This window comes from Cardiocondyla obscurior, linkage group LG03, assembly GCF_019399895.1.
Source record: "Cardiocondyla obscurior isolate alpha-2009 linkage group LG03, Cobs3.1, whole genome shotgun sequence".
Lineage (NCBI taxonomy): Eukaryota > Metazoa > Arthropoda > Insecta > Hymenoptera > Formicidae > Cardiocondyla > Cardiocondyla obscurior.
The window spans coordinates 3,182,589-4,262,439 of record NC_091866.1 but is presented as its reverse complement, the minus strand read 5'-3'; the positions used below and the strand labels follow the sequence as shown (position 1 = coordinate 4,262,439).

General features: G+C 40.6%; 21 protein-coding genes and 3 long non-coding RNA genes across 49 annotated transcripts; 12 read left to right on the top strand and 12 right to left on the bottom strand.

Annotated features, from left to right (window-relative positions):
• Window positions 1–613: 613 nt before the first annotated feature.
• Teh1 (tipE homolog 1) lies at window positions 614–37,892 on the bottom strand. Of its 3 annotated transcripts, none has more exons than XM_070654580.1 (7): window positions 37,744–37,892; window positions 37,485–37,694; window positions 37,331–37,410; window positions 36,919–37,127; window positions 33,803–36,685; window positions 32,926–33,259; window positions 614–7,915 (listed from the first exon to the last, which is right to left on the bottom strand). In XM_070654580.1, exons 5-7 carry the CDS (start codon window positions 34,338–34,340, stop codon window positions 7,834–7,836), a joined length of 954 nt encoding a protein of 317 aa, XP_070510681.1. In that variant the 5' UTR covers window positions 34,341–36,685; window positions 36,919–37,127; window positions 37,331–37,410; window positions 37,485–37,694; window positions 37,744–37,892; the 3' UTR covers window positions 614–7,833. The 3 variants fall into 3 exon arrangements, with proteins under 3 accessions (XP_070510681.1, XP_070510682.1, XP_070510683.1); XM_070654582.1 differs by lacking the exon at window positions 614–7,915 and adding an exon at window positions 32,248–32,447 and having other exon boundaries at window positions 37,744–37,891; XM_070654581.1 differs by having other exon boundaries at window positions 37,485–37,892.
• An 873-nt stretch (window positions 37,893–38,765) lies between these two features.
• Window positions 38,766–50,620, top strand: LOC139101342 (protein no-on-transient A). 2 transcript variants are annotated; one of them, XM_070654393.1, is made up of 13 exons: window positions 38,766–39,082; window positions 39,984–40,229; window positions 40,347–40,565; window positions 40,771–41,072; window positions 41,325–41,620; window positions 41,759–41,949; window positions 42,058–42,139; window positions 42,366–42,385; window positions 45,348–47,865; window positions 49,556–49,599; window positions 49,779–49,851; window positions 50,074–50,170; window positions 50,525–50,620. In XM_070654393.1, the coding sequence occupies exons 1-9, from the start codon at window positions 38,861–38,863 to the stop codon at window positions 45,558–45,560; spliced, it is 1,791 nt and encodes a 596-aa protein (XP_070510494.1). In that variant the 5' UTR covers window positions 38,766–38,860; the 3' UTR covers window positions 45,561–47,865; window positions 49,556–49,599; window positions 49,779–49,851; window positions 50,074–50,170; window positions 50,525–50,620. The 2 variants fall into 2 exon arrangements, with proteins under 2 accessions (XP_070510494.1, XP_070510495.1); XM_070654394.1 differs by lacking the exon at window positions 45,348–47,865 and having other exon boundaries at window positions 38,769–39,082.
• A 478-nt stretch (window positions 50,621–51,098) lies between these two features.
• Window positions 51,099–53,894, top strand: Dbp73d (putative ATP-dependent RNA helicase Dbp73D). Its single transcript, XM_070654392.1, has 6 exons — window positions 51,099–51,373; window positions 51,472–52,187; window positions 52,296–52,508; window positions 52,590–52,800; window positions 52,942–53,373; window positions 53,476–53,894. Exons 1-6 carry the CDS (start codon window positions 51,351–51,353, stop codon window positions 53,861–53,863), a joined length of 1,983 nt encoding a protein of 660 aa, XP_070510493.1. The 5' UTR covers window positions 51,099–51,350; the 3' UTR covers window positions 53,864–53,894.
• Window positions 53,895–55,234: 1,340 nt separating this feature from the next.
• Window positions 55,235–234,531, bottom strand: Dip-lambda (Dpr-interacting protein lambda). Of its 4 annotated transcripts, none has more exons than XM_070654399.1 (16): window positions 234,342–234,531; window positions 216,997–217,100; window positions 216,800–216,859; window positions 198,797–198,845; window positions 194,530–194,695; window positions 194,115–194,363; window positions 193,765–193,814; window positions 112,156–112,285; window positions 84,745–84,847; window positions 72,249–72,364; window positions 71,534–71,719; window positions 67,981–68,167; window positions 63,363–63,494; window positions 61,278–61,397; window positions 59,800–59,970; window positions 55,235–59,292 (listed from the first exon to the last, which is right to left on the bottom strand). In XM_070654399.1, exons 9-16 carry the CDS (start codon window positions 84,797–84,799, stop codon window positions 58,952–58,954), a joined length of 1,308 nt encoding a protein of 435 aa, XP_070510500.1. In that variant the 5' UTR covers window positions 84,800–84,847; window positions 112,156–112,285; window positions 193,765–193,814; window positions 194,115–194,363; window positions 194,530–194,695; window positions 198,797–198,845; window positions 216,800–216,859; window positions 216,997–217,100; window positions 234,342–234,531; the 3' UTR covers window positions 55,235–58,951. The 4 variants fall into 4 exon arrangements, with proteins under 4 accessions (XP_070510500.1, XP_070510499.1, XP_070510501.1 ...); XM_070654398.1 differs by lacking the exon at window positions 234,342–234,531 and adding an exon at window positions 217,255–222,146; XM_070654400.1 differs by lacking the exons at window positions 193,765–193,814; window positions 194,115–194,363; window positions 194,530–194,695; ... (2 more) ...; window positions 216,997–217,100; window positions 234,342–234,531 and adding an exon at window positions 188,992–189,922.
• Window positions 226,990–238,661, top strand: LOC139101343 (luciferin 4-monooxygenase). 2 transcript variants are annotated; one of them, XM_070654396.1, is made up of 7 exons: window positions 226,990–227,288; window positions 234,991–235,115; window positions 235,439–235,646; window positions 235,837–236,167; window positions 236,277–236,571; window positions 237,215–237,770; window positions 238,363–238,661. In XM_070654396.1, the coding sequence occupies exons 2-7, from the start codon at window positions 235,011–235,013 to the stop codon at window positions 238,479–238,481; spliced, it is 1,614 nt and encodes a 537-aa protein (XP_070510497.1). In that variant the 5' UTR covers window positions 226,990–227,288; window positions 234,991–235,010; the 3' UTR covers window positions 238,482–238,661. The 2 variants fall into 2 exon arrangements, with proteins under 2 accessions (XP_070510497.1, XP_070510496.1); XM_070654395.1 differs by having other exon boundaries at window positions 226,991–227,288; window positions 234,969–235,115.
• Window positions 238,662–248,141: 9,480 nt separating this feature from the next.
• On the bottom strand, window positions 248,142–251,163 carry Nopo (no poles). 2 transcript variants are annotated; one of them, XM_070654219.1, is made up of 8 exons: window positions 250,814–251,163; window positions 250,343–250,717; window positions 250,141–250,242; window positions 249,928–250,050; window positions 249,602–249,857; window positions 249,369–249,515; window positions 249,117–249,296; window positions 248,146–248,805 (listed from the first exon to the last, which is right to left on the bottom strand). In XM_070654219.1, the coding sequence occupies exons 1-7, from the start codon at window positions 250,924–250,926 to the stop codon at window positions 249,141–249,143; spliced, it is 1,272 nt and encodes a 423-aa protein (XP_070510320.1). In that variant the 5' UTR covers window positions 250,927–251,163; the 3' UTR covers window positions 248,146–248,805; window positions 249,117–249,140. The 2 variants fall into 2 exon arrangements, with proteins under 2 accessions (XP_070510319.1, XP_070510320.1); XM_070654218.1 differs by having other exon boundaries at window positions 248,142–249,296; window positions 250,814–251,162.
• A 351-nt stretch (window positions 251,164–251,514) lies between these two features.
• On the top strand, window positions 251,515–253,433 carry LOC139101220 (ecdysteroid-regulated 16 kDa protein-like). Its single transcript, XM_070654225.1, has 4 exons — window positions 251,515–251,649; window positions 252,608–252,721; window positions 252,844–253,025; window positions 253,194–253,433. Exons 1-4 carry the CDS (start codon window positions 251,565–251,567, stop codon window positions 253,275–253,277), a joined length of 465 nt encoding a protein of 154 aa, XP_070510326.1. The 5' UTR covers window positions 251,515–251,564; the 3' UTR covers window positions 253,278–253,433.
• Window positions 253,434–253,689: 256 nt separating this feature from the next.
• LOC139101219 (NPC intracellular cholesterol transporter 2 homolog a-like) lies at window positions 253,690–255,919 on the top strand. Its single transcript, XM_070654224.1, has 4 exons — window positions 253,690–253,844; window positions 255,133–255,246; window positions 255,404–255,585; window positions 255,776–255,919. Exons 1-4 carry the CDS (start codon window positions 253,757–253,759, stop codon window positions 255,857–255,859), a joined length of 468 nt encoding a protein of 155 aa, XP_070510325.1. The 5' UTR covers window positions 253,690–253,756; the 3' UTR covers window positions 255,860–255,919.
• Window positions 255,920–256,145: 226 nt separating this feature from the next.
• On the bottom strand, window positions 256,146–258,120 carry LOC139101218 (serine/threonine/tyrosine-interacting protein). Of its 3 annotated transcripts, none has more exons than XM_070654220.1 (6): window positions 257,965–258,120; window positions 257,483–257,710; window positions 257,168–257,281; window positions 256,937–257,088; window positions 256,570–256,758; window positions 256,146–256,478 (listed from the first exon to the last, which is right to left on the bottom strand). In XM_070654220.1, exons 2-6 carry the CDS (start codon window positions 257,486–257,488, stop codon window positions 256,265–256,267), a joined length of 675 nt encoding a protein of 224 aa, XP_070510321.1. In that variant the 5' UTR covers window positions 257,489–257,710; window positions 257,965–258,120; the 3' UTR covers window positions 256,146–256,264. The 3 variants fall into 3 exon arrangements, with proteins under 3 accessions (XP_070510321.1, XP_070510323.1, XP_070510324.1); XM_070654222.1 differs by having other exon boundaries at window positions 257,831–257,971; XM_070654223.1 differs by lacking the exon at window positions 257,965–258,120 and adding an exon at window positions 257,788–257,850.
• A 719-nt stretch (window positions 258,121–258,839) lies between these two features.
• On the bottom strand, window positions 258,840–594,630 carry LOC139101216 (latrophilin Cirl). Of its 7 annotated transcripts, XM_070654213.1 has the most exons (20): window positions 590,803–594,630; window positions 538,794–538,890; window positions 521,591–521,637; window positions 512,398–512,529; window positions 314,817–314,864; window positions 303,389–303,575; window positions 286,669–286,775; window positions 284,264–284,447; window positions 283,678–283,853; window positions 282,551–283,192; window positions 280,512–280,923; window positions 279,691–279,916; window positions 279,432–279,597; window positions 279,090–279,304; window positions 278,826–278,929; window positions 277,476–277,520; window positions 275,745–275,913; window positions 274,450–274,671; window positions 268,456–268,653; window positions 258,840–266,417 (listed from the first exon to the last, which is right to left on the bottom strand). In XM_070654213.1, the coding sequence occupies exons 4-20, from the start codon at window positions 512,501–512,503 to the stop codon at window positions 265,575–265,577; spliced, it is 4,050 nt and encodes a 1,349-aa protein (XP_070510314.1). In that variant the 5' UTR covers window positions 512,504–512,529; window positions 521,591–521,637; window positions 538,794–538,890; window positions 590,803–594,630; the 3' UTR covers window positions 258,840–265,574. The 7 variants fall into 7 exon arrangements, with proteins under 7 accessions (XP_070510314.1, XP_070510315.1, XP_070510313.1 ...); XM_070654214.1 differs by lacking the exon at window positions 538,794–538,890; XM_070654212.1 differs by lacking the exons at window positions 286,669–286,775; window positions 521,591–521,637; window positions 538,794–538,890; window positions 590,803–594,630 and adding exons at window positions 287,467–287,573; window positions 515,240–516,020.
• On the top strand, window positions 545,194–744,131 carry LOC139101221 (uncharacterized). The gene is made up of 19 exons (XR_011545521.1): window positions 545,194–545,642; window positions 545,742–545,784; window positions 583,663–584,806; window positions 615,859–616,079; window positions 616,249–616,359; window positions 616,472–616,582; window positions 616,695–616,805; window positions 616,918–617,028; window positions 617,127–617,221; window positions 617,522–617,714; window positions 617,810–617,947; window positions 618,211–618,241; window positions 705,420–705,640; window positions 705,834–705,943; window positions 706,042–706,081; window positions 706,438–706,629; window positions 706,725–706,831; window positions 707,124–707,164; window positions 740,925–744,131. It is a non-coding gene; the product is annotated as an uncharacterized lncRNA (long non-coding RNA).
• A 188,617-nt stretch (window positions 744,132–932,748) lies between these two features.
• LOC139101235 (uncharacterized) lies at window positions 932,749–934,139 on the bottom strand. Its single transcript, XR_011545526.1, has 5 exons — window positions 933,919–934,139; window positions 933,716–933,827; window positions 933,394–933,598; window positions 933,199–933,302; window positions 932,749–933,083 (listed from the first exon to the last, which is right to left on the bottom strand). It is a non-coding gene; the product is annotated as an uncharacterized lncRNA (long non-coding RNA).
• Window positions 934,140–968,908: 34,769 nt separating this feature from the next.
• Window positions 968,909–971,036, top strand: LOC139101167 (mitochondrial import inner membrane translocase subunit TIM50-C). 2 transcript variants are annotated; one of them, XM_070654097.1, is made up of 8 exons: window positions 968,909–969,131; window positions 969,445–969,782; window positions 969,885–970,004; window positions 970,089–970,196; window positions 970,293–970,424; window positions 970,498–970,621; window positions 970,750–970,853; window positions 970,922–971,036. In XM_070654097.1, the coding sequence occupies exons 1-8, from the start codon at window positions 968,990–968,992 to the stop codon at window positions 971,009–971,011; spliced, it is 1,158 nt and encodes a 385-aa protein (XP_070510198.1). In that variant the 5' UTR covers window positions 968,909–968,989; the 3' UTR covers window positions 971,012–971,036. The 2 variants fall into 2 exon arrangements, with proteins under 2 accessions (XP_070510198.1, XP_070510196.1); XM_070654095.1 differs by having other exon boundaries at window positions 968,910–969,131; window positions 969,439–969,782.
• An 80-nt stretch (window positions 971,037–971,116) lies between these two features.
• On the bottom strand, window positions 971,117–974,695 carry Taf1c-like (TATA box-binding protein-associated factor RNA polymerase I subunit C-like). The gene is made up of 12 exons (XM_070654036.1): window positions 974,420–974,695; window positions 974,060–974,339; window positions 973,827–973,928; window positions 973,618–973,748; window positions 973,447–973,537; window positions 973,240–973,359; window positions 972,961–973,159; window positions 972,747–972,888; window positions 972,365–972,585; window positions 972,025–972,293; window positions 971,752–971,925; window positions 971,117–971,668 (listed from the first exon to the last, which is right to left on the bottom strand). The coding sequence occupies exons 2-12, from the start codon at window positions 974,292–974,294 to the stop codon at window positions 971,259–971,261; spliced, it is 2,094 nt and encodes a 697-aa protein (XP_070510137.1). The 5' UTR covers window positions 974,295–974,339; window positions 974,420–974,695; the 3' UTR covers window positions 971,117–971,258.
• A 91-nt stretch (window positions 974,696–974,786) lies between these two features.
• On the top strand, window positions 974,787–978,136 carry Wkd (TBC1 domain family member whacked). Of its 5 annotated transcripts, XR_011545519.1 has the most exons (6): window positions 974,787–974,920; window positions 975,732–975,897; window positions 976,048–976,615; window positions 976,804–977,073; window positions 977,156–977,431; window positions 977,999–978,136. XR_011545519.1 is itself a non-coding variant. In XM_070654098.1 (5 exons), the coding sequence occupies exons 2-5, from the start codon at window positions 975,749–975,751 to the stop codon at window positions 977,258–977,260; spliced, it is 1,092 nt and encodes a 363-aa protein (XP_070510199.1). In that variant the 5' UTR covers window positions 974,787–974,920; window positions 975,732–975,748; the 3' UTR covers window positions 977,261–977,770. The 5 variants fall into 5 exon arrangements, 4 of the variants coding, with proteins under 4 accessions (XP_070510199.1, XP_070510201.1, XP_070510202.1 ...); XM_070654098.1 differs by lacking the exon at window positions 977,999–978,136 and having other exon boundaries at window positions 977,156–977,770; XM_070654100.1 differs by lacking the exon at window positions 977,999–978,136 and having other exon boundaries at window positions 974,798–974,868; window positions 977,156–977,770.
• LOC139101175 (uncharacterized) lies at window positions 978,016–982,687 on the bottom strand. Its single transcript, XM_070654116.1, has 6 exons — window positions 982,541–982,687; window positions 981,854–982,117; window positions 980,917–981,685; window positions 979,441–980,792; window positions 978,805–979,089; window positions 978,016–978,258 (listed from the first exon to the last, which is right to left on the bottom strand). Exons 4-6 carry the CDS (start codon window positions 979,783–979,785, stop codon window positions 978,016–978,018), a joined length of 873 nt encoding a protein of 290 aa, XP_070510217.1. The 5' UTR covers window positions 979,786–980,792; window positions 980,917–981,685; window positions 981,854–982,117; window positions 982,541–982,687.
• Window positions 982,688–982,783: 96 nt separating this feature from the next.
• LOC139101170 (BRISC and BRCA1-A complex member 1) lies at window positions 982,784–984,903 on the bottom strand. Of its 2 annotated transcripts, none has more exons than XM_070654109.1 (2): window positions 983,898–984,903; window positions 982,784–983,106 (listed from the first exon to the last, which is right to left on the bottom strand). In XM_070654109.1, exons 1-2 carry the CDS (start codon window positions 984,634–984,636, stop codon window positions 983,069–983,071), a joined length of 777 nt encoding a protein of 258 aa, XP_070510210.1. In that variant the 5' UTR covers window positions 984,637–984,903; the 3' UTR covers window positions 982,784–983,068. The 2 variants fall into 2 exon arrangements, with proteins under 2 accessions (XP_070510210.1, XP_070510209.1); XM_070654108.1 differs by lacking the exon at window positions 982,784–983,106 and having other exon boundaries at window positions 983,377–984,531; window positions 984,601–984,902.
• Window positions 984,904–984,949: 46 nt separating this feature from the next.
• Window positions 984,950–988,051, top strand: Pit (probable ATP-dependent RNA helicase pitchoune). The gene is made up of 10 exons (XM_070654049.1): window positions 984,950–985,172; window positions 985,335–985,409; window positions 985,578–985,628; window positions 985,711–985,971; window positions 986,055–986,369; window positions 986,447–986,748; window positions 986,839–986,991; window positions 987,054–987,224; window positions 987,407–987,584; window positions 987,673–988,051. The coding sequence occupies exons 1-10, from the start codon at window positions 985,082–985,084 to the stop codon at window positions 987,837–987,839; spliced, it is 1,764 nt and encodes a 587-aa protein (XP_070510150.1). The 5' UTR covers window positions 984,950–985,081; the 3' UTR covers window positions 987,840–988,051.
• A 172-nt stretch (window positions 988,052–988,223) lies between these two features.
• On the top strand, window positions 988,224–992,473 carry LOC139113946 (DNA repair and recombination protein RAD54B). 2 transcript variants are annotated; one of them, XM_070675418.1, is made up of 14 exons: window positions 988,224–988,374; window positions 988,462–988,592; window positions 988,674–988,773; window positions 988,869–988,961; window positions 989,045–989,223; window positions 989,302–989,398; window positions 989,461–989,553; window positions 989,620–989,746; window positions 989,855–990,402; window positions 990,485–991,241; window positions 991,310–991,469; window positions 991,542–991,668; window positions 991,736–991,966; window positions 992,050–992,473. In XM_070675418.1, the coding sequence occupies exons 1-14, from the start codon at window positions 988,288–988,290 to the stop codon at window positions 992,110–992,112; spliced, it is 2,793 nt and encodes a 930-aa protein (XP_070531519.1). In that variant the 5' UTR covers window positions 988,224–988,287; the 3' UTR covers window positions 992,113–992,473. The 2 variants fall into 2 exon arrangements, with proteins under 2 accessions (XP_070531519.1, XP_070531521.1); XM_070675420.1 differs by having other exon boundaries at window positions 988,230–988,592.
• On the bottom strand, window positions 992,073–993,992 carry LOC139101178 (enoyl-CoA delta isomerase 2). The gene is made up of 6 exons (XM_070654122.1): window positions 993,530–993,992; window positions 993,298–993,449; window positions 993,105–993,225; window positions 992,934–993,023; window positions 992,677–992,817; window positions 992,073–992,600 (listed from the first exon to the last, which is right to left on the bottom strand). The coding sequence occupies exons 1-6, from the start codon at window positions 993,626–993,628 to the stop codon at window positions 992,445–992,447; spliced, it is 759 nt and encodes a 252-aa protein (XP_070510223.1). The 5' UTR covers window positions 993,629–993,992; the 3' UTR covers window positions 992,073–992,444.
• Window positions 993,993–994,142: 150 nt separating this feature from the next.
• On the bottom strand, window positions 994,143–997,174 carry Apt1 (Acyl-protein thioesterase 1). 2 transcript variants are annotated; one of them, XM_070654126.1, is made up of 7 exons: window positions 996,940–997,174; window positions 996,445–996,476; window positions 996,295–996,360; window positions 996,169–996,216; window positions 995,828–996,074; window positions 995,580–995,744; window positions 994,143–995,479 (listed from the first exon to the last, which is right to left on the bottom strand). In XM_070654126.1, the coding sequence occupies exons 1-7, from the start codon at window positions 996,985–996,987 to the stop codon at window positions 995,432–995,434; spliced, it is 654 nt and encodes a 217-aa protein (XP_070510227.1). In that variant the 5' UTR covers window positions 996,988–997,174; the 3' UTR covers window positions 994,143–995,431. The 2 variants fall into 2 exon arrangements, with proteins under 2 accessions (XP_070510227.1, XP_070510228.1); XM_070654127.1 differs by lacking the exon at window positions 996,940–997,174 and adding an exon at window positions 996,864–996,884.
• On the top strand, window positions 995,684–999,429 carry LOC139101192 (uncharacterized). Its single transcript, XR_011545520.1, has 8 exons — window positions 995,684–995,770; window positions 995,851–996,096; window positions 996,172–996,487; window positions 996,570–996,796; window positions 997,791–997,970; window positions 998,486–998,685; window positions 998,878–999,030; window positions 999,114–999,429. It is a non-coding gene; the product is annotated as an uncharacterized lncRNA (long non-coding RNA).
• Window positions 999,430–1,001,602: 2,173 nt separating this feature from the next.
• On the top strand, window positions 1,001,603–1,047,817 carry Pkc53e (Protein C kinase 53E). 2 transcript variants are annotated; one of them, XM_070654040.1, is made up of 14 exons: window positions 1,001,603–1,002,178; window positions 1,025,413–1,025,444; window positions 1,025,539–1,025,621; window positions 1,035,534–1,035,642; window positions 1,040,309–1,040,437; window positions 1,041,487–1,041,640; window positions 1,042,056–1,042,284; window positions 1,042,464–1,042,595; window positions 1,042,673–1,042,846; window positions 1,043,328–1,043,419; window positions 1,043,847–1,044,048; window positions 1,044,553–1,044,741; window positions 1,044,908–1,045,048; window positions 1,045,117–1,047,817. In XM_070654040.1, the coding sequence occupies exons 1-14, from the start codon at window positions 1,001,985–1,001,987 to the stop codon at window positions 1,045,267–1,045,269; spliced, it is 2,013 nt and encodes a 670-aa protein (XP_070510141.1). In that variant the 5' UTR covers window positions 1,001,603–1,001,984; the 3' UTR covers window positions 1,045,270–1,047,817. The 2 variants fall into 2 exon arrangements, with proteins under 2 accessions (XP_070510141.1, XP_070510140.1); XM_070654039.1 differs by lacking the exon at window positions 1,035,534–1,035,642 and adding an exon at window positions 1,030,152–1,030,263 and having other exon boundaries at window positions 1,001,604–1,002,178.
• Window positions 1,047,818–1,048,206: 389 nt separating this feature from the next.
• Window positions 1,048,207–1,078,238, bottom strand: Cv-2 (crossveinless 2). The gene is made up of 11 exons (XM_070654043.1): window positions 1,078,109–1,078,238; window positions 1,062,361–1,062,507; window positions 1,057,373–1,057,458; window positions 1,055,129–1,055,228; window positions 1,054,438–1,054,614; window positions 1,053,840–1,054,022; window positions 1,053,020–1,053,279; window positions 1,052,657–1,052,813; window positions 1,052,391–1,052,578; window positions 1,051,901–1,052,301; window positions 1,048,207–1,051,805 (listed from the first exon to the last, which is right to left on the bottom strand). The coding sequence occupies exons 2-11, from the start codon at window positions 1,062,464–1,062,466 to the stop codon at window positions 1,051,550–1,051,552; spliced, it is 1,914 nt and encodes a 637-aa protein (XP_070510144.1). The 5' UTR covers window positions 1,062,467–1,062,507; window positions 1,078,109–1,078,238; the 3' UTR covers window positions 1,048,207–1,051,549.
• Between the last annotated feature and the right edge of the window lie 1,613 nt (window positions 1,078,239–1,079,851).

Here is a 1,079,851-nt window from a genome sequence, read left to right as displayed (position 1 = left end):
TCGATCATCCCGTGCATACGTTATTAGCGCGACTTTACCAAGAGTACGACGCGAGTTTTTTTCGTCGTTCGCCGCGTGGTAACCGTCAAGCGGAACCGATCGGATTGCTACCGTGCACATACATGAACACACACCTTACAAACGGTCTCGGTAGAAATGTCGATTTTCAAATACAATTTCCCGACATATATATATATATATATTTATTTATATATATATATATGTATATAGCCTACGCATATGTATAATAATAAAGTGTCTCACAATCGATTAAACTCAACAGTACTATGATTAGTAAAAACGAACCCTCTGCGATTTAGACCAGCTAAATGCCAACATCGGGCGGGCTATTTTAACGTCTTTAATTAAGTCACGAGTGATACCATGGCCGCGTCGTCTTTGTCCGCGAGCTCCCAATGAACTCGTGTCCTTTGATTACCCTAAAGCTCGTCTAGTTTACACTGCGCACACTTATTCGTACGTACGCGGCACACGCGCGACGCCCGCGCGTGTGCACGCGCGTGTCAACATGAGTTTGCGTATTCGTGTAGTGTCAATCGTTTGTGTCGATTCAAAACGCTACTAATTACAAGTATATAATTTATTAGCTCTGTAAATTTTTCTTTTTTTTTTTTTTTCTTTTTCTTTTCTTTTTCTTTTTATTTCTACCACCACGTGACGTCCCGTCTCGGGCTGCCGGAGGGTCCGTCGTAGATCCGCCGAAAACGGGAAAGCGATCCGTTGATCGTCGACGATTGCCACGATCACGCGATGTAACGGCATCGACTTTTAATCTCACGCGGTGTCAAGACGCGAACATCGCGTGTCGTGTACGAGGGGAAGTAGTGGTTTCTTTATATGATACACCACCAGCGGCCTTGACGACCGTCCAGGTCGCCCGGCAAGTTAACGTATAAAATCCTTAACGAAGTTTCGGCTCGTTTATTTCTTTAGACATATCTAGGACAACGATTATTAATTCCTACGAGAGATGCGTTCCCTCTTACTCGCTCCCTTTCCTTTTTTTTCCCCCCCTGTTCGTCTTTTTCTATTGTTAGTTATTTTTCTTTTGGTTCATTAAGCTCGTGACCTTATTAATTGCAATCTTTTTCGTGGCTTGGTCTCTTTCTTGTTCTTTTTTTCTCTCTCTCTTTCTTTCTCTCTTTTTTTCTCTCTCGCGGCATCAATATATAGGTTGCTTCCGAAAAGTGCCGATCGACAGCACGCGGTAAACGGTAAACGGTTCTCTTGCACTTTGCTTAAAGTCAGCTTGATCAAATGCAAGGCATCGGGCTCGTCTCCGATCTGCGCAAAACTTGCAGACAACCGGCTTGCACTTTTCTGAAACAACCAGATATACAACAGCATACGAAAAAAAAAAAAAAAAAGAAATGTCGTCGATGATTTAAGACTTTGCTTAACGTGTACGTTTACTTTTTATTTGACGAATCGCGACTCGATTTGATTAAGGGTCTTTGATTAGCCGTGCCGGTGTACCTTTTTGATTAAAGTTTTTCAAGTCTGGCAGTGCCCATATAATTAATTAAAACGCACCGTATCGGGGGGAGGAGGGGGGGCACGCGCCGAGATCGCGCCGGGGCTCGATTCCTCTTCCCCCCAAATGTTCGTTCTATCGACTTCCAATCGGACATTGCTAATTAAGTGGGCGCGTACCCCCGTCGTCACTTTATCAAGTAACTATGGAATCTATCTATATTTTAAACTAGTATTCTCCTACGGTAATTCGCGTGTCGAGAGAAAACCAAGTAACGACAGCCGTAATCTCGGCCCTTATATTTTACAGCCGGTTAATCCGTATCCGTTTATCCGTAGCGGCCGTTGAATCGCCGCAGAATTATTTTATCATCTAAATTTATACTTTTAAAAGAAGAGAGAGAAGAAAAAAAAAAATTGTTGCCTTAAACGAACGTAATCACGGGAATGCCGTAATTGTCGAGGCTATTTTGTAATTAGAAAATTAAATGAACGGATATTAATATATATTTCCATATATAATGTTGATGTTGGTTTGATACAGCGAAGGTAATATAACTTTATTGGAACGAAATGTAGGTCGGCATCCATTTAGCTGCATCCTGCTCGCACTAATCACGCCGTGATTAATGTAATATATCCGTAACAAAAATACATGTAATTCCACGTTGGAGATTTAATCGAAATCCGCGCGAATGCCAGCTGAGGATTATCACGTGCGTACGGTCGTTTTACTTTCTTTCTTTCTTTCTTTCCTTTTTTTATTTTACTTTTTATTTTTATTTTATTTTATTTGTATTGTTCGCGCGGTATCGGGGCTTGTTTATGCTACTTTATGGTTGTATTGCGTTAAAAAAAAAAATAAAAAAAAGGGAAAAATATACACGCGTACAATGGCAGTGGCGGGCGGGATACATTTGCATTAACGTATTGCCGCGTCGACGGGTGCAACAGATGGCACCGATTAAAAAACGAGTTATCGATTAGCGCTCCTCTTTCTTCCGTCTGTTCGCCGTGACGATTACTTTCGTGTCCGCGTAAACTACCCTCCGCAACGTCGGCCTTAAGGGCCCGTCTCCTCGCGTGCCATTATGCCACCCTCGCGATAACCAAACGTCGTGTGACATACCGCCGCGTGAAAGCGAAACGGCTTCGCGGCGAGTAACGAATGTACGTTACGACGTGTCCGTGTAACGGTTCCGCCGCTGTCGTTAATTGATTTTTCTCTCTCTGTTTCTCTCACGCGACAACAAACATCCGATTGCCCCAGATTCTCGCGCAAGATACGTGATTCGTGAAAACGAGCCATCTGGAGCGCGCTCGCTTGACGGTGTCTGTGATCAGATACCTTCGGTTTCAAAGGGTCGCGGCTGCGAAATAATCATTAACGAACGCGCGACATGCCAAAGCGAAGTGATAGAAATTAAACCACTGTCGCATCGTAATTAATATATAATTAAGTGCCATTAATAAATGCTCGCCGGGATGCAATAAATCATCAAGATAAAAAGTAAAAATAATTTATTTACCTCTGCTTGTAATTACTTTCACGTGCACCTACGTCACGTTTCTCCTCAGGTTTGTAAAAAGAGAAAAATAATATATTGCAATTAAAACGTGCTTGAATTTTGTATTTTAATAAAATTCTTTTTCTAATGAATTTTAATTCTTTTTTTTTTCTTTTTTTTTTACGCTTTGCTTATCTGGTTAATAGCCTGACCGATCGGCAGCAAAAAGCAGTAGAAAACGAGACGACCTTTGCGATTCTTAAAGCGATAGTACGTTCGTGGCTTCTTTCTATAATCCTCCAAATCCGCATACAATAAAGAGTAGAAGATTCATATCAATCGCGCGTGGAATATTCTGTAGCGATTAGATTGAAGCTCCGATGTACACTTTCCAATTATAATTCTTGCACGGTCTCGACGATAAAAAATTTCTCTTTGTGCGATTTCTTAAAAATTATTTATTAATTTTATTATTTAATTTTTTTTTTCTTTTTAATCCAACTATTGCGAGTTTAATAAATAAACCCTTTCGATGTAATAAAGGTTTAAATTTCGAGCGAGAATTTCGTTACTTTACGCCGATCGCTGCGGTATTTGTACTATCTCTAGTGTGCGACAACGTAATGCAGCGTTCGATCTTCCGGTTCCGCATAATTTCACCGTGCACGCTGCATGCCTGTCGACAACTTGTGTCATAAATTTTGCATTCCACCGATAATTAAGCACAGACACTGCATGACTCAGCTAGATATCTGAAATTGAGCAACCCTGACAACTGATCCCATAGCGTGACACGCGTGAAAAAAAAAAGGGAGAAAAGAAAAGAAAAGAAAAATTAAAACTACACTCATTTAAATTTTTCCTCACGAGTCACTAAACTATATAAGAAGAACACTGATTAATATTATTAATAATACTGAAAAAAAAAAATTAGTTATATTAAAACGTGCCGACGCAGTTTGTTACGAAATGACACAGTTCTCACGGACATTCACTCGATTTGACATTCGACATTCGGAATTAAAAAGTAAGGTGATATGCTGAAAAGCAGTTCAATCGGAACACGAAGCTTGCACAGATTATTTCTTTTTTCCCATTTTCTTTTTTTTTTTTTTCTTTCTTTTATTACTTAAGAGATCATATCACACGCGCGGCCATGTATATCTGTGTAAATTCCATGCGAGCTCGCAAGTTCAAATCGCATTGCATGCCGTGGTGAATTTCAGCCTTAGCTCCAAAAACTGCTTGCTTCGTAAGCAGAAAGAAGCACGCGAGCGCCCGCGAAACTTTCGCGTATAAATATCAATAGGGATAGAAAAAGAATTGAAAGCCACAAGGCGGCACGAGTAGCTTGATTACCTGTATCCGAAATATATTCGAGACACTTTCGATTATCGTAACGTTATTAATTTCATCCCCGTTTAAATTGTTCTTAATTTATACTTGTGCTTTTAACGTAGTAGCAACTCCCAGAATTAAAAAAAAAAAAAAAGAAAGAAAAGAATTAGAAAAAAAATTTCGTACATAAAACGTGAATTGTATGTACTATTAGATTGCAAATTGATATCAATTGTCTATAAATGCTTATAAATTATTAAATCAAGTTGAATTAACATTGTTAGCGTTAAATAGAAGATTTTGAGACCGAGTTATGCCGCTGGAAGTGAAATTGCGATACGAATCGATTTTCCAGGAGTTATGAAAATGTAAAGCAATATTAATCACGCGTAGATGTAGAAATAATTAAACCTGGTAATTACGTCTGCTCTGTACAGGCACTTAATAAATTTATCAGACAGTCGCCGGGACTTTGCTCGTTAAAGTTACGCGTGCCGGCGAATTGTAGTCGAAAAAAAAAAAAAAAAAAAAAAGGAAAATCAAAAACAAATCCGATGAACTAATAAAAATGCAGACCGCGGATCTTAGTTTACCGCTTCAAGTTGGACGGTGGCATGGATATTTCATCGTGAGATAAATGCATTTTCCGCGAGGGTAACAATGTAATACTTAACTCGACGCGAGATGCATCTGCTACCCCTCGTACATTAATCACCGTCGACCCAGCGCGGTGTTCTGCCTCCATTAAGCGACTCCGCGTACAAATGAACTGCCTCCGAGTATATGGTAGACGCTGGCTACCCGAGAAATTGATATCGTTTATCGAGAGCCAATTCGACCGTAGGAAGCGGAAGGTATAAAGCTCGATATTTCGTGCGGAAGTTTTGCACGGGCGCTTACTCGTTTTTTCTTTTTATCTTTTTTTTTATTTTTCCTTTTTTAGGAGGAACCGTAAATTACCGAGAACCGCAATTTGCATCGAGATCTGACAATGGCCGAAGCAAATTTGTCGCAGTTAATATCACGTAATATCTACGCGCACGTGTCCTTGGTGAATTGTCGTTTTCGCCGCACTTGTTTCATTAACGTTGCCTCGCGCATGAATTTATATGTAAATTAAGAGCACGGAAAAGTTTCCGATCTCTCGTGAAAAATGCGGCTGCCGTGCAATTCTTTGCGTGAGTATCAGTGAAAATGCTTCTTTCGCCCGGTTCAAGATCGAAATCTATGCGCGATAGAGAAATATCGAATCGCCGTGCAGCTATATAACGCGTTATCAATCCTTCCTGCGGGTTCACGACGTTCGATCGTTTAAACGGTACACATGTAGCAAAACACGGGCTGAAAAATATTTGCAAATTTTAACTTGGCTCACAGAAAGTTTAATATCGCGCAATAAAAACAAAGTAAAAATAATTTTTTTTTTATAGTCTCGATTGATTCTATTATATTACATTTTCACTTCTGTATCTTTTTAACATGACTTGGAGAAAACGGATATAAATAAAATGTCTTTTTCGCCTCTGCGATTTTCTCTGAATTCGATTTCTTGCTTTTTTTTCTCTTCTCTCTTTCTTTCTCTTCTTTTTCATTTCGGCGTTTTCTGAAGAATAACGACTCTCTATTGGCAGTAAAATAAATTGGCTATTGCGAGGCCTACAATCACGCCTGTCGATTTCGATAGATTTTAGATAAATCCATTTATTTCCTAGCGACGAACAAAGATTTTTCGCGATATCTCATGCGTGAAGAAAGAAATCTGCGTTACACGATAAAATTGTTAAAGTTAAAAGGTAATATCTTTTAATATTTTTTTTATCAGTTAGTTAAAAAATAAATAAACCGAAAGGGAGAAAGAAAGAGAGGTATGAAACTATACAATTATTTATATCGTACATAATTGAGCGGTCAATTAATGTGCAAAGTACAAGAAAATAAATTAAAACGAAAGGCAGAATAAATATATAAAGAACCACATCGGTAAGTAGAAATAAAGAGAAAGTAATATTATTTACATAATTATTTCATAATTAATTCGCAATCTTATTAAATCGTGACGAATTTTAGTATGCGCGATATTTTTCTGGGACGGCCGCCGCGGATATTGAAATTCGGAAGGGCTCGCACGTGATCCTCGGCTAATTTTGCGAACGTAGACTTTTCCGGCCACGTGCTGAACCAATTGGGACGCATTCACCCTGCTATACGTGGCAGAAAACTTTCAATAAACGCGCGAGCACGGTCGGTTGGTACAATCAGTACGTTGCGTTTACGTTCGTTTCCAAAATTCCTCTACGTAACCGGAAAGGTAATTTCGTTTGCGGCAACGCGTGAGAATTATTATTTACCGAAAACATTTGAAGAACATTATACGCTCCGCCGTTCCATAAATTTCGTTGGCTGTTTGCACTTAATCCCGAAGTAGACTGGCAAATATTGATTGCTGAATGCGAATTCTGTATATAGCCCCGGTAGAATTCAAAGCGCGCGCTCAAACGCACACGTCAAACGAAACTAATTAATGCACACGTAGGCCAATAACGACGGCATAAAGGTTCGAATTATAGGGCTCTTCTTCGCGGCTGTGTTGGGACACAGCGTTCCTTCGTTTTAAATTAATTGGGCAGTTATCTCGTTTCGCAGCGTCGTTCGAGTTCCAATTATTAAAGCGGTATGTCTTACTCTTGTTATATTTATTATATAAAAAGAAAAGAAATGTTTGAGAAAGACTTGTACTTTTTCTTTTTTCTTTCTTTCTTTTTTTTTTTTTTTTTTTGCTGCGCTTGAGAAGGCATCTTTCCACGATGTCACGCGAAAAACCATTTCCAGAACATTATATTTTAACAGTTATAAAATATTATTCGGCACGTAATATATATATATATATAACATCGTAGATTTCAGTGCCAAATTATTCCCGTTCCGTGCACGATAACCAATTTGTACGTACCTTTCCTTTGATCGCGCGATATATACCCAGGCCGCGCACGACGTTTTTTCGTCATGCGTGCTTTTTACAATCGCGTTGATCGCGCCGCTCAATTACCACCGAAACCCGTGCAGTCGCCCTGGTAATCACTAGGCTGCGAACCACCCTTGTACCAATTAACCACGCGGTGACCACGCGGTGATATCGCAGCGACCGGTGCAGGGCTCCTCTACTCTTTATAGTCGCCGGACGGGTCCTCGATAGGATCGAAGGATCGTTTCTATGCTCGTGCAACCCGTCGTGTGTGCCTTCGTGTGCGCACAGGCGTGTTCACGTATGCGTGTAAACGCGAATGCTCGGTTTGTACGCGTGTGGCGGTGCCGCGGAGGGGGAGGGGGAGGGACGGTCGGTACGAAGTGCTGCTGGAAAACATGCGGAATTTAACGAGGAAGAATCGCAGCGGGAGGAGGGCTTGGAAGGACGGTCGAGGGCGAAAGGAGTGAACGAGGCCTAGAAGTCGGACTGGGACGTGGCCAGGGCACTCTCGGCCGTCTCCTCGCGTCGTCATAAGGGCCTCGTCACCTCGCCGCACTCGCAATACGTAGGGTGCCCTCGACGGTCCACGCGGTTGCTGATCGAGTGGTCACTGCAACAGAAAGAGTAAATGCAATTAGAAACGTCGCGAATACGCTTAACGAAAGGTCGAGCTCATTAAACGTCGCCGCGATCGAAAACCTTTTAACGTTGTCTCCGACAAACGTGATAATGAAAGTCCAAAGAATCTTCGTTCAGATTATAATGTAATTAATATTATTGTAACGCCTTGAATTCGTTTGCGATACTGATTGAAATTAATATCAGTAATTAGCTGTATAAGAAGAAGAAGAAAAAAAAAAGAAAAAAATAACATGAAAGAATAGAAGCCGATAGTCGATCGTCAATTCAAGTTACGAGCACAGACGTGATGTACATTATGTAGGAACGTATAGAATTCGTTTGCTTTATTCTTTTACTAAAATATAAGGGACACCGGAGAAGATTTTCCACTGAATTATGAAAAAAAAAAAAACCATGTAGACGTACCTTCCAACAAGTAGCAGCAAGTTTAATAAGCTCTATTAAAACAGTTTAATGTCCGCGGATTGCAAGTTGATGAAATTGCGAGATCCATTTGAGTTATATTGAATTTACGGTATACGGCTAGGTGCACGTAATTTATTTGGATGGGTAACCCTTTAGGACGGAAAAGTTCTATTGCGTTAGATACGACTTCCTTATTAAGGCACTTCGTTAAATCAGTTGAGATGAGATTCTTAGAAATGCAATTTGTTGCAATGTGTAACGTCGGTGTTCCCTATTTTCTGCTTACCGTAATAAATTTATGTTGCGAAATACCTCTTATCTCTAGAACCAAGAAGGGCAGTAAAAAAAAAAAAAGGAAAAAAAAAGAAACAGTTGATGTTACTTTCTTTTGTATTTTAACAATATTTTATTTCACCGTTTATATTCAACTATTTCTCTTCGCGAATGAAAAATGCGTTAATTTAAAACGCAAAGACGTTGGCGTTGATGAAACCCTTTAATTTAAAGCTCTGCTCTCAACAGTTATTTTTTTTTATTTTCTTTTTTTGTTTTATCTTCCCGTTCGCTTTAATAATATAAATTCAAAAATCAACGAAGAAACGTGTATGGCAACGAAACGATTGAAAGCAATAAAATACACGACGTGGAATCCTCGATTGCATAACGACGAAGCTCGCCGTTATAACGAGTGAATAATCGAGTCGTTTCAACCTCGTCGTTTATACATGTATATAACGCATAGCGTTGAAATAATTTCGCAACGTGAAAGGTTCTTTCATTTATTAAAGGAAAAAAATGCATTTCAGTGACTTCAGAAATATACTCATTGTCGAGAAAGTCAAAGTGGAAATAAAATGTAAAAAAATTGCGAGACTACGAGAGCGTTTCCAAGCTCCGCGAAAATTCGTAAACCACCTGCCGTTTATCCTTAATATGTACGTGGGCTACGATTACGTGATTAAATGCCGCTCGTACAAATGTGTATAAATTAAATGTGACGTCAATGGAGCGATATATGCCGACGATATTCGCAGAACGGCTTGCAGCGTTTTGCAACAATTATGCTCTTCGGCGTTTCGTTTCATTCCACGTCGCTTTCCACTGTGTGTCTTCTCTAATTTTCTCTTTTATTAATTTTTTTTTCTTTTTATTTTTTTAATTTCGATGACGATTAAAGAGAGCCTCTTTACTTTAGTAAATACAGAATTATTTGACGTGCAAATATACATAACGAAGCATCGCGATATTATTTGAGCGACTTTTCCAAATAAAAATTACTTTTCGGCGTTTTACTCGCGAAATATTCCCGCCCGAGTGTTCTCTTCTTTCTTAACTTGAATATGCCATTACGGAACGTAATAACTTTTACGATGACCATATATGTCCGCTGGCACATACCTAGTAAAATGATTTAAATGCTACAAGGGTCGAGAAATGAAAGCGCCGCTCGATGTATCGCGATGCCTTATTCTTTTACGACTTCATTGAATTTTCGCCACAATGCGGCTCGCAACCTACATAAGAATTATTACATTTTGATTTACTTTGAGGTCTTTCTATTTTTCGGTATATCTTATTGCCGCCGGTGGTCTACGAAAATCACGTCGAGCTGAATTCCGCGGGGCTGCCTTCTTTGATTACGCGTCGCGAAGAATAGAGAATAGCCAAATCGAGGTAACAAAAGATTCCATTGTTGAATTGAGGACCGCCAACATTTGTCCGTGCACTAACAATCCACCTGAAGCTTAAGAATATTGCATATTCATGGGGGACTTTCCTCACACAATAGAAGGACATTGTCATCATAAAAAGTACATATGGACGTCGTAAAATTAAGTTGACGGCTCATAATACATGTTTCTCAATTTGTTTCCGATTTTCAAACTTAAATACTTGTTCAAATAAGAACAAAACTAAATATTTAGAAAACTGCGAAAAAAATAATATCTGGTCAAATTATCGTTAAAGTTTCTGGTTTAAAATTAAAGAAAAATAAAATAAAATAAATAAAAAAAAGAGAAAGGAAAAACGTCTTAATCATTATTGGAAGAAATCAACTTTATATCCGTGGCGGTGTGAAAGATAACAATAATAAAAATCAATGGAGTACAAGGAAAGCGTGAAATAATTCTTGCGAAAGATTAAAACTATCTACGGCAATATAGACCTGACGTAAAAGGTTTATAAGAGAAATAACGAAGATTAGCACGTCGAGTTGGCGGAAGAGCTGACCGGGATGACAAGGATGGGAAGAGGCGGGATAGCAAATCGCCGTGGGTGATGAGAGAAAAGAAAAAAGGAAAAAGAAAAAAAAAAGGGAATTCTGAATGCGATATCACCATGACCTACATCGTCCCGCTGAAAAAGAGCGGTGAATGCTGAGTGTACTATTGTCAGGCGCAGTAGTAGGAGACCGATGGTATCGGACAACGTCGCTCACGCAGTAGTTACTACTCAATAATGGCCCGACGAGGCTTAAGTCAGATCGCGTGCTGATCGCAATCCGCCAAGTAGTGAACAGGAATTTTTTTAATTATTTGTTATTCCGTCACTTTTTTATGATCAAACTGTTTACGTAACCTGTCGATTCGTGTTACGACATTATTTGCTCGGCGTGGCTCTTTATAATCTCGCTTCAACGCGCGATGTATTATAGTTAAAACATTTTGAGCGTCGAGTGGACACGTGAGAAAGAAAGAAAAGGATCGATAAGTAAAATGGAAAATTGGGCATAAATTTGAAACGATTTAGTTTTAGTTTTTTGCGTCGATATAATAAATGGAAAAATATGGCGCTGCGGGTATTTATGAATTAAACATTTGCAACGAGGAAAATAAGAGAGCCGGATGGAAGTGATATTTAAGTCCGATAGTCTAAATCGTTCTATGACGTGATGTCATACTAGAAGGAAATCGATAGGGAGTGAAGTACTTGTTACGTTTACGAGCGTGCAACAACGGGACTTCGATAAGATCGTCATAAAGTTCATCGCGGGCTTTAGCGCCTTATTAATTCAAAGTTTCATTGTAACCAATAAAGCTACAAGTCCCTGCGCGGCCGAAAGTGATTTCTATCGTCACGTTCAGCCGCGATACGTTTAAAGTTTTAAACAGTACAAATTGAGCGAGACAATTCGATAAATGGTTATGAATTAATTTTCACTTCTATTTTTCTCATGCCCCGTTCAATTCGCGCGACATTTTACGTAGCGCATAATTGTTCGGATGAAAATAACATCGAAAGGTAGAGAGAAAGAGTCACTCCAATGAAATCAATCAATAAAAATTATTTGAATATGTTTTATTATTTTATATAAAATATTTAAATTTATTTAAATTCAATTTTTTTTTCTCTCTCTTAAAACTTTAAATTATTTAATTATATAGAATATATATTTTTTATGCATGAAACGCGTATCTAATTAAATCTCTGTTTCTCTTTCTCTTTCTTTTTTTTCCCGTATTTTCCAATGCGTTTTTAAAAGTACTTTAAATTGATATTTATTTATTAAAGAGTTTTATATTAATGACGTACAACTATAAAACAATTTATGCTTTTTTTTTCTTTTTTCACTTTTATTAAATTAATTACGATATTTTATATAAGATAAACTTTTAAATGTTATAAAAGTCGCGGATATGTCGAAGATAAATGTTACCCACTTCGGCTGAAATTGTCTTCGAGAGGTAATACCACTTGGCCCACAAGAGCTGCATTTTAGATGCAGTTAAGTCAATCGCCCGTCTCTTTCTCTCTTTCTCTCTCTCGCTGTCTCTCTCATGCAGGTGAACTCGTTCATCGGCATATGCGGCACCGTATCCGAGCGTGGCCAACGAGTGTGACCTTTTCAGAATGTCAACGAATGTTCCAAGCCGTTGCGTGACAAGTAGAAGAGGCGACGGGTACGCGCCCTTATCCGCACGCGGACAACTCCCGCGAGACGCAAAAGTTATGATTACGAGCGCCCGCGATGCTCTCAAGGGACATAAATTTTAGGGTCGCCTCGGCTGGCATGCTCGATTGAAGTACGAAATTCGAATCGCCGAGCGCACGGCGTTTAATAAGGCTGGCTTCGCCGTCAGCGATCAGCAGGGGATTTCGCGGGTACCTGAAGTTAACAAGGTCGAGGACGGACGTTTCCTCGAAATACGACGTCGCTCTACGTGCACGTACGCCCGCTTTTAGGTAGACTAATTCTTACTCAACGTTACGGGGTAAAATGAGAGTCGAGATAATTGTGCCGTTGCACAAGTAGTATTACGCGGTAGAAAGCCAGACATGTTATAAAGAGCGCATTGTTCAATCATTTACCTTGATCTTTACAACTGCAAAAGTTTATCGCGATGTAAGGTCACTGAATTTTAATGAGCCTTTTAAACTTTTTTTTTCTTTATTTCTTAAAATAACATTCAGATATACTCGCTAGCCGTAACTTACGTCGAGATTAACGTTTCGCTCGGAGATCCGAATAAACCGTTTAAAAAATTTTAGTTGAAAGATAAGATATATATGTATATATATATGATAAATATTAAATGGAAATTTAAATAGGTCTTATACGCCGCTTCGTTGTTATCGTCACTAATCCCCGACCTGCAAGCTCGTGCGAACCGCTACTTTAAGCTATAAATATGGATTCTATTAGATTAAGCGACCGCCTTTTCAGAGGCTTTGCCAAAAATCCGATAGATTAAGATAAGCTGGATATACTATAGTTCTGATCGCCATACTTGCGTAGTAAAGTATATAGTTAATAATTTTGCCCGATAGAATTTAATCGACGTGTGTTAAATTCGCAGTATTCGCGGCACCGTTAAATTGTAATCGATGCAATAAATAGGATGCAGTTACGATTTGGTACGCGCATATGATTCCAATCGCGTATCATTTGTTAGAATTTAATAACGCGCGCGTATTATTTAATAATTCACGTATGCATTGTTATTTATTACAATTTAACCGATGCCGGTTGTATATCAAATGGGAATGTACTGGCGACCTTCGCAAACGTAATCATAGCAACCGAGGCACGCATGTGATAATCAAGAGAGTTCGACGTAAAGCTTTCAGTGCCGACGTAAATTCGTTAGTGTCACGCTAACCGTGGTACGCGCGAACGCTTGCACGTATGGCGTTCAGAAACACACGAAATTCGTGAGAACAGGAACGTTAAGCTGCATTAATCTCAACAGAATTATTTATCGATAACGGAAGATTGGCGCGTGTAAAGGGAACCTTCACGAAACCATAACTTAGTTAATGCTGATATTTATCTAATATTTCTTTTTTTTTTCCTTTCTTTCTTTATGAATGTTTGTAATGATCACGTTTCACGTAATTTTTCTACGTTTCACCACGAATTTTTATTGCGAGTGCTTTTTTTTTATATTTAAGTGAGGAAATTTCTTTTAAATTTTCACAATTTTATTTATTTATCACTTTTCCGCGCAGTTACTTTTTGACAAGCGGTGAAATATATATATATTACCGGGTATATATTTAGATTAAGCTTAATCGCATAAATCGGCGGGAAGGCTCGAGATTTATTACGCATAATCAGAGCTAAAAATAATCCTAACGGCGTCGTGTGCCTTTACTCGAGTCTCGTTTCGATCCATCTTCGCACGTGACACCGGTCCGCTGGCGTCAACTTCTTACTCAGAATTATGAGACAGGGACTTGGGATCGCGTTGCAATGTAGCCGGCTGTTTTATTCCGTTTGCGTGGGACGTGGCTAACGGCTATCTTTAAAATGTGCTCCTTATTTCTTTTCTTTTTTTTCCTTTTATTTTACGCGAACTACTTGTAAATATTCAACACTCCCCAACCATCTACGGAAAGTTTTACCGCTTACCATCGCTATAATGCGATGCCTTTTTGCTACACACAAAATTACGCTAATGCAATATCATAAAAGGCGCTCCTGTGCGGTCTTCCTTTCTATGGAGAAAGTAAAATTATGAGGAAACTCGGCGCTAGATGTACATACCGATATATCTAACGTTTAAAGTCACAAAAAAAAATGCCAATTGGCGCTATTTTTTCATTTTTATGTTATTTTCTTTATTTTATTTTATTTAATTTTATTTTTTTAGTATTTAGTATTTTAAAAATATATTTCAAATATTAAATCCTGATTAGAACGACAAGTGCTGTTATCGCATCCTTCGCGGGGATGAGAACGCAATCTGAACGATACGTGTGCAATGAGACTCGTAAAAATAAAGAGACACGGGGGCGTATTTTTACCTTTCAATCGTCAACTCAACCCTGATACCGTATGTAACGCGACATTCGTTCCAGAATACTGAAGTGACGGCTTTTGACACATTGAGTGTAGAAGAGTGATAACAAATGCACAGAGGACTGAATTCTTTGCGCACATTCGCCGAAATCACGTACAAAGAGTCGTATCTATTCGCCGCCGTTCGAAGGCGCGACTTCAAATTTTCAAAGGAAGTAATCTCGAGTAAACTTGAACAGAATTTTGATGCTTGTCGAGAATAGACGGTGCCTTTCATGGTCTAAAAATAATCGAAGCTCGTAAATGTACACGAACAAATAACTATTGTAACCACTGCAGAATCTGGCATGCAGCTTTCTAAAACGTTAAAAAATTAAAAAATGTTTTCATAAAAAAAAACAGAAAAAAATTCTATTTTACGTGCGCGAAACAAAATCGTATTCTCACTTTGTCTCTCTTCTTTTTTTTTCCTTCTCGAAATTAAATATAAAAAAAAAGTAATACCGTTAATACTGTTAGTTTCCGAATAGATTTGTCGATGCCGTGGCATAAATATAATCGTCTTCGAGTTCGTTTGGAAAAGACTATCGAGCTTAATGTAATGTGCTGGAAAGATTGCGCTCGGTCAATGCCAGCCATGTCGTATACGAGGGAAAATTGTTGGACATAGCCGAGGCATACAGCGGTCGATGATGCTTATATCCTAAAAAAAAAAGAAAAAAAAAAAAAAAAAGTTTGGGGGTGAAAGTTCCTCTCCTCTCTCTCTCTCTCTTTCTCTCTCAATATATTAATACTCTTTGGAGAAAAACTAGGGCAAGTCCCGGCACCGTCGGATATTTCTTTTGACAGATTGTCCGCGGAGATTTCACGAAATTGATAACAGGCCCTTCGAAATATTCTTCCAGCAACCGATTCAATTTAGATTTACGTGTTGTCCGCAGTGCACGTATACGGCGACACGTTATTACGCCCCGCTTTTCTACTTTCAAAAGAGATTATATATTTTCCTGCTGAGCGCGTACGTCGGTCTTCGTGAGTAAACTCCTTTCAAAATTAACTTTTATTCGCGCCACAAATGTTCCACTGTCCGCCGAACTTGCTAATACTCGTTAGAACGGTTACCGCGTTAGCAACGATTCTGTAAAAAGTAGAATGACTTCGAGGAAAGCTATCGATCATTAATTGTTTTTCGCGAGCGCGAGGCCAGTAAATTAGTCGCCCATTGAAAGATTCATGATGTAATCGGCTGCCGTAGGCATCAGATGCCAGATTATCAGTTTAACACGCGATTAAAAATCGCAAGCGACGTCGCGCTAGTCGATCTTTTCTGCATAAAGCGCCGTTCTCAACACCGTCCCGGAATAAATTTTATAAAGCAGTATGAAATTATGCAAATATAAAACCTTGCCCGTGCAGGAACATAAATGTCTATTTTGCCGAGCAATCTTCGAAAACAACGTTAAATAATGCGCCACGAGTGCTAGTTAATATCGAAATAAAATTAAAAATTAATAAAACTAAGAGATAAAAGGTTATTTAAAAAATATTTCATTACTTATTTTAGCTATATTTTAATAGCATTCTTTAGATAGTAACGAAGTGAACAATTAATACTCTTTCCGCTTACGAAAAATTTGCCTGATTATAATTTTACATATTTTTTTATTATTTTATTTCCGCGACGCGAGCGAAAAGAGTGTGATACATTCCACAGTCTCATATTTTCGCAGGACATATTCGCAGAAAAAAAAGAAAAAAAAAAGATCTACATAGCACGACGTTGACATTTTAATGTCGAGTGTAAACTTTAAGATTTGCACGTTAATTAACTTTAGCCCATCGCCACGAGGGTTTCGCGGCACGGCCACTGAGCTAATCACAATTCCAATTATTCGCGGTGGAAAAAAAAAAAAAATTGCGCTCCCGTTTCTTCAGGTACTCGTAACCGAACTCGCCGCGCTTTGTTCCGGACGATTGTTGGCTGTTACGAAATTCAGGTTAACCGCTGATATAGAACAACACCGCTGAAGCATTCGCGCACAGAATCTCGCGGAATCCCTGACCTATATCCCTTAAAACATCGTATCACCATTACGTGTGCCGCCTCTCGCTCGCGTTCCCCTTACACGATTATAACACGTGTAGGAGTCAGGCGTGTACGTGCACGGGGATCGCGCGTGCATGTAACGTCGTTGTACGATGTCCTCTTCGAGATAGGGAGTGACCGTGGAAATCACGGCATGTGCTCTTATTCGTAAAGGAGCCCCGTTTCCTTTACGGATAAGCCACTTCCGCGACGGAAGCCCCCGTTTCTCTCTCGAGAGCGGCGCTGGAACCCGATAAAATTTCGGTCCAGGAAACTACCCTCGTACCATCAGCACGTGAAAAAGATCGCGAAAGAAACGTAAGCGTATTTCACGGGTTATTGTTCCACGGTAGGGCGCGCCATTAGGGGATTCTATTAGGAAACTCGAAAGACGGAAGAAAAGAAAACACGGCGCGTGCCGCTGCATAAATATAATTACAGACTCCCTCACGTGTTCCGGTAACGTTATTTTACTTACAAAATTATTTCACGAACGGTTACCTGGGTTTAGACTCGCGGTTATAATCCAAATTGTAATTGAGGCGCGGCGCTTTTAACACCGTCAAATAACATTAGAATAATAAATGTTGAAAAAATATTTATGTAAGAGAACGCGACGTTCTTTCTCCTTTGTAATTCGGCTACGAAATTACAACTTGTTTAATTTTAAATGAATATTTTCGCGGACACTAAGTTTAATCGATGCGAGCGCATGGATGGAATTTTTTTTACAATTTATATTCATTAACACGTTTGCTCGAGCATTTTTCGACGGCTTTAGATCTCGATAGTTTCTTGAACGTTCTTTCAACAGCCATTGTGTGCAATTAGAAACGAGCTCGTTACGATCTAACGATATTTCCCGGAAAGCCAACTTTTGCCGAGAGCTTTCAAAATTTTCCAAGAGAATTCCTCGTCGCGATTCTACCGAGGATCCGCACGTACCTCATGTGGATCGTGTTCAAGAATGACAGGGAGGGGCGAGGGGGGTCGGGGGAGGAGCATACATCGTACCGTCTATATCGTAATTACGTAATAGAATAGAAGTTTCCCCGAGTAAGTTCTAAGTCGCTCGGTTTCAGACTCAGTTTAGTTTACCGCGAGTGCACAGAAGTGGTTACAAGAACGAGGCTGTGCCGGCAAGCACCGCGGGGGTAGGACAACTTTAGATCCGATTACAGACTTTCGAAGCCCCGATTTCCGTATCGGTCGCGTTGCCGTGCATTTCGCGGGCAACTCCCGCGAAAGTTAATTGCTTATTACGTGTCCTCGAGTACGAACGCGCAGCGGCGAACCCAACGTCCGCGGACGTATGTTGACTTGGGCTCACGGCGCCGCACAAAGCCATTCCAGGCAAACGTCGATGTCACGCTCGACGATTCACAACGCGTCACGCACCTTTGTAGGATATTTATGAAATAATTGCACGTTACATATTCAGTTGTTCCCGCTTGTTGATCCAATCTCTTTTGTGGAACAAAACAATCCCGGGGGATAATCGCGTGCGTTAATAATGGAGACCGGGATGAAATTTACAGGGGGCTTTTCAATTTTTAAATCGTCTTAATAGGTCATACTAATTGCCTCGGAAAAGTTTAACTTGTGTCAATACAATTTTAATTAGCTGAAGCTTTCCTGTGTTAAATAATAAAATATCTGTTGGAGCTCGTTCCGCGAAATAACTAGTTGTAAATTAAATACAAAACTGTAAAAAAAAAAAAGGAAAATAAAATGAAATAAGTGAGAATGTCGTTGAGAGCAAATAAAAAGAGAGATGCAAGTGGATTTCTTAATAATTTTTTATGAAATGCACCAGGTAGCTGCAAAATATAATTAATCACGACGAAAATTTATGTATACCATTTTTATTTTAATCAAATTTTTCTTTATCACGAGATTTAAGCTTACTCTTGCATAAAATAATCTATGAAAATTTCTACTTCGTAAACGAAACCACTCTATGTCGATCCGGCTTAAGGACGAGAAACGTGAAGGCAATTATTACATCTTCGTAAAAGGCTCATGAGAACGATCTCGGAAGCGTAGCAAGAACTTGGCGGTCAAATGAAGCTGATTCCGAGTTGGAGTGTGTCCAGAAACTTTCGGCTAATAACACCCAATAGTGAGAAAGAGGAAAGGGCGGTCCAAGCCGCTAGGTTTATTTCGCTGACAAGATCGATCCCCGTCTCGAAGCGGACCCAATTCTTCGTTAAATTCTCGGCGAACGTCGGCGCTACGCGACGCGAAACAGTTGTTACTTCACGTACGACGGAACAATCGTCAGCATTTCAAGCGGTCGGTTGCCGTGAGAATCTTAACAACGCCGGTCGCAACTGGCGGCGGGGCGCGAGTCGAATATCGCTTATTAGCGATGAAAATTCTTCTCGATTATTTTATAAAATTAATTAAAGCCGGGACGACACCACCGGCGCGCTATGCGCGCGCGTACAGAAGTTTCCCCTCGGCGTACTTTATCGATTTCGTCATAACTTTATTTACCTTATCAAACACTCGTTCAGCTTTCATTGCCATGGCGATACATCACCGCGCGGAAATCGATTCACGTGCTCGCACGCCGCGATATACCACCAACGCTATTTGCGGTAAATTTTTAAGTGTTCCAGCTCGGATTCGATAGAAATAATTAAACGCATCGGAAAGCCCGCGATGGGAGAGGGGAGGGGAGGGAAATTAATTATAATTTAAAGTCGAACGCTTTTAACGAAGCGCGATTATTTGATGAGAATTTAATATTACATACTTGTAAAAGCATCATATAAAAATTAATTATTGCCCCGCGCAATATCGCGCGCGTACAAACGTTTCGTAATTAAATTGTGGAAAAAAAAGAGAAGGAAAAAAAAAAAGAAAAAGAAGAAAGAAAACAGAACATCGGTGGTTTGTAATAACGCGAGCGCATCTTAATTCGACAAACAGAAGTATTCGATCAAAATTCATCGACCAACTGCTAATGGACATCCCGAATATAACGTTTGCGCTAAATTACTTGCAAATGAGGCTGCTTTGATTGATATTATTTGCAATTCGCATATCAATTGTTCGCTCGAGGCTGCGTGTAAGTCCCCACAATGAGCGGACTATGCACAGTCGCACTATATCGCGCGACATTAGCTGCGTTACAGCTTTATCGCGTCACACTAACGTAAGCCCGAGCTTCGTGCATTAATCAAGAACCGGCGAAAAATCGAAGATGCGTACTTGGCCCGATGTCGATGGAAAGAAAGAGTTGGAAAGTATTTCCGGTAAGGCGACCTCCGCATGAATCACTTCTGATCGAAGTTTACGCGGGTATAAATACACATGGCGCAGCCTATATCGAACGAGCTGCTAACTTTTACTTGTGCAAACGTTTTCCGAATCGAGCGATCGCAAACAGTTTCGTAAGCGTAGTCGGGCCGCTTTTTCTTTTTTTTTTTTTTTTTTGCAAAGAGTTGACCCGAACGCAAAAAGAAAAATAGCCGAACTCGATCATTTTACTTTTTGTTCCCGCGAACGAGATTGAAGAGTTAGAGATGAAAATCGTAGGATCGCGCGGAGGATGTCGAATCGATCGATCTGTTAATATTGATCACCGGGCGCGCTATGTCTACGGCATAGCGATATCGAGGACCCGCGATGCGTATCGTAGCGTCGTGACATTAATTTGCAACGGCCCGCGATGGACGTTAATAAACGAGGCTTTAGATCAGGGCGAAATCAGTGTCCCGTCAACGTCGTGTATTCAAACTGGCACGCTGAGAAGATCATATGATTCTGAGTTTCAGCTGGTCGCTTTTAAGCGCCAATTTACCACGTACGTTGGTCCGAACTGCCGGATCGCTACTTGGCTCGCGTATAATTTTACCGTCACGACGAGGAACCGCGCGCGTACATACATAGAGGAATTTAATATAACCGTACGCGTGTAATTCGACAGAGTGGCATATGAGGTTCGACAAGTAGCGTAATTCGTGAAACGACACCGGCGTTATATTGCGTTTCCCAGTTGTAAAACATAATATGGAATAGCAGTAAAATCAATTACAGCCGTGCAGATTGATGAGCTTTATAACTTTCAAAATAAGCACGTGCTGGTTAATTTATTAAAGCTATGATAAAAGGGATTACAGTTGAATAAAAAATCTTTAAGGAGCAAATTAATCTCTCTCTCTTTCTTTCTTTTTTCTCTCGATATCATTTGCGCAATAATCTATTTTATTACGCAACACTTTCAAATAAAATCTCGCGCGGTAAATCGCAATTACGCAATATCGATATAACGTCGTTGTCAGGATTTGTCACAATTATTCTCAATTATCTGCGTTTGCCGAGTGAAACGTTCGAGTAAAAAGCGACGCGATGTTCCGCGCCAGCGAGTGCGGCGTACTGTCGGAAACGCGATCAAAAATTAATAGCGCGAGGCGCAGTGCCAACGACGGTGAAATCATTGATGATCCGATGGAAACTAGTTTTCAGTTTAGCCCGAGGCGATCGCAGGAATTCCCTGAAGTTTTAAACTGTTCCTCGTTCTCTTTAACCATCCATTCCAGATTAGAGAAATTTCAGCATATAAGAGCAAATTAGCATATTAAAGGCTGTAAAGCTCCGTCTCTCTTTTTGCATTTAAATATACCCAGGTTAATTCATAATGGCGTTATTATAGATAAAATGAGGGAAACGGATCAAGGAATAATCTTGAAACACTAAAGTGCGTGACTTTAATGAAATAGAAAAATGTTGGGTATATTTTTTCATGCTTTGTGTGTAACACGTAATCACATCAACGAAACGCGTTTGAAACTGAAGCTTGAATAAGACGGATAAAGTATTTAATTTAAAGTAAATCCCTTTCTAATTAAAATAAAATTATCCCTCTGTTTCGTTATTTTCAAATAATTCTCTTGCTTTTTTCTATTGAAGAAAAAAATACAATATATATATATATTTTTTTTTTTATTCATATAAACGCTCGCATTTTTGTCACAGTGATATATTTCTGTACATATGAAAATATCGGGTTTGAAATGCATCTATGCACATACCGTGGCTTTTTCGGTATTTTTGTTGCTGGGAAAACGATCCAATAGACTCTCCGAAAATTGATGTACTTGGAGTGAGGACTCGGGGATCCTCCATATATTTCTAGTTTCTACACTTCTCTTCATAATTTAATTCCATAAGCCGTTTTGCCAGGCCCGAAGAATACCACACTAGCAGGGAGGACAAAACCGGAATAGCGTATTCTAAAGCGCTTTCAATTTTTTTTTCTTCTTTTTTTTTTCTTTTTTATTAAATAAAAGCCGCACTCTTCTTTAAATCCCACGGCGTCAAATCGACGTAAAGCCGTCCCACCTGGCGCACACAACGCGTACTATTCCAGCCGTAAAAACAAACCAAGAAATTTAATTTTACCGCGGCTTAAGCGGCGATTCGCTTGGGAAACTGTGGTGGATTTCACTGGACCGCAGTACTGGCTTGCGCCGCGAAGTCGAGAGCGGAGAAATAATTGCGGAATTTCAATTTAATTAACCAAATCCAGATATTCGTCATACGACACTGAATTCTCTTCATTAGCACCGGTAACTGAAACCTTACTTTATTTCTTTCTTTTTTTTTTCTTTTCTTTTTTTCTTTTTTACCTTTATTTCACGAATGAGGAATCTTTAAATTAAAGTGGCTGGCACGCCAAACTGTCCACGTTTTTTGTCGCACGCTCAAGGGAGCTTTTCCGAGCACAACAAGTCGCTTGTGTCCAGCAGTCTGGATGCCGCGTGAATTTCCCAGCAGCAACTTGTAGCTGTCAAGCAAGTATATTTCTAACGCTCGACTACGAAAATAAAAAAAAAAAAAAGAAAGAAAAGCAGCTACAATGGTATGACTCATTACAAGAAACTGTTTCCGCTGTGAAAAGTGTGAAAAATGCCATGGAGAAGCGCGTCCACAGAGAACAATTTTAAAAATCTCACAATAGACCAAACGTATAGTCGCTGACTAATGTAAAATTTTATTTTCGAAATTGCTTAATTCTTTCTTTTAGTGCACAACAAGCTATTTATTTTATAGATATGAGGAATTGACTATACGTGCACGTACAGAAAGTAAATTTTTCTTTAGCTCCCTTTTTTTTTTTTTTTTACTTCTACAAACGGCAGTCGGAGAATTTAAGTCAGTAAAATAAAAATAACATTTTTATTAATAATCCATTACGAGATATGTAACAAAAGTAAACGCGATAAGATGAGGGGGAAGGAAAGGGGGGAAAACAGTGAGTGCCGAGTAATGCCGGGGACGAATAGAGCTGAGTGCATTTTCGACGCCCACGCCACAGCCGTCCTTCGAGCCGAAGAATGGCGGCGAAAGAACTGCAGCAAGAAACTTACGATCTCTCTTTTTATTATACTACCGCCAATGTCCTTGCCAAGCTGCATTCCTCTCGACCGACCACCTTGCATCGGTCACGGATTTTTCTCACCCCCGTTTTACAAGCCCTTGCAGTGTTTGGTCGCATTTTTTTCTTTCTTTCTTTCTTTTTTTCTTTTTTAATCCCCGCTGTCCTTCCCCTCCCAGTGAAATACAGCGGATCGATATAATATTCCTAAGTGACCTGTTACGGCATGTATTACACACACGTACGCCTATATTCGCCTAAAGCAATCGCGATTAAACGTGATAAATTCACTTGTTGGAAATATCGACAGACATCCGCGAAAGATAGTAGAAATAAACAAGATAAATAACAGAAAATGAAATTGATAAGTCAAACGTACTAACGATGTAGACAGCAGGGGGTAGATGGGATTGTATTTGCATTTTGAATTGAAATTTATATCTCCAGTAAGGATCTTTACAACGAAAAATGATGGCGGTGTATGTTCTCCCGGTGATCCACATCGGCATTTCCAGACTCATATAATTTGGAAAGCCTGACGGAAATTCCGCTGGTACCGAAGCCGAGCTTAGTGGTCTCACCGAAGCGATTCCGTTGGAATTGCTTCCTTCGATTTCCAGTGAGATCGACCTACCACTTCAACTCGCATGCTTCATTCGAGTACATGCACCAACTTCTTACTTGCGGGAAAATCTAATTTACCACTTACGTGCTCGTAAAATTTAAAGCGTAACCCTTGCGAGAATCCATATTCTTAATCGCTCAATGAATTATTTTTTATCACTAAGGATGGCTTTAAAGTGAAATTGATAGTCCTTGTTTTAAAGTAATTGAGACCATTTTTAAAACATATCGACAATAATCTGCCTTGGTAATTTGCCTTCTGCAAACAATTTCATTTAATTTAAGTAGTCTCCCTTAAATCACTCTGAAATTAAAAAAAAAAGATAAAAGAAAAAGAAAAAATGGAACGTAGGGTTATATTGTTTTCCTCAACATTTAAGCTTAGTTTATACGTAACACGTATAATATCAAAATTCAGCACGCACTTCAGCTACATACACGTCGCATATGCTTTGTAATCACACACGTGAGCGAACTTTTATTTTACCTCGGGAACGCGAAACGGAAATTAGAATATGAATCCCGGTGGGGAATGTATAAAAGAAAATAAATTACTGAATCAAAATAGTTTGCTGGCGGTGGTCGGCGAAACGTGGAAAGTACCGACTTTGTCCAGGCGAAATGCATGAAATCCCATATTCGAAATACTTTTCCCCGGCTCGCGGCTACTCTTTACCGGGGGAAAACTGGCGGCAAGGCGACAAGGGATACGATCGATGAGCGGTGTTTCGCCATCTGTTCCCCGGACCGCTCGGGGAACTCGATTCAACGCTCCACACTTCGTGCATAACTTATCCGAGGGGACGTGCTAAACGTATTAGGATCGTTTTTACGCTTCGGCCAATGGGCCAAGATTTACCGGCTCTACCGGGCGAGCGCGGTATATCCACCTAACGTGCCCGAATAAATACTGAATAGCGTCAATAATTGGTGCCCTATCGCAGAAATGCCGAGCGATCAATTTAGGGTAGTTTTGTCGCGGCGCCGGCGAAGTTGTCGACCGACGTAAATTGCACCTTATCTATCTCGTGGTCTACGCGAACGTCGCGTTAATAGTGTTATTACGAATTACAGAGGTGCGAAGGATCCGAAGTTACGTAGACCCCGACGACACTCGAACGCAAAGTTTCTTCGGAATTACAGATTATCGAGCACATTTTCAAATGTCACGCTTGACGATTACGTACGTACAACCTCTCGGCGGCGTTTATGTAAATATAGGACGAAAGTTATCAATGAGAGCGAAAGGAATTTAATGGAACTGAAGTAACTCGATTTGAAATCAAAGCTCTTTAGCGCGCGGTAACTCTTCATAGAAACGTTGTCAATTGGTGGTGATTAACGTCAACGCCGTCGATGAATAACCGTGGTCGTAACGAAAGACTGTGACATTCGTAGAACACAGAGTCAATATCGATTACACGCGTTACGTTTGGTTTTGTCGCGCAGTTAAATTACCACGCATCGATTTCAGGCGCATCGCCAGAAAACACGCGCCGTTCGTCTACGTTGCTTTTCCGTCCGCGTGCGTCGTCAACGCGTTGCAACGCGCATTTTTAATCGACTTTAATCTCGAGCCGGCTTCGAGTAAACGTCGCAAATATTCTGCGGCAAGCTCTTTACGCGGACGGCCAAACATCTTAAACGGTCGCAGGCGTAAAGCGCGCAAAGAGACCCGGCGCGACCTGTATTCCATTCTTTATATTGTTTCTACCATGGCGACATTTCCCTCATTATGTCGCAGACGGCAGCAAACTTTCAGCGGGACGTCGTGAGACGTAAACAACAACAACGTTGGCACCGTTTCGAACAATCTAACTGAGGGAGGAGAATATCGATATTAAAATTTTGCTAAAAAAAATTTTCAAAGCCACTCAGGCACGAATTTATCCAAATTTTGTGCAAAAGGCGTTATTGAAAAGCGATTACGAGAGATCTTAACTTCGCCCCTTAGCTTCAACTTTTGGATTATAATACGCGCAATAATTCCCGTGGAGCTTTTTCGCAATTACCAAGGGATTTTCGTACAAGCAGCAACTCCGTTTAAATAAATGTCGCCGTTTACTCAAAGTGCGATTTGTTTCTATAACATTAATTACTAAAACTCGAGAGAGAAAGGGCGTGTTATTTTCACGGCGGTGGTAAAAATATGTTCAACTTTGCTCTTCAGTTCAAGTCATTAGTCTTCCTTCGAACTTTCAGTCCCCTACGTTAGAGTCAACTCTTTTAATCATAATTAAATGGACGAAATCCCGTAAGAAACTCCCGATAACATTTCTCGCGATTCTGTTAGCGTCGTGACGCTAAACTTTACTTTTAAAAGGACTGGAGAGTGGTTCACGATGCCGGAACGCACGTCAAAAGCAATTAAACTACGATCGTGCCTAATGGCGAGCCAGATAACCACTTCCACACCTATCGTACCGAGCAGCGGCACCTCCCACTACGTGTACGATATCGTATGAAGATCGTACGTGCCGTACGCGCGTACGAGCGTGTAAAAGATGCGCCCGTATGTGTAACGAGCGACCTCGGCGCGCCGCGAACCGATTCAGTTTGATCGAAACCGTAGCACCGCGGCGTGGAAATAAACGCGTCGGTCAAAAGCCCCGAGATTGAATAAATAATCTATCGCGCGGGGTGGCTACCTTTACGGATCCGTCGTATAAAGATAGCGGATAAAATAAGAGAGCCGTCATCGCGGTGAAATAAATGATTTCTCGGAAAATCTCCCTCCCTCGCTTTTCCCCCCGGTTAAAACTTAATTTGCACGTAACCCGGTTAATAAACAAAACGATTGCACGGACGGCAATTAACGCGGAGGGGAAAATGGTTATGCAGAATATCCTCTTACGCGAATTCTAGTCAAGCAGACGTTAGGAACTTGAGCTCTACTGAATTTTATGCTGAATTCTGATGACTTAACCACATCTCATATGCATATATGCATGACTGTATCAAATTTGTTATCTAATATGATTCAATAATCCTTCTTGGTTGTAATATCACAACTTTCTTTATCTGACTTTGTTCATTTTTTTTTCACTATTTATTTTTATTATTTTTTTAATTTTTTTACCTCCTAAGTAAACCTAACCGTTTCAGTACTTTTTCATCACGTTTGTCCGATTAATAAAACTTATTGGAGCGAAAGAGGATCGATTCTTAGATCGAGACCCATTTTAAAACGCGGCGAATGATGATAAATTTCGTGAACTCGGGCGGCACCGAAAACGTCGATTTCCGCATAATTAATATGCTTTTAGTTTACGTTATCCTACTCCACCGGATTAAACCCGCTGTACGGGTTAAGCTCCGTGGAGTTAATCTTCCTTCGATGTATCGCCGTTACCGCAAACGCCTCCGCGTTGGAGGTAGGGGTAGTTATACGCCCTGTGCAACACGAAGCAATTAAGCACCGTATTGCAACTGCATTTTGCGTGCGTTTCGGTAAAGTCCGGCCCACCGTCTGATCGGAAACGTATTGTAAAATCACGCGTGCCCATACGCGGTTTTACATTTGAGCGGTGACACTCGTTTGCGACAAACACTTTTGCAAAACCGGTCGCGCTAATCGACTGGCCTAAAGAATTATTGCAACTCACAGTGATAATTATTGTAACAGAATACGATAAAACATCGTTTGTGAGAAAAATGGTGGAATGAAATTTTTACAGGCTGTGCCGAACCAAAAGAGTGCGATAATCGTGATATATATCACGGACGGGAAATCAACAAAATACGGTTTGCAAGGAATGATTTATGTCTCTGATGAAAGCACAAGATAAAAGAATTTCTCTCTCTCTTTCTCTCTTTTTCTGTCTCTCTCTCTCTCTGTCTTTCTCTCTTTTTGCGATTTTAGTTATTCTAATTAAATTAAATTGCGTGTCCGCGTAGGCGAGTTGGATAAAAGAATAATTCTTTTTTTTTTTCTACGCATTAGCGTTAAAGTAAAAATTGTTTCGATGGTATCATCAACCACCGGGTCATCCATTGGACATGCCAATGTTCGTGATAATTTCTCGTGTGATCCGAAGTAATGACGCGTCGCACGTGGAATCGCAAACAATTGTACGGGAGTATTTCAAATTAAATAAATATTTAATGGAATTGCAAAGCTAGCGAGAGGCAGCACGTGCTGCTAACGGAATTCAGGACAAATGTAATTCCAGGCAACTGCATTGCGTGTGTGCGGACGACAGTGAACGATCTACCCTATTTATTTATCCCTCTCTCGATCACTGCCAATTTTTTTTTTCTTTTTCACGACAGCCCGCTTCCGTCGCAGGCGATTTGCGAAATGAAGCAGCCGTAACTTCATACGTCCGGAGCGCACGGGGCGGCATTGCTCAAATGTCAAATTAACCACCGCGCGCCGGTAGAAGCCATGCAATTTGCGCATAATTGGAAATTCCAACGTTTATTCTTCCCACAACCTAAGTATGCCGTTACGGGTTAATCGGAATAAATATTAAACTAACTCTTTTAGGCTTATTGCTTTCATATAAATGTCAATTTAATTTATTGGTGTCGCGCAGTAATGAAAACGATTAATTTACTTCTTTGACTAATTGTACTATTTCCGCGTGAAATATGTGTAAAATATTATTACGTTGTGAAAAAGTCGTGATATCTAAATTAATAAAGCAAGATCTAAATTAATAAAAATAATAAAATAAGTTTTTCTTTCGGGGATTTTCTTGGTAAAAATTCGTATTTAGTGGACATATTGCTAGTCAATTACGTTTATCTCCCGCTGTTGTGTCGCGGATAATTTTAGTTGCGATATTAATACGCGCTTTAAATCTGAAACTAAGAATAAGAAGTAACAATCTTAACTACCGATCTCGATGTGTCTTTAACGATCTTCCAAGGAGTGTTAGACGAATGGAAATTGCTTATAAATTAACTCGCCGTGAAAAGTATATTCTTTTGTAAGTTTTTTGGCCGGGTTCCAACTGTGAAAGCAGACCCAAGCCGCGGGCGTCATTCGGTAACTAAAAATTATACAAATGACGGTAACTTTTGCGCGACATTCTTCCTCCGGCTAACTGTCCTCGGAATGTTCAAAGAGGCTACTTCCCATGTGGCAGTTTAAAATCTCATTTATTCTCGCATTAATAGTCGCGGGGACTTCAGCCGTGCCGTAAAACGAGTTACCCCGAGACATTCTCTTATTCACGTGTTGACACGAAGGCTACGGGCTCTTTCGGAGGGGCTGTTTCAATTAAAAGTTCAAGAGGAATTTCTTTTTCGTCCCTTTCATCAGCTTACGTACGATGCCATCTCGCCACGGTCGCGAGTTAACGAGCACCCCCAAGTATTCCACTCTTTTTTATCCTCCCTCTCCCCCTGGCCTTTCCACGAGCCCGTTTCTCTCTAATTCTAAAAAAGAATAAAGATCTTGATTGTCAAATATACTTATTATTTCGCAAGACTTATTTTGCGCGAGATAAATTTAGGGGAGTTAACTCCTTCCTCTCCTTTGCTCTGTCTCCCTTTTACGGAAGTGACTCCTTTTTTTCTTTTCTTTTTCGCGGGAAATGGAAGTGTCGATCCCTTAGCGCGATTACAAGTCCATTTATCTCGAATAATTTATACATCGTATAAAACTCAAGCGACAAGTTTGCTGTAATCATTAGCATTATTATATCACGCGAACGTTATATCCCGGGGTGAATTTTTCGTCTTTCGGTGAGAATTTCTCGTATTTCATGGTACGGCCGGGTTTATCCGTTCGTCTCGCTGAAATTCTGAGGAAGAAGGATACGATAACGGAATTTGCGGTACCGCATCCTATACTTTTTCTTTGATACGAAACATGATCCCCGGTAACAGTGACATGACAGCGGTATCGTGTATCGACGTCTTTCCTCTGTCGCGCGAGACAAATTTCGAGGATATCGTTGAACGAAGATCAAACAGCGTGACATGCAAAATTGTCGATTTAATAGATCAATTCGAATCAGTCTGATCGAGGTCGGAATCGCGGAAATCGTGGAATGTAGGAATATCATACGCATTCACTATTTCTCACAACATATTTTATTTCATACTCTTTTTTTTTTCTTTTTTTTTTGATATTTTTTTTTTCCTTTGTTTTTTTTTTCTATCTCTATATAATCTTTATATAAATTCCATAACGATCTTATCTTGTACTACTTAGAACGAAAACCAGCAACAGTATCACTGAAAAATTGTTGTCAAAATACGAAAATATAAAATACGCAAGTATGAACTATGGAAAAAATGATGCACGGCAGAGTCATTCAGATAGAAAGCGATTACCGAGATAATTTCGAAAAGGCAGAGAGACCGAGCAAACTTAATTGTACTATTACGGATTACGCAAACGATTTGTGCGGCAAACTTCTCGTGGCCTGGCGAGATAAAAAGCGAAAAATTCCTGACAGCGGAAATACCATTTGCGGTAGAAATGCACGCGATACGTTCAGTAGCAAACAACTTTGTGAAGAAAGGTGAAAACGAAGAGACGTAAAAAGAAGGGAAGTAAAGAGAGAGAGAGAGAAAGAAAAAAAAAAGAGATAAGAGAAAGGAAGAGAGGCAGCGTGGGCAGAGGTTGCTGGTTAATCCAAATCTGATGTATGACAGCCGAGGCTGCCATTTGCTAGCTGTCGTCCTTGCCATTCCCGATCCTACGTCTTCTAATACCATCGCCGTGGAAATGACAAACGGTCGAAAGTAGAAAGATAACAAGGTATAGCTCTCGAAAGGAGGAACAAGTCCTCGACGCGCGTCGCGTTCAATCGCGACGCTTAAAGCACCAGAAATGACTTTGGACTTTAATTACGCATCTATTTCTCGCGCTCGCTGTCGCTTATACGTGAATTAGTATTTTTTACTCTCACAGAATCGCGGCGGAAAGCTCGACAGGGTTTCATTTCCAGAGATTCTTTGCTTCGAACTGTGCGCGACGTGGTATTGAAGATGAGGATATATGTATCGTAGAAGCGATACGTATAAATTCTTTGCTTTAGCTGCCCGGCGGGCTGTTATCACACCTAGCTCCATCGCGTGTAATTTCTTGGTTTAACAGTCTGGTCCCTTTTATTTCTTTCGATATAGCGTTGTGCGAGAGAAAATCTCATGCGGCAGCCGAAATTCAGCTGTTGAGCGAAATGACGATCGGTGAACCACGGGTAAGCCATATATTATATATTATATGCGGCGTAATAACTTCGCGTTTAATTATATAAATTTCAATTTTCAAATGGTCTCGGTTGAATTATACGGTTCAAATTTTTTTTTTTTTGGCAGTCTTATTGATTTAGAAAAATTACTATAATATATTAACAGGATTTAATACGAGGCACTTTCATAAAAACCTCTTATCTTAATGAGAAAAGTATGACTTAGGTAATATATATGACTTGTTTCGCTCAACGACTCAATTAGGAAGAAAGATTATGGGGAGAAGGGAAAAAAAAGACATACGGAAGAATAATAGATTATGCAAGTTACGCGAGTTACGCGCTGTTTTATGCCCGTTCGCGCAGCATATCAATGTTCGTGTGAAAAATGAGAGACAGAAAAAAAAAAAGAGAGAAAGAGAGTGAGAGAGAGAGAGAAAGAAAGAGAGCTGTCGATTATTCCGAGTGCACGGAATTACTTACGGCATCCGATCGATAATTAGTGATCTCTTTTTACATGTTCACTGCGTTGCACGGAGAGCGCAGTCACCGCTTTCGGCAGCGCACTTGTTTCGTTAATGAGATGTATGCGCCTTTTGGAGCTAATTAGTGGAGATTACGATAGAGAGATGATGAATCGATATCCGATTTCCGTTTCTGCGATTCGCTCTTTTCTGTAATAATATGATAAATGTGTATTTCTATTCCTAAAGCAGCAACGCTCCGTGTTCCGTCGTGTATCTAAAAGCACACCAGTATATTTGCGGCAAAAGCGTTTCACATGTAAATTATATAGCGAGTCTGAAAAAACGTTGGTCCGGTTATCACTTTTCAGCGAGTATTACTGAATTGCATGCAAGTAATAAACTATCTCGGAAAAAGTCAGCAACGCACAAGTCAATGTAATTATATATAAACAATGATACTGCGAAAGCGAAGAAGCGTTAAAGCGGATTAAAAATTTATTAGATATATATGATTTTTCTTATTAATATATATAAGAAAAAAAAATCATTGATAGTACTTTCTTTTTATTTTGCTCTCACGCTTTCGAAACTACGAAAATCGAATATTAATTTTCGTAAAATGCAAGAATAAGAATTCTTCTGTTTTTTTTTTAATTTACTGTAATCTGACGTCGAAAGATGACTTTTATCAAAACAGTCGATAGTGAAACTGACTATATTTTCATTGTACAATTGTACATTATACAATGATAATAATAATTTAAAAAAATATATAATTAAATTGCTGTAGATTTCTTAATATAAAAATAGAGTAAAGAAATGCTGAGAAGGGATTTAGTTTAACACGGTTATATAAATAAATATTTATACACAACGGAACACGAAGATCGATAAGATTACACCAATCAATTCTTGAAAAATGATCTTTCAGGTACCTTCTAAGGCAGTATTTGCAGCCGAAAGAGTTTAGCATCGTTTCACGACGACAGTAAGTACGATGTAACATCATTGTTAAGTCGTCATTGTCTTACGTATGGTTTAGAAAGTTTATTTGCCTCGTCAAATACACCTTCTAAATCGGACGACTTCTGGCACACTTCTAACTCGTTATCGATTTTTTATAGTCATGCAGCAGCTGTAATATTACAATAATTGCTATATTAACACCTATCCACCAGGCTTCCTGTGTGTTAATTGTCATTATCATCATGAGTCCGTACAATTAACTCGGTCAATTAGCGCGCTGATTTTCGACGCGTTCGTTAGCGCGTCTTAATCTTTTTTTCTTTTTTTCTTTCTCTTTTTTTTTTATATATTTTTTCTTTTACACAATAACAAAGCGCTTTTATTCCGCGTATGTCACAACTCTACTCTACTCTACTCTACTCTAGATACGTTACATTCAGCTAACAAAGGCAAAACTTTAAACTCATTCTGTACAAAATGTGTGTATCATGGATATATGTAATCATTAGACTAATGACAATACGTACGTCCGTCGAAAGAAAATCGTCCAAATATACAGGAACATGTCTGTATGTGTGCGTGTGAGTGAGCGTGTGTGTATGAGGGAGAATGTGTGTCAGATTTTGTACTTTAGCAAAACTAATTACCTGAGGTCGTTGCCCCTGGATCTTCTCATACCGCGCGGCGGGTGTCGCGGTGGCGGCGTGCACCTGCAGTCACAGTGCATCACACACAGCGCGACGCTGGTCGCAAGAGTCACTACGAAAGGCGCCGCGAAGAAGTGCATGATGGTAGCGACTTGTGCCTCGCGATTATAGTTTGCCATCACTATGCTACCGTTCACCCGGCTGTAATGGCAAGGGAACTTGGCACCCTCGTAACCCAACTCGCGCGTGAAGTTCTTACAATCGACTACCGGCGGATATCCGCAGCCCTTGATGTTCACCAGCAGCACCGCTTCGACGTCCCCCGGGGAGGACACTGCTTGACAAACAGACGTTTTACTGCGTGGATTAACATCGCGGGGATTTTAATTTCTTTTTTTTTTCTTTTTTTTTTTTTTTTATGCTCGCCGGCACGCATGCAATCCGCAACGTCGATCCACCAAATAGGAATGCATTCCAATTTCTCTTCGATTTCCCCAAGCGATATATTTTATTTTATCGTCAAGTTCCAATAGAGAAAGAGACGGCGGTATCAATTATAGTTCCGAATTTTCCGGATTCCGTACGTTATCTCGCGAATTTTATATTCAGCTCGGTGACGCTGATCGTATGGTCTACCTCGCCTTTGAAATTACACTTCCGATAACTAAAATTGCGATATATATTTTTATTTCGCGTTTTTAAATCCCGCCTCTTTCTCTACAGCATTGCTTTAAGTATTTTTTTTTTATGAATTTAATTCATGTCACCGTCGATCGTAGTTCTCAACGACAAATTATAAGTCACATGGAAAAATATAAAAAAAAAAAAAAAGAGAAAATAAAAAGCTCTAAGAAAGATTACGGCTTAGTGATCCTACCGGCAGTGATGGTGCCCAGGTCAGCCGTGGCGTTCGCGGTGGTGTTCCTGCCGCCAGTGTCGTTCTTCATGCTGGCGTTACTCCACGGCGTGTACGTGACGTATATGTGAGTGCAACTGTACACATCACTGGTGCATCCCTCGCGGCACGAGCTCCACGTACAGTTGAAGAGACCGGCGAGGTCTTCGCGTCGCGAGGTCGTGCATACGACCGGTTCCGGCGAGAAGTCCGCCGCCAAGGTGCTGATGGCCGGATCGACGTAGAGCGGCACCAGGAAGAGGAGGGCCGCGCCGCCAGAAGTAGCGACGAAGGCCAGTGCCGATGTCGCGTAGAAATTAAACCGCTGACGGCAGGTACGCCGTGGCGGTCGGCGCCGCGACGCGCCAAGACCGAGCTCCAACAGCTTGCGACGACGTAGCTCCCGCTCGTGGAAGTCGTACTCGCCGCCGCTGTCCCGACCCTGATGTCCCCGATCGTGTTCGCTCTGACACTGGCTGCAGCTCGCCTCCAGCAGGAGTTCGGAGCTGCTTCCGTGCATCACCCGGGACCGGCTCTCTCCGGAGATCGAGACGACGCGCTACGCGGCTAAGCTCCTTCTACGACTTCGTCTTCTTCTTCGGGTGGTGCTGGCTGGTGCTCGATGCTCGAGTCTGCGACGATTCATCGAGCGCGCCGATTTACAGCCCGATCATCGCGTCGTTCGTTAGATGCGGTTTACGGGGGGGAGGGTGTGAAGGGGTCCTCGATCCTCCGGGATCAACTGTCGAGCAGACGTGCATCGGTCATCGGTTTCTTCAATGACGACTCGCCTCGGATCAAGTGAACTCGATCGCGATCCCGTTTTCCGCTAGGAAGCATTGAGCGAAGTCGTTTCCTGACTCGTTCACGTCTTGAAATTCGATGTAAGATCGTTAGGCAATCTCGTCGAGTAGACCGATGGGGATTTCATCGAACGGCATGAGTTTCTGGATACAAAATTTTTCGGGATATATTTCGCGCCGCGGATGCAGCTTAATTTCGGGATTCTCGAGCGACGGGCGTTGCGTTGTTATTTTACCGATGAACGTTCGAACGTCGCAGATCTCCACTTGAAATCTCGAGGAGCACCATTAAACAAGATCTTGCAATTGATGCTGCACGCTTCACGCAAAGTTCCATACACGTCTTTTCGTGACTGCCACGGCTTGACATCACGCGAATACGGAATTCGATGAATTCGACTATCGCCAGGTTTGCATCTTCTTGAGTCCGACGCTTGCTCGAGTAGATACTTGTATAAATCTCGGCATCGTGTTTAGATAGGCCACGTACTACGGCTCCGCCGAGCGCTTCTCTCGACTCATCCCCTTGACTTTTCAACCGTGGAAAGTCTCTACCTTATCGCTATACGTAACGACCTTGCACGCTTTAAGGTTCCTTTGGGTTATCAAATTGAGCCGATCGATCACGACCTTTCAGCTGCTGCAGTTTTGCAGGAAATCGTGCATTTCGATAATGCTGCGCGCGTGTAACAGCCGCGCGCACGTATATGAAAAATCTTCGAGAAGACTGATGATCTTTTTCACGCGCTCGAAAAGTCGCGTGTTAGTTCTGAAATTGTTAATCTGTTGATCCCAAGTTAGGCCTATCGTTCGTTTTCTTTATTTAATTATTTTATTTTATTTTATTTTATTTTATTTTAATTTTTTTTTTTAATTTTATTTTGTTGTATCTGTAAGGCGCACGTTGTGATATTTGAACGACGGATATTGAGTTGAAGAAACTCTTGTGTTAAGCTTATACGACAAACAAGTTAACGTGATGTAACTCTTCCTTATGTTGTTCGCCAACTTTAAGATAGACCGTACATTATGCTAGAGGAAGCCACGAATTATCAACGGCAATTTTCTCTCCGTTAACGAAAGCGCTTTTCATCCAGGCCGTTGTATAATTTCTATTACTAGGTATTTGCAATCAGCAGCGATCCGCCACGCGCCGCAGATCGATCCAACGTGATGTCTATCGCCGAAATAATAAGGTGCTTCGCCTCTTCGGCGCAATGATTCGGAATCCCGCTAATGAATCCGCCGATGAGTCCCGACGATGCCTTGGCGCGATCTAGCCGAGGGACCATTCGCGGCGAAACTTAACGTGTCCCGTTTAACACCAGCTCACCTCTGCAACTGGTTGCCATGCAGCGGATGCTTGGCATCGACATCGGTCGCGGCGCGATCCCGAAATTCCTGTGTGTCGCGCGCGCGACTCCCTGTCGCGTACCGATAATCGATCCCGTCGCCGTCGATCCTTCCTGAAGAACACATTCACACACCGGCCGTCGCGATTAAGATCCCGTTGATCCTGTGATCTCGTGGAGGAACCGTGGTAAAGGGGCGACGGACCGGAAAACCGAGACAGATGTTCGCGAAGCCTTCTCCTTCCTCCTTCTCTCACGTACGAGCACCAGCGGCGTTCCTGGCGAGTGCCGTCCGCCTCGCGGATCGCGGGTTCAAGCGTGACTATTCGACCACCTCGGCGAGGAGTCCTCGACAGGACAGGCTGTGGTCCGAAGCGACAGGGCGGGGTTCTAGACGCGCATGAGCGACGGGTATAACCCCTCGCCCTCGTACCCTATCGTGCCACCCCCGCGATGCATTCTCCTTGTTTACGCTGCCTGTCCCGCCTTGCTTCCTCCGCTCTTCTCCGCGGGATGTCCTGAACCTGCCGTGCGACGTTCCAGCGATCGAAACTCATTCACACCTCGATGTCCATTTTTTTTTTTCTCCACTTCTCTATATCTTCGTATCGTTTTAATAAGTCGTACCTTCGTTTTGAAAGCCGTTTGTGAAGATCGGACACTCGATGTATCACATTTTCACGATAAACTCGTATGAAATTGTCAAAACTCTGCAATAAAAATTTTCTAATTAAATATCATGACGATTATCAAATTATAAAGTTGAAGGGAATACAATTGAATTTATAATTATAATGCTTGAGATTAATGAATTGATGATTAATAGTTTTATAAAATTTTTAATTAAATAACGAAGTTAAGATTCCATTTGATGATTAAGTTTGATTATTTTGGAAGGATCTTTTTAGAACCGTAAATGGAATTTTTTTTTTTTAAGTATTACCTGATAAATCTGACGAGGTAAGATGTATATGTCGCACGGAACAGCACTTCAACTGCGTGCTTTCTGCTCTTTCCCTCCTTTGCTCTTTTATCATCTTTTTATCATCTTTTAATCACGTCCCATAATAAAGCCAATTTTTTTTTCTTTAAATAAAAGAGTCTTAGCTTTTTTCGTGTCGACGACGTACGAAGAGATGATGTTTTAAAGCTCTTTAAAAATCGTTTGATTAACGAAAGTTTAGTACGGTTAATGAACGAGTTTGCATAAATTAAGAAACAATCTACGACATAAAAACGTACTACAAAAGCTTGAATAATGGCTTTTTAATGTTTCCAATTAAATGGAAAGATTAATCACACAGTTTGTTTCTTAAAAGATTATGCAAATCGTTAGGATCGATTAAAATACTTACTGGATACATGCATTTATTATACAGTATTACCGTCAGCGATGCGTCGATTTTATTAGCCCTTTCGTCTATTTACGGGCCTCCTAAAAATAAAAAGTATAAAGTATTAGTTCAATGTACAGTATATGTTTGTTGTAAAGTACATTTTATCGCTTACCGTATGACAGTTGTATACCTAGTTTTCGTGATCATAGCGGGAGGACGAGTCTGGGATGCGATCTACTTTTCTCCAGAGAGTCGTCCCGATTATTACACGTGTCACGGGCGTGCAGACTATCATGATATCCTCACGAGAGCGTATCAGGCTTAACGACCGGTTGACAAGCGCGAGTTCGTCGCCGAAACGTCCCAAATCGCCAGCTACGACCTTAATTCGCTACTTAGATTGCGATACGAATGTTTGATATTGTACTTACCGGACGACCGCGCTGGAATTCATTATAAAACCTCCGCGTGCCTTTCTGTCCAGATTACGATCAATTGCGATCGAATTCGAGTATTACGTTTGCGAGCTCGTGACTCGAACGAAGCGCGACGGTTGTATGGAATGTAGATGATGCACCGTGAACATTATAAAGGCGGTATTCAAAGTCAGTTTTAATATTAATTCGTGAACGCCGGCCTAAATCACACCTGTCGTCGACTGAGAGCGGCGACTACGAAAAATATCTTGTCAGCATATTTATTTTAAGCGTGCACGCGAAATTTCATGCGATATCCTACTTTGGTTGATATCTGTATAAGAGTTCTCCAAGTTTTTTTTTTTTTTTTTTTAAGGATGGTTAGTTAGTTTATCATTTTTTAATTTCTCAAGCTCTCAAGTTTGCGACAAATTAAATGTTAATATATTATTATTTTTTACATTACACTATTAATTATCATAGTAATAATTTATTAATTTTTTTTTTATTTAAATAGAAAAGGATAATTTATTTGATAATTCGAAAATTAAAAAAGAACCTTTTTTGGACTTATTACTTTATTTATAAATGTACGTATGTATAAAAAAATTAATATGGTAATTTTATTACACTGTCTTATAATTTTTTTCTTTTTTTTTTCTTCAATATGATCACGTAAAGCCTAGGAAAATACAAGTGTGTTGTTCATATCTGTACTAGTGTATTAATCTACACTTGCTCGTTATTTGTCTCTGTCTTTTTTATACGCCAAAGGAAGAGAACCTCGAAATTAGTGCAGACTAGTTTCGGTCAGTTCAGCTAAAAAGTACAGTCCGAATATATTTTACCGGAGCAGTTGGCGATCCTGCTAGTTCCAGGCGTTTCGCCAATCGCTGCATGCCGCGAGCCACGTTTCGACCAATATCGTCGCAGCTTCATCCACAATGCACTGCGTTACGGCCGCCGGTGGAGGAACTGCCATGTTTAATTGCCACGGTTCTCGTCCGTGGCTTTCTCTTCGTTGTTGGACGCCATAGTGTGCAGTTGGTTCGAGCGAACGTGCCGTGCAGGAGCTTCGACCGCGAGAGAAAGGTGCCCCGGGTTTCGTTCACTCGGGACACGCGGAGCAACGATGGCCGGAACCGAAACCCCGAACGTGAAGTCTGAGGCGCCGAACGCGCCGGTCGAGAACAGCAATGAAAATATCCGCGATCGAAATCCGCCCGGCGGCGGAGGCGGAGGAGGCGGCGGCGGTGGCGGCGGCGGCGGCGGCCGTGGTCCTCGTGGCCGAAAAGGCGGTACTCGATTCTCGGGTGGCCGTGGAGGCGGCGGCGGTCCCAGGAACAACGAAGCGGTAATTTCTTTATCTTACAATCGCGCGGAATGTTTCCGCGTACTTAATCGAACGCATCGCGTCTGGCGCCATTACGCCGTCGGCGTGGTGAAGCGTAATAATTATTTTTGGACGTCGGTTGTTCTCGCGTTCGCTTTTTGATCCACCCGATCGAGGGGATTGGCGCGATCGCGCTATTTCCGTGGCGGAGTCGTGGACGCGTTACGATATTGGTAGAACCTCGTGGCATAGCTAGCACGCGAGAACTACGCGCCAAAATTCTCTCCTTATCTCTACGGTTGGGATTTATAAATAGCTCCCCGGGAGAATCGCTCACTTTCCGCTTAGATAACGCGTAATGTTGAGACTGCGAGTCGTAAAATCGGGATTGGCTTGTACGTTCGTAATCGTCGGGATCGAATTTAGAAATTGCAACTGAAGCACATGAATCATGTCTACTTGTCCTGCCGGCAAAATGGTGTTCGTTGCATAAAATGGCGATGAACGCTATCGAATTCCCGCGTTCCACGTGCGTCGTAAAATTGCTAATGTTCCTTTTTGCTTTTTTTTTAACTGTTTAAATTAGAAAATGGACAGAAAAGATTAATATATTTTTATTATTTTACTGTGGAGTAAGTATAAATATTTTTACACAAAAATTTGGATTATCGCATTAATTAATTTTATATTAATTTGATTATTTTAATTAAATTATTTAACGATACATGTTAACATGTATATTTTATTTAATAACAATTTGGATGGTGAGTGATAAAAAAAAGAAATAATTTGTACGTACAGATAAATTATTTTTAAAATAATTGTAGAAGAAATAAAAGATAAAATTCCAAAAAAGAACGTATTCGGTGAGGTGCACATCTTTTAATTTCAGATTATTTAGAAAGTTATAATTTTTTTACAGATGAAAATGAATGCTTCCATGGATGGAAACATGGATAATCCTATACCTGAAGGTATGAGTGGCAACATGGGTGGTAATATGGGTGGTGGTATGGGAGGAGGAATGGGAGGTGGTATGGGGGGTGGTATGGGAGGAGGCATGGGAGGAGGTATGGGTATCGGTCGCGGAGGTTCAATCCGAGGAAATGCAAGAGGAGTAGGTGGTCGCGGTGGTGGTGATCGAAACATGGCCACTAGATCACAAGATGTAAGTTTACATTTCAGATTTTTTTATCGGATATTTCGCCTTTCGATGGCATTGTTCTCTATTTTTTTTTATTGTATATTATCTACATTTATTATAGAACTTGGATTTAATTTTTAGGATCGATTGATGGAACGTGTCATGGCTATCAGTGGACCGACTCATGAGCTTCCACCACAAGATACGACAGAAAAGAAATTTAGTGGTCGAAATCGTTTGTATGTTGGAAATTTAACAAACGATGTATCCGAAGAAGAGATACAGACTATGTTTAAAAAGTTTGGAGAGATATCAGAATTATTTGTAAATAAAGAGAAGAGTTTTGCTTTCCTCAGAATGGTAATTATATGAACACAATTATTTAATAATACATTGTTAAGCAAATTGTTTCGTAAAAACATAAAATGATTATAATAATTACCGTTTGATATAAAATGATATAAATTTTTGGCTGTACATTTTTGAAATGATTATGTTATTATAATTTTGATATTTAATATTTTGCAATTTTAAATTGCATAATAATCGTACTTTTTTATTTTAGGATTATAAAGCAAATGCTGATATGGCTAAGCGCGAATTAGATGGTTCAATGCGCAAAGGTCGAGCACTCAAAGTTCGCTTCGCTCCTCATTCATCAACAATCAAAGTAAAGAATCTTACACCTTGGATATCTAATGAACTTCTCGAGAGAGCCTTCGGTGTATTTGGCGAAATTGAGCGTGCGATAGTTAAAGTTGATGACAGAGGTAAAAGTACTGGCGAAGGGATTGTTGAGTTTTGCCGGAAACCATCTGCCCAATTAGCTCTGAGAAAATGCACGGAGGGCTGCTATTTTATTACTGCGTAAGTTAACGTAATTTTAAAATCTTTATGATAAATCCCCAACGCCACGCTTGTTTGATGTCTTAATCTACAAGTGCCTAATAAAAAATATTTTAGGGGTATAGAAAAATATAAATTTCATATAGGAAACATGGCTGATTACTTTTAATAATCGCTGTGTGCTGACAAGTGAAATACAAGTTTATTATGGAAGAGATAATTATTTAAAAAGTGATAGCGTATTTAAAATTAAAAAAAAAAATTTTGTTTTAGTTCCCTTCGACCAGTAGTTGTGGAACCATTCGAGCAGCAAGATGACGTGGACGGCTATCCCGATAAGAATTTACCACGCAAAAATCCGGATTATTTCAAAGCACGTGAAATTGGACCCCGCTTTGCGCAATTAGGCAGCTTTGAACACGAGTACGGTACAAGATGGAAGCAATTGCATGAATTATACAAGCAGAAGGAAGAAGCACTTAAACGGGAAATGGCAATGGAAGAAGAAAAACTGGAAGCCCAAATGGAATTTGCTCGATATGAACATGAGACAGAACTTTTAAGAGAACGTAATTATTTTAATATTCTTTATATATTCTTACTTTGCTTGCTGTAAAGATGTAGTTCTTCTATATGATATGACCGATCCCCGTATTTTTTTTTTTCCTTAGTTTTTAATTATTCTAATATATAAAATAATATTACAGAATTACGAATGCGCGAGGCGGATCGTGAACGGCAAAAGAGAGAATGGGAAATGAAGGAACGACAAGCTGAAGAGCAGAGAACTCGTGAAGAGGAATTAAGACGTCGTCAGCAAGAGGAAATGGCGATACGCATAAGGAGACAGGAAGAAGAGTTGCATAGGCGTCAACAGGAAAATAATTTGTTTATGCAGGTCCGTTAAATAATAGAATGTGTTTAACTTATATTCTATTTTTCTTGAAACCGTAAATTTAATTTTAAAATTATTACTTACTTATGGTTGTATTTTCTTGTATTTTAGGAACAGGCAATTCGCAGCGGTGGTGGAAAAAGCTATGATTCTGTTAATACCAATGATCGTGACGGATATGGTCAACCTGATGGTGAGTAATAAGTTTTTACGTTAAAAAGGGAAAAATTTAAGATTACAAAGATATAGCTATAATATAGCTACACTCTATATATCTGCCTTTCAGTGTACAATATGTTTAAGTGCTCGTAGAATTACATAACAATTTATTTTTATTGCTTGTTTTTTTTATAACTTTTTTTATAGTTTTATGTTCTTTATGATATACTTTAACAATATGTTTTTATCAATTTTTACAGGTGGAAGCGGCATGCCAGTGGTAACGTATCCCTTTCATTAATTTTCTTCTATTACTTGTTATATTACAGCATTAGGTTTTTCTCGAAACAATTAACTTTTTTTTTTCTCTCGACATTTTCTTTTTTCTTCTTGGGCAGTACAATTTTTTAAATCTATTCTCATGCGTTTTGTGCAAATCTCATTTTTTATAATGAGCGGAATTGCAACGTGCATGATAAAACGCAATTGTTTATCGTGGTGTACGATACACCATGAAATTAAATTTTAAGAGGATTGATAAACCTTGATATTATCCCCAATGAAGCATGCTCTTCAACATATAAACGGAGTTCTAATGTCTGCAAAATTAATATATAACGTCATTTTTTAAGATATTTTTTAAAGTTAATTTAAAAGAAAAATGTATCTATGTACATATGTATATTTGAAATATTTATAACATGTGGAGGAATCAATAATGTGCATAGCATTTAGACAATGAAAAACGACACTTTAATACTGTCTGAAGTGTCAATATTAACACTGATTTCGGTTATAGTTCCTACATGATCTCTATTAATCCGTCATTGTCGTTTACAAAAATCTGTAAACGATTATATTAGTTTTGCTATTTAACTGCAGCATATTTCTACTGACGAGATATGCTTTTGTTTTACATTTAATTGCGATGCATTGATATTTTAAATATTCACATGATCTTCTATTCTCTTTAAGATGCAACTTCTTTATTGGAAGTGCCGACGCTATTCACTTACATTGAAAGACTCTTTAAACTTTTAATTTTTGTTCAATTTTTATATATAAATATACATGAACTAGCATGGAAATGGAATATCTAAATTTTATTGCACCGTTAATGCAAATTAATAAACTATGACTTATAACAAGTATTCGACTACTCTTTGCTGCAAATATTGCAGTTAAAAATACTGGCCACATAATCATCATCGTTAATCGACTTTAACAAACAAAAAAATTTTTATATAATAAGTTTTTCATCAATTAATTAAATTGTATATGTATATATATATATTTTGATATTACTTTAGTCTATATATTATTATATATATATACGTATACATGCACGTGTACGTGAGACATTATTGACAGATGCTCTGTCTTAATGTGATATTTTCTTATAATCTTTCGAAATTGATTGCATAATCGTGCCATAAGCTATAACTGTTATATGTATATACACATATACATACACATATATGTGCGTATATGTGTTTTACAATATATTACAGTTCAAACTACTTAATGCCTCTAAAACTGATTAGATTTAAAAATATAATTGCCATATTGGTCTCTCCACATGATTGCAGACAGGAGACTCTGATCTATTCTACTATAGCCTTAAGAACAATTTTATTTACTATGGAACACATTGGTACATCATAATGTAATTTGATGGAATTATCTAATAATATTACAGTCATTGCATTTTTTTTTTAATGATAAAAAAAGAACTTTTATGAAAAATATTATTGCAAAAGATTCACGAAGTAGTACTCTTCCATAGTAATTTTACCGACCAAGAAATGCCCAACTAGACTTCTTCTAAATAGGTATATTAATAAGGTATTAATTTAAAAGTATTTCCAAAAAAAAAAAAAAATTTAATCGCTCGTGTACATATTTTTGCAAAACCTTCAACTGGTCTTCTACTAAACTTAAATCTTCTTCTGAACGTCGTACAATTTTGAATACTTGAAAGTGCATTATGGAACATTAATACTTCTGCATATTTTAATATATGCTTGTAGGACTATATTTCATGCGTAGTACTGATTTGCAATACGATACATTTCTTAGAAGCATTACGAGCACAACGGAGATAAAGCATGCTTCGAGGCCTTGATCACGCCTCTTTGCTGCTCGCGTTTGTGCTCGGGGCTTCAAAATGTTGAGCTTGATGCCAGTACTTTACTATTAAGAAATGGAAATTATCTTTCGCGTTATGTCTCTGATGTGCGAAATAATTTCCCGAACTTTAAAATAAGCTAGCCATTTTTATTCACAGGTATTTATTTCATGCATTTATGAGGTCGTTATAGTATTCTCTGATTATTCACGAGGTATAAACTCGTTTATAATTTCTACCGAATATATAACTAAATAATATGATAATTGTGTTACTTATGGGACTGGGAAACTTTTTGAAAAGTTCTGTTTATCTCTACGCAAAATACACAATTGTTTAAACCTGCGTTTGCGCTACGTTACATCTTGGTGCAAACTAAAACGAATTTTTTATTCGTACTTCAATAGTGTAGGATCTCCAATATAATATGTTGGCTGCATTACTATCAGAATAGCAATAGATCTTATAACAATGAATTTTAATCATGCTTCAATTCTAATGTAAAATTTAATTTTAATTCTTTTATAAGACGAAGTATAATATAATCAATATGTATATAAAAGTATAATATTTCACGTAATTATTGTGCTGAAAATTCAACTTGTGAGCTTTTATATTTCGAATTGAAGTCATGATTTAAAAAAAAAAAAATTGTACGTATGCGATAAAATTATAAAGTCTCGCGTAAACACAGCGGCACTGATATTTGTCTACTGACATTTAACAAACGTGTGTTGTCTGTCTACATTGGGCATTTTCTTGGTCTGATTAATGTCTCGGAACATATTCGCCAAAAAAAAAAAAAAAAAAAAAGAACGGTATATTAGTAAGAGCTGTAATTAATGCAGTTTACTGCCAGCGACACGAAGCAATCTAACAATGTATTTTCCCCTTTCTTTTCTATGTGATTTGACGAAAATTGACGATGACCTGTGCTGCTGTCAAACATGGATGGTCGCCCTGAATCGTACGGAATGTACTTACGGTACATCCGCAATTCACATGCACATATGCGTATCGTGCATTCCTCTGATGTGAACTACATTCTCATCAATGATTAACAACAAACTCTCGGCTTCCCTATACGATTCGCATTCCTTGCGCGTTTCTATAGGACCCCAAGTCATTTATGGACCCGTACAATATGGACCGCGGTAATCGAGGGGGTTATAACGATGATCGTGGGCAAATAATGGATTTAATGGAAATGAGGGTTGACATGGGTAACATGGGTGGTGGCCGTGGCGGTGGCGGTGGTAGTGGACGTTGGCAAGGAAATGACCGAAATCGCCCAGATGATTATCCCACTAAACGCCGACGATATTAAACGGTGCGCAGTACAAAATCTTACTCCGTTTATTTCTATGACACTTTGCAAATCGTACTGCATCCTTCATTTCTTTCTCACTTTTATATTACTGTGTTTACCTTGGATAGTCGTGACAAGGGGGAAGGAAGAGTGTCGAGAATATTGAACGCTAGAAATATATGATATGATGTTTGGCATCAATCAATGGCATTACATGCCAGGCTTGAGAAAATTTTGACGATGAAACGATACATGAACGTAAATTGTTTTGATATTTTGACGGATTTTCTGTGTCCTCCAGATGATATTTCCTCTCGAGCATGTATTCCGATGGGAATATCAATGATATTGATGTCATTAAAAGAATTAACATCATCATCTTGCTGTACGTTTTAGAAACTTGTTTCAAACTGGCTATTTCTGTGTTTAGATTTATGCAAAATGATCATCAATCGAAAAGCAATATTCAGCAACCCCAATATTTCATTGGACACATTTTATTCCGTAATTTCATTTCTAATTCGACTTATAACTTAAACATCACAAATTTGAATCTTACTTCAAAATTAATATATGTATTTTAGATTTATCATTAAAAAAAAAGAAAAAATTGTGAATAAAATACGGCATTATATGTTTATAAATATTATATTAAATTAATAATAATTTAGATTTTTATATCACATTTCACAAATAATGAAATACATGCTTTTACTACGAAGTAAGATTCAAAATTACGATTTATATAAAAACATTAGGAAATGTGAATAATATTAAGACATAACATTACCCTTTCTTTTTCTCTCTCTCTTTTTTTTTTTTTTTTTTAATTAAAAACTTTTTTTTCTCCCAATATATGTTTTGAATATTATCAAACAATATTACTTTATTAAAACATTTATTTGAAATCTATATTTTATTATTTAATTATTATTTCGAAAAAAATTATACACTATTTGTTATAGAAAACTACTTTTTAAAAAGTTTTTTATTTTTATAATTTAAATTCCACTTTTCTCGCTTACATTATTTTATACTTTTCACCTGATTGTGAAAATATTAATGAATATTAGCGACAGTGCAAAGATGTCATGATACTTTTAAAGCCAGATTCGCAATATTTGGTTTACTTTGAAAATTAGTATTATGTTGCCGTTATTAGATACGCCGAGTGTGATGATTTGCATCATGATATGTAAATTTAACAGTTTTTAAATATTCATCAATAATTATCTTAGTATGTAAGTTATTATACAGACCTATATACATGAATATGCAGTGCTATCTGCAGATATAATATTCAATACGTTATGCAAAATCATGATCTATAGCAGCGTGATTAAAAAAAATAAAGGTATCTAATAAAATCATATATATAAGATATATATCACATATATCTTAATGTCTGATATTAATCAATATTACTTTATCTTTTTTAAATTGGACACAAAATTAATTTTCTAAAAATTACAGTTTACCGCTATTACCACTACATGAGATATTACATAAAGTATTTAAAATATTAAAAAATGATCTTAACTTTTGCTTTCAGTTCAACGATTTTATATCTTCTACATAGAACAGGTTTGACTGATTCATAGATTCAACTAGTTAGATTTTTTTCGCGAATCTTTAAATGTTGTAAAATTTAATTCTTTTTACAGAATTTGATAATTATTTATTGCTATACTTTATATACAAACTTGACAGAGAAAGATTAGGACTTATATGAACTCGAAAGAAGATCGTGTGCGTTATGAAAAGATTAAAACACGTTTTAATACGTTCTGTAAAAAAAGAAAAAGAAATTGATAAATATTTCGTGCCGATTGAAATAACTCTATCATCAGTTTTTTTGACAGATAAAAAATATATATGATAGATCTTTTAAATAGATTTAATTTTAATGTCAGTTTGACTTTATTATAGCTTAATTATATCTGAAGTTTTTATTCTTTTATGAATGAAAGATTTTTTCTTTCTTCATAATATAAAAGCTGGAAATATTATTAATTTAATTGAAAAAATAGATTAATATTTGTAATTCAAAGACTGCTGTATCAAAGATTTTTTTTATTTTTATTTTTGTAATATAGACATTTTTGTCTCTTTTTCTCGATTTTTTTTAAATCATGGATAACGAGAAAATGAAAAAGAAAGTATTTTTACCATCTTCAAGAATCTTCCACGTTCCTGTGCTTAATAATAACTTATTTAGAACTCAATATAATTAATCAAGAGTCTTTTAATGGAGAGGAGACTACAATCACAAGATAGGCTTACTTACTCGAAACTGCTAGTCAATGAACTACCTGTTAACGAGGTGAGTAGAATTTGTAAAACTATTATGCGTAATCTTACTTTAATCTTCGGGTGGGACGTAAAACATTAAGCAAAAATTACAAAGTGATCATTTATTAACTACGTAATATGTCGCTGCACAAGATTATTCTTATATTCGTTACGATTCTCTTTTTAGAAAATAATATGAAGAAGTAAAAATTAGACTAAAGATTACTTTGTAATGTTTGCTAAAAGACATTACTGTTTGATTGGAATTTATTGTCATGCGCAACTAATATATTTTAATATTTATATGTTTTATGACGTTTATCTTCGACTCTTAAGAATAATAAAAAAAAAAAAAAAAAAAAAAAAAAAAAACATTAAATCTGGTTCTGAACACTCGTATGACAAACAAGCTCTTCAGCCTAGACAGCGCTTCTTTTTGCCTATGACAACCACCATATCTAGACACATTGATGAAAGGGTTGTCTTGGTCTAACTATTAAAAAATCTAGGCTGTGATAATAGATAATTGATTAAGTAAGAAATATAACACATTCTTACTTTGTGCCACTTTGAGTGGCAAGGAATACTCTTGCGATGAATCTTATCTATTAATTCTAATAAATGATTTTATTATATAGCGAAAAACTATGCTCGGAAAACAATTTTGCGAAATGATATTTAGGTATGCTATGAAAAATGACTTTATAGGAAGAAAAATGCCTATTATATTATACAGGGATATCGTATCTCGAACAAAAAAGCTAAATATGAAATACTGTAATTTATTATTGTCTAAAATATGCAGCATTTAAAATATATTACATGATAATAGAATATACATAAAAATCTCAGAAGATCAGATAAGAAAAAAGGAAATTACTTAATGTTAGTAATATACTATAATATGAAAATTTTATCTTTAATTTGAATAATGGACTTGCTTAATTTGTGTTGCACTATTAATCTTTAGAGGACTGGGATATGGAGTTCGCTAATATACATGTGAACATACGTGTTACATACCAATAATATAGATGTAATTGCTAAAAACTTAGTGACTTATACATGAACCACTCTGGTCCTCTACAGGTTGGGGAAACTTCTTATAAAAGTTATAAAGTTTTGTATTTTTGAGTTCTGAGATTTTTATTATTATTACCATGTTATATAACAATATTACAATACACACTTGTTTCGATTAAATAATTCCAATTATTTTAAAACACAAATTAGAATGTTCGTTTTATTTATAATATAATTTATGAATTACTTAATGTTATTAGAAATTTTTTGAATGTATTAATTTCGTATTTCAGTACATTGCACATATTTTAAGATTATCCATGTCTATTATCTTTAATAATTTTATTAGATTTTTTTTTTTTTTATTAGTTCACTTTTTAGATTAAATTTCGCGTATTATATACATACGTTTATATTGATTAAAAAATTTATATAATACATATAATGCAAATACATGTAAATGTCATTTGTACAATATATATTTTTCATCATATGTCACGGTTTTAAATAATATTAAATTAAAATTATACTTGTATTAAATTTTTAGCATAAAATACGCATAATTATCGATTAACTGCTGTACTTACAAAATAATGCATATTTTATAGATTGACGTTTGACTGTCCGATCTCTTAGAACTGGAATTATTTGAACAATATTTTTAAAACATGTATTTATAACTTGTTGTATGTTTTCAGATTGCAGTACCAGGTTGATCAAGAAAGCTGCTGATAAAATATAGGTATAATTTTTAATTTTTAATTCCATTTTTATTAATTTATCATGATGATAAAACTTAAAAATGATTTTAATGATTTTACTCTAAGATCCTAACGTGTACTGAATAGCTAATGAAAATCTAATTAACATGACATGTAGTTATACGTATATTATTTAACTCTGTTATTTTCTTTATTAAAGGAAACTCCCTAATGAAGCAACTGTAAGTTGATGCCTGGAAGACGAGACAAAATATGCAAGATCTGGTTTAAAGGTGAGCTTAGAACATATTTAATTAAGTCGTATTTATACAAAATATTAATGAAGTATATATCAAGACTGCAAATGATGATACTCTTTCGGGGCTGAAGCCTGATGAAAAACAGCCAATTCCAACGTGTACATTTTTTTTATCTGAAGCAAGTCTTGAACTATACCTTATTATTTAATTAATTGTTTACACTTACTAGTTTTTTTAATAAAAGTATTTTGTTAGGAGATTACAAGAAGGACGCACATCTTGAGAAGATTCTCAAGAACTCTTTCCAACAAGTACCTGCTGAAAGACTAATTCAACTTTATTGAATGAAAAGGTAAATTGCTTATCAGCTATTAATTAATTCCCTCTATGAAATTTCTCATTTTCGTAAAAAGCCAAATATTAAAAAAATTCCTATGAGCTACTTTTATCTCAACAATATACACTAGCTTTTTAATAAAAGTAGTTTCTAATATCATTGTATCATCTCACTCACGAAAAAGTTATATTAGTAAATTACAGAAAAGTAGTTCTTTTTCTTTTACATAAAAAATAATCTGATGATCAAATGGCTAGAGTCCTGAATGAAAGATGAGAAAGCATTCGTTCACATTCTGATTTATATAATACCTAAACTTTATATCGTGAATATTCATTTACGAAAATAATCCATTTCTATTTGTTGCAGCATTCCATGCCAGTGTGGGTCAGCAATTTAAACTTAATTATTTAGATATGTTACTGTTATATTTTAATAAATATATTTGTTATTAAAAATACTGTATGAATATTGTTTTTTTTAATTGAATTTTATAACTTATAACGCATCGTTTACACAAATATAAATTGCTAGCATGCAAGTAAGGACAGAAAATTAATGGGCATCGACAGATAATAACGGATTTCATCAAGAGTTCTTCAGCCAGCGACATAAGTCGACACGGTGCAACATAATGAACAATATCCTTGTAGATTATTAAACAAAGAAATTTATTCTCGCGTCGAGTTATTCATCAATGCTCTTATTTGTCATTTTGCGTACTTTGAATTTCTCAACTACCTATATTGCCGAGTGATTAAATTACCGTTTTTGTTAAATTATAATTAAGGATTAAATATTACTCGATTGTTAATGTACTTCTTTTTATGACATTAGACGTTATAAAACGCGGGTTTTAATTTTTATTATGCGGGTGCAGAAAGATCAAAGAAGCTATTTAAAACGGCATATTCATTTTTTTAGTTTTATTGAAATCCGCTACGATGCGCCACCACCTTTACCTTCAAATATAACCTAACTTTACAATCGTAATTAGAGACCCATGCATCCCACGTGTACTGGTTTCGAAGTATTTATTTTCGATTAATAATCTTTAGCGTAATGTAAATTGGTCGTAAAAATTTAAATATTGTTCGGCGTTAGTTATCAATTAATCATGCATAAAATATAAGCGTTGCCAATTCTTTTCCGTTTGTTTTTACGTGCGCATGTGATATATAAAAAATATATAAAGATGAGTTTATTTGTTATAAACAGGTAAGGGAAGTGAATTTTCTCAAACGGTTGTATGGGATACGATAATATTTTGTGCAAATTATTCATTAATTTTACTTGATATAAAATATTATATACAGATATGAAGGCGAAAGCACGAAGGAGGTAGAAAATGAAACGAGTCACTTTGCCGAACTGCTGAAGAGGATAGAGGAGCGTAAGAAGCAAAGAGCTGAGGCAAGTAATAAATCCTCATTAGGTGAAGATGGAAATGATTCAGGAGAACCTAAAAAAAAGAAAAAGAAAAAATTGCTTGAAGCTGAGGAAGCCGATAACTCGTATGTCAAGGATGAAAATACGGGTATGGAAAAGCCTAATGAGCAAAGTATAGGAACAAATGCAGTGTCGAAAAAAAAGAAAAAAAAGAAACGGAAAGATACAGAAAGCGAGCACAATTCTGTCCCAATAGATGCAGATATAAATTTAGAAGGAAAAGATAAGGACGTAATAGATGACAATAATGGGGATAAAGATGGTACAGATAAGAAATCTTTGCAGAGCAATTTCACGGTACTAGGTGCAAGAGCTCGGAAAAAACAGCGAGAAGTGAAAAGAGTGTTACCAGATTGGTTGGCACATCCCCAATTAATATCTGCTGATTTAAACAGTGGACCGCCTCTGGAAGAACTGGAGTCAGTTTTGGATCCTAAATTGGTAGGAGTTTTAAGAGCTAATGGCATAATTAAATTATTTCCAGTTCAATCTAGTATAATAAAATGGTTACACAAGTGCAATACAGATAGAAAATTGGGATGGTGGGTGAGAGACACTTGTGTATCTGCTCCTACAGGCAGTGGTATGTATTTACAAAAATATAACAATAATTAATACGGAGTAATATATATATTTTTTTATGTTATTTTATTTTAAATTAATTTATTATGCAATTGTAATTTCATTATAGGAAAGACTTTAGCTTATGTATTACCAATTGTGCAGGAATTGCAATCACGATCGGTACCTAAAATACGTTGCTTGATCGTCTTGCCAGTGCAAGAGCTGGCTACACAGGTTTATAAAGTAATGGTCACTTATACTTCTCACACGAATCTGAAGGTAGGCTTACTTTCGGGTGCATTTTCGTTTGAGCAAGAGCAAAACACTATAATTAAGAAAAGTATGTATATATTATTGTCGGTAAGATGTAAAAATGAAATATTAATATACACACGAAAATTTAATAAAATTATTTTTAAAGCTGAAAGGGGGAACTACTTATCTACGGTGGACATTGTAATTGCAACGCCTGGTCGATTATTAGATCACATATTAAAGACATCTGGATTTTCTTTGGATTGCCTAAGGTTTCTCGTTATCGACGAAGCCGATCGTTCAACAGAATGGCTACAGTATTTACCTGATCCTCATTATCAAGCTCCTATTTTGACACTTGGAAACATGCGTTCAAGGTTAATTTTTTAATGGAACATTTAACTGAATATATTATTTAATATATTTTTTAATTGTAATAATAATAAGGAAGAATTTTAAACGTTTATAATTTATATGTGCTTTTAAGAGTTATTCTAATTGATTTTTTATTTTAACAGCAAAATTATACCAGCACAAAAACTATTATTTAGCGCAACTTTATCGCAAGATCCTGAAAAGTTGAGCCGGCTGGGTCTTTTCCAGCCAACATTGTTCACGACGGTAGTGACCGATAAAGACACCGATATAAATTTAGATAAACTTGCGGGTGACTTTGTCGGACGTTATACGAGCCCGGAAGAACTGACTGAACTTGCAGTGGAATGTTCCTCCCACGATAAACCAATTGTTCTGTATGAGCTGTTAACGAAGCATGATATACCTAAGACTCTTGTTTTCACAAATTCCGGACAAACCGCACATAGATTGGCGCTTTTGATGCAATTACTCTTATCAGATCGGAATGTCACAGTTGGTGAATTATCTGCCCAACTCGCGTCAAAGCAACGTGAAAGTGTTCTGGACAGATTTACAAACGCTGAGATACATGTGTAAGTTTTGTGTTTCGCCAAAGTAATATAATTATAATTTGTTAAATTTAATTTTTAGTTGTATTTATTTAAGTTTAATTAATCTAAATTTTTTTTTTTTAGATTAATAAGTTCAGATGCATTGGCTAGAGGCTTAGACATTCTGAATGTACAGTTAGTCGTGTCTTACGATTTACCAAAGCACATCAAAGGCTATATACACAGAGCTGGTAGAACTGGTCGGGCGGGAAAACCAGGTACCGCAGTGTCCATACTCACAGCGAATCAGGTTGGGATATTCAAACAGATGTTAAGCGCTGCACATAAAACCGTGCCCAACATTGAACAAATGGAGCTGCATGCTACTGCAAAAGCAGTTAATTATCAAGATCACCTGGAGAAATTAAAAAAGATTCTCGAGAAGGAAAAGAACGAAAGTTTAGAACGGACAAAGGCCATTAAACGTAGACGTACAGCAAATGTGACTAAACAAAATGGAAATGTAGAATAATATTTCACATAAAATAAAAGAAATGAAAGATAAGTACGAACTTTTCTGTGTGATTAAAAAAAATTCTGTACAATAAAAATGTTAACAAATATTTTTTTTCTCAAATTTTGTAAAAAAATACTTATTTATGTTGACGTGTCAAGCTCATCTCTATGCTGTAAAAGGTGCTCTAGAAGAAACAGTACCGTTAATAGGGTAACATCGATAATAACATTTTATTGTCTGAAGTTAATAGTATCGTACATCATGCTCATTCCCTATGATTCGTTCTGTGGGTAGTCGCGATATATCTTGTTTCGAATCGTTACAAGTTATTATTCTCATTGTTCTTTATTCCGTCGAAGGCAATGTATTCACAGTTTTAATTTACAAAAAGTAAACGACGTTGCATTTACGAATAACAATGCCGACACAAGTTATTTACTATTATTGCTGTGCATAGCTTTATTACCTGGAACTAATCGCACTGAATTTCTCGTCAATATGCAACATTAGAGATGTTTTATCGTAACGTTCTTTTATTTTAATTCTTTAAGCATAATCTTGAAAAATTTTTTTATAGCAGTTTTATTTTTTTGTAAAAATAGCCGCAACACATAATTGTGACACCAATTGCAAAGTGTTAAATATTGTGACAGAAGTTAGGAGAATATCTCTTTAAATTAGATTTAGAAAATTAATCTTAATAATTAAAGATTTTTTTTAAAAGAATTATTTTTCTATTTAGACACTAATGCCGTCTGTAAATATATTTGAAAGTTAAATAATATAAAAAATAAATTAATCCGCGGCTCTTATTAAATCGAGGTTTCACATTTAATCGCAAGCAACATTTCTCACGATACATTTATACATGCGCTTGACGTTTACATTTTGCGATATCTTTTACCACATTAATGTACAACGTGTAAATTTTGATTTTCATATAAACTCATTGTGCGTTCCCTCTTCGGCATCGCATTATTTTCACATGACATATTCAATTACGCGACTCTGGCCAAAGTTCAGGCACCCTCAAACTTGTAATTCAAACTTCGGGCATGTTCAAAGCCCGTCCGGATTGTTACTGTAATTTCGGATTGTGCGACCGCAGTCGTCGAGTTAAATTAAATCGCACGAATACTATAAAGTGCGGATACTGACCGTTCAGATACTGTCAATCCCTCGAAAACAACCTCTTTTAAATAATTTTTTTTTACTCGGTGCTTATAAATTTTCTATTTAACGCCTCGTTAATAATTGTAATTTGTATTAATTGCATCTCGTTCGTCGAAAATCAGAGTCGAACAACCGGTAGGTCGCTCTATAGTTTTCCCAAGAATTTCAAGCGACAGTTCGTAATTAATGTTCTTTGTACTGAAAAAATTAATGTTTTAAATGTAAAGAATACCTGACGTATTTTTTTATCTCAAATTTTACATTATTCGTAGCCTTAGGCCTTCGCGACTTCCCCAATTCACCCGTAGATTTGTTAACAATTAACAATCAAACTGCTTTGATGGATATACAGCAAAGATCGACAATTTTTTTTAAATATATTTTTTTTTAATTATTTGCCAGGTATACTCAATTTCACGTATGTATAAGAAAACATTTATTTTTAAAGTACCGAAAAGTAATAAAAATTATGATAAAAACTTTTTTGATTGCCGATTTTTGCAAACCTGTTGACATTTCATAGAAGTTTAACAGCTCGATGAAAGCATCCGCTCGGACTTTCGTTGTCTAAACTTCTAACGCGAACGAGCAAGATTCACACTTACTTATATCTAACGTATGTATATTTATGTAACTGATACACATCTCGTGCGTACAGGCATGGCTTATTTTTTATGTTCATTATATTACATCCGCTTTACATCCGTCTTCTATGTATATATATATATATATATATATATATGCATGTATATATATATATATCATATTATTACAAAATCTAGTCTCGTTCGAGGATACACCAAATCGAACGAACCCTAAACGCTTACCTCGAAAACCCGAACGTTCACACACAGTTTCTGTGTTATTTACACATATGTATTCCTCAATAAATAGTACGAGCGTATGTACATACATTAAACGTGGTCCTATATGATTCATATGTCTCGTTGCCGTGTATATGTATTTGTTAAAATTTTATTAATTTTTTTTATTTTTTTATACTTAACGCCAATGAATTTTCACCGTGTTCTCGCGACAGTATACAATAAAAGGATATTCAACGCGGATTTTATCTAATTATAGGACTTTATATTATGAAAAAATGTACATTATATATAAATTGCAGAGTATATAAAAAATGTGTTTCTCTCGTATTAAGTTTCATGCAGAGGTGAAATAAAAAATTTATTTGCTCCAATGCTTTCTTAAAGTAATATAACGAATCAAAACTTATTAAGATTAAAGTCGTGTTCTTCAATTCGTATCAAAGTCGAAGTCAATCGAATTTTACCGTGCAAAACTAGAAAAAAGATACATGTAAGCACATATAAATATATGTTTTTTTTTCTTTTTTACATACTCTGCACGACTTAATTTTATATGGAGTGCGCCAAGCAAGTCAAGTGATATGCTTAAAAACTCGCCGGATTTTTGCAAAAGTGCCGCCATTATCACTAAGTTTATATACTTAGGTACATAATAATGTATTATTTACAGTACAGGATCGATCTCTTCAACTATACAATAAAGATATTAATATTAACACACGTAAATCGCGAAAAAAAAAAAAAAAAAAAAGGATAAATTTTATACGCCTAATACGATACGTTTTCGTTACATTAATTTATTTAACGACATTCGCACGAATGTTACTCGGTCGAATAATTGACGGTGATAACGTCACGTATACGTAATTAAATCAACATCAGTTTTGCGATGAAATCTCACTCGGTGGGATATACTTCTCGAAAGGATAACAGAAATGCAATATTAAATAACCGGCGTTTTTTTTTTTCTAGCGAGCTTTTAAGTCGAATGGAAAGTCTGATCCGAGACGAGACTTCACTATGCCGTATTTATTGTCGTGCCCTCCGCTCTGCGTACGGACTACAGTATACATCGGCTCATCTAATCGTAAAAGTGCACCGACCGAATTAAGCCACTCCAATTTGCGATAGTCGAGCGCACATTTAGCCTGTCCGACTAGTGTCCCGGTTGCGGCAGATGCTCGTGGAAAGATAAAAAAGTATTGGATATGGAAGACAAAACGGGGCCGTAAAACGGTCGCCAGCAAAACGGGGTGGTGGGTGGGCAAAGGGAGGGAGAGGGAGGGCAAGGAAAGTGCCAGGAACCTGAGCGATCCTCGAATAAATCTCATCTTATTCGACAAAGCTTTGCATCCTCATCGATCCTCTGTATTTTATATCGATACATTTACAAATGCATTGCTGTCAACAGCAACAATAACAGCGGACAGTGATTTATTTTTCGAACAACAGCGAACGTCGGAAACGGAGAATTACCTATGTACAGAGTAACTCAAAAAGAGTGGCTCTCCCATGCGACCCAATCAGATGGCTCGATTAACCCACGTTTATCGCGTTCCGAGCCGTTTCAAATCGCCGAAAAGCTCTCGCATGTTTCCGCTGCCTACATAGCTTAAGTAGACTTTTTGCTACAAATTTGGATATCGCGTAAAGAAAAAAAAAGAAGTTTAAGAAAGTAACGATTACTTAATTGTTAAATTGACATTTGTCGTTTTAATGAAACGTAAAAAAACCTCGATTTATCAATAATAACGTATAAGCCTGTTCAATCTTCAAGCTAATGCAATATATCCGTATTAAATAAAACCAACTAATGTTGAAAAAATACGTATTTTACTTCGTATATTTCCGCGTCAACCCTAAAGCAGCGAGAATACGAATAGATTTTTGTCTGCAAAATTTCAGAAGCACCGTCGCGAGGTCTAAATGACCTGGAAGCGCGCAGACCGAGTTCTTTTACTTCTGTACATATTATTTTGACCAAAATTTGTTCATCCTTCGTTTACGTTTACAATTATCGCGCCACAGGGACTGGACCTACCCAGATAGGATTGTCGCGTACGCACGGCGTGTCCCTTTGCGTTACTTATGAGCGACTAATGAAGATCCACGAGGGGTTCCCCAACTGACCCCTTTGCTTGCTTTTCTAAGTTCGTTCATTAATCTCTATCCTGAATTTGTAACAGCTCCGCACGTAAGTGACGTCCGATGCCGAGGATTTTTAGAGTAATTGCACGACAAATTTAATGTTTACTTTAAAGTCGTAATTAAAACGATAATAGCTGCTAGGGAATTATATAGACGATAGGGGGTAATGAAGATAATGACCAGGCAGTCGATGTCAGATTCTGTCGGAATCAGGCTTTTCTCTCCTTTAAAGAGATTGGTTTTCTACTCCTCAAAGATATTGGATTTCGCGATCGATACTTAGAGCGAAGCGCGTAATCCGAGAAAGCATTTTGACATCGCAAAAAACGTAAAGTACATCAAATAATGATTAAAGTAGAAAAGGGTCTGTAATATTCAGAGATTTCTTTATAACGATTACTCTCTTTAAATATATTCTGACAAGCTTTGAAAGAAAACTTTTGCCATTATTAACGGCGGAGATAATCGTTTTCTACAAGGCAGTTATGTAACATTAAATATTTCAAGATTGATTTTATTCGAAAAGGGGCCGGGAGGAATAAAGTCAAATTAATAAAAAAATAAATAAAATAAATAAAAAAAAATATATATAAAAGACGTAAAGAATGTGAAATATTCACGCTAAATAATTTAATAAATTTAAAACAAAGATATACTTGTTAATAAAAAAAAATTTCAACCAATAAAAAGAAATATAAAGAGGCATTTTTAAAACATCATGATAATTCCAAGCATACGTATCGAAGCATTTCAAGTTTTTTTTTCTGTTCTTTTTTTTTCTTTAACCGAGTACGCTAAAACTTGAAATCAACGTTAATTCGTCAAATATTAATTGATATATACCTGGCGTACGATCGAGATTTTCTGAGCTAATTAATTTTTTTTAGTTTGGCTCGTGAATCTTCATGATGGCCGTTTTTTTTATCACTTACTTCGAAAGCTCGTCGCTGTCATTTTATAGAGTGGTCGGCAAAAGAAGAAGCAAGATCAAGATCGCGGCCACCGAAGGGTGCCTGAGATTCGCGACGTTCACGACAACCCAAGGCGGCGGTGAGGAAGGCACGGTGGGCCTATCCGTTCTCTGGCCCTCGTGAGTGTTACCGGACATAATCTGCGTGGTACCGAAATCGTCATCGCCACTAACGGAATCGCCGTCCTCGAAACCGCTCCCGTACCCTCGTTTACCATTGCTACTGTTGCTCTTCTTCTTGCCTTTCAGTATAGGCTTCTTGCGTTGCCTAGCGTCCGTGTTCTTCGTAAGCGTCGTCGGTGTAGTCTTCGCGGAAAGATGCAGCTCTTAAACAGAAAACGAGACAAGACGTCCCCAAATATAAGCTACAGGAATAACGTTTCACGCGTTGACATTAACAGAATTATCTGAAATAACAGTAAGGCTCTGAAATTAAAAGTTTAAAAAATTAATTAACCTATCGACGAAAAATAAAAGAAAAAAAAAACGCGCGAAGGTTCCGTGCAAGCTAAATATTATTTTTAATCATTGTCGGACAATATCCCTGGCTGCACGGATAACGTTTCACGCGTTGACATTGACAGAATTATCTGAAATAACAGTAATGCTCAGAAATTAAAAGTTTAAAAAATTAATTAACCTATCGACGAAAAATAAAAGAAAAAAAAACGCGCGGAGGTTCCGTGCAAGCTAAATATTATTTTTAATCATTGCCGGACATATCGCTGGCTGCGTCACTCGTTCGAAATCAAGAACAGGCCTTCGCTGAAGTGAGAGAATGATGGGAACCGGCGAAACATGAGTTAGGATAATATTGGAGAATTTCCCTGTACCTTGCAACCGCACCACGCCGTCGTACTTCCCGAGCGCGTTGACGGACGAGCAAACGTATCCGCCGAAGTCCCGTTTTTCCAGGGAATGGACAGTGAGATTCATTTGCCAGGAGTACTCGTTCAACGGCTGCTCCGTCATTACGTATTTGTCACTGGGCAGCAGTTTCTCGCCTAAATAGAAAACGAATGGTAACGTTGCGCTATTTTTAATTGCACCGCTCTTTCGTACGCGGGCGTGCGCCTACACGTAGCGGCCCCGTCAGGAAATATGATTTCCGTCGCAACAGCGAAAGCAATCAAAAATATGACGATGTAAAACAGGTTGATACAATCCAGTAAAATATTACTCGTTGGAAACGCATCTAATAATACACGATTATGAAACTTTAGACTTTAACTGACATGATTTTCTATACCGTAGTGCAGACGGCTGGTTTATTAAACGTTAAAATTACGCTCCGAGCATGCTTCAAGCTTTTCATATATTCGAAAATAAAATGTTTACTTTAACATCAAAGGCAACTAATGCCGGGCAAAGTATGTTCTTAGTACTAATATACCGTGGTGAAATAAATATTTTTACGGTGGGGGAGAAGAAAAAAAAAAAGAGAAAAAAAGGAAGAAATAAAGAATCAAATAAACAAGATGAAAAAACATATTCATATCCACGCGCGAATCAATAACCGCGAGAGAAATATGTAGCTTACAAACAACGCTTTTATGGCTTTCCAATCAGAGCGATACAAATGACTCAATTTTTGCTACAACTGTATCAATTATTCGCGTATGTATTTTTCAATATTTGCGTATCGTTTATTGCGTAGTATAAAGTAACGCTTTGAAATCATCATCCCGCGAGGAACTGTCGTCGTTAATCAGAAATTTTCAAACGCATTGATTTTCACGGACAGATTTTTATAGAGCTCGTTTTTGAACCGACTGCCGCGCGTTTACGAGCGATTCACAAATTTACATATTTGATTAACGCAGACGTCTGGTGCAAAAAAAAAAAAAATAAAATAAAATCTCCCCCTCCCGCGACGGGACAAAAACTATAATACAATCGCGCAAAATGTGTGTACGTGTGTCCGCGTGGGCGCGCAGATTTTCAATCTAACGCAATTCTGACTTGCAATCAATATTATTATGGTACATTGGAGTTTACGCTTTAGAAACTGATTGCATCGTTTCTATAGTTAATCAAGAGTGCAAAATCTATTGGGGTAACCTGACATTATACAAATTATGGCTCGTGTGATTATTAAATTCGATTTTTAGCGAATTTTTGGGTAGACTTAATTAAATTCATGAGAAATAATCTAATTTTTTTTTCTTTTCCATTTTTTTTTCTTTCGCTAACTTGTAAATTCCTAAAAAAATATTTGCACTACGAAATCTTCGAAGATAAAATCTCATGCTCGCAAAATCCGCACAGATAACGTATGAAAAATTGTACGCCATGCGAAAACACTTCTCACCTGTATCTCTGTACCAGGTGTTCATAGCATGCGGCGACGCTTCGACGTAACACTGCAGCACGACGTCGCTATTAACCGGCGCAACCACTAATTGATTTGTCACCTTAATAAGAGGTGAAACTGAAACAGGCATTAAATTATCGCACTCAAAAAATAACAGCGAAGTAGTATTACATACAAATCGATGAAGCGCAATCGAAGTAAGCGCCCCGCCGTCGTCTTTTTAATTCAAACACTTAAACTTTCACATACAAACCGTGCGACGTACGTTAATATTACATCTAAAATAAGAAATCAATAGTTAACAATAAAAGAACGCGTCGCCTGCATTCAATTCCTCTCGCAAGTATTCGTGCTCATCGCGAAATTACTTGTTTCAAAATTATTTTAAGGGAATTACTTGGTTAATTAAAAAACCAGTTACGTAGCAGCGAGAAAGTTTAGCGCGTTACTCAAAGACGAGCGAAATAAGATCAGACGGAGAAGGCAAAATAGATAAAAAAAACACAAAAAAAAGAAACTCTTTTTTTTTCTTTTTTTAGGGAAAAGCGCATTTGGTATCCCAAAGGAGACTGTATTCTGTTAATTCAGGAATTAACCGGGTTGCACCGCACTTGTGCGCGGCCATCCGCCGGCGGTGCAACTTAATATCACATTTCGTAAGCAGCGAATTAATGTGAAACCCTTTGCGCTCAAATATTTACACGACCCGCGACGACGTGGATAAATCGTCAAGCCCGCCGGTTAATTTTGCAATAGCGCGCGGCCGGAAGTTCCGCGCGCGAGAAAAACGCTCCCGCGCGAGCGGACTTCGGGGGAGGGTTGATAAAGTTTTCATTTGCGAATGCCGTTAACCAAATTGCACGGTGATTTTTTAGCCACCCGATACGCGCGGCGTATAACATTGCGAACAATGCGCACATTCCCGGTAATTCTATTGTTTCTCCCTAGAAGAGCGCTATTGGCATACTTTTTAGAACAATATTGTCTTTCGGCGATAAAACTTTGGAGCCAGCATTAAAATAGATAATTTCAATTTCTTTTTCTTATTATTTTTTTTATAATATACAATTTAATAAAAGTATAAAGTTCAACCGTGGTATAACGAAATAAATTTATAAAGTAAAACAAGATTTTAGCAGATCGCGATATAAAGATATAAGAATATATTAAAGAACGAATATACTATTTGTGTTGTTCGGTGTTAGTGATATTGCGTACGATTATTTTAAGGAAAAACTTTTCGGAGTAGAAAATTATATAACATAGATATCGTAAAATGTTTGAAAGTTTGATTGAACTACATTTCTCATTTAAAATCTCAATCGATGTATCTCTAGCCACAGGGGCCTATATAAGCCGGATGATAGTTTTACCGCCGATATTGAAGAAGCATTAATAATCGACACGGTTCTCATCCTAGTAATTAAACTACATTATATAAAGTGCATTTAAAAGAGAGCTTGATATATAACCGAAATAAAAAAGGCTGCGTTTCTGCTGGATTAAAATTTATGACGATCGGGGAGGGAAAAGGAATTTTTTTTCCATAAAAATCTTAGTTTTAAAAAGAGGAGGAAACCGTATTGTAATTTCGTAACCTAAACATTGTCATGAAAATCATTATACACCCCGTTTAATTAAATAATTAATTAACATTCTCATCTTTATCCGTCCGTCTTGTCATACGTGAACTGGCGAAGGATAGATTACAGGCGACTAATTATGCAGTATATACGTATATGTATAACGCACGTGGGGATCGAGGAAATCCTTCAAAAGCTGTAACTTTTGAAATCCAAATCTAAATTTATAACGATTATTCCGCTAATTATTTATTCACAATTCCGATGCCGTATTTTCTTCAAACGGCATTTTGTTTCTCTTTAAAAAAAAATTTAAGCTTTTTTTTTTAGATTTACTTCGTTAAAATGCGTGATTGACGGGGCGTTATAATCATTGCTCGACAAACGCGATAGGACGGAACATCCGGAATGATGTTCGGACGTTCTGCACCGCTGTGCTCAACGCTATAACGACAGGGACGACGGCTAATTAACGTCTACATCGCGACGTAATACCTACAGTGAACATCGACGGAATAACGCTTGCTGACCGTCGGCGGCACATTGTTGCTGGCTATGCAGAGATACGTGCCCATCTCTTGCCGAAGCACTCCCGTCAGCTCCAGCGTCTCGCCGACGAAAGTTTTCAAAGCTGTAACCGGGAAAATCAATATTTTACACTTCAAACACTAGCGCATACCTTAACCGTGCAAAATAATGCCTCGTGAGAGACGAGCCAATTTGTAAAATTTATTTTCTCAGCCTTTATCTATTAATTTCCAAAAATGTGTATACTTTTGTATTTTTTTTAACGAGGATTAATAATAATTCTGCTTGTACGCCGCAATTTATGCAAATGCTATTCCAATAACTTCAGTATGATAAATAAATTCCGATAAAGTTCACTGAGATTTGCGTTAAATGTGTATTTGATGCGCGCGGTCGTCTACATAAAATCGCTGGCACGATTTTTATATGAAAAATATATTTTTAACATTAAAAATGTTTCGGTGAAATTCGCGCGCGAGAATTGTTTGTAATATTACGTTGAAATTTTATGGCATATTACTGTGATCATCAGTACTGTTAAGAGCAGAAAAAAAAACTAGAAAAAAATTTTTGTGACATTGCGGAATTTATGCCTCAGCGTTTCGAGCATTATCTCGTACGAGCCTTTAATAATTAAATTTGACATTTCTGACCACAGTAGAAATTAAGAAAAAAAAGAAAAAAAAAAAACTTTTATCTATCAATCATTAAACAAATTTTTAAAACAGTTTTATAATTTTTTTAATAATACATACGCGTTTATTATAACACGCTTTTTTTTTTAATAATACAATATAATCTCGTTCCAACAGCTGAGTTGTATTTAATTTTTTAAAATATATTTTCGAGTTCCTCGAACTTTATCGCTTTTATTATTCGATCAATATGAAAAAAAAAAAAAAACGGGCGTCGAAAAGTGCCGCTTAAATTCCCACGGGATACAGTCAACTGGGGTTTATTGTTCCCGACGAATTTCGCGTGCTGTTACCGGGGAATGCGTTGTAAAAGTTTACAGTGTATATTCAGTTTCCGCAATCCTGGGAGCGGGACGCTCGTCGTTTAGTCGGCGACGCGAGGGAGCCGCATTGTCTGTCGACGCATCCGCGAGGTGAAAAGATCTCGATTGCCAACTTAGGTTGACTTGTCTCCGCCGCTTTCCGCCATTCGCGATATGCGGAGGATCCTCGCAGAAAGTGGACGATTTTACGACCGTGCGCGCCATCGTTCGTTAACCCTCTTCGCTCTCCTCGGGCGGATTTCTCGCGAGAAGCTCAGTCGGAAGTCCTTTCCGCGTTTAACGAGTGTCACCCCGGATGTCCTCCAGGTGTCTATTTTTACGACGCTTCGGAGATCAAGCTGACACGAGTGGGCGAAGGGAAAACGACGGGCAGTAGGAGGATGAAAACGGCACGAAACGGCGATTACGATAGGAGAATTTCTTCTTTAACGCCCGTTCTTTCTCTCCAGTCGAGCTTGCAGCTTCTCGAGCTCTTGCTTTTTCTTTTTTTTTTTTTTGTTTTTCTTTCTCCCCCCCTAGCGCGAAAACTCCTCGACTGATCTCTTCAGCGAGAATGACACTAAGAGGACAGGTCGTCAGGGATTCGGAGATCCTCCCGGCAAAATCGCTGCTTGTACACGGAATGTACTCCGCGTACGGCGAGCGGGATTATCAGGGTGACGTGGGCGGATTGCTTGTAAGAGCGGTCAATAAGTGCACTTTAACTCGCGAGGAACAAGCGAGCCCTCGTCCTCGACCTCGTCCTCCGCGCGGGAGTCGTTAACCCTTGTAAACTTTAATCCTTCGGGTAAGATTAATCGCGAGGACGAGTTCGCTCGAAGTTTATGGAATCCAGAACGATTCTTCTACAATTCCTCTTAATCCGCGGGAGGCGTTAAACAGATCTTCCCTGTATATCTGTCCCGAGGCGGGAGGGCGGCACGCAACGCGGCGTCTCGACGATGCCGGAATAGAGGGATGAGATTCTCGCGAATATGTGTTTATCGATTTATTCATTTTGCGATTAAGCTTGAAGTAGCCCCGTCGTAATAATTTATGGTTTTAGACGTAACGCTTCTCTCCTTTCTTCTCCCTCCCTCCACCGCCCGCGTGTGCATTGTGAGGGGGGGTGCGCTTATGTATTTGCCGCGGGGTGTAAATTACCGTTCGCGCTGTAATTAATTACTGACGGGCCCGAGTAAGCGCAAGAGACGATCGATTATTCCACGCTGATGCTCCCCGACACTTTATCGCCCACCCCGACACTTTTCCAGCCGCGTCGGCACGGTCGTCTTAATTAGAGAATCGACGTGATCGCGGCACCTTCTTCTCGGGAGCTTTATGCGTATCGCTGACTCTCCTCGAATTTAATCCCGCGAAAAGAGTAGATATTATCAATATAATGTCCGTAAAATACCGATCGCGTCGCTTTAATCTCCCGCGTAGCTCGAACGTTTTACTCTTACGTGAAGAAACGCGTTATCTTCTTTATTTATTATGGATTAAATTAAGCGTTATTCTCATATTTAGATAATTAAGCTAGACTGCGCGGTAAATAATATGGTATTGCCCTCGACGAACCTTTCGTCGGAATTAAATTTTGATTTCCCGTCTCGAATATTTTTTCTTTCTTTTTTTTTTTTTTTTTTGTACGATGAAATTTATATATTTGCAACTTGCACGGCTTCTACGATATCTCCAACGTTCGATAAATTATTCCGCGTTTCAACAATGGCAATAAACCGCAGAAAATGCAATTTAATAATAAGGGTAAGATGATCGGAAAGCGAGAGAAACCATGTCGCGGCGAGCACGCGCGTTACCTATGACCCTGTTTCTGCAATATGTCCGTTTCGCAGTTAGAATTTCGCTGTTCAACGTGCATTCCATACCAAGTCAAATGTCAACACTTCGAACGTGTGAATCCCAAACTAATGTCAAACGCGAAACTTTAAAGTAACTCCCCGAACTCTCTGACCAACTCCATTTCAAAGTAACGAATAAGCGAAATTAACTTCAAAACTACGAAGACATATAATTTTGCAGAAATTTATATTTTATATAAAAAAAAAACTAGGTCAGTTTTATTAACGAATTTCTAATTGTTTCTGCAGCCCATTTTTTTTTTTTTCCTTGATCAAGTTGTTGGGATCGAATGCTTCGAAACACACAGCGGGACTTGCTTAAATTGTTTCGAACAGACGTGAAATAAATTATAATAATAAATCCGTATCGCTATGATTCGCAATGAAAAGTTTTAATTAATGCCGGCGTGTAATCCTGATTTGCGCGAAATGTTATCGAATAATAATTATTAATTATGGTTATCATCGCGGTTAGAAACATTATATCAAATTATATCGCATAAATGCAAATTTCAGACCTAATACTTTGTTTTAATATCTTCGTAAACGCCGGTGCGTACCGCAAGAATAATAATAGCGTACGAACGAATGCTATTATTATTCTTGTTGCTGAAACCAAATAGTATCATTAAAATCGAGAATATGGGAATTATTAATAAATGATTATTAAAAGGAACATAATTGGCTACATGATATTCGGGTTACAAATGAAATACGAGCATCAAGGAATTCATCAGACTGCGCGAACCATTGCTATTTAACAATGGAAGGTAAATTTAACTATAAACTAAATTTAATTATCTTGGTTTAATGCAATATTATTATACGAAGGGTTTTCCCGCGGGTTTCACTGAACTTTTTGCAAGTATTAGTTAGGACAGACTTTTGATCCCGCCGCCACGCACGAGATATAAGCCTTACAAGACGAAGAAGATTAAACGCGTCCCTTTCCTTCCCCCCGTTTTTAGAACGCACGTATGTATAAATAAATGCAGCTCGCATTGTGCTCATTTTGCGTATCTTAGATGGTCGTAATTTGCGCTGTTAGACCCGGTTAGAATCTGTTATTATTTCAACGAAATATGCGCAGTCATCTTGCCAAATGCGTTCGTGAAACATGTGGTTTCAAAGGAATCTAGAATAACTCGATTTTACGAGAATGCCGAGAGCCCCGCGAGTGTAATGCGATTCGAAGCTTATTCTAAAATATCGCAACGGTAAGTGAATATAAGTTCATCAGAGCATGGATTGCACAGCGGTTTGCGCGTTACATTTTGAATTCGGCGTGCCCGAATCTACTAATGTACGTATCCACTAATATATCTATTGAATGCCTCTCGCTTCACGTTAATTATCATTTACGGTAATGACATCGAACGTCGGAGGCCTGATAATACATTTCAAATTTGTAGATCCGATTTAACGCTATATCATTATTACCAAAATATTAATCTAATTAAAAAAAAAAAAAAAAAAAAAACCCCAAACCAATTGTCTTTCCTTTTCATAATGTTTAATTACAAAAATCCTCATTTTGTCTTTTTGTAAAAGACAAATTTAAATTAAATTCTTCATTTATTTTCAATATTTCTGATTAAAAAAATTTCTCAGTATAAAAATTTAAAAGAGCTTTCGTTAATTTGATTTTTAGAATTAATACTGAATTTAATAAAATCGTTAAGCGGTTTGGGCGTGTGGAAACGTCTCGTACGTAATGTTGTACTTACATTGTTTCTGTCCGTCTTCCCTGAGGATGATGTTGCGGCCGTCCTCTCTTTTCCAAGTCACAGTAGGCTTCGGCGAGCCGGTGGCAACGCATCGCAATCTTATATTGCCTCCTTCGTGAGTGACCATACCATCTGCAGACTCGTCATCCATTATATCCGGCGGTATCACTACTTCCATGTATCCCATCTGGAACAAAACATCCAAAATTTTCAACTTTAATTTAAAGCAATGCAATAAAAAAAAAATTAAATTAAATAAAAAAAAAACATCTTATTCTAAAAATAAGAATCCACATAAACGATATAATAAATTAGTATTTAACGAGAATCGAATTAAATTACCAATATCTGGGAGAAATTTATAATTAAATATTTCATAATTGAAATTAAAATTACATTTGTACTTTTATTATTAATACGTTAATATAGCATTAATATTGCATGTATCGCGTTAAAGCTCGATTAAATTTTTATTTAAGATCGCTTTCAAAACTGTATGTCAGGGTACATCGAATATTACAAAAGAACTTCTGTTATCGCGCTCTTTGTGCAACAGCAATCTGAATCATTTTATTATTAAAACTGTTCCTAGTAAAAGAACACGGACGGATTAATTGCATTTTGATGTACTATCCGTGAACGGGAAGATCAAAGAGTTAGAAAGAATTTCTTCCTGCGGAGTAAACAGCTCGTAGAGAGATCATACTAAGGCCGTCCGAGCGAAGACGAGGCTCGAACTACTCACCGGAAAAAGTACATTGTTTTACGGTCTCGAGCACGTACACGATGAGGGTGCCCCCTCGCACGAGTATAACCGTGCAAGGGTACAGAATTTACTGGACGTGGAATAGCGCACGTAGCCTATCCAATTCGATGAAACGGACATGCAAGGAAATTTATGGTTTTAGACGAAATAAAATAAACACCGGCACGAATTTGCTCCTTTTATCACACGAGTTTGCTTTTATTTTATCTGGCAAACGTGCTCCGCTCTCTCATTTATTACTGCAAAAAAAAATTCACCGGAGGGGGACGAGCTCACCGCGTTCACATAATAATATTTTAATATTGCCGTAAAATATCATTTAAATCTCGCAGTTAATACTGCTGTAACAGGAATATAGTCCGAAACGTGCGAACACAAAATGTTGACACAATTTTGAACGTAAATGCGTGATAGATAAAAAAAATATGCATATACTTTCTGATAATTGCCACATTTCGACAATCAGTATTTTACCAGTGTTTAATTAAAAAACAAAAATTTATTGTTTTTCAACGTATTCCCAGTTGTAAAATAAACAATACGATATTTCTGTGTTGCCTCACATTCCTATTACAGTAATTCTTTCGTGTAACACTTAAAAAAAAAAGAAAAAAAGATTAATTAAAAGCTTTTTTAATTATAAAAGCATAAAGAATACTATTTAAAAATAGCTCTTTATCAATTTTTAATAATTAAAAATAGTTTGTGATATTTCTTGATTTTTTTAAGTTTTGAAACGCAAGTTAAATCTTAATTAATATCAAAATTATTAAAAAAAAAAATTAAACCAAGATGTTTACGAGAGCAAGCCTTTCGATCTTGCAAAATTCAAAAAGAAAGTCTAATTTACTTTAATTTATACGATCAACAATAATGTAATAAGCGCAGGACCGGGGGCTACATTCATTATTTAACATTTGACGCGTTCAGCGTTAAAGTCATTACCGTCAGGTCGGAAATACCGTGTCGTCGCCTTGCGAGAGATGTCAATCGGTATAAACCGTGCTAAACTGTCACGTGGCTGAGTAAAAAGGAAAAAAAAAAAAAAAAGAAAAGAGACGTCGTTTTACATGCCCAAGCACGTACCGGCGGTCGCCGGTGTGTTATGGGTTAATGTGGATGTAGGTCGAATTTACTGGTCGTGGTGCGGTGCACATGTCCCGCGGAATTCAATGCGACCGGCAGAGCAGGAAACCTTCCGATGCAATATACGGCCCTACTGCGAGATAAAGGGCCCAGAGTGCTCGTCGTAGTGCAAGCAAGACAAATGATAAGTGTGAATGAAATAACACAAGTGCATGTACGTGTACGTGTGTGAAGAAAAAAGAAAGAAAGAAAGAAAGAAAGAAAAAAAAAGGTTGATACAAAAGATGAAAAATGAAAGGAAGGCAATCCGGAATTAGAACTTTCAGTGACAATCGGATATTCCTATCCAGATGATGTATTTTACGAGATAACGTATTGTTATTTGAATCGACTACGTTGATTATTTTTAGCTAATTTTACATTTAGTAATTTTTAAATTTTTATTTAGTCTTTTATAATTTAGTAAAAATTCTTCCAAATGTCTAACGGATTTATTATTAATATTGAAATATTTATATATTACGGCTTAAGCGTTTTTTCCCTTCATTTTCCTTGCCTTTTTCAACGACGGATTAAAAAGAAAAAAAAAATCTTTTTAAAGTGTCAAAAGAATGGAGTAATTGTCGATCAATTTAGCAAATGCACGTCCCGAGTGGATAAGACAGCAATGCGAGCGATAAATAATTTCACCGTCGATCGACGGCATAACACTCGGTTCGAGATTTAAGGCGCGTTGGGATATTTCGTGCGGCCGATCCGAGGATCTCGGGAAAACAGTTGCCCGAGGTCGTATATGCACACCTGCTGTACTTCTACGCCGGCAATAATTTTCCCTCCGCCTTCTCGAATGTGAACGACTTGCGCTCTGCAGAAAATCTGCATAATTAAATACGACGCGTCGCGTTAATTGAAAAGAGAAGATTTATTAGAAGCGAGAACACGTAAAAACAAAAAAAAAAAAAAAACAAACCATGAGCCTTTAAAAAAAATCTAAGAGTAAGCTGCACTCCAGCGTTGACAGCTTCAGATTTTCTGCTTTAAATAATAAAAGAGTTCTTGCCTTCTCGGGTTTGAATCGCAGCGGTAGGCCGATATTACGGCCGGTGCTGCGCCGCGAAATAATGGTCGGGCGGCTAAAGAAAAAGCGCGCGTTAAAAAGTTATGGGACGAGCCTGTGTATGGAATTTTTTTTTAAATCCCACCGACGGATCCAGCAAAATTGCGCGAAACCTCGATCTTTTTAATCGAATTACATCGCGCGGCGCGACACGCTTTGTGTCAATGAAAATCGATAGAGCCGCGCGCGTCCAACGATCGCCCGTGCGCGCAACGGCTCTAACGCGGAAATGCCCTCGAAAAATAAAGCGCTCGGTAGAAGGTAAATGGAAATTAATTTAACAGAGATACGTTGTTATTGTGGACGTACGTTCCAGCGCGTTTTCGGCGGGCTGGATTAATACCGTTTGAAGCGACGTTTGCGGTTTATTCCAAAAAATGCGGGCACCCGTGTCATTAAAAACGAAGTAGGAATTAATAATGAAAAGACGCGGAGAAATTCGGAGGTTCAGTAAAAAATTAAAAAAAAGGGAATAAGCCAGTGATCCTTAATTGCATTTCAATACGATGTTTTACAACGCGTGCATTTCAAACGTTCAAATTGATTATGAAAGCGTTTAGGGATCGTTGACTTTGCAATCTCACCTGACTACGCATGGGGTCGGTATTGACTTGGCACATGTAGGTACCGGAGTCGTTCTTCTGGACATTCGACACGTGCAGTTTCCACGTGTTGTGCCCGTTATGCGTGACGGATAGTCGGTTATTGTGCGCCACCATGTGCGTGTGTATGGCCAGAATCGCTCGGGAATCCGATTTTATCCAGGCTACCTGAAAACACCGGGAAAGAAATTTATATCTCGAAACGGCAATTACCACTGACCGAGTACTTTTCAAATCGTACAACATACGCGGATAGTATAATAGCGCAAAAGTATAGCCGTTCTGAAAATCACTGTGATCTGAGATTAAAATTCAATACATTGGCTGATTTATTAATAGCGAATAATTAAATTTGATACGTCATTAAAATTCAATTAGGGAAGGAAAAAGAATAACAGAATAATGAAGGATTAAGAAATAATTAAAAAAAAAAAAAAGAGATAAAAACGTAAAATACTTCGTTAAATTAAATATATAAAGAGCGATGGTAAATTTCGGTCATTTTTTGTATCTCGAATTTCAAACTTTTTTTTTCGTGCCAAATAGTATTATTACATGTAACGTTAATCTCAGTGAAATTTCTTTTACGTTTCCAGAAAAAAATGTTCTTTATATTTAATCTGTCACGAGTAGTAGCTCTTCTACATTTTTTTTAACAACGTCGAGACGAGTTATTTGAGAAAAAAAAAAATCATACCTTGTACGACTGCAAATGATTAACGACACAGGTGAAGAAGACGTCACGACCTTGAATCACCGTGTGATTTTCCAAAGGAGCTAAAAACTCGGGCAAAACTTCTGGGGTGATTTGGCCTGAAACATTGTAACATCACACGTATAATTAATATACATAATATTTTTTCTCTTTCAAACAAGATTAATTGTCAAAAAGGCGCGCTAATCAAATATATGCACAAAAAAAAAGAAAAAAAAAAACCAATTTGTGAGTTTTAACCTTTTATCGATAAACACGAAACAAAACAACGCATTTTGCGCGTTACATGTCGCACTCAGCCCTTTCCAATCTCGCCAAATATCACGACGAGATGATCGCGCCCGCGCGCGTCGCGCTTGGAAAAATACGACGCGCCACGAATGTTCGAAAAAAAAAGAAAAAAAAAGAGAGAACGAAAAAACGAACACGTTCGGCATCGTCGACGAGCAGTGTCTCGTGGAATGCACAGCCGCGATTCGAAGTGCATGCATGAGCGAGCAGCACGCCGTCGATTAGATATTCAAGGCGGAGGTCGAGGGTGGGTAGCAACCCCTCTGGAGGCTCTCACCTCCGCGCCCTCCCGCCGGTCTCGAGAGCCACCAATATTCTCGTATCGAATTCTTGTATGCGTTCATGCAAGAAGGGCGATAAATGGAAAAATTCTTGAATCTCGCAGTCGTAATCCAGACACCGGGCCTCGGTTTTCATGGCTTTCGGTTTTACGATTACCATGGATCAGCCATGGATCTGTCCTCGCGCACCGCTCGTTCCCCTCAATCTTGTTCCCTCGCTTTTCCACGCATTTCGTTCCGCTCTCTTTCTCACCCGACCCTTCCCGGCCTTTTTTTTATTAACTACTTAAATTTAATTTTCGCTTCATTGAAAAAAAAAAAAAAATAACCGCCTCAGGTAAACGTTACAGATTTATCAGAAATGACAGTCGATTATTATCAAAGTAATAACACGTATAGCCGCATACGCGTCGAATAAAATGTATTTCAATATAAACTGTTACTTCCATTGCTGCACACCGCGCTTATGTGATATCGTATCGTAAAATATCTCTTATTGCTTCCCTTTGAGACGTCTTAATTAAATTCCTGCTCGTCTTTCTTTTATCACGCACAATATTTAAATATTTCAATTTCGAAATAATAGAAAGTTTCATTAAGAGGAAGTAGACCTTTTGAAAGACGCAAAGTATTTCGTAACACAACTGAATCTATTCAGTATTTTTCTCCGGCCCTCTTGTTTCCTTTCTACCTCTACCTCTCTAATGAAGAAACTCTAATTTTCGGTTTAATTTTTCATAAAAGTAAGCGGTAAAAAAGTTCTTGTATGCGGGGCGCATCCGTGCATTTGCACGCATGAACGTAAGGCAACGGCGGAAGAGAAGCGAAGAGAGGAGCCGGGGAGAGCGAAAAGGGGGACAGAAAACATAACGCTGGTATAGTGTGCCGCGCTTTTATTACACTGGAATTTCATTCCGGGGTCTAATTGTAATCAGCGAAGTGTAATTCTAGCAATTTGTCGCAGGGATATCTAATTAATTAGGTCCTTTCGCGAACGGACAGGACCCGGGCGCGCTGCACAAACGCGCGCGCGTGGTCTGCCATCTTCTCGTTAATTACACCTTGCGCAGGATGGAATTTTTCATCGGAATTATCACGCACCATCCGCCCAGGAAATTAAGATCGCCGCGATGTTCACGGTTGCGCTACGCCCTCCCCCTCCCCGGAACCAACTTCGTTTTTCTTCTCGTTTTAGACATCGTTTTGTTTACGCCAACATGAGGTGGAATTGCGCCGCCAGGCATCTTCGTGCGAAAACACCTAGCCCCGGTTCGATATTGCGCCGGCGGAATTTTTCCACCACGTACATTTATCAGTCTAGTTGGTTTTTATTTTAATTACATAAAACGATTAAAAAAATTAAAAAAAATTCTTTTTTTTAATAACAGAGAGAAAGAAAAGAAAAAAAAAAAAGAAAGGAGAAGAAAACGAAAGATAAACGGAATTTATGAACCCATTTCTGACACCGATTTCGTCTACGGCGAAAACTAATAAGACCGCCGGGGCGTTTTTTTGCCGCGCAATAAACGCTCGCGAGCGTTAATAAAATAGTTATGCAGCATCTGAAAGCGACCTTTCGCGACGGGTATTAAAAGCGATTATAAAAGTCACTGGGCGTCATCCTCCCTCTAATTCAAGAGACGGGAGATCCTCGAGCCCCGTCCGACGGGGTTCCGGCGATAGACTTGGGATGAGCAGTATCCGGTGATACCCTGGGCTTTATCCCCGGGAAACGACGGTAAGCCACCCACACAATGGCGGGCCGCGAAGCCGTCCGCCGATTCAAAGAGTTTGGATTTCGCTGGCCTTTTCTCCGGCACGGTCTGAGGGGAAATCCTATATCGTTGAAATCGCGAATCTAAAATGTGCTCCACGGCCGAACGGTCTCTCGTTCGCGCGAGATAACGGAATGTTCCCGCACCGAAATGATCGTCAGCGTTCGGAAAGCCGCGCGCGATATGAAAATCTCTCCTTATCGCTGCGTTACACACACATATCCTAGAGATCGCGCCTCGTAACCGTCCGAAGTGCACACGTCTATTTAACGTTTCGGCAAAGAGAAAGAAAAAGAAAAAAAAAATTGAACGATGATGTGACACTCTTTGCGTACGATGACCGTTTTGAAAATGTCAAATTGGCTTTGCCGTTTTAATTATAAGCCATTACGCGACCGGAGGCGGCTGGTTTGAGAAACAGAACTTCAGTTGTTTGCTGAGAAAATGACTTATTAAGAAGAATGAGCGGGGTGAGGCACTTTTAGGGATTCCATTTCATGTGATATTCAGCAAACGGGAACGGCTGGGAGCAGCAAGAAACGTGACACGCTCGAATGCGTATGCTAATAGGCAGACGTGCTTCGGGCAAAAGCGACTATTAGCGTGGGTAGCGACAATGAGCCGATGCCATCAAAGAAACATTTGCTCCCGCCGCAGCAAAATTATTTCCATACGCAACTCGGGCGCAACCAGGCACGAATCATGGCAATCGAAAGCCAATCGACGAAAAAAAAATGTTTACCTCGAAATAAATTTTCGATTTCGCAATATTAACCTACCGCTTTAAATCAAAACGTGAATTTCTTTTTTTTTTTCTTTCCTTTTCTCTCGCGAAAATTTTACTCGCCGAAATACTTTCGTTTACAACATTAAACTTCTAAGCTCTGTTTGCGTTCCTCACAATTTATTTCATTTATATACTACGATCGGGCTATTTAAGTTCTTATCTCCCTTGCCTCCCTTTTCCTTTGTTCTACATTTTGTCCCCTTGGGATCAAATTATCACCATTTTTCTACAAGTCACTCTGCAGCTCGCCGTCGCGGTTTTTTCTCTTTTTCTTCGTCATACTCTTGTAATTATTTGTACGATATATCAGAATAAAATTTCGCATGCATCAATTAAATGATTATTATTAATGTTGTGGCCTGTTGTACTAATTTATTTATCATTTTTCTTTTATTCTTTTTTTCTTTTACAAAAATAAATTTATCCGAGATTATAGTAAGAATTAAGTTTTCTACTGTGTACACACTTCAATTATCGACGCCGCAATATTGAAATAACCACTGTTCTTCTTAATTCGGTTCCCCAGTGCCTATCGCTAAAAACTCGTGACTCGCGGTGAATCTGAAACGCCCCGTGTATAATGTAATTGAACAAAAGTTCTGTTTTAATTAAAAAGAGAAGGGGGGAGGGGTGGCCGGATGGCCGGACCGAAAGGACAATCGAGAACAGGCATGAGGTAGCGACTGTTCGGGACCGGCGGAGGGAAGGGGAAGGAAGAGGGCGGAAGACAGCGGAATTACTCCGTATTTCCGCGAGGATTAAACGTTCGGCCTTTTTGTTTCTGCTCAAATGTTCCGGATTTTCAGATCGCGGCAGCTCGGAGAGCTAACTCGAAAAATTCCACGAATTCTTCCACGGCGGTGCGGGACGCGCGCGCTCGCGAGTTCGTCCAATGTACGCGCGTGTTCGCCCACACCGGAAGGGTGTTGCATAAGACAAAGGGTGCGCGAGGGAAACGGGAGGGCTGCATCACGTGTCGCGCGCGTACGACGGCGGAATCTTTACGGCAAACACAGAACGCCGAAGGGATTACGCGAAAGAGTTTCGTTAAAAAGTTCCGGTAACGAAGGATTTACGGCCGTGCGAGACGGAGGTGGCGTAAAAATAAAAAAGAAAGAAAGAAAGAAAAAAAAAAAAACAACCGCCACCGGGACGGCTCGCAGGGGTGGAAGAATCTGAGCGAAACACGGCAAAGTCCGCGTTTAAATGGAACGAGATCGCACGTGACCGTGCGTAAATTCAGGGATACCGTCCTGTAGCGCGAAGTAATTTAAAACGGGATTGTAAACCGATCTCGGGATCTTCTTCCTATTGTGATACATATCAAATTTCGCAACATATACCCCGAGTGCAAGGGTGCGTTCTTCCGAGACGAAATCTCGTTTGAAAACGTGATAATTTAGTACTGGCCAGTTATTAAAATGAACTTATATAAATTAAAAGAAAGAAAAAAAAAATTAATCTTACATTTTACTCAAGCGAATCAAGGTTTGCAGAAGATTGGGAAGAGGTAAAGGCAGTTTTACACATATAGACAAGTGTAGTTAAGTGTGCGCCGCAAGAGGATCTTCTCTCGACGAGGGAAGCACGGCTCTCTCTTCGGGATACTTATCAGATCGGAACACGCGCCTATTGATTTTGGCTTAAACGGAGAATCCGCCAGTAGATAGAAGTTAGAGAGAGCTAGCTGTAGAGGGGAAAAAAAAAGAAAAAAAAAAGTAAGCTTCCGGTAATGCTCCCGCGAGTTGCTCTCATGCCGAGTGTCACTGTGCGTTGCCATGCCACCGTAAAAAAACGACCGTGCGTAATTGCGCAATTAAGAGCGTGATTACTGAATGCTCGACGAAAATACGCCGCAGATTGGTGCCGTGAAAAAAAGATAAAGCCGTTTTTTTCTTTCGCCAAGGATTTTGACGATAAACGAGGAGTGAGGATTGAATGTCTAATAGAAGTTTGAAGCGCCCAGGAAAATCGTGGAAAAAAGGGAAAGGAAATAAAATGGAGTAAGCGGTATAAATAATTTTTGTGAATAAAAATTGCAGGACTCTTTCAGATAAATACCTCACCCTTTCCACTGTCGTTTTTTTTTTAAACAATTTGATGCATCCCTAAACGTTCATTATCGACTCGTCGAATAATCTTGAAAATTTCCTTGAAATATCCCCGCGACGTTTCCTATTACCGCTTCCGGGATAGATTTTCCGTCAGTATTTTTTAACGCACTATCAAAGGGACCACCGAGAGTCCCGGGTAATTTTGTTCGCCAGGATACGCCTACCCTATATCGTTCCTTCCCTTGGCAGTCCGAGGGAGACTCGGGATCTCCGTCGAATGAACGAGAAGAGAAGGAAAAAAAAAGAAAAAAAAAAAAAGAAAAAAGGAGAGAATCGGTTATACGTGTCTCCGGTGTACCGTGGGGATTGTCTCGTTAGCATAATCTGTGGGAACCACGACTAGAGCTCTCCTCTTTCCAATGGCTTTCTTTCCGGTCTATCTTTACACTTCTATTCTTTTCCTCCGTTCGCTTGCTCGTCGAATCGTCGTTATTTTTCCCCAATACGTCCCCGGGAAAATGCCCGCAACGCCGGCGTGTTTGCATTTAAGGACACTAAACACGGTAACCGTGTTTCGATTTCCTTAACCCGGCCGCGCTCTGCCTTTATAGCTTTGTAGGTAGGGAAATTAATTACGCGAGCTTCACTAGGTCTCAGTTACACGAGGATTCTTGAAATCTCGATTATCCGCAGATTTATCGGCGAAAGCAATCGCTTTCCCCGAGAAAATCTTTTGAATTTTAATTAAATGTGAAATTTTACAATAAATTGTTTAGAAAGTTTATTTTATTACGTCGCGCTGTAATACTTAAAATTATTCTATAAAAATTTTACTTCACTGCACATGTAATATTCATTACAATTTTATTCCGCGTCCACGTATTCGCGTCTACTCTGTCAATTAACGGTGGCCGAACTATTCTTTTTTTTTTTTCCCCCATCCCGTAGCTTCAATAAATTCTATTTTATTCTCCCTCCATTAAAGACATCCATTAGCTTCTTCGCATCTCTCCGCCAGTAATTTCATACAAATTTCACATTTTACCGTCTCTTACGCTACCGCGTATGTGCGTACGTCATTATTTTCTCGTCACATTCATTACGCGAATACATTACCGCGGCTACACGCGATTTTTGCGGTCTCGCGAGAAAATCCCGAAGTGCATACGGTCGATTAACTCTGTTATTCTTTTCCGCGAAAGAGAGAGAGAAGGGCTGGAAAAGAATTCGCGACGATGCCCGTTCAAGAAGAATAATCTTTTCGCGTTGCGGCGGAAGAGCGCATTTGCTTAAATGTATTCGGACACTCGTTTATTTGGCCACGCATCCTTTAACGGCTATCTCTGCCGGTTCCCTGTTCTGAATGCCAAATGAAATCCCCGTGTACCGCCTTCGGGCGCCGTCGCGAAGAAGCGAATTTCGCCGTCGCGTTACGCGCTGCCAGCAGCAGCGGGAGGAAAACTTTTCCGCCCCCTCTATTTTACACCGCCGGCCGTGCGATGTACCGTTCAATGCTGCGCGCTTCGTTTAAAGTCGTAAAAACGATATAAAGCCTTCCTCCAAGTGACTAACTTCCTTATTTCGCATTTTATGTACCCGAGCCGTGCGCCCCGGACCATCGACGCCTCCGGCGAGCCTGAACACGTGACGCCCCCGTTCCAAATCAATTCTTGCGGCCTGCTCTTTTCGTTGCATACACAGGCTACCTCGCGATTATCGGTTATTTTTTTCCTTTGTTCTCATAGCAAAAAGACCCGCGAATGTACGCATCCATCAAAAATAAATCACGGCGCGTGAAACCTCACCGCATGCTGATCCCAAATTTTTTTCTTTTTTTTTTTTTACACCTCCGCTAGTTTTTCGCTCCCACTGTTATCTCGCAAAATCGTATCATCGCGATTTTCGCATTCGCGTAACGCTCACGCGCGTTTAATTTAATTATGGCACATCTCGCTCATGGACACGCGAATAATCACGAGAGGGGAAAAAAATATATATATAGACGCGTAGTTTGTGGGGGAGTGAAATATCTGTAACATATTTGGCGCGTTTTGAACAGTTTCACCCATTAAAATCTTCCGGCAAGTGTGCAAACGCAAATAATGCAGCTCCATGACGCGAACGTCAATGCATCCTTCGCGAAGTATTCGAGCCTCGCATACACAGACTACCACGCGGCGTTCCAGAATCTTCTGGTTTCATTTTAATGATAAATCCTTTGCTCAACGTAAAATAAATTTTTTTTTTCGAATAAAAAAGACATCAAAAAAGAAAGATAGAAAGAGAGAGAGAAAAAAAAATAAATTATAATCATCTTGAAAGATTAAAAATAAATAAAAAAAAAAATTATTATTTTTTTTTGCAGACAAATTTCCCGTGCAATCAAATAACAGGAACTTATGACGTCCTCTTAAACTAGAGTAAATTTTCCTCTTCCTCGGAATCCGTTTGACGTTAAATATTGAGCGACCGAGGGAAAGGAAAAGCGCAAGATAACGAGTTAAACAGACTGATCAAGGCTTGCGTATCGGAAATGTCCCTTAAGTTCGACGACGGTATTAATAATGCATAGCGACGGCCTTGTTAAGTTTGACAACGCGATATGTCGCTACCGAACGTTGCCGGTCCCGATACCGAGGAAAATTATTAATTCTCCGATTGAATTTGAATATATCCATTTGCATTAGTCAACGGTGTGGTTCAATGCAATTGTCGTGACATTTTCAATTATTCCGGTGCCGGCCGGCGTCGGATAGTCCGAAGGCGAACTTTGTCCATATCGTGCCGCGCCAGTTACATCCACCTTGCTTGACGGATTACGCGGATTACATGCGCCCCGCGCGAACTTCGGCGATAGCACTTGATACTACCACGACGTAACACGGAAAACGTCTCTCGCTTCTTAGTATATCGCGTGCCCCCGCGGAGAAAGAAGAAGAAAAAAAAAAAGTTCCAGCTCAATCTTTAGCAAAAGCAAATATCCGATGTATTAATATAAAAATTAATTTGATGACGAGCGCTTAATGAAAATGCGAGATTTTTTTTCTTTTTATTTATCATCTCCTCTCTCCTTTTCACATAAATTACTCGCTTTGAATGCTCGAAAATCGCAAGCTGGGGTAAAACGAATGGGTTAAGCTGCCGTAATGAAAACGCTCGATGTTTATACGCGTAACTTATCGCGCTGCTATTTTATGAGAATTACGTGTCTCGCGATATTTAATTACAAACAACGTATGGAGCTCCAATATGTGCGCGAGTGTATCATCGATAAATCCATCAAAATTTATGCAAACGCTATCTATCCAATTTTCTATGGAATTTTTCACAAAAGAAGGGTCGGCTGCAAATCTGTCAAAGAGTCAAGACGTTAAAATATTTTTTCTTTTTCGAGGAAATCAAACCCCGAATGTGCGTGCCTGTACTTATATTTTTGCAGGTTTTGTATACACCTTTTTTAAATTAAATTAATTATTAATTTAAACGTATAGATATTACGATATAACAATTCGAGTGGGTGAAACTAACAGAACGTCATACTTCTTCCAAGGTTGATAGCTCGAATATTTGATTTCAGTTCGGCTTATTGCATTTCCACGTGTACGTACGTTCGCGTGGAAACCAACGCGGTAACCGGCGCGGCGGGTATCGCTGATAATGTCGCGAGCAATGACGGACGCCCGAGACTCGCAAGATCCGCCGCGAAGACGAGGATTCTGAAGGCGACTGTCGACGCGATATTGAAAATGGAAGCTGGCACTCTCTCTCCCGGCGTGTCATCAGCGTCGATGAAGATGGAGCGGATCGAAACGATACCTCTCCCCCCGCGTGACCCGCGAGGGATTCGCCGCAGCCGATATAAAAGATTTTTGCCAACTCAAGGAGCTCGTAAATCTCGTCGGCGGAACGTGTGGCGAAAATCGACCGCCGACGAGAATACGATCGTCTGCAATTTTATGAATGTAGATACCCCGAGATAGGATCGATTCCCATCGACCGTGGATTTTTATCGAAAAGAAAAAAAAAAGAAAAAAAAAATAGACCCGCGTAAAAATATATTAATTTTTATATAATTGATAGGAGAAGATGCTCGACATATTTTTTTTATACGAGTACCTTAAAAATGTAATTAACAGAATATTTAGGTACAACTATAATAATGATGTATTCAAATCCAGACATGAAAGAAATGCGATTTACTTAATTTCTTTGTTTGGCGAATTTATGATGAAATAAACTGCAGTCTTTCGGTTAAAATGCAAATTTCGTTCCCGACACATATCGGAAATCTATGAAAAGTGCCAAAGAATAATGCGACTATAGTACATTAAAATAAGAATAGCCGATGTCACCGCGCGATTTAAAAATGAAACAAAATATTGATTAGTACATTGAATTTTCAACGCGAATGAAATAATATTAAATTCTTTTTTTTTTTTTTTCTTTTTTTATTTAGATTTGAATTTTTATGACTTCAATGTAAAAGCGTGAAAAATACTATAGCGCTTTTTTTTCCCCTTTTTTTTTTGAAAGTAGATTGGATATATCAAAAGCCGTATTGCGAGATTAAAAGGCGAATGAACGCATTGGGACTATAAAGTAATATTTTTAGATATGCATGAAAATAGGGGCGGAAACGTCACGGTTACGCGAATCACGACATTGTTCGAGTGCATTAACGTTCACATTTGTAATTATTACGTTAATCGCGATTACCGCCGCGCGACGCTTTTCCGCATTTTTTGCAATACGTGCTCAGCGCAGTGCCGTTAATTGGCGTATCTGGAAGTAAAAAAAAAAAAAACTAAAAAAAAAATAAAAATAAAAAATACAGATAACGAAACAAATCGAGAAAAATTGCGAACATAATAACGCGGTGCCGCGCGCGAGAGTATTCCGCGTCGATACTTTCACGTAGAGAAACATCGGTCGCGTCATTTTACCGCGTGGTAATAAAAAAAAATAAAAAAAAGAGGGGAAAATATTTTTTTTTTCTCTCACCGCGACTCGAAACTCACAGACAGAGCTAAAACGCGCTTCGCAAAAATCCTATAAAATTCCCTCAATTCGAAGAAATGCCATGATACTATTTCGCACGATCTCGTCGTCAACCCTCGCCGAGAGGACAGGACAAAGTATCGGAAGTAAAATAAAGAAAGCGGCGGAGCAATAATAAGACCGTCGGTTAAAAATAAGAAATACCGCCGAAATTAATTACGGCCTCGTCTAATCCTTTCGAGCAGCCTCTCTCTTTTAATTCTCGGCGGACAAAAGAGTCGGCACTTAAATACCTAACGGAGAGAAAGGTGAAGAGAAAGAGAGAGAGAGAAAAAGAAGGAGAGGGTCTTGCCCGTATACACTATTATATAATCAACTTAGAAAGGCTCAGTCAAAGAAATGCTCCGATTTCTATCTACGAGTCTTATTTCGCTTTAAAAATTTGCACCGGTGTCACGTACAAACAGCGTCAGATGTACCGGAGGAGAGCGAAGAAAATATTATTAAAGTATTTAAAAAATAGCTTGCAAAAAGAATGAAGAGCGAGAGCTAGGAAATTAAAAGTAAATTCTCCGAAAAGTTTAGCTAGCCAAGTAAAGATATAACTAATTAAATTTTAATTATATTTAGTGAAAAATCTTTAGTAAAAGTTCCTTACCACAAAATATAATTAAATAATTAATTCTTTCTCCCCCTCTCCTCCCCCCAAAAAAGTATTATAATAAATACGTCGCGCGGTATACGCTTAAAGGCTAACCGTCGGCTGACGAATCTTCCTTAACGCTTTCCATCGGCGTTTCCGAAAAGCCCGAGGGCCCCCGGTTACTTATTGCGGCTGCGGCTGCATCCCACTGTAGAGAGCCAGGTGGAGACGAGGGGAGGTTTGGACGCGGCGTGCCCGAGTAAATCACGGTGGATTTAAGTGGATCCTACAAACTCCCTCGCACCCCCGAGCCACCTTCCCCCCCTTCGACGATGTATCGTCCTGGGTAGGGTCGTTGCGGCGCCGCTGCCACCGCAGCGCGGATATAACCGAGTAAGAGATTCGGAGGCGAGCGAAAACGGCCGGTGAGGTAACATCCGTTGCGTCTTACGACCGCGGCTTACAACGGAACTTCGCTGACTCGGAGAAAGCCCGCGGACAGAGGCGGCGGATTATTTGAGGGCCTAAGGCCTGGCACATAAAAGGGCCTTAGAACGGATTATGCGGAGTTAATCGTAAACACGTGAGATTTAACTTAATATCGAGGACGGCGCCCGCAAGCTTCGAGTCACGTAAAATAAAAAAGGGAAGTTTGAATTCGACAATGTATTTAGCATAGTGGCTCAAGAAACGAAGAAATCGACAGATTTTTCAATTTAAAATAAAGCATTGTTGAAATGATGAAACGTAAATTAGTTCAAATATTATTCTCGAATTATTATAAAAAAAGAAAAAAAAAGATTAAAATTTTATTTAGACAAGAGGGAGGGTGGGTATCGGTAAAAAGTATTGTGAACTCTTTACTTTCGCTTAAGGAAATGTCTGAAATGTCTGTTATAAATGACAGAAATGTCGATGGTTCAAATAAACATCCTATAAAATATCGTGCACACACACGATTCTTTTATATCCGCCATCTAACCATAACTATCTCCATATTTACATCATATTTCGCAGCAAATATTCGAACGTTATTCCCGCTTCGATGTAACGGTTCAGTACATTTCGCTGTCGTCAGAACAAACAATATCGCGAAGGAAAGTTGTTGTACGACATCGGGAAAATTTCCGTGGCTTCCTCATGAAAGTCGGTATGGTCGAAGGTGACGCGATCGTCCCTTCGATTCATCCTTTTCCCTGAATTTTCAATCTCGTCCCTTTTTTTTTTTTTTTCCTCGTCACGACGACGCGACACGGTTCTCTCGCCGTTACGACGGTCCATTTCGCCTCCTTCGCTTGCCCCGACTCTTTCATCGAATTATGAGAACCGCCGTGGCTCTCCTGTGCTCGGAAATATCGTGACTTTCGGATGACATCGCGAGAAGATCGTGAGATAGTAAACGCCAAAAGAACGATCAAACATTTTTCTAGAGCCGCCGAAGCGGCACCTTTTAATTTATCAAGATAATGTAATAATTTAAAATCTTAATAATTCAGTTATTCAAATTTCCTTTCTTTGTGAGAAGTGAATTTTGTTTGAATTCCGATATTCGATGTTTGACGGACGGACATTTCGAGCAACCACAACTATAAATGGATTACGAGAAACTTCGGCATGCAAACGTGAAAAAGAAAGGGAGACTCACTCACATAAGCAAAGTTGCAGGACTGCGGCGAAGAGGGCTGCGAGTTTCCGCGCTGCCATGAGAGTCGACCAGTTTTCTGATGAGTCTTCGGGACACCAGTCGGCGATCTGAAAATAGACAAACATATATTTTTCAATATTATTCTGAACACTCGATGCAATATACATAAATAAATCTAAGAAATAAAAAATTAAATATATTAAATTAAATAAATTAAAATAATTAATTTTTGGTATCAAGTTAATATATTTTGAAATAAACGAAATTTATTTATTAATTTTAATTTACGTATTAACGTATTAACTGTTATCTGTTTCTAATTTAATTCTTCTTTTATAAAAAAAAAAGAAAATAAAAAAAGGAAAGAGAGAGAAAGAAATGGCACAAGAAAATACGTCAATTTTAATTATCGTACGTTTTAACTTTTTCGACCCTTTGCAAAGGTGAAAGGATTGGCAAGGGAAAGAAAGAGAGCAGCATCGAGAGTGTGCTGTTGCGAAGAGAGAGAGAAAGAGCTAAAGATCGAAAGTAGCTTCGAAGCAAACTAACCGCAACGCCAGGGGTTCGCCGACTGTAATTAATGACCACCTCGTAGTTATCCTATCACCAATTAAGGGAGTTACGCCGAGAGAGGCATCGTTATTTCGATGCCGTTAAAGATCACGAAAGCACCGGATGCTTACGTCCGCACGCGATTTGGCAGTTATAAACGGAACATGAACAATAGGTGTAAAAATCGATTATGCCTCAGCAATAAAGGACTTGAGAAAATTTTCATAATTTAATCTCCAAATTTTTAATAATTAAAACGAAAAAGTCATACAAGAATAATGTTCATTTTTGGAATCTTTTTGAAATAGAGAAAATAACAAGAGGAAAAACAAAAAAATACGAGGGAAAAAAAAAAAAAAGAATTTGGAAAGAATGGAGAAATGTATCTATTTTATAATATTAGCAATTTCTCCATAGCGCACAATGTGAACAATACGGGCGGAATAATAGTAAGCTTTCAGGAAGTTACCGGCTGTATACAAAGTAAAGTATATTTAATCTTTGTTGCACTGAAAGTTGTACCGCATTCGATGCCGTCTTCTAAGGTGGCTGTTGACTAACACCGGCGGGCGCAATCCATATTTTCTTTTATCACATTACTGCCATTTTCAACTTTTCAAACACCATCTCGAAAGTAAATGTCACGAAAAAAGGACTACAATATAACGTTTCAAACTTTTCCAATCCCGTAAGATCTTGTTAGAAAATTTGTATATTCGAAACATACACGCAGAGATTTATGTACCTGTACATACTTGATGTACGCGAAAGCTTATGTGCAATACAAATAAATAAATTTCTGCGAATATTAATCATATAAAAAAAAAAAAATTTTGAATGTTCCGAGTGTACCTTAGACGCTTTGCATCCGGGAACGAACTATTCTCTTCGCAGCCTGCGACAGTATGCTTTTTCCCTCGTCGACGGAGCACCCGCCGATTCATTCCGCGATGTCGATAAAACCGCGGATGAGGAATTTTTATTCCCTTGCATGTCACGCGATGAAAGAAAGTGTCGACGCGCGGCCATCGATCCCGCACGAGCCGCACCTGCTCTCGACGCAGATCAATCTGCGATCCACTATCACCTCCGAGAGTTACAATTTCTACGATGCACTAATAGTGCAGCCGAAGCGCGGCACGTACAAAAGAAAAAAAAGAAAGGGGTGAAGGGGCGAGTCAATTCTCAGCGCGATGAAATATCTATCTTTCGTTCAAATATATAGCTGCATTGATTTACGTTTGTATTTTTTTCTAGCAAAGCTCGCTGCGATAACTCATTAAATTGAAAAAAAATATATTTAAAAAATGCCTGGTTGTAAGTTATATAAAAAAAAAGAAAGAAAAAAAAAAATTGTCGCGACTCTCGAATATAAATTATAAGATAAAAATATTTTTGCTTTTCTAATCGCTTATACACTCGTAATATTCCAAGACTGAAAAGAATCCAACTTGCAGGAGACCAACGAAATTTTATTGAACGTGCCGCGCAAGAGTAAAACTCGTTGTCCGCGTTGAGTTTGCATGAAAATGCAACGCGACGAACAAATAAGCGTCACAAACGCAACGCGTTCTCGCCGTCGTAACGTGCATTCGAACGCTTCGGTTCATCCGCTAAACGAACGTTTCTCTCTCTCTTTTCATCTCTGGATGGTCGGACATCTATTCCGACAACGTCATCCCGCGAACGGTCCGGCGATGCGACGCGATGCCCATAAAGCATCAAAACGACGCTTTGTTGCGGCAGCTTTATGGCGTAACGGGCGATGTGCGGCGGCGGCGGTGGTGACGGATCGATTCGCTATTTGTCAGCAGTCATCTCGGAAGACAATCCAGCTCCGTGGGCGATGCATCGAGGTGCGCCCGAGGAGGAAAAGGGCTGCGCCGAAGAAAAATGAAAGATGGAAAAGGGGGAGGAAAAGGGGGAGCGGAAAGGGATGGTTATATGAGGTACAGTCGGAAAGGCGCGATTGATTTATCGCAAAAAGAGGCCGCGGTAAGTGGACTATTTTTCAATGAATCGGTCGAGAGAGAAGAGAGAAAGAGAGAGGGAGAGAAAGAGAGCGCGCGAGGGAGGGACTTGCGATGGAAAAATGGAATTTTTCCGTGGGAAAATGGAATTTTGAGCGCAACGAGAACCTACGAGAGAAGTACCAGCCGTCATACGTGCCTCAGTCACCCTCCGGTGATTTTGCGGGTGTTTCGATACTCCCCGAGACTGGGACGATGCTGTTTCGGGGGAGGGGATACGTGTATCGGGGAGAGTATAAGGGAGACGTGAGAGGCGTGGGACGCACCGTAAGTTATGACTTTCGTCTTGCTCCCGCCAACGCTGCCGCACCGACGGGCTCTATGAATGTATGCATGAGATACGAACTTTATGCTTTATGCATTGAACGCGCCGGTGATAAGAAGTCGCGCGCGCGTACGGCCGACGCGACTCCACATCCCGCGTCCGCTAGCGTAATAAAGGAGGAAAGAGAGAAAGCGGGCCTACTCAGGTATAGATACCAATACCCGAGTGAAAATTCATTTAGCCATTCTGATTTCGAAATTTTAACAAAAAAAAACTTATAAGCGTCGCAATTTATTTCGATAACATGAAAGAAATTCATCGGTAGCTCTATCGATCTATAATCGTAGATCGTCTCGACGTCGCAGCATTAATTATTCAACTTCTAAATTAAGAGCGATGAAAAGTAAGAATTTAATTCGCAAAATCAGCTACAGTGACGAAACTATGTAACGAAGTCTTGGCACTTAACTTAACTTTACGTGATTTGATTTTAATCGGATTTTAAGTCGGGAGTTTGTTGCCACTGGAGATACTTAACGCAGCAAATGAAGGGAGTCGCGAAAAATTCTAGCCGGGTGGAAGGGATTCGAGTTGGTCCCGAGGTATCCGTATAATTGAAAGAAAAGATATCATAGCCGCCGGGACAGTTTGTATTTCCGCGATCGATCGTGCGCGCAGCCAATGTCTGCGCGGCCAATCCCTTTGAGTGCCGACTGCTGGGCTGATAACCGATTACAAATAAAGGATTGAAGACGGCGTTTTAATAGAGACGCGAAACGTTCGCCCGCAAAGTACACATCGCTCAATATGGAGCCCCGTGTCTTATCGCATATCTTCGTATGTACACCGCGTACTCGAGCGTCATCCCGTTATCCGAAAGTCACGATTAATATCTCCGTGATTGAGTAATCATTTCCTGAACGTCCTAAGACACTTTTATCGTCGAAGTAAACCCCCTCCCAAGAGAAATCGAAACTAAATTTCGAAATATCACAAACAATCAATCGCAATAAAGAACGCATTCAAACAATTTCAAGAGCTATAAAAAGTAGTTAGTTTCATGCCCTCCGTGCCGAAGTAATCGCCGATGGCGTACAAATAATGCACTAATAGAATCTCATTCGCATCTCGGAGTCGGCAAGTTATCGAGAAATGGCAGCTCGGGAGCATTTCTCTAGGTACGGGCATCGGTTTTAATCGTAAGCTATAAAGCCCCGTAAGCCTTCGGCGTGCAATCGCGGCAAGGGTTGAGGGAACGAGAAGGAAGTAGAAGTCTCAACCGTGCGAAACGTTTATGGACGAGAAGCGCGCACGATCGGACGATTACTCTCGGGCGCGAGACGCCCTGCGGCGGTAATAACTGTCTCTGCTCGCGAAATGAAGAGACAGTTAATCTAATCTTTGCAGTAACGACAGCGACGGGCCCTGGGATTTATTCGTTCGTAACGACGTAAACCGTACAAATTGGCGACCGGCGCACGCCGCCCTAATTGCTTTCCACGCCTCTCTCTCCGGATATACGCGTGATAAATCTTTAAACATTAATTCGATTGTTAAGCGCGCGCACGGGCACCTGCGCTCTTAATACTCGTCCGCGGCGAATTCTTAGCCTCCCCCGGTGCTCACATTTGAAATCGAGTTTACCCATGCCCGGGGATTCGTAAACGTATACATGCAATACGACGCGAATATTTACTGAATTTTTAACAGGCTCGACGTCACCGTAGAAAATTCATGTCTTAAAAAAAAAAGAGAAAAGAAAAAAAGAGGTAGTCATTTCGGAATTATTTTATACAGTACAATGCAACCGTTTTCGTGGCGCATATATTTCAATATCATACAGGCTGAAGATATTTTCATTAATATATTACTTTGCATTATTTTAGCTCGCGCGCAGGTAAGAGGGAAGAAATATTACGGAATACATTTTTTTTTTAATATTGACAGAAATTTAATACAAACGCGATGGCTTAATCCATAGTTCCGTCGTGGCGGCACATTTCAACCATTATTATCGAATCAATTTTGTCATAAACGATTTCGTTGCCACCGCCCTCCGGGGGGTATCAGCGGCGCCTCGCGCGAATTAATATGTCCCGTAATTTCGCCGCCATTAGCGGGGGCCCGCGCGCAGCATTCGGGTGATAAAAACAGCGTAATTATTAAAAAGTTGCGTACTCTCGCGTCACAACAACGTTCGTGTTTTCACCTTCCACATGACGTGCCAATTACATTTTTAAAAGCTCCCTCGCGCAGCGTTTCACGTCCGCATACGCGCGCACAGCCGGCGCATTTACTACGCGGCGTTAACGCGGCAGAAAGGTGCCGTGCTCTTCAAGGTAACACCGTTGCATCGGGATGGCGAACCTTGTTACCCGACAAAGTACGCGCACTTTTAGCCGCAATTCCGTGTCATTTGGCCACCGTTAATGAATATGACGGAAGAGAGAGAAAGAAAGAGAGAGAGAGGGAGAGGAGGGAGGGCGGCAAGAGACAAAGACGAGGGCGGTGAGATTTCTCCCGCGCAGAGGAAACGCGATCGAGAAGGACCGTTTTCGCGGCGGCGAAAACAGGAACGTAGCCAACTTCGTAATGCGAACCCGCCGCATAGAAGGCCGGAGCTAAGCCGCGCTTAGCAACTCGTTTGTGGAAAATTTCAAGTACGCGGAGAATCCCTACGGGAGTGCCCGGTGGAATTTCTATCGCGTGGTCCGAAGTGCATTATGCAGCGGAATCGAAACTCTTTCGCGGAGCTCTCCGCTTAATTTCTCTCAGGCTACATGCATACAGCTCGTTGGGCAGAGACTCCGGGGGGGGGGAATGATATCCTACTCAGAACCTATGCAGGACAGGAAGCGGCGGCTAACTCGATAAGGCCGTGCGGAACGAGCGCGAGCGAACGAGTTCATCCAAGTTAATTCATCAAGCAATTTTTTTTTTATTTTTTAATTTCTTTTTTTGTTTTTTTTTTTTTGCTGTTTAAACGTTATTCTTTTTTTTCGTTATTTAGATGTTAATTTAAAATGATGACGTTTGCGTAATATGAAATAATCCAACTTTATATTGGTAAATACTTATGCAAATACTTTTTTTTTTTTTTAAACTTATTGTATACATAATATATAAATTTATAAAATTAAAAGTTTCAAGTGTTTCGAGGCAACTCTAACACATGCATGCGGTATTAAATCGCTTCTTTTCCCTTCGCATTACTGCTATTGTGGTAAAAATCCTGGAAAAGCCGAACACTCGCCGAAAAGCCCGTATAATGATTAACCATTAATCTTGGAATCGAGGCAAGAAATCAAACCCACGCGGACCTTTCAAAATGCAACTCGATATGGCTGATGCAGGCATCCCCGTCGACAGACCGGAGGTCGCGCCTCGACATAAAACGTATATTCAATTCGAAATAACAATGGGGGGTGGCTCTGTCGTGGACATTCCGGCGTCGATTAAACGACTCCAATTTGGAAGGTAAAACCACCGAATTTGATTTCGCGCGCGTTTCTATGCGCCGAAATCCCTCACTGTCAACTCGGTCGCCAGTTTCGTGCGTGTGTACGAAATAATCGTATGAAAATAATGGACGTGCGATGGCACGTGAACGAAATTGGGACGCGGCCAACGTGAAGGCTAACACATTCCTCATTAAAAAAAGAAAAAAAAATTTTTAACGCGACAGATTAAGTCGCGCCTGTATCCAATTATACATATAATTATTATACGCCGCCTATTATCAATGTAGCAATTAGTGTAAGAATAGCAAGAACTGCAAAAAAATAAATAAAAAAAAAAAATTGAATCCCTGTCTTTAATTTTTGCTATTTAAAAATGAATAATATTTATTATTAAATATTATTTAGCACAAAACTCGGCGTAAAAATAGCGATAAAATTAACGACAATTCGTAATCCAATTAAAATAATTAACAATGTGAGTTATAATTTACTTTTTGCACCACTTGCCAGCGTAATTAATTGATGGCGGAATCGCGGGATACGCGATGCAAAAAGTACATAAATACACCGAGGGTTAATGTCGCGTAAAAACGGGCTTTTACGAGAAATTTCAACCCAAAGTTTGATCGTTCGGGGTAAATCAGCCGGGGGGGTTTTTTCTTTTTTTTTTTTTTAATTTCTCCTCGCGTGTTTGATCGGACATCCATCAGACCGCGCCATTATTTTGTATCTTTTACTGTTAATATATTCACCGGCACACTCACCCGGAGTCAATATCTACGATTAACGGCGTATTAATGCAATGTCTCTTAATATCGTAGCGACATTATAATATAGCGCACGTACGTTACATTCACAGATATAATTGCGCTGTTTATGCCCCGCGAATTTAAATTAATGCGACGTTATCCTCGGGGGCCGGGAAATTTCCAGAATTTCTTCGTACCAGACGTAATTCGTTCGCCGTCGTGGTCGGCGAACACGCGAGACGCGAACTAGCGTAGCCCGACGGGCGCAATCTAAGAAAATAAGCGGCGATCTATCGGACGGAAAATTGCATCCAGAATTGAAGAGCGCGAGGACGAAAGGGTCTCCGGAGTAAAGAGAATTTCGAGTCGAGAGACGGAAGTACTTAGCAATCGGTATTCTGCATAAAGCCGAATATGTGTAAGTTAACGCGTACATATACAGGCGACGCTTTCGAAAAGTTACCGACTAATTTATACGCGATCTGTTACATATTTTCGACGGAAAATAAAATTTACAGTTTGAAAAAATAATTTATCGAATACAATTAATTAAAGCCTCGTTTTTCAAGACCTATAGTTCTCGGTTTAGCATTTATTTCCTTTTTCCTTTTTTTATTTTTTCAAAAAATAATTCTTGCAATTGTCCGGTATTGGCGATCGCGGCGCAATATCCCGAACGCTTTCCGCCGCATAATTTTTGTTAAATGCAAAAATAACACGACGCGAACAAAGTCAACGTGTCGCTGTTGGACTTGCGCAGCTCAGGTGACAGTCGCTCTCGCCGCCGGTCGAATAAATCTTTCTATTCAATGCGCGCATTACGGAGAGTCGCTCTATTTACTCTCGTCTCGACACCGTGCCTCTCCTATTTCCGAATACACAACTAAAACCCACGCCCTTCTCCCTTTCTCCTCCCCCGCACGGTCTGCGCGTATGTCTTTTGCATCTCGCGGGCTTTTACGAGAAATGGAACGACCGCCTGCATTCATAGAATGAAAACCTCGTTTCGCCACTTGTAACGAAATATCGCGCGAAATGAAACGTCCGACTGACTATTATTAACCGGCTGATTTTCCCCTGAGAGAGATGAGAGAGAGAGATTGGCAACAGCGGGTACCGCTATATATATATATATATATTTTTTTTTTTTAATATTTCAATACCTGTTACTTTACTTCAACGCGCGCTTTTCATGTAATTTTTACATAACTGTTTAGTTTTTTCCGTTCAATAAAAATTTATTACCAATGTTACGACCTTTTTTTCATTTAATTTTACGTGTCTGTAAAAACTCTTAAATAATTATTACAAATTTTAATAGATTTAACGATTTCAATCGTTTTAATAAGATTTATCTCTCGAAACAATCGCAGCTATTAAGCCGTCGCTTTAATTACACTCTAATTAATGTAAAAAAAAAAAAATAAAAATTGCAAAAGTGGACAAGTTTTTTTTATTAAAAATTTTATCCACCATAACGGAATCGAAGAGCATTGTATCTAACTCACTCAATCAGTCGATTACTGCTTTTCACTTTATCAGAAAATCGCGACGTCGCGCAGTACGCCTCCCTCGTTTCTCCCGAGAGCAATCTGCGCGGGGCTCGAACGACCGTGAGACGCAGCGTGTATCGGTTGCTCTCAGCGGGGTGGGTCGTTTGATAAATTTTATGGAATCGAAGAAAGAACGATATTTTGCCCCCCCGAACCAGCGTGCGCACACCGTGTAGGTGTGTTTTCCACGACCGTCTCTCCTCCTCCTACTGTTCGACGTTTGTACCTGCTCGTGACAGGTGGATCGCAGTTATTCAACCGACCGATACGGCAACTGGTTACTCTACACATACCTACCCCTGTCCCATTTCCATCTCCCACCCGCCTACACGGTGAATCTCGGTTTGCACGACTCCAAAAGTCACACGTCCTCCACTTTCTGCTATCAGAGAGAATTTATCTAATTGCTAATGAACGATGAAAATATGCTTTCTAAAAATTTTGAATTCTGTTTTTAAATAATGAGATATCGAGTTTAACGATATTAAAAAAATTGTCTAAAAAATAAATCTTCTATTTAAGCACGTGTGGAATTTATCTAACAATTTAATAATAATAATAAAAAAAAAGCAATAATGTATTACTCAGATAAAAAAAAAAAATTAATTAAATTTCAAAAATTATCTCAGAATTGTACATGAAACGTTTCAGAGATATAATTAATTAACACACCGACCTAGATCTCGAGAAATTTGTAACATTTTATATAATGCACTTTTCCGTTGTTAATAATTCTTTATTGTCTCAACGTTCCCAATAAAACGAGAATCGAACCTGAAAAGTACGCGGGACAGGGACATGTGCCCACCTACCGTTTCTCGGAGCCACCCCGGAAGTCTAATCAGAAATGTTTCTCCCGCAGGCTCGGCTTCGCGATTCGTTTAGCCGAATCGCACACGGGCCGTCGATTCCGCTTGTTACGGTGCTCTTTTGCGGAGAAATAAGTTGCCCGCGATTCCGCGCGTAGCGCGATTTCTTTCGATCGCAGGCACTCCCGCACGCCGATACCGGATTTCGTATCGCCCACCCACACCAATTTAAACCCTTATTGCGCTCTGTACGTGTGTCGTATATGGCGCAGAATGATCCTCTCCCAGCGTACTGCTACTTCGGAGTGTATTTTCTACGTCCGGAATTTCAACGGCCGAAATGTTTTCCTCGTGGAAAAAAAAAGAAAAAAAAAGCTTTCGCGCAGCGTAAGTTATAACCAGCCGGCCTTTGTATAGAGTACCTCCGGCAACGAATTGGCTCGATTAAAACGCCTTAAAAGTATTTCACCGGAGCTTGATATATTCCGCGCCGCGCTGTTTGTTCGAATTACATTACGTGGCGGTTTGTCGCGTTTCAAAAAAAAAAAGAAAAAAAAATATGTATTCAAAGGAAATTTCATTTAAGATTAACCTCTCTGTTTCAATACCCAATTTACAACGCTATAAAATTATATCTCTCGCCACAAGTGAAATTCTCCTAAGCCATTAAACCTTTCCGACCCAGCGAACTCAATCAAAGTCACATAAATTATGTCTTGAAACTGAAACGGAAACGTACGATCCGTACGAAAACAACTAATATTCTTTTACGGCTAATCCCGCGAGCGTTTCTCATTAATTTACGAGCAATAAAATATATAGAACCTGAAATAGCGCGAGTTAATATTACAGATCCAATTACGTACCGAGATCAAGGCGTAATTCCTCGATATGTTTCAGACAACGGCTGAAAAATCCGCAGCTAGCGTAAACTTTTGTGCATTTCGACGGTCGTTCTAATCCGACTCGCGCGAACGAGGTATACAAGAGGCGCTCTGCGCCACAGCGCTGCAATTCACCGAATCAAATCGTTTCTATCGCGCTCGTTATGACGCAATTGCGCGCTGTTTGTGCATAATTCAGCGTCGTGAAAAATTCGAGGAACGCATCCGATCGATAAATTGGCTCGCGATTGAAATCGGACGCGAACGGTACGGCGGAGCTGCCTTCTCCCCGTATAAAGAGAACGCGTTTCCGTTCCAGCCACTCGGAAACACTTTAGCGACGGGGATAGCGAGTGTTTACCTCCCCCTTTTTCCCTCCCCCCCTTCCCCTTGTTTCTTAACGAGTAGCATCTCGGAGATGCACCCTGCGATTCCTTTGAGCATTCCGAGATGGATGCGCGAACGTGCGCCAGCTCTCGGAGGATCCCGCGGGCGTCCCATTCGGCCTTTCGCGCCACCTCGTCACACGCCCGCCTATTATACGTAACTGAAAGGGTGGATAGGTCCAACCGTATTCGCGGTTTATATAATACAACATCGGGAACGCGACGCACGTATGCAATTCCTCCATAATTCCTTGGTTTGCCTCATCCTCGGCGCGCCACCGGCAGCGCCGTGGAAACGAGGGTAGAAGAGAAGCGCAGCGAGTCGGGGAGGAGTCGATAATACGATTCCTCGTATGTCCTCGACATGAACACGCGCCGCATTTGCCAACCTCTTGCACCCACCTCGACGCGGCCTCTTCCCTCCCCCCCCCTCCTCCTTCTTCTTCTCATCCTCCTCCCGCGCCCTCTCAACCCTCCCTCCGTTCCCCCCGGAAAATCTAATCAACCGTCTTCTCTCTGCCGCCGCCAAAGTTCCTCCTCGCCCTCCGCCGTCAATCCTACTTTCGCGCGGCTCTTCTTCCATTTTGCACAGTGTGCACCTATTTGGCGCATCTTATCGTACACACTTGCGTAACATCGAGAATACATTTATAACGGAATTCTGACGGAAGATATGGAAAGCTCTTTGCAAGGGCGCTCGCTAATGTAATTACAATAAAGCGCGAAATACAGAAAAAGATACGAAATCAATGATCACGGTATGTTAGTCTCGGAGAGGATTATGAGGAAAATTAAATATGAAAATCTTTTTATTTTCTTCCCTATCGGTAAAATTAAAAAAAGGAAAAAAAGAAAGAATTTGTCACCTATTATTTAAGACTTCGTACCGTCGCCGTAACGTTAAGCTCTCGACACGTAACTCGAGGGTTAATTTCCCGCTGCAATTACCGCGTGCTGGAGCTCACAGAATGGATCGAAGTAAATTTATGCGAGCAACGGGAGCAACATTGTCTCTCTCTTTCTCTCTCTCTTTTTTTCTCTTGTGTTTCTCCCTCGTTTTCCTTTCATTTCTCCTCACCCTATTCTTTCCGCCCCATTTTAATTCTCCTTCATCGTACGCCAAACGCGCACCGCGAATAACGGCGATTAAAGTGGCCTTAAAAGACCGACGGTACGTACGTTACGCTGTATGAAATATCCCTCGATCGACGGCGGTCCATTTCAACAGGCGAACGAACAGCAGCACGCGAGAACGATGACGCCGACGAAGGCGTTCTCTGATAGCGGAAACGTGTTCCGGCGCCGCGCCGTGCATACAGAACGCCCTTCTCGCCCTCGCCACTTTTCTCGCACGCGCCGAGCATTTTTGCCCCCCTAAAAAGCTGGTGGTCACCCTACCCGGACACGTCGTTCTGTAAATCAAAACCGACCGTCCGCACATAAACTATCGCTATCGTTCTCGAAGCGGCGTGAATCTGCGGTACTCGCTCAACAGCCTCCTCCCGAACCACTCACATTAACTACCTTCGAACGAGCCCCCCCATTTTACGCAACACATCGCGGGAGAACAGCGAGGAAAAAGTTTATCGAATCCGTTCACTTCCGAAATTGGAAAAGAAAATTTTCTCGTCGTTCAATAAGTTTTTTTTTTTTTTTTTTTTCAATAAAAATCGAACGTCGCGAGCTGCCGATACTTAAATTAGAAGCAAGAGTAAAACTCACCCAGGACTTGTAGCATCTGTATTACTCGATAACTGTCCCACGCTTTAAAGTCGAAATTAAGAAAGAAAAGAAGAAACAAAAAAAAGGAATCTCATTTTAATAAAAAGCGAATATCGAACGACGACGATATTTGCCGAGAAGTGTCAGTCGCCTCGTTCGCGTTGCAAATTTCATCGGCGCGACAAACTCTAGAAAGCTGTAAAAATTATTACGTCGTTAATCCGCCGTTACGAGCAGCTGGAGGAGATTTCACGCACCGCAACGTACGGTCCGACGACCCTTTTAAAGCCACTTTAAATGCCAATATTTGCGCCGTGTGTGTACGTAAACAGAAATTAAAATAGGGAGCGAAGGAAAGCTGGGAGCGAACGAGGGAGGGTTCACCATTTACGTTGGGATACCATTCAACCCTTTTCGAGGGACACCTGCTTTAATCGGGACGTTTATGCGCGGCGATGTGCTCCCTTGAATATCATTTTGTTCATCGAACGTCGCTATATATCTCGGCCGATGTAGACGTTTATTCTAAAAACGATCGATATTAATTTGTAACCAGATTGACCTTTCTTTTTATATTCGAGAAACAAGTATAAGCGATGCTCGCGAGAAAAATCTTGGCGAATATTATTCCCCGCCGTTTCACACACGTCTCATACGTGATTTTTTAAATAGTACTTTATAACGAGGTCAAATTTACACAATAAGTCCTGAGAAAGGGGCAGCCGGAGGGAAAGCTGCATACATTTCCATGCTTGACACGAGCCACGTTTACACCGCAAAAAATATGCGCCGTAAACTTCATTTTTCAAATGAGTGTTTCAAGCGCTGGAGGAACCACCGCGAAATGCAAGCGCATCACACTCTCACATTATCGCGAGCTTTAAAGCCTCGGTTGTAAATTTCGCCAGCGTCGAAAAAAAAAAAAAAAAGGAAAGATAAAAAAAAAGAATAAACAAGGTGCAAAAACGCAACGCGTCGATCCGCCAAAATTTACGACCCCCGAAACGTCGCGTCGTGAAAAAGACGGCGGGCGCGTTAATTTTCCCCGCCGCGAATTTTTCGCAGCTCGATCAACGCCTATATCTCGATATCGTGACTATCGCACATTGTCAACGCCACGAAACGCAGTTTTATGGGAAAAACGGCAGGGGCTTCCATGAATCACGTCTCAGATTCGCGCGTATTTACGATACCTCACCCGGCAATTTAAAAAACTGTTTCAACGGGATTGAGAAATTCTCCAGCAAAAGGAAAGCAAAAAAAAAAAAAAAAAAAAGAAGAAAAATAAAAAAAAAGATTTAATTTAAAATTAAAAGAAAATATTTCTTTTTTTACGTCTTCGTAATTCACCATTGAGGTGGGTATTTCTTGATAGAGAATTTATTTAGCCTACTAATGTTTGAATCCTCAAGAAGAGAGCCTACGGTATCTCGGACTGAATACAAATTTACAGAAACCGCCGGGAAAATTCCGCGCGAGTAAACCACCGACCGCTGCGCCGGCAGACTCCAAATATCCCCTTTCCGTTAACGTTCTTGAACCGTTTTCAACCGTTTCCGCGGCGGGAAACGCGAGCTGATATTCTTACTCCGAGCACGCGGCGCACGCGATTCTCCAACCAGCGCCGTTAATTATTTTCCGCGGGCTTCTGTGTACCGCATAAAATGACGGGCAAACTTCGCGATGTTCGTCTCGACGGAAGGCCACGTGCCGTGACACGAGCGGCAAACTCGATATTCCCGTCTCGGATGAAGCCGCTGCTACTGGCAGCAACAACAGAGACCGCGTGTCACTCTTAGACAGCATCGTCGTCCCGCGGTTCCCTACAATCTTTTCTCCGAGCGACGCGCAACTTTCGCAGAATCATTAATAAGATACCTTAAATGCAACTTATAATTTCAGGATCAGATCTTATTCTCCGCAGAGTTAAAGGAAAGGGGAAAAAAAAAAGGAAAAAAAATTTCCAAAAGTAACTTTCTACCTATATAGTCAATTAAGTATGTACCTCGAGGGATTTAATGGAAAACTTGACAATTTAGAAGTTAATGTACGCAATAACAGCCAACATTTGAAAAGGGGTAATTTTAATCCTCCGAAAATCCGAGAAGCTCCTTTTACGAGCTGGTCATTAATTTCGTATCATGTTTTACACAATTTCGAAAGTTCGTCGTTTTAAAAGAGTTTATCCCTCCCGTTTCTGGGTGTGAGGGGGGAGGGAAGAGAACGTTTCGAGTGTCGCGAATGGATTCAGAGAATCGTAATCCTGGGGGCTTTCGAAGCCGCTGATCCTACCCGATGAGAGAACCATTCTCTTCTGAAAACCTGAAGTAGGAAATGATACATTCGTGCGAGAGCGAGGAAATGAATGAGTACGCAATTTTTAAGCAACTCATTATGGAAATTTGCCAATAAGCTTGAAATCGAACTCACGTTACTTCCATTAATTCTCCGATTACTTCAAGATATTTAAAACACGAAGTGCGATTAAAATACAATATCGTTGATTAGTTTTCTTTTATACGGATCAGTATGTAACAGAAAGCATAATGTAAAAATATCTTAATATATAAAATTATCTTGGAATCAAAATCATTGTTGCTTCGTTTCCGCGATGCTGATATTAATTCTCTCGCTTGATTCATTTCTTACTGCAAGAATATCGCACGAGCCTATGCCGCCCGTTCGAAAATCACCGACGTTTACGTACATCTAGCCTACGAGATTAATTAACCAAGCTTTACGTTACCCAACTAACCGATAAAAATGAATATAATTAACGTCTGTACATAATAAAATATATTTAAAGAAACGAGAAGCATGTCTAGTAAGAATAAAAATTCAATATCTATTTTTTTTCAATCGCATTACGCAATTTTCTTTTTTTTTTTTTCTTTTCTTATCTTTTTCGGCGACGCTTTCTACAGTTGAAATAAATTTCTTATTTCTTTAAATTTTTTTCTCAGCTCCACGAACTCCAAGAGTTCATCCAACATATGCAAAATCCTGAAATCATATTTCGAGTCGCGGTTCGGTTTCGAAAAAATTTCATTATCAACTCCACGCATGGTGTGATTCGCGAGGTGAATACACCGAGCTCAGGAAAATAGAGTGCCTATTGGTAGAAGGGGAGAAATACCGCAGCAGCCCTTCACCCTGCCATACGCACGCCACGGCCTCGTCTCGGCGTATCATGCCGCTCGGCTGCCCCCGCGAATTGATTCTTCTCCTCTCCTCTTCGAGGAGAGGAGATCCGTCCTCTTTCGCGGGTGCCGGGCACACAGAAGCGGCCGGCACGTGACGCAAAAATCCTTCGGACGTGACTCGACATCCTGTATTCCAGTCAGGAATAGATAAGAAATCCCTCCCCTTACCCGCCCGCCCGTCTCCTCCGCCCTTCCCCCCTCCTCCTCCCTCCTCCCGCTTTCGCGAGAGCCGACGCGGTAATAATTATGCAAGGAATATCACGGTACGCGCGCGTCGCGCGCCACTCGCATAGCAAGTGGACCACGTTTTCCCGTTAGAGCTGGAGTGACCCGCAAGTTTTTTTCCCGGGGATGATTTATCGGGACGAAGGTGGTGTTCCCCGTGTCCTGCCCTTCCCATCTGTTCCCACTATTTTCGCATCTGCGAGAGTGGATTCGTTAGCTTCGCGAACTGCTTGATAATCACGTCAAACTGGCTCACGCTCGTGGCCCCTGCAAGTATTTTAAATTTCCCCGTGGCAGGCAAGTTTATCAATTTAACTGTACGAGAGCCCGCTGGTTAATTTAAAAAAAACTCGCCGTGCTGTAAGTAACGCGATATACATAATATTAAAAAAAAAAAAAAGAAACAAAAAAAACTTATAAAATAAAACAAAACCGTTGAAAGTGTTCCAAAAATAATGAGCCCTATTTGCCACGGCGAGACGCTACCTCGACGAAGTGTTGACGACATCGTCGTTGCCAGAAGTTCGAGCTCCGAGGAACGACAACCGATCGCTCGACGTCTTTTCTTTTTTTTTTCCTCTTTCTTTTTTCTTTTTTTTTTCCCTTCCCCCTATCTGCGGCAAAGTCATAAATTCTTGCGTCAAACTTCGACCGATAAAGAATTCCTTACGATGTTATCCGCGGAAAATTTCTTTTAACGTGGCGTTGATGCGGGCGCTCGCTCCTTTCGAGGAATTTTAAAGAGCGAAGATTATCGATGGGCTTTTCTTTACGCGGAGAAACTTTCCTGTAACAAATGCAGGCGGAAAAGAAAGATTCGATTGATTCCAAATCAGATATCCGCGGGAGCAATTAGTCGACGTAATGAAACTGCGATAAAATAAGCTCAATTTGTAAGTTTGTTGAAATTCGTTGTAACGAAAGTTTACTTCCCGCTCCCCCATTTTTTTTCCTTCTCGCGCTTGTAATTTTGATAAGAAGCACAAAGTATTTTTTAAATTTATCTCCTAAAAATATTTAATAGGGGCTGATGGTAATAACTGTAATTTTTATTAAAACCGGAACGTCAAAATGATCTTGTTAACGTAGTTCGTACAGCTCTCTGATATAAAATTTTAAACAAGCGACGTAAAAATAATGGCGTTGTACGCGAGGACGGAAATATTGTTGACATTAAATGGCAGGATGAAAAAGACACTGCTAAACGTCTTTTCAAGCAGATGAGATGGAAGTTCTCACACGTTATTTCGTGGCCCCCGGGTCGGCCTCCTTAAAGTTATCCAAACATCTATTTCACGAGAAGTTTCAGCGACAATCGCGCTGAAGTGGCAGAAATTCTCTTCGCCAACCTCTCGCGACTAACTTTTATAATAATTTCATCGCGCGTGCATATTCGACGTTCCATCGACAACTCCATATTCTAGCAATGAATTTCTAAAACGCAATGTGCGAATGTTCGATGAAAATTATGTAGCGTAAGTCCATAAATGACTCTATATATTTTTTATACAGAATAATGTATTTGTTAAATGACACTTAGAGTAAAAAAAAAATGTAAAAAAGCATAATCGCCATTCGCGTTATAAATTTCAGATTATAAAATTTTTTAACACAACAGAATATAATAATATATTCCATTAACTTCGAATAAAAAAAATATTTTAACGCATTAATAATAAATTTATTAACAAATCCGCTTTCTTCGCAATGATTTTAAAAAGTATTACATTATAGAAATAATTAAATACGGAAAATTATAATTTTTGCGAATAAAGCTTCACAAAATTTAGGTACAGAATCTTGTTTTTCAGATAATCTTTAGTGAATTTTCCTACGACAAAGATTTCATCTAAGACTTAGTTACGCCGTGATATTTAAAATTAAAATTTGGAAAGTTGGGATAAACGATGAGCCCCTATTTTCGCTAAGAAGACTGCATATTCATCAAAGAACTTGCCATTAAAATTTCATGCGGTGTGAAAAATAAATGTGCTCAAACATATTATCTCAACAAATACCTATCTCGAGGAAATCCTACAGCGTTCTAAACCTCAAGCGGTTCGTCAGCCGGTCGTTCGAAAAAAAATTAAACGTACATCACGACGGAAAAAAAATACAAAAGTCACGCGGACTACTTCGATTTCCGCGGAATCAAGCCGCGGAATCGTTTTATAGAACAGCGAAGCGAAGTATCATATCACGGAATTTTTCACCCTTCGCCCGAGGTCAAGTTGTAAACGTTTACGTTTTCTCCGAGAGATAGAGAGCCCCGCGCGCTCTGTTACGTGTATCACGGAGCACTCGTGTGATCCTTTCGTGGATCGAGGTTAACGCGAAGTAAGACGACTCCCGGAGGATAATGTTCGCCGTATCGGATTTACCGAGCTGTCGTCGGTACTTACGTTACGCCCGAACATCATTCGTAGCGAGCCGTAAGGCGATTTAGTTACAGCCTCCCTTACTTCATACTTTCCGGACGGATGCTTCACGATGCTTTTAGGTTCGGCACTTCGGTAAAGACATTACGTCGGCGATAATTACTGAAGTTCGTATTCCTACCGACGATCCCCTCCCTCCCCCCGGCCACCCGTCCCTCCCCCCCTCGAAAACGGGTCGAGTTATTTTCGAATGGCATTATCACTCTTACTAAAGAACTTCGTATTAAATATCTTTTAAGATATTTTGTAAGAGCTTAAACGTCCGATCTCTGCAACTGGTATAAATTAAATTAAATTTAAATTTTTAGAGGAGAAACTTTTTTTTTAGAAGGGAAACTTTTAAAATATTAATAAATAAGAAATTGTTTAAAAACGTCCTGTTATTTATTAAGCGACGAATTCTAAAAAAAATTACCGAAATGTAGTAATTTATTACGGAAAATCTCACTCTCTAGTTATTATCATTAAAAAAAAATAGAATTGCATAAGGAATATATTGATTAAAAAGAGTTGATGAAGTCTTTAAATGCTATGCAGTTGTAATTCACTTTAAATATAGTACGCGATCTTCGATTTCTTGAACAATGGGCAAAGAGTCTCGAAAGCCGATATTCAGTGTCGACTTTGAACAACTTTCTAGAGAGCAAAGTTTTCATTCTTATGCCGATTTCTAACTTTCATTCAATGAGAAGATAATATAGAATCATACGAAACTTTTCCGTTTACATTGCGCGTAGTAGTAACGAAAAACGGATGTGGCAAACAACCCAAGAATTTTTCAAACAAAAAGAGAAAGCAAATCTCGCGTTGTATGCAGTTCTGCGCCAAACAAATAAACAAAATCAAATATTTAACTGTTTATTCGTTTCAAAATTTAATGCTCTCTTTTATACAATTAGAGATAACTGCATGTTATTAAAAATTACTTAAATATTTTTAAAACAAAAAGAAAAAAAAGATTATTTCATGCGAGAAAATATATTAACAAAACATAATTCCCTCTAATAATTAATAATTTTAAATTATGACCTAATTTATCTTTATTATTTGCAAAATAAGTGACGTTATAATTTATAAATATTAAAATTCAAACTTAATTTTTTTATTTAACTTGAAATAATATTTAAAAAAATTTCTTTAGCGCACGAACTATCTACAAAATTATTGTCGGATAAATATCAATTTTAATTTTATCCTAAAATATAGATTGTCCTCTATTATTTCATTCACATTTGGAATTATAAACCAATATGTCTGAATTTTGTTGTCACGTTGTTTTGGATTAAAATACGAGATTATTGTACGTTAAGCTTCGCAGTTTATCTTGCTTTGTCACTTTGTCACCGATTTTGACTCTGGTGTTTCTGTAGAGTAATACCGAAATAGTGTTGTTCTGTCAGCTGTTTATTCCAAAGATTTATAACGTCGAATACAGTACAAATCTCGATTATGTGAAAATCCAGCGGTTTAAGTGCATTGTTTTCGATTTCTTCAACAATAAATATAATTAGCGCATTAATTAGTAAATAAAATCCCAGTCGTAAATTCTAATCGGAAATTTACATAAGTGCATTCACGAATATTCATATTTAATTCACATCAACATATTAATTCAAAATAAAAATCCGCTACGCGCAAAACTACATTTACTTCTTTCAAAATCAAGAAACATTTTTAAACGACAAAATGTTTTATAAAATGACGTTAAAAATACCAACAGAATATTAAAAGATATTTTCAGAACAACCCACCGCCGAAAGGAATAAACAATGTTACTACTGACAGAACAATTTTTAGACGTGATAATGATTTCTATTCAAGACAGCGTGTTACAAACCTGCTGTTACGGTAGCAAAAATAAAACGGTAAAGAAAAAAAAAAAAAAAAAAAAAGAACCTTGGCGATCGATCGCACTGCCGGAGTGCACTGACCGTCCCGCGGTTTTCATATTAAATTTGGATGCTGCCACGAAGCTAAAGCCTCAAATCCCTGCGTGGCCGGTGTAACACGGTATACCCGGTGTCGGCCGGTGATGGGTGGGCGCGAATTAGCACGATTAAGATGCTATCGCATCCGAATGGACAGGGGAAGCCCGGGGAAGGATCCGCCGGGGCGTGAAGGGTGAATACCGCATCAGAGGGATGGGTAGCCCGACCTCAAAGTAACTGGCAAGTGGAACGCTCGCGGTTGTAGTCTCGCGCGGGGTATATATACCTATGGGTGCGCGACAGCGGCGGTGGCGGCGGCGGTAACCGGGGGATGATGGCGTACGGGGACGAGCATGTTGCCCCGGATTACGGGCGACGGTGTGGCCGGGACCCCGGGCCGGCTCTCTTGATGCTGAGTTACGTTCTACTCTATATCCCTCGGAGCTATTACACACGCTACACGTCCCCATAAATACAACGACAACCCCAAATCGTTCCCCGTTACCCTCGGCCCCGTTGAGGCGCGTCCGTCAAAGTATCGCTCTTTGATCCCCCGCTCTACAGATCGATTTTAACCGCGGAATGAACTTGAATACTCTCCTCTCCGGTCCCTAATTTAACGCGACGCGACTGCGATCGCCGTTGACAAGTTCCCGGCCGTTTGCGTTGGATCAATTTCCGAAATCGCTCGTTTCGGACGAAATAATATATCGCGATAACGCTTGTTATTGTTAGAATTATTTTTTAATTAATTATATATTTAATTTATTTTTTTAATTATTGTGTAGAGTGATATTTAAAGAAATAAAAACAAGATTCTGTACAGTAAAAATGCGAATAAATCAAACATTAGAATAACGATCTTTTCTTTTTGTCAAAATAAAATATCAGTATAAATATTTGTAGTTGTACAAATTTAGATATGCTTTCAGTTATTACAGACGTGAATTCAATATAAAGCATCGTTGCAATGTGTAATTATTGGCATAATATTTGCTACGCATACACCCGCACACGAACACTTTGGAAGTCGCGGACGGTCCGGGCAAATATCGAAATTACAGCCGGCGGTATAATCACTATATTACTGTAGTTATCGCAGCGGTACTAATCAGACAAAAATATGAAATTGAGTCGTGATCTAACCACTTTATAATCGATCCACGTGCTACGAAATTCAAGGAATAAAAACTCTAAATCAATATTAACGAACAAATTATTATCAGCAGTTATTTTGCCTTTCTCTGTCTCTCTTTTTCTCTCTCTCTCTCTTACTCTCTTTCTCCGCAAGTTTAATTTTAATATTATAATTATCGGGAAAACAGTTTCAATAATTATCTGTACCTATTTGTTAAACGTAACAGCATAATATTATGTCGCCAGAAAACTTCTCAAAGGCGTCAAAGAAAGTATATTACTTTATGCTAGATCAACAAATTAAATTGCGGATTAAAAAAATATTTAACTCTAACGTTGGAAGAACGAACGTTTTTAGAAGAGTATTTTTGCACGAGAGCAAAGGTGGGTTTTGGTTTCTTTGTTCGTGTGACGCCGGACACCTGGCATCGCACAAAAGTTTTGTCGAATATATTCAGACGTATTCAGATGAAAGGGTTATCGTGGGTCACGTTGGAGAGCATAGGTTCATCGAAGTCAAAAGGTTGCGGTGTCCGAGTACAATGGCGAAGGGAGACGGTGACACGGTATCGATAGCGCCCGTTAGGTTTTGTATTTGTCGTTATCGCGTTTGGAAAGGGTCACACGATAGGTACGACCGGAAAGTGCGACCACGTGCTCGTTAGCTACCGCACATGTCGGCGAACTTCAATTATAGGACGGCGGAGTTTCCCGTAGGACATCGACGCTTACAGTAAACTTACCGAGACTTCGCCGCAACGTGTTTGACTAGTCTAACGTATAGCGTGAAATTGGATTTATATTTTTAATTATCAAGTTCGATTTTTTAAATTGAATTATTACTATTACGTACACTCTGCGGAGACAGCTTAATCTAATTATACATAAGTACTTTTTTTTCCTGTTTTTTTTTTTTTTTTTTCTGTGAATGAATAAAAATTCCCTCTCGGTTTCAAGTGCAATATATTTTATTGATGATTAAATAGTATTAAATTAATGCACGTCATCGGTATAATTTATATATTAAAATTAAAATTAGGCTAGTTGCCGGTTCACTTACCTTGTATCTTCCGGTTAGGGTTGTGTCAGGGTTGGTTATTTTCCATCCTTCCATCCTTCCTTCCTTCCTTCCTTCCTTCCTTCTTTCCGTGGCAGTTTTTGGATCATCTTGGCGTGTTGTAGCGCTTCACATCACTCGACATTGTATTACACTGCTGTCTTTTTTTTTACAATCACTATCACTAGCATTAACACTATTACTCGAGAGACGAACGACCGAGAGAATGACAGTGGATTATCGCGGCGATTTTTTATAATTAAAATTAAGAAGCGCGACGAACGATCATTGGTTGTATAATTTTGCACTCCCGAGGTTCGCAGCGTTGCTTACTAAGTCTTCCACTCGAGTCGTCCTCGATCTCTGCACAAAAAACTGTCCACGATGTAAAGCAAGGTCCAAAAATTGTCTCTTGATTCTTCGGTCGATTTTCGACGGAACGAACGACGCCAAGAGCTTGCAGCAAGAGGCGAACGAGACGGGCCGCGACACGAAAATATTCCCCGCGCACTTAATGTTCCTCCGGTGCCTCAGAAGTCACTTGCTCGAAACGGGATGAGAATCGCGGCCGCGACGAAGAAGACGCGCGAGGTGCAGATCCGCCGTCTTGGTAATGGCAGTCGTCGGAACCCGCTGAACGTCGCTGAAGAAGGTGGCGAGTCAAGCAGGTCGGTAATGATGGATGCCGAACTCGATGACGTCACACGGCGCAATTCACGTCGGACGCTCCGTGCGCTCCGCCGGCGCCATAACCTTGTCGTTCCGAAGCACTTTTTCGAGGCACGAAAAGAGGCTCAAAACGACGAGTAGGATAGCACAGGCGCACAGAATATGATCGCTCGTTCCCGGGTCGACGACGTCGACACTTATTCGTGTGCGAGAGTGTCTTATCCGCGATCGAAAATACGCGAAATCGCGGAGCGATTAACGACGCAACCGTACGCCCGAGACTCCGCGAGTAGACTGAGCGTCACGGCCCTTAGATAGAAAGAGAGGACCGCGTAAAAAAAGTGAGACAGCGATAGGTCCGATCGTCAACTGAACGCTGTCCTTCTCGCACGGAGATTTCGGTAGCGCCGAGCTTGAGGCAGAGTTTTGTTCGTTTTCTTTTTAAAGACTTCACCGGAGCTCGAGGCGTCTTTTTCCAAAACAGAAAATCGTCGTGTTCGACGCTCGAGCATGTTCCTTTGCGATTCCGAGACTCAACCGCGATTTTCGGGCTCCCAGATCGTCGCCGTTACAAAACTAATATTGTTCGAGCTAACCCAAAAAAATAATCTAACAATCCGAATACTTATCTGTTTCGTAAAACAGAATATATTTCTTAAAAAATCACGTACAGTAGCATGGATAGCTGACGTTCTTTCTCACTCGGCACAAAGCGAGCCAAGCGAGAAAACCAATCAACGTCGGAAAAAAAACCAGGAAACAATTAAGAGCCAATTCACGCCAAACGTCAATTAAAAAAAAAAATACAATCGTTCTCCTTTCTTATTCGCGTCTGAAATATTCCAGCTGCGATTTCGCGAGATGCATTACGATAACCCCCATTCTACGTAGCATAAAAAAAAGAAATTTAAATCACGACGATATAAAAAAGTTAAAGACTCGAATTAAAATATGTTTCGCGTAGAAGGCAAGCGTTTTCAATGGTGGAATGTCGGTAGCGCGAAAATAATGCAAAAGTAGACAATTCTCTTCGGGCACCATGGTACGTTTACGCGTTTCCCATTTGCCGGATGAATCGATAAGCACTGTTCGGAGAGGATTTATAGAACCGAGCCGGGGCGCATATCGATGCACTCGTTCGCGTGATCAATCGTACCCCTTTAATGTTATCGAGATGTATAATTGCGACCGACGGCCGCACGTATCGCGACGACTGCACGGCGACTCGGCGAAATTTAATTTCAAATAATAATCTGCGGTCGCGTATGACGGAAAAGTGCGAGAATATTACCGATATTACATTATCGCCGAAATTTCATTCCAGTAATAATACCGCGGTTGCCAATGGAAAAGTGAGAATGTTACTAATATTGCCGTTGGAATTTAATTTTGACAATAATCCCGCGATCACGCAATGTACGGGGGGAGGAAAAATATATATATATACACGCAACTAATATTAAAACGTTGACAGCGAATCGGCGCCGCAAGAAATTTAGCGTAATTAGCCGACATTCGTCGTAATCGCGCGTTTGTCATCGGCGTCGATATCTGTTACGTTTAACGTCATATGTACACGCGACGTTAACCACGTGTCTATACCGATTGTTTTCAAAACGGGACACCCCGTTATTTACTGCGATATTAAATTTCAAATATTTTCCAAAGCACCGTCATTCCTCACGGCTTTATGAATTATTCTCCACTTAAAAAATAATTTGTAAATACGTCCGATGCGACAAGCTGCGTATGAGCACACTCGTTACGCTATTTAATTCCATAACTGCCTTTTTCAAAACTCACGAGAGGCTGCTTTGTTATGTGATAAATCGATAGATATTCAATCACGCTATTACACACCGCCGAGCAGCTCGAATGCGCGCGAAATTGATGAAAATACGCGACGCAAAATCGCATTTCGGTTTAAACCCATCGGCCCTTACGCACGATGTAAATATGCGTGATACCGGTAATTATTTCGTTCTCTCCCGGCGCTTCTCCCTTCGCCGGCCGGAAATCCGCTGCAGTTAATGCGGACAATAAAACCAGTCGGTTCGACTACCGTAATAATATTGCGGGCCCGAAAACGTGTCGGCCGAACTCAATTTGCCGGCAATTCGTCGATCAGCGGGCTGTCGTCCGCGATAATCCACGGGCATCATAATTTTTCTGCGAATTTCAAAAACTGTCGCGCGGGCGCACCGACCGTGCGCGATAATGAACTTTTCCGCGGAACATCTCGCGAACAGCGTGCAGAGGAAGCTGTCGAAATATTTTTCCGCACGCATTTTCCAGCGATAACAAACGCAAACACAATTGAATGAACAGAACTAAAGATACTCGCATTTTCATCAATGTTGTATAAAAACATTTGGCGCTGAGAGAAAATTTTATGTAAAAAGTCTTCTTTTAGCCATTAAATCTACGTAACAAACAAAAAAAAAAGGAAAAAAAAATTCAGGCATTCTCGACATTAGAATGAATATCGATGAGAATAAATAAATCGTATTTTTTATAACGCTTAAAAAAAAAAAAATTAAAGCTAAATCAAAAACCATTAAAATTTCTATTTCACCGAGGCACTCTCTCGTGGTATTATTGGCTTCGAATTCGTCGATACTTGAGCGATTTCATTCGGCTAGGGTAACCATTAATTATGCGCGAATATCCAATGTGAACAGCATATTTCAGTCTTCGAATTAACTACTCGATCGTAATCGTGGGTACGTGCAGTCCATTAAATTTTGTAACAAACGAATAATAAATGTTATCCGTAAAAAAAAGTATAAACGAAACATAGAAAGAAGTACATTCAGCTCTTTTCTTTTTTTTTTTTCTTTTTCTAACAACAGAGAAAAAAATTTAATACAGAAAGTACAAAAACAATAGGAGTTCTATTAATTTTTAATAATAAAGAACTAATTTCCTTTTACAAGGGTTAATTCAACGAAATGCGATACGTTACACTAGCTTCTTGCTTCAGAGATTGTATGAAGGTAGATATTCCCTTATTAAGGGTCCTCTCGTTGCTAACTTTGCCCCAACGCCAGGCGGAACGCGCGTTGGTCTCATTCGCGCGCACGGTGGAAACTTTCTACGCGAATATCGAAGATATTCGCTATTCAGACCTCACTCGAACGGTCAAGTAGTATACCAGCTCGGATTCGCGGCTCGTGTGGAGTGAGAGTGGATTTCCGACGCGGCGCGGGTGTGGGGTTTAAACTGTCTGCGAAGTTGGCTCTCGCGCTCCCTTTTCTAACCCTTCGGCGCTCTTTATCGCCGACTCCGCGAGCAATGCTATTCATCCCTTCTCATCAGCGAGGGGATGCGTTTAGCTGCGTGCGTATCTGTATCATTCTCTCATTGCGAGCGTGTGCGTATACGCAGCCCGGTTCATCACGGAGAAAACTCAACCAAACGCGCGCGCGCGCGCGTGTGCGTATGTGTGCCGAATTGCGGTAGGGATGCTTGTATAGCGTTTATGTGCTCGTGCATGCCCGCCGTTAAAACGGGATAGCCCGCGAAATATCGGGATGGCTCGAGTAAACGCGATTATCGTCGATACGCCCCCAAAAGCATCCCCGCAGCACGATTATGCAATTCATTTATTGCGCCAACATTGCATTCGTGCGTAATGTATTTGTTGCTCCAGCCGCGCCACCGTGGGTGCTAATTTCAATTCGGGGCATTTTAGATATCGGGGAAGACGTTTTAAACTGCGATTGCTCGAAAGTCTCACCTTTTATTCGCGCCGCAACCGCACTCAGGACCCGCCGATGAATCTCAATTTGAAAATAGATCGGTATCACAATAACGCTAGTTCTACGCTGCATTAAAGTACTTTGTAACGCATGAATATACCATTAATACGCCTGTAACGAGCGAGCGAACGAGCGAGCAAACGGCTTCGCGATAACGCACGCGGCTGCAGAGCAAGATCTCCTCCCCAATATGACCAGCGGCGATACATTGATTATGCGAACTCGCAAATTGCGAGCGTGTGTCCCGACCTCGTTTCTCTCTCTCTCTCTCTCACCCTCCCCTCCTGCTTTATTAAACTCTTGAAATTACATTCCGCAGCGCGCGAGCATGATAACGACGTCTCGTTTTTCGAGCCAACGAAGCAGCCCTCTCTCATCGGCGATAGTATGGGGCGCGCGATTTGCTGGTCGATAACTAATTAGACGAGCGCGCGCGCAAGATTTTTAAGCTGTCGCAACTGGCGCGGAAGGTTTCTCATTAGAATGATGGCCATGCACTCTCAACGTTTCAAATGATATTTAAATCCTACTCCCGAGATCTCTCTCCGCAGTGCAGATACTCGAGGCGCTTACGCTCTGAACTTACCTATTATCCCCTAGAAGTGACCCGTTAGCCGCTTACCAGCAAGTTATCCGCTTCCCAAGCTAATTTAGGCATGCGTTCTTAGCTCTTCATTTCGCTTGTCGCTGAAAAACTCTTTCCTGCTCATGCTGGCCTGCAATAAAATAGAAACAAAGCCACATGTAGCACGTGTATGATTATCGGCGTACGTAATATAATAAATATAATAAGCGTATCCAAACGGCGAAGATTAATATCAGCGCTTTAAGATATTCCAATTAATTACGGTAATAATAATAATTAATCGCACGTAAGATGTATTTTATTTCATATAATATTTTTTTTTTTTTGGCACCATATTTCCCTTCCACAGAATTATACGTGTTATACATATATTTTATAATTCAGTACGTTAAACGTTATTTCGCATCTATTAAATATTTATGTACTTTCTATTATAATGAGCTTTAGAATATTTTACATTTTGAATCAAATGGATAGTAATGAAAGGGACTTACGGTTCTGTATGATCTAAACGGCATTATCCCTTTATGTAACTTTAAAATCTCTCTCTCTCTCTCAATCGCTCTCTTTCTCTCGGACACTCTCTCGTCAGTAATGTATGTAGCGGCAAAAACTAAGTATGCCGTTCTTCAATAATTGCGAACGCGAAACCTCAATCCGCCGGTGAAAAATTTAATCCGGAAATTTCGGTTCTACCTGGTATTTAGGTCGAGCTGCACTTTTACCGCACGCCCAATATTTTCGAACGCGCGTGACGCGCGTACGACGGCGCGTGCACACGATTCTCTTGCCACTGAAAGCCTTGCATTTCAAACCGCGGTAAAGCTTTGCGGTCTACCAAGCTAAAATTTTTACTTTCGGTAAGCCAACTGTCAATCATAAAAATTTTAATCGTTTTTAAAAATCAAGCATTGCGTCGCTTATATGTATACATGTATAAATTATTAGTAAACGTTGGCGTTCCACATTTTTAACAAAAATCGAAGCTTAATTTCTGGGCAACGAACCGTAATACATTAAACGTATTACACACGCGAGTGAATATATGAAATATACGTGGGCATTAAAAAATATTAGCCACATCTTTAAATATGATAGGCACCGTTAAATCAATTTTAAACTCTTCGCACTTGTAATTTATAAAATGTATTTTATTCAGCCGCGTTTGCTCGGGGGCTCGGTTATTCGAGGGGAAAGCCTCGCGCGGCACGTTATTCCCCAGTTTAAGCATCACGTCTGGCCGACGAGTGGAAATAAAATAAAATGCCGATTCTCCCCTATCAATCAGCTTGATGTTGCCGCGCGCATAGATCATCGGGGTCATAAATCTTCAAACTCGCGGTGAACATTTCGCCGCGCACCGCGAAACTAGTTCGTACGAAGTATCAGCACGTACGCGGTGCATCCGCATTTCCGAAGGAGAGGCATACGGTGACGGTACTCCGGTGCATATTTAAAGCCGTCTTTGCCGCTTTGGGATGTGAATTAGGCGGCGGTCGCTTCTGCACGTTTCGAGAGCTACGGACCTATAAATTCAAAGCGTCTCGGGATCGCGGAAAATCGTCCTCGGGTTTTATCTCTCCTCTCTTTCCACCCCGATCTCGATCCGACTCTCGCTCGCGGGGGTGAGCCGAGGGCTTTCCGGGGATTAACCTTACCCGCGACTCCGCGCCAGTAATTTCCAATTCGACTGCCCGACCTGATCTCCGTGTTAATTAAACCCCCTCCTCGCTAGTTATGTTGCTATCGATAGCTCTCGCGGGAGAAGTTATACAAAGCTGAAAAGTTTTTAATCGAATATAGTTGATTTCAAGCGGCTTGAGTCGGTCGCACCCAGCGGGGTATGCGCGACGGTGTTTTGTGCATGCGGTAATACCGTTTATCGATGCCGACGTAAATGCGTTCGCAATAAAAACAAAAGTTTCGCGAAATTTGTTTCAGTTAATTTACAGTGCTCAGTCGTATTATGATAGCTTTCTCCCTTTTTTTCTTTTTACTTCCAGTATTTTATTGCCCGTAAAGAAGGAAAAAAAATAAGAGAGCGAGATTATCCGGTCAATTATAAAAGAATTAGTTAATTTAGTTAATTATGTCTAGTACGTAGCCGACGTAAATCCGCCGATGAATAAGTAGGCCGATATATCACTTATTCGAAAGCGGGGAGATTTCCAGACCAGTTATAATTAATTTAGGATTACTTAAATTAGGCGGGGATTGACGGTGTTGTTTCCTATTCTCTTTTCATTCTACAGCCAAGGTGCAGATGAAAAGAGAATACTTAATTCGCCACGTTTACTGTACTGGATGTTAATGCTTAATTGTACCAAAATATGTATATATACCTTCAAAAAGCAAAAAAAAAAAAATTTTAACATTTGCAATAGTGCGGCGTATCAAGGTATTTAAAAATTGATTTTAATTAAAATGTAATAGCAAAGTAACAAATAGAAAAAAAAAGAAAAAGAAAGAAAAAAAAAATACAATTAATTATTCGACAATTTAAAGTAAAAGCTTTTTGCAAGCACGATGTAATTTAATATTTCAAAATAATCGTTCATTTCCTACATGTAAAACAACTTTAATGTTCAAGATATATTAAAATATGCATTACCGTATATTATCATTTATTAATGCCGATGTTCTCATTGTCGTCGAGTTCGCGTTACCCGATATAATCCAAGCGTCACGTTACAAATAAATATCTACCGTTGGAACCAGTGCGCGTTACAGTAACCGAGCAATATACCTACCCGGTCTCAAAATAGCCGTAGCGCGCGAAATTCCGTAAAACCACTCAATTACCTCTAACCAATTTTCCGCGTATTACTTTTGATACGGCTTTACGCCCGGTGATCATATTAAAACGTACAAAAAGTCTCGCGTTTCGTGTACTCTTATGAAATAAGAGATAAAAACAGTCATTTTTGCGTTCCTCCGCTCGCTCCTATTTTATACCTCCTTTCTCTTTTCGCGTCATTGCTTCACTGCCTACTACACCTCTGTATCAATTTTCCCCGTGTTATTTTGCACCCCCCCTTTTTTTTCGTACTCTTTTTCTCGTTTCAAAAACTGTATAGAGAAGATTTTTAATAATTTCTACAGTTTAATTTTGCGCAATTAATTTTCGCACAAGTTCGAGATCGCAGCAGCTTCGCTAACCTTTCGCTTTATTACTTCGTGTGTTTTTTTTGTTTTTTTTTCTTCTTTTACTTGCTAGAGATTCGTAGTCGAACGAAAGGATTTCCATTCTTTCATCGTGTTACATTCCACCCAGCTTTTATCTTCGAATTTCGACCAACTATTTTTTTTTAATTCCTTTTTTTTTTCCTACATCCCTGCCCATCGCGTTACTTATCCTTTACTTCGCATTCGCATTCCTCGTTTAACGCTAAATATAACCGACCGGCTTAGCTTTATTCGCGTAATACGAAAATCGCATTCGGAAATTTCGAGTCAAACAATTGCGCGTAAACGTTAAATGCACAGAATACGTGTATGCTTTATCCCCTTACGCTTTATCTCTCCTTTTGTGATGTTCAACATTTTCCCTTCGTGCTCGGCGTTTTGGTTTCTTCGACGTATATTCCCCCTCCCTTTCCCCTTTGGATTCTTTGATACGTCATCCTCGAATTTTCCCTGCGAATTTTCACTGTCATTTTCTTCCCTGTCGATGCATCTTCAATTTTTCATTTCTCGATCGGGCGCGCTTTTTCGTTTCCTGATATTTGCGCTTCCCTCGACCGTTACCTCTCTTGCCCCTCGCTCTTTCTCTTTCTTTTATTTCCTCTCGTCGATTCGTCTCTTCATTCGATTCTATAGTCCGATAGTCCACACTTTTACAATCACACGGCTACACGCGGGTCTATTCCCCCCGCTTTGTCCGCTTTTCCATCTGCTTAGCAGAGAAATCGGTTACAGAGAAGCGAATAGAAAATTGATATCGTTCGACGACGACCAATTCTTACCTCTCCCCTCTCCCTTTACCTCCCTTTTTGTGCGATATCGAGTTCGCGTACAATAAAAAGAAAAGCGCGGCAAATACCGCTCCCGATAATTTATGAAAACAATATGCACTGAAAATAATTCTCGTCAATTTTGCATCCGCACTTTTTACATTTATTTAAATACCGTGAAGGTGATTTTTATTTTCCTCACCGTGTTCTTCTGATATCTTACGTTTATTCAATACCTCGCGTAATTAAGTCTCATGAACAAGAGCTGCTTAAATATTATTTCAGCTTTAACAGGGAGAAAGCATATCGTACCGGCATTTCGCTGCGTTTATGTTCGCTTCGGCATTTCAATGAGATTCCCTTCTAACCGCCGCTAATGTAATATTCCGAAATGTCTCAGACGAAAGGCCAAACGTTCAAGATGTATTTTACGATACACGAAAGTGCATTCCGCTGCAAATAAAAGCAGTTGATACGACTGCGATGATATTGCTTTTCTTCCCGCAACGTTATTATGTCACATCCAACCAAGCAATTTGCAATACTACATAATGTTAGTCAAAAGATTAGATAGTATTTTAATGCGAAAACAACCATCGGAAAGATACAATCCTACATCAGTGTATAAAATTTTATATACAATTCAATTTTTATTAAAAAAAAAAAGATAAAAAATGCGTATTAAATTTTATATATTAACAAGAGAAAGATAATATTTTAAAATAATATCTCATAAGTAATTTTTATTCATAAATATATTCAACGTAATATTCTTAATAAAGAACGTATCCGCGCTCGTTAAAGATATTCAATGTACTTAAATAGTATATCGTATACATATAATAAGTGATACCGATGGCCGTTTTAATAATGGATAAAATTTATTTCAGAATATCGCCATTAGCGCGCGGATGAAATGGCGCAACAGGCCGTTCACCTTAAATATCGATGTTTAACGGAGAATAACGGTCCTCGGACAATCGCGAGCGAAATGCGCGCGACGGCGCGCCTCGAAATTACGATGTGAGTGCGCTGTCAGAGCGCGGAGTGAACGGAAGCACGGCTTTAAATTGATTTACAGTCGTACAATCAAAAATGCAAATGGGTAATCAAGCGCGTATTCACGTGTCCGCGCCGAATGCCGATGATACCGGCGTTCAAGCCGCGCCATGATTACGCGATATAAAATGATATCAAGCTCCGAGTCGTATTGTTTCGCGCCCAGGCCTCTTGAAGCGGAATACCCTTTGGAATAACAGGGCATATTCCGTAATCGCAAATACCAGACGCGAGACGTGCCCGCGCTTATCTCACTCGCGCTCACGTCGATATCAAAGGATGCAAATGCGCGAGCAAATAAAAAAATTAAAAAAAAGTATACGCGCAAACTTTTCGAGAACTTGTTTTAGAGCGAAGTTTTCGAAATAAAATATCCCTGGTTATGACAAATAAATAATAACGAAAGCGCGCTTTTAATCAAGATCACTCGAGAGTCAATACGTTTTTGATAAATCGCTCAAATATTTTGGCTCACAAATATTCCATTCGATCACCGTCGGATCGAAATTACATTTCACGCACGATATATTTTTTTTTCGCTTTTTTTTCCGCGCGGTATATTAACTACTATGCTCGAAACGTATAACAAACAGAAATTATCTTTGACCTATCAGCGTTAATCGGTGCCGATACTATTTCGCGATTACGAGCCGCGTATGTGGAGCGACATTAAATATTTCTTTTACCTCGCAGTTTGCGTACCGCGTGCGTACCGTAGTATTTACAATATACGATTGCGTGGAATAATTTACGCAAATCGACTGGAAAGCGATAAATTACCGATTAATTACTATTAAAGAGCACCGTTAAATCAATCAATCGCGCCGTAATTCGTGTTTACGTTTTATTCGGATGGAATATATGTTGACCGGTTAGGGGAGAGGGAGGGAAGAGAGGGTGGCCGTTGCGCCGCTGCAGGAGATGATCTCCACCCCAGACATCGCGGTATTGTTCGGCGCGTGTTACGCGACGATGTGTGCGGCGATTAAAAATAATATTTCCACCCGCGCGGTCTTTACGCGCAAACAATGCGGCGCTGCTGTACAGATGGCTCGCGCCCCGCATAATTTCTGGTAATTTTAGATCGCCGCGATAAAGCGGCGCGTTCCAGGAGGAAAAAAAAAAAAAAGGGTCCGCAGAGAGCCAGCCCGTGGACTCTTCAAAGCTATTACTCGCATGCGTGCGTTCCTTGCGCTACGCAACGGGACACCGGTGGGCGTTAATTTTATGGAGCAATAAGTACGCCGAGAATATACGCCGCCCGATCATTAAACGGACTCGAAACGACGCGAGATTTGACCGCGCGTATTTTATTCCGTGCGCCGCATCTAGCGATTCATCGCGTTTCTTTTTCTTTTTTTTTTTTTTTCTTTTATCGCGGCTGCAAAAATCTTCGCATTAATCTAGAAGTTCCCTTATAAGCGTCGTTATAATTTTTTTTTTTTTATTACGATTGATTCAACATCATTATATTTTTTTTCTTTATGCCGGACGCGTGTAACACCGGAAGAATGATTTAACAGCTGAATTATAGATGTGAAATTGCTTCAATCCTGAAAAAGTGGTACACGGAGGAAAGTCGTACGTGCGCGTACGTGTGTGCGTGTGGATATGGACGATAGTAGAAAACGCGGGGTGCATGAGAATTAATTTTGCAATGGCCGCGGGCGCGGCCGCCTCGAGTATCCATTCGGAATGCGTTATACGTTTTTATTATTTCTCAGGACTCATTGTATCCCCGTTATTGATTCTCCCGCACCGCGACGGGTACCTAGCTGCGATCGCAATAAAGGTACTTCGCCGATAACTCGTATCCTCAAGGATACAACTTCATAATAACGCAAATCGAAACGTTCCCCATTATTTGCGGGAAGAATGGCCGCCCGTAATGGCTTCAGAGGTGGTGCTTTCCGCATCCCCATGTATTACCGGTGCTAAAATCGCATAATGGACAGCGCTGCGCGATTAAAGTAGCAACATTAAAATAAAGCGTTGCGTGGCGATAAGAGAACAACAAAAGATACGCGTAGTTAAAAAGAAGAAAAAAAGAAAAAGAAAAAAAAGATTGAGATACTCGAGAGAAAATTATTTCTGACACTTGACGCGGTAAAAATAATTACACCGTAAACGTGTACAAGAAGCGAGGTAAAATAAAATTGGTCGCGAGTGCTTTAACCACCCAGACAATATTGATTATGTATAGTCTGATCATTTGCGAAACTTAATTATGTCACTTTCAATTAACCGCGGGTATATATCCACTTACGAATTTCCCAGAACGTTTTCGATCTCGTAATTAATAATCATTTCTCAAACTATATTATCGTGTCTGCGGAAAGTCGAGGGCAGAAAACCAAGCCGGCTACTATCGAACCGTCTGAAAAAGGCCACGCCGACGGAAACGCGTTGTGAGACAATAGCCGCGGTCGCCGATTGTCAACGCTCGGTTCCTCGGCTTTCTCGTTCCCTGCAGAGGCTCGCGGTTTGAATGCAGTTTATAGAATCAACGCCCCCGAGATCGCAGGAAGCTCGTTAGGCATCGCCTCGGGTTCCTTTCGACTTTCGTATTTTCGAGATCGCGCCCGTTTCGTTTTTCTGACTCCGACTCATGTTACCGATTACGCGCACGTAATGTAAATGTATCGTAAGCCGTACGAAATATTCTAAAGATTCCCTGAAAGCGTCGATTTTTCCGGCATTTGTAATCGCACTAATCACGGATGCTTTACAGAAATAGATAGAAAAATCTTACTGGATTTATAAAAGTCTGCGTCTTCAGAACGTCACTATCTCATGAATGCAGCTGACATACTTTCTACAGTATTGAAATAAAAATTTAATACCATTTTCTGAATAACAAATCTTCTGTGACAATTAAAATTAATTTTATCTTTCACGTAATAATATACGCACATGTGTGTATACAATCCTTTTTATAATTTTGAAACAAAGAAAAGACTGAAATTATACGTCAATTATGTAAATTAAAAAAAACTTTTCTTCTTGAAAATTATGAGGAGCAAAATAAAATTATTTCCATGATCTGTTTAAACTGTATACGGATTATTTTTGCCAATTCCAATTTACGCTAAGATTTTATTATGACGAATCTCGTTGGGTATCTCTAACTTGATTTTATTATAGGAATTTCGTTACGTCGAGTATTGATTTTCGATCAAACTTCGTTAAAGTAAAGCTCCCGTTCTGGTGATTACAAAGAAATGCCGTTATACTAATAGGATTCTGCACACTTAATGGAAACGGAAGGATATTAAACGCTTCAGATTTTGTTTGATATTTTATCGCCGATATTAAATATTGATGCCCTTTCCCACGTAAATCTAGCTAACTCCCATTGTTTCTCTACGATGAAACTTTCCGAGCACAATTTTTAAACTGGAATGTCCAGAGTAGAAAAATTTATACATTTTTACATACAGCTTGAAAAAAAAAAGAAACAAAAAAACTTTAATTGCAGAACAATCGTCTTTCTAACCGCGTGTTACGAGAACAAATGTTTAATAATCACGCGTAAAATTTGACCCTCTTGTATCCCCCCCTACCAGTAAATCGTTCCCGGGTGGAATATCCATAATTATACGGTACCGATTTTCCAACTCGCGCGTCATTTTAATTTTTCCCTCGCATTTCAATGGATCAGTTATCTCGAATAGCAGCTGGGGTCGGCCGATAGCAAAGCACACAACCCCCGTCCAGAAATGTTTCGGGCCGACGTTGTCCCAGCTGGTTCTCTGTATCAGTCGCCTTTTGCTTATCTAACTTGCGGGATGCAACACGCCACGCCGAACTCGCTGACCGTGTTTGCATTCGAACTTTGCGACCGCCCGTCACGCTCTGGCAAATAAGAATACCGTAACTTTGCACAGTCATGGCTGCGTATGCGGCAGGGGATGAGGAGAATCTCGGGGTACGAGAGGGATTCTCGCGCGGATCCGGCGTAGGGCTTGCTGATGAGGCGGCAGGAAGCGCCGATCCTCTCAGATAAATCCTTCGAACCGGTCGCAGCCGGGGAGACGTCTGAGCGAATTTGAAACCGGATCTCGATTCAGCGCGCGACGAAGAAAAGATCCTGATGACGGGAAAGATTGCGACTGTCTCTCGGATGGATTTTTCATTCATGATTTTTCATTCGAACCGCGTCGAGAGAGAGCGCAGCGGAATTTCGGAAGAGCTCACGCATCTAATCTGCATTAATGCGCCCTCGCTACGAAAGGGAACTCCTACAGAGAGCGATTACTGATTTCGCGGGAACGTGGCGAATGGAGTAATTGTTCCAAGTCCGATCGAATATAAATTTGTTACGATACGAAACGTGTATTACAATCCGATTCAATCGTTTAAAAAAAAAAATAAAAAAATTTTAAATTCTGTGAAAATTTTATTAAAAAATATTACTTCGATAAGATTTCGGTATAAAATATTTATAAATTTCGTGCAATAAATTTATAGTTACTGCGATACACATTTCATTATAATTATCATAATTAATTTATATTCAGATTGCTTTAAATCGCATTAAATCGCATTGAAGTGGACCCAGGCGAGCTCTAACGACGCGAAGTAGCCCGAGTTATAAGATTAAGACAACAGTCGCGTCATTCGCCGTTGTTGCTAATAATTCGGGAAATTAAAGTGATTAATTAAAGTGTCGTTATTAAAAGGCGTTACCGATGGATAGATCATTCTTTACGAACTCTTTCCCCGCCGTTCGCCGTGTCTACTTCATTATCACCAGCGAGGATCACTTAATGAGAGACGGCAGTCCATGTTATCATTCTCCCCTCGAGTTTTATCGATCCAATTCTATCTTCTGCTCCCGCCAGAGTCTTGTCCTTTGACAAGTTCAGTTCGACAGATTAAATCTTCGTCCGTATTCGAACTCGCCGAGCAAGACCCTTAAGACTGTCTTATAATCGCCGTCGGGGAGGTGCGCGAGGCGCGAGAGACCATTAATCAAATCCGATAATGAGACAATATCCGAGACATTCTCGAACAGTCAGCGGCGATAAGAAAATCATGCGAGACCATTGCGACGCTGCATCCCGATGTTTTTGAAGAAATATAGCAGAACTTTTCCTCGCCGGCGAGTTCGACTTATCGCGCTTCACAGCTTGCTTTACTTATTAATATTCGTTATTACAACGTCGCTGTTAAGTGACTTGCTTTGTTATTAATAATTACGTATTCTTGTAATTAAATTCGCGACATTTGGCGTTGCTTTATATATTTTTATTATACGCTCCTTATTTTTTTAAAACAATTTCGATGTAATACTTAATTTATTATTTAGCTTTGAGAATTCGCGAAATGTTCACCTGTGAATAACTCAAATTTCCTGGACTAGCGAGGCTGACAAATCGTATTTTTACGGCAAAACCCCTGAGAAAAAAAAAAAATTGCAACGAGAAGAATACCCGAAATCGAGTAGCTAGATGATCGAGAAAGAAATCCTGCTAACGAACATCCTGTCGCGGAAGTATGCGATGATTCTCGGCTGAGAGCCCTCGCGCGAAAAATACGCTCGCGGAATAAGGGGCATGAGCGGTGGGAAGTCCCGCTCTCTTCAAAACGTCTTATAGGACTCGACGGGGTACGATTTGATGAACTCGAGTCCCTCGGCGAACTGGCGTGGTATAATAACGGTGGAGGATCTCGGCCGATATCTCGCAGTTACATTGATTGTTCCTTGAGCGAAATTGCCTGTTATCTCATCGCGCGTGCCGGAAACGCCGATAGTCTAACGAGGATGCTTGCAAAACGCTTCATTGTCGGACACACAATGAGGGCTGCTTTTTCACATCGGAAATTAATGAGAAATATAGATTGACGAGAAGAAAGAGTAAAGATAATTAGACAATCTCAAATTAACAGTGCTTTGGTAATCAATCATCTTGAGAGAGAAATACACCGTAAATAAAGAAAAATTTATATAAAAATACTACGACTTCCTTTTTAATTAAAAGTAAAATAATAGGATAAGAATTTTATCTTACGTAATTATATTTTTAATATTCACGTATGATAGGTTTGAGAGTGTTCCTGAGAGTCTATTGTTTTCTTTTCTTTTTATCTTTCTTCCTAAAGTCGAGCCATTTTCATTTTACGTACGCTGTGTTCGTCAAAAATTAGAAGATGTTGTTTATCAGTAGCCTGATTTTACTGCGGAATTATACCAACGCTTTTATTTCAAGTTCTATGAAGAACAGAATCCGCATCTGTTATATTTAGTTTCCGATAGAAAGCGGAAATAAATGCATCTGTATCAGGGAGAAATGCACGAAAACCGAATGATACCATACAGTATGTTGCTGATGACAGATGTGTTTGCTGCTGGGCAGCATTACATACAAAAAAAAAAAAAAAAGGGGGAAAAAAGGAAAAAAAAATACACTATCGAAATCCGTTCCATCGGACAGTGCCGCGATGCGCTCGGCTCCTTCCTTTCCAGACACGAGAGAGCAAGGGGATGCTGTTGAAACATAATACTACATGAAAATCTGCACAGTCGGGCAGAAATGAAAAATATTTCGATTGTTTGATTTTTCCCAACAGACTTGATATTTTTGCACGGCTAGATAGCTTACGTATCAATATTATATATGTATATTATTAATTAACATAAGCCCTTTAGATTGTGAATTAAAAATATTAAGCAGCGCTAAAATGCTATAAATTATTAACGCGATCAAGGTATTATTCCATAAAATTTGTACGATTGATCCCGATATCTATTTATATTACATCGCCACCGCGCGAGTACAAGGAATATTCGATGTTCGCGTGTTCCATATTAATTAATATCAAATAATACCGCGTATGAAAATATCGCGCGAAATCATTCGCCTTTCGTAATAGAAATATTTGCGCGCGTAATATATATATATATATCTCGAAAATGGAAGCTTTCCGCAGCCTCTTTGTGTCTGAAACGGACAAATTTTGGCTCGTTCAGAATGTAATTACATCATTTCAACCCGTACCGAGTACTTCGGTCGTTTTAGAGGATTTCGCTTCGATCCCGCCGCGCGCCCGTTGCTGAATTTGCTCTCACTCTCGAGGATTGCATACGTCCGTATGTACGCGAGTGCCATAACGATGTCTCACCGCGCGGTGTCTGCATTACGGGGCCTGCACGCGTGTGTTGCAACGTGTCTCGGAACCGCGACACTCCAAAGCCATTACCGTTATGTTCTACATACGCCACTGTTCGCAGCTGCATAGACACTTGGCGAGATCCCGTATTATTTTTTACAAAGACGTACGGGCGTGTTGCGAAACACGTGCAATATATAAAAGATTCGAAAGGAAACTTGCGCCCGGAATGCGAGGACGAAAACGGCTCGGCGGAAGAGAGAAGGCGCGGCGCTCCTAATAAAATAAAACTCGACGACTGAGATGTTTTAATAATTCTCGCCCGCATACTTGAGAAACTTGAGGGAGAAGTGATGCTTGTAAAATACACACGCAACGCTTAGGATATCTCCCATTACGTTCTGCAAATATTAAAATTTAAAACAGTGGAATAGTAAAAATCTCTTCCGGAGATATCTAATCGGTTTTAATCCCACACGAGGGTTTTCCAGACGCGTCTCGAGTGGCGAAATGATAAAGGAAAGATTTTCCACCTTTTACTACCGTTCTACTTTTACTATCGCGCATTTTTTTTCTTTTTCTTTTTTTTTTTTTTTTAAACGACCGATCACAGGTATACGACTCCAATTCGCGGAGAGAAAAAGGTTGAGATTGTCTAAACTTTTCTTCCGAATCTCAAGGAAAATAGTTGGCGCGGTTTAACGAGAAGTACTCTCCTAAACTTTACATAGATCCTAATTAAATCGTCATTATGTAAAGAGCGTAAAACACCGGATCTCGCAGAGCTAGCACGGCGATTTCTATAATCCCCCAAGTTAGAACCAACCTATATTATCGATCGTTATACCCGAGGGACTAGCACGATGATCTACATGAAAGATTAAACGACGACAAGATTACGGTGAATCTCCAGATCGCCGATTACACTGATTATATTTATATACAGACTAAATTGCGGTTCTCTTTATGCGGCCTGGCGACTTGAAACTTTTCTCTCCCGCTCGATCGGAAATTTGAAATAGCTAGATAACATTATAATATCTGACTAACAAGTAATCGTAAGTAATCGATTGACTATTTTATATTACAAAATTTTGGCCAGCTTGTGAAGAATAAACAGCAGATAAAACAATCGTCGACGGTAGATTACGTAATCATATACGCGTATGCGCGCGTTTGTGAACGTGCAGAGAGGATATAACCTCGAGCAGACCCTAGACCCTCTTACCGCAACTCTTCCTCTAATCTGAACTGCAGGCCGAGGAGAGAGAGAGCCGTGAATGGTTCGATGACTTTGATGGTCTCGTTAGAGCGGCGGATTGACTTCCTCCAACTAGCTGTCGAACTTTCGACGAGATACAGACTTTTGGGCCAATTCCCTCAGCTAGCTGCGGTTACCGAGGTCCGCGAAATGGCGTAGTTTACTTCGCCACCACCGTGGATCCCTATCCCTCCCCCTACCCCCGGAAGATGAGCGTCCGAAGCGCGAGCTCGAAAAGCTCGACAATTGACGCGCTCGTTGATCCGATAAGCGGCCCCTCTCGGGTTTTACACGCGAAGCAAATCGGTGATCGATCGAACGCTATCGGATTTCGCGATCGAGGGCGGTTTACGCGACCGACGCGGCCGGCCGAATTTATATTCATGACTCGCACACAGCGAAATTCTGACAAAAATTCTGCACGCCGAAGTGATGTCTGATCAACGTGGCCATATTTCTGCCACTTGATGTAAATTTCATTGAATTATGCGCCACGGTATTTAAATATCACAAACACGCGAAACGTATAGGCAAACAGATACCTGATGTTATAATGAAATTTTCCCAACGGTTTTGACATTCCAAAATAAGACTAAACAAAATTTCTCAAATTTTTAACATAAAATGTAAAGTATTTTGTCTTTTTTTTTTTTCTTCTTTTTTGCTCCCATAAATTAAAATATATGTAGAATTTATAAAAAGAACATAAAGGGAGAAATAAAGATTAAAAATTCAATCTCGCACCTAAGCTGTTATCACGGCTGCTTCTGATTAATCTACACGATAGCATATCCGTAGTGTCGCACGCAGGTTCATCCTATCACGGGACAGGATCAGTCGCGAACAGAATATGGCAAACGGATAGGATGACAAGCCGTAAGCGAGAAGAAGGTGAGTGGCGCGAGAAAGCGGAAGAGCCGGGCGCTGTCGACGACAGGACGACGTCCGTGTATCCTCCGGCAAAGCCTCTTCCGGAGTTTATTATTATTTGTTCGACGGCCGACGCCGTATGTGGGCTACGTCCCCGAGGTGCACGTTCCCTTTGATATCAGATAATCCCCGGGAAAAACAAAAAAAAAAAAAAAAAAAAAGGAAAAAAAAGAAAAGAAAAAAAGTCCGCTCACAAATACACACGCCCGCGGGCACACATTTTCCGAGTTACTGAAAAACGCGCGCGGACCACGAAAAATCCGAGGAGATACGACCGACCTGCGGTCGAAGACGCGAAGAAGAGGTAGACACCGAAGACTTTCGGGAAGCCAATTTCGGCTTCGTTTTTCATCATTTCCACGGTGGGGCGAGTTTCATTTCCTCGACCACCCGCCGCGATCCGGGAATAAAAGTACGCTGTTTCGAGCCGACGCGATGATAACGCCCGCCGCGAGATCGTGTACTTGCCGCTCGCGTTCGCACTTGCAGGCAAATTGCGGAACCTTCACGACGTCGTTTTTGAGATGGGGATTTAATGAGGAAATTTTCAGGAGAGCTCGTGAAATTTTTTTACGAATCTACGTAAGCATTGCAGCGATGCTTTATGGTATCGTAATTCCGACCCTCCCTGGTTTCGCCAGCGAAATTTTGCAAAGTAAATGAAATGTTTGTTTTAATGTATACAGATGCAAATTACTTTGCTTATTAAAATTATGAATTCCTTTAATTGCTCACGTATTTTTTATTCGTCGTGTCACACGTTTGTCGAGATAGTAATTATTTAATTACGTACGATACGTAGGCATGTGTACGAGCGTGTAAAAAAAATATATATATCTGTCTTTCGCGCAAAGGATATACGCAAAGATTAAAAAAAAAAGAAAAAAAAATTAAATATAATTATTTTCTAAATAAAAATGTCATTAATATTGTAAAATATCTTACTACTATCCCGATACATATTACGTTGCGCAATTATTTCCGGACACGTTTGCTCTACAAACCTGTGACGTTAAATTCGAAATTTTTGATCGCGATTGGTAAACTTGAGTCGCTTGGCAAAAGTTGTTAATTGAATATGGTGCACACCCCTTTGTGAATGTTCCGCTTACAGTGGAATTAGATTCAGCAACGTTTGAAATTTTATATTAGTTAAATTAGTCGTCGTCGTAACTGCAAAAGCGTCCAGTTTCTGTGATAATTAATTATCCGCGTCGCACCATTGCCACGTTGCTTACTGCATACCGATCGTTAATGCGCAAATTACGCGTCGGATATTCGTAACGTCACGTCACCTTTGCAACAACAAACGATATTTCCTCCGCTATTAATACTCGCTGACAATTTCGCGTGTATTTACGCGACAACGAACGTAAGTTATTTCTTTTCTCCGTGAAAAGCGTAAAATCTAATAAATACCTTCGAAACAATTTTTTCTAATTTGCGATCAAGTATTGCGGAAATAATAAAACTATTAATTATATCGACTTTGAATCGAGTGCAAGGAAAAAAAAGGAACCGATCCGATCGATGAATCATTCGCGTCTATAGCACATTTATATCAATATCCATTTCAGAAGAATAAACGGAATGCTAATGCGCTCAATAATTGCGCCTCGCTCGAGATGAATGCAGAATGTATTGTGCTAAAGCGACCATATTCCAGCCACTAAAGACCGCTTCGATTTTATGGCACACCCAGTGCGTTATAGCAACGATAATGCAGTAATTAATAATGCGTGACAACACGCTCAATTTATCATTAAAGTCTACAGGGGAAGCTCAGAAATCACTTCCTTTGAAGTAACGAATCCATAATCGATTTAAACATAATTTTAATTAACGTCGCTTTTCCAAGAACATTCTTCCCATTACTACCTTAATTAATTAATAATTCAAGTAACTAAAATTGAATTTTCAAATATTTATCTAATTTATTCAAAAATAATTGACAAATGAACCATTCGCATTTATATGCAACTAAAAAAATTTTTATTTATTTAAAATTACTTTATAATTTTAATTAACTATAAAGTAATCGATGCTGAAATAATAGCCATTGTTTGTATTCTAGCTTGTAACAATAGAAAGAAAATACTCCATAGAAAATCAAATATATAATTGTACGTACAAGCTTTCCGCTGTACTCTAAATGTTTTTGCAGGCGTCGTAAACACCTCGGGAAACGCGCACAAAATATTTAAGCTTTGTAATTAAATTTAACGAGTCCCGACGCATTCATGTTAGTGCAATTTACGTTTTGTTTCCAAAAGCTAAACTTAAAAAAAAAAGAAAAAAGAAAAGAAAGAAAGAAGGAAAAAAAAAGAAAAAGAAAGAAAAACGGACGCGATCGACAAATAGTACGACGAGCGCGCGTCGAAGAATTGCAGCGAATTCTATTCTCTTTTATTCCATCTAATTCCAATTCAACTTCACTCCGTTTTATTTCGCTGCTACTTCCCTTTTTCGGGCATTCATATAAATTATCGCGCTGTGGAATCGCCGTGCTGCTTCGCGACGCAATCTTCGACTACCGTCCCGCGTAGCGGAGCCTAACAAAATTTTCAATGTTCCCGCAAGTAAAAACGAGAAATTTCCTCCCTCGATCGTGCACCGGTGAACAAATCTGATTCGCGGCAGCGCTCGTGTACTTCTGGAAGAAGCGCATCGACATCGCGTACCAGCGTCTTAAAAGCAACCCGTGCACGGCTTACGTAAAAGAAACAAACAAAGCGCAATAAATTCGATTTCCCGCAATAGGTCCGCCGCGAGATCCCGCGGTGGTCCCCAAATATGCAAAGCGAGCATGCGTAGCGTCTGTATTCAAAGATTCCTCCTTTCCATCTGCGCGGAATACTCTTTTCGCCAACGAGCAGCGGCGTAAAGATCGCAACGTATTCGCTTCATATTATTTCAACATTATATATACGACAAAGACTCTTGCAAAATTTCAAAAATGTGAAATATTCTAATAATAAAAATAATCAAAAAATTAAAAAGGACGACCGCGTGTGAAAACGTAACGCGCGATATACGGTTATTTCTTACGTCGCGTTATAATCCGCGCATTATAATTCTTGGTCGATTCCGCGGCGGGTCGGTCGGAAGTGTCCGCTTCCTGAAAAGTGGCGTCTGTAGTTTCACGACCTCAGACCGCGAGGGCGGCGAGCGTGGCCGTGTGCGGAGGGTGGCGGCGCAGCACCCCGGGGAAGAAATACAATCCCTACGTGAGCGTACACGGTGAACGGCGGATCCTGTCCGGAGTGCATATAACGTTACGCTAGGAAAAATGCTCATGGCGCGACATTCATATTCCCGTATATTATCCGACACTTGCCTTCAAGCCCTATAAAAATCTCTTCTCTTTCCGGGAGACGTCGCGAAGGGGGACGCCCCGTCGCCGATGCTGAAGGGGCACGTAACGATCTTAATCGAAGCACGACATAACTCCGACGGAAGTGGAGCAACGGCGCGATTTTACCGGCGTGATTCTTCACAGCGCGTCGCGATAAAAAGATCCGCGAATATTTCACGGGCGCTTCGTTCCTACGCGAGGAACTCAAATCCGTAAGTGACGCCGCAGTCAGTTATATATTCGATCTCGTCGCCAGCAGAAGGGATGAATTCGATTTCTCTTTTTCACGACCACCTTTCTACAGCGATTACTTCAGATTTTCTGTAAATTATCGGAACGTTTAAACTTGCGATATATTCAGCGAAGATTCACTCATTTACGTGCCTTTCGGTCTTATTATAAGATACTTTATTTTAAGAAAAGCGAAATATATATTTTAATTTTAAGCGCACGTTTTTTTCGAAAACGATTTGACTTCCCGTTTATTAGCAGCTGTTCGAATTCGATTAGCAATTGTCGAACAGTTTTGTATCTGCAAATAGTGTCGCTTACTTGGGTCCAGCGGACGTTAAAAAAGTCTTGGCTTTGTGACTTAAAAAGTAGATGTATGAGATGAACTTTTAAGGAAGGATCTCGGTTGAGGCTCTTCGAGGTTTTCGTGGGAGAGAGATCGAAGATTCCAGTCGCAGAAAAGTTAAGACAAACTCGAATCATCGACGGAAACATTGTCGGCTGAAACTTTTCCGAGACGAGCACCACTCTTTAATCCAACGGACGAATAACAAAAACACATAAACCGGCAGGGAACGGTTCATCGGCTTTCCGTGGAAACGCTCGAACGTGCTACCCGTTACTCGTCAGCAACTTTCGCGATTTTGCATTATTGCCGAGAACTTTGCCCTCTCAGCACTCCGCGGGACGACTCCGATGTCTAATTGAACATTTGCGTCGCAGGAAATTCGCTTCAAATCCAGGCGGAATAAAGAAGACGCCGTCTCTCAAAATTCAAATGTAATCCAGATAATAATTACACGCCTAAAAATATCTTCGCCCGAATCGTGCTTCGATGTAAAGCGATGAAGCGTTTAAAAATTCAGACGACGAATCGGGAGGGAAATTATCGGTCGCCGCGGCGCTGAACTTTAATTCGATCGTCGAGTTCGGAAATTTGAGCCGCGGATGTCAGGTCGTTGTCGCGCTTCGAAGTGACAATCGGACAACAGGATTCGCCGAGCGGCAGCGGAATCGCGATAGCGAGGGCCGCCTTTCCATTGCGCCCTGGATGTATTCCAATAATAACCGGTGTATCGCGACGGCGGTAAGTGATGGTATGCGCGCCCGTAGGTGGCCGCGATACGTGGGTTAGTACGCGTTTATTTGGCCGAATAAACTGGCATCTGTAATGCCGCTGTCACGGAGAAGACGGGAACCGATATCCGCAAGTTCGACCCGCCGCTTGACCGGCCGGCGCCGGCGCAAATAGGAATCCTTCTGTCGGTTATTTCGACGGACAGAATGAGGCGGCACATGATTAGTTGGCGGTGTCGGTTACTGGACGATGTAGGACGCGGTTCGCGACTAAGCTTCTGGCGAGCGAAACGCTTCGTAATTAATTCTAACAAGCTCTGAAAAAAGAAAAAAAAAAGAAAAAAAAAATGAGGAAAAGAAGAGAAAGACACATTCGCGAACTCTTTAGCTATTTAGTAAAATTGACAAAAACCTCGCGAGTTTGGTTTTACCGTCTACATAATTTATTGCCCGGCCCTTATTATTACACGATTAATTGCACCGTACGAGGAAAATAGACAAGCCCGCCTCTCTAAATTTTTAAATCTCATTTCGCACAGTCAGGAATTCACAAACAAGTTCCCAGTGTTTAATCAAACCCGAAAATCAACTTTTAATCGGAAATATATTAACGCGCGTATAAAATTACTTTCTAGCAGTTGTACAATTTTCCAATTTTAATCAATTCGCTGGGTAGTTAACTGCTCTCACAGGTCGAGTAACTGCGAGGGCGATTCGATATTTCCATCGCTGGGCGATTCACCCGACGGTAATCTCTAAACGAGAGCTATCGGCTTATTATTAAACAAGAACGATCGACGCGTGGAACGAGGGAGCACCGCGCTCGCGACGGCTATCGCCAACTTCTCTGAAACGAGCGCTTCGAAAATCCGGCGCTTCGCAGAAAAGGGAAAGAGAGGGATCGGTAATTGCGCGTATCGGTGAGTAACGCCGCTCGTAGCGAACTTTTAATACGGTCGTTGAATTCCATGAGCTTCGGGGGTGTGCATTTACGTGCGTATATCCGTCGACGCGCACACGTACACGGAGTATTCACATGTGGTGGGCGAATGTCGGATAAACAGACACCCGCGATATTACCGGTCGGAGGAATCAAATTTCCGTTACTTCGATCCGGAGTTTGGGCTGATCCTATCGCCTACGAAAGGGAGAGAGAGGGAGAGAGAGAGAAATAGGGCTCACGTTATATAGGGTGTCCAACGATTTTATGCCATAACTTGGAAATCTTATTCCCGCGAAATGATCCCTGGGTCAAAAATACCGTCGTACGCGCGACCAAGTAGGTCAACGTATAGACTGTAATCCGTTCGACGATGCGACTTTCGTAAAGTTTTGTTTCGCGTTAATATATATATTTGTACTTCGTATGAGAAAAAAGTCAGGGCTATATTAAAATAATCTCTTCGAGGTTTACGCGTGTAACACGCTGTGTATCGAGAAATTGATTAATTATTATTGATATTTGATGTAATTTGATTCTGAAGGGACCGCCGGATTGCCGGAGAGACAGTTCCTCGCGCCGTACACGTACAATCCGATCCGCGCGAAATGGTATATCGTGTTTCATACACCTTTGATATGTAGATATGTGTTGGCTTTCGATGAGCCTGAAGCATCAGTTCTTTTTTTTTTTTTTTTTTTATTCCACCCCCTCTTCCTCACCCCGGAACATCCCGTGAATTATTTCACGTTACACGCAGACGCGTATATCTTATCTCGGCGAGTCTTTTGTGAGCAAATATCATAAATCTTCCTACCCGCAGTTCTTTAACCCTTTCTCTTTTACGTCCTCTTTGTCAAACATTGTTTAAATTGTAATACGAAAATTTATACGTATGAATACTGATACTTCTTGCATCAACGTAGGGACCGGCCGGAGATCATATTTTTCTATGGTACTCGCATCGACTTTATGTACGGCCCTTCTCGCGTCGCCGTACCTACATGGATGTATATAATGCAAAGGGCTCTGTACATGCTAAGGACCATCCGTTTCGAATCTCCGCCGGGAACGAACGAAAGGAGACGAAAATGTTTGCGCGACATTTTTAATTCAACATCGTGCTATGAATAAAATCTCGAAGCACTTTTCTGCCCGCTACACGTTGGGCCCGGGCTGCAAGAGGCTTCAATCCAATCAAGACGCGGGGTTGAAGGTGACTAAAGATAATATTTGCATTCTATTCGACTGCGCCGGGTTTCGTCAATATTTTCCCGTCGCTAAGAGCCAGATGTTAAAATAAGATATTACTATATAAAATCCCTCGATTATGAGAGGAATAATTGAAGACACGCTCGTAAAATTTGACGCTAATTTATCACTCGTTATACTTATCACGGGATTTATTACGGAATATTATCGAGAGCACCGTAACTGGGACATTCTTAACGATAAACAATCTTAATTTTTTTACAATAATACTTTTAAGGATAATTTTTCCCACGAGACAAATACACGTTGAAGAAGAAAAACCTAAATTAATGAAACAAGTAATTTAATTTCCATTCAATCAAATAAAGAATATTTTACTATCCTCAAATGTAATCAAATATTTTTATCTAATCTAATCAACAAATAATTAAAGTTGAGTTTAACTCAACTTTCTTTTTTTTTTATAAGCGCTTCGTATTAAATAACTATTTTTCTTTACATTTTTAAAAATATTATTTTTAATTTTACGACAAAATAAACGTAAAAATAATTTAGAAAGAAAATAGGGACAATAATGTAATAATGTCACGCCTCTGAACAATGTATACAAGCAATTTCCGCCGCTATCTTGTCAAAAATTGCTTACGCCCGGAAAAATCATTCATCCTTCCGCATACTGGCGGTACAACGTCATTCTCTTCGGACACCTATCTGCTTTGAGAAAGTTTCGTTGCCGGTGCATTGGCTTTAGCTTGTAAAACGATCCTATTTCCATAACAAAGGGGAGCCCCGCGACCGTTATGAATTGCAGATTGTACTGAAAAACGAGTTTAAACTTCTGTGCGTTACTTTCGCTTTTAATGCGATTAACCCGATCGTTACGGCGACTCGTCTGTCTCTCCGGGCAATTAAAAGATAAAGTGGAGGAGTTAACTTCGCGCTGTTTTGCCGATGCTACTGTATTATGTTTGATCCTCTGCGAAATTCTATGTAACGATATCACATTTTAACGTTTCCGCGAAGCGTTGTCTGTTGAAAATACCTCAAGTAACATATTATACGTAATATTATTAAACGGACAAAAAAAAGAAAAAAAAGAGACTTCTAAAGAAGACTCTTAAAGTTTTTTTTTTTTTTCTTTTTTTTCCTGTTTTTCACAACTAAATAATGCTCCGAGTTAAACACGCTTTCTTGTCCAGCGGGTGTTCACCCTTAGCCAAATAAGACTTGATGTTTTACCTCGAAAATGTAACATTTTTTACTGTTTAGGGTCAGCGCGAGATTAACGTCGCAGCGCGATTTCCCGTCGGAGGAATTTGCGCTTCGCGCGGAGGAAACGTAAAGCCCTTTGCGGAATAAAAGGACGCAAAAGCGCGGAAAGCAAAGTGGCGTACCGTTATATACGCGAGGGACTCGGCCAGCGGTTGCCTCATATTTAATCTTCGCATTTCTCCTTTCCACTTCGCGTTCGCGCGCGCATTATTGCAGTGCACTTGAGAACATCTTTCCATATCCGACCCAACTGTCTGAGCTTTTATCGCAGCCAGCATTTTAAAGCCCGTAACAACCGCGGCGCATGCGAGGCTCTTTAATAGAAATGGTCATATGCGTTAATCCGTCGATATTTTACGAGAAGAGTCGCCACCGAGTTTTCATTAAAGACAAGCGTCTCTTTAATGGTAAAGATTTCTACTGCGAGAATTACGATGTTTCATTTATACGCCTACTTAAATTCCAAACTTATTATATTTTAGATATATAATTCTTTTTTTTTTTATTTTAATGCAACAACGAAATAATTGTATTTTACTTATTAATTATAAAAATCGTCTAAAGATAACAAAAAGTTGTAGCAAAATTATTTTTCAAAATTCTTTCTTAAGTAATGTGAAAAGAAAAAAAAGATTAAGCTGAAATTTCTCAAAGCACATGCTATTAAAATTAATCCCGAGTTCTTCTATTTATTACATCTTTGCACTTTTCAAAGATAAAAGTTTAAACGATTGATTATAACAAAAACTCGGTAACATTTTAGAAGCTCCAGGCGGATTCATATAAAACTCACGTAATTGTGTTAAAACACTTTTCAACTCATTTTCTTCGTTCATCCCTGTTCTACGTTTTTTTTCCTCCGTTTTTTTTTAATTTTGTTATCCAACTACATCGATATTCTCATTATTTCATTCATTTTAATCTTTTCGTTTTTCATCCCTATATTGCGTGCCATAATTACATCATAATCACGAAATAAAGCTGCCAACGTGAAACATGAAATTTTAAAACAGATAATCCGCACCAAATTAAATCTCCTTGTTCCCACTATATATCATAATATATCTGATAAATTTTCCAGCTGTCAAATTAATTGTTTTTCAAATTAAAATTCTGTCGCAGTTCAAATAAATTCGTACACGTTTGAAAAAGCTGCCTGTTATCGAGGGAGGATCCGCTACAATTCCTACGTAATTTTATTAAATCTTCTACATTTCTGTTTTCTTTCAGAGAAATCATCGCGGCATTCCTTCACGGGAACGCGGCCTGGATACAGCACAAGGTAGCCGATATATCTCGAGGCAGGGACCAGCCGACCTTTCCGCCTCGAAAAGTCGACAGCGGTATATGGCTCACCGGCGCGGTCGTCGGGGCCAGGAAAACGCGGAGAAGGAAAATGTGTGTACAAGCGTAAAGCGTGACCATCCGCGAAACGCTGCCGCTCATCCCGTGTCCGCGATATATATATCGCGTGCACGCGCGTCCTCGCACGCGTGTCAGACAAGCGGTTCGGCCGTGCTAGCCGAGCCGGAGAAGAGCTCGAAAGCAGGAGGAGAGGAAAGAGAATAACCGTGTTGCTCTACAGTCGAGGAATGACGCGGACAGAGTGCAGCAATTTCGCGCAATACCGCCGGAATACCGGGCGTTTCGGGAATGCGGATCAGCATTTTCCTAGCCGTCCTCTATTTCTCTCTCTCTCTTCCCGTCTCCCAATCTCTGGCCGAGCGCAAGCTCGATATCTCCTCGACAGTCTTCTCCTTTCGTAATGTAACCCCGCCGTAACAACTATCGCGCATTCTTTCGACTTGTCCGTGTCGCGCGAATTTCCACGTCTGCAGTGCGTATTTCCTACGACGGTCGAATTAAAATCTGAGAATAACACGTTGATAACGCAACAAGACTGAGAGTTCCGTCCGTCAATTATCGCGAACTGCAATTTCAATTGCGGCTTAATTCGATTTTCTTTTTCCCACTTCGGCGTGCAATTAATTTTTATACATCTGCGCGATTTCAACTGCCGACTCAAGCCACTGATATTTTACGACCGACAGGGCCGATTAATCGTAGGCTTCGCCCGATAGTACACAACTACGCGATCTGCTCCGCGAAAATCTCTCCGACGCTTCCGGTATTGCGCGTTTCGTTCGCTCGAGCACGACAAACAAACGTAAGATGACAGGTGCGGGTTTCTAAGCCTGCCGATCCCTCCGGATCTGCGCGGAGCAGAAATCGGTTAACAAGGAAGCCGCGGTCGGGGAATGCGACAAATCTCTAGTGTCGTTAGGGAAGTTCGATGAACGTCAGCCTCTTTCACCGAACAAAGCCGAGGCATTGAATCGCTCCCCTCATGCCTCGTACGTCTTTATGAACCGTATTACGTCTTACAACAACGCGAAACGTCGTCTTCGCTACTTGCTCTTGATTATGCACTCACTACCCGCCAAGAGCACGAGAACCAATTAGGAGTCGGCGAAGTGTTTGTCGGCGCAAGAGCACTTTCGATCCCCCTTTAAATTACAACGAGAACCTGCAAAAGCCAGCGAAAGGATCGCGTCTCGAGCGAGCGTACGTATCTTCATCTATTTACTACGATTTGTCTGGCTGAAGACCGACGTGTGCTCGACGCGCGCGGCGTGCTTTACCGACGCGCAATCCAGCAAGTTCCATCCTATCGCCTCCGACGACGACAACTGACTCAGCCTTTTCAAGACGACAATTATTTAACTATTCGCTTGCTAAGTAGTCCCGCTAACGACAATGACAAGCCCGGGAGCTTTGACGTGGAGAAGGTATTAACGCGCGAAAATTCTCGATGACGATCGACAAAGACGATGCCTGTCGAAAATTTCGCGTTGCCAGAGCTTACTAATTGTTAAATGAAAAAAAAACGACGGATAATAATTGAAATTATAAAACGACAAGTTACTTTCTGCGTTATCATGATCTTTACGTTGAAATACGCCCGGGGAAACGTTTAACATTTTTTATTACTACGGAGCTATCGTAAGTAACGCGCCGTTGTCTACAAGCGGATTAAATTTTATTCAAAATTAGCTTAATTATCCAGATTTAATTATGCCTATAAACACGAATAAAAAAATTAGTATTTCGAGACGGCAGACGGTTGTTAAATTAAGCCCCGGTAAATTAAACGCTCGTAAGGTTAATACCCCGTTGTAACTTTTCAAGCTGCACTTTATCTCCGGTACGTAAGGAACACTCCGTAGCGTAAGATTGCCAGTAAATTAACAGTAAATTTCCAACGGACGAGATAATAATAAAAATTCCTTGTTCTCGCACAAACCGCCTCGTCATTAACCTACATCGTCGTGATTTTATGATCCCATGTATAACGCAACGAAGAGCCTACGCGCCTGCTGCAGCGGCTAACGCGATTAGCTTCACTCGTCGAAATTAAATTCTTAAGCGTTAACGTACATCAAGGTGCACTTAAGGCGATGGCCGACGCAATAAAAAAAAAAAGAAAAAAAAAATATTGAGAGCTTTTATCGAGATATAAATATTCCCTGAATGAATATTCGCCATTATTGAGAGAAATTAATATTTGCCCGCTCGTATGCGCGGCGGGAACTTTCAGTCTGGCCTTCGCCAACCCCCGCGGGATAGGAACGACGGTATAGTTTCGCGGCGGGAGGGTGTTGTGCGCCGCCTCGTTCTGTGAAGTTTGGTTTAAAGACACCAGCCTTCCCTTCCCGGCCTACGCTATTCTCCGATTTGCTCGCCGGGGCCACTGCCGAACGAGTTCGCCGAGGAGTTCAAGTCGAGTTTCTGTCGCGCGCTCGCGGAAACTTTCATCGGGATATCGTCAGCAAACACGAAGGGGGAGGGGAGGAGGGCGCCGGCTTTACGAGCTTCGTTCGGCGCGAAACTCCTTCCTCTTACACTTTCCAGCCATCGCGATGATAAATAACTGAATTCTGGCTCATGGCCCCGGTGCGCGCACACGCGCGATTATCCCACACCGACAATTCACCAATTATCAGATATCGGTTTACGCCGTTTATAGCGAACGCCTATCAATTACACAAACGTACGGTTGAAAATAAAAGACATGCATAAGTTTGAATTGTTCGAGACGCCATAGTAATTCAAAGTTTTTGGAATATCTAATTTAAAAAGTCGCATATGAAATTCAATCGGTCTCGATAAATAGATCTCTGTATATAAATTTCATAGACTGAATTAACTTCTCTAATTCGAGATGCAGCGTTATAGAGAGAGTTTATATAAAATTACATTATTTTAATAAGCGTGGATTTATGTTACCTTTGACTGAACCTTTTTCTTATTTTTTTTTCGACACAGATACACATCGCTCATAAAATGTTTCCGAAATAAATTTCAACCTTGCAATTAGCCCAGTTTGATGAATTAGTTTAACAGAGACAACGATGGAGGAAAGAGAGATAGAGAGAGAGAGAGAGAGAGCTAGACGGATTAATAATAATTACGTTTCATAGACACGTAGGTCTTCGCTAACCGCGCTCGATGTATTGTCAGAGATGGAATTTATAATTACAGCGGCACTCTCGACGTGAGATTACGGCACGTCGCGAATCAAGGCTTACGCCCGCGAGCGAAATCGGTGAACCGGTTGGGAGAGGATCGACGTTATCTGTATTAACTATAACCCGCGAAGCCTAAAGCGACGACGCATCTCGTCTCAGAAACGAAGATTCCTTCGGCTGTTGTTGCTGTTGCTCGAGGTGCAGTATCGATCGTCGTTATTGCCGCGCATAAAGGAAGATGTTTCGTTGAGCGGCGGCGTGTTAGTGTCGGATTTACGAGAACGATTGACGCGTAGCTTGGCAGAAAACGCGACGAAGCTTAAACTGAATTATCGCAACGTGAAACGTCAAGTCCGAAACGTTTTCCCGGGTGCCATTAAGTAGGAATTATTTAAAAAAAAGTCTCAATTCATTGCCGTGAAAACCGCTGTAATAAATTATATTTTAAATTTCTTCTTTGTCAGTTCGTTAATTTTAATTGCAATTTCTTTTTTTAAACTCAGATAATCGTCGCTCTTTATTTATGTAATTTTTTTTTTTTTTTTTTTCTAAAGACGATCGGATTGGATTAGAAGGAATAATCTGCCGCAAATGTGTGCAAGCAACATGTAGGTTAAATCGATGCGAGAGAATCCCGGTTGGAAGAAGTTTATCGAGACGCCGGCTCCAATTTATGTGTAAACTCGGCGGAAAAGATAACGCGCAACTTGCCGCAACAATAACGGCGAAAACGAATAAAAGCGGTGCACGCGGATGTACCATGTCGTTCCAGTTGAATATCGCTAAACCCCTGCAATCCTTGTTTTACATGTCAGCGTAATCCCCCAGTTGATAAAATATTTCTTCCGGAGAATTACAGATCGAGGGAAAATCATTTTCGTACTCGAATCGCTGTCCCGAGGATTACGCTCACACCCCCCACCTCCGTTCGATTTAATTTTTAATTTCCAAGAGGTCCGACGTGTGATAAAGTTCAAGAGAAAATACGAGGCGATGCATTCGCGAAATGAATGGTTCCGCGTTCGAAAGAATAAATTTGGAAAGGAACCAAAAGTCACACGCCATCGTCACGCCGTTGTTTCACATTGGCTAGCTACGGACGAACATCCGTTAAGCCTTCGAATCAAGACGAAATAGTCAAGATTCCGGCAGAAGAGAAGGCGATTCGCTCCTCCAAGGTAGTTCCGCGGATACGATCGGTTCTGTCGAATCATTCTCCCTTGCCACCCCATCTAGACCGGGTACCGGCTACCTTTTTGCGAGAAAACAGGAAAACGAACATTGACGTTACGAGGACGGATGGCATAGCCCCGATGCTCGAGAGAAACGAGAGAAAACTGCGACCCGATTCGACGCTCGGAAACACGATATACGGGAAAGGAGCAGGTTTACGAGGTACAGATTCCGTCGCACGGCGCTACGGGATCTGTAGGTATAGCTCTCGATCAGAGATAGAGCGGCTCCTCGTGGCCAGGCGGTTCCGACGAAACGCCGTGTATCTCGAAAGATAGAGCTTTCCTTCATCCATTCCGGCGCGGTAATCTCCGCCGAAGTCGTATCGCGAGGAGAGAGAAGGGGAGGAGGCAGCGAAAAGATATGAGTTAAATAATGTCTACGAGTCTCAGTTGACTCAAAATATGAAGTCGAAGCGTGACTTCGAAATAGAGATTTCGATCTGGTTTTACTCCGCCCGAAATATTTCTCATTCCAACGTTAATCGACGTCGGTATATTACGACATTAATTATTTACCGCTCGCTAAAGTCACGTCGGCTACGCGACGATGAAACTTCGTTTATATACGTGTTAAAAAGTCGACCTCTTCACATCGCGCTTCGAAACGACGACTGACGTCGACGCTCGCACCCGGCGTTTTATGCATTCGGCGCCGATCTGCGAATACGTTCCCCTGCTCGATCCCACAAGGCGTTTATGTACACCGAAGAGCAGATATGGTGTTTTCTGCGACGACAGTGGCTAACATACGTAACCCTAGGCGGCAGAGGCAGAGAATGAGAGAACGAGGAAGGAAATCGGTCTTCGGCAAACCGGCCGGCGCGGTACGTACATGCGGCACTTGTGAAACTCAACGCACACGACTCTAAAGTCACGTTCGCTAGCTGCCGTTCGGCGCGGCAAACGCCATATCTGCTTTTCAGCGTACGGAAGCTCGCGCGGCGCGACAGGTGCGCCCGATAGCTTGAAATTTTACGACACCCACCCGAAAGTGCGAAACGCAAATCGTTCCTTGCTCTTTGCCCGGAATTACGGACGTGATAGCGCATCGCCTCCGATATCTCCTCTGCATCATTTTATTCTTCTTCGCGCATTTCGCTCGCGGAATCCTCCCCGTCCCCTCTCCCCTCCTCTTTTCTATCTTTCAAATCGTGCATTTCTATCAGAGGTTTATGCGCTCCGATCGCAAGTATCGGCAGTTGAGACGTGACACGCGAGCAGTTACGCGGCAAACAACGATGATCGTTTCCATCGCTCCTGATCTCGCGCTATATTCGAGCGACATTTAAACAGCCGTTTGTTGGTCGCTTCCAGAGCAACAAACTTAATCCTCAAAGCGCATTTAACTAAGCGCCTAGCATTCGTTAATGTTTATTCTGTATTTAGATTTTACATTAAAGCCTGCGAAAATTAATATCGTATTACCGTGCGAGCCTTATGCATTACTCAATGCGACACAGTAAATACATATAAAAAAAAGGACTTCGCGCGATAGTGTGGAATGCATTTTAGTAACGAGCTATAAGGTATAATTACATTAAATTATATACGTGTATAAGGATAAATTACCGCGCATTTGATGTAAACAGGTCGATACGAGATTTCGGGAAACGCACGCAAAATATTCTTTTTTTTTCCATAACTCGATGAAAATATTGAACGATAGCAGTTCATCCGTAACCATATTTAGATAACATCCCGGCGGGATAAACTTCAGGCGCGCGCGGTTAAACTCGGCTGGCCAAAACGAATGCAATTTATATAGCATGTGGCGTGCGTCGGCAGTTGATTAAATATCAAATGGTACCTGTGAATTTCCTCCCTCTCCCCTGCCCTCCGCCCCTCCTCCCGGATCTAGTTATAACGATTTTCCTCATTTTCGCTGCCAGTGCCAATCAATAATTGCTAATTATCATCAATATCGTTCGCGCAACGAACCATAGGGCTCGCAATTAGGATTATCTTTCGCATTACATTAACGTTCATTTAGTAATTTGTTGGAAGCTTTACCGTCGCGATTCATCCGATTCGCAGCGCGGAATGCTGAAACTATTATTTCAAGGGACCCCGAGATTTGTCCGCGGCGCAAAGTCCGCCATAATTTCCCATTGGCGTTAAGGCACGCTGCTAGATCGTATACTTTTATGGTTCTGTAAATTCTCGCCTATGTCCGTAACGTACGGGAGTGTCGGCCGGCGAAGAGTTCGATGCAGGTCCTCCGTCGCTATCTGCGAAAGGTATCTTTACGGCCGCGATCGGGTGCTAAAGAGGCGTAACTGAGTCGTAGGATACGTCGGGATCATTTTCACGTGGCGCGGCCCGAAGTGTGCGCGGCTTAGCGCCGGCGAATAATCGCTTCCCCGAATCGTTCGCCGAAATATGAATTGTCCTACGCTACTTTTCTTCGCTGAAAACTTACGGTCAGAAAGTTACCTTTGCTGCGTTATCCGTGACGTTACATGCGACGTTGAATTAAAAATATTACAGTACTAAAATTTATAATTTAAACTAATTATCAAAGTAATGGAAATTAATTTTATTTTATTTTATTTTTTTTTAAGTCCAAAAACGAGGAAAAAATTCTGTTTACTTATTTCAACGCTTCCGTATACGCGTGTTCCGCGTAAGTGTAACAAATTATTACGTTCACAATGAGAACGTACTCCGAAACGCTCGTGGAAGCGCGGCTCGCTAAAAAGCCACTAGTCTTCCTCAGGTTAGTAGACGAGCGCGTGTAACAGAAAAATACTTCATATTTTAAACTCCATTACTTCCTGACCGTAGATCTCGCCATGGCGAAATGATACATACCGCGCTATTTATCCACCGGCAAACAAAACGGCGTGCCACGAGTGGGACAGTTAACGCGAGGAATGAGCCATTTATCGCCTCGCGGCGGCATTCCGGAAGTTGTGCATGCGCGCTTCAAAAAAAAAAAAAAAATAAAAAAAAAGAAGAAAAAAAGAAAAAATGAATTCACCGTAATCAGATGGTCGTAACCTTATGCCCGTAATAACCATATTTGTGCACCGTGCGAGAAGCAATTTATGCAATTACGGTATGACGTAACATGCCCGATTTTACTCTCCACGTGAAGATACATATACCTACATATATTGCTCAGGACGTTCAAATAATCATTACGCGGGCTTGTCTGGTCGCAAGTACCATTTAATTTAATTACTAATTAATCGATGCAATCGCGCAACGACTTCCGAGCTGCAGACACGAATTTTTTTTTTACAAAGAACTTTGCAAGCTAGGAAATAATTTTTCATATTTAATATGCCAGAAAAAGTTTCTTTTTGCAGTAAAAAGCCGACTGCTGATTTTTGGTGTCGCGTTTTTTTTCTTTCTCTTTTTTTTTCTTTTTTATTTACATATATAACTTGCTCGTTTTTGCTCACTTAGAAGCCGTACAATATTTCTCTCCGGATATTTGTTGCCGTTTCATTACACATGTTGCAATCGCTTTGAAAACTAGCCTTCGCTCATTCCGCGACTACGTTGTGCATTTACATTCGCACGTTTGCGCTCGCACGGATATATCGCACCGAAATTCTTGCGTGGGTGGACAACACGTACACGGACATGAACCGGATGGAGTCATTGCGTTAAACCGCCACCGTCGACACACGATTCTCTGCGCCGGCTATCGCGCAGCCGTACAATAACGTTAACCAACTCGACTAATGTCGAGTGCAACGGCCGACCACAATGAAAATTCAGCGAGGCTTTATGTCGCACGCGATAATGCGATTCAAAAATTTGTAAGAGCGACAATTTAATTTGGGATTTAAAATAAAAAGAATAAAAAAAAAGAAAAGATCTACATTTATTTTATATTCCTGCACGGCGACGTGAGAAGTCAGAGCCACTTAAAAAAATTTTCAGAACAAATCAGTTTCAATATTCAAATTATTATTAACCCATCCGGCGTACCGTATAAAGAAAATAATTTTTACTTCGGCTTTGTCGCTAAGACGAACAATAAACAAGATTACTTCAGCATCTTAGAGATACTTCGCGTCGTGCGTAACAAACTTCAAAGGGATTTAATCCACGAGGCTGAATCTTTAAATCGATAGTAATGCCTTCAATCGTACCAACTAGATCGTTCCTTCTTGCAAATCCTCTTAATTGTACAATCCCGAGAGCAACTTCTTGGAGAAATTCGAACGCTCGTCGATTCAGTGCGCCGTGTCTACCGCATCGATTTCTCGCTTTTTTTTTTTTTATTAACCCTTTCTCCCCCTTTTGGAAAACTTTGACGAACTTTTCGTCTCGACGCGACGATGGCGGCAACGGCGGCGGTAGCAACGACGCGCCGAAATAATTATCGGCGTCGGGCGCGCCGATTATTCGCGAACTATGCGAGCAACGGGCCCGATCAATGGCTTCCTGAACGACCATTGTCCGGGAGAATATCCGGTGTATATCCGTCGAGGGTGGCCGCCGTCGCCGCCGCCGTTACTGCTGCAGCATCCCGAACGCCTCCAGGAATCCCCGATAGTCTCGCCCTGCTCTGCCCTCGCGTCTCCCCCCTCCCCCGAAACCTCCGCCCCCCTTGTCGTCCCCGAGGCGAAGATGAAGTTTGCAGTCGCGAGATAAAACACGGGCTGCTCTCGCGTTTTCCGCAGCGTTCCGCGCGAATTCACGGGCTCGCGCGCGTTTTACGCCCCGCCCTGAAGCGAGCGGAAACGAGAGAGCACAACGGCGGGGATCTGCATAAAAAGCGACGCGGCATCTTTTCCTCCTCCTCCTCGATGGGTAAAACTACGTGCGCGACTACCATGCAAGAGTGGAGCGTGAAAAATATGAACGCCTCGCGTGATACAATATTTCGTCTGTCGCGAAACGAATCGTTCCGACTGATATCAGCTTCGGCACGATTTTTCCGGAGGTGAGACTCACCTGCGCGATTGAAACGTGAGAGGCGGGATACGCGTTGCTGTTTTCCGAATCAAACGCACGCGGAAATATTGCAAAAGTTTTCCACATTCCCTTCAGTTGCCGAAAACGTTGTCAAATATTTTCTAAAACTGAATATTACTATTAAATCCTTCTCGCGTCGTTACGCTTCTTAGATTTGAACGTGAAAAGTACGTCCCGCGACAAACTTTTAAACAAATATATTACGTTACTATACAAATTATTTCTTTTTTACTTTTCTTCCCATGAAAATCAACGTACGTTACGTGCGAGCAGTGAGTTGACGTGAGCATTCGCGAATTAACGGTGCACGCGCAGAAGAACGTCCGCGAAAATCGAAACGTGCGGCATCCTGTGCCGTTTCTCTTCGATCGATTTGCGTGTTTCTACACGGCCAATACCGCAAACATTTGCCAGCGGGTTTTCCGCGACGCGTAATTTCGTAATACAAATTCGGCGCACGATACGGCGCCCGCTATATGCGCGGCTATGCGTGCGGAGAGTGCATTCGCCGGATTTCGAATCGCGTTACCCGCGAAGCGCGCGATAACGCGCATTTATAATGCGAGATAAAAGCGCAACGTAACTCCATACTATAATACGCACGATAAACAGGCACGCACGATAAACCGGTGGGCATCGCGACGCGCCTGACCGTTGTTTCGTAACTTACGATTAAAATAAATTAAGTTCGAACTATCTACTTTAATGTGCTCGGATATTCCACCCGGCCAGTTATCCTATTATTCCGCTAAGTCGTTTGCATGTAATGCTCTTACGTAACAGTTATTGTATCTTTACGTGTATCTTTAAATTCAAATATTAATCAACTAAAAGATTTGCACGACTCTGTATGCATGAATTATTAATAAAGGCATTGGGAAGGGGGTTTCTAATTTTTAATGGAACGTGTCACCAATGTATTATTTAATGCTTTATTAACGGAGCAGATTTTACGACACGCGGACTGATAATTTCACGGCACTCGAGAGAAACTGGTAATGCCGCGGCGAGCGATATCCGAGGACCTTTTTGTGGCCGGCGATCAAGGTGAAATTTATGAAACTGTGCCGACCACACTGACCCGCTTCCCCATTTTCGGGACGTCTTGGACTTTATATATTTTCACCACCGTTCCTGCGGTCGGCAGTCTCGAGAATAGGCTAAAGTACAAAGCCGAGGTCCTATCCGAAGCGAAGAAGACTTTGTGGTCGAGTCATAAATACTGAGACAACACGTCCCGAGAGAACGCGCAAAATTACCACGTACAAACGGGCGTCGGAAAAATATTCGTTCGTACTACTTGCTTTTTAAAGAGATGCGCAAGGGTATCGATATTTCCAGCGACGTCCCCCTCGTAAATTCAATTAAAGTCCATTTGCAATATATTAATTGTTAATCCCATCGGATCGTAAAATTTTTCTTATTATTTTAAAAACACAAATATTTCTGCTATTTTTGCGTAATATGATAAATAACGGAAATTCATTATCCAATATTCTCTAAACTCTCCGAATACATATTCTGAACATCAAATATTTCGAATATTTTAGTCATGAGGGCATATTTTGTTCGTAAACTTTGTCTAGCATAGTTATCTCCTCATTTACATCCTCTTCAATTATTCAAAGATTGCTAGTGAAAATATTTTCGCTATTCGGTCGTTAATTTATTCGTAACATTAATAACCGATATATAAAAAGACATATTTTCTGCATCTTAAGAACATCTTAAACTAGAAAATTATAAACTCAAACGATATTAAAATCATTCGATTCTCGATATCTATTCTCGTGACTTGAGAACATAAATATTCGACGTCTCGAAAGTAATGGTCGAACGCGTATAGACTCGATGGCAAATCAAATCTACAAAATACGAAATAACGGGTCGTCGGGCACGACGGCATACGACGACGATGGCCAGGATTTTACGTGCATGTTCGTGGAAATTGTGTCTCTCCGCCGTCTCCGGGGATAGCGTTAAACCGAGGAGGAAAATGGAGAAAGAGGGAAAGAGAGAGAGAGAGAGATAGACCGGAGATCGTACAAGAGTTTGCTGCATGGTGCATACCAGTAGGTATATATACGGACGCCATAAACATCCCTCGCAGGCACCTACCGGACCGGGACGGTGCCGTGTCTGCGAGGAAAACGGCGAAATCACCCGGAAGCCACCGGCGGTCCGTTATGGCCGCGTTATGCCGGAATATCGTGTTATAAACTTCCGCGAGAGGCATCTCAGCCCCGTGTGTGTGTGTCCCGTCGCTCTCCACGCAGTGGAGATAATGATCCCCTCTTTCACTCTCTCTCTATCGCGTCATTCGCACTTCGAGGACCGGCACCAGCTCCGCATGCTCGAGTTACAACTTCGTGAAATCGGCACCGTGGGCAAGCTGCGTCACATGCTGCTGCCCTACGAACGTTCCCCGCCCGCGTATAATATCGTTGAGAACAGATTCGGACATAGATTGGCAGTTTCATTCCTAACCATGGCGGTCGACGCAACAATGCGGCGTATCGTATATTCTCAACTCGTGAAAATGCCTCGACGTAAAAATAATAATGCGTTAAACAATAATTAAAATTAATCAGAACAAGTCCCGATACAAGTTTAAACTTTAAAGAGTCGCTAGATCGTTATTGAGTAATCTCGATTAATTTTTTTTCTTGTATATAACCAACGATGAGAAAATAAAAAAAATGTATTGCAAGAAATAAGGTAACGGCGTGAAATTAAATCAGCACGTTATACTAATAATTTGAATAATTCAAGTTTTAATTCAGAGCTCAATAATATATGTGATTTGCAGCAACAAACTTTGGACCCGCGAAAGATTTGCGACCAGCAAGTAAATCCAGGGAGTTGTTAGTCATGAGGTGAAATTCGAAATCGTCACGTCTCCAAGCGCCGATAAAACGATAAACGGTGGTGCGAGAACGATTTTACGGCAGAATTGGCATTTTATATGACTAGCATGAGAACGGGGTGCGGCATCCACGTCGCGCTTTTACGACGAATAAACTGTAAACGCTGCATCCGCACAGTGGCTCAAGTTATCAATCGAATTGCTGGTTTGAGAACGAGCACGAAAAACCGAAAACCCCGAACAATCTGTTAAAACGAAGAGAGGAATGAAACTGACGTATTCGAGAATCTCGCGCGCTCATATACCGGCTGTTTTCCAGTTTGTTTATTGTCTCAAATTTATTTGCTTTAATCATGAAAATTGTTTTCACAAGTATGTGCCGTTAATGAAACAAATTCACTTATTAAAGCTATTTATCCTAAAAATAGTATGATACAAAGTGGCTATTCGCCATTGAAAAATAAAAGAGTTTATATATTCTGCTAAACTTTATAAATTTTATTTATTTTCCATAAACGTGCATAACGATATATATTTTAAAAGCAAATAAAAATGCAGTTTAAATATTTATAAATAACGTAGAAACTGATTCGATAACGTTAAATGCTGTATTTCTCGAATGTCCTCGAGACGCCGTCGCATCCGCTGACTCCAGACCTCTCATCGATAAATCTATCAGAATTATAGACGATTCCTCAAGGAGATATTTCATTACGGGATATAAATTTGAATAAAAAAAAAAATGTTGCAAACGCGTTTATTCTCATTCATATTTTTCCGACATCGTGAAATATTTGTCGAATAAATGTAACGATGTAAACTTCAAAATTAATAATTTTTCGTATATCAACTTTTTTTTTATTTATAACATAAAAAGTTTTAAAACTCTAAGCTTTAAATCAAGCCCGTGTTTTATTGAGAAACTTTATTTTAAATTGAGACATACATATAATAAAAATTTTTTAATTGAGACATGTGTGTAATGCAAAAATATAGGACGCATGTACAAACGTGCCAAAGGTGTAAAAAGCGACTGAAATTAATTACATTCTTCTCAATTAAATTACTGCATTAAAACTGCGAGAGAGCCCTCGCTATTATTGTCGTAATACTAAAAAAAAAAAAAAATATATATATATATATTTAGTTTTTTGCCGTAAACTTTAATGAAAGTTCTTTTTTTTCCTCCGCTACGTCCCAATAAAAGCGCCATTCAACTTCTTCCGTACAAAAATAAAGCGAGGCGGTAACTAAACCGAAATTTTACGACCAACGAAGTGGCAGGTATCCTCTCAATGCGCTCACCGGCGAAGTCGCGCAAATCCCTATCTACAATGGAAAGGGGAGGGATGAAAATTCTGAATCGTTCGCATTCGCAAGGGTCGGACGCCCCCGAAATCGGCAACAGTCAACGCGACGGGTGCGACTTGGGGCAGATTGCGAGGTGGCGCGGGATGACTCTGAACCAGCCGAGCGGGACTTACCGAATTATTGTTTGGTAAATCCGTAATATATATAGATTCCCTATTAAATGGATTCATACGGCCTCCCCCCGGTTCATCGCCCCGTCCCGTCTCTTTCTCCCGCTTCTCTTCTAACCCGTTTCCCATCGCGCGGCAATAATGCCGGAATGATTGGCCTTCGTCGTCTGGCCTCATAGAGACGACGAGCATTTACTACTAACAATGCGCAGTGTTCTATCGGCAATCTGCAACTAGTCCGGGGAACGACACTCACGCGCTCGCTTTCGAACTCCGATCCCTAATAGTTACATCAGTCGGCAAAGCGTGCGCAGGGGGGGAGGAATCGTTCATCCGCGCATATATCATGCAAAACGACGAGACCCTGAAGACGTATTAGATACCGGCAGTCTATCGAAACCTATCGAACAATCGAGCCTCTCGGAACGGTGCTTAGCTTCTTGTGGAAAAGCTCATTTCGTACGTCAAATGGGTGTTAAGGTAAGCACACGATTGTACGCGCACGCTACGTCACGTGTGTACCGGAAACGTTTACGATCGATAATAATTTTCTTAAATTAAAATTTTATCTGCGTGACAAACGAATAAACATCAAAGATTACTAATGTAATTAGTAACTGCGAATATACGTGTCTTTCTGAAATAAAATTATTTCAGGAAAAGATATGTAACTTGATTAGTGTAATAAAATTACGATTGATATTAATACAAATGTTATTACATTTGTCCCACTATTTAAAGAATCCGAATATCTCACGGAATAGTATATTAGAACATATGAAAGTGTGCCGCGTAAAATATTCTACTCATTTCAACGTAAACTTTAATAAAGTGCATATATAAATAATTAAATAACGCATATGATTGATTTCCATTCAGTCATATGAGTTAACTAAAACAACAACAAAAATTTTCCTATTTCATATACTTAATTATTGAAATTTACACGTATTTTCGACTATTTAAAAATGCGCTTAATTGATTTATTTAAGTGTTCCTCGCTGCTCCGGATAAAGCAGCATATAAAACTTCATTAAGTCCGACCTGAGTCGAGTCGATTATTCTCGCGGGTCTTTTCCGAGCCTCGAGTCCATCGTGTGCGGTATTACCGCGGATTTTATCTTGCTCGGTCTCACTATAAATCTCCGAGTAACCAAGAGTGTTACACTCAAACGCAGTAGTACCGGCAGAAAGAGCAGCCGCGACACACATGGAGGTACGCGAGCGGAGAGGAGGAGGGGATGCATCAAGCGCTCCTCCGGAAATGAATATAACGAACTCAATTAAAATCTGAAGTGGGCACTGGAGAGCGGCGTAAAAACTCTTCGCCGGAGGACTCTTGCCGCGTCACAAATGTCGCCGGACGAATCGAGCCGGAAGGAAGGTCGAAAAATGCCAGGGCGCGTCCGGCGAATTATTTCAGCGCGTAACCTTTTTTTGGGGGGGAATTTTTTTTTTTGTTTAATTCACGCAAAGCAGAGCCATAATTTTTATTTCCAGAACTTGAAAAGAAAAATTTGCATATAGCGGAAGGTTTTAATAAAAATAGAGATTGTTTATAAAATATTCGCCTCGACGCCGATTTTCGCGGCGGAATATTCCGAATGATCGAGCTGACGAACGTATCTTTATCCGCTTTTCGAGTAGACAACAGAAGCGCTCTCTCAGCGCTTCTTAGAAATGAATGCTCCTCTCCTTCCTATTTTTGAAAAGAAAGCTTTATCTTTCTCTTTCGTCCTCCGTCATCGTAGTGCACTTACTTAGCACGAGCGGCCAATCCAGCGAGTAACTGGTCTTTCAGCAGAGTACCACCGAGTGGAAAAGCTCAACGTAGAAGCTGACCCCGTCTCGGCAATCGCCGGGCTTAGTCGACCCGTTTTCTTGTACAGTCTTTTTTGGTCGAACACACATATCTACGAATCCGTTACAGACTAGAAGTGGTTTTACTAATATAACCAATCAAAATCAACTAACAAAATAGTTAATAATAAAGCTTTCCTTTCTAAATATTCTTTATTCATCCTTTCTAAAAATTCCTTATTATTTTTTCTAAAAATTTCCTATTTATTTCAGACGTTTAAAGCAAAATTCAGATTCGAACGAAATTAATTATATTCTTAATTATATTTGAAAGCTGTAAATCTCTAAGAGGTTTTATTTTTCTTTTTTAAGTAACTCTCACATATTATTTCTTATATTATTTTCAAAAATAATGAAAAAAAAGAACTTCCGTTAATCAAAGAAATTTTTAAGAATTATTAAAAATTAACAAATCGTATATTACTTTAAGTCTATCGACATTACTGTAATGGATCTCGTTCCTTGTCGGCAGGAGCTACGAAAAGGGGTTTGCCGTCTCTGGCGAGACCGCGTCTGTAACGATACTTGATTCGCAGACTAGTTATTCGCTAGATTGGCCACTTTTGATAAGTTAGTGCCTGCGAACGATCGAGCTGAAATCGCGGGAATTCTAAAGGAAAGAAAGATGAACGTTTTCCTCCTCGAATGAACGAGCGCGTCGATAAAATCTTCGGCAATCTCTTCGCAGACTTGCGGCAAATTCTCTTTCAACCGTGAAGAAAAACGTGCACTCTGATACGCCACGAGATACTTATCCGCGCATGACAAGCATTTAAGTTATTAAATTAAGTTAGCAAAATTAAAAGAGAAACCGCCCGCTGCGAATCGTCCCGAATAATTTCTCGCTTCGAAACAGAACAGAAAAAATAAAAAAAAAAGGAACAAAATGTTTAAACAAAGTTCGCGCAAATTTCTCAACGACAGACGTGGACTGAAAAGCGCGCGACGTCGCGTCGCACGGTGATCTTTGCTACGCTAACTGCAGACGTCGCTGTCCGTGCGAAACGCACGCACGGCAGTTAATTATCGTACGTGCCGTATTTTAACACTCTGTCGTACAAGAGCGCAGAAATTGCGCTAAACTCATACATACATATTCATTCGTCTAACATCGCCGCGTTGCGCCCCGTAAACCACGGACGAGGCAATTGCGCCACGTCTTCGCGATACACGAAATTCACATCCCACCCGTAGGAAAAAGCATCCCGAGCGCGCGACATTCTATTCTAAAACGTTACCGCTGGCGAAGCTGCGTGCGCGGGAATTCGTTACCGGCGTTCTCGTCCGCAATTTTTTTTCATAAAACAGCCGCCGTTAACGTAACAGATACACTAAACGCGTCTTACTTTCTCAAGGCGGCAATAAAAAGCGCGCGCCGGCACCGTATTTACCCGCGTGCCACTTTTATCACCTCTGAAAATACATTCGAGAACCGTAGAATACCTTACCGCAAACATTGCTCGAATACTTTGAGCTACGTGACCGTTATAAACTGCAAGTCGGAACACCTGTGAAAAACAGGCGCGCTTGGGCGCGGACCATTTTTACGGCGCGCACATTCGCCAGATATTGTGCAAATTTATCGAACCTTGTATTCACGAGTGTTTGAACTTTAATCGCGCTCGTCCACAATTATTTATGAAAACTGTTGCAAATATAGTTCTGCATTTAACGATAAATACTCGCGCGAAATATATTTCCAGTTTATATAAATCGTGATAGAAATAAAATAATTTAAAAAAAAATTCTGTCTTCTTCTATTTATATCTTTTCCCATCTTAATTCTAGTTAAAAAAATTTTTTTTATTTTATTTTTTTTTTATTATCTAATTAAGAAAATTGTTTATTTAATAATACACCTGCGAATAAGTTTGGGGAAACATGTGAGCCCGAAACGACTTAAGTAAGAACGTAAAGTTAAATTAAGTGACACACACTCGGAAAATTGCGTGCAGTTGCGAGAGCGGAGAGAAAAAGTAATTCGGAAGAAGAAGGCGCGCTCCTGAAAAAAATCTCAGAATTTCATCCTCGCGCGTGTGACAGCGGCGCCGGAATACTTGGGACGTTTAATCCCGGTCTGCCATCGTGTTTCATATGGATTAAGTCGCGCTTTACCTCGAGGATGTATAATTCCCATAATCTGACTAAATTTTAGAGAGAAAAATTTTCGTATTAAACATTGCCGGCTGCGCACGCTGATTCTCTTTCTTCCGCGTCTTTGAAACTAACATCGCACGCGAGAAGAATGGATCCAAAAAGTGGAAATATTCGAAAAGCAAGTGAAAGAAATAGCTCGCCACAACAAACTTTCAAACATCAATGACGTGAAATAAAATATCGTCAATGTCGTCAAAATTTCACGTATAATACGATTGAAGGCTCCGTTCTGCAAATTATACTCCGTAACGCTATTGTTCATAAAACTACCGCGCGATGTTTCTGATTCGACAGCATCTTCCATTTTTGATGCTTACCGTCGCGCCGAGAGAACTTCATTTTTCCACGTACCATGTAACGCCTCCCTTTTCTATTTTCGCGACGCATCACGATCTCAGAAAGAGTAATACGATAAACCAGCGAATTTATTTTTTCGACATAAATTCAACAATCCCTTCTAGAACCCAATTTTAACAAAAATCTTAACGTTACAGTTACTAAAAAATAATGTGTGGAATAAAAATTATTCCGAAATAACTGACTTAAAAAACTGTATGATGCAGTTGCAGAGAAAAAGAAAGAGGAAAGAAAAAAATAAAAAAATAAAAAACGACACAGAGGAGAAAAATAACATTGAGCAGATTGTTAAAATGTAACGCCACCGGTGGGAGTCATTCTTTAGATAGCTCATTTACATTTGGCTTACAGAGATAAAAGGAACGACATATCGGTTCTCTTTTCCTCTATTCCTTTCTTTTCCCCCCCATTGTCCTGATACACCTCTTAAGGCAAGGAACCAATCTACTGAGCAACTGGTCCTTCAAGCAAGTATCACTGAAGGGATCTGAGAAAAGCTAACTTCTTCCGGTGATGAGAAAGCTTAGGTGCACCCACCGATCTTTTCCTTTTCCTCTTTCTCTCTTTTCCTCGCTTTTCTCATCCCTCTCTAAAACGTTCATCTCATTTCGAATTGTTGAATCTTAGATCCTAGATACATTTCGAAATCCACGTAATCAAGATGAGATAGTGCTGGCGGGGAAATAAAAGTCGAAAGTGCGAATATTTTTTTTTCAACCGGAAGAGGAACGAAACGCGGTAACCGATTATCAAGCGAAAATGTTCAACCTACGGCTAACGACAAAATCGTTTTCCAATGTAAATTTCATAACACGTATCGATTGAATTGAGTATACATTTAATCTAAATATATAATTGATATTTTTGTTCCCGCGATGAATTTAATCTCGCTATTGTCATTATTACGATGATAGCTTTTAAAAGCTTCAAATTAATCTCCGCTTTCGCGCGATACATATTAATACTGTTTAAAAAATCATATTTATACCGCAATTATTTATTTAGCGCTCATAATTTAATTCGATAGACGAACATTGCGAAAAGAAAAAAAAAACATTTAATATTAATAATAAAAAATCAAAAATAAATGGGAGCTAAAACAAAACCTTTAAAATAAAATAAAAATAGAAAATAGAACATTTTCTTTTATACTGAATTATTTAATAATTTAATGAATCTCTTCCGCTGTGTTGCATCAATCAAGAACTTGGTAGATGCCGAGCAAAATTAAACGCGTTTAGTGGTTGCTCGGCCTCTGTTAATATCAGTTAATATTAGTGGAAGAAGGGAATATATGATAAAACCGCGAAAGACTAAGCAACGTGAAATATTAACGGCGCAGGATATTAACGAGATAATTTACTGTTTCGCGCACAAACATACGATTAATATTAATTAATATAACTGCTCGCGCGCCGTCTTATTCCAAAAATGCGTCAAGCGTAATTTGCTACGTGTTTCCGATTAATATAATTGATCGCTAGTAAAGTATATACAGAAGCTTTAATATGCGTGATATGCACGGGCGTCTCGTACACCCGAGTTTCATTGCAAACCAATGAGAGAAAAGCCAGGATCGGCTTCCGCTTACGTTCGTTGATTATTTCGCATTTCGATGAACCACTGTCGCGCATTTAATTAATCCGATTACAAACGAAGTTATTCTCGGTATTCTCGCTTGCAGCTTGGTTTCCACGTTAATCCACGAACTTTAATAAATTATAATTTCGCTGTACCGCCGTCTTAAGTCTACTCGATTAAAGATACCGATATAAAAATGTGGACGTAATAACTTTGTTTTTTTATCTATTTTTATTAATCAAGGATTAATTGCACGTAAAATGTATTTTACTTTACTTAATTATAATAAAAAAAAACAGAAAGAGCGATTGAAACAAAAAGTATTAAAAGAACGTATATAGTTTTCACCTGACTTGCTCTTTAATTTAATTCACTTATTGTTAATGACGCGTTAAACGAGCGTAGTTCGGTATTAATTTAGTACTCGAATAAAATGGTTATTACATGCCAATCACAGAGCCGGAAAACAATAATGTCGAGTCGGATGTAAATGCTATACGTAGCTCGTATAATATTTTACGTCCGGCAGTTGAAAGTGATGCTTAACTATACGGGGCATAGCCGCGAAACTCGTAGTGATATCCGTGAATGCACTTCACGTAAGCGAACTGTTCAACATCGGTATTGCTCCGACGGTTCTACGACAGAGAAAAGAGCAGACGTGGCGATACTGTCGGAAATATCATCGCCCGTGACGTATCTACAACTATATGATCGAGCGCACCGCCCTCGTTCATCCGCATCAAAATTATTCGCATTTAATGACAGTGCTTGGCAAAATCGTCTTGACAACGATTCCAGCGATTCAAACGAAAGACTCGATAACGCGATGATAATTAAGAAAATTAATGCAAATAGAAACAATTGTATGAAAGCCGCAAGAGAAAATTTACTTTTCCAGAAAGTATAATATTAATTAACTTCGCGAAGTTGCACGATGCTTTCAGTGGAAACATGTGCGGAAATAACGTACAAAACTAATTCAGAAAATTTATAAAAATAACGATATTCTACTTCGTAAAAAAAAAAAAATTCCTTAGAAGCTGCGAGAAACGCTGTTATTAAAATTAAGAGTCACGGGACCGATGCAATCGTACGACGAAATTTATATCCGTCGCAATTCTTATCGGCCGCCCGAATTTTTCTTCTCGGTGTAAATTTCGAACTCGCATTACCTTGACAAAACGTCAATATGTTTCATGCAAATGAATTTCAACGATATTATCATAAAATAACTGTATGATAATGTTATGGCCAGTGAGTTCGCAGTTGCCCTACCGCGGACGAATAAATTCGCCGGCTACGTGATCGTCTTGCCAATGCCGCGATCGATAGCTCGTTGCCGGCTACGTGCGGTTTTCGACTCCGCTCCCGTTGTAACGACGATACTTGGTCGGGGACGAATAACGTACCACTGATTAACGCGCTCACGCCCTGTTGAGCAAAATGCGCGCCGAGAGTAAACGAGAAAAGAGAAAGCGTAACAGGAGAGGCGGGCAAAGATCTTGTTTAAAAGAGAAACACGAAACATTCGCGAAGAAGTTTTTAGAGGTGCATCTCTAGCCGCGTACGTTTTAATTCCTCAATCGTTATTAGACCCTTACGCTATTTCAACGGGTGTTTAATTACCACCCCCTTGCCCTCCCAAAAAAAATCCCGTGAAGTATTTCGATTATTTATGAGTTATATTAATTAAATAAATGGCTATAGACGATTATGCGGCATTTACATCTTTAGTCGTCATTGATTAATTGATCTTTTATTGGCTGATATAATGTAACCGCGTCGTACGGTCTCCACGTTTTTCCACGTTGGTACGTGACCATTTCGCGAAGAACCAAGTTTATAATCTCCTCCTTGAAGTTCCACTCACGAAAGCGGCGACTCATTTTCAACGTCAACGTTACGTTTCGCGTCTGATTTTTCTTGGAAATTCGATATTAACTTATGGTCGAGTAAATCGACCGCGGGGGGAGGATCGACGCCGAAACGTAATTTCGCGCAGAAAGGAGACTCCTAATTCTACAAATAAGTTGACGCGGCGAGAAAAATAGCGGTTATTAAAAAATAGAAAAAATCGTTGACGCGATTCCTCTTATGGAAACAACTATTTGTACACAAATACATTAAACGATAAAATTCTAAAATATTCAGCGGCTTATACATCGCTAACGATTTCTCTCATAAGAGATGCATGTATGTAAATCTATTATGGAAAGCGAATAACACATTTCCATGTTATTAAAATTATCAAAACAAAGCTCACTATTTTCATACATTTACATCAATGTTTCTTAATCCATCAATTTTTTAACAGTAAGTCGTCTCTAATTAAAATTTTTAAGTATTTTAAATCCGTGGCTTAAGATATTCATGTTGTTTTTTTGCCATCCAACAAATAACATTTATTATTCGCGCTGCACTTTCCAGTCTATCTTTAACACCGTATTGCGAAATACATTCATGCGTGTGATTGCACAATTAGAGAGACAAGATATTAGCGTGTAGATAAATATATCTGAGCTTATTATCACCATGGGGGTGAAATTTCGCTATGATTCGTTGATTTGCCATTTTGATCGACGAGATGCACTAGAGCGCTCCTCCGGATTACAGACTGCGCTGTGCAATACGGTAGTTCAAAGCTGCTTAACACGTTACCGCAAATTATTATTAACTGTTTCAGATATTACGTGCGTATGGCAAGAGTTCTGGATTTGACAATTTTCGCATAGCAAATGTGTTACATATCTTCCCCGTGCCGTTTAATTACTTTCTGAATTAACGCTCGTACCATTATATTACATTACAACAATGTAGAGCGAATTTACAGACCTCAGTGAGAATTAAAAAAAAACAATTAAAAAAAGAAGAAAAAAGAAAAATTTACTTTCTTTCCATTTCAGTGATTCAACAGGTAATTACAAAGATCGCCTATCGTTTAATTTCCAGCAAATCGATTACGTACGATTATGTACACCGTCGAAAATAAATAGTGATTTATTCGACCAATCTCGCCGGATGATTCTCTTGCACTCACGGGGGGCACATTCGGGGAATTCAGTAGCTTCAGCAAATTGTTATTACTATCGTTCAAGTTTTCAGGATCGCAATGGCAAAGCCCTGCAGACGTACGCCGACGATTCTCCGCGGCTCACTAATGGCACTCCTGCGGAAACTGCGGCCGACGCGATTCCGCACGATAAAATGCACACGCGGGAAACCCCGTGGCGAGAGCACCTCGTACGCGGAATTTACCGAGCTCGAAAGACTAAGGTATGGAAAGGATCTTTCCGTTTGGATGTAATAACGAAAGTAACAACAATCACAGCTGCGAGAACGGAAAGGAGCATTTCTCGTATTTAAATAATTAAATTCTTTTTCTTTTAATATTTATAAGTATTTTTAACGGTTACGAAATATTTCGTTGCTAAAAGTTAATTAAAAGAATAATTATAAATTTATGATTAAGAAAAAGTTATTACGTAAAAATTATGTGTACGTGCAATAAAATTTATGGCATTTGCCGTAATATATATATAACAATAGTTTGTAATGTCAATTTTAATCAATGCTTCGAGCTCTTAGCGCAATCAGTACATTTAACGCAAAATTAAGGTAGCGATGCAATTGCGAACAATTGCCTTCGCATTTCGAAATGCAGCATGACGTCCTCCCAATTTGATACTCGTTGTATTACACGTAATCATCGTCGCGTACAACGACAGGCTCGTATTCAAAGCCGCTAACAGAGCCGTGATATCATTTGCATGGCACGAAACGGTGGATAGTAGGCAAACGCCAAGGATGCGACCGAAAAGATCAATGTAGCATTATAGCACCGAAAGAGAAGTAAAGATACTCACGTTTGTTACATTCCTATTATATTCCTATATTCGAAGGCGAGAATATAAATTTTAGTAAAAAGAAAAAAAAAGGAAAAAAAAATTTTTTTTAATATTATAAATTCCGTTACTTATAAAAGAATTAATTATAAATACAGAAACTTGTCTTATTCGTCGACGTTTTTCCTAGCAATGACTTTCGAATATCGAGTACCTCCCCGTTTCTCGCGCCTCGAGCAGTGCAATTCTGATGCACCACGGATTTCGAGACGGACAAATGCGCCGTAATTTATGGTCGTTCGACAAACTTACCAAGACCCGTTAGGATGGCACTTCGCGGTCTACTAATAGCACTTTTAGGGAAACCGCAGCGACGATTTTGCGACGATAAAATATACTAGCGCGGTGAAACGATCGACCGTCCCCCGTCGTTCGTTCGATGCTGCAACGGAGATTCGGCGTTTCGCGCTCTCTATTATACGCTAGTCTCTATCCGTGGATTTCAGCAGCTTCCCGAATTCATGCAATCCGCAGTAAGGGGGGCTTACTAAGTTGCATTCGAAATAATCACGCTTATGCGACAGGGGGAAAAATACTTAATTGAAATACAATCGCGATAATGGATAAAAGAAAAAACTGCAACGCGGTATATTTATACGGTTCTTTTAAATAATTCCAGAGTAATTCGTATTTCTTTTTTCTTCTTATTTCTTTTTTTTTTTTTTTGTAACACAAAGCTATTATCACCTATCGACGAATTATACGATTATATCTAAAAGTGATACATCGAGGGCTATAATTATCTCGGGAGGGAAGGGAATAGTTTTAATTGGCACGTGCAAACAAATCAAAACGGACTTCGACGTTTCTTTTTGCAGACCGCTTTAAAGGTATTTTCAAATCGTCGATTATATCGACGGTTTTACGTTCAGCTTCGGCGGAAGGAAATTTGATTAGCGCGCGATTAGAATAGGTAGACGATGTCTATATGTATTACTGGAATTCCGACGAGAACCGATTACACCGTCGGCATTCGATCGGCACAAACGATTGCGCGGATACATTAGATTGTAGCTATTCACTTCCGCCCGCATTTTGATGCCATCCGCTGAGCGAGATCGGCCCCATTAAATCCTATTGGCCGATATATAGAGCCACTGCAAATTTTCATCAGAAAGTTGAACCCTGCCTAGGCTTGATACACAAAATTAGCCGCATTACGGGAATCAATCACATCGTTATTTTGATAGTCACTGAATTAACGAAATTCAAACGGAGCGCCGGTGATACCGTGATGCTTCGCGAACTGCATGAAATAGCACATTCAACTGCATTTAGTTGCTAGCGATGGCCCTCGAATTAATAACGATCAGTGATCCTCAACGCGAATAGAAATTGCCGTAATTATGATAGCGAATTAAATGCGGCGCTGTAATACTTCTCAGACAATACATTCGTTTCCCCGTATTCTCGTTGTGCATTTAATAATTGTTACATAATAATTCTGTATCGCGTAAAATTTATATAATACATATATATATGTATACAATCGGGCTGGAGAAAGAGAGGGAGAATCACGTCAGAGTTTCGTCCATCTTAGAATTCAACATGTTTTACTGTATTATTATATTTATTTATAATTAGTAAATTTCTATTTAATTACTTCGACCCAGTAGCGGAGTATCTCCCGGTCACGAGGCACAGTCGCTATTCACAAGGCACTGTTGCGATCTAACCCTCGATTTTGCAGTGCATTTAAAGCGGAATAAGACAAGACGAGAGGGGACGCGGTATGAGAAAGCAAGGCGAAGAACACACGCACGGGAGAGCACAGAGAATGAAAGGCTGTGGATCCCCCGTTCATTTCATCAAAGGACCGACCGTAGAAACGGTATGGTATCCTAGCGCCAGCCGATTGCGCTGGAGCATTAGATGTTGCGCGTTGCGAAAGGAGATACCGGAAGGCAGGGTCGACGGAAGATAGATAGGTCGGAAGGCAGAGAGACGGAACGTCAATAGAGCGCGAAGGACAGCCCCATTGGTTGATACCGGGGCACCGTATTTCCTTTACCGGAGGGAAGCCCTGCGCTCTCAGAGATAGTACGCGCGCGTGTATACGTGTGGAGGGCCGAGGAGGAAGGGCAGGTCTCGGCCAGGTAATTAGAATTTCCCTAATGTACGCGATACGTCAAAATCCACGAATATACGAGCGACTGGCGTATATATCGCCATAAATCCGTGCGCTGGCAGGCAGTGAACTGGCGTCAATGGTGCTTCGACGGTGACCAAGTGGACGGCGAGAGGAGAAGGGGGGAGAAGGGACGAAGGGATGAATTTGCACGCGCGTGACCACGTGCTTGTACAGGGGTTGGATATCTAACAGGGTACGCGTGTGTATGTAAGAGGAATATGCATATAAATCTATACCCTGCGCGGGACGTCTCTCTTTGACGATTGGAATTTCAATCTTGATTGTCGAGCACAAAAATGCTATTTATGTGAAAATTGCAGTCGTAATTAATGCGACATTCTGAACTGGTGACTTTAATGTTAAAAATCTATTTTATGCCACACATTTCTTTTTTTTTTCTTTCTTGAGCAATTTGAAAAAAAAGAGCGTGGAGAAAAGTGTGGAAAAGATATCGAAAGGAAAACGTTTAATTTATTTGCTTTTAAAATTTATTGAAGAAAAGTAATTTAGATTTCTTTCAATGTTCTTAAATTTATTTTAACTTTGGAACAAAGGATTAAAGCTTAAAGAATTTCCATTTGGATATTGCACGCGTCTATGTGTGTCTACATGTACGCGAGCGTGTCGAGAGTGAAGGTATTCAAGGGCGGTTTCGGAGAGTAAGCAAGGAAGCAGCTGCCTAGGGATGTGCATCACCCAAGGGATTACAAATGATCTCATTTTACGTATCTCATATAAGAATAACAAAACAAAAAAGTTTAGAAAGCTGAGATTAATATCAAAAAGACAAAAAAAAAAATGAAAAGAAAAGAAAAAAAGAAACAATTATCATCATTATCAAAATATTCTAATTGCATCTTTCAACACGTTTTCAAATAATGCACCATGCATCGAAGATAACAGTAGACAGTTTTATCAATATTCATGTTCTCGATTTCCACCTAGTAAAATATTAATCGCAAGTATCGATTCATCGATATACTCGCCTCGTATGAATATAATTCGCACGTCGTGAAATCCCTCCCGAAATAATTAAGAAGTTAATACGAAATTAAATAAGTACGAGCCATTGTGAGAGTACAGGTTTCCTAAACTTCGTGCCTGGCCTGGTACCCTATAGCGCCGAATGTATGCATATTCAGGACTTGTTATGTAGCCCGGCGATATGGCCGCGGGCCGGTCGTGGCGGGCCACGTCGGAGATACCGGGGGATAGCTGGTGACGGACTGCCGGACATCCGACCTGTTACCCCGCTCAAGCTCCCCCTCCGGAGGCTGTCGGCTTTCGCTCTCTCTCTCTCACTCTCTCTCCCTGTCCGTCCCACGGTTCGCAACTTCCTACCCCTCGTACGCATCCGAAATCCACCGTAACGTTACACGACGGCTCCTCTCCTGCTTTCCATCTCCGATTCGGCCATCAGTTTCGGGCGAATCCACGAGATCCATCTGCCGATCATCGCGTTTCTGTACCTTTCCGCCCAACAACCCGGAGACGGTCGAGCGGCGGGGTGGATTCGATAGGTACCGGTACTACTACCGTAAGTACTATGCTACGCGCATAAGATGCGCATGACGCGATAATATTGTCGGGATAATGCGAAATGTGAGATCTAGGCGTTACTCAATGCGCGGGAATAATTAATGTATTGTTTGTGACCACACCGCGCAATGCAAAAGCGCGAGTCTAACGACGTTGTGAGTTCTCAAATAAAAATGTTTAAAATGTAAGCATATCCATTCGTGTATCAAAAATTTAATAGTAAAAAATCGTTTAAGATTAAAATTTTTTTTTTTTTAACATTTTGACGAAATGTTCTATTTATCATATAAAGTTTCTTGAATTTTATTATAAATATGTCTAATGATTTCGTTCTCCTTTCAGTGTTATTAAAGTACGCACATTCCGTGTAACATGAAGATTGAAGCTCATTTTCCTCGTGCAAATGCAAATCAAAATGGAAATACAATATCGAGATATAATAAAATGAAACACCGTTCATGTAATAAAACAATATTTGCAGATAAAATCAGAAAGTCGGAAAACAGCGGTTCTACCACGTTTGTAGTAGTGAAATTCTGACACGATTGGATCAATAGCCTCATTATTTTATCCCTGTGGCTCGATTCTTGTAGGTAATGCTCGACGCGAGACTTGAATAACGAGATAAATCCAATCGATTCGTTCCACCCGCCTCGAGCAATGCAATCAGCATTTTTCTCATACATTTTTTTTTCCATTTCTCAAAAGAAAAATCTTCTAATTAGCGCTTAAATGATGCGTGGAGAGAATTAATTTAAAAAATCTAATATGCGTCTCTTGTTTCCAATTATGTTCTACAAATAAAAGTATTTTTAGAAAAATAACATGTTGATCTACGGAATCGTATAATCCGAAATATAAATGGCTAAAAAACGACAAAATCACTGAATCACGTAAGAGGATTAAAGAAAAAAAAAAAAAAAAAAAAAAAAACAGCTTATATTTGTCTGAACAGTAAAAAAGCTACAGCACTCGCAAAATTTATAATAGAATCAATAAGTGTGAAACAGCACGCAAACGTTAGCAATTAACCTTAACGTCAGTATTAAAGTTTCCCTCGTATGAATATCGTTTAAGGATGAAAGAACTTAAGGTAATGAGGCAGGCGGATTGATTAGAAATTGAATATTAGTGGATTTATGCGCAAAGTTGGTGTCGTCTTACAATTAGTAATGGAGCAGCCATTAAGAGCCACCTAAATCGGATGCGCGACTAGTGAAGGGATTGCTGGGGCTGCACCAAAGTGCTCTTATTAGAATTCGTACCTAATAGAGGAGATTAATTCTTAACGATAAACAGGATTAAACTCATAACTTCAATTAGTCTTTGACAAGCCGCGATTGAAGAAATCGTATCTGCAATCTTGAACGAGTAAAGCAATCATGTTGATTGCACAGAGTTGAAAAAGAAGATAATATGCTTAATATGCCCGGCTTTATTGTGCGGTGATATAAAAAAAAAGTGCGAGCAAAAGTACGCGATCATAAAAAGATAAACGTATTAAATTGAATAAACTTAATAAATTTAACAATTAAAAAACCGACAAAAAAAATTCTACTGGCATTGGTAAAATTAATGCAAGTTTCCGAGCCGGCGAACATCGCGATATTGCGATTTAGTGAAATACAAAAGTAACTTGCCTGATCAATTGTTTATCGCATCAAAAACAGCTAGAACGTAAGCGCATAAATAGTTATGCGACCTAGTTCGTTTGAATTTCGTCCCAGCATGTGTAAATCGGGCTTTATTGCCGTTCGAATTTTCACTGGATAATGGCGAACGCGTTGAATTAATTGCAGATATGCGAGCATTAATCATAAAAGCTGAAGTCAATCAGTGACGGTGGCGTATTATAATTTACGGGGGAGAATGGAGCACGCTGCTCGTTATACCCGGCGGACACATATCGCCGGATGCAGAGAATGAAAATTCCACTCGTAGATAAATGGGACAGCCAATCCCACAAATTGTAGATTAATTTCTAGTAATCTGCCGGGCATCGAGATGTACCGTAAAGTGCGAATAGCGATATACGTAACAATCTAAAATTATCTCAGCCGCAAAACAAAATAGTCGCGCGATGATAGCGAGCTTAAAATAAATTCTAATAAACATTTTTAAGGATTTAAGAAGCTTTACTGCCGACAGCGCTGATAATAATTTATCCTTAAAAAGAAAAGAACTTTTCTTTCTTTCTTTTTTTTTTCTTTTTTTACTTTTAATTTGTTTAATCAAAGATAAACTTCCGTGAAAGCTACAATCGCGCCATTGAAACATATCATTCGTCTTTGATCGTCTCACGTTGGCGCGAGCATACGTGTGAGAAGAAGCTTGCCAAAATAAATTCCACGCGCCACGGGAATTGACTTCGTACGAGGTGAGAAGGGCCGGGCGCGAGGGCAAAGGGTTGAAACTCCCATTCGTAGCGCGTGAAATCCTCCGGAATCTCTAGGAAACGTTGAAGATGTCGAGCACGTAGCTCGCTTCCTGATCATCGCCCCGAGGATAGAGCGAAACGTTCGCTCGGTCGCGCGGGGCGCACCGAGCACGATGGGATGTTCGTGATATACGAGAAATGGCACGGCGGGATCGCGTTATGGTTATCAAGAAAGTATTCCTTCGGGTTTGCAGAGCGCAATAACTCAGCGAGCGCGCGATAAAAGCCACTTGACTCTCCGCTCGACTCGAATTCACCTGCCATTCTTAGAAATTTTCTTTACCCTTTTGCAACAGACACACGTCATTTTCACGAAAGCACGGTGAGATAATTACTTTTTTTTTTAATTAAAATAAAATACATATTTTTGCGTATATAACTCGAGTGGAAAATCGATTCCCACCGTTACCTAATAATTAGCTAGACAATTCGTGGTTGATTTCGTGGCTGTCTACCAAAACTGTCCAGCATTGAGCCAGAAATGTAACGCTCGAATCGTCCAAGTACCACATATTTATTCGCAAACACGTACGCGGCGAAAAATGTATAGATATCTATTTAGATACACGGTCCGCGCTGAACAGTGTCTAAACGACCGATACTAGACAGATTTTGTTTTTTCTTTTTTTAAATGACAACTTCGTATTATTAACGCGTAGTATTAACGTTATTAAATAAACAAAGGCACGAAATAAAAATTCTAATATCGCTGCTGAATCGCTGTATGATATTTCCTTTATTATTATTATTTTCTTCTTTTTTTTTTTTTTAACCGTGACGGACAACAATAGCTGTTAATAAAAAAAACGGTCTTTGAGTTCGGATGCATTCAAGATTCGTGGTCGTACCATAAACGTTGCCGTTAACCGTTTTTGCGAACGTGCATTTTCCGCGCAAAGCGGCGTATTGCATCTACATGCCGCAGCAAAAATTCAATTTATCCAGGCCGCGGCACAAAGGACCCGCTTTCGGAAAAGCTCGTAAGATCACGCCGTGTCGTTCTAATTTTTCAAAACAGATCGGGGTATAGGAGGGTATACGGCGGTGGAAATAGGAAACAGAGAAAGAAGCGTACTGATACGGAAATCGAGATTCGCAAACTATGTAACCGCGGAAGGGAGGGTGCATTGATTGCGCTACCACGTTGCGTTTCGACCGCGGGCCCAAGAGTAACGTTTCAATGAATAAAGTTAACCAATAAAGCATCGGATGCCGTTTCGGGAGAACGGAGCCGCGAGCACAACGCCGATCCGCCTTCCTCCACTTTCTCTCTCTCCCTCTATCTCATTTCGCTCCCTGCTCTCTCCTCAGAGTTTGTTACTTCCGGCTGAAATTAATCCGCCAAACCAACGCTTTAAAGCGCGGTGATCGACCAAGAAGATTGAAGATGGAAGATGTGGTCGATAAATCTTTGGCAAACTTTACAGTTAAGGAAGCGATTCGCAAATCTCCGTGCGACACTCTCGCGAGTATTTCTCCTCTCTCGCTCGAAGAATTAAAAAAAAAACACTTTTACCAAAAAAACGTTTGTATTAAAAATTTTAAAGCATTTAAAGAAAAAAAAAATTGTTTTATTATAATTTTAATACTAACTTTAATATTTTTATGTGTAATTTTACTCTACGTTCTAGCTAAATTTGCATTTATGTTTCTTTAGATCTTCACTTCATTTTACTTCTGATCGAAACTTTATAAGATTTAAAGACGATCGGTGCTGCGTCGCTTTAATTCTAACAGTTTAATAGAAGAGTATTCCCTCTTCTCTCAAAAACTACTGAACAATGGAAGGCAGCGTGAACGAAATGATCGACAGGAGAGGGAACGAAACGAATTGCATCCAAGTGATGGAGTCCGGGACGGACGGGATTGAATCGAAACCCGCCTGCGTGCGTGATACGCGAAACAAACGTAATAATAAACGCGGGTGCGTGCAAAAGGTTGCGTCCGCGATCCAACAAATTAGCCCGCAATTTAATTACATCCGTCGATAGGCATCGCGGTACGGACGAAAATTCGATCGTGTTTCCTTCCCGTTAGGATCGCTGTACGTCGCCCCGTAAATTATTTTATTCACGTGGAAATGTTCACCGAGCGCGACATATAAATACCTAGGACAGACGTTGTTATCCACCAGCCCGGTTTATTTAAAGACCATTTGCGCGTGACGGCGAGTATCAAAGAACAATGCAAAATCGGCACTCGGCTCCTACTCCTAAATATAACAGCGCGGAGTTGAACGGGTACGGGAGCCGCCCGCTCAAAGTGCGCCGCGAGATCCTCGGATCGTTATTCATTCACGGATAACGCTCAGGAAGGGCGCAAATCCGAACGACGAGTTATCCCGGCGACGGAAAAGCGACGCATATAGGATTCGCTTCACGGCTGTGTTCTACGCATCGACGATTTTTCCAGCGGCCGAGAATCGCGGAACAATTTCACGTCTAGCACGGGAGAACAGACCCGTGGGGTTGTTTGCCTCCCTCTCGAACGGAACGCCGGATACGCGATTCGTATACCGTGTCCCGAAAGAATCCTCTCGTCGCTGTGACCGACGTGTTCGCTCCGCCGTGAAATAAAATGATTCATTTGGCGGGGTACCGTTTGCAACGGCCGCCACATCATAGTGGCTCCTCTCCCTCCCCCCCATCGTACGAAGAATGCTCCAAGGATTTTCTTACGTTTCACCCTCGCCTTTTCCTTCCCTTTTCTGCCGTAAAGAACTCTCGCCATGCAATTACGCGCTGGTATTTACGTTACGTCGCAACTTTAGCTCCATAAACCTCGTATCTTTTCCAAAAGTCAATAAAAAATACGTAATAATTAAATTAGAACGTACATTGATCTTTTACGACTAACTCTAAACTTTACTCTTTTGATTAAAAACGAAAAAAAAATGTTATTAATTTCTTTTAATAAGTAACAATACGTGATAGCTCATATCGATGCGTTTCTTTAATGAACGTTATCAATGATTCGAAAACAGTTCAGTTTCAATACATGCGTGTCGATAACAATGATATTATCGTGATCAGCGTAGTTACTGCTTCGAATTACATTAATATTCGCACGTGTTGCTTCATGTGCACAAATGCGTAACGGTACAATAGCGAATATTTATTTAAATTATATTACCAGTTTAAATTACATAATCTTTTTATTACTCATATCGTATTAAAGCAATTTTGTTTTACGCGTTCCGCTCATTTTGTTGACAAAAGACTCAAAACAAACAGAAGTAATTAACAAAAAAAACACCCGACGCCAGAAAATATGTAATATTTTTATTCAATTCATAAAGTAGATTTTTCTTTGTCTAAAGAAATAAATTTATTTCGTAATACCTCGGAAGGCAGTTGTACACATAAAATCTTATTTCGCATTTTGTTTTCTGCACCGGCTCTCTTTTCTTTTTTTTTTTTTCTCGCTGTCTCCCTTTGAGCCTCTCATTTGCACCCTCACGAGCAACACAATTTTCAACTCGCGCCTACGCGACTAAACTGATTTTCGCTGGTGCCTCGAGCGCGCCTTTTATCGAATTAGTATATCGCGAAAGGCGAGGAAACACAATCACCCCGCCTTCCTTAACCTTCTGACTGGGGGGGTTCAAGCGTGCGTCCGCGTCCCTTCCACCCCCGCGTGTTTTCATTTTCGCGTCCATAATGTCGTTGATTTTAGCTACGTGCCATTTAGCATCTTAAATAAAACGTGAAAAATATTCACGGGCACCGTCAATTTATAATTCAAACGTTTCCTTAAAACAAAAACAAATTTAACCGCATTTTTTTAATAAAAAAAAAAAAAAACTTTTCTCTCTTTCTCCCTGCCGCGACTTTTTATCTGGCGAAAGTAAATTCGCGCATACCTTCACCGCGAGACGTTAATCTTTGTGAAAACGGATACGGCCAGGCCCTATTGCGGGATTTTATCTAACATTTATATTTCCCGTCGGGTTCCGCCGACGTTTAAAATAGGTGCGCATTGATCGTTTATAATCATAAAGTGGCCTTTGCAGAGTGAGATTTAAACTTACCCCCCGAGAATAGCCAAAGTTCAAGATTGCCATTTAAATTTGCCCAAAAGCCGGGAATACTTTATGGCGGTCTGCGCTGGACGCCTCCGATTATGCTAACTCGCGTGAGAATAACATATCAAAGCCGCAAATAAAGTCGCCGATTGCATTAAAATTATGTCTTGAAAATAGGAAAATCGTATCATTTTAACGGGAAAAACGGGATTAGATTCGCCATTGAATGATTTCGCGGCAGCTCACGGAGTCTTACGTATCGTTTTCCTATAGCCAGGTCGTTATTGTACACACATAAATTGCAATTTCAAGGGAACAAACATCCTCTCAAACATCCTTCGTTTCGATCATATCGCTTTCGCGCTTTTGTTCGATTCGATACCGGATCTAATATCATACAGTCATCTCGGTCACAAACGTGGTTCGAGTCTCGATAAAATAAAATAACAATCAGTACAAATAATCCTTCTTGAATTTCTAACGAATACATCACGTTTTACAAAAAAAAAAAAAAAAAAAAAAAAAAGATAAAAAATATATATATATACTTAATAGTTATTTTACGCAAACTGTTTTCAATTTTAAATGATTATTTTTAGCTACTATGAAAAAAAATTACTCTTTTACCTAAAAACCAGGATTAAGTTTTAATCGATATTCACGGAGAGAGAGAGAAAAAAAAAAGAAAGAAATAAAATATTGTAATTTGGTTTTAAGAATTTAAAACGCGTTAAAGTTTGTAATTACAAAGTTGTAATAAAATTGCAAATACTTTATATGTTTAATTTAATAAAAATCGCACATAATTTTCTTTACAATTAACGCGGCGATTTGCGATTAATTCGCTGCAATAGTCTCGAATCCCCCTTTATAACTCTACTGAATAATCTCATCCAACATAAACGTTGCAAAAAATAGCCGTTCAACTTGCGTTCCGCGAACGCGTCGGGATACCGAAATAACTTTCATCGATTATAAATGGGAATGCAAATCGCTTAATGATGAGCCGTTCGCAGGCGAGGCCTTTTAAAACCGAGAGGAACCAAGTCCGTGAAATTCGGCGACCCATGAGCCGCAAAATGAAGTGTGGACCGAGAAGAAAGACCGCGCGGTGGACGCCGAAGGGGGGAACAGTTAAAGGAGCTGGAAAACGGGCACCGCTGGATAACGGCGTCGAAGAAAAGTTTTAAATTGTGCTGGGAAAGGTGGGCGATTAGTGGATTATAAACATACTGGAAACTTCTGATGGGATCAGCCTGCTCGAGTAAAGCCGGCGGAGGAGCCACGGCCAGCTGCTGAATGGATCGTATAACCCCAGGGAAACATACTTCCGGAGGACTCCGCCGTACCTTCGACGACGTTAATGAGGGCATTATCGCGCCTAATCATGCTTTTAGAAAGGCTTCATAAAACTATCCTTAAGTAAAAATCGCATATCCACAAAACGCTTATTTATTCGCCGGGCATATGTATTCAGAACTGCCGCCGGCAGTTTCAAGTGTTCTGTATATTTAATTATAAAACTTGTCCGTTTAATGACATTAACGAATTCGCTGCGATTTATTCGCAGCAGCCAATTATAATCTTGTTCGCGATGTGACAAGAGTTACATTCGAAGATAACGAGAATGACATCTCGTCGAATATCATCGGATGGCACCGATAAAACTCACTTTCGATATATGCGCGCCGATAACGGTGATATATCCGCGATCAGCACAATTATTGCTTCAAATTGCATTAATATCGGCACGTGTTGCATCACGTGAACAGCGATAGCATAACGATGAAATAAAATACGCGTTCGTTACCCAGTGTTTCGTAATCAAGCAAGATTTCTGTATCAGCGTGAGGATATATATCCTTTGTTTATCAAATGAGCAGTTATGCACGCGAGCGACCTGCCAAATGAATTATTTAGCTACGCACGAATAAATGTATATAAGCGGACGGGTTCGCAATTTAATATTACGTCGCCATGTGAGCAATTTTAAACGCAAGCGGCTTTAACGATTACTGAAACATTTAATAGCATTGATAAAACTCGATCAAATATACTAAACATCTCAACTTGTTTCGTTAAAAAAATAATGTAATAAAAAAATTTAAAAAAAAAATATAGTAATAACGCGGCATCCGAATAAAAAAAGAAATGTTTTATGCTATAAATATAAAATAGAAAAATATTTAACGCGATATTAAAATATAATAATTTAACGCTGCAAATGTAATTAGATATAAATCGAAAATTTTGTATTAATTATTAGAACAACAAGTTTTTATTACTGAAATATTATTTTAAATATATTTAATTAAAACTATTACTTTTTATTAAATTAAAGTTGGCGCAGAAGTTAATTATTTCGAAGAAACGGTTTATTGTCGAAGCGGATCATGGCGAAAACGTTTCTTTTTTTTTTCTTCCTCTTTTAATAAAAAAAAAATCTACAGACTCACATTATGTCGTATCGCTGACTTGTTCGCTTCCGGCTGGAAGAAACATACTCCTCGAATGGGATCGTTTCTTTGCGCGCAATGTAATGTCTCGCTCGTAAACGAGCAAATGTAGAGAGAAAAATACTCGAGCCGCGTCGGGTTGCGCAAGAGTATTCGATTCGAAAACCTTCAGCTTCAAACGACGAAATCTCCTGCCGAATTATCCGCATCATCAACCGCGGCGAGAAAATTTTCTAGAGAGTTAAACCACGTCAAGCCAATGTACAAAACCACGATTGTAATAGAAAAAAAAAAATTATTTATAAACGCGAGGATTCACAATAGTAATTTTTCTCTCATTTGTTTGTCCCACTTATATAAATTACAGTGCACGTAAAATAATATGCGTAAATTCAAGCAATGTATCTTTAGAATTACATTCAACGAAATAATTTGTTCAAAAGAAAATGCTAAAATTGTTTGAAATCATAATAATTAGTTACGATAACTTCGATCGCAGAATATCATTCCAATGGAAATAAAAAAATTCTGATATTTTCCTCAAATTCAAGACGCTCTTGTACGAGGAAAAAAAAAATTTTCTGCGGATATCAGTTTTCTTTCCAGATATTCTATAACGCTACTCGATTACATTTTATATACCAGAAACGCCCACAGATAGGCAGATGCGAGATAAAAACGCTTGCGCAACCCTCTCGCCACTCGCGTTCTTCACGACTGCGAAAAGAACGGTGCTCGAAACGAATCTATTGTTTCCAGTCGTGAAGCATCGAGGCCGCTCCTGTCCCTCGAGTGTGCTCTAACAGGCAGCCTAACGATTAAGTCGGGAAGTATCTCGAACGCCACTCGAACGCGACGCGAATGACGAATCGGGGTGTTCGCCCCAGCGATTCCTACCGCGTCTTTAATGTAACATCGGGCTCGCAGTCGCTGAATTAGGGCGCCTACTACCGGAGCATCTCGAGCACAGAAGAGTCTTGAAAGAACAAAGTTCGGAGAGTCTTCTTAAAAGTGTTATTTGCCTAGAAGGAAGTTTTGTAATCGAGAAGAATGCGACGCTAAGTGTAAATAAAAAATGAAGTAATGCAAGCCTGCAAAGTTCTGAATACATAATAGTTACACGCGAATAACATTTCTGTATATCACGAGGTAGAGTTTCCGGAGGAAAAAAAAAAAAAAGTGTCTCTTGATTTATCTTTATAATATTGTGCTCGAGTGGAATTTAAAACGAAAGATATATCACACGAGCGACACGGATAATTTTTATATCGGCTTCTGGCTTTCCGAATCATTCTTATCCATCTCAAGGGATAAGCCCGACGTATGATCGGACACAGGTCGCAGTGAATCGGAACAACATGACCCGGCAGGTGGCCCACGGCTGTTTCGCCCCTTTCGGATCTTAATAAATTATCGGCCGGGCTTTCCCCTCCTCTCCCTATCCCCATACGTCTCCCACGATTCCGTTTCATTCGCTCGTGCCTATCGGCACGAGCATTAATCACTCGACATACACATATAACGGACGGAAAGGGACACCAAAACGCGGCACGGTCGGCGGGCTCGTCGCCACCGATAATCAGCCGCGCCGGATCGACAAGCCGGAATTCGAATTTCGAGTATCGGCCCCTGGAATATCATTGCGGTATCGATTCTACGCGAAATCAGGCCGGTAAAAAGAGATTCCAGCTCTCTGGCGACGGGCATATTAAGCCTCATCTCGCGGCGGCGCATGCAAATGGCTCGACCTGACGCGGAGATTGATCGAGTTAATTAACTGCTCCGAACTGAAGAGAAAATTCGAACGAACTTTGCGCCAACGCGTTTTGATTATGAGACTTGCAAGATTATCCTGTGCGAGAGAGCACGGCAATATGATATTATAGGCCTCCAATATCAGCGTTAGATTTCATAAAATTTCAACAATCAGCGCTCGCACAATAAATGTATATCTTCATAAATATATGATCATGTGCACGAATTGCAAAAAAGATTCTTTCTCTCCCTTTCCTCCCAATAATAAGCGTATACAATTAATCGATAAAATATGAAAGAGAATCATGCCAGCGAAGAAAAATATGATAGAATATTATTCCGTAGAAATAATTCCGTAATAACGTCGTTTTCGTTCGTATCGAAACAAGGCGTTTCTTCGAAGAATGGAAGTAGTCTCGCGAGTCTCTGCTTCAACGGACTCGGGTTGCGTCCGGGGAAAAGCGCCGGAGAAAGATATATAAAATCGAGCATCCTGAAAGCATTTTACCCGTTAAAAGCACCGACGAGAAAACTCGTTCCATCTTCCACGGAAAAAGAATGCGCTCTCGTAAGGTGTGTCCAGTCGTGCTCGTCAGACATAATCATCGTGAAAAAAAAAAAAAGGCACCCGGAGATAACGAGATTGAAATTCGCGGAAAACACATATTTCTAATTGCCGTATTATTGCGTAATTATCACTCGCCTCGCGCTGTGCAAAAGGGGTCGTTATACGCTACATTTCGCACGCCAAGTGCTATGAGGAATTTTCTAATTATATGCTCGAAAATTGTTTCCTGCGATATATTTCTTTGACGCGACATTACGCGTTCAAAATAAGTTCAAAGTGCAAACAACTAACGCGAAAGTGTTACGCCGTCGGAAACATTGCACCGCAAAAGTAGCGTTATTATTCCGATTAATTATAACCCACCGATAGCTTTAACGAAATTGTCTACGTTATAAACGCGGCAGGTAATATTTCGTGCTGAACCGAACAAAGGCGCGTGAGCTTCATTTTCATTTTCGCGTCAAGCGAAAGAACGGATACTACCCGTAAAAGAGTTTCGAAACCATTGCTGACCACTTGATTAGCCAACAACGCGGCGCCCGTTTCGATTCCATAAATTCCGCATTTCCATTCGAAGTAATTGCCTGGGCTGTAGACAATTTTACTGCCACCCACTTTAGATATCTATTTAACGCGATCGTACTTGGGCGCTATCGTTGCTTACTGCCGCTTGAAAAATGCAAACGGGGCGTTTGTGATACAATTTTTTCGCGCGAAAATATTCGAAGCAAACGCATATCTCGATGGACACGTATTTTCGAAGAAAGGATTAACGTATGGAATACGTTTTTTTTTCCTCCCCGTGGTTTTGAATAATAATAAAATATCCAGACGTTAGATATTTCACAATATTAATATTAATTAAATTATAATAACAGTTACTTTTTGCAGATTTCCAATATTTTGCTATGTTTCATTTATTTAATAAATTTCTAGCAATTTCACGTATCGTTTGATAGCCTCACGATATACGTTTATTTGAGAGCGTTTAGCGATATTAAATATTTAACGATAAAACAATTCAATAATTTCAAAGCCAAGTTAAATATCACGAACGAGGTATAGTTAATGTCGCGCGAGTGGTGCACCCTCGATAGTGCGCGCATCTCTCAAAACTCACGGAACGAGCAGTTGAATATAATTGTTCATGAAAAGCGAATGGAACATTCAGTGGAATATTTGTTAACGAACCTATCGGGAGAACAACAGAATTAACAACGGCAGCGATGGGGAATGGTACTCGCGCAAGTAAAGGGCTGTTTGTTTCTGCATACACTTTGCAAATAATCCCAAAAATGATAAAACAATCTGCGGCAATTAGGAAACAAAAACAGGGTGCAAAAATAAAAAAAAAAAAATAAAAACATCTGACGTAATAAAGCTTGGAAAATTAAAATCTATGCCTTTCGAATGTAAAATATACAATAAACAAGCGGCTTAGAATCTTTTCAAATAAATTTTTCCTCGCGATAAGCGCTAGAGAAATTCATGAGTTCCCTGTTTAATTATACAGAAAGAAAAGATCTTTACGTGTTTCCATGCCATACATATGCATGCCGGTTTTTCCGAAAGGAATGGAACCGAACGTTTGAATTAAAAAAAAAAAAATAGTTTAAATAATAGAACTAAAGATTAGGGCTTTAGGGCGCACCTGGGAGATCCACCGGCGGCGTGTAATTCAAAGAAAGAGAGAGAAAACCCCACGTGTGCGCACGTACGTGTGACGTCGTGTACGTAAAAAAAAAAGAAGAAAAAAGAAAAAAAAAAACCCTCCAGGGTGAGCTGAAAAAACAGGGGCACGGGTGACGACGGAGGGTAAAAGGGGACGCAGGCGGAAGTGGTTTTTGTGCGCGCGACGATAAATTCGGCGGGCAGCGTTTTGCCCCCGAAAACCTATCGCAATAAATACGCGGTACGTCCGGTGCGCGGTTGAGCCGCCGCGTTATACTCTAATGCAGTGCATATGGAGCAATTTATAACGCTTCAGCGTTGCAGAGGAACGGAGAGAGGGGCAGGAGAGAGACGGAGAAACCCAGGTTTTTCTACGGTGATACGCGCCGCGTGCGTGTCCTCTCAACCCTTTCACCATTGTTCAAGTATTGTTGAATTATTATATCGTAATTTACGTATAGTATTACGCGGCGAATGTGCAATCTTGATCCGCGCGTGATCGTCACAAAGTAACATTCGGATAAGACAATAATAATAAAGGCAACGAAGAAAAAATGAAAAAAAAATCTTGCACGACATTGTTACTGTGTCACACCTTTTAGATGCGTTATTCGTCACAGAGCTACATTTCATAAATCATGCGAAAGCATTTCAACTGTTAGGAAGAAGTTAAATATTTTCATACTCCGGATTAACTCAGTTTTGTAGAGGAATTTATTTTTTGGACGTATAATGGATTAAGCCCGCTAACATGCGCGATGTTTAATTATAATATTTTGTGTCTTTATTTTGCAATGGCAAAATTGCCGTAAGGAGAAAATAAAATATGTTTAATACACGGATTACTGTAATATCGCATATGTATTCTACAAAACGTTATTAACTTCGCAAACATTTTTATCAATGCACAAATCAGTTTATTGTTACAGAAAATAAAATAAAAAAAAGTATATAAAAAAATAAGCACGATATCAAGACGGAAAATAGTCTATTTAATGTTTAAAAAGCGTAGTTGACAATTTCATTCTCTGCAAATGACATTTGATTGCGCAATTGTATACACTTTTCTTGGAAGATTGCGATCTGACTCAAAGGAGCAAAGCAGTAAAAATATTTTCAATATACTGCGACTCTCTTTGAGGAACAAAGGGCTACTTATTCTTAATTCTTAATAGCGACGAGAAATTACAGAAGATCGTTTCTCGCGAGAACGCGTCTCTAAGGCAACAGTTTCCGATGCGAAGATACGAAACGAAGGTAAACCCGTAAAGCATTCCACGAGTTCGGCATCTTCTTAACAGTCTTAATTAGAGAGCGGGCTCTGAAAAAGTGGTGCGCTTCGACGATGGGGATTTGTCGCTCGGCTTGGTAGCGAAAAACCGCGGCTGAATCAACGACGAGCTGCAAAATGCAAAGGCGCGCGGGAAAAAGAAACCCGAGAGAAAGAGAAACGAGAGAAATTCGAAAATGAGAGAGCGAGCTGGAGGAGATAGGCGAAAAATCGAGAAATCGTCCGAAAAGAGCATCTGGCTATTCATCGCATTCTCGACCGCGTACATTCGGCGAGAGATTTATAATGCCGAGAGAGAAAAGGGGGAGAGAAAAAAAAAAAATAAGAGAGAAAGAGAAAAAAAATACCAAGATTCTCACTCGTCGGCGTATTCAGCCGCGTTTACTCTTTCGAGTCTAGACCAAAATTTTCCCGAATCGGTTCTTCCTAAATTCCGACATTACTTTTTTCCTTTGCTTTTTTTTTTCTCCTCCCCACGCCCCATGCAGTCCCGTGCCAGGTAAATTCCGTCTACTTATTCGAAAATTGCGAGATTCCATCTACAAGGCGCGCGGAGAATCTCTGTTTCCCATTACGCGTAATACTCTGTCTCCTTCGAAAACACCGGAATTTTTAAGCAAATAGAATTTTAAAACGACAAATGGTATCCAAGGATTTATTTCGTTTCAATATTCATAAAAGTTCGAAAAATTTTCAAAGACAATTGGGTTATTTTTATATTTAAGCAGCCTTGATTTACAAACGTAACGAAATTTAAACGGTCACGATCGCGAGCCGTGGAAAAATTAACTACGTTGCGACTCTACGAAGAAAGATTTCAATATACGGCGCGCAATACAGCATATTACCGATATAACGGAAATCGTCCTGCGAAAATACAATAATACCGCCATTTATCGCAACGTGAAACGAGTTTCGGTGGTGCAATTGCTTTGTTTTAACAAAAACCGTGATCGACGTTACCGCGCTGTACCTATCGGTACCCCATCTCACGGTAGTTCGAATCGTGAAAGCTCCCTTGCGGCGGAGAGATATTTTGGAGAAGCGATCTTTAACGTGCGCTCTGCCGTCTAATAGAATCGTATCACGGTGAAATGTTCGCGATTGTAACGTATCCGCGAGCTCGGCGCATGGATATAGTATCCCGACGATTTTAATGCATCGTCAATCGCTACGTCGCGGCGCATTGCTAGGATATCCAACTCGGTTATCGCAAATACGAGAGAGGAAGAGAGAACCGGAACTCCTCTCTCTCTCTCGCCGCGCCACTATTCTCTCACGAGAAGGGAGAGTTCTGTTCTTTCCAGTCCATTACAATCCGCAATAATGTCCGGCGAAACGATGCGTTCAGCGCGAAAGCCATTACCATACCGTCGTTGCGAGACGCGCTTAAATTCGCGCTACCGAATTCAGTCAAAAAACTGATTGATTTAATTCTGTCATTCATCAGCGATATCCCCCTTGAATGTCTTCTTTTTGCGAGAACCCTTTTTTTTCCGGACTCGATCTCCCGATACCGCGTTCGTTCAGCGGATGGTTAATTTTTCTCGAAAATAGTAATTGCGCGATGTTGGGAAAAAAAAAACAAAAAAAAAAAAACAAGGAAGGAACGAGAACGCAGCGCAGACGACTATTGTTAGCGCCTTAAAAGGCAGCGAGGGGGAATTCGCGCCCGTTGGTAGAAGCTCTCTCGGTATAATAAATCTACGCCGACTATCCTTCTCAACGAGAACCCAAAGGTTCTCCTCGCGAAAAAGGACTCCAATAAGCTGTTTGACAAGTTGCTCGGTAAGGAGAAGCGGGTAGTGCTAATTATTCTTTGCTCGTAGGCGATGAAACACTTGTTTCACTTGAGAGGAACGATGGAAATTGTTCTACATATTATAAAATCTGTTATGAATAGCGGCTATTCTCATACTTATTATAAAATGCACTTTGAATGAAAGCAATTTTAGATGTATCGCAAAACGATAAAGATCCTCTAATTTGATATATTCTATAACGAAACGTATCGCGAATGAATGGAATTGTTTTAGAAATAATGAATAAAGAGAGAGACGAAATAAAATACAAAGAATGTTGAAGCGTTACAATCAAAATGCCCAAGAAAAATATTACTTTATTTCCTGATCGCTATCACATAAATTACAATGTTGCAGAAATTTAATATTAAGATAGAAATCTTTGAACAACAAGATCTCCATCAACGCAAAACTCAAAGCAAAATATCTTCTATTAGAATTTCATCGTAATCAGATCGCTAATATATTATTGAAAACTAAAATTTAATCTAACAACGCAACGAAATATTTGTAAAATTTTTTTAGCATTTTGTTTCAAGCGCTTACGATAAATTTCAACTATTTTGTTTTCAAATATATTTTCAGATATAATCATTTATGTTCATTTTTAAAAGTTTACTTTTATAAAATGTTATATTTTTAGTGCAATCTAGAAATTTGAATATTCATGCTACTCTCTCTAAAACATTTAAAATATTTATTTGTAACAAAACCGCCGCATTTTTCAAACCATTACGGTATTCAATAAAATCATTACAGTCAACATATAAAACGAAAAATATTTCTTTCAAGATTTCGGACAGGAAAACAAATGGTCGATCCCACCCAAAAAAAAATAACAAACGCTACTTGATTATTACGTTATTCGTTTTCGGGACCGTTTATGAATTTCCGTGACCTTTGCTCGGCACGTAAATTACCGTACTCGTCGACTAGGCTCGCCAGTTTTTCTTTTTTTTCTTTTGTTTTTTTCGCGACCGCACGTCGCCACGCCGTTAAAACGGAAATAATGCCCGCGAGGAACATACGCTGTCGGACGACCACACGAAAGGGAGTGAATTGAGGGTGAGGGTGAGTATCGCTTTACGCCCGCTCGCCACTTCTACGGCCACGAATCCCACCGTGTGCAGTAGGGTGCCTTTTATTGAAATGCTCGGCACACCCACGTGCGGTATTCTTCGAATGTTGGAGACATCGGGAACGCGGTAGAGAGGGGCTGAAAGACGTTCGGGGACAGAACGGAATCGGAGCAAGAAGTGTCGAGGGCGGATGTAAAGCTCAGCGATTCGGTGTCTCGTAACCTCCGAAGATCGCCGAAGAAGAGCAAAACCGACCTCTCGAACCTGCGACAATATGTCGGACGACTGGCGCAATCATCGGAGAAATGAATTTCAACCACGACCACTTGCGACCGATCAAAGAATGTTAAATCAAGTTATTAGATGAAATAAGATTGTTTAAAAAAAAATAGAATTGACTTGCGTTACTTTTAATAAACGTCACTTCACGCTACACTAACAAGAAAGTTGCGAGACTTAATTTTTTTGTAAAACTAAATTTTTGTAAAAATAATAAAACATTGTTTATCGAACTTGTACTAATGGATCTTTTGGATCTCTTAACGTATATACAATCTGCAATAAAATAATTACATTTGCATTAAACAGCGTGCCTCAGTTTTTACTTCAACTTCCCTGCTTTTCAGCGAATGCATAAACGCCGTAGAGCGGAGTAATAGTTGCCAGACTGTCGCAGACCGACGAAAAGTTTAACGATTCATTGTCGCGTAACAATTTGTAGAAAACAGAAGATATGCAAAATACATCGTAAAACTTTGGACCCTTCGTCTTGCAAACGTGCCGAAATTATTCGCGCATTAATAACGCCGACCTTTCCTGCGCCGATAATGTTAGTTTCATTGTTATTAAAAGATCGTTCCTCCTTTTACTTTTGATCCGCGCTAACAATAGTAATAGAATTTCGGTGATTTCGGAATAAGACGCGAGCATAAAATTTATCCATAATTAAGCAAAACGCGAGGGAACAAAATAACAATTTAATCGGATGATCCGTTCGAAAATTTGAAATCTATCAGTGACAACGTAATAAAATTCACGTTTCGCACATGGATAAATATTTTTCGTAACAATATGCGGAGAAAAATCTTATTAATTTACAAACAACAATTCCCGTAACAAATGCGCCGCGAAATTGTTTTCAGCTGCGCAATTTTAACTCAGCCCGGGTCGAATAAAAAGCTCAACAAAATTACATAAAACGCATCGCCAAATAATTGCAAAGCAATCGCGCGGTAATTACTTTTTGACAAATCATTTACATCGAACCGGGCAACGTTATGCCCTCGCCGTCCACGTCGTCATGGAATTATTCTGTAATTTAATAACGATAGCTTAATAACGGATACGAAAATTACGGCCGATTATTTCAATGTGGGCGACAATAATCGCGGCAAGTTACCGCACCTGGAAATATGGCAACTTCGGCACCGAGAGAACGAAAGCTCGGCGATATAATACGTCGATATAATGCGTCTATAGGTAGCTGTATTGGCGAACGTTTATTTCAAAGTTTATCCATTAAGCGTATTGACTAAGGAGCGAAAAGCGTATGGCGACGTCGCCGTCGACTTTAAAAGACCGGAATTTTCTCAAGAATGGAGCGCCGTGCGCTCGGCTTTCAATTTACTATCACTCGAAACGGGGATTACTTGATATCAAATTAACGAATTAAGAGGAATCTCAGCTTCCGTAAAGCCCGCGTAATTAACATCCAAACGTTTACTGTAATTGTCACGCTCCAATCGACGATGTTTCCCTCTTGTCAAGGAATCGTGCGAATTATCATAATTTATCCGTAATATGAGTTATAATTTAATACCGTTTAATTTTGATTTTATTCAGTTTTGCTACGCGATACATATCATTATAAAATAATTATATAAGTAAGTAATATTTCTCGTTTGACGTGTTTAAAAGACATCTCTCTCTCGTACCGTCAGTCGTAATATACGTATGCATAGAAAATAAAGCGACGCGAGGGAAGGACGACTCGTGTAGATTCACTCTATCTGTCGTAATATCTCGTACGTTTTTTCGACTTTCCGTCCGTAGCTGCCCCGTGCATGTGCTCGATGCACTCGATGGCCCGAAATTCCGTTTTTCCTTCTCGTTTTGTCAGCACGCCGCGAACTCGTGCCTTATTTTCACCGCCCTCGCCAGAAATCCGTTCGCCAAGCGAAACTGCAGGTCGAACGAATACGTTACGACACAGGGGAGGACACGGGAGCAAAAAAACAGCAAGCGTGACATCTGCCGTCCATCGGGCAGAGAGCGGGACCTTTTTTGTAATAAAGCGTTCGGAAATCCCAGAAAAAGCGTCATCGCGGATTAAGCGGACGGCCGATATTAAAGCGCAATCTAAAATTCGACGGCCGCGAAAAAGAAAAAAAAAAAAAAAAAAAAGAACCGAAGCCGTCGGAAGCGTCGGTTATTATTTGCACGGCAAATGGCCGTTTAATGGCCAACGTTGCGGATACGTTGCGGAAACGTACGCCCACGTTGATCGTTGCCTTCGAAAAGCCATGAAATTTCGTTGTACGTGTTAGACTCGGTTTTTTGCAATTTGAATGTCCTTCCGCGATTAATCATTTAATTTGAACGAACAAGGAAATCGTATTAGTCACGTTCTCGTAGACTATTATTTCGACGCGAAAAAGAAAAAGAATTATCTCTGTGCAATCGTAAAAGATTTTAAATGTACCGTAATATAATTAAAAAAAAAAAAAAACTTTTCGCAAAATTTGTTTAATATTTTCTTATTCATGCGTTTTTAAGCAGAGGTGTTTAAAAGATTTTTTTTATCGAGACGTGTCTTATCAGTAAAAAAAAAAATTAAATTGACTCAATCAAATCTATCAAACTCTAACTCTATAATATGTATATGTATGTTTGACAAATTACAGACTATAACTACTAGTCGCAAAAATAGTTTTAAAAAAATGGTTATTGGTCGCATTTTACTTTTATACGTCATAAACAGATCAACACGCCAGCGGAGAGCATGCATGCAATCGTACGAAAACGACTTCAAGCCGTCGAATCATATCAGGAAAAGACGAGAGAGTAGCGGAAAGGGTGAAAATCGGAGTTAGGAGTGTGCCGAACCGAGCATTATATCACGCCATTATCAACAGGTTCTTTCCGTTTAAGCATTCATTGGCAATCATCCAAAGACCGCCCACATCGAAAGGACGACGGAGGGACATGTACTTCCAGCTCCGAAAAATCTTTCTTTCTATAATCCTAAGACCTTTTTCTTTCACCGCGAAAGAGCCGCGCATCCGCGTCGCATTTCGTCGGAGTAATTACACAAAAATTCCAATTAAGTAATTTGCATTCGTTCTTACAAGTCGTGCAACTCGATTATTTTAAGTGAAAGATAATGAATTAAGCATCGCGCTATTATGAAAAGTATAAAAAAAGTAAAAATATAATAAGAGATTAAAACATCTTTAAAAATACATATTATTCATAAAGAAAAAGAAAAAAAAAAATTATGATATAAAAATTTTACGTTAATTAATTATAAAAATATATATATATTAATAAAAAAAATTATTTCCTTTACAGCTAAATGCTCGAGTATCATCAAAACTGTTAGTAAACGATCATACCGTGCACGAATTGTAAAAATCGCCACGATCCGTTGCGACCAGAAAAGAAACGATCCACCAAACGCGACGATACGGGTCGCATCTCGATTTCTAAGATGGGCTCAGCTGCTGTATCTCTCGGACGTGTCCCAAAGGATCGCGAGGTATCGGCCAAGTTGGCCGCGAAAAATACGGAAAATACGAAAGGCATTAGCGCACCGGAACGAAGACCGGCTGCTACCGAGTGTGAAACGCGTATATAGGTATATGCGCAAGTGTATGCGCGCACAATGTGCACGTAACAGGACGGGGGAGAAGTTTTTCCATCGCTCTGGCGAAAATTGCGTCGGGATAGTTAATGGTCGTCACGGACGGACGGGACCCATCAGCTACGCTGGAAGAACGCAGTTCCCGAGAACAGCGGCGAAAAATAGTTGGCAGGAAAAAGAAAGGTATCACTTCGTTTACCGTCACCGAGGCTACTTCCTAATTCGGAAATCTACATGGCGGAGCAGCGCTCTCTCGCTTGCGAATAATAGATAACGTTGTAACAATATTCCCCATCTCGCGAATTGACAAAGTGAAATTTTTACTCGGCAGAGTAGCGTGCCATCCCACCCCAAGCTCGGTCCGCGATATTTTCAAACGCCCTATCTAGTAATTAATTCGATTTTAAGTGCCGCGTCAACGTGATTCCTTAATTACAAAACGATGACAATTCTAATATCGTTAGACATCGAAGCTAGCTAAAATTATAGATAATTTGTTATAAAGGATTTATCATCTAATAAGAAAAAGACAGGAGAACAAAACAAAACATGGTCGCATTTATAAATTAACGAACTTGTATTATTAACGTTAACGGAGAACGAACGCACGAAAAAGAAAAAAAGGGAAAAAAAAACCGCAATATAAAAGAAAATTGAGAACCGTGCGCGATCGTGTACGTTGGCATTTGTCTCGAGCTGTCGCGCGATAAAAACGAAATGCGTGGGATTAAATTCAGAATAGATGCAAGCCGCGGAGAGACAAATGAAAAGGACAGTGGGAAAAATATCTTCCGCTTGGCTCGGATCTCGCAGACGCCCGCGCAGCGTAAGAGAAATAATTAAGAAGCCCGTCGCCGACTTTGCGTCCCACTCGGATGCGCTAGCAGTTTACGTCGCGGGTAAAAAAAAAAAAAAGAAAAGAAAAGAAAGAAAAAAAAAGAAAAAAAAAAGAGGAAGATGCACGGAGACGCCGGCTTGATTATCGTCGGACACCCGCGGTGGTAGTGGCGAGTCTCAAGAAGGATGGTTTGAAATTTAAGGAAATCCATCTTGCGGCGAACTCTGCGAAACGGCCGCGGATACTAACCGCGCACGCGAAACAATGAATTTGCACTTTAGAATGTAAATGTTTCTCTCATGCGGATTAAGTACACTGTACGCTAGCATCTCATTAGGATGCTGCAGTAGACAGTAGAATTTCATTAAGCACCGCCAAAAAAGTGCGCACGTTATACGGGGGGATTATCCATAGTACGCGTACGCGAGCTAAAAACAACGGCAGGTCCTAACGTTACCTTCGGTTACGTGCGCGTTATCGCGAGGAAATATTTCAACTCCTAAAATTGGATATTTAAAAATCACACGTTACGGACAAAAACCCGTGCTCGTCTCGCTTAAGCCCCACCCCGCTTCCCGTGTAATTCTATTTACAGCTAACGAAGCTCTTATTTGCAGTTAACGTTTCTCTTCTTTACTCATCTACCGCCTCCGCGTAGCTAGCTCGTAACTTTTGCCACGCGACAAGTAAACACAAATGTTTAACTATCGGATGACAAAGTGCTACGTTATTATTACCAGAAATAATGCACCGGATGCTTACACCTGCGCCTGAAAACCGGGGCGTCTAATTCGCTTGTAATTATGATGTCTCCTGAGAAATTAAACACAGCCCGCGGTAATAATCGGCCCGCGGAGACTCCACTGCGAGCTTTCCGTCGCTCGTTTGTTAAGTATTTTCCCCGGACAGATCGCCAAGGATTACGTCGCCACGTACTATTTATAACGGTTGGACAGCGCCGCGTTAAAATCGAGAGGAAAAAAAAAGAAAGAAAGAAACCGATGGTCCGCAACGGTCAAACGATACGGGAAAGTTACGACCGCGCGGAATTGCCACGCCGCGCGGACCGCGCGCACGAAAAATTGGAAAAGCGGCGGAACGGCGAAAAGATAAAACTGCGGAGGGGGAGGGAGGACATCTCGCGAACTCTCCGGTCCTATTAGAACTGAAAATACTGCGAACACGTGCTGAATAAGAAACACGTGCCCGGTAAAAATCCCTCGGGAAAATGAAGAAATTAAACAAAAGGTAAGAAAGAGCTCGCGAGGACGTAATGTAAATATGCTTTTTCCGTGCAATCAAAGCGGACTGACGAGTCGATGAAAAAAAAAAAGAAAAAAAAGTTGTATTATTACACTGATAAAAATGTTTGCATTTTTGCACTCCGCTTAGTTCGATGACGTAATTATTCTGAACATTTGCGAGCTATTGAATATGTAGATTAGCACGATTTACGTCTCGCTGTACTTTAAATCGCTTATCGGTGTACGAAATTAGAGACGGAAAATGAAATGGAATGAATGTCTTGTATGGTTCTTCTATGGGATTGAAATATGGCTATCGCGTGCCGTCGGTGAGAAAAGTACTCGATTAAAGCTAAAGTCGAGAATAGGCGAATCGCAAGAGTCATCAACAGGTTTTACTAGTCAGCCAAAAGTCATTGGCAGCATTCCAAAGACGAGTTCATCCGCCGGCAGATGTTTAGAAAGAGCCTGGCGCGGGCCAACAAAAAGTTTCTTATACGTATTCCTATATGAACGAAATCGGGAAAGCGATTGAAAGAAGCTCACGAAGTTGCACCCATTTATGATAGTTTAAGTTTATCCGAATTCATGATTTTACTCTTTCTTTCTTTTCTTTCATTTCGTTCCTTTTACTTCTACGACGATAAAACTAACTAAAGAATATGACAGAAAGAAAGTAGATATAAGTAAATACAGAATCGTGATCGATATGTAATGAAAGTTATAGGTTAATTTATATTCTGATTTATATTCGCAAATCGAGAGATCTTTCATGTCACAATCGAATCCATTATCAATATTTGTGCCGGCGAATCAATAGAAAACTGATCGGAGTACAAGAATTAAAATAGCTAAATATTTAACACGGCTGGTAACTAAAATACGCAAGTTTTTGCGATGAGCGATAAAAACGAGACGCGATCGAGCGAGTTATTACTTCTCGCTGTAGGAGGAATTATTTTTGCCACGGTGTTTCACTGGTTAAAGTTAATGAAACTTTCATAACAATTCAAGACGATTCTGTCAAAGAAACTCTCGCGATTTTGGCAAGCGTTACGATCAATATTGGCGATCGGGCAGACGATTTTATCAGTTTATCAGCGAAGATGCCGCATCTTCAACAGGTTCCTATCAAATGTATCCAAATAGTATTTCAAAGAAATTTTTTGTTACTATTAAACATTAAAAGTTAATATTTATTTATAAAAAAAATGAAACATTAATTTATTAATTTTAATAAAACTAATTTTAAAATAAAATGTTTATTCTTTTCTTTTTTTTTTTTTATTAATTTGCAATATTGTAAATTTAATAAAGTTTTAAATTAAAAATTATTGCTAAATATATTAAGTTTTATATTACAAAAGGAAACCATTTCACACTGTGTTAACAAATTTCCTAATTATCTACGGTGTAATAATGCAGTTTCGAAACTGACATATGTATATGTCGCACATACAGGGAAAGGGTTAAGCGTGCATGTAATTCCCAAGGGTATTTCTTGAAACGCACCGAGTCGGAGAAAGATCATCAACAGGTCGCCGTTGAATCGCGTAAAGGCCCGCACAACCTGCCCTTAGCACTGACCTCGACGACGGCGACGTTTCGACAAACAATTTCGTGAAATAATCCCACGATCGCACCTATCGCGATAAAGTGCGCGTATCTCAACACACTAAAGTACTCGACTTAGAAACAGCGAGCGCAGTATCGCTATAATCCCAGCCAGTTAAAAGAGCCTCTGCGAAATTAATTTCCTACCAAGAAAGAATGCGGAATCTGCAGTATATTGCTGAGAATTCCATCTAGTTAATTTCCAACAAAATTTTCCTACTAAGGAATTTAATAAATTAGCACGAACATCTAAATAGAAACTAATGCATTTGATATCTTAATCGTTCAACTGCTACGTTTAAGAAACGGACTCATCAGAATTGATTCAATCTTTAATATTACGCGAAGAAATGAGAAACTATGTAGTATGTTATTTTAAAGTTTTACTTCTGCTCCGATGAATCAAATTACATTTTGTGTAAATCTAATATATCAATGTATTGAATCGAAGATTGAAGAAAAAAAAAATTTAATTCCAATAATTGGAATTTATATTTGTATTATATTCTTAAAAACGATTGATAATATTAATACTTGGGAATATTAAAACGTAGATGTACGAAATAAAGTTTCGATCAAAATAATTTATAGAATAAAAATTCAGTTATATAACAGAAAATTTTTCTATTTCGCGAGTTATGTTTAAAAACCGATATCGACATTATGCACGTAAAAGTAAGATAAATTTACGAAGACCATGTAAAATTATAAAAAAATTTAATTATTAAGTGGAAATTAATTTATGCAACAAAATATATAATTAATCCATTTTAGAATTATAAAATAAATATGGCATTTTCATATGTAATCATTTCCCTAAAACGTTTTCAAACATTTTTAAACATTATTAAATATTAAATTTAACTCTCTCAAAATCTCTGTCTTCGTACCCGAACATTTTAAAAGATATCTTTTAGTATAATTTGGAGAACATAAAGTCGATTATTTTCTTAGTAAATATTTTATTACAAGCCCCGCTTTACGATTCTTTTAACACATGCCGCCACGTAACACTTCAGTGTACATTTAATTAAACAAATAAAAAAAAAATGACTAGAAATGTTTTTCTTCATTTTTATTTCATCGAAACGATTTGATCTCTTTTTTTTATTTCCCTTTTGTTTTTCGTACCATCACGTTAAAAATATTCTTTCAACTACAATACCTATCTATAAAATAAAAACAAAATACGCAATCTGAAGCCATCTAATCTCACCTGTTCGATGCGCTGCACTGTGCGCGGCTTTTGCGCTCTCACTTGAATAAAAATGAAGAGAAAGCTAACGACGAAGATGGAGGACAAACTCTTCCAAACCTTCCAAATTGCGGCTTCAGAAGCATAGCACTGTTCGCGAGCCCTTTTTTCGCGATACACGTACACGGCTCTATACACGAAATACGAGCTGCCGCGCGCGATTTCGCTCGTGGGGGTGTCGCGGTGCGACTGTAGCACAATCGCTACCCTCTCACGCTCTCACGGTCTCCATCCCTCCGGACCGTCCCTCCACTCTCTTCCGCAACCCTCTCTATCTACCTGACCCTGCTTCTCGCTCTCTCTCTCTCTCTCTCTTTCTCTCGCTCTGCCTGCTTATCTCACCCCTTGCTGTCTCTCTCTTCTCACCCTCTCGGCTTCTCTCTCGCTATAATATCCCCACCACCCGATGCGTCTAGCCACTCCTGGAGCGGCAAAGTGCCTTTTCGAAACGCACCCCTCGCGGCGGTACTTTCCCGCTAACAGAATCGACGCCCCCGGCCGCACCGGGAGAGGGTCCACGAAGAATCACCGGCTGCATTGACTGCACTGACTGCACTACTGACTGTACCCTGAACACGGTCCGGCGATCTCTACCCGGTCGAAGGTTCGAAGGGCTCGCGCATGATCGGCCGATCGGCCCGCGCACATCCTGCTCACGTCGAGAAATCGCGGCACGGAACACACAGCGCATTCCGTCCCTCGTCCTTATGCATCGCACGCATGCGGAGTTTTTGACGCGACGGAATGCGGAAGAGCTCTACGGAATATCACGTGTTGCTGGCACGAGAACACGCCGAATGCCGAATACGCGAAATCACGGTCGACGGTCGAGGAGAAAAAGAGACGAGAGCGGATCGCGACCGCGAGCACCCGCCCTGTCAACTGCAACGGCTTTCTCAATTTTTATTAGCCTTTTATTTTCGACACGCCAGGCTTTACATCGTTCTAGCAGTTAAACCCATTCTATCGTAAACTTTTGTAACTTTGAATATCTTTAAAGCTCATTATACTCATTATACGATCTGAAATTTTCTTTACGTTGCCAGCTTTTTTTTTTCTTTTAATTTTCTTTTCCCGAATAAAAAATTGCTCCTTTTCCAATATTCATAAAAAGATATTAATTACGCTTGTAATACTTTAATGATAGAAATAATTCTCGTTTAAAAAAAGAAAAGAAAAAAAAACGTGTGTTACTAGATAATAAAGAAACTATTTTATTGGATACTCCGTCAAAAATATCTGTAAAAATAGAAAATGGAGCTTACAACATTTTTCTAAGAAAGCCTCCATTTGTCTCGGTCTTTACGGCTCGGTTTATACACGGCATGCAAGCCCCGGTGCATTTGATAACATTATTCAGTCGCACCCCGCGGAAGAAACGCGAAGTTTCGTGAAATTATTATTATTTCGAGAGGAATGCCACCACTAACAACTGTACGTGCGGCGTGCACGCACACGAGATATCTTATTACGGCAGGTGTTCGAGGCCATGTTCGTAACTTTCTCCTTCAAATTCCATTAACTTTGCACGAAAATTCCGGAAACGTTTCAGGAAAATTCTTGCAACGAAATAATTGCCGTTCTCGCGATATCGCGGCGGAATCTCGGCCACGTGCCGGAAGCGTACTCCGAAAGAGAAAAGGAGCGGAGAAAAAAAGAGAGAGAAAAAAAGACGAGAAAAAAAGGGAAGGAGAAGAAGAAAAAAAGAGAATGTATCTAGATTATTTTCTACGCCCGCCCTTCGACTATAATGCGTGGCTACGCTGCGTGAGCTCCATACACGTCTCAATAAATACAAAAGTGCTTTCTAAGCTATAGTATACTTATAGTATACTCGATGACAAGAATGGAAAAATTTATAGGACCGCGTGCTATAAATTCGAATAAAAATGGAAAGACGCTTAAGTGATCATACGTGTACTTTATAGCAATAAATATGAACTAAATATAAAAGTAGAGATATCATCCGGCTCAATTAGCCATTTGTTGAAAACGCGAAATATCTTGAGGTAACGTACTTATTATCGCAATGTAGCGCGTACGTACTCTAACCTAATTACCTAATTACTGCATTATTAGTACGCGATCGATATGCTAATGGCCTAATGATTATCGCGTTAAAAATGTCGAAGGTTAAAAAGATCACCGGGACCCTACCTCAATTCCGCGCAATAAAACGAAACGCAAACGCCCATCGCGGCCGCGCCGCACCCGGCGTTTCTCATTCGAGCGATTTTGACCGGCGCGTTCACCGAGCAGATAAATCACGCGGCTCTTCGCGGAGAGAAGCTTCGCAGCCCCGTGATGGATGGACGGCCGCGGATAAATGCAGACCTGTGTCATCGCAGGCGGACGAGGAGGAAGTTCGGCATTCGTCGACGGGAAACACGATGAAACAGAAACGTTGGAGGTAGCGCTAGGAGTTGCGCGCCGTTCTCGAGGAACTTTAAGAGGACCGAGCGAGGAGGAAGGAAGAAAGCTCGTTAAAAGTTTAACTCATCCCCTGCCCTTTCCCCGCGCGCCGATCTGGCCCCGAGAACGTCGAGTACCGCTGTGACAGGGTATCGCGTTACAGGATAAACAAATGTTCTTAAATCTTAAATTTCCCGTTATATTTATTCCTTGTTAGATTTATGAGGAATCTTATGTATTTAAGATAAGCCTCGGGGGCTCTCCTCCCTTATAAGAATAATTATGTTACTTTCTCGATTTTACATTTCCCATTTAATAACCAGATAATTGACTTTTATCCGCGCTCGAAAAGAAGATCGAAAAATAGGAAACGTGTGTGAGGGGGAAAAAAAAAAAAAAGTTAAACTTATTATTCACAACTGCCCGTCAGGAAAATAAGTATCGTGCTTATTCGTCATATTAATTTCTACGTTCTCCGATATCACGTGTAATTAAGAATTCTTTTGTACTGCGCGAACGAAGAAACGTAATTTTAACCGGAACTTATTTTTCTCCCGTCGAGACACAGATAATTTTGTTTCTTTCGTCCGCTCTGTTAAAACTTTAATTTTATCCGCGCGCCAATTGCCGCGAATCGAGTTTCAGTGCGACAAGTTTTCGCGTTATGTGACAAACAAATATTTGTCTTAAATTCTCCGTTACGTTTATCCCCCCTAGTGCATTATCGGGACGTACGTGTATGGGGTGTGCCTAATGCACCGAGTCTATCGCGAATAGAGCAGCTCGTTGCGCAGAATTATATTTACGCCATAACGCGTGTGCGTTTAAAGTTTCGCAGGTAAACAGGATCGATCAGCGAACTTCCGACGATAACTATTGTTGAGAATTTAATTAAATCGATTATTGTAAAAACATCGCGCAATAAGAGAACGCGGGAATGGAAACATTTTGTAAAGCGGTATTTAATTTGTATCGTAATGAATATACGCACGGTGTTTTATTCAAATGGAAAGTTACTTTTTTAAATAGAAACTTAAACGAGAATATATAACTAATTATATCGATTTTCTAAAAACGCGTAATCGTTCATCGATATTATTATATGCATAACGCGGCTTTTTTTAGTCTTTTAGTGCCCGTTGGGACAGACAAATATATATTCCGATTCTCACAAAATTCATATATTTCCCAAAAAGTAAGGTATTGAATTTCCTCTTAGCTCAAAAGTCAATATAAAATATGAATCAAACCTTCAATTACAAATAAATGATACGTAAAGTATTCCTTAATAAATGTGAGGCACTGAAAGATCAAAACAAATATACCTAATTTCTTCTTAAACATTCGGGGGGAGGGAAAGGAGGAGTTTGCTTATATGGGTCATAGAGGTAACTTTCATATAAATTTTACATGTCACATATGCGCACGTCTTTCGTCGAGCTTATGCAATCAATATCAAAGTTTATCAAATAGTCAGCAGACATCGAAGAAGAAGAAACTTTGTCATCCATTTCAGTTTCAGGAGCTTCTCGCGCTATTCCTCTTTTTAATCTTACTGAGATTCGCTTCTAGCTACGCGCAAGCACGCCCCGATATTTTTATATTAATATTTTATTACGGTGTTCAGCTGTCTCGATGGATACCGTATTATTCTGCTTTATCGCTAGAAAAGCGTGGCGAATAGTAAACCGCGTTTATCCCAAAAAGAAACGAAAGATTTATTACGAAAAAGCAAATATGCCGTAGTTAAACAAACATCGCGGAACGTACCCTCAATTATTTTAACAGAAAATTAGCGCTCAATTACAAAAAAAAAAAGTTTTTTAATAACTTTGTTTGCCATCCAAATATCATAATTCCGGAATAAGATCTTAATTTCTGAATTAAAGGAAATTTTAGTTAACGCAAATCAACTTTGCATTTACGAGAATTATAACTGGTAAGGTTAAATTAAAATTAAATTTAAAAATTGAACTGAAATAAATTTTATGCCAAATAAGATTTCGCTCTAAAATAATTAACTAAACTCCACGCGTCGCTACCTACTTCCCCGCGATTTTAATTTAATAAAACAATTTTTAATCGTAAAGTCTTTACTTCATGTTTTAAAGAAATAATAATACACTGTATTAATGTCGTATTAAATTATATATAGTTAATAATATTTAATAATTAGAATTAATCGTTAACCTATTATATTACACGAGTTACGCAAATTTCTTTTTTATATTATATTATTCTTTACGTTATAATATATACCAATGCCATTATTTTTCTGCGTGTAATTTCCCATCACCATTTTAAAAAGCTTTTTTGACTCACCGGTTCGATGCGCAGCGGTGGAGATTTACAGCTACGTAGCTATGATGATACTGTAACATATAAATATAAAATTTAAATTGTAGACGTACAAAATAATGCCAATCATTAAAAAAAAAATTGTATTAAATGTCTTTAAGTGCTCTTTTCAATAAAACATTAAAAAATAAAATTATCTAATGTCCGAACAAAATTAATAAAAAATTCTAATAAAATTAATTTTTCTTGAATGTTACCATTTCCTTCTTCATTAATTATTAAATTTTCTATTTTTATTCTTATTGAAACTGCAAAACTATTAAGATAAATATCGAACAGCTGTGATTTTTAAACAAATGAGAAATAATCCTTACCGAAATGTTGCTCCACCGAAGCAGGATGTCCATCCTGGACCTCCTCCTCCTCTCAGATGGGACGTGACGAGTCATCATTCCGCGCACTGGAAACTCGCGAGAATCGCGGCCGGGTGAAGTTAATCGCGAGAGCTAATAAAAAAAAAATCACACTAAAAATCTTTGCGCGACCTTGATACGGCACTCGCGTTCCTAAATTCCGCATAGCAAAATACGACCGATAACTAAGAGTACGTTTCTTCTGCGGATCTGCAACAGAAAAGAAGAACAACAATTAGATTTCTAACAGATTAAACTTATACAAAATTAAATTTTCTTTTTTCTTTATTAATTATTAAACTTTATTATTTCAATGATAAAGAAATCTTGAGAACAAAAAATATTCATTTTATAGAAGTAAAAAAATGATACGTACCTTTTGGTTGCTCCGCTGTGGCAGGATGCCTATCCGAGGCCTCCTCCTCCTCTCAGGACGTTGGCTGGTTCTTGTCCCACGCACGACATTTGCGGAAACCGCGCGGAAATATACAGCATTCCCGAAAAAACCGACCACGATAATAAGAACATATTCCGCTTCTTCTCTAAATTTAAAAGAAAACGAAAGCTATAATTGGTTCGTAGCAAATTAAATATAAATATATTGCAAAGCTACAATTATTTTATGGCGCGTATAGAGAGCTGATTGCAGCTAGTTACCTAATCTGCTATCACGCGGAACGTTATCACGCAACACCGCGCGTGCGAGTCACGTACGCACCCCATGCGCCCGACTTTTGCTCGTCCGCTCGTCAGCCTCGCAGCAATAACGCGTTATACAAAATAATTTACATCTATTTTACACGTAAGATCGACCCGTGATATATTACGTATTTCTAACTGACCCGTAAAGGAAAGTATCGGAGCAAAAAATTAATTAATCCGCGTACTATAAGAATGAGAAAAATAGACAAAATGCGAAGGATTAAAATTAATGCATGTTATATATCGAGATTCGCTTTAGAAACACTCTCCGTATAAAGGACATTAGTCACCGAAGTCTGTTAACACCAACCGAGAACTTAGTACGTCTGATATAATCACTTTTCGGTACGTACGTACGCACGTGCGCTATTTGCGTGCTGCGCGTTAGACTGCCGAGAGAGGAATGAGGGAATGAGGAGAGAGTGGGGGGGGAGGCTCGGTATCGCGAAAATCACGTACGCCGCTACCCTACGCCGCCAAGGTTAGCGCGTTACAAAACAACACGTAAAATATAATACGATATTAAATACAACATATTTGTACCGTATATTACGCTCGTAGCAAAAGCACATTATTCTCCGCTTCGTTTCAATTTCACGGGACTGGCCTCAACGATTATACGGATAAAAACGATTCGAATCACGATCGGTATTTCGTAAAAAAAAAAAAAAACGTCGACTTCATAAACGCCAGCGATACGATTTTCCTAATCGAAAAAGTACGAAAGAGAAAATTAAAAAAAAAAAAAAGAAAAGTTTCCCCTGCTTTCTACTTCATGGCTCTTTGTTTCGGTGAGATTTTCGGAAGCGAAAGCGCACTTTTGTCTCTCTCACCCCCTTTCTACCGCTTCTTCCTGTTCGTGTAATGTCACACCGACATTCTTTTCTAGGGGACGCGCGTTCGATATTAGGAAATACCTCCTGCCAATTTCCCATGTTATATAAGGTGTCCCCCTACGAAGACCGAAGGCCTCCCTGACACACTCTCTTTCGCGCGCAAATCGATTTTACTTCGAGAATTTTTATACACTCAGGTAAAAAGAAAATGAAGAATGGTGATTCCGCAAAAAAAGTTGCTATTCGTTTTTCTGACCCTTTTTCTTTTTTTTTCCCTTTTTTTTTTCTTTATCTCCTATCATTTCTGGATCGACAAACATGGGTTATGAAGTAAAGAATCGGTCTAATAAAGTCGAGCGCGGTAAGACGAGCGTGGATATAAAAATTCAGATTAGGACTATCGGGCCAATTCTTGTCTCGGCGCGCTCGCGATGTGACTACCTTCATAATGTATCTGACTTATGCAAATGTTGCAAATAGTACTGGCCGAATTATGCGACGACCTGCTGGGAACGCGGGCAATGGATCGCCGAAATAGTTCGCAAATTCGAGTTTGGTTGTGAATAGTCTTGCAGAATAATGTATATTACGGACGCGCCGCAATAGAACGATAACGTAGATTATTATAGCGGTCTTATACAAACGTATGTGCACACACGCAATAAGTCACCGGCGAACTAAATAGTTAAGAAACATTTCGCGTTAATCATTAACGTATCTATAAATTATCTCTAAATGTAAATTGCGTTTAAAATCGAGCGTTCCTATCACGCGTCGTACTTATTTCTTCGGTAATCATTATTATGCATAGCCTCGTTAAAAATCGAAACAGTTTTTCTTCGAAGTTTAATTGGATCCCGCATTTTTTTTTTCCTCGATAAAGTCTCAACTATAAATATCTTAACGACTTGACTCACAGGCCGAAATACTATTCCTATTATTATTAGCTCAGACTCTACCGATCCTTGCTTCAAATATGCCGGCGTGAAATATATTTGATAATCGTAAAGCCAGAAATTTTTTAGCGTGTCTAAAATAAGTCCATCCAGGTCAAAAATAATTATTAATACGAACAATAAATAAACATTATTACATCAAATTATTTACGTGAGGACAGAATATTTTCGCGGTTTATAAAGCTCATTTTAGTTTCAAGACCAAAACCGTCAAACGAATTGTATTAATATCGGCGAAAATTTAGCCACAAGATGAATTCAAGCGTCGACAAAATTATTGGTATCCAAAAATGTCACGAAGCAATCATTTACGCGATCTATCGTTCGTTGTTCCGTTCTATTTCGCGCAAAATGTCTATCTCGAAAAATAAACATCTCAATTACGCAAGTCACAAATCATGAAGCTGGTTATTCACGCCTATCGATTTATAAGGAATTTCGAGAGATAACGGGGCGATGATAATTTATAGTATATTGCAAATACGAAACAAAAAGCCATGTACTTTCGAAACGTCACCGTCGCAAAATATTTTAAATACATGCAAGTCCATTATTTCGTTAACATTTCAAATTAACTTTTTACGCGAACACACGTCAAGATATATTCCCAAAACAACTGTCATTCTTAGGTAATTTTGCGAAATATATTACATTTGAAAACTATGTAACAGTTTGTTAAAATAAAATAAAATAAAATTTATACTTTACATAAAATTGTTTTTCGTGTATTAATTTTAATTCCCTTTTTCCTTTTTCTGTTCTTTTCTTTTTTTTTTAAACCAACAATTTGTGTAAACATTAAATGCACTGCCAACTTTAGTTACAGCTAAAAGGAATTTCGAGTTACGTCCAGAATCAGTATAGTCATAGCCGTGGGATACGTGGCTCGGTATAAAATAAAGGATTACCCCGGGGCGATGGTTCGTCTATCGGCCGGCAATATCAGCGAGAATTGAAATAGTCGTGATATTTCTTTGAGAGGTGAGAACGAAAGGCGAATAAGGGAGGACGACGTCCGTGATGAGGGCAACGCGGGGAAGTAATAAAAAGCGACGAATGGGGTTTACGGTACATGACCGACGACGACGTAGACGATGCCGCAGGAAAAATGGAGGCATGTTAGGTCGTTCTTTCGTCGTCGCTCTACAATCAGATTTCTTAGCGCGCCGTTCCATCAGAAGCGCCGATACTCGAACTCTTTTGTCGCGATGGAGCAAAGGCAGGGGCGCTATTGGGCGACAATGACGGCGCGGAGACAAAGGAAACGGGCGGCTTTCCGTGATGAGAAACGGACATCGTCGAAATCGAGCGAGGGTATACCCACGAGTGCGACCATTTTTGGTGAAAAGGCATAGCACGAAAAAAGTATAAAGTAGCTTTAATGAAATATAGCGAGCGTTTTCGCGAATCGAAAAGAAAATTTTCAAACATTTTATTAATTACACCGCGAGACTAAACTCCGGCAAAATTAGAACGTCATCATTATAACGTAATTAATTATTGCATACCACATTTAATGATGTTCTCCAATTATAAAATATATATATATATATATGTATACATACATTGTAATTTGTATTTTATATAAAATTTATCATTATTAAATTGTAAATATTTGCTACGTTGATTTACTATTTATTTTCAATTTCAAAATTAATTTATAAATTTTTTTTCTTCTATTTACACGCGCTCTTTTTTTTCTTCATTTATTTAAAAATATGCTACGTACATACGTATTATATAAATTAAATTTTATATATATTTAATTTATTAATTCTTTGTCGTTTTAAATTCTGCTTCTTTAATAATTTACCGAGAAAAATCTTTTGTGGAAAACATCGAAATAATATTACGGTACGAAAATGAGTCGAAGCAAAGTGGCCAATTAACACGTAATACTTGTTTGAAAATCTTTACAATCCCCTTGTAAACTATGGTCTGTATCCTAGCAACAAGATGAAAATGTACGAAATCAAGGAGAGATACTTCGGTAACCGGGCAATTTCTCGAAATATGAAACAGAGGAACCGGAGCTTGCCCCGGTATCTATTCTACGCATTTGCAATTACATTGAGCTCTGCATATTCATCGCACGTGAATTTGAATTCAAGAATATACATATATATTTTTGTCTTAGCTTCTCTCTTACCTTATTCTCTTATGTAAGCCTCCGGTAGTCCAAAACGAACCTGGAGAACCTGGAACACAAAAAAAAAACTCATTAAGAATCATGTGAAGACACACTAATCTACGTATTTAACAAAATTGGATTATTTTCTAATACGTTTTTTTTAACAGACAGATTCGTATTATTGCCACAAAATTAATTAATATTTTATCAATTCCAAAAACAGTTTCTTTTTTTTTTTCTCTACAAACATTGGCATGCTCGTCGCATGTCTTATATGTGCTAACGCTGTTTAACGAGCAGTGAGTAAACTTCTTTGTAAAATGCGCGCTTATCGAGGCCTCACAATAGTGCGCGAGCGAGAGTAGTCTGTAAACCAGGCCGCCCAGGGGTATCGAGAGACTGAGGAAGTTTAATATTACCATCAGAACATCGTCTACAAGTCCTGCGGGGCAAGTTGCGGTCTGACGCTCGACATAGGAACTCTTGTCACAGGATTCAACTTCTGCGGGTTGGTCCGACGGCACGGATGCACGCCCGCACTCGAGAGAGGCAAAAAAGAAAAAAAGAAAAAAAAAAAGAGAGAGAGAGAAAAAAACGAGAGACCAAGCAAAATAGCGTATGCATGCGAAAACGCGAACGATATTCGTCCACCTAGGTAACATACCGGGAAAGAGAGATGGCGAAAGAGAAAGAGAAAGAAAGAGAAAGAGCAGGGAGTTCCCCTCTTTTACCGCAACATGTCCTGCCCGCCCAGGAATGACTGTGTTTGCATAGTTGTCCTGTTAACATTCACCCCGAGATTCCGCCCTGCGGGATTACGCGCGAGTGGCACGATATCCGCGGGCTGGGAAAAGGGCGTCGATGCGCCGGACGACTGTTTAGCGTCTCACCTCGTGCAGAATCCGCGCGAAATACCCCGATTTTCTGTTAATTCTTTCGCCACTGAACGAACGATTCGCTTTAATCTCTCCCGCGAGCACTACAAATTTTGTTAAGCCTTTGATACCGCGGAACACGCGAGTCTCGTTTAAAACAAAAAAAAGAAGAAAAAAAAAAGATACAAATAAAGTACGCGAATAATTTGCTTGACTAGATCTTAACGGGCGAGTTTATTTTAATAAATCTTGAACACTGTTATAAAAATTTTTAAGACTTTTAGTTATCAAAAGATGAAAACTTGGAAAAATTTCTTTTTAATACAGCATCCAAAAAATTAGCGTAATATATATATTGAAAGAAATATTATATATTTTGGATATTCTCGGTTAATCTCAAGCGTACTGATACATGGAAAGTACATGGAAAGTTGTTACAAGCAGGAGCCTGATTAAAACGTAAATAGCTATCATCCCAAGAAACATGTTTTTACTGAAAGTTTAATTAAAAAGAGAAAAAAAACTATTTCACTGGCGAAAGGATTAAAAGAAGGTTGTAGCAAGCGAGAATACTTTGCGGCAAGAAGCGAGAGCTTGTTAGATTTTGCGACATTTTTAGATTAAGTACGTCGCCACCTTACCAAGCAATGGCTAAGATGGAGATCGCGCTGGAAAATGGAGTTAAACTTTATTAATGGAATCGAAATCTGGAATATTTTATTGACACATTAATTCAACGAACTCCCAAGACCACCTCAAATTAAAAAAAAGTTTAATTAAACTAAATAATTTCACATTTCTTTTTTTTTTTCTCCTCTGTATAACTCGGTAGTATATAATATTAACTGAAAATCTGATAAATCTCTATCCGTGGAGCGAACCTAAGAAGAAACGAGGAACGAATTATCACGGATATTATTCTCTCGAAATGCATGTCACACACTAAATACTCGAATCACGTTTCTAAGACAGAGGGGGGGACCCGTGCTTGAGAATTAATGCCTATCATTGCGTCGTTTACGCAGGAAAGCGTCATGCATTTTTCATTTCGCAGCGCAGATTTTCCTTACACGAGATTACTCCGGTTCACTCTCTTTACCGAACTTTCCGCGACGCGGCGGTCGCCTGGAGCACGTTAATTCAGTTCTCTCTGCACTTTATACGATAAAAGCTCCATCGTGCGATATTCGCCTTACACGAGGCAAGACGCGCTTTTTCCCTGGCGATCATACGTGTTACACACGCACGCATGCACCTAAGTTGGAAAAAGCTCAAACTATGTACTGAGTGTCTCAGAAATTCCAACATTTCACATAGTTCATACATATTTACTACTAAATTATTCAACTTTAAAAATAGTGTACAAGTAAATTTATTCTTTGTGTTTATACGGGAAAAAGAAATTACATTGGTACGAAAATATCTTTCGCGTTCATAATCAAGATAAGGGATTAATGTAAAATTATTTTTTTAACGTGGAAAAAAGAAAAAATTAAAAAAAAATTGTCATCTTTAATAACGCTATGATATTTTAATAATTACTAGAGTTTATTTATTCATATGCTTGAAAGTAAAATTTTCGAGACGAATATAAAATTTCTACGCAATATTATTATATTTGCTCACGTATGCCGGTACGGTATACTACAAGAGTGCATGAGCACATGCTTACGGAGAAAACGATCCATCATGGTTGGCCGTACTATGATTAATGGGGAATATGAGAACGCAATGTAAATGGGATTCAACACTCGCTGTTCCACGGTGCGAAGAATATTTTGATTTAACATAATTTATAACCAACCGGTATTATATTTTCTTAACGCAGAGAACCATTAAAAAAAAAAAAAAAAAGTTTTGCTCGTAAACGACATATGGATGACGCAATGTAACACGGTTAAGATAATCTCGGCAGAAAAATATTACACTACCATCTCTAGAATGTATAAAACATATAATTATAACGGTAATAAAAAAGAAAAAAGAAAATTTCCATATCTGCAGATTATAAAAATAATCCATCTCAATATCGTAATAAAAATCTGAAATTTAATTATTATTACCCGAATGGAAATTGAGCCTAACTGTTATCTAATGACTAGCTAGCCAATCCGTGATTTATCTCGTGGTTGTCTAACAAAACTGTCCTGCACCGATTCAAGCATGTAACTCTCGAAACGTTTAAGTACTTGACAATTATTCCTGGTTAATAACGAGCTAGAAAAGTTAGATATCTAAACGTATTTAAAATAAATTTGGAAAATTAATATAAATTTATTTTACTTTATATTTATTTTTTTCTTTTTGTGAATAAAGAGAAAGATTTCTCCCAAAAGTTACCTAAGTGTTTCTATCCGTGAACGGCAGTATTGTTCGTCAACCCCGCAAGCCGAAGCGTGGCTCGCACACGCTTTTTGATCCGCGCCCGACGAAACTATCCAACTAAATTCAAAACTGGGGTGCGAACTTTATTGGGCGGAATAGTAGAAACGGCCGGAAGATTACTTCCGCGGGCGCGCAAGGCTGTTGAAACTTCCAAGAGAGGCGGTTAACTAAGTTCCCGAGAAATGGACTTTGGATAGTTTTACGCCCTCCGTCTTACTTGCCTACATCTGGACGTAATGACGATCGCCCCCCTCACGTCTCCTATTCCCGATGATCGCACGGTCATAATCACAACGATCGGTCTCGTTATCGCGTTGATTCGAATCGGAAAAGATAATCGAGAGCAAGCGGAGAGGCACTGACCAGAAAGCGTGTTAACTCGCTAGTAGTTTCATGAAATCCAACTTTCATTGAAAATAATATAGTTTAACAAAAAAAAAAAAAAAACCATTGATTTAGAATATACAAAGCACTTTGACGCGCTATGTTAATATGATGTTAAAATTAATTCTTAAAATTTTATCTCAACTTAACACGATTTTATCCGACTGCCCGAAAAATAAGGAACGCGCTTCTTTGACTCGGTGATCTCCGAAAGGAGGGAAGGTCCGGGCCAGAGATTTCGGAGTATAAAGAAATATCTGACTTTCGCTGCAACCCGTAGGAGAAACGGCTCGAGATTGATCGACAGTATCGCAGTTTCCCTCGTTTGATCTTTCTTCGCAACTTCGCGGAAATCAATCGCCGTATGTCTCGCGCCCCCTTTCGAAACTTCCTTTGCCTATAGCTCGCTATTTCCGACTAAAACGTTGGCTTTGCCAGCGCTCCTCTCTCTTTCGAGCGCGCGAAATCTTCTCCATTTCACGCTTTATCCGAATATGCCTCGAAATTGATCGACGAAGCACTATGCACGCAGCCTGCGCCGTGCTCGGGGAATGTTACCTTCGGGGAAATTTCTGTATTCCTCATTGCGCGCGGAAAGGGCCTCGCGAGGAGAGACCCTCCAAAAGCTTTATTGAAAGCTACGAGCCCGCTCTCTGCCCTGCTTCCCTCCTTCCGATTACGAGTGCGTTCTTCATCTCGCGAATCAATTTTCGAAATTTCAAACCAAACCAACCCTGAGCAATAAATTCCCGCATTGGCTTCAATCGTACGCTTACAAAATGGATACCCTGTTTTTATTTCTTTGATTCAATTGTAATTATAATTGTAATAATTATCAAAAGCATCAATAAATAATTAAATATATCTAAACGCCATCAACAACAATACAGCCGTTGTGCGAATTTCATTATTTCAATTCTGTAAGCTTAAGATTTGTATTTCAAGCGAAGAATGTAGGAGAAAGTTTTCGAACTTACAATACGTTTAAATGATAGAAGAAGTAACTTACGGTAATTTGGAACTGACAATTGACTTTGTCTAAACTTATGAGTCGAACGCAGAAACTTGTAGATCAAATTAAACATCTTGAGAATAGTAATTGAAGGAAGACACTTAAAGGGATTCGTTAATGTTAATTGATAAAACATTTTCTCTTTAAACTAGTGACTAATTAATAACATGCAAAACTATCAAAACCGAAGTTGAAATTATTTGTTCGCAGTGTCGCTGTTTATTTATTCACGGACATTTTTTCTTTCTCTTTTTAATTCGTATATAATTAACCACAAGATAACTTAATAAATTAAAACCAGTATCCATCAAGATTTACTCTACTACAAAAGTGTTCGACAAGAACGGGGAAAAAAATTTAAAGAGATTAAAAAAAAAAGGGGGAAAAATCAGCGTAAAGGAGCCAAGACACAGATAAGAAAGAAAAGTGCGCCAAAGAAAAAAAAAAAAAAAGAAAAAAAAGTGGAACTACGAGAGAGGGATAACAGAAAATCGCACCATCTCTTTATCTGTTTCTACTCAGGAAATTAAAAAGAACCACTGACACCGCAGTGATTCTGATACCAATAAATCGTACATATATGTGTGCGTGTGTGTGTATTTCAAAAAGAAAAGAAGACAGGCATATAGCAAAGAGCAGAGAAAATGAGAGAAAAAGAGAGAGACAGAGAAAGACGGATATGCCAGGGAAATATATCTCCGCAATCCGTGGACACTATTTGTAGTCTCGTTGTCAAAGGACGAAGCGTTGGAAGCGTTTGCGCAAACAGCTGCGAGCTAACTGCTTATATTGGCCTTCCTTTCTGTTGCGTCCTCGCCTCACAACCACTTCATCGTGCGTCTACCTTTGTCCGCCTGTATTCACATCCCATGCTTTTCTCTTTATATGTATATGTTCTCTTTCGTCCCGTGTGATTGAGGAGGCCTCGCTCGCCGAGCCGAGCCCGCGCAAAAAAAAAAAAAAAAAAAAAAAATCGCGCAGAAGATTGCGCCAGATAGTGAAAACGCCGCACATGCGTAACGTTTGTAAATTCCTTCAGGAATTTGATTACATTCGGCGGTTTTAATTTTAGAGCGTTCGATACACAACGTAAGACCGACAGCCATTCGCTTTGTGCCTTCTCTCACAAATGTTGCGCCAACGCTTCCCTCCCTCTTTCCCTCCCCCACAAAAAAAAGTATTACGTTATTGCCGTAATAAATTTTTAACCCGACTGCTAACGTAAAAAGTAGATAGTAAAAAGTCTAATATAAACCTTTTTCGTTTCGAACCAGCGTGTTAAGTTAATCTTGAAACAAATATTTAATTATGTTCTATTTTAATTAATTAAATTAACTTTTTGCTGCAAAATATATACTTTCACGTTAAAAGTAAGAAGGCTTCCTCTCAAAATAGGACTTTTTATCCGTCACGATAATATCCAGACAGCTAACTATAAATTATATATTTTAATTAAAAAAAAAAAAAAAAAAAAAAAATGGAAAGATCCTACTTCTAAGCCGAAGGTAAGGCGCTAACAAACATATGGTAATCATACGAGATGGGAGTCGACGCAAATCCACATTCTCCAAGTGGCAAGATAAACTTGCCGTAGGAAAACTCGCGGAACAGCCAAGGAGAATACTTCCGTTTCCCTCGCTCGCGCGGCGCACACCAACGTGGATTGCATTTCCCCGGAATGCATCGCCTTTCGCACGACAAGCGCCGCTCTATGCACTTGCGAATATAGGTACACGATTTTCTCGAGTTTATTTCCGACCGCCCGCCGAGAGTTTCCGATCAACTTCGTTTTTAAGTAGTTTCCCGGTCATTTTAACAGAACGTGCAGCTCGCGCCAGGACTAGTTTCTATTTATTTACTATTATCATTTTCTTTTAATCGCGATGCACAATGTATAATTGTTACAAATAAAAAAAATAATTATAACACGCACGATTTGTGGAATATTGCGTATGTTTGACGAAAAAATAGCTTGATCGTTTACCAAAAAAGAAAAAAGAAAAGAAAAAAAAAGGGAAAAACAATACCGGGATATTATACGCTTTGATTCGCAATCCTCGGCCCGTGATAATCATCCTACCTACAGATAGAAGCGTATTCTCGTTTAGATTGTTCGGTAGCTGGCGCGATAGAACACGCAAAGCCAGTTCGCTTTCGCCGGACAATTGCGCCCGGCGTGACGCTGTGAACGCGACGCCGGACACTCGATAGCCAACCGACGGATGAATTAGACTCGACGGTGAGCAGAGATTGAATTACCGGCGCGTGTTTGCGCGATATTGTGTGTCACCCTCGCGGTTGCAATCAATATGCCGGCATTGAACTTTCAATTAGTGTCACTTAACTCGACAAACACAGCCGCTCCCGTTCCGGCGACGCGGGACAGAACGCATCTTCTTCGATTTTCTCGCACATCCGCGCGCGACACGCTACTCCGCCTTTCGCGTGTTTAACTTTCGATATCAGCAGAGCAAACGTTGCTAAAAGAGAGAACGACGGGTGGGGAAAATTCTGAGGAATGAGGACTTCTAAGGACTTCCTAAGTTTCTCGAGTCGGGGCTCCGGCGATGAAGCGCGAGCAACGAGCATCGACCGCTCTCGATTTCGTTTCGTATCAAAACGTCCGAGAGACAACGGTTACCAAAACGTAACATGCGATATAATAAATTTAATAATAAAGACTAAAAAATAAGACAAATAAATTTTACGCCTATCGATAGTTGTATTGCGTGTTAAAATTAAAGTAAAGAAAAAGAAACTGTATAAAAATAATAGCGAAAAGAGAGTGCTTGCTGCACCACGTCAATGGCCTAATTAATCAAAGCGGATTACGTGAATTCTAAAATGAAATTGCAACGCTACATAGATAATTATTTAACGCGGTTGTTGGTAAAATGATATATTTAACGTATAACTGTATTTTATCTTAATAGTATTTCAATATTATTTCTTTACTAGAATTGTTTTTACGTAGCCTCAGTTATCTATTGTTTGATACAATGCATTTCACGATAAAGCCACGGCCAATATTCCTGGTACAGTCAGCGAGCAAACTATTTGCTCGGGTACGGTCTGCTATCCGGAACACAGAACCTCTATTCAATTACCGGCGGCGTAACAGACGTCCGATAAGCATCGATTTCGCTAGTAAGGGCGCCTCCACGCGCCAGAGAAAGCTAACGCAACGCTCCTAATCTCTGGCACGACTTGCGACCCTCAGTAAGGGTCTACAAGGCTACCCTCCCGCCTATGAAGATCAGGATCTTAAGCGCTCCTTCGGCGCGGTGGAGTGCCTCGGGGAATCTTCCGTAAGGGTCCAAATAATCCGAACGTGTTCAGAAGTAATCACGAGCCACGCGATCCCATTTAGCAATGTTTCAACGTAATACCTCTTATAATTCACGAAACGAACGATCCGAACTTAATTAAAAGGATATTTTTTTCGCTGTACAACGCGGTGGAGATACAACGCTCGATACGATTAACCGTACAGATTCGCGATATCTTTGACGTATTTATATGTCGCGTAAGCGCGTCTCGCTCAACGACGTTTCGCCCAGAGAATTTCTCAGAAATTAAGTTTAAACTCTTGTTCATCTAATTTTGCTTATCTTGCACTTGTTGATCGTACGAAACCAACGTGTAAATCAACTTAATCGAGGAGGGAGGGAGGAGGCGTGATTTCAAGACCACGCAATCTTCCTCTCTTTATCTCTGTCTCTGATACATTTCCCTTGTGATATTACCAAGTTTTAAGATCAAGTTCGCAAATCTTTGATTTCTGAGATCTTACCGCATCGCAAGTTCTAGGATTCTGAGATATTTGCATTTGGAAATCGGCGGACTGTTAAATCCCCCGTATTCCAGAAACCGCCCGAATAGATTCGCGTCTATTCGTTACACCGCGAGGGTGTAGCTGCTTGCGTACGCGTTATTCCACAGCGAATGAACTTCGAGGGGTTACCGAAGCCGGAGGAGGCTGGTTGGATTATCGAGAGACGTCTTAATCACGCGGCAGATAGTTTACATAGTTAAGAAGTTGCCCCCGGATCTAGGATTTAAACACCATGCCTTAATTAGTAAACCAATCATGCCTCTCCGCGAGCATTCTTACGTCATTAATAAAAACAAGCTAACTACGAACGGCTCTCCGGTACACGGGCATGCATCTTTTATTCTTATTAGACAGACCTTCTAACCAACTTTTTGCACGACAGAATGGAATTTATAATGTTACGTACCAACTTCTTTTTCTACATGTTCGCGTTAACCAGCGTAATAAGATTTATAATAAATAATCAAATGGCCGTTGTGTTGCGTTAAACTCAAAGTTGAGAATGAAAAATTAAGACAGCTAAAAATTATAACTTGCTAGTTTTCTTTCTTTTTTTTTTTTTTTTTAAATTTAAATCCAAACAAAGTTATAGTTTGAAACTTGGAATGAAAAAGATACATTAAAAATCCTCGAAATACTAATCGATATTTCAAGAGAAATTTCTTTTTTCATTATTAACATGTTATAAAATCCCATCTAATTAATCCTGATAATAAATTTAATCGAATAAATTGAGATTTATTATTTACAATAAATTTAATTCAGAAACACCGACTCGAAAACCAATAATTGAATACGTAAGTTCATTTTTAATTAATTTAATTTCACCGTCAAATAAAATTCCGATTTCATAACGTTTTTCCTTTCACTCGCCACCATTAAACTCGTTATCCGTTTAAATAGCAAACATGCCAATTAACGCATCACGTTAACCCTATTGCGGAAGTCCTAATGAGAGAATGCGTGGCGATTAAGCTAGCCTGCGGCCATTAAGCATAACACGCTCTCGTGTCCGATAATCTTCAAGCTGCCCGGTTATATGCGTGAAACCGTCAGGATCCGTGCCGTCAGAAGTGCCAGCCGCAGTGGGCCCTGTCGCCTTGGTAATTAGTGGAATAGCATTCGAGTGCAAGTTACGACTCGCGGAGAGTGTTGTGGACTGACCGTGGGGTTCGGCCTAATCGATATCCGATCACTCGAGCAATACGTCAAGTACATCCCGCGCGCGTTTGTCCCCCTTCCTCCCTCCGCTCTCCCCCCCCGGGGGGTTTGTACATAGAACTCAACGCTTCTCCCGTCCGCCTCTCTCTTCTCGCCCCCCTGCCCGCGTACGTATATTATATGCATTCCGCCTCTTCGTATTTATGCACAACGCTAATGCGCATCTGGCATTTATAAGTGTGTACATTGGGTGATTCGAAAGCATCCGGCGTCACATCGTGGTTTACGAAAGTCCCATCGTTAAGGAAAATTAAGTCGAGCGCTCGTTGCACCGGCCTCCAGAAGCTATCATACCGATTAATAAACTTTCTGTTCCGGCGGTTACCGATATTTGACAAGTTTCGTTGAAAAAAAAAGAATTTTTTTATCAAACGGTTTTTTCTCAAAGGATCGAAAAATTCATTATCTCCGACGACTGATGCCCGACCGATATCGTAATTAAATTCATTGACATCCATTTCGATTTGGTAATAAAAATGTTCGAGTTTTGAAATGGTAGTTTTATCGGCAATTTAGTTTGAAAACAGTAATAGCGATTGCAGCCGCGGCATAAGGACTTTCCACGGCACAAAACAGTCATGGAATGTCCTTCTAAAACTGCAATTTATACAAAATAATTTGTGACTTTACTCTATCTCTGTTTCTAAAAGTTTCAATTTTTTATCTAATTTTTTTATCGCACTTTCGAATGCATAATTAAACGCAATATTATCAGAAATTCATAATTCTTTGATAAACCACAAAATCTCGACGCGAATATCTTCAAAACACCCGGTACACGTGCGTATACATATATTTAATCAAAACGATACATACTATTGCACCGTCATGGAATCGCGCGGATGGGAATTCAATAATTAAGTTCACCATTAATCGTAGGTGGTCAGCTGGCTTCACACGGTCTGCAGCTGCAGCTACTTTGACGAAATAGTCGGTTAAACATATTCGCGACCGAAAAAAGAAAAAAAAAACAAAAACAAAAAAATGGATTTCACGATTTCTTCCGATACTAAATTCTTTCATATCTTTTTTATACTTTAACCATATTTTTCGAATAAAAAAAAAAAAAAAACAAGTTATTGTCTATTCTTAAAATACTCTCTGATTAATGAGCGTCAAATAAAGAAAGCCTCAATTTTGCGATATTTTTTTTATATGTGCCGATTACTCTCCGGTAACTTTTCTCGTTTCTGACCAACGTGAACGTAACAATTTCGATGAACGACAGATGTGTGGCGTATTTCTTGCCGCGCGGCAAAACGAAGTAGAAAAACTCAAACCTAGTCAGACGGTTGCTAAAATCGCGCACGAAAAGAAACGAAACGACCGGGACGAACAATATCATAAAAGGGCTGAGAGAAGATTACGGTTGATACAATGTCCTGATAAAACCGAGGGGGCTGTTATCCTTTGGATAATGCCGGTTAAATCAGAGAAACTAACTTGCTTGGGAAAATCCGATGGAGATTTAAAGTGTAACACTGCCGCATGCTGACGCAATAATTGTGTGATTAATATAATTATTTGCTTAACTTTTATACATGCAAGTTTGTTTTCTCCTAACATTTTTTTAAATAGAAAAATGATTTCTCGTCAATTCTTGGAATGAACACAAAAGTAACTGGAGCAGTGAATGAAAGAGTGGAATAATGACCTTTTGAAACGGTGCCTATGGTGCGATTTCATGCTATTTTTAAACGCTAATTGGATCTTATAAGAATAAATCCGGACGAAAAGACTTTAAGTCAACTTATTGAAGTAAAAATATTTTTGTATCAAAATTTATGACGTCTAGAAATATCGCAGCACTAATTTTATTTCAATATTTATTAAAATTAATTTGAACAAAAAGAAAAAAAAGAACGTGCCACTAAAGCTCAAAAGTTTACCGTATCTTGTAAGAAATATATAATTATAGATTTATATTGCCCCGAAAAGACTCGTTTTATATTTTAAAGGTAATTGTTTATAGATGTATAAAGAAGTGACTTTAAACAGAACGCAACAAAATTCAAATTTGCCGGAATTCGATCTTTTATTTGAATCTAGTGTATTCAAAGTGCATGAACTTTCCACAACAATTTACAACTTGGAAAAATGTATCCCAAGAATTGCGAGATGCGAAGGCCCGTATGGCAATAAAATCTTTTTCGCTTTAGAGTGGCAAGTATATTTTCAAGTTCACCTATTTCCCTCAGGTTCTCACGTACAACCCTCGAGTTACAGTTCTGTTGAATCGACGAAGTGGTTTAAGAAAGTCGCGTTTGAGAGGCTCTTACATCCGAAAAGAGAACTAAAGAGTGTCATCCTTAAAAATATTTGTGTAAGTCATGATTTTATTTTTCGATTTCCTATTGTAATTTATATATTTTACAATACAAAAAAAAAGAAATTATTAAAAACAGTACGGTAAAAAAATAGAAAAGGAGTATATAATTTCCTTCTACAAATGTAAGCTTTAATAATAAATGTAACGTATTTACCACACCAAAATATGAAAGATTTAACGCTAAATACTCCTAAGAGTCCTACAATCTTTATATTATTAATAAAATACTAAAACTGTTTCAATAAATACTGATATAGTCTCAGTAAACGATAAAGTTAGCTGAAATAAAATGAGAAATTTCGAACATAGACCCTTCGTCCTTTACTTTCACTTCTGTTCCACATTCCTTTAGCGAAAGGGGAACTCGATTCGCCACACGATTTCGCTCAAACGCAAGCCTCGCGGAGTTAAAAATTGTCTTTCTAGTGTGCCGATGAAGTGTGAGTTTCTAGCACGAGTCGGCAGCGGTGCGCTAAAGGCTACCCGTAAATTGGATCTATCAGCGCGTTCGGATGGTGCTATATCATGCTGGAAGCAGCGGACAGAGAGAAGGAGCACCACCATCTTTCAACGTCAGCGCAGAGCCTAGTCCACCCACCCGCATCCAGCCCCACGTGCTCGGAACACAACACAACACGACCCTCCTAACCCTCCTCGCATCAAGATCGCCGAGAATAGCCTCCCTCTCCCCCCCAATCCGTGCTTTTTATTATTCTGTCCGGCCAACCGAATCTTGTTCACTAATTAAACACCGCTCAATTTGATGTAATTAATCGTAATTAATGCTCACCTCCAAGTCGATTTTTTTATCTACCGCTTTTTCTGAAATACCCCCCGCGATATTTTTTACATTTAATATAAAATATAACACGTTAGTAATTATATTGGATAATGAGTAAAGAATATTGATTAATTTTAGAAAGATTTTAAAGTGAGGATTATTCAAAAGTCAACTAGAAACACGAGCGAGTAGAATTAAGTCATTTATCGCTCAGTTATTCCGCATTAACGAATATAGAAGTTATTAAATCTGTTAGAGCTTGATTACCAATGAATCTACGCCCAATTTGCTTCGCAATTAATTCTTCCAACGATAATACTTCTCTTTTTTCGACATCGTAATAAAGAAATAATTAAATTCCTTTTTTAAGCGCGGACGGACAAGATGAATGTAACTACTTCATTGTTTATGTTTCGCGTAATTTAATAAAAAAAACCTGATTACGACTACTGTTGAATATTTGGCAATAAAAATAAGACGATAATTGTAAGTGATGAAATTAATAAAATATACATCTACTTATAATTATGCAACTATTACCCTAAAACACGAAAATGTTTTGTGCTCAAAGAATAATTAATCGTGTGAATCAGATCGTAGGATTATTAATGCCGTACCGTATATTTACTTGGGTTGCAGAAGAGCAATCCGTATCGCAATTGTGTACTGATTTACTCAACTGTCTCGGACGATACATCGTCGATCTTCTGAACGTCTATTGCGACGTGCAGTCTTTTTATCATCTCTGTTGAACTATACGTCAAGATGCAAATAACAAGCTCACGATATATACTTCAAGATAATGCCAATGAATATTCTCCACGTGGATATCCGCGTTTCTTGTTGGAGATCAATAATGCGTAATATATTGCCTGCATAATACAATTTTTCTGGATACTTTTTAAAGTAGTAAAATTTATTACGGCAAAAACATTATTTTTACTTATTTATTACTTTTATTTTGTAATTAATAATGCAGAAAAATGGGCACATCGTTAAAATCTTTTTCAACTTTTTATCATAATTATCCTCATTACTTCAGAAAATATATTTAAAAAATTAAATTAAACTGTTAAATGTGACAGATTAATTTTTAAAATTGTACTCAACAAATATTTGTTATCGAAATTAAACCGTGCCATTTTTTAATTGCTTGCCGAGCGATAATGATAACAACGCAAATAAGAAACGTGTTGAAATTACTCGCGGTAGGACCAGAAGCGCCGAAAAAAAAAAAATTTTCGTACGCGTGATTCGATCTGATTACGGCAATTAATTGTTCTTCGGTCAATCGTCGAATGTCAGAGGCCTCGACGCCGATTCCGAAGTAGATCTCTAGAGCCAATCAGCCACTGAGGGTCTCGTCGAGTAGCGCAGCGCGCGCTCGCGCAACGCGAGGACACTAGAGAGAAATTGGAACGCATCCCAAAATATATATACGTAACCTGTCGCTACTCTACTGCGCGAGGAAACAGCTCGACACTCTTGAGACGGATCGTCCGCTTTGAACCCGGATGGTTACCGCAACGTGACTACCTAAGACGGACGATCGTTTATGGACAACTCTATCGGTTAATCTTACAAAAATGAAATAGAGATCCGCGAGCTATATTTCAGTACCAGAATTTATGCTTCAGAATGTAAACTAAGATCCGTGTAATCTGCGTATTAAAGTTCATAAATCACTCGATAAGTCGCGACGCGCGATGAAGTGCACGGTATCGCTTTATCGAGAATCAAAGGATCGCGAGTACCACGGATCCGTACGTAGTGTAGCATAGATACGGATGCGCAATGTCATCATTGATGACCGCAGAGAGGGTAAAGCCACCGCTTCCAGGTGGTTTAACAGTCAAGGACAACTTGGACGCCGAGCGATCCCATTTATCAGCATCGACGGTCCTACCGGAATCCAGGACGCCCGATCTGAGATCGCCACCGCGGGAATGACGCTGCCATCTCGACAGGATCAACGTATTCCACGAGCATCGGTCAGAGACGGGGCAAAGGGAAGAAAGGGATTTGACTGTCACCGTAGAAAAGATCAACTCAAAAGGGAACGAGAAAGAAAGGAAGAGAACCAATTTGAAGAGTACAAAGAAAAGAAAATAATAGTATTAAAAAAAAAATTAAATAAGCTCGAGAGATATTAAATATAAAACAGAAAAGATTATTTAAGCAAATTTTAAAATTGAATAAAGAAGGGAAAAAAAGATAAAATTACAAACAACTTATTTGATTTAAACAAAAACGTAAGAAAAAAAAAAAAAATTAAAAATTAAAAAAAAATAAAGTTTATGCCAACGAGAAATACAAGCAGGCACAAATAATTTCGAGTTAATCTTTTAAGAGACGGTATACAGGTCACATGGAGCAATAAACGTAAAAAAAAAAAAGAAAAAAAAAGAGGGAGAAAAACGACGGCGGTATACGTAACAGTTTCGTCGGTCGAGAGTTAAGCGATCCGCAAGTAGAGCTAGTAAGTCCTGCTCTCTTCATCCTACTAATCCGACATTGGCAAGGCAATTAACTCTGAGCGAGCATAGAGATCTGCCGGATCAGACGTCTATGCCCGTTGGTCTATATTCCACCTCTTCGCGGCACCGCCGTTCCCGCGACGACGGCGACGACGAGAATGCCGACTCCGCCACGCGTAATATCGAGAAAGGTTGCTTAGCGAGAGAACTGTGTATGCAAAGGATCACGATATCCTTCGGATCGCCTCGAGCTAGTAGCATCTGCTGCTACTTTGCCTTCTGCAGCGACCGGAAAGATAATCAAACTTCTTACCGAATGCGTGAATGTGTTAGCGTGCGAGCGCACCCACGACGGAGCTCCTCGTTCCTTCCCCAGTTTCCCAGAATTTCAGTCTTTTGTCTTTCTCTCTTTCTGCCTACCACTGCCTCTCTCTCTCTTTCTCTCTCTCTCTTTCTACGATCTACCCTCGCGTCCATTTCCCTGCTCTTCTTCTAGGTATCGCCCGCCTCTACGAATCTCGACTTAGTTATCTGTAACTAAGCTAATCTCAGCCAAGAAGTCGACCCGACCCAACAACGCAACTCGCTTAAACACGAGTTCGACCGATCCTGCCAAAGCCGTTAGACTCTCTGCACTAATCCAACCTCTCCAAGCTTGTATATGTACGCGGATAGAAGCGCACGAACATCTTACGTTCGCTCTCTCTTTCTGTCTTTCTGATTCTTCAAGGCCGACAGCCATCAACGACAAAGCCTGTAATTCTGGCGGACCGGTTACAAGTCGACCACTACTTTTATTAGCGATCCCGATTGCCGATTTCAGCCCCTGCTCTTAAATGTGCCGCTTAACTTTCGAGACATTCAAGGATATGCGAGCTCGAAAACTTGCAGAAATTGTCGCGATGAAACTTGGGAGGACTATCTCGAAAACGTCTTTTCATTCAAGGCCAAGAAATTGTCTCATGGAATTGTTTGCAAGACAAAAAAAAAGAAAAAAGAAGAAAAAAAAAGAATATTGGCAAGAAATCTTTTTTTTACAATTCAACAATATGGTAAATATAAAAATAAAGTTACTAATTTATTAAGTAATCAATATGTAATAAATTTAAATAATGTATATTTGAAAATATCTCTGTGCTAAAGCAGCACTTCTTCGAAGAGGAAAACTAGTTTAACGTGGTAGCTGCTTGTAACTCGCCATACCTCGACCCATCATTATACCAATAATCTGATATTCCTCAGATAAAGTGAAACAACATATCTACATAATCCGCTATAAACGAAAGTGCGATATTGTGAATCATTAAAGAAGCCGACACTCTGATTGTGAGACAAATGTTCTTTGACGAACTAAACGAAAATAAATCAAGAAGCGTTCCATGCCCAACGAGTATTAAAATTAAAAATAAGAAAAATAAAATAAAAAATTAAAAAAAACTGTACAACCTATTCAAGTCGAAGTACCGATTTAATGCTTCGTCGAAGACTGAAAAGACTTGATTGGCGACACGAATCGCTACCTCACGAAACAAAATACCTACAAAATCCCCCGATTTTTTTATGCGTACCGTAGAAAAACGTCAAATTGCAAGTCGAATGAGCAACGATAATACCGTAATAACGATTACGTGTCGGGATTGCCGAACTGTAACGCGCAAATATGCCATCTAATCGCTGCATTAACGTTAATTATAAGCGTAACGGATGTTACGTGTTCGCCGATTTGGTGAACTTGTCAGCTGCATGTATAACCCACCGCGCTGTTCAGCAATTCGCTATTGATCGATTTTATACATTGCATGTTAAAGCACATATGCATGCGTATTAACTTTGTTTTACAAAAAAAAAAAAAATGTATACGATTCTGTTACGAAAACTAATTGATAGATAACACTCAATATCTTGTCTAAAATGTTTACAATAATTAAAAGCATCAGTGTATTTATTTCAAAGGAAACGTAATTATTAAACTATCGTTAAACTATGAGCAGCGTAAAAGCATACGGCAAGGAAAAATGTAAAGTCATTTGTCGGGATTAAAAAAAAAATGTAATTACGCGAGCTACTTCGAGTTATATTCTTACAACACGTAAATATTATGCGGTATACAATGCGTTTAGATATCTGACAATTTTACCTACATTAAGCGTACCTGCATAATTAAAGCGAATGGTTTTAACTTGGATGCACGTCATCGTCGATATTGAACGAGCAGACTTGCCGCGTGCAAGTGTTCACCGTGGAATATGACGGCGTAATGGACATCGCGGCTCGCATTTCCGCCGCGACATATTGAACGTAATCCGGCGAGACTGTCGGTGTGACTCGTAATGCATACTTAAATACATTTCCTTGGCTACAAGCGCATTGCTAATGTGTCTCAATGATTACCGAAGAGATCGAACGCCTCATTTCTGCGCGCAAATTATCTTTTTCCATTTCCCATTTTATTATCCACGTGACGTTATATCTTTTATACTGCGTAAAGTGGTACATTTCTCCTTGCCGTTATTAATGCTTACAATTCATTTTTCTCAGTAATTATAAACTCTTCGATTTTAAACAATATTCTAAAAGTCATACATTTAATTTTTAAATTTTGTTTTAATAATTTATAGATTAAATTTATATTTAATTATTGCAAACATTATAAATGCTGGAAATGTCGCAATTATCCGGACCAGACATAGATTTCTTTAATTAAATATAGTTTCACACTAACCGTGATACATTTATGATGCAGCGGAATGTGTTGTCGTCACCAGTTGATCTGCACGTTGACCTGTAAAATACAAAATCGAAATTATATAATAGCGTTCAAATTAAATTAATTAATTGAATAATTAGAATAATTAAAATTAGAATAATTAGAAATTAAAGAATTGAAATAAAGCCAAGTAGATAAATTTATTGCATTACCTCTAAATCCCTCCGCTGTAGCCTGGTGCCTGCTCGGCCTCCTCCTCCTCTCAGCCTCTGCGAAGCATGTTCCTCACAACAAGCACTGCACTAACTATGTTCATCTGTAAAACATACAGCCGAGATTACAAGATTGATCAAACTACATCAATGAATTAATTATTTAGAATTAAAGAAAAGGAACGTAATGCGAAAGCTATTACAAAAAAATCGCGCGTATTCGATGCAAAAACTAATTCATTAAATTTGTTACACTACCTCCGCATTACTCAAATGTCGTTTAATGCCTTCTTTTTCACTCAACCTCCGATGCTCTAGATGTACAACGCACATTCGCGAATGCTCTCGGATACGATTGGATGTGTGTTAATCACCACGAAAAATCTCCGCTCCCCCCGCGACCCTTTTATACACTTGTTCGTAGCAAAGACAGCCGGTATCGCCCGCGTCGCGCGCGTCATTTAAACGGCCTAGCGATGCCGCCAGCGACGTCACGGAAATTATTAATCGCGTGACTAATTACGACGCTCCAAGTATCGCGTGCATAACGCGAAGTGCAACCGATGTTATTAAAAAATATTAAAAAAAAAAAAGAAGCTTATTCCTTTTTATTTCACTCGGCATATTCATCTGCTCGTACGTATTCAGCGCAAGATTCTTTTCAAAAATGCAACGATTCAACGGTGCACTTGTCGCGACCCAAATACTTCCATTCATCGGCTATTCGATCATTTTCCGCCGGGATATAACGCCCAGTGAATTTTACCCTCCTCGATATGAATCGCGTTAAACACAATCCGAAAGTACCCTTGAGTTTCGTATGGAACGATCGAGGGATAAGCTATGAATGAAAACAATTTCATTCGATCGTCTTAAAACACGATCCTGCAATTGCGATTTTAAATGGACAATCATATTCCGATACATTCCGCAAACAATTATGTTTCCACATCGCTCAATTAGTAGTATTTATAATAATCAATTAACGAGATAAAACTTAAAAAATTTCACCTCATATTAAAATTTGATTAAAATTGGTATCCTTTGTATCAAAGGGAAATAGTGCGGTATAAATGTTTTTTCGAATTTTATCTCCATTTTATACATTTATGTAAAATAAAACATATGACATTATAATTCGTACCCTATCAAAACATCTATCTCCAACGTAGAGAAATGTAATCTCTTGCAACAAAATAGGCTGCGCAACACAGATACGAGTGTCGCAATGACGTATACCAATCCGAAATCTCAACCAGTGACAGTTGCAATCGCGTATCAGAAAATAACATAAAAATAATCGGTTTTAATTGACGTGTACATAAAATTTGTCGGCTAAGCAAAAATTGGTCGTGATGTAAATGTCCAATGCATTAAATGCATAATTTACAATATCGCTTTACTTTTTAAATCTCTATCGAATCAAAATCATTCCTTTCAAAATATTATTAAAGAAAATAATTAAAAATGTAAGAAATAATTATACAACACGGGAACTATTCTGCGGTTTAAAAAAAAAATGATTGATATTCTACGTTTATTAATTAATTTGTCGCGTCGATTGCTGCAGTCTTCTGGAAACGATTTATTTCAAATACAATGAACGTGTACCATAAGTGTCGCAGCGCGGAAATCCGACGGTAATCGGGCGTCACGATATAATAGAAAGCCGGTAATCGATGTGCCTCGCGAAAGTCTCGTGGCGCTAAGTCTTGGCGAGCGATTTATACGACGTTGACGGGGCGCGCATGAAAGACAGCAGCGGAAAACGGGAGCGGGTGGAAGGTGGAGGAAAGTGGAAACTACTCCGCCAAGTCGCCGTGCTTCGAAGGGGTAGGATATAACCAAGTGACCGAGTGGAGTCGAAGAGAGTGCGCGGCTGCGGCGAATTGGCGGGCGAACGACCCGGCGCGATGCGAGGGGTGAATGGAGCGGCGCGAGGGATAGAGTCTTTAAAATTCGAAGTGAGTTAATTTGATTATCGCCATAACGGCGAGAGAGGGAGGGGGGGTGCGAAGAGGGGTAAGAGGAAGACGAGGGCGCGAGAAATAATCCGACTGTATAACGACGTTGAGCCTAGCTTCGCCGTCAACGTTTCTATTGTACGGCCGCTATATCGCACTTCCTTCTGGAGAAACGAGCAGACGGAAGGGTGGCGGCGAACGGAAAACGGCTATACTGATTGGCCTCCAGCTGGGGCAGCAGTAAACATTCTCTCGCCTTCTCGTCGGAAAGACGGCGGTCGAGAGAGACCAAGAAGAGGGCTGGCATGGCCTCACTCCCCCCTGGTACCCTTATTCACCCACCGCCACGGTCTCCGTTCTTCTCGCACCTTAGTGCCAACCTTGCTCTCTCTTGCCGCTCACCGCTTTCTACCGGCCCACCAACGGTCTCCCACCCTTACGAGCTTAAGCCCGATTTAATGGGGTGGAAACGCGCGGCTCGATCAAGTTGTATTCAATTATCCCTCCCTTTCCGTCCTCCAACCTCACCCGGACCATCTATAGAGTGTCTCGCAAGAAAAGTCTCTCCCTTTCTCTAATGGTGCCCTTTGGCTCCTGCACACCCTACCAGATTTCTTTTATACACGCGGGATGTATAGTTGCCGGCAATCGAGGGGACAACTAAGGACAACCTCCACGTACAAGACAAGAATTTGATCATGCCAAATGATTTCGATCGAAATCACAATGAAATTATACGCAAATATAACTTCGAGCATTTAATCTCGAGAATTTGTATAAATAATTATATATAATAAAATATAAATGACAAGACAGATTTATCTTATTTTTTAAAAATTACTGAACGGTAAAAATTATTACTAGTGTAAAATAAATTTTTGTTAAACTGTAGTATAGATTATGCAGATTGTAACCGAATGATAAAGTTGACAGTCGATGCTATAAAAATTTCAAGCTTGGACACGTGTCTTCTGAATAATAAACTCGCATTATGTCCATTATCGTTCATCCACGTCGATAAAATAAAGCGCAAAGTGGAAGCCACAAGTAAATTCGCGAAGTGCGCACCACTATTTCATCGTTGCACACTTTTTTTTTATCGCTTTTTCTTTTCCTCTGGCATTTGCGGCATTGTTCCATCCCCGTAATCCGTTCTACCGACTCGTTGTCCCGCGACCTCGCTTCCTTCACCTTTACTCGTCCTCGACATTTGATTCTCTCGTTTCCTTCATATTTCACACAAACGAACACGCGAAATTGTGAAACCGCAACGATTAAAAATTCAGTATCCGCAAACTACAGCCTTGTTTGTCATTCGTTAACTTTATTAAGCTACCACTTGCAATTCTCATTACGCGATAGCCCGTATTTTTAATTACGCGCCTAAAGAACAAGTAAAATTAATCTTGAGACCACCTAATACGGCCAAATAAATATCCATAGAGATTTAATATTCGCAATTATATATAAGACAAATTTATTTATTTGTCGCATTATGTTTGCAATTGCAATTTAATTGAGAGATTAAGATAAAATAATCTATTACGATAATTTTGTTTTTCAAAAAAAAAAAAAAAAGAAAAAAGAAATTAATATAAATGAATCAGATCTGAGAGACATCAAAAGACAGTCGAGTAAAATATTTTACATTTTGCTTGTTACTTGGGGGAATAATTATTCGTAATTATTATATCTGTGGACAGCAATTATTCTTCATTATTTTGGACACTGCTATAACTTGCATATTTCTATTTTACAATGTTTTCCCAGTTGTAATTCCACTGCTGCGCATCTTATCAGTGAATGATAAATTATTTATATCATTATTAATGAGCTGCATATGTTTATGGTTCATTGATTATTTAAAAAAAGAAAAGACTAGTAATCAGTCGTATTTTAAAGTAAAATTTAACGTGTCTCAGATAACAAGTTTTTTAAGCAAAATGTATAATAAACGTATAAAAATAAAATTTCTTTTCTTAATGCCAATTAAAAATTTTAATATACATGTCACCGTTTTCTTATTCGCAATATAATTATCTACCATTGACAGTTACGTAACTCTATAAATTTCTTATCTCAACGGAAAATTTGTAATCATCGCCGGTCGTATAACTCCGCGTTATCTTATCGCGCGAAGCATTACATGCATTTCTGTTATTATTATACTTGAAAAATGTTTGCGAAAAAAATTTTTAACATATAACGCCATGTCATTTAGTGGTTTCTCTACATTTTCACCACGCTTTATCATTCCGTGCAGCGTGCAGCGTGACAAGTGACAAAGTGTGCATACCGGATAATAAACGGCAGAAAAATCGCATAATCATTTCGCAGTATTGCACAGATCGTTGGCGAAGTCATTTAGGTACAACGACCACGCGGTGAATGACGAGCACTCACAGTCAGCCGAACCCATAAAGACCCGGCTGCGGCTTTACCGGCGTCGACTCACAAAATTCGACTCTATATCACCCCATCTTTATAATACTGCGCGCCAAACCCTCCCGTGCAATGCCGCTATCATCCACGGCAATTATTCGCAGCCGAAGAGAAACGTATATACCGATTTCGTTCGAACTCCGTTCAAAGACACAATATTCCACCCCTGGAAAATCCTTCTCCGCCCTCTACGGCCAAACCCACCCTCGCAATGACGACTCGCGCGGGCTACGGCCCTACCTCCCGCTTATACTCGCGCGTGTGTGCCGGAGGGTTTATGCGAAAAGCTGCGTGTTTGCGTCCGCCGTGTACACGTGCATGCACGAGGGTCACGGGTGTATCCGGAGCGCGTGTGGCGGCCGGTATAGCTCTGCAGCAACTGCGCCAAACTTCGAATTAGCGTCGGCGACGAACTTCGAGATTTACAGTACAACTGCGCGACCCTCTCTCGCCCCTTGCTCTGCTCCCCGACCCCCGGCGTCCGTGCCGCCGCGGCGCGAAAGAATTACAACGCCCGTTCGAGATATGTGCATACGCCGGCTGCGTATGTACGTATTTACAATGCACCCTGCATGCAAACGTGTGCGCGCGCGTGTGCGCGTTGCATGCACGTGTGAGCGTACAGCAAACAAACACGGTCACAACGCCTCGTAGCGTCGGGTAATACCTATCCCGGCGCGATATTTACGCAAGCGGATCGCACGGTAATACCACGCGCCTATCCGCCGAGCCCTTCGCATACATCAACCTGCATTCCGTTGGGTAAATCACGCCGGAAATCTTACATCGCCTCCTGATCGAACGCACGTTGCCGTAAATGAAATAGGTCTCGGGGTGGCACTAGAATAGACGCGGATGATTAACGCGGCATCGACGCGAACGAAGCTAACGATTGTATGTTCTCCCCAAGTATTAATTAATAACAGCAAAACAAAAATAGCTGTACTAAAACAAGAGTCAAATATAATTTTTTTTTCTTTTTCTTTTAATTACGCCCGACTTTGCTAAGAAAAAATTCATTGCGAATTAAATTATGTGTAAAATAAATCCACAGGATCTTGAGACAAAAATGTTGCCGCACTTTAAACGTGTGTTCAGAATTCAGCTGTTCGGTTCTACGGGATCGCGAGGATTAAACGAATCTACGTTCCTATCTAGAAGTGCAGATATTCAGCGGTATCCTTAATTCGAAGTTGGCATTACACGGAGAGCGGGTCAAGTTTGTGTGCGATCGAGTAAACCGGGCGAATGAACTTTAGGCCAGGCTCTAGCTTTAATTCGCGGTGGCAGTCCCCTCGACCATGAAGAACGTTGTCTCATCGGCAGGCTATCGGGACTTGGGCAAATTCACCGCGACATTCGGGGATAAACGTTGAATCGGCACGGCTCCGCGCGATACCGAGGATGTCACACTTTTCGATTGCCAACTCGAGAAAACTTCGAGGGAAGATCAAAGGTTCACTAGAGCGAAGGAAGATCAAAGGTTTACTATAACGGTACTTTCATTTAAAGACTCTCGGGAGCAAAGTGCAAAGAATTTCTACATAAATTACTAATATGAAATAACAATAAGTTCCCTTTCGCACGTATTAATACGTTTGATTTAATAAGTCTCGTAAATCATAAATAAAATTAATAATACATTTTAATTTTATATACACGAAGAAATTGGTTTCACTTTTTCGCAAGGTGTTATCAAATATTTTTTTAATAATTTTAAGCTGTTATTTTCGTAGCATAAAAATTTCCAAGATTATTTAGCGGTCCGTGAGACCGTTTCGTACGCTACTTTTATATCTAAAAAGCGGATATCGATATAGCCCGTAAATAGAAGCCGCGAACGCGTAATCATGCCGAGTTACCTTTTGTCCGATAGCCATGATTCTGTTTGCAATCAACGAAATGTCGCATCGCGGCACTGACAGACCCGTCCGCGCGAAAAATCCGTCAAAGTGCTACAAATCTACGTCGCGATGCGCCGATTGACAGTTGTCGAATGCAGAAAGATGCGAGGAGAGTAACTGCACAGCTCTGAAACGAGGAAAGCGGCAGTGATATATCGCCTTGCCTTTCGCGATCGCGTCCGTTTCGATAAATTCCGCAAGAGTCGGAAAACTCGGTAGTCCTTCAAATATGAAAAATCGATTAACGTCCAGCTTCATTGACAACAGACTATTTATTCGTGGCTGCGTATCTGAGCAGATTTTTCTTATAATTGAGAGAAGGCAAAAAAAAAAAAACGATTAATTAATATTACAGATTTACTGCACTTTTATTACCTGCGAATTCTCATTGATTGAAAGTCGATATTTTTCCCCAGCTACAATTTTGTTAAGCATATCGTTCTTTTTCAAATTCAATGATTGACGTTCTATCAAATTAAAATTTAATTAAATTAAGTTTAAAACTAAATTAAAAAGAAATTTTTCATTAAATTTTGTTAATCTAAAAATTGATTTACAACATTGTTGTTTGTTTTTATTTTATTTTCAAATACGTGTAAATTAAAAAATTTAACGTGCCCATAAAGATTACTGTATATTATGTAAGAAACTAAAATAAATTAAACCTTCACAAAGCATATTTTATCTTAAATCTGTTGTTAAAATTCTTAAAGAAAAAAGAACACATATTTGTGTTTATACAACATGATAAGATAACTGCAATGTCTGTCTGGACTTGATAATTTAACGGAAACCAGGAGTTTGTAACCTTTGCTCTATTTCACTTAATACTCTGTTGCACAATTTTCATATAAATTTTCATCACTTCACGTACTCGTGTAATCTATACCTTTGCCCGGTTTACAACCTGAACACTTTACAACCATTAGAGCTCTTTCGTTAAAACTGAAAGCTAATTGTAAATTCAATTAAAACTGAAAAGCAGGTTTTCCTTAGACAGAAAAAAAAATGCAGTGCTATAATCTGTAATATATTCAAATACGTGCAAATACGTACGAAAAGAAATAAAAATAATAAATTAAAGCGAGAGCAAAGATCGATCTTAAAACGTCTCTGTATGCAGACTAACAATAAATATCTTACAACGCAATTCCTAGCTAATATGTCACGTGGACCCTCCTAGCTTCGTGACTTTTCGTCTAAATAATTCAACATTCGCCGGAGGACACCCGTCGAGAAGCACCGAATAATCCGAGAAGAGTGTCGTGCGCGTGCACACCTTTTATTCCCGCCCGCTGCTCCGTCTTTTTCATCGTACAAGAATTTAACGCGACCGGGAAAACTAAACTTCCCCCCCCTCCCCTCCCCCCTTGCCATCTTTCTCCTGTGCATAAACCCGGCCGTTTCGAAGGGGATGCCTGAGTAAGTCCGCCGCAGCGTACAGCGACGAAGGGGGTTTAAGACTGCGGAGTTAAGCTCCGGGGCCCAGAACCAGAGAATGTGGTCTTCCCCGGGCCGGGCGTGTAACTACATCATGCCAAGAGTATTCGAAATACTCCGCGATGAAGTATGCCACGGTATCAGAGGTCTGCGGCCTGTAACAAAGCAAGCCCTCCGGGCACCGAGTTTACACACGAACCTAGGCATCCGCCGCCGCCGCCGCCGCTAGCAAGGGAACGAATGCTAATGCAACCTCGAAAACTTTGTCATCGATGCCAACGACCCGTTATGAGACCGATACGCTGCCGCGAAGCTAATCGAGTCGACCTGGCCTACATTAGATCGTGAAGCGTTTTATTTAAAAAAAAACGTACTTCAGCCGGCTATTGTTCCGCGGTGCGAGCGCTACGATGATTAGAAATCATCGACGATGAGCGTACAGGTGAAGGAAATGTGTGTAATACTTTGCGTTGATTAACTGTACGGTTTAATGTATGTATATCGTATTGGAGAACGGTTTTCTGAGTTTGTATTTTTTTTTAAGGAACCAAAAAAATAAAGATTATTTTTACTTTGCGTTTGTTTACGTCTCTTTTTTAATTGAGCAAAAGTTCTTACTATTTTACTCTCTTTCTCTCTCTCTCTCTCTCTTTCTCTCATCCTTCTTTTTCCCTCCGCGCTGTACATTGATTGGCCCATTAAAAGAACAAAGGATTTTAATGTGCCATTATGGGCTTAAAATGTATTCGTTAATTTTTTATGATCTAAAATTTTATTCAGCGGCGAGATGTCCACCCGTTTCAATTAAGCATTTCACTCAGAGCACATTTACATTCCTATCTCACTTTGGTTCTATACGTATATTTCGTATTGCATTACGTTATACAATATTAGTTTAGTATGGAGCAAATGTGTAATTTCTATAAAGTTACCTTTTTATTTTACAACAATTTCTGACATATAAAAAAGAAAAAAAATTTGCTAGAAGCAATATCAAAAAAAATTTCTTTTTTTAATAAATAAAGCTGTAAAATTTATTTAAAAAAATTGCATTAAAACATAATCAAATAAAAACATTATTATTGTCTAACGTGTGCAATTTGAGATTTTTCCACCGGCAACGTGAGGCGAAATAGAAAATGCTTTAACGACAAAAATCCGGCCGAAAAGTACCGAAAGCGCCCGTCATCCCCGTGTAATTCGTATGTACGTATGCGAAGAATTCGCTGAGAAAAATGCAATTCATTGCTGGAACGTGTGCTGCTTTTACCCCCTCATCTTCTATCTCGCAGCCGAGTGTATCTTTCGTCTAAAGGACGGCCAGCATAGTGGAACAATGCTTTTAACTTTACAGTACCGTTCAAGTGCGCTCTTTCGACCCCCCCGGTTATACTACAGGGTCGGTTGTTAACCCGACGCTGAGGGGTTGAGATTTCAGACAATAAAACCAACCGGCGAGATTCTTCGTCTTTAATTCGACGCAACGGCAACACCTGCCACATAAAATCGACGAAGAATTGCTCAGCCCTCGAAAGATTACGATATTATCATGTCAACGCTCATTTTTCTCAATATGCAATCATTTTCCATCTAACAACAATCGAAATAAAAATTTATAGTCTTTTTTTTTCCTCACAGAAATTGCGAATTATTTCTGTATTATATTTATATTATAAATTAAATAAATTATAGATTACTATCGCGACCCAGAATCGCAGATGGAGATAAGAAAATTTAGTTTGCAGCTTATGTTACGCGTTCAACCTCTGCAATAATAACTTCTTACACTTGGGCAGATTTTTTTACTTAATATAAATATGCGCTCATTACTGTCGGCATATATAACATCTTTAATATCTTGAATTTAAAGTAGCAATGCTTTCCGCAATTAGACACCGTGTTCGCGGAACAATGTAATATTCGCAGAGTTTTCTCTAGACCCTGGATATAATGTCTTCTTAGTATTCGCTGTTTTAATATCAGGGCAAATAAAAATCATTTATACCGTACGATACCAATAAAAATATTAAATAAGATAAATCGTATTCGAAGATAAAAATGTATAAAAATTACCTATAAATATGTATGAAACGAGGGGTCGGTAAAGTTTAAACTTTTAATAATTTTTCATTCGAGTGCGGCCGTCTTCCAGCAGTGCGACCGGATACACGATATAAAGTTCTCAACAATTGACCTTGATGAACGGTACGAGATAATCTCACGGCGCGCGACACTCGCTTTCAGCGTGTCTAACTCGTAACAGACGCGTTAGTCTGTTATACAACGCGAACCTCTCGGTACGTCGGCGAGACCGCTGCATTATATTCTTATTTAATATCGGTTTAGTTATCAATTATATTATTATTTCGTGCGTGCACGAGTTAGTGATAAAGAAAACAGTATTGTGCGATAAACCTCAACCAAATATTATCTACGAGATCTAGTGATATTTACTATTAATAAAAGTAGAAATAGTGTGTGGGAAAAAGAAAAGAATTTGAGTATAATTGTTTGTTCGATATCACGGAGAGATCACAACCTGGTAAGAGAAGCCTACGCCAATAATTATTTTATTTTATACAGAATTAATTTCATAATGCATTATTTGAAATCGTGACATTATCAATTCTACAACTCTTAAATAGTTTGATATAAAAAATTAAATAATTAATCACGTTGAAATATTATGACAAATTATGATAAAGTGTTGCTTTTTACATGGTTGAACAAGAATTTATATAACTTATAATTTTTGCAATAAAATTGTATTCATTAGCTTATACACTTTTTCCCAATGATTCAGAATTAAAAGAGAATTGCAAACAATTTTTTTTTAATGGTATAATATTTTAAATAAATTGTTCTTAAATTTATATATTTTTTTTACACTTAACTGTTAGATTTTACTTGTCAACCTTGAGCTGACTAAATAGAAAGAGTGCCAGCTATGTAAAGAGGAAAAAAGGATTCACATCCCGTACAGCTGTCCTACTCTAACTCTTAAACCATATAGCTATATGTTTTTCCATCCTAGAAACCTGAACCAGATGAAGGTGAACAGCTTATACAGTTCGCAGAAAAATTTCAGGCTTGGTTTGAAAAACCAACCTTATTAATCAGCAAGGAGATTTGTATATAAAATTTAAATTTACAAAAGTAAATATAAAAACAAAGATTTTTATGCCATAAAATTTTCTTTTTTTTTTAATCTTATAATATATAAAAACTTAATAAAGTTTCACGTGTAGAAATTAAAAAAATCGGAAAACAAAAAAAATATTCCTCTTAATTACTTTCCTCTATTTAATGCAATATGAATAATTTATATATAACATATATAATGTACGTTTCAATGAAATTCAAAATATTCGTAAATTCATTATGATTTAATTCTGCAATTTGTCATGAAATACTGTTCGCCTATAAATTAATTTATTCTATCGTGTAAAAAAAAAAGCGTGAACGTCACGACAAGTTAGACGCATTGTAAAAACAAAACGTATATCCACATGCGAGTCTACGCTAATGTTTTTCTGATTATCTAACAATGAATACGATTTATCGAAATAAAAGTGCAATGTAATTATCGACTCTGAAAACGTCGCATTGTCAACGTACACCTCGAAGCAAGAGCAGACGAGCACTCGCATAATGCGATTACAAAATTTCATCTGACAAGATTCTCCCATCTCGCCAGAATGCACTTCGCATAAGTACAACGATTTTGTACTCGAAAAACACTTCTCGCTTTCAGTCATAATTTTCGACCATCGTGACACGATTGCGCCCGGCAAAGTAATCGCGTAAAAAACGAATTAAAAGTATTTTTTTAATTAGATTCTACGAATATGATTGATAGGTCTTATATTCAATCTTTTCACTTAACAAAAAAGAAAATTTCTAATAGTTTGCAAAGACAGATGCAAATAAATTGTATAATGTACAAATCTTTTAAATCAGTTAATTTCAGTTTCACTTATCTTTAACAACTGTCCCGTTTGATATGGTTTGATAGATGATAAGTGAGTGTTAATGTGTCAATTATTACAATATTGGCTTAATGATCGCAGTCAATAAGCCATAGAAGCATGTGAGTGACAGATAAGCAAATGATCGTAAACACCATGATTGATTAGAAAATTAAAGTTCTATTCATGCGATCGATATAAAAGACAGTTAAGAGATAAAGAATTTGAAAATTGAAATTGACAAATAATAACTCAATAACTATTATTTTTTAAAATATATTCTTAGTGTACCGAGTGTATCAAATAAATTTTAATTTTTCGAGTAATTGCATTTTTATGATCGTCAATATCTTAATTTATGTACTGTTTACGAGTTACGTATGTTATTCAATAAATTAACATTACATTAACTGATACCGTGACATATCACTTATCACCTAATGAGATACGTAAATTGAAACATTGCTAAATATAACTCTAACTAATACAACACGTACACTAATTCTGAAAATTAAATACTGTCATTTAAAACATTAACGATCGTATTAAAACTAATTAGCCGTTTGTTGTTAATTGTTCTATAGTCTCAATTATTATTATTATTTTTTTTTTTTAATTAAATGCCAAAAATATTTTTCTACGATTATAATTGCAAAGCCTATAACTAAATCATGTAGTGTATCCTATACATTTTGGATATCAAACGCCGTCAATATTTTGCGTCATTAGCGCTTTCTCAATCATCCGAGCATCCAAAGCGATCTCATCGCTCTTCGTCGTTCGTGAAAGATAATTATGCGCAAACATCGGACAGGTAAACGCAATCGTGCCAAAGTAAAGCGGATTGTTAATGCCGGTGACAGAAAATCGCGTGGACCTCTTCAAACATTTGCAAATCTCCGCAAGAAATCGATCGAGTTGGTACGTGACAATGCAAATCGATGATATTACATCGCCGGTGAGACGATATTTTTTCGCGGAATTATTATTAATATCCGACGGAAAAAAAAAATGGGTGGGTAACGAAAATTTAACGATATTATGCAAAATCTAGTACAGAGTAGCTTTTAGCTCATGAATGTAAATGGTGTTGTAAAATCAACGGTCACGTAATATAGTTGAAAAGTATCACAAAAGTTATTATACGAATGTTACTTAAAATTATCATTATTTAATAGCCGGATAACTTAAAAATTGGAATTAATACTACCTTGCGTCATATTATTACCGCGAAGTGAGTCAAAAGTTACAAATTATCTGAGAAAATAATTTATCACGAAGCGACTTATTCTTGCAAATAATCTTTCCTTTCGTACGGGTTTTTTTTTTCTTTTTCTTTTTTTAATTTTATAAAAATAAACGCTAAAGCTTACGTAACACGCTTCTTCAGCACAATTTGAACAGTATGTCTAAAATGAAAAATCACACCGCGTTATGATTCCACGTTAGAAATAATGATCCTAGTTGCGGTTTTCACATGAACTGAATTCCACATCGACAGAATCAGTTGAGCCGGAAAGCGGTAGAAGAGCGCGTAACGTTTCTGCACGCAAACTGGTTCTGCAAAAGAACCAATTCTGCAAAACGTCACGACGATTATTATAAAAGGGGCCCATTATAATATGTCGTAGTGTCAGCGCAAAGTACTGCCGAGTTATCGCCGATTTGCCGCACGCCCGAACGAGCACTTTGCCTGTACTACTCTCTCGCGGTTCCAACGGTATTCGCGTACCAGTGATTTCGACGCGGAATTTCTTGTTTTATCGACGGTCAAACGACTTGCGTAAAACGGTGATATGTGCCTGCTTTTAATTTGTAACGAGCAAACCCAGCTTTACAGCTCTGTGTAATTTTATTCTTTTCTATAAAGTTTTGAGAAAAGCAACGTACGTAGCAAGACATTTAATTCGCATCTTTGCGTTACAGTTAATTACAAAATAAATAGATCTGATAAAAGAAAAACTTCTTTCTCTTTTCATATTTACTTAAAAAATTTTGCACGTTAATTGGCATCATAACTTTCAGCTCGCCACGCTAATTTTCGTGTAAGCTGTGCTCGCGAATGATTGATATCAGTTTTAAATGGTCACGGCTAGAATTTTTCGCTCGCGCATCTTTAAGCTGTTTGCCAGTGAGTTTCGTAGACAGAAGGATCTACGAACGCGACGGTGGCTCGTTTATAAAAAAAGAAAGAAAAAAAAAAAAATAATAAAAAAATAAATACGACAGAGAGGACATGGAAAACGATGTGGGAGTGGGAAGGTAGCTCGCTACCCCGCAGGCGGTCGCGGTGACGTTATTTATTGCTCGGGCCGATGAGTGTCATTTAAAATTTCGATATAAATTAATTTAAGGGGGTAAAGGGGGTTTTCAGGACGGTCGCAGTGGTACGGGGCGTAATGGCTCGGAAAATGAAGTTCTTGTAGCCTCACCGAGAGAGAATCTCGCTCGCCGTCAGCTCCCTCCCCACCGTCACCCTTCTGTCCTCCGCTCTAGCACCCTTGCGCCTCTTCGCCACCTCGAGCGTGTGCCGTCCCCCGGTCCCTCCCAAACCCCTCGCCGCGCCAACCTTCAACTTCATCCCCTTTCATCCTTCCGTCCCCGTACCTCCCTGCTCTTATACCTCTAGTCTTAACCGCTCGCTCGCGGAGACTCAACATTGCCTGGTGAAATATCCCTTTGCCTCCGCTCCGCCAGGCTTCCATCCACGCCCAAGCACTCCGCCTCGCCATTATCTTAAGTAAACAGACTACCTGCGCGCCGGGGAATTCCAGATAAAGTCACATGTTATCAAAATCCACCCCCGGGCCGCCGCCTTCCCTCCCCCGCAACCCCGCCGCTCGCTCGCGGCCGCCCTCAAAGCGTCCTCCGAGCGCGTAGCCTGTCGTTAATTCCGTTAAGTCGCGGCCTTACGTTCAACGCGGCAACCAGCAGCCTGCAAAATCGCTCGATTCCGGAGAACGGCGGAGTGCACCAAGCTCACGGCGGAATTCAAGTATGCCCTGACGAGGAATCCCGAAATGATATCGGCAGTCGCTCAGACGGACCCTCCACCCCGTTCGCATTTGTCGCGATTAATCGCAACACCTTCACCCCGATAAGATTTTTACGGGAATATTCGCGAAACGAAGAAGATCGAGATGACTGTTTTCGTATTATCGGCACCTTTAAGAAGGATTTACGTCGACGAGCATTCGCACACTTTCGATAGAGATTCATCTTTCCGACACTTCGGTTGACTTTACATATAAAACTTTCTAAGCTTATTCAACTATATGATATGCTCTGAATAAAATTCTAAAGTAGTAGTGCTCATGGTTAATGTAATAAAAAATAATATATATATATATACATATAATTTGTCACGATTTTTCCCCTTTTTTTATACGAATAATTTAATTACGAGACGTGTGACGAGAGAGAGACAGAGAGAGAGAGAGAGAGAGAGAGATACGAAACCAGAGATTCTCGCGTGGGATAATCTCGCATTCAATCTCTTCAGCCCCGGGAGATCGTAAGTATCCCGGGGTGTCTAGGCATGTCGCATGAGGCCAAGAATTGTAGGTATGTGGCTCCAGTGTCCTAGTATGGTTGCTACAATCAGAGTGGCACGCGCCCTCGACCGCCCATCTCCTCCTCCGCGTAACGTCCCAAAGCTTCCTTAACCTCCCGCGGGACCTCATCCACGACGTCGACGACTAGACTAACCCCGAAGAGCGATTCCCCAGCACTTCAGCGATTCCCGAGAACGCATCTCCGCTAGTTGCCCCTTGTCCCCCCTCCCTCCGCCTTGCCCCCGCCGCGCGAATACCCGAAGACGAGCGGCTGGATACCGGATGCACACCGTCGCATGCATTCCCGCGGATACGGTGCATATGCCACGGGGAACGCCGAAAGTAGGTTGCACTCGCAATCTAATCATACCAAGATGCGCGTTACTCTTTTTTCCTAATTATTTGTCCCTATCTAATTACTTGTTCTTTAAATACCCGAGCTATCTGATGCTAGCAAAGATCTATACGATTCTCATTTCTGCTTTTTTTAATAATTTATTAAGTGTACAAAATACGTTTTGTGAAAATCAATTAAGAAATTATACAGCTCTTGAAATAAACCGAAAGTTTTTAACAGTTTTCTTATGGAATATCAAATTTCCTTTTCTTGCTATTTTAGAAACAAATCAGATTCCCGGTTGTTCTAGTTAACGTAGTAAAGTAAGAGATCTTCTCAACGACAAAGTTAGAAGTTAGAGTTTAGTAAAATTTGCAAATTAGTATTGTGTAGTATTAAAACAATCTAAAGAGCAAATTCTTGCTAAAGGTTTTTTTTTCTTTTTCTTTTTTTTTTTTTCAAAGTAAACTAAACTCATATTTTGTTTCATTTTTAACATAAAACTGTCTACAAAATAAACTTTATAAAATATACAGCCCTACTTTATATTTGATTTCAATTGTGCAGTTTGCACAATATTACTTGTAAAGTTTTTTTATTTCTATAAATGACGCATGCTGTGAAAGCAGTTGAGATATTGCCAACATCAAACATCTTTATGTGCCATACGCATAATGATCAGATAATGTGAACCAAAGTATAGAAATATAGAAAATAACATTGCACCTCAAGACGTTGTTTCTCTGTTTAGAGAAACTAGACCTGCGATATTTAAGTTTCCCGTACTTTTTCCTCACAATTACAGCCACAGCATGGAACTTGTGGCACGCTCTTATCCCCATTCCCCTCCTACGTATAAACCCCGGGAGGACGCATTCCTATCTATCCCTCCTCTCTGTGTATCTAAGGACATCTAGCAAATGCCAGGGGAACACCATACCATGCATTGTAATAAAAACAGCAAAATTGCCAGTCTTACCGTCTCACTTTTCTAATCGCACGTTCAATATTACTTAAGTTCTCATATCAAGATTTAATTTTTCTTAAAAAATTATATTATATCATAAGCGTTTCAATTTACTTTACTATTTCAATTATTAAACTATAATTTTATTATTACAATTAGTTGATACAAGTAATATTATCAAGCATATTTAATTACTTAAAACTTTGTTAACTTTGATTTTAGCTCAGACTCTGAAAAATCTTTCAGACCAGTTGGAATTTAGTTACATATTTCCGGCTGGTTTCATAGTCAACAGCCACGTAACGCTTCTCTTAGAGATGCATTTCTTAGAAGTGCTTACAAAAAAAAAGCATCAGGAGACTTGTTTGCAAGCGTTTAGCGTCTTGGTTCTGAAAATACTAGCGACAAAAGAAAGCGATGGATGTTGACAAAGAAACCAGCCTGAAATAGGAATATAATTTGTATAAATGTTCGCGAGAACGTAATTAGAACGTAAAACAAGCTGTATATAATTAGATATATAAAAATGAGGTACATTTGTCCACATTTTTTTAGATAATTTTTTAATCGCATTACTTTTCTGTTATATTAGCTTTTCCAATTATGTAAATATACTGTGAATTTCAAGATAGCGTTGGCCTCAAATTTTCACGATGCCAGCGAGTTCAAATCGCACACCCAGACCGTCTCCGAACGCAGTACGAAATATGATCGCAAATTTTCTATGTCACGATAAATATCAATGAACGAGTATCGGTTCATTACTTACCGCATCCGCAATCCCCGTCGCGATTATCATCTCGTCTTTCGTCCTTCCGTTCACTCATCTCCGCGCGGATAATTCTCCGTTCCCCCGGCTGCTTTCGCCTCGCTTTAATATCCGGATTTCTCGAAAGGAACGCGCAGACGTGAAATGGCGACGCGGGAGTAACGGCGTCCCCTCGTAATCGCAATCTGCTGAAATCTTTTCAAATCGGTGCGCGACACGTGAAATATTACGCTACAAATATACTACGGATGATGAGGAATATGATTAATGCAGAGGTGGATACCTACGGGCGTCAATTCGCCGATTTTTTTCGAATGTCCGAGCCGCGTCGTCGAGCGCGTCGTCCACCGCCGTGTCGGCCTCGCCGTGTATGAATTCACAAGTACAGCGCGCGCCACCGTGCGTTCGTTTTCGTGCACTACTCTAACCGTAATTTCGCGCGCTAACGATATTATTCAATTTGCGCTAGTTATTTTTTTTACAAGAAAACTGTTTAATATTAAAATATTAATTTGGAATTATATAGTTATTGATATTTTTAGTTTGAGAACTGATGGGATTTTAAATGAACGTTACTTTGCGAGCGCTTCAATTTAAGAATACATGAATTTTGTTTTTTTTTTTAAGGTAAAAACATCTCTTGTTTTAGACAAATTTCACATTGTTATAATGGGGAAGATATACGAGCGGCGCAAGGAGCAGCCAACGCCGAATATATCTATGGGAGAACTTATATTGGACAAGCTACGTGAAAACGGCGATCGTGTTTATGCAGTATGTATCATAATTAATGTGATAGTGATTACTAATTACTGACCGTTGCCTGCGAAATGTCGATGTAATAACAGAGCATGCCGAAATAATGAAAGTTCCGTGTAATTCCGTCGACGTTAGCCGGAGGCGAGATTCGCGAATTCTATCTCTGAAATTTCCCTGTCACATTATGCATCGCTCATAACGATTGGTTCTCCAACCTGTCCACTTCGCATTTTTATGTTAATTCTACTTTAAGCTCCAAATGCTAGAAACTTGAAAAACTTTTTTTTCTTTTTTAAAATAATAATTGTCGTTGAAATATTCTTTTTTATTTTACGTAGATAGACGGACCTACTGGCAAGCGGATAACATATAGAGAAATACTTGAAAAAAGTGTGAAACTTGCCAACTTTTTACAAAGATACGGAATAAAAATTGGAGATAGAATTGGTATTGCAACTGAAAATCAATTAAATTGGATAATAGCGGTTTGTGCGAGCTACTATCTCGGCGCTATAGTAGCACCATACAATCCCATGTACACAGAATGTAAGTAAAAGAATTACTAGTTAATATTAATGCAGAATATATGTTCTTGAACTCACAAATTTTACTTAATTTATAATGTAAAGCAATTTCTGTTACATGAACTAATATAATAAGTGTAACTCACTTTTGATACAGTTATCTTTCTACTGAATTTAAATATCAATTAATTTCAATTTTTTTTTATTGTTAGACGAATACCAACACATATTAAACGTTGCAAAACCACGTATTGTTTTCGTGTCTCAACGCACCGAAAATCTATTCGTCAAAATGCTACCTAAATTATCCTGGAAAATGGAATTGATGCAGCTAGACGATCAACCTCTGACGGCAAACATTCGTACATTGAAAGATATTTTAAATAACGAACCAAGCGTAGATTATATGAGATACAAAGCTACGAATATCGGTGACTCTAGTCGGCATCCATTAACTATCTTATGTTCGAGCGGGACCACGGGATTGCCGAAAGGAGTCACACTGTCTCATAAAAATTTAATAGCGTTTTTAATAAAAATAAGGTGAGTCGCTAGTTCAGATAAATTTCTATTTTTTCTTCTTTTTTTTTTTATTTGTAAATGCATAGTTAGGAATTTGATTTTATGATTCAAATGTGATTTAAAAACGCAGCACGCATGAATACATGGACACGCAGGATGGAGACCGAATATTGATGCTGCTACCGTTTTATCACGGCTACGCGACGGGCACGATGTTACTCGGCATTTATTCGAACTGTACCATGATCATAATGCCCGCTTTCGAGCCGAAACTCTTTCTAAACCTGGTGCAGGAGTACAAGATCACCCATTTACCACTCGTGCCACCAATCCTGACTTTCCTGGCGAAACATCCGCTGGTGGAGAGGTACGATTTTCGCAGCGTGAGAGAACTCATCTGCGGAGCGGCACCGGTTGCGAAGGACGTAAGTTTTCTTCTGTCATCGTGAAGTTTGTCGTCGCCCCTACCTACCCGAACCCTTCCCGGCCAAGTTATCGCGGCAAGAAAAGCAGCTATCGGCGGGACTAAGTGCCGAAGTGAGTCCTCGATGCCGCGGCTGCGGTGAGAGGATCGAAGGACTGCAAGAGGAAGTCTCGGAGAGTCGTCGCATTTTCACCAGACACAAACCCGGGGAGTAACTTTATCGCGTTCGTTTTTGTTTAACCGGTTCGCCAAGTCGCTAAGGAGAAATAGAAGGAGAAGAAAATAAAAGGCCGCGTCCGCGAGTTCGCAATCGCGTCTTTCGGAAAATGCGAAACTGATCTCTTATCAGAAGACGGGAGCGAGGGAGACTCTTTAAAGTTTCGAAAACCAAACACGCCTCTGAACTTAAATGTCCCCCGAATACTACTCTCCAGGTGGATAATCTTGACTTTATATATAAACACTTTATATACAAGCGACACGAATTAAGAATAAGATTGAACTGAATTTTTGCCTAATAAAATTATTATGTAATTTTACTTAATAATTAGATAATTATTTTTTCTTATTAAACCAGACGATGTACGAATTTTTTTCTTTTTTTATCCGCTCATTATCAATTTATATCTTTTTGTTCTTCGCAGATTATAGCCATGGTAAAGGCTCGTATCGGCGCAAAATGTATACGTAACGGTTACGGCATGACGGAGTTATCGGTGGTTAGCGGTTTAAGCGGACGAGACGACGATGACAATTCGTTCGAGACTCCAGGATCTGGACCACTCTTGCCTGGTTTTCTCGCCAAAATAGTTGATCTCGAGACACAAGAGACGCTTGAGGCCGGTCAGGTGGGCGAGATCTGTTACATGGGAGAACAACTGATGTTGGGTTACTGGAACAACCCTGAGGCGACCAAGCAGACCATTGACCAGGACGGATGGCTTCACACCGGTGACACCGGCTACTTCGACAATGAAGGCAAGCTGCACGTGGTCGATCGCGTCAAGGAGCTGATCAAGTTCAAAGGCTATCAAGTCTCACCATCGGAGATAGAGACCGTCCTGCTATCACATCGAGCGATAAAAGACGCCGCGGTCGCCGCTAAGTCTGACGAACGAAACGGAGAAGTACCCGTGGCTTTCGTAGTGAAACAACCCGATGCTAAAATCACCGCCCGAGACGTGCAAGAATTTGTTAAACGTAAGTTATTATTTTAATTAAATCCTTCGCAATTTTTTACAGAAATTCTTGAAAATATTTAATTAAATTTCGATTGTGAAAATATCTCGAGTAACGCACAGTATTTTGTTTTCAGTATTTTTTCCTTTTTTTTTTTTAACTTGTTTGACTTTTTATTATAACAAAATTTTAGTTTTCTTTTTAATGATTTTAATTTTAAAATAAAAAAACATATACAATAAAATATTAAAAATATATAAATATGTAATTAAACATTACAAATTTATTGAAATATTTATAATGAATATAATTTGATGCAAATTTAAATATGCGAGTACAAAAATAAAAAAAATAAAAAAATACAACGGCAACATTTAATACTGCGTTGCATTGCTAACGGCATTATTAATTATTAACGGCATTGTGACAATAACATTATTTAATACCGTGATGAACAAAATTGTTAGTTATCCCTGCCGTCTTTGTAATTTAAATACATGCCGCAAGACCGCGGAAATATTCCGCCCCGTCTTGACATTGTATTTTAATAGTAAATGCAAGCCGTGCGACGACCTGTACATACATTAACCAAGCAATTCAATTTATCTTGCAGAGAAACTGTCGCCGCAAAAATGGCTATACGGCGGAGTACAATTTGTAGATGCCATACCGAAGAATCCTTCCGGCAAAATTCTACGCCGCGAACTTCGTAAAATGATATCTAAGCTCTAATAATAATCGACGTCGATGAACATGTGTTAGTATAAACCTTAACTCTTTTATATGAGCTTTTTTTTATATAAAAAATACTAAAGACATTCAATCTACAAAATGCGGAACTTGATATAATTTTTTACATTATCCAAAGCAAAGTGATAATCGTTCGAAAAAAAAAAAAAAAAAAGAAAACAAGTGCTATATTGCCTGCGCATAAAGAAATACACGTTAAGAAACGTCGGCATTAACGTACGTAGAACGTTTCATTATAGAGAAGAGTGATTAACTAGCTTTCTTCGCTACAGAGACGCAAATTTATTGCAGCTTGTCACGTTGATTAACTCGTAAATAAACCGTTGAACAACCGTGACCGATTAAATACGGCCGGTGGGCCAGTTCCACCCTCCGAATATAACAGGACGGCACAGCGAGGGGGTGTTTCGAGTTATATTACGCGATATCACTCTTGCGCCGACCTGCGATGCTACGAAAATAAGCGAAGAAACCTGTTGCGTTACACACGTCGACGAGATACGCCAACACGCGCCTGCTCTCGTATTTCAAAAATATCTAACTTCTTTCCATCTTCACCAAGTTCGACAATACGAATCGAGCTTCTTACTAATCCCCACACATTTCAGAATAAATCTACATAATTCGGAGCGTATCTGTGATTATTCCTTCAAATAAACGACAAAATTATAAAAGATCTTTCATTCACCTCGACATTCACCTCGAAAAAAAATTTGAAATTATCAGCAGCATCAATTCCATTTCCATTCATTTCTCTCTATTGATTCTGTTTCACGGCGAGACCGTCGCGTTTGATATAGAACGATACAAAAATCCTGAGGCACAATTTTTCATACGGATTCGGCTGAGCTTTAACATGTCGCGTGTTACGAGTTTTGAGCGATCCTGCGTAGATGAAATTCTGATCCCTGGCAGAACTTTTTCCGCGGAAATAAGATTGGTCTCCAAAAAAGGAAAAAGCCTTCTGTTCTTAATATGTCGTTCGTTCTTAATACATTTTCTGAGCAATAATTGTTAATAATTAGATAATACCTGCGTTAAGCAACGGAATAACTAACTATTGCCGGAAAAGTGTGGCATAAATTGCCGGCGGTTTCGACGAATCAACGGGATTATCGGTGTCCGGTATCGGAGAAATTTAAATTTCACACCGTGGACTCTTTCACATACGATGCATAGATACGGGTAGTCGTGCGCGAGGGATGTGCACGCGTATGTAGCTGTCGACATTTATGTGTACGTGTTCATGCCTCGCGGTTCTGTTGATTTAATTACGACGATTGGCCTGACAAATCTAATTGACGTGCATCAATTATTTGGGCCGCCGTTCGAAGGCCGTTTAATTCCCTATCCTCTTCCCGACAAGAGAACACGGTTTTGCAGTAATTCTATTTTTCAGAGTACCCCTGCCTTTCTCTCTTTGCGAAATTTCGTTCGCCGTGTCGCTGAGTCGGTACCAATCTCTGTTCATTTCGATCGATTTCAGTTTATTTTCAGGTGCACAGTTGCTTATACTTTTTTAAAAAAAATTCTATACGCAGCACCGAACAATCACAATGGTGGTAATAATAAAATATTGAAAAATAATTTAGGAAAACGAATGATCCTCGGCGTAAGACTGACGATAAGCAGGTTTTAATTCTTTATAATTATAGCAGCTATCTTTGCAGCCGGCGCGAAAGATACGCGATGGGGAAAGGTCGTCTCACGTTTCTCGTTTCATACTTTGATGTATTCGTATTTACGTGCCGTTGCACACTGAACGAATAATCCATAATCGTGTGCTTGCCACGGCCAATCATGTGCCTAATTATATGAAACCGGCCTGATACGGTGTACGATACTAATGCAGCAAATTATCTGCGCGCATACCGTTATTTGGATCACTGTGACATACGCGGGCTTGACTACTGAAATCTGCGAATTTCGGCGGGCACGGGCTAGCCAGGGGTTGAGGGCAACGATAAATTATCGTTGATGGAACGCGAGTTTTCAAAAGCGCTGCTCACGGCTTACTCTTAGCCAGATTTCTGTTTCGCTCGCGCCGCGAATTTTCGCCGCATGCATTCGCTCCGATTTAGGAAACATTACGTCCGCAATTATTTTCATTCGGAAGAGAATATATCTCGGAGATTACAGCGCGAACCTGCGTGCAGTACGAAATCCCCCGTTTTAAAGTCGCCTCGAGGAGTGATTACAAATTTTCGATATCTTTTCAAGCTTAATTATTCAGTCGTTACGAACTCGACTACCGTTCTCAGCGCGGCAAAATGGGGAAAAAGAGATTCGTTATGAGAGACGCCAGTCGTAATATAACAAAATATCACGTCGCAATGCGTAACACACGGATGGAACATTCGCCTCGAGCGCGCATGCATATATGAAATACTTGAATGTACTCAGGAAATGAGATCCGAGTCTATCTGCGCGCAATCAGATATGGGAATTCGCGTGCCTCGCGGATATTCAGATATTCACAATGGTCTGGATTCGTGCCGCACACGCTTGACATGTTGTTCGCGACGTTAATCAGTCAGCCAAACGATTATTTCTCTCAGGTGCCTCATCGGTATTTAACTTGCAATTTTTGCACAAACTCCGCAATATCTGCGGAGACATTAAAGATTATTGCCACTACGCTTTCGACGATTAAATTTTTCGAAACAAAAAATACTTTTTATTCTAAAATTCAGTAAGAATAATAAAAAAAAAAAAAGAGAAAGAAAAATAACAGAATATTCTTAGTTTCAAATACTTAAGTAATTTATTAAAATGCTCATTAATTTTGCAAAATTCCTTTCTAATTAAATAATATTTTATAAAAAATGTAATTTGTCGGTTTAAATAAAAGAAAATTTTATGCTGATACCGCTGTCCATTTTCGATGACATTTGTTACAAAGTATCGGCAAAGCGCGATAGGAATCATCTACCCCCGAGGAATGCATTCGTGCATTGGTCGGACCTGTGGTGTACTTAAACCAAAGCACGGCTGAAAGGGCACAAAACGGCAGAGGCGACGCAGTTGGCCGCAATAGCGATAGATAGCGAGATTTGGGCATAGCGAGCGGCACAATACACGCTCGCGCCGAGCCTTCAGAAAATGAGATACGATAGGAGGGTGGGCACGAAGGGGTTGAGGAAGGTGAGGCGCGAGAGGTGGAGGAAGAGGGCGAGCAGGAGGAAACCAGGAGAGGGGCCTATCACTCGGCTAGATCCAATACAATGCGAACTATTGTACCCACGTTCGCCATCCACTCCAATTCCTGGCGTGGAGATATGCAGCCGAGTCGGGGGCTGCACTTCGCACGGGAGTGGCACACGCGTATGACTATACATAGGAAGGTAAGTACGCGAGGGAGTCAAAACTAGGGGCGGCAGAACGCGAAAAAGAGAGGAATTTATTCAGTTCAACGAGTAGTTTTCTGAGACGTGCTACAAAAATTAAAAACGAGGGACGAAAGAAGAAAAATTATGATTACGCGTACGTCCGAATTATGAAGATATTATCGGTTGAAATTAGTAAAGTTTACGTGGCATTAAACAAAAATGTGAGACAACGCGTAATGGCTAATAATTTACTGCGCCTTTTTATATTTTTCATAAAAATGTCTAATTATAAATATATTAGTAAAACTCTGCTTTAGCGATAAAGAAGAATTAAAATGAAAGAAATTAAAATAAGGAGACAAAACGGGTATGAAAATACAGACTGAGGCAGTAAACAAGAGTAAAGGGTTAAAAAGGAGTACAAGGCGTGGATAAAAAGTAAAGCTTCAAGAAGCGGGGGAACAAGAGGCACGGTTTAAAGGTGGAAAGAGAAAGAAAGAGACGCTAAGGTCAAAGATGGTAAAGATGATGAAAATGGAAGAATGCTGGAGCAACGCGGGAATGAAAAACTTTAAGAGTGAAAGAAGAAAACGGCTGAGAACGATGAGTGTATAACGGAATAGAGCACCTAGCAGCAGAAGCAAAAAAAAAGAAGAAATAGAGGAACGAGAGCATAAGAAGGAAAAAGTATTAACTTCCTTTTTTTTTTTTTTTTTTTCTTCTTTTTCGTTCTCTCTACATTCTCTCTCCACTGTGGCCGTAGCGAGAAACGTGCCACCTTTCCCAATCTCTTTCTCTCTCCGTTCTCCATAATTTAAAGTAATTTCACAGCGCGGTACACGAGTAACCGCACGTTAATACCCCCTGTTCCGCCGCCGCTCGAACCACCCTCAGTCGTCCTGCTCTACTGTTACCGCTCGCCCTTGAGCAACGTATGTAGTGCGGTCACGTTCCCGGGGAAATCATGCCGCTGCCGAAAATGAATTGTTATTACGACGACGATGTAGTGTCAAGTGCAACCCGGGGGTCGATCTACGGCTCGCCACCCGACCCGGGGTGTCCATTTCCGCGTGATGCATGGGGCTGCGCCCGGGATTTACGCGGCCCGGCGGTCACGTCGACGTAAAATTACCGCATCGAGAAGAAGACGGAGGTATTAAATAGTCTCTGGAATCATTGGCGTTCGATCGGCGAGGTGAGAACCGGGAAAAATCGAGCTTCCTTCCCCGAACGAGCGATCGGCGCCGTGATGAACACCGACGGCGGTTCATCGTGACTCCGATCTTTGCACTTGGACGCGGGGAAATCAATATTTCATAGTTAACGAGGGTTCATTTGACCGTCGCTGCTTATTATAATGAACGAGCCCGTATATCTAGCCAGGGGTTGCGACGGCGGCGGGGAAGGATTGGCGGTCAACGGAAGGGCCGTCGAGTCGGAGCAGAAACGGCCCAGGGTGAGGGACGTCGGCACGGGGGTGGACGGCGCGCGGAGAGGAGAGAGGAGACAGGCGTTTACGTGCGGCAGACATCCGATGATGCATAGTTGCTGTTGACATGCTGGAACGTCAGGCTCACATGACCTCTCGAGCACAGCCATTATCCACAAAGCGCGATACCCTCACCCCCTCTGTGCCCGATCTCTCTTCCATCTCCCGTCGCCCACCCCCTTCGCCCGTCGAATTGGGACAATAACCGCACCGCGAAGTCGTGTTATAATTATTGGCCGGTTTTCACGAGTTTCCACCCCCTCGTCACAGCGTATTTTGACCCCTCGTTAATTGCGCAATAATGCCACTACCGGCTCGCCTCTTCGCAATTGCTGCACCCGCTTCCGGTGCTCCGGATCGCGAGAGCCTGTCGACACGGGAGCACCCGCGTATTTGTAAAACGCAGTTTTGCAACACGCTGTACTTCCGCAGCCGGTTGTCCCGTTGACGTTTTCGCCGGACTTTATTTACGCGCGTTCCGCGTTCAGATTGATAATGTTGGCTCCGGACGCACACGGCTGATTGGAACAAACCAGATTGTGGAAACTAGTGCTATCCGTATGGGCGGAGATTTGTTGTGTCAATGTATGCGCTAGATCGTTGCTTTATCGTGCGTATTTAGTTGCCGTTTTAATTTATTAAATTGTTGTGCAATGAAAAATATTGATTCTTCGCTCGACACCTCGGGCCGGTAATCAAATTAATTCAGCCGAAATGATAACGTTGCATTCCTCGCGTCAATAATATTTTTTTTTTTTAATCATGGAATTATTTAGAAAAAAAAAAAAAATTCTTTGGTAAAGCAAATTAATTCAGAATTTTATTTGATTTCATACGCAATTCCGTATCCCGACTATTCTCTCGAATTTCCGTAAAAAGAACAAATCTTCGCCTAAAAAGGGAGTGAAAAATACGATCTATCGCGCTTCGATCGAGCCTTGCCGCGCCCGTGTCGTCGCTTGTCGCAAGATCAATGATAGGGAATAGAACGAATATACATCAGGGAGTAACGCGATGTGACGCAACGCCCGATTACGTATGCAGCGACGCGACACGTGCGTAATTCCGCCGACGACGCACCGGCACGACTTTACGCAGCGGCCGAACACGCCGGATTGTGTCACATTGTGATCTCCCAACGCGGATGCAGAGATCAACTCGATTCGGCGTGGACCGCACTTAACGCGACGATGCGCATATCGGACGAGCGGGTCTAATTGTTTTATACTGAGATCCTCGACCCGCCCTTCGGTTATCCGGCCCGCACTTGGAGCAATACCGCAATTAGCGTGTCGCTATGCGCCGGAAATCGTGCCACGAATGCCATTATCACAACGTCCGTAAATATAATCGACGTCAATCGACAATCAGATATCTGCTCTCTAATAAACGCGTGCGGTAACGCTCTTTTTTTTTTTTTTTTACTAAAATCTCATACATGATTATTCGCGCATTTTTTTGTCTTCGTTCTTTAACAGATAGCGACATTTATTCCTCGACTTTGCGGGAGTAACTGAGGACGCGAAGGAAGTTCCTGACATTTCACTTAGACAAGACGAACGTTGCAAGCGTGGCTGTGGACGACTGAAGATCGCAAGTCGGATGTCTACACGACTCGGTTAACCCGCGTGTCTTCGGTACTCACCCGCGATATTAATCAAGCTCCGATAGCGAGCGCAATTTCACGGGTCGCAGAGAAATCGGTTTCTCGTTGAAAGAGAGAGAGAGAGAGATAGAGAGAGAGACGCGTCTTGCAACGGATGCCTCGACGAGGGTGCAAATCGCGCGATTTCCGTTGCGTTTTCCAATCAACGATCGCCCCGCCGCCGACGCTGACGATCTAATTAAAGCTTGCACGCGAAATTCCGCGCGTTCCATGTGTAATCGGTTTAAACGTTTGCGCGCACCGCACGGCACCGCTTAATTTTAAGCGGTCTCTCCATCGTGCCAGGGAAAAAGAGAACCGCAGGCATACCTTGAGCGTATATAAATCTCGAGCCCACGCGCTTATTTACGCGCGTCGCGAATACGCATTTGTCTCAAGATGCGGTAACGAACCTGGATGCGCAGGCGGCTAGTTAAACAACTAATTAAAACATGAAATTGATCGTCGCTAGATTATTATTTCAGTGGCGGACGAGAAGTGATAAATACACCCTATACGCACGAGACACGAAGCAACAAATGGTGAACGTACTCCCGTTTCTACAAGTTGTCTTATATTTATCTCAACAATCGAAATACCTCTCGATAAATAATCCCTAAATAATTTTATCACGGTTAAATATTAATCGAATTGTTATTGAGAAGAGGCGAACAAAGATAAACGCGCATCGAGCCGATTTGTTTAATTTTCCTTTCCTTTTACGAATGAAATAGCGTTTGTCTAACTGGCTGTAACGTTCAATCAATGTGTATCTAGATTGTAACTACAATCGTTAAATTGACAATGTAATACTAAGCGCTACCATCGTTAAATGCAGTTAAGTGCCCCCGCATAAAATTGATAGTCCCGATATCGACTCTTTTTCATAGCCGCATATTGAAACGATAACGCGTGTTATCACTAATGCGATATCTGTCAGTTAGATCGGCCGATTGGTTCTACTTCGGCGTATTAAATCAAAATTGTGTCTATGGATAACACGGATTTCAACGAGAATGCTATTTCGGAAACCTTCGACAGATCGAATTGACATATTTGAGCAAAAGTGAAATTCGTTAACGCATGTATTCGATACACATATACCCGTATATCGATAAAACACTCATCAACAACCAATTTGAAAAGTATTCGAAAGTATATTAAAGATTTTCATTATTGCTTTCCTGTCAAATAACTTCATCGAATCCTTTTTTTTCTTTTCCAGTTTGCTATTTTATTATTTTGCCATTTATTAATCTAACGTGCAGAATTTATTTTTGCATTTGTTAAAAAAATTATTCTATAAATGAATTAAACGTCACGTTGAAAAAAAGAACAATGTTAAAAAGTTTCTATAGCAAAGGGCATTGGATTATCGCGGTATATAACGTTTTCGTTAGCTCTAAACATCGCGTATATTGCGCAGCAATAAATCCTTCTTAAGCGATGGTAAGCTGGCACAATTTTTTCCCTGCGAGCTAGAAATTTCGTTCTTTACTCGAGGCGATGATTAACTGCGATGCAGGAAACATACTGTATTTTTTCGCAAATATATTAAAGCAAACTGACCGTCTTTATTGCTCAACAATGATTATTAATTTAAATTACAATTTCACAATTGAGTTCTATAGCATTACGTTCCTTGATTGTAATTTAATAAATATAGAAGAAAATAAGCGCGTAATATCAAGATTCTAAATTAAAAGGATAATTAGAATGTTCTCATTATTTAATATAACTAGAAGAAACGATGAGCACGTTTCGCGTGGGCTATTTTTTGAAAGGGCGTGCGCGTCATTACTATTCGGGGCATTATTTAATTCATAATAATTTCTATATGTATTCGGTACATTGCAGGTCCAAAAAACCTAATTAAAAAATACGAAAAAAAATAATTCGACTCACCAATCTGCATGAGCGTCAGCGGAGTTGATGATCTCTGCCGGTGGCTGTAACATAAAGAGAAAAATATCAATGTAGACATGCTAGTTAGTTTATAAGTTTAACAAAAAAAAAGTAAGTTTTTTTTTTTACTTAATTTAAAAAATTGATATTTACCTATAAGTTGCTCCGCCGATGTATGATGCCCCCCGGGCCTGCTCCTCCTCTCAGTTCGGACGTCGTGACGAGTCCTCCTTCCGCGCACAAGTCACTCGCGAACGCGCTTTCGTAAAAATGATAATCGTAAAAAAAAAAAACGTCCGAAAAACTAGCGGCACTCCCGACACGACCGACAAACCGGCTGCGGTTTGTTTAATTTACTGATTTCGGCGATAACGGCACTATAATTTCTGTAACAGAAAAAATACACAAAATGTAAATTAGTAATATGCTGTAAATAAAGTCAGTCTAAAAAAAAAAATGTTTTAAGTAATGCCGAAGTGATCCTTACCTTCCAGATGTTGCGTCGATGCCCGATGCCTTTCCGAGGCCTCCTCCTCCTCTCAGGATGTCTAGAATGGAATGCGGCACTTGAGCTTCTCCCCATCTGAAACAGAAACGAGAACGATTATTAATTAAATATATTTGTCGGTGCGTTCTAACTACATACGTGCTCGACCGGCAGCTAGCGCGTTCAAGGTTATGCCCGCGCGATATTTTGCCTCGCAACCGCTGCTCAGCCTCGCCCTCGCCCGCTTTATCCCGGTATGCGTCGCACGACGGAATTAATACGGTTGCGGAATCGGATTGCTCGAATTGCGGAATCGGATTGACCCAAAGAGGGTCCACAGCGATCGTTCGATCTAAGATAACCGCGAGCTACAATAATCACCCCGGCGATGTGCGTATAATTGATTTGTAAACGGGGATCGAACTCACTTTAAAGGGACGGGAACTGTGAAGAGAAGAGTGGAGGATCTGATTCTTGCCGGAATACGTCTCCGTATGTGTAATAATTATCACACTTCCGGTGCGACCGCGTGCTCCTTTAACTACGCGCTGTACGGACTACCTGTGCCGAATGAGTAAGGTGGGGGAAGTCACATACGTGCGAGCGGTAGGCGGCTCGCGCTCACCGCTAGCCGCCTACCGCTCGCATCCCCACCACCTACCACCCTACCTGTCCCCGCGCTTTCCTTGCACGTCTCACCTTTACGCAATTTAACGCTTAGCAATGTTGGAAAATCGACGGAATTTATTATATAATTTATAAAAAAAGAATAAAAGAAGAGAGAGATCCGAGGAGTTTGTTACTAATATTTTGAATCGACCGAAGAATCAAAGACCTCGCTTTACATTATGGCCAGTTTCTTAAATAAACGGCAATAATAAAATCGATGAACAGCTAAGTCAGACGTCACACCGATTTTTTTATTTAAGATTTATTTTTTTATCAGGACAAAATATTATACGTATAATACAGAGTATGCGATTCTCAGTCCAGTCTATTCCATAACGCGACGTATTATATTACATATTCTCTGCAAATTGTCCGCGGGGCCTTCGAGCTACCGGACTTTTAGAATTTTCGGTAAGCTCGCGAACACAATTGTATCTACATCTGCAGGTTTTTGTGTGCACGAAATTCTAACTTTCATCCTGGCAAATATTTGCCGTCCGCCAATCCTACACGCTTATTAAACACTCCCGCGAACAAAGCCTCAGTCGTCAAAAATACAATTACACAAGTCCGTTGTTTGCTAGAAGGGAAAAATTGTCTCGACAAAATCTTTTTAGTACACATTTTGCCAAACGCAAAATCCGTAAGACGTGTTTTAATTTTTATTAAAACCACATTTATTTCCTTGATTAATAATAATACTTATTCTGATACTACAAAGCGTGACGCACAATACATGACGTAGTAATTAAAATTGTCGTGTAATTATTTATTAAATTAATCTGTAAAATAATAAATATGTACAAAATTACAATTAATTACTTTAATAATCGTACAAAGAAAATATTTATTACAAAATTACATTGAATATTTCATTTTTAAATATATAGTTTTAAGCGTCAAGAATATAAGTAACTGTAATCAATTTATAATTAATTATTTAATGTACAAGTTTATTTTATATCGCATTAAAACAGATATATCGCAGTCTCAACATTTTTATCTCAAAATATTTTAAAGAGTCTATCATGAAAATAATTTACGTTTCTTTTAGAACAATCTGTATATTTAATTTATCATATTATGTATTTACCAATATATTAATATCTTTAAATTTTTAATTATCTCTTTTTTCTAATTTTCGTTTCCTTAGTTTCATCAAATCCTCTTTACTTTTCTTTAAAAGTGCGGAGCTAATAGGGTTGGGAAAATTATCACATTTGGCATGTCCCCCAAAACCATCAAAACTCATTTCTCTGTTAGCAACAGTTCTCTAAAATAAATATGAGAAAATTATAAAAATTGCAATAAATACAAATTATATATTAAATGGAAAATGACTCACTTGACTATGTTGATTAAATCTTGATTTTTTTGCAAGTATTGAGGGTACTTTTATATTGCTACTAGATGCTTCTTGCTTCTTCATATCACTTTCTATCGAGAAGAAACCTTGCGATTTTATGTTCTGTGGGGTGATGTTGTTATCATTCTACAAAAAAAATGAATTATTCTCATTATTAATGTATTTAAAATAAAACATACTTAAAGCATAATAATAAGTTATACTTTACATACATTTACAATAATCCAGTTATCACTACTTCCAGATGTATCATTCAATGCAGAAGCACTTTTAGATTTTGGCATACAATCGTTTACAGTATTAGACTTTTTTACAGTATTATGCTTTTCTTGTCTATTTGAATTACTTAAACTTTTCAAGGATAGATCTGAATCGATACAATTAAGTTCATTTTGCTGCATTTTGTGAAGTTTAACTTCTAGACTCATCTTTTCACTTTCACATAATATTAATTGTTCTTCCAATTTTCTAAAAATATATTGGGATATAATAATTACACAAAATTAATTATTTAAGTTAAAAAAAAAACGTTACATACTTTCGCTTGACACGTTCCTCTGCTAAAGCTTTATTATCTCCAGTAACACGAGAATATTGATGGCGCAAATTATTATATCTTTCCCTGATCTCTTTGCACCTGTCAGATGTAACCATCATTTCTCTGAAAAGTTAAATTTATAATATTATTAATAATTACAAAAATATTTTACAATATATATTTAATATTATATAAATTAAAAATAGTAAATACCTTTTTAATACTGCTATATATGTTTTAAGTTTGAAAGTATCACTCGTTTCCATTATTATGCTATCCAATTTACTTACAGATTCATCTACAAGACTTCGAATGCTATAAAATCAAAATATACATAAAGCATAAATGCAATTTAAATATAAAAATTTATATAAAGTTCCCAAACTTATAACAAAAACACTATAAACAGTTATACCACTTTAAGTTTTCCAGCTCCTTTTTTAATTGTATATTCTCTTCCTTATAATTCTTCATATCTGAGCATTCTTGTTTGAAAAACTTTATCTGGTCATTAAGTGCGAATATCACACTGTCCTTGCTAACTATTTTATTTTCAATCTTTCGGACTTCATGCCTTAAACCAGAGGTTTGTTTTCCTAATTTTTCATTCTCCCCCTTAAGATCATCAACATCTTTCTGTTTCAATTTTAGTTGAAAATTTAGGCTGTCAATTCTTGTCTGTAAAGATACGGGGTCTTCTAGAATGCTTTCATTATTTGAAAAATTAAAATATATCCTATGTATCTTGGACTCGGTTGTCCTCTGCCGACATTGAGGACAGGTGTGTGATCTGAAACGATTATATAAATAAAATTAAGCACTTTTATATCTTCTATAAGTAACAGAAAAAAAGGTTACAAAAATAATGCAGCATTCAAGCGTCTACCTTTCAATCCATTGCAATAAGCATGCATGATGAAAAACATGTCCACACGGTGTGTGGAAAACATCATCGGACGGCACAAGTAAATCGCTACATATTACACAAACAATATTCATTTTATGTAGATGTGCTTATAGAAAACTGATGAAACTTTACCGTTGTGATTAAAATTTACAATAAGACTATATCATTAAATTTTGCCAAACATTACGTCGATATGAGTACTTTATCCGCACGATCAGCACGATTATAACTCAAAAATCATCAAAATAACCTTACTGACCCCAAACCAGAAGTGATCAGAAGAGATACTGAAAAAATTAACGCGCGAGAACCTGCCAAAAGTTGTTATTGATCTACGTAGCTCCATCTGTGCTACATGTTTCTCGTTCTTTTCACAATATGGTAACATATCGATGGGTACCAGATAAATAGATTGTTTTACCATTAATCTATTTAACAGCTTATTTATTATTATTTTTTTTATTAGCTACATGGATTAAAAAATTATTTAAATATATATTATATTATTAATCTTAAATAATTTCATTAAAAAATTTAATAACATGTAACGAAGAAACGGAGTCGTATCAATTAAGAAGATTACGTGCAATATAGTGATGGCCTGTCATTAACGTAATGAGGTAAATATAACGTTCGTATTATTAGATAAGTTGCGAGATGCGCTTATAAATTTAGGCGCGAGGATTGCACGCAATGTCGTTAATATCTGCGTGAAAATCGTGGTAGCATCATGACAAGAATCAATATCGCATTTTTAATATCATGTGTTTTATGCGGGATAACGTCTTCCTTCGCATTTGTTTTTGAAGATTGCGGTAAGTGCTTTGTACATTTTGTAAGTAATTATTTTAAATTCTTACCAAGATTACTCATTATTAATTAATTAAAAGAAATAAAATAAGAATTAGATAATAATTTTATTTTTAAGTTAAATTAGGTTAAAGTTAGTGATCTGAATAATTAATTTAATTAAAAAGGAAAATAGCTGACATAGCATGTGTGCGAACAATATCTTAAAACATATGTTAAAATGTACACGCTCGTGAAAAAAAATGCACGTCGAGACAAACAGCGTAATAAACACAGACCTTCTATTCGACAAATGTTCATTTTTACAAATCCAACTAATTTTAATCTTAATTGAATTTTTACTTTTTATCTTTTCTTTAATGGAAAAGCTAACAGCGTTACTGTGTTATCAAGAAAATATTTAATTTGCATAAAAAGTTAATAAGTTGATTTTTATGTGTAAAAAAAAAATAAAAATAATTAAGTCATTTTAAAATAACTAAGTTAACAATAATTACAATTTAATAGTTTAATAAATAGCTAACATTGAAAAATGTTATGAAATCAATTGAAGGTTCTTGTCGGTAACAGCATGCTATTAATTGCGCGGCTTCTGTCGTTAATTATAAGTTGAAAGAGAAGTTTACACAGTGAGAATCTTTAATTAATGCATTACCGGAAACTATTATGTTACATTGCACGTTCAACTATTCAATTACACGTGTCTCTAATTTCTAACTACGTATGGTATCATATTGCAGCTAACACATAATTTTTTATCTCAATGAGATGTAATTAAGAAAATCAGTGACATAAATAGATCGTCTTTATAAAACGTGACTGCTAATTAAATCTATTTAGTTCAATTAAGTCAAATTAACTGAAGATTATATGTTGGATAAACGTTTACAATGCTCACTTCAATTTGCATGTAGGCTGGAAATCGTTTCTTTGCGACACTATGTAATATCAATTTTATTTTAGGTTCGCAGTTAGCTAAAGTCGGCGAGATCTCGATTTCCAGCTGTACTTTGTCCGATGAGAAATGCTTTCTGACCCGTGGCAACGACATAAATGTAATCGCCAAATTTACTCCAAGTTAGTAAGATAATTAATAAGAATATAATACTTTAATTGTATTTTTTTTTTCAACGTTTGAAACAAGTGGCTAATTATTAATTAATAATTTGTAATTTAATTTATAACAATATACTTTGCAGACACAGATATTTCAAGCGTTATGTCGTACGCTTATGGTGTAATACTCGATGTACCTGTGCCCTTTCCTATGGGAGATCCTGATTTGTGTAAAAGTTCGGATCATGGATTCAAATGCCCTTTAAATAAAGATCAAGAATATGAGTATAAAGCTACGTTCAATATAGAGAAAAAAACCCCTGCGGTAATTCTGATTTTAGTCATCGTTAATTCGTTGCTTCTTTTATATATTAAATATAAATTTACATTTAATTTAAATTTTTCAAAATCTTTATTATACTTTATATATTATTTTAAAACTTTAATCAACGTGTTATTAAAATTATTTCCGTTCTTTTCTTTTTCTTTTCAGGTGAGCATCGACGTTAAGTTCGAATTTAAAAACGATAAAGACGAGATAATTTCGTGTACAAAGTTTCCAGCAAAAATTGTATAAAAATGCAGCTGAAATTTTTTAACTGTAATAGAATATACATTACGTTCTCGTATAGAAGTGATACATTATCTACGTTACTTTTTAAGTAATTTAAATAATGACTCTGGCTGTATTTTTGCAACACATGTCGATGTAAATCAAACGATAAATATTAAAATAAATTATAGCAAAGAAAATTTCGACGCCGTTTCACTTTTTTTTTAACATTCTAACATTTTAATGCTCTTGTTAATATAATTATTATTATTCTTTTTATTTATTTTATTATCAGAAATATAACACTAAAATAAAAACGAATTTTAAAGTAGTCAATTGTAACTAATTTTAAGTTTCAGCTCGATCGATATCTCGGCATATCGAAGGAACGAGTCGAGACTCTTTTGTAAAGTAGAGGGATGCAATATATAATGCCACGAGTCACGTTTGTGTAACGTGAATCGTCGGCACATTATTAACCACGCGGTAGTCGTAGTGTCAACATGGTACGAGTGACAATCATCGCATTTGCGCTTTTCTACGCGCTGTGCCATTTCAGTTTCTGTCTTGCTTACAAATACGATGATTGCGGTGAGTGCGTACTTAGAACAAATTAAAAAATTCACCTAAATAAAACAATTGTTTTGTAATAAATCTGCATGGAATTTAAAATAATTTTAATCACTACAATAATTGAGAATGTCGGCATTTTCAATAAATTGTCTCTATATTTGTTTACTTAAACATATTGATGAATGAAAAAGATTGAAACTATTGTATCAAATCCAGTTAACTATAAAGTGAAATTAATGATCGTTAAACTAATCGGTGATAATGAATAATAATTATTGAAAAATATTAAATTTATCGAGGATTATTTTAATGTTATTTAAAAAATCACGAAAATTTACATTCTGTAGAAGGTATTCATTTTAAACAACAAAAAGGCAAAGAAATGCTAATCTGTTTTTTTGTCAAAGTTTGCAATTAGATATGCAACTATCAGAAATGAATCTCAGGAAATGGTAAAGTAAACATGATGCAGAATTATGTAGATAAAATTTCATCGAGTTCAGGTTTCACAATATAGATTACACATGTATACTATAGATATCTGAAGACTTTGCGTTTTAAACACCAAAAGCTGTTAAAGAAAAAAATCCCTTGGGTTTTTTTTCTTTTTTAAAACCCATGCCGTCTGAAATTAATTTAGTTTCATGAAGAGCAGGGAAGTAATTACGACTTACATCACTGCTATTTTTATTTTAAACTAAACATAAAAATTTGTAATGAAAATTTTCTTTCTTAGTTACGTTATAAGCTTCTATTTTGTTCGTTTTTCAATTTAAAAGGCAGATTACGTTATCAGTTCATATGTTTGTACGTACAGTTTCGATATGGGAGACAAGAATGTATATAACGTATATCTTCATAAAGACAAAATAAATGATAACTCATACCTTTTAAGCCATATGATTCAAGAGTTAAGTTATCGAATCAAAGATAATGACACATAATAAAAGAGAACAAGAAGAGCATTAATGATGTTGTTGACATCGTATTATTATTTCTTTCTTACAAGAAACTTTTGTGTAGTTAAAAATTATAATAGAATTTGGCTAAATTGTTAAGAAACAATTACAATTATTGAAATTTTATCGTACTTTCTAATTAAGCCAATTTTTTAAGATAATTTTTTTTATAATCATAAAAAATTATTATATGAAGAATTTATTTAAAACTAAATTTTTATAAAAGAATAGTGTGGTTTTTAAATTAATATTTAACATATTTTTAACGTAATTAGCCTTTAATTCTGATTTTATGTTAAGATATTTAATGTTTAATATAATTTATGCTTATTTCAATGTTATTGTAGGCTCAGAATTAGGCACATTCAGAGATGTGTCTGTTACTAAATGTCAATCATCTGATGAAAAATGTAATTTAGTGCGTAATACTAACGCAACTATATCCTTTAAATTTACACCTAGTAAGTACAAAAATGATTAAAATTACAAATGTACATTTTATCCATAAAGAAATTCGACTTTAAATTAATAATATTGTATAATAATTATATTGTAGAACAATACATCATCAAATTATGATTATTTTATACTTACAATGTCTGGACTTTTTTTTTGCAGAAATTAATATCACGCAAGTCAACGTAGCTGTATACGGCGTAATGCTTGATGTTCCAATTCCTTTCCCATTAAAAAACCCTAATGCGTGCGAAGATCCTAATGATGGCCTTAGTTGTCCTTTACGTGAGAATCAAGAGTATAGTTATACAACCACAATGTTCGTGCAGAAGAAGTATCCTAAAGTAATGAACATTTAAAACTTATATTAGACTTTTTTTTTGATATTCAATTTTTAAAACTTTATTTTAATAACTTAAAAATTTTTTTATTTCTTTTTTTACTTTACAAATATATTAATTTAGGCGTTAATAATATCTTTTAAGCGTAATAAAACAATTAAACTTATTTATACTATAAAAACATTATTTTCAGGTGAGTCTGTACGTTAAGTGGGAGCTTCTAAATGAGCAAAAGAAAAATATTGTGTGCATAGAGTTTCCTGTTAAAATTGAGTAACTTGAAAAATATTTTTTTACGCTTGCAAATTGAGAATAAAGAAAAATATTAGCCATAGTATCTTAACAAATTTAAACGTGTCATTTTCGAGATAAAAGTTTGAAATAAATGTAATGCACTATTTAATTTTAAATACCATGTCAAAGTATTGATAAGAAAATAAAATAAAATAAAATAAAAACAAAATAAAAATAAATTTATAAAGAGAATACATTATTGATACGTACATCTCCACATATTTTACATAATTAGAAAATAAAATCTCTAGAAATGAGTGTATATTTGTATACTATTGTAATAATAATAATTTAAAGTGCAGAAAGCTCGATTAAAAAAAAAGGGACTATTGTTTGATCTAATACGAAGCTTGGTAACTTTAATCTCTTTCCTATTTTTCAAAAATTATCAACTGTCCATCACATTCTCAATCATATCTTGACGATTGTCCATTTCAATTTGATGAATTGTTCGTTTGCTACGTTGAATCTCCGAATTTTGTTGATTATGTTTCAACGTTTTCTCTGCTTGATAAATGGGCTCATATTCTCTTAATTGCGTCATAAAACCTTCATTCGGATTTATGCAGAATCTTCTTTGTTGCACCATTGAATATGCACGCCTAAATTAAATATAAAAATAAGAAGAGCTGTAGAATTTAAATAAAAAAATACATATATATCGATACAATTACAGGTTTTTAAAAAACTTACATTTGTGAAAGTTCATATGTTTCCATTACATATGCCAAGACTAATGCAGCAGATCTTGAAATTCCTGCATTTCCGTGAACCAATACTCGGCCGCCAGACAGCAATGCTTCATCAATAAATGTTTTTACCGTTTTGAAGTGCTGTATAATATTTTCTGTCATTGTATCAGCAATTTCTAACACCAGATATCTGTAAAAAAAAAAATAGTATTAGAATCTTATTGTATTACAAAGAAATTAACAAATATTTTCTCACAAATTGTTTTTACAGTGATTTCATTTAGAAAACATATAAATTGGTATTACAGATAGACAGAAAATAGTCATGACACCTGTGTTGATGAACTATTATGGTTAAAATTACATACTTGAAGCTGTTAGGAAAGTTTGGCCTTATAAGGTTAGCCTCAATAGCATGTCTGACACAAACTATATGTGTTATTCCATGATCAAGTAAAGATTGCAATTTAGAGCGACTAGCAGCACTGTATGGACCAAGAAATACACCAGGTACTACCTCCTGTAACATGTAAAAAAAAAAAGAATTTTATATTAATAATTCTTTCATTAAAATAATAATAACAAATTAATATAATCACCTGCATGTGTCTTCTCATTGTATAGGTCCATTCTATCCTTTCTAGCCAGATATTAGAAATATCTGACCAGTCTTGGTCTGATTCGGATTCATTAGCATTTCCTCCAGTGCTTTCCTGTAGCAACAAATAGATTTAAAATTATTTTTTTACTATTAGAAGAATGTACATTAAACCATCAATATTAGATTATAACAATAACATTAATAAGATAAATGGAACAAACTACAAAACAATATTGTAAAAAAATAATAAATTGAAATAACAGGTTTCTAGTTTTTTAGTCATACTATTTATCTGATCTTGAAATAAACGTACATCCATTCTTGAGAGAAAAGGAGAAGCTGATGAAAGATAGTTCACTTAAAATAAGGCGTATTGAATGAGTTTGACGTCAAAGCCATTGTCAGAATCCTAATTTTTGATACGTCCTCGTTCGATCATAGTTTATACTGTCGGACCGCGTAGACGTCTCCTGTAAATTCTGTAATCCTACGATGAATATCGTCCTTTACTGATGTCCTTTCATGCTGATATATGTACCTGCTATTAAATGAATGGCCGTGTTATTAAAAATCATCGCAGACGTTCGTAAATGATATAGAAATACATGACTTCATAACCTATCACGAGGGTAGTATTATCGTACTATATATAAATACATACGATGCCAGGAGAGACTGTGGAGACCTCCCGTGGGAAGAATTGTATTCGGATGGTTCGGATCACGAGTGGATGGAAGAAAAAAAGAAAAAAAGGAATTGCCGTCACCAAAAGATAACCATAAACCACTGACTTACGATCGCGTGATCAACGATGAATTGTGGCAGGTTTAAACTTTCACAAATGTTACTTTAAAAAAACCACATATCAATTAACTGGCCGATGATTTGGTAATCACTACGCATTATTGAATCTAGAAATAAAGCAGCGTTTAACGTGCCAGCTAGTGAATTATAGTATATAATAAAGTGATAATTGGTGGTAATTAATAAAGAGAGATATATCGTGTTAAATCGATCTATCGAGTGTAAAGTCGACTGCCAAGAAGCGCGATGGCCGCTTATACATGAAGTAAGGCGCCCAGTCTTCGAACTCGGAGAGATTTGTTGCTTTGCGCGATCGCAGTTTCCTCGCGTAGTTTGGGTGCGTGCATTCGTTTACGCAGTAGTCAGCGCAGTTACTGCACTAGTTGAGAGGTTATCTTTGTTCTTCTACATTAAGAAAAAGATAGATAAACTCTAAACAATTGCAGTAACTGCTCTGACTGCTGCGTAAACGAATACATTTTATTTGTTACAAAAGTGAGTGACAAGAAGGAATTCACCAGACGAAACAAGAGGAATGGAGATTTTGGAATAGAAACAATCACAAAAGGGTGAGTTGACTCTGTATTCATTTATTATTCGCTTAATTAATTAGTTTTACGAGAACTCAGTCGCGATGAGTGCGAGGAAATGTATTTTTTTTTTTTTAATAATACTTCTTTATTAAAAAAAAGAGTTGTACGTTTTGGTAATTTTATTCAAGTATAATTTGAGCTTTTAATCATTCTTATGGCAATTATGGTTAAGGACAAAGGAAGGCAAGTGGCATTTTTATTCAGAGATTGGTACACATTTATTTATCCTTTGTTTTTCCTTGTATCAGACAGTTTTAAAGAAGCATACAAAAATCAGAAAACGGAGGCTTTTATTAATTCGGAGATACCTAGGCTTTACATCTTCATCCTCTATTCTTATTCTTCCTCCTCTGCTTCGTTGAACTTTCTTTTTTAACGTGCGCAGGCAGCCGACGTAGTAAGGGAAACTCATGTGTATATGATTAAATGTGCGCATATTTAAACCCTAGAACGCTAGCATATAATTAATATTTAGTATTAGCATTTTGCGACATATAATCTCGAAACAACTAATAATCAATTGCTTGTCATATTTTATTTTCTAACATTAAAGTATTTAAATTCTCTAAAAAAAAGAAAAAAAAAAGAAGTAATCGCGTTGCCACAAAGTGTTAGAAAACTTTTATTTTATTTTATTTATTTTTTATATATCCCAAAATGCAATTAAAAATAAAACAAATATCATTTATTATCAAATTGATAAAATCTTATTTCAGCACCTGAAAATGTACTGACGGTTCTAGTTAGCGTTCTAGCGTTAAGTTCTAGCGTTTACATTACGAAAGTAAAACGTAAAGGGTAAAATCACAGAACTGTTTGAATTATACGCGATCGCGTGGACCCTGAAAGCCGCGATTTTGCGGCTTCGACGGTTTCGAATAAGGAGATAGCCGGAAGCGGATTAAGTCTTTTCCCTCTACTGACACGTCTCGAAGTACCAGCAACGTCAAACAGCTGACATCAGTCTCGCAGTCGCAGAAGAAATATAATATGGCTATTATTATTAACTATACTAAGTACAGTATAGTCGTGTAGAATAATACAATACTATGATACGCGACTCTGAATTATTAACTATACCAGGCAGCACAGTTGACATCGCTGTTACACCGTTTCTGGGACTTAGAGACATCAATAGCAAGCTAAGAGTTAACAATTCCCGGCCACAGTTATCGCGTCTGGTGCAGAGACCGTCGTTTTGATGCCCTATGGCCTATGCGATCGCGATTACGTTGCAAGAAATATGTATGAAACAAGTACAAAGTAACTCACGCGCGTCGATTCATCGCGTTCTTGCACTCATTCGCTGCAAATTACAGTATATACAGTATATAGGACGCAAATATTACTTCGTGAGAGGCATCAAAAATGACTTTGAGTCGGTTTTCTGTAAAGCGGCAACGAATTGAGAGGATGACTTTTTAAACCTTCGCCCAAACGCATTTCGTGTCTTTCGAAACGTAAGCTTATTTCACTAAGTATCTCGCGGAACGGAAGCTAGGAAGTTTACGGAGAAGGGGATTCTAAGTAAAGAATCAGGAGATGGAGCGGATAATAAAGGATCGTTACGAAAGAAGGAATCTCGATCGAAACGATTAATTAATCTTGAGTCTCTTTCTCTCTTCCACGTGACCGGGATAAGAAAGATAAGTGAAAAGAGAACAGTCTCGGAGGGGGAGGGAAAAGGGTGAGGGAACGGGGGTGGGTGGAGATATTTACATTTATAAAACGGCTAAGGATAAAACATGCACTGTACATCGTCTGTCCGTGTTCAATTAACACCGCACACGCGTCCTCTTCTCATCCTTTGATCCTTTCTCGCGCAGCGATACACATGTGGACGAGTGTGCTCGGCTACGTTTTGTCTCTCTTCTCTCTATCTTCACTCTCCCTCTTTCTTTATCTCACGCTTTTTCACTCGAGACACTCGGATCGTAATCCGTAAAATCCAAGATTCGCCCTCCGAACTCAATTTCAAACGTGAAACTATATCTCTTATAAGATTCGCCTCGAATATAATTTTACGTTTAAAGCGAAGTCGCAGGAGACAGCGAGGCTTTAGACAGAATTTTGACATTTGAAACATTAGACCCCTCACAGATACTCTTCATCGGAGAAGAAAATAAGATGGTTTTAAATATTACGTAAGTGTTATATTAAAAAATAAATACAGTAAATCCTAGCGAAATTGCGAAAAGGAGTCAAGTTGAAGTAAAAATTTTCGCGTCCGTGGTGGACTTTGCGAGTTTCGATCTCAACCGTCTCGTTTACATCTCCGTCGTCGGCCTACTTTAGTGGAGTTTTGTTATAAATATCCAACGATTACTTGGGCTCTTTAATATTTTACTTCCTTCGCTTAGTTTATTTACACATTAACTAATACGCGTTGAGACTTAAGTTAAAATCTGCCACATGCGCGCGCCCTCCGCGCCGCGTCACCGATAATACATAATAGCTCGTAATAGCTTCGCTACTTACTAATAAACTTATCCTAGGTATGCTTTCTTTCCGCATCCGATCGGTCATCATCTCTCAGGGTATCCTCTTTCGTTCGCTCGCTCGCATCCTCGCTCTCTCGGTTCTCACGATCTCTCGCGCTCGCGCTCCACTTTACATTACAAGGTATTCCAACATGTACAAAGCCCTATTTACATCTATGTACACACAACCCTCGCACTCGGAGTCCTTCGCGACATTGATAACGCCTCGCGTACGCGTGTCCACGCCGCGGTGTCCGTGTTCGTGCACGCGATCAAAACTTTAGCCGGGGAACATTTTGAACTAGGGCGCCGTCCCACTTCATTCTCGTCGCATGTCTCGTAGTAAATGTAAATGCGCTTGCCGCAAGTTCGGCAGATAAGTTTTGCAGACGTTTGATTTTTATTCGCGCAAACATCGTCGTCGGTTTCAACGTTGAAAATGCGCCGAGACTACCGGTCTCGTCCGACACCCCGTGATCGATTTTCGGGTTCACGACGGCCCTTTCTACCTTTCTAGACTTGCACGAACGTCGAACGGATGGAATGTGGGTGCTTTCAACAATTTCCTGGTAATTATACGTTATACGGCTGAGGCTCGCAATTTTCCCGGTCGTAGAAAATTATACACAAGCTACCTTTTTCGGTTTAATTGCTATCTAGCAAAATCAGTCATGGTGAAATTTCAGCTCTAAGCAGCTCGTTACTTTTGAATCGTAATCGCAGGTTTAAACAGTGAAAATGCGGTATTGAATCGAATTTCATATTAAAGAAAGTTCTAAAGAAATATCGGTAGCCTATATAATTGTACGTATTAAAAGACTTTAGAATATTTATATCATATAAAGTTTTCAGAAGCGACTATTCTGATACACGATTGACAAATTATAGGATTCGCTTTAAATAATTTTTTTTTATTTTCTTTTTTTTCTTTAATTTATATTAAATCTGTAAGAAGTTATTAATATTTCGTCTTTGTGATATGACGAATCTCATTACCAAGTACGTTACATCACCTGTGGAAAAAGGTCTTTAAAATCTTTAACCGTTTAACTTATATTTAACAAATCATATTATAAAGGCTCCGATATGCTGACATTCTTTGTGTTGGTACATGCTTAAAAAAGAAAAAAAAATCATCGATAGACAAATGCTCCGGAACGCCTGAACGAGCAATTATATTTTACAATTGCTCGGGACACATTTACACACTTAACACAGCTGGTACCCCTAATGCGATTATCACTATGACAATTCTCCTATATGCGTGTTTCTCATGAGCGAAAAATTAATCAAACAACCACGAAGTCGCGACATGGCGGACAAAGATACGTTGAACTTATCGCACTTGCCGGTGCAACTCCCTTGTAAATCACCATTTTACTGCGTCAAGCAAACCGAACTAATAATGCTAAATTAAATGACAAACTTTTCTACATCTTTTTAAGTATTAAAACCGAGTTTCATCTAGACAAAGTACAATAAATGGTCGTATTGATAGAAGAATAAACGTTCTTTCGTACAAGAAAATTGTGACTCTTAACATTTGCAAGTATTTAATTATTATTGATATCGTTAGCCCGATCAACGTAATTTCATCCACAATGTACCACCATTGAGAAGACCACCGAAGCTCACTTCCGATGTTCTTCTACGCGAACACTGTCCGAACAAAGATCCTCGTGGTTCCCGTCGTTGAAGACGACGAGGGATGGTTAGAGAAACGACAAACTTTCCCACTCGACACCATTTCCGCTCGCGATACAAAACACTCGGGGATGATAAAAATAAATAGCGCGCGCGCGCGGGATCCCTTGGTTACACGATTATCCTAGCTCACACTTTCTCACGTACACATACACGGTTTTGTTTTAAAAAATAGTAAAAAACAGTGACTAAGTGTTTTCGCGCATTTTTCCACGTCGCTCGGGAAATCCGCTTGTATCACTAATATTTGCCTGCCCATTTACGATTCCTGGGCCCTTCTCACACATTTCTCTCACGCTCTCATTCCCTGCACAATAATAATATATCGTTACTGTATACATACATATACATACATATATATATATTTATTTATTTTTTTTTATTTATAAAAATAACGTTCTGGGACTAAAACGTAACGTTCCAAAGCGGCGCGCGACGAGGAGCTGCCACGTACGACTGATAAAGGCGCTCCAGCCATTGCCTCTTGATTTCTCTTTTGTTCTTCCCGCACGGGAGGAAATCTAATTTCCGGCCATCAGCGCCGAGAACACGCTCGTTATTTGCTCGTCGAAACACAACTCGGCGAAAGCTCGCGCGAAGAACTCACCGTATATCAGGACGAAGTCTCACGCAGAATAGGCTTCAGGCAGAATATAAGCAAGTAACTGTTTTTAAAGAAGCAAATAAAAAAGATGATATCAGAAGGACAGTTGCGTTGTATCAGTTTATATTAATTGTGTTGTATCTCAAAATGTTCTAAATAAAAAAAATAAAAAAATAACATAAAATAATCTGTTTCTGCTTTGATTAAAATTATTTCGAAAATATAATAATTTGTACTATTTCTTGATAAATACTTGGTCGTATCTAAAGCTGCCTGAAGCCAATATATTTCAAACATTTAAAATACTTTATATAAGTACGGGTTATAAATTTTCCGTAATGTCATTACGTTTTCCAGTAAAAATAAAACAATGAATACTATTATATGTGAGACTGCTTCAGTAATAATCTGCTTGTCATAAATTAAAAAAAAAAAAAAAACCATCCTTATTTGTTCATTAATTTCTGTCATCAGATAAATTTCAATGGTTCCTTTTGCGAAAATAATATCGCCAGCAATCTCACCTCGGATTAAGATACTGGTTCTTTCATCGAGCCGTTGTCGGTTCTGCATAAGAATTAAGATACGAGCATGTCGACTCTCGGCTGGTCAACGATACCGGCGCATCGTTAACGATTCGGCTGACGGCGATATGTCTAGATCTATGTTACAACGTCTGCTTCTCTAGATCGAAGGATCCGCGCTAATCATCCATGCCCGGAAAGTTATCCGCACTGCCGAATGCTCGACGGTATGCAGCCCAAGTGGCCGACGAGAGGCGGACGTCGCACTGCGGCAGTATGAGGGCACGTCGTTGATCGGCAGTACTAAACGCAGCTTGATGTAACTAGATGCAAACGATACGTACGTCACGTTGTGATTTACACTCGGTTTACATTCGGCTGCGGGTGAGCCGCGTTTAATGCTACGATCAACACGACACCTAATATCGCCGGACGTGTGACGGCTGAGCCGTCGGTGAATCCACTTACCGCATTGAATACCGGCTTACGATACGCGGTTTGCCGTGTCCCGTAAACCCTCCCCGACCCGTATACAATCATGCGGCGGAGGCCACGGGTCTGGGAAGGGTTGACGCAGATGTGCCGAGTATCGGCGATGCTCGCGTAATATTTCCTCCCCCGAAGTCCGCCGCGCGGGAAGATAGGATTTCGATTCGATCTCAACAACGCTGTTGTTGAATATTATTGCCGTAGGAAGTGACGGATAAAATGATAGCTGAAAGAAGCTAAAAGAAAAATGAAATCGAATCGGCACGTATGCTCTTTTTAAATCAATATCCATGAAATCATAACATATCCTCATATTATACGCGAGTTTTATAAAAGCTGGTATTAGCGCATTAAGAAGTTAACAAATTAATATTTCTAGTACGTCTAATTTTTTTTTTCTTTCTTTCTTTCTATTTTTTTTATTTTGCAAAACTTCCACGAGTTCTTATGAAATAATAAAACTATGGTTCGTCATTTTCATGCAAGATTTAGAAAACATAAAAATCTAAAATAAATCTTTTCAACAGCCTATCTTCTCGCGGCTACTTCGGACTTCGTAAAATCTCCCATCTTCATCAGGACTCGTTACGTTCTGATCTTTATTCGCGCACTCGACTCGCCAATTCTAAACGCCCGGCCACGACGGGCACACGTCATCGTCGTCGACTTAGCCTAAACGAGAGGTCCGCTACAATTGTGTTATACAGAGTCTGCGTCGAGGTGGTACGCACTCACGCACACACATACACGATATATTCTAAGAGAAACGGGGCGCCCGTTGGACGATGTGACAGCCATAGTTGGACGCCCTCCGATCTCGCATCATTCTCTCACTCACTCTCATTCTTGTTCTACCCTCGCCTCGCTCGACCAAATTCCACCTGAACGGAGACAAGGGCGGCGTTCTCTAGAACGCTCGCGATACGTCGATTATGGCTAAAACGCGACGATCCGCATTAAGACACCGTCGCGCTTACGCTTGAGCTAAAAAAAAGCGACACGTTCGTCTTCCGCGTGTCCTCTTCGACGCCAGGGTAAGAGTCGGTGACACGTTGTTACTTCTTTGAGGAACGCGTCATCGATACCGTCACCATCGTCACCCCCATCACCAGCACGTAGTCCCGAATGAAACGGACCGTCTCCCAGGAGAGTCCGTTTCTCCGCGAGGAAACGAGGAAGGTTCTCCAACCCGGGTCGTCGTCGGGACCTAACACTCGCTGTAGGACGGCGGCGGCATACCGCGACCTGTGTACATGTCCGTTTGCGGCTGTAGGTGACAAACGACGGTGTGCCCGTCCAGCACGGCCACCGTCCGCGTGTGGTCCTGCTGCGGCGGCATGCCGTACGCTGCTGGTAGCCGCTGAAGATCCCCGAGCTCGTACCTGGCCTGCTGTCGGCGCAGCTTCTCCCAACAGGCGTTCAGGGTTCGCTCTACTGCTGGCCCGTACTCCGTCGAGTCGTAGTGTGTGAGATTAGCACCGCTCCCGGGATTGCCGCGATCCGTCATTGCCTGGCCGTAGTGTACCAGATTGCGATCGGCGGCGGGCGAATACGGGATCAGCGGCCGATGGTCGCCGTAGCTCCTGGAGGATTGCCTACTCATATCGCTCTGTCGACGACCGTCCTCGTCGGACATGTCCGACACTTGGATCTCGCCGGCGCCGACGATGCCGCCGATACCGCCGTTTCCGGCACCGTTAACGCCGCCACCACCGCCGTTACGCTCGATCTCCTCGTACACCGGATCGTCTTCGTTGGCGAGGCCTCGTGGCAGGTGCACGTGCTGCCCGTGATGACCGTGCAGCTGATGATGCCCGGCGACACCGCCGTTTCCGCGACCGTCCACGATTTCGGTGTACGTGTGGTTGTACGGCATCGCGGCGCGCCTACCGCCGATCGTCCTGGTACCGGTGTTCAGCTCGCTGGTCTCATTCGGTCCACGTCTCCTCCCGGAGTGGCCGAGCGTTAGGGTGTTGTGCGTCCTCGGAGAATCCTCCTGCTCGGAACCGCCGTGCCCGGAGTCGCGGGAGTAGGATTTAAAAGAAATGTTCTGCGAAAAATAAGCGAATGTTAGAACAATAGACCGATGTCGTAAGAGAAAGAGTGTAGGGTATGACGTCGTCAAACTTTCGACTTCATTGAACTTTGCTCAAGCATGTTAAAATGATCTTTTAGGACGATTTAAATGTACAACATTTACGATACCAATGCATATTCTATAATGAATATGAAACATAAGCTCTGTCTTAATGAAACAAAAATAATTATTATAAGTAAATGAAATATGATATATAAAAATTCGTAACTTTGAAAAATATGAAATAAAAAGAAAAAAAAATTACATTCCGTAATTTATCACTATAAGTACACGACGTTATTAATCATTTAATCGTATGGGGTAATTGAACGTGAAAGCATCAAAGTTTTATCAAACTCACGAGAATATTTTTCATTAAATTGAGCCGTTTACTTCAATCGACGAATTAATGTAGAAAAAAAAAAAAAAATAGTGAAAATATCAAATTACAATTATATCACAAATTAGTAAAATTAATACATTATTTCAATTCTTCCATCATTATTTAATTTAATTACATTTCGCTGAAATCCCCAGCGAACGTTTACGAAGTTGCAAATAAAACGGCTCAATTGATGATCGCGCATGCATGAGAGGAGGGACGGAGCGAGAACTTCCACTCGCGTTACATGAGGGCCGTATTTCACGGTTAATCATCCTCCTCTCTTCATTGTACAGCCAAAAAATAACACGCAACGTAAACCAAGGCACACAAGATGAGCTACACACAATTCATGACAGGATAAATGGAGCACTGTGTTCTGATATAAAATGTCATAACCGTGTATTCGCATTTGTTCCCGCGCGCCGGACGCGCGCATTAGAATAAGAAAAAAAAAGGGGGGAAAAAAAGAAAGAAAAAAGAAAAAGAAAGGGGCAAGGGCAGGTACCGGAAGAGCGACATGGCTTATTCCATAACATCTCCGTCTCTGTCTGGTTCTACGGTTCAGCCGGCGCTCATCAATCACTACGTTTTGCTATAGCGAAATAACTTAACGAGCATCGTTAAAAGTATAAAAACTAAATACAACAGCACTTAGTGCATTAAAGGAAAGGAGGTTTAAAAATAAGAATGCTAAAGTCTTATTGCGTATGTAGACGTTAAATAAATTTCATTAACGGAGAGTTATGGTAAACTATGTCGCCGTAAAAGTGTATCCGCATCTCCATGCTCAATATTCGGAACAGGTTTACTCCTAGGATGCGCAAGGGTGACTAGATGCTGTGCATGAGTGAAAATTAATACCGCACACCATGCAGAAATAAAAGAGAGAGAGAGAGAGAGAGAGAAAGAGAAAGACCAAAAGTCACACGGTGTAGCGGAGACGGCTCTAGTTTCAGCGAAACTTAAATTAACTCGGCAAAAATATTACTCACATACATAACGAGCGAGACTTTTTGAAACCAAAATTTAACAAAGTCTTTCATATTTTTATTTCATTTTCGTAAACGTGTTAAAGTGATAATTAACAAGGCTCTTGCAGGAAACAGCTAAACGCTCGATACGAGGATAGTGGTTTTCGAGGTATTCGCAAACGCGCGGACTATATACTCAATTAGTGTACTTCTCACAAATGCAGGAGCCTCGCAAATACAAAGACCGTGGTTGGCTCTTGTAAACGCAAACTGCTTGCCGACGAGAAGATCGTACTTAGGATATCATCAATGCGGAAACTGCGGTTTAGCAAATCCTTGCAAACGTACGAACCATAATATCAATGAGATATCCGCAAATGCTTAGCCGCGATTTTGAAACGCCGCGGCTCGAAACTCTTTCCACAAATTATTTAAAATGTAAATAGACTACTATATATTTCAAGCAGGCGAACCTTTTTTCCTTTTATTTTTTTTTTTTCTTTACGTTGAATTATAATAAAATGAAAGAACACGATTTAAGACGGATTTTTTGCCAAGGTATATAAGTTGCAACTCGCAAAAATTTATTTTAAGGTAGAGCCGCCTTCGAGAGGGTGAGAAACACAGCGAGCGAATTTAGCGGTGAATTAGTTACCTTCCACATGAGGTTTTTGTTAAGGTGGCCCCAAGTGGCGGTGGCAGATTTGGGGATATTGGGAGCTGAGGGTAAGAAGGCGTGACGTGCGTACGGCAGAGTGGCCACGATGTGAGCCTCGGTCGAGGCGGGTTCACCCGGCACCGTTACTGCCGGCTGCCTATCGACTATCGCCCAGCTTCGACCGGATACCAAGTACTGCAAAAGCAACCAATCCGCCATTCCCCCTTAACCCTTCGTTTACTGATGGGCAGGGCGAGCCCTGCCAGTGTCGTTCGTGATTTCAGTGTATACGTGTATGAATGAATGAATTATTCTCCGAATAATTACTCCATGCGTGGTCACCGACCGCAAAAATCGACATTTATTACTAAACAATTAAACTTCTTGCGCCGCTACAACGCAAATGATTCAGTAAACAAAGGGTTTCTCAGCTAACAATCGCACTGATCCCAGAAACAACTTCACTAGAATTGCAGAAAGAGACATTAGACAGATTTACCGTGCTGCGAAAAATCAGATTGAAGAGCTTGCTATTTTTTTATTTTTTTTTTTTTTCTTGGAAAAACTTGTGCAGTTAAAGAAATGATATACCTTGATTTTTAACTCTTTCATCTCTGTGAAATTCTAATACTTATCAATATAAATCAATATAATACGCGTAAGATTCAAATTGAAATCATTAAACCGGGGAATGCTTTAAACTTTAAGGTCGATAAAACAACGGGGCAAAAGAGATCTCATGCCAATTAGGATACATAATTACGTGGATACGGGGAGAAAGGGCGCATAAATTTCGCGCAACACGAGCGGACATAAGGGAGATACGGGGTGCCTGTACACATCGGGCGATATCTCGCGCGGCGTGCACCACCGGAAGCGAAACGGATTTAACTCGCGCGGGACCAAATCTACGACGTAGCGTTCTGAGATACGCGACGTCGGCACGCACGCTGAAGAATTCTCTCCGAGCACATCGCGGCCTACTTCCCTTCCACTCTTCGAACAGGAGATTGTTGCGCGAGGACGACACGTGATTGCACCTGTTTCGGGACTCTATAAAGACGGGTCACGCGAACGTTGCAGCCGGACTTCCGGTCCGAACGAAACCTACGACTTGCAGCTCTGACACAAGTCGGAAAAGAACACTGAACGATACTTGGACGACTCCTTTTCATAATGCAAAGAAGAAGTGCGTATTTAAATTTAAATTAAATCATCAAAGACAAAAAAAAAAAATAAGTCAAAGGAGTTATTCGCAGCAGAGAAATTAAATCTGAAATTAACGACAGTCCAATTTAAGAAAGAAATTGATTCGAGAGAGACATGAAATAAAAAAAAATAAAAAAAAAAAAATAAAAATGCATTAAATTTGGTTGAACTAATGTACGCACTTAATTTTGTAATCCACGAAACTGTGGATGGGAATTTTTGGTGACAAAATATAATTGTCTATCATCTGAGAATCGCCTTTATACTTTACCTCGTTGTGTGGATATGCGGTCAGACGTTAATCAACGAAACGCATCCAACGATAGGAATAAAGAGAAAAAGAGAGAGAGCAAAAGTGGCCGGTGAATGAGCATGTGTGATGCGGTGAAGGTGTGACAAATGTAACGGATTGGTTCGCACGGATTTTCCTCGCCCGTACCTTTTCTTTTTTTCCCCTCCCTTCATTTTCCATTAAGTGACTGATCGTGTGAGTGAGTGCCTGAGCGAACATTTGAACGCCTTTTAATTCTTTGCACTTGAAGCACAAATTCTATTACCATTCTTCCTTGCGATTATTATTACTGTTATTAAATAATTTATATGAAATTATTAAAGTTTATTATTCGCATCGTTACTTTTAATAACATCTAAATAATTTAAAAAAAATTTAATATTTTCCAATAAAGATAAATGTATAATAAATTTCCTTTCCATTAACAAGGTTCAAAATAATATTGCTCGATCAAGTCGAGATTAATGAATTAATAAATATAATTTTGTAACGTTATGTCAACGGATAATGTAACAAACGTAAAGAATTAAACAGACGTTTATCAGCGTGTGAAGTATGTCGGCAATTTCGACGGAAAACGCAAAAAGAAGAAAAACATTTTTTTTTTTTTGCCCATGCCGTTGAACGTTGCAACGTAATAATCGTTATGCACGACCATTCACATTTTCGAGAAAGCGTTTTCCATCGATCGCCGCCTGTTCATGGGAGAAAAAAAAAAAAACCACTTAATTACTGGAAGCGCGTTCAGGCGGAATACGGAAGTGCCATGAAGTGCAAGAGAACAAATCGACGTGAAATGCGACGTGTAAGTGCTTGCATAGAGTGCATCCCTTCGTACTCCGCCCTTCGCGTGTCTAGTTAGAATTAGGTCCGCTGGTACATTACGAATCTTTCTGAACGTATACCTTCCCCATCGTCGACGGAAGTTCGTTTGTTTAAACTCCTTCATCGTGAAAGGGCGATCTGGTTGACAATGCGAATAAAGTAGCATGGATAATTACTAAAATTAAAATAAGTCTTCAGCGCGAAGTTTCAAAGCGACAAATACCGACCTCTTACCATTTCGCTTATTACTTCGATCTTTACTTTTCTTAACTCTTTATGTTTTCAGAAATGATATTTATTATATTACTTGCGTCGCGCAAATTAATACGACGATATCTGGTTTTAAATATTGCTACTGTAATAAACGAGAGTAATCATCATTTTGCTGATCAAATTACAACTCGTCTGATGTACCAAATATGACGAGTAAAAGAGTTAAGAATAGAAGACAATAAAAAGGAGACGCGATTACGTGAACGATTGTAAATCATGATGTTCAAAATTATTTCTGCTATGATTAGAAGAAAGGCAGTAACTGACAGATCAAACTCATATTTTTTTTTTTTTTTTTTACGTTACAGTGTAATAATAATTTTTATAGAAAAATTAAAAGCATGTGATTTATTTAATAAACTATTGCCAAATTAATCCTAATAATTTAATAAATTAAGAAATTGAATTAAAATATATTCTGAATAATAGTGATAAATTTTAAAAGCTCGTGACATTATTTCAAGATAAAAAATTTAATTTTGCTTGTAACTATTCAACTTGACTTACCAGATTACTTCAACTGGTAACCGCAGCTAAAGTCCCAGTGTGAAATACTTGTTTCGGCAAAATTATGTCACTTACTGCCTTTCACTTGATCACAGATTTCATCGACGATCCGGAAAGTCTGAAATAAACGGCGAATCGCACGAAATCGCGCTCTTCGCGGTGAGAAAGGGAGCGGGGCCGGGGCATAAGAGGGTACAAAGTAGCCAGCAACCGCATTACACCAAACCCCGAAGCCAGATAAGAAGCACGGAAATCACCACTGTTAGTAGGAAGTCTTGCAGGCGAGCGTGCTCGCGAAAGTGCGAATTCGAATTTCGTGCTGTGCCTGCCTTCCACGCATTATTTACAAAATGGGGACGTAAAATATATTAGCGAATCAATAATCTGGAAAATTACATCTCTTCAGTCGGAATTATTTAAAAAAAAAGACAATTGTCCACCTTTTCTTTATTTTCTTCCTTCACATTTTAGAAACTGGCTTAAAACATTTTCAGAGTAAAATTCTGTAAATTGCTTTTGTAAAAAAATAAAAAAAAAATTGTATAGAATAACAATTGATTATAGTAAAAAAAAAAGCTGATATCGAAAGTTTCAAGAAGTTAAAGTATATAAAAGTATTTCTCTTCCGTTATTAATTTAACGCGGTACCGAACAATGTAACAATGGTAAATATGACGAATTTTTTTTTATGGACTTCAGGACAGTTTGCGATTTAATTGAGTGATGTATTTCTATTTATTCGAATTTTACTTGAAACTACGGTTATTTATGATAATTAATCGTTCAAGATCGTCGAGAGATTGTCGTCGTCTGTTATTCGATATTTTAAATAAAGAATGCCTGATAATACTCGAAAGCAGTCTCTTAATTGGAAGTGTAACAGGATCGCAATCATATTAACGAGACACTTGAATTAAATTGAGAAGAAAGAAGAAACACCGGGTTTCATTTATTCTTTTAACGAGCGTAAAACGATGTAAGATATACAATGCCCTACTAAAATAATTTTTTATGCTAAAGCTAGTAGATGGAATAATCCATTACGAAACAGCTAATAAATAACAAAGAAATATTTGTGAAATATCGAGTTCTAAAAAATTTTTTGTACTTTCAAATCATTTTTAACATTATTATTTTTCTTTTACTGGCGTTTTCCTACGAACTGTCCTATAACAGCATACACGAGCACGTTCAACAATCTCTCTTTCGAATACATTTTTTTTTGTTTCGCTAGTTTCTCTGTCTCTCTCTCTTTCTCTCTTTTTCTCACTCTATTTTTGCCGGCCAATTCTCTTCGACTCTCTGAACGCGATAAGGTCGAAAGAGCTGAACGGTTCGTTAAATGCCTTTTAGTTCGCCGTTTTGCGAGTCAGTTTTTGAAGTGACTTGCTGATAACACCAAAAAAGCTTTCAGGTTCATGTCGACTACGACCGTTAAAACCGAATGTACACTTAGCATTATTCAGATTTTCGGAAAGCAATGGCCTAACATATTCATGAAAAATCTAAATCACTGCAAATTTATTTATATAATATGCATAAGAATTACTCATTCAAATAATAAAATTATAAACTGTAATTGTAGCAAATTAATTCTATTGCATTAATTAAATTTTAAAGGAATAATTAATGTTTATCGAAAACTTTTACTATTTTATATCGTTCCTAGAAGAAAAATCCATGACAGAATATACTAGGTTTTATCTGTAAAAAGAATAAAATACATAAGCAGGACCGCCTGCTTTATATACATGCTGCAACAAATTTAATATAATGTAGTGAGAAAAGAAAAAAATACTGCAGTTAAAATTTTATTATTCAATTGTTAAACCGAACACATAAGCACTGAGATTGGTGGGGAAACTAAGTAACTACTTTAGCATTAAATACCTAATGAATCAAAGTCTATTTACACGCACTGAAAGGATCAAGAGAGATAGACAGAAACTATAATTCACGCGAAAAGACGACTATCAACCGTGGCAACCTTTTTATTATAAAAGGGCAAGTCTGAAGGAAGGCAGGCTGGAGTTCTGAGCAATAGGCAAAAAGTGAACGATAATAATTAATTATAGACGGATCATACTTGTGTGTTACTCATCATCATACTAAAAGAAATAGAGCGAGTAAAAGAAAATGTAGAAAAAAAAGAAAGAGAAAGAGAGAATTGCAATTTCGATACTTGGAAATTACTTTGATTCTATGAAATCGTATACACGTGGTCACATATGCCAGTCTGACTTCCGATATACGATATCGGAAGTCGACTTGATAGAATTGATCAAGTATTGCACCGTCATTATTGTATTAAAAAAAAAGAAAAAAAATAATAAAGAGGGGGAGAGGAAAACGCACGTTCTCCTTTCGGACTCCTACAATTTCAACCTCTCGATTGCTCATTGGACAAAACGTAGTAACTAATATTCTTATGAAAATTATAATGCCTTGATTTTCACAAATACTGCATTGTTCTGAATCTCAGTTTGCATCTTTATCAAGCAAGGTGGAGGAAAACGTGACAAATCAAAAGCTACAGATGACAGAAACAACACAGTATCCGTGTAAAATAAAGCCTGACGCGAGATCGCAAATAGATCTCGATTTTCATAAAGAATATTAGCGACTGCGACCCCGCGGAGCGACCACTCTATTTCGCTTCGTTATCCGTATATTTCGGTTTGGTGTATAAGCGGCGTTTGGATACCTTGCTGGGCGGGATGCCTATTGTGGTTGCTAGGTGCCATCATGTGCATCTGGTGCGCCCCGACCGGCGATCTCAGCGACAAATTGTTCAGGTTCACGTTTATCGAAAGATTCGTATTGTTACAGGCGGCGGTCAGGTTGTTGTGATTGTTCGGTGACGTGGCGCCGACGTTGGTACCCACATTGGTGGCTGCATGAGGCGACAGCCCGGAACTGTCGGTGGTCGGGGCCGATGGGTTCGACGAGGTGTTGTGCGAGGCAAAGTCCTTGCCACCGTTGGCACCAGCCGTGCCGCCGCTGCCGCCGGTGGAGCCGGCCGAGCCGCCCGTCACCGTCTTCGAGCACCTCAGGCACTTCGGCAGCCAGGAATGACGGCGCACGAACTTCCGGTACTCCTTCCTCACCTGTAAGAGCGAAGCAGAGCCCGCCCGACCCAACGAAACAAATTTAACGGTGCGATAAAGAACTAAAGGCCTGTGCGAGAGAGGGTGCGGATGCATTATGTGCAATTCTGCGAGTCTGTTACACGAAAAATGCAGACCGCAGACTGCAGACGGCCTCGAACGACTAGCCGTGACACGTAAATAAAATTGTTCAAACTATAAATTGATAAAAGAAAAAAAAAAAAAAATGTGCGCTTTTTTTATTTTAATTTTTTTATTTCATATATTTACTTCGCGCCTTTTGTCACCTTTGGGCAAAGTTGCGAAGCCGTCTGCGATTATTCACTGTGAATGTTGTGCAATTTAAGTTTTGCAGGCTCGAAACTCTAGTGCCGATTTAATGAGAAATAAAAATAATATCGGTGCTTTATCGCGATAATAACAAAAAGTTTTTATATTCACGAAAAAGAAAAAAAAAACACAAATGAAAATTCGAGCCCACTACGGGTGACGAAAGTACGCGAAATAAACGTTAGTAACTTGTATTGCGCTTTATTTGACTTTATTGTACAGCGCTTTATTAGACAAACCTCCATGTTCTGATTTTTATGAACAAAATAATACGATGTTAACATGATTAACATTACAGTAATCTTAATTAGTATGAATCGTGATCGACATGTTAAACTTAAGCACTAGAAACTTCATCAAATTTTAAGTTAATATAAAAATGAATATACAAATAAGAATAATTAAAAAAAAAATGGATACACCTCACTGTATCTAAAAAAATCTAAAGTTTATACACAGTTTCTTAGGCAACAATGTAGTGTTTTTTTTTTAATTTTTTTTTACTAATTATTCGTAAAAAATATGCAATAAAAAATAGGTTGAATCTTACAGGAGACGTACCGATGTAAAATCGTTCTTATAAAAAGTAGAGTTGAATCACTCTCAAATAAAAATTATTACACATCTTACGAACAATTTCGATTTTTATTTGTATCTCTCTCTCTCTCTCCGAAAACATCTAGTGATGTTACCGGAATAATCTAAATCAAGGCGGACTTCTGTGCCCCAACGTATTCCCTTACCTTCTCGTTCTGTACGCAATGGAACACAAAGATAAACAGCCCCTGGAGACTATTCAATACGGTGAAGATGTACGCCATCACGACGGATTCTTGGTTTAAGTAGAGAAGGCCGAACGTCCAGGTCAGACCCAGTAGAAACACCAGCACGATAGCGCCTCGCAGCCAGGCCCTGATCAGAAGATACAGAATAATAAATTACATCGGAGAACAGCTAGCCAAGTTTCTGTTGCACAATACGAATCGCGATGGCGGCGCTTAAAGGGGACCAACGCATCGTCGCGTGAGCGCCTCCGATGAAGCATGATTTTCTCGAAAGGGACAAAATCTCGTAAAGCATCACTTCTCGTCGAAAGAAACCCCGGATCGATCGTGCTATTTAAGCTTGCCTCCGCGCTTCAGGCGATAAAAGGATTTGATAAAAAAAAAAAAAAAAAAAAAGTTAAATTGACACGTGGATTCAATATTCTTCGATAAAAATAAAGAGGTATTTTCTGCAGCTCGAAGGGCAAATGAAGAAACTGTCGTTAGTACAAACGGCGATAACTTTATGGATTTCCAATTTTTCCCCCGGACAATTTTGCGCAGTATTTATATTCGTTTTAAATGATTCGTTATAGTTGATAGAAAGCAGTTGTAACAATTCACGTTTTAGAAAAAAAGTTCTAATTAAGGAAATAAGCTTGACTTATTTATTTCAGTTTGAAACAACAGCAGTTTTCCATTTTTCTTTCCTAAATTATTTACTGCTCATAAAAAACATACAAAAAAAAAACATAAAGATAATTACAGCAGATCCCAGGCTTCCTCGGTTCATCAGCAAAACAGAGTTTTAATACTTGACATTACGACGTCAAAGAGAAAAAAATAGTGCACGATCGTCACGTAGCGTCGTGAGACACGCGAAGGTTTTGTCGGCGGTGACGTTTAAACATTGCAATATTATGCTGAATAGGAGCTTTAATTTTTCCAGGCAACGCAAACGCCGCTTTGAGCGTCGCCGAAATCGCGGCGTTTTATCTAAACCGTTATGATTAGAACGTTACGTGGCGTTACACAGGTAGGCGGATATATCTCTACGGTACTTCCACGTCTATCTACTTGTAAATCAGGCGTAATACCCGAAACTAAGGAGAATACTACATGCAGTGAGTTATCGTGTTTACTCATAGGAAATGCAAGTGTAATAACATATAACAAGTCATCCAACTAATATGAGATACGTAATCGCGCAAATAAGATCAGTTTTTTATCGTCGATGCATTCAACCAATTCCAGAACACATACTATATCAAAATTAAAATTTAGGTTTCCAAGTTATTCTTTTGTAAAATTATATCATTATACATATATGGCAAGTGCTAATTGAATAATTTATTAAGTTAAAATCCAATAAACAGATTAGTTTTCAAACGTAATTATTTCTGCAATCAATACATTGATTATACATAAATACTGCACATTGGCGTTATTTTACACTGCATTTCCTACGAGTGCTACGATATAATGTGGCGGTGAGTGTTTTGATGTATGATGTGAGTGAGAGACTAAAATCTACTGCTACGTTCACAAAAAGTATGAAATGATATTCGGATAGCTTAATCGAAATAAAATAGACTAAAAAAAAAAGAAAAAAAAACTAGGACGATATCAAATGAAACGAGCGAGATGGTGATTAATGACGATGTTAATGGTATGACGGGTGAGTAATAATAAAAATGGTAAATATCTTACAAGTGCGCTTGCAATTTGTTGGGAAGAGCATTCTCTTCCTTTCCACTACCAACCAACCACGCCATGCAGAAGAATGTAGAACAGTGTAGACAGAAGTGGGTAGAAGATTTAATACAAAAATGAAACAAGACAGCAGTTAGGTGATTGTTCCGGCACCATGAATTAATTGATTATAGCATATTTTCTGATTTGCAATGCTCGATTCGCATTACTTTTTGCCGAGCGCATTAAAGTGCAGCGTTCTTTTTCTTTTTTTTTTTTTTTGCTCAACAATAGCAAGTGAAATGATTGATAATTAGTTATGCAAACAAAGAAATACAGTGACAGTAATATTTTAACATCAATCACCGTGAAAAATATTATCTGTAATAATCCGAATCGGGATTGCACAATAACTTTTTCACTACCATCACCAAATTATTTACGTATTTTCACAAATTTTTACAAATTGAGAGACTTATGCTTTTTTATAATAATTTCACATAAATTACAGACTATGCCTCCGTTTACAGGATCCGTAAATTAAATTTGATAATACACAGGGTGTTCCCCTGAAACGTTCCCAAGAAACGATATGTAAATTTATATATTTCTACATATTATTTAATTAATATTATTATCTATACAATTAATAATTTACGACTACAAAATCTAAAAAATTTTTATCTATTCAATCTAATAATAAAATAACAAAAATGGAATATTTATAAGCTAAAAAATTTCACATTATTTTTAAAGCGTTTGAAATATATTACTGAAATTTATCAAAAATATTTTTCTGTAAAATTACCGTTTTACTAAATATGGAATTCTCACAATTAAGATATTAAATTACAAAATCTTGAAAAATTAATAATTTATGAATTCATACAGTAATCAAAATAGAAAATAATCGTAGAAAATTAAATTAATAATGTTTTTTAAATACTTGGAAACACTACGGCGCACCCTGCATATGTTTACGACAATCTGTGTTATCAAATGATATACTCGTGTATATCCTAGGTATCACAGCAATACAGTGGTGTGTCGAACGAACGAAATCTGCGGTCATTCCAAACATAGGACTCAAAACCAAAACTAAAAAATTAGCATGGCCGCCAAAAGATGCGTGACAACAAGATCCGCGTTTGGGAGATCTCTTTAAGCAAGTAAAGCCTGCGAACGTGTAAACCGAAAGCACCAAACAAACATTTCGGTTGCTACTCTTTGACGGGAGGAACAAATCTCGAACGTGATGGACAACGGACGCACTCGATTGGCACACGGTATATACAATTTATGGTAAATTACTAAAAAAAAAATTAAATAAAATAAAAAAATCAAACTACTAAGGACCACTGTGCTTACCTTGCGCTAGCCAATCGGGAATGTTCTTTGCTCTTCATGGCTACGGTGGTGTTTGCATGTCGGCACATCATGTAGATCGCCATCGATAAAAATACCAGATTTGCCTGAAAGTGATGGTAAAATTAATTACGTTGTATTTTAAATATTTATTTAAAGATCTTATCTCACAATAAATAAAATATACAATAAAATATTTTATATTGTCAACTTTGCGCAGTAATGATTCTTTAGCTTTTTATTTATGTCGATGTATCGGACAATTACCAAAATAACGAGTATCACAGGTCCAACGAAGCTAAAGATGAAATAATTATCCGCGCGCAGCCAGCAGTACCGATCGGTACCGTAGCTGAGTGGATCGATTATGCACGAAATTGCTACGACCAGCAGCGGTGCGCCGTACGCGACCAGATAGTACCACCGAAGCCGTGACTTTTCTGCTTCGAATACCTCAATTAGCATCACGTATAATTGGAATCCTGTAATATAATACGAAATCAAGTATTAAAAGATATATAAAATCATTATAAAATAATAAAGGATTAATTTATATTATAAATAACAGGCTGATGGTATTAAAATTAAATAAAGGCTGCTTAATTTTACCTTCGAGGAACATCCAAGCGAATGCGCACAAGAAGAAGAAGTGCAGCAGGCCGGCCACGATGCCGCAGACGATTCTTTGATTAGTTTGGCCGATCCCGCCAACGAAGAGTACCTCGGCAATCAGCAGGCACACGCAGAGATTCTTGTGGATCGTCGTTCTGTCCGACTGCAAATCAGGGATCAGGGTGAGTGATAAAAAATTTCATTTCGCCGCGATTGAATGCCGATCGATCGGCGGCCGCACAGTTATATGCATTACCTTCAGTCCGCGAAATAATTGAAACGTGAGAATAGCCAGGACGAGGCAGACGACGGAAATGATGCAGCCTATATACGTGATGATCTGCAGAGCGACCTGATGGGCGATGTCCAGCCTGACGGCGTGCACGTCCATCAGCACGGCGAAGTTCGTCAGGTGATTGCATTCGCACACAGTGTGAGTTTCGTTGGTCTTTTGTATCTGGCATCCCTCGTCCGACCAAGCGCTGTGGGAAATAAGGTAACGCGTGTAGAGGAGATAGTCATTGTTCACGTTATTGTTACTTTCCCGTCGGACATGCAGGACCCATCAAAAGCTACGCGAGGATAGTTCCAATTATAGATTTTCTGACTATACACGTGCAGCCGGAGAATTATATTTAATAAAATACATATGTGTATATACATATATATCTGGAACTCAGTTTTAAAATATATTTGTATATATTATAAAAATAAGTCTGATTTTTATAAAAAAATTTATAAAAAAAGCTGCAATTAAATATTCAAAGTTAAATAAAAAATTAAAAAAATTAAAATAAAAAGAACTTATTTTACAATTAATTTTAAATAAATCCTTTTATTAAATACTGAAGTTGTGCAGAATATTGAACCTTTGTAAGTTCAATAATAAGAATTTAAAGAGGGAAAAGGTCCATGGGATTAAGTAATAATAAATGTAAATACTTTTTATTTCCGCGAGTGTTATAAGTAGGCACATTGGAAATACAGAAAGAGAAAATTGAAAATGAAGAAATAAGAGAAACGCTCGGCACTTTTAGTATCGTACAAAGTGGAAATAGGATCGGAAGGCGAAATTACCTCAAGATGTAATCCCAGAAGACGCAAGTGGGGTTGGTGACGTTCTCAACCACCAGATGTCTGAAATACACCCGAACGGGTTCTGAGAGCTGTATGTGCCGGCCTTTTCCCAAGGATGCCGAGATAACTTTGCTGTTAAGGAGACGGGTGGTGTTCCTCCGCGGCTGAGGCTGCGGATCGTCGTTCATGACAACAGACGGCGACTCCGCTTGTGGCTGCAGTATCTCCTCGAGTCTGTCAAAGGCCATGAAGACCAGCCGGACGATGCCGGCCTCGCTGTTGTCCAGCAAAGCGCCCCTGGTAAGTTCCACGCGATCGTTCGAGACGGTCCACCTTTGCTGGGCGGCTTCGCTCGGGAAAACTTCCAGCTCGTTGCCGATGTTGCGCGCGTCCAGAACACGAACTTCCATCACTGTGGCGAAAACACGCACGCGGCTAATTAAGTGAGTGGGTAGGTATTTGTCCCTCGGTGCATTTAACGCACTCCATCATGAAAATTCTAGCCGCGATGTCACGAAAGACGCGAATTAAATTACGGCCAAATAATAACTTTCAAACTTCACACGGCAAACATTTTTTTTTTTTTTTTTACGTAGATCGAAAGTTTAATTTTATGAGGAAAAGAAAAAGAAAAGTAATAATAGAAATTAAAGCGACACTTATTACTGCACAAATAAAATTATGACTGTACTAATTTTGCATAAAAATATTATCTTTTAATATAAAATAGAAATGGAAGTTATTAAATCATTAATTTTAAAAATACATTCTAGTGCACGCACGTATGCTATAGCACGAACTACTGTAATAGAAGACAAATAATTCATTATTTTTTCATTCACGTAGTTAAAGAAAAGAAAAGAAAAAAAAAAAAATAAAAAAGAACATTTTAATAAAATATTTTGTCAACATAAATTATATTATATTATTCGAAATTCATAATAAAATTTAATTATTTTAAGTTTCCCAAGAAATATAGTTATTGCCAAAAGAAAGCAGTAATCATAACACGTGCACTTTGCTGCAAAATAAAGGACTGAGAAATTAAGAATTGATCGCCATATCAATCAGTGGCGTTGCCAGGAAGAAAATTTACATTTTTTTTCAATTCTTTTTTTCTTTTTTCTTTTTAAGAGGACGTTACACAGCATCCGACCGGCTGTCGCTCATCAACTGCCCCTTCCCTTTCTTTCCTCAGACACTTTTTGCTCTCCGCTGTTATGCAGTTTATCAAGCGTGCATCTGATGATGCACGTACACAGCGGCTCAATCAAGCCGCGACGCACTTCCGGGAAGTAAATCAAGTCGCTCGTAATTCCACCGTCGTTTTGTAATAATAATAGCGCGCGCCCGCGCCATACTCGTCTGGATTATAACGTAATCCGGGCGGGTACCGGAGAATTACGATGGATTCGGATCTGTATTTTATCTATACCGGAGATTACCGGGTGTTGGATGCTCGAGCAATATAAATCATTCGATCGTTTGCAACGTACGCCGAAGGCGAGTGCAACGTGCGTTCGTTCCGCGACTTCAGAAACGTTATTACGAAAATAGGTAATTCCAAAGACACGACGATATTAATTTCATAACCGCGCGAGATCCATTTACGAATTTTAAGCTCAAGAAAAACAATACAATTATAAGTTTTGTCACAACGGAATATAATTCGCGATTAACTTTAATTATAAATTAATATTAGAAGTAGATTTTTAAAAAAAAATTTCTCTTTGTTTTTTAAATTCATATTTAATATGTTAAGAAAATTATAAATAAATATTATTATGAATTTCTTTAAGATTAATTTAGTTTTTAAATCGTGACGTTAAGTTAATAATAATAGCAAATAAGACTTTAAATATAATTTTAAAATTACGTTCTGCAAATTATCTAAGCAATCGAGTATAAGCAGAGATAACAACGTAATGAGGAGAATATTGAGGTTCTTAACATCTCCCGTGGCATGCAAAAGATATAATAAATGTATAGCCCGATAAATTGTTACGTAGCAATTACCAATCATCATTAGCAGTACTCACATATGTTTTTCCCTTCGTGCATAATGGTCTTCTCGTGCATAAGCGTGTCAGCTAATAAGAATGCGTTCTCCTCGAGACCGATCAGCAGCGACGTCGCGACCCTCATCTGTTCCTGATGACTGAGATCTTTCCAGGATGCCATTTGCGCCTTGTCGAGCAGGTTGCTGCCGGTCCTCACTACGCCCTGGAGCAGCTCTGTCACGCTGACCTCTCTCTGATTCGGGTCTTGATAGGTCTTGATATCGAGGGCCATCTTTTCGGCCATATTTTTTATGATCTTCGTAGTGATCATCATATCGCCGCCGTACAACCCGCGGCTGTTGTTCGTGACCTGCGAGAGCTCCCTGCTGATGCCGAGGATCACGTCGCCGTCCGTCACGCGGTTCTCTAAGGTGGTCAGCCAAACGGATCGGCACTCGCTCAAGTCTGGATTGTCGCGGTGCCAAAAGGCGGATTCACCGCGGGCCAGACATCGCCATCTGGCCAAACCATTGGCACCGCCGGGACAGCTCTGCACGGCCACTTCGCCAGCCCTGGTCGTGTTCCAGGACAAGTTTCTGGCTACCACTGGAGGACATACTTGTCTGCCGTAATCGTACCACTGGCCGTTCGAACTGGATTCCGGATACAGCGTACTGGGTACTGTAACAATATGATTATGATTCGGTCAGTATGATCGTCTTAAGTGACCGCTTCAACTAACAACTGCAGTTAACGGCTCAGCGTTAATGCGATACTGGCGTCACAGCGTCCTCGGGGACACAGTTTGATACGCAACAACGCCCGGAAATGGAATTTTGGCTCGCTCCGGGAAATCTTAATGCTCCGACGCGATCAAACCAGAAGTGTGTTATTTACTCGCGTCAATTTAAAGCCTTTTTAAACAAATATATATGTTTATTAAGCGGGTTATCCTCAAAATCAGTTTATAGATATGTAAATCTATAATTGAGCTACATATACAGTGCACAAGCGACTAATTAATTACCAATCGAGAAACTCTCGGCGATTTATAATTTCTGATTCATAAAATTATAAATCAAAATAAGAAGATTTAATCTTGTTGATAATGTTAAAAATGATACACGTCATCACCCAATGTTTCTAATTAAAGGAGGAAAAGTTACCGGTTGTTCTTCGACTGGTTCTCCAAGGCGCAAAGGTGGATGTTGTCGTAGCTTGAGTGGTCTCAAACATAATCGGCGGCATCGCCGGGCCATTTGCCGGAGAACCATTCGCAGGAAGTATTAAGTCCTGATCCTCCTCATCTTCGATGTCGGCGGAGGACCTTGTTGACGTGGAACTGGAAATGGAAGGGCCTCGTTATATTCTCGATGATCCTCGTACACACTAAACTTTACGACGACCATATAGATCACGCTTGATATAAATTAACGACGCGAAGAAAAATATTTGCTCTTGTTGTATAGACAGTGATTGAAGAAAATTGATGGCGCAAAATAATACGCGAGAAAAAAAAAATTGTTTATTTCAATATTTATAAATATTGAAATAAACAATTTTTTTAAGCGTACAAAGAGAAATCATATATGATTTCTCTTTGTACGCTTACACATGATACATGTGACACTAATAAATATAATATTTTGAAATATGCGTAAAAATATTTTATTCAATTTACAGTCCTTTCTCGCCGTTTGACCCGATTTAAATCTCGTATTTCGGACTTTAAAATCTTTATAATATACTGACCTCGCCGGCGTTGTTATAGGCATCGCCGGGGTCGACACTGCCGGTGGTTGCTGGGGTGGTTGTTGCGCCGGTGTCGTAATCCTCGAGGGAGGCCTGACAGTCGGCTTAGCGGTGCTCCAAACACTCGGCTGTGAAGTTATGAACCACGGCGGACTTGGTCGGGACGTCGTCGTGGTGGTGGCCGCTGCGAATGTTTCGTCAAGATCGCTTTAATGAGGATGGGAAGACTGGCGGTGCGAAAGAGCTTTTCGCAGAGGGAAGGAGGGGGGATCCGGCAGTTCCTCTACGAGCTTATCGGACTTGAAGGCTGAGTATAATTAAGAAGGAAAGTGATTTCAAGGGTGCAGGATATTTAAAGCTTTCGAGAGGTCTCTTCGACTCAGGAAGGAATATCGAAGTCATTCCTCTTCTCTCTTTCTATGCTCGTCATTCCATCTCTGTCTCTTTTTCCCCGGATTAATACGATAGGGAATTTATCCACCGCGTCGAATTTATATTAGACTCTTGTTAATCATTCGATAGAGTTTGAATGAACTGTCTATACTTTGCGTATATTCCCGACAGACCGAAGGAAATGAAATATCCGCTGCTCGGAGATACCAAGATATTCTCATCTCTGTTTTTCTTGGTTCGCTACATTGGAAGAAGCTTATCCACTGTATCGGATTTATATTGGATTTTTTATAATCGTGATCATTCGATAGAACGTTTTAATAAATATATTCTTTTAAAAATATAAAATATAGTAAACAATAATATTTAAATAATAATTAAATTTTTTATTAAAAAGAAAAAGAAAAAAATTAAATGCTTCACAAGCTCGTAAGTCGTCAAGAAATATTTTATAAACGTAAAATAAAAAATAAAAAAGAAACCTAAAAAATACAGAGACAGAACGAAATTGGAACTAAGAGAGATTAGCCACACTATTTAATATCGTAACTAGATCTAGCCGTGAAGGGGAAAACGATCTTTAACCCAAAATGGCGACGACAGTTAATTCCAGAACGGGAACGTCCACGTATTTCGCGGTGCTATCTCTATAGAGGTCATCTTTATTGTCTGAAAGGGGTTTGAGATAAGGTAAAATACCGAACGTCGCCGATATTCGTCGCGATAATCGCACAAGCAAAGGTAAGATGCGCACGTGCAAATCGAACAGAGAGAAGAGGATGTTTTACTCTTCCCGTGGCCGCATTGGAAGCTATTAAGAGATCCGACTGTTCGCGAATATATAATAGTGCCGTGAACTGAAACTAGAATTTATCGAAACTCCGCGACGTTGATTGCGGAACACGAAAAAAGAAAAAATATGCAGGAAGGAAATTGGAATTTAGAATTATTAAGGAAACATGTTCGTAGGAAAGAAGACAAATTAATATGTATATTTAATGCTTAACATAATATTTAAATATTAATGTTTAGTATTCCCGAGTGGAAATTGATTGTAACTATTACCTAATAATTAGCCCAGCCAATTCGTGGTTCATCTCGTAGCTGTCTAGCAAAACTGCCCAGCACTGAGCCAGAAACGTAACGTTCAAAGCGTCTAGATACTAAACAATTATTACTTTTTTATAACGAGCTAAAAAAGCCAGATATCTAAACGTTTTTCTCCCGCGTACTAATTTACTACGCGTCCTAACCTAGCTAACGCGCGCTCGGCTGCCACATCACGTCTACCGCTGCCACGTTTGCCGCCACGCGGCCCTCCACCACGTCGACCGTGCAAGAATGATGGCTGCCGACTGACGTAACACGCGCACGTGCTCGCAGCTGATCGCGGGCCCGGAGGTCATCGGCCGCGGCAGCCGAGCGCGCGTTAGTTAGGTCAGAACGCGCAGTAGGATAATCGCGACGAAAAACATTTAAATATCTATTTGATACATAATCCGCGCTGAACAGTAACTAAACGACCGATACTAGACAGATTTTGTACTTTTTTCATTTTTTTTTTAAATTACAACTTTACTTTTTGAAGATAGTAAATAATAAATGCTTTCATATAATTTAAGACTAGTACCGAGCTAGTCACTAGTTTAAAAATATATTTAATCTGCGCGATTCAACCACTAGCTGCAAAATCAGATTATCTAGATGAATTTCCACTCGGGATTAATACGATTTATATGTATATTAATGAATTAATATATAAATTAATATTAAGTTGATCGTACTAACGCCATCATTATAATAAAATTAAAAAAGTTACGGTATAGAAATATAATTAAAAATACGTATATTTTATATATACGAGCAAAATTCTATTTATTTAAAGAATAAATTCTATTAAAAAAAAAAAAAGGATTACAAAACGCAAGTTTTATGGAATTCTTTGCGGAGATCAGTAATTCCAAAATAATTGCAAGATAAAACCGACAGAAAAATGGAAAAGCTTTACTTACCGGAGACACACCGATAGTGCGCTTCGAGATATTTGTGTGTGTTTGGGCAAGGATCACCGAATTGCAGCGTGGACGCAACGATGCTGCAGTTCTGCTGGTCGTTGCACCTGCACGAGGATTCGACTCGCGTTTAACAAAATGACCAATGGTACACCCTTACCACGTGTACCGCCATGGATCCTGCCTTGTTCTTTTGTTTCTCCAATAGATGGGAAAGAAGTACGGTGTTCTCGGAGAAAGACTTTTTCGTCGAAATTCGTCCATTTTACACATATTCTTATATGCAAACCTAGCAGCTTTAGCGAGCTTATTTTTCAGAATTTTAATTTTTAATCTTTGAGACGTTAATGAAACTAATTAGATTAGTTTTTTTATGGTGAATAAATTTATTAGATTAGAAATAGATTTAGTAATTGTCAATAATAAAATTATTAAAAATAAATTAAATAAAATTATAAAATAACACAAAGAATTATAAGTTAATAAATCATTAGAAAAAAAAAAAAAAAATAAATAAATTTGTTAACATTCAACAAAAGTATTTAAAAAAAACTAATAATAAATTAATCGTAAGAAAAGTTTTTAAAGCTGCATAATGGTTCGGGGTATATCGTCTAATGTCGACAATCAACTTATAAGACGAAATCGTAAGACGAAATAAATCCTCTTTGCTCCTCAAATTACAATTCCAAGATCATGAGGCTCTTCCGCAGCACGAAAGGGCGAATCCCTTGAGATTTCTCGCGTAAATCCGCAGCCGCGTGAAAACGACGTCAGAATAGAAAAATGTGAACCAACCTAAGCACTGGTAGTGAGCCTCGATGTACTTTCCGGTCCCAGGACAAGGGTCTTCCTCGAAAACGTCGCTGCGCACGTCCACCGAACAGGAATTACGATGATTGCACCTGCAATCGTCACGTGTGCGAAAATGTCACCCAGCGGAACGACCTTACAACGATTTCCAAATTCTTCGCAGAATCACTAGTTGAGAATCAGGCGAGTACGACGATTCCGCGCATAATGTTATCTTCGCGATTTATGTTTCACGAGTACAACTTCTTTTACTTTTTCAAAAACCTTGTGCGCTTGATATTTTATAATATTTCGTCTGGTGTGACAATAAAAGAAAATTTCAAATTAATAATTTCGCAAGATTTTAATATTTGCTTGAAAATTATCGAAATGTCGGAAGATAATATAATCAACGAATCAAAACAGTTTTTCTCCACTTACAATGTTTGCAAGTAAGATGTCTTTCCACGTTTTAAAATATAATTTAAAAAGTCAAATTACCGTATTAATATATTTTCATTATAGTTGGTTAGCTTGTTCACGAAATGTATTAAATTTTCTCAAATTTCTCGAGCACTTTCAGAAATTTTCACTCGAAGAGTAAAAGCTGTTTGTTAGTCTCACTGCAATTTCGGAAACAAAAGCTCGGCTCTCCCGTTTGCAGAGCTTCGTTGGATCCGTTATATCACGGTTGTTCGCGTGTGTGTTAGCGTGTGACAGTAGGACAATGGGTTAGTAATGACACGTTCGCAACAGTTTCAGACATAAGCACAAGTTAGACGCTCGAGGTAAGACAGACGAGGATTCTAGTCCCAGATCCGGACAAACGGACGTATGTGTGCATGAGAGAGTACGTAGAAGTGTGTCAGCACCGAATTACAGCCCGCCCACAATATCCCACGGTGTATATACAAAGATTAACCGCATGCAGAGAATGTTCCTCCATTTCGAACGAATTATTGTGCCGCTTGCGCTTGCAAGCACCGCGAAGAAAAGCAAATCGTATCGATATGCTCGTACAAATTAGAATCGTTTCTCACGTAAACAATTCATCCTAAAACAATGTTCGCGGAGATATTTATTGGCTCCAACTAAATTAACGATCGTTAACAAAATTAACGAGGGCTGATCACGTTAAAACCGATTCGTCGATTCTGTCTCGTTTAAATGCGCCACGTTGATCGAAAAGATGACGAGAATTTTTTTTTTTTTTTTTTTTCTAGCAGAGCTCTCCGTTAATTTAGCTTCGCGTTTGTTAAATCTCTTTCTCTCTCTTGGCGTATTTGAAGCTGGCCCGCGTTAACAGGGAGAATAATCATGGTGAATTTTACTCGCGCGGCAAAGTAAATTTTTCTCGTGCACGCGAAATCGCGACACTTTAAAGAACAAAAGCGGCGCGGCTCGCCGGCGATCGTTAGGTCGCGGAATTATTCTCTTCCGAGAGAATCTCGGCAATTCGCCGCTGCGTTCTCGTAGCGACTACGAGGGACTTGAAAATATTTAGTATCGCAGTATTGTCGTAATAAACTTTTCGCTCCGCCGAAGTGCCAAGCACGCTTCACATGACTTCTCTCCGTGAAAGATTTTCTCGTTGACGGATTTTCAAAGAGGGACTCTTTCTCGCTTGGAAATTTCCCTGCAAAGTGTAATGGAGCCGGCGAGTATTTCATCTAAGACCGAAGGCTTCAGTTAACGCCGAGAGAGTAAATTTTTTTTTTTTTATTTCTTATTTCGATCTAAATATCGGGGAATTTACAAAAATTTAAGAAGCGCGATACAATGATCGTCCAGCAGACTATTTTATTTTAAGTAATACTTTATCAACGGCGTCTAGATGATTCGCTGACCATCGTCGGGGAGTGTAATCGGTCGCGGATTAATGGGAGTTCTTATCACCGTCGCGAGGTTCATACGGTGTCGATACGTCGGCCGCAAAGTGCGCCGACGTGATGCAAAGTTGCGCGCTCACGGTGTAATTGGATGGTTCCGCGCGAGATTAGTTCGTCGCAACGGGAAGCGTGACGATTCCGGCGTATTAGGCGGCAACAATAGCTGTCGATTTGCAGCATTCGCTGCCGAAGCGTTATTGACGCGTGGAACGGGAACGGAATTTCGTTCGTTTTGCCCGGCGAATTTGTGTCACCGGCACAAAGAAAAAGATCGACCAGCGAGATACAGTATTAACATGGACGATTAAAGCCGCGGTAATAAATGTATCCGCGCGCCGCGGCCCCACGGTTTATTAATTATGCATCGGGCAGTGCTGGCATTGTAATTATTCATACGATTCGCATAACAGTTTCCAATATCGCGACGTAAATGTGGTCGCATCGGCGGCGTTTCATCGACAACCGAAATTACAGCGTAGCCAATTATAACGCACTGGCGCTTTTATTTGTTTAGCGGGAACGTGTCGACGAGAGCTATCGCTCTCCACGATGCTAAGTGATAAACCATCCACTTCTCGTAACCGAATTCCGAATATCCCCGATAATAATACTCGTCGCTCGTTAGACGGCGTTAGACTTTAAAATCGAAACCGTCTATCTTTAAACGCGCGATCGCGAATGAGATACGTCGAACTTTCCGCTGACACTTAGCCGGCAGAAATAATAGTCGGGTAAATCGAGACGCGGAAAGCTGTCGTTATCACTAAAACATTGCCTCGCTTGCTATTAATTTTAGATTTAATTTTCCTTCTCAGTTACGTCATAAATAATCACCCGGCTCTAATTTTAAATGACTAGAAAGATTGCGTAATTTATTTTTGTGGGGAAATAACTTCCTTTCCAAATTAATGCCGCTGATTGAGTGACAGATGTTTTCAGTAATAAATGAAATTATAATACGATATTACAATATTTTACATATGCTAATTATTAACGTGACCGTTTCCGCATTTGTTGGCAGAGTTTATATTTTAAAATAATATATATATATATTTCTTTTTTTACGCGCAATTCAATATATAAATTTTTTTTCATTACTTCACTGAACGTCATGTTAAACGAAAAATTCTCGAAATATTTTTAAACCAAATCGAAACGGTCATCAGCCTCGCGTATTTCGTAGCGGCGCGTTGGATATTCCTATCGATCTCTCTTTTTTTTTCTTACGCTCGCACACACCCCCTCTGTCTGATTCCATCCCCATGGCCGGGTATCGTCCGGCCTGCACGGCGGAATATAACGAGGGTAAACGTAATTTCAGACGGGTAAACTACGAACGAGCACGAAAAATCGCCATTTCGCGGATGTTGCGCCGTTTATTATTAAGGCAGACCCTCTCTCTCTATTTCCCTCTTCTCCCCCTAGTTCGCCGCCCCGTTCGCTTTGTCTTTCTTTTTTTTACGTGCATGCACAAACACGCTCGCCGGTAGCCCTGTTATAATGATCGATTCGACGGTGATTCAGCCCTTTTCCCCGCGGCGTTCGCAGTTAATATCGGCTCGACGGGGTTTCGATGTACGATATTATTATTCCGTCTGCTGATTCATCGCGACATTTCTGTCCAGCGCGCGAATAAAAGTAGGTAACTCTGAGTCGCGTATTAGGCAGGTGTTTCTAGCTTACCCCCTTGTGATCTCCGCTATAATATTTTTTCTAAGGAATTAGACTAAAGCCCCCCAGCGTTGTTTCAACAAAGCTCAAGCTTGTCGCTTTACTTTTTATTCTACTTAAATTGGATTGTTCTTCGCGACCTTTGGTACGCCAAGCCGTTCGGAATTACCTCTATAAGTATTTGCGAATTTTCCAACTGGCAAAGCTTCGCTATTTTCGTCCGGTGCCTCTATCGATCCCGGGGAGTGGAGAATTTCTCGGTCTTCCCGTCGCAAAAACTTCGAAATCTTCTTGGGTGTATCCAAATATCCGCGGCAACGAACGGATTAATCGCGCGCGTAATCCACGAGTAAAAGCGCTCGGTCGCGTAAGCGGAGCTTAAGAGCCGCTCCCCGCGTGTCGTCGGTAATCCCCGCGATTTAACGAGGCGCGTGTTTGCGAACTATGCTGCATTGTATATCTACGTGCATCTTGCGGGCCTCCGCGACTCGCTTCCGTACTTCGTGCGCCCGGCAGTAAGAAACTTGTCGCCCCGTAAGCGAGCCACGAAACATCCCGGCGGGAAAAGCCCACCCCCTCCGTAAACTCGGATCGTGTGCATCGCGCGTGGACTAAACTGCGGCCCGAAACTGCGCCATTAGGACGCCCCTAAAACGACGTTTTCGGTATCGCAGATACGTGACGAACATAACTCGCGCGTTAAAAGTTACGTCACGTCGCCGCCGGGAGAACAAATCGGCAGATCCCGCATGATTTAAAGAGCAGTTGTACTCGTTATTACACGTGTCGTCGGGCACCTACGATTGCATCGCGAACGCAACGCCGAAGAGCAATTTTTACTCGCGAAAGAATTAAAACACTCGTCCCTTACGATATTAATATATACGCCAAAAATAAAAAAAAATCACGTTTAAAAGATATATTCTTTAAAAGAGTGGAAGAAAATGGGTCGAAAATATAATTCGCGGGCAAAAATAAAAAAAAGGAAAAGACGTCTACATAAAGTAAATTATACATTTCGCCGGATAACGTTTTCATTTGTCGAAAAATATGGACGTTTCGCATTCGAACCCGGATTTCTTTCCACCTCGCGCCCCTTTCGCTTTTCAAATTAAATCCCTAATAAAAATCCTAATCGATTGAATCCGGCTGCTAACCGCCAGGTCCACGTGTGCAATGCGAACGAAGGAACGCGATCTCGCACGGGTAACGCGAGCCGGCGCGACGCCTATTATACGGTATCGGGCGAAAAAGGGAAGCCGAAGAGTTTTCCGTTTCACGGCGGACGAGAAGAAGAGCGACCGAGTCGAGTGACTTTTTAATCGTCGTAGGAATGTCTTTGTGCCAGCGAAACCTCTCAGTCACTGGCGCGGATTTCGAAAGGACGGTGTCGCGCTGAAACTCGACGATGGCGCGTGTAACAGGCGGATGTGCAGAGAAAAAAAAGAAGAAAAAAAGAGAGAGAGAGAGAGAAAAAAAAAAGAAACCGGCGAGGATATAGAGCAGAGAGCGAAAACGGGTAGTCGCGGAAGAACAAAAAACGAGGAAAGAAAGCGAAGGCGTTTGCTTGGACGCTTATAAGCGTTGTAGAATCACGACGCGGCGCGGGTCAAGTGATAACGTCGTCGATATCGATGATAACGTCTCACTCGAGATATCGGATACGCAATATCGTTTCAATTGTTCACGAGCCGTTACCGAATTACCGAGACATGCCGGATATAACGATACGATTAAATTATCTAATAATGATTTCTATTCCGAGATATCGACTCTTCCTAATTTGCCTTCGATGATGTTACTAATTTCGGCTCCGCAAGCGAGACCCCAGCCGTGAGAAATCTGATACACTCCAGCCTTAATAAAGTACGAAATAAGAATGCGACGGCCTGAGATAAAATATTTTTTATTAAATTTCCAGCTCGTTTAACGTAACTTAATTTTCCTGTTTGCTTAATGTTTATATTGAAACGTATCTAGCTCTATCATCCGCGTTGTGTGCCGTGCGAAAATTGCACGTAAGTCTACGAGCACGGGGGGGGTGAAAGAGTGGGTTGAAAGAGGGCGAGAGTGGCGACCGAGCGGGGCACAAACACGATCGGCGATGCGCGCCCGCTGAAATTGGAAATTAATCGGTTTTGCGTTGTTCGCGAGGGTGTATTCCTCGTATGCGTACACTGGTATTTCGTTGAACGAACGAGCGAGCGAGCGAGCAAGCGAGCGAGCACGGCTTCGTTCATTTACGCTTCGATAAATCGAAGCGCCCGGGCGCGATTTCGTCGCCGGGCTGTCTAGCGATTTTCGGTGTTTTTAGTGTTCAACGTACGAGTATGCGCGTTTCGTTCGCTCGTGCCGGGATAAATCGAAACGCGATCACCCGCTCGACCCGTTTCTGCCAACCGATTTTTAGTGTTTTCAGTGTTTAATGTTCTCATGCGCGACGATATTCTACCTCGCAGATAGCTCTATTTCGGACACAAAGCTTGACGATCGATGTCACAGTCAAGCGGATGAAGATGATTTTATCGCAATTTTTAAAGCGCGTCGCGTTGCGATGGCAAAAAAGTTTCAGGCGAAGGCGAGCTTTTAATTCATATTTCGATGGGAAAAAAAAAAAGAAAAAAAAAATTTGTTTTAAAAGTTCTGTATGAAAGTGCGATTCATCGGAAATACGTTATACTAATTTACCTATTTTATTTTACATAAAAATAATATCGACAAACTTATACGCTATACGCGGAAATATCTAGAATATAAAATATTTTATAAAAAAAATATCAAGCCGATATTTAAGATGTACGTTTACTCTTTTTAGGTTTTATTTTTAATTTGATTTTTAATTATTAATTTTTGGAAAGCACACGCGCTCGTTTAATAAACCTGCCTTGCGTAAATTTAATATCCTCTTTCGTGATTGTAACAAACAATCCATTACGTTATTTAAGATTAATAGTGATCGCGAGCATAAAAGCGGACGAATGCCAACGGAAAAGCCTCTTTCCCTACTAGGAATTTCCCGCAGGACAATTCCTTCAGTAGACGAGATTCTGCGCGGGTTTAGACAACGGGTAGCCAAAAAGAAGGGCGGAAAGACACAACACAGGAGCATCTCTCCTTGGCATTTCGAGCGGCAAGAGAAAAAGAAAGGATCCATGGCAGCACACGTTCTGTCTTTTATATATATATACACACGTATATACGTATATTTTTTAAATAAGACAAAGCTTGTACGTGTACCTCTAACGGTAGCAGCGCGCAGAGAAATCTCGTCACAAAATTGCAGAGACAAATCCCAAATTTATCTAAGGCAAACTTAAAGAGAACAAGAAAAAGGTTGCAAAGCGCGGAAATGTCTATTCTGCGATGTCGCAAATATTTACTTATTATTTCAACCGCGTCGGTAACAATAATATGAAAATTTCAACGGTAAAAAATTACTGATGAAATAAACGAGAAGGGACCTTTGAGATGCGAGATACACGCGACGAGATTTCTCCTCTGGCGCATAATTGTAATACAGCCACGATCGTGAATTTCAATCAAGATTCACGGCATCTAGAAATTAATTTTTTTTTTATCACACAATAATACGCGTATTGCATCGAATCTGTCAACTGGCCGACAGAAGCGGTGCAATAGCTCACGTGAATTACACGCGCGTGGCTGCACTAAGTTGAAGCGTTCATCGTATAAAAAGTGACATAAGTCCAACTTTGGAAAATTAAAATTATTAACAGTTTATGTCGTCGGAACTTCTTCAAATAACAAGTTTGCGTCGCAATATTTTTTTAAAGGAGATATTAATTTAAAGCGTCGAATTAAACAATGGAATAAAACGTTCACATTTATTTCTGTTAGTTTTTAGTAATTGTTATATTATCACAAGACATTAATTTAGGTACGTGACAAAGAAAGCAAAGTTAAAAATATTTCTTGGCATTAAAATTATTTTACCGCTTCAGTGATTTTCAATTATTTGAAACTGATTCCGATTATTTAACGTTGAAAGCAATGTGCTGGTGAGAAAGTTCCAAAATTTGTGACTGATAACACTCTCTTACGAGATGAACGATTCGTATGTTAAATATTACTATACTGGCATGCATACACTAGTCAGCTATATGGCTAAAACAAGATGGAGCAAGATTATCAAATTTATTCATATCGCACGGTCGAGTACGATCGCAATTTCAAAGATGTTTACTTGCACATTTAGCACAAGTGCCGTGCTTTTCATTTAGATCCGCCCATTATCACCTTCAACTTCGCTCAAACTTTCGGTGTTGTCTCTGAACACCTTGTATAAACATCTACATACCGCGGTGAAACGCGCCCGACGATAAAAAATTAAAAGAAAACATTGTTCTTTATTTCTCCCACCCACCCCGCACCCTTCCCCCCTCTTACCCCAACCCGTCTCGCTCTTATTTCTCTTCTGATTCCTGTGAGCTACCAATCCCGCTCGCAGCGCGACGACGGCTGAAATATTCGTCGGACTTCTTCCGCGTATTCGTGATTGGAATACTTTTAAGTACCTAACCGAGAGAACTCTCTTTCTTCCTCCGCCTCCGTTAGCGACGTCTCTTTCTCTTAATCCGGCAGAGGATTAAACGAGTTTTGTCGAGGGAACTTGGGGGCGTGGGCAGGTACACGGAGCGCGCGCACGTGTGTGTATCCCAAGTGTGCATTCCCGTGTACATGTAATTACGCGTGTACGTATAAATGTGTACGGGCTGAAATAAAATGCCACGCATCTGAAATATCTCTTTTATTTCGAACATTACGAAAGAATCTTCCTGTATTCGCAGTGACAAATGGCGGGCCGGTTAACGGGGCTAATTTTTCCTTTTTTTCTTTTTCTTTTTTCTTTTTTTCTCCTTTTCCTTTTAGCGAAATTCTTTGTGAGCCACGATCTTTTTGAATATTTTAAAATTGAACTAAACTCGTACAACGTAATTAGCAGACAGCCACGCTGACTTTATATTTAAATAATACCATATTAATAATTGAGGTTTTAATCACGATTAAGAAATGCATTGTTGTTTAAGTGCTATTGGCATTTTAATTGGTTCTACAAACGGCCACTGAACGAATTAGTGATTATTCACAAAATTCTAAAAGATCTTCGCGAAAAAAAAATAACGTAAGAATAGCTTTACTGGCTCGCCCGCAGTTTGTTACCGTGAAAGTTTTTCAAAAGGTACTTTTAGAGTCTTTAGAAATACGAGAGATACCGGGGATAGCGATATTTATTGCTACCTTCCACATCGAAGCAGGGCGGTTACGAGAAGAGGCGAGATATATTGTGAAAACTCGTGAAAAGATACATTAAAAAGGGGTGGGATTCTTAAGTTCGAAAAGAGTGAATGAGGTAAGAAGAGGACTTGGTCGTTAACGAAGGGGCGTTCGTAAAATTAAGGTGAAAGAAAAAGACGTACGTGAGTAACAAAACGCGGGAAACTTTACCGTCGATGCGATTGAAATCCGTTTAAGTTAATTTCTCTTCATGATATGCATGTGGAATGTTCGTAGACATGTCTAGTTGTTACGAAAGAAATGTGGAAGAAAATGAAAGAAAAAAAAAAAAATAAAATAAAATAAAATAAAAAAAACGAAGAGAAATAACGAAAGCTTTTTCGATAAGATATAACTATATTTTCATTAAATGAAATTGCGAGGAAGTTAATTCCGTATAACATAATTATAGAGTTTGTGTGATTGCAATTAAGTTAAGTTCGATACAATTGGAAGAATGGCTGAGAAGCAAAATTGGTCGGATAGTAAGAGAAAGTAAAAAATTAATTGGAACTAAAAAAAAAGAAAAAAGAATTGTTTACAGAAAAATTATTTATAATTTATTTCAATAAATATCGCGGCTTAATAAAGTCTCGCGATATGAAACATCGGGAAGTAATAAATCGAAGCTGTACGCCTAATTGATTTCGAGAATAATAACAAAATTTGCAGGATGAAATTTCCAGTTGCGTATTACGTGAAAAGGTAATAAATACAAAATTAACATTTTACATTGCCCAGCGATTTATAGCGAATGCTCGCACATCGCGCAATGTGAAAAGCCGTGAACAAATCGATCTGAAAGATTATCTGACAAAAAGCGATTTCCATTCCAGCGTATCTTCCAATCAACGTAACAATTTGCAACAAAACCATTGCGGGCGATAAAGTTTCCCTGGAAAGCCGCATCGCCATTAGCGGATTAACGTCGCGATTTGAGAAGAGTTATATCTTGCAAAAAAAAAAATAAAATAAAATAAAATAAAATAATAATTACTGTCCTGGCTGTCTTGCAATTAACGTCACGATAATTAGTAAACAAATTATTCCACGCGTATTGTGTGCACCACCAATAAATATTTCAATAAATAAAGTTAAATTACGTTACCAATAACGTTCGCGATTTAAGAAGCTTAATTTAGATGGCTAATTAGTAATTAATTAATTCTTTTAAATTTGTGTTTGTGTATATATTACATAACAAAATAAAAAAAAAATTTGTTTTTACGATTTTGTTTATAACAAAAATTGTCGCGACCGATATTACTTCAACAGACTAAATAATAATTTACACAGCTACTTCTGAAGGTTAATTCGACCCAGTCTTGCCGTTTCCGGCGCCAATTATCGTCCCGAGCGGGGATATTCGCCAACGAAAGTTTTCTAGAATGACGACAGGGGAAAGGCAGACCTCTATTACAAAGAAATTCTCACTGAAAGATGAAGGATAAACATGAACTCCAAACTTTCGTCGGCGCGATCATTTCATTAGCAGTTAGCCGCTCCATTCCGCGCGGCAGACAAAACTTATTTATCAGGCGGGACAAAAGTTTCGTACCGACAAACAAGTAGCCCGCGACGATACTTCGCGTCGGCATAATTATTGTTTCCCCTTCGGCGCGGCTCGTTTAACCTTAGAGGTACCGAAATATAGTCTCAAAAAAGAAAAAATAAAATAAAATAAAATAAATGTTCCGAACAAATCAATTATTGAAACAATTATATTTAAATGAAACGATCGACAAAAATATATAAAACGTTTAAAATAGTTTTTGGAATATGAATTATAATAAAAATATATCAAAATAATATAAGTTGTTGTACATTAACATGTTTAACGCTCAATGATAACCGAATATGTGTAGAATATCTACCAAATAATAATTTATCTTCCGTATCGAATTAATTTATTCATTACCGCAAGTATAAAAAATTTCTCGCGTTCTTTTCTTTTTTTTTCTTTTTTCTTTTTTCTTTTGTGTAAAAAGGCACTCGAGACAAGTACGTAACATTTACTGCAGTCAGTCTTATTCACAGCGTGCCATTTCAGAGTGACGGGTGCTTTGCGGACATCCTGCGCAATTCAAACGTCGGAAGTCGCGCGTTTAAGATTCGGTGTCTATTATAATTTCAGGTGGCGTATGCGCTCGTACGTGGCGTAGAACAAATGCGTTCACTGCGCTAAATGGCGACGAAGCAAATTTCGCGGCGGCGGTTCGGTATCCAATTTCATTAATCGTTGCGCTAAAATCCCCCTCTCCCCCTCACTATCCCCTCTCCTCTCTCTGTTATCCACCAATTTCACTTAAATCGTAATCTCGGACGCGAATCCACCCCTCGTGCCCGCCTACTGCGGCCTTTACGCCGACACTTTGCCCCCTTCCACCCGTTCGCTTTGTCCCGGTTGCAGCCGGCAGACGGTTAATCCGCAATTGGTTTCGCTGGCGGTGCGATTAAACGGAATTCCCAAATGATTTTGGCCCGCCCTGCCGCCATGCTCTCGATTATTCGTAGGCACGATGCGCAGAAATTTCTGCAGCCCGACGTGATGCGGCACGGCACGAAGTACAAAATGCACCTGTACGATTTCCGCCGACCTGATTATGCGTAATGCGTCCGCGAGCGTTTCGTTTACGATTTCGCGGCGAAGTTATCTCGTGTCGTGACAAGTTGGAGGGAAGAAAATAGAGAAAGGGAGAAGCCGATGATGCGGGTAATTAAAAGTTGCAATATGCGTATTCGGTCGCAATATTAATATTGTTAATTAGATCACCGACCGTTTAATAAGAAAAGGAACTTACTTATGAACTTAGAGGAACTGGCGTAAAAGTAATTAATTTAATAATTAGATAAGTTAAGCGATTTATTAATGATGTAGTCGTATTAATTCACTACGTAGCTGTTTGCGTTTAATAGATATTGCTTGCTCCATTTTGTTTAAGCCTTCGACCAAAAACCAATTTCTTTTCTAATTAAATAACTAACATCAAATACAAAACACATATCATACATATTACAATTAATACGCTGTAAGCCGTTCTATGGTCGATATTTTAAATCCGGCGCACGATAGGATTTTATTCATAAATGCTGCATTATTTTTATGACAATTGCCAACTCTGATAATTACCAGGCACGGCTTACAACGTGTTAATACGATTGTCGACCACGAGGTCGCTTATTGTGGGTGTTAAAAGGATTTCAAGGGATACCATATAACCCAAGCTTCTTGTCCCCATCGGGTCTACATGCGAGCGAACATGCTTACGCGGGAAAACCTATTTCAGAACAGCCTGCATCAAGGAAAGCGCCACGCAATTTGTTAATAACCAAGTACAAAGTAAAAACGAAACGAACGAAGCAACGTAAATGAAACCGCGCCACTCGATCGTAAGTTTGATTTGATGCGATTTAATCGGATTGCCGAATCAGCTCTTTCGCAACACCGTAATAATTAAATTCTGATTATTGTATCAGCAAAGTTTTGTACGGACAATTGCAGAATACGATATTGCAATTAAGAGTGAATTAATAACTGAATTTGTTACGTATATCGTATGGAAAATATCATTCTCTTGTTATACATTTGTCATTTCAAAAATATCAACTTACAGAGAGAGATTCTTTTTCGCTTGATATTTCTCGCAATCAGATAACATTACGTAGAAAACATATACATATAACGCACGCATATGTATGGACCCACGTACGTACGTAATTGAATGATTATTTTGAGTTCCGTTATGTAAATTTGAAGTTTTTAAGTGCAATAAAAATCAGAGAATTAATCAACGTTTCATAGAATTACTGGTAATTAATTATTTTTGTATCACGACAATGGATATTACTGTGAATTAATTTTTAAATTTACCAGGATACGTAATTCTGCAATTATCTTTGTCACGTTAAGGTATATGAGTAAAGAGAAAATTGTGAAAAGCCGTGTGAAACAATTTCAAAGATCCGTCAATAATGAACGCTGATTCTCAAATGATTCCGTAAGAGATGCAATGTATGGGCGGAAGCATTGATCGGTCGCGCAACGACGATTTTAATGAAGTATTGTACATCAAAGGCGATGCCAACGATAATAATTTATCTCAGTGTCAATGTACACAGGGAGATAAATCATTCTCTCTCTACGAGAAGATTAAAATTTACTAAAAACCAGATTTTCCCCTTTTTAACGCAAATGAGCATCAAAAATATCAATAGCCTTTACAAATTGAACATGGATGTTATGAATATTACGTTACTCCGTTATCCCATCATTAATGAGAAAAATATGCCAGATTATGTAATCTGTTCTATCAGTACAGTTCTATTTAGAAAAAAATAATAACTTTTTCATGATAAAATACGAGAAAGAAAGTTAAAAAAAAAATGAATACAAATTCCATTCATAAAAAAATTTTCACAGAATTATTATATACTGAAATAATATCCCGTATTAATATATTAACGAACAAATTTTTTCAGAGTATTATAGTAGTTTAGGTTTCTTTCATAAACTACAGTTTAATTAAACAATATCTCTACCATGTAAACCACATTTTAACGTACATAAAAAAATTCGAAATGTCGAATTTTTGTTCTATATCGATATTAATTATATTTTTACGTGAACTAATTCTGTTATCTTACTCATAAATATTTTATAAGCGAAACAATAAATATATTAATTTTGCTTTATCTGCATTACATGAATCGACGGCTATTAAAAATACCTGAATTAATTTATTATATAATTAATATATTAACTAACATAATTCACTGAGAATTGTTATTCAGTGATATCACAATAGATGCGTAAATAGTTGTTTTGCCGATAAGAGATATACAAATTAATTACATTAATATTAATTTGTATAATTAATTAAAGTTATTTTCATCCAATCCTATTTTCTATTTTGCAAATTGCATAAAAATTTTCGATCAATGCTTCGCCTAAACATTATTTTTTAATAAATAATTAATAAAAGTCGGTATTCACATAATTATTTTGAATATATCACGCCAAATTTAGCAGTTGTGTTTTTCATAAAAAAGAAAACCATAAAAAAAAATTAATGCAGTTATGAAATAATTATAAAATTAATTGTTTTGCACCGTGAATACAGACTTGTAATAATAACAGTAAATAAAAAGGCAGGAGTCTGAAGAGCATTTTTTTAACACGAATAAATCTGAGTTTTCAAGATAGGATGATTATTTCAAGGAAGGAATATTACTTTCATCATCGAGAACAGATATATAAAAATATCTGGAAGCAGAGAACTTCTTGCTTTTCATAAATACGTAATTATGCTTTACAGTTACATTAATCGGTATAGTTCCGTGGAACAATCGTGATTCATTGCGATCAAAGAGATTAATAAGTGAAAGAGTTGAGAACGACGAGTGTTGCAACTAGGTAAACATACGTTCTCCGCAATCGGGCTATCATCTCGCCATATAAATATGAGCACAAATATATTACGGAATTAGATATCTCGATCCTAGCAAGAATGTGTATATGTCTGAGAAAATTTTATCTATTTTCGATATCTTTTATCTTTCATAGTTTTTAGTCACGCCTCTCAAAGTGTTACACTTGTAAAGAGGTCGATCACCGCGCTAAATGTCTTTTGTTTTTCCATTCTCTTTATAATTATGATACGGACGTATTTATTTAACTTTTCTTATATCGAATTTACTGTAAAGTGACCGACCTTTAGACCCGACGGATATGCATGTTCTTCACGATCGCGAGAGCGAGGGGCACGAAGCAGGATTCTTGCGAGGATCGTAATAGCAAAGACTATCGCTAATACTGCGACTCTTCCTAGCCGATCCATCGCGAGACGCGATCTTCAATGGTCCAGCAATTGGCCAGTTCGCTCGACCATGTGAAGCGATTTCCGACCTCGATTCCCTCACTCGTTTTTTTTTTTTTTTTATCCCTTATTTCCCTTTCTTAATTTATGCTCCATTTTGTTGATTTGAAAAGGGAAGGCTAAAGTGATATAGGAGGTGGAGAGAAACGACGCTCGTTAGATCCCTTCACTTCAAATAATTCAGTAAAATTGAAGAACAATCGATCGATAATTCAATGGATAAACAGCACATTAAACTTGCCAAGATATATCAAACTTGTTTGTACGTGACTTTGAAAAGATACTTGCACTAAAATAATTATTTATCGATAAATTATAGCTACGATTATTAATTGATTAAACGAGTGATTTTTGTAACAGACGTAAATATATGATTTAATATGTTTGCGGTAAATTAATGTCCGATTGAACGTTCGACGTTTTAATTGAATATTATGTATCGTTCTCCAATTTTCTAAATTTTTGTGACGGGATTCGTTGGCGTCGTGCAAACAGAATTGAACGTTGGATTAAAAATTAATGCGATCTCGAATGTGCATGATAAGGTCGGTGAATGATTTTCAGAGGTATATCACCACTTTAGTATGACGAAGATTGAAAAATACTTGGCAACTTTTCTTTTTTTTTTTTTAGATGTTTCTTTTCGCAACGTATATAGTTTTATTCTTCATTAAAAATAATTGAGATCAATCGATATGGTTCGTTGCTTCAGCAAGAATTCTAATAATTATCTTTCTTAGTAATTTTCATGATTGTAAGAATCTAAAGGTTAGTACCGTTTTCCGCTTCGTTGAACATTCACTTTGTTCTGAATTGTATTTGCCAGTGAGAAAATTAATCTTCCAATAATTACTTGTAATAATTTCTTCACTACGGGATTTTGCATCGACTGCGAATAAATAATTCTTTCTTTTACGTTTCGAGCACAGTGTTCACGATCGAAATGAAATATCCACGGAGAGTAGCAAACGTTGAATATGCAAGCAAAAAAATTTTTTAATATAAATTTTCTTCGAGAAATGAATTGGGTCATTTTTCAATCGTACGCGTATGCACTTATTTTTCGCGAAACTTCAATTCTGCTTGCAGCAATTTTTAGGTAAACGAGGTGAAAGGTGTTGTGCGCAAGGTAACATCGAATGAGATCAGTCACAAAGACAAAATAAGAGATGTACAGACGGTACGTGCAGTACTTACTCGTTGTTCAGCACGCGATACGATTTGGGCGACATGCAGTTGACGCTCCACTCGGTGTTCCCGTGCTCATTGCATATCGTGATGGAGAACCTGCCATAGTTCGCCCGTATCAGGTGGATCAGCTTGCCCTCGCCGCACTCGATCTCCAGCGTCTTGCCCTCGCAAGCGTATGCGGTGTCGTACCTCTCTGCAACAGAAAGCGATACACGCATTTTAGCCATTTTCGGTCGTCGCAATTCCGCGATAATTCCGCACGCAGCTTCCACGCGCGGCGGTGCAACTGCGACTCGCGGTGAAAATCGAATGTAGAGATTATACGCGCGCGGTCGAACTTTTACATACAGCTTTCGTCCGTTGCAGTCGCATTCACATCGGTTTCCGCTCGCGGAAAGCCTCCATACGTGCGAAAATCCTAGAGGATAGAGGTGCGTTTGCTAATGGGATTACGTTGTTGCAATATTTAATCTACTCGCATGGCTGCGTTTTTGCGGTTTATATGTTTCTGCGCCGAGATTTTTATTTTCTCGAACAAATTTTGCATTTGGATTAATATCTCTGATAAAAGGAGTATAAAAATAAAACATTTTATGCCTTTCTGTTTATAATTAAAAAAAAAAACTATCTTGGATTTGTCGATTAAAATAATGTGAAAATATTTATCGTAATATAAAAATTAACCCCATGTATTTTATAATGACAGTTAAATACGTCGCTCGTGGTTAAAAATATTTTTTCCTTCTTTTTCTTTTTTATAATACGACGAGTTCAGTTTGTGAATGCATTCGATGCAAACTAAGATAGGGTGCATAATATAATATTCTAGTGTGATGTAAACGCTTCGACACGGAATCCGCGGGTAAATTCGCTGAATTTGCCGGCGCCGCAGCATTTCCGAGGAAAGTCCTAACCGCGGACTAAACCAAGCATTGTGGCGCGTCGGTACGGAACTAATGAACTCACGACGAGGCTTTCACGGACAGAGTTATTACACCAACTCCCTTCTTCCTCCCCCTCTCCCCCTTGTCTCCTGTTCGCGCAAGCTGTTCCCTTGTCGCTGCCCCTTTCACTGTCTTCTTCGCTCATTCCCCCTCATTCTTCGTTTCTCTCCCTGGACATTACGTTATGGCAATCATTATACCGCCGTCTAAATAAGCCAGTGCTTAGTTTTATAATTTTGCCTCTCTCGCGGCACGTCGCTGCGCGTAAGATGCATCAGCGCGCTAATTTAAATTTTATCTCTTCGGACTGACATTATATTTGACGTATTTCCGAGGCCAGATTATTTTGTAAGTATTTACGAAATAATGCGAAGCGATCGATTACCGATACGATCGAAATTTCGCTTCTACGGAAGAATTATAGGCGACACGAGGACAAATTTAATAACAGCGTAAGTAACGTGCATTCCTTTTTCTGAAGTCATTAGTTGGCACATGTCCGGCCGTCATTATCGATCATTACGTAAAAGATCCGCGGGTGGAGAAAAACAAAAGAAAAAAAAAGTCATCTCGGACAGACGTCTACTTGCAGAAAATCCGAGAACAAAGCGACGGCTGAGTAACGACGTGCGTGTTTCGCGGTAAATTACTGGCGTGCGTGGAAACGATGGTGGCGGAGGTCAAGGATGCGGAGGGATTACGGGAGGGCACACAAGAGGAGCGCCTCGATTTAACGTCCCATTCGCTCGCTGCGTTTGGCCGATACGATGCCGAGTTCGAACGGCGCCGTGTTCCTGCGGTGGCCGCGTACGGCCGTTTCGCGCCGTTGGGTAAGGTCGCCCCTAAATTTCTGTTAATCCCGCGAATACGATAAAGGCCCAAACAAGAATTTCCGTTCCGTTCCTTCAGATCCCGCCCAACCTAGAAGCCATGCCGAAGCCCCGAGTCTTATCTCGACCAGATGTCGTAACCGAGTTCGTGTCTTGTCTCGAATTACCCGAATGAGAAAATAAAAAGGAATTAAACATATAAGCACGTTCAAGAGTTATTGGGAAGCGGAGGTAAAGAGTCTAATCTTACATTTGCGATACATCTGTATTTATAAGTTAATTCGAGGGGGAGAAAAAAAAGTTGAAGATTGAAAGCACGAATTACGTGCTCGATTTAAACTTTCATTTTTTTTTTCCTTATTTTTTTTGCATCCGGATGAGACAGAAATCTTCTCGAAAGTGGGATAAAATATCGTTGAGGCCAGCGTATTCTTGATAAAAATGGCAGAGGACTGAGAAAGAGGAGGCAAGAAAAAGATTTATAACACGAAGGCAATTTCTCAGCTGCCTGTTTTTGCTCCTCACATCGCGATTAACGCTCGACTCGCGGCCGTTATTCTCGCTGCAGTTTGTTCTCCGTTAATTAAGCGCGTTTCGATAACACCGTAAGCGGCAGGTAATCGATATACGGCGGCGTCATCGCATGCTCGATTAACCAGGAATGAGATAGAAGTGAGCAGCAAACGCGACGTGTGTTTCGATCAAAACGCTACCGCCATAAACGCGTCGATTCGCGTAAGCGCGATTCTCCTCGGTCCCCGTTCACCTCGCGCATTTGCGTACTCTATAAAACAATTCGCGGGAGCCGCATTTCGTCCCGAGGTACGAAATTTTACGCGTGGAATTTTTCTTTCGCGGCATTTAATTTACGTCACTTCCTCGGGATGTATATTCGTAGTAGCGAAGTCGTTCAAAGTTAACTAACTTAGAGACATCTCGAGATAGAGGTGAGATCTCTCCTCGGGATTCGCCGGAGAGTTCGTCTTTGGTCCCTTTAACGGCGACCTGCGGGCCCCCGTGTATGCGGTCACCGCTTGAACGCCAGGAAGACGCAGCCTCCCTCGGGAGAGCGGTGAGTTCTGAGGGAACCGCACTATACATCTACACCTAGATGTTCCGACTGTGTTTCGACTACTGACTCGCCCACGACGGATGCGCTTCGTCAAGTTCGAAACACCGGAAAGCGAGAGGATTCTCCCTACCCCTTCCCCTCCTCCCCCCCTGTCTCTTTCCTTGCTCGTTGCGTTCGTGTAAATCTTCAGACTCGCGGCCACCCTGGAACTCTCTCAAGAGCCCCCTTCAGGCTTATCGCATCGCCCTCTGGAGCTCTCGATCGTTGCCGCTCGCGCTGGGCAGAGCTCTCGAAGCCCGTCGTCGAAGTTCTTTGAACGTAATCGAGGAGTTTGCAACTTCCCTCCAAGTAATCGCGTATTAATTGGTCAAGTATTTTTTTTTTTCCCTCCCGAAGTATTATATATAAATATTATATTTATAAATAACGTTCTCTTCAATTAAAATAATTCCACGCATGAAATGTGAGATATTAATTATTACGTCAAAATGAAAGTGTCTGTACGTATTTCGCAAACATTTTTTAGCTCGCGACGATCACGACGAACTATATGTAACGCACGTCGCGTAATTGGTTCGAGCCCGTTGAAGTTAGCGTCCTTTTCTCTCCCCTCTTCCTCCCCCTCTCCCTCGAATTAACAAAGCGTATTTAAGCTCGTAGTTGAATGAGAGAGTTATTGCGTAGCGCCGCATCGTTGTCGAAGTGTCTTTTTCACTACGTTTGCCCGGCGCTGCACCCGGCCGCAGCTGCGGCTGACGCGTTATGCGTCATGCGGTCGCTGTCGCCGCCGAACTTACTACACGCGGATTTGTGCGCGGGCTTGTAAAACGCGCCACCGCTGCGTGAAATCGAGCGGGCTGAAGCCCTCTCTCTCGGTATTTAACCTGAAAAAGTTGTTGCAAACTCGAGCGTCGGACAATGAAATTATTATGCGCCCTTTTAGCCGTACTTTGGCGATGCACTCGTTACCGATGCGAGTGCAACCGACGCATGTGCGTTATGCGGCCGCGGTTAGGACGCGTACGATTCAACTTCGCATGTTGTCTGACCAATGTACAGTTTAAGCACGTCGTTCACGTCACGAGTATCTCGTTGTACATTTTAATAATAACAATAATAATTATTATTAATACGCGATCGCAAAGGAAAGATTACGTATTAATCTCAGAACTTGGTTACAATTTGATGTTATTAGACACACAAATAATTATGAACGTAGATATTAAATTTCAAGATTTAATTAAATTTAATTAAAATCATATTGCAAACATCTAGATACGGATATATTTATATTAATAGAAATATCTGCAAATTAAGAATACGTTGTTATAATAAATTCAAACTGAGGAAAAATATGCTGGGAATATTTTTCTAATTTTTCTTTAATCGGGGATATCTTCGAGCAACATCGTGCCGCGTTATATTTCTGCTTTTACTTTGCATAAAAATGGAGTATTTGGAAGTCAAACTTGCGAAATTAAGAAATTTTGTCCTCGATTCGCTCAAATTACATTAGCATATTTGTTTACGAAAGAAACGTTAATTCTGCAAATGGAGAACTAATTCTATGAAGTACCGCGTCCCTAAGGCTTCTTTCGGCGCGTTTTCAGCCTCGTGATCTCGAGAAATCCTTCCTTGCGCGGTTTCTAGTCATCTATCCTCTTAGGAGCTAAGTATAACGCCGTGAAATTTCCATTGAAATTACTTACTCGACTTCCCGGGGAGAACAACGGCTGGCTTCGGCAGAAATGAATTTTTCTTATATATCACCGCGCGCGCTTCTCCGCTTTAGAACCGCCTTACATTATTAATGTCCCCCTGCCTAATCAAAAATGCATTATATTTTCAATATCATTATTCCTTCGTACTCTACTAGCTCCGTATCGCGAACGTCTTTTTTAAACAGCGCAGTCTGGTTCGCGGAAATAATAATGCTAAAATTTCCTCTCAACTATCGCACGGAGAGTAAGTATATATAACGTGACACTATCGCATTTTGATAATTTAATGACGTCGTTTACACCTCACGTATAAGATGCAACAAGACGACAAAATTTTTTAATACCGAATTGTTTTGTTCGAACACAATTTTTTTTTTTCAGGCTATTAATATATAAATAATATTTTTGCGTTTTATCGTGGATCGACCGGCAATGCATTTTCGACAAATTCCGAGTCGCCGCGACGTGCGGTCATCGTTGCCGTCGCGTCTCGCCACATCGTGGCGGGGCATTCTCCCGACTTTGTGGATGGAAAAAAAGAGGAGAATTGCAGTTTACCATTAATGACTCCAAGTAATAATATATCGGAGGTCCGCTGCGGCCTGTACCTCCCGCTGCCGCGGCGGCCGACTTGAAAGGGCCGACTTAACAGCGGGATGTCGTCAGCCCGATGCGGTCTCGGGCCTCAAAACCTTTACAGCCTTATTGCGCGCCCGGCATGTGTACATACCCGTCGTCGATGACGCCCCGTTTGAAACGCTGCTAAAGTATTGTTGCGGAGGGAATCGGTTATATTCCGTTCTCTCCGCTACCATTCTCTTTGTCTATCTCCTTTCCATTTCCATCATCTTGTCGCGTCCACCCACGAGAGTAACCCCGAAGAACGTTTTCAGCGGATCCGAAAGGTCGACCGCGGCGAATGCTCGTGCCTCGATCAACGCGCGCATCTAAATTGAATGTCGATTCGGCGAGGATTTGATTAACGTCAAGGTTTATCAAATATCATGCGCGTTTCTCTCGCAGTCACAAACTTTCCGAGGTTGATATTTTTTTTTTTCTTTTTTTTTTTCCTCTAACTTCGAATGAGTTATTTCGACGAGAAAGGGAGTGGAAGCTAAATAGTAGAAAGTAAGGAGTTCTCGCAATTAATCACTCACGGAATGAATAGACGAGAAAATCTTATTCGCTTAATGTCAGATATTTTAACAGAATTTATTCAAAACTTAAACGCGGTAATAATTAGCTCAAGTCTGATCAAATTCATTTTAACGTTCATGTATAAAAAAAAAGAAAAAAAAAATAGTTGTTAGTATTTGTTAACTTTAGCTTGGCAAAAAATATTTGAATCGTATACATTTGTACCAATTTATATGCAATATATAATTATATTCTGCTCAAAGACGTTTAGTTGGGAAAATATAATAATGGATAGACAGAAATGTATGTCGTTTGGATTTGTCGAGGCTCTCTTAGGGAAACCGCGCGACGTCGAAAATTCCGCGGGGATGCTCAACCCCGTCGATGTCGGATGACGAGATGTCGTGTCGGCGTCACGTAGCGTCGCGTCCGAGGAAGGCATACCCGTTTCCAACATTCCGCCAGTCGAGTAATATCGATTCCGTCGAAATTGCCGGCGGCCTGGAGGCTTGTAATCGTGGGCGGAGTTAATTGACGCGCGACACGCGAGACGTATCGCCCCCATCGAGTTACGATTCAATTTGACGGGGGATGCAATTGCGCCGGGGCGACGATAACCAAAAATTTCTCTCCGCCCCCCACCTCCCTCCGTCTCCCTTGTCCCTGTTTTCTCTCGGCGCAGACTGCGGGCAAACAGCACCTGACGCCCCGCGTACGCGGGGGCTAATGCTCTCTTCTATCCGCTTCTTATAATTTATTCGACCGTCGTAAATCAGTCAGAGGAACTGGGGAACGGTCCGCGGAAGCAGGAGGGGGCCCCCGACGCGACCGGGACGTGCAACAGGCCAGCGCATGTAAATGCACCGCTGTATGCACCCATGCAGCTTGTAAATACACACGCGAGTGTGCCGTGCCGCGTCGCGCCTGCCCGTCCTCCGTGAATTGATAATGTAATTAGAGCGGCGAAAAAGGATTAGCTTGAATTAGAAATCCTGCCGTCTGGGCCTGGGCTGGAACGGGTGGGTACAGGTAAAACGAGAGAGGGGAAGGAGAAGGGGAATCGGGCGCGTAACCGAGGCGAGTCTCCACGGAGGACTTTGATTTATGCGTCCCGGGAGCGCCTCACGAAGTGCAGCAGCCGTTGCAGCCAAAGATGCATGGCCGAGCGGAAAGCCGAGCGAACTTGCGTCTCCATAATGTTGCTTCCGATCGATGCGAGGGAAGGGAAAGGAGAGGGACCGTATCTCTAGCTAATATTATCCACTATAAATTCGATTGTTGTATTTTGTTAGAAACGTATGGAATAAAGTTCAACATTCCAGCTAATGCAATTTACGAGTCTGTTAATTGTGAAGAATTATTTTAACTTTTTTTTTTAAGTTACGTTTGATAATATAAATAGCTCAACGACGCAAGAAAAGAAAAATGCGATTTTATTTTACCTCGCACCGAATCAGATTGAAAAGAAGTTGATAAGATAATGTCTAATTTTTATCCGATTTAATTCGAGCTGACATTAATTTGCTAGTTGATAGACGCAAAAATATTTCGCTGCTGATGAAGGATCAGTACATTCCGTTATTTATGTGCGTTTGTGCATTAAACGCGCATGCAAAGTGTTCGTTTCATCCCACGGGATCGATCGTCCATTCGAGAGGACGATTCAATGACCATTGCGAATCCCACGCGCTCTCTCGCCCGCCAACAGTCATTTCTCACGCGCGCTATTTTTCATCGTCGCGTTTCGCATGCAAAATAGCGTTTCGTTCTCATACTCGACTATTACGGAATCGTGATCAAAAGAGACCGATTACACTGGGTGACCACATCGGTAAAAATTTTCCCACAAGCGACTGCAGTTACGCATACGATAAAACCTCGTATTACACACACACTTTCAGTGTACATATATTAAAAATTTGACAAAATAAATACAAATCTATCTAAAAAAAAAAAAATAAAGAATTTTTAATTTAAATTTGAGAAAAATAAAAAACGCCCATAAATAATTACCTAAAAGGGAGTTTATGAATTTATGTTTTATATTCTATTTTATTTTTTTAAACTTTATAATGGTTGGAGTTTACACGGAAGAAAAATTGGATGTCATTTTTGTCAAATCAAACAAAAAATACTACGTTTAAACGTGTTCTTTTTTTTTTTAACTAAAACTGGCCGTTAATTCGGTACTTTATTCGAATTTGCCAAAATGTCCGATGAGCGATCGTGGAAAAAAAAAAATTAGATACGCGAGCAAACGAAACGACGTCCTGTGAAATGTCATTTCTATCGCGCGGGTCATCGATCAGACGACGTCCACGGACGCCGATAACCGATATCGAAGGGCGAGCATCAGCGTTCGCGAGCGACATTCATCCGCGCCGGATGCGCTTTGCCCGCGATTCTCTACATTTTTTATTCTTTTTTTTTTTTACCGTCTCCGGGTCGAAATAACGATTTTTTTTTGTAACGATGCCGTAACGCTAGAGCGGCGAACTCGTAATGGTTACATCCTCGGTGGGACACAGAAATGAATACTTCTGCGAGAGCTGGCCCGCTGCAAAAATGTTCCCGGTTTCGTCGTAATAGCGAGCGATGCAATAATGTGATATTAAAAAAGAATATACGTAAAAACTCTTATGCTTATTTTAGTACCCGAAAAGCGGCCGGCCGGTCAAAGAAGATTCGTTCCGGTAGCACGACCGTCGCTTCAGCTTGTCCGCTGATAAATCCCGCCACCGTTCCCGAGACGAAGAAGCGGAAATAAGAGACCATTGTTGGTGCATGCTATCGCGATGACGTCACTCAGGATAGCACCGCGTAATCTGAGCCATTGCTCGGTCGGCCTATTTAGCGGCGATCGCGTTTCCCGTATGACCCATTCATAATATTTTCATTCCACGGCAGCGCGCGGGATTTCTAGCGATCCAATTACATCGACAGTATCACCGGTTCTCGCTGCCCCGATAATATCGCGCACAATATACCGTATATGTTTACACCGCATACGCGCGTGTTTGACAACTTCGATATTTGATAATAAACAAAATAATTAATTAATATTTTGCCGAACGGCGCATTATTTTCGACGAGTCCAAGTTTACTTACGTCGTTGTATAACAAGCAGGAATACGTATATTATACGAGAATGTTAATACATTCCCACTTCGCGCGTAAATTATTATGTTTCATCTGCCTTCTATTGCGTTGTTTCGTACAATGATACATGCGGGAGATGCGTAATCTAATAACAATTAGTAATACGAGCTCACTCGTGTGACAAATCACGAATTAGATTTCTCTAAGCCGCGTTGCTAAATTCGATATTACGGGATGTATTTTAATATTTGCGATAATATCGGTGAAGCAGATTATCGTTAAAAAAAGCGACATACGACAATTAATTATATTTAATTAGTCTTCAAAATTTATATCTCGAAACCTTATCACGTTCATTGTTTATTCGAGGTAAATAATTCATTTTGTAATCAGGTCGTGTGAACAAGGAAATCAATTTCGATGTTTCGTACTTAATAATTAGCTGACATTTCTTTTTTTAATTTTAAATAAAATTAATTGATTTGAATTTATTGTGTAATAAAAATGATTAGTTAGAGGAAGAAAAGATTAGAAGAGAGAAAAAAAAAAGGAAAGTGTATGCGACGAGCGAATACAGCGCTTATTAATGTGTCGTGTGAAGAATTAAAAGGTAATTAAATGCGTCAAAGTATATTTTTACACCGAAATTCTGCTTGCAACAATTTCGCTCGTAGCTAAAATTGGCTCGCCGAAATGTCGGTCACCGCCGTTGCCATCGTGCCGCCGATAATTCCCGTGCTAATTACGTAACGCGCCAGACTACAAAAGCGCGGCCCCGATTACATTATAAATAATGGAATACGCTCATAATGCTGTTACACGACGCCGACGTGAATCGGCTCCGCCGGCGACGTATGGAAATGACGGGATTAATATGCGCTGGCGCATTCATAAAGTTCGCTAATTAACGCAGTCGCGAGAAGGCGAGAGGCCGCGATCTTCGCGGTGAAAACCGTATTTCGTTGGAAATAACGCTGGACGACAACAGCCTACGTCTAGCCTGCATAATAACGTGACTTTTTTACTTTGCGTCGGCAAACAATTTGCAGTTTACGTAACTTTTAACGATTCTCTCGTATATTTCTCTTTTAAACAATAATAAAAAAAAAAAAAATAAATAAAGAAAAAAACAGAATTAGAACTTTATTCCCCAGTACAGCTTGCAGAGTATTTCTAAGTCATTTTAGACTATTCACTTAATAAATATACCGTATATCTCCAGAGAGATACATCCTACAGGTGAAAACCACTATTCTGGAGAATTGGAAACGAAGTTGCAGCGCCAAGTTGCAACATGATATTTCGTACACTAAATCATTAATGGTCCCTGTTGTTGTTGCTGAAGCTCGGTGCGCGCTGTATCCCATCTCTATGCAAAAAGAGGGTCGGTTGCCCGCGTCGGGAAAACAACCGGGGATCATTAATGATTCGAGAACCTACAGCCGGGCCGGGAAGAAAACGATTCTTCATTGCGAGGGCATTGCTGGCAACGCGGTCGCTACACCGGTCGCTACTTCCGCGCAACGGCCGCCCGCTCGCGGTTCAATTATCGTCGCTGGAAATCGCCGTGCTCGCGGCCCGGTAATGGACATCTGTCACGGCGGGAACACGCGTTATCGCGCGCTACCGCCTACGAAAAAGCGCCGCGGCGGAATAATTGATGACGCGCGCGCGCAACGGTAACGGCCCGATCAAATATTCACGACGCCGACATCTCTTGATGTATATAATTTTCGTGCGAACGAGGCCGCGCGATGCGCCGCGACGCGTCATACGAATTGAACGCGCGCCGCCGTCCGGCAAGTCATTCCCTTGCATTCGCCGCCCCCGGTGTGATTTCGTGAATATTTCAACCCGTAAATATTGAAACGCGACACCGCGCCTCTGTGTGCGCGCGTACGCGCGGCGTACGTGTATTCTATCTCCCGCGTCTATACCCGGGATGACGCGCCGGGTTGATTCGATACTTTCCGACGAATCGGGCACGATTCGCAATTCTCTCGCGCGAGCCCTCGAAAAAACTCCGAGCTCGTTACGGCGTTTAATTTTCCGTAATTATCGATGTCCTACCTACTCACCGGATGATAGATTTTCGTTAATTAGAGCTCGGTTTTTAAACCATGAGGGAAGTAAGATTTAGAAGTAAGACAGTGGTTTTAATTTTGGAGAAGTTATTTAAAACAGTATATCGCACACGCTAAAGTATTGATTCACGCGGAAAGTTATTCTTACTATTGCAATCTAGTCCCCGTTTTACAGTAATTACCATGATAAAAGTCGTAAGTAATTTTAATGCCTCGAGGCTTTATAACCGTAAGGACAATGTTGCTCGGACAAGGAGGCTGGTTCGAGCTGGATCGCGTTTCTCACATATTCGTGCCGGGACTCACGGGTGTCCGTTGCGAAAGCACGAAAACGAAACGGGAGAAGGGGCGCAGGTGCTCGGAGAGCTGCCCTGTAATTAGGCTAGGGATGCCGAATCCGTCTGTTCGCATCAGGACGGTAGCCCAGGCACCTTAAAGGCACCATATCAAACACGCTCGAGACATTATTCGTCGTTCGACGATTTTAGAAGAATTTAGCGGGCGCGATATACAAAGGCATTATTATAATCTGTGAAATTGACCTTACCTATTTTGAATCTGTCACGATATGAGAATGGCAGCGACGGCTTCTTACCTGAAACAGAAAGATAAATAGATGTTAATTGCGATTCTTCTCAGTGAAACATAGCGTTATCGCGTAGCAAAAAAAAGTCTGGAGTTAGGACAAAAATATTTTGCGGACATAAAATTGTTAGCAAATTTATTTATCGCTCTTTTTCTTTTTTATCATATATTATATTTGGCATTTATATTTTGGAGAAGACTAATTCTAAATTAAGATATCTTACTCTTCCGTTCTCTCTCTTTTAATCTTCGTCTCTATTAATTTTTAAAAGCCATCAGATATGTGCAAGCATCCCCAGGGTATCGCGGTTATAAAAGAAACCCGGGTGGCTAATGATTTAATTAATTGCGATTTAGAGTCCACTTTATCGCGCGCTTTAATTTCTATGCGGGATACGCATCTCCTTGCGCGGCAAAAGGCGAGGGAACGATTTCATCCCCCGAGAGAGCACCCGAGAACAAACGTGCCGTAATCCGACCAGGGAGACACCGGTTTCGGCACTCTCTCGTGTAATCTTAAAGCGGCAACAAACCGCGCGAGCAGATCCGTAAGTTTGAAGAAGATTAAGATCTCAAGGTGCGCCACGAGGGTGCCGTGTCTGAAAGTGGTGCTTTACATTATTTCAAGAAGTCTTAGAAAGAATGAAATAGCTTGGGCAAAAAACAAAGAAGTTAAAAAAAAATATATCAAAAACTTAAGCGAATAATTTAATTATTTGATTGAATCGAAACAGATTCTCTATTAGCAATTTTTACAAAGAATGCGCGGAAAAAAAATCACTAATTAATTATAAAACTTGTATTTTATCTCATTAAATTTTTTCTCAATAACGGCAATGTTTTATTTTATTTTATATAATATTACATAATAATGTAATTCTGAATACTATACTTCTCGTAATTCCCCTAAAAAAAAACTAATTAAAAAAAATGTTTTTTCACGTCTATTTAAATTTCGAATGGCGAATAAATCTGTGGGATATTGTGATGGGCTGTTCGCGTCAATCGTAAACGAGCAGCTACATTGACTGCCTTTTTCGCGAAGGGGCCGTTACGGCCGTCGTGGGAATGCATCACGAATAAGGGCTACATTGCGGTGCCTCCCTTTAAACATTCAGGACTACACCTTCGATAGCGATTCTACGGACAGGCGTTAACCGTTGGAATTGGAATCGCCTCCTGTATCAAGCTATCCACCACCTCTATCTGTACTGCCCGGAGGAATTAGGAGCCGCGGTCGTATCCATGGAATCGAGCGCGTTTCTCTCGAAGCGAGAATATCTCCCGAGCGAATCGACGTTTATCGTGCACGAGTTCTCGAAGTGGTTTCCAGTCCTCGAACGCGCGCAAATGGGTCAAACTAAAGCTGCGATCTTCGGAAAAAGATATCGCATTTTATATTAGATATTTTCCACCTTTTGTTTTAATCTCTCGTCATATTTAATTCATTCATTTTTCATCAAATTTATATATTTTAATATTGAGAGTAGCTAACCTTAAAAGTACTGGACGGTGGTTTCAAACAGGGAGAGTTGACGCTTCTTCTTTTACATGGACGGCACACGAATATGGAGGCGACTCTACTTCGACGACTGCGACGTACGACGCGAGCTGCGGCTTCTTATGCGTATATGCGAATGCATATATGAGCGCCTGAGTCGTCGATAATGAAACTGACCACCGTGTGTGGCGCTAGCGCACGGTCATTGCATGTCCAGGCGCTGGCTATTCCGTTCCACTCCCTCGCCTGACCTTGATTGTGCAATATCGAAGCAAGAGACGCGATTCCATTTTGATGGGAAATTTAATGACGACGCAACAGCTCGAGTAAAAGTCAATTTCTTGTAGCCGCAATTCGTTTACAGAGAGCACGCGAGACTAACGGCACTTTCACTAAAGTACGTTTATATTCACTTCACTAAATTGTTCGCGTAACCGTGGAATGATCGGTCGAGTCTACGTCAATCAAGTTTCGAGCGAGCGGATCGACGATTAAACTTTAATGCTGCCGGTCGTGGAATTTTCCGAACTACGCGTGACCGCTGCGCAGGAGTCGAGCAGAGAATGGCGGCTCGAGCGACGTACGATATTCTCACCGTGTGTACTGTATCGCACAGGCAGCGTGGAATTTTCCGCACAACGCGTGACCGCTGCGCAAGAGGCGAGGCAAGGACGGCGACACGAGCGATGTACGATATTCTCACCGTGTTTACTGTATCGCACAGATAGCGTGGAACTTCCCGGACAACGCGTGACCGCTGCACCGAAGACGAACAGAGAACGGCGACTGAAGCGACGTATATTACTCTCGCCGTGTCGAGTGTTGCTTCGCGCAGGTGGCACCACTTGCCGGCTTCGGTACGCGAAGAATAAAATAACTTACACTTCGATACTTGAGTTGCTATTAATCTAACAAAGTTCGTATTCTGTTTCAGAAGGAAATCCGGAGAAACTGAACGTCGTATTCTCGTCGACGATATTTAATGAACGTACCGCAACTGGCTCGAGTTTTTTTTTCGAACGTGCTATACAAAATCATGTGAATCCCATTTAATATCCGAGGTTTCTCGCGAACGTGTCTGTAAAGAAAATCCAGCCCGATATTCGACATCTAGAGAGAAGGAAGGTTCAAAGAGTTATTCGTCCGTCGGCGGAATAATCGCGGAGCAAGCATCGGTTTTTATTTCGATATTAAAAGTTTTTCGTAGCCCGCGAGCAACGAGGAAACTGATACCGCACCCGAACGTTAAAAAACAGATACGCAAACTGTAGCTCCTCATATGTATATGCGAGAATCCGGGCTATCCTTAAAAGGACTGACCTGAGAGATGTGATCCGTAGCTAGGCTGGTAACGAATTATGAAGCGGTCACGAAAAGCACCTCTTATGTATCAATCGGAGTAAGCAGCCGCGAGCGAATCAGCGCCAGAGTTCGATGGTGACGATCTGGTGCCGCGAGTGGCGCTAGTGCGCAGCCGCTGCTTGCAGTACGGGCGCTGGCTACTGCCTTTCATTCCCTCGCGGGACCTCGACTGTGCAACAGTGTAGCGAGAGACGCAACTCCTTTTCGATAGAAATTTCATGGTGGCACAAGAATTCGGGCGCAAATCAACTTCTTGTAACCGGGATTCGTTCACAGAGAGCACGCAGAATTAACTTTACTATCTCTAAAGTACTTTTATACGCACATTTATTATATTCACTTTACTAAACTGTGTAACCGTGGAATAATCGATTTGTGTCTTGGTTAATGAAATTTCAGGCGAGTTTGAAGCGAGCGGATCGATGATTAATTTTAATACTGCCGGTCGTGGAATTTTTCACACTATGCGTGACCGCCGCGCAGAAGGTGAGCAGAGGACGGCGGCTGGAGCAGCGTATATTATTCTCGCCGTGTTCGGATTGTATTGCACAGGTAGCATGGAATTTTCCACACCACGCGTGACCGCTGCGGAGAAGGCGAGCAGAGGACGGCGGCTGGAGCGGCGTATATTATTGTCGCCGTGTTCGGATTGTATGGCATAGGTAGCATGGAATTTTCCGCACCTCCCGTGACCGCTGCGCAAAGGGCGGCTCGTGCGGCGTACCTTACCCTCGCCGTGTTCAAGTTGTTGCTTTACGCAGGTAGAGCCACGAGCTGGCTTCGGTACGTGGGAAATAAAATAACTTTTACAGTTCGATACTCGATTAGTCATTAAACTAACGAAGTTCGTGTTCTGTCTCAGATGGAAATCCGGAGAAGCCAAACGTCGTATTATCGTCGCCGATATTTGATGAACAAACCGCAGCCGGTTCGTCGGGTTCTTTCGGAAAAGCTATACAAAGTCGTGCGAATTCCGTACAACATCCGGGTCTCTCGCGAATATATCTGCAAAGGAAATCCAGCCCGATATTCGACATCTGGAGAGAAGGAAGCTTCGAAGAGTACTCTCCGTCCATCGGTGGAATAATCGCGAAGTAAGCATCGGTTTTTATCACAATATTAAAAGATTTTCGTAACGGGCGAGCAACGATTAAGCTGTGGTACCGTAGTCGAACGTTAAAAAGCAGATATAGAATTTGATCCGGCGACGATGACGTCACTAGCGTACGCGACTTCCCCCCCGTCTTGATCCTCTCCCCCGGCCGCCGAGGACGAGAAAAATAATACTGGAGCACCTTAGCGCGTTCGCCTGTTGTCCTTGGAAGCCGGTGCTCCGCGGCACGTGTACATATTACGCATTTCGTGTGAGACTCGACGCACACCACGCGACGGTCACGTACGCTAGCCGCCGTCGTCGGAGCAAACGTTGTATCTGCTTTCTAGCGTACACGACTCTCTCTCTCGCGCGCGCGGTGTTAAAGGGAACGGAGAATAGACGGTACTACGTTGCCGCGCTACCTCTCTCGATGCGCTATCCGCGCGTCGCGAAAAGTAGGCTTCTAATATATTGAGAATACTAGATTTATATTTAATTGTTCGATCCTGTCGTCGCGTCGTTCGTTGCGTTTTTGCGTTAATTTTTTTTTTTGGCAAACGCGAATGCCGCTTAGAAACGCGCGAATAAAGCGTAGTAATTAATATAATAAATTATTGCTCGCGATTAAATTCACCGGGTCGCAATTTCAGCGAGTGACCATTGCGAACGCGAGTACTGCTTAGAAAAGCGCGAATAAAGCGTAGTAATTAATATAATAAATTATTGCTCGCGATTAAATTCACCGGGTCGCGATTATCCGCGAGTGACCAGTTGCCGGAAGGATGTCACGTTCCATCATCCCATTCTGAGAGGAGGAGGAGGCCCAGGATGGGCATCATACTTCGGCGGAGCAACGTTCTGGTGAGTACATTTTTTATTTGATCAAAATTAATAACAAACTTTCCTGAACGCAACAAAGTCATGTAGTAAGTCTCCTAACGAACGCAGAACCATCGCAGCTGCATTTGCAATTAAACAAAAATCATATTCATTGTATAAAATAAAAAAATAAAACCGCAAAAAATAATTATTAAAAATAGGAGAAAATTAAATTAATTGGTAATAAATTTAATACGTTTTTATATGAAAACGTATAGGTTAGTTCTATGACAAGGGAGTCAAGATTGTAAAAACATAACGTAAAGGAACGCGAGATAAGTACCTGTAGGAAATAAATTTGAAAAATAATTTTCCTGTTTCTTTTTTTATTTTTTTTTTTTCTCATCATCGATCGAGGTGCGTTCGAAAGTCTAATAAAAGGCCAAGCATGTTCGATTGATTCCCTGTTCCGAGCAGATCGCGATCTGACGAGACAGATTAGCTGATGATTACAATTTAATCCGGTAGATTGTAGCTTCGCCGAGCCTTCGCTATGCTACATGAATATTTGTGACTCCGCGTGTCTCCGGTGCATCACGCGATCAGGATTATATCCGATGATAACATCACGATGACTTGAATTCGAGTAGAAGAAGCATCACGGTCACACTATCGTAAAAAATATTTCCATGCGCTGCACGACGTATCAATGTAATTAAAATTTAGCGATCAATAAAATTAAATTCCTTATATATTCCCTTTTCGATACGTTAGAAATTCGTTTCTATAATACGATTATTCTGATCTCTTTATAAAAGAGTATTGTATAAAATTTAAAATGCTTTATTAATTTGGAACTAATTTAAATTTCTTTTTCTTTCTTTTTTTTTCTTTTTCTTTTACATTGAAAAAAATTGTTACTCAATGTTTCGTTTGTAGGAATTTCACGATTAAATTCTTTGATTTAAGATATATCTCGAGAGATAAGCAGGGAAGTTTAATTACGCTAATGATATTCTAATTGATTAACACGGTTAATGGCTAAATTGCGATTTTGCGTGACACTAAAGAGTTTCATGCAGGAAAGTACAGAAAGTAAGATCGCGATTTATCACGATAGATTGATCACGTTACATCTCCGCGGTGATAATTTCCGCCGCGTCACGCCGAGGAATCGCGTCTTCGGTAGGAACGGGATTCGTTTTATTTGATCCACTGCACGGTCATCGGCGATAAATATTAAAACGCCGCGCCGAGTATGCAATCGGACCATGTACGGCTCGCGAAAAGTGTGACAGGCAACGATGCCTTTCCATCACAATTGAGCGCCGAACAGTTGACGCTTTCAATGTGATTATTTTTTGTAAAATTTCCTCCATTGTGAAACGAATTAGAACTGTCACGCGTAACGCAAAAAGCGAATACCAAAATAATCGATAGGTGCGCCACTGAATATCATAACGTAATTTTCAAGACAGTACTTTTGAAAACAATTTCTTTCTGTCGGTAACACGTTTCAATCTATATTATTACGGAAAGCGCTGCGATTTGACGCACGGTGTAAAATCAATAAGGTGAGAAAATGTGACAGCGGCGAGATTTACGAATGGCACGATTGCGAGATAGATTTAGTATTCGTTATGAAAAATTTGGCGCAGATTGTTCTTCGATTTTCACACATGCATATACGATAGTTTATTCGGAAAAAGGATTTCGTAATCGTAACTGAGAAATTTTTTCCTGTCGTAGAGTTTTATTCTACTTATTTTTTTTTCTCACATCTTTTCGTTCTGGTTTCCCCACGTTGCTTGAAAAAGATTAAAAAAAAAAGTGCCGCTGCTTCTAATATTCGGTGCTCTCGTAAAAGAAGACGACAGCATACGTTATCTTTTGATGGGATAATCCCCCGGTTCTATTTATTCTTTCTCTCGTCTTTTTGGGGAGATCGTTTAGGAAAGTTGCTCACGGTACCGTGGATGGGGTGATCGATGGGCCTCCTGGCGATGTATGATAATGATACGACGAGAATCGACATAGACATCGCTCTGTTAGAATGATGAAGATTAGAATGTCGTCGATTAGGTTTACGAGGGATAAAAAGATATTTGCGAGGCGCAAATAAATAAGCAGATAAAAAGATAAAGGCGAGGGAAGTGTGAAGCTTCTAAGATTAAAGATTTAAACGGTGGAAATGTATTCATATATGTAAAAAAAAAAAAAAAAAATAGGGAAAAGATAGGGCAAAAAGCAAAGGTAAAAATACTATAGTAAAAGAGAGAGTGAAAGAGATTCCGTTGAGTTTAGAGAAGATATATGAAAAATACGAAGTGTGGAAAAAGAAAAACCACACCAAAAAAAAAAAATAAAAATAAAAAAAACAGGACAAATTTAAATAAGAAGAAAAGGAAACGGAGAGGGGAGCGGAAATCCCAACGCAATCAAAAGTCTGACAATGGCGCGCGCGGAAAAAGTTTTCGCTTTATAGAAGCGCCGCGGAGAAATCCGGTAGGCGGGGGGGGGAGGAAAAAGGGGGAGAGGGAGAGCACGGGGAGACAGAAGCAGAAGAGGAAGAAGGCGTACGAGAAAGGAAGAGTTGGAGGCGAAGATCGAGGTAGGAGTGGAAAAGAAGGCCTGAAACTGCTAGCCGATATTTCATCCGGGGAACAAGCCAGATAACAACGGGCACGCCCTTCCTTTACGTACAACCCTCTTCCTTCCTCGCGACTCTCTCCCGCCCGCCACTTTGCGCTCTCTTCGTCGCGTTCTCTCTTCGGCATTGTGCGAGAGCCCACATTGGCGAAAGAGCTCTGCCCGCAACAGACTCGCGCTCGTTTTAAAATATTATCCGCTACCACCCCCTTACACTTGCCGTTACATCCATTTCGGTGAGAACGCTCACCCCGAAGAGAGAGAGAGAGAGAGCGGGGGCGGCCAACTCCCGGCAAGATACCACCGGCTCGACCCCTCGGGATTACCTAACCCGACGGCAACGTCACACGTTCAATGTCGGACAAATTTTATCCTCGTACAAATTTGTGTTTACGGTCGTCTGCCAAATGGACCAGACTGGCAACTTCGGGAAAGCCGCGTTTCTAAAGTCAGGCGAATTTTTTTAAAATATGTACCCGTTAATAACGGAAAATTTTTATGTTAAAAAATAAAAAAAAAGAATCTGTTCACTCTCTATTTTAACGTGGAAATACGTATAGAATATAGTTTGATGCTTTTATGACGTTCTTAGCAAACGTTACGATTATCTTCCGTACGAATAGCACCCAACAAGGGTAGAAAAAAAAATCCGCGCGAGAGGAATTGTCGCCCTTAACCCTCCTAACAGCTGAAGGGTAGCGGAGAGCTTGCGACACGGCCGTGACGTGTTTAATGCGTTCCACGTGATTTAGGGCGGCGGCAGAAGTTGCAGATGTTGGGGGGTTTATGCCGGCTTTTAATTTGGAGATTCATAATTTATATGGGGCGTAACAGTCGCATTACTTTTAAATCCCGCTTAAAAACGTGAATCTTTCTTTTTTTTCTGATTAAATCTGTCAAAGTCAATGAGGTTTTACCTTCAATTACGTATATTTTATTTTGTAAGCCAACTGAATATGAAAACAGGCAAATATTAAAACTTAATAGGAAATGTGCAAAAAATATTCAAATTAAAACTATCGTATCGTTATTTAATTAATAACTTTAAAGGAAAAGAAAATGAATGTAGAAGTCAATCTTTGAATCGCACGGTAATGACTGGGCAGAACTGATTTGACGATTAAGTTAGCCTCTCAATTTCGTGCAGCGTCACTCCGCGTTTCGATGTGATTTCCACTCTTCTCCGTACACCTTGTCTAGATTCACCCTCGAGCGGATGTAATTTCGAGCGCGGTTTTTATCGGAAGTACTCTAGGAAGGCGAAAGCGGAAGGGTGGTGAAATAAAGGCCTCCGGAACAGAGAGAAACGGTAGTCGAAGGTGCCGTAGGAAATCGACGGATCTTTACTCGAGTTCGCAAATAAAACGGGTTCTACCGAGAACAGGAAGCCATGCGCGCGACTCCGCTCGCGTTCGCGCTTGGAAAACGCGATCAGGTTTTTTTTTTTTTTTTTTTTTTTTTTGCGGAGTAAAAATATTTTACTTCAATCTGGTTAATTCTGGTATTTATGCGACTCCGGAGAGCCGGTCGCTACGGCAGATTACAGGTCGCTGCCGCGATTTTCATGCTTTCACACGCACGCGGAGCGGTAGGCCTGAGCGCATCACGCACATGCGTGCACGCGTGCACCGTGACGGACAGATCGCCAACGAGCAGAGGGCGGAAAGAGAGCCGTATACATATAATGTAGGAACGCGTTGCACTGAAAGTCGAGTAATCTTGCTGCAAAGCCATTACACCTGTCACTCACCGAGTTCTTCGTCAAATCTCCACGTGTACTTTATTATTGATAAATTTTTTTAATACTTCGTAGCATTGTTGAATTAAGGTTTTGTTTTCAAAGGTTACTTTTATAACAAATAAATACATAGGCTTTTAAATCTTCCTTTCCCAGAGTTTCTGAAACGTTGTTTTACTGCAAGTAGTTGAACTGGAGTTTTTTTTTTTTTTTTTTTTTTTAATTAATTGTTGACAATCAAGTAGTTTTAATTGGCAGTTTTTTTTATTTCTTTTTTTTTTAATCAGTAACGATTGAGCACCGCTGGCGCGTGTGCGCGTACGTCCGTGCACTATATAAAAGAGTCAGAGTCCGGCTTTCGAATCTAAGTTATCCGATTAAGCGTGACACCCGTGCAATCTACTTCGGTGCACTATACCGAGCCCTTGGAACTTCCAGGGCGTTTTCTCTTTCCGTACCGCACAGTTTCTTCCGTCTCTTTCTCGGCTACGGTTTAAACTCCCTCGGCCCCCGCAATTCCCCTTAAGCTGCTGAAAATCTCCTCGTATCTTATACCGAGGACAGTCAGATTGCCGGACCCTTTCACGCGTGTTCGCGTAAGTAAGACGAGCATGACAAAGCGACCGACGCGGTGCTCGCAGAGGCGTCGAAATGCTAGACGTCGATTCCGATCGAATTCCGGATTTTGCCACAAATCCGATCGGCGCGATTCTAAAACACCTGGTTTATCTCGAGGTACCTGCCGTTGATTGATCATCCCACCAGGAAATATATATATATAACTCGCGGCAAAACTATACGTTTTGCATTTTAATTTTAGTTATTTCCATTTTTTAGTAAAATTTTCTTTAATTTTTTTATGTAATAATTTATTACAAGTAGAAATTTTTTTTTTTTTTTTTTGAAATTCTGTGCTTTCATAAAAATTTGTTTATCGGGCGTTTTACAATTTCGGCTTGAACGCTTCGAGGTTGAAGAGTAAATTTTGCCCGTTACTTTGCCCACATATCGACGTTGAATAAATGGTTGAAAGAAAATAATGATTTTACTCGAATTTACGGGGCTTACTCGGTTCAACGGCGGGTACACCTCACAAAACGTCGCGTGCTATCGAGAATGCTATCGGTGAAGGTACAGTCCAGGTCCGCGGATGAAAGGGGAGGGCCAAAAATGAACGACGATCGCGATGACGAGATGGAAACGAGCGGGCAGGGGCTGCATATCTCACGAACAACGTAGTGCACTCACCGAGAGAGTCCCTCGATAACGGACGCGCGGCCCGTTATATTACCGGGCCCATAATTATTATTTGTAAGCCTCCTCCGCGTGTGCCTCTTTTTCCTATCTCTCGCGAGGGGCCCTCCCACCCTGTTGTCCTCCTCGATGTCTCGAAATGGGCCTCCTGTTTATCGAGACGAGAGTGGCCCCGGTTTCGACGAGACATCCGTAACTAATGACCCTGATAGCCGACCAGCGCTCCTTCTCTCTTTTCCTCTGTCGTTCTCCGCTTCAAAAGATCTCCTCCGTCGCTCGCCGGAACCCCTCTCGCTCTCGCACGGGCACGATTCCTCGTTCATTGTGTCTTCCAAGGTTAAGAATGCCTGGCGAACCCTGGGAGTCACTTAATTAATTTTCCGTTTCAACCCGGGGAGAGAATCGAAAAGCTCGTTATCTCGACTTATTACTCCTCGTATCCTCGCTGTCGCTCTCTTTCGCCTCTCCTCTCTCACCCTCCCCCTTCCTCCCTCCCCCCCTCGTTTTAGTCCTGCTTACTGCCTGTCTTATCCTTCATCCCCTTTCTTCGTCGTCTTTCAGCCTCGCCGTCGGGTACGGGATCCGGGCATTCTTCGATCCCGTGACGTGAATAAATAATACGCGTGACGCTCCATAAAGGGCCACCGATTCTTTATTCACGGCGGGATGTGGCCTATAATCGGAGAATTTGTCGGAACTGCGCTGCTCCATCGAGTTATTCGAGCGTGATGATAGCGTTAATTGAAGAATACAGATCACGCGAAGCAACGTGCCTGATTTGCCAAAATATATCGCGTTTAAACGATTTTCGTTGCTCCATAAATTCTGAAATAGAATTATCGCGTTTCGCGATTTTTGTGCTTTCGCATACGTTTCGAAGCAAGCGACCTGTAAATAGCGATAAAAAGAACCTAGCTGAAATTTAGAATTTATAGCGAGAAACGAATTGACACCTTGCTTACTTGCCCCTGAAAACTATTGGAACGCGTGATTGATCGATGTTACTTATTTTAATATTAAAAAAAAAAAATATATATTTTTTTTTATCACTATTTTCTATCGAATCGCGGAATGTTCATAAAACAGTTAATTACAAAGGTTGGTTTTATTTTCAAATATTGCGGCAAGGAACTTTGGAAGTTCCTTCGTAATTTCCGGAGACTATCCAAGCGTCTCAAATTTTATTTAGTTTTAAGATCCTATAAGATATCTAAAAGTCTCCTACAACTACTGCGCTTCGTTCGTGTTCGGAGTTGTTTTAATTACTCGTTTGGCACGTACGAATTTTTCGTTTCGGCGGATTTCAAGCGCGAAATCCGATGATCAGAGCCATACAAAGTTGTCATCGGCACAAAGTACCGCCGCTTCGGTGAACACGCATTGACTGGACACGCAGGCCCGTTGACCCGGAGCGAAAAAGTTTCTAGCTATTTTTTTTTTTCTTTTATTGGCGCCCGAGCGCACAGCAAAAATTCGGCACGAGTGGAATTCTCGGCCTAATTCGCCACGCTCGTCGGATTAGAACCGAGAAAGCTTACTCGCAAATTATTCGTGGATAAGTCTTCAGTGCACTCACTGTGCGTTCGTTTAATGATCAAACACTCGTCGAAAAATGCTTAAAATTTTCTATCATACAGCGCAGTTTTAAAGTCGTAAAATACGAAATGTATACATAGTTAATTCAATTTGGGCAATTAAAAATGTATTAACTGTTTTAAATATCGTTTCAAGAGAGTTCATGTTTTAAAAAAGTAATCCGAGTATAACACAAATTATTAATCAAAGGATTTTAATATGTTCTCATTATTAAAATAGGAATTTTATTTTTAATCCGAATTAAATTCAGTAATAAATAATATCCAAGTATTTAATTATCCCTATTTGAAAAAAATAAAAAACTAGGCATACATTTTTGTAGAAATAATGCAGAGTGTGTTAGAAGTAATTTAAAAGTGTTGGCGTAAATAGTTTAGAAAATATTTGATAACTTCAAAAGATATAAATCTTCGATTTTTCGCTCTTTAGATACTCGTGTTTTTAAACGTCGAATTACTTCGAAACACGATTATTCGTAATTACCGGCGCGGAATGAACGCGAAACGAACGTTCCATCATAAGATACTTTCGCGGGCTTTCAAGCGATCATTCCGGAGAAATTCTAAAAGCTTCTTGAAAGCCGAGCGACGAGAAAGAAATTCCACCATCATTCAATGGATGGCACGAACAAATCGGAATGGGAAACATCGAGATCGTGGCAAGATCGACCTCGTTTTGAACTCGCCGTAAAAATTTCATTATGAATAAAAAGCTACGACTATCTGACAGAATAAAAACGCATGAAAAGATAAATTTGATGAGAAAAATGAACAGAACGAACCTTAAAAGTACTTCACATTAGAAGTAATTGTGCTCCATCGTTTGATTCAAATTTGAGATTTTACAGCGATATGCAGAAAAATCAAAACTGTCTTATTGAATTTTCTATTAAACTAAAAATTTAACTATATGTTCTACGTATACATTTTTTTTTAAACATGTTAGGAAGGCTAGAAGTTTATCCGATCCGTAGTTTGATATTTTTACTTATATCTACGCATCTTTACTTTCATGAACTTTATTCTTGCAGTCCAAGACATAAATATTTCAATTTGAGCATATTTGCAACTTTGAAGATTTAAGCTCCTGAATACTAAAATTCTCAAATACATCTCTCAAGACTTGAGTCTTAGAACTTTCTTATCGTGCATGTTTTAAAGATTATGGAAATTCGTTGCATGAATTTTTCAAATTGTACTATACATTTTTTAGATTTTAATTTTTATTCATAAATTAATTCCTTCTTCTTCTTTCTTGTTTTTTTTTATATAATTGTATACCATATCTTTAACAACAAACGCATAATCTTTTTTTATCTATTGATTATCATTCGTAACTTCTAGCTTACTTTTCAAAGTTTGCATACCATTACAAACGTTCCATAATTTTCTATTGAATACCAAAGAATTCAGTGACTATATTAAATTGAGGAACGTTGCTGTGAGTCAAGTGTCCGCGTAACCAAGTGGTCGCGAGCGAATTATGAATAATGCAGTCCTTCGGAAAGTACGCAATTAACGGGTGACTGCAACTGTAACGGCGCAATTATCATGCACACGGAAATAGAATCATTCTCACGATGCCATTGTACGCGCTCGCCGCACTTTAAGCGCGCCATTTCCCTGCGAGAGCGTAATTGTTCCTTTTTCTTTTTCCCTTGCACCGGAGCCCTTCGGCTCGTTAGCCCGCTGAAAGAAGCCAGGAGTACTGGTCGCTTTTGTAAGACGAGCGATGGACCGTAAAGTCCCTCGGATCCCGATCGACGCACGCTTTCGCCGATTCATCCCGCTCGTCCTGTTCCCGTCGAAGAAATTCCTCAAGGAATTTCCTCCTCCGGCCTTCCCACCCCCTTTCTAAAAGCACTATCTTTTTAAGCGCCCTCCGGAATTTTCAGCGAGAATCGCTTTTGCGGCCGTTGTTGCAAAAATATTAAACCGTCGTAATCGCCCACAATGTTGCTAATTAATTGTTGAACTCTATACCATCATTACGAAATCTAATAAAACACACGGTAATAATATTTAAAAATCGATTTTCTTAAAATGTAAAAATAACAAGAAAATAATAATAAAAAAAAAGAAATCTTGAATTTGAGAAAAGTTTGACTTCATAAAAATATTTTGCTCGAAAAATATAAACTTTTTTTTTAATTAAAATTATTTTTTTTAATTATGAACATTATTTTAAACAGCTCTATTTAATTAAGTTTTATGCTTGTATGTTACAGTATCATCGTGGCTGCGTAGCTGAACTCCGCTCGTTGCGCATCAGACCGGTGAGTAAGAAATTTTCTTTAAGCGTTCAAGTTTATTTTTCATCTTTCGAGCTGACGTATTTCTCGATGTCTCCACAAATGCCAGAGCTTTAAAATTTCTTAATCCTTTGAGAATATGGGCTACTAGGACGTTTAGATACCGATAGCGTAAACGCGACGCGGTGTACGTCAAGGAGATATGCCCGCCGGGCTACACATGCGTAGATACGTATACATACGTGATGCACGCGCATGTGTGCGCATCGCATCCGAGATTTGATCCTGATTCATTCCGAATGTCCTGCTAGAGGCATTGTCCGCCGGGAATAACGCGCGAGATTTGATCCTGATTCCGCGATATACGCTCGCGATATTGGGAATCGATGAAAAATATGTGCGCGGTGATTTGCAACGCGAAGAGCTAGCAATAAAAGCCGATAATGATAACGAAAAAAAAAAAAAAGAGACGAAATTTATCGTGTGAAAGATAGAACGGATTTTTCTACGTTTCGTTGTTGCGCAAATTATTAATTAAAAAAAAAGTTTGTTAGAAGAAACCGATCGCGAATTCAAAACGTATATTTGTTCACGCAAATTATTAGATGAATACAAAAATTAATTAAAAAAAACTAAGCATAGAATTATTTATTAAAAGTTCGCAATTAAGTCCTGATTTTATTTGGGTGGGTGTTTTATAAAAAAAAAATCCGAATTTGCGATGTTTCTCGCAATGTCTCCGGGATATGGATTATACGGTTTTCTCACGTAACACAACAAGTGTAAGCGGAATGAATTACTTTCTTCTTTTTTCTGCACGACTGAAAATTAATGAGCTCCGACGTGGCTCACGTGAATTCTGCCAGTGAAGGTTCGTTCGCGGAACGTAGTTTAGCGAGGATCGTAAAGGGCGAAGGACGAGGCGGGAGCGGTTGAAGAAACATCGAATCGCGTGTTATCGAGCTGGCGCGTCTAAATGCTCGAGGTATGCGTCTAATGCCAGACCACGGGGCTCTAATCGCCCTATGCAAATCACAGAACGGCCCCCCGACTGCATTCGTATAATCGTTTAAGTCGCGGTCGATGCCGAAACAGGCGGCACTCATGTATGTACTTTCTGAGCGCGCTCTAATTCTCTTGTTATTTTATTATTTTTTTTTCCCTTCTTTCCCTCCTTTTAAAAGACACGGAGAGTCCCTGCAAATCTTGCAGCGGTAATATTAAACGCAAATACATATACATATTAACCGTTTACTTAAACATAAGGAATCTTTAGAATGCATTAATTTTTTTTGCCTATAAAAAAAATTAAAAAAAAATAGATCTTGTTCGAAAGACGTGTCTTGCACAATCACGATGCTCAAAAAAAAAGTTGCCGGGAAATTTTTTTACTAGCGTTAGTCAAACCATCGGAATTAAAAGAACGCATTCGCTGTATTATTTAAAACGAAAAATAAATGACACATGCAACTGTAGTTGAATATTAGCCACATCGGGACAGTTTCTCAAACAAAAATACTTACGAATCGCCGTTTTTTTTAAGTCGATCGCGATGTAAAAACGCTTGTCGGGACAACTGCTCGTTTGCAATGTCTCGTCTCCGCCGTGTCGAGCGTAGGGATGAAACGAAACGATGAGATGGACCGAGAAGATGAGCGAGAGGCGTGTTCTCGAGTCCGAGAAGACTTCTAGTCGGCCGAGCGAGAGCGGCCTTTGTCGCATAATGGATGGCTTCCTAACGACACTTTAAGATAGTTACCCTCGCGTTGTCATCCGGCGTTTTTCTCCCTCGAAGTAACAACGGTACCCGCTCGATCCGCCGCGGAGAAAGTGAAAAATAATAGATTTTTTGGTAGGACCGGACCACCGCTAAACGACTTAAACATGCGACGCCATTAGAGATTCCGAGGAACGACGGCGACGATAGTAGTAGACCACAGCTGCACGCGGGTAACTCGCCGCTTTTCCAATCTAGACTATGGACCTCTGGGCGCTCGGGAAAAGCGCTCGGCAATCAATCAGCTAGCTCGAACCCCGATATGTCTTGAGATATTAGATTTTTTTTTTTATTTTCTATAGGGATTTACAAATTAGATTTCGCGAGGAAGAAAGATCGTCGTTTAAGGAGGCGAAATCGAATCCAGAGGTTATTTCTTTGAAATAAAATTATTAAAGGAATTTCTATGTTCACATTTTTGTAAATAAAAATTGTGTTTGATCTTATATGAGAAATCTAAACGAGGGCGATCTTTTTTAACAAGATAAGACAAGACCTGACTTTTTAATTATTAATATTCAATATCGCGCATGTGTCGCATTAATCGCACATCTTTAGCTTGAATTTTTCTCGGTTAACATTGCATCAAAATAATATCGCGTAATAAATTACACCTCGACAAATACGATGATATTATTAACCTAAATAACGCGCTGCAATATCGATATGCGTCTTACTAAAATCCACGAAAATGATCGCGGACGCCGCTCGTCGTCGTAATTAGCCGCAATTCGCTGATATCAACAGGGGGAACGTTTGCTAGCGAATGAGAGATCCCGCCAAGAATCTCCATATCCCGATTAAATGTATCTTCGGACCTGTTACCCGCTAGCGCGTTTAATTAGCGGGCCGACAACGAGTTTGCCGTGCGGCTTCGGGGCCGGAGCCGGTGTAGACGGGACTCCCGCGGAAAACGGAAGGAAATCCGATGGTCGACGTTGGTGGTGTGCCGGTGAAGCGGCGCGAAATGTATGGGGCGTAGCCCACCGTAATATCGGTGCGCGAGCCTGCACCGGAGTCGACTCTCTCTCGCCGGCTATTTGTCATCGGCGTGTATATCACGGGCGGCCCTTTCTATCTGCGCGATCTCTCCCTCTTCTCCTCCTCCCCCTGGCCTTATCCACACCACCCCCTCGCCTCTCCCCTCGCGCCGTCGTCCATTTCGCCCGTCTCTGTTTCCCGCCTGCCCGTCCGCGCCCCGCGGTCTCCGCGAAGATTTGCATTACAAATATGCGCCAACCGGAATGCATGTACGTCAATATGACGTCTCTCTCTCCCGTTCTCTTCTCCGCTTTACCCGCTCGGCTTTACCCTCTTCTCCGCGGCCTCTTTGCTTTCTCTCCTCGTTACGATAATAACGCCCGATGTCCCGGAAGGCGCGGGCAAACGTAACGAGACTTTTCGCCTTCGCGCGCAAGCTGGCTTTCCCGTATCGCCTCAACGAAGACCCGCGTCGATTATTTAATTTAATTTGATTTTAATTTTTTCTTTTTTTTTATTTATGTAATTTCGAATACCTTCGGAGGGTTAATAATGATAATAATGAGAATGATGTATTTAAATGTCCTTGTTGCGTTCTATAATTAACATTCTATAATTAATGTTTTATAATTAACGTTCTATAATTAATTCCGCGGCTCGTGTAATAAATATGCGAAAATTATTTTGGAACATTTGAATATTATCATTCACTGAGTAAATTTTGCTTTATTAATGGGAAACAGCTAGCTGCAATAAGTGTAACGAGAACGTTCAGAACTTGGTCAATATTCCGCACACGGTTCCGCGAGGTTCATCAACTGCTTTCTTCGAGCAATATTTTATAGATATGTCTGCATGGACGCTTCATTTCCCGCGATCGCCGAACTAACAGAGTATTTAAAATCCGGATTGGCAAAAAGGCCAAGTGTCGCCTTAAAATTTTGTTTCTCACGTTTTATCTCGCCCCCATTCCTCTAATCGGGTACGGAGCTTTGACCCTCGTAAAGACGGTCTCTCGGGGGGAATTAATATAGTTTATACGCGAATTATAAATAATTTTACGGACGGCCGGCGTTATCGTCCGCTCGGGAGGGAAAGGAGCACACGGTCGGCCGCCTCCTCGGCTCCTCACGGTGCTTTATTTGTTTCTTGACCAATGCGCCGGGGCACACGTTACTGGCACAGAAAATGAAGCGAGCGCGTTCTAAAAATCGACAAAAGACGGCCGCGCGGGGGTGATGTGGCTAAATGCACGCCCGGTGTATTGTCAAAGGGGTGAGCATCGCGCGCTCGTGGCGATCGCTCAAAGCACCTCGTCTGCCAACCCCTTCGAAAGAAGGAACGGAAGCAAGGGGCTGCCCCGCCGTGGGTCGGCTCGAGTTTCGTAGAACGCGCGTCGGCGAAGGATCCTCTTTTATCTTTCACCCCTTTCTCCGGCCGTCCGAGAAAAGGGGGTGGGCTGTCGTCGTCGTCGTCGTCGTCGTCTTTCCCGACCATCTCGAGTCAGCCGAGCAAAGGGCCGCCAACGGGGTGCCGGCGAGCCGACAGAGGGATTTATTATCGTCCACGATAAAAGCTTTAAGATGAACATGCGCGAGGTGAAATAAAGCGCGCCGTGGAGGCGGGGAGTCTTGCAGCTAGATCATGGTAGTCGACCGTAATTTGTGTTAAAGGTATTACACAATACTCGAGGTTTACCACAGGTTTCTTTTATCCAGAGATTTTGCGCGGGCAATTTCGCGAGAACTTTTTCTTAACAAAACTGTAACTATATACCGCGACACTTTAGCAAATTGCGCTTTTAGGAGGGAAGATGACGCGATATTAAAATTTCTAATGGATTAGCTTAATATTCGAGAAAATAAAAGGAAACTTAATAAATGAACAATCCTTGTACACACACGCGTATGCAGCCGTGCCAATGAAATTACGAAACTTGCGTAGGGAACCAAACAAAAATACGTGAAAGTTGACGTAATACTTTAACGAATTCTCCAAAGCTTCCGAAATAAACGAGAGCGTACAGCTCTGAGGAAAATTAATATCAAGTTACTCAAAGTTCAAAGCGTGTCTCATCCGTCTTGGCAGTTCGTCGGCGCGGTCAGGTGGCGAATGCTGTCGGAGGAATAAAAGGAGAGAGAAAGGGTGAGAGAAAGGGGCTAGGGTAAGGGCGAGAGAGGGAGGAAAGGGGAAATGTAGGCAGCACAGAGAGGCCCGTGTTCTCGAAGACGAGACTGCGGTTATGTACATGTGGTCACGCACCGTCGTGCACAAAGATGCCGGTCCGCTAATGTGTCGCGTGCAGTCTGCGTACCGCGTGGCCGTTTCGCCACGCTTGGCTATATCGGGCGCGCTCTCTCTCGTGTACGCGTGCAGCTTGCGCCTTGCGAGTACGCGGCTCGCGACGCATTGTTGCACGCGCATAAGCACCCACTTGTCCAGCCGCGTTTGTCGATCTGATGAGTCCCGACGCGTTTCCGACGAAACACCGACGATACCGCGTACCGAAAAGTTCAGAAAAAAAGTCTCGGGACGTCGAAAAGATAAACGGAGTTCCTCCGCGAATCGTTTGCTCCGCTGTAGTAAAAGTCGCTGAGTTTGATATACGAGCGAAACTGTACGAATAAAAAAAGAAAGAAAGAAGAAAAAAAAAGTAAGTTTTTACTAACGAAGTAAGATTACGAAGATCTGCGTAAAACTCCACTTGTCGCGGATATGGTGAGTCGAGAAAGTCGCAGTTTACATACATATATCGATTCCGTTACTTTGTCGTTCGTCCACGTTCTTCCTGCCTTCGACGGCTCTTTATACCTACTACACATACTTGACGTTCACACTATTCTTTAATCCGTTATGTGACGCTCGACGTTTCGCAGCTGTTGCTATAGCACGCGAGTGGTTTTCATCTTTTTGCCCCGCTTATGAGAAAAGCATCAACTGACGCAAAAACTTGACGTTATAAAGTAAGAAAAGTAAAGGCACCACGTCGCGCAAGAAACACTCATTGATTTATTACTCCTGCACTTCCGTCATTCGTTTAATAAATATAGCTAATATACGCACGCACGTATACGCGGTGTAGACGATCTTCTTTTTCCGCGACGTAACTACGAGCTCTCAAATATAATGAAATTTCTAATAATAAAATTATATGTATAAGAAAATTAATTTTTAATAAACGCACCGACTATATTTACAACGCGGGCTGAAGATAAAGAGATACTTCTAAAGTGTGCTCCGGATTTATTCTGTTCCGGCACTGACAACAACGAGAGACGAATGCCCGGCCATCCGCTTGAAATGTCGCAATGCGTTCAAATTACAACTCGACCACCTTCTCTTTCATTCCGCGCTTTTATTCCCGTCGCGTCGAATACCGCTTGCAACTAGCTTGACCCAATTAACGCTGCAGTCCGTTGCATCCGTCCGTTGTTCGGATACTCGACTGCTCTCCCGTCCCCGACATAATCAGTGATACGATTTGTAATTCGCAAGAAAACAATGAGGAGAACAATTCAGATTCTCCGAAGTAGAAACGTTCAAGTGGATCTCATTGAAATTTACGAGAGCATGAAGCTTTGACAACTCCTCATTATTTTTAGTCAACTATTAAGTTTATAAGCTTTAATTAAAGCGCAGATCAGCTTGGGAATGCAGATCGTTTTTCTGACAGAGATTGCTCCTATACAAAATTACGAACTTGCTATATTTTTAATAGGCGGCGTAAATTCTTTAACAAATTTAAAAAAAAAAAAAAAAAAAAAAAAACTTGCTCTTTTTCTTAACGTTGTAAATACTTATATTTACCTCCGCAATCTTTTCGTTGATCTATTCAATTTTAAATCGCGTGTTTCAACATTTTTGATACCCCGGATTCGGAATAATTTAATTTTGTTCTTTAATATCTCTGAGTGAAAGAGATGCTTGCATAATGTGCATATCACGGGAAAAGACCCGAACGGACAGCCGGCATTCTTGGATACCAAGTGGCGCCTAGTCATCCCGTTGAACGAGTTATTATCTCGAGCCGAATAACAGGCAGTCCCTTCGGGACTCCGGTCATTTAACGCGGCTCTTCGTAGCAAGCCGGCTGCACAGTCGCTATCTTCATATACCGTGTACGTCATCTTCCGAATATATTACTAATCACACCTTCAATCGAGACTTATATAACTGAATGCGTGTAAAAGCGTATAAGCGCGACAGCGGCTTTCGTAAAACCCGCCAAACGCGACAATAACTCGAAGATATATTTACAAAAAAAAAAAAAAAAAAAAAAAAAAAAAAAAAATTCTACCCGGTTGGTCCACTTGGCTTTAATACAGGTCACTATCATTTAATTGCTGCTTATCTAAAGTGGAGAGGAATATAAAAAAGCGATCTTCCGCCGCTGAAAGCAAAACTAAAAATGAACGTCTACGAAAGTTCCCAAATATTTTCCCAAGCGTACCGACGAGCCTCGGGCGCGGAAATATGTGCAGGTGGCAGGTGACCGCCGGTGTTTCAGACAGGTTCGTGTTTCTGATCCTTCCCCGTGCCGCGGCAAATCGAAGCGGCTGGTTTTGACTCGCCACCCCTTTCCGAGGCTCGAGTGACTTCGGAATATTTTTTTTTTCGCAACGATCCTCGCGACTCTTTCCTTCCTATCAATTTAATATAAACATTATACCGAGATCGAATATGTATTTCACTTAAAAAAAATAGCAGGGTATTAAATAATATATCGAAGCGAACGCGTGTACGCTTTTCTTTCTGGAATCGTACTATTTTATGCATTATTCGCGCAATATTCTCATCGCTTTTCCCCACGCAAACTAAGGACTATCTCCGGCGAAGGCGGAGGTCTATATTGCAGTTAATCTATGTTTCGATTGTATCTGTTCATTGGGTTACGAAGTACCCGGGCATGGGCCTCCGGACATTAACTGCCGTTGTTACTGCCTGCAACGATCGCAGATACCAGTGGTTTCACCGTATTCGCCCCCGTGTCTCGTATGTTTGCATAGGAGCAGTCTGTAGAGTAGTCTGATCGATAGAATGGAATGGAGAGGAAGATCGTACATACGGAAGAGAAGACTCGATAACGCTGATATTAAACCACGTGAAACGTCACAACTGTTAAAAAAAATGTCTATTAGTCGGGGACGTATTAAAATAGCCTTCTTTAAACACAGCGCGAAATGTTCAACAAATTGAACGACGGGTTAGAATAATGCGAGATTCGATTTACTTTTACCGACACGTGTAATAGCTCTTATTTTTAAACGCTTATTAAACTACAAATTATCTAAATTTTGTTTAAAGAAAAATGACGATCATAAATTTGATTTAAGTAAAACCAAATATAATTTAGCTATTCAAAGCTGGATTATTGGGTAATTAGAATTGAATTTGGAAAGATGAGAATTTATTTTAGATTGCCCGTGCAGGTAAACTAAATTTGTTTAATATATTATTCAGGGATTTAGTTTGGTTTTAAGAGCGACACGCACAAATCTCACGTGCAGTCGAATTCGCGAGCGCGACTCAAGTCGTAATTCCCAGGACATCTAGGATTCCCCCTTAAACTCGAATGCGTCAAGTTGTAGGGCGAGACGTGGGATTAATTACTGTATAGCCAGACGGAATGCCTTGGGTAGCAACACGAGCGCGAGAACAGTTGCATAGGAAGGATCCTGCGGCAGTAGTTCACCAACTTTGGACTACGCCCCGAAATACACAATGTTGGCCGTTACTTCGCACGAATCTGAATCTGATTAATAATCCGACGTCGGTTATTGTCTCATTGCCATTCGGATTACATCTGAATTTATTCAAACTACGTTACGCCGAGGTTTAAAAGCTGACGTGATTATGACGATATTGTAAATGAAAATATCATGCGTGTCGACGCATTTGAAATACATGATAAAATATATTAAAAGAAAATTAATTAATTAAATGTTAAAACATGATGAACTTAGAGAAGGCACCGATACAAATTAATGCTATATTAATTTAATAGCGAGCTCTGAAATCGTTCGTGAAATATTCAAGAAAATTTTATCTGTTTCTCTCACTTTCGCTCTTTCTCTCTCTCTCTTTCCCTCGTAAGGTGGTCAGGTGGCTGTCTTATCTCTTAGAAAGGTTCTTCGGCTTTAATTGCACTAGTCAATTCCTCGACCACAACTGAGCCCGCCGTTGGTCCTTTGCCTATCTTCCATCATCTTCCACTAATCCCTACGGTCACCTAGACTGTAGACTCACTGTATCGTCGCCGATGTCATACCGGGAGAATTCCGGGGACCCGAACGACTCTCCCGTGAGAATGACGCGGTGAATAGTGAACATCTTTGTCGTAGGATTAAAGGGCGAAGCATCAATTGACTCGAGCACCCTGGATATATTTCATAAGTTAACTCTTTTCGTTCCTGCGGCTCCCCCGGTACCATCTATCTATTACGTTTCACATTAACCCTTATATCTTTCAAGATAAATCAACACGAGTTAAACTCCAATTTAAGTATCGAAAGACAGGGAACTAAAGAGGATATGAATTAAAGCTGTGTAGTTTCTCGAGCTGTAGTCGCGTGATTTTGCTTAAATAACGTTTGCGTAATTATTTGAAGTACCTAAGTTAGACTGAATTCGAAGTTTCATCGATCTTTTTTTTTTATTTCTTTTTTTTTCTTATTACGTTGTAAATTATATTAAATGACAATTTTATCGTTACTCACAAAAAATCTATTACAACGCAAAACAGTGGCCAAGGGTGGGGAGATCAGAGATACTTTTATTCCCCTTTTTTCTTTTATGTTGTTTTTTTATTCTTTTTTTTTTTTTTTTTTTTGTAAATCGCTGTATTAGAAGAGGGCTTTGGACGCCGTGAAATCCAATATCATTGGTAACCAGGTGAAACGCCGATCCTCGTTAGGGGATATCGAACGGATCGCCGCCACGCGGTTCGTTTGTTTTATTTTAATCGGAAAATACGCACTCCCTGCGTATGCTTTTCTGTCGATCGCGCGGCTAGCCGTAACGATTTTTCGATACGGCTTTTTCGTGGGGTTCAAAATATTTGCTAATGAAGGGTATTGTGCCTAGGTGTGTCGAAGCACAACAAGGCGAACTCTCGCGCAACTGCCGGCTTTAATTCCCGGGTGATGTGGCTTTGAAATCAACACGAGCCGGCCCAGAAAGAGCTTTGTACCGCCGTTACAAAAATTTACATACAAAATTGTTAAAACTAACTAACTTTTTGCACACTTTTATTATATCATGTCTGTAGTTACTGATATATTTTTTTATTCCATTATATTACGCTTGTAATTAGTGGCCGCGCCCACGATCGCACGAAATTTATTCGATTCGTTTCTTGAAGTGGATATATTTACGTACGTCTAACGGAACGTCGATAGAAAATTGTAATAAAGAAGTATTTCGTTCAAAATTTACATAAGGATATTATTATAGATATTACAATTAGCTCTCTAAGGTGACACGGCTGTTACGCTGTATGTACGTACCCGGTATATAAGTTGGTTGAAACTCTTTTCGCTATAACGTACTTTTCTTTTATTTTTTTTTTTTTCCTTTTTTTTTTATTTAAGTTTATGTGCGATGCAGCGGTAACACCCGACGCGCGAATTTCACAGTGCGAGGACGGGAACGCGAAGTCGCTTTTGCCGTACGGAAACCGCAACGAGATGGGCGAAAAAAGCCGCGCGCATAATTCAGCAGGTCGCTCCTCTCGTCGGAATCGTCCTCGGCAAGACTCGCAGACGGCTTTTTCTGCAGGCGAGGTGTACATCGGTACGCCAGTGCTTAATCCACGCGCTAATTAAATCACAAAAGAGAGGGAGTCACTTCGCCTTGGCGCGTCCGTGATTCCGGCGGAATAAAAGTAAAACGAGCGAAAGAGATGCATTGAGAAAACAGGAAAGGAGATAGAAGGAAAGAGAGAGAGACGGAGAGTAGAGAATCTCGTCCACTCCTCTTTGCACGGTCGCATAAATTATTTGCGAGGCGGCACGACGATCGGCCGGGACCAAATCTCGATATGAATCGCGGTAATCGCGCTAATGGAACTCGATTCGCCGACGAGAATGCGAGAGAGTGCCCTCGGCCCACGCATTGAAAAATTGAAAAGTCAACACAAATTACGAGATCGTGTCTCTTCAGAATTTAGTATAGGTGTTCTCCGGCGATGTAACTTCGCAATCAACACACGTGGTAACTTAGTTGTCGATACGAGCGCGCGGTCAGCTTTATTCCGGTGAAATTAAATCGACATGCGGCAATCAAGGTGCGTTAGCGATTTCATGTACGTAGGAACGTTTCATCGAATCAGTCTGGTACGTAATAATGCGATTTCGATGCCATTAACTGAAGTGACACTAATGGGGTTTCGAAGGAAGTTTGGCACGTCTTTGAATCTTTTTAGTTAAGTAGATTATACAATTATTATATTATTATTTCAAGAACTATAATTTTGCAGAGGGAGGGGGAGGGAAAAAAAGTATCGTTAACGACCGTACCCATTATTACTATAAGAGTAATAAATAAAAAAAAGAAAAATATCTAAAGTTTTATATAAATAATATAAAATTGAATGAAATATCAAAGGTTGACTAAGCGCGTCGTAATATTAATTCCGATTTTGATTCGCTTCGGTAATCGCTGCTTCAAATTCCTTGTGTCTCATAATCCTACGCAATTCTCCGAACATGCTTCCCTCGCCTCGGTATATGGTCTCGAATTATTCACCGACCGCGCCGGAGCATCGCACTCATTTCGATGACGAACGGTCAACGCGCTTCGAGCATCGATTCGCGGCTGCGCTTAATCGTGCCCGTGAATTTATGAATTATTTCAGGGCGTAATGCGCGACACGGGACACCGCATGAAAAACGCATCGCTCGAGTGTTTCGTCAATATTGGGACGGTATGGTGTTAATTCTAGCGACTATAAAGTGATTTGAGAATACCGCAACGTACGTTCGCGTGTACTTCCGGTAAATTGGAAAACTCTCAGCGTTGCGAATCGCAGTAATCCATTTCCAAGCGCGAGCACGACAACATACGTCTATATTCCTAATTTAATTTGTATCAATTTATTTCTTTCGGAGAAAAAAAAATAAAAGATAAAAAAGAAATATGCGATTTCTCGATTGACGAAACAAATTTCAATTCAGAATTTTATTTCATAAAGTTAGTTTGTTTTTTGTTTTCTTTATTTTTCTTTTAATTAACTATAAATCCCTCGTTATAATTTATCATTTACTTTATGCTATTGTACCTATTTCAATGCTGACTACGGTACGTACCGCGAAATATGATTAAGCATATTTAGTAACGCTGTGGCAACACTTATCCCATGAATGCAATCCGAATATTGCGACATTCATAAAGACTGTATAGGGGGAACACGTGTCGATTATTCTCGCGCTATTATCTAAGCGTCTAATGTACCGCCGAAAATTCCATATTTGGGTCACTAATCAAGATTAAGCGGAGGAGGGAGGGAAGGGGGGGGGAGGGGAAAGCACCCTATTCCATTTGCATACGTACATCTGTAATGGCAGATCGTACACGCCTCCGCATAATGCCGGCGATGCATTATGCATGCTTCGCGCCCTTTTGACGATTTGGAAAATCACGGTGGGTAGGAGCGCGGCCCCGGCGTCGCCCGTCTGTTTCTCCGCGCACGAACGAGTACGCCGATGAAAGCGAGCGTGAGTCTTCTCATCTACGCGAGAGCGAGTCAATTCGAGCGCGAAAGCGCTCCGATCGGCTTCGATTGAGTCGTCGTCGGAGGATCATATTTTTATCGCCACGCCGCGCTTTGTTCCGCCGAGCGCATCGCCAAGAGCGTCATCGACCGTCTCTCCGCCTCGGTGCGCCCGAAGATTCGATTTCTGTTATCGCACCCCGTGCTGGAAATTAATCGGAAACAATAGGAACTGCCGCGCTACGTTAATTACGATAAATGGTGTCCTCGAGGATATCCCGCTATTTAAGAAATTTTCCCTCCCCCCTTCCCTCTATGAGGGGAGGGAGGATACCCTCCCGAAGCTATCGCGCGGCCTTTCTTCAACTATGAAATATAATTTTTTGTTAGAGAAAATTTGATGAGACGCTTAATTATGAAGTTGCCTAACGTTGGAAATTACAACGTCAAAAGAGTAATTGAATAAGGAAACTTTGTTTTCCAGTTAGTTTAAGCTGCACTTTATCTTAAGCAAGATTTAATTAAAATCTTAATTACTAAAGCATTTAATGCTTAAAATTAAAAATAGATCTTTTTTTTAGCGTTCTAAAAAGGTACACTTTAATGTGTGGATTTTAAATTTATCTCGGAATTCATAATTAAAGAACATAAATGATACCTGCTCGCTCGACAACAGGATCAACTTATATTTCATTGATAACGGTGCAATGTAGTATTTTTTAATAATAAAGATAAAAATAATGGAAGAACGTATTAAATTTCTTTTTTTTTTCTCTTTTAATGAGACAACGTAAAGCTGGCAACACGCAAAGCGTATACATATGCGAAAATGTTCACGTAAAAAATATATAAACAAATTCCAATGCTATATCTACTAGAATTACAAATAGATCGTTCTATTAAAAGAATATTTTTCCGTTACGCTCGTACAATGGTTGAATAGGCTCGACATTGCGTGCGCTGCAGTTGCATCGTCGTTGCTGCATCGAGTTAACAGAAGCGGCGCGAACAATGGGGGGGTTATTTTTAAAAACGCCAACGCTGTCGATTGCGAAAAAAAAAAAAATATTCTTTCAAATTAACGCGATGCCGACCAAAAGTTGTTTTTCAATGCGGACTGTCAATTCCGGGCTGGATCGCGAGCGGATAAACGCCAAGTGGTGCTGCAGTAATCAGCGGCGATAATGCAATCGTATTCGAATCGATGAAAAATTGGCAATACGAGCCTTCAAAACACAATACAGCGATCGTATCGTTTCTGCACTGTTTTCAATCTAAAACACCGCGCCGATGTCAACGTTTTGTATTCAATACTCCGGGGGCATAATGCATATTTGAAAGAAAATTACAAAAAAAAATTGCAATAAAAAAAAAAGAGAATTTAATTCCGTTATTTGTAATTCAAAAGCGATTATAAAGTTAGAATTACCGGCAACGTGCAATCTTGGAAAATTATAAAAGCCACAGTTAACATTCTCCTTCTTGCCCGCGAGGAAAACGCACTTTAACGGTTAAACGCATTAATCGGTTCTCTTATATTGACAGATGGAAAACGTCACTTGAGCGTACGAGGCGTTTTATATAACTAAAAACATTCGCCAAGCGCATTACGAGGTTTTGTAAACTTTGTGCAACTCTCTCGCGGGGATAAGCGTCTTGCGTAAGCCGCGTGGAATGCGTGTAGGTGCTGCACGCACGTACGCGCGCACGCAAGAAAGTGTTCGTAGAAGCCGCGACAAGCGGATGTATATGAAGTGAGATCCTACGATCGCGGTGAACATTCGTGACATCGTTGCAACGATACGCCGGTACCCATCCAACGAACGCGTGATTAATCAAGATTAATAAGCGTTAACTATGTAGGAATGCAGAAAGTAATAATATCTATGAGTAGTTATTCTTATGCAAGTAAGGGACGAGAAAAATTAATCATGTTTTGAACAAGTGATTTATCTTCAAGTTTGTCTTTCTTTTCTTTTTTTTTTTTTTTCTTTATTATCGTACTCTTTAACGTCGAGTATTTCCCAAGGGAGAAAGAGAAACTTTCGGAATTGTATAATATGCAGTAATTTTCAATTATAAATAATATCTGCTGTTTTATTACATATTTCGAAATGTATGAAAATATGTAATAAAGTTTCGGGTTACGTGAACGCACCGAGGCACTGGCGAATTAATTTGAATTTTTATTTCGGTTTAATTTAATAATATGTTTAAATAACGTGAATATAAAAGACGTAAGAAACGATACAGATAACGTTTCTACAATCTAGGCCGTCTTGTATTGAATATGGGAATATGTTGTTGCGCACTTTAATGTACGTACGAGCCAGAGGCAACCGGTACGGAAGGCCTTGTTCACCAGGGCTACCTAACTCCGTTCTGCCCACGCACGAGACGACCGAGACTCCGGGAAAAAAGGAGTAACCCGAATAAAAAAAAAAGAAAAAAAAAATCATGCCAAGGTTTCTCCGTACTGGCTGCGAAGTAACATCTTGCAACACTCGTGCTTCGTTTTTCTTTTCCGAGACATAATTATTGAAATAAATGCCTTTTGACTTTTCTTCGCGCTTCTCCGACACGCGAGATACATAAAGGAGCAATCCTGCACCGGTATCGATAATAGACGTTGGCACAGCATGTTCCTCGTAAAATGTTGGGAAATTACGGGAAACCATTTTGCGTAATTCGCGCTCTCCGTGTGGAATATGCATAATTAGCTATGTAGACCGTCGCGTTAAAGACAGCGGAAACAGTCGCAATTGTACCGACGCGAAGCGAAAGCTGAAGGGGTAGCGAAAAAACAGATAGGTACTCGCAACTTCTTATTTAACGCGCGTCGTCTCTCGCGAGAGTGCATTCGTTATTTCGCGCGCGGCGCTATTTGCATTTATTCCTACATGCAAATAGACGCCGGCTGGACAGGATAAACATGCTGAAGAAACAAACGTGAGGAGGCGAGATGGCCGGAATACGTGACGCGTACCTCTAAGCTCTGAAAAATTCCCAGCCAGCGCGCACCGGAAAGTTCTTCCGCGCGGAAATTAATATTAGCAGAAAATAAAGCAAAGACCACACACCACCACTCGGCACGTAACAGCGAGCGTGTCATCGTCTTAATGTTTGCGAAAAGGATTCCCGCGGAGAGAAAGGGGCAGGGGGGCGAGAGGCGGAATGACGCGGTTTGTTTCCTCGCTGTGTGTACTTTGTGGAGCTGCTCGCAGCACGCAAATGCATCGTTTTCTGCAAAAGCGTCGTGAATCTAAACCGCGCCTGCGACGAGCCTTAATGAAAAATCCCAATGTCTTAAATAAAGGAAGACTTTGAGTAATCAAATAACAGTTAAATGTACGCTCCGCTTGTCTCCTTAATTATGTAAAATTTATAAATATAAAATGCACGTAGATAACAATTTTGATTAGAACAGTTTGATTATTTTTATTCGCAGCTTTTTGTTAAAGATACGTCGACGAGTAGGTACGCAAGGCATACGATCATTACCCACGAAAACAAGTTATGAAAAACTTTCTCTATATTAGATAAAAAAAAAAAATAGTTTCCTCCCCTTTGTTTATTCTTTCTCCGGAAATTGTCGCTTCCGCGGCGCCGTCATTGAGAGGAAAGTAGCTTTTCCGACATCCCTTACGCGCGATACGCAATTATGTTTAACAGCTATAACAGTTCCTCGGAACATTCGAAACATTTATATGAACCGACGAGCATTTAAAGCGTAAAAAAAAAAAGAAGAAGAAAGAAAAGGGATGGAATGTTGAGTAAAGGTCGCGAAAGAGGAACACGGAATAGCATAATTACAGTTTTAATGTTTCTTAAAGCGCGTGCTTGTATTCTAAGCACACTAAATTTTCTTTGTTTCTTATTTCATCTTTTTCACAAAAATGCAGGTTTTTTCGAGGTGAAATTGCGTTACCTCGTAAAATAATATCAATTCGAGAGAATACTTCATTAAAAAGCAAAAGACTTTCAATTTTGTTATCTAAGAATTGTAATTTGACTTTTAAAGTATTTTAATTTCAAGAATTTTCATTATTATACACTTAATTATTATATATTTAATATAATAATTAAATTATTAAATTGTTAGAGGAAGATGGGGATAACAAATAAAATACCATTTGATTAGAAGGTTACACGATGAAGAATATTTTCTTAAGATTTCGCGCGATTTTTACGTAACAGTATGCATTGCATTGTTAATCAAATTGCATCTCCGTCCACTTTGGTCATATTCATACGTGCGCGCAACACTTTCACAAGCACGGCATCGCGAATGGCATCACGCATGTTAATAGCAAATGGCATTCACGGGAATTATGGTTACGGAATCTACTTAACCTTTTCGAATGTTGTAATCGATAAATTGCACGATGCAATCGCTCGTCGCTCTTGCCGATGCCGCGGATTATAAATCACGCGTGTAGCGATAACTAATCGAATCGTTTATCGCGATAGTGGTCAAGCTCCGAAACAGGGATGAATTCAAACGGGATACGAGTGCGAATTGACACGATACGCCAATAACGACGAGATTTTCGGAAAATTCGGAATACATCACTGTCAAGATAAACCGCTCAATCGCGGGGGAGCGTTCATTTCAATCGCGCAATGATTGAGAGGAAAATCGATCTTCGCATGCTCGTCGCTCAAAAACTTCCGAGGGGCCACTCTATTTCTCGGCAATCGCCATCGGAAATTCGAGAGATCGTCAAGCACTTGCGGCGTTCCAGCATGCTTCCGCCTTGTAAGTTTTACGATACTTTAGAGGAGCACGCGATCGTACATTACGCCCCGCATCGACGATGTACCGCTGCGGCACTCCATAATTTTTTACGTTGCTCCGAATACTTTTAAATTAATCAACTCTCATACGGGGGGGGAACTTTAGCATGCGTAGTTCAATGAGCTGCTAATATTTTATAGCAATTAAAAACAAAAAATAAACAAAAAATGATATATGCCGATATATTAAATCCGATCTTAAAAAATTAGTGTAACGTGTAAATTAACTGTTAATTTTACCTGTTAAAACCGACGCTGATTAGTTCTCTATCGCTTGTCTTGCTTCACGCCAAGCGAGAGACAACGTCGGCTGCCAAGTCAGCGATTTTGAGGCTCGAGTTAATTTTAATATTTAATTAATATGTCCAGACAAAGACGGTCTTCGCGATTTTCGAGCTCGAGGACGACCTGGTGGAAGTATCGTCTTTGTCTGGACATACTAATTTAATATTACAATTAAATCGAAAAAGAGTAACGAATAGATAGGCGCGGGGGTCGCGGGGAGTGGTGGGAGGAACGGAGCGAGAGCGAGCGCGAGCCTACGTGCCGCGCGCTAGGTATATTCCCCCACTACTCCCACTCTCGCTTTGTCCTTCTTCAGCGGTCGCGCGTGTACACACGTACTACGCACGGCACAGCGAGCACATGTCTCCGTACCAAAGGTAATTCGCACTTTCGTTTAACGAAAACCTTTTCGGCACGATAACCACGATTAACCATTTGATATTTCTTTATGTTACAGATCGACGCAGTTGCTGTCCGCTGTTCGCCGTCGTCAACGAGAGTCGTCACCGCCGATATTAAGATATATACGAACCGCAGTCGGTTCGTCGGTCGTCCCGGGTGGTCCGCTGAGTATTCGGGCGTAGTTTTTCGACACACGACTTTCTTTTAATCGCGAGTGCTAAACCATGGAACGCGCGAGTGATCGTTGAGTAATTTTCGCGGTATTAAAATCACGGGTCGGGGTGTTCGCGAGTTTCCAGTGCGCGGAAGGACGACTCGTCACGTCCCAGCTGAGAGGAGGAGCAGGCCCGGGACGGGCATCCTGCATCGGCGGAGCAACTTTTAGGTGAATATTAATTTTTTTTCTTGTAGAAAATCTTTATAAAAATAAATCTTTACCTTTACTTTAACTGAAATACCAACATGTCTACATTAATGTTTTATTTTATGTTACAGCCACCAGCAGAGTTCCACAACTCCGCTGTATGCAGATTGGTAAGTCGCATAATTTCTTTTGTGTAATTTGCAATCGGGTGGGATTTCTTAAAAAATAGCGCGCGCGTGATTTCTTTTAGTTAAAATAAAATTTTAATTAATTACTCGGTAATAAAATGCGATACTTATATAAAAAGTTTACAAAAAAATAGTTTTGAATATTGCCGTCAAATATCTATCGGCATTCTTGCGTAACAAACGATGCAAAGTACCTACGAACATTACGATAAATACAAAATGAAAATTAAGTATAATTAAATTTTTATCGCGTGGGATTCGCTATCTTTACATAACATTTGTAGAAAAAGAATTTAATTACATAAAACCAACTTTTGTAACAAATACGAGCGGAACACGAAATAAAACCGACATTCATCGATGTTGCCAGCAATTAACAATGGCGTTTGTGTGTAATTAGGGTTAAAAAAAAAAAAAAACATGAAACTACGTGTGTATGCGTGTGAGGGTATGCTTGTACCACGTGTGGGTTACGCCCGATAAACTATACGGAAGACACGTTATGGCGCTCGCACATGCACGTCGATTCGATCTGGTTGCCGCACCCTAGCACGAACTAATAATTAGACACCTTTATGCAATTCCACCCTGTTTTCTACCACTCAATTCCGAAGGATGAGGGGATTTTTTTTCCCCTCCCCCTTCGTGCGTACGTGATCGAAGAAATGTTGAGAGCACGCTGTATAAACATTTATACGAACCATTTATTACGAACCAAATATTGACAACTTTTCAATACGGTAATCGATTCCCCGTCAAAAAATGATAACAGCAAAAATTTCAAATAACAGCTTCAAAAATTTTACTGTATCTCTCGTGCACGAGAATACATGCACAAATATGAATGTTTACTTTTATATTAAACGTCCATACGAACGTGACAAAAATTTTTACAGATAACTGAAAAATTAAAACAATCAGGTTAACGATAATTATTGTAATTATAATAAAATGATAAAGCATAATACTTCGTTGAAAGATTCAAGCTTCTTCTTTTCTTCTCTTTTTTTTCTTTTTTTTTATCGTTTAAAATTAAATTAATTTTGATTCCCAATTGCTAAATTATAACGTACACCTGCGCGGCGCTCATTGAATTTGCCGTGATTTATTCTACGTGATTTATTCGTTCACCATGTAGTATTTATGTACGGGCTAATCAGGATTTGTAGTCTCATTAAGCCGACGTGCGTTGAAGCCCTGACTTTTTATTCGCTACCGACAATCGGAATACCTGTAATTAATAACCGTTACGTAATTCCATACCGCGTACGAGTAACCCGCAAAAACTATCCTTAGGTAACTTCTGCGATCGAATTAAGAGGTTTCGATGCCCGGTGTGCACAATGTTTCCGAGAACGTCTCATTATCCGGTGCAGGGGCTAATTTAGAAGGCGGGTTTTGCAACTTGGCTACGTCATGGTCCATTCAAAGTTTCTAACTAATAACACGAGCTGCAATATCTTCTACATTTTCTCACACCGCGCTCGTCGCTAATCATACGGGATCTACGTGCCGTGCATGTATAAAAGCATCTTACGATCAAAGGCACAACGGCCAATTGTTCCTTACAATTTTGTTACATCCGTCCGATCGATCGTGCGAATTAGATTAATCAGATCAATCGCTATTTCCGACATTCTCCTAATTACATCAGTGATCATTGATATTTTTAATATTTAATTTCCAATCGACTTCTCAGTATTATATACATAGATTCAAATTATTAAATTCAATATTTAAATTGTTAAATTAATAAATTCAAATATTAAATTTTTAAGTATTTTTAACTCCACGGTGTAAATCAATCACGGATTTACCGGACTTTGCCGGTATAAATTTCGAGATACAAAATGGGCAAGATGCAATCAAATTTCCTCTGGTCGTTTTTCTTTTTTTTTTTTTTCTTTTTCCCGATCAAAATTTGCATTCCACCTGCGGATTAAAAATTCTCAACCGTCGGTGTACCGAAACTCCCCTGTGCGAGATCGCTTAATATCCGATTCGAGGCGCGCCTTGCAATTTTGCGGCGACTCGCGCCCGCACTCGCTCCTAATAACACGCGGCGATATAATCGGCCGTTGCGCAATTTTATCGCGCTCTTACCGGATTAAAAGTGCCCCGCGCCGTGCTATCGGGGCGATAAGGAAGGTCCACCCTCCTTTCTGCTTCATTCTTTTCGCGCCCAACTAATTTAAAGCCGACCGTGCAATTTTGTCGCGTGAGCCATTCTCCTCTCTCACGAAAATTTATCTTTCGCTTTTTCGGGGGGACGCCAGAGGCGGACAGATGATCACGAGTGCTTCACGAAAGTGTTCCATTATTTTATGACGTCTAATTTGAGCCGCCTTTCAATTTTTAAAGCTCCCTACAATTTCCGTGCGAGAATTTTTGTAAATTAATAATTGGTGATTACGCACGTCGTAATTTTTAATATTAAAAAAGTAAATAATATATCAGCCTCTCGTGACAATCTTATTGCATCCACCGTCAGATTTGAATTTCCTGCCAAAGGAAAAAAAAAAGAAAAAGAAATTTACGAGGCGTCTGGCTTTTGCCTCTTTTCTTATTCGTTCCTTTTTCGGGCGACATACAGCGTGACGGCACAGAAGCGTGTCGGGCAATCTAGCTAATTCGAAATCGATATCCGGCAATATCGACCGCGACCCAACCGAACGTCGTACTAATAAAAGCCGCCGATGATGGAGTTCGGCAGGTAAATTGGCTCGAGCTATTGTCGGCGAAAGCAAGAAGGCACGACACGGGGTCGGGGGAAAAACAGTTTTCCGGCGTGATTGACTCGTCGTAGCATGATTTCGTCGGATTTTCTCGCAGCTGGGAAGGGAAACAGTAAAGACGAGGAGCCGTAATAGTACCGACAATCGAATCGTTATCGAATCAAAAATTCATTTCGCGCGAAACTTGATAATTTCAATGGGCTCATCCTATCGTCGGTTGAAATGTCAATTTCGCTACCGAAATCCCCCAATTATTTATCTGCGACTATAGAATCGATCCGACCGCGTCGAGAATTTGCACGATGAAAATAATAGTAAATAATCATTAAATTGGTTTAAAAACCTTGGCCGTAAAATCACACATTTCGTAAATGCCATAAAAATAAACTGTACATTTTTGCGAAAAAAGAAAAAAAGTCTCCTATCTATCAAGTTCTAAAAGTCATCATCCGGAACTTGTACTAAATAACTATTTAAATGATTTACGTGCACAAAGCGCAAGGTAGTATAAACTAAATGCAAGTTAATAAAAATTTTTACGTAATATTTTCGCTGTAACAAAAGACACGCTCGTTGACGATCCCACCCCTTAATAGAACTTAACGCTCGTTGAGCTGTGCGAAATTTGTGACGTTGCATCTCGCGCGGAGCTAAGATCCCGGGCACTGATAAATATAAGTCAGATTTGATGCAATTACCAAGTTTCGAGAGTGTTTCAAAGTGCAGTCTAGCCAAGAGACGCCGTGCTCCGGTGCATTGTGCAAGGAATGAAGGATCGCGGCGGCCTCTTTGTATTCCGGCGAGAAACCCCGCGTGGGGACCATAACTTTTCCCGGGGAGACTTTATATACCGTAACGTCGTCGACCCGCGTCGACGAAACCACCTGGACGGCGAACTTTCGTCGTCCGAGATTTCCGAGGTGCCGTACAACGAAAACAATGCTTGCGAAGCGACAGCGTTTGCATGGCACTCGCGACATAATGCGTCCCCGAACTTTCGGCCGAACCGCGGACTTTGTCGCGCGTAAAATATCACCGATATGGCTGACGATAAATACACGATATCGGATCTAAAGTAGATCAACTTTAATATCTCTTATTCGAGCCAGCGAATTGCTAATTTTCGGCAATACAATTTTAATTTATTTTAATTTATTATACTATATTATTAACATTTTCCTCATTTGCGTAACGAATTATATATTTATTTATTTATTTTGTGTTTTTCTTTGGCGATAATTTAATTAGCACATTTATGGTTCTTAACATATTTAATGACGCTGCATAATTATAACATTATATCACATTAAAAAAAATTAAACTATCTAGATATAAATTTAAATTATACAATTAATGAATCGTTATAATTGTACGTCTCTTAATAATTTATTTTTTTTTTCTTTACAAAACATTTATTCGGAAGCTGTATTGTAAATCACGAAAGTCCTCTCTCGTATATGTGAAATTACATAAACGTTAAATACGAAATATAACGCAAGCCTCATCGGATTAACATAAACGGCCTAATCTTGCAAAGTAAATCTCTGTCTCTCTGGACATAGACAAAGAAAAACGGTACTACTTAAGATTGAAAAGATTGGTCCGAATTTTTTTTCCGGACTTTCTCATTCCCTCGCGCTCTTCTCGCGTTGGACGTACAAGAGGGTTGAAATGAGACTCAAATTAAAAACTATAAATCAGACACAGAGATTACTCGCAACTGTCAGAGTTGCCTGGAATGAAGGTAGGACAAGTCGAAAGTAAAAAGAAAGAGCGTAAGCAATTGAAGAAAATCAATAAAAGCTTTAAACTTTAATATTTTACTCCGTTTTACAACTTGGTTAACATTGCCGGGAAATTACAGCCCGGCGTTTGAAATCTTTCAAATTGAAATTTGCAAGATCAATAGTTTCTTATATCGATCTCTCATTTACGAAAAGTACCTTTTCTTTTTTTTCCCCCAAGTTCTTATTCAATTTTCGCAAATGGAAATTCTGAAAGAAAATTGCCTCAAACTTCACAAGTCATTCTTAAGTAATCCGCATTAAATTTGTATATTTAATAATTAGTAAAAATAATATATATATTTAAAATAATTTTACGTATAAATTTTCTATTATTTTCTTATTTTTTGCTTACGCTGCAAACAATAGAAAGAGATTACTTGCAAAAGGAAAAAGAAAAAGAAAAAAATTATTCAGGCATTTATAAGTACTTCTCGGTGACCCGTTCAAGTGCGGGGAGGAATCCGTCGCGTGACCTCGCGCGGAAAATTGCTTCGTCCAAGACGATCAGATTTCCTACAATTTGAAAGAGATTATAGAGCAGCCGCAGCACGTAGCGAGAATTAGGTCAATTTACGGGGGCAATAAGGAGCTAGGGCGAATTGTAGCTTGCGAAACAGTCCTTCCCTCTCTCTTTCTCCCGGGTAGAAAATAAAAACGCGGTGCGACGAGACGCCGACGCCGCGCGAAAGGCGCCGAAACGGCGCTCGTAAAATACCGCGCTCTAAGCCACTTTTGCAATCAACGGCTCAATTACGGGCGGGCAAGCTGCAGTTTTCGATCCCTGCCGGAAAGAAGGGCAGCACTCAGTTCGCACGCCGCATCTTCCGGCGCTACGAAGGTGATGATATCGCGCATGCACGAGCGGTAGCTTATTGAAATCACGATTAAAATATCGTTTTCCACATAAACGCAGAAACAGAAAGCGTTTGATAATTGATTTCGAATATCTGCTCCGGAGTTCGTTGTTAAAAAAAAAAAAATAAATAAATAAAAAAGAAAACTTGTATTACGCAATATTTCGCGACAATTTCTGAAGATGCCTGTTTTACGTAAGCATCAAGCTATTCTTTTGAAATCGTGTAATTTGCAAAATCTATCAAAACTTATTTTATTCGCGCAAAAGGGTCCGTTCATGTCGCACGCGTTCAATTTACGCGAGTTGTGACAGTCACACTGGCTGACAGACGGATTGATCGTGCAAATCGAAAACTGCCTCTATTCTTGCATCGACGTTATTTCGGAGATGCGCGCTCGGAGGCACGGGGCGCGGTAGGAAAAATTGGTTTCGCAGGATTTTACGAGCGATCCTAGAGCGTAGTGTGCACTAAAACGCGCTCGGATGAATGCACTCCACCGTCATCGTGGCGCGTTCCACGCGTGATCTCGAAGGAAGATGGAATCCGTAAACGGGGAGAGACCGATCGAGTCGGGTCGCGAGCGAAGGTATGATTCTACGACAAGAAGGAGAGAGAGGAAAAAAAAGAGAGAAAAAAAAAAGGATTGAAGCGAACGAGCGGAAACGCCCTCACCCTCCTCGGGGAAACTTTGCCGGAACACTCGTATACAGCGTGTAACGAACAAGCCGAAAAGCAATAACGACACAGTACGCGGAGTCTACGGGTCGTGCATGTAAATCCGACAAAGGGTGAAATAAAAGCGCGACACGAGGGGGAGAGAAGGAAGTTCCCCGAGCGGGTTACACTCCGCGTGGCGCGCGACGTAGAATATTCCGCGGGCTGATGGAACTCCGTCGTTGTGCTCCGAACTCAAATGAATGTTAAAATAACGTTCGTATATTGTTGTCCCTTGTGGAGGCTTCGGAATTCAACAACTTCGCGATTGTCCGCGTTTTCATTTGAATATTTTGCGCCGTTGCATTTCTGTCCGTAACGAACAGAGAATCGGCCTCGGCAAAGGACGGACGGAGTTGCCTCGAAATCGTTACGAGGTCCCCAGGTCTCGCGGTTGTTGGGTACCGGTGGCTCGAGTGCGCGCGCTGTTAGGTTTTATTTTCAGGAAGTCGTAATCGCGAAAAATCTTAATGAGGATCGCGGTTAATGTGTTATAAACTACCCGCGCCTCCAACGTGAACCTAAAAGATGTTAACGACTCTCTTACTCATTGTCTCCTCTAACCGCGATGGTCTCTTAATTTTCCACCAGAAAGTCGGTTATTCACAAATTAATGGTACCGCGGTACCATCTACCGACGTCGCCACATATGACCGCAGTAAACCGCACCCGGGCACAGATACACACGTACGCGGACGCCCATACGTGAGAACACACATTTTCGACCGCAAGGATCTAGAGGCAGCGGTTCGCGTCGCTGAAAGTAGAATATCCCGTCCATCGAGAGGACGCCGGGCGTCTCCGCGTCTCACGCCAGGATAACCTTGCCCGACGGCGCATCCTCGACGGTTGCCGCAGGGTAATATATCGCGGCGGTCCCGTATTAATCACTTTTATTAGGTTATTATAATACCCGGCCGACTGGCTCTTGGTTAAGGCGCAATTTATCTCCCGAACGATGCATATTTAACGCGAAGCGCCACTCTTCGTTCGCTATCATTCACGTGCGGCAATCTCGCGTTCTTTCGCGAAGGGGCGGATAAGAGAGGTAGAGAGACGAAAAAAAAGAAAGAAAAAAATAAAATAAAATAAATCGAAGAGAGAAAGAAAGAGAGAAATGCGCAGAGCGTTATCGAGCTATCGCGAAGAGTTCTTCGTATCGCTGACGAGATCTACCTTATTGCTAACTACAGCCTCGTCGTTGCTTCTTGCCTCCCTGCCTCCTCTCGCCTTCACTTCCCACTCTCCTACCGTTCGCTTCTCCGTAGGCGCGTTTGCTTCAATCAACTATTAATTACTTAGCTTGATGCTTTAGCTCCCGCAAACTCGATCTGTCGGAATGCGCGTGCAGGTAAACGACTTTCTCGCCTCTTCTTCGTTTCCTTTCCTTCCTCCCCTGCATCCCGGCTAAGGGTCGTCGCACACCACGAAAGTTTATCGTAGTAAAAAGTACAGTTGAAAAAAAAAAAGAAATAATAAAAAAAAAAAAAGAAGATACGTTCGCGCGCCTTGAGCGAGAGAACATCGCGATCGCGTGTCGCGATTGCGACCCAAGGGCCGTTTTTCTCTCGGCTTCGGTCTGCTTCACGCAATGACATTAGGGAAGGTATCTATCTTGTATAATTTGTGTGGAAGGACATTTTATTAAATACATTTGCGCGCATTGAAGTGACTTTTGGAAAAGAAAAAACTTTTACCTTCTCGGTCCGAGATGTCTTTCCGCGCGGAAAGATTACAGATAGTTATAGATAATTTTGACGGATACTCCGCATTATAGCGCTTGCAACGATATTTCAAACTTAGCATTTATGCAATTTTGCAACATTTAATTTTACAGTAAAAGATTTCAATTATTCGAAATTATTTTCAATTATACCTGCACTCGATTATACGGTTTTTCTTCTTCCTGTTTACAATGAACCCTAAAGGTAAATTATGCAAGTAGTTCTGGTAACATGCACTTCGTTATAACATTTCTTAAAACAGTAAAAATACATCGTACTGTATGCAATTTTTTAGTAATGTCTTTAATTATTATGTTTGCGCATTAAATTAAATCTTGCAAAATATACCTGTCCGTGTAAAGGTATTTTTTTTTTTTAATAAAAGATAAAGAATAATTAAAATATACGTAATGTACGCATATACGTATAATAATTTTTGCAGTGATATCGCGAAAAGTCTTGATGTTTTACAGTTTCCTGACCATGTATTTTAAATTCTACAATATCTTTTTGCGCTATTACGTTAAATCCTAAAAAATTCTTATCACGGATATTTCGCATTTACCGAGAACAATTGTAGAACAGCACACAGCATTATACTCTTTTTTTTTTTTCCCCACGTTACATTTTTGTGCATTTATCTTATCATGGTATTTTTTTTTCTTACAACGCTAAATAAAATTTTAAAAATGCTAATCTCCAGTGCATTAATATTGTGTGTTAAATGTAATTGTAAACAGTAAATGCATACTTTCTCATATTTTCTAAAAAGTCCTGCTCAAGATACTAATATTTCGTTATATGCACTTATATTACGAGTTTCTCTCTTCGTACTTTATTAAATTAGAAAAAAATATTTGTGTTAAAAAGTGAAATGCACGTAAAATAAGATAAAGTACTCTTTTTTTTTCTTTTTCCTTTTCATTTTCCGCCTGCTCGGATTATTTCAGTTCGAAAACGCTGGTCAGTCCAAAAACTGTCCTAACAATGTTTTTACGAGACACAGCCACGGTTTGGTGAATCACGAAAAGAACGGGAGGATCCGCTAGCTAGATCATGAAAGGAACATTGCCGAGTTAAGGACGATACTTAGACAGCAATTTTATTATCGAAGTTGCAGGACTTTTTAGCGTGGCGTTATTAAATTTGTTCGGAACTTTCGATACGGTCGTTTTTCTTGCCTCCCAAAGGATTATATCGCATTTGCTTCTTTATTCCCTCCGCTCGGGCAATTAATTACTCACGTATGCAGCCTCGATATCCGAATCGCGAGAGATCTTTCGCGAATGGCAATCTTCGTCGTTTAATACGCGTCGTTAAAACTTCAGAACGTTCGTGAATACTCCCGCCGCCCGTATTGCCATTTAATGAACGACGTATATGGATCAACCTTTCACGGTTTCGAAAGTTACGTAATAACGGCGAGGGGCATCGGCACCGAAATTGCTCGCTCGCGGGGAAATTTTGATCGCCTTGTCATTGAATTTTTCATTTTCTATTTCGCTCGAGGTCATTTCGTATCGTTTCTATACCATTTTATATTTTATACTACGATACGCGTAACATATTTTTATTGCATATCACATTATTATTTCGCTTACTTTATTTTACGTAGAATTTCAAAAGATCGAAAAAAAAAAGAATAACCGAGAGTAGATTTATCTTCGAATTTATCGGAAAGTTTTAGTTATCCGGGCTTGGAAATGCTAATTTAATAAAACGATCGTTCGAGAATGAAGTCAGCCCGCGGAGGAATCACGTTTGAGAACACAGAAGGGATCCTCGCGTCGTTAAAACTTTGTCGCCGCATAGCGCGGGCGCGAGGATGCGAGGCGGGATGCAACAACGAGGAGGCTGATTTTCCTCGAGCTCGTTGGTATGCGCGCGGCATGCCGCGCGAGAGATCGACTATCGATCGCGCCGGTTGTGCGCGCACCGGCGTTGTTCCGTCGCCGCGGCTCCGCACGCGAGACTGCGATTTGCGGCGCGCATAATTTCGCGGCAAGGCGCAGCAGGTGCGAGGCAACTGCGAAATTTCAGATTCCGATAGTAAGGCGAGTAGTACATTCTACGATAATGGCGCTCGTAATGCGATTCGTTTAGTGTGAGTGCACACAGCCGCTCGTGGCTTACGCCGACGGCGACGCACAAGGCGCATTAACGACTCAATGCAATCGCGAGTTTGTAACGATCTTTGTCGCGGGAGGAGGCTTCGGCCGCCTCGAATCGGCGAAAAGCGAAAATATTTATCAAACCGAAGCGCCCTACGCGCGCGATTAAAATTCGATCACTGAACTCGGCGTGCCGATTGTTTTCGCACGAAACGCGAAATAAATGAGTTACATAGCGCATATTATTTCGAACGTTTCGAAGAAATGCAATTCGCCTCAAAATGCGGCTAAATTTAATTTACGTGTTCGGAATATTACGTTACTGTGATATGCAATGGAATTTTATAATAAATTTCGATTATCGAATAGCAGCTGGCTGTGAAAATGCACGATATTCATAATAAACATTCTAAAAAACATTTTATTATAATTAATGAGTAGATATATTAATAAATAATGTTAAAAATTAATGGAATAAATATCTCATTTGACATGTCGAGATACGTTAATCAATTTATTAATAAAAATAATTCTTTTTTTTATCGTTTATAAAAGCAGACGGATAATCTTACATAAATTATACTGCAGCCAGACATTAAGATATTGATATATTTTTTTTTTTTAAATCAGTATTATAAAAATGTGACATTTAAAGCTGTATCATAACCGAGACGGATATTACTCTTTTATTTTTCGCTTTTAAGTTACGAAAGCATTTTCGCATTCAACTGATGGTTGCCGCCTGTCGATCTTATCATCCGTATCGAGTACGATTTCCGGTGCGGTAACAATTGCGACTTGTTTCGTCAGCTCGACATTTTCTCTTTAACGGAATGGAGGCGCGTCTTGCATTGATAACTAATCTCGAGACCTTGGCTACTAGTCGGGTCTCTTATTCAGAGAATGAATAACCGACATATACTATTAAATAGAGACCTCACTCTTTTAGAACGTGCGATCATATCTATATTTTAATTTTTATAAATTAAATCTTGATTACATATTCAGTACTTATTACAATTGGAGGATCTGCGGCTTCGTTTTGTGGAATTAAAATTAACTTCGTTTTCTTATTTATTTACGTGTTTTAAAAATCACTCGTCGAGTTTCTCAAATCCACTTATGTCGCGATCGTAATTCACTAGTACAGCGCGAGCGGTACGAAATGCAAGCGGAAATCACGAGACGTCGGGATAGCCGCAAGAACGGCGAACGCACGGCTTCCATTTCCCAAACGACACACGACGAAAGGCGCAAAAAGGAGCCGCGCGCGGCTCGTTACGTCGGAAAACATCGCGAGCGGAACTACGAGCGAATACTGCGGCACGACGACGACGACGACGGAAACAAAATTCAAATGCGCGTAATGCATCGGCCAGAAACGTCGTCGTGAAAAAGAAAAGGTCGGTCTCCCGCGACGGAGCTCGTCGTTGAAAATACGATCGTCGAGAGTCGGCCGCAGCCGAGAGAAGAGAGGAACGGGCGTCGTGGACGTCGCCGGCGGTTTCTCTACACGTTTCTCTCCGGGAAAATGTCGCCTTTAATCGAATCCCATTAAGATTTAAGGGCGAGCCGCGCAATAAATTACACCACCACCCGCTGTGAAACGCTATCGACCCCCGATAGGCAAAGGACCATTCTCGTGCTCGGCTTACGGTCTGGAATTATTCGACCACCTCGATTACGGGTCTGTCGCGCGGCTCCTCGTTAGATCGAAAAGAGTTTGTCGACAGGTACGATGGAATACCGCAGCAACATCGGGGAATAAAACCTGAATGATAAAAATTCAATCGAACCACGGTGCAAAATTTATCGTTCCATGAATACATGTCTTTCCGACGAATGACAGTTATTTTTTTATTTATTTATTTTTTTTTTTTTTTAAAACGTTTATTACAAAAAAGTTTACTTTTTCTGATTGTATAATTTATTATCATGTTTATAAATGCGTCATTAAATTTTGTACAAAAAGAAAAAAATTTCTTTTTGGTAGAAATGCTAAATATAATTATCGTTATTTACATAAATATTCAATTTGCATGTCCAATATATTCTTATAAAACAAAAATAACTTTGTAAATTTTACCTTTAAAAGTCAAAATATTTTATTTGTAACAAAATTTGAATATATTTCTGTTTCTATTTCTGAGTTACGGTGACTCTTTCTCTATATAATACGATTCTAATGAGGTAGGGTCCAATTTGTTGGCAAAAGCAACATAGAAATGCGCGATCAGGTTTCCTCGCTGCGCGAATCCCGGGGGAGATCATCGGCATCTTAAGGAAAACGCCGCGACAACGGCGACCAAAATACCCAAAAATGCCGGTCACGCGTGAACCCACCTACAAATTAGTGTACCTAGATTTGCGCTTACTCGTTGTTTCGGCGTTTCGCTGATTCCGCGTGAAAATGTTTGCCGAACGTTGGCTCAGACGTTGAGATTTCCGCTAATTTGGCGGATTTCTCCGGATTAAAGCGCCGGGACACATCCCGGAGTCAGCGTTGATTCCCGACGTTACCGAATTGGCTCCGGGGCACATTCATTTCTTCGTCGCAATTACGGCGCAAATAATATCGGACTCTAATTGGATTTCATCTTTCTCGAAATTCCGTCGCATTCTAAAGAAGCCGGTGGAACATGGGAAAAAAATTTCTTCCTTCTTTTTTTTACAAGATCGTTTAAATATCTCGTTCGCTGTCGGTGCTAACTAGACAGATTCGCCATTGTTGCCATTGTCCGAGTATCCGTTCCGGTAGAGCGTACCAATTAACGCGTGACCATTTATAGGCGGCGTACCGACTCACGTTGAATTTCAACGAAAATTAAAAAGTTCGTGAAAAGGAGGCACGATGAGAGAAGGCTGCGTGCCGTTTGATAAATACGCAACCACCCGAGAGCGCGCAAGATGAAGGGTACCAAGGGCCAAGTAAGGATCGCGATCGTTTTTATTCTCTTTTTTTTTCTTTTTTAAAGGCGAGCCCATTGATTCCCTCGCTCATTGTTCGCCTCGAGAACACACGCGTGATTAGACGCGTGTATATCCGCTCGTCGCCGTCACCCACACGTCCGAAAGAAATGAAAAAGCGAGGTGGACTAGGGAGAAGGCGATGTCAAAGATCGCTAATTAACGTTGACTGTTCCGTAGCATTATTGTCCCGCCGTGAACTACCGACCTACCTGCTTGCGCCGGGGCACTCGAGAGCATACGCATGCGAGATGTCAAGTGACATCGTGCGGAAGCGACAATGAAGAGACGATAGATAATTGTAGTAATTAATTCAGGAACAGACTATCAATTTTCATCGTGTTTCTTTGATACTTGTCTTACACTCCTTGCAATTTTCGTAGCCGGATAATTTTTAAAATCTTTTAAAGAAAAAAAACTTACATAAACTTTTTTCTACATAAAAAAATAAGAAAAAAAAAAAAAAGCTTGAAATTTCGAAGAAACTCGTATATACTCGGAAAGTTAAACGTTGATAGAATGGAATGTGATGTCCAGTGTGCCCCGGACACGCAGGCGGGTTAATCCTGTCTAGTCACGCATTGACGTAATTCGGTTTAAAGCATCGCCGGAGAGAAAGAGGGAGAAAGAGAGACGGCGGAGAATAGAGAAAACCGCCTCACGGAATTCCGCGCGCGTCGCGGATAAACGCCGGCGATTCGTCAAGCGTTGCGCCGGCTGACTCCTCGCGCGCCGTTGTTGAGAAACCGACGGAAACGGATGGCTTCCGCTTCGGGCGGACAGACGGACAACCGTCGAGAGAGCCTGAGGAGCTGATTCGTTGATTGGCCCCACGCTATCGTACGGATAAACTGACGGTAGCAACAGCAGCTTCCTACGCCGCTAGTTGTTGCAGCTCGTAATCCCCTCGACCCCCGCCGCCGTTACCGAGAATCCCGCTCCTCTCCTGCCGCTGCTCTTGACGGCGATATACTACGTACAGTTTGTATACCCCTTCCGCGAGGGTGACTTCCAAATAAGACACGTACAAGACGCTCCAATTTCGGCTGACACCTGCGCTTCGCGCCCGCCCGTCAAGCGTTTTCAGACCTTCCCTCCTTTAACCCGACGAATAAACGGATGAATGCATCCACAGCCGCGACCCCGGTCTACACGGCGTCATGCACGCAGTGTATCCCGTATTCGCTCGGATTTTTACCGAGACTCTCAATGCAGATCTCGCGATGACTTATCGAAATATCTCAGCGATTTAAAATACTTTTAAACGAGGCTACGAGCTATAGAGGCGCATGACCGTTTGACTCTTTCGTCATTAAAAGTACAAGGCGAGAAAAAAAATTCGTGTACAGGTTCTCAAGTAAGAAATGATTTAAAGATTAATGTACCGGTTAAAAAAAAAAAAAATATATAAAGATTGAATAAGCTGCTAATTTACGTTCATTTATTAAAAGGCTAATTTATTACATTAAAAATTGCACGTATCTTATTTTTTTTTCTTCTTTTTTTATTCTTCTCATCGAAACTGTAATTATCCAAAGGTAGATTGTAATCGCATAATAAAAAAAAAATATATTTGTACGCGATTTGTACTCGTCAAATGACAGCTTCGTTAAGACAACATTGAGTTTAAATTCATTTGAGAATTTATGGCCGAAAGACTCCCAGTATGTCTGCGACATTCTGTATAAGTGTATAGCCACGGCGCTGTCTAGCTTAATCGCACTAGGATTTAACGATCCTGGCCGGCGCGGAGACCTTTAATTCCGATGATCGCGCCGACACGTCTCTATCTCTTTCGCCGGATGAAAGGTGCGCGTTCGATGATACCTTGGGTTTGCGAGGTAGAATCTCTGGCAGGTAGATAATTCGTTACGCCAAAATGATCGTCGAGATCATCTTCGCTCACGCGATTGCGACATAATTTCTTTTCAATTTGTTTTAGGCTCGAGAAAAAACGTTCTCACCAAAATTAATACCTATCGCAAAAAAAAGAAAAAAAAATTTCCCCCTCTCAAAAAAAAAAACAATCGAAAAATGTAATATGATTTATCATTCGTTGAAATATTTCACTACCTTTTTCATATCGCGTGGCTAATTTATTTTTAGTCAGTTTCAAAACCAATAAGATTAATGTACAATAAATTAATTACTTTTAATGATTCCCTTCTTCTATTCTTTTTTCAAAATTTAAGATTTTAGAAATTACAAGGAGATCGTTGAACGAAAATATCTACTCTTAATAATAGTAACGATTTCTAAATCTAACACGCCGATATAGTTTACGAGAATTTGACTTCTGTCTCCTACGGTTCGTCATGGAATTAATTGGCACGGAAACATCGTCCGAATCTGATCGTCGCTGTCGTTCATAATTCACGTAGCGCGCAGTAGCGGCTGCCTTAAATCACGTTAAACAGAAGGCCACTAGCGTAGGATGTACCCCATCGTCGGGGCTTTAATCCTCGATAGAGCGCTGTCGATGGAAGGATATAGCCCGAGTGACTTCCAACCGATCGATCGCGCGCGGTCACTACACCACGCCGGAAGCCGAAGGATTTACGAACCGTCGATTTATCGATGCATGCGAGAGCATCGGTCGGCCCTCCGCGAAACACGCTCGCGCGATACGCAGATCTGCGCTCGATCGTACGTAACGCATTGATAACGACAGCTAATGGAGTGCGTCGAGGCAGCTCCGCTCTCGAGCAGTCGCGTGTTCCCGACGAACGGAATTAGTAAGTAGATATAATGCTCCAGGTATCATTTTCAATAAAGGGAAGAGATGCATTTTCAATACGGTAGACTGTGCAGCGCTAAGATTCGGAAGAATAAAAAAATATATATATATTTAAACGAAAAGATTTTGCGATACGGAGCTTTATCCGACACTGGCGTATTTTTTTTCTTTTTTTTTTTTTGACTGCTAAATTGCAAAAAAAAAAAACGATATATTCAAATGGAATGTTACGCTAAAAAATGCACATATACTTATTTCATTGTCACGAGACTCTACAAGAGTTTCATTGCCGTTTTCCCGTGCAAACTGTATCTAGATGTGAAATAATTATATTGAGCAAATAGAAAATGGGATTTACCAAATGGAATTCTTGCTAATGCACGATTCGTTGCGGCATTAAATTTTTGCGATAAATTACGAAATCTTCCGACTCATACGTTACGCAGCGTACAGCGTCAAAGCAACAGCTCGCATGTAACGCATTGATAACGAGGACTAATGTAGCGAGACGCGTCGGCCCTCGCTACCGTTTCGAATCGTCGAGGACCGTACGAGGAATCGAATTATTCTCGTTGGCGCAATGAAACGTGTCCGCGCGGGGCCATATTTTATGCAAGTCCCGCGACCGGGATAATGCGTCGAGCGCAGCGTGACGTTCCGCAGCGCAGAGTCATTGTACTCTCTCCGTTTGGCCGTCCGATAACTACCCGTTTCCCCCCTTTCTTCCTCCTGCTCGCGTAACCGCTACCTTCGTCTGTCTAACCTTCGCTACCAAGGACCTCGGTGGCGATCCCGTTCGCGCGGTCAAGTACGTCGAATGTTGCAACGACCGGCTAGGCGCCGGTATGCATCGATTCTTAACGGTGCAGGTGCACCGGGCATTCTTTCGCGATCGCGACGGCGGCCGAGATGCGCGTCCGAGATTTCTCAAATCGCCGGCGGTCACGGATTATCTTCCGCGCTCCTCGGCAATCCCGCCGATGATCGCATTATCCTTGCGGTAAATCGGCTTCGCCGGGCTTTCGCAGCGCTCTGCCTCGCTGCCGCTGCATCCTGACGTTTCGCGGTATCGTGTTGCGTTAAGTCGAAATGAAATTCGCACGATAAATGGCAGTTACGCGCGCGCCGTTTGAAAAACGCCCGTAGATTCCGGCGGAATTGTCGAACGAGGGAGGGGAAACGAACGGAGCACTCTCGGCGGAGTGTATACCCCGGGAACGAGAAAGCGATCCCCTTTGTTTCGCCGCTTCCCTTACGAAGGGACGTCGTTGCAGGCACGCTTCTGCGGCCTGCACGGTAATAAGCTCCTCGTGCCGGTAATAGAAAACGCAGCACGATCCTTCCAATGTTTGCCGGATATTACGATTCCGTTCTATTGCGCTCGCCGTGGAAAATGCGTCTCTCGCCCAATCCGATGGCTAACGCCGAAACGTCCCGCCGACATTTCTGCCTTTGATCGATCGGCTGATAGAGGGAAAGTTCACGAGAGAAAAGGAACGATAGTAGGGTTCAAACGCAGGAGCACTTCCGGACGCGGATCAAAGGAAGCGCGTTCACCGACGGTGGTTTCCTTTTAATTCACCCCCCTCCCCAACGTTGATGTTAGTAATTATTCGCGAAGATTGCAGCGAGTTCGGTCGCTTGTGCCGCGCGTCTCCCACCAACCGATCGGAACGTTACAAGTACCCGTATCTATCCGCGTTTGCTCCTCCGGCGCTTTATAGCTCTTGGCAAACGTTTCCGATTCATCTCCGTACTTGAATACATTCTTTGATTTCGCCGATCTATTTAGATACGAGATCTAGCCGCAATTAAAATTTATTGCCGCGGAGAAACAAGTGCCATTTGTTCTCGATACGATTTACGCAGGGGAATGGTCTCGCCGAGGAAAATGATATTTACTGACTTTCCATCTTGTTACTTCTTTTTTTTTTTTTTTTTTTTTTTTTTTTTTTTTTTTTTTTTTTTTTTCTCGTTTCTCGCTCGGGGTCTCTTATTACGGGGGACTTTTCGTGGTCCTATTGCGGTCATTAGTCTCGCACCGTCTGCACGTTCGGGGCCGCGTACATGCACACGTGAAAAGGGTGGTTCAGCAGACAGGATTAAAGAGACAGGTGGCCTAGACGTATTTATACGAGCACGCGCTCGTTCATGGAGCGTGTCGCGCGTGCGAGTCCACGGAATTCGCGTGAGTGCCAAGCCACGTCTAACGTTCATTCATTCCGGCCGTGCACGGACCTACCTATGAATAGACGCTATTTAAAGGACGAGTGCAACGGCTCAAGAGAATCAGTCGGGGAACCGTCCAGCTAGTATTTTTAGCTCGATGTTCTTGCAATAGCTGTATAGCTCAGACAAGCTACGAATGAATTAAAATTTTAAACACGTTTTCTTTTTTTTTTACACGGCTATTTTAAATTCGAAGCAATTATTGAAAACCGTTACTTTACGTGCGGCTTATCTTTAGATAAAGTATTTTTGACTAGAAATTTGAGAGATAAAATTATTATATTTGCATTAATGTTCGAGACAAATCAAAATGTTAATTTAGTTGAATTTAAAACGTACGAATTTTATTTGCATGTCGGCGACACGCGGCCGAGGTAATTTATTTGATAAATCAATTTAATTTCTATTAAGTATTTAAATTTTCGATGTATGGAGGGACGTAATGTGTATATTTCATAATAACGTTACGAATGTCTCGTCGCAATGCGCCGGCGACAGGGCACAGACAACCTTGCCCTTTCCTTTTTTGCTGCAGAAACGCGTCCGAGACTGCGTGACGCGGTCTATGATTATCCAAGCGGTCTGTTTTCCTTTAGTTTGCGTTTCTCAGTTTCTCGTTACGTCCTTTTGAGCCGTGTTAATCTCATTTCAGTTGATGAGCGACATAAGAATTTCTACAGCGAGCAAAAACTTAATAAAAAAAAAAAAAGTCCTTGAAATTTTTATCTTCTTGTAACACGTGCACAGTTAGCACAATAAAAATAAAATAACTAATAAAATAATTTCGAAGCATTGTAAAATGAACGGTAACTTTTAGCAAAAATTTTTTCTTTTTTTTTTTTTTTAATCGTCTTCGAAAGTGATAGATGTACATGCAGAGGCAAGTCGTATCGTCGCAGAGCAAAGGCGGAAGAAGTTGCGATATATTGGCGCAATTAAGTCGCGTTTTTCGAGCGTTTCGTTAGCAAGCCTTTCGCAGGTCCACGTTCCTCATTCGACTTGGTTAAACTCTGCCCCGATGTAAACAGCGAATCGTTGATTTCCACGCGCGCTACACGTCTGCCGCGTGCGAGAGCGAGTCCTCGGTAGATTTGCGAGAAGGTATAATTTACCGGGTGAAAGGAGAACGCGCGCGAGGAGGAAAGCACCCGCTTGCTCGCGCCCGAGCGCGATGTATTATCTCGTTCCCGGGCACAATGGGCTTTGTTTGCAAAAGTTTTGAAACGCGGAATCAAGCCGAACGACCACCTACTTCCCGAGCCAGTTGCAGCGGTAGTTCAAAAGGGCCGGAGAAATGTCGCGGGATGCAGACACGGGGGACGCGGACGTGGTGGAAGAGGGGGAGGGGGGAGGAGGAGGAGGAGGAGGAGGAGAGCGAAATTCGCGTGAAGGAGTATCCTCGGATGCGGCGGTACATCGTTCAAAAGCGGAAAAGGGGGCAAAAGGAAGCGCGCGAAAACGCGGGGAGAAGAAACGGCGGGAGAGCCCAGCGGTGCCCTTTTACATAATGCGACGGTGTTTCGCGCGAGTTACACAACGATGCGGGAAATAAACGCGCGATGAAGCGCGGAGGAATGAGAAAAGGTAGCGGCGGCTGACGTGACGCACAGGACAAGTACAGTTAAAAGTTTATTACTCATTATACTTCGAGGCGATTAATAAAGTTAAAAACTGCGGGAACGAAGAAAGAAGCAGCCACGAGCTATATTTAAACGGTTTAATTAAAAATGCAAATTGCATAGACATATTTGTAAATCGGTTACGTATTATCGTTAATTAATAATGGGGAGGGAAGAAAAAAAAAGAAATATAAAACGTTGAACGTAATACTAAATATCTTGGAAGTAAAGTTCTATATTGTTAGTTCCTTTATGCTACTCGCTTCACGATTTCGATGTTTAAGTTTCGAGATAAGCGAATCTGCAACGGATCTACGCTGTATAGAAATCCCACACTCCCTTCCCCCCCCTCTCATAAGGAACCTGCATTATAAAATTTTCTATCTCGCGCAAAATTTCGTTTCGCAAAAGTGCATCAGCTCGTACCGTAAAGATCTCGTATTATCGGGTGTGTAGTACGCTGGCCATAAAAATTCCTTCGGCCATAAGAGGGCCTTGTAGCATGAAGGTCCGCTATTACAGAAATTTCGTGTAAGATTCTTCGGATTGGAGCCGAAAGTCCCTTTCTCTCTCTCTCTCTTTCTCTCGCAACAGGGGACGAGTCGCGAGTCGAAAACTCGCAAACACGCGATTTAACAATGCCACGGCGCCGACGTCCCTCGATAACGGTAATGGCGCGCGTTCGCTGCCTCGTAAGGAACAGACTTTATCGGGGAAACGGGACGGGAGAGAGTTACCGGTAACGTTCGCAACGTTCGGGAGATACCGATCCACGAAGCGCGGATCGTATAAGCGATCTTTTACTTCTTCGATTCGCCAGGCTTTGCGCTCGAAACTCCGTACCGTACTTCGACCCGGCGAGCTTACACGACGTTCCCTCAGGATAACAACTGACTGCTGGAGGGAATAGCCGATGAGGAAGATTACTTCTCGTTTTAACCTCCCACAAATGCGGTACAGTTATCTGACCCAGTTCTACAACAAACGTTTATCCGCCGAAAAAAAAGGGATTCGACATCGAAATTCTAATATCGCTGAGAGGGATCCGGGTTGCGTACCGGGATGCACAGGCTGCGCGTTTAATACACGGAATAACAGCTGGCTGCGTTAATCGTGTCCGGTTCACGTTCATAAAGATATTTCATGATTCAGTGATTCCTTTTGTTCTTTGCAAGCATGGAGCTACCGAACCATATAATTGTAGGATCGGCGGAAAAAAATGTGGGAGATAGTCGGTTTCGTATTCAGGATGTCTTGTCTTTGACGCCAGCACCTATCCGTCTACATCAGAGATTAATACTAATTCCGATCACCTGTATTGATTATGTCCCGATCGTTAATTACTCTATATTATCAACGCGGCTGTTTCCCTCGACCCAAATTTCCTTCAGTATTATATATGTTAACTTTGATATCATTGTAAAAAATTTTAATTTTTTTTTTTAACGTTAATCGTTGTGGGAAACTGCGCGATATTAAAAAAGCGACAAGTTTTAAATATAACACTGAGAAAATACAGCATGTTAAATTAGAACGTATCGATATAGATTTCTCATCTCAGAGATCTTATCTCACATGCGTGCGATCAATTAACAGAGTGCGGTATAAACTTTTGTAGAGTAATGACAAAGGTGGTTAGAGTACTGTTTTTTTTTTTTCTTGGTTTTTTTTTCTTATTTGATCGTCGCGAGACTGGCAGCGAACTTGAGGCCCGCCAAGAGCACACGAGTATAAAGGCATAGAACGTAAATATCAGCTCGTTTGATCTCGGAGGCCCCATGAAAATGACTTGTAATGGCGGGGCCCCGTGTACTTTACAGGCTGCATTCGAAATAAATATTTCGAGTTTACGGCCCCTCGAGAGGCGGACGGCCCCCGCTGCATTCGCCACGGGGTGGGGATCGGCGTCAGTGACGAACATTAAAACAGAGAACTCCATGAAGAGTGATATTACAATGACGCCCAGTGAATGATAATCAGTCCCGCGTGCTCGCATCCGCAATATTTTTTTTTTCCGCGTCGCGCCCGACTCTCTCTGTCTCCTTTGGAATCTGGTTGATCGAATTTAGCGAATTACCTTCGCGTTCGCAAAAAAAAAGATTTATTTATTCGAAAAGTATTTTTTGCATACGGCGCCGCTGCTCTTTACATTTTAATTAGCGTGTTCGAAGTGTCGCAGATTTTATGCCGAGTCGAATACAACCGCGCGTTAATCCGAGGTGAGAAAATCGTTGCGAAACATACGTTAGGATATTACGAATAAATAAAAGATACGCTTACTGTAAATCTAGGGAGATTAAACGGCGATAACAAACGTCTGCAATCCGCAGCCATTCTCACCTTATTATTCTTATGGCGCGCGAGAGAGAGATTCTTGCCGCTCGGAATAAGCGGGCTGACAAAGGGCCACCGGCAAGAGCGATGCGCGCCCTTTCACGTGCGGGTAATCCCCCGCTCTTCAGGGCCTCGGAAATATTTATATGCATCTTAAGCCGCGGCGAAAGGGATGAGGTGGGACGCGCACCCGTCGAAAAAGATTATTATTAACGTCGTCGCTCGACGGATCCGCTCCGGCATGGTCGGAACCGATAAGAGTCTTACGTGGAGTCTTCCTCGAGCCGGGTGGTTAAAAAGGGCTGCGACAAGGACGCGTGCCAGCCTCGATAAGTCGCGACCTAATGACGAACGTCCGCGGGGATGTCAGCGAGTGACGCAGCCACTCGCACGGAAGGGTGGGCTCCGCGAAAAGGGGAGGGTGGCGATTCGATCGCAATTAAGTCATCGCGTGATCCATTGCCCTCATGATTGATGTGTGCCAGATTGATATTAGACGCCGGTGGATATTTATTAGGCGTGAATCGCGAGCGGTGGGTTTAATTAATGGAGCGATGGATAGGTCCTTACGGAGTTAACCCCTATTAAAGGAGACCAATTATGGCATCGTCGTTATATCTTCTCCTTGACGATAAGATACGAAAGAAAAGGCGGCTATGATTAAGCGACCTTAAATTAATTTAATTTTGTCGCTTCTACGCGCGAGTCAAAACGAATTATTTGAAAATGAGACACGGTAAATAACTCGAAACAATTATGTTCGAAAATTCGCGGTTTAAAATATACAAGTAATAATGCAGAAAAAGAAAAAAAAAGAGCGGTATCAAAAATGAATGAATTAATTTTTTTTTAATCTTATCTTATTTATCTAATTTTTAATTTTAGATTAGTAATAGTAATTTAATATTACTATTACTAATCTAAAATTAAAAATTAGATAAATAAATGAGATAAGATAAAAAAAAAATTAATTAATTAATTTTAATTTTCAATAATTATTTACCGTATTGCAGCGTCGAATTTCGCAAGCGTAAAAGGGATCTTAGACTGCTTACCTAAAACACAGAAAAAAATGTACGTTAGTTAAGAATATGTGAGGCGATGCAGCTTAAATATATCTTATCTCGCTACCTAAACATTTGACCAGATGCCGTGTCGTGGCTTTCCCCGAGGGATTTTTCGTTTACGCATATGTTACCCGCGTGCGTGCATCTTGTGAACATTGTAACGTCGGTATCTCACAAATATACGCGTAAACGCGTGATAAAATATTAAATTTTATGATTAATCTTGTCGAGTACCAAACTCCTCAGATCTCTTTTTCCTTTTCTCTTTTTATGAATTATATAAAAAATTCCATCGATTTTCCAACATTGCTAAGCGTTAAACTGCGTAAAGATGAGATGTACAAGGGGAGCGCAGGGGCAGGTAGGGTGGTAGGTGGTGGGGGTGCGAGCGGTAGGCGGCTAGCGGTAAGCGCGAGCTACGTGACTTCTTCCACCTTATTCATCCGGCACAGGTAGATTGTACAGCACGTAATTAAAAGAGTACGCGGTCGCGCCGGAAGTGAGGTGATTCTTCTAGTATTCTTAAAAAAATTGCAGACACTTAAAAAAAAAAAATAGATTAGCGTCCGTTCTTCTTTGTTAAAATATTACATAAGCTGTCCCACGTGCGATTTTGCGACTGTTGCGTTATGGTATTTCACGTGTAAGATCTAGTCAGGAACTTCTTTCGCTTTCGGGAATGTATTAGGTAGCTTAAGCGTTACTTGTGCCAAACGAGTCGGTCGATATCGGGCACGCGTTCTCGATATTCTGCCATCTCCCGCGGCTTCAACTCAGGCATCGGGAAACCGTCTCGAGGATAATACTTTAAACGCTTCTCCCCTGCCCGGTTTCGAACGTTCGAGACGTCAGAAACTTCCGACGGAGAATTAATCCTCCGTTTCCGCGGGATATTCCCAGAGTAGAGTCGAGCAAAGTTTCGTCAGACTCGACCGACGTCGGACGTACGTGCTGTCTTTCTTGTCTTTCTCCATCTTTATCTTCCGCCGTATCCCGCCGGTCTCTTTTCTTCCCGACCTTTTCGCTCCCTCCCATGTGGAAGTAAACCGCGAAACGGACATATCGCACACGTCTCGTTTTTTCACTCGTTTCCGATATTCCCGTGTCGGCGCTGTCAAGCGATAACATTGTAAAAGGATTATAGAGACGATCGATCTTGCCGGCTTTTCCTATATCCGGTATGTAGTTCACTTTGTCATAACTACATGCATAGTTGCATATGGGATATACAGAGCGGAACTGTATCGTGAATTACTTCGTTTGAGGAATAATTATGCAAAACGGATTAAATCCATCTTCGATAAAAACAGTTTAAAGGCAAATTTCAATTTTTTTTTTTTGTCGAGTGAAATAAATTATACTTTAATGTTAAACAGATAAAAACTCAATCCTTTTTTTTTTTTTTTTTTAATTTAAGTGGAATTTACTTTAAGAAAGTTTTAATATCAGTCTTAATTGCTGAGATATTGAAAATTCAAAATTAAAAAGTTGCGGCCAAAGACTTTAATCAGAATTTCGCAGCGGAAAAAAAAAATTAAGTCTATAAATTCAGTCAAAAGATTTGCCAATTTAAAAAAATGAAAAGAATCCGGACTACTTTGTAAATTTAAAGGTTTGCGTTAAATATCTGTTGAAATAAAACAGATTTACAATTAATTATAGAAATAAAGTTTTAAATTTAATATTTGGCGTTAAAATATACTTTATTAAAAATTTGTAAATCAATTTTATATTGACACTAGATTATTACAGAGTATGTTTCCATGTTGCATTTATTCTTGCTTTTTTTTTCTTCTGCGTTAAGAAAAGCTATTTCATATTTAATAATTTTCAATAATAAACTACGTACGTACGTACATACTTTACACGGTAATTTAAACGTTTCTCGTTCTTTTAAATGCAATATACAATGCATATAAAATTAAATTAATAAAATTAATTTCTTTACATTAATTATATAAAATATAAATCATTTATTTAATTAAGCAAGTATCGTAACATATACGCTAGTTACAAATTTGCGATACATTTAGCGAATAATCGACATAATATTCCACATAATATTCGGTATATAAATTTTTTTATAACGCGTTGAACTATGCGGGGTGGGATTCATAACATTCACTCTCGTGGCACAAAGTGAGCCAAGCGCGAGAGGACAAATTAAGCATCGCGGAAAACCGGCAGCGATTAGATACCTACAATCCACGTTTTTAAAATAATATTAAACGCATGTTTCATGCATTTTCGTTGCAACAAGGTTTTCAATTAGGCATCAAATTAACACAGCTTTTATCATATAACAATTGAGTGAGCAAGCAAAGTTACAATTTAGGGCGATACTGCTTTCACTCCTTTAAATCCGCGATAAACATAGCGCGGCTCAAAGGTTTTAAGAGCGATAAGCGATTCGTAGATCGATCGAGTTTCGTACGTTCATTCGTTCGTCATGTATCGCGGCCTCGTCATAGGCCAACCGCAGTTCGGCCGCGGTATTGAAATTAAAATGCCAGCGAATAATACGGAGAGATAGGAAAATACATCTTTTTTTTTTTTTGCGCGATCACCGCGAACGAGTATAGGTAGAAACAGGGCGGCTGCTTTGAAATCATGCCAGGGAAAAAGCGAACGGAGTATAACATGCACGTTCATAAATATATACGACTTCTATCCGTTCCTGTGATGGCCGCGGGCAACGTTCCGGAAAAACGCGCGGAACGTTTTTTTTTTCTTTTTTTTCTTTTTTTTTCCATTAGACTAGGGGTACTTTCAGGTATCGATAGTTTCGTTCGAGCATGCGGTCGGGTATGAAACGCAGACTAAAATTTTGTGATATCTGATAATTGGAACCGGAAGGCACGTTCGGATATCATATACATACAAATAGAAATTGAATAAATAGTTGTACGGTGTGTGAGATAATTAAACAATGGTAAATTGATATTAACAGTAACATTTAAACAATCTAGATTGAAACCGAAGAACAACTTTCGGCTAGAAAGTTTATATATCTCTATTTAATTGACTTTTTAAAATAATATAATAATTAAAGTTTATTCGCAAAAATCTCAACTTTTGCATATGCTAACATTGATTGCATTTTTTTTTTTACTGATGCTTTTCGTTCAATTTTAATTAGATACATTTAGTACAAAGTATAATTTACAATGATTTGTCTGTATCGGTCGGTCTTCATGAATATTGACGAATTTATTCGCCAAGAAAAATAGGATCTCTATCGTCTACGTTACCGTAATCGCTGCATTATTTAGTCACCGCGATTGATTTTCGCAATCAAGTTACGATTTCGCGCGAGGACTTCAGTAACGTAGCCACGTCAAACGTGACAAAACATCGAATAAACCAAAGTAAACCGTCACTTTAGCATGATTCACACATACGTAATTCGCAAAGTCGATGTGAAAGGAACGGAAGGTTGAACCTCGCACTTGAAATTCCGCCCCAGCCGTTTCTGGTGTTCGCGCGAGCGCGCAGGAGCGAGATAAAAAGGTCTGAGAGAGAAATAAAGAGGGAATGAATAAAGAGAGAAAGTCGAGCAAAGCGTAGGTGGAGCGAGCAAGGTGCTCTTACGAATTCCACGGGCGAGCGTCTCTTTTACGGCTACTTAAGACAGTAGAGATGCTAGTTCCGGCCGAAAAGGAAACCGGAGGTGAGGCGAGAACGGAGGGTTAAGGGTGGGAAACGGCGCGGTCGAAGAAGGGACGGGAAAAAAAAGAGGAACAAAAAAAAAAAAAAAAAAAAGACCCGGGGAAAGAATGTGAGAGTTGGCGGGGTGAGGGGTCGACGGAGAATCGAGCCAATCTTGGCCCAGGGCACGCGCGTGAAATATCGGCGTACGGGGAAATTACTCCCCGACGAGAAATTTCGCCCCGGGGCGAATTTCGCCGCGCGCACGTGAAAATACGTTACGGCGTGATTAGTATATTAAAAGTAACGGCGGTACATTAAAGCGAGGCCGAGAGCGCGGGAGGGAGCGTGCGAACCGCGAGATTTATCTCGGAAGTAGACGTTGTCGCGTCAAAGTATTCGTTTCTTGTTTTCCAACGTCGCTGCAAGTGATGATTTTAATAAGCTTAAGCTCATTATTTTTTTTATATATTTTTTTTTATTTTATTTTATTTTTTTCTTCTTAATGTAAAATGATTTTAACTCTAACACGAATACAGACAAGAGTGCTATCTCCCAAATAACTCATTGTTGAGAAAACTAACGAGCCTGAGAGAAAATATTTCGAGCTGACGAGAGAAAAAGAATATCGTACTTTATTCTAACTACTTGTCTGAATGTTTCTGTCAAATTGTCGGAATATCCCGGAATCGTTGCTGTCATGCTTTTCTACCTTCTAAATGGAATTATAATTAAAGCTTTCAAAATTCTGTATATTTCCATGTCCATGATTATACTTGGCATAAAGTGTATAAAAATGTGAAAATCCGAAACGTTGGAAATACAAATGTTGGAAACATAATTTTATCCATTTTCGTTAAAAATTGAATTAAAAACCAATTTTTAAATAATGATTCTTCGATTAAGCACCCTTGTCCGTACGTAATAGTTAAATTTTTTTCGAACTATAAAATGTCCGTCATAAATTAAGATTCCACGTACTCTTGTCGATGATAATTATTATTAAATTAACTTAATTTTGAGTAAAAAAAAAAATTTGTTAAATTAGACAAGTGAATCTAATTGAATTCTAATCTAAATTAAATCCTGTCGTCAATAAAATGCAAAAATTAAAACAGCGACTGTTGAATACAAGTGTATTATCAAGTATCAGGATGACGATACATAGGTAACAAAATCTAACGACGTCGTAAAGTCTCGTTGTCGGCGCGAGAGTTATTGCGTCCATTTTCCAACGCCCTTCGACGGCGAAAACGGGTAGGAAAAACGTACGAAGTCGACGATAGCCGGAGAGCCCGCCGTTTCTCTCCTCTCTTACGGGATAATGCCAGCCCATATCCAGTTGGAACGTGCGAATCTCGCGACACCTGCGCCGTCTTGCACAGACGAATGCCGCAATCATCCAAGAACGACGATTACCGACACGCTCTTGTCGGACCCTCGTTCTGCTTCTAGGAAGGTAGAAGCTGTCACTCTTGCGAGCCTGCACGAACGCGAGTAGAGAACAGAGTGCCGCGAGAAGTTCGACGAAGCGCGTTCGCCATCTGTGCGCACCGATCTTCTGCCATAATCTCTTGTTCTACTAGGAGTATAAAAGTCAAATTTATAGGGAAGCGAATCGGAAAATTCAAAATTTAGTCTCGACTTCGAAATCCAATACGAAAAACCTGATGTTTTATTTTTTTCTGTTTTTTCTTTTTTTTTTAACCCATGGATTTAAAACTCGTTGTCCATGCATTTATTAAATTTCAAAATAAAAAATAAAAATATGCAAATAAAAATATGCGAATTCTAAAACTCGAACGCTGGTCCCCAAAATCCGTTTTAAAATTAAAAAATATGGATTTTTAATGAAGTTTTCACGTAACAAGATATTTAAGAAATATCAAACGCCCATATTTCACGATTTTATCAGGAATTTTATATTCCCGCGGTTCATATTTTTCAACACAAATGTACTAAAGATATTGGAAAATGGAACGGGAAGTCGACGAACTAAGAGACTCTCCCTCATTCCTAAGAAATGATCGATAGCATCGAATCGAGCGCGAGAATCGGAAATGCAGTGCTCTGGCAAGGATTCGCGGAGGCGTACAAATTCAATGAGAAGTAGGTCGATTCTCTTGTTTTTCGTGAGTAAACTGCTATATTTTATTTCGAACCGGATGGACCAGTAACGCCCGTTTTGGAGGAATTCGAGCATTGCCTTGGCGCCGTTAGTTTCGACTCCTGTTACGAGTAGCACCAAGAAGTAAACATTTCAACGCGAAAAATTCAATCGAAAAATTTATGGAACACCTATTGAATGTTTTCCAAAACGCGTAGATTGCGGCGAAGTGTATAACGTTAGGTGGATATAATTTTAAATCAAATTTTTCTGCTCGCTTAGGATTTAACCGAAAAGGAGAGGTTTCTTTTTTTTTTTTTTTTTGCAATAAAGCATACGTTCGGTTATTCGCGCGATTAAAATTATAGTGATCAAGCACAGTTTATACGCTTCAATTTCTCTCGCCGTAAACTGTTCTTCCGGGATCCTCATCCAAAATGCATCATTTGAATTCACCTCAAGTCTTTGCAACTGTCCATAAACGAGCTCGTAATGGTCACGGTACTCGCGGAAGAAAAAAAAAAACCTCCCTTGGCGCGGCACGAAAAGAAAGAAAAAAAAAATAACCCCCTGGCAAGGTGCTCAGTTGCACGAGGGCATCGCGAAAAAGCGGAATAATCATATTTAATATCGTCGTAAAAATGTGCATTTATGCACATCGAAGACAACACCGCGTCCAAGCGGGATACGGATCGAGGGGAGACAATTAACGGGAGAAAGGGCGAGGGGAAAGGATCGGAGGGGGAAGGGAAAAGAAACGAAGGAGCGATGCGAGACAAAGCGGAGCCGGCATGTATTATTCCGCCCGAGGCGTTCCGCATTTTTATTGTTACAGCCACGACTTAACGTCGCCGGGCATAAAAGTCACGGTACTACCGGCCTATCGCCGATTTGCATCTGTCCGACCGGAAGAGACCATCCTCTCGCTCTCCCTTTCTCAGCGAGCTACAATTCATAGTTAATATACGGGCGGTACGTTGCCGAAGTAAAAGCGTGGCGCAAAGAAGTTGTAAATCTTGCGTCCGCGTGTCTTAAAAAAAAATCCGAATTTGCGCGCGTCATTATAATTAGGGGAAATTAATTAATTATAATACTTAGTTCCTTTATATTTTTACGAAACGTGCAGTAAACGTGATTTTTAAGAGATAGATAATACCGGGAACGAGATGCCGGAAGAGAATGTTGATGTTTAAGGTGTCGTATCGTAATTCGATTTGGTATTCGCTCAGACGAGGGAGTCCCGGTTTCATTTCCACAACAGTGCGGTGGTCGCGGGACGGGCAATAATAGCATAACGTTAGCGGATCTCATTTCGCGGGACGTGTTCACCCCTGCTCTGGAAACCGAAGTTTGACCTCGAACACCCGAAAGTGAGGATAGGGAACGCTCTGAGGTACGCCAAGGCGGCGAGGGGAGTAGCTATACATATTTACTACATTTAAGATAGGACTAGATAAAAAATAAATATGCATATGTGAAAGTAACGTAAACGAAGCGCAGAGTGTAAAGCACATTGCGAAGGTACATCCGCTTTGCGTAAAGAGGCTACAACCTCTCAATATTCGCCGATCTCTCAGTGCGTAACTACCGCTGTTTGTTTACTGTCCACGCCAACAAGCGTGAGGTTATTAATTATCGTTTGACGTGCGTCGATGAGGATGGAAGAGAGCGCGTCCAATTAGTCGAAGAGCACTCGCGCACGCTCACTATTATACTCCGCAAATCGATGCGATTTCCGACGCGTGTCAATCAATAAACAACCGCAAAAAGAAAAAAAAAAAAGGAAAAATAAGAACATACTTTAACGCAATGTTAAACTGACCGCTCCTTTATTTGTTGAACTTTTTAGCAACTTAAATTTCCAAGAGTTTCGTTATTTAAATAATGAGATAAAATAAAACGGGCTTAGAAATAAAATATATGTGAAGATTTTTTTTACTGTGGGTTTCGTTGTAAAATAAGTATCTCGTTAAAAAATTATACATATCGTTAAAATTGTCAAGAGTCATAACTCCTTGAAAAAAAAAAAAAATTAAATTAAAAAGAAATCTTTTTAATACCGGTTGATCAAATATTTGCAAATAACGTGACGAACCGAACGATTCATAATCATAAAAAAAAAAGAAAAGAAAAACTGATTATCGCAAAATTGTAGCTTGTAGGCCATTGGTTAGTAAAAGAACGCATTCGAAGGGTCAGGCAACGATGTTTTCCACGCAATTAAGCCACACTGTTTCTCGTCAGCGATATCGGACGAGCACTCGAAGACTTCTTCAACGAAGTCCTTCGAGGCTGAAGGACTCCGGTAGTCCTTCTAGATTAGAACCGAAGACATTCGAATCTCGAGATGATCTTAACCAGAGGCCCTTTGTGCTTCTTCTTCCGGCCCCGTGACCACCGCCATACTTCAGTCGAGGAGTATTTAATAGACAAAAGATGTGCCCTGCTTTTCTGGCGTCTTTTCAGACTTGCCGACAGCGTCGCGCGACGCGGCGAGAAAAGTACGACGTCGGGAAAAGCGCCTGGCGAGGTGGGTGGGGTGTGGCATGTGCGAGGGCAAGGTAAAGGTGGAAGGGCTTAAATCAATAAATCGCGCGTAAAAGCCCCGCCACCTCTCCTCGCTTTCACGACCTTACCGGCATTATAACTTCGCGCCCGTGAACGCAGGAGACAAAGGGACTCGACGACAAGGTACAAGGACGATCGGAGCCTCTCGAGAGGCGGAAGGAGGCCCGAAGCCGCAGAGGAGATTGATGTTATTCGATTCTCGGATTCGAGATAAGTTAAGGGCGAGGCGGGACATCCACGAGGGGGCACCTACATAGATCACGCAATCGCGACTTCGATTTACGTTTCGAGTATACGCGATGCCTTATACGCGAAAGATCGGTGTACCTCGAGTATCTCGAGCTGCAAATCTAAGATATTTATTTATACGTAAATATAAAACCGACTGCGAGACTTATTTCCAATATTTTTGTTAAAACTGATACAATATTGTTGAGAAATATCTGAACCAGAGGAAAAAAGGAATCTTTTTTCAGCTAAAATAACTTCATTATATTTAATTTAAAAATTTTTCACGTTGCTGAGGTAATATTACCGACGAAATGGGAATTTAAAATCAATTTTTTTCTTGATGTAACCGCGTCGTGTTCAATGTCGCTATCAATTCTATAAATCCAGGTACGTTTCTCGCTATAAATATCGCTGGAAAAATTCGAGCAGTTCGGATAATATTATGCAATCGGCCAATGCAACGTCATTCTTATGTTTCCGCAGCTTTAGTTTTTATTTATTATTGAATTTAATTATATTTGTCAATGATGTCACATTCTAGACACAAAAAATCAGATAAAAAATATATTATAAAAATTATTAGTAATATACGAATAATGGAACAGTACAGCGAAAGGGATGAAAGTACAAATAGATTAATTAAACATGACATAAACGATTAATCAAATCCCTGTTGACGAAATTAATAAATCAACGCGAAATTAAAAATCTCCCACGATAAAACCAAAAAAAAAAAAAAAAAAGAAGCCACGTAACGTTTCATGAAAGAATCGATGTAATGCGACGGAATGAATTACGAATTATGGAACACATTGCTCATCTGGGAGGACATCAATCCGGGATAATCGACGAGTCGCGAGATTCCTTTTTGTCGCACGAGATGAAGCATAGCGTCGGTTTGTCCTCGTCGTGCGTCGGAATTTCGTTCGCTCGCCATTTGATATCCGCCTCATGATTTATACTTTTTGTTTTAGCTCAAAGTTACATACATTGAACAGAACAGAATATTAACTGCAATTTTTATGTTTCAGATAACACTCCACCATTGAAGAAGGATCAACCCGACATCTCGCAGACATTCTGAGAGGAGGAGGAGGCTCAGGAAGGGTATCCTGCACCGGCGGAGCAACCCCAGGGTAAGTATCAATTTTTGTTCGAAATTAAATAGTTCAGATTTTTGATAACGTTTTTTTTTTTATTATTTTATTTAATTAGATTTAACATCTAAAATATAATTTTTTAATTTATCTGTTACAGATCAAGAGAAACTCCGCTGCTTCGCATCGTTGTGAGAAATTATAGTGCCGTTATCGCCGTTATCAGTAATTTAAACGAACCGCAGCCGGTTCGTCGGTCGTGTCGGGTGTGCCGATAGTAGTGCCGGGCGTTTTTTTTTTACGATTTTTTTACGGGAGTGCGTTCGCGAGTTTCTAGTGCGCGGAAGGATGGCTCGTCACGTCCCATCTGAGAGGAGGAGCAGGCCCGGGGGGCATCATGCATCGGCGGAGCAACTTTTAGGTAAATATCAATTTTTTTAATTAAATAAAAAAAAAACTTTTACTTTTTTTTTGTTAAATCTATAAACTAACTAGCATGTCTACATTAATATTTTCCTCTTTATGTTACAGTCACCGGCAGAATTCTACAACTCCGCTGACGCTCATGCAGATTGGTAAGTCGCATGATTTTTTTTCATAGTTTGTAATAGAGTCACATTTCTGTAAATCACAGATATTGCGAATTTTTATTACCGCTATCGATTTGCTTTCGTGGATGTCTCCCGTTAATCGCGTTTAATAGTCTTAATCGGTAACGATCGAAGACGACGAGAAACGAAACAAAAAAAACTTTTAAAAATGACACAACGTTCCAATAAATTCGCCGACGCAAGTAAACCCCCCTAAATTAATTGAAAATTAAATATAAATAAATTTCCGCAAAGAGACGTTCTGTTTTCCGATCGCTGACTCGTACAAGACTACCCGTATCAGCCTGGTTCCCCCGTTAAATGCAGATACGTGCATAATTTTGGAAATAGCACTTAATTAATTTCACTAACAATCGGTCGCGGGCGAGCATTATGCAGCAGCGTTTCCCATGCTATTATCGAGCATTACAGTAGTTATCGCTGTTAACGCAGAAGCCGATGTTGTTCGTAGGGAACGTGCTCGAGAACGTGCGCCGTCGCGATGTATTAGCTATAAACTATATACCGAGTGCAATAACAACGGATAATAATGATCGCCGTCGAGCGACTGTAACGAGCACAACGATATAATCGTTGGCGCAACAATGTTCCATCGCCGCGACTAATTATAACACTTTATCAGAGCACGATTCACGTGGTGCTTCGTAACAAGAAGAGTTCACTAGGAAGTAGATTTCAATTGTTAGCTTTCGCTTTTAATGATACCGCGAGAACGCAACGAATTGAGAAAGTATCCGACGAGGAAGTGTTTATTAAAACGCTGAAGATTGAACGATCGATATCTTTACACAAAAACGTTGCTCTAACGTTTAGATATCTAACTTTTCTAACTCGTTATTAGCCAGCAATAATTATTTAGTACTTGGTACGTTTTGAGCGTTACATTTCTGGCTCAGTGCTGGACAGTTTTGTTAGACAGCCATGAAATAAACCACGAATTGGCTAGCTAATTAGTAAGTAACGGTGGGAATCAATTTTCACTCGGGCAAGATCTGTCAAAATAATTGCGTATTTAACGAATCGACGGATAGAATTTCTGGAAGAGAAACTCGTTATTTTCTACATGCGAATTAAATTTATTATTCAAATTTAAGATCTGATTAAATATTTTATCTCACTTAAGGTTATTCTATTAATACTGCGTGGATATAGTATAATAAATATATCTTTGTGTCACATACTGCGCCTTTATTGTCACTAAGATAACTTTAAAACGTTAAAGCGTAGCGTCTTTAAAGCTTGAAGTGTTAAGGGGCAGAACGGAGCTAAATAAAAAAAATAAAAAAACGGCAGCGAGGGAGCTTTTCGGGCGGGTAAAGTAATTATTCACGTAGGTAGGGACGCGAGAAAGAAAAGCTGCTTCAAGACGCACGAGGAAATTGCGGAAACAAACGCAGCATTAGGGAATAAAGCATTGCGAGGGGGGGGGGTGTGAATTGAAGGTGGACGGTAGTGAAGCGGAAGATGAGGCTAGAGAAAGAAATAGCGGGACAATGCGGAAGAGAAGTTCTCGGAAGGATATGCGGAAAGTAACACTCTATGCGGAAAGAAACAAGGGAGCAAGTGAGGGACTGAGAGATTCAGGGGATGAAACGAGCGATAGAAAAGGGAAGGCGATGGCTCTGGAGACGGTAAACGGGGGAGGAAAGTAAATCTCGTGGGGCTCGTACCCGCGAAAGAGCCGCGGCCACTCGGAAGAGACCTTCGTATTTCACTTTACGCTATTAAACATTCGATCGCGCGGACACACAATTCGATATCCAATCCTTCTAAAATTGTTCCTCAAAAATTGTAATTATATCTCTTTAAATTTGAAATCTTTGAGCAATAAATTAAACAATTAAACTGATATCCGTAAGGTACATATGAAAAATTTTAAGTTATATCCCAGCTGTCACATACGTCAACATTTTAGTTAAAAATAAAACTGAATATTATTCGAGAAATATTTATTTAAAAATTATTAAAATGTGTGGAATACATTTTGCATTAAATATTTCTATATACGCTTTCTGTCATTTGCAAAGCAAGACGAGTGGCATGTGTCAATATTTCACGCAGTAAATTAATTATTTTTGGTTTTAGAAATGTTCAAGGAAATTTAGACGTATAAATATAGCATTGTCTTCATAGTAATTATCAGAGAAATATATGTAAAGCGATATTAAAATTATATATATTTTATGCAACATGAAAATAATAACTTCATGCGATAATTACGTTTAATCTGATACTGATAAAAATAATTATAGAAATTCAAAAATAAACAGCTTAAGTTTGTTATTAAAATGAATCATTTATGATGTAAACGTGAATTTGCATCGAGCCGGGTTTGTGAATACATTCGTAACCGAATCATTTTTAGCAATGCAATGTACATCTGACTATCACTCAAGTTAATATCCATAAAAATGACCTCGCAACGAACATTTATTTATATTATGTAAATCCTCTTAATTCGATGAATGTACCTAACTTTAGATAAAATATAAATTTAAAATTTCCGCAAATATAAATGAGAGAAAATTTTTTTTAAACTATTCGTGACATCTTTCTATTTCAAATATCTAAAGGACTTTCTTTTTTCTTTTCTTTTTTAAAAAAAAAAAAAAAAAATATTTTGGCATCGAAGGTTAACATGTTGCATAAAAGAAATTTATTTGCAACACCCTAGAAATTCTGTTTCGTCGAAAATGAAGTCACGCAACATACGTATGTATGTGTATACGAGTACGAATGCGCAACGAATTTCAAATATTTGCTTACGCACGTGCGAAAGGCTGCGTGAAAATTTTGTATGATTTATTTCGTCTCAAGCAAAACGGGCACACGTGTTTTTACTCCAACGTTGGTTTTTTTATAAGCATATAATAAATGGCTCTTAATAAACCTAATAATTTTGTGTAGTAACAGGTCTTATAAAAATTTTAATTTTATTTTTATTTCACACAAAAATTGTAACGATTAAATATTGCAAGACGGGATAATTAATTTGAGCCTCCGGATTTTTTTAAATTATATTTATACGTTACACATGCCATTCGAAAAATGTTTCGAAAAATTAGTAAAAATAAATTAAGGATTATTCATGCATATTTCAGAGTATTGCACATATTATAAATCTCAAACTATCCCTGGGATAAAATGCGGGAGTTTTCCGACGTACGTAAATACATATCGATAGGCGGGAAATAAATTATTAGATTAACCATGTTTTCAAATATTATATGCCGACATTAGCGTACTGGGCGACACCAATTACGCGGGCCGTCGCGTCGCCCAACAATTTCGATAAATCGCGGGAATCCGCTAATCGCCTGATATACGAGATCGTATTTCACCGCGTGAGAAATTTTTTTCGATAAATGGAATGCACGGCTCGCGTGGAGAATAATCCGCGAAACGCTTTTCCAGATGCCATGCACGCGAAATACGGCGCGACGCTCGTTAGGCGCTCATTTATCCGCCACCGGGATGGACAAATTGCACGCTCGCGCGAATTAATTCACGCGGTTTGAAATCTAACCATACACACTTGTATAGAAGCGGCCTTAATTCCGCACGTCATAATTCTATCGGTCGTCAAATTTGCGCGCCGTCACGAGATCCCTCGAGATTTTAGGGACGTACTATCTTGCGTTATACCTACATATAAGCTTTCGCTTTGTTTTATCATCTTAAAAGAAACGACACATATAACTTCGTTCGGCATACTACCGTGCAATACATTAAAAAAAAAAAAAATAGAAAAGCGATTAAAAATTTAATAAAACTGACTGGTACAACGATCACAAGATCATTGACATAACGCAAATAATTAAATTGCGAAAAAAATACGATGCAATTTAACATTTACCGCAAAACAAAAAAAAAAGAAAAAAGAAAAACGTTACCGTTGCGTTAAATACGCGGCTGAAATTAAGTGGCCGTTCCGCGAGAGTCGGCGAGAAAAGGTTCTCAAAGAAATAAAAAAATATAGACGCGAGGCGAATTTGTAGAAGCCGAAAAGCGGGAAGGGAGGGTGGAGCGCGCGAGGGAGGATGGTTCGAGGCAGCCTGCAGTTTGTTTAATCCGACAAGTGTCGGTAAATATGGACGACAAATAAAAGACTCCGAAGCGAAAATTTTACAGGGCGCGCACATAGGCAGCGGGACCGAAATTATACAACAATAGAGTGCCTCGGTGGAAGCCTGACGCCAACGCGATGGAAATTCAGCTTTAATATTTCTTTTGCGCCCGGTTAGACATTCCCCCCCGTCCCTCCCCATTTTCTCCCTTGGGGCCGAGCGAGTGGGCGCCCAACCCAATTATGTAAATTCGCGATTACATAATTAAACAGTTACCACGACGATGGCGGGGGGGAGGTCGGGAGGGGAACCAAATTTACCTTTCCTCAGCTTGTCCCGCGTACCCGCGTAGATTTTCTCTCGTGGATATTTCGACAAATCTGGCACCGTTCGTGCCTCTCAGCTTTATTTCGTTAAAAAGAAACGAAAGAGAGACAGAGGGAGAGAAAAAAAAGGGTGGTCAATCTCATAATTTTGCTGTCAATCAATTGTGTTTGCCGATATCCTTTAAATATCGTATTAGTAAACAGGCGAAAAAATCCTACGCGTTTTTTCAGGATATGAATACGTTTTCTTATTTAACGAACCGACGAGGATAACGAAAAAGGGTGTCAGTCTCGTTGTCAGGGAAAATAGATCACTAGGGTTGACGATTTAAGCGTGAACGACTCGTTCTTGCTCTTTTTCTTCCTGTCGCTGTACCTTTTGTCTCACGCCTTGTGCAAATTATCACGGATAATCGCACAAACGTCGTTTTCCGCGTTATACGAAGCAAGTTAACTGGGTAGTAACCGCAGATATAGAATAGGATAATGAGAGCATCGATTCAGAATTTATGAACATTGAAGAATTCTCCAAGTAAAAAAAAAAAAGTAAAAAATTAGAACAAGCGACATTAAATTTTTCTTTTTTTCTTTTTTTTACGAAAGGGATCAATAATATACTTATTTATGTATCGATTACAATATATTTTTATATTTACCCGAGTGGAAATTTATCTAGCTAATCTGATTTTGCAGCTATCTTAAAAAAATTAAGTTGTCATTAAAAAAAAAAAAACAAAATCTGTCTAGTATCGGTCGTCTAGACACTGTCCAGCGCGGATTGTGTATCTAAATAGATATCTATACGTTTTTCGCCGCGTACTTGTTTGCAAATAAATGTGTGGTACTTGGACGATTCGAGCTAGACAGCCACATGATGAACCACGAATTGGCTAACTAATTATTAGGTAACGGTGGGAATCAATTTCCACTCAGGTATTCTTCGAATATTGAGGTAAACGGCGATATTGGATTCACGCGGTCCATTTGCTACTTGCAATCGCGAAGGAGAGAAGGTGAGATTAGAAAGCGATTAGACGTAAAACGCAGAAATGCAATAAGTCATGTACATGTGAAAATTAACTTTTAATATTTAATATCCTTAAGAAATGAATTTATTGAAATATACGAAACTGTATCTTTCGATGCATTTTCTTGCAAAGAGTGGCTCCAAAGAAAATTTAAGTCTATAGAGCGCCTGTAAAGTATGTCGGTATTCCGTCATGCGGAAAATGTTTCGACGCAGAAATATCGAGGGAGAGAGAATAGATAGGAAGTCGTGTTCGATAAAAATGAACAGCTAGAAGAAATTCCTGACAATCATGTCTCTTAAGCCGCGAGATTGAAATATATAACTTTTTTTTGTTAAAGTAGTGCTATGGAATACAGAATTAAAATTATAATTTTTAATTAATTAAATAGTTATCAGGGTTTTTTTTTCTTTCTTTCTCTTTTCTTTTTTTGTTACCTTTTGCTTTTTGATATACGTATAGCGTGTTTTTATGTCTTTTAAAGTAGCGGCGATATTCGAAGTAAATAAAGTTATTGCTCTACTCTGTGACATAACGACGTGACGTAAAAATCGATTTCATAATTTTTTTTTTTTTTTATAAAAGTTTGCTCACGTGTAGTAACTCGTCGTAAAACCATTTTGCTTTCATCGATCGCATGAAACAATTCTCACGTTACTTTCTTCAGCTTTCCGATTGACGATATTGACAGAATCGGGTGATGCCTCAATCCATGCGGTTTACTCGGTGAAAACGTTCTCGCGGTCCGTAAAGCAGACATCGGCCGAGAGCTCGATAGTCGGGCGAATCGTCGGATTTATAATATATCCGCCGACGGAATCTGAATTACTTTAGAAACGCGGGCCGAATCCCACCTCCCCGCCCCCCTTTGATTTGGATTCCGTGAGACTTCGTTGCTCAACAAATTGCCGGTAATACGAGAAACCGAACGAGCCGAAGGCGTAGACGCGAAGAAAGAAGAAGCGTGCTACGTATCCCGTCGCCGTTGCTTTTTCCGTTACCCGCCTATTTTCGCCGCCACAAATCATTCGGCACCCGGGAAAATATGTTTCTCCGACGTGGTTAGACCCGCATTAAAGCGGCCACGAACCCTCAGGAACGGTTTTCGAATTTTTCAACGTCATCACATGATAATGCTTTTATTCTCTATTAGTATGGCGCAAGCAACGTCACAATTTAAATCCCATACCTTTCACTCCACCGAAACGTCATTAAATAATAAGTTACCATTAATCTCTTGAGGTTTTAAAAATAGTATAAAATAATACCGAGGTCTGAATTAAAACTCGTCACTAAATATTCCCTCCGTACGTTAAAAATAAGCGAACGTTTACGAAATCGTTCGACACTCTCCCTGCTGCTCCGACGCTTCCCGTCGAAAGAAACAATAATTTTCGAACCCGCGGTGCAACGAGAAAAGTGAATTCCTAGCGAAGTACCCAACGAGATTAAAGACACCTGCGGATAATCAGCCGCCCGATTGACGCGCTAACGCTCATTTAATTAATATTCTAATCGCGTTTGACAAATACTCACTTATCCACCGTGCGACTCCGCTTTCTGTTGCGCCCGATCTCGTTATACTTACACGACCCACTGCATCTGCGTGGGATTTCCGTAACACAAACCAGATTTCATCCCGCCGCGTTTCCCCCTTGCGAAATGAAGCGAGGATATACGCTTACAATTTCCCTAATCGCGCTTAGATTTGCGCAGCTACGTTTACATTGTCCTCTTTCTGCGCCGCGACGAAGGTCCCGGTGCTCACGAAATGGACATTTTTTGACGCCGGAATACGTTCAGAATCAAATAGACCTCGCGATAAATTAGATCTCTTCCCAAGTTTCCTCTTTCACTTTTATTTTTAAGCAGGCAGAATTGCATTTCGAGAAAAGAGAACGACAGTTTCAGCAGAATGAGAAAACGCTGTCTACGCAGCTTCGTACACTCACACAGTGTAAAATTGTTTATAATGTTTATAATGTAAAATTTTTTATAACGCGTTATAACTTAAGTTCATGTCCTACTAGAAAAACTATAAAAGTTGCAAACGTAAGAAATATCAAGCAAACATAAAAATAGCGTGTATGTCAAAATGTAAATGTGCCCGATGCAAAAATATACTGCAACCTAAGATTGATATATCGCACGATATCTTGTATACCCTTCAGCGCGTTACTGCAAGTTGCATGTCACGCAATTGAATTTCTGTAATATCGAATGTAAGCTTTCTGACATCAAATCGGTCAAGGACATATGAATATTCTGTACTTATTATTAGTATTTTTTCTTTTTTAAGTACAGAAGCACGATATTATTAAAAGCACGGCTATTTGATATACTTTGCTGGCATATGGCAAATAAAAATTTTTCATGAAAAGGCACGAGATAAGCTATCTCGGTGATAACACCGAGCGTTGCGACACCGGATAAAATTTCGATAACACCGTGATATGTCGAATTGGAAGAAAGAAATTAAAACCATTTATTTAAGAATCGAATTTAAATCATTTATTTAAGAATTTAATTCAAATAAATTCAATAATTTAAAACCATTTTTAATTAAATTAAGAAAAAAAAAATTTTTTAACCCAAGATCAAATTTTATTTAATTAAAAAATAAAGTTGGGTCATTAAATTAAAAGAAAGAAATTGAGACAATTTATTTAAGAATCGGTTTTGAACCATTTGTGTAAGGGTTTAAAGATACATCTAGTTAAACATAATGGCATAAACCCGTCACGAGGGATGGAAAAGCAGGCTCGAATGGGGGAGATACAGCAAGAGTATACCGAAAGGGTGGAAAGGAAACGCCAAGGGTCGCCGGATGCGAAACGCGGCGAATTGTGCGAATTGCGGCTATAATACGAAATTCAGGATTATCCCTCGGACGGTAGGGACGACACCGAGGAAGCGGCGGGACGACCGCGTGCCGCAGTGCGTCGTAACAGTAACATTAGGACAATAACGATTAAAAGCGCGGGTGGGGTAGGGTAAAGGCACGGGCGCTTTCGCGCAGATGGCGAAGGACCGGGAGAGACGTCCCTTACAGACTGGGCGTCTCTCAGCCAAACAGAGAGAATGCAGGAAACAAGCTCTCGAGTTTTCCTCAAGCCGTCACCGACTTATGGTTTATTGCCCGTCTACACCGTAGAATCCTCGGGGAGGCAAAGAAACGAGCGCACAGATGTTCCTTCCGCGATATTTCCCAAGACGGGAACGAACAAAGTTCCCGCCGGCAGCGAGACCGGCCTCCGCCCTCTCACCTTCTCCTTTTCCACTCCGCGAGATACGATCGTTAGGCGTGTAAACACGTTTGTTGATCGGGAAAATCGTCGGACCCTTTTACGCCGCTTCCGTTATTTGGAAAACCGCGATACGAAAGCCATCAGCTAAAGCCACGAGCTATAACTCCCGCTGTCGTTTCGATCGATCTCCCAGATAATAACACGTATAATTAATGCATGTATAATTAATGCAATAATTATTTAAAAACGTCACGTTCTCGCGATACTGGGGGTTCCACCTATTTATTTTACATTTAGCATTGTGACCCAATGGAAAAGCGGTGGTAACGCAGAGTTAGCAGCAAATTCGCGACACGCGCGATTCTTAAGGAGTTGAACCTTCCTCGATACGCATTGCACAACAAAATTTTGATTTATATTTAATTTATGATACTTTACATAAAAATTGCAAACCACAAAAATTATTTCGAAATCCTCTGTTTAAAAATCTTTTTTTTTTTTAATATACGCGCGAAGAAAACCGTAGAGACACCCTTCTTGCAAATTCAATTTTACATTGTACCGTCATAATTCGCGCTCGCACCGTACTTAACCGCACGTATCATTAAGCAAAGAAAAGATTAATTTTACTCTAGTTCGAGAGAAGTTGTGATATTGCGTGCCGTGCGATAACACGCTCAGCGCCGCACTTTATGTCGCGAATCGCCACCGCGCCCCGTGGCAAAGTGGCTTTCGACGTGAATGCAGCTGCACCGAGCAAGCGGCACACAACCTTCGGCGTTTTCCGCGCGCACCGACACGCCGACACGCTCTTTCAGGTCGCCGAAAGGCAATATCGACTGGCGAGATACGTCCATACCAGACGTCGTCGCCGTTGAATCTTGCGCCGAACTCGCTGGCTCCATTACCAAACTGTCAACGCGCGCTTGGCGCTGTTAAGCGCGGACCACCGCGAATTTCACCGCACAAATTTCCCTGCTTTACATCAGCTTCGAGATCGCTAATCTGCGCGGACTAAAACGCAGACGTCTATACGGTAAACCAGACCGCTAACGTTCCTTGTTTAGTGTAGCCGAAGTCCGCATTTACATGCCTTCCGAGGAAGTCGTTCCAATTTCTAGTGTAAACCGGAGTCGGTAATAGATCCGACGAATGAAGCGGTAAAGTAAAATTCGCGATGTGACATTCCCGACAGGGTCGTTTGCGAAAATGTACGAGCAATTGAAGTAAAAAAATAATAATTTTTAACCCAAAATTAAATTTTATTCAATTTAAGAATAAAGTCGAGCCGGGTTGAATTAAAAAAAAGAAATTGGGACCACTTATTTAAGAATTGGAAGAAAGAATTTGATTTTCACGAGTCGTCAGGAAAGTTTGTTTGAGAAACTATAAGTGGCTTAATACAACGCGGTATATAATGCACCCCCTCGATTTTTTATCACCACTTTTCTCCGCAAATTTACAATGCAAAATCGAAATCAATTCTAATCCAAGTGCGCTACTGCGAGAACTGCTGGGTGGGTTTACTTTCCACGCGTGAATAAATCCGTGCCCCGTTTTCGCAGCGTTTGTGACAGAGGGAAAAATCTCGGTAGCTGCGCGGAAATGCAGCCTTTGATTTTCAATCAGCAACTCCTCGCGTCGAAATTTGATTTGTGTCCAATGAAAATAGAAGGGAAATGTCAATTCGAGGAAAGCGATGTAATCACGAGTGCGCGACTCTCGTTTCTTGCCGATTGATTTTACTTACGCCCCTCTCCCCCCCCCACCCTCTCTCCCGTATCTCGCTCCGCAGTATCGCGATTTATCGCGATGACAGTTTCTTATTATAACTCGTAATTAGCAAAATGATTAATTAAGAAAAAAGTGCGCATCATTCACCGGCGCATAATTAATAATAGAGTGCACGTCATGACCTTGTTGACAATGGTATCTAACAAAGTATCACGTCATTTTCTTCAAGGATATTATCAAAGTACATATCGCTGCGCTAAAACGTCGCTGTAATCGAAACGTGACAGGTTGCTTTATTCATACTTATGATTCAAAACTTGTTCCCGGCGTATGTTTAATGTTCTCTGCATTCGCCTATAATTACATTTCTAAAAATACCACGAAGCGTTCTGTATTTTTGTTAGAAGGACTTTTAGATATCGGTAGCCTTATCTCGGGTTTGAAAATAAAAATAAAAAGAAAAAAAAAATTTTCCGCACGGACGGTAAGCGAAACCGTGTAAAAGCCGGAGTTCTAGGAGTTGCACCGAGTGTGATATTGTGTTCCCTCTATGGTTTACGTAATGCAAAATCGTGCTTTACCCAATCTTTGCGAATGTAAGTTTGAAATGAATAGCCGCGGTAAATGGGTGCATGACGGTAAATGTCCAGCGAGCTGGAGATGCATTAATTGGAGAGAGAGAAAGAGAGAGAGAAAGAGAAAGAACGCACAGATAAGCTCGCATTTCAGTGCTACATTGATTTTCTCCCGTTGCTTCTTTCAAATTTAATTTTTCCTCGGTGCCGTTACGATGATTTATTGAACTTATAAAAATGCAACTAAAAAAATACGACGACTCTTATTAGAGTTTCATTTCCATAACGTGACTCATGAAAGTGTAAAGAGGTAATAAAAGGGTCGTTGCGTATCCGTGGTAGTTGGGGTGATTGCAGGGCGTAGGTTAAGTCCGGAATGGAAAGAAGTGGGCATTTCAACGGATTCCGGAGGGAAAGAAAGCGTGTACGCGTGCTGCGTGATTACGTGCAGTTACAAGCCCCTTAAATCGCGTAAAAGATAAGGCCGGCTTTACATTAAGCGTGCGTCCGACAGAAGTGCTCACAACCCCCATAAATAGCCCGACCTCCACCTTTCTCTCGCTTCCCTCCTATTTCTGTCCTTTCACTCGTTGTTCTTGACGCGAAAGTCATCAGAGGATTGCCGATTGGACGTAATCGCGTGTGTCTATCGGCGCATCACGCCGCTCCCACGGATAAAAAGGAAAGACCATGATTAAGTAATCAGTGAAAAATAATTTAATATTACTCACGATTAAACGTTAATTATCAACGATAAAATAACCTGAACAAAAACATTTTTCTGCGGAAGCTCGAGAAAACGATATTTGTTAACAATCCTTTCTATTCGATTACCGATTTTTTTGTTTCTTTTTTTTTTTAATGACGCATTAAATTTGTGACAAAAGGTTAAAGTCTTATTATTAATTAGAAGCACTGCGTATGCCGCTGGAATTAATATCGTGATACTCGCGGGATTATTAATGAACAACGGAAATAGTTAATACTCGGAGATGATTTTCTCGATCCAAGGATAGCGAGTGTCAGTCTTAATGAGATACTGCAAAAATCATGATGCAAAAGAAAACGAAGTATTTATATCGCGGATGCGTTCTGACACGGTAATCGCATCGTGTACGATAAACTAGAATTTATTTCGGTTTTAAACTACCTCGCAATTTATAGACGTTTAATGAGGGAAGAAATAGCTATGATGCATTTGTTTATGACGATAAATTCTCGTTCATCGTCAACCCGGTATTCATATAATAGGCACGATTACCAGTAATGATACCGGAAGGAGAGAAAGAGAGATACTTGCCATCTTTTATCGAAGATTAAATTAATTTAAACTTTTTTTTTTCATCAATCGATTTTAGTGCTAATTCAATTTATCGTTCTAAAAAAAAAATCTTTTTTTAACAAAAAAAACATAAATTTTCATTAAATTCTGTTTAAAGTTTAATTTCTTTACAAAGAAAAAAAATTTAATTTAATTATACTATTAAAAAATTAATAGCACTTCTAAATATTTGATACATACGCGCGCGCATGTGTACGTGTAATATATTTAGAACGTTTAATATAATATTAAAAAAAAAATAATTATATTATTCTCTACAGATCGACGGCATTCGATTGCGAATAAATGATAACAAATGTTTCCATATTGGTAGACGGGTTTATTTGCCGCACGACGAAAATGTAATAATCTATAACAAATTAATTATATTCTTAAACAAGCGACCGAATATTATTGCCACCGCTGTTTATTGTTGTTTGTATCATTAAGCCGGCCGTACATACGCGAAGCCGCCACGATGAAACCTTCAATTTAACGAATCACTAATAAATTCACGTAATTGTGTAGCGAACACGGTCGACAATTATGATATAATTGTTATTTCATTTCCGCGTTCGAATAAACTAATGAAAGATTCAATGCCGTGCTGCTCCCGGCAACGGCCTCGTTCAATATCCAGTTAATAAACTGAATTTTGCTTGAACTTTACAGTTTCCAAATTTTACTTAATTAGTTGTTGCATACGAAATAACATTTTTCATCAATCGATCAGACAAGGAAAAAAAAAAAAAAAGAAAGATAACAGAAAAAAAAAAGAAATAAGGAAAGGTAATCGAAAGCATGAATAGTTAAAACGAAATGTCACACACGCTTGACCTCGTCCTCGTGAATCGCTCACCATTCATTTTCCAGACTTTCTACTTTCCCCTAAGTCTTATCCTTTTCCTGTGCCGCTTAGGAATTTCGAAGTCACAGATTGTAGTCGGAAGACGTAAAAAGACTCGCCGTTGCGAGAGCTAGAGAGAAAGAGGGAGGGAACGCAGGGAAGAAAAAGACGTAAAGAAGTAATTAACGTAACTGTAAAGCGGCATTAATTTACGAGTGCCAGATATTTTGTTGATTCGTCTCGATTCTTTATCAAGAAAAAGAATATTTATTTTTGTTATAAAAAGTCTCGATAAGTAGAACCGAACGAACTGAACGCCGGGCTTCGTGACATATTTTCATGACGAGAAATATTACGAATTAACGTCAGTTGCGCGAGATGGACCGGCGGAAATGCATCAAAACCAATCACTTTATCTATTTATGAAATACCGCACACTCAGGTAGATTGGCACCGAATAAATCGGGATCGTAAAGGATCGCACAATGGCGGATCGGTATCGAAAACTCGGCGCGTCGTTGAGACCCAGGGATACCCTGTACAAACCCGTACTTATCCCCAGACGTGGAGGTAAGGGAGCCGGCTCTCCGCTATTGCCACGGCGGGGCACCGAAGGCCAATGAAAGCGGATAATAGCGGGGAGGTATGGGTAAGAACGAAGAGAAGGAAAAAAGGGTAGGGAGAGAGCCCCCCCGACTAAATAGAGGAGGAAAGGAGTATTGCGATGAACAGGCGGAGCAGAGAGATTCCGTGCGTTAGTGAGAAGGATGGGCGGTCGTGTTGCGAAAGAAAAAAAAATAAAATAATAAAATAAAGAGAGGTGGGAAAAAGAAAAAGAGAGAGAGAGAGAGGGAGTAGAAAAAAAAGAGAGAAAGAGCAAAATATAAAGAATATATAGGTATATTCACACATACAGGAAAAGAATTGAGTGAAAAATGAAATAATAACGAAAGAAACGAGAGAAAGAGAGGCGCAACAGACGCAGAGTAAGAAGTTTTAACGCTAAAGAGTTTATGTTGAAAATCGTCAAAGAGAGATGCAAATAAAAAAAGAAAAAGAAAAATAAAAAATTTATTCATTAGCAGATAAAATTTCAATTTAATTTACAATTTAAATTGATATTGTTTTAAAAGAAAATTATGCGAAAGCTTGATAATTGTCTTAAATATTCTCAATTTTTATCAAACAACATTCGCACAATGTTTTTAAATATCCCTCGTAATTATAATACAAATAAATGACTTTAAAATTAGATAGAGAACGACGATGATCTCGCAAAGTCTATTGACAATTAAATAGCTAAAGAAATATAAAAAAAAAGAAAAAAAGAAAAAGAAAAGGAATCAGGAAACACTCTTGGAATGAAAGAGCTGAAAGCGCGAAGAGGGAAAAGGAAACTGCTAAACCCTTTCCTCTCACCGAGATCAAAAGATGGAAGGACAGGAGCGAAAAGGAATGCGTTCCAGAGGGAGAAGGAACCCAGAAGTGGAAGAGCAAGGGGGGAGAGCATAAGCGGGCAAGGCACTTGCGTGAGATGGACCTGGGTGCGCCCCGGGGGCATATCCTGTTCCCCTTCGAGGCTCCCGATAAATCAAACGCGGCCGAATGCATAATACGCTAATGGCACATTATGCTCGTTGCGTCTATAAAAATTAAATTACGAGTGCATGCGAAATTGATCCGCCGCATATTTTCGACCGCGAAGAACTTATTTAAGGAACGGGGGAATCCTATCAAAGTCAGCTCCAGCGGAATTGTGTTTTCGAAATAAATTTTATTTTTTTTTCGCCGTGCCATCAAAAGTCGGCGTTTACGGGCAATCAAGGGACGCGGGAGCGTGAGGCGGTGCATGTTCCCGGTGACGTTCGTAAACGCGCATATGTACGACGATTACGTACGAATAACGAGCCATTCGGTAGGACATGGTCGAGATTTAGAAGCCACTTCCGATTCGACAGTGACGACCGTTAGGGCCGCTGCGGACCAACAAAACACGAGGGGCCTGCGAGGACGCGATGCGAGCCCATTCGAGTACCATTTACGCGCGTCTTACGATGCGCAAAGTAATGGCGTCGTTATTTGAGAGAGTGCCCGCTCACAAGAAGTCGGCAATTTGACGGACGACGAGCCTCCCGGAATTTCGCGACTACCGAACGACGAGCGTGGCTCTCGCCTCGAATGCTAAAATGCCGCAGATTTTAAACACGGTCTATGACGATTCGATAAACTTTAAACGTAAAGTTCGTATTATCGATAAAAAAAATTATTTTAATAGCACGACAAGATTTACCGTGCATATATGATTTGCAATATGAGATTTGCGGTCTTGATTTATACGAATGTCCTTGGAATATTTATAAAATCACGGTAAATAATTAGCCTCTTGCGCGGAACCCAACAATAACGAGCGGGGAATATGAATCGGCGGATACGAATCGCCCTCAAAGCCGTGGCACCGCGCTGCTATCTCGGCCGCATCGCAAAAATCGATCTCTTGACTAGCGAATTTCTCCTTCAGTGAACGTACCGGAGATCGCGCCGTTCGATAACGGCGACGGACAATTAGCTGTTTCTCGATATCGAGCGGGGGCGTAAAAGCGGATCTACGAAGGTTGATCAAGGGGAACGGCGGCAAAGGGAAAGAAGTACATGGGAGAAAGAGAACGGAAGAAAACGGGCAATGACGTGTTCGGTAATTAAACGACGTAGGGTTTTAAATTTTTATTTCCAAAAGGGGGGAGCAAAGAAAAGAAAAAAAAAAAAAATGCGTAGGGCAGAAACGCGAAAACTGAATTCAAACCGCGATATAGAAAGCATCGAACGACACGTTCCGAAATCGAGACAAAATTCACGTGTGAAAGGGTAATATCAGTTTTATTTATTCAACTTTATTTGTCGTGATTTTCGGAAGGTATAATAATCCGGATTATAATGGAAACTGCCGGGAAACGATGCGCGATATAAACGCGATAACTGTCATCGAGTGGCATGTATCCGTTTCTGGCGCACTTTCGTCCGGTATTAACGTGGCTTTAACGGGCCACCCTCGTTGTTACGGGAAGGACACGCCATTCTCGCGTTACCGTCCCCCACGACGCAAAGAAGAACACGGAAGGGAGACGGGAAGAAGCAAAAAGGACGGAGGGCGAAGATAAGAAGAAAGAAAGAGAGAAAGAGAGCGAGTGAAAGATGGAGTGAAATAGAGTGGGAAGATAGAAAGTGCAGGGTGGGGCCGGGACGTTGTGTGTTCCGGTCAGCACGGTCTCTTTCTTTCTCTTTCCCTTTCTCTCTCTCTTTCCTCCACCGTGGCCTCGGCTTGCCCCTTCGTAATTTATGTTTGCTTTATGGCCAGGAGAATAAGGAAGCGTCTTATTAAAGACAGCCGCGTTGCTGCTCACGAGCTGCTTGCTCGCCGAGACGAGCATGGCCACCGCGAAATATTGTCTCTCCCTTTCAACGTGCTACGTGCGAGCATCTGGTAATAATAGATCTAAGTGTGGTATCGACGAGCGCGGCACACGAAGAAATTAATTTTCCCAACGCAGAAATTAATTCCTCCGCGTGCCGGTGTGCGCTCGCGACTAAAATCAATAGAGAATGTTTCTGCGGTTTACTCCGCGCGGGCTCGGTAAATTCGCGCACCTGCTGCTCTCAATCAGAAACCCGTCAAGAGTTCTTAGACTCGAACGTCGAGGCTTAAAGCGGAACTTTCTTTTTCGCCCCGCCGCATAAATCGGCGATTTAAACGTTAACGAAAAGCGAGGCGTGGACCGAGGAGAGAAATAACGCGCAGCCTAGCCTCGTGCCGTCGGAAACTTTTCGGCGCCGATCTTCCGCGCGCTGCGGGCGCCGATTACCAGAATGCGTTTCCACGTTATTAACCCGCAGGTGATAGCGGTACAAAAGTAGGTACTACTCGGTGTGTATAGCGGGGGGCACGGTCAGAAACTCCCGAGTATAAATCCGCTTATCCTAGCGTCGACGTCCGGCAAACAAAGCTACGCCGAGCTCTCTCTCCCGTGGGACTTCACATGCTGACGTGCCGACGAGAGAATTCTCAGGTAGATTTCAGGTAATCCTAATGCCGTCGCGGGCGCATGGCTTTCGGGTGCAAAGCACGGGCATAGGCGCGGAATAAGGTTTCCCTCGGGGTCACAGCGAGAGAGCAGAAGAAAAGAAAGCAGTCTCATCTTTTCTCAAAGAACCTCTCTTCGACCCGCTAAAGCTACCGGGGGATACGACGTTATGTAGTAAACCGTTGAAATACAATACTTGCACTAATGTTACGCCGTGTTCGTGCGTCTCGCGCATTACATCAGTATTTTTTTTTTTTTTTTTTCTTTTCGAGAGTCATTGAAACGTTCGGTAAATGTAATGGATAAACGTACACTTAGCTCGCAACTATAACTTATGCTTAACGATCCTGCAGTAAATAATTTTGTAAAATATAATTTCGCGCTAACATCTGGCACTTTCGCGGGTACCCGTAATCGATTGGCATTACATCAATTTTTAATGCGATATTAATTAGGAAGAAAAAAAAAGAAAAAGAAAAATACGCGATCGAGGCGCATTAAGGCGAGGTACGAGGTAATCGGTGTAATCGACGTACATTGAGCCGCGGCGTACCGATCCTGATCGCGCATCTCCGCGCATGCATCGCGAATTAACGTCATTCCGCGCGATCTGTTCCCCTTCTTTCTCCCGATCGAGCAATCTCTGCGACCGGATCTCCTCGCCAGCGAGTCAATTATCTCTCACGGACATCGTCGGATATAGAACATTAAGGCAGCGTCGCTATAACGTAGAGAGACGGGTCGCGCGTTCTCCGAGCTCCAAGTTTTAACTACTTCCGAGACCGGAGAAGACTATCCGAGGCCGGTCGGCTTAACGATTACAGAAACCATGAAGAAGGAAGACAGAGTACTATAGGATAAGATAGAGAGAAAAAAAAGGGAGGGGAAAAAATAGTAATGAATACGCGGAGAAGTTAATGAAGAGAAGGGTAATGCTGTTGGCGCGTAGATGAGAAATACCGGAAATGAATAAGTTGGCGCTGTTCAACAAAACTGATTTTCGATATAATTAGATAATTATATTAGAAACAGAATAGGCTTGCAAGAAAAAAAAAAAAAAAAAGGAATGAAACCGATATCAAATACTGGCGTAACGTTCAACGATAGAAATAAGAAAAGATCATGGCTACAGTAATTGAAAAAAAAAAAAAAAGAGAGAAAAAAAAGCAAAGACACATACGCAAGTGCTGGATATCGCGAGCTAGATATTTCACGTGTATGAACAATCCCCCCAAGCCAAATAATCATCCGCAAGTCAATTAGCGCGGCATTAATACGGTGTCCACGGTAATGGAAGAATTCCGGTGCGCCTCAGCATACTAATTATCTGTCCTGCGATTAATAAACCGCGCGGCACATTGTTGCCGATCGGGAGCGAAGGCGCGTAATTAACGGGCCGCGGTAATTCGTTTCTCGCTCCATGCATCCTCCCGCAGCATGATCGCGATACAGGATGCACGTATTTCGCGGGTCGAATCCACCGGAGAGAAATCTGATAATAACCAGCGGACCGGACGAACGGGCCGGGATGAGCCGGCGCGGGGAGAGGAAAGAACGGGGAGGAGAGGCGAAGGGCGCGGCGGCGGAGAGGGCGTATCTATCCGATTTGCTTGCCAAGTAACAATTAGAGTTGCGCGCAGTTTCTGCACGCAGTTATTGCGGTTAACGAGACGGCGGAACAAGGGAGCTTCACCCCGAACCCGCTCCCGCAGGAAGACGCGTATCCCCGCGAATAGCGGAGGCAGGGCACCGTAAAGTTCCTCGGTTGAGGAGCACCCTCGAGTAAATGGAACAAACACGCCGTGTTACCTCGCTGCCTATCCACGGCCGCTCGGGGGATTATTATGATTCGGATCCAGCTGAGTAAACTGGCGCTGGTCATTACGTCGGGGGTGTCCGATGACTTTACGCCGTAACCGCGGGATTCTTATCGCCGTAGTGATATTCGAATCGAAGACGGCATGTTAACGGTACGATCATTGACGACGGCGAGGGCGGGTACGCGTATTCCACATCGAGCATACTTGCATCGAGGAAATTATGTTCCCTTACGTTTCACGAACTGCAATTGCCGTAGGCTTATCGCGGAATAATTTTGAAGAGAATCCACTTTGCGTAATCCTACCTCGAACGTTCATACGGGAAGTTTTATTTATAGGCAAAATTTAGGAATATATTTATCAGCTAGATGAAGAGTACGGGAAATCAGAAAATACATTGTCGAGCGAAACTCGATTCTTCTGAGCGCAATAAAATTTACTTCGATATTACTCTCTCTTCGATTTTACGATCAGCACGGAATCCGGAGAATAAAATCCGAACGAATCGCTCTCTCACTCGCACGCTCATTGGGGAGGAAGGGGGGAGCTTAGTTTTATTTTGCGAAGCGTATTGCCGGGGGCTTTTAAATCGCGGCTGTGACTTAAGAAACCGGACATTGGTAATCCGCTCGTTCGATGCCACCAAATCGAACTGGTTCTCTAGACATGGAATCTTCGTCTCCCCTTACCATCGCTGTTACCGCGGGGGAAGAAAAAGGAATTATTAAAGGTAACTTATTCCGAAGTAATAACGGCCGTGGTATCGCGATTACATGACATTTAATCGGTCGATGATCTTTTACGATATCACCGAGAAAAAAAAAAAAAAAAAAACGATGAGAGGAGAATAAGGAGAAGATGGTGGAGAAGGTTTTTATAGAGAGTGCAAAACTTTTGCGGGAACTCTACTAGTCCATTAATAAGGTTATCGGCGAAAAGTTTGGGCTTTTATCGGACTTACATCACATTAAATACATTGAGATAGTGGCGAATGATCGATGGTCCGCATTGTACTCGCTTGCATTTTTTATTTTTGCGGATGCCTTAATGAGGATAGTTTTCGCGAGGTTGACATTAAACGTAGAAAGAATTGCATTCGCAATATAATTATAACTTTGGAAAACCCTGTTATTTATTTAATTTCCTTTTTTTTTCTTTTTTAATATTTGAAAAGGAATTATTTTATCCTGTTAAATGCGATTTTTACAAGTTGTTGTCATCTTTGTAAGCATTTAGTTATACATACGTATGTAGGTATTTTATGTAAAGTACGCTTGCAAACTATTAAAATGCGTCAAGTATTTATGTATTTAATACGGATTTCCGCACGAAGAACGTATGAAATAAATCACAAAGGAGCGTGCGATTGTATAAGAAATACTCGAAGCAATCTGTTTTAATGCGTGTTGCATGAGAGAAGAGGGAACCGTCTGAATAATGAAGTACTCTGCAGAAATCACGTAATGCAAGGGGAAATCATTCTGTTGCTAATCGTAATGTAGTTCTTTCCCGCATCGTTTCTATTCCACGAGTAATAAAGCTTCTTGCAAGCCAAACCGCGTTAACTGCCGCGTTAAGTGAATGCCAAGTGTATCGCATGACGTTATTTACCGTCACTTTTTAGTGCTGTCACCGCGACAGCTCGCGGGAATAGGAATCTGCCTCATGTGGGAAAGCGCCGCGGTTGGTTTAGACAGTATTCTAAAACGAAAGTCGGCTTTTGCTTCTCCTTTTTTCTATTTTTTTTTTTTTCTCTCTTTCTCTACCTCTCGTTTCCTTTCAACCTACCCAACGCTCCGTCTCTCTTTCTCTCGCCCGCGCCGACCGAAAAAACGACCAGCAAGCTCGAAGATGGATAACCGGACATAATGAAGAATAAAGCTCGCGCGCGCCGCGTGCACGCTGAACTGAAAACTCTTTTAAAAAATGATCCCCCGTGTACGCGGGGCCGGGACCACCTAGGTAGCGAACGGAACGCACAGGTACGCATACTCGGCAGGTGAGTCGGGGCGGCGCTCGTCCGCGAGATCGCGCCGACTTAGACAAGGATCGGCGCCCAGGATGTCGATCGATGTACGCACAATTGCAAAAGGGAGAAGCGCGCCCGTTCTTTACGTCAAATACCGTCGCGTTGACTCTTTTCTCGGAAGACCAGTTTTCTTTCGAGCCAATGGTCACCGCCGGCACGGCTAACCACTTTCGTACGTTAAGATAATAATTTGTAATACCGTACGTGTTGAAATATACGAAGCGTGCATATCGAGATAGGATTCGACCGACTGAAATGACAAGATATTACCTAATGAACCTACTTTACGACCCTTGTCAATCCGGCACGATTTTCGTACGAAATAAAATGATTATCTTTAATCCGAGCGGATCGATGCGATATGGCGGTTCGTACGCGTAATTACTAAAGGCGTCCCCCAAATCCCAGGAAATGTCCAAATAGCGCTTGTGGCAGAGATTAAAATACCTGTTTGAGGAATGTCTACAGCGATCACGGCTGAGAGGTACGCAAATATAAGCCGGCAGTCCAGTTTGGAGGCCGTTCCACGCGGCGATAACGCGTAAATTACAAGTCGATAAAAGAGTAGGCGCAGGAGGAAACGCGCAAAATAAATAAGAACCGCGTAGGGATTAAGAAGCAATAAAACCGGATCTTTTGCGAGGGCCACACTGCTCAGCCTGTCGTTAGATAACCTATTATCTGAATTTAAGTCAAAGATAGACGATAAAGATTTAAAAAAATAAAAAACGAACGGCTCGTCGGAGGAATCGATGATCCACGAGTCGATAATATTTTTTTTTTTTTTTTAACAATAGTTTAATGATACACGTATATGTTGTTTATGAATTGATGTTATTTAATTCTAAATAGAGGCGAAATTCCCGTAATGCACCATCAGTAGCCCGAAAGCAAAAGCCAAACAATATCAACTTCAGTATCAACCAATTTTGTAAAGTTTTACCTGCCAGCTGCAATAACGCGGCGCGCAGTAACGCATAATATTTGCATTACATTTAATGAAACGTTAAACTCTTGAACAAAATATACGCGTGAACTTCCAGTAAATTACTTATTTCGAAAAGGATGGAATTTTAAATGAAACATTGATTCATCGACTTTATTACCGATATACTCTGACTTACAAGTTAATTGTACGGCCGATTTTGCCGATATACCGCGATCTCGCTCGTGCGAAACGGTCATTGTCACTGACGTAATAACTAGATTGCATAATGAATTACGCTTGAGGAGCTGCGAGACCTTTGCGAACGTGAAAGTGTGTCACTTTTTTAGGATCAATAAAATCGAGTAAACGTGCCATTGAACAAAAGCGCAGTTAAAAGTTTGTTATCGTGTAATATTAAAAATTCTGTTATAAATTATAGAGAACTTATTTCTTTTCATTTTGTATCTCATACATATTTTAACAATAATTAATGAACTGTTATTATAACGAAAAAAATCGTTCAACAGAATTTTCAATTTTTATATTTATAAAAATCTGTTTCGTCGCATCGCGGTAAATCCACAAAAGAATCGGACAAGAAATAGGAAAGTCTAACATTTCCGGAACTTAAAGATAAAAAATAAAAGAAAATTTCGATGAGTTTTATAGCTTGCGTTTCATCGTTTACGTATTAAAGGCACTCTAATAAAAACGATAGCCAAATAATCGATATGAATACAAATCTGCGTTTGTCGAATTGAATGAGCTTTCAGTTAGTTACCTCAAACTTTTTACGCGGGCTCGCATGCCCATACAATTCTTCGATATACGTGTAGGAAGACTGTGATTACAATGGTCATTGTGATACGGAATAGAATCGGAAACTGACATAACACCTGCGACAAAAGCCCCGCTGAACGAACGAAAATTACCTACGACGATAGAATAAACTGCAACGCGAACGTGGAGGTTTTATTCTTTCCAATTGCAATTAATCGGAAAGCTCGGTCTTAAAATACTCATTCCGTTACGATTTCACGAATGATGCGTCAATCTTCATTTTTAATATTTAATATTTAATCAACATTGATTAATTGACCCATTTAAAATCTCAATTTTGCCGGCATCTGTTTGTGTTTCAAACTTTTATTAATTTATTAATTCAGTTTAAATCAAAGCGCGGCTGGGAAATTTTTCGGTTCTCTTTTACTTTTTTGCTGCTAAATATGGAAAAAAAATATAAGAATAACGAGTAGTTTTCGGTCACATTGAGTTTTCTCGTGACATAGCGGGGTCGCAACGTCCGAAGGATGCGACGCAACACAATGGGACGGGGCGAAGGTGGAAAAATGCGCTCGTTCTTTAATTAACTCGCATCGTGCTCCATCGAGCTGGCCGACTTTATGAGTCGCCGCCGTGGAAACACGTGCTACGTTTATTAGCACGATAGTCTTTGACCCGTGTCTCGGTTGTTCAAAGCGACACAGAGAACGTCGATCATGCAAGAAACTCTATGCGAAAGATTTAATATATTGCCTTTGATATATGTCTATGTATATCAAGCGTTGAAGAAATTTTCTTTCGATTCGACGCGAGCAAAATAGGTATTAGAATTTTAAGCTCGTGAAATTAAAACGTAAATTAATTGCGCGTGAATTGCGTTTTACGTAGAAAGTATAACAATCGATAAAAATTAATCGATTCAAGTTTTCGTAAAAATAAAAAAATGTAATCGGATATTTGTTTTGAATATAGACGTGCCGAATTTAAATACTTGCATATTTAAACAGAAAACAATTTTTATTTCCTTCTTTTTGAATATAAAAATATTTTTTTATTTAATTTATCGTCCTCGCGGTCTATACTAAAATTTTGATACTAACGATATGTCGCAGTCATAAAGGAAACATATTATACCCTCTTAGAAACCTAGCAACGGGTATTTTTCTTTCGCTTTCCGCACATAGATACGAATTTTCCACACGAGTCGTCACCCCCCGACATGCGAAACAACCCCCGAGAACGCAGGGAGGACCGGCTCGACGGTCGCTAATGAAAGCGGCTAATTAAAATTAAATTAGGATTAATTAGGGATCTGGAGTCGTCGAACGCGAAATTAATTTCTCGTCGGAGTTTCGGGGATCATGAGGGGGTTGGTATTTCCTGATACAGTACAAAACAGTTACCTCGAGATAGCCTTGGTACAAGAGAAGACAATGAGCGAGATATAACGTTTGATTCTGAAACTTAATCATCTTCCTTTCGCGTTTTTGTAAATGTAATTTAAAAAAAAAATAAATAATAAATAAATTGTGATATTAGGCGAATAAAATTCAGAGAGTTAAACAGTTGTGTCAACACTTTAAAAAATTTAACTCCAAATTAATTGTTTTTCGAAATAACAGGAAGAGTCCATCATTTCGTAAAGAGGAAGTAACGGTGTGTGACGAAAGAAGAGTCGGGAAGGGGAAGAGGTAGAGTAAAACAACGTGTTTCTCTCAGCATAATTCAAATGGCCGCTGGTAGTACACACATATATATGTCCGATCTGATTGCATGCCGCAACGATATTAATCATACTAGGTTGACGTACCCTCGCCCCATCGGTTTGCGTTATTTACCTCCTTTCAGCCCCCTACCGACCTCCGAGGGTCCAACGAGACCGTACCTATCGTGAGGTATCCGTACTCTAAGGGTTGCCACCTCATGCGTCCGCTTGCACATTTTCTCTCTCTCTCTGTGTGTGTGTGTGTGTGTGTGTCTCGTTTCTTTTCTCTTTCTCCCCTTCTGTCCTCTCACACTCGCATGCCCCGCATACACGTCTGTGTGTAAGGCGGACGGATTCCTGACACGATCGCGATGCGGAATTCTCATAAAAAATACTCTAGGATTAATTAAAAAATGCCACGTCGCGGTAACCGTGATAAAAATGGAGAACGTTGAGAAGAAGACCAAGAGATATGAGTAGGAATTACGTAGACCAGAAGATTATATTTAAATTCTTTCTAAAGAACACACGCATAACGTCGATTGAAACGTAATCCTGCAAATTTTCGTTCGAGGTAATAACGAAAGCAACAAATAGAAATAATTATCCGGGGACTAAAAGCAGGAGTAACACGGACCGCCGGTTCATATATTCCGCTAGTGTCTACATTTTCGAGGCCGGCTTATCCGTTAATGGAAAGCATTAAAAAAGTTGGAACGATCATTTAGAAGAAGTAGAAAGGAACGTAGGTCGCTTAGCCAAGAAATCATTTAGATACTTGCTAAAAGCGATTCGCCATAAAAGTGAGAGCCGGGCCTACTCGGCCTTCCGCGATAGCAGGTCTAATGGGCCCCGCGGCCTTCCACGCCGCCACTCGGAGAAATAACTTTCGCGACGTTTATGCAAAGCGCATTCGACGGGACGAGGCTTTTCCTCCGTGTCAATTCTCGAGGGTAAACGGAAAAAAAAGAAAAAAAGTAACGGAAGAAATTCCCGCAGGATACCTTCGGAAACAACGCTGAGTCGTTGGCCGTCGTATCCGCGCGTGAAACGTGATTGGCGTTCATTTTCAGCTGCGATTATTTTGATAACGCAAATATTTTATGTGCGTTCCATCGGGCACGATAAAATGGCATTAGTTGCATAAAATACCTTGCGATTTATATATAATTATTTTAGCGATATTAAACGCAGGATAAAACGTTTTTCTGTCCGCTGTTCGTAAGAAATTTCGACGTTTCGAAACCACTCGATGATTTAATCAGTCCCTTTTATCCGTCGATAAACAAGATTCTATTACCTCGCCGTCATTCATCTCCGTCTCGCCGCCTTTTCGAAAATTGCGTAATATTCAATTACATAACGTCACTTCGATTCTTTCAGCTCGATTATCGCGATTGCACAGATAATTTTCGCTAAGGCGCGTCTTTCTCTGTGTGGCCGACTTTGCCGTCTAAATCCAACGGTGGTGGATGCAATAACTTCGACACACACGCGCGTCGAATTACAAGCTCGACTGGCGTGAAAGGGTTACGACGAGGAGCGGCCCGATCGACGCTCGGCTCCAAGCAGCGATCCGAATATTATTAATACGACGTAGGTCGCGGCGAATGTTTACGATATAAACATGACTACCGCGCACTGCCGGTACAAGAGCGGTTATGTATTGAAGCGGTGCAAATATATGCCGAGCAGCGTCACTCCGTGTGTACACACGCCCGGCTCAGATGTTCATATGCCGAAAGTGTTCCGTCATCACACGGTGTAAACCGCCTTCCAATTGATTCAAGCACGGCGAATAATAAAATTATTTAAACAAGAAGTACAACTAACTGACTAAAAGCACCATCGGAAAAGTGCATTGTGTAATATTTAATAACCCGGCGTGGCAAAAAAAAGAGAAAAAAAAAAGAATAAAAGAAAAAGAAAAAAAAAATCTATTCACGCTTGCGAAACATGATCTCGTCACGACTTCGCAGTAGCGCATGTGTTGCGTATGCAAAACGTATTGAATTTCGCCGTGACACGATTCTTCTCACGGCTCAGTCTCGTTTTCTAATCTAATTGGCCGGCAATTTCATGGCGAACGCGGCTTAAAATGTCGAGCATGGAAAATACATAGAGAAAATGTAAAAAAGGTACGCAAAATAAATATCGTTATTTTAATATAATTCATCTGTTAAACATATGTGCGAGCATAAAGGTAGAAAATATTGATCAAATAACGTCAGGATTATTTTATACAAACGTAGGTTCGTAAGTGGATCCGCTAACGACAGGCATTAAAATTTTTCTCTGTCTCTTTGAGAGCAATGTACACTGAGAAGCAGATTATCTCAGCTTGTCTAATCTTTAGAACTAGAATGGACGAAGGGGAAATGCGACCTTCCATCGAAAAATATTAATCGTCAGTACGAACTCAAGCGGGCGCGCGAGATTTATGCGCGAGAGGCGTGCATATGCGAGCGTCTCTATTATTAAAAGCTGTGTAATAACCGGTGGAGTGACGGGGAGGGATGAGGGGTGCATCCCTCGCCCGTGAAACAGACGAAACGATCGTGAATCATCAGCGAATTGGATGACATGTTAATCTTGTTTCGAATACAAAATGCGCGCTTGAGAGATTCGCATTATCACCGCGCGTCACCGTTTCAATATGAAATCTCGCGAATTTAAAATGCATTAAGAGCCGTGCCAATCACGCGAGCTCCACAAGAAATGAATCACAAGTACATAAATATTTAGCATTAAATTTAATTATCCCCCGGTCTGAGATTTATTAAAAGATTTGTCGCTCGGCATTAAGCGTCTTTAAATATAATTATATTTTTATTTCATTTTTTTTTTTATTAGCGTGTTCCAAGAGATTATGATTTCATAAATCTGTTACGAAGGTCGTGTTTTACGAAAATATGATGCAGTGATCAAATTGACTGTGTCCCCGCGCTAAATATGCGGCATGAATACTAAAAGCCTAAGGCGACATCGCTCGATCGTTCGCTATAATGTTACACGGTGATATGAAATTACACAGAGCAACGGAATATCCGGCTTTGTGCGTGGGATTATCGTTTGACGGTGTAATTCGGCGTCGTGCAAAGTATGAAAAGCACTATTGCGGAATAACTGAATTATCCGCTGTGCAATGCGCGGAATGCGCGGCAGTGTGTTAATAAAGATTAATACGCGTTTGTACATACGCGACTACGTGTGTAACGCACTGAACAGAAATAGTTTCTGCTTTTAGGAATAATTAATCATGGGGACGCGAGCAGCCATTACATTCTCTACATCATTAACGCACTGTTACATGATTTAATAATGTTGTAAATTCGGATGGGCGCGGGTTACATCCTCGCGAAGACATCGCGCGCGTGAAAGTTCGACTTCATTGACAACTAGATTAGCCCGAAAGTTACGGGGCCCCGTCGTAAATTTACAGAAACGATTCAACCGACCTTCGTGAATGTATCGCGATCTATCTTCCAGATCTTCCGGTACCGTATGCACAAATGTTTACTTGAAAATTAAATTTACGTTATTTCAAGTTACAATTGTGTCGGTTCTAAAAAAAAAAAAAAATTTATTAAGGGTTTCTTTATCCTTGCGAGCGTAATGATCTGGAGAAGATAAGAAAAAAAAAAAAATAACAACAGAAAAAATAAAAGAGATAGAAAGAGAGATCCGACCGGCCGTTTTTCCTGACCCTAATAGAGGTGCGCGAGGACACGTTTCACATCGCAGGAATCGCACCCGCAGCGTGTACGCGTACATTTGCCGGTCGGCATTCCGAAGGGTCGAGGGCGCGCGCGTGCACGCACGTATGCACGCGCGTAGCAACGCGTAAAACGCGCCGTGTACTCCCTTTAGGGGTATGCACGAGCACACGTATGCCCGAGACGTATCGATATATCAGGATCGCGCCGGGTCCGAGCCGAGGCCGCCGCGCGCGAGCCGGGCGTATACCTGTAATTTCGATGTCGCCATTGTTCGCCGGCCGCGACGATTAACGTCCCTTTAATACCCTTGCCGACGATCGACGCGCGGCCCCGATCAAGAACGCGGCGGCCAGCTCTGGCGCGGCCTAGTATCCGGCCCCTGCAAACATTGTTCGGGATCGGTTTGCGGATTTTGATTACGAATAGCTGGCATACGTTGGGCGCGGTACGACGATTCTACCCGATCGAAGTTCTCGCGTCTATATTTTCCTGAACTGGAGGGGCATCGGGGTATTAGTGTCTAAGCAACAAAAACCGAAGCACTTTACGTAAAATTTCTATAAGTTCAGATAAAAATGTTTGAATAATTTAACACTCAAATTACAAAATATTATAAAAGTAATTTATAAAAATGTCTGAATATTCAGGCGCTGAAATTAAAAGTATTTAGAAAACAGGTTAAAAAGTCCAACAGAAATGTCTAATTATTAAGACACTAATATTTAGAAAAATGATTAAAAAGTCAAACAAAATGCTTGAACATTAAAATATTAAGAATTGTAATTCGCGTTGAAGATTTGTCGCACCGTTCATCGAGAATTATTCCGATGCGGTTTGTAAAAAGCTTGTCGCTGTATAAACTTTAATTCTGACCGCGATATACAGCGGCAACTTTATATTCGGAAAAGCGGCAAATAATCTGCAACGGCGCTCATGGGCGCGTAACTATGGATAACAAGCGGTTTTAATCAACGGAATTACCGGAGCACTCGCACTCGCGGCAATAAAAAGTTTCTCAATCTCGCATCATTAGAGCTTTCGGACAAAATGAGACTCAGAATTCCGGAGGAAACAATCGCCATGCCAGGCGCCAATACAACAAGAGTGTGCTCGAACTTCAAATCGCATCGCTTGAAATTTTTTTATTCCCCAACAGTTTACGAGCGTCGATAAAAAGTGTTAAGTTTTCTTAGCGCAAGTCTTCAAAAATTTTTGCAAGACAAGTTTCGAATTTTATTAACAAATTGGTTTCACCGACTCTCTTTTGTTCGTGAAATTTTATCATTTTATTAAGAATCAAGTACAAGTTTCTTGATCAAATCTTTATATTAATTATTTTCCATTATACGTATGTATAAAGCACGAGTGCCTCTCGTCCAACTTGCCCGCTGCTCTGCCGTTGATCAGCGCTTTCGAAGCAAATGGCTTAATTAATTAGTCTTCTTACGCGGAAGCCGCGACGGAGCGATCGCAGGGTCGCTAAATCGTCCGGTAAACCGCGGTAAAGCGACGGTACGCGCGTTTCTGCATATCTAATGCAAAACCTTTCGCTGCAACTTTGAGGGGTTTAGCTTCGGTCGATTCGAGTGCATGTGCACAAGTCCTATGTATGCTATACGCAGCGGCATGCATACGCGTGCACCCGCTCTCTTTCTTCCTCCTCTTATCGGCGTGCGCGCGTACGTGGGTGGCGTGTTCGCGAAGTTATGGTGTCCGCGCGCTTTTATAGAGCACCTATAGGCGCGTATAGAAGGGCCGCGCCGTCCGTTTTGCCTGTGTAACTCGCGTGCGTGTACGTGTACACTTTGTAGCGGCCGCACGTACGGCCGGCGTTCGCCGAGCAAATAACTACACGTGTCCAATTAGAAGCACGAAACTATTCGCGATAGTGCCCCGCGTGACGTGTAATTAATTCGGTGCTGGATGGGCCCGCAAGATTTCGTGAAGTCCGCGATTATTCGCGAATTGCCCGTTGCGCGAAATTGTCCGCCGTGATACATCGATGTCGTATTTCTTTTTTTTTTATCTCTCTTTCGCGGGACACACAGTCGGGGGAGAACTCAAATTAAAACATTTCTCAATGTGGCGCGAGGCTTCGGCCGATCGCCGATAATACTAACACGTGATTCGATTCGAGGACACTACCAGGCGGGGAGTTTGACTGGGGCGGTACATTTGTCTAATTAAAACATTGTGCGGGACGTCAATTTATAAAAATCCCTTTCACTAAATGGGAAAAGTTGTCGCGAGTATTCGATCCCCTTAAAAAAAAAAGTACAAAAAAATCTCTCTCGACAAGCGTCTTAACGTTAGAAGAGAAGCCGAAGATGCATCGGTTCTGTCCGGAGATCAAGCCACAAAAACGTAGAGAAGAGAAGCCATCAAAGCCCTCTCGTCTATCCACAGAATCCACGTGATACGGAAAGTTGCCGGCGGGCTGCGGTATGAAATAACACACCGCGCGATGCGTCACGGGTGCAGCGGCGAAACGAAAATTACGCCGAGCGAGATCGCGGTCCGTCTGCTTCACGCGGGCTGTACGTGCTCATTAAATCTGCGAGTAGAATTTATCGGTAAATGGCGAGAACAGGTTCTCGATAACCTCGGGAAAATAGAGTGACGCGCGTTCCTCGGATTTAATTACGTCCGAGAGACACCCTCGTCAGGCATGACGGCTGTGTCTTTAATGACATTTTTGTTACAGTATACAGTATATTTCTTTTTTTCCGATGATAAAAAGACCGACGCGTTTGATATCGTGCCGCTGACGTTACCGCGGTTATTTATTTGCTTTTTAAGTAAAAAAAATCACGGATTGAGGCGGATCGTTGACAGTAGAACGGCAAAGCCGAGGGATAATGGTAGATGGTTGAAATTTCGTTTTTCCTCGCCGGGAAATCACGAGGGTCGGCGGTAGTGGTGGCGATGGCGGAAGTGGAGTTCGCCGGAAAACGCGAAGTAACTAGAGACCGCCGACCACTTTGCGTAATTACCAACCGCCCAGCCCAGAACCGTACTATTTAATCGGACTAAAGTGCAAGAGGTCCATACTCGCCCCCTTATTCCACATGCCTCTCCTTTTTTCTCGCCGATCCCCGAGCGAGATGCGCGCCGAAAAAAGAAGCAACGAGGTCGAAACGCGGCCGAGCGAAAAGACGAGATCCAGCGAGAGGATGTCCAAATATTTGAGAGAGCAAATGATATCTCCCGGTTAGGTGAACTGCGGCAAAGTAATCTGCGAATTTCACCCCGCTAATGTTTCAACCCTTCGCTTCATGCGATCTACGCGTAAAGAAAACGTCATATTTTTATTTCGTTATAACGTTAAAATTAATTCAGGAAATCCTGTTGATTCTATTGCTGCCGTTTTTTCACATGCTAGAAAAATTTTCGTGAGATATTTGAGGGCTCCATCAAAAAGTTGAGGTACGTGCGTCAGCTTTGTTCCCATGATACCAATTTATAGATTTATGTCACTATTACTAGATCAAGTTCACGTTATTCGAATTCGAAGTGCATTCGTTATAGCTCGCTTATTCGATTCGATCAATTATCACCGACAAAACTCGCAGGGAATGACCCTGCACTTTTTATATCGCGTCATACGAGCGTATGCCATATGGCATATATGCGTCCCACCCGTCCCTCTCTTTTCGAAGGATTAATGATATCAGAAAAGGGCGGCTGAAGCAGGGGACAGGGAATAACACAACGTATAACGTTTATTCCAACGCTTACACGTTTCTCTAGCGAACTGCCGTGGAAACGGTCGCCGCGAGCTCGCGAAGAAAATTACACAGAGTCCTCGGCAATTAGTCAAAGATTAAGACGCGGCCGGTGCCTGAGTGACGGTCGACAAAGTCGCAATGCGTTACATAAGCGGTTGCGAGTGCGTGCACGGCGTGCCGGCGGCGGATGACGGCGACGTAACGGAACAAGTTCTAATCGCTCCGCGCCCACTCAATATTGATATAAATGAATCACCGGGGCGCTCCCTTCGATCTCACTTAAAAAAAAAAAAAAAAAAACCTGATGTTTCGTGCGAAAAATCGCGCGTGTCCTCACCACTCTCGCGAGGGATTGCAATTCTACTCACGTGTACCGTGCTTTTTCGTAAGCGTAATTTGCGCGTAATTATCGCAGCCAGTAATATTCCTACCCGCGATAAACCGTTTACATGATTAATAGAGACCGGTATTTCGCAGCCTACGGCATTCTCTTCTTCTCTTCTCTGAGCGTTTCGCTGCCGCATCGCTTATACCGGGTGGCTTACAAAAACCGTATAGATTTTTAAATCTAAAGGTTAATATTACTTAATTTTAATTATTTTAAATAAATGCACGGAATCCCAGGGTAGAGGCGAGGGAACTTTGTGAACCGTTCACGCGCTATCATCATAATTACGTTGGTGAGTCTCTCGCGAGTATGGAAATTATTAATGTTCACTAATAAATGACGGATATATCCTTACAACTTTGCCGACCGACCGGCGGAAAGTTAGTCTCGTTTTACACTTTGCGGGCAGGAGAAAATACGCTCGGCCGTGCGTACAACCCTGGGAGCTGTACGGTAACCCTGCAGGGACGAACGTAAAACCTGTTTCAAGTAGAAGGCCGAAATTACACGTCCCGTAGCTCAAGTTTAGCTCGCGATCGCGCAGGCACTGCGAGCATAAAGCGGAAACTACCGTCCCTCGAAGGAGCTACCAAGAAGAATGGCGTATTCGCGCCTCCAATGTTTTCTCGCGCATGCCATTGTCCAGCCGGTGATGTTATTTTGCACGTATAAAAAAAAAAATAATAGATTTTATTTCGCTAAAACCCCCCCGCAGAAACGTTAATTATTTCATAACAAGCATTTTGCGAACGAAAATCTTTTTCGCAAATTGCAACTAGTGGACTGCTCTGAATATCTAATGATAATTTGTGACACGGCACAAGCGTCACGATGTCGTGTCATTAAACCAAAGATTACCGGGAGCGACGGAAGGCTCGCTTTGACGTGTCCCGCGGGAAGACCTCCTGTTTGGTCTCGTTTTACAAGTCAATGCTCAAAGCGCGCGTGCACGTTGCCTCGAGAATACAAACTAGTCTGTTTACATGAAAGTCCGCGCGCACAACCATCGGCTAGCCCGCTTGTAATTTCTCGTTTGTAGGCTTGCTGCCCCTTCGATAATGCGATATTAAAAAAAAAAAAAAAAAAATATATGGAATCTTTATACTTTTATTATTTCAAACATGCACGTTTTCGAATTGCGTTTACGTGCTTCAAAAATAATAAAAATTCCGGAATAAAGCATAATTAATTACAATTTATTGAATTAATCACTGCAAGGTTATATTGTCTCACATATTTCGTTATGTGTCGTAGTGGCGATTGATAAGTATTCCGTGCAATTCAGCGAGGTACAAAAAAAGGAGCGCGCGCTCTCGCAAAGTTTGTTAATTACACTAAAATACGCAACGATCGCGCTTCCGCGACGACGGAAACACAGCTTGCGGTCGTGTGATTAATTCCTGCGAAGTTTTCACAAGCTGCGGTGTGTTTTAGCGAACGCAACTCGGCGCTCTTGCGCCTCGTGGTCTGTTCGAAGCGAGAAATCGATGCGGTCGTGCTTCGCCATATGGAGCACTTTCCGCGCCCGACGTTGGGAACGTACGTGCATCCGAAATAGTTTTATAAGACTAGCAATTAAATTGTCGCAAGTTTATTATCGATTAAAGCTTGTTCTACAATACACGCAAAACGCAGAACGCACGACGTAACGCAAGCCGCAGCATGTTCGCTAGTGAACATAACCGGAAAATAACCCGAATAAAAATCAGGCAAAAGTACGTCTGTTAATTATCATTGCGTCTGCCTTGCATTGCGGTGCGTTGAATCGTGCGTTCTGCGTTTTGTGTGTATTGTAGAACAAGCTTAAAAAAAAAATTGCGCTATCGAAACCAAAGTTGCTCGGGATTTATAAGAAAGATATAGTTGAGAAACACGATATTAACAGGTTGACAATTAATATTGCATTAATGTACACGTGATAACTTTAAATCGGTGTAACTTCTCCGCTTGACATTAAATGAATTATTATCAAATTATTAAGTTACGAAAATCGCTCATTCTCTGTCAATGTCCGTGGCAGAATAAAAAAGAGATGGCCGCGGCGTCAAATAGACGCAGCGAGATACCACTGAATTTATTGGTATTATCACCTCTTGTTCATCTCGGCTGCCTATCACAGCTGTCGCATCAGCCGCTAAACACGCGCTTCTCATTTCTGCTTTGCCGTAATAATAGAAAAAAGAAGTTCGAAGTGCAGCTATCAGCCGTTCGGTCGTCCCGGATGCTATACCGATTCGCGGGACAGGCGTTCGTCGGACAGATAAAAAATGGCCAGCCTCGTCAATCGGTGCATAGTGCTACCCAACAACGCGCACTCCGTCCGGCAAATGCATTTCAGTTTTTTTTTTTTTTTTTTACGACGGGAAATGAAAAGTTGCGAATAAGTTACTGCCGCCGTGGCGGAACTTCGGCACGAAGTTCCTCGAAATTTAGGTGCCGGCGTCCGTGATAGAGGAGTCAGTTCGAGATTAGATAGGCGAACATTAGATGGTCACCCCTCCCGTGACGAATTGATAAGCGCGAACGAACAGATTAAGAATACACGCGCGCGGGCTTTGTACTCGCTGTAAAACAGCTCTAGATAAATGTAATTTTTTTTCTTTTTTTTTTAAGTGTATATCCGATAAAAAATAAATTTCTTACAAAATTGTTTTTTTTTTAACTGTCACTTTTACTTATATGTTATCTGTATCGAGAATTAATATTATCTAGCTTTTGACTTAGAAAATTAATCGTAAATGTGATTAGATTTTTTTAATTAAAAGAAAAAAAAATATAATTTATACAAATTAGAACAATATCTGGTGCACTGCTATTTCACGAATAAACAGTGGTTAATATTTCAACGTTTCCCGACATTTTTGGCACCGTGGCGTACCATCGGTAGTTTAGACCGCTCTGTTTCATCAGCCTCGTCGCAATTGTTACTTCCACGACTTACAATCCATAATAAGCGACTGAGAAAAGGGGACGAGAAGGGTAGGCGCAGGTTGATTGTGATTCCGTGCAGACGTTCGTTGGAATTCATGAAAATAGAAAGCCGGGTAGTCGAACAATTTGGTAGTTCTCCGCTTACCCTAGTTGTCTAGTATTGCTTGATGAGTTTGTGCCAATATTAAAAAAAAAAAAAAAAGGTAGCAACAGAACAAGCCATTTATAATAATAATATATATATAATAATATAATAATAATATAAAGTTGGTTTTAAATTATACAAGGTGTCTCAGACCAATGTATTTTATTTTTAATGGTAGGTAGAACGCGTTGAAAAAAATCGAAAAGTTTAATAGCACTTTTGCGTATTCGACACACGCAAGCGAGCCTCCCCCCTCGCCGAGCTTTCCGCACGACGGAGCAGGACTGAAGATGCGCAATAGTACAGGCTTATCTCAGAAAGCGGGAAACGTAATAGAAGTAATAACATCCCTTATTACAGCGTTACACGCGATATGGAATCCCGAGTTCGCGTTACACAAACGTTACCTACACACCCCGGGCTCCTGTCATCTTACTACCGTATCCGTATTATCTACATACGTCCGCGCATGTATATCCCGCCGTGTGTTTATACGCGCGTGCATACACGAGCGTTGTACATATTGCGAAATGCATTACGTATCAATACGAATGTACACGGGCTTCGCCCCCCCCCCCTCAATGCAACAATGTCGCATGTATGCGTGACGTGCTCGCTGACCTGGGCGAGTATTGCTGCTCTTTGTGTATTATGGGAATTAATATGTATACGTCTGCGAACCCGAATGTATGCGTATATTGCTTAATGCAACGGTGGGTTGTATATACGGACAAAGGAATGCCGCTGCCTAGGCGCATTCGAGCGCGTACCGTATACGTGTGATGTGTATTACATCGATAAGCTGCGCTTACTCGCTTGGTTAATATTATATAGATGTGCACGTGAGCGTACGCGGATGCATTGCAGGACCGCGCATTATGTTTACGCGCGTTAGATGCGCGCGTTTGTGCGCAACGCTTCGCGTTCGCGAACAAGAAACAAGCATTCAGACACGTTACGTTCGTTATTTCGTACGGCGGTGCCCGCGCGAACGAAGAAACGACAATTATACTCGACCCGTTCGCGGCAGCACCGAAAAAGTAAAGCTCACGAGTAGCGAGGTCACAACGGGCGTCTAAAATTATGCGAAAAGTTGCCGGCAAGAAGTCCCTCAGGCGCCTTTATTAGATATTCACATAGAGAATAAAGAAGCATACACATTTTTAAAACCGCATTAATTTATAAAGCATCGGACTGCTCCCAGTTTGTTTAAAATTATAAAAAGTATCAGTTAAATGGTTTTGTTGTCGCGGCTAAATACAGAGACGCATTAATGTTTTAATTCGTGGATTAACAATAACGCCGGTCGCATATGCAGCTGCGTTTTATTTTCAGTTAAAACCAATTTCTTGTTAACGTACAGTCATTGACAGAAAGGTTGCAACACTTGAAGTTAGGGACACGATTTTAGAAATAGAAATTTGATGTGAACCACTGCATTCGCTTATGCGGCGCTTGATATGTGTAAAGCGCTGCATTAGCGAATGCAGTGGTTCACATCAAATTTCTATTTCTAAAATCGTGTCCCTAACTTCAAGTGTTGCAACCTTTCTGTCAATGACTGTACGTTTAAAAAAAACAAAAAAATGAAAAAAATTACAGTAGTCCACGTAAACGTTGACCAGTACCTACTTGCACGTGCATTATACAATATCGCCTGAATGCATGAACAATTGGCGTGACGGGGGTTATTAATAATAAAAACTACACCTTTCGTGGCCTCCGGTCGGCCAATCAATATAATGTTTGCGATACAAATTCAATACATTTTATATGTAACAAATTTTGACTTGAAATCAATTTCAAATTCGTATGATAACTCGTATTTTATTTTACGCCGGAGCGAAATAAAGTTTACCCGTTGTATATTGGGAAACACAAGTTTTATTGTAATAATATTTATAAATTTTTAAACATAAAGTCCGGCTCCATAAAAAAAATTTCATTGAAATGACGCCTGTGTGGACGGCCGGAAGTTTATTACGTGAATACAACCGTTCTTTCTTCCTCTTTCGTCACTCTCAGGCCTTTCTCTCTCTCTCACTCACGGATACTGCTGACTCGCGGAGATGAGTAAGGGAGCCAGGGGCTGGCGAGATGGTGGATTGGGGTAAGAACAGCTAGATAGCACGAGAGACAAGGGGAGGAAAGTGGTCTCGAACCATCGGCGCTTCCGATAGACTCCAGTGGAGCCACTTAGCAAGCCTGCCTCGTCGCTCGGACCTTTTTTCCGGTCTTCTTCCTTCGCCTCGAGTTTCGCCTCCTCCGTCTTACTATGTATAGAGTGTTCTTTCGCACGCACCGATTAGTTCGCTTTTTAATGAAAGTGCGAGAGAAGGTAGCTCGACCGAAATTTACCCAGCTCCGAAAGGCGGCGATTTGTACCCTTCTTACTTTCATCTCCTTTTCTCATTTTTTTTTTTTTTTATCGTAGTTTCTTTATAGCGCGATGAAAATTGAGTCTTATCAAGATACCTTTAGAACTAGTCTCGACATGAATCTATCGGAGAGCGTCTCAAGTTTCACCCGGCAGCTCTTTTCCGAAGATAATAAATTGAATCGGTCGAAGAAACTAAACAATCAATTTTTCGTAGTAATAAATTCAATTAATTCTTTGATATCGATTTAATAAAATCGACTTTAATATATTTTAGTATCGTTGCTTCGATAATAATTACGATCGTGCGTATATCTTGATATATCTGGGTGCAGGCATGCGTGCATTCGTGTAATCGCGGCGGAGGGTTGATAAATTCGCCGGAAGGAAGTCGCAAAGGGGTTATTCGACATCGTGCCTTACCGCACCGAAAACTTGAGATTTTGTTGATTACGGGGACGAATTGCGAGGGCTGACGTCCAAAGGACTCGTTAGTAATAAAATTTACTCTTACGCGGAATGAGAGGTTGCCCCCTCGGGTAAGGGAGAGAACCGACAGGATGTATTCTTGGGGGAGGGATCGTCGCAACGTCACCGATGTGTGTAATAATACGAACCGACGATTATTTTCGCAGAGGCTCGTTATTCGCCAGAGCGACATCAAGGGATGTAAATTAATGCCAAGATTGAACGAAATCGTAAGCCAAGCTAAAGCACTTTCTCGCTGGACGGAAAAATCCGTGCCTCCGTCCTCGTGATCGACGATTCGGGGGCCGCGTTGTCATGCGATTGAGCAAGCAGAACGAAGGTAGAAAGTAGAATGCGGGCGCGCATCGTTTGTCCTGTCGTGAAACGCTCGTGTGGCTTCGAGGATGCTACAATTTTCAGGGGTGCTTTCGGTACGACACTCGACAACGCGGGTCGTTCCACGTGAGCGCCAGTCGCGAATATCGGTGCATCTCTCTCTTCTCTCTCTCTTTCTCTCATACAGAGACTTCGGTAAGTCGTTTGTACTCGACGAGGGGGAAAAAAGCCGTTCGACCATCGGCGGCCATTGGCGTGCTCGAAAAGAACGAGAACGATTTCGGTCAGAAAGAAAGGAAGGACCGATGCGAAACTGTACTCTTCTTTAGCTCCGCCGGAACTTTCTTCACCGCAATTGCAAGTTGCGCGACTCTCCCGTGCCCGTTCAAGCAATTTGAGATTAATGGCAGCAAGTTCTGGCGATGAAGATGAAAACGTTTTGTTAAGAAAAAGGAATATAACGGTATTAGACGGTATTACTTGTAGAAGCATCTCCACGATATCTACATTTGAACCGCCAGAACATCGGGCCGAATATTTTAGAGATCGTATTTAGAGGAACCCGGGTTATCGATTGTTAATAATATTTTGAGAAATTATTGCGCCACAAGATTGCGTCCCTTTTTTCCGCTTAGTGTTGATTCTCGAGAGAGGAGAAATTTTGGCACAAGGGCCAGACTCTTTACGAACGTCCCACACCTTTTCAACTTTTCCCATTGTTCGTTTGCTCGCTCGTCCCTTGGGTAACATCGTCTAAATTACCGAGTAGAGTCAGCTAACCTCCGAGAGTAATCTCCCCACGCACTAGGACATTGTAATTATGTATTCCCGCTGCTCACATCTGGGACTATCTTGACCGGTGCGAACTGCGTCCCCATGTGCGCTTATTTACGTTCGCGCGCGCGCGAATTTTTGCTCGTGCCACACGTCCGTGTGTGAGTATTCCAATATATCCCCTTTTCGCAACGTCAACCGCGACATCAATCCCGTTTTCTTCCCTCTGCATCCCCTTTCCAATCATTCGCCTCGATAAAAGTTCGTTCATTTCTTACGATAAAAAAAAAAAAAAAAGAAATTTATATACAAAATAATGGTAGAAAATTATTCACCTTATTTCGTTTTCATAATTTATTAAAAAATAATTAAATAAAATAAAAAAAAAAAAATTTTTTAATTTAAAGCAACAGAAAATTGCACGAAATACTAACGAGAAGAAATGCCGTGCGTAATCGGTTAAGAAATACGTTCGGCCGAGCAACAAGGCTCGAGAACAAGCGCGGCGTGAATGCTCTCTATAAAACTATCGGTCGCGATTCCAGTCAGTGAACTGAAATATAATAATACGCTGATAGGCGGAACGTGCCGGCGTCGGCGTGAACCGAGAGAATGAAGAGAGGAAGAATAGGAGGAAGTAGAGGAAGACAAGACGGGGAGCGGCCGTTCGATCGATCCGTACGCGTCCTCTTCGCAGAAACAAGTATCGCCTCGTAAAACGGGGCTTATCCGCAAAATTCTAATATTTATTCATACCCGACGAGGCGGCGGTCGACCGGGCAGAAAAGCGTTCTCAAAATCTTTCCCCCGGGGAGAGGAGAGGGGGACAAAAAGTGGATGGTGGAATTACTCTTTTCTATAAGACGAAACTGACAAGCGAGGTGTACGCACTACCTACGTGACGTTTTCCTTTATTTTCAAAGTAAAAAAGAAATATAATTTCACTACCGAAATAAATAATTACTTGTTAAATCGATTACAAATAATAAGATAAATTTTATTTCTTATTTAAATAAGTTGTCTTTTGTCTTTTTTTCTTTTTACTTTAAAAGAAGTTTAAGTTTTACGTCTTATTCTAAGTTTTAATTTAACGTTGTTGGATTTATCGCGACTTTTATTCGATATGTACGTGTTACCGTTAGATAATTTAATGCGCGAATGTACGCGTGAACTTCATTCGCATAAGCTTTTTATACAGGGTGTCCCAGACCAGTGTATTTTATTTTTAATGGTAGGTAAAACGCGTTGAGAAAAATCGAAAAGTTTAATAGCACTTTGTGAAATTCTCATTCGTTTCCGAAAAAATTAAGAAAATATTAATAGGTAAAAGAGACAAGGAAACTGCGAGCTGTGCGAGCGAGAGAATTTCACAAAGTGCTATTAAACTTTTCGATTTTTTTCAACGCGTTCTACCTACCATTAAAAATAAAATACACTGGTCTGAGACACCCTGTATGTTTGCAAGATAAATGCTCGGTAGCGACGTAAATCGATTCCCATTAGGCCGAAGAGTAGAAGAGAAATCAGGGCGTTTCTAGAGCGACGAATAAGACAAATGTGATTCTAGATACGTAAATCGTGGACCTTTCCGCGTCACTAGAAATAGCCCTTAATGAAGTACGGACGATATAGTAGATTAGATCCGGTCGAGTTACTTTCGGTATAGGAAATGCCTTTCCGGTTTCGGAGGGTCAGAGGTACAGGCGGAGACATTGACATGGCGTTAACCAGGGCAGATTCATTAAAGGGTCGTATGTGGTGAACAGCATGGGGTGCAGTTTTTATACATCACTTTGAAAGGGAAGGAAGGGGAAAAAAAACGAAGAAGACACATCCACCGACGGTTAGAACAAAGGCTCGATTATGTCGATGAATAGAAACGTTTCGTGGCCTCCAACACGTACTCGTGATGCAATAGATCCCGCATAGATCCCTATCCAAACGAAACGATACCATTGGCCGGATCGCCTCTTCGTTTACTTTGCTCTCCTCGGGTTTCATGTTCCAAAATTACGGCCATCAATTTCTCGTATCTCACGATTCAATGATTAAGACCGGGCCTTTTAAGAAACTTCTCTTTTTCTTCTTTCTATTTTTTTTTAATAGAAAATATTTTCTCAGCGTTTTGAGAAAACTACGATGATACCATTATTCTAACATTTATATCCCGTACATTGTAAAAAATTTCTAATTGAAAAGTTAGAAAAAATGACTGAAGTTTTTTTAGTCATATTGTATGAATTTTCAGACAAAATATTTCAGCCACTTTAACTAACTTTTTTACTTCTTTTCTATTTTTCGCGTCATCGACGTCACAGCAAACCTCGAATGCACCTCCAGCATCCGGCGGAATGCGGTAGAATTCCATGGAGAGGCTGCGTCGCGCGAGATAAATTTTATTTAACTCTCGGTATGGTGAGTTGATGGGCAGTGGGAGTACCTTGTAGGAAAAGGGGCCAGAAAAGAAAGAAGACTGAGGAAATCGCTGTATTTTCCGAGTTTTCTCTACGGAGATTCGTCGGCGCTGTCGATATGAATTTCAGAGAGAAAGAGAGATAGAAAGAAAAAAAAAATGGCAAGCGCGAACCTTCGTTTTGCTATGCGATCACGTCGATGTCACGACGGAGACAACTTTGATCTATCTTTTACTGACGTAAGACTAGAAGCAACGGTTATCGCCAAACTCTCGCGTCCTTCGAAATTCCGCGAAGTTTCTCCCAGTAAATGGCTGATAATAACGAACTTTTCCGCCTCGGCACTAATTCGCAGGGAATTCGAGGGTCTTCCGATCCAAAGTTATCGCGGTTGTTACTCGGACGCCGGCCGTTAGCTCGGTATAACTACTTTCCCGCGAACTCGCCGAGCGAAATTTTATGGCGATATAAACGCTATTTAGCGAAATATTTCTTCACCGGGACATTTATTCGGTTATCCGTTTTATCTGACAATGGATCGAAGCTCCAGACAAATACTACACGCTTCGGATCGTTTGTCACTCGCTCTCGAGGGAGTAAATGCGGGTGATGGTTAGGATTAGCATTGAACCGAACGAAACATTCGTCGACGAGAAAACCGTGCAGTAAGCACCAGGCGTCCCGTCGTTCACGCGGAAACCGCGTTAATCCGCGACTGTCATCATTTATTCAAATGTAATAACATCGACTTCTTTAAAATAAAAAAAATTTGAGGGAAAGTGAGGGGAAGGGGGAAAATATCACGACTCGGTTAAATAGAATAAATTGAGAATATTTTATCGGTGTTGTATATTAAAGATTCACATGGAAACTAGATCCCCGGAGCAACATTTCTTCAGTTGCATTGCGATTGAGCAACGGAGAGGAGCAAAGAGAAACAAAACCGTAACTTTGTTCTCATCGGAAGAAGTAGTGCACCTCCCGAGATCGAGTCGAGTTGATGCGGTTAACGAACTGTACAAGCCACGCAATGAACGAAATAAGGGAAGGCAAACTGTTTTCCAGTTCGGCGAAGAAGAAGGGGAAAGAGAGGAAATCGATCGAGAGAGATTGATCTAACCGAGCGTCGGGATCCTTTTGCCTGGCCCTCGTTATTATTCACGGTAGACAACGATCTCGAATCGGGTGCAGTTTAAAGACTCTCTTAAGTTTTCATTTGTTGGTTTCGAAATCCCGGCGAAACTTAATTACCGGCGACGTTGAAGAGAATCCCGCGAGCATGACGAGCCGGAAAAAAAGCCGACCATTATTTACGCCATTTCGATGCTTAACGTCGCGCCCTACGGCCCCATATTTACTTGGAAGTGGGTGGTGCTGACGTATATCCCGACGTCACCTTCGCCCCGCCGTATAATCCGTCGGTTAATTTCATTTCGCACGACGTGTAATTATGTCCAACGCGAGACTGGCGTACGAAATCTGAACATGAGAAGTGATAGTCAATCGCGAACTTTAAAGGATTGTCTGCGGCAGACTAATGGTTTTTTAATTTAATACGCAAGGCTCTAGTTTACCTAATAAATTATTAATTAAAATAAAGATAAACTTATTGAAAAAAAAAAATTGAATGATTTATAAATTAAATTTTATGACAAGTTTTAATAACCGATTTATTTAAAGTAAGTTTAAGAATAGGTAAGTTTAAGAATAGGAAAAGAAAAATTGTTTTATGTTTTTTAACCGTAATTTGTAGACTTAATTTTCAATTCTTTGTATCTCGAAGGTTCAACTGCGAAACAACCGTAATTTTTCGAAAATTGTAGTCTGACGTCTATAATTGAAAAATTACATCGTCTCTGAAATATTTGAAGGTACAAGGAACAGACTTCGTGCATGCGTGCAGGAAATAAAACATGGCCCATTTTTCTCAATGATTATTTCAACTATCGTGTGCCGCGAGTAAAAAGACCTATTCTTTTCCATCTGATCTCCGATTGTTTATACGACGCGATGAATGTCTCACGTTCAACGACATCTTCTCACGGCATCGCCAGAAAGAAAACCAGCGACCGTTTTTCGATACGAAGTCGATCGCGTGAAGAACGAGACGAATAGGCGTGAAACATGAAACACGGATACCGGTACATGTTCTCGACTATTAACATCCGTTGCTTAACGCATCGTAAAAAATAATATTCCGAGCAATACAGAATATTGCAATACAGAAAGTATTGCATAAACTTATTTTATTTTTTTGGTGATTTACCTGAATGCGATTGCAATAAATAAAATTGTTATATATTATGCTTGCGCGACCATTATTGTTAATATTTGCGGATGTCCAGAGAGAATGTAATTTCAAGATACGAAAATAATCTTTCATTATGACCCTCGGACTAACCCTCTTCCTCCTATTTTCTCGCTCGGTGTGGCTTCCTTAAACACAATTCAGTTCGGAATATCGCGTTCCTTCGGGCAATTTTCGAGTGATATTTGATACCCGGGAAATCGTACAACCGTCCCTCGGCGATTTCACTCCAAACGCGAATTTCTACGAAATATTACGCTAACGTCGGTTAAATAACGTGCCGCGACGAACTTCGAACGAAGTTTCGCAATTTCTTTATGCAATTACGAAATTCCAATCTCGAGTTGTAATTTTATCAACCGTGTAGAATAGATAATTCGCAATGTGAACAAAATTTATCCCTCCTCCCCTCCCCGAGATCTAAGGCGATCACGAAATAATTGGAAATATGATAAGATTGAAAACGAATCGAACTAATAGCAGTTGATATAAATAGTAAGATTAATCAAATTTAATTACAGTATTGTCTCAGTAATCAAATTAACTGTTGTATCAACATATACATTAGAAAAAACAGACATAATTAATTGAGAAAGAAATACAATAATATAGTAATTATCGTAAATACTTTGCAATTCTTTTTTTCTTTTTTTTTACTATTGAAATTTAAACTGGATTTGAACAGAATCGTCGTTTCTGCGTAAGAACGGGCCAACATCGGGTGGGTTTTTCCACGGAAAAAGCTAGTGTGGAAAACGTTTCCCTGGCGAGATCCGTGTCCGGCTGTGCAGCCGTTGCATAAATATGAGGGAGGTACGGAGCACGCGGCGACATGAAAATGCGATGAAGGCCCCGCCGATGACAAGATAGGGGCGGTGAAAACCGGGTTTGCGGGGTGGCAGTGAGATGTGACGTTGGGAAACGAGCTCGAATTTCTCATCCGCGAAGGGTAGCTCCGCGAATTTCCGCCGCGGCGAGAATTGAGCTAAACGGCAGCGAGAATCGAGTAAACCACACATTTTGTACTTATTAACAATACATTTGAATAAATATTTCAATAACCGATTATATTAACCAATTAAATTCAGAAAAAGATTTCGAATTTGCATAAACCGAAGAGGGAGCCCAGACATTGCTTTTAACGCATGTCATTTCGAAGATCAATAGCGGAAGTTCTCCACTCGTACTCAACCGGTTAAAAGAACGAATGGCATTTTCCATTATGAGCCCGCCATTATACTGAAATGAGTTTATGAGCACCATGAACTTACGTTTCAATAACAGTAACTTCTTAAATTATCAGCGCGTGCACGAAAATGCAGCGACGCCGCGGCATCGTTAAAACGAAAGGGGAGCCCGGGACGAGTTCCGGACGGAGCAAAACCCGTTTTCGTCTTACCCGTCCTCCTCCACCCTCGCGCCCTTTGAAGACACTCGTACGACCGCACGGAAAAAGGAAGAAAAAAAAAAAAAAAAGTCACATCACATCACTGCGTAATGTAATAAAGAAAATGAAAAAGTACCGCGAGATGGAAAAATATAATAACGACGTAATAATAATTATGATATTATTCCGTCGCGATAAAAAATAAAGCTCCACATCGTATCTGATTAATAAATGTTATCCTCGCTATGAATATGACGCGCAATGCACTTAAGTGTAATGAAGTGCATAGGTTATCGAATGAGTGATATACAGCCAAGTACTTTTTTTCTCTCTGCTCTTAGCTCTTTATTGATCTTGCAAGAGTGCCGAGTGTAATAAGTAATGGAGTTATAAGCAAGTTAGCTTATATCTCGTGATAGAAACGTCAGCCAGTAATAAGTAACATACTTTTACTTGAAATGTCGAGACATAAACCGTCTTCCTGCTAACATCGATTTCATCACCAATGATATGATATATGGATCACGAGAGATACGGTATTACTTTCGAGAAGAATAAAATTGTTTAAAAGTACAATTCATTCTTTTCATACATACGAGAGGAAAAAAAAAAAATTTTTCTTACGTTCGGAAATTGCAATTTTCAATTCGTGACAGAAGGGACTAAATCGCTATCAAACGCGGCGGATGTCATCGGCGCCGAGGGAAGACGCGTCGCGATCCATGATATAAAAGGAAAAATTACGCGAGCGCCGCGGGTAACGATTATATTATTCGCCCCCTTCGGAAGACTTGATCCCCACTGCGTGTCCCGCGTGCACGATCCCGGCTTAGGGGTGCTTCACGAAACGAGGGCTCACTTTTCACTTAAGGACTAGCGGGGTCGGGGATCGTCTAACTGCCCCGTATTATTCGTTATTACGGCGTACATGATGCACGAGGGTGGTGGGCGGTATCACTGGTAAATTTCAAAGAACGAAAAGAAAAAAAAGAACAAGAATGGTATGCGATTTACATACTTTGCAGACTTTTTACGTCTATAAAGAGTGACGTTTTAAAATTGATGCGGTGCTTCTATTAAAAAAAAATTAAAATAAAATAAAATACAGAAATTAACTCAAACTCTAATAAAGATGATAAATTTATCCGCTTATAACTCTTTCCGATTCGATTTTACAAGATTTTCAGTTACCGCGCGGAAGTCACTCGCGTAGTGCTTAACAATCAGAGAAGGAAAATAAAAAAAAAAAAAAAAAGAAAATGCATCCAGTGACGCAAGTAGTCGTTTGCTCTGACGACAACGAGAATAACGAGAGTTAAGCCACCTAAGTCAACCTCCGTCTGTCCTTCTCACGCTCATCGCAAAAGCGTCGACTTCGAATTATTTTCTCCTTATTTACCTTCAGCCCGCGGTTTCTCTTTTTCTCATTTCTGCTCTTATTTTGTCACACCCACCCGTTTAAACTTGGAGAAATGATAATAACGCGCGAGAGGAAAAAAAAAAAAGAGTAACAGCTAAGTAGCTCGCGTCGGCTTTATATTAATTAAATCGATGCGCATCAGATCGCGTTTCTTACGTCTCTCTTCCCTTAAGACCTTTAACACGCAGAGCGAGCGAGTTATTCCCGCGTAATGAATAATTCTCGCTGCTAAATTGCATGAGATGGGCGGTGTCCGATTACTTTCGAAGCAACGCGCGCAAGTGTGAGAGAGGTATTTTGCTGAGAAAGTGCGGTTTCTCGAAGAAGTACATCGTGTACCTATGTCCGGAGCCTTTGTTAAGAATTACAAGGATAATCGGCAGAACTCGTGTACGTCATATGGTGCATTGGTACAATGTAAGTAGCGCGTAATGCGCCTCACGCTTCACGGTAATAAAAAAAAAAAAAAAAAAGTAACATGCGCGTACATCCATTAATCCGCAGGCTAACGCGTTATGATAGGCAGGTGCGCTCCGAGGTAAGAGCAATCGAGGTTCTCGCGATCGCGAGTTGATAGTCGCTCCTAAAAATAACCGCAATTACCTCACGTTGAAACTGAAAAGACTGAGCCGTGAGTGAGAGAGAGAGAGAGAGAGAGAAAGAAAAAGATCCGTTTCACCGCGATTGTGAGATCTAACGAATAGAATCGTCGGGTTTCAAACTCGTTTTAGTACACGTGTAAATTAACGGCAATGAAATTCAAGAAGGGATAACGAATAAATCAAGAAGATAAAAAGAAAATAAGACGTCCAACGTACAAGTAGATTATACAGAAGCTGTCACGAAAAGAATCTCAAATAATGTCAACGAGAACGTAAAGAATTAAAAAAAAAAAAAAAAAAGATAATTATAATAATAATAATAATTAACAGTAGAAATGTTAGAACAGTGAAGTAAAAATGTCGTTTTGCGTACTGCGGGCTAATTAATTAAAATTCGGATTATTAATATTAAATTTCTAGAGAAAAAACATTCCCTACGTTAATCCTCAGTTAGCGTGCTGAAATGTATTTGCTAAAAGCTTGAGTAACGTATCTTATGATGTAGAAGTCGAGGTTGCAGGTTAAACAGACAAGGATACATTATTTCTCATCTCCATTCAAGCGTATATGTAAAGAAACATTTATAAAAGAGAAGAAAATGTGTATATAAAAAAAAGGGGGAATATAAAGTGCGACAAAGAAAAGGAAGGAAAAGGGAAGAGAGAAAGAGAGAGAGAGCTAAAAAGGAAACTGCGAGGGTCACCACGCTGGCGGACTCCAGATGAAATGATTAAGAGTGATTCACAACCCACTCAGGACAGATGGCGGTTGCTCCTCTAATGAGTTGTAATTAATGGTTCGGGTATGCGTATGTACGCGAGTGCGTGCGACTCGCCGCATACGTTCTCAAAGGGAACCTATGCGGCCGCGTCGGGCAAGAACTCTAGGAGAGAAGTCAGGTCGGCCGATTAATAATTGGCAGCAGGAAGCCGATCGCCGCGGAATGTCGCGCAGCGTTATTGATCACTCGCAACGATCTTTATGTTCCGTTTAACGATAGACTTAAACTTCGACAGAACGTCAGGTCGATAAATCTGTATATCCCAGGTCCGAAATGGACGTTACCTCGCGTGCTTAAAGGACTTTTTTCATCTTTAACCTTTTTTTCCTTTTCTTTCTTTCCTTTTCTTTTAAGTAAAAAATGTAGGCAAGGACGTTTATCAAGATACTTTACTATCGAAATAAAATAATTAATACGCGCAACTGCGGAGCATAATTTTGCTATTTATAAAATTCACAAGTAATTAAACTTGAGAAGGAAAATGTAATTTAATTTATAAAATGTGTAATAATAGTTTAAGACTCGGATATGAATTCTTTTCTAATAATACGATTTAATTATCGTAACAATGCCTCTAACATTTCCTTAACTTCTAAACTTTTCTTTTCAAGTTTATATCGCGCATTTGCTGGCGTGTGAAACTTAACGAGCGGTGTGAAAACGGGGAAAAACATCACGTGGGAATTTTTTTGTCGTACAAATTTACGAGGTTGCGACAAATCCGAGGAACGAAGTAGACACGTACCAGCCGACCTTTACGACAAATTAGTCTCGTTCTTTTCTAAATAGTCATGTGCAAGATTTCTCTTCGGGAATCATGATTTACACAAGCAATTTCAACCAAAGCAAAAAGTTAGTAAAATATACAAAAGAAAAAAAAAACCCTTGAGTGCACTTAACCGAAAAAAAATCTTTTATTCCCAGTCCTTTTATTTTACATACTTGTAGTATACATAAATTAAATAAACGTATAAAGAATAAAAATAAAAGATTATGTTTTCGAACGATCTCTCTTCATTGAACGAAAATATATGACGGAAGAAACGAGGAGAAAAGGTTGACGAGCGAAATTAATTGAATATCACGAGGGTTTAAAATTGTTAAGATTTTACGCGGAAATATTAAAATAAAGAATGTAATAGGGGAACGATGTGTGAATCAATTTAATAAAGAAATATTCGCACGGCGGCGCACGGGCGTAAAATTCTAAGCGGCCGTAATTTTTAAGAAATTAAAACGAGAGAAAGGAGGAGGTGGGACGGCATCTATATTTGGCAGTGACAGGTTTTAGTAGGTACGTTGGAGAGAAAATTGCCGTGCTAGATTCGCGAAGTTAACACGTCATTTTTTTCAAATTTTATTTCTTAATACAAAAAACGCGGAACTCTTTAATTTTTATCAGAAACTGTAGAACTATGCAAAGTGCTATTAGAACTTTTAGTTTCTTTTTTTATATTTGTAGAATGTCGTGCTAGCAGCTTCACAGACACGAATTTATCGGTAAATGGCGAGAAGAGGTTCTCGATAACCTCGGGAAAATAGAATGACGCGCGTTCCTCGGATTTAATGACGTCCGAGAGACACCCTCGTCAGACATGACGGGGGGGAGGGATGACTTCTGAGCCATTGCACGCGATCGCGTTCTGGTTAGGGGAATCTCGTTTTTAATTGAGCGGAAAAGACCGATAAGGAACGGGCCCTGTCTCATTACGAAGCTCCTCTGTCTAAGGGAAATATCTCGTCTCAAAAACACTCGAATTGTACTACGCGAATGAAAAGTGACACACGGACTGGCACGCTTTCAATCCTCTTTGTCTTCTTTTACTCGCAGCCGCTTTTCTCGCATTTCTTCTGTGAAAATGACAAAGACCAGTTTTTCTAGCCTTAGTCTTTCTCAGTTATTAACAAAATGAGAAGGAGTAACTACAACCTTATGCAACTACGACCTAATTTTTTTTTTTTTTTTTTCGGAAGAGGGAAATCTCACAATTTTATGATGGAAATTCTTTTTTTCCTCTTTCGTACTTAGTAACCTTTGAAAATATCAGGTTCACTACTTTTTTTATCACTTTTTCAAATTTAAATACAAATATTCTATGCAATCTTTTTTCTTTTTTTTTCTATTAGCATTATAAAACTATTCTTGTCATAATTTCAGTTTTGTGCGCGGTGTCACTAACTTTTAATTAAGTGTCGATAGGAATAAAAAAAAAAAAAACCTTCACCCCGGGTTCCTGGTTATATTTCACCCTCTCCTTTCATCCTCTTAGCGACTTCCGGCGAGAGTGATAAATGTCTTTTCAACATAGGGTGAGAAACTGATGAAGGCTGGCTCTGTCATCATGAAAACATTTGGTACCACGACACGTAATAGCAATTAACTATCAAATTCCATCTGCTCATCGACATTTATGTTAAAATACGTAGAATTTAATTAATAAAAATTATACGCATAAAATAATAATTTATCAAATATGAGAAATTATATTTTCGATTTTAATTGAATAATAATGAAAACAAAATTCCGGAATAATAAATAAAAAGTAGTTAATATCCAATTGCAATCTAAATGTCCGCGAAGAACTGTTTAATCTTTTTTTTTATTCTTTAAAAAAGAAAATTATTTCTTTTTTAAGAGAACGCACAGAATATGAAATGATCTCAGATACGGTACATATACGAAATTTCGTGTAGATTTCCCCGAGTCCGTGCGGCGTCATAAGGTAAAAAGAAGGCGAGCAGCGATGCGAGTCTGCTGATGTACGCGGAGGGATTGAAAAGAGAAAAGAGGGAGAGAGACGGCAGAGGAGAAAACAGGAGAAGAGAAACCCGACCTCTAACCATAATCTAGCATTATGTCGAGTGGTCTCTACGCTTGGAAGAAGCGCTTCGAAACGAGTTTGTTCGTTTCGGCGGATTATCCTGCCGGTGCGCGCGCGTCGGTACCGCGTACAAAGAACGCGAGCATATTTTCACGGTTAAAATTCACGGCCGGAATTCACGGGCGACGTTATGCCCGGTTTACCGGCGTTAATCTATTCCACGGCCGGTGGATGTTGATGCAAATGACGGGAATAAAAAAATAGTGGGAGGGGAGAAAAGCCTGAAGAGAGAGAGCCGAATTCCACGATCGAGCGGGACGGGACCGAACGTTAATGAATTCCCGAACGGATATATTTCTGAGGCTTCCATCATCCGTTTGTCCGCACCTTGAAACTCAATGAAAATAATAATTATTTTAAAGAACTCCAAATAATTATAATTAAAATTTATATATATGTACATTTTCAAAATAATATTACATCAATTATAACTTTTAAATAATTTTTGTTCAAATTACAAATATATACTTAAAGTAAAAATGTAACGTGCTGATACTGATAGGCATTCTTAACAGTAGTTCTGCATTGAAGTTAGTTTTAAGCAAAGTTCTGGTTATTATTTTTTTTTTTTTTTTTTATCAAAAAGCATATTGCCGAATAAGCATGCTCCCACTGAGTTTTTAATCGGCAATGTAAAAGATCAATGTGGTACCAAACAAAAATAATTTAGTCCAAATTTCAGCTCTTAATCTCGAACACTTTACGAATAATTAAAAAACCTATTTTTTTGGTTTTTATTTATTTATTTCGATAATAAAAATCAAAATTAATTAATGGTGATTTTTATCCTAATACTAACGAGTAAAAGCCATAAAATAATACTTTCGTCATGATCCCCAAATTGAAACCTGATTTTTAACAGAAAAAATAAAATTAATATTATTTTTTAATGCATATGTAAAAACATGCAACGAAATAATCAAATTTTGACAAAACAGTCTCTCATGCACCTGTGTACTCAAGAATTTTTTATAATTTTTTTAATTTGGTGTAACATTATGAAAGAATTTAAAAACTGATTTTTTAAAAATAATTTTATATTTTAACTTCTTGGTACAATATTTTATTGATTAAACAAACCAAATGTATATTTGAATACAGAAAGTACAATTATAAAACATATTAGCAATTTATATTTAAAATACTTCAAATTAATCTTCATCACTCTCCTCATTAATCACTACACAGTGCCAAGTAATATTAAAAATTCAACTTAAAATCCGCTGGTCTTACTATTCTAAATAAATATTTAGTATGTGACAAAAGCAACCAAACCAACTGGTACAGTACCAAAGGTACAGTTATACGCTTACCATTAGCGCAATCATAGCAGTATCGAGAACTTCGGTTCATTCCATTATTGTCGAAATGAAATACAAGCTTCAATGAAGCAACGAAATGTTTTCGCATTAATATGCCGAAATCTCACTTGCTCTTATTCCAAGTTGGTTGACAAACCTGTCATACATGTCAGATGTAGCAGGGAAAATTATACTATTTGTCACAGCTATATATTTATCAAAAATTGTAAGATCAGCAGAAATTTTAATTCGCATTTTTAATAATACCAGGTCACTGTGTAGTGAACAATAAAAACAGTAATAAAAATGAATTTAAAATATTTTGATAATACGTTTTATAATAAATATAGTAATATCTGTATCAAATGTAAATTTGATATTTTTTATTAATATAATATAATACAAATAATTAAAATACAAAACTATTTTTTTAAATCAGTTTTTAATTCTTTTTATTAATTTTTTTTATAATGTTCCACGAAATCAAAAACATTTAAAAAATTCTTAAATACAAAAATGAATGGAAGACTCATTCTGTTAAAACTTGATAAGTTTTATTTTTTCTATTACAAATCGCGTTTCATTAATTCGGGAATAATGATGAAAGTGTTTTTTTATTGCTTTTATTCGTAAGTGTTTGGAAAAAAATCCCCATTATTACTCGTAAACTGTTTTGAAATTAAAAGTTAAAATTTTGACGAAATTGTTTTTATCTGATATCAAATTGATCCCCACAGTACCGATTGAAAACTCGGTAAAAGCATGCTTATTCGGCTATATGCTCTTTGTTAAAAAATGTAATAATAACTGAAACTATGTTTAAAACTAATTTTAATGTAGAACTATTGTTAAAAATACCAATCAGCATCAGCACATCACATTTTTACTTTAATTATATATATGTAGTTAGAATAAAAATTATTCAAAAGTTGTGATTGATGGAATATTAATTTGAAAATGTCCGTATATAAATTTTAATTAGAATTATTTAAAATTCTTTAAAATAATTTTTAAAAAATCGACCGAACTAATTTGTACTCCAATAACAAGTCACGATGTGCGTTAAGCGTACATATTTCATTATAAAAAATTACAGTAAATGAAAAAGAAAAATATAAAGCGTAAATATGAGGAAGACAAATATTTAAACGCAACGTCAAACTTGGTGTATGATAGACACTCTTGCAGCAAAATTCAAAATATTAATTTTTAGGTAACGAGTGTATCAGATATTATTGTAAAAATAAATACGCGGGGAATTACATTGAAAAATAAATGCTGAGTCGTGAACTCTCGCAGTTCGCCTCCCCCGTGCAGGAGTACCCCAACATAAATAAAATCTAGATAAAATCGAAATTCGAGAACGGGCATAATAGAATCGCGGCGAGGGCAATATTCGCGAAATATTTAGCGGGCGGAATTCGCGGTAGGAAACGCGGATCGCGCAGCGCCGAGTGGACGGAATAGGATTGGATGTGCATCGGGACGATTTTAAAGCGCGCGGGGGGGACGAATGCGCGGCCAGGTTCGATCCGCCCCGATCGACGTAATATATATCTATCGTTGCGGTTTTGCGCGGGTTTGCGGTTTCGATTTGCGATCGGCAAATGGAATCACGCGTCCTCCCCCTTTCCGCGGCGTCGAGGGAGTCTCGTACATTATAATCGACCGACCGATTCGCACTCGCGTGGATTCGAAGTCTCGGTCTTACGCTCGCACGGACGATCTCTCCCGCGCGACGCCGACTCGGCACCGGCTGTAAAAACTGCATCGCGGCAGGAAGTCGAAGTAATCAAATCAATTTCAACGTGAATTTGCCTGCTTCTTGCCGTCCGCGGTCCCTCGCATTTAACGACGTTATTTCACTTCGCAAATTCGCGCGGGAACGCGCTCCTCTCTCCGGCTTTCTTGCCAAGGAAACGAGCGCAAAACAAGCAAATACGGAGGCGAGAACAACCATTTTAATCGCGTCAAATTCCATCGAACTGCCGCGGCAGTTTATCGGCGATTTTCTCTATGTTTTACTACTTCCCTATACCTTTTGCGACTCGTTGAAACGTGAATCGGCATCAACATTTAGAAACGCTCAGATCTTGCAGATTGAAATACATACTTCAATTAATTTGCACCGCAGCTTTTCAATTTCAAATTATTTAAAAGTGACTCGATGAAAAATCGTGCCTAACATTTTAAGAGAGAAAGGCGTTTTCTGAATTTCCAAAGATGTAAATTACACCAAAATGTTTTCGTAGAAAGATAAAAAAGAAAGAAAAGGAAAAAAAAGTCAGATCAGACTTTAACATTGTACCGTGTGACCTAATAAATATGCAACGCTATTCTTCTCGTGCTTGTTTCTTGTCGCGCACCCTGTCGAGGGATTGACATGTAAATCATGCTGGGACCTTTTTGCCGGCCATCGTCGGACATCATTAAGTTCCTGCACCCCCGGGGGCGGCGGGCACGTAGAGGCAGCCAGACGACGAGCAATAAACGTCTCGAGCACACGGTATAAATAATCATCGATACGACGACAGCCCGCTCGTAATTAAGCGAGATGGTGATGTACTGAAAACCGTAAAATACGGAAATTTATATCTCGCAGCGAAGCATAAAACCGAAGCGAAAAAGTCCGAAGACACCGTGCATTCCCAGGGCATCGTGCTTTTGGATGACGGAGACTCCAAGTGCTTTAATAGACGCGGATCTGGCTTTAAAAAAGATCTTCGTCAATTCAAACGGTGGACGTTTCGCTAATCGATTGTCACCTAATGTAAGAGTCCCGGCGAGATATTCAGCGATCGATTTTTATGATATGCAAGCGTGTCGAGACCCCTCCGGTTGCATAGAGAAGCACGATGTAGGAACAATAATAGGGTCTAAGGTGGATGACTTCGTCGCCACACGAGGGTGACACGCACGACGGGGTGATTATATCAATAATAGCTCTCCGGGGAAGAACGAAGGGGGAACGTCGATCTTCGCAGTCGCCGTCACCCTCTGCCCGATTCAACTGCTAAAGATCCCTTGGAGTGATTTCGCGAGTTCCGCAGTTTATATATCTCGCTACTGCTGCGACACAGATATCAGTACCCGCTCGCTCGCTTTACGGCTTGTATTTTATCGCGATCTTAATGAAATTGTTTTTATGCTCATAGCGTGATGCATTGTCAGCCTTCATCTCGACCTACCACGTGGCTTTTATACCCTTTCATTTTCTCAGCCTTTACCGCTTACGCTCGTGGCGCGAATTGTACTTTTTATCCTATAGAACGGATCTTTCGAGCACGATAAAAACTGTCAGTAGAACAATTTTTATATATTTTTAACATAAATAAAAACCGGTCGTTCTACTTTGTCCGGATGATATTCGTGACTTTTCAACGTCGCGAAAGGATTTAATATTATATTAAAAGCTAATAAACTGAAGTAAAATATTTCTGGACGCCGTGATCCTTCGCAGAAATTCATATTCTGGAAAAATTGCAGTAAATGCTCGCGGAAATAAATCATGGCATGATGCTTTTCCGGAAAGATGTATAGGACTTCCCTGCGCTATGTCAAGACAGTTATGTTCAGCATGTCCCGACGTAAAGGGTCGTAAAGGGTTGAAATTCCGCGACGGCTTGTCCGGCGCGGAAAAGTGCAACGCGTAGGCATATCCGAGAACGCTGACGCGGTACGTCGACGATCGTTTGCATAAAAGTCATCCCACCGCGGCAAAAGAAAAGGGGTAAAATATCTCGACGTCTTCTATTTTTATCGCGTTATTCATCGCGATACACCCTCGTTCCGCGAGGGACGAACGTCCCGGATCTTTGTTCTGCAGAAAAGATACGCGAAAGGGTCGCGAAATTATTCCCAACCAAGACGTAACTTTTGCGCATAAGTTTGTAAATCGTTCGATCCGATAAAACATCCGAAAAAAAAAGATTTTGTTCTACTTTCAAATTAATTTTTATGTAAACGTACTCTCTTAAACGTATTTTTTTTTTTTTTTTAATAATGTTTAAAAAAATACATATGTATATATCGGATATTTTCCGAATGAAGAAATTCGAGTAAATATTCCGCTGCAACTTGCGTTACGTATTCCGCTGGGAACCAGCCGGTTTGTTTTGAGGACGAAACGCATCCGAGAGTTTGTTTACCATCACTCTCGCTCAAGAAAGTTTTCCAGCGGGTGGCGGAGACGGCAATAGCGTTTTCTCGATTCGCTCTTCCGAAAAGCGCTCGTCGAAATGGGCGATCGCGATTGTGATTGTACGCGAGACGAGCCGGTCGGCATCGGCTTTCGCGCCTCGTTTTCTCTAACTTTCGAGTTCTTGAAACTTCTCGCGATTCTTCGCGAACTCAAGCCCACCCCGGCCCCTCTTTGAGTTCGCGCTTGGTGCATCTGACCACATACCGTTTGGCTCTCAGCCAGTAAAGTGTTTTTCCTCGCTCGAAAAAGGTTTCATCGACTCGCCGGGAAAATATTTTCGAAACGGCTAAATCGCCATCGCGTGCGGCCGATGCGGAGACGACGACTGGATTGACTGTGTACGATTGGCCCGCGTTCGATGTCTAAATAAACCAGCCCGCAGAACATTTCGCGTAAGCGACCGTAGTCAGATCTATTTGATCTTTGAATTGAAGTTACGTTATTACGTATAAATTAAAGCGAGCATATCGTATCTAAGAAAACGCGGGTATTTTCTGCACATACAAAAGTACAAGGATTTTAAAATAAATTATTAGCGACCAAAAAAGAAAAAAAAAATAATTTACGTGAGTGTAATCCTTAATACTTTCGTTCCATAAATAAATTTCTATCGGTGAAACGAAGATTTAGGATTTCAAACAAAGCATCGCGCATTTTTCAACTGTGCTAGGGAAAAAAAGGGGGAGAAAAAAGAGAAAAAAAAAAATAATAAAAAACGTACGACTGGACGTACAGGATTAACGACGGAATCCGGGAGAGAAATAAATCCCCAAGGAGAAAAGTAAGATGGAACCTCGATGAATGTACGTGACGCATTCTTGATTCATCGCGCTCCAAGTTAGCTTAAACTATCTTCTCGCTGCTTCCGGAACTTCTTCCCGAAGTCAAACTTCGCCAAACTTACGATACCCTCTATTACACGGCGACTGTCATTAGTCTCGTCTTCCAGTATCTCGCAGAGATATTTATTGTGTAAGACGCCGAAGGCATCTTACGCGATCTCGCTTTTAGAGCATACGCTACAATAATCTATCACATCTAACAAAACCGACCCCGAGTAAAGCAATGGAAAAATTCACAACGTCCGTGGGCGGTTTCACGGAGACGACATTTAGCCACAGACAGCGCAGTTCCACCGTTAGGTGTCCCTGCGCCGAATGTGCTCATGGAAAACCACGGGGAGGTAGTCGTCACGCTCCGCCTGAGCGATCGTTCTGTTTGAAAATAAATTGAAAATTGATTGCATATTTTATATAATTAAGGGCAGAATTAATTTCAATTTATAATAATGATTATATAAACAATTAAATTTTTATCTATATAAAATCGCTAGAGATAAATGTGGAATACATATAAATTATTTATTCCAAAATTGAATTTTGTCTATTAAATTTAATTGTTAACGTAATTGGGGGGGAAGAATTTTTATCTAACTTTGATTAAAGTAATATCGATATTCGACTTGTTTAACAAACTATCGGTAAAAGAGTAGCAAACGACCGTCAGACACCCTGTATATGCGCGTCTGTACATGCATGTATCGCTCGCACGTGTGTGTTGGATAGGCACGCCCGCGCGCAGGACCGCTCTTGCTCGAGGTATGCTATTATCATAATTGCCACCAATAACGGCCTCGTGATTGGCGCACTTCACGCTTTCCTGGTGCTTTTTTTCGGAAGTTTTGCATCCTTTGGTCAGGTTACCCCGTTCGCCTCGGTTTTCTCCGTCTTCCAAAAGAAGCACTTGGATTGATATCGCTGCGACGTCTGTATTTTCGCCGTTGATATTAAAAAATACATTTGTTAAAAACCGAAACATATAAGCATTTACAATTTACGAATTTACTTTCACGATTCAGCGTAAAAGGGATCAACGACTGTAGGCGCGGGGACCGCGGAGAATAAGGGGAACGGTGCGAGTTAGCTGTGCTAGCGTTGGAATGTACGTCCGGTCGCTCGGCACCAAAACAAGCGCGATGTAAAATATAAAAAAATATGCGCTGAATAATATATTCAGCAGAACAGAATATTAACTGCAATTTTTCTGTTTCAGATAACACTCTGCCATTAAAGAAAGACCAACCCGACATCTCGCAGACATCCTGAGAGGAGGAGGAGGCTCAGGAAGGGTATCCTGCACCGGCGGAGCAACCCCAAGGTAAGTTTTAATTTTTCTTCGGAATTAAATGGTTAAGATTTTTGATAACGTTTTTCTTTTATTATTTGATTTAATTAGATTTAATATCTAAAATATAATTTTTTAATTTATCTGTTACAGATCAAGAGAAACTCCGCTGCTTCGCGTCGTTGTGTCAGTGAGAAATTAAAGTGCCGCGCGCCGATATCAGTGATAATACGAACCGCAGCCGGTTCGTCGGTCGTTTCGGGAGTGCCGCTAGTTTTCCGGCGTTTTTTTACGATTATCTTTTTACGGGAGTGCGTTCGCGAGTGTCTAGTACGCGGAAGGATGGCTCGTCACGTCCCATCTGAGAGGAGGAGCCGGCCGGGGGGCATCATGCATCGGCGGAGCAACTTTTAGGTAATTATTAATTTTTTAAATTAAATAAAAAAAAACGTTTACTTTTTTTTTTTGTTAAACCTATGAACTAACTAGCATGTCTACATTAATATTTTCCTTTTTATGTTACAGCCACCGGCAGAATTCTACAACTCCGCTGACGCTCATGCAGATTGGTAAGTCAGTAACTTGTTTTCTTTTTCAGGATTTTCTTTTTACAGCAGTGTCGAAAAATAACGCGCGAAAGTGTTAATTAATTTTCGCGATAGTAATTAACCCGGTCGCGTTCGCGAGTTTCTAGTGCGCGGAAGGATGGCTCGTCACGTCCCATCTGAGAGGAGGAGCAGGCCCGGGGGGCATCAAGCATCGGCGGAGCAACTTTTAGGTAAGCATTGAATTTTTAAAATAATATAGAAGGGTGAAAAAACGAATGCAAGCGGGGGAGACTCGCGGGAGGGCTATCCATTAAAAGCACTCGCGGCCACCGGCAGCCCCCATTTTTCAAGACCATTGAAAGGGGAATCCGTCGCCTTTCCTGTTTTAAGCGCTCGAGATATCACGGCGATCGATTAAAACCATTCTCCCACGCAATCGCCTTAGTTAAACTCCTTCGAAAGAAATCCGTCTTTGCTTTAAAGCTTTCTACTTATTTTCTTTCTTTCCTTCTCTCTCTCTCTCTTACTACATAACTACTCATTTTAATTCGATAGGCCGCGAAATTTTTCGAAATTTTATAAAGAACGCCCGACAAAGGGGAGGGCGAGAACGGAGAAGGGGGAGGTGGAGGAAAGAGAAAAGCAATTGCAATGTAAAGGGGGATAAGGGGGACGTGACGACGAAGGAGTTTCGCGGATTAAGCTCTTCGTCCCGAGTTAATTGCATCCTATGCGCTCTTCGTTCCTCCCTTTATTCACTATCCACGCAAGACGCCGCTATTTCGGAGCACAATGCAGCGTGTTTCGAGAAGGAGCGAATAGTTGGTGGAACGAAACGGAAAGCGAGAGAAGGGAAGAGGAGGAATGGGGAAAAGGAACAAGAGTTCAGGGCGAAATAAAACGTCGCACCGTGCGAAGACCCTTTTTTGTAGGCAACCACTCCGAGCTTGACCCGTGCAGCCCTTCATTCCCGCCTCGCGAAGGCTGTAACGTCCTTTTGTCGAATTCTAAGATGCCCTTAAACGAGGTCAATTGTTCGGAAAATAACTCGAAGTTAAGATACGTACGAATTGAATGAAACTGTGGCGTTAACTAATTTTTTTTTTTTTTGGGTGGGAGAAAAAAAAGAGAAGACTAAATTTGGTGCAAATTTTTGGTTCTTTTGCAACGAATAGAATGAAACCGTGGCGTTAACTTCCCAATTTCCAGAGCCAATAAATCTCGGCCGACGCCGTCTATATATTTCGCGTTACATCTAATGATTCCGGTTCGCCGCTTTGATTTTCGTCCCTCATTCTGCGCGCGACATTAACCCCCGGCAACAACGTCGCGCGGGGCACGTCCGAATGGCGCGGTAACGATTCCCTTAAAACAATTTATGCGCATTGATTAATAGGATAAAGCTCCAGATCGCGCCTCCCTCGTGAACAGGGGAAAGGGTGGGCTCCGCGTTCGTGCGGGCAGAGGAAAGACACGAAGTACCTAAGCGCGAAATGCAAGGGACCGTGAAGCCATCAATTTAAACGTGCATTGGCGCCGGATCGCCGTAGCCCTTAAATTTGGCAGAACCGACAGCCGTTCGCTCGAGGCGAATCGACAGTATCGCGCGAATAAGAAAACCTCTTGATCCAGCGCGGTGCCTCGGACGCGATTAATTCCGCTAACCGAGCGAGAATTTATTATCGGTAAAGGGCGCGTTTCTCTAATGTCTTCCGATAATATTCAGAGGGAAACCCAGAAACCTGATATTATTTCATTGTAGACGTATAGTCTTTAAGTCGAAGTTTAACTAATTTTTTTTTGGGTGGGAGAAAAAAAAAAAAAGACTAAATTCGGTGCATATTTTTAATTCTTTTGCAACGAATTGAATGAAACCGTGGCGTAAACTAATTTTTTTTTCTTTGGGTAAGAGAGAAAAAAAAGAGAAGAATAAATTCGGTGCACATTTTTGGTTTTTTTGCAACAAATTGAATGAAACCGTGGCGTTAACTAATTTTTTTATGTAGGTTTAAAAAATTGTAAAGACCAGCTAAGCGGAATAAAAACAGGAAAGAAAAAAAAAGGGGAGAAGGAGAATAGGGAGTTAATTCTACCGCTCCAATCTGCTTCTCGCGAATAATTTAATTATAGAATAAATATTGATCCGATAAAAATTGGTGATTACTTTCTGGCGTCGCGCACTCGCCCGATTCGGACCGGCGGATTGTTTCCCCGATCCTTTCTTCATTTCTTCCGCACACGCGCAAAACGAACAACAATTGAAATAGACAAAACCAAATTTTATTTAATTTTAGAATAAAGTCGGACCATTGCTTTGAAATAAAGAAAGTGGGCCCATTTATTTAAAGATCGATTTTGGACGATTTATTATTAATTCAATTCAATTAAATTTAATAATTCAAATAATACTTTGATATAAAAGTACGAAAGAAAACACTGATATTTTTCCTACACTTTTGGTTTTGATCGTACAAATTAATTATTATATTAAAAATATAATTTTATTATTAAAGTAAGAATTTATTTATATCGCGAGAATGATTGTAAAAGTCGCGCGCTATCGATCACAATCATTTTTCATTAAAAAAAATTAAAAAAAGAAAAAAAAAATATGCCGCATTCGTCAGATTCCATACACGTCGAAATTTAGCGGTATAAATCACCGAAAGAGCATTGTACGCACGGGTCGAATTCCGACAAAAGAGCGAAACATTCCTATTGCCGGGAATTCTTTTCTTCAGGCTCCGTTCTCATTTGCGTGGCACACTTTTTGGCACACCTTGACGCGACGGCACCGCGAAAGATCGTCGGCCGATATCAACACTTTTGAGCGGCTAAAGCGAACCCGCTTTTAAGTCATTACGTGCACGTAACATTCGTTCCGTTGCACATGCAGGCGGAATCGCGCTAGGAGAAAAACCAGAGCTGCACGAAGACCGCTTCGGATTTACGATCGGAACTTGTACTAAATGAGCAATCTCGTACACCTTGCCCGCATAAATTTTCCCTTTCCCCTCTGCGCGAACGAAAGGTATGCTGATCGAATTCGCATATTCATGGCAAACGCGATTACGATTATTTTCAACGTGGGGTCTTCGACGTTTTTTTCATGGCTACTGAGGAATTAATCATATCGTGTTTCTTAATTTAAACGCATCGCGCTCTCAGCAGCGAGAACCCTCCCCGATTTATTGTATAACTGTATGCGCATAATATTTTCATAATTTTTACTTAAACATATTATGAAGTTATATAGGTAATAATTAAATAAATTAAATAAAAATGGTTTTTATTTAATTTATTTAATTATTTGCACCTTAAATGTCACGCTACATTATTCCTTGTACAGAAATTAAAAATGAGCTCGCACCGTTCGTGGTCGATTGGGAATCGCTTACTCGGCGAGAATATTGATTCCATTCCGATCATAATTTATACTGTAAACATAAAAGGGAAGGCTGAGCAGCGAAGTTTTCAAATAACAGCCAAATTGATTTCGAACGCGTGCGAAGGGATCGTGCCGCACGAGGGTGGTCGTGGGAGGGTAACGAGGGTGGAGAACCAATTACAGGCGATAGCATCTCGCGCGGATATTTACAGCTAATGTATACGCGAAAGCGTTAACTTAAACCCTGCGGAATTATACTTGCAAATGATAAACAGGAGGATTGGAAAGGTGGCAATAAGAAGCTCCGCGGAAGAATAAAAGCGGCGAAAAAAAAGGGGAAAAAAAAAGATAAAAGACTAGGTAGAAATGCTAAGGAAGGATGACGATGACAATGACGACCGCGAGACCTCGAACGAGTCCATTTCCGGCAGCCGAAAACTTTTCTGGGTGGGAATGCGGTCGGATTTTCAACTTTCTGCAAACTCTATCCGCGCGGCGAGTTAAAACGCGAGCGCGCGTTGTCGCGCGGCGAATCGGAAAGTCTTTCTTCCTTTCCTGTCGTCCTGGCCGGAAATTGCGGCACTTTATGAGGCCCCGCTTGGTTCGCTTCTGTCCGTCTTCGTTCGATCTCTTAGTTTTCGTTCAGAGAAGCAGAGCGGGATAGGTTCGCGACTTGAAGAAAAGTCGAAGCGAAACGAACGTGATCTCCTATAAGACGGGAGCTCAAGCGATATTTATTTTAAGGTCTAGAACCGAGATCTCATAACTTTATTAAGCACGAACTTCAGTTACACTGTTAGAAAAAACCTTAAATTTCATGCCCTATTAAGATATAAAAGTAAATTAAATTTAAAACATTAGTAATAAAACTAAACCTCAATGTACATTTTAATAAAATTAATTGAAGTATATAAATGTATTAAATATTAATACATATTTAATACGCTAATAATAAAAACAATTTTAAATTACAGTACATTAAATACATTTTAATGTACGTGTATATTAAATTTTAGTGTAATAAGTATACAGGGTGTCTCAGCCTATGTGTAAAATCCTATACAGATAGGTAGGTCTTAGAGAGATAAATAAAAAAAGTTCTTTAACGTTTTGAAAAATTCTCAATACTTATTAAAAAAAAAATTAATTTGTCTAGCGCAAGAGGACAAGGAAGCTATAGGTGAGTGAGCGCGATAGGCGACGGCGCCAATCGCCTGTCGCGCTCACTTGCCCGCAGCTTCCTTGTCGCTCTGGCGCTAGACAAATTAATTTTTTTCTCAATAACAATTGAGAATTTTACAAAATGTTAAATAACTTTTTTATTTATCTCCCTAAGACCTACCTATCTGTATAGGACTTTTACACATGGGCTGAGACACCCTGTATACTTATTACACTAAAATTTAATATACACGTACATTAAAATGTATTTAATGTACTGTAATTTAAAATTGTTTTTATTATTTGCGTATTAAATATGTATTAATATTTAATACATTTATATACTTTAATTAATTTTATTAAAATGTACATTAAGGTTTAGTTTTATTACTAATGTTTTAAATTTAATTTACTTTTATATCTTAATAGGGCATGAAATTTAAGGTTTTTTTCTAACAGTGTTATTAACCAACTGGACTCAAAATGTATTTAAAATTGATACGACAGATAAAACAGTTCACACGTGACAGAATTAAAAATAGATTAGCATTTCTCACGATTAACGCACGAAAGAGCGTGCAAAGGCGTCGGGGATAATGGCTAAGATGCCACGTATGGTGATCGCGCTACAGGAAATTAGTCCGGCGGAAAAATTCGATTGGAAAACGATGCAATTCGAAGAAAACGATCGCGACGATAATGTCGATTCTCGTTTAACCGGCTGTCGCCCATTCGCAATTACGCAAACGAGTTCTTCCGCAAAAATGTTAACGCACGAACGTTTATGCCAGGTGCAGACGTTACGATTAGCTTGATATCGTTGTCGCCTTGAAGGTTCAATAATAAATTACGCGCACCGCCGCAAAGCGAATATAATTAATATGTAAACTAATATAATAAGATAGTGCAAGATAATTAAAGATACGTGCAAATGGCGCGCGTAGAAAAGCAAAATACTTTACGTCTTCTTTAACATAGTAATATGTTTTTATTAAGTAAAACTTATATGCTTTTTTTATAATATATACATATATATATATATTTTTTTTTGTTTTCTCTTTAATAAGCTAAAGTTAGTCGTTGTTATGTCGGGATCTCATCGGTACGAGATAAATACAATATTGATATGCAAAATCGTTCTCGTAAGCCTCGACACGCGCCTCGCGCGTTTTGACATCGCGGCGCCGCGCCGGCTGGTTTAAAAGGAATTTTTTTTTCTTTTTTTTTTTAAAGAGAGTCGGAGCACGAACGCCCGGGGACAGACGAAATTGCAGATAATTTGTAATTGTGGCGGTGCATAGCGAGAAAGGGAAAAGACGGGGTGAGACGAGAGGATGGAGATAGAGTCAAAGAGCAAACGAGAACGTACGAATGAGAGACGGGGGAAAAGAAGGGGGGAGGGAAAAAAAAACGCGGAACAAAGGAAAAATGCGAGCGAGACAGTTGTTTTCCGACGTAAACGAAATTACAAGGAAGCTAACCCGCGCAATGCGGGATTCAATGGTCGTCGAAAACGTTCCCCGCTTTCATAGTCACGATCTCGTTCCACTCATCCTCTTTCCTTCCTGTCTCTGTTTTCTACGCCGCTTTCCTTCCCCCCTCGGGGCCTTTATAGCGCCATAATTTCGCGTATTAGGCCGCCCGCGATTCGCGGGCCACGCATTCCGTTGCGAGACATTTAGCATAAATTATGAAACGATTTGTATTCCGACGCAGGCTTTGAAAGTAAGCGGAAAACGGCTGACGTAAAGCAGACAATCCCGATTAAATAAAGAATTGTAATAAAGAGCATTAATTTCCGCTGAGACAACAGGAACGTCACTCGCTGCTGTTAAGCTAGGGAAACGTCAATTATGTCGCAGAGTATAGATAAAGATACGTAAACACGCCGCAGTAGATGATATAACGTTACGAGAACTGGTTTTCTGTGTTATCTACGCGATATGTATTTCGTTTTCTATAATACATTGATAAACTGTGTAAGTCGCCGGGCGTTACATTTACCTCTCTTTCTCGAACAAATTTTTTTTTCTCTTGAAAATCAATATTGACTTCGCCTAGCGAAAATCAAATTAGTAACAGAAATTGATAAATTTCTGTTTGACTTTTTTGCAGTTATACATTTTTGGAAATATAGGTCTCTCGCGCAATACTTCGCGCACGTGTGCGATAGAACAATTCTAGAGAAATAAACGTGAAAGGAAAAAGGAAAAAATAGAAAAAAATAAAAAAATAAAAAAACGGAAGAAAAAAAAAGAAAAAGAGGTAAAACGTGCGCGATACCTACTACTTTGAAGTCGCCGAGCTCAGTAGAGAAGAAAAGACTGGCAGAGATATCGCTCTGCGCTGTTCGACTAAGCGCTTCCAAGAGCCGAACCCCTCGAGCGTCCGGCAAAGAAATTCCGCTCGTATTTTCGTGCGGGAGCCCGGCGCGACGTCGCTTCTCTCGTACGATATTAAAGTTCGCGCGCCATGGACTCGAGAGAGTGTAAAAAAAGAAAGTAAAAGAAAACCCTCCCCCTCCCCTTCCCCGAAAACCTGATATGAAAAATTCATACGTGTCGTTACGCCGCAGCCGTATTAGCAGCAGAAGTTAAGATAATATCGCGGCATAATACGCGCTCGCGCGAAGCGAGAGAGAAAAAGAGAGAGAGTATCAGCATACGCGGGAGAGGCGCCCGCTCTCTCGCAAAAATTTTTCAAGTCCCGCGGCCACGGCGCGTTCGTTACTTTGCCACTTAATCTTACGAAGACAAACGCACGAAAGGGAACCCGCCATAATTCGATATTTCACACTTTGTTCCAATTTGTTTCGCGGGGCGAGCGACTTTTAATTTTCTTCCCGACCATTATGCTTCTTTATTATCTAGTGTATCGAAGCACGAACCTCGTCTTTAATTTTAAATGAACAGAATTTATTGACCATTGTCACTGTATCGTAATTGATAAATTATTAATACTCTTTTTCTCGGGCCAAGCTTCGAGTCTAGCATTTTGCTCATAAGTTTGCTTAAAAATTAATTTAAAATTACACTGTTAGAAATTTCTTATTGATTTTTAATTAAAATGTAAAGGAAGCATGTGGTTAGGCCCGTAAATAAAATGTAATGAACACTGTATATGAGTATTCATTTACTGATGTCTTAAATTTCATTAAAAAATGTAATGAACACTATATAAATATTCATTTACTGATGTCTTAATTTTCATAATTAATTCATTTACTGATTTCTTAAATTTTATAATAAAAATTATGAAATTTAAGACATCAATAAATGAATACTCATATACAGTGTTCATTACATTTTATTTACGGGCCTAACCACATGCTTCCTTTACATTTTAATTAAAAATCAATAAGAAATTTCTAACAGTGTACATGACTGAATGTTTATTCATAAAAAGCACGTTACCCAACGAAAGATTCAACGCGTGTACATTTATGACTAGTCGTAATAAAATCTAACCAAACTATGTAAAAAAAGGGGAAAAAAAAAAGAATCGATCACTGACGACTCGTGCGCACTATCGTCAAGCCCGCACAAATATTTCACAATTCTACGCTCGATTTCGGTGCACCTATAAATTCGACAGTCCGAAAAAATACACACGCTCGGCTCCCGCATTTCGCGAAATCCCGCAATCCGCCGGCGTTTGATGCCTCTCACGGTCGTAACAAACCGTAGCTCGAATGAACGACGGCGGAAACGACATCCGGTTGCGCGTAAATCTCAGATTGACGGCCCCGACCGCATATACCTTCCTCCTTTCTCTTCTACGTGACAATATCGATAAAAATTGCGGTTGCCTTGTCAACGATGCACTTGAGTACCTTGATTGATTTCTGACAATCTCTCCATCCGAAGAGGATCGAACGGTATTTTCTGAATAACCCAAAAGGATCCTCGGCTCGATAAGAAATTTTGATCAAACATTAAACAATTTAATAAGTAAATAAAGGAAAAAAAAGGGTTTATAGAAACTTTTATAGAATTAATAAATTTTTATCAACAAGTACTCGTGCATCGTGAATCAATTATATCCGGCAGAGTTTGATACACGGCAGACGGTTCTGATAAGCTCCAGACATTACCCCCGGAAGCGACTAATACTTCGGAACCGTTACGATCACAGCGGGATGCTAAGCCGACGCACGCAGGGTATACAAGATAGCACGAGAAAGAAAGAGAGAACTTAGGGCGAGTCGCGCGATAAAAGGTGCAGAGAGCCGTGGAAGGAGAGCCTGTCTCCCCTCCTTCCCTCCCTCCCCCCCGATTGCTGGACCGATTTAGTCGTCGGCTACCTGTACCACCACGAAAGCCCGGTGCAGAGCGGAAAAATGCATTTCCCAACGGTCGGGAAATTTATGGCGCACGGACAATGGCCGATCCGACAAAGCTTACGCGCCGCGCTCTCTTTTCCTTTTCTTTCCTTCTTTTCGATCCCGACGTGTACCTCGTTTTCTCCCCCTCGTTCCTCCCTTCACACACGCCGGTCCTAATAATTTTTATTCTCTGTTTGGGCAAACGCGTTGCACAATGCGTCGCGACGTCTCAATTCTCGAACGTACGGCCCCTGACGGGGACGACCCCGAGGCGAATTTACAGGGCTCACTGTCGGTGATCATCCCAGATGAATCGTCCGAGGTGAATACGTTCGATGAACGGCTTCCGTTTAAATCGACCGATCTTTCACGACTCGCGCAACCCTTTCAATTCACGTGATATTTCCATCACGAAACAGTGGACGCGTCGAAAAATTTTTGTAATAAAAAGAACAAGCATGTTAGAAAATATGAATTTATTCGTATAATAGTAAAGTAATTATCAAATTTAAATTTAAAAAAATCAACAAATTGTAAAAAAAAAATATACAGGGTGTCTCATACCATATGACGCATCTGTGAGAAATAGTAGGTCTCCTGTGAGTGAGCGCGACAGACGACGGCGTCATTCCTACGAATTCGCCTGTCGCGCTCACTCGCCCGCAGCTTCCTAGTCGCTCTTACGCTACACATTTTAATTATTTTCTCAGTAACAATTGAGAATTTTACAAAATAGTATAAGACTTTTTGATTAGTATTTAGGAGACCTACCTATTTCTCACGGATGCGTCATATGGTATGAGACACCCTGTATAAAAAATAAAATAGTTACATTATAATTTAAATACACGACGTGAGTCTAGATTTAATTCAGGCAGTAAAAATTAAGAAAGAGATTCGTTAGCAGGAGTTTTCGGACAAACGGTGAACTATCGACTTGGAGAAAATTTATACTCGGTTTAAACTCCTTACATAACAGGATGCACGTAGTCGAATACACCCGGGTAGGTCACGTAGTAACTCAAGAAGGTGAAAGGAGACGTGCCGTGAACGAAACGGAGAGAAAGAGAGAAAGAAAGAAGGGGAAGACTAGACGATGACGAGAGGCTCGTTTATAGATGGCAAGGATGAGCGGAGCGCGCAATCGATCTCTCATCTATTGTATTACCCGATCACGTTTTACGCGCGCTGGATCGAGCTCTCTCGCATGGGCTCTCTCATCTCGGTTCTTCTCCCTCTCTCGCTTCGTCTCCCCGAGATTCACCGCGCGGATAACGCGAAGGGCTCCGCCGCCCAGATGAGAGAAACGCGTTTCGCCCTTCGCTCGCTCGCGCGTGAACGCGACACCGTCATGCACCAGGCAGAATGGACTTTCGTTACGTGACTGGAAATCCCTGCCGAGTTTACGATTACTCGTTACGTGATGGGGACGCGACCGTGACGCACACACGTGCACGAGCAAGTCCACGTAGAGGACACACCAACGTAGCAATAATGACGAGCGCGAAATACCAGGAGGGAGACAGGATTCATAACCGATGCACGACGCTGCGAGATATTCTCGAAGGTGTATCGGTGAGATAAAGGCAGAGGCGGCTGCCGGAACTTCGATCGTTATTCCCGAAATTTTCGGGTCGGTTTAACCCTTAACGAGCGCGATGAGCGTTATCACTTTTGACGTAATAGCTAGATCAAAGCTGAAGTTACGAACAACGCACATAATAATATCTTTATCATTTGTTGCAAATGCCACGATGTGCATCGATTAACGTTTATGCACGTAAACTATCCTCGCAAATATTTAAAACGTACGCCGAGAATACGCTGTTGCTTGAATAACTTAAATACAAATTTTTTTTTCTTCTCTTTATTAATAAGCGATTGTAATAACGTAAAGAAATCAAAAGTTTTGTTTTTCCGTTTATCAATTAAAAAAAAAAAAAAAAAAGATTCACGAGAATATTCCGGATTTGACCTTTCGCTTCTGTAATAATTGATATTTCAGCCGTATGAGCCTTTATCTGGCGATCTGCGAACTCGTTTTATCGTGGATTTTATCTCCGCGCGATTATCGTAGTATATAACGTTCCGTATCAGTATCGAGAGAACTTTGCTGGGAGGAAGAAAGCAGCTGATTGCCGCGTAAGCGTTCGAGAGAGGCCACGTAATAGCCTGGTAGCGAGACGCACGGTAGGAAAGACGAAATTGTAGAAAATAATCGGTTCTCCTGTCATAAACATCGTCTCCGTCCGTCAGAGGAGGTTCGCTTGCGTAACGGGATTTATTTTAAGAAAACCCGCGCGTCGCGCAACGTTTTTACAACACCGAAAAATTCGAATGATTTATTTAACAAATCAAGCCGATCGTTCCTAATAGCTTTTTCGCGCAATTAGTTACTTCCGTATCGCAGACGGTAACTGCTAACGAAGAAATTACGAAATGGCGCGCATAAACTCTTGCTCGCTTCAATGAGGGGTCTTGCTATTAAGACCGCCGCGAACATCGACTTTCACTCAGGTTGAATTAATGTTAACGCACTATCCAGGAAAATCGGCGCAATAGTCGTAAAAGAGCAATTTTCGGTACCTATATGATTAACATGACATTATTATTATACAGGGTGTCTCAGCCCATGTGTAAAATCCTATACAGATAGGTAAGTCTTAGGGAGATAAATAAAAAAGTTCTTTAACGTTTTGAAAAATTTTCAATACTTATTGAAAAAAAAATTAATTTGTCTAGCGCAAGAGGACAAGGAAGCTATAGGTGAGTGAGCGCGATAGGCGACGGCGCCAATCGCCTGTCGCGCTCACTTGCCCGCAGCTTCCTTCTCACTCTTGCGCTAGACAAATTAATTTTTTTCTCAATAACAATTGAGAATTTTACAAAATGTTAAAAAAATTTTTATTTATCTCCTAAGACCTACCTATCTGTAGAGGATTTTACACATGGGCTGAGACACCCTGTATGTATATACAAATCTGCGAGTTCTAAATTCAAATACTCGGCATGCTGCGTTCGCAGCGTTTTGCAATACAAAGCGCATTCGAGATACGATAAAGGTTGCGGTGTCTGACGCGTCGCGTGTAACACGGCACGCCGTCAAACCCTCGGTCGCCCGGCCGGCTGCCCGGCGGTACACGCAAGGTATCAGGCCGCAGCTCTCACACACGCGGGAGTGCGTCGAGGCCGTCGCAAGCGCGCGCCACGGTACACGGAGGCTTACGGACCTAGCGCCGTCACCGGTCCTGGCCCGCTGTTGATCGTACGGTATATTTTTATATATAAATTAAACCCCACAGGCTCTCTAGATAATTGCCAGATGGCATGCCTGTAATGCGAAGATCATAGATGAAAAGAGATTAAATCACGAGTGAAACGAAACCAATTTGTTAATAAATTCATCGGACGATTTCTACTTGCTACTTTACGTTATTTCTATTAACAATTTAATTTTAACAAATTCGCGCGGCTTATAAACGCGTATCTTATATATAGATTAATATGGTTTGTGAATATTGATCTAATTATAATTAATTAATGCAGTTGACATAACATGATCTATTCAACTATTTCCATCTTGTTTGCGTTTTCTTTGATTTCGATTTCCCCCGTGTCATATTAGTATTTAATAATAGCATTTGTTAAGCTATGATAAATTCAGATATTTTGATAACAGAATACGCATTTAATTCTACTGAATGTGTTTTAAATATTATCGATATCCCATTAGTATTTAATTGCAGTATTAATTTGCAGCTTGTATCAAATTTATTTCAACTTTAAATGCGTGATTCTCTCATTAGCCTATCTTTTTATAAAATTTGAAAAAAAATAATGAATGCAAATTATTTATTTTATAATACGTACGTAGACGTATTATAAAAATGTGTGCGACATTTTAAGACAAATTTATTTTCAAAGATAATGCGAGGGAAAAAAAAGTGCTCCCCTTCTTTGAAGGGAATTTATGTATCTATTATTAATTTTATTAGTAAACCATGACGACAATAACGAGGAAACCTCGTGCTGTGCTTTTCGGACTTAGTTCCCTTTAAAAGAAGGGCTTAAGGGACACCATACAGAGAAAGCGAGAGTCCCAACCCTTCGCTATCCATTTACTTTTTTTTTTTCTCCCATAACCGTTCTATAAGAGGTATTATAATGCGAGAGCTATTTGGTCCAGTAAGTACAAACGTTAATTGGTACAACGGTCGCGCCCGCAGGTAAAAATAATGAAAAAAAAAGGAAAAGGAAAGAGTGGGGACGTTAAAGTTTTATCGCGTTTTTCTAATAAAGTACGGTACAAAGAACCGCGGCGCTTTCATGCTAACGCGATGCAAGTGCAGCCAGTTTCCATTTAAAAGGCTCTTTTTGCAGCAAATTCGAGTCGCTTTCGTTTGTGCTTCTGTTGTAAAAACTTTAAAGCTTGTAAAATAAATGTTTTACATATTAGTGAAGATCATCTTCTAAATTAAAAGCGGTAAGACGTTTAATACACGATTGCAAAATCTAATCCAACGTTTCATTACCGATCAATATCTACGTTTGATAACATACATTCAGGTTCACATTTCCATATATCATAAAAAAAAAAAGAAAAAATATCGCGCTATTCGAGAAGCTATAAAGAGAAATTAATATCATTTCTCTCAATTAGTATAATCCTTTAAAAAACGGTCACGCTCTAATAAACTGCCGACCCGTACTTCCGGCCCGGGGACCTAACGATGAAAAATTGGGTGGCCACCTTTGGCGACAACAATTTCCAAATTTATTTTGTAAGCAGCGCTCGTTTTTCAATTACACAACAGCCAAGTTACACGCGATTACGAGGGCAGAGCGAAGGGAATAGCTCGCCGCGAGTAGGAAAGCTTGAAATTGCGGCCGGAAGGAGCTTACCATAATTCAAGAAGGAGCGAGAGCACGTGTAATTTTTCACGGGAGGCCCCCCTTAAACCGCGACGTCGGCTGGCCGCCTCGAGAAAGATGCGTGACAGCGACCTTAATTCCGCTTTCATTAACGGGACCGTTTACACCGGCGTGGCTCACCGGGAAGTGTTCCCGTGCTTTACGCCGGGACAAATAGCACGCGATATTATAATATTTCTCAGGGGTGATTCTGCAAGTGGTATTAGATGACGGAGAAAGGGAGAAAGCGAGTAAAAGACGGGGGACGAGGGGAGAAGGGCGGGAGAAGAGAGAAAGAGAGAGAGAATAGGGAGAGAAGCGAGTCGCCCCGGGCCTCCCTTAAAACGCCAGCGAGTGGCCCATCTCCGCCTCCATTCTCGGACCCCTTCTCCCTCTTTCGCCCTTCGCCTCGTTTAGTCATCGCCGCGGGACAACGGCGTGGCGGCAGCTTACCATGTGCATTTTAATTACGACATTAAATCCAGGGCTCGTTTGGAAGCGCAGCATGCAAACGCGCGCGGGAGAAAGCGAAGAGGTTTCATGGGGAAACGGAATGGCGAACGATAAACGCAGGTCAGAGGGCGACTGCTTATCGAACTTTGGTTTATCACTCGACTAACGCTGCGGATAAAATGGAAAGACATTGCGGGCCGATTCGAGAAGTTTTTACTTTAGTTCTAAATAAAATTAAATTACATTAAAAAAATTTTTTTTTTTTCAATACAATTTTTGTCGTCAAAATTGCACTATTTAAACTTTGATATTTAATTATTATTAAAAAAATTATTAAAAAAAAAAAATTTTTAACCCAAAACAAATTTTATTTAATTTAAGAATAAAATCGAACCAGTAAATTAAAAGAAAAAAATTGGAACCATTTATTTAAGAATCAATTTTAAGTTCTTTAATTAATAGAAAAAATAAAAATTAATTAATTAATTAATTAACAGTTTAATCTGTTAGAAATCTAGTTCAATTCAATATCAAAATATACAAATTTGATTCAATATTAAAATAAATAAATTTGATTCAATATTAAAATATATAAATTCGATAAAGATCTCGCGTCGTTTGAAATTATTTCGGATACAATAAACGTCTTTCAGTGTGAGGCCAGTTCTCTTAAAGATAACCTTACAATTACGCGGAGGAAAAAATAAAATATTTTACTATATCGTATTCGCTGCTCCGAATCCGTTGAAATTTCGCGTTAAATATCCTCGTGAATTTATATTTACACGAGATATTAGGTGCACCGTTTCCAGTGCACTATACGGAATATTCCTATTAAATGTAATATCAAACGAAATTAAGCAGCGCTCGCTTACCGCGGGGTTACCAAACCGACTTCTCTTAAGTCGACCGGTATTTTCTATACGCGATGCAGCGGCGTAGGGTTCCGCGCGATAAATCCTCACCGAGTAAGGAAGCCAAATAACTTAAACGCGATTTCGCGCGAGTGTAGAAACGTTTGAAACGAACGAGCCGGGACGAGAGAGCGGGGCCGAGAGCAAAGGTAAGAGAAGAAGGAGGCGGAGACTCCGAAAAGTAATGTGAGAAATACGACGATGGCCATGGCGGTGGGGTCAAGAGGTGCGAGCTGAACGTTGGCGAGAAGAGGCGGGGGAAGGGCAGAGCGAACCGTGGAGATATTTGGAACGTTCAATTCGAGGCGCCGAAAAGCGAGATATCGAGGCGTTCGGCGAAATAACCGAAGAATCTTATGCTCATTTCGCGAGGGCCGCCCGAAGCCGCCAGCAATTCCGTATCGGACTCGAGATCGCATTGTCACCACCCGCCATCCCTTTCCTCCTACTTCTCTTGTCCTGTCGTCTACCCTCCGCGCTCTCGAGTACAGCATCTCTGACACTCGCACGACACTAAATCCAGCACAATGGCGCGGGAGCAACGCTATATACCGTGTTCCGCGGGTCGATGCCGCTTTACCTCGCCCGTTCGCTTCGAATACCTGGGAAACTTGTATAGGTTGGTTGCAGAGCTAACGCCCATCTTCCAAACTTTTGCATGTGTTACATAAATAAATCGAGAGAGAGAGAGTGAAAGAGAAAGAGAGAGAGAGTGCATGTTTAACAAATAAGATACAAATAGTTACATAGCTTGTAGATACTGATGACAAGGAGGAACAAATTAGATTATTAGAAAATTAGATTAACATTGATAACTAGGGAATCTGTAAATAAACGACAAGTTTAATATCTGCAAATGTATTATAGATATATCAAGTATCGATAAAATATTAATCGCACCTTGTATTCCAAATCCTAACTTAGAAATCGATATACGGTTGTAACAAAATATATCACGTTCTTTTCGAAGACATTTAAAAAATCCTAAAAATTACGATAGCATATAATTAATAATTTCGACTTTGGAGATTAAGTTTGGTCACCCTACTAATGCCACTCTATTGTGAAATGTAACTCTATCTTGATAAGATTAGTGTATTGAGTTCACATAATCTTTTGCGAGGATATTTGCCTGAAAATAGCGAAATAAGTCGCTCCAATTCCTGAAGCATTAAAAAAATATTTAGTAAAACGTACGTATTGGACAGTCATCGAATCTTTAGTGATATTGTTAGAGACGCCGTTGACTTTCAAGTCGAGTTTCGATCGATGCTATCTGGTCGAACCATGAAAACGCAAACTCTCTCGAAAAGTAGCAAAGCCTCCTAAGAATTGCCAAGCAGTACTTTGAAACGATTTTCTCAAGATACATTCAAAGGTTTTTCCATGATAAACGAATACGAATTCAAATCGAAATCAGTTATTTGAGTGTAATTGTAAGTTTGCAACTTTTTTCTAAATCTCTCGGTTATACGATTTTATTCCAACGATAATTTATATATTAACTGTCGAACAATTTAATATAATTAACGCTGTGTCATAAAATTTTTTTTTTTATCGATTTTTGCAAATTAATAATAGTATAATTATTTTATAAATTTATTTGATTTTTATTTGTCATTTTTCTGTTCGAAAAATAGTCTAACAGTACATTTATTTCGTGTACTCCGTAGTTGTTAATTTTCTTATAAATAATTAGCGAGGGATAAATTATTTATCGACTGCGGCATGAAAATTGCAAGCGGTATAATTTTCGTTCTGTCAGCTTGATGCGAGTAATTTAATATAATGATGCCGTATGAATAGTTTAAGACTTATATCCTTCTTTCGATTGTATCGTCTTCGATATGCATACGTCTGAATTAATTGTTTAGATAATAGATAATTTTGATTTCCGTTGTTTAATTAGAAAACTTATTAAAGACGCGTAAATTTTCTTTTTTTAATACGGTAAACATTTTAATTTGTCTACAATTTAATTTTTATATTTGTTTGTTGCAGGATTATTGCATCTATAAAACTCCGCTGCTGCGCATCAACCGGTGAGTACACTTTAAGAAATTTGAATATTCTCTATTTCCCTTTTTTCATTGACGTGGCATAACTTCCATTAAAAAAAAAAGAGCGAAAACGAAAAAGATCGTCGGCCGAGTTACAACCGTGGACGATAGTCCAGAGCGGAATTTTAACGCATTATTTTGCATCGCAAATGCGACTGCCGTTGGAATTTTTCGCAAATTTGGCAGTGTGACGTCGGGCGCGATCTTCATAGGCGCGAGCACGAGTGCAGTAGTCGGCACGACGTAAACAACCGACGAGGGCACTGTTTTTTAATAGGCCCATTATCGTAAACGATCGATAGGTGTCAATTAACCATAATACTGTCAATCATATTATTCCCCACTGCTCATTCGCGTTTTATTAATGCGCGAGAGCGAGAAGAAAAAGAAGAGAAGAGAAAACACTGCCGGTGGTCCAACCCGGGCTTGATTTATTTCCATCGCGAATGCCCAACTGCATCCTTCGCTTCCGGCATTATCTTGATTTGAAATCAACTTCTCTCTTCTTTTTCCTTCTGTCGTCTTCAATATTTTTTTTTCCCCGTATCCCCGCGACAAGTTTCCGCCGATAACTGAAATTGTTTTAAACTTCTAATTTAATATTTAAAAAATATTAAATATTAATTATAGAGAAAAAAATAACTGACGTTATGTGTAGTAGATATAGTACGTAAATTTTCTATTCCGTAACTTACTTCGTGTAATTATATAAAAAATTGATTTTATGTTAAACAAATATTTTTACACGCGATGCGAGGTGAATCATTATTAGTACCCTAACATTCGCTTCGAGAGAAGCCTATTACCGCTACTTCGTTTCTATTGCATAATGCATTTTGCTCACAAGATGATGTTACATTCGGCGAGCACGCAGCGTGCTATACGTCGCGATAATTCTCCGAATTAAATTGCAAATGCCGACGTATTCCCAAGCAGCGTGATATATGGCAACGGGTTAATTTGATTCATCTAGGTTGTAAATATATCTTTCTTTCGACCAACTCTGCTCCACGCGTTCCTCGACGATTAACAATGCGCATGCGGTGGATGAAAGCATATCCGTAACAAAATGTTACATGAATTATAAACCGGCACGCATTATAATTCTGTTCTAACCTGCAAACGTCAGCCAACGAATTTTTATTAATCGCAAGGGTCATCCATTAAAATTAAGCGTTAACGCTCATAGGATTTTTCTAACCCAGCTATTATTTTAATATACAGATTAATAAATAATTATACATTAAAATTTAAATAAATTTGGATAAATTTAAAATACACGAGTAATTTTATTGTAATATAGTTTCTTTTTTACAAATATTTATAAAATGTCTCAAAATAATTACAACACGGAGTACAATAAAATGGGTATTATAGCAAAGCGGAAAGAGTTTGTTCAAACTAAAGCTACAAACTTGGGAGGCATAATTACGCCATAGAAACGCGAAGAAATCGAGAACCCCGATATACTCGCCAATGATCGAATTTCCGTATCTTTCGCGTCGAGGGAGTAGCTACGAGGAGCCAATTATGGTTTCCTTCGTCATTGTCGAGCTCAAAGAGGCTCACGTTACGGTGCGGGGAGAGAAGGGAAGGAGAAAACGGCTCGAGAAAAATGCGATAGTGAGAATTGTCTCGTATACTCGCGGAGGGTTGAAACTATTTCGTGCGGTCTTTGTGCCCGATGACGAGGATGACAGGCACGTAAACGACGAGTTTCCGGTCTACGCACCGACAGATGCTGATAGGCGTAGGCCTGGTAAAAGATACAGGGGAACGGACGAAGTAGGCGTACCGGCTGTAAACACATACCTATACTTCATACTTATGAAAACGTGGTGGAACTAATGAGATTGCCGCGTTATTACGAGAATTAAGAGTCGCGAAATGTATGTCTAACTTTGCGATAAACCATATATTTTACAGTATAATTAACGAGAAAGTAACGTTACGGATTTTATAAATATAACGTACCTAATGCGCGACGACAAATAGTTAAAGAGGAACAATCACGCGTTAATTACGTTGATAGCAGGGGAAATAGTACCCGTGTCAAAGTGTTCTAGGAAAGAAATTAGCGACCGCTTGTTTCAGAAGCGTTAAAGAACGTGAGAAGGAATGAGTCCAAGCCGATAATGTGGGTGACCGACGATGCGTCAATATTGAATCGCTGGGGAAACGCTGTGTACGAGCGTGAAGTGGTCGTGCACCGTTTTGTGTGAGACTGACAACGGGTCCGATAAAATTTATCGTCTATTTCTGGCAGCGACGTTCGGGAAAGAAATATCAGTGTAAAAGAGAACTGGATAAGACTGTATTTTTTTTTTTTTTTGTTCTTTTTCTTTTAGAAATACGCTTCGTTTCCGAAGATAAACTAAATCGTACCGTAGGCGACTACTAAATTCTGCTCTATATTTAAGATGCATCAGAAATTGAGAAGTTTTGCGTTAAATTATTTAAAACCCATTATTAAAGTTCTATTAGTAGATGTCAATTCGCAAAATCGTGAATTCATCAAGATTTATTACAATAACGTGTTTTTAAGTGGGTAAGGTCACAAACTCATGATTTCGAAATTTAATATATCAAGTAATATCTCTGATCAATAGATCTTATTTGAGATTTAGCACTTTTGAGAAGATTTCAATAACTGAGTTTTCGGATGTAAATTAGGATCTTCAGATTTATGCGATTATAGCCTTTTTATAATGCACGAATTCGAGAGTATAAATTGAGTATTTTACAATTTACTCGCTTTAATATGAGTCATCTTCAATTTATCTTGCATAATAAATTTTATTTAATAATATGTAGATTTATGTTTTATAAAAATTAAAAAAAAAATTGAGACCATTTATTTAAGAATTCAATTAAATTAAATTCAATGATTAAAAACCATTTTTATTTAATTAAGAAAAAAAAAATTTTTAACCCAAACCAAATTTTATTTAATTCAAAAATAAAAATGGACCATTAAATTGAAAAAAAGAAATTGAGACCATGTATACATATAGTCGCACATAAATAACGAAAGTAACACCGGCAACCCCCGCGGCGTCAACTCCCAACCCTCCATCAGCACCGCCGCCGCCAACGCTGCTAGTAGGAACCGGTGAAAAACGGCCGACGAGTTCGTGGAAATGCCCATGGCTCTCGTAAGCCTGCGAAAGCGATTTCTGCCACTTCCGGCTGGGAATTGTGCGACCGACTCGGTCTGGGCCCTGGGTCGCGAAACGTTCGGAACAGCGCGCGATAAATAATTGGCTTGCCAAGAGAGAGAAAAAAAATGAAACTTTTATAAAGACTGACCATATTGAACGCGAAAGGGAATATTTTGTGGAAACAAAGTATTACAAAGTTCACAATAATTTATAAAAAAAAATTAAATCTATAAATTAATATAAATTAATATAAAGTCTTCTCTTTATATTTAGCGATTGCGATTAATTAAGAAATTCTATAGATTTCTTATTTTTATTCTCTCAGACCAGTACGGCTTTTTGTCGTCTTTTCTCACTTACTCACCTTCTTTTTCTTTCTCTCTCTCTCTCTCTCTCTATCTTGCTGATCTTATTCTTCTACATCTCGCTTCATCGCGATGTGTTCGCTTTCTCGCAAGCTGGTCCGTTCCTCTTTCTCTCTCATTTGCTCTCCCTTTCTGCCATCCCTCTTTTCTCTATCTCTTTATTCTTCCTCTCTCTTGTCGGTTAATCAAACCGGTAGATCTACCTTCCCGTCTCTTCCCTTCGTCATCGAGATCTATGAACCGGCGTGTTCGCGCTCACCATTCCAGAGCGTATACTTCAAAGTTGGGTGAAGTTTTGCTCTTAAGATCAAAGACTCGGTTTTGAGAAGGTCGGGCTTTAAACTGTATTTACACCGTGTAAAGTTTGAAAGTGAAATTTGCGACCTTTATGAAGACTAGTATTTTCATAATTTCGATATAATTAATAAGGAATCCTGTCTTTTCCTAAAGAGCTCGTTTTCTATTTTCTATATATGTATATGATATGTATACCTTTATTATTTACGTCGATAATACGTAATAGTAGGTAATAAAAGTTGCAATATCGCTCGCGCCAGCATACACCTTTGATATACAACGGTACAATCCGGGGCCACAAAATTCGCTCGCGGGAATAGTTAAACGTAAATGGTACACGACGCCACATTGCGCTCCCTTCGTTTGTGCAAATTCGCAATAACGGTCGACCGGAATCAGATTTCATAAGAGAATCCACCTCTATTCCTCCCTCCCCCCTCCTGCTCTCGTCACTTCGCGGGGGTACGAACTTTTTATCGGACGCGACGAGAAAGTTTTCGGGAAGCCCGTGGCCTCCAGCGGCGGTCGTCGAAAATGTAGCCGCTCTTTCTCCGTCCAATATTGGCCGACGCCAATCAGGCCGCATAAAAGTTACGCGGAAAATTCTACACCGGGATTTCACGGAAATTTCATAGGTCCGATAGATCGATCGTGGCGCGCCGCGATGGAAAAGTGGGCGACTTTTACAGATAGCCTAGCAGCGGCTCCACAAATTGATAAAATTTTATTACATACGCCTCTGATTTAATTTCGTGCCGCATAAGTTTCGTTTATTAATTTATTGATTGATTGTATCGATGTAGGTACAAAATCCGAGGATAGTAATATTTTCTTTTTTTAAGGGGTGATGATTAACGGTGGGATTAGAGGGGAGCAAAACGGTGAAAAATTTGAGTGGTGAGCGGACTCAGTTTCCTAATGAACGGTATATCGCTCTCCGTCCACCGGTATCTCGGCTCAGCCTGACAGGTGCGATGTGAAGACAGATATAATATACGTTACACGGTTATGACGCACACACGAAAACTTACTATCGTACGTAGATAACCCTGCATTCCGCCGTCTGATGCCCGACGTCGTTTTTCCCGCGCCTCGCGTAAGTCATCGAAACTGCGCCTCCCGTTGTGCCGGAGTCGGCGCTAATTAAGAGTTGTACCTAAATGAGCCTACATTGGCGTAGCCGGAATTTTTCATACGGGATACCTGCTCGAGCGCAGCCAGAATTTTTTTCAGCGTTCTGTTAATAATAAATATCTACCCTAACAGTGATATTTATCGATTAGATTTAACGTCGCGCTTTGATTCTGTGATTTAATTGATTAATTCGGAAGGATCGAAGCGACGGTTTACGTGAATTTCAACGCGACCGAGTTAACTGCGGTATATCACGCCGTTAAGATCAATTAAGAAATTAAACGCAATTAGATACTGCGCGGGGGGAAAGCTCGCGGGAACGATAAACCCACCGAAAAGAAAAATTATTCCTTCTGCAAGTAACAGTCGTGTGTTTCCGCACGCTCGAGGCTCACGGTCGCGATCGCATCCGCCGCTAAGCGCAATCCCCGGTCCTAAATCAAGATACGTCTCGCGTGGCGTGCTCGGCCCATACAAAGGCATCTGGGGATCATCGTGCCTCGACCCGATGCGTTTCACGCATTCTCGCGTGCGCCCTTCGGCGCGATACGATGGCCGCCGCCGCGTTGCACGTTTCTCCTCTCCTTTATACGCCTGTGGACGAAGGCGCTAATGGCGAGCGTCTCGCTTTCTTGCCGACTGGCCGGTTCTCCGGCTTGCCTCATTCTATCTAACTTCCTCTTTTAACTTTATCTTCGTTCCCTTCCTCGAAGGGTGCTTCTCACGAAGAGAACTCCGGTCGTTATCTCGAGGAAAATTCTCTTTTCCCGTTCGCGACCGAAGAAATTCCATCGTGCACGTCGATTACTGAGCGAACAGGGGTGGTAAACGTGAGCGCGAGGACGTTTGATCGGAAGCCGAGGGCGTAGAAGGGACAAGGGGATCGCGAAAGTAGAAGTGCGCAACGTGGCTAGAAAAGAAATTGCTTCGTTTCCGAATCCACTGTGTGTGTGTTCTGATTTTTTTATTTAATTAAAAAAAACAAATATTTTTAACCCAAACCAAATTTTATTTAATTTAAAAATAAAGTTTAACCATTAAATTTAAAAAAAAAAATTGGGACCATGTATATAAGAATTAAAAAAAGAAATTGGGACCTTTTATTTAAGAATTCAATTGAATTAAATTCAATCATTCAAAACCATTTTTATTTAATTTAAAAAACGTGACACGAAGATGTCGCAAATCGCGCATTCAAATTCGGCGAGTTTATGAAAGTTATCTCTTTAATCTTCCGAAACTTGCGATATCACACGAGAATGGTGCTCGCTCACGATCGACTAGGTTCGACAATTCAAGCGTGATTCGCATCCGGCCATTAATTAAGCCGGCCACGAATAATTAGGTCGCGGCGAATAAATTTGGTTTATCTCTAATTATCCTGGCGAGAATCCCATTCAAAGGACCTGAGGCGAGTACGACGCGTATTATTAGGCAGCATCACTCGGTGTCTATAAACGCAGTAACGATCGTCCAGTTTAATTGCCACTAAAGCAACGGTTGAAAGGAAATTAACGCCCAAACGAGATCCCACCGTCGCCCCTTTTCGTCACCAGCCGAAAGTGCTGCCTGCCGTCTTTAAATCCTACAGCGTTGCACACTCGGCATATAAACGCTTTTTCTTTTTTTTTTTGTAAAATATTTTTCCAAATTTCTCGGAATTAAATATAGTCCTAGATGCTTTATTTTCTAATTAACCGCAAAATTATAATAAATTTCAAACCTTTTTAATAAGATATCGCCGTCGGTGTAATCGCGTAGCGCGAGGCATGCGCGCAAAACGCTGGCTCGCCGGGACCGCAAATTGCCGTTACGACGTTGAAGATTTATGCTTTAATAATTATTGTGACATCGGGCGCTCGCGTGTATAAAGCCAATCAATGCAGGTGTGCGTGTGTACGTGGTACGTTGTGCCGGGCTGTGCGGCGCGGACGTGCGGATGGACGAGAGCGACGGACAGGTAACCGCAGTATGCGAGGAGAGCAAGGAACCCCCCCCCCTTCTTCCCCACCCTACACCTCAATGGATATGTGCGAGGGTCCTCGGGGCCTCCTTAGAAGGGGGGTTATCCCTACCGTTCAAGATGGCCACCTCGCATTCCTCTATCGGTCTGGACATGACCGCATCGCCTCGCGTCGAGATCAACCATCGTTCTAAGTTCAAGATTTACGCCGTTTCGAGTTACGCGAATGTGGGATTGACGGACCGGCTCGCGGGATAAGTTATAAGGCTGTGTTAACTTTTGGGAAAAAAAAAAAAAAGAAAAAGAAAGGACTTACACGTGAATGGACACCGCTATTCGTGTAACTGTCTGCGCGAATGATTAATTCGTCATGCTTGTCAGGGGAAAAAAGCACTTAAGTTTGGTTCCGTAATGTCAAATATTATCTTGAAAGCAAGAATATTCGCTTCTGAAGGATCATGTTAAATTTAAACTGCACGGTGTTATCATTATACTGATTGCAAAAGACAAGCGGATAAAAAGAGTATTGTAAATTAAAATCGAAACAACACACTCTATTCTTTTATTTTCGCGAGTGATATGCGCGCGGAAATTTTCTCTCACTAAATAAAAAAAAGGGCACTCTACATATAATATCAATGAAGTGTTTTCATTTCCGGCAGCTCAATATATTCAACAGACACTTGCACGAATTGTGAGAAACTCGTTGCGCGCCGGACTTTCCGTAAGTACTCCGGAACGATGCGATCGCAGCTGGGACTTTTCCCGTGCGCACCGCGGGTCTGGCAATATCATTAGCAAGTGAAAGAAGTAAATCGTTTAAGGTCCGTCGCGCCGGTTTCGTTTATGGACGCGCGGAGAAGACGCGGGCGTGCATGCGCGCGGAAGAGACGGCGCGAAGACTCGCGTAAAATTAGACTTTCAAACGGCGCTCGGAACTTGGTGCGTGAGAGAAAGAGAGAGAGAGAGAGAAATAGAGACAAAATCTGTGTGTGTGTGAAAGAGAAAGAGAGAGGAAGAGAGAATAGCCTCGGGTCAGGAACCGATCTGTTTCGATCACCACGTCTCCGTGAAATATACGTGCGAGCGCCGCCGGCGTATTTTTATCCGGATCGTGAAACTTCTTTACGCGACTTCGCCCTAGGGAAGCCCATCGGTGAAACTGCCGGCAAATTCGCCGTGAAACCTTTCTCTCTCCCCGACCGACCGAATTAAGAAAGGAGTACGTCCTTCGGAAATCCAGGATTTTCGGAATCTTACCGAAGAAAATTCGAATAAACCTCAGATCTTTTTTTTTTCCTCCCCCAGCAAAGCTTGTTGAGCTAAGAGTAGTTAAAGTTTAATTGGATTTCGAAGTTTAAACTATTTCGCTTTGATCATATTTCGGATATATCTCGAGTATAAAAAAAAAAAAGAATAAAAAAAAGAAGCATTTCGTTAATGGCGGGATCAAATAAAGTTAGCTCGCAACAAAATGTATTTTTCTACCTTAGGTTCACGAAAAGAAAAATAAATATTAGTTCGCATTAATGTTTATTCCAATAAAATATTTCGGCAAAACATCGACATTTTCCCGACGGTTTTGTCTTTGCCGATGTTACACCGTAATAAAAAAAGTTATTGTGACTGCAGGGCGAAAGTGACGACGATAATTCCTTATAAGGGGGATTTCGATTAAATTGCTGAGGCACATTTCGTAATCTGTATGCGAAAACGAGGAGAGTGCGTCGTGCGTTCGCCGAATAGCTGCTTTTAGTATCTCGTCGAACGAGCAAGCGTACTATAGCGCGCTCCGAAATTATCCTCGCTAATTGCAAGGAAGCCCGTTATCAGCGTCGTTGGAAATATCTCCGCGGCGCTACTCCGTGCCGGTTATTCATATCTCGTATAAATACATTGGAAATATAGGTGTGTGATGCTGGCACCCCCAAATTAAGATTTTTTTTTTAATCAAGTTGCATTCGTTTGTCCATCGTTTGTCCACGTATGTCTAACTAAAAATTTTATTTGTCAACCTTTATAAAAAAAATTATTTACAATAATTATTTTTTTTTGTACCAGCACCCCCACGATACAATTTCTTTATTTTCTGAGTGCCGTACGTTTGTCCATCGTTTCCACGTATGTCCAACTACAAATTTTATTTGTTCAACTTTTAAAAAGAAGTTATATCTAAGTTAAAAAATTAAAACCATATATACCTCACATACAGAGTGACCCGAACAATGTGTCGCTTCTAAAAATTATGGGTAGGAAATTAGAACCGAAGACAAAAAGTCAAATACAATTTTAAAAAACTCAATAATTTTAAAGAAAAAAATTAATTTACGTACGCGTAAGGAAGCGCGGACTGAGTGAGCGCAACAGACGACGGCGCCATTCGCCTGTCGCGCTCACTCGCACGCAGCTTTCATGTCGCTCTTACGCGTACATAAATTAATTTTGGGAGCGACACATTGTTTGGGACACCCTGTATATGGTTTTAATTTTTTAACTTAGATATAACTTCTTTTTAAAAGTTAAACAAATAAAATTTTTAGTTGGACATACGTGGACAAACGATGAACAAACGTATGGCACTCAGAAAATAAAGAAATTGTATCATGGGGGTGCTGGTACCAAAAAAAAATAATTATTGTAAATAATTTTTTTTATAAAAGTGGACAAATAAAATTTTTTATTGGACATACGTGGACAAATGATGGACAAACGAATGCAACTTGATTTTTTTTTTAATCTTAATTTGGAGATGCCAGCATCACACACCTGCTCAGCGCGGACGTCGACAGATCTCTTTTTCGCGCAACCGTCAAATGTCGAAAATCACTTTAACTACGTGCTACCAGTTTCTCCTGATATGCACCGGCGCGATCTCCGTTCGGCTCAGGGCCTGTGAGTCCCTTGACATCGCGGCCAGCGGATGATCCAGGCCTGGAAGAGACAGGAAAAAGAGAGTCGAGGTGAAAGGAGAACGGGCGAAAGAGAAAGAGTCAGAGAGACGAGGAGAAGATTGCGAGATGCGAGTCAAGAGGAAAGAGAAAAGGAGATAGTAGAAAAGGAGGAAGAAAAGCTCTAGTCGGCGGGAGAGAGAAAGAGATACGAAATGGGGTTTACTTTGGTTTAGGCGATGGCCTGTAGTGACCTCGAGCTCGGCTCGGATCGGATCGACTCCTCGGAGAGGAGAGGAGAGAGACCGGCTGATCGAGAGCGAGAGGGATAGGTGCCTGGTCAGCCGAGAAACCGGTTTCCATCCTTCTCGCAGGCTGCGACGGCTGCTGCACCTCGGAGACACTTAGCATCCTCCGAGGGCACCGCTCGGGCTTTTAGCGATGCGACCTTGCGCTTTTTGACAGCCAATTTGGCTCCTAAACGCTTCACCGTCAATACCGTAAATATCCCTAAATCTAAACGCGCGAGAAAATTAAAAAATTGAGATCCAATAACAATGAACGTAAATGAGACTCTGCAACTCTTCACAGCCAAAAGTCTTTTAGCGCTTTTAAACGAACGTTAAATTTTCGACTAATGCAATTTGTTCATATTGTTCTTTATAAAGTTTTACTCGAATTATTTAAAAAAATAACGTGTTATATTTTATTTTCTATCTTTAATCCCATGCAGAAATCGATTCACGTTAATCTGAATAGTCTATTGAACTGTTTTTCTTCTTCATTTTTATTTCTTTCGTCATTGCGATAAGAACAGATTTGTCAAGATAATTTCCGAACCGTGCAGAATCGAGTTTAATGCTCTATAGGTTCTAGAACAACCATACCGGTTGTTTAATCACGATTTTTATCCGCATGCGCCGAGAAACGCAGAATGATTAAATACTAGAATTTCCGCATCGTGCGCTTGCAGTGTCTAATTAAATGTGCATTTAACATGAAAGCGGTTGTCCTCGAGAAACCTGATATCGTCGTACTTGCAGATTCTCCACAATGTGACATCCTAGATTGTCGCTCCGCGAGAAACCGGATAAAAGCGACCGGCCTTAAGCAAACAATAACGCTGTAACAATGCAGTGCAGCTTAACGTTACTGCAACCAAAGATATACATTTTTTTCTTTTCCCCTCCCCCCCTCTTTCAATTAGAAGCAATATAAATCTATTATAAAAAATTTATTACCGCGGACTTTGCCGGGCAAAAAGATACGGCGTTAAATAAACGACGTTCGCCGTAAATATGGAATCTGTAAACAACGGGCGATCGCGCGCGCCGAGTTCGTTGATATTTAAATTAGCGATCGACACGGAACGTCGGCGAGATGATTTACTATTCGGAAGCAGCCGGCGGGCGGTGTGCGTCTCAGACGTCGAAGAAAGCGGATATAACGGACCCCGGTCGCGAGCACGAGGACGACCTTAACCCTTAAACCGCGTGTGCCGCGCGTACTGTTACGAGGCTCGCGGAAAAATTGAAACGTGAGAAACAGGTTTCCTGCGCGGCGAGAGGTCATCCGCGTAGTCGTTTCGCGCGCGAAGGCGCGGCCAGAATGAACGAGGTCGCCGCGGCCGCGAAGCGGAAAACTGAGAAGTCTCGACGGAGCGATGCGTTCCGCGTTGATATCACATTTCCAAAGATGCCACCGACAGTTAGAATTCGCGTCGCAATCGCGAATAACGTTCTTCATATCGCGTGTGGGAAGGGACGTCGAGTACTTATTGGGAAATATACTACCTGTAAAATGCCTCGCCCGTGCAAATTATTAATAAATGAATAGGGAAACAACGGTGTAAAAAGCACGTGTGTAAAATGAATAAAATGTCTAACAGTAACAACGCAGCAGCGTCTCAAAAATCTTTTCGTAAGATTCGAACCTCGATCGGTTCGAGCGCGTCGCGTTAAAAATGCATATATCACCGAATTTCTCGACAATTAATTATTTGTATTGTATTTCAATTTGTATTGTATTGTATACAATATACTTTTTACGATATCAAACATTACGGGCAAAAATAAAATAAATAATATATATATAATTATTGCTTTTACAAGAAAAAAAAAAAAAAAAAAAAAACATGAAAGCAAAAAGCAATGCAAATTTTATTTTAAATCCATACAAATTTTATCAGTTTTTCAATCCATAATTCATAACCGGCAGTCCGAGAGATAATCGGGTAACGCGGCGAGCGCATAAACTGCAACGACAGCAAGCGGATTGCGAAAGAGAAAAGGGATCCCCGGGACTCCATAAGAAAGCTTCTTCGCTCCGATTTACAATCCATCGGGCGAAGTGCCCAAACGAAAACGTAATTCCCCTTCCGCGCCCTCGACAAGATTTAGTGCGACGTTAACAGCTCCGTAGCCGCGCGGAAGACGTTATTTCGGCTCTCGTGGCTCGCGAGGGAGGGCAAACAAGGGGTGAGAGAGAGTCGTAATCTCTTTCGCCGGATCGAGTCGAGTCTGTGTCAGGTCGTCCCACCAGACGATGCCCTTAGGAATCCTTCCGGCAGGACGACACTACGAAGCGCTATGCACTTGACCATCCGTACTACAAACACGGCATTAGATCGGTAACAACACAAACAGCTAGGGGTGTCTAGCATAGGGAAGTCGACTATTTATTACGTTGTCGGTCATGTGCATTTTTTCTGATTCACTAGAAGTCAATATTCTCTCAAAGAAAATTCTAAACGCGCACATTTTTACAATTATGAATAATTTAAAAAAAAAATAAAAGATTGTATGTACCGATTATTTATACGGTTCGCCGAGCACGTTTTTATATTTATCTTGACTTCATTATCTGAAAAATATCTACGGCGTGTATTTACGCGCTCTGTAAATCTGTTAAATAAATAAAATTTTTTGCACAATTTCCAACAAGAAGCGAAAGCATTATCTTAAACAAATACGATTAACTCGTAAAAGAACATGCTAATCAAAACTACAATTTAGTTCACGCTCGAGCGAAAGAGTTAGCAAAGCTTGAAGGTAAGGCCACTCCATGGACGCAAGGTCTTCCCAATTCCAGGAGTCAATACAAGCTGATATTGCAGCTATTTGAAGCCCTTTTCTGTCCGAGCGAAAGGGATGGGGCGAAAGATCGAGGGTCTCATAGGGTGGGAATGTCACATCCAATAAAATCGTCCGGGCGCCCCTGGAGGCGACTCACCCTCTGGGGAATAAAATGCAGTATCGGCCTGCAACGGGTACCGATTGTAAAATCAGGGCGATGAGGGTAAGGTGAGGCAGGAGCGAGGAACCGAACGCAATATAGAGGACAGGGACGATTCGGTTTCGTTCTCGCTTTTTTTTTTTTTTTCCTCTTTCCCTCTTCTTCTTGCAATACGCTCGGTGTGCGAGGCTCTGCGATGCTCTCATAACACCGGGGATGCCGGGTACATATTTACGACGGGGGGATATAAAACGCGCGCGTCGAAAAAAGCGTCGCGAATAAACGCCGTTCTTTCCAAATGAAGCAAAACGTTTGAAACGTGAAGGGCTTTAATAATCCCTTACTAATCGGACGTAAAATTAGAATTCGTTTTCGACAGCTCGTATTACAGTCTTGCAACTAATAATTTTATATACAAGGTGTCTCAGCTCATGTGTAAAATCCTATACAGATAGGTAGGTCTTAAGGAGATAAATAAAAAAGTTCTTTAACGTTTTGAAAAATTTTCAATACTTATTGAAAAAAAAATTAATTTGTCTAGCGCAAGAGGACAAGGAAGCTATAGGTGAGTGAGCGCGATAGGCGACGGCGCCAATCGCCTGTCGCACTCACTTGCCCGCAGCTTCCTTCTCGCTCTTGCGCTAGACAAATTAATTTTTTTCTCAATAACAATTGAGAATTTTACAAAATGTTAAATAACTTTTTTATTTATCTCCCTAAGACCTACCTATCTGTATAGGATTTTACACATGGGCTGAGACACCCTGTATAATTAAAAGTTATAAAAATGCAAAGATTTTTTTATGATAAATGACATTTACATAAAAATATAAAAATATATTTTAAATTGCAGTTTTTTTTTTTTTAATAAAAATGTGATACTGTCGCAAATAGATAAAGATACAATAGATAATAAAAGAATTTTATATACAAAATCAACGATCTTTTTCAATACCGGTAATATAAAGTCGCGGATCAAGAATCCATTACGATCACTGATTTTCGGACATGCCGTGCAACCTGTTGGGAACGGAGAAAAAGCCGGCGCCACAAATCATCTCTTTGCAAGAGAGATCTCTCCCCCCGTAAACACGTACAAAAAGGCTACGACGCCTTATTTTCTCTGGCGTTTCAAGAATGTCAAGGAAGCCGAAGAAAAAGTGCCTTCGGTTGGCGAAATGTTTTGCTCGTGAATCATAATTCTACGTCACAACGGGATCGGATATAATATAACGGATGATATAACGCTCGGTCGCTGATAGTTTGACAACCGAGAATCAGTTTCCAATGCGCCCTTTCGTCTGTCTCATACGAGGAAAAAAAAAAAAAAAAAAAAAAAAAAAAAAATTATACCACAAAATACAAAAAATTACAAAATATTAGTAGACATTTTAAACTTTTTTTTTTAAATATGTTAGAGCCCCTTATTGAACCTTTTACGAAACTTTACGAAAAACGTAAATTACAAGGTGAAACGTGATTTGGCATCAATTCGACGTCGTAGGTAAGGGGTCAGTTGAGGGATATTGATTCTACGTCACGACGAGTCCCAAGAGAGATTCATTAACGCTTTCGCCGTGTCCTACTTAAGTACTCCAATCGCGAAGCCACTCAGAAGCGAGTCCGGCGCGTACACGTGATGGAGGTCTGAGATACTCTGAGGTACGCGAATAGAGTGGCCGAAGTCTGTTCCGAAAGTCCTTCTGCCGGCGAAACCACCGCCAACTATTGCGATGAAGAGGATAGGAATGAGACGCGCGCGTGAAGTGTCCCGTAATTGTCGCATTCGCGCGATTGTTTGCATCTTATCGTCGCGGAATTAAATCGCAGCGAGGACCCCCTGTAAATTTCACACTTCTATCGCTTTGCCGAGAACAATCGCGTATTCGTCGATGTATCTTATCTGATAATCGTGCAGTACGTAAAATACAAAACAGCGGCGCAGAAAAATTTGCCTGCGACAATTTCGCTGAAACTGCCATGACAATAATAGCGGAGTACTTTGTTTTTTTTTTTTTGGTTTCTTTTTCTTTTTTTAAACAAGTAATTTTGAATAATGTATTTACCAATTATCATTGCTCAATAATGGACTGCAATTTATTTGCTTCTACTGTTTGCGAAGTTACATTAATCGATAGCCACATTTCAGGGTTTAAAAATTAAACTAATAGAGCGAGCTACGCTATACGCGTTTTCGCGTAGATTATCAGTTGTGACTTTGCACGAAAGCCTCCGCTTTTTCAGCGAGGTAATAAATCTTATTCGGCCGCGTGCTACCTGTTAGTTGTAACGGAAAATCGAGCGGTGGGTGAATCAGGTTCTATTTGCGCGCGGCGCGTATCTTAAAATATACTCGAATTATCACCCCGATTAATAAATACGAGGCGAGGTATCGAAAGGCTGCCGCGAGATCAAATCAGAATCGCAGTACTGACCGGAGGATTAATCGCTCAAGGGGAATACAAGAGGAGAACGACGGGAGGCCGTCCCCCATCTACTCCCTCGCACCTTCGTGACTGTTCGTGACTGCACTCGTGCGCTTTACAACGCTGCGCTGGTCGAGAAAGAACCGGAGGAAAAAGAGAGAGGGTCGGGCGGAGGGAAGAAAGAGAGGTAAAGGGTGGACGTACGTTGGCAGCAGCCCTGTTTTACATGGCCGATTGCATCTCTCCTCTCCGTGGCGCTGCGGCGCGCCGCGGCGACACGCGTCCCGGCTTCGGACGGTACACAATTTTCTAATTTGTGTGAACTTGGAACCCGACTTTTAAAAAATAAAAAATTGATAACGTGGTTCGATTGTACTACGTTTGTACTCGTTTGTACCACTTTTTATTTCGTTTGTACCTTAATAATTAAAAAAATAAAAATTAATTAAAAAATATGAAAATTTCAATTTCAAGATATTCTTATTTTCTTATTATCACTCGTTAGGAAATTGTTTGTACCCGTTTGTACCACCCTGATTTTCATTTGTACCTCAACCGGTTTAATTGTACCAACTTTTTAATTCTTTAATTAATGTTAATTTAAGAACTCCGCTATTTTTTGAGATATCGCGAAACTGTAAACGGGGTTTGCCAGAGAATCGCTTGTACCCGTTTGTACCTCAGCCGGTTCAAAAATAAATTTAATTTTAGTGTTTTAAAATTACGTTAAAGTTGCAGAACCGCTTTTTTACAGCTAAAATTAAATTTATTAACCGGTTGAGGTACAAACGAAAATCAGGTACGTGGTACAAACGATTTTCTAACGAGTGATAGTAAGAAAATAAGAATATCTTGAAATTGAAATTTTCATATTTTTTAATTAATTTTTATTTTTTAATTATTAAGGTACAAACGAAATAAAAAGTGGTACAAACGAGTACAAACGTAGTACAATCGAACCACGTTATCAATTTTTTATTTTTTAAAAGTCGGGTTCCAGGTTCACACAGGTAATTTTCTAACGGTCGATTCCCCTTCGTGTCTCTCTCTCTCGAAGAAGTACCGCGCCGGGCTGATCGCAGCCCAGATCTCGGGCCGCCGCAATTAGGATACCCTTAAAGGGATCGGGACGTGTCTACGGCGCGTGTTTTATCGGAATGACATTTCTATGCCCGACAGCCAAATCACCGTAAGTTTCGTTAAAGGGAGATTAGGAGCTTTCAAAGTACAAATTGCATATATAAAGTTTGTAAAGAAAACATTTTTACGTTGATTGAACAAAGGGAAGGCTACGTTAGCACTGAAAAATAGCGAGATTATTTTTGAGAATATTAATTAGTAAAGATGCTATGGCTCGGCGAATAAAACGCCAATTTATTATCCTTTCAAATTTTTCAAAGCTGTTGAAGGCGCAAGAAGAAAGTTCAAGTATATTTACGCTTCTCAGAGACGGAAAATGAATTTTCTGTAACAATCGTAAGACCGTTCGATTCTTGATAGACTAAACGATAAAGAAAGAAAGAAAAAAAAAAAAAAAAAGTAATTTATACCCTTTTTTATAATCATGAATGGAATTCTACGCTTCGTCAAACAATAATTGAACTGTACGTTCGAGACAAAAGTAAATTCAAATAAGTTGCTTCTTCAATAGAGATTCTCCAAATGGTGACAAAGTTTCGATTGAGATCGTTTTATCAGAACATTTTCCGTCTTTCCGTAGAAGAAATATATTCTCGACAAAGCACTAGTAAGATTAAAGAAAAAAAAAAAGATCTGCTTGAACTACTTGGATCTTTTCAGCGACATATGTTTTATAAAAGAGATGACACGTACAGTGTCTGGAAAAAAAATAAAATAAAAAAAATTTTTTTAATAAAAAAATAAAAATAATAAATGAAAAAGAAGATAATCCTATCGCGTTGGTCGAATCTACCACCGTCGCTACACATTTCGCCTCCACTAATTACTGGTGGAGATGGCGGCGGAGGCGGCGAGAGTAGCAAAGATTACATCACTATTGAGAAGATTAGGAGCGAATTGTACAGACGGAAGGGGGGTGGGAAATGAGAGGGACGAAACTCGAGGGAAACGGGCACCCGGAGAATCGAGCTTTTACGAGCTTAGCCCGTCTCGTATCGCGTTTCCGCGATGTTCGTCGTACATACATCTCGCCGGCAGACAATACGATCCGCCGTCGGGATAAGACGCCATCCCCCTTCATCGCGAAGAGCGATGGCCAGCCGCATCGAATTCTCGCACCCTCGCGCCTCGTAACGCAGGCGGGACACACACGTTTCACGGACGTAACACACGTCGGCGCTGTCGTTTCGCTATTTCTTTATCGGATTGACCGATGCAGCCCTGTGATGTTCGTGCAGCGACTTCACACGTTTGTAAACCCATTAACGGATTTAAGACGGTCCCCAGTTGTCTCTACTAGTGACCGCCGCTTTTCTCACTTATATACCGGAAGAGAGATTTATGGGCCACTAAATGATTCTACGGAATTTAATTGCCACTTTATTATCGTGGCGCGCGCTTAGATCCGCTACGAAAACACTAAAATTTAAAAAAGTAATTTCCTTTAAAGGATCGAGTCGTTTCAAAATTTCCTAGCAACCGCTCGTGCTATATTACTAAATTTGTTTAACAAAAATAATGACGCCTATTTCTTGCGCTACTTCTGCGTGACGCGCGTTGGGAGGGAAATAGCATTTCTTTCGTTAATTTTTATCTGACGATGGAAAGCTTTAAATATCCAAGCGGTTCATTGACATGGCCATTAGTAATACGCGCTGTCACGTATGTCGACGACCGGATCAACCGGAGCCGACGTACACGCGATGACGCTGCTTCTTAATTGCCGGGGCACGAACGTCTGATCTAATTACGCCGTGTATGTAAAATGTTTAGAGGCATCTGTTTTTCAGCCGCGATAAATCAAAACATTTTTGTTAGACCTAGAACGCGACGACGTTTAATTTTTTTAATTTTATTTTAACGTAATTTAATGTAACTAATAAATTGAATTGATTTTAAATTCTCGTTATTAATGATAAAAAATTATACGCAATCTTGACTTACAACGTGTTAATATAGCATTCCGTATAGTGAGATAATACAAAAAAAAAAAAGGTGTATAATACAAACAATGCGCGTGCATTCGCGGAAAGGTTTAACGTGTGGAAAGCGACCGCGAGGATGGAAGTTTGCGGTGATTTGGATTCAGCCACGGTATTATCGTTCCAGTCTAGTACGGTATTGCCGTCGGTAGGAGTAATAGTTAAGGACAATGGAATCTCGCGTAGCGATAGCGACAGCGGCGGCGGCGGCGACGCCGTTGACGGCCAACTGATATAACGTATACGTTACTGTGGGTGACGGACAATAGCTGGTAATTAATTACCTACAAAGTACGGTGAGAGAGAGAGAGAGAGTTGCATTGTAGTCTGTATCTGGTATTTATCTTGAAACATCAACAATGCACCGAGAGACGCCGACGCAAGTGGTGCAACGAGGCGCCGCGCGTGCGAGAGGAAGAGAAAGATATAAGCGTGCGCGAGAGGAATCTCCGCGCTTACAAAGGGATTACCGTCGTGAGTAACGCAGCATCCAGTGTGCGTATTCCCGCTATCGTTTACTATTCCCGTTACTTACTCCTAGTGCCTGGGATTTTGCTTTTCGTATTTTCTATCAGGCGTTGTGGCTTACCGCTTTTATAATATTAACGTAAAGGATACCTTTTCCCTATACGCATTACCCGCATATTTATTTCTCTCGTTCAAATCTTTTTGTTCTTTACTGTAATTATAATACTTTTTATGGAAAGTACGCGGCTAACGCAAAATGGTCGGTTTACGTAAAATAATTTTTTTTTTTTTTAATATTTTAAAATAATATGAATAATATGAAAATAATATTAAAAAAAAAAGAAAAGTAAATAGGTCCTCATTTGTTAATAAAATTTTTGTAATTTGTCCGAAAATGCAAAGTGTCGTATGTAGAACGGCGTATTCTCGGAATTTATCGCCGGTACTTCGCCAATTCGCAAGAGGGTACATATGTAACTGTAGTTAAGGGTCGGAAATTCTCGTCGCATTACCGGCCAATCGTGTGCACGGGCCGTCATCTGGTACGCCTAATGCACGGCACCTAATGCAGCCGTGTTTCGTGCGAGGTACTCACCCCTTCACCCTCGTTTCGACCCTCCCTATGTTACCGCAAGCTCGGGACACGAACGGTCAGATTGAAATCAGAGTCCGCGATGGGGTAAAACGGCCTCGTGCCTTGCTGAGTAAAAGGGATGGAGTATCATTTGAAATCGGCAACATCATTTGTATTCCGAGTTTATCCCTCCGGAAGTACCTCAGCCGATTAATCAATTAAAGCAGTCTTTTAGTACTATTTAGCTAACACAGCGAATCGAGCGAGGAAAAAAAAAAGAATTAATATTAACCAGTTATATGGAATGTAAATAAAAATGTTCCCAACATTACGTTAGAAATTATTATAAATTTCAATAAAGATAAGATTTTTATCTATAATTCTCAGCAAAGTGTAAAAACAAAAAATAAATAAAAGAAATTCGTAAAGGACGAAAATTTTACATATCGCTAAACTATAGTTTAGCGATATGTAAAATTTTCGTCCTTTAAATTATAATTTAACATCGATCGCGGCTCGAGGTGCCACATACGTTCATTAAAAAAAAAACCTTCCAGTCGGATTTCGCCGCGAATAAATATCGATAATCCCCGAAATTTCTGGCGGGCTCTCAAAATAATTTCACGACCGAGGGCGGTTTATCCCGAAGCGATCGAGCAAAGGCGCGACGAGTTACCCGCGAAGGTACGCGAGCGCCGTAAGAAGACGGAAAGGAGCGTGGGGCACGAGGCAGAGGCTTGATGGAAGTTTACAGCTGTTTGCGTCGGATATCGATGATCGTGAGGGAGGCGGCGATGCAATAAAAAGCGAGCGAGCGAGCACGACGTTGCGGGAGACGGAAAAGAAATTTGCTTCTAAATTCCGCCGCTGCGTACAGAAGGGGGAGCGAGGGGGTAGGGCGAGGGAAACGAGAAGGGGGGTGCAGTCTCCGACAAACCCCGTGCTGAACCACCGCCCCCGGCCCAGAATAAGTAGATCGAGATTCGAGGCGCGCCTTTGCTGACGCTACTCGGCTGGATGCCGCTGGAACGCAATAGAATCCCTTCCACCAACAGGATCCTTCAGGATACCGCGATATCGCGGCTAAACGAAGTGCTTTCCGACTGATTTATCCACTCGATCGCTCAACCGCCCCCGCCGTGTCCCCTCTATCTATATTCTTCTACCACCCTCCGCTTTGACTGTCTCTGCATTCTCTTACGGCGCATAGGGCGCGGCACGACTTCGCGGAGAATTTTTCTTTCTTGCATCGAAAGATGCATCGAAAGGACCGTCGCGTTTCGATAAATTTATCTTTTTGCACTCTCAACCAAATAAAGAGAGAAAAATAGAAAGGGAGAGAAAGAGAATGAACAAATGTAAGCAAGTATCACCGAAGGAGAAAAACGCAGGGAAATATTAATTAAAAATATTTAACTGTACTTTTGAATGCTTCTCGTGATAAGCATTGTAATCTTTCAATTTTTTTTCTTTTTGTTTTTTTTGCGGAGCTTCAAACTCGGCGGAAAAAAAAAAAAAAAAAAAATTAGTGACCGAAAGAACGGCGTGTATCGCCGGCGTATCGTGGGAAGTTGCATTCGGTCGGAATGGATAGTTCGCGTCAAACAAGTATTGAAAGATATTACGCTGGAAAAGCATAGACGGCCAAGAGAGAAGTCCACGCCGACATATAACCAACGGAGATGATATTTCGCCAGCCGATAATCGCATACATAGAAATTCGCGATTTACAGCACAATGGTCGTAGGGCAACGCGCATTTCCGCGTCTCTACCGCTGTGAGATCTTCTTGTTGTACCTACCGCTTCTTGCCAGCTGTTCCCGTAAGTGGCGGTGTCGGCTTTCGCCAATCGATCGAGCGTATCTGGGAACTCTGTCGTTGAATTAATTATGCGCTTTTACAACTCTCCAAATTTGTAACAGCGCAGGTATTGCAGGGAACGGACCCGCGAGGGATCGGAATGACATCGAATTGTTTATCAGTTCGCAATTTTCCTTCCTCGTCGCGGAAATACAATAGTGGAAATTATAATGTGCGCTCGTTTTTCATTTATTTCAAAAACTGACTTCGATGCACAAATAATTGCATGAAAGAAAGATAGCATTTTTTTCCCTCCCTTTGGAACGTTTTCGACGTATAAATGCTTTAAAATAATTCATCCTTTCCGCTGAAAATGTTGTTTATTTCAACCGAGTGTTTTCGCGTAGCAGGCATGAAACACGCTCGCTTTGTTTGGCCCGCCGCCAAAAATCTAATGTCTCTCAAAACGGTCGCGATATATCACATCGGAGATGCATCTACATTTTTGCAGAAATAATTGGGTGAGTTTTGAGTCGCCGCCTTTTTTTTTTTTTTCGATTATAAATCACTCGGGGTTTTTCGACACTGTCTCGCCAATTTTCCGCCTCGCCACTTTATCATTCCTCGGGTCCGCGCTTTCTTTTTCTCGTCCGAAAGATCTCCCGTAAATCTCATTGTACTGCCTCGCGCCTCAATTTACATTCGTACCGTCGAAGATATTTTGCATTCAATGATGGACAAGCGTCAGCGAGAAGAATCGCCGTGAGCGCCGGTGATCTCAAATGTGACGTTACATATGTTAATAAGTCCCATAGATCACCGCGACATGGACAGTGCAATAACTCAGATTCAAACGTCGATGATTTAGGACACTATGCAAATGATACCTAATGCGACAGGATGCAATGAAACTGTCGAGGTTTATCATCTTCCACTCTGTGCCTCTCTTGCGCCTGCACATCTTATCTCTTCGAATGTAAATCCGAAAAATCTAGTATATCGCGAGAAAGCAATTTCTTCGCGTACGTAATTCGTAACGTGGAACGCATTGTAAAACGTAATTTTAACATATTTTTCCCTCCCGATAAATTTTATATACGCGACGTAACAAAAGCGCGTAATGAGGTTTCAGGATACAAGAAAAAAAAATTGTTTAGTTTTCCTTGATAGATCGATGTTAAAAAAAATTGTTTGACGTACAGAAGTAGATGTTTGCACGCAGTGGAATGCCTATCGCGAGAACGTGATCTACCGGTATCTTTGGAGAATGGAGTTCGCTCTCCGCGTGGTTAAAAGTGCTTGCTCGTCGATTGCGCGACGATAAATCAAAGCAAATCGCGCCGTCGCGACCGGGCACCTCCTCACGCTCGCGGGAACGTGGGCAAGTGACACGAAGATGAAATTAGCGTAACGCGTACACCGCACTCGGGCGGCTCGCGGAATTCTTTCGGGGGCGGGAAGGAGGGAGGGCTCGTGCCGAAGGCGTAGGGACGTCTTTTTGACTGACTTGCGAGCGAGGCGCGGCTGGCAAAAATACGAACGAGAACGAGCGCGGGCCCCCGGCAGCCATCGTTTAAAGTATCGCCAGCGATTTATCATTGGCCGCATTAATGGCACCGGAATTCCGTGTATTCCATTTGTATCTGTCCCCCACTGGCCGACCCCCGAGCCGGAACTCTAACCTCGTGCCAAAAGAAACGGACCAGCTCGATCACCTCCCGCCTGCGCCACCTTCTCTCACTCTCTTTCTCTCTCCTTAACAGCGGTAAAAGCCACGTTATTAATTCAGGAAACGACGCCCGACGCCGTTTTCCACGGGCAGGAGAAAGGGCGTCTCTTAGTCTTGCTGTAAACGCGCGTAACCCCGGGAAGAAATCTCTTTCTGCTAAAATCGTGACCTTTATGGGCTCTTACAAATTTAAACAGATTGATGTATATTTAATCGACTTCGGAATTTTTAAACTAATAGAAGTAATTTTAAAGATATATACAGGGTGTCTCAGCTCATGTGTAAAATCCTATACAGATAGGTAGGTCTTAGGGAGATAAATAAAAAAGTTCTTTAACGTTTTGAAAAATTTTCAATACTTATTAAAAAAAAAATTAATTTGTCTAGCGCAAGAGGACAAGGAAGCTATAGGTGAGTGAGCGCGATAGGCGACGGCGCCAATCGCCTGTCGCGCTCACTTGCCCGCAACTTCCTTGTCGCTCTTGCGCTAGACAAATTAATTTTTTTCTCAATAACAATTGAGAATTTTACAAAATGTTAAATAACTTTTTTATTTATCTCCCTAAGACCTACCTATCTGTATAGGATTTTACACATGGGCTGAGACACCCTGTATATAGTTCGATAATGCAGTGGGAACGATATACGCGTTAACGTAAAAATACGAAAAGCAATCTGAGTGCTTCGCTCTCGATATCTAATTAATTCGCGGCGTTTCACGCTTGCGTTGTCGAATACAAAAGTGCCACGGCCTCTTCAAGTTTTCCTCTCGAACGGAAGATAATTACAATTTTACGCAGCAGATTGACTTAATTTTGGAAAACCCCTGTTTTTCTTTCTTTCCCCATCGAGGAACATACTTGACGCGCAGTTGGGGAATAGACGGGCGGTATGGTCGGCTAGATTTCTCTCTACATTTTCCCAGCGAAGGGGAACGAAGGGCGGGGAGCGGGCACGGCTGGCTTTTCTTTCAAGCGTGCGGGTAGCGAACCTGCGGCTATATCCTGATTTTGCTCGAGGTGGAATCGGGCAGCCCGCGGACCATCTGTCCATTTCCTCGGAGAATGCTACCGTTCGCCTCGGGGAGTCTCGACCGGCGTTCGAAATCGAAACACAGGATCGGCCTTCGCCGAAGCGAGCGCAAGAGAGCAGAGAAAGAGATATTCGGCGATGATCTTCTTTCTTTTCTCTCTTTTTTTTTATTTTATTTTAATTTTTTTATTTTTTTATTTTTCGTTCCGCTTCAGGTTTCGCTCCGTTCTCTCTTCCGTTTTGCCTGTTTTTCTCATTTTACGCGGATCGCCCTGGCGGTTTTGTTCCCGCTACCGTATTTTCCACTCGGTACCGAATAAAAAGCGAAGCTCGATCGGGAGACACGATTCTAGGTAGGTATATTTAACCCGTTTACATCGGCTGAGCAAATAGACTACAGGTCATCCGCGGTACTTCCCGATTTTCGTTTGGCAAACAGCCCATATCGCCGATACGGTACCTTATGAGATACTAAAGTGCAGTCATGCGCAACATAAGATTACGTTACGTTGTATAAGCGCGATATTTCCAAAGTGCAAAGATGCATCTGCAAACTGTATTATTCGAAAACACGTAGATTTAAGCATCAGAAAGTTCTGGTGAGGTGTCCAGCATCGAGCGTCGTTTAATCAAACCCGCGATTGTTAATCTCGCCGACAATGGACACACAGCGGTGTCGAATGCAATCGCGCGTCCGGGACACGGCGCCACAACAATCGCGCCCGCGATAAAAAGGAGCTGCGGTAGTAAAGAGTAAACGAGGAAAAGGGGCAATGGGAGGGAATATACGCGATGCCCTTCGCTCCGCCGCGTTATAAATCGCGGATTTCTCTACGTAGGTGACTGCCGGCCCGCGTGTGTACCGTACGTCGGACGTCGGATGATCCATTTAATGCCGCGCTCCGCCATGCGGCATAAATCACGCGCGCGTTATACCGACGTGTAATATAACCGACACCGCGTGCGCAGCATCCCGTTTGCAGTGTACCGAACGAAAGCGGTGCCGTGCCGTTGTCGTGCCGGTACCGTGCCGCGTTTTATCGTTGCATCGCGGTCGAACTGCGCGCGGAAGGCGCCAACACATTCTAGCTATTCCGACGAGAATTCGGAAACGCGCTCGTACCCGGTTCACCATCCTCGAATTGCGTTTGTATCGTTGACGCCGACGACGCCGTGAAAAAGTAAAATTCTGAGACATACCCCAAACTCGTACGCGATCAGTTATTAGCTAAAATAAACACCGAAAATTGGGAAGGAAACGAACGCCGATCACTGTGCGTAATCTTTCTGCCTCGTATTAAAGTGATAAATACTTATACCAGCTTTCATTATCGGAACCAGAAAAATTACACAGCTATCTACGTTTAACTTGCTTAATAAATTGCTCTTTTTTTCGGGATGATAGCTGGACCGGGCTTATAAAAATTTTATCGACGACATTTCTTGCGCTTGTCATCGCGCCGCTAGCTTGCTGGCGTCATTTAGCACGCCCGGCACCTCTCGTCGGTGATATACACCCCTAGCGCTATGCTTTTCTCGCCTCGAAAAAAAAATTTCCATACTAGATACACAATACGCCCATAAATCACCGCGTTTCACGGAGAGATACCATCGAAGAGCCAACCCCGACTCGAATTTCGCCGCGATCGATTTTACACCGCGACTTTCCGCACCCTCCTCCAAATCCCAGCTGTATCTTTCGACGCGCGAAATTACATTGAAACAATTTTGCGCGCTCAAAACTGCGTTTTCTAACTGATGATAAAACAAAAATATATTTATACGTATACGCGTAAGATCTTTGCAGCCAATTTAATACGTTGCTTTATTTTTTTCAATTAAAAAAATAGATACATTTTAATAATTAAAAAAGAATTTAATTTTTAAATTATTCTACAATTTCAATAATTATTAAATTTATTTTACAATAACCTTCCGACAAAGTTTTCTTTATTGCTGCAATTCCTGCGACAGATTTCTTTTTTTTTTCTTTATTTTATATTTTTTAAATACTTGGTCTCCCTTGTTTTCTATCTCATCACGCTTTCGCTATTCTCGTTATTAAAACCCATACGCTGAAGAGATACTTTGCATTATAGCGACTCGCGCCCCTTACCAAATTTCACCGACGATAAGCAACGCTGCGAATTCGCCTTGTACGCGAAATCCGATTATCACTTGGCGAGCGAAGAGAGATGGGGCTAGGCGGGTGGGATTTACACGGCAGCACCTTACAAGAACAAAACGCGATAGGGCATACCCGGCGACCCGTAATATCGATCACCGCGCCGATTTCGCTTGTGTTATCGGGCGTTTTCCACGTACGGCATACGTGCGACATCGCAGGAAAACCTTTCTCATTTTTTTTTTCTTTCTTTTTTTTTCTAAGTATAAAGATCACCCTTCCGAAATCTGTTCGCGCTCTTACGGTGCTTGCGTAGAAAAACATGCTCATCCACTCTTCCCCTTCTCCTCCCCCCACTCGTTCCACCAACCGTGCCGACTAACCATTCAATATTTTCAAAAACCAATTTCGCGTTAGAATGTTTGCTCTGGTCTGGTGCACCGTTGGTGGAACGCTGAAGGGAACGGGGAAGGGGAAAGATTGGGGGATCTCGAATATCGGGGGCACGTGTGCTTAACCACGTAGAACGTATACGCTGTATGGCTCTAGATATATCTATACGCGCCTAGATCGCAGGGAGAGATGAAAGTGGGCCCCGTAGAGCACACCAATAAACGATAATCCGACCAGCACGACTGCCATCCTGCTTTCCCTCCTCCCCTTTCGTCTCCGATCGTCATTTTTCCCCTTATTACTGTGTGCCATACGCAATGACTGCCTTGCATTTAAAATAGTTACAAAGGGAAGAGAGTTTGAGAGAGAGAGAGAGAGAGAACGCGCGTAAGATCATCGTTGTTTCTCGGGAGAGTCGGCATTAATGTTCTGGGAGCCCCTTGTCGGTGTCTCGAATACGAGATGGTCCTCCTTCGCCGCCGCACCCTCGAATATTCAATCGGACGCATTAGTGTAGCCGACGGAGCCGCGTGGGGTGAGCATGATAAAGAGAGAACGAGAGAGCGAAGAGAGGAGAGGTCAGAACATAATCCTACAGCTACCACAGGTTGCGGGTGTTGTGCAACCGGCAGATATATGCGCCGACCGGATACGCAGTGTCGAGAAGGGCGCGGGACCTCGTCCGATACTATGTATGTTTGCGCAGCGAGCGAAGCGTGAATAAATCCGTGGGGCGGCAAAAGCGAAGGCGCGGCGGGATGCCGCGCGAGAGATATGTGGATTACGTGTAATTGACAAGAGATATGAATCTGTAATGAGGGAATTCATTATTGAGCCGTACTTAGACGGGTGAGTTATAGCTTTTATTCGATATCGCGCCACAGCAATGGGGACGAGTTTTTTTTTATTTTTTGCGAGAAATTTAAAACTATTCGCACACTAATTTGTATCTTCTGTTAAAAATGTTTATTTGCTAAATTTTTTTTTTATTTTTTATTTTATAATTTTATTTTTTTTTATTTTATCATTATCTGTTTTTCGTGTCTAACGATATTTATTTTCTTCTTTACTTTTGCTGCTGCACTATTTTATACCGTGTACTTTGTATAATTTTGTTTGTCAACCTCTTTTCTTTATTTCGCGCGATACATGCAGCTACTTATAATACGTGCAATAAACTCAGTTTTACGACTCTCTATCTCAGTTCCACTCGCGTCGGTCCCACGTGTGTCTAATGGCAACGCGTGTAACATACGCGTCTACGGTACGTAATGCAAATGGTAGATCGTTAAGAGCGATGATTGGCGGGAGGTGCAGGTTCGAAGATGCCAACGTAATTCAAGATCGTTATTATCCAAATATCTACTGCACGTCGAATATTTCATACGAGGCAGAGAATCGAGCCGTAAGATCCGGGAGAAAATCGCGTACCCCAAAATTCAGAGCGTTCGGTACGTTTTCAATATTTTTTTTTAACTACAAACGACGTGGAGTAAATTTAATTTTTTATTAATAAATTAAATACCGTCGCGCAAGTTACTTCGCCGGAGGTTTGCCCGACCATATTGAATAGCAGGCATTATAAATGATCAGTTCTACGTCGTTCATTCAGCCCCGATCTCGAAGAATACACATGATCAAGCTACCTACGAAGCGTATATTTTATTCCCAAGGCAGAAACTGATTGACAAAAGAATAAAATATTTTTCTTTATATCGAGGAGGAAAGGTACCTCTGTCTCGCACATAACGTTTCGCGCGAAAACCTGCGTTACCTGTAAGACGTTAGATAGAGAAATGGGTTTACCGATATTGTATATTTCGCCCAGGCCTGGGAATGATATTCGCATTTCAAAACACGCGAGCATCTTAAGTGTGTGATGCTGGCACCCCCAAATTAAGATTTTTTTTAAAATCAAGTTGCATTCGTTTGTCCACGTATGTTCAATAAAAAATTTTATTTGTCCACCTTTATAAAAAAAATTATTTACAATAATTATTTTTATAAAGGTGGACAAATAAAATTTTTAGTTGGACTTACATGGACAAACAATGGACAAACAAATGCAACTTGATTAAAAAAAAAATTTTAATTTGGGGGTGCCAGCATCACTAGATCATTTTATAGATTTTTAATTGTTAATCATGAAGACTTTAAGACCGATCAAACTTGGAGTTCCGATTTCTTCATGCACTCGTGAAATTACAATAATCGCTAACCGAAACGGGGAAGAGAGGGATGAATTACCGTCATTAAATTTCCAACATCCGCTTTTCAAGGCTGTATGTCGCACGGTATGCGTCGCGATTTATCGCACACCGTGGCGGCGTGAATTAACTACCGATCTTTATGTAGGCTTCTTCAATTTAAATCGATTATACAGGGTGTCTCAGCCCATGTGTAAAATCCTATACAGATAGGTAGGTCTTAGGGAGATAAATAAAAAAGTTCTTTAACGTTTTGAAAAATTTTCAATACTTATTGAAAAAAAAATTAATTTGTCTAGCGCAAGAGGACAAGGAAGCTATAGGTGAGTGAGCGCGATAGGCGACGGCGCCAATCGCCTGTCGCGCTCACTTGCCCGCAGCTTCCTTGTCACTCTTGCGCTAGACAAATTAATTTTTTTCTCAATAACAATTGAAAATTTTACAAAATGTTAAATAACTTTTTTATTTATCTCCCTAAGACCTACCTATCTGTATAGGATTTTACACATGGGCTGAGACACCCTGTATACCACTCCGCCGCTTTCGTCCAAGCGGACGAAATAAAAGAAAATGTATGCGCGCGGGTAACGCCGATAAAAAAAAAATAAAAATCGACAAAAAGAAGATTGAAGGGAAAGAAAGGGAGCGAAGAGAGAGATAGAGAGGGAGACAGAAAAAAGAACGGCGTGCCGGAGTCAAGTTTAACATAAGCGTTGCTTTCCTATAGCCGGGCTCATTAGGAGTGCACGCAGATTACCGAGAAGATGACCTCGAGACGCTGCAGTTGCCGTGGTCTTATACCACCGGCCGTATATATGAGCAGCATCCGCCGGTGTGTCCCGTAAGCTAATTAAGACGACAAAAGTCCACGTTAATCCGAGAAACACTCGTCTCGATACGGAGAGTTTTAAACGAAGGAGGCGGCGGCCTCTCTCGAGAGAGAAAGAAAGAGAGAGATAGACAGATAGAGAGAAAGTATTGCGAGGCCTGTACCACTCGAATACAGGCTGAACGTACAGGAAAGCAAATGTATTCACTTAACACTGCCATATTAGGTGTCTTCGATCGCATAACTTTGGAGTCGGATTAAAACACTTCGATTTATGAATGTAAAGGACCGTACATAAATTCTCGTAAAGACCATTAGATTTTTGAAAACCTCGAACTTATAATTCCTTATTCTTAATTAATTATATTTGTTTATCAATTTTATTAGATTTTATTAGAAATTCTAAATGTAATTATTAAGAAATAGATTTCCCTTCTTTTTGCGACTAAGTAAACTTTAGGAAACAGATGTTTTCTTTTCTATTTTTTGTTTTAATTGTTTGATGCCGAATCACAAAATTAACTAAAACAAAAGTAAAATACAGAAATGTTATCCGAGTTAACTGAATCGGTCAGTTTAAAACCGGAAGTCCAAGAATACGTGATGCGCCGCGTGGAAATAAAGAAAGAGCATGACGTATCGATCGTATCTCCGTCGCGCAGATTTATTTCAGCGTCTTTCTGTTATCGTCCCCTGTCTGTCCATTCTTACTTTACGTCGTATTGTGTTCAATAATAATTGAAAAAAAAAAAAAATTAAATGCAGAGATGTAAATTTTGCTTTTAGATTTTTTTTTTTTTTCTCCAGAACTGAGAATGAAATAAAAATATCTTATTAACGCGTAATAGTTCTCATTAAAACAATAATCGGTTCAGAGGGTCGTCTACAAATTCGCCAAATTACGACAATTTCATGGTCAAATTATTCCGTCTCTCGAGATCCTTTGGTTGCCCGGTATTATAAGCTCCGACTGAGCATCGACCCAGATTTAATTCGATCGTGTCGTCATTACGCGCGTAACACAGTGGCCGTTACACTTAATAATGCCATCCGGAGATATCCAGGAGCCTCACGACCGATCGGGATCCCTTACACACAACGTGTTCTCACAAAGGGGTATTCGGTCATCTCGCACCTCGGCAGAAGGTACCTCCCGGACAGCCGAGAGCAGGTTGATGCCTGATCGCCGACCGGATCGGCCAAACCGATAGATCTGCCGATCGATCGATCGATCGCTTCGGACGGCGAACGAACGGGCGGATAGGGCCTCGATCCCAAGCTGTAATCTTACGCGCGATGCCGAAGGGTGAGGAGAAGAGGATGCGTAATTCACACCCCCGCGGGTGCGGGGCGAGGGGAACGGGGAGAGCGACCGAAAGAGGAATATCGAGGTGGCGGTGTGGAAGACCGCAGGGACGCACAATAAGCTTTAGAGACCCAAGAGATGGGTTCACACTCGACATTTACCGGGTCCAACGATTTTTGCAGACGCTTCTCGCGATAGTTTTCTTCTATTACCGCGTAATTTCTTACCGCTTTTGAATCATTCACACGGGAGGGACAGAAAGAAATAAAGAAGTAGTTGAATTAAATGGTAAAAAAAGATTAAGTAATAGCTGTGAAGATAAGTTAAAAAAAAAATAAAATAAAATAAAAAAGAAAGAAAAAGCAATAGATTTTAATATCAAGATAATGTACATATTATCGATATTTTAAAATAATGAGATTAAAAGTATATTCAGTTAATAACATACAGCGGATACTAGGTCTCGACTAATAATATTATTAATCACTTTTGCATACCGCCGTGATGCGATTGAACAATAATCAATTGCAATTTCGTATTTAATTCAGTAACTGGAACAATGATGTGTTTATAATATTTTGTTGTTAAATAATTAAACACGAGCTCAAACTAATATCGTCAAAATTTAATTGACCTCGTTTGTGACCGATATATAGTGATCCGTGACGCTATTGTAGTATCCGAGATACGTGCGAGCTCGTAACAGTCTGTAATCGCGAGTAATATCGCAGCGCGAAAAAGGCCAATGGCAAAATTAGAATGCAACTTGATTTAAAAAAAAATCTTAATTTGGGGGTGTTCACCATCTTTCGGGTCCCAACGTGTACGCTCTGGGTGCGCCTCTTCTCGCAATGAGAACGAGACGCCCCGGGAGTGCGGAGCCGCATCGCGACGCGACCCATCCTCCCTCGGTCGACAACCAGGGCCGACCTTCACTTTCATTACGCCTTTAGGTATCGCTGATCCCAATGACGTCGCTTCTCGACGATATACTAACCCACCCCCATAAATTATTCCGACGTTTCGATGCAACGATAGGTTCGGCGATTGATACTACGCAGCTTCTTATTCCTCGTATTCGAATAATTCGAGCAACAACGACATAAATAATAATCAGTATTAGTTCCAATAAAAATGTTGAAAATAAGATTGGCATCAATCATTTTTGTATCGATGCAACGCATTGCAAGGCAAGCATTTAAATAATCCTAATTTAAATAAAACGTGGCCGCGGAGACGCCCACGTTCCTCGAAGATTCGCAGCATCACGCGACGTACGTTTTACCAATCGTATTCTCATTTCTTTCTTCCACTCTCTCTCTCTCCTTTTCTCGAAGCTTTACCGTCTGCCATCGGTCTTCAATCACGCCTGGATCTTTCGTCTCGATAGCGCGAGCGTAAGTGCAAGACGTGTCAGTGACTCTCAGCCTGACACTCGCTGCCTTGAAAGCCACGTCCCCAAAGAAGATCGATCGTATTCAGAGAGGACACTGACCTGATTTACGATGTTCCACATCGTCGACCAGAAAAGTTTACGACGATCAACCTTCTTTTTTTAATTAAACAACTGCAGAGGCCATAAGAATATGAATTTCTCAAATATAATTTTCCTACCTAAGTATAAACTTTTAAGTTAATAAAACTACAACTTTTAGTATGGTTTTTTTTTTTGTGTTAAAAATATTCCGATTTTTAAATTTCAAATTTACGCATTGTTTGTTCTTAAATATTCTATCCGTATGAAAATTTCTTGATCGGAACAAGGAAGTTCTCTATTATTCTCATAAATTGTGCAAATGACACGTGTTACTTTGTGCAACACGAAAAAAAGTTGGAACGTCGCGGAAATCGCGTATTCCACGGATATCTGCAAGGCAATCAATTCTCATCATTGACGAAAGGAAGGAAGGGAGACCACGGATACGAAAGAAAATGTGGAAAAAAATGGAGCCTCGGCCGGGTGTGACTTAATGTAGTCGAAGAAATAAACGGGCCAGAGGTATATATCAAAACGCGGACAGCCTCGTTGCGTATAAATGATATAAATAAAATCAACGTGGGAATACCGGGGCTATTTATCATCTAGCTAAAATACCTCGTGCCTTCGTCGTCTCACGTCCCCATTAATAACGACGGGAAAAGCCATTTTCTTGGACGTAGCCTTACTTCCAGTACATTATACTCATTTCGTGAGAAAACGTGCATTTAGAAAAAAAAAAATTTCCAATGTTCAGTTTAATTATATGTTAGAAAAAAAAACTTTTCGTTATTACAAAAAGTTTACTTAATGAAATTAATTTGTTAATTACTTATTCACAAGAATTATATTGTTGCGATTAAAATAAGGTTAAAACGAAAAAATGGGGGAGGAAAAAAACGACATTTATGTTTATTGGAATCTTTAATAAGCGTTTTCGAGCTGTCATCGTCGGTGCTATCTTAATAGATCAAAAAGTAGGTTGACGTCGCGTCGTAATGCATTCCAAACGCGCGTCGCGTCGCAACGTCACGTCCTAAGGGTGGCAATCCGGAAGGAAGTACGTCGGCGTATTCCTTCACGGTGATTCGCAGGCATCGGGCGAAGGGTCTCTCATCCTCTCTTTATTCGTCAAAGCAGCCTCTTGCAAACTAGTGTCCCAGAAAAGTGGCACGCGGCCACGCTAATGACCTAAAGGGAGACGCGACCGACCATTTCGCATTCGCGGCGATGGCCCTTCACCGAGAAAAGACGGCATGACGGAGGGATGGCGCGAAAGGAAAGTGAAAAAAAGCGATTCGCCTTTCCGCGTACTAAACATTGATTAGCGTCACCAGTGCTCTCAGCTTTACTACTCGAGTGGGAAGGACTTATACTTCTGAGACGAAGCCGCTTCTGACCGTGCGCTCCTATTTGCCCTACAAGTTCAATTTTTAGAAATTCCTGTCTCCGTCATTAGTGCAAATAATGCAAAATAACATGGGACTTTTACATTTGTCTCTAGGAGATCTACCCACCCATCAAGTATTCTTCGTTATGTCAGGTACACCACCCTGTATAAGAATTGAAAGAAAGAACCATTTATATGAGAATTAAATTTAATCATATAACCCCAGTTAGAATCAAAGATTCATTTTTTTGTGTGCGAGATCGCCGATTTTCGAACGTCGCCGATATCAAACTTTGCAACCTGAATAGGCGCCGAATAATACGAGAACCTTTCAATTTGATCGCCGACCTTGGAGATAGAAAATTTTATTTAATTTAAGAATAAAGTGGGACCATAGAATTGAAAAAAAGAAATTGGGACCATTTATTTAAGAATCGGTTTTAAACCAATTATTTAAGAATTCAATTGAATTAAATTCAATAATTTAAAACCATCTTTATTTAATTAAAAAAAAAAAAAATTTTAGCTCCTCAAAGCATGAATTTAATGTAGAAATTTTCTCAAAGATCAAACGCGGACTGAGCCGACTATATGTTGCATCGTTTCCCGCCATGCAAAACTACGGATGCACCCTGTCCTTCCATCCTGGCGCTTTTCCCAGTGGATTCCTTTAAACCCTTTGCCGCTCTTTTCGCGAAAGAAGGGGGTCGAGCCGATATTGGACCGCAAATTATTCACGTCGACGCGACTGTGTTTCTTTTGAGATGAAAAACATCAAAGATAATCCACGTGAATTCGATTAACCCTGTTTCGTCGATAGCGTCTCACTTTAATGTATCGAGCCCAAATGTAAATTTACGGTTGGTAATTGCCTTTGATAAATTAACAAAATTGAAAAAGAAAATAAATCCGAGTGATACTTTCGTAAAAGTAATCGTCAATATTGAAAAATACAAGCGAATCTGATATTTTATATCAAACCTAAATCAGTCAAAATTTTATCGTCTCTTACTGAACGCCTCGAGTTCTTCGGTACGGTCGGGATACGAAGCTCGGGAATAAAAATCGACGTGATTGTCACGGATTCGCCGGCACCTCGCAACCTTCGATGAAGCTCTTTCTATCCATTACGCCCGCTTAGGGAGAGCTTGCGAATACGTAAGTGTTCTAGCGGAATGTCAAACGTAAGAAGTTATCTGTAAGTTCGTCAGAAAAATCATGCGTGTACGGAAAAATCTTTATAATATTCCTCTCAAAGCCGTATATGCGGATCGAGCTATATGTATATTGGTTCTGTGTGTCTTATCGATTTTCGATATACCAGAAGTCGCAGCTTTTCAACAATTCGACCTAACGTCGCTTCCAAAGAACAATGCAACACGGTACGATTCGTGCGCGGCACCATACGTTTCTCTTCTCGCTCTCGCCCGCTCAAAAGAAACGCGTCGCGTGAGAACCTCGAAATCAAACAAGCCTTGGCCACCCGACAAACGGCGGGCGTTGCGCTTGTTACGCTCATCTCGTTAACTTGCTCCGGAAAACTCGAGGGCAGCGATAGTTTCTCTTTCACTTCGGCACCCCTTTCTCTCGATTCTCACCTCCACCTCCCTTGTTTCCACTGGCGGCTCGTATCCGCGACACGTTCGGCGGAGCCACCACAAACGGGAACAATGTCGCGGTATTGCGATTCTCTGCAAGCACCCGAGAGCTGTATCAGCTCTAGCATGTTTCCCCTCCCTGTCCTCGCGTCACCTCCCGCGTAGTTGCATCGACTCTGCATCCACCCTCGCGTCGGTATTAGCGCTTAGGCAAGTGGCACAATGTACCCGCCTTGTATTGTACTCCACGTGCATATCGATAGGACTATTGGTCGCTAGTATTGAGCTCGCTGTACCGAGTGACCGGTAAATAATGACAACGAATGTACATTCAATATATAATCGAAAAAAAATCGTATAAAAAATTCGAGAGAAAAAAAAAGAAGAAAAAAGAAATCAATTTATATTTGAACGCCGAGACGTATTGTTCGACCGATTCTGTCATAAAAATTATGGGGGCGATTAATAGGAAAGATTGCGCGTTTATCTTTCACGATTTCGGAGAGATCGATCTACGTCGACGTATCGGGAACATTGGCACGACGTATTCGCGGATGGTATGTCGAGGAATCGTACGTGCAGATCAGATAGATCTTGGTGCGCACGTGATCCAGGGATCGTATGGCTCTCGTATTCCGGATTCGCCAGCCGTGCCGCAAGATGAAACGGATTATTGCTTCGCCACGTTTATGTACCCTCCTCGATATATCTGTCCACCGGCCCCTAGATAGCGACATATTAATGCCAAAGGGCTCTGCGACGAACCCGGATATGTACCAGGTACTTGAGACTATATATGCACGCGCACGTATATACACGCGTGGCTTTCAAGCACCGAATATATATATATATATATATATATATAGCCAATCACTCCGCGCATCTTCTCATCATCGAAGACGAGCCTCCTTACGCCTCGCATGATATGTCTGTGAAATTGGATCGAGTGATCTCGAACTGATCCTGCGGGGTTACTAGGTCATCAGAAATGTTCTCCAATCGGCAAATTATTAACGAGTATGTTTATTTCGAATAATTTAGGGTCGCGTTTATGAGAATTTCCTATTTAGCAAATGCGCAATCGTAAATGTCACGAAGTTTCTTAATCGTAAAGTATTATTCTGCTTTGAAAAAAAATTCTTACATAATGTAAAATAATAATAATATTGTTTACGATGAATGAATTTTTTTTTAAAGTTATTTAAACAATTTTGCATTTATGAAAGATGTAAAGCGTCGCGATAAAACAACGGTAAAAGTAATAAGTTGAGAAGCCCATTTTTCACGTACGCAACTCAAGAACATATTTTGTACTTGAATCCGTCCGCAAGATTTATTATGCAAGAGACTTTGCGCCCGCAAGTTCCACTTTTCTTAGGCTCTTTATCGCCATTATTGATTTTCGATTATCGGCCACCTAATGCATCGGACGTTTTTGGGTTAAAGACCACCAGCATCCCGTGTGCTCATCGCTTTCCGCGACTCCCGATAAGACTTTGCGATCACGCCATTAGATAGAAGAACCGTCACACTTTGGTGCAGTTGCATCCGACTGCACCAAGAACGAATTCACGCCCCGAGAGCTTGCGCTTGAAAAATAGTGAAGTGACTTCAAAGTTGGTTATCAGAGATTTGTAAAGTGAAAAGACAGCCATCGCGGAGATAAAAATATTCAAAGAAAATTTATATGCAAATAAGACAATTATATTTTTAAACAAATTAAAAAAAAAATAATAAAAAGTAACGTTATACATATATTTCGCTTATACTTTATACTAGAAAAAAAAAAGAAAAAAAAAGCTATTGTTGCTCTTTCCACTCTTAGACACCGGTTTAAATTGCAGCCATTTATTATCTAGACGAACCTAAAGCTTCCTATTTCTATCTAGCCGCGTTTTCATTGTCACCGCTGATCCGTAACATGAATCTCGTCTTACTTGCAACCGCTATATTCTCCGGCCTCTACTCTTGAACTATGCTGTATCTCGCCATCGAGATCCCCGCCCACCGTCGAGAACGTCTCACCCTGTGGAGACTAAATGGAGCGCGACCGACCGCAGAGCGAGGGTGAAATTCGTTACATAATTAAATATATCAGCGTGAACCCTTCGACCGAAACTGAATACGTTTATTTCCTTTCGCATGGTATTTTAAAAAGTGTTAAAACGCAAACTGAGTAAATAAAATCGAACCATTAAATTGACAAAAAGAAATTGGGACCATGTATATAAGAATTAAAAGAAAAAAATTGGGACCAATTATTTAAGAATTTAATTGAATTAAATTGAATAATTCAAAACCATTTTTATTTAATTTAAAAAAACTAATAATTTTAACCCAAACCAAATTTTATTTAAGTTTAAAAATAAAGTTAGACCATTAAATTGACAAAAAGAAATTGGGACACTTTTAATTTCAACGAAGATCCAATGTCCCGAATTTTTCGAAGCGTTTATCAAGCCAGAGAATAGAAGCGGATGCACCCAAGTTTATTGTATTCGTACAATTTGCGTCAGCGTTGAAGTTTATATTTAATACACTACTAATCGCGTACCGAGAACGGCTGCGCTATCGTGGCTCTCGATCGCGGAAACGCTGGCCGCCCGGCAATTTTTACTCGTGCTTTGCGATTTCGTGCGCAAAAAATTATCAGTGTCGTCTCGACGATAACAACTTCGCAGTGATCGGGGAAGTTGTGTCGCTCGCCAACAAAAAATCTAGATCGTCGAAACGGTGGTAGAGAGAAAATAACGCGGGATTGTGGAAAATGTTATCGTCAATTTTTATCATATTTTTATCTGTGGAGTACGAAGTGTCGCGCGCATCACGGATTCCGTATTAAATTCGTATATTTCAGCTGCGCTAACTGTAAAAGTTTATATAACGATGGATGCAATTATCGGAATAACAAAGTTTTTTTTTATTTTTTATTTTTAATTTGTCGAACCGGAGAAATGCCGTCGTTGATTTTACATTCCCCTCTCTTTTCTATTTTTCTTTTTTTTTCTTTTTTTTATTTCTTTTTTTTACGTAAAAAGGACAAAGTGCAAACACGCTCGTCTGTTTTAACGTGCGACATGTATGCATAGTTTAGATAGCGGTGAATGTAATAAACACAGAAAATGTGGAGAACAACGAGTTCTAAAATTCATAGGATCGCGAAAATGTGATCGGCGGCTATATCCTTCCTTTCCGCGAATATGTTTGCCCGCTTTCGATTTGTTTGCAAAAAAGAAATTACATTTTAAATTCGCCGGATCGTAAAAATGCGATTGTCGATTCGTGCGGATAATAATCGTGCGTTAAAACTGCGTTAAATTCGTTTACTTTAAATTCAAGTGCTTAAAAAAAAAAAAAAAATTAGTTTAATGAAGTTAGCTTCCCAACATTAAAATAAAATGTTTTTTTTTATCTCGTACGATTGCACATCGTTTGCACTCGTGCTTTGCGATTTCGTGCGCGAAAAATGGTCGGTGTCTTGACGATTGTAACTTCGCAATGATCCGGGAAGTTGTATCGCTCGGCAACGAAAAAAATCTAAAACGTTAAAAAAGCGGTAAAGAAAATAACGCTGATAGAAAATTCGACGATCGTTGTGTTTTGTTTCTTGCCTGTTCGTGCCTGTGCTTCGAGCTCGAGCTCTGAAGGCGAGTTTTTTTTTTTTCGCCCGCTGGTTTGTTGACATGCTCGTCTTGCGTCTTCGTCGGTTGAATAGACGCTCGGTGAACGCGATATAAACATTGGCAACGGACGATCGCTTTCTTCGACGTTTTCAACGGCTTGCTTTCGTGTTCTAGCAAGATCGACGGACGATTACGTATTCGGAGAATCGGCCAAAATATCGCCATAATAAACGCGGGAACGGGAGATCGATCGCGTCTCTCTTTGACGGCGGGCGCGTGCGAATGTCGCCGGTGTACGCGACATTACGCACAATTTGACGGTGTCGTTCGATCAACAAGCACGACACACTACGTCACACCTAGGTGAGCTCGAATGATGTCCCGATAATGACACGAGTTACTCGGATCGGTAATCAATTTGACGACAAATTGCGAACGGTCCGGTTGAGATCCGTTATAAGGGGAGCAGGATAACACGCTGTGCAAACGGTAGCGGCGTCTTTGAATTCAGAAAATGTGCAGCGATGTATGGAATGATCGACGCGGTTCGGTATTCGCGTATCCTAGGGAGGGTGACACTTACTAATCTGAAATTAGGTACCGAGCTTCGGCGATCGGCCTGAATTTAAATCTCGAAAGCACCGGCGGACTCGTTTATCTTCGCGGAGATCGAACGGGGAAACGTGAGGGACGTTCGACGTGTTTTCTTTGTCATTTGACACGCAATCCGTGCCGGATATATTTCACACGCACACGCGGGCCTTTCGTAATTAGAAAGCCATTCAGAACTACGCGCATCCTACTCTACGCTGATGGATACTGACCATATCTCACGGGCGATGATGACGGGCACCACCTTTCATGCACGCGGAGCGCATCCGTGCACAACGCGGGGCGGCTGTGAAAGCGATGCTGGGCTCGCGCTCGTTAAAGCAGATTCCCTTCGACTCTAGGCGATGAAAAGGGTGCAGAAGATGGTCGCGGCGCGCCGATAATCTTAAATCTACCGGTGTTAAATTTAATGCCTCCTCGCCGACTCGCGGAAGTTTTTTTTTTTCATCTTTCCCCGCTTCATTGTGACGCACGGGCGCCCGGCGTTAATCGCATACCGTCGATCTGCGTCCACCGAGATACAAAATGTTCCAGATAAAAATCTAGACATCTCGTAGTTTACCACGCGCAGCAAATCGTCAATAAATCAGCGAGCCAATTGAAAGTCAATTAACTCGCCGGGGCAACCAAGCGGATGCAGCACGCTCGCGGTTGTGTACCCGGTTACGTTTCCGCGTTTATGTAAATGTTATATCGGCTTGTGACACAAACGCGGAAGGGAGGAACTTATCGCGTGGGAGTGGCGTAATAAACGTTGATCGAAGAAAATTGGCGAGGGCTCGAAGTCGAAACGCTTTACGAGCGCGCGCTACGTGAGTCACTTTCCGTGCCCCAGGGAACCGCCGCTCCCAATTAATTCGCTATCCGGAGGAATGTTTCATTAAGGCGTTTATTAATCCCGTCTTATTTCTATTAACACGCCTGACCTTCGCTACGAGAACTGTCTTGAACCCTGAGAAAGTCTGCGCGAGCCCTGACGCTACGCGGCCAGCCGCTGAAAAATTTACGCGAGCCGGTTTAATCGCGATAAATTGCTACAATATCGCGCGTTAAATTACGGTACCATCACCGGCGAATAATTGCCATTATCGAAAACGCCTGCGTTTCCGCACTAATTGATTTCACGATATCGTTCAGCGACGGCGCCGCGCACGCGGCTTTTTTTCATTCCAAAACGTTAATTTAGTTGCGAGAATATAGGTTGTATTCCTTCACGTGTGAAGGTATTCACCGATATTTTATTAGCAATACAAAAATATTCACGCAATATGTAATATGTTTAATAAATGTCAAAACTTTATATACGAAAATTTTAGTTATAATATTAAAGATGCATTTTAACGCATCAAAAGAAAAAAGAAAATATCGCAATGCGCACGGTAGAAATATAAATGATCGATTATCGTCTTCCGCCGGTCGAAGATTGGATTTTAACCGAAATGAACGTTTATGGCGTTAAGTTGGGGCAGGCATTAACTGGCCGGGCGGAAATCGGGCCGAGCGCAGTCCGGGAAACCGGAAGGGAAGCAGCCGGGTCTCCCGACGTGGCCGATGGGGCGAGAACTATCTCGCACCGGGAGCCGCGTTGGATAACGGACGGACGGGTCGTCAAAAGCAAGGGGAAAAAAGAAGAAAAAAAAAGTCAGGCACGATCGGCGTCCCGAAGTTTTGCCCGTCGCGGAAATCGAATTTTCGAGCTTGAACGCCGTGCCAGGCGGGAAACTTGAAAATGGACTTTGTAATTTGCCACTCGGTTTGACTTCGTCGCCGGCGGGCGCGAGCCCGCCGCCCGAGCTCGTCGCGGCTCGCCGAGCTCTCGATGATCTTGTTTGCCGATTTGCCATCGTCCAAACTTTCAACGACATTAGACCGCCACTTTCGCGCGCCAATGCGAGTGCAGCTCTGATTAACTCAATACCGGAGTACTCTTAGGAGTAAATACCAACGGGAAATGCTTTGCGCCTCGGTACTTAAAATCATATTTCCTGACGTTTACGTTCGCCCTCGGCCATCGAACATTTTCTAAACAAATCCCTGTATATGAGGAATCGTTGCGGGTGTACGTGAAAATATTACAATGCTCCCTTCCGCGTTTTTGCGCACGTACAATTAAAAAACATTTCGGTAACGTACGCGCCGCCGCCGTCTGACGCGATGAAACGTGCCATATTACAAAAATTCCATCAATTTTTCACCTTGCGTTTCTACAATACATTATGCGATATTAAACTCCGAGCGTTTGATACGGCTGCATTTATCGCGTTCGGGGGGATATATTGCGTTTCGAACGCACGATGACAAATATACATATGTATAAGAATTAAAAGAAAGATTGGGACCATTTATTTAAGAATTAAATTGAATTAAATTCAATAATTTAAAACTATTTTTATTTAATTTAAAAAAATAAATATTTTTAACCCAAACCAAATTTTATTTAATTTAAGAATAAATTCGGACTATTACATTGAAAAAAAGAAATTGTCCACCCCCCTAAGTCTTCTTCGACCGATAAATAACTTCCTTTTTCCGGGCCGCCGCTTTAAGTTACGGGCGTAGAGAGAAGCAAAGAAGAATCAGAGAACGCGGCGTTTTAATTTCCACCAATTAGAAATAATTGCGATTAATTATCTTGGACGAGATAAGAGAAAGAGAGAGAAAGAGAAGTGGCATATTGATTTTGATGCAATAAAAGCGAAAGCGAGATGCAGCGGTCGCAAATGTTTCAATTATCAGAAATCTAAACGAAACTACAGTGAACCAACTGCAGATTGAGGTTTGGCACGACGGAGAAATTATTATAATAATTGTATGCCGCGAGAATGTAACGAAAAGAATATTAGTAATATCTAGAAATTTATAAACAACAGGACAGAACAGAATTTTACGCAACTTTTTCACGAATTTCAAAATCTGCTTTTTTTCCCATTTTTCTTACCGTTCTCGTTTCTAATTAAAATCGCGCAATTGAATGCCAGGTTCGGCTGTGCGATAAAAATCATTGAAAACCACCCATTTAACCTTCGTTAATCACGCGCGTTAGTGGTAGGATTAATGACGAACCGCGGCGAACTCGTTTGTTCGATTGAGGCGAGCGCCTACGCGACGAGATGGCGTACGAGAGAAGATAAAAAGAATGAAAAATAGAGAAGCAAGATATCGGGCCTCGTTTGCAGCCTCGCGTAAAAACAAAAAAAAACGGGAACTCCGGTGCCGCGACGACGATTCCTCCCAGTCGTTTCGAGAGGTGGTTTTTTCTTAGGGAGATAAATAAAAAAGTTACTTAACATTTTGTAAAATTCTCAATTGTTATTGAGAAAAAAATTAATTTGTCTAGCGCAAGAGAACAAGGAAGCTATAGGTGAGTGAGCGCGATAGGCGACGGCGCCAATCGCCTGTCGCGCTCACTTGCCCGCAGCTTCCTTGTCCTCTTGCGCTAGACAAATTAATTTTTTTTTCAATAAGTATTGAAAATTTTTCAAAACGTTAAAAAACTTTTTTATTTATCTCCCTAAGACCTACCTATCTGTATAGGATTTTACACATGGGCTGAGACACCCTGTATAAAATGCAAAGGCGTATCGGGTACGCAATCGAGAGATTAAAATAAAAGCGTAATCGCGCACGGGACTTCGTAAAGCGATAATGGCTCGACGCGGAAGAAACGTTATCCGAGTACCATAAATACAGCCCCGGCCATTGCTAGCGCAGTAATGATGTTAGATCTGTTTTTCGTAGTTTCTTTCGCTAGTTCACGTACGCGCACCATGGTCGTAAGAATATATTCTTACGTCCATGACTCGCACGCACGTGCATCGGCGCTTTTTCCCGGCCTTATTCCTGGATTATTTCTACGAATTTTTCGCATAAACTTCGATTATACGCGAGCTGTCGATCCATAAGTAGTTTGAATGCGGCGAAGGGCAAAGCGACAAACTTATTGTTATACTTTTTACTCCGAGGAAGTCGATCATCGGTGTATGCACGTACGCACGCATGTATGCATGTACATCCAGAGCAAACAATTAATTGTCGTGCGAGCCTGCGCCAACTTTGGGCCACGAAATTATTAACCCGCCTATTATGCCGAGCTTGCACGCTAAGCAAACATTCGTGCATTATGTCCCGTGATTTATTACATCGCGCGTGCATTGCAGCGTAGCTCGCGCCCTGAAGTTTACATATTAGGGATAGAATAAATGTTAGTTATTCGCCGGAAAGCCGCAACGTTGAACTGTTCTACATTGAAAGAAAGAAAAAAGAAAGACCAAACCATTTACACGTTTTTTTTATTTCTAACGTGCATACAACATTATTGTCATTGTAGCCGATCGATCGATTCCTTCCGGCGTGTTCGCGGAAAATTAGCGATAATGACAGCGAAAAAAAACAAAAACGGTGCGCGCATCGGATCGCGCAAATTACGCACGAAACAATTTTAATGAAGCCGGCGCGCCATAAAGGATTACAAATTCAATCTCCTCGCAAACGAGAGAGATGACGCGCCGCTGGGCATTCGTAATAACAACTAATTTACGAGCGTGATAATGGAGTGCGAATTTTCGCCAATCAGCTTTGAGCATCGCCGGTCGCGCTTAAAAACGCGCGCGCTATCCTTTTTTCTCCCCCTTTCTAATTTATTTGTTCGTGCCGTGCCAACTTCTCTGTCTGTTCGCGATCTCGCTTTCGCGTGCCTTTTTTTTTTTTTTTTTTTTTTTGCACTTCAAACGCAATTAGTGCAGTCAACGTCGGTGGATCGACCGACGGGGGGGATTATAATAGCCGCGCGCGTGCAGCCGTGCGGCTAATGAGATCCGGAAAAATCAGGCCTTCGGTTTAGCCCACCAACTAGATTATTAAATGACACTCGTTTTGCGAAGGCTTGCTTCCGCGTCTCGGTCGCGTTCGACGACCTACCTATCTGTATAGGATTTTACACATGGGCTGAGACACCCTGTATAATAGCGTTCCTCTAATCTGCGTGATATGCTTTTTTTAATTTATTTTCTATTTGACTCGGGCATTGTCTCAGATTTCAATCTCTAACAAAGCTGTATAAAGATAAAAAATTAAAAGATTACGAGCTTTTAAGCCTTATTGTTGAATCTGGACCAAATTGAAATTACTTTATTATAGTACCGCTCTAATAATACATATAACAAATATTTGTTTTATTGGGACGAAATAACTGGCGTTATTAACTTGTACGAGCAAATGCGCGCGCATAAATTCACCCGCTAATCGCAGGACGATAACAATAATCGAGCGAGATAATCGTTTGATATTAATATCAGCAGACCAGCTCATAATCCAGCGTTTCAACTCCGAATTAAATCGCCCAGTGTGTAATGAGCTCTCTCGCATCGCGAGCGAATTCTATGATGAAAGGCTCACCGCTGCCTTTCCACCACAACGCGTCGAAATTATTTATCAGAAACAAACGCGAAATCGTTTGGCCGCAAATAATCCGCGAGTTTATTTCTTAGATTGATATTTCGACTGCTGCAACAATTGTCGTTACCAACTGGTCGCTCCTAACGAAGAATCGCTCTCGGTTTTCATTTAGTTTTCGCAACAAATATCTAAATATGCTCTAGATATGCTCCAAAGATAAAACGAGTAGTATGATATATTATTATACTTGATTCATGACGAAAGTTTAATTTATAAGCGACGATTTCTCCTGTGGTTTGTACTTCGCAATAATTGAAACTTCAACAAACAAAAAAATTAATCTTTGCATCAGTTCAATGCAACAATTGTTTAAGAGCCGAACTTTGTTTACAACAACAAGAACGGCACTTCGAACAATTGTTGCATTGAACTGATGCATCGTCTCGTTCGCGCGTTATCGGTCGCCTCTCCGCACGCATTGTCGCATCGTCTCGCTCGCGCGTTGTCGGTCGCCTCTCCGCACGCGTTGTCGCATCGTTTCGCTCGCGGTTATTTTCTATCGCGAATAAGCATTGCTCGGGTATTTTTCTTTTTTTTTAATACTTTTTACTTAAAAAATATCGCACGTACGCCCTTTGGGAACCGACTACGCGTGAAAGAATTGCAACGTGGGCAAGAGCACCTCGATTTTTCAGCAACTTTCTGTATCCGCGCCCGGAAGTTGCGTGTGACTGCACACGCGCGCTCACATGCGAAAAGTGCGCTTTCGTTCGCACCGCTAAACGAGAAGGATTCCGATGCAGTTTGCAATAAAAAAGAAACAAAGCAAGGTACGATACAAAGAGAGAGAGAGAGAGAGAGAGAGAGAGAGAGAGAGAGAGAGAGAGAGAGAGAGAGAGAGAGAGAGAGAGAGAGAGCGTAATCGCAAACGACCTGGTGATTTGGTTAAAAGTGCTGCGTTCAAAAATTGCATGTCAAAGCTGAACGCAGCATAATGAAAAGTGTAAAATAAATCTCTATTCGAAAACCTCGCACGGAAACGCTAACAACGAGCGAAATACCAGAGATATTTAAGATCAAACTGCGGGACGAAACTAATGGCGTTGATTTGTCTCATTTAACCGACGAGCGTGAGAATGAAATAAAAACTTTAATAAACAACTATAAACCCGTCCAAAATAACGAAATTGATTATAGAATGTCCATCGTACTGCGTGACGAAGAACCGGTGTATCAAAGGCCTAGACGTTTGTTCCCGTTAGAAAAAGAAAAAATTGACGCACACATAAATGAGTGGTTGAGCGCGGGTATTATTCAACCTTCGCTATCCGAGTACGCGAGTCCGGTAGTTCTAGTAAAAAAAGAAAACGGGGGAAACGAGACTATGTAGATTACCGACAATTGAACAGAAAAATAATTAAAGACCGTCAGTATTGTCTTGTTAAAACAAAATGCGATGTAAATGCATTTTTTATTACATGCCCGAAATAACTCTTTTTTTACTTTTTCTACATTATTTGTTTATCAGACCGGACGTTTTTTCTTTTTTTTTTTCTCGTTTGAGACAACTGAAATAATAAATCAAATAAGGAGAGTGATATTCATCATACGTGCGCCCGACAATACATTTTGATTTCTCGCGCGCAGTATTTCAAATTATTACTGCCGCGAATGTGTTGTGGACGGTGATTCTCTTTTTGCGGAAAACTTTTAATGAAACGCTGCCGCTTGTTTTGATAACAAGCACGATAGCGAACTCCGTTAATGTATTTTGATAACAGGCGTAATAGCGTGTGTGCAAGTCTCTCGTGCATGAGCGCGGAAAGGAAAAACTCATCGCGATTACAGTTATACTAATTGCGAACGGAAGACAATTGTTTAACGTAAATAGCATAAATGATCGACAGAACGCTTCTCTGATTAATGTTTCCGCATCAAACACACCGAGACATTTTTTTTTTCCCTCCCTAACCATTGTAAATATCCTGACTTCGTTCCGAGAGACGCAATCGAAATTTTCAAAGTTAAGTTTTATTTAAAAAATTTATAAAATAGAAAAGAAATTTTTTTAATAATTTTTTTTTCTTTTTTTTTTAATCTTTCGCTTTGTCCGCCGTAAAGTTCGAGCCTCCGGCGAGATCGGGATGTTCCGATACGTTGAGACGAGGGGGCAGTATCGTGTAATACGCCGCGATACTTCAGCGAGGCGCTTTACACTCGCTCGAACAAGCAGTGCCGGGAGTTTACAAAGCGGTTTAAAGTTCCGCAACGGTGAAGAAACTCCGGTTTAATTTGGCGCGCATTAATGCGCCCGCGAGAACTTTACAGGAAACTTCCGTCGCGGCGCGGTAGGCTTTTTCTTCGCGTATCTTTCTATCGATCAGATGCTAGAGAAGAGAAGGAGAAACTCCTCGAGCAAATCGCCGATCTTACAATGGAATATATTCCTTGGCCACGGGAAAGTTTAAGCGGTATTTTCGGAACGCTGTTACGGGTGTTGGAGAACGATTTGTTTCTTTTTCAGAGGGTACGTTGCGATAAACAAAATGCAACTACGCGATCTTAAAACTGTTCGTCGCGTAAAAAATTAATCAGAAAATTTGCAAAGTTAAAGAGCAGCGCTATTATTTATTTAAGAACGCGTCTGGTGAACATGTTGAGACATGCATATTACTTATTCTTTTTTTTTTATCTTTTTTTTTCTTGCGAAAGAATATTGGAAATAAAACGGTATTTCGTTGATATTATTTGATTTTATTTGCACGTGCTATTTCTCACTTAACATAAATTGAAAGTGACGGCGTTACAGCAGCGTCTGCGCCGCGATATACTTGGGTGGTTTAATATCTATTGTAGTCGCGCTGGGGGATCGATTCCAGTAGAGACAATTCGAATTCACAGACAGCGGAGACGGCGATGCTATCGCGGGGCGGCTGCTCGGATTTCAATCGGAGCTCGCGTCGTGGACGAACGCCCAAGCCGAACACGCCGAAGGAACGTCAGTGCGGGCACGTACACGGCACGGTGCTTACACGCGGATTTAGCTCCCGAAAAGCTTCCAAGCGAACCGTACACGAATATGAACAAACCGACGCGCCTCGCCGGGAAAAGCCCGGGGGTTGGCGGTTACCCCCAGAGACCAGAGAGAAGGATAAGTGACGAGGGATGGTTTTAGCTTCTCTTTCTCCCAGACGCCTCAGGGAGGGGAGCGAGAGTTGACTTAACAAAAAGGTCTCGAGCAGTGCTCGTATGAATGTTAACGAGGACACGATCGAAAAGAAAGCACCGGCGCGGATTTAAAGAGGGAGGTGAAACAGATGGAAGGCGATTTCAGCCGCGAATACGTAAATAAATCGGGTCAAGAGCGCGAAAGGCAGGCAGAGGCGAAGACGCGGGAGCGCTAAAACGCGCAGATGAAACGGCAAGGAGAAAGGAGGAATAGTTTTCGGGACGTTGAGCATCCGAAGGGAAGGAAAACCCGTAGAAAGAGGGGTGGGTGCATTACGAGAAACAATGGAACGATCGACCGAAGTTGCGCGAGAGATCGCTTTATTATCGCGACTCAACCCCGTTCGCGTCTTAATAAAGCCAGCCGGGCATTTTTCACGTTTTTTAACGAAAAAGCTGAGCCACCTCGACCGCGCGTCCTCCTCCTACCTCTTTAAACCCTCCATTATCCTTCTTTTATTGCTCGCATCTCGAAGTGTAGAAGCAATTAACGCAGGCCCAATACAGCCGAACGTAATCTATTAAATAGATAAGGCCACCTCTGTTTCTCCTCGGACTCGCCTCTCTCGTTCTGCGTTCTCGACAATTTCCACGCAGTGCACTCAAAAACGAACGCAATAAATGCAGCAAAAAAATAAAAAAATAAAAAAGGGGAAGCAGAGACAACAAGGTTCATAGCGAGAAATGTAGCCTTAAATCTCGGGAATACTTTGATAACGAAATATTCAACCATCATACGCACGATAATGTATAAATCTCGCCGTTGATTCTGAATTATAGAAACAGAGATCACTTTAATCGTCACGACATAAATCGAGGTGCAGTCCGATTATTTTTGAATGCGGAATCTCTCTCTAGCGCGTCGTTCGAATATGTATAATGCCCCGATACTTATCATACTAGAAGAAATGGAAGTATCACCAGAGAATGGAAGGGAGTGAAAGCCGGTCGTCGGTGGCTTATTCCGGAGTTATTTTTCACGGAACGTTGAAAAATTGCCGTCACTCCGAAATCGGAAATCGATTACACCCGGCTGATTCGAGACGCGCGCGCGGAGCGGGGGTAGGGAAAAAGGGGGGAGCGAAACCGATGGCGCTTCTTCGAGGGCGAGTGAGGGATGGATCTTCGCTTCTCGACAAGGGATTGACGATAGAGTCATACATAAATCGCGTAGCCCCGGGAGTCGGCGGGGAGTGAATTAATCCGCGCGAATAAAGATTTCTCGCGATTTCGGAACTGGTGTATTTTCTACCTGTAAAAAGGTAGAACAGGCAGGCTCTCTCTTTTTGTGCAAATTCTATCGGCGACAAGTAACGTGAAATTTTTTAAAACACGGCATTCGTCAAATTTAAAACAATGCGAGCTAAAAATAGTCACGTCGCGATCCGTTTTCGTATCACGGGTTACCGGAACGTGAGGTCGAGGTACTTTAACAATTGCCTTTATTCTCAGTGTTACTTAACATCGCCGCCGTTCGCTGTATCGATCATCGAATCATCGCGTCACTGACGCGCCGCTCGTTTAAATTTAGACGGGTGGCATCGTGCCCCCGCGATCGCGTGAAACTCATTGAACTCGGCGAGAACATTGCGAGAGGGTTAAAGCGTAGAGGGCGAGGACAGGAGGAGAAAGAGAGGACGGAACACGGGTCTGCGTTTGCACGTGGGTGGGAATCAGATTAGTCACGTAGCGGCGGTTACGAACAAGGAATAACGCGGAAGGGTGATCGCCGCCGTTTGTACACGTTGGTTTCAAGCGTTCCTGAAACGTGCACGGCAAGACCGTGAAACAAGGGGTAATGGACAAATTTTGGTTAGAAAAAAAAAAAAAAAAAAAACAAAGGGAGATTTACATGTGTTGTAAACGTGATTTGCGTTTGCAAATTAATTTTTTCAATGTGGGTGAAATAATGCGCAGTAAATTGGGACTGCCGCGTGTTGCCAATGTACCACAAATCTTCGGCAGCGGAGGCCGTCACGAGCGACAGTCCTCCGGCCAGATTAGATAGACGTAAAAAAAGTCGATTCAAACAAGAACAGTCGCAAGGAGACTTGGGTTAAAAATATTTTTAATGAAAAATGTATCACGCGTTTAAGAGCGATATATTATATTTCTGTCATTTATTTAAATTTAATTATTATATGATTAACCATTTAATTGTCAAACCATTAAATTAAAAAAACAAAATTGGGATTATTTATTTAAGAATCGGTTTTGAACCATTTATTTAAGAATTCAATTAAATTAAATAAAATAATTCAAAACCATTTTTATTTAATTTAAAAAAAAAAAATTTTTTAACCTAAACTAAATTTTATTTAATTTAAGAATAAAGAGGGACTATTGAATTAAAAGCAAGAAATTGGGACCATTTATTCGGCGCCTATTCGAGTTGCAGTTTGATATCGGCTGTTGAAATTTTCAAAGCACCGTGTCAGTTTCACGTCGCGTCGCGTCGCACCGAGGATGTCTGCTCGCGATGAACTCCGGTAGAGGCAAGACAGAGGCAAGATGAAGCGGAAGAAAGGTCGATGCTGCAAGGAGCGCGATAGGGAGAGAGGAAAGACGAGTGCAGCGGCATTCGAGTGGCACGGGGGAAACGACACGACGGAATTTCAGAAATTGCACCCGACATTTTCGCATGCAGTATGTGTATAGCCAACCGAGCGACAGCTTCCTTCTCCTCATCCTCTACGATCCTCTCTTCATCACCATCCTCATCCATTTCTTGTGCTCCTTCCGAGCTTTCGCGATTGAAACAAAGAGATGTACCGGCAACGTTCGAAAACCGGCGATCTCGCTAAAGACATCTCTCGACGAATTGAGATATCGATTTCGAGTTTAAATTGCGACGAGTTGCAACGTAAACCCGTCGAGTCAGCGCGGTACTCTAATATACCTTCAGTTCCGCGTGCACCGAGCATTGAAAGATTAACATAATCAAATTGGCGCGTTCGAAATAATTCTCAGATTAAATTTCTAACGAGAATAAGATGAATTATCGAGCTATTCACAATACCGTTTGAAGGATGAACGGTGAAATGCCTTAAAGGCTCTTACAACGCCGTTCGCGTTCCCGAGCCAGATTCGCGGATGGATTTTCCGCAGAGAGAACTGCGAGTTAATTTCCCGTGCGGTTGCCTCCGGCCCATAACATCGGCTAGTTGTCGTCGTCAATTATTTTTAATTGCGCACCGATCGGAGCCCCCGGGCTCTGCGCGGCGTGCATTAAAATGCGCCTGGGTGTAAAATTGAAACTCGCGAGGTCGCGGTCGCAGTATACTGCATCGCCACCGATACGATAATGTGATTTTCTACAAATAATTTTGATTCCTCCCTTCCCCCTACGCTCATTTCACGTAGCCGTTCTCTCGCGATCGCCCAATTCGCAGCGAGCATTATTTCGCGCGGGGGATCCGCCCGATGATGGACGAGTTCGTGCTTGAAATCATTGCGAAACCAGAGACGGGGATGACCGGAGGGGATGAAGGGGGAGACGAATGATTGGAAAGAGGGTAGCGGCCGGCAGGTGCGTGGCTGTTCAATATTCATCGGCGAGAGGCGTCGAAATGATTTTAAGTGCCTGCAGAAATTGCCGCGGCACCGGCGTTTTCTGATAATTTGCATTATTTCGATAATCGTGCTTTGGCAGAACCATCAAGTAAGTGTCTTTTCTGTTTCAGATACGCAGAAACCAACGCATTTTTGACGTCGTAGTACTGAATACGAACTGCAGCTAGTTCGTCGGCCGTTTCCTCGGGAGTGTCGTTTTTTTTACGGAAGCAATCAAATCGTGAAAACATTAATATGCAACCCGGTGCCGGCAACTTTGAAAAATGGCCACCGGCCGCCGATGATTCAGAGTTTTGCGCGAGACCGGGCGAGTGTCGCCGTCGATGTACACGATTCTTGAAGAATATACGTCGCGAAACAGGTGCGCGTTCGCACAGAAACGGTCGCGCGACCCTCGACGTTGGGACGCTGCTACGCGAAAAAGATACGCGGATCATTGATCGATGGGTAGAATGCATTAACGGGAAGGTGATGAAAAAAGAAGCTTAAATATTCATTTAGTTGTACCGTAAAATATGATGTATCCTCGCCGTCGTGCTTTTTTATTGGGCGAAAACGCGCTATTACGAGCAAAAAATTTTGCCCTTCCATTATTCATTAAAGTGTGAATTTGATTATTTTGCTCGTCAGATCTTTTAGACATTCTAATTAAATTCATTTTACCCCGTTGTATACGCGACGCGACGTGCGATTTTTTTTTCGTGCGTCAGTACTTCGAAAACGTTTTGTATTCGTAAGGAATTTTAAATATTAGTTACTAGTCTCCGGAAGAAATTTGTATTCGCCGATTGAGCGACGGTATTTTTTGATGCCTCCGTTTTGTGCCTCGCGACAATTGAAGTCGACGTCAATCGACGTGCGCGTCTCTTTCACTTCATGCACCCGTTGCCAATATTTCACTCACGCTCTATTTATTTAGTCCCCCGATAGTGCAAAAGTTCTCATACAATTTCCCAACACGCTCGTCGCATTTGCGCGCGACATGTTCTTCCGCGTCTCACGGAGAAACGGCCACCTTCCAAGTGAAATGTACAGGACGTTTTAGCGAGACATTCTCTCAAAAGAATAAAAGCCGAACCATTAAATTGAAGAAAAAAAAAAAAAAAAAAAAAAAAAAAATTGAGATTATTTATATGAAAATTAAATTTAATCATATACCCCAGTTAGAATCAAAGATTCATTTTTTTTGTGTGCGAGATCGCCGATTTTCGAACGTCGCCGATATCAAACTTTGCAACCTGAATAGGCGCCGAATAGTACCTTTCTATTTGATCGCCGACCGCACAGATGGGAATCGCGTTGTCATCGAGCTTATCGCGATTATCGCCGCGGTGTGCGGCGTATCGGCACACGCGTAGACGTTGTACACGGTATCGCGGTACGTAGCGGGGAAAGAAAAGAAAGGGCAACCGTTGATGAAAGGAGAATAGCGCACCGCCGATTCTATTCGCGCGATGAACGCGCGGATACGAGGTTAGAGAAGATAACATCGTCGGATTAATTATGCGTAATGCATGGGACATACGCTGGGATGCGTTTATACGTACGTTGCACCAACGAAAGAGGCAGGGGGGGGGGACGGGAGACAGCTAGCGCATTCAATTACCGGTATAACGACGATAATTGAATGCGATTATTGCCGAAACATCTGTAAACTCCCGGTAGACAATCGCATTGCTACGTGGCTTCCACGTAACGTCGTATTAAGTGTTGAATGCCCCGCGGCATAGGGAAAGAACGAAGAAGAAGAAGAAAACCGAAAGAGAAAAGGGCAGAAAAATACGGGGACTTAATTAGACTGGTTACAAAAAATTTGAACCTTGAGAACAAAAGTTCCAACACTAAAAAATAAACATATTCTTTCATTAGGTTAATTTTTAATGATATCAGAAATATATCCATGATATGGATCTATTTCAGTTGCATTTTCTAGAGCTGTAAGTTGCGCGGAACGGAAGATCGCGTTGTTGCCATAAACCCGGAAAACCCCGCGAGATGGATGGGAGGTTTCGGCCGGCATGTTAAGTCCGGGAACATACCACAGCACGCTCGTAGAATTAAAGCGTTCTCGTGCTAATTGATTTAGGAGATCCCGTCGGCATACGTATGTAAACGTGTATGTGTGTGGTTTGCCAGGTTGCTATGCAGAGGCTTTTTGGTAATCCCTCAGTAACGAGATTCTTATATTTTTTTATAAGCACGCAGTCAATATCTTTATCATAAATTATGATTAAACGTCATGTTTTTCAATCCCGCTTTGATTGGGGATAATTTGATTGACAAATTTCGAGAAATTAAAGAAACCACGTAAAAGGCGGCGAGATTCCCATCCCGTTCGATAAAATGCTTTTTGAGGAACTTGAGAAAAATAATTTGCAAGTGTCCAGCGCGCGGAAGAATCACTCAACGCGTCTCATTTGAGAAGAAGAGAAGACCCAAGAAGGGTATTCTATATTGGCCGAGCAACTCCAAGCAGCGCGAGAAAAGGGTGCTGCTAGCGAGCATCCATCCTCTTTTCCCGCGCTCCTTGGAAAGAAAATAATTGTATTAAAAATGTAAAAAATAATAAAAATTTGGGAGGGCAGGGTACTCTTACAGCACAAAATGAGCTAAGCAAGAGACAATTAAGCACCGCGGAAAAATGACAAGTCAGCCGGATCGTTTTTCGTACGCATTGCGTAGGTCCGGGATCAACGGCTGTAGGCGCGGGGACCGCGGAGATTAGGGGAAACTGTGCGAGCTAGCTGTGCTAGCGTTCAATTTATCAATTAATATACAAATAACATGAATAACATGAATAACATAACATCAATTAATATACAAATAACATGAATTAATATACAAATAACATGAATTCGTACGACTCTGCCCGCCCCGGTGTGACAATTTGAGACTTGGCTTCGTCGAGAAATTAAAGAAACCACGTAAAAGGCGGCGAGATACAAAACTGGCCTCCGCCTGCGGCAAGTCGCGAATCCGCGAGAAATTCTACGGGACGTGCCGCGCGTAAATATCCACGGCGCGCTGTAACCGGCTTCTTAATTGGCGCGGAAGATCGAGAGGGGCCTCGCAAGGGGGCAAAGGGGCGGGCAGGGATGTACTCGCGGCAAGGAACCGCGGTTCGAAATCGTAAATACTTTCTGGTACTCACCTATATTTCGCGCGACGACGGCGCAGCCGTTGGTTAAGAGCCACGCAAGTAGCAGACTGCCGAGGATCGAAGCTCCTCCTTTCCGTCGACCCTTGCGGCACTCCATCGTGAGGTTCCGAGCTCCGACTACGCCTGAAAGCAGAGAAAGAAACGATCACACACTGTGCACTGGGGCGTGCTACTCCCCGACGGGTCTTGGCGTTACGCGCTAACCCTCGAGGTGCATCGCGATTTCCGAGAACGCGTACATTCGGTATGCCAAGATCGGACGCCGTCACGTTATTATTAAGTTTACGTAAATCGTATATTTTACCAAGCGACCATTCTTACGTTCTGTTTCTTTACTTCTTTTTTTTTTTATTTTTTTTTTTTTACCTGAAAACTTTGCGTCGTCTTACGATCGCGGAAATCGCAATATTCGCGTGAAAATCAGTGAAAATAAATTCAAGTCAAGATACATACAGCGCGTATCATAAATTAGATTAGATAAAGTGCAGATAGATATGTTGAGCAAATGATTGAATATTTGGTCCGCTAGAGTTGATAAAACTTGCGTGCGCAAAATGGATATCATTTCTGGGTTACAGTAATCATTCTCACTTTTTAATTAAAAGTCGAGACTTTTTTTTCAATTTAATTTATTTTATTGATATTTATTTAATATTATTTATTTTAATTTAATTTATTAAATTAATATTTAATTTATTGAATTAATGGAGAAAAAAAGAAGCAAATAATTTCTTTCATTATCTCATGTTTTATGTTGTTTTTCAAATGTATGGCCAGTGGTTTCTGGAGATGATCACCCACTCTAGATCGTCCCGCATCACCCGTTGTAACGCACCGTTGTTTTTATTCGATAGGATCACGCCGCGTTCGCGCGGTTTGCAAATTTCACAGTGACACAGATGAATTTATCAAACGGGAGATGCGGCGAAGTCTGTCATTGCTTTCTACACACGCGTCCGCACCCACACACACATACTCGTATATGACGTGAGCTTTCAATCGACTTGAGAATCACCACCGCGTGCGCAAACCTGACGATAACGGTACAGAGACGGTATTCTGTTCTCGGTGAACTTCGGACACGAGAAGTTACGTCGTGCAAAAAGACGGGCATCTCTCTTTCAAAGGGCGCGATGGAAAATTAGAAAACTGTCAAATTAGTCCCGATTTATTCGCGAAGCGCATATTTATCGTGTAAATAACCTACACGGTATTTCGGTACGGCGGAGGTTGATCTTCGTTATGAAAAGCCTAATGAAGATAGCCCCTAACATTAAAAAAAAATTGATTTTTTATCTCATACGATTGCACATCATTTGCACATGTAGACACGTGTTCAAACGATGTGCAATCGTACGAGATAAAAAAAATCGCAAAGCACGAGTAAAAATTGCCGGACGGCCAGCGTTTCCGCGATTGAAAGCGACGGTCGAGAATCGGGAGAGTCGTTGCTGTGAAACAAACGCGCGCACCGCGTTTATTATGACGATGTTTCGGCCGATTCTCCGAATACGTAATCGTCCGTCGATTGTTAGAAAACGAAAGCAAGCCGTTGAAAACGTCGGTTCGAAGATAGCGATCGTTCGTTCTCAGATGTTTAGATCGCGTTCACCGAGCATCTATTCAACCGACGAAGACGCAAGACGAGCATGTCAACAAACCAGCGGGCGAAAAAAAAAAAACTCGCCTTCAGAGCTCGAGCTCGAAGCACAGGCACGAACAGGCAAGAAACAAAACACAACGATCGTCGAATTTTCTATCAGCGTTATTTTCTTTACCGCTTTTTTAACGTTTTAGATTTTTTTCGTTGCCGAGCGATACAACTTCCCGGATCATTGCGAAGTTACAATCGTCAAGACACCGACCATTTTTCGCGCACGAAATCGCAAAGCACGAGTAAAAATTGCCGGACGGCCAGCGTTTCCGCGATCGAGAGCGACGGTCGAGAATCGGGAGAGTCGTTGCTGTGAAACAAACGCGCGCACCGCGTTTATTATGACGATGTTTCGGCCGATTCTCCGAATACGTAATCGTCCGTCGATTGTTAGAAAACGAAAGCAAGCCGTTGAAAACGTCGGTTCGAAGATAGCGATCGTTCGTTCTCAGATGTTTAGATCGCGTTCACCGAGCATCTATTTAACCGACGAAGACGCAAGACGAGCACGTCACAAAGCAGCGGGCGCAAAAAAAAAAAACAAAAAAACCGGCCTTTAGAACTCGAGCTCGAAGCAGACACGAACGGACAAGAAACAAAACGAACCGATCCTCGAATTTTCCACCAGCGTTATTTTTTTTACCGTTTTTTCAGTTTTAAATTTTTTCGTTGCCGAGCGATACAACTTCCCGGATCATTGCGAAGTTGCAATCGTCAAGACACCGACCATTTTTCGCGCACGAAATCGCAAAATACGAGTAAAAATTGCCGGACGGCCAGCGTTTCCGCGATCGAGAGCGACGGTCGAGAATCGGGAGAGTCGTTGCCGTGAAACGAACGCGCGGTTAACGGGCCAATTTCCGACCGACGCACACTTCGATTTCGTACAACGCTTTCGCATTTTCCACTTTCACGTCACACAGATTCTACAGAACACGGGGAAAATACATTTCCCGTGTGCACCACGTACGTTTTCGAATCGTCGCATTCCGTTCCGTCGCTTCGGTAGCCCGGAATCGAATCGCGATCGGTGCGACGGCGCCCGCCGATTGACCGGCCGCGAGGCCTCCCGGATATCTCGCGGCGCGACGTTAATTTTCTCTTTTTTTTTCGAGGAAAAATAGAAAAAGGCAGAGAGCCACTGACCGCCGCGATCCCAAGAGCTGTTACGGTACTTACTAGAAAAAAAATGCGGAGAGCGGTGGGACCATAGCACATCGCACAGGAAGCGGAAACCAGAAACAGAACCAGAACTTTCCTCACTGTCACACGAAACACACTATTGAGGTCCGAGCCTCATTACATCCCAAACTCGAAGCTTCCGGGTATTCGAGGAGACACGTAATGGCGATCCTGGCGCTGGCAGGCGCCGATCCTGGGCCGAGGCGCGCCTTGCCGACGGCCCGCGATCTCTCGGGCCGCAGCGTTCCCTCCGGGATTATTCCACCGTCGATCCGTCACCGCGGCAGAAAGAAGAGAGCCTCCTCAAATGAATCCCGATAGGTCCGAGAGCCGTGGGAGAGCGATCACAGTTACACTCGTTCGATTCGAAAAATCGTGACCGATGAACTTTCGCGAAGCGTCCCGAAAAAGACGCTTTTGGTATCACTGCGCGTATACACTGAGAAGTTGGCCGTGCAATAGCGCCGCGTCGCGCACTTCACCGGATCGCACTGGAATTACGAGTTTCCATGGCGGAAAGAATCGCGGCGGGGTCGACTACGCGGTGCGGGTCCGCGGCGCAACGACGACGGCGAAATCGACTTCGTGATGCGGGTACGCGGCGCAACGACGACGGCGAGGTTAACGACGAAACGTGAGTACATCCGTCGCGGCGCGGTTGCGAGGTTAACGACGAAACGCGAGTACATCCGTCGCGGCGCGGTTACGAGGAGAACGGCAACGCGCGGCGATCCACACCCAGCGGCGGCGACGGTGCAACTGAGCGAGCGCAGGGAACGAAAGAGCGTCTCTCCCCACCATAGCCCCCGATTCTACTGCGGCGGCGGCGGTGGCAACCCTCTTCACTCCACCGCATTCGAGTCGTCACCGCTCGGATGTGCTCGGGTTCCCTCGTCCTCCACTCGCACCTTGCCTGCCCGTAGTCACCTCACCCCATCGTGCCTCGAACTTCAAGTCGGTTAAAGATGCTCTCTCCTCGCGTTCGCGGTGCCCGCGCTCCTCCTCCCTCCCGGCGAGATCGTGTAAACGCGTTACGTGGAATTTTCGTCGCGCCGCCGTCGCCGAATGCCGTATCGCTGCGGCGCGATCGCGTTATTCTCGCGCGACTAAGTTCGCATCGCAGTTAGCGAAGCCCCCCCCGCAGCGACGACTGTGCGATCTAAGTTATCTGACAATCGGCCGCCGTCTCTTAAATAAATGAGATGGTACTCGCCCCCGGGTTTCGACGTTAACGGTGACTGGCGCACCAACGGTACACGGATATTTCAGGTACAGTATACCGCACGTATTAAGAGATCTTTCGCGCAGCGGCAGATTTCTCGCCCGCCAAATAGGTTAAGGTCCACGCATTAACTCGACCCGACCCGTGCGTTCTTCCCGAACGTCGCGAGTCAGTTGATGACGTAATATTTACCCGGCGGAATAGCATCGATGCTCGCAGTCGTTGACGGTCACTGTGAACTTAAAAGACAGCCATTTACAAGTTAGGACCAAGTTGGAAATTGCACAATACCGCCCAGGTTCGGAATATCGTTCTCGGTGGAACGGCTGAATTCATAGTTTATCGATATCTCAACTCTGTGAGAGTAATAGTCGCGATTCGCGCTCGCATGCCCCGATATCACGTACCCGATTTACGACGCTTGGCATTCGTGACTTCGCGCTCAATTCGTGTCAAACGGACGCTTTCGCGTTCCCCGACGAATTCGCTTTCTCTCCAATTTGCGATCTCGAGATGACGCGAGTGCTCTTATCCATCGAGCACCGACGTTACCGCCATGATCACGCTACGCACGAGGAAATCTAACATTCGTTTTATTTGTCTGTTTGTTAGGCAGCGGACTGCACTTCAAGAACGAACATTTCAGGACAACGTCGTCGGATCCACGTCACGTCACATCAACCTCCTACCCGTTCTAGAATTCCGCTGTATCGTGCAAAGAACCTGTACGTAAGTCCAATTAATTATTAATTAAAAATGTAAAATGTTAAGAGGTATATTTATTATGACTTGTGAATGTATCGTCAAATGAAAATGTCTATAATAACATATGCAATAGTAATTTAAATTTATTTTTTTTCTTTGCCAGAAATTTATTTTACAAAACATTTAATTGACATATACTAAATGCCACTTGATTATTTGGCTTATCTATTATTTAAAACTATTTCTAGTCGATGCTATATATAAATATTAAATCACAGTAGTGTAAAGTACTTTACCAACCATGTACAAGTGAGAAATAGTGTTGTTTTTACTGGAAAAATATTTACCTTTCATATAGACATTTTATTTGACAAAATAATAGTTACGCATTCACAAATTTTCATTGTTTTACATTATTGTTGAAATTATTAATGTATTCGCGTTTAAAAAAAAATCAAAATCAACAAGTGAACGGGTGGGATCAAAGAAACATTTATTTGAGAATGCTTGATTTTTATCAAGCCACATACTCCCAAGTTGAGTATAATTCCCAAAGCTTGCTACTTTTTAGTTTCGTTTATAGCTAAAAAGAATTTTAATACTCTTAGTTAACATACCAACGTTAATCGCGCAAACGGTTGTAAGGGAAATGTTTTTTCAAGTATGTATCTGTATTAAGAACTTAATGTTTCTTTAACGATGATCACATGTTTCCGGAGATGAGCAATACCGACCGAGATACGGTTTCTGCTAATTTACACTTCCGTAATGAATCGTTAACGTGACGATGGAAGGCGTTTCCGTGTCTTTTCATCCGTCCGTTCGCTGCCATATCAGGAAAATCGTTTAAACCGGCGCGTCCGCCTTCGCGTTTACAATAAATTACCGCGCGAGGTGCAAGTGGCAGACGGGAAATTATCCACGACGAAGGAAAACAATCCAAGGGAGAGGTCGCAAACTCTCTCGCATTTAAACGCACGTCTGTCTCGAAAACTGCAGAAAACATCGGGAAGTTTCTGTTGACGTGAACTACACTCCACCTTCGCTTTTCTCACATTCACTTATCTAACCTTTGAATGAATTAATGAAAGTTAATTTTATTATTTTATTTTGATTATTTTATTAATAAAATTTAAAAAAGAATCACGATATTCGTTACATCTCACCGATAAATGTAGATTTGTAATTTTATCATATAAATTTTTATTGATCTATCTTTAGATCGTTTGCTTAGTTCGCATATCTTTCTTATTTTTTGATTGTTAATTATTTGAAGCATATCGATACTTAAGACACTTTGCTTGAAGAAACAGCCTACAAAATGTTTAGACGCGTAGTTAAATAAATTAGGATCTGCCATCGAAATTGAGATAGAAAGAATATTTTATGTGGAAAAAATTATTTTCTTATTGCTGCATACATTTTCTGAGAATCTACATAATCTCGTTAAATATGAGTAGTTATAGATAATTTATGTTATACTATTTGCTGTTTGGAAAGGAAACGGTATTGAACAGCGAATTCCCGTTCTGATGCAAACCTGATACGTTGCATGAATGCACGTGTGTAATATGCACGTTAATAACTTTATGATCGCATTATATGCTTCGCGTTGCGAGACAAACGTATCACAGTGCACCAACGACGCCTCGATTATTTCAAGTCTCTATAGCTGTCGAATTTTTAAATAATACAAGTTTATCGTATAAATATACATGATTTATTTAAAACATTGAGGAAATTTAATTAACAAGGATTTAATATTTAACTTATTAAAATGCTTATTAACGTAATGAAAAAACTATTTACTATTTTTTATCTTTGGAAAATTTCATAGTTTTAAACAGATTTCTATCTTATTTCACAGAACTGGAAATTTTTAGAATATAAATAAATGTTGATGCAATAAAAACGTTATAGGTATGATATAACTAACTTTTACGTTCGTGCAAATCAATCACAGTTAAATCACATTTGAGAACTGTATCGGGTGGTTTTTACGATTACCGCGATCCGCATTCACAATCTCTGAAATCACGTAACGCAAAAAGAACTCGTAAAGTACGGTGCCCGCAGTCGAGCATGACATGTATATCACTGCCATCCCTGAAATTCATCCGACGGTGTCACCCGGTGAGAGAATCAACCGCGGACAAAAGAACGTCCCCTGGGCGACAGTATCGTATAAACAACGCGCGTCGCGATCTACATTGCGGAAAGGAAAAGGGTTGGCCGCTTTCTCCTTTCTCTCGTCATTGAGGTGTTTCGTGAGCGAGTTTATAAAAGAGATGCGCGGAGGTTGCCTCGTTTTCTCCCTTCTACGTTCACGCTAATCCCGAAAGTCCATAAATACTGGATGGGAGTTTATTCTCTGAAGGGTCGTTTGCGAGATCACAGTTGTACCCCGTGACACGGTACCGCGATGACGCTTTAATCTAACGCCGGCTCCGAAACGCACCCTGAAACCGTCGTACAGAATTTGTGGTGTCGTTTCGTACGGCCGATAACGCCTCGATAACCACAGCCGCCAGGATTTGAGAGATGAATCACGGAAAACTTGAGTCCTTTAGGAATTCAGATTCTACACCGGTTAACTTCAATGAAAGACGAACAGACAGAGACAAATTATTTAGAAGGAAAATCCGAGACTAGGGAGTAAAAATGTAAAAAAATGATCTTCGCGAGACTAAAAAGTGATACATTTATATGAAAATATGTCATGATCGATTATGGCTTTTTTTTCTTAGATATTTATTTTAATAATATATACATAATAATTTGGAAAAAAAAACAATTTTTTTTTCTTTTTTTTTTTTTTTAAATTATTTTATAAAAACTTTTATACTGAATCTCAATTATGTATGCCACAGAGATATAATCCCAACGATATGCTCTCCCATAATTTATCATTGTTGCCTAATTAACCGAACAACCAAATCCTTGTCACGGTCCATCCCTTGGCATTCATATACCTATTTTATCCCATTTCTATCTCGTGTAAACGATTCGTGCCGGCGATTTCGGGCAACACCAGGCTCGGTGGCAAACATCAACAGTCGAAAATTCAACGTAAACCTAACCTGGATAGAATCGCTCGTGGCATGTTCCCCAGCACGCTTTACAGTTCACAAAACCATGACAATTGCCGGCGCGTTACAGTCAGTTCCGCAGCATTAGGGCAGCTGGTCCGGTCGAGATTCCGAGTATACTCGAAAAGGGACGGGAAAGAATGGGAGGGAAAGAGAGAGTGGGGGTGTAGGGAAACCGTAGGTGGCCCATTGTCGGACCAGAGTCCACATTCTCCTTTAACCCTCCGTGCCGCCATTGACTGTCTTTCGGTTCATGCCGACTACGAGAAAGCGAGCGGACTCACTCCGCCTGACGAAGTAATGGAGCGATTGAGAATACTTTCCCTAGAATCGTTAGCTACTTCCACCCCGGCTGCATTTATTAACCTACTGTATTCGATTGTCGTCTTCGAGGCAACATAGGGCGAGAGAACTTATGTGATTGCATTGTTACGTACGGAAACTGATGAGATCCTATTAATCTAGCATCACAGGCGATTATCTGACAGAGATATTTTACTCGTATACTTTGAATCGATAAGCTCGCTTCTATTTTCTAACGATGTACAGCGCTGTGTAATCGCGCTTTAAAATTCTTCGAATAATTAATCATTAATCTTTCTTCGGCCGTCTAAAAGTCGAATTCGATTCTTCGTTTATCTATCTCGATACTCGTTCCTTCGAGACGCTACGTTTCTAAACGCGATAATTCGTCGCCCTGATAAAGCTCTTCTTTTTACGTGAGACTATAAGTGCGTTCCATACCAGGCGATACACACTCGCGGGAGCAGGTTCAATAAAATCGTAAACACGGCAGTTACACGGACAACGTCATAAAGTTGGACGACGCGTGTAACGAAGACGGTTAAATGCTACGCGTGCGCCAGTGCATGTCTCTTCGAGAACCGGACTAATTGTACGCGGACGGGCATTTCGAAAAGAAGGAATCAAGATGGGACCACGTAAAAAAAAAAAAAAATCTTGTCACTGAGGTATTCCAGGAATTTTAAAAGAGTGGGAAAGATAATGCTAATATACAATCCTTTCTTAAAAAAGAAAAAAAAAAGTCGATTGTACCTTTTTTTTGTAAATGGTAGCATACAGGGAGAATTTCGTACATGCGTGTGTGTACGTATACACATGTATACATATACACGCGTGTGATACGTCAACGTAGTTTTTCTCTCTCGAAGAAGCGAATAAAAGTGAGAAGATGATCTATGATTCAAAGGCTAGCTCTGTGATACGGACAATGATCGTAACGTTATCCGACTATATCCGTTATCAGTTATTAACTAATTGGCAGATACATATGTGCATTCAAACGTGTATACATATACTCTATATACTTACGTAATTTTTCTACGTATCCGTCCTTCCTCCGGGACGTTGACGTCTATCTGTAACGTAAAACGACGAGGGTCAGGAATACGATACGAGATAGTATATGTATTTACGCGCTACTTACACACGTATGCGTATTTCGAAGATAGAATTTTAACATCGGACGAATAGTATAGATACAGCGCAAAATAATACATCTAATAGCGGTTAATTTAAATATATTTCTTTAATTAGCTGCATTTGCCTTTCGTTATAATCTGGCAGTGATAATATACCGCACCATTTGCATCAATTATTCACATTATATTTGTACTACGGAGAGATATGAGATACGAACTCTTCGATTAGTGGGTATATCTGGAAATAGATAACGCTATCCAACGTATAGAAAAAAAAAAGAAAGTAGAGAAAAAAAAAGTAAAGAGAAATAATAATGGTTCCTTCGTGTATTATATCGGCGTATAATTTCCACTAGGTAAAAACTCGCCTTTATAATTACTGTATCGGCATAATTAATCGATACTTGATAAAAGTAAAAAGAAATATCAATATTATATTTGATTTCAATCTCAAAACATTAAAATTATCGATTCTAATAATTTCTTTTACAAAATAATATAGAAATAATTATATAGAAGTTACGTTTTATAAATTTGTGAGAAATAAAAGCACGTTATAGTAGTAATAAATATCGTAGCTTTATAAAAAAATATATATATTAATCGTGCGGTCAGATCGATCATATTCCTATGTACGATATACTCGTTCTCCCGATCGTGATTTGCATCGAAGATACCGGTATGTTATACAGATTATAGGCTGAGCTTTTGCATTCGAGGGATTTCACTAATCCTTTCCCTATATGTAATCCCATTATCGGGCATTTTCTTTACGCTACGAATATTGTGGGCTCGTCGGCAGGTACGTGAATTCCTTCGAGTCTTCGGAAATAATTATACATTCATAATCTTCAATAGAAAATAATTAACATGATGGTACAATCATCAAGAAAAATCTAATATCATAAAACTGGACTTCTTTCATTTAGCTTAGATTTTTATTAATATTATTGTGTTAGAAAAAAGAAATTGAAATTTTTTAAAAGATATCGATGCAGTTGATTATTATTATTGTTTTTTTTTAAGAGAAAAAGAAAACAAACAAAAGATCTCTATTTTGTCAGCTGGCAGCAGCAGTTGACGTTCTATATTCGGGCACGTGTAAAATATGAATACGTGCGTGCAGCAGGGAAACCGCGTGTTTTATAGTTAGCATGTATGTGTAACGAAACGGTGACATATATCAACTGCATTGATTTCGTATAACCAACATCTTATTCGTGCCGCTATGTATGGGCTGGGATACATCTACCTGCCTTGTCCGCGTGTGCGTAATGGAACTCTGCGGGACCTAAGACCCTTCCGGGACTCTTTCTATGTGCGGCACCGGGATCGACTCGAATTAAAGGGGAACGACTCGGGAGTGGTGCTAACTTAATGAGGGACCACCTAGCTTTAACTGTTTGTTTTTCGAGAGAAAAAGATAGAGAGAGAAAGAGAGAGGGAGAAGGCCGAACCCCGAAGAGAGAAAATGCCCGCCTTGAACCCACCAGAGACCTATATACATATACTACATATAATATATATATATATACATATGTATGTATATATACATATATATATATATATATATATATATATATATATATATATATATATATATATATATATATATATATATATATACGCGTATTCACGGTCAGGCGGTCCCATTTATGGCTTGTATCGCCAACCTTATTGCTATAACTTCCGCGATTTGGGCGTGAAATTACACGCGCAAGAATCGGTATGAGAGAATCGTCGATAGTTCGATAAAGGTGTTCGATCCTTCGTTCTCTTCCGACCGTTGTCCTTTTTGTCCAGGTTTCCATTCTGCGCTCGATCAGGTTCTACCTGACCAATTTGTTACTTTATCTGGTGTGCGTGTACGTGTATGTATGTAATTTACAACATGGTGATACGCGTTGTTTCTTGTGCCAAAGATAACCCATTCGACTGATTTATTTCGCGGAGATATTTTCAAATATTAATCATTTTTTTTCATTATTTAATTAAAATAATTATTAGGATCAATTTAGTGCAATAATTTGGCGTTTTTAGCCTGAAAGAAAAGTAACGAATATATATATTTTAAAACTAACAATGAAATTAATAAAATTATATATGTATAACGATAATTTATACATATAATCATTTATCAAAATGAAATAGATTATTTTCAAATGTACAAGTACAGATTAATTATTAACATCTAATTAATAATCCTTTATCAATTTTGCACATTGAACGGAAAAAAGAAGCCTTTTAATAAAACAAATTATTGTCCGCTAATTTGGTATATGTATTTTTAAATCACGGGGCCATATTTAGTACTATACATAATGAGTATATAAACATTGATCCAACTTCGAGAGTTATTTCCTAGCTGCGATAATAGACGTGTTATCCGAATAAAAAATTTATAAAGGTTCTTACTGACGCAAAACGGGAAGATCAACTCGATTGACATTTCGATACGTTAAAATTTTAACACTGAGAATAAAGAACTTCCTTCGATAAAAGCATCTCGGAGATACTGACGTTTCGGCGACTGTGTAGAGGCTATCGGTCATTATTTATCGGAGGATGAGCTGTCGCCCTAAGGCGAAATTAAAATCCGAGAGTTGCCGATAAGACGAAGACGATGGAACGTGAAACGAAACGGAAAGGCCAAGAGAGGGAGGGAGAGAGAGAGAGACACACACACACAAGGATCGCTCAAGCATATATACGATAAAGCGCTCTGTGAAAAATACGCGTACGTGGCACTCGACCACGATTTAATTTATCGTCGACAGGCGGTGCAGGAAAAGGCGTAACGATACGACTCTTATGAACATTGTATTCACATTGCGTTATTCATACTCGCCACAAGCATTCGGCGACACTTTTACGCGAAAATTTTCACCGGGAGCACACAAAAGAAAATTGGAAAATGATTGATGACTATCCAAGATGAGAATAGCAACCCACCGTGCATTTATTATTACAATGGCACTTCCTTTCTCTTCCCGTTTTATTACTTTATTTTATTAATCATATATACAAGGGTTCTTTCAATTACATTTTTTTTTCTTTTTTTTCTTTTAAATTAATTTTTCATAAAATATAATTAGAATTTTTTCTTTCAAGGATTTTTCCGTCAAGAGGAAATAATTTTTCTCTCGCAACTAGATTATCCTGCTTATTATATCAATCTATACGTATACGTATCTATTTCTATTCCGCGCACGCATCTTTCTTCTTCTACAATTTCTCACAAGATTAAACTTGAATTTTCTCCTGATAGTCACGCACGATCGAGCGAAGCGCAGCGGGACTTTTGCAGGAGTACTCCTTCAAACGAATATATTTCTATTAACGTACCCCGTGTCGTTCGAGTCTTCCGCGAGCCGAAACATGAAATGTCACTTACTCGAACACATCGCTCGACGTACACACGTGTCTCAAGCGATCGAAAATGGTTTAACCCACGGTAAAATAGAAAGTTTATTATCTCGAATATTTATATTACAGAAATTTATTATTATATATGTATATATATTTTTTTTAAATATATTTTACGAAAAATTTAGAAGCAGAAAAAGAAATTCGTTGAACTTCTATATGTATATTGCAGTAAAATATTAATAATGTGTCTTATATTAAGACTTGTATTTTTAAAATTGTAAAGATTTTTAATATTTAAATTCGCGTTATAATTGATATATGGTTAAAATCTCTCTCTCTCTTCCTTTCTCTTTCCGTCTCTCTATCATTCACGAACGAAAAAGATAGTATTATAAATTATCCAACGCGTCCGACCGGTGCGATTTAAAGTCGCCCGAAGAGAAAGGGTTGCCCCGACAAAAGGAGACGGATGACGGAAACGTTAACAAGGGTGCTTCTCTCCAATGTCACCGATTCGTCTCCTTGACGTTGCATTTTGCGAAAGGGGATTGCGGAGACCGAACCGACCCTCCTTTGTGCGCCCGCCGTATCGTACATTTTTATTAAGTCCGAATAATTGACGCGAAATCTGAGATCGCCGCCGGCGCCTTCATTGGCTGAATCTTTTTAGATTCATCGACCTATTTAAAGCCATATGCCGAATAATTTCGCTCGAATCGCTGTTCGCCGTTGTGTAGTTTATTTTCGAAGCTCCTGCACGGAGGCGTTAAATAATGATTTGAATTTTTGTCATAGTACGTTGCTTATTTCGAGAATTACTCGTAAATAAGACAAATCTTCAGCATGCAAGGATTTTCAAAACGGGGCGTGATAATACTTTTGTACATCGACAATTTTCATAATTTCCTCAAATCGTACGTTTTAAGCTCCTGCCTATTTACGGATTGGAATTCGATGCCGAACGTATGGCGATGGAAATTTAATTTTCGCAAATATGCGGCAGCGTGCATGTAGCGAACCGGGAGTGGAGGAACGGATAAAGCAGATAGAAACATTGTAGCAAGGCGTGTATATCGTCGGCGCGCGCGAGAAGTGGGGATGATTTTAATTAATATATACTTAATTAAGTCTGTGCCATCGAAGGCATTGTCGTTGCGCCACGGGTACGTTATCTATGCCGTGCAGTGCGCGGGTGATTTACTAATAGAAACTGTGCGGGAATAGTTCGTCTAGTTAAGCCCCTTCGAATACACATCGGTTTATTGTACGCTTGGGCGATGTGGCGTTGCGAAACACATCCTACGCCCGCTTTATACATGTACGCAGCTTCCATTAAAGCACCGCCGGCGCACGCGTTCAACCAAAATCACTCTGATGTATCGATAATGTAAAGTCGCGACGAAAGTGATTTCTCTCACTTGATCAATTTGATATCTTAACACAAGAGCAACTAATTTCATAACGCAATTTGATTCCGATGAAAAATAAACGTTGATATCCGTTCTCAATTAATCCTCAATCAAGTTATCGTGAAACGTGATATCCGTAGGTCTTATACATTTCGCTCAAATGTAAATTGTTCTTATCTGATTTCAAGATACTGCTTGAAGTAGTTTCGGTCGAGACAAAAATAATTCTGGATGACGTAAGGAATATAATTTTATTTTTAATAAGAACGAAGGAAAAAGTCGGTGCGTTATCACATTTAATAATTGTCTTATTTATTTTTTATTACGTGATATTACTTATCTATTACCCATCTATCTTACGCTATATTTATTTAGAACGCCAGTTATTTTTTTTTTTTTTTTTTTTTAATATTTTCCTTGCCGTTATTGTTAATGAAGAAAATTTACTCGAGTCCGCATGCAACTACTAGAAATAAATAGATTCGCGCGAATTTGTATCACCGTTAAATTGCCGTTCGCACGCATTTCGTAGCATTTAACTGCATTCTTTTACACCTGCGATTCACGACGGTGGTCCCGAAAGTTTTGGTCGATGCGCCGACTACCTCATGAATATATTCACAAGCCGGGCACAAGAATACGAGACAAAGATGTTAACTGGTGAAACGGGAAACGCTTTCCTTCTTTAAAGATCGTCTTGTTAGCACGACGGGAACGCCGCGATGCCCATCGAAATCCCTTACCGCTTCGAGTTTCGAACGTCTTCAGTAAACCAACTGAAAAGAAATGTGCACGTGCGTTCGCGTGCATATATCTTGCGGGGCTGCCCTTCAGTTTTACGCAGAGGAAGAAATTAATTCCCGGGATAAAACTGGGACTGACCTCTTAATTTGCAAACAGTTCCTATACCGCATTTTACCGTTTACACATTTAATTTCAAACGAAGACACAAAAGTTTCTTGAATAATTTGTCAATTTTATACTGTTCCAATTATTGATTTAAAATATTGAAAATAATGTCAATCATATTATAATATTGTTCGTCTTTTGTGCGATAACTAGACAATGAACAAAAACGAGTCACCGTAATAACAAGTTTTTTGCGGGTCGGTAATTTTCAGAACGATCTTCGACCAAAGTTTTCTCTCCGTTGTATTTTATTCTGGTCTGAAGACAAAACAAAAACGCGTTTTCGTCACCGGACTAGCAATTGTTTGTGCCGCGGCGTCCGCGGCCGGCGCGTCGGTTGAGTGGGAGAGATTGGGGAGGGGGGGAGAGAGACGGAGATAGCGCGCGACGTACCTCGATGCTTGATAACTCGACCGGGAGCTACGTAGCACGCAAAATCAGAGATCCAGCGGGGACCGAAAATTAGTGATATTTGGCGAAGAACGCGATCAACCAAGACGAACTCACTTTCAAGACGAGTCTTCTGTACGCGGAGAGTACTTTCGATAGCTTCTCGTTACCTTAAGGGTAATTAGTAATTACATTAACGCGTTGATACATACCTCGTCCCACTCCGCATTCGTTTCTAACTGTATAATGTCGCGCTTTGCCGCATTAATTATACGACGAGAACCGCTAACGATCTTTCGCCGTTGATTTAAACGCGGGAGATAAACAGGCTCGCGGAGAAACGTGAATCCGATCGATAATCGCATACATATTATCCCCGTGTCCATCTGAACGTGAATTTATCTAAATGTCGAGGATGTCGCCTGCCGCCTCGATGCCGCTATAGCGATCAGGAAGTAAATCCCGATGTCGAAACTGATAACTCGCTGCTCTCAGCGAATGTTATTTTACCGCCTCGTTAACGAGCGAGCACACGTGATAATACATCTGTGGATATTTTATTGAAAAAAAAAGAAAAAAGAAAAAAAAAACGTACCAGCGCCCTAGAACGCATGATTAACATAACTCACGATAGCTTTGAAAAAAAGCACAAGACGCAAAGTATTTCGAAGAAATTATTAAAACTAAAAAAATGTGATGCTTTATTGCCACGGGCATGTCTATTCTTTTTATAAAAGTTTAAGTGTTTCCATATTTTAAATTATTAAATTTGAATCGGTCCAAGTTGAGAGAAGGGAACAAAAAAAAAAATAAAAAGAGCATTTTTTTCGAGTATTTCATGCAATTTTACATCGACTCTCTGTTTATTGGAGACTTGATAACGACTCGTTCGACAAAATGGATTTTATTCAGCCATCATAACATTTATACAGGGGCCGGATTAACAAACGATAAAAAACGGGTTCATCGGGACAAACCAACGTTTATAAATAAACGCCCACTCTCGTTCGATAGATCCCGGAATATTTGATACTATATTGGAGTTTCGGATACATGGAAACCTACCTGCCTGTATATTTAGAGAAATGTTCGCTCGGCAATAGCGGGGATATTTTTCTGACACATATTTCGCGAGCAAATCTTTTAAATGGAATGAAGACGACGCGCTAGATTTTATGACGGCGTAACCGGAACGGTCGCTTCACTGCCGGGGATAGAAAAGACATCCCGAGAATGAAAATCGTTTCGCGAACGAATACTCGCTACTCGCGACGAAGCAAGAATACCTGACAGCGATTATGTTGCTCGTAAATTCGTAGCGCAGAGATAATTGAAGTTGGCGCGACAATCGAAATGTAATCTCGGCAAACGCGATATTATATTCCAGGAAACTTTCAACTATCTCATTAACGCCACTTTTAATGCCAGTTCATTTATTCCCGCGCCAGAGAATAAATCAAAGTCTCGCATGTCCAAGTTTCTTCCCCCCGTTATTTTTTATTTTTTTCTTTCCGTTCAAACAAATAGTACCCGAGTGGAAATTTATCTAGCTATTCTGATTTTGCAGCTAGTGATTAGATCGCGCGGATTAAATATATTTCTTAACTAGTGACTTTTCGCGTTGAAATAGTTTCGTGATACGTGCATGTAGTTTATTTTATTCGTATTACATATTTATGAACGCAACGTGAATGCGAAATTTTCCCGCAATAACCCTTTTGGCGAAGTTTATCGTTAGCGACGCGATTATTCGCACATCGTTAATTTTTACGCGTGTACATTAATTTCTGCACGCAGTGATGCGTGCAGTCTGTTTAGCAATAACGTTTCTACTCGCGTTCTGCGGAAAGTGGGATTACATTATCTTGATACACGGTTTTTCGACGTGCCGTAATTAATACCCGGTGTACTCAGCACGGTGGGTATACATATCGCTATGTCGCGACGGATATAACGTGCCGTCGACGTCGTCGTCGTCGTCGTCGGTCTCGTGTGCTCAGCTGCCGAGCTTTCGTGAGGCTTGAAGAGTGTCATGAAACGAATGTAAAGCTTGCTGAAAAGCTCGATAGCGATAACAACGGAGGGCGAAGCGGAGCATACCGAATCGCCCCACACAGATTACACGGCTTCGCAAAATGAAAACTTTTAAAAGCTTTTTTCATCATTAATTTTATATAACTTGGAGTGCTGATTACGAAAATAACATCCATTTTCCTATCTCACGCAATAAATTTTTGTAAAATAAAAGAAGTAATTTACAGTTTCAGGTTTACAGATTTGCTTTATAGATTTTTATTATATTTTCCCTCTGTGAAACATTGATTCAATTTATATCGACAAAATTGAGATTATATTCATTTTAGATACGCAACATAGAAATTCAAAGAATTTAATAATTAAAATTAATAAAACTTTGCTTTCACAAATATATTTCCATTAAATCACAAATATATTACAAAAAGAAACATAACATTTTATTTCTTTAAAAAAAAAAAAAAATTAAATAATTAAATTTCGATAATAAAATATTACAACATATTTTTCGTCAGAATACATTTTCTTATGCATTTATATTTATCAAAGTGCATTAAAAAAAAAAATACAAAATAATGCAACAAATACAAAAGCATGCACACGGTGTTTCCAGAAAAATACATCACGTTGTGATATTAAATGGATCGACCTCGACATCGAATGCAAAACTGCAATTAATAATCTGATTCCTGTCACGTGCGTCGCCGAAAAAAAAGACAAAAAGAATAGAGCAGGAAATTATCAAATCCGCGATGCATTCGCGATTCTGGGAAATGATTGATCGTTGATGGTGTCGCGCGCGACACAGAATGAACTCCGCCGCGCGACGCCCGGCCACGGCGCAAAAAAGGACTTGCATGCAAATTTTCCGGACGAGCGGGCGAGCGAGGGCGATCGCGAAATGCATGTAATTCCCTCGGAATTCCGATTTAAGCGACCACGTTTTGTCCCGCTAGGGCGAAATTGGCCGACGAACTTCGTCGACTCAGCCGCGGTGCCTTTATTATAATTGCAATTCGTACGGAATCGTTATTCGGCGAGCAAATACGGCAAATCCACACGTGCTCCCGCGAAGATTGCAGCCAGTTATAACCAAAAACCGTATGGTCAAGTACGTTTCCTTCAAATAGATTCGAATAGGCTCTCGTTGTTTCACGAAATCCTCGCTCGAGTATCCGATAACTATTTAAATACTTTCTATCTGTATCGCGGCATTCGTCCACGCTGTCGAGAACTAATCGTTAAACCTGTCCTCTAAATAATTAATAGTACAGAAAAGCCGTCGCAATTTAATAATTCGTCATTATTTTCATCTGAGAAATTGCATGTGGCGTTATACAAATTACATAAATTGCATATTATATAAATTGCGAAGCGCGCGCGCGTTTGATGACGGGAAAGTTTGCATAAATATCCGTTATTTACGTTGTAATTACTGAACGATAATTCTCTCGCGCAGTTACCGGATAGCGACAAAGTAAATGATCGATTGTTTGTTAATTATAAATTTGTGCATCGCGCTGCCCGAAGTGTTCCCGTAAAAATGGCTCGCTAATTGTCCGCAAAATACCGAGGCGATATCATACTGGCGTTGGACAGGATAAAACCGGAGGATCGCGCGCCCAAACGAGCCGATTGCGTGCGCTTTCAAAGAAAATGTATTTCTGACGATAACAAGAAACAATGTACATATAGCTTGACACTGCCATTATTAACCCTTCGCATTCCCGTGCGATCGTGTAGCAGGCGCGATACGGAAAATATATGCGTATATGTATGTATGCGTATGTTTTTACCGCTCTCTTTTTTTTCTTTTTCATTTTGTTCTTTTACACGAAAATGATAAATCTTACTACGCGCGACAGTACAATGTTTTATCAAGTCCATTCATATGCGCGATGTAAAACAAATGTACACGTACCGACAGGACTGCAATTAAATTCTAATTAAGAGTTTCCTGAAAGCAGGTGCCTGTCCGACGTTTCGATACAACTTGTTTTATAGCAAGGCGACTCATAATTGCAAATTTGGAATAAAAATAATCTTTTTTCTTTTTCTTTTTTTTTTTTTTTTTAAATAGAAAAAGAAATTGTTACAATTAACGTTTTTTGTGTAAGAAAAATATTCTTGAAATTTATTCCCGTGCCGTTTTCTTTCTACATCTCTGATATTTCAATATTCAATAATTATTGATAATTATATTTTCTCAGATATGCAGTCGAATATATACCTGTGCGTGAATCACACTGTGTATTTATGAGGAATTTCTATCAAGTACGGTTCGATTTGCCATCAATGAAATTAAATTAAAATAATCGTAGATATGCGCATATGATTGCATATTAATATTTACATTCAGCCCATAATTTATCGAATTTATATTATCACGTTTAAACGTGGTCGAGAAAAATAATTATTCATGCATGTTTCATTATCTTTATATTTATTAAGCTTAATATTTGCGTAATTATTGTAGCTCGTCAATGGTCATTATTGAAATTCTTTTTTTTTAATTTTGTTTCCTTCCCTTTATCGTATCTAACCTATATATGTTTCCTCGAGAAGTAAGAAAATTTCCTAAGAAAATCATTAGTTACGCGGCAACTTGAAGAACAGCGCAAACTGATTGAGACTCTTCAAAGAAATTCAATTCACTTGATCGTGAGAAAAAGAAAACCGCGTATAAGAGAAAATTCTTAATCCCTAACTAACATCCTTTCGGTTCAATGGTCGGCTGATCTTTCTGAGCAACATTTCAAGCAGTCGATATTTCCGTTAGATAAGTAGTAAGTAAATCTGCATAATCTCACGGCATTTAATACAAGAAAAAATAAAGGAAATAATTTCCTTTTCTTAATTATAAACTGACGCGTTGATTTAACTTGACGTGCAATCATAGTTTAAAAAACTATCCGGGATCCGCAGCGACAACATCTACGGGAACATTTTATAAATCGCTGTATCAGAGTCGCAATACTTTTTCCTCTTATGTTTTTCTCGCAGATCTCGCAATTTAAGTAGCAACCGCATCGTTTAGCTCGATGCTGGGCGCGTCTTTATCCTCCCGGAAGTTCAAAGAAAACGCCGTAAATAGTGGATTGCGGGGGACCATAACAAACTCGAATGGTACATTTCGCATTTATCAAAGAGCCCTCGTTCTCCCGCCTTCGCATTACCGAGCTTAGAGGCGCCCGAGACGCTTCTTGTAATCCGTCGTTTCCTACGCCATCCCCCGCCCTTTTAACCGTGCCCCCTTGTGCCCCCCCTTTTTGCGAGCTGCCCGGCCTCTGTACAGCCACCCCCGCTAACCGTTCTCGCAGGATAATGTCGAGAGAGAAAGACTTCAAACGGAATACTATACCTTCGTATAAATAACAATCTGTGGAGCTATATTGATTTTGGACAGACGAGATGCGACGATGGGAAGTATCGAGATCCGTCACGTCGGAAAAATATGAAGTGTTCCGAAAAAACGTTATTCGAAGGTGTCGACGAAGGTGTCGAAAAGGGCGAAGTAGGAGGGGCCAGGGCCTCTCGGATTCCACGACCTCGGCCGCACCGGCAGATGCGGCCGGACCTACGCACATCGTACGTCCGCACGTATGTCGCATACAAGTCCATGCCGGTGCAGCCGAGGGGAAGAATAAGGTAGGCGTGTCGCGGCCGCGTTACGTGCGTGCGTGCGTGTACACGACAAAAAGAGATACGCGGGCATAAGCCGGCTTATTACGCGCCGCCGCGGGCTACAAACACGCCGAATAATGGCCGTGGCTCCGCGCGGCGGAGTAAGCGGCGAAGCGAGCGGTATGTGCGCCCCGGTATCGTATTAAATTATAATAATTCCGGTGCGAATTATTAGACCGACCGGGGAGGTAGAGAGAAAGAGGAAAACGTACCGGGGGCCCGGCCGGCTGGGTTACGCGCTTTCTGCGTATTAAACCGTTTGCCGCGCCATGCTGCGGCCCAGGTGCGCCGCGCCGGGGGTTTCGACGTTTGTTAACAAATATTTTAAGCCGTAACCAGACACCCCCATCGACTAGGAAGCGCCGACGACTCGTCGATGAAATCACGGAAAGAAAATTTGGCACCGGTGCCGAACCAATGACTCGCGCCACGGTTATTTGGACGAACCTTTCATTTAATTAAATTAATGAACGAATAAAGATACAAATAAATTATTTATTATTAACGATCTTCTCATTGCCCGGTGCGAAATTAAAATTTTATGTTAAACAAATATTTTTACACGCGATGAGAGGTGATTAATTATTAGTATTAGACTTAAACTAAATATCTATTGTAGCTCTTCAATAAAATTTTCACACGTTTGCGAGTTATTAGTTCCGCCAAAAAGACTTTTAATATTCCGCTACTCGGTGCCTCGTTTCCACGCGCGAATCAAAAAAGTAAAGAGAAAGGATTAAAAAAAAAAAAAAAATGGGACACACGTGACTTAAGGGCGTAAAGTACTTCCGTGAATTTGACGTAAATTTTGCGGGCGTTTCACGTGTTTTCGCAAGGCATAGCATTCGGCCGCCGGTAACCAAACCGGCAATCGTTCTCTAAGTATGCATTGGGTACGTAACTATATGTATATGTGGGTGGTGGTAGAGAGAGGAGTCGCGCGAAAGGGGCTGCTGGACGGAAGAGGTGCTCGAGGTGCCATCGGGGCGCAAGAGCAAAGAGACATGAATATGTATGCACCGGATGGCAGCCGAGCGCTAAGATACGAGCACTATCGCGCTTATTCATGCGCCTTTTAATATTTAACCCGCCGGTTTACCTGCCCCTTCGCGCGCACATTACTTTTCTAATGCGCCTTGCATCCCCACGCCCCCTCCGCCAAAATCTAAATTCTATCCAAAGCTGGCAAGGGGAGAAGAAAGTAAGACAAAGATCAAATAAAAATCATGATTGATATGATAATGAAATTCCGTTGCACAAGCCCGGTATTTTTATTTAAATTAATTTCCAACTCGAGCGATACGGTTTAATTACTTTGCACGTACACGGCCACATTATGTTCACATAAAATTATCTTACGTGCATAAATTTATCATTAAGGGATATAAATCATCGTTATTAGTAGATTATAAAAACCTAGTCGCTGTCCTTGCTTCGTGACACATTTTTTTTCTTCTTCTTCTTTTTTTTTTGTAAGATTTTTTCTTAGACGTCTCATCGTCGCGTCAGGCATTTCGTCGTACAATGCGCGAAAGATCGCGGTGAGCAACATCGTTGACCCACGATTAGTAACGGTGAATAAGAAACGTACAGGCGATCCTAATCAGTCGTCACGCCTGTGCGTACGTAATGACGTCGTTATCGGCGTCTCTGTACACTCTTGAGCTATACGCTGCACCGCTCCCCCGCGCATCTTGTTATGTACGTCATACGCGGGCCCGCACCGTCTCCCGCTCTCACGCACCCTCTCTCTATTACTCTTTTGACAATGATTACGGTCGTTTGTCGACACGGAGATTGCTTCGTCACCCGCTCGTACCCGTGCGAGAGCGTGTTTGACAGCGCTTTAGTCGTGTCTCTTTAGAGCCACGGCGAGAACTCGACAGGAGGCGACGTGCGAGAAGAGAAACTCGCGCGGGAACAAGTTGAGAATAGAGGAGCCCTCAGGTGAGGTCGTTAGATCGGGATAAACGTCGAACAAAAGTTATGCATACCTCCACCGTGACGGTCGCTCGTTCGGCAAAGTTAAAAAATATCAACGCAATAATATTCGCGACACGCGAAGTGCACAGATTTGCATTGAGATCGAAAACGGCATGCTGCTATTCTGCATCGGGGCGACATATGGTTAAGATACGCTTGCCTTTTCACGCGGAATGCATTCTTCAGATAATTGCCGCGCTTTCGAAGCTACAAGTGTGTAATTTAAAAAGAGTTTTAATGTCGTAAATTGTACAAAGTAGATCCATAACGTTTGGATATTTTTAAATTAATCCTTTTGCTTTTGCATTTATTTTTAATTATTTATTTGCTATCGAGATAATTTTTTTTTTTTTATTTCTAAGGTAAACTTTACAAGATCTACTTTCATTTTCAAATAATTACATATAAATATATTTAATACCTCACACAAATTAAGTTAATGTTTCGGCGAATCAACTTTTTAACAAGCAAATAATTTATCGACAAACGTAGTACAAAAGTACTTGAATGTATGCATGGCATGCTCGCACATATGCGTGCACGTGTGTATTGTATGCGCACATTGCATCACCCCAGCATCGCGATGCTTGCATAGCGCGTTGCAGCGGGACGCTAAACAATACTGTGACATTCGACAACAAGCGCCGTTGTCCGTTTCTACTATCGTATGTTGCCAGGGTGAGAGGTAGCGATACATATACATTAAAGAAAACCAAAGAAAGTGCTGGTTATGCGGGTTGCGCGGCACGGACACGCGTCGGTACAGCGTTAGTTTCAAATAAATTAATTTCCTTGAAAATTTTCCTCCCAAATCGATAAATTTTTATACTCTTAAGATATTACAAAAACGGTCACGACTTCGACGGCTCGAAATATAATTTTCCAAAATAAAGCTGTGCTCTTTAATGCGGCGACAATGTTAAACTCGGGTATTTCCGGTATGAAATAGGAATTTCGCAAAGTAATTATCAATGCAGGATGTTTAAAGGTAGCGTGTGAACTTTTCCAACCGTTCTGAAGATGTATGATGCGTGGTCTCGCAAAACGCAGACGCTGCTGCATCGCTGCACCGCGATGCGGTGGAGATCGTGTGTGACAAGCTAACCGCGTGCGCGCGGGTGACCGTATGTGCTGTGGGCAGGACAATGTTTTCATTAACTGAATACATGGTGCAGCGGGTCGACAGCCCGTTCAACATCGTTATACCGACAAATAAAGGACACAGAAGGAGCTTTTTGAAATTTCCGAGCGAAATCCACGCGGGAAAATCCAACGTCGCGTGTTCACGTATAATTGAATTGTCCCTCGTTTTTCTTTTTTTTTTTTATCTTTTGTTTTTTTTCTTCTTTTGCGAGACCACGTGTGTATCGAGAATTTTCACTTGATTACGTCCACGTAAGAAAAATCTGCGAAATAAAATTTCTTACCGCAAAAATCTTGTATTTCATATTTCATGGTACAGCATTTTGTACAGTTCCTTCGAGTTAATTCAAGGAAATTTAATTCGATTATTGCATCCGTAATTAATAATTGCTCGAAGCAATAAATAATAAAAATAAAAGGCCGAGTTTGCGTGTTATCTATAATCGGTACTTTAATATTAATGCCAGTTTTATCGTAGCGCTAGGATATATTTAATGACATCCGCGCAAATATATCTGATCGAATATTCATCTGTAAAATCGTATTAGTCTCTGTTGTCACTTGTCCCTGCAGTTTCAACTTTCAACGAAATATCATGGTGCGGCCTTATCGTTTGTCGCCTCAACACGTGTGTAACCAAATACTTACGCGCGTACAAACAATCCGATATTCGCTTGTGCGAAATTCTCGCGATCACGTTTCTCCTTTTTAATAAACCGAGCGTGAGCACGCGCCAGCTCAGCTAACTAAGACGTGAACGTGCCGCTCCGGCGTATCGCGTTATCAAGCGATTCGTACCTCGATGTCTTATATAAAAAAAAAAGGAGGGTGAGGGAAAAGAGCTACGTGTGTTTTCTTGGGGCAAAAATAAAATATTGCGCTATTATTGGAATACATTCTATTAATAAAAAAGATGCGTCACATTTTGAGCAAAATTAAAACGTTAAAAATTTCGAATTACTTTGCAGAAATTAGGACCGCGCGAAATAATCCAGTCTAGAATTAAAATTCATTTTGTACATCGTACAAAGTAACGCCTCGTGCATGTGACGGAATATTTGATTTAACTTCGAATGTAATTTAAATGAGCAAAAGTAAGTAATAGCTTAACAATCGTTGTTTAATACGTGCGATTATTTGCATAATTTACTTTTCATTCACGCTGGGTGATTTAGAAACGGACATTTCGCAATAAAACCGCGTAAAGTGGCTTTAAGGTCTCGTGGTGAATTTATACGACCAAGAGCCTCGCAACGACGGCCGGTCGCGGCTCGGAGACCGCAAATTTCCGACAGCGAATAAAAACGCGGGAAAAGTGGAGCATGCAAATATATTCGGGCGAACGCGCGCAATCCCTAAAAGTTTTGCGCATCGAGCCGTTGGGAAGGTTAGTGGCATAGCGCGAGGTAGGTTGTCGGAGGTAGGGAAAACGTCGGACATGTATATGCACAGGTAAATTAAATAAACATGCTGTGCAAATAAGACCGCCTAGCAACTCGTTTTATGGTCTTCTTTTGCTCTAGTCGACTTTTCACTCCGACTTGGTCAGCGTCGCGACGAGGCACGAATGCTAAGTAATCATAAATAAAAATTCTGCGCGACATTGTCACAATTTTACCATTTTCGACGAAAAAAAAAGAAAAGAAAAAGAATCACAAATGTCATTGTTCTTTAATTATTATTCGCTACAGAACACGTTTGCTCTCTGACAATTTTTTCGTACATTGTATAAAGTTTTATAACGCCGTATGTATAATTATGACTAATATATTACTTATAGTAGTACAATATTTAAACAAACGTTAATAAGAATGATAAGGAACATGATTTAGACTACCGTTTCGTGAACTTTTTTTTTTTATGACAGAGATTTTCCTGGCGCGGATCTGATTGCGTCTATATCGCAATTTGTAGTAGTCATTAGAGGGCTCCGACCCTTTGTCGTATGCCAGAAGCAGGATCCTAATCAAAGAACATCGCAAATGGGGTGCAATGCTGATTGAATAAAAGTATACTTAGGGTCAATCAAGTTCTGTTTCCGAATTGTGCATCTAGATTCTATTTGCGGGCCAGGAACTCCCCCTCGGAATCGTCGATGTCAATCGCTCATTACCGAATCACGTAATCGCGTTTCATAGAATGCGCGCAATAGCATTTGTTTAAGATAGTTACCCAAAGGCTTAAGTCCTCAGATAAAGACAGCGTAACGGCACCGCAATAAAGTGTGCGTATCTCTGCAAGTTGAGAAGCGATTTTCCCTTTTCCATACCTAGAAAAAAGAAAAAGAAAAAAAAATTATTACAATTAACTATATAGGGCGCTTTAAATATGATTTATAATACTAATTAATTATTTATATCCACATATCAATATAAAAAACTTTTTGTTTTTTTTTAATTATATTATTCACATCTTTAAGTCGACTACGTGATTACAGTTAATTAATTCTATCGACAAATACCGCAATTATTCACCAGCTATAAATTTGTGGTAATACATTGAAATGAATATTCGACTTAATATTCAGCGTACAAATTCTTTCACAACGCGTTAAACTGCATACGGGTGGCACACGTGAACAAAGGCTGGCGGGCGGGAGGGTGGGCAGCCTCGCGCGATTTCGTCAACATGATTCTCGCATTTCTTTACCGGCGGTCCAATTACGCAGCCCGCAGTTAGCGGACGCTTCGTGCGCGCGTGTCGAATAAAATTAATTATAATTGGCGAATGACGTCGGCTGACGCGAATTAACTTTCGGGATTAATCATCTTCGTGCGAAAAGTATTTCTGAGGCGAACACTTCGCACAGAACGCACATATGTAATTATTTATAACGTATAGCTTTAATTCTTCGTATTCTATATTAATAATTTCAATTTTGTTTAAAGAAAAGTCCGTCTAATATTCGGCTAGCCATTGTCTAGCGCGAACCATGTAGCGGGACAATTATTATTGGCTAATAACGAGGTAGAAAGGTTAGATATCAAAATTTTTTTTTATCGCGTACTAATCTATTGCGAGTACCTGACCTATCTAACGCGCACTCGACTGCCGAATCTCGCCGGCCACCGCGAGCACGTGTGTGCTGTGCGTTTACCTCGGCTGGCAGCCTTTGCGCACGCTGCACGGTCCACGTGGAATATTTCGAAATATCTTTAAAGCCATAATTAATTATTCAAAATTAAAATCTTGCATAATTATTCACAAAATCTTATATACATTTTACTTGCCCGTAAAATATTTATTTATTCGATAACGCAACGTTAACGTCGATATCCATTTTACTAATTGACTTGCAAATAGTCGCGTGAGATCATTTACTTTAATTATTGAAACGCGAGTGAAATTTATTAGAACGTACAGTTACCTGACATGTTCGATGACGATGGACACTAATATTGCTATATCGGGCAATTGTTCGGTATATCCTCAATGATTAAGGAGACCATTGATGTGATAATTGACGTGTACGTGTATGGCTATTGAGTATGTATCTATCATTGGATACGAGGTTAACATGACATATTCACCTACGTCATTACAATTGCAATTACCTGACGTCAGGTGTTACAAAATTTCAACTAGCAGAGACACGTAAAGATCGTTGCTCATTAACTTAATAAAATAAATCTTTAAGTTCATAATGCTGCGAGCTAACGTTGACTTTTGCCGTACGATCTTCCGCGATATTTTTACCGGCATGTTATACATTATACGTGTATTACTCCTTCATATATCTATGTGCTTTTTATATGCATGCCGAATTTCGTGCGACGAAATTAATCTGTGAGCGGAGCTTTTACGCGAACGCACTAAATCGTGTCTCGATTCTAAAACGGGCGGGATGAAAAATTTCGCACAGGCGAAGATAAAATTTCAGCTAGCTGTTCTAGCAAAGCGTGCTGATCCGCGTGACAGGGATTCATCGCGATCAAAGCGTTAGTCAGTGTATTCCTGTCCGCCGATACACGTGTATTCTTTATCTCAGTACATATTTAATACATATTTAATGCGTAATATCTTTAACCTTTTTTTTAAACGATCGATTTTACAAGAGATGATATTCTTTTTAATTAACATGTGTGTACATATTACGAGAAAGCATGTGTGCCGTCTTATATTTATGGAAATTATTTTCTATCAAGACGAAGAAACCGGCTGTAACATTTAATATATTTTGCACAATGTATTATTAATACAAATAGACGCAACATATTCGGATACCGATAAATATCTCAACAACTTTAATAATTTTCTACTTTAATAATTTATTAGTTTCTTATATTATTCTCTTATTTATTTTTACCGAGGATGCGGAAACGTAGGCTGTAATTCCGATCGATTTATCGAAAGAGATAGGAAACATTTGCGAATATATAGATTGAAAGTCTCAGTCACCAATAATCGATCCGATAATCCTAGAGCGAACGTGAGCTTCGTGTCGTAACCTGTTCGAAAACCACCTAAGCGAAGAGGGGCGAGGCTCAATGCCGAAGATAATGAAAGAATTTCACGTTTTTGCGAAATTGCCATCAATTGGAGACATTGTCCCTTACTCTACCCTTCTCGCTTTCCTCCCGGCCCGGAATATCGTTTCGGCCAGACGTGATGGTCTTTACGTCTTGGCAGCTCCATTATCTGCGCCATCAATCGGAAATTCTTTTCCCTTTGCATCATCGCGGGGACGGGGTAGGAGGCGAAGAGGGGGGTGGAAAAGAGCGAGGGAGTTCGAGAGGGAAATGGTTTCATTAAAACAATCCCGCTGGCTCGCATAGCCCGATCGAAACGCCGTACAGAATAATGAGCGTGTGTCATTGACGTGTCGACTACAGTGCTTCTCAGGAATAGTTGTATCGCCGATTCAGTAGAAAGTAAAATATTTTTTAACGCTTACGATAGTGTAAAATATATTCTTAAATATGCTTGATAAGACTTAAGTTTGCAAACTGATTTTTCTGCAGCTTAGATAGTATTAATTATTTAGTAATTAACAACTTCCACTTTGAACTTCAGCTGAATTATATTTGCGCAAAAATAAAAATTTAAAAAAAATTTATAAAATTTCTTTTGTGAGGTTTTTGATGATTTTTCATAAAATTACGTAATATTACAGTAATGTCGACATTCTCTTTGAATATGATACGTTTGTTATAACTTTCTGAATCTACGATATTCGTCGCGAGGAGCACGAACCGTTTATCGCCGTTGAAGTATCCTGTATTCGGTGCGCGTGTGCGCGTGGCGTCGCGACGGCAGTGAAATGCGTGTATCTGAACAATTAGGTTTCAGGCCACCCTCAGTCCGACATGGCAGCCGCACGGGCCGCAATGGTTCTCCCCCTCTTCTCCCCGCGATAATATGTACGTGCTAGAAACTCTCGTGTTTTCTGTTAACGTATCGCGAAAACATGAGGAATAACGTTTCCCATTGCCATGCCGTGACAACGTCGCCCGCCGCCCCCCGGCCTAATCGCGAAAAGATATTTCCACCTGGCGTACCGTAGGACGAAGGCGGGGAAGGCTGAAAGCGGGAATCGCGAGCAAAAAGCGCGGCCGCTCACGAGAGGAATGTCAACTCACGCTCGTGCGGTCGTACTCGCGCGACGATAAACGTCGCGGGGAGGTTTTCGAGGTATTCGCCGCGGACGATTAATTCGCGCGATTAAAGATAGTCGGGTGGAATTCCTCAGATAGCGCGGCACCCTGGATAACGCCCCTTCCACTCGCACGGTTACGGTATTACGTAGATATTGCGCGTCGAAATTGACTTGTTACGATTCGCGCCGGACAATTCCAGGATAGTGAAAGATAAATCGTCGCCGCCAGTAAATAAATTGTAATTCAGGCGGGAATCACGGAAAATAGTTGCAGCTCGCAAAGGCGGTATTCTAACGGCGCGATACTAAAGTGCTTTTGAAGCAAAAGAGCGAGGAGATTGAATGTGGATTTTGATTGCACAGATAAGGGTTAACTTGTTTAGAGGGCGGTTAACAAGACTCGTGTTCGTTGCGTAACTGGAACGTCAATCTTCGGCCGGAAAAATGGACAATTATCCCGACAGTGCTTCGTAGGGGGTGAATAGCGTAGCGTGCATTTATATTTCCGTCGAAACGACGTCGGGCGCGCGTCGTCGCTCGTTAAGACCCACCGGGTCTGACGATGGAGAACCCGTCTCGGAAATATTATATTCCTGCCACGACAGCGGGGTAGAAATAATATGATTAATGAAGGTTACTCAAATTAAGTCCGAACATCGAATCTGCGACAACCCGACGACGTTCGTAAAATGAGGACGAGCGTTTTTATACACAAGATTAAGATTAAAATATTTAAGTTCGGATTTATATAATTTGTTTGTAGTTTTTTCCATTTCTTTTTTTTTTTTTATTTGTTTCTTTAATTGTCAGAAGTAAAGATATATTTTAGTTTATACCGAATGAAGAATTAGATCGTTAAACTTGCATTAAACAATGTTACAAAATTTATAATATATTAAAAAAAAAAATTAAGAAATTTAAATTGCGTGTGTTAGAAATATTCTGTTATTCTGTAATTTTTTCGAATATTATCGTTTTGCATCAAGTAGGCTTTTAGAAAATATAATCGTATCCGTGGTGGTCTTACGAGAACTCTCATGCCGTACTCGCACATGCTGCACCAACTGCTTAAAAATTCCGACCGTCATCGTCATCGGGCGACAGCTTCAGATTCCATTTCAAAAACAGCGCGCGCCCCTCGAGCAGCCTCTCCAAATATACGTATACGGTGCGCTGTATTACTGAAAGACGAACGCGACGGGAATGGCAGTTTACTGAGCTTGTTTTGGTTAAGTCACGTTTGGAAAATAAACCTCCACGATGGAGTGTGTATAGGATCGTGCCTCGCGATAAATCCTGTTTCCTGACGAATGCCATCCTGCGCGAGAAAGAAATCATCCAGAGGATCCTTTCGACCTCACCGCGTTTTCCCTTTTAACTGGAAAATGTTTGACGTTACTCGTACGCGACACATGACTTTCTGAAAGACAGAAGGTACCAGGTGGAGGATGTCTCCTTGAAAATACTTACTTCGCTTTAAACACTACCTTCCCAACACCGTTCGCGGGACCTCCGCAGAGATTATTGCAATATTAATTTTAATACATAAAGTTAAAGTTGAAAATCTTTACCTTAAATCTTTCAAACTTTTTTTTTCCTCTCTTCTTTTTAAATTGTGAAAGAAAATACGTATCTGTGAATCACAAATACAAAATTGCTTAGCGTATGTTAGTTAAATTACGTGTGAAATATTGATCGCGAATGAGGTTCAACGAGATAAAATAAAAAGCAAAGTTATATCGGAAAACAATACATTTTTGGCACATGCTTTTGTAAATGAGGTACTAAAATTGTCGATTTAACATCATACAATATCTTATTTCGCGATATATTATTAAATATAATAATTTTTTCATTTAAGAAGCGCAAATACGCAAAATGTAAATATAAAATTTTCACAAAATATTGATTTTTAATAACTGGTGCATGCTGGGCGTAAATAACTACAATAAAGAATAGATACTTTTTTTTTTACATATAAATCCAATATAGAGAGATCGTTATACCGACCTCCACATCTGCCAAAACATGTTTTTGACCGTTTTATTGAATTTTCTTCCAATAGACGGGCGTTTGACGGCTCAAGAGAGCCCGTTAAAAACGAATATAAAGCGCATTTGGCTTGTCGGGTAAAATTCGTAAAGCGAAATACGGTAACGTTTCCGTCTCTAGAGTTTCGAGAAGTAACGTTAAGATCGGACTTCGAAAACTTGCGGGAAATCGAAATGCACTTCCAACGGAAGCTATTTTTAAAGTGACTCGCTTCTCCTCCCTGCTGTGGCGAAATTGCACTTTACTTCAAACTTCCTTTACTGCCCTCTAAAATGGGTGCGTTTACGACAAGAGATTCGAGGAAAACGAAGGATTACTTATTTGTTGACTACTGATTCATGAGCGAATTAATAACGTCAGGTCTTATCATTTTTACGCACACACGTACTCAAACTCTCTCTATCTTTCTTCTCTCATTCTATCTCGCTGCGAATTTATATTACAAATTACATATACAACATACTTTGTACAAACGCATACATAATATAGAATTCTATCTTAAAAAATTTGTGTGACGCGTAAATTAGCTGTTAATTGTTACGTCTTAAAACCGACGCTGATTAGTTTTCTCTCGCGTGGCTTGCTTCACGCCAAACGAGAGACAACGTCGGCTGTCAAGTCGGCGATTTTGAGACTCGAGTTAATTTTAATATTTAATTAATATGTCCAGATAAAGACGGTCTTCGCGATTTTCGAGATCGAAGACAACCAGGTGGAAGTACCGTCTTTGTCTGGACATACTAATTTAATATTAGAATTAAATCGGAAAAGAGTAACTAATAGATAGGCGCGGGGGGGGGCGGGGGGACGGGGTGAGAGCGAACGTGAGCGAACGTGAGCGTACGTGCCGCGCGCTAGGTATATTCCCCCACTACTCCCACGCTCGCTTTGTCCTTCTCCAGCGGTCGCGCGAGCACACTCATACTACGCACGGCACAGCAAGCACGTGTCTCCGTACCGAAAGTAATTCGCACTTCTCTTTAACGAAAACCCTTTCGGCACGATAACCACGATTAACCATTTGATATTTCTTTATGTTACAGATCGACGCAGTTGCTGTCCGCTGTTCGCTGTCGTCAACGAGAGTCGTCACCGCCGATATTAAGATATATACGAACCGCAGTCGGTTCGTCGGTCGTCCCGGGTGGTCCGCTGAGTATTCGGGCGTAGTTTTTCGACACACGACTTTCTTTTAATCGCGAGTGCTAAACCATGGAACGCGCGAGTGATCGTTGAGTAATTTTCGCGGTATTAAAATCACGGGTCGGGGTGTTCGCGAGTTTCCAGTGCGCGGAAGGACGACTCGTCACGTCCCAGCTGAGAGGAGGAGCAGGCCCGGGACGGGCATCCTGCATCGGCGGAGCAACTTATAGGTAAATATCAATTTTTTCTTTAAAAAAAAAAAAAAGTTTTACGTTTATATTAATTTAAATATTTATATATCTACAATAATGTTTTATTTTTTGTTACAGTCACCGATAGAAATCTAAAACTCCGCTGAGCTCATGCAGATTGGTAAGTCGCATGATTTTTTTTCGTAGTTTGCAATTGAGGTTCTTTAATCCTATCTTAAAAAGTTGATGAGTTATGCATAAATACTTTTTTTTTTCTTACAACTTTATCTATCTTTCGCCAACAATTAAAAAACTAATTCATGCGTAACGCACCAACTTTTTAAAATAGGAAACTAATTTTATTTGCTTTGTTTTATAAACTTCTATTACACATTATTAATTAAAAAAATAAAAAATAAAATAAAGTGCGTGGCAATTTCTTGACATTTTAATTAAAATATTTAATCATGAATCGTCGTTTTCTATCGAGAAAACGTTTGACTTTACATCGGAGGGGGTTATATTGACTTAGAAAGGGACGATCGCGATGATTCGCGTAGCATTAGGGAAATTTGCTGGCTCGCATTTCATTACGACTCGATAAGACAAAGAAATCCCTTTCGTAGAGAAGGGACATCCTCGTAAAGTGAATTGGAAAGTGCTGTTTCTCTTTCCTCTTACCTCGCGTGATTTTCTTTCGGTCGTCTTTTCGGACTCACTCTGTACTAACAGTCTGAGAAATTAGAATATAGCTTATGTAATCGGAAAGAGAGAGGGCTTGTGTGCAGGGATATTAATAAAGATTTATAGATTTTCGCAGGGATGGCTGATTCGCGCAGTCATTTGGGCTTAGCGAACCCACGAACCCGAGCTAATACATTGCCCACACATACATTTATGTATCGTACGTAATCTCGTATAATAAATAAATTAAGGTACGTTTTATTCACGTCATAATTAAAAAAAAACTTGTAAAATTAATATTCGAATAATATGAAAATTTAGCTTTCTTCTTTGGCTCGTCTTTTCACCATTTACTCTCTCGGTCATTCATTTTTGTGTTTGTAGTTCGAGACTACGAGCGAGCGATAGGTAAAGCCGGTCGCTATCTACGTTTCGTGAACTGTCGCTGTATTTTTTTTCTTTTTTTTTTTTCTGTACCACCCTCTCGCGCTGTTCTTCAATAATTCTTGAGAGGTCAGCCTTTTTCCATTTAGCGATAATCAACTATACGGTACTTTATTCTCGTAAAATAAAAGAAAAATAAAATAAAAAGTACTACGGCTCGGATGGATAATATGCAATATGCATTCTACGATTGCGGAATTAAAAAGTTAGATCAAAGTTTCGAGATTTTCTTTTCTTCTGCATCAATCAAATTAACTTCATGCGCATACATAAAAGTATGTATACTGGGGCAGCGCTGGCAATTCACCAGTCATTTTTAATAAGAGGAAACATAACTAGGCATTCCATATCTGCGTTCCGTGCGTTGTCGCTGTATTTTTTCCACACTTTTTTTTTACTGCACTTCCCACTTGCCCGATCTACGCGGTATAAATCAGAAACTGCTCGTTTCAAGCTTCAAAGCATTAACGACATCGAGCACGTCAGTTTCTCATTTCATTGGAAATCCGATAACGAGATTAATCCGCTGTTTTGTAGAAAATTGTCGAAATCAAACAAGAGAGTTGCGAAAGTCGTAAAAAATTAAGAGGCACGATTAGATTAGACGAGATCTTTGAAAATACATTGTTCTTATCAAGCGAAAAATCTTTATCTCTATTATAAAATTTTACTAATGCTTCTACTTAGTTAGAATAAAAATTATATGGCTTGATAAAATAAAAAAAAAAAAAAGAAAAAAGGGGGAGATAAAACATTTAAGTTTATTCGGATTATTTCTGGAATACATTTTGTAATTTTATTTGCAGTATTGTGCATTGAATTTTCTATTTTAAAAGCACATCTGGTGCAACACGATTTTTCGATCTAATCTGAATAAATTAATGTTTTGTAATAAATTACGTACAATATAAAAAAGTAAGAAGAAATAAAAACACACAACGTTCGACCATATTTTACAGAGGAAATCGCGCAGATGTTTCGTTCGTTTTGCTTTTTATATAAGAAAAGTACAGTCAGTTACATCGGGATATCTACTGGAACATGCGTGTGTTTGGTTGCTTTTCGATCTACTCGCACGTATCCGTTACGTTCGTCTTCCTGTTTGAGAACTCAGTTTGTTACCCGCGCTGCGTCCATCTTCCATCGACCGTCATATTTTCCTGGTCCAGTTTTCCCGCGCGAGGAGAATATATAAAACGTGATAGAAAAGGAGAATAAAGGCAGGAGCATCCCCGGTAGCGTATACAGAAACGGGCATGGTTCGTTTCTATTTCAAAGTTTATCGTTGATCCTGCGAAGAGCCGTTCGATATCGCATTCGAGGCATCGAGTCCTATTTTTTGCCGCGTTGAAAATTATCGGGTGTATTTACACAAGAGAATATGAATTAATAACTTTCTAGTCGTCTGTATAGTTTGTGGAAACCTTATCGATCTTCGGTGATCTTTCTTAAATATTTAGCTGAATATCAGATATTATGTTTTATTTTGCAAATGTATTACCTACGTTGTTGACCATTTTTTAATTAATTTACCGGAAATAGAGAGGAAAAGCTCCTCGTTTCACAGCGTAGAATTAAATGGAAATGAATTATAAGTCATATAAGGATAAATGGAAATGAAAGGTATGCATTTGTCGCTTGATAAGCAAGATGCATCTCTAAAGGTCTTTCCGTCCGACCTGGCACCTTCTTATTTTTCGTGATTCCATGATTGGAAGACGCGGAGTAGCTTCGCGAAAGAGCGGGAAACTAGCGACGATGAAGATACATCGCTGATGTTCTCATCTTCGCGCGCCGCAGCTCCGCGCGAGAGCACATTTTTCCCATGTCTGCCGACGTTTCCACCTTTGTGAGATTCTTGATATTTCTCCGCGTTAGATGAGAATTCCTCGAAGAGTGTTACAAATACGCGCAGGTTTTCCCTTCCGTTATTACACTCGGCAAAATAACGTCAAAAAATATGAAAAATTGAAATGCATACGCGAACGAATTAGATTAAAAGACATAGCTCTCTTAGCGTTTTGTTAAGTAACGTAGCACCGCAAGCGCGATGCGTGTAACATTAGGTGCTGATTTGTGATATATTGTGAAAATTCGAATTTATAATTTATTGAACAATTGCCGGGACGGTCTTCGATTAATCGTTTTGCAAGATCGGTTGAAAGAGCGCGTTGGGCCGATATATTTTCTGACCTCGCGGGGCTAGGATCGGGCGGGCGACGCGCCAATTCGTCGTTCAGTTTTCAACCGTATAACGTCGAACGACGTCGTCCACCGCGACGGCGGCGGCGTACACGGCGGGCACATTCGGAGGCCGAACCGCAACGTTTGGTAAATTTGGCCACCCAGAGGTAAAGCAACGGTAATAAATGAGCGGCGAGCGAGCGCTGCCTGCGCAGCTCCAGGTCCAATTTCCCAGGAGAGTACGACGAAGAGAGGCGAGAGGTAGAGGAAAGAGAGAGAACTGCGGGGCAAAACCGCAGCCTAAAAACAATATCCCACCACCGCGAGTCAGTGACAGTGCCCGATAGCCAGTCCCGCCGCGAGTAAGTTATCGCCTGCCGTCTAATATTCGAAGGATAATAAGCCGCGTCCGCCATTGATAAGGCGACCTCAGCAAGGTCTCGACGAAATTCTCACGGAGCGAATTTCGGGATTTTATACTCTGCAAAATTCAGCAAAATATTACAGGCAATTGAATACTATTAACAGTTGATATTAGTCGCGCAGACTTTGCGTTTTATTTCGGCACAAATATACGTACGTATGATACGTGAGACGAGAAACATTAATCTTCGCGCGCGTTCCACATCGACGGCACGTCTGATGTACCGTTTCATTTTAATCACGTAACAACGATTTGCCGCGACGCGGTGATAGCTCGAGGGGCCTACACGAAATAAATCCGTGGCCTACCCACGCATAGAAATAGGGCCGATACAGGGAGGGACGGTGCCCAAACAAGGAAAGCTGTCGTGGAAGTTTATGGACGACATAATCCGCTGATTTTGTGGCGAGCCGGCACAGTTTCATTGCTTGATTATGGCCGGAAAGAAAATACACGTCTCATTGTTCGCGAAACGGCGTCTCCGAGGAACACGATCCGATCGTTAGCGGATCGGCTTTATGATTACATCGTTATAAGTTGACAATAATTCCGGGTTTCCATCGGGCTGTCGTCGGGGGAACTTCTTAACTAGCCGGTATAATAATTGCGCGATGAGACTTTCCCTTCTGGCGAATCTATATTTCTTCGCCTATTGATCTTTTTGGTCGATCCTGCGGGTAATGGCAATCAAGGATAGATTAGGTAAAAGAATAAGTAACTCTGTCACAATTAACCGAGACATTTTTTTTTTTTATTAAAATATATAAATATAAAGGAAGCAGAAAAATTTTTATATATCAGTATGAATTAAATTAAAATTAGAAAGGAATGTTTTACGCAAATGAGAGCAGGTGTCACTTAATTAATTTTTTTTAAGATTGTTTCGGTATATATTTCTTTATTAAAAGACATGAAGAAATTTAATAATATACATATGTACGTATATATTTGGCCAAATTTGCCGGCGTTTAATCATTCCGCGGAAGAGTTACAAAGTACGTACAATACACTTCGTTATCGGGAATAGAAGCCTGCGTCTGAACGTATGTATGTACCTACACGCGATACGTGTTAATGACAACAAGTGTGCGCGAGTACAATAGTTATTAATTAGTAGTGAAACTCGGCAATTTAATTACGTATGCTGCATTATCGAGTATGGAATTAAACATATCCGTCGGGACGGACTTGAGGCGAGTGCAATCAGCGTGGCCATATGCGGTCGTGCAACCGTATAATTTACGGCCAATCGCGATCGAGAAGACACCACCCAACATATAATACATAATCGTTGACGTTGCGCGAGATATATACGTATTGTATCGCCGTTAAAAATCATCCACAGGAATACGGCGTGTTGTCAAACATGAATTATACTTGCATCTTATATCTTAATCGAACGTCTTAATTATTTTTCGGCAAGAGGTGGAACGTCCAAGTAAATTTATATTGCAGGTGGAAGGCCGTACCGAAAATCGTGGTACATTAATAAAACTCGAAAGATAAAACGTATGCTTTAATGCTTATCATATACAACGTAACATCGATGTCATATATATAAATAACTACAATTAATTATTACGACGTTTGATTAAACTGTATGTAATTTCTTTTTTTTTTTTTGTTATGGGAACACCCTTTATTATTTTTAATAAGAAATTTATATTAAAAAAAATATTGCCTATTGTTCAGAAAAAAATTACAAAGACACGATAGAAATATATAATTATTTATTATGTTGCAAATAAAATTTAAATTAAAATACATTTTTTTCGAAATTAATTTTTTTTTAATTACGTTTAAATAGAAAGAAAATACGTACAGAGAGAAAGAGAGAGAGTAAAAATAATAATTTTGGCCAGAAATTATCGGGGGAAATGTAGAATAAGATTAAAATTAAAAAGTTATATTTTTTTTTCTTGGCTTGTTTGCATAACGATAGCCTAGAAATGATCAATCAGCAACGTAAATAATCGATAACCTGTATATTGCCGTAACACGATTCGAGGAGAGAGATGAAGAGCGGTGTAATTTGTGTAGTAATTAGCCAATTCTCGAAATTAATTGGATCGGATACTGTTGTAGGAGGAATTTATGGTAAACACGATTACATCGTGCTATAACGTGGTAATAGCGATAAACAATGATTTAAAGTAGTAATTATAGTGAACTATTTGCCCGTCATAAATTGCCGATTCCAGAAATCGTTCATATAATTACCGCCCCGCGAGCGATATTCGTTTTCAACTGTGGTCAGGAACGCTAGTTAATCCCGGGAGTTCGTATTTTTTTTTTTTTTTTACGGGGTTGTTTCACCGAAACTCATTGTTTCGGATGTACTGGGTGACGCCAGCAAAAACGAGATTTGCATGCTCGGAATATATGCTCGCGAATTATTTTTTTTCGCGCCTCGCTGCTCTGCAATCGCGCAATTTTTTTTTTAATTTTTTTTTTTTTTAAACTGGAATTATCGGTCCTCGATGTCGTGTTTTTGATCCGGTTTGCTTTTTTATTAAATGAAAACATTGTGAATCTGCGAAATAAATTGATCAGTCGCGTATTAAATGCTCCGCGCAAAACCCATGGCCGATTAGCAAAAATTCCCGATCTGCGATCGCTGTCCAATTCCAATGTTATCTGCCGGGGCGGACGAAATATTTATTCATTAAAAACAAGTTCAAGCGACAAAATAAGCGATTATTCTTCTGGGTGAAGCAAGTGACTATTATTGAATGCGATTGCAGCTATGTTTTCTCAATAAAGTTTTTGTTTCAAAAATCAAATTAAATGAAATACAAATGCATACATATTTTGTATAGGTAGATACATATATTTTTAAGATTCCGTCAAAAATTAATTCGAGAGTCGTACGAGAAAGCGTGATATACCGTCGCTGCATATATTTGTATTCCGTCTCGTAAACTCGGAGGATAATAATTTTCTTATCGCGAATTCGTTGATGAAAAACATGGTAGACGGCTCTAAAACTTGTCCCGGAATATTACACCTGCAAAATGGATTCTATCGCGCAGCTAGATGCATCAAGGGGATGCAGCCCTGAAAGGGCACACGGTGATGCGAGTGATCGTGAAGAATTCGCTTTTACGAGATTCCGGCGGAAAGTCCTGAAATCGCACGAAATGAACACCGGGAGCGCGTCGAGTGCAGTCGGAATCTTGTAGATGCATATCAATGCAGTCGGGAATTTTCATTACGGATCGAGAGATCGCACGCGATCACGTTGGATTCACGCGTTCCGTGATCCGTCGGGAACGCACCGGATTTCCTTCGTGCGTTTCCATCGTCGGACCATATTTCTGAATCCTGCGAAATTAGTAAGCAATATTTAAAAAGAAAAAAAAAAATTTAATAACAATACAAACGCAGAATATCGACGTGTTGCAAAACGTATGCGTAATATTATATTTTCGGACTTCCAGCAGCATGATTAATCACAAATCAATTTGCGTAGCGAGCGATACTATTGAATTGATCGGCAGTAACAGCCCCGGCTCTTTCTTGCCTCCATCTCGTAGCGAGGAATTTTAAAACGATCTATACGAGATTATATTAATGGCAAGGTACGAGTTATAGCGTCCGCGCCGTGGAAGCATGCCTTTCAATACTGTAAACGTTCATTGCGATCACTTCATACATGATTGAAGCCATCGGCGTAGCCCCGTCGCTTTATCGCCGGAATCTCGTCGCAGCTTCCGCTGGGATCTCGTACTCGTCGCGACTAACCGCGCCATTGGGCTATAGTTGGTACGGAAAATCGATAGCAATCGCGATTAAATAAGTTCCCTCGGACGCGTAGGACTTTCTCCTTTTTGCGACGGTATACTCGCGCACACCGATCGCGATAATGTTATAAACCTCTTGCTCCATTTTCTCTTCCAAAAAATTTGTTGGAATGACGCAATCGAGCCGTACGTAATCTCGACGGAAATACATTTAGAAATGTGAAAAATAAGGCAGCTACAATTTAGGAAGAAAAATACACGGAGGTTATTATTTATTTTGTTGATATAAAATGCGTTATCTAGAAACAGATAAAAAAAATATTTAAAAAAATTTAGGCGTCTTGTATCTGGCAAAGACATTTTCTATAAGCTGGTGAATCTAGTTTCGACTACAATTTCACGGCGGATTATGTTTCCTAGCACTTCAGGATCTTATGATTTATTACAGCGATGCAGGAACATTACAAATTCAACTCGGAGATACTATAGACTAAAGAAAGGAGTGCATTTTTGCGAATAAAGTTAAAGAAAATGTGCGAGGGGGGAGACATTTTTATTTTTACCGGAAAACAACCGTCTCTCTAAATTGGCCTAATAATTCACAAGTAAAATGCTCGTGCCGTCATGAAAATGGTAAACCATTTGTTGTAAAAATTGAATAACCGTAGCCGCATCTTGCGGCCCCGGCATCTATCGTCGGTATATTGTTGCAGCAATTGCGCCATTTTATTTGCCGAATATTTCACGCGCGCCGCGGATGTAACATTAAATAAAATCGAAACCCAAATATCACTGTTAAATATTTTTCGAGATAATATTGTCCCGGTAGGATGCGCTCCCGAGTTTGCGGCCGTCGCACCGTTATAGATCGAACGGAGTACACTTAAATGTGTGCATTAGGGAGGACATCGAAAGAAAACATTTGCTTTGCACCCTCGCGAGTCCGGTCCAATGGGTCACAAATTTCCTGCGTAAGCATTAGAGTCTAGCTGAACGATAGCGAGCTATGAGCTCGTTTTTCTCGTATTTGTATCTGCTCGGTGGCGTCAACGAATTGCCGATTTCCTTTACGTTATGCTTACCACCGACTACTTCATTAACAGTCGCGCAAATTGTCTGTATAAAGAAATATTTAAACTTGCACCGCTTTATCGATGAATATCATTAGGATAATTAATTTATGAATATTTATTTTATATAAATTAAATTGACAAAGCTGGTCAACACAAATTTTAATACCGTAACAGAATTTTTATTCATTTTTCGATGTTAGTTATTTCTTTCTCTTTTAGAAATTACTTTAAAAAAGGAAATTTTGTTATTAAGTGACTTAAATTAAGTCTGCATACGATGCAGTGGAGAAACTATTTAAATTAAAAAAAAAAAAAAAAAAAAGGAAAAGAACTGTCTTCACGCAAAGTAGTAATTATTACAGTAATTATCTTGTTTCTACTGTATCTAATTCGCTTTCTCGTGCATAATTATGATCATATCGACACGCGACGTAGTTTTCGGCTTCTGACAAAGTAAATTTATTTCGTTAAGTGTTAATCTATTATATTCGCTGTGGCGTTACAAGATAATTTTATATTTCTCGTATAAAAATTAATAAATCGAGAAGCCCTTGCGGAAATCTCGAAGAGATTGAACGTGAAGAATGTCATCGATCGTCGAAATGAAAGAGAAACGCTGGAACTCTGTAATTAATGTGCGGTTATCAGTGTAGGTAGTTAACGAGTTCGCAAAATAACAGCAAGCAATTAAAGCGGTCCGGAAATTACTCCCAATACATCGACCTGGGCTGCGTAAAAATAGAATATGCGCGATAGCACATGTGCAATCATCATCTGTCATTCCACAACGCGAAACGTCGGGACCTATTTCTGATATTGGTCTAATTTTTAATTTTCGTTTTTGCAATATTCCGGCCCGTTATTCGACAACTGCCTCCGCCGAACAAGGGACGGGCGTCGCTATTAACATTTGTATAAACATCACGCGGTATTTCATCGGGCACATTTTCGCATTAATATTTCCCATTTGACGGCGGGCGATAGAATTTTCTGTGTCTCGCAGGCAAAATGTTGCGCGGAATGAATTCATGTTGCGTTCAAATCATTTCGCGGGACGTAAATATTCTCACGCGTTATTTTCTCAGTTACGCTAAATTTTATTGCCCCCACGATGCTGCGCGCCACGATTTTAGACAGAATTTCTAAGGATTCTATTTAGAGAACCGTAACTATCGATCGGTAATGCACGGCCGATCCGGCATGCGGATAATCATTTCCTCGTAATCATATTTACGGGGATTGTAGTATCGCGCTAATCAGTGGCGCGTAATTCCGCTAGAATCAGTCACCGGCATTACTAGTTACTTCGCGATCGGCTTATTATAGGCGACGTGGATTATAATTATGTATCGACGGTTTAATTCGTTACCCGTCCGACTGAGGCGATCTTAAAATATACCTAGAGCAAATACGCGTATTTATCGCGTTTTTCTTCATTATAAATTCTATTTTTTTTTTTTTTTATAATTTTTTTTAGCTATTTCGGAATTTGTCTTCCTGTCTTTGCGAAGTAAATACACGCGTTGAACGTACATATATTTGTTTTCTAGAAACAATTTTTTTTTTATTAACGTATAAAATTTCGATTTTTTTTTACTAATCTGTTATTTTTGACATTTAATTCAAATGTTAGAAAAGTATATTTTAAAATTAACCATGAAAAGTAACTTGACGTAATTCTCTTTTTGCAATTCCACATTTCGCGGACGCTCGAAAAATATTAATTTTATTACGGGCCGTGCAAGTACACGCTTGCATTCCTCTCTGAGGAAGAGCGCATCCGTTCGCGATGATATTTCATTCAAATGGTCACAGTGAAAAGTATTGATGACTTCGAGAGACTTATCGTGTCATCTGCGCAAGTGAGACTCCGGGCGATCCGCAAACGACGGCGACGTCTCGACGTCGTTTCCGCCGCCGAGATCTGCAAATCGAGGACGTGAGTTTCGTTTACTTGTATGCAGAATACATTAAGCCGAATCACTGGATTAATCATCCACCGCGTATGCACATGCGTGCCTTTCGGCGAAGGTATCGTGAGAAATATATGTAAATACAGTTACATAGAATTTGAAAAACTTTAATGCGAACATGTGCAAAAATTGTTCAATCAAGATAGAACTACATTAAAACTCACAACACAACTTATATAAAATTTACGTAATTTAATTTCTTTTTTTTTTTAATACGTACAAATAGGATAAATAATATTTTGTTGATCAAAAGAATAATCGATTTTAAATCAATAACCATAATTCGTTTATTATTTGCCGTGCCTAATTTATCGAGAACAATCATCAAGAATAAATTGAATAAATTTACTTTTACACTATCGTCATTCGCGTCGTGGCCTGTCGAAACAGGCAGGTGCGTCCCGCGCGAGACGTCTCTGAATCCGTTCGCGGATCGGATCGAGTTTCGACACGAAAACCACCGCGGTCCGATCGTGTATCCAATTACCGAGACACTGCTATGCGGAATATCTCGCGTATGAACGTTCGACAGGACGGTATTGATAAGGCATTCGTTGTGACATCAGGCTCGAGCCCATCGACCCAGGAATATTTCGTTCCCTGCCGTTTATATATCTCTCGACTCACCCGGTCTCCGCTCGCACGCCGTCTGATCGATGCGACTCGATTTTTACGAGTCATAACTGTCGCGCTCGAGCCGGACCGGTTTAATCTACCGGTTGCGATCTAATTTATCTGTGGGAGTAATTGAAAGCCTTCGGATTTCGGATGGTTTGGGATCTCAAGGAATTAGCGTGATTGAAAAAATGTAATGTTAATTGGAGTTCACCATTTGGAAATAATTATACTTAAGTTTGCCTTAGGAAACGAGTTCGTTAACTTACTTTATAAAATTGCTTACATAAAAAAAAAACTTGATTTAATAAGGAAAAAAAGAAAAGAAAAGAAAAAAAATTGAAGTTAATAATGCTTTTATAAAAAATCTTATCTTGAACGTTACAATTAATCGCTATTGTTAATTGAAAAAAATTAAATTCAAGTCGTATACAAGATAATTAATTGCAGCGTAATTAAATAATTAAAACGCTTATACGAAAATGTAATTGGCGCTGTTAATTTTCGTTTTATTTTCCGCAATATTCGTGCAGACGATGCTCGTGCATAGCAGAAACACGTATGTTTATACATTCGTGCATTTTTAACGTAACACATCGTTTCAATCCAGCGAAAAGGATTCTAAAAAATGTAGCGATAGCGTGCGAAGATGGTGCTCGGAGTTTCAAACGCGACTTAAGACCGAGCGTACGAGGAGCGAAAGGAGGGGAAAAAAAAATATCGATATCGTATCGTTTCCTGGCCGATAAGTTCATACCGGCACAATATTACGCCAGTTACGGCGATACGATAGCGTCCGTTGATCGTGCGGCTCTCGAAGTTGCTATGCAAATTAACGCTCTATCGAACGAGATTGCCCGGAGAGTCCCAGCGAAAGAGAACGAAGGACAGACGTGGAGGATCAAAGGAAGAAGGGCGAGGACCGAGGTGGAATGATGTACGTGAGAAAGAGAGGAACAGAGATGGCGAAGCCGCAGGGCAAGAGGATCCTGACGAGCACCGGGAGAGAGTGAATGATGATAAAGGGAAAAGAGGTGCATTGACCGAAGACCATGGAAACGGATGACAGATGTGAACGATCGAATTGATTTTATCTTATTGAGGTGATTTCTTCGAGGAATAGGTTCGCGATGGAAAATAAAACGAAAAGAATTAATTTAGGCCAAGCTATTAAGATGGACGGTTAAATAATTATTGCCAGCTTTGTCTCGTCAATTTTCATAACGATAATTTGTTATTCGGTATAATTGTTTTATCGTAACTTAACGCAAGCAAGTTATTCTTAATTGAAGAAATTTATCGACGTAAAGATTTATTTAACATTTGTACTCCTTAGACTTCTATTCCGTGCGCTGCGATGCGTGCGAAGGATTCAATCGTCTCGACGTATGAGAGACAGTGCGAAAGTAAAAGTATTGCGTTTGAACCGCGTGCGAAAAGCGTGCTACGTTCGCTATAACGTACGACGGTCTGTAGGCGTGGATAAGAACCCTCGCGACTCGAGACGAATGCAAAAAGTCCTCCGACTTATAGGCAAAAAGTCGCCTGCGAAACGGCGTCGCGACGCTTCCCGTCGATCGGATATTCCTAAGCGCGGAACCCCCGATATATATTTTTTTCTTTTTTCCCCCTTTTTTTTTTTTTACTGGTTTGCTCGCTTCTACCGCCGCTTGACAAGAAGTCGCGGGACGAAGTTGGAAAAATGATCATGACCCAAGTTCATTTGTCTCCGCCGCGAACATCGCTCGACGCGGCCGCAAAAAGCGACATTGCGCGATGCGCGATCGATTCGCACGCGCGCGTGTGGAGGCCGCGATCTATATTCGCGAGGCGCGCAAAAAGCGCGTTGAATTATTGCCGAAGTTCCCCCCCTGCAGGGCGGAGAGAGAAAGATAGAAACGGCGCCGATCACAGGGGTTATTTCCGAATGTATATTATAGATATTATCAATTCAATGCTTCGCTGTGGTTTCTAGTGAATTAGTTCAGAGATCATGGTTCTGTATGCAATATTAAATCGCGCCATGATCGTTGCATGCAGCTGTTACACAGCACGGAATAGAATAATATTTTGTCGAACAATGAGGCAGGTAGATAGAGCACCGCAAAATCTTCTATATTAAATAATTTATTAGTGCGGCATGAGCCGAACTAAGGTATATGGAAAATCCAGCTTTGATGTACGTTTTTTCTCGTTCTTTTCTTTTTTTTTTCTTTCTTCCTCTCGATTTTTTATTCAGAAGTGTCGAGTTTGTCGAATGGTGTGGCAACGTGGACATTGGGTTGTATTTCAGAAAATGAGAAGCCAAGTAGGGGTGGCCTGGAAGTTGGCCGAGTCTCACCCCTCCCCCACGTGCACTTTAATACTAGTTTTCTACCCGTTTTTCTGTTCTTCGCGCTCCATTTCTCTTTCTTTCTTTCGTCCTCGCTATTCCCCTTGTTCTTAGTTTATTAACTAGTGCCGGGAATCTGGCGTTGCTGCCAGGAATATGACGATGCGTCGTTGCAGGTCGCCGCAAAAACGCGCTTGAAACGAAGTCCATGTAGCGAGAAGACGTTATGTGACACTTGCGCAGAAAGTGTTATTTACGGGCGTTTCCAGGGAGCGGAGCTCAGTGAGTTAACGTCGCCCAAGGAAAAACAAACATTTTAATGCGCCACCCACTGTAAATCGTCGTTGCGCACAGTGCAGTCGTTGCATCTGGACTAAAAATAAAAAAAAAAGATTTAAAATAAAAAAATAAAAAGACGGCCGCGCGATTTCCTTGGACGTCGATTAAATATCGTTGAACGAATTTTTAACATCGATGAAAAGAAGACTAGAAACGTTTTAAAGTAAAACTACAGTTGCACATTAAATGTCTCTTACTAGACATTTGCGAAACTTTTAAAATATCTTCGTACCTTCGTAAATTTTATTATTAAAGCATTCTTCTGTTTGCCCAAATTTTTGAGTTAGTAATAAAACTTCTTTCCAGAAAACGTCAGGAATGTTAATTAATATCCACATTTTCGTGACTTGAAAAGATGAAGTGAAAAGGTACTTTTTGTGTTTATTTTTGGAATATGTTGAAAAGATTTTCTTTGAGAAAATGTGATTGTAATTTTTTTATTTGATTTTAATTTGATTATATTATATTAGAAGTTAAATAATTTGAACAAATTAGAACATTTAAGTGAGATTAATAAAAGTAAAAATTGCATGAGCATTTCTTTAAAAATAACTTTGAGAATTAATGCTTATGGAAATTCCTTGAAAAATAGGAACGATTAATCAATCTTTCATTGAGAAAATAATGTATTCCGATTCAGAACATGTGGATTTTAATGCAAACATATGCTTGAAAGCACTCGATATGTTCCTTAAAAAAAAATTCACAGTCTTTCGATCGCAAAAAAAAAAAAAAGAATTTAATAAAAACTCACGCAGGGTTTAAAAAAAAACATCAAACATTGATTAGAACTCGGTGGTTAATCACGGATACGGGCGATCCGTGAAATTGGGTCACCGAAAGCAACTTTTGGTCGGAAGTCGCCGCACACGGTAATAAATTAATTAAGCTGGCGTCCCGAAATTTCCGAAAACGTCACGCGAGCTCCGAGTTTAAGTAAAGCATAAATTCCCAACGGCACCGGTTGCTGCGCCCCGGAAAAAAAATGGAGACGCGCAACTTGCTGAGAAAAATGGAAACTGGGGGAGGGAGGGTTTTCGTACACAATACTCGGCGGCGTCGTAAACCATTCGCGGAGGTTATAATTTCGAACAGTTCCCCTAGCAGTGCGCGCGGATAACGAGCAACTATCCATTACCGTCGTGTACACACACGTGTACGTACACGCACACGTACACGCGCCTTGCGATACATCGACATCCCGCAAATTTTCTCCAGTTCGCCCTACAATTATCTCGCCGTGACTTGATAGCGAAAAATTATTTCTAACATTTAATCCTAAGCAGAGAATAACTTCCCTTTTCCGCGTTAATATTCCCCCAATAAACCCCCCCCCCTCTTCGGTCCGCATTCTCTTCCTTCGATGCTTCGCAAAGAATTGCAATCAAACTGGCAGAGCGCGGCAATTAGCCATTCCGTGGGGTCTCTAAAACGCATAGCTCTCCTCCTCGTCTCACTCCTCCTGCCCCTCCCGTACCTCCGAGCGCCGCATAATTAAGGCGCATAATTTCTGGAACCGTTAAGAAATTACTACGGCCCGTCTAAGCCCCCTCCCCTTCTTCCCTCCGTTAAACATTCTTTTCTTGAACTGGTTCAGCAGTACGTTATCCTGCGCAGGAAGACCAAAGGGGAGGGCGGTACAGCTTCAGACGTGTTTCGCGGGGAAGAAAACCTGTTCGTATTTTGCATGAACGAGTGTAGGCGTTAATGTATGCCTACGTTGTTTTCTCATTAAAAAGATGCGTTAAATATTCGGACCTTCGAACGTGTAACGTTTAGAAACCCAATCGCGGTAGAATATAATATTCATTCTCGTATTTCCACATACGCGTGATATTAAATAATTATTATTTCTTAGCTTAACGATACACTTAAGGTCTTCCGAAATAGAATTGAATGAAAGGCGGCTCGGCCGATCTCTCGAGATAAATAGTACGCCGGCAGCATAATTTTCCGTTACAAAAACAAAGGGAGTTAAGCAGGAATATATATGGCGGACGATAATTAACGTAATCTGTTTCCATTGGACGCGCCGGAACGACGGCTGGCATTCACGACGGGAATATCCAGTTGCAAACTCAAATCCGCGAACGTGAATAAATGCTTTCGGTGGTGGGAGTGGCTGTAATTAAATTATAAATTGCGAGCAATTTTATACTAATTACCAGAGGTACACATTAACAGAGCCATTAAGTCTTCCCGCACAGACAGTATGATATTTCGCCGTGGTGGATTTTCTTGTTGCGAATACACGTTTACACGGGGTATATATTGCACGTGACAATAACATATTCTTAACTGCCAACGGGAACTGCGATTGGCCAGAAAACATATGTTTCCTAATGCGAAAATTGCGTCGCATTAACATTAATTCGCGAGGCATAACAGCTGCAGATCAGTTTTAGGAAAAAACACATAGTTTTTATTTCAAGAGCAACATTAAATCTTGCAAATGAGACTAAAGCAACGTTATCCCAAGCATAATTAACGTATTTTAATAACCTCGCTACATATTATGAATGAAGATAAAGTATCTCTATCCATGTTTCAGCGGAGGAAATTTTAGTCGCGTCACGGACAAAGGCTGAAATAAATCCTCTTTAATCATACGCGATTAAAACCAACTAAGATAAACAATTATGATTAAAATCAAGATTAATAAATCTTTGTTTAGTCACTTTAGAAATATTTGCACACCTCGTCGAGAAGGTGAATCGGTTTTTGCTGAAAATCGAGTGTCCTGGTAAATAAATTTTACTTGATTTTTCTTATCTTTTCTTGTTTATTAAAAAACATTTTTTAATATAATTTTAGTTACGAAATTTATTTAAAAAAAATATATATATATATATATATGGTTATAAATGTTTTTCGCTATGAAATACTTTAGGTTCTAAAATTATTTACCGAGTTACATTGCACATTCTCGAAAGTGCTGGCATACTTACGATTATGCACCTGACTTATTGTTATCTTCGCGCAACCGGTTTAGCCTCCCATCATATAATTATATGACTTATTGCATTTTATTTTTGCACTTGAGCACGTGAGTGGCACATTTTCCCGAGTAATAATTTGCACCATTATTACGCTCAACTATTCATTGATCTCGGCGTAATGAAAAGTGGTTATAAGGCATCGTTCCCGTCGATTTTATCTACTCAAACCTTGCCAACATCGTGACCGCGAGTCAAACCAGCGTTCGCTAAACCAACTTTAGAACCCGCATTCGCCGACGATTTACCGCTTATTCTAATAACGTAAAAACATTCAATTCCAAGCCCGACCGCTATCCTATTTACAGGAAACGTGTATCATTTTAAGAACAATCATGCAAAACAGATAAATGTAATAATATCATACATAATTGTTTTAATATAATTATTGACATTCTTTCAATTAATTTGATCAAATTAGATAATATTTGATTCGACTCGCAATATTCCGATTGATTTCCCCATACACAATCAAGGTGAATAATTTAATGTTATCGCGTTTGCTATACACAGAAACAAATATCAATAAAACGTCCAGATTATTTTATTAATAGGACACGTCTAACTATTTTGTAATTAAAATGAAAATCACACCGAATTACGTATATGTATTTCTCGTTTACATTAAGTTTAATATAATTTATTCCGAATTGGTAAGATAATTAAAGATACGTGTTATCTCAATCATTACTCTAGTTTGCAATTCGCATTACCTGTCGTACAAGGCATATAAATGCGTCTTGAGTTCTACAACCATTCGGTTCGTCGCGCGATTCGTTTACGTTCCGTTTTATTCGTCGTCTGGATTATTGCGAGTTTGAAAAATCGGGATTGTACGAGGGGTGTATATTCAGCATAGAATCCCTCTCCCCATCTCTCTAATGACGCTGACGCGATTTAACGACACCGATGCGGCGGTACCGCGTCGCGAACGAGTATTCACGCGGCACGTTATCCACAACAAGTTTATATATTCGAATTGCAACTGATAGGGAAACAAGTTACAGTGGATTGCCAATTGGATTGCAGTTAGCGTCGGAGCGATAGTTTATTCGCCGGCCGCCGATAATGTCGCCAGGGCGCGTGTGTTCAAGCATATTATAAATATATACGTGTGCATATACGTATATATGCATTCATATGTATATTCACGAAACACGCGAGCGCCATTTGGCGCGCACGTTAATTCAATCAAGTCCACCGACGGCGCGTACTCGAAAAAGCTGGCGCAAATAAATCATTCAAACGTGGCTCCATGTTCCGCATTACGCGAAAAAGAATCGACACGGAAGGATCAATTGTTTCGCGACTGGCGATATATATTTTTTTTCCTCCCCCTCTTTTCTTTTTTTTTATTTTTCTATTTTTCTTTTTTTTTTTTTTGCAATAGATTTCCAATTATTTTAATCGCGCGCGCACGACGCAGCGCACACCGCGCGTGGAACTGTCGCTTCTCCAATTTTATTGGAATTGTTTCCTCTCTTCTAAATATTTTTCACTCGCGCCGACGCTGGAAAATGCGAATTGTTGTAACAAGAATTGACGAGCTTCTATATCTGCACGCTCTTTATTGAGTAACATAAATTGGCGCATATCATATTACGACCAAAGGCAAGAGCATAACTTTTCTGTTGAAGAATTTATTTTTGAGAGAATCTTCATTAAGAGTTTATAAATACGAACAAGTATTGGTATTCCTATAATCACGTTGAATACAAATTAAATTACGTGCATAAACAGATAACGGGATCGCGTTCTTCGGATTGGTTTTACTTAGTTATCTATCTGTTTAAAATAATTTTTATTAGGATATACCTTGTCCTGCTTTATTCATTTCGCGCTGCTTTACGTTAGAACATCTGTGATGAAGCGGCATTTATTTCAAGCCGCGTATCTTATAAAGGCGAAAAGATGTCGGGCGCGCTAAGCGCGCAGTCCGTACGATCCCGTCTTCACTTATCGCAATTTATAAGTGTTTGAAATTCTGAAAGCAATTCACGCCTGTCTGCGAATAGTACGTCGTCATTGCACTTTCATGGGATTCGCGATAGAGTAACCCGGGCGAGAGCGCGGGTAGAAAACCGGGATTCAAGGTGGATCCACGGGGAAGAAAAAGGAAATTTAAAGCGAAAGAGAATGCGTAATAAAGGCGCATATTCGCATTCGCGCCTTCGAGTATTTAAGCCGACGATACCGTAGGGGGGAAATGGGGAGGAGGGGGGGAAAGCAGCCAATATCATTTTGTTTCTGCTGAGAAACGCTACCCCTTTTATCTTAATCCCTGAACCGTATCTTGCCTCCGGTCGTTCTCCCGAGCCTCTCGGCACTAATCTCCCCCGCACTCTCGCTCGCCTCTCCCGCTCGCGATCGCCACTTCTCTCCGCGCGGCTCCCTAATAAAGATCCATTTCTCAGCGTTACGACAGGCCGATAAGTAAGGCCACAATTTCAATTACGGCGTTAAGCCTGGCGAGATCGGCGGACCGTAAAAACTGCGAGACTATAAGCCAGATAGTGAGAAGGTAAAAATCGACGATACGTCCCGCGGGCTTGTGCTCCCCCTCGGTCTTTTCTTTCTTCATCGTTCTCTCGTTTGCATCCCTCTTCGGTTAGCGTCGCGGTCGGTACAACCTTCGCTCTTCTCCGCCGTATTGCTTCCAAACGGTCGGAGGATGAGGACCGGGGAAAGCGCGCACGGGCGAGGTTTGACTCGTTAATATATCAGATTATGCTGGAACAGCAAGTCTAATTTATATTACAGTAAACTGCGGGCTGCACCGCGTGCTCCGCCGCCGCCTGCCACTTTTAATGCGTCCTTAGAGCGGTCGCGTCTTTTTAAAAGATTTCTCGTTCTCACCTTTGTCGAGAATCGTCCATACCTCCTGCCTTTATTTCTTTTCTCTTTCCTCTTTCGTCATATTCCGTCCGGTCCACAACGACACGACGCCTCTGGTTGAAATCTTTCTGCATTTCTTCCGCGTAATTTTCGAGCTAAGCGCGATAATGCGCTTAGCCGAGTATAGGGACAGTATCTTCGTTTTATATTTTGCAATGAAGATTATATTCATCGCTTTCGTAATTAACGCTTTTGTATTTTATTAATTTTTTCTTTCTTTTTTTAATTAATTTCTAACTTAAAATTTATTTTATTACATAAAAAAAAAATTTAGCTCTGTTTATTTCGTCGAAAATAAATGATTTAATAACGAAAATTATGATACCTTTTCACCTTTGATTTATCTCGAGCTCGATGAGCAATATTCAATGCCTCGGCGGAGGTGGGTGTTAATCTTATCTGTCTTATCTGTCGCTTCCACGTATAGATAATACGCTCAGTTTTCGTTGGTATTTCGATACTCTGCTATTTTTATGGCGCAATTTTCCACGATGCGCCGCCCGACAAACGCATTTGATATTACATCGCATTCCGAGGAAACACCTGTCGCGAATAAACGCAGGTTGCGCCATGAGTGCTGAAGAAAATGTAATTTAATGACTGCGGATGAGTAATAAAATATAGTCGGAGCCGTGCAAGTAATATCTTATTATGTAGATTATGAATGAGAAAAATGATTATTTTCATTGTTACGCGTAGATAATTATCTTACGTTCGTAAACGGGTTACATTGGGGGTGAGAGAATTTATTCTCTCGATCTTCTATCGTCTTACTTCGACTTAAGCGCCGCCGATGAATAGTGATGAAGATTGCGTAAAAGCGTGACGTCCGGTGTAGTAATGAGAAAGAAGCCGCCTCATTATGATTTATTTGTCGCGGTCAATTAGAGCGCTGCCGGATCTTCCATCTCTTTCCCTCTCTCCGCCTCTCTTTTTCTCTCGTGCACGTCTGGCCGCAGAACCGAAGAAGAAGGCAATGAAGGAATTACATGGACTCTCGTAAAACAGCTTAACGGTCCTTCCAGAGAAAGAGAGAGAGAGAGAGAGAGAAAGAAGGCGAGACGAAAAGAGGATATCTAGTACGAGTTAAGTGGTAAAAAAAAAAAAAAAAAAAATTGCTACGCCTGAACGGAGCACCAAAGAGACGCGTTTTTCTTTGACACTTCGTTGGGCCGATTCCTATTAAAAAAAAAAAAAAATTGGTGGCAAAAGTTCTATATTTCAAGTAAAGCAATAAGATATTCAGTACGTTCTAGTATTCGTTTTTAATATACACGTACGCGGGAATAGCTTTTACTGAAGTATCTGAGAATTTAATTTCTAACTAGTAATTAAAAAAAAAAAAACAAGTAAGATCAAGAGAACATTTTTTATTTCTAATTACTGGGCTTTTTCATGCGTGTACCAATATCGATCTTAAGTTTTAATAACTAAAATGTCTTGTAAAATAGATCGCGCTTCGTACGCAACATTAAAAAGAAAAGTCGATGCTTTATTTATCGCATTGTGCTTGTGCAATCAAGACTACTCCGTACTCGTGATTCGCAAAAATTCTCAATTTCAATGCATCATCGCGGGCAATTAATTATGCGCGGATCCGTCATTATAAACGATTGCCAGGCGCGCATGAGTACGTGCATATACATGTACGCGCCCCCGATGTGATTGCACGGTCGATTTATAACGCTCCATATTCGCGGCCGTGATTAAACATTGTTGCGAAGTGATTACCCAGAAACGACGATCCCCGGCTCGAAGGAGACGGCCTTGGTCGATAAATCCCCGGCGCGAGAGCTCGATTTCTCGCGCCCGATCACGCCGCCGCCGCCGGAGTTAACTCGCGAAAGGTATCTTAAGCGCGATTAAATCGCCGTGAAAAAGTGATGCTGTGTAGGTCCGATAATTTACTAAAGAATAATTATTGTCTATTCACAACGCGCCTGAAGGAAAAGCAGTCGGCGCGGCGCGGTGCCCGGGCGGCTCGCCTCTCTCGTTCCCGGATCATCAGACGGACCTTGTCCCTAATTATAAATCTCATTAATGGAGATTGATTTCAAATTCAACGTCTGTAATAAGCGCCGATTCATGGCGCGACGCGTAATCACGCGCCCCCGCCCTGCTATTAATTCCTGTTAGAGGTCGTTATCAGAAGCATTTCCTGCCTCGTCGCAAGTCGCAATTACTTAATCGCGGAATATCGCTCGTCCCCGAGATGTCAATAAGCTATTCGCGTCTATTTCCGCAGTGTCATCCTGTACATCGCCGTCGGATTTCATCTGAGTCGCATATCCTCAATTAATATAATTTACTGCAAGGTTCTAATAATACCGTAGGAATATTTAAAAAAATAAAAGAAACTAGTTCAAGTCCTTGGAATTTTTTTTAAATTTTTATAATCGCAAGATATTACCAGTAAACAAATTGAGCTGATTTATTAATGCAGCAATTTACGTGAGATGGAATGACGCTGGTGTGATGCTTGAATTTATTAATTTTTGCGTTTAATAATTTAATAATATTCTCCAATTAAATTAATTCTTTATCTCGTATTTTTATAACAACTAATAACACGTGGGTCGTATCTAACCGAATCATTTAACACATGTAGTCACGCGTAGCGACATAATTATAATTATCGCTTCATCAGGGTATTCCATGAAAGGGTACCGTATTATGGCCCTACCTACTAAATGACAAAATTATAAGGCGGCGGAGAGGAAGAGACCTATCGACGATTTAAATGTTATTTAACGTCAACGATTAGTGGGCTTAATTAAATCAAGGGACACGGCTAAGAGATATGGTTGAAAATGTGACGACGCTGACGAAAGTTAGTTGCACAAAGGTCGTTAGGCTTATCGGAGTAATTTCCTTTAATTGTTTTAATACCTATACGATTTAAGCTCGCCGCTTTACTTAAGATAACACAAAAGTACAGTTGGTAATTTAAACTTTTCAGACTGAAAGTGTTTACATTAGAAAACCCCGGGCAGAAGGCAAAAGATTCTCATCCCCGCGAGTTTTTAGTCCCGTTACGCTTGAAAGTACGGCGAATAAAACACTAACGCATTCGCATCTCGTTCAAATGCACGTGAAACGCAAGGAATTTAATATGAAAATGAAAAATAGATCCGGCAAACCTTACGCATTTTTCATCCGATTGAAAAGCTTTTTACAAAATCGATAGCGGTTTAAAAAAGTATTTCAAACGTCATTTAATAATTTTATACAGTTTACTATCGGGATTTATTCAATTGGAAAATTTTGTTACAAAATTTACAGATAAATAATAATGAATTTGCAATAGTTGATACATATTTTTTATTATCGCGTTGTGATTAATTTATGATAGAATATCTCATAATATAAGAAAGATAAAGATGAAAGATAAAAGCTTCATTAATCGATTTTTTTTTTTTTTGTAAAATAAATATTTCCATTAGACTAGGTACGTGTAAAAAGATTGCTTTATAGGATGATCCTGAAACTGGAACAAATTACTTTATTAGTATTATTAGCAAAATTGTTGGAATTATTAATTAACAAATTTAATTTTTTTATTCGAATGTAACACTGAAAGATATTATTTCTTTCACAAAATACGTTTCGTGAAAATAATTTTATTTTATCATTATTGCTTAGTATCTCTCCTTTGTCGCTTTTGTCGTATTTGAATAATTATTTCAAGAAAAAAAAACAGCTTTCAATTTGAAACAGTCGCACGAAATGTAACAAAGAATTTTAATTGATTTTACAACGATGATTAGAATTATTCTTTTTGAGATAGAATTTTTTTTTTAGAAGAACTGCTTTTTTAATTATTGTACGCAGATATATTTATAAACGAGGTTTAAAATTATTTAAATGAAAGTTATCATCGCGGGGACGTGGTGGGAAAATCTATTATGAATAGATATAATTTTCACAATGAGGTGCTCCCGCAAAATTTGAGGATCTTTACTAGAAAATACAAGGGAAGGCAAAGACGACGAAGGACAAATACGTGGAGTCGTCCAACAGATTAATTCAAACATTTGTGAGCGAGACCGGACGGGCGTCGACGTCCGATTCCATCTCGCGGCATATCCATATCCTAATTTTCTTCCTACGTTGCGGTATGTAGCATAAGGGCCGTGGGCCGTTTGCCTACGCGGCGGAACGAAGGGCACGGCTTTCGTACGAAGAGAACGAAGAGATCGCGTATTCGTAGCATACAGGGTGCATCAGAAGTGAGCTTATTATTAGTTAAGTGTGAAGAATAGAAATCCAAGTTGGATTAGATCATAGGAAAGCCGTTATCATTCCCTAGAATTGTAGAATTTAATTTATCAGAATGTTCAATATTTGATGTTGAATAATTTTTAATAAGACATTTGTTAAATTTGCTTCTTATTTTATTGGAATTTTTTTTCCTTTTTTTTTCTTTTTGAAGATTCTACAACTGAAGAAACAATTTATTATCTTTTTTTTCATCCTTTAAAAATTTGTGATTTCTTTACTATTTTATTACTACTTTTAATATATGTGTTAATTAAGCACTTCGCTTAACTTTCGAATTAAAACTTGATCTAATTAGGATTTATCGCGTGTTAGAGCCCAAGTTCTGCTACATATATATTATTCGCGCTCGAATAAAATTATTATTGAATTAAGGAAGTAAACTTGCTAGGCTTCGTTCATTAATTCGTTCGCTAAATGCGAGGAAAGATTTATGCAATCTCACCGGAGAATCTACAAGTCGGTGAAAGTGTGCATCTTTGACACACCCAGTATACATGTTTGCAAACCGTAATTGGATGCGGACGAGATCGTGCGTTGAAATAGTCGGCCGCGTGGGCGTCCCCCGGGACCTATTAGTGTCCGATTAGAACCGAAGGAAGGGAAAAGGGAGTTCCGCGCGCGATGAAAGTCCAGAGGGGTCAGTTGGATTCCTCTTCGAAGCATACCCCCTCGTATCGAGATAAGGTGAAATCGAGTTTTCTTTGCGGAAAGTATCGCCCGGCTAGGCCCGCAGAATCGAACCGTTTCCACGGAGCGGAGATGGCTCCGATCTTAGCGCACATCCATTCATTTCGCGTACAGATAAGCGCCGTAACCTGAACGGATAAGTCGACATTGCGGTCACGTTGAGACGTTAACCCTTCCACCGTGCGCGACGCTTTGACCCTTTAAAAGTATCAGATCGAAATTACTTCGTAGGAACGCGCGGATTTAGAAGACGGTAACATGCCTTAGGAATTTCATAAGATGTAATAAAGAACGTGATAAAATAAAAATAGAAAAAAGAACTTATAACGAAAGGTTTATTTATTAATTTTTTTTTTTTTTTTTAATTAATTTCTAATTAATCAAAAATAATTGTATTTCTCTTGATGGTACGTAACTGAATCAACGGCGAAAAATCGCGCCGTACAAGTTTATTAGACACACGCCGAAAGGGTTAATCGAAGAAAGAAATAAAATAAAGCGGCAAATGTGTTGTTCGATCGTTTAAAAGATGCATTATATTCGTCGTCGTGTTATCTCGCCCCGTTTAAGTTTAAATTAACCCAATTCGGTAGTCAATTTGATATACTTGTATTCTCGCTATCGCGCCTAATGATCTGCTGCTACGTCGAGATCGCCAAGTGTTCCTCCAATACGATCGTTAATGCAAGGTTTCCTTAATCTTCTCGAGATTGCAAAAAGCCGGCGAGCGAAAAAGAAACGGCAGAAAAAGGGCAGGAACGCGATAAAGGTGGATAAGAAAGAGAAGGACGCGAAAAGGGACGCGCGGGGCCAAGGGAAGGTGACGGAGGTGTAACGCGGGGAAGGAAAAAGAAAAAGAAAAAAAAAAGAACGGGAAGTGCACGTGAATGGAAGATGAAGGCAATGGGCGAAGAAAAGGAGAGAAAGGAGGAGAAACTCGCCGCGGACCGAATCGATTGGAAATAAGCCGATTGCTACCTGCACGGAGGTCCGCGTGCAAATCTCTGCCCGTTCGTTCTGACACCCGAGACCCGCAAAAAAAAAAAAAAAAAATAAAAAGAGAAAAAAACCCTCCGCGGAACGCGAAAAACGGGAGAGCTACCGCTTTCTTTCGTCGAAACGCGCCCGTTACTGCCGCCGCGCTATGCCACGCCGGTGCAACGAAGCGCAGTCCGCACTTCCATTATCCGTGAGTGAAGGATGCGGTCGCGCGCGATCTCTTCATACGGAGGTGCGATAAAAGAGATAGATATACGCGTATACATATATACGTAAATATGATGGAAAGAGGTACGATGTGAGAAAGAAGTGACTGCGTTTCAAATCTGAGAGAGATGTATAGTATATAATATATATATATATCTATTTTAAACCTTATAATATACGAAAAAGGAAAGAAAGGGAAAAGTAAATTAAACGTATATATAAAATGTCGATCTAGATTTTATTTTATTTCATTTTTTTTTACACGTGTCTTTACGAAAGATTAAAAAAAATACGTACAATACAAGACCTTTCCTTGATAAATCGTTCGTACAGCGCGATGATAAAACGGCCTGTGTAGCGAGGTATTAAAAGAGGAGCGAAGTGGAGGTAAGAATTTCCTGATTAACGCTATTGTGAGGCGGATGAGGTCCGGTACATGGACGTCGTTACATGTGCACAAACGAGATCGACGCTGCTTAACGCGCCCGGACATCGTACGGAGAATGGCCGATGTAACAAAGGTACGGGGAAAAGGGTTGCGCGGGTATGAAGAGCAGAATCGAAAAGGGGGAACGCGGCGTGATCGGGGGCCCGATGACGGGCGGCGCAAAAGGAGCAAGCGTGTGCGCCGAGCGCACTTCTACTTATTCCGAGAAACGACTCCATTAACGAAACGGCCGGACAAACGAACGCGATCGCGCGGGCTGTATCGAAGAAACGATCGGTTACATCCTTGCCAAAGCGACGAGAAGACGAGGAGAATCGAGAAGAAAAGGGAAAGAGGGAGAACGGAGAAAGAGAGGAGAGAAGGAATTCCGTAGTCTAGTGGCAGGTGAGGTCTCCGCGAAGCAGCTGTGGGAGAGAAAGGCACCGAGAGTGACGTTTCAAGTGCACGCGCGCTAGAATAAACGGCGTTTCGCACTCCTGTTATCCAATAGAATTCTAGACCCGTGAGAAGAGAACTAGCTATCAGGATTAGAATAATTGGACGAAATAACGAGACACTCGCAGTCTTTCAAGTTTACTTTTATTTCACCGCGAGTTTTATCTTATCTTCATTCTTATAAGAAAAGAAAAAAAATAAAAAAACGTTCTTTGTACTGACTCTTAACGAAAAATTGTCAATGATTTAATGCGAAATCGCGCCATTGTATTACCCGCATATACATTCGCGTGTCGCGGTGGCCGTGCAGGATTTCCAGGGCGACCCAGAAGGGCGACGTCGGGCTGCTAATTGATGGCAGGATGTAACGAGGTTGCGAAATGTAACGACAGGCCGTTAGACAGACGCGCTCGGGCTTTCTGCTTTGGTACAAATAACACGTCTGCGATGCATGCGCGTATAGGTGTAGTTACGCATCGCACGCGGGGTTACTCGAGACGCTGGAAGTAAAACGCGCGCGCTTCGTCGTAAGGAAATCCTCGTTAACGTCAATTCCCGTCGCTGCTATAATCCAAACGTCGCCCACCCCCGTCGTTACTCCCCCTCGTTGCATCCTCTTTTTATTGCGCGCATACACCTCGCGAATTCTCTGAAGCCGGCTCTTATTCGCGGATAATGGGGACGTACCCCGTCTCGCTCGGCAGACACGACTTTGTGCAAAGCAGGGGAGAAGTCGAAATGACCGAAACACGCGAGGAATGGGTAACGGAAATAAAAATGACCTGTTAGGCACTCTGAATGCGGCATGACAATAACGCGATACGTAACTATGTTGCGAACTTCATCCGAACACATTATCGTTCTTATTATGGTTGTTTACGGCTCATTATGGCGATTATCGCTTAAAAATTACACATGTATTACCTACTCGCTACCTGGCAGTGACTTTATTCTAACTGATAAATATATAAAATCGATTCGCGGGACCGTAACTAATACGTTAATACTCTAGTAGCGGCTGTGCTCTAAGTTACACCTGCGGCGATGCATGGGCTGAGGGATATTCTAATAATAAACCGAACGACTGGGCGCAAGAACTATAATGGTAATACCATCGCCAATAAATCGCAGGTAGGAAAGTCGCGAGAGCGTTTAGAGAACGTTCAGAGGGTAGCGGGAACGGAACGACGCGGGCGGCGGCCGGCAAAAAGGTCTCTACGTTTCGCTTCGACTCGGAAAATTGCCGCGGCGCGGATTAAGAAGTGAAACGGCTTTTATTACGGCGGAACGGTAGCTTCGCATTCCGGTGCCCGAAGCCGAATAGGAAAAAGGCCGCGAGCGCGGCGGATGGATAATAATGCCTGTAACTTACGGGGTTCGCGTTGAACGCGCCCGAACCGCTGCCCGCGTACAGTTAACTACGGGCATTACGGACTATCGTGCTTTTAATAGCTGGCTTAACATTCCCCTCCTCTCTATCTTTTTCGCTCTCTATCTCACTCTCTTTCTCTCCCTTTTTCTCCACGTGCTCGCGCCCTTTGTCGATTCCCGACTCGCCCCACGGGCGACCGTAGGCACGTGAACGACGCGGAACAACCGAACGTTATTTAATTTACGGATTTTCTAACATACGAGAAAAATTAACGTAGTGCATATTACTTTTTAAAAGAGGGGGGGCTTATTTTAAATGCACCGCGGAGCATCGACGCGACGCAAGAGACAGGCAATAAAAGTCTAGATGTAATTCCGGAGGCTTTGCGTCGACTCGCGTACCGAGGCAGAGCTTGACGTAGAACCGCGTTACGTGCAAACGTTCGCTTCATGATATTCTTCACCGAGTCGAGGAAGAGCGTGAAGTATAAAATGACGATAGAATGACGGAAATGCGGTGGTGGTTACTTTTAGTCTTCTTTGCGCGTCTTTTACGCGTGACGAAAATTTAGGCGTGTAAAGAAACTTGCGAAGGTTATCCTCTTGATTCTAAATTGCGAATCGTGCCGGAAATGACGACGAAGATATCTCGACTGCACGCGGGCGCGAAGGATATCTGCTTTTGCAATAATATCCGATCGCTCTTTTTAATCGGGGTAGCGACGTATCGGGCGATTTTTCATTCGCCCGGTTATTCCACTAATGGAACCATTTCTCCAATTCTCGAGCAAGGGGATTTTCGTTCGTTTCGCGTATTAACGTTGTAGCGACGTAACACGTACCGTTACTCCGCACTCGCGTTCCGGCGTGATGCCCGTAGTTTGTCATTCTGTTATTTGTCTGGGATAGCGAAACGACCTGAATTGCACGTGAGTGGCAGAACGAGAATTATCACAAATCTCAGTTAATATACTCCTTTAACTGCGTAGCCTATTTATTTTTATCTAGCAAATAAATATTAATTCTATATACTTTAATAAGTTGATATACGTGCACACTGGAGGATAGGTCAGCAAGTGCAGCTTGACATTTAATGAGAAATACACCGTTGGCGTAAAAGAGATGTTTATAATTATTTAACGTATTACATATATATTTTTTTTTAATTTAATATGCGGAGTATGTTACACTGATGAAAAATAAAATCGTATGTCAAGCTTTTCCTTTTTTACATTGAGAGAGAAATGGTCGTCGCTCACCTTTCTCTATCCTCCAAAAATTATATATTACGTATAATTCGTACGAGAACGTAGCGCTGAGGGATTTAAAGGATTCACGCGGTAATATAACGGTCTCCGGCAAGTGTCCTTCCAGGACTGGTGTATGTATCATAGATTTATGTGACAACGCGGGTGTCGTAGATAAATCGTCGTACTGAAGCGCGGGTGCAAAAGTTCGGCGGCCAGAGAGGGTTGCGGCCACAACCATCCGGACAGCGCTCGTAATGTGAGCAATTTATTCGTTACAGTCGGGGCCCGATTCAAGTTCGACGCGACACCGCGGGTCCCCGGTGCCCTCTTATTCAAATCGTATCTTCCAAGAGCAATTTTCGATCACAACAACGGTATTGACAAAACCGTTCCCTTCATGCAAAATGCATGAGGGCGAATCTCTGTTTTTTTTTCTTCTTTTTTTTTTCTTTTCTTTTTTTATTCTCCCTTGCTCGCAACCTCTTTTCGCAACGGTGGCATTGCGGTCGTAATCTCGAATCCAGCGAACTTCGAGGACGTCAACGTCGAGGAAAATGCGAATCTCCTATCGCGCCGTCTTTTTTCGAGAATACGCATGCGACGCACGCGTCCTGAGTTAAGGGTAACACGTGTGTGTCTCTTGCAACACCCGCGCCCGCTGTAGGATTATCAAAAAAAAGAGAACGTCCCTCGGGACTTGAAAAAGTAAAGGATTAAATTGCGATTGCGCGAGATTTAGAGAAATAAGCTTGTACTTTATTACGATGCAGCGTCGTGTTTTCAATTTATAAACGCTTTTTAACCGTTTGTTCGGCGAGTAAAAAGTATCTAATATCAGGCCTAGCTATTGTTCCGACGTAAACGTGAACGCATGAATTTTTTCTTGCACTTCGACGCAACGTGACATTTAATACTTGCATCTCCCGATATTTCGCACACGCGCATCTTTTTCAAAAGGAATCAGATGTATAATTTATATTCATTGTAACTAAAGTACGAAAAGTTCAGAAACGAAATGTGATGCAAGTATGTGAGTTATATCCGCATACAATGGCTCATTATCGAACGTCTAAATCGCAATCGCATGTACTTTAAACACTTCTCGGCTTCACCGCAATCATACCGGAGTATCATCAGCGTCATTATACACAGTTACACACACCTTCCCCTCTTCGTATCGCCGATCAAAGACACGCGCAACATATAATTTCCCCCGCAACCGTCGTCGCTCAAAGAAGAGTCGTCCTTTCCGAAAACTCTTTTCGCGTGACTCTTGTTTCAAATGGCATTTATATAAAAGAAACCGAACTATCTTATAATGGAAAATATAGACATCTAAATCTCTTTATAAAAAAATAAAGTACTAGTTAGTATTTTATTTCGTAAGAATCAAGCGGAACGTATATCTTTACATTTTTATAGTAGATACAATAGTCGTTTGATTTTGTATTATAATTATTATAAAGTGTTTTACCCTGCGGGGACGTACGTAATAAATTAAACAAATGATTCTACTTATTAGATATCAGTTATCGTCGTATTCGGACATCTTTTAATCTCTTTCAAATTAAAAAAAAAAAAAAAAAATATGACGATTCTTTCTATAGAAATATTGTCAGGACATTCCCCTTTCAAAACGATATTTCATCCGAAATAATCACAGAATTTAAATTCGGCGTGCGCTTGGCTTGGCTTCTCTCATATAAAAAAAAAAAAGATTATTGACTCACTTGTGGTTTCGTCGCGTGCGTTAATGGGATCCGTTTTTAATATCCCGCGAGCGCAATTCTCAATGTTCGTTATTTTACCAGCGCCACTTTCGACGAGTCCCGGGTCCGACTCGGTCCCGTGAGCTCAAAGTAAACCAGTACGAATAGCAATTATGGACCAGCCACCATTTCCGGTATTTGCGGTAGCGTACTGATGCGCTTTTCCGATCGGAACGACATCGTTTCTCCCTTGGATTAATCTTTCGAAAGTTATATCTTAGTTTCCTTAATTCACTTTTGTTATTTTAATAATAACGTCTCTCTAGCGCGAGAGGGATTTACGGTGCGGTTAGAAATGTCCACGAGAAAAAGTTAATGAGAATTATAATTACTAGAAAATCAATAACGAGAGTACTCGCTCTTTCTCTCTCTCGGGTAGGAGTTTTTAATTTTAACACGTGTGGAGATTTTTAGACTTTCCGGGCGAGTCAGGTTTTTACAATTGCGGTGCCCTCGCGATTCCCGCCTACAATTATCGTATATCCGGTGCTTAGAGCCCACAACATTTAAGAGGGCACCCGTATACACAAGCTGCAACTCTCGGAGGATAAGAATGCACCGCGCGCGGCCAATTACGTGCAACTGAGAGCGGCTGCCGCTCGCTTCTTAGGGCGATACTTCGTGTTTTGCATACTATGCTGCTCCTCATCTTCTTTTCGTCTCTATATCTCTCGGCCTTGCCTCGGCGTTTACTTTTCCTTTCGAACGACGAGCAAGCTGCCTCGACACGGTTCGATACGCTTATGAGTCGCGAGTTTATCACCTTCGGTAGAAAGAGACAAAGAGGGAGAGAGAGAGGTAGACGGTCGTTTAGAAATTTGCATTTATCATACTTAACGTCTATAAGCCACTTCTCATAGCGCCAATCATGTAACGGCAGCGCTTATTCAATGAATCGGGATACAATTTTTCCGCCGCGATGTATGAAACGTCTTTAATACCTTGCGTGAAACTGGTCGGCATTTACGAATGAAAAAAGGCACATTTATTATTATATATTTAATATTGATCGCGATATAAATATATTTGAATCTTAATCTGGGAGAATCGATTGATCTTTTATTTGGCTACTTTATTAATTTAATAAAAACACTTTTATAATTTTTATTCTTATGCGGAATATTAAACTTGAAACTTTTGGCACGAAATTCCTTTTTCATAGAGATGCTAATTTAAAGATTTAATTCGAAGCGTTTGATTTTGGTTATTAATAGCCGAAAGAAAAATCGATTTCCCCGAATAAATTTATAAGAGCACATTCTACGGTTTTGCATAAAAAAATATATCATGTAAAAACCAGCGCGGCTGGGAAGCGTGAAACGAATGGCGAATTGAGACACGAGAGTAGTCGCGGCGAGTTCCAGGCCTCCCCGAGAGCATGGCGAACGTTACTCTCTCAGTTATTATTCACTCTCTCACCTCCCACGCTCGGCTTTTATTCGAATACGAGTGCGGCGTCCGAAGCGTCATAACTGCACTCGATCACTCGCCGGACGCCGCCGGTACGCATTTTTCTTTCACCGGACAATGCGCAAATATCTCGTGGCACATCCTGATATTCTTATGCTAAAGTGACCGTCGACGCTGTTGCTCAAGGTTGACACGGTTTTCCATGAGCGGGTTTACTGCCGACTTGTGTACGCTAGTCGGCGGTCATTCGTTCTCATTTGAAATGCGTCCCATTATTATTCTTCGGGTGCTTATCATTATTAAGCTATCGTTGCGCACTTTCCATTATCTCGTTATTTATCTTCACGTTTAATATTGCGTCATTTAAATGAATTAAATATACGAAGATTATTGAAAAAAATCTTTCGATCCTTGCGGCTTAAGACGCACGTTTGGTGATAATAAAACATTTTTTTTTCTTTTAGTTTTTAGATGTAAAAGGTTAGAGATGCGTGAAATTTTGGAACAATTTCCGTTCTAATTACCGTTACGATTATTTGTGCCGTCATTGGGGGGGTTAACGAACGAACCGATGTTAAATTGCGCGAGCCTCCCTGCCGTTCTTCTCTCGCAAACACAGCGACGCGATGTAAATGCAGCCGCGCGGGAGTGTGAGTGAATGAGTATATGCGATGCGATGCGATGCGATGCATGCGCCGGACACGGTTCTATTTTATGCCGAGTTAACTTTTGTGAGAAAAATCCGCATTCAAGGCTGCGTGGTGCTTAACCCTTCGAGAATGCCTTGGAGAATCTTTCGCCAATTTTACGGCGACGGCGTGCGAGAAAAAAAAAGTTTGATCCTTGTAGAGAAAAAAAAAAACAAAGGAACGAAGATTTCCGAAATCCTGTTTCTTCTTCTTTAAGCCGAATTATTCGCGGATTTATTATACTAATGCACGTATGCATTAATAAAAATAAAATAAAATAAAATAAAATAAAATAAAATAGAAAACTTAAAATGGAAAAGATCGAAACGAAAAAGTCGTCGCGAGTAAATTTCCATATATTTTTTGTATTACTTTTTAAAGGATTATTATCTAGTTATTTTATCTATTTCGGTGAAAAGGGGGATTCGTGACGCTGCAGCACGATTCTTTAATATAGAATTGATCGATGAATCAATTTCGCTAAATGTTATTAAATTGATATTTAGAGGAGAAATGCATTGCCGATTGGATAAATCATCGACTAGAATACAATCGACGGTATATACGTACATACGATGCAATGAAACAACTATTTATGGCTATGATGCAGTTTAAGAACATGACATATACCTTCCCCGTTCACTTACACCTTCAATCACTATTCGCGCGATAGATCTCCCGGCGTTAAACACAATGGGAAAATAATTTATCCATGGGAATAACTCAAGCTAAGAACCCGACTCGACTTTCATCCATTTGCGTTCGGTTCTACGGCTCCGATATTCGCGCGCGCTAGATCTCTCGACGTTCGATACCCGGCGGTGGTATAAAGCTCACTCTACACCTAACGCGATAACGCACACGTCCGTCTCGCCGACTGACAGGTGAGGCTACATTCAATTTTTGTAATCGAGCCCGGGAGGGCACTCTCGCGCTCTCTCACCCTAGCGCTACTCGCATGGATTCGGCAGTTTCGACCCCCTTTGTGTCTGACAGTTAAACCGCAGCCATTATTCTCCCCCGCCACTTCTCTTCGTCTCTTTCTCATCTCGTTCTATACTCTCTCTCTTTCTCTCTCTTGTTTCAAATGCTCTCACTTTCTCTCTACTTCTCTCCCTCTCTCTTTCTCTCTTCCTCTCCTTGGGTAGTATCCTTTCTGCAGGCAGCAGCAGTGGTACAAAGTCCAGTCGTGCGCTTCGATAGCGGTAGATAACCGACACGAGCAGGGTACAGAGCGAAGCACCAATTAGGAATTAGATTTCTCCGGGATGCCGGATCTCTTTATTTGCTCTCTTGGCGTGCCTCTATGTTCCCCGCTGCGATCTCTTCACCGGCACGGTAGAGACACACGTACGTACACGTACGTAATGTGTACCGGGCCGCTCCGCTAGCGGCCTTCGTATCGTACAAGCAGGGCTGCATCCGCCACGTCGTTCCAGCTAAGCGATGCATCCACTTTGTCGAGGAGATAAGACTCGCTGCGAATCGAACCGCGCCGAGATCGATAATTTAGCTTGTTTCCCCTTTCTTCCCTCCCTCCCCCTTTTTTTTCTTTCTAAAAACATGTTTGTACGTTTGTGTTAAAAAAAAGAAGTTGCCGTAAAAAAATTAATTTGCTACGAAAATAAAACTGCGAGAAGTAGATCGTCGACGTTTCCATTGCACGAATTGCCGTCGTATTTTTATTAGGCAAACAAAAGAAATTAATTTATAACTCCGCGGTCTTGAAATCGCGTTGAAATTATTCCCCGGTTTAAGTTCTCATTCGTAATCCTATCGTAGAGTAGGATGGTAACGAAATCGCCCAAACTTTGACGCAGTTTTCGTGAAAAGTTGACGGTTACTGTAATGGCTCCGTTGCATCGCGGACGCGAATACATTAAAAGGGATTTCATTGCGGCCCTGCGTGCAAGTACGAGTCCGGCAGTAAGTGTCGCGCGAGCGCAACGAGAATACACGCGTACGGAGACCCGCAGCTCTAATGAACGCTGAAAATTAGCCGCTATCTATTCATCTGCCTGGTAGCCGCATCCTGCGGCGAGAAACGCTCGGGAAGGAGAACAAGAAGAAACAAGCGGCCGGGAGGAAAAGGGAGAGAGAGTGAGTGAAAGAGAGAGAGAGAGAGAAGGAAGAAAGACATGCGAAAGCTACTACATTCTGTCGTGTGGGACGTAGGCTTCTGCGAGATTAAACTCGATCGTTTCTTGGACGAGGCATTAAGGGTTAAGTAATGTCGCTCGCCGCGGAATCCCGCGAGATCAATCGTATATAATAGATATCCTTTCCGTATCTCCGCGCGAGAATATCTCGCTACTTTGCATGTAGCTTTAAGACCCGCTCTCTCTCTCTTTCTTTCTCAGGCGATTAAGCCGGCGAGTAGGTAATATATCTCGGGACACGAAATTTCTTTCGAATAATATATTCTTTTCGATAGGGGCGACTACCGTCGCGAAAAAAAAAAAAAAAAAAAAAGAGGTCTTCTATTTCGTGACAAGTTGAATCCGGAGGATGAGAGGGCGTAATTTCTTGAAAAATATCACGGGCTCGAAGCGGGTTCTTTATCCCTCGGCTGTACAGATGTGATTTTCTGCAACATTGTGTTTACTCTTGTGGCTTGGCCACTTCTTGTACGGGCGCGTGAGAGAAAAATGGACCCGACAAGCCCGTCCGTGTGTACGGGTTCGGTTTCAGAGCCACTACGTGCGATGTCAGTATTAGTTCCGTTTAATTAGGTAGGTAACGGGGCGGGGAACTGAATTGGATCGGCCAGCATGTAGAGCGTAATCCGAGAGATCCCCGATTGATCGAAGTAGAAGTCCCTTCGTAACCTCGGTTCGTGTTAATAATATCTACACGTTCGATCACCCAATGTCGCTTCATAGCAATTTTATTCCTTTTTCGTAATTGACTGCGTGGGAATACGCATCACGATTGTTATTAAACGTTGCCGGGCTCCAAACTTCAGGCACTCCGCGAGTGGCTCTATCGGTCGCGATCAGTCGACTTTTCTTCGTTAATATTTAAAGCGTAAAATATCTTATTGATATTTATAATATATATTTTATATTTGGAGCAGCAGTAACATGACGTAACCGTTTCAAGAGCTTTTACATTCGCGTTATAAGAAAAGAGAAGCGTCTTCTTTCTTTTGATATACGTATCATCATAAATTTTTACTTGATAACCCGACTTGCGAAACCGCATCAAGTGAATTTAAAATTGAATACTACTTTTAATATTTACCGTAACAACATCGCAATGTTACAAGGAGTGGGTTTTTGAGCGCTTCCGTTCTCAGCGAAGCGAGTCGCCCGTACGGCCGAATGAGACGAGACAACGTCCGCGCTTTTTCTTTTCCTCTTTCTCACTTTCCGCGTGTCTTTCACCGCGATGCAGTCGATTTCCATTCGGCCGCCATGCGTTATGCATGGCGGCGATGTAATTCCGCTCGGCGGTCGCGGACGTACATATCAAAATTAACGCGCCCTTGGCGATGCGGAATTTCCGTCCCTCTCGAAAACGGCTCGAAAAGGCACCCGGTCGCGTCCGGTATCTCTGAAAATTTTCGCGCTGCCAAAGCCCAGCCGGTCGGGCCGGCCGGGCTCGGCGTAGAATTTGCATTACTAATGCGCAAACTGCGTCAAACGAAATACACCAAAGTGTTTTACGACATATGAACGGACGCGCGGTGAATAGAGGCCGGGCCACGCGTACGTGTACGTGTACGTGCGCCCAGTGAGCATATGAGGTCCAATCATTCAATTAACTCTGTCCTATACAATCCTCTTGATGCGATTTTATTTAATAAAGCTAATGCCGCTTATGGTCCCGCAATGGCTGGGACTGCGCCTTCATTAACCCCTACGCCGCGACGTCTAGCTCAAAACCAGCTTACACCTTGTGTGGTGTTACTAAGAGTGCTGCAGTTAAAATTGTGGTACTGTAATCTCGTTCTGCGACGGCACATAGGACGTTTTATGAGGCGACCCGAGGCTGTAGCACAAAGATGAATTTTTGACGCTGTTTTTTATTTCTTTTTTTTTCTTTTTTTTTCTTTTTATTTTATTATAGGAAATTATTTCTACGCGGCAACATTATTATCGCACGTCGATCATGGATAGGCTTTCTTTCTTTTATTCTTGTGATTTTTAATCATGAGACATTGACGCGATATTGATTTTAAATACTTTTGAAGGGTTTATTTAATTTATATGTCAATTAAAATTTAGATTTAATTAGATCTTATTGGCGCATATTTGTGTTGAGAGAGTAGTTAGTTTATTCAATACTGTTAAAGAAATGAATAAAGAAAGAAAATATTCATTGACTTTGAATCAGTTTTCAAATGTCTTCTTGCATTATGTAAGGGCGAGAAAAGACTTGGAGAACTTGAGGACGTTGAGAACCAGAACGTCCGTAATAAAAGTCCCAAGTTGATTACTTCATGTATAAATATACGTGATAACTAATTCCATTTGACGATTAGGTGCGGTCGATTCTTTTTAATTGCGTGGCTATTAACGTCCAGGCACGCCGTGGTGATCCTCCTATCTAAAAAAAATTCGTGTTACGCGTGGATCAGCTGTTAATTTTTATCGTTTTTTTCCCGCGACGTTAATTGGTTTTCTCGCTTGGCTCGCTTTGTGCTAATTAAACGACAACGACATTACTGCGCGTAATTTTTTTGAGAAATATAAATTCGTACGAAGCAGAATAATATTCGGATTACTAGATTATTTTTGAGGCTCGCTTAAGCTAAACGTTTTGTAACGAGAAAGATTTGAGAGCTACAAGTAGTGTTTTGGTTTCAGGAAGACGCAATCGAGCTCGCAGAGCGCATCGAAAAAAACGTAAACAAACCAGCTGGGCGCCGAGCTTGACGAAATCGACGACCAAGAACACTCGCTGTCTCTGTCTTCGCGAGAAGGACAACGACCAATCAGCGTTCGCGCCTATCGACTGTCTCTTTCCCTCCAAGAGCCGAAATCTAACATCAGTCTAGTCGCGGAGCATCGGGCGTGCGGACGTGTCGTTAATCGGTCCGCGATTTCGCGCATTTTCGGCCGCATATAGAACGCTCCCGTATACGAATTAACGTCGCCGTCGTCGACTCCGTAACGGGCGATCGTTTTCCGTGCTCGTCTGTTACTCCGAGCGTCGTTCTGCGCTTCGTTTCGCGGCTCGAAAAAGTGCCTCGGAAAGGAACGGTGACCGGTGACGTCACCGGCGGAGGGAACGGAGCGCTTGACCTGATGTTCGCCGCGCCAGTCATCCGCGTCATCAGCGGCCATTATTACTGACTGCTTCACTCGTAACCACCTTCAACGGGTTCCGGGCGATCTCCATCGTCAAGTGATCGCTCGGAGATCTGCACCTCGCCCATCTTCTCCGTCGCGGCCAGGACTCTCATCCCGTGTCGAGCTAGTGAACTTTTGAGGAACTCGACGAAGATCAAGTGCGCGGAGAAACATTTCGCGTCGCGGCTCGTCTCGTTCGTCGCTCGGAGCAAGCTTTCGTCACCGTTCATTCCGCCGACGAGATTCGATCGGGGAATCAAAACCGCGACCCTTGGACCTTGCTTTACGTCGCGGCCAGTTTCCCGTTGAGATCGAGAACGATCTCGAGTGAAGACCCGGAAATAAACAACGCCGCGAACATCGGGAGTATTTATTTATCCAACGAATAATCCTTCGTTACGCGTCTCAATTTTAATCGTCAAAAGTCGCCGCGATAATCCACCGTCGTGCTTTCGGATGTTCGTTTCTCGTGCGATAGTGATTGCGATTATAAAAATAAAACAAAACAAAAGCAGAGCAGGGTGATATAGTGCCGATAATCTTGGATACTGCCACAGAAAGAAGGAAGGAAGGAAGGAAGGAAGGAAGGAAGGAAGGAAGGAAGGATGGACGAAAGGACGGAGCACAACCTAGCCTAACCTAACCGGAGGATAAAAATGTAAGTAAACTGACAACACGCCTTAGATCGCTTAATTTTAATTATCCCCAAAAAATTAATATAATTAACCAACGTCCGAACTTAATAACGCGCGCTCTGTAATCTCTAATATTAAAAAAAAAAATCGCTGATATATCTACTACTTTTCACCACGTCGGTGCGGTTTAATAAAACGTTCGCACGCTCGATTTATTATGTATATTTGTATATCAGGATCATGCAATTGAAATATGTATAAATTGTTCGGTGAAAGGTGTAAAACATGAAAGTATTGAACGATGTTTGGATTAAAAATTATTATTTCAAATAATTTTTAACAGACTAAATATAGTAGTTATAACGTACATTACGCGTTAAATTACACGTTAAATAACGCGTTAAATAAAAATGTCGCGTAAGCGGTCGAAATATAAATTTAGAAACGGTGCCGTTTCTTTCGATACTCGTTTTAAAGCGGTCTCCTTTCGCGACGTCTCCGTAATTTTTTTACGAAATTTATTTATATCCGTTGACAAAAATTATATTAATAATCGACACATATTTTCAAAGGTTATAGGATGAAATTCATTAAAAGCCATTTTAAGTAACGTCGCGAAACAGCGTGGCGTGATGTTTTCGTTACGTGAAGAGAGATGTTCTCTCGCCGACGCGATACGATCGACCGGTGGCAAAGCGTTAATAATCCGCCCGACTGTTGCATTCTGTAGGACTGTGGGTGGGTGTGATTCATCGATATAGCACGCGACAATACCTTTTTAATATCGGTTCATAGGGCGCGACCATTACGCCAGCGAATTATTGTAATGAGAGTTCCTGAAGTATCTAGTTACGCGCGCGCGACTTGACCCTGGCACGCACTCTGTCTTCCTCGGCACTTCGTTCTGTGAATAGAGCCCTCGCTCCGAGTGATTTTTATTTTAATAAACTCCGTTTTTATTATGCACGCCCGCATCACGCTTTTGAAAAAAGGTCGCCGAGAGGCGAGTTCCTCTAGTCGAATTGTCTACAAGTCGGTGCCGGAACTCGTGTAGAAAAATGTATGTCATGATTCGAAAAAAAAAGAAAAAACTTTTACTAATGCGGAGTTATTCGAAATTAATTTTTAAAGAATTATAGAAATATTAAAAAAATATTTATTAACTAAAGTATGGTTTATCAAACAGGCTAGATGTGTCGTTGTTTATTTTAGCTCTGCTAATGGTAATTTGATAGAGGACAATCATTAATTTAATATTAGATATTCTATACCCGTATATACCATATTAAATATGCGCATATAATTAATTCATATTCCATGCAAAAGTTATAAATATCTTTATATATAGGTTCCCTACGATTTGGAATCGAAACTTAGAATTTCTGGCAATTCAGTTTTTATTTTTTCACCGTGCTGCACTTAAAAATCTGTTAAGTCTATTTATTTTTAAAATTTTCTGGTTTATCTCGGCTATTATTAACGCAATTATTTGACATAAATTTCTGTCTATTTTTAATAACTTCCGAAAGTACCATTTTATGATACAGGGATCATCCTCGATATTCAGAGCTTTCAAAAAATGTATTATTTAAAGTGATCGTAATGCATTCCGGATGCCCAATACATAATTTCTGCATGCGGTGAAAGATGTTTGTTTGAAAAATCGTACACTATTATATTTTTACAACCCGCAATTGAAATAACGCCGCATATTTAACAGCGACGATTATTCGCGTATGGAACTAAATATATCACACGAACCACGTTTACATTATTGAAATATTCTGCAATTACGCGCGATATAAATCGAGTGGCATTACATTTCTATCAGTCCTGATTCAAACGCCATCATCGATTCGGGACCATTAATTATCCACACGATGCAATTAATTCCTCGGACCGCGATGACTCCATCCCGTTAATTCCAGTATGCAAAATCTATTTTTTTTTAATTTTTTCTTTTTCTTTTTTCCTTTCCGTATAACCCGCGATGACTAAATGGAATTATGCGATTATAACTCTATAGTTAAAACTATATATATCTATAAACAAGATAATACTAAATGGGAATAATCACTATATTCTATCAATTCGTTAATTATTAATGTCGATAGTGATTATTATACATATTTTCCCGGTTTTAATGTGATACAATGCAATTAATTTTGCTATGATACAATTTAATATAAAATCTCATATATTCCGCGTGATTGTTTCAAAGTACATCAATACGTATCGCGACATTTATGAGCTCGCACGGAGAAATAACGAAAAAAACAGATAATAGCAAACAGATTTATAAAAACACTCTGTTAAATATCAGTGGATCGCCGATGTAATCCCTGCATTTATTGATATTTACTAGATAGCTCTTTTTATCAAACGACGTTTCCACGTTCGCTAACTGTTGCTGGAAGATGGTAATTGCTGAGAAAAAAAGGAAAAGAAAAAAAAATAAAAAAAAAAACTTTTATCGCAAATCGCGCTCGTGTGTTTTTCCACGAACTCGTCGTACCTACGTTATCCGGTCCGGCGTGTGTATGTGCGATCCGGCGCGTTGAAAAGCGAAAACGCTCGGAAAGTGAAAACCGACCGGCGAGGAGACTCAGCCAAGCCGACCCAATGAGTCAGACGAGACGGCCGAACGTGCCTACTTTTGAATATTTATACGCGTGCCGCCCACTCGCGAATATTAATTTACTGGCGTTGCAAAGTACGAGCCGTGTCTGCCTGCCTGCCTGCCTGCCGGCCGCGTTAGCGTGCCTTCGTGCGAACGCACGCACATGCGAAAACGCGACGCCCTGCGACGCCCTGAGCCTCCGTGTCGCGGGCGCGTGTTGAGCGACAGTAAAAGTCACCGGATGTCATTGTCAGCCTAATTAGTGCGTTTATACAGATCGCGCTGTGCAATTTCGCGTAGCATGCAACGAATCGGGATCGCGAATTGGTATATTTAACATCGAATTGTTAATCCGGAGCTCGCTGTTTCAGCATGGACGGTCGTTGATTTCGGTTCGTGTAATTTTACGAACGGCAGAAAAGTCGTGATGCGTTATCGCGAGCACAGTCAGGTGGCCGCGGAATTATCAATTTTGCAGTTTAACGCGAAAATGTATTTACGGTTTCCTCACTTGTCGTACGTTTAAGTAATAATGTCATTTGATTTTTTAATTAATATACCGAGTCTTAATATTATATTATACATTCCGCAAAACTTTGCGGGGACGGAATATTCACGGTGTATATTGCGCGCCTAATTTTAAATCCCATTCAAATTTTCACGGCTTCAGCAAGTGCTACGCGATACCTGAAAATAATCATAGACTTAATGCAAGCATTTGCTTTCGCGGAACACCTGGGAGTGACTTGGCGCATGCAATTCCAGCAAACTAGCTCCGCGAGATTACGAGAGAATGAAAGCTCGCGAGATTCGCAGTAGTATTCATCGTTCGCCATTATCCGTTTATATTGTTTCCAGATTCCACGTCGATCAAACGTTCTCTAGCCGAACAATTACACGTCTCTGCCTTTCCGAGCGCGCAGCATTTTCGAAAGGTCAGTTGTTACATTAAAATAGGTCGTCCAAGTCCTATCTCTCTTCGTCGTCCTTCTTAGCCGTTCGCGCGGTTTCTCTTTCCGCGGTCTACCCCTTTCTCCTCGGGAAGCGAAGGCGCGATTCGAAGATAGTCGGCTCGGCTCACGTCATAATAAAATTAAATTCATATCTCCCGGATCAGCATAACGCGCGATAGCTACCGCGACATGACCTCCCGCTTATTGTGAGCAAACACGTATGTCCTCCCTCCTTCTGTTTGCGCCCGTTCCCTCCCGTCACGAATAGTTTTGATTCATGAGCCGGCCAGGGGCAAGCCGAGCGTGCGTGTCCTCGCGCTCGCGTACGCGTATGCAACCCTCCTACGTGCCGCTGCGTCTCGAGGTGTGCGTTTTCATCCCTCCCCTTCGTCCGGTCTACCTGGGACACCGCGAAATCCGACACTGCATACCAGTAACCCGACTTCTCCGAGCTCTTTCTCCCCGGTCCCGCGCGCCACGGCCTCTTTCCGCGCGAGCTCGCGCGCCCGCCACGTTTAAACACGTGTCAACATGTCGGTTGACATAGATTTTTCGCCGAGATAGAGAACCTGTAGAATAAGACGAGCGAGAACCCGGCTCCGAACGAGAGTCCCGATCAACTCCGGCTTCGGCGTATGAGAAAGAGAGCGAAGGGGGGGAGGGGTCGGAGGTAGGGCACGGGGCGGCGAAGCAATGAGGACGGAGGCAAGAGAGACGGCATCTCTCTTCCGAAACCAGTTTGTACTTCTGGCGGACGGGGGGGGGGAGAGGGATCCGTCCCCTGTTCTCCGGAGAGCGAGATGCTCCAGGCGCATTTAACACCGGGAGGCATAGCATCGCCGCATTGTCGGATCCGATCGCAGAAGCATCGTTGCGTCACGTTCCCGCTTAATTAATGCCGCTTTCCGGATAGCAGGCCGGACGTAATAAAACGTAAGAGTAAGACGCGAGGAGTCAATCCTAGGAATTTAATTACTCTCGATCTATATACTGTAATATATGTACAATATATACGCGTACGTACGGTCGGGATGCCGGATCTCAAATGCGCGTTTCGAAGAATACGGATAAGACGGGTTTTCTCAAGTTTTGCCGTGAGCTTGGGCCGCCGTGAGGAATTCTCACCGATAATTGACACTTACGATACCTAGCCGGTTGACAAATGTAGACGTCGATCGATAAATCACCGCGCTCAATGATTTTCCATTTCCGACGTGCTTGGCGTTCCTAACGGACGTGAATCATCCACGGCGCGAAAGGCCGAGGTGCACTATCCGCGCAAATGTACGTACGCGAATGCGCGCTACGGGGACGAAAGTTGCGATATATCCATTATAATTTCGCGGCGAAGTAAGCGTGGGCGCGCGCGAGAAGGTGCGTATTGCTTCCCGTATGTAGGTACCATTTGTTCTGGAAAATGGTGCAATTTTGTCTTCCTGGCGCAACGTCGGAACAAATGCAATATCTTAGCGGCCGTAATTTAAGCGGCGGGCCTTTCACGTGCCGCGTTCTATTTATTCGGGAATATATAAGGGAGTCCCTCTTCTTGCGCCGGCATTTCTACGCGAGGATTCGACGTTCTGTAATTTCTATTAGATACGTGTTTAACGTGACGGTAGTTTCGCCGATGCACCTTGGCGCGCGCGCGCAGTTCAACGACGTCTTTCCAAACTGATTTAATGCGACTGCCGCATAACGGAATCCGTACGTCTCGCGAGTCCCGACAACTGGCGTTATTGACGATCTCAAAACTGTATTCCGGGGGCATTCGCCTGGCGAGTTTTTTCGCGAGCTTACAATTAAGGAAATAATTTTCTTTTAATGACATTAACGAATGAAACGGGGTGGGAATTCGAGCGACGTAAGCTGTTGCACGATATATGACCGTATACGTATAACGTTAGATTGAAGAAGACCTAGAGATGATCGATCCGAACAGCGGCGTCGAAGTTATGACCTAACGAGGCCTTTGCACATGCAACGCCTCGGGCGGTTGCATAGTTCGTCCCGGAATAGATCCGCCCCCAAGTCGCAAACGGGTACACAGTACATAAACTAACATACGTAATTGGCAATTACTGTGCTATTATTTCACGCGATTCTTGCAACTTGTCTTCGCAGATTCTCGGAAGATTCTTAAATCACTGTCGCAAATGTAGCAGGCGACGCAAAAATTTTTTTTTTAATTTTTTTACTTAGCAAAAATTAATAACACATCTCTTCTGTATATATTTCTCTAGTAGCAATTCAAGAATTAAAAAGAAAGAATTTTTTTTTTTTTTCGTTAATTTTCGTAACGGTAGACTTTCAAGAAGTTCGAAAAATTTTTTAATATAGCGTTAATGTTTGAAACGTCGGCACTTAGATTTGGGTTTCGCACATTCAGTATTCCAATTGGGGTCGTCTTATTCTAGTATCTCCCGCTTGCGGGATTAAAAGGACTCACCTTCGCGCGTTGCACTGTCGGGACTCTGCACGGTCAGCGAGGTCCGAGGGGGGAGGAAAGGGGGGGGAGAAAAATCAACGAGCAGGAAGAAATCAAGATCCCTCGCGCGCCGCGGGCTTTCTGTTTCCCTCGGAGGGGTGAATGCGTGCGTGCGTCCGTGCGTGCCTGCCTTGCCTGCCTGCCTGCGTGCGTGTTCGGGTTCTCTCTCGCGTGCGGCGTGAGAACTCTTTTTCGGGCCCTCACGAAACGATAAAAAGTAGACGAAGAGGAGGACGAAGTAGCACCCGGGAGCTCCCCTTTCTCTCTCTGTTCCTCCGTTCTCCTTTTCTGTCTTTCTTTTTTTTTTCTTCTTTCCTCTTTCTATTTCCCTCTTCCTCTTCTCCTTCTCGCGGGCTCACTTTTCTCTTCCCCCTCGATCGCTTCCCTTATTATGCGAAACGGTGCACGAATTTCAATGGCTTTGCGTGATTATTAATTAAGACGTTCCTCGCCGAAACGATTCGTCAATGAAGATGTCCTGGCGCGCGGCCGGCTCGGCAATCCCGTGGCTGTCCTTAGGTCGCGTTAATTATGTCCGCAGGTAAATGGCGCGCCGCGCCATTCCTAATTCCCGTGTTTCGATCGTACACCCCAGATGTGTCACAGGACGAGTCCGCGACGCGGAGGCGGACTTGCTCGTCAAAGGTCCTGCAGCGTCTCGAGATTTCGCGTTTAGCATACGCGAAGTTAATTAATCTGATTAATCAGAGAACTTTATACACCGAGCGTCACCGCGTCCTTTTACGCTCATTGAGAAGACAGTGAAATCCGCGACGAGACAGCGGCATGTAATTTAGCGTAATTAGTATCAAAGAGCGTTTATTACTGTAGCGTCACGTGGCGGTTCATCAGGTAGACGTAACACCGAGCTCGATTATCCTTCCCGGTTTAATCGAGACTCAACGATTTATGATTGTCGAAAGTGAGCTGCATTCGTCGGTAATTGCTTCTATCATTTAGCTATCGGCGATCGTCGATCACGATTACCGCGCGCTATCCGATAATTTTTCTTCCAATATTCAGATCTTCTGTCGGCGATTGAAACATCCGTGGACTCGCCGGCGCTCGATTCAAGTAGCATTAATTGCTGTTAATGCTTATTAATTAGCTTGCAGCCGTTCGTCGATCCCCAGTCACTTGTCAAACGCTCCTTTGATGTAGCACTTTGATCGCGTGTCCGTAGCATGCGTTCTTTATCCTACCGTTCCGCAGAAGCGTGACTCTTGATAAGTGTTAATTATCCAGATATTAATTAGTCATAATCGCAATTATCATTCCATCGTGCGATTTATTTTAATTGTTTCTTCGGCGTAATGTCTCTATCTCGGTAACAAAAGAATGAGAATCGCAGCGGCGCGATCCATTAATTATTTAATTACGGCGCACTGCTCCTTATCTGCCCGTTACGCAATCTCGCGTTCGGCGTATGTCGCGCGTGAACTTTGCGCTCGGTCGTCCCTCCGATATGCCGACGTCGATGTTTACGATCACCTTTCGGAAGAAAAGTCCTCCCTACGCGTCGGGAAACCACGTTCATGCAACATTCATTGTACCGCCGACAAATGAAAATCCTTAATGCATCGGGTTCCTGTTTGCGATTGCTGCTCCGTCTAATGGCAATTCAAAACTTTCGCGATCGAGAGGCTTCCTCTCGATAGGTGCATCGCTTAAAAAGCGATCGAGTCGCGCGTCGGTGCTCACTCTTTCCTTTACAATCTGTTAATCGCTTTCCTCAATTTAAATGTTTTATCCGAACGCGCGTATGCCCTCCGCTACACATTAACCAGCGTCGTGCACGAACAGCGCCTTCTTGTAATATTCATTCGTGAAGCGAGGATCGACCCTTGCGTTTCGTCCGCTTTAAAAATTCATTCGCGAGGTGAGTAATTGACGCGGACGCCTGTTGGTCTTCTCAAGGTCGCCGTTAATTAATGACTGTTAAAAGCCGCGATGATCCGCTCTTTAATATTATCGCCTTTATCCCTAAGATGTCTTTTATGAATTTTAAAGTGACTTTGAATGTGCGTTAGAGTCAAATTTTAATTTTCGCAGCTTAAAGTCTCTTTATTTATTTATTCTTTATTTAATTTAATTTAATTTAATTTAATTTAATTTTTTTTTATAAGTAGAGCCGCACGTTTAAGACAGTTCTCGTTTATCTCCACTCGAACGGTCTTTTAAATCGGAGTACGAACTCACAGTTCTTTTATAATTCCGATGGCACGATTGAAACAAATGTAGTACGAAATCAATGCGCTCATAAGTTAAATTATACTTGATATCCTATCTCAGGATCGCCTTATTGAATCAAGTTACAAAGTTTGAACGATAGTACACAGCAGTGGCCGAAGTAAAACAAATTTCCTTAGTTTCTCTTAGATCACTGTTTATGTATCTAGGAGTTCCGTATCGTCCTCGGTCAATAACGAGCAACGGCAATGTTACTCGTACGTTAAGTTAAACTTCACCTTCCATCTCTGAATCACTCCCGACGAATTGGGACACGAAGTTTGAACGATCTCTCTTGGGTAGCGGCAATCGGATTAAAATAAATCCTCCGCACTGGCCTCGGGTCACTGAATCACTTTTTATCAACCAGAAGCTTTAAATCGCCTCGCGAAAAATAGAAAATGGCTGTCCGGGATAAGCAAGAACTATCAGCCAGGCATTCAGTTAAATCACATTCTATTTCATCGAGTTCTCGCATGAACTTCTTAAATCGTTTATCATCCCCGAACTGTCATCTGATATCCTTTGATAAATAAGAACGACGTAAAACACTCGTCGGCGAGTCAAGTCATACTTCGTTTCTCGTCTCCTTTTTTTTTTTTTTTCTTAATCGCTCGTCAAAAATCACGGTGATCGGTGAACGGAATATCCTTTCGACGGCCTCCGTGGGGAAATTTAGGCCTGGTCGCGGGGAGTGGAAACGGTTCACGAGGTTGTCGACGAACCGGGCGCGCACAAGTCGGATTAATTACACCGACGGATTAATCAGTAGCCGGAACTCACTCGGCCGAGTGGGTCCGCAGCACTGGATGCTGCACTGTCGCGGTCACTCGTGGCAACCACACCGCGGGACGCATCTCGAGGGCATTCGCACGCCGGGAGCTTCCGGTCAGCCGGAAGCGGCACGCACCGGAGAGAGCGCACCCTCGCGCTCTCCCCCTCTCTCTCTCTCTATTTCTCTCTCTCTCTTTCTCTCGCTCCCTTTCTCTCGCGAGCGGCTGGAGCACTCCGATCGCACTCACCCGCCGGATCACCAGTAGCGCGCGTTACCGAACAGCACTGATTCGACGAACACAAACACAACCGATGACACACACAAACACGCGCGGCACACACACGCACACGTACGATTACACGCTGTCCGGCTCGTGGGTTCGTCTTGACACGTCCGGGATTTAAATCGCCGATCGAGCGCGCCGATTTTTTTTTCGCGAGAGTCACGTGACTAGTCTACGGCCTTATCAACGGTGTCACCTAGACGAATCGTCGTGACGATCGTCCCGGATCAGTCGGGACATGTCAACATGTGATGATTGTCGTATTGAACTAAGATATCGCGATCTTCGCCCTCCACGGTGTCCCTCGATTGCACTTCGCGGCGTAAACCTGGCGCAACGAAACGCGGCTGTGTAATCGGGAAACGGAAATGGAAATTTTGCGCCGTCCGGGCCGTTCGGATGGACCACCGTGATCCGGCCTCGGAACACACGCTCGTTGGACTGTCGTTCGGAGCAGCTCGGGCCGCGGTTTAGTATCAACGTTCGTTCTTGGCTTGCGTCGCGCCCCTCCCGGGACGCAGGTCGACGCCAATCGAGTGCGCGTATACCTACTACGTGCTCACGTACCTGCAAACCTGCAGAAGGTGAATCTACCTTTGCCGCCTTTCCGCCCAGCCTGAATCTCGACTGCGCGACCTGCGCTCGCTCGCGCGCCCGCGCATCTCGCTTTATGAAATCGTATGCACATACGCGTCTGCGACAAATACACGCGGGTACGCTAATTGTGTTTGTAGATACGGAGCCCGCGTATATAGGACTCGTGATTCTTAATCCATTCCCATCGAATATAGATATCGAATAGAGAAAAAAAAAAAAAAATTTAATCTGTAACTATGACGGATTATTTTCACCGATGCATTTTGCACATAAGCGATTAAACAATATTTTATATGATTTCTATAAAAAAAGAACTCGTTAATAAAACGATAATTTTTTTTGGACTCTATTATACGAAATTAATGCAATTAATTTTTGTTTAAATATATTCTTAATTTTATTAAATCCGTGAATTGCTTGAAGGCTTTCTTTCGCATTTTTTCGTTAGAAAAAAATCAGTTCACACTAGCTCTGCTAATGCATTTTCCAATACCAATGACTTCATTAGGAGTATAAAAAATGTATCCGTGCTTTTTTTTGTAATTACAGTGGATTAGCCAGATTTGATCTGAACAAGCGCATTCGATGGAATCGAATGCTGCGTCGTTCCGACCTTACGCGCTCACTAATTGGCAGGCACCAATCTAAATACTTTTAAACATTCGTTTAATGATCGGCATGATATTATTTCGTTCTGCCCTCCACCCCTCTTTACACACCCACACATACACACGCACGCTCTCTTTCTCTCTGTCTGTCTCTTTCTTTCTCTCCCCTACTTGCGCGTGAGCCCAACTCGACCCGAAAGCCGGATCGATACGATGAAAATGGGTTAACGTTTTACGATCCCGCCTCGCGCCGCTAATTTCGTGCATATTCGGATTAGCAGATACGAGGCGAGATATCCAAGACCGGAATAACTGCGGATTTCTTCCTTTTGTGCCTCCCCTTTTTCCTGCATTTTTATCCTCCCCTCTCCCCCTCCTCCTCTTTCTTTTCTTTTTATTTCCTGCTCGGCGAGATGTAAAAATGCGGAATTACCATGCTCTTATCGAAAGCGTTACGGACTTCGTGCTTCCTGCATGCGCTTACTTGCGCGCGGATGTTATCGGATATGTCGTACACGACATATAGATGGATATGCACCGTTTTGTACGCTTCGTTATCCCATGAATGCGCAGAATCTGCGTCCTCACGACATTCTTTGTGTTCGCGAATATATATATATATATATTTTTTTTACGAGAACCCCGTGACTAGCGTTCAAAAGTGTGTCGCGGTGTATATCTATCAGGCGTATGCAGCTTTTACAAGTAGCTGTCATACCGAGTAAACAGGAGCGTTAGCAATTGACAAGTCTGCATGTGACAAACGTGGCAACTGACAGTTTTGTCGAAAATCATTTGCCGGCAGCGTTAGATTTTCCGTAAAGTTTAAAAGACGTGTTTAAGCAAAGTTCGGAATAGAAATGATACCAGATTACCGATACCGTAAAATACACTTGAAATCTCTGCATCTTATTGAAAAGTTTATGTATATGATTCAATATTAATGAAATAATATCAATTTAGATAGTCGTACAATATAACAATAACGTAATTAGATTTTGATAAGAGATCAGATCTTTTAATGTGCTTGAAATATTTATGCGAACCTTGGGCGCTGATTATTTTTTCCGTGTATTACATTTCAACGCGCTCGCAGATTATTATTTATTCTTCGCGGGATACGACGTATTTTACTTTCTGATCGCACTCTTTTCTATCCCACGCACTTGAAGGAAAACGCTGGAAGTGTCGTTGAAAGTTTCGAGCACTCAGTCTACCATTATTGTTGGTAGTCCGCTAGAGAGAAACGCGGAGGAGAGAGCGCCTACGTCCGCGCCTAGTATGCGTGCGGGATGCGCGTGTCTGTGCGTTCTCCGAGCGTGTAGGAAGGGCGGATTTCATAGTCCATGTAGTTTTGGCATCAATGCGAAATCTGGAGTTGGTTTCAGACGCACGATAAAGCCATTTCAAATTGAATAACAGATTTCTGGGCGCACAACAAAATGCACTTGCCGCAAAGGTTTCCGAAGCCTAGAAAGGGGATTTAAGCGACGCTATGTGTGCCTTCCTCTATCTTCACGCATGGCGCACACGCATTCTCACGGGTGTTCCTTCGCTTATTCGAATTCATCCTTAAAAGAGATCTATTTTTTTTTCTTTCTCTCTCTTTTTTTTTCTTTTTCCAATTACAGATTTTATATTCATACGTACGCGCGCGCACGGTGTGTATCATTTAGAATTGGGAAAGCGATTGTTTCTAAGAATTATCATAAGAAAATTGAATAAACTTTAGAACTTTGTTAATTTTTTTTTTTTTTCTACAATTCAGATATAGTTACGAGGATATAATATACGAATAATGTTACCGACGCAATCGTTAAAGAGGAAAGTAATTATTACTTCGTAATTTTGTATACCAAACTGTTGACGTTACTCTCGGAATCTTAAATCGCGGTTGGATAATTTTCGTGTGAACGCAAATGACTTGGTTTTGTTTAATTGGTCATATCATCCGGCTTCGTTGCATACACGTTTCTACTCCGGAAACAATTCCAGGTAAATCCGATCCCGGGATTCGATTGCGAACCGCAAACGGATTCGGCATGTGTGTTCCGCTGAGCAAATCCTCAGGAATGCTTAAAAAGGCTGGCAGGAAACCGCTAATTAAAACCGTTACTTTGTCATTGGCCGACAATTCGTGGATCAGAGGAAAAAGGAAAAAAAAATTGCCCCCTGCTTTTCTGAATTAATAAAATTCCAACACAAATTAACTCTAATCTGACGTGTAAATTTAACACGTCTTATTTTATTAAACACAAAATAGTTCTTTATAAAATTCTATATAAGAGATATAATTTTATTTTTAACAACGTTATCGCGCCGTTATCGTATTTGCTTCAGCATCAGTCATACGGAAAGTTCTCAACGCCCCCTTGACAAGCGTGCATTCATTTTTATATTTATTTTATTTCCAATCAACTGTTTTGCATTATACATTTATTGTCCCCGCGTCAGCGATACGTCGCGGAAATGTTGCAGCCGCTGGTAGACATTCGCCGTGCTTTGACACTTGTCTGAAATAAAGAGGGAAGAGTTCGAGATACCGCATTACAATACATTACAATTTTAAAGCAGCGCGGGAGTCGGCGGGGATCCCACTTGCCAGGCAACCGGTATATACGTTCCGCCGGCGCAACCTGACGGCTCGCAAGCCTCGCGCTCGCTTCTCGATTAAGCCGCGCGATTAGGACAGGCACCATATTACAGAAGTCCGTTTGATCGCGACGCTTTGATCAACGCTGTTACGAAAACAGAATTACCCATTCGTTCGTCACCGCCGGTCCGCCGATAACATAGTCAATTCCAGGCAGTTTTCAACTTTCGCCGTTTGCCTGCGGAACTAATATTTCGAAAACTTTTCGCGACAGTGACACGGCGGACGTCTCTATCTCCCTCGCTCCCGGGTCGCCCGCCGCTCTCGGCGGCGCTCGCGAGAGAGAGTTTTACGACGCGGGAGCTCCGCGCGCCCGAGAACGAAATGAACTTTGAACGCGAGCGGATTCGAGCGGGCCGCGTGTTATGTAGATGGTCACGTAGACGGACTGGTACAGCTTCCGGAATCCAGGGGGGCTTTTGTTACGCGGGATTAGCATGCCCTCCTGATGGAGGATTTATTCATGTACAATTTAAACTAGCCGGCCAGCGCCGCCGGCCTTTGTTCGCGTCTTGCATCACGCGCGAGAACCGAGTAGCCCGAAGATTGAATAATGGCGTATCACGAATGAGGAAAAAGGAAATTGATATACAGTTACCCAACATCGGCTAATGCGAAAAATAACTCTGACGCGTGACTCATTTTGGTACGAGTGTCCTTAGTTTTTTTTTTCTTTCTTTCTTTCTTTCTTTCTTTTTTTTTCTCTCTTTTAGCCGTAGTCGTTACGACGCTTGTAGGAGTTAACGTTTTCCGAGCGTGTGACTAATTGATCGTGATATTTAACCGTTATCAAAAACCCAGGCATCTCGCGTATCCCTTTAATCAGCGCACGAAACGTCTAGCTCGATAAGCAGAAAAGGCGGAATCAAGAAAATGAATACTCTCGAGACGACTTCCGCTTTCTTATTCGCACGATGATGCAGTTTGCCGTGGCAACGTTGTTATCTCGCGACACTTTAACGTCGTTATCGGCAGTGGATGAATATTATCCGAAAATTCAATTCCTTTCACTCTGACAACAATCGAGTAAAGCGGAACGGTGCGCAAGCCGCCGGAGTTACTTTATGCACGGCGCGATGTCAAAAAGGAATCCCGATAGACTGCATTAATCGTTCGGTCGTTCGTTATCGCATAAATTGCGCATTCTCGTCGCGAAATGAATTTCCCGCGTTTCCTAATCGAGCGGAAGTGATTTAATGTCGTATTTAATCGCCGAATAACGCCGTACGCGATAAAGCGATTCTTCGTCGTTATACGTCGAAATACGACCGTTAGATCGGCGTGGAAAAAAAATAGAAACCAAGATATCACGGCCTTATTCTAAGATATTATTTTTTATTAAAGAAAAAAAAATTTTTATGTGCAAATTAGTAGACTTTTCTTTTAATTGGATTCTTTTTAGTGAAATAAAAATAGAACTGACAGTTTCTATGGTAAAAAAAAATAATGACGTAACGTGATTGGCGAACTGCAAATATTTAACGAATGTAATTAGAATTCTTTCGATGATAAGAGACTGTCTCAGAATTCCATTTTCTTGTTACAAGTTGGGGATGACGGAAAAGGGGGCGGACGAGGATCAAGTATCGTGAATCTTGCAAAGACATCGCGTCTGCAATTAACGGAGAAATGTACTTTGCAAACAACCCTTTCCCTTCGTACCGACGAAATGGTAACAACACGTGTCACGTGTGCCCGTTCTCACAGAATCAGCCCGGAGTAGCATTTACGAACAACAGCAAACACGTGTCGCGCCTTACTAAAGTATGCATTACACCAGGGGTAACGGTAACATTAATTGCTCGAAAATTAGTTCCGGCGGTAAAACTCGCTGTCGCGGATTTGCCGAGCACCGGGGTCGGTGTAACACACCTCGACAGTAATAACTTGATATGTCTATTAATATCATATTAATGATCGTTGCAATTAATATTCGGAGGGTGCCACTGTTCCCGAAAACAATTAATCGACCCGCGTTAATCTTACGTTAAATAACTCCCTGACTTTTGCGCGAAACATGCGAAATGCTTGAAAGACTCGGGATGAGAGTAATTTACATTATTACTAGAATAAGAAATATGTAAAGTTCACACTGAGTAATAGAAAAATTGTATTTCTGAAATACTACTTTTTTCTTTTTCTTTTCTTTTTTTTTTTTTAACTGCAGACGTGCATGCGAAAATTTATTTATGTCCGTAATTTTTATCTGCAAAATTAAATATAAATAAATTAATATAAAGTTATGTTAAATGTTAATTATTAATTATTTTTGAAATTATAGAACAAACACAGTGACTTTACATATATTATTAATGAAAAAGTTTTTAACTGGTGGAAAAGAAAATTGTTTGAAATAAATTATTACTTATGGTTTTATCTCCTAAATAAATAAAGACGTTATATCGCGGAGGATATACTTAAGGAAATAAATTACATGAAACTGACACACTGTGAGATCTAAGATTGCGCTAATGAGATTTGAGCGACATGTACGTCTCCTTCAGGATCTTATCGCAGAAGTATCGCGTAACGGCGAGAATCTTTTAGCAACGCGAAATTCCAAAGCGCGAGCGCGGCGCTTACTTCTTAAAACCCATAGCGGAGTAATTGCTTCGAGGACTTACGTTTTTATGGGGAGAGTGCGGTCGGCTATCTTTTCCAAATCAGTTTTTTAATTCAGTCGTTTTATCGCTTCGCTTAATGTAACTTGCCCGCGGGAATCGTAAAGCTGCAGCCGGCAATTCCCGGGGCGAGATGAAATTTTCATTGACAGAAACGCGGGCGCGCTTAAGAACGGACGGGGGAGGGGGGGGGGAGGGAGGACATCGCGCCAGTTCTAAATCTTGGAACAGCTACATGCTTTAATGGCCGCGCCGTTGAAAAAGGACACGCGCCGAACGAATAATGGCCGACATGAAAGCGGCGTATCGCGTATTCCACCGTTTATTCAATGCTGTGTATTATTTCACGCCGCGCTCCAGCTTTATTATCCCTCTTAGTTTTTCGTTAAAAAATAAGACGACGGCGCGACTGCAGTTTCCTCATACCGAGACCTCTCCGCGGACAGAACCCTTTTCCTATTAGTCACAGGAGGAGAGGAAGAGCGACGGTTATAATTCGTAGCGTGCTATAATCTTCAAGATTGTATGTACACCGGAAATTTATATTCCTGGTACGTGGCCCAACGTGATCCAAATTTTTTATCCTCGATCTCTTTGATGCCGCGCGAACGTATCCTCGTGTCTCTTAGAAATCGAGATAGGACCACAGGGGATTGCCCGGCCGTGAATTATTCCAGCGGCATCTAAATAATTATATTCATCCATAAATATATCTTTTTCTCACCTCTCGGCAAGAAAACTTCGAAATGTATATCTCTCTCTGCCTTCGACGAAAGAGAGAAGGACGTAAAGGACCCGGGCTGCATTTACATAAAAGCGTATTGACCGGGCTCGTAAAGGTCAAAGTCTTGATAAGCCGTCGAACTCGAAGAGCGAGTGAGGCCAATCATTTGCATAACGGTTACACCCCACCGTGATATATGCGGATATTGCGAAAAATTTGCTCGGGAAATAAAACGAGACAGTCAATTTGCGTTAATAAATTAAATAGCGGTGACCGTACGCGGTTCCGAGTTGCCGCATAAAAGGAGGGGCGTCGGCGGCGGCGTCGGTTTGAAGACGATCCCGATCCTCGACAACCACACCTTCGTGCGCCACCAGCTCGAACAGTCCCGCGACTCGCCCGATAATTATCTTCGACCGGAGGTGTACTATTAGTGATCGTGGTTTGACGTGTACAGTTCTTATCATAGCCGCCGCGTGTGCACGGGCTCCCCCTTAGAAACCCGTTCCCCTTTCGGAAGATCGCGCGGTTCTTTCACACCATTAGGAGACCACCTCTCCGGTTTCTCCGCCGCTGCTATACTTACGCGATGCGTTTCACGATAATTAATGCATCAGTTAAAGGAAGAAGGGTGAAGTGGGTGAGAAAAAATGGAAGGGGGGAGGGAATATGCCGGTATACTTACGTGACGGAGACGCGTACGATACTTGCGAGATTAATCAAATAACTTGGACTCGAGAAAAAAAAAATTCCAATAAATAATTATAGACGTCTGCGTTGCGCGTTGCGTTTTAAATGTTATAAACTTTTTATTTTATTTGTAAGGATTATGTGACGGAATCGCGCGCGACTGTCGCGACTTAATGGGATTTAAAATTTGTTACCGTGTTAAAAATTAATTTTCTCAAAACGGTAATTAATTTAGAAAACTCGGAGAAAAAGGTTCTCTTGTAAAATTAATACTTTACGAAGTGATCGGCTTATTGGCTCCCCGCATCGCTTTTGATCCTGGCGACGACGTGTATGTTAACATAATTGAAAAGAGCTTTGTGATTAGCTCTGCCATCGAAATTGCTTTCATCTTTTCGACGCGGGTATTCGAAGGAAAAATATATTAAATCGAAATTGTCAAAAGCTCGTACGGCGTTTGAAGTTTGCAGTACGAAATTCCAATTTAGATTTGTTTGATTAACAATCAAAATAGAGTCAATTTTAATGAAACTTTTAACACAGCCGTGATATTGATATCAATGTATTAAATGTCGTGATGTAAGAAATTATTGTAGTATAAAAATAGTTTAACGATAAAGAAATGCTCGTCTTTCTATTATCAGGGATAAAAGTATTTTAAAATATTAGAAAATTTATTAACGTACAAAATTAACCCTTGAAAGAAATTGTACTGTTTAAATTTATAAAGCCAGGTAAACCTTCCCATAATTTTTCAATGTAAGAATGTAACTGGAATCGTGTCTTAAATTCTCATACAAACTGTCACCCATTTACAGCAAGCTTGAAACGGATATAATAACGAGACCGGAACATAATGATTTTTATTTTCGAAACGGATTAGGGAGATCAGGGAGAGTATACGGAGATTGAAAGGCGTGAAAGACGAATGTTAGACAGAGTTGCCATCGCGTGCTACGATCCGGTTGTGTATCAGGTATAAGTGATAAAAAATGGACAACAGGCTCGACCGGTTCACGGTTAAACCTCAATAAGCGTAAAGGCCGCGTACAAGTAATTATGAAAGAAGGTTTCAAGCGCCTTCGTGCTGTAAAACATTCATTTTTCCTCCGAGATAAATTACATCTGAAACGTTCCTCCTTTTATAGGGATGCACGTACGCAAACTGGCGGTTCTAAACGCAAATCGTACTACGTTTTCAATATTAAAGCGACGGCTCGCTACCAAAAGAGCCGACTAGATTAACCCTCGCGCACATGTCGCGTACGCGGTGATGCAACACGAGGGATCTTGTTACCCACGTTTTTACACGCGTCGCTCTAAATAATTCGTGACCCACGCGATATATCGTCCGCTCGAATTATATGCGATGCAACGAAAACAAATTGCGATTAAAAAAGGGAAAGAGCTGGTCGATAACAATTTTCGTCCAGGCACGTAAACATTTATTCGTAATATTTTAACGCATCTTTCCCTCTTTCGACGTGTACGTATTGAGGACAAACTTGCCTAGAATTCTGATGATTCATCTACTTCGCGGACAGCGCATAGGCGAAACGAACGGCATTCCTCGGTATTTTTGTAAAATGACTTTCCCGAAACGTGATTTGTCAGAATCTTCCAGCGGAAACGTAGAAACGATTGGCTCGCACGACTTTCAGCGCGGCGAATTCACGTGGAATTCGCGGAATGTCGCGACGATCGGCGCTCGCTTGAAACTTTACGAAACAGAAAAATTAGATATCCGTTGTCTGTCGTCGAGATTCGGGGCCGCGCTGTGAATTTCCTAGGTGGAATGACGGCGCAGGAGAATAAGGAAGAGAGGATGGAGAACGCCGTATGATGTATGGGACTCTAAATCGAATTTTCGTTCGTTTGTAAACTTTGTTTGCCCGAAGAGTAGCAGGCTTAAAAGGATCTTCCAGCGCTCGGGATGATATTTTCTCGTTATTCGGGAAAAATTTAACAGCAAAGTTACATTTTCAGCGCTTCTATCGCATTTTGCAGGCAAAACAGATAACCAATTATATCACTTTTTTTAAAGCTCGCCTTTTAAAAAATTGATAAATACGGTCTATTTTTTGCTGAGATTTTCGCACTTTGGTCGAGAAAATTTTATGCCGCTCGTTTCTAACTTTTCTAAATTATTTTACTCGATTAGGTAAAAGATAGTAACTAAATCAAATGTCTTAGGAAACCTATAAATTTCTCTTTTTAACATAGTTTTCTTTTTTATTTTTAAATTCTCAATAATACTAGACGTTACAAAAGCGCGAGGTTTGCGCTTAAGACGGTAGGAAAATCAGCGTTATTATCTCTGTCTGCGTTATTACTTCGCGTAAGCAATGATCGATTTCGACGTCCTCGACTTTTCGAGTCCTCTTTTTCTTTTTCTCGTCCTCTAAAGAGCCTCTTTTTGCCGCGGCGGTATTCCGGCGTCCAAGTGACAGTGATCGAGCACTGTCATTCGAGCGGATGGCGCATGCCTTACAAGATTCTGTACGCGCCAGCAATTACACTATCTCGGGAATGCCTTGTATCGCTCGATTCTCGCTTTTCGCGGCATTAACAAAAGTGCTACACGCCAGAATCGGCTACTGGAAACAACAGTCGATCAGACCCGACTGGTCCCGGTAAAGTTGCAATGTCGCGAGGAAATAACGATGCTTAGTAATAGCGTTGAGAAGAGTTATTGTTGCTCGTTGCATCCTATTGTATTTTTTTCTCTTTTCTTTTTTTTTTTTAATTCAACAATCTGTTCTCTATTTATTTCTCTCCTTAGTATGAATAACATGATTTTCGTGCTTGCAATTATTCTGTCGAAAGCCGAGTAATAGTGTCGCAATTTTAAATAATCGTGCGTGCAAAAAATTCGCAATACGTTTATTCAAGGCAATGATTTTATTTATTGCATACACAGCATGTAAAGCTTTATCACATATTTTTATATCGAAAACCTGAAGTGACATCACGTATTTTGCTCTGCCGAATTTTTCAAGCATTTCGCAAAAAAAGTCTTTATCGTTCGTGTAATTAAATTTCGATCGCAGCACACGCTAAGATTAATAAGTTCGCCGGCGATGTAATAATATAGAACCCTTTTATTCTCTCGCAAGGATCAATACTAACATTACCGCTTTTTCATGAAGCCGCCTTCTGTTAAGAAATCCATAAAGGCTCGCCGGGCTCTCTTGCGCACCCCTTTCTCAATTTTACACACATGCTCATCTCATAAGCGTCCCTTTTTGCGAGAACGCTGTGTTTTATGCAAGCACAAAGCGCGCGCGCAACGTGTTTTTTTTTTTTTCTCTGTCGACAATGACATGCGTTACCAGCGCGATCATAATCATAATAATTATACTACAATTCAGCGTGATGTTATCTACATCTTGCATAATAAATTTCAAAGCCTCGGAGCGTAATGACCGGAACCATTATTCGTTAGGAAAAAATAATGTCGAGACAACGTTAAAACGACATTAGTGTTTTACGCTCTCGGTTTTCGGAAACGGATTTTTCAGCCGCTATCGGTTGTGCTCGTCGTCGTACAACGCGGGGAATTTCGATTTACTGTAACTTCGTCTTTGCCGTACCAGGATTTCATTTTGAAGGGATGACGACGTTGCAGAGAAGATCGACCGGCCACTTTCGATGAACGCTTGCGGTCGGTCACTGTCAATCTTTATGGCGCCCCGTGGTCGATGGGCATAATTTAGAACGGAGCGAACGTTCCCGCGACGATTTACCGTGCACGCTTTGTTACGACGTCCCTCGAAGTTACAGCGGGACACGTGTATTTCGCGACCGTGTGGAATTGCGCAACGTCGAAGAAGGGAACCGCAAGAATTGTGCGTCATTTTACCACAATTTATAATGAGAAAGTACAAATTTTTTTTTATTTTTTTTTAATATTTCACGGTTTGGAATATTTTAATTAAATATTACCGAGAACTGCGAATATTTTCATTAAAAAGTTTTTTCGCGTTTTAAAACCGAATCATTTAACATAATAATAAAAATAAACTAATAACATTTTTTAATTATAATTTTATCAGGAAAGTAAATATCTATGTTTGCTCGCGTATGTGTACGAGAGAAATGCGTTGCATAAATTGTGTTATAATAATCCTGGAAAATTAATGACTTGTTATTAATGACGAGCCATAATGAAAAATAATTAGCTAAATGTAATCAATTGATACAGATATCGAGTTACACAAAATTAAATTATCTATGTTTCGAATAAAAATTTATACTTATTACTGTCGCTACAACTGATTACATCAACAAGCTTTGCTTCAATAAAAAGTCAAATAATAAACACAAAAAAAGAAAAAAAAAAGAAAAAGGAAAGAGAAAAAAAACAGAACATTTCGCGGTAACGTGCTTAATTTAAATACATTTTTGCATGATCAACTCCTCGCGTTGACATCTACTTTTCCTGCATTATACATGCTAGAAAAAAAAGGAAAAAAAACAAAATTTCGCTACATGTAGCATTTGGAGTCACTCTGCGCGGTAGTTTACATCAAACAATACCGGTGGAAACGCGAATCGTGGAAACACGACGGAGGGAGGAAATGGGGGAGGGTGGGGGAGGGGCTCGAAAATAAATGAGGCGGTTTAAATTTCAGATGCAGTATCTGCAGGCCACGCCGGATGTTGTATGCACATCCTGCGAGCGCTCAATTTTGCAGGTGCCCCGCTATATTTGCTCGCAAACACGTCTATGTACACGTTAGGGCTGCGGCGTTTGCTCGTCTTACACTCGCCTTGCTGTTTCTGTTCATCGATCCGTCTTGCTTCGTGTTTACAGACGCGCGTCATTTGCCGACAGATCAGCAATTTGCGGATGCGCATTCGACCATCGCATAAGAACATCGGCGAATCCAATAATTGTCCCAATTAACCTCTTTATCGTTAAGATCCAGGGATTAACCCGTCGTGATTGTTCTTCGCACTAAATAATGAAGAGACCTCGTTCCAGGTTTACTTCGTTCGATATTAATATTTTTGGCGCGGGAACGTTCAATAATTTATTTCCCAAGTATCAGATCTTTAGTTTAAACCTAGGTTTTAAACGGGTGTAACGTATAAATGTACGGGTATAATTCACTTATATCACATAAGCGCAATAACTCGGTGATATGAACGATTCCTCAATTAAAGTCTAATGCGCCGCGTCGTTGCTCATTTCATCTTATCGATCGTGCATGAGGAACATTGTTATACTCGTCGTCTCACGCTGTTTATCGTTTATCGTTCGGCGAGCATTCGCTTGAACGAAGATAGGGGGGAGATGCATTTACCGGGCGCCGTATCGATTTTCCAATACAAACGAAGTGTGGAACTTATTTTTCGAGTTGCCAGGCGAAACGCGACCGTCGCCCGTTTCCGCGATCGGAGACACGGGGGGGAGGAGGGGGAGGCTGCATTGTTTTTACGGCCGCGAAATTGGAATGTCTCCCAATTGCGCGCGATTACTCCAATTACCATCGGCGAACGGTCGCGAAGGGATTAAGGGGGAGGGAAAGGAAAAAAAAGGGAGGCACAGAGACTACTACCGGGAGACCTTCTTTTTTTTTTTGTTTTTTTTCTTTTTTGTTTTTCTCCGTCTCGCAGGCATACTTCCGATATAAATTCTCACGAAAGTGTAACGGAAGCGATTTGCAGAGCGCGGCGAACTGGCCGGAGGCAGTTATGATCCGTTGCCAATAGCTAATGTAGGGATGGCGTGCAAATCGACGTAGACGGAACATAATTCAGTTGACTCGAACTTGGCGCGGCCTGCCGCGCCGATCGATGCGGTGCCTCCGCATAAGCCGCGCTCCGCAAATCGCTGCTGTGCAGTTCTCCACTCGAATAGCAGCTCCGGCGATATACGCGCGAGTACGCCACGCGTTTAGGAGGGAAAAAAGAAAAAATAAAAAAAAGGAAAAAAAAAAATGGACATGGCCTACAGTTCTGAAAATAGAAGCGTTTCATAGTTTATCCGCGAAGCTATATCAATATTGTTTCGCCGAATCACCGCGCGTTGTACAAAAGTAGAAAGAGATTACATCGCGCAAACAATGCTTGCGCTCGCGAAATAAATGACCAACGATCTGCTTGAGGATGAATTTTTTTTCCCAAATCCTGGAAAGCGATCGCCGTGATCGCGCGGTATAATCGCGTGGAAGCGCGCATCGGGATGCGCTCCCGCAAGCGGAGAGCGTTTGGCGCGATCGCTTTCGTATCTCGCGTGCCGTAACAGGTGTCACGTTTCGCGATAAAACGCACGAATTCCGCGTACGCGCGGCATTTATCAGCCGGCGATTCGGGGCACGTAAACGCGCCGAGCGTTTCGCGATTCCGCCCGGCGTGTTACAATGCGCAATATTATGCGCCGGCATTCAGCTGTGAAACAATTATATGCGTTTCCTAGTGAATCGACGTACGCCTCGTACCCCTCGTAAATCTATTTTCGCGCGCCATTGTTTGGCGCGCATATTAACTCGTTACCCGGATTCTAAATGGACGATATGAGCTCGCTTGCAATAATTGCGCGATCGCATTTCTAAGCGGACGTGCTTGCCGATCGATCCATAGCCAGTCTTCCTTCTCTTTCTCTCTCTCTTTCCCTTTGCGATCCATTTACCTTTACGCTCGATCGATCCCCGTAGAAAGGTTACTTCATAGTATTTAACGATCGGTTCGCAACAATGTGCTATTTTGAATTTTTTTTTTTATTTTTATATTTTTTTCCGAGCTTGATTTTAATTTTGTAGGAATTGCTGGCAAATATTTGATTCGTCATATTTTATTTGTATCAATATTTTTCATTAATTAATTAATTTGATAACGACAACGATACAGTATTATATTTTTAATAGTTTTAATTAATTTTCCTTTTTTTTTTTCTTTTTTAATGATTTACTTTCGTCATTTATATCGGCATGAGAAATTCCAAATACTACCGAACTAATCTGCATGTGTGCAAGTATTTTTATACGTGCAGAGCTGTCCTGATTCGCTAACTTGAGTAGTTGCCGCACGTGTCTCGGCCGTGTGCTCGAATTCGCGACAAAATAGGCGGCGCACCTATGGCACCATCATGCTTGCCAGGATTTCCCACGTGTCACCGGGCCACTCTATTTTCTCGTAACGACTCTGGCCTTCTCTTCTTTTATTTTCTCCTCGGCACATCTCCCTTCTTTTCTCGCGCGACAGCAGCGATGCACCGGCTCGATGCGAGGCCGTTTTCGTCTTTCTTCCATCCGCTCGTATCCAGCGGTTCCCTCTTTTTCCGTTCTGCTCTTTTCTTCTTTTACTTTTTCTTCTTTTTCTTATTCTTCTTCTTCCTCTCGCCACCTTGCTGGATGCTGTTCAAGTCCAATCCGAGAGACGCGACACGACTCCGACATTTCCCCGGAGGTGGCTAGAGGCAGGGTCGATCACTGATTTCGGTAAATCAGGTATACGGTGAAGAACTCCGCTGCGCCGTTTGACCGTTTCCGCATTTCGAAGTTAATTTGAAATCGGTAAAGGAATCTGACATGTTATGATACGAAAAAAAAAAATAAGGGAGTCGCATGGCTGTTACCGGTTTTGTAAGAATTATGAATAAAATAACGTAAAATTTAATATCGACGTAAAATATCAATTTTGTAAAAAAAAAAAAAAATTAAAATTAAAATAAAAAAAAAATATTAAAAAATGATAAATACTTTATAGGTTTGACTTAATATTTTTATTAACGGATAATGATTGCGAGATTGTTAAAATTTAAAATTCCACTTTTTATAACTGACTTTAATTGAGATCTTAAAATAGAAGTATAGAAGAATGCGCGTATTTTGCTTCTCGACTTGGTCGCGTGCATTTGATAAGATTCCTCCCTACGTATGAATAGCAGTTAGGATAACTGTGTGCGCAGATAAAATGACAGCCTACATAATCTTACGAAAATTCCGCTGTTAATCCAGCCTCGCGGCGACCGGCGGCGGTAGTTAAAGCGTCTTGTAACTCACAGCGAGGGAGTGTTTCGCGGTAATACCGTGGCACATAATATTCCTTTTCGTGGCGCGTACATGTATACAGGGTGTGATAATCGCATTTTCTTTCAACGGCGGATACTACATGACAATTATGTGAAGAAATGCTTGGGAGCTGTTGCAACTCCAGTGCCTCCGAACAGCGCGCTATACATCGCTTCGACGAATTTGCAATTAGATATCCTATTTTACTGCCGTTGTTAGTCGTAAAGTATAAATATTAGAATTTTCAGTAATTTTCTTTTTTTTCTGTAATAAACTAAGGGTTACGTGTACTCTCTGTTCTACTCTTTTCTTTCGTCTTTAGGTAATTGAATTTGATTTTCGATGCAGCGTTCGTCATCGAACGAAATCGTTATTATCCGGAGACACCCTGTATTCCGCGCCGCGAATATGCCGCGGAACGTCAGCGACGGCAGTCGCGGGGCGTGCAACGTGCGCGCATGTTTCCATCCTTTGAATCATGCCGGGTGGGATTATGGACGTTGTCCACTTTGATGTTCGAACGGACGCCGTAGGATTGTTCGGGCGATGTCGATGGATTTCCACAAAGTAAATGTCGGCGGCAGGTGGCCCCGCGTTGGCCGGGTACGTCGGAAATTCCCCGCGTGCAATCGTCGGCCGTAGCGTAATCGCGGCCCCCGTCCGGCCTTTGCCGCGCCGCGGGAGGCCGCGCGTTTACGCCGCATTTGCGACGGCGAAGCGTATCGCGCTTGTCTGAATAGAGAGCCGACGTCGACGCCGTAAGAGCTTAAGCCGGTTTCTGGCCGTCGCGGGCGCATTTTCCTCGGCGATTCGCAATTCCCGGTCGTTACTAATTAAATATGAAGAAGCTCACATCGGCGGCACGTTTCGCGGAAGCCTTAGGCGACTCAACAAGTGCCTTTACTTCGATTAATTTAGCTGCAATTAATCGCGCAGGTAGATTAAATCGTAAATCACAGGTGGGAATAAAATTAATCTTGACACTATATTTTTTTAAATACATCTTCGGGAGGGCAGATCTTAAAGTTTCAAAAATGCAAAGCTTAATCAAGCTTCCTTTTCTTAAAATCCCGTCCTGTACTTTTTATAAATCGAATAGATTTTTCTAAATATAAAGAAAACACTTTGTCGTAAAAAAAGAACATGATGGATACGTGCAGACGGAATTCGTTAACGTAACGGGCTTCAGTTTCACTTCGATTTATAAATTTACTTCCCTTCGAGTATCGTAACTTTTTGTTGAGCGACGACACGCAAAAAATTAACAAAACGCGTTAAAATATCGAGTTCCAACAATGTGAAATAACGGATGGACGTATTAACAAACAATAAATTAATTACAATCGATTCTATAAGATCGATATCTACCTTATGGAGGTCTTTTTATTTGTTCGTTCGTTTAATCTGCCAATGTTTGAACGGAAGTTAATTTTCACCCGTTTCCATATCGGATATTTGCCGGTACTAGGATGAACTTTCCACATTCTGTTTTCACTCCAAAATAGATAGTTTTAATCTTTTTTTATTTTTTTTTTTTATTTTTTTTTTCGTTAATTAACGCTGTTAATTACTTTTACTTCAATGTAACATAAGTTATACCTTCGGCGCTATTTTAGAATTAAAAACATAAAAATATGAAACTCTGAATCTTTGATGATAATTCCATAGTAATAAATTTTATTATATAGAAGTAAATTGGAACAAATAATTTTAGTAACTTATATTTTAATTCTGCGAAAGTGGAGCAATCGATGCTTTCTAAACTAAAGTGAAAAATTTATTTAGGACTTTGGATATATTTAGTATTTGGTAATAATTTGCAAAAATTATTTAATTCTTCCCACATTTATTTCCAAAATAATATGATACAATATAAAAATAATAAACGTGCGGTACCCTTTTTTTTTTTTTTTTTTTTTTTTACAACGAAGATGACCGCATTTATTCGTTATTGCTTACGTTGAGTCGTAACTACAAATTACATGAATATGTACTTCATACGTATCATCTCGCATCATTTAACCGCGCGATCGCCGATCGCCATCTTCGAATGGCACGAGTTATTCAGCGTTCGCGAGCGGAAACAAAGCGCTCTTTCATCTGACGTTCGGCAAAATGTCGGCATACGGATGCCATATCCGGTCGTGCGATATGAACCTGCGTCGGCCGCTCCGCGTGTGGTCGTCAGCGATATGAAAGCGAAGTACGTGTTACTTGGCGAAATACACTACGGCGCGGCGCAATGCTACACGAATTCGTCATCGTTGTCGTCATTACCGTTACGTAAATGGCGGCTACACGGGCTATCAGTCGGCGCGGGCCGAAATGCGGATGTGCGATCGCTTGGTCGATCGGCATCGATCTGTAAATTCGAACGAGGGGGCGGGAGGGGAACGAGGGGGACCAACAGACGCATTCACGTACGGAGGAGATATAGGCGGCCGCGGTATGGAGCTTGTCAAGCACATCGGGCGTTTCCTGATCTCCTGACTGTCATCCTGTTCCTCTCGTTCCCTCGGCCGATCTCGGCGAGGTAGTTCGGCCAGAACAATTGGGCAATTCGAGTTTGCATAGACATCACTATGGTGGCCGCGATACTGCATTACCGAATGTCATTTGATGACGGGGATATATTCGATAATAGTTTCGATGTAAATTATGCCAGTTTGCCCGTACACCAAATTTATTAAGTCCTTTACTTCAATTGCAGACTCTTATTATTCTTCGTTAAATTACTCGTTAGCCGTGTAGTTAATATTAAATGGGTTAAAAACGCGGAAAATAATATCAAGTTCTGTGAGATTGCCACTAAATTAGAACGCGATTTAAAAAAGAGAGAAAAAAAAAAAGAAAAATTGTAATGAAAGGCAAAAAGATAATAATTGCGTGATTAATTCATCGTAATTTATGATAATAATTTTAATACATATTTCCTGACGAAGCTAGCTTACCCAGCATTTTACATCGTTTTCTATTATTTCTGTCAACAGAGTAACCATTAATCGGAAAAAGGTAATAGATAGGTCTACTTAGGCGTTGCACGTTCATAAATCATGCGATCGATGAACAAGCATAATTCGATCATAACTTTAAATACATGCATAGCGATCGATGCAGTAGACGCACAGGCTGCTGCTTGTAAATACGAGCATCCGACGAGCGCATCGGCTTCTTCCTGTCTAGCTCATACATATAATCTGATTCAATAAGCAATTTGCTATACACACAACATCGCGTTTTACCAGAACCCTCCGTAGTTTTTTTATTTGCGATTAACAAAAATTGCGCTCGGATTCCGCGTATATTTATAAATAATCACGCCATAATACATTTTCAGTGAAATCAGGTAATTGCGTAAATCAAAGTTTTAAAAGATCAGCGATAACGCAAGCCAAGTGAATTAATTTTATCATCTGACGCTTTTGCATTTACAATATTACATTTTTATAATATTTACATGATTTTTTGACATACTTAGTTTTACCTTGTGTTTAATTAAATAATAATCAAACGTTATTTGAATATTTTACAAAAAAAAAAAAAAAAAAAAAAAGCTAGGTACAAAAGCTATCATACGTTAACATTCGTACACATATTTGAAATTTTTATATACTCATATGTATACGAACGCATATTTAAAATTTGTACACGCACATGTTCCGTATTACAAAGGAACAAATTGCGTTTTTACTGCAAGGGAATAGATCGAAAGCACGAACGAGAATCCGGAAGTAATCGATGATAAAAAAAAAAAAAAAATAAAAATGCAGATGCGTCTGATGTGGATGTATCGTGCAATCTATGACACCGACACGCTTCGATTGTAGCTTCGAATGTATATATGGAGATTGATGCGCCAGAGGAGTGAAGAACTGAAGGTATACGAATGCGCGGACACCTGTCAAATACATTGAACATTTCGGCTTCCTATCTGTCGCGTTTATACCCCCGATAGACGCAAACGTGAATTTAATAAGCGATCTGCGTGCGCGTGCATCTTGCCAGCAATATCTTGCTTGATCGTAATATATTAATTAATTAATTTTTATTATTATTATTTTCTTTTTTATTTCGCCAAGAGATTATTTTCCGTCGGAGATGGAGTCCGCGAAGATGCGCTACGTGATTTAGTTTCAAAATTTTTTCAACGTTTTTTGTTTTTTTTTAATTACTGACAGGAAACTGCGGAGGGTTTTGAGGTACTATATTGCTGTCAGAGGCGCTAGGAAAGAAAATTATTCAAGCACGGATTTTTTAGCCGTAAATTTATAATGATAGTGTATTGGTTTTATGGTTGGATTTTGCGTATCTACGTGCACGTGTATGGATTCGTAATTTGTGCTCGTAGATTGACGCATTGAAAGTGAAGGACTGTCTGTCTATGAATAGCTGGCACCTGTCAGGTACATCGGACGTTTCAGCTTGTCGTCTGTTCTGTTCCTACTCTCAATACTCACGACACCGTTCGATAAGTAATTTGAAGTAGCGCGCGTAGACAGAGCGTAGATAGTGGAATGGGAAAATAGATAGTAATCTTGTAAGCTAGCCCTGCTATATCCAGGCCGGTTTTAAACAGAAATGAATTAAATACGTTTCGCAGATATTATTGAATTTATTACGTTCATCTTGAATCCTATTTAACTTAAGAAATTTATTAATTTTTCTTTCCTTTTGATTTAATTTTAATTTAAAATAATCTAAAAATAATATACAAGATAAAGCGTGATTTATGTGTAATAACGTGCCATTCATTCATATATAACTAGACGAAAGAAATCTAAGTCCGTAGTCATAAGTTTTCGTTGAGATGAGGCATACATCGTCTCGTTGCGGTAGGTGGGCCTCTGGGGGTGGTAATTTCAGGACGATCTCCGACCAAAATTCTCTCAACGTTGAATGAAAATCTGAAGACAAAAGCAAACGCGTTTTCGTCACCGGTATTAGCGAATATACATGCCGCGGCGTCCGCGGCCGGCGCGTCGGCTGAGTGGGAGTGAGTGGGAGAGAGAGAGACGGAGATAGCACGCGGCGTACTTCGGAGCGCGATTACTCGACCGGGAGCTATGTAACACGTAAAATAAAAGATCCAGCGGGCACCGAAAATTAGTGGTATTTAGCGAAAAAACGCGATCAACCATGACGAATTTACTTCCATGACGAGTTATCTGTACGCGGAGAGTACTTTCGAACGCTTCTCGCTACTTTAAGAGTAATTAGTAATTACATTAACACGTCGATATATACCTCGTCTTAAGCTCTCCGCGCGTAACGATTAAGTACGGACGATTTATACCACGCGGTTTGTGTTTTAGTTAGAATCAGAAAGAGGTGATAAGTGAGTCGAGTCGTGATTAGAACTAATGCGCATCAATAGAAATTTAGTTTAAATCCGCGGTCAAGTTCCGGCGTCAAATTTGACCGGAAGCGGCCATTAACTTTTAGGATAGCCAACTGCGTTTTCACTGGACGCGCCGCGGGTGGCTAAACTGCGCTCTTGGTAGAACCGAAAGTTAATGACCGATTCGTGTGACGCGGGAACGCAATCGTCGGAGTCATTGAGGAATATCGCAACAAATCCATCGCCTACAAGCTCGTAACGTATAAATATCTGTAATATTCAGCGAGATAATCGGTATGCGCGTATTATTTTAACGCGTAAAGTGCGTAACGCTCGAGAGAGACGCGCAGATATCCGTGCCCGTTGGCGTACGTAAATCGCGTCTTTTCGTTACGGCGTTACTTGAATAATTTGCTTGCTAGCAGTCGAATACCTTGCGTGGCACGCTGAACTAATCATATGTATTCTTTTTGTAATGCAGAAGGACTCGTGCGGCCGATCAGGAGACTCGGAGGACAGCGAGCGAGCGGCGTACCCGAATCTCGCACTATCGACACGTCATCATTTTTTTCTGTCTCCTGCCGGCAGCCAAAGACGCTACTTTCGATAGAGAAATAATTACGCTGGATGACCGAAGACTGCAATCAACGATCGGTGGCCGGAAAATATCCACGAAGCGAATACGTGAAACATATTATTTGTGTAAGTACTTATTAATTTTTATTTCTCAAATTATATTTATGCGTTTCTATTATATGTTGATTTACCCGGTTTTATATAATAAATATATTTTTTTTTTTGGATACAATCTTATTGCGGTAGATAAAATTATTTAAATAATTTTATTTATATAAATTTTTCTTTTATTTAGGTAAAAAATTTTGTGCGAGAAAAGCTGACATAACCCGACACTTTGAGAGGATAAAATGAGAGAAGGAAAAGGCCTGAAAAAGGCATCGTGCTTTGGCAGAGCAATCATCAAGTAAGCATCATTTTAATTATGCATATAATAAATATATTTCTTTCCATGGATCTCATTGCGGTAGATAGAATATTTTAAATAATCATATTGATATAAATTTTGTTTCTGTTAGGTAAAAAATCTTGTGCGAGGAAAGCTGACACGACCCGACACTCTGAGAGGATGAAATGAGAGAAGGAAAAGGCCTGAAAAAGGCATCGTGCTTTGGCAGAGCAATCATCAAGTAAGCATCATTTTAATTATGCATATAATAAATATATTTCTTTCCATGGATCTCATTGCGGTAGATAGAATATTTTAAATAATCATATTGATATAAATTTTGTTTCTGTTAGGTAAAAAATCTTGTGCGAGGAAAGCTGACACGACCCGACACTCTGAGAGGATGAAATGAGAGAAGGAAAAGGCCTGAAAAAGGCATCGTGCTTTGGCAGAGCAATCATCAAGTAAGCATCATTTTAATTATGCATATAATAAATATATTTCTTTCCATGGATCTCATTGCGGTAGATAGAATATTTTAAATAATCATATTGATATAAATTTTGTTTTTGTTAGGTAAAAAATCTTGTGCGAGGAAAGCTGACACGACCCGACACTCTGAGAGGATGAAATGAGAGAAGGAAAAGGCCTGAAAAAGGCATCGTGCTTTGGCAGAACAACCATCAAGTAAGCGGTATTTTAATTACGCATATTCATTTATTTTAAACCAAAAATATGTTGCTAAGAGCCTCTGCAATTAACATTTTTATTCTTTTTTGTTACAGCATTATGTAGCTGAAATTCAACTGCTGTACATTAGAGTGATGAGTCCAGAATATTTTTCACGACATCAGCGCTGTGGGAACAAGTTCGAAGAAAAGTAATATTAATTGTAATATTGTTCATTTTATTTTGTATAATAATTAAACATTGTAAAACGTGCGTTTCACTGTCGCGTTAAAGAATGCTATTTTTAATGTAACAATTTTTACCGTGATAAATTTAAAGACACATACTACCGTATAACGCTTTAAAAAGTAATTGGTTGAAACAAATAAAATACCGCCGAGACATATTTATAAGTCCGCAGTTACATATATGTTAAAACAAATCTCAATATACATGTATTTTAAAGGGATAATATTCGGCATAGATTGTACTGTAGCTTGTTCAATTTCAGATCAACAATAATAAACAGAGCGCTGGCCTTGGGTCGAGCGAGTCGGGTGAACTAGGCTTGCGTGATATTCCCCCCACCACTCCCGCGCCGTCTTATTCGGAGTCGATAGCACGTACGGAGCGGACCTCCCTCGCAGCACGTGGTAGAAAAGTACTTCGCACTTGAGAACGAAGCTCTTGATCGTCGTATGATGGTAAGTACGTCTTTGTAGCATTGGGTGGGATCTTTGATATGCCGAGAATACTAGATTTATGCTTATCTAATTGTCGTTTGTCTTTTCTGTTTCAGATACGCAGTAACCAACGCACTCTCGTCGTCGTGGTGTGATTCTCGCGAGTTTCTAGTGCGCGGAAAGAAGATTCCTGTCGACCTGAGAGGAGGAGGAGGCCTCGGATAGGCATCCTGCCACAGCGGAGCAACTTTAAGGTATGTATCATTTTTTACCTCTATAAAACGATAATTTTGCCGTTATTGAGATTACTTTAATATTGAAACAATAAAGTTCTATAATTAATAAAGAAAAAGGAATTAATTTCATAAAGTTTAAACTTAGAAATCTAGTTCAGATAATAGATGATTTTGAATTCCGTTGTTTATTAGAAAACTTATTAAAGACGCATAATTTTTTTTTTAATACGGTAAATATTTTAATTTATCTACAATTTAATTTTTATATTTGTTTGTTACAGGATATAAAACTCCGCTGCTGCGCATCAACCGGTGAGTCCACTTATACGTTGCATGCATGATTACGCTTTATAAAGAATTTTACACACGACGAAATAATTATATTAAAAATATAAAAAATAATAAAAATTTCGGGTGGGCATTATTTATACATTGCGTTACTCCTAGAGTATTCTTAAGCGGTAACAATAGGTATAGGTAGAGCGGAATGTGTGCTTATGCTATCGACTCAATTATGCGATTTGCGTATATGTATCGATCGCGGTCTCGCGTAAACGTATGTATAGCGATTGATGTATTAGCAACGAAGGGCTGTTCGCTTGTGAATACCCGAGCACCTGTCAAGAACACCGGACATTTCTACTTTCCTTGTACGGGTTGCTATTCTCTGTAGGTTCAATTCTATAAGTAGTACAGACATCGCTATGGGTGACGGGGAACAGAGTTACTGTCAGGAGGCCATCACGGCCTATTGAAGTAGGATAATAATCAGCCGACCATAGATTCGATATAAAGACAATTTTAACCGGCCGGACAGACGTGTACAAGCGCGGCCCTGAGCCATCGGTTATAAAGGCGTTTCTATACATTTGATTACTAATTATCCTCGCTTTTAACATGCCAGTTGGAAAATAAATATGTAGCTCACATATGCGGTTCAGATAACCGCACACGGGCCAACTATGTAGTGCAACCGGTTAAAGTTTATCTAGCATTTAACGCGTAGAAATTCGGGATAAATACATGATAAAATGCGAGCAAACAAAACATTGATGTTTGAGAGGAAGCACCATCAATACGTGTAAATTCAGTTATTCGCCAAATATTTTGCATAAAAATTATTATCGTTATTACGAAGAAATGTTTTGATTAAAAACACCGGAATAGAAATAATTTGGCGCCGTATAATTACCCCGATTTTTAGAATCGTTCTTTTTTTTTTAAATATAAAATACAGGTACTCAGATTAAAGTGATAAATATTATTTTGTACCTCCAGAGATTGTAGCAAATTTTTACGCTCGCGGTCTTTTTATTGGAGGTTTAAAGGGAATGGCACTAATTGGCATTTCTTTCGAAAGTCAAACGCCATCGATATTGAGCTTGCCAGAGAGACGGCGATTAGCGATATTTCCATCGAATATATAACTCAAACAGCGAATGCGAAAACCGAATTCGTGCCACTTTGCCGTTCGTTTCGCCTCGTCAAATATGGACAATGGTTCGTCGATCAAATCGGTTTTACATACGCGCGCGTATATGGACTCGTGAGAGCTGCAACATCGTGTCGCTGGGTATGTCGTTATTCATTAAACCGACATCCTTGTACTTCGGTTGGTCAAACGATAATCGATATAGGTACTGTACTAGTCAAGCACCACACGTATGTTTTACGCCGAAATTCACGGAGAATTATATGCGCAATTGGGACACAGTAACAAGAATCGATCCGCGCATTGAAACAATCCGATGAAGATTTGATGAATGCGAATTAATTAATAATTGTAATCTAATATTTAAACCACCCGGCAGTGGCTTTAGTATCGTAAATTTGTTATTAAATATCAAGAGCGAGAGATTATAATATTAAATGTTTCTAAAACGTAAAAAATTATTTCATTGTCAAACCGATAAAAAAAGAACAAAAAAAAATTGTAATTACAATATTACTTTTGTTGAATCGTGAGAAATTTTTTGGGTCGTAGAGCGAAGAGGTCTTAAGTTTATTCATTATTAGAACATCAAAAATCCAAAATGCAGCAAGATATTAATATTTTAATTTATGTGATAACCTGATCAATATTTAAAAACTGTACAAGTATAATATTGCAAAAATTAATATTAATTATAAATTTTAAGTAGCTCGTTTAACAATTTCCTGCTTAATATTGGCATCATTTCATATACATATATCTCTATATTATAATTCCGGCGAAAGAAATTTATTTTTTAGATAATTCTTTGCTTTTTCTAAAGAGCATAGCTCTGAGACTAACGTTAGTTACGGTACGGTCTAGTTTTCTTTTTTTTTTTCTTTTTATTTTTTCGCGAGAAAAGATTGGTTCAAACGGAAATCGTGGCGTGTTCCGCGCCTGTGACTTTCACCGATAATTTTCTGACAAGCCAGGCAATTTTCTGATTGTTTTATCAATAACGGTTCTCGCTCGTGGCACATCGGGAAAAGGCGTGACGCGTGGGAATCGCCGCACTTTAAATAATACGCGTCGAATCCGATTCCGCTTAAACTCCGTCCCGCACGTGTTCGCGCGAGCCCTCGTAAAGCTAACGGTCTTGGAGAATCGTGGAACAAGGAGCGTAAGATTCGCAAAGGATCAAAGGGATGATCGCGTGCATAGGCATTCCACCATTTATCGGTGAGCGTATCGATCCCGCAATTAATCGGCGCCGATCGGCGGCCCCCATCGTTGTAAATTATAATACACGCCTACTAAGCGATACACTTCCTACTCGGTTAATGAAGTACGATCGCTAACGGGATTCCGACGGCGGCCTCAAGGTCGGACGGGATGATCGCGGTTAGAGGCAGTGGCATTGTTCGCTGATTTGCACGTCGATCCCCCGAACGAGGAAGGTGTATTTCATCGGGCACGCGTGGGATCGGTAATAATTTTCAATATCTATTATTAAAGGATGAATTTTCATTGGAAAATTATACGTACAACGAGGAGCGATAATAAACGTCGGATCTAGTCGAACGATGCGACGAAGATGCGTTATAGCCATTATTTAATAATTATTTAGTAATTACAATCTAAAATATTATCTCGTCGGGCTCAGCTCTTCAATTACGAAATGTTAATTATTCGGCATCGCGGAAAATTTCGAAAGTGCTTAATTATTATAACCGCAAAATTGTTATTTTAAAAGCCGCGCGACTGCAAAATGATGGATCACGATGATTGCATTGCGCGCCATTAACCGTTCGTATTATATCATATAAATGAGGCCATTTGATTGCGATCCTAAATTGCACGTGCACGTAACTCCCGGGTAACGCGAAGGATCGCACGGTCCATTCCCGGCGACTTCTCTCAATTGCGTCGAAGTGAGATAAGCGCGCGATATCGCGAATGGGACAAGTTGCATTCGCTATGCGCCTCGATCGTTGCGTTCCAGCGTTATCGTCGTCCAGCGTCGCGACACCGGCGCTTTCCGCGGTCATTCGCGCGCGCTTATGACGCCTCGCGCTATCCCGGTTATTTATCTTTCTTTTTCTGTTTCTTTTTCTTTTTTTTTTCTCTCTCCGACATTCCCGTTTGTTTGCGCGAACCCCGCGCTCCCTTGATATCGAAAACGCGGCCTCGCGCCGATCAGCGAAGGATATCGCGTCCGCACTTCTCTCGGACGGAGAGAGTGCGTCTCGTATGGGCGCCGTACCGGCCGATGCAACGAGTGAGGGCGTCGCAAGTAACGGTGACTAATGAAAACACGCATTCCCTCGTATCGCGGCCGCGTGGGACGCGTCCATTGTGCCTTTTCTCCTCTTCCACCCAGCACCCCTCCCCCCCTCCCCGTCCTCGCCTTTCGCCGCCGTATCACAATCGGCGCGGCCGTACGCGGCGAAATCGAAGATACCGCGGACGTGTCACGGCAACGACGGCGACGTGATTTCGTAACGCGTTGTCGGGATAATCGTACAGTACGTTGCGGCAACGATTTCCCACGTCGCCGACGCGTTCTCAGCCCCGTTAGCTTTAATTACGACAGATGCGATAAATAATGACGAATACTAAAATTCGGTTTGCTCGAAGTTGACTCGAGCTCGCTTGTACGGGACCGTAGGATACCCGGAGATCTTTGTTCGACGTCGCTGTTTGTACCATATTAAAATTTCTTTTCTTTTCAATCCGCCGAAAGCGGAAAATCAAGCTGGACATTGCCGCGTCCGCGGCGCGGTACGTACGTAAGATATATTTTCCCGGCTTATGCAGCTCGCGTGGGAGATAAATTTCTAAAAGTGATAAACTCCTGGTAGGCAAATAGAAACGATGTAAAATATACCCACACGGGCGCACACGTGTCCGATGCATGCCCAGCAGGCAGACGAGCCAACGGTGCATTGCGCGATGCATCGACGCCGCGTCCCCGCCGCTTCGTGTGCTGAAAATAACGGTGACTAACGAAAATAGGCATTTCCTCATCTCTTCCATGAGGCGATAAGCTTTTACGTTTTCACCTTGCGAGGGAGAAAGAGAGAGAAAGAGATAGAGAGAGAGGACGGGAGAAAGGAAGGAAAAGAGAGAGCGCGTGCAAGGCCAACGCGGTACGTTACGTTGAAATTTTGCAGATCATGCAATGCAACATACTTCCGAGATCAGCTGCCTCGTGGTCGGCGGGAATGTTACCCGAAATTATGCGCAAATTGGATCTTTATAAATTATACGGCGAAACGCGAAGCACCGCGTGTTGCGAAACCGACGATTTCACAGTTATTTTAACGAAGTTATGTCGTGTACATGAAACGAAGTATCGATTAGAATACTCTCAGTTTTAGAATACAAAATAGGTACCTTAATCTTTTTCAAGGTGGTAAGTTAAAGTACAATTTATATTTTAAATAAGATGTTTTTTTATTAAAGGAAACGTAAAGTAAGGCTATCGGTTCCTGAGTTTTCCGTTTAAAAAAAAAAACCGCGGAATAAAATTGAAACATCACAAATCTGATTGCATTTAAATTAAAAATCATTGTTTGAAAAACTGCAGTAAGAGAATGTAGCATGTTATATATAATGCAATTTTGTAAAACAAAGAATAAAAAGTAAATCCGATTGCGTTGACATTTCGTTTTGATGGGTGCATTACAGCGGCAGTGTATAATATTTCGTAAAGGCAATTAAATATAAATAAAAATCTTTTGCTGGGTGGTTAAACAACTGACATTTTCCACTCTATAATAAGCAAACGTAGTTCTCATCGAGCATTGAAATTAGCTGTTTGCTTCGATAAATGGCTTTCTAATAAATTAAGCACATATTCACGATTACGAAAGTGTACAACGAATTTTATGAATATTTTAACTTTACAACTATTTCTTATAAACCAATTTAACGATGATTTAATGATTATCTTTAAAGGAAATTTCGTAGCCGAAATATTTTTGATTAAACAATATCGAATGCTTAATTATCGTTTAAGAAAATAAGTTTCTGATATATTTATAGTATTTACGGATATGCGATTTTCTATTTACTCGCGATATCTGTCCGATAAAGAAAGCCTGCGCTTGAAGTTTATCAAATTACTAGAAAAGGAGAATTATTGGCTCACTCGAGTCTTTTATAATTTCATGATAGAACGTACTTAAAGAATTAAATTAACATTTCGAAGATAAATATCGAGAAACGAATATTCGCGGCAAAACATCTCTTATATATTTAACAAATCAGATTTCCATATTTAACAAAACGTCGTTACGACATGCACCTGTATTAAGTTCGGTATCAAGATAAAATTAAATATCTCGCAGTAACAAGCTCATAATATTTTTCGACGGGTTAATCCGTTCAAGAAACTGTGCATTTTTATCAATCGACCGTACAGTATTTAAGTCAAACAGAGATGCACAACTGTTTGTCCCAACTGCGATAGAATTTCGACGCCTTTAAGTACTTTAATTAATTAGTGGATATATCGGCAGTCTGAGCTGAGAGCGTAAAGTTGTTTATCCCGCCAGGTAGGCCTCGCGGCGAACTTTCAGTGACAAAACTTTAGCGCCGCGGTAAAAGTTTCGATCGTGCTCAAGACTGCCGCGTCGGCGGCGGCCGCCCCGCCCGCGCAATAAATTGCCGATATCACAATGAACGCGTATTGAGCCGTCGGCCGCGCTATGTAATGGCGCAATGAATCACGCAGGAACTTATCGCGCCCGCGTCTAGGAGATGAGGGAACGCATGTTTTCATTAGTCACCGTTATTCGCGGCTGCTCGCCTGGGGGACGCGGGTGGAGCGAACCCGCGCTCCGTATTCCGCGTTTATCCGGCCATCGGTAATCTGTCAGGGCCCGATTGGCCCGAGGACCCTGAAACTTTCGCGCTGGGGACATCCGCTGAACGGTCGGCCTAAACGGATAAAAAATAAAAATTTTTTAGTTAAAAAAAAAAAGAAAACCGCGTTTTGCCCCGCGTTTTGCCCCGAGAGATTTATTTTGAAATTTGCGCAACAGGAAGGAGGCATGCTTTATGTTATTGCGTTAATAATAAAGTTACGACAAAATCCAATACCTCAAAAATAGCCCGGGCGGAAGTAAAAAGAGCACTAATTAAGACTTTTAGATACAGGAGTACAATTAATCTTATTTTAGAAAGCTTATTTATAATAGTCAAACTTTTCAAGCATTAATTCATTAAGCGTAATTGTATTACGAAAATGTGATATTTTAAAAGAGTGTGAAGAAGATGCGACCCGAAATTGTCGTCTCGCGATGAAATTATGTATTTTATACCTTTCGCAGATATAATTATATCCCGCAAAAAAATTTCACGTACATAATTTTGTTAAAATTTCATTTACTTGCTCTTTCACTTTATTAATATGAATAATCTTTCATCTCGCGTGTAAAACTTTCTCTGATTAGTGCCTCCGCAGACTCGTGTCTTCTTTCAGTATTCGAGGAATCTTATTTTTGCCCAAAGACTCTTAATTAATTCCAATAATAAGACACTTGAGGAGGAAATTTTATTAATCGATCGAAAGGCTAAATCGTGATTATGCCGCATCTATACCTCACATTTCTTAAAGCTTAAATCTTATATTGATCCGCCGTGTAAATCCGCCTGTCGCTTAAACAAATATTACCTTTCTAATGTTATCTTTTATGACACATTCTTATCTCGAACCTCGGCTACATTCCTGGCGCACACATACACGGGTCTCTTCCCCGCGTAGCGTATCTTTCTCGCGCGTAAAACATGTACTTTATGTGACACACAGTCCCCGATCTTAAGAAGATTTATGTGGCGGATCGTAGATCCTATTATTCGCCGTGTTGGCGAAGTTACCGGGAACAGGCATTTCGTTCCTCGCGAGAATCGCGAAATAAAGTCGCGGGGCGGGTATGACTGCACTCTTTTATGGCCGCAGGCGCGCCCACCATATTTAAAATCCGTCGAGGCCGAGGCATAATTCAAAGAAACAATGCGGCAAATAATATTTCGGTCGACGATGAATAATCGCCCGCTTCCGAAATTTCCTGCAATGTATGATTAATTCGGCTATATTTTTCCGGCGCCGCGGGACCTTTTCCAGACTCTACTAGATAAAATATCTTCGGACTCGCAACATTTATCTGACGTTACATTCGCTTTGTCTACATCCTCATTATTAATTACGGTAAATTAGCAGCGAAAAACGTTTCGCGAATTTATGATATATATTTTTTTTTATTTTATTTTATTTTTTTTTTTTACAAAATGATAAAGAATTTATTTCCCCCCTTCTCCCCAGTTTTGATCAGTTGGATTCGTAACAATGCTTGATTAATATAATGTTTTTTACGTGTCTTTTGACGAAAGTTTTACGAGATAAAATCAATTATTTATTTTACATTATGGTACAACGTACGCCTATATATCTGGGATAGACATGTGAGTACAAACGACGTCATGCACAATATTAGCTTAGCAAGAATTGTATTATCTGTCGTACGTGCTTCGTTCTCATTGCAGAATATGAATCATGAGATAGTATTACTGTCACATAACGGCTTCTCTCACAATTACAGAAAAGAAAAATCTATGCATATGTATCTGCTTCGACATTATTAATTTTTGTTGCAACCCAATCTGTAGACAACAAACGAATAAGATCAACTTAATTATATATTTTTATTTAATTATTAAAAATCTGTGACTGTAAGATCGTTAGATAAATATTTAAAAAAAAGAAGTAAATTGAAACGTTAAGTGTAGGTTTGATTAGTGAATAGTAAATGCGAAATTATTTGACAAGAGTGTTATCGTATTCGTAATTACGTCAATCGGACAGCAGCCGTTAGTCGAGTCCTACCGCGATTCTTCGGTCTTTTCGAGTTACTTAGCGATGACGTAACATAATGATGTAACGTCGGCTGCGTCGAACTTTAAAGAGGCTAGTTGGAAAGGTACGATGATGATTAATATCCTGTAACGACGTTAGAAATTAGTCTCTTGCGAAACTGGCATTTAAATGTAGTCAACTCGTACCACCCATGATGCTCCCAAAAAAAGAAAAAAAAAAGATATTGTAGAGTAATAGAGTAATATTTTTAAATAGACTATTTTGTAACTCATCATTACAGGAGTTTACTGAGATTAGATAGGTACCGTTTTCTATTTCAAATCTACGTTCATTACGAGGCATGTTTTTATTTGTTTTCTAGCTTGATCAATTTAGAATCATCTTTTCTCTAAAAACATATAAACCGTAGTTTTTTTTTTAACGACAGGTAATCAAGAATGAGAAATGACTTCTCAAAGACTAAGCAAGATCGCAAAAAGATAATGAAATCTCATTATGCCTTTAATTTCAATTTTTTCTTTTTTTATTCTCTTAATAATTATAAATTACATAAAATTTTATATCATAGATTTAAATTCAATAAGCGGTGATGAAAGAAGCTTTTTCTTTTATTTTTAATTGTCGTGGGTTTCTTTTTTTTTTTAATTTGGAGCGGTAGAAAGTAAAAAGTAGACGTAGGTGTTTTTTTGGTTCTCCACATGTAATTAATCAAATACCGAATGCGAAAATCAGTCCAATTGGTACTATTCATCGTCGGCATATATTATTGTGATTGTCGCGTTAGGCAGTATGATGCGTTCATAAAAGATGCCTTAATGACGTACCCACATAAGTGAACCGAAAATGACGGTGGAATTGTCGAACCGTTGCCGCGCCCAAAAATTTCGCTTCCTCGCGGCGGCAACGGCACGTTGGTTCCGCATGCACTAATGACGATGGTTATTAAGAGACGCGTGCGGGTTAGTATGCGTCATTAAGGCGCGCGCTCGCGTGTATGTGCGCTCTCGCGGAAAAAGAATGCGCAGCGGAAGGGAAGAAAAGAAAGAAAGAAAGGAAAGAAAAAAAAAGAGCTAGAAGGAAGAAAGACAGAGCAGCGTTTGTCTTGACAAGTATTTGAAGCATATGAGCAGCGGCAAAGAGCTGTTACCGCGTAGGGAAAAAAGAAAAAGAAAAAGAAAAAAAGAAATAGCTAGAGTAAGCGCGGAGATCGATAAATAGTAAGACAGCTCGTACGAAAACCAAAATGTCATCGTGCATATTAATGAGCATTTGTACGTCAAGTAGGAATTTTGATAAGGTAATTTCACTGAAATATGTAATATTCGTGACGAAAGAATGTGGCGTGCAACTACATAAAAAGATGAATAGATATGGAAAGATAGACGAGGAAGTGGAACGGCGATGGCGCGAGGTCGGTAGAAGGAAGAGAGACGGGGACGGCGAAGGGTGTGAGAGGAGAAACGGTCATTATCGACAATGACTGGCACCCGGGGTCATCGTCGCCGGTGAATTTAACGTTCCTTTGTGAACGCGGTCCTTACATTGTGCGTCGCCGGTGTGTACAAACCTGCCGAAATCATTAACGCATGCTTCTTCGCGTAACTTACTGCCTCCCACCGGGTTCCGTTCTTCGCGCCCTTCGCACCTCCGCGACTTCCGCTATTGTAAAACCCGTGTAATCGCGTCGCCCCCGGAGATCGGCGATCACGCGATGATGATTGTGCTGTTGAGTCAGCGGCACGTACGCCGTTGTGTCGTTGTCGAGTCGCTATTTGAGTAATTTGTAGGTAGCGCGCGCGGATTACCGCTACGGATTGGATCTTCAGGCGCTGAGGCGCACGTTGAGTGACAGAACGATGGGTTCGTTCCTTTACGGATTATTTGCGCGAAGGGCACATGTTAAAACGTCATTCTATTTTTCCTGCGGGGGTAACCCAGATACAATTTATAACGTCCACGGTGCTCGATGCGTCGTTTTTTGCAACAAGCTAGCTATCGAGAGAACCTTTTCATCGATCGTTCACATTTTGAATATGCAACTCAGGCTTTTTATTTTTGTATTACTTATATTAAATTTGCATACTTTTGTTACTTTACAATTGCGAGAGATTTGCTGACTAGAGAATTCCAAGCGTTTTGCGTTTTTTTTTTCTCTTCTTTTTTTTTTACGGCCAAGTTCTACTAATATCGCATCCTCCGCAGTTCTTTACTGCGGAGGACGACGATAGGGAGATCGAGTCTCCGGTCGTGCGATTATCCAAGGGTAAAACTGATCACGTACGCCCAGACGGCTCGTACAATGGCCAACTTCATCCAACTTAAGGGCTATTAGAGCCAACCCCTTGCACCCTGTTCGCATCCCTTCTGGATCCGTCGACGGCCACGTCGGCTCGAAGAGATAACCAGACGGAAGTCCCTCGTCGTCTTCCAATAAAGTTACACGATTCCAGAGTACGTGAGCGGTCATCGGCTGGTATCCATCGGGCGCGGATTGCATTATGACCCGATTACTATACCGAGCACGGCGCGCTCGCGTTGTTACACATTACAAACTATAATTACGCACGGAATGATTTAACGCAATAAATTTTGAAATTTGTGCCTCTCTACCCGCACTTAATGTCCAATCACTTTACCGATCACGTTCTCTGGACGTTTTATTATCTTTATCTATTGACTATCATACTTCTGCACGAGCTATACCTCAGATTTAATTAATACTTAATAAAGTATTTTTTATTTTTATTTTTTTTTTTTTCATAAACTTAAATACTTTAAGTCCTTTGAGTCTCTAGCAAGAATTTAAGAATTAGATAAAAACTGTTAAAAAAATTTGAAGAGTGATTTCGATACCACTTTAATTCTTTTTTTAATCGAAACCTTTGAATTATTCTTGGAATTTCTGGCATCTGTGTAAAAGAAAAAAAAAAACTACCTGCAGAACTATGTAAATGATTGTATTTGGGCATTCATTAATTTTTGAAATCTTTGTAGTCTTCGTCGGTTGTTGGATCTTATCTCGTAATCTTCAGAAATTTCAGATTTCTGGGCTGATCTTCTCCCCCTTCTCTCCCCCTCTCTCTCTCTCTCATATTGATCGGCTCGATTATACGGTTCCTTAGCACGCAAGCGAGCGATATATCCGTTATCCAGTCGCAGATTACATTATGATCCGATTACTATACCGTGCACGACGCATATATGCACGCAGTTACATCCCAGAGATTGCAACTGCGTACGGAGACGACGTCGTACCGCGATAATTTCTAGATACTACGTGATGCGTTCTTAATCGCTCGAGGAAATTGCAAGCGATATTGACATGCCGTATCAATCTTGTTTCTGCTCTAATTATGCAACCGATAATTTATTTACTAGCGCACACAGTAAACAAAATTAGTTATTTCGATCCATCAGGCGAAGTAATCATACCGTAATACAATTTGTGGCTTTAATTAAATACGATTTTTAGACAAATAAATAAAATGGCGCGGCACATTAAAGCGAGTTTCACGTTACGTATTTTATACAAGCTAACGGACAATGGCGACGAGTGGATTCTTGTTTCGCGCCTTTCAATTCTTGAGAGGGAATTTATCTCCCGCTGATGCTTTCGCTCGGAAGGGCCAGAAATTTGTACGTCAGGCTCTTTCGGGTGTAAGACAGGCTATACATAAATACGCGTGTAAGTCCGCCTTGTTTCGAACAAGGTGAGAGAAACGGGAATACGGCGGGCGCAGCGGCAAGGGACAGGATCTACGGTTTCCCCATGGATCTCGAAGCGGTGTCGTGGATTATGCGCGGAGTGGAAGAGAAGCTAAGAGCGGCGACAAGATTAATCGGCATTCTCTTTCGACGGTCGAATCGTCGCCCGTGCTCATAAACATTGATTTCGTGCTACCTAGTAGATATATCGTGCTTTAAGAGAGTGCTAGTTTATATTAGAAAAATCAATTAGAAGCACAACACCCTATAAACAACGCGTTTGTAAAAAATGAAAGAAATAAAAGAGAATTCTCGTTAATATATTTTATAATAATTTTTATTATTATAATTATCTCATCTCTCGTTAGAACTTTTCTGTCGATTATTACATATAATTTTAAAGCTTCTTCGAATGCGCGGCAAATATTGATACGTGAGTAATTTTTTTGGTGTAAAAAGACCAAAAAGACGCGCGCAAATCATCGTGGTAAAACGAGCGCAGTTGGGCGGATTTAAAAACCCAGGCGTGCCGGAATAATTTAATTCCGCGCGGTAAGTTAATTCTTCGCGATTAAATGTTTTACCTCGGTAAATATAGCGTATAAAACGGCAAAATCGTCGAACCGGAATTCATTACGCTCTGTGCAAAAATAAACCGACGCCGCGGCGCGTTGACTAAAGCGCGCCGCGGAATGTTTGTCGAAATAATATGTCCGGGAAATTAACGCGGGTCTCATCGGTTCTTTCGTAATTCTGAAATGCCGGGGAACGGTCAGGTTACGCGAATGGCGAATAACGAGATTGTCGCGGTAATGCGGGCGAACGCACAATGCGCGCGAGCCAAACTTGCGGACGAGGAACGACGATGGCCATCGCGAGATGCATCCGTCGATCTGCTTAGCGCGCTAAACGGCCTAGATGTATGCAAGCTGATTATGTAATTATCTAGGCGACACATCGATGTGTACGATCAATATACAATTAGTCGCGTAATGTTGTTGAGCCGCACGATTAGGAATTCAACAGCCGTACGAAAGCCACCAAGCGTTACAGATAGAGAAGTTACGGAAACGCCCGTCGAAAGGTTTTCAGCCGGCCATAAAACGCGAAAGTGAAACCCCACCCGACTTTCGCAGAACGTTCATAAATATTACTCAGTGCGAGAATTTTTTTTTCTTCTTCTTTTTCTTTTTCCCTTTTTTTTTTTTTGTTTTTTAAGTATGAAAATATTTGAAGGAAACTCGCGAAGATAAATCCAATTTATCGAGAGTTTCGGTTTCTCGAGCGTCAACAGTTCTGGCCCGGAAATTCGCAGGCGCAATATATCTTGTTGGTGTTCGTCGCGCGCGAGAGCCGTCCATCCATGCGATAATCGCGGATCTTGGGGCGTACGCCTTCGCAGCGCGTTTGCAGCCGTGCGAAACGGGCTCGGTTGCGCGCACCCGAGCGCAAACAATAATTAGCTTAATTAATCCGGTCGGTCTGGCGCGGCAAACTGATAATTCGGTGCAATGTTAAAGCGACATTAGTCGATACGCAGACCCCTGACGAGAGTCGACTCTTCTCCGCGCCCGGGATCTTGCCGTCCCTAATATCCCGGCGGCGCCTGGAAGTCGTCCAATTAAACGTAGCTTCTGTGCGACGCTATCCCATAACTGCGTCTAGGTTCGCTCTCCGCTCGCCGGGAAAACGGATATTTCTAACTTTCGAGCAAGACGCGCGCGTTGTATGCACGCTAATGCGCTTGTAAGCTCAGTTCCGGTCTGCGTGGCGAGAAGAGGAAGAAGGTAGAGAGAAAGGCAGAAAGGTAGTGGTGTCGCGGATTATACGCGCGTTAAAACGGAAACCAGGGATAACGATTAAATTAATTGAACGCACGTGGAAGTTTTGATATCGCGAGATAAACAAATTTGCCGAAAAATCTGTTTGCTGGATCTTTTCATTCTCTCGCGTATCTGTCTTCGAATGTTAAGAAATGTAATGCGCGATAAAAATCTGGCGCTTTAATCGCAAATTAACATGTGAATTAATTTTTCTGGTAACCATTTTTTTATTTAATTATTTCTTCGCCAGTTGAATGTAGGCCCGAGCTGTTTTTTGCGCCGACAAACTTGTCTTTTCACGATCGTTATATCATTAAATTTATTTAACGTGTATTACGTGTACGTTATTTCGATTTTATTTATACTTCTTTACTTTAAATATTTATATTACTTTTCTTTCGGCACGAGACCGCCAATTTATGAATATTTTTTTTATTTTTTTTTTTTAATTAAAAATCAGTATGCAACATCCAGGCCTTTTTGTAACAGAAGTCTTCGACGCGACATTTTAATTATCTGCTGTCGTGTATTGTATCATTCGATCAGTCCGTTCCGAGTGACGGGGAAACCTTTAATATCGCGCGCTTAATTATCTCTTAATTAAGCTTAAAACTCCCGCAAACTAAAATCCGCGGGAATTAACGCGAGCGCAAAGCGCCACCGCTAGTTTGCACATTTTTATGAACCTCCTGTGCGTCAGATAATCGATATCGTTATTTGCGTTTGTTTACCATAGCTAGAAGCGCGTGTGTTTCGCAAGATATAAACCGCTTCCGACCGCACAGTTAAAGCTCGTGAATACGTTCCGTTTTTACCTTTTTCCCTCTCTATTAATTACAAGATTTTTTTTTGTTTTTTTTTTTTGAGAACTTTTCTTATTCAACGTCTTATTCGTTGAAGTGGAAATTAAGTACAAATTGCGTGAAATTTCGTTCGGCTACTGATTCCGCTCAGCGTTAAATCCGATTTAATCCTCGCGTGGTAAGTTCGCGAACCGAAAGGATATACTCCTCTGGGAGGCAAGTATTCGATTACAATAATAACGTCGATTTACAAAAGAAGTCGACTTCAAAGGCTTTACTTGGCGACGCGCGTTGCCGTTACTCATGAGGCAGCGGAAAGAATGAGACAAGGAGAAAACGCGGGAGGAAGTACGAGGAAAGAAAAGAGATGGAGAAAACTGAGAGAGAGGATAAAAAGGTGAAGAGAGAATAAACGTAGATCGAGTAAGCGAGAACAAGTAAAGATCGCGGGTACGGGAAAAGCTTGAAAGATTCTCTCTTAACGCAAATTTACACGATTCACTCTGGATGATCATTTCGAATGAGCCTTTCGAAGTGAAAGGAAAGCGAATCGTGAAAAGTGTTTCCACAGAAATGGATAAAGTTATTTCACGCTTTATTTTTACTCGTTTGCACGCATCCGAATGCCTTTCAATGATCATGCAGAGTGGCGCAGGGTTAAATTGCGTCTCGTCTCGCGCTTGGACATATAAAATACGCAAGACGCCTGAATAATTTCCCCGCAATTTTTTTAGTCCGGAAATATTGATTCATCGCGATTATAATTTAGCCTGAAATTTGCGAGAACCGCGGTATCGCGATCGCGTTGGTCTCGATTACGAAATCGGGAGAAGGAACGTCGTCCGACGGAGCATCAAACCGCTTATTTTCGATGATACATCTAAATAAAAAGTTCCCCGGTGCATCCAATTCGGATAAGCATCGAGAATCAAAGTCGGCTGGTTAGAAAGAGAAACGAGGGAGAAAGGAAGACAGAGGGAGAGAGAGAAAGAGAGAAAAAAAAAAAGTTATCGGTGAGGGAAGGTGAGACCTTGTCGAGGTGAGAAAGAAAGAGAGAGAAAGAGAAGCGGGTGGGGAAAAAGGGCGGCAGATGCGTGTCCGTTTTGTTGGCCACGTCGATGCCTCCGGGATTATATACGACGTCCAGCGATAATACGTTTCTCAGATCACTATCGGGCCACTATTGTCGACCATTAAAAATACCTCTTCAACATTTATTCGACAAATAAATCTCGACACGATGGAATGCGGCTCTCCTCTTGTCCCTTCTCTCTGGTTCATCGGCGGAGTCCCGCGTTTGTCGTCGCTGATACTCCGGGCCGGAAATAAATGAACGCGTCGCGTCAACCACCTGACCGGAAATTAATTTTATTACGCGATTGGACACGCGAATCGCAGAAGGCGGTCCTCGTACAATGCGCCCCGCCACAGTTTTTCCCCGTAGATTGCTTTCAGCAGATTCATTTGCCGATTACGGGATGTTATTAACGATAGCTTATAATGATATGATAGTATTGAACCTCGTTGTGGCAACTCTTATTAATGATACCACATATCGACGATAACGCACCGAGCCTATTTGTATCCAATGTACTATGCAATTTGCTTCAAATGTAATCTACCGTTTGCAACTAACGATTATTAATCACGTAATGAAGGGACTTCAAAGTGTACGGGCGCGTGCGTTCAGGGGATAATAAAAACCAAATATTCATTCGTTTGCTGCACGAATTTTCCAGCGCGCATGATACAAACGCGCGCTTAAGCGTCGTAAGTTAAAAAATAAAAGAAAAAAAAGGTAAAAAAAAGCAGAACGAATCAGGGCCCGTCATCCTTAAAGATACCGTTCGAGATGCGCGATGAATTTTATTTCTTCTTTCGTACTTTCGTGAAATGAGTTATTCCGAGTCTGGTCTTCCGATTATCTAGCGGTGCCACGTGCGAAATTGCCATTACGAGCTTCGCGCCGCCAATCGTGACGCGGGGCGGGGGGAGGAGGGGAGGGGGAAGGAAGAGAGAACGGAGGAAAGAAAGTAGCCACATTTTCTCACGTTAATAATACCCCGTCGTTGCTTGGAGCAATCATAACTGTATCCTCGTGAGCAGGATGCGCGGTGGTGCTTCGCGCGGCCGCGGCTTCATCAATAATCTGCCAACCTTATGGAACCCGGCACGCCGACAATGTAATGTCTGCCTAAGTAGCTGTGCAAGTATGCGTACGGTTCCCTCCGTGTGGCTTTGGCCGACGGTAAACGCCGGGTTGGAGGAACTGCGCCCCCGGTAGCATCCGCGAAAATAGGAAATTCGCTCGTGTGGATTCCACGAGGATTCCGCAGGCGGTTGTTCCGTGCGGGATCCTCGAGTCACGTGCGTTTCTCTCGAGTGTTGCCTCTCCCTCGCAAGAATAAATTTCGTTAAACAGTCTAGACGAAGACGTGGGGCAGGAGGTACTGTACGGAGAAAGCGTCGAGTGCTCCTGTGTTTTCCACTTTTTAACGCCACGTTAGCCGAAAAATAATTTCGTTAAAGCACTTCTCGCGACGAGTACGTCCGCGTAATCGTAAACCGTTAATAAATATTCGCTTAGAGAAATTCGCTTCAGCTGGAAAGTAATACTTTATTTGACAAGAAAGCATGAACGTGGATATACTTATGTATTATGACTAGAAATGTTAGTTTAAATTTTTATTACATTTAGCACTAATTACATTATAATTTCATGAAATTAATACGATGATAAGGGAATTAAAAGTTCTATAACCGGAACGTATGAAATGAATTATCGCGATAAAACCACTTACGAAATAATTAAGTTTATCTTTTTCACCGGCACTCACTTTCTTACGCTTTCTACAATTGAAGTGAGATAAGAGAGGCAGCTTTCGAAGAGGGGCAAAAAAAAAAAAAGAAAAAGAAAAAGGAACGAAGGTGTAGAATGTGCGGAATAGCGTAGAATGTGCATCTGTAGGGTCCAGACGGAAGATAAACGAAGTGCTAAAAAGCCCCATTACGAAAAGAGTGAACTCCACCACCCTTCCTCGCGCTTCTTTTTTTTTTTTTATTTTTCCGTCTCAAAGGTGAGGTAAGAATAGAAATGGCCTGTCGGTGAGGTCAGCCGATGGGTCGTCGCAACGACCGCAGCTGCGATCTACGGCGGGCGTTGAAGAGATGCGCGATAAAAAAGATGGCCTACTTCGTGAGACCTTTTCGCGGGGGCCCCGGCTCGACGTGAAATTCGATCTCCACTCGAACCCGCGGCGTTGCGAAGATCAGACGGTAGGCGTGTTCGACAGGACATAGGAACGCAGGGAAAGGAAGTTCGATTTGCTTCCTTTAGCGCAGCGGTTCCCAAGTTTCTCGTACCCCCTTCGGATATTTTGGAAGTCTAACACCTCGCAGTGCGAAAATTCGAAGCGATGCGAGCCACGAGAATTTAAATCGACGGTAAAGGATTTGACGATCGTCTCTTGCGCGAATATATTTCCACACGCGCCTCTGCGAACGTATTCGTTAACGATACCGAGCTGAAACTTTCACTTAATAAATAATAAACGCAATTATTTTATTGGGACTTGTTCACTCGGCTGAAACAATGTAGTTGTAGAAGATACGTACATATATTCAATATATATGCAAATTATTCAATTAATAATTTAAAGTGATATTCTTGAAGTTAATTATTTTTTTTTTTTTGTGCCCCAGAGATACAGAAACGTGTAAGTTTCTCGCCTTTCTCTTGTAACACCTGTTCGCTCTCGTATGTATTTCGACTCGATTATAAAAGAGGAACGACCGAATTTGATCCGGCGATTTAAATGATTTTACACACCTGTCGGCGCGCGACGAGGTCTTGTCTTACGGGTGTGAAAAGTCAGCTTTTTTTTTTATTTTTTCTTTCTCAGTAACGACGTCCGATGCTCTCCCTCGCCGGCTATTATCATTTTACGTAGAAAAAAAAAAACGTTCCACCACAAAGTTTTAAAGAGGCTTCCGATGTAATTTGATACATTAGAACGCTGAAGAGACATGTAAACAGGAAGCTCCGCGTAAAACAACGATTAAACAATCTATTTCCTTGCTAATTAATAATTTCTTTTTTTTTTAATTTTTTAACAAAATTAAAATTAATGATTTTTTGACGAGAATGTGAGATTCGATTAACTTTATTTGTCAATTTTATGAATTCTAATTAAATATATCAGACGTGAATCTCGATAAATATCCGCGTTATAAACTTTTCGTCAGTTAGAGTAAAGGTTTTCGGATTTGTCGCGGAGTTTTTCGGCGCCAGGGATAAACATGAAGAATTCATGACGGGTTTTTCAAGCAACGTTATCGGCGATTCTGACATCTCGATCGTTGCCAAGATCTTGGGACAGATCCTTCGGCTTCCTCCGAATAATCGGACCGCATTCCTGCAACCGGCGTTGCTCGCCCGCGAGGATAGGTAATGCGAAACAAACACGATTATGCCAATTTCGTGCGCATACCTTCCGCAGAATCAAATTCCACAAATCGAGGAACGGAATGAAATCCGGTCGAAAATCTGGCATAAAATAATGCTCAGATGTTTCGTCGAGTTTAACGAAACATAAGTACCCTTATCGACACTTGTCGCTACTACTGTGCGCGGACTTCCCAGATCCTCCAATTTATAATATAATTACCCTGTAACATGGTTGTTATAATTTAAAAGCAAGAAACGTACCCACTTTTCATTTTAATTATTTTATTTTAAGAATCATTTTATTTCAAGTTTTCTATTTGGCTTGTTTAATTAAAAAAAAAAATTCTTACACTATATACATACATTTTTTCCTTCTTTCTTTCTTTCTTTTTCTTTTTTTTTTTATTTTTTTATTTTTTTCGTAAAATATTTGGACTCTAAATCTGTAGAGAAAAATGTATTCCGAGGATGACACGCGATGTCTCTTTCTAAAGGCACTCCCCGTGTAATAATGAAAATTATGCGGTTGAGGTTTATTGAGGAAACTTGTCAACTTTTGCAGCTGCATTGTATATATCTTAACTTATTCCCTCCCTACGCTTTTCGGTTTCATTTCTCCGCTGTGTACAATCTCCATTATATTCGGGAAAAGCACCGGCATCCATTCCCGCCTGGCAATGACCGACACTTTTAATGGCAGGCAATTGTCACTTATTAGCGGCGCAGCATCACGAAGTAGGGTTCTCTGTGTTGCGAAGGGTTCCGATTGGCTCTTGCCACATCGGGGCCCTACGCCACATCATCCTGCCGCGCCGCGCGCGAGCACGTCGCCCGAGGCACCTCGGTGTTGCCTTTGTTCGTCCTATAATGAATTCACCAAGTTTTGTCGAGGGTGGTAGTTTCCTGCCTGGCACCCTCAAAATTGAGATCGTTGCGTCGCGGCCGAGGTGGTAAGGAGAGAGGTGGACGCGCGGGGCAAGGGAGGCAATTTATGAACCGACGCTTCCTTTATGAGGGGGCGGCTTCGAGCCGCGGCTGAATTTTAACCATCGCTTTGTAGATACGCGGCTAACACTTATCCATCGACTTTCGCCAAAATAAAACTCGTCGAGTACTCGCAAAGAACTGCTATCGCGATAATGTTCTCCGAGATAAACGCGAAATTAGCGTTATGAATATGCACGGCGGCTTTCCCCCTGAAATTCTGTGTGACGCGATTAATAAGTCGATTCTTTACGATTTTTTTTTTTTTTGCGATTTGTCTCGATTCGATAGAGAAAATATTACAGGTTTGAGGAGAAATATCCGTTGTTTCTTTATTTCTCAAATTTTAATTTTTTTACGAGACGTTCATCGTCCGCTGCAACGTTAAGCTCGTCTTAAAATAATCAATTCTTTTAATAATTCAACCACTGAAGAGTCGTTTTTCTAGTTAGATCGGGTCAAAGACATTCTCTTGAAATCCCTGGGGTTACTAAAGGGATATAATAATGGTCATTGGGCATATCCGTGCAGACACCGCTGATACATGGCTGACCAAGGGGGCTAGTTGGAACAATGGGCACTCGGTGGATATACGCAAATGATCGTAGCGGTTACTGATGTAACAATTGACGTGTACTTGTAATGAACGGGCGCGCGGCTGAAAATCACTCGGGCGTAATAAATGTTCTCACGGGTTTATATTAACGAGGCGCGCCGAGATATCTGTCTGGAATGTTTAAAGTTCTACTCGCGGCGGGAAGCGGGGGGGGGGTGGACTCCTGTAGGTGCTAGTGCGCTGCGGGAACTGTCGAATATTCGGCAAACCGTTGAGCTGTCGTCCAAAGGCCGAGGCCTTCACGTGGGCTGCAGTTCGGTGCAACGAACTCCGGCGGTACACGAATAGCGCGCCCGAGCACCTTTCTTTTCCCCGTGAGCGGACGGGCCACGCACGCGTGTGCGTGTGTCCCCTGGACTCTTCCACTCTTTCTTTTCCCCCTTCGGGCTTCTTCTTTCTTCTTTGTCTCTTTTCGCGGGGAAGAAGAGCCGGTGCGGGGCCGTAAATCAATCGCAGCGAGACGGCGGAGCGAGCGCGCGGAAATCGCACGGTGGGCCGGGCTTAATGGCGGTTCGGCTCGCGTGTTAAACACCAGTTATCTTGCCGATCGGTGAGTTTTACGTTTGCCCTTAGCCCAACTGGTCGCGTGCTGGCCGGTGAGTTCAGATCTTCATTGGTGGACCCTGGGCTCCTGCGGAACGGGCGGAGCTTGGGCTTCGATATCTCGATACGGCCGTTTCGTATACCGCGGACCCGTTCTCCCTTGCTTTCGCTACTCTTCGTGTCGTACATCATCATCGATCAGGGAGAAGTTGCCCTGTCGATCCTATGCGGTGTCCGTTGGGCGAACGCGATCAACCGGCCGCTACTATGTCACATTTTATTGCCGGCGATAAAATGCGTAGACAATTTTTCTACGAACCGTATTTAGAACCACTTTGGAGTGGGTGAAAATAGAGAATTTTCATCTTAATTCCCGAGACCCGTTAGATATTATCGCGATGTCAAAAATAATATTTGATTTGCCTAATTGCCCCTTTCTATACAATTAAAAATTATAACTATTATAAAAATTTTCGTAAAAAAAAATTATTAAAAAAATTTTTATTTGAGGTTTATAAAAAATTATTAAAAAAAAAAAAAACTTTATCGTTCTATTATTTAAGAGTAACGTTAAGATTCCGTCAGTTTGTGTTGCACATCCGTTCCATTTCGTTATTATGCGCGAGTGAATCGGCGAGATTCACACGTTGGATTTCAATCGAATTGGTCATTGCATGCACATTGTGCAAATTTTAAATTAAATCGCAAATGCGATCGTTCTCTATGAGAGCAACAAAGCATGTTTATGGTAGGTCCACGTTGTTAGCGTCTACGTGCACTTCAGTTAACAAACAACAAGTGTGCAACAACTGTGTCAGCAGTGTACTTAATCTAGCGGTCTATCGGTCGTCGTAACGAGTTAGTTACGCTTCTGCTAACAGAGTAGTTAGAGTTACATAGCTTGTAGTCGATAATAACGTGTCCGCCTGTTCAATAAATTCAATTGAAATATGTCGGGCGTTACAAAAATTCTTGCGTAGTATAAAAAAAATTTACATTACTTTAATTATTCACTTTGGCGTAACCTAATAACGTACACCGATTTAATTAGAAAAAACTTAATATAATATAAGATAATCTTTCGGTTTAAGTTAAGCGTAAGTTTTCGTTCAGTTCTTATTTTCGTAAAATTCACGCTAGTAAGCATGCTTCTTCAAGCTCGTAGTAAAAAGTAAGACTTATTTCGGGAAAATATTTCATGAAAACATGAAAATAAATAGACAGTTTTGTAGTATAAAAATAAAGAGTTATGATACTGCACAGTGCTTATAAGATTACATTATGAGTAGAGAGAGAAATGTAAAAGTAAAAAGAAAAATGAAAAAATATAAAAATTTGCAACAACAGTATGAAATCTTTCTAATTACTTTAGGAATCGCGCGGTCGTCTTGCTATTTGTACAAAATTAATTTGCGCAATGGCCAGATTGACATGCACACGCATACCATATATACTTCTTTACATATATATATATTTTTTTTACACACGTGCACGTATAGATGTATAAAGAAAAATGCGTTTTCGAGACGGAGAAAAAGGGGGATGAGTAATAGCTGGTAATTGCATTGCTTTCGATTTCCGCGAAAACGAAATGCATGTCGAAATACTGGGATGGCACGTTCGCTTCGCACCCGCAATGCGGAGGCGGCCGAAAATTGCTTTTTGATGAGTCCTTCATTTTCGATATATCCCTCGTTCGCAGTAGATGCGGGAGAAAAAAAAAGAAAAAAAAGAAAAAAAAAATATTTTAGATACATCGCATTTCAACGACATCGCAACATTGCGTCACATTTCTACGATTGTTCTCCTCGCGTTTGGCCTTTTAATTTTTTTCGGACATCGCATATTTCCATTTACTGTCGTTAGTGGCGAAACATTCATTTTTAAAAATGCACGAGATGCAAAACGTTTGTTCGTTCCTTTATTTATTGTTCATGCCTGCCATGCGTAAATAACATTTGTAAAATTTGCAAAAACGCCAAGTGTGCTTTTTTTTGTACCTAGAAGTGCATGTCGATATGACATTAAGAGCCATTTTATTTATTTTTTTTTTACGGCTTAAACAAATTTTGAGCACCATGAAATTTTTGAGCGAACTTTTTACATGACGCTTTTGATGAGACCGGTAATTGTAATCGATTTTGCGCGTTGCTCGCAGCTATTTTGGCACTCAATGGTTTAATTTGATTACGAAAAATTTATTATATAGGATTTTATTCACTTTGAGTCATTATATTAACATAAAATGATTTAGAAATATAAAGACCACTTTGCAAAAGCTGTAAAATGCAGCTTGTAATTAGAATTTAATTTCAAGTTAAATGCACATTAATAAATACAATTTAAAAATTATAAATATATTTATAAAATTTTCCGTCATTTAATTCTCGACGTTTGAATCACCATAAATAAGCAAATTCTATCTCGAAACGTTATTATTTAATTAGTAAATACGATATATAATTTTTTTCCCCGTATTCTCTCTTTAAAAAAAAAATCTAATTTATCATGATAACAAAAAAGATATTTAAAAATGATACAGAGAAATTTTTTTCTTTTTATATTAAATTCGATTTTCTGTAAATTCTACAAATTAATATCCAGCTGTACGCATTTGAAGTAGAGTAAGCAGTCGTGTGCAAAGACGATCCGGTATTTGTCAGAAAAACCAGACGCGTGGCACCTTGCGGACGGTTCATTCGTTCACGTATGTACGAGCGTGCATGTGCGCGGATTCCAGCGAGTGAGTTACCAATACGTGACACGTACGACGCACCCTTTTTTTTTCTTTCAACGCAGGAAAGAAACCGTATCGCGAACTGGATTTACGGGGTACTGACCGACTCGCGGATGGCGTTTTACGATTGAGCCGTTGATGAAGTTAAGTTAATGATAAACGCTAAGGGTAAGCGCATATCGAAACGTCTCGGTATCGTAATCGATGCTTATCTCCTTTTTTACGTCGCCGTTATTAATATAAGTTTGCGAAATCAATTCTTCCACGCGCGTGCCGTTTGTCGCGTGTTTTCGCATGACGGATGATGACGTTCCGACACTATCGCGACAGAGCTTCGATCGCACCCCGTCGCGACGGGAAAAAAGCCCAGGTCCGCTACACGAGGAGCATGCCGTCCGGGATCTCACGGCCGACAATCGCCCATAAAACCCGACTTTGAGCCGGGGGTCGGTATCGTGATCCAATCACAAATCAATTTACCTGCCATTCCGCGCGGATGCGATAAAAAAAAAATTTTGCTACCGAGATTCGGCCTCTCCTCCCTCCTCCTGCTGGTCATCCACGATACACCGATGTCTCCCTCGCGTTCTCGCGTATTAAAAATCGATAGTATCGCATGTGCAATCGCTGTTCATAATTTGCGAGAGGTACGATTAAAAAAAAAAAAGAAAAAAAAACGCGTCGCTAATAGGAGGCAAAAAGACAGGTGAAATTAATAGTCCCCGACATTTTAATTTAGGAAAAAATAATTCTGGCTTAAACGAATTTGATATCTGAAGTGCGCTGTGAGTATATTTTTAAAATATTATTTTATATATTTTTATTAAATTAAACGCGCTCAAATAGACTTGCTTTTTTATATATGCTTATCTATAAAGAGCTGAAGATAGCAGGTAAACTATTTATAATTAAATTAATGCAAAAATAACAAAATATAATATAATAATACAATTTTCGAAATCGTCACAGGTATAAAATATTTCGCGATTCGCAGTGAAAATAGTAGGATTTGCGTACCGCGTTGCATCGGCGAACGTTATTTCGGGATTTGTCGCTTTTTTTATATTTTTTTATTTTTTTTTATCTCGATGCTTAATGCGGCCGATGGCGCCGATGTCTCGGCGACGTCTTGCGGCGATATCATCGGTGATTATAGTATCTACGGGATCTTGATTAGCTTTCCGACGATGTCTCGAAACTTTCGTCGTTAGCTAATTGGCGCTCTCATGAAACCGCGTTGTTTGCAAGACCGACGACGTTGCATGCGCGATGTACCTGACACTCGACGCGTCGCGTCACCTCGCCGTGCAACACCATAGATAACAGCAAGACGAACGTACCTTAATGAAATCTTAATTTGCCTGGATGACTTCTAAACGTCATCCTCGAGCCCGGGAATTATTAAACTCGATTTCCCATCTCAGTACACATACATGTACCTACATTTTCTATACATCGAATCCTTATATATTGAAATTCATATTTTATAATTTGTAATACGAGATGTTGCAATTTAAAATGTCGCGCTGATAAGAAAATAATATTTAAATACAGCTTTAGCTAAATTCTCAAAGAAACAAGACGTTACCATAACTTCCTTCTGTTGCGCAATAAATATAACATTTTTATTTTTAATTCTTTTTATTTTCGTAAATGAATTTTTATTTCATTATCCTCTTCTCTTTGGCAAAAGATTATTTATAATTTATATTATCCTTCCGTGCATTTGCTCGATAAATTCTGCATCCTAGATACATTACTTACGGATACATAAATTAGGAACTATTGTAGAAGGAACTTATGCGAATCCCGCGGGAGGGGAAAAGACATTTCTCGGAAGAATTGATTTCGCGAGTGTCCGCTGCCTAATAGAGGCAATTGTCTGGATGTCGATAGACAGCATGACGTACGTTCTGCAACGATTGCTCGCGAGTTTACGGACAAAGAAGCAAACTGTCGTCTCGATAATGGAACTGTCATTAGGGCGCGTGGGTGGTCGGCCGAGTCAAAGGCCGCTATTATTCGCGGTGCGCACACGTTCTCTCAGACGATACAGTCCGTCATCCGCGATCGTTAAAAATTGAAGGGACCTAAGTACACGCGTGTTACAGATAGCCATGTGTGCCCACACCCACGGATAATGCTAACGTATGATCACGTATTGATCGACGCCGGCCACTGCAGTTTATCGCTCTGTGAAACTGTCCCGCGATGAAAACGCCCGTGCTCGACAAAAAAAAAAAAAAAAAAAAAAAAATTGTATCTCGCGCCCTTGTTATCAGAAGCGAAAGTACAAAGGGAAAGCAAGGAAGCGACGCAGGAAGATTAATATTTCAATGTTAAGCCGTGGAAAGTGACACGGCAAGAGAAATGCTCCGTGTATGATCGATCGTCCGTTCCGTGCACTGGACAAGTTACGCGAGGAATTTATTTTACGAAAATTCATATCGATATGTATAACAGGTGCGCTCTTTTATAGGGAGATAAAAAAAAAGATTAATAACGAAATCTGCTTTGTTCGTATTAATTTTTATTTTTTTTTATTTTTTTCTATCTGTTCAAAACACCGAACGAATCGTCACCCTTTGCTGCGACTTTTGAATTCGATTTGCGTCATTTCCGGAACTAAAATTAATTCCCTTTATAAAATTATAATATATACTACAAAATCGAAGAGCTCCGTGATCGCATCACTTAAACCGGATTTAATTTTGACACGTGTCAGTCGAGGACCTCACTTCGAACGCGATACTACTTAAATATATCGTATAAAATTAATTATATTATAATTGTAAATTGTAAATGACAGTGATTATTTTAATTTTAAATTGCAACGCGTCAAAACCGAAACTATTAAGAGACACGGTAGGAGTGTTCGAAATTAGCAACGTGAAAAAAGTTACGGTCGCGCTTGTTTCCCATCGCTGTTCCGGAGCGATATGAATTTATGACGGCGCACCGGCGCGCACGGAGGACGCTCTGAAATTCAGATTTCAATGCTTATCTTGAAGTTTATTTCACATCGACACGGTCGCCATAGTATCAGCGCCATCAGCAAGCCCATATACATCACCGCCGATTGCATCATCGTGTGTGCGGGCGAACTTCATTCGTCATACGCGCCGATTTTTCTCCGATAGCGCCGGTTCTGCGCCCCGAGAAAGAGCGCACGAACTCGGCCCGGCCGAAGGGTGGGAAGGGCAGAAAAGGGGCGCAGATTGCATCTGCACGGTCGTGTCGCATGTTGCACCGGCCAAGCCGTGCCCGAGCGGTGCAAACGCGCGCGCGGCGACTCCGTCCGTCCGGTCATTATCGGCGAGTTATTATTATTCTACGGCCGGCCACACGCTCGCAGCGTGCGTCTTTCACGTACCGCGATTCGCCCCGGATGAGGAAGAGGCGGAGGACGAGGATGCCGGAGGAGAGCGCGGGACACCCCGAAGAAAAGAAAGAGCGGCGGTGCTGACCCGTGCGGGTCATTGACGGAAAAAAGAAAAAAATAGAGGAGACGCCGCGGAGAAGAGAGGAGAGAAAAATTGCAGAGAATAAACGCACGACTTGGAACTAGACATTCGGCGAATATTCGAAAGGGTTTCTTTAGAGTTCTGTATTTTTTTTTCTTTTACTTTATTTTATTTTATTTTTTTTTCTCCTACGTTTATGCGAGAAAATCGAGAATATACAAATGAGCGTTGCGCGCGATTGATTATGTATCAATTAATAACAAAAATGATCGAAATTATGAGCACCTATACTTATATAATTCTAAAATAATTTTTTAAATTTATTTTTCGAATTTTATGTAAAATTAAAAAAATTCCCCGCTAATAATAAAACTGATCACAGTAAAAAAGAAAATTTGTAAACATTAATAATGAATTAAAATGAAAATAATACATAATACAAAAACTATTTTTTATAATTTGTTTAAACTGGAAAATTATTTATTTTTAAATTATCGACTTACTCAATCGAATCTAATATATGAAGGCGTTTAATCCACATTAAAATTGGAATGGATTAACTGCGCATTCTACGCTGGTGTTGGCGTCATAACACTATATGAATATTATCGACGAGCAGGATGCAACAGTGCGACTCATGAATGTTTTCGATATGTCGTTGCAACGAGTGACACAAAGCCGGATTAAAGGGACCGTACAGTTCTACTAGACGACTATATATCGACCTCGTCTTCATAATTCATAAGTATGCAAAGCAAACTACGCGACGCGTCTCTTCTCCTTTTTCCACCTGATGCCTGTTGCATCGAGTGCATCTGCATATCGATATTGATTGGGACTTTATATTTTGCCCGGCGCTTTATGAATTCGACGGCGTTAATGGTCCCGCGTTGCAGTTACATGGCTTAAGCTGTCATTGTATTATTTATATTAACAAAAATATTTAATTTGCATCGATACGCAAAACGGTGGACAGTCGCGATATTTGCAAATATTTCTTTTGTTCTTTATGCATATTTCTGCCGCCTGAGCACACTTTATTAGATAGCGTATGAATAATAATGAGAATATTAAAAACAGAGAATAATGATGGTAGTTACATATTATTGAAACACGTATACGGTTAAAAGGGATCAATATATTACATACAAGACAACTGTTATAAAGCTAATATCGGGAATATCTGAAATTAAATTGAAAAATAGAGGTGAAATTTCGTACAACACGTTACTTACGTAAAACACACATTATCGATTATCTGTAAATTTTGTTTTTTTATGAGCTTGCGTATTTATTGCTTTTTCTAATAATGTCGCCAAGTGGCGCGCGTGAACAATTAAAGTACTCGCTTATTAACAAACGAAGTGCAAGATTAAATGCTCCTCGAAAGTGGCCATTTCCAAACTACTTGCTCGATAATTTACGTATCCATACCATATACATGTTGAAGATGTCCGAATGTAACACGGACGTGCACTCAACGTTTTCGATTATTCAGAAACACCAAGGGGCACATTTTCCGTTCCTGCCGAACACATTTTCAGCCTGTAGCTCCTCGCATGTGCAATATCTTTAGTCATTTATATAAATTCAAAATAACTGGTTTAATGACAGCTTTTGCCAGTTTTTTCTTTCTTTTTTTTTCATAGAAATTATTGCGATAAACTTGAAGACTTACCAATTAGAATATATTAGGAGGGAATCATTTATTCGATCTAATTCACAAAAATGCCGTGAAATAAGATAAACGTGATATCCCCCCCCCCCTTAATGTCAAAATGCATAGGAAAAGACTCGGTACTTTTCGACGTCAAGCACATATTTTGTTTGGCCAACGGCATTTGATGCCACGCGCGTTACTGTAACTTGTTTCAACAAATTCCCGTGCACGCACTCGAGCGAATGCTTCGACATACAACTTTTCTGCTTTCGTAAAAAACAAAAAAAACAAAAATAGAAAATAAAAAAAAAATCAATGAACGCGATGCCTTTTGGAAGAAAGCGCAGTTGAATACTCCAGAGCGGAGATACAATACATAATGCCGCAATTTCATTTCCCTTTTTATCACGTTATATTTCAACGGGCGCAATAGAAATTCTGCTATCAATCAGCCGTGAAATACTCAAAGCTCGGTATCTCGATTCGGCGCGCGGCGATGGAATGCAAGCCAAACGCAGCGCGGTATATCTCGCCGGTCCCGAATAGGATTTCGAGAACTTTTTTTCTATTTTTTTTTTCTTTTTTTTTCTTTTTTTTTTCCCAGCGCTAACCCGTTACTCGACACTGCGTAATCCGTTATTTTTATTCGGGTAATACGCTTGGAAATAAAACAACGCCGCGCGTGCAGCGTCCGGTGCGCGCGGGCGCGAGCGCGCGGATCAAGCGGGCCGGTGCGATCGATCGGCTCGCGGCGACAACAATGGCCTGATTGATATCTGGCGGACGGTATCAAAATAATATCGCGGCGATAGGCCATGCCTGTGGACCGGGGTTAAACGCTTAACGAGTTGCAGGTATGATATTGGACCCGATGAAATTTATGGCGCTTGTAACGGCCGAGTGAGGGGCCCGAGCCGCCTCCCGCGGTGCGAGGCCTGCAGGCTCCGCGCGTGGTCTTCGTTCCTACATCAATAAGACACCGCGTCGAAATAAATTCATATTTTGACGGTATTTAATAATAATTCGCCGATTCCGTACGGATGTTGGATGGGATTGGCTGGGGACCGTTAGAAAACACCGGGGTTCGAAAGTCCCGCTTGCTTCCTGGATTAGAAGGATCCTTGACTGGATCTCGTAAGAGATACGCGGACACGTTATTTACGGCCCGCGTCTCGCAATCGCTTTCGTTACGCGTTTTCGTTTTCCCTCCGCTACTAGCCGGCCGGATTAAAATTCAATTAAACAGTTAACAAAGTTACGTCGCACTTGTCCGCGCGCGGAATTGTCACGGTACGGATATTGTAGCAGGGAAACTCCCCCGGACCTCTCGGCTCGAAACGTCGCGAGATGGCTTCGTAACTTTTTAAGTTAACATCCATCTCTTAGCGGCGAACATTAAAGTGCATCGGTCGACGTCGAGTGTCCGGTGCTCCTACGTTGCGGATACTGCGAAGCTCTCGTGCGGTATACGTATATATTCGCGGCCCCATTGCCGACTCTACGACGGGAAATTTCCGTGGACGGTACCCACGAGGAAGGTAACGGTAACGGAAATGCTAATGCGCGCCGTCCTGGCACCGGAAAACGCCCCGGCAAAGGAACGCATCCCCCGGCGAGCGAGATGTTCGTGAACTGCGGCGCCCTCGAATACTATCTCATCCCTTAACGACGCCAACGACGTACCCCGACGGCATATCCCGGCGACAGCGGCGACGGAATTGGTGACTCGTTATTAAACGACGTCAAACCATGAAATTCCGCGTAGCGACGAGCAAAACGCGTCGCGTGCTGTAATTTAATGAAGGTCCGATTTATCTGAACCAAAACTACCTACGTATTTGCTGAGTGTACACGTAACGTTTTAGTTGCCGTAAAATCATTCGTATGCGGGGAATAGTTTCAAGAGCAAATAACAAGAACTAACGCTATAAATTTCTCGCGTTTTTTTATATATTTTTTTTTCGCCTGTTCTAAGTTCTTAATGGTTTTATTTCTAAAGTAAAAACACAAGTTTCTTTTTTTATTTTTTTTTAATAATAAAATCTGGTTAAGATAAACTCGGAGATATATCAATTGTTATATCAATTTCACTGTTGCCCAATTCAATTCGATAAAAAGTCGCTTTATTTTCGAATACTGATTTAGCGCGTAAAGTTACATAAATTTTATATTATTGCCCCCGGTATTTCTAAATTATATGGAAACTCCGTCGTTAAAATTTAACGCCGTCGAAGCGGATTACCTTGCTATTGACACTTGAAATTTCTCACAGCCAATTGTTCTCGCTAGCTTGGCGTACCATTAACTTCGCTATTTACACCATATGTGCGCTACTATAATTATACTGTAAAGGTAGCCTGATTGAAAGGTAGCATTAGACTCCTCTTACGTCGCACGCATACGTTCTAAACACGTAACGAGCAGCTGCTTGCGAAAATAGTAGATCTTACGCTTAGTTCTGTACGTATCGTCTAAAGATCGATGAAATCAAAAGCGCCGTATTCATCTAAACGTGCCAGATGCGTTAGAAAGTATCGCGTTACATGCAAAATAAAAAAGAAAAAAAATTAGAATCTTACAACATGGCTCATTGGCTTTACTCGTCAGCATTTATAATGAGTAAATCTGAACTGTAATGTCAATTCTCAAAAATTAACTGACTTCTTCCTTTTATCGAAGGAATATTATCTCCTCTCAAGATTCACCCGAGTTTAAAAACTGATTAAACGTATCTGCCAAGTTGTAATAAGATTATAATTTCCCCGTAACTTCGGTGAAAAATAATTTGCAAATTAGCAGTTGCGAGTTTATTTCCCACGAGATATCGCGGATGCAGTTAACGAGAATACGAGAGTGAATCGTATAAATTGGCCGGCCCGTTGGTAACGATGATCGATGACTCTCAATAGAATTGAGGCGCTGATCAGCAGCGATACTTGTCCGAGCTTATCTAAAAGCGATGATTACTCCTCCGTTTATAATCAAACGGGAGCTCGTTTAAACGGAGCACGTTTTGTTAAATGTTCGCCAATCGAAACAAACGTGCTCGACAATAAATCGCTTTAATGGATCGATATATAATATTTGTTTATGGAACGGCCGACGTTTGCATAATGCATGGAAATCCAGTGTATTTAATGCCGAATAGCATCGCTAATGGAACAAATATGTCGGTCGCTTTTAAACGCGCCGCGCCTTTGACACGAATTCCGCGTACGCATCAGCGACGGATAATGCCCGCTGATAGCGGGAGTTTCCTCGCGTGGTTTGCATAATTTAATCTACCATTCATCGAAACACCCGGCAAGTTCGCTATGTTATACCCGACTTTTGTCCGAAGCGCAGCGTATACCGGTTTCAGGCTAATTTTTAACTTGCTCCTCACGGCCGGTTTCGCTAATGTTTGCCGCGAATAACTTCACCATAAATAAAGCTTTTTTTTCTTTTTTTTTCTTCCTCCCCAACTCCACCCTTGTATATTAGAGCTATAATTTTTAAAAGAGAAACGAAATATTCAATTAAAAAAAATTCCTGGTAAACGAATGACTTGAGATGTCGACTCGCCGATGAAAGGACTCGTCAAAATTTGCATATTAACATGTTAGCCTAGCGATTTTAATTTTTAATTTATGCCGCGGTTAAAATGTTTATTATAATGATAAGATATTGCAGCGCGTTCGATCGAAAGTTTACTCTTACGGGCAGGGTAAATTGCATTTTTATGTAATTATTTCGCTACTGTTTATCCGACACAAAAAAATTTCGTCCACGCATAGTCGGAGTATAATCACCCAGCAAATCGCTCGAATTTCTGTTGTCACTTAATACGCCCTGTTATTAAAACTGTGAGAATTTTGCAGAACTTAACGCGCGCGTTTCGACCGTGCTCGCAGCGTGCTTCGAAATTGTCTAAACAAAATTGACACACATTCTGACATTGATCGCAGTTCCGCTGTCGGTGGTAATGCATTCGGACCGCGGACGGCCGGCAGTGACGGCGCCGATTTGCCCCGAGATTTACAACTAGCACTAAATATCCACGGCGCGGTATTATTATCGACTTTATTACAAGCCCCGGATGCGGGCTCCGCGCGATTGGGTTAACAGAAAGAGCCGAGCGCTATTTCGCTCGTCTACGCGTCGTATTTCATCCCCGAACGCCATTGACTCCGAACGGCCGTGTTATTTGCGCGTTGCATCGCGCGCGTACGTGTGCGTGTACGCGTGCCTGACGTTACGCGCGCCGACAATACGTCTGCGAGATAGAATACGTCTCCCTCTTCCTTTTGAGGGCCCCCGGCTTTTCTACCGCGCGACGTTTCTTATCGCGGCTGTCGCGAGACGCGCGACGCCGGGTTGATAGTCTCAGCGTTCCGCAGCACCAGAGATTCCGGCGTGTCCTTTTTCCTACTCTTTTTCGTTCCCATTCGAATCCGTCATGCTACCCGGCGTTACGCGCGCACACGTTATCACTGCACGGGCATTATTATCCGGAGGGGGACTTCGTGAAAAGTAAGGATTCTTTGTAATTTCTCGCTGCGAAGATTACGTTCTAAATAGAGCCTATATGTTCTTTGACATCCCGTATGCAAACACGTGTGACGGTCGTTTTCGGTTTTTTTTTCCTTTTTTTTCTTTAGTATCTTTTTTCTTTTTATTTCGCGGTGTGATTTCGATAAGAAGCGGTTGCGAGATTCACCGCGCGGAACAATGGCTCCGCGAGAGAGTCCTATCGCCGGGACGTTGGAATCGCAAATAGAACAGCACAAGATCGCGCACAAGGTATGAAATCCTCCTCCATTATGCGCCGTTGTGCAAGTCATTAAGCTTAAAACGACGAGCGAAAGATTTTTTCACGCCGCGAGGCGGCTAATCGAGGATAAACGGGTACGTAATTAAAACGTGACTTGTCAAGTATCGCGATAAGCGCAAAACGAGCGCTTGATCAGAATGTGATCAGGCGAGCTAACAGGCGCAGGCAGTCGCCGCCGTTTTCTCCCCTTCCGTGATCTTCTGCCGATCTGGGAAAAAGAAAGAAATACGATCGCGCCGCGCGGTTACGATGGCCTCTTAAATTATCACCGGCGAATTAATCGCGAATCCGGTATATAAAATCGCAAGATGAAAGAGGCGCTCCCCGTTTCTCGACGGGCCACTCGCTGGGGCAAGGGGATAAAGGGTTTCCTTTCCTCCCTGATTCTATCGTCTCCCCGCGAAATGACGCAAGAGTTGTAAACCCGGCGCGAATGCGACAAACTCACCGGACGAATATGCATTCGTTTATCGGCGGGTTGTGTGCACGACGCTCGTCAGGGCAGCGGCCATCAACCGGCGGTCGGCCGCGGAAGACGCCCCTTTTTGATTATTCATCGACGGTGGCAAAGGAGAAACCGCAGGGACAGGGACTGAGCCGAAATGATTTCCGCGCGCCGAGTAAAGGACAAGGAGCCGGGTGCGGCGAGCGGAGGAGGGCGGCGGTGAGAGAAAGAGAAAGAGAGGAAGAGGCGCCAAGAACGAAGTGAAATTTATTCGCGTACAAACGGATGTAAATTTATTTAAATTGCGCGATTTCGGGAATGGACGGGACGAGGGCAAGAGGGAGGGACGCGGAGGGGGAGGGGGAGGGGAAGCAGAGGGCTCGAGGCCGATGGGGTTTATTGCGGCGCGACGGGAGCGGCTCTATTTGCTTTATCACTGCGCGGGACAAGGGATGGGCGTGGAGCGAGAAGGACTCCATTTTGCGGGAAATTAAAAAGTCCGCCGGCCTTCCGTTTTAGGTCGCGCTTTTCAGACCGAAACGCCCGCGGGCCTGTCCCGCGCCTCGATATCGCCACACGGACGGCCGAAAATCCGTGACGCTGCGCGGAAGCCTGCGACGACCGGGACGGCTCCGATCTACGGAGTCGTAACGCCTGATACTTTTGCGCGGGATTAATTCCAATAATTCTACGTGCCGCAAATATTTTACGTCGGAGAATCGAGAGTACCGCCGCTTAATGCCGAGGCCGCTCGAGGAAGCTCTTTTTTTCCCATGCGTAAAGCTGGCATTCGTAACATTCACGCGTCCGTCTCGAGCTACGTAATCGGCTTCTCGGTAAATATCAGTAAGCGCGCCGGATCGGCGCGTTCTACTTTTGCGTTTGAAGACATCGGGATGGGGGAAAAAAAAAAGTGCGAGGAGCGGCGGGTTATCGGTTTCCCCCGTAAATCTCGATTCGTCTCACTTTCACGGGGAGGCGAATAGGATCGCCGACCGGTTTCGATTAATTTCGATTCGATCGCCGGGTTTAGAGCGTTCGGTATTTGCTGCGCTCTCATGATGCATTACGCAACATTTTGCGACTACGTATACCGAGCGCTTAACATGCTCCCTGAATAATTACCGTGCCGCAAGTGCACGTGCGCGCGAGGTGTCCCGTGCAACCGTGCCATCCCGACCACTTTAGCAGTATACCGATGAGAGAAGATAATAAATTCTTCGTTAACAAACAGCGGGGCATTTTTTTTGTTACAACTTAAACACTCGATCGTGGAAATAGAATCGAAAGGTTACTTCGCGAATTTTCAGCGTTTCATAACCGCCCGTCTGTTTAGCAATATCAAATAAAAATGTAACAGATGCGTTGTATCAAATACGGATTATCAACGTGACGGATAATTTGCGCCGAGGGAGAAAGCATCACGTGCGATCTGAGGAATTTTTTAATACCCGGTGCATTACGCGTGTTATGCTCCGCGTTTGCGCGCTAGTTTGACCTTAATTAGATTTGTAAGAGCGGCTCGCATGCATCGTCTTTAAATACTCCGCGCGTGTAACGAGATAAGTGCTCGAGCGCGCCGGATGTGCAATCGAGGCCGCTTGATTATCTCGTTACTTAACGCGCAACGGACGTGCACTTTCGCCGAAAGACACGTGGCGCCCGGTGCATCGATATTATTTACTAATGGATACTTTGGATACTCGCCGGCATTGTATCGTCCGAACTTGCTGCGCGTTACCGCGAGGAAGCCGTTCCTCGTCGGAGGAATAGCGAATGCTGTTACGATGGACATGCATGTATATTTATATACATAAAACGAGACACGCGCGACCCGATTGTTATTTCGCTGCCGCCGCTAGGAGAACCGGTAATTCGAGTTCCAGATGGAATCCATTTCGTGCGAGCCCTCGGCGAACGAATTCGTATTAATTGACGTCAGCTCTCGATAGAGCGCTCGGGACACGTTATGTTAATGTCCTGTAAAGTGTAAACTGGAAGCCGCGCGAGTTCTGTTTGACGGAAGGTAATGGAGATATAGGGGCTAATGAAGATTAGCACATTAATGAACGTCTGAAAAAAAAGTTGCGAGAGTCGCGAGAAAGACTCGCGCTCTTACGACGCGTTTCGGAAAAAAAAAAATTATGAAAACGCCGACGCGAATATTTTAAAAGCGAAAAACAACGTATCTCCTAACGAGAAAGTATACGTCAAACGCATACCTCGGTGCAAGATTTATTCGGTGAGGTGCAAGGGATCTGTACTTCATGAATAATTCAGAAATAGGCTTAGAAAACTTTCTTTCAGTCATAAAGTTGATATCTAACAAACTAGCGTGCGACAGAAATCTCGATCTTCGTAAAGAAAAGTCGACGCGGTGGCTATGTAGAGATGGTCCGGGAAGCGCGTTCGGACGCGAGCATCTAGAATTCGGCTGCGCGGCGAAACGTCGATGCGGCCAGTTTCGTCGTCCTCGGGATCGGTGAAATCAAAGGACCATCTCGCGAGTTGGCAATCCGGTGAGGAATAACGATTCCTTCGGCCTTGCCAAACGTGCTCCTTCCTCCGTCGCTACTTCTTTCTCCGACTCTCGTCTCGTCCTCCTCTCATTCCTATATTCTCTTCTCGACGGGCACCGGATTGGTTGTCACCGCAGTAGCCTCAAAGTAAATGCGTCCCTCTTATTATTCGGACAGAAGATTTAAACGTGGCTCGCTCGCGCATGAGTTATGCTCAAAAATTGAGGTTACCGTAGAGAAGGAGGGCTAGTCTCCCTCCTCCGCCTCTCATCTTCTTCATCTTCTTCTCAACTCTTTTCTCGTCGGCTTCGCTCTCTGCCTTTACTCATACGGCCGGGGAAGGTCTCGTCTTGCTTTTGTTTCGGCGATATATTTTCTCTTCGAAAGAGAGAACCATCCCCCCCGTCTCATTCCCCTCCGTCGCTTCTCTATCAGCCGCTTCAATCCTGTCCGCAGCGCGGAGGGTATGCTCGCTGAATCTTCTCGGGATTTCGTGGATTATAATAAATGCGTATGCAGCAGCCGGAGGTATAAACCGTCGTAGCGTTCCTCCTTTTATTTCTCGTTCTCTTGTCTCTCTTTCTCCACCTCATCATCATTCTCTTGCGCTGCCATCGGTGGCTTCCGATACGTCCGTTCGGAAGGACGACACAACGACGGCATGAAATAATTCAATCGAACGAACGACATTTCGTTCCGAGCTAGCTCGCTTCCTAAGGATGGAAGCGGCGAAGACTTGTCGCTAATTCATCGGCATGCATTGTGTCCGAACTCTTAAGATTTCTTTGTAATCAAACGGGAAATTTTACTTCTTCTTCTTTTTTTTTAATTAAGCAATATAAACGCTTTAAATGAGCATGACACGTATTTTTAAATCATTGCCATAATATTTCAAGCGCCCGTAAAATATTGAGAGCGAATTATTTTTGCCACATCAAGTCGCGCGAATTTATGCGAGCACAAAAATATGTATTATTACTCCAAGGTATCAATTAAAGACTATTAATTCTGCATATAAATTTCCATGCATGTTTGTAACGAGGTTTAAAAACATTTTTTATTTTATTTTTTTTCTTTTTTGTTTTTTTTTTAAGTTTGACGATTTCTCGGTGGCGGACATTACTTTTTTGAAATAAACCTCCGCGAGAATTCACGTGTAATACGATCGAAATCAATTTATATTCTCGTTTTACTAGGTTCCCGCGGGGACCAATTATTTCTTTATCGTCGTGCTTTCGCGTCGTTCACCGTCATGCAAAAAGAGTCACGTCAGTCGCGCAGTCGTGTGAAGAAACGTGAGAAGAGAGGAGTGAGCTCAAAACGACGGATAGTCAGAGTCTGTAAATATCGTTTGTATAATGGTTTTACTGCCCGTTCCGGAACTTCGATAATTAGTTCGAGCATAGTTTAGTACTCCATTCGCCCTTTCTGCCGCCTCCGCATCTTTCTTCACCTCCTATGCAGCCTCTACCGAGCGGCAACGGCCGAGTTAACGTCATGTTCAGACACCTGAGTTGTTTGTCGTCAACAAGTAGATATAAGACTGCATATAAGGACGTTCCGACTAATAAAATAAAATGGAATATATTCGCCCGACGCAAGATCTTGCAGCGAAATAATAAAAAAATTATTTTAATTTTAATTGTAATTTAAACTCAATCGTGTAATTCGATAGAAGTGGAAACGTCATGAAAAAGTTTGAATTAAAATTTAATAATTTAAACTCATGCTAAGATAAGCGTATTGCGATATTTAGAAGACTGATATTAAGAAGACTATAACTTTCAAAGAAACCAAATTAAAAAATTGAAAAAATTTTAAGAAACAATTAATCTTTAAAAAAAGAAAAAGAAAATTATTCCTGCAGAATTGCAATTTCGAGACAGATTTTTTTCCTCTTTTCAAACATTTCAATTTCGCTAAAGCCGATCCAGTTTCGGTCTTTCTCGCTTTACTTAACGCCATCACCAAGTCGCTTCAGCAGCGAAACCTTGTAAGCGAACGGCCGACTATAATTGACAAAATTCCGACGTGCACAGTCGGCGACACGCTCGATCTCAGAATCAGTCGCGGCCGATGGACGGATTGACGTCCCTGCGAAAGCGGCGTTTTACTTCCGCTGCGAAAAACGCGTCCATTAATCTCTAGCGGTGGGCTCAAACCAGGCGTTACTTACCTACCTACCTATCAACCTGGCGGTAACCCCGCACGTCCGCCGTCGGACATACCACCGCGGCTACTCGACGAGAGAAGACGGCGGAAACGCTTTTTGTCAGCGACCGGCGGTGCGATTAAAACTTTTATAATGGCGATCGATCTCTCTCGCTTCCGCGCACGTACACGCAATCCGCCGCAATAGCTGTCTCCTTGTTTCATTTTTTTTTTATCTTTATTTTTTTCTTTTATTTTTCTTTTTCTTTTTTTTTTTTTTTATTTGTTCCCGCGGCATTGTCAAGCAGTCCCGTCAAGACTGATCGACTTGTTCCCTTCGAACTGATCAACGGCCACGATTCCGGTGTCTTTCGCGGTGTCATCTCACGACTAACGTAACGTGACGAATCTGTGACAGCCCTCCGTTTTCCCTGGAAACCATAGCCAACGAGCAAACGCTTTTAGAGCGTAAAGTGTAAGGTTCGCTTTGTTCTCGTTACGATACATTACGATTCGCTTGATGCGAGTTTACACGATTTATCCTTGATTGTCACGCTGGGCGAGTCGTCTAAAGAGAAATCCTTTACCCGAGTAAGTTTCTGCTCAAATGTAGATATCAGCAGAAGTGGATTGTGCGGTACAATGCAATTCCGTCTTACTTCTTTAGGAATTAAAATAATTAATCGTACATATTAATCGACAAATTAAATTATCATTAATAACGCTTGTTTTTGTCTGCTTTAATTTTTTTTTAAATAAAATCTCTCGTAAAAAATAAATTAATAAATAAATTTTATTAAACTTAATTATTAATTCTGTGCAATAGCAGGGAACTACTTATATTATTCTAAAAGCGGCTGAATTTATCCTTTGCCAAAATCCGTCGGGATCGCCGTCTCTCAATTGCGCGACATAAATCGAATGGTTTTATCGCGCGTCGGGAATTATCGTCCTCTCCTGCAGCGGCAGCTTCGTACGTAGCCGAAGATCACGTCGAAGATCCTCGCGTGAGAAACGCAAACTGCAATTACGGCAGGGCGTGTGCGCACGACATTTTGCATCCTTAGTTTCTATCTCTTTCTCTCTCTCTTTCGATGTTGCACGTATTTCTCTCTGCCTTTTGCGCGTTCTCTCTCTATTTCTCTCATTCTCTTCCACTTGCCGTCTGGCATCAACACGAAAAAGTTACGGCGGCACGTATAAACGCGCATTTATAGCACACGTTTGCGCACACGGCTTTTGCCGTGCGTGGTCATCTCTCTAATGACAGACGGACGAAGATGTCTCGAAAGTGTCGAAATTGATTACGATTCTCGTGAAATTATTTTATCGTCATTCACGCGAAATGTCGATCGATCTTAAGTAAATAATAATTGTAACGACATAGGGGAGGAAGAAACTTAAAACCGTAACGGCGTAAAATTTAGATCGCAATTTAGTAGCTCTTTCGAATCGTGAAGTTGGAAAAAAATCTATGTTAAAATAAATGGAATCGAGAAGATTGAACTCCGAAGTCGATTCCAAGTGATGAAAAAGTGGCGGATCCGTGAATTTACAATAGTAAGATTTCAAGACCTAAAGGTAAAGAAACACATAGGATTTAAAAGTCTGATTTTTCCGGAGCTTGAAAAAAGCTGGAATTCCGTCGGAATAACGTAGCCAATTCGAAATGTTCCGAAGTCCGCAGTTTCCAAACTTAAAAAAGAAAAAAAAAACACAATTTAATAATGCTATTTTTCTCTCGCGCCTCCTCGAATCTAAATCGCCCAGGTAGCTCTTTTGTTATCTAAGCAATTAATCGGTCGTACGTTTGTTTGTTAACACCGAATCGAGATTTCGAGAATTTATTTAACGGTGTGACCTAACCGGCATACATATTCCCATATGCACACGCACACACGCGAGTCGTCTATCGCTCCGCGGGCGGCTGGTCGCAGACATGGGCGCTACAAATGGGCGGGCCAACCCGCGGTGCCCTCGGGTCACAAGGAGGAAACGCGTAGCCCTGCCGGGGCCCTTCGGGTGCGAGAAGGACGCGAGAGGAAGAGCTGGAGAATGAGGGACAGAAGGTGATGGTTGGGGGGGAAAAGAGGACCCCGATGGTAGAAGGTAGCAACGGACTTCAGTGGGGATCGGGGGGAGGGAGAGAGGGAATGAAAGGGGAGACGGAGCGCCCCAAGGTAGAGGAGGCCCTATCAAGGTGAACCACTTACACTTTACCGACTGGATTACACTAAGCGATCGAACCCGGGGCCCGAACGTAGGGTCCCGGTTGCGTGCAATCGCCCGGCGCTGGGAAACCGACCGAGCCGAGAGGCCCCACGACGTTGCGCGTCACGGCGAACCCCGTCCACCGCGGACCCGTCGTCCGTCAGCTGATGCCGGCGGACTGTTTGCGCGGAATCCTTATCTGGCGCTGGGCAGATCGAAGATAAAATAGTTTATTGCTTAATCGTCCGGGCCCGCCGCGCCGGTTCACGCAACATCCGACACGGGACGACGAGGTTACATTCGGCGACGATAACATAAAAGCCGCGCTGTCGACTCTCGGTTCCGAATGACTGTGCGGCTTTACCGTTCAGAATCGAACGCCTCGAAAAAATCATGCGAGAACGGAATAAAGAATTCGACGTTACGTGAGCACATTATATATAGTTTCGTACCGCTCCTCCGTACGCGCGAGGCATGTATTTCGACCCTTGAATATTTGTTTCACTCGCTAGCTTCAATTCAGATTGATTCTCGACGAATTAATATATATTTTTAGGAGCAGGTCGTAAAAATGTTTTTAAAACTTGCAATAAAAATAGATTATGTTCCTTATAAATATTTTTTTATTCAAAATATTCAATATACAATAAATATACAATAAATAAAGTTCTTATTCGGCGATATCACAATTTCATGATTTTGAATCTGGACGACGAGCATTGACGCGGGAGGACAAGATCGAGCTCAAGGAAGCTCAAGGTAACGGTAGGCTTTTACCTGTGTTTCTCTTGTTAGTTGTTATACGGTGGCAGGTACGGATCACGGGAAATCTCGTGGTGTTTTACGAGCGAGACAGTAATCCTGTACACAATCTCACATACGCGAATCCAGGAAATTAGACGTCGCCGACTGTCGCATTATTTCGGGATCCGCCGCACCTAGAACGAACGAAAATTAACTCGAATTTGTTCCGCTTAAATCCGATTTATATTATTTAGTAATACCGTCTTAACGCCAGTATGTATTACATCATTCGGTATTTGATTCGACTTTGGAATAAAATAAATTTCTAGTCACATCTTGACATCTGATCTTAACAAGTAAACAGTCGAGAACTGTTTCATGCATTAAACATACATTTTTTTATTACCCTTTGTACTTTGTTCTTTCTTTTAATGAGCAATGTGATTAAAGAAATTTTCCTTTTGAACTATCGTCCTCCGACAGTTCATTAAAAGCATTTGAGGGTGGGTTGAAAACGTGAAATCTCGTTTGCGTTGCAGTTTAGGACAAGGTTCGTGCCGAATCGATTCGTATCTCGACCGTTAACGATTCGCTATAAATTTCACAAACGATTGGATCGTACTTTAAGAGACGGTTAAACAGATGCATTTATTTTGTCGAACTAGCACTAATGTGTCTCAAAGTAAGAGCACTTTAACGTGATTTAACTTGCCATGTTAAAGTTAAATTATTTCTCTTTTATTTTTCTTATTAATTATTCCAAAGAAATAAGAAAATAATTTTCGCGAGCACGTATTATAAATGTATTCAATAAGCGAAGAACGTATCGATAATAATATTATAGAAATAAAGTTTGAAATTAATATTTAATCTTACTAGGATAAACATAATCGCGTCAAAAGCGTGTAAAGGATTTGCACTGTGATACATTTTTTTTTTCTTTTATTAAACTAAAAGTTAATCAAACACGCGCCAATTAACGTGGGCGCGGCTGATTTATGTAACCGACGAGATGTGTTTGTTCGCGCATCGGAAGCATGGTTCGACGTTGCAAATACATGCAGGCAAACCGCGAAATCTTGTTGCGAGGCGGCATCGCAAGTAGAGATTCACGGAGCGTATGCAGACGTAATTTATCTTCCAGAAATTGCCGTCGTAACATTCCGCTTGATAAATCCGCGAGTCGCTTTGCGCGTAAAGACTTGTCTACAATAAATGCGGATTGCAGGACGCACAGGCGTCCACAGTCTGGCAATTCTTACGGCGGATAAAAATAGCATGAGTTTCTTTCTCTATTTCTTTCTCCATTTTTTCTCTCTCTCTCTTTCTCTTAAACATTTTTAATAATTAAAACAATCGAGCGCATTAGTGTTGCGAGTATTGTAAGGGGCAATCGAGCAAGCTATTGAACATAGACGCGCGACAGCTACGGTAGTACGGATTACAGGGGATAGTCGCTTTTTTTTTGCAGCCGTTCGTTTCTCACGTTATATGTCGGCGTGTTCTTTCATCTACCATTAAAAGATATCATATCTTTGGATAGGTTTGATCGCTCGACGCGCTGACAGAATGAGTTTTATCCTTTGGGAAAGAAGCATCTCGAATCAATGCGGAACTACCGCTCGAGATATTATTTTTATAGTACAACAATCGATTTTTTTATTTTTAGCGCATTTAATTTTCTTTTTTTTTTTTTTAAATTAATACTTTGCTTCAAACTTTAAAATATTAAATTCCGCGGATTGCGATTTTTGCCGCTGATACGATGATCTGTAGTTCATATTTCATTATTGCTGGATTTGATTACTAAGTTATTCCGTATGTGGAGTTCCAGTATCGAAAACATCAATTTACGAAATTACAGAAGCGTGCGTAGATTTCCTCTCAAACGCACGGTAAAGTTGAGGACTACACGCTCGCGAGCGGCACAGCATTCGGAATAAATTTCGAGCAACAACTTAGTTGGTAGTGAAAATGAAACAACTTAAATGAAGTCAAAAGTTCGTGTGCGAGAAGAAGGTTTACTCGCAAATTGAACTTTAAGATACTTAGGCAGCACTTGCGCAACACCACCGATGGCGGCATTGCGAGCAATGATTTATGTAAGCTAACAATTTAAAGGCGCTGCAAATTTTCAAACAATTTTCAGAGTTTTTTTTTACTTTTAATTTTAATATTTATTTTCAATAATTTTATAACAACTTTTTTCAAAATTAATTTAAATAATCAAAAGTCACTTGTTATTTAGCTGCTTATTATTTAAATAACTCGACATTCCACAAAGCATAAGCACGCAAATGTATTTATTGCAAAAATAAAAAATGTTAGGCACTTTATGCAATGGAAGAGATACAAAATAATTTATTAAACAATTAGAATGTGGCCGCATTTACCCTTAAAATTAATTGAGTATTCCGAGTTATTATTTTAGCTAATGATTTTTTTGAGACTATAATTTTCATTCCTGCCCAGATCGAATTGTGTGCCGCGCGTGTAACCTGTATAGCGTGCGTTACGCATGTTACACGCGCGTTACGCTACACGCGCGTCACTTCGGGCTGCATCGGAGCACGTATAATCGTCATCATCAGAATGCATCTGACAGTTATGCCTCATGTCTCGCGTGTACTTTATACACGCGGACGCGGACTGGCCCGGGCCGAGATCTTGTGTAAATTCTTGGGAGAGAAAAAAGAAAATAAAAAAAAAAAAAAAATAAAAGGAATACGTCGACCAGTCGACAGAATATTACGCAAAAATCGCCAATATATTAACGTAATTACGCGGCACTTAAGTTATTTAATCGTTCGTAATAATAATAAAAATTCGTTCTTTATAGCGGTCGAACGAACGTCACCGTACCGGTCCCTTCAGCGCTTTAAAATATCGTGCACCAGGTATCGTTCCTTCGATATGATAAAGCTGAAAGACGGGGCAAGGTAAAAACATTCCAAAAACGGAGCATTCCGCAGCAAAATGATTAAAGAATAAAAATGTAAAGTTAATTAGCGCCGGAGAAATTTTTTGCGACTCTTCGTCATGTAATTTATTTTTTTAAATAATTCGTTATATGGAGTTTTCTTTTTTTCTTTTAATATTTAAATTTATTGAACGGCTAGAACGGCTAAAGAGGCTCGTTTTATTATTCCTGCGAGCGGATCGCTGAGGGTGAATCATTGCTTATCGTTGATCCTACCGTGCGAAGGGTACGCGACGTCCACGTGGACGGTACAAATATTGGAACCGTATACACCGAATGTGTCGTGCGACACACGAGCTTGGATCAATACGTCGGTGTGCGTACGTCCGTTGCACGCCCGTAGTCACTGCGAATACTGCACGCACGTGCGGCTTGCGCGTGCACAGGCACAAAGCTCAGTGCAGAAGCACGCCAAACATTTATACCTCTATTCATTCCCGTCTAGTTGAGGGTCGAGACCCTGACGGATGTCGCTCGCTGCCGTTTAAATTGTTGAGCCGTTTTCGTTGCGCTTCCTCGATTGTACGAAAGATTAACCAGATCTCCGGCAGAAGTCCGCTCGGGCTCCATAATTGAGTTCGGAATTAAATAAATTATGTTTCTGGCGCTCCGCAACAAGTTCGATGAAGGTGACGCGATCCATGCGGGATGGTTCGAATAAACGTTTTAATTCACGAGAAGGCGAATCTAATATTTCGTCGAGATTTGGCAGTTTAATGCGCTTTGTAAGGTTGTCGGTACGATCTGAGGTGTGAAACTTCGTAACGAAGACTAATGAGCGCGTTGTAACGTAACGTGATGCATTCTGTGTATATCTAATTATAGTAAACTGTACAGCCGCGCGGGTTCATTCTCGTAGATTCATTTTCGCCGTATCTCGAATCCCTTTTTATTATATTATTGATGCAGCGCGCGTTGGTATATTACAGCACATATCGCCATTCCAGTTTCCGCGTTTACGACCCTCCGCAAAATATTTTTTTTTTTATCTCTCTCTCTCTCCTATTCCCGCGCCACTCGTCTCGTCTCTCCTCGCCTCTTACCCCGTAGTATTTCAAGTGTTCGTAATTTACGATAACATTCGCATTGTTTCGCGAATACAATCGCGGTTCGTGTTCCATGAAATGGGATCTGGCTTCCTCTCTTTCTCTCTCCGCCTTTCTCTCCTCGTTGCGTTCCCATGTCGTACATCAAAATAATAGCGCGCGATTAGACCGGAAGACATTACACCGGACAAAGTAGCGAGCGATGCGTTCGACCAGGCCCCGACGAATTATGCGATTATTTACGACAGCGGCGAACTGCGCGCCGAGAAGTGCGTCGATGCCGGGGGACCGAAGCAGATTTTCCTAACGCGAATCGTCTTCCTGCCACGTGGCGCGGAAAGACACGTTTATAAATTACTTCCGATGCGCCCCAACAAGAAGGTCCGCGTTGCGTCCGCTTTTGAATTTACGACAGTTCGCTCGCAGCTCGACCTTTTTTTTTTTTTTTTTCTTTTTTTTTTCTCTCTTTTTTTTGCCGACGCTCGCGTGAGCATTGCGTGAAATTTAAAAAAATACTCGACGCGTTTCTCCTCGAGGCATATACGAATTAGCGTGACGATTATACGCATGGAGTTACAACCGCTCTCGGCGGATTTCCCTCTGCGTCGACATAAATTATTTCGTGCCCTTTCGGATTGAAGTAGACAAACGTTCATGACGGCTCCAGATGGGAGGTAATAATGCAATATTTAATCGCTTTAAATACACGCCCCGTGCGGGCAACGCGGCGCGGGCAATGTCACGGGCTTTCCTATGATACTCGCTTTATGAGCGCACAGCTTTATTAATTATAATTCTTTCTACATAATTGCAGGCTGATATTAATTCCGGGCGTAATCAGCGAAAAACGGTTATCTTTACTTCGCGGAATTTTATTTAGCACTTAATAACGTTTAACGAGAGACGAGGCGCGACGAGATAAATTATCAGCCAGTGTGGTCCAAGGGAAAAAAAAAATAAGCTGCGTATCTTTGTAATCGTGGGTGTCCTCTTTCCATTGCACGCCCCTCAGTACCATATGTTGAATCGCTTCCGATTGCCAGACAGACCGGCACGCGTGCTCGCGGGCTGCTTTAAATTTACGACGAATTTTTTTTCGGTGCTCGTCGAGTTCTCGGCCGCGTCTCCTCCACTTGTCTCGTAAAGCGCGGAACTGTTAAACCGTGGGCTCTCTCCCTCCGCGAAGCTCCGGCACTTTAGCGTCTCGACGCCTCTCGACGCCACGCAGCGCGCACCGGATAGTCTCTCTTCTCCCGATTCTTTTTGCCCTCTCGCGTGTCGCCGGCTTGTTTTGTCTCTCGAGGAGAAGCCCGTCGATTTATGAGAACGACCCTCGAAATTCTCGTAAATTTCGAAAAGCACCCGATATTTGTCTCGCCGTCCGCGTGAAACTGGACAGCTGGAATTTCCTTGCGGTTAAATACGAAGGGAAAGCGTCCTATCCGAGTGGATTAATAGGTGACACGATAACGTCATTCCGAACTACTCAGACAACGTGAAATACTAGGAAATACTAAATCAAACCACTTAGAATGAAACAATTTCTCTGTACTGTTTACATTTTAATTTTTCTTTTTTCTATCTTTTTTTTTTCTAAATTTATTTTACTCTTGAACGTATCGGAGAAGACGTCGTTGAGGGTCAAGCTCCGTAGGCGGCCAAAAATAATTTCTATTTCGATCATTAGAAGACAAAACGTGTCCACGTATGTTCGGCGATGCTATCTCAACAACAAGATCGGTAAGGGACTCGAACGGTGTATTGCTCGTGTAAACGGTAGACTAGCAGAGAAGAGACGAGAGAAAGAGAAAGAAAGAGAGAGATAGAGATAGAATCCACCACGAAGAAGCATCGGCAAACCGACTAGCGGGGCAGGTTCTCTCGGACCTTCGAAGGGAACGAGAGCGAGAAGAGGCAGAAGGGAAGAGAAGCGAAAAAAGAAAAAAGAAAGAAAAAACAAAATAAAAAAAAAAAGAGAGAGAGGAAGGATCGAAAGAGTTATTACGAACAGAGGTTACGTGCTCGTAACTACGGAATATCGACTGTGGGTTCGGGATCGGCGGTGTGTGTTTCGCCAAACTGAAATGAACCGCCATGTATTACAAAGTCGCTTTGTGATGTTTTTTACTGCGATTTTCTGCTGGGTTTATAGAAAACGCGGTTCGGCGCGGCGGGACGAGAGTTCGCGCGAATGTGGGAACCCGTCCTCCGTGGTTTTGCAAGATTCGAAACAGTCATTACGCGGTTGATTCTGTACTGTTTTAATCAAAGTTGGATGCTGTAACGAATGGGGTACATTTGCGAATTTATTATTGCAAGCACACTAAAGAACGTGAGAGGAAGTATGATTTTTTGAATACTTCCGCTCGTCGTAAAAGCAAAATAACTCGATATAAAAATATAACAGATATTAATTTGTTTGTCTTTTTTTTTTTTATTTTCCAGTGAGTAAAAATAATTAAATAAGTATTTTGGTGAGGTTAACATTTAAAGTAGTAAGTGCTCGTCACATTTGTAGGATGCATATGTCAGTGATTAAAATTAATAATAGCTTTAATGACATCTTTGATGAGGCTAGGTAATAACGTCAGTTTCTGTACTTTCTATTCATTCAGAATGGCAACAATTTGTCGTACATTAGACGTTTTACCGTCATTATATATTCTGAGAATACATCTCTCACGTACTTGAACATATAATCTTTGAAAATTATGCATAATTATCTTTCATTAGCATTGACATTATAAATAGCACTGCTATCCATTCTAAGCGCAACCTTAAGTTTGAACTCAAAACTTTTTTTAGCGACTTATACTTAATGCACTTTATAGAAAAATCATAATCTTTATTCTATAAAAATTCTCTTATAATCAAAACGCATAATTAAAGTAATGAAAAAAAAAAAAGTTTAGTGAATTTAAATGAGTTTAACCTAACATAAAAAATTTTTAACTACTCGCACATCGCGCCTTATAATTTATATCTTGTATAGTTGAAGAAAATGTTGATGAATAATAATTATTTTAATCTCCCGAACACATATTATTATAGAATGATAAAGTTGTACGTAAAAGCGGATTGTAGGTACGATTGTGAGAAACACTTTGACATTAACTACTCTTCCTTAACGTCCACCGTAGCACCTGACGTCATCAGGGAACTATTCCGATTATGCATGTCAGAAGTAGCCGCGAGGCTCGGTCGCGCGTCCGAGAGAGGCGTTTCTTGTCACTAACGCTAGATTCCGACAGACTGAGCATTTGTACATATATTATGATTGCCACGTCGATACGTACCGTTGGATTCGTTGGACCATAAGTTCAATGCATCCTGACAGGTATACCGGCGACTTTGCGTAAGCACGGTAGCTTTCCCTCTCTTTTTTTCTCTCGATTCGGAAAGCGGTCTTCTTTGATATTTATTTTATCCAACATTATACGATATTAACTGTTAATAATTTTGTACGAGTTTAAACCGACGCGAAGATTAGATTGTTATTTAATCAACGGTGACGAAATCAATTCGGCTTATCCCTCGGTTGCATTCCGATGAAGAATCCTGACGAAAGGAGATGAAGGAGCAGAGGGAGGATAAGAGAGATGAGGTAGAAATATACAAATATGGGCCGTATCTCGAAGTTGGTCGAGTTTATCTTTTGTCTCTCGTAGTCTCCGAAACTCTCATCTTCCTTTATTCTCTCTCTTTCTCTCTCTCTTACTCTCTTTCCATCTTGCTTTTGCCTTCGTGATTCCCTCTGCTCCCTCAATCGGGAATCCTCCGGTTTCTTATTATTCTCCCGTCGTGCGCTATTGTACACACCGGACAAAGCATCATGGAGACAGCCCCGCTGCCTTATCCGCTCGAGATATTTGGCAATATCCGAATGAACGATCGACTAGAGAGAGAGAGAGAGAGAGAGAGAGAGAACCCGGGAAGAAACGCAACGGAAGATAGGTAGGGCGAATTAAAAAAGAACGCGAGGGAGAGAGATTACATCTATCCCGGCACGTATAACGTTTAGATCTTCGTCGAATTGTGAATCATTTCCGTCATAAGGGACATCCTTGTTTGCTCTCGTCAACTCTCTTTGAAACTCCGGCGCGATGAATCTTTAAAATTCGTTATTACATCGCCCGCTATATTTTATGCAACAAAAGATTTATGATTCGTAGTACAGATACGTATTGCGTACGAGCTTGCATACGCGCGGGGTTTTTCGAGCAACGATTATAGATAATGATTCTCGCGGGATATAATCGGCCGGACGAGGAGGCCAAAAGGGACAGATTTTGGCCCAGGCCATCGGGGTCCCACCGGGGGCGTGCGTCGGGCCCCGGGCCCGGCCGGCCGCAGCACGAAAGGCGAAAAGTCATTCGAGGGAATGACTGAGATCTCGGAGGATGATTGCACGCTGAGGAACGCGTGTACGTGTCTGTGCGCGAGCGAGTGGTGTCTAATGAGGGCAGACCGCCCTGCAGGCGAAATGCAGGCGGGCCCGAAACTCCGCGGGCTTTCTCTCTCTCTCTCTCTTTCTTTTTCTCTATCTTTCTCCCGGTAGGCCCGGGCCAAAGTATAACCAGACAGAAGCCGATGCGCGTACTCTCGTATGCAAGAATTCCTTGGCTTTCTCGGCCAAGTTGTAAATAGTTATCTGGAATGACAGTTGAATTTCGTCCGACCGGCGAATTCGTCGCGGGAGAGCCGGGACACGCGGAGCAGCCCCTCAGTTTCGTCTCGCGAGAAACCGCTCTTCTGCGTCGACGGCTCGCGAAATGCACGGGGACGGGATGCAGGATAGACCTTCAATTTGGCGAGACACGCACGGGGACGTTTGAGTTTACTTTGACGTCGCGAGAAACGCGCCGAGATCGCAATCTTTATTGTATCTGCATAAATTGTATTTTTAATAATTTATTAGGTTCGGTAATAGGATGATTTAATTTTTTTTTTTTTTTACTACGGAGGCTGATCACTTCCACTCGACTCTGCTTGCGAAGAAAATTTTTGTTGTTACGCGCAATCTATGTCAATTGCAGTATTGATAAATTTGTACAATAAATACGGATTTATTTAACGTGTATCAATGACTTAAGTAAATCATACAATTTTATTTAATGCATATCAATCATTAAAATTTAATGAGTAATTTATATGAAATAAAACTTATTATAAATTTAATTCAAACGGCACATATTAACCGTCTAAATTAAATGCGAATGAGGAACGCGAACAAATAACCATCGCATTTGTTTATTGGCGCATTACGATGACTAAGTACCGTTTAAAACTCGTTGTAAAAAAGGGGAGAGTGGCTCGTCGCGAAATTAACTGATTATTTCGTCGCAATAAAACGTGCTACAGCGCGGAGAATGACTCTGCATTTGTCGTTCTCATCGTTGCAATTATTATGGAGGAGACCGAACGGAAAGGGGAGAGAGAGAGAGAGACAGAGAGGAAAAGGGAATCGGAAAAAAAGAGAGAGAATTATATGTGTGCTCGAAAAGGAAAACGACGTCTTAAATATCTTCACCAGCAATTATATTCTGCGAGAATGTTGAGAATATTACCCAACTGATGCGTATAAAAATGACGTCAGAGCTCAACACAGCCGGATACTCGGCAAACAAATCGGTAAATTAAGAGCAAATGTTCAGAGAATTGCTACGTGTTCACATCTTATTTCACACATTAAATGATCTCAATATTTCACGTGAAAAAGAGAAATTGTTATATATTCATCAGCATAATTCATCTCTTTACGCGATTAAAACACAAAAGAGCCAACAAAGAAATATTTATACATAACAAAATTATATATATATTTTTTTTTTCTTAGCATAACCCGATAGTTCAATATATCTTCATATATTAACGATACGAGAAACTGGCAATTTAAATTTGAAATCGTTAACAACAGCGACAATCGTCAATAATTTTAACAGAAGCGTGCGATACTTAAAAGTTATAAATGCGTAATATTTCCATTAAGCACAGCTGCATACGGCAATAAGCATAGCACGGTTAATTCCACGCTCATTTGCGGAGGGAACAAATTCGAATTCGAATGCAGCTAATTCGCCGACGCTCGCGATTAATCGTCTAGCCGCGCACTCGCGAACCTGGGGGTACCTAACATTGGAGAACAATTTCTCCCCGTCGCAGATTATGGGCGAAGGTAGCTTATACCGCGCGAGGAAGCGCGTAAAATGTAACGGGAGGGATGGAAGGGAGCATAAGGGGAGCGGGGTGCATATGCCCTCTGTAAAATTCAGAACGCGGAAACACGGTCTCTCCCTATAAAATTGTAAAATAATATCCCAGCGTAAAATCCCTCTCCCCTTCTCCCCCCCTCGATGGCGTCGCTCTAAATCCACGGCGTTCTCTCTCGCTCGCTCCTCGAAACTCCCACCCTTCCTTCTCCAAAACGTCTGGTCGAAATAATTGAGGCCCGCGCGCACCCCCCCCCCCGCCCACGCGCAATCTCGTTATGATTTTATTACAGCTCACGAGCCGATTTCATCTCATTCGATGACCGATTATGTATCGGAGAATACATTTTAATAGCTCATACATTCCCGTCACATCCGATAAATGTTGTTACATCTCGGCGAGAGCCAATGGACGCGAGAACGCATGAATGAGCCGTAAGAATTGAAACACCCAGCCGTACATTTGCGGCTAAATATTAATCACTTTTTCCGGATTTAAAAGCTAAAATTTTCTTTTCCCCTCTTTTTTTTTATTGTTTCAATTAATTTTAATACGCGATTTAATTTAGTGCTTTTTAAATGTTTTTATAAAACAGATTTTACTTCTATTCCCTCTGTGAAATTATGATACCTCGCGGGAGGATAGGGAAAATACGGGAGTTCCTTTTAAAATATTTTTCTTTTATAAGTGACCGCATAAAAAGTATAATTGACCTCTCACGCGATTTTCCGTATATAACTTCCAGAATAGCGCGGTCCGAATTTACGTCCTTTTCCTACCGGATCGCCCGACTGCCGTAAAAGGATGAAGATAAAAAGGGGTATAGGAAAATGGTGTTTCCGTCGATAAGAACAAACGCCTCGAATGCGTCGGCCGTTAATTAAAAAGTAATAAGCCCGGCCTGCGGGCTTATCGATGGTACGTTTAAACTACGGCCGTTGTTTTCCTTTAATTTCACCCAGTTTTGGACTGGAGCGTAATAATAATGTCTCGGAACTCACCTGCTAGATAACGGGCAAGGGTTTACGACCACGTTGGTTATTCGAGCTAGAAGTTACCGAATAAAAAAAAAAAAAAAAGTTAGCTTCTTGAGCTCGAACGAACGATTCTTCTTTTTACGGGAGGGTGACTTTACACATTGGCGAATAATTACGAAAATAAAGTGAAAAGTATAATGATTATTTTACTTCTCAACTACGTAGCGCGTAAAAGCGGAATTGAATTGAAAATATGCGGACATTTTCCTATTTTTATGTATGATGAAATAGCTAATGTGGAAACAACTATTTAAAAGTAGATCTAAATCTAATATATTCGGACATAGCGATAGGTTATTTCGTGTAGCGAACTGTGACATGGCATATCTAAATACTGTATGCCGACGCTTCGGCTTTTCACCGTGACTTGTTAGTCACCGTGGATTTATCCTCCGCTCGAACTTTGTGACATTTAATTTAGTTGAAGCCGTACAGTTCGTGGACACAATTAGAACGTTCGCCCAGTATTATATAAAGTGTTACATAATTTTGATAAATTTATACCCAGGCTTCTAAACAAGTAATAAAACATTAATGCTCATTTATTTACGAAAAGATGAATTAAATATAATTTTTAAGCTCGAGTTCTTTATCGTTTTTAAAGGATTTAAACTTTCATTCTCACGCTTTCTTTTCTTTTTCCCCTTTTAACTTCTTTTCGTTATTTCTTTCTTCTTTTTCAAATTTCTTTTCTTTTGTTTTTTTTTCTTCTAAAATACGTCTTTTAAGACTTTAATATTGAAAAAAAAAATTTTTTTTGTTAAACGCTTGGATCATTTTATATCACGAAAATTGCGCGTGGCTCTTAAAGGAAAAAAAATCGATTTACGAGTTCCCCGAATATTCTCCGTACGGTCCCTTAAACCGACAAAGAAAAAAGGGTTGAGAGAGGGGAAGAAGGACGAAGTCGCCTGGTATGCAGTCTCGTCCGTCGTTCGTCGTTCGTTAGAGGTGACATGGTGGGTTCCTCGATGGATCCTGTAGGCAGCAGGGGAAGAGTTGAAGTCCCGGTTTGATGAAATGGTAGCCGAGTAATTGAAATCTTGTGTTCCTTACCGAGTCGATACGACATTTGTGGGGGCCTTATTCTTCACCGTCTCTCTCTTTCCTTCTTCCTTCTCACGTTTTTTTTTTTTTTATTATTTTTTTTTATATTCTCCTTTCCCTCCCGTTTACTCCCGTTATCTCTACCTCCGAATCCTTCTGTTATTCATTCTCCCGAAAAGATATCTGGACTCGTTCACGTGTCACGTCCGTGGAACGCGAACGCGAGCAGGTAGGCCCAGTCCTAAGTTACTGTCTCGAGACTATAAGCCGATTATATCTTCCCAAATATTGAGACGTGCCTCCTGTGGACCAAAACCAGCTTGCTTCTCTCTCTCTCTCTCTCTCTCTCTCTTCGGGAATCTCGGCAGCTCGCGATTACTAAAACTAGGGAGGGTGACTCAAGCGAATAGAATAGCGAATAATTATTGGAGTCTTTGTTTTTAATTATTAATCGTAATTTCGAAATATATACGTTTCATCTAAAATAATCATAACAATGATTACTTTATTTAAATTATTTAAATGATTCAAACTGTTATGAAACCAGTCGATTGTTTGCGATAACGTAATTGGAAATGTGCAATATATTTATCTTTTCAAATTATTATATCAATTATTATAAAAAAGTATTATTTTGAGCGTACCGGAAATGATCGAAAATTGGTACACGGTGTTTTAACTTTTCATTTAAAATTAATATTGATTCTCCAATAACAATTCTGCTTACACTGCGCAAACTACGTTCCATTCGGTATTGACACATGCTAACTGGTGGCGTAACTGGATTCCAACGAACCGGATCTACGGAAAAGATTTTTTTTTTTTTTCCTCTCGGATTCTTCTCGATCGATGCCTGTGCGCCAATTAAGGATTATTCTATTGCTTTATCTAACGCAAAGATAACGTCGCGTTTGGACTTCAACTCCGCCTTTATCGCGAAGGAAGGCCGCAGCTGCATCAGCGGCGGCATCGGACCGCGAATTTCACCGGAAGCGCGCGAGCGATGACAAGACGCCCGCGCGTACCGTTAATTAGTATCGCAAAGAGATTAACGAGTTTCCAGGAAATCGATAACGGGCCCGTTGCCCTTCGTTATTTTTTAATAGCTCGCCAAGGGAAGATAAGCGCGGCGGATACCTTCCGCGTCGCGTATGTAAACCGTAGGTCGTATCTGGGCCCTTCTTTTTTTATTTAGAGGTAGTCGCGAGATTATCCGAGGCTCCCATACGGCGGACCGGTCTTACGACGGAGGCAGAAATATCCCGATCGACGCCGGAAGCGGAATAACAGCTTGTGCATACTGCAGGTAGAGATACCGCGGGACAATAAATAAAAGGCAGATCTAGAAGGATTCATCTTTCCACGAAGTATTACTTTGATGAATGCTCGGTCGAGACGATACACGTCCCGGGCACGTATCTTACGTTATAGTTACGGAACGTTGACATAATCACGCATAATAAGTTGCGTAACAATCATACAAAAACATCTTAATGCACCGCGTTGGTATAACGCGGAATTGCATTGCACTTGCTCGATGATCTAAATATAGACGAAGATGCGCTTAGCTTGCTCGTCTTTAATAAAGACTCGCTTTCTTTCTCTTTCAATCCCCTCGCAACGATTCCCGTCGACCAAATTCCACGCGGAGAAAGTTTCTAAGAAATCGACCACTCAAACTGATCCCACAGCGCGCACCCTTATCGCGACGAGATTTTTCATAAGCCGGCACGACACACGACTGCCGGCAGCATAGCGTAGCGTTGACGCATTTCATTAAGCGGGCATTGATTCCCTTCCTCTATCAAAACGACGAAGGAAAATAATCCGGAGATCATTAACTGAAAGACTACTGCGGATAATATAAGGTAGCAGCAATTTGTCGCGGAGTTTTTAAAATACTCCATTAATATTCATATAGTACATAAAAGTAAAGGGCAATTTTGTAAAGTTTCTATCTTTTTATTTTAGACTAGGTAGCGGTTTCGTATCAGAGTTTGCTAAGAATCCCGCGTGTTCTTAATTAAGATTATATCTAGCGTGTTCAGATATATATTACGATAAACTGTTTGCAAAAAAAAAAAAAAATAAAAGAAATAAAATAAAATTAAATTAAATTAAAAAAATTAATAAATAAAATACGGTTAAATGATTACAAGATATTTCCTGCGTGCATACATGTACGTGCACTCGTGACGATTTTATAGATTAACTGATCGTTAAGACGTTCGCTATTAACGTTCACCGTAAATTCATCGGGTGCCGGAGAGGCGCCGACGGGCCGCGACGCGAGCGCGGATCGAATGGATAAAAATCTCTGCCGCAGGAAAAATCATGGGAGTATTTACTAAATCTAGGCGAGCGTACAGGAGTTCCACGAGCCCGGCGCTTAAACACTGTGGCGTTACATAATCCCGCGGGATTAACCACGGCTCCCGCGGGATTAACTCCTGGAGACGGATCGACGATACTCGAGTGACTCGCTCTTTGAGTCGGCTTGACCGGCCGAAAATATTAAATTATAATAATCGATATCGCGGCGCTACTCACCCGTTCGCTCTCTCGTCACGTTCTCATTGGCTCGATATATCCCACGTCATTTTCACGAACGCTCGAAGACCACCCTCCGATCCAAAAGGAACTCGTCGCGTTTATGTACTTATACATATGTGACACAAAGGCCACATTTCCTTTCCCTCGAGGAAAAATCGCGGTTTTCGTGTTTTCATTACTGAAAGAGCGTTGATTAACTTAAGTTGGTGCCCCGCGATTGGGACCCGTCCAGGAAAATTATCCGAGATAGCGATCGTTAATTAAAGTTTATTAGCAAGAGCGAGCGTGGAAATCGAGCTGCCCAGCGCGAGCAATCTCGCGTCCTGTCAATCCATTTTAATTAATTTACATGTACACAATATTGGAGTAAATTCCTGACGTAATAACTTGGCTGGTGCTCTATTGATACAGCATTAAGATAATTTACGTAATTTATCTCTGTACATTGGTATATAACTGCAATTTAGAATTTTTAATTGATTTTAATTCATTAACATTATTATTTTATTTTATCGTCTGCATTAACCAAAATTATTACCTGCTTAATAATAATAAAAAGATAAAATAATTACATAATGAAAAATAGTTGCGGAAAGAAGGCTGTAAATAAAAATATTTCGAGTTGTATTAAAAAAAAATTTTTTTTTCTTAAGAAGTTATCTCAAGAAATCTTTGTTTTACAATAAAAATTAATCCACTTAACTGTTAGACTAAGAAATAATATTAAAACTTTTCTTATTTATTTTGCAACTAGTAAAAAATAAAAAAAAAAATAAAAAAAAAAAAGAAATCGAGCGCATGACGCTGCATTTTCGCAAAGCTCCTTCAAACTGAGATGACAATTCCCGCAGGAGGGGTACCCTTGGGCTTCGGGATCCCCGGGCGCCTTACATCGAGAACTTTACCGTTTCTCCTCTCGCAATGTTCATTCGCGAACGTAACGACGTTAGTCCAGGGCGTAGCCGATGTCCCTTATCGGGACCGCGTCCGCTCTCTCTCCTCGTAAGGACGGCGATCACGCACGCATAAAATAAATGGCTCGTAATGGAATTTCGATCCGGCAAAAAAAAAAAAGAAAAAGAAAAGAAAAGGGGAAGTATAAGAGACAGAAAAACGGGGGCCGTTTGCTCTCGCGGCGATAGCGGTTAATTATATTGGCGGCGGGGAAAGGCAGAAGTAAGGAGGAGGAAGAAGGGGATATGTTACGAGTGTATTTTATCTGCGCGGGTGAGAGCGGGCCTGGGTAAAAGCCCGAGTGAGCCTTGGACAGATAAGCGGCTGAAAGCTTGCCCCATTAAAGGTATCTAGATACCCCTGAGCATTCTTCTCGAGGATATCCGAATAATTATCCGACGTGTCACCGAGATTACGATTTTGTCGCTCCGACGTTCCTCGCGCGAGCGAGCGACGTCCCGCGTGACTTTATGATCCCTTCGTTTGTACGTCCATAAAGCGAATGCGGCTACTCAAGCATTCGGGAACGAGGCGAAGATAGTGAAGTAAAAATATACGATGATGCATCTACGGTGTGTAAAATTTTAATGCCCCGCGGCCGCGAAGTTGCCCTTTTGATTCTCTAAACATGCACCTAATTTTTCATCTCGTTACGTCGCACGGTATTAAATTAGGAAAGAATGTTACAAAGGGGAAAGGACAAAAAAAAAACGGAAACGGAAAAAGAAAAGAAGCAAATAGGAAATAATAAATTTTAGCTGTACGACATGAAATGGGCGACACGTGAAAGCATCTGCAACGGCGATATATTTTTTTAGAGACACGACTTGGTCGGATTAATTATATTTCCGTTTTGACAGTCTTTCTTTGTCTTTAATCTTTGAAATTACGAGCATTTCCACTTAAACTGACCTGACATGTTCCGATCCGGCGGACGGCGATCGGAATTTTACGATATCGTTCGTTAAGTATTAACCGTCGGGACTTAACGCGTGCGTGTGGTGACCATAAGCGAGAGTGTGGGTAAGAGCCACATACGCGACGTGACTTGAGTGGAGATGCAAATTTCCAGAGAGAGAGAGACGCCTTTTATATATCGTCCTCGAGTCGCGTCGGAGCGTCGTTAATTAAATATCGGGCCTGAGTGCCGCGCACGTAAAAGTGGAAACGCGATGATGGAATCCCAGTGTAAGCGACTATCGTGAACTAAGTCGATGGGGCTAAAGAACGAAGAGCCACGAGGTGGATATCCGTCGGTGCAGGTCGAAGGATATGAAGGATACATTCCTTTGGGATTCGAATATCTCACGTGTCAGCTGTAAATTACGCGCGATACATTTTCAAAAATATAGCGAGTTTTTTTTTTTGGACGTATCCGAAATAATCGTGTATTATCGAGTGGCACTTGATTCGTCACGTATTTTTGCGAGTAAATTTTCAGATTATGCAGAACGCATAGTAATACAAAAAATTGAATACGATACTTTAAAAAACTAATTTATATATTTTAAATTAATTTACCATTTTTCTTTAAAAAAAAAGAAAAAAAATATTGTGGAACTAACTTAAATCAGAATAAAAAGGACACTTTTTCAAATTTTATAGCAGCCAATATTGTACACATTGGCTAAAATTATTAGCGATAAAATAAAGTGGCGATGGAGAGTCAATCGAGAAAACTCATTCAAGTATTTAAACAGTTAATAAATAAATCCGCCCGGTTTGCAATTATCGTACGCTCTTCTCTTCTGCGCGACAATCAATCGAGGTCAATTAAAACGCTGGCGCAAACAGACGTTCGCAAATAAAATGGAAGTCCGGAAAAATGGTCGCGCATTATTAAAATCATATTAGCCTCCATAAATATCAAAGGCGTTGCTTAAAAATAATTTTTTTCTGGGACATTACTTATCGATATATGCGAGGCACGAAAATACTGAATTCTGCACGAATGTATAAGTATTAAGATTCAACAATGAAATAAATTCCATAAAATTTCTTTTCTCTCTTATCGTATCGACATTTCTCTTAATTATTTCTAAATTTACATTTTCAATGTTTTATAATTAAGCCTTTGGCTCTTTCGCGAATCTTTACGGCGAAGCCTTTGAAGGTCGCCAAGTATATCTTTGGAACTGTAATTATCTCGGTGGGAAGAGGGCACGGAAATTTTATAGCGCCTGGAGGTTCCCAGTGATCTAAATTCGCCACCGTGGACGCAATACATCTTTCCGTTCCGCTTCGCTCCGGCGTGCAAGGCCGCGCCAAAAGCGGTTTATCGTGGAATCGTCGCGCGACGAAATCTCGAGGCGACACCGGGATAGCCGGGTGTATCCCGCGGACGTCCTCGGGCCGGTTATCGAGAGCGCATCGTGACAGTCCATAATTTCCCGAGGATCGGCGCTCTCGGCGATCGGCGCGTGATAACCGCGTAGGAAGAGCGGCGGCCATTGTGTTATCGCTCGTGGTAACGACGCGTCTTGGCAGCGGTCGCAGCAGCTGTCGTTCGGCATAGAAGGAGGAAAGAGAGAAAGAGGGACGAAGGGAAACGGGGAAGAAAAGAGGTGGAGGAGGCGGCAGAAGAAGCGCGCGCGAGAGAGAAAGATAGAGAGAAAGAGAGAGAGAAACGCGCGCCAAAGTCTTCCGCGATTTTTTCGAGAGATCGCAGTCGGTCGGCCCACGAAAGGAATATCAATTTTGAATCCGATCGGTGGATACGCTCGGCCGTTCCATCTCCTCGCGACCGGTCCCCAAACTGGTTCCACCCGAGAGAGCTCCTCTTCTCTCTCCGACGATACCTCGCGGCGGACATCGACGGACGATTCGTTATGATCGCCACTATCTAGATGCGAGCGAGGAAAAAGAAAGGCCGCGGAGGGAAGATTCGCCGCTAATTGGTGATCGGATACGGCGTCGAACACGTCGTCGTCTTCCTCCTTTATTTACTCCACTTTCGGCTTTAGCATTCTATTTTGTCGGCGTAATTAATTTCACGAGATGATTGTCGCGGCCTAATTCATGAACCGAGGGTGCGAAACGGGTACGTGCAACAATTAATGAGCGTAAATTGTAAAGACGGGGTCTTTTACGATAATCTTTTGCGCGCGGAAAAAAAAAAGAGAGAAAGAGGGAGAAGGAAACGGAGATTCGATCGCATCATATTTATAATAAATTATCTTATATACGTTATATCGCACGCAGTACTGAAAATATTTTATGCGAGTATTCGCGGTTGTCTTCGTTCGTTCGGTCGTAGTCAATAAATTCAACAGCAACCACTAATCGCGAATCATGTTTCAACGTCGAATGCAGATTAATCGCGCTCAATTCGTACGAGACCTCCGCTTGATGCGCCGCGCGTCGCAGTCTCGATTCGTTATACACCCTGTCCTTTTGAAAGATACAAAGTATATAGTATCGCGCACACAGCGCGCGACTGTTTGCAAAGGTCGATATATTTAATTGGCCCGCTTGTAAAACGCAAGAGCTGCGACGAAGTAACTCTCACGAGCTAATTGAGTAACCTCCAGCCAGCGATTTAAACGGGAACTTGGCCGTCGCGACGGCTTATAGCCGGTGACCGTAATTAACCACTTGTCCCCCGAGCTCGTTCCGCGTCTAGATTCGTCTCGGTCTTCGTTTCTTCCGCCAATCCGAACTCCTTGATGGAAAAGCATTCTCGCGGCTGATGAAAAGTCGAAGGAAACATGAAACTCGGGGGAGGATAGCTCGGCACCTGTTCGTCCGCTTCTCGCGCGCGAACGCGAATCCCAGCCACGCGGAAGACCTTGATCCTTATTTATCCCCCCGAGGTGCTCCCCTGGGATGAAAAACGTCGCTCCAGTTCGTTTACTCGCGCCGGTCGGTTCTCACTTTGCAATTTGTGCGAAGTGTCGCGGTTGTAACCCGAGTGGGTTGTTTTGTCACCGCACGCGAAGTTCTCGTCGGTGATATCTGTATTCGATTGCTTGCCCGGCGACATATTCGCCGTTGATAAATGTGGTTTTAGTCGGTTTGATTCCAATTTATTCTTATCCAAAGAAAATTGTGCTTTTACGTGACCCTCCACCGGCCCCAGCTCCTTTTAACGATTCGAGCGGATAAAATCTTTACTGTTATAATATTATTCATACTTATTCAGCTCTTTAAGCGACTCAAAGCTGTAGATCAAAGCGCGGAAAAGTCGGTCAGCCCGAGAGCTAAAAATATAATGCAGGCTTTCCGAGGGAGTCTGAGGACCCGCAGATGGTGAAAGGCGGGCTTTGATCCCATCAAAAATCGACACCTGCCGTTATCTGCGCTCGCACAAAGCCCCGCTAACAAGGATTCTCGACCGAGTTTCTCCCTCGCGAAATCCCTCGTAGTCGTTGCCGTTGTCATCGTCTTCGCCGTCGCTGTCGCAGTATCGTATAGATCGCGCCCGTTGACAAGGGGAATCTCATTAGCCCGCGGGACAATCCGTGATCTTTGTCCAAACACGCAGAAAGGCGTTTGCTCTTTTCACATCTTCCGTCTTCTGTCTTCGCGCGAGGACACGTTGATCCGGGACGGTTTCGGATTGACGGGCGTCGGCCTTGAGAGTGACCTTACTTATTCGGGGAACGATGTTGTCGTCGGGGATCGTCAAACATCGGCAGCCAGCTTTAAAGCCGCAGCAAAGCTCGCTGACGAACCGTTCGCAAACATAGCGGGCGCGAGAGAAGGACAAAGTGATGTTTGTTATATCGGCTGACACGTTACCTTGACTAAGGGTTATTAGGATCGTCGACTGTCTCTCGGCGTTGCGTAACAATGTGGATAAGGCAACGTTAAATAATTACTCAAAATAATTGTCAAATGGCAGTAACGCCGGGACAAATAACGTCTCTTTTAATAAGTTACTACGTCGGGCGGAACGGTATAATAAAGTATGACGCGCAACGAAGTCACGGTTAATGAATTCCGCATTTGACACGGCGATTCTTTGAAAGTACTTTTTGAATAAATTTCACATAATCGCATTCTTCACCGGCCGATATCCTATCAAAATGCAAGACGGCCGCATCTATCGTTTTATATCCTGAACTTCAGTTTTCCGCGACTGAAAGAAGATTAAAGTTTCGGAACGGAGTTAAAGCGATTTTCGCGAAAGTTGGGAAAGTGTGACGCGACACTTTCTTTCATAATTCTCTAAATCCTCTTATATTAATCTAGAAATAGCTTTAATTATATATTGCGGACAGTTATTCAAATATCATCGAATGACGTCGAAAAAGTTTACCGCTCTTCCAAGAAGCCCTCCGATTTTAGCCGTATAATCTTACTCGATTATAATAAAAAAATGGAGTTGATTGAATCAATCTTGTAATAAATCTAAAGCAAACAATTTTCTAGCTTTGAAAAGATTTAACAACACATTGCCTGTTTTTTTTTCTCAAATGGCTGCGGGTTTTTTTTTCTTTTTTCTTTTTTTATAAAATAAAAGTCAAGTAATAATTTCGTTGAAAACTTTTCGACTCCGATTATGTAATATTTTATCGAATATGTTATTTTAATTTTCCAAGGATTATCAGAATATTTAAACACGATTCTATTTAATACCGATGTGTTCGCCCGTGTGCGTTGCGCTTTTGAAAGACGCAACATATTCCAGCGTTTCTACGGCGATTCGGTGCGCGGATATCGCGCAAATTTCAGTAAATTTATTACTGCCGCCATTGTACTGGCGCTTTTATCGGAAATTTGTTATTAACAGTCCGCGTGGCCGATCGATCGATGCTCGTTCGCATCGACATTTATTCGCGAAATTATCGTTTCTTTTAATTCGCCGCATAACGAAGTATCGTGTTTAGCATTCTTCAAACTAAATATGTTAAATCGTGAAAAGCGGCGCGGGGCGGCCGCGAGCCGAGCGTTTTAATTAAATAAATGAACGATGACCGGTTTTAAAGGGATTTAATGCGTCTCAATGTTTAAAACGCGCCGGCCGTATCTACCCGTCTGCGTTTTATTAATTCCGATGGCCCCCTGTATTATTACGCTGGATGAAATAAATAATTAAATTTTCGTACGGACACACTCGCCCCGGCGGCATTAAATTGAGACTCTCGCGCTGTCGATTATTACCGAGAAGGATTTATTGCGAAGTATTGCAGTAATCATTTTCGACGTCGAATTTATATCGCGATCGTTCGACCGATTGTCGAAAAGTTCTATATATTTTTTTTTATTTTTTAATATTTTTTTCTTTCATCGTTTGCATTATTTATTGTAATAATCATTGATTTCGTTTTTTGGCCGACGTTTCCACGTGCGATACTTTGTACATACATTCGTTGATACAATTAATTTAAAATATATATCATATATGTACAAGATACAACATTAAGATAAAAAACTGCGCAATATAAAAATAATATTTAAATTACATAAACCTGCAACGCCGTTAGAGCATTACGACGCACGTTTAAAATAAATGTAAAAATTTATTGCGTTCGTATTTCCTTTTCCAATAACTCTACCATGGTCTTCGACCTTTCATTAAGAAGAAAATACGTACGGATTTAATTTTCTTGCGGGAAATCACAACGATTAAAAAAAAACGGGAACGAAGGAATCGTCATTCGCTACGTTAAGTGAAACAGGGGATATTTTCCCGCTAATTATTCTCATTCGTTACAATGTAATAGAACTAGACGGAGGGAATTGATTAAAAAGTCATCGGTTTGTAACGGCGACGGAGTCGCGCGATAAAGGTGATAATAAAATGACTTATTTACAGGGAACGTGCCCGTAAAATTAATTAGGATCAACGAATGTATACGAGAAGAGGCGCGTCTCGCGGATCGAGCGCATCTTCCGCCCGTCCGTTTGTTCCTCCGTCTCTTCCTCGCGCATTCCGCCGTTTTCATTTTTTTTTTTTGCTCCACCGCTCTTCTTATTTGCGTACAACGTCGTCGCGGCGCGAACCGTTGCCCGTTATTGCCATCATTAAACGCCGGGGGCCCCCGCGGCCAATCCGGCGCTCTATGAATCGCTCGCAGTCGCGAACGCGTATAGAGGCGACGCGCCGCTATGAATTATGTAACGGACAATTAATTAAAGTACTCGCTGATTAAAATGGCGATAAAGCGCGCCGAGGTGTTTGCGCGCCGGCACGGAGCTAGAATAATTTCCATTACTAACGAACAGGCGGAATTAATAGAACTCGACGAGAGGAAACGCGTGCGAGGGGAGAACCTCTTCTCCGTCTCTTCCGCCCCCTATCCCTCCCCCTCTTCACCTGGCCTATCCACCCCCGTATCTGAGATCGATGCGATCTGTTTTAATCCAATCGACCCCTCTGCTGCCCCCGGGGGGACCCCGTCGACGGCGCGCCGCGTGACAAACGTCCAGCACCGTCGCCGACGCGCGCACTTATTTAGGAGGGATTAAGAAGTCCTCGGATGCTGCCGCCGGAGGAATACCTCGGGGGAAGGCCTCCCCCGTTGCTCCCAATCGTGTCTTAAGCTAAACGGCGGCTTAATGGAATCGGATAACGATTGGACGAGCGAGAATTTGCCGGATAGACTTGCGCGCCCTTCTCGAAAATTTTCAAGCCGAGGGTCGGAAGAGAGAATTGATTATTATGCGTCCCGGAATGACTCTTCCCGTCGATGCTCGTGAATAAATCTAGCATGAAATTCAACATTAACGCATTTAGATATCGGTTGAAAAGGAAACTCCGCGCGATAAAAAGCAGGCAATGAAATTAAAGTTATGAAAAAGAAAAAAAAAAAAAAGAAAAAAGAAAAAGAAAAGAAATCTGAAAGTCGAGAGAGATCGCGGAGACAATTGTGCTCAGGAAACGACATGCGTCACCGGGAGTCGGAGATATTTTTAAAGTTTCTCTGAATACACGGTTAATTCGCGTTATCATCCGCCCGGCAGGAGGGTGGATATTGACGTTGTTAAAAAAAGAACGATCCCATTTGAAGGAGAAAAGAGCGGAGGAAACGAGAGGGAAGGACCGGGGGAGGTGCTCGTAAAATTAGCGTATTCTTCGCTAGTCGTTGTCGGTGCTCGTTGTAGCGACGGAAGCAATCGCTATTCCATGAATAACAAAAATTTACTACGACGGGCCGTGCGCGCCTATCTTCCACCCTCCTCGTCGTTCCTCGATCTCCGCTTCCGTCTTTATGGGGGAGAGTCGAGGAAGAGAGGCGGAGGGAACATAGTTTGCGCAACTCCGTCGAGACGCGCCGTAACGTCAGATGGAAAAGATCCCCTCTAACAAATGCATCATAAATGCATTAAGATGCACTTTTACTACGCATGATTATGTGTATTCGCATGCGATTTATTTACGCGGGCCGTTGCTAGAAAATTACCGAGTCGTTATTCTAAGAATACGAGCGAGCAATATTCTCTTGTTTAACTGGCGCAAATAAAAAGACTCCCACGTGGCGACTATAGCAGAGTGAATAATATAAAAGTAGTTACTAAAGCGTGGAGGTAACGCGCAGCATTTTGTAACTTTATAATAAGAAAACTCTGAGCGGGTGAGCATCGCTCTCGCTTTCGGTTATTTAGCGAGAGAGTCCGCGGAGTTGAGCGAATTCAAATGAGAATTCTATTCGGGGCTTGTGTACGTATTATCTTCAATTATGAAATAACGGCGGGCGCAAGTCGCGGCCGTGCGAGAGTGAAACGAGCGAGAGAAGTAATTATTTACCAAACGGCCGCTAATTCCGTCAAGCTTTCATTCCGCCGTCCGCAATTCCTTATAATTAGCATAGCGAGTAATCTTGATCGGCGAGGCGGCATACCGCTCGCACGCGGAGAGCCCTCCACGTCCGGTTAATGTCGGCACTCCGCATGGCTAATAACTTAACGTCGTCCGAGAGGTCCTCGTAAATGAAAATGGCGCGCCATGCGCGAGCGGAGGAAGGGGAGAGGAGCGCGAAAGGGAGAAAGAGGACCGAGAGGCCAGGTTATGGACCTCGAGGTAGATCCCGCCGCGACACGTCGCCTCGTCTCTAAGGATAATGCGCGCGGTGTACTCTCGACTACACCGGAATACCTCGGAAAACTTTCCCTCGATTCTCATTACGTGCCCGCGCGCGTCCCGTTTTGCAAAACGGCATCCTTCTCAGCTAGATTTTCGCGATCCTCCGCGAGAGCCACATCAAAGTGGCACGCGGCATGTGTTATCGCAAACAATCACCGCGGTTTGACATCTCCGCTTTCTGAATTAAATTTTTTTTTTTTCTGCACAGCAAAATTGTTAAAAGCATATACTGATATACCAGCTTACGTGAAGTTTTTCAATGAAATGGGATTTATTGTAACTACGTGAAAATTTCTCGGGTGTCATCAGCAGTTTCTAACGGAACGTTCGCTGACCGTTCTTTCCTCATCTGCTTGGAGCAATTAAAAATATTGCTGAAACGAAAATGTAAATTTTAGCGTGTCGATGACAGTTCTCGCATATGCTCGACCACGTTTTGAATTTTCGCTCCACCTTTTAACGATATTTCACCGCGAAAATGAGCGGCACGATGTTGAAGCGTATTGTTCGTTAAACATACTTCGACGCTCGTGATTTATTTTATACGAACGGAAGTGTCATGAGGGAAAAAGAGAGAATGCGAAAAGGGGGAGGGAAGGAGGAGAGAGACGGAAGTGCGATGCATATTTTATCGTGACAGCCCGATACTGTGCCAGACGTGGTAAAATGAGAATTAAATTCGACTGACGCATCTATTGGCCGCCATATCGTAAAATAAAGAATTTATTAAAATTGTGGGATAGCTTAATTTTTTTGTTTTTAATTCGTCAGGATGTTTTCCCTTTAATTTTTTTGCAGCAGTATTTCTTAATTTATTTTTTTCTTTTTTTTCAATTTTTAATTAACTAAAATTTTTTACTTTTAAAAAAAATCGACTCTAATAACGTTAGCTTTTCTCTTCAACATAATGTAATGACCCTCTAAAGATCTTAAAACTGGTCGCAGCGTGCGAATGCCGTGTTCGTGTCAGCATTTCGACTGTGGAAATTCCAGCCGTTCTCTCGAAAAAAAAAAAAAAAAAAAAAATAACTTGAAAGAAGTTCCATTACGATTCAAGCAAGGTTTGTAAACAGCACATCGGGCCCTCGGTAGAAGGTGTCGAAGGTGATTCGAGGGGTGGAAACGGCGTAACGAGACCAGAATAGGAGGGGCGCGGGGGGAAGGGAACCCAGACGTGGCGCCCCAGAGAGTCCCTTTGGTGGCTCAACTTTTGAAAACAGTGAAAGTCATTTAAAGTTTGCCCCGCGCATTCACCGCGTCACCTCCCTCCCTCATTTTCCGTACCCTCGAACCACGCTCCGCCACCGCCGTGACATCCTTTTTCTCGTCCGGGGAAAAGTTCCGTCCTCCCCTTCGCTCTTGCCATCAGGATCAAGCGTGTGCGACCCGACCCCGGAGCGCTCGATCGCTAAATCCCGTCCTCGTCTGTGAGAGAGAAAGATAGGAAAAAAGAGAAAAAAAAACGAGAGGAGGAAAGAGAGAGTGAGAAAGTTACCCCCGAAATTTCACATTCGACTTGGCTTTTTGCTCGAGCGAGCTCTCACGCGATAGATCGACTCCTCCCTCGCCTAGTGGCGTGAGGTTTGTGAAATGTGAGGACGAGAACGTGCGCGCGCGCGTGTAAGGATCCGGTCCTTACATTTCGAATACATTTGCTTAGCTTTGTGGGAGAGCTTCAGTTTCGTGGGCGAAATTTGCAGCGCGAGCTTCGACGAGATTCCCGCTGTGCAACGCTGCCTCCACGCCGAGTAATTAAATGCAGAAGCCCGGTGTAATTTCGGCGGGAGTTCAGATTTCGATACTACAAACTCAGGAAACTGGTATCTATGTCCAACGACAATGTAAACGTGACATATTTACGTAACTGTATGCTCGGCGTGATCGTCACGAAAATAAAAGGCAGGGAAACACGTATACGTAGTCAGTGATTATTTTAAATTTCGAAGTTGAAGGCGACAGTGAGGTAATAATTTTCCATAATTAAATATTAATTATTGAACGCGCCAGCGATAAACGAGTTACTTCGTCCGTCGTCGATTTTTAATTAAATGAATATAAACCCGAAGTATTCGTAGATGTCGGGTGTAAACAGAGGCATTTGCGGTAGCAAGTTCATTCGCAACTGAATTTTCCACAGTCAGTAGCATGCACTTTCGCTCAAAATGCACACGCTCATCTCCGCACCGCAAATCGCTGAATATTCCGAGGGTGTCGCGAAACAGGGGTTGAAGAGACCGAGCTGAAGAGACCACCGGCAACACCGCTGTCACCCTTCTGGTTGCTCTCCCTCTAGCTCTCTCTCTCTTTCGCAGCCTGTGTTTGCGTTTACGCATCACGCTGTTAACACCCGCTGCTGAAATACTACGTAAGCAAGGGTGTGCAATCGCGAGCGTTGCACCCTTCTGCATTACGATATTGACCTCAACTATCTAACTCTCGTCTAACAATGATAACGATCGTTAAACTATCGACTCTACAAAAAGGTTCTGTCTAATTGTAAGAAGACAAACTCGGAGAAGAAAAATAAAAAAAAGAAATAAAATTAAAAAAAGAAAAAAACCAATTGCACATAAAAAAAACGTACAAAAAATATTAAATGAGAATTTTTATTTTAAAATTAGGGGAAAAAAAAAAATTAAAAATAAGTATTTCTGTTACTTTTTTTTTTTAATATAATTTAATTTTTTTAATTATAATACATTTAATTATTAAATGCATATACACCAGTGCGAAATAAATGTTTTATAACGTGAAACGTAAAAATATGATGACGAAGTATCAATATCTTGCCCACTCCGGTGCGCGATCGACCAGCCCATCTTTGTCTTCCGTCGAGGACCACCGTCGTCCGGATTCCGGTAGGAGACGCGCCATTTGAATACGAAATTCGAATACGCTGACGAACCGCGCATACATCAGTCTACGTCTGTTTGAACTGGCCCCTGTATGGTAATGGGCCCGGCGTGGCGCACTGGAAGCGCATCGACTCGACTCGATGCGTAAGCCGGATCGGAGTGACTCCGGTCGGCCGTTTCGCCTCGGGATGCTTCCGCTCGAAGGGTTTTAATATTAAACCGCGCCCCCGACTCGCAACCCCGGTCCCGATTACGTCCGGGATGAAAATAGGAGCGTCAATGCGACGTATTTGCGGAGAGTATTTCTCATCGGTACATAATATACCTCTCTCTCTTTTTTTTTTTTCCCAAAGTATACAATTGCAAATATTTTTGCATAGTATATACAATGTATTTTTTATTTTATTTTATTTTTTTTATTCGTATTTTATTCGTATTTTATTCGCGAATCTATTTTTTTTGTAACGATAATTTGTGTAATTTTTCTTTAAAAGAAAAAAAAAATTAAAAGATCTTCGGTGAACTTGCGACGGCGTATCCGTTACGCTTCACTGAAACTTTAGTCTATTTTCCTTCTTCAACGGGTCGCAGTGAAGCCGACCTCGGAAAAACATTCCCGAAACAATTCCACCGTCGCAGGGCGCGTAATGCAGAATGTTTGTCGCGGCGTTTCGGCTGTAGACGGGGGGAGGGGGCAATTTCGGAAGGCGCTGGGACACGGCGGGGTCGCGTAAGCTCCGGAAGTTACTTTTCGGAAGTCGTTCCGGTCCACATAACGAACGCCCGTCGAGGTCAGCCACGGTAACTAACAGAAAACTATCCCGCTGTCTCCTACCTCTCTTTCGCGCCCCGGGCCCGAAGGAAGCCTTGTAAACTTAGTTGAGAACTTGCTACCGCGTTCTTCAACCCTCTTCGATCCTCATGCCGCCTCCCCCCCTTTCCCCTCTCTATTCTTCTTAACCCCCTTTACACCAGAGACGGCACGAGCCCAGCGAACGGTGGCTCGCGTTAAACTTTATCTTCGTGCGAGCGGGAGTCTTAAAGTTCACTTTATTAAAGACCTCCGCGACTACTCCGAGGTATACCGGGAGGTTCGTCGGATGGAGCGAGAAAGAAGGGCCCGGGCAAGAAAGTAAGGTGGGCGCGGCGGAGGGGAAGAACCGCTTTCCTGCGGTTCCGCTACGACTCTCCTGACGTATACGTTCGTCGCGGAATTAAAAGCTCGTGGAGTTGCCGCGTGCATCCGTCTCGAGCTTTATTAATGGGCTCGATGTCTGCCCGTAAACAGGGAGCAAGGAGGGCGGAAGTCGTTGTTGGTGGGGTAGGAAAGTCGCCGCGGAAATGGAGTAGGTGCCTGCGGTATATCCGGACTGCGCCAAGTTGGATGGGACGCGTGGAAAGCGTGGGATATTGATGGAGACTGTTGGGCGCCGCCTGGAATTTGAATGGCAGTTGATTAAAGGCCCCTGTCTAACTCGCACGTCAACGCCGTGTCAGTACGCGGTCCACCTGGTGCCGTTGATTGTCCTATTAAAGCTCAGTCAAGCTAATGCACCGGTTAGTATACTAGAAATGTGATACGCGATTCGAAAAGTAGATATGTAATAGCGCCGATGAGATAAGCTTTACATTAGCTTGTAATTTTTTTCTTTCTTTTTTTTTTAATCTTTCAAGATTGACGATAGCGAATTCTGATAGATTTTTTGCGCTGCAGTTAATGAATTTTTTTTTTGAACGTATATAACTATCTAAAAATTCGAGATTTTTGTCGAACGAGTTACTTCTACGTCTTAAAGTACCAGGGATTAATTTATTAATAACAAAATGTATCTCAAGGATAGAGAGGAGAAAAATCAGTAGGACAAAAGACACAATGCGGCGAAGGGCAAATCGCGATGGCAAAGTCGGGTTATCCGCCGTATCTCGAGTCATCAGACCGTACATCGGGGCGCCGTTAGAGTTCATTACGGTAATCTGCCCTTCCTGAGTAACGCATCGATGAAAATGTACAATATAATCATATCTGGCTCGACCTAGCGATATCCGAGATACACGATACAATTCTGTCAATCGAGCCGAGATAATTATCATCGTCGAGATGATCACGATTGTTGCGCATCAACGATCCCGCGAAGCACCATCGTTTTATCCTCCGTATTCTAGAAATATAATAATGGAAAACGAGAGAATGAGATTTTCTCTATTTTTTAATGCGCGAGATAAGATCATCTGTATCAATCAACGATTTATTCTGAATATGAAAAAAAAGAAAAAGAAAGAAATAGAACGAATACACAATTTAAAAATCAATTTTGAAAAGCAATCTTTAATTCAAAATAATATTCAGCACTTTGATTTGTGCATGTGTTAGAAATCGATGTTTCCTGAGAAGTAAACTACGTTTAAAGAAAGTAATAAAAATAATTATAAAAGATGCAACAATTTTCGCGATATTCACGCCTCGGTTATAACTCGTATATTGCGTTTTAAACCGGAGTGATCTAAGAGGCGACGGAATTTCACTTGGTCGAAAAGTCGAGGAATATGCCGAACACGAGCATCCTTCGTCGAAACGCGGGAGAAAACGGGGTGCTAATGCACATCGATGAAATATCGATGCGCGGCTATAAAGTGAGCGGCGCTATGCCCGCCGAGGAAATGGCGTGACGGTCAATTCCTCTAGAAGCTAAATGCACGTGTACGTATATAGAGCCGATATACGTGGGATCCGACCGGATGCGCGCGAGGGTTCACACGTGTTTCAGGAAAAGGCACGATTCGACACGCGTGTCTGAATTCCGTGATAAGCGACCGGCGTCAGGTATAATCAAAGAGAGCGACTCGCTTTTTCGATTCTTCGTAACCAAGTTTCTTTGTGACATAATTAAATGTCGCTAAGAGATATAAAAGTAAAAAAAAAAAAAAAAAAAAAAAAAAGAAAAAATTGTTAGACGCGACGTATAATAAAAACGACGTAACATACGAGACATAATTGGGCTAAATAGGAAAACTATAGGTTTGCTGAAAGATTCAATTTGCAGTGAGTTTTTAACTGGCAGTTCTCGCGACGCAATTATTGATTACAATGTCAGTAATACAATGGCGCATTGTGATGTCTTACGTCTGTAATTCTGTTCGAGGTCCTTCAGGTTAATTGGTGGACGATGCACCGCAATGATAGTTAAAAAAAAAAAAAAAGGAAAAATAAGGAGCATTTATCGTTAGCTCGAAAAGAATAATTCTAGTGTAAAAAAAAAAAAGAGAAAGGAGAAAAAAGAAAAATTGTATTGCAAGAAGATACGTATCTAACCCCAGCGTTTTAGAACAAATGCAGCATTACGTCGTATCGTCTCAACAAGTATATTGCTTCCGTCTACAAGACGGATATTGAGTCGATCTTTTTCTCGATGAAAAAAGGACTTATTGCGCTTACTCGCAGAGAAGTACGTTTCTCCGTGGGAGAGTTCCCAGACAAAAATCTGTTTCGATATTATTCCTCGCCATGTAAGAAAGGCGACGCTCAGGTTCCCGCTTTATGTCGCCTTCCTTTCTATTTTTATGCCGCCGCTATAATGCCGACCGCCCTTTTCCACCCTTTCCGCGAACTTATCCGACTTACTTCCGTGTAGGCGTTCGCGCTTTTATGGATATCCATTTAAGTTTTGTAGCTACCGGAGCGCAACATGTACGGCGATCAGTATAAAAAAGCTATTGCAAAGTTAATAAAATATGCATACGATGAATGCGGTTCTTACATTTATCTTTTATTACGCTTGATAGTAGTGCGAGCACGCGAATTAACTTTAAGCTTGGCCGAAGTGAGAAAAAGCAATTACGTAAAACAACGTTGCGTGAAAAATGCGACGAGGTGCGCGTTGAAAAGTTAAGACTTATCGTTGCTGAAGCCGTCATACGTTCGATTGAATCTCTTTGAAACCAAAGCGTGTAAAATAAAATTCAATAAATTAATATAATTATTTTTTTTATAAATCTGGAAGATGTGAACGAGGTAGAGAGAGGCGAACGGAAAAAAAGGAAATTCTGTGCAAACGCCTTATTTGCATATGTATATCTTTAATGTCGCTAAGAAGTTATATTGAAACGATCTGATGAAAATGGTACGAGATACGCGAGCTGGATACCTCGGTCCTTAAAGTATAACTTTAGGGGAACAATACTACATGATCCGAGCGCAATCGCCGTCCGGGAACGAGCAGATCTACCGCACGTAAATCATCCGGAAGGCTGCGTTTTCCTGAATTGGCCCCGCGTACACCCGGTAGATCCCATCGTTTGAATATGTGTTTAATGTTCCCGTCTATTGTTAGCACAAACGAGCGATGCGGACAACACAATGGCTGGAACTTCACTCTGCGAACTTCGCGTTCCTAAAAGCGTATATACTCGCAGACGTTATAATAATTGGAGTTATGCGCCCCGAAGGAGAATTAATGGCGTTAGAATATGAAAATATAATATTGCGATCCCATCGAAATTTTGCCGAAATTTTTTTTATCTCTCTCTTTTTTTTTTTCTCCAATTTGTGGTACTTCCGAACAATGCTGTTTCAATGAATATCACAGCGCAAGGTGTACGCGATTTTAATTACGTACAATCATATTAATTACTACGAAATAATAATGAAAAATTAATTCAAGTGCGCGATCGCGAATTCGCAAAGGGTCGGAAACGGTCATTGCCGTGTCTAACACGTAGTCATTCACCTAAGTCATTCGCGTGCGACGATTGCGGACCAAGTTTTACGAACTTTTGTTCGCACGCTACGCGCGGCATTCGCGAATCGCGCGCGCAAATTTTCACCGACACGCGGGACGCGAGTAAAAAAAAAAAGGAAAAAAAAAAGAAAATAATAAAACATGCACGCGTGATCACGAAGTGTTCGTGCACGTGAAACTTTCCACCGCGTTTGCGACTTTTCGAGCATCCGGCGGCTCCCACGGTGTCACCGAATGTATACTCAGTTGAATCTATTGTCGGAGCAGGAAACACACAACGTGCCACCGATAGGACTTAGCGAAGCCGAAATAGCTAATGTATCGGGATTAAATAATCGTGCGTCTATACATCCTCTTTTAGAATCGATCGATTGCCTCCTCACATTTTCACGTGCGATAAAAAATCAATCGTATGAAACTTCGCACGTAATTAAAAAATATTAAAACTTACTTGAGATAATTTGCGCAATAGTTTTCTACAGTTTCACCGTATTACGGACCGCCCCGTGCAAAACGGGGAGAATTAGGCGTTTAATTCCTTCAGAAATTATATTTCGATTTGTATTATTTATTTTGCCACTGGGACATATTTTTCTCGCGTACCTTCGCGATCATAACTTTACACGCTATCTTCGTATATTTCAACTGAGAAACATCTCGCGCATTTCTCTCCGCCGCGAAAAACCTATCTCTGTATAAAAACAGTATGATAAAACGTCTCGCGGACGAAGAAACAGCCGGAGAGAAAAGCGGTACGGAATTGCGTCGAAATCTCGGGTCGTCTCGCAGGAAAATATGGTAAAGCGGATCGGCGGAGAAACAAAATACAGCGAAATGGTAACGCAACGAAATCGATCATGGTACCTCGAAACCCGTGCGTCGCGAAATGATAAAATTACCGGCTAATTTATACCGGCGAATATCGAATTAACCGCGGTGTAATAATCAATATTACATCTGCATGCGGTCATCACATCGCTGCGACGGATATATAGGATCGAACAATTAAATTAAAATCTAGTTGAATTACAAATAAAGCTCCCGCCTATCGTTTCGGCGTCGATAAATCAATTTCGGCTTTCCCTCTTGAAGACAATTTTACGAAAAAACGCCACGAAATGACCATCCGGGAGAGGAGCGGCCCGATAAAAATCCCCGCGAGCCAATAAAACGAAATTAGCAAGGCGACGCGCACCGTCGCCGACGTCATTCGCGACCTGGCCATATTTTAATTTATCTCCGTTGTCCACCGTTGTAGATTACAAGCGGAGGAGACCTCGCGGGCCGGTTAATGGCCCGGCGGTCTCGTGGGGGCAGCGGTGAGCCTCGTAGTCGCAGGAGAAAGAAAGAAAAACAGAGAGAGATAGAGAGAGAGAGGGTGCAAAGGGGGGGGAGGGAGGGAGGGAGGTGGGCGACCCCCGCGTGTGTGAAAGTACGCTCGGGTTTAACGATCAACAACGGGGACGTGGGTGTATATTAGCTGCATTGGAGAGGCGAAAGGAGCACGGAGACGGAAGAGGAGGTAGAAGAAAAGAAAAGAAAAAGAAGGAGAAAAAAAAAGAAAAAAAAAAGGAGCGAGACAGGCAAATAACGCCGGGCGCAAAAAGGCAAGAGGCAAGAACTGCGCCGAGTGATCTCTCGGAGGCCCCCAGAGGGAGCGAGCCACGAGAACCACCCATGGTGTCCGTTATTGGAGGACATTAAGTCATTATTGATTACCCCTTCGCGTACGGGCATCCACCGTGCACGGAAAAGCGAAGAAAACGAACCGAGAGTGAGAGAGAAGTTACCGGTGCAAGCTGTCCGTTCTCTCGCGGCTTTTCTGTATATCTTTCTCCCTTACGCCCTTTCTCTTACTTCCTCCTCTATCTCCTCGCTCTCGCGCTCGCCCGTGCCCGTATCCATCGGCTCACCTGAAGGATATTGCAATAATTTGTTATTTTTCACTACCGGCCGTGCCTCTTCCGTCATAAGTCACTCTCGAAGCGAGCCCGTAATGAATCACCGAAAGTAAACATTCCTTACGGCCCACCGTGCTCAACGTCGCGTTGCTCGTCTTATGCTTATGATCGTCTTAGGGAGCCTGAATGAGGAGGAGGGCTATTTCGCAACGAGAATAAACATGGGAACGCCGGTACACCGGTGGGTTTTAGGGAGATTATTTGTTTCGTGCATAGAGAACATTTGTTTCGCTTGTATTCGCGTTGCAGTTAATTTTAATGACCGTAATTGAAAAGTGTATCGGCAAAACATTTTCTCAAAATGTAATATATTTTATTGAATCAAATAATTTATCGATTGTGCGATTTATCGTCGTAAAAAAAAGGAAAGAAAAATATTTAAAAAATTTTCTTCTCTATAAATTCTTCTCGCGTGCAGAATATAAAAATACGTTCGCTCGACTTTGCAGTCGCCGCCTCTGGAAGGCCACTAACTTTTGTTTTGCATATACATATATATATGTAGAGAAAAATATTCTCGTTGAGCTGCGAACGTACGCGGCTAACACATGGACACGCGCTGACAAAGATAGTCGGGCCGTGGAAGTGACACGTCCCGGCTAAAACCCTCGTAAACCCGGCATTACGAAGTCGGTGTCGCGGCGCCAGCCGTATTAATTAAAGCCTATCAATTCGAGGCGTATTGCCTATCCTAACCAGGGAACCGACGCGGAATATCTCTCTAAACCCGGTACACACGTCCTCGTTGCGGCGCCAATAACGCACCCCTCGCACGAGCACATACACGCGCGACAATATATGACGTTCCCGGCGCGGAAATTTCTGTGTGGGTATTAATTCCGCGCAGGACGCTGCCGGAAATGGTATTATCTCAACGGTTGAACTTCTTGCCATTGCCGCGAAGCCCGAAATTTAAGCCCCGTTCGCTGAGAGGTATCTTCATATCTCGTCGCCAAGTTGCTTCCAAGCGCGCGCTGTTGTTTCCTCAGCGTCGAGCGGCTCCTCCGTCTCATGCGCCTTCTAAATTATTACGGCAAATACAGGGAGGGGAAAGCTCGCTTTTGTTTATACTTCCAGGACAGAAAAGTTCCTTAAACCGCGTCCAATCTAAACTGATCGAAACTGACACGCGTGGGTTCGGGCTTTGTTTGCACAAAGACTGTCAAAATATCTCGCTCGCGTAGCGCCGAAGATTCGGGATCGGCGGAGCCGGCTACATTGTGCATCCTTGGCATGATATTCGCTCGACGCCCGGGCGTTGTTGCTTGTTCTTCCTGTTCTGCCTCTTTCCTCGCGCCCGGTTCTCGAAAGGGCCCCGGTAACCTCGAGGCTATTAGGGCGGTCCAAGTATTTGAACCTCACACCTCGATCCTTCGGCTGGGAGAAAGGCACCTGCTCTTTTGGGACTGGGCGGTTCGTAATTACCTACCCTATGCTTCGCCCACCGGGCCCCGCGCGTAGATGTAATCAAAACGAATGATTTGAAAACTCAATTACCCTCATTACGTCTATTAAAGTGTCTATCCGGCGCGGCTGTTCCTTCACTCTCCGTTCCTCTTCGTTCATCATGACACGAAGGATACAGAGGACTTTTCGATCAGCTTTACAAAACTCACGGTGCTGCTCGCTTTTTTTCCCCCTCGCATATTCCCTGAGTACGTCGCTTTTTGTGGCACTCGAATTTTCTGATCGAATCGAGTAGAATAATGAAGACTTCCTTTATAATCGATCTTCAATGGCTTTTTTACTTTCGTTATAAAATAAAAAAAAAAGTTATACGTTCTTGTGTAATATTAGAAAATCGTGAGATATATGTATAGTATCATAAATTTATAGAATACCATATAAATACATTTTTATGGGAGCAATCTTTACGTTATGCAATCGAATCGAATAAGCATCTCTGCGTAAAAAAATTTGTCAAGCTTGTTTTATTTTTTTTTTTTTCTGAATGATAATAGCCCGGTGCTCTTAGCTGCAGACTATGCAATAAACAGTAGTCTCTCTTTCTTTTTTTTTTTTTTCCTTTTTTTCTCTCAGTCGTCTTCCTCTTCGTCTTGTCTCGTGAGCGAGAGACGCGTTCGTGTGAGAAAGGGGAACGCAAGGTGGGCGAAAGGGATGCATCCCGCCCCGCTGAGCAGCGCTAATTGTCACGTGCATCTCGCTCGTCATCTGTATCTGTCTCCCGAGAGAATCAAACACGCGCTCGTAAACACAGCCCTCGCCTCTCGAGGGCACGATTTTGATTGATTCACGCGTTGCACCTCGCAGTGAGCTCTTAATCGTTATTATAATTCTCGCATTTGCATCTTTGCGCGACCCGAGGCCCCGGATATGCAGGAAACGCCATCGGCGATTATAATCGAATTTGTCGCTCGTTGAAAGAGTACCGGCTTGGCTTGAAATTATCATCACGGACCCGTTCCCGTTCGGACATTATCTCATTGATCGAGCGTTTCGAAGCATCGATATCGTAACGTCAGGTTCAAGAAGGAAACGGCTCTTTTCAAATTGACAGGCACGTTAAACAATTAATTACAACTGTTATAAAAGCGGCAATATTTTAATTAAAAAAAGAAGAAAAAAAACGTAATTAATTAAATACGTTTTGTTCGCTTTTAAGATAGAAGTTATTAATCCGCATGCGTCCAGAAAATTATCTCTTAATATAGGAAATACCTAAACTTGAATTACGTTACGCGCGGACAGGTCTGCCTTAACTAACTTCGTGCAAACGTTATCAGAGCCAAGAAAAGACTGCTCTACGAACGCTGCTCCCGTCATTTGAACAGAAACTTCGATTGTCATGAAGCCCCCGCTGACGCAATTTCGTGCAACGTGATTTCCCGCATAATCGTAAACTCGTCTCACTCGCGCCTCACGCCGGGAATGCATTTATTCGCGTGCGGTCGCTCGGATTTATAATGAGCGATTCGATGTGATCGCTATAAAGTACGTAGTAGTCTCCCGCCTTCGGCTAACAGACCCCACAATCGACGCAAGAAACAGGAAATTGTAATTAGCCGTCTGGTTATTACGGCACGTCGCGGTAGGTATTAAGACATTTCTATCGAGATTATCCCTCAGCGGCATTCTCGTGCGGAGCGATCTCGCGCGCTAGCATAAAACTAATTAGCCCCTCGCTAATTAGAACCGACGGTTTTTTTTTTCTTTTTTTTTTTCGACGATGTTTGGCTTTTTGCTAACGTTGCATCACGTAGAAAACAGTTTGCACGGTTTCGAGATAAGAACAACAACTGAATGCTTATCCGGTAGACCTTCGTTCGCAAAATTTTAATTCAACACGCACTTTCTTTTCTTTAATTACTTTAGATTTGTTCTCCCATTATGCACGTATTCTTTTATTACGAACTGTGAAATATTACCACGTTTTTATTCTTCCGAGAAGGAGAGAAAGAGATAAATTCAACCGAACAATTTTATTTTCCGAATTATATTAAGTTCATATAAGCAGCTGTATAATGTTATTTTATGACAATATCACTAAAAATTTATATGCAGAAATGTAATTCAATAGCAAAAGCATTCGGAAGATACACGCGGTTTCGGAAACACGGCGTACTTGGAGAACGTTTTCTTCGATATTTTGTTCACGAATACGTATTGCTTTTTTCTATTTTTTCTCTCTCTCTCTCTTTTTTTTTTCCAACGCGAGTTTGCTCGCGGTTACGCAAGAATTGGCTGAAGCCGGCGAAAGAACGACCCGTTTACTTTTTATTGTCTTCGTAAAATTCCTGAAACGGAATATGCGCGCGTGAATTTTTTTTACATATTTATGTATGCGTACGATATTTTATGACGGTATGCCGCGAAACTTCGTAGAATCGCATTCAGTGCACGACTGATCGCGTATTCGCGATTCGCACCGGTGTCGACTGGTCCTCTACGCACGAAATAGTCGCAGTTGAACGCGATTCTTAAGTTTTTCCTCGAGACTGGTGGAGCCAATTCCCCCCGAGTATTCCAAAGTTTTCCCGACGTCATAACTAAAAATTAGTCTTTATATTACCTACGCAACTTTCTTTCTGATCTTTCCATTAATTTCTTTAACTTCCTCCTCTTGTTCCTGCACTTTTTATTGTTATTCATAATTAAATAACTTCAGCAAGCTATTTCTGCGTTCCCTAAGTTACTGCGACGTGAAAACATCCCTGGCAAAGATCATTTAGCGAAATATTTTTGCGAAACGACAATTGAGAGGTTCCTTCGGGGTACTCGGGGAAAAATATTTCTTAAGCGTACTCCAAATAACATTCTGAGACTATTCCGCCTTCTTTCTGCGCTACAGTTTAAAACTATCTGCATTTCCCGGGGCATGAGCGCGCTCGGAAAGTTTCTATTTCCATCACGGCGGGATAAAGGACGTTTCTCGCGCATCGATCGCGAGGATTTAAGGAGAGCGGACCTGATAGCGGGACGAACGCCGCGATAAAGGAGCGAACGTGAAAATCGGCATCCCGGGGGCCTCCACTCACGCGAGCCCTCTGCGCCCGCGATCTTTTACGCCGTCTTTACGTACATACCCTCGTAATTCGTTCGGCGCGGCGCGGCGCGCCGTTCGGCCATATCGCGCTCGCGCTCGTTAAAGCGCTCGAAAATGCTCTTAACACCTGCAGCACGTCACACATTACGGTGCTGCATTAAATCCAGCTTGGCGCGACGTTAATGCCCCGGAAGCCCTGAACGGAAAAAGGAAGAGTGGTAGGGGCGAGGAAAAGTGAAGAAGGGCGGGAGAGGGAAAAAACCTCAATCGAGCAAACTAACCCGAGTAGAAATTTATTTTTACCTAATAATTAGCTAGCCAATTCGTGGCTCATCTCGCGGCTGTCTGGCAAAACTGTCCAACATTGAGCCAGAAATATAACGCTCGAATCGTTCAAGTACCACGCATTTATTTCTAATTAATGAGGAGCTGAAAAAAGCTAGATATCTAAACGTTTTTCGCCGCGTACGAGTCTTCTGCACGTCTCAACCTACCTAACACGTGCTCGACTGCCGAGATCGCTTGTCGCAGGATCCGCGGACCGCCGCGGTAGTGTGAGTACGTGCGTGTGTTGACATCTGGCCGGCAGATTTTTTTTTTTTTTTTTAAATGGAACGCGAGGCGCGGGCGCGAATCGCTCACGTGCATCGAAATATGAACGTCAGATGAGATAATGAATTGTGGCTAGTTTTAATAGCCGATCAAGCCTCATTTTTTGCATGCCTGTGTTCGTACATGCTTGCGCTGTGTCGCGTTTATCACCTCGACGTCACGCGCGGTTGCAGTTACGGTGGGGATTAGAAGGACCGCGTAAATTGGGATTAGAAACAACCATAAATCGAGCGGGCTAGAATAATTCGAGTGCAACTAGAGTGAACGATCAAAGTTGCGATCTCTATCGCGAAACACGCTCTGCAAAAACGAATACGATTAAAAATGATATAAAGAACGATTTTACGGTATTATTAACGTTTTTCTTAAAAGCGTTCAATAAATAGCGCAGTCGCGGGATTCAATTGAATGCGTTCAAATAAGTAAAAAAAAAAAATTTTTTTTAATGGTTTCGAGACAAGACAGAAGTTGGTTACAGTTGCGCAAATGTTTAAACATATGTAAAATGATCGATCGCATTTACAATTCGCGTCGTAAATACTCCGGCAGATACCGGCGATGCATTATAAACGCAGCATACGGACGTAGCTTATCGGTTATGCACCCGGTTTTGAATGCAGACGCGCCGCTTTGGCGCGCGCGTGGTCGTCGCTTTTTTGATTCCGCCCGTTGTGCGGCATCGGTATTTCATGAAGGACTTGTTTCGGGCCGCGGTCGGCTTTTTCTCCGATTTCGCGTTTCGGCATTTATTCTCGGTTACCGGATGCGGCCCGCGCGTTTTTGCTACGCCCGGGATTTATCATTTCTCGCGTCGCGGGAATATATCTCGCGCGGCGAGGCGCGTGTTAGGTTCGTGATTTGTGTGCGCGTTCGGCCGTCCCGGATACGCGAAGCGCCGGGGTATCGCGCAAATATCTCCGTGGTAATTATGAATTTTTTAAGCAGCGGTCAGGGTCGAAGAATAAAATCATTAGAGAGCCCGCGAGGGAGGGAGAAGCGAGAATAGCCGTATTCCTCGTCCACGTGGAATTTACGGTGATTAAATTAATAAGCGATAAATTAATTCAGTATCGGATGAAAGTTTCGAGAGGCGTGTCACATTAGTCTTTCGTCTTCTCGTCGGAACGAAAGCGTTTTCATGCGCGCGCGGGCGAATATACGTGTTAATATGGTGATTTAGGGCGCGCGGCAGCGGCTTCCCGAGACGAAATCTCGTGCGTGCGTGAGCGGTCGGACGGGAGATGCGTGGTAAGACAGCGGGGTGACAAAGCATTAATTAAGTCGTACACGTTTATCGGATATTCCAGCGACGGCTTACGGCCCCGCGAGCAAGTATACCGACCTGGCGGAGAAAATCGCCCGGTATAACGCGACGCCGACGATGAAATGTGTCGAGCGTTACTAGCGATGCTGTCTCGTAAACCTCGGCGGGATTAAACAGTGAGTGTTCGCGATATGAGCGCCGGCCTCAGGTAAAAAATTCACCTCCTACCCGCAAAGCTACTACGCGCGGCGATATTTCGGTAATAAACGCGATATTAATAGATATTTTTCGTGAACACGCACGCACACGCAGTCTAAAATTATTCTCGGTGGTGTAACCCGATGCGAGAAAGGACATTGAATTTTTGCACAGGCAAAATTGACTCGAAATTGATTAAATAATTCCCAGATAAAAAAATAAAAAAAAAGAAAGAGAGAGAGAATTATACCGGGGAAAGCAAAGGCAAAGGAACGCTTTCAGACACGCGTATAAGAGATTCAGAGATTCGGGTGTATACGTAACCTCGTTTCTTTACGTTAAATATGAGTATTTCGTGAAACAAACAGTTATTATTATTACCGAAATACCAAAAGGCACGGGTAATGGTATCGTTAAAACAACACTGTGAGATCGTGGGAGATAAATTCGGCGCAGGTTTTTATTCTTTTCCGAAATGGCTACCGGCTTTCCCAGTCTCGCCGTAATTCAATTCTTAAGGGTATCAAACACACAACCCTTTCATTAGGCGGACCCCTTCATCAGCGTAAAGAGTCGCGCGGGGATAGGACGGAGGAGTAAAGGGCAGAGGATGGGGAGGGAGCTTGATGTCGGGCGGACAACGAAGTTACGTTGCAGAAGTACCTAAAGCGAAAACTCCACCGATCGATAAGGACGTCGTCGTTGTCCTTGAAACTGGACAACGACTTTACGTCAGTGAGATATAATATATGATGGGACAATAATGTAAAACTTTAAAATTAATTCGGAGACGCAGGTATCGCGAAGAAAAAGTTACGTTTATCAAATCGTACTCTTCGTCGAGTCTAGATAAATTTTGTGAGTGATTGAAAAACGCAAACTTTGTTCCGATCACTTGTAACGCCTCGTTACCGTATCTTTAATTGCTGAAAGCAATTTAGGAAACTCGTATGCCAGAAGTCTGTTTTCGCTATTGGCGTACACGTATTCTCAAACGCTTATTTCGCCGGTGGTAAATTCTCAATAAACAATACGCAGCGGCGGCGTTTTGCGGAGGGAAACGTTCGGAAATACATACAAACGAACGAGATCACTCGCAAGGGGGTGGGTGCCGCAAAAAGCGGGGCTCGTGTGGAACAAGTTTTAACAGCCTCGCCGTCACGAGGCTCGGTAGTTTCGTACAATTTGTCGACTGCGCGGCCCGCGCATTCGCGCCGGAATAATGCGTCTCCGCGGGCGACTCTTCGAAGCTGAACGAGGGAAACAATTCGGCGGGCTCGAAAAACAGGCGACGGGCCAATCGCACAAATAATTCATTGTAATATATTCCGTGTTTGCGCGCGCGAACGAGAGGCGGTGAGAAAGGGAGCGCGGGGAGAGGTGCGAGAGAGAGAAAACGGGTGGAAGAGAGACGGGGATCTCTCGCAGGCGTATCATTAATGCCTTTTTCCGATGCAACAAAAAGGCGGCGGTCGTGACACGCCGCAATATTCAACCGGACCGATACTTCGCGACCGGGCGCATTCGGCTCGCTCGCTCACCGGCCGCGCGAGGAATCACGCGATCGGCGACGGCGGCGAGCTTGCCGCTCTACCACCGACTTGCAGATGCTGGCGCGCGCTGGGTGGCGGCGGTAATTGCATGTAATTTTCACTATAGATTAAGAGAATCGAGGCGAGACCTTTTTTTCCCGCGGGCGCAAAAATTGAACGCCGCGTTTACACGAAACGCAGGAAAGGCGTGGAGCGGAGCCCGATCGCGCCGAATGGACCTCGTCCTGTTGTTTACCGCAGATCGTCCTGGCGGCAAGACAAAAAACCGGCTATTCCCTTTCTCTTTCTTCTAGGAATAAAAAAGTCACCGCTTGAATCGCAGATATTTCGACCACGTAGTCCCCGTCTGTTTTATTTTTTTTCCCTTTTTTTTCTAACATTGTAACTATTAATGTAATTATGCGGCGAACTAAAAGTTGTTGGTAAAAAAAATTCACAATTTTATGAAATCAAAACGCTTAACAAAATTACTGTGCAGGTAATTAAAAACATTCTTCTAGTCTATGTTTCACAGGATAAAATAAAAAATAAGATAATGATAACGTAATTAAGTTGTCATGAAAATACGATTGCGCTCCCACTTACTTTGCATACGCGCGTCGTCTCGTATCGTTTATCACGAATGTTTTAAGATGTATTTGCATATCGTGTCGGGATATTATTATCGCTCATAGCTACTCGCCACGTCGGTTTGCGACCGAAAGGTTAATTCCGCGAAATGAATATAAAATGTCCCAATGGTATCCTCATTAGCGTTTCATGATATTGCACCGTTTTTATGATTTACAGCGGCCGCGCGCGGCCGCTTGTTTCCCGGCTTGTGTATTGCCCCTGCAATTTTTTAAATCTGCGCGTCGCCGCGGCGCCGCGCGATGCGTACACGCGCTTATACTGCGGCCGTGAATATTTAAATATTCTGACGTGACGAATAATTAATGCCGCGCTAATAAAGCGGACGTGCACGACGCGAAATGTCGCGCGATCGCGCGACGTACGATAACAACGTGATGCGGAACAATCGTTTCCAGTTACGTGGAATTTTAAATGTGCCATGAATTATTTGCGAGGATAATGTATTTTGAAACGGACTATTATGCTAGAGAAGTTTATTTCGCGGCGAAGAAATAAAGAACTTCCCTGATCTTCATGTCTCCTCCGCGCGTTTTTAATTATGAATTATTTATACACGCCGCATCTTACTACTTAGAAAAAAAAAAATATGATATCTTTAAAAGTGATATTAAAATATTAAAATCGAATAGAAAATATTACTTTATTTAATTCTTAAGCAAATTATTGCCGTGTATGATATGTTAAGAAAAATAATTAAGTGGCTTTGGGGCAAAAGAAATTTTAATGGCAAATTCTAGGGCAAATTTGAAAACGGTAGAGCCAAGGCTTTTCTACTTTTCTGTAACGAATTTCGTTAGGAGCCAATTATTCGCAAAAACTAGTAATAGTCGCGTTTACACACACCCGTAGACTTTTCTACCGGCGGCCGAGAGCGGAGAGGCGCAAAGGCGTCGCGGCGCTCGCACGGAAGTGAAAAAATTCGCGGAATCGCAAAATTTCGTAGGCGTGTTTAGGGACCATCAAGTCGCACGCTCACTCAGCGCTCGCAGTGCCGGGCTCTCTCATTTACTGGCGAATTGTGCCCGGGCGCGTTAATGCATCGCTCGCACGCCATCGTCGAGGGAGGTTCGCTCGCCGTGAACGAGACATTGTTGCGCCGAACTCGCGCGAAAAGTGCACGCTGATTGAATGCGCCGAATTCGCACGACGGGCTCTGTCCTGAAACCCCGCGTCAGCATCGTTGCATGCCACTCGTTGCGATTCATTGTATTCGGAAGATCTCGCAATATTTGCGCAGCCGTTACAAAACGGCCGCGAGTAATCGTCGAAAAATAATGACGGGGCAGCGTGCATTTTGTATCTTTCGCACCTCGATTTGTAGAACTAACCTTTAAATCGTCGTATCTTATTGTTCCTCGCGTACGTCGTCTCGTCGCGGTAGGTGGGCCCCCGGGAGTGGTAATTCCAGGACGATCTCCGCCAAAGTTCTCCCTTCGATGAATGAAAGTCTAAAAAAAAGCAAATGAATTTTCGTCACCGGTATTAGCGAACATACGTGCCGCGGCGTCCGCGGCCGGCGCGTCGATTGAGTGGGAGTAATTGGGGGGAAGAGAAACGGAGACAGCGCGCAACGTACCTCGATGCGTGATTACTCGAGCGGGAGTTGCGTAGCGTACAAAATCAGAGATCTAGCGAGCACCGAAAATTAGTGGTATTTGACGAAGAACGCAATCAGTCATGACGAACTCACTTTCAAGAGAGTCATCTCTACGCGGAGAGTACTTTCGAACGCTTCTCGTTACCTTAAGGGTAATTTGAATTACATTAACGCGTCGATACATACTTCGCCTTAAGCTCCCCGCGCGTAATGATTATTAATTAAGGACGATTTTTACCACGCGGTTGTGCTTTAGTTAGAATCAGAAAGAGGTGATAAGTGAGTCGAGTCGTGATTAGAACTAATGCGCATCAATAGAAATTTAGTTTAAATCCGCGGTCAAGTTCCGGCGTCGAATTTGACCGGAAGCGGCCATTAACTTTTAGGATAGCCAACTGCGTTTTCGCTGGACGCGCCGCGGCTGGCTAAACTGCGCTCTTGGTAGAACCGAAAGTTAATGGGCGCTTCGTGTAACGCAGAAACGGAGCTGTCGCTTTAATTGAGGAATATCGCAACGAATCCACCGCCTACAAGCTCGTAACGTATAAATATCTGTAATATTCAACGAGATAATCGGTATGCGCGTATTATTTTAATGCGTAAAGTGCGTAGTGCTCGAGAAAGACGCGCAGATATCCGTGCCCGTTGGCGTACGTAAATCGCGTCTTTTCGTTACGGCGTTACTTGAATAATTTGCTTGCTAGCAGTCGAATACCTTGCGTGGCAGGCTGAACTAATCATATGTATTCTTTTTGTAATGCAGAAAGACTCGTGCGGATGAGCAGGAGACTCGGAGGACAGCGAGCGAGCGGCGTACCCGAATCTCGCACTATCGACACGTCATCATTTTTTTCTGTCTCCTGCCGGCAGCCAAAGACGCCACTTTCGATGGAGAAATAATTACGCTGGATGACTGAAAACTGCAATCAACGATCGGTGGCCGGAGAATATCCACGGAGCGAATACACCGGACACATTATTTGTGTAAGTACTTATTAATTTTTATTTCTCAGATGATATTTATGCGTTTCTATTATATGTTAATTTACCCAATTTTATATAATAAATATATTTCTTCTCATAAATCTCGTCGCGGTAGATAGAATATTTTAAATAATCTTATTGATATAATTTGATATAAATTGAATAAATTGGTATTAATTTTTCTTCTGTTTAGGTAAAAAATCTTGTGCAAGAAAAGCTGACACGACCCGACACTCTGAGAGGATGAAATGAGAGAAGGAAAAGGCTAAAAAAGGCATCGTGCTTTGGCAGAACTACCATCAAGTAAGCGGCATTTTAATTACGCATATTCATTTATTTTAAATCAAAAATATGTTGCTAAGAGCCTCTGCAATTAACATTTTTATTCTTTTTTGTTACAGCATCATTGTAGCTGTAATTCAACTGCTGTACATTAGAGTGGTGAGTCCAGAATATTTTTCACAACATCAGTGCTGCGGGAACAAGTTCGACGAAAAATAATATTAATTGTGATATTGTTCATTTTATTTTATATAATAATTAAACATTGTAAAACGTGCGTTTCACTGTCGCGTTAAAGAAAGCTATTTTTAATGTAACAATTTTCACCGTGATAAATTTAAAGACACGTACAACCTTATAACGCTTTAAAAAATAATTGGTTGAAACGAATAAAATACCGCCGAGACATATTTACAAGTCCGCAGTTACATATATGTTAAAACAAATCTCAATATACATGTATTTTAAAGGGATAATATTTGGCATAGATTTTACTGTAGCTTGTTCAATTTCAGAGCGACAATAATAAACAGAGCGCTGGTCTTGGGTCAAGCGAGTCGGGCGAACTATGCTCGCGTAATACTCCCCCACCACTCCTGCACCGTCTTATTCGGAGCCGATAGCACGTACGCAGCGGACCTACCTCGCAGCACGTGGTAGAAAAGTACATCGCACTTGAGAACGAAGCTCTTGATCGTCGTATGATGGTAAGTACGTCTTTGTAGCATTGGGTGGGATCTCTGATATGCCGAGAATACTAGATTTATGCTTATCTAATTGTCGTTTGTCTTTTCTGTTTCAGATACGCAGAAACCAACGCACTCTCGTCGTCGTGGTACTGAATACGTCCCATCTGAGAGGAGGAGGAGGTCCAGGACGGGCATCATGCTTCGGCGGAGCAACGTTTTGGTATGTATGATTTTTAGTCACTTTTATTAACATAAAATTAACAGTTTTTCAGGATTGCTTTATCGTTTCAATAACAACTAAAATTATTAAAGAGTATAATAATTAATAGATAAAGAACCTTTAAATTTTTGAAATGTTTAATCTTCTAGAAATCTTGTTTGGATAATATATACATTTATTTTTTTATTTATTAACTGATCAACTAATTTAAAACGCGTAAAAATTATATTTTCAACAATTGACATTATTTCAAGCATCTCTATAATTTAAATTTAATTTTTATATGTTACAGAATCGCTGTAGCTGCGAACTCCGCCGCTGCGCATCAAATCGGTAAGTCAAAAAAATTTTTTTAAATGCGAACGTCATTTCCCACATTGGAAATTATAAACTAAAGGAATAAATAATAACGTTATAATATTAAAAAAAAAAAATTACATAAATTAATATTAAAATAAAATGATTTACGAGCTTTAAACTTGAGAAATTTTAATTTATTATTATTGAATTCTCTTAAACACATAAAATAAAAAAAAAAAACGAAATCAATTCCAAATGCATCGTGCGCTGCCACACAAAGGCTTTAAGTCGTTGTTGCGAACACAAAAAAAGGAGTACATTTTCTGCTAGCTAGCGTAGTACGTTTTATTACTTCATCAACGAAAGAATAGCTGATACTATGACACGCGGTATGGTTAATACCTCGGTAAGAACCTGGTTCTTACACGGTAATAGAATATAGCGACGGTGACTCGTGTCTTTAAAGTACGACTGGATTACATCTGGGAACGCACGTGACAACGTCACGGGCCGGGTGGATTTAAATTTACAATGAATATATGCCGGTGACTTCGGTGATTCCGCGTAATCCCAGAGCGTAAGACCTCGGGCGCGTCCATCTAGACGGTCGGCTCTTACGCACTAGGTCGCATCCCATAACTAGATTAATCCCGCGCCTCCCCTCGCCTGCTAACCGTCCTTTGCATCTGCCACTCTCTACCGCAAGGTCTACGCGATCGCTTGCCGATCCCCTCGGGATCTGCCTTTGGCCCCTCTCGGCAAGCCCCTGTCACGGTTCAGAAAGCGATTGAGTGAGAACGACGCGACACGGATAGTGTTTTGTAAGCCTTGTATTATTACGTTCACGGTTGATTCGTAGCGGTAGGGACAATATGGGCAAACGATTCGACGGCGAATAATTTTACGACATAGCAATTACGATAATACAAAACATAGATAATTGCGAGCCGCGATTTCTTGAAACTTTCTCGTCTCCGCTGTTAATATTTGATTACGACACAGTTAGGCAAACAAGCGATTTATTTTGAGCAACAAGTGACCTATTTTATCTACGTGAATAAAGATGGCAAAATGAAATTTCGAGTCTCGAAGAAAATATGTTGTGAAAGTATCACGGAGATGCAATCATAGTTTCGGCGGGTCTACGACCGGGATCACCCGGATATTTCTTGTTCAGCAATTTTGTCCATACTAGGATTCCCGTATCGGTCGCACGAGCGATATTACGAAAAAAAAGAAAAAAAGAATGTATATTCAGAAAAATAACTGATAAAAATAGAATGTTTTCCGACATCCCGACATCCCCATCGCGTGCAAATGAATTTCTTGCGTTACTATACCTTTTAACGCGAATTTTGTCAGATTATTAAAATGCAAATAATTAATAAATAAATTTACTTCACGCACACTAGTGTAGACGTTCGAATAAAAAATATATAGGCAGATAAATCGATATTAATTAGGAAAAATATGATTCTTTGCGAAAATTAAAATATCGTGAAATGAAGAGATAACGCCGTAAGTGAAAAGAATTAAAAAGAATCGCGTAAGCTGTCGGATCTTCGGTGCCACGCACCGTGTTCGTAATTTTTCTTTTTCATGGGCTATATTATTATTGTAAATGCAGCTCTGCCGTGTCTTTATCGATGCGGCGTGATCGCGATTGTTCTCTTCATCGGCCACACTCGCGCGGCCTTCGATTTTTCTTTCGGCGGGCGTGTATTATCCTTCCTTTTTTCGCTCCGTCGCGAATAAAATACCGTTGATACTACTTACAAAGTAAGTAATGGCCTGCCTTATAAATGAATACCTTCGGCGCGGGCAAAAGTCGCCGCTCGCGCCGAGAGGTACCGAGGAAATTAATGTGTATTTCGTCGAAGACGGTTATACCGGAGATTAATACGCGAGGAAAGGATTAAATTATGTTTTAAGCGGCGTGCGACTAATTTGCATAACGCTTAATAATTTTACGTAGCTGTTCTCCACCTTAACATTTGATGTCATTCTCAATCTCTTCGTCTCACGACCGTTTCGGTAATAATATATAATTAAACTTCGTAGAGAGCTACGTAATTTGCGCCATTAAAGCATTTGAATATTTCGCGCGCGCCCTCGTTTGCGCGCTTAGGAGCGTCGTAATTAATTTTACAATCTGAGCAAATGTTCGATATTTCGCGATATTAATCCGGGACAACAATATGTGACGTTTCACCGCGTCGCGTGGGCTCCGGTAACGAAAAACGGGGACGAATATAAAATCCTACATTCACCGGGTAAAATACATTGACTTCAATAGAGTGTATAGATTTTAATTGTCCCGCAGTTTAATTTATTTTTCTACATATTGATACACAAAAGAGAGATACCGCGCGTGAAATACGCGGACTCCTCGGCTTTGCAATTTGCGGTAATTCTATCGCGCGCGATTTGTCCGTGATCGATCACTGGAGCGATCACGCGGGGGCATCATTCATAGAAATATTATTCATAGGCCATCTTCGTCGAAATTCAGAGATCACCGTTGCGAGACAATGCGCGTAACAAGCGCGGACAATGCGCCGCTTAATAATTGTCGGCGCTTGTTATTGATGCGCGGTGCCGGACCTCGAAAACCGCGATGTCGGGTGATTTTTCATTCGCGTCTCTCCCCCCCTTGAATAAGGACGAGCTCTCCTCGCGTGTCCTCCGCTACTTTCATCGAAGCCTTTCACAATAGCCGATAGATTGAAGCCGACAAGACCGAGTCCGTATTAATTGATTGTCGACGTCGCGCGATTTCGACACACATCACAGACGAAGTGCCAATCTATCTATCATTTATCGTAATCCTTTTTTCTCATTTTCTTTTTCTTTTTTTCCCGGAGCGTGAAAGTAACGAGTAACAGTTCTCGCGCGAGTTTAACGAAATTCTGTACCTATAACATTCGACATGACAATAACGCCCGGCGAATAATGCAACGCGAAGAATGGGACGACGTGTTCCGAATGAACTCAACTGTCAGATCAGAAACATAGTTCGAATATTATAAAGTTAAGAAGTGCGAAAGTTGGAACGTTTTCGCAAGTTGAGGATTTATAAATTTTCCAACTACCGAGTTTGAGATACGAACGTTTAAACTTATACGAACGTGGATTCGCGATTCCGAAGCGTTCAAAGAATTTGCGAGTGCGTGTGACCAAATGCAAAGATGTACATTCTATTGCAAAAGATTAGAAAGACTCGGGAAAGATTAAAGAGGAAAAAAGATTTTAAAAAATGGAGCGTAGGCCGGAAAATTATCTTTAATCCGTACTTGCTCATGAATTTAATTTACTTCGTAAGCATCTAGAAATAATTATCGCGATAGATTCGACGCAATTACATACCTGATGACGTATTTCCGAATCTAGAAATTAAAAATCTATTCCGACTAGTTCGAGTACCGTAAGATTTAAACGCGGCGTATAGTTAAGGCGAGAAATATATTTTGAAATAATTCCTCGCGAGCCTATTGTGCAAGGGAGACCCCGATCGACGTAGGGGGGAAAAGGAAGGGAGAAAAAGATGAAGAAGACGAAGCGGAATAAAAAGAGGAGGATAAGAGGAGAGCGTGACGAGAAGCACGAGGGGTCTCGCATACGGTCGCGTGAGATAGCCGCATCATTCCTTGGCAGACAATTAATTACTGACATTATGTTTTAGAATGCTTACTTGCGCCGGCTACCAACCACCGATCTGTAGATTTGTAGCCGAGCTCGGTACGCTCTATCCTCCGATGCATTCGCTCGCACGCACGCGTGCATGCGCCCGCCGTCGCAGCGGGACGACGCGTTGCCCGTTTTCCGTATCTCCACTCGCACCCTCTCCCCTCGTTTCTCAAAAATAACAATCAATCACTCCTAATAATATACAGTAGATCGCTAAGCCCCGACGGAATGTAAATGAGACGACCGATCAAACGTAACTTCGCTTCATCATACGCAATACAGGAAGCAGAAATAATAAATTTGTAGCGACACGCGTGAAACGTGTGCTTTAAAGTTGCGCGATTTTTCTCTTTCACCCACGCGTGCTTTGTGATAATAAAAATACGTATTCAGCAATTTTTCTAACGATACGTAATGACCTATAAAACTTTATTATGTTATCGACATGTAGAACGTGTGTAACATATGTTATGTGGACGTTATCGTAGAATGTAGCGACTTATACATTTTTTTTTCTTTCTTTTTTTTTTCGATTTTCTCGAATTAAACTTTCGAAATTCCAGTGACACTCGGGACAAAAGAAATTTTTCTGGGTCAAGGAAACGAGTTGAAAAGTCCTTTTAACGCGAGACGGTGCGGCGAGTTGGTCGATTAAACGACGGAATTGTAATTAAGATTGATGACGCGAAACGCGCGGTGATTAGAATTATTGATGGGTCCGACGGGTGTTATTAATGACTTACGTGGAATTTTAATTCCCAGCTTAATTTGGTAATTATGGTAATTAATTGATACCGTTTTGAATGACGGTTGATGCTGCAGATGGTACTTCGATGATCAATAATACGTAATAAGAGAGATCATAATTCCTTATGGATCACTGACATTCATTATCTCGTAATACTTGAACGCACTATATATTAATTCTTTTTAGAAATTATTTATAATGACTTACAAATACTCTTAGGACAATAGCTCTTTATTTCACGAATTTTTTTGTTAAATATCTTTTTTTTTTCTAACTGTATAATACAAAATTAAATAATAATTACGTAATAATTTAGTCAAGTTTTAAATTTATTGTACGCAAATAAAAAGAGAGAAAGGAAAATTCACGACACGCGCGATTCCTACGACGTAAGAATTTTCGTCTCATTAATTATGCAGCCAAAAATCGCTAAGTCAAAACGCACTCGCGCGTCTTGAGGCGAACGTTAGTTGGTCGTTGCGATATTTCAAGCCGGGCCATTGTGCAATTTGATAATCATTTTGCCGTCGAAGTCGCCTGCTCATTAGCATATTTAATTATGAATATTTAAGATTTTTGGCGCAGCGGGACGGCGGTCCTCGGTCCGAAAAGAGGGAGGGAAGGGGTTATGCTCGACGTATTAAAATAAAGCCCGCGTGGTGCGCGAGGGGCCTCGTCGTAAATTTCACCAGACACACGAGGACTGGTTGTTGCTCCGATCATGCAGCGAGAGACGCGAGCAAAAAAAGAGATCGGGAGGTAGACAGGCGTGTACGATACGTATTGCAACTAGCCTTGTGTGCATCGTGAGGCTGCATCTCCCACGTTTCTTCCGAATTCGATTTGATCCGTTTGTCAAGAACGTTTCGTTGTTGGGACGTTACATTCAAAACGGGTGGGTATTTCTTAGCAAAAGTAAAAATAAAAATAAAAAAAATAAAAAGCCTTCGAGACTCGTCAAAAGATCCCTTCAATTTGTAGTAAAAGATTTAACACGTAAATAACAAAGCGTTGTCATCTTCGGTCCGAAATGGATTTTGATTTAAGGGATTTACTCCCATCTCGCGTCAAATGGCCTAATTTAACGTAAATTCCGCTTGAAATCGACTGGAAAATTAGATTCGGCAAGAAGTGCGTCGCGATAAAAAGGAAAAAAAAATTCGATTACTCATAGATCACTTGTCAGGTGTTGTACAGAGTGTTTATTGCTTGTTACGTGTGAATGGGTGTACCTGGAACTCGCAATTTCGCGGTGCCGCCCGGCCGCTGAGGATTTGTTAAGAAATCGAGCTGCGTATTCAGGCGTACCTTTTCCCGGACCGTTTACGCGTTTCGTGCGTGGCCCTTTGTTGCGCGATGCTGCACAAAGAGTGTTTTTTTCTCGCCGACGAGCATTGTTACCTCGCGCGTTGGCATTAGCGGAAGGAGACAAGCAACGCGCGGGGCTCGGCCTTTTCTGCTCAGCGCGGATTCTCGGGGTCCGTTGTTCCTCTTACGGGTTCCCCTCCACCCTTCTCCCACCGTTTCGCGACCCACGCATTATAATAGCGGCACTTTCCAAGACGCGCGAGGGATGAATACGGCGTCGTACAGTGGGCCTTAACACCTGCAGCCCATTATAATGAGAGAACCCCGAACGCCTTTCTTTTCCTTTTATTTTATTTTATTTTATTTTTTTTAGATAATACGTAATGGACCCTAATAATTAGTCGGTGGAGTGTATAAACCTAATGCCCGCGAAAGGCTCGAAATCATTTACATGACCAGCCAGTTGTGTTCCCTTCTGTTCTATTTAATTGCCCGCCACTCTTCGCGCTCCCTCGACGTCCGTCCTCCTCCCGATTATTTTCAATCGTTCTTGACCACAGCTATTATCGCATCTGGTGATTGAGTAATAATAAGAATTAAGAGAGAAATTAAAATAAATTTGTGGTATGTTCTACAAGTCGTGAAATACAGTCCGAAGTTTTTGTAACAGAAAAATATCGCGCTACGAAATTTCCAAATGCACACTCTTTATTTTTTTTTTTTTTTTTTTTTTTTTTTTTTACTCGCCTAATTATTATCAGGTTAGTAATTAACAGACAGAAATGTTTTAAAAGCTTTTCAATCCGTAACGAATGACTCTTTGAGAAAGTTTGGGTAAATTAATTTTATTGTACCGCGAGAAATACTGGCGTTGATAATTTTTTAAACGACATTAAGCAGTCCATAAAATCCACTAAGTTGTGAAGTAAACATATTTGCGCTGATAGCGATCGCGCAATATTTATTAATACGGCGGGCAATAAAATGGTCCGCGGTGGGCGAGCGATTAACAGTCGGGAAGATACTCTGATTAAAGAACCCTATCATCTTTGTGTCACAGTCCGAGATATTAGGGCTAAGGACGAACGGAGCGCGATGGCGTTTGCGAAACGACGGAAAATAAAAAGCTCTTGCGCGATTTTAACGGGCCCCGCAGTCCTTTATTTCGCGGACCGCTCGGGCTGCGAGGTCCCCGCCTTGCTCCTTGGGTGCGAGCCTCGAGTGGGCCCCAAAATGAGAGGCCGCTTTTTACTGCAATTACGGCAGAATTACGTCCTCGAAATATGCCGCCGCGGGGCGCCGACTTAGTACGGCAGTTAAATAAATATCACCATAGGCGCCCTATTCGTTTCTTCGGGGGAGGCCGCGGGTGAGAACATGCCTTTTCCCGCCCTTCCGAGCTCGATCTTCAGGCTAAGGTCCACTCGCGTTAAAAACTCATTCTCGCGTGACGTTAAGTACCGTTTGCAGAAACAACTAGTTATGGAGCTAACATTGATTTAGAAAGGCTACTTATTCAAATGCGAGATGTCGTTCGTTCTGCTAGTTCTTCGACTGCGTGTAATTAATAAATGTGAAAAATACGCGCTTGTAAGTCCACGTAGCTTTCGCAGAATTTATTCATCGCTCGCATTAATCAAAAACCTTGCGATTCGTGCTACGCTCTTTGTGACGCCGACGTAACGAGTCTGCCGGCGACTCGGACGACCATTTTAATAATGCGTGGGCATGCCACGGGCAAAATGACCATAACGGAAGACACGAATTACATGATGTAAACGCGCCACCTACAGCGAGACGGTCGGATTGAATTTAATACTAATTAAAAGTAATAAATATATCGACGGGCGAATCGTCTCTCGGCCGCGCCGCGAGCGGCGCGGCGTGCCGGTCCTATTCTGTGGAGTTTCGGCGTTCCTTTCTTTCGTTGCGCTGGTCCCGTACGCCGAATTAAGTCGGACGGTATCTTTTTCTGGCTTTGGCACGAGAGAAATGCAATTAAAGGCCGGTCATCGGAAAGGGGACCACCTCGCGTCCGTCTGAATTATGACAGCGCGGAAATGTTTGTGGCCGGGCGGACGGAGAGGCTGCCAACGCTCTATACACAGTGTCGCGTACAGTATTTTAATAGCGTATCGTGGCCCTCCTCTCCATCTTTGAATAAGTAAGCCGTTATAAAAACGCAGGCAAAAATATTATTTTTTAAATTTCTTTGGACGCTGATAACGATTGAGGGCAGTAAACGCGAGAGCAGCAACGCCGTACCTGGCGTCGGTCAATTACGGAAAGTATCACCGTTCCCCAAAGCCACCGCCGCCGACGCCGCATTATAAAAATGAGATGCATCTACGGCGTGATGCACATTCTTGCACGCCGGTAGCGCGGTACCTTTTTCTTCTCGCTCCCACGTGACTAATTTATTAGGTGCATACCGCCGTCAGAAATTCACTGCACCGTGGGACGGGGACGCCAGCGCTGCATTCTGGGTTGCAATTCAGACGCGAGCTACTTCCTCGTTTTAAATTGTAACCTTGGCGTATCTGTTCTGATAATCGGTCAATTACAGCGCAATTTCGTTATTCTCACGAAATTTCCTCGCACCTCGCGGACATATATTCGCTTCGCGTTAAAGAGAAACGGTGAGGGATTTATCGCGACGTTCGATGCCGGAAGCGTAGCCGGTAATGCCGGAAGATAAGTATAATTATACGGTTCGTGTAATTAAAGTTGTCCGAAGGTGACTTATTATTTAAATCCCGTTAGGAATTGTACTACCCAAATTTTAATTATTTCTGAAAGCTAAAAATTGATAACATGATATGAACTGATATTACGTATTATACAAAAATACCGAATAAATAAAGTTATTCAAAAATATAATTATTACTACAAGGAAAAAATATATATATATTTTTTTATTTTTATGATGTACTTTATTTTACTTGCACCGTTAACAGTTTAATAATAATGCATTGAATTAATTTTACTTTTGTATCTATACTTGTAAAATATTCATTTATTTCTCATTTAAATTGAAAGAAAAGAAAGAAAAAAAAAAGATATTAATTTCACGATACTATCGTTGTCAGAATCAGCCATCAACAGAAGCGCGCGCTAATTGTCACATTAAATTCTACATTTTAAGATCTAATCCAATGACACTGCCCCAGTGGGACATAATCATGGTCACTCCCTGGAGATTCTTAATAATCCTCGCGTAAAAAATAATTTATTACCGAAGATCGCGCACGAAGGCGCTCCTGCCAAAGTCGAACCTCGTCGAGAATTTAACTCGCGTTTTATTTCAGGCCGGGCTTAGCTGAGTAGTGATACGTATTCATATCGTGAAAGAAACATTTGTCTGCCGTTTATTTATGCGTCTATTAAAACGTCTTAGAATTGCTTAGAGCCGCAGCCGCGCGAAAGCCGGCTTTATGATCGACTTGCTCCGAAACTTTTTTTAAAAAGAAACCACGCATTGCGAGCACGACGCCAAAAAGTATCTTTATATCCTTTACGAAACTAATTTTATCACGAAAAGAATTTTGTTCGAAAATCGGTCCCTCTAACAAAGTCTTCTGGTTCAGGAATTCAGGCAAAATTAAATTATTTTTTACTTATATTCTATCGTGAAAAATTAATTTATTGTATGCGAGCTCACTTCTTCTGTAAAAAAAAAAAAGAAATGCGATACCGCACATCGCGGCCAGATGCGCGAAATTTTCTTAATTAAGAGATAACATCGATTGTTCTCCGAATTCCGAGGCGTCACTTTCATCCGATTCCGAGATGTCACATTTTAAAAGCGAGCTCGTGTGCAGTAATTGTAAAGACGAGGTACGACCGACAGTCGTAACCCTACACTGAAACTCCATTATTAATTTAGCCAATCATAACGCAACGTCGGGCGGCGCGCGCGGCAAGTTATCGGATTAAAGAGAGTACGGTTTGCTGTAAATTTGAAGTAGCCCTCACCGCGTTCTTTTTTTCGACGGCCACGGCGAGACGTGATACACGTGACTTAAATCAGACTTAAGTCCCTATCGTAGGATAAATACTTCTCGCGCTTTCTCCGAAGAATGCAAAGCCAGCCCGTTACCTCTCTTTCTCCCGTAATCTCTTTTTAGGAATATGGAATTGTTTAATCTTCAAATATATATATTTGATTTCGGCTCTATCGAGAAATCCGTGTGAAGCGTTATTTCAACAGCGTAACGCATGATCTATTGTCGCGATAAAGATTTTTTCGGTGCATTCACGTCGATACTTAAAAAAAAAGAAAAAATTTTTTTAATCCAGAAACCATCGGGTTTTAAATTCGAAACGTTTCCACGTTCTTTCATATAATATCGGTAATATAAAATCATGCGGTGTAGCAGCGAAACAATTATTGAGCAATAAATAATCCGCGACGGGATCACGCGGCCGCGAACGTCGCTGCGGTTTATCTATTTGCATAGGAGGTTTTATGGCTTTCCAACTTAGCCGGCATTACTCGCCACGCGGCCCGCCAAATCCCGTAACATTGTAAAAATTAAGCACAAAAGCGTGAGCTCATACGCGCGGAGGTGGCAGCAAAAAGGCGGCGGCTCTCGCACCTACATTGCCGAGGGCTTAAATCTGATTTAAGTCACATACCGTGTCGCGATGTTTCTGCTGAAGAAAAAGGGGGAAGAAAGAAACGACGGGGATCCCTCCCGTGAGCTACCTTAAATTTACATCAAACTATACGCGCTTTAATCCGGGGAATGCGGCCCCGCTCGAACGCACGCTCCGTCCGCGCGAGAGAGCCTATAACGTATCTCGCCTTTTAATCTTATTACCGCACGGAAGAGACACGTCGGAGGGAAGAGTATTATTTTCGCCCTCGCCAATTTATCACCTTTCGCGAGCTATCAGCGTGCCGGATTTCGTAACGCGAGTTTTCATGTACGAAATTATTTTATTTTATTTTATACATTTATTTATGAATTATTATACATTTCGTTATCGATTAAAGTATTCAATGCTCTAAATTGTATATCGCGTGAACGTAGATAGATTCAGTTTTTTTAAAATTTTGTAATGGGCGATCGCTCCGTCGGCTTTATGAAATTTTTAGACGCGACGCGCCTTTTATTCGCGCGAATACTTGCACACTCGTTCCGCGGTATCGTTGAGCTCAATATCGCGGCGAGACGGGATTCTTCTCTGATCCGCACCTATATATGGCGACGTGTATCTCGAAACAGCAACAGCAAGACGTCACAGACTTAAGCCTAAAGTCCGCGCAAAAGGATCGTAAAACAAGGGGAGGTCCTATTTAATAAGATTACCGCGGTCCCAAAGAGATTGTGTTGCCCGATTCATCGAGTATCGGATAACGCGAGCTTCCTAAGGGTGGAAAAGAGATAAACGGGGGGGTTGTATCTCCGTTAAGCAACGAAACGCCCTCGTTGGCCACCGAATTTTTCAGCATTTCTGAAAGTTACGTCGCGATTAACTTCCACCAGAGATTCCGCTCTTCTTCACCGTAAAGAAATTTCGTCGCCTTACGGACGAGATTTTGAGCTTCACGATAAAAACGTCTTTATAAGCAATGTAAAAAAAATTATTAAAAAAAAAATACATACACTTTGCGCGAAGAGAATAAGAGCATGCTCGTTCGTTAACAAATAACTTTTCTCGCGAAATAGCAAATTTATCACTAAAATCTTTTTTAACAAAATTAAAAATAAATTAATTCGCATCACGGTAGTTTCTTCGCGTAATTAAAAGACAGGCACCCTGCGAAGTTTATTTGAAGGCTCGCTTAAAGCCTTCGCGGCGTAATGTACGAAAGGCATGTTGCGCAATGCGATTCTGCATTCAAATATGATGAGATCAGAGACGGACGCGGGTAGGCGCGACGGAGAAAAGGCGTGATAGGGAGAGAGATAAGTAGAGGAAGGAAGCCAGAGAGAGGTTCTCTCGGTGCGGAGCCCAAACCGCTCTATCGCGGGAGCTTAACTGACTGGTTTCGGTCAACAGGTTTGACACGGCGGGCCCGCCGTAAGGATAAAGATGATTCTCGCGGACAAAAACGACAGCGGCCGCCTGCCGCTTGCGACGTCGTTGCGGCCGCAACCTTGTTGCAAGCGGCAGAGAATGCGGCCTTTTTTGCTGCCGGGTCCCGGGGCCCGGGCAGTCGTCGAAGACGTTAATGGACACGTTGGGCCGCGCCGGGCGGACAGCAACATTTCCGGGCAATGTTTTATCACTTAAGGCTCGATCCGTCCGGGTCTTCACGCTTTAACTGCGCCGAGATCGATAACAACGTCGGATATCGATGTGAAACCTTGTTGCGAGCGGTTGCTCCGGGCTCGGGCTCTTCCTCGTTTTTACTTTTGTTTTTTGTCCCTTCTGTCTTTCCCTCTCTATCTCTCTTCTTCGTCTCCTTCTTTGCTACGCACCCGCAACCAGAGTGGATGTTAATGGACGTGTGCGCGATAACAAGCGGGGCCGCGCGACTTAACGCCGTCGAGTGAGTACGGGTGCAATTTGTTGGATCTGCGATCGGCTTTCGGTCCGATGTCGTCGAAACGTCTTCATAGGGGAAGAAACGAACGAGCCTCACGACTCGTTTCCTTCTTTAATGGCCCGATCGATATTACCGCGAAAAAAAAATAAAAAAAAATAAAAAAAGAAAAAATAACCGTCGAGCGCAAGCAGTACATTATACGGAACGTATCGCACTCCGGTAGAAATTGCTCTTGACATCCCGCTGTTGTGCAGTACCAAAAACAAACGATACGCGAAAATTGCATTACAGACAAAGCACTGAGCTCGAATGATTACATATGTACGTAAATTTAATCAGAAAATCACGATAGCGAAAGAATTCAGCCCGCCGAAGTTGAATAGCGTCGCGCCTCGTCTCTCTCTCTCTCGGCTTCTGTCTAATAGTCGTATGCAAAGTGTCGAGGTAGAATCTCGGTCGAAACCATCGCCGGGTTGCATCTAGTCCATCAGCGGCCTTAATCCCATCCGTTACACTTGAGAACTCGGGAAGGTCCTTCCACCTCAGCCCTATTCCCATGGCGCTGCAGATGGGAGGAAGTGGTCCACGGAGTCGCGTCGCTTCTCAATCCGTTTACACCAGGGGATTCTTATCCCGGATTAATCGGTCGTTTGCGACGCTCCCGCGACAGGTACGACAAGCTTAATGCGTCCGGGTTTGTACCGGCGCGTTGCAGCGACGTGTCATCCAGTTGCATTTTGTCCCATCTCGCTTGCCTTCCGTCTCGACCGTTACCAAGCGCGGTGCCCGCGAAATATAAGTAAAAGCGCGAGGTACCGCGATGCGAGATCGCCACCGGGCGATAAAAAACATTGGCCAAAAACTGCACCTCGTTTCGGCGCAATGGCCATTAACGGCCCCACGACGATTGGCGGGATCTGCGGAGATGCATCGCCCCAACTACGCGACCGTTGCGCGCCGTTACACGGCGAGATCGCTCGCGAACGATAGCGCGAAAATGCACTGTATTCCGCGCGCTTGACGGATCTCATTAGCGACGGGGTAATGGGGAACAATGTAAACAATCCGAGGATTGTCCACAGGTAAACTGCGGACGACGAGGATTTAGTGGGTAAACGGAAGTCCGACGGCTATCTATCTCCCGTCTCTGCGGTCGAGCGGCAGCTGCATTCAAACGGCTTATTGGCCCTTTGTGACGTAATACTGTTATAGACGAGTTAATAGTTGACACTTGGAGTTTCACGTTTTTTAAGAAATATCGAGGAACATTTTTTGAGACTCGCGTTAAATTTCGAGAAAGAATTATTGTCGTATTTATTCATAGTTACGGGAATAAAAAAATAAAAAAAAAAATCGTAATTATTCTATAATAATCGTATGTCACAAACTTTATCGTAAATCACATTAACAACTTGTATTTATGAAATGTAAAATTTGAAGTCATAAATCATAATATGCGTATATCCTTTTTCGATTTACATATTCTACATGAATAAATTGTTAACTTTGCGGTATTAAAGGCGAGGTGTTACAATTATTTCGTTTGTGTAAAGATAAAAAGATATAAGTATATAAAACTCTAATTAATTTTATACGATAATAAAGTCTCATACGTTACACAGAATAATATTAGTTGTGTGCGCATTGCAAATAAAAAAAAAAGATTGCATATTTTATGCGAAGCATATCATACGTAGAAAATGTAACGCTTGAAATTATGAGAGACACGAGGAAAGCTTTTATACAACAGATACGTTTACGTGTGGCAGGTAATGGCGCGAATCAGAACACAGCACGTGATTATTATTTTTCGCGCGTAATCATCGGTCGCATCATCGTCCGCTTTTACTAGCGAACGCTTTGAAATCTGGATTGAAATACGAGAAGAAGTAGAAATATTTTCTTGTTCCCTACGACCGTGCGGGATAATTAAATCGCGAAATTGCGCGTCCCATTATATTTTGACGTTGGCCATACCTTTTTACTGCAAATTATCTTTTCGCGTTACCATTGCACGTAAAAACATACTAGTCGCGACAAAATAAGATTCGTCATATGAGATCGGTGTGAAAAAAAAAGGAAAAAAAATTTGTCCAAAGAGATGAAATAAGGTTTGAATATAAATCGAAAATGCATATTTTTAATTCGCAAAAATCTGTGAAAGAAACGCGAACTGTCCTCCAATTTTGTTGCACAAATTCTAATTTAAAGATACATACATAAAATATTGGGCATACTTTTTTTATTCTATTTTATTTTTCTCTATTTTTAATCAACTTATCAAAATTTTCGGCAATCTATTTAGTCAGCGATCTCATTATTTTTACGCGATGAGACTTTCAAAGCGCGAAAAAGGCCGGGAGAGAGTCTCGCATGTAGCACGTAGTGCATCTATTTGAACGGAGGAAACGCGCGGGGGGAGTGAGGTGGAATGAAGGGGATGGGGGAAATGAAGGGAGCGAACGACCTTAAATACGTCGTATTCACCGCGCGTTGATGAACCGTTGCAGCGGGCCGTGCAACCCGCGTGTACGCGCCACGTACGTGTGAATCACGCGGAATGAAAATTTATCATACGGTATTTATCACCGTAGACGCGATAGTCGGTTTGAATTACGTTTGACACGGCTTCGCGCGAGACGCGCGCGATTTTCCGCACGGTCGGCGATTTATGCGGCCGCCAAAAGAGTCGCGCCGCCGATGATCAAAGACGTGTATTAAGATCGACAGCTCCGCTCTCGGCGCCGAGACGTCGACAGGGATGAAGGGTTACTAATGCTAGCCACGCTCGCCGTTTTTACGTCGAGCAATTGTGAAACGCGCGTACGAAATGCGTGTCTACATTGTTACGAGTTTTCCCTGCGCGCCCGCCTTTCTCGTCGCGACAACGTAAAAAAGTTTCGGGCTGCATATAAAAGGTTAATCGGATTTCCAAAGAACCGAGACTCATTGTCAGCTACGAATCAATTAGCGCGTATTAAAGATAACGAGAGGATCGAAATAATTTAGAATCTTATAAACAGAATGTCTTGAAAATATCTGCTGAAATTTAAAATATTTTAAAGTATTAAACGATCTGAACTCCTTCGTATTAAGTTTCCCCGAGTCTTAGATCTTTCCTATAATTATGTAGTCTTAGCTCAACTGGCCTTCGTTCGTTTAATAGATTCCATCTCCTACATAGATATTGTTACAAAGTTTCCTACGACTGGGAAAATTAATTTGAAAGTTCGGTTTTCAAAGCGATTTTCAAACGCTTTAAGCGAGAGCGCGAGGAGGGATCACAATAAATTGCATTCGCGTATATTGATAATTAAATAGTTGAACGATTATTGCTGGAAGTAACTCGAGTAAGCGAAGACAATAATTTCCGTCCTCTGTCTTTTCCGTCTATACAATTCTTTTCGAGCTCGTGTTATTGGGGGAAAATTCGCAGGACGAAGCGTCGAAAGTTCGTCTTCCCTTCGGCGACGTTCCCGTCATTCCTTTTTACGCGAGTAGGGCGCTTTCTGAAATAAATCTCATCTCGGAGCGTTGCGTGGGCGATGCGACGCGTTGGTTGCTTCAATTCCTTCCGACGACGTTAGCGTGGAAGGCCGAGGTGGGGGCCCGTGTCGTCTGAAGCTATCGATCATCGATACCGAATTCAATTACCTTATTGTGTCTCCAGAGATGCACGCGTGTGTGTCTTACTTGCGAGAGGTTACAGCGGTTCCCTGCTAACGGCCGGACCATATCCCCCGGTCGCTTCCATTAAACAAAAGCCCGCCTCTAGGAGATTTCTCGCTGGCAATCTGAATTTCTATCCGAATAGCGAACTTGATTTCCGCCGATAGAAAACGCGTCGCGTATCCCCGGCGCATTTCACGTTAATGAGCGATTGTAACGAGAGAAACGAAAGGACAAGGGGAGATTGTCTCGTTTGAGATCTCATCGTCCACCGTCTATACAAAGATTATTCGTCATGCTAGGGGAGAATTACCGCGAGATTTAATCGCGTAATACCGCAAGCGCGGGTATGCGTGCGCAACGATCTCAGGCTGCGTTGAATGGACCTCAAACCTTGGTATGTTCATCTAGATATGCATGCTCCACGACGGCGGATTGCTTGTTAATCGGGCCACGATTACAGGCGAGCTCGGCATAACTCGTTGTCGCTGGATAAGAAAGTTTTCCCTTGATTAAGACGACTTCGCGACGAAGTAGACCTTGACTAAAATTATATTAATGTTAGAATTAGTAGTGCACGAGACGATACTAGAGTAGACATACCGCCATGAATATGAACGTTACAGTAGAAACGTGACCGAGTATTCACATTGAACAAGAAATATATTTTAAAATTTATTATCAATTGTTGCATGTCGTCTATGTTTATACAAGTTACGTGTGAGTAAAAAATTCGCACCGTAAAAAAAAAAAAAGCGAAACTTATCAAATAAATATTTTACTGCTTTACTTATATTTATAAGTTAAACTCATTTAATTAATTAGAAATTCGCAATCGCTGTCAACGATATAATTTTAAGCATCGGGGTCAATGTCCTTTAAACTCGTATAATATTTTGGTAATGAAATTTAGTGAAATTAATGTTAAACAATAATATGATTTAGTCTTGTTTCTAATATTCAATAAATCTAAATGTAACCATTAGTCGCTTTTGACATATATCTAAAATTATCATAATATCCTATTCTGTTACATACGCGAATTATTTCAATTACTCCCGTTTACATTGTCTCACAATTATTCTGCCATTTACTTCACAAAATATCATGTCGCGATATCATTGTTGTTATATCATCCTATTGTCAGAGTAGTTAATTAGTTCATAATTAACATAGCTCTAAACATTCGTGTTGACTGAATACGGTCGGTGGACAAAACGCGACGGTCGATATGAATTTTCTCTGGTTACGCTTGGCCCTCTCAAGTCGCGCTGGGCTGCGTCTTTTGCAACGACGTGTAACGCGAGCAAGGGAATCGTCGTCGTACGCGAAGGAACCTTAGACACCCGGCGAACCGCACCGACCACGGCTCTGCTCATTTCGCGTACAGATCATATACCGTGCCCGTAGACGGCTAGTTGTACTCCGTAGACACACTCGGGATTCCCAGATCGCTATCTGCGGATCGTCGGCGTACAATCGTGCGCGCGTGCACTAGCGCACCGCATCACCGGAATTGCATTGCAGCCGCGTTCTCCGAGTGCGAGCGCACCAACTTGCGACCGGTGATAAAGCCTCGTGGCGACGATGCAGGCACGCAGAACAATCCAACGCTGATAAGAAAAGCTATTGAAACATTTTTATCACGATAATATCCTATTGAGGCGCACACGTTTGATTTGGAAATAAAAAAAAAAAAAAATATAAAAAAAAAAAAGCAGAGACTCCGCGAATAAAGCGCCGTAGGAGAATGCGTTCAAGACGTGACTCTGCGAAAAAAAAAAGAAAAAAAAATCTTGTATCCAGGCAGAATGCATTTAATATAAACAATAGAATTAAAATCCTATTACAATTCTACGAGCTGTAATCTTTTTGGGTTTCATTCCGCTGCGCGTATCTCGCACCGAGACGCCCGAACTCACTTTCGCGTCGTCGCGATTAACGCGGAACGAAACGGAGGATTAAATGTTTAATTAACCTGCGATCGACCGAGCTAATGAAAGACCTCGGTATTTACCGAGGGTTGTCTGTCCCGTGGTAAGAACAAACCGCGCGCGGCCGGCGCGATAAACAATGACTGTAGCAAACTCTTATGAAAATTGTGAGGTGCGACATGCCGCAAAAAATCCCATCAACCTCGATGATCGTGCCGCTTCTATACATACATGTCGATTTATCTGTTTCCCTCTCTCTCTCCCTCTCTCTCTCGTTCTCTCTCGCTCTTCTCCGCTTTTACTTTTACTCTTCTACTCGCGTTTTATCTCTCTCACGAGTGATAATCGCACCGGCGCTATTCGTGCCGAGTCGCATCGTCATGCCGGTAACGCCGATGTACCACTTTGTAACAGATCGCTGATTGTATCCTGACTCATTGCGCCGTATTGCTATAGCATTTGCATTATACGGGGTGTTCAGGAAATTAACTATCGTTTCGTTACCAATATAACGTTTAAACAATAGGGAAAATAAAGAGTTAACCGATTAATTGTCGATGCTATTTGTTACATTTTTATTTAACGTAAAAATATAGACTATGTCGAAGAATATTATTATTACTCAAAATGTATTCCTGAGAATCTGAACAAGTAGGTAGAGTTTGACTTTTAGGAGAGGACTTCTTTTATGGGAAAAATGATTTTTCTGTATATTATTAAAAATTGTAAAAAATTATATTACGCACCGTTAATAATTAAATCGCGATTAAATTATAAATAAAATACACGTATGTCAAATACGTTAAAACATTAAACGTAGTTGGCGCTTTACAAATATCGTGCATACGCTAACTTTACGTAAACGACAATTTGCCCGGGGCAATGTTTAATCGACACGTATTTTAATTCTATCGGTTTCGAGCACGCTAAATCGCCACTTACATTAGCCGGCAGAATGGGCGATTACCTTCATCACCCGTTCGACCCTTTAAACTAGCCTCGCTCGATTAGCAGCAACTTTCGACGGAGTTGCGTTCAATTAATCCGCTCCAATTTTCACACGAATCCGTCGAAATCTCGCCTAGACATTTCGCCAATTCGCTATTACACAGTATGCCGAACGAACGATAATTGATTGCATAATAAATCAGTTTAATCCACAGTATAATATGTTCGGCAAAGTCAATGAATAAAATAATAAACGCGAAACGCCGATATGTCGATTTCTAATAAATGCCACAAAATTGAAAATATTTTTTTCGTTTAAAGAAATTAATTTATATATATAAAAAAAAAAAAAAAAATCTAACTTGATATTTTTTACATGACGTAATAATTGATCAAGTTTTGTCATAGGCAAAATAAATTGTTCCGCGTCTTCGGGAAATAGCTTGTAATAATATTTTTAGGTTAACAAGTTTAAAGTGTAATACTTTACGCTAATGGAAGACCGTTCTAACTTCCCGCGATCACATAAACTATTTATCATAGATTGCGCAACAGAAGCATAATAGTCCCGGGTAAATCTAGCAGCGATTTTCTCAACGTTGCTTAATTAACTCTAACCATAGTTTAATTGGTTTCATGTTTTCCTCCAGATAGTAGCATTGATTATAACGGGCGAAGAAAATATTTTATAAGGAGATGTTCTTACGGGGTTAGAGTTCACCGGCGATAGTTTGCGCGAAACCAGTCTCTAAACGAGAATTTTACACCAATTAATAATCCTGCTAATTTAATTTAAAATAACACAAATTATATTTTTTTTTTCCCAATAAAACGTTTCCTCCGAGAAAATTATGAGAGCTTGAAAAACACATTGCGGCCGCGGAAGGAGGTTAATAATCGAATTATTCACTTGGAGGCATTCTGATGTTAACAGCTTTATTCTCACGGCTTTGTGATACTTTCCACTCGAATCGCCTACGAGACCGAAAGCGAGATGGAACTTCTTTAATTGCTCCAATCAGCCGGCCGCTTATTTCCATGATTGCACTCGCGATTACACGTGGCATGGGATCGATGAGTTACGACGCCGCGGTAATTGCTTCTCACGTCGATGGCCCGGAGTGAACCCTCGGTGTCGTTTTCGCGGACGTACAAGACTCGACCTTCGCTCTTTTTCTCTCGTTAAATAAGCCCGTGGACGCGTAGCGCGATCGAGGGACGCCGGCCGATTCCCAGGGGATTTATCGAATTTGTGGCGATAAGAGGAGCAACCGGTTCGCCGACTCGCGGCCGGCTCGGCCGGTGAAGGTGGGAGCGGAGAACCGGAATGCCCGTTCTGGACTGTCGCGGCTACAAAGTTGCGGCGTGTGGCTCAACTCGTTTGTAAGGACGCCGGGCGCGTTAATACGTAATCCTCAGAACGGGAGGCGCATTCCCGAGGAAACGAAGGCAGATGGTGAACACGAGTGTTCTGGCGTTTGCCTGGACACCCGTACGACAGGCAAGCACTGACAACGTGATCGATATCTCGGGATATTGACATTTTTATTCGTTATCGCGTTGTAACCCTTCGACTTTAACACCCAACGCCGCTTGTACGACCGACCGGCACCGATGTTTCTCATAATGTTTAGCACGGATTAAGCCCTCGCCCTTATCTAATTAAGCATGCGAGACAGATACCTCTCGAGCGGGAATAACAAAGCATCCGAAACACGCATTACCGGAATTCTCAAAAGCGAGGAGACCTAATTTCCAAGTTGGGGCCTCTCAAAACTCCCTCCTCTCCTCCCCCCAGTAACGAATTAATACAACATTTCTAATACAACACGCGACTGAACTTTCAAATGCAAATATACGCTTCGGGAAAGACTACTTCTCCATACACACTATTCTCCGTTCAACGTTTCTCTTCATATAAATATAACGAGAAGTACATAAAAAGTATCTTAAGAGGAGAAAAAAAGCAAAATTCAAATGTCGAATAAAAGTTTTCTCGTAACGTGCCTTCGCATCGGCGAAATTAATTAAAGGCATCAAATTTCGCTTCTCGAAAACGCGACATTCAGCTTCGAAACGTTCGCCAGGGCCAACTTCGCGAGGGTGTAAAACACCTCGCCCAACTCGCGCACGCCTCTAAGCCGTAAAATCGCTTCGCCGAGGGCAAACGCGTGCATACTCACGCGAGCGCGGCTTCTTATTATTAACCCGGCTCGCGAGCAATTACGAACGCTCTAATAAACCGCCGGGGCCAATCGGGGATCGAGCGGCGGTGCCTCTTAAAGCCGGGAGCATAATTTCCCCATTTCTCAGCACGACGACGCGATAATCGTAGCCCGGGCCTTCCCTCCGTGCGTTTCGCTCTCGTCTATACGAGCGAGAGCGTAACACGCGGGGCGCTGGAATTAACGTCATGTGCCGCGCCAGGAGAGCCTACCCCAATCCGCGATTTTTACGGCCCATCCGGGGGTTACCGTGTACGGAAACACGTTGCCACGGGATAGAGACATTTGTTAACGCGGATCGAGACCCGCATATTGCACCTTCTACCGCCTGCACACTCTTTTTCTCCCCTCGCATTCCCGCTTTTCTACATCGCTTTTCTCTTTCCCATCGCTCGACACCCTTGGCGAACCCTCGTGATTTATCGTCCCGATTGTCATTATAATCGAAGCCGGCTGTCGAGAATTGCATGCTGCATCTATATCAACGATTACCGAACAAACGCGCTTAGGATTACAATTCGTGCGCCGCTGTGAAATAATATATGACTTCATCTGTAAAACAGCATAAGTAAATGGCGCCCGACATTATAAATCAATAAGGATCCTGCGTTAAAACATATGGTTATTTCGCTCGGTGCATTTTGTTCTTGAATTTCTGCGACAACGTCGTTTGAAAGCGGATGGCAAATAGGTGGGAAACAATTATAAAATTCCAACAGCGCATTATCAAACTTACTCCGAAAGTAAGCGTCGCGATAAAATTTATTGCCTATCTAGTTTCTATTATAAAATATTTCATTCAATATGTACCCCGCGTATACTGCTCTCATCGTATGCCTCACTATAGAGATGACTTCACAACCCTCTTAGCCTCGCATGCGTGTACACGAACATGACAGGGGGTTAGAAAACGTCCCTCGGTAGCAATAAACTGATGTCTTGTTGCGCGCACTTGTTAACAACGCCTCGGCAAGATAATAAACGTACATTTTCGCAGCCGCTTTCGCGTGTATGTAGCGCCCGTTCACACGTACGAGTACATGACGTAATATTTGAAATAGCTTCTTACTCACTCAAACAAATTAGACTTAATCGGCTAAACGGGATAGAAGCCGCGTTCTAAAGTAGATCGTAATCGGTCGGTGTTGAATTCGTTTTTTTATTTTTTTTTTTTAATATTTTTTATTGCACAGGAGCGAGACACCTCTGATTTTTCATGACGTAACAAACCATTTCGGTATGAATGGCATATGCGCGGCCGCAGTTTACCGATGGCATCCGCGTTGTTAAAACTCGCTTCGGAAAATCCACTTAACGCTTCGGTCGTCCCGAGCTGCAGCTTGGCTGCAGCTACTACGGTGCACGTCGCATCGATGGCCAAGTTAGTTCGCTAATCAGCGCCAAGTTCCGCGCGGCAATGCAAACTTCCTTACGATCGGCGTTAAGCGCGCTACCGGCGGTGATTACACGCCCCAGCGTAATCGCCCGCTCATTCTCGACCAGAAACCCCCCGTGACCCTCTGTAACCCTTACCCGTGACTATCCAGCGCGCATTAAAAAAAAAATATCGCGTAACAACATAATCAGACTACCGGCGAGTTTCCTTCATTAATATAAATTAATATAAATCTCAAATTAATAAGCGTTGATAAAAATTATAATCATTTCGTACATGCTTGCTAGCATTTATATTCTTTCTCGAGTGACGTATTAAAATTTGTCTACCTGATCGTGTCTTATTTCTCTTTTTTTTTTTTTGCGAAATTATTAATGTAAATTTTACGCAATTAAAAATTCTACACTTTTGAGTGAACGTCCGTGACGAGGCTGCGCCTGTGCCGCGGTTACGTTCGTCACTCGTCACGCTTATGGCTTTTAACGTGAGCGAAAGTATCGTTAAGAGGCTTCTGCTTTTTGTACGCCCGCCTGATACCCCGCGTTAGCCTGCAACATTTGCATCCGAGTAACACGTGCCAAGCGGTTTTGTAATACGATGCGAGGACGCGCCGGCATTCCGAAGGAAGCTGTTAAATCGATGGAATCCTCGTTTCCTTGTTTCTTGCCGCGCGCCAGGAGCACCGGCGAACCGTAATGAAAATTTCAGTACCCCGTCGAAATGCATAAAATGCCGGCCGTGTCGAAATACAACCCTGCGGGTGGAACGCAAACGGAACCTATTGACCTCCGTGTTTATTTACGCCGGGGATATTTTCACTCGTATTTTCCATCCATCGTATTCCGGCGAGAGGTAACAGTTCGGTGTTTTTCAAGAATTTTAAAATTCATTCGCCCCAGCACTGTATAAAATCAACAATTCATGTGTATCTTAAAAAACACAAGGGCCTATGATCGATTTTGATTAGCGAGGGCGAGGTCTCGAAACACTTTGCACGTTTCATTTAATACGCTTACAAATTTTTTATATATAATATTATTTTTCCTGCGTACAATTGAATTAAATAATTAGAAAATAAGCAAGTAAACTTTCTGCCGTAACTTTATGAAGCAGAACTATCTTTTATCTCTTCGTAGAAAATTTTTCAACAATTCGCAAAGCTATCGTCGATCTCAAAAAATCAAACGTTAATTTTTTTTTAAAGTACAATTATCACAAGTACGTCAATTGATCGTAAATTTATCGCGTATAAAATCCGTTTACCGTTGGGGGGCCCTACATGAGAGAAGGCGCATTCTTTCACTTCAACCGTTCCTTCGGCCCGACGGGGACCCGTGGCAGAATCGGCGAATGGTAAAACGTTGAATTGCGACTTCATTAGCCGCACGACTTTGCGCTCGCCGTAATTCCGGCGCGGTCTCAGCTTCTCTTCCTCCATCTGTGCCGAGGACCGCGCGAACGCCGCGCCGCCCCCGCGCCGCGAAAGAGCGGCAACGAAAAGGGGGGAACGAAAAAGATTCGACAAAAGAATGGCCCCGGTACACACGCACGTGAAGCGGGGGAGGGAGTCGGAACCCAGGGGGAAAAAAAAAGAGAGAAAAAAAAAGACGAGGGGAACGGGACGTCGGGTGGACGATCGGTGCAGAAAAAGGACGAAGAGGCAGAAGGGAAGATGAAGAGCACGTATGCGGCAACTTTTTCGACGGAGACTCGAGGCGAAAGAGAGAGACAGAGGGGGCCCACCGGGGGTACGGGAGGCAGGAATGAAAAAGGATGGAAAAAAAATTAGGCGCTCTGTAGATCGCACGCCATGGGACGACTGGCCTCTGTCTCTCCTTTCTTTTCTTCCTTCTACTTATTCACCGCCGTCTTCTCCGTCTTCTCCTCGGCTGTCGTTCCCTTTCTTTATTTCTTCGCCGAGGCGTACAGTGCGCGACGCAAACACAAAACATGTCATGGCTTCTCGCGAGTTCCTGCCGTCTGCTTCCTCGTTCCAACATGCGCCGCGTAGAACGCGTCAGAATGAGGCAAAGTTCCACAGCGCGCGTTAACGGGAAATTAGCGAGAGCTGATAAATCAATAATTCCGGTTTGGTTAAGGATACTAGAAAAGAAAAAGAAATGATCTGAACAATAATGATGCTGGCTTAGATATTTTTTATTACAATAAAAAAAAACGGGCATTTATATATTAAATTCTCGAAGAAAATATATTTGCTGGACTTTTTAAAATAATTTCGACGCAAATTCGCTTTAAGACATAAAATACAATATTCCAAATATAAGATTTAAAATGCGTTTATTTCTTTTTTCTTATTATAAATGCATTACATTAATCAATATCATGTTTAATTCATCACGCGGGTGTGAGAAACGCAATTAAAGAAATTTCTTCCGAATCCCTCGAGACCCTTGATTGAAATACGCAACCCTTCGTGGGCGGCGAAGTTTGCCCGAGCGCCGACGTCTCGAAAATCGCGTCTGTAAATCCGCCAGTCCATTCTGAGAGGGGCACTCATTATTTACATAGTGTTTCGCAAGCGAGATTTCGTGAGCACGGGGGCACGAAAAACGCGGAATTCAATCGTCGTCGTCGCCGTCGCCGTCGTCGTCGCCGCCGCCGTCGCCGTTGTTCCGAAGTTTCCGCGGGCGGGATGATAATGGCCGGCTGGCACAATGCGCCGGCACGGATTCCACAAGTTCCTCCGAATGTGCGGAGAGAGAGAGCGCCTTTTCATTATCTCGACTGTACCCGGGGTACCGTTTGTATCGAAGAAGTCTTCCCGCGCGGACGAGAGGGATGGATGGATTGCCATCGGCCGAATCGGGCCGGGGGTAAAGCGGGGGAGGGAAGAAACGGCGGGACGGTAGAAAGAGAAAGAGGAAGGACCGACCCGGCGAGCTCGAAGGAACTGCCGCGAGAGCGCGAGAAGGAGGCGAAGAAACGACGAGGGGACGCGAAGAAGCGCGCACTATAGAGCGGGACCGATCAGCCGTAGGCCTGGCTCATTATAACTTTTATGACTGGTCATTTGGTTCAACTCGGAGCCTTAACGCGAATGCCGACATGCAAAGGGCGCATCACCGTCACGGGCCGAGACGGGTCTATCGGCGCGAAAGTGTCCGTCGCGTTTAAATCCAGCCGAAATCGGCACGGTATCGCGAAAGTAAATCGATACCCCACGGAACTCCAACGCAGGAGTTTTAGAAGAAGGAAACGGCCCTTTCCTCCGCGATTCCCGAAGCGAACGATCGCGTTAAAAGAATGAAACTTGTATTGCGCGGGATGCGCCGCGTTTATGGAATTACGTGCAATTAATATTTTTACCTCGAGCCTGCGTTCTTTAACGGTTCGACGAACTTTCTGGGTTTTAAGTAGTAGCTATTACAGCAGTTTGGAAGCGGAGGGCTAACGGTAAACGTCTCGCTGCATAATTGAGTTTATTTCAGATATAAACGTACTATTTAGTGAAGTTTATTACTTTAGCGAGAACAATCTGGTCTAATGACACCCTCGTAATGATCGATACGTTTTAACAAAACGGGAACTTCGTTGAACTTTCCGACGCAGTCGAAAGCGGCGCGTTCAACGCGGAAGCGTCAACGTCAGCTGATCCTCAGCGGAGGTACAATGACCGCCGATTTCTCCACGCCCTCTTCCAGTTCCGCGATTCGACCGACCCCTCGGCGCTTCTTGCTTCCCGGCCCGGCTGTAATAACCGTCTAATTTAATAACCCTAACCGAGAAACCGCGCGCACTCACGTTCGCTTTCGCTCGCGGAAATTTTCATTCCGATTTGCGTGATAGGCAGCAGACATGCCCGCGTATGAGGAACATAAGGGCCCGCCCCCGCAAGCCCTACGCGGCAGCACTATTCTCCCTTTGCCACCGCCGTGGAATCCGAGGCTAAATTAACCACTACCTTAGACGAAACAATTTCACGTAGCTACTTTCCGCCGTAAATTGACTTGCACGTACAACGCGTATGTAATAGAACTCGAGTTGGGCCCTGAGATGCGAGGTTTCAGGGCCGCATACAGTTCTTTGAACAAAAAGAAAAAAAAAGAAAAGAAAAGAGAAAAAAACGAGTGCCATAATTGTATTCCACGCCTCCCTTTGAAAATGTATTTTAAAAGTGATTTCGTGAACAAGCCTCGATCTTTTCGAAATCGTTTCTATTTAATTTTCAGAATCATATATTTTTTATATCTTGCGAGATAACATTTTTTTTCTTTTCTTTTAATCAGCGGCTTTGAAAATTAAAGTTTTTTTTTTATAATTAAACGCTGAAGAAACTCAATTGTTATTTAAATAAGGTCTATGTGAAGCTAATTAAAAAAGGAAAAAAAAAATAAGATAAAGTTTTTTCGTGTACTTAGGGTCTTGAAATTTCACTCTTCAATTCGCTGAAGGTCTTAACGCTTCAATATTTAATATTTGCATAATCAGAGATTTTGTCAAACTTTTAGCGGAAGAAAACCGATTTTAAACTCATCGAGAAGAGTTTCATTACTTTTCAACAGCTGCCGCGCGGAAACTTGAATACTGCCGTTGTAATATGCAATACATTGCATATGTAATTTGCTGCATAATATATGATATACATATAAAATATATATTTTAAATTCCTTGCCTTACGGGGAAAATTTAAAATCGATATTATCACACCGGCAGGTTTTCTCGCGTAGAAAATGTTCTCGAGTCTTTTTCATAATCCTTTGAAGACGGGCGGCCCTGCGCGTCGCACGCATCGCCTTTCGTTTCTCAGTCAATCGCGCCGCGGCATATTATTCGATCTTTTATGCCTCAATTATCATACCAAACCGTTATTAAACTCGCGCCAGGCGTACTTAGTGTTCCCCGTTGTGTTCCTTCCGCTTAACAATATTCGGTAGCGGCCGCACATTCGCGTACGAGCGAGCGAAATGCATGCGGACGGAACGCCGAGCGTTCTACGCGCGCGAATTATCAGCACGATCGATCGCGATTGATGATCTGAAAAGTTAAAGAGCACGGACAGTTATACAAATCTTTAATCAATAACAAGTAGATGTGCCAAATTGATTTCAAGCTCGGCAATCTGTTACTTTTTTTTTCTTTTTTTATCGCGACGATTAATATGTCGCCCGCTTACATTCGTAATACGATAAGTAATGACATAATGCGTTATTAAAATCTGACATGAGCATTTGGCATTTAATGCTTTCTTCTTCTTCTTCTTCTTCACTTTTTAAAAATTCCTAAAGCTCGTAAAATATTTAATTTTTAATAGTTAACAAGTTTAACTCTTGCGAAAGCTAAAATTGCAATTTTTCATTGTTAAACCTCTTTTTGCACTCGCCACAAACATTTATTTGTATATATTATCACAGTGTAAATTCGTTTCGCTTTTAATTCAAGCGCGTATTTTTTTCCTTTTTCTTTTTTTTTTTTTTTTTTTTGCTGAGAAATAAAATCAGCTGCTAAAATTTTATCATAATCGAATAAACGCGGCGGCCAGTGGTCACTTGATAAACAGAGCGAACCTTTCGTGAGAATAGCCAGCAGCGTCGCAAGTTCGGACGTTGTTTCAGTTTTCCTCGGTATAGAAAAGAAATCTGAGAGTGCACGCGAGAATGGGAGAAAGCCCCCCCATGGGAACCCCCCGAGCTTTTTTCTACGACCTATCGATTAGAATATTGTTCATTTGCTCTCTTCGGCTTCGTGCGACACTCCTTTCTCGGATATTTATAGAACGAGCTTTGCTACCTGTCTGAGTTTGCGCGCGCATAATAAAAGAGCAAAAAAGCTGAACGCGGAAATGATAGGGTGACTTCTCGTAGGTAGACTTGACAGTCTGGCATCGATCAGCTGCGAAACAAAAAAAAAATTATAAACGTACGCTTTTGCTTATAATTTTTTAAAAATATAATTTAGTTCGTAAAATTTATAAATTTGCTCTGATTATTTTAAAGTACACTAAAACTACTCTCCCGTACGTTCTATTTAATCTTACGAAGCACAATTTTATTTATCGAATTAATATTTGCACACGAAGAAAATATTAATATACGCGATCAATTATGAAGAACTTTGATACAAGATTTCATTAACATTTCACTTAATACTTGTGCAATTATCAGAGAATAATTTGATGCTCGAAAAATTTAAAATTGCAACAACTTTTATCGTGCGTATATAAGTGCGTGTTTTATTTATTAAATTTATTATTATTATTATTGCGTATTGCGTTACATTATCCCGCGATACGTTATTATTATATAATTATTATCGCACGATTCTTAATTACGGAAAGATATTTTATTTCCCCATGTCCACGCATGAAGTGATTGCAAACTTGTATAACTTTGCGCGCTATAAAAAGCTTTGGAAAACTGTTATGTAGAACAAGCAGGGGAAAAAAAAAACTTTCGGTTCGCTGAAGAATTCTAGTCGTGTATAAAATTGCTATCGGAAGTGAGGTAAAGCATCATCGTTCGCGCACTGTTAAGATGGCATGTATTCCGGGCGCGTAAACTTATTGCAGATTACGAAACTTTGAGGAGTGAACAAAAATAATTTAAGAAACGCAACTGTGATAATCGACTGTATCAAGAAAGATATTGCAATGAGCTCCATTTTAAAGTATTCTTGTAAGAAATAAGCATTAAATATATTTTTAATTTTTGCCATAGCGCGAAAATACGCGCTAGTTAATTTTTCAAAGTTGTCTCAATGTATACATAGATCTTTATTGGCTCGTCATTTCTTATCGAATTATTACGGACCTTTCTTTTTTTTTTTTTTTATTAAGTCAATTTTTTATTGAAAGTCTTTTTCCACCCTTATATTAAGACCCACGCACACGTGTTACGACTCGAGCGATATAGCCGTGTTGTTTCTTTTTTTACTTTTCTTTTCCACCTGTCCGACCTTTTTCTCCGAGATAGAAAAATCGAGATCGTTACCGCGGCGTATCGGGAACGAATCGATCTCGCTCCCTTTTTTCTTTTTTTTTTCTTTTTTTTTCGCGTTTTAGCCAGGCCACTTAACCCTTTCCTCCAAGAAGAATTGACGTATTTGAGGGTTTCAGAACAGAAGAGCTAGTATACATGGGGAATATAAAGCAGAAAAGATTCGCTTTGGTATCTCCTGGGGTCTTCGACCGATTGAAACGGGGCAAACAAAATGCAAAGGAGTATATATCGAATAATTCAGGTCAAGATAAATCATTGTTAGAACTGAAAAATATCGCAATCAGGATTTTTAAATCTGCGCCAAGAAAAGAACTCGTTTCACGCGTCAATCCCTCAACTGACTTTTATTGATTCAGCTCGAGAAAAAAATTTCTATGGCCTTCATCAAGGCTTGTTTGATGCTTTAATCAAACTGCAAATGAAGGATTGACGATGTACATTTGTCTATCCAATTGCATATACTTTCTGTTTTATATACATATTCTCGTAAAAGCTGCAACAATCACTTTTGCTCGTCAAAAATTAAAATACAGTTTACCGAACGCGATTCTACATTCGTTGTTTCAATTTTATTTCTCGATAGAAAGAAATTATCCAACGTTGCGGTGACGCCGCGGTTTTCTCGTTGAAAAATTTTTAATTGCATTAATAGGACGCTGAAGAAGCGCGATAAGAATGCAACGGTTAGCCGGATCAGATGCACAGTGCATAATTAATTAATAGCGATGTTTACCCTGGGCTTCGTGGTGAGTCGCCGGTTTCGCGGCGGTCATCGCGGACGTGATTTTTCTCGCGGCATGAGAAAGCAAACACGTAAACGCGCGGTATCATAACACCTGCACGGCGTTCAAGCACGGGGTGGTGCGTTCCTTCTGGTATGTCTCCTTTTCATATTCGAGTGGCTGACGCGCCGACGTGTCTGTCGTGCTTTCAGAAAAGTCTGTTATTTTTAAGGCCGAGATGCACGACTCGATATTTGCCGAACGTGTTTACCGGCCGCCCTTAATCTGTCGCGTTGCCTTCGAGCATCGAGAAAAGTTTACCGACTCGAGATACCACCGCACAGTCGACCAATCATAGATGTACGGCGATCTTTTGGGAAAAATTCCTTTTCCCAAGAAGGCGAACGCGACCGGAGGAGTACTCGGAGCAATATTTTAAACCAATAATAGAAAGATAATATTAAGAAGAACGTACGCCGTTTAGTTTTAACGTATGATAAAAAAAATCTTTTTTACTTATTAATGTCTTTTAAATTTATAATTAATTAACGTTTCAACTGAAAAATTGCAACTTGTTGACTCCCTTTTAAATAACCGCAGAGAAATTGGCCGATAAATGCTCGTGATAAAATTTTCGAGTAATTCTCTTTTCTTTCATTGGTTTTAATTTGTTAAATTTCACTCGTTTATCGTCGATTAGAACTTTCGGGATTCGACGTGTCGTGTGCCATTTGAGCAAAGATAATCTTTCGGAATTCTTTTACCTGAACGAATATACGTGCCGGCAATCAGAAATGACGCGGAGCCAATAAATCCAAAAGATTACGCCCGCGCTTCGCGCGGAAGTTGTAACGAAGTTGTAAGTGGTCCGCCCTAGAAAACTTTGAGAGTGACGTACGTCTACGACACCCTAACGAATGCAATTTCGTTTTAGTCGATCAACGTGCGATGTAAATTGCAAAATTGCTTATTACGAAAGACAAAATAGACTCTTTGCCGTCTTTATCAAAGCCAAATGTTGCGCTAAACTGCAACTTTAAATTACAAAAATCTCGGGATTTAAATTATTCGTAAAATTTGTTAGAAATAATTAAAAACAAATATAAGTTATAACATGTCGAGAAAAAAAAAGAGCATAAAAAAAATCTCCTAATATTAAATATGTTGCGTGTATTAAATGTTTGTGTACAAAAACTGATAAATTATCTCAGAATAATTGCCAAATGTATTTCATGGGAATTATTCGGTGATCAAGATTAAAAATTTGAAAAGCAATTTACTTATTGCAATTTGAAATTATTGGCACCTTAATTGGCGGGTTAATGAATGCCATACAATATAGTCCATTGTCGGTTCGCGGCCTATTTCGTTTTCTTTTCAGATCGATATTCGTTGTTTCGTTATGTTTAATAAAATTCGCAAAAAAAAATCTCCGTAAAGATAAATACATCAATATTATAATATTATATTATAGAACAGATTATTATTATAATTAAATTTAAATTTATAAAGCGATAAAATTGAAAGGTAATAGGTTGATAGGTCGGAAGATTGCTGGGTAATCTTGTTATAGAAAATTTTTTAATTTATGAAAATGCGTTGTAAATTTTTAATGTGCAAATAGTATATACGCGTATCACACACATTTATTTTTTAATCTGTTATTATACCATTAATTTCACAGTATGATTAGCAAAATCCAATTAACGAATGTTGAAAAGAATCCCGTCGATATAAATAATCAGACTAAAAACAATTAATTTGCGCTTGTTATAATATCCTTTCGGGGAAAATATTTTTGCCGAGTTTGTTAATTAAGGCGTGAAATTGTTGCAACAATGCGCGCGCGGCGGGTTTGTACCGCGAGCGGGATTGTTGGCGCACACTCGCACGCACGCACGCACGCTTATGCACACGACGATTTGGAATTGAGTGCTCGTCGTAATTACGCTCGTATCTTCGACGGCCAGGCGCCGGCCATTCAATTTTTATTATCGCGGAATATCCAGTTCCGGCTGCGCTACATAATCGCGTTTGGCGCCTCGGCGCACTCGGGAATTACCCGGTTCGACGCCCTTGAAATTATTACGAAACGCTTATTCGGCGGCCATCAGGATCTACCGTGCGGCAGATAAAACGATCCTTAAAGGCCCGGTCTCGTCTCTTTCATTTGAGCGGTACAATTTTTTAACTTTATCGCGTAAGAGCAGCTCGTAAGCGATATACGTATATTCCCGATCTGCCTGTAAATACTACATTTTTAAAATCATTTTCTTTTCTTTTCTTTCTTTTTTTTTTCTTTTTTTACGAAAGATTTTAAATGCCCGACGGCATTGTAAAAAGTATATTCTCATTTGTAAAATTCAAGAAGAACGTGAGAAATATTTTTCGCGTGAGCGCGCGCGTTTCCGACGTGTCATACTTTTAATACGAGAATTTATCAGCGACAAAGAATGAAATAAAAAAATTAACAAATATATAGTTATCGCCTTAGATAAATAAAAAAAAAAAGCTGCTTGATTTCTCGGTTTAAGTCGGAGCGAATTAATTCGATCCACCCACCGGCCGATTGCTTAACAATGAATAATGTTTGCGAAAGAAATTGCGGTGAATTTCGGAATAAGTTTAATTAGCTTGCGGTAGCTCGCGCACCCGGGTAATTAGAAAAAATTTCGGGATTAAGCGGCCATTGTCTCGATGCCGATCTTGAATAGCGGCTCGCTGCCGTCGCCGCCGTCGAGATATTATACAGTCGCCTGTAAGGAAGGCCAAACTGGCTCCTTCACAAAGGATTATTAATTGACTTCTGTCTCGTATCAGAGGGTCGCAGACGCTCGGAAGATCTTTAATTATCCTTGAAAACGGCAGATCTTTGTCGTCTGAGATTGCTTCCCGTTGCAGCCCGGGTAGTTTGTCCGTCGTAGGTTGTCAGCCGAATGGACAATCGTAACGTGATGAGTTTCATCGCGCTTTCCTGCGAGCTCCGGCGGAAACGGATTTTACGATTTTAATATTAATCACGGTCGTATCGTAAAGTCGGCAAATTTCCCCGTCGTGCAATTCGCGTGTAATATTAACGAATTTCAAAGAGGCACCTTTAATAAGTATCAATAACGGCGGCTGATTAATTCATCAGCGGCATCGATAGAAAATGCGGCCGATTGTTTGCCGAGGTTTAAAGACGCGAAAAAAAAAAGAGAGAGAGAGAGAAAATAAAAAAGGAGAGCTCGTCCGTTCCCTTGCCGGGATATTCTTTGCAACCGAAACGAGAAACAACAGCGGGTATCGCGGCGGTAAATTGGCAAGGGAGCGTCTTGCTTTTCACCGGAGATGACGACGTGCAGTGCGGTACAATGAGAGAGCATAATATTCAGTGGCTGGGCGAATTGTCTTCCACCCCAGAAGTCACCCCCCCGGACCCATGATTGACTGTTTGCAGACTGGGTGTCTCTTAAACAACGGAAACGGACCGGTCTGGCCGCGACAATGAGACGCGACTTTCGAAGAAATATGAGAGAACATTTTGCATAATATGAAACGAGAAATATGAATGATAAAATACCGTGTTGAAATATATTAGAAAATTTTGATGCGGATCTCCCGATAGCAAAATTAATATTTAGTCGTTAAAGTTTTCTTTTTAATAATAGATGTTACTCTGAACGTCTCTGCAATTAATGTGTTTTATTTTTATGTTGCAGCGTGCACCGTAGCTGCTTTGCAGTAACTCCGCTGCTGCGCATCGAATTCGATGAATGAGAAATATTTTTTTCTTATGGTGGCGGTATAACATCAGCGTTAGAAGAATTATTGTACGTACAAATAATTGTACAAAGAAATAAAAATGGTATTATTATTTAAAATAATTATTAAACATATTAAAACGTGCCTATGAAATAATAACGATCCGTAATTCGTGTGTAATAAGTTTAAAGCTTGATACTAATTGTTATATAAAATTACCACGGTGCTCGGAAAAGACCATCAAAGCGTCACGAAACCTTGCCATTTAGAACTGTCGAAGTACAAATCTTTGGTGGCTGACATTCACTCTCGCGGCAAGTGAGCCAAACTTAGAGTACCAATTAGCATCGCGAAAAAGGGGGCGATAATAAATTAGATTCGATATGTGAATCTCTACATTTTTATTTTAAATAGAATATTAATTAATAATTATAAATTATTAGCATTATTTTACTTTCAATACAAGGTCGTAAAATTGCGGTAATACTAATACATGTACAATCGTCATCCATTAATGTAAAAGCTTCTAAAGAACGTGATCTAGCAACTGTTCTCGATATTAAAAGACACCATTTACTGGCGAGCCCTTAATATCGCGCTCGAGGGTAAAAATTTGCATCGAAAGCGAAAGCGGGACTCGAGCAAGGGGTATAAGAGCGATGATGAACAAAAAGAAAAAGATAAAAAAATAAATAAAACACAAAACACGATTCAGAACATATCGACGCGTATAAATATGTTACTTCTTTTTTACTTATTTTATTTACGAGACCGTTCATTGATTTTTTAAGTTGACCGTATACATACATTTTGCAGTAGATCTTTTATTAAAAAATATTAATATTCGAATAACGTTTTAAGTGCCACGTTAGCGATAAAAGTTTCGATCAAAACATGTCTAATTTGTTCATTATCACGACTTACGCGCGTCACATTACTCGATTATCCGTCACGAACTCAATCTTGGCAATAAAATCGCCACGTGGTCACGTCGCTAAAATATTTTCGCTCCGGAAGAGAAAAAGGTCTGCGTACATACGGTGGAAAAAGACGCGAAACAAAATTTGTCGTAAAGTGCAATCGACATGATTAACGCGATTACGCGAATCAGTCTTTCTCGTCCACCATAAAACACCTACCATACGTGCGAAATATTTATCGCGCGGATTAGGAATGGCTCCAAAGGTTTTTTTGGTCTTATCGTACCGGCGAGTTCTTACGGTATTGTGCCGCCTGCGAACTCATCAGCGTGATGGACGAGTAAGTGTAGAAAATCGTGCCGCGCCACTTCGAAATAGGTTCCTGATGTCTCTCTTACTGCACGGACGCACATACACCAGCTCCGGCCCTTCCGCCTTTCTTCCCACGCTTTCCTCCCGTTAATGCTCCCTTCGCGATAGTTCCTCCGCTCGAAATCGCTATCATCTACGGAAAGGCGTTTATTTCGCGCCGCTCTAACGCTTATCTCCCGCGAAACAAGCTGCCGTTCTTTTCCACCTCGTCAGCTTCCGCCGTTAATCATTTTTTTTTTTTTTCTTTTTACGAGCGATCCGGATCGTTCGCCATTTCGCGAGCGAATTTAATTGGACACCGCAGATTTTTCCACCAAATTAATTTCACGAATTAAAACGCTCTATTTGCTGTATTAGTTCCATTAATTTTCCCAAATGAGAAAACATCTATATAGTCTTTTAGGAATCGTGGAGCGATAGAAATAATTTATACATGTTAATTTTTTTTTTTTTTTTTTAACGTTTAACGTTTAATTTTTTAACGTATTTTATTCTCCCAAGTCATTGAAGGTTTCCTCGTAAGAGCTTGCTGCTCATATTTACTAGGCCCGCATTCATAACCGCGGAATTATACCGCACTGCCGGCTAATTATCGCGAAATTATTATCAGCGCGACGTTAGTCTACGAGAGGGTTATAAGGAAATGCCAACAGATAATCTCGCTGTCCAAATGCGGCGGAAAAAAAAATTCCCGCGGATGTGTCTCTGATTTAACGATTATGCGCAGTTTACGGCGCACGAGAGTTCGCGGGCGCGCTTTAGTATAATCTCGGTTGAAAGTATCGCGTCAATAATCGCCTGATTAGAATTTTATGATTACGAGTGCCATTCGCGAGACGGGAGCCGGATCGCAAATGCGGGCACGAAATATACGCCATGCGTATGCATGAGTCGGCTGTAAATAATCGCTCGCCCCAACATTGACTGTAATTTATGGTTAATTTGACTGCGCCTCGTGCTTTGATGGCTAATAACTGGGACTAATGGCGAGCCTCTTAATGCCGCAGCGTCGAAAGCCGGATTTCGAAACAACAATGATCGGCCGTGTTTACGCAGATAAAAAAGAAAAAAAAATTTTCGACCGTCCGTTATCAATTTTGGTACAAATTAGTCTACACAGCTTGACGTGTGATCTACGTAAAACTATATTTTTACCGTACGCTTTCTAAATGCAATCGTGAATAAAGTGACGGACTTGATTATCATTAATTTCTTATATTAATTATTTAGAATTGCATTATTAATTTTCTTAATCTTTCAAAGTAAATTTCCTTGTGCTTTAAATCACACGCCGTCTCAATTTTTAGCTATTGTTTCGAGTTCTTTTCTTATAAATATAAAAGAAACTTTTTTACTCACCCACTGACAAAACAGGCTTGTTATTTTTTTTCTGAAAAGGAAAAAGAAAAACAAAATTAAAAACTCCGTGGAATTAAATTGAATTTGCGTATTATTATAATAATATTTTGATATGAGTTTCGTTGTTATATTAATTGTGATATTGACTGGATATGGAAACTGCGCAGCTAAAAACGAAAATAATCGCTACATTGTAGAGAATATTAAATATAATTACGAATGACAGCGGCGGCTTAGCAAAAAGTAGATCATTGCGATATAATTATCTATGTACCCTCATATTATTTAATACAGTAAATGCATCGATAATACTTTGGCGTTGTAATGCTGAGCGTGATGCGCGGCCGCGACATAATAAGCGCCGTCAGCGGGCGCGGTTCGTTAATGAGAATATTATAATTGCAAAAGTTCCATTTGCTGAATCAACGCCGAGATAAATTATTGATGACTGGGAAACACTAACTGCGCATTCTATGGCGCGTACTTGACAATGCAAAGTTAGCATTAATTGACAGTGACTGCATTTGCGAATCAAAAAAATAAAAAAAAAAAAGAAAAAAAAAATTGTACGCGCGATGATAGAATTCAGCATTAACATGCGAATTTTTGCAATTACTTTTATAAATAGAATTTAAACGCATAATTTACGAGGATTTATCTTATTTATGTAAATTCGCGTTTTAATCTGGATTAAACGCTAATTAGAAATATTAATAGTCGTTATGCATAACAGAATCAACCTAATAAATTTTAATAATTTTGATATTTCGGTGCGGAGAGCGCGAAATGCAAAACTACAGAATCGAACGTGTTGAAATATCCCGACGCGCAAGATGCTTTTTAATGCAGAGCTCTTAATGCAAGCGAAATTAAAGCCATAATGTGGAAAAGATACAAGTTGTAGACCCGGCAGAAATTGCCGTGCATCTTACCGAATTCCCGTAGGGCGAGTCTGGGGAGGGAAGCGTGCATGCATATAAAGCGCGGTGAGGATGCACGAGGGTTGGTGGCGAGCCTTGCTTGCCAGAAATTGTGTTTATACCGGTGCATAAAGAACGTTACGAAACGCGCGGGTGGAGGCGGCCGCACGCGTCGCGAAAATTTAAAGTAACAAAAAGGTACGGTGAAATAACGAGAAATAGAAATGCCGAGACGAACGGCCGCGCCACGTATTTATTCCGCCACAGGGCGTCTCGCATTTCGCGTGTTTCTTTCAGTTTTCTCTTCAGGGTTTTTTTTTTTCCTTTTTCCTTTTTTTTTTTTTTTTAAATATGTTAGGATTACACAGATGGGAAACGCGTATTCCGAATTGGCAAGGTATTGTTAATTTATCGAATAAACATCCCGCGTACGTTCGTGCGGTAGGCCGCGCTAATGGCGCGAGACTTCTTAATGAGAAAGCGCGTCTTAATAAAACAGCAGTACGGGCCCCGCCACATACATACACCAGAAATATCGGTGCGCCCGATAGAAGCCTCGGATTTACGCGAGCACTAATGGCGCGGTAATCCGACGTCGGGGTTTTCGGGGGCGAGATGAGGCGAGAACTTGGGTTACCATGTGCGAGCGGTTACGTTAAGAGATCTCTTTTATTTATGCGATTTCGCTGGTGCCTCGCCAAAATCGGCACGGCAATATTCGACGGCGCATGAGAAGGCGAGAGTATAACAGATTGTCGCGCGTATATATCAAATGGCACCGTGGCACGCTCCTCCCCGTCTCCGCCATTAATTTCTCAAAGACAAATCGAAAATTTATAAGCTATCCAAGTATTTCCCTCCTTGCGCCGCTCGCAATTGCCGAATTATTCAGTACGTGCGAGATGTACGCACGGTACATTTTCGCACATGATCCAATTACGCCGAGTACTGATAGCAAATGTAAATCGGATCGCGTTTCCTACCGCGTTTCTCCCACATTGCATGCCTTGTATCTTATCGCATCCTAACCAGCCGCGCATTAGTTACTTGCAGACCGGCAATTTTCGTCAGAAGCGCGGCGGTGCGCGCGTGAAATAAACTACGAAAACATAACTGCGAAAATATTGCTCGATACGTCACGGGTGATATACGGGGAAACGGGAACGCGTGACGCGCGTTCTTACGTGCCACAGGGTCGGGGCACGTGAGCCCGTGATTAAGCTTCCGCGGGCACGCATTCCCGCGGCGGAATAAAATATTCCGCGATTGCGAGGTGGCGGAAGAAGAGGCGGCGGCGAGTTGTTTTGGTCCGCGCGCCAACAATTTCATTATGATCGCGCTTTTAAACTTTTTAATATCGCGCGGGCGGTCGCCTTTATTGCGCGACGTCCGCTTTTTTTTTTTCCAGAACGAACCTGGTGGTATCGGGCGCGCTCGTCCTTCTTCCCGGTTGCTCTCGTTGTGCCCGATCTAAGACTCCGGGAACGGAATTAATGTGCGACTTTTATGAACGCTCCGAGTAATCAGCGTATTTCAAGCCGCCGTCGCGCGTGTTCATTCGCCATCGCCGCGCCGCCACTCCATCGCGAAAAATGTCCCATTTTCTCAGTGCCTCCCGTGCATGTTTTGTTTTGATTTTATTACGAAAGCGCATCCGTTTAGATCGGTCATAAAGCAGAAAATAGAAGAGACTCTCGTAAAATAGAATTATAATTGAAATACGCTGGATGCGTCCTTTTATTTTTTTATTCAATTATTTCATTATGAAAAAGAGGGATATTTTGATGCAACACTGCCTCTTAAGATAATGGGCTTTTTCTTAGCACTGCTTTCAGAAAAGACCGAATAAAGCTTTTCACTTTTCTCCAAATATGTAGATTTAGGTCGGTAGTTTTGAGATCGTCGCTTACCGCGGCGGTGTTTTACGACGGAACTCACGTCGTTCCAGTACATTTTTAAAAACGTCGCGCAAAGGTGACGTTATAAAACCGTATATATTCGTTTTTTCCGAAGTAAATTGGCGTATCACAGAATATTCCAACGGCGTAAAATTTTTCACTGTTTAAAAGTTTTCGGCAAAGAGGACTTCGCTACATCTTTCGACATTTTATTTTTTTTTTTTTTTTATTTTACTCACCTTCGACGGGTTATTTTTATTGCCTTGCGAGTGCCGTTATTGACGACGTCGAGCCAAAATTAAAATGTCATCCCGACTGTATTTTATTCAATCGGTCATGACGCGGGATCCGTATAGGTTCGCGAAATATTTACCGCGAACGGTGAACTTTCCGGATAGAGCGCGCGTCCCAGGAATAACGTGTCGTAAACGTTTAATTAAGAGCAGTCATAGTTTCTACAATGTAGTAAATACGGAGTGATAACTCACGGGCGCAGATTATTAAATACGAAACGTTACGATCGCCCTTTAACAGTTTACACTGTCAGCGCGGCTCGCGAAGCTTATTGTTCCCGCATCAACGGTATGCACTCTAATTACCCTCGTATCAACCAGCTCATAAGTCGTTATGAAATGCAATTACTCGGTGCCGGATTGCATCCACCATTTGTAATGCCGTCGTGCTGAATACACAATGCAGGTTAATATGAACGGTGGAAGTGAAATAATTGCTCGCTGCTAGGAAAATCGTTGTAATTGTCGGATTAAGAGGCTGGACCGCGGCATCGGTAGCAATTGATGATAAATAAGGACCAACATAAGTATTTTACATACCGCTTGAGCTCGCTGTAGAATTGTTTCGAAATGGAATACCGAAATCGACGACGAAACTAGGTTTTCGTAAACCACACGTTTGGAACTCTTGAGATAATAAAATTAATTCGTCTGATAATTTTACGTAGTATAAATTAAAAAAAGGCGTCGTATAATTTTAAGACGTTTTACACATTTCTTTAACGCTGTTTCTTGCGACTTAAAAAGCTACGTGTTAGCTGTCGGGAATAAAATATGCGACGGCTTCGGTTCCTTTGGCTCTTCTCTCACAGATTCGCGTTTCAGTCTCACTATTGTAAAGCTAAGTAAGTTCACAACGTTTATGAGCGTTAACGTAGCTGACTTGGCCGATAATCTGTTGTTTCTTTGATCACTTTATCACAGAGCCAGGTCGTCTATTGTACTCGCTCGCAGCGCAAGATATTTTCATCTCGCCGGCGCTCTATTACTTAGCCATCAGAGTACTTCCTCATACGCGTTACAAAGAAAATTCCACGCGTCTGCAACTTCGATGAAATTTTAGTTCAGTCCCGGGCTCTGTGCGATGTAAAATTACAAGGGATGTGAAAATTATGCAAAATAAGTATCTTAATTATATAGTTAACTTCATGTGATTTACACTTTGATAAACGGAGATTAAATATCTCACGAGCAACGTACCGTATTACAAACAAAAATGCGTATATTAAACAATAATTATTGCACCTCATTTTATTTTCGTACAACATATTTATTGCGAGTTTTTTTTTAAAATAAGAAATTAATGTAAATTAAAAATATCTAATTTTTTTTTTTTTTATAAAATAAAAATACTTGCGGCGCGTGAAAATATAATAAAGTCGAGTATATAATATAAAATATAGTCGGATATATTTTCGCGGCGTTAACTGGAATCAAGATCAATCGTATCGTCACAAAAATAACTTGTCATGAGCGAGGCGAGAAATATCCACCCGAAACGTGTCGCTTCCGTCGTATCTTGTTGCCGGTGAGAAGGTTGGATCCTGTAATTAAAGCGGGCAAACAGAATTACCTCGAAATTCGGGAACGGGGGCGCCGTGGCCGGAGGATAGGTTGTCTAATTGACCTATTTTCGCGGTAATAGATCATCTCGGCTATCTGTACCCGAGATATACCTATTTCACGAAACCGCGTGACGGAAAGAACTGTCGCGAAACCGCCGGCTAACTCATCGTCATTACGTAGACCGGTCCCTGAGTTCTGCAAAATTCATTAGCACGGCGCTAAGATTGTAATTCCATTTTCAATTGTCGGCCGAAGCGGGGGAGATGTTAATTTTAACGTTTCGCGAATTCGCGCTGCGGATTAAGCGACTAATATGCGCGATGCGTTTCTAAATCACGCGTACCGTTAATGAGCCAATAAAAAGTAATCACTTCATCCGGCGCTTGTTAACGAGACCCGATCGGATTTCCACGTGAAAATTTTCGCATATTTTTATACAGGTGTTTTGGAATGTGTCGCGTCGTAGCACGTAGTCGGATTGCATGTGAAATCCGGTTGGCGGCGCGGTCGGGTGGGCGCAGTTTTAATAAATTTCGACAATTTCCGCGCCATGGAATCCTAACGCCGCAATGCAGTCGCGGTGATCTACGAGTAAGCGGAGGTGTCGCTTTATTCCCCTTTATTAAACGTCATTAGAGCCCGGCTCTCGGCGTGACGCTCCGCAAACCGTTTTCCCGCAAACATGTCTCCCGACCGCAAAATATTTTCTGGTCAGTCGCGATTTATTTGAGAATTTATTGAGAATTTATTTAAGCCACGACGAATATAACTATACTCTTAATTTCTTTTTTTTTATCGACGGCTTTTTTAAAAGGGAAGAGAATACGAAAGATTTAATTGTACAATTTTCTCTCGAAAATATCGAACTCTTGCTGTCGCGAACCGTAGAAATATTAATACGTTAAAATGCGACCGGAGTTATTATTGATTATGCAATTCATAAAATAATATTTAAAAGACTTGAAATAAATATGAGTTGACACAAATTTTAAAATGAACAATACTTTGAGGCATATGCATTTTTAAACTATTAATTTTCTGTCACTTACCCGTGTTTTTATTCCGTAATTTCAATTTTAGAGACATTATTTATTTTCGGGATAAACGGCCGAATTTTAGTGTTAAATATAGAAGCTTTCAACCGCAGATCTAACTCGAGAAACAAACAGTTAAATATACATATACTTGATTTAAATTAAAATTATATTTATTTGAAACGTATATTCAGACACGCAAAAATAAAATTAAAGTGTTAAAGTCCGCGTCTAATTATATGACTCCTTAAACGCATAATTAATAACAAACAATATGCACGTATTCGCGACTCAATTAAGAAATCAAAGATAGCAAAACTCGAAACTAACATCTTTAAACGCATTACATATTTCTTTATTTCTCTTATCACTTTCATTATTAATGGAACTGTAAAAAAAAAAAAATATAAAAATATAAAAAAATGTTGGAAACTAATTCTACAAACGTTGGAGGCTCAGAGGCTCGCAGTCATAATTTTCACGTAATGATATTTCGGCCGTAATGATATTTTATGTTATTGCCCGTTGGGAATTGTGGTGAGATATTTTCTAACAACCCGTGTGCAATCGCGGCGTGGATGACAACGAGACGGGACCGGAGACTGGTCGACGATACGAATCGGGGAAACCTGATACCATGAGATCTTAACTGCGGAGGCAGCTACTTCTCCGTGGAACAGGAATCCCGCGGCCGGGCCACGCACACGCGTGCACGCACGCGACACAAGACGGGCTGCCACGGGCACCGGGGGCCCGGCGATCTGCGGCACGATTATTCGCCGTTGCGCACAGACGTTCTCCACGCACACATGGGCGGCGTGTGCATACGCGCGGAGGCCCCGTGCGTTTCCTCTCGCTAAAGAATACCTTTGTTCCTATCCTGCGAAAATGCTGGAGCGACAATTTCGTGGAAGGATTTGCGCGCGTCGTTGCCCGTCCTCGTAGGAGTATCGGGTATCCTAGGACGGGCCGGCTACGTCCGCTAAATTTTTCGTCTTCCTCCGAGATCCGCGTAAATGTACGATCGTTCCGCAGATACTCATATTATTTCGGTATTACACTTTTGTTTAGTTATCGTTATGGCGCAACGGAGTTGTGGAGTTGTACGCATTAAAGCCGCGGCTTCGTAAGGCGAGGTTAATCGTGAGAACGGTACGCTAATTCGATTAATTAATCGGACAATTCGAGGCATAAAATTGCACTTTGTTTTCTTTTCCGAACGGTAATTGCTCTTAATCCTTTGGAGACAAAAACGAAATTGTAGCAATCCCGTCTGCGCTTTCTTTTTTTTTCTCCCCCTGCAGAGAGAAAAGGGGATAGTTATGCGAGAAAGAAATTTAAAACGAAATTTGCGAGCGAGTGCGAACCGAGTGCAAATTAAAAAAGAATCAGACGCAGGAGAAGGCGAGGAGAAGAGAAATTTCCTAATTACCGCGAAAACATGCACGCACACGGGAGTAGCAGAGCAGAAAAAAAAAAGAAAGAAAGAGAGAGAGAAAACGCACGGAGTGATCCCGCCGGGGGTGGCCAGTCCTGCGATATTCATGTTTCCAGATTATTTATGACCAGCAGAACGAGCTGCCGCACGCGCTCCGCGAAACGCAACTCGTGCGTCTAACACGTACATTATAAAGGGTGAAAGGTCGGGCGATCGCGTATAAAAAAAAGGGGAGAGAAAGAGAGAGAAAAAAAAAATAAAAGCCACCCCCTGCGAAGAATAATCGTTCGACCGCGTGAATATACATCTCCTAAGGTAATATTATTTGCATATGAAAAATAGACGAAATTAGGTCACTCGTATTATTCCTCGCGTTCCAGAAATTTAAAAATTAAAGGGGGTGGCAGGAGAAAGGGTGGAAAGAGGAGAAACGAAAGGATTGCTTTTTTTATCAATATTAAAATTCTTTTATATCACACACTAGAGGGGGGGACCGCTTTTTGACTGACAGCGCATAATCCTTTTTCTTTGTCGCGCGCGGTCCGGAACAGCGACGTCTTTGTATTATGCCGCGTACAAAGAAACTGTCGTGCGATCTCGCGAATTTTCAGCCGTGATTTTATACGTTTTGAAAATCGAGCTTCCTCGGTATCCGCGCGCCCGTTGTCGAAAAAACACGCGGAAGGAGGGATGATTTTTGCACGACGATAAAGCGATGCTCTACATAGGATATACCGGGGTACGAGAGGTGTGGCGTCAGCGGCACGCGTTACGCGCATAATTCATGCAGCCTGGCGAGACGTACACGTGTACGAATGTACGTTTTATCGTCGCGATTCTGATAAGGAAGACGCGAGCCTGACGCGCGTATGCACGATACGCGGCCGCTCGCTCGTGTCCGAGAATCGATATTTAATGAAGCAACCCCCTCCCCCCCCATCTCCCCGACTCGCGCCTGCTCGTGCCAGCGGATAATAAAACTCGTGCCCGCGGGAGAAGCTTATCGTCCGACGGAACGCGAATTGACGAGTTTATCCTGAAAGCACTGCTGCTCCCTCGCGAAGCTCATTTATTACGAAAGTAGACGATACCTTCTTCAATCGAATCGGCTGATTCGATGATCGGTGGATTTTTCAATAATAGCCAGCCTGCAATGCGCGCCTCGGCGACGTTCGTCTTGAAAAGATGTGCGATTTACGTTTAAGAAGTACCGCCCGTCCGAAAGTTAAAGTAAAATTATAATATTAAAAAATTCAACTGTGAAATAAATATGTATTATTTTAGAGTCTTTTTACGTCATATAATTCCGGGAAAGATTTACGGAATGATGTAACGTGTAAATATGAATAAAGATCGTAGCGTTAAAAGAAAGATAAATCGTCGAAGTCATAAATGAGAAAGATGGATCACGTATTAGAATTTCTAGTTAATTAAATTCCCCGTTCTAGATACATCAACAGAAAAAATGACTAAATGTAAATCAAGGCAGGGTAGATGCACGGAGCCCCGCGCTTTCGCAGTGTCGAAATATTGTGATTGATTAACTGCTCGGAGATTCTGCTCGCCTCATCGCAGACGCGGTGCAGTTTATCAATTATTTTCTGCAGCCGATAAATCGGAACTTTCGATAATGGGTCTTGACAGGAAAGGAATGGCAGGTTTCGATGAGAACTTTTTTTCTTTATAATTGACCATTTAATGCCCTCTCTATCGATCAATCTCGATGGGGGGAAAAAAAAATCGACGAGTCTCTATTAAACTTAGACTTTTTAGCGGTTAATCAACATGTGTCACAATTTAAACGACCTGTATTCGGCACAATTGTGCTTCGCGGTTTAGCTCGAAAATGAGGCTTCCGATATAAAATTTATTTTGCACGTTTTATGATATTATAGACTTGTATTAATAATATTGGACCAGTGAAATCTACAAAAGTACGCGACGTAAAGTTAGATTCTGATTAGCACAATTTAGTTGCAGCGGTGCTCGAATGTTCAGTTACAAGTAACGCTTGACGATCGGATCTCCTATGACGTAAAAGTTCACGCGCGTATTCGTCGCGTCAATCATTAATTGGCGTCATTTGTAAGCGGCGCGAATAAACAACAGACGGCTCTGCGTTATTAATTTATATACGGGTTCGAGCGTGCCCCGAGAATCAATTAATATGCCCGTGTGTTTTCCGTTTCCGCGAAAGACTCAAACAAAATTCGGTGAGTGGCCGAACATGCGAACCGCACCCGACCATTGGGAATGTATGCAAACAGATAGGTTAAATATTCTGCCTCGAAATAGTTATTGCATCCGTTCAGATATTGAGAAAATATACGCGGACCGATCTACCAAACGCAAACGTACGGTCGTAACATTTGGCAGATATGAATCTAAAGATGGAAAAAAATATAGCGTTTTAACGAGAGAATTCCCGACACGCACGGATCCAATTATTCATATCCATTCTACTCTGAGCTACCTCATAATTCTTACGGCGTCTAATAATTTTGTTTCGCGCAAAAATTTTTTTTGCTTTTTCTTTTTTTTAACGATATTTCATACCCCATTACGTAGGCTCGTGTGCCTTTCACGCTTATCGCTTAGTGTTAGTTCATAACTTCCGAACCTATTTAGTGCAATATCACGCTAGAGAACAACAGTACAGCATGTGCAATTTTCTTTTCGCGAATATTTTTGTAATTTTGCGGTACTTATGGCGTGTTGTGTGTTGCGGAATTCTTACCAAAGGTAAGGATTACACAGTACCCTTAATTAACCATGAGTACATGATTGTAACGCAGCCCCCGAGATAAGGTAATTTTTTTTTTGCGCGCGCCTTTATGCAACGCACGAAAGCAATTTTTTTTTTTTTACATCCCAGTCGCGCATCCCAACAATAATCTTAAATCCCGCGTGCACTCGGCCACACTAAATAAATTCTGCCTAATTACCTTGTCCTCTCGAGCTTTATTCGCTCTACGTGAAGGTTTACGATAATGTTTAAGGATGAACCAGTCTCTACTTAAGATCATAAAAGAGCAAGAGTTATATTCTTACGCAGATGGAAAGTAGAATTTTTTAAAAAATAATCCTCGATTATTATTATATTTTGAAATGTTTCTCATGCGTCGGTGTTGTCAAAAAGTAAAATACTTAATTACATAAATATTATAATAACACATATATTCAATTATATTAACAGGACGGACGTAATAAATAATTTTCTTGAAATTCAATCATATTAGTAGCAATTTCATATAACAAAGGAATATAAATAGGCCCTATATCGTGCGCGAGTTGATTAAAAATTTTCGCCAAATAATCACTACGCTCGGTAATGTAACCTGTTCGTATAAAGCCCGTATAATATTACAAGCAGTAGATGCAGGCTTTCACGTGTACTGATTTAATTATAATTTTGTAACGCGCTTCTTGAGAACGAACGAAAAGCACTCAAACAGAGATGAAGGGGGCGGTTCGACAAAGCCGGTAATAAAAGTGCCCTCACACGAGCACGGATATCTTACCCTGAAATTACGAAGGGACGGAACAGGTCGTGTGGGGTTAAATTCTCACTCTGCTCGCGCCGCACAATCGCTACTCCGGATTTACTTTCGTTTCTTCTCACGTGTCTGTCGTAAAATTCATAAATCTGTGTGTTTTTTTTAATTACTAGCTCCCAGATATCATCAAGTAGTTTTTTTATTGCGATTAAAAATTATTTAATTAAAAAATGTTATAACCTAGAAAACTTTTTTAGTAAATCTCCGCTTTTTTAATTCCACTAAAAGAAATCTAATTTTTCTAATGCTCTCGTCGATAATACTAAATTTCGTTAAATAAATATCGCGTTTGCGGAGCACAAAATTCACCTGTCTATTAAACGGCTATTCCAGGTAGCTTCGCCGTCTCGAGAGGGAACATTCGTATTAGGCACTGAAACAAATTGCGCTACCGACAATCTTCACGGTCGATCTATCCTTGAACCCGAACGAGATAGACAAGAATCATGTTTTCTCGAGAACGCGAAGTCATTTTTTGGAAATAAAAAGAAAAAATAAAAAAATAGACTAGTATAAGCTTGACTCAACATCGTTTTCCGTTCGAGCAAAAGAACCGAGTTCGTTTTCATATTACATTTTTAATCGAAAAATTTAGACCGATCGAACACCGTGCAGCTGTCATAAATTATTACAGCTTCAATTATCTTTCCGTAAAATTCTCATTATAATTTACGTGACATTAAAGATTTTTCGAATCTACCAGGATATTATGCGACTGAAATGCTTTTAATTTTCACTGTCCAATTATTCCAAATATTCTTAAGTAATACATATCCCGATAAAGAATAAAATCTTCTTCAAATTATTATAAACATCTGCAACCTTAAGTCTTTTAAAAGCATTAGATCACAAGCCGCGCGCCTTGCTCTTAAGAGCGATATCCTACGAGGTGTATCGGGCTTAAAAATAAATGCGCCGCGCGATAGGGTCGAACGACACGTTGGCACTGATAAATCGCCGCTAATTATGAAATCCTCGTCTGCCCTCGTCGACGCCTCCGGACTGTAACGTCCGGGGAGGATTCCGACGGTGCGGCTCGCCGTCGTAAAACGGGGGCGCTATTAGTTTCGATCGGATCCGCGCCAGGCTCCCTCCGCTTTTTATCTAAAATATCTGCGTCGCGCGGAGAGACTGCGAGCGCAACGAGGCGGTCCAGCCGCGCTGCACTGCAATTAAATGCGCGCGCGTAACCGAACGCATCGCGCTGCAGATTTATGCGTCACTGCCGGCTACGCTCTCTTCCTCCCATCGCCGTTTCCTTCGCGTCCTAGGCCCTCCCGGCCCTCCGCGATGTATAGGACGTCCCCGCCCTCTCGTCCCGCGTCCCCCAGAAAAGTAGAAGCGGACAGCCGAAGTTGATCGTCGCGTATCTCAATCCCGCAGGAGGTGGACGCGCCCTGGCGCGCTTTGATTAAGTGTTACGCGCGTTTAACCGAATGCCGTGCCCGGAAGCAACGCGCGGTCCCCGGCCCTGCCCTTTCTGCGATCGTCCGCAGACACTTTTCATTCCGCACGTCGCGTCTCCGTCTCGCAATAACGCAATAAATCTAAAAAGGCACCGAAGGCCCGATTTCTACGAAATCAAGAATCACCATTTACAATTCTAGCCTTTATGTCTCCGCAGCGCGGATAATACCGCGATATAAAACAGCTCCGAGCTGTCGGCGGCTTTTCGATTACACCCCGCTGTACGACGCCCCGCTGTGCCCTTAATACCGGCCACGGTACTTGGCATGTAATTTTCAACCGCGCGAACAGAAAACTTGTCGCACTCGCGCCGTCTAGCTAAACTCGAGCTAAAAATGTCGAACAAGCGCGCCGCCGAAAGACGATATCCAAACGGAGAATCGGCTCTTTTTCTCGAGAAAAACGTACGACCTCATATCACACGGCCGGATAAGAAATCGGTCGCCGTGGCACTCTCCGAACTTCTCCAATAACACTTTCAGCCGCGGCGCGCGCTTTCGCTACGAAAAAGCCCTCTTTGAGTTCGACACGTCGATGCAGTTATCGCAGGTGGACACACGCGCCTCAGGGAAACGAATCGTTGACTCGTTCGACGCGAAAATCGGCTCCGTGCACGGGCGGTGCCATTGTCGGCGAGATGAGAAAATAACGCCGCGAATATCCCGAGCGATCGACACCGTCTATCGTCGTTTAGAGCGAAATAAAAAGTTTCCTCGTTTACCGAACCGTTCGCCCGCCGGGTGCATCTGCATAACTGAAATAAAAACGAGCCAATGCTTCTCTTCCGCTTTTCCATCCGCGATCCCATTTACGGTGTTCCCGAGTGCACCACGGCGCATAAAATTAAAGCAAACAAATTATTTTAAAGATTTACTTTTGAATCTGTTAAATTATAATCTTTAAAGAATATAATTAAAGTACTTTTCTTTTTTAATAAAAAAATAATATTAGAGAGAAGGATGAGATAATTTTGAAAGAAAAAAAGATTTTTATTATTATACGTTCCGTAGTTCCAGTTAACGTTCGCGAATTATTAATCGACATTTCTTTTTTTCAACGTAAGGAATAACTCGATCGCGAGTACTTTCAACGTCGTGCATCGCTCGTGCAGCTTCGTCGAGAGAGAGCATTCTTCGCGCTTCGATGAATCATGAATATGCGGAATTTATTCCGTAACGATTCTTTCCGCAGGAAGGAACTCTGCTGTTGTTCGGGAAATTTTACAAATGCAATTCTCAACGGAGCCGACAATGATAATGCACTGGCGGTGGCGCGTGGCTGCAACGACGTGTAGGAACGACGCGCGATCCCGTGAGCGCACGTGGAAGCGGATCCATAAATACATGACGCTTTTAAATCCCTTTTAAATTCCATTTAAACGCGGCGGATGTATATGCGCGGCATTTAAAATTCCATTTTAAAGGGCCCGGTTATATTGTCTTTGACACGCGGCTTAAAAATGATGGGTCTTACGTCGCGTTCGAGATATCGCGCGTGTGTGTGAGCGCTTCGTCGTGTAATAAATTAAACGTATCCGTTCTTTGCACGCGGCCGGGCGCAGATTTACATTTGCAATAACGCCGGGATAATTTTTTTTTTTTCTCCCAGTCAATTTTCACTAAAGTGGTTAGCCACTTGGCGAGAGACGCACGAACGTACGCAATGATCAAAAGACATCGGACAATTTTATAACGCCGATACCGTTGCGTTGTTTTCTTACGATACGATTGTAGCAGCGTGATATTTTCTAAACGTAAAAGTTCACCGCGTTGTTGGTACCTTTAGAGAAAAATACGATACCAAATCTCGTACTCGGTGTTAAACAACAAACTTAGGAGCTCCGGTGAGAAATTGCGCTCTCATGACTTTACCGTGAAACGTAACGCTCGACGAAATGCGCTTCACACGAGGTGCCCCCGTGGATTGTAACTACTAGGATAAATGCTACATACTAAGGACTCGTACAAAGCGTCTAAGGGCAAGGAATTCGCGAGCTCGATCGTTCTACGCAAACGACTTCAACCCACTCGGAGATAATTCTCTTCTGCCGTTGCCGGTTCTTCCGCTAATGAAGCGCGCTTCTTTCGATGATTTAAAGTCAATTTACTGAGAGCGTTATCACGCTCCGGCAGTTACCATTTAGTGCTATTTAAGGGCGAATTTCAAGAAATTTATGACGTTACACAAGAATGTTACATTATTTAATAAACGTAATGGAGGCGAGGTTGCTTCGCAGAATTACACTTGCGCGAATAAACAAAAAAAAAAAAAAAACTCCAACGAGACGTGTGATATTAAAATTGAAAGTAATTACTCTGATATGTACGTAATTAATTGAATACCTAGAAGAATATTTTAAGATACGCAGGGACTGAGGGAAAAATAATTTGAATTAATTAATTGTTGTGCAAATGTCCCCGAGGATACTTTATCGATATCAATTTCCTCTCATCTCATATACTTTTCTCCGCGATTACTCGGGATAAAATATTTTAAACCAAATCCGCCTTTGCTTTTGATGCTCCCTCTATCTATTCTGCGATCTCTTTTTTATTTTTTTCTTTCCCAACGTATTTCGCTTTTCAAACAGGGCCCCTACATGAAACGAGCACTTTTTCTTAGGTGGTCCAATTTAGGCGCATACATCCATGACCCTCTATATGTTAGGTGCACTGGGCGGAGCGCACTAAATCTCGCTAGAGTGAGACGCAATGTGCTTTCGAAGGATCGATATTATCGGCGATCTGGGGGATGGGAACGCGGAGGGTTCGGAAGGGCGGGAAGGAGGGGGTGGGTGGGCATGAATTACCGGGATGTCGTTCGCGACTCGGACTGCACTCACGTGCGGCGCGCGAAAACGAGTCAGCCGGGGCGCGGTGCATACGATTTCGACCGGTCCATTACTTCTGCGCCTCTCCGGAAGATGCATCTCCCTTTGCTCTCTTTCTCTTCTCGTGCCGTTGCGCCCAGATCCTGTCCGAAACGACGCGCGTTTCTTTCTGCGCTACGGCCTATCGGGCGGCAAGCTTCGTACCCGTCGGTGATAAACATCAGCTACGTGCCAAATGTGCACGCTCGCGGCTTTCTCGAGATAGCGCAGCTTGCATCTCTACCGACCTCCGTTTGAACATTCATATGCGACGTCGATCGATCCCGATCGATTTCCTAACTATTCTCCGCTGCGGACACCTAATGGGAAAGCGAAGTTCTCCGTTCGGTTTTCGCGTTCGGGAAAATGCAGCGAGCTATAATTAACCCGTTAAAGTTTCCGTTATCTCGGGTGTCACTTCCATTTAATCTGTTTCACTAATGAACGGCTTTAGATAACTTTGTGATTTAAAGAAAAAGAAAGAAAAAAAAAAAACCCGATATGCTCGTACGTATTTTGACAAATATTAATTAATAGTATTCTTTCGGCATTTCTTTTAATACTTCTTTTAATACTAATAATGAACGCAAAAGTAAAATTTGTAATGAACAATAAAAAATGTAATTCAACACTTTTATAAGTTCTCTACTTAAAATAAAACGTGCAGAAAGAAAGAGATCAAGCAGCTGTATTTTTTAATGAACGCACCTCTTTGATGCAGGCAAAGAAACGGTCGAAAATTAATTAGTCATTCGAATCTATCGCGTAGAACCCGCTAGTTCGCATCGGTAATACGCGAGGCATTGCACAAAAATGCAGTTCAAGGAGAATACCGATTCAAATAAAAGGAGCGTTTACAGCGACCCACTTCTTACTCGTATCTCCATTTCTCGTGCGCAGCCACCCTCTTTCAACCTATCTTCCGTCCTTTACCCTCTCGCGTTCCCCCGCAAATCCCGCATCCTATCTTATCCCGACTTTCTCTCGGAAGAAATAACTGCAGTCGTACAATGCATCTCCTCGAGGCGCTACACGTTCGCCAACAACACGACGCAAATAGAAATAAAAACACGGCTAAACGCGAGCGAGCAAGCGAGAGAAACTTTTCCGCATCTTCGACAAACATTTGCGCGCTTACTGATACAGGAGTTTTTTTTTCTTTTTTTTTTTTTCTCAGACGCCTCCGAATCGCGAGACAGTGACGTTTCTTTGATTGATGCGCGACGTTACTCTCGAAACATTGGACGTAGGCGATTTTACGTAATAAAATATTATCGTATCCTATATCGTACCCAAAGCAACGACTTTTTGCATCGTAAACGGCAGTTATGCGAAACGTATAATTTTATTTCGTGGAAAGTGCAATATATGCAGATCGATGAAAGTCAGTCGTCCTCTTTTGCATTCTCTATTTTTTTTTCTTTCGTTTTTTTTTCTCTCCTCTCTTGACAACTCGTACAGCGATGAAGTAGAGAGCGAAGAAGGCGCCTTCTTCTCGCAGAGTTTTAATAAAAAATCTGAAGAATATCCGAGTCGATTATCTGCCGCCCAACGAATAAGCATGTCGCATTGGGCTCCTCGGTTCTTTGCGTTTAACAAGACTTGTGATGAGACAGGCGTATATTTCTGAGGCCCCTATCGCGACGCTCGCCGGACTTGACGAACATCCGAAGAGATTATTCGCGAAACGATGCGTGTAAAAAAATTCTCGCGCTTAATCGAATTCAATTTGCCGCGTCGTAGTTTTTTCGTCGCGGCAATCTTTGTCGCGCTAAGTTAATACCGGCAAACGGAATTGTGTGTTTAGTATTGAATTAAGTGGACGGCGTTTACGTTAATTGTAAATTCGTTACGCATAAATTAAATGAAGGCTGCTATTCGCTAGAATGCGTAAAAGTGCATTATTAACGAGCCAAGCTAAACCTTCGCTTCTTCGTAATTATCATCTTTTCTTCCGAGCTTCTTTCGTGCCCGACGCAGCGAAAAAGCAGTACGTACCTAACGTTCGCAAATTAGAAGGAATCGCGCTGCTTTTAAGATCACTTCTCGAGCTACTGACTATCCGTGGAATATCGGAAATATATAAACGCCCTCCGTTTGATCATTCCGCCGTATATTCTCTCTTCATTCTCTGTATTTCTTCCTCGTATACGCGGCGTACGCCCTTTGACATGAACTTTTTCAATCTATACGTCTAGCGATATAAGAGCAAAAAAAGAACGCAAAAATAAGAATGTGCGAACCTACATACTCGCGATTTCACATAATACGCCACGTATTCACTTTCTACTCCCGTGATTTCTGTTTTTCTTGCTTTTTGAGTTTCCAACGTTTTCTTTTTTCGATCCCCATTATATTCTCTCGTTCCTTTACAGCGCGACGCAAAATAATTTTTTACTTCTTCGGACGATATCAACCGAGTCTTATCTTATATTCGGGCCAGCTGCAGTCGTACCTGCGACTCTCTCCCACGTTGTCGTTGATTTTCGAGTTTCTACCTTTTATTTTCAGAGGCTCGTTAATTTAATAAAATTAACGCTGCAATTACTATACTCTCAGATTATTACGTTCAAGCTGAGTTGCAATTATTTCGAGGAGTTTTTCAAATAAATACCCCGGCCCCTTTTTCTTTACCTTCTACCTCTCTCCGCGATAATCGTTACGTGGATTCTCATACCGCAGAAAAATTAGCAATAAATATCTTCTCTCCTTCTCATTCGGGTTTTTCAAGATTTTCGCTTTATCTGGATCGTGTTTCAGGCTCTCTCGTGATTCAGTGAGTCTTAAAACGTTCCGCTAATCGTTGTTTCGCATGCGTGTTGATATAACGCGCAACGACGCCTTTATTCATCGCGTTATCCTCCTCGTCGAGTATCTTTTTCTTTCGTCCGCGAGAAAGGGTTTTTTTTTTTTTTTTTCTTTGCCATCATTTTTCTCTTCGTCGGACGTCCAACGTCATTATGAGATGCCACGTTGCTTGTGCATTGATCGCACTATCAGATCGATCCACTCAGCGACGCGGTTGATTCGCATTGAAAAAGCAATCCGTAGAACGAAATTTTGCAAATTGAGAGGCACTTGCGAGAGGGTTGAAATTTTGTCCTTTGCGCCGCGGGATCGACGTGAGGGGAGGTGGCCGCGGATCGGGCGCGGCGCGGCGCGGGCAACGAAATGCCCCGTTGTTTATGACGTGTCGTACAAACCGACGGACGATTTTAAACCGCCGTGCCGTGAAAATTGCAACGGAAAGTCCTCACCGTCCGAGCGTATCGCGTATGCATCGCTTATAATAACCAGCTTATAATAACCGGTGCGCGCGGTATAATTATTACACACGACCCCCCTCCCCCTCGGAAGCTCGTGCTCGGTCATTGTAGTATTTCATTTAATTTCTGTACCTGCTACCGTCGTCCGCGTCGGGCCGCGAGCCCCGCGCGGGATGCGTTTCACGGGGGCGCGTAATTGAATTGGTTTATCTTGCCGGGCGAAACCCCCGCGGGAGGGAGAGAGAGAGAAAGAGAGAGAGAGAGAAGCGGAGAGGAGAGGAGAGCTCTGATCGCGGCACGGCCGCGGGGCTTTGGCTGCGATTCATCAGCGTCACGTCAATGCGTTTCGATGCTGATTTGCGGCCGGCGTAATCACTCTCTTTATTAAATTCCATCATCCCCGGGCGAGCGCAACTCGCTCGCTCGCGACTTGCCCCGGCGCCAATCACGGAAACGTCCAGAACTGCGGTTGCCCCGGAGCGCCGTTTGATTCGCCGTCATCAGAGGTTCCCGCTACAATCCCGCGTTTCGATGATGCACTCGGGTCCATCGTTTACTTGCGAGTCGCGTGGTTATCAATTACGGTTTTGCGTTCCGGCCGTGGTGCGGCTTCCGCAAATTATGGTGCGGTATCGGGCCGTGAATACGAAACGCAAGGGGGCTGCTTAGGATCATCTTCGTGACTGTGTATGTTAATAAAATCCCTATCGCGGCGCAGCCAGCCAGTGGTAAAAACGGAGCACCCCGGCTGTGCCCCCATTGTGAAAAATACTTAATAAATAAATTACTCGTTACTCTTCATTGTGCGTTTGATTACACGAGCCATTTATAATCGTTTAATGCACAATTTCGCATTATTATGATTATTAATTCAAAATTTACATCCGATGATATTGTAATAATATAAATACTTAATTAAGTTATGGTCATTAATTTTCATACGCATAAAATATTATAAAAAGGATAATTTAATAATCATTAGCCTCAACGTTTGAGGTCGCCCGTCGTCCCTAATACTTATCGATTTGGACCGCTTGCATAATTAATAGACGTGTCGATACACATACTTGGGGTCTAACCAAATTAAACGCGACCTACATATGTAACCGAGGTAATTACGGAACGAAAACTTACTTGCGGGGCCGCGAATGACAAGTGATTACTCCGCGGCAGCTGACGGCCGTTCATTGGGCAACGAGGGTCATTGTCGTTCAGGCAACTAGTGCAATCGAGATGGCTACTCAGCGAACCTCTCGTCTGTAATCATCCACCGGAGCCCTCGTTGCTCGATCACAAAGGACCTGCTGCTTAACCGATCCATTGGCTCTAAGATAACAATCTCCGCCGGGCCATATTGCGGCCGAGATCTCTCCCCGGATCGTATGCGTGACCTACGGTAGACAAATTTGTCTGACGTCGAAGAAACACCGGCGTCGTAGACTTTCTGTATTATACGCCAGACGACCGGCGCACGCTACCAATTTCTACCGGCCGAGAAAATAGCGATCGGGATGGTAATTCGGTCTGCCATTTGTAATATAGAGACTCGCGCGCGTAGGCAAGTAAAGGTATAATTATATATACAGCCAACTGCATGAATAAGCAGCAGGATGTAGAAGATGTTCGATAATTAATGGTGCGAACGAAAGGTTAATGCGATTGTCATGGAATAGCTCGAGTCGAAAAATAATCTTTTCGCAAAAAAAAAAAAAAAAAAATTGTTAGGCAAAAAAAAAAAAAAATAAAAATTCTATAGATAATAAATAAGTATTCGCAAAAATTTTTACTTATTGTGAGTGATATTATTGTTAAATCTAGTTCTGCGACGCAGCGGGAGCGCAAATAGAATCAAACAACTTTTGCAATATTTAACGCGAAATATGCGACGGAAATGTAGACCAGAGATGCAAGAATTTTGCAGAAAATAGGCAGTAAGAGCGACGCGGAGCATTATTACCGTAATGTGTACCGGCGGAGTGTGGTTCTATGTAACCGGGTGCAGCGGGGAAGGCTGGCTTGTCTTCTCACCGCCGTTATTATTTTTCCCCTCGAAGCTCCCTTAGCCCGGCCTTTGCCCGGAGCCACGCAGTAAGATGATACGTCCCGTCGTGGCCACGGGCACCAGGCCATAAGAGACGAGATAAGACAAGATAGGACCGCGGGATACGAGGATCCGTATTAACTTCCTTCTTTCTTCGAAAGTGGGAAAAGAGTCGGCCGAGGGGAGGGAGAACTCTTAGGACACTAATCGCTGTGCCCTGTCGCCGTGGGTTATCGCGGCCGAGGCCGATGGTAGGTGGCGGCCGGCGGTTGGTTGACCGGCCTGCCTTCGTACATTCTGTCCGCACCGGTCGTGGAACGTCGAGCTAAATGAGCCTGCTTTCCGTGAAAGGATACGAGAACGCCTCGGCGAGGTGACGAGAACGTAGGATCCTGTAGAAACCGAGTAAGCCGACGAGGACGTCGGTCCGCGCCCTTCTCGCCCTCGGATAACGCGATGTAATTATGTAGAGAACGCTCGTCTATTTTTTATTTTATTTTTCTAGTTTTCTCGCGTGTTATTTTCGAACTTCGTCCACTTTGATTTCATTTATAAGATCTTTTTTTTTATTTAATCACCAGAAAGAAATTTAGCTTAATTTTACTTTGAATATTTTATTTTATAGTTTTATTTAGTGAAACTCGATCGGTCTAGTCGTAGGCTTAGTTTTAATTGTAACGCATTGTAATGAGACGTTCCATTACAATGAGATATTAATCTAAATCTTGAGTCCCGCAATAATTAGGAGATGAAATCAGGGAAATTTTCGGACAAAGGGGACCACGGAGGGATCACGCTTTGTAGTCGAGATTTGAGGATCCTTAAATCATCGATCAAATTGCCGTTAATTACGCGACGAATGCCACTGATCTCCGCGACTCGGAACATTACGGCTAATTCCTTAGGCAGACGACCGAGATTGGAATCATTACAGGCCGATTAGACCTTAAGGAATTAATTCGGCTATTGTCTACGGGTATTCTGTCCGCGCCATAAACCCTTTTCATCGTATGTGCGTCTCGGATCTCGCGGTCTATCTCGATCGTTCTCAGCCCCTTTCTCGTATCCGTTCATTTATTTCCGTCTCGCCTGCGCGGCGCGCGCGAAAGAGAGAGTCCTGATTTCTAGTTGCGTGACCGATTACTTCTCTTCCTCGTTCCCTTTTTCTCATCCCCCGTACCATCGATTGCCATGAGAATACCGCGAATTAATCTTTAAATGTCTATCACGCAATAAAGCTATCACGGTGATGTTCTCATCTCGCGCTATCTTTTGTTACACATCTCGTAATATAAAAACCACCTCATAATAGAAAAAAATAACATAAAAAAAGCGAAAATTAATTGCTCTACTCGTTACATTGTTTTCCCAAGAACGAAAAGAGACGAGAAATATAACACAGACTGAATATTATTTCGTACCAACGTTACATTTAGTTACAAGAGACTTGAAAAACAATTAAAACGTAGGAGGTTGAAGTTACGCCGGCCGTAATAAAAATGTGAGAAAAATTATTGAGCGAAAGAATAACGCTTTTTCTTGCAAATGTCCATCGGTATAAACTAACTTAACTTTAAATTATTTGACGAAAGGAAAAATCCCTAAAGAATCCCGAATGCAAAACACGCGCGACTACCGCCCGAAGAACCGTAAGCAGAAATATCGGCCGTGACCCTCGGCGAAACGCGGGTGAGTGCGAAATCGTGGTCTACCCTTAAACCACGAAGACCCTAGAAGAAAGGTACGGTCCCGGGAGACCGATGAAAGAAAACCGCATTCTGCGTAAGCGAAGAATCTTCACGATCGCTTGGAGATGCGGAATGGCAATGTTGAAAACCTTTAAACCGGCAACCGACCCTCGTAGATCGCTCGTAAATCGCATTGTAAAAATTATCCCCAAATCATCTCGAATAAAAGCCATTTCACGCCATTTATCACAATCCCACGCTTAATCGTAAAAAAAAGAAAAGAAAAAAAAAAAAAGAAAAAGAAAACTTAATTAATCCATTAACGAGAAACGCTATTACTTCTGAAACATCTTGTACAATAACGCTAATAGCGATGCTGATGGAATAGCTTGGAAAACTGGTGACGTTTAATTCTACGAGAGTGCCGCGTGAAAGTTTATATTTTAACACTTTGTAAAGAGGATTCGGCGCTTTTGTTACGTCGCGCCAACGCGTGGAAAGGGCCGGACGCGATGCATTTGGTGGCGGGTATTGTCACGTTCAGCCGCGTTGTCTTGGTTGCGCGCGAGGGTAGCCTCGATAACGAAAATCACGGCTGCGGAGCCCACCATCACACCAGCGGCCCCCGAGGGATTTCGGCTTCGGTCGGCCGCAAGCTCCGTACAGAGCGGGCCTTCAAAAACGAATCGCGCCCCGCGACCCTTCAAATTAGGTTTATCCTACTCCCACGCTCGAAGGGCTGATACGACGCCGCGAGTTTGCACAGCCATTCATCGTCCGCGCGCACGGACAAACTTTCTCGCACCCTCGTACCTTTCCTCAATGCCGCTTCCGAAGTGCTCCTTTTGAAAGAAGCCGTCCCGTCGGAGGCTCGACGGCAACGCGGGGAGCGATAAATGTTAAATTTATATTTCGCCGGTTAACGAAAGCACGCTAATCCCTCCGGAACGTTTGCAGTCAGATTTCGTTGTTTTTCGGAACTTGAAGACCGGGGTATAAATTACATTTATTTACGTGGCATAATGCACGTACGATCGATTACATATGTACGTGTTAAAAATTGTCTTAATTAATTTTATATGAACTACAAAGAAAATAATATTTCGCAATGTATTAAAATAATTAAAAATTAAAAAGAAAAAAGGACTAACGATTCATTAACTTTAAAATGATAATTATCATTTATAAATTAAATATTCAGAGAATTTTTTTTTTTATGTATGACCGTAATGTAGTCACAAATGTGCGTAAACGTGGGCATTACGCGTATTTTCTCGAGCAACGATGAGTAAATAAAAATGCGTTAGAACGTCATTTACATTTATCACTTGTTTTTGCAGAATAATCATGTTTAAAAAAAAAAAGAATTTTTTTACAAGTTATTTTGCAGCATATAGGTTACATTACATTCTGCAATAATATTCCGAGATAATTGATAACAATCATTTTCAAAGTAATGTAATTTAAACTTTCCATCGAATTGAAAAAGGGTACATTACATCACTTTGTGCCGTAACGCGGCTTAAATTTAGTTTCAAAATTTGACTAACGCCACTTTCGAAATAAACGACTCGATTAACTGCTTTTAACATGTAGATTGTGAATTGCAATACGATTATAACTAAATATGCCGACGTATTTAAGGTGATTTAATTACTGCCTAACGCTGCGTCACATAAAAAGGACGGGACGTAAAAAATGCTTTATGATACGCGTAGAGAGTCAACAAATGTAATTTAACGTAATCTAGTTATTAAAACATAAAGCTGCATTAACGAAAAGCAATCAAACGCAGCCTGCGCGATGAGATCATCCAAAGAAGTGATTATTTACATAAAAAACACAAAGACTTAGCTCAACGTGTGGTAAAAAAAAAAGTCTCATTTATCTGCACGTTGAATATTAAAAAGCTATATGATCAAAGTATTAATTAATTTATAAAGTGCAACAAAATTGTCACTGGATTTATTTTAATTCGATGCTAAGTAGATTTTCAGCCTATATAATTCCGAGAGATAAATTTAATATTAAAATACCAACGGGGTTGTGCGATCTAAAAATCTTGTCCAAAATAAAATAAAATAATCACGCACAGAGCCGAAAAATAATTAATAAATAGGTTTATACGTCGGATATTTTGTTTTCGCCGAAAACAGCTTTGATTCTTTCGATTTTCATTATCGAATGCGCGGAAGGAGGACAGAGTTAAGGGAGCGACGTAGGACAATACCGTTACCCTTTACGTGTATCCCGACAATAGCGCCCTGTGCTATCTCGAGCCACAGGATGCGTACACAAAAGTTATTCCTCGTTGCGCCACCGACGAGCACAGCCGGTGCAGACGCATCCCCTTAACGACTTCGCTATGTGACAAACGGCCCTTGTACGACACGGCGCGGCTAAATGTCGCGATGCAATAATCTAAACGTAACTATCGGACGCCGTCTCTTTCGGGTAACCGATTGATTTCCGATGCGACGATTTGTTTAATAAAATCGCGCAATTTGCCGGGAATTTCGGAGAAAAATTCGATTCGCGCAACGCGCACGTAGTGTCATTTTAATTCCACAGCTTACTCTGTGTTGCAGTTATGTATGCGAAAGTAAATTTAAAATAATACTTTTTAATCTAGCTTGTAAAATTTATTTTCAACGGCACCATCGAAGAGAAAGATCTCGATCGTTTAAATTAAGAAAGAAGCCGATTATAATTTTATTTTAATTTTTTTTTTTTTTTCTAATTACTATTGTCAGTAAAATTTATAATATAGAAAATTAAGATATAAAATAGGAAAATCTTAGGAAATCTCATTTACGATCCAGACGTGATAGACGTTTCAAAGCAAACATAATCACTAATTATTGCAAACTCGTCGTAAATACGTGGAAACGTGGGAACTTACTTCCGACAAGCTCGCCGCAAATTTCAGTATTACAGGGTGATTTCCTTCGGCCGCGATAGCGCATACTACGCGACGTGTACTCGTGTAGTAAGTCCACTTACGTGTAATCTATTACACGTCGCTTCGCCGCCGTCATAGTCGGTAGTGCTACGCCAAAAGTTATACGCCGGGCAATGTCGCCAAATTGGTGAAAGGGTTGGTTGCAAACTGAAATGGAGAGGGTTCCGCCCTCCCTCTTGCCTGTCGCCTACCGGGCGGCTACGTCGTAAGGGTGGAAGGACGCGCGCGCGGCGCTTCTCGGCTGCCGTGGAGCCCTTGGCCGGGGCCACCGGTGTACTTGGCAGAGAGTGCTTTTCATCTCCGTAAATGGACCGGCGGTAAAGCAATTTTGGTACATTACCTATACCTGCTCCGTTCTTCCCTCCCCCCCTTCCCGCCCTACCGGCCCACCTAGCATCAGCGTACCCAACCCCTGGCCCACCCTTGTCTTTCATCTTGCGGGTCGGCCGCTACTCGATCGTGGCAAGCGCTTGATTTCGATAGGAAGCGCTCGACAGAAGCCAGATACAAGGACCGAGGACTGATTTTGACATCTCGAAAGATAATGCTAGGCAGTCCGCTTTGATCGCGAACGAAGCGGCTCAGGATTGTCTCGGCTCGTCTTTGAAGTTTCGAATCTTTAAGTCGTTATAGGCTTGTTAGATCTTGCGACGTTTGAGCGTTTAAACACTTAAAGGTTTCCAAATTTCTCTATATTCTTGAATATCTGATTTCTTAAATGTTTAAGCTTCTAAGCTCTTTAAGCTTAACGATTTTAAACGCTTGACATTTGTTTTATTTAAATGTTTTTAATCTTCACGTTTTTTTTTTAACGATTAAATAGATAAATTTATATAATAAATAATAATTATAACGACTTAAGTGAATAAAGCGTTGTAGAAATAACGTTTAATTGAGTTTTCGTTAAGAAAATACCGAACCTAAATTATCGAAAGAATCTGTAGATGAAAGGGACGGCAATAAGCTTGGTACGCCATGCGTTCTAAGAAACAATCGAGTCGATCAAAGAATAGGGAGTCGTGTAAACGCGACGAAAAACGCTCATACGGTGGTTCATGGCTCGGAAGAAATTCGATGGAAATGTTAAGTGGAACGTGCTCGCTTGAACGCACCGGGAGGACCGTCAACGGGGACGGAGGAAAATGACCAAAGAGCAACAGAGAGACGGCTCTCGGTAAATCGAGATAGACGGGCGACGTCTCTCCACTTCCTCGAGAAATCTCTCGCATCTCCCGTTTGGCTTCACCCTAATCGACCCCCGGGCCTTCTGGAATTCGATCCAATCCATTTCCGGGGGGTAGTTTCGTCTTCGGTACACCTGATCTCTACGAATCGCCCTCGATCGTACGACGCCGGCGATCATTATTTAAACACGGCCATGTCATTGTTTAAGGACTGTTACGAACTGCAAGATAACTCTCTCTCTCTCTCCGCTTACCTTTGGCAAATCATTCGGACCGGCGCTAATATTATACATATACTATTATTAAGAAATCGTTGATACTAAGAAAAATATTCGCGGCATCTTCAAATGCGCGGTCTTACAGACATTAAAAAAAAATTAATTAAAAAAGAAAGAAAAAAATTGCAATAAACACAGCCAATTTTTCTTCGGTAAAAGTAATATAGTTTTCCTTTGCGTTAACGATGCTGAATCGTTACTTTCGAAATGTATCTGTCGCATGACGAGGGATTTCTCCGCTCGCAATAAGTAGCTAACAATTCCCTGAGTCATTCGTGTCCGACGTCTAATCAATGACTCGCTACTTGTGCATTTACCATGCTGAGAATGATGCATGCGCGTTTGGCTGGTTTCAACGGCGCACGTCGATTCCCTTGGGTGCTCTACCACGTCGACGCCTAACGTCGGTTTCGGAGCATCGCTGTAACTGATGGACCTTTTATTTAATTACGCATCGCACACGCATCTGCGTACGCAGCCTCTTCTCTTCCGCCGTCTTCTCTACGAGGCGCACGTTCGAGCCTGCAAGGGCTATTCACCCTCCCGTCCTCTTTATTAACGATCATACATGAAAGGATCGGCAATGTACCGTAACGTTGTCGTACTAATGCTTCTCTAAATTGCATGTAAAATCTATCGGGATAACAATTTGCAAATAATGCGTGTCTACCGTAATCGCGTACGCTAAAAATATATAATTTTATTTTTATTTCCAATTAAAATAAAATAAAAATATAAATTAATTAAAAATTAAAAAAAAAATAAAGCCAATCTAATAATGCTCGATCAGTCTAACAATAAATAAGAACAAGGGATCGACGTAAGAGTAATCCGATCAAGAATAAACAACGAGAACGGAAAAAGAATTTTATTGGCCAGCAAGATTTAACAAGCTGGCTACGACCGAGTGCCCACAGGAGCAGGAAATTTAATTTCATAAATGGCGATTCGTAATACGTGGAGACGCATGTTTGTTTATATCCTCGTACGTACAAACATCGGCGGTACTGCGGTAACGTATTTACGCACCCTCGCTGTGTAACATTCCGCCCGGCATTCCTCCCTCAACCCTTTCCGATCACGCGGATCCGATCGTGGATCAGAGTCGAGCGATTGTGCTTTCTCTTGATAGAGCGCCGGATGTTCCGCGATAATTCCTCACGCATCCGGGCAATCATCTAATGGACACGCAACTCCGCCAACTACTGATCGCGATTGCCACCGGAATTCTTCCTCCCGATCGCCGCGAGCGAAGGGATGATCGGCCACGCGTGCCGTAAAGCGGATTCTTTTACGTTTGAGTAACTTTCGTAAATCAAGTGAGATTTGGTCGCGATTTGTTCGGTGGAAAGCGATTGTGACGGAAGCACGCGGGAAGGTATGCGCAAGGATGTAGAAAGTGATAAGGAAATATATTATTTGATACATTGCCCTTTCGAAATACTTGCGTTAAACGCCAATAGCGATAAAAATTATTTCCACCGCAAATAAAAATATACATATATTAATTTAATTTAATAATTACGGCCGCGCATAATGTTGTAGAAATTTATTTACCGTTGTGTGCGTCATCAAAATTTAACGTGCCGTTGCTTTTTAATTTTAAGAATTGTATAAATTGTCGCAGCAATCTTAATGCTGCAGCAAGAAAAAAAAATCAACAATTACGCGCAACTTGTAATTTTTTTTAGCTACGATAAGACAATAAAATTTGCGACAAATTTTTTTAGCGCGTTACAAAATCCAAACTCGATTCGAAGCTCGCGAGAGTGCTCGTTTGATTTATGGATAAAATATGATACCGCGCGACACGACTGGCATGCGTGTATGATTTCCCTTTTTTTTTTTCTTTTTTTTTTATATACCACGCAAAAACTCAATTGAAGCGGGGAAACACGGCGAGTAATTCGCGCGCGATCGGATTTATTTACGTGTCGGGCGATGTTGTAATTTCGTTGCCGGGCGCGATTCGTAATGACGAGTAATTGAAACGTGCCAGTCCCGCGCGTTTATTCGCGCGACAGTGGAGCGATTTCGCGATTGACCGACGGACAGTATCGTGCATAATGGTATCGGCGGATAATAGCTTCCTCGTCAGAATTACGAGCCATGAAGCGGTTTAGAGATTCCCGGCAATGTGCTATTAAAAATAAAGCACTGGCAAAGCTGTCGTTTATTCAGAAAGTATGTCGTCGCATAGATTACTTTCCTTGCGTTATGCTTTCGTCGTAGAGCTTTTTCTTGTACGAAAAGATCAAGTCTCGTCAGTACTATCACCCGTTAATCACCTAATAAAAAAAATGTTAATTTCTTTAAGATAATAAGCTAAACATATATTCCAATTTTTTTAAACAGTATTGCGTTACTTGACATATTAAAAAAAAATTAAAAAGAAAAAAAAGAAGCGAAAATAAATCTTTGAAATATAAATTCGCGGTTTACACCCACAATGTTCGAAACGTATTCTCACAATGTCACATTCTGAAGCCGTACAAGCCATCATAACTCGTGCGCACTCATCTACGAAATCCTGACGCATTTAAGGAACCCTTCACACGGTCAGTAAGGTCCTGACGAACGCTCTCGGCGACATTATCGTGCGTGACTATCTGATCGTGCCGGCCATTTCCATTTCGTCGCGGTCGCAGAAACCAGTTCAGGACCCGCTCGACCGGCGACCGCGAAATTTCACGCCCGTTATAAACAATTTAGAGTTGCGACAAAAAGAGCTCATTTTTTGAGCGAATAAAGAGCGAATAAAGACTCGTGATTTCACGATACTCGTAGCTGATAAGTAGAAATGTAGACGTAAGAGTGGCATAAAATAATTTTATCAGTTTTATGATTATTTTTACACCGAAGTGTGTTATTAACTTTCGATACATTGAACACTGGGGTCGAAGTAGAACGCGGGCGAGGAGATTCTTTATTGCAGTCGAGCCAATTTTATGTTTATACCGATAAAATGGCTGCTAGCCGATCTCCAAAAGCCGAGACAGTAATTTCAATCTGCTGGGATGATCCGGATAAACGGGGTAATCGATATTTACGTGAGGGATGCGTGAAAGAAAAAGAAAAAAAAATAACGCCACCTTAATCCGAGTATATCGCGAGTTCTCAAGAGCTATTGTTACCGCTGTAACTTTTCAGTCGCAATTTAGTATTCGTGGATTATTAAAGGGATAAAACTTTTTAAAAAAAATCAACAGTCGACAACAAAATTTTATTAACATAAAACCTCACTTGAGAAGATAACGAGAAATTTATTTAATGCATCTATCTACGAAGTTAAAATATTTAATGTTTTATCACTTGCTTTCTTTTTTTTTATTGCAAGTACATTTTTTATTATTATATTTACGTCAATCAATTTTTTTTCACTGAGCGAGGATGATTTTATTATCGTTGTATTTGCACGGGATCATGAAGTCCAATTATCTAAGGGCGTCGGAGAAAGAATAGAAGGTTCGGGGTCCGAGATGCCCGCAGGGGTGTTATTTTACTGAAAAGCATCATTTCTCGAGATCTTCAAGAGCATCATGGGAAATGTTATGGTCACCCTACAGACCGAAACCTTGCAATAATATTTATAGGCACGAACCTGCGTATTAGTGGAGTAAATTGTTTCTCTTCCTAAAGGAAGAGAATCATATAAATATGATATAGACAGTTTACTTCCGGCGTAAAGAAAATCCGTACAAATAAAAAATTTATCGCTCTATCTCTTATATTCAAAACCATAAAAAGAAGATATCGTGGATCTCGGCAAAAAATGTTTTTTTAATATATTGCCATACCTAGATTTTTACTATATTATAAATATCTTCCCCTCGTTGTTCTAAATTAGTTAAAAGATTTAACGAATTATTTAATTTATTAACATTTATACTTAATCTCTTATTTAATGAAGTCAAATTTATTCGTAGATATTGGAAAATCCACAACCACTTTACTTTTTAGTTATTTATCATATTTTTTCTTCTCTTTTTTTTTTATTACTAAAACACGTCGATTGTAAAATTACTGTGTTATTTATATCATATTACAACAGAAGTACCGTTCCCTACCGAGCAATAATTCTTCAATATCTGTACGATCTTTTTTCGATGCAGCTACTTGTATGGCAATATTAATTACGATCCGAGCGGGAATCGGAACGTAAGAGTGTAAGTGGATTTGATATAAAAGCGCAGAGGGGAGGAAATAAAGGGATTGGTGCTGCAGCACGAACATAAAAATCTATCACTCGACCCTTCTCGAACGCAACAGACGAATCGACGAGATAAAGCGCCGAATACGAAGAGTGATATTTCTAAGATATCACAAAAAAAAGAAACGTTAAAAGTTATTCCTAATATTCGCATTTACATTAAACAAAAAAAAAAAATTTCTAAATTCTAAATAAAATTAATCTAATTAAAGAAAATGTTTGTACGTCTAATTATCTTTCTTTATTCGCAAAAAAAACACAGTTATAAACTTTATTAATTTAAAAATTGCACGTAAAAACGTTATACTATTTTGCGGGCAGAGCACAAAGAACGAGAGATTGAAAACTCATCAAATCCCGGAACTTTCGATCATCCTCGCCGTGGAACTTAATCGCCCTCGCCCATCACTTTCACCCCTTTCTCCTCCCCCACTTTGCAGTCTTACTGCTCCGGCGCTACTTACATAATACCTTTAATCAAAACTCGAGCGGGAGTCGGAAACAAAAGGTCTCGATGACTTCGGTGTCGCGCCACCGTTCGAACGTAAAAATCCATCAACCGCCCCTCTCGTAAAGCGACAAGGGTACGGGGGGACGAGAATACGAAGAGGGCAAGAGGCATGCCGCGGGCGAGACAGCGACCCTCTTTCCATTCCCCTTTTCTCTTCCCCCAACTCCGCTTCATACCTCGTCCGCAACAAGCAGTATTGACGAAATTGATTGCGGAGGGTGTATAAGCAAGCGCGGTCCCACGTGGGGTAGCAACGCGCGCGAGGACAGCCTGCTCACACCCCCCCCCCTCTCCCCCTTCCCTCATCTCTTCTGCTCTTTCTCTTGCCGCTAAAACGCAAAGGGGTGAGAAAACATTGTTACTAGCAGTTACTCTTGCGCGATTCCCGACCACCTTTTCAACCTTTCCCCGTCTCTGGATCCCTCAGCCTCCGCGCTCCTATAGCCGTCGCCTTCAAAACCACCCTCGCGATTCACTCGCACGTGTTACGCAGCCTCAAGGGATGAACAGGAGAATCGAACGGATGTAGAAAAACGAAGCGAGAGAAAAAGAGAAAGAAAGAGCGGCTGCAGAACGTAGCCGAAGCCTCAAGGGTTCCACGACGCGAGGCAGACAGCTCCGTTCTTTCACCCCGCCGTACGCCCCGTTATTCCGCTTCGCGCAGGATGCACTCCCCGCCGATGCGGTTTAACTTTTCGATGTGAAATATCCACGAGTGCCCTAAGGGAGGATTTGCTCGTTACATTAAAAAAAAAAAAGAATAAAAAAATAAAAAAAAAGAAAATAAAAAATAAAAATTATTTTTTTATTCGCTAGGTTCTAAATTTTTATTTTTATATTGCTTTTATTTGTATTTGCTCCTGGATATTTTTCACCGATTTTTGTTACCCGATTACGTGACTTTTTATTTTTTTTATTATACCTGGAAGTATTGTAAATAACTGTTCAAGAAAGGTACGTACAAAGGTTTGAATTTCACGGAGCTAATATATATGTATATCCAGAAATTAGTTTCGAAACTGAGTCAAATTCTAATAATGTCAAACCACGACTGCGAGAAAATCCAGCGTTAGAGCCCCCTCGCGTTTCATTTAGTGTAGGAAAGAGACACATCTCGAAGAGGATATTTTCGAATCCAACGGACGTCATCTCATTACGCTTTAATCGTTTCTCGGAGAGGAGTGGCGTAACGACAGAGACGAATTCGCGTTGCTTTCTGTAATTGCAATTTGCATTATTTAATCTTACCGGGCAAGAGACGGAAGTTCGTGAAATATTGTCGCAGCAAGTCTCCTGTCCTTCTCCCTGTCCCTCGCCATCTTTTGCCCTCTTTCTCGCTCCCTCTGTATCCCTCCCCCATTTTCTCTATCTATCTCGCTCCCTTTCTTACTCTTCGTCTCTTCTTCTTTCTATCTTTCGCTTTCTTTCATCCTCTTTTCGCAATTCCCATCGTCTGCGAACCCATAAATCCGCCTTCGCCGTTTGTCCTCAAAACAGAAGTGGCAAAACTACGGACCGAGCGTGAACCTGGTTTGACAGTAACGTGGACGCTGTTAGACTAAAACCTAAGTCGCGAATATTGACATTTCATTAAGCGGGATTTCTGGCGCACGTGCATACCACGCGTTTCGTTTCGTATGCGATTCGCCAGGTGAAATATTGTCAAATTTCGCTCCTCCGTAAATAGTCTTTAATCCTAGCGCCGCGAGCGATCGATAAAAGTACTTTTACGATGCGAAGACGTTCGTTCGACTTCCCTCGCATGGAGTTTCGAGAGCTACTTAGCATCCGCTTACCCATCGAATTTTTCACAACGAACGTGGGCGAACTCAATAGATCACTGGCCATAAATATGGAAACGACTAAGAGATAGCAAGAAACTGAGCTGCCCTTCTCTCTAATGTAGTGCCCACTTCCGAAATCCATAACGTCCGATCCTTCCACAGAAATATTGCGAGAAAAATGTGCGCCAGGGGCAGTCGGCTTCGTGGAAAAGCCTTGGAATATAATATATAATAGAGCATTGCGTACGTGAGTGTGCGTGGGCAATACGTTATCTTAAAACACACGATATAATAATAAAAAGAATATAGATAGCGTCACGAATAAATTGGTGATTCAGTCGAGAAATACGACGTAACTATTTTAAACTTTCAGAAATAATAAAAAAAAAAAAGGGAGAGAAGAAAAATAATTGAATATATTAAAAATTAAAAGATAAAGTAAAAAAAAAAAATTAATAAATTTTCATGAATATTTTTCTTCGATTTTATTACTTAATTAAATGCTAATTATTGTAGATACTTCGTAATAATTATTGAATTATAATATATAAGTAAAATTAATTTGAGTAACAAAAGTATTTCGCGAAGGTTAAAGGAAAAAGAAGTGAGTTTGGTTGTGATCAATGAAATCCAGCTGATCCGTATTAATTCGGTCGATAGGTCCATTTTTCAAAAGTCATATTCGTCACGACGAGGACGTACGAGCCGATTATTTTTAGTCCTAGCTTGTATAGAAATTGGAAATCGTATATATCGGAAATTTAATGGATTATTTGTACCACTGACCTAATTGTTCGGATACAGGCGATTGAGCATTAGAAAAATGTAATTTTACGGTAATTGAAGACGCGTTTATGAACACACGAGGCAGAATTTGAGCAGCCATTAGATAAATACGCGCCCAAATAATTAATGCGTTACGTTAATAGGTATTAATTAAAGAATTTATTTCTTAATTCTTGCATAATGCACGAAACTATTATACCGACTACTTGAAACTGATTCAACAGTTTTTTTTTTTTTTTTTTTTTTTTTTAATGGCTAAATATTTGGAGACTATTCGCAAGTAACAGCGCATTTCCGCCGCACAAGACAACAGTTCAAAATCGCTCGTGCTTTCGCCGCCGCAAATATTGTCCTTTCGCGATTTTTGTCACGTGTACATTACTGTCACAGGCGCAAAATATAAATCGGTCGCGACGTTGACAAATGTGTTTAACTACCCCAATGAGCTTTGCAACTTGCTCGGGCGGACAAAAGCTTTCGAAATACGCGCAACATAAATACCGAAAGGAGGACAGCAGAAAACTTTCGTGGCACAGAAGGAAAGGCAGCTTAAGACTCTCTCGCCGGAAGAGCACCGGGTGAGTTTCAAGTTTTAATACTGTACAAACACACGTACAACAGCGAATCTCGGGTATCGGGGGAGAAACGCCATCTTCCCGACGAATTCTCAAGGGGTTTCCTTGGCGGCGCGGCGACAACAACTTAAGCATCGAAACTGCCGTTTTCCTTCTTTCGAACACCCGCTACCGCCGTCGCATTATCGTTACTCGCTCACGGAAAAGTTTCCCCAGGCCGATGAACGACTTATAAACCGGCAGTGATACTCGTATTATGGCGAATTGCGCGATTCAAATGGTGCTCATTGAGAGGAGTTCGGAAGTACTTAAAAAGAGTCGAAAGTCGTGCCGACCAATTGATAAGGAAGGAAGAGCCTTCCTTTGTATGCTTTAATTGAAAGGAAACACATTAAAGATGATACACAATCTAGATCACCAAAAAGAAAAAAAAAAGATAAAAATCAAATATAAAAAAAATATATACTATAGATTTAAAAAAATAAAATAAGCCAAATTAAATCTGAAATTTTCTTCAAATTTTAAGTAAAAGAAAAAAAAAGAAAAAAACAAATCTTATAATTTTTCGTTAAAATCCGTGAATGCGATAAGAACGGGTCTTGGTCCACGACCATTTTCTCGATACGATCGTTGCCTCGTGAACAGCGATCATTCGTCTTGGCGGTTAAAGCGAGACCGAGAAGACGACGCGAATTCGTCGGGTTCGTCGAAAAAGAGGACCGTAAGCGTCGTCCGAAAGAAGAAAAGTTCACCAGGCTCCTTTCGCTCGCTCGCTCATTCCCCGCGCTCGTCTCTCGCTCTCCCGGCTGAGTCCATAAATTCTAGCAATTTCAGGAGTGCTCCGGCCTCCGCGGCGGTGGCGGGAATAATAACGTGACGACGGAGGGCCCAATTGTCCCCTAATGCCGCGAAGTTTCCATTCAGAGTGTCTTTTTGTGCGTTACCCGGGGGTGGCGAGAGCGAGAGTCGTATCTTGCGGCGTCGGCGGCGGCGGCCGAGAAGCCGACCTCGCAATTCAACTGCAGAGCAACGTGGGAGGATTGCCAACTCCGCCATATGATAATGGACTCGCGATGAAATGCCCGCCCGATGTTACGTACTGTCTTCGTACTAGACGTACGTGTACGATTCTCCATCGCGACTCCCGGAATCGATTCCGCTATCGTATTAAACGAGGAAGATATATGTGTAACAAGGTCTTTTAAATATTTTAAGAAACCTAAATCTTTATTCGCGGCGTAGGATTAAAATTCTAAACTGTGGGTAATATTTAAATGCTTGTTTAAAATAATAGCGTGCTCGATTTTAAATATCGTTTTCGCGACGGCGGAGCTCGATGTAATAATGCGTTTGGGTAAAACGTAATTAATTTGCACGCTTCTATTATTAAAATCATAATAGTATAATAATAGAATGCGTATAAAAAAGTGCGGAGGGGGCACTTCGGTCGACGCTAAATTCGAATGAATTTGACGAGGTAATTAAAATTATATTAACTCATTACACACTACTGTTTAAATGTGCATGCCATTGATATGATAATATTAACGTTGTTAATAAATTTTTTAACGTTTTGTATTTATCGTTGATTTATTTTGATGACGATGGATATTTAATGACGCGAAGTAACAATTACTGAATTTTAGATTACAATTGCAAATAAATTAACCATTTTTCATCTATTTATTTGCGAGATAAATTAATAATATTTTTATTTCATATCAATTGCGAGCACAATCTAACATTCGATTATTTCGGTCAAATCGCAACGCGACCGCGTTTCTGTATTCGACGAATCAACGAGGATTAAAGCACCGGCGTCTGAGATAAAATTAATTCCCCCTTCGAATATCACGTATATCTATAGCTAAGGCGAGTCACGGCAAGATACTTAATTAGAAAAGCGTTAGCTTTAGGATGGTGACGATAGTAGCGATTGTTGGCCGGCCAATAAAGTCGCGCGATCTCTTCCAGGCTGACAGCGTACAACAATAGGAGGCTCCCGCGGGCGCCGATCGAGTCCGGAATAATGTATTTGATTTTGGTTTTCAAAGGACGGGGCCCGGGCGCACAAACGAACCGTCTGTATCGCCCTTCGAACCGCGTAAACGGAGCCACGTGTCTAGTTTAAACAGAGAACGCGACATCGAGCCGCTATTCGGGATTCAAGCCCGTCGATCCCGAAGCCAAGAGTGCGCCGAACCGTAAGGTATTGTCGTCGGCCTCGGAGGGTCTGCCAGTCACCCCTCTGGCTCGTTGCCTTCCCTAAACCTTCGACCGACATCCCCCGCTAGCCAGAGGGGCCGCGGATTATTTCGCCCAGTTTTCGAGCGGCCCATTAAAAGCCGGCTTGTTGGGGCGATAAACGCTGATTCGGCCCGAGTGCCTAATTCTCCCTTTCCTGGCTCTCGTTGCTGTTGTTCGCCCGTTCTGCGATCCGTGCCCGTCTCCTCGTTGACTCGCTCGCGGAAATCTCTCCTCGGTGAGAGATTTTTCCTCCTAGAACCCGGCAAATGCGATCGGCCCCGAATGTAAGTGATCTTGTTCGACGATTAACGGGTTGAAGCGGATTTAAGATAAAACGTGAGGCTCTATTTTTATTTATATTAAACAAAGAAATCTTTTTTAATTTATAAAGAAAATATTTTAGAATTACTGCATGGATAAGTAAACAGTATTTTAGCTTTAATAATTAATTCATAATTATCGTGTTTAACAATTACCGATTAAATATTAAAAAAAAAAAAAAAAATTTAAGAATTAGATTATTTATATACTTTATAAAAATCCAAAAGTAGATATTTCATATCTTAAATATGATATCTAAATCCGTGATGGCAACGCAATCTCTTTGGCACATCGTTCGTATTTTACTGTAATTGACGATCGTTCTCGCTTTCGGCAACGGCCGTGCGAGCTCGTTCCTTAAGTTTATCGAGTATTTTTATCTTTCCGCTTCCGTCGAATCGAACTCCGAGGGAACTCCCGGTGATATACCGACATCGTCGGTTCCAACTTCGGAAAACAAATACTGTGAAAAGGGGCGACGTTAAGGGGAGGCTCGCCGAACGGCCGCGAGAATTTATTTCGACCATCCAATTGTATTTTCCTAAGTGGAGGATCGCGCGCCGCCGATAGCTCATCCAGCGGGGCTCCTCTTATCTCCGGTTAACCGGGTGATGGATGTCGATCTTCTTTCCTACAACGCCTGCCCCTATTGCTCGAGATTCTCAAAGAGGTACGCGAGACCTATGCAAGGAGCAACGGCGAATAAATCTACCGCGAGCGTATCCCGCGAAGTCCGTCTTCGCCGTTTTATACGCGGATCGAAGAGAATAAATATAAAAAGTAGAAGTGAATAAAAAAGCCATCTCTCACTGAATCACGTTGGAATATTCACGATAGTAAATCTCTCGTCTCATAATTCTGCACCTAACTACAGGCGCCGGCCAACGCGCTGGATTGTCGGCAGTGATCTTTGTAGATCACGATAATTTCTGATGCGTCGGATCCGCGCTTTCAAGTTCGTTCCCTTTGCGATGCATATTAATACTCTCGTTCATGCAATTCAACAAATACTATTATTCTGTTAATTATCTGCTTTCTCATATTTCAATAATCTCTCGTCGTTTAATACGGTATATATTTTTTTTTTTCTACCGCGGTGTCACACGACCGTCGCTCTTATTTGCGTACACCTTTATTCAGCCGCTATGTTATTTCGCGATTGTTTTCGCAAAATACCCGATGGCGCGAGCAACTTGAGGGGTAACGGAAAACAGTTCCTAAGTAGAATGAATGTCAGAATTATCGGAGAGGAGCCAAGTATAATCCTCCTTGGCCACCGCGATAAGCTTGACAAGAGGGAGTTTCGGAACTATCATTCTAAACCAGGTCATGATAGCAGTCTATTACTGCGCAGCTGAGACAGTTCTGGCATACTCTAGTTGTTTGCTACTATAAAGCCGCCATCCGCTATGAATACAGTAGTTGACTGCCACGCAGATGCGAATAATACATCATGGATATTTGCGCCATAATTTTTCCGGAAGTTTGCAACAAACATACGTCTCGCCCGGCGCGTCAGGCGAATTTAAAATATTAAAGGTTATAATGTTGTAAACGGTCCTATCTTGTGAATGAAAAATAAGACACGGAAGTCTAGAGTATATTTCAGAGCGCTTCGTTTGTTAATAAAAAAAAAAAATAGCGTACCTTTCTTTAAAAAAAAAAATAAAATAAAGCGATTAATGGGATATTTCTCAACAAGAATATGAAATTAAAAGATATTAAAAATAATTATTCAAAATTTGTTTTCGAGACTGAACCTCTTTCTTTTAAAAACACAGAATATTATTCTTTTACTCGTTCTTTTACATTTAAAATATTAAAATTACAGAATTAAAAAGAAGCTGCAATTATTAAAGTAAATTTGTCATTTTAATTAAATTTCTATCAATTCGCATAATTTATTCGTGAACTATAAAGAAAAATTTTGCATGCTAAAGAGATTGTTAAATGCCAGAGAAACTTTAATACATTTTTTTTTTAAACTTTATTATACGTATGATATTCGAAACTTATCGAAGGCCGAGTCCTTCGCGTATCACGTGGAACACACGAGTGAAAGTAAAAAGTTGATTTATGCCATAATTCGGTTATATTTACGCATGTAGGATTACAGATGTAGTAAAAAGAGAATCCCTTTTGATGCCCTTCTGGATCAGTGCGATAGATAGAGAAGTTTCTCCCGGTAGGTCTTCAGAAGAATTCTTGAAAAGGGGACTTGCTGTGCATCGCAGCCCTTCTTTCTATTCCCTAGTCTGCGAACGAGGGATACTCACGCGAGAGAAGCGTATTGAAAGCGCTGATAACCTGACGACCTCACGTCACCGACTATACAACCTTCGCGATTTTATTATTTTACATTCGATTGGCGAGAATAATTAATATATTTTAATTGGAATAAAAATTGAAATAAAATACTAATAAAAATTATAGGAAAAACATAAATATATATTAAAAATTTATATAAAAACTTCTTGTTAATAAACAAACATTATGTTTGTAATATTGATTACTAAAAAAAAAAAAAACAACGAAACTTTTATCTCTTCTTTTACATTTAAAAAATAACAAGATATATAAATCTTTTTAATAAAATATTTTAATAAATGAAATATTCAATATAAAATAATAATTGTTATAAAACTGAATGTATTCAATTAAACAAAAAATCATTGAAGCGTAAATACTTTTTGCATTATTATGCTGACCTAAAAAAAACTCTTATTTCCAACGTGATCGTATCGATAACTCATTTTATTATTCATTTGCGTTGTAAATATTACATATCGGTCGTTATCTAAAACAATAAGATAAATGTTGGCGCATCAAATTAACGCTATAAAAGACGAGTTCGGCATGTATTTGACACTGATTGGCGTGCCGGCAATCGAACAGAGGGGAAAGAAAAAAAAAAAACGAGGTTGGGACTTCTTAACGATTCGTCACACTGTTTCTCTGGGGGCGTAAAAAGGACCATGCGTTCCGGTACACGTTCAGCAAATCCCTATGCTAGGGGTGTACTTGATCAAGCGGATCTCTAGAGAATATCGGTTGCCTAACAAAGGGGAAGAGGACATCAACTTGGATCAGCGCGGTCCTGTTTCTGCAGGACGCCGCGCGTGCCTCTGCTCCTCTGTCGGCTTTCGCCTCCTTTATTGCATCTTTTCTATCCGCAACTCGATCGGTAGCTCGTTTGCATCGATCGCTCTCGCAAACTGTGCGGGGTCTATTCTGCGCGAATCGAGTTGCCGCTGCTCCTCAAAGACTACTCCGTTTTGTCGTCAACCGCCGATTAAAGTTTTATTTTTCAATCTTAACGAATCTACCCGAAAAGAAATAGATTCTTAAAAATAAAAATCATAATTCCCTAATTTAGAAAATAAGTTTTTTTTTTTAAAGCAAGTATTAAAAATACGTTCAACGTTTATGCATAAAATTTAATTAAAGCATTATCGATATAGATATTAATATTGATTATAAAGTTATCGACCCGCTAGCTTCGATGTCGCGGAAATAGTCTCGTTCGTATCAGCATAACGAATCGACGGCAGGGCCAAGACGGCGAGCAGGGTTTGTAAAAGAAGAAAAAGTGTTGCTAAGTACCGACTAAAGGATTGTCAATACCTCGTCTTTTCCTTTACTCTCTACTCTTCTGTCGGCGGCTCTCTCAACGGAAATGTAACTTTCCGGAGGAAGAAAGAGAAAACGAGAAAGGGACTGTAGAAGAGCGGATTCTTCGCGTTTTTTATCTTTTCTTTTCGCCATGTCATCGCGTCCTCTATCTACGACTTTTCTCCCCTATCGTTCTCCTTATCCTGTCGTCTTTTCCTTCCTCTCGAGATTAATTATTCGATCTTCTTCTCGTGTCATTACGCGACGGCTCCAAATAATCAAGGGATCCGATTCGGGTCTTTTTTTTTTTTTTTTTTTTCTTCGAGAAAGCGACCGTCACTTAGCACTTCGCTCGCACGATTCTCAAGGTGAGCCCTCGTTAAAATCAGCGAGAGGAATCGGCAAGAGAGGTCAAGGACCAGACTAAAGCTGTTCACGACTCCTGATTGGTTTTATAAACCAAGAATGGATCAAAGTGGAGAAAATTTGTTTGCTTTATAAAATATTGAACACGATTTTATCATACAATTGTTTGCGCGAGCTGAAATATAAATAGAAGTATCTTTTCAACGAGTTATCGTGAACGAGAGATCGTGTTTAAAAGATTATTAGATTAAAATTCTGTCTTGTCTTGTACACATATAAAATAAAATTTTGTTGTAAAACGAGAAAGAGATATATTCCCGACGCTGTAACTGACGTGAAACATAATGAGTGACAGCGAGATGAATTTTTCGCGCGTAAAATGGTTTTATTTCCTAAAAAAATGACACCTTTTGGATATTCCGGATAGTTTTCATGAGCCGCGAGCGTGCTGACTGTATCCGATGGATGATCCATTCCTGATCGAAGGGAGACGGGAAAGGGGTATGGCCCCGCGAGCATAGTTCTATATGAATAATACATCGAGCTTCGCGCGTAGCAGGGAAAACTCGTACGTATATATAAGTCGGTTCTTGGCCTATTTTACAATTCCTTTGATACCGGGCGGGCTCTGATCCTCTTGTATAACCGAACTGAATGCTGACGGCCGGCAAACGAAAGGGCGAAGTCACGTCTCGGTGCAATTTGCCGTGCGGTCTATCTTCGATTAGTCGCCACTTTTTTTTTCTTTCTTTATTTTTTTTTTTTATACACTGATAAGCACGACTGAACAAGATAGAGTAACGCACGTTTTAAAATTTTACGATTCTCTTTTACTTTCGCATTATCGATTCCTTTAAATTTATCGAGCTAAACATTATTAATACAATACTTTATAAATAAGAGATAACTCTTTTAATCTTCTTTACTTTTAATTTATTTCTATTTATTTTTTAACGGCGTAAACGTTGACGTGCCACGTCGTCGCTGTGAAATATTCTGCGATATACCAGTATGTAAAAAGCTTTACAAATCCAGAAAATAAGTAAGCTGTCAATAACTTTGTGGTGTTGAGAGATGATTATTCTAGACAAACAATATCTAAATGAATGCGTGCCTCGTATCGCGAGCTCGCAGATGGATACGACAAAAGCCGAAAGGATGACGAGAGTTCTCGCGAGTTGCATTCGCTGTGTTCCATTTAAATATGCTCGCTAATTGCACGTGCGCTCGCGACGTAAACGGCCATTCACGAGAGGATTACGCACTTGACAAGCAGCACTCAAGGCGTTGATTATGCATACTTGTTTCGCGACGTTGTTAATTAGATGCTTCGCGAGGAAAATGCGCACGGCCAGTTATCGCAAACGCGGATTTATTCCAAGCCTTAAGAAAAACGACGGATGTAAAAGAAGTTGGTAGTCTCATACAATATTTCAAGATCAATTAAACACTCGTACGTTTCAATTGCGATTATATACTGCAAGCACTTCTTAGACATTTAACGTACAAGTTAATTATTTCAATTAACAGCATCGTTAGTAAAAATCGCGAAATTACGTTATTTTAATAAGTAAAATAATTTCTTATAATTCTCAATCTTAATAATTTATTACAACTCTCAAGTAAATATAAATTTTTCTTTTTTAGAAAATCTTTATAAAAATAAAACTTTATGTTTATATTAATTATAATATGGATCTCTTAAAAAATAGCGCGCGTGATTTCTAGTTTAATATATGAAAAAAAAAGAATTGAGTCTTGACAAGGGTAGGACCAGTGATCCCTCGAGTTTTTCGTTAAGTCTGTCAACCTGTCTTTGCTCTCAATCGCTCAAAACAACGAGACGGTCCTCGCGCCTCAACGAGCGTGTTAAGGGCGGCAAGAGTGCAACGCGTGATGCACAATGAACGAACGTCACACGAAGGGGTGAATTGGTAAACAAGGATGCGTACGACAAACACCGCTCGCGCTGCGCTCTCTGAAAAACCTTCCCCAGTGGCTCATTTCGGCGCCATATGTCCACGTTTTTAACAATGCATACCCTCCCTTTCCGCTTTTTATTGCGTTAAAAATTTTTTTTCTGGAAGTAAACTTTCTATGTAGGAAAAATGTTTACGTTGCACTACCGATTGCAAAATTATCCGACTTTATTGAACGAAAAAGAAAGAAAAGAAAAAAGTCTTTAACTTTTGCCCTTTTAAATTTTTATTTAACAATTCCGTAAAGCAAAAATACGCACCAATAAATTTATATTCTACGCGAGAAAAATATTTTACGTCCGGACCGAGTCAAGAGACTCCGAGCCCTTTGAAATAACTAGGCAGTAGAAGTGAGAGATCTTTCTTTATCGGCATTTGAGGATGAGAAATCTCAATCAATATCTACATCACGAGATGCCCATAAAATAAAGCTGCACCGCGGCGACTTGGCGACGCATCGTCATCAAAGAGCAGTTCGAACTTTCCTCCCCCGTCGGCTTTCTGCAGCCAGACGAGATAGAGGCCGGGGGTGGCGGGAAAAGCGATATCATAAAGGGTAGGGCAGGGAATTGAACCAGTCCCAACGAGGAAAAAAGGGGCCGGTTCGTTATAGTCCGCTCGATGTAATCTTTAAGATGAGATCGCGCTGAGTCCATGAATCGCCGACGAGAGCGAGTTCGCTGCAAAACTTTGCTTTGCCCGTCCCTCCCTCTTCCTTTTTTTCTCTCCGTGATCCTTTTTCTTCGCCGTCTTTCTAGTTCGTCCTACTCGCGGAAAAAAGAAAAAAAAAAGGGAGGGAAGGAAGAGGAGAAAGAACCGCGACGGCCGTTCCAAAAAGTTAAGGAATATCGCGCGCACGTAAGATTGATTCCTCGCCCGCGAAATAAACTCGACGATGCTCGCCGTTTAACCTCCCGATACGTAAAACCGGCGTTATATTTCTTACCGTCTCGGTCGTCGGGATCGATCCGCCGTACGAGAAACGATATTTTATATTTCGCACACGTATCTCTCCCTCTTGTTTCATGGATTTACTAGATTTTTTATCTCGCTATTTGTATTTACGTAAACGCGCGCGACGAGAATTTTATTACCCAAGGCTCTCGGTATGTACGGAATATTGCAGCTTCAACGGGTGAAACATACGTTATTTGACATATTTAAAGTTAATTTTTCCCCCAGCGAAGTTTGACGTGGAAAACCTTAATGAGATATTTAAAATTCAGAATGGAGAGCACTCATATAATGACACGTAACAAAAATATGTCGCTCCACTAATCTCGAACGAATTAAACAGTCGTTTTATTTCAGATTTATATGTTAAATTTTTCAAAAAATTTTTATTTTGTTTTATTTTTTTTTTATTTTTTTGCTGTTTTGTTATTTTATTAACTCTACGCTGAAAAATCGATTGTAAATCAAAGGTTGAGCGCGACATATTCCGAAGCGGCAAACATCCAAATGCCGTAACAACGAATGACGATAAAGTTTTCCTGCTGCGCATAATTAAACGGACTTGTAATTAAATAGCATTAAACAAATCTAATTAAGTGACGAAAATTATAATTAAACGTAACGATGAAAATGTAATCGCGCTTCCTCAAATCGCGTAGAATGGAACGCTGTAACGCGATCTAAATAACGCATTTGTTTGTTTGCAACTTAGCCACGATTATGATAATAGAAGCGATGTACACTGCCGCGGCCGTCCAAACATGAACGATATCAATTCTGGGAGGGAAATGCAACGTCGCGATACGTCGTCGGGTGTTACAGCGTGCTGATTGTTGCTGCACATTATTGCATTACAATTGCAAATGCATCGCAATTTAATTATAACACGGCGTGACGTGATGTATCGGATTCGGCCATCGAAGGAGCCAACGTGTCGATATCAAAGTGAATTTCGCTGTACTCTAAATACAACAAACTACACTTTAGTATTTATTCGTTGGAATCGAATAAAAAGAAATATTTCGTTCTACTTTTTTTTTTTTGCAGAAAAACATTTGATTCTTCACGTAATTAATTGTACAAAGTTCTGGCATTGTTACATTTTTTATGCGTAAATTATATTAGTTAAAAGGGGAAAAAAAATTAACTGTGTAGTGCAAGACACGTTCTCACCGATAGAAATAATTTAATTGTTAATGAAATCCGTTTAACGAGTAAGATACTGCGACAACACGACAGTAAGCAAAATAGGTCTTAAATTTCTAATCCTTCAAAGGAAAGTCCTCTGATTTCAAAATTCTTGCAAATCTGATTTGTTAAATCCGACAATCTTATTTTCTCTAATCACCTTCGGCTTTCCAACCGGTTAAATTATTTTCGTAGATAATTATACAATAAGGGCATGTTGACAGAATTCAGTTTCGCCATTAATTAAATAAGGCAAACAGCTGAAATTACGAGGCCGTTAAATAAATTGCTAAACGAAAACCTTGAATTATGTATTTTAAGCTAAAGCCGATGAAATATATCTCTGGATCTTAATTTTAGCATTGGCTACGATTGTAGATTTAAAAAAAGAAAAAAAAAATGCGATTTGGCAGCGATGTGATGCAGACAAATGAAAATTGGTGCAGTAAAAATTTCGCGATGGAGCAATCAGACAGATGTCTGAGCACGATAACGTAATATCAGCAATAATGTCGTATTGTGGTGGAATCAACGAACTCTCCCGGACGAGGGTCGTTGGAAACGAAAAAGAAGACGATTTAGGCACGACTAAGTTATTACGAAATCCTAACATAGACTCGGTGCAATATATCATCCGGAAAAGAAACCCATCCGCGTAAAGACTTCACAATTTCTGAGAACATCTTGAAGGAACATTTCTTTAGAATATATTAATATTTTTATTTGTCGGCAAAACGTAAAACCATTTTATTTTATTAATAGCATGACGTCTTATATATATTAAAAAAAAAAAAAAATCCCTTGATTTTAATAGCATACGTTTCGTTATTCTGAAATATTTGTTTTGTAAATGTTGTAGCTGCAAATAATAATTAAAGGGCAGTCACTCAAAATCCCGACGCAATCAAATCCGTTTGCTGCTCCCGTTACTAACGATGTTAATGATTAATGTAAATAGTAATCATCCAATCAGAATAAATACGCTATCAATTAGACGTGAAAGCGTGAAAAATGGCATCCGCGGATTCATCGGGATTCGATATCGCGGCTGAGTTATTGAGAACGATAAAAATCGCTGGGTGTAGCAAAAGCTATGCAGCTGATTCACTGGAATTCTGTAAAAGAGAGAATTACCATCCCCCCCCCCGTTCCCAGTTAGGGCTGTTCTATATTAACCGAAATAAAGAGGTAGGGAAAAGTAAGAGAGAGTGAGAGAGCGAGAGAGAAGCGGAGAGCAGAGAATAGAGAGCATGCGGTGTCTGGCGTATGTGATTTTATTAAAAATTCATGCGTTTGGGAACTGCTGTCGGAACCGGGTTTGCCAGATCAGAACTTATGCTGTCAACCCTCTTCGGAATCCACGACGGTAGGGAGAAAGTAAGAGGAAGGGAAGATAGACAAAGATGCTTCATGAATGTGGCTCGATATGAAAGATATAAGAATATTGACGATTGAAAAAGGGGTGACAAAAGCGGACAAACTAATATCTATCTTTTTCTCTCCCTCAATTCATTCTTACGGACGCACAGTTAATTAATATTATAATCAACGTTAAAATAAGCAATAAGTTTTTTTTTTCTTTTTCTTTAACTTCTTCGGGGAAGCTAATTTTATATATTACGCTACTATCAAATCTAAATTGTTACACACAGAAATGTTTTACGTTCTCCGACAAAATAATCGTAAGTAAAATCGAGCGTAACAGCTGGCCGCACAGCAGATGGAAAAGTATAAAGATCTCGGAAATACTGTCTTATGCAATAATGGAGTAAGTCTGCTTGTTGTTATTGCATCCGTGGGCTTCTCGATAGTAGCGCAGTTGACGGCGACGGCGCTTTGAGGCGAAGCCGAGGCGGCGTAATGAGTGCCGGAGACGCGTCGCAGCTGACGACAAAAGCATATACACTAGTCGTCGTAAAACGAGACCCGCGTTAACTAACTCGAGCGCGGAACGAAAGACACCGACGGCGACGACGGCGAGGACGACTGCGAGGACGATGAGGAAGGAGGAAGAGGCTGTGGAGAACAACGATGGGGGCGGAAGGGTGGCGCGTGAAATCTTGGGTAACTCTTCTGCCCCGGCGATCCCCGCGGCGCTTCAATTAACAGGACCAGCAATTATCTGTTATTTAAATGAGGCTGCCGCGTCTCTCCGTCTTTGCGCCCGGACGTAGTCGCAACAGACTGTCGAGAAAAAGGGGGAGGGGGAGGGAGAGGGCGCAGAATCCCGGATACCTCGTCAAAACGGCACCGTTGACGATTAGAAGGGTTATTTTGCCGACAAAAATTTTCATTCTCGATACAAGGCTAGATCTTTTACATTTAAAATGATAAATGGTTCAATATAAAATTATTTTATATGGGAAAATTATATATTTCTAAATTATTTCTTATTAACAAGAAGAAAAGAAAATTGTTATCGAATTTTTATTTATTTTGTAATAATTTAATAAATTCGACGCTCAAGTAGATTGCGTTATTGTAAAATAATTGCGCTGTTAATGTTAGTCACCCGGCAATATGTTTCAATTACTCCACTTTATTTTACTTTATGCAAAAAGATTCTGCAATTTTTATAATCTCGTGGCTTTTGTGATGTAATCAGAGCATAAAACATGCTCGTTTCTGAAAGGTCTCATTTAAATAACAGATAATTGCCAGTCCCATTAATTGAAGCGCCGCAGGGATCGTTAAAGAGTTGCTACGATTTCCCGAGATATTCCCGTCTCCGACAGTTAGCTTAGCTTGGTTAACCTACTGATCTTTCCTCGTTTGTAAAACATAAAAAAAAAAAAAAAATCCGGTGGCTTACTTTATTTTATTTTTTTTTTTAATCGTATTTTAAGATATTATTTTTAATCGTTATTTGAATAAACGAGACAATAAATAATTTCGCGAAATCTCGATATTAGACAACAATATAGCTTTCATTAGTCGCGATCAATAGTCCGATAAAAAAAAATAAAAAGAACTGCTGGTTAATTATCGAATTCGAGTACTGATAGCATTATGCGATCTCTGACCGTATCAGATCTCCGTTCTCCACCGAAATAACACATGTTAGCAATTCTCCGCGACGTGACAAATATGAAATCGCCGACGTCCACTTTTTGAATTTCAAATATCGTAGACGGAGGACGGTGTCCCAGAAGTAACATTCTAGTTTACCCAATACAGTTGATGATCGCGGCGGGGTGTCGCTCGCTTTCAAAAGAGGAAAAGCCCGGATCAACTTTTCTCGGCAATCGATGAAGGTCGGGTCGCCTTTGAGCGGGCGCCCTCGATTCTCCTGGAGGAAACGGATTTCAGATTGGGTTGGAGGCGAGCCGGGGCAACCGAGGGGGGATGAAATTCGAAACCACCTTCGGAGCGAATTGCCTTGGGTCGCGAGAGGTTCCCCTTAAACCGCACAAAGAGCCCTAGACGAAAGTGTTGCGATGAAAAGCCCCGAAAGAGCGTCGAATCAACGTTGCGTCGGCGGCGGGCAATCGACGTTCACGAACGACGACGTACGATGACGACAAGTCTACGTCGGGATCCCGATAGAATGCCTCCGGGCGATCCGTTTCACTCCGAATACTCGTATGCCAGAGTCGCGATTGTCGATGCAGTCGAACGATCAACGAACCCGAAGAGGATTTCAGCTTTCTCGGCGAAAGCAGACACTTCGTTATTGCGTCTCGCGGGGCCGTTGGTAAATGCGCATCCTTTAGAACGTGATACATACTGATATCGCAGGCTCTCAAATATGGAACATACTTAAAAATTTAGTTTAATCCGAAATAGCGTAAGAGGAAGCTACCACAATAGCAGAGAAAAAAAAAAATCTTAACATAAATTCTTAATCTTTTTTTTCTTTTTTTTTAATATATTATTATGCGTTGAGTATAATCGGTAAAAAAAATACTTTATCGATTAATTGATTGTTTTTCAAGATACCCAATATCTAAACGTCACAGAGATGTCCGCGCTCTCGATTACGAAGTACCCGTCTGCTTTTGATACGCGCTGAAGCCAGAAGTCACATAGATCGCGTAGCTTAAACGGAGGTCTCTGCGTTTGAAGCGAAAACGTCGACGTTGAAGAACGCGTTTCAACAGCGACGTGTATCCTCGAGCGACCGCAATTTTTGTCTCGTCCCCAATCAAAATGCCAATTTCAACTGCGGCGGCGTGATTGCCGCCCTCGGTACTCGCCCGTGCTCCGCGATCAAGCGCGGATTTTCACGCGGGTTTTTACGCTTTTCCGCCGCGACCGCGTGTCACTGTCAGGGTACCACCTCTTGAATACTGCGGTGATACGGTACTGGCAGAGCAGTTTGCCCGTGACGCACCGAATATGAAATTCGCCGCCGAAATTAACCCGCTCGTCCGCACGCGAGAAGTTCCTCCCCCGCGGTTTTTATAACCCCGTCGAATCGCGCGACTCCCACATCGCGAGCCGCGGTGTCACGCCCGCGAGGCACCTTCGACTCTAACCGAAGATCGATATGCAATTTAAGGAAAATTAAATTGCATTTATACCGAAAATTTGCCGAGACTCGATTTGAAATTAAAAGTCCAAGAGTTCAGTTGCCGAAAATAAGATCGATCCGCACTGGCACAATTTTCGTTAATAATAAAAAAAGAAAAATTAATACCCCTCGTAGAAAATGTAAATAAATTTCTCCGAGGTATATCATGGCTCTTTCAGAAATCGCGTCAGTATTGAAATTACTACCTCGAATTGCTCGCAACGTGATTTAAATAATTTTCAATGAGATTTCCTCCACGGAGAAGAGAAGCATCTCGACCGCGACGCGGTGTCTTCGAGCGTTCAATTTCATTTTTATCGTGGCGGAGGAAAATCCGTGAAAGAAACAGACGAAAACAGTGGCAAAGCCACCGTTGTACGTGTGTACGTTACCATTATGGATTTTACGGGCGACTCAAGGAAAAGGGGTTGGAAAAACGCAGGAATTCAATCTCGGGATCTCCGTGCGGGGTTATACGAGCGCGTTTCCGCGGCGGGACGGCCGATTCCACCGTCGCGAGAAGAGCCGCACCAGGGCTCCCGAATCAATCCCGGCGAGTCGTACGACTCGGGTTTTATTCATGCGGGTGCGCTCGTACACGCGCCGGAGTAATAAACCTGTCGCTCACGAGGTAAATCAATGTACCCGTCCTGTCGGGACGACGCTGCGCCGGAGAGCGCATCGATTTTGGCGCGAGATTAAAGTTGCTAGACCCGGAGACGGAGAGGAACCAATTTCCACTCACGACAAAGGCGCGAGGCGCGCGCAATGAGGGACGCGCGAACAAGAGCAGCGGTATTTTGCAACGAAAGGGTTCCGCAGGAGCCTCGGGTCCTTAGGAATCCCCGACGCGTCCGATAATTTGCAGCATCTCTTCAAGAATTTTCTCTAGCCCTCAAGTAATAAATTGTTTCTTTTTCCTTTTCTTTTTCTTTTTTTTTTTTTTTCAATTTTAAAGGAAACATTAATAATAAAGTATTCAATAAAACTGATATTTATATCGTATACCGAGTCTCGAAAGGAATTCGCAGAAATGATCGCTAATAATGTGTATTACAAGTTATTAAGTGTATTGCCGATTGAGCAACACCTTCTTCAACAGCCTCACAAGCATATCCATGACAGGCGCTCGGGCAAATCGTAATGGCATCGTGAAACGTGGTAGTTCTCCGCTCGAGCCTGGGGCGAAGCAACACGCGAGCATTGTATTCAACTCTAAGGGTGTCTCGTTACAACGGTCTCGCTTGACCGGATGTTCCGGGGAAAATTTGTGTACATCTGTCATAGATCCCCCTGCCTTCGTTATCTCTACATTTTGCGAATCAACAGTATTTGTAAAACAAAAAAAAAGAAAAAAAGCTCGTGGATTCGAATCACCGGGAAGGACTCGTAACCAAATTTCAAACACCTACGATCGCGTGTATTCACTCTTCGAGCTGAGCTTCCAAAAATAAGTTCTAATTTCAGGACACACCCGCGGGCTTGAAATTACGTTAATCCGCGCGTGATTGCGGAATATCCACAATAACCGAGCGGGAATAATCCGCGTATATATACGCCGGGTACAAAGTTGCGCGATCGATTTCGTCCCGTCGGAAAATATAGCTCGGTGAGAGCAAAGTTGCCCGGCGATGTATCTCCCCCCTCGGCCCACCCTCGGCCGGTGTAACTCCGCGAAGGCGCGCATACTTTTAGATCACTGGGTATGAAAGCCGAGGAAAAGATCCCACCGGGTAATTTCCAGGCATAAGCGGCGGACTAAGCGGTAGCGGACGGTATCTATTAGACGTATATCAATATAAGATCTTGTAGAAATCGCGAGCTAATGGCCATATCTTCTTCTCTTTCTCTCTCCTACCTCTCTCGACGCGCGGCATATGGCTGGTAAACGCGTCTCGGATCCTTCTTACGGCGTAAAAGACGAAGGACAGAGGGGAGGGTAAGGGGGGGGCCCACGGGATCCGCAGGAGATGATCGTGATGGAAGAGCATGTATACGCAAGTACGTGCCTTCTTCGTACGAGCGCTTAGAGAAGCGCGGGGTATTACAGTACCCCGCCGTTATTATATCGCCCGCGTACACACAGGCACGCGTATAATCATACGAATATGCGCATACGGGCGCAATTTATTATAATAAAGCGCGCGATGGAACGCCAGGCCGCTTGCGCTCTTTTAAGCCGGCAACTTTGCACCGCGATGCCACACCTTCCTCATTGAGGAACGTTTCTGGCATCTCCCTCGCTCTCCCTTTCTCTCGGCTTGCACCGCTTTTTACGCGGTATGCACTTTGTAGACGGCGAACGCTTCCGGAATGTGTAAATTCCGTGGAATATGCACGGTACCGGACCTTTATTTTAACATCGGGAATGTAACTGGTCTTTATTGCGCTATCAGATTTAATGTAATAATTAATTTCCGCGAAATAATTACCGAGTGTTAGAAAATTAATTAAATATAGAGGAGGGGGGAGAGGGTGAAAAAAAAAAGAGACAGTCGTCGACGTTTATGTATAGTGTACAAGGATCGTGTTAATCCCTGCAATGCGCCGGAAAGTTAACGACCGAAACATTCGTTATCCTTTTTTACGCGTTCGATATCGAGCAGCTTTAACGAGCAAAGTTTCGGCGGCGCACGGCGCCGAAAGAAGAGACGAAGAAAAGAGACGCGCGCGCGCGTGAACGTAGGTGAAGGGGGAGGTGCACTTTGGAAATTTCGGGGTGTATGACCAGTTTGGCCCATCTCGCCGGCGGTTATGAAGTTGGAAGCTGCGCAGTCCTGCAGCTGGCGCCGCGTGGGCAACCCTCCGTTGCCGCCCTATCCCGCGCCCAACTTTCCTCATTTACGATAATGTATGGCTGCCCATTAAGGACCGGGGCCTACCGAGGGCTTAGCAAAGAGCAGGTAACGCAGATCTGCGCAAGGTGTCTCCGCTCGTGAGAAAGAAATTAGCGGGGACTCGAATCACCCAGCTAGCAGTTCTATATCCAACTTCGGGCGTAAATAAATCCGGTGGAGTTAGATAGAATGGAAATATAGCAGGGGGAAAGAGCAAGCGAGTGAGAGCCGTGACCGATCAATGGGAAATTGAATTCCTATCCTCGCGAATAATTAACATGCGTTGCAGGTTTAAATCAGAAACTAAATAAATAATTAATATTTGAATATCTTATAATATTTTTTTTTTGTGATAAAATACCAGTCGCGTATGGAAACTAAATAATTCAAGGACCTTGTACTCCCATGTCTGTATTATCGAGCTCATATTCTACCGATTTATTCGCGGGTTTACCACTAGTTTACGATTAGAGGAAAGTTTTAAACGATTGCAAGACTACTCCGGCGGAATATTCGATTTATCGGGCATAGTCATAGGGCTCGTTATCGATCGAAAGTTTCTCAAGAAATGCCTGTGGACATGTCTCTCAGGGAGAGTCTGTCGAACGTAATAACCTCGGGGATCTCCCGGAAGAAGCAGCGCAAAATTTACGATAATCAGTCGCCGTGATATCGCTGGCTCACGGATGTACTGGAAGAGAATTGCGACGAGAGATCAATTATCGGTGGATGCAATAGTAACATTTTTATATAACGGAATATTTATAATAAATTTGAAAGACGTTAATATAAAAAAAAAAATGTTAGATATTTAAAAAAAAAAATCTTAAAGAATTATAAATTTTTAATTGTTATATCTTAATTATATTATAAAACGTGAACAATACGGTAAGGACTCTGAAGACAGAAAAATCATTATCTTTACTTTTTGCATTCTTTCTTCCAGCACGAAGTGAGCCAAGCGAGTCTAATCAGCGTCACGAAAAAGCGGTACTATTTAAATCTCTACATCTGTTTTTTTTTTTTTTTTTTTTTTTTTTATAGGATTTAGTTTCTACACCGTATAATACTAGCGAGGCTATTTTTTCTCTCTTTCTGTTACACATTATCTGTTTTATTTCTTTCGAACTCTGCGCATACAAGCATGGCTTCGCTCAACATCTTCCCCTACGGTACAGTCCCGTGGGTACCATTCGGCAGAATAGTTACACTCGTTCTCCACAGCCAAGGAGTTTGGCCGGCTAAATAATTAGGTTAACCCTTGTTGGCTCGTCGCTTCGTATTGCCGTCGCGATAACACACCGTGGAAAGGGGGGAAAATCAACAGGGGAAACAAAATGTTCTCGACTTTCCTGAGTTTATCTTGATAGTCCGCGGGATGGCAGATCGACTTCTCGCCGACAAATTTTTGAATTGGGAAGAAAAATATTTTCCAAACTAAACATTACGCGAATTTGTGACTCGATAAATTTCTCAAGAGTATTCACATAACAACGTAAAACGTCTGGATATTTTACTTCGACAAATGTTTAGAAAGAAACTTTTTGCGCATTTAGTACGGTAATTATTAAATATTGAGACCAGAGCGAAATATAGTATTTTATGAATTAATTATAACGATCAATACAAATCGTCGGGCATATATTTATAAATTCCTCGCGATGAAATAATTAATTTCGTTTTTTGTAATCTTCGAAAAAGTAGACGCAGACTTATTAAAACTCTTACGCGACTTCATGTTTTTTTTTTTTTAATTTTCCATCTTTTCTCTCTATTTTTTTCTCTCAAGCCGATCTTGTAGATTGTTGTAGATGGGTTTGAGATAGACTGCGGCTTGCAAATATCGCTCGCTGGTACGGTTAATAGAAAATTAGCTGAGCTAATAGCGCGTCGGCGTTAGCGGAAGAACACGGGGTGCCATCATTTGTGCTGGAAAATCGAGTCGGCCGGTTAAAGTGCCTTTTAACACGATTTCATGATCGAATTCGAGGGCCAGCGTGGCGAAACCTACTTTCAACATGATTGTGTCGCTGGCCGGCTACCCCGATCGAAAGAATTATTAAATCGCCGCTCGCTATTTAACGGGAGACTGCCCCCCGTCTTGAAAGATCGCAAATTATAACTCCGAATACAAATTAATTGAATCGAATCGCGATCGCCGATGCGTTTAAACGTTCCTCGCGAAAATTCAGATGTTGAAAATAAATTCCCGTCTTGCAAAGGATATAATTTTTCCTTTTCCTGTTTGTGCTCTGAATGCCCTACATATCCTTAGCTCAGGCAGATCGAGTACTTCGAAGTTCCCGGTTCTCGTATTCGGAGAGATGCACTTCCGAGAATTATACATATAAATTATCTAATAATGCGCGTAAACTCCCGGATAAATTAATGCTCTCGAGTTACGGCGAAATTTGAAATAAAAGTGAGAAAATGTAACGTTATTAAAATAATTTCATAATGCACCAAATAACGTCTGCTCGCGTGACGTGGGTCATGTTTACATACTTGATGACCAGTTCGCTTAATGTTCTTGGAGGACGAAGTTTAGGATAGTTAGGCACTTCGGTACACGAAGCCTACTAATTCCGTCGCTTGTAAACGGCTTTATCGTCCTAACTTCTCGCGGCGCTGCCTCCGAATATCCGTTGCATTATGTACAACCGGATGCAATAATTATATCGCTAAGTACATATTAACGAGGTAGATTAGCCATTCCAGCACTTCTGCTGCGTACACACTCGCACGTTGCTTAATATTGTAAAACTGCCGAGTCCCTGAATTCCACGGATTTACCCAAGAACTCTAGGATATGATTTATAATTTACAATTCTCCAAGTATTTTCGGTCTCGGTGAATCACACGACGAACGTGATAAATCTTAATTTCAATCTTTAATAATTTATCGATCTCGTTACGTTTCCCAACGTTTTCCCTAATGCCCGGAAAAATTGATCGTGCATCGCAAACGGCTTACTGGCAACGTATTAAAAAAAAAAAAAAAAATTTTTACAAACAAGATCTTTTAAAGATTAAAAAAAAAATTTAATTAATACTCAAAAGAAATAATGATCAAGGATAATCCTCGGAAAAATTGCTTTCTCCTCACGTGCGACAACGAAACTCACAAGCGGGTGCGGCGTCAAATACCTACGCATAAAGCGATCGCTCTCGAAAAGTATTGCGACGAGAGAACGAAACGGAAGAACGAAAGAAAGGACTTCGCGCTGGCGAAACGTAGGGTGCGGGTGGCATCCCGGCAAATACGAGCCCGTCGAGGGACGGCTATGGGAAAGAAGGAAGAAGCGCGGCGCGAGAGCCGCTCGCGCGGAACGATGATATTTGATTTATGCGCGTCGTGGGCCGCGGGCCGCAAAAGAAATTATTGTAACCAAGATTTATTTCGAGCTCTTTACTGTCACAACACCGCCGACTTACCGGCGGTAATATCCCCGGCCCGCCCAGGCCCCGTCTCGAACGCTAAGTACAAGCTCGTTGGATAAAAGTCCATTATTGAACGGGGGACCAGTCTCACCGAAGGCAATGGCGATTATTTAATGCCACGGACTCGGGTGTTAAATTGGAATAGATTGCCGCTCTTCTCACTCTCGCTCTCATCCCCGCTCTTTCGCGATGTTTAATAGCCGATCGGCGATGCATTTCTGTCGCAATCGGCCGAGCTAGGACCGACGCGCCGGGTTCGGGATCGCTAAACGATTTATTAAAAAGTCGCATAAAGGGCGCATTTGTGACGATAATTTAGCGTGATAAGTGCGGACTTGCGTATACAATTTATATATATATATGTATACGTTATATTATACAATTACATTATTAAATGAATTGGATTAATATGCAAAAATTAAGAGAAATTTGTAATAAATTTCATTAATTTAATTAAAAATTATCGCGTAATTACCTTACATAAATATACAAATCTAATTTACCTTCCGTTAAATGCTCGCTATCTCGCAAAATTCAGGGAATGCAATAAATTGAAATACTTGCAGTTAAATTAAATTTCACAAGCTCGTCGAGATTTGTTAATTACGAAAGTCGAGCGACTCTGGGATTTTTCGCGAAAGTCGACGACAGGCAAAAGTAATTCTACAAACGGCGATTTTAATAGGTTCGTGTCCGTGCCGTGGCACTCCGTGTGTTCTTCTTTTAACGAAGTCGGGACAAGGTTTCTGGTTAGTGCGAAGTGCAGTTGCGATTCCTTGGACGGCCATTTCAGATCGCGGGCCAATTTTCTTTGCGAGCTTAGTCAAGATTAAATTAGACCATCCGTTTCGCCGATTGGTCCTTGTCCGCTCCTTCCCCTGATTCCGATTGCTTTTCCGGTATCGATCTAAACGCGATTCGACAAATCTATCCTATCATGCCACAAAGCGCTCGTTCGTGTAGCACATAGCAGTCGAATGTCTTACATTCTTTTAATATCGACGGGCATTTATCACGTGCACGCGCGGTAACGTCTAAAATACTTGACTCGCGAGTTGATTTGCAGCGAATACCATCGAAACAAATATACTATTACTAGCGGAAAAATATCTGAAGAAAAATTAAACGAAAAGACGTAATATAAACGCATCGTTTCTTCCCTTAATAAAATAAATATTCATTCTTAATAAATACACGTTGACGAAATTTCACGGGACTGCATTGTGGCCGCAATCTTTCCTAATCCCACAAAACGGAAAGGGGGGAGGGAGGGGGGAGGAGAGGGTTATAAAACAAAAAATCCGAGTCCGACAGCAACGCGAAAAAATCCCGCGTGAATTTGCAATGCGGTATTAAGAGCTTATGACGAAACCGTTTCGCGCACCGTCGAAGGAAAGGGAGGCAAGCAAAATGGACTTGCGCGCAAAACAAATTTAAAGCTTATAAGCCCCGACACGAGCGTGCGCGCGCATTTTCGCTCCGTTGCGTTACTTTTATTCTGGCAACCGTTTCAACCATCCGTATCGAATTTGCATATTATTACTGTAGTCACTGGAGACGTCAACCGGTGTAATTCGACTTCGTCCCTCCCTTTCTCTCCCGTAGACTCCCGTCGTACTTTGCATGTAAAAACAGCGTAGCGCTTTGACGAAGTAATTATTAATAAAATTATTTCAAGAGCGATTTAATATCGGTAGCTTATTCGAAGCTCGATGCCAGGAGAACGTTAATATGTTATTTATTAATTTATCATTTCCATTCGACGACTAGACCCGGAATATGGTGTAATTATTAAATCGGAATTATGTCACGTACCCTAAGATCGTTTTGTCACGAGGCTGCGATAATAAAATTACTTCTTATTTTCCTTCGGCAACGTTAATCGCGCGGTTAATATTGTAGCACGATTTTAAAGAACGTAATAATGCTATCAACGACACGCGCGATTGTACGCGTTAAAAGTGCGTTAAAATGAATTTACAGTCGCCAGGATGTTTTGCCGCAGGAAATTTTCGGAGCGTATCGGGACACGTCTCCAACTTAAACGGATCCTTAGGACGATCCGTAACCGTCCGCGCCGCTGACGAAGGCACGGAGTTTCTGGTGGCGTGAATGACAGCTTAGGAAATTAGATCTTCCAACCGTTGTCTAGGAATTAGGAAGTGTCGCCGGAGACGAGACACGCCTTTCCATCGTCCGATGGAGATGAATAATTGGTGAGCGTGCACCGTGCCGCGGAATGTCGGACATTTAAAGTACAATTTTCAACGTTGAATTCTCGGGCAACTTTTATTTAAAAAAAAAGAAGTTCAAAAAATTTGCCCCCAAGCTAAATATACGAAAGTAAATTTTAATATAAAGAGAACGTTAAAATATCACGTTTTTTTTTTGTATAATTATTTCAACATTGTTATACTTTCATCGTTAATTTCAGCTTAATTCTTTTATAACAAAAATTGATATCATTACCGAGTAAATATCCAATTTAATGAAAATATCGCGCGGAAATTATTAAATTAAATTATTGTTTTATCGGATATACGCACATTATTCCGGCTGTTTAATTTCCACGTATGTATACGAAACTTTCATCGCTTCGCGATGATAATTCGTAACGCGGAGAATGTTTGCGCGCTCTCTAGAGCGGAGAAAAGAACTTTAAATCCCGCGTGAATTCGGAAAACTCAAGTCGGACCGGTACGCCCTCGAATCTATTACGTGAATTGCCCGCCGGTTGAACTATTAGCCGCCCATTCCGCTCGCCCGAAAATTTCCCATTCTTTAAACTAGACCGAGCCAATTTGTTATTGTCACGGGTGTGTCATGTCAACGGCTCGAAAGACCATCAGGCAGGCGATCTCACTTCGAACGGGGGAGATTCGAAAAACTCTCGAAACACTCGGACAGACTACAACGAGTAGCCGTGGCGAGGGGTCGTCGCGCGGGCAGGCGTCTTGTTTCCGGCACGGACGAAGGACCCCGGTCCGCGGCGCAAAAACGCAGAGCTAGACACAAATTAAACGGCTGTTAGGGCCTTCGGGGTTATCCATCGTCCTGGCAGCGAATCCGACGTGGAGGAAGATCGCGCGCGGCCTCGAGGGCGAAGGATAAAAAAAAGAAGAAAAAAAATGAAATGGCCGGAGGGGAAAAAGGCTGACGTGCGCAGTCTATTAGCGGAGGCATGCGGCAAGATTGTCTTGCGGTGGCAAGCAACACGGATCTAGAAAACACTCTTTGGCTCTTCTCTATTTCTTCCACTTGCTAAATGTACTCTTTTCCAAATGCTCATCTCGCCATTACAGATTGTCCTTTCTTTCGCGGCGTCTCTTGCTGAGGCGAGCACAATTTTCATTGTCATTTAACCTTTTTCTATCCTCGCGATATAAAATTTTATATTATTTCAACTATAATGTTTCCCGAGAGTAAGTATTTATACTACAGACGCTATGTAATTGATGCCTTAACAATTTTAGCACACGAGAAATTAAAAAAAAAAAATCACAACTTAATAATACTTGCGCGTTAAAACGACTTGGAGAATTAATGTTTCATCAAATTCGCGATTTATGGAACGACGTTAAATAATTCGTTACGTAATTCTGTCGTTCGTAATGAGTCATTCTATCTAGCTGTTTACTTCGCCAGGGGCCGCGTTATATAAATTTCGAGGACTGAATAAATAAGTCCGGCGTTTTGTCGAGTCAACGCGTGGACGACAGCTCGCGGCTTTTCCTTAAGGCGGCGGCGATCTTCTTTCCCCGTCGCGAAAAAGAACTTTCATTTTTAATGCGGTTGCACTTCCTTCGCCGTCGCGCTCGTTTATATATTACCGGCGTAATATACCGGTAATGCGGAGACGCATGCCCGGCTGCGGCCGGAGAGAATACATCGGGACGCAAACGCGCGGTGTAATCTATTTTTGATGCGACGAGGGTGCAGCACGGCAGACAAGGGTGGCTTACCAGTGCTAATATAGTTAAAAAGTGATTAGCGGAACCCTTTCTCGCGCCTTGTGACACGCGCTTCTGCCGGTTTGAATGTCGCAGAAGTCGTAAATGATTGCCGCTAATCTAACATCCCTGAACAAACGTACGCAGAACGTTGTAATAATCTTTTTAGTCAAGATGTACAACCAGCATCGTAGAAAAATAAAATAAAATAAAGAGAAGTAATTTTACGCCCCAGAAATTATGGCATTCGGTTATCATAGTTTGACGATTTAAAGTACTTGAATAAATAATTATTCAAAGTATATCGAAAGTTTTTCCCCTCCGGATCAATATTGTTTAAAACTACGTTCTGCGGAACAAAAATGACAAGTCGAAAAATTTCCGTCGAAATTTTCTCTCTATTTAAACTCCGCCAGGACAAGTTCCATTCCTCTGTTTGCTCATTAACCGTTATTTTCGTGGTGGCCTTATTCGAATTACGGTGACTATATTGAAGCACTATTTGTATGGCTTGGAATTCATGCAAAATTACATAATTGTCACAGTATGAGTCATATGATCCGCTAATGTTAAAATCACGGCGAATGAATTGAACAAAATTGAATTGCTGTTTCTTCAAGCCGAATATACCGACGAAGATAAGAAAAAAACTTCGTTTACTAATGTCCCTTATTTTTATGCGAGAAAAAAAAAAGAATAAATTGCAACTGCCACTTTTCGTAATGAACGAGGTCGTAATACAAATTGCTATAATGTGTCGAGTCCTGAGAGATCAAATAAAATTATAAATATGTATGATAGAATATAATGCTCTACAAGTCAAGACACAGCAAAGCGATAAGAACAATTTGTATAAATTACTCGACGGCTTAATTAACTTAAATAATATCAGCCTTTTCAAATTGGTGAAAGCCCTTTAGCATCACGCTTGTACGAGTGCGATAAAACTTGACAAGAGAAACATCAGCATTAAGTCGAAATACGTATTGCGCTGCATTGCATCGCGCGGTCTTTTGTACGTTCGTCTCTTCATGGTATTATACACACCCTGCAAACAGCCCGGTCTTCATTACGAGGTAGCCAAATATTAGAAAATCACGGATACGACCGTGGAAAGTGCGGCGAAAATTACACGACTACCTTTGTCGACGTTCTCGCGCGAAAACATTCGCCGATGCTAGACTTCAGACGGCCTTTTTCATTTCTGGCACACGCAGATCCCGACAAAGACGCGAATCGTTGATGAGAGTAGTATGCATTCGTGATGAAAGGGTATACCGTTTCACAAATACGTTCGAGTCGTCAAAAATTTTCTCACTTTATTTTACACGTGAAACGCCAAGTAATTGTAGATTTTAAAATTATAGTGGAAAAAAAAATAAAATAGAATATGCAACTAGTTCTTTAAGAAATGATTTATTTCGGAGAAGAATGCGCTTAACTGCTCCTTCAAAAGATATAACACGATAAGCAAAGTAATCGCTGGAGACGCAATGACTACAACGGCGGCATTAATGATTCGCGGTGTTGAAATATTTCATTTAATGGCGCGTTTAAAACTCCATAAGTAGCGCCGAGAGGGCAAGTTGGTATTACTATCCGTGGTAATGGAGGGATGTACTCGCCTTTCGACCACCTCGTAAAATTTACCCCCTTTGGGAAAACATCGCGCGTCATACAGAACGCAATACAAAGTTCCTTTGTCTAATTCACGGTAATAAAGCTTCAGATTTAACTCATAAAATCTTGTTTCTCTTCCTATTTCTTTTTCTTTAAATATATTATTTCATAAAAGAAAGTTATATTAAAGAATCTTTTAATTGTATCTACATCTGTAAATTTTTATTTAATCTTGACCATAAAAAAAATACGACTGTCTTAAAAAAAAAAAGAAAAAAAAAACTCTGTATGTATGCGCACAAAATTCTCGTAATTTTACATAATTATTACGTCCAAGGTTCATTTTGCAGCAGAACTCTTTAATGGAAATATTTTCTTTGAAGTACATAATTCGAGCATGTAACTTGCAATAAATTGCGCTTGCAGAAACGAACGTTTCACATGAGAAACGAGCTGATAATTCGACGCCGCTACGAGTCAGTTCTCGACCTCTCATTCTGCTGAGGCGTCCTCGGCGCGTGTTTGCGTACGTATACGTACGTACGTAACGTCTACGTGCATGCATGCGTTTCGTCGGCGCGACGCGCACAAGCGCGCTCGGAAACCCGCGCTTCCAAGGGAAACCGAAGCACTACCCTTAATGACTCCGACGACAACCTGCCGGCTCCGCACTTACCTCGCCTCCCTTTATTTATAGACGTAGTCAGTAAAGGAGCAGAAGGAACGAAGGAGAAGATCAAGCGAACTCGTGTCTAAAGGAAAACAGTCTTCGCGGACGCGGCCATTTGCTTTACAGAAAATGAGAAATACATGATATTCTAGATGCCCGCTCATCCACGACATTCAATGTAAGATACTATAGCGATAGAGTATTTTTTTTTTTTTATTATTAAATTTAGCAATATCTTTTAGACAGAGAATATACGTAAAGCCAGGAAAATACTACACATTTCTTGCGCAAAGAAATATTTTTTAGCCAGTTATTTCGTTCGTCTGTTCTCGTAAATTCAAGAAACGAGAGAAGGTGTACAAATATTTTTTTTTAAATATAAAAAAATAAAAGAGAGAGAAAGCGTTGCAGAGAAAACAACCAACGCTTTCGCGCGATCGGTTATCTTTTCATCGATTGCTTGTTAAATGTCAAATTATTTTGCTTCTACGAGCCAGTTTCACTAATGAACATTGCACAACCGGCCGAGCCAATATACGACTGTACAATTTCCGCAAGACATGCGACGAGTTAAACGTACAACTTCGTATGCAAATACATTTATGCAGTGTACATATAAGAAAATAAAGTTCAAGGTACACACGTCTATAAATCGGATTTAATATCATAAACATATTCATTAACATTACATTCTAAGATTTATGTATGTACGATTGATATAAAAAGAAAAACAAACTCTGGATCATTAAATTAATTAAATTCCAAAAAAAAAAAAAAAAAAGACTTGTATAATATTTTTTCTAATTAAAAGTACGAAGTTGTATTTTAACATTAAATCTTAACTTCTTAATTTTATTTTAACTTCTCGCGTAACTGGCAACAACTGATAAAGTATAAAAAAAAAAAAAAGGATCCGCCAGTACGACTAGAACAATAAATTGAAGAACTTATATGTCACTTCAATTACAAAAGCGCAGAGCATCGATTGCTAATTATCATCGATGAAAATGTGCGACAAGTTGAGCAATGTACTTTTCACGAGAGCCTCGAAATGCCATTATCGCTACTGCCGTCAGCGTCATTATCATCGTTGTTGATCGCCACCGTCGCGTTTCTCATCGACGCGGTAAACACGCGCCCCGCAACTCTCTCGTTAAAAACGCGCGATAGATCCGGGAGTATTACGAGCGATTCGCGGTGACGAGTGATTTACGATCGTGCTTCCCGCGGGCAGGAAATTCGTTAGGGCAATCTCGGGTGTTCGAGAGATGGGCTACCGCACGCACCACATTACAACCCCGAAGATAATGTTAACGAGTCCGCCGGAGACGAACGAGCGCTCTAGCCTGCGTCCGGCTCCTCCTTAATAACCGCATGCCGTGATCTCCCTTCAAGCTTACCGATAACGTGCAACAGATACGTCTTGCGCTACGGATAAAGAGCGTGTGATCTTGTTTGTTTAAAAACTCATTTGCTGAAATATTAACTATCTTCGAGTCGACATAATTTTTTTTTTTTTTTTTTTTTTTTTTAATATTAAAAATTCCTAGACTTTAAAAACGTATCAGGTTTGTAAATGTAAATGACGATAAAGAATATCTTGTAAATTATCACTGTTATCTCATTTTATTTTTAATTATACAATCCGATTAAAAAAAAAAAAGTAATCTGTGCTGGCTAGGTTGAATTAACTTTAATACTACCGGTCGCGGAATTATCGCGACACGAATAGTAAGATCATCGATATAATAAAAAATTATTACGCACGAAAAATCCGCGATATATTCAAGTTAAAAGTTTTGCGCGGGCGAGCGTCGAGCTCGGCAGCCCGGACGGCGTCGTAATTTCGCGCGCGAGAAAATAGGTCACTAGTGCGTCAGCTGTCGTGCGTGTGTCCTACTTGCCGCGCTATTCCTTTCTCTCTCTCTCTTGGCTCCGCCGGCGATTGACTGCGGCCGACCACGGCTAACGTCGCGCGGACCTACGGCAAACTTTTCGTACGACTCTGGTAGAGCCCGGTGCTCCTTAAGATTCTAAGAGAAAGAGGAGGCCTCGGAAAGGCATCCTGCATCGGCGGAGCAACCCCAGAATAATTAACACTTTTTTCAGATATCAAATTAATAGCTTTGGTTCGTTCGTAGTATAAGAATTTTATTAAAAAAATTTTCTCTTTAAATTAATAAATTACCCAGAGACGTAAAATTTTTCTTTCAAATAAAAAAATGTTTTTAGCATATCTACAATTTAAATTTTATATTTATTTGTTACAGAACATCATCTAGTCTGCTGCTACGCATCGTTCAGTAAGTCAAAAATTAATTTTTCTTATAATATTGAAACTTCGGATGGGAAAATTATTTAGCACACTGAAGAATATTAAAAAAAAAAAGAAAAAGGTTCACATAAATCGTATATTTCGGATACGTCGCGTAAATCGCGTACCTACTTCGCAAAGAAATAAAAATAAAAATAAAATTACTTGCGGCTTAAAAACTGCTGGTGCACTGGCGAAACAGCCGTATTTCTCGCGCTCTATTTTTTAGTATCTGTAACTCAAAGAAATGGCGACAGTTCTGAAAGACCGTGAGCATTCAATGTACTTGGAAAGTGTACTTCGTCCGAGTCTAAGCTTAACTTCGTTCAGGGGGAATAACAACCGCGATCCCGCGGATCTGAAAAGTACGATGACGGCGAGACGTCTCGCCGACAACGTACAATTTGTCGGCATTCGTTAGATTAGCGTTGAAAAAGCCGCACGTACTTCAGATAAAATGTTTTATCGTTAACTAGCTCAGTTTACCCAGCACGTAAATTGTTGAGTAAGTAGCGCAAATCGTTATCCAACCTGCGTCCCTGTATCTTTACCTGGATGGACACTGTGACGTTACGAGGTCTGACAGAGATTTATTGCATCTGCCGGTATAAACTTGCCGATCCGCGCGGCACTAGGACGGAAATGCAAGTGTAAACGTCATCAACGAATGCGGAAATGACAGCGGTGCGCGCCGATGCGTGAAAATTCGAATATTCGATTTATAAAAAAAGAAAGAGAGCGACCAAATAAAAAAAAACCAAACAAAACCGCGCTATTACATTCTCCAAAAAATATGCTGTAGTTTTAACTCAACATCTCTTTCGAGAAAATAATTCAAACAAGCGTCTCCGTTTTGGATTTCAGATTAAAGCTTTTATGATATTTAGAAAATAATTCGTTTGAAATAGTTTCATCGAGGAAAAAAGAAATTAAAAGAAAAATATATATGTGTTATTTAAATTTTTCGAAGCCGATTTTCTCGCGGGATTTTCTTATTACAATCCGCATTGGTTCAATACGTCGTTTTTTCCTTCCGGAAAACAGCGGACAGAAATCCATTATTCATAGGTATTTCATGCAGACCCCGTTTTCTTTTGTTGTTTAAAGAACCGACAACATAATGGACAAACAGCCCGCGCGCGGCGTGGCGCCCGATGGAGCGCACGATATTTATTAATGCAACAGAGAATTATGTGCGACGAACAATTGTAATTTATTGACCAGCAGCACGGCCAGGCGCGAAAACTGCAATTGCAATTTTGCACAGCGCGATGCACCGCACGTCGCACGCATTATTTAAAATATACGGCGCACGGACAACTGGTCCAGAATAATGACAAATATATTATTAGGCCATGCGCGAAATGACGCGGGTCACGAATAGAACGGCCATTACGACGGCAGATGTAATTAATATGTAGTCTCATACGCGCGAGTGTTTCTCCGTACGAAACCGATTTTTAAAAATTATTTTTCTACCGGCAATATTTATTCAATTTACCTACCTGAGAATGCAAATTGCGACGAGGAAGCTTTAGTATTCTTTGTAAAAAAAAAAAAAAAAAAATAGCATAGAAAAAAATAAAGAGAAAAAAGATTACCACTTCGTATATTGCAATTAAAAAATAATTAAATTGATATACAGAGAAAAATTGAATGATATAAATAAAAAATTAATAATTACATGCTAAATGAATAAATAAATATAAAATTTAATTATACAAAGTTTATAATCAAATATTTCATTATGCTATGACACCCGTGAATAATAATAAAAGGATAATAAAGCTTATATTTAATAATTTACACTGCAGCGTTGTAATATACATATTATAATTATAAAAGAGAAAAAAACATATATTACAAAATAATTTCCGGCGTGTAAAGACTCATTATGCGAGCGTTTAAAAATCATAATTTCATACGTCTCCGTTTCTTCAATTTTAAACGCAGATCATTTAGTTTAGAGTTTGTCTTTTTGTTTATCGAGAAGGAAGAAAAATTTACTTAAATTCCCTATCAGAAAATTCGAATTACACTGCACGATCGTCGATTGCACACTGGCGTCGCGTGCTTTTCCTCTAGAATATGACGGGAACGTTACTAATTTGATTAAGCCCGTCGCTTCTTGCGCCCCTTTCCGTTCCTTGTCAACGCAGCACGGCCGCATGAATGCTCTGGCGGGTGTGTGCGTGTGCGTGCTCGCGTGCGTGCACACATTAATGTAGCATCATATGTGATTTTCCGGTGAGCCGCGGCGCCCTGAACTATCGTGGCGCGGAGGGCCGCTTTCTCAACTAAAGGGGGAATGCCGCCGTTGTTGCAGGTGCGCGACAGCACCCGGCGAAGTTTCGACGCGCGTTGACCCGGGCGAGGGTGTGCACGCGGGGCGCAATAATTCCCCCGGCGACGATTCCGCCGTTTCATCCCCGTCGGAAGTGGAACGCGCATCCGCTCTTCGCCGATAGCCCGACCCCTCGTTAAGATGTTTCTCTCGCCCCTTCTCGAAATTCGCGGAGATCGCAGCCATAAATTTTCCGAAATTTCCCTGGCACCCGAGCATCCTCCGCCTTCCTCCCTCATCGCGATGCCGCCCCCTCGGTAGCGCGTAGTTAACACCCGATTATCGCTCGGGGGAAAACATAGCAATTGATACGGACTTCCGAGAAAACTTGAGATTGCACTCGCTTTAAATTGTCCTCCACAAACGATAAAGAGAAACGGAGGCGCAAGGCTTCTTGTACCTGTATTTTAAATTCGCGCGTGAAGCTGAAACACGAGTTCTTTGCAAAGTTTCTCTTGATATATTTATTCTTCTTACTGAATCGGAATTAATTAAATTAAATAAGATTTAAAATTAAACGTATCATAGTCAATTCATTAATTCACGAGCCAAGAATGAGACTAAATATATTCAATTAAAAATTATAAATACTTCAAAACCAGGTTTAATTTATAAATATTAAATTACTCGATGAATAAACCACGGGCGCGATCACTGTACAGCTAAATAATTTTAAGATACTCTATACATATTTATGTGTTTAACCAAAAATGTTCACGATGTTAAAGGTGGAACAATTAAATTTAGACCACGACGCCTCTGTACAAACCCTTTGAATAGATCCTTGCGAAAATGCATACGTCGCGGATTCCGCACGCGATTATAATCTTCGCGAATTACGAAGCAGTTTCTCCTCCGTGCTATCCTCTGTCGGACTGACCGCCTCGGCAATAGAATAAGGCGGCGATGGAGCAAGTAAACTTAATTAATAGAATAAATTTAGCTAGGATCGTAATCTCGCCAACATTTACCTTCTCGCGTGAATACGAGGGAATACAGAAAGCGGTGACACGGAGGGGGAGGCGGAAGCTGCACCGCGCGACGCGCAAATGTGGGAATTCCAGGGGTGATTTACGTGAGTAGCCGCGATCACGACTAACGAGAGCCAATGCCAGCTATACTTCCGCTACTGGAAAATTCCGGCGAACGGGACGAAGAAAAAATAAAAAAAAAAACGCGATAACAGCGTACGGTCGGCGTCGCGATAGGAACGACTTCCGGTGTGTCGCTCTCTTTAATTGCGCGAGCCTGTGGTGAAAATGAGTGACACTAGCGAAGCTAATGAGTTCCGCGAAGTTTCCTCAATTAAAGCAGTGGCTGCGGCTCGCGCGAGATGGCCGTTTCTTTAACTGAAAAATTCTTGAATATCTCGCGAAATATTTCTATCTTCAAAAATATTTTTTTTAACGCGAATAGTTTATTATAAAAAAAAAAATTAAGTTTAATGTATCGATAATAATACGCAAAGTATGTAAAATATAATACAGTAATCTCTGCGGGTTAAAAAGTTACGAGATTTTCCCTGCGATTTTTCTTACGCGTTATTTGAACAATGGAAATTAACGTTAGATAAGACAAGGCTACGTGTAGTGTTAAGATTGAGATGGGACTGTCTTTGAAATAAAAATTAATTGTTTCTCTCCGTCATCGGTACGGGTACGGTGCAAAACCAGTCTGGGAAAGGTGATAGAAAGCGGCACGGTGGGTTTTCGCGATTTATCGCCGAACGAGAAGAGTGAAAATTATTAGAACCATTAAAGATTACGCGATACCCTCTGAACTCAACGTGATACTCGACATTACGACGACCAAGTACGCCGGGGGGATCAATTCTTTTGCGCCGGCGAGAAAGCGACTTTATTTATCACGCAGAGTAACAACTTCCGCAATTTTCCGGCAACCTTTTCCACGTACTCGTCTCCTTTCGCTTCTTCTGTCGAAGAGGCTCTTTTCAATCTTCGACCGACGCGCAATGATGTAAATGTATTGAATCGGCATTTATCTTTCCGAATAGATTTAACAAATAATTCAGGCGGTAAAAAATTAACGTATATTTTACATCATCAATTTAATATAAAAAAAAATATAATTTTTAGTTTCCAAAATAAAATCTTTATTACTCACTTTGATTTAAGTCTGCATAATTTCGAGTACGCACGGAACATCAACGGACACGACGAAATAGAATTCCCCCATAGATAAAAATTAAATAGAATCGTGTAAAATTAATAGCAGTAAACCAGCAAAGCGCGAAGATCTTAACAGCGGTATAAAAAAAAGAAACAAAAAAGAGAGAAAAAACGCGTGGCGTAATTATGTACCAAAGGGACGTCTTATTTTCCTGAGCGATACCAAGCGATAGACAAGAAAGTGGATTTTATCTTTATGATACGCCGAGCGCGTAAAGCATCACGGGTAGATGCCGTTACAGGGGAAAAAAGGGACGCTCTTCCGTTGGATACTTTGCGCGCCCGACGCTCGCTTCTTTATTCATTATTTCATTCGCGATAGCACCGCTCTCCTCCGCGTTGGTACCTTATCCCGATCTTCGCGCGCGAATTACACGCTCGAGCGGTATCTCTTTTATTATTCGCCTCGCCACGTTTATACGCTTTCGCAACAATACTGTCATCGTGAAGTAGAGAAAAACGGTTCGGCATTACACCTATCAACCACTTCGCTCTTCTACGCGCCGGCTGTACGATCCCATTAAACCGAGTAAGGGCCGGCGTAAGAGTTTTGTGCTTCTTAAACTTTACGTTCGTACTTACGTCACATGCACACAGACATATGTGCGCGACGGGAAAAGTACTCCAATTAATCGTTCTTAAGTTCTTAAGCTCTTTTTTTTCTTTTTTTTTTTTTAAACCGTTTGTCCAACACGTGAGAGCTATTCGTATCTTTTTAATTAAAGTCACGTCAATTAAGACTTTGAAGGAGTATCGAGTATTTCGCTAATAATTATGTATGAAGAAGCGTTACGTTTATAGTGACGCATAATATTCCGGTCCCCCCCTTCCCGTTCTTGTTCTTTTATTTGCTATAACTCAAGTCCGCGGGAGGAGAAAAAAAAAATTAGCGACGAGGGAGAACGAAGCGAAAGAGCGTTCGCGTAGGAAGGCCTTTCCTAAAGTGATTTATTTAGTTTGGAGGGCGCGAGCATGCGCGTTTCCATTCAAACTTGGCGATTTTTGCCCAGGCTAATCTGAAGAAGCGCAAGCGTTTAACGTTCGCCAAGATGTTATTAATCACTCAGGTGGAAGCAAGGGCTCTGTTTAACGCCGACTTTTACACGAGCTTCCCCGTGGGCGATCCCAGAAGAAACGCATCGCGCTAAGGCCGACGTTGCATTAGACCACGCTGGACTCAATTCGAATAGCGAATAATGCGTTATATAATAAATTGTGTTTGAGAACTATTAAAGCGCTGCGCATCCACAATTTAAGGTTTCCTTCCTCCGTTTCGCGCCTCAATCTAGTACCGTAATTTAATTAACTTCCAGAAAATAGAAGCTAAATGGCGCGTTGGTGTAAATGATTTCTGCATGTGTGGCGGGTATTATTCTGATAAATTACAAGCCCGTAATGGGCTGTTATTAATCATTCGCTGTCGCAAAAGGAAAATAAAGCGAGGGAGAAGAGAGGAAGTAACATAAAATAGAAGCAAAGTGGGTGTTTAACTTGTATACACCGTCATTCCGCAGCCATGAAATATCAGAAGAGTATTATACTCCTGTTGCGATCACATAAATATAATACGCAAGAATAATTAAAACTTCCGACTAAACCGTGTCGGCACTCTTTATCGAATTAAAGTATCCTAGATAAGTTACACAACTGAAAACTTACTCTTTGATTAAATATTTCTTTTGAAATAACGTCTTTATAAAATTAGATTTGTTAAACTTATCACTATTTCTATCGGACGCATGAGCAAAAAAAGAGAAATAGCGTGCCGTGCAGCAATAAAATATTAAATTGTTTTCCTTGAAAATCTTAGAAGCCAATTATAAATGGAATAACATAAATAGAAAATTCACCGCAGCGATAAATTGCATTTGAAATCTCACCTGACCTAAATACCGAGCCCCTAAATACGAGAGCCTGGGCCAAAAAGGCGCAATTAGAATTCATGTAGGCGTCCGTATGTGCGAAAACCGTACCTCGAATGAGAATTCACCGGAGCGCGGGCAATAAATAACCGGCATGGCGGATGAAAGGATTGATTGAAGTTAATTTAAACGTCGTTCGGGCACCAATACGATTCGTTTCCAATTGATGTGGACTCAAATGGACAGCCTTAATTAATATGGAAAAGAACACGCACAAAGGATATACGCCCGATATTTTTCCTTCACGAAGAGAGAGTTGATCCTTCATTTGCGCAAAATTTTTTTAAGTGCAATTTCTCTCACGATTTTCCTATCTTTATAGAACGCTTTTCGTTCAATAGATTTTTTTTTTCTTATTATTTTTTTATTTTTTTTATTAAACTAAATTGCATTCAAGTAATTTCAACTGAAAATTTAGTTTCTATCATTCGCAATGCTGAGGTTTGCCCTGATATTTTTTTTAAGAAGCCACCACAGTCCAAGCTGATCGAAAGTAAACGAAAAGAAAACGCGGTGGATACCTTGTCGTATTCGTGCATGTAAATTCCTCCCCGGTTGAATTTTTTTTTATATTTTTTTTTTATTACGAAGTGCAGGGATCTCGATATTTCGCGAAATCGATTTGCATCTCGTCACGCGAATATTCATTTCCGTATTATAAGTCTCATTTTTTTTTCTCTCTACCTTCCTCGCGTTTACGGGACGTTTTCTTTTTAACCCCCACTTCGACCCCGTATGGCGACGTAAAATAACTTTACACATTTCCATCGTAAATGAAGTATCCTCTCTATTTAAAAAATCTAAATAAATAAAGGGACTTTTGGTATGCGCTTTTTACGGCTCGGTTCATTAAATCATGACATCACCAAACGCGCCAGACAAAAGAATCTCGTCACTAAACCCACACAAAGCAATAAGTGCTATTTTATGTATTGTCCATTGATCGCGCGACGAAAACGGGACAATAGTCGCGATAATCATCTCTGCACGTAATCCGATTATTTCCCTGGAGACAGACAAGTTCTGTCGTTCATAATTCATCAGCCGCGCCGTAAACGTTATCACCTAGTAACGCGGTGATAAACCGCGCGATACGATCGGCAAAAGGTTTAAAAGAAAATTACGACGAATTATCAAAAACAATCGTAAAGCTCTCATGTTCGCGAGGTAAAACGAAAAAAAAAAAAAAAAAAAAAGGAAAGGGCAACGTTAACAAGTTTCTCACCGAGCATATAATTCGCACAAAACGCAAATACAAGCGGTGCTATCGCAGACAATTACCATACTAAAAGCGTTACGTCGGTATAGTTATAGTGAGCTGTGAGAACGTTCTTACTTTATTGCGCAGGATGTAGTCTAGCTGCTCGCTTCGCCGACGATCTTAGAACCTCCGGACACTACTTGGAACCCGTCCAATATTGAACAATAAATTAATAAATTTCGCATCGAACTGTACATTTACATGTAATTAGCATGTAATTAACTCTACGGTCGTATTAAAACAGCGTCGTTAACGTATAAGCGTCGTAATGTAACGCTACGCATCGAGACATCGAAACAATTATGAAATATACGATTTTTAAACTATCAAGTAATAATTAATAAAATCGACTTTGCGCGGTTTCTTTATTGATAAAATACCGCAGAAATTCTCGTAAGCCCGCCGAGATTTCATCCGACTCTTTCGGCACTTACCGAGATCACGCAAGTGATCCAGAATAATATACAGATCCGGGAGTAACGTTAGAAAAACGTGAAACCGCGCCGAATAACTCACCCCGTTCGCGCGAAGTTTCGTAACGCGGCCGTAATGCTAATGCGTGGACAAGAATTATTGAGAGAATTTCGCGGGGGAAGTTTTCGCGACGACTCCGCATCGGCATCGGGGAATAAGAAGCGGCCGTGCAAATACGCGGGCGGGGTAGGAAGGGATTTCGCAGCGTGGAAAAGGATAAATGTGGGGGCGGAGAGGCACGAAGGGATCCTCGAGATTCTCCAGAAATCCGCATAGCGAGGTTTTAGTGGTTGAATAATGTAACGGGCATCGGCTGAATGATTTAAAAGTAAAAGTCCTGAGCGACGTCACGGAGAAAGGAAGAGTGCGAGCGGGGAGGGCGGTCCCGGGGAAACGAAAAGTTTTATGTTATTTCATGGCGGGGGAGACGGGCCCGTTGGGGTAGCCTGAGAGAGATTAACACGAAAAGTTCCAGCGTTACCAAAACTTGCCGTTAAGTACCGGCACGACAAATGAGTCAGTATCGTTTTTCCTCGGCCGAACCGGCAAAGGGGACATCTTTCTTCAACTAAACGTATCGCTCTTATATTTATTAGCGTTCTTACGAAAGTCTTTTCTCTTATTACAACCTAATTTTTTTAATCTTTTTTTTTCTTTCTTTCTATCTTTTCTTTTTTTTTTCTTTAACATTTCGCCCGCAGTTTGCGATTATATCGTTTCACAGAAACATAAAAATTCGAAAAGAGAGAACGTTCGATGTCATATAAAAAATAAATATAACAAAAGCCTTACACTTATACGAATTGTTCACGGTATAAAATTTTCAAGCTAAAAAAAAAATGTCTAGTTTATTCCAATATCATATCCTATTACGCTAGACTTCTTTACCTCTCCAGAGGCGGACTATTTTTACATCGTGTCCTGTTTTCTCGATACTTCAATTGAATCGATCATATTAATCGAAAAAGCATCAGCGGCCGGATGAAATAGATAAAAAAAAAACAAAAAAAAAAACAAAAAAGAAAAGAGAAAAAAAATGCGAGAAGTCGTCATAAATCTACACCGTATCGAGGAACTTTCCAGGGCTGGAGATGGATTATCAGTGTCGCGATCGCCGGAAGTGTCCTCTTATCCCACGGAGTCGCCGTCGGTTCGGGATCGTTTCTCGGTGACGTTAATAACCCATAAATAGCGCCACGTACATACGCCCGCTTATATCGCTACGCCAACGTGTACACGAGTGCGCGCGCGGATGTGCACGGACAGTCGCGAGGAATTCATTTCACCGGTCGGCTTGAGGGATAAGGAACGGGGTCTCGACCTGCCCGACCGTTTCACGCCTAACACGATGCGAGAGATACTGTGTCGAGCGTTGTAATAATAAACGCGGCGATCGGGCGTGCACACTCTCAGCCGGTAGTCACGAGACCGCGCCCCGACGTCGTTCGTTGGGATTATCGTGTAACACGTATGCCTTATTGATGCAGGGTTATCAATCTGCGAGGCGATCCCGCGATCTACGTTAAGCAGGCGGTGGGTGGCACGGGCCGTGCGATAAATTCAAATGCGCGCGGATTAATGAAATCAATTACTTAGGGGGAGAATTATATTTCACGCTTTTGACGGTGCAGCGCAAGAGATCACGGTGCAGAGAATTTCAGGCATTCGAAGCATCGCTACCGCATAGTATTGCATTTACTTGTAGGTACGTACTTCAGCTCGAAATATGTGATACAAAAAAAAGAAAGAAAGAAAAAAAAATAAAATAAAAAAAACGAAAGGATATTGCTACATACGCGAGTTGCTTGACCGAAGCTCTCGTATCGCGATTTCATAAAAAGGGAGATTGACGTTCTCGCGTCACGTTGTACATACGATCGGTGTCTAATAACAGCGCCGGGCGAATCGGTACGCGAGAAAGAGCCCGCGAGAAAGAGCTCGAGTACACACGCCCAAACGAACGCGGAGAGTTATGGTTAAGCCAGGCCGCGTGTTCCCGCGAATGCGATACCAAACGTTGCAAAAAGAACGAGAGGAAAAAAGGAAAAAAAAAACCAAAAAAAGAAAAAAAAACGGGGGAGAATCACTCGATTGTATCCGCCGTGCGAGCGAAGCGTTTCGCGCGCGTGTATATGTTCCTGATCACATGTGCGTACCACGGGCTATATTTCCGCGCGCGCTGGGAGGAAAAAAAATATCCGATGACCGACTTTGTCGGTGTGGCTCGCGGAAAAAAAAAAAAATATCGCCGGTGCGAAACTGACGTTAATCGAGCGTACCCGATCGAAAACAAAGACTTCCGCGCCGCCGCCACTGCCGCCGCGTCAACGTGACGTCGGCGTGAACTACGAATTAATCCGCGACTAGCTGCAGCCGCGGTCCCTTTTCCCGCGACTCGCACCCCCTTTTCGACGCGCATTGTATTTCTGCACGTGTGAGCCGCGCATAATGAGCTCATGCTTCAATGAGCCGCGGAGTTATCTCGAGCGTTTCGAGATGTTATCGCTTATAAGGATAAATGGTGGAAATGGCGATGCATTTGTTCGGAAAGGGGATACAAATGCGCAGAGATCACCGGCTCGACAGCGAATGCATTAATTAGACCGGCCGGACTTTCCTGACTGGCAAATGGAAAGGTTTTAATAATTGATTTTAATAATTGATCATAGACGATTGCGGCAACGGGAGAAATTAACGTGACATTTTAAACGCGGCAGCCGAGCTCGGCGTATCGATGTATCAGGTTTTAACGCGGCAGCACCTCGACAAGTGAAGCCGACAGGTAACAAAGAACGATAACTGTTATCCAATTGGCAGGTTTGCGCGACGAGGTTCTTTGTGGCAGGACGAGAAATTATTACCCTCCCCTCCCCCGTACCTATCAAGGATGCGACATCGCCCGTTCGCGCAACCGGCGTAGAGAACTTTTTTGAACTTTAATTCGTTCCAATCAAGCACGCGCCCAGCTTGTAGAGCCACGCATGAGTGACGGTCGTAATAAAAAATTCCTATGTCTCGATCTACTTCGCGGGCATACGCAAATATGTATGCGAGGTACGGCGCGGTCGTCTAATCAGAGTCCCTGACGACGCGGCGCGATAAAAATCTACTCGGACTCGGGGGGAAATACGTTTGTCAACGATTGCCCCGGGTGCAATCAGAGTAAAATCGGGGCCTGACGTCGCGATATCTTTCGTTCAATCGCGTTATTTAAATCGCGCTCTGGTTTTACTGGAAAAGCCGCTCGATTGTTCTCGCAGCGGTAGGTCGTGGCATTACCGGCTATACATACGAATCGCATTGGGCGAGATCAATAATAAGTGTCTTATTAAAATATTTAACTGTGTACAGGAATACCGGAGTAATCTCGCGATAAATGAATTTTACATTGAAACGATATCTGAAATACAGATCGAATCATTTTGCTGCAACGTTATTTTAATGTTAAAATATTTTTCTAATCGTGTAAGTTTGTAAAAAAAAAAAAAAAACATTTTGTTAACATAATATAATATAATATAATTAAAAAAATAACAAAGTAATTTTTCCTAAGGATTCACGTAGCAAAGAGAAAGAGAGAGAAAGAAAGAAAAAAAAATTAGACTTTGTTTTCTATGCAGTTTTCCGACGAATCGAATTAGTAACGCGGAACTCCCACGACACGCATAAATCTCGATTAAATGTTCATTTTTCCTTTTTTTCTTTTTTTTTCGCCCCTCCCTCCCTCCCTCACTCTGTTCGATGAGTTACGAGCAAACGCGAGCACGGATCGTTCTACATATTAAGCAACTGCAACGAGGAATAAATTACGATCGGCCAGTGCACACACTTGACACGGCAATCCGTCGAGAAAGTCAGGTCCAGCGTGTCGGATGGCGTGCACACGCTAACGCGCGAAGCTCGCATAGCCGGAGATAAAGTAATCTCCATTGTCTAAAGCGACAATGAATGATTCGTAGGTAGACCATAAACCCTTCTTCCGCCCCTTCCCGCGGCTACGAGATTTTATGGGGAAAGTCCGTGCGTTCCGTAGTCTTTCTCGGAGATCCTGGAGGGACGCAGATGCAGAATAAACGCAAACGCCGGCCGCGCGGTAGTGAGAGAGGTCCAGCGATTTGTGCTCGTTCGCCCGCGTTGCATTTTCATTAATCATTTCGATACCGCGGAATTAGAACGCAGAACTGATCTAACAAAATTAATGTTTCCCGCTGAACATATTGTATATATATATATATATATATATATACATATGCCATAAAATATATCAAAATTAATAGCGTTTATAGATATTAAAAATAAAAAAATATTGGAGTTGGTTAAAAGAAAAAAAAAAGAAAAGTTGATTAATTGATTTTGTAACGAGCTATTAATAATTTTTAAACTCAATTAAATTTTATACGTAAAATCAGTTCGCAAAATTAAATTTTTATTAAAAAAATTTTTTTTTTCTACGTCACGCGTGACGTTCGTCTGTTAAAAATGCAAAATTAAATTTGGGATTTAAAGAAAGTTCAGCACGTAGACGCAGGCAAAAAGTCTCCTCAATTATTATCCGTTGATTATATCACGTTCAATTAAAGGAATGCTGTCTCCGCAAATAGGTACATGTGCGTACATTTCGACATTCTGTACATTTCAACACGCTTTAATCACAGAGTTAACGAATGGTTTATTCCGGTAATTATAGCGTCAAGTCGAGGAATTATCATTATTATATTCCATAAATTGATTGTTTTTTTTCTTACTTTTTCTCTTCGCGTTTCGAGAGGAAAATGGGGACGAAATAAATGTCAACTTTCTAATTATCGTGTGTAACATCTCGCCGCCAATTAAAGATTATGTGCAAACGTGGCGCATATTTAAGCGCGTTTTCCCAGACACTCCTTCCCGACCTGACCAAGATCTGATAGCGGCTGACTACAATCGAAATTTTCTCCGATCGTCGGCATTGCTCACCATTAAAACATGTAGGCGCGCGTGCATGCCGCCTGTCGATGTATGCCGGCCGGATTAAAATGGACATGCAAGTAACGTCAAAGCCGCGTATAATTCTTCGAGGCGCCCACGCCGCACTGCCGGGCAATAATTTAAGAAACTATCGGAAATAATAGTTAATCGTTTATCAAACAAATTTATTTTATCTTCAAATATTTATTTCACGTGCGCGACCATATGCAAAAAAAAAAATATTTTACACGTTCTCAACTATAAATACATCTAGATATTTTAATTCTCTTTCGTTTTATTATTATTGAAAGTCTCTGAATCCTTTTTCTTTCGCTTGAATAATTATTAAAATACTTTCAAGTCGATTTCTGGTAAAGAACTTATTTGTAACACTTTTACTTATCGCAGTGAAAATATTCAAATACTTCAATTAGTTAATAAGATGAATTAATGAGAGAAATAAATTTTTTTCTTTTTAATACTACAATAATCAAGATTGCAACACTGAATATTCAAAGTTATTTAAATCTTTAGTATGCCGAAGAATGCCTTTATCCGAGAACACATTGACGTTGTGGGAAATGCTCACATGATGCAATTTACTCCCTTTGTTCGATAAATAACAAAAGTAGCATTCATGTTTCCTTTAATGCGTGTATGTTGATGCCTGATTGGAATCGGATCTGAAAGACGTTGACCGTATCGGTGATAGCTTAGATACGATCCCCGGCTAAGACACGGGATACGTGCAGCCTCGCGGGGTCAGGATTACGACACATTGGATCAACCGCATGCCTTTTGAGCGTGCTCTAAGGCTCATTCATCTTGAGGGGCCGGGGTCCTGCCTCTCCAATCTCCGCGTGATTATGTATTACATTAATATGTAAGTCGACCTACCCACGTACGGATATTATATCCATCCCAGAGCCGGCTCGTTCGTTTGCGATACGCGTTTTCATGTAGGCCTGGGAGATTGGAGGGAGATGTGCTTCGAGTAATAGGGAGACTAGTAGCGAGCCTATTATCTCAAAAAGGTAGCACACCGAGCGCAAGTAGGAAATATACGATAAAAGGAAACAAATGTGTCCTAAACGAGAAATCTTTGGGGAGATTATATTTTGTCTCTAATTTAAAAAAAAAAAAAAATACATATATATATAAAATATATTTATATATTTGTAATCCGGCTTTTGTAATAATATTCAACGTTAGATTTATGAGGTAGATAATTGAAAGAACGAAACGTTTACAGATTTATAATTTGCATACGTGAATATTCCATTTCCGCATAAAATATGCGAATATTTCTAGTTGAAGATTGGAGGAGAAATGATAACCAGACCAGTGGTGAATCCATTATCTCGGGAAAGAAGCATAATGAACGTAAGACGCAATAAAAGCGAAGAATATTAGAAGAATATTAATGAAATTTGATATTAAATGCAAAATACGTTCCTAGCTATTGGCATAAAATAATATGTAAAATATTATTACACCGATGTAATATTAATTGATACGTTTTGTGAGCAACAATTCTTTCGATTATATTTACACGCATGCGATCGGAAAGAAAATTAATATTACCAAGGAATTTGAATAATATTGAATATTGTACGCATTTTTCTTTCGAAGATGATTCATATCAATACCGCATTCATATTCATTTCATAATTTAAAATGCAAAAGCAGTTTGCGGTAGGGTTTAAAATATCCAAATATTTTTAATAATGAGGACACACGAGGGGAATAAATTAAATATGCATAATTTGAATTTCGGCTAAAGATAATTTTCATGAAACTGTTACGAAATAGTTGTTACGTATTCTATTTTAATTTCGAAGGCACCGAGAGACAAGTATATCCTCTCTGATATCGAAGCGCATGTCAAAGCGGGAGAGCGCGTACAAAAATCGCGAGAGAGTTGCCTACAGCGGGCCGGGCGCAATGTACTTTGTTGCTTTTGTCATCATTGAATATTTTGAAGCACAGAAAGCGTTTCATCTCAAAATACGATGCATTAATATGTAAATGGATATGCCCACATACATACATCATAACCATTCGAGATGGAAGCCTCCGGTTCGCGATGCGTGTTTCCACTGTGGATTCAAAAATGGACGGAAGATGTAGCGTTAAAGCGAGCGCGAGATACGCGTGTCGATTGCACCGCGGTGCATCTCGTGCAATGACCTTACAGATCCCATGCGTAATATACCGCGAATGATTTTCAACGAACGTTCGGTTTACCTATTATCGTTTCCTTCGAGGAGATGTGATTCTATTTGAAATTACATTTCAAAAAAAATTCTTTTCGTAGAACACTCGCGAGAGCCTCATTCGTAAATTAAATCTCGCTTACGTGTACTTCGCGCTTTTAATAATTTCAATCAATTTCTCCTCGTAATTATTTAAAGATACATTTAAAAGCTTTGCCCCATTTTTTTTATTTTTATTTAATTTTTTTTTTTTTTAACAAAAATAATCTATAGACACATTTAAAAAGTTGTTCTACAAAATACTGTGGCTGTAAAATGTTCTTATATAAAAAGACAGATGTATGTACATTAATCAAACGACGAAAAAAATAGTTATAGATGGTTAATTAAATTAAAACGTGCCGTAAAAAGTTTTTTTTTTTTTTTTTTATTTAATACCATTTCAGCTATCGTGATAACGAGCTGTCACTTGCGCTTACCGGGGGCTTAAAAACTTTAATTTCGTTTACTTATTCACGAATATTTCTACCCGCGCGTTATTCTCTGTAAGGTTAGCGCGACACTTTCTGCACGTAGCTTCTGTACGGTCCGTAAATACCACACCGGATTGAAACGTATGATGTATGGCGCGATATGCATAAATATCAGTAGTAAAGCGGCAATAAACCAGAGCAGAAATCAACGTAACTATAATTCACGCTTACTCGGACAAACAAATGCGTTTCCACGACCAACTTATAAATAATTACGCGCCAACAGGCGATCATTAGCGGGACTTAATATCGCGTAAAGCAGTTATTGCCTTCCTGCGTGGCGTACCTTTCATCTCGCGATTATCCAATCGTGAGTGCGTATTAATGCTCCGGTCTTTCTCGGAATTCGGAGAGGTAGAGGAAAAAAAAAAAAAAAAAGAAAAGAAAAGTAATCAGCTCACTACGCCAGAAATTGCGTACAGGTGCGAACGAGCGGTTTTCGCAAATTTTGGATTCGGCGAGGCCCACGTTGCATAATACCCGCGAATTATCACTGCGCGAATGTATTACACGTATAAATTTCGTTATTAAAAAATCGGAGTTTTAACTATTATTATTTTTAATTAAAAAAAAAAAAAAAAAAAAAAAAGAAGAGCCCCTTGACATTTCACATTTCTCCGACGACAATAAATCAATTTCTAACTGGTATCCACGCGTATAATTCCTCTGTTAATTACGAGCGACTCTGTAATTGAAAATAGTTACGCAAGAGGAATTCTATTCCGCTTCTTTCTGTCTTCCGGTTCAAATCATTTCAGGAGATATTGCTCGTGTATGTAGTTACATCCAGGAGAAATCCGCAAACGCAGAAAAGTAACAAGCGTTCTCTTCTTTCTCTCTCTCTCTTACTTTCTCTCGTAGTTCTCGAGTTGAGTTCCTTATCGGCATATGCTCATGTAACTCTCCCAATTTCCTTGCCAAATATAAACGATTCCATCTTACGTAAGAAAGCTGTGGCACGCGTAATGCCCTGTAATACTCCATAACGCACCAATGCACAGACAGAGAAAATTCGCTGTATTCAGCCTGTTCAATTTCACGCAAAATTCTATTTTCAAATGTAAAGCCATCCCAGAAATACGGGCGCTTTGCTAAAACGACGACGTCGAGAAGCGATTTGTCACAATTGACGCGTGCACAAGCTCTGCAGATGCGCAACGTTGCGTCGCGTGGGGGTAAAAAAGAAAAAGGGAGAGAAAAAAAAAACCGCGAGAATACGTTCTCGCTCGTCGAAATTCAACATGCCGTTCGATCTCGTCCGAGATGATATCAGCTCTAAGTAATGAATCGCAGAAACGCGACGGCCCTTCTTTTTTTCTTTTTTTTTTTTCCTTTTTTATTTTCGCGAACGTTACAAGCTCGAGAGCAAGTGCAGCCGGCCGCGGCGGTGTGCGTCCGGCGGTGCGTCGGGCAAAGGGAGAGGCAGCGAGGTGGTATGCAGCCCTGACCAGCGGGAGACAATCGGAATCGACTCATATCGTAGCTTATCTACTTAATCTAGCCGTGCACGATATACTACGTCTATAAATACGATCGGCAGCCCGCGGGGCAGACAGATATCGCGTACGAGAGTGCAATGCTGCATCGCGTATGCAACATTACGCAGCGCGCCTACTCATAGGCGAGATCGTGAGCGCGAACGGCTGCGCTGGCGAAGAAACCGCATACATCGTGGGTTAAGACTAAGAAATAGCCTTTTAGAATTTCCTCCGGAGAAAAAAAGAAAAACAAGAAAAAAAAAAGATCGCGGCCGCGTTCCATGCCACTCGAATCGTCTACGGTATTATAAGCAAGTCTTTTGATACCCGACGTGCGAACGAACAAATGGACTCGAAATCTAATTTGTTTACTGTCATCAACTCCGTAGAAATAAACTTTCTCGAAGCGATCTAAAAAAAAAAAGAAAAAGAAAAAAAGGAAGACACTGAGAAATTACTTCATCCCTACCTGGTAAATATACCTACCTGGTAAAATATGTTCGGCGTATGAACACACGCGCGTTTTATAATCCTAGCCGATGGTTATTAAACTTCAACTCACCGGAACACATAAAAGCAAAAGTAAGCTCGGGTTCTCTAGTTTGCATTGGTAGTTGGGTAACTATGTCTATTTGAAATTCTACACTTTCGAAGTCGCGCCGCGCAATTTATTCTTGCATAATAATACATCCAAATGAAGAGAAAACTCTGCGAGTTAAAAAAAAAAAGAAAGAAAGAGAGAGGGGAGGAAAAAAAAATACGAACGTATTCCGAAATTAAAAATTCACGAACTAAATTCGCGGATTGCAGGAGTAGAATCGCGAACCGGATAACCGTGCGCCGCCCTATAAATCAGCGTCCCGCTCTTTATTTTGATTTGATTAATGACGTCGCCGTTATGGACAAAATAAATGTAAAAGAAATTTTTTTCACCGTATTCTTTTTAAAACATAAAGGAAAAAAAAAAAAAAAAGGAAGGGGGAGAAATGTTATTTAATAAAGTAGCTCCACCCGAGGTTTTCTTGCCTTATAGCCTTCTCGTGTCGACCACGTTCAATTTAATCCGACGAAGAATACTCGAAATGAAATTGCGAAAGTGAAGTTGGGAAGTTTCGGAGTAACCGCGGACCGCGCTGTAAATCAGTGGCTTCCTCGGTGTCATTACATGATATACATTACATACCTCGGCGACGTCCTCGCGCTCGTACATACCTCGCACACTCGCGCTCGCGCACGCACACGTATGCGAAACCCTTACATCAACTCCCACGTGCGGCTCATTCGCTTTCTAGCGCTTCCTTTTATACCACGAACGACCTTTAAATGGTCGCTTTGCCGGGCTCGTTTTATGCCTCGTCTTCATTGTCCGGAGAACGCGCGATTTCAGCCACGATTCTCGCGTCCGCCAAGTAATTGACATGGAAGATGTCAGCATTGACTAAAACGCAATATTTCTTAACCACGTTGACGGAGAAGTCTACTTTCTCATCCCCGACCGAAAGTCTAAAGAATCTCGCTAAATTTATCCGGTTATTTCCGAAGTCTACCGGAATAAAGGAAAATAAGAAATTTAAAATATCAGAAATGTAAGAGTTGTAAATTGGATTAAAAACTTAACGCTCGTACAGGAAAAAAAAAAAGGAGCAAATCCGCGATAAGTGTCGCTCTATGTAAGTAAGGATTATCTTCGCTTCTATTCCAAAAGTACGTAAGCTTACATTTCAACGTGTCTAACTAAACTTTATTATAATTGGATGGATTTTGATATTCTAAACAAGAAAATTGTGGATGCTGCAAAATTCTAAAGTTTGATAATTTGAAAGTTTCAGACACGAAGTTCGAAGCTCTTTTGAGATGTTCGCTCCTCTCATTTTCCTTTCGTCCGCCACGTTGAAATTGTTTAAATCTATCAAATTGGGAAGGAACTACCCTTCGATTTCGCGTAATACGTTAACTAAGTAGTTTATATAATAAAAGCAGTAGCTTCGGGATTACATTCTTAGATTACATACAGATCCCATAATCGTAAGTTTATGTAAGGCCTTTCCTTATACGTGCGCCGCGCGCCAATATTCCCAGTTAACAGAGATCGGCATTTTCCAGCCTCGATTCGTTCAACCGGGGCCGCGTTGTGTAACAGGTACATGTAGCAGCGTATACCAACGTAATTACCACGTATGCGCTCTCATAGAAACGCGCATATACCATGCCTAATCCAATTAAATGAGCAATCAGATGTCCGATATCGAGCGGTTAATTAACTGCGCATTCTTATACATGTACCTGGCAACCTTGTTAAATTTTATATATACATATATTTAGAGAAGCAGACTTACTCGTCATTGTATAATGTCCCGGAGGAAGGAAAAAAAGAAAAAAGAAAAAAAAAGAGAGAAAAAAAAGAGGGGAAGGGCAAAAAGAGACGCCACGTCGAATCGGTTTTCAAAGTAAGCTCATAAATATGCGACATGTTATTCCGCCGTCGTTTTTTTCTTCGGCGTATAATCATTCCTCTCTCGCGGCGGCACGGCGCGGCGATTGAAAATTCAACCGGCTCCGAGGACTCGCCGGCGCATCGATAAGGGTGTTTATATTAAACTGATGTTTCACGCGAGAGAACCGTCCTCCGCGCGTCGGGACGGACACCGTGCGCACACACGCGAAGAACATGTCAACAATGTTTTGGTGCGGGGGAGGTTGACGAGTGATGGACGGCCCCCGGGCGCAAATGACGGGCATCGTGAGCGACGTGTGAAAAAAAATCCTTTATCAAAATTGTGGGACATCGACGGCGCGAGGTCTTAAAAAATCACAGTTCGACATTTACTCTCGTTCTACGCGCGTAGGATTTCCGATTATCAGTCTCTCCTGACAGTACGAAATTTCATGAACGTATACGCGTAACGCGAGCAATGCGGTAACGTCCGCCAACCTGCTGACTCTCTCTCTCTTCCCCTCCTTTCCTCCCCTCGCCCGTGAAATATTAACTGGCAATTTTCTCTCATTTTCCCAATCGCTTTATTTTAATTTCTCGTATCAATCGGAAAGCAATTGCAATTTAACGGGGATAGGTTTGCACCTCGCTACAACGAGCAATCTCGGGATCGGCATACTTGAGTGCCGAGATTCGACCGCACGGTTGTTGTAGTTAGGTTCTCGGCTCGGCGCCGCTCGCGCTACGCTCGTAATCCAACTGCAATTTCCAAGTGTGTAATACGTGCGCGGATGCATGCAGAGGTAGGAGGAAATCGGGTCGCCGGCCGTTTACGGCGAAAATCGAGCCCGGCCGATCGAATCGATCATCCAGCCATTGAGCACGCGTCCCGTCGAAAAGATCTACCCGCGATCGTTCGCGCGCGAGCGAGGAAATCACGTTCATCCAAACTAATTATCTGTCCGCGTGCGGAATAGAAACGTCGATGCCGGATCGCACGTATGCGACTTACGTTAGGATAACGTACGTGCAATGCCGAATGAGGACGAGACTGGGCCGCGCAAAGTTCATGTGAAAGGGGAACCAATGAGCATGAAACATGAAACAAATATATATGTACGCGAACGTGTGGATACGCACGGATCTTTCTATACGATACGTGATATACCCACCCACACTCGCGCGGGTGGCCTAGGCTACACACGCGGTTTCAAAATCCTCGCGTTAAGTAGAAGGATAATCTCTCTTTGTGTTTTTCCGATTCTTTTCCTGCACGCGATGCCTCTCAAAGCAACTGCGCGCGTCAATTTTAATAATAAGATAAATGAATAATACAAAGAACGGTTAATATATAGTTTTTTTTCTTATATAAAAATTGAATTTTAATATTAGTTATGCTGGCACGTATTTATAACAATTAAATTTATTTCTTTGTAGTACTGTAAAAAAAAAAAGAAAAAGAAGAAGAAAAAAATATAATCACATCGAATGATAAAAATTTCGTATCTGCAAATGTCGAGCATTACGGCTTGAATCCAAATTGGAAATATGATGTCAAAGATCGCGGGAGATCCTGTTTTTCAAGGTGCTGTAATTTCGATGAGGTAAAAATCCGATGGTCGAGAAACCTTTAAATTCACGTAATTCAATAACGCCGGTATTTTCTCACGTTTTTCGAAAAATGAGGAGAAATTCATTTTACGAGAGTCCGACCTTAGCAATCATTATTATCCCCGTGATCCCTCCTTCGCTACGTATCCCTCGTCCACTTTCCTTGCGCGCGTTAAAAATCGCGCGCGTGTTTTAAGCGCTATCTCATCTTACGCGCTCCACCACAAGGTTGCATTCCTATTAAGCATCCCACAAAGGTACCGGATTTAATTGCGCGCTCAATAAATTGCGCTATTAAAAACAGCGGATTTGAAAATAGTCACGAAACAATTCGCTTTCAACATAATTATTTAAATCTTGAGAGCGACGCAATACAATACTCGTAAAAAATTTCGATACCCTACTTGATCGTCAGCGCTCTTTGCGTAAAAAGACGTTCGATCTGGTCTAACACTAAATTAAATTAAACTACGCTTTCAACAGACGGATAATAATCAGCTCTGTTAGAGAGGTAAACGGTACGTTCACGTTTCACTTGTCGCATTGCGAAGCACGCTATTTACTTGAAAAAAAAAAAAAAAAAAAGAAAAAAAATTATAGCTTGCGCTTTTTTTGCGGCGGTTTACCATCGCGCGATGGAAAAAACCAATTTTCCTGGTGACATGCAAGAATAAAAAAATGATGCACAAACGTGCCATTTCCTGAAACCGAACGGATGAATGTGGCACAGAGAAAGAGAGCAAATATGCCCCAATTGGACACTTTGGCTAATGCGCCCGGTCATTTCATACTTCTTTTTTTAAACACGTCCATTAATATCGGTAAAGTCACTGCGAACCGGCGGTCGTCGTTGGCCTTAATGCAATTAAACGGCAAATGTCGAACGTAACGTCGCTTAGTTGGGCGCAATCGTGGTACATAAAATTCGTACGTTTAGTTTCAAAGTGCGGATCGACGAAAACTAAATTTTACACGGCAACGAAAAGCTATTTCTACGAGCGCCGCGGATTTTTCGCGGTTACCAACTCGTTCGATAGCCAGGGAGGTTGCAATTCCCCGTCCGTCCGATCGCGAGTGATGCTTATCAAATTTTATCGACTACATTCTGTAACGATGGGAAAGTGCCCTCGTGCGATTTTTTATTTCTTTTATCTCGTTTGATCTTCTAAAAAATAGAGAGATTTTTTTCCGACTATATTTTTGAAATCCCTGTCGCTCGATATAAGTACACCGACGTTGCAATTATATTCAAGTCATTTATAAAGATAATAATTTAAAATACGATTGTTAATATCATATAGAAAAATAATAAAGCGGGAGAATGAAAAAATTATTTTTCCGACGTGTTACAAAATCAATCAGACAAAAATATAATACTACCCCTGTCGGAAGAAAAATAATTCTGACGAAAACAGACTTAAAGAACAAGGCGAGAGTTTAAAAGAACAGAAAAAAGAAAAAAAAAAAAAGAAAAAAAAGAGGACGAGTAAAGAGCGATAGAGACGGCGAAGTAAAGACGTTTGTTGGATGGAAGGATGTTCGGGAATAAAGAATGAAAGGACGAAGGGAAAGAAAGAAAGAAAACGAGGGAACGTAGAGAGGACAGGGGGGGAAGGGGAAATTTCGCGGAGGGCCCCAGCATAGGCATGCACGATGCACGTAGCGAGATAACTGGTTTCGCGGAGCCTGCTATCATGGCACTCTAATTACCAGCCATTACACCCGGCGAGCCCCTCTGAATTGTTGCGTTCTCTACCTACACTCGTACTAACCGCTCGACCACCGAGACCGGCGTGCCCCGACCACAGCTTTAAATGCGGAATTAATATACCGGCCGGCACTCATTTTGCGCGCCGGCGTTGTTGTTATGCGCGGCCTCCTCCTCTTCCCTACCCCGCCGTCTTTCCCGATGACGTTCGGCACGATGCGTAAGTGTGTATGCGGGAGAAAACTAGATATAAACCACGAGATATAGATTGAATAAAAAGTATGCGCGACGTGTCCCCGCCTTCAAATCGATTCGCTCGGATATTAAATTCTAGAACGGCACGTTTATTTATTCGCCATAGTCGCAAATAGGGAGAAAAAAAAAAATTAGAGAAAAATATTTTAAGACCAAACAGAAAAAATTGAGACGTTTATAGGGCGAGGGGGAGTGTGTGAAACGAATTATTTGAATGTAATTTGGAGGATTTTAATTACGGCCACTAGTTGAATTATAAAATTTAATAATCGTATAAGGGCGAAAGAGTAGCGATTAAATGTGTTTCAATTGTAGGCATGTCTATAATCGTAATTTCTCCGACAGGTGGAAATTGCAATATTTTCTCTCTTACTTAAGAAGGAATTTACAGGCAATCACATAAATTTCATAACGGTATTTCAATTTCAACTTTATTTTATCTCCCTACTTTATAATGCATTGCGAGCTCGCTGCGAAAATTCCCCATTCCCGGTCTCGTTTAATACGACAATTCTCGTAGCTCGTTAGCAATGTTAAGAATTAACTCCCTCACTCATTTATTTATGCACGGACCTTAATTAACATCTCCCATCCTTGCTTTTAATTAACATCTATTTATTCCTACGGGATTCATGTTTAATTCCTAAAGACGATTACAGCCGCGGACTCCTGACACTGTCAGGAGTCATAAATATCGGCGGCGATTTATATACATATAACAGCGCCCGGTTTAAACAATAAAACGCTTACCGGCACGTACCGGCGGTTTTGCGAAATTTTAGTGTGACAACGGAACCGCACGCCGAACAAGCTGTAACCAAAAAATATAGGACACAGTTTGCCACGCAATTGCGACACACCGCGGCTGGTATCGTCGCGTGGACTCGATTAAAAATCAAACCTGTTACCATTTTGTACGTACAAAAGCACGGTAATGTCGGATTTGTATACGCGCGCACGAACCGCCGTATATCCCGCGCGAATAAAGAAGGTCCAAGAAAGTCTTTTGGCTAAATGGCGCTATATTCGCGTCACGGAGAGCCATTTCACGGCTTATCAGTGGCTTATGACGCGCATTAAGGGACTGAAAATGTCGAAGATTATCAAACGATCCCCTTTCGCCATCCATTAACCGAATAGCACACATGAATTTCGCGCATGTCTTCCCTGAGAAACGTTTCTCGATCGTCGCGAACGTATCGGCAAGGATAACACAAGGCGCCTCGAGTGCCGAACGATGATCGCAATTTTTAACTTCGTATCGCTCCGATAAAATACAAGTCGCGATACCGCTAACAAGTCAAGTACAAATATCTCTGAAATGCGCAGAACCGATGCCTGCCGTGACTGAAGACAGTAATCTCAACATGGAGAGAAAGAAAAAGAAAAGAAAGAAAGTAAGAAAAAAATTAAGAACATCATGAAATTATTACACAAAATTAATGTATCACATTAAAATGTAAAGCAGCTAATTAAAACTATTAACCTCAATTTGCTGTCAAAATACTTCGTGTTGAGAGCAAAAAAAATTAATTCTTAAATAAAAAAAAAAGAAAAGAAGTCTGTCTATCAAACTACCTTGCTTTAAAATATTCTCATTGCTTTTCATAATTGATTATATTATTATATAAATCTGAGGAAAGTTCGATAAACTCGGTCTTGTCGTTTCACGTTAGAACGAAGCGATAATAAGGCTAACAAGTTGCTCGTCTGTAAAGATTCACCGCTCGACGTTGACGCCTCGCGGCGTTCATGTAAATAGTTGCAAAATCATCGATAAATGATTTAACTTAACGGAACGGGAGAACGATTCAGCCGACGTGATTGCGCAACGCGCGACTACCACGAGATAAGCATCGAGCGAGCTCTCGTACGCGAGGAGTCGCATCTCTCCTAGAGACCTCCGTCCGCAGCTCTCACGACTTCTCGCGATTGCTTTTCTCCTCATCGGCGGCGGCGAATTGTTTCCCTTATGAGAAACACGCCGGCCGTGTTATCCGCAAATCTAATGCCGGAGAATTGAATAACGACGCGCGTAAATCTATTCGCGGGACGAAAATAGAGATCGACTGCAACATGGAAAGCCCCGGCAACTGAATTAATACGGCATAGATAATGCGGCCTAGCCTTTTCGCGAGATCTCTCGGAGGAAGAAATCTGGTTAACGGTGATCCCTCTCCAGCGTTAGAAGCAATTTTTAGATCTTTATTTCAGGTAGACTTCGCAAGATTTAGACTTTAACGAACGAGCGAACGCAAATGGAAGAAATTACTTTTAACCTGCCACTTGAATATTTTCTATCGATATCTGTCGCGCAAATTTAATATATTTCCTTGGCGTTCCGAACGGACCGAATATTCGTGTTCGGCTATATGCACGAAATGGTGTTTACATAAAAAGATCATCCGACGTTCGCCCATTGTCGCGCGACATTACACGCGCGAGGAGAGCTACGAGGGGGAGGAGATAATATAGACACTTTCCGGTGCAATTTCATTTTCGGTCCATCCCGGCCGCGGGGACGGCCCCGTCGTAATCGGTTTTCGTCCGCGAAAAAGGGCTTCGATCGTCCGGAGAATAAAAAGGGCGCCTTCCACTCGCGCCGAGACTCTCCCTATGTCTCCCCGCCGCACTTATCGCGGGCATAGCACTTTTAACGTTCGGCCGTCTCGTCACGAGAGGATGCGAGACTGGCAATGTGAACAATCGCGGGCAGGTCGGAACGAACATTTCGCGGCCTGTCCATAAAGATGGGCTGAAATGGGATTCCAGTCTGCGAGAGGACGTTACGGACGAACCTCTTTCGAATACCGTCGATTGCCGGTCTCGGCGCGGCCGTCTCGCGTCGATACCGCGAATTGACGAAAACGCAAGCGGAGATATCACTAAAGGGATTATTATATTGTAAAATAAGCTGTCGAATAAATTGCGTTTTAGAACTATAGCAATTTCGCTGAAAGTTGCGCGGAGAATGCTTAATCGAAAGAGAACTCTTCATATGGCGCAAGAACGAAGTAAACTTACCGAAGTCGCGAGCGCGCCAAAGTTAGATAGGAAACATCTGTAACCCCAACTTTAATTTGGTGCAAACACTGGGTAGACGCAACAAAACGCGTTGGAACTATCTGTATTTGGTTGTATGACATAGCAAACTGAAAGAGAAACGGAAGTAAACTCTTTCGAAGTCGCAAGTACAACGGTGTCTTTTATTTTACGTTCTATTTAAAAGCGGTTGAAGATATTTTCGAAGCTGATGATGAAAAAAGAACGCGAAGGGTAAAAAAATTGAAAAGAAAAAAAAGAAAAAAAAATTAAAAAGTTAAAAAATAAAATTCGGACCGTAAATAATCGGCTGTAACGTGAAGTATGTAGATGCTCGAGAAAGCATATGCCAACTTTAAAGTGTATGCTAAATCAGACGATAACCGTATCATAACCGAGAAGTTCCAAAAAGTAAAGGGGCAGGCCTCTTAGAAGTGACTGAGATAAAAGGGAAGTGCATTGAAAGTGAAACCACCGGTCGCGAAAAAGTTGCATCCTGACGATGCACCGCAAAGTAGTCGGTTCTCAGAACTGACCGCATGTAAATGGAATTAAAGCGTTTTTAAATATCACGTTCTTCACGACGTCCCCGGCTGTAATTAGCATTATTATCTCGGAACTGCTGTCGGTGCGAGGACAGAATGTCCCGACCAAACGTGCGTGACTGAACGTCAAACAAAAAAAAAAAAAAAAAAATAAGAAAAAATTAAGGAATAGCTCCGATCTTATTTTAATCACACCTTTGCCAAATTTTTGTTCGCTTACAAACATAATTATTCCATACTTCATCGCGTAGTTTGATTAATGCATTAGATTAAAAAAAACTTCAATGTGCATTGATTATTTTTTTCCTTTTTTTTTATTTGAGCTGAGAACGTGTTGTAATTTAAAACTACAATTCGTCGTCGGTCAATATTCCTCCATTTTTAACGTTATGTATTTACTTAATCCGCTTCATTTTTCTACGATCCTATTCTTTAGTTTCTTTAAATGTCTTACCGGACTGCCGGCTTCTTTTCTTTTTCCCTTTTCTTTTTTTTTCGCAAATATAATTAATGCCGGCACAGATTAGCTGAGCGTTGTTAAAAAAGCCATCGTGTCAAGACGGCAAACGAAACGGAAAATTGGGCCGGACCTTCGCGAACGGAAGTCGGTCTTCGCTCATTAGCGTGTTGTCTTTGTGCCGCCGGCGCGAATAACAAGTTCGAATTAACCGGACGTTACGAAGAAGTGAGACGGTTCTTACGCAAATGAAGAACGGGGCGATGGGGGTAAAGAGAAGAAAAATGAGAAGGACAAGGGAGCAGGAAGAGCGGCGCCGAAGAGTGTAGCTTAATCAACGTCGCGCCCGTTCGAAGAGCTTTCCGTATTTCTCGCGCATTTTTCAGGCCGGACTACCGGGGCGAGATTCAAAGAGCGGGAAGGCGCTAAAAAAAACCTATAGCTGCCGACGCGGCCGGCACGAACGGAAACAATCGCGTGATGCGCGCGAAACTGTGGCAGCCGGATATTTCGTTCCAGGAACGAGCGCCGTGTAAATGGAAATTAACCCTTTCTCTTTTTTCCTCCGTCGCATCGCATGACTGTCAGATGCGGTATTTCCCGTCGCGTCTTAATCCACCGCGGCGCCGTTAACACACGGCCGTCGTATCCGTCGGCGACTACACGTTATTATAGCACTGAATCTGCGGAAATGAAACGGCCGATTCGTTAAAATTGGTACTCGTAAAGCTGCTCTCCGTTTGTGCATTTCCTATTCCGAAACCTCTTAATGCTAGATCCATTTGAATTGGAAATTTCGAAGATGTCGTTGAAATGTTCCATTCTTCGCGAAAGAGGGATCATAAATACTTCCCGGTGGAAAAAAAAAAAAGAAAAAAATATGTGTCGGCATCAAATATTGGATTATCGCCTTAATTCAGAAATGAATTACATTTTCCGATTTATAATATTATTGGATCGTTATAATTATTGTTGCCGAATGTGCGAAGTAACTATATGCTCCTCAAACAAATGCGAAATGCCATTTCGAACGCGGTAGCCGTCTCTCCTCGTCGTTCTATCCCGACTAACTCAAATTTCTCGTCTCTATTTTCGCCGAGACGGGGTGACGATAATCATGATGCAACGCCAACAGAGATACCGCCGTGCTCTACATTCCGGAAAGCCGACTTCTTGCACTCGACTACCGTCTTTTCCCTCCATTTTCATTACTCTTATTCCCAACGGTAACACCTGCTGAAGCTTCATTCTCTCTTGTAGCTGGTCGCGACAAGCATAGAAGCGCTACTAATAAGCACAGCCTGTTTATACCTGCCTGCCCGTGCTGTACATACTCGTCTATCATTTTTTTTTTCTTTTTTCTTCTTTCTTTCTTTTTTTTTATGCCTTCACTGTTCTTATTTCCGTTGTTAGCACTCACTTGATAAGGCGCACTCCTTACGAAATGAGACTATTAGCAAGCCGATATTTTGAATGAAGACGCGAAGTATAAAAGGCGGACTTTAATGTTATAAAAACGTTGATCGAATTAAAGAAAAACGACACGTTGAAAATAATATCGAAGAGCACCGCATATTAACTAATTAAGATTATACATCTCAATTCAAATTTAATCAGACTAATACAGACTAAATTAGAAAATTCTTTTTAAATAATAAGCGTCTACTAGAATAATTTTTTATTTCTAAAAATAAAATAAAATTAAAAGTTATACGTTTTTTTTTTTTAATAATTATCGTACTAAGTTTATTGCAGTAATCATATTCCTCGTGGCGAGAACTGCGATGCGAAATATAAATCGAGACGCATTTGGAACAAATTATTAAACTCAACGTCGTCAACGTGCTAAGAAACTAACTGCATATTAAAAAACTGATTTTACTCTGCTGATATTCCTGCGAATATTTCGTAGCTAAAAGGCCAACACGCAAAAGGGGACTGTTATTCGATAAAAGATTTTTTGTTGTATCACTCTAATCTATTTATCAAGATTTCACGGTGCCATTAAATTCGTCACACTGCGGCAATAAAGGTTCACATTTGGGTCACGAATTAAAATTCTAAAACCATATTAGATCCCTCGCGCATAATAACCGTGCATGAGGAGAGCCACGTCTTTTCTTCATACAAGATTAATTCAATTCTCATAAAATTATCTCCGTATCTCGCGGCGCATTGGGAAGTAAATAATAATTGGCCATTCCCGCACGAGACGTCAGAAATGATGGGTTCAGGAATACCGCGTGGCGCGTTTATATTAGAATGTATATATATATTTTTTTTCCCAATCCGCCGGTGCAATGCGCGGGTGATTTCTATCGCGCGAGTGGATGGAAAAATAGCGCTTTCTCTCGCGCAACCGGTACGATGTACCTCCTGTACCTAACCCGAGGTGTGAGATTTGCATCGACGATTACAGACGATCAGCGCGTCTTCCGGGAAAACTCCGCGTGCGACCCGTACGGTCGAGTCTTTCGCGACAATAAAAAAAGAAAAAAAAAAAGAAAGAAAGTTAAAAATTACAACGGCGACGTTAAGTGAATCCTCCAAAGAAACCGAACGTAACTTGGTGAATATAGAGATAATATAACTGTTCTTTTAAATATCTTCCACGAAAGAGCTAAATTACGTCATGTATGTAGAAACACGTTGTATGATTTTTATTCTTACGCTTTCGAGCACGATGTGTGCTCGGTTCTAGTTCAATTCTCGACGCGTGTCGACGCGGACGTCAATAATACGTCTCTCAATTAGCCGTTCTTTAACAAAAAAAAAAAAAAAAGGGAGGGAGAGGGCGCGTTTGACTTTTATTTAATCAGCAAATCCCATCCATTCAACTACGCCGACAGACAGAAGCGGATGCATAACGCATCTCGGCCTTGTGCCACTCAACAAGTGCACTCAGCGATCGCGGAAGGGCACAGCGACCGCCACGACGGCGGTTGCAATCGACGCATTACACGCGCATTACCTGCCACTCGGTAATCGATTTGACTGCCATGGCAACAGGACTGCTTTTTTCGCTGCTCCGCTCGCCGATAATCAGACGGGGGAAAAGCCGAGCCAAGAGAGAAAGGGAGAGTCCGGTCGACCGGAGCGTGCACTCGATATTAACTCGATTCGCGCTCAATGCCCTGTCCGATGGCTAAACGAATTAACCGCGACGAAATGGGAATCGTCGATCGTAAACAGCCGGCTCGAGCAGTTTTTGCGAAATATTTAACAAGTGCACGAGAACAATCGAGCGACGTTACAAGCGAAATTATATCGAATCGTCGAGTCAGTTCTTTTTTTATTTCCTTTTTTTTTATATATTTTTTTTTTTCTTACGATTACGCGAAACATTTATTTCTCAGGATCACAGACTGTTTTCAGACTTCTTTTTTCTTTTAATCCTTAAATTACTGGCAAAATATATTTTTTTAATATTGTTTCATTAATATTGCACATACGCGCGCAGCTCATTTCTATGCGTACACGCGATATTTCGCGACAGACGCGAAAATACATTTTATTCACCTTTAAAAGGCAAAATCTCGAGAATCGCGACACCGATGCGAAAATAGATTTTATCCATATTCGCGATGCGTGCTGGTACGGCGCATTTCGTCGCTCATGCATTCGCGAACTCTGTGATTTCCCCGGTATTTTACTTTGAAATCGAACGGAAGAGAATCCCGTAGGAATGTCTACGTACGGAGAGAAAAGTCTCGCGGAGCAGCAAGCCCGGCGAGCAAACTCGGTTTCCGCGAAGATGCGCGATCGCGAAATCGCCGTGCATGACGCCGAGGGAAAACGTAAACCGCGGAATTGAACGGCTAAGCAAGCCGATATCCGCAACGGTATTCCAAATCCGACCATAACCGTTCGCATGACTCACGCAAATCCGCGTCCACTTGGCATAATTTCGCGTACAGAAATCCCGGAGGATTCCGGAAGTGGCCGCGACTGCCAAGGAATTTCCGCGGTTATTGATTTAAAATTTACCGCCACTCTTCGTGATTGCACGGCGATAATTTAACCGCTAACTATTTTCTAAGTAAAAAAAAAAGAAAAAAAAAGTAATCGTGTAATTCAAATTTAGGTAACAACAAATATAGAAAAAAGAACTCTAAATTTAATTAAAAATTTGGTAATTAATTACGAGCGCAAGAAAATGATGTACGGTGTTTAAAAAGAAAATTCTTGAGGCACGTTCGAGAATAAGAAACGACCTACGTGATTTTGCAAACACGTTCGAATGCGAAAGGTTGAGGACACGAAGAACGTTGACGATCGGTCAAAGGAGACTCGACTAATTACCTCCCTCCACCTCCCCCATCTCGCTATCCGATTGAAACGACCGGCATTCGATTATGATTAAGCTAATTCGAGTTTGATCCGTGTCAGGTGGATATAATGGAGGTCCCGGTAATTACATATAAATCAAATTATACTTCGCGAGCGAGCGTATCCGTTTGATAAATGTTGGCGTGTCATGTCAAGCGATCAAGTCAATTACGACACGCGTCCTGCGAAATTTTATCTCTATCGCGATTGCATTATGCGGCATAATACTCGCAATGCGGCAGGCTTTTCGAAAACGGCATTCGCGTCACAATTCCGCGAGCCGCGTATCTAACGTTTCATCTGGCCGGACACCGAATACGACCGTTTGATTTCCGGATTTTGCCTGTTAAATGGAAAGACCGTGTACGACGTCAAACGTACATCAAACGTACGTCGTATATAATCCGCACTTAATCCGAAACGTCAGAATATTGAGAAGTATATATTTAACGCGGTGGATATTAAAATCTGTGTCTAATGTCAAAGAGAATTAGACAGTCGCATTTAGCGCTAAATGTACGGGCATGAATACGGGGCCAAAGTATTCGCGTGGGATCTGAAGTTCAAAGACGGGAGTCGCTGAACTTCGATCGAAATTAACCGCGTCGATTTCGCTGAAAGCACGAAGTTCCGTCGCGAACTTCAACCAAAGTCGGCGGATTGATTAATTAAAATTCATGGCGCGACGTGGCCGATAGTTGGCTCTTCTAATGAATTCGTTCCCGCCGAGTGCTCGAGATTATGAACACGTAACTAAATGTAAACTAAACCTTAAGCAAACGTAAAAAGATGTATCTATGAACGTTGCTCTCAGAAAAATTCAAGATTTTTGCAATGAATTCAGCGATTTGATTCCTTGCACTTAATTTTTTTTATTTAACTCGCGCTTGTGCAAAACAAGCTTCAATTAATATAAAAAAAAAAAAACTTATCGAAATCAATGATATTAAAATAATTTACTAAAAACAATATCTATTAAATTCAAGCATAAAATGATTAAAATATTAATAAGTATATCTAACAGATTTTGTAAATGTGCTTATCTTATAAAAAAAAAAAAAAAAATTAGCGCGTAAGGCGACCGATAAGAAATCGATCTAAATGGAAATTAATACGGAGGAAATGTTATCGCAAGGCCTCCGTTAAGCAAGGACTTCGATGCAATGAGAAGAAGTACTCCACGAAAAAAGTTAAGCTGCCGGTTCCGCGTGTGTGGCCTTGCCGTTTTCCGCAGAGAGGAGCGCGCCCGCAATTAGGCGCGCCGTCGGCCAGGAAGTAGTAGAGCCGTGTAAGATCGGTCGGTACGCCTTTGGGCGACGGCGATTTCGTGCCGGTCGGCGCGATGCGTCGGCCCGTTGCATCGGGCCCGAGATCTCTTTCTAAATGCGCCGCAGATCCGACGCCGATAAAGGGCACCAACGCGATGTAACCCGCCGCCACTTTGCGTGCCTCGATGCCGCCCCGCCGCATTTCCGAGAGCCATGGGAGCGTTTTCGATCGCATCGATCTACCAATATCCGCCCGAATTTTTCGCGTTCGTGATAAAACTAATTTCCCAGTAGATATATTAAATAATTAAAATTAATTAATTTAATCACAAAAAAGAAAAGAGAATATAATGAAAGACATAGTTAGAAAATTACTTAAAAAATTTTTGTACTCAGAAATTGCAGCAATGATGTCTTGTCTATCACGTTCAGGTGTTAAACTATTTTTTTTTTTTTTTTTATTAAAATATTAACGACAGATAGAGAAAGAGCGCGCAACAAGAATAGCAATTCAAAGCGACATGCTGAACGTTTTGAACGCGATACATTCGCGTGTATCTACATCGCATCGCGGAATTTATCCGACAAAATGCCTACGGGCTCGCAAGAAATCTGCATTTAAAGACGATAAATCATATCCTTACGCGTCACGGCGAAACGGGCGCAATTTTGGTTTCCTGCCTTCTTTCATCTTACTACGTTCCCGGTTTCCCTCTGGCTCTACGAAAACGCGGCGCGAGAAACTGTCGATTTGTCGTATCCTGCGTCGGAGAGAAGCCGCCGGCAATGCGCAACGTGTCCCGCAGATACAAAAGAGAGGCCGAAAGAAAGAGAAAGCGAACGAAGAGGGACGAGAGAGAAAGAAAGAGAAGGCGCACAGGTGTGCGGCCGTAATGGACGTTCGATATCATCGCGGTATCGTCGGGATCTTCAGGGCGTACCTTCGCTCGTTACAGGAAGCCGTGAGATCTCGACTTTTTCGAGCGAGACGTATTTTACTCGCTCCGTGGAATATGCCAGTCTCCTATGACCACCCAGGCTTACACCGGCGAGTATATCAGATGTAATGTAGACCTAATCTTACCGCGTATACGTCAATATGTTCCTTTAACTCGGCGTTATAACTACATAATCATTTCGATAGTCAGTTATTTAGCCGAGATTAACCGTCCCTCCACTCCCGAGAGTCGGAGAGCTACCAGGCACCGTATTATGTAGATGGCTGATAATAAACATTTCCCATGGCTATAAATATGTCGTTTACTTGGGAAATCTATCGCCGAGCTAAATTACACGGGTATTAAGTAGCTGCCCGGGCAAATTATGACGAAAGAGTGGCATTTGCTAGTATCACAGAGCGAAACGCGGTGTGACGCAAGGCGCATTATAATCCGTTCTTTTCAGTTCGAGGGTTATTCTAATTTTAATAATTTACATTTTCTACTGCTCCCTTTTTTTTTTCCTTCGTGATACTATCATTCATTAATTTTTGCATAATTTTTTTTTTTTATATTTGATAGATAAATTAAGAAAAGGATAAATTAAAGGTTTTGATTCACAAACCGACGTGTCTTCAATTCCGCGATTTCGTGTATGAGGGAAAAAAACAAAAAAAAAAAAAGAAAGATATACTGCAGCTGAAAATTCCGAAATCGTTCCCGATTCGCGTAATGCGCGTTAATACGAGCCAGATATTGCAACCGGTGATCTCTGAGAGAGAAGGGATAATGTCCCGTAAAAAGGGATGCAAGCAAAGGGCGCGAATGAGTACTCCGGAGATGATGCATCCGTTAAGAGCAACCTACGTCGAAATTATCCCTTTCCGCATTCGCCTCGCGGATGGTATTTCGTATGGTCTACCGTACGTATCCGCGCGCCCGATGAAGAATAATTAGACGGTGCGAAAATCGAGGCGAGAAATTTTGTGGAATGGACTTGCTTGGATTTCGATGCCTCGTAGCGGAAACGACGAGGCCCTCACCCCCCTTTCGCGTTTCTAATCGATTCCCCTCGTGAGAAAGTCGGGCGAACGTTTTCGAACTTAACGTCCACGCGATATCGCACGGGAAGATTAAAATTAATTACGCTGAACCCGCTTAATTTCATTCGCTGCCTATTCGGCGATTCTTACGTTTTGCCACGCGCTACCCGACGACGGTGTAGTAATCGCGTCGTTAGCCGCTTCTTAAGAGTCTCCCGTCTTAAAATGCACACGGGAACGGTTAAGCGAGTTCCAGGACCGATCTCCCAGGTGGAATCCCCGCTTGAGCGCGCCCGCCCGCTCTCTCTCCCCCTCGTAATATTGCGAAATTGCGAGACGCGAGTTTCTGTTTTCCGTCTCGATTCATCCGGTCTGATTTACATCGCAACAAGTTACTCCGCGCCGCGCCATTTCCGCGTGTACACACGCGCCGATTCATCGCAAGCCCGAAGTTTCGCGGCCCGGGCTGATACATTATTTATCGGCTTCGCGACACCGCGCGTCGCGTCTCGAGACTTGCGGGAGGATTTCACTGCGCGACGGTATGTAACAGGCAAATGGAATTCCGCTTTGAACAGCTCCGCTTTCCCTCGAACCGTTTCTTTTTTTTTCCTTTTTTCTATTTTATTTTCCGGGGTTTTTTTTTTTTTATTCCGCGCACCGTGCCGCATTCCGCCCTCACAGTTCCCCTAATACATTCGGATTTACCTGGGGATTTACACGAGGTTACCATCGTCCTCATTTCTTTGGAAAAAAGCTTATCGTTTACCGTTAATGCGCCTCTTTTTTTAATTGAACGGTGATTTGCGTCGCGTTTGCATTTGTTCGTCAATTTGTCGCGTTTTAATTTCACAAGATGTTTATTAAAAAATAATGACCAATAAAACAGCGAATTTTCTGTTTAATGTACCAGCTGATGAGCAAGATAACAATATATACCGTGTTATTTAAACAGAAATCTAATTTGACAACTCTAATAGAGTTCAGAATTTTAATTAAAGCATTTTTAATTCGTATATTAGAAAAATATTTTCGTTGTGCGCTAATCCGGCGTTTTTCTGTCAGAAAAAATATTTAAAAAAAATAGAAAAAAAAATGGTAATAACAAAATCTATTTTATAATGCGGTTTCTCTGGAATAATCATTACAGCTATCATTCGACGATGATTGCAATCCATTCGAAATCAGCCAATCTGATTCCGTCAAAGCCCCGCGCCACTTTCCCGCAACGATGGAATGCATTGCATGAGCCCTCAAAGGGAATGTACGGAAACACATTTAATTAGCCGGTACACGAAAATACGTAACGGAAAAGCGCAGAACGAGCGAGCAAACAGCGGCCGGGGTAGCGGAGCCTCGTAAATACCGGAAGCGAAAAGTCGGCGGGGAATAATTTATCCGACTCGTTCACGACCGTCCGCGGGACGCGCGATTTATTGCGAGTACTCGCGGCGGCGGCCTCAAAGGGTCGTAATAGCGGATATTTCGAGGACTATGAGAATGGCGGATTAATACAGTGGCAGCCGGCCCCAGCTTTTAATAAATCGCACGGACGACAATTCGGCCGGCATGCAGCCGGCATAAATGAAAAGAGATTCACTCTTCATAAGCCTAGGTGTAAAGCCGATTCACAATATGTATCTGCGAGCGTAATAAATATATTCTTCAATATCGGGAAACATATAGTTGCGTATTAAATTTTTGTTTCATTAAGTTACTTGATCTGTCTAAGAAAATTAATATACGATTTAAACGCGTATCCATCTTTCGGCCTAATTTTTTTTTATTACTATTTTAAACATCGTGATTCGAAATGGCGATTTAGATGTTACCGAGTCCTCTAAAATGCGCAAATGCGAAACATTAATCTTTAATCTCGCAGCCTGCGACGATATGGCGTACGGTTCGGGCGGAAAGAGGCGCGTTTCGATGGAAACCTTAATAATGGGAATCCAATAGTCGCCCGGACGCATAGTCTCTCTGAATCGCAATCACAATCGCATGCGTGTATCGTGCACGTAACGTCGCTACACGTTCGCACGTGCCACGCATTCGGAAAATTAAATTTATGACCTTTAAGTGGGGTTTTATTGCAGAAAATGAAAAAACCATGATATTAGTAATGCAAAAAAAAAAAAGAAAAGAAAAGGATCGCCTTTGGTATTGGACTAAACATTTTATATATATTTTATATTGGAATTTCTTAAAAATCCAGGTTGAAAAATTTATTAATTATGAAATAAGTAATTAAATAAATATAATCATAATTTTAATATCATATCTAATAACTGACGAACTGTAGTTGGTCGCATTATTTTTTTTTTGCTTGCATATCGCACGTTGATAGACCGCATGAAATTCTCTCGCGACTGTTACGGATTAGATCTTTAGAGAACGAATATCGAGGACGTTGGAAGCAAAATGGATAAGCGAGGAGAGATAAGTCGGTAATACCTACGCACGAAGTTCCGAGCTGTTGTTTTTGTTTGCGGAAGATGGATGAACGCTGAAGGATCTCGTAATCCTCATCTTATCGTTACATATTGTCGTATAATTATAATTGCAATACTTATATCATCGCTATTGTTTACCTTGCGGAATCAGAACACATTGCTCTTATATCGTGGAATTAAAAAGAAAAGTAACACTCGTTAAAATTGCCGAATTCATACGTTATTAAAATGCTTGAATTTAACAATAAATGTAAAGCTTGATCGATCGTACGTGTCTATGTGAGTGTGCGCGCTGTAATTTGTTTCCGATTAAAAAATATATTCTAATTATTACGTACGCTGAAAGGCAGAGAAAATTAGCGTTTTTTCGTTGCTACCCGTTTTGTATAATGACGCGTTGTCACATACTTTTTTTTTAATGCCACTACGACCTTTTCAAGACGCATTTCCAAAGTCTGTCGTTGAAATACGCATCTCGGCGATTTCGGGACATTGCGTATGCGGCTCGTGACTGTTCGTAGTCGACTAAATATTCGCGTTAACCACTCGATTCCCGACGTATTGCGTAACATCGTTTGCCGCGATTGGAATCGTCCCCGGGATCCGAGACGTAGCGCTGCTTGTTTACGTGACTCGGTTAAGTGCGGCGCCGAGCCCGGCGACGACATGTGCTAATTGGTTAATTAAATCTAGGAAATTACTATTCCCTCGCCACGTTGCGCCGACTACGCCGTCGGCATCCGAATCTAAGAATCCCGACTGATTAGCTCCGAAAATCGGGCGCGTCGCATGGCCGGAGAGAGACTCACCCGATGTTTGAGGCACGATCCCGAAAACGAATTGTCTCGAGCAGTTTGCTTAGAAGTTTGATGAACCCGCCGGCGTCGGCAGACACCGCCGCAAATTATTTTAACATGCCAATTCAACGACAATTAACAAGGAAAAGGAATTCGTTAGGTATTAAGATTGGCGAAAATGTATTGCAAAATTTATTATCCGACCTTAAAGTAGAGACATGCTTCGAGAAGGGGAGGGAGGCCGTTATCCGAGATACGACATGCGGACGTATGAGAGCGTCATGTTTAGAGAAAGAATTTTACGCGACTATTATTTGTGACGATTATTGCAGCAATGACGATACCATTGTGCGAGTCACCCTCGAGTGCGCGCTATTTTACAAGTTACGATAAAAGCGGCGCGGACTTTTTACCACGGTGCAAGATGGTGGGACTTATGACAACGGTATACTTTATACGAGCCTCTTTTCGTCCATACGTGTTCCACCGGCGCGTTACACAAGACGCTGTTGACAGCCATTTTTCTCATGTTTATATTTAGTTTACCGCCGGCAGCTTGAGAAGTTACACAAGCAGTGCGTAAAAAGGGCCGTATTGATTTAATCTGCCGTTTGCACGAGGAGTAAGTTGCGGATCTAAGTGTAGCGTAAAAGGAAAACATCATATTTTCCTTATATTCGTCCCGGAGGTTACGACGCATTGTGCGCAGCCATCGTTATGACACTTAGCTTATCATTTCCGGTTTTCCCTCCGAGCGAGCTAGGCTCACTCCCCCGGGGCTAAATTGAAGGATTTCAGGGGATTGCCGATTTATGGCCCGGAACGATTCTAGATAACTGTGTTCGATGGAACGCGATTTACTTGTAATTTTGTCCCGGCAATTTTTAAGATGGTCCCGCGATAGAAATCAAAATTATTCGTCTCGCGTGTAAATTATATTATTTAATTTGTAAATATGTAAGAATATTTAAAGATTATAAATTCCAAACTACGAAAAAAAAGTCATGCGACTTACCAAACTGCATGAGCTTCAGCGGAGTTGTTGAATTCTGCCGGTGACTGTAACAAAAAATAAAACATATTAATGTAGACATGTAAATTAGTTTATAAAATTAATTAAAAAAAAAACAGGTAAAAGTTTTTATTATATGTTTTATATAAAAAATTAATGCTCACCTAAAAGTTGCTCCGCCGATGCATGTTGCCCCCCGGGCCTGCTCCTCCTCTCAGTTTACGTGTCGAGTCATCCTTCCGCGCACAAGTCACTCGCGAACACCCCGACCGTGATTTTACAATCGCGAAAATTACTAATCACTTTCGCGCGTTCCATGTTCGGCACTCGCGTTTGAAAGAAAGTCGTATTTCAAAAAAATCCGCCCGAAAACTCTACGAAACTCCCGAAACGACCGACGAACCGACTGCGGTTCGTATAATAATTAATATCGGCGATAACGACACTCGTTGACAGTAGAGAATGCAGCTGCGTCGATCTGTAACAAAAAAAGAAAATATATAATTTAATAAACGGCAACAATAGAACCAATTATATCAGATAATTTAGGCGTCTCATCAATTTTTTATAGATGGGATAAAGAAAAAGATGTTAGCAAAAGTATAAGTTCTTTTAATAATATTTTCATGTCTATTTAATTTTAATGTGAGATAAAAACTGTGTCAATATAAATTTTGGACGTAATAAAATTTGCATCATTGTCGAATTAGATTTTATGATTTAGTAAATTTATTAGACTTCTTTTTCTTGATTCAATAATTTAAATACGGTTAAATATTAATTGCAAATTAAATCGTGGGTAAAAAAAGGTAGCTTCAAACGTATTCTTTCTTTTCTTTACTATGTTAGATTAACAATACATTTATTAAAGCACAAAATGCTTTATAATTTAAATTCCTCTACAGCATAACTTAAACAAAAAAAAAAAAATTAGAGCGCAGAGAGCACGAAAGTACCGTAAATAGAGAGATCTATTTTGAAGAATAGACGAGGGGAATTATTCTCGAGCAGAAAGAACGATGAAGAAAGCATTAATCGAGTAACACGATACGACATATTCATCATAAACCATAACGCGAGCACTCACGACCCGTCAGAAGTCCTCAAAGAACACTCGACGAGAGAAAGAGAGAAAGAGAGAGTGCCGCGGAAACGCTCCTATTATTTTCAAGCTCATAGAGACCGCCGCTCTGTGTTCTCCCATTATACCTGGAGAAGTAGAAAAATGGGAGCTGGCGATCGCTCGATCTCGCGATATGGGTCCGAAACGAGATACGAGGTTACCACGGCGGGAACGTAATCGGAGATGACCCGGAAAAAGCGTTCCAGAAGCAAGAAGCGGTTTTCGGATGGTCACACAGAAAGCTATCGAAATCCATTCTGCCAAAAGGGACAGCTATCATACGAGAAGGGTCGCGCTGAATAAAGTTACAGCGGAAAAAAAAAGAAAAAAAGAAATTAGCCGAAAGGATGCACTTCAATTTAATTCGATTGCGGATAGTCTTTAAATTATTAATTTAGAGAGCAAAATTTTATTTTTTTAATTATATTGCCTGTTGATAAAAGATTTCTTCTTGAATGATTTTTTTTCTCTCTTTTCTTTTTCGAGTGAGATTTTCTTCAATTTCAACATTGATTTCATCGGTTGCATGATTTACGCTTTTCGTTTTTGGTCGATTCTGCACGGACTCTGATTTTTGCGATTTGTCGAGCAATTGTTGGCGAGTAGTACGTTCACGTTTGACCGAGGAAGCGAATAGTATTGTATACGCGTATTTTCTGAATTTCGCATTTTCCCGGGATATTTCCAGAAAGGATATCGACAACTCGACCATCTGGAGATGGCGGCTGCCCTTGACTCGCCTCGATAAGGGCTTTGATATGCTAAGTCCGAATTACTCGAGACGTACCAAAATCGACCATGCGTCGTGGCAATTGAATTTTTAAGGATTTCAGAATGAAAATAAGAGGCGACCGCGTGCGTTAATTGAATTGAAGCGCGTCTAACCGCGAGTCGCACGATAGTCTAATCCTTTTTTCGACGATATAACGCAGTCATTAATTTCGCACCGATAACGACACTACTGTAGCACCACGTGTCGTATCAAGAGGCAAAATAATTGCTCCGCGCGGAATAGTCATCGATAATTTGCCGTTCTCGAAATAAGAAAAGGCAGAAACGCCAATATTTTGTAGAACATTGTAAAAATATCGCGATTAAATAAATATTAAATTACAGTACATTTAACTCTATTCATGAATATCGAGTAAAAAGAAATTTGGAGAGCTGCTGTGAAAAATAATGATGGAATCGTGTGCTTTTTCGTTATATCGCATTTTTATCGGAGTTTAAACGGACGATCAATTAACGGTATCACTATTTCAGTCGCGCAAGCAAATTCGCGCGTGTTTACCGACTGGTTAAAACGTTTGATCTTGATGTCTAAAGAGGAAAGCTCTCGGCTCAGGCGCTCATATCAATTGCGGGTGATTCATCGACGTGGATATCGAAGCTATACTTCGATTTCACAGCGCTCGCTCGGCCCCGGTTACTTTGGCCGTCGACCCATCAAATTTTCCGCGCGCATGTCGACAAAAAATTCATAACGAAGATCAGGAATCTCTCGTATTCGTCGATAAACCTGCCATCGGCGACTCCGTAAAATCCGTTTTTTAAATATTTTTTTTTCATTTTTTTTTTTTTCGCAAGAGATGGCTTTCGTTAGTTCCGTTTAAACGAACGCAAAAGTAACGCGCCTGTAATTTGCAGACAGCCCTCACCAAACGATCGCCGAGAGAGCTCCAAACGAATATTTAAAAGATCTGCGGGAGAATTATTCAACCTGGGAAACGGAAAAATGTTACCGTTTATGTAAAAATCGGTTATCTCCAGTGTTAATTGAAATTTTATAAAAACACAGACTTTGTGGCGGATCAAAAAAAAAAAAAAAAAAAGAAAAAAGAGCTTTTGGTACATAAAAATATACTAAAGCTGACTTTTTGAAAATTGTTTGAAGAATATTTTTTTCAAAAGTAGAGGTGATCCACAAAAGTACTCGAGTATCCCAGCACATCCGTAAATTGAACGGATACTCTTCAAATATTTTCACGAGCCCGGTGTTAGTTCCGCAGGTATTCCGCGGGCCGTACCCGGTTACCTTTCTAATTAATTACTGTTCCTTCCGATATTGAAATTTCTATTTCGGCTTGCGAGCACACAATATCACAATTTTGAACGACGAATGGCGCCAGGTGAATTTTCGCTTCGATAACCGCCGGGTTTTATACCTTCGGAGCACGGGGCTTTGCAGGTGGATATTATAATAGTGCGCGATACGTACTCCGGCAACGCGCCAGCGGTCGTTCGAGGGTGTCGTGGAAATTATATCGGCGGAGATGCAACAGGATGTCCACGAGCTAATGACAGTAATCACGCCGCGCAGGGTATAATGTCTTTGTTTGAGCGCACGCTCCACGGAACACGAAGATGCAACGACAGAGTAGACGAGATCACCGAATCGCTAACGATCCTCCGTTCCTGCCACCGTAATGAGCAATTTGTACGAGATTATTTGTTCAAAATATTTCTATAAATATCAAATGTGTCCTAACATCGTAATAATCAAAAGTTCTTTTTTTTTTCTTCGTGTTTATTTCTCTCTTATTTAAATTCTTTTTATTCCGAACCGTTTAGTAACAATATAGATCTCTTTAAACGAGAAATTGATTATGTCGATTGTTCTCTATTCCGCGGAAAGTGGCAAGACTGAGAATGGTTATCCTGTACGTTAGAGTCACTCTCTTGGATTTACCAAGAATCTGAGTGCGCCTACCGACCCCTCTGTTTACGCATGCAAATGAACGCGGATCAATGCTGTTAATTAGGATTCCAACCCCTTCCGCGGTCTATTCTTCCTCGTTTGCAGAGACTACGTCGATCTATCTACCTCCAGCTTCTCATCGATTAGATCCTCTATTAGAAATTCTATCAGGAATTAAAATGAGCTTACATATAATCTGTATAAACTGAAAAAATTCAAGTTACCGCAAAAATTTTTATATAAAATGTCGGACTTAGACACAATTTTTATCTCAATTACGTTTCATATTTTTCTTTCTCCCTCAGCCTTCGTTACTTTGAATTTTTATCTTCTTGTTAAATATATCAGTCTTTCAGTATTACTTTTTTTTATTAAACAATTTAATTAATATCTCTCAATTTAAATTATAAAAAAAAAAGTTTAGACGGACCTGTATTCGTCGAGGAATATTATCGAAGCGTTCTCACTTTAAAATTTAAACGTCTCTTTATTTGAATTAAAATCAAAATACTTTTTTTAGAACCAAATATATTATATTAACAAAATTGTGAAAAATTTAACCATTTGTATAAAACTATATAAAAAAAATTTATAATTATTGGAATGGGATGATGTTTTCAATTTGTCTTGTCTGTCAAGCAGAAATATAATTTTTTTTTATTTTTTATATCTATCAAAGTTCAACCGTATCGCCATGGACCCGTCTGCATGCTCTATCTCAATTTAACGATTATCGTACACGCCTGCGATAAGCTCGTAATGCGCCGGTCTCGCACAGGCGAGCGACCATAATCGTACATGATGATGTATAATCATACGTGCCAGTGCCCCTCCTCCATTACCCATCCTCGCATTCCGCCCTATATCATGATATAACCCCCGTGCGCCCTTTCGCCTTCCTTGTCTCATCGGTTTCCTTTCGCTTCCTAACGCTTCTTCGATTCTCGACCCTCTACGCCTGAGTTTTCTCTAATCACGCATCGCAATTTAAACGCAAGGTACAAAAAATCGGGCGCACAAAGCGCCCTTCACTGCAGCTACAGTAATTTGAAAGACTTTAACGCGACGTTACAATAGAATAAGATTCAAGTTTATACCTCGCAGCATCCGAAACTATCGAGAGGTGGAAGTAACGGAACGCAGCGAGCGAATGTACTAGCTTTCCGTGCGAACCTAGCGAAATATGATCTAAATATCGTCGGCGGGATGTATTGTTCTCCGGGGAAGAGTATTCGTGCGAACGCAAAACGCCGAAATCTCCGACGCGGGTGCGGGCTAGACAATAGGGGGATTTATCGATTATTATCGGTGCGTCTTGGGTGGCGCCAAATCAAACACGTGGCTTGATTGAAGTGCACTTTCCTGAAAGGGGTAAGAGGGAAAGGGGGGAGGGGGCCGGTCGGGGGGGAACTCTACGGGACTCTCATCACCGGGGATTAAACTGTTATTACAAACTCTCCGCGGCGGAGAGAGCGCCGGCGCCGACGACGTCGGAGGCGACGGCATATTGAGCGTCGCGAAATTAAAATACAGGGCGAAAGTTTGCACATTGGATAACGCAGGCGCGCGAGCGGGCTCTCCGCAACCGTCAATATTGAAATCCGGAAATTGTGACAGCCATCCGACAGTCCTCCCTTCGTCGCGGATTTCGCGTGATTTTGGATTTTGGTGCTGCGCGAATTCCCCTGCCAATGCAAGATCGAGCTTGACATATAACATGCACTTTGGCGCAGCTGCGCAAAATGCGGTCGAATACGTTTGCGTTAGGACTACCGTCGCGTTAAAATAAATACGAAAAAAAGCTCACTGGACTCCGCGACGTATAAAACAAGAGACGATAAATGTTAAAAATATAATAATTTTTTTTTTTTCTTTTTTTATTTATTATCGACATTTGTTGATCACTGCGATGTTATGCAAGTACAAATACTAACAAGCAAAATTACGTCGAGTATTTAAAAAGGAACAGTAAAATTTAAGAGCTACAATTTAGGAAGGAAATTTTTCCAAAAATCGATATACTATTATTCTGAATATTTAAGTATTTTACATTTAAATTTATAATATCCTACTGATTTTTTTTTCTCTCCCCGACGTTAGAAAATACATCTCTTGCTTTAACTTCTTTCTTAAAATTACGACTTTCGTATTGAGGCGTTATTTGTAATTCAGGAAATATTGTGTAAAAAGACGAGAGCGCACCGACGGCATCAATCTGAATCGGTTGCGTGCAGGATGCGCGTAAGGGGATGTTGCTTTTACGAAAAATTGCTTTCCTTCCTGGTTCCCGAGAAAAACGCACCGGTGGTCCACGGTTGGTGATCGAGGATGTGCATTAAACTTCCTTCGGCAAATTGTTACGTTCATTCTTCGTCGACGCGAGCGTGTAAACTACCGGCGCGGCGCGATGAGTTCGATCACGGCACAGGTGTATTATGAGAATCGATACTTGTCGAACCATTCGATGCATCCATCAAAATTAATGGCCATTCTCGCCTATCTCGCCTTACGTTATCGTAAGATATTATTTTTGTCCCCGAGAATTACAAGCCGATCCTATTTTCCTCAACGCGTTAATAAAAAAAATATATAGATATAATCAGCGAGATATTTTCGGCGTAAATTTATTAATTATATGACATAAAAAATAAATTAATGTTTAACTTAAAAGCATTACTCTAATTTCATAAACTCGAATAAGTGTTCTACTGTAGACGCGGCTCGTCAGCTTTGTCAGAAATGAGTATCTCACACCGACTCGATGATCGCGCGCATCAGATCGGGAACTCGTCGAATGCATCGCGTCAGCTCATACATAAACGCACCTCGATCGTGCTCTCGTAGCAGAAATGAAAATGACACCCGCCACGTAGTAGGCGAGCCTCGTCGAGACGAGATTGGAATTGCACTCTCCCAGTCTTCCGTCCCTGTGTAAATTTCCACCCGCTACCCTCCCGAGGGCCTTTTCGACACCTTCCATTAGCCGGTGACTGTGAAAAGGGGACGGTTTCGTCGTTCATTGAAGTAAACTGTGGTAGCTTAAAACGAATAAGTCCTTTTTTTTTTTTAATTTTCGAGAAATCCCCGAGAAGAGGACGATTTTTATCTCCCATCAGATTTCAGCCACAGCATAAATCAACGAAAGACGATTTCAATACGCGTAATTATAATATCTGAAGTTTTCATAATTTAATAACAATCCGCATATTTATAACTAATTTTTTTTTTTACGTTTTTAAAATGTAAAAATTTTTATAACTAAATATTGAAATAATTTGAAATTTAATTACGTCTCTGGATAATAAATACAAGTCAATTTAGAGCCAGCCAAACAATCCTCATAGTGAAGGATCAAATACCAAGGGATAGGCCCTCGGTACGTGAGTGCGTTCCTCCCTTGGAGAGCCACCCGTCGTCCTTTCCCGACAGAGAACGTGAGTCTCGTTCTAAGTCCCGTCAGCATCGCCAAATCTCGAACAGATTTGGGGTGTAGCCATCGCGACGCGCGCAAGCCATTCGTCTTTCGGCGCCATCGGTATGTCGTGCACGACGCGCCTCTCGATTCCAGGACCGAAAATCATGAGCCGATATATCGAATCGTATATACCAAGATGCGTTTATTGCGGTGCGCTCTCGTGACTGCCAAACGTTTCCGCTTTTCACTCTCGCGCGACCACTCGCTCATAAATTTCACCTCGTATAATATCCCGACGAGAAAGAGACGTTGTAATAGCAACGCAACCACAAGAGTTAAATAATTTCTACATCACGCGTGTTAAAAAAAAAAAAATCGTTAAAAAAAGCAATTTATATTTTCCTTAAAACGTAAAGTTAAATATGTATATATGTATATATATATATATATATATATATATATATATATATATATATTTTAATTCAAGTATTATCGGCATTATAATAATCAAATAATCAAAATAGCATTAATTAATTAAAGAATGTATAATAAATCTGATTACAAATTACAAATGCTGTTCCTTCTCGAGCGGGAAACTTACGCGTAGCTAATATTCGTAATAAAAAAAAAAATGTTATATCGCTCATTATATCATGTATATTACTCAACATTGATTATTCGGCCTGTCTTCATTATCATTTACGAGCCCTCCCTCAAAGATACGAAGCTTAGAAACGCGCGTAGTTTGCCTAGACGTCAGATAGGCCTTAGGGAAAGGCTTTCGCCCCGTCATTGCGGGTGGCTATCTGTCCGTCCAGTGAGGCATACGTGCCTCGAGATGGAAGAGGAAGACGGCTCTCACCCCTGCATAATGGACCGCGCGGAGCCCGTAATGCGCCCGGATCCCGTTTCATTATTTTATGGTAATAACGTCCCGCCTCCCGGAGGCTTCGTTCCGTTCGCAGATCGCGCGGAAATAAGCGCGAAAGGATCTACCTTCGGACCACCGTCGCTCTTCGAGAAAAGATTCAAGAGAGATCCTGCGCGTCTATCGTTATATATATTTCCATCGTTCAACGAATTCTTTAATTATTGCTCCTTCTCGCGCGAAGACGCCTTACTTTTTACGCGGCCACAAGGACTTTCCGAATTTCGATTAAAAATAACGCCGCGTGGATATTCAACGTCAAACTAATTGGGGATTTGTAAATAATGAAAAGCGTTAAAAATCTTAGAAATAAATCGTCCGCTTTGAGACTTAATTATTTTCCCGAAAGCAGTGCTTCCGAGATAACAAGACGAGATATCGCGACGTAGGTACGTAGATTTTCCGGCGTCGTTTCGTGGCAACACTCGCGGACGACTATAAAAGAAATGACAAAGAGCAACTTATCGTGCACCCGACAGGCAAGGGGAGGAGCAGAAAGAAAAGACAACCGAACCTTTATGAGGCGAAACACCGGCCCGAAGAGATATACGAAGTCTCGCGGCCACCCCCCGCGACTGCGGTATCCAACGACTTAAGCATTTGTCTCACGCCAAATAACGCGTGTTATTCCGCCTAAGAGACAATAAAGTGCACATGTTAAGTCCCGCCGAGTATCGGCTCGCCCTATCGAAACCCCGTCGAAGACGGCCGAGGATCTCAAACGGATGGCACTCTCGAACGATACTCGACCGGAGAATCCATTGCGTTTCCAGTTGTTTCGCGGGCTGACGTCGAGAGCGCGGCTTTTCGAGGGGAAAAGGGGTCGAAAAGAACGCCGCGATGCGCGGAAGTACTTGGGGGAGTATAAACGTCTTGATGTATCGTTGAATGGGGGAACTTTGGCATGCTAAGAATCATGAATGATATCGAGGAGGGCTTAAAATATTCTGCCAATCGGCAAAAGAAGATTTGAAACGCTATAGAGGAAAACAACGTTGTAAAGTTTGCAATATAAAATTGCCGTAGTAATTAATAATAATTGTAATATTAATAATTTTGCTTCCGTGGATTTTTTTTTTTTACTCTAATATAAAATTGCGAAATACTTTTTTCTGCGGGGGGGAAGAAATCTTATTTCTCCGAAAACCATTACTAGTGTCTACCATTAATTGTGCGTAACGACGACACGCGCATTGCACGCGTCGAATAGTAATGTACAGGCGTGAACATTTATCACTTCACGCTCGTTTCCTACTACCAAGTCGTCCATTTGGCATTCCCCTTTCTCGTCAACTTGGAAGCCCGATCGAAAGTGTCCCAGCGACACGTGACACGGGCAATCCCCGAGGATATTCCTCATCGTGTTTCACGAGGCCCGCACATGGTCTTATCTTTACCTCCAAAGCCAGTTGCTTCCGTTAATGCAAGTTAGCGCAATAAACGTCAATGTATATCGAACGTCGTTGCAGTAAAGTTCCCCCATTAGATTTACAACCATTTTCCGTTTCTTTAAATCGAAATTAAAAATAATTTAAATTTATACGATACTAGAAAACGTTCGTTTTTTATTCCGCGGGGTTCAATCTCCTCGAATCGATCCGTCATTTCTAACACTCGTTTCCTAATAGTCTGTAATTACGGTTTCTAAAACGACTCGATGTCACGCACTTGCGATGCTCCCGTCGGTAAGTACACGCTCAATAGAAACGTTCCACGCATTGAATGCCTCATACGCGATAAAATAATTTATTTAAAAATATCTTACAGATCGTACTTCAATTATATAATTTAATAAATTAAATTTTTAAAAAATGTAAAAAAAGCAGCTAGAAATAAACAGAATATTTTACTTTTAAACCGCGATAATGAAAAATATATTTCCATATTATAACATAAACTCGATTAATAAAAGTAAAGCGCTTGAGAAGATTCAAATTTATCACGAGAGTAACTACGTTATTACGTATATCATCTTCAGGAATGTCGTTTCTCATCTTCGTGTATGATCGAAAGACTTCAATTAATTCTGTAAACGAGTTTATGTAATGACTTCTTGTTATAACACCTTAGACGATGGAAAATAGTTTCTCGAAAGCAACAGTATCTATTAGCGATGACAAAGATTGCAAAGCGGTCTTTGCCGCAGGCTCGTTCGCGTAACGAATTAATCACGGAAGGCGAATGCAAATCTCGCATGCACAATTAAACAAATCGACGGCGATCAATTTTAATTACAATTCAAGATGAGATAATGAAAGCGACGATAGGATGTTATCGCTAATATATGCGCTGTACTCGTGTCCTTTTGCACTTTCGTCGAGCTATTGTTGCCCACGATAATCCGCATATTCAGAACGGCTGATAATAATCCATATCCATTAATTCCGATATTACCCTGTGCGCTGACTATTCGCTGTTTTATGCGAGATTGTATTATATAGCCTTGTCATTAGCCGCGATTAAAGTTATTACGCGTATCGAGAACGTTAATGGAACGACGCGTCATTAACTCATTTCATTTGTATGATTTGTCTGTTAATTCTTTATATTTTATTGTTTACGCATTCGCGAGGTCCGCTGCTAATATTTTATATATTTTTCTATACACCTATCATTCGGTGAAATTTACAGGTCTGCAACTGCAAACAATTATTATTTGAATGCAATAATTTTCCCATTGCAGTTTACTTGAATATAAAAATATATATTAGAGCATCCGAGTGGAAATTCAGCCTAGTCGTTAATTAATGACTAGATTGAATCGTCTGAGTACTAGATAATTATTACTGCTTAATAACGAGCTAAAAAAGCAAGATATTTAAATGTTTTTTCCGCGTGCTGACCTAGCTAACGCGCGTTAAACTGCCAGCCACCAGGCCAGCTGGGCCCACCACCCGCGCGTCCCTCGCCCATCCGCCCGCGCCGCGCCTCCACCATGTTGTGCAACATGATGGCTGCCGGCTGACGTAAACACGCGTAAACAAGCACGTGCTCACGGCGCGCGCGGCGGCCGGCGGGCCCGGAGGTCAACGGCCGCGGTAGTCGAGCGCGAGTTACATAGGTCAGTTTGAGTAGTAGGCTAATTCACGGCGAAAAAATATATTTAATTTGCGTGATCTAACCACTAGCTGCAACATAAGAATGACTAAATAAATTTCCATTCAGGTACGCGATTAATTATGATATCATGCCGGGATAAAGAAATTATATCGTTACGAAAAAAAAATCGGAAAACACGTCGTACATTTTTTTTTTCCACAAAAAGATTTATGTGCCAAAAATGATGAACGATCTCGATATCGATACGAGTACGCGTACTCGGGTGCATGCGTCTAAATGCGTCGCGTTTTGTGACGAATAAACGTGCGTGACATCCCGTCGCTTTCCAAGCAGCCCTAATTGCCGGCCATTAAGTCGCGCAAGTGTTAGAAATCGCTAATCGAATCAGTGGCCGGTCGCAGCCGACGGTTACAGCTGTAATTGCGTGTAAGAAATAGAAAATAAGCGGCTATAACGTGCATCATTAGGCACGCGCGCGTGCACTGCCTCTTTCGCGGCGTTTTAAAGTTCAATTCATACGCTAAAATATTGATCACGCGACGAGAGAAATATCGTGGTCCTTAGGCCACGAGAATTCTCCGGACTAATTTTCCTTTTAACATATTTCTATATTAAATATAATCACGTCCTTTTTTTTTTTTTACAAATTTAGATTATTGATACGAGCCCTCGTTAAACTGTACTTTTTACCATGTCGTAACTTTCTTTCTTTTTTTGTCTAATTTTGTGTAATAATTAAAATTAATATTTTAAACAAATGGTATATGTATCGAAAAACTAGACTTGTTAAATTTAAATATTATTCATTATTACAAAGTAATATTAAATAATTTATTTTTTTTTTAATTAATCGCCCAGCTGTGACGCGGAAGGAAAAATCAACGTTGTCATTAAGAATTAATTATGCAAATGGTTTCTCGGGTGGCTTCGCATTGCGGTCCTCGCGCGTCTCTTCCAGGATCCTCCGACTTTGGTTGTTATTATTCTACGCAGAACGAATTCCGGTAGCTTTACCGACAGACAGCGTAAACGCGTTCGAGAGCGAGATTGTCGACGCCGGGTTCAAATCAAGACGCCGCCTAATCCAATCAGGGATGGTAATTGCGTGCGTAGCTCGGGGCCAGAAGAGCCATCGGGGGGTTGCTCGGGGGCAGACGGGCGACTAGCTAGCAGACTACATCCCCGCACCATGGGGTGAGTCAGAGTTCAGCTCTGGTAAGGGTGCGCTTCTCCCGTTCGCTTGTCTCTCTCTCTCTCTCTCTTTCTCTGTTATCCTCTTTCTCTCCCTACGTATCTAAATCAACCGCGCGTTTCGTCGGTGCCGATTGAGCACGCAAATCCATTGCTACTATGTGTATACTCTCCGCGAAAACGCATTACGCTTGTGCATTTCTAAAGGAGAACCTCAACTAAGAAAAAAGAGTCCATCGATGCGTCGAAAAGGATTACAGCAGTTAATGAGAGTTGCAACTATGAGTTGCGATTACGAAAGTATTGAGCTTTCCATTAAAAATCGTTACTCGCAAGAAAATTTTTATATTTTTATTTGAAACCTTAATTGTTAATTTTTTTTTTTCTTTTCTTTTCTTTTACAAAATAAACTTTTTGTTACTTTATTATTTTCAAGCCTACAACCCAATAATGCACCGAAAGTTCCATGTAAGCGTAAAGTTTGAAGTTTCGCAAAAATTGGCGAGTTGATTGCACTGACATTAATACGACGCGACTCACACAGCAACGCTCACGTCTGTGCGAGGAAAACCGAGGGGCTTCGTGGTGTGAGAGGCTCTCGGCGCAACGAGAAATTAAAGGTTATTCTCAAGCAAATTGTAAAAAAACACACGCACCACATTGTTCGTCCCGCCTATTTTCCCCCTGCGAAACAACCCTCGGCGACCCTAACTAGTATCGACGCTGCCAGCGTACACGGTGTCTCGTCGAAGAGTAGCACCAGCCATCGACTCTGTAATTTCGTACAACGCACGCCATGTAACATGCTAAACATTCAATCATCGACGCTACATGCCTGGCTTTCAAAACCAACAATGCGCGCCAAAGTAAATCAACGCGTTTTAAAACAGAAATTAAAACACCTCTCGAGGCATGAAATCTGATTCTTCAACGCGACACACTAATCAGTCATCTTAATCGCGAAAGTTATCGCATCTCGATTTTCCGAAAATTCTAGTTTTACTTACAGAAAAATCTTGTTACATTATTTTTTATTTTTTAAAGACACTTTAGAATTCGAATATTGAACATTAATACAAATATTATAATAAGCGCTAATTTTTATTAACAACGAGCCGAATAAAAATATGTCTTTAAAACGCCGCAGAAAAAAAAGAAAAAAAAATTACTTGATTTTTCGAATCCGTTATAAATTTGTAAAATTTAATAATAAAATTCGATCATGCTAATTCTAAGATATAATCACGGATCTTTTGTCGTACAAGACTCAACTCTCATCGTTTCCAACTGAACATAAAGTCGATATTCGTCACAATGCAACACGCTCGTCGGTGTACGCAAGTATTACCGCCTGTGCGTACGTGATAATGGCCTCGGATCGTAGGAACTATCGACTTACATGCCAGTTGAGTCCAGAACATTGGTGCACTCGACCTTATATACTCTGAGCAGCGCATTGAAAAGTTTTCTTAGTACCCAATGTTCTTATAATTTTCTTTTCCTTGCTACATCTGTTCTATTACCCTCCCCTCGACCCCTACATTTCAACAACCGTTTCAAATTCGCTTTCTTTTAAAGAAAAATTAATTAAATAATTTGCATTAATGTGTCGCGAGACAGATAAAATTTGCAAGCTTTATTTCTTTTTATATCCCTCCCTTTAAATAAAAAAAACGGCCTTGTTCGATTACAAATAGAATCAGAAAAGGTCTGATACTTCCATCGTTAATTGCGAGGGAGATGATCGCTCGATTTGTTCCGTAGGCAAAACTCCCGCGCCGGGAATAGCAGCGAAACGTCTCTGTGAAATACTGAGGAAGTTCCGTGCCGGATCGCGCCGTTATACCCCCGATAAGCTCGTATTTTCTCGGACGCCAGACTCGAACGCACCCCCTTACGAGCGCGCCATCATTCATACATCGTCGATTACCCAAAATAGATTTAATCAACGAGGCATTTTCACAGCCACGAGAATATATGCCGCTGCCCTTTCCGCCCTCTTCCTTCGCCCGCTTCGCGATCCCTTCTCTTCGATTCCGTCCGATCATGACGAATCGGTGAGATCGGCCGCATATGCACTCGTGCGAACGCAAACACGCGACCCCCGCTGCGTCGATATTACATTGCATTCGGAACATATCGATACGTCACCAGAATCGTGCAGCACGCGGATACGTACGTGTGTTCTTATTTAAGTATAATGGTGGGCGTTACATTCACCGTCGGGGGTTTAGGCGTCAGCCTGAAGTTTCGTTATTAAATAGCAATCTAGGCATCGGGTAAATTGCCCAAGTTGCGAGAGAACGAGAGACGTTATATTCGATTGTAATGACGGCCCCGTCGCAATTACGATGGAATTATTAAATACGCGGACACGTCATCGATACTATCATTAATAGAGAATAACGTGCGCGAGCATGTCGCAATTAAGTGCATATGTAATTACACGGGCGTAATTACGCCAGTTCTAAAAAGTCTGAGGTTTTAACTTTTAATTAGCGAGCGCGACTCTTATATTCGTATTTCACGTTAAATCAATTTTCAATAAATAAATTAAAAAAAAAAAAAGAAACCATTTGGGGAAAAAAAATGTCGCGAAGGTATTGTTTTATTAATTTCCGATCATGCGGGCCGTAAATCAAACGCGACGATAATTTTCGCGCGATTTTACGACACACGTGCGAAGCAATAAGGCCACGCTGATTGGCAATTCTACGAGATCGAATCGTCGTCGACGAGCGCGGTAACTGCTGGAATCATAGCGCGCAGGATAACGGCTTTGAAGGACCGCAAAAGACTGCAGGCGACCAAGGGCTCGTGTAACATTACGATCATCGCGACGAGATATCCACGGGGGAGTTACGGCGATCATATCCTTACGAACAAAGTGACATAACCAAGCCGCGGCAAGAATTTCCTTGTTTTTTTTCTTTTTTTTTTTATTATTTTTATTGACCGGTGCATCGACCGATTTCTGTTTAACGGCGCATCGACCGATGCTGTTACTCAGAGAGCATTAAGATAAGAAAACGCTTTTTCTTTTTATGCAGAAATTAAAAAAGAAGTAAAACTCAATGTTATCGGTATGAAAAAAGACTTATAAAAAACGACGTAAAATACAGAAAAAATAAGTCTACATGTTACGTGCAATTAAAATATGTTCTGTATATTATTAAATTTGCATTAAAATATAACGGCATGCGTTCTACGTATTTTTTCGCGTTAAAAAAAAAGAAAAAAAAAGGAAAAAGAATTACATAGAGACCTGGGACGCGTATTTCGCACAAAAATTTTCATCAGCCAGCTTTGCGCCTTCGGTGCGTCTTCCGTACGCGTGCGTCGTGCGAATTTACAACGGCGGAAACGAACAGTTTCGCACCGCGTAATGATTTTCGGCGCTCATGCGTGAGCGGGCAGACGCGTGTGAGTGAAGTAAAACGATTAGGAAGGTGAGAGCTAACGCCGTATCATCCCCGCGAGAGAGTGCAAACGTGACGGCGCAAGGGGGCGAGACATACGGCAACTTGGCGCGGAACTGAATTACGCATAATTGGCCTGGGCGAGTTTAAAATATATTTTCGGTGATGCGATTCTGGCTCTCTCAGAGGAACGGCCATTAGTCCGGCTACTCGTCTAACTGCGTGCTCGTTACACGCTTAAGTAGACGACGGCAATCCCATTTTCGTAATCCGACTCCGCCATTGTCTAGATCGATACGCGAGGTGATTAGGGACACGCGCGAATTCCGAACGAATAGAGCGATCACGAGATAATCCGTGTAAGTCGCACGTTTGTGATCTTCTCTCCGCGATTGAGACGTTCCCGACTCACCCGAAAACATTTGGAAGAAAAAAAAAAGTTACAAGCACGCGCGCGGACGTTCGAAAAATTGTACTTTTACGGGCGACTCCGATAAATTGAATCTACATACGTATATTTAAATACAATGCCCACGTGAAAGCGATGTTCTTACTATGATTTTCCTATCCCATCGTACGCGGAACAAATGTCAAGGTCCGTAACAAACGAAACTTCTAAATGGATACTCGCAATATTTTTACTTTCGATAAAGACCGTGATAACTAACAATAATTCACATAATATTCGCGCACACGTTTGAAAGAGTCTTGCACAATTTTTTGCTCGTTCCGATGAAATATTCATCCGCGCATTTTCCGCAACTCCCGCATTACGCGAGCGGTCGAATAATCCTCTTTCGGACAGACATTATTAAATTTGTAACTCGATGTTGCATTAAAAGAACATCGGCTGCAAAGCGTGGCCCGAAACTTGGTATAAAAAAAAGAGAGAGAGAGAGAGAGAAAAAAAATTCATAGTTTATATCAAATTTCGCGTGGAATTAATTTTGAAGTACGTACGAATTCCATCATTGTGCCTTTTACCATATTTTTAATGTACCTATCGCAAAGCATACGTTTCCGTGAATTACGGTTAACAATTAACTACAAATCTTTTGACCGCGGGCCGAATAACGTTACCCGTTGATGCAAACGGCAAATAAATTTTAGAGAGATATGGCCACGCGAACGTCCCTTCGCTAACAAGGTTTCAATTCTTCCGAATTATTCTTCGGATTCCTTCAATTGTGACAAAATATACTAACCCCGAGCGAAATAAGCGATTTATCTTCCCGTTCGCGGAAGGAGGAGAGAATCTTTAGAAGGACTCTCTATCATGGGATACGTATCCGCCGTATAATTACCGATCAACAATTCCACAGGGAACGCCGGCCAGCATAGTTCCCTGATAAACGTCCGGCGGGGTTATTGCGAGCTCACCAATAAAATAGTTGGTCCGCAGGCCAATGAATGGGCCCCGGTCGCGAAGTTAACTAGTGGCCCCGAGTGCCCCCCACGCGGAAACTATCAGCGAACAATTCTGAAATCACCTAGTCCACAATGGTACCCGCGGGATGCAAACTAGACGGTCGCTTCGTTGTTACGGGGAAGGGCGTCGTATGCGAAGGAAATTAAAGCAAACAAGCCGGGAAGGATGAAGACGGAAAGAAAACGAGATCGAGAAAGAGCAGAGCGAGGCGAATACGAAGGAAACGAGATAGACGGAGGAACGATGGGAAACGAAAATGCGGAAGGAAGCGTATAATAACCAATAAGATAAATGAGAAGAAGGGCCAGGAAGAGGGGTAAAGTAGAAAATGAGAAAATATAAGTGGCGATTGGAAAACAATTGAAGAGTCGGAGAATATCGGTAAGAGGAAAAAAGAGACAAGGGAAAGAGGGGTGGATTCTGAACAAGTACCGAGCGAAGACCGAAAGAAAAAGAAGGAGAGAGGAGATCGAGAGAGAATGATGGGAAGAGAAATAGACAAAGAGAAGGAAAGGGGGGGTGGGCAATGGCGGTCGGGAAGGCTGTCGGAGCCACCTATTATCGGGAAATTAAAGGCAGTAACTCATCTCGGGACTTCTATTAGACTTTCCCTGGTCAGGGCGGTCGATATTACTTTCGATATGAACGAGCCACTAAATTAATATCCACAATGCACTGGCAATTATGAACGGCCCTTATCCACCCCCTTCTCGAGTTGTCGACGATATCGAGGGTGCGTCGATTATACGTGCCGACACCACGGTTTTCAAGACGCATTCAAAGGATATTGTGTGACCATAATCCAATGATTGATGGTTGGAATGAAAATAATATCTTTCTTTCTTTCTCTCTCTCTACATCTCAATTTAATTTTACCAAGACTTAAAACAAAAATACTTTTGTATATTCCACGTAAATAAATGAAAATGAAAATTGTCAGTTATTAACGTAAAAAAAAAAAAGAAGAATTAATAACAATAATGGAATCATAATATGTGAAGTAAAAAATAACTAATTTTTAAAACAGTGACATATTAATAACATAATATCATAAAACGGCAAAATTATTTCAGATAAAAGGAATTTACAGAATTTTATTTCAAACAAAATGTTCTACGAGCGCATTACTACAAATTTCATAATGTGTTCTTTAAAATGAAAAGATTTTAATATAAAAGATTAAACTGCTTTATTTTTTTTTTTTTTTTTATTGAATTTCCGGGGAAAAAATTTTGCTAGTTCATGCAACTGAAAAATCCTGACAATATTCCATGCATATACGTATTATCAGCGACGCCTTACGAATCGACGAGGTGAAATCTCTCTCATAGCATTGCGACAGGCGTGCCTTCCGATAACACGCACGTGTTGGCCGGGAAAGAGACAGAGTGCGGCACGCGCTGGACCGAAAGAAAGGACGGGTTCTGCGACGTCAGCGTGACCGTGCGGAATGACCGCGGCCTTCCTGCAGATTTATGTGGATACGCGGAAAGCAACGCAGCTTTTTCTAATTCGATAAGACCGGCGGCCTAGCCACGAAATTGGCTGACTGTGTTCACTCGATTATGGCCGCCGTAAGAACGATGCAGGAAAAAAACGCATTTGTGTTTTCGGATTTTCGGAGCTTTGCGAGGTAATTTTCACGTTAATATTCCATTTCAATGCACCATCCGAAGCAAGTAAACCATTAATAACAGAGAAAACAAGGTGCTAATTATTCGAAACTATATTACATTCGAAATAAAACTTGTAACAGAAAGTCAGTTATTTAATTATTTCAATTATTTAAGGAAATTTAATTTAAAAATTATTATCTTGCTTATTAATCATCTAAGAATAGAAATTAATAATTCTGCAAAATAATTAGCTGATATTGTGAAATGCATAATATCGAGTCTTTGGAATCTAATGTCTAAAAACGTATAACTTCCTATAAAATATTTTGACGACATCCATGTCATACTCAATTTAGCTTTTTTTCTTCTTTTTTTTTATACGTCGCGCTTGTTTCGCTCAAAGCAACGATCGATAGCGATTTCGAGGATTTCCGGTAATTCTGCCAAGGGATAACATCTGCGACTGGCACATTTACACGATTTTCTGCCAGTCACGATTATTGATTTCGTTCCCGAAGTTCCACAAAACTTTTTTTTTTACGTCTGTGATTATAACTGATATTATTTGTAAAACGGTAAAACTTTTAACGCAATCAACACAATCAAAAGTACGAATAAAAAGAAAGTATTCTATATTCTAAACAAATTAATTGGAAAGTATTAAAAGCACAGGTAACGTTCAATTCTATCTGCTCGGTATACGGTTTATTCAGAATTATTTATGCGCAATAATTTACCTTCGGTGTAGTTTTAAATAAAAACCCGGACATTGCATCGCAATTAAACCGGATTAAACCAGTTAAACGTCCGCAATTATCCAGACATTAATCTATTGTTGCAATGTTTAATTACACTTTATCAATTTGTGCCGCGAGTGTATAATATCGAAGTCACGTTAGATCGTTGAATGGAACAAAGATATCAATGTACACGGTGTCGGAGACTGTCGGCGACAGTCGCTACCAATATTCGAGGGTTTCCAATTACGTGGTAGCACTTTGTATCCCGCGCTGCTTCCCTTCCAGCGGAATGACTTTTGTCGAAATGAAAAAGAAACGCGGCGTCGCGTGAAGCGAAAGGATGCGGGAATCGGGCAAGACTCGGGCGAGGATTTCGTTCGGCAGACCGTCAGATATTTAGCGGAGCGTGTAAAACACGGGTGACGCGCGAAATGCACCGGTCTATATTAATTGCGACGCCTGACAAGGAATTCTTATCAAAGCACCACGGCGGAACAGCGAGTGCTAACGATGTTTAAAAAAACCAAGACATGTATATTCATTTCGAATCCAAGATCTGCTCCCGAATTACAATCGTCTTGAAATTAATTCACCAAGTGAGACATAATTATTAAATATTTACCGTCCTGCTTTTGAGTTAATAAATGATTAACTGCCGCAAAAGCAAATTTTTTTAATTTATTTTTTTGTTTTTTAGTCGTCTAAATAAATGATACGTTTAAATAAAATTCCGAGTGTAATAAAAAGAAATTTCCATTGCACGATAGAATCTTATCGGCAACAGTTGTTCATTTGATAATTAACCGAGCGAGTCATAAAATTTTTCAAGCCCGTGCTATCCGACAGAAAACGTGTCCGAAACGTTCGTGAACCTCCAATGCAGATGGTAGGCACTTGTAGACGACAATATGAGCCATGACACTCCTGGTATGCTAATCGGTTGTAACACTGATGAATTTACGATGCGGTGTGACTCTGGCCGCGACCGACTCGTCGGCATTTCGACCCGAATGGACGTATTTCAGCTACATTCGGTCGCTCATACGATGCAACGACATGACGGTACAAAGCGACCGACTTGACGCGTAAACTACAAAGTGATCCACATTGAACGAGGTGCATATCCGTTCGAAAGTATCGTGTTTCGTCCGCGTGCCATTTAAAATATGCGCGATTCCATTTCGACATAAATATCTCGCGAATTGTGCCGGGGACATCTCGTTAGCAATAAAGATAAAATAAATCATTCTCCTCTAAAACAGCTTCAGCGAATTTAGCTCTTCTCAAAAGCGATTTACATAATTTAAAGTCAAATGCACTCTACTTTTCCGGCGTGGCAGAATTGCTGTTTCAAATATTCAACTCATTGAAATATTAACATATGGATATTTAGAAAGATCATTTCCTGTTCGGCGAAATAGTCGCGGATTAAATTTCGCCCAGCGGGCCCGCTTTCTCTCTGGCATTCGTGTCAAGCTGCAGTTTTTCAACTTCCAAAATTAATTTAGCGTTTCGTAATGCGCTCCCCGATGCATGTAACTCATCCCGCGTCCCCGGTAAATGAATTTATTCGCGCAGCTTCCCCAACACGCTCGCAACCGGCACGTATCTCCTACGCCCACGCAAGTGGGCTCAAGTACGGTGCATTACAAGCTGCACCTCGCTTCGCCGAAGGTCACGAATTCCAATAGCTCTTGTGCGGTTTGCACTGTTGAGTTCGCCATTCGTTTGTGAATCATCGCGCTCGAACGTTGCCTCGGAACAAGCGGACCATTTTCTCACCACGAGGCACGAAAACACGACACGGTCCGCTAAGAATTCGGCACTTAGCTGTCAGATAATTTAGATAAACGTATAGGAAAATATTCCGTGAAATAATTTCCGACAGATAATTTGTAGAAAAGTTGTCTAAATTTATATTAAAAATCTAATAAACGCCGGTTAGTTTTTTACGAAGAATTAATATGTAAAAAAATATTTTTACAAAATAGAGAGAGATAGAGAGGGAGAAAAATAAATTTTTTGCTAAGTAGAACTTGAATAATGTTTTAAAATTCTTAAATAAAACTCTTTTGGTAAAACCAATAATTTTCTTAAATAACGCCGAATTTTAATTTTGTTGAAAATTGCACTTCAAAGAGGTGCAAAATTGCAACTCCGGAGGATAGCCGTCGGCTGCACGGTTGGTTTACGCGAGCAGGAAGGAACCGCGATAAGGGAGCTCTCGCCATTTCCGTTCCGAGGGACAACATGGGAAATCGTTCTGTGGAATGAATAAAAAGGGACGCTAATGAGGCTCCTCACGCTCACGGTTTGCGGAAATCGCCCGCCATTCGCGATAAGAGCGATCGAGACGATTCACTTCGCGCGAACATGCGAAACATTTGTTTTCCCCCCGTCCTTGCACTGCCATAAAATCGCTTGAAGCGCGTAATTATTACATTTTCATATAAATATTGAAGATCTTCTAATTTAAAAGACAAAAAAAAAATTATATATGACTCGCATTTACGTTCAACGTGAAATAACGTGAAATAAGATCATCACCAATTTAAATGAGCTATTAATGATACTTAATTATAAATTTATTAAATCGTCCAAGAAGGCATGAAACTCGTGTTTGAAAAAATAAAAAAAAAATAAATTCGTTTACTTAATTTCAAATGTAATTGCAAATTTATGGTAATAATAAATCTGGCGAGGTGCTCTGTTACTTTTTAACTGCGTGCCGAAAATAAATGTCGGTCTGTAGGGGAGCGTCGCATAAATCCATGTACGAGGCGGATTCCTGTCTGGAAAGCAAGACGTTCGCAGTCCGCAACGCCGTGCGAAATTCATTGCGAGGGGGAGACAAATCAGGCGCGCGAAATTAACAGCGCGCATGCATAATTAACGTTGCTCGCGCAGTCACGCACACGCAATTCCATGTACGTCAGCTCGAATCGAATCTATCTTACCCAGTTCGCCAGTTCAAATCTCGCCTGCCCGAAAACCTTCCATGCTTTTCGTCAAAAATACACATTTTCATCGATCTGGCACGTAATGCCAATCGAAATAAAGATCCCTGAATAAAACTCTGGATTTAAATTTAATTCTTTCCAAATACTCTTTCATGCGATCATTGTCTTCAAAATGTTTCAAACCGATTTAACTAGAGCGAAAGAATATTTTACGTATTTCATATATGGCGAAGGAATTTTTTAAAATTTATTTAACGTTAGCATAAAATTCAGACAGCCGATCAATTCTAATAATCCGCGACGATTTTTTTTATTTCTCCTTTTTTTTCTTTTTTTTCTTTTTTTTTTTTTTTTTTTTTTATTGCACCGCTGCAACGTCAGACTTTGCCGGCAACATTACGCTTGCCAACTGGAAAGACAAGAGAGGGTAAGTTGTAATTGCGCGGTTGCACATGGAAATTGCGAAGCTGCAAATCTGGCGTCTGCCATACAGTTGAGTGGCGTAAAGGACTTAGCCGCGACGACGGCGTCGACTGGTGCGAATGCAATTAACCCTTAACCTGCGACGCGAAATTTTGATGCGGTTATCTATAACGCGATTAATTAACAAACTTGCGTAATTCAGCCGCACCGCGTTTCGCTGTGACGCGTAACACGACGAAATCGAAATTAACAACAAATCACGAGGGGTGATACGTAACAATTTTCATCCCAATGAGAAGTAATTGCTAATTAATATGATTTCATATCGAGCATTAATTATTTCACAAACCGACCACAAATGTTTACGATAGTGATCATCAATTATTACGTTACAATATTAATTATACATTTCGTTTTTCTTAATTTTACTTATTTTACACAAATCTCTCTCTCTCTCGATCGTAATATACGCTGCAAAATTACATGCAAAATCCTATAAAATAAATTAATATCTTACGCGTTATTACGCATCCATATTGTTTCGCGGTAATACCGTTAAATAAATGATTCTAATTGAACTCTTTCGCATATTTCTGAAATTTTTTTTATATTTAATAATTCTCCAGTGCGAAGCAAACGCGGCCTGTGGAATGGAAATCCCGGCGCATATGAACCCCGCGAAATAGAACGGTATATTTAGTTCCGCGTCAAGTAGAAAACCCTTAATATCACTGTAACCGAAACTGCAAATTCAGCGCCGGCACTCAACGCTGAAAATAGCGACGCCACTTATTTGCCCGTCGACGCAACACCCGATACTCGCAGATCGTGAAAATTCCGGCAGCACGTTAATGGCCGTTATCGGCGACATATGCGGCCGCTGTACCACGTGCGTGGAAAATCCGCAACGCGCCAAGGGGGAAAGTTCGACATCTGTCCGCAACGCGGTCGCGGTAATGCGCGGGTATTGCGCCGCGTCCGATAAATGCGACGCTTGTGACGTCTTTATGATGCGTGTCGCTCTACACATATTGGACATTCGCTACATCGAAATGAATAGACGGGATCGTTTACGTGTACGCAACAATGTACTTTATATATATAAAAAATTCTATCGCATTTTTTTCTGTTTCTTTTTCTCTTTTTTTTTTTTTTTTTTGCAATGAAAAGTCACTACGTTGTTAAATTTGCATGGCTCGATTAACGGTTTACTAACTTACAAATTTCTTTACTTTCAATTTAATGTATATCAAACCTAAATCCATCACAAAAGAAAAAAAAAAGGTCCAAGCCGGCAAATAATAAATTCCCTCCCTTCGTTTATGCACAATCTGTTCCATTAATAAACAAATAACGATGCGTAAAAGGGGTAATGGTTTCCTCCCCCTCTTTCATGCCGCAATAAAACTCATCTTTCTTACGCATCGCGACCGCGCTACGAAGAGATGTTCGGCGAGATCCACCGCGGAAGAAAGTACAGAAGAAGAAGGGAAAGGGAGAAGTAAAAAAAAAAAAACGTGCTCGGCGCGAGAAGCGAAGAGAGAAAAACAGGGAAGAGAAGAGTAAACCGGGACGCAGGAACGAAGAGCGTCGAGTGTATCTCGCAGTACAGTAGCCACACCGAAGGTGTATTCATAGCAGGGCCCAAAGTGTTGGATGCTCGTGGGACGTTCGGACCCCTTGCAGAAACACGATGGAGACGGTAGGGCGAAAGAGAAAAAGAGAGAAAGAGAGAGAGAGAACGAGACGAGAGACCAGGGCATCGGGAGGGAGTCAGCGCGTTCCGTCTTACCTTGTAATTTACTCACCGCGGGCCTCAGGCTATCCATCTCGTGGCATAACTCAGGGATGGATCCCGACAGACCCCTAAAATGTCGCCTCGCAAGGGGCACTGCGCAAACTTAAACGTAACTTACCGAACTCGATCGATTCTTTTAAAGAGAAGTACCTTAGCTCCTACTCGAAAACTCTAAAGAACGGCGAGGGAAAAAATAATCGGCATTATCGCGTAAATTTTTTAAATAAAGAAAAGCAGCATCTGATATATCGGTTAATTATTTAGAAGATATATTCGTCGCACAACGATAGCCTTATAATAATGTATATCGTAACGAAATTTAAATTCATGACTGCGAAACTTCGACGCGAATCGCGACGAAAATTAATACACCGTTTGTGGAACCGGAACATTTTTCAAACGGATCGTGTTTCCAAACGATTGGTGATTTGCATATTTATGTTCCAGGAAAATCGAGTGTGAAATTCAGTTTTGACTGGCACAGTTACGTTAATTTATATTAAAGTAATCGCGCGAAATATGGAAAGCGGATGGATGTATCGCGCGAATTACAACTACTTTAGTATGTCGAAACGTAATTGCGCGATCGGCGGTGCCACGAAGAAAAAACAGCGGTTATCCGCAGGCGCAATGGCGTCACGGAAACAATAGATGCGGATACGACACAATCGTAAATTCTATTATCTCCAATGGCGCTATTTGTCACGTTCGATCGACCTGGACCGTTTCCACTTTAATGCGCGAGGTGCCTCGAGCGAAACGCGCTTTTTCTTAGTTACAAAAATTAGGAGTTTCAAGCGAGATAATTTAAAGACACTTAATATACCATTGTCAAACGTAACAAACTCTTTTTAATTAATTCATGTTGCAAATAAATTTTTTTTTAATATCCCCAAATTACGTAAAAGTTACGACAAAATTACGGTAAAAAAAAAAATTGTTTAAACATCGAAATATATTTTTTTAACGCAACTACTTTACGGGAAGTATCGCCAATGAAGTATTTCACTTAGCACGTTCCTGTGTTCGAAGGCGAGCTTCAATACGACGCTGCATACGTTTAGCTAAATTACACTATATACACCGTTATTATTTCACGGATGCCGTTGATGCCCTCTCACGCTCGACGCCTTTTTCTCATCTCCCTCGTTCCCTGGACCATTCCGCCTCCGCCGGACTTAAGGCCCTTTGGCCGACGAAAAAGCGACGGGCCGCGGTAGGTACGTACCTGCCCGTATCACTTCTTGATTGCGTTCATCGTGGGCGAAAAAAAACGCACACACGCGAGCGGCAATACGTGCGGAACGCGGCGACGAGTAAATATTATCGCGCGGCTTGCGATTTGCGATTCAGGCGTGACGTTAACCCTCTTGGGAAAAGTGGTCTCATTTGAATCCGCGTGCGTTTTGCTTCGTTTCTTTTTTTTTTTTTTTTTTTTTTTTTTGGGTATCGAAAATTTGTAGTTTGATCTTCGAAACGTGGACCTCGCGACTGTAAAATGTTTCGACTCGCTGTTCACGTGAATGCGATACTTTGGAAAATAATATCGTTTGCCATATTTTCATGTAGATTACATGTATAATTAATGCAGGCAATATTGTAATGCGAAAGACAACAGTAATGTGACATTCTATTCCAATTTGACGTAATAGGGAAAAAAAAAGAAAATAACGCCGCAGTGGAAAATACACTCCGCCAGATAAATAAAATATTAATAGCGTTAAAAAGATTAATCTACTGTCCAAGATTAAGATTATGTCGTGCACGGTGAGAGGAGAAGATAAATGAATGAAAGAGAAAAATAAATGCGAAAGAAAAAGGGAGTGTCGGGAAAAATGTAAAGAGTTACATCCAGCAAAAATTATCTTTATTAATGGGCCGAAGTTCGTAGAAATTATTACGATGACGACTGTAAAACTGCAAGACCAAAACGCATTTTTCTTCAAAAAAAAAAAAAAAAATTTACACATTAGGCGTAAATTATATCCTAGCAACGAGGATAGAAATATTTTTACTCCGCGTGAATATCAAATTATCCTCTAGGCTCTTTCGAAAAAAAATCCCGGAATCGCTCATTAACAATCTAATCGTTCAATTAACGATTCACCCTTAACGGCTTAATCTTCGAAATGTTTTAACGGTTCATTAATCGGTTAAGAGGATTCTGCCGGTCGGAAAGTGCTGCGTAATCTCCCTAATCGAGGTGTTAAATTATGCACTCGGCAAGAAAGTATGCGACAACAACATATCAGGCAATAATGCATGTTTAAATTTCAAACCCGATGATTAAACTCCATCGGGATAACGCTGATTAGCGGAGCCGGAGTTCTCTCGGCCGGTCTCTTCCGCGGTTTTTATTCATTCTTCTCGCCGAAACGGCACGCCCCGATGCCGCTGCATAAATTAGCCGTAATTGTAGTTTATACGTATTATTATTACATTGTCGAATTACACTTTATTAGTATTATTATTTCGCGGAGTCCTTTTCGCGATGGCTACGCATTATCTCCCTCCGGTGCAACAAAAAATGCGGATCGTCGCGGCGCATCGCCGATGCTAACGTAACCCCGTGTTTTCTTCGCGGCGCATCCCCGTCGTGAAATTTTATTCCCGTTCGTAAAGCGCGAAATAGGAATTACTTCGCGAGCGCGCTACGAAGTATAGCGATCGCGGCAACGGCAAACATCAACGCGCGTACGTTCCGCAAAATTTCCACGTTTTTATCGGCACGGTTTGCATGTTAATTAATCGAAATTTCCCGGCGATGCAAATAAGGTACGGCTTGCCACCCCGCGCGGCCCCCCGTCGTCGGTCATGCAAAAATCGAGCCGCGCGAGGCGCGTGCTCTCCGCGGCAATCTCCGGTGGGCGGTGAAACAGGTAAGAAATCAAGACGCGCGAGCAGCATTGGATTAGACAGATCTCTCTCTGCTCTATTATTCATCGGAATATATCACGCGGCCGTGCTTGCCGGGCGCATAAATATGCGCCGGCATCTCGGCCGAGGCGAAATTTGTATCTCGCCGCGTTGCCATCCGCGCTAATCGATAGATTTGAAAGTCATGGGCTCGCGCGGGGGCAAATTTGAATTTTAGATGCGAGAGATCGCGGGGAGCAATATGACAATCTTAACGGCAGTTTTCAGCCACCGTCGAGCCCTGTGGGGGCTCGCGGAAGGCCCCGGAAAGGAACAGAGGCAGACAAGAAAATGACTAACGCAGCGGGTGAGCGAGCCGACAGTAGAGAGAAGGCCTTATCGTTGGACACGCGGTAACTTCCGCGAGCAGATTTTGCCGACTTGTAAATCACGTCAACGCTAAGCGGCTGGTCGTCGAACGGAAATCATACGTTGATTAAAAACGCGGTAATCTAATTATCTAATTATACGCCTAATAAAGACGTTTCCTAATAGAAATGATAAAAACAAAAAAAAAAAATATCTAACGAAAGATTTTTTTTTTTATCCAAATCCCAGAAAAATATTCCGTAATATTAATATTGCCAGAATACACAAGAATTTCCGCGAGAATAAAGATCTTTGTGCCGTCTGTCCGCGATGCCGGAGCGTATAGATTTCGACGCGATCCTCCGATAAAGACGCACCGGGGACCATCGAATGATTCTCGAGGAAGCAACGTCATAGACGTTACAAAGGGTCTCTTCCGCGCTCTAAGTAATCAGACATGCAAAATTCTTCTTTTGTACCCCTTCTCATCACCCGTTTCGAGCTAACCGAAACCTCCCTTTTTTTCTCCTCGTCGCCTTAATCGAACCGCCGCTTGATTTCGACGATACTTTTAGGCGCCCGTTTGATGACCTAGCAGCTATCGCGTCTTTCTTTCTTCCACCGGGAATCCCGATGAACTCCCAGGCTCATTAGTTGAATCGGTGATATACGGTCCCTTTGCCTCTCCTTCTACCTATCTCCTTTTGCAAAAACCTATCGTAATCCGCGACAGTCGTTCTCTCATCCTTCTGACGTTCTCTCGGCAAAGGTTTCTATTCGCACGAAGGACGATAGGCACGGACTACAACGCGCGACTATGTCGCGCGATTTGATAATTTAATCTTTGAAATATTAAAACGCGTTTCACGAAAGTTCAAGGTATAATTATCACGTGAGCGCGCGTGTATGTCAGTTACTCGTAATTTAGAAATCGCCAATTATTAATCTTATCTTAGCTTTAAAAAAAAAAAAAAATTTGTAATTACTGTCATGTATCCGAATCAATATATTATAATTCTGTTATTAATACATTACGATATACAGCAATTAATAAATGGCAATAGTGGAGCTCGCCTACGAAACATTGGACATTATTGGGTCGCACGCGAGTTTCCGCTTTAAAAAGATTTATTTATCGGCTGCCATGCGAACCGGCAATTAATTATCTCGTCTCGAGTAACGACCAGCGGAATGAGAGGGCGAAATTAATTCAATTTAACACACGCGAGTGCGCTCGCGAGAATTCGCTGTCATTCTCTTTCTTTCTTTCCCTCCCCCCGTTTCCTTTATCTCTTCTCTTTCCTTTTTTCTCGCGACACGTCCGAAGAGAAACAAACGGGCCGCCGGGCCACTTATGCACAACGCGCGCGCGGCCGGCTGCAATTAAAACTGAGTAACAATTAGACCTAAGAAGCGAAGTTCCGGCCGAATACGTGACACTCCGAAATGCGAATGCAAGCGTGTGAATCCGCGAGCCTTCTCTTCTTTTTCCTTTTTTATCTTTTTCTTTTCTTTTTTTTTTTTCCTTTCTTTTTCTTTCCACTCTTTTAGGCCATACTTTCGAACGAACTTTTTCACCCTCTCGATTCTTTCTTTTCACTTCCTCAACTGTGAAACATCGGATTCTTAAACGCGCATCCAAATACCAACACAGGCGCGAAACAATAATAAATATTTAATAAAACAATTCGTATGTAATTTTATGTACAAGATTTGAACGCGTGAGACACAGAAAAATCTCTCCGACGAAAACGCGAAATTGTATTCTAAAATCTTGGGGATGCAAAATAAATAAAATTAAAAAAAATTATAAATTGTAAGCTCGAGCAAAAAAAAAATCACCGTAAATGATGGCGCCGTTGCTTCCTACAAATCCCACTAATTTTTACAATCTAATTTTCTAGAACGCAAAATAATGAGGCGAGGCAAATGTACAGCAGTTGTAACTCACAGCAGCCCGTAACTTATTGCAGGTCGAGGTGAAAAAAAAAAAAAAAAAGAAAGAAAGAAAGAAATAAAGAAAAAAATCACGCTCCACTCGCGAACATCGCCACCTTAATAAAAACCGATATACGCTACGAAAGGGACCAGTTGCGATTTACGGGATTGATGAAAACCGGTAAATAATACTTCGCATTGCGTAAAGACGCGCGCGTTTAATTCCCATTTTTATTCGAGAGAAAGAGAAATGGAAGAGAGCTCTGCCGCGGAACGTATTTTATAACTTCCACGCGGCCAATTAAAAGGAAGACGTTTAACGATCGTCTCGGTGAGAGGCCAGCGAATCGGATGTACTAAGTGAAACTGTAATATGCTTCGTGACGTGTGGGTAATTATAAGTGTCTCCGGTTTTACCAGGAACATGGTATTTGCGATACTAGTTCTTCGGACTTTCGTGCAGCTGCGATGATAAAGGCGCGCCCAGCGACGCCATAAATTCAAAGACGCAACACGTTCGACGTTCGTAAGTTTATCGATTAATTAAATATCTGAGGAAAATTAGAGCTTCGCAAAAGCAAAATGATTTTTATCCAGCTATCCTTCCGGCCGTCGAAATGGCCCGGCAGCCTTAAAGGCGAGCTTTTATTTACTCGATTTTAAAACGGAAACAGTCCGAGGTAATTATTGCTCCTAATTGGGAATAAAACGATTGCGACTTGATATTATAAAACAACGGGGACCGATTGCGCAGGATCGAATACCTTCCGGGAGGCAGTTTCCCGTAATCGTTTTAAAGACACTTTAATTAAAGTAAATCGTTATGAAAGCGAGCAAAGGGCTTTTGACTTTTAAACTCGGCCCGGCATAATAAAGTTCTTTTTCCGCGAGTGAGTGAGAGAGAGAGAGAGAGTGAGAACGAGAGAAGAGATATCTTTTGCAGAACTTCTCAACGCTCCTTAAAGACGACAGTGTAATTAATTTTGACGAGTTGACCCTAAAAAATTCACTGACGATCTTACGACCACACTTTTGTCTTCATTACATGCTTTAACGCGTTTCCCTCTTTTCCGCGTTGGTTTCCGTAGCTAAACTTGTTCCTAACGAAGACGTGCAACTTATTTTTATGGTTTCTCGCGGCGAGATTTATGACAAATTTTGTGATATGAATCATCTTTCTAGATGTTTTTGCTATCTCTTTTTAGAAACATTACGCCGAAGAAGTTATTAGAGAAGATTATTATACACTATTAGATAAGTTTTTTAGGACTAGATAGAAATTTAAAAAGTGTCAAGTCTTCTATTCTTCAAAGACATAACTTATTATATGACAACTTATAATAATTTCAATGTAAATGTATTGTTAATACGGAAAATTATATAAAACATTAATAAAATTAACACGTATACAAAACTGTTTTAAAAACTGGATTATTGATAATCTTATTGCTATTATTAATTTAGCAGCTACTCTATATTTGTCATCTCTCTTGTTTCAACGCTCGGAATAATTTATGTATCGTTAATAATGCAGACGATTGCTTTATATTAATACATGAAAAGCAAACTTGAAATAATTTGGATTTAGTATAAATGGGTAATATTAAAAAAAATATAATTATGCGTTACGCATTATGATACCGGTGGTTGATGGAAAGTGAGAAAATAAAGAATAAAATAGTTGATTAAATGCGAGGAGCCGGGAATTTAGTTTAAATTGAAAGACAGGAGGTAGATCGCTCATATAACTTTCCCGAAAGCAACTCGACCAGCGCCGCGATTATATTCCGCAATTCCGCTCGTAGGAGTATAAGTTCCGTGCAATTCTATGTTATTCGATTACGCGCGGTCAGAAGCGTAACTCCCCGAAATTAGAGAAACGAAAGGATCCGGCTCTCACCAGAGTTCGAATCGTTGATTATTTTTCATTTCTCAGATCCGCGTGTGTGCAGAATCTGCTTTTTATTCCTCTCCTCCATCCCCTTTACTGCGTTAATCTTCAGTGTACGTTTCAAATTCGTTACAATCGAAATTTCTGCGCTTAAAAATTAAAATTCTAACGTCAAACTCACGGAACTATTAAGAAATCCTTTCTTTTCTTTTCTTTTTCTTTTTTCTTTTCTTTGCTTCTTTTTTCTCTTTTTCTTTGCGTGTGTTACCAAGGGGCGCGTCTTGGCAAATTAGCTGAAAGGGAACGTTGGACAAAATGCTAACTTTTTCACAGGGTAGAAAAAAAATTCCGCTCACGTATCGCTCCGTTAACGAATTGGAAACCGCTAATTAAAATCACCGGAAGTCCCGATCGCACTCGCGACGCTCTTTGTGCCGCTTTTTACGCGCTTCTCGTCGTTTTCGCTCTGCTCCCGAGGCTGGATGTAAGCCAAGCGCGAATGTTATCGACAGATTTCACGATGGGCTCGCGGCTCAAGTGCCAACGCGCATATATCGAAATCCCTGAAAGTCCGCTTTTACTTGGCAGTTTTAAAGGAAACTTTCGGACGCAACGATGCACCAAATAACGTAATGTCAATTTTATTATTTTTTTTTTTCGCAATTTATTATCTAGAGTACAGAAAGTACCATAAATATTTTTAATTTTAATTTAAAAAAAAATATGGAATTTTTACAGCTTTTTGTTTATTAAATATTAATTTTATAAAATTTTAATTTTTATGTGCTGTTTTAATTTTGTGCTTTAACATCGCTAATAATCAAAAAATATATTAATCTTCCGAACGTCATAACTCTTTCTCTTTATATTTCAATTGTCACGTAATAGAAATATTGCTCCTTTTGTCATTATCAATTTATTGGCACGTAATTTTATAAATCTTCAATCTACATGTCATCGAGTGTCAATGCGAAAGTCAGCACGGTCAATTATTACGTTACCGGTAGTGAAAAGATAATTGATTTTGCGGATATGGCGAAGTTGCCTCTCCGTTCTACAATCAAATAAATTTTTATGCGAACGCATTTCGCGTTATCGTTTCGTGTAACGTCTGATGGCGCTTACGCGTAAAACGTTGATTGGCAGCGCTTCAGGGAATTTTCAATAACGAGAAAATGAGTGTTTATCGTAATTAATAATTATAACGAAGACATGTTCGTAAAACGGGAGAGGGCGAGGGAGAAGGGACTAAACGGATTGACGGGCCGCGACGTCGATCGCAATGACGTGCAATGCGAGATACCCACTGTTCGAATGCTCGCAATTAATATGCCCGCCAGAGATAACGATTGGGGAAACTTCAACAAATTAATATTGATAATTTATGCGGAACCTGAAAGCCAAACGCGCTTTTAATCGTTTCTATTGTCTCGTTACATCAAAAGCAATTATTAAAACGATCGCATTAATTTGCGCGTGTTATTTTTAAAACTGCAAGTCGCGCGAATTATTTGTCGCAATACTTTTCAGTTGAAGATTAAACCTAAGCTCGGATAAAAAGTGGTTAGATTTCCGCGAACATTATCACACGTCAATAAAGTGCAGTTTTGCAGTTATTTATTTTTCATTTCTATAAGATCGAGATTTTTAGCAGAATTAATATTTTCATGCATAAAAGGCATTATGAATTTCATTTAGCTGAGCTCTCGGTGCCAGTCCCTTATTGTTTTCAGCTCATTTAAAATATTCTACCTTGCATTTTGATGAGCATAGCTCATATTCTTTTGCATTCTTTTAAAAGGATAATTATAAGATTTAAAAAAAAAATAAAAAAAAGCTCTGTTGTCGTCTAAAGAAAAATTAAATTTCCGAAGAAAGGTTTATCCGTTTATTCAGTTTTATACGTACTATTTCTTTCATTACGAGATATCTATATCTCTTCCAGTATTTTTACATTTATACAGAAATTTAAAATTAATCTTTTCATATTTCTTTAACGATAACTAGTCTCCCCAATTAATAAAATATATACTATTGCAGTAGAAACAATATCAGGCTACATAATTATTTTGTACAAATGTAAAATATATTATCCCTTAATATTTTTTTTTTTACAATAATTATCTATTATAGGGTTAATAGACACAGATAAAATTCGATTTGGAAACAACGGCTTTGTCTATGCGCTGCGAAATAATTCGGACGCTTTGCAGCGTGTTCTTGTGTCATTACGAGATTGTACACGCTAGTAATTTGATGCCTTTTATGCGGTTTCCCCTTTGTTACCTCTACTGGACAATGTCATTATCCGCAAAAGAGTATGATTGATCAAAACGTAACGAGATAGTACGTATCACTCGCGGGGACTAAAACTAACGAGGCGCGTTTTGCGTCGCGCGAAATCGCCGTTTGTTAGCATCTAACCCAATTTCGTTGATCCCGAATTTGTACAAATGAGAAAGTTAAAGAGGGTTACAGGAAATTCTCAGCTATACATATATTATACGTATAGAGTAAATACACATACGTTAAAATTTTTTTAAAAGAAAAGAAGAAAAAAAAAAAAAGAGAAAGACTCTCAAATTGCATACGTGTGTCGTATAATTACTAAAAAATTAAATTAGAAATAATATGCCAACGGAAAATGAATAAATTCTTTGTGGGGAAATAAATCTAAACAAGAACGTGGATTTTCAAATAAAATTTCCAAATACCCGTACTTTATGTAACACAGAACACGCCGAGAGCTTGAACCGCGTCATTACGTCGGAGGTAAAAGAAAAAAAAAAAAACGCGTTCACTTATCCTTCTATCGCGAAAATCGAGCTGTGCCGAACCGATCGTAATGATTTCATTGCGACAATCACCGGCAATTAAGAGTAATCTTTACAGACAATTACTTCAATTTAAGAACGTGAATGCCCGTTCGCGTTTATATCAAGGCAAGTGTTTCTTTGTATGTTAACCTATGCCGTACGTCCATGCGATACAACTACACGAGAGAGTTGCCGAAAACACCCGGGTTTGCCGTAAAAGCGGAGTGTCTCGCGCACTTCGAGGGTGGAAGCCGACCCGGTGAAGGGTCCTTCAGTTCGCCGAAAAGGAAAGAACTCGAAGGAAAGGGCTCTCCCTCCCCCCTTCTCGGTCGGGGGGATCAGACTAAAAGTGACCCTCCATGTATTATTCCGTTCGAACGTCATTTCAAAAACGGCTTATCCGCCGCGAGACTATTAACGTCAGGGGTGGACGCGTAAACGAAGGGCCGTGCCGGTAGTCGTCTCGATTCGTCGCCGAGCAGGGTTTCTGATTTTCGAGGCCGGCGGTTCTGAATCCTTAAATCGCGCGACGAGTTTAACGCCGTGACGAAGCTGACGGTGAATTTAACGTGACAGCCGGCGTGAAGTGTCGGGGGTGAGCGACGTCGACGTTATTATTAACGCGAAGGGAGGAAAGACGTGTCACGGACCGATATCGCGGTCGAGAGGGAAGGGAATCGCTATTGTTTCACTGGACCAAAAGTGCCAAGCGCAAAACTGACGAAAGGAATTAATTGCCGTAAATATTAATTATGCACCGTATAATAGTGCACTGTTTTACAACTCAATTTCATATACCGATGTTCGCATTTGTTTGTAAATCCCTTTCGTTAAAAATGATTATTGATAAATCGAGGGCCTTCCGATAATTTTCATACGATATTCGCTAAGTGTCTTAGATCGGTTTATCAAAGCTCGTATATCTCAGCAGCGTTTATTCCCATGAATTCGTAAAGCGGCGATGGTTTTGCGGAACGGGACAATAACGAAGAATAATTGAAACGACGGCGGAAAAGCATATCGAGGGCGCGCGAGCGTGCGCTTACACGCGCCGGGATATACCCCGCGTATATCTCCGCGGTTATTCCTCCTAACGATTTTTCGATATCGGTAGGCGATGCATTTTTATTCGTTGCCTACGTCCGTTGCAGACAATCTGCCGGATAACGCATAACCACCCTCAGGAAAATAGTCCCGGCGGATTTTACGGGCGCGGCGATACCGAACGCGCGGCGTGCACGGTAGGGTATACATAGACGTGGCAGTCGACGGAAATTTATGAGAACGTTTATGAAGTCGTAGCTCGGCAAAAAAAGATCGGGAGAGATATTCATGGCGACAATGCAACGGCACGTTCTAATCCTCCCAAACGGCGGAGGACGCGCCTATGTACGCGGCTTTATTTCGCGCGGCTATCGTTTCGTCGACGATTCGTAACAGCGAATTTCCAATTTTATCTATTTTCTATATTGTATAATAATACTTCTCTCTTCTACTTTCCTTCTTTTTCTTTTTCCGGAAATAAAAATAATTACATATACTCGGGCAACGTAGTTTGTAAATGATATTCTTTTTTTTTTTTTTTCTTTTCTTTTCTAAGACGGATGGGTAGTTTATACTTTCGAGAAAAACAATTTTCTTGTTAGGTTTTATGATTATCACTGTCTACGCAAAACAGGGAGTTATTTTGTAATGAAATACGGTAACACGTTGCGAAATGTCGCGCGCAGATATGCAATCGCGAGTGCACGATGTTGCTTTTTACGAGCTTAGGCGCCCGTCTCCGCTGCTATCGTCGCTGCGAGATTCGTATTTTTATCCGCGAACGATCCGTCGCGAACGAAGATTTTCCAGGCTATATAACGTCTTTCGTCACGGAGCTGGAGACGTAGTTATCGTTACAGAAGTGCCGAGTCCGTCGCATGCGGAGAGGCAATCGCTATTTTTTGCCGGCCGTAATTATAGCAGTTATTAAATATTTCTTATACGTGGGAATGGAACATGAAATATACATTCAAGAAAGAATGTGAGAGATATACACGTAAGATACAGACTATAAACCGTATTAAGATTAGCATCAAGTTCATTGAGCTCACAACTGTCTAAAAAGATATTTATTTAAACACATGATTATTCTCATAAAATAAATATATTGTCTATGCCACGAATGGAATTGTCACACATTTAACAAAGGTCCTCTATTTTATACATTATTTTCTTGCGGCTGTGAAAAAAGTAAGTCGTTAAAATAATTAAATTTACCAAGTTCAAAGACAAAAGTTATGCGGGTAGAATATATAAACACGACGCTCGTTACTTAAAAAATTTCTCTCTTCCTCTCGACGTCGATATAAGTATTACGCTTTAGATTTTAATTAAAATATTCATTTAAAAGATTAAATATTATGTTAATGTTATCTCGATAGCTTCTGTTAATACATTAAAGAATACCGTTCCGTCCGATCTTAGGATGCGCAGTAAAACAACGCCTAGTCTACGCGACTGCAAGCATCAGCTGCCGTTCGAATATTTCGCTTCTTTTTATCACACGCGCTTTGCATACACCAGTGTGCATGGCATCCGAAAAAAAAAAACGCGTTAAGACAATAAAAGCACGCTGAAAAGCATGACGCATAGAAAAAAAAAAAAAGAGAGAAAGAGAAAGAGAGAAAGAAAAAGACCCAGTACGCCCACCGACAGTTCCCTCGAGACGTTTTTATTATGGCAATCGTAAAGTAAAAGTCAACGATCACCTGGTTAGGCGAATTTATAGCGGTATCATTCCGTACAAAATTTCCACGATAGAGTAACCCCCGGTTAAATTTTTGCCAAGATATCCATCGTGTTTTCCTCTCACATTACACATTCCGAGGCATAATCGTACACATATAAAAATTTAATAATAAAATTCAAACATTTAATAAATTTTCTCATTAAAATTCTATGCGCGCGGGAGCTTGAAAGCGTGTGGAAAATTAACAAGTAAAGGTAAACGCGCATACGAACGCGTCTTGTTAAGTAAAAAGGCGGTAAAGACTCCCTAATAGTACAACGCAATCCAGGTTATTAAAAGAATGCGGAGCATTTTCTAAGTACGATTATCTTCTTACGTGCTTAATTGTATTAAATTGTTTATTAAAATTCTTTTTAATAACAAAAGAATAATAGATACCGCTTGTAAAAGAAAATTATGCGTGCCACAGGCGAATAACTTTAATTTATAAAAACGTGGCGCATTATTTTTACAAACGTAAACTACGATTCTTAAATTATGTCGTCTAATGAAAAGCGATGAATGTAGAAATATCTTAAAAAAATATATATTAAAGTGCAAACCAAACCCCTGAGTCTCGTGATCCTGGAGATCTTAGAGTGGATGAAGTCATACCGCAAAATTGCAACGAGATTGAGCGTCATCCGCCGGATGAAACGGAGCGCATGAGTCGGTGGCGATCGTAAACGCACGTCTACCTTATATTAACGACGCGAAGTTCGCGTGCTGACGTTTACCGCGTTGCCGCCTTCGTGAAAGTTATGAACTTTTCAGAAATTATGAACCAACGAACGTGCAGAGGTCGAACGTGTTCTGAACCGAAAACCATAGACGCGCAACACCGTCGTGAAAGCAACAGCGTCAAGAACGTTGGCAAAAGATCTCCAATATTGAATTCCGCAATTGCAAAAACCGCAAAGTGAGTTAAAAATGAGAGACTAGTTCGGTCGAATGCGAGAGGATCGACTTGCGCTACATTTTTAATGTTATAATAAAAATGTAATTAATTCAATAAATTTCAAATTAATTAAAATAAATTTTTCTTTTTTACTTTTTTATTTATATTTTCAAAGATATTTTTTTAAACACAGTATTTTAAAGAATTATTACAACGTTAATTATTTATTATTATCATTAAAAATGGAAATAATATATTTACTTTTAACAGCAGTTAAATTATTTTAATTAAATTATTTATACATATAATAATTGAAAAGTGAAACGAATTTAGCAATCGAGCTTGCAAAAGAAGTATTTGCGTTCATATATCGCGATGAGCAGGCATGAGGAGTCTTGTTCGCGCGTTTGAAATATGATCGTGAGATTGATATAAAGCATGTCAAGGTACGAGAGGCTTTACAGCGCTGTAAAACCACGGGTATCGAGAATAATCCGAGGAGAAGGATGCAGCACAAGACACCGTCGAAAGACAACCACTATATGACATATCCATTAAATCTAGCGATCGTACATCGTGATATAACGTAGAAAAGAGAAAAAAAATTCTAGAGTCGTTGCTACTTATTTCATCTATTGCAATAAATTCGTAACTTTAAATTATTTTATAAAAAAAAAAAAATACAGATATTTTTTTATCTACATTAATACAAAAATATAATAATAAAATCCCGGTTCTGCATTTATTAATACAAAGATTAAATTTTGTTGTGGAAAAATTTTAACAGCACGGTACGGTCGATTCTTTCGAGCGATAAAAATAAACAAAATTTGTATTAATGAAAAAAGGGAAAACGAGATTGATAAATTAATTATTAATTAATATGCGATGCATCTCGTTACTCTTTTAACTTTCTGCAGATAAAACAACGAGAAAGGTCGTAAACGAGCATCGAAAGCGCAGGAAGTACCGAGGGTCTAGCCCGAGGGAAGGGCTATTAAGGTTACGTCGCGTTAACGCCGAGGATTTACTGACGTGGATCGGCATTAATACATCGTCTTCCCGTATAATCTATTAACGAAAACAACTATTTCCACCGCGAACGACGTCGTTTCGCCGTGAATTTTCCTTAGAACGATTGCAATGCGCCCGGGACAAAATTAATACTTCGCCTCTTCGTAGCGCCTCTCGGTTCAAATAATGAGGACGTGGAAAATGTCTAGCCGACCCGCGATAATAATTAAAAATTATTTTTAAAAATGGAAGCTCCGCGCAGCCTTGGCTCTTTTTGAAAAAATTAATGTCCTTACAATTAATGCTAAGCGCAACGCTCACGGAATGTTGCCTCAGGTTGCTTTTCTGAAGTTAAGAATGTGATGTGCAAGTCGTAACGTGCCGCCGAGGTCGGCGCGAGATTTCTAGGGTAGATGCGGTATTATTTTCCAAGAATGTTTCTTGAATTCTAACTCTCAGTGTACTAATCATAAAAGGACTTTCTCCAAAGTGGAGAGAACACATTTCGCGATATCAATTGCGTGCACCGTTCGGCGTGCCCCGTGTGTGACGTAAAAGCTCGCGTAGTACCTAACTCGACACCCAAGCTTTACTGTCCACTCAGGAGGCCATTTAACTCCACGCAACACAGAAGCAACTTTGAATCAATTTGAAATTAGCGCAATGCTCCTAGCTAAAGTCTACTTACATTAAGCCGAAGCAAAGATGCACGTAACGTTATTAAAAAAAAAAAAAAAAAAGTCAGGATTCGTACGTCACGACTATACGACGGGACGAAAATAAAACAGCAGAAAGAATATCTCGGAAAAACTCAAAGACGGAAGTTGTGAATGAAGTCGAGAGCTCTCTGTAAAGCTCTTTCGCGAGGACGGAGATTGAAGATGTGCTGTTCCAAAATATTCAAGAGAATGGAGGGTCTCGTATTCCCGGGAAAAAAAAGAGCAGTACACGCCGAAACAAGGGTAAACCCCGTCGAAAACCTTCAGGTCCCGGGCGTTCGCCATAAATCCGATTAATTGGCCGGTGGATAGGCGCGCGAATTTACGAAACTGGTAATTAAATTTGACCACGCAATCCCAAACAATATCGGGGCACTTCTGCGATGAAATCCTGCGCGATGCGGATTTCAGAGAAAATTCGCAGCGCATCACGATTGCTCGCTCGTTCGTTCGTTCGCGTGGATGGTTGACGATCGATATCTCGTCGCGGTATTACGATACGACTGCACGATATTACGTGTGTTTCCTCGTGTACCGAGTCGATGTGCCACCGGGGTTAATGTAACAACCGGCGCGGCGTGGTGCATTTGCCCGTAATTACTACAAGAACTTTGGCACGGCTAATTATGTCGGGAATGCGCCGGATTTATCGACATAATTGAATTTGATGCACGCTCGCCGACGCGGAGACTAATTTTCATAAAAACATCGGAAAAAGATATGCAGATAATTTCGCGGAAATGTAGTATTTCTGCAATTTGTAATTTTGCGATTTCATTAGATCTGTTAAATATTGCTAAATATTGCGCGTTGCGGTGCGTTTTGTAATAAAGCTCTCGGCGCGAGCCGTAGAAAATTATAATTAACTCTTGCGATAACCCCCTAAATTATTTCACATAATCTGGTAATTAAACCGATAATTTCTAAGTAATGTGATTTAATTTCACCGGAACGGACCGGTTATACTTTCTCCGCCCGTCCCCTTTTTCTTTCCCCCCTCGACCGGATCTCCTCCCCCCAATAAAATATTGATTTATCGTCGCATATCTATTTATTGAAATACGAAACCATAAATCAGCGCTAACTCGAGCGGTATACATCACGAATAACGATAAATCGCGCGCGAAATTTTCCGATGAACTTTATTTACGTCGGCGTCTTAAATTATTCCACAGCGTTTCGCGTTTATTCACTGTTGCAACGGCAACTGCAATTGATCCGGATTCGCACGGCGATTCCAGCGGGGCGCTCTCTCGCGAGCGAATTAAAATTTATCGTTCATTTCGCATCGCGGTGTCATAAATCTGAGTCTGATCTGCTCTTAAGCTGTCGGCCCGTTTGACGCATCGCGCCCATTACATTTAAATGCCGTTCAAATGGAGACGTTCGTTTCTCTTTTTTAAACACTTCTGATTGACACGGACCCGTTCGACGATTTCAAATGGAACGAATACAGCAAGAGAGGGCCGTTCTATCTTCCTTGCGCAAATGTTTACAGAAATATTTCCCGTCGCTATCCGAACAAAACTAATCCATTTTACAGTCAACGATATGATTAATATTTTTTACGCGATAAATAATAATAAATAAAATAATAAAATGACAAGAGTTTTACTTGTTTCAGGTTACTTGTACAATTCCCTCATTTATAAAGATGTAAAATATAAAAGTTACTAATACGTTTTACGATACAATACAAACTAATATATAAAGCAATACGGATATCGAGGGTATGTTATTAAAAATCGTTAAAACAAATTAAACCGAGCTCGTGGATTTTTCGATAAAGTTCAAAGATAAATTGTGTTAGATCGGGGTCAGAGAGATGATGCACCAAGAATATTTTAACGTATAACCTACTGACCTAACGGTGCCACGAAATCGAGAAGTCCTTTCGGGATGCACGAAAAGCTGTCATAAAGCGCGCAGTCCGAGCAATAAGTAGTAAGGACCACTGACAAGGTTTAGTGCCCTTAAAAAAGCGTACTACCGCTCGTACATTTTTTTTATTGATCATATCAGTATCTCTTCTTTTTTCCTTGACCTATATTTACTAGCATCGCTACGTATATCACATAATCCTATACATCAATGCGTTCAGCTAACACACATTCGGCTCCGAACAGGAAGATAGATAGAAAGATGCTCGTTAAAATGAATTTTCACAAAATAATTGTAAATTTAGTAAAAAAAAAAAGACACGCAAAAAAAAATAGATTAGCTTTAAGAGACCTTAATATCTCGCCTCTATATTTTCCAAGCTAGATTTGTACATCTCGATCTTATTTTTTTTTTTCTCTCGTATCTTGATTATTTCGTTTCTATGGTTGCTTGTAATTTTCATCTTTGCCACTTTGTCCCCGCAATTTTAATAATAAATTAGGAAAATGTTACGTGCCGTTGTCCGAAATTTAGACGCGAGAAGATAACAATTCAAAATTAACGCACGTTGCACTCGAGGTGGCGACCGCGCCAAGTTGTGAATTATTTTGCGGAGCTACTTTGCAGCTTTCCATCTTGCATTTTGCGCTTTGCCTTTATGAGTCTACCTTGTTATAGATAACAAGTTGGGAAAGAAGACAAAGCGCAAAGCGAAAGCCTGCGGAATTGCTTCGTGGATCACAGCTCCCTTTATGGTGACGTTTATCATAAAGATAATAGTTAACTCTTACATAGCTCGGGGGAATTAAATTAATCATTTGCATAAAAAATTCGCGGAATTTCCAGTTATTAATCATACTGCAAATAGAAAACGCGATCAAAGTGAAAAAAAAAAAAAAAAAGAATCAACATTCGTGAAAAGAAAGTGGTCGACTGAATTTAATGCCATAAAAGAGGGGGCTCGCCCAGCGCGTTATTCTTTCTCACCACAAATCAATGACCGATTACGTCGGTCTAGAACCCATTCCGAAGGGATAAAAAGAACGGCGGAAGGTGCAAGGGACTTCATCGGGTGCCGCGGCGACGACAACCCGCCCCGAAAAAGGAGCGAGACAGGTGGAAGACATTAATTTCTAAGCTTTATGCGGTTCTTATTAGAATCTCCGCGAAGACGGTGCGCGCCAGCGCAGCTGTCTCCAGAAATATGACTCTATTTTTCGTTACGGTTCGCTCCCGCCGACTTATTTGCAACTCCCGACGGAAACGACCGTGTCGCCGTGTAATAGTTGGTAATTCGTAAATCGGTCCCGTCCGTCGGTTTCAGCCAACCAAATTACCAACTTGAATTACAATTATAATTTCTAATATACGTTCCTCAAGTTTTGATCATTCTAGTTTGCGTTAATTTCAAGCGTCAAGCAGCTCCGAAAAATATGATTAATATTATCGATATTGCAGCTCGAAAGCGTAACCAGCCTGAGATTGCTCGTGACGCGATTATTCGCGGGGTGAATGACAGGCGACGGGTACCTTCTTCTTTTTTCCTTTTATCTTTTCTTTTTTTAATCTATTCTACCCATTCCGTTATGCGCAAGCGCAAATTTCGCCCGCGCTGATTTTCCGGGGCTCGCGACCTCCATTGTTCGGATGAACGCGACGTTCCTCACAACCGAATTTATGATGGCGTAGCGAACTTTTCATCCGCGAGACGCTACCGAGACGCCGGTTCGCCCATTCAGCCGAACGCCTCCAAGGCCCGAATTAAATTCCGCCGTATAGAAATACTCTATTACTGCGGAAACGGAGCGGCGCGGAATTTCATACGATCTAACGTACATACTCGACTGACTATCAATATCGCGACTGAAGGAAAAAAAAAAGGAGCAGGAGGAAAAAACGAGAGGAAGAGAGAAAAGAAGCCCGAAGGATTAACAATGATTAAACGACGAGGAGGATACGAAGCGAAGAATTAAAGGCGCAAGAAACCGCTTAGCTCGTACAAACATGATCTCCAATATTAAATATTCCCTACGAATCCTGAACAATGAAAAAAAAATTACTTTACCTTACAGTTTCCGGAAACTCGCTATCTTATTCTCTGTTTCACGCGGAGAGAAGTTATTAATTTAACACACACCGCGAATAATATAATTATATTTTTTTTTTTTTTAATAATATACTAATTTCGAAATGGACGCAATTTTGTCACGAAAATGAGTTAATAAACAAAACGCGTGTATACCGTGCAAAGAATAAAATCCAATTAAGTAGGCGAGACTTGTCCCAGTGAACGTGGGGTCTTGTTCAACTTATAAAAGCGTATACAAACAATACGTAGTAAAAGCAGTATCGTAGGCGGAGTAATAAAATGAGCACAAGAGATTATTTACGCTCGTTGCACTTACATCCAATAAAGAACAGGTATTGGACGACATCGCCGTACCCGGAATCCAATATGTTCTCTTATATTAGATACAAGTACAGTGGGCACGAATACAAATAGCAGAGGATACTGCGAGCGAGCTAGCGAGGAGAGGAGCCGTAGGAAGTGGAATAGAAAAGGACAGAGGTAAAAGGAGAGAAAAAGAAGCCGGAGCCTTTAAATTGAGTTCGAGAAAAATTGATATTTTTGCTTATATTCCACGTATTCGACCTCTCGTAGATGTAATAAAACGCAATAAAGCTCATTTGTATGGCACACCACGTGAATATAGCGAATCTGTCGGACCGGAAATTCCGAGGATCGCTCGCGAATGAAGAACCACGGAAGTCTAGTCGCGAAAGATAAGGCGCGCAAGCATCCTCGGTTATCGGTAAAGAATTTACGGGCGCGCAGGTGAATATAAATAAAATTGACAGAATAATAAATAATTTTGCTGGTTGGATACGGCCGCAACGTCTCCAGATACGGCAGTAAAATATTTCTAGTCAGTCATTAATGGCTGATATCATTAATAAAAAAAATATATATATGTATGTTTCGCTACTTTATATTTTCAAGCGAACTCTTGGCAAGGAATACGTTGAATTTTTAAGACAAGGTGAACGAAAAATTATGAAAAAGAGAAGATCGCGCGAAGTTTCAACTCCCTCCACCCATTGTGCGAATTTTTCTCTGGCTTTTTCACGGTAGCTTCGGCGAAATGACCGTAATGCTTAACAATATCAGCCGGTTTCACCAGCGAAGAAACAACCGGCGGGGGCTTAAAACGGCAGTGCTCGTGGCAAATCCAGCGGCCATTGTGCCGGCATGACGAAGGTCCAGGTTTTAAACAAAAGGCAGTGCCATTTGGCGGGCGATTTTTCAAAACTGCGGAGTCGGCGGCTCATCATAAAGCCGGCTGCTGGGTGCTTTGGGCCGCGTTTACACCGCTCGCGAGTAGCGTAAAGAAGCACGATATTTTAACGAAACCGAGGGTAGAGCCGGTATTTCGAATAGCGCAGCGAAAATGGCGAGCGTTAATGCAAGCTTTACATCCGTAATGTAACAATAAAACACGAGGAGGGGGGAGGCGGAGGGGGACGTGAAAATGTGAAGGTTAAAAATCGAAACGGCCAACGGGCGATAAATCACCCGAGCGGATATCCTTTCATTCCCGTGAAACTTTGAAAAAATTCTTTTTTATTATTAATTGCGGAACGAAATTAATTTACGATATTAATATTAAGAAGTATTGTAAATTTGCAAATGTATATATTGCACGTTTCGCTTTCCCAGTAGATTAATTATTTTCGCTCTGTTCCGGGGAGTAACATCGCGATACGATAGGAGAGTGAAGTGGATAAACGAGACGCAGAGTTTAGAGTGCGATTCTCGAGAGCTATGAAGGCCGGGAGAGCTCGATATCCCGAAGACGTCGGTTATCCATCTCCTAGGCGAGGAGACGGGCCGCTCTACCTTCATCTCCATCCATCTCCCTCCCGCTAGCGTTGTTCCCACCTGCGTCCCCGCGTCTCTACGTAATCCGCGAGCGAGGGTTCAGTCGATCGAATTGGCCGAGATCGGTATCTCTCGGCTCAGGATTTGACCGCAGTCAATTAGGGATTCACCGAGGATAGACAGGTGAAAGGGGGAAATATAGTTTCGCGAACGGTATCTCTCACGATCCTGAAGATAGGGAACACGATCCCGAAAAAAGAAAAAAAAAACAAAGTAGGGAAGTACGCGACTAATCGCCGTAATATCAAACGTTTATCTCGAACATAGATTTTAAAGTTTATTTTTAGATGTGCTATTTATTTATTTTTTTCCAATACCTTGCCTTCCGATCGACGAGGAATAAAAATACAAATTCCTTTCCCTTTCTCTTATTTTTTTTTTTTATATTTCTAAAATTGTCACTCTCTCGCAACTATCCCTTTATCGTCAATAATATATACGAAACTATTTTTCCTAGTCCGACGCGAAAAAGAAGTATTTTAAAAATGTGTGAAAAAAATTGGCCGCAATATTTCTCGCGTCGCGAGAGGGAAAATAAATGCACGCTTTACATAGCATAGAAGAGCGAGTGTGAAGCAGAAGAGGCCGCCTTTACAACCGAGGAAGGAAGAACGAAGGTGGGCACACCGAATCTAAGAGCGCTTTTAAATCAGCGTAACGCAACGTATCGCTCGCGGCGTTCACCTGTGGTAATGGCTGCATAAACTGCCGGCTCCGGTTCCCGTCGGTCCTTTTTCCGTTCTGCCAAGAGTTATTCGGCCGTGCGCGCCTTTCTCCTCGCCTTTCTCACCTTTCCGGCCTTCATCCCCCTCCCCCCCGTTCCCCGCGTTTCAATTTATCTCTTTCCGTTTATTAAACCTAAGGTAATTCCTTGAAAATGCAGCTTTTATACGGAATCCCTAATCCGATCTCCTTATTTCGATTTAATTATTAATTTAAAGGAAAAAAAAGTAAGTTTTAAAAATTGTAAAAAAAAAAAAAGATATTCTTGTAATTAAAAATTTGCCGACTCTCACTAAGACTCTCTCTGTCTGTGTAATTAAATGTACTTAAGTGAATAATTAAAATTTTTAATTGCCCTGATTACAATAGACCGAATCGCGAAAAATAGAGAAATGTACGTATATCGGTAACTCTCGAAGGTACAACGGTGTGGCTTATTCAAGAGTTTATTCGACCATTTTCCCCAACACTGTTTTCGAAAGACACAAACCACATTTACACATACATCGGGGACCGCGAGCATGCTTGTGAACGTTGCTCGAGGGGGCCGTCAAGATTAACTTCGCTCGGCCGAGAGGCTTATATCAAACATTCGCCCTGGCCGTTCAAGTGCGAATTACACAGGTATTTCCGGTACAGAAAGCAAATAGACTCCCAGAAAAGTAAAAAAAAAATATTCTGCTATGTTAACGGAACAATAAATAATTTTACAAAACGTTATTCTAAAATTTCTTCAAAGAATTACAGACGCGATGAACAAAAAAAAGTCGTATTATTTTTAAACTGCTTTCCTAATAATTAAATGTACGCATATATCTGTTAAAAATTATTATTTATACGAAATTAAATAAATTTATTTCGCGATAAGTAAAAATTAATTGGTCTGTAATTAAATAAGTACAAGAATAATAACAAATCTTTATTTAGCCTCGTATAGAAATAGAAGATTGCGATTTTGCAATTATGTGGCTCCGAGCTACGGAATAAATATATCGGATTCGATCCAATCCCAAAGAATCTAACAGCTTCTAAGCCGCGGGGGGATATACGTAACTTGGTGGACACCGATATTAGTTTATTACCACGAGTAATAAGTAGATTATTAGACTATTAGATTGCAACTTCCGCGGGAGCCGTTTACGCCCTTTAGTTCCAGCAAAAGTTTCCTCGATATTTATGTCTAAGTTCCGACGTAGGGGATGAAGAAAGTTCGTAACTCCATTAAATGATTCAGTTACATAGGCAAATTGCTCGAGTAACCGCCAGTATGATAATACCGACCTTTGTTAATAAACTAAGTATCATAAGCGTAATTATGAAACTATTACCATTAAGTCCTTTTCTTTCTTTACGATCTTACATTATCGCCTATCATCGGATTTGAGCTCCTTTTTCTTAATTTTATTTTAATGTAGTACGCGGAAAAAAAAATTAAAGATTCTCATCGCAATTGTATCGAGAACAAGAAAAATTTATAGAAATAATCTGTGGGAACGTAGATTAATGATAAAAATAGAAATATATGCGTGTATACAAAATATTTTAGATATTAAATGATTAACGTAGCAAGCATTTAGATCATTCCAATTGCATGATAAAATAAAAAAAAATAGTAACAACACTCTTTAAATATTATTCCACTCTAACACTTCTCTAAATTTTTCCTTGTTCATTATTTTGTTTCAGATTTACGGATCGTGACGCATGATTCCGATAATTCAGAACAAGCCTCGGGAGAAGGTACAGACCAGAACAACGGTATTGATGAACTCCGAAATTACACGCTAACGTACTGCGTACGAGTAAGGAAAGGTTGTATCCGTAATTGGCGAAGCCTGCTTCGAAAGGGTTAATGTTTCAATAACGCGAGTGGTGTCCCATTCCGCGTCGAAAGCTTGTCTCTCTTACCGGGATAAATACACGCGGAATCGCCAGGCGGCAAACGTATTACGCACGATTACGATGATTATTTTCCTTAATGTATAGCCGGCGGTGGCTCGACCGCGTTATTAATACGGAGGAAAGCACGGGTATCCCGCTGAGGTCCTCACGATGAGCCACGGGCAAGGCCATGACCCCGGGGTCCCTCGCGGGACCCCAAGAACAGTTCACGGTTCTTACGCGCGCGCACGATGAGTAGAAGAGTCAACCCGCGCGGCTTGCTCGTTTCTTTTTCTTCGTCGCTATACCTGCCATCGTCGCCGTGCGAATAACGCCAACAGAAAACTCTAAAGGACTTCATTGATTTCGCGCTGACAGACTCCAAAAATGCAATTCGTAAACAATGAATAAAAAAAATAAAGAAATAAACAGCATTAAAATTATTAACGAATGCTTACTCGAATATCGAATAATTAAAAATTTTAGCAAATTGATCGAGAACTTTACATGTATTTTTAATACACCGTCCTCATTAGTTATATCAGATAAAAGATAATAAATTGAAAGTCAAGTTTGTTATATAGGAGAAGTTCTCTCACGATGAAGATGATATTAGTTTACACGCGGAGGTAGATACATTAATGGCGAGACGTAAATAAAAGGGCACGGTTCAACATCCAGCAGGATGCTAATTATGATTATATACAGCGCAGTGTAAATTTTTTATACACCTATATAACATTTATTGCTTCAGCTGGTCTGATCGAGAAAATCACGATGGAAAAATGCGCGACATCCGGGAATTTATAGTAATGAAAGGACGAGAATTTATCGAGCGTCATTCGCCTTATAAATTACACGATATTCCATACTTTATGTAATGATTAATTCGTACGATTCAACGTTTTCACCATTCGTGAATCACTACAAAAAATTCCCAAATAAATATCTTTACAATTTCCTTATAGTATCGCTCGCAACGCTTTACAAGTCTCTTTAAATTACCGAGTTAATGTTTTTTTAAAGAAAAAGGGAAAGAAACTTTGTCTAACAAGAAAAAAAAAAAAACAGATTTGAGCTTTGTGCGCTTACTACCTTTTTTACGCGCATAAATTCGCAATATACGAGATACAAAGTTCATTAAAATCGTCGACGCGCCGCGTATGTAAATCGTTCTCGGAACAGATTTTTCGCGCGCTACGCTCAAATGCGCACGGATCGCAAATGTGCGGCCGCGACTATGCGCACAATTAATTACGGACGTGATCGTCATACCGCGCCGAATCCACGGCATTCCCGTCGATCTTGGTCAAGGCTTAAACCGCATACGGCGATCCGACTGGAGATCGATTCGCGTACCCGCAAACAAAAGCACGGCATGCAGTTGCGCGAATGAACGTTGTGGAATTGCTTACGAATGTCGAGATTATTTACCAATTCTATAAATAATTTGCGAAATATAAATTTAATTTCTTGTTAAACATTTGCACTTCTCTGATTAACGTTGGATTTTTATTAATATACGAATGTCAATAAATTACGTTTAAACTTTTGCGTATACAATTTTAAATTCGCTAATTTTAATAATTATATTTTATACGATTTTAAAATAATATTTTATCAACAATATGTATACGTATGTATCGATTCGATTTGTATATGAAATATATTAAAACGATCATACTTTTTAGTGATCCTCTCAGATGCCCGAAAATATGATAGTCTCAAATGCAGGTAGGTACTTTGGTGTTACGATAAATACCGAGAGTTTTACATGTATAAGAATTATACGAGCGAGATCTACATGCGCGGACTATACACGTACGTGAACGCACACGAAGGAATCAAAAATAAACCTACGAGGGCTGGAATCGTGCATGTAACTGGGAGACCCGGAGCGAATCGTGAGCACCCTAGAGCCGACACAGCGCTGGAATTTCTCGACAAATAAGCGAATATGCACATAAATACATAACAAAGCCTAGCGATGGACACCACGAATCGCATAAACGCACCATTCGCGGTGATTTTGCAGAACTAGTCCCAAATTACTTAGTCTAAATCTTCCAATATAAGTCCCTACGTTTCTTTATTGCGCGCTATTGCATATATCTTTTGAAACTCAAACAAAAAAGTAAATGCCGAAGATTCATTCAATTTGTGTCTTTAAGCGCAAGAACAAATATCGTACGCGCACAACGCATTCGCGAGCACTTACTTTCTCGCTCTGTAAATTTTACTTTCAGCAAAGTTTTAATAAGCGCGAACAGCAACGGTGCAAAAAAAAAAAAAAGAAAAAAAAAGAAAAAAACGTTGGGACGAGAGGCGCGATGACCAACGTGAGCAATTACGCTCGCAATTAAGGTTCGTAATATGCATGTCGGCGTATCAAAACGCAGCAGCACGCACTCCTTACGTCGCTATTATTGCGCGAGCGAGCAATTTATCGCGGGCAATAATTGCGCCCCGACTACAAATATACCGGGCCCTAGTAATAGAGCGATACGTTATTCCGGGCGGACATATGGAAATGTTTATCGCCAGGCCAACTGATCGCGAATAGTTAATAATAATTTACGGCAATACAATCACACGCGATATTATTAATGTAATGAATATCTACCGCGGGCCGTGCGCTAATTTCGCAATTTCGGCATAGAAAGGGCTTGTAGTTCGGAATAGTTACAGAATGACATCGATTGTTGTCGCGCTGAGACATTGATACATTTCGCTCGGTTCAAATTCATTAGTAAATTTCGAATCAATTCTCATTAGCAGTATCCCGATTTAAAAAGACATTTGTTTCAAGCTTAATGTAAAGGGCGAAATTTAACCTTTCGGACGAAACCTTCTTTTTTTTCTTTCTTTCTTTTTTTTTTTTTTTTTTTTTTGAACGAAAAGTTTAACTCTGTTAAAAATGTATCTGTTTTGTATATTAAAAAATAAAATTGAAAGCGGTCGTGCGATACCACCAATTACAACATAATTGATCTTTTTGCGGAATACATTGACCTACTAATATACTCCTTAAAATGTCTCTCCTAATTACTGATATCAAAATCAATCATTATTTTGAATGTAAAAAAAAAAAAAAAGAAAAAAATATGTTTATACTTTTAAGCATATATTTTCGAAAAAAGTAACACAACTGAACATATTAAAAATTAATGATTAATATCTGAGAACAGTTTAAAGGTCTGAACTTTTTTTATCTTTACTAATACGATCCTTCTACATCGCCCATTAATGCATATTATACACAACGCATATTCTCGATGGTGAAGCAAATTAATTATTGTTCTCATGAATATTCTCTGCATACGAAATTCAAGCAAACACACGGTGGTATCGAATGCTCGGGCGGTATATATTCGAAACGATAAAACCGAGCGAGTAATTGAGCGGGATATTTCTGGGAATATATATTCAGTACGTCAATATCTATTATTCCAAGGTATCACTCGTGCTTTCACGATGCACAATATGCCTGGCGCATCGCGCGATCGCTTTATAGCGCGGGCATTTCATAGACGTTCCGCCTCATAATTACCGTATAACGTCGTGCCTCCGCGCACTTTATTGCACGCGATTACCCATAAAGATAAACGAACTTACATATTGTCCGGCATGAGGGCATAATTGAGCCGCGAGGGAGGCAAGTGCAAGGAATGCGACTGATCGTAAACGGTGCACCAGTAAGTATACGAACAGTCTGCCGATTTCGGTCAGAATTAACAAACTCAGAATTTAATCACTGGGTCACTACCTGCCCGCAATCAAGAAATAAAAAAGCGCGATTGGAAACGCCACTATTTATCCAATTTCAAATAAATTCATAAATTTAATTTATTATTCCTTCTATTCTTATGCTATTGTAATAAAAAAAAAAATTGTAATATTGCGTTTATAAATTATATACGAGATAATAAATTAATATAAAAAACGTAAGCGTAAAGTTCCTTTTTACACGAAGCTTCGTTTCGATTGAGAAAAAGCATCCAGCTAATTTAACTCTTGCGTACTTTCACGCGTCGTTCGATCATCGGGGAAAGACTCATAGCCCGTAGACTCTCTCGACGTAATGCAAATCGCGCGGCGACGTCACGGAGAAGCCAGCGCATCAATCCACGACTGGTGCATTATGCGCGCACGAGAAAAGCAAATACGCGACGTCTTCCGCAAGCGGTAACCGCGTTTGCCGCTGAATAAATTCGCGAGTCGGACTTTCAATTGTCGTTGCCGCGGTGCCGACTTGGTTGCTTCCGAGTTTCTCAAATGCGCGATATAAAGCGACCGACGAGAACGCGACGCGACGACATGCGGAAGAACGGTCCCCGTCGTGTATGCTTTTCATCCGGTCTCTTCGCCGTCGATAAATTGTCTTCGCTACGCAGGCTAGTACACGCGGCCGCGCACGTACATACACAGGCGCGGCTCTGTTCTTCGTAATAAAGTATTCATCGCTAAATCAAGCCGGTAGTGCGCGCTTCGCGTTACCGCGGTTGCATAATTTTTGCATGTCGTCCGCCTCTCCAAGTCCGCCACGATGCCGCATAAACGTCGTCACCGTGCGTCCGATATTAACGTGAAAGTCGCCTTTGTTTAAGAGAGACGAGCGTTACCCGGCGGACTCCCGTGAAATTTGCATGCGTTATTATTCAGGCGATGTCAAGTTTGCTTCGTTTCGTATGAGTGCCGCCGCGGCAATACACCGCGGACGAGAAAAATAACGATTACCATTCGCGAGCGCGAATGTAGGGCTTTTATTTACGGCATCGGGAGGGGACTTCGTGTCTAAGCACGCGAGCGGATTAAAGTGGGTCTGTTTTTCACTTAGCGGCCATCGATATTACAACCGCAATAGATCCGCGATCTTGTAACGGCGCGGCGCAATGGCGAAACATTTCGTTCACGGCCGTTGGGAAATAACGCTCGCACCGCGGATAACCGCATTAATCGCCCGCTAAACGCGACGCGTTACGTATGAATCTTTCCGGCCACGGCGGGGGCGAGAGGTGATTTAATAAGGCTATATTTCGCATCGATTCATAAATACATCTCGCGCGCGCGCGCGTTCATGAGAGTATCATTAGGCGATTGATAGCCGTGCAATTTGTAATCGATAAATCTGGGGAACGAACGCGCGGCGCACCGCGGCGCCGAGCCGCGTCAAGGAAACCGGACCATCGGATTTTTCACGTGTCACGAACGGCCCTGATGGTTATTTACAGCCGAGGAAATGAAGAACGGAGAAACACAGGTTCTCTCCTGCACTTTGTAGATAGATATAGATACCTACTCTTATGTACATAGTTGCGGAAACAATTTTTAATTAATTTCGAAATTTCTTCTACGCGAAAAAGAAGTTTATCCAAGTAATACGTCTCAAGACACGGGGAACTTAGAGCTTTGATAACGTAGATATCGTTGATAATTATTTAAATATAGTCTTGACTATCGTCTCGAGCTGATATTAAAATAACGAAATGTATTAAGATTTACTCACGTTATAATTAATTATTTCCAAATGCGTTGTAACCGAATAGCGTAATTCGCTAGTTTAGAAAATTAATGAAGACAGTGCTACGTTATTCCGGCAGTGCATTAAAATGTGTACCGTATTGATTATCGTAACGCGCACAGTTTTCGTAAGATGTAGTTTGCATATGGTCCCACCGGCGTCTACTCGCACATGCAACTAAACATCGCTATTATTTCAGTATCGCGGAGCAATTAGCTAAATAGCACGAGTTTGCGCGGAATCTCGCGGGATGTATTTATAAATCAATACGAAATATAGCCTTATTAAATCACCTCACACCCCCGCCGCGTCGAAAACAGAAAGATTCATATGTAACGCATTGCGGCGATTAATGTGCGATCGTGATGTGTATTATTTTCCTCGCAACGCTTTGCAATCGATCGCGAACAAAACCAACATTACGAACCGATAGTTCGACGCGTAAAGAAAAGGATATTATCCCACACTGGATCTTCGTCGGCTCAAAACGCGGTCGAATTCGCAAAATAAAACAATTTAATTTATCACGTCGCTCTCGAACATTTAATTAAATAATTGCATTCCCCGAGATAAATAAAATGGGCAAGTCGAACAAGCTGCTAAATGCGCGCCGGCACGAGGGGAATATACATTCCCTTGTTACGACTGACAGAGCGTTCAAATACTTTTATTTTAATTTAAAATAAATTAACGAAAGATTGATAATAAGAACGGATCGCTAGTAATTTCATTAATAGCTTTAATAATTGGATTATTAATCATTTTTGCAGTTTCAAATGTCTACATTTTCTATGCTATCAATCATCAACGCATATTATACGCTGTGTTATCCCTCAAATCAATTCTTCGGCAGCTGTTCAGTACCAACTGACAGTTAATTAATACCAACGGACTAGCTGATGGATATTTCGAGGCGGATAGATAAACGTCACGTACCCTCTATCACGATGCTCGCGGTATATTCATTAGTCGTGTAACTCCATTCTATTCTGCATACATTAATTAGAAATCTGTGGTACCTCTCCTATATTTCCTACGTTATTCGAAATCGTTTAGTTACGATGGCGATATGACATTCGACGCAAAATCTCAGCCTCGATGCACAATACAAACTTAAAGATACATACATCTATTTTTTTTTTTTTTTAAGTATTGCAGATATCAAAAATGTTATTTGTTAGAAGTGATAACGGAATTTATCATAAACACAAATTGAAAAGAACGTATTATTCAAGTGCGCATGAAATGTATAAGAAGGCGAGGAAAAAAAAGAAATAATAAAAGACGCAGAAAAAAAAAGAGAGACGAAAGCTAACAATCGATTCCTTAGAGGCTGCAGCTTGGCACGATTCTTTACCGAGATCGCTGTGCTAGAAATTGACTCCGCGCCAACGACAATCACCGATGAAAAATGAAAAAGGAAAAAAAAAATAAAAAAGAGGTACAGAAAAAACTTGAATCGAATACCAGGAGCGCGGCGAAGATAATGTCACGCCAAAAAATATATCAAAAGCGTGCTACCTTGATGTATTTATCCGTCCACCTCCAAGTGCGAAATAGAAATTTCTCCTGATCGATATAAAAATTCTAAAAATCTCATTTCTACCCGAGTCTGCATTTTACAATCTTACGTAGTCACTGCTTTTAACGCTATAACAATTACTACAAATAAATAACCTTATTCCCATTTTTTTTTATACTAAAATGTAATTTAAAAAAATTATAATATGTGAATTAAGATCATGTTCACGAGATATTCCATGTTACAATTGAAAAAAATAATATGCAGTGGTAATAATAATAACGGTATCCCCGGATCGCTGTACGTACGACTATTGAAAAAGGCGCGATCGCTGCAATCTTTTCTCACTAAGAATTTTTCGAAAATTCCACCCGAGAGCTTCTATTCTTCTCTTCTACATACTTCTCGCAAGCATGATATTCACTTCTCGCGCAACGTATTCCCACAACGCGATGCCTACTAGTCGATGCGTCTCGGTGGCGCGGTGCCTGCATTTTCGTACGACTCGCACGCAGAAAAATTGAGGAAAAGGGTATATATCGCGGAGTAGTGGAAATGCGTATGTCTCTGGCGCTCGAAGGAATCCACGAGAAAAGCGAGAGAGGCGAAACAAAGCCCGGAGTGCAGTCGCGACGAAGGGAGTCGCCAAGTCTACGGTGTGAACTGCCGTCACCGCCCTTTGCTTTGATAGCATCCACTCTGCCGCCTTGCACTTTCCGCCCGCGGGGATAGCTGTCGGTATTTCCCACAGAGACTGTCGTGTCTTTAAATTTATTTATTTTCCCTCTCTCGATGTCTTCTATTCTACGCGACTTCCTTGATCTCGACGCTCGCAACTTCAACGCCCGCGAATTCCGGAAATCGACTGCACGACTAAGAGTTTCAACAATCTTTATCGTTTCCATTGTTAGTTTTTACCTTAACAAAAAGAAAGCCGGAACAAACGATATTTACCGTATCTTCTCGCGGCTTTGTTTTCAAGAATGAAGTACTACTAATTCTCGTTATAAAGAAATCTATAATTAGATCTCATTTTAAGGAAAGATAAATTAAAAAATACAACTAAATTAAAAAAAAAAAAAAAGAAAATTAGCGTTATTCGCGCTTCTATCCGAAATATTGATTGCAATAATTTTAAAGTAGAAATAATTTTATTGAATTTCACGCTGACCCTGTCTTTACGCAATTACAAATAAATTTTACATTTCTTGCTATTTGAAAAGCAGTTTCGTTACCGCGCAATATCAGCCTGGTGTATTTCCACCATTAATAAATGAGCTACACCACCGTTGTCATGATTGTAACTGATTTACCGTACCGAAACGTGCCGATCGATAATAACCCTCAAACGAACCAGTTGTTGCACCGACGGATTTACATATTAAAGCTCGAGCCAGCGAGATTACTCGGAATTTGGAGTGAATCGGTAGGAGTAAGTGAAATACTAATTCCCTCGCGCTCGCTACGCGCACCGATTGATCTCTGATTCACAAACAAATCTTCTTTATCACGGTTAATCCCGAGGTGCGCACAAAATAAATGTTTTATTCGATTGAAATAATTTATACCTAATTATATTTGCATGCATCGTCGAAAGCTGTTTCTTATACCGTGCATAAATCCTAAATTCAATTTTACACCGAGCATTTAATTAAATATCAGGTTGGCAAATAAGTTCGTTCGATTTTTTAACGTAATAAACTATAACGACAAAAAATGAACGAACTTATTTGCCTTCTCAATAAAAAAAAATAATAAAATAAATAAAGTATATTATTTGAACGGAACGATTTACGTGTTAGCAGTTTATGTGCATCGCGTGCCAAATTTTTCGAAAGGGGTGGGAATTAATCTCTCGCATCGTGCACATTTGTTTGAACAGATTCTTCATAGCTCGTCGGACTACGAGTGTCATTTTATTAACCAACGAATAAACACGGGCGGCAGGTGGCCACCGCGAAACATTCGCCGACGAATAAACGTCAACGCCGGCCTGATTTGCAGGTATTAAGTTGCTCAATGAGCTTGACATTAATTTCGAGCTCGTTGCAGTGAGTTATATCGACGACCGTGTTTGACGAACGAGCGATATTTATCTCGCGATTAAATCGTTTCGATTTGTCCGTAAAACTGCCAAAACCAAAGCTCTCTATCGCCTCGCGTCATCTGCGAAATGAATGCTGTCAAATCCGACGCTGCCAAATCCGACGGCACCGATAGTTTCATCCCTATCTCGATCACTTACAAAATAGATCGAATCGTAATATAATAAAGTAATTGGAATATGATTTCCTTTTCGTTACTCACGCCTTCAGTTTCGAAAATTTATTACGTAAATAAAAAAAAGGAGCAAAGTCGTATATAAAAAATTATTAAAATTGATCCTCGGCGATATCGTTTATCGAAAAAAAAAAAAGAATTATAATTAAAAACACTCGTCACCTAAATCTAATATTTCCGTGGATGTTTATCAAATCAAAGGGTGGCTTACTTGAAAAATTGCGCATCTAACGCCGAGAAGCGGGTGCTCCTGCGTTCGAGAGGGTTCATGTAAAATTCAACTGCCTATCGGGCGCGTTACGATGCCACGGCACATTATGATATAGTACATTGTAAACCCGTGGCGCGATTTATTTTCGCCGGCAAACGCAAAATATAACGGTATGCCGGTGGGCCGCGATGCTTAACCGCGCTCGTGATTGGCTACCGCCTGCATGATTTGCTACTGCAAGCAAAACGAATTTATTGCATATTTTTCCAGACGCAATTTCCAGTCCGGCATCGCCGATAGGTAATGTTTATCTTCAACGTGCGTGGCCCGCATTTATGAGTTCTCTCACGACGTCGCGCTTCCGCCAACAACCGTCGATTTCCATCAAACTCTCAGACTTTTTCTTTTTTTCTTTCCCCACCGTTTGAAATTGATGGAAAGCTATACGTACTTTTATACGAGAGCAAAAATATATCGGCTACTGTCAGTCGAATAAATTGCAGGAATACCTTGGCCGCAATATCTTGAAATTTTTTTTCTTTCTCTTATCTTTAAATATTGCAGAATAATTTCCTAATTATAGAATATCTTAAATAACAATGAAAAGCCACAATAAACTTCTGATATTTCTCTGACATAAACGTAATAACTTATTTATAAAAAATCGTTTTACTGTAAAGTCACTTCCTACATACATACGCAGAAATAATTTATGTACGCGCATCAGTTTTTTTTTATCTTTGAACGAGATAAAGCTTAATCATCCTATTGTTCTCGTAAAAAAAAATCTCCCCATCAAGCCTCGAAACTGTCGCGGAATGTAACGAAAGGGCCGGAGAAGACGAGTTTGCGAACGATCATCAGCCAAGGGAACGCAATCGTTAACGCGGTCATTACAACGGTGCAAATTCGCGAGGCGTTCCATCGCGCACCTGCGATCCTACCTGGAGAAAGAAGTCCCATTTGCATCGGACGCATGTTGCGCGCACACAATGAGCGGCGGCTTGGTTGCACGCCCTCGCACGCACAATAACTTCGCATCTGGCGACTCCTCTTCTCCCTTGCCACCGCCGCGGCGAATGCACCCAAGAATGCTACAATGCTATCGCGGTATCGTGATCTCGCTTCGACTACCCGAATGCTTCAACACCTTTGTTTTGTGCTCGAGAGAAAAGGGATTAAAAAAAAAGAAAAAAAAAAGAAGTTATAATTCTTTTGCACAATAAATTAAATATCTCACATTCTCAAGAGTTAATCTCTAATTAAAATCCTGAATCTCAAACGATCTTATTTATCCCAACGCCATTAATAAATTAATGTACAATTTAGAAAAGAAAACCCCTCCATAAAAATACCTAACATTAATATCGATAGCTATTTTCCGAGTAACTTAATTTATGATATTCAATAAATATATTCCTTGATTTGACGCGCAACAGGTACGTTTGAATTGAAAAATCCTAAGAGCCTTTCATTAAAGGCCGCAATTTCCCTAAACCAATGGCGACACTATTGATAGAGGAGACCGATATTTCTTCTAACGGCAAACGGCATCGACACTTCTCTGCCAATTACTTTACCTCGATATAGCGTTGCGCGGACGAGCGAGGCGCGCGCGGAATGTGCTGCAACGACGCGGCGTAGCGCGGCGCGGCCCAGAGCTCAAAAAATGCCTGGTGATTGATGAAGTACGCGCGGCACCGCGCGAAAAAAAGCGCCGCGTCCGGCGCAATTACGCATTCGTATTCGCCATCAATCTTAATTATCGGCCGGCGCACAGAAGTAGTTCATTCGAATGTTAAGCGCGCGAGAGCTTTCTTCGTTCGGGCTAATTAAAAAAAACGAAATAACGATCGGCGCGCGCGATCGCGTACGTGCCCGCAACGACGAAAGTGCTATCAAAAGATAGCGCCCGATGTGCAATCGCGCGTGCATGCGTGCACACGTATGCGCATTAATTGAGATTAATCGAAGCCTTCGACGTAAAAGGATTTTATGTCCCGTGCCTATTTTTTTTTTTTTTTTCTTCGAATAGTCTCAGTATGTTAAGGCCCGTAATAATCGGCAATACTTTTCCCTTTTTTTTTTTTTTTTTTAAACGGAGTTCTAGGTAAAGAAATAATTAAGAGATCTCTGCGCCTCGCATTGTAAAAACGTGTTGAAAAAGAAATATACGCATTCTCATGATTTAATATTTTAGAACAAGAACTGATATATTAAGCCAATTATCGAGCGATAGAATTAATTTATTGAGCAGATAAAATTCAATTTCAAATAAAATTATGAATAGCGCTAAACGTGAAGCGTGCACTAGAGTTTGATTAATTCCTCCACGCGCGGTATGTTATCGATATCAAACGCGATATGCCGCCGCACACGTGGGACACGTGAACCTTTCGCTCGCTACTGCATCATCAGAAAAATTTAGAAAGCAAACGGGTGGTACCCTTCTCCTCTCTCTCTTACTCTCTCTTTCTCTCTCTCTCTTTGTGAAAACCGCCGCGATGGAAAAGATAATGTCGGCACTATAAACGCTCGTCCCGTCGCAATAAATAAATTCCACCTGAAATAATTTCTAACGAGCTTTGTGTGCTGCCGGTCGCATTAAGTGTAGCTGAATCACGATTGACATTGCAGCTAGAGACATTTATCGATAGATTTTTAAAGAATTACCGAGACACCGGTATGCAAATTAATTACATTTACGTCTTATCGAAATTATTCAACCGTCGGATTAATCATCGGATCGATTGTACATATTTGACTCAACGTTTATTACTTACGGCTGTTAAAATAATAACTAAACTAAATTCGTTGTAATTCTGTCACGACTTCTGAAATATTTGTCACCAACGAAAAGCAATATCAAATCTGATATTGATATAAAATTTATTTTTACGCGACTATTTATGCCGGCGAAATTATTTTATAAATTCGAAATAAATGCACGTTGCAATCAGCATTTTGATCTGATTTTATTACTTTATTTAACTCAATTCGCAAGATATCCGATTGCGTCAATAAATAATGTATACGCATCCTTGTGGGTAAAATAAATCAACGAACGATACGCACGAGTGTACAACATATATATTCCGTGATTGAGCATTAATATCGATACGTAAGCAGTCCGTGTCATTTTAAGAGGAATAAATTTATGAAGCGTATTTACAACATTCTTAATTCTCCTTAAACGTCTACATCATTTCGCATGAATATTTTAAGTAGTTTCCATGCATTTCGCTATCTAAATTAAAAAAAAAAAATATATAACTTATCAAGTGACAGGCAAAGCGATGCACGGCCGCGAGGTTGTAACGCAGCTACTTGTTGATTTGCAAAATACGAAGATAGCGAAATTACGGTAATATCCAAGATTATCATTATTTATGAATATTATTATGGCACACGCATAAAGTTAATTAATTTTATCAGCGACGAGTAACGTAATAAATAAATTATTATTTCTTTTTTCTTTATAATTATTTTGTTGTCACATTTTTTTACATGCGTTTAATTACATATGCGCGCACTCTAATCACCGAATTTAATAATAGATAAAACAGATCTGCAGTTGGACAAAAATTTGTACCCGTCATTAAGAGATTCTTTCTTCGCGTTTTATAACGCACACATAAAACGTTTTTAAAATGCGAAGTTCATGAATTCGATCGCAGTGGCGCGCGAGTGAGAAAAAAGCTTAGCCACGTTCTTTTTCTCTGGAAGTCGCTCGTTAGGTGTCATTTGCATCCGTTCGCATTAGGCGCGTCCAGGTGAGTGTCCGATCTAATTAGCCGACGAACTTAACGGATCGTTAGCGCATTACGCACCGTCGTCGCGTATATTATGCAGTCCACCGCGGCTTTTAATAACCGGATTTGAACCGGGTCGCAGGCGAAAAGAAGCGATGCGAATAATGCCCGGTCATTGTTTATGCAACAATCGAGCCTTTCGGTAACGAATCGCGACGCGATTTTATTCGTTGACATTAATACAGTCAATGGTTTAGTACAAAATATTTTTACTTCTCTAAATTCCTATATTATTGTCTTATCTAATAATTCAAAATAAAATCGAAGACCAGTTCAAAAGAATTAATAAAATCAACTATAGTATTGTTAACATTTACAGAAACTATACAGTTTCAAATTGCTAGAAAAAATTTATTCTCAAAAATAAAAAAAAATTCCAAAAAAAAAGAGAAAAAGAGAGAAGGAGAAAGACTCGAGTTCTTGGAGTTTTAGGAAAAACTCGAGTTTTTGGAGGAACAGACATGATCGGACTAACCAGAATTAGCGACGAAAAAGGCGACTATTTCATTTCGAGGCTTCCTTACGACCGGAAGAGTGCTTCTTAAAAATTCAATACGAGTTTTCATGAAGACTCTTCGAATGTTCTCGCGGTTACTCTTACGGTTTCAAGATCTCGCGGCTCTCCGTCCAACCCTCGGCGAGAAAATTGCGGGGATCGCGCAACGAAGGGAGAAAACTCGCGTGCGCTTTAAAGAGGACGGGGCGCGGCTTTTAGGACAATAGCACTCGGCCTGCCACGAGTGCGTTGCCTATTCTTTTAACCGGTGGCGAACATTATACACCAAAAGTACCGAGGAGGGGAAGCCTTCTTTCCGACCCACGCCGGATGCCGTAAAGTGGCGGGAAAAAAAGCGCCCCTTCTATGTATCATGAAAGAGATTCCGGGCTCGCAGCGACGCGGAATTCTTTGCTGAGAATTAAACGTCGCAAATTCATTTGTAACTCTCTATGAATTAATCCGTCTTTTGACCGGCATTTCAAATATTCGTTTCTTTCTCGACGTATCAAACCGTCCGCGATTAATTTCGACGGGGCGCTCCACGGTTATCTCGCCGAGATTAAAATAATATATCTGAATAATTATTCTCGACATTAAAGAAACAAGCGTTACTTCGAAAGTAATAAATATTACAGCACGCTTTCAATCGCATAAAATTTGTGCGCGAATATATTAAAAATTTATATCGGTCCATTATTGGCGTGCCTACAAAATCGTGCGCGGAGCTACTTCCGATGTTTCACGGTCCTTCGTGAACTCGTTAGATCGTCTGATCGATGTCGAGTGCGTTACGATTTTTTTCCGAAGGTGATTTCGGGATAGAATAACGCAAATCCCGCGGCACCTACGTAAAAGCGCAAGGAGAGAAGAAGGTGGTACTCCTAAACCGCGACATCCGCGGCATTATCCGGGAAAACGACGATGGGATCGAGAAAAAGCCGTCGGCCCGGCGGTTGAATATCCGCCGAGAGGCGGCGGGGGCGTGCCAACTTCGCGAGAAAGAGAGATTAAACCAGTAAAATGCAAGTGTTCATAAAACCGGCAAACGCCGTGCCTTCATCTCGAGGGCGCCGGGACGTCAGTTTAATGACGGGAATAATTTCGCCCGCGACCGAGAGCGGACGAGAAAACCGGTTCCCGCTACCGCGATACGTCAATAATACGTCTCTACCGATGCAAAATGTGAAACGAGGCAATCGCGGGCTTCCAAAGAAAAATAATTTCTTTCACAAAATATGTGGAAACGCGGGTAGACTTTTTTTTATTCCTTGTGTTAAGTTGATCTTGTTTTTCCAGTATGTATTGTTCTTAATTCCCTGATTTTTCTATATTATTATATGCGACGTATGCGATATTTAATGTATACGTAAACGAATTTTCGCAGTCTGATATTGCCCTAATTTGAATCGAATCGAACACTGACGAATCGTCGTTTACGTGTAGTTCGAACTCTCGCATCAGAATCCATCATTCAATTCGCAAAAATCGGTTATCTTGGAGATAGCACAAGCGGAGCGGCCATAAATTCCCTCGAGGGAAGTCACTTTGATAAATCGAGAATCGGTACTCAGACAAATAGAGACAGCGCGAGAGAAAGAGAGAGAAATTACGGAGTACTTTATATCTATGACCATAAATGCTAATATTCAAAATAATAAATCATACAATACCATAAAAAAAACCAAATTAATATTCCTACTTGTTAGATAAAAACTGTACTATTTAATATTAGTAGGTACTGTGCGTCGTCATATGTTTATTTTATACTTTTCTGGTATAGAAATAAATTTCATAAATGTACCATCTACTTTACACATATGTATAATAATTTGTTTTAATTACCTTATTAATAAAACATACTTTTAATGCGCATTTTCGTAATTGAAAAAAAAAGAATAAATAATTCTTCGTCATCAATACTGTTTACTAAGACGATGCCGTTGATACTTATTTTTGATAGCAATGCGAACGCAAAGTATTGATACCTTGCACCCCCGATATAGAGATTCTACCTGCGTCACGGCGTCAAATCGAACATCGGCACCGAAATTGGACCGCCTCTCTCAGCCGCTCTGTAAATACGTGTACCTCTCTATGCACGTATGTGCTCTCGCAAACATCAATCGGCGTATGCAACGCTTATATACGATGGTTCCCTCAGAACATCGACATCGATGTGTAATACCGAGAGAAGCGCATTGGACGCCCGTCGCGACACAGGGCCGCAATAACGTGATAGATCTCGTACGAAAGAATAAAAATCGTCACGCCACGACACAGATCGTGTACATCGAGCTGTTTTAAAGACATTTCTTTACGAAGACGTATAAAGCTAAGGTAGCACGGGACATACAATCACCTCTGACGAGATCTTTATCGCTATTCGTCATACGCGTCCAAAAGATTAGATTCATAAAAGTAAAAAAAAAAATTACATAATATCATGGAAATAAAAATATTAATTATTAATATATATATTTTTTATACAGATACTAGAGCGAAAAGTGAAATTAGCAGAGAGAAATAGCCGAGAGTAAAAAGAAAAAAAAAGGGAAAGAGAAAATAAGATTATAAAATGTAAAAATTTATTATTTCCTCATCCTTTTGTAATTTGTTACATCTTCCCTCGTTTTGACCGTCACAAATCATAATTATCGCCACGAACAAGCCAGTGTGTATAATCTTTTGGACCCAAAGACATATCGCCGCAACGAGATATTCTCTCGTGGTAGCAGCCCGACCCTGAGCGTGCATCTAACCGGCATTAATGTACGAATCGATCATAACAACCTATCGGTATTACTGGGTAAATCATTCGCTCTCGTCAGTGGTGGTTGCCGCGGCAGAATGTTGTTGCCGCTCGGTCGCTCGCTGTGCAGCAAGTAGCTATTGCCGCTCATTTGTCAGACGCGCCGCTGAAATATCGCGCTCTGGAACGTTGCACTCGACATGTTACACTTCCGCTGCAATTTACCCTATGTTCAAGCGCGTTACACGACCTCTTATTCCACGAGATTTTCACCGTTTTTTTTTGGTTCTATTTTTTCTTTTTTTTTTTTTTTAATTAATCTGTACTTTTATTTAATCTAAAAAAATGTCTTGGCGCGTATACGCAGCACGTCTAATCAATATTCTCATTATAGATTTGATTTATATAGATAATAAAAATATATATTTTAAAGAAGTGAAAGAATCTAATTTAATCAGTGCTATTAATCTCTTTTGTATTCGAGCAAGAATACAAATGTTAAGTAACATATAATTTATCCTATGTACGTTCTAAGTTTATACGTGCTTTTCTTCCCACGTGCTTTCATTTTTTTCACCGTTTTTCGACATTGCGCGGACATGTGCCCCTCGTGCTTTAAACCCATTTCGAGTGAGTCCTCAGCACATCTCTAATTCTTAGACAACTCTCCATACCACTCGACATTGAAGAGGCTGAAGGATTCGAGGATCCAACTTGTGTAAGTGGGCGAAAAGAGCAAGACCGAGAAGCGCGGGAAAGAAGAACGCAAGGGGATCGTCATGTCGAGTGGGAACCATTAGGACATTCTCTAAGAGATACATCCGAAGAAGTACCTAAATGCCTGAACGTTTAATCCGCCAGGTGTGCCAGCCACCGCTCCTCGACTTTCGCCAGGAGGCGATATTCGCCGAAGGATAATGTCGAGAGCAATACAGAATATTAGCAAAAGCTGGATTTAGTCTGGATTAATCTAAATGACTCTTAATACTTTTACTTAGCGGGCCGACTCATTTAGATCGTTAGAATAAAAACTAAAAAAATCGTACAAGGGCTATAAAATTCTGTCAAGCCTTTTTTTTTTTTTTTTTAATCCTCAAACAGCATTTTTAATATTTTTGTAAGCGTGAATAATTGAATCAACAATTATCTGTTTCTAACATTTCAAAACATCATAAGATTTTCAGCAATGGATTAATTTCTATTTCGATTCCGTCAAAAATTTTTTACTTCTTTGTTACTACCTGACAGTAGTAATCTTGAATAACCAAGAGTAATTAAAAATTAATTTTTGCCCCACCTCACCCTCATTAAAATTTTGTTTAAAATAATTCAGACCAACGTACGATTTTAATAAACACCCGCTCTTCGGTTCGGCATTGAGTCAGTCAGTGTGGCAAATGATTACTTCGCGATGAGATATCGATCCATCGATCACGACCACGTTTCGCGAAGGCGTCAATGCGCCGGGAATTGTAGTAAATGCGCTACTTCGACATCGGGCCGAAGAATCGGCTTCGTTACTCCACCCGGCGAATCCGATTTCATGGCCGGGCGGAGCTGGTCTTATTGCAACGATAAAAACGACGTTCATTAGCCCGAGCGAAACACTTTCGAGCTCAAAAGGAAAACGCACCGCACGGCGCGTATGTACACGACAAGAAATTCAGGACGATATTCTGCAAGATAAACGAGCAGCTATGTTGCAGCTCGCCGTCCGCGCCCTGATTGGTATTGGATCAAACGAGGCGGCCGATCGATCACGTCCCGCGCTTTACGAGGCTGTTGACACTACCCCCTCGCACCTACGTGTTATACTACACGGTGAATGTCGTATAATTCAGGATGGTCGACGAAGAAACAGCGGTGTTATCCATTTGCGAAACACAAACGCGCGCGATCGCCAAACGGCAAAATGCACACCACGTTTTACGACGATCGCGATCCGCTTTCGACGATTCCCGCTTGGGAAATTGCTGCGTCGAAACTGATAAGTGATAATTTGCTACCTGGCGAACATTTCGCATCGAGATTCGAAAATTGTGAGAAAATAACAATCTATACATTTCGTACGCTCGATTATCTTACGGAAAAAATAAAAAGAATATTGACAAATTCGTTTGTATGTACGATTATTAGCTTTCACACCTTTTTTTTTTCTCCATAAATGTTGAAATAATGAAATAGAAGATTAATTTTTTTTTCTCTCGCTTTTTCTCTCTCTCGCAATTTTAAGTTAAAAATAACTATTGAAACTCGCAAACAATTAAAACGCGAAAGTTACTCGCGCAGCAAATTGATTTTATAAACATCCGTTCCGTATAAAGTATATGATAAAAATTTTAGAGGTAATAAAATTCAGTGCATTAAAATTCATATTAATAACAATTTTCCGGGCTGTCAAAAAAAAAAAAAAAAACGAATTTTTCGCTCCAGCGCTTAATTCGCATCGAGTGCATCTCGCGAATATTGGATCGACTTCTCATAAATTGTCGACGTATTCACGCGGATATCACCCGTGATCGCTGATCGGTCTGGATGCACTACGTACCTATGCACGTGCCAGATACCAGTTAAACGCGTGCAGGCTCTCGTAAAGCAACGTCGTGTGATCGATCGTCCGTCTTGTTTGATCCAATTCCAATCAGAACTCCACCCGCGAACTACAATCCGACCGTCCATCTTGCGCGCATCCGGCCGTAAAACTGATTAAACCTGTCCTCGAGTTTTTATTTCTCTATTGCACTTTTCGATCGATTTGCGAGCAGTTCGTAACAGCCGATCGACGCGACAATTCGCGACGCGTCTGACGCATCTTTCGAACGTAAACATTACTTTGATGGATTTTTGTGCGCAATACTAAAACAAAAAGACGCTTTCCAGCGTAAATATCGATTATTCCCACCCCGAACTTTCCGAGTTAGTTTCGGAAATAATATTTTAAATTCGCCGCAGGAAAGATTTAATAATACATCGGCTATTTCGAACGTAAAGTATCAAATGACGCCATAGGACAATTTCACTCTCGTTCAATAAACATCATTTCGATTACGACGTCTACGATGATTCTATCAAACTTTATGTTTGCCTGTTTGTTTGCTCGTCTGCTGTTTACCCGGCAAATATTCCGAAAACGAATTGGCCAATTTGAATGAGACTTGATGCAGAAATCAGTTGACAATTGAACGCACGGTGGAAAGTACACGATCAGTTCACGATTATCGTACAGAAAATTTATCGCTCAGATCCCTAAAGGTATCGAAAGAATAAATAAATTCAAGCCCTCCCGCGTGTCGATAAAAATATTTTAATATCTGCAGGCTACCGGACGTCCATTTTCAAATGTAGGTTGACAAAAGTGGAAAAGCTTCCCTCGTGAGATATTCCCGTCGCGTAAAATATCACGCAGAATCGTACGAGCGAGTAACGAGGAACGGTCACGTGGGGTGGTCCGTACGTCTATGCGATCGTTTTTGTGTCTATCGACCACGGCGATTAGCGCCGGGGTCCCGATACACAGGCTAGGAATTCACGAAATTCGAACGCAACTGGCAAATTGCCGGTCGGGAATTCGATGGTGGAATTCCATTGAAGGAGATGCCGTCGCTACGTTCTTACCTGGACGCGAAGGTATGAGACCGACGCGAATTTTGGGGGTCCCGTTTAAGCTGAGCCCGCGTTACGACCAGCGCCAGCACAAATGAGGAAACGTGACGGTCGTCGAGATTTATCTCTGCGTTATTATCAAGCTCCCTAGTGCTCCAGCCTTAAAAATCGCGATAACAATCTCTCGTCACCGCTGGCCGAATTTTCTTTCGCGCGAACTAAAAATCCGAGATACGCGAGACTTCGGCAGAAGTTCATTTCCGTATCTCTCTTCGTTGCTCGCATTTAAAAATACGTATATGCCAGAAATATTATATTAAAAGTGAAATATTGATTAGCATAAAAATTTCAAAGGAGAGAAATTTAAAACTTTTACCGAGGTATTTTTGAAATGCAAATACTATTATCGTATTATATCTTAGAATTATTGCTTTAATACTTTACTTTCTTTAATGCAATATATAAAAATGTTTCTAGAAAGTATTAACTGTTATCTGAAAATATTATAAAAATAATAGCCATAAATTCGGCAACGTGATAATCGACGTGTTCGCGAAACGTGTCTTGTCTAAGATTCGAAATAGTAATCTCTACGTTACTTGACCGTAAATATTCCACCGCTAGCACATTATATTTTAATGACCGATCGCGGCGAGCTGCGTTGCGAAGGGTTATGATACGCGTGTCAAATTTGGACGGGGCCCCAAGAGAGACCGCCCACGCGGCAGAACGGCCGAGAGGAGTGAAAAGAGGCCCGATCGAAGCGGTACAGGCGGTTTCTCGCTTAATTATCGTACCTATGCCACATCCGCGCGCGTAAATCACTTGACGATGCCCTGAGATGGCAGATCCTCGCTAACTTCCCCCCCTACCCCCCTTTGCCCACCCGCTCTCCAATCCTTTCGCCCCGACGTCCCTACATCAGGACCAGGGCCAGCTATTAATGGAGATTAACACTTTAATCTATTTGCCCGAAAAAATAATTTATAGGTTCAAAATATAAAAAATGGCAAAAAAAAATAAAATAAATCCAAATTGATATTGAAAAATAGATATTTTCTTGCTTTTTTTTATTCGTAACTTGTGACGATCTCGAACTCGGAATAAAAATATTATTTTGTAAATTATCACGGCTTATCGATAAAAATCGCACAATTAAAAAAAAAGAAAAAGAAAAACGAGCAAATACATATATATTCCTGCAAATGTTCTTTCATTTGCATTTTTTATATTATGTTTTATTCGGTCCACATCTTAACCCCTTTTTCGAGAAGCGGTTCTCTGCGAAATTCTCTCCTACCCGGCCGCCTAAAATATGACGGGCCCCGGAGTTAATACGGCATTTAATCGGCGATGTGTGGGCACAACAACGTGGCATGCCGTGATGGGGAGGACGTGCGGACGCACCTTGCGTGCACGCACTCGTGTACGCATGGGCCTCAAAGCTAATTATGAAATATCGCCTGGCCATTGGCAGAGACCACCACTGTCCGCGCGCCCGCAGTGTGTCACGTGCATGACCTCCCCGGGTCGGGTGTTTGCGAGAAAAGGTTCCCGAATATGTATGAGCAAACGGCCGACCGATCTTTACTCTTAACGGAATAACAAAAATCGGAAATGCAACCGCGACGATCGGCGTTAAAATTATCGATGACGAAGTGTCGGCAATATAATCGGCAATATTCGACAAGAATAAAATAAAATTTTTACATCCATAATGACAATTATGCGGGAATATATTTAATTAGCGTATCAAGAATGTACTGTATGGAAGAAAAAAATAAAATAAAATTGACGACACGGTAGATAATCGTTTATTATCTCGTGAATTTAACTGAATCGTTAATACCGCCGTTATTAACACCGCGTTCTAACACAGCTCTAATTAAACGATCCAAATGATCACCTATTTACACACCGATGCCTCTTGCGCGCGGTGCAAGAACCGGCTACGGGACGCGAAATAACGGGCGCAAAATAAAAAGGCGATGGGGCTTAATGACGGGAATGAAGTTGCAACGCGGGCCCGGAGGCTGCACGTAGTGTATGCATCTCGCTGGGTGCATACGATGTTACGGATGGCAAAAACAGCGCGATGCGCGCGAGCTCGCGAACGCGGCCATTAATACACGCTCGGTCGCTGTTCAAACGGCGTCGCACAACGATGTTCAGGTATCACGCATGGTGTGCATTTTGCACGAACGAGATAAAAAGCAAGAGGGGAAATAAGAAAAAAAAAAAAGAAAAAAAAGAGAGATACGTTAATTATTAATAGTCTTTTTAGCATTTGTTATTAAATGCGTAATTTAGAACGACCTGTTTTTATCGAAACGGAGTGTGTAAAAGAGGCCGAGAAAGAAACGGCCGTTCCAAGGCATTTACCATAAATCGTACTGTTGCATATCGATACCATTTACGTAAAGAAACATTTAATTAAACGGACGATTATCATACATATGGGCTAATAAAGTTCGATGAAGAGAAAAGGGCAAAAACGACGGAACGGGAAAGTTAAAGAGTCCGTATTACAGAAAAGCTACAGTGGTTTTCCATATCTACTCGGCTAAATGGCTTTATAAAAATTACGTCCTAGTAACGGCAAGTTAAAACGATATTTGTTCCCTTAAATTCGTGTTCCGTGGCGAAAGCTATGCGCGAGCAAAAAAAAAAGAAATAAAAAAAAGAAAAATGCAAGTCCTGTTCTACACGAATCTCGACATCAAAGAACCAACGCGCGGGTACAACGTAATTAATTGGCCGGCGAGTTATCGGAACGCACGGGCCGCGAGATAAGCGAGAAGAAACCAGCCGTTTTTCTTTTTATTATTCCCTCCCCGACGTTCCATTACGGCGTTATTTCGTTTGCGACGGTAGTTCTACCGAGGACAGCGAGAATTCGCATTAAGAAGCATCATCGGACGACCACGGCTCGTTTCAAACTTCTAAGCAATGGCGTATTTATTTGCAATATTTTACGGATTCGACACGAAAATTATTTAAATAATTTGATGTAATCTATGTAAATAGTAAACGTTTAATAAACCTTTTTTAATTGTATATAATTATTTTTCATATTACTTCTTTGCGTGAAAAATTTTATTCAGAAGAAAATTATTTAAAAGAAAACTTAAAAAAGTATTTCTTTTTAATTAAAAAAATATATATATATATATATATATATATATATATATATATATATATATATATAAACAATGCTCTTATCTTTTTAAAAAATTACACATTATATTGATATTATTTTAACAAAGATAAATTCTAAGATAACATTTCTAGAATCAATAATTTCCTGTCGTCACATCCATTTATTTAACGAACGTACGGTAGTTTCAAGAATCTCGAACTTAGTATTCTAAGTGAGAACGATTGGTGCCAGGCTGCAAAATGAGCGGATGCGCCATTGCGGCCGCTCTCTTATCCGGCTTTATCCCCGAAAGCTCGCCGGGGACCCATAAAGCGCAGGCCAGCACCGAGTTAAATCAAATTCGTTCCGCGAAACGGTCCTCCCTGGGAAGCGCGTTTCGCGCACGCAAACGAGATTCCGCGGCGACATTCCCAATCACTCTTCTATACGGTGTGCGAAGGGTTATAAGGCCAGTCTCTCGTATTTCGAGTATATACGTGTAGCCGAAATATGCCGACGTACGGACGGGGAAAAAGGAAGAAGGAGATACACGGGGGCAGCGGCGAGATCTTAACCCCTGTACTCTCGAAAGCGGGTCGCGATATACCTGACCCGTGCCCGTGTGTGCATGTTCGTATATGTGTGTATTAAGTATACTATAAGAGCTCACTATTCCGGAGCTGCCTGAAGAAACGGGGTACGCGAAATGATAAAAATCTAAAATACGCGAAATAAATTTCTTAAATTTCGTACAAATGTATATAAAGAAACTTCTAAAAGTTCTATTATCCGATTAAATAACTTTTTCGTTTATTTTCTCCTATTGCCCCGTTGTTCTATAATCTAATTCAGACACGAATACCGCCCCTCGCCTTTTCAAGAGAAATGGAAGAGACCTCGTCTTCCCTTCGAACGAGTCTATTCGCTTCGAAATATTCCGCAAGCTCGAACGATTCCGATCTAAATGCAAGAAGCGATGTCGTTCAGGACATTCAGATCTTAATGGCTGATCTCTAATAGTGGCGAGAGATTTACTAGTAAAGCGTGACTTTGCTGTTCTCGAGTTCAATTCCAATTTATCCACATTACAGTGCCAATTGTCTAATAAACTGGATATATTTTTGAAAATAAATTAAATAAATATGCGAAGGTAATTCTAAAACGATCAATATTCTTATATATTTGTCATAATATACGAAAGTTATTAAAATAAAAAAACCGTAAAAAAAAACGCGAATAAAAAATCACTCATGACGGCGCATGCAAAATTATCAACGAGCGTCCAAGCGTTTCTTTTTATACTTTGTTTCGCGCCTTTAAATGGGTACTTTTAAATGGAATTCACTTTAACCCCGTTGCACGGGGTCAAAAAAAGTTTCCAGCACTTCCATTTTGGTGCAGAAAAAAAAGAACTTTTTTTTGGGGAGGTACAACAAAATGACTTGACATGCGGAATTTGTACGTGTTATCGAAAATTTCTACATACGCACCAACGTTATTTCGAACTGGAAATGCTTTAGCACGCGAATTGTAAATGAAGGAATTAATTTTACTATTAAAATAAATTTATAGAAATAAAGACTATTGATGTAAATGTAAAGTTTTAATTAATCAAGGTGGCCGTGGGAGTTCGCAACTTATGTACGCAATTTTTGAATAAAAAAAAGATATAAAAAAAAAGTTAGATTATCGTGAAAATATTGATGTCATTAGAATTATTAAGGAATCAACTTGCAGTTGCCCGCTATCGCATTTCTCGCCACGCGGGGGGTTTCGCAGATCTTTAATACCACGTGTAAGACATTGTCCGCTTTAATTACCTGCTCTTCATCGTCGGTGGCCGCGAGCCGCGAAGAGCAGGGGGGGGGGGACGAAGGTACGAAGAAAAGGATTTACCTGGCGGTCACGTCGAGGAGGAAAGAGAAAGAGCGTAAGTTCCTTTCGCGCTATAAGAATGGAGCGTATATTGCGGTGAATTGCAACGCGGTGGACTGTCTTTCACCCGTTCGCCCTGTCCTACCCGCGCCACGCGAGGCTGAAGAAAGAACAAATTACTTAGTAATACTCCGCACCGAAAATTTCCTACATTACCCTGCGGTTTTACGGTGCCGCGCGACAAACGTACAGCCCGGCACCGTCGTTCGTGGTTTACTACGCGGGGCCAAGTTGAATGGAAATGCGAGTTGGCGTTGCAAACGTGAATAAATGTATTGCACTTTAACGCTCTTGAAATTTAAAGGCCAGATTCGATCCAAAGCAATCTTTTTACTTGAACAGTTAAATAATCGAAAATTATTAATTCAATAATTGCCAAATTCTAATTATTTTACATTATGTTAATTACACTCCTAGCAGCTGCTTTTACTAATTCCCTACGTTGTCTTATAAGGTAACAGAATATTTCTCAAATAGTCCATTTATTAATCGTTTACACCTTTTTCTGCAATTGCAGATGCAGCAATTGAGATACGGATCAGAATAAACGGTGAGAATTCACGGAAAGGTCTCTCGTGCATTTCGTCGCATGAGCGCTCTCATCTTGATCGACAGCGGCGCGGAATAAAGACATAAAACGTAACGGGCATCCGTGAAAAGGGTGTATAATGGTACATCTTCATATAGACACGCATATGGTAGCATTTCGTCACGAGAAGGCATTTTGTCACGAAGAAGTAAACCTACGTTCTTATAATTATAATTAAGTTTCGATAATAACTCTATAAATATTTTTTTTTTTTTAACATTATTCCTGCAGTAGTTACATACTTTTTTTTTATCTAAAATTGTCATCAGTTAATAACAAAAATATTTCCCGATTAAAAATCCTAATAAAAAATATTGTATTTGCATATAATTACCAGAATGTAAACTTATTAAATATATCGTGATATTGCGATATTTCAATTATTGCTAATTAACGTTCACTAATATTGATCGTAACTTTCTCATGTACATATTGAACAAATAATTAAAACTGTGATCCGAAAAGCAAGAAATAAATTAATTTGCATGAAAAATTCAACTTGAAACGAATTGGAAGTTTATATGGAAGAAACGTGTAAGTTTCGCAGACATTCCTTTTTCTTTTTTTTATATTTAACACGCCGACGAAAACTATTTAATTCGCGTTATTAAATCCCTTGGACTATTTGTAATAACGATGCCCACATTATTATTCCGATAGGTCCGCCGTGTTCAAGGCAGCTGACGTAAGAATGAAGGAAGGAACAAGGTTTAGGACCACGCAACAGTCGCGGACGTTCGTCTGCCGCTTTCTCTTTCCTCTCTCTTTATCTCTCGCGTCGTCTTTCCTCCTTTCCTTTCGCATTTCTATTCTTCCTCGCCATCTCTCTTTCTCTTTATCTCCCTTTCGACCTCTCGCTATCTTTCTGCTTCTCCCTTTTCGCGACGCGACGATGTGTGTGGTCCGTCGTGGCAGCCGCCAGGGTCGACTCGCTAATAACACTCTCCAGTTCTTCCGGTCCCCCTTTTCTCCCCCCCTCCCCACCCCGCTCCCCCTTGTCCTTCGTGCCCTCTCCCGACCGCGATGCCGCCGAGGGAAAAGGGTAAAAAGGTACCGAAGATCCAGAGCCCGGTCCGCAAATCGTCTTCTATGAATGCCTCTACGTCCCCGTCGGGCTCTAAACCGCCACCCACCCCTACCTACCTCCCGTGCGAACGTCACTCGTCATCCGCGATCACCTTCGGCAACCTCCCGCGTGATGAAAAAAACTATCTCTCTCACGCGCGCGATACATATCTGTCGAAAATCTCGACGCCCCGACGCCACCGAAATGATCGATAGTAATTCCTTCATCGAAACTATTGATCGATTGATTTTAGATAGATTTTAGAATCTTTAATATTAGCAAGAAATATTAAAAAAAAAAAAATTATGCTTTGAGTACGATATTAAAGACGGGGGATTTTTATATATATTCGTAATAATTTAGCGTACCTGCGGCACGTTTAGAAAAGAAAAAAAAAATGTATCGAACGTATAAGCATCATTTGCTGGACGCTAATGTGTCGACGAAAGTCTGTTACTAACAGTGAATAACTTTTCGGAAACTTTATCGTTTACTTGTAGCAGCCTCTTTCTTTCACTCGACGATGACCGCCTTTTTACGATTCTACGAGAAGTACGAGCTTGTCGTGCTCGAATATTTTTCGCATTCTATCGCTTCATTATAAGGACCTGCCCTCTCGCATTCAGCTCCCGGATTCGAAGGACCAATGCTACCCACGAAGTCGAATCACGCCGTTCTCTTAGAATGTAGGAACCTGTTTTCGATTCCCCTTACCGCGATTTCTTCGGAGAGAAAAGAATCTGTTCTTTCCAAACGGATCATTCCTTTCTCATCGCATGTTAACCCATCGAAATGATTTCGAGATATAAGCGTAACAAAATTTAAATTGATACCGCCGTGGAAAACATGAATAAAGGAATATTCTGCATAAATTCTTTTTTTCGTTATATCGCCTCTGCGTTTTTGAAAAATCTTCGATCGCAAGACGGACACTTTGCAATAAAGAAAAAAAAATAGAAGAAAAAAAGTTGTCGTAAAATTTGCATTAAAAATAATAGCCGGAATTAAACCGACGCACGTTACGCATTCTGGAATTAACCGAAAGAGAAGAAAGAAGGTGGGAATGAGTTATAGCACTTTAAAAGGCGTCGCTTCGCGAGGACCATTCGTAGTTTATCGTTCTTGCTGGAGCATCCGCGCGAGCACAAAGTAATAATCGATTGTCGGTCGGCCTAAACGTTGAAAATTTACGTTCACTTTACGAGTCCCTCTCTTCCCTCGCCTCTCCACAACAAACTGCCGCCTCCGTGCAACAAAACGCCGGAAAGGTAATGCGCGACCACGAACGCAAAATCCTAAACCCGAAATTTAGAACCCCAAACTATGATTTATCGGGCCCTTAAACTTCCGTTTTTCACTTCGCCGCGCGTTTTTACGGCGCGAGATTACGAACAATAAATCCGAATGCACAAAGAGAAATTCGTCGCACGCCTCGAGCACGTAGGGAGCAGACTTTCTCGAATATTTCACGGGGACTGTTTAGCACGGAATATTGTTTCCAAGAAGGTTACTTTGTTGTATTTGAAACCTTGTATTACATTTCGTATTAAAAAAAAAAGAGAGAGAGAGAGAAAAAAAATACATAAGCACCGCTTACTTGCTCCACTGTTCAGCTCAAGAAACTATTAAATGAGAATTGCTACGTATACGAACGGACATTAATTTAACTTGACTTGATATAAAAATCATAGCATTTAATTAACGTGAATAAATCTTGCTAAAAAACGCTCTAATTTTTTTTTTTTTTTATTAGTTTTCTTTTTAATCAAATTTTTTTTTTTATTGAGAACTTATGCCGATCGATAGCGGAATCAAAAACGACCATGACTTGTCGGCGAGGCTTCGATCTTTAAAGCAAAATAATATCACCAGTCATCGAAGACAATGGTGCCTTATATGCGCATCTGAGTACGCGAAGCCGGCGCTGCACAAAGTCGCGTATTTCTTCTCGCAAACGAGCAAGCAAACAGATATACAAGGCAGATCTACACGGTGTATCTAAATCGTTCATCGATCCTTCGGTAAAATCGATGAGTGGCGCGTTCCGATTCAAAGAAATAATTACGTAATCTAGATTATACAATCAAAATGGCTTTACATAATTATTTTTCCTTTCCACCCAAGACCGAAATCGACATCTACTGATTTTTTTAGACGTACATAAATTTATATTCATCAATTTCATAAATTGTTCGAAACATATTCACTAATATTTTATACATTTTGCTCTATACAAGTCGACAGGTAGATATTGAATTATTTTTTATTAATAACCTTTATTAAATATTTTATTCAATATTATTCGTATCAAATACACGTCTATACGTGTCCGATTAAATTAATACTCGAGACTTTCCCGTCGAGCACCCCGTATATCAAAGAATCCGAGACAAAAGTGCGGCTGTCTCGCTTGGTTCAATATTACGCGTGCAATCTGCGTGCGCTTGCATCTTGCGTTTCTCACGGCGCGACAAAAGGTGCGTGTGTATCATAACGGTGTTCGGTCGAATGCGTGTCAGACGACGATCGCGTAGCAAAGGGCTTATAAGAAGCCGGCAAGTACGAATAATCTACGACGACAATTAGACGAACACGTTCGTAAACCATAATAGACTCTCTAGTCGCACTCTGAATCTGATAACGTTACAATAGGTATAATTACCGCATTTGATAGTAAGAAAATTCCGTTCTATTATTACATTAAAATAAATAGCAGAAAATCCTAGTTTTATCTTATTCCATAATGTTGCGAAGAAAATTTGATAATTAGCAATCTACGTCGTCATATCGTTAAATTCCTTCAAATAGACAGATCGTTGATTTGATTTATTAGCTCATCTATCACTTACGAAATAGGCCGCAGGTGTCCGCTTGTTACGATACGAAAAGATAATATATCAAGTTTGATATTACGCGGTTACGCAACCGTCACACTTTCTATCTAGTCGAATCTTTTCAAATAGATAGACCGGTTCGAGTTCGTTGACGTGTCCGTCAACCTGTCGGGATTCGTGAAATATGTCGCGGGCGAGGGAGACTGGTAAGTACCGGTATTTTCACGGACGATTAGCGACGTCGATTGCATCCGCGTAACTCGGTACCGAGTTACGTATTAATGTGAATATCGTCGTAATTGGCGACGACGCGCCCGTCGCGATTAATGCCGATAGCAACGGCAAGTATAGGCGGCGACAATTTATTTCCGAGGCGGTCAAGCGACGCGTAATGTTTCGGATTTATGTACCAAGCCCGGCCAAGCGCGACTCACGTGGCGTAATATCGATATTTGAAGACATTATTAAAATGCATATTACATGGAAATTTGTACATCCTCCAGAGGTTCCATATGTACCCTATCTCGAAATTACACGAACAGGCAAACTGAGCGCGAGTCTAATTAGGTCACGTGCATATGCATCTTAATTTAATAATTTCAATCAAGTCAAATGTACGGAATTAATTGCAATTTCTTATTTAACGCAAAAAAAAAAAGAAAAAATATTACGACTGCAGAAAAACGCGATTATTACGGAAATATATATTTTTAAAAATTACAAAAATTTAATTTAATTTAATTTAGAAAAAAAAAAGTTAATTACGTGACATTTTATTCCGGCTCTGTGTATTTAATATCTAATTATTCAAATTTTACGATTACTGTCAAATAAATTTTTATTAAAAAAAAATATCGTCTCTTGTATAAATCCAAAATTCTCATTCTAATTATAAGAACGTGTGTCGCGCGTGGATTATTTTCAAGCGGTCGAAGAAAATTAGTGATTTACGTTACTAGCAGCGGTATTGCCAATTTGCAAATTCCGTTTATGCGGCATGCCGGCATTAATGGCATGCTTCACAGACGAATCACGCGGTGTTTCAGGAAGTTTCCTATTGACGATAAACCGGTCGTACGAGCTCGCAGATGAAAGCCATTTGTGCAGTGACACAAATGATTTTGATTAACTCGCCTTGTTACAAGCGTCTACAGCGACGTAAAGTATAATTAAGTGCACGCCGGACCCGATTGTCAATTTCCACGGATGCATTGTGCGTTACTTTCCACGCGGCCTCGCACTATCATCGGCATCACTTTTAACAACAGCATGGTTCGCATAAACGAAAGTCAAGACCATTAACGTGATCATTTATAATCGCAAACACAATATAGTAATGAATCTACCAAGGGACCGTTAACACCAGCGAAATTATCGACTTATTGCGGTACGGCAAATTAACGCTAAAGTAAAAATAACTACTTGAAAAAAAAAAGGAAAAAAAATTTTAACTTTCTAAATAATAAATTCTCTGAAATTCAATTTTATTAAAATTGGTTTTAATCGATGCAAATCTTATTAGCACACGTGCGACTAAATGTAGATTAATGTCATATAAATTTCAACGCGAGGCGCACAATTGTACGGTTTGAAGGAACAAAAAATAAGCGTGCCAAGATGATTGACAAATGCCGCTGAAAAATCCCGCATTTCCGTCGCGATTCCCCGTGTCGCTGAAGGACAATCGGCGGTGAATCACCGATCGATTTCGACATCCCGGCGTTTACGATCGGCGATAGCTCGTGCGCGGCGCTCTCGCGAGGCGGAATTCCGCGACGACACAGTTATATGTCATTCATTACGAGGGAACACCGCGAAACGGACGCCGCGGAGTGAGCGAATACCGCTAAGTCTAGGGTCGCGGCACGACGCGGTATGCACGATCGTGGGGCCCGAAAGCTTCATTAAGATAAATCTCGATGCGCGCACGACCGCGCCGCGTCGGGGTCCTCTTACGTACCCTTAGCTCGGATCGGACCTCAAGCGCATTTTCTGCACGCTAAATACAAAAGCTCGACGACCGCAGAACCGATGTTAAATGTGCAACCGCGTCTGAGTGCTCATTGATTTATAGACTGCTTGTGGTGATGCCTACCATATTGAATTTAAAAAGGAATAAATTCAAGCGCATAATGAAGCCCGTCGAAGCATACAAAACTGACTAGCAAACGACTTTAATTCTTTTTTATTCCCCCCCCTTATTTCTTTTTTTTTTTTTTTTATAAACGGTAAAAGTGGTTTTAAATACTTCGAACAATAATCTTATTATCCTCAGATGCGACGTGAATATATTTTCCGAATAACCAATAAAACTGTCTCAAATGTAATGACTTTTTCATTCTCGCCTCACGTTTGAATATTATATCCTTCGTCTTTAAGTTATTATAACGATTCCCTCTGACATTCGATCTCTCGTGAAACGCTCGAAACTTTTCCGCGACAATCATAGAAATAAAATAAAATCGGCGGGTTAAAAATTCATCGAGTCCCGACGAAAAAGATTCTCGTGGCAAAGTGATCAGAGCGTAATTCCCGATTACAAAAGAGGTCCCTTTCAGGCGACTCTCCGTCTTATTATTTATTCAAGCCGTATGCTTTATCGGAGTGGAACAAAGACGCGCCGAGTCAGATTATGAGATCGATTTGACTGTTTCCCGTGTGTACCGCCCGGCGGAGGGAGAGAGAAGGAAGAGAAACGGCAAAGGAAGAAGCGATGAAGGCAAAAGGGTGGGGTGCGCGCCGCAGAGTTGTAGAGGATAACTCGGATACCTTGTACAGAGCTACCGGCGTTTAACTTCTAATTGAATTGTGAATCCCAATGCCGGAGAGCGGTAGCACGGAAAGACCCGGCAGTTAAATCAACTGTGTGAACCGTCTAATTGAATTATCAATCCCCGGTATGGAGGAGGCGCCGAGGAAAAGCCAGAAAGATCCGTGATCGAAGTAACCGGATTAGCGCGAAGAAAAATCGGGCGCGGAAGGGAGGAGAGGCTCTTGACTCGGTACGGACGGAAACAGAAGCCGCGGGGGGTTAATTGCCTGTAGATTACAAGGATGTAAAACCGATCGTAAATGTTGATGAGAGGACCTGATTGTTCGACTATTGCGGGAAGGAGAAGATTGTATCGCGTTTGCATATTCGCGTCTCGCGTTAAATTCTTCAAAAGTTTTAATGTAAATTTTTCATTTTCATAATTATTTGATACTTCCGGAATTCCGGGACGCTTGCGAGAACGGTTCGTCGAAAAAGGGCAATTTGCTGGACTAAAAGTTAATATTCAAGGTCTCTCTCTATCTTTCTTTCTCTCTCTCTTTTTCTTTCTCATTTCCCGGCTTCTTTGTTTAAGCTTTAAATTTTCCAATTAATTCCAAACACGCGATAAATAACTAAGACCAACAATTACTGATAACTATCACCGCGATTTACGTCGTGGCATTGCAAACTGTTAGATACTCGCTGCTGGAGTGAAACAAAGTTTTAGGATCGAAAGTCGAGTGTAAGCGGCTTACCGTGGTAACAACTCTCACGCTTCCGGGTAATTAATCAAATCTGGATCCGGCGCGGAAGGTAAACTTCAATGGACGAACGATACGTTAGCGCCCGTGAAAATATCTTAACCGCATGCGGAAACGAGAGTACAATCCGTCTAGACGACGCATTTAGCTCGCTAACTTGCGGTAACACGAAATACGATTCACGATTGTGCTCGATACCGTTCGACTAAACAATAAAGATAATACGGAGTGCTTCAGCGAATATAAAATATACCGAATAATTTCATATTTAATTTTATCAACTTCTCGTTTTTTCCACATACCGTAAACTTTTTTTTTTAATTATTAATTGCATTATATATTATTAAAGCAAAATTTGCGCTAAATAAATTCCTAATATAAAATATTTAATACGCTGACTATGCGTTCAGCTTTCGATTTTTCGCGGATAAAAATCGAGTAATTCGAAAAGAGAGAAAGCAAAAGGAAAATAAGGATTAGCACGTAGAGTGTCTCGGCAAACTGGGTTTCTCGACTTAGGCGGATTAAGACTACAATTATACAAAAAGAATAACCCGCCCCAAGAAATGTTTATCGACTGCGAAGGTAAAATTAAAATAATTTCGCTGCGGTTCTGCGACATTATCACTGACGGTTTAATTCATTCTTCTTAAAAGTACAACAAAAGAAAAAAAAAAAAAAAGGTATAAAGAGAAAAATCTTTCCTTTGACGAGTTAAATTCAGAATTGTGGATTAAAAATTCGTCCAATGCGGAATAATATCAATCATACACTAAATACGATATGTGATATAAAAAGCTAAATGAGATACAAATGGAATAATGCAAAAGATGATTTCCCTGAAAATGCGAAAGGTACCCTTGTACGAAAGGGTACAGATAATAGCAAAAAATTGAGATTGCGTTCCTAACAATTTATATTCAATTTCCATACATATCCAGTTCGATCGAGCTATCTCGCAGGATGATAGAGAAGAAGGGGGAAAAGGGGGAAGTGAAGGGAAACGCGTGCAAGGGTATAATCTCGCGAGAGATGGGCCGCGAAATAAATGCGCGCGTCTCCGAATTTTCAAGCTAACTTTTGTCAAACCGGTCACGTAGTCTATGACACTCGGCATATGAACTATTGGCCGACATCAAGCAGCTCGCCAGGCACCCGTAACTCGCATCCAGAGAGCCACCCTCATCCACACATTCGCGCGCTCACACAGATGCACATTCTCCCCGCGGCACTTTGCTCTCGAGGATATAAGCGGACGAAACGAGTTTCGCCCTCAAAACGCTCGGCGGGGGTAAAGACGAACAGGGAAGAGCGGGCACGATCCGCGATTCCACGTAACCCGGGGAAACTTAAACGAGATAAGTCCCGCCGGCCGCTATTTCTCCGCAAGGAACGAGAAAGCGCAGCGCCTGCGAAAAGTTACTCGCGCGAGTCGTCTCGCTAGATGCAACGAAAACTTACGTGGTTAATAGTTGTTTGGGTATTTTTTTTTTTTTATAAGAAAAATGTCGAGATCCAACGAGATACTATCGACTATTTACTTACGAGATACCTAATTTACGATTGTTCATTTAAAACCGAGATACCTAATTTAGAAAAACGTAAAATAGTTGAACGTAAATCCTAACTGAATCAGGAACGATTATAAAAAAGCCTGTCGCTATTTACAAGAGAGAAATAAAATAAAATAAACGATTACGTTTACAATTTTAATTAAAAATAATTTTTACTTTATTCTAATCGTAACGTTCCGATGAAATTCCTATTCAGTTTAAAGGCTCATTTTACAATGGTAGAATTTTAGAATCGAATCCCCGAGTCAATCGAGACGAGATAATCACGAAAGAGGCGTTGGAGTTTCAGTTGTCCGCATTTGGGAGTCGTTAGTAATCGAGAGGAGAATGGTCCATCTGAAGAGGAGGATCAAAGACCGAGCGGATAGAAAAGGTGCCGGAGCAGGAAAGGACGGAGAGAAAGTCCCAGGCCTCAGAAACGCTCATTTTGGAAAAGCCTTAATGCAATCTAGACTGGGATCAGCGCGCGTTCCGCCCGGTACATTCAACGACTCGTTGTCGTCGTCGTCATGGTCGTCGTCTTCGTCTCTGCGCCCGTTTGACAGAAGCCGATGCATTCCGCGCGACATCGCGACTGTCGTTCCGCTCTACTCGTCTCGTCTCCCCTTATTTATTGCCGCGGGATCCCAAGCAAGCCGGACAAACGGATCGATGGCCCAACGAGAGAGAGCCACCGCGAATCCCCCGCGCACCGATCTCGACATTTGGCATGTGCGTATTCAAATCCGTCTCGACAACCGTTCGCGACACAGCCCCCGAGACAGGCGGCGGTCTCGCGACGTTGATTGAATTAAAAATAACTGGGCAGGACCCCGCAGGAAACCGTCCGATAGTCGCAATTGCATGCCATTCGTAACTCCTAATTAGGCGCCGCTCGCGAAAACGCCGTCCTTTCCACCGTGTCCACGAGTGGAAAAAACGTGCGATTATTCGGAGCAAAAGCTACGTTACTATTAAGGTAGACTATAATTTTTATACCTAATTCAGTTAAATACAGGACTTTGTATCGTCAAAGGGAATTATGTCTAACAGGTTTAATTTTCATTGCCCTCCCATAATTAAAAAAAAATGTTTTATTATCTCTGATTCATAAATTACTTTTTATACAATTTTTCATATTTAATATTTTAATTAAAGAAAGATTTTTTTTATTAATATCAAATTTTTATGTATTGCGGACGAATTACGGATTAATATTATTTTATTTAGTCCTATGTACTATGATGTAATAATATTATTTTTGTTGAATCGTATAACTTGTACAATTCTCCTTAACTCTGATATGTTAACGCAGATAAAGAAAAATTTTTCACTCACCGGTTCGATGCGCAGCGGCAGAGTTCAGCAAGGCAGCTGTAGTATATACTGTAACATATAAATAAAATATAAATTGTAGAGACAATTAATTTTTATTATTAAAAAAAAAAAATGTTACGCGACTTTAATTTAATTTCGAATAAACTAAACTTTTCTAAGATTTAAAATTCTTTTCCTTATTAATTATTCAATTTTTTATTTCAATTATTATCAAAAGAATAAAAATATCCGGATAAATAGCGAAAAATTATAAATTATAAGCAAATAAAAAATTATATTTACCGAAATGTTGCTCTGCCGAAACAGGATGCCTGTCCCAGGCCTCCTCCTCCTCTCAGATGAAACGTGACAAACTGGCTACAGTTCGTACTCACTAATATAACGACGAGTGCGTTTCTTCTGCGGGTCTGCAACAGAAAAGAAGAACAACAATTAGATTTCTAACAGATTAAACATATACAAAATTAAATTTTTTATTTTCTTTATTAATTATTGAACTCTATTATTTCAATATTAAAGCAACTTGAATAACAAAAAACGTTCATTTTATAGAAGTAAAAAATGATACACACCTTTTGATTGCTCCGCTGAGGCTGGATGCCTGTCCGAGGCCTGCTCCTCCTCTCAGGTCGACAGGGAACGTCCAGGATAATCGGATCTCTTTTCCGCGCACAGATCACTCGCGAAAATCGCGACCGGGTAAATTTACTATCGCGAAATTACTATTACTCTTCTTCGCGCGTTGCTTTGAGGCCTTTGCGTTTGAAAAAGACAAATAAAAAAAAAATTCCATCGCCCATTACTATTTGGTACTTCTGAGACGTCCGACGAACTGACCGCAGTTCGTTTAATAATGCCGGCGACGAGAACACTTCTTCGGATTTTATTTAAGCAAAACAAGTTTTGCTTAAATAATATCCTTGGAGTATTTTCCTGTATGGATAAAATGTTTAATTATGCACAAATAATTTATAATCTAAATAACCTAAAATATAAAACACGATTTTCGCGAACGCGTTTCTTATTATTTCTTTATTTTATTATTTTATACCGAGGGGGGATTGGATTTGTATGTATTTATTTTATTAAATTGTTTTACAATTTTATTTTATAAATCCTGCATGTGTCGCAGAATTTTCTTGAACGCTGGCGCGATAAAGAAAAAATATACCTGACTCACCAACTCGATGGCGGCGGAGTTACTCTGTAACACAAACAAAATTTAAATTAGAATAATGTTAACAATAAAGTTTAACTGCAAAAAAAAAAAAAAAAGTAAAAAACTTTATTTTTTCGTGCAAATAAAAATTAATACTCACTCAGGGGTTGCTCCGCCGATGCCGGATACCCATCCTGGGCCTCCTCCTCCTCTCAGGATGTTGAGTGTCGGTCCAGATCCTCAATAGCTTCTTTGCACTTTTATCTGAAACAAAAATGTATTTTATTTAAGTAATAGAAAGTCAAGGTTACGCTATAGAAACGCTATAGGAATGTAGAGGTAGAAAAGAACGTACTAGTAATGTTTATTCCTCGGTGTGTATGAAGAACGCACGTAGAGTATTATTGTGCAGCGAGTGAATCTGTTGAGGTGATTCACCTCTGTTCACGTGCACACAGAGTCGCATGTTATCCTAGGGCGCACCGACCTTGGCTCGGCGTTCGGCGCTCGCTCGCTCTTTACGCAGCACAGTAGTAGCAGCACGTGGCGCACAAGTATTCCTGCCGAATATTACCCCCACGATTATTCCACGCGTATCACGAGCTTTGTACTATTAAACATATCACACTCCCGTCGACGACGTCTTATTTCGACCGAACTGACCGACAATTAATTACCTTTTAGTCTTATCGACGATACATTTCCATCGACTGCGTCTCGAAAATTCCATGACCCGTAGAAACGTTATCGGCAGCATTAAAGTTAATCGTCCAGCTTGCTAGTTGTACCCTAAAAGCAAGCAGAAATATTCGATTACTCACGGATTCCGTGGTCGGCCGAGAGAAGCGATCGTAGTCGTATAGATAAGAATATAACTTACTCTGGTGGTCCGAAAGTAAGACAAATGATTCGAGGTGATCTCCGTATACGGGGGGATGAATGATCTGCATCGAGGTTGCATCTTCGTGCGTAGAATATGAGTAGAAAGTTCGAACCACGTGAAACGGATCTTGCGTAGATGCTGGCTCACCGGCGGCCAAGGGGGGAATGAAACGGGACTAGGGCGAGTCCATGCGGCGGCTCACAGCACCGACACGCTTGCGCAGTTTTCACCTGGAATTATTCGTATTTTAACGAGTTCGACCAACCACAAAAGAATTTAATACTTTATTATAAAATAAATATACGCCGAATTTAATGTTTCCCGAGTCTGTGTCTAATGCTACGTTCTCGGTATTCGTCGTTAAACGCGTGTAAATGTAGTTTTTAATTTCTTTTAATGTTCTTTAAATGCGTGAGAGTAATTTATAGAGGAACATTGACTGTAAGCTCCGATTAAATAAATGTTCTTTGATCGACAATTCAACTTTTCTGTCTCGCGAGGGGGAGTGAGCCCGCCGTGTCGGCCAAAATGGAATTATGACTCGTCGGTTTGTACGGCGGCACTCGTAGTTACGCGTCCAATCGAAAATACCGGGAACGTGGAAATTCAGAAATCGGCGTTAACGAGCGAATATTGCGTCAGGCGGCAATCAAGGAATTAGTTTCATTACGGCGTCTAAGGGCACTCCTCTGTGATCAATTCGAAAACTGACACGTTCGAACAAATACGTTCGAGTGGTTGCGCCGACTGTGTATTTCACCGAGGTTTGAAAGGAAGAGGAGAGAACGAGAGCCACGGAGGGGTAGACGCGGAGGAAGAGATCAAGTCCTGATAATTTAATTATCTCAACGCCGGACACGATAGATATAGGCAGGTCCTCGTCGCTCGTGACAACGCGAAATTAACTGGCCCCGGAATTTCCGCTATGGGCTTTCATATATGCTCAAGACATTTCGAAATTAATTTTCTTTCTCGTATATTGCTCACTGTCGTATAAATACCAACGACAAAAGTTGGGAAAACGTTTAATACAGTATGCTAAATTTCACGATCAGATTTAAATTATTCCCTCCTAAAAAAAATTCGATAAGAGCATACAAATTAAACTATCGCTTAATTAAATTAAGTATCTCCATTATTAAAAATATATAAAAATACATAAAACAAATCGTAATTTTACGACGCTACTTAGACGCACAGACGAGACATTTTACGCAGAGAAAAAAAATATTAATCCTATCTTAAAAAATTGGTGTAACGCGTAAATTGACTGTTAATTGTCACCGCTTAAAACCGACGCGGATTATTTCTTTCTCGCTTGGCTTGCTTCACGCCAAGCGAGAGTCAACATCGGTTATCAAGTCGGGGATTTGAGGTTTGATTTAATTGTAATATTTAATTAATGTGTCCAGGCAAAGACGATCTTCACGATTTTCGACATCGAGCACGACTTGGTGGAAGTACCGTCTTTGTCTGGTCATACGAATTTAATATTACAATTAAATCGAAAGAAACTAACGTATGGATAGGCGCGGGGGTCGCGGGGAGTGGTGAGAGGAACAAAGCGAGAGCGAGCGCGAGCCTACGTGCCGCGCGCTAGGTATATTCCCCCACTACTCCCACTCTCGCTCTATCCTTCTCCAGCGGTCGCGCGAGCACACACGTACTACACACTGCGCAGCAACCACGTGTGTCCGTGCCGGAAGTAATTCGGATTTTCGTTTAACGAAAACCTCGCGATACGAGATCTTTTCCTCTCCATTCTCCGTGTGTGGAGAGCACGTGTGATTCTCCGTGCGAGAAGAGCACATGCGACTACGTCTCCTTTTCTTAAAGCACGCACTACGCTGCGACCACGTGCTCGTACCGTGTCAGTCGTTCCGTACAGTATTCGGGCATGGTTTTTTGACTTTATTCTAAACGCGAGTGCCGAACATGGAACGCGCGAAAGTAATCAGTAATTTTCGCGAATTGTAAAATCGCGATCGGGGTGTTCGCGAGTGACTTGTGCGCGGAAGGATGACTCGTCACGTCCTATCTGAGAGGAGGAGCAGGCCCCGGACGGGCATCCTGCATCGGCGGAGCAACTCTTAGGTGAATATAAGTTTTTTAAAATAAAATATTAAGTAAAAACTTTTACCTTTTTTTTTTAATCAATTTTATGAACCAATTTACATGTCTACAATAATATATTTCTTTTTATGTTACAGCCACCGGCAGAATTCATCAACTCCGCTGAAGCTCATGCAGATTGGTAAGTGGCATGATTTTTATTTTTCGTTGTTCGTAATCGGAGTCTTTTAAAAAATAGCGAAGAAGAAGAGCCAAGTGCGATAGCTGAATCTATTGAATGGATATGAGAATCGAACAGAAAATATGTAGACTTCTTCGTCGTCGTCGTCGCCTTTCTATCTCGATTTATGCTTTCCATATATTATCTGCACGGCACTTCCCCTTTTACCCTTCTCTCGTAAACCGATACTCTACCTGCGCCAGGAAAATAAACACGTTGCAATGGTTGCCAAAGCCGGCATGCAATCACCTTTTGCACACCCCCTTCGTACCTTTCGACGAGCGAGTAAAGGGTTAATAAATTTTATACGGTCGAAAAGAACTGCGACATACGCGCTCGCACTCGCTTTCTCCGCATACGCAAAGTTACAACGTAGGCAAGAACGCTGTTCGTTCGTCATTAACAATATCCAGCATAAGACTTAATTAATTTCAAACTAGAATTTTTGGTCTTACTTAAACGCATACTTTTTTACGTTGCCCTTAGCCTGACTTCCCGACTTCTTAATTTAAGATATAATATACTTTTACGTAAGATTTATATTGAATAAAATTGTATTTGCATTTTGCTTTGTCGAGATGTAATACATTCTATGCTCCGCGTATTTTTTATCAAACTTTCCTCATTTATTTTATTTTATTATTATTATTTTTTTTAATTAAACTGCAATTATTAAACGCAAAAACGAGATGGGATAAAAAAGCTAAAGTGATGACACTATCGACCACGCCCGAATAATAGACTAACCGCGAAAATATGTTTACCCCGCGGGCAGCTCCCTCGCGGATTAAACTTTCTAACTTTTTTTTTTTTTTTTATTGTTTATCTGGCGCGAAGTTTGCCGGAGGGTTAGAAACCCTTCGCCAACAAGTAGTTCGTTTGTCCACTGGGACAGGAGCGTCGAGAGACTCTCCAAGTGTCTTGTACCAACCACCAGATTAGCTGTCACGTGTTTCATGATGTCACCCGGCATGAGGGAGAGAAAGAGGTTTCACGAGCCATAAATGTTTTCGCAATGATTTACATTCAAAACAATACGTTCGTTGTCGTAACGATCTCGCTCGTAAAACTTTCTATATCAATAAATTATCAGCGTTTGACTATTCGATACATCGAATAAAGTTAATTTACATGTTAAAAACATCAAGTTATCATTTAACCGCAGACTGCGAGCTGTTTTATTATTAATTTACATTATATAAAATCGTAAATCAAGTCACGTATCCAAGACCATAATAATTGTAAATTTTGAAAGAAAAATAAAAGAAAAAAAAGTTACAAGTATAAGTCAACATAAAATCAAATTGCTCGTGCTTGGATATCTCGCGACGTAAGTTCGTTGAAAAATTATATTTGTTTAAACATCCTACTGAGATTAATGGAGATCCGCGGGAATCAATTTAATTACACGAATCACCTTTTTCCTGAATAAATCCCGCGCTTTCCTGATTTCCGTGAATAATAGTAACGCGGACGAGAAAAGTCCCGGGGACGGTGATGTAATTCGCGGGCAAAAGGCTCGTGGAACTACTTGGGAATATTGGAACGCAGAAACGGACTTTTCTTCGGGACGCCCGGCAGGTTCAAAGACCGCGTCCTTCCATTTGTTACGGTCTATCCAGCGTTTTATGAGGAATTTAATATGTCCGTCCAGGGGGGGGGGAAGAGGGGGGAGGGATCCCCGCTCGAGATGGGATAATAACTGCGGGTGTCTGGGCCGCGCGGGTATACACTTACAGATATAAATTGTAAGATTGCAACAGAGCGCGACGCGGATATAATAAACGGCGCATCCGAAGGCGCGCTTGCATTTCCTTCGTCGTAAAATTTCGTCGCATCGCTTAAATCACGCGCTTTCCTCTCGCCCATAAAGATATTTCCTTCCTCTGTGCGGAATCATTCCTTCATTATCCCGGCTAATGAACGCGTCTCAATCATCGTTGCGCACGAGAGCGTCATTTAAATCAAATTATTACACCGAATAAATTTATTATTTAATTAACGTCGCAAGTAACGTAATTAGTAAAATTTATTACGTCGCGTTAATATTTAATGCGAAGCGCAAAACGATGAATGAAACGTGCTTGACTTATCTATGAGGATATCCAATGGGCCGTGACAATATAGTCGAATTGATATGATTTACTTAATCATGAAAATCCATATCATAATTATAATCAATTAAAATCAGCATTAAAATCTATTTCCAAACGTGATCCTCATATTACCGTTTCATACGATGTTATTTAATGTAATAATAAAATAAAAATAAAATGGCTATTTTAAAATATATAAGACGGACGGAAATATAAATTTAATTTCTTTCACGGAGGGAAAATGTGCAACGGACGATAGTATATTATACGTTGCGGACAATAACGACGTATAGAACGAAACAAATGAGTCAAGAAACGCGGTCATCGTGACATACGTAGCTGGAATTATTAACCTCGACATTTATCACTCGCGCCGTGTCTATTCAGCGTAAATCACAAGTGATCTATGCTCTGGCGAAATGTATTACGTAAATGTGATTATTGCGCAAGGGCGATCGGCATTGTATTTTCGAGGCGAGCGTCACGACTCGCGGAGTTCCCGTGAAATTAACCGTCAAGCGACTCGCTAACGACCCGAGCCTATCATACTTTTATCACTCGCGCGATCGGTTTCACCGTCGAATGCTCCCGGCTCCATTTGAAAAGAGATTCTCCCCGGCTATGATCCGGAATACTAGATACGCGTATAAAGCAACGCGGGGTGTCAGTTATTTTCATTAATGGCGATACGTCGCGAGTTGCAAAGAGCGAGGCGAAGGTATTCTTACATCACGATGAGAATCAAAGGAGAGCGCGCAAGGTGCGACGACCTACATTCTGCGCAGTGGCATTTTTGAAAAAGTCAAGAGAAAAAAAAAAGAAAAAAAAAGCAGAGGAGAAAGAGAACGAAAAGGAGGAAAGAAAGAGAATGAGAGAGGGCGGCCGGATCGAGGCTCGTGTATACACCGCGCTCGTTAAGCGGCGCAGCGCGATTCCTCGAGATACCGTGCCGGTCTTAAATCAAGTCCCTCTGCCGCCCGACTGCTGACTGACTTTGAGCCGAGTCCACGGACTCGTACACACGTAAAACAAAAGAATGGTTTAACGTTTGCCGGGCCGAACCGTCGCGGCACCGGACGGCGCGCGGTATTCGCATTCAAATGAGCTATTGCCCATTGGAAAAATAACGACGGGACCGAACAAGCAAGCGTAACCGATGTACAATGCGCCGTAGAGAAATGAGATACCGGTTTGACGATCGCGGGGCAGAACGGTCTGCGCGAGTTCCGCATAACGTTATCGCGATCGAGGCCGCGTGGAAATGTACGGAAAAGTATTTTTTGTAAAAGGAAAATTTATATTGCACAAACCTTGGACGGAAATCGCGCAGCTGGACGGAGCGAGAGGATAACAGAGTCGAAAACGTTCCTCGGCGATCTATTCGCTATTATTCCGAACGATCCGCGGCGTTCCATTTAATTTAATCCGCGCAATCGTCGGCGCTCACGAGTTGGCTAGGATGGGTAAAAAGGGTGGTTGAATGGACGATTCGCGCCGCTCTGCGCCATGTACAGAGAACCCGGGACAGAGTGGTAGTCGATGGCGCGGCGGAATTGGCCGGTGCTCATCTCCGCCTGGAAGCCAACGCGCCTCCGAATATGATTAGCATATGCATGAGCCGACCGACCGACCACCGGCCAACCAACCCCCTTCCGCGAGCGAGACTGACCGCGCGCGTATCAGCGTCAGCGTTCTCCAGTCACCATCCCTCATCGTCAGTATGTGAACACAGGGCCGCCCTTGCGCGCTCAAGGAACCCTTAATCAAAGTTGGTCTCTTTGTGAACCCCCAGATTAACCCTAACGTCGGCCAAAGAGAAGCAAGCACTTTGCATGATAAGGCGGGGAAATTTACATTATCTTACATAATAAAATTTTTCGCACATTGTGGAGTGGACCCGTTTACCGATACCGAACGATCTGTTATAAACAGGCGATAAATCTGAATACACTTTCCTCTTCCCTTACGTAAAATAAATATTAAATATATTTACTTTCTATCGGTGCACGTAATTTACAAAACAATTCCAAAATTAATCAAGTCATTAAATAAAGAAAAATTGCTTTAAACGTCGCAGCGAGTTCTTGAACTTTTCAATTAAAATTTATATCTTATTTAAATATTAATTTTTTTTTTTTAATTTAAAACGGGCCAAAGATTGTCTGCTACACCCCCTACGACAAGGGTCGGTGTTGCACATGATCGTTTCACGAACGCACACAGCCACTTACAAACACCAGCGCGCAAACAACGAGTTCTAGCCGCCCCGCCGCCATCAGAAACTTCAATAATGCCTTCCGCGTCCCTCAATTACCTCCTATTTAATTACGCCGCCGCATAATTAACGTAGCGAAAACACCCTCACCCGACGTGACGTGGCGTAGCTGTGGAGGATGATACGTACCGCCCCGTGACGGTCACTTTCGATATAACAAGGCCCGGGATCGTAGATCCTTATCGAGCAGATGGAAGTCATTGAGATGTGACGAGACTTTCGTGCTATTTACCCGAAAAATTAAAATTGCGCACGTAGAGTTTAAACGGCTCCCTTCCATAATTAATTGCTTTTTCGGTAGCGGCTTCTCCAATTAAAAGATAATTTATTCAAGCCGCGATTGTTTTATTGATAAGCGCGGTAGATTTAAACCGGCGATACGTCATTCGCGTCACATTCTAAACACGAGCAACGAGATAGCAAAGTATTCCCGCAAACACCGCTTCTTTAACAACTAATTCCGGGATCAGAGAAAGCGGAAATTTATTGAGTGTCTGGTATACGCGAGATACAAGATCGCTATTCTTTCTCGGCGAAGTACGACGAGCATGCATTTCTATGGTGCAGCTTAGGAAATCGCGCACGCTCGATAAAACTTTCAGGGGACTCTCTTTCTCGGTTACGTAATGCACGTGAAAACGGACGGTTGGCCGCGGTTGTATCGAGTCGAGGCTTTCTCACGTTTCTCCACGCACAATCTCCACACATTTTCGCACGCGCATTGCATATGGCAAATATTTAATGTTGACTCGACTTGCGCATGGAATACGTTTAAATCGACACGCTTTGACTTACTCTTGAAAAAAACAATCTTGGAGAACATTTCTATTTTATTAATTTTAAAAAATTATTTATTTTATTTAAATTAAAAAAAAAATTATTAAAAAAAATACCTTACGAGAAGATAAAAGCAAAAAACTGATAAATTTACCGTCGCATCACGATATATGTTTTACGAAAAATGTCGCAAGGAATACCGTTCGGCGCCGGTGCTTTTGGATTCGTACTAACTACGTTTACGGTCACAAACGTACCGAGCCAGAGATACACCGCACGATTTCTCGAATAAACGCAGCGCGATTGCGATCGATGGGACGGGGCGCGTTGCTGCGCGATCGAAGATCGATTAAAAACCGAAGTGCGTTACGCATTCCGGGGGCGACGGTGGCATGCAACTGCATTACCTGGCTAGCGGCGCGGGTACGCGAACTAGCGGGGGCGGCCTCGTAACGGGAAACGATTGGCCTTTAATTGCCCACATCTGATCAGAAACGAGCCGCGTTCCCAGCCCTTCGCCACTTGGATAGGGCAATAATGAAGGCAACCGGTTAAACGGAAAGCAACGTTGTTACAGTGATACGGCTAATCCCCGGAGTTACCGAAAACAAGAACCCTTTTTCGTCTTCCCTTACATTCTCCGAAATCGCCACCCTGCGAAAGACCTCGCGGAAAGTTGCGAGTAATGGGCTCGACGTTGAACCGCTCGGCAATTTGTAACGTTATATTTGCAAGGCGTATTTGCGGGACAAAAAAAAAAAATGTACTGCACGCAGTAATTATTAATAAATATCAGGGGTTTAATTATTTCCACGTACTTACTTTCTTAATTAAATTCTCAAGTAGTTACGAAAAATTCTAACATAGTACGGTCATAATTATTAATAAAATTAAAATTTAAAATGTGACGTATAAAAAATATTGCATACTCGATTATCCTGCAGACAGTTGAGGCTTTCAAAATAACTTTCCATTCGTCACGTAGAACTCTGAGTGCCGTTCCCTTGTTCCGCGGAGCATTGAAATTAAGCGGGCGCGGAGCTCCGCGGCGATGTAAAACAATGAGATATAGCGGCAACACTCGAACCAACATTATCGTCGCCGGCTTGTCCTAATCCCGCCTAATCGATACGAAAGTCGTGCGCTTACTCAATGTCACCGACAGGGTCGACGACGGCAAGGAACTTTCGACACAACCGGGGGACGCCCTGTTCCACCGTCGTCGGCGCCCTCCTGTTTCCTACGGCGCGCAAATTTAGTAAAGTTTCGCTCGCGAAGCCGTCGTCGTACCCTTCCAATTCCCTCCCTCTTCTCCTCATCAACTACGACGGAATCAGATTGCTTCCGCCGAATCTCCGTTCTTTGAATACTTCGCGGATACCGCGACGCGGCGCCGGTACATCTCTTTGAAGTTCCTACGCGCTACGCTTCTAAGTTAATCTAAGTCCGTCACTATCGGTCCTGCCGATGACTTCCGGAAAGTCTTTCGCCCGCGCGAGGGTATCTCCCGAAGGGTCTTCCGTAGGGCCGAGGGGTCGATGGAGATTGAGAACGACCGACGAGGAATTAGTGATTTGCAGGCAATAAGAGAGCGCGAAGTTGAGTAATCAGGAAGTTGACAAAGTTTAATGACATTCGATCAATACCAGATTTTACAGGGCCGATCGGTCTTGATAATTCGAATAAATTAAACGGGCACGCGTACACGTTAGAATAACTCGGATATCAAAGTAATATATCTTTGAAGTTAATCTTTGTTAAAAATAAAAGTTACGCGTACATTTTTATTTATCTACATTTGCATCTTTCAGGTATATGCACTTTCTGCTTTGCGGTGAGAAAAATAATGAATAAAAAAATTATAATTTTTTAACAAGAATTATAGCAAAGCGTTTCCGACGGATTCTACGCTTACTTTCGACTTTTTCACGCGATTAAAGAGTGTCAAATTATCATCGTTGTCATGTGTATTCCCAAATCGAACGTCCTTTTATCAGTATCGAGCAGACCACTGAAAAGGTAATCTGCGTCGTTGTCCGGAAAAAGCACTGTCGATGCAAATGGAAAATTGATTGAAGAGTGGTAGCTTAACCGCTTTGATAGACTATCGATCGACGGAACACGCAAAGATACCGTTTTGACCTGGCTACACTCGTAATTGTCTCGCGAGATTGGCATACAATTTCCGTCCAAAAAAAAAAAAGAAAAAAGAAAAACCGATTCTTCTCTCCCTCTCCCCTCCCCCTCTGTTTCTCTTTATCTCTCACTATTTCTTTCTCCCGCTCGGTCTTGCCAACTATTTCACGATAATGCAACTATTGGATTTCCAAAACTCTGATGCACGTTGTAAATATAGAATTTGACATCATCGTTTCTCGCACCGGCGGCGCGTGACTTAATTCGAAATTGCGATTTTAACAAAAAATGCATGTGCATGCGCTTCGAACTTGCGAAACAAAAACATGGTTTTACATGGGAGACCGGTGTCGCGCAATTCAAACGCCGCTGTCCCTCTATTCTGTTGAAAACATAGCCGCAAACTTTTTTGCCGTATCAATCGCATACATAGAAATTGTAAATTTACTTTGATATTAACTTTAATGAAATTTCAATAAAAATAATTACGTATATAAATTCGGTCCGTTTATGTTCCGTTTTAATTTTGGAAAATTTTTAATCAGAAATAATGAGAGAAAGAAAAAAAAATATTGCGAAGAGAAATGGGAAAAATTTTATACGAGATATAGGAAGTAAAATCGACGAAAAAAAAATGCCCACGATGTCATAGATATTATTATAATTAATAAATGTATAAGTTGGTACGATTGAATGTTCACGTTTCCATGCAATTGTTTTTCTTGATACATAATACATTACGTAACCTCGATTTATCTTGACAGAATGAAAAAAAGGCAATCGTGAATCTACTGTGAAATTATGTATCAAACCATTAAGTTGCTTTTCCGTTTATTGGAAAATGATTCGCAAAAGTATTTTTTGCTGTGGATTTTCTACATTCTTTTCACATACGCTGCATTATATTTAGTGTGTTTTCTCATATGTATAATATACTATCATGCTTGTCTCTTGATATTTTGTGCATATGCATGACACGTTTTTATCAAAAGCTGCAAAAATGATGAACAGTAATATATTTTTATAAGTATAACCACATTTATCTTTTAAATTCTTTTTTATAACGAAAAATTGATAAGTTTCTATTTATTATAATATCTACATATAAATTTAAAATTATACGTATCGCAAATCAATATTTAATTAAATTAATTAAAATTAATAAAAACAGTTAATTGAAATTATTTTTTCTTATTAACATAGGTTTATGAATACAAACAATATTGCATGGAAATGTTCAATCTGTCTTCCAAAATACATTCCCGTATTCGCAAGAATTATTAACGCAAAACTCACGCAGCGTACCGGACGTTTCTTTTAGCGATGGACTTGTGCGATGGACTCAAAATGCATCAGGGGCATTTCATAAAAGCACGGTGGATTATATTCGACAAAAAAAAAAAAAAAAAAACAAACGTTTGGAAAAATCCATGCCTTTGGCAGCGCTGGCGCATTGTGCATTTAATCTGAAGCGCGTATCATAGTTTTTGTCGGCTGGCGAATTCCACCAATGTATCTCCGCGATGCACGCCAGATTATTCGCCGATTCCCTTTCATTTCCCACGTATATCCACGTGAGGAATTAATATACGATCCCGCGTACTTCCCTAATGATACAATATCAACGTCGTTCTAGAAAGGTGAGCTAAATATAAAGCTAGCGTACAGCTTTAATTCGAAAATGTTAAAAAAGACTTCGAGTAAAAGTATTTTATTAGACGCGTTAAAAATTTATATATACTTTTTAGATAAAAAACTACGGATTATCTTTTTTTTTTCTTTTTTTAATTCATCACATATGTGATAACGAAGTCAAAGATATGATATATTGCTATGGTTAAATATTTTTCATAACTACAACGTCAAAGTATATGACTGTCGTCGCGAGGCCGAATTTAATATTTTTCTTTCGTCAGTCGGAATCAACGATTTTGTCTATTGTGTAGTACACAGGGAAAAAAGATCGACCGCTTAAATTCTCCCTCACGTTCATTCGTTCCGATCGTGAGTTAAGAAATAAGTTCGCGGGCTTGCCTGAGGATGAAAAAAAGGGGAAACCGGGCCCACGCAGGATTCTCACCACGTTCGATTCGATTTTTTCCAAAAAGCCAAACATCGAAAGAGCGCGCGTGCGAAGAAGAGGAACTTTTAAATATCGACGTCGCGCTGAATAATTCATCCCGTGTACACTAGCCGGATATTTCGCCCCTCGCGAGATACCGGATTACGGAATAGATTGCTCGGCTCGATCTTAGATCCCTCCCTTGATGCGCAGAGATTAATTTAATAACGGGGATCGGCGGATGAAGTCGTAAATGAAGTTGAGGAAATTCAGTAGCTAATATCGATACGCTTGCGTTTGTTGGTGCAAAGATTATTGTACACTTAAAGACAGATAGATTTTAGTTTAGATAGAGCTTAAATAATGTATCGAATAATATTCTTTTCCAACATTGTTCTTATTTTTAATATGCGCAACGTCGTTTCTAGTCAAAGTTATAAGCCTGTCAAATGCAATATTAAAATATACATCTCTCTTTTTCTTTCTTCTCTCAAACACGAGGACGTCTCTTACTCCGCTCACCCTTCGTTCCGGTCGTGCGTGTAAAAGCGTGTAAAAGCCGGCGGACGCGGGGAAAAATTGAAATTTCAAAGAACCGGCCCGGTCGCGACGGTCGACAGCCGCTCTCGCAGCAGCCTCAAAATCGACGGCGGAGTCCACCACGTTCCCGGCGACGTCGACACCCCGAGCGTCGACTGTCGAACGCACGAAACCTAAGTTCCACGCCTGTGATCAAACTGGCGCGCGCGGCGCGATAAGCATCGTTTGTGCGTCTGATGGCGAGCGTAGGTCGAGCACGCCACACTTGAAAGGGCTTACAACCCCTCCTATCCACACTAATTTACCGTGCAGGTTTCGCCGGCCACCCTCCACCCCCCTTTTCCTCCGCCTTCCGCGCCCCGTACCGATCTGAGGTGCGTTAAGCATGCATTACGTTTGTGCGTAGTTTAGTACCTACGCCCGCGCGCGGGCTAGCTTCGATTCCGTAGTAATTTCCGGTTTCGACTGGCGGCTGCATCGTCATTGTACAACGATGAGGGGAAATGGGAGAGGGGGAGACCAGGGGAGGAAACGGACGATGCAGGAAATAGATAATCATCGGACGTTTAATTACTTCCTAAGCGCTACGCCAAAATTAAGTCATCACGGGCAGGAGTTAAACCAGACACGGTATTTGCGGATGCTACTTAGCGGTTAGATGTCGAGCTATTATCCGTCCCGACCTTCTATCAACCATCGAATATAAGTGTAACGATGTAAATTATAAAACCGGCAGCCGAAAGAATCGTTCGGTTACTAAACGTGACGTTTATCGAATTTTTTTTTTATCCGACATTTGATCGTAAAATGGATTGAACTATGATGAAGGTACGTTGAAATGTCTTTAAATAGCCGATTTTTATATTCATAATTAACGAGAAGCTCGAATACCGAAAAATGACGGAATAAAATACTTCGGAAGCTTTTTATTCACACTTCGTGTTTTAAAGATAGCTCTAGAGCTGCAGATTTACGCGCACAGCCCCTCGTCGAAGTGCGATGCTCGCAATGACGCGTCGCTAATTCTCAATTTCAAGTATGAGAAACTATAAATCGACGTGAATGGAGTTACGTAGCCGGAGGGTAAACCGATCGCTGTAGACACACGCGGGCGTGGGTGCATCGAGCGCAAAGTTTGCGCACGGCGGGCGCGTGTAAGTCCCTAATATGATTGTCTCACGCCCAGACACGACTTCCTGTTCGTCACGCCGCAGGATTTTCTTGTAACGATATTCTCTCGCGACCCGTTACACGGAAACTTTGCCGCCCCGGTAAATTAAATATAACCACGGGAGTATTGTCAACTTTACAGACTCGATATACTCGTCTTAATGTCTGTTATTAATTTGAAACACCTGATAAAAATGAACGGAAATAGCCGCGATAATTACGGCCACGGCGCGATATTTTCAAAGGTCAAAATATAACGTAATGAGACTGAATAACGAAAAAAAAAAAAAAATTTGTATCAATATTCGCTCGAGAATAGCAACGGCGGGAAGTCTAGGAAGCGAGTGCAGGTGCGGTGGCATGCATGCGCGACAATGGCCCCGGGAGGAGGGTGCGCCGGTCTAGAGCCGGGGGAGGATGACTAAGGTACTGAATACAGGGTAACTGGGATAATTATTTCCGTGGCCGGTCGGGTGCCCCATTTAACCTATAAAATTTGCATACACACGGTCGGCACCCTCGTGCAAACGGGCGCACGCGCGAGCGCCAGTGCCAGTGAGCTCTACCTGGTCGCCGCCTTGCGTTTTAATCAGGGTCGCGCCGTCGACTGCACGATGCTAAATTACGTCTACGTGATGTTTACCTGGACTTTTTCTTACGCGGACTGTAAACTATGGGGGTCACGCGGAAGACAAACGAGTTGGTTCTTATTTCCCAGCTTTCTCCGTGAAAGAAAATGCATACTAATTTTTGCTGTTGGTTATGATTGGATGTCTCAAAATGAAAAAAAAAAGAAAAAAAGGAAATATTAAAAAAAAAAAAATACTAGCCTACTTTTTTAACATACGTATTTAATTGTTATTTTTTTATCTTTTAATTTTTTTGCATCCAAGTTATTTCGAATTAATTTCAATTTTTTTTCCTAATGAGACATTTAAATCGACTTAAGTACAATGAAACCGAAAAGAAAGCGTAAGCTCAGCCCACGTAGATTATGTAATGTCTGCACAGATTACATGCAAAACGACAATTAACGCAATGTAAGTTTCTTGCTTACGTGTGGAAACATTCGAGACTGGTTTTAATGGAAACTCCTTGCACCTGGCTAGTCGCACCGAACATTATGTGGAAATTTATTTCCGCGGCTCCGATCGTAACCGCATGAAGTATTACGACAAGGGCTGACGTATGTTTCTTTAATTGCGCTGGCGTTAATTCTGGCTTGTTTGCGCGAGGAATTCGCAAATGCTAACGGTCGCTTGATTAATTACGAACGACTGACCATCTTGAAAGTTCAGACCGTACTTAAATAATTAAAATGACTAGTGAATTCAATACAACTACTCTTCCTTGTTAACTTACTGATTTTAATGACTTTATTCTATATTTAATTAATTCGTTTCAAATTGATACTGCATTAATTTTTTTTTTAATAATTATTCTCTCGATCACTCATCCAGAAACAAAATTTAAAACTGATGATAATAAAAATTCAAATAAAATATTGTTTTTGTAGAAATTGATTGAAAAAGTAAATGCAGTACATTATTAAAGAATTTAATTTTTTCATGTTCTTTTTTTTTACACGAATTGTAAAAAAATATATTATTTTAAAAAGTTGAAAATTTTTTTTAATTATAAAGATACAAATTCAGTGACAAAAAATAAATCAGCAAGTAATAATAATTAAGTCTTCGTATTAAATCGTAAGTAATGCAAAGCCTGAGTTTGCTTTTGCGAATTTATTGGGAAACATATGTGTTGTTTAGTCCTAAAAAAAAAGTTGCACCACCGTTTTTCCGACAACGCAACAAAATTCCTCTTGATTGAATTTCGATCATTCGCAACCGCTGCTGCGGCGAAGCGACCGGCCACGGCCGCCGCGAATGAAATTGCGGCGCAAACACGACCGCCCGCAATTCGCAAGTTTTCAGAAATATATACCCGCATTTATGCGAGTTGGAAATCGCACGCGATGTGCCAAATGCAAGTGGCACGTGTGTGCACCTATAAATTTAAATTTTCATTGCTGTTTCGCTCGCGAGTAGTCATCGGTCTAATAATAATCTAACGTTCATATTATCTATAAAAATAATATAAAATTTGAAACAATAATTCTTTCTCCGTCTTTAAATTATTAAAGAATAAATAGATTCAATATTAAATATAATAAAAAATATAGTAATTAAGCGGCAAATAATTGGCGTACAACATATTAAAGTAAAAATACAAAATTAACACAGGAATGATTAAGCGACCAAATTTCAGCCCGATCAAAAATAACTCTCTAATTAGGAGGCGATATCAAAATAATCCCGCAGAATCGAAAGTAGCTCGCAAATAATTATTTCAAGTGCATTTATATGCGTTCGCACAGTGATCTATCTTGCATAATTAATCGGAAGGTAATATTAGCTTTTCAAAACATGAAGATTGCGAGATAATTCTGACCGTCACAACAAATGGTAATTTGTGGATAACCATAATAAATCATCGAGGGACCGCCGCATGATGTATGCATCCGAAGAGCGGACTTACGTTTCGCGGTGCCGGCTTTGCTCGATTTTAATAATAATGCGGTAATGTGTTTCGGGCTTATGGCCCCGTACACCTTAATTGCGAATTCTAAGTCCATTTTGGCGAGCGGTCATCCTCCGTGTAAATAATTCAGGGCGCACATGCGACCATGGCCGCTCGTACATGGATGTATGCGGGCCGTAACTAGTTTACTGATTATTAAATGGACCACCCCCGCTGTACCGCATGTGCACCCTTTCAGCGCCGACACGTGCTACGACTTTGGCACACTGGCATGTTTCGGTCTCGGCCGAAGAATTTATTCAAGACGTTTAATGCGAACTTCCGCTTCGAATTTCGCCGCGTATCTGCACTCGCCCCGGGTATAATTAACAAGCAAAAGCACGTTTTCTCGAACCTCACGGAATCCCTGCTAAATATCGTACGACTATCGCCGCATTTAAATTACGCAATCGATCGAGAGAGGGGGCCCACTTTTAATAACATCAATTAGTATTTTCTCCGCGATTGGGAAACATAAATATAACCTCCTAATAAATTTTCTGCAAATGTGACGGAATGAACGGTAAAAAGGAAGATACCCGTGGAAACGATGAAGTAACCAATACTTTTGTCTCGGCAGTTTTCTTTCAGACCTCATTACGTTTCCCTCAAACGATCGTGCCGATAAACACTCGACGAGCAAATTGCTCGTCGTTAACCGGCGCTCGATGTTCCCAGCCGACAAATTACACGAAGGAAACAATTTGATGAGCTCGCGGGAAACAGGAACGTGATAAATTTGTCAATTTTAAATATGATTGTGGTGTTTGAAAACTCCCATCGCCACGTCATTACGTATTACTTGCGCCTCTATTAAAAGCGAGAAAAGAAAAAAAAGAAAAAAAACTACTTCCGTTCTTTCAAAACATCGAGCTAACATGGATTTAAAAAATATATAATTTGTCTACTTAAAATATTAAAAAATTTATCTACAAATGCACAAGGTAAAATATCTTTAGCGTATTTAATACTTTCTCTTATTTTCCATAAAATTTTTATCAAGAGACCGAGTCCTGACAACGAGTTAAACAGCAAAAACAATTACTTTCAAACACTACGTTTTCTTTTTCCGCTTTATTTTTTCCCTTTACCGCGATTCCTCGTGTTCCTCGATTTTCCCCGTTCGTCGCCTCGTCCTCGCCGCACCGATTTATATTTGTTTTAACGTTTAACTACCTGAGGGTTTCGAAAAGTCTCCGTCATCGCAGGGGATATCGTGGTAATTTAGTTCCGTTGCTTCGAAAGCGTCGTCGCAGTCGGCCGAAGTATGCCGGAGGAACTAAATAATTAAATAAGCAAGAAGAGAGACCGGGCGACGTCAATTTATTTCTCGTTGTTTTAATTCAAACTTTTGCGGAGCGTCTCGCGTTTCTTTCCGGAACCCCGCGATTCTTTATCATCCCCGTAGGATAATTCATTTTTGCGTAAGGAGTTATGACTACACATATTTTTTTTTTTTTTTTCGCCGCTTGTTACGTGCCGTCTTCAAAGGCGGAAAGCATAATCATGCGAAATGGCAGTTAGCCCCGTCTCGCATAACTACTCTCGATTCGCGTCGCGTCGCATTAACGGCCCAGAGCCTTTCTTCGGCGTAACGTTCCTTGGTTACACCGATCCATTAATAACTGTGATGTATGTGGGAATTTCTCGTTACGGGACGTTACGCCGCAACTAACACCGTCCAAGAATTGACAGTTCCCCCATCGGGGGCCCCCTCCCCCTCCCCCTCCGCAATAACTTCCGGCGCGCAAATTAACGAATGAGTTGCAGTTTGCAGAGTGTTCGCGGAGTGACTAGTCGGCCACTAGTTCCGCCGCGCTTTGGCAGAAAGCTCTAACAGATTCCACCTAGCCGTACGTCGTCGTTTCGCGCTACCGTATCTCAACTTCGCGCTCACGTGCTATCAGCGGACTCCTGAAACGTCCGCTCTTCAAATTTACTTTTATTACAGAGCGGCGAAACTTTGACCCTTTCAACGGATAACTTTCTGAGCTGTCTTACGCAAAAGATTTATAATGAAGTTCCGCGGTTAAAATTGCACAAATAGCGCGCCACACAGATGGGAAGAAACACTCGCCACTCGCGTAATTTTAAGCATCTAATTTAATTACGTATATCCTTAAATGGGGCTACTTTGGCTCTCTTCGCGTAACTTCGGTCTATCTTCGGCGAAAACATTTATAGCGAAGTTTCACAGTTAAAATTGCGCAAATGTTCATTACGTTACTTTAGGTGGAGACATCATACGAAATTTAATTATAAACCTTTTCGCCAAAAATGTCTGAAAGTTATCTCGAGGGGGAGGGGGGAGAGAGAGAGGGAGAGAGAGAAAGTAAAGTAACCCCATTTGATGACGCCAAGCCTTCGTTTCGTTAATTGTCGACGAACGCAATCCGGGCGAATGGCGGAGCACTTGAAAGTGCAAGGACAAAAGGCTTGAACGAAATGGCGAGGCAAACAAATGCGAGGGCGAGCGGAGGTCCCGTTTGTGTGCTGTCGTTCAGCTCTGCTATTTTGTACGACTTTCTGCACGTTGGCAATGCGAGGTAACAGTTAACGACGATCACGGTGAACGAATTGAGGGAAAACACATCGGGAAAACTCCTTTGTGAAACTCATGGATTATTTCAATACTTGGAAAACAATAAACATCACTCTGTGATTCAACGGTAAAAGAATAAATTCTCGATATTAATATACACTGTGTATTTTCCTCTTTCGCTTGTGCATTTAAAAAAAAAAAAAAAAAAAAATGAAAAAAAAAGAAAAAGAAAAAACATTAATTGTTCTGTCGAAGTACTATTGACTTAATTAATATTGAAATCTTTACCGCTCAAATACCAAGTATGGCCAAACAATTTCAAGTATTATTAATTCATTACAACGCGACGTAATATATTTCAGATTTAAATATAAATTAATCTCTCCGAATTATAATTTGCGATTGTATTTTAAACAAACGTTATCGATAGCGGATTACCATGAATATCTATTTAGAAAGCAGAGTTTCGATTCTTTGGATTTTCGCGCGAGTCCCTCCCGAGCCAAGTCTTCTGGAAAAACTCGTAGGGAGACACGAAGGTGAGAGTAATCGTTCCCTCGAGGGGGACGAGAAAAAAAAAGAAAAAAAAAAGAAAGCCGCCTAGGGTAGCAATCCTCCCCGCTTCTTACCGCGTACAAAAGTTCGACCACTTTGCCCCGCACGCCGGTCGATTTAAGCGGAAGTAAAACGCGAAGGAACTCCGACGTAACACAGATGCGTTTGCCTCCGTATTGCTCAACGAGTTAAACCGCAAAACTCAATTGGACGTCAGAAAGAAACTCTGCAACAAATGGCCGAAGTCTGGCGCGGACGCGGACCCCAGCCTCAGTCATTTGACGCCTCATTTCTGCTGCCGCAAAAAGCGGGGTAACGACCAGAAGCGATTGCCATGATCCGTACGAGTATCGACGTTTACCCGACCGGAGTATCGCACGATGATGATCGCTCGCGTGTTGCACGCCGCGGCCCTGCGAGCCACCGCGAAATTCGGTCACGATGCGCGAGACGCTTCCCGCGCGAGATGATTCTCAGGATTCTGATACGTGCGCAATTAGCGCTTTAATCGCGAACGCTGAAACAGCCCGAGTACGCAACCCGCTTGCCAGATCATTAAAAAATCCAGATTGCGGCATCGCGACCTAAGAATTTCGCAGTCAGCTTAATTCTAAGGGCGTTTCGTTCGCTTACTTCGCCGCCGACCGACCTTGTTAGCAAGACTTCTAATGTCTCGGTACGACACATTCATACTCGACCTCGAGGACCATTAACTAGTAAAGTTGCGAACGGTGTCGCACAACGGCACGGAGCGTTAAGCATTTTCCGCCGAAATACTCGAATTTGGCCACGATCCAAACTAGAGACCCGACTGGTTATGCGCCCATCGTGCATTTCTGGCTTATCTCGCATCAATTAAGGTGAGCACGTCACGCACGGGGACGCTACCGGACGTTTGAGATGATAAAGATTACATCGCGAATAGTATTAGAGATATTATTACCTGCACTTATGAACTACGGGGCAATTCGCGGAATTATACGAATAATTATTAATTACAACAAACGAAGTAACTACTTTCCGATAGACGTTAGATTAAAGGCATTAATACAATGATGATCGGTAGGGGAAAGAAAAAAAAATTTTTATCCCGCCGGTATAATTGCGAATACGTAGAGCGGTAATTCCGGTTATTTGAGAAGGTAGAAAGGAAAGGGTAGTTTCGCTCATGACACGCCAACTGACCATTATGCAGATTTCCACCGATTAGATATATCGGACGTTTTGCCGACGCACCGAATGTAATGTGCCTTTGTGAAGGTAACGACGGGAACGACGACGAGAGCCGGGATTCTCCCGTCTTGTCCACCTTTCATCCCGCCTTAATTCGTTATCTTGACTAACGACCTCTTTCCCGTTCTCTCCGCTCTCGGAAGGGCTGACGAGAGAAAGGGAGTAAAACGGAAGGCGGACAGAAAACGGATTTTCCAACGACGCTAAGGCCGAGGAAAGACGAACCGTCGCGCGCGTTGAATAAGTTCGTCGGATTTCTAAGGGTCAAAGGAGGAGCTGCTTAAGAGCCTGCTCAGGGTGACTGTGTACACACGCGGGACGATGTTTCCGTGAACGCGTTGATGAGAATTTTTTTTTTTTTTTCTCCCTCACGATCTTTCCCGATTCGGTCTGAAATGGTTTCGAGCAAAGTAAAAGAAATAAAAAAATAAATAAAAAAAAAAAGTAAAGAGCGTTGAACAAACTTCACTCTCGCTCTCTATTGTCAGACGAATGCTCTCGTTTACTGTCACGATAATCGGTAATAATTTTAATTTAATAATGTAGAATATGTTGCTTTCTATTATCTATTTGTCTCGAGCTACTACCGGGACCCTCCGCCAAATGACATTATCAATACCGCTAGTCATTACTATACAGTGCTACGCAATATTTTTCTGACGGAAATAATAAGAGCTTAATTAACTTTTTGAACTCTCATATATATATACATATATATATACACGTGCGATGAGACGTAGCAAAAGATCAAATAAGTAATTCGTGATAAAGCTTACGGTAATTTACGATGGGCAGGTAGAACTCGCACGCGAGAAGCTTATACCGCGCATCGTACGGAAATGAATTCGCAGGACGAGGTCAATGCGCGGCGCCTCTTCCGCGTGTTCTTCTCGCACAGCTACCAATTACCGAGAGACCGCGACAAGAACGGACACGTGCGTTTCATTACACGTTTCGTCAGGGCAACTCATCCGCCGCCCACGTATATACGTCTTCTCCCGGGCGGGGCATCGCGAATCGCGATGAAATCGAAAAGACGCGGCGCGGGTTGTACCGTGGCGTCACAATTAAGCGTTTGCTTGATTTGTAGAAAAGGAAAATTCACTTCGTACAATAATCTATTAATCGCAAACGCAATTTTCCACGGTAGTAAATTCACGATTGCAAAGAAATAAATTCAGTCGATTAATAGAAAAAAAAATAAAAATAAAATAAAATAATTTATAGAAGTTGTTAAGTATTCAAATGCTCGGAATATTTCTACCAAGTCTGGAGTCGAAATTCTATGTCAGCCAGGAACATCTATTATCTTGCACCTGACGATACCGCGGTAACTGGTTGTATTACGAACGCTAATTAATGGCGGCGTAATTAATTCAGCAGCCGTATTATCGTATCGGCAAGATTCGCGTAATCCGATTCATTACGGCGTGCGGTGACTCTCGAGATTTTCTCTTCACGTGGGGATTCTAACTTTTTTTTTCCCGTTTTTTTATTAGATTATAATCCTTCAATGCAGATTATACCTAATATTAACATATTTTATCTGCCATAATTTATATATCAATCGTACCTTATTCCTTAAAAAGAACACAGATGACTAAGAATTAATGAAAACAGAATAGTTCGTAGATTAAATTCTCATTCGTCATTTACGTATTTTATTCCCTAACAAACGAGGAGCACACTTGCGGCGAGTTATAACGAGAGGCTTCTCCTCGTAACTCTTCTCCGCGGCAAAGAGGCCTGACTGTTAATTAATCGAATAAAAAGCGATTTAATTACCGCGAAGATATTGTATCTAATTAACCGATGAAAAAGAATCGAGCGGAAGCTCACGTACGAAAGTGCACGTCGACGATTTCGCTCGATACGCGCGTTTCTCAGAATTCTTAAGCTCGCGGAGTGCCATGCGTGCGCGACCTACTCTACTCGTGTATCACGTCGGTCGATGGATGGGCCGACGTATACACGTAACCGAGCAATCCACGTGGCGTATTCGAGTGTGACGGCCGTTCTTGCATGTAATTTATTATGTGCATAATTAGGATAACGAATAACTTAACAACTTTCCGCTCGCGCAGCTAACGAGGGAGATGCGAGCGGCGAGATACGCCGTCGACGGCTCAGGAAAACCGACATTAAGAGCATTGGATTTTTAATTGACAGACTTCGATAATACTCGCGGTAATAGCCGTATATTCAACAACAGCGAAAAGAAACAAATAATCCCTCCCAACAGAATGCTTACATTAACATCAATGTTTTTTAATTACGATTGGGATTCATATCTCATTTACGCGAAGACGGTCAACGATATGAACATCGACAAGCTCGAAATTTGGCTAATAAATTTTTCCTTTTTGCTTTTATTAACGAGAAAATTAATTTTTTATAATTTTTTAAATTTTTCTTTATAAATACATTTGACTTGCAAAATTTCTTGGTGGTAAAAGAGAAAAAAAAAGAGAGAGGAGGAGAAAGGAAGTTCAAAAGTTCCTAAAAGAATTTTTAAACATTGATGTAAATGCAATTTATATCTTTCCTTTTTTTTATATATATATAAAATAAAAACCTATCTCTTCTATAAAATATTTTTATCTTTTTTTTTTTAATTAAAGTGCAAGACAAAATGAAACGCGCATCAGCAGCACGGAAAGCAATACTCATGAGAGCGCTCATAAATCAAGTTCTTTCGTTCCGATCTGACTGTAGATCGGTAGCGTAAGCCCATACTGCGGTGTGTACATCTACGGTAAACGACGGCCACGCGTTTTAATAGCGAATTTAATACGCAAGAGAGTGAGAAGAAGTATATGGCGATGACTGCGTTCGCGAGATATCTCGCATGTTGGACCATATGCCGCTACGGATTAGGAGCGCACATTACGTGCAAAGTGTTATTACGAGCGGCTGGAAGCGCCTTAATTAGTATTATTATCAAAATAATAATATGCGCGCACGCGGGAACTCCAACACCTGGAATCCGATGTTCTCACGGCGCCTTGTAATCGAGTAGTCGGAATAATCGGCGGGGATACTCTCTCGCTGGCAGAATATTGAAATACGATTTTAATTACTCGCCCGGCAAAACGCCCCTATGTCGCAATTACGAAACAACGACGATTTACGATGTCCCGCCCGCGAAATTGTCAGATTCAACTGATATCATATATACAAACTTTTTATTCTCTCACGCAAGATATGTAATATAATTTAAAAAAGAAAAAAAAATGACTTGCATGTTTCAACGTGTAAATGCTTTTAGAAGAATAGTCTAATTGTGTCACATAATAGTGAAGAACTATTATGTTAACATTATTTTAATAAATGTTTTTGAAAATTATTTTTATTAAATTTAATGTATGAAATTGTACTTTAAAAAAAATTCTATTATGTGATCATATTGATCGTGCATTCTCGATTTTTCCCATAAAATTTTTGTCGCTTGATATCGAGCTGAGAGAATTCGCAAATTAATTAAAAACTAATTTTAATGAAAAAATTCATTCGCTCTTATCGCGGCAGCTGAACGTTCTCACGAACATTCTTCGTGTGATGATGTCTTCGGATAGTTATGACGCTTTCTTTTATTTTGCGTCGAGACATTTTTGATATATGATTCACATTCATTTTTCACAAATGCACAATAAAATGTTAGTTCAAAAATATATTTTCTGCTAACCTTTGTTGCCGCTTATTAAGTTATATATATATTTTTGTTACAGATCGACGCAGCTGCATCTACCGCCATCAACGAAAGTGTCGTCACCGCCGATATTAATAATTATACGAACCGCAGTCGGTTCGTCGGTCGTTTCGGGAGTGCCGCTAGTTTTCGGGCGTTTTTTTACGATTATCTTTTTACGGGAGTGCGTTCGCGAGTGTCTAGTACGCGGAAGGATGGCTCGTCACGTCCCATCTGAGAGGAGGAGCCGGCCCGGGGGGCATCATGCATCGGCGGAGCAACTTTTAGGTAATTATCAATTTTTTAAATTAAATAAAAAAAAACGTTTACTTTTTTTTTTGTTAAACCTATGAACTAATTAGCATGTCTACATTAATATTTTCCTTTTTATGTTACAGCCACCGGCAGAATTCTACAACTCCGCTGACGCTCATGCAGATTGGTAAGTCAGTAACTTGTTTTCTTTTTCAGGATTTTCTTTTTACAGCAGTGTCGAAAAATAACGCGCGAAAGTGTTAATTAATTTTCGCGATAGTAATTAACCCGGTCGCGTTCGCGAGTGTCTTGTGCGCGGAAGGATGGCTCGTCACGTCCCATCTGAGAGGAGGAGCAGGCTCAGGAAGGGCATCATGCATCGGCGGAGCAACTTTTAGGTAAATATAAATTTTTTTTTAATAAAATCTTTATAAAAATAAAGATTTATCTTTACAATCAATTTTTTTTTTAATTTAACATGTCTACATTAATGTTTTATTTTATGTTACAGTCACCGGCAGAAATCTACAACTCCGCTGATGCAGATTGGTAAGTTGCATGATTTTTTTTCGTAGTTTGTAGTTAGGGTCTCTTAAAAAATAGCGCGTAGCGCGTGTATAATTTCTTCTAGTTAAATTAAAAAAAAAGCTTAAAAGGTGCATATACCGCCACCTTTCCAGAAACGGTTGAAGTTGATAGGAAAGATCGGTACATTCGCGAATACTCATGTAAATAAAATTAAAAAAAAAATTTAATTAAAACATTTAATATTCGTTAACTATTAAATTATTAATTTTAAATACTGATTAAAAAAAATCCTATCACACCTCAAAACCTTCTTACCAGATGATAATTAGCGTCGCGGAAAAAAGGCAACAATATTTCAAGATAAAAGCGATTTTATACTTAACACCAATTTTTTAAATATAATATCAATCAATATGACAATCTGGGGACTTAAAATAAAATAATAACGCGATATAAGGTTGACAAACCGATGGAGGCATAAACGGGAGATACACGTTGGATTCTCGCTGTCGTAAAGGAGAGACGTTCCCCAGGAAGAAGCTACGTTGTCGAACGATCGATCGAACGTGGATTTAAATGGCGGGACATAAATCTCTTCGCGAAGTCGTTCGTCTCGAAATTGCGTGCCTCCCGCTAGACGAACTTAATATGCAAGTAATGCATGCCGAGACAGCAGGGCACTGACAGTCCATATTAAATTCTTAGCGGGCAGCGCGCGTCGTGCTTAATGTCGCTCATTAATCAATGGCATTGTACGCGCGGCGCGGTAAGCCCCGGTCCAAATGTTTCGACACGGGACTCTTTCCATTTAAGCGAGTTGCGGCTGTGTGTTTGTCGTCAGCCGGGACACAACTTGTGCACAACGACACGGTGCATTACCGGCAGAAATACGGCGTAAGTTATGGGATCTCGTTGTATTTGAAACACGGGGCGTCACTTCAGTTATATGCGCTACATCTTCACTTGCGCCCCTCGAATTACCGCAACGGGGTAGAAAACTTTTATACGATTTTTTCCAAAAACAGTACGTATAAAAATATATATAAAAAATAAAAAAATTCTTTTAAACCGAAATATACTTGGCGAGTTAGAAATAAGATACGATGATAAAACGATCTAAAAAAATATTCACGATATTTATGTCGTTGGAAAATATATTTCAAACAAGTTCGCGCGATATCGAGTAACATTTACGAGCACCGTACGCTCAACGTGCCGCTTCAGACTCGCGGCCGCAATCGCGCGAAAACGTTTCTAACATTTTACAAAGTGACAACCGCGTTTCGCCGCGGCCGACCTCGACTATCGCGTCCCGTCGAGATGACAAAAGCGTACAGTAATAAAAATCAGCTTCGGCACGTATCTGCAACGCACGCACCCTCTGTCACAGCTGCGTCGGCCGCAACGATCTCGTCGTTCATTCAAGAACGACGACGGCCGGGCGCTCGTCGGCGTTTGGTTTCAAGCGGACAATAACCGGGCGACGCGTTCCGGACGCGAAATTCATTCCGTCGCCAGCGTCGCGCTGTTTAAAGCCGAAACCGCGCACAAAAGCTGGGCGCTTTCATATTTCTGTCCGCCGCGCGTAAGTCTCGCGTGAATTCGCATCGATACGCGCGCACCCGGAAAGTTATTCTACGTAGGGTCTGACGCTATCACGAATATCGGCGGCCCTTGCTGCTATTGTCTTCGCCGTGATTACGTCCGCGCGACTGATTACCAACCTCCACCAGCTTTTGCCTTTCTTTCCCATTTTTTTTTCTCTTTTTTTCTTTTTTAGTATTGCAACTTTCCGCATACACACATCGTTCATCGATCGCAAAGCCCCCAAATGTGTCATCGAGTTTGCAAAAATGCACGTAGCACTCAACGCGTAAATAGAATTTTTTTTTATAAGCAGAGACTTTTTAAATTAAAAAGAGATTATTTTAAAAATATAATCCTGCTAAGATATTTATATAAAAAAATAGAATTTACGGCATTAACAAAATAGCATTGAATCACAAGTATTTTAATTGTTGAACCTTTACTAATTCTTCACGTGCACTATTATGTAAGACATGTTAACGGCATATGTCAACAAAGACGAAATGTTTAGTCATAAACGGCATTTACAGCCTACATTAAACGCAATCCCGTTTCGTACTCTCGATAGCGCATATGCATAGAATCGCGTAATAGGTCGGATAGCCAAATTTGCATAGTCATATAGTTAAGCGTACAGATTGGTAGACTAATTAGGAGCTTTGCATAGTGACGCTGTTTAGCTGAAAGTCGGCAGAGAGGAATCGTCTCCAAAGGATTACGGTCCCGCCGTAAATATATTCCATTAATTGAATCGCGGAATTACGTCTAAATAATACCCGATACGACTTGGAAGCAGTGCAATCCGTATTTTTTTAAATAAATAAAAGCAGCTCGGTCGGTCGTGGCCCGTACTAATTACAATTCCGCGAATGGTTTTACGGATTATGCATATTTTACGCAAATGAATAATGAATGAATTTCGAAATTGAATTTCGATAAATAAGTCAACGCGGATAAATTATGTTTATCAAATGTATTCCCTCATTCATTTCATATTTTAGATATTTTTAATGTTCTACTTAACTTTCCACAAAATCCCTCGTTATTTTCGTTTCGCAATTTTATTCACGTCAAAGGTTTGGTTTTAAAGTCCTACTCTTTCACAGCTTTTTAATTGTGGGAAGATACCTTTGCACGCGACCGTGTTCGAGTTAATAATAAACTTTCGATTCTCGATGCGAAGAACAAATTTTCTTTTTTTTTTCTTTCTTTTTTTTTTTTTTCTCGAATGCAGCAATTTCGCAGTAGCGATTAAGCTCGAATTATCCACGTGGGCTTGGTGGCCGCGAAAGGTCCCATTCGGCATAATCGAAGTATCGCGTGTGCCAACGGTATGTACGATAATTCCATTACGCGAGAGAACAAATGTACCATACGGATATATGTACGTGTATGTACACGCGGCGCGACGGGACCCTTTTATCGGGCGCGATCTGATAATCTGCCGATCGGCGGCGGAGGCTAAAAGCGGCTGCGTGAGATACGCGGCTAATTCACGTCGCGTGAAAAACCGACGTTGCGAGCGACATAAATATACCTAGTAGCGTGCGAGCCGCGACTGCATCTGTGACTGCAACCGCGAGATATCTTGTCGGTTTACTTGTTTATGTACCTGCTTGTAATCCTAAGGGTAAACAACGGGGTAAAGTCGCACAAAAGCGTATCTCTTAAAAAAATTGTACAGAGATACTGATAACGGGAGTACTTTTCAAATTGTAATTTCTCATCGTTAAAATGCTGTATTTAAGAACTAAAAATAGATATGGAAAAAACGGTAGAAATTGCAATGTAATCGATATATTTTTTTTTTTTTTATATATGGCAAGATTATTTGCGATAAGGATATTTATATTTGTAAGACCGTAGACACATCCGGAGTGTCTCTCACCCATGAAAGCGCAAGTTCGACTTTTCCTAATCGGCACGAGGTTCTTAATCCCAGTCGATCTCGAGCCCGGGGCACCCAGCCACCCACTGCTAACTCCAATTCGCCTTTTATTGTCCCGATCGTAAACTACTCTACAACGACACGGCTCTATTTTCCTCGGCCCAGATTTCCTACATATTTTAACCAATTGAAACAAGAACTATTCGCACGTGCGCGCGCTGCAAGTCGCAAAAAGGGAACGAGCACGAATGCGTTTGTCCGACGATGCGCGTCGCGTATTTTGCTTTCGGATCGCGCGAGCCAAATATCTGCCGCAATGAATAGTCAGAGACAGCGGAAAACGCACGCTTTGTTTGCACCTCGACACCGCGGCTCCTCTAATCGCGTCAATGCGTTCACTGGCAGCTGAGCGGCGGCTGATCGCGATTAATCGTTTCCGGTTCAGAGTAGTTGTATGTACGTACATTGCGCGCGGCAAGCAAATCCCGCACCGGTTCGGAAATGAATGTGAACGTTGTTTCTAATTAGAGGTACGCGGCAGCAAAATTTTTTTTTTCTCTCTTTCGACACGGAAAACACACTTGGGAAAAAATATGAAAGAAGAAAAATAGGGTCGAAGCAATTTTTCATACAAGCGAAATTAAAATGAGAAATAACACGAAATCGTCTTTACGTGATTCAAGTTGAAGTTAAAAGTTTCTTTTTTTTTTTAATAGAAAAGTAATGAAGATGGCTACAAATTAATATGAAATAATGAGGATATTACATTGTTTAAATATCACGTTAAAGATTGTAACTTTCAGTTTTATACTACTTTATTCGTAAAAGGTGCTTAATGAGCTAGCTCGCGCAAATAGAATCGTCACAGAAGTAAATTAGCCAGCAAGGAAAATAAATACAGCTAGAAAACTGGTAGACAACGCTGTCTGCCGTGATATTTATAAGCTTTATACAGGAAGTCGCTCAAATAAACCCATCGTAATTCAACGCGGCGAGTAACGTGAAAAATATGAGCTAATAGCTACGTAGCGCGGTGTAATGATCTATAAATGCACCGAGCTATGTAAATGAACAGACGCACCGGCGACGTACTAAACGAGCTTGCGGGTTTTTTTTTTTTTTTTTGCTCAGGCTACTCGCACTCTGTACATTGCCTCGCGCATCGAAAAGATTCCTGAACGAAATTCCTTTCCGCGCCGAAAATAGTCAGGTCATTCACAAACCCGACGCGATCTATTCACGTCGCCTATTTCCATTTCGTTCATGAGTTATGGGATTCGAGTTTGAGCTGACAAAGTCAATTTTCTTACATTTTTATTTTTGCTGGACAGATAGAATTGTTATTATGTATAAATTGTTCCCACGGAATTAAATATGACAAATTTAAGAAGGTAAGAAAGAAAAAAAAAGAAAGAAAATAAAATCAAATACAATGCACGTTTATATTGTGCAGAATTTTAAGATTACGTTAGGCTTTATTAAATAATTTTTTATTCAAATTTTTATACCAATATTAAAATATAATTCTATTCTGCAAGAATGTTATTTTGTTATACCGTGTGTTCTACTTGCATTGGTTTTTATACAATTTTCGTGCGAAATGACATAGTTGTCTTTCTGGACAAAAACGAAATACCACATGTGAAGTTTCTTATTAAAGTCAGAGAAGCGCATTAATCGGCTTTACTTTATATTAAGAAAGTTTTCGTTTAATGCTGCAGTTTTATCGCGGATTATATGGCTTTTGAAAACGGTACAACTTTTTCAATGAAACTCATGAAGTGACAAGTAAATAATCATACAAAAATCGGCAACAAAGTATTTTTCAGAAAATATTGTTAATTATATTCAATTTTTATTTGTGAATTTAAAAATGCTAAATGCTTAATGATCAAATAAAAAATCGTGGTTAATAATTAAATTTAAATTTTTCGTCCCAAGGTAAATAGACTGATTGGATGTAAAAGCAGTTCTTACGAATCAAGAAAGTTGAATAAGTTGAGGTGGACGAAAGTAAGTTAGCGAGTGAGATTTCACTTTGAAATTTGATTAACTTTCTATTTCTATTAAATCGTTCTTAGCATTCTTTATTAAGTTTTGCAACTTTCCTGAATGAGGCATGAAATCACAATCAATGTGATTCTGTAAAGATTTAATCTTTAAATTATACCTTTTTTTTTCTTTTTTCTCTATTTTTTTTAGAAAAATGTCTCTTTATACGAGGTCCGCAGCGATTATTATTCGAAATTGACGCGACAGGCGAACGGCGGCGAACCTATTGTGATTCCATTGGGTCATCCCGTTAGTCATGATTAAGCAAATTTCATACTCGGGCCATTAATATTACAGTAGGTGACCATGCGAGGTCCACAAAATTCCCCTGGCTAGTATAGAATGCATGCACTGACCCCGACAACCGCTACATCGTCGGCGAACTTGCCGAACTTGATTAAATTGCGTTCAACGAGACTTCGACTATTTATGGGTCGAGAGCAAGTAATCGGGTGAATTGAAAATCCTCTGTATACGTCACGGATTTCAAGAGTGATAAAAAAGTATTAAAAAAAAGAACTGCAAAGAGTGAAAGAACCGGGCGCAAGGATATATGTATGTGATACACATACACATACTTAGTCTACGTAATATCACACTTATACATCTGCGTATAATAAGCATCTAAATTACACGATATACTTAGAGAGGTAAAATACCGTGGGGGGGAACTTAGCACTTTATCGCACCGGGTCCTCGTTCCGTCAGAATGACGTTTGACCCTTTTCTTTTTTTGTGAATGGCGCACGTGGGGGAGGGGAAGGGTGGAAGCTCGTGTCAGCTGCCGTTAGAACGGTAATGAGAGGTGCCATAACGTTAACGGGCGAACGCATACATTCTAGCAATTACGTAGCTCCAACTAATTTCTGTCCCTCGGTAAACTTGAGGAATTCCGGGTGGCGAATATGTGTCCGCGGGGGTTTGCAAAGGGGTAGAAAGGGCACGAGCAGTTTGGGTCGGGGGGAGGGTTACGGTTGACCATTTCGCTGGCTCTCGCGTTTTCCCGCTCTCACAAGCGATTCCAGACAGTCGTGCCGGTTGTCGAACACACAGACGAGATGTATACGAACGGCGCCAGATACATTTGCAGAGACTACAGACTTATATAAGGTGACGTGGAAAACGTTTCACCCATCAGCGCGACTACTTTTTGATTAAATTTTATTTCTAAGTTTAATGGAGCTCTGGTTTGTTCAATGTCGTTAAATCAGGAATGCTTGGGAATTAGATTCTTACGTGCAAAATTTAACCCCATGAAATAATCCATACGATTTTTAATTCGTTTTAAATTTAGTCACAATTAATTTCTGGCTCTTTAGATATAACCACGAGAAGCTAAAATTAATTCTCACTCATGCACGTACGATTGGTATAGGTATCTGTATCTGTATTGTCGCAAAGATAACGCTATCTGCTAGAATAAGGTGGCTGAATATTAATTAATATTTTTTCTTGACGCACCGCGTATATCACCGTACAGCCACCTTCGCCAAGACACGGACACACGAAATTGCAGACACGTGCAACCACGGTGCGCGCCCTTCAACGTTTATGGGGGTGAGAGGGACAAAGATAGGACGACGGGAGGGTTGTTTGTCGAGAGAATTTTCAGTGCGCGCCCGCTGGCCGGTATTACGGGCCGGATTAATTCCCAACAAAAATATGCGAGATATTTTAGCCGGTTGGACGAGAACATTCGCACGCGGGCGCGCGCAAGCCGCAAAAAGGGAGCGAGCACGGATGCGTTTGTCCGACGATGCGCGTCGCGTATTTTGCTTTCGGATCGCGCCTGAACAATATAAAAAAAAAATTTTTAATGCATGCAATTTATTGCTACAATTTAGAAAAGTTATACGCACGAAAGAATTTAATCTTCCTCACCGAACAGGGAATATCTACATGAATATTTCTCGTCTTCAGAGAAAACTCTAATGGCTAGTGGCGTTTTCTTGTTTAATTAGTGTGAATAATGCCGCGCATTTGACCATTTCGTATCTGTGGCCACGGCGGTAAAAAGATACCGCGGGAAGAAAAATCCGGAGAACGCTAAAAATGGGAATGACAAATCCGAGGAGCCGGGAAAACAAAGCTCGACCGGGGAACAAAAATTACGAAAAACAATGAAAAATGTTCATTAGTTATAGGGGAATCAAGTACGTCTATTTTCTCCGCTAACAAAACCGAGACGGCTATATATCTCACGCTACGCGAAAAACACGTTTGCAACCCTACCTTTTATATTTCGCATTTTACATTACTGTATTTGCTACTCGTATGTGTGCATAATTTTGAAGTCTAGATAAGAATTCATTTATAAAACCCGTGAAAATTATATCACGACGTAAGAAGAAAATATAATTAGAGTTTCTGCCTCAGATTATGTCTGTGCAGATTGTGTCATTTAAATCATTTGGTTTAAATAACTTTCAGTATTTTATATCAAAGCCGAGATTCAGTTACAATGTTTTGGGCCGATTTCGTTGTCAACGCTCACTGTCCGTTTCTCACCGTCTATTTACTAGGAACAGAGACACTGGACACGCATAAAAAAAACGTCGCGCGATACATGTGTTAAGTAAATACTCCCGAAAATTGTATTTTATAAAACAAATCGTGTGCATGTTTCTACTCGTGCAGCGTTAACGAAATTAACCCAAAATGTACAATACCACACTAACAGATCTTTTTAATAGATTTAATTGATAATGATGTAAAAACTTACCGCAACGGATGAACATATCGGGCTGTATTACTAGAAGTACCTTCGTTGTCTCGTTCGTTGTCTCGCTCGTTGTCTCGCTCGCTGTCTCGCTCGCTGTCTCGCTCGCTGTCTCGCTCGTTGTCTCGCTCGTTGTCTCCCTCGTTGTCTCCCTCGCTGTCTCCCTCGCTGTCTCGTTCGTTGTCTCCCTCGTTGTCTCCCTCGTTGTTTTTCTCTCACTGTCTCTTTCGCTCTCCTCTCTGTTTTTCGACTCCAAACCTCGCTGATAGAACTCCTTCTGTCACACGGAGTAAAGATGTGCGTTCTAGAAAGATAAAATAACTTGTAATTAATGCGCACAAAGGAAGTCTTTAATATAACTTAAATAACAATCCCGATCGAGGGACAATAAGTTACCTCGATCATTCTCGCGTTAACAATATGTCACAATAATGAATCCTTGCAACAGATTAACTTGCAGTCACTCAAAAGTATTACTGCAGCAATTGGATATTTCTGAAGGCTGCTTCTGCTACTTCTGGAGCTTCGTTTCACTTTCCTTTTTCTCTTTTTCTCTCTTGCGCTTCTCTCTATCTTTTCGACCTCAGACCTCGCTAGCAAACTTCCTCCTGCGAAATAGAATAAATGCATGAGATCTAGATTGACAAAATAATCGATTAATCTGCGAAAAGAAAGTCTAACATGAGCATCCCGATTGAGGAACAGTACGCTATCTCGATCACTCCCGTATTAACAATATATCGCAATAATTGATCCTTTCGACAGTCTTAATTGATACTTACGTAAAAATACTTGCTGCAGCGGTTGAATATATTGAAACGACTGTACTTTGGAAGCTCCGTTTCGCTCCTCCCCTCCTCCCCCGCCGATCGTTCTCTTTTGCTCTTCTCTCCACCTTCTCGATCTCAGATCTCGCTGGCAAACTTCCTCCTGCGAAACAGAATAAATGCATGAGATCTAGATTGACAAAATAATCGATTAATCTGCGAAAAGAAAGTCTAACATGAGCATCCCGATCGAGGGACAATACGCTATCTCGATCACTCTCGTATTAACAATATATCGCAATAATTGATCCTTTCGACAGTCTTAATTAATACATACGTAAAAATACTTGCTGTAGCAGTTAAATATATCGAAACGACTGTACTTTGGAAGCTCCGTTTCGCTCCCCCCCTCCTCCCCCGTCGATCGTTCTCTTTTGCTCTTTTCTCCACCTTCTCGACCTCAAATCTCGCTGGCAAACTTCCTCCTGCAAAACAGAATAAATGCGTGAGGTTCAGATTGACAAAATAATCGATTAATCCGCGAAAAGAAAGTCTTACCTGAGCATCTCGATCGAGGGAAGATGCCTCGGTTTCCGGCATAACCGCCGGGTCTCACAATCCCGCGGCGAATCGCTCTACATCTGCAGCATCGGCGAGCTACTGCAGCGTATCTTGAATCAGAACCCACGTACCTACATCCTGGTCCATCCGTAGCTCCTCCAAAAGATTTTTGTTCACGAAAACTGCGACGATCGATCCGCTCCAGAAAATCACTGACGATCGCTGAATCCGTTCGAAAGTAAGAACATGGCGTCAAAACTTCTCAAGCATAGCGTCACTTTGCCGGCCTCTCATTGGTCCGCCGTCCAGCGAAAATTTGCCGCTTTGAATCAAACGCGGGAAAGCGGGAAACTTCTCGGCAGCTTTCCTTCGATCTATTCTCATTAATTTCTATCTAATCTAAATACTAACGACTTGCCAATGAAACTAGAAACATTGATTTATTCCTAAAAGATTAATTTGATTGAAAATTCGTGAATTTTCACTCTATTTTGCCCGATCGTATAATTTAATATAATTGTAAGGAAAACGACAGAACAAAAATCATACGTGTCGAAATTTCTGAAAGATCCTGCTTTCGTTTTTCTTCTCGTAGTATTTGAGAATTTGTGCCGTGATTTTATTTAGGCTGTATTCTCGAAAAGTGATTTATCTTCGATCGAGAAGATGGATGCGCGGAGTTATCGGTTGCGCGGTGATACACGCCGGAAGATGCAGGAGTAAAATTTTGCCCCGGAAAAAGGAGCCCGTGATATGATCGAAGTATGGCTTTTGCGACGCGGAGTCTGCGAGTTTTATATAAAATATACAATGCAAGCGCGGGAACGACATACTGCACCTTCCGGCAACCGGTCGGCCGGGTGTCGCTTATACAATTAGCGCAAACATGTCGTTACAGCATCGAAGGTATGCATTCTAACCTCTACACGAAAGCGTGAGACTCCTACTTTTCTTGCAATTATTTCTCAATCACGGATGCACGTGCTGTCAACGAAAATTAATATTGACGTTTACTGGAAATTTATATTGACAAAAAAGCTATTAATTTTTTATTTATTATTTTTTCAGAAAGAATATTAAATACGATACGCATTGCACATGCAATTTCAATAAATATTTCTTAGCTTTACTTAAAGAAGCTCGTCTTTTGTATGTGTGTAAAGATATCGAATAAATTCTTATTTTATATCTAAATTTTCGTATTTGTTTCTAGCAACAGATCGCCCAAAAATTACTAGTAATTTAACCAACATACAATCGTCAATAAATGAAACCGAATCGTTAGGTCAGGAGGCAGCAGCTCATAAAAAACAGAATGAGCAGCAAAAGGAAGAAGAAGAAGAAAAGGCGAACCGCGAAAGATCGAAGAGAATGATGAATTATGGTTTTGCGGCATTTGGTGTGTTCATGGGTATTGGCTTCACTTATTTAGTATATCAATTAGGAAGACCTAACTATGACGAACATGGGAATGTCATTGAGGATGAATTTTCCAATTTACCATTCTTTGAACAAATCTACAAGAGAGTCAAGAGAGAGCTTAATTATTATACAAGAGTATGATGCTTTCATAATTAATTTTTAACTTTAAAAATATATTTAGCATGTGTAAATATATTTTTAAATGTTACCAAATAATTATAATATGATATTTTACAGCTGGTACAAGAACCCAGTAGGGAAAAGCTGTTACCTGATCCATTAAAACATCCATATATTCAACCTCCATATACTCTTGTTCTGGAGATGACAGATCTCCTTGTGCATCCAGATTGGACAGTAAATATTTAATTAGTACTTTATGAAAAATTTAACGCGTTTATTTAACACTTGATTTTATATATGAGTATATTTTATCTGTAGTACCAAACTGGGTGGAGATTTAAAAAGCGACCTGGAGTAGACCAGTTTTTAGAAGCAGTTGCTCCACCACAATTTGAGATTGTTATTTATACAGCTGAACAAGGAATGGTATAACTAATCTTTTATTTTTCGTTAATACAAAATATATTAAGTATTTAATAAAATTTATTTAAATGAAAATATTCATTAATTTTTTAATTATAGACAGTATTTCCTATTTTGGATGCACTTGATCCAAATGGCTATATAATGTACAGATTAGTTAGAGATGCAACACGTTTTGTAGACGGTCATCATGTTAAAGATTTGGGAGCTCTCAATCGGGATCTTAGTAGAGTAATTATTATTTTAATTATTATTTCTTATATTTTGGAAAATTTTTTGTTACTACTAATATTTCTTATTATAGGTTATTGTTATCGATTGGAATGAAGAAAGCGTAAAATTACATCCAGAAAATGCATTTAAACTTCCTCGATGGTCGGGTAACGATGACGATACTACATTATTTGATTTAGCGGCATTCCTGAAAAGTGAGATTAACTTTAAAATTATACGCTTTAAAAAATTCATACAGCATTACCGATATTAGAAATTCTGTTTCTTTTTAGTTTAAATTTTTTAATTATAATCGTTATTGACTGATTTAATTTTTCTACAGCAATATTGACATCGAACGTAAATGATGTACGAGATGTATTGAACTATTATAGACAGTTTGATAATCCGTTGGAAATGTTTAAAGAAAATCGACGAAAATATTTGGTAAGTTTCCATAAAATAGGAAAAATAATAGATGCAATCGATAATTTAATTATAATAATTATTAATAGATGCAAATGGAAGAGGAACAAAACAAACAACAAGACAGCAACAAAGTACTTATTTCGAGTTGGAAACCTTCTTTCTTACGGAACCGCTAGTCAAAATAAACCAATTATGTTGAAATTTTTAATGTGTATATTATTTAAAACGTAACATATTCTCTCATTTCATCATAAAATATTTTATCATAATTATTGTTTAATTTTTATTATAATAAAATATCGTTAAAAAATACATTAATTTATTTATAGCATAAATTATTGTTTTTACATAATTTCAACATATATTACGTACGAAAATGTTAAATTTAAATAATACATTTCTATTAATCTGTAATTATGTAGATTACTTAACGCGTTTTCTCTTACGAGTTTTCCCCAATTTAACTTTTGGTAATAACATTTCTTGTAACACATTGCTGTCTTCAATGTTCGTAAGATTTTGTTCTTGCGACACACTAACTAAATCTTGCGTATTGATAGGAGTAGGTATATACTCTGGCTCATCCTGTGATTGCGTCACAGGATGATTCGAAGTCGAGGATTCCAACCAATTCAAAACTTTCTGATGTGGTCCCGCTCCTACAGGTACTGAGACTTCTTCACGTATTTCCCAAGCTGCAAGAAGTTCTGGTGCTAATAAATCTATATATGATCCTAACTGAGCTAATGATTGTTTCCAAGATGGGTCAAAATCATTATTTATATATTCTTCAGTGGATTTTAAACGAGACTCGAACGTCTTATTTGTCAAATCTGTAAAAATATTTTTATAAATTGCATTATTTAATACTATAAAAGTAGATTTAATTAAAAAACAATTAAATTGAATTTCTTACTGTCATATATATATTGCATGTTGCATTTATCAGTAAGAGTTAAGGGTACTAGTGGTTCAGGTTGGGTTAACAAAGCTTTTTCCCATATACTTAATGCATAACAAGCTTTACCATTTATAGGAGAATATTTATCCAATGCATTTTCGTGTGATATACACTGGTAAAATATATCACCTGAAAATAATAAAATAAAACGATATATTTACATATTTGGAATTATATCCTACAGTATTAATATAAACTAAAACATTTTATAATAAAATATAATTATACCAATGGAATTTTGGGTAAAGTAGAATGTTCCTTCTGCCTGTACATTTGTGATTAATGTACTGCCAGCGTTACACAATTCAAATCTGCTTCGTAAATACGGATTTAAGCACATTCCTTGCAACTGTGATTCATTTAACGTTTCTGCAATATATGGCGGTGTAAAAGGTAAATTAAAAGAATGAGATTTTTCTTCGTCCATCCACGTGTTCAAAATTATTCTGTTTTCACCTGCTTTCTGAGTTGACAGAACAATTATTTCCTTGTCATTGCTGTAATTAATATATGATATAATTTTAGTAGCAATTAATTATATTATTAAAATTTATCTAACATTATTAACCTGTTAGTTACAGCAGCCAATAACGGCGTATCTTTTAATTGATGCGTCCACTTTTGTTCTACACATTGCGTAGGGGAACGATTATCGCACAACAAAAAGGAATGATAACTGCCTAAATATCGACGATAATTGTACCTACTTGGTGCTTCTACTGACAAACTTTCACAATTTTCTAAATTAAATTTCGGACACAGTGTGATACATGCGTGATTAAGCGCAATCTGTAAACAAATATAGTAATACATTAATATAATAATTAAAAATAATAAATAACAAAGATATTCTTATTATTAAGTAAATAATTTTAAAAAATAATATAAGAAATTTATCAAATTTGTAATTGCGTATTAAAAATAGATTAAAAACTAGTTTTTATTTTTACCCTGGTATCAAGATAATGTAAGCAACATCTGTCTACATAAATTAAAACATTTGGATCAGTTTCTTGAAATCTTACGCATCCCCAACCATCACGTCTGTGAGTTGCATTATTTTGTAATACAGAACCACTACTAATATAGTTTCTGAAAAAATATAACATTAAAAAAATAGAAGAAATCAATTAATAATATAAATTAAGAAAAATAAATACTTACGAATTATTTATGTCCCACAAAGACAGTATTCCTTCTACATTTAACGTACAATGATAATTTACATCAGTTAAACTTAAGTCGGCACTAACATATGATACTTTTGAGGCTTGTGTGTGAATTTCCTTAAGCAATAAATGACTCTCAGAAGTTGACAATGTATAGAGAGTACATTGACCTTTATGCCTTCCTAAAATTCTACCTAAAAATGATAATTTAATTAGAATAATTTCTAAAATATATAAATTCATATTTTACATTAAAAAAATTTTTAATACATACATGTATCATCAATTTTATTTTGTCTAATTTCATATAATACATCATGCAATTTACTTTTAGCTGAATTTTGTAACAATGGCTTCCATATAAAATTTTCCATGGGTGTAATATGTGCAGCCACTAAAAAATATATTTTTAAAAAATTAAAATGTAAAACTATACAAATTGTTACATATGTCCATAAAACATTTTATATTAAAACGCTACCTAAATCTCCCATAAATGGAAATAGAAGTACATCCAAGTTATTTAATTGAGTGTAATTTAATGACCCACCAGTATGGTACCAATTATATGTCTAAAAAAATATTTTATTAATTCTTTATATAATATTTAAATATTTTCTTAGTTATTTTTTTTATATTTATTTAAACATACCCCCTCAAAATAAGGATCTGGATCCATGTCAAGTAATTCTGCTATATCTGCAATATATCTAGGTACATTTGCATTATATCCATTTCCACCTCTTTTCCACCTTATGCTTTTTTTATGTAGTTTATTAAATTCTATCAAAAATACATTTTGTTAAGTTAATATAAAATTTACATTGCTATAATTTGTTATAATTTAATCTTTTATGTTACCTGTTTTATGTCTATCATAATAATTTATTATCCTATTTATATCATCTTTTAAATGGTTTTTTGTTGTAAGGAGTTGCAGGGCTGGATCTTCTTCACTAAGCACTGTAAAATATTTAAAGAAAAATATTCTAAGTAAACTTATAATCATAGAATTTAATTAAATTCTAATAAAATTATTGTAAAACTTTTAAAACAGTTTTTAAAAAATCATAAAATATATAAATCATGATTACCTGTTCGTGATAATGTTGCTGGTGGCAATAATGGCTTTGGTAAGTCACAATTATATGGAAACTCTTGAAAGAGTCCTATAGCACTCTCCTCATTCCATTCTTCAATACAAGGTGATTTGCTTAGATTGTAACCTGGCATTACATGATGTAGATAATTTTTGAGAAATTCAGTACTTAGTTTATTCAACAAATTGCTTTCAGCACGTTTAAATGCCTTCGATTCTGTCTCACTCATAATTAATTCAAATTTCTCTTAAGTTTTCCATTAACTCTTTTATTTCTGAAACAGTAAAAATAATAAAATAAATGTTAATGCTTCTCATCATAATTTTTTTATCAAAATATACTCAACCGATGTACTTTTGCTTAGAAACAAAAGTTTGAAACATAAAAAGTATCGCTCGTGTGTGTAAAAACAATAATTAATTGTTAAACTTGACGTACTTTAAGGTTATTAAATTTATAATATCGACACATCGTATTTATTGAAAGTGAAGTCATGAAAAATGTTATCAGCTAGGCAAGTAATAATTTTTTTACTTTAAAAATCTTCGTTTTTATGCAAAAATCGTAAAATAAATACCAGTTTTCCTAATTATTAGAATATAGGATAGAAGATAAACAAAACTGAGATTAAGGATAATTTACACTGGCGAAAATGTGCAAAAATGTCTGCACTCTGCACTCTGCAGCGGTCGTGTGAATCCATCTTGACCCTCCCTCCCGCTGCACTAGCTCTACTAACTCCACTCTTCCGTGAACTCCATGAAGTGCAACATATACAACAGCGTCAACAGCGAGGTGGAGTGGTGCGTCTGTGATAGATACGTCTCGAAATGTCAGATCTGGCAAGGATTCACGGTAATTGTTCGTTGCCAACGCCGTGCCCGTAATTTCGCAGTCGAGCTCGCCTGCTAAATCTCACGATAAATCCGCTTTTGTTTTTCGTTTATCAAAAAGTCGGATAAAGTATCCCCAGTGTTGTTTCGTCCCCTTTTTCCCCCCCTGTCCTTCCTCCGCTCGATACGCAAAGGTATCACGATTAATTACTACGAGCGGGCGTTGAAAACTATCGCAACGCTTCCTGCATGGTACGAGAGCCATGGAACGGGAAATAGGGCTCGAGGTTCGCGCTGGCCTGTTCGTGGACTTGTGATTAACGTGATCTGTCAATTAGGCGGTGAGGTAGGCGTTTTAAATGCATACATGCGCGATGAGGCAACGCGAGAATACGTGACACAACGCGAGCCCTCGCGAATGTTTGTTTTACATGCGCAAATTTCGATAAATGCCGAGATAATCGGATAACGGAACTCCGCGGCGACGTGTTACTTGTGCTGTCTGTCGGAACGTTTCACGGGAGCGTACGTGCCACACATATTTGGAACGTATACGTGAACTCTCGTATTTTTTTCGGAGCACTAATACATATGCGAGTGTTATTTTATTTCCTCCTGCATTAAAAACTTGTTGCTTGATAATAATCAGGAGCTGCATATTAAATAATGTGTAATTATAACTGCAATTTTTTTTGTATTATTTTTTTATCGAATTAATTTAGAAGAAATTATTTTCCTTGCATATTAAGTAATACAAATAAAATTTTTGGTTTTTTTTATATCTTTAATATCGTGTCGTATATTGTTTTTATATTGCAAAAAATATTTTTTAGAAGAGTAGAAAGATGCGATGGCTGCCTCAGTTGTATCACGGAATGAAGAAGAGGAATTGAATGGAGAGACAGAGTCAGAGGCTAGTAGTATATGTCAAGGCTCTGTGATATCCACTGTGCCTGATCGTCATGGATTTCTGGGCGGTTCGCAATACAGCCCCGAAAGGTAGTTTGTAATATTGTTCGTTTTGTCTTTTGGGAATCACTTTGGGCGCCCAACGCACCCTGGGTGCTCCCGAAAGACAAAACGAACAATACTTATATAATATTTCGATAAAATTAAATTTTACTCGACTGTGAAAACTTTGTGAAATAGGAAACAGGCCATACCACCGGATGTGATACTGCGAAGGGAGAGGAAATGGATACAGATGTTAAACAATTGGAGTCGTTTTATGACGACAAATTACCCGAAGGTTCGCGAGAGATGTCGCAAGGGCATACCACCTTCCGTAAGATTGCGCGCCTGGCTGAATTTGTGTGGTGGTCAGCTTTTAATGAACGAGAACCCAAATTTGTATGAGGAACTGATCAAACGACCAGGCGATCCTAAATATATAGAGGACATAAAAAAAGATCTCCATCGTCAGTTTCCGCATCATGAGATGTTTGTCGAAAACGCACCTGGACAGCAGGAATTGTTTCAAGTCCTTAAAGCATATTCCATATTGAATAGTAAAGTAGGTTACTGCCAAGCTCAAGCGCCCATCGCCGCATTTTTGCTTATGCACATGCCCGCAGTTCAGGCATTCTGGTGTCTTGTTGCAATATGTGATAAGTATCTCGTCGGCTATTACAGCCAGGGCATGGAAACGTTGCTGCGTGATGGCGACATCTTATTTGCTCTTCTGAAAAGAGTCTCACCCACTGCGTACAAACATTTAGTTAGTACAAATATATCTTTATGCAAACTTCTAATGCATCTATATTTATTACGCGTTTTACGAAAATTTTATTTTACAGATATACATAAATTTTTATTATTAGCAGTTTTTAAATGTCGTTTTTTATATATTAATCGTTAGTTATAATATATAAGGATTTAATTAAGTAAATAATTTTTTTATTTTAGAAAAAACAAAAAATGGAGCCAATCTTGTATATGACGGAATGGTTCTTGTGCGTTTATACTCGTACGTTACCGTGGGAAAGTATCTTGCGCGTATGGGATATGTTCCTCTGCGAGGGTGTGAAAGTAATCTTTAAAGTTGGATTGGTACTATTGAAAGGTAGTCTAGGTCGTACTTCCTTTACCAAACGTTGTCCAACGACATACGAAACCCTCCAAGTTCTAAGAAACCCACCACAACATATCATGGAAGAAGAAACCTTGGTTTATCAGGTAAATAATTTTAAATTTAAATATTATAAAATAAATTAATTAGTATTTATATCTACAATTAAATATTATATATGTAATATAGATTCAAAGGTTGAACTTAAGCGAAGAAGATTTTGAATACGAGCATCAGAGGCAAATGTTAAAACGAAGAGCTGCGGAGAGGGAAACTGCCAATCGAACTGACTGATAATTAACTAGTTAAATGAAGATATGGGGCGGAATTACATTACATTTTAACATGATACGTCCCGATGTGTGCCTTCCTTTCCGTTCTTCTGATACTATACAGACTCTGCGATTTGCACGTTTTGAATTTTTTTTGCATTACAAAGTCAAAGGATGCACCAAAAACGGATAGGTACGTATACTTGCAAAGTAGAAAGTTTTCCATATACTTCGTCCATGCATATATACACATGTCTACATTCCCCGAGCAGTCAAAGAGCATTATCTCTACTTCCTTTATTAATATTATTAGAACTCTATTACTAGAACGTGTAAAAAAAAAAGCACATCACATCTGTAGGCTCACGTAGTACTATTTAATATTTTCTCATATACTTCTCGTTGACTTTTAGTTAATCATTTTCATGTTTAATATAACTTTATGTACAAAAATTTATTGCATTTTTAAAATAAAAGTATATAATATATGATAATGTTACATTAAATAAATATATTATTATCTTTCGTTAATGCCAATCTTATTTTATATTAATCCTTACTGATTGAGAAACAAGTTTAATTTTCGATATACTTCGATATACTTATCATATTTAATAATAGCGTAAAAGTTCCTATCGTGATATTTATAATACACTTATATTAATATGCACAATGTAATATATGTGTTTCTAGATATTTTTAATTTTTAGTTTAATTTCTAAAAATGTGACACTTTTAATTTTACATTACATACTCTCAGCTAGCTGTGTTGAAGTTCTACCAACGATTACGTCCATCTATGGCATTCATCACAAGAGTCGTTAAACGCAAAAAATCGTCGTTGCTGTCAGCTACTCGTGCCTTAAAAAGTTCCAAATGAGGCAGTTTCGGTAGAAAAAGTACACCCATCATAAACAGAAGTGCCATACTGATAAATGTACCAATTGCTACGAAAAGCGGATTCATGAGCTGCTTCTGAGTGCTTTCTGTGGTTTCTGTAGCCGCGTATATGGGAACCATCTGTAAAATAAGCAAAATATAAATTGCATTCTTTCAATTAATCAGTCATAGATTAATTAACAGGTAAAATACGTAATTTATTTTATTTATCGCTTCAGCGACTTATTCGTTCAAATTATTATAAATATTAAATAGATTTAATTATCTTTTAATTTAATTTGCACCAGTTAGAACCAGTTAATGAGAGTCAAGTGGTACCAAATCTATTTAGTAGGCCGGTAACCGGTGATCATTATTTCTTAATAAAACTAAAATATGTAATGCAGAATATGCTAAAGTTCGCGTCCACGTTGTAATACATATTTTCAAAGTTTACTTTCAAGATTTTTTACGCGTCGTACATCTATTAATAAACATCTGAGCAACGGCTCGTGTTGCACAAGCTCACGCAATTCAATCCCATGCATCAACGTTTTGAAATAAAATCATTGACAAATCAAATACTTCAGCAAAATCTGGTTACACCGGATTGCTAAATAAAAATAAAATAAAATCCATGACTTGCACCTAACGGACGGCGCAACGGATCTTGTGACTTTCGCTTACCGCGGTCTGATGATGATCCCTTTGCAGCTCAGATGCGAAACTCTTCAGTGGAAAGAAGTAGTAGTTATACATCGGTTTAACCGGTAGCTGCAGATGACCAGCCTGGGGCGACGTGTCGCCATTGCCGTTTGCGGCATTGAGAGCCTGTGTCAACGACGCCACGCTGATCGCTGACCCTTTTTCCAAGGCCTTTTTGTATAACGCGGCCAGTTCCGCTCGCGTAAACGCCAGCGGCTCCGGCTGCTTCATCTTCGGATAGCTGGCCTCGGCGGTAGGATCACGCACCTGAAAAATTTGAACGTATTATTTGCCTACCGACCAATTAAGTTAACAAAGAAATTATGATTATTCCATTTTATATTTTGCAAATTAAAATAAAATAGTAATGTAAAAAATTGTTAAATTTTCAGATTGTCAAACATTAAGAATTAAAGAAAGGGATTAAAATTAGAGAAGATACATTCGAAAATTAACACAGATAAAAAGAACAGGATTTATTAAATTAAGATCACGTTTTCCAATCACATGGCTTTGCATTGGATAAAGGTTTCTTCATAGAAAAAGAGTTCAATATATGTTTTTTTTTTTTTTTTTTTTTACTTTTCCGGCAATGAAATTCGTTTAAGTTACACGTACCGCATAATATTGCGCTATATTATTCGCGCTCGAGTGAGCCGTGTCCATATGTTCGATAGGCACACCCATCGGCTTCTGCACATCTTGAGGAACGTTGTTGGTGCTGATCTTGCGATATCTGTTATCTTGGAGCCTGTGATCGTAATAATTTGCATGTCGATAGCCCAGGTTCATCGACGAAAGCCGATCGTACATCGTCAGACTGTTAGACGGCATATTTAATTCTTGCAATTCGATCATCGCTTTCTGAAGATATTCGCCGCTCGTTTCGGCGCCACAGGCTCGTGCGTTAACAATGATCAAAGACATTATCGCGGTGAGCCGCGATGGCTTTGATAAATTCATACCGAATCTCTTTTACGGACTTTTAGCATCTATCGGGAGAAGGAATCGTCAGGAGTCAGAATCTCGATTAACGGCGTTCTCTCGTTATTTTTCTCGTTATCATGTCGTAATATCATATACAATGAGAGTCTCTTACGTATTTATTAGAAAATCTTCTAATCTTCGCAATATCGATAACGCGGCCGCAGCACATTTTCATTTCCGGGCGTTAAATGCTGCTTAACAAATCACACGTGTATCTTGTTAAGTATAAAAACACAGCGGCAACTTTGAAACATTTTTCTAATACTGCTAAACGTAGCACATCGTCGACTTTCGAACGACAACGAGATCGAAAGAAAGCCGGATACGATGCTGGAGATTAGATGCGGTTGCACAAGTTACGATGTGGTATGATAGAAAGTGTTACATCATTTTAAAATTAAATAACTGTTAATTAGGATGAGATAATTTGCAAAGACATGCACACAGAAGCATCAGGTTTCTTTTGAGAGAGAAAGAAAACAGACGGCAAGTGGTGTCGGCGAACGGATCAATTTACAATTCATTTACACGAAAGGGAGAGATTATCCGAAACACAGGGCGGCGGTTCGGTTACGCGGATGTGCGGGTCCAGCCGGCCGTGGTGATTCAAATAAATCAATTCATGTCTTGTATATCGCGGGTCGAGATCGCGTGCACGACGTCCGGATGTCTCTTTACTCGCGGCACGGACCCACGTCGTACGTACGTTGGAGAACTCGCGTGTCCGATCGAGGTGGATCGTCGCACTCGTTCACGAAGGTACTATCGCGAACGCGCTGAATTAACTTCCTTCACCGGTACATATTTCCCCCCACATGTGCGAATCCTGGCCGGCGAACGGACACTCCATTCTGGCCAAACACACAATTGAGCCAAAATAAATGAGTGGTCGAATAAAAAATTAATCGACCACAAATTTATTAATTTGCAATTTAATATTAAGGGCGAAGGCATGTATCTTGAGTCCAATATTATATCGATTCCTGTAATACAAGTTTCTTTTATTAATAACTTAATCATTTCTCAATTATTTTTCAGGAAATTATACCGTTCATGTATATGCGAATTGCTCTATGAGAAACAAAAAAAAATTGATAATTTGCTTACCCTATATTGTTGCTCAAGAGATTTGTACAGAGTTGCGTGTGTACGAGTTCCTCAAATCGAACCTGTTTGTACTAAATTCGGTAATAAATGTAACAGTCCCTTCGATCAAAATGACCCACTTATGAATAAATGTAATATTTTACACTGGGGTCGTGAAACCAGTATTTTATTCAGCTTGGCGTACGCATGTAAGTAAGTTAACGGATGTACCCAAAACCCTCGGGACCTGGATTGTATGATCCGTGACGGCTGGTATTTGATGATCACCGTTTGACGCGAAGCGTATAATCGCTAATAAATTTTTGATAAGATCTATATTTGTGTGAGATCAGTAAAAGACAGCGATTATCGTTAACGCCAGACAGTTACAGCCGTGACATGTGCCCTTAATTTCTCGAGAGGCTTCGTGTCGATTAATGTCTCGTAAAGTATCATTTCTGGCATAGCATCATCACGAGGCAAACTAAACTTTTTTTTATTTATTGCCATAAACTATTTGCAGGTCCGAGCGTCTTATCATTGGTCGTAATAATTACTTTTGTGCCGCCACATGCAATTAAGACAATAAAGCGAATTTTAATTTCCGAGACATCCAGCCAGTTCCGTTCCAACGTGAGCAAAAGGAATAAATTTGCTTTCGGAATTACAAATGTATGTCGGCAACCTGATTTGCCCTACGAATCTTCATCGGCCGTGTCGGAAAAAAATATTTTAGTTGCACTTTGCTGCGCCGGATGAAAAGCAGCCACGACAGTTTTCAGTGTACCTGCTACAAAAGATCAAAATTTATAATTTTAATTAATTTAATTGTTTCAGATATACGAAAAAGAAACTTGACTCTAATTATTGTTTTCTAATCTGTCTTGGATATACAAGACGTAATTCTTTAACGTGATTACTGCGATTGTGAATTAATTTTATCAGTTACAATATTTACCGTAAATAGAAAGGAAGAATCGCGGTTGAAGCGTTAACGAAATAATGAAACGTGGTATTCATAGTACGGAATCGCGGTTCGTCGATTGACCGACGCAAGCCGTTAAGTGACAGATGCCCGTTGATTATCCGCAATTATTATTATAGGACCTTCCATCTCCGTGAACTAGAAATTCTGATACACTCGATGAACACGATACATACGCCTCCTGAATTTTTCCGTTAACTATTGCAGAAGGAATCAAGGTATATGTTCACATCGAAACTGTAGTAAAAATAAAATTAATTAATTAACATAAGAATACTGAATAAATAATAGCAGTTAGTTTAACAAATTTTTTAACAGTTAATGATAGCAATAGTTGTTCTCTAACACATGTTGATTAATCATTAATAAAAAGCATACGATAATTATAAATTAACAATATAATTTTTAACATTCTGCATAATTACTGCTATTTGTAAGAACCTTTTTATTGTCCACGCGCGAATAAAGTTCTTAGAAATATCGTGCAGATAACTTCGTCTAACTAAAGCATTTGCATATGAGATGCTTTAGTGCAAGCAATGAACCGTTCCTTAATTGTTAATAATGATGTAAGCAACCGTTAGGGTCATTTGTCGATGCTCTGCAATAAAGCATCACACTTTGTAAACGGCATACTTTCAAGTAGAAAATTATACGTACATAGATAACGTTTAATGAATAAAAGACATAGCTTTTTTTCTTTTTGCGAAAGGTGACGCGAATTAAATTCATCAGGTAATTGATTTCGTCCAGCGTACGTCTGTTACTTTTTTCCAAACGACAAATAGTTCGCTCGTACGAAGTCAATTCCTTCTCGTACATTTTTTATTTTTTTTTTTTTTGTAATAAAATTTGTTTCTTAAGGTAAGGAAACCTGTAAAAATAAAAACAAATCATTGCACGTCCTTCCAAATTTGATATAAATTTTGTAGTAGTCGTATTGTATTCTAATCGAAAGTCTCAAACATATTTTGCGTAATGCACGTATAATAATTTAGTTTACCGACATCTTGAACAATAATTATTTATAATACAGTAAAGTTGAACCGACATTCATCATTGTGTAGGAAAATATTCACTTGAAAATAATTAAGCTACTATATGTATAAACAATATGCTACAGTACATTGCTTTGATCACCCTTGGATAACCACAGTATTGTTATTGCATGCAGCCTCGAATTTTTTTTTATTGCCGGTGGCGATTCGTAATGACATTTCTTGAAACTAAAAAAAAATTAAATTATTTGATTGGTTTATATAGGCCTTAATGTTTCGATTACTTATATGGGCGCGTGATTAAACTACCGTCTTTTTTAATTTTTTTATTGTGATTAAAGATTAAATATTATTTACGCGATTGTTAATATACTTATTAATAACAAGAAATAAATAAATATTAACGTCGAAGAAAACTTTTTCTTACAGTGCAGTTGCTGATACTTAGCGCGTGCTTTGTGACGTCTCGTAAAATTAGAAATAATTTTAGAAATAAAATAAGAAAAATTGTTTTTTATTGAATGTTATATATTAGCCTCTTAAACATTGTAGAGTGATTTGTACAGCCACTTTACTATGTACTATTTTGTTTACTTTTGCAAGACAGACTATGTTATATTTATATAAAAATTATTCACTTACTTTATAGTTGAACAATGTATATAATTTACAACGATCTTTTTCACTATAATTTCTCTAATAATATAAACACAAATAAATCTTTAAAAATGTACTATCTTTAAATTAGCAAAGTAAATTTTAATTTAATGAGGAATATATTTACTAACTAACAAACGCAGGCTACTATACATTAGTGTATACTTCTTGATTGGCTGTTACTGAGTAAAGAGTATAAGAAGTATCTTTCTGTGGAGGACGTTGTAAAGGATGTGCAAGCAACTTTGCCATATTATCATGTATTTTAGCAGCATTCCTGCCTACTTCAAAAATGTAAGAAAAACTAGTTGTGTCTAAAGCTGTAATTTCAGCATACACTGCTTCGCACATGTTGTCATCACCTGGGGGTTCATGAGCAAACAGCACATCCAAGAAAAAGTATGGATTCTCTGTAAGGCTCTCCAAATATTTCTGCCCAGTGTGAAATTTGGGGATGGAGTTTGATCGTCCATAAATCAGAATAACACGCGAGATAAATGTTGGTCCTGAGCTAACTGGTGTTGCCACTCGTGTATGTATTGCTTCAAACAGCTGGCCCAGGTCATAGGTTTTCTGCTCCTCTTCAGGTACATCCTCTGCAATGCTCTCTAAATGATTAAGCACAGTCTTGGTGTTGCTAGTGTAGTCACAGAGCCAAGAAGCACTGCTTGAATCTAAGATCATTAAAGCATATTCGTGCACTCCAGGCTGTATGGTGGATTTCGCGCAGACAAAGCTTTCCACCACGCGCTTTATCATAAACAGGGGTAGATACGTTGCACCAGTGCCCAGTTTGAAAGGTGTACATTGCTGCTCTCTCACCGTATCGATGACAAGTAGAATTTTCTCGGGTAGATTGAGTTCCGGGACATTTCTCATCAAGGCTTGATCGTTCGCGACAGTCGTGCTGGTGGTAGTGGCATCAGCTTTACTGTCTACAGGGTGATGTGCCGCACCGTTATTGTTCTTTCTCGAACTCTTAGCTTCCTGGTGTTGCTGTGGCGATTGCGCATTGTTATTTGCTGGTTCGACAATCGTAACAGTTTGAAATCGTTCAGATATTACCTGAATATTCGGTTCGTTCGTCTCCATATCTGACATGCTTATCTTACAGGTATCTGCAAGGCACCGAAAAAAATGTAACCTTAATCAGTGCCGTTCGAAACCTCAGTGCAGCCTTTACCTCGAGCGACAAGTGTCTTAGAATCCTTCGAAATAATATGGAAACTTCACATAGCGATGGCTAAATCTCGTATTGTAAAAATAATTAAAAATTAAACTTTCGTACTTGTCGCTTATTAAACTGTACCAAACTGTACTAAACATACTCTCGAATTTCGAAATGTGACTGCGATTCGAAGCACACGCGCCATCTAGCGATATGCTGCGATATGCAAATCGTTGCGAGGTTCAAGACTCAGGCTGTTCATCAGGCGACAAGTGCGACAACACTCCACCACGTGCGTGTATCACCACGAGAAATCTGCGTCTACGAATTTTAATTGCGATTAGTAATTACGATATTGCGCTCTATAAATTGAGAAAAATGTCCGTGCCTGAAAAAGTGCTAATGCGAAAAATTAAAAAACGGGAGAAGGCAAAATTAAATATGCTGAAACGCCGAGAAGAACAGAAAGGTAAGAGTTAGCTTTGAGGTTAAATTATTTTGTCCAAGAAAAACGTGTAAATTCACAGTTTTTTTTTCGAACATATGTAATTTTAATTGTTATTTAATTAATAAAATTATTGGTTGTTTGTAAAATAAAATTGGTTTGGTTTTTCTGTTACTTATTATGCAGATGTAGTGGAATCAGAAGAAGTACATCAGAAGGATGAAATAAATGAGGAACCTGTAGAAGACATTCCTCCAAAAAGTAATTAATTTATGCTCTATTTATAGCTTAGATATTTTTAATTATACTAATATATTTTTATTTTATATGACCTGTTTTACTAGAAAATTAATAACAATAGTTGTATATTAATTACAATATTGTTTTTTATTTTACTATAAAATTATTAATTTAATATATTTATTTTAGAAAAAAAGAAAACAGCTGAAGGAACTGAAGAGCCATCTTCAACAGAAAATTGTATGCATTTTTTATGTAATTTTAATTATAAAATAATATTTGCTATATGTATAAATATAATAATATATAATATTTTGTTTAGTGCCTGGTACAGCAATAGGTTTTGAAGTGACAAGTGATACGAAATTTTCAGTATTAAATGAGAAAGTATGTGAAAATACTTTAAAAGCAATAGAAGACATGGGTTTCACAAATATGACAGAAATACAAGCAAAATCTATTCCTCCTCTCTTAGAAGGAAGAGATTTAGTTGGTGCTGCTAAAACTGGATCTGGCAAAACTTTAGCATTTCTAATTCCTGCTGTTGAATTAATTTACAAATTAAAATTTATGCCACGCAATGGTATGTAATTATATTATAAAACATTTTCTACTATAATTATTGAATTATTGTTTTATTTTTTTAATAATATAAAACAATTACAGGTACTGGATGCATTATCATGTCACCTACAAGAGAATTAGCTATGCAAACTTTTGGAGTTTTGAAAGAATTAATGAAATATCATTACCATACATATGGTCTACTGATGGGTGGTGCCAATAGACAAACCGAAGCACAAAAGCTCGGAAAAGGAATCAATATTATTGTGGCAACACCAGGACGACTGTTAGATCATCTGCAAAATACACCCGATTTTTTATACAAAAATCTGCAATGTTTGATTATTGACGAAGCAGATCGAATATTAGACATTGGTTATGAAGAAGAACTGAAACAAATTATTAATATCCTTCCAAGTTAGTAAGAGTCCACAATAAGAGATAAAATCAAGTCGCTTTGTTTTAATTATTTATTTTGTCAATTATTGTTACAGAACGCCGACAAACCATGCTGTTCAGTGCGACACAGACGCAAAAAGTGGCGACGATAACGACGTTAGCTTTGAAAAAGGAACCTATATACGTGGGAGTCGACGATGATAAAGAAATGGCAACTGTAGACGGTTTACAACAAGGCTATGTAGTATGCCCGAGTGAAAAGAGATTTCTGCTTTTATTTACTTTCTTAAAAAAGAACAAAAAGAAAAAGATAATGGTTTTCTTTAGTTCTTGTATGTCTGTTAAATATCATCACGAACTCTTAAATTACATCGATTTGCCAGTAATGAGTATTCATGTACGTTATTAGAATATCTTCGATACTTTATTATAGCAAGATTCTCTTTTTATTTAAATATTTGTGTTTTAATTTTAATTTAATTTACAGGGTAAACAAAAACAAACTAAAAGAACTACGACATTTTATCAATTTTGCAATGCCTCTTCTGGAATTTTACTTTGCACTGATGTAGCCGCGAGAGGTTTAGATATACCGGCCGTAGATTGGATTGTGCAGTTTGACCCACCGGATGATCCAAAGGTAAAAATATGCGACATTTTGCTTTAGAAAATTAATTAAAATAATAATCTTTGAACTTTTAGGAATATATCCATCGTGTGGGTCGAACAGCTCGTGGAGAAGGCAGCAGCGGTTATGCTTTGTTAATATTACGACCGGAAGAACTTGGCTTTCTTCGTTATCTCAAGGTAGCTCGTGTACCAGTAAATGAGTATGAATTCTCTTGGAATAAAATCGCTGATATACAATTACAGGTATATATAATATATATTTTTAATCTTTTTTATGTTATCTTTTTTAAATTATTTTCTGTGTAAATTTTAATTAAATCAAAATGAAGAAATTCTGAAAAATGCCAGTCAACGTTTATAAATTATTATATTTTAATATAGAAGTCAAATGTGACGATTTTGATATGAGTTATTATTTTTTTTAGCTGGAGAAGTTAATTACAAAGAATTACTTTTTACATCAGTCGGCAAAAGAAGCATATAAGAATTACGTTAGAGCGTACGATTCTCATCACTTGAAACAGGTTTTTGATATAGAAACCTTGGATTTGGCAAAAGTCGCTAAATCGTTCGGTTTTACTGTCCCACCAGCAGTAGATTTAAGTAAGTTCTTTTAATACCAGATTTAACTTTAGATTTATAATTGTAATGTCTCGAACTATTGATTATTTATTTAAATCGCTTGTTACAGAAGTGGGAATTAATAAAGCTTCAAGACCACGAAAAAGACTTGGCGGGGGTGGTTATGGGCATTTTAAAAATCTGAACAATCCAAGTTCGGCAAAACAGGTGAAACGTACTAAAACCTTTCGACAAATAGGCAAACATAAGCAAGACAACCGCCAGTTTAGCAGATAATTAACTAGACATTTCTACATGCGTAACAGATAGAAATATTCAAAATGTACTGCATTTTAATAGCATAGAAATCATTGTACAGAATACATATACATATATTCCTGTTGTTTCAGGAAGACACATTATTTAGATCAAGTTATCGGCATTTTAATGCCTGATTTCTGTGTATTTTTATTTATAATAAAAAAAAATATAAATTTTTTTCCCGATAATTCGTCATTTCTAAGACGAAAAATCTTTTATTGCAAGTTTTAAATATTTTAATTTTTCGCTCCACAAATATCAACAGATTGCCAACACCTGAAAATTTGTCAAATTCTACAGTTGGCAATTCCGATCGACATTCACCCATTTTGATTTAGCTCGGTCTTCAATTTCGCGCCTTCGGAGAAGTGACCGGTCGTTAGAGACGTTGAGTTGTTATTGCCGTTTTTGTTTCAAAGTACTCATGTTTCGGGACAGACCTGTGAAAGGGTTTGTATCCCCTTTTGTCGTCCAGCCGCGAACAAATGACGAGGAACATGAAGAAAATAAGGTACCCGTTTGTCGAGAAAAAGCACCGAGCAATTTGGTACTACAGCCTCTCCGTAGTAACGAACAACTTTTAAACTTGTTTGAGAAGGTAACTGAGGAAAGTGAGGCCGAGCACGACAGCGTCCGAGTAAAGAATAACCCAGAAAAGAGACAAGATGCCAAGTCTCCGGGCGGGAAAGAAACGTCTGTCGTCGATCCGTCTCAAACGGCAACGAAACTGTAAGTGTTTTAAAAGCAAATATTTAACCATATTATTTTCGATTTTACTTGTAGTACAATAAGTCTCGTCGTCTTTTGTAGCGTATTTAACATAGTGTACAGCAAGGCATCTGGAAAGAAACATAAAACATGGGACAACGACGGTTTTTTAGAAGTTTGTGGAAAAAATGCAGTTCTTAAGGTAATTGTGCATTTACCATAAACTTTGGTTACTGAACATTTAATAAATTAATAAACTATTTTAATGACTGTTTATTAATACTTTTGATGTGACAGGATTTGGATGGTAAAGTTATGGGAAGGACCAAAATCAATTCAAAGACAGTGGCAGCAGGCATTAGATTATTTGTAGGAAATAAAGAAGTAGAGGTGAGATAGTTTATATTGAATTTTAATACTAAAATCAGTTTATGATGTGTTAGCTGCAGAAAACCTGACAAAATTAATGTTAGATTTTAGATCAGGTGACAGGAGAATTACCTGTGCCAGAGAATAATTCTGAAGTGGTGGTGGAGGAACCTTTACAAAAAAAATTTAAATCTACACATTTAGTTGTATCACCTGTAAAAAATAATGTTACAGTTTACAAGGAAAAAGAAACAAGCAAATCTCCTGAAGAAAAAACAAAAATGTAAGTAAAACATAAAAAAAAAATTTTTTTTTATTATAAATAATTTTTTGTATTATAAATAAAATATTACTGCGGCAGATTTAATGTCTTATATGGCAAAATAACTTCGAAAAAAAAACCAACGTGGGAAAGTGATGGTTTGTTAGAAATTTCTGGTAAAAGTGGAATTCTTAAGGTAAATATGCCAATTGCATAATTTTTTAGTTATATATTTATTATATGCTTCCAATATGATAGGATTTAGATGGTAATACTGTGGGAAAGAGTACAGTTGATCCAAGCAAGGCAATAGAAGGCTCTAGATTAATTATAGGAAGCAAAAAAGTTGAAGTAAGAATATGCACTAATATTTATTTTTGTAATATATAAAAAAAAAATTAGCCAAGTTAATTCTAGATTATAGATAAAGCCACACAAGAGTTATTTAAACCAGAAGAAAGTCTTGAAAAAGCAATAGAGGAATCAAGAAATAAGTCTAAATCTTCCACAAATGTATTTGTGCCTTTGATTTTACTTAAAAAAGGTTTGCAAAATTATACCAGATTGATTATTTTAATTATATCGATCATTGAATGAGATAAATTTAATATTTAAAATAATATTAAAAAGTAATTAAAAAATTATATTTAAGGGTTTAATTCCGAATCGTTAGTGATGCCTTATTTAAATTCTTTTGAGTGGCCGGATGAGGTAGAACAAAAAGTTTCGGTTGATTTTTGTTTAGTGGAAAAACTTAGAGAACATCAACGCCATGGAGTTGTGTTTCTTTATGAATGTTTAATGGGATTAAGAGCGCCAGATTATTTCGGTGCAATTTTGGCTGATGAAATGGGCCTCGGTAAAACTTTACAATGTATCACATTAATTTGGACGATGTTAAAAAAGGGTCCATATGGCAAACCGATTATAAAACGCGTATTGATAGTAACACCTAGTAGCCTGTGTGATAACTGGGAAAAAGAATTTATAAAATGGTTGGGTTCTCACAGAATATATCCATATGTCGTAAAAGGAAAGAATAAGCCTGAGGACTTTCTTAAATATCCAAAAAATTCGGTGATGATTATAAGCTATGAAATGCTTATCAAATGTTATATGGACATTAATAAAATTATTTTTAATATGATTATATGCGATGAAGGCCATAGACTGAAAAATAGCAATGTAAAAGCAGCAAAAGTAATAACCTTTTTGATATTAATAACATTAAAATTTATTATTAACATACCACATAGAAATATTAATATTATTTATCTTACAGATACTACGTGAAATAAATTGCAAAAAACGAATTATTTTAACGGGTACTCCTATACAAAATGATTTAACAGAATTTTATGCGTTAATCGATTTTATTAATCCTGGCATTCTTGGTACTCCTACTGAGTACAAGAATTATTACGAAGAACCTATCGTTGCATCTCAGTGTCCTCATGCCGATGATGACATTCTTTTGTTGGGTAAAGAAAGATCCAGAGAATTAAACGAACTCACCAAATCTTTCATTCTAAGACGTACGCAGAAAACGATAAACATATACCTACCGCATAAAAATGAGATAGTTGTATTTTGCTCTTTATCTAAGAAGCAAAACGATTTATATTCTTTAATTACTGATGCTTGGTTCAACAAAATTTGTCTAGAAAACAAAAGTAACATGCATTTATCTATTATTGTTGCTCTTAAAAAAATTTGCAACCATCCAAATTTGTTTTTAAACGAATTAGAAAAAAATACGTTATACCATGCCTTGTCAAAAACACGTATATCACAAATAAAACAGGATACAAACTTTACTGAATATTGTGGAAAAATCACAATTATACAGACATTAATGAGAAATTTAAAGAAGACCGACGAAAAATTAGTATTAGTTTCTTATTACACACAAACGCTTGATCTTTTCGAGACAATATGTGACATGGAAAAGTTAAAATTCTTACGATTAGATGGTACTACTTTAACCTCTGTACGATCGAAGATTATTGATCAATTTAATGCGCGAACTGATAACAGTAGTAAGTTTATCAAACATCAAGCAATATAATTATAATATATCCTACTAATAAAAAAATTATTTTTACAGAAGTTCTTTTACTCAGTGCCAAAGCGGGTGGTGTTGGTTTAAATTTATTTGGTGCGTCAAGACTTGTGCTATTTGATTCTGATTGGAATCCTGCATCTGATATGCAAGCAATGGCAAGAATTTGGAGAGATGGACAGAAAAAAAACGTTTACATTTACAGGTTTGTACAAATGCAATATTACTGAGTAATATATAATAATATTTAGGCATAACTTAACTTGCATATTTGTAGATTATTGACTACAGGTACGATAGAAGAGAAAATATATCAAAGACAAATTAGCAAAGCTGGTCTGAGTGAATCTGTGGTGGATTTAAATCATCTTGGATCTCTAAAATTATCAACTGAGGAATTAAAGGTACTTTTTATTACCATATTTTATAACTACATGAATCGTCACTCATACTTTTCGTCTTTTTTTTTAGGATTTATTTACGTTAGCAAATGATACGGTTTCATTAACACACGATTTAATGAATTGTTCTTGTTCTGGCCAAAATAAGCATCTATCTTCTGTGGAATTAAAAGAGACAAACAATGAAACACGAGATTGCCAGTTTAAATTATGCAGTCAGTCATCGCAGCAAAATTTAACTATAAATCAACTTAAGGATTGGGAACATTACATACAACCAATTCCGTCTGATGTTATACAGGTAATGAACTATTTTACATGATATTATATTTAAAAGCTATGATTTAAATATTTAAATGTAATTTATGGACATCTGCTTTATAGGATATTATGTTAACAGAAGCAAGTAATAATGTAACGTTTATATTTAAAAATTCTACAATGTAAAGATTACAATTTAATTAATTGGCACAGAGTTATACATATAGAATATTCCATAGTAAATGAACATTCTTACGGGAGTAGGTAAACCTTATCGAGACGCGAAGAAAAACCGCGAAAAATGTAAAACGGCATAAAACTTTTTTTTCTTGTCTCGATAAGTTTTACCTACGCCTGAAAAAAAATCCATATACTATAGGGCGTGCTGTATAAATCACAAGTTACAAAAGTTTAACCATTTCAAAAATATATATCTTAGAAACAATTTATTGAGAATATATTTAGAAATATTAAATTTGATATTTACAACTTCTTAAAAAAATCGAATAATGTTTATTTTAAAGCTTATTTTTTCGTGATAAGAATTTCAACAATCTTTCATATAGCTCAGGAGATTCTAATAGATTTTTTAATTCTTTCATTTCTTCTTCATTAACTTTTAGTAAAATTTCTTTGTTCCATCTACTTACTAAACGTTTAGTTGCCAATATCGACTGAAATTAATTGTTATTTAGTAAAATTTAATAAATATTTTAAAATATTAATCTCGTAAAAAACATATAACAATACCTGTGACGAAAGTGTAGATATCGTGTCCAAATAATTCCATACTTCCTCAAGGCAGTCGTGATTATACACTTTGCTCACCAAGCCATGTTCCTTGGCTTCCTTAGCATTCATCTTATATCCTAAGTACAACATATCTCCAGCCTAAATAAATATATTTATAATATTAAAGTTATATAACTCTGCTAATTATATAACGAACAAAATTTCAAGTATAAGTTTTAATAATTTTTATATGTAAGACTTTTAACAAAATATACTTTGGAATGTCCCAATAATCGTGGGAACGTGTACGAAGAACATCCTTCAGCAACAAGGCCCAAAGAACTGAACGGTGTTTGAAAATATGCCTATAATTTGCATAAGACTTTCAAATTTCATTATAATATCTAAAACATTTTCGTGCTGAATAATTATCATTAAATTAGAACCTTATCTGAAGCATAAACGATGTCGAAAATTCCTAATATTGTAGTTGCTATTCCAATCGCTGGTCCGTTTACAACAGCTACTAAAAGCTTCGGATACGTAATTATAGCGTCAATTAATTCTCTGCAAAATATTCGTCGACGTATTAATTTCTACAGTTGTAAATTTTCAATAGTTTCTTCTCATAGCACTTACTTAATTATATTTTGGGCAGAAGTTGTGGATTCTAATGCAGCAGATAAGTCATTGCCACTGCTAAAAAAATCTCCGTTTGCTGTTAGTACGAATATCAGGACTTTGTTATCTTTAGCAGACTTATTTAAAAGCTGCGTTAATTCCTCATACATCTGTGGCAAAAGGAACTTGTATTATCTTCTGTATTTTAAACACGTTATAGCAGGTGTTTTTTTTTCTTTTTTCTATTTACCTGAGGCGAAAGAGCATTTTTTCTGGCAGGTTTATTGAGCACCACTTTTTGAATTCCATTTTTCAAACTGCTTTGAATGAATGAACTTACGTGCGTCATATTCGGCAGTTGTTTTAAACTAGCTGGGAGCTGGGATATTGTAGTTGTAGAGTTTATAACCTCGTTTTATTATCACTAGTCTGTCGTTGTCAGAAATAACGATATAATGAAATGAAAAACAAAATCAAGAACAATAAAATAAATTGTCTGAAATACTTTATGAACAATTATCAGTAGCTTTATCAAAAAGTTTTTAATTCAAGGATTGTTTCAAATACACTGATACAGTCTGTTCATACTGACGTCAGCCATTTTAAATCATTATCTGTGATTAGGAGATAATATAACAAGAGTTTTTTTTTAGATATACAGGTTTATTGTGACTTTTAAACTTTTTACATCTCATTTAGATAAGAACAGCTCGAGTCAGTTATGCAATCAAAAGAACTCTTCATCCTTACATTTTATTTATTACTAGCAAAAGAAGTTGTTACGCAACTTATGAACAATGTCCTACCTTGTTGCTAGCTATAAAGTGTACTTGTAAAGAAAATCCATGAAAAATACTTGGAGCTTATTGTTCTTTTTTTTTTTTTTTTTTTTTTTTTTACTTATTATTTGTCTACCAGATAGCACGTTAATACTTAATAATAATTAAATTTTAGCCGTGTCATACAATTTTATATACATTTTTGTATAATTTTACAATGTATTAATACTGTGTTTATACTACCTTTAAATAATATTGCAGAATTTCCCAAACTCTAAAAAAATAAGAATTAATCTTTACCTTTTAAAGATTAATTTTTTTATATGGTAAAGATTAAGACAGTGTATTAAAGTAAAGTATTTTGTTTCGTATAATTTTCGCAAAACTGCACGAACGTGTTGGTCATATAATTTTATTGTTCTTGAAGAATTTGAACTAAAAGTCACGTCGTGTTAGTTTAGGAAATCCTGGTTTATATTATATCGAATAAATGACGGACTGGTGGGTTTCGACAATACAATGCGTAATCACAGATTACATAGCCGTGTCGCTGTCTTCTAGACAATACTCACTACAAAAGTGATTCATTAATAGTAACATTTTCATATTGCACCGCGAACTTACGTCGCGTGAAATAGAAATTTGAATGTAAAAGGTTCGTAGCTGCCGAAATGCGCGAATTACATAAGTGTTTTGTGGACGTGTCTCACTAATATTTAAACAAGTATCTGAAACGCAATATAGGCGCGAAAGAGTTGGAAGTGTTTTCAATAGAAGAGTCGTCGCAGAAAGCCTTGTCTAACATAACTTAGCGTTAGCTTAAATCGGACATAATTATTTATAACTTTATTTATCTGTAAATTTACTATTGTCGCAGACTTAAATCACAAAATGAATAAACATCAACCACCTGTACTTTACGTAGTAATAAATCGCCACTCTAATGGCATTCTAAATAAATACAATGTATTTGTTCGGTACATACGTATTTATATACATATCTGAAAATATATGTATATTTAATTATGCATGTTATATAACTTTATAAATATAAATTTAAGAAAAAAGAAAAAGAAAAAAATGCCAATTTATAGATGCACACTAAAGAATTGAGATATGGATTAATTTGTAATATCGTCTGTATGAATGGTTTGGTACACTAAAATATTGAGAATTATTTTTTCTAATAGCGCAGCATCTCATGAAAAAATTCCAATATCTTGGAAGATTTTTAAGGTGTTCTATTTAAATATCATGAAAAGTTATTTAATTTACTGAAATTAAATAATCGCAAAATTGGAATCATTTTAATACAATGTACAATTAGATACTTCAAGTAGCTGATGAAATATCAACACATCGAATTTAATATATTACGGCTTCAAAACCTTTTCGATGAATTTCTTTATGTCGCGCATTTCCTGTGAAAACAATAAAACAGGAACCATATATTAGATTTTCTCTCTAAATACGGAGACTGAAAACTTAATTAAATTTTGCTAAATTACAGTTTTTTTTTACCTCTTCAGAGGATGTATGCATCATTCCTCTGTACGTTTTAAATTCTGTTTGTGTCATGAATTGTTTTAAAAGAGATGCCGTCATTTGACCCCATCTATATGGCACAATTGGATCACAATCGCCATGGCATTGTAGCAGTGGAGTGTTTCTATTACCTATTGCTTCCTGAAAATAATTATTATATTTATCCGGTATTATTGAATATTATATGTATATGTTATAAAGCGTGTAGATAATACGATACTTACTGCTGGAAATTTTTGATGTAAAGGAAGCCATGCGGACAAAGCTACGATACCAGCTAAAGGCTCTGGGAATGTAAGGGCACTATACATGGCGAGTGCACCACCTTGACTAAATCCTCCGAGAACAATGCGCGTCGTGGGTATTCCGGCTGCAACCTCTTCCGCTATTAATGAGTGGACTGTTTCAGCAGCCTTACGTATACCTTCTTCATCCTCTGGGCCACTGGAGTCCAGAGAACGAAGATCGAACCTATGTTGATTAGAATGCATCAGTAAGTATGTAACGGCAACTTGTAATTATTTTCATTGAAACATAATATATAAATATATATATCTATTTTTACCAGGAAGGCATTTTGAAGCCTGCATTAAATGTTACTGGCATCGTCGGTCTGAAATGAGACATATGTTATTAACTTATAATTACAGGTTTAGTTATAAAATATCGTAAGATTTCGACAATTACGTACGCAGTAGGACAAATAACTTTCACGTGAGGGGACCGCACTGCACCCATGGAACTGGCCCAGCCATGTCTAGAAATATACATAAAGTGTTAATGGGATTGATCATTTTGTAATATTATAAATTACAACCATGTATTACGAATGTAAACTTACCCAGTATCGCCCAAGCCATGGAAAAATATTAACTGAAACACAGGTACTTTCTTAATACGAAATAAAATATTATACTAAAGAATTCTTTTAAGAAATATTGCAAATTCAAAGTTAACATTCTTAAGTTTCTTAATAGGTAGTGTCATTCAAAGTGGCAAAATATAGAAAATTAGGGGCAACATTCAGTTTCCGGAGAAGCTGTGCGTGATTGTTCCTGCTAAGATGACAGCCACTAACACCTCGGAGGACATTCAATATTCGTGCAGAAAAAAAAAAAGCCGACAATAAGATAAACTCGTGATCGAAACGAAGCAACGACGTGTTCGTCGACGATGAGGCGAAAGATATCGAGGTAAGGAAGAGAGGAAACGAAGGTGCAACACGAAGAATCTCGCGTCATGTAGATGTAATTTACTTACGATCAATTAGGATCGTACCGCGAGTAGTATAACCAAAAAATTGCCGCTACGTCCGCGTAAAGGGTTGAATATTTACCGTCGCCGTGTGCTTCGCCGTGGCCGAAATCACCACCGGGCTCGTCATGTTCTGTCGCGTTTTTGGACGGCCTGGAACAAGTTCGAGCACTTGTGTGATAATCTCGTAAAAAGCTTACAAAGCGCGAGGCGCGTGGGAGAAAAGGAGATGAAAGAGGCGTGACTCCCCTTCACTCCTCGGTGCTCTATATATCGTGCTTCTCTCGATAGTCTCGACCGCCTCGACGGAGAAGTGGCGACGAGGGGCGGAAAAGGGAAGAGGGACAACGGCGTCGAACGCGCATTCGTAATAATATTCAATTTGATGATAACATTTTTATTTTTAGTTTCGATGTATTTCATCTCCTTTAACCTAAATGATCTGTGTACTAATCACTCGATGTCATTCTATTACGTAAAATTTGACGTACGACACTGCGTTAATCAAAGCTTGACCCAATCTAACTCGGACTTAGCGATTTAGTGGTCGCACCGGTGGGCAAAAGTAATTTCTTTTAAATATTAATTTAATTTAATTTGATTCAGCGATACAAACCGAATAGTAAGTTACCCATAACTGTTTTAATGACGTTCACCATAGCATTCGTCGATTCCTGTAGCGGGCTTCTGTAGCTTGGTATCGATAAGTTTCGGTATCGTTAATTAGCGAGAAAATTGTCGCTCGCGCGACCGACGATCGTTAACGTAGAATGTAGATGATTCTGTAACATTGCCGCGACTATCGTTAACAGCTTAGCGAGACCTCCGGTATCGATCGCAAAACGTACACGGCTTCATATATATGTTTCAAATTAATTTTTAACGATTCCCATTATCGAAAGTTATCGATAACTAATTATCTTTTACGAACAGAATCTCGCCACAGACGTCCAAGTGTTGATCAGTGGCGCCATCACATGTAATAAATCTTGTAACTATCTTCGGGTGAGTCATCGACGATTAGAAAAGTTTCTCCTCTCTAATTAATCCGGAAATATTAATGAAATAATAGAACAACGGAGGTGTTAATGATCGCAGAGTCTTCAACAAAAGGTACTTGCCAAATAATTTTATCTATTTTTAGTTTTTCTTTCACGCAAATAAAAAATTACGAGAAATATTACTACATATAATTGTCAGCGTTATTTAAAATTATTTTTGTTTTTTTTTATTTTTTTAAAGAAACTACAGATGGGTTTATCTAATTTTTAATAAACTCTGATTTTTAACAAAATTTTAATTGGAGGAGGTAGTCAAGATTAAATGTTAAAAAATGGAATAAGGATGGCGTTCGGCAAAGTGAAATGCACACTCAAGGGAAATTAACCTCGAATTGATTATAGATTCTGCGACTCAAAGTAGCAGCAATTACGGAACATTCTATATATTTGAAAAGCCGCTTGCGACAGTCTTAATTGCGTTTGAATAACTAGGGAGAGTAAATAGAAGCGTGATCGCTTGTGTGCGTGTTAAATATGCAAATCAGGCAGTAAAGAATTACGTAGTTTTGAAAATTGGGAAAGAAAAATTGAGGAGGATATTTAACTAATATTATAATTAATTTGCAGATTTACGAAAATGGAGCACGACCGATTGATTGGTAGCCGTAATTTACGGGAGTTTGTGGACCGCAAACCGGAGGCCAGATGAACGTAGTAGAATGACTGGATCATTTCGCGCTGCCATAAATCCATCCTGAAAATCCCTTCATCCCGTAGGGTCGCATACGGTCGTCCTGATTGCCCCAGCAGTCATCATTTTGGTAAAGGTTATTGAAAAAAATTTGCGAATATTCCCTCTGTATAAATCATACGCGAAATGTTCACTAGAATTAATTGACCAAGTAATATCTCGACGATTTAAATTCAAACGGATTAGAGAAAGAACGTAACTACAGTATTTAATAAAAATTTATAATTTAATGTAGTTGATCAAGTTTTACAAGTCTTTTTTTTTACAGGAGATAAAAATAAGAAGCCAAACGTCGCTATTAATTAATCTAAACGTCAAACTGTCGCTTAATGTTCTGAGACTTTAAAAAAAGAAGAAGCTAAAATGCAAGGCTGCAAGTTTAAATACTTCCCGCTCGACAACTTTTGGAAAAAAGTGCATGGTACGTAGTCCGACGTTGACGTAAACTAATTATTAATTATCGCGATACACGTAGTCGGAATTTAACGGACGGTGACGTTGTAGGATGCGCAGGGAGCTTGTCTTTGCTGGATGGACTTTTGCACTTCCGCAATCCCGCGGGATGTCCCGCGGACATTCCGGGACGTAAAACGCACATGCTGTCCACACGTACGACGTGCTCGCTCGTGCACGTATGTCTATGTGCGCGCGCGCTCTCAGGCAAGTATCCGTGCATGGTCACGTTATTAAAAATAGCCCAGGGGTATTATTGACCCGCGCGTCACAACTTGGATTACAGACTTTCCAGCTGACCGGCTTAGGATCAAGCTGCAGCTACGCCCGAAGTTTCAATTTGAAGCGCGCCGGACGAGGACGAGCAGCGAGCCGACGATTTGTCTCGGCCGCTGCCTAAATAGCCGGCTCCGTGCGTTTCTGCGTTTTCCGCGGGGACAAAATTGCGGATCGATGGCCGGCTCTGGGCGAAACCCGGCGGGAACCCACGCGAATTCCGCACGAGTCATATTATCGTCAAATCGCACATTCCTTCGGTGCGCGGGAAAAGGACGGGGTAGGACCTCCCTCGAAGCCGCCTTCGATTTCATTATCATCTCGTTCATCTGCTCGTCCCGAAACCTATCTTATCTGAACATTTATTTCATTTTTCTCGCCAAGTATATCGGCTCGCGAAGCGGGCTAAATATCTATATATTTTTTAAAGCAGGAGCTACTCGCGCGGAGTTGCATCCCGTATATTGACAGATGTCGGTGGGGAGATTTATACAATACATTTATTCGTGTCTGTAATTTATAACTGGACGCGTATAAATTAAGGTGTCTGGAATTTTCAAAGGGCGCCACCAAATTGAAATTGATCGAACGTTAGAGCAAACATTCCGAATGCAGAATTCGCTGAGCGAACGATGAACGACGCGGAGGCTCGTGAATGATGGTGCGCGGGTTAAAAAATAGAACGGCGAACAGATGAGGAATCGATAGTTGTGGCACGTGAGAAATTAGACGAAGTCTCGGAGATGGGTCTCCGTTTCTTCGATACGGGGGAATAGATCGTAGAGTCGAGTAGATCTCGCGCACACGGAATCCCCGGAGGGATTGATCTCGACCACCTTTGCGGGCAGGTACCGACGCTATCTCCGACTTCGGTCCAGCGACCGAACGTCCGCGCTAAATGGGCAGAAGTTACGTGGGAGAGGCAGGGGTGGCGATGAGACTAAAAGAGACAAAGGACCATATGCAAAAATTGGAATGTAGGTGGGTACGCGAGGGCAGAGGTCGAGCTGCCACCACCCTCCTCCCTTCCGCCATAGTGCCGCTGTCAGCATCACTCTCCCTTCCGTTGCCACTGCGAGAGAGGCTGCAGCATCCCGTGCAGGGAAAGAAGCTCACGGCCCGGACGACCCGGAGCGAAGAAGGAAGGAAGGAAGGAATCAAGGAAGAAGGCGGAAACGTCATACGCTTCCCCGTTTTTTTTCTTTTTTTTTTATTTTTCTTTTTTTATTTCTCCACGATTCCCGGCGGCCTTTCTTTCCGATCTCAGGCGTCGCGTGGCAGCTCGCGGGCCTCGTGGTCGCCCGCCGTTGGGTTGCATGTCGATATTCGAGTGCGCGGTGCAGGCTGAGCAGAGGATCCCGCTGTCCGTCGAGCCGAGAGTCTAAAATTATCGGGTAACCTACGCGCGCGGGCGCGCAGCTGCCTGAGGTAGTGGGGGTAAGCGAAGGAGAGAAACGAGGAGAGGCGCGGCAGTTGCACGTCGGCGCGGAACGGACAAGGATGGGACGCGATCGGGGGGTGGCAGTCCGTGAGTTAGAGCGAGATGAACGGTTGAAACCAGGTGCCGGGGCGACGGACAGTTCGTGGCGGCGACGAGGAAAGTGCGCGATAATCCGGGGCGGCGGGAGTGAGACGGAAAACCGGGGGAGGAGGTGAACGCAACTACGAGGAAGAGAGAAGATCGTTACAAGGGGAGCGAGAGTGAGCGACAAAAGGGAAAGGTAGGCGTCGAACGAGGAGAGAGAATTGTGAGATCGTCCGGTGGAAGGAGCTAGATGAAGCATCGTGAAGTAGGCAAGTGTAGGTGTAGGAGGAGTAGTTTCGCCGATACGAGATCGCGGCGCTGGCGAGAGGGGAGAGGGAATGAGTGAAGGTGCGCACTTGGCGGCTAGAGGAAGGAAAGAGCGCGAGCGACGCGATAGACGAGGTTGAACAATCGGTGCCGGGCGAGCGCACGCCGGGCGCGCTTCAACCGCGAAGGAGAGAGATAGAGCAGCGGCTGCGAAGCGTCGAGCTGAAGGGAGGAAAAGGAAGAGAGAGGCGCGGACGAAGAAGCGCGGTGACCGGTGCGAAGTCGACGGTGCTAACGAGAGCTAAGGCGCCCGCTCCAGGATCAGGCGGTGGACGATAGCACGCCAGCTGCCCGGAATCAGCGGCCTCAGCGGGACGTCGCAGGACGCGATCTCGCAGAAGGGCTCGGGGAAGCACGCGCGCGCGCGTAGAGCCGACGACGCCGAGCATAGTTTCTCTCGCTCGCGTTTCCTCTAATTCTCCCCACTGCTTTGTCGCGCCCCCTTCCCCGGCGTCAGTCAAGCATCGCGCGCGCGAGACACACCGTCGTCGTTGGTCCGCCAACCGTCAGAACCGTGTGACAGCTCCCGCGTGCAGCCGCCACTACCGCGCGAGTTCGATCGTCAACGAAGAGCAGACCGCGCGCGCGTAAATCCAAGATTATCGAGATCAGAAGCGTGGCTACGCGCGAACCGACCGAAATCCCGGGGAGGCCGGTGTCGCCTTCGAACGACGAATCGTCCGCGAGCTTTACGGGCCATCGTTAACCTCTTCGACGAGTCGATTCGCCGTCGATCAGTCGGTCGGGTCAGCGACAGCAGCGGTAACAACAGGCGCGACAACGACAGCGGCACCATGACGGACGACCAGGACAACACGTGCGAGGACTCCTTCGAGCCCGGCGACATCAACACCGCCTTCGCCAAAAAGCTGCGGGGCCGGAAGGGTGCCCTCAAGAAGAAGAATGTCTACGTGGTCAAGAATCACAACTTCATGCCCCGTTTCTTCAAGCAGCCCACCTTCTGCAGCCACTGCAAGGACTTCATATGGTGAGTCCAGTTCCACGCTTTCTTATTTATTACCGATTGTTTCTGGGACGCATCCTGAATTTTATTATCACCGCCGTACGTCCGCGACGAAACGTAACGCCAATAATAACTCATTCGGTACATTTTTGTCAAAATTTTGAAGACAACTGGCGAGGCGTTGCTGAAAGTAATAATTTATAAATAGATCTCATTCTAAAAAACAGACAGCCTTTATGTATTATCTCCTGAGAATCTGATTATAAACACGAAGCCTGCTCCCAAGTGAGTAGCTGGCGGCAAATAACTCTTTCCCGCGAAACGGTGTGAAACGTGCGCAAACGTTCGCTTGACGCTATTCGTATTTTCAGCTTTTGTAACCGTTACACTCGTTACTATCATTAGCCCCTTATTATTTGAACGCGATCCCGAAAATACGGCGGCCCGTGCGCGCTGGCACGCTTTCGCTCTCCTCGTAAACGTGTCTATGCGTCGGATGCGTTCCAGTAACGATCGAGTTTGCATCCCCGGGAGAAGAGTAGGTGAACGCCTCGGGGAGAAACTCATCATGGAACGGCTTGCATCGACAGGTCTGCTGTGACGAAAGGGGGTTGTTCGCGAGCTCTCACCCCCTTCCAATCGATTTTGACAAAAGACGATCGCTGCCACTTATTATTTTCGATTACGCCCCACCTTTGATATCACTCGAATCACCCCTCGCTATCATTTTCGTGCTCGATTCTTCGAGAGATCAAGATTCTTCGGTTAATCAGTTGTGAAGAAGTCTCGATCTTCCCTTTCTCCCCCCTCGCGGCTTTCAAACCGACGCCCCTATGTTTAAAAAAAAATCCGAACAACCCCCCCTCCCCTTTTTTTTATTTATTACACAAGCGACAACTACAGCCGACACGCTGTTACTTTATTTAATTTATTTAATCGATTTAATAAATATCACGATCGGTAACGCGTTTTACTATCAGCGGTATTAATTCCGGTCGGCTTGTTAATTCCTGCCTGATGTTTTATTAATCGTACGTTTATTATGTCGCGGATTTTTATTTACAATCCCGTGCGTAATGAGAGATTGATTATCTCTGCCGCGGCATATGGAACGATAGGCTGTTCTAAAATTAGCGCTCAATTAATATTGATGCAGCTAACAGGTTTACGGATTGATCACTCTCATTTTCTCTAACACCTTTATTCCTTATGCATTCCGATAGATGTTCTCGATTGTCGAGTTCGGAACGGTGTGCGTAAATTTTGAGTTAAATGACGCGATTATTTGAAACATGACAGAAAAAAAAAGTCTCACTCTCTCTCTTTTTCTCTTCCCTCTTCCTTTCGTCTCTTTTTTATTAGATCATTAATCCACTTTTTGTACGTGTCGTTCGCTTTAGCTCTTCGACGGCATATTGATAATGGAGTTTAGAGTTCATTATTAACAGAGGCACTCAGCTTTTACAGAGCAACGCAAGGGTTTTTTTTTTTAGTTAAATTTACTGATTTTCAATTATTTAATGAGACTGATGAAACGTTATTTTTTAATGCGATAACTCGACTAATTACTTCACATTTGTTGAAACGAATTGATAGAAGAAGGTACACTTTTGCAGTTGCGAATTTTTATTAGCTAAGCGATTGTTCGCTCGCACAGGCGGCAAATAGTTTAACTGAAATTTATTGCGCTAAATAATTGACTCGGAGTTATCTTATTTAATCGTAACTGTGTTGACTTCCTCGTCGCGAATCCCGGTGCCGTGGTAGTCTCCTCTCGTCGCGACGGCGCAACGAGATATCGTCCGTCTTCCTCTTCGCCGTCAAGACGGACAGATGCATAAACCCCAGTTAATAATGCTTTCGGGCCGGCCGGTCTGTGATTAAACGATCCAGCCTTGACGTGCTCGCTTCGTTCTTCCTCCTCGGTCCGAATTAGAAACCTTCCATTGCGATGCGAGAATCAGCGGCGGCGCTTCTTACATATGCACTAAGCGTATTCACGTGCCGATCTTCCATCACTTCTTTCTTAGCGGGACCTTCGCTCGTCCGCTTTCGACTACGGGCAAAGTGTCTCAACTTCTTGAGATCCGTCAGGTGAACAGGTGGCCGTTTTTAGCTTTCCTTTTAAACATGTAAAGACGCATAATTTGTCGAGTAGAGCTTCTCGTAAAGTTGTAGCAATCAGCCCTTCATCTTGTAGCGACAAACAAAAAAAAAGGGAAAAGAAACTTACAAGACGTTTAAATAATTAAATGATCGAGCTCTTTGATTCGCTCGCCGATCGCGCAACGCGAAACATATGTCGTGAAAAAGAGTCGCGGTAGAGTCGCGTCCGACATGATTCGCAATGATTACTATCCACGTGTGCATTTGTGACCAGCGGCCGTGACAATTGATGACGTCGTGCCCCACGCACTTGTCGCATAACATTTCGCGATCGCGAAGCGCATATCACGATGACGAAACGCATCTCATGACAATGTGATTTCGGACCGCTCGGCGTAACGCGCTCGCATCTCCGTGTCGAATTCTCCGACCGATCTGCATTTTCGTTCGCATATGCCGTGTGTCTGTAAGCCAGACACGCGTCGCTGACGTAACAATGTATATTTTGAAAGTTGATCAAGTATTTGCATGCTACTCTTTCCTGAAATAATTTTATGCAGAACCGGGAGAATGTCATTGTAAACTGTTCCTCTCAAAGTAAATATGTGGGAAATTTTCCATGAATATGTGCAGTTATATTAATCCATCGAGTAAAAGATGCTTTGCGAAAAATTTCTTCTCGAACGAGGTTATTTTAAAAAGATCAAATATACCTAGGTATAATTACATTGATATTTTTTATTTATCGTACGTTAGCATTGACAAAACCACTGCTTCCCTTTTCTTTCGTTTTCGTTTCTGCAAAGGTGTACCAGTTCCGCATTTGTCTTTCTGAATTTTTATTCATACTTCAATTACTGTAAAAAATTAAAAAAGAAAATTTTTTTTCCTGACTATTATTATTTCACGTTGCCTACGTTTAAAGTGTTGAATTTTTCGCAGATAATTATGATAACGGAAGGTCCTTGGCTAATAATATTTTTAATGCTAAATTCATGAATATGAAATTTTTTTTATCTTTTTCATTATCAAGGCTTTGGAATTTTATAGTACTTTGTGTATGGATTTAGTCGCTGCTAAAGTCCACGGGATTATCGTATTTTATATATTTTACGGGAAGTGCAAATGGTTTGAACATCCTAAATTAGGTGGAGCTTAAATTATAAGTTTTATCTTTATATTAATTAAAATTTTCATATTGTCTGCACATTTGTTAATAGGATGAATAATTTTAATTAGATACGTTATAACGAAGGTAATATAACGAAGTTCACGATATCGCGTATGTGGGGCAGAACTACGCGGCAAGAATTAATTCCTCCGTCGGCGTTGCGCAATGTTTTGTTAATGAAGCTACGAATATCAGCAAATAAATATTCGAAGAAAACGATTCATGGGCGCGGAAGATGAAACGTTATGTAAAAACTGAAGGAAATGGCGAATTAATAGAACCGGTCTGTAGATTTATGGCTATGACCTTCCATTCGAATCCCATCTTTACCCGTACTGTAGACTGTATTTACGAATCTTATTATTCCAATGCTAAAAATGCTAAATCAGATAAGAGAGCGTCGCGTTAATAAAAAAAAAAAGAACGATATTTGACTGTTTATAGCATTTTTTTAATCTGTCGGCACAAAAAATTACTTACATATGTGATTTTTTTTATCGTTGTACGATAAAAAAGCGAATTATTAACGTACCACATTATATTTAGTTGCCTTTTAAAAATTAAAAGCTATGCAAAGTGGTATATTAGGTTAATATTAAACTTTGATATGTATGTCATTAAGTAAATTAAATTATTGACTTAATTGATGAATCAAAAATTATATATAATTTTTTATTATTTATATTAATTAAAATTAGAATTAAAATAATGAAAACCTAATTAGTTACGACGCTCCTTACGTTGTTCGCTTTTACTAATTCACGTAAATTCAACTTGTAACAGTTTCTCGAAGCACTTACGTCATTTTAACAAAAGATTGCGCATTTTGTTCGACTTCTCACTTCTGAACTACAGTATTGTGGTTCATTTCACTTGCACATATTGATCTAATCGCGCACATAGCTTCCGCACACATGTACACATACACACGTACGCATATATGACGGCAAATAAGATTTATTTAACAGGTTTCCTAGTTTTATGTACACGTCATAGCGAAATCGCTTTTCAATCCATATGTCGTTATCGAATTTTGCGGTTTTCTTTAGTCGCTTTATCGAAGAGGAAATCCGCGCGCAACGAGATCGTTTGATCCATTAACTTGTATCTTGGCACGCGAAACAAAAACGGGCGGCTATTCGCACTATTATAGTTTTCGCACGTAGTTAATTTCATTGTTGCGTAACTAATGTTTGCAACGATCGGCTAAAAATAACATAAAGTTGTCTGATGTAATTGAAACTAGTCGATAAATAACGACGATAATATTATAATTTTGAAAAATTAATTTATTCAAGCTTGTTTCATGATTAATAACCTTTTTTTTTTTTCTTTTAATACGCGGTATATTTCTATTCAAAAATCGTATTTATTATGTATAGGTATAGGATTGTTATGATATAAAGAAGTGGCACTAGTTAATGGTTATTACAAGATTATCAAAATATAATAGCTATTAATTTAATTATTGGAAACTCATTGTGCATTGACCTATTTATGTAGCGGTTTCAGTTACTCCACTTCATCCTATGCTTAAGGCACTTGTAACAAAGCTAGGTTAATACTCCAACGAAGTAGATTTCCAAATTATTGTCTTAATGTTACACTTATTAAATAATTATAATATAATTTAGCGTATAAATTTGATAGTTAATTATTTATTCAAATAACAAACATCTTATCATTTTTTTCTGAAGCCTTTACTTTTAATATAAATTATTAAAATATTACTCTTAGAATTTTCTAAATACTTTTTTTTTATTTAATTTAATTTTGTTTGTATCATTAGTGTTTTTTTTTTTTTTTTTTTTTTGAGTCTGTTTTGCCACGATACCGAGAAAATATACGGTGTGAAAAGTTTGAGATCAGACCCAGGATTCTGAGATTACTATCATTTACATTAGTATGACGCAATCTTTAGGGAGAATCTTTTTTCCGCGCGGTATTACTTTGTTTAAAAATGAAATTTAAACTTTACTTAATTTTTTGGCCATTCAAACCTTTGCACTTTCTTCTAATTTTTTTTTTCTACTCTGCTGGTCGCAACCATTTAAATGGAATCTTTAAGTCTCGAACTTTGGCGTGTAATTAAAAAAACATATATATCGAGTCACCAACGAATATGAAATACATACACACGAATGTGTGTACGTACAAGGCGTCTATACATTATTAGGCCTATAAATCGCCGCACAAAACATCTGACCCTTCTGTCCACTTACCACTGACAGACTGTCTCATGTTTCACACACAAACGCGAGAACACACATACGTAGTCATACAAGTATGGAATATGTACACCCGACGAGCTTGCAGCGAGTTCACAGTTGTTGACCTATACTCGCATTCCCTTTTCCATAATGGAAAATAGATGCCTAGCCCTTCCCCGTTCTCTCTCTCTCTCTCTCTCTTTTTTTTCTTTGAGTAAAAAAATCCATAAAAGAAAATTCGAGAACTGTTGGCAATTTGATTTTAGGCTCGGAAATTAAATTTTTCACCAGAGATATTGGAAAGCTTTTTGAGGTAAAAGCGCATACTGTTAAATTTATATTTAAATTAAATTTGCTTAAACGGAAATTAGTAGACTAATTTACGAGGCCTTTTTTATTTTCTTTTTTTAAACTCTGTAACGCGAGATTTGAATAATACATTACATAAACTCCGATGTATTTTCGGTAATGAGTTTTCCTGCGGTACGGATCGACTTCTTTTATTAAAAGCGAAGGCGTTGTTATTATTTCCACTTCAATGGAACTTACGAAAAGTAATTTCCATCGACAACTTTATGACGGTAGCTCTTGATCAAACTCCATTGACATTTTCATTAAAATTAGAACAATCTTGACCAATTCCCTAACAGACGTTTACAATGAAGTATGACTTTTGATTTTGAGGCAGTTTTAAAATTTTTTCAGAAAACTATGATGTCTCTTCTAACATCTACGTAATTCATAAAATTAATATTAATTAGAATTTTATAAGAGCGTAGGCCTAGCGTGCCTTTTCAAATATTGAATGTAATTTTGTCATAATATTGCCGAAGCGATAAAAAGAGATATAGAACGAACCCATTTTCGCGGAAGCGAAACGTTTTACGGATACTGTTGATTTATCAGTTCATTTTTCCTTCGACATATCGGGCACAAAGGTCGCGAAGTGAGACGTGAAAGAACACGGATGCTGCGTTGACGTGGACCGACGAACGGTTGAAACTCTCGTCGGGTTTTGTACTTCGTTCGAAATTAAATTGTATCTGAAATTAAACGGGTTTCATTAGCCGCGTAAATACTTGATCGGAACGCAGATTAGAGACACGTGATTGATGATTGCGTGAGAGTAAATTATCCCGGCTGATTGTTTCATCGCCAAACACACGCGGACACTTCAGCAATCGCATCACGATCCACTTCGATTGCGGTAAATCGCTAACGACCGTGACGTCGTTATACTCTTAACAAACCGGATATTGTGTCATTAACATTTGATTAATAAAATGCAAAATATCTCGCGTGACGTGGTAACTCGTAGCTACAAATCTTACGTAAATGAACGTTTCATTATTTTTTTTTTTCCTCTGTGTTTTTTTTATGTTGGTTGTATTTTTCTTTCTTCGAATTAATGTGGTCATTTATCTCGATAATTTTTGAAAAATTATTATTACATTGTATATGTGCTATCTTATTAACACACGGTTTTTTATTTTTTATTTTTATACGCTTGTGAGATACAAATAGATTTTAAGCCGCGTTTTTTATTTATATTGTTTTAGAGAATGTGTTTTTTTCGATAAAATATATTAAAAGTAGCAATGTAATTAATTAATATCCACATAAAACTGGCAGAGATATATATATATTTTTTTTTTTTTTTAAGTATTTTTGTAAAAAATATTGACAAACAGGTGACGTAACGATTTGTATCTATATTATTGAGACACACACCACACGTGTATACACGTGTTTACTACTTTTTATTTTTAATCACGTTTACGAAGTCGAATCAAAGTATTTTTTTATTTCTATTTTAAACTCCAATTTGCGTTTAATCTAAGATTTATTTTTGTCACGAAAGGGCATTGCGCTTCCATTGTCCATGACGAAGAACAGTATACGGGTACTATAGCTATATTTCCTCTCGCTACATGTCTCTCAAATTCACTTGGGAGTATGTTCCACGACGCTCTCCGCTATTATAGTGTAACGTTGTAATGTATATCTGTAGACATTGTGTAAAATGTTCTTGCGTATATATATATTCGCATAACTTGCGCTAGGTACACGTTCTTCGGGGTTAAACAGTACGCTTGGATTGCGGAAAGATTATCTAATCTCGCGTATGATTAAGAGCGCGAATGAATATTCGGTGCACTGAATTTTTCTCATCGTTACTAAATTAAATACTGGAAAGGGAATACGATCCGTGAAAGTTTCGCTCCTCTACTTTATTTCGGTTCTGGTTTCTAATCCAATGTTAATACCGGGGAGAACACTGGACGATAGGTATTGAGTTACCTCTTTTCTTCCTAACGAAAGTTCACGGCCGCGCGGCTTGAGGTGCTTCGTTCAATCTGTAACGAGATTATGTCGCGAGCGTTCACGCGGCGTTACGCAATTACGCAGCTGCGACGTCCACGGCGCGCAGTCCGGGGATTCAAGGGGCTTTTTACGCTGAGCTATATCGGTTTCACGTGCCCACGCGACATCGACGGTAGTAACGAGACTAACCCACGTGCCGTCACAAATTTTTGAAAAGTTTCGGCGCCTCCGCCCGCAACTTTATCGCCTACGTTACATAATCGATTTTCATACGTTTTCCTTACCCCGCTACGTATTTATTTATCACGTAATGATACCTCAAAGATGCACGTGTAAATATTTGACGTGCGAATAGGACGTCGTATTTTTCTTTCGAGTTTCAACTTTTAGCGCGACCTCGAAAGTGCATACCGTCCGACGTTTGAAGCACATTCTTGAGATAAAAAAACATTTAAGCGACATCTGAGCTAACCCGCCGTGAAAAATCACGATACGCTCCGTCGAAGAAGAATTCAAAATAAATATCACATATGTATCTGAGGTATACGCGCCGCGAACTATTTCAGAATCGTCCACCGGAGTACACGGGTGTCGTACGGTTTCATTGCGGCACGTGCTTCAAATGTTATCACGCGTATAACTTTTATAGAGACATTTGTGTCACATCTGCCTATATATTAATTAATTCTCACGGCTGTGTACGCAGCTGACTTCCGCGGGGTTTCGTGTCGGATCGCGACAAGCGTTATCGTCGCGTCGTTCGACTCCGTCACGGCGAAGACTGCCGTGCGATCCGAGAAAATCTATCTTTCATCTACGCCGAACGAGATAACAGATAAATCGCCGCATCGCAAACAGTTGCGTAATCGAGAGCGGATTTATTTCATATGACATCATTCCGTTCCGCCTTCTGATATCTTCGTGTACTCGGGCTTACGCCTTGCCCCAGGTATCGCCGGGGGTATCGACTGCGCCGCCGGCAACGCCTAGGCGATGGCTTCGCCGCAATTGCACACCCACGTTTATCGCCCGCGCCGGAATAATGAAATTAGATTGCCCTGGATAGAGTTACGAGTTGTCTGAAGTAGCGATAAACGAATGATCCACTTGCATATCGGCGCGGTGCAGGTGACCGCGTTGCGTTGTTAACCCGATCGAACAGAAAACGAGGCTCGTATTTGCTCCTTGTTGCATTTCGCCCGGCGAGAACGTTATACGCGAATCTGCATGGGATTGCAGTATCGGATATATATTCCGCACACGCACGCCACACATATCTCGAAGAACACGTTATTTTCAATTTTCTCGTCGAGCTGCAATCGGCTGATTTCATCGCGTACTGTAATCTACTGCGTATTATTTTTAGATTAAAGCTGTATTTGGTATTTCGGCCGGGGTAGGGAGGGGAGAAAAAGAAAAAAAAAAGAGATGAGTAAAATTCATATTCGTTTAAGTGTAGATCATGCAGAGTTTTTTTTTCAGTAAGTTTTAAATTGCTACGATTCATGATTTGTTTTACGATTGCGTATATATTTCTGCGGATTTATTCAGTAGTATACTTTTGTATCGTGAATCTCTTTTAGCTTTTGTTTATCTTAGGTGATTGCGTATTCTGCAATTATCTGGTCATTATTTATGCATGCATGTAGTGTTTCTTAGTATTCTCTTTACGTGTCTGTGCATAAATTAGCGTTGAAACTGATTTATTTAACGTGAAACTGACAGGTACTTTTGTCGGGGAATTTCATTGTACGTTCCGTAAGCTACGGAATTACGTCAAAATCTTTTGTGGGACGACGTGAGATTACGTTTCTTTCCAACCGAATGTGTTAATATTTGAGAATCGTGGGCGGGCGGGCGGAAGTTGTTTCCGTGTGTCTTGCGGCAGCCGAGCGAGAATCGATAATTTAGAGTGACGGGTCTTTAACCTGGTGATAAATTCGAGCGGAAATAATATAACAGTAAAGTTGGGAAGACGCGAGAAAACCGACGGGGTGGTCTTGCTGCCCGGGTTTTACGACAATAGGACGAAACGAAAAGGGGGCTCCGTTTGCTTTCGATAAACATCATCGGCCTGTCGACACACAGGCGTGAAAGTCGGCGCTTCCGATGAATGACGAAGGTGAGATGGAAGTAGCGTTATACATAACGCCATTACACGTTGCAGCATCCGTTGTAGATGTAATCGATGACGCGCCGGGTATGTGTAGGCGCGTATTTTTTTTTTCGAACCCCGGGGTCGGACGCGAATCGGCACGGTTTATCGAAATCGGCGGTCACACACGTAAAAGTCCAAGGATCTTTTTAGCTTCTTGCAGTTTACCTGCTTTCGTTCGATCGGTCGCGCTACCCGGTTAGGACCAGATTTGCGTGGAAATTTTATACGTTACTCGGGAAATGAAGGAACTTGGTATTCCGATCCCCAAGGCGAGGCGCGCCCGCAGAATAATTCGCTTCGTAACTACTTGTCAACTTCTTAAGTTTGCAAAATGGGAATGGTAGGCGGCATAATTTTAGTTACTCGAGCGGTCGGATGCTTTTCCTGGGCGTCCTAAAATTATTATCAGACTTTCGGGGGGGTATCGCTATCCGTCTCTTTGTGCATCTAGTCGGGGATGCAAATAGCTCGCTGCGCGAAAGTTACGATCGTCTGCATGTGCTTCTGACTATTACGCTTGATCCCATTTCGAGAATTCCATAACTCGTGATATTCGCGATCCTATAACTTCTCTCTCGTAAACCACTGTTCCCGGATATATGTTCCAATTCTTTAGCCGTACAGAATCGAGATTGAGACTCCCCTTTTCCCCCTTTTTTATATATACATCAGAACTCTATTATTATTTTTGCTAGGAAAGAAATGATATAAAGTGCATTATTTTATTTTCTTTTTTTTTATTTATTTTTTTTTTATCGAACTTTCACACACACTTCCTCTCTCTTTCGCTGTTTGCTTTCGCCGATACGGAGATACACATAAGAGCCGTTTCACCGTGGCGTGTCACAAGGGTTGCTTTGTGGCGAGGCCATAAGGGGGGAGGTAAAAGAGGGTGGTCGCGAATCGATGAAAATCAAGGGTTAGAGGAAGGCCACTCGGGAGGAGAGAAAGAGCGGCCGAACTCGGGATGAAAATAGCCGACCAAACTCCGACTTTCGTTGCACTCGTACAATACGGCCATTGAATAAAAGACGTAAAGGAAGGAGCATATCGCGATTATCGATAGAAACGGTACTTAAACCAGATGTGACTTTACGACGTTATTAATTACGTCAAAAATTATTAGGAGCGTAATATGTACGTTCACGTATCGGACACCTCTCGGGGTTTTTAATTAGAATTATTAAAAGAGTGGCAATTATTTTTACATTAAAATTCTAAGCAGCGAAATTATATAAAAGGCTTCCACATTTATCTTTTGGCTGCCAACACTAATAATACACACAACGATATACATTACACGAATAACGTAGGTAACAGAAGCAAAACGATAACAGTTTTTCTCTTACGTTCCTTCCTTATATTCTTTATTCAATGAATACGGTATTGTACGTCGTAGTACGCGGCCTTACTACTCATTCGTATTTCTGTCTGTAAAAGAGACGAGATACCACGAAAGATTTCGCGCTCAATCCATCCGGAAACGTTTATTTTAAATTTTAACTCGCGCCCAATTTCTACTAAATATTAACTCGTACATTTATATACGTATAGTCGCGTATTAATAAATAATTCTGCGTGTGATGCAAAGAAAAAAGAAATTTTTTTTTACGTTTAATAAAAAAGGAAGAAGCGCGAAAGTAGGAAAAGCAGACGAGTTATAAAAATGATCTAAACTTTAACATCCATTATTTTATAATATCCCACAATGCCGATGTATCTCCTGTTGTGTGGAAATGGTTCAGCAATTTTCTTGTATCGTTCAATATTGATTACATTTTATTTTACTTTACATCCATGATATAAAATTCGTAGAATTGGAGTTTGATATTATATAAAATCTACAATTTTACCCGGAAATTTATTTTTATAATATCTTTGAGGATAGGTTTTGTGCAAAATTTTTAGCGAATAATTTATTTTGAAATATTCAGCAATTAAATTGGAAGCTTACGCATTGTGAAATATAAGCGTGAAAAGGTCTTTTAGTGTTACATAAATTTAATTTGTATTTATTTCATTACTTGGTTGCTTTACAATATTTTCATAAAGATTGCCTCGCTCAGTAGTGCCTCTGTAAGAACGTTTTCATAACATTTTCACGAAGATCGCTTCGCCTCGCATCATTCTGTGTGATTCTCAATTTTGCAATTTTATTTCAAACGTTGACGAAAATCGCAATGTAGAACTGGTATAAAAGATTGGAATCTGGTACATCGTAATATAAAAAAAATAAGCTAGAAAATATAAACTGCATTCGAATAGAATTATAAAATTTCCATCATTATTGTTTATTTCGGCAAACGATAATAACGTTCATTTAATTCGATAAAATATCATCTATGTAACGAGTCCAATCGCGAGTTCGTAAATAAGAACTTATAATTGAATACAGTAATCGAAAAGTTTACGCTCTAAAAAAAAAACACTATTCTTAATGTGTCGAATAATAAATTCGAAACAATAAAGCTGCAACACTTCTTTAAATTAAGAATTCCTTTAGATATTTTACTACGTTAAATGTTGCCAACCGCGGTATACATGTCGTGAGTATTGTTATGCTTGCATGCGATAAAGGTGTATAATGTTACGTATAACGCCTTGACCTTCGTATGATTTTGAACGAGCGTGCACCTGCCACGCACTTTGTAACGACGACCATGACCGCATTACTTACTAATTAAATCAGAATAAATAAATGTTAAATTTTTTTTATATATTTTTTATCTTTCACGTGGCTTTTTTTATCGTGTCTCTCTCCCGCGTGAAAAGAAATTCAGTAAAAATATTTTAAAAATAAATTTTAAAATAAATAAATAATTCTTTTTCTTATCATATTCTTTGTATTTGTATATAAAGTGCTGTATATACAGATAAAGAATTCTTTTTCTTTCGTGAATATTTATTCTTTTCGGGACGCAGTTATCTTCTGTTTCCCAATATTTTACTCCAATAGAAAATTTCAAGAATTGTCGCAGCTAGTAATATTTCATATTGTCATGTCTGAGGCATTGAAGTTTTTTCACTGATCGTTATTGACAATGAAAAGTTCGCGACTGAAAGCTAAAATATTAATGGGAAAAAAAAAAAAAAAAAAAAAGAACAATCTTCGGAACGGTTCTCCTTTTAGTCGATCAACTTCGTATTCCTAGATCATCGTTCATTATCGTCAAGGATCGTTCGTGACAGCCTATCATGTCGAATATTACGAGAATACGGCGGATGGCGTAGAAAAATTGAAACTGGGTTGATTATAACGCAGGCTTTCCTCGTATAACGTAAATAGGCATTTTTCTGACAACAAATCAGGAATTTTCTTCCACGGATTACCCGTCGCTGATCAGTGAAATCGTAATACGCCGCGTACGCGAGCGCTGGAATTGATCAATCGTCGTATCAATCGGCATCGAGAGTGGTTTGACATCTCATCGACTACGGAAATGAGTTGCGCGCGACTTTGTATCCGTCCACCGTCGCTTCAGCTTGACTTCGTAGATAGACCCACCCTTCATCCTTTCAGTAGTTTCAGTCAATCCGATCGGTTGGCAACCAAGGTTCATCAGCGACGTAAACATTGCGTGAAATGGAGTTTCTTTCGACGTACAACGGTAGATTCTTATCGTCTTTTACAGTCGAGTCTTTTTAATCTCATAGTTTTGAAATATCTCGGGCTCTGTAGAAATAAAATAATAATTAAATTTTTTTATTTGACGATTATTCGATGAAAATAAAAAAAAAAAAGAAGAAGAAAAAACAAAATTATCGAGTAAATTTCGTTTCATCTGCATTCCGACGTGTGTCGCGAATTGCACGATAATTTAATAATCTCAATTGAAGTTGTATTCGTAACGTGGGTTTATTTTTGACATTTTAAATCTTCCTGCTTTTTTTTCTCCCCCTGCCGCGTGGATTCGCGTAAAAGATGTATGCCGGATACGAAAAGCACATCCGTCGGGTAGCCAGCGCTGTAAAAAGTTAATCACGAAAAATCGAAGTTTCCGAGGCGAGTCCCTTGCTTTTCTTTGGCCTGATCGGCGCAAGTGTTCGCAAGCTGTCGCGATCGAAAGGATAACTCTTCGCCCAGCATCACGTCATGGATGTTATTCTATCGGGAAGAGAATTCGAGATTACAACCGCGCGGTGCCGGACAAAACTCTTTCCTCGACGACCTAAATTATATCCCGTGAGAAATTTTCCACGTGATTTGGGATTAGCTCTGTTAAACAATCATTAATGGCTCGATCGCTGTTGGATAAATAGCCCCTCTTTTTCCTCCCCAGTTTATTGTCGCGCAATTATATGTATTTATAATTATTCCGAAAGATTTACGTGTGCACATTCACTCAGAAATGACGTGCACACTTGACATAATAAGAGAGATGACTAGCATCCGTCGAATAAATGGCAGAGTTTATACTGAAATTGTATTTTTATTATCAAACAATGGATATTGATTCGATAGTAATTATGCACTTGTTAGGAAAGGTAAAATTTTTTTTTATTTTTTTAAATATTTTTTACCATTAAAATTAATCGCATTGTTTCGTTTATTCAAGAGTACCAATTATAAATAACGAATACAGAAAGCACATGTCGCGGCAATATATGTTTAAAAAAAAAAAGAGGAAATTTGTATTTTTTGCCTTTCAATTTTTTCTGTCTGGACTTTTTTAACTTTTTCTAAAAATACATTTTAATACGTATATTCACTTTAATTTATTATCTTCCGTCTTATAAATTATGCATTGCGCGAGAAATTAGAAGAAAGGAGATGTAATAAATTTCTGTACCCGCGCGTCTGCGTAACTTTATCGAGGCTTCTTTACATTCCTCTTAGCGAGAGCTTGAGTTTCGGAAATCCGAGTTCACCAAATTTATGACGACTCGGACACAGGAAGTTGAATAACGGTATACTTTAAGCGGAATGACGTATTTCTCGAGATAGATCGTCTCTCGTGTCTCTTTTATTCCCGGCGGTTCCGACAGTGCCGCTGGTATAACGATAAACGATGAAACATTTGCCGCGTCTGATGCACGTCGCAAATGAAGAAGTGGAGGCGAGCTTTTATGCTTATGCGCGAACTAAGTGCAACGGCGAGGAGACCACCGCGTCCCGTCCGTTTCGTTCGCGTTTCATTTGCGGCCGCGCGGCGTATAACAACGCGCAAAATTTATCCTCGCGCGGTTTTATTTATGAGAAACGCCCGCCGTCTTTCCAGGTGTCGGGCGTGCAATTTGCTTGTCGAAGAAAAAGCGGGGCCGGGAGTATGCCCGTCCGTTATATTATCGCGCGACGCGTAAAGCGGCATTGTACTGCTGGTCGTAATCTTCAGAACCCGTCCTCTCGCCCGCTTCTTTCCGCCTCTCGTCTTCCACCTACATTTTCCTTCTTAGCGCGTATGCGCTCGTATTTAGGATTACTGAATATCAGGACACGGATTCCCGTAATCCCGGCCATACCTCAGAAATTCGCGAGAATCCTGTCGTATCGCTCCCGCCACCCCATTCGGCTTATACACTGCCGAGCGGGGGGGAGGGGGATGCTGCCGGATTTGCCTCCCGCGTTACATAACGGCTCGGAATGACGCGACGTACCTCGGGGTGCACTCGATGCCTTTCCGTCTCCCTATATTCAAGAAGGTTTCCAGCCCGGCTTTCCCGTCTCTTTTATATTAATATACAAGCGTGCATGCCGTACGTGACGCGACAGGCTCTCACGGGCGCGTATCGCGATATCTATTTTCGGAGCGAGTTTAAATCCCGCCTGCACGTGGATATAATTTGACACTCGCGTTCGAACAGAATGGTAGGAACAATATTCGACCGAAGAGCCTACCGTTCACTGGAGACGTTTGTCTTGTCCGAATACCTCAACCGATTTGATTTTTACTCGCGATAAAGTACGGTAAATGACTTCTTTTTAATTTCGTAAATTAACGCTCAGCGTTTACTTTCCGATCCGACGTACGGGCAGGTTGTCGCGCAGCGCCTTGATTTATCCGAGTTATTTACCGCGTTGCGGCGATTAATTTCTCAACTGGGTATAACTGCCGCCGTTGATCGTGATCGATATGAATTGCCCCGCGTGTTGGCGGGAGGCCAGCGAACTGCCTGTTGAGTCTCCCTTCGTCAGAAATTTCACTCGGCCATTCATTGTTTTCGTGACTCCGAAGACAGCGCGAGAGTTGGGCTGAATCGCGATATTTATATCGTCCGACGAAGGCCAGCGCTTATTTCCCGCTTCACCTCCACTGTTACCGTGGCTCTTACCGGCGGTCTGCAGTATCGGTGTTCCGAGTTTACGTCGCATTATTTTCTACAATACGGCTACGTCGCGGTGCCGCACAATGCGAACGATAAATACGCGATAAGGCGCGTAAGTCGGTGAAATATATTTGTTACATTGTGTTTTAATGTAATTAAATCGCGCGGCCGCAACCCGCGTGCGGGCGCCACGGTTAGATCTAATATAAATCTAACGTAAACATACGTTGTTAGATGGGCAAACGTTCAGTTAATATTACAGCTAAATTAATTTTTGCGTGGACCAGAGAAACGCCATTTTCTGCGAAACACATTTTTCAAAGTGCGCGATACTTTTAATATATGCAACTGGGTCACTTTGTGTCTGCAGTACTCTATGTAATGGCTAAATATAACTTGAGCGCTACTGATAATCACCTTTTTTCCCTTTTCCTCTTTCTTTCTCTCCCTTTCTCTCTTTCTTTCTTTCGCTCTCTCCTTCTTTCTATATATAAAACTTTTGAAACTATAATATTAATATAAATAAAGAATATACTTTTAATCAAGATCGTATTATACGCCGCAAAAGAATTAGAAAAAAGCGCTCGCATTTCAGGATTTAAATATTATAATCATTATCTCACATATCGGTCGGCAATTAATTTCTTATTATCGTGTCTATTAACCACCGCACCTCGCCTTCTAATTATCAAGATTCACGGAACCGGCGAAAAAGCGGGACTCGGCACAGAGTTCTATTAATTGGAATCCTCTCTTTGCCGACTTTGTCGCTTATTTCATCTTGTTCTCCTTTTTCGAAAATTGTTTTTAGATGTCAAAGGTACTTTAATATAAGTGTCCGCAATTAGCACGTGGAATTTAGATTTGAGAAACGGAATTAAAATTAATTTAGGTCCCTTAAAGTTTTTTTCTTTTTTTTTTTTTTTTTTTTTTTTTTTTTGTGATTTTTTTTTAAAGCTTGCATCTCTTTAACTCAGGTACTTAAATCATCAAAAGAATTGAATCGCCACGGGTTGGTTCATTTACTTTGTATTAGTGCGACGAAAGCGCAGTTATTTTTACCTCACAACTGTGAAAGATGTGAGATCGCTACGTCTCTATTTTCTCTTTTTATCCTCTATTGTGTCGTGTATCCAACGGCGAGAAATGGGTACCGGATAATTGCCGAGAGTGTCTGGCGAGCGGCCAAACTATTCGTCTGTTATACTGTCTAGTAGACGTTTTGACTTACCATATATATCTCTCTGACGCGAACGAGAGCGACATTTAGAACGTGTACTGGACATGCATTTATAATATATGTCATTTCCATAACAATCAAAAACAATAACATCAATACGACAAAAAAAAAGAGAGAGAGAGACAGAGAGAATTAATAGTTTTTACAGAAAGTGTATACACGTCAACTTTATCGTTACTAACGTTCGTCACGTTTACAATATTTTGTCTTTAATAAGAAAATCGAGGAATTATACGATCCGAAACTTAATTAGTAGGAATGAAATTAATAGGTTTTTAATGACAGCTTATTTACAGCAGATCGGTATCTTTTTAATGCTCTTCATTTAATGTCGTTGGAACACGTAACGAATGTTGGAGATCAAACTGCTTGACCGATCTCGGCCAAGTGCTATTTTGGCACATACTTAGCTTAGATTAATAGACGTGTTCGAGAAAAAGAGTTCTTTGTAGCTTCGGATAGATGCTTACGAGGTCGTTTAACCGTTAGTGGGGTGCAGCGTCAATGCGAGATTTATTTATTCTCGCTGCAAGTACCATGTCCGGCGTCACTTCGTAGAGAGAGTGCTTTCGTTGGCAATTCGTTGTCAGCAAACCGTCAATCGACGTGAACGATTCTTTTTATAACGGACCCTCGTCGCGTTACGTGTCATTAACGACGTCATTAATAAATGTCCGGGAATAATTGCGCCCGCGATATGGAACGTGGGCCGAAATAAACCCGCGCGTGCAATGAATTTTAGGAGCTTCCGTATTCATCGGTGCAATTGTTGCATCGCAGGCAACATCCGATCGCGATTTACCACGGATTTTGTCCACACATTTTCCACGATGACTTTATCGAATTATTTCCATGAGCGGCTCGTAACGTCCGATCCATCTATCGAAATGGGCAGACTGCGAAGTTTGCGAAACATGATGTACTCTCCGAGATTTCGAAACGTGCTTTCCCGAAAAAAATTATGAAAAAATAAAAAATGGCATATTTAAAATTTGCTCTTCCGAACACGCCGCGTAGAATTTTTCGTAATTCAGATTTAAATCCTGTTTGAAAATTTCGCTTAATTAATATCGAATCAAGTATGTACGTATACTATAAATATATACTTAAATATAATATAAAGTTTAATTATTTTTTGGCGCGTATAAAGATCCGGTACGTGAGATAATCTTTGCGCGTAGCAATAGCCGGTGCACTGCCGCGCGCGCGAGCAACGTACGCCGCCGAGATTATTGTCGTAGGTCCCGCGAGTGTCGTAGGTCGGTAATCGTTGCGTAATCGGCCGGGACCGCGCGCGCGATACGCACACATGGCCCGGTCTGTCGCTGACGGCGGCACGGGAGTAGAAATAAAGTAGGCATCATGCCCGTAAGGAACGATGTCGTCCCGCGCCATGAGTTTCTGCTTATCGCTCGCCCGCTACGCAGCAGTAATGCGATAAACGCGTACGACCTGATCGCGGAAAATCTGCGGCCGACAGCACTAAAATTAATCATCGATCAGCTTACGCAGAAGAAACAATAGTCTTTATTAAATAAAGAAGAAAAAAGAAATGTAAACGTTTTATCGTTCCTTGATCAGTGCCGTTTTTCTGCACTGTTAATCGTTTCTCACTTTGTGCCGCGAGAGAAAATATTTGCTTTATTTTTATTATTCCGTACAGCTTTTCTGCGTACCGTTATATCACTGGTAAAGGAATGCGGGAGTCATGATCTCGTAGTCGCGTGAGGTCGCCCGACCGAGCTTTGTTTTGTTCTGCACGAAGGTGAGCGCGCTGTAAAAGAATTTATATGACGAATATTATTTTCGGTAATATTACGAACCTATAATTGGTGAATATGGTACCCGTCGATTAGATGAATTATTTGTAGCTTTCGTAATCTTTCTAAAGAATTAAATATAATTGATGCTTAAATATAAATTTTAATTACGTATATTTAAAGGAGCAAGAGATGCTTAAAGTATTTATTATGCCATAAAATATATACCTAAATTCGTAGCTGGTGTTATAAAAAAAATAAATATATATTTCGTATTTTAAACTCTGTTACAACGAGTAAATACGTATAATTTTTCTGGCGACATACCGGAGTTAACTTCTTAAAAATAAATTTGTCCAGGGAGAAAAGTAGGAAGGGAAAATAAAAAAAAATGTAGAAGAGTTAAAATCCAGTTAACTTTATTGGAATAGTTACACGGCGTGAAAATCAGAGGTAACCGAAGATTCAATTGAAACGACAGTCAGCCGAAGATGCTTTGTGTACTGAATCGTTATTGTACGACCCAGAGTGAATTTTTTTCCGGGTGATTCAACCGATTCGCTGTCCATTTCTCGTGATTCCTCGATTAATTTCCTCCTGGCGATTCTACTGCTCTTCAGCTATTTCCCACGAGTCATAGTTTTTTTGTCCGAATGGAGAAAGGCTGCCACGTTCGAATTATCAGCATCGATTCTTTATAAAAAAAAAAAAAAAATCAAAGAAGTATCGTAGCACTCTTTGTGACTTTTTTTTTTGACTATCTCTTTTCTTTATTTCCTTTTTGTACCTTATACTTCCCGTGAAGAAAATCGATGCAGAAAATGCAAAGAGACCTTGCGTGCGTTTATAAATTCACGAAGGATGACTAGATTTTTTTTTCTTTTTAATTTACTATATTTGCGTGATTCAATTTTAGTCGAGATACGATTTAATTGGATAGGCCAACGATGACTAGGTCCGTCAAAGTGCACTTTGAATGATCGTTTAAATAATTTTACGAGCGTCGCAAGAAAAAAGAAGCTCCGTTAGAATTTAATCAATTTGATTTCGTAAAGGAATTTGCGTGTACGGGGGTAGGCAGCGAAGAAATTACGGATATTTCCCAAGCAGCGAATGATGGCAGTGGAAGATGCCCTGCTTGAAAAAAAGACTCGCTTTCGACGTCACTCAGCAGCGTTCCTCGCCGATTCGATTTATCACATTTGCCGCGTCCAGTCGTTGCTCGATCAAACATTTTTCGATTCGCAGCTCGTCCGCGTAATTAAAGGCTTCTAGTTGAATGTAGGAACGATATTCTCCTGGCTGTTAATTGCATCCGTGTGTGCACGGGACGCGCTTGCATGCAACCTGGAATCGAGCAAATAACGAACGCGCGATGATTCGCAATTTACAAAACGCGCGGGTGTGCGAGTTTAATATAAATCCCTCGTCGCGAAATACATCCGCGGCTGTTTCAATTTCGTGCGCGTTTTGTGGATGACTTAAAGGTTAACTAACTTTGATTAGCGACGTAACTTTATTACATCGTTGTTCCGAACATTACGTTCGTAATAATAACGAGAGGAGGGAAGCCCCGATAAATTTTGACGTAACGCATATCGAGATTTTACTTAATTTATTTATTAAGGCATTTAATTAACAGCATCGCATACATCTAGAAAGAGAATCAAAGTGATTTTTACTTAATCAGGAAATCTGTGCTGCTGGGGATCACGTGGCCGAAAATGTTTTTTTTTTTTTTTTTTTTTTTTTTGAGGGAGTTTTTTTCTGAAATAAATATTTTGCATATAAATTAAGTTTGACGTTGCATTTTGAAAGTACTTAATTTAGTCGATGACGAGATTTTAATTGATAACGTTATTACGTCGAACCGTAATGTATAATATTTGACGTTGCAACATATATGCATATATATAACGATGTAATCAGTTTGCACGCAGAGCTTTTTAAACGAAAAATTGAACTTGGAGAACCAGGTGACTAGCGCGTCTACTTGACACCGTCAATATTTGCGCATATTGTATAGCACGTAACATAGAAGCGTGTGTCTCGCTGTCGCATAAAAATATGCACCACTCAAAGCGTACGAAGTTGATATTCTACGATCCAGAATAAAATTTGTATCTTTATACGTTTTACAAAAATCACGCAATTAGAAAATCCTTAATTTCAAAATGATGCGTTTCACAATGCTCTCGATAGGTGAAATTGCAGTAAGTGATTATATTCATGGAAGTCGCGCGAGATCGACGAAGAAAATGGAATTCCGAACAAATGTCGAAGCGATCGGGGAGGAATTAACAAGGGACGTGAAGTGTCATTAAAATGCCGTTTCTCTCGCGACGTGAGGTAACTGTTTTCGAGGTTTGCAGGAAGTTTAGAATCCTCGTGATTTGGCGATCGGGAAAATAGGGCCTTGCTTTCGTATCAATGAGTCACGGGACTAGTCGATCTCGAAAGACGGAGAAAAGAACTTTTGTAATGATAAAAGTCGTCATTTCAAGAATCCGTTCGTCGAAGTTTCGCCAGGAGAGTTAATCCGTAGCTGGCACCGCCCATAGAAGCTTCGTTCTGTACCGACGTAGATTAGGGAACTGTCGTATAGGATGAGAAGGGAATTCTCATTCGTAAACTCTCGCACGAACCTTTCCGCACTACTTATCTTTGCTTTGTTGTCCGTTCTAGACACTTTGACGTAGCAAATGCGCTATTAAATTTTAGAAGAGCTCAACTCTTAATAACCGTATTTACGTGAAAGGATGCTTGCGCTAATTAACGAGCACGATGGTAGCGACAGAAATGGATTACTTACACCACCGCACGATGTGACTATTAATATCGCAAAAGCTCAGTCGATTAAGATATTAAATTAATCGAAGAGTTCAACTGAAAAAGAAAGACTGAAAAAAATATATAAAAAGTACAAAGTATATTAATTACACAATTTGATTTTTTTTAAAATATATTTTTATTTTTAGATATATTCAAATTTATAACCCAAAAATTAATTTTTACTTAGATATTTATAAAAATTTCTTTTTCAATATCGTAGAAATTTAATTTCCTTTTGCTGGCTTTTTTTTTTTTTTTTTAATTTACATTTTTTAATACTTTGAAGATAATTCTTATGTTAAAAAAGGGAGATTTATATGTTTATCAGAAAGATGCCAAGGGGAAACGCGTATCTTACATATAATATTAACCTTCAAAGAATTAAAAATATCGGTAAGCATCTTCAGAATCGAGGGAATAATTATAATGTTCTTTTCCCTTTTGCCGCTACCATCTGTTTAAATTTATTATCTTTATAATCCATGGGATGACGTCGGTGACAACCCTTGTGCACTTTTCGAAAGTGGGAGTTTTCAGAATTAATCGCAGAGTACAAATATAATTCGTGATTAACTAGCGAGCACCACTTATAATTTCATTGCTGTGCGCAATGCCATAAGTATTGCGTCACGCATTACCTACTAACTGCGCTTAATTCGAACCACTTGGACGATGTTGAAATTATTTTGGCAAAACCGACGACGATCACGCGAACCTCACCTACGAACATAAATCGCTCATGCAATTACTGCTCTGCCGAGAATTCGCGAAACGAAAATTACATTGTACTTTATGACCGCTGCGCCAAATTTCGCCTCTAATCGCGAATATAATTCTCGCTTTATTTCAGTTTTTATTATTAATCTGAGAGGCAGCTATAAGCATCCTACACCGATCTGTTGCATTCAAACGACGTATTATTAAATTATATTATATGATATGATTATATATTATATGATATTTTCAATTAATCTTCTTTAACGCGCTCTCTAATTGCACAATAATTACTAACTTTAGTTCTGAGATGACTTTGAATTATCGTGAGATGTATCAGCTTGTTCAAATTGACAAAAATGTCTAGATACTTTCGAATGTTTATAAACGTGGATTGTTAGCCAGTTATTTATGCGATTGACTCTTCTTTGCTTGTATAAGATACCCGCTGACGAATTTATTCTGTTTGCTGTTACAGGGGCTTCGGGAAACAGGGATATCAGTGCCAAGGTAAGAAGGTCAGACCGATCTCGTCGGGTCTGCTATTTGCCCGTGGTATGCCTTGCGGAGGAAAACTAGGGACACCGTTCTGCTTGTGTTTCAGTCTGTAGTTTCGTCGTTCACAAGCGATGTCACGAATACGTGACCTTCACGTGCCCGGGAGCTGATAAAGGAGCCGACTCGGACGTGAGTATCGATATTATATTTAAAGCCGAATTTGTCCCTTCCCTTCACAACCTTAGCGCGCGGACTATCCTGCCTTTTCTTTCTTTTTTATTCCCGGCCAAGGTCTCTCTTATGAGCTTTCTAATATGAACTTTTGAGGACTTTCGAAGGTTTTACATAAAGTATATTTGCCGTAAAAGTCAAGTCTTTGGTACATTGATAACAGTAAGACGTATTACACTTTGGTAATAACGACGGTATACTAAGACTTAACGATGCGATGATACGATGACGACGTTGTAATAGACTTTGATAATGATAATGACGTATTATAAATAATAACGATAGATTACTTATAAATTGCGCTACAATTATTTTCTCTTTTTCTTATTTTAATCATTTTTTATTCTTTATGAAAAAATTTACGCGAGAGCTATTTTTGGTAATTTATATTATTTTTGGACTAACGATAGTTTCGCGGACGAGTCAAGATATCAGAAATGTATCTTTACTGAAAAGTTTCTTTACTGGAAATAGGTCGCCGAGAGTAGCTTGAGGGGGGCTGGTCAAGCTGGCTAGTAGAGTCAAATAACTGTTTGATACGTCAGCTTTTAAAGCTCCGCGTTTCGAGTAGGCAGGTAGCTTGACATCATGGGTTTTTGATTTTCAAGAAGTTAGGGAAGGTTTCATAAAAAAAAAGTAGAAAAAAAAGGGAAACGTTTGTCGATACATCAAATATTAACACGTCATTTAAATAAAATAACGTCACTAAAGATTTTTGGCGCGTGATAGATGATGATGTATTTTCCGCGCGATAAAGATCTTGCTTTAAATCAAATTTGTTTCTTTTAAATGGGAAGAGATGAAAATCACACACGACGGTTTAACGTCGATAGCTTCATAAATTCTTGACTCTCGAGTTATCTTATTTTATCCATTAATTAACATTTATGTGGCTGACGAAAAGTTTGCTAATTAAATGAAATATAGTCGGAGTTAATGGAACTTGAAATTCTTTGTATATTGCGGCGACCCTTGAACTACATTCGAGCGACAGTGATAAAATAAAGGAAAAAGGAATGCGTGTACACGGCGGTGGAATTTTCATTACGTTAGTTCGAACCGCAAAAGAGAGTTAAGTTCCGCGTGTGAACGTAGGAGAATGAGGTACGTGACGGCGTTTCACAAGCGTGGCGTTCATCTGAGTGTGTACTAATTGGCTGCCGCACGGCCGCTAGCTAAACGCGTGTGAAACGTCGTCCACTGTCCCATCGTCGTAAGGTGCTAAAGGGTTGGGGAAGGGCGGTAGCATATATAATCAATATCGAGGTCATTTTCGAAGGCTGCGATTAATCGCGCGCCGCCGTCACCTTGTAAATGGATAATAATAACGCATACCTAACGCGCATCAGTAATTCGTTCAGTCAATCTGCCCGTAAGAGGATAGCCTTTACTTAACCCGTCGTGCATTACCAAGAAGCGGACCAATTAGGCGGACGAATATCTATCTATCGGCACCTTTCGAAAATTGCGACGCGTACGCGGTCGCTTGCGGGAAAATTTTACTCGTACGTGAGAATCGATTGATTTGTAAAATTAGAAAAAGGAGCTCGCTTCTGGATTATTACGATAGTATGTTTATACGCGCAATTACGATTTATTATATCGCGGGCAAAAATATCGCAGGATCGAGTGTTTTATTACACCGTTCTCCGAATTTTCACCACCGCTGCGATGATGGGGGCAATATTTCCGCGAGAGTGACTCTTATCGCAAAACACCGGGGTAGCTGTTGTATCTTTTTTTATCTCTTTCGGCTGACAGGACTTAATGTCGCTTAAAGGAGCAACGCGTTAACGAGATCGGAACGCCGTGAGATAAGAGGATAATGAGATAAGAAAATCCCTTGGCCGGGGGAAAAAGAAAGGAACAGGAGAAACAACCATACCCCTCGGGAGCTAAGGAAGCTGTACGTTCTTCTTTTATATTTGTCTCGCACCGCGCTCACTGCCTTTTGGCCTAAGCCACCGCGTCCTTTTGCGCTTCGTTAAACCACGCTTATAACCACGTCCGCGCAACGATCACCGAAGCGACCAAATACATTGGGATATTGTTCCCGATGCGCTCTCGCCGCTTTGAGAGGGCAAAGCGTTTCCGGCTCGAAACAATTTCCCCCTCGTTAAGCTAGAGTTACTTCCTCTTTATCGTCCGACGACTCGGGAAGTCGATAAAAATTTTCTGATAATAAATCGTACCTTTCTACTTTGCACGGATACGAGTTACGGGGGTATAACGTCGCATTTTCAATTCAAGCTCGACTTTAACGGCGCAGTTATTTTAGCTTCACAGTGGCAAAGTTTCAAATGACAATATTGATATTAGAGGAAAAAAGTAAACTGTTAACGTAGGGTTAAATAACGTTTTCTCCCCTATAGCGGAGAACGTCGACCCGGAACGATACTCGAATGCCGCGTCGGACAATCGTGAAGCTTTTAAGGATAATATCGAGACGGCTCTCGATATTCGAGCCGCGAACGTTCTTCCCTAGCCGTGCCGGGGGGAAAAAAAAAAAAAAGAAAAGAGTTTCATTTATCCTTGGGAATTTCCAATGAATTAATCGAGAATCTTCGCCTAGCTTTCCTTTGATTCTGGCCGCTGACTTCTTGTCCTACCTCTCCCTTCATGCTTCTGCGCTTCAGAGGTAATCCTTTCCGCGTTTATTGATCCGCGCAAATATCGGCGATCATGGATTTCCCCGTATAAGGCGCATAATGCATTTTCATTGTTGAACACGGGCTATGACAAAGAAGAAAAAGCACGCGCGTGTGAGCGAGCCGCGGATGGCCCCCTTTTCTTTACTCTTTCTGTGTACAGAAAGTCGCGTATTAACATACCACGAAGTATAACCGCACAAGGTATTTTCCGGCGATACGTATTATTAATTTCGTTGAATAATTTGGTGCATTGACGTTCCGCGATATGTGTTATTACCTTGAAAATATCTATCCGGACAATGCGTACTCTTGAATCGCATCTTTTGCATTTATATTTTTATTTACATTGGAGAAACAGATTTCGATTTATTGTTTATTTATAATTAATTTTTTTTTTTTTTTCTAAGTTAGATACTTTGCACGATGGTTTTAGGAAATTTCTGGCGTATTCGAAATTTTCACGTTACAGCAAGAATCGATATTATTACGCAATAGAAATGTCTTAAGTAATACGACGTTAATTTATTTACAGTAATTATTTATCGAATAGCAAACTATTTCTAGATTTATCGTTTTATTAATTAACGAAGGGCACCTTCTTCAACGTAAGCCCCGCGACTATCACGGTTATCAATTTACGTTTCTCAGTTTCCACTTTGTGTTTTTATCGGCTGAAAGCGGGACCAGCGTTTGTTGCTTTCCGTTTAACGATATCGCGGTAGCGAACAGCGTAATTTCTAGCAAGGTGGTTTACAAATAATAAGGTACCGAGGAACGACTAATTGAGTTTACGCCTCGGCCAGCGAAACTTCTCGCCTGGCGAAACGGAGGCACCCGTTTCCGCGATGACCAGAAGCACCGGAAGGCTTAATGCACCGGTTACATGCCGGATTCACGACGAACCGCTAAACCCCACGAAACTTCCTGCGAGCTTGTTTCGATTTCCGCTATCCTACCCTCGAACGTTATCTAGGAAACAGCGGCACTAGCCGGGCTCGGGAAGTTGTCGGGAACGCTGGTTGCAGGTTGCTTGATTCTATTTAGATTTAAGACCGCATCGTTGCGTAACGTTATATCACAACTGCGAAAAATATTTAAACGAGTTGGTAGTACAGTACAATGGTACGGCTTTTGCTAATTTTTATTTTATTTTATTTTTTTTTATATTTTTTTATTTTTATTTTTATTTTTTTTATTTTTTTTTTGTTCAATGTCTACAAATTGGCTGTAAAAAATAATTAAGAAAATAGTGCAACGACTGTTTTCAGTCTTGTTTATTGTCAGTCGGCGAGCGTGACCGTTAACGTAACAACAATGATTAACGGGAAGTCAAAGAAATATATGTTCAATCGCCTAACTTTAAAAAGCTCGCCGACATGTTACGACATTTTCAAAGTAATACTCCGAGGCAAGAATAAACTAAATTAGAAAACTTCTCCTTATGGGAAAATTTTTAGAGCTCGAAGGAAGTTTAACGGACCTTAAAAGACTGATCTTTTAAACTTGAAGAATAACGCTTCGTTCTGCTAAAATTTATTTTAACGCAGTTGCAAATCTTATTCTTTTCATTTCAAATACTATTCTTAAATCTTACGTTTCAACATTTCTGCATACAGATGCGTTCTAGCATAACGTAAAAACCTCTAACAGACATTGTTATAAACAATCGCATTACGCTTGAATTTAACCGGGGAAATCCAGCGATTCACGGCCGATTAATTCCTACCATTAATCATTTACATCTTCGGCATAATCATGAATTTCCTTTCTTCTCGCCCGTCATTAAATCCGAGAGTCTGCGTGTGTGTGTGCACGGTGTAATGGTGTAATAACGCAGGACACGCGGACGAAGCACCAATTCAAGCAACACACGTACAACAGCCCTACCTTCTGTGACCACTGCGGTAGTCTACTCTATGGTGTCTTCCACCAGGGCATGAAATGCCAAGGTATCATATGACGAACGAAAAAGAAAACGTATACCGATGTAAAGTTAAACGGCACAACTCAGACACGAGCACACGATCCACTCAGAGATACGATTCTCGCGTACTATCGCGAGGTACATGCACATACAATCACACATGCATACACCTACCATCTAGCATATATTGTACATATAGACATATATGCATTAACACGATGTACAGTACACTAGCTACACGTTTTTCTTTTTCTTTCTGTTTTCTTGGCCCGGCGTGGTGTTGCTTTATCTTCGTATTGTACTCCTGTATAGTGTTTTCTTGGTCTATCTCTTGCTCTCTGTCTCTCTCTCTCTCTCTCTGTCTCTCTCTATCTTCTCTGTAAATAATTCGCTGTAAATATTATATAGCAGTTCTACGTATCTTCGCCTGCTCTCACAGGTGGATGACGTAAAATCCGATTAATCGCGTTAACAACGATCGCAGATGAACGCCGCGGCGGATGATCGTCCTCCCTGTTCGCTCGCGTTCCGATGTATTTGCTAATGCGATTAGCGGCGCTTTTAATTATGTATACCGTATCCTCCGGCGTGGATTTTGCACTGACATTGTACACTCTGTTAGGTAGCTTTTGTGCGCATTAACTGCGTCTCCTTGTCAGCGGGGGTCATGATTCACATGCGGCTGCGTATATGTGCGCGCGTATGATGTGCCATGTGTGAATTATTACGTATACCTTGCATAACAATTGTGCATTGTGAAAGGGGGATGCACGGTGGACTCGCCACGTCGCGAGAAAGGACAAGGAGAAAAGAAAAGAAAGCTCGCGCGTGAACGTAATTAAAATAGTTATTGTAAAATCCGGCAAAGAAAAAGGAAGAAGCGAGGCGTAGGCGAAAGGTGCGATCGACCATCTTAACGTCCCGCTTCATTTTCGTTCTCTTCTTGTCCTTTGACGGGCAGGGTGTACATATATTCTCGATAAAATTTCTTTCCGTTCCCCCTGTCAAAGTTGTAAATAATACTCGTACAATTTCAATGTAGAAAGAAAACAGATTATCCGACAAGGGACCGTCGGCTTGCATCTCTGAGCAATGTCTGTTGCGCGATTTGTTCACGACGCGTATAAATGTGTGCGTGTCTGTTGCGTGTGCATGATGGATCACACAGAACTCTGCGCACGCCTAAGAAGAAAGATAGCTGGACATTCAATTTAATGAGCGAATTAAATAAATTAAATCGATTAACGTTTAAAAAGAAAATTAGCTCTGAAGGGAGGAAGCTGCCTCGACAACTCGTAAATGTTATCGGAAATAATATTGAAAAGATCGAATTAAGTATAGGAAAATTTTGTTTTTGGTCTCTTTAACGTGTCTGTGGAAAGAGATCTGTCTACTTTTCTTTCTTACTTTACTCAGGCGCATGCAGACCGATGATCTTTTTACCACTCTGTGTCTTTTTCAACGTCACCGAGTTTCCACCGTTGCACCGCACAAAAGTGCACTTTTCTGCTGTATTTTCTTGATGTGATTTCCGCTGTACATTCTCGATGTGATTCTTCAGTGTTTCCATAAGTCGTTGACGTCACTCTTCGTTTACTTTTTTTTTTCCCCCCTCCCCCCAGTCTCTTTCTCTTTGTCTATACTCCGCTGTAACGCAACTTTTTATGTACTTAAGAGATATTTCAATTTGTTTATTGAAATCTTTGAAGTCCTTTATTGGCAGCTCGCGACACTCGCGTCTCCCTCGATGCGCGCATCTTATTTTCTCCCCGTGAACTATCGATTTCTTCATATTGCCCGAGGATTTATCGTTAGCTTAATTTCGGACTCGATTGGGTACGAACCGTTCGTTATACCGTTCAATGAAGTTTCACTTTCTTGTTAAAGGATAACAATTTCTTGTCACGTAACTGTTGAGCTCTCAATCGGATTTATTATTTTCAAATTAAATGTACGACTTATGTATACGTAATTCAGAGCGGTGAAAAGGTTATTCTCTCGATAAAAGATCTATCCGTAATACGTAGAAGTAAACGTTTCCAATGTGCGCGAATAAATGAATAAAGTACAATAGGTATTTTTATGTCGCTAGCTTTTTCTCTCGTATAGATTATCTCACGTGATTCGCTTTCATGCTCCTCGGGCACATTTATCATTTCTTCGTCGTGTTGAGCAAAGCCATCGCGTTCTGCTAATCTTTTCGCGGCGATCAGCGGCACGCGAGCTGCAATTTTCTACGCTGTCGATGTAGCGATAAAAGCGGCGCGATTAATCTGGCCCTTAAGAGGCGCGGGCTTTAAGAGGCGTCTTTAACGAGAGCGATTGTCTAATTAAGTATGCTTAGCATAAACATGACGATTTGCGCATTTAAGTCGTCCAGTTGCCGCTGGTTTAATTACCACGTCGCATAGAAATGGGGTTGAAAAAAAAAAAATACCCAAACGGTAAAGCGCGCAGGGAAAGGGTGAATTGAAACGCCATTTCCAGGATATCCATCAGCACATCGTGCCTTTTAACGTCTTCATTCTCCGCCTTGCTAGTTTCCTTCGTTCTTAGCTACGTTCTGTTCGTATGATCGCTATTATTGTCATCGACGAGAGAAAAAAAAATGAAAACAATACTTTCCTCGCTAAATTTTTATTTTTTTTTTTTTTTCTTTTTTTTCGTACCTTTGTTTCATATTTTCGCGGCTAGAACTTTTTAGATTGCTGAAAGTGCTCGGCGAATAGATTCCTTAGAATTATTTTCGTTACGAGAATTTTTTATATTTTTTTTTCATTGTTGGAACGGGCAATTGTGCAATCGAAATTTTGCCTCAGCTTCAAATAAATTTTATCGCAACGAGGGACACTTAATGCCAGCAAATATTTTTATTCTTTTACGTAGAACGCGTTTTAAAGGACAATAGGATGGGTAGTGACGTCTCTGCCATATATTTTTATCAGAGCCGTATAATAATTGTCTAAAAATAAATGGTAATATAATAAATAAGTTTGTGTAAACATGAAAATAATATTTATGAATAGATGCAGAAAAGATTTTTACAAAAATAGAGTTTATTATTTTTGACGTTGTACGTCGTGAAAGATTTACGTTTGTCGGATTTAAAAAAAAGAAAAAAGAAAGAAAAACATTATTCGTACAATTTTAAACGGAAAAGATCAAATAAGGAGTACGGAACTTCTTGACAAAGTTAGAGAGCAGTTTTAGTGCACGCTGCCGCCGCTTGTAATTCAATTTTGAAGTCTACAATTTTTAAACGTCAGGAACGCGCTGCGTACTCTTACTTTATTCAATTGTGCTTTTATATCACACGGATTTTAATGTTCATTTAAATGCCATATTCGAGCATACGATTTTATTGTACGGCAGGGCGAACGTAATTCGAGTTATATAAATTCTGCGAAGCTCCTACGCTTCTCTACGCTAATAATTTTATTTTCAAATTAAATTATGATTAAGGGCTGCAAGGCGGAGAGACTAGAGTTTTAACGAAGATACCCCAGGTGCATTTAGGCGATATTCGCGTTAGATGCGTTCGTAAGGCTGTGACAAAGGTTCTAGCCTTTTACGGAAAATACCAGTAAGGGATTTTCCGAGACGAGCTGACGTCTAGGACGCGAAGAGAAGGGGGATGGAGAAGGGCAAAAGACTGGCGGGGAAATTAATTAAACGGTTGAGTCCACCGTCCGGAGGAAGAGGCTAGGGAAACGGAAGTGAGCGGGCTTGAACCGTGTTGCGCAAAGGTCCTTTGTACGTCACGAAAAAGAGAACATTATCTCTTCTTAAAGGAACCTCCGTACAAATGCTATTGAATTAAATTTTGCGGGCAATTCGTAGAAATTGGTAGCTTATAAAAGATCTCGTATTACTTGGATGGTAAATTTTTATTTGTACTATTTCCACGTCGTGAAAAAGAGGTCACGGAAAAATTTATCGTTCGATGCATCCTGAAATCAAACTACAATCATTTCTATTTGTCTTTTACACACGACGGAAAAGAAGAAACAAAATGTTATCCAATGGTATAAATGTATGTTATTTGCTGGTTATTCTTCTCTCGAGTAATAAATTTTTTTTTTGAGAAACTCAAAGAGATACGCGCTATATTTTTTTTTTTTAATTATTTTAAAGGTTGAAAGCTATTAATAAGATTTTACGCGAGAATTCGTTTAGAATGTTTAATTGAGTACTTTTGTAGATGTTATCGTTGATAGATATTGGTTGCAGTCAACGTTGTATTTTTCCACTGATGTTCTTTTGAGAGCTTTGAGTGAAAGCCTTTCCTGCATCGGGGTCCAAGAATAACGCCACTATTGACCATACAGGCTCGATAATAACTGGTGATAGTCTGCCCACGTCGATGTCTCGTGAAACCGATTTTTATAGTCTTTTATGCGAGGGAAAATATTCATAGTAACGACAAATTTCCAATCGACCGTCGTGCACGCCTCGAGTTGCGCACAACCTTTCAGGACTTCATAAGTAATATCTTGTTAGGAAATTTTCGTACGACACTGTGTGCGTTATTGCGTTGTTTTCTTCTTGTTATTTAATTACGAAAAAAAAAACTGCACTTTTCTTCGTGCAGATAGGGAAGCTTTGTTTCTTAGGAATTACGAAAACGGCCAAGAGATCAATTCTCTACAACACGATACACAGGAATGGTTTATTTTTCGTTCATTGTCTGCACTGCGCCAGGTTCTGTTCGTGTTAAAGACAAAGCGAAAGTCCTCTTTCGATTTGTCGAATTGCAAGCAGTGAAATTATTCTACTGTCCGAACGAAGAAAATGTTTGCTTGATGTGCTGATTAGGAACTTCGCGCATACGGAATGTCTGGATTTGGTGAATTATGTCAAAACTTATGGGCGAATCGAACTTTGTGAGAGGGGTCCAGTTGCACCTGTGCGACACATTCTCATTAGCGACGTTCATCGCAAACCACGTGCGCCACCTTATTATCCTTAATGTTTATCATCACGTGATCCACGTGCACGTATTTCCCTCTTGTTGCTTCTGCCTCACCTCAGCTTATGGGAAGAGATAGTAAAAAAAAAAAGAAAAAAAAGAGAGAGAAAAAATAATTAAAAGGGAATTAACGGCAAGTTTTTTTAGGATTTAAAAGGGAAAGGGAAATTAGAGAATAGGTTTAATGTTTTTTTTCCCGGAGCTGGATTCCCGTTTTGAGGTATTGATCGGCGCACTGCTACCGTCCGTCTCGATTTCTCCGCCACACAGGAACAGATCACAAATGAAGGACCGGGCTTCTCCGGGCCCCTATTTCTTGTTCCCAGGCGAGCCAAAAGCACAAATGGGAGGTTTTCACGTACCTGACGCCGACCTTCTGCGACCACTGCGGCTCGATGCTTCACGGTATCGCCCATCAGGGACTCAAGTGTTCAGGTAGTTAAAAAGCTAAGAAAAAAAAAACAAACAAAAAAAAATCAAACCGCGCGACAACGACACGTCAAACCCATCAAACAGTCAGATATATCGCACATTAATCCCGTTCCGCCACCATTACCATTAATTCCCGTCATAGTTTCACAGGAATTTGACCATTTGGCTTGTCTGAATATCTATCCCGACAAGATGATCGATTTGACGAGGGTAGGCCGAAATTTCGGATATCGATCTTACCCCCGAGATATTAGATAGCGAATGCCTCCCCTCCTTTGTTGACGTAATAAATACTGCGTAAGAAATTTAATATATATATATATATATTTAATTAATTTAATAATTTATGAATAAAGGCGATGAAGGCGGGATGTTTGCATTATAGATAGCGTTACGCGGTGAAAGAACAATCGCGTTACGGTTTAATGGATGGTAGATATTGGTTATTATGGAGGGCAAAGCGAGAAATGCCGATAAAAAAGAATATCGAAAATCCATCGACGGTGCGAACAGATAATTCGTTATACCGCTCTATTAATAACTAACATATCGGTATTGCGCTTCATCTCGTTGCGCTCGTTTCGTGCACTTATTCGGAGACCCAGTTACAGGCTTTCCAGATCATGGAGCCGCGAGCGTTTGCGAGGAATAAAAAAAAATAAAATAAAATAAAATAAAAAAATAAAAATACTTGACAATTAAGTTCCCTCCGTTGCTTTTATCTTATGATGCGTTAAACTACTTTATATTATAGCAATCGCGGCTAATTTAGCGCAGTACGAAAAGAATAGATACTCTTATAATTCTAACACTATAATATAATAGATCGTTGTTAACGCAAACTTTCTAATCTATAAGTTAAAAAAATTTTTTGTCGCGTTTTTATCGTAGACGAAACAATTTTTTATTCCTCGCTGCGACAATTCTTTTCGTAAAATTTTTAATCCACGCGGGTTTATTAATAGTTGACGCGATGTATTATCTTAATTAAAAATACGAGGGATTTGATTAGAAAAATGCGTCGAAGGAATTGATCGAAGGGTCGCTCTGGGATATTGGACGGAAATAGATGTAGAGTTAAATCCAGGTGGGATGCTATCGACTTAAGAAGTAACAAATGCTCGTTGAATTTCCTTCGTCGCTCGTGAAACCCCCGAGAGAAAGGAACATTGGAAATACATGGATCAGGTGGCTCAAAATTTCGTTTCCTCGACGTTTCGCACCTGTATCACGCAAATTCAGGATCGCGTGTCCAAGGATAGTTTGCTCAACGACGTCTTGATGCTCTGTCAAACACCTTATCCAAACGAATGCCGCGAGGCACAATTTACATTTCCGAATCGGTGACATTTGGTCAAATCCAAAGCGAAATCGAGTAAGGCAAAGTTGTGAAATAAATTCTTTTTTTTTTTAAGTACCTTTGACGAACTTTAAAAAATATTTTCTATCGCGCAATAATAATTAAAATAATTTAATTAATATCGATATTTTTCTCGCGTTTCCAAATTTTGTAAAAAAATTTTTCCGTTTTCTAAAAGCATTTTAAAAAGTTATGCAAGTATTTTTAATATATGTTAAAATATAACTTTACTTTGTGAAACAGAAATTGCGTTAGAATGTTCAGCAATTATACAATAGTGCCACTCGCGCCGTTCTCTATTTTGGCGAGTTTCTCTCTAGTTTCTCGTTTTCACGACTGCGACGGCCTTTGTGTCGTTACGACTGTCGAAAGTCGAATAAATTTCACAAAACGTGCATCATTTAGCTAACGCCTCGAAGCAATATCGCGTGTATCACCCGACTTTTCAGCTAAAAAAATACCAACGATACTTTTTCATTGCTTTTGTCGTGTACAGGATTGTCAACAAGCCGGTTTTGAATTCCGATACGGCTATTACACCTTTATTTGAATGTACATCGCAAACACGCATGTTGCGGTGCATATTTATACGTCTAAATAACACCGAGTTGATTGACGGCTGTTTGCGATAAAACCGCAAAAAACTCCCCAACACACTTTTGATAAATAGTAGAATTGATTGAGTTTGAACGATTATTTAATTTTTATCTTTCAAGTATATTATCTTCGTAAAAAAAAAAAAATAATAATAAGTTTCTTTCAATTAAAATTCGAAATTATTGCGAAAAATACGGAATTCATACGGACTGTTCAACACCTTATCTCTGAACGTCTGCGGGGATATCTCACTTTAAAAACCAGGGTCCTTCACTCGAGTGTGGTTCACTTTTTGTGCTTCGACATTCGCGGTTACGAGTTTTACACGGGCTTTAGATCGCATAATCATCCCTCTCGATGCACTCGAAAGAAGCGGTTTCTTCCGTCGTTGAGAATACCCCGCCACCTCACTTTCGTTTGTACCACGCCACCCTCGTCGCCTCTCGTCTCGCAAGCTCTGTGGGGAAAGTTTCCGGACGAGATGCGCGATTACACCGTCGACTGACACAGAAACCGTGGCACCTGGCCGACACTAACGTATCTCGCCGTGAATTTTACACGCGGCGAGAGTGGAACGCGAAAACGGGCATACATATGCCCGTGACGCGATGGAATACTCGTCATTTTCGTAACGTCATACGTTTATCCTCCCCCTGTTCGGGGACCACCCACCTCCCTTCGATCTCACGAAACACCCTCCGTACGATCATACATTTAATCGAGGAAAGCATCTGATCGACCGCAATCACGACTCGAACGAGTGTGTTACTTGAAATATAATTCATACCCGTTCAACGGTAATAGAATATTAATCGCCGTTGTACGGCGGCCTTATGTAGGTATACCTTTGACCTTCGTGCATTTTTGATTGTGTTATCACACGGCTGTATTGCATACTACATCGTATCGCTGCTTGCGCGCCGCTTGGTCTCCTCCTTCGTTCTCGCCGTCGTATGGACGGTCGGCCGCCTCGTGCCCATCCCCGAAGACAAAAGCGCGTAGCAGAAATGTATTTTAATATACCACTCTCCATTCTTCTCCTATTCACTCGTCGCTTATTCACACCGGCACATTCTAACCCCGCGCTGCGTGTATCTCACCGGGTGTTCAACACCCATCGATGCGCCGTCATACGCATCTTCCATCCACGTATGCACATATAGATGTTGTACATATTACGCCATTTAACGCAGCACCCTTCTTGGATGAGTAATTATTATTATACCTATTAAAGTGAGATAATCACGTAATTGATGTAACACAAGTTACGATTTCAGCAGTTGTACATGGGATACATGCGCGGCGTGCACACAGTGAAATTCTCAATTAATGATACATTTTAATTGGAATTAATTAGATTTGCCAGGTATCGCCATTGGGATCTCTCGCGGCTTTAATTTCCTCGTAAATCGATAGTTTTCCCAACAAGTTTTGAAATTTATTTCTCTACGTTACCGGACAACTTTCAAAGAAACCATCATTCGAGTCAGGTAGCCATTTTTAACGCGAGCGCTAATTACTTTGGTAATTAAAACTTACGTAAAAAGTTTGAAAAAATAATACCCTTAAGTATAACAATGAAGTTTACTTTATTTAGTTACGCGTACACTAGCGGTAGTTCAGTTATTAGAGAATTCACTTTGAATTTTATTCTTTCTTTTTTTTTTTTTTTTTTTCTTTTTTTTCCAGCATCTTTTTACCGTATTTCACGTAGCTTTCTGAAACTTATTCCACAAAATGGATATCCGAGGATAAAGACAGTGCAGAAAAATACGACGATATCGTACCAGCATTTATATGTAAATTGAAGAATTTTACTGTATGCACGTACCTTCGCGTTCTACGCATTTATGCACGATACATACGAATTTATATACATATGTATACGCGCGCGTACAAACATACACATACATACAGACAGCGTTTTCTTCGTGCATGCTGTACATTTTATTTATATATATTCATATTCATGTAGACTTGACGTATTAAGCGCGTAAACTTAAGTAATCGTACACCCTTCTCTAACAGTCATGCGACCCTCTGATTGCATACTAGATGTTGACCACTTGCGTGATGATCATTCGTGTTATCCGTAGTTGGCTTTTCGTTTACATGTATTTATACAGCCACACACGTAACGATATCTGTATAGCGAACCTTTCGTTACATTAGTAGAGATCTCAGTGTGTCAAATAACGCGAGATCTATTACAATATTTTACATATGTACGCGTGGGATTGTAATAACAAGAAACCCAATCGTTACTAACAGTCTGCCGCAAAGCTCTTTTTCATTTTTATCTCTACGCGATGTACGGTCTCGTAATAATTTTCTATGGTCTTTTTTTTTTCTTTCTTTTTTCTTTTCTTTTAATAATTTTTTTAAAGCGCGATACGTCGTTTTCGAAATAAATAATTCATTTATCTTTCTCGTCTGTAAATTCTCCCCACGCGTACGTAATCCCAAATGCGTGAATCGCAGCTGCGCACGAAAACTTTTTAACTTCTAAAATATTGGAAATAATGCAGCTTGATGTAAAAATATTTAAAAAGGGCGGATGGGGTTGCCCGCGGGTATTTCGAGCGCCAGCTGCGATTTCGTTGCCTGGAAATTAATGATAACGAACCAATCTTCCCGTGGCAAATTTGAGAGAAGCAGGGATTATTGACGATGGTCAACGATGATATAATCGATGATAATCTGATGATATAGCATGCGACATGAACGTGCACAAGAGATGCGAGGAAAGTGTACCGAATCTATGCGGATGCGATCACACCGAAAGGCGTGGTCGTATACACCTGCACATCTCGTGTTCCGGTAGCAAGCTCTCTATAGAAGGTGGGTTTAAAATTGTACCTTGTACTTTAATTAATTAACGATTTTTTTTTTCTTCACTTTTATCGCCCTCAATGTTTTTTATCTTGAATTATATGCCGAGCTTCGTCTATTTTTTTTTTCTTTTTTTTTCTTTTGCTTTGTAAAATCGAGAAATCGCTTTATCTATGCAAATTAATAAGTAGTACAAAATTTACTTGGAATGATAATAGCGTACCTTAAACGTGACGATAACACGTTCACGTGCGGATTACGCAACACGTGGTAATAAACTTATAAAGTACAATGACATTCGTGCAATATCATCTCGTTTGCGTATCACGGTAGCCAAGTGGCTCGATAAATATCGTGGAGAAATGGCGTGTGGCGTGTCGGCTGCTTCTAAGCTCTTATCACCTGTCGATTATCTCGAAAATTAGGTTTCTTCGCACTTATTCGTGGCGAACCTTGCCGGGTTACCGGGATATTACCGCCGTGTCCTCAAGGTTTAATTAAAATTTGCGATTAAATGGATTAAGGATTTCTTCGTGCAAACAAAACGCAATTTTTTTTTTCTCTCTTTCTCTCTCTTCTCTTAATTACATTTTTCTTAGTCACAGCTAGTGGATTATTAATTACATTTTCCTATTTAAAAAGGAGATGTAGAGATTTAATTATTGCCCGATTGTTGCCGCTTTTCCATGACGTCGACCGATGCTCTAAATGTTACCTTTATTTTACTTGGCTCAATTTTTACTATTTCGTAAACTTTAATTACTATTATTTTTTCGACTGCATAATTACGAGTAATATAAGAGAATTTAATGGTGTACATATATGTTTTAAAGCTTACAACTTGATAATTTATCGCTAGCACAATATTTGGTAAGTCTCGGCGCGTCTTACACGTTTGTTTATAATACATTTACGAGAGTTTAATAATTAATATTCTTATTTTCCGAAGTAATCTGTACATGAAATTTGTTTCTCGGATAAACGTTTGCTTTGCATTTATTTCACATTTTTTCTCTTTACGAGTTTCTTTTTAAAGATCTAGTTTTGTTAATTCACAGTGCGAGAGGGACGAAATCTCATTCCGATGGACCCGAATGGATTATCGGATCCTTACGTTAAGTTGAAGCTGATCCCGGATTCGGACAACGTGAAGAAGAAAACAAAGACAATCAAATCGTGCTTAAATCCGGAATGGAACGAGACAATCATTTTGTAAGTCTTTATCTTCCTGTTTACTAATGTAGTATCAAATTTGCATCAGATAATTAGATATTTATTCTCAAAGACTCAATTTTTTTTTTTTTTTAACAAAGCTGGTTACGAGTTTAAATATTACGTAACTTAGAATCACAATCAAGATAACACAAAGAATTTGAAAAGAGTTGTGTCTGAATTTCTGCGGTTCTCGTAAAATAAATCCTTAACTGTTTTATCAATTTTTTATAAACCTCACAGTAGTTTCTAAATAAATCACAAATAATTCTCTGTCGTACTCTCTAGTTTTTGACAAATTATAAAGACACCGAAGTGAGAGAGACATATCTTGAGATTGAATTAGGGGAGATTGTAAGGATTACTGTCCCGTAAGATAAAGCGGCACGCTTAGCAATCTTGCTTTTACTATTAGCGATCTCAAACCCGAGGATAAGGATAGGCGGCTATTGATCGAGGTATGGGATTGGGACCGAACATCCAGAAACGATTTTATGGGATCCCTGTCCTTTGGCATATCGGAGCTCATTAAAGCACCTGCAAGTGGGTGGTTTAAGCTGCTCACTCAAGAGGAAGGAGAGTTCTACAATGTACCTGTTCCTGAGGAAGGCGTTGACCTTGCCGAGCTTAAAACCAAAATGCGGGTATTTATTTCTTGCCTAATATGCTACTTGTAATTATTTAATTAAAAAAAAAAAAAATTCTTAAATTATGTTTTTTGATAAAAATAACGAGATAATTATTTTATATATTTAATAACGATTGCTCAATCTTTGCACGGCTTATATCAGAGTTTTTACTTTTTTTCGTTGACTTGATTCAGAAAACTTCGGTGACGAAAAAGACACATACGGCCCAGGATAAGGATGTGCCGCACAACATGGGCAAGAGTGATCTGATACGAGCTAGCGACTTTAATTTCTTAATGGTACTTGGTAAAGGCAGCTTTGGTAAAGTAAGTCTTAATGATTTTAAGAAAGGGTTGTGTCGCCTCGCTATTATTTGCACCTTGACGAAATCAATTAATTCAAGGTCCTGCTGGCGGAGAGGAAGGGCACTGACGAATTGTACGCCATCAAAATCTTGAAGAAGGACATCATTATCCAGGACGACGATGTGGAATGCACAATGGTCGAGAAGCGCGTTCTCGCACTCTCAAACAAACCGCCCTTCTTGGTGCAATTGCATTCTTGTTTTCAGACGATGGTAAGAGCATTTTTCCTCCGAATTACATGCACTTTTTTATTTAAGATTAAGACTGAATACAATTTCGAATCGGTGAAATAATTATAAATAATACTTTTAAACCATAATTATTTTTATCCTCTTTTTTTTTTATATATTTAAAATCTTTATCGCAATTATAAATTATAAACAGGGAAAGACATTAAAACATTTTGAATATATTTAATTTTAAACTACGAGAATTCTATTAAATGAAAATCTACTTTAAATTACTAAAGGCGTTAATCTCTTATCTATTTATCTTCTCAAAGTTTGATTCAAACGTTATCAAAATAAATTAATCCACTCTTGTTAACTTTTCTATTAAAATTCCTACAATGGGAAATGTTGAATAATGAGTATATATGTTTTCTCGTACACGAACGAATCGGAGCGCAATGAAAGATTAGCTGAAACACTTGCTTGTGGTTAACAAAGATCCGCTCTCTGCTTTCTGCTTCAGGATCGCCTGTACTTCGTGATGGAATACGTGAACGGCGGCGATCTGATGTACCAAATACAGCAGTGTGGCAAATTTAAAGAGCCGGTGGCAGTGTGAGTATTTTAGTGTTCATGAACGTGCTCCGCTTTAACTTGCAGATCGATATCCTTAACTCTATTAAAGCGCCGTGAGAGACGACATGGGAACGCCGAGGACGAGAACTCTCGAGCGATTCACGTTGTCGAACTTTCTGAACACGTTCCGAATACGAAATGAAAACCGATTGTACCCGAGAGATGTGTCTCTCGTCGAAGCAGACGTACACGGCGCAGCTTCGCTTCGTCGTTATCGTCATTCTCTTCGTGACCTTAATTTTTGCTCCTTAACTATGTCCGTAATGTGTGTAATGTCGCGGTTTTATCATTTTATTCCGCATTTACCGCGTTCCTAAGCGCAGTTTCACCTCGTTCCTAGAATCACGATCGATGTTGATAATAAATGTATGCCAACCTTGCGTCTTACGCATCGCTTCTTTTGCAGATTTTACTCATCCGAGATTGCGATCGGCTTGTTCTATTTACACTCGCGCGGCATCGTCTACCGCGACCTCAAGCTCGACAATGTTTTGTTGGACCAGGATGGTCACATAAAAATTGCGGACTTTGGCATGTGTAAAGAAGGCATTACCGGTGATAAAACTACCAAGACCTTTTGCGGTACGCCTGATTACATAGCACCGGAGGTAAATGTTTAAGTAAAACTTGTATGAAGATGTTGTAGAATACCGATGATGGATACACATTGTTTTTTAATGAAATTTCAAATCAGTTTTTCTTTTATAGAAACATGCAGGAAAATTATTTTCTCTTACAACTTTTCTAATTTCATCGTTCCGTATTCTAGTAGCTAAGTCTCAAATTAAAATTTTCCGCTGAAGTATAATTAATTTTAAATTGAACGATAGCGGATACTATATATAAAACTAAGTTTTAAAAGCAAAAATAAGTAATGTAGTATTACCTATCGTTTAATTTGAAATTAATTAAACTTCTGTGGAAAATTTTGTAAAAAATAATTTATTTGGAAAAAAATATTTATATTAAAAAACTTTTACTATAAATTAAATTTAAATGTCGCAAGAGGCACGTACATTGTATACGCGTGTACATTTTTGCTTTTTCTATCATGCTCAATAAGTGAAATTTTGGTATTGTCTTACCTGTCAAAGTTTCTCATTTCTCTACAGATTATCTTGTATCAACCTTACGGCAAATCCGTGGATTGGTGGGCTTACGGTGTATTACTCTACGAGATGTTAGTAGGTCAGCCACCGTTCGATGGCGAAGATGAGGACGAACTTTTTTCCGCGATTACGGACCATAATGTCAGTTACCCGAAGAGTCTGTCTAAAGAAGCCAAAGAAGTTTGTAAAGCGGTACGTACGATTATGTGCTTATGTTACCTTTCCAACTTAATTTTTATTTTGTTTCTCGTGAGAGTATAAAAAATTTTTGTGCAATTAAGGCGGGGCCTAAAATTGAAAGTTTTCAGTGGCCGACACAACATTTAACGTTTTAACTGACTTACGTGCAAAATTGCAGTTTCTCACAAAGAACCCGAGCAAGAGATTGGGATGCGGATCGCGTGGCGAAGACGACGTGCGGAGTCACGCATTTTTCCGACGTATTGATTGGGAGAAGATAGAGAATCGCGAAGTGCAACCACCTTTTAAGCCAAAAATTGTAAGTATTTCCGTTGTGCTTAAATTTTTTTTTTTAATATCTATAATAATTGATTTTTGTTTATGCAGCAACATCGTAAAGATGTCAGTAATTTCGACAAACAGTTCACCTCGGAAAAGACAGATCTCACTCCCACGGATAAGCTATTTATGATGAATTTGGACCAGACAGAATTTATGGGTTTCTCGTATCTCAATCCAGAGTTCGTGCAACATGTTTAAGCAAATATTTTTTCTTAGACTTATACCCATTCTTCACTTCATTCCTCGTCATCCATCTTCCTTGTTATCACTCAGGACTTTCTCTCTCTCTCTTTTTCTCTCTCCCTCCCCCTCTCTCTCTCTCTCTCTCTTTCTCTCTCTCACATCCTTATATTTCGCTCTCTATTAATTTCTTTCTCTCGCTCTATTTCCTTATCTTTGAATCTGTAGCTATAACATTTTCATGATAAAAACGAGCGAGAACGCGCCGGTAAGACGGTCGATCTCAGTAGAATTTTACGCGAGGTTCTTCGATATATTTCTAAGCGATTACCAATCGTATGTTATCATATTATTTACGCTATAAAAGATAAGAAAAAAAAAAATAACCCGAATACGGCATAAGATGCTGGTTCATCGATTGAATCTGAATAGTTGCAAAGAAAAGACAAAGCTAATGAACGGAGAAACGCGCGTGGAGAAACAAATATGGTCTCCATAAAAAGAAAATTAATAATGTAATATGTTTGGCAAAAGGGAAATTTCAAAATCATTGTCTTCGTTCTTTGCGTATATTATTACTATGCATTTACTTCAGTAGTTTCTCTACTGTCGCCTTCCAGAGTATATATAATAAAAAAAAATATATATAAATATATATATTAGGCGAGTGGATGAATATGATCATATATACATATATACAAAATCATTATGACATATTATATATAAATATATAAATATAAATAATATATATTATTTAAATACAATATATATAAATAATATATATTATGCATTAAGAAATTTCTATCGATATTTCGTTAATGTTGCACTTCTCGTCAGTTTAATCTTTTTAAGTAGCCAATTGTTAGAACTGGGTCCTTAGATTCTCCGGACTCACGACGGATAAAGAATTTATTATTAGTGCTACGTCGAAGTCAACTCTCATATTGACACGTATACACTCACGCGCATATATGTATAATTCAACGTATAATAATACACATATATACACACACACATACACATACAAACGAACACAAGCCACGTACGGCTTTTCTTTTTCCTTTCTCTTTGATTCATTGCTAAAGCACGAGTCTGAAGTGTCTTTTCTAGTTTTTTCTCCATTCTTTGATAGAAATGCGGATACGATTACAGGTATCATGCTCGATAAACTCGTATACATTGTATTAGTAAATAATGACGGAACGTTTTACGATGCGAGCCGAGGGTGCGCTGAGTCGATCGTGGCCTGATGCCAATAACAAACGAAGCAATCACCACATCGAATAAAACAAAAGCAGGAATCGTGTAACACAATTTTGTGTTTATACCAGGAGGATCGACAATACAAGCATGAGCCTGCTGGCGCATAAAGTTTTACGCACTCCTCGCTGATGTAATATTACACTATGCGATATTATTCGACATGTTAACGTTTTACGCGAGATAAAATAAAGGAATACTACTTGCGATTAACTCACAATTCTCTACAATTACATGAAGTTTCTTGCATCATGCCTGAATGAACTTTATCGTTTTACGAGACGTGAATCATTATATTCTGAAAATCCTTTTTCTGGAGAGACGTGTTTTTAATATATAGAAGAAAACATTTGTGTGCAAATGATTAATTTGTATTACTTGACAATCGAAAGGATCAAGGATAGCGCCTTGATCCACTTAGCGCTTTCCTCGCGCATGTTTCTAATTATTCGGATGCGCATCTTCTTACAGACACCTCCGATTTGTCCAAGGATCATCAGAGGAAATTTAGAAAGACTTAGTACGAGTACATAAAGATAACATGTTCGTGCGATAATTTCCTTCTTAATCCTTTTGTTTCTTTTTCTTTTTTTTTTGTATCAATAATTGTAATGTGCGTGCCAGCGCCAACGCAGCGACTGTCAATAACATGATAATTATTATCGATTAATGCGCGAATCAATTAATTATAATTAATGTAAATGTAATCTACGAACCCGACGTAAGCTTTTCCTGTATTTTTATACACCTGATATTGGTAACTCGGCGAGCGGCTCTTTCGATTATTCATATGACGTAGCTGCAATTAATATGATTGTAACAAGTTACGAAAGTGCCAAGGTAAAAAGATAATATTAAAACTCTTCTGCGCTTCGAAGATTTATAATTATAAAATAATCATGTTCTTTAATCTCTATAAGTTTTTACAATGTAAATCGGGGGATAGAAAGACAGTCGCTCGCCGAATTCTCCGATACATGTGTAAAAATGAAAATTTAAGAAGCTCGTATTCTATTTTTTATTCCAGTTTTTTTTAATTTTTCTTTTTGAGTAAAGAATAAATTTTCAGGATTGTCGTACGTTCTTTCATAGTGTGTATGTTGCTAATTATAATTTACATTGTTCTATTATATACGGATTATATTATTGTGTAAGTCAATGTGGTAGTTGGCATACTAGCTCTTTGCACATCCTGCGTTTTGCCGCATTTGTTCACGTCTTCGGATGTTACGATACAATTTTTCGCTTACTCACGATATTATAACTTTGAGAAACGTAATAAAAAAAATTTCTGCATCCGTCAAAATGAGATATGTACCAATTTCATATCCACAGGCATGAAAACCCGACCGTTCTTTGCGATAAGAAAACGATAAATAGGATTGTTATTTTATCTGTGAGGACTTGAAATACTTCTGCGCGGAATTGCGCAATCTGTTACTGTAATTTATTTTTGTATTTAACAAAAAAGAATTTGGAATTTGTGAGGAGGAGGCTGTTACTTCTCTTCTTTTTCTAACTTTTTTTTTTTTTTGTTACAGATTATAAAAAGGTATCAACGAAAATAGCTATTAAGCCGCAATAATGCATATATCTATGAGAAAAAAAAAAAGAAAAGAAAGAAATTGTGGTTTAAACAAAGAAAGAAAGTCAACAAGAGAAGGAAAATAAAAGAGACAGACAATACGATGGCGCTTTTCTGTACATAGATATTTAATAAGATATTTTTTCTAGTTTTATAAATGTCTCTTGAAAAAAATCCATTTGTTAATCCGACGCAAATTAATTTAACACGCACGTTTGTGAAATTTAGTTGCTTTAAAATTTCGCGCACAACTGCGCTAGTTGGCAGCACTAATAGGTCGGCCATTTGCTTTTAGATTCTTCTTGGAGATCAGAACGCGCGCGCACGGTTCATCGATCGCGGCATCGATCAGAGTGTAATTTTCGGTAATTAACGCGTTAATCAGTGTCGTGGATACAATATTTTAATTTGTAACGAATCCCTGGGACGAACACTCGCCGAGGAATCGACCGTCGAAGTGAATCCGTTCGCGATTACAGTGATATCGCTCTATAATTTTCTGTTTCGCGTCTGTCGTCTTTGATTGTCGGCCGACATTACACACTTTCCGTTTCTACAGACTATTGCGAACTTTTCTCAAGATTTTCGTGAAGCGTCTTGTGAGTTTGAAGACTAGCCCGTTATCAAGACGACTTCGACTGTTAATCGGTAAGTAACAATGCAGACTTTTTTCTTAGAAAAATTAAGAATTGACAAACTCGCAACAAGTAGCACATTATTAGAAAATATGCTTGCTCGCTTATCGTTAATAATCGTGTCTTTCTATGTACAATTGTAAACGCTTTGCTAAAAACTAAAGTACATATAAACGTTTACGTTACACACTACTTAGATATGCGTTGTAGACATAATATAAAAAAAATTGTTCGTCGAAGACGAAAGGGGAAAATGATACTTCCTAATTCTACATGACGAAAATGTAAGAGTCTGATAAACCTGCGGGCTTTTGAATCCAAGGATCTGTAAAACAAGGGATCTAGGTTGAGATCTACAGCCGCGGATTTAAAAATAATATTCGTGAAAATTGCAAGTCCGAGAATTAAAAAAAAAAAGAAAAAAAAATCCAGCGCGTTTAGAAAATTAGTTTACGAATACGAGTTTAAAGATTCTCGGGAAATGAGAATTTGAAAGATCTCAGACATATAAATTCATCAATTAGACTCGTTGAATCATTCAACTGAACTCAATCGGATATTCGCGAAAAAATGCACGGGTAAAATATTGATTGCGGGTCCAGGCGTTACAGATCTGTGGATCCAAAGATCCGCGAAACCATACATACTTATATGTTTACATACATATACATATAATCAATCGATTGCGTTAAATTGGGGATGTACGCTGAAAGACAGATATAGCGATAGCAGCAGCAAACGCCTTATCAGCCTTTCAACGTACACGCTATGCCGCGAGCCTGCTCATCGGCCGAAATACTGCACGGTATTCCGAAACATTACATCGTCATCTGCTGTTAATTATAAAGTCGTCCTCACGAATTCAAGCATACCGAGAGGTTTTTATTATTTTTTTTTTTTTAACTCGGGACGTGCCCACTGTTTGATAGAGTCTCGTTCCCTTCATTTTGGGCAAAGTCGTACATAAGCCTCTACACGAAGTACATTTAAAATTCATAAACCATCGTTTACAATTAATGTCAATGATAATTATGAGATTGCATTATTAACGACGGTACATTTTTTTTTGTTTTTTTTTTCTTTTGTCAATTACGATGCGCCACATTAATTTTGATTAATCATATAACGATAATAATTCGGCAGGCCCACATATGCGTGGGCGATTCTAAAACTAGGCATGTCATTATGGATTCGTAACGACGTAATTACGAATCTACATCTAAAATGTAAAAATTCAGGATGGAACCGCGCTAAGTTTTAATTTAGCCGTTAATTGTGGATTTTGATACCTTTGTGATACACTATGCGCGACACAAAATCCATTCCTTCGATTATTCGCACGATTCTAGCCTGACTCGCAATGCTTCTTCTCGGATCTACGGGATTTCGCGTTAAATCGCAGATATACACAACACATACACACGTGCGAGATCCATATTTCCGGGCGTCATAGCTGCGTACTCGTGCTGCTGTGATCCACGTGAGAGATTTCCGTACGAATGAGCGCGAAATCGCCGCCGTTCCGCGTCGACGAACAGTTGCTACTAGAGACACTTGAGTCGGAGTCTGACTGAAAAAATTCGCTATAAGAATAAAACAATAATCAGACGTGGAAAAAGTAATTTCAGAAATCAACTTAAAACTTTGCTTAAGTGTCGCGGTAACGAAAAGTACACGAGGGTTTTGAGAAAAAATATAAAAATAAAATAAAATAAAACATATTATCTGACGCGAGTTAAGTCATACTACACTTGAGAGCCAAAAACGCAAGATTGTACGAAATATCATTGATACATTTCAAATTTTCCCTTTCAAAAATGATTGCGAGAGTGCTACTCCGTCTCGAGTGCGTCCCTAGGCATTATTCGACGTTATTAACATGGGGTGGGGGGTGGGGACGGGGAGGAGGGCACAGGAACTTACCGTTAATGCATATTGATACGAAGTGGTGACTAGTAGATTCTCGCCGAGCACTCCGCCGCGTCCGGCCAGCGCGCTCTCTCGCAGACAGAAGGAGCTCTTGGGAATAGAAAGATAACATTGCGAAGAATGTCAAAGAGGAGACGTAAGCTGGCGGCTCGTAAAGTCGGGAGGGAATTTTCAACTATTTTATGCCTCATCATTGTTAACAGTTACATACGTCAATTGTGATACAAGAGCGCGATTATATTCCGACAGAGTGCCGGCCGATATGCGTATAATCGTTCGTACTACATTTAGCGGCCCGAGCAGCGAAACATTTTCTATCGCATTAACAATCTATTGCCGTTTCTCATTATAGAGGTAGACTTATGAGTGCCGCGTGCGTTACGTTGCTCCGCGAATAAATAAGCATCTATGAATACTTATTTTGCATTATATCCCTCGCGTTATATGTCGTAGAGTAATAAAAAGACTGCCAGGTTTTCTTTTTTTTTCTTTTTTTTCTTTTTTTCTTATTTGCGTATTGAGTATTTAATCGGCAGCTTTTATCCCGTGCGATGAGAAATTTGATTAGAGAAATCGGTCCCGAATTTCAGAAAGAACTTAGTATTTTTGGACCGTCTCGCGCGCGTGTTTTGATACAAGGCTATGTACAGAAGTAAACGCGCATAAATTTAAGCCGCATTTCAGCATCGTGTCTTTTTTGTCATTGTTCGCTAAAATGTTATTGTCTCGAATAGGAACGAGGAAATGGGGAGGGCGATGGAATATATATAATGAATTCTCTAAATGCATGCGTAAAATGTGCACAAAGTTCCGATGTGGCCGTTCTCGCGCTGCGTGTCTCTCGAAATCGATTTTAGAGACCGGACGTGGCGGTAAACGAAGTGCACGATTAATCTAAGCGGCGAGCGAAATTCGTCGGACTTATCGGCTGGTCCCAAACGGTTCGACACCTCGTGGCTTTCCGCCAGTGCGGCAGCGGGATGTCGAGTCGCTTGCATTGATGCGCGTACGCCATGAAAGATTCGCAATAGCAGTGCTGAGTCGGGCACTCGCACATATCTTGGAGGCAGGCTTTATAGTACATCGCCGGATTCACTTTCTTGTGACAGGGGTAGAAGATCTGCGATTTCAGTCGATTACACAATCTGCAATCATAGAGATATTAAATTGTTAACGTCGCGATAAACGGTGCAAACAAAAAAAAAAAAGAATAATATTAAGTAAAAATAAGATTCCGTACCGCTGATCTTTTCTTTCTCGGCAGCGTCTCTGCCTGGTGGCGTTTCCAAATCTCGGGTTGCGTAGGCACATTTTTTTGCTGGCACCCACAGCCCAGGATTGACCGAACTGCTGTGGGTCCTGCACCACTCGTCCTTGTCGCACAGTAAAGTCGTCTTTGATTTGGGAATTAAAATTACCGCAAAGGCCGCAGAGTTGGTCTCTGTATGACGAAGGCACGGACACCTCGAGAAAACTGATACCGTCCCAAAGAACCTTGACTCCGATCCGAGTGTTGACGAGCACACTCTCGTCTGTGCGATTGATGTCCAGTTGATTAGGGATACGATACGGAACGTTCACCTTTTTCCCGTTCACTTTCACTCTCATTTTCTGGCCAAGATTCACTTTCAAGTCGCCGATCTGCAACATAATCGCGGGCATAAATAAGATTCCCTTCATTTTCGCTCGGCTCTATATTTCTGTTAAAATCTCCGTGTAATTTGTAACACCTTTACGGCAATGGTTTTGGTCCACGCTGAGAACTTCGTTCGCCTAGCGTCGTTAGTTACGCGTATGCTAAACGTGTGAGAAACGCAATCGGTAACTAATTGATATCTGCACGGTCCTTTGAAGCTGTAGAATTTACCGTCGAACGTACGGTAATGCGGGTCACCAAAAACCGTGCAAACTCCATCACCTGAAATAATCGATAGTTTAATCGTTTTGAGAATATGTACGTGCATACCAATCACGTAAGAAGTATCGTTAAACTCACGCTCGACACATCGCGGACAGCATTGACCCTCTGGATGTTCCAACTTGGAATTTGGTGGGCAAGGAAAGATCAGCGGGCACTGAGGCATCGCGCAGCGTACTTTTCCTTGTTTGCAAATGCATGACTCGCAGGAATCCAGCTTCCAATCTTCGCCATCCTGCCTAGGACAAAAAAAGATCATTTAAACCGTGCTGAGAAATAATTTAACGACGAAACTTTATTGTTTAAACAGGAATGGTTTCTAGTCTCTCAGCTATTTAGTCGATTTATTTAAATTCAATTTCCGTATTCGAAATTCACGTGATTTACGTGATTATTCAACGAATAATCCTGCACGATGAGAAATAAAAGCGTAATACTCGCCTTGTAGGTTATTCCTCTGTAGGAGCAAGATGCTCTGCTCTCTTCGATGAGCAAGCATTGCGGGCAACACTCGCCGGGCTTGGTCACCTGATATTCCCTGGGACATTCCAGTATTGGACAAGTGTATCTTGTGCACGAGATCACCGAATTATCGCAAACGCAGTGCGTGCAGTTGTCCAGGTAAAACATACTGCCCGAGCTGTACAAACGCGTCCCAAGCATGCACGCGCCTTTCGGAGGCGAGAAAAATTTTGCGCTACCTGTGTAACATATGTAAAATTGTCGATATACATATATCCGTAAATTTTATAATTAATTTCATGCAATAATTTTTTTTTTTCCGGAACTATATATTTTAAATGTTGCAATAACTTTTGTACATTATATTTTTGATGCAAAACTTGAAAGTTTGCGGTAAAACATTGTTAAATGGCAGCGTGTATTCTCGGACGTCTAGATGACAATCGTAATACTACGTGCGGCTGGTTTTTACGCAATTACGACATTGGAAAATAATCAGATTCGTATGAAACCGGTTCGCGCGATACTTCTGGTATTGTAAGAGAGATCAGAATGACCTATAAATTCAAACTGACTTTAATTGTTTGTGCAAATTACTGGAAAAATATTATTTACGTAAAAGAATCTCCAATTTATCAATTTGGTTACCCTGCATCGAAATAATTATGCAACAAAATAATCTTTTACGTCTTAAACGTACTGCTTCGTGATTGTGGAATTTGAAAACAGATAACTTTTATTTTTTTTCCGTACACACGATATTTATCTCGAATAACAAAAGTTATATAACTCCTTTTACCGCGACAATGTGGGCAACATTCTCCGGGTTGATCGACGATTCTCGAGGCAGGGCAGTTGAGTGTCGGGCAGGCTTGCTTCGAGCAGGTGAGATGTCCCTTGTTGCATCTGCAGATCACGCATGGGTCCTCCGTTGTTCTCACTGACCCATCTTTCGTTACCTTTTGTCCGTTTATTAAGCATCCTATCAAACACGACAAAACGTTTCACGTTTACTGAGCTTCCCTTTTTATCTCCACGAAGAGACACGCGACTAAAAAAAAAGCAATATAATTGTACTATTCATACGATAGGAAATATCATAGACACATCACGTTAGATTTGCATAGTTACGTTATTATAAAAAAAAAATAATAATAATTGATAACGTTACAAGACGTTGCGTTATTCGTTCATCTTTCGTCGGGAAGAAGCGGCGCTGTAATTTTCAATCATTATCGTTCTCCCCTCGTTATATCGGCGGAACATTCCAGTCTTAATTGCGCGGCGAGATGCGTTCAGGGGATCGTGAGAAATATTTGTAAGATTGGCGTAGGTAATTAGCAACAGCAACGGGAACGGTCTAAGCGCGCAAAGGGTAGAAAAAGTAAGTAACGCACCTTCGCATACGGGACAGCACTGGCCAGACGGGGGCGGTTTCGGATGGGAGCAGGGCGTGTAACAGAGCCGCTTCGATTCGGTGATGACGCCCGCTTTGCAGGTGAATATTACGCAGGGATTGTTCTCCTCCGTCCACTCGGTGTCCGATGCGTGATAAATGCCGTTCCGTATGCATCCTGCGATAAGACAATCGAAGCAGTAGAATCATTTTCCCTCGATACGTCGAGTACTGTGTGTACACGTACGGGTTTAGGAGTTTGGCTTCAAGTATTTTTTTTTTTTTTTTTTTTTTTTTTAGGCGAAAATTCGGTCTTCGGCGCTACGCGGTCGGCATAGACTTACGTCATCATTAGCATAATTAATAGTGAACGATAACGAAGACCGCGCATCTGTCAGTTACATTTCGTAAACAGAGGCGACCGGTCGAGAGACTGTGACGCTAAAGTTCCTCGGGTTTATCATGTCGCGTCGGCAAACAGAAGTGCCTTTGTGCTCCGGGAACAATGCTCCGCCGGCCAAGCATTCCGCGAGTTTTCGCCTTTCCGTCTTACCGCCACCGACATCCTCTCCCTCTTTATCTCTTCTTTTTTTCCCTTTTTTTTTATTCCAACCGCGGTGCGGGCAAGCTCGAGCCACCAATTAGAATGATTAGGATAATTAGACGAATTAGCGGACGTACAAGCGTTCTACCTGTGCATTTGTGGCAGCACTCGTTCTCGCGTGGGTCCAGCAACGCGTAGCAACCGTCAATGTTCGGGCAATGTTGCCTCAAGCACTCCACGAATCCATTCTGGAAAGAAAAAAAAAAGGGGATCGAAAGTTTAGTTCTCTTACGTATAGAAAGAACATAGAGCTTTGCCGTAAATATAATTTATTATACAGTCTTGGAACGTAGTCCAAAATAAATCGCGAAATAATAGTTGAAAAAAAAATAAAAAATGATGACTTGCCAAAGTTACCAATTACTCACAGGGCGTCGACGAAGTCGACTTCGTCACGATTTGGCACGAGAAAAATCGCGGCGAATGAGCTTACGAAAGAAGAATGTGGACACTCAAAAATAAAACGTATTATGAATCGGGATTTTGGTCAGCGATTGAGTCACGCCGCAACGTGGTGGCGACAGTGAAATTCCGGCTTATATATTTCTTTTCTTTTTTTTTCTTCTTTTTTAAATATTTTTTTTATCGTCCGTCTTGTTCCGATTTCTCGTCCACGTTAAACGTTATCGCACTCCAGTAATTATTTCTGCGGTTTAGTTATCGGGTTCTATAATTAAGTGTTTACAGATTTATCTTCTGTCAGAATTACGTAAACTAATTTAACGTGGGTCGGACGATCACATACGTACCAGACGCGCAAGATGGACCTAATTAAATTTGCTACGAAAGAAAGATCTCTGCCTTTTCAACTGCCTCTCTCACGAAACCGACGTTTTTTTTTTTTTTTTTTTTTTTACGTAACAAGCTTGAAAATTAATTAATCATTTCCGTAATAAACAAGCGGGGAGATAAAGGTAGCAATAAACTATACTAAAACGATTCTAGATAAATACTTGAGAAAAGAATGGAGTTAAGAAAAAAAAAACAAAAGAGTACAGTTACATGTGTAATAATTAAAAATCGACGCGTAAACTCGTGTTTACTTTATTATTAATCTTTCAAGTTATTTTCATCGCGGCACATTTATAAAAATATTTCCGATAAGCGAGCACGTTACTCCAATAGGAAATTAAATAATCTTACGAACAGGAGTAATTAAATTAAATGACAGCGGCTCGAATAAATCTCGGTGTGCGACGGAAAGTATAAATATATATAATCGTGCCAATGTTCGTTCCTAAACTGGCCGAGTGTTCCGTACGCTCGGGCACGATTTATGATCGCGTCTCATAAATCGCGAATGATTGATCGCGGCCGCCACGGCGTAACAAACAAATAATTATGTCACACTTGCCGCCGCCGGCGTGCCGCACGTTGCGGGTAGCGGCAGCAAAAGCGGGTAAAGAGCGGCGGTGGCGGCGGCGGGGTGGAAAAACAAGAAGCCTCATCTCGGTCGGCCACGAGTCGGACGAGTCAATGAACCAAACGCGCAGATAAATCGCCGGCGGTCGCGCTAAGATCATTCGCGATGCAGTCGGTGCCGTCGAGATACGGCACATTCGCGGCTTACGGGCGTCCGTGAGATGCACGCGCCGTGCTGACGGCGTACGGATTTGCGTGCGGCACTCCGCCGCGCCGGCAGCGAATCGCGAATCGATCGGATCAATGTGGAAATTCCTCTCTTTGACCCACCGAACCAGGCCAAGCTACTTTAACCCCTTTAAACGTTCCGTCACCGCGCGCGCCACATGGCCGGTTGTGCCTCGTCGCACTTGATAACGGTACAATCTACGAACTGGACTACGAAGACGGTCACGTAACCACCTCGACCTCCCTCGTGATTTCTCGGCACACCCGGCCCTCATCCCTCCCCGAGATCGAAATCATTGTATCAAGCAAGCGCGGCCGGAATTTTTCGCGATTCCCACCAAGTCCTGTTCGGCGTGCCATTCGATACGTTTCTCTCCTATTGCGCTCGCATTCCTCTTTTGCATTGAAACACTCGGTCGCGTTGCGATATATGGGTCGACTCAATATTATGTCCCCCTCTTCCCCCGACTCCGAAACTGACTTTCCAAAGATCTATAGATCACATTTATCGCGGCGTGGCATAAAATTTCGCGTTCGATTTAGTACGGATCTAATTCTATTTCTTGTTTCCCGAGTAATAACGTCGTATCCTAATTGATAATTAAACAGAGATAAAATGTCTCTTTGTTAACTTTCTATACAGGATTACACTTATCGGTCTTATCAAGCGTACGGCATAATTAATTCAATTGAAGTTTTTATCAGATAATCGATCGGCACGTCGGATATATGTGCGGTTTACCTTGCAAATGCAGCGGAAGCAGCTCGTGTTCAGGATTTTATCGACCGTGATATCTTCTCCTTCGACGTCGCAGGTCTCCCGGCTTCCTGTAATCGAACAGCAAACAGTCGCAGTGAAAAGAAATGAATAGGTGCGGTACACACGCGCGCGCGTAATATCGGTTTTATCACGCCGCAATATCCCGGTGAACGCGATAGAGACGCTTTAATCACAATGCAGCATTCCAGCCGATCGACCTTCGTATGCTGGATGCTTCCTCGTTTCTTCATACACGCTGTACGTGAGCCAAACGCTCAGATTTACTGTTACGTTTTCGACGTCGATCCATGCGTAGTTTCCAACAAACATTTCAATAAAGCTTCGCCTTCCGATCGCTCGGTCGGATGTGACGTCCTGGAAACGCTTTGGAAATTGCAAATAAGCGAAATGCCGTTCTCTTTGTAATTGAACCGCGATCGGAATTGAAATCGCGTCTGCTACACGTTAGGGAAATTTTATTTAGACTGCGCACGATATAGATTTTTACCCGGCAACTTTTCTCACGGGATAACCTGCTGTGAATAATGGGATCGTACGAGAAATATACTTCAGTATATACATTTTTTTATTTCTTTTTTTTTTAAATAATTTAAAGTGACAATGAGGGAAAAATTTTTCTGACGGCCGGGCTTCTCCACCTTTGTTCTTCGCTAGTAACGTTTGTCCTACGAATAATTAAGCACGGCAATGTCGTGAACGTACCTTAGGACGTACCCCAGTCGTTAAATTGTCCATTTCTTAGCGAAAATCATGTCGCGCTCCGCTGCTAGGTCGACGAAGCCGCCATCACCAACGTCCCTCCCGGTTCCCTCGCACACGTATTCCTGCACACTTTAAGCAACTGTTTTGTAAAACCTCCAGCCATTTCTTGCGCTTCTCGTTCTCTCTCTCAATCTCTCTCTCTCTCTCTCTCTCTTTCTCTCCCTCTCTCTCTTTACTTTCAAAATGTAATTTGTTAGACCGTTAAATTTTGCAGCCATGTAACGCTTGCTCTACAGTTTTAAATTCCCATTGAATGTGTACAAGAGAGCGTATTGTTACTACTACAACTACTACTACTACTACTACTAACTACTACTGTGGTTTTATTTAATTTTAATTATATTTATTTAACCGAAATATCACGTCTTAGAGCAGAATAAAGTATCGCCTTTCTCTCACTCGTCTTTCTCTCTCTTTTTCTTTCTCTCTTTCTTTTTCATCGATTCTCTCACAGGAAACAATAAGTTTGGCGGTTTTCTCTCGAGAAAACATTTTGTATACTCTGTCACTGCTCTCAGAGATTTAACGCGTCGTGCAGTTTTCGAGGCGGATTCTTATCGGTTAATATTGTGATTATTAAATTGATAATGATATTACACGCACGTAAACTCGCAGAAATTGCACTGCAGAAATAAAATGGCAGTAGTTGATCAACAGTCTCACATTCGTTCTCGAGATGCTAACATAATTAATACAAATAAAAATTATTGTACTCTCCTGTGTTTTTCGCTAACTATTGGAAAGTTCGAGTTATATTTCAAAGTGCGCAGGAATGCGTGTGCGAGAAAAGTTGGTTGGCGTTCGCGACCGTTCCTCTCGAAATTCACTCCTCCCTTTTTTGTTTTATTTTTTTTTTTCTTTTTTTTTCTCTCAGAAAAACGTCGAAACAAGCAAATGTGTAACAAATCGCGAAACACTCTGTGCTGGCCACACAATAAGTTTAAAACAGTTTTTGCACTGCAGCCTTTTTTTCTTCACATTTTAATTAAAAAAAAATTCTTTTTTTTTCCCTAGATTTTTTTTTTTTTACCTTCTGCCGTACATCTTTTCTTTCTTCTCTCCATTAATTTTTCTATATCTCTTCCAGGTGCTTTCCTGTTTCTTTCTTGCGCTCCTCGAGCTGTTTGCACGGTTAAAAACTCGGAGAGCAGTCTGAAGAGAGCGCGCAAAAAGTGGCATGAAGCTGATGCTGTACATTTCCTCAGACATCAATTTTACATGCGAGATAAAGTAAGTAAAATAAATTTCTACATTCGAAAATTTTAATACTTCGCCGTGATAATTAGCACGCAGATCATATCCTGGCGTGCAAGTCGCATGGGCGTTTATAAAAGAAAATAATTTATATTTTCTATTTAATTAATTTATGTATAATCATTACACTTAACTGAATTTTATAAGATATAAAATTAAATTTAATCCCGTACTCATAACTATAATTATAATTATAAAACAAGACTGACTTTAATGACAGAGAAACTTGAATTGATTTTATCTTAGAAATTACTTAATTGCGCGCGCGCGTTTACCGAGTTTTAATTAATAAACGTTTCAAATCTTGAGTAATAATACTTTCAAAGGTCAATTTCTCAATTAATAAATTTCTATCTTTAATATCACCTTAGTTTTGATGGAAAATAATTAACAACGTATGAATATCGTTGTCGAGAAATATAACATTTAAATCCGTTTATTATCGAACTGTCTCCAACCATGACGCAACGTAATTTGCATGTTAACAATACCCCTTCGTTTTTTTTTTCTTTTTTTTTCCTCAACGATCAGTTCTTTACTAAGTGCAATAGCAGCAAAAAAACAGAGCAATTAAGAATACGGATGCGTCAACTTCTTGTCTAGGCTGAAAAACATCGCGCATTTAATCGTAATTTTAACGAAGGAAATAAGTCAAACTAAATTATAAAATGCGCGACGATAAATCTTTTACTGCTCTTTTCATTAGTTCGTCGTGGCACATCGGTATTTTGTAAATTACGAAAAATTAGGTAGATCAGGAAGCTGAGTTCCGCGAATGTAATTTGCACGTGAAATAATTTTCAATCGCATTTTAATTGCACGTATCCGAGCAAGAGTTTCTAAGTACGGGCAATTAAAAATATTAACGTCATATATATATACTGCCGAAGATTAATTATCAGATGAAAGAAAGCCGCGCCGCGCGAGCCTAATCGGCCCCGGGCGGCGCTAACGCCGGGCGCTAAAACGGCCGGCCTCATTACGAGATCCGTCGGCATCTCACAGGCACCGCGCGGTATCGGAAGCGTTTATAGAGCCCGCGCTTGGCTTCTCGCGACTTCTGCACGCGGTTTGCCCGATGATTAGCCCCGGATAGGCAGCGAAAATGCAATTATCTAAAAAAATAAAAAAAGGCATCGCGTCGCCCGTCCTCGATCGCACCGGCGCGAGGTGGAGCATCTTCGCGCGCTCGCCGCCGACGAACGCGGACACAATTTCCGAGATACGTTCCAGCCGCTGCAACGCGCTGCGCTTGGGGTCTTGAAAAGGGACGCGGCGAGAAGACGCGCGGGTATGGGCGAGATTTACGCACTCGTGCCGCGGACGTAAGTGGCCGTTCATGCAGGACGAACTTGCCGCTCGTTGTTCCGCGCGGATATGGTTACCGCCCGACGCAATTTCCGTCGAAAATTACGCGGGCAAAAATATATCTCGGGATGCGGTTACCGTCGTAAATTGAACTCGGTCGGGCTGACCTCGCGCAGGCCAACTTACATCGTCGTTGACCGATATCTTTCACAATACGCGCAATTATCGATCAACGATCGTAAATCGCGAGAATAAACTCGGCAGCCGTCAATCGTTAAAAGACACCGGCAAAAGTGATATCACGCCGTAGCTATGTTGCGCTGAATTATTTGGACAGTTTGCAAAGATTATACGATAATAAATAATTTCCGTAAACGCAAATTATGCAAAGCGGCTCTGTATGATCTTGAAAATTAGCTAAGGCCTTTTTAATCCCTCGTTTATAGAGACATTTTTATTGCAAATTTGTATTTAAATTATTTCATTGTGAATACATGAATTCGTGAATAAGCGGAAAATTAATTCGACACACTTCGTTCCGTCTAGTTTATTGTTGTTTGTGAACTGTTGTTTATTATACTCTTGCTTTTATACCGATATATAATTTTTTTTTTCTTTCTTCTTTTTTTTTATTTCGAAAGAGATATGAGAACAAAGATATAAAAGTTTTTCTGTAATGTAAATCATTTTATTTAAATAATTTATATACACAAATAAAAACTTTGCTTTTACATTATTAGTAGAACAGAGCTAAAATAGATGATAGATCGATACGCACAATTTTTACTATGCTTTAAATTTAAATTGTTTTCTCAAAACATAGATTTAATTGTTTTTATGCGAATCAATTTACAATGAAGACGCGCAATTAATAGTCTCTCGGTATTGCAAGTTTGTAATTACGAATATTTGTGGAAAGCCACTAATTTTCATATACTTTCTGTATCGCGAATAAGTACGCGTACGCGAATTCTTCCGACTAACGTGCCGGGTAACTCGCGAGGGAACGAAGCGTTCTCGCGAAAAACGGGAGACGGAGGCGACCTGCTGCTCCGCCCGCAATGACTCGTACGAGTTGTGAGATTTGAGTCGATTCCGGCGCAAATAGAACGGCAGATAATGGAGATAGGCTAAGAATAGAGCATTTAAAAGGAGTAAATGGAGCGCGACGAACTCACACGCGCGCGAATGCGCGAGATAGCGAAGCAAGCTGGAATCGGGAATTCGATCGCTTCGGCGGCGATACTCACGCGTGGCACCCGCCGGGTCCGCGTGTCCAAGTACCGCGGAAGTATCATTCGACACAACTATTACGAAACGTAGACGAAAGCGAGAAAGAAAAAAAAAAAAAAACGCTTTATGTCGGTCACTCTTAACACGCAACACATTTGCCGCTTTCTTTCGTCATATTTGTCTTTATATCGTCCACATGCAAAATTGCGAAAACAACACACGATAATGCTCGTAATTAATATCTTCTTTTTTTTTTTTTTTTTTTATCTGAATGAAACGAAATGGCATCGATCAAACTTCGATGTTGGCACCTTTCTAAGTCAGGTCGTTAGTCAGCAATCAAAGTAACACGCTTGCGTCGTGCGTACTTTCTGTCGGCTCGTAATACTCACCTATTATACTTTCCGAGGCGGCGCTGCAACGGTTCGCCGTCGAAAGAAAGGCCAGGGCCAAAGCCAAAGCCAAAGCCAGTGTCGAAGGTAATCGTGTCAGCTCCATGTTTAGATGTACCGGATCTCGAATCCTGTCGCGACAATTTGCTGAAAGAACGGCAAACAGGATGACGATTAACCACGTGCCCACACGCGCCCGGTTATCTGGCAAACCAATTCGATCAAATTGATATATCTGTTAGGCACGTGCCAGTGTTTATGTGTTAAAAATATACCCGTTGATCAAGGCAATGCCACTTATCCGTTCTAATTTTAAATAATAACGTTGGACGAAACTGGAATAAACTTGCGGACCGAAGCAAGAATAAAGCGCGCAGCTCCGCGCAAAATGCGAGCGACGTATATTTCACATTTCAACTTACGCGAATTTAGCTTTCTCGGAATAAATTCGTGCGCGGGGCATTAATTACGATGATCAAGTAGCCTATTTATTGTGTAATACGCACTCTCTGTCCCCTCGTTTGCGCAATTTACAGTACATTTAAAGATATCGTTAAGTATATTGTCACCGGTTAGTATCAACGTGCACTAGTCACATTAACACGCACTTCCGCGATTTCCGTACGTTCAGACGCATTAATTACTGCGGCGCCATGGTGCAACGTGGATTATATGCACGCGTTTAACCTTTCGTCAACCACGCGCCCGTATTTAAATATATAAAACTGGTAATTGTTCGATCGCCGCCGCGTAGTCCAAGCACCGCTGGTTGTCACTCGGAAAAGTAAGATGAAAGAGGGAAAAAGGGCTTCGGGAGAGAAAATCGGGCGTCACGCTCGAAAGGGAAGTAACGGAATTGTATTGCGACTCGCGTTATTCCCATTCGAGAACCCTGGCGCCTGATGCATTATTCAACGCGTTAAATGCATAATCCAATCCAAATGCATCGGACGAGCCTAACGAGTCTTGTCTGATTAATGAGAATACAAAGCGGTCTCGCGAGAAGTTGAAATTCACGTTAATGATCACCGTGGCTGCGGATCGCCGGTGTATCTATATCTCAATCGGTTACGAAACCAGTATCCGCGCGATCGTATCTTTTGTATGCAACGCGAATATCGTTACACCCACGACGAAATATTCTCTATGCCGATGTGGTGACTCGACAAATCTATTAATACGTGCACGTATCGCTGGCCGAGGAGGCGCGGTATCGATAGGCACGATCGTTGGAAAAGAAACGAGAGAGAAAAAAAAATACACAAACGGGGCCCTAATTTACGAGTCCATTTTTTCCGATTGGGTGGCCCCCGAACTCCGGGAATGTTCTTCAACGCGTTGCACCGCGAGCGAATAGATTGCGTCAAGTATAAAGATAAGTAATTAATCGCGCTCAGTTTTAGTTATACGAATCGTTTATTTCGAAAGTCGTTTAGGTCAGTCGAGATACTCGGATGACCGTGTGTAATTCTATGCTGTGCTTACGACGTAACAGTAATTATGAGCTTATGTGGAAAGTATAATCAATACGTTGACTGTGACTCTTTTTTTTATTTTTTTTTATTTTAAATTTTATTTCAATAAATTATTCTGCATTTCGGAAGAGACGATCGGTCCGGTGGAAAATTATCTCCGCGATAAATTTTGCACAGCCTCCGATCTAAAAAATCGAAGCTTCTGCTCCGCCGTGCACAACAACGCGCATAATGACGCGCCGACACGAGATCGTTTGTAATCACGCGGATTGTTTGCGTGAGCGAGGCGCGAACAAACAACGCTCGCGCGACGCTTGTTTGCGAAAGGTGCGCGAGGGGAGTGTTCTTTTATACTACGTAGTAGACGGTTTACACGCAGACTCCGCGGTCTAATCCAAATCGCACATGCCGGCAATGTAATTAGACTGCTAACATCCCGCGCGATTACACGTATGTTAAGTCCAAAGGGTGAAATATGAGCGGGAGTCGGGACTGTAAATATTCGAACAACGATATCGTACGGAATCGAATGAATCCGGGGCGAGGAAGACTCCAGATTCAAAATATTTGAACGTCCGAGATACTGGAATATCGGGTTTTGCATTATTTCGTGTATTCAAATATCCCGGGTGTGTGCCAGGAATTCGGTCGTAAATGTTAAGAAATATAATGAGAGTCGCAAAGCGTCGTAAAAATAAAAATTGCTAATATTCCCTATTAAATATCTTTTTAATGTCGTTTTGATATTTGTACACGTGTAATATATTCCGGTACGTGTATTATATACCGCTAAAAAAAAAAAAAATCTTTTCTTTTCTTCTTTTTTATTTTATTTATTTATTTATTTTTTTTATTTTTTTTTTTTATTTTTTTATTGTGTTTACTGTCGACTAGTCGTACAAACAATTTAATAACTGTATACAATCGGCAAGTAATTTAACCCGCGATGCAAAATATTTTGTACGGTTATTCGCGTATACGGCAGGCAGGCGGATAGACAGTCGTAAAACATCAGCGTGGAAAATTTTCCCGGTGCACGCCGGCGTGTGCATGAAAGTATATCAAATTCACGAGTGTGTAGCGAGTCTTAAGTGGAACAGCTCTATTATGGGGCGTGATTAATAAATATTCGCACGTCACGCAGGTAGAGGCCGGGCTCACCTGATCTATTCGCCCAGCTGTGCGTGCACCAATGCGTCGGCAATCGTGCCACCGCTTGTCATTGATGTATTTAGCGGCGACAATGTTGGGCAACGTTTATCAGAGACGAGAGAGAAAGAATGCGCGCACACTATTTTAAGCGTTTATTTAGGAAGGAAATGTGCTCGGCCCGTAGGAAGGAAAAGGAAGGGAGGAGGGCAACGTTTGCTCGTACACACAGCCGCCACTTGTACTCGCATATGCCCGGCCGTAATTACATCTAAATAGAAATTATGACTCATCGCCACTCGTGCTCTGCATGTCTTTTTACCGCTATCTCCTTACTTCTCCACAAATATTTTCTCGATATGAGATCGCGTTTCTCAATCACCATCTCAGCGTAATTCGCGCGCTAATAAACGCACCACTTGAATCGCTATTTAATGGAGCATTGCTCCAAATACTGTTGCATTCGATACGTAAAGCTGTGTCGCGATCCTGTCATCATTCTTCCGTCTTGAATTTTTATTCCTCATGTTTTCTGATATTAAAATTTTTCTAATCAAATATTATATATATATATATATATATTTTTTTTTTTTTTTAAGTTACAATTTACATTTGCCAAATCTCGTGTTGGAAAGAAACACGTCCGCACTTTTCGCCGTCGTCCTCTTCGCACATACTATTCAACTATTAATAGTCATTACCACTTTCACTTAGTGCCGTTATTACTCTCCTCCTCCTCCTCCTCCTCCTCTCCACGGCGATCGTTCTCGTTTTGCTTCGGACTTTAATTAGGATTCCGTCATGACGCGAGCTCCGGGCTCCAGCTGCTTCGAATACATTTTTTTTTTCTTTTCTTTTTTTTCTGAGCGCATCGCTAATTCGCCGACTAAGCGTGCCGATCGAATCTCGGCAACGGCGAATAAACTCGTAACAAGCGGCGCCCCAAAGGGAAATTCTAGGCTCGTTACATGGCAATATGCTAAATTAGATTGTAAGCGCCTCAAGAATCCAGAAACGCTCGTAAGTAGGTATCATCGACATTATTACTACTTTGATATTAAGAAATATCTTCGAAAATACTTTCTTAATAATGTGATAATATTTTTGGATGCAATTTTTTTTTTTTAATTCTACGACATCGCTGTATTTCAAAATTTATCAGAGTTTGACTTTCATTATTAATACGTGAAACTAGCTTCGATGGTACATAGGCACGATGAAACGACACAGTGTCGCGGTATTAAAATTAGAACAAAGGCATTAATATATTTTTTAATTGATTATCCTCGTCGATACACATCGATTAAATTATCCATTCGTCAGGTATGCGCTCCGTTATTGGTCGGTCAGGCACCGCGAGTGAATAGACAAAATGTCAAAGATTTGATTTACGAGTGGCTGCTCAAAGCGCCAACTCCGACGAAATTAAGCAGAGTAGCTTCGACTTTTTCGTAATGATAAATCGTAAACCGGATGTTCCTCTATCTCGATCGATCGATTCGCACATTTCGCTACCGAAAGCGGTTCTCTACGGTTCTGAGAGGCTATACGGTAATTATTCTTATCGATAAATGATATCTTTCGTGACTGCTATCTAAAATCAATATTTATAGTAGAGAGAGATCCATAAGGTGCTAATCGCTGTTAATTAAAACGTTAATTGCACACGTTCTATATCTTTATTACTATAGTTATTACTGTGTATTACATGTACACTAAGTTTAAACGGTATGTAAAATACAAGATAACGGCTGGCGCTACCTAATATTTCGGCCTCACACGCAAAACATTGTTACTTTTTCTTTTTATTGCATCTTTTTCAGGCGCATCTTTTTTTCTCTCTCTTTCTCTTCTTTTTTTTTCATTCTCTCTTCGTACAGCTGGGAATTGACCTCTCGGTAGCGCTCCTCTCTTAGCCCTTAATCTTTTGCCTCCACCGCCACATGCCGTTCACGGACACGTGCTCGTGTTTATGCGCCCTCCCTCTTCGTTACCTCTGCGCTCCTCTCGCCGCGCGTCGTTCCTCTTTCGTTTTACATTACGCGTTATTGCGCGATGTGCTCATTTGCCGCAAGCGTGTGCGAGCGCAGCTTCGCGCGGAGAAAAAGAACAGAGCGGTTTGCGTAAAAGCGCGAGCCGTGTCTATTGGACTCGCACGGTACCGCGTCGCACACGTGCACGCGCATCGGATGCGAACGGATAAAGAACCTGGCGAGGGCCAAGGGGAGAGACCGGCAAACAGTTTGGTCGTTCGCGTTAATGTGCGAGAAATGTATCGCGGTGAAAACACCTGTGATACACGCGGGATTCATAACGCCAGAGCGATTCGCGGCGTAAAACGTAAGCGCGACGGTCCAGACGCAATTAGAAATTATTAAATGACTCGACGGGCAATTCTTAACGAAGCTAAAGCGCAACTTATATTCGCGAGTAATTAATATGCGAACGATCGTCATCTCGTCGAGCGATCAACTTGATTTCGTCTTATTGTAACGATTTGAAATTAATTAATTGGCAAAGCGGTTCTTCGCGCCGACGATGAACGAAAAGGAAATATTTCTCCAATTGTGAAACTGTATATTTCTTCTGCGATCTCGCGCATTTGCCGAAACGTTGTCTTTTTCGTTAGCTTCGGTACGGCATATTGCTTGCGATCTTTGGTATATTTTTACTGCGGCTGTATATTTTACCCAGCGTGTGCCACGCACTCCAGGTCCGACTTTGTCGAGAAAGTTACGATTCTTGTGGATGTTATTCTAGGAAAGACAGTTATACGACGCACAGCGACCGCGAGATTACTCACGCGACTTGTAACTCTTAATCTAACCACAGTGGTTTTTGAGAATATATATAAAAAAAAAAAGAAGAAAAAAAGAAAGAAAGAAAAAAAGAAAACGCGCCGCTAAAGAAATCACGACGAATATACGCAATTTCGTAAAATCAAGTACTTAAAAATTGTTGAATAAAAGGCATTTATTAATATTTAAATATACAAAAAATATATTATAAAATAAGAATTAAGGGAGAGAACACTCCCACTATCCCCCCGTTTTCTCGATCACCACCCTCTGAGCCGAGCCTAAAGGTGATCGAGAAGACGGGGGGGGGGAAGTAGGGGGGACTGTTCTCTCCTTCAGTTCTCGGTGGTTATCAGAGGTCGGCGCTTCGCGGTATATTAACTATGGGTGTCGTGCGAGGATCGACGCACGTCACGATCTTGTCATATGCTAACCGCCTTCGTCGCAGCAAATGCCATATCTACTTCTCAGTATACACCATTGGCAGTTCCCTTCATCTTTTTCTCAGCCGCGGCCCTTCCAGCTCCGGCGATTTTAGTTGTAGTTTATTATTTCAACGACAGCGATCGTTATTCAGAATTGTTGCCAAGACAATTGACTGTGATTATAAGATTATTTTTTAGGCATGCTCGAACAGGAGTTTTGTTACGACGACGATTTGGGAGCTCGAAAGATCACGGTTGATCTCGGAGTCGCGAAAGAATCGCCTCGTTTTTCTGTGTTTGGGGGGAAGAAGGGAGGAAAGATAGGTATCTCGAGCTCGCCGAGAGCATTAAAGAAACATAAACAGAAACGTAAACAGATCAACTCGGCGCGTCCGAGCGAGATGGACAACGGTCAATTGACGATCGAACGTATCGTCCGTCTCACTCTACCCTCGCGGTTGTCTCGCTTCCTCTAATGCCCGAAATCCTCTAACGGTCATCTTCAGTCTAGTTGCGGAGCCACGGGCGGGAGGACGTATTGCTAATTGCTCCGCGATTACGCGTATTTTCGACCGCGGATAGGATGTTCCCGCGTACGAATGTGTGTCGACGTCGTCGACCCGGGAGCCTACGATCATTTTCCGTACTCCGGTCTTGCTCCACTCGTCGTTCTATGCTACATTTCGTCCGTCGAAAAAGTGCTTCGGAACGACAAGGTTACGTAGAGCGCCAAGCGCACCGAGCGTCCGACGTGAATTGCGCTGCGTGACGTCATCGAGTTTCGGCATCCATCATTATTCGACCCAGGTTCACTCGCCATCTCTTTCAACGAGGTTCAGCGGGTTCGACCGCCATTGTCGGAACGTGTGATCTGCACCTCGCGCGTCTTCTCCGTCGCGGCCAGGACTTTTCGAGGAAGATTAAGTGCGCGGAGATACATTTCGTGTTCGCGGCCCGTCTCGCTTCTCTACTTAAGGCAAGCCCTCGGCGTTCATTCCGCCGACGGGGAACGATCGGAGAATCAAAAGTAACCTCGCTTTACGACGCAGCGGGTTCCTCGCGTCGAGATCGAGGACGACTCGAGTGGAAGACCCCGGATGGGAGTAAACAACGCCGCGAATACCGAGAGTACAGATTTATACAACGAGTGATCGTCGCGCTTCTTAATTTAAATCATAAAAAATCGCCGCGATAATCCACCGTCGCTTTTTCGGGCGTTCGTCTTTCAAGTGATAGTGTTAGTGACTATAAAAAAAAAAAGCAGAGCAGTGTAATATAGTGTTCAGTGATTTCCAGTGCTACAACACGTCAGGATAATCTGGATTACCGTCTTCTCTTCTGGAACCCTGCCACGGGAGGAAGGAAGGAAGGAAGGAAGGACGGCAAATAATCTACCCTAACCTAACCGGAAGACACAAAGGTAAGTGAACCGGCAACACGCCGTCGATCATTCAATTTTAATTAGGCATCATAAAGAAATTATTCTAATTAAGAAACGTCCCCGAAACGTAATAACTCGCGCGAATTAGGATCTTAAAAAAATACGTTTCTTCTCGTGTAATTAAAAAGCCTGAGGAGGAAAAAAGAAAAGAAAAAAAAATTCGAAGTAAAAGAATACGCATCGTCGAAGTTAAAATCTACGATCTGTATAATTTCTACGTGGCATCTTACGTAGACCGAGACACGAAGCATTTCCCTTTAGCCTTCTTCTCTATTTCTAAAGTCCACAAAGATGTAACAGAAGCGTAAGACATAACAGATGTGATTCTAATTGAGCCAGCGAGATCAGAAGAAAATTTTATACTGGCAACGAGCAAACTGTGTCCTTGTAAATCAATTAATTGAGACATCAGCTCTCCAGGGCGCGATATATTTTTGGGGTTGTATATTTTTTTTTCTTTCTTTTTTTTTCTTTCTTCGTAGATTCGCGGCCGCGAAAACAGGAGGAGGCGCGCATCGAACGGAAAAGTTGTAATTTCCGCAAGTGTTATTCCGAGAAAGACAGTTTACAAGGCCTTCGTGAAATCGCGCCGCTAATGAATTACAATTCCCAATTTAAACACGCCCGTATTGCGATACCAGGAAGAAAAGATAATAATTTTTAAAGAAAGAGATATACGTCGCGCGATATTTCGCCGATCGCGGAACTTTCTTCGTCTATCAGCGCGACGCCGGTAGCGGCACATGATGTATCGGGCTTACATTAAAATTAATTCGCCGTGAGGCCGTTTAGCATGGTAATTGCCTCTTGTTTAACAATAATAGACACACGTCTTTTTTTTTCTTTTTTTTTTTACATACTGGCGGGGTACACAGACATACGTATGTAAAACTGCATTTAGTCACGTATCGATGCCAGGCCTGTAATAATGAATTATCGTTCGCTAAGCGGTAATAACTGCTTGTTCGATGCGGTAATTATCGGCTACGAACGGCAGCGGTAATCGTTCATTTAGCAATCGTTTGTTCTAGGCTAATGTAATGCAACGTTGAGGCCGCCGTTGATCGATCTTTATCACGGGCGGCCTTTACGATCTCCCTTTGTAACGGAATATGGGCGTTTTCTCGCGCCACGGCCGATAAGACACGTGTTTCGAATTTTCACTCGGTATACGACGGCATGGAGCTCGCGAGGCTCTCGATTGTATAATAATCAACATTGTTACGTTATCGCCAGCCGTGATCGAGGATTACACCGAGGTAACGCCGCGTTTAAAATAATCGATGAACAATCGTCTCTTGGAAAAAAAAAAAATAAACGATCCGGTTTGCTTTCTTTTAGCCGTGAGCCGCGCGGAATAATTTTTCTTCACGAAAATAATTGTCAAATTTTCAAAGCTGATTTTGCCTCTGAATGATCGTAAGTCATTAAGCGACGGCGTTTCGAAGACCTCTTTTTGCGCCGCGCGCGTAATTATTTATGCACATAGAAGCGAGTAGCCCCTTGCCTCTCTCTCTCTTTTTTTTTTCTCTCTCTTTCTCTCTCTCTCTCGGCGAATCAATATTGAAATTTCAATATTTGAACCGTTTGAGTGCCCAAGACTGTCACGCCGCTCATCAATGTCACTTTTTGCAAACTGCACGACTCTTTATTCGTCGTCACGTGTAATAAGAATTTCATTTGGAATTGCGCGATATTTTACAGCGGTTTTCTTAGACGATGTCAACACGAATCGCTTATATCCTAGTCCCTTTCGAAATCGTCGATTTGAAAAATGACCTCGCCGTAACACATTCAATTTAAGTGAGCCTTACCCGATTATATTATTCACGCAACGATATGAATCGCGTAATAAAATCCTGTTAAAACGCGTGTCGCAGAAATAAGAGGGAATTTAAATTGGTAAACGTAATTTCCGAGAATTCGATTAATTTTCCAACGTTAATAGACGCGGGGTAATCGTGTAAAATATTCGACGCTGCAAAATAAATTTTGGTGCGATAAATAGGCAGGGCCTGGGTTAGTTAAAGTAGAAATTAAACTTTAGGAAAAAAACCGCGGGCGAGCACTTGATATACAAGCATATATCGGCGAGGGAAACGCGGATCGCGTAAACGCGAGCGATTTTTGTAAAAGAATTTCGTCGGGACGCCGACGTAAAAGACGCAAAACGACGTGGGCTGGATTCGTGACGCGAGATAATTCCGATCGCGTCTCCGCTTGATATCCGAGAGATTCTCACGTTGCCACCTGTGCTCTCGCCGTGAAATCGCGAATGAATGGAATCGCACCGAGCGAGAAACTCGACTTTTTGCAATCGTATATAATCGCACCCGGTCGCTGTAGCACGCTGGTCACTTGTCGATGCACGGAATTTTTCCTTGACTTCTCTCTCGCCAGTCTGATTACGCTCGCGCTATAATCGCGTAACAATGGCGCTTAGACTTTCTCACGCTGCTCGCTGCGGGGAAAGACGATTGTTATCGCTTCGAAACAGATCGATCTGCGTCGGATAGCTGTACCTAACTTCGTCAAAAACAAATGTCACACGTTCAGCAAATTTTAAATAATAATTCCTGCCGCAATGTCGCGTCCCCGAAGGTGGGATCGCGCCGATTAATTTACCTCGCAGTCTCGCGTTACCCTTCGCGCACAGTTTCAATTTATATTCGTATAAATGACTTACTTTATTCACAACTTATCATCCCGTCGTAAATTTTTAGGCACCACTGATAAGGCAGCAACTAATTTTAGACGATGACTATCTTTCCCCGAGCGGTTGGTGCAATTTAAATTCATCTCACTCGACTACTACGAAACATTCGTAAAAGAATCCGATCAGAAAAAAAAAGAAAAAAAACTTGAGAATTTTAGAGCATTCCGAGACGATGTAACTCTACATTATTTTTAAATGGTTACTAATAGGCGATGCTTATTATTGAAAATTTGCTGCTTACAGCTAAATTTAATTTTTATCACAAATTGAAATAAATTAATTTTCTTAGAAAAAAGAAAAATTAAAAAAAAAAAAAATAGTGAGCGCTTGAATCTAAGTCCACGTTGTTATGGATGACGACTGGCATATTTAGGCTGCTAGGAGCACGGCATTACACGCGCAATCCCTTATCGCGACCTTCTACGCTCGACCAAATAATATCTTATACATCCTTCGCCCTTAATGGACGAGCCGAGTCCCGCTTATCTCTGATTTAAAGCAGAGGATAATACTTTCGATCGTTTCGCCGTCGCATAAGAATGCATCTGGCGGTCGGTGAGTCAGGGGGTTCGGTGTACGAATAAGAATTCGACCTTACGTCCGCGTTGCCTTCCTTCGTTCTCCATTCTTTTATTCCTTTCTCTCTCCGTCTCTTTCTCTCTGTCTTACTCCGCCGTCTGAGCATATAATAAAACGATCGGGGGAAAGCAAATGAATATTAAGACGATTACTTTAATGGATTTTGATTGAGACGATTTTATCGAGGCAATGAAAGTAAATATCCGTGCTCGCGCGGGATCGCTCGCCGAATTACGACTTCCAGCGATTGCATCTTTTAAGTGTCGCACCTTTTCCCATTTATTTAAATTAAATACGCTCGCGACGGCAATTACGACAAGGGGATATCTCGCTCGTCGAACAATTCGCGAGAAATAATCAGGGGAGGGCAAATAGTTTACCGCCGCGTTTTATTAATTGCGACGCATCTCGAGTCTTTATCGTTTAATTACCTATCGTACTATCGATCGAGTCATTGTCCGATGCTCGACATCAGACGGACCCTTCTTCGGGATCGACTCTTCGATTGTCAATTAATTGCGCAATCGCGGGGATTTTATAGAACCGCGTGGTATACCGTCGAAGGAATTTCAATTAAAACCTACATGACGCGGCGGTATTAACACGCCGCGGATATGTTAAAATATTAAAATTTATCGCAAGAACGGGAGGCTCCTCGAAAATTTTCTACGATGTGACGGCGGCTGCGAGGGAGCTCAATTTACTTTTAGACGTCATTAATTCTTGCGAAATTCAATCTCGCAACGCGTAATCCACTTCGTCGCGAGAAGGCGGGACTTAATTTTCGAAGCGGTACTCGATTATTATCCGTTGCCCATTCAACGCGGGTAACGCGAGGCAAGGACGGAGGATGAAACGACGCGCGTGTTATACAGATTTAATCGAGCCGAGAAAGTTCAACTATAGGAATTCGTTTATGAAGTCAAAAAAAATGGAATTAATGCGGCGCGCTGCATCGCGCCCGCACGTCCCGCGTGACGTTAATTGACGTCAGATATACCTGAAATAATATCCAACGAAACCACGACAAAAGAGAAAAGAAATGTCCATTGCAATTATATTAAAAAAGAAAAAAAAAATACTAATTGCACTGAAAAATTATATCAAACATAAATATACCTTGAATTAAATTTTTATTTTAATTATTAAATGTTGCAGAGAATAAAAATAAATCAAAATACATTTTTGCACGGACTTTCAAAAATGAAATATACATTTATTATAGCGATTACTGGTCAGTCCGATTTTCCGTCGTAAATTATTTCGGTAGTTTGTCTGCCTCGTCAACAATCGACGGAGACACTATTGACGGCTACGGCCGTCGGAAAGTGACGACAATAGGGACCGAGTCGAAAGTTTCGTGCACCACAGATGCGAAGCAAAGGTTTCAGATAAGCCCACGAATTTCATCGCTTAACAATAGGTCGACGACGTAGGCCGCCTCGTCTTAAGGATAGGACTCGTTACTGCTTAATTGAAGTTTAGATTAAAATGCAAATGTCCAATATATATGCAATCTGATGCGACAGGCGCAGTTCTTGACCAATCGGTAAAATATTAACGGTGGATATGGAAACGCGTATCGCGTTTCGAACAACCTGCTAGTTTTGCCGTATCGAAATGAACCCCAGGCTTATTAAAAAGGCGCGTGTCCGAACGAATGTCCGAGAAATCATATTTCTCGAGTCTATGTATCTGACGTGTTGATAATTAAAGGATCAATTACCGTCGAAGCGATGCGTTGAGATATCAATTGGCGACATCAATATCGGTCTGTTAATAATTGCAATTTACGTACGCGGCGTAATTTCGCGAGAGTTAATTACGCGGCGGAACGTAAAGTACGAACGGCGTAATAGAGGGACAACGATTCGCTTCCTTTTTACATCAGTGTCGGAGGATTTACGAACATCAAGCTCGTAATTTCTCGTGCTTCTTGCGGTTTGCTTGGCCCTTAAGTGCATCCGGTTTGCTTGTCGACAGTGCCACTGACGTACGGACGATTTGCGACGTTAACAAATCAAGCGAAATCACCGACTAATTGTTCAAATTTTAAGAGCACTCAAAGCAGAGTGCACTGCAGTTATCAAGACAGATTACAAAATAATTGATTCTGCAATTGTCGCTGTGGAAATTAAGACCGTAGAAATTCGAGATTGAAACGCAACTACTTCGATTTCACCTGAATTACAAATCCGCGAGATAAGGGCTTTATCAAATCGAAAAGGGCATCGTCGCGGTACTTAGCGCTTTTTCAAAGACGATCTCGCCGATTTTTCGCGCTTGCCGTAAAATCTCGCCGCGAAATTTGCCGTGAGGTCCTTTTCTTTGTCGCAACGAGAGCGCGCGTTCGCGCGCAGCCGGGACGAGGGACGCGCGCGTGCGATTAAGCCGGAGAGAGAAGCTGTGTGTAAATCGAAAGGCGCGGAGAGAGAAGCAGCGGGAGAGAGGAGACAGGGAGGACGGGAGAAAGAGAGTAAAAGAGATAGAGGAACGGAGCGGCAGGTTCCTCGGCAGCGGGCTGAAGGAAGACGGCGTTGCGCGAAGAGAAGGAAGGCTTCGACCTCGCATGCTCGCTCGTACGGCTTTACCAGAGTAAAGTGCTCGCTCGATCCCGAGGCCTCCGAAGAAGAAGCCGCTCTCGCGGGATCGTCCTCGGGAGATCGCGATCTCTTTCCTCCTCGATCGTGCCTTCGAGCCCCGTGCTCCTCTTCAGTCATTAAATCCAATATAATCGCGGCGGAGATTCTCCTTTCCGTCGTTACGCGGGAATCGTAATTTGCGTTACGCTAATCGCACCACCGCTGGACGCGGGAGCAGCGCCGCGTTCGATATGCGTTATTAAAATCTAGTTTTATTTATCTCGAGTCGTCGAGACGGCGAGGAGGGCTACCGTCTTCGTGAGGAGGAAGGCTCGCGGATTCTCACAGATCTCGCGATACGTATTATTTTATATTTTATCGCTGAGGGCACCGCGCACTACCGAAATCTGTAACAGGACCCGGGGCGTCCCGGATCTGACGCGAAAGCGACGCCGGCAGCGTTGATGGAAAAGAAACCCCGCGATACACGACGGTACGAGCTCGAAAAATTCGCCGCCGTTGATTTCGGGGACGAACTCGGACCGTTCGAGCTTTCCGCGCGCGGAATAGCCGCACCGCGCGTTGATAACTTTATTCTATTACGTTCTACTCTACCTTGCGTGCTCCGGCGTGAGCGAGACGGGCGATCAATCTCTCCCCATGTCAAAGGATCGCGATTGCGGTTCCGTGACAGCGTTCGATTCAGCGCGAGAAACAGCGACGCGAAGGCGGCCGACGGCTCGCACTGCCGAGAGGTAACTGGAAGTAAGTGGCACGAGCTGTCGCGTGCAGCCACGCCGCTGCAGAACGACAACACAACATAACAGGTGCGTGGAGGCGAGGAAGGGCCCGACGTTGCGTGTGCGTGCGTGTGCGTGCGTGCATACGCGCGGCGCGGCGCGTGAGGCCGTAGGGATAGAATCGAGCCGATATCGCAAACCTGTAAGACGTGCGCCGCGAACATTTGCCGGGATCTTAAATCGCTGAAAAATCGCCCGCGATAATTGCATCATCCGTCGCGAGTCGTTGCGAGCTGCACGCCGAACGATCGAGCGTCCCGCGCGGTTATCGTGCACGCGTCGAATTAACGCCGCACGTTTATTCCACGCGGTATTTTCACGAAAATAGTCCCGAGGGTAACGGTGGTCTGTTACTTTTTTTTTTTTAATTTTTTTTTACGACAAATAAATAAGTAACTCGTTATAATTATGAGCTCTTTTATTATGTGACTGGGGTTCTCCATTTCGCGCCCACGCGATATCAACATTTCGCCAAGGCGGGCGACAATCTTTTTTGAAAGTGTTGACGGAATTACGCGCAATCGGTCGATCAAGCGAGCGCTACGAATCTGTTCGAACAGCTGACGCCTGACGGATTCTTGGGCGAGTTTCTCCGCGCGCTGTCTCAACGGCTACGCGAAGATCGACGTTAGCATCGCTTCGTTCGTACCCTAAATCTCGTCGCGGGACGGTACGCCCGTCGCGATATATGCGGACAAAGGTCAAGACCGTACGTTTCAGCCCGCACGTCGCTAAATGACTCACGAGCTCGAAATCCGATTGAGCCGATGACTATTTTGCACTCGTATCACCCGAGGTGAATAAAATCGGCGACGCACGCGTGCGACATTTGCATCCATTTAACGCGAAATGTCTTGAATTCTGAGCAGCCCGTCCGCCGGACTCTTGTCTTCCATCTATCAAACACCGCCTTCGAGAAATGGAAGACAGAAAAAAAAAAAAAAAAGAGACGTGTAGAATCTCTACTTCTCTTTTTCAAACGACAATAAATATACTCGGCAATAAATGTCTTCCAGAAACGTGCGTTCTATGAAGCGGATTCTCGTTGCTAGGCCGAGCCGAATAGAGGCGAATGCAAATCGAGAACTTAACGAATTAGAGAATCGCGATGGGGAATCACGTGTCCGTCGTTCGCACGTGTGCCTCCGCCGATCAGATCCGGCAATTCGCCGCTTTGCTTTTCCCCGGGTGATATCACGTGCCAAAAATCCGCTCGCTAGCCCAGTCCATCCATCACGCGCCGCATAATTCGCATTCTCGGTGTCCCGCCAATTCCTCTTTCTCTCTTTTTTTATTCCGCATCCTCGTTGGCGAGGATCGCGCCACGATTATCCTTAAAGCGTGCATACTCTTTGCGGTACCAACGCCGAACGAACCACCGCGGCCCGCGACGCTCGTCGGTGATGCGTATCGTTATCGGAAAACGTTACTTACGTAGCGAATCGATTTCCTGCGGAATCCTCGTTCGTCGAAAGTGTCGCACGCACCTCGCGCCGGAACTCGAGCGACTATCGCTAATTCGGAATGCAAAACGTCGACTCTTTCGTCTCTTATCGTTCGGCGCGAGAGCTAAGCGTGTCAAGTGTATCTCGTTATACTTTGCCGCGGGCTTTTATCTCGCCCGAGTGATTTTTTTCTTAGGGCGCAGTCGGTTTCTTTCCGCCGGACCGTCCATCAACCCGTATCGCGCTTCGAGATATCCTCGGAGATCTCGTCCCCGGCGAGACGCGGATACCTCCCCCTCCCCGTCGGCGAAACGCGACAAGCGATCTCTTACACTCACCTGCAAGTGGGTATTCTCTCGTCGGCTCGCTCGCGCGCGTACACTTGTCGCCGCGCTCTCTCACAGGCTCCTTCTCGACTGTCGCCTCGGCCCGAGTCGTCGTGGTGACCGTGGAGCACAGCCGGCGACGCACCTCGCCGCGGAATCGCGCAACGACGACGACACACCGCACTGTTCGCGACTGAGACGCGGCCGCGACCGGCAGCAAGAGCGTTTTTCCTCGCGCGCGCACTCGCGGCGCGAGATCATTTGCGCCGGGGTACAAAGGCACGCGGCGAATATCCTCCGCCCGTTCTGCCCTCGGAGGCTGCGTGTGGTCCAAGGGGGGAGGGAGGGGGCCCCCGGGTGCTATGAGAGTGCGTATCCCAGCGCGCGGGCACCGTACCGAACCTGCAGCGATCGCAGGCGCGAGCTTCGATGCGGACCTGAATGATTCCGCGTCAGCTGCTCGTCGCAGCTGCAACTGAAGTTGTTCCGTACCGTTGTGACTTCCACCACCGTGTCAGCGCGGCGGGACAAAGATCACGCGTGACCACCGAGCGCGGGATAGACGGAGAGAACGAGAAATCAGTAATGGGGAGGGAGGAAAGACGTAAGCAGCGGTAGAGTTGTGTAAATGGTGGTGGTAGCGGTTGCGGAGAAGGAGAAGGAGGACGTCGCGGCGGCGGAGAGAGTGGTCTTCCTCGCTAGGTGGAGGAATTGTCCGCTAAGGGAGGAGAGAACAAGAGAACGCGTGCACGTGCGACGCGACGCCGCGCGAGGTCCGCGGAATATGAATAGAGACGATTGTCGCAGGTGGGATGCGAGAGAGGAGGCGAGGAAACGCTCGTCAAACGTCCTCGCGTTCGGTCAGGCCGCGCGAAAAAACGGCGCGCCGCAAAATTTCCACGAAAAGCAACATTTCTTTCAGCCTCGGTCGCCTTAGAGCCGATTGTTCCAGCTGACTGATAAACTTTACCTATCGCCGAGTAAACACGCGTCGCCCCGTTATCTTTCTCTCTAAAAGAAAGAAAGAAAGAAAGAAAGAAAGAAAGAAAGAAAGAAAAAAAAAAAAAAAAAAAATCGCGCGTAATGTAAAATTAAATTAATTTTATCGGACGCTAATACGCATGTATATTACGTGTCTATATTCTGCAGCGATAAATTATCGTAAATATGCACTGATGTATACAGTGTAAAAAAAATCAGAAATGTTTACTTTCAAGAACACGATGTTAGATTAAACATTCGCGAGTCCGAGCGACGGAAACAGATACGCGTCTCGTATGATATATTGCCAAGTTTAGATTGACGCGATCAAAACCGGCACGTGCGAGCTGCACACGCCGTGGCTACGAAACTCGTGGGGCCGAATCTGTCGCCGCCGTGCGTGCCGGCGCGATGAGAGCGCAAACCCGAGGAAACGGTCCCCGGGCCGTTTCACGGCGCTCTATGACGCGTACGACAATGGAGATCGCGGCGGATTATCTAGAAGAAGCTTGTAAACTTTTGTCCGCCGAGAAGTTTTCGGGTCGAAAGAGATGCCGCACCGTACCTTAGGCGCAATAAAGACGAAAAAGAGTAGTCGGATCGTGCCAAGTGGCCCGGAGGGAGGGCGGCGAAGAGAAAAGCTTCAGTTTCCATCCTCGCGAGTGGAAAGAGGAGAACGGTGAGGACCTTTTGCGCACGTGTACGTACGTCGAGAGCGGGCACACCGACGTACCACGTACACACCCGCGTCTGCTGACCGAGCGAATCGCTGGT

What these genes read in the sequence shown, in the direction of transcription:
- Apt1 (XM_070654126.1), bottom strand. Translation starts at nt 996,987, where the DNA reads ATGACGAGCCCGGTGGTGATTTCGGCCACGGCGAAGCACACGGCGACG. An exon ending in GGCTTCAAAATGCCTTCCTG is followed by an intron (nt 996,075 to 996,168) that starts GTAAAAATAGAT and finishes TAATCAACATAG; the next exon opens with GTTCGATCTTCGTTCTCTGG. An exon ending in TGCATACATCCTCTGAAGAG is followed by an intron (nt 995,480 to 995,579) that starts GTAAAAAAAAAC and finishes TTGTTTTCACAG; the next exon opens with GAAATGCGCGACATAAAGAA.
- LOC139101167 (XM_070654095.1), top strand. Translation starts at nt 968,990, where the DNA reads ATGGCTTTTGCGACGCGGAGTCTGCGAGTTTTATATAAAATATACAAT. An exon ending in ATACAGCTGAACAAGGAATG is followed by an intron (nt 970,197 to 970,292) that starts GTATAACTAATC and finishes TTTTAATTATAG; the next exon opens with ACAGTATTTCCTATTTTGGA. An exon ending in TTTAGCGGCATTCCTGAAAA is followed by an intron (nt 970,622 to 970,749) that starts GTGAGATTAACT and finishes ATTTTTCTACAG; the next exon opens with CAATATTGACATCGAACGTA.
- Dbp73d (XM_070654392.1), top strand. Translation starts at nt 51,351, where the DNA reads ATGAGTTTATTTGTTATAAACAG. An exon ending in AGTTTATTTGTTATAAACAG is followed by an intron (nt 51,374 to 51,471) that starts GTAAGGGAAGTG and finishes TATTATATACAG; the next exon opens with ATATGAAGGCGAAAGCACGA. An exon ending in AAACACTATAATTAAGAAAA is followed by an intron (nt 52,509 to 52,589) that starts GTATGTATATAT and finishes TTATTTTTAAAG; the next exon opens with CTGAAAGGGGGAACTACTTA.
- Nopo (XM_070654219.1), bottom strand. Translation starts at nt 250,926, where the DNA reads ATGAATATTGTTTGTGTAATATGTAGCGATTTACTTGTGCCGTCCGAT. An exon ending in GAGCTGGAAAACTTAAAGTG is followed by an intron (nt 250,243 to 250,342) that starts GTATAACTGTTT and finishes TTGATTTTATAG; the next exon opens with CATTCGAAGTCTTGTAGATG. An exon ending in TATATAGCAGTATTAAAAAG is followed by an intron (nt 250,051 to 250,140) that starts GTATTTACTATT and finishes TTAACTTTTCAG; the next exon opens with AGAAATGATGGTTACATCTG.
- Dip-lambda (XM_070654397.1), bottom strand. Translation starts at nt 107,196, where the DNA reads ATGGAAGGATGGAAAATAACCAACCCTGACACAACCCTAACCGGAAGA. An exon ending in CCGACCCCATGCGTAGTCAG is followed by an intron (nt 68,168 to 71,533) that starts GTGAGATTGCAA and finishes GTTTTGTTCCAG; the next exon opens with ATGGGATACATGGAAGTAGT. An exon ending in GGAAGACGGACAGAAACAAT is followed by an intron (nt 63,495 to 67,980) that starts GTAAGTACAACA and finishes TCCCGGTTACAG; the next exon opens with CTTTGAAAACTTTCGTCGGC.
- Cv-2 (XM_070654043.1), bottom strand. Translation starts at nt 1,062,466, where the DNA reads ATGGAGCTGACACGATTACCTTCGACACTGGCTTTGGCTTTGGCTTTG. An exon ending in GTGCTGTCCCGTATGCGAAG is followed by an intron (nt 1,054,023 to 1,054,437) that starts GTGCGTTACTTA and finishes CGTGTTTGATAG; the next exon opens with GATGCTTAATAAACGGACAA. An exon ending in CCAAAACCATTGCCGTAAAG is followed by an intron (nt 1,052,302 to 1,052,390) that starts GTGTTACAAATT and finishes ATTATGTTGCAG; the next exon opens with ATCGGCGACTTGAAAGTGAA.
- LOC139101343 (XM_070654396.1), top strand. Translation starts at nt 235,011, where the DNA reads ATGGGGAAGATATACGAGCGGCGCAAGGAGCAGCCAACGCCGAATATA. An exon ending in CAATCCCATGTACACAGAAT is followed by an intron (nt 235,647 to 235,836) that starts GTAAGTAAAAGA and finishes TTTTATTGTTAG; the next exon opens with ACGAATACCAACACATATTA. An exon ending in GCGTTTTTAATAAAAATAAG is followed by an intron (nt 236,168 to 236,276) that starts GTGAGTCGCTAG and finishes TTAAAAACGCAG; the next exon opens with CACGCATGAATACATGGACA.
- Wkd (XM_070654098.1), top strand. Translation starts at nt 975,749, where the DNA reads ATGGCTGCCTCAGTTGTATCACGGAATGAAGAAGAGGAATTGAATGGA. An exon ending in CCACTGCGTACAAACATTTA is followed by an intron (nt 976,616 to 976,803) that starts GTTAGTACAAAT and finishes TTTTTATTTTAG; the next exon opens with AAAAAACAAAAAATGGAGCC. An exon ending in AAGAAACCTTGGTTTATCAG is followed by an intron (nt 977,074 to 977,155) that starts GTAAATAATTTT and finishes TATGTAATATAG; the next exon opens with ATTCAAAGGTTGAACTTAAG.
- LOC139101219 (XM_070654224.1), top strand. Translation starts at nt 253,757, where the DNA reads ATGGTACGAGTGACAATCATCGCATTTGCGCTTTTCTACGCGCTGTGC. An exon ending in TTACAAATACGATGATTGCG is followed by an intron (nt 253,845 to 255,132) that starts GTGAGTGCGTAC and finishes ATGTTATTGTAG; the next exon opens with GCTCAGAATTAGGCACATTC. An exon ending in TGCAGAAGAAGTATCCTAAA is followed by an intron (nt 255,586 to 255,775) that starts GTAATGAACATT and finishes CATTATTTTCAG; the next exon opens with GTGAGTCTGTACGTTAAGTG.
- LOC139101216 (XM_070654213.1), bottom strand. Translation starts at nt 512,503, where the DNA reads ATGGAGTGCCGCAAGGGTCGACGGAAAGGAGGAGCTTCGATCCTCGGC. An exon ending in CGTCGTCGCGCGAAATATAG is followed by an intron (nt 314,865 to 512,397) that starts GTGAGTACCAGA and finishes TTTCTGTTTCAG; the next exon opens with GTAAGAAGCCGTCGCTGCCA. An exon ending in TCGTGACAGATTCAAAATAG is followed by an intron (nt 303,576 to 314,816) that starts GTAAGGTCAATT and finishes TTTCTGTTGCAG; the next exon opens with AGAGGTACGACACCGCATAC.
- LOC139101178 (XM_070654122.1), bottom strand. Translation starts at nt 993,628, where the DNA reads ATGACGCACGTAAGTTCATTCATTCAAAGCAGTTTGAAAAATGGAATT. An exon ending in AAAATGCTCTTTCGCCTCAG is followed by an intron (nt 993,450 to 993,529) that starts GTAAATAGAAAA and finishes CTTTTGCCACAG; the next exon opens with ATGTATGAGGAATTAACGCA. An exon ending in TATCTACACTTTCGTCACAG is followed by an intron (nt 992,601 to 992,676) that starts GTATTGTTATAT and finishes AATTAATTTCAG; the next exon opens with TCGATATTGGCAACTAAACG.
- LOC139101218 (XM_070654220.1), bottom strand. An exon ending in AACTTTCCTAACAGCTTCAA is followed by an intron (nt 256,759 to 256,936) that starts GTATGTAATTTT and finishes TTTTTTTTACAG; the next exon opens with ATATCTGGTGTTAGAAATTG. An exon ending in ACATATGAACTTTCACAAAT is followed by an intron (nt 256,479 to 256,569) that starts GTAAGTTTTTTA and finishes TATTTAATTTAG; the next exon opens with GCGTGCATATTCAATGGTGC.
- Taf1c-like (XM_070654036.1), bottom strand. Translation starts at nt 974,294, where the DNA reads ATGAGTGAGACAGAATCGAAGGCATTTAAACGTGCTGAAAGCAATTTG. An exon ending in AGCAACATTATCACGAACAG is followed by an intron (nt 973,929 to 974,059) that starts GTAATCATGATT and finishes AATATTTTACAG; the next exon opens with TGCTTAGTGAAGAAGATCCA. An exon ending in AAATAAAATTGATGATACAT is followed by an intron (nt 973,160 to 973,239) that starts GTATGTATTAAA and finishes TATCATTTTTAG; the next exon opens with GTAGAATTTTAGGAAGGCAT.
- Pit (XM_070654049.1), top strand. Translation starts at nt 985,082, where the DNA reads ATGTCCGTGCCTGAAAAAGTGCTAATGCGAAAAATTAAAAAACGGGAG. An exon ending in TGCCAGTAATGAGTATTCAT is followed by an intron (nt 986,749 to 986,838) that starts GTACGTTATTAG and finishes TTTAATTTACAG; the next exon opens with GGTAAACAAAAACAAACTAA. An exon ending in TCGCTGATATACAATTACAG is followed by an intron (nt 987,225 to 987,406) that starts GTATATATAATA and finishes TATTTTTTTTAG; the next exon opens with CTGGAGAAGTTAATTACAAA.
- LOC139113946 (XM_070675420.1), top strand. Translation starts at nt 988,288, where the DNA reads ATGTTTCGGGACAGACCTGTGAAAGGGTTTGTATCCCCTTTTGTCGTC. An exon ending in GTAAAAGTGGAATTCTTAAG is followed by an intron (nt 989,399 to 989,460) that starts GTAAATATGCCA and finishes CCAATATGATAG; the next exon opens with GATTTAGATGGTAATACTGT. An exon ending in TATCAACTGAGGAATTAAAG is followed by an intron (nt 991,669 to 991,735) that starts GTACTTTTTATT and finishes CTTTTTTTTTAG; the next exon opens with GATTTATTTACGTTAGCAAA.
- Pkc53e (XM_070654039.1), top strand. Translation starts at nt 1,001,985, where the DNA reads ATGACGGACGACCAGGACAACACGTGCGAGGACTCCTTCGAGCCCGGC. An exon ending in TAGCAAGCTCTCTATAGAAG is followed by an intron (nt 1,040,438 to 1,041,486) that starts GTGGGTTTAAAA and finishes GTTAATTCACAG; the next exon opens with TGCGAGAGGGACGAAATCTC. An exon ending in CTGATTACATAGCACCGGAG is followed by an intron (nt 1,044,049 to 1,044,552) that starts GTAAATGTTTAA and finishes ATTTCTCTACAG; the next exon opens with ATTATCTTGTATCAACCTTA.
- LOC139101342 (XM_070654393.1), top strand. Translation starts at nt 38,861, where the DNA reads ATGGCCGGAACCGAAACCCCGAACGTGAAGTCTGAGGCGCCGAACGCG. An exon ending in GTTTTGCTTTCCTCAGAATG is followed by an intron (nt 40,566 to 40,770) that starts GTAATTATATGA and finishes TTTTTATTTTAG; the next exon opens with GATTATAAAGCAAATGCTGA. An exon ending in CGGATATGGTCAACCTGATG is followed by an intron (nt 42,140 to 42,365) that starts GTGAGTAATAAG and finishes CAATTTTTACAG; the next exon opens with GTGGAAGCGGCATGCCAGTG.
- Teh1 (XM_070654581.1), bottom strand. Translation starts at nt 34,340, where the DNA reads ATGCACGGAAGCAGCTCCGAACTCCTGCTGGAGGCGAGCTGCAGCCAG. An exon ending in CCTGGGCACCATCACTGCCG is followed by an intron (nt 33,260 to 33,802) that starts GTAGGATCACTA and finishes TTTGTCAAGCAG; the next exon opens with TGTCCTCCCCGGGGGACGTC. An exon ending in TCCAGGGGCAACGACCTCAG is followed by an intron (nt 7,916 to 32,925) that starts GTAATTAGTTTT and finishes TTTCTGTTGCAG; the next exon opens with TGACCACTCGATCAGCAACC.
- LOC139101175 (XM_070654116.1), bottom strand. Translation starts at nt 979,785, where the DNA reads ATGAATTTATCAAAGCCATCGCGGCTCACCGCGATAATGTCTTTGATC. An exon ending in ATATAGCGCAATATTATGCG is followed by an intron (nt 979,090 to 979,440) that starts GTACGTGTAACT and finishes CAAATTTTTCAG; the next exon opens with GTGCGTGATCCTACCGCCGA. An exon ending in GGGATCATCATCAGACCGCG is followed by an intron (nt 978,259 to 978,804) that starts GTAAGCGAAAGT and finishes CTTATTTTACAG; the next exon opens with ATGGTTCCCATATACGCGGC.
- LOC139101170 (XM_070654108.1), bottom strand. Translation starts at nt 984,636, where the DNA reads ATGTCAGATATGGAGACGAACGAACCGAATATTCAG. An exon ending in CGAACGAACCGAATATTCAG is followed by an intron (nt 984,532 to 984,600) that starts GTAATATCTGAA and finishes CAATCGCCACAG; the next exon opens with CAACACCAGGAAGCTAAGAG.
- LOC139101220 (XM_070654225.1), top strand. Translation starts at nt 251,565, where the DNA reads ATGACAAGAATCAATATCGCATTTTTAATATCATGTGTTTTATGCGGG. An exon ending in ATTTGTTTTTGAAGATTGCG is followed by an intron (nt 251,650 to 252,607) that starts GTAAGTGCTTTG and finishes ATTTTATTTTAG; the next exon opens with GTTCGCAGTTAGCTAAAGTC. An exon ending in AATCGCCAAATTTACTCCAA is followed by an intron (nt 252,722 to 252,843) that starts GTTAGTAAGATA and finishes TATACTTTGCAG; the next exon opens with ACACAGATATTTCAAGCGTT.